This window comes from Balaenoptera ricei, chromosome 12 (assembly GCF_028023285.1).
Source record: "Balaenoptera ricei isolate mBalRic1 chromosome 12, mBalRic1.hap2, whole genome shotgun sequence".
Classification (NCBI taxonomy): domain Eukaryota; kingdom Metazoa; phylum Chordata; class Mammalia; order Artiodactyla; family Balaenopteridae; genus Balaenoptera; species Balaenoptera ricei.
The window spans coordinates 46,939,137-48,092,569 of NC_082650.1; the positions used below are offsets into that span (position 1 = coordinate 46,939,137).

General features: G+C 37.4%; 1 protein-coding gene and 3 long non-coding RNA genes across 5 annotated transcripts; 3 read left to right on the forward strand and 1 right to left on the reverse strand.

Moving 5' to 3' along the window:
- Window positions 1–33,712: 33,712 nt before the first annotated feature.
- On the reverse strand, window positions 33,713–39,885 carry MARCKS (myristoylated alanine rich protein kinase C substrate). The gene is made up of 2 exons (XM_059941379.1): window positions 39,364–39,885; window positions 33,713–37,533 (listed from the first exon to the last, which is right to left on the reverse strand). Exons 1-2 carry the CDS (start codon window positions 39,463–39,465, stop codon window positions 36,631–36,633), a joined length of 1,005 nt encoding a protein of 334 aa, XP_059797362.1. The 5' UTR covers window positions 39,466–39,885; the 3' UTR covers window positions 33,713–36,630.
- A 2,570-nt stretch (window positions 39,886–42,455) lies between these two features.
- Window positions 42,456–124,843, forward strand: LOC132376314 (uncharacterized). Its single transcript, XR_009506268.1, has 3 exons — window positions 42,456–42,545; window positions 45,599–45,691; window positions 124,608–124,843. It is a non-coding gene; the product is annotated as an uncharacterized LOC132376314 (long non-coding RNA).
- Window positions 124,844–238,885: 114,042 nt separating this feature from the next.
- Window positions 238,886–855,285, forward strand: LOC132376316 (uncharacterized). Of its 2 annotated transcripts, none has more exons than XR_009506270.1 (3): window positions 238,886–238,938; window positions 482,689–482,821; window positions 855,223–855,285. It is a non-coding gene; the product is annotated as an uncharacterized LOC132376316 (long non-coding RNA). The 2 variants fall into 2 exon arrangements; XR_009506271.1 differs by lacking the exon at window positions 238,886–238,938 and adding an exon at window positions 392,590–392,643.
- A 43,273-nt stretch (window positions 855,286–898,558) lies between these two features.
- Window positions 898,559–1,063,044, forward strand: LOC132376315 (uncharacterized). The gene is made up of 3 exons (XR_009506269.1): window positions 898,559–898,638; window positions 1,042,111–1,042,185; window positions 1,062,896–1,063,044. It is a non-coding gene; the product is annotated as an uncharacterized LOC132376315 (long non-coding RNA).
- The last annotated feature ends 90,389 nt before the right edge of the window (window positions 1,063,045–1,153,433 follow it).

Below are 1,153,433 nucleotides of genomic sequence, written 5' to 3' on the forward strand. Positions count from 1 at the left end.
CCCAACCCTTGCGGTATCCGCAATATTGCGGTTTGGGAGAGAGCAGTGATTCACAGGGCTTTAAGCCTGGAGACCTGGGAGCCGGGAAGAGCAATTTGGTAGAATTTCCTCTTGCTACCTGGTCTCATTAATTGGTAAATCTGAACCCCACCATCAATCCGTCTTTCCCTCTGTCCAGGTATATATGCCTTCCTGACTTCCTAATGAAAGTAAACTCTTCAACAGCAGGCCTCACCTTAGACAAAAGCAGAAGAGTTGAACACTGACTTAAGGAAAATGTGTAGATTCCTTATCTTCTACATGGAGAGAGAAAGTGCAGAAAAACAAACACTTTTATTATTTAATATAAATACTCAATTTGACCTATGTTTAGTGCTGTGCCTCATTATTATGCTGGTACCTGAGTCTCAAAAACAAGGTTCTGGAATGCCATTCTGGCCTGCATGTTTGATTCTGTGAAAGGTGTTTGGTGCTTTTTCAAGCCAGGGGGTGACATGGTCAAGTGCACATGTTAGAAAAACCCAACCGGCAGCATTAAGGACTGCAGATTAAAGAGGAGGAGACCCTACAAGTGAGACCACTGCCTGCAAGGGAGTTATTTAACGAATGACCAGAAATCTCATTTGCTAGAAAATATTAGTTACGAAGATGCCAATATTGGGATAACTAAAAGACATGGGCTAAATTCCCATGATTTTCAGACTTAACAGGACTATGGTATCTAATGTACAGCTAGAATACGAAGGGTCATCAGACAGCTATGCATTGATTTGCTCCAGACATTGCAAAGAAGAAAGCAAGAAAGCACTGAGTGAACAGAACTTTAAAAGGAGAAGGGATACAGAATATTCCAGTTAAGACCTATGTTGTGGAAACTGCCTGTATCAGTCAGGGTTCAGCCAGAGAAGCAGAACCAGTAGGATATGTATGTCTACAGAAGGAGAATTGCCTTACACAATTGCGGGAGCTGTCTAAGCAAGCCCCAAGTCCACAGGATAAGCAGTTAGGAAGGGAAGGTAACTAGCCAGCTCAAGCTCAAGTTCGTGGATTTCCAGCTGGCTATTCTGAGAGAAAATTATATCAAACTGTTGCCTCCACTTTTGATGGGAAGAAACATGAATGAGAGCAAACTAGTGGCAATTTCTTATTATTTTCAACTGTTTTTTTAAATAAGAAAATGAATGCAAAATACCAAGTCAGGCAACATATTAAAGATTTCAAAAGACTAAGACAATGTAAATGAGGAGATAGAAGGTATGAAATTGCTGAAAGAGAGGAGAGAACAAAGAGAAAGGAGGAAAGAGGAGAGGAAGCTGGGGCTGGCGTCTGCTGGAGTAGACACCCAGTTAGACCTAGAGATACTGCCACCCTCAAGTGGTTTGGACCTTTTATTAAAGAGTTGCAACTATGATAAGCAGTCCTTAACTTACACTGTTAAAGTAATTTATTCATTCAACAAATATTTATTAAGCCTCCGCTATCTGCCAGGCACATGGCATATATAACAGCTAGGGAAACACAAGTGAGCCAAGGAAGACCTGTTGTGGTTGATTCTCTTACCGTGTCTTTTCTCAGGCCTGTGCATAACTGAAGTAGGAATAGGTACTTGAAATGTAAGACATTTTTCGTTCTAGGATAAAATCAGAAGATTAACTAAAGAAAGAACAGAAATCCTATTTCTCTGATGCTTCTATGTTTTTATTTTCATAGAAGGAAGTTATGATTATTACCCTTGTCTAGACATTTCCAGTCAGACATTACATGGTTTGTCCAAAAAAAAAAAATTTTTTTTTATATAGATAGCAAACAAAAAGAAATCCAGTAAAGCTGTGATTTTCCCAATGTTAAAATCTGACCATCAGTAATTTCCCTTTGGCCTTCAGGAATTGAATTTGTTTAAAGGTTTCTAATTACCTTATAAGAGGCCTCATCTTTTAAATATATAGACTTAAGTATTTACAGATGAAATAATGTGATGTCTGGCATTTTCTTCAAAATAATCTGGAGGAGAGAAAGTATGTGAGGGTATAGATGAAATAGGATTAGCCAGGAGTTGATAATTATGAAAGTTAGGTGATGCATACATGGCATTACTTATTATTTTTTAATATATAAATTTATTTATTTATTTAGTTTTGGCTGCTTTTTTTGGCTCTTTGCTGCTGTGCGCGGCTTTCTCTAGTTGCGTCGAGCAGAAGCTACTCTTTGTTGCGGTGCGCGGGCTTCTCATTGCTGTGGTTTCTCTTGTTGTGGAGCACAGGCTCTAGGCGCACAGGCTTAACCACTGCGCCACCAGGGAAGCCCTGGCATTATTTATACTATTGACATTTTGTCTACTTTATATATATCTGGAACTTTCTATAATAAAGCACTTTTTAAACTATCATATGACATATAGAAGAACCTAATATATCTAATATATGTATACATGGCATATAATACGTAATATATCTAACATAAAATATATAGAATATTACATGACTTTCTTGAGTGCTTAGAATCAGAATGTGAATGACAGATGAATTCAATCCACAGAATAAGAATTCTGCCACAACAGTCCTTCAACAGTGTTTTCAACCCTCTGAGTGAAATGCCAGTGAGATTTTATGAGTCAAATCAATGGACTTTATAACAATATTTTATGTGTAATAGCCTTGAGGGTGATGTTCTTGAAAAAAATTAGATAACTAGGAGAGAGAAAGAAAAGAAAAACCTATAACGTCTCAGTCGTTTAACTAATTTGGGAGGAAAATAAACAAAAGTGTTTTTAGAGCCAACTTGAACATTGGGTGTCCGTAGAGAAATGAAAACACTCTGTGAATTGAGATTGTAGATACAAGACAAACAATACTACTTATGGAATGGGGGACCGGGGCTGAGCGGTCAAGTGGCCATGCTGTAAGTGCCCTCACCCGGTGCGCGCACAGGCCGTATGTTTAATACAAGTGTTTATGTCAAGTGATTCCGTAAACACAGAGTATATGAAGAACTGGGGCTTATGAGAGCGTCTACACAGTAACAGATACCTGATGGAAAGTTTAAATTGTAATCGATTTTGGTGTTTTGGAACATCTGGACTTGGGGTACTTTGCGGTGCTTCTGCTACTGGTGTTTACTGGATGCTTAGGCTGCTCCAGGCCCCACTCTGGGAGCTGGAAAACCCAGAAACAACGTAAGCAAGTTCTCGCCTTCATGAGTCTCATATTCTTTTTTTTCTTTTTTTTTTTTTTAACCTAGAAGCTTTTTTTTTTTTTTAAATTATTAGCACCTTTAATTATTGTTTATTTATTTATTTTTTGGGCTGTGTTGGGTCTTCGTTTCTGTGCGAGGGCTTCCTCTAGTTGCGGCGAGCGGGGGGCCACTCTTCATCGCGGTGCGCGGGCCTCTCACTATCATGGCCTCTCTTGTTGCGGAGCACAGGCTCCGGACACGCAGGCTCAGTAGTTGTGGCTCACGGGCCCAGGTGCCCGGCAGCATGTGGGATCTTCCCAGACCAGGGCTCGAACCCATGTCCTCTGCATTAGCAGGCAGATTCTCAACCACTGCGCCACCAGGGAAGCCTGAATCTCATATTCTAATGGGAAGAGTCAGACAGTAAACATAATAAAAGTTAGAGATGTATGTGTTGAGGAACAAAATAAAGCAGGACGGAGCAGGGAGTACAGGAGTTGCAGGGGAGGACGTTGTCGGTTTTGTAAAGAGAGCTCAGAAAAGGGCTCGGTGGAGAAGAGACCTGTGAGCCGGTCAACAGGCAGACCTCCGGGGAAGGGATTCCAGGTGGAGAATGGTGCGTCCAAGGCCCTGAGGTAACAGCATCCCTGAGGTGCTAGAGAACACCAAGAGGGCCGTGGGTCTGGATGGGGGTGAGAAGGGGAAAGGGATGGAAGGTGGGCGGGGAGGGGTTCAGACCACGGAACAGGTCTGACAGGGTCTCTCCGGCCCCACTGGGATCTAGAGTGGCCAGAGGTGGTTGAAAAATGGTGGAACCCCTGGGCCACCGCCATAGTCCTTGGCAGGGCCACTGAGAAGAGACTGGAAACCTGAGGTGGACTCTGGTGAACGCAGCAGACGGAGGCTGTCTGGGCAGCCCACTCCCCACAGCTGAGCTCAAAGTCCTTCTGGAAGAGGGATCTGAGCAGCTCACATACTTTCAGATGCAAGCGGAGCCTCCTTTCAGTAAATAAAATGTCCAGGCTTCCCATGATCATGGTAAAAAAAAAAAAAAGAAAAGAAAAAGAAGAAAAGAAAAAAAAATGTCCAGGCAACAGAAATACCTCCAAACTCAGTTCACACTTAGAGCTTTACCCTTCCCTTGGCTAAGGCCTGCTTTAGGCTTGGAAGCCTTCAGGGAAGGAGGGGGGCAAGGCTAGCTGGCTTTTCTCTCCCTGGCTGCCCTCGCCCTCAGTTACTGAGTCTAGCCTGCGGGGAGAAGGGGTTAGAAGGAAGAAGTTCCCGTCTAGTGTGGAGCGGGGCTCTCTGGGCCCCGTGAACATTCAGCACTGATTGTCTCAGCGGCAGGGAAGAACTAGGGTGAGGAGAGTGAGGTACTCCCCTCTGCACAAAATTTAAAGGGGTGCCCCTAAAATGCAATCATCAAGATAAAAATAATAGTGGAATTTTTTAGAAAATAGAAATGATTGCGAAAAGCCTATGATGAATGAGCTATCTCATCCTTCACAGCTGATCTAGGATGTGGGAGCGGTGCCATCTGTGGCATTGCTCTGCAGCTTTGAGTTGTTGAGGCAACAGAGAACTGCACTGAACACCACGCTCTCTAACCTCATGCACTACGTGCAGCTCGCAAATCTGCCTGGCCTGCCATTCAACACCTCCATGACCAAGTCCTTCCTCACCTTGCCGAGCTGGTGTGCCTCTCGCTCTTCCGGATGCAGCTCAAGGGTCCTCTGCTCCGTGAAGCCTTCTTTGACTACTGTTGAGACTGAATGTTTTTGTCCCTCCAAAATTCCTGTGCTGAAATCCTGACTCCCAAGGATGCGGGGTCTTTGGAAGACAATTAGGTCAGGAGAACGGAGCCCTTATGAATGAGAATAGCGCTCCTATAAGAAGAGACATGAAGGGCTTCCCTGGCGGCGCAGTGGTTGAGAGTCTGCCTGCCGATGCAGGGGACATGGGTTCGAGCCCTGGTCCGGGAGGATCCCACATGCTGCGGAGCAACTGGACCCGTGAGCCACAACTGCTGAGCCTGCGCTCCGCAACAAGAGAGGCCGCGATAGTGAGAGGCCCGTGCACCGCGATGAAGAGTGGCCCCCGCTTGCCACAACTAGAGAAAGCCCTCACACAGAAACGAAGACCCAACACAGCCAAAAATAAATAAATTAATTAATTAAAAAAAAAAGAAGAGACATGAGCGAGCTTTCTTCTCTCCACTCCGCAATATGAGGAAACCAGGAAGAAGGCTCTCACCAGAACCCAATCCGCAACGCCTTGACTTTCTGGCCTCCAGAACCAGGAGAATATCAATTTCTGTTGTTTAAGCCATCAGTCTGTGGTATTTTTTTATTGCAGTTCGAACTGACTAAGACAATGACCCAGCCCCTTTCCCTTCGTCCAGAAGGGTTTTTAATCCTTCCACTGCATCACCCCGATATCTCACACGTCCTCTTCACAACCATTTTGCGTCTCGCCAGTAAACCGTGATACCCTCTAGATCACAAGCACGTTTCTTCCACTTCTTCAGTACTCTGCTGAGTATCTGGCACACAGTAGATACCTTGAATTTCCCCTCAACAAGGTACTTTGGACATTGTTGCTTCTTCTTTTCAGCTATCTAAGCTATTCCATTTTACTGATGTACCATAGTTTGTTAAACAGTCACCTAGAGGTGTTTAAGATTTTCTAATCTTTTGCTGGAAAAATAGTGCTGCAATGACTATCGTGTTGACATCACTTTGCACATGAATTGAATATTTGATCAACAATTCAGAGACAAGGAAGAATTTGAGATTCTGTTCAAGCTCTATGTTTTGCTGAGACATCATAAACTTTTGAATTCTCACTATGTAGCACACTCTAGCATTTTTCTTTCTTCTTTTGCATATGTATGACTCATAGAACTAATTGTTTAAATCCTAAAATAGCTTTGATAGATACAAACGAGTTGAACGTCCGTGGCATCTTTCTCTTTATCCAATTTTTTGGTGAGGACACTCAGTGAAGCTCAGCATAAAATTAACGAAGAAAGAAAAGAAGAGAAAACACAAAGCCATGACTCCATGACTCCAAGGCATTTCCAGTTGAGCAGCTCTTCTGGGACAGCTCAACTACATGGAGCTTTCTGAGTGTTACTTTGCAGATTTAAGACAATAGAAGCACATGAAAACAATTACACAGGAAAAAAATCAAGAAAAGTTAAAAGAATTTTTAGGATAACAAAATGCAGCAAAAACACAGGTTTAGAAACGTCTTTGAAATTCAAACTAGATTTCTTGAGTTATTCTGGAGTGGCTGAGGGCCGATGGGAAGAATCACACATCTCAGACGCAAATCCCCGCTCCAATTCTGTTGCTGTTTTGTAATAGATAGTTTGTGTGTGTGATTTGTATGTGTGTGTTTATAAAATACAATGTTAAAAAAAAAAATCAGGCCAACCATTTATAAACAAATTTTCCCAAGTTCCAAGAACTTTCTGACAAAATATGTCATCTCAGAATCTCAGAGACCAAGCTAATTAGCTGAAGGCTGACCTCAGAGGTTACTCATTAGGCCAAGTGCTTCCAACGCGCATTGCAAAGTGATGGAAATGGATGTCTGAACACCCAGTGTTCTGCACTCCTCTGGGTGTTCACCCCTTAGCAGGCTCCTCAAAAATGCAGTCATAGCAGAGGAAGCCTCTCATTTGAGGGTCACTTACTGACCTTTCTCCAGTCTCAGGCCATGCAAAGTAAAGGGGTCAGATAGACTGTGCGGTTTCACCCGGAAGAAAAATTCTCCCGGAAGCAGCACTTGCTCTCCCGGCCTTCAGGTGAATAAACATGGTCCAGTGAGCTCACACCCCCCTGCTGACCTTGGGCCTTTGTTGTGAGCCATAGTGACGCATATTAGGGGAGCCCAGGGCACATAGTGCCTCAGCTCAGGCTGAGGATGGGAGCCTCTTTGCAGGTGGGCACACACTCGTCAGTCACTTCCTGGCACCCCTGGACTGGGACCCTTTCCCTGGATAGAGACAAAATAGATTCCTACCTTCTTCCTGCTCCCCTTTTAATTCTTTTCTACCTTCACTTTGTTTTTCTGTGACCTCTAACTCCAGCCCTCTCCAGTCTGATACACTGGGCCACATACCAGCTTTGTAATCAAACAGATTAAATCTAACCTGACTCTGCCACCGAAACCCTGAGCAGATTATGGCATTGCTTAGAAAGGTTAGCTCCTATCGCCTCTCCTCCCACCCTAAACCAAAAGAAGTTCATGTTACTGCAAAAAAAAAAAAAAAAAAAGACTTAAAGCTTACATATTCATAAAGACAGTCCAAAATGACATATGAGGCGCTCATATAGAGGTTACCTATCAGAGGGGTGTAGGCACTGGGCAATTTGGGGACAAAGATAGGAAGGATACTCTTTGTTGCATATATTTTTGAACTTCCAGTGTTTGAACCATTCAATAAAAATATAATACAAAAATAAATAAGAAATATATCTGCAGAAAAAAAATTACTTCTTGCTAATTAAATCTGACTTTACCATAGAGAAAATATTATAATAGGTTTATTTTGTTTAATGTAGGTTAATTTTGACAAATCAGTTTTCCTTTTTACTGAAATGGCCATAAATATGAATTGTATCGTATCTGCATTATAGAATAAAGCAATAAACAGAGAACTGTATCCCTTCAATTATCCTTTCTTATTCCATCCAATGTGTAATAAAAATTTCTTGAGTAAACTATGAACATTTATAAAGCACTTTAATGTTTGCAAAGTCCTTCACACGCTCTATCTAATTACAATCTTCACAGAAGTAGCCAGGCACAATTCTTCACTTTCCAGCTGAGGAAATGAGTTCTGACTTGTTCAAGGCCACAGAGCCAGCCAGTGGCAGAATAGGGATTTGAATCCAGTTCTCCTGGCTCTGAATGGTGCCATAATGTTTCCTCTAATTTCAGGGCAGAATTCATACATGGAAAGTTTAAATTCAGCTTGAGAGACTAGAAAAAGAAAAGAAAAACTTAAATAACTACCCTATGGACAACACCATCATAATTCGAACATGCTGTATTTTACACTTTATCGTTTCCATTTCTCTACCCTTAGGTCTCCAGTGTGTTGCCCAGGAATGCTTGACACCATCTCAGAATCCAAAGTGGACATATTTATAGTGTGCCCCGACTTTGAAAGGAGTTAAGAGCGGAGAGCTGAAAATAGTTGGTCTGGATGGGAAATGAAAATCAAATGTTCTCTTACTCTGAAGGGCGTGATGAACGAAGATTCATAATGTAAGGTGCTATGTAGCGCTCTGAGAAAAGATGATGCCTACATATTTAGCTTAATTTAAGGGAAGATGGTGAGTTGGACTTTTATGTGTGTAACATACTATGAAAAAATGTGAAGAAAGGAGAATTTCACTGATGTTGAAATTTATGGTCTTTTTTTTTTTCAGTCCCACAAGCAATTCTCTTTTTGGCAGAAACTGGAGAAAGCTTTAACATTTATTTATATCGTTTAACTGTTCCATTTTGTCTTGTCATCGTCTTTTGGTTGAATACAACTGAGTTTTTAAATGAGAAAGTCTTTTTTAACAATCTAACTGCAGGGATCAAACACACACACACGCACACACACACACGCACACACACACACACACACACACACTCACACACGAGCTATCATTCCATAGTGTATTTGTTTAAGGATTTTAGAATCAGGAGGCCTTGCTCAAGCTCTGACCTGATAATTCCTACCTGTGAGACTTTGGGCAACTAACTCAAACTCTCTGAAGACTCATTTCCTACCTTAGAATTATATGACAATCAAGCAAGATAATGAATTTAAAGCAAAAGTATACTTTTTTTTTTTAAAGATTTATTTTTTTATTGATTGATTGATTGCTATGTTGGGTCTTCGTTTCTGTGCGAGGGCTTTCTCTAGTTGCGGCAAGCGGGGGCCACTCTTCATCGCGGTGCGCGGGCCTCTCACTATCGCGGCCTCTCTTGTTGCGGAGCACAGGCTCCAGACGCGCAGGCTAAGTAGTTGTGGCTCACGGGCCCAGTTGCTCCGCGACATGTGGGATCTTCCCAGACCAGGGCGTGAACCCGTGTCCCCTGCATTGGCAGGCAGATTCTCAACCACTGCGCCACCAGGGAAGCCCAAAAGTATACATCTTGAAACATAACACTGGTTTGTTCATGCATCCATTCAACTAGTACTAATCAGGCTCTATCATATGCAGGCCCTGAACCCAGCACTGGAGATACAGCAGTGAACAAAACAGCAGCCCTGGCCCCAGGAATTTTACGTTTTCTGAGGGGAGACAGGAAATAACAAATAAGGTGAAATTTTAGAGTGTCCAGGAATGCTATTGAAAAAAATAATGGGGATAGAGGAGAGAACATTAGGGGTACAATTTTAAGTAAATTGATTAGGGAAGGCTATGCTAAGAAAGAATGGGTTTACTAAATATTAGTTATTATTATAATTGTAACGTATTATTCCACATTCACTTATCCCATTTGCAAGTCTTTGTGAGTAGACGGATGAATCTGACACTATTAATGGCAAACACAGAAGATAATCATACACTCACATGCTCATCCTGCTTCTCTGCAAATAATTTAATATCCTAGAATTGTTTTATGGCCCCCCTGCCATTAAACACTTGTTTTACATGAAATTTTATAATGCATCTGGTGTCAAGGTTATAATAATGTATGATCAAAACTAGCCTGAACTTGTTAAAATAACTGTATAGAGTAGACCTATACCTTTAAAAAAAAATGTGTTTTCTGCCATGTGGAGTGTCCGTTTTGATTTTCCTTGACTTGGCAAAGTCACTTGCTCCCAGTCTGAGGCTCTCTTTGAAGCAATTGTCACGTCTGGTGAAAACAGGCCCCTGTACCTGGTGTCAAAACATAGGGAATCGACATTTTATGACTTTGCAGAAAATAGAGTCCTTATCCAGATTCCATTTACTATGATGATCCCACTTAGCTTTTCCCTTTATTTCTTACTTTCTTATATTTTTCTTTCTACCTTTCCCCTTCTTTGTTACCTTTCTTTTCTCAGATTCCTGCTTTTTCTCCTCTCTTCTTTCTTTTTTTTAGCACTCTTCTCACTGTGAGCTTTTTAAAGACTGGGAAGCAGTTTTCCACCAAGTGAGAACATCTCAGACTATAATGCAGACTAGGAATCTTCCCACTTCCTAGGCCCCTTTTACTCTGGGCACCTTGAGTCATCTGAAGCTTTGCCCAAATCTCTCATAACAGGGAAGAGCCACACGAGCTGTGTGGCCCCAGGAAACTCAACCTCTGAGTGTCAGTTTCTTCAACAAACACAACTTATACTTTCTGGTTAAAGCTTGTTTTATAAGTTAGAAATAATATTTGAAAAGTGCTTCGCCCCTTGGCATTGCAATGCAACTGCTGAGTGATGTACCATGAATGAAGTTTGAAAGGATTGTGGTCAACTCATTTCACATTCCCATAAATATATGAAGAATTTTTTTTTAAGTGCCTGGCATACTGTAGGCACTAAATAAAAAGAATTATTATTACCTTACTTGGCACCATTTTTAGCAGTTTTCTCTTTGAGCCTGGTTCTTCCTTTCTGTTCTATCTGGTGTGTCTGTTCTTCTCCATCTAAGATGGGCTTTATTTTTCTCAGTTTCTTTGCATTCCTGAAGCAGCAGGTCCTTTCTTTCTGAGTCTAAAGACCCTGGCTTAGGCCTGGGCACGTGTCAGCTGAGCATTGTCTTTCATAGCAAGGCGTTGGCAGTGCCAGGGCAGGAATGGGGTCTTCTTGACTGTGGGAGTGGGGTCCTTCCCTCACTGTGCCATATGGCCTCTGAGGGCCGCATCTGATTTTCATTTAATTGAAATTCTTGTAGTAGATCGTGACAATAGCATTAGCAGTAAACAGCTCTTTTAATTGTCAGAATAATCCTTGTCTGTTTTTGTGCAGATGTTGTCTTGTGCCCAGGGCAGCTGTGAGTATGTGAATGCCTCATCAGTGACTGTGGACACCGCCCAAATGGCAATCAGCACAGAAACCTTATAAAATTACCAACAGATTACTGCTTCTGTCTGCCAGCACTTTCAATGCCAGCTAGCCTGGGGGCTTGTTTTGTTTTGGGTTTTTTTGGTTTTGTTTTTTTTTTCTACTGGAATAGGTTGTGATTTAGAGTGAGTCTTTGTGGACTGAATGAAAATATAGGCTCACACCCAGTTAACAAGCTTTGACAAATCAGAAGGCACATACATGGCATACTGGCAAGAATGAACAACAACCTAGAAAACTAGGGATCTTTTTCTCCCTTCCCTTCCCTTAGTAATCCAGGACAAATTTAATAAAACTCTGTCTTACCCCTGTCATACGCTATATGTTGTGAGGAATACCAAAGAAGTAAGTGACACATCCTGTCCTTCAAGGGCAAATATAAGAAGGTTGAATCACAATGACTGTGGTTTGAATCATTTACCAGGATAGAAAAAAATTAAGCTGAAAGTGTCTATTCACATGTGCTTCTATCTCTTTTGATATCCAGAGGATGTGAGTGACATAACATCTGAGTTAGATACATTTCCCCCAGTGCAAAAGTGATCGTCTTAGTCTTATTCTTGCTTGGGCTACACACTCTCCCAATTCCCCCCAATGCCTCCTGCAGCTCTCCCTCAGTGACTTCTCTTATCTGTATTTTATAGGATCTCTGAAGAATCCCTGCTTCTGTGAGGCCACCTAAACCATGACCCCATAAAATTAAAATGGTGAGATGGAAAACCACATAGAGCATCACGATGTACCACGGCACCTGGCAGTTGAGTGGAGCTTTGTGCTGCCACAGGGGTCCAGGCCTGGGCTTCTGCCATGTGATTCCCTGCCCATCTTCTACCCAGAGGGGACTGTTAATTTTTTTAAATAGGTTTGACACTGCTGCTATCCAAACAGTTATACACTATTTTCTCTGCTCTGTTCAATCTTCTCCCTGTGGGTACGTTTTTCAATTGTTTCCAAAAAATTCAGTCCCCTGTGAAGCATGAGTTTGTAAAGATTTAGATCAGGTTTGTTATCTCTACTGATTTTAACTGAACAATGTGTCCTGATATATTATGTGAATTTGGAGTTAGCAGGTCAAATTTTATTTCGACACTATAGAGTTTGGAAAGAGCCCTAGAAGCCAATAAGAAACCAAACTTCTCAAGAACCTGGGCGGGTACTTTCACTTCTATTTTCTCATCTGTTACCAGGGCACCACTATGGCCATACAGGTCTGCATCGTACAATTCAAGGAGACCATTCATATCATGACTGAGCAGCAAGACAGCCTCTCTATAACAGGAGGAGGGGTGAGCAAATTAAATGGTCTTTAAAATCCCTTTGAGCTAAAACTTAATCATTATGACAATGTGGTATTCCAGCTTTTCTCTAGATTTTCTTCATGTTTGCTTTTTAAAATATCATTTTTTACCGGTGCTTTTTAACATATGTTCTGGACTAAATTTGGTTTAGAAATAGTTTGTTTTTTTTTTTAAATTAATTTATTTATTTTTGGCTGTGTTGGGTCTTCATTTCTGTGCACGGGCTTTCTCTAGTTGCGGCGAGTGGGGCCCACTCCTCATCGCGGTGCGCGGGCCTCTCACTGTCGCGGCCTCTCTTGTTGCGGAGCACAGGCTCCAGACGCGCAGGCTCAGTAGTTGTGGCTCACGGGCCTAGTTGCTCTGCGGCATGTGGGATCTTCCCAGACCAGGGCTCGAACCCGTGTCCCCTGCATTGGCAGGCAGACTCTCAATCACTGTGCCACCAGGGAAGCCCTAGAAAATAGTTTTAAGCTTTGTAATATTTTGTGTAAAAAAATGAAATAGTAAATATTAAAAAAAAATTTAATGTCTTAAAACTTTACAAACTCCACAAAAACCAAAATTCTGTAATAGAAATAGCATGCCACAGAGATGATCTATACAGTGATTTAAACTGAGATTGCTAACAAATTAAATGGATTATTAGATGTCAAATACTGTTGCTTTCCACTGTAATTCAAATGGAATATTCCTGGGCCTTAATCATCACCACGAACACTGTGGTCTGAAGCAAACCTCCCTATCCTTATCATTGGTCTTGGAACCCAACCAAGGGAGTTTAGTTACTGAATTGCTAACAAAACTCCCTTGATGAAATGATTCTCCCCATTAAGCGGTCCTAACAGTGTTAGAATCCAGCTCTTTTCCTGTAGGTGGTAGTATGTTTATGTCAAATCACTGTACTCTACATCCAATCAAAAGGACGCAGGGAAGCTTCAAAGTTTATTAATACTATGACGACTAAAATCAAGTAGTTTTGCTTTGTAATTTCCAGCTCAGCAGTATCTTACAGTGCAATGTGCCAGGAAGTCTACAAACTGGAAGCCTAGCCATTCCTGCTATAAATTAAACCTGTTTCCTTATTGTTATAAACAAAATGCTTAATTATCACTCTCCTTTTTCACCATCCTTTCATAGTATTCAAGATTCTTTGGTCTTCTTATTTTTTTCACCTCTAGAAAAGGACATTTTTAAAAAACTTCTGCCATCGGCGGGCTTCCCTGGTGGTGCAGTGGTTGAGAATCTGCCTGCTAATGCAGGGGACACGGGTTCGAGCCCTGGTCTGGGAAGATCCCACATGCCGCGGAGCAACTAGGCCCGTGAGCCACAACTACTGAGCCTGCGCGTCTGGAGCCTGTGCTCCACAACAAGAGAGGCCGCGATAGTGAGAGGCCCGCGCACCGCGATGAAGAGTGGCCCCCGCTTGCCGCAACTAGAGAAAGCCCTCGCACAGAAACGAAGACCCAACACAGCCAAAAATAAATAATAAATAAATAATAATAAATAAAAAATTAAAAAAAAAAAAAAACTTCCACCATTTTAAGGGCTTGCCTAGAAACCAAACCTGACTTTAAAACTGGGTAGAGAATTCCCCATGATATCTGAGCACTTGCTCTGTACCAGGCACTGTTTGTAATATTGTACTTTTACATATTTTATGACCTCATTTAATCCTCACAACAACCCTAAGAGGTAATTCCATTATGCTCATTTTACAGGTGAGGAAGCTGAGGCCCGGGGAGGTTAAGTAGGTTACCCAAGGTCATGCCATTAGAATTCAACAGAGCAGAACACGTGCTCGTAACCACCGGTCCCCACTCCTATCCCCAGTTGGAGCTTATTCGTTTGGTAGCCAGATTTCTAAGCGCTGATGATGCATGTAACTTACTTGCCTTCAGGACGCTCTCCTGGCAAGCAGTGGTACTGCAAGTCTACAAGCAGGCTTACTATCACACTCATCATCAGAGGAAGAAGTGATGTTCTAAACGCTCCTAGCCCAGCACCAGCTCCTCCCAGACCGCTCCCGCCCCGTTTTTTTTTGTTTGATTGTTCGTCTGTTTTGCAAACGGTGCCCTTGATATTCCTTTTTCATGTTGAATACATTGAATTTCACTTTAACTCTGAGATATTGTCTGTGCAGCATTGTAAAAGGAACTAAAAACATAGAGATTGCGTAGAAAATGTTAGACTAGAATTGGTAGTTGAAAAGTAAAAAAAAAAAAATCGATAAAATTACAAATATAAAAATAATAGAGTATTCTGAATTTTTCATAAGATAGGCTAAAAGACTTCCTTAGAAACAATTTTCTACATGTCATTCTCACTCAACCACTACATGGTATAAATGTGTATTTTCAGATAATTGGGCAAAGCTAATAACTTCAAAGCGATAGAAGTCTAAACAAACTGAAACCACAGTTTGAAGGCTAAAACCATATTTGCAATAAGTCTAAATGTTAGTGCTTAAACTGCCCAGGAGTGTCCTTGGCCTTTGAATTGAGATACAGTGCACACCAGTGGCCTCTCTGTGTCACTGGTGACCTTTCCTGGGCCCCCTTGCACCTCATCTCTTGAATGGGTTTCCACTCAAGTGCCATAGATGTTCTTGCAAAGGCTGCTGGAGATAATGGCTTTTATCACAGCGAATCTTTTCCCAAGACATATAGTATTCGGGATGAAACGAATGTTCCTGGCTAATTTATGTTGCTCAGAAAACTGAAACAGATAAAGGAATCACCTTTAAAAATCACCACCACACTGTAATATAATCAGGAACTGGGTAAACTCAACAATAGAAGGAAGTCAAATAGGCTGACCTTTCTCAAGTTGTTTTTAAACTGACATGTGAGTGGAAGTTACTGGTGTGGTTTTGTTGCAGCTTCTGTTTTCCTAAGGAATTTGGAATTTGAGCAGGGAAGTAGTCTTGTTCTTTAGACATAGAACAAGAAAGAATACACCCATAAACAAGAAGTATTATTTATCTCGTACTATTGACCTGCACAGTTCTACACAGTGGTAGAGCTTGAGGGGAACAAGGTTTCAAAAGAAGCATTGGAATACACTGAGTTAATAAAGGGTCTCTTCTCGCAAGAAGTTTTTACAGTTTAACTCAAAATTTTTGCATTTTAAACATGTTTGGAAGTATTTAATTTTCTTGCATCGTCATTTGTCATTTTAAAAGTTACATCTGTAGGGCTTCCCTGGTGGCACAGTGGTGAAGAATCCGCCTGCCAATACAGGGGACATGGGTTTGAGCCCTGGTCCAGGAAGATCCCACATGCCACGGAGCAGCTAAAGCCATGCGCCGCAACTACTGAGCCTGTGCTCTAGAGCCCGCGAGCCACAACTACTGAAGTCCACGCACCTAGAGCCCGTGTTCCACAGCAAGAGAAGCCACCACAATGAGAAGCACACGCACTGCAGCAAAGAGTAGCCCCCGCTTGCCACAACTAGAGAAAGCCCGCGCACAGCAACTAAGACCCAACGCAGCCAAAAATAAGTAAGTAAGTAAATAAATAATTAAATAAGTTCTTTAAAAAAAATAAAAGTTACGTCTGTAGTGTCTACCTAAACTGTGATTCCTGGGTTTTTTAACATGGTACCCAAATACTGTGTATGTTGTATACTGTGTTGTCTTTTCATGTAAATCTATTATTCACAAATTACCAAAAAGTAGGGGCCATTGTTAAACCATTTGTTTTTAGTTTAAAAGATATGGTCACTCTAATCATGCGTCAGTGTTCTAAGTGGACTTATCCAATTTACACTTATTAGTCACATAGTAATATCCCCAAATAAAACAGTGGCAATACATTTCTAACAACCAACAGTAGAAGCAGAACCCCACAGTCTGTCATTCCTTGGATTGTACTTTCATCCAGAATCGTCCTGTGTTTGAAATCTTTGACTTCAAACCACGAATCAAATTGTCTTCTACTTGTCTAACTTCACCACCCTTACTCCCATTCTGGGTCCTCTCCACGCTGCTCATTTCCCATTGTCTCCCATTTCTCCTGAATTCCTGTCCAGGATTGCAGGGTCCATCGCTTTTATGTCTCTCACACCAGAGTCCTTCCATATTCTCTTGTCCTTCTCCCACACCTGTCTCATCCATCTTCAATCCTGGATCAGTTCATTATCTGTTTTCTCTGTATCTGAGTCAGCAGAGAAAAATCTCATCACTGTGTTGATGGCAGGATTGCAAGCTCAGATCTCTTTTGACCTGGCTCATCTACTTGTTCTTGCTTGTCTTACTCATTTCCTATGGAAATGCTGCCAAACTTTTTCATTCTCTCTAAGCCTTCCCTCTTACCCTGAGAAACTCATATTCAAGAGGACCTTGCCTTCTCTTTCACATAAAAAATAGAAACCATCAGGATTGCCCCCTCTCAATTTCTTCTTACTGCAGCCTACCAATATTTTCAGGCCGCCTTTTCACCCTTCAAGCCCTAGCATAAAAGCCACCCTGGATCATTCTCTCTCAGTGCAGGTCGTCAGTTCCGTTTTCTGAGCTTCAATCACATTACGAATATAATCACTAGCAAAATGATAGATTTTTAGGAATAGATTTTAAATTTCCTGCTCTCCACTAAATATATCTGATGAAATAAAAATCATATTTTAAGGAAAGACAAGAAAAATTTAAACATGAAAGTTTTTTCTCTGCCCATTTGGACCTCCTCCCTCCCTTCTGGTGTGCATGGTCCATCTGCATGATGATAAACCAGACCTCCCCAATGGCAGAGATACCTGCTCAACCATAAAGATCAATTTTTCTTCTTCTGGCACCAGCCATGTCACTCCTTAAAAGGTAACCTTCCTTTCTCAATCCTGTGAGCGGTTACGATGACCCACCAGTTGCCTCAAACATGCAGATGTCTTTGGTGAATTTTATATACAATGCCAATATATCATTTCCCTTAAAGTTAGTGACTGGTGCAGAACAGACTGCGTCAGATGACCTGGGGAGATACTGGGCCTCACCTAATGGAATTCTTAGCTTAAATTCTTATTTATGTCCTTATTAATGTTACTTGCTATATTGCTTGTATTCTGCCTATTTTATAAGATTATTGTTTCTTGCACTACCAAATGTGTGACTGAGACTCTGATAAAATTAATCATGATTAGGTGATTTGAAATGATTGAGCAAATATATAGTTCTATGAGATCAATGATCGTGATAGTAAAACTCGAGATATGGGAAGAGGCAACAAAAGGGAAACATCTCCTGAACCATAACAGACTAGTAAGACAGTCGGTCCAGAGACTTTTGGCTGCTGTTAACAGGGCCAAGTCCAGTAGTAGCACATTGAGCTACCTATCAATGAACTCCTCACCTGACGTGGGAACGAGCATTCCTAGCATCTCATGAAATGCCTCCCAAACCTGGATGAAATTAAGACTGAAAGGGAGGGGACTGTAAAATAATGTTGCCCACTATCCAGTTCTATAAGAATCAAGTCATTAGCCACTGCAGATGCTGACCTATAATACACCCTGAAAAGAATTCAGAGTGACAATCAGGATGAGGCACTCTGTGCTCTGGGAAAACTGGCAGAACTGGCCTTCAGACAGCAAGAGATTTTCGGGAGAAAACTTTAAGAACTCAGTTTCTTGCATCTTCCCATACGTAGAAAAGCTCTAAAACCATTAACTAAGATAGCTGTTCCTCAGAAAGGGCAGCAACCTTCTACCAAGATGTGATTGATGGCATGTACCCTCCCCAAGTGACTAACATTTTTAATGGTTCCTTGTAATCTCTCTGATATGGAAACGTATGCAAGCGCACATGCACTCAAAAAGATTCCTTCTTTCTTCTTTTCATTCCTGTGTGCTTTAGTCAGAAGAAGAAATGTTTTAGGAATGAAGGTATAGTGAGAAACTCGAGAAACCATTGATATTACCTGAGATGAGCTGTGGTTGAGGGGAACCCAAAAGAACGACATGAAGTAGTTCTTTCTTTCCAAGTATAGCCAAATAATGATTAATACATTTATTTAATTCCCTTTAAATGAATCAGGTACCCCTCTTCCATGGGTAAACTGTTGCACCGCCTTTCCCTTGTGTTTCTCAAAAGACTACAATAAAAACATTCTCCTGAGAGGTTTACTTGGTATATTTCACTACCTTTTTTTTTTTTTTTTTTTTTACTGCTTTTTATGTTAGATGTACACACTTCACATAGTGGTTGAACATATAAGAAAGATATATCTTTATGATGGCTTGCTGACACTCTGCCATCCTTACAGGAGATTGCATTTATTCAGAAACTATGAAGCTGTCTATTTGAAATGATCTCTAATAAAGTTTGTTAAAATATCAATACAGGGACTTCCCTGGTGGCACAGTCGTTTGGAATCCGCCTGCCAATGCAGGGGACACGGGTTTGAGCTCTGGTCTGGGAAGATCCCACATGCCGAGGAGCAACTATGCCCTTGTGCCACAACTACTGAGCCTGCGCTCTAGAACCCACGAGCCACAACTACTGAAGCCCGTGAACCTAGAGGCCGTGCTCCGCCACAAGAGAAGCCACCGCAGTGAGAAGCCCGCGCACCGCAACGAAGAGTAGCCCCCGCTCGCCGCAACTAGAGAAAGCCCGCGTGCAGCAATGAAGACCCAATGCAGCCAATAAATAAATAAATAAATAATAAATAAATTTATTAAAAAATAATTTAATTACATTAAATTAAAAAAAAACAATACAACAGATCCATTTGTCAAGCTGCAATCCTCCCCACACCCCAGCCTCTACCCCCGCCTCAGCAAACTTAAAAAAAAATGGAATTGTTATAAAGTTCAGTAGATTCCCAATAGGGTAATGCCCTAGGAAGATAACATAAATAGAATCTGATATATCTGTCTCAAATGGTTTTACTGAATTATGCCCCAATGATTTTGGAATCTTGATAATAATTTATGTGAATTTTATGTGGATTAATTTTATCAGAATTTAAGCTAAAATATTTCATTAAATGATACAATATTCTATAATATACAAATAATAGTGCTTCCCATATGACTTTTGTATTTATATCCATTTATAATATATCAAGGCATAACTCCAGGTTATTTGAAGAACATTGCTTGATAAAGAGCAATGAAGACTTAGGGGTTTATGGAAATTCTGATATTACTTCCACCATCTTCCCCTACCACTGCTCTTATCATCCACAAGAAAATAGTTTGTTCATGACCTCAATTTGAAGTCTTTTACTCAGGTATATAGCATGTACAACAGGTATTGTAGTGTTTTAAAGATGGCAAAATTGCTTTGACACTCCTCCCACCAAGAGGTTGTGTCCATGTCCTTCTTTTCTAGAGTCTGCATACACTTTTTGACTATTTTAACCAAAACAGAATAGCAGAAGTGAGCTGTGCCAGTTTCTGGGACCAGGTCGTAAGAGACTGGCAGTTTTCACTTCCTGTCTCTTGGAGCACTGTCTTGGATCTCCACCTCTGGGAGAAGCCAGCTGCCGTGCAAGAAGCCTGACTATGCTGACACAGTTGTGAATGCCAGGAGTACCTGCTAAGTCTTTGCTGGTCCAGCCATCCCAGCCTAGGCACCAAGACAATCATCAAGGAGCCATTTTAGGCCTCTAATCCCAGCAAACACCCCATGAAGAAAAATGAAGATCTCATACATATATCCCCAATCTAGCCATCCCAGCAGCTCCCAGCTATTCAAGCAACCCAGCTGTGGCCACAAACATCATGTATCAGACACAAGCTGTCCCCACTGTGCTTGCTCTAATCCCTGACCCACAGAATCATACGCATCATGGGTACGGGCATCTCACCATTATCTTGATTTTGGTGAGAGTTTCACAGGTATGTATGTATTTGTGTGTGTCAAATTGTGCCCTTTAAAAATATGCAGTTTATTGTACATCAGTTTTATAACAATAAGGCTATTGAAAAAGAAAAAATTTAAATTATTGCTGTTCTATACCACTGAGTTTTCAGGTGGTTTATGATCTGATGATAGATAACATGAATATGCACCTTCTATATTTTATGTTTATTTTTTTCTGATATTTAGTAAAATTAAAAGTATAAATTTGGGACTTCCCTGGTGGCGCAGTGGTTAAGAATCTGCCCGCATAATGCAGGGGACACGGGTTCGATTCCTGGTCTGGGAAGATTCCACATGCCACGGAGCAACTAAGCCCACGTGCCACAACTACTGAGCCTGCACTCTAGAGCCCACAAGCCACAACTACTGAGCCCACGTGCCACAACTACTGAAGCCCACGCATCTAGAGCCCGTGCTCTGCAACAAGAGACGCCACGACAATGAGAAGCTCACGCACTGCAACGAAGAGTAGCCCGCACTTGCCGCAACTAGAGAAAGCCCATGAACAGCCACAAAGACCCAACGCAGCCAAAAAATAAAATCAAATAAATTTTTAAAAAAATTTTTAAAATAATAATAAATAAATAAATTTGACATATACACTTAAAAGATATATCAAATACTGTTTTCTATAATACTCAATTTGTTTTTATCTAATGTCTATGTGATCAAGACTGTAACATAATTAAATGTGTTTGACTTAAAAAAATCATATTATGGATTGGTAGTAGTAGTATTGGTATTGTTTTTAAGTTGAGTGGTTTTCCCACCAGAACAGATTCTAGGCATGCAGTATATTCAATCCTATGTTCCTAGATCCCAGTCCTTTCTCTAGACCATAGCAGGTGTTCAATAAATATTTACTAAAATAATAAATGAAGTATGAAATAAACACTTAAGTAGAAAATTGTCCTTTTGTTTTAATATCTTCACCTTGGACATCTTAATTAAAACATATTGCAAATAATTGCAGTGTACCAGCAGAGTATCTGAGGTACTCAATATTAAACCAAAAATGCAGACACTATGGAGTACATAACGATAGCAAACATTGATTGAATACTTCCTAAATGCCAGACATTAGACTTGGTGTATTCATTCCTACTATTTGGCATTCTTTTCATTCTCAGTTTTACACACGAGGACACTAAGACTCAGATAAATAATGTACCTAATATTGTAAAAAGTTTGCATGTGTCAAAGCCAGATCCTTTTTTTTTTTTTTTATAAATTTATTTATTTTATTTCATTTATTTATTTTTGGCTGCTGTAGGTCTTCGTTGCTGTGCGTGGGCTTTCTCTAGTTGCAGCAAGTGGGGGCTATGCTTCGCTGCCCTGCACGGGCTTCTCATTGTGGTGGCTTCTCCTGTTGTGGAGCACGGGCTCTAGGAACACGGGCTTCAGTAGTTGTGGCTCACGGGCTCTAGAGCGCAGAATAAGTAGTTGTGGAGCACGGAATTTGTTGCTCTGCGGCATGTGGGATCTTCCTGCATCAAGGATCAAACCCATGTCCCCTGCATTGGCAGGCAGATTCCCAACCACTGCACCACCAGAGAAGTCCAAGACAGATCCTTTTGACTACAGAACCTAAGTGCCTAATCACTACTTCATTCTTGTGCTTCATTAGAAAATAACGTTATGACCACAAGTCTAACCAACAAGATAAGACCTATAGAAGAACACAAAAGCAAGAAAAGTCAATAATCTTTATTCTGCCCATTTCTTTTTTATTATAGGCCAGATGTGCATGATGGTTATTGCAACTGCATGTTATGAAATATTACTCAATGGTAAAAACCAAATTAAAGATTCTCATGCAAAGAATTTTTAGAGAAATCAACTTCTGGTCAAAAAAAGTCTTCCTTTAACCAAATCTTAAACCTCATTCCATCATTGTTCTCTATAATCTTAGGAAGCATTCAGAAGATATGATAATATTTTCCAAATACCTCAGGTAGCAAATGAGGGAGATGAACAATTAAATATAGAGGAGATATTTTGTTTAAAAATTTTAATATTAATATTAGCAAGCACACTTTCAGATTTATGCCTGATTTATATATATATTAGATTTATATTAGACTTATTAATAATAGCGAGCATATTTGTATGCTCGCTATTATTTATTATATATATATATAAATTAATATATTGACTACATATGTATTACTTGTAAATATACTTTTGATAACAAAATCGGTATCCAGGACAGTAAGAAATTAGGGAGGAAGTATGCTTTATGAACAACTAGTTGTAATGAGCCTTCTTGATCTAAACCAAAAAATATCAAAACTTTTAATTTTCTCAATAAATATTTATTCTGTTTTAAGTTATGGCAGAAATGTTTCAAAAGAGCTATTCTTCATTTATTCTTACTATGACTATATTTTTTACTAATTGTACTAAATACTTCTTTGTCCACTAACATTCATAAGCATGAAAAATCAGATTGGTTCAAGATGGCAGAGTAGAAGGACATGCACTCACTCCCTCTTGTGAGAGCACTGGAATCACAACTAACTGCTGAACAGTCATCAAAAGGAAGACACTGGAACTCACCAAAAAAGATACCCCACATCCAAAGACAAAGGAGAAGCTGCAATGAGATGGTAGGAGGGGTGCAATCACAATAAAATCAAACCCCATAACTGCTGGGTGGGTGACTCACAGACTGGAGAACACTTATACCACAGAAGTCCACCCACTGGAGTGAAGGTTCTGAGCCCCACGTCAGGGTCCCAACCTGGGGGTCCAGCAACAGGAGGAGGAATTTCCAGAGAATCAGACTGTGAAGGCTAGCAGAATTTGGTTGCAGGATTTGATAGGACTGGGAGAAACAGAGACTCCACTCTTGGAGGGCACACACGAAGTAGTGTGTGCACCAACCCAGGGGGAAGGAGCAGTGACCCCATAAGGGACTGAACCAGACCTACCTGTTAGTGTTGGAAAGTCTCCTGCAGAAGCGGGGCAGGGGAGGGCAGCTGTGGCTCACCGCAGGGACAAGGACACTGGCAGCAGAAGTTCTGGGAAATACTACTTGGCCTGAGCCCTCCTGGAGTCCGCCATTAGCCGCACCAAAGAGCTTCTAGGGTTGAGTGCTGGGTCACTTCAGGCCAAACAACCAACAGGGAGGGAACTCAGCCCCACCCATCAGCAGACAAGCAGATTAAAGTTTTTTTTAAAATTAATTAATTAATTAATTAATTAATTATTTTTGCCTGTGTTGGGTCTTTGTCGCTGTGCGCAGGCTTTCTTTAGTTGCAGCGAGCGGGGACTACTCTTTGTGGCGGTGTGTGGGCTTCACATTGTGGTGGCTTCTCTTGTTGCAGAGCACGGGCTCTAGGTGAGCAGACTCAGTAGTTGTAGCTTGTGGGCTCTAGAGCACAGGCTCAGTAGTTGTGGAGCACAGGCTTAGTTGCTCCGTGGCATGTGGGATCAGACCAGGGATCACACCCATGTCCCCTGCATTGGCAGGCAGATTCTTAACCTCTGTGCCACTAAGGAAGTCCATGGATTAAAGTTTTACTGAGCTGTGCCCACCAGAGCAACACCCAGCTCTACCCATCACCAGTCCCTCCCATCAGGAAGCTTGCACAGCCTCTTAGATAGCCTCATCCACCAGAGGGCAGACAGCAGAAGCAAGAAGAACTACAATCCTGTAGCCTGTGGAATGAAAACCACATTCACAGAAAGACAGAAAAAATGAAAAGGCAGAGGACTATGTACCAGATGAAGGAACAAGATAAAACTCCATAAAAACAACTAAATGAAGTGGAGATAGGCAACCTTCCAGAAAAAGAATTCAGAATAATGGTAGTGAAGATGATCCAGGACCTTGGAAAAAGAATGGAGGCAAAGATCGAGAAGATGCAAGACATGTTTAACAAAGACCTAGAAGAATTAAAGAACAAACAAACAGAGATGAATAATACAGTAACTGAAATGAAAAATACACTAGAAGGAATCAATAACAGAATAACTGAGGAATAAGAATGGATAAGTGACCTGGAAGACAGAATGGTGGAATTCACTGCCACAGAAGAGAATAAAGAAAAAAGAATGAAAAGAAATGAAGACAGCCTAAGAGACCTCTGTGACAACATTAAACACACCAACATTCACATTATAGGGGTCCCAGAAGGAGAAGAGAGAAAGGGTCTGAGAAAATATTTGAAGAGATTATTGTCAAAAACTTCCCTAACATGGGAAACGAAATAGCCACCCAAGTCCAGGAAGCGCAGAGAGTCCCATACAGGATAAACCCAAGGAGAAACACGCCGAGACACATAGTAATCAAACTGACAAAAATTAAAGGCAAAGAAAAGTTATTAAAAGCAACAAGGGAAAAATGACAAATAATATATAGGGGAACTCCCATAAGGTTAACAGCTGATTTCTCAGCAGAAACTCTACAAGCCAGAAGGGAGTGGCATGATATACTTAAAGTGATGAAAGGGAAGAACCTACAACCAAGATTACTCTACTCAGCAAGGATCTCATTCAGATTTGATGGAGAAATCAAAAGCTTTACAGACAAGCAAAAGCTAAGAGAATTCAGCACCACCAAACCAGCTCTACAACAAATGCTAAAGGAACTTCTCTAAGTGGGAAACACAAGACAAGAAAAGGACATACAAAGACAAACCCAAAACAATTAAGGAAATTGTTATAGGAACATACATATCGATAATTACCTTAAACGTGAATGGATTAAATGCTCCAACCAAAAGACACAGGTTTGCTGAATGGATACAAAAACAAGACCCATCTATATGCTGTCTACAAGAGATGCACTTCAGACCTAGGGACACATACAGACTGAAACTGAGAAGATGGAAAAAGATATTCCATACAAATGGAAATCAAAAGAAAGCTGGAGTAGCAATACTCATATCAGATAAAATAGACTTTAAAATAAAGAATGTTACAAGAGACAAGGAAGGACACCACATAATGATCAAGGGATCAAGCCAAGAAGAAGATATAACAATTATAAATATGTATGCAACCAACATAGGAGCACCTCAATACAAAAGGCAAATGCTAACAGCTATAAAAGAGGAAATAGACAGTAACACAATAATAGTGGGGGACTTTAACACCTCACTTACACCAATGGACAGATTATCCAGATGGAAAATTAATAAGGAAACACAAGCTTTAAATGACACATTAAACAAGATGGACTTAACTGATATTTATAAGACATTCCATTCAAAAACAGCAGATTACACTTTCTTCTCAAGAGCACATGGAACATTCTCCAGGATAGATCTCATCTTGGGTCACAAATAAAGCCTCCGTAAACTTAAGAAAATTGAAATCATATCAAGCATCTTTTCCAACCACAATGCTATGAGATTAGAAATGAATTACAGGGAAAAAACCTAAAAAACACAAACACATGGAGGTTAAACAATACGTTACTAAATAACCAAGAGATCACTGAAGAAATCAAAGAGGAAATCAAAAAATACCTAGAGACACACGACAACAAAAGCATGACGATCCAAAACCTATGGTATACAGCAAAAGCAGTTCTAAGAGGGAATTTTATAGCAATACAATCCTACCTCAAGAAACAAGAAAAATCTCAAATAAACAATCTAACCTTACACCTAAAGGAACTAGAGAAAGAAGAACAAACAAAATCCAAAGTTAGTAGAAGGAAAGAAATTATAAAGATCAGAGCAGAAATAAATGAAATAGAAACAAAGAAAACAATAGCAAAGATCAATAAAACTAAAAGCTGGTTCTTTGAGAAGATAAATAAATTTGATAAACCTTTAGCCAGACTCATCAAGAAAAAGAAGGAGAGGACACAAATCAATAAAATTAGAAATGAAAAAGGAGAAGTTACAACAGACATGGCAGAAATACAAAGCATCCTAAGAGAATACTACAAGCAACTCTATGCCAATAAAATGGACAACCTGGAAGAAATGGACAAATTCTTAGAAAGGTATAACCTTCCAAGACTGAACCAGGAAGAAACAGAAAATATGAAAAGACCAATCACAAGTAGTGAAGTTGGAACTGTGATTAAAATTTTTCCAAAAAACAAAAGTCCAGGACCAGATGGCTTCACAGGTGAATTCTATCTAACCTTTAGAGAAGAGCTAACACCCATCGTCTCAAACTCTTCCAAAAAATTGCAGAGGAAGGCACACTCCCAAACTCATTCTACAAGGCCACCATCACCCTGATACAAAAACAAGACAAAGATACTACAAAAAAAGAAAATTAGAGCAATATCACTGATGAATATAGATGCAAAAATCCTCAACAAAATACTGGCAAACAGAGTCCAACAACACATTAAGAGGCTCATACACCATGATCAAGTGGGATTTATCCCAGGGATGCAAGGATTCTTCAATATATGAAAATCAATCAATGTGATACACCATATTGACAAATTGAAGAATAAAAATCATATGATCATCTCAATAGATGCAGAAAAAGCTTTTGACAAAATTCAACACCTACTTGTGATAAAAACTCTCCAAAAAGTGGGCATAGAGGGAACTTATTTCAACATAATAAACGCCATATATGACAAACCCACAGCAAACATCATTCTCAATGGTGAAAGTAGTTCCTCTAAGATCAGGAACAAGGCAAGGATGTCCACTCTCGCCACTATTATTCAACATAGATTTGGAAGTCCTAGCCACGGCATTCAGAGAAGAAAAAGAAAAAAAAGAAATCCAAATTGGAAAAGAAGATGTAAAACTATCACTGTTTGCAGATGACATGATCCTATACATAGAGAATCCTAAGATGCCACCAGTCAACTACTAGAGCTAATCAATGCATTTGGTAAATTTGCAGGATACAAAACTAATGCACAGAAGTCTCTTGCATTCCTATAAACTAACAACAGAAGATCAGAAGGAGAAATTAAGGAAACAATTCCATTCACCATTGCAACAAAAAGAATAAAATACCTAGGAATAAACCTACCTAAGGAGGTAAAAGACCTGTACTCAGAAAACTATAAGACACTGATGAAAGAAATCAAAGATGACACAAACAGATGGAGAGATATACCATGTTTTTGATTGGAAGTATCAATATTGTGAAAATGACTCTACTACCCAAAGCAATCTACAGATTCAGTGCAATCCCTATCAAATTACCAATGGCATTTTTTACAGAACTAGGAAAAAAAAATCTTAAAATTTGTATGGAGACACAAAAGACCCCGAATAGCCAAAGCAATCTTGAGGGAAAAAAACGGAGCTGGAGGAATCAGACTCCCTGACTTCAGACTATACTACAAAGCTACAGTAATCAAGACAATATGATACTGGCACAAAAACAGGAATATAGACCAATGGAAGTGGATAGAAAGCCCAGAGATAAACCCACGCACTTATTCTTAGCTAATCTATGACAAAGGAGGCAAGGATATACAATGGAGAGAAGATAGTCTCTTCAATAAGTGGTGTTGGGCAAACTGGACAGCTACATGTAAAAGAATGAAATTAAAATACTCTCTAATGCCATACACAAAAAGAAACTCAAAACAGATTAAAGACCTAAATGTAAGACCGGGCACTATAAAACTCTTGGAATAAAACATAGGAAGAACACACTTTGACATAAATCACAGCATGATTGTTTTTTTACCCACCTCCTAGAGTAATGGAAATAAAAACAAAAATAAACAAATGGGACCTAATGAAACTTAAAAGCTTTTGCACAGCAAAGGAAAGTATAAACCAGATGAAAAGACAACCCTCAGAATGGGAGAAAATATGTGCAAACAAATCAACGGACAAAGGATTAATCTCCAAAATATATAAACAGCTCATGCAGCTCAATATTAAAAAAACAAACAACCCAATCAAAAAATGGGCAGAAGACCTAAATAGACATTTCTCCAAAGAAGACATACAGATGGCCAAGAAGCACATGAAAAGCTGCTCAGCATCACTAATCATTAGAGAAATGCAAATCAAAACTACAATGGGGTATCACCTCACACCAGTTAGAATGGGCATCATCAGAAAATCTACAAACCACAAATGCTGGAGAGGGTGTGGAGAAAAGGGAACCCTCTTGCACTATTGGTGGGAATGTAAATTGATACAGCCACTATAGAGAACAGTATGGAGGTTCCTTAAAAAACTAAAAATAGAATCACCATATGACCCAGCAATCCCACTACTGCGCATACACCCAGAGAAAAACATAATTCAAAAAGACACATGCACCCCAGTGTTCATTGCAGCAGTATTTACAATAGCCAGGTCATGGAAGCAACCTAAATGTCCATCAACAGACAAATGGATGAAGAAAATATGGTACATATATACAATGAAATATTACTCAGCCATAAAAAGGAATGAAATTGGGTCATTTGTAGAGATGTGGATGGACCTAGAGACTGTCATACAGAGTGAAGTAAGTCAGAAAAAAACCAAATATCGTATATTAACGCATATATGTGGAACCTAGAAAAATGGTACAGATGAACCAGTTTGCAAAGCAGAAATATAGACACAGATGTAGAGAACAAACGTATGGACACCAAGTGGGGAAAGTGTGGGTGGGTGGGTGGTGGTGGGATGAATTGGGAGATTTGGATTGACATATATACACTAATATGTATAAAATAGATAAGTAATCAGAACCTGCTGTATAAAAAAATAATTAAATTGAAAAAATAAGCATGAAAAATCATTGTGCTCCGTGTAAGAATGTTGAAAAATATAGATTTTTCTCAAGAGATATGAATGACAACTTTCATTGTAGTTTTGAGAATAAACTCTAGTATTTGCATATTATTTTGTTTGTTTGAAATAAATACATCATTGGAGTGCTGACAAATTTCACTTCTGGATCAAATGGAATTTTAAATTTAGAAGGTATATACCAATAAATTTTTTAAAATTCTCATTAAAATTTTTAAAAATTCTCATTCCAAAATTTCTACCAATAACTTATGTTTTTAACATATCAAAACATATATGTTAAAAAGAAAATAAGACATTATTTGTACCAGTATATTCCAATACTTAAACTATAATAGTGCCCCAGAAATGGGAGGAAAATGACATCGTCAAGATAATTAATTTTTCTAGTTAAAAATTAATATTTGGTAATATGACCTGACCAAGTCCATAGGCTTCTTTTCCTTTATAATTTCACTGTGTTCTCATATCTGTTGAAATGTTGTCTATTTTAAATACTCAATTGCCTCATCCAGCGCTTGCCAATTTTTTAAAAACCTTAAAATAAGTAGCTCTAGTTGGTAGTTTCCTTGAAAGAGAATATTACCTTACGGTACTTAAATTCAACTTCCTCAAAACTTCTGTATAAAAGCAGCCAATTAATCCTGCCATAGGGGGCTCTGGGCTCTACAGTGAGTATAATTTTTCTTTAAAAATTGCCAGTTTCACTGACCTATGCTCCATCACAGATGTTTTAGTATTCTGCCGGGGAAATTAGTAATGCCTGTCGACCAACATGTTATATTTAGTGTACCGCTTCATCAAGTGCTAAAATGTATGTCTCCATGACTAGTGATTGCTGAGGCTCCTCAAGCTTGTAAATTTCCAGACATGTTTCTTACTACATGGAGTGAAGGGTTAAGTTCATGGATTTTGATGACATTTTAAATGATTACCCAGCAGTAATTATTGGGTAAGAGAAAAAATTGCAATGCTTCCTATTTCTTTGAAATTATGTAAACAGAAGCCTTCTCGACGTGACACCTCAACTAAAATTTAGGGGCATGCCCACATTTAAATATGTAAATCCAATTCATTTGAGTAAATATCGAGTTCCATTTATTTTTTGCACACTCCCAAGTAGCATCTTAATAAAATTTAAACTGATTGCATCTATTGAATTCTGTAACTTTAAAAGATAATCTACCATGAGTCAATCAGAGCATTATTTACATTGCTTATATCAAATAAGCTTAAATTGATGAATGTGTAAGGATACTAAACAACAAATACCATCATTGGTCACCTTTGGAGGATATTAAGGAACCAACTCATTATTCCGAATATCAGTAAATAGAGGGAAAGAATCAAACATTTATTCTGCCTTTCCATAAAGAAATGTACCTCAGAACAACCAAATGGTTGATGAAGGAAAGTTTCTTTTTATAGAGTAGCTGCACAAATAATAGAAAAAGGAAAGACAATTAGAGTAATGCCATTTTACAACTCTAAGTTAAATTAATGGATTTAAGCAAAGATCAATGACTTCAAACATCACAAAAAGAGAAACAACCAGGCATATGTGTCTTCTGATAGAAATATATGCCATCACCTATGATATAGTCCTTTGAACCTGAATCTGACCAAGCCTCTAGATCTATTGATCAATTTACAGAAAATACAAGAAGTACAGAAAAGAGGAAGGAATGTATTAAATGACAGCATGAGATGCAATTGGCAAAATTCACACTGGGAATTATAAGACAAATAACTCAGTTTCTTGCACAAATAAATTGCAAGGAAAATACAAAGAGATGGATAAATTCAGACATAACATTACATTGTATTTTTAGACAATATTTTTTTACTATTCGTGTTTCAGAGATTTTTCCCATCAACTTACTAATAAAGAATTAAGATAGAGATGTAATCTATCTTTCTAATTTTGAAACTATTGTTTCTCTTTTCTAGGGTAAAACAATAATAATAATTATAAAAATCTCAAGCTAGAAAGTAGTCTCTCTTCCACTGAAGGAGGAGAAAAAGCAAGCCTGTAAAATTCTTTACAACTTCAGCTAAGGACAGACAATCTTTCCATTCTTACCCTGGAGTCCTGTATTTGTTTGCTAGGGCTGCCATAAGAAATACCAGACTGGGTGGTTTTAACAACAGAAATTTATTTTCTCACAGTTCTGGAGGCTAGAAGTCTAAAATCAAGGCGTTGAGAGGTCTGGCATCTTCTGAAGCCCCTCTCCTTGACTTGCAGATGGCCACCTTTTGTTGTGTCCTCACATGGTCTTTTTTCTATACACATGTGCCTCTGGTGTCTCTCAGTATGTCCAATTATTTTCTTCTTATAAGGACACCAGTCACATTAAATTAGGGCTGACCCTAACATGCTTATTTGAACTTAATCACCTCTTTAAAGACCCTGTCTCCAAATACAGTCACATTCTAAAGTACTGGAGGTTAGAGCTTCAACATGAATTTCGGGGGGGGGGGACCATATAGCCCATAACAAGTTCTTTCAAAATATAACCATGTTTATTTGTAACATCAATGCCATATTAACTGCTTAAAATTGTTTGAAATCTAGAAAAAACTTGATGTTGAGTAGAGAAACAAATGTTGACTCAAAAGCTAAGCCCTTGAAGCTCATGGAATTAATTACAAAGCTACACTTTGCAAATAGTCTGTAGCCCAACACTTCTAATCATTCCTTGACTCTCACACCCTAATTCTCCAGACATGTGCCCTCCAATATGCTAGCCACATGTGGCCAGTAAACATTTGGAATGTGGCTGGTCCAAATTGAGATGTGCTGTTAGTCTAAAATCACTGAATTTCAAAGACTTAGTAAGAAAAAAATATATAAACTATCTCAGTAATTTTTATATTGATTACATGTTCAAATATCTTGGATATATAGATTATTGAAGTTAATTTAATCTGTTCCTCCTTATTTTTAAAAAATTATGGTTACTGAAAAAGTTTAAAATTACGTATGTGTCTAGAATTATATTTTTATTGGATGGTGCTTTCCCAAAATGCAGGTATGTGTCATTTGAATTAAGACTTGCTTTGAGGGCTTTCTTAGACTTCTGATTTATAACTCTCCCCATGGATCCCTTTCCTTTTCTCACCCCCACTAATTTACCCAGGTACAGAATTCTAGCACTTTATCCAGTCCATAAACACACATTTCAAAACTAAGGAACACTTGCCCAATTGTTAGGAAGACAATCTGTAATGCCAACTTAACAAATTCAACTGAAATGTTATATTCATTGAAATTTTAAGTGATGAGTAATCCTGTTGCCTTTCACCTTTCCCTGGAAATGAGAGAAATTGTAAAAAGATCAATTGACAAAGATATTCTCATTTCGCATTTACTAGTAGTACGAAAAAGTGTTATGCTCTAGTTTTATCAAAACACTAGAACTGAGGACTTCCCCGGTGGCGCAGTGGTTAGGAATCCACCTGCCAATGCAGGGGACACGGGTTTGAGCCCTGGTCCAGGAAGATCTCACATGCCGCTAAGCCCGTGCACCGCAACTACTAAGCCTGCGCTCTAGAGCCCACGAGCCACAACTACCGAGCCCCGTGCCACAACTACTGAAGCCTGCGCGTCTAGAGCCCATGCTCCGCAACGAGAGAAGCCACTGCAATAAGAGAAGCCTGTGCAGAGCAACAAAGAGTAGCCCCGGCTCTTTGCAACTAGAGAAAGCCCGCGCAGCAACAAAGACCCAATGCAGCCAAAAATAAAATAAATAAGTTTATTAAAAGAAAAAAAAAACCACTAGAATTGAGATTATCAGGGTTTCTAAAAATTTTGAAGGAATTATTTTACATACTTTCAGCTGCTAGATCTTATGATGGAATAGATATTTTGGTTTGTTTTAAAGTTGATGTTGAACAGTTGGGAGGAAGAACTATAGATAGGAGTATTTCAGGATCAGGAATTTATCACTTTTTCAGGAACATAAAACATGATTAACATTCACATCTTTTAGAAGTATTTATTTTCCATTTTTAAAATAGCATTGTTGGGTGTAATTTAAAGGAGTGCTAGAACTTGAATACCCAGCAGGGACTGGAGCATTTGAAAGCATTTTAAAATTCCTGTTTGCTACACCCTGCTTTAAGCACTTTCATATAGCTGGGAAGTGGAGAGGGAAAAAAATGCTCAATTTGCACAGTGAATGATTAAAGGAAAGATAAAAGCTAATAGCCCTGTTACTTAACTAATTTTTTAATTTTCAAAGCTAACGTGGGCTATGTTAAACTACATGCCCCTCCCAGTTGGACCTACCTAAAATATATAAAAGCAAAAACACCTTCCCCCAAATCCTTAACCTTAACTGCAGAGTTTTATTAAGTTTATATTCATATAAGGGGAAATATAAATAAATTACGTTTTCTCAAATATATTATCAAGTTCTATCATTAAAATTTTTATTTGACTTGTGAGCATTTTAACTCACCTTCAATGGATATAATTTTATATCCTAAGTATGATGTCAAGCATACCTTCTAAATTCCTTAAATTGAATAAGTTATACTTACCATCAACACTGAAGATTTAAAAAATTTCTCTAAAACTTGCATTTTAAAATTAAATTTGTAAAAAATCCTATTTTAGCAAGCTTGATTATATCAACTGGTAAAACTTTATTTTACAAGCAATAGGAATTGGATCAAATGATTATTATAATTCAGAGGAATTATTTTATAACCATAGCAAATGCCATTATACATACTGCCAAAACAGATTTAATAGACAATACTGAACTGTACAAGAGTTATTTATTTTTCCTTAATCTCAAAGCTATTTTAGTAATACAAAAAGCCATATTAACATTTTTCCATTAGAAAACAATGTGATGTACAAAACTTTGGATGAAAAGATATATGTCAAATTTCACTGAATCATTTGGTGGAAAACCCACCACTCCATCAATACCACCCAAAGTGTTTTAGGCAATGATTAAAATCAAAGTAAGCATCTTAATCAATTCCAGCTGTTAAAAAAACAAACCTAGCAATATAGTTTGCTACATAGTATTTCTGACTACTCAGGAGTTACTTTTTAAAATCTATTTTTTTTCTGAGTCCTACCACATACCAAGTGCTATACTTGTCCAAGTGGGTATTTGAGAAGAAGTTGGTAAGGTGGAAGACCACATAAAGCGGTCCTTTGGTTACCAGATTTGACTTTTAACTTTCCAACATCCTCCAAGATCAAGAAACACCAACTAAGATTACACACTCCTCCAAGTGTTATTTGATTTTATTAGTGGGGAGGGTAATAGTGGGGAGGGTAAAGAGGTCATGAACTATTATTTATAATCCATTATTCCAATTAAAACCGTATGTCAAAAGCTAATTTATTTTTCTAATGAGTTTAAGATTTGACATTCAGTTATTACAAACGTGGTTCACTACTCACTTGTGAACCCTACAAGGCACACTGCTCAAAAACAGCAAAGCAGGTGTGCATAAACGCTTTTCTTTGCATTTAGTGAAGTAATGATATTTGATACCCATCTTTATCTTAAAATTCCATTCAGTTTAGGGTCCAGTGAAGAAAATAAATCCAGTTATGGGTGGTAAAGAGCAAAGAAGGTAAACTAGTAAGGATTATTACTATACAAGGAAATTTTATTCTCTATTTTTTCCTTTGAATAACAAGATGCTAACACACTACTTTCATTAAAAAAAAAAAATGCTTGCAACTATTGAATTGAGGCAAGTACTAAAGGCCCATAAACTGACAAAGTCGTCCATTCACCACCATTACTTCTTTACATAAGCTTGTTTTCCTAAGTATAATGCATACTCTAAGCTATAATTTGGAAATTAGCCAAGCACTAAGCAATTACAATGGCAGGTAATACACCATCAGTTTTTGAAACACATTTGGTCACTTTTCATGACCCACCTGCAGTTTGGATTAAATAGACTCTCACTCAGTATAAATTTGTTTTGGGATCTGCATGACAAAGAAAAAAAAAATGTAGTTTTATGACATTTTCACATAAGACATTTAAACAGTCTTTGGATCATACCACTTTTGTATTAAGTGATTCATCCTGACATGCTATTAACTACAATAAAAATAATTGTTCAATTTTTAAATGAAAACTAAATGCAGATAAATGGTAACAGATTTGACATGGAATGTTGTAAAATATTCCTGTACGTAATCTGATACTACTGATTACAAATTTCTGAGTTTGAAAACTTCAGATTAAAAACCACAAGAAAATTTACTCTTGATGGCATGCGAGATCTTTTTCAAAATGAAACTAGAACCTCAAAGTCTCAGTATTTTATCAAAACATAAAGAAACACAACAAATTTGTACATTTTATTCACATTTATTTTTCGCTTTTAGTGTGCTCACAGAAAATTAGAACACCTTAAGCAGGAGTTTAATAGCAATTTTTGTAAGCAAAGTTACATTCCATCTCTAAGTCAAATTGGTCAAAGCTTCTCCAGTATTTACAAAACATGATAGACAAGATGCTACACAAAACCATTGCATCTGAAGATTTTTTCCTTATTCTCAAAGACGACTGGAAAAGAAAGCATTGTCTGCTGTAATCAAAAACATACCACAGTATAAACAGTAACCATTCCACTTATCACAGCTTGGTTGAGTTTAAAATTTGTGTTTAAAAGGTCCAAGATGACTGCAGTTTTACAAAAATGGGCAGGGTGGAAAGTTGCAAACTTCATGTGCTTCTGGATATCAAGATTTGTTTTTATACAATAGTCACAGTTAAAAACACCCTGCTGGTAATACATAATTACACTTTATTAAGGTCATAAACCAGCAATAAACAATAAAGCCTATACAACTTGTAGTTCTACTTAATCACTGACTGGTACAGCTAACATGAGATAAGTGAAAAGTTCCTATGGTTTAAATGAACTCCTAAGACTATGATCTTTTTAAAAATCTGGGTATTGGTGTTTTTTTTTTTTTTCTCTTTCCTTCTTAATCAAGACTTGTAGTGTTGTAAACCTGCCTCACAAAATACATCGTAATAACTTTTCTTTAAAAAAAAAAAAAAAAGACTAAGCCTTTACACCATCCTTTCTAGTGGTACATTATCTTGGCAATGTTATGCACCACTAAATTTCTCCATCGTGGCTCCTATCACTTCATCGGATATCCCTTTTTGACCCACCCATCTCCTTCATATATGGGCATGTCCATAGATTGACAAAGAAAGTTTACATTTTTGAATAAAGATGCAAAGTATGCAAAAAACATTAATACTGATGCAAAAAATAAAAATAAAAGAGAAACAAGGCAGAGGAAGGTAACTAAGCTCTCCTCGACCTGTTGGAATGGTGGTAACAGAATGATCTGAGATGGGATCTGTGGGTAGGTGGTTAAAAACAAAATTTGCTGCTTAAAAAAAAGTAAAATAAGAAAAGACATCTTTAAAATCAATCCCTGGTTGTAGACAAGTTCTCCAAAACCAGTACCTGGCACCACTCCAACAAACAAACGGGGGGGAGAAAAGTTCTTCGATTATCTCAAAAAATCTTGCCCTTTTACTCTGCCGCCTCCGCTGGGGGGGCTTCTGGACTGCACTCGGGCTGGGCCTCCTGTGTGGGAGCTGCGCAGGCTGACGACGCCGCGGCGGCCGGCGCCTCCTCCGCGGGCGCCGCCTCCTGCTCCGGGGGCGCGCCGGGCCCTGCGGCCGAGGGCGCCTCGCAGGTGGCCGCGCTGGCCCCGGCCTCCTCGGTCTTCTCCTCGGCCTTGCTGGGCTCCTCGGCCGCCTTGGCCTCCTCGCTAGCGGACGGCTTCTCGGGCGCGACGGCGGCCTCCTCGGGCTTGGCCTCCTGCGGGTCGCCCCCAGCCGCCCCCTGCTCGCCCGCGGCCGCCTCCTCGCTCGGCGCCGCCGCCGGCTCCCCGGAGGCCGCGCCCGCAGCCTCGCCGGCGGCCGCAGCGGCGCCCCCGGCGGCCTCGTCCTTGCCGCCTTCGGCGGAGGCGCCGGCGGTGCCTTCGGCTTCACCGCCCTCTCCCGCTTCCTTCTTGTTCTTCTTGAAGGAGAAGCCGCTCAGCTTGAAAGACTTCTTGAAGGAAAAGCGCTTCTTTTTTTTTTTCGGGGTCTCGTTGCTGGGCGAGGGCGTGGCCCCGTCCTCGGCCTTGGGCGAAGACGTCGAGGAGGCGGCTGAGGCGGCCTCGCCCTCCGCGGCCGTGGGCGAGCCGGGCTCGGCGGCCTCGCCCTCCGCGGGGGCCTCCTTCTCCGCAGGGCTGGCCCCGGCCTCGGGGGCGGCGGCGGCCAGCTCATCTTTCTCGGCCGCGGCGGGCGACGCCGCCCCGCTCCCGGCGGCCGCGGGCTCCTCCTTGTCGGCGGCCGGGGCGCTGCCGTTAGCCTGCAGCTCCTCCTTGGCGCCGGGCTCGGCGGCCGCGGGAGAAGCGTCGCCGTTTACCTTCACGTGGCCATTTTCCTGCGAGGCAGAGAAAGCGGGAGGTCACTGAAGGGGGCCTGGGCATGTCATCCCCGCCCCCACTCCTGGACCGGGAGGGACTAGCGTCCCCCGGGGCCCCTCTGGTTTTGGAGACCTTCCCCTTCATGGGGAGGCGGGATTGGATGCCCAGAGGAGAGTTCCTCGAAGACCTGGGGGCAGTGCCGTTTGGGATGCCTGAAGGCACTGAGGAAGCCTCGACTACGCAATAAATGCCCCCGGGGCCTTAAAAGGGCCGAGTCTGAAACGTGGAAAGCAAAGGGTAACCCATTCCAACCTTCGCCTCAAGGGCTTTGGGATAAAGGAGTCAAGTAATATATGATACGCCAAACGCCCTTTGGAAGGAGGCACAGAGCCCGAGCGGGTGATCTGCGCCTAGGTTACACATCCCCCTTTCTCCCTAAACTCTAAAGGGGCGCCTTCAAAACACCAAGAACTCCCAGGGGGATCCCTGCGTTCCAGCCAGAAGCGCCTGGGCTGCGCGCGCAAAGGCCCTACGCCCGCCAAGGGCCTGGGGTCGGCAGGGGGCGCTGCGGCTCCACGGCGCGGAGCGGGGCGCAGGCGGGCGCGGAGGGGCGGGGCGGCCGGGCCACCCCGCCCTGCCGGGTCGGGCCCTGCCCGCTGGCCAAGGCGCCCCCAAGCCCAGATAGCGCAGCCCGGAGTCCGCAAACAAAGCTCAGGTGGCATCCTGGTCTGGATAAAACTAACAAGGCAGGGGGAAACCGATTATTTCAGAGGTCTCGCTTCTGCTTCCACGCCCACCTTCGCCAGTGATTCTGCGAAGCCCGGGCGCGCCCAGGGGGCCCATTTTGCATTTTTAACGGGTTCAAAGCCTCTTGGCAGAGCTTGCCTTCCCTATTAGGTTAGGGCAGGCGAAGCAACACGGCCTCTGCTCTAGGAAAAGAGGCGTGGTGGGTGCCCGGTGTTTGTGAAGCAGCCACCCTTGGCCGACCTCTCGGGCCCACCCAACCGTAGCCAGCAGCCTGGGTTCGGGCATCGCAGGGGCAGCCCGCGCAGTGGTCCAGGCGGCACGCACACCAACAATCTCGACCGAAACACAAGAACTGCCTCTTGTTGACCATCTGGACAGGTTCTTCAAGGACCCACAGAGTCTTCCCACCCTAGGGAGACCATTTAAAAGTCAGATGGGTGTGTAATTCCAGAGACAACTACGAATAAAGATTTAGAACAGTGGGAAAAGCCCACCGAAAGGTAGTGAAGCCCTTCTGCCCAGCTCCAGCCAGCCAGCCAGCCAGCCAGCAACCTTTTCAAGAACCCAGGGCACGCCGCCTCGGCATACAATAAGACAGCCCTTCTTCCCTCCTCGCCTTTCTCCACCGCCATCCCTATTCGCCCTCCCCCCCCTTCCCTACCCACATACACACAATCACACCAGTTCAGAAATCTTGAAGGCGACTCAGTCTCGACAACAAACACGAGAGACACTCAAACACCTTTGTGCCCACTAAACACAAATGCAACCTGGCTGGGTGCGGGGGTGTGGGGTAGCACCTAGCTAGTCACGTTCTGCCAAGCTCCAAACACGCCATTTTAGACGATTTATCCTTCATTCCGCCCGTCTACACAAGAATTCACCAGGATTCTCCGGGAACCACTACTTTGGGGTGGGGGGAGACCCCACCTATGAGAAATTGACAATTTAAGCTATCGATTTCCATTCAACTTTCAGACTGGAATCTGGTCACTGTCCTCTCCGCCGAAGGCGCTTCGGGCACGACCAGAAGGGAAGGGGAAGCGTCGGGACTAGAGAAAGACACCAAAGAAATGACCAGAACCACAGGTAGAATTTACCTGCCCATTCGCTTTAGAAGGCGACGAGGCCACAGCCGCCTCCCCAGGCCTCTCCGCGGCGGCTTCTCCCTTCGCAGCGGTCTTGGAGAATTGGGCACCCATGCTGGCTTCTTCAACAAAGAAACTCAACAGATCCAAGGGGGGAACAAAGAGCTTCGGGTTGGTGTAACGACGGGGCAAGCAGCAGCGGCGGCAGCAGCAGCGGCGGCAGCAGCAGCGGCACACACACCGGAGGGAGGGGGGAGTGGGGGTGGTGAAGAGGACAGAACAGAACCGATTAAATACACTCCGGATAAAAAAATTTTAGTCGAAGAGATCAAAAAGCAGCAGCGCAGGAGGGAGGGAAAAAGGGTGGAAAAGTCGAGCACAAAAAAAGGAGCCCAAGTGTAGTTTTTTAAAAAAAGAAGTAATAAAAAAATCCCAGATTTGTAGCCGCACTGTAGACAAGAGGAAAATGGAGAAATCTCCCTGGTTGCTAATAAGATGCGGGGTCCAACGCCCAAGTGCACAGATGAATGGGCTCGCGGGCGCTGACGCGGCCCCCGCGCGCGCCGGCCAATCCGCGCGCCGCACACAAAGCAGGGGGCGGGGTCTGCGCTCCCGGCGAACAATGGAGCCGCGCTTTGCAAACGGTTTGAAAATCAGCCTCAGACCGAGAATTAATGTCCTTCAAATAAATAAATCAATTAAAAAATACATGCCTCTCGCCTCCCTCTGCTTGAAAATAATAATGCATTACTTGATTGGCTTGCTTTGTTTGTAATTAATTAACGCGGGAGGGGTGGTACTTGTGGATGGGGGCGGAGAAAGCGTTAACTTGACTCGCTTTGACTCTTGTCGGTCTATATCCGTGTCTGTCTCCCTCCCCTCCCTCCCCTCCCTCCCCTCCCCCATCTTTCCCGTGTGTTTCTGTGTATGTGTGTATGTATGCGAGTTTTTAAGACAATGGTGGGGATATGTGTGCTGCATGTTTTCTGTCTCTGTGTTCCATATTGGTTTCACAGATACTGCACAGGGTTTGTTTTTCTAACGGTTGCAAATGTGAATTAGCCCCAAATTGAAAGGTATTTAAACCAAGAAGATCGAATTTCATCAAACGAGATCGCGAGTTAGAATTAGGTCTGTAGGCCAGATGTAGAAAATGCAAAAGCAGCAAGCAGACGAAGCCACACTCCCTTCTCTATCCCACACTGGCATGAAACAAAATATTTCGAGATTGGCCTGCGGCGCTCATCAACCCCCCGCCCTCTCCATTCCCAATTAGTGATTTTCCCCCCAACAATATGAAGTGAGGGCCATGTACAAAAGATCGAAAAGGTCTGCATTTTATCATTGTATGAAATGACAGTTTTCCTCTATGGTGAAATGAGACACAGCCTAGAGTGTACGAATCCATATTTACAGTTGGGATGCAATTCGCGTCGATATGAATCTTTTTCAGCCTACTGCCAGGATCGGAGGGACTCTTTTCTTCCTGAACATGTGTGAATGTGCACGCAATCGAGTGGGCTCCTGGAAGGGAGGGAGGGAGCCGCGACGAAACTCTGAACAACCGGATTGACTATTACAGTTCTAAGGAGAAATTACATATTGAGAGACAGCAAGAAAATCCCTGAACGCTCCAAGTCTAACTTGGGTTAGAGAAAAGGCTTCTATAAGGGAATCCAGGGTACCTCCATCCGCACCCCTTGCCACCGAAGTACCAGACGCTTCTTGTGCGTGAAAGACAGCGCACTGATTTAAAGAATGGAGGGGGAGGGGGGAGAGGCAAAAATCAAGGATACACCCTTATAAGCATTCTCCTACCACCTACATTTTTGCTCCCAAAATTTTCACTCGTGTCCAAATCACACTACTTTTTCTCGTTTACATTTAGTGATCCTGAAATGAATAATCTTTAGCTTATGGAGGTGAGAAGCAGTCGGAGGAATGGTTCACTTCTCCCGGTGCTGGCTCTGAATTCTGAAAGTTTTATTTTCCTGCTCATTGTAGGGAAATGGGTCACACTCTGAGTGAAAAAGACGGTTGATTCAAGCCAATAACTCTTTGTTCAAGTACTGCTTTGAAAATCACCAAGCTGCAGATCGTTACATGAAGCTTCGTCTTCTCACTGTCCACTTCTTCAGATGCGTCATTATTCAATCACGAAGTCATATTCCCCAGAGCCGACGTTAAGACGTTTCCGTAGAAGTGTATCTTGCCAAACTTGTTATCACCCTAAGGGAGCCCGCTGGCCTGGCCCAAGACCCCAGCCGCCGCGATGGTTACGAATCCCTTGTATTAGCGTCGTTCCAACTTGAAAAGCCAACGGGGCTGATCCAAAACCACAATCCAGGCGATTCTCAAAAGCTCTTTTAAGCTGTTGATTTCCCCCTACCCCCAACGTGAATCATGCCCCTTCCTCTGCATCCCCCTCCCAGTTAAACTTGGGGTGATTGCTAGCTCGCTTTTGGATTTTCTCCTGACGTGTTCTTAGCCCTCCATTTGGGGGCTGCTTTTATTGCTCCTTTGTTACCAGGCTGCGGTGTAGCTTTCCCGTCTTTTTCTTTCTCGAATGCCTATTTGCCTGGTATCGGCTTGTCTCCTTGGCAACGGCCAGGGAAGATTCGGAGCCCCAGGCGGGGGGGAGGGGGAAGGGGCGGAGCCGACGGGGGGTGGGCAGGAGGTGGTGGAAGGGAAAGAGACGCAGAGCGAGAGACAGGGAGACAGACAGCGAAGCAGATGGCCGCGCGAGGGGGCGGAGTCCCGGCGGGGCGTGGACGTCGCGAGCTCGACGGAGCCAATCAATTCCCTCAGCTGCTCCGGGGCTAGAAAACAAGGGTAAACACATAGATTCACTACCCACGAGCGGTCCCTAGTTTAGGGTAGTCAAGTTGGTTTTCTTTCGATAAGAGAGCGCATTTTTAGCGTCGGTTGGACGTAACTGGCAGGGGGAGGCGGTTTGCGGGGCTCTGCCGGGGGGTGGGAGCGGGGGCGGGGGGCGCTGGGTCAACCTCTCCTCAAACTCTCCCGGCGTCGGGCCAGCAGGGGGGAAGCCGAGAATGCGCGAGGCGGGTGAAGGCGGAGGGTGGGTGAGGAAGGAAGGGGCTGGGAAATGGGAAGAGGTCACTCTGCCTCGGAAACTACATAACGACTGGGAAGGACCTCCAAACAAGACTGGAACCAGTAGGAAGTTGTACAGTGTAAGTACATAGTTCCTCAGGAGTTCGGTGTTCTTACACCCCGAGCTAAAGGTTTCAAATCAAGTTCTAAGTATATAAATATGATTATATATATATATATATATATATATATATATGACTAAAGAACCCAAGTGGTCACAGTGAAAATGTAAAACTGGTAAATGCCTGTAACCAACTCACCAGGAGGAAACAGTCATTTATTCTCTTTTCACCACGCACAAGGGTATTTCTAAGAGGATGACAATCTGTATATGGTTTTCTCTAGAAAAAGAACGATTTCTTTAGGATACCTCAAAGTTATTTTTTCCTTAAAATGTTAGCAGTAGAAGGGAATTTTTAGATAGTTCCACAAATTCCTTGAGGGCCTGCTGTATCTCTCAAGGCCTTGTTTTTCCATCAGTGAACAAGAGAGATGCAACGCAATCTTTGGCCTCCAGGAGCTTACTTTCTTTTTCTGGCCGCGTGGCTTGCAGGATCTTAGCTCCCCAACCAGGGATTGAACCAGTGCTCCCTGTAGTGGAAGCCTGGAGCCCTAACCACCGGACCGCCAAGGAATTCCCTAGGAGCTTGCATTTTAGTAGATTGCTTTAGGTGAATTGGATTATCTAGTTTCATCTAGTCTCTTACCAGATGAAGAAACAGCCCCGGGGAAGTTGCCAGATTTTGTCAGTTGGTAGAGCCAGGAATAGAGGCTCACCCCCTTGATGATTCCACATCTCCAGCTTCTTCCACTACTCCTGGTGCTGACTAACCTTCCCTTGATGGCACAGATTCATTGGATAGGTTGGTTATTCATAACTAAATTATTTCTTCGGCTCCTGCTAAGTACTAGGAAGGGGCTAGACATCAGTTGACACCAGGGAAGAGGATGAACACGTCTGTCCTCTCATGTAACTTCCACTTCGCATTATTATCTCTTAAAACTTCTTAGAATATGAAGAAAGAGAACAAAGGATGGGATTAACTGTGTGCTTAGAAGAAAGCAAACAAACAAAAAAACAATAACAAAGATGCGGGCCACTTTCTAGATTCCAAATTAAATATGCCTTTTTCATTTGAAAGCATTCATTCAACATTCATTCATTCACAAAGTACAAGATCGCACTGTGTTAATGGTGTGGTGCTCCGTTTTTCATCTTAGGTTTTATATTACCTGAACTTTAATTCCACAGAAATTGATTAGTGTGGAATACAGTGTGGAGCAAATCAGGTACGGCCCGTCATTCATTCAACAGGTATTTATTGAGTTCCTATCATGTGCTAGGTATGTGGACCATATCAGTGAACAAAAGAGACAAGAAGTCTTTATGGAGCTTACATTCTAGAGTAGGGAGAAAACAAACTTTAATAAATGTAAGTAAGCAGATTATATGGAATACTAGTAGTACGTAAGTGTTGGGGTGGGAGCAAAGTAAGGGGGATATGAGTGCAGGGTTGAAATTCTATATAGGAGGTCAGGGAAGGCCTCATTGAGAAGATAAACTTTGAGCAGATTTGAGGAGGTGAGGGAATTGATAAGGTGCACCTAACCTAGGAAGAGAAGGAGAAATCAGAGTTGAACAAAAAGATCACAAATAGATAAGTCATTATAAATAATCATATGTGTTCTGAAGGGAAATGTAGGGTGCTATAAGATAGTCTAATTTAGTTAAGAGGGTTTCAGAGGGCCTTTTAAAGGAGTGACATTTTAAGAGGAAACCTAAAGGATAAGTAGGCATTAGCCAGGTGAAGTGGTGGAAAATTGTGTTCAGTTGGAGGAAAGCCCCTGAGGAGGGAAGAGTTCAAATGGGTTTGGGGGGAACGTCAAGAGATTGGTTTGGCCATATTTTTGGGTGCCTATAAAATGTTCTAGTGGAGGGCTTCCCTGGTGGCGCAGTGGTTGAGAATCTGCCTGCCAATGCAGGGGACACGGGTTTGAACCCTGGTCTGGGAAGATCCCACATGCCACGGAGCAGCTGGGCCCGTGAGCCACAATTGCTGAGCCTGCGCGTCTGGAGCCTGTGCTCCGCAACAAGAGAGGCCGCGATAGTGAGAGGCCCGCGCACCGCGATGAAGAGTGGCCCCCGCTCGCCGCAACTAGAGAAAGCCCTCGCACAGAAACGAAGACCCAGCACAGCCATAAATAAATAAATAAATAAAATGTTCTAGTGGAAAAGTTAAATGTGCAGATGTAGGAGTCTGGAGCTCAAAGACTGGTTTGGAATGCAAATATAGATATGTGATCATTCCAGATGTAAATATTTTCTGAAGCCAAGTCATGAAAGTATACAAAGAGAGTGCAGAAATACCTAAATACCTAAATAACTCTAAATACCTTCTGCCTTAAGAGGCTAGGTAGATATTTGTCAATTATACCTTAATAAAGCATAACATAGCATAAAGTAATAAAGTAAAACAAAAATCAATGAATAGAAAAAAAGAGAGAGGTTGGGTAGAAAAGGAGGCTAGCTGGCAAAGAAGACTGAGAAGGAACCTCCAAGGAGGAGACAGAAAACCAGGACATTTTGGTGTCTGGAAACTCAGTGAAGACAGTGTCTCAAGAAGGAGTGGTTAGTTTTGTCAAATGCTGTTGAGAAGTCAAATAAAAACTGAAAAGTTTCCATTGGCTGTTGCTGGTTACAGAACAGCATTCTGTATACAGAATACAGAAGAAGTTACTAGTTATGGGCTCCAGAGCAGTTTTTATCCTATGTTGAAAGTGGAATCCAGATTTAGTGTGTTAAAGAGTAAATGGGAGGTGAAGAAGATGACAGCATAAATAGTTCCTTCTTTATGAAGCTTGGCTGGGTAGAGGGTGTAGAGAGACAGGGCAGTAGCTGGAAAGGGATGGTATAATGTTTTTTGTTTGGGTTTGTGTTGTCGTGGATGGAAGATATTAGAGCAAAGTTAACTACTCTGGAAATTAATCCAGTAGAAAGGAAAATGTTACAGATATAAGAGAGAAAAGGAATAGTGAATGCAATGAGGTCCCTACGAATGCAGGAGGGAATGGAGATGTAGGGCACATGCTGAGATACTGACTTTTGAAAGACTCTACTCCTTTCCTGTAACAGGGGAAGAAGAGGATAGTCAAGATTGACTGGCTGGAAGATGAGAGAGCTCCCTCCTGATGGTTTCTACTTGCCTTTGAAATTCATCAGCTAAGGGTAAGGAAGAGAAGTCGGGGTGTGATTATATTATAGAAGGTATGGAATAATAATTGGGAAGCATAGGATTGAGACTTTTGGGCATAGTAAGATTTTAGAGCAATAATGAGTACCCATTTGAGGTTGATAAATCCAATGATGCTTAGTCAGTGTATCAAAGTTTCTCTCTCAAACTCTTAAGTGAAAAATAGTATCTATTACAATCCTCTTTAAGATTACCAGCTATTCACTTTCCCAGCCTATACCCAGTTTTTAAAAATTGAAGTATAGTTGATTTACAGTGTTGTGTTACTTACTGCTGTACAGAAAAGTGACTCAGTTATACATATATATGCACTTTTTCATATTCTTTTCCATTATGGTTTATCGCAGGATATTGAATATAGTTTACTGTGCTGTACAACATGACCTTGTTTATCCATTCTGTATATACCAGTTTGCATCTGCTAATCCCAAACTCCCAGTCCAACCCTCACCAATCCCCCACCCCCTTGGCAACCACCAGTCTATTCTCTATGTCCCTGATTCTGTTTCATAGATAGGTTCATTTGTGTCATATTTTAAGATGCCACATATAAGTGATATCATATGGTATTTGTCTTTCTTTTTTTTTTTTAATTTATTTATTTTTGGCTGTGTTGGGTCTTCGTTGCTGCACGCGGGCTTTCTCTAGTTGTGGTGAGCGGGGGGCTACTCTTCATTGCAGTGCACGGGCTTCTCATTGTGGTGGCTTCTCTTGTTGCGAAGCTCAAGAGATGGGCTCTAGGCGCACGGGCTTCGGTAGTTGTGGCACACAGGCTTAGTTACTCCGCGGCATGTGGGATCTTCCCGGACCAGGGATCGAACCCATGTCTCCTGCATTGGCAGGCGGATTCTTAGCCACTGCGCCACTAAGGAAGTCCCTGTCTTTCTCTTTCTGACTTACTTCACTTAGTATGATAATCTCTAGTTGCATCCATATTGTTGCAAATGGCATTATTTTGTTCTTTTTTATGGTTGAGTAGTATTCCGTCATATAAACGTACCACATCTTCTTTATCCATTCATCTGTTGATGGACATTTAGGTTGTTTCCACCTCTTGGCTATTATGAATAGTGCTGCTATCCAATTTGTATTATGCCTATACAGTCAATATCTGCACAAAAATATAGATTAAACTAGTTCTGCTTTTATAAAACTCCATTTCAGTTAATCCTGTATGATTTTGTACAGATACGTATAAACAGAATGGAAAAGGGAAGAGAACCTACTGGGTGCTAGGCACTGCACCACATGAGCCTGTGCTAGGCTTGTGTTTCACCCTTACAACAAACCCATGGACTTGAATCATTATCCCCATTTTATAGATTTGGAAATTGATGTTCAGCAAGGTTTGGAAAGTGAAATTCAACTAGTGTGTTAACCATTGTGTGTTGAGGGATATCTGATTTTAGGAATCTAATAAAATCTCAAATGGTTGTAATAGCAAAGTGGGATCTCATATTAGGAGCTTTATTAATTTTTTAATTGGTACCATATACTGAAATTTTAACTTTAAACTTTGCTTTAGTGTTCTTTATTAACTATCCAATAGCACTCAAATAGAAAGATTCTTTCATGGTTAGGAAACATCAGAGTCACTGATTATCTGATCTGAAGGCTCAAGGACTAACACCTAGAATAGGAATGAAGCTTCTGGAATGTTAGATCCCCTCCAGATACTTAGGTGATTACTACGAAACCACTAGAAGCTTGAGTATATTTTTAATTACTGCTCTTCAGGCGTATTGATCGACTTAGCAAGAGTTTTTATATTTGAAAAAATCCCAAAGGGTAAGATACACTCTAGATTAGAGAAAGGTTAAAAAAAAATAAAAGCAGGAAAAACCCCAAAATTGTAAAGAATAAGTTTTCTCCAGAAATTTTGAATCAAAACTTATCTACAGTAGCATTTTCTAGAATTTGCAGTATTTACCCTCTAAGGGACAGGCTGAAAACTTTCCATATCAGCTTTTGAAAGAGCTGAGTTGGGAGAGGGAGATAATTCCCTTCCCATCTTTGTTTCCAGAGGTAACAGGCAAGTAAATAAAGAAAAACAATCAAAGTTTACATTAAAAGGATATGGTTCCTAGTCTTATAGAGTTATCTAACTAGTCAGCCAGAAATGAGAGTAGAAAATTCACATGGAAAAAAAGTTGAATTTTCAGTGTGACATCACAGGAACCATGCAAAGGTTAGTTTTTCATTGTTACTTCAAAGTCATGGGGCTTCCCTGGTGGTGCAGTGGTTGAGAATCCACTTGCCAATGCAGGGGACACGGGTTCGATTCCTGGTCTGGGAAGATCCCACATGCTGTGGAGCAGCTAAGCCCATGCACCGCAACTACTGAGCCTGCGCTCTAGAGCCCGCGAGCCACAACTACTGAGCCCGCGTGCCACAACTACTGAAGCCTGTGTGCCTAGAGCCCGTGCTCCACAGAGAAGCCACCGTGATGAGAAGCCTGCGCGTCACAACGAAGAGTAGCCCCCACTCGCCACAACTAGAGAAAGCCCACGTGCAGCAACGAAGACCAAACACAGCCAAAAATAAATAAATTTATAAAAAAATAAAAATAAAAATAAAGTCATAAATACTTTCTGATATTAAAAAGTAGATTAAATCCCTGAGATACTTGAACTATTCTATGGCTCAAGAAATTAAAGCATAAAATCATATCAAACATTTATCTTTATTCCAAATGATAATGGAGTTTTTAAAAAAGAATATGTTAACCTTTAGAAATCACTTGTTGCAACCAATAAATTGACAAGTTTTTATTAAGCTGCTGCTAAACCAGACTTCATTAAGGCCCCCTCCAGTCTGATGGACATTTCAGTGCCTTTAGCGCTCTGTTAGGCTTTCTGATGGGATGATTGGGAAGGATGATGACATTCATTTGTTCAACCGATATTTATTAAGCGCCTACTTTATACCAAGCACTGGGTGATAGTGCTTTGCCTACGATAGCTCACTGAATCCGCAAAGTAATTTTATAAGGTAGAAACCATTGCTTCCTATGTCTTCACAAATCAAGTCCTGCAGAGGTTACATAACATGCTCAATTTTTTGCTGCTTTTAAGTGGTCCGGGCTGGGTTGGGTTCTGAATCCAGCTCTTGGTGGTTCCAAAGCTTGTGGCACTGTTTCCCTGGATACCATGCTGTCTTAGAGTAAGAATTTTATGGGCTGTTTCCAGTTCTCCTGGAGGTTACAAAATGCCCAAGAGACACTAAAAATTAACCAAAAGGCATTCAACTTCATTTATGCATTGTGAGAGAAGTATTTAGGGCCACGTCTATAAAATGAGAATTAGCATTCAGAAAATCACACACACACACACACACACACACACACACACACACACACACACTCAAAATCTGACAGATCAGATTCTTGAACCTGGAAACATCCTTAGTAACTTTATCCAGAATATAGTTATTGCAAATCAGATATTGGTGTAATTAAATAAAAACATGGTTAAGTTGCGCTCAGATCTCACCTCTCTCTTTTCTGGAGGCAGAAGTGTGAGTCTGGGTGAGGGCAGAGTGAAGCCATTGGAATGTAGGTAAAATAGAGTGTAGAACTAGAGAGAGGAAGTTACAGTTGGGAAGGAAATCAAGATATGAGATGGGAGGTGAGATCGGAGATGAGAAGGTACAGGACCACTGTAGGAAGACTGTAAGTATTCCTGGAAAGAAAGCAAATCACAGCAGAGAATGTAGGGGTGATGCCAATGGGGCATTCTTCCATTAAGTCTGCAGTTGGAATTTGATTTACATTGTGGTTGTAGGTTTTAAAATTTAAAGCAATTTTACATATGTTTCATTTAATACCCACAGTAAATTAAGGCATCAATTAAGTTAATTCCCAATTATAAGAGAGTTAAGTAATTTCCTTGAGGTCCTAACTATAGGTGCTCAGACCAGCCAGTGTCTTGTGGTCGGCTGGGACAAACAGGGACTTTCTCACTGCCCCATCCTGCTGTCTCTGCCCTTGTGTAGCATTTTTCCACTCCCATTCCACCTTGATACTTAATAAAATGATAGTCATGCTGCGTTTCTAATTGATTTCGAGTTTTGTTCTCATTGCTTCAAATACTACTTCTATGCCAGTGACATTAAAATCAGAAATACCTGTCCTAACTGCCACCCCAAATTCCAGATCTGTATTTTCTGCTGTCTCCTTACTGATCTGGGCATTGCTGTGTGTATATTTCTCACCACTCCCTCCACTCCCTCAAACTCAGGTTATCATTTTCCCACCCAAACCAGCATCACATTCTGAAAGGATTTCTTTAGCTTTCTTGGAGACATTTTTGACTCATTTTTCTCCCTCACTTTCCAGGCTAAGAATAGAACCAGATATAAGACCTCCTTTAGGATTCAGTGGACACTCTACACAGTATATACATATATTAAATCCTTACATTGTACACAAACTAATACAATGTTAATATGCCAATTACATCAATTAAAAAAAAAGACACACACAAAAAAAGAATTAAAAACTAAAACTAACAAACTAAAACAAAGCCTGAAGCTTTTGCCTGTTTGGTCAGCTCATAAACTTTTCTTTCCATCTCCACATCTTTCTTTCACATCTTGGACACATTTTTCCTTATGTTACCTTTTCTCTCTTTAAAATTACCATTCGTTAGACTTTACAAAATATAAAAATAATTCAGTAGCAAGGAAAGTTCTGGAATTCTCATTGTATGATTTATTACAGCTCAGAACACCCCATGGATCATCTTTGTCAAATTATGTTGTTTTTTTCCTTTCAAACATCTTTGGTATTTTCTCAACCAGTGCTAAAATTGAAATCAAGGTTTTCGATGTGTTCTGCCCGAATTACCTCCTAGGTAGTTTCTCCCCTCTCTAGGGCATTCTATGCCACAAATGTCTCCCCTCTAACTCCCTTGGTCAAAAACTGACTTTCAGTTGCCTGGGATCTAACCCTCCTTTCCTGACTTCCAAAATACTTTATAATCTGTCCCCATAATCTCCAGGCAGAGGAGTAGTTTGGGTCATTGAGGGACAATTTATTAAACTCTTCCCTGTAATTGTTTCATCCACCTCCTGGCAAAGAACTAGTAATTACGAGTTGTTAGTATAGCCCCATTAAATATTCTTTATAGAGAGAAGGTTGAAGAACTTCTTCTTCAAGGTATTTCATGATTTAAAATAACTTAGTAAGCCAGTTCTCCACCGGCTTCTCTTCTTAGGGGTGAAAAAGGAGCAGATTTCAAGGAGATGGTGAACTGATCTCCCTTTTTGTCGAAGAGAGAGTCCTGACTTTGAACTTCTCATGTCCTTTTCCAGTCTCGTATGTTTGACCCAACCACAAGAACCATTGCACCAGAAGGGGCAAAAACCCCCTAAGAGGGAGAGAAGAGAAAACAGCAACTGGTAAATCATAGACATTTCCTCCTGATTATGTAGACAAGACCAGTTTTTCCTTCCTGATGAAAATATTTTTTCATGTCCATAACATTTCATTTTCTCACACTAACACTTAATTTCCTTGGCTGGATCTCCTGTCTTTTTCTTCCCCCACCATACTTTAAATGTCCTAACTACTTTTAGTGAATTTAAACTACACAGTGTCTGTTAATTGACTAAAACAGGTAATATTTCCCCCGTATTTGTTTTATATTCTTTTCACTAAATGGCAAAAACTATCTGCAACTTTTGAATTTACAAAATCCATGTTATTATAATTGTGGTTTCTTGAGAGTATCCCATAATAAGCAAGAAAGAATTGTTATATTTTAGATTTTAGACTTCATCACTACTTTTTTGAAAAGAATTTGATTTTCACTTGATTCATTCAATTTAATGGTAGAAAACAGTAAAACATTATTTGACACCAGATAGGCAAACATCTACTTATGTTGTTATGTCCATATCTTTCAACTTAATTCTTTTTTAAGTCCTTAATGAGTCTTCGGATGATTTCATAAAATATATTAAGATGCAGTTTATGTCACTGTTTGAATATATATATTACATTATATATTATTTATATTTACATTATATATATTATATATCACATATGATTATTATAGTGTAGTATGCATGGGGTACAATAGGAAGTTGAGAACATTGATTTTCATTGTCATTGTATCAGCACTCATAGGAACAAGCAACTATCCTTTGAAATGATCACTTTGTCAGAACACCCATCAGACAAGTGCCAATCTTCAAATCAGTTTGGGGAATATTCCTCTTTGGGTCAGGCCTCACAAGCCACACAAGAAACTCTGCCTCAATATTTTATAACTGTGTTTTATGATGATAATTTTTATTACTCTAAACTGTATACCACTTTGATCACTGACTTTAATAATACTAACACCTTCTAGGTACATGAAAAAGTGTTCAGTTAACTTTCAAAATATAATTTTATTCACTGTGCTTTTGGCTGTCTTTAAAATTAATACTTGTCTTTAGAGAGTGTGCCACTCTTGGGGTGAAGTAGCCGTGGTGTAGTGGGACTGCGGTGTTTGAGGCTATAGGTTCAATTTCAGGTTCAAACACTTGGTAGCTATGTTGTGACCTTAGACAGTTGACTGAGGTTCTCTGAGCCCTTTGCAAGATATGGATAAAAATTCATATCTTAAAGAGTTTTTAGCGTAATGTATTATTGTTGGTTTAAGATGTACTCTGTAAGAGGTTTTCTGTTGAGATTTGAATGAAAATAGGCAGGAGATAAGAGAAATGTTTTGAGATAATACATGTAATAGCCTGGGACCCAGCACTTAGTAAGTCCTGGATAAATGCGGGGATTCTTTTTCTTCTTGGAATAAGGGGGAATCAGAGAAAACCTCAGAAGAGAATTTGAAGTAAAAGGGAAATAAGCAAACATATATCAGCAGAGCTGTTACTAAGTACTCGTTTAAGTAAGGATTTGCAGTGAACCCATATCTTGACTTCTCTCTTGGGCAGAATTCCTGAAGGAATTCTGAGAGAAGCTGACTAGAGACTAGAGAAGGTGCTAGAAGGCAGTAGAATTGGTAGTTGTCTTTTTCTTCCAGTAAGCCAGCTGCTCTCATGAGGGAGGTGGGATTATATTTCTTAATTAATGTTAATTTTAATTGATGTTTAGACTTTTACATGATTAAGCAAATGCTATATCTCCACATTTTGCTTTTCTTATAACTGTCTTTTCTCAATCTGTGCTTTTCCTGAAATATGCTACAAACCAGAGCTGTTTAATATAAGTCGGCGTTTTGCCCTCCTTCCTTGGACATCTCTTCATCTGAGGCTTAGCCAGCAGAGAGGTGTCAGAATAAACCACAATTTGAAAAATTTGCAATAGATTTTTTTTAATCCCATCCTTCTCATAGAAAAAGTCCAGATAGAGTAATGAGTATCTTCAGGTTCTCTCTCTTTTTTTTCCTAAGTGCTAATTAAAAATCTTGTTAGCAGCAATCTATTAATAATTTATTTATGCCCTGAATTTCTTTGGGCAGTATTTTGTTATCCATATACAAATTTTATTTTTGCAGTTTTTGCTTTTTCCTCCAATTTTGAAAAAAATATTAAAAAGAGGATCATAATTTATAACAATTATGATCCTCACGAGGATTATCATCATCATGATGATTACAAAATGTGAAACACGCGTACACCAGGAGGCAGGAAGCATCATTCATTCTGCCTGGTGTAGCAGTTAAGAGTTCTACGATCAAATAAACTTAGTTTTGGGTCTAGGCTCTGTGAAGCAAGCATTGGTACCATTTCAATGACGGGAAAGATACCAAGGTTTGGAAAGGTGAAGCGATTTTGCTTAGATCACACTGAAAATAAGCAGCAAAAGTACTCTCAAGGGCCTGGAAATTGTGTTTAAAAGTGCCCTTTCCCTTACAGAGCAAGAACCTTAGAACTTCATGGAAGATTGGGCATCACATTCAAACTGTGTTCTTGCTATGCAGCGCCACCAGTATCATGTGATTCAGGGTTGATGTCTAGCCCAAATTTAAACGTACTTTCATGTTGAATAATGAATCTGACTGAAGGAAATGTAGCATAATCTCATAAGTCTCTGAATCATAAGAAATTGGAGCAATAGACTCTTATAAGGTTAAAATTTCTCAAATTGGAGTAATACTTACATTGCTAGAATTTTGGGATTTATTTATTTATTTATTTTTGGCTGTGCCACGTGGCATGTGGGATCTTAGTTCCCTGACCAGGGATTGAACCTGCGCCCACTGCATTGGAAGCGCAGAGTCTTGACCACTGGACCGCCAGGGAAGTCTCTGGGATTTATTTTTAAACTAATATTTCTTTAAAGGCCTCACGTAAGTGAAACCTCAGCAAAATTTCTTAAATATTAATCTCAAACTTCACCTACAAAATAAAGCTATAAAATGTCATCACATTCATAAAATTGAAAAACATTATAATTAAGCTTAGCATTTGTCTTTTATTTATTATGGTTGCAAAAGCATAGTAGTAGTTTTAGCAATTATCAGTACAGCATGACTCTATCATCAAGTGCTTTGACACTAGGATAAATCTGCAAATATCAATAAATAAAAGTGATACTAGAGTTCTCTTATCAAAAACTTAAATGTAAGTAAATGGGTAGATTCTGGCTTAGTGATGCACCCTAACAATTTCTACAGGTGGATAGTCAGGAGGAAGCCTGATGCATTGTATCCCTCGATTATACAAAAGTCTCCAGCAGTTTCTCTAGAATAAGTAGGTATGTATTGATAATTCCATATCACAAGGAGAAGAACTCTGAAAGATTTAACTACCTCTGTATCATTTTTCTATATTTTTAAGCACAGGGCCTTAAGTAAAATGGAGTTATGCCTGTTAGATTAGATCAAATGTAACAATAAAAATTTGAAATGTGTAGTGTAGTCAGCCCATTTAAATGTTGATCCAGTCAAATATAGATTTAGTAGATGATAAAAATCTGGCTTGTTCTAAATACAGAAAGGGTAGGAAAGGCACTGACTGAAAGGATCAAAGATGAGGGGATCCAGGTTACCCAGAATGGAGGCCAGTTGAAGTAAAGATCACAAAATAAAGAAAATATGGTTTGTTTTGGCTCAGGAGGTGCCTGAATTTGCAGTGCTCGTGGAGATACTCATCAAATACTGGAGAGGGTCTGGGTGTCTTCTTGAAGCCGTATGTGAGGATGAGGATTCTGACATCCTTGTTTTCAGGGGTGGCTCCTATCTTAATAATGAATCAGTTATGAAGCTTCCTTGATACCTGTTATGCAGAAGCCAAGTGGAGTGTCCCACAAGTGAATGATGGGACTTAAAGAAGTATTGTATTTTAGTGAAACTCTTATATCGCTCTACACAGGAGTCTCACAGAATTTTTTGGCTCCGACTTTTGGTGTCTGTGGCTCTTCTCTGGTGAAATCGAGCCTGGGAAGGCATGGTGCAGAAAGTGATCCAGTACATTAAATACTATTTCTGTTCTTTGTTTTGCTGTCTTTCATCCAGGTCCTCTTCACAGGAAATTTATTATTATTATTTTTTTATTTTTTAGGAAATTTGTTATTTTTAAAAAAGAAGTGTTTCATTTTGAAAACGAAAATGCTTATAATAATTACATGTCAGCTTCAATATCTCTACTATTTGTTCCTTGTTCTCATTGCTGCTCACCTGAAACCCTCAAGCTCAATCAGGTAAACCTGCACTCTTTCATGAGGCAGCCACACCTGGAATGAGAGCGCTTGGGATCTGGTATCCAGACAGGAGGTGGAAGTAGCCCTCTCAGGATACCAGTGTCCCAGCTTTTCACAGAGGAATTGATGCTTCTTTGGCTGACCCCTGTTTTCTCTGCCAAAGAACATTTGGAAGAGAGCTTTGCATCATGTAACTTGCCTCGTTGGCAATTTTGTTTCTTTCCTAGCCAAGAAGAAGCAAGGGGTTCATCAAACCAAATTTGAACCTTCAGCTACTCCACTTGAAAAATCATGATGGTTGGTGTAAGAATCAGCAAGGTCTTTGAAGTTCTCTGGCATGCAAGGCAAATTATAACTGACTTCTTAACTGAGATGTATGTTTCCTTTTGAGTTGTTTGGTATCCTGGGCACAGAGTTCCCAGACTTCCATAACCATCACCATGGGTATTTTTATATTACAATTATATATTATGTTTCATCTTTCTCTCACTAGGTATGTTTCATCCTTTATTTGAATAGTTAGGCCAAGAGGATACGAATTTAGTCTTGAGTCAAATAAATTTAAGTTGCACAAAAATTAAGTGATTACTGAGAAAGAAGCATTTCATTACCCTCATACTGGGTTTTTATATCCAGTAGAGCACCAGTAATGGAGTTTCTTGTAATCAAGTATGATAGAAGTTCACTAAGAACCTGAATCTTCTTTAGATATTACCAATTAATAGAAATGAATATTCCATTTAAAGTTATTATAAAATATTGGCTATATTCCCTGTGCTGTACAATACATCCTTGTAGCTTATTTATTTTATACATAGTAGTTTGTACCTCTTAATCCCCCTCCCCCTACCTTCCCCCTCCCCCTTCCCTCTCCCCACTGGTGACCACCTGTTTGTTCTCTATATCTGTGAGTCTGTTTCTGTTTTGTTATATTCATTCATTTGTTTTATTTTTTTTGGATTCCACATATACGTGATAATGTAAAGTATTTGTCTTTCTCCATCTGATTTACTTCACTGGGTGTGATACCCTCCAGGTCCATCCATGTTGTTGCAGATGGCAGAATTTCATTCTTTTTTATGGCTGAGTGATATTCCATACACATATATATGTATATACACTCATATACGTGTGTGTGTGTGTATGTGTGTGCGTGCGCCGCATCTTCTTTATCCATTCACCTGTTGATGGTTGCTTGGGTTGCTTCCGTGTCTTGCCTGTTGTGGATAGTGCTGCCGTGGGCATTGGGGTGCATGTATCTTTTTGAATTAGTGTTTTCCTTTTCTTTGGATGTATGCCCAGGAGTGGGATTGCTGGATCATATGGTAGTTTTATTTTTGATTTTTTGAGGAGCCTCCATGCTGTTTTCCATGGTGGCTACACCAATTTGCCTTCCCACCAACAGTGTACAGGGGTTCCCTTTTCTGCACATCTTTGCCAGCAGCTGTCGTTTGTGGTCTTTTGGTGATGGCCATTCTGATGAGCATGGGGTGATATCTCACTGTGGTTTTGATTTACATTTCCCTGATAGTTGGTGCCGTTCAGCATCTTTTCATATGCCTATTGGCCGTTTGTATGTCTTCTTTGGAAAAATGTCCATTTAGGTCTTCTGTTGGGCACTGCTTTATTGTACTTCTTCTTGCTCATAGCTTTTACTGTCTGGTGGGTCCCCTGGATTTCTCTCCACTCTACTATTGGCTGAGTCTATGCATCTCAAATGCCCCAAGTCAGGGGATCTTCTAGAGAGTCAGTCACTACCCATAGAGCACATCTCTTGGACTGGGCTCTAGCATCAGGTCAGGACCAGCATAGAGACAGATGGTTATCCTGGTTTAGGCGTTGCTCCAGGTTCTGCCCCAAGCAAACGTGGCCAGGGGGTTGATGTCGTGATGGCTACATTGGAGAAACTCCTCAAAGTGGTCTGTGGACACACTTGGCACCAGTGTAACTGGCAGAAGAAATAACCCTTCCAGGAGAATGACCTTTGAGGTCACTTCTATCTCTAAGAGTCTCTGACTGCCAGTTCTGAATGAGATTCAGTTAGTATGTCTTGGATGATTGCTGCATGCCAGGTATTCTCCCATACACTGTCTCATTTATTTCTTGTAACAAACCAGGGAGTGTTTTTACCTTCGTTCATTGAATCTAAGATGCTACTAGTTATAAGCTGAACCATCATTTTATGTACCATTAAGATTGAAAGAAAATTGCCAGTTAAATTTTGACACAATATTCTCTTATTACTTAGCTTTTCATTGAAGTATGCATATCAAAACAGCTTTCTTAGACTTATACAGACATAGTTTCTTATTTACATATCATTTTTTGTATATACATTGAAAAGAAAATATAGTAAAATAAAGCAGTTAAGTATTCTGGAAAAAAAATAGAAATGGATATTCAGTAAATCAATCAACATGTATTTATTTAATGCTTCTTTTTTTTGCAACATTCCAGTTTTTTTTTTAATATTTATTTATATATTTATTTATTTATTTTGGCTACACTGGGTCTTAGTTGCAGCATGTGGGATCATTTCGTTGCGTCATGCGTACTTCATAGTAGCGGCATGCCAACTCTTAGTTGTGGTATGCATGTGGGATCTAGTTCCCTGACTAGGGATTGAACCTGGGCCCCCTGCATTGGGAGCGCGGAGTCTTACCCACTGGACCACCAGGGAAGTCCCTATTTAATGCTTCTGAGTTTAAAGATTTTAAAGTACTGCTGTCAGACTCTGTCGTGATGGCAACAGAGCTTCCTAGAACCTGGAAGGGATGGCATTCTCACTGCGCCCAATTTGAGTGCAGTTATAGTGGATCATTCTTTAGTGAGAGTCAGCTAACCAACCCCTCCCCTCAACCCCTACCTTTGATCATTGGCCTCACACACTAAAACATTGACTTCCTGTTATGCTCACAGAAAATAGAACCATGAGGTGCTCATGAACTTTTAAGTTGAAGTACCATTATTGAAATTCATGCACTGTGACGTAGGTGTGTGATCAACACTTGAAATAAATGATTAGTATTCTTTTCTTCTCTGAGATTAAGAAAAACTATAACATGAGCATATGTGATAAGAACTGCCCTCTCTTCTAATTGCCCTGCTGTCTCTAAGTGCTTTTATGCCCTTTCTAAGCCCAGTTTTGGCCTCGCTGGTTGGCCTGTGGTAACTTAGCCTGTAGGAATTTTCTTCCAGGGCACAATCTTCTGTACCAAGAATCAGCAACATTTTTATGGAAAGGGTCAGATATCTTAGTTTCCTAGGCTGCCACTAAACATACCACTACACAACAGAAATTCATTTCTGTTAGTGTTTGAAAACAACAGAAATTTATTCTCTTACAGTTTGGAGGCTCTGAGGAAGAAACTATTCATGCCTCTTTTTGAGCTTCTGGTCATTGCTGGCAATCCTTGGTGTTCCTGGGCTAGTAAATGCCTCACTCCAATCTCAGCTTCTATCGCCACAAGATTCCTTCCGTGTATTTCTGTGTCTTTTCTTCTTATAAGGACACCTTATTGGATTTAGGGTCTCCTCTATTCCTGTATGACCTCATCTTAATTTGATCTACTAAGACCCTATTACCACATAAGACCACATTGTGAGGGTCCAGGCTGACATGAATATTTTGTTTCTGTTGAACCCACTGCAGAGGGCCATGAAATTACTCAACTTTGTTGTCACACAAAAGCAGCCATAGACAATACATAAACAAATGAGTGGGCTGTGTTCCAATAACATTTAATTTATAGACACTGAAAGTTGAATTATATATAATTTTCACATGTCCTGAAGCACTGTTCTTCTTTTGATTTTTATGCAACAATTTAAAAGACATTTCTTAGTTTGTGGGCCGTATAAAAACAGGCGGGGGTTGGGGACGGCCAGATTTGACCCATGGGCCATAGTTTGCCGACATCTGATATATAGTGTTGGTCAGCAGACAGAGGTAACTATAGGGTAATATTTCTTCCTTCTGCTCATAAACAAAAGAACCAAATTCTGAGACAATCTGTTTGTGATTTGCATCAAGCAATTTTTGTTAGATAGCTTCGTGTTTCAGCAGAGAGGAAACCAGACCGATCAGTAATGATGCCTGTTTGGCAGCATCATTCCCAGTGTGCTTGCCAAAATTTTGGTGAGGATTTTGCTGTCAAGATTAAGAGGTGATGTACGCTTAAATGAAGAACATGACCTGGAGTCCTTATGTTGAAGGATTAGAGCATTTCCCTCATGGGCTCATAGTACTCCCGGTGCCAAATGTTTGAGTATGCTTTTGAGGTGATTTTAAATTAAAGGCATTTTGTGACTTAGTATGACATGGCATTCTGGTGAGATGTTGTCAATCCCTAGATACTCATTCAAGGCCAGTTATTAGATAATACTCTGCACATCTGAACAGACTTTATCTTCTAATGCTAAGAGTTGTTAAGTCATCCGGGGGTAAAAATAAATTTAAACATTCTGGTTTATCATGAAAATTGTTTCTAGTAAAATTTATGTGATAAAAATTTGTTGAGGCTGTTATTAAAGATCGTGATTATATATTTGCTTTTTCTAATTATAAAACCAATACATGATCTTTGTAGCAATTAAAATAATTCCAAAAATTAATATTATAAAGAGTGAAAGTTTCCCATAATCCCAATTTCCAGAGATAATTTCTGAAGAGATGTTGGTAGTTATTTTTCCACCCCATGTAATTGTGAAAGCAAATGAAAAAGTATACTGAACAGATATTTTACATGTTTCAAGAGATTTGGGGACAAAGTTTATGAACATAAAGAGCAAAGCATGATTAGGTATAAATACCTAATTACACATTAAACTCATAGTATGCTGATAATAGGATATGAAAAAGTCATATTTCCTGTTCTTAAGACATATATCTTTTGTTTTGTTTTGTTTCCAAAAAGTAGAGAATGACTCAGTGTAAATAATAACTTGTACATATATATATATATATGTATATATATAGTGAAATCCTGTTATTCAGAAACTTACTATGCCTTGGGTTCAGTGATAGATCTTTTCTCTCTACTACAGAGAGACTCTAAACAGATATCCAGCTTCTTTGATGACATCAACATTTTAATGAGGTTTTACCATCCATAAAACATATTAGTAGAGGTTTTATCTGGCTGGGAATTGAGAAAATCCTGTGAGCTTCAGTTTGGTGTAGGGAAGAGTTGATTGCCAGCATCTCAAGTGGATTTCAGTGATGACTGGTGTGGTTTATGCACTTAGCAGCCCAGAGCAGAATGGCTGAATTATCATTATTCCTAGATGACATGGAAATCTTGTATACAAAAGTGGATAGATAATCCTCCACTTGTACACAAAATGGGTAGATAATCTTAACACTTACAATATGCCTACAAGATGCCAACATACTCTGTTACCAGTGTCTTATGGGCTTTGGAGCCAGACAGACCTGGGCATGAATCCTAACTTTATTCTCATTATCTATGGGAGCCTTAAAAACTGAGTCTTGGTTTTCTTATCTACAGAATGGGTATAAATAGTACCCACTTTTGGTACTATTGTAAAGAGTGTTGTAAAGATTAGTGTTACTGTGTGTGTAAAGCACTGAGCCAGTGTCTCACATTTAGGAGGAGCTCAAATAATGTTATTTCTTTTTTATTGCTACTATTTGAGAGATCTTTAGATGATTGAATCCAACCCTCTTATTTAACAGAAGAAGAAATTGGATTCAGAAGGCTTATTGCTCTTAGGTTGCTCAGGTAGTTGGTGGCAGACCAGAAAGGATAATTTTGACACTCTGATCCTTACTTCAGTTTTCTTTCTGTTATTCATTTATTCATCCATTTATTCTTTATTCACCGTTTATTGTGTACCTGTTAAGTTCCAGGTATTGTGCTGAACCTTGAGAAGATAAAGGAGATAACATATAGAATGTGCTGAGAAGCTCACAGTCTAGTGGAAAACAAATGTATAAACTGATAAATTATCTGTCAGTTTCTTAGAGGCTATAATGGAATGATTTTATACATATTTATAAAAAACAGTTGAGATAGTTGTCTAACTCAGCTTTGGGGAGCCATTAAGGCTTCGCAGAGGCAGCATGATATTTGAGTCTAGCCTTGAAGTATATTTTGAAGATTGCAAGGCAGTTAAGTGTGTGTGTGTGTTTGGGAAGGGATTGGTTGTTGGAGGTAGTACTTTAGATAAAAGAAATAGCCTGTGCAAAAGTGATGGAGGTGTTAAAACATGGCATATTCATGGCAGCTTTGATAGTTTGATGTGGTTTGGGTTGTGGGAAGAGGTGAGACCAGAGGATGTAACGCAGCATCTCTTATTCAACTGAAATGCTGTCATGCATTGTCTGGTAGCTGGAGTACTAATGAGAGTTAGATGTACATAAGGGGATAAATGAGCTTCTGTGAACTGATTTGGGAAACTGCTTACCATTTATAGCACTGCTTGGGGATAAAATATGGTCCAACTTCAAAATAACGGGACCAAAATAAACATTTGGAACCCAAATTGTACAAAGAAACTCCTTATAATGGTCGATTTATACATAGTAGGAGCTGAATAAATACTGGCCTAATATTTTTATACAGTGGTCCAGTTATTATAGAGTTACTTTTGATATGAAACTTCAGAACGACATAATAATTTATGCAGTTCCATAGAGTACAGTAAGACTTTATTGACCTCTATTACTATTATAGGTCTCTGGTTATTAATTCACCACTACAATCTGATTAATGTTTTTTGACTCATTTTCCTGGGACTTAATCCAGATAAATTTGATATTGATGGTTGCTAATTGGGCAAGGGGAATAGTCTGTACTGTCATAACTCTGTGTCCTTATTTAATTATATTATATCTCCATATCCAGTTGAAATTTTGTCTAATGTACTCAGTATTTTACTACCTTTGTCTATTCCCTGTTTTTGATTTTGTTGAGGTGACTTATAGAATTTTTTTTGGTGTGTGTGTGATTAAAAAGCCCCACCATGTGTCTCTTTTTAGTGTAATCTAAATTATATCATCTTTGGAAAATAATATGTTTTCAATCTATTGCTCTAGACCTGCTATCCTAACATAACCATATTTCCACATTCCTTCTTATTTTGTTGATTCCGTGATTTATTATTTTTCTTCTTGGTTTTTCATGGAGTTATCACTGGGGCATGTTTATTGCATTGCATTGACTCAGAAGATCTTACAACTTTGTGATATAATTCTGAATATGATTTGATTATAGATATTTTAGGCTTTGTTTTGTTAAAAAGGATTTCTTATTTACATTCACTAATGTATATCAGTCAGGATCATCCACAATTCAGAAATAAGAAAATTTAGATAGGCTGGACGGAGCTGCTCAGAACTTTGCTGTGCTAGGGACAAGGGTAGGTGAGGAGTGGGCGAAGAGGGTGGCGTAAGGTGTCAATGTCAGGGTTTAGTTGAAGAAAAATGTCAGCTAAGGGGGTCTCTGATAACGTTTTTGCAATTGGTTTTAAAAAACTTCACCAAACTACTGTTTACTTCCTGAGTCATCTTTAGGGATTCTGAATCTTAAAGTATTTGCTTGGTCCCTTGGTTCCATTAGTTGAGTAACTTTTTTCAGATAACATGATAACTGCACACAAATATAGTGTTTTAAAGTCTTAGAGGTCTTTTGAGCATAGGAATAGTTATTCCCTAAACAAATCACTGAAGAGAAGTTTCTGCAAATTTCTGTAGCTATGGCAACCACTTCAGGCCAAGGCATCAGTTAGCTTTTTTTTTTTTTTTTTTTTTTTAATTTTTTTTTTTTTTTTAATTTTATAGCTACTTTTTAATTTTTATTTGTTTATTTTATTTTTGGCTGTGCTGGGTCTTTGGTTCGTGCGAGGGCTTTCTGTAGTTGCGGCAAGCGGGGGCCACTCTTCATCGCGGTGCGGGGACCGCTCTTCATCGCGGTGCGCGGGCCTTTCACTATCGCGGCCCCTCCCGTTGCGGGGCACAGGCTCCAGACACGCAGGCTCAGCAGTTGTGGCTCACGGGCCCAGCTGCTCCGCGGCACGCGGGATCTTCCCAGACCAGGGCTGGAACCCGTGTCCCCTGCATTAGCAGGCAGATTCTCAACCACTGCGCCACCAGGGAAGCCCGGCATCAGTTAGCTTTTGCTACATAACAAACCACTGTAAAACTTACTTGTTTAAGAAAACAGCATTTATTCCTTCTCCTTTTTTGATGGGCTGGCCTGGTTGAGGTTGGAAGGTTGAGGATGGCCTTACCCACTCACATGTATGGGGCCTCATCTGCGTGGCCTGGACGATTGAAATGCCTTAGGCCTTTCTCCGTATGGCATCATCCAGCAGGCCAGCAGGTCTGGACTTGTTCATAAGGTCCCAACAGCAAAAGAACACAAACACCAATGTGCCTTTTTCAAGTCTCTGTTGTGTCATATTTTCTAATATCCCATCGGCCAAAGCAGATCATACAGCAAAGCCCAGATTCAAAGGTGAAAATATAGACTCTATCTCTTGATGGGAGGAACCACAAAAAGGGCTTGAACAGAGGACCTAGAGAAATTTGTGATCATTTTGAAATTGATCCCAGCCAATCACTGTAGAAATTATCCTGCGTGTTCAATAAGAGCTTATAACAGTGAGCACAGCTTTCTATGGCTTCAAAAATTACCACACTCACATACAATATTTGCTACAAGCTAAGTCCATAAAATTTTTTTTAAAAAAACCTACCAATTTAGAAGGCTGAATTTAAGAAGGGAAATAAGAAAATTCACTAACATTTCTGTATTGCTTCACATTTTACAAAGTACATTCACATATATTGCTTTTTAAAAAAGTCTTTCAAGCCTCTTGGTGAGGTAAGTATTAGATCGTTATCCTCATTTCGTAGCTGTGTAAACTGATGCCCATACGTGTTAAGAATCTTACTCAAAATCACTTACCTAGTAAGAGAGGGGCGTTTTGGACTTAGTTCTTTTGGTAGCCATGCCTCCAAGCTGTACCCAGGTGTCTCTGGCGGTGCTCCATTAATCATTTAATGCAGCAAGGGACAAATAAAAGTAATTATTAGCGACCTCTGTAATTCTTTAAGCCATACCACATATATATCAGGCTCTCATTCAATGAAAAGTCTGAAGATCGGTACTTTTTCATTTTTGGAAAAATGTGTGTATAAATGATACTCTCATTAAGAACTTAGTGAATTCTTTTTCTGTCTGTGTTTCATTTCTGAAGTTTGTTAATACGTATGTTCAGTTGTTTCCACAGCACACTTATATGTTTACTGAATATCACAAGAATTGCTGAATTTCACAGATTTTTTTTGGATCCTAAATATTAACAATTCCTACATCCATTTTACTGTACAAAAAACTGGTTTATCTTATATACACATGTATACTGAAATTATGCATATATATGTATATATATATGTGTGTGTGTGAGTATATATATACGTATATATACGTATCACCTTATGTCTTTTATTTCACTCTGCACAGGCATGGTTCTCCAACAGAACTTGTAGACTTTCCACGCACTCAATGTATAGCATCAGGGAGAAGTAGGTTCCCAAAGATTTCTTTAGTGAGAGATCAAAATTCCTTAAGCCTGTACTTTCATACAATGTAATACCTTACATGCTTGATGGGAGGTTCAAATTAGGTAATGTAGGTAAAAATCATTTGTAGACCCTTAAAAGCTATAGAAACATGAGCTATTAATATAAACATGCCTTAACAAAATACCATTAAGAGGAGCCAACATAATTATTTTAAATTCTTAATTACTAGATTTATAAAAATTCAAGGACTTTTGGAACCACTGTCTGTACCTTTCCTATTTCTTTAGGCTCATCAATATTCAAGAAGTATTCCGGGCTTCCCTGGTGGCACAGTGGTTAAGAATCCGCCTGCCAATGCAGGGAACACGGATTCGAGCCCTGGTCCAGGAATATCCCACATGCCGCAGAGCAACTAAGCCCGTGCGCCACAACTACTGAGCCTGCACTCTAGAGCCCGGGAGTCACAACTACTGAGCCCACGTGCCACGACTACTGAAGCCCGCATGCCTAGAGCCGGTGCTCCACAACAAAAGAAGCCCCTGCTTGCCGCAACTAGAGAAAGCCCGCGCACAGCAACTAAGACCCAACACAGCTAAAAATAAAAACAAATAAATATATAAATTAAAAAAAAAATTCCAAGTCTGGGAATAATCACAACTGCTCATGACTGTACAGAGCCAGAAACTTAGTCTAGCAGTGAAATTTTTATGGTTAACTTCTCGTCCCCGTCCCTGGGCCTCACCCCCCAAAAGAATGGAGAGGGCCTGCAGAATCTCCTCAGGGGTCTGTTCAGGAGGCAATTAACATTCCTACCTGACCACTCTCCAGTTGCTCCCTTCACACTGTTCAGTACTTAGACCCATCCTCACCCTTGGTCTGGATTCTTTTAGTGAGTCCTAATTATATTCATGCCTTGGCTTTCAGGCTGAAGTAACCTTTATAGCCAGTTTATGGGCTATTTTCAAAGAAATTTCCTAGTGTTTTATAGGGACTTTATTTACTTTTATAAGACCTCTTCAGTGTATTCATTATAAAGAACCATATTGGTTTGCTTTTCTACTCTTTCCTTCATGCTGCCACCTCTACAGGAAATTACATTGCAGGCAGAGGCTTCATGCAGAGAAAAGATGTCTCCTTATTCAGTGGAAGCAATTTCTGTCTTATGTGTTACTTTGATTGTCATAACATTCTCAGGCATGAACTTCACTCTCTTGATTAATGTTTATAACCTCCTCTTTAGGAACCTGTAATGTCAGTGCCTGTGGAGGTGGGAAGCTCAGTACACGGCGGGCAGGAGAGTTGATACAGTCAGTTAATGCATAAAGAGACTGGGGTCGCCAAAAGGTTCCACTGTCAAAGGAAGCCCTGGAACTAGTTCTCTCTGCTCTAAGCAGTCAAAATTGGACTACTCATGGGCTCTCATGACCCACTGGACTTGGGACAGGATACCCCAGCCCTCTGCAGATACGTCTACTTGCTACTGGTTTGCTCTGTGACTTTGGGCAATTCCCTTATGTTTGATATCTTTATTTCCCCAACTGTAACATGGAAAGTGTCTACATGGGGCTTATTATAAATAGGACAAATGGTATGTCTGTGAAGCTGCCCTCAAGGTCTCCTGCTCTCAGAAAGATTAAGACTAGAATATCTTCCTCCCCCTGGAAAGAAGAGATTTCCAAGAGCAGCGTAGAGTTACAGGTACTGGAAAGGCATGCCTGTATCCATCATTCCACGGGCTCTCAGATACTGCCCACCTCTGGAAGGACACAACTATGTCACATACCTCTAGTAGATCGTGATGCAAGATCTGGGCAGACTTGAAGTTTAAGGAAACACAAAAGGCTGGAATGTCTATTGGATTGATAACTGCTCATGAGCCATTTAGATAAGCTTTTCTAATCTTTGTCATTAAATTCGTGGGTAATTTCTGATAAATCACCTTGTACTTGGTGTCCATTTTCATTATTCATTAATTAATTCATTCATTGTTATTCAGTCAGCACATATTCTTGGAGAACCTAGTATGTCTAAGACACCATAGAATGCTATCCTAATTTTAGGGTTCAGGTCTAATGCTCCATGAATTTTTTTACCTGATACTCTCAGTTGCAGGTAATCTCTCTTTGCTCTGGTTTCCTACTTTCTACCTTTTTTATAGTACTTACCACATAATGATACATATTAATGTTACTTATGTACATGTTTCTTTCTTATACTATAATTCTTATATATCATTAAATACTTAAACTGCCTAGCACATCCCCTTGTATTTTACAGATAGATATGTAATAGGAGACATATAGAAAAATAACAATAGTATAAGACAGTATATGATGTTATATGGACATATAGTGCTGCATGTAATAAATGCTTAGGGAATTAAGAGAAGGTGAATTGATGAGCAGGGAAAGACAGTTGGAAGTAGTCAAGGTGGTAACAGGTGGAGTTGGGGTGAAGGCATTCCAAGTAGTGGAAAGGCATTAACAACTGGCACATATGGAAATAATACATCTTTGGGGAGCCAGGGGACATGACAGACAGTAGCCACTAGAGGATGGGACATTGCAAATGCCAAGCTAAGGCAACTAGATTCTTCTGAGGGCAAAGGCTACTACTCAAAAATTTTTGAGCAAGTAAGTGACAAGATCAAAGAGATATTTTCGGAAGATTCCTCAGGTAGTATGCAAGGTAGCGAGACAGCCTGGAAACTGGGGGTATTAGATGAATTTGTTACTAGTGCAAGAGTACGTGAGAGTATGTGAGCACCTCGGCACAGATATAAAGGCATGAGGCAGTGAGACTAGAGCAGAAGAGTGCACTCCAAAGAGTATGAAGCAAGGATCAATAGGAAGATGTGATTGAGTTTGAGGATAAGGAAAAGGGTGGAATAAAAACTGACTACAAAGTCTTGTGTTTGGATGACTTTGAAAATAGTGATACCGGGACTTCCCTGGTGGCGTAGTGGTTAAGAATCCGCCTGCCAATGCAGGGGACATGGGTTCCAGCCCTGGTCTGGGGAGATCCCACATGCCGTAGAACAACTAAGCCCAGGCACCACAACTACTGAGCCTGCGAGCCACAACTACTGAGGCTGCGTGCCACAACTACTGAAGCCCGTGAGCCTAGAGCCCATGCTCTGCAACAAGAGAAGCCACCGGAATGAGAAGCCTGCACACTGCAACAAAGAGCAGCCCCTGCTCGCTGCAACTAGAGGAAAGCTGGCGTGCGGCAACGAAGACCCAATGCAGCCATAAATAAATAAATAAATTTATATTAAAAAAAATAGTGATACCATTTATAAAAATTGGAAAATCAATTTTAGAGGGAAAACAATGCATTCAGCTTTAGGCATTTCAGCTTGAGAAATGCATTAGACTCTGTGGGTGCTCAGGAGGCGGGAATTAAGCAGCTTGTTAAAAGGTCAGGACTGACGCTTAGGAGGGAGGTCAGGGGTTAGGAAGTAAATACAGATAAAATAGAGTTGTCCAGCTACTTGCCTTTGTTATACGCTCCTTGATGGCAGGACCAAGTACTGTTTGCTTTTGCTATCTACCTGGCAGATAGTAGGCATTTTGTGAATCATTTTGCTTGAAAGCTACCTAGAGTCATAAGCAACTCTGTGCTCCCTGTGCCTGTGATTGAGGTGCAAAGGAAACACATGTGAAATTCGCGTAACAGTGAAATATTCAGGAAACAGTCTCAGTCTTTTCTGTCTCCTGGGAAATATTTTATTAATACAAGTTACCAAGTTAAAGTTTATATTTGATTTAAATATAAAATGACTTGAAAGGCTTTAAGCCTGTTACAGGTAGGATCCCTCGGTTAATTGGTATTTTGTACTTGCTGACTTCTCAGCTCCCTTAAACTTCTAAGAAATCTATGTTTCTCTAAGTTAGGTGGAAAAAACTCCACCTAGATAAATCTACTAATCCTTGAAATATTGAGAGTGTCCATTACATTGAACATCTCTATTTTTTCCCCCCATGTTTCCCCATAAATTCATCCAGTACTGAGAAATGATTGCGGAGCCTTGAGAAAGGGTACTTTTTAGTTCAGCTTCTGTAGCTTTTTCATCTGCTTCTCCTCTCCCAGCCTGGGAGAGCTCAAGCCATGCATCTTTCCGAGTGTGGAGGGAAGAAGTCAGCTTCCCCAGCTCTGTCAGTTCTCAGAGGTGCTGGACTGGTGCCTGGTCGCCCCTGGAGAATTGCACGGCCGCCAGTGCAGCTGCGTTCCTAGTTACACGGTGACCAAGAAAAGTCCCTTTCTATGCACTGATTTCTTAGCCCGTAGACATTGAGGCACCAGGATGTTGTAGGGATTCGGGAGGCCCTCTGCCCTATAAATATGGCCTCCTCAGAGATGCCCCCTCCTCCTCCTTGCTTTAGTCAACCCTACAGTTTACACTGTAACACAGCAAAGAGACTGCAGCTGTCTTTTCTCTCTTCAGGAGAGAGACACTCATCCCTGCCGAAGTGCAGAGAAGGAAGGAGGATAGGATAGTAGAAAAGGACCTTTTTTTTGGGTGTCCCTTCAGTGGCAGAGCCCTGGATTAGGGCACAGCAGGAGGTCTGCTACTTCTAGCTGTGTGACACTGTTTAAGTTTCTCTACCACTCTATCTCCATTTCCTCTTTGCAAAATGAGCAACTCTAACTAGATGATCTCTAAAGCCTATTTCCTCTCCTAATATTCTAGTTTTTAAAAATTTTATGGGATGAAAGAGAATAAACATTCCAAGTTGGTCTTGTCATAATCCCACTGGAGTACTGGGCAATGTCTAGCTCACAGATAAACACTGCTTTATGCTTTTTAAAGTACTTTGGGAAGAAGAGAGTAAAGAAAAAGTAAAGTTCAGAGGATGAAATTGATCCAGACAATTCCATTAAATTCAGGAAACTACAACCTTGAAGTAGTGTTCCTAAATTGGCCAGAACTTGAGTTCTGAGGAGGTAACCACTTCCAGGCTGAATTTCAGACTTATGCTGGCCTTGAACAAGCAAGAGCTTCAGCCTGAAGGACTGTGGTACAGTAAGGAGGCAAACTGGCTTCGGATTAAACTGTTCCATCTAGCTTTGCTCGTGGTTGTTAGGGGTTATGCTGTCAGTTACCACTGTGAGCAGCAGGGTCCGCGTGGATACTTGGCAAGGCTTGGTATCTATAGGGTCATGTGCATTGTTTGTGCTGAAATCCCATAATGTCCCCAGGCAGTTTAATTCTGTGGTAGAACCAACTTGAATAATTAAACAAAGCAAAGATTTGACAACACTGTGCTTGTGGTACAACACAGCTGTGATTCCATGAGCTCAGCAGGGAGAAGGAGTTGGGGGCATCTGTCATAGCAAAAGCATGCTTTGTAACAAATAACAATTTAACAGGCATCCAAAGTGCTACAGAACAGAAGCTACAAAGAATATGGTCTGTCAGGATTGAAGAGGTCATGGTGTCTGTTTGGGGCATGTTAAAGGGGTAGTTGATCACATCTGCTTGGTCACCAGCATCCTTTGAAATGAAACTGTGCCAGAGGAGAGTCACTACACCTTACTCCCTTTTTATAAACACTTTTTTTTTTTTAATTGAGCATTATACAAACTGGTTTATAGATGATCAGTAAGTAAACAGCTGTGGGGAGAAAAGATCACTCTTTGGAACACTAAAAGTTTGATACCTTTTTTGTGTATCTGTGATAATCCTAAAGATAGAAAAAGACTACAGACTCTTTGTCTATTACATGTAACAGAAGTTTGTACATTTGAAAGGATTTCTTCCCTGCTGCCTTTTCGTATTGGGTAAGGCTTTTTAAAAAATAAAAAGATTCTTAAGAACTAACTAATTTGCTGATGCTAGACCCTGAGATCTGTATCCCCAAAGGATTCTTTTTTATTTTATCCTGAATGTGATGGCTCTTTGTGTTCCGGAAGAGTACAGGGGATGCCTTCCAATAGCTGTTTCCTCCCCAGTCACATTCATTCCTGCAGAAGCCATTTGTACAGCAAGTGAGAACTGCAGCATGTTAAGCATCGGAATGATTCTACTGCACGGTATTTCCACAGAGCAGAAATGATCTTGGATCTTAATGTTCAATACCTTTGAACTGCGGGGCTCAGCTACATAAGTAGATCAGCATATGTGATTTGTGTGTTTTGACTTCAGAAATCTCCAAGAATAATTAAGTTGCTGTCATACTTTTGTTTTGTGATTAACATAACTGCAATGACAGTTTTCTCAAAAAATCAATTTACATCAAAATTCAACTTTTTTTCACTTTTAACATGGGCAATGTATGTAGTTTAAGATCACAATAAAATGAAATGACGTATTTCAGATTTTATGGAAGGTGTGTGAAAAGAAATAATCAATACTGATTTTTTAAAAACTCTTTGAAATCTTCCTTTTGATCTGGGCTGTCATGGCATTGATTATTTTCCTCCTTCTGTTCCTATTTATTTTTCCCTTCTTGACTCCCTTACTCCTCTTTTGGAGACCTCCCCCCTGTCTATGGAATGAGGTTCCACTACAAGTCCACACTCTTTTCGTTGCACAGCTTCCCCACCGTACAGTGTCGTCATCCTGGTTTGGTGACCGTGGCACCATCCAAATATCTGTCCATCTCTCCACTTCCTCCTCCTTCAGACTTCCGGCCTCTGCTGCACAATAGCTGCCTGATGGGTCAGTCTACACAGCCCAAGTCATTTTTTACAGAAAGTTCTTCACTTTACTCAATTCCTACAGTCTGCCACCCTCCTCAAAACGCTGAGCTTTTCTCACTTGGCCGTTCCAGAACTCTGGCATTTCTGTGTCCCTGACGGCTCACCCTCCCATTCTTAGTTCTCTCACACCTGGATATTTTCACTTGGTCTCCCAGTCTGAGGTTTCTCAACTTTGATCACTACAAAATATTTCAGAACAAAAATTTCTTTTCTCTCTGGTGTGTTTGCAGCCCGCTTTGCTTCAAATTCATCAGATGTTTCTCATCTTTATCTTTAATTTATCTGTACATAATTTTTAGGGCAAAGCTCCCAGATTCCCATTACTTAAATTTCTTCATTGTGCTACTTGTCCCTTGTCTATAAAGTCTTGCCCACTGTCGGACACATTCCTTCCACAGGCTTACTTCCAAATGTGTTTAACATCTTTTCCTCTGTTCTGGAGCGTACCCCTTCCTTTTCTTTGCCAAACCCACACCTATGCCGGGTACTGGTTTAAAGCCTGGGTGCTGGGGCCAGATTGCCTGGGTTCAAATTCTAGCTCTGCCATTTACTAGGTAATTCATGTTGTGCAGGACACAATCTCTGAGCCCCTGTTTCTTCATCTATAGCCTGGGAATGATAACAACAGACCTTACTTAATAAGGCTGCTGTGAGGAGTGAATGAGTTTACACACATGAAGTGCTTAGAATGCGTCTTCACAGAGTGAGCACTGCTTACGTGTTAGCTCTTATCATTCACCCACATTCAGTGTTTCACTGGCTTTTACAGTCTAAGGCCGCATCTCTCTCCCCAGTCCCTTTCGTTTTCATCCTCTGAGGATCGAGCATAAGATTCTGCACATCAAAGTTGATCAACAAATATTTGTTGAAATAATCTAGACAGTGTTGGGAGACAGCTGAATTCCCTGGATTTGGGACTTGACTTTTAGTTGCCTGAGAATGGAACAATCATATGTCATTGTCATGTGTCATATGTCTTATACTGTGTCCCTGGCCCCTGTAAGAGGGCCTGACATATGGTAAATGCTCAAATAAATGAATGAATGAAGTGAATTGTGAAATTTCTCTAAGTTTAACTTAGGAACCTCTTGGATCACAAAGAAATAATATAATTTATTTTTAAGTTAAAAATAATTTGTATTATTAGTAATAATAGTACATGTATATTATATATAATATAAACATTATATATAAATATATAATATATATACACATACAAAATATAAGTACAATATATAGTATATCTGGTAAGTATATATATTGTAAAACTATATACATATAATTTTTATATATATATACTTTTGAAAATTATAAAAAAAGATAAAATGTATACAATCCCATAACCAGAAATATCTATTTGGTATATATATTATTTTTTCAGATATTTTCCTGAACATGTATGCATAAATTTTTAAAACTAAAATTGGATCATACTGTACCTAATATTTTATAAACTCTATGACTTTGTTTGTTTAAAACTGTATTGTGCACTAGATGTCTACTGTGTAATGAACACCAAAAGTGGGTTAAACAGGCCATCAAGCTTTTTCTTTGTTTTTCCTTCACATCTACCCTTTCCGTCCCACTTTCTTACCCTTATGGTGCCTACTTTGAAATATTATAATTTAAAATGCAGTTTCCAAGGTGGTGGGAGAGAGAGGGTGGGTCTAACTTATACTAGAACATAATTAGCCTTCCAGAAAATACACTTAATAACTTTGTTTAACTCTACAACTTTGATTTTCCTTTTAGAATGATTTTTTTAATATTTTATTTTACCTGAATTTATAGCTGAAATTCCCCATTGATTTTAGAACAAACACTGAAATTAAGGATTTAATAATAGAGCATAAACGTGATACACACCTAGATAGAGGTTTTCAAGGAGATCAAAAGCATTTTTTTTCTATTCAGAAACTATACAGTTCAACCGTACTGGGGGGCCTCACCACTAGCTCTCTCTCCCTCTTAATAAGTGTCAAGAGAGACCAAGGACACTGTTGCTTCTTCCAAATTCCGTTTTTGTTTACAAAGGACTCCCAGTTTTAAAGGTCAATATAATGTCAAAATGGCTGAGCAAAAAGGCACAAAAATTGACAGAAAAATGACCATGATTTAACCAAGAAGCCACCATTTACATTGTAAATGAGATAAAGTAATAGAAAATATGCTGAATCAAAATAATAGTTTGGGCCACACTAATGAAATCCTCAGGTGGTAAGCCCTTGAGTGAACACACACCTTTGCTTGGCCTTGTGCAGTCAGGTCTGGGAGAGCCCCAGCTCTGTGCTGTGAACCAGGAAGTGTCAAGTTGTCAGTAAGTTATCTTTGCTTTCACAAATATTTACCAACCACCACCCTCTTCTCATGAAAGGAAAAAACAAGGGGAAAAACAATTTAAAAAAGGAACATGAATTTCACGTTTATGAGGTATCATAGATAAGGAATTACAGTTAAGGTGCCTTTTTTTGTTTTATTTTAAAACAGTAAGATTTTTGACTCTCTTGATTCTCTCAAACAACATTTGCAAGTAAATGTTTAACAAAAGCTCAAGGTGTAAGGAATGATTCTCAGGTGGAATCTATAAGTGAAATGTACATAAATATCCAATTTACTTTACAAGTTTAGCTGAGTTTTGAGTCTGCAGGCTAAGAGGATAGAAGGAGGGGAAAAAGTAAAAATATATATTAAGGCTTATTTGTGTAATTTAGTTATGATAGAGATAAATAATATTTAATGAAATGCCAAAGCTAACTAACCCTGCAGAAATAGACAATTTCTATAAGATCCCTACACTAAATTATACCTTTAAACAAATAAAAATTATAATTTATATACCAATCAGAGTGTCCTCCTAAGAGTTTGAATTATTGTTTGTGTCATGTTTTTTTAGTCCATTGGTTAATATTATGCTCAAGTCAGAGATATTTATTATTCCAAAGGTTTTATTAAATGAGTTTTTGGTAATGTCTCTATAGCTATTGGTAGAAAAGTACATTTTTGTGACATTAAATTTTATTTGCTTAGAGTTTGTCTTCTAAATGTGTAATGTCTAAAGAGAATGACAATCTGAAAGGACAGTGCTGCTTCAGCTGGTCAGTTTCATTTCTCCCTCCCTTTAAATCTGTCTTTTGCTTTTGCAACACCAACAGAGTGGACTGATTTCTAAAGTATTTATTTACTTTGTAAAGATACTAATTTTCCAACAGACTTTTCATATATCAGAACGTCCTTGGGAATCAAACCTTATCTCTCTTCTTCCTTCTCCCCACCCTCCCCTGTTTGGTAAAACTTGTGAATTGTTTCATTGACCTTGAACATTTTGTTCACATCTTCTGAAGAAAGGCAAAGGTACAAAATGAGTTTTGGAAAGTACTGTGTTACAAAAGAAAGACTACCTACTAGTCCATGTTCTGGGTAATACTTCTCAGGCTTCCGATTTGGGAATGCACAAATAACTAGAATATTAAAGTTAGGTGGAAAGAGTTTTAGTGATAAGTTCAAAATCCTTTGATTTACTAGAAGTAGAAGACCAGGGAAGGGGCCACCAGGGAAGTCCACCTGTATAATATGTTATGTACAATTGTACAATCATACAATAATCATACAAAATGTACTATTTTATAACTGGCTTCTTTCACCCAATATTATATCTGCCAGACACTGTATGTAAAAATATTGTTCTTTTTCATTGCTATGTAGTATTCCACTATGTGAACATTTTACAATTTTCTATTCTGTAGTTGATGCACACATGGGTTCTTGTGTTAGACTATTAAACATTCCTGCTATAAGAATTCCTGTACTTATCCTTTGATGGACAATAGTCCTTACTGTCCCTGCATTTATAGTCAGGAGTGGAATTTCTGGGCATAGTTGTATGTATGGTTGGCTTTAGTAGGTATAGCCAGACTGTTTGGCAAAGTGGTTGCACCAATATATGCTTGGAATAACAGTGTGTGAGTTTCAGCTGCTTTATGTCCTCATCAACATTTGGTAGGGTCATTCCTTGAATTTTAACCACATTTTATTAGATTGGTCTATATGAAATCATCTTCTCATAGGCAATTTTATATGGTTTAATCTAATATACTCTCATTTTTTCTTCAATTTGCATTCTCTTGGTGACTAATGATGTTGAACAACTTTTTGTAGGCTTAATGGCCATTCATAAATTTCTTTTATGAAGTGCTACTATTTTTTGCTCTTTTTTGTTTTTTTTTTTTGATTGTCAGTCTTTCTGATTTTGATTTGTATTTCTTTATATATTATGGATTCAAGTCCATTGTTAGACATATGTAGTATCTTATTCTGGCTTGTGATTTGCCCTTTCATCTCTACATGATGTCTTTTGTTAAACAGAAGTTCTTAGTTTTAACGAAGTCCAATTTATAAAATTTTTTATGGTTAATGTTTTTTAATGAAATCCAATTTATAAATTTAAAAAATTTATAATACTTAACATTACACAAAGATTCATGTTTAAGAAATCTTTGCCTACTCCAAGGTTGTATGTTTTCATTTAGATCTCTGTTTCAGCTTTCATATTTAGGTCTATAATGCATTTTGAAATTTTATTTTTTTTCGTATATGGTATGAGGAGGTCCAGGTTTATTTATTTATTTATTTATTTATATTGATATCCAGTTGACCTTAGCACAATTTATTGAAAAGATCACTTTTTTCCTACTGAATTGCAGTGACATCTTTGTCATAAATCAGATAATTGTGTCTGTGGATCTCTTCTATGCTTTCTGTTTCATCCTATTAGTATATTTGTGTCCTCTCTATGTACCTTTTGATAGATAGTATTTCTAAGTCTAAATATAGTCAGATACACAGTCTTTCTCTTTATAATTTGCACATTTTAATGTCTTCCCTAACTCAAGGTAATAAAGATGCATTTTCATATTATTTCCTAAAAGTTTCATAGTTTTATCTTTCAAAATTTTAAGGTTTTTTTTTTTAGAATTAAAGTATTTAATGAAGTTGCAACTGATTTTTGAGACTGGTAGAGATCCAATTATATTTTATTCTGTGTATATTCCAATTGTCCCAGCATAGTTTATGGAATAGTCCCTTTTTTCTTCTTTGAGCTGCTATTCCAGTTCTTTCACAGATTAACTTTCCATATACTCATGGGTTTGCTTCTAGGCTGTATGTTTTGTTCCATTGGTCTGTTTGTCTATCCCTGTGTCAGGATCACACCACCCTAATTACCATAGCTTCAAAACCTCCAACACTGGGCTTCTTTAGGAATATCTTGGCAATTTTTGGCCATTTGCATTTCTATATGAATTCAGAATAAATCTGTCAATTCCATAAAAATCTCTGTTAGGATTTTGTTTGGTTTATATTGGATCTGTAAGGTAATATAGTGAAAAAATTTATTTATTTTTTAATTAAAAAAAATTTTAATTGAAGTATACTTGACTTACAATGTTGTGTTAATGAGAAAATTTATAATATTAGATTTTCCTATAGATATGTGTAGTGTATCTCTGCAGATTTTTTTATAGGATTTTCCTTAATGTCTTTTAATACACTTTTATAATTTTCTTTATGAGGGTATTATAATTTATTTGTTAGATTACTTACAGGAAACATATTTTTGTTATATAAATGATATATTCTTAACTATTTTAATCATGAAGTCTAGTGTATGTTTACAAAGACCCTAGCACACACATATGCAGTTTAACAAATAATTATAAAATGAACACCCTTGTTATCACTATTCAAGTCAAGCTATAGAATATTTCCAGCCCCGTAGAAAATATTCCAAGTTGCAACCTCCCAGCCTCTCCCAAGAAGTAACCACCATAATGCCTTTAAAGTAATCAGATCTTTATTTTTACTTTAGTTTTCACACCAAGATATGCCATCCTAAATGATGTAATTTAGTTTTGCCTGCTTTTGAACTTCATATGGATGGAATCTTTATGCATTCTTCTGTCATGTTTCTCTTATTCAGTATTATGTTTTGTGATTCATCCATGTTGTAATGTTATCTTTTTTTAAAAAAATTAGATTTTTCTAACTTTTTTTTCCTGGAGTTTAGAAATTCAGTTGATTTTGCCTGTTGATTTTGTATAGGAACTTCACTGAACTTTCTTACTATAGTTAATTTTTCTGTGGTTTCTTTTGGATTCTTTGTATAGATGATTGTATCATCAGCAAATTATGAAAGCCTAGTTTTTCCATTATAATCCTTATGCCTTGTTTATGTATTCAGTGTTTTCATTCATTTCTGCTTTACTGTGCTGGTTAGGATTTCTAGGGCAATGTTGAACAGATTTAAGAGGAGCTGATATATGTATTTGTTCATGGTTTTAAAAGGATTTCCATTGCTTATGATGTTTATTGTATTTTTTATAGATATCTTTTAATAGGATAAGGAGGTTTCCTTTTTTTCCATTTTGATATGACCATTTAAACAAATCATGAATGGATTGAATTTACTCAAGTGCTTTTTTTGCATATATTGAGATAGTCATATCGTTTTTCCCTTACATCTGTTAATGTGGCAAATAAAATCACATTTTCAGACATTAAACTATTTGTTTTCTTGTGGTAAACCTAACTTGACCTTTATATAATATCTTTTATATACAGTGTCAGATTTATAGTGAAGCTAAGAAAATTTAAGCTTCAGGACCCCACACTTGCCCAAACTCTCTCCAGCATCTGTCAATCTATATGTATATTTCTGTTCCCAAAGTATATCATTTTTATTTTATTCCAGGATTATAAGATTGCTTAAATGCCACATAGGGCAAGATTTATTTTATTTTTTTTCAAAAATGTCTTGGCTGTTTGATTGCATTTTTACTTTTAGATATATTTTTAAATCAGCCCTCCCTCATTTAAAAAAAAAACCCAACAGATCCTGTGGGCTTTTGATTGGGTTATATTAAATTTAAGGTTTAATCTGGGGACAACTGACACCTATACAATCTGGCCATGGTGGAGTAACAGAGGCCAGATTTACCCGTTGTGTTAAACAACTAAAAGCAGGACAAAATATGTAAAATAATGATGTTCAGACATTAGACAACAGTGCAGAACTGTGACCCCTGAGAGAGGAAAATAAATGAAGAGGGCCCTACAAATAGGCTGCCATGCAATGGAAGAGAACCCACACAGAGCCAGGTGGGCTACTTGAATTCTGGATTTTTAGCTCAGAATTCAGGGGTGCCAAGGCTGCTAGAATTCATAAGGCAGAGTACCAGAGGAAAGAACTGAAGAGATCTCTGGAGTTCTGCAGAGGGTTCTTCTCAGATCTGCAGCTGGGTAATGATCGGCACACATGTGTGAGGAAACTATCTAAGGCCAGGGAAAGAACTTCATGAAAAGATCAAGCGGACAGTCCCCAAATCTCATACAGGGCCAAGAATAGTTTGTGTTCCCATCATCCAGTGTCAAAAGACCTAACACACAGGATATCAAGTAGAATATTCACAAGGGGTACTTGTTGGTGAGACAGTCCTAGACCAACAGGCTGTTCTGGTCTCACCTAAAAAGCAGGTTTCAAAAGAGCCAAGTAACTTAACCATGTCCCAGAGCAAGATCAAGAATATTTATAAGAATACAAAAACATCCAGGACCCAACAAAGTAAAATTCACAGTACCTGGCATCAAATTTAAAAATTAACAGGCATACAAATAAGCAAGAAAATGCAATTCATAATGAGGAAAAAGATCAATCAATTGAAATTAATCCAGAAATGACACAGATGAAAAATTAGTAGAAAAGAACCTTGAAATGCTATTGTAAATATACTCAATATGTTCAATAAGGTAGAGGAAAGCATGAACCTTATAAAGAGAGAAAAGAAAGATATCCTAAAAATTACAGATCAAGTTTTAGAGATGAAAATAGTGGCTGGGGCTAAGAGCAGATTAGAAATTATAGAAGAAAAGACCAGTGAATTTGAAGACAGAGCAATAAAAACTGTCCAAAATGAAACATACAGAAAAAAAATGAACAAAGGATTCATGGGGCTAGCTCTAGAACAATGTATAGAGGCTAAATATGTATCTAATTAGAGTCCCAGAAGGAGAAGTGGATGAAGTGAGGTCAGAAAAAAATTTTTTAAGAAATAATGTCTGAAATATTCCAAATTTGATGAAAATTATAAATCTAGAGATCAAAGAAGCTCAGTTAACACAAAGGGCAAGAAACATAAAGGAAACTTCATCAATTCATGTCATAATCAAATTGTTTAGCACTGATAATAAAAAAATCTTAAAAGTGGTAAGAGAAAAAAAACCATAAACAATGTAAGCAGAATACAGTATTCTGTGTACAGAATACAGGGCAACATCTCTAAAGTACTGAAAAAATAATTCATCAGCGTAGAATTTCATACCTGCCAAATTATCTTTCAAAAATAAAGATTCCTTCAAACAAACAAAAGCTGAAAGAATTTACTGCCAGCAGGCTTGCCCTATAAGAAACATTCGTGGAAGCCCTTCAGGCAGAAAGAAAATGATACCAGGAGTAAATCTGGATCTACGCAAAGGAATGAAGAACACCAGAAAGAGTTAATAGGTAGATAAATATAAATGACATTTAAACAAATCTCTTTAAGTGATAATTGAATGCTTAAAGCTAAAACAATAACAACATATTGTGAATTTTATAACAACAGCAACACATGTAGATATACAATATATAAAAAAATAGCACAAAGCCTGGGAGAGGGAAATTGTATGTACACTGTTGGGAGATTCTAATACTATTCATGAAGTGTAGGCAATATGGAGCCTTCTTTTCCAGGATCACTGCTTATTTTTATATTTCTTCATGTTTTCTTTAATGTCCTTCATAAACAGATTAATTTTTTTACGTAGGCCTTGCATATTTTATATTAAGTTTATTTTTAAATCAACTTTAATTTTTATCAATGAACACACGTACATAATTTGTCATATGATATTACAAAAACAGTATTCTTCCAACTTTCTCCATCTCTATTTTCTATTCCACTACAACAAATGTTTTCCAATCTTTAAGTTATTTCTAATAATATTTATTTTCATATTTCTAATATCATTCTTATGCTGCTATTTTTAATTTTTCCATTGATTTTATTTCCTAATTATTTCATGCTTTAGGAGAGAATTTAGTGCTCTTACATTACCCCCACACATACTGCTCCATCCCCACATACTCCTATTTGTTACATCATAAATTTTTTGTTAAATAAATATTCAATGTCAATATTGACATGATCGTAAAAATTTTGTTCACAGCTAAGCTACACTATGTACTATAATTACACAAGTGTGTACTTGTACAATCTTATTTTTTCTCATTTGCTGAGGTTTTTGTATACCTATCGTTAATTGAGCCTCAGACTTCCCAACAAAGCTACAAAATTTATTTCAGTATGGTCAGTTAAAGTAATATGTATATTTCACTTTTTCTTTTAAAAATCTTCCCTTTTGGCCTGATTTCTAAGTGACCGTAGTAAGCATAGATTGTCTGCTAACAAAGTTAATCTACAATGAACATGTAGAGTGAGAGAGAAATTAATCTCGGTCTAATTAACGGATTTTGAGGAGGGTTGTTTATTACTGTAACATAACTTAGCCTGTATTGACTGTTGTAATATTCCTTTAGGTAAAAATAACTGCTCTGTCACAGGCTGAACTTCAGTCATCCCATGCTTTGCCTCTGCCACCAATCTAGGAAGCCCTTTGACATTTTCATTTTCTTTCATCCCTGTTTTTTTGCATCTCAAGTCTTCCTTTTTCTTATTTTACTCCCTTGTTTTGGTGGCACATATTCTTCAGTAGCTTCCTTAGAAACACTCGTGGAAAGCAAAGTTTTTGAGACCCTAAATGTTGAAATGTGTCACACTAGATATGATTTATAACTTGGCTGAATTCAGGTATTTATGTTAGCAATATTTTCCCCTCAAAATTTAGAAGACATTAATTCCTTAATTACTTGCTGAAAGTGTTATTATTTGAAGTCCAATGCCATTTTAATGTAACCTGTTTTCCTTTCTGGAAGTTTGCAGAATCTTCTCTTTGTCCTAAGTGCTCTGAAATTTCACAGTGATATGCCTTGGTGTGCCTTTGTGCTTTGTAACTGAATCTGGAAACCCATGTACTTTAGTTCTGGAAATTTTCTTACATTGTTTCTTTAGTAATGTCCTCCCTACCATTTTCTCTGAGCTCTCTTTAGAATTCCTATTATTCAGATACTGGATTTCCTTGGTTGATCCTCTAATTATTTTATCTTTTCTCTACCATTTTCAAACCGTTTATCTTTCTCTTCTAGTTTCTTGGAGATTTTCTCAATCTTATCCTCCAACCTTTCTCTTGGTTTTGCTTTGTTTTGCTTTCCATATATATTTTTACATTTCCAGATCATTTTTATGTTCTCTGAAGGTTGTCTTCCTCTCTTTTTCTTTCTATAAAGATTTCTTTTGATGTGGACCATTTTTAAAGTCTTTATTGAATTTGTTACAGTATTGCTTCTGTTTTATGTTTTGGTTTTTTGGCCACAAGGCATGTGTGATCTTAGCTCCCCGACCAGGGATTGAACCCACACCCCCTGCATTGGAAGGCAAAGTCTTAACCACTGGACTGCCAGGGAAGTCCCAAGGTTGTCTTCCTTTCTTCCTTCTTTCCTTTTTCCCTTCTTTCCCTCCTCCCTCCCTCCCTCCCTCCCTCCCTTTCTTCCTTCTTTCTTCCTTCCTCCTCTCTACAGTTTTTTTTTTTTAATAAATTTATTTGTTTGTTTATTTATTTTTGGCTGCGTTGGGTCTTTGTTGCTGCACGTGGGCTTTCTCTAGTTGCGGCGAGCGGGGGCTGCTCTTCGTTGCGGTGCTTGGACTTCTCATTGCAGTGACTTCTCTTGTTGCAGAACATGGGCTCTAGGCGCATGGGCTTCAGTAGTTGTGGCACGCAGGCTCAGCAGTTGTGGCTCACAGGCTCTAGAGTGCAGGCTCAGTAGTTGTGGCGCACTGGCTTAATAGCTCTGCGGCATGTGGGATCTTCCCGGAGCAGGGCTCAAACCCATGTCCCCTGCATTGGCAGGCGGATTTTAACCACTGCGCCACCAGGGAGGTCCCCTCTACAGTTTTTTAAAAAATCGTTTTATTGTTCTTCTGCTCCCTGCATTTTTTCCCTATGTGCTTGTTTATTTTGATCTTGTTAGGAATTTTAACCAAATGTCTAAGGATCCTTGGCTATTCATTCATATTATGAGTGAGTCACTAAAAAGCTAACTGGAATCTCTGGGAACGTGGGATTCACCATTATATTTGTTGTAAAATTCTGGTAGGTTCTATACAATGCATTTATTTAAGAACATTTATTTCCGTTACTAGCTGGCTAAGATGAAATAAAAAAAAAGAAGAATGGATTTTGTATTTCAACAGTGCTTTCTTGGCATCTATTGAAATCGTTATGTACTCTTTAACGTTTAATCTGTTAATGTAGTTTCTGAATGGCAGGGTTTCTAACAGCAGTACTTCAGAAGGGCTTTGTTGTCCTTCTCTAAGGAGAAGCTAAAATTTTCTGCTAAAAAAGGGGAAACTGGGGTGGGAAGGCAGACACTGCTGTCCGTGCTGCGCATGTTTAGGTCTGGGGTTGCACTCTCCTTGCTCTATGCAATGCAGAAGTTAAGAGTTTACTTTTCAAAGCAAGGATTTGACCCTAGAAAGGCTATGACATATTTTAAGGAGTCAACTAAGTTTGTTGTTATTCTTAGACTTTTTGGGTTTAATATAATTTTTTGCTTTATCAACAGCCCAAATGGAATTATATCCCTTACAAGTGTGTCGTCTAAAGCATTTCATTTGACACATTTTAAGGGTAAGAAAGGGTGTTTACAAGATGTTTTTTCAATGAGCTCTTCATCTGTGGTTTAGCTACTTTCCTTACCACAGCATAGCTTTCCTCCTACTCTTTATCGTCACATGGCAATCAAAAGACCAAGACTTTTTTTTTCCTTCTGCAGTATTTTACTATTTTACCTACTTCCCCAAAGAAGAAGGAAGAGTAACAGGCCTGTTCTGATCGTTAGCATTGGCTACAAAAGAGTGTCTGATTTGCCTGGTATGCCAAAGGATATTTAGCTAAGATTTTTCCTTGAGCATTAAGCTAAAGTCTTAGAAATTATTGGTAGATTGAAAAAATGAAAAGCAGCCTACAGGTGTCATGGAAGAGACTTAGATCTTGGAACCAAGCCAGGAGGTGTTAGGCTCACTTCTCACTCACTGGCAAGTAACTAGCCTCTCTGGGCCCTCGTTTCTTTGTACCTAAAATAAGGAGGTTTGACTTCACCAGGTTGTCTCTGTGGTCTTTTGGGGCTCTAACATTCTTTTGTACTCAAAACAATAGCAACTCTAGAAAATATTCAATAGGTGGACATATGCACTTCATTGTTTAATTAAATGTAAACTTCATTAATATTACAATATTTCAGAATTGAATATTTTTCCTCTTTGTTCTGAACACTTTTGTTTTTATTTTTAAAAAATATTTATTTATTTATTTATTTTTGGCTGCATTGGTTCTTCGTTGCTGCACGCGGGCTTTCTCTAGTTGCGGCGAGTTGGGGCTACTCTTCCTTGCGGTGTGTGGGCTTCTCATTGCGGTGGCTTCTCTTGTTGTGGAGCGTGAGCTCTAGGCGCACGGGCTTCAGTAGGTGTGGCATGTGGGCTTCAGTGTTGTGGCTCGCGGGCTCTAGAGCGCAGGCTCAGTAGTTGTGATGCACGGGCTTAGTTGCTCCTCGGCATGTGGGATCTTCCCAGACCAGGAATCGAACCTGTGTCCCCTGCATTGGCAGGCGGATTCTTAACCACTGCGCCACCAGGGAAGTACTTTTGTTTTTAAATATATGACATAGAAGGCTTCCTGGAGAACTATAAAATATCCCCATAGTAGGCAGAATAATACTCCACAACCCGAGATGTCCATGTCCTAATCCCTGGAATCTGTTAATGTGTTACCTTGCATGACAAAAGGACTTTGCAGATATGATTAAGTTAAGGATTTTGAGATGGAGAGGTTATCCTGGATTATCCAGGCGGGCAAAATCTAATCACAAGGGTCCTTATATGTCAAAGAGGGAGGCAGAAGAGGTCAGAATGATATGATATGAGGGATGAACCTGCCATTGCTGGCTTTGAAAATGGAGGAAGGGTGCTCTCAGCCAAGAATGCAGGCAACCTCCAAAAGCCAGAAAAGCCAAGGAAACGGATTCTCCCCTAGACCCTCCAGAAGGAATGCAGCTCTGCTGAAACCTTGATTTTTAGCCTCATAAGACACATTTTAGATTTCTGACTTGTAGAACTGTAAGATAATAAATTTGTTTTGTTCTCAACTGCTAAGGTTGTGATAATTTGTTACAAGCAGTGGTAGGAAACTCATATTTCTATCATGTTTTTCACATAGTAGCAAACACTGTTCTGCCTAAATAACCAAGAATTGTGCTATATTGAGCTATTTGTTTATATTACAGCTAAAGGACTAATTAGAAAATTAATTAATTATGCTTCTGTGTACCATTATATTCCTAAGTTTACTTCCTGGGACTATGTTTTATTCTTAGAATTCATAGAACGTTGGATCTGGAGAGAAGCATATATATAATCTAATGAAGTCTAGTACTGTCTTTTTACAAGAGAAGAAATAGTGACCCATTGAAATTAAAACCCTGAGTTTCTCCATCGTCATCCAGCTAGCTGCCTATAACACTAAGATTGCAACTGAGGACCTCTGGCTCTTAGTCTAGCAGTAGTTCCACTACACCATACTCTTTCCAACTGAAAGTGTTAGGACGTGAAGATGTTTAATAAATCTCTTAGTGTGAAATGTGGAGTATGAAATTCAAATGCACCTTGTATGACACTGCATTCTCACTTGAGAAGCAATGTAACAGAGTGCATCTGATCTAGGACCCCGGAGCAAGATTGCCTTTATGCACCTCCCATCTCTAGTACTTCCCAGCAGTGTGACCCCTGACAAGTTACTTAACCTTTCCATGCTTTCATTTCCTTATCTGTAACATGGAGATGGCAATACTACTGAACTCACAGGGTTATGGGAAGATTTAAATGTATTAATAACGGTAAGGCTCACAGAAAAGGGCCTGGACCGTATTTAGTACTAAATAATTATGAGCAATTACTGTTATGAGCAGTAGGCTGTGTAATAAAGACAGACTATTTCAGTTAAATAAAAGAACATTTTTCATTAATATTTTAAAAATTTTGTATTTATTAATATTATTCATATTTGTTCCTGCTGTGGTTTGAGCCACCTCCTATGGTGAAGGCATGAATACTTAATCCTAAAACAGGGGCCAAATGTTCCGGTAAGTGGCCTGTAGACTGAAAGTCTTGGCCTCTTCCATGCCTGCAGACGTTCTGTGGACGGTGAACACATGACTGTCATGAGTGCTCTTGCTAATTAAAGTCTCATTAATTCCAAAGAGCTGTACAGTGACTAGTTCTATGCTGTCGTTTCTGCAAGCTGCATTGTTTCAAGGACAAAGCGGCTGATGTTCTGTTTCGTTTCTTTCGTAATGCTGAGCATGGGTATCTGATAGAATTGCTTAGGCTGGCAAACTTGTGAGCAGAAGTGCTAGATTTGTATGCATCTTCAAGAATGAGGCAGTTCAAAGCTAAAGTGAGCTAGGAAAGAAACAGGAAGTGAAAAAGTAGAACGGAAAGACATAGGTAGATAGAGGAAGAAAAAAGAGGAAGGAAGAAAGAAGGAGCCATGAAAGGACATGAAAGATAAATGAAAACATTTAAATGGAGAAGAGACTTTAAGAGGCAGTTTAGGCAAACAGGAGACTGTTTTATCTGAAGTGTTTCTGATGCCTAAACCCGTGCTTCTCAAACTTTAATGTGCATCAGAATCACCTGCGGGGCTTGTTAAAATAGTTTCCTGGGTCCCATCGGCAGAGATTCTGATCCAGTAGGTCAGAGTGGAGGCCAGTAATGCAGTAACGCAGGTTCTAACAAGCTGAAAGGTGATACTGATGCTGCTTGTCTGGGGACACTGAGAACCTTTGGGTTAAACCGTATTCACACAACTTAAGTATAATAGCTTTTAGTGTCATTTTTATTTAGTTATATTTTACATACAGTAAATCGCAAGGATATTAATGTTCTTGGTTTCCTAACGTAAGTAACTCCCTACTAGGTCATAAAAATATCTACCTGTTCCCATATACTGTCTCTGTCAAGGATACCAAGAGACTTTTTTGAATAAAGTCCTAGTGGCCTGATATTATTTTCCATCAGAATGAACTTCAGTAAGTTTTTTAGCTTTTTGAAGAAAAACATGTATTTCTGTAATCTGGAATTGAATGCCAAAGAACTAGAAAGCACCTGTATTTCTTTGACTACACCTGGAATTCTTCTGGTCTCATCTAAACTACAGCCCATTTTCTGTCTCGTATTTGTGATCCCATTTGAAAGGAGGATATTTTGGTGTGTTACATTGAATTCTCTCTCATTCTTTGGGTTAGCAATTTACTGGATGTCTATAATAAGTAATCTGAGATGTTGGGCAAGGAAGCTATTGAGTTGAAATCCTTCAGCTGTGCTTCTTGAACTTCATGTACATCTGAATCCCTAGGGATCTTGTTAAAAATGCCAGTTCTGATTCAGTGGGTGAGGTGTTGGGTTCTAAATTCTGCATGTGTAACAGGCTCCCAAGTGATATTGATGCTGCCAGTTTGCCGCTCACATTTTCAGTAGTAAGGTCCTGTATGGTGTGTGAGGGTGGTTCTCAAACTTAGCGAGCATCAGAATCAGTGGAGGGCTTGTTAGAACACGGATTTTTGGCCTCTACACCTGAGTGTCGGGTTTAATGGGAGTGGGGCCTAAGAATATGCATTTCTAAGTCCTCAGATGATGCGGGGGAAAGTGCAGGGAACACACTTTGACAACTGCTAATCTGTTGACCAACCTCTTCATTTTGCTGATGCTCATTGACTTCCCAGAAGTTTACACTGCTGGTCATTAAGATCTACCCTTAAATGTCTCTGACAAAGTCACCAATGGTCTCTTCATTGACAAATCCAATGGACTTCTCTGAGTCTTACATTACCTGGCTTCTCAGTGGCTTCTGACTATTGTTATTCCCCTCGTCTCTCTTGGTTACTCTCATAGAATTTTCTTTGTTTCCTTCTTACTTCTCTAACTCAGACTCTATTCTATCTCAGAGTCCTTTGTAAGTTTCTCTTTTTATCCGCCCCTGTGCTTTAATCTCACAATTGTGCCTGACATCAGCCTCTTTTTTTTTTTTTTTTTTTAAAACCTGTACAGCTTTATTCATGATAATGTTTGTAACAGCTTTGTTCATGATAGCAAAACACTAGACACAACTCAGACTTGTGGGTGAATAAACTGTGGTACACCCACACCATGAAATACTATGAAGAAAGTAAAAAGGAATAAACTTTTGATATACACAACAACCTGGATTAATATCCAGAGAATTATGCTGAATGAAAAAAGACAGTCCCAAAAGCTTACATACTGTATGATTCCATTTGTATAACATTCTTGAAATAGCAAAACTATGGAAATGGAAAACAGATTAGTGGTTGCCAGGGGTTATGGAGGGGGTGGGGAACGAGAGAAGTGAGTGTGGCTGTAAAAGGACCACGGGAGGGATCCTGGTGGTGATGGAGATGCTCTATAACCAGACTGTGACATCAGCCTCTTATCCTCTGTTACCTAGACCACATCAGTGCTCTTATCATGAATCTCTCTGCCTTGAGTCTCTAAGCCCCTCTTCCCTCCTCTACCAGAGTGATCTTTCTAAAATACAAGAGTGGTGATATTCTCACTATGCTTAAAACCCTTTAGTAGCTTCCCATTTGTTCCCATTGTTCCATTTGGATGCATTCCAAACTCTTTAGCTTGGCTAATGTGGCCCTCTATAATCTAGTTCTTATCTACCCTTTCCTCTTGTCACGCCTACTTTGGAATCTTAGTAGACATACTTAAAAACAACCAATTTCAGTAGAGACTACATGACTTCATGCCTCCATACCTCTGTTCATGCTCCATTCTCTTCCAACAATTCCCTCCTTCCCATATCCGTTTAGCCAGCAGACACCTTCTCAACTTTCACATGTCCCTCCCCTTTGAACCCTGGATGACCATGCCAGGAAGCAGTGACCATTTTCTTCTTGTGCCCACACATTATAATGACATCAGCTATCCTTTATTTGTACTTCTTAGTTTACATGTCTGATTCTTTCTATCAGCTTATAAAGCTCTTGAGAGCAAAATTAGTTTTCCAACTCAGGGTCCCTGTGCATTGCTCAGTGCCTGACACATTTGCCTGTTTGTTTTCTGAACAAATGAATGAATAACAGAGTTTGAGGAAACAGCAACTGATAAAGACCTTGGGTGACTGTATTAGTTTACCAAATCTGCTGTGACAAATGACCACAAATTTGGTGGCTTAAAACAACAGAACCTTATTCTCTCATAGTCCTGGAGGCCAGAAGTCTCAAATCAAGGTGTTGGCAGGGTCGCACAATCTCTGGAGGCTTTAGGAGAGATTCCTTCCTCTCTGTTTCCAGATGCTGGGGGCTCCAGCTGTTACTTGGCGTGTAGCTGCATCACTTCAAAATCTGTCTCCGTTTTCCCTTTTTCTCTTCTTCCTCTTCTAAGGACACTTGTTGCCTTTGGGGGCAACCTGGATAATCCAGGATGATCTCATTTCAAGACCCTTAACTTAATTTCATCTGCAGAGACTCTTTTTCCAAATAAGGCCACATCCACAAGTTCTGGTGGTTTGGGGGCCACCATTCAACCCACTACAGTGACTATGAAAAACATAAGGATGGTATTCATAAGTAGAAATAGGAAAGATGCAGAAACTCCTCTTCTGCCCTCTGGATCCCACTTAATAACAATGAATAGAAGGTGGTAGAGGTGCACTCTGTTTTTTCCAATTATTTTCAAACCAGTTATCACCACAAGATCTTCTTAAAAAAAAAAAAGTACATGTGTGTGCATGTGTGTGTGTGTTTTGAGGGGCATGGGTCAAGCACTAAGAATATTCTCCTTTCTGCCTAAATCAGACCAAACCTCCTTAAGCTTCAAAAGAACAAGCAAAAAAACAGCAGAAAGCGAAAGGATCTCATCTATTTGTCTTTGAAAAGTAATACTTTCTGAACTGATTTCGGTTTTCTTGTCACTTTACATTTGTCCTGGAAGAGAGGGAACTGTTTCACTTCTTGTTATAGTACCTTGCCTTCTTCACCAATTAGGCACTTAAATACTTTTGATGAGAATATGAATTTGTATTGGATGAGAACAAGCAAAGAAGTAAGGTTGGGATAAGCAGTTATGGAAATTGTGGGAGTGGGAGACTGGGCAAAGACCTGGGAACGCTGGTCCAGATTCCAGCCTCACCACTTACTCTGCAGTTTGCACATGATCCCCCAGCACTGAAGCCAGGGTTTCCAGAGCCAACAGCTTTCATTTCCATTAGTGAATGACTTAGTCGCCAAGATCAAACCTTTTTCCCTCTGACTTTGCAATTGAAGGTCGAAGGCTTTCTCATGTAGTCTACAGCTATGGGAGAGCTTAGGAAAAGTGGGGAAAACGTAAAAATACAGGATGAAGAATCTATAGAGCTACAGTTCCCTGTATTTTTCCACAAGACAGGAGAACAGCACAGGATACTGTAATTTGTCAAACCCCCAAACAAAACAAAACAGGTCTGTTGTTAATACAGACAAACGGTCACAGCTGCAGAGAAGTTTCCACATAAAATCTTTCAGTCCTAAATAGTCATTTTGCAGTTTTGTGATCGCTTTTCCAGGATTCTTTTTCCCCCTCACAGTTTATTCATGTTAACTGTTTGTTCCATGTTACAAGGTCCCTCCTGTTAGATATATTTCTGACAGTGCTGCTTTCCATACAGTAGTTTTAAAAAATATTAAAATATTCTACTCAGTTTCATCAGTACATTTCAGTTGACACAATAACTTTAGCATTGAAATGTTTTGATTACATAGAAGAACTGCTGTTATACTCCCCCTCTGTACCCCCATTCTCAGCATTTGGGTGATACAGCTCCCCCCCTGCAACCCCCAGAAGCATGTGGCTAACTGCTGTACCACAAATTAATGCAGTGAAGCTTGAAACCCAGGTTGTCATACAGCTCAAATGTAGGCCAGGTGTGTTGAGAGTTTTCCAAGTGTTTGACTATATTTTGGTTAAGTTAAATTTTCTAAGCTGGCTTGAATTGCTGTAAAAGTGAGAAAGCCAGGCCGAAAGAACTGGTGTTTGATCGTTTAAGGCTGAAATTTAAACCTCAAGCAAAACTTAGGGAATCCAAAACCGATTCAAACAGAAAGAAGAAAGTTTTATGTGACATTGCTCTGATGGAAACTGATGAGTTATACATTTTTACTGTTGATTCTTAGCTTGTCTTCCTCTTTTGCCAGAATATATTTATCTCTTTGGGAATAATACCACGTTACAGTAAAACTGCTTTCATTTTGACTGCATTTGTGATACCCAAAGAGTTTGATGTTTACTTTTGCCCCGACGAGAAAGAGTTTCCAAAGAATGGTGTACGAGCTTGTGAGATAAATGTTTAACCCATGTAAGAGAAAAGGGATATCTGGGCCTTTGTAAAACACTTTACCAGAAATAATTTGAATATAAATAATAATAAAATCAAAATGACAAAATATTTATATGTAAAAGCAGAGTCCAAAGTTTTTTACTTGGCAAGTTTTATGGACTTTCAGAATTATTCAATATAAATGAAAGTAATAAAAATTGAACTTAAATATAAAGCAATTTTTATAATACTTTTTACAATCTGTCCACTTATTCAGATGGTCTTTTATCTGAATTAGTAAAATATTACTGTATTTGAGTGATACACACAAATTTTCTAAAGATACTTTTATTTACATGCATTTTAAGCTATAATTTTATAAATTTTATTTTACAGTTAAAGAAGGAAAAATAAACATGAAAATTAAATGTTTTATTCATTTTTAGATATAAAGTATTACAGGTTTATTGTCAAAAATTAAGGAAATAGGGCTTCCCTGGTGGCACAGTGGTTGAGAATCTGCCTGCCAATGCAGGGGACATGGGTTCGAGCCCTGGTCTGGGAAGATCCCACATGCCATGGAGCAGCTAGGCCCGTGAGCCACAACTACTGAGCCTGTGCATCTGGAGCTTGTGCTCTGCAACAAGAGAGGCCGTGATAGTGAGAGGCCCGTGCACTGCGATGAAGAGTGGCCCCCGCTTGCCGCAACTAGAGAAAGCCCTCGCACAGAAACGAAGACCCAACACAGCCAAAATAAATAAATAAATAAATTTAAAAAAAAAGATTCCACATCTTCCCCCAACGTTGGCTTTCCTTAAAAAAAAAAAAAAAAAAAAAAAACTTAAGGAAATACAAAAAACTGTAAAGAAAACAAGAAACGGGCTTCCCTGGTGGTACAGTGGTTAAGAATCCGCCTGCCAATGCAGGGAACCTGGGTTCAAGCCCTGGTCCGGGAAGATCCCACATGCTGCAGAGCAGCTAAGCCCGTGCGCCACAACTACTGAGCCTGCGAGCCACAACTACTGAAGCCCACTCGCCTAGAGCCCATGCTCCGTCACAAGAGAAGCCACCACCATGAGACGCCCGTGCACCACAACGAAGGTAGTAGCCCCTGCTCGCCACAACTGGAGGAAGCCTGCGCACAGCAATGAAGACCCAACGCAGCCAAAAATGAATAAAATAAATAAATCTAAAAAAATGTTTAAAAAAAAAGACAAGAAACCACTTCTAATTCTACCACTTAATAATCATTGTTAACATTTTTAGGATCACTTTTAGCATTTTTGGGTGTATATTATCTTTTTAAAAAATAAATCAAGATCAATTAATGTGCCAGTGCTGCTGGAACAACTGAATATCCATATGGAGGAAAACAAATGAACTTTGACCCATATCTCACTCCATACACAAAAAATTAATTTGAGATAGATCATAGACCTAAACTTAAAACCAGAAACATAAAGCTTCAAGGAGAATAAAAAGAGGCTATCTTTATAATCTTGGGAAAAAGATTTCATGGAAAAAACACAGAAAGCATTAACCATAAGAGAAATAATGTTAAACTGAATTGTGCAAAATTTCTCTGCTCATTAGAAGACACAATCCAGATATGACCAGACAAGTCATAAACTGGGAAAAAATATTCTCAGCATGTATATATGACAAAAGACTTACATCCAGAATATATAAAGAACCCCCAAAATCAATAATAAAATAATACTATACAATTTATTTACTATATTTATATACTTTTATATACTTTTATATATTTGTATACTATACAATGTATTTACTATGCAATTTATTGCTGTATAACAAATCACTCTAAAACTTAGCTTAAAGCAACAAACATTATCTCATACTTTCTGAGGATCAGGAATTTGGGGGCAAATTAGCTGGATGGTTCTGACTGAGTGTTGCTTATGAGGCTGCAATTAAAATATCAGTTGGGACGGTAGTCAGCTGAAGGTCTGACTGGAGCTGGAGGATTCATTTCCAAGAGATGACTCATATGGCTCTTGGCAAGAGGCCTCAGCTCCTTGCCACGTGGGCTTTTTTATAGGCTGCCTGAACGTCCTCCTGATATGGCAGCTGTCTTCCCCCAGAGTGAGCAATCCAAGGGAGAGAGCAAGGAGGAAGTCACGGTGCCTTTTATGTTCTCATTGAGACAGCCACATCATCACTTCCACCACAGTCTTTATTAGAAGCAAGTCACTAAGTACAATCCAGATTTAAGAAGTTTGGTTTCACCTTTTGAATGGAGGAGTATCAAATTTAAGTCACTACAGACACTTCACAAAAGAAGATGCATATAAATGAGTAATAAATATAGGAACAAAAGTGGTCAACTTCATTAATCATAAGATAAATGCAAATTAACTCCACTGTGAAATACTATTTCAACCCACTAGCAGGGCTAAAATGAAAAAGATTGACCACACGAAATGTTGGAGAGGATGCAGAGCAACTGGAACTCTCATCATTGCTGGCGAGAGTGTGAAATAGCACACGCACTTTGGTGAATTTCCTAGCGGTGGCTTATAAAGTTTACATTTAACTCATTCCACTTCTAGTATTTTCGTGAGAGAAGTAAAACATATGTCCACAAAAAGCCTTAAACACGGCAATATTAAGTTTATTCATAAACACTTAAAACTGGAAACAACCCAATGTCTATTAACAGGGAGAAGGAAAAACAAATTTACACAGTGGAATGCTTACAAAATGTATGTTTATACAATTGAATATTACTTAGCAATACAAAAGAATGAACTCCTAATATGAATCTCAAAATGTAATTACCTAATCTAATTAATTATTAAGCAGAAGCAGGTAGACATAAAAGAGTAAATATTGTATGATTCCATTTATATGAAGTCCAAGAACAGACAAAACTAATCTATAGAGACAGAAATAAGAAAATGATTGCCTAGTGAGAATGGAGGAAAGGGCTCAATTGGAAATGGGCAGGAGGGAATCTTATGGGGTGGATGAAAATGCGCTATTTCTTGTTATGGATGGTAGTTACACTAGTGTACACAATTTCCAAAACTGATAAAACTGAACACCTAAGATCTGTGCATTTTATTGTATTAATAATGCTGTAATAAAAAATAAAAATGAAGATCATATAGTGTTTTATTTACTGCTTCTTTGACTAAAATTACATTGTGAGTGTTTTTCTATTCCCTTTATTACTTTTTGAGAAAGTGTTTTGATGGCTACATATTGTTTCAGGATATTGACACCATACAAATATAAATATCATGATATGAATAAAATTATATATCAAGATATGAATATATCAATATTTAATTTATAAATATTAAGATTAGTCTCAAATTTTATAATAAGCATGAGTAAATTTTCTTTTATCTCTAAGCATCTTGTTTTGTGTGCATTTGTGAGCATAGGAACATTATATTTAAGCTTTTAATTCAAGGATATCTGGTGTTCCTGATTAGGTAATGAAGGTTAATGGTCTTTCATCATTAGATGTTTCCTGCTGAATCTTTCCCCCCTCCCTTTCTTCCTTCTTCCTCCTCCTCCTCCTCCTTCTCTTTCTCTCCCACTTTGTGTTTTTTTTTTGGGTTTTTTTTTTGGCCATGCTGCTCAGCTTGCGGGATCTCAGTTCCCCAACCAGAGACTGAACCTGCGCCACAGCAGTGAAAGCCTGGAATCCTAACCACTAGGCCACCAGGGAACTCCCCCACTTTGTGTATTTTACCTAATTTTTTATTTAAAAAAATTTTAATTCTATAGAAAAGTAAAATGAATGACGAGTATAATGAATACCTGTGTACCTTCACCTAGATTCACCAGTTCTTAACATTTTGCTACATTTGCATGCTGTGTGCACGTGTGTGCGCGCGTGTATGTGTGTGTGTGTGTGTGTGTGTAGGCACATACATTTTCTTAAGTTGCAGATGTTACTTCAGCATGTGAAAAATCCTGCAAAATCACAATAAAATGATTACTCTCAAGAAATTTAACATTGATGCAATAATATTATTTAATATAGAGTGCATATTCAAATTTTCCAAATGGACCCCAAACTTTCCTTTATACTTTTTGTTGTCGTTGTTTCAAGATCCAAACAAAGATAATGAAGTGCATTTAGTTATTTCCTTAGTCTCCTTTAATCTACTCTAGAACAGTCCCTCTACCTTTTTTGTTTGACATACATTGATATTTTGAGGGATCTAAAACAATTGTCTTGTAGAATGTTCCACAGCCTGGATTTGTCTGATTAATTCCTCATGATTAAGTTCAGGTTAACATTTTTGGCGAGAATACTACAAGTTATGTGTATAATGTGTTGCCTTATATAATGTCAGTGTATTCCTTTGCTGGTGAAGTTAATCTTGATCTCTTGGTTAATATATTTTCACCAGATCATTCTTTGAAACTAAAAAATAATCAGTAGGATGATCATATGAATATTGTGTCCTCCAATTGTGTCCAACCCTTCATCCGATAGTTTTGACATTTATTAATGATCCTTACCTGACTCATTTATTACAGTGATGGTTACAAAAATGGAGATTTTTGTAATTCTGTCCTGTTTTTTATACTTATTATTAGCTGTATTCTTCTGCAAAATAGTGCTTTTCTCTTTCTTCCTTCTCTATTTTAGTATCATGGACTCTTAAGAAATTTTTTAATTTAATGTGTTATAATCTGTTTTGGACATTTTAGTGTTCAGATTTCCCTGAACTTGGCCAGTGGAGACCAGAGCAAATAATTTTAAATCATTTTAGATTGCTTCAGGCCATTCTAAGCCCCCCAAAAGTCCTTCCATAGATTTTCAAATCAAATTTATTTCTTTAGTGTTCAAAGATGGTGTGCAGTGGTGTGATGGTAAATATTTAGCAATCAGCTTTCTCAGAAAAAAAAAATCCTGTTTGTGGTGTTTGCTAATTTCCATGGTGTACATACTCCTGCCTTGGTTGATTTCTAGTTGCCAATGGGGAGAGAAGCATGATAACTTGCTACCATTTTGTATTTCTACCATGCAGGTACAATAAATATAAATAACTTTAAGAGCATATGTAATAGTCAAACATAATCAAATTATTAGGAAGTGATGAGAGTTTTGAATTACCTTTTTTTAAATTAGTTAATTTATATTTTGGCCGCATTGGGTCTTCGTTGCTGTGCGCGGGCTTTCTCTAGTTGTGGCAAGCGGGGGCTACTCTTCGTTGTGGTGCATGGACTTCTCATGGCGGTGGCTTTTCTTGTTGCGGAGCATGGGCTCTAGATGCGCGGGCTTCAGTAGCTGTGGCGCACGGCTTAGTTGCTCTGCGGCATGTGGGATCTTCCCGGACCAGGGCTTGAACCCGTGTCCCCTGCATTGGTAGGCAGATTCTTAACCACTGAGCCACCAGGGAAGTCCCTTATTACCTTTGTTCTTAATGTCATTTGTTTAACCGTAAGTTTGTGTAGTTTAATTTTTAATAATATCTGTGTTTAACAACTGGCTCACCAAATTCCTTGCCAAAGTTTAACAATTGGCTCTTAGAGCAGGTACATACCAGCTTCAGTACCCGATCCCAGTGTCTATTACCAATCAAGGTTTGAGCCTGACTTTTGGCTTCAGTATTAATTAAATGTCAATAAAATTACACTTAAAACCAGATTGGAAAAATCTTAGCTGGAAAAATCTTAGCATATTTTTTCCCCAAAGAAATCACTTTGTCAGAGAATCAATTTCCCTCCCTCTTCTCTATCTACACTTGATGCTCTTAGTTTAGTAATGTCAGCAACCATAACTATCTTCAATTTACTGAATTGGAAAGTTGGTAAGAACTTCAGGTAATGTGTGAAGGAGAAACGAAAGACCGTTTAGGGACAAGAGGCACTCGTGTATCATCCTGTCCAGATCTTCTGTAGGGGAACATACACTTTCTTCTGCCCTTCCATCCCTTTCAGAATCAGCTCCCCTTTTCCTGGTAAGTGTCCTTCCCCCACGTAAGCTATGTACCTTCTCCTTCCCACAGTTTGTTCCTTGGGAATTTTTTAAGTGGATCTGCAAAAGAGATTCAGTCCTTCTCTGGAGGAGAGGGTGTTATGTAAAACATGGGAGAAACCGGCAGGAGAAGTTGTGTGACCAGATTTACCCCCAGCCTCAGTGCTGGTAGCACCACTGCAAGGCACTGCCCCATGTGCTCTGTGTCTCTCGCGGTCCAAGGATGCACCTCCTTAAAGTGAGATCGAGAAATTAGAGTTGAGCCACCAATTGCAAGTCCCTAAACACTGATTCTTGAAATGAGAAGATAACCGTAATCTTGTTCAGCTCAGTTCAACTTTATTAAGTGCCATCCTTGTGCAAAGAAACAATGTTATATGCTGGGGGAAAAGGAGGAGAGTTACATCTATACCTTAAAGGATATAGTCTAGTAGGAGAGAAGTGTGTTATATCAAATACATATAAATACATGGACGTGGCATGTTGTACTGCATATCTATACAGTGAACACTCAGCAGCCATTAAAATGATCATCTATATGTACATTTGTGAAATACTACATAGCTACTAAATCACATCTCTGAAGAGTATTTCTAAATAGAGGAAAGAATCACTATATGCTCATTACATACACACACATTTTATATATATATACACACACATATACTCATATATATACTCTGCTTATATATATACATATGCATATACACACATAAGTATACACACATACATACAAAGCATATATAACTAAAATTAAAAAACATACATAAGGGGGTGGCTCTGATTTTACTTTTTTAACAGTATATATATGTAGAAAAAGGACAGAGGGAAATTCTATAAAGTGAAGAGTAGGTGGTGGATTGTAAATGACTTTATTTCATTATTTTTTTTTTTCTGTTTTCATAATTTTCAATATTTTCAGATAGAGGCTAATGTGGCTGACATCAGTACTCACAATATTTTATTGTTTAAGATATTACTCAGTTAACATAGGTCTTAATTTTTGCAGTGTATTAATCTTCTAGGATTAATACAAAATACCAGAGACTAGGTGGCTTAAACCCGAATTTCATTTCTCATAGTTCTGGAGTTGGAAGTCCAGGATCGGGGTGTCAGCACATTTGGTGTCTCCTGCAGCCTTGCCCCGTGGCTTGCAAATGCCCGCTTCTCTCTGTGCCCTCACATGGCCTTTCCTCTTTGTGCTCGCTTGTGTCTCTTCCTTATCTTATAGGGACCCTAGTCTGTTGGATTAGGACCCCCCTCATATGATCTCATTTAACCTTAATTACCTCCTTAAAGGCCCTCTCTTCAAATGCAGTAACATCAGGGTTAGAGCTTCAACCTATTTAATTTTGGGGGTACACAAATCAGTCCATAACAAACAATTTCAAAAATGAGCTCAAACTTAAAAAATTGATTCAAGATAAAGCAATGGAAGTCCTGAAACTAAAAGAAATTTTCACGTGGCTTATTTTAACTGGTGATTATTTTTAACATCTTTGTAGACTTGAAAATCTGTGTCTAGCTTCTAAATAAATGTTGCCCTCTCCATTTCCCAGATCCGCTACCCAAATATTTTCTTAATTATATTGTCATCTTAATTATATTGTCAATTATAATTGTCATTATGTGAGTATAGATGATATTATTGTTAAAAATACTCTGTACCTTAAAACATGAGTTTATCTTTGAAACTTTATTTTATTACAATGCATTAATTTTCTTTTCTAAAACACAACCAGGTGAATCCTCTACATAAGATAGATTAAAAACACATATTTTTCTCTGATTTAAAAATAATATATGTATGGGAATTCCCTGGCGGTCCAGTGGTTAGGACTCCATGCTTCCACTGCAGGGGGCACGGGTTTGATCCCTGGTCGGGGAACTAAGATCCCACAAGCCTCGTGGCCTGGCCAAAAAAATAAAAATAAAAATAATTAAAAAAAATATATGTTCAGTGTAGAGATTTTAGAAAAGACAGAAAAGCACGAAGAAGAAAAGCATACACTTTATCCCAATGTCCAGAGATATCTGATGTTACTATTTTGCTACGTATTCATGACTGGCCTCCAAGATGGCACCAAACAATCCTCACCTCCCAATAGTCACACCCTTGTGTAGTCTCCTTGCCTGTGGAATCAGGCTGATCTGTGTGAGCATTAAAATCATTTGGAAGTGGCTATGTGTGAATTCTGAGAGTAAATCATTAAAGAAATCACAGCTGCTGTTTTGCTGTCTTGGGAGTCCAGCCACCATGTTTGGAGATCCTCAGGCAACCCTGGGGAGGCCTGTGGGGAGAGGAACTGAGCCCTCCCGCCAACAGTCAACATCACCTTGCTAGCCACATGAGTGAGCCACCTTGGAAGTCGATCCTCCAGCCCTGGTCAGACATTCAGATGACCACAGTCCTGGCTATCATCTGCTTGCAACCTCATGAGAGAACATCAGCAAGAACTGCAAACTCCACTCCTCCCAAATTTCTGACTTATAAAAACCATGAGAGATAATAATTGATTATTGTTGTTAGCCCTTAAGTTTTGGCATGATTCATTACACAATAGATAAGTAGTAGAATATTCTTCCAGTTTTTCTATTTATTTTTTCATTTGACAAATGTTCACTAACACTTGCTACATCAGTCAGGGTTGACCCAGAGAAACAGAACCAGAAGGGAATATATATATGAGGTGTGTGTGCACACGCGTGTGTGTGCGTGTGTATTATTTACAAAGAATTGACCTACGTATGCTCTCATGGGGGTCACTAAGCAAGCCTGAAGTCCACAGCACAGGCAGGCAAGAAGGAAAGGTCATGAGCAGGTTGGAGCCCTGCGAGCACAGGCTGAAGCTTGTCCTTAGGCAGCAGGCACTCAGGAAGGAAGACCTAGGGGAAAGGGAGAGGAATTGCACATCCAGCTGCTGTTTTGAAGTCTTTTAGCTCAGGGAAGTCCTAAGCTTTCTTTTAAAGGTCTTCCAACTGTTGAAGCCAGGTCCCCTAAGGGTAATCTCTCTTTGTATTAGTTTGAAGTCAACTGACTTGGGACTTTAATTACATTTGTAAAATCCCTTCATAGCCACACCTAGCTTAGTGTTGGTTGAAAAACTGGGAGAGAGAGAGAGAGAGAGGGATGGAGGGAGAGAGAGAGGGATAGAGGGAGAGAGAGAGGAAGAGAGAAGTTTTTATAATATTATGAGGAATTGGCTCACATAATTATGGAGGCGGAGAAGCCCCGTGATCTACTGTCTGTGAGCAGGAGACCCAGGAAAGCCAGTGGTGTAATTTAGGCTGAGTCTAAAGGCTTGAGAACCAGGGGAGCAGATGGTGTAAATCCCAGTCTGAGAGCCAGAGAAGATGAGATGAGGTGTCCCAACTCAGTCAGTAAGGCAGGAAGAAGGGGTGAATTCCTCCTTCCACTGCCTTTGGCCCTCAGTGGATTGGATGATGCCCACCCACATTGGGGAGGGTGATCTACTTTACTAGGTCCGCTGATTGAAATCCTACTGTCATCCAGAAACTACCCTCAGAGACATACCCAGAAATAATGTTTAATCTGGGCAGCCTGTGGCTAGTCAAGCTGACACATAAAATTAACCATCACAGCTGGTTTCTCCATATTATCACCAATCTAACATGCTACTAGTTGACTAATTTTGCTTATTAAGATTCACATAACATGAGCCAACAAGCAATATTCTACATCAATTCTGTGTCTTTCTTCTATGACACATACAGTTTTTCAGAAAGGTTTTTAGAAATGTTCACTCTGTTTTCCATATTGATTAATATATTTAAGACATCAATACAGAGCTATAATAACTGACTTAAGAAATCATCCTTAAAAATTAAACATTGTTCAAAGAAAGCAGTTTGCAGTGTTTATTAGCTATAGATTAATATTGTGTCTTGCTTTTGGATTGAGGTTTTCTTCCCATTTTCAAAATACTTTCACATCTGTATCTCGCATGATCTCCACAGCATCCCTGAAGGTAAGCAGGGCAAGATGTCACATAACAAAATGTACAAGCTTGGAAGAGGTCTTCTGGTTCATTGTGAGTCTACTAAGTATAAGACTTAGAAGGTACAAGGATAAGAAAGACTGTTTCTATCTTAAGGAGTTGTCAATCTTGTAGGGGAGAATAATATGTAAACAGATAGCTCTAAGAGAAGATTTGATATGGCAAGTAATGTTATGGCTAGCAGACAGGGATGGGTTTGGGGAACACAAAGGCAGAAGAATCAGATTGAGCAAAGTCACAGAATATGCCAAATACATCACCAGAGAGCATATCACGGTGTTCTTGGCACATGTTTGAAATGAAAAGTTGGGCCAGTGAAAAGTCATGAATATAAGTAACAAAAGTAGTGTTTGAGTCTGCCTCAAATAATGTTTCTTTGAAACTAAGCAGAGAAGATATTATTTTACCCGATTGGGGAAAAAAGCTTTTTGGAAAATGTTAACCCTTCCAAGGCCTCAATTAAACTATGAATTTTCTGTGGCTGAGAATTTTCATCAAGACTTTATGACATTGAGTAATATTTGATTTGGCAGAGGACTGAAATCTTCTAGTATTTGAATTACATTTATCATTTTATTTATTATTATTATTATTTTTAAATTATTTTATTTATTTATTTTCGGCTGTGTTGGGTCTTCATTGCTGTGCGCGGGCTTTCTCTAGTTGCGGCAAACGGGGACTACTCTTTGTTGCGGTGCGTGGGCATCTCATTGCGGTGGCTTCTCTTGTTGTGGAGCACAGGCTCTAGGCACGTGGGCTTCAGTAGTTGTGGCTCACGGGCTCAGTAGTTGTGGCTCGCGGGCTCTAGAGGGTAGGCTCAGTAGTTGTGGCGCACGGGTTTAGTTGCTCCTCCGCGGCACGTGGGATCTTCGCGGACCAGGGCTTGAACCCGTGTCCCCTGCATTGGCAGGCGGATTCTTAACCACTGCACCACCAGGGAAGCCCCTATGTTTATTATTGAAATCTTTTAATATACCAGGGAAGCCCCTATGTTTATTATTGAAATCTTTTAATATTTGAAAACCTGTGAGACCGAACACAAGTGGAGCAGGACTAGAGAGAAAACAGTGAATGATGGGAGCATGGAAACCTTTCTGCTTGATGAACAAGCTCAGGACAAAGCCTGAGAACGCACTCCTGGCCCTGGGGTGGTTGGCACTACCAACATGTGGCTGGTGGAACCACAGTGCCTGCCCTCCTGGGAGTCATCTTGCGTCCTGCAAGCGCTACCAGACTAGTGTGTGCATTTCTTCCATCAGGGTCCTTGCATCCTCTAATTGCAGTCAGTGGAACCTACCATCAACAGGAGTGATAAAGGCAAGCTCTGTCCTCTCTGTGTCAGGGGAATGAAACCAGGGGTCATTTACTTTACATATTTATCTTTTAAGTGACATTTTCTTCCAATTGTAGCTAAGTAGTATTGTCAGTAAGTCAGGGTACTCTGTCACAATATGCTAGTAACCTCTCACTTAGCATGGTGATTCCTCCACTGCTATTCTGAAGTGTTTTATGGGCACAGTTTGAGTAATATCATTGTTTTTTTTAGACTGTGCTCAGGACTAATCCCATTAAATCAAGGCATGTATATATGTATGTACATATGTATATGCATATATGTATGTATGTCTGTATATGAAAGTCCATTGCAATAAAACTGGTTAGATTGTAGATCTCTATGGGATGAAACTGTTCTGACAGCTTGTTTATTTCAAGCACTCTTTCCTTTAATACTCTTTTGACCTCCTATAAACTTAGACTTTCTTAGATGTCAAAATACATAAAAGATTATTTCTAATATCTGAAAAAAATACAATTATTCTTTAAACTATTAATAACCAAAGGAAAAACATGAGGGAAATATTCAGGACTTAAGGGAATGAGCTATCCTAATTTTTATATAAAGGACTTGAATAATAAGTATAGGTAATTGTACAATAGGATTCAACTGGATGAACCAATAAAGAAACCTTTTATTTTATGTGTATATTATCTTGATTTGGATTTAGAAACCCTTAATGAACTGGAATTCAGTAAAGTGAAGGAAACATCATTTGCTTTCTTAGGATTTCTCTATAAGAAGAAGAAAGACAAATCACAGAAATTGGCAGGATGCATGGTGGTCCAATTGAGAAAAGAATGTGACTACACCATACTTCTGCTAAGGGTCTATGAGTAGCTCTAAAATACAAACAAGAAAAAACAACTCACTTCAAAGACCTTAAAAGGCAACAGAATAATTGCAGGGTATTTCTTGGGGTCAACATAGATTAACATCAGTATGTTGTACTTTCCCAGTCAAATCTGCACAGCCATTTAATTGTAATTGTCATCGATGACTCTAACGCACTGTAACATTTTCAGTCATAAAAGGGATTCAAGCAATTTTTACTCTGTTTATTAAAGTAGGGAATCTATTAAAAAATATTAGAAAAATTATCAACCACTAAGTTTGAAACAAAAACGGGATTTCATTTGAGTCCCTCTGAGATTTTCATTATTTAGAAGATCTTGTTCCTCTAACTTCAGGAAATCACTGACTTAATGTTCCATTTTGTTTCGGTCTAGGTATTGCTACTTCTGAAATGAGTTTCAATAGCTAAAAGCATAATCTATTTAGGAATTACTAGAACCCTTTCCTGAAATTCTGAAAAAATTAAAAGTTTCAAAATAAGAGTGTCATGGAATTTAAACTAACTGCTCCCAAATTAATTATAAATGTAGTCATGATCAAATGATCATGTATATACTGTGTATACTGTATGTGCTGTTTTTTGTTTGTTTATTTGTTTTTACCATTATCAGTGCTAATTCACTCAACAAGGAAGATCCCAAATGTCTGGAAAAATACTATCTGCCTGGTTTTGTGATATCCATAACAAAGGAAATTTAGCCAGGCATCCCATTCTAGATTTGGTGTGGATGACAGGTTTGACAGGAAGAAGATGTTTTACAGATTGAAGAACAGAATGTCAAAATGAGTAGATATTTTCAAAAAACATTTAAAATATACTATCTATATAGAAAGCTGATAAAAACATTGAATTAAAAATAGGAGCTATCTCTTTAAGTTGATTTATGTGGTCTGTATTAACATTGAATATATCTATATTTTATGTTCTATATGTCCTTTGGTAATCTTCTATAATATTTTCATGCACAAGCTCCGTATATGAACATGCACTTATTGGCAGTAAACTCCACCTTCCTCTTACACCAGGACTTATTTAAAACTAACAAATACATTCTGGATTTTAGGCATATATGCTATAGTATTTTTTTTTCCCACAAATTAATTACTTTTGTAAAGATTCTATAAGGTCTCCTTCTTATTGTAAATATTATGAAAGCATGCATAGAGCATGGGGATCTTCCATCTAAGGAAGACCTTTTTCTACTGGTGATTAACTCAGCATCACCAAGCAGTACCCTTTGGGTTCAGTTTCCTGATCTGAGAGTTGAAGGTTTACAATGGCTAATTGCTAAAGATCCTCTTTATGATTATATAAAGACAATTATCTTTGAAATTTCCTTTTAAAATAAGAAATGTGGGAAATTTGGGATCTTTTAGAATAAGAACTTAAGAAAATAGGAATCAGGAACATAAAAATGGGTGTTACCCTAAGATATACGCTTTCATCATAAAAATATTCACTCAGAACTAGGTAAAATGAGAATCCCAGCCTCAGTATCTGCATGTGTTGTGTATTTTTTGCTTTTAACATGGTTTAATATACCGTTGTGCCAGCACTAACAAAATGAGTTTTCAAGCAATAATGTTTTCCCTAAGGAAAAAATTAAATGCCAATTTTGTCTGTGTAGGAAGTGTGTAGGCAGGACTCTCAACTTTCAGGAAAATTTCTGTCTTTATAGAAAGATATTTTCCAGCTACCCTTTGAATTACTCCCCTGAGAATGAAAAGGCTATGAAAATGGAATTGTCACAAGACTTGCTTGATGGCAGAGGTGATCTGTGGCTGCTTCCACCTTTGCTGGAGTTGAGAGCAGAACCTGAGGAAGGACAGGGGAAGTGTCACAGTGTGGCTGGGGAGGGAGTGGGCCCAAAACTGCTTCAGAAAATGGTCTGATTGACCAGCGCCCTGTGACGGCTATAGATTGTTGACACCTGGTATAGGTTGAACTGAATGCCACCAAAATTTGTCTGTTGAAGTCCTAACCACTAGCGCCTCAGGATATGACTTTATGTGGAGATAGAGTTTTTACAGAGGTAATCAAGTTCAAGGTCATTAGGGTGGGCTTTAATCCAGTATAACTGGTGTTCCTACAAAAGGGGGAAGTTTGAAGACAGACACACATACAAGGAGAACACCACGTGAACATGAAAAAGGCCATCGACAAGCCAAGGAGCAAGACCTGTAACAGATCGTTCCCTCACAGCCCTCAGAAGGAACCAACCCTGCCAGCATCTTGATTTTGGATTTCTAGCCTCCAGAACCAGGAGACAATAAATTCCTGTTGTTTAAGCTACCCAGTTTGTGGTAGTTTGTTCAGCAGCCCTAGCAAATTAATACAACACCCAACCTGAATAAATTTAAGGAGTAAATAAGCAGCAGAAATCCTGATTGCATTTGAGTCATTCCACAGAGTAAAGTGAAATTTTGTTTGAAATGGAATTAGTGGGAGTTTTTGTGATTTTTATTTGTAATCAAAAGAATTTTAACTAAAAACAATGACATATACATATATATTCACACACATGTTGTTTTAAAAAATTAAACTATATATAAATATAAAATATAAAATGAGAGTCATTCTTCACTCCTCTTCCCCCAATTTTAATTACCTCCCTAGTGGTTAGCTGTTTGAAATCTAGCATCGTATTTTTACAGTGCTGGATTCTTAATATTACACTGTACAGACTTGAATAAGATTCCAGCCTGATACTGTAGTTTTGCTAAAACATCACATTTAGAGTCTGTGCTGTGGGACAATTAGTAGGATCTTACACTTCTCTTATTGCAACACCATGGATAGGCCATGAAATAGGTAGGCCTGTTATTTTAAATTCCATCCTATACTAAGTCACATGTTTAGAATTTAGTATATTACCAACCAAGAGTGAATTTTTAAAAAATCAACTCTCATTTGGGGTTTTTCCTGATTTTGTTTTGTTTACTACTTCATATATTGTTATAGTTAAGAAACAACTGACTACATCTTATTAAAACTCTTTCCTAGGAGTCAATAATAAATTATCTGCCTTATATGAAGCTTGAGTCAGTTCTAGCAGAGTGATACCCTTTTGATGGAGAACTCAGTGAACCAGCAGCTCTCCTACCTAATATAAAAGTCTAGGACTTGAGCTATATAAAGACCTCTGAATAAACAATACAAATGTTACAAAGTCCACACAAGAAAGCTCAAAGCTTTATTGACAGACATGTCCCTGAGTCCTCAGCTGATGTCTGTGTACTCACGCTTTGTATGTAGTTCCAACAACTTTGTTGATGTAGTTCCTAAGTCCAAAGCAGAGTAAAAGTCATAAAAAGAAGGGGGCATTTTACTCCTCCTATGCACGATGACCAGACTCAGAAGGAAAATTTAAAAACTCAGTGGCTAGGAGGGAACCAAAAAGGATAAAGTGCTACAGTAAGTTGAAAACAGTTGCCTGGAGTCATTTAATAACAGAAAAAAGAGTTCTTTAGGTCTTGAGGTCATTTTTATATTAGAGTGTGATATAATAATTGATGCTCAAAGTGGCCCTGAGTCATTTTGAAAAAAAAATTATTGTGATCAATATGCCCTGTTTAAGGTGGTAGAAAATTGCATAATATATTTAAGAATGATTTCCATTTAAAGTTGTTCAGGGCTTCCCTGGTGGCTCAGTGGTTAAGAATCCACCTGCCAATTCAGAGGACATGGGTTCGAGCCCCGGTCCGGGAAGATCCCACATGCCACGGAGCAACTAAGCCCATGCGCCACAACTACTGAGCCCACGTGCCACAACTACTGAAGCCTGCACGCCTAGAGCCCATGCTCCGCAACAAGAGAAGCCACTGCAATGAGAAGCCCGCACACTGCAATGAAGAGTAGCCCCCGCTCTCCACAACTAGAGAAAGCCCGTGCACAGCAACAAAGACCCAATGCAGCCAAAAATAAATAAATAAATAAATAATTTTTTTAAAATTTATAAAAAAAAAGTTCAAATATCAAAAGGATTTGGCACTTTCAGAGGAAAAGATTTAGTAATAGGAAAAAATTTGGTCTCTACATAGTTGAGGTTTTATTAATACCCCAATTAAAGTATTTCCTTTGCTAAGATGCCTCCATTTATGATTGTACCTTAATTTATCGGACCTTACTTCATAAGACAAGGCATTTATTCCACTGGCTGAAAATAAATTATGAAGCAATACTTAAATGTTTGTAGTACTCTTATTTAGGCACATTGAAAGCTGTATTGTGTCAGAATAAGGGACGCCCACAATATCAGCATACAGGAGAAGTTCACCAAGATGAATGGATTTCGAGTGAAGAGATTTTATTAAAATGTACGCCTCTCATTTTTGGAGCTCTACAGCTAAAGGAGAAGCAAGAGACCATAAACAAGGTGGTATATTTTCAGCAGTGTTTCAGATATCTTCTTTCTCTCAGCATCAGATCAACTGGTGCATTGTTATTCAAATTATATTCAAAGAGTCCAATAATGTCAGTTTAGGATTGAAAAACAAAGGCTGAGATCATATCAGATGAAGTTCTCAGTATTATAATTAAACGAAGGTAATGTTTGTCATATTGAACAAAGAAACTGTCTAACAAAATTTACCCCAGGTTTTGAACCATGGGCTCACGTTTGCCTACTCTTTGGTGACTCTGCGACAACACCTCTAAGTGTGAAGTTAGGTGAGGGATGCTAACGAAGGAGAACAGCTTATTTACAACAGCATTGCAGGCAGAGTTCTTTCAGAGTTCAAGCATACCATCTTTCCTTCCCAAGGAGCAATTGCCTTGCACATATGCTCTACGAATACCAAATACAAGGAACCTGGTTTTTAATTACGAAGTAAAATATCATTCCAAAATTGCATGATTGGTGGTTGCCTTTTGCAATGCAATGAACGTAAGGGAACCTGACATTAAATGTCTGATGTGTTGCCATGACATTTTCTGGAATTTTGTTTTATGCCACTTTTAAGCTGCAAACTACATTAAATTTGAATTCCTTGGCGGGTAATAGAGTGGTACAGAATTAAAGAACCTAACTCTGATGTTGGAACGTCTATGCTCATAGAGTGTATAGTTCAGATTTTAGAAAAAAAAGTAAATACAGAAATAGAGGCACACTGGGGTCTTTATTCTCTCCTTACAGTAGTTATATGTTTTGCTGGATATAGAGGCCATTTAGTCAGGGAGGGATGTCTCTAGCTTTCCCTTTGAGTAAAGGGAAACAGAATAGAGTGGAGGAAAAGACCATGGCAGTCAGTGCCCACCACATTTGAATGTGCAGGCCACTGAAACTGAGAGAAAAGGGTCGCAGACTGTGTAGTGTGTATATAGGTATGCGCGGGGGGGATTGGTTTCATGACCTCCCGCGGATACCAAAATCCGCAGATGCTCAAGTCCCTTAACTAAAATGGTGTAATGCAGTTGGCCCTCTGGATCCTCCGATTCTGCATCCGCAGATTCAGCATTCCCAGATTCAACCAAACGCAGAATCCGTGGATATGGAACTCCAAGATCGGGGGCCGACTGTATTCCTACACATTACAGAGCTGCTGGAAGAAGCAGTAGTACGACTGACGTTGCTCTAGTTCTCTCTATTCCAAAGTGCCTTTTAGAGTAAATATTATTTGCTCAGCAGGTTTCAACCCGTATAAACCAGAAGATAATGAACACTAGTTTTTCCCCTTCCTATACCTGTATTTTCTACACCTGCAACCTTCTTTTGTTCATTACTCCCCAGAGATCTCTGACATTCTGAAAAGTGGAGAGCCCAAATCTTAAAGCTGGAAGACACTTCAAGACATCCTCTGTTCTGTCACTGTAAGAGCAAAGGGCAATTAAGTATCATGATTATAATATGGGCTTATATAAATAAAACATAATATAAAAAGCTGGGTCATCCTACTTGAAATGGTTTTCAAAGGTTCAGTATGGTCCAAATGCCTTTGACCTCTAAAACACCCAATACAGCTAAACATGATACAGTAAATTTAGTGAGTGAATAGTTACTATTTTTTAGATTATCGTGAGGAAGGTTGATACAGAGACTTTAAAAATCTATTGTCTTGTTTTTAAGTTTCACACCAATAGCTCATGTATGCACTTTTACTCCAACAGTCAGCTGAATGTGTGGAAATAAATCCTTATTTCTTTCCTCAGCCCCACCTAGACTGTTCTTGCCTTCCCCCCTGCCTGTCCCAACCTTCAGAGCCAATCCAAAAGGTCACCATCCACGGGCCTGTTTCCATGAGACCTCAGTATTATAATTTTTGTTGACTTTTACTCATTTTCTTGTATTCCACTGTTCCTAACAGAGTGTTTTGCATATAGCAATTATTTAATAAACATTTGTTGACCTCAGTTAACAGCTGCCCTCCTGCCAACCTTAAGATACAATTTAGAATTTTCTTAGGGTCAGGAACTAAGTCATCTGCTTGTTGACCTCTTCCCACTCCACAATGATAAAATGCAATCTAAAATAGATTGAACTGACCTCAGTGCTTTGCTAAGAACTACTTACATGCAGTAGTATGCTAAAATTACATACAATAAACAGAATCACTTTGCTGCACACCTGAAACTAACACAATATTGTAAATCAACTAAATTAAATCAACTAAACTCCAGTATAAAATAACAATTAAATTAAAAAAAGAAAAAAATTACATACAATACATTTATTCAGATTTACCATGTATCAGGCACAGCAAGGTCACTGTGCTAAGACTTTTATAATCATGATCTTACTTATCTCTCATAGTTTTGTTAAAATAGGTAATAATGTTACCCCCATTGAGACCTAGATTCATTAAGGAATTTGCTTAATCCTATTCAGCTCATTAATGGCAAACCAAAGACTTGAAACCGTGCACTTAACTACTGATTCTCTTGTGCCTCTTCAGGTGCCCAAAGCAAGTCAAGAAGTAGGAAGAACTAAGTTCTAGCGTTTCTAGTGCATGGTTGAGCAAACAGGTCATCTGATTTCTTCATGCTTTTTTTTTAAACCAATATTATAAATCCAGTAGTACATCTGCACTACTAGGTACATAGAAGGCTTGAGGAAATATTAAGCCAGCTTCTAAATATGGCATTTATGGAAACATGATACTTTAAGTCAACTTTTAGTCCAAGAATTATGTTTCATTTATATCAAGTGCTATAATTGACAAAGTATTTTCATATATATTATGTCATTGGGTTCTTAAAACCATTCAGAGACTATTATTATCTGGCTTTACTGAAGAGGATTTGAGTTTGTGAAAGGTGAGGTAACTTCCATCAAATCATACAGCAAGTAAGTGTGTAAGAATTAGTTCTTTTTATTATACTCATTTTATTTTATTTTTATCATACTCTTATTATAATCATTTATAATAATGATTCTGGAATATCTCAACACATATTAATATCTCAACATATATGTGCATTTGTAATCGACTTCACTAAACTACTAAAAAAAGTTTACAGTTTACTAATAACAATAATAATAGCAGCTTTACCACTTTCACACAGGTTGAACACATGAATTGTCATCCAAACCAGGGCCCCCTGAGAATGACAAATGCCAAACTAATTGGGAAGCTGAGACAACAGTCATAAATTGGCCCAGCCCAGGCAAACTGGGACTTGTGATCCCCCAATTGAAACAGCACCTATCTTGTGCTAGGTCCTATTCTAAACACTTTACATGAATTAACTCGCTTAATTCTCAAACCTTATGAGGTAGGAATTATACTCATTTTTCAGATGAGAATTTTGTGATGTGTTTAAGGTCACACAGCATTCGTGGATTCTTTTCAGTGCTCTATGCTCTACTGAATCTCTTCGCTTGCTTACAGTAGGGAAAGGGAGAGCAAAGGCCAAAAGAATAAAGACCTGGGTAAAGGCAAGCAACGGTTATGAGAATTTCGTAGGTGAAAGAGACAGCTAGCTGTTTTCTAGTGCCAGTAGCAGGGTTGGGGGAATAGTTTGTGGGAAGCAGTGGCAATTAACTAAGGAAGTATAGATAATATATCTAACAATCTTGCTGGTTACTCTTTTTTTAAAAATTATTGCACATTTACACACATTAGTGGTGGTTTTGATGTACTTGCTACTCTTGGATAATTATTTAATGACCTGTGAACAATTAGCTAGGTAAGCCCTCTAAGCAACTGACTTTTGTATGTTTCTAGGTAAGATGAGTGAACCAATCAGGATTAATTTGTTATATTAATTGGATCCAGCCTGGGATAGATCCCAGTTTCTCACTCTGAGAAGCCCTCGGGCTTGTCGTGCCTCTGCTAAGGCTAAAGTTTGTTTGTTTTTTCCTAAGTGGGTGTCATCTGTGTGAAGTCCTGGACCCTTTCTCTTAACTACATTCCTTTTCTTCTCTGCTCTGTCGCCTCTTAGTTTGTTGAGAGAAGGCTGTTGGCATTCCACTTCACTTGTCAGGCTGCATATAAAGGCAGAGATTAGAGATCTACAAGTGAAAAGAAATATTTCAACAAACAATGCCTGGTACTTTCAATCTGATCACTTTACAAACAAGCAGATGCTTTCTTTATTGTACAGATGACCTCATCAGGGAAAGTAGATTAAGCTCTGGATCACTCAGAGCCATCCTCTAGCACTTCTCAAATCACAGGCCTATTCTTCTGCTCTACTCTTCCCTTAAAAAAACAAGGACAACCCTAAGTAACATTCATCTATTCATGTTTTTAAAAAAATGGGTAAATATTTATACCTCAAAGAGTTAAATGTAAATAATGTTTCACTAAGTGTGATAAATTGCATTCACAATGATTTTAAAGCAAACTGTGTTTGTGGCAGGCGTTATGCTAGAATTTCTTTCATAACTTATTTAATTCTCACAACATTCTAGTACTACTTTCCCATTTTAAACATAAGATAACCACGGGTTAGAGAGATTACATAACTTGCTCAAGGTCAACAGTAATCTCTTCAAGAGACAAATATGCTGTCTTGGTTTCCACCAAAATTAAATTTTTTTTCAGAAAGGTGCACAAGAATATTTGCACTTCTCTTTAACAATATCAGTTAATGATATATCACTTTTGTGCATTTACTACATACTAATCATTATGCTAAATACTTTTCATATATATCTGTACTTTACTTTTACCAAAACCTTAGGAAAAAGTCCACTATTATCTTCATTTTACAGATGAGGAAATGGTAGCTAAATAATTTATCCAAGGTGATTAATAAGTTGGAGAGCTGGAATTCAAACCTGGGTCTGTATGACATCAAAAAAATCTTAATTATACTAAAGTATTTTTAATAGTGCAAGCGGAGTCCTTTAATAAAACATTGATTTTGCACAGCATTGATAGTCTTTTTATAATTTTATATATTTTTAAATTTAAGTTACTTACACACTTTTTTTCACAAAATTAAATACAGGTTGATGACCTTACATTTTCTATTCAGGATTCTTAAATACTTCTGCCATAGGATCTGGACACCAGTAAGCCAACCACTCTACCTAATTAGGTATAATTGAAACCGAGCAGGACCCTGTGGGACTCCTGGGTACAAACCCTTTCTGTGCACCCTATTTCTTGTTTGTAGGAAATCGGCTTCTTTTAGCCTCCTTGACCTTCCCTGAGTTCCAAAGGGCAGATTCAAACAGTTGCTAATCAGGGAAGGGAGAGAATGCAGAAACAAGGGACGAGCAGTCAATAAACTATAATGCAGACTTGGGGCAGGGTCCTGGTTCCTCAAGGAACATACATGACAGTATCTTTGAGCTCTTCCGCAGAGCTAAGGCCCCCCCACAGCCATGGAGGATGGTAACTTCTGGCTGAGCCCAAGATACCTAGAGCACCGCCCTGTTACCTCACCACCAACCAATCAGAAGAAAGTCACACACCTTGCAGCCCTCACCCCAAATTTTGCCTTTGACTGCTCTTCCCTTGTTTCTGCATTCTCTCCCTTCCCTGGATCTGGAGGTGACCATCCTGTTAGGTCTCCTGTTTGGCCACTGCCTGTTTCAGCTGCTTACAAAGTTTATGTCTGACAGGGTCCAACAGTTTCAGACTAAGATGTTGTTTCTATGTGGGTGGAAGCTGGTTTAGATACAGAATACGTCCATTTAGATCAGGTGGAGAGAGACTTTTACTCTACTAGATAGGACAGCACCCACTCCTACTGGCAGTAGTTACAGAAGAAAAAGACCTCTGCCCCAATTCCCGGGAAGTATCTTGAGTATGAAGTCTCTCAGGGGGGAGTTATTAGGGAACCATTGACCAAAACTGCCCACCTTGGCCAGGCAGGATAAGAACTGCTTGCATGAGTTGTTTCACAACAGGAGGTCCCAATAAGGAACACAGTGCTGCCAGGATAATTTGGGAGGGGCCAAAAAGAGGGAGGAGATGCCAGCCCATAATATGTCCTGCCAACCTCCCAGAAACCCTCACGCTGGAATCCATCTTGGCTGAGAGATGCTCCCGCCACCAGGAAGGACCCTGAGTCAGACCAAATATGGTCACAAACAAGATGATTGGCGAGAGGCAACCCAGAAAGCTAACCCCATCTCCATAAAACCTGAGACTGCAAGCCACACGGCAGAGCCTTTCTCCTGGGTTCCCTTACCCTGCTGCTCTCCACTCTAGCACCCCGTCCCAATAAAGTCTTTTGCTTTGTCAGTATGTGTGTCTCCTCAGACAACTCATTTCCGAGTGTTAGACGAGAGCTCACTCTCAGGCCCTGGAAGGGGTCCCCTTTCCGGCAACAATAGTATAATAAATCCTATTTCTGAGTTAACCAGGAAGTGAAGTTGGAAGATCAATCCATCACTGGAGAGCTATGAAGAAACAGGGAAGGGACTTCCCTGGCGGTCCAGTGGTGAAGACACTGCACTTCCACTGCAGGGGGCGTGGGTTCAATCCCTGGTCAGGAAACTAAGATCCCACATGCCATGTGGTGTGACCAAAAAGAAAAAAAAAAAACAGGGAAGAGTGAAGAAAAGGCATTTAGAAGCTCAGGTGTGAATCCAGAACAGTCTAAAAATTTACCCTTGACTCTTCTGTAAGAGAATATGTGCTATAGGTCAGAATATCTCCACCTCAGCACTGTTGCTATTTTGAGCTGGATGGTTCTTTGTTGGAGGTTGGGGAGGAGATCTCCTGTGCATTGTAGGGTATTTAGCAGCATTCTTGGCCTCTACCTGCTAGATACCAATAGCATCCCCCGTGTGATGACAATAAAGTGTCTTCGACATTGTCAAATATCGGGAGGGGGCAGGATGCAAAATTGCCCTGGTAGAAAACCAATGCTCTAAAGCTCTGGGAGGGCTTGGTGGGTCCAAATCCCTAACAAAATACTTTTTCTTGGTCTTTACTGTTTTCTTTTGCTATATTATATCTTCAGGTGTTGGAGAAACCAATTAATTGAGCACATGATTCTCAGATGTTGAAAGACTCTATTTACAGCTAATCAGTTGACTTTGATACAAACAATGCAGGTTTTTGTATTACAAAGGAGCTAAAGACATCAAATGACATACACTTGTGTTTCATTATCAGTCATTAACTCCACCCTCTTCCAGATTATCAGGCAAAATATGCCATTTAAAAGATAGGAGCCCACTTTTCCAGGATGACCTGACTTTTATATTTTGTTGTTATTGATCACCTAACAAAATGAAAGAGGAAATGTATCTTGTCCCACAACATATTTTAAAACAATATCTTACACTGTTGCTTTCAACTTTTTTTTTTTTAAGCAAGCAGAACTCTCTTCCTTAGACATCTGTTGGAAAAAAATTAGCATTTAAAATAGATGAAAACAGTACCCTAGTAATATGCTCAGCTGTAAGGTCAATTTGTACTATTTGCTTATTATAGTCAGTCATGTTAAGAGACTGTTCCTATGAACATTGGTATTCAAAATGAACAGGAAAGATTAAAAAAAAAAAAGTTAGGAAAGACTGTGGCAGGTTTATATCAGTTTTACCATCCAATTTTTTTCTTTATTTGAAAAAAAAATTGACTCAAGAAAAGTTATAGTTCATACTGTTAGGGATTAGTATCTGAATTTACACTTTTAGCTATACAGCCAGAATCTTTCCAGAATTAAAAGAAAAAATTCAGGCACATTTATTAATTATTAATAAATGACACATTTTGCAGTAAATTCAAATATCTACATAGAGGTGGCAAGAGAAAGTGGGTCAAGTGAACATACTGATGGTTTCTTATTTGGTATAGAACATATTTCAGTGTAGTATAGACTTTCTTTTTAAACTATAATTCTTATATGTTATTGAATGTATTTTTATTATATTTTATTTATTTTTTAATTTATTTGAAAGCATATTTTTATAATGAAATTTGAGCTCAGTATTTATAGAACAGTTGAGTCACCTCCCAGAAATTCTCAGAAAGACAGTTTGAAAAGCATAACCTTACTTTTTTTTTTTTTTACTTATTCAAATGCCAGTGATATTTGTGAATCAAAACTACTAAGCATTTTGTCATCTGTACTTGGTAATTTTCATATGGAATGGTACTTAATTTTTTTTTAATAATGAATTAAAACCCTTTTATTTTAGCTCCTGTTATGAAGGAACCTCCGAGCACTTATACTTTATTTTTTCCATCTGTGTTGCAAATTTCTCCCCCCCAGTTTTTTAAAAACTTTTCTTTAAGATTTTTTTAAAAATGACTATTTCAAACTTATAGAAAAGTTGCATGAACAGTTCAAAAAACTTCCATATCTCATGTAGACACGATGCCTAAAACTCCAGCGTACATTTCTCAAAAACAAAGATACTCTCCTCTTAATCCCAAACAATCCTCCAAATTAGGAAATTGATACAATGCTACCTTTCAATCCACAGACCCCATTCAAATTTTGACAGCTTTTGCAGTCTTTTTCCTTTATGAACCAGAATCATGCATTGTGGTAATTTTTACCACTCTTTACTTTTCTTTAATCTGGAGCATTTCCTTAGTCCTTCCCTGTGATTCATGACCTTGACAGGTTGAAGAGTACAGACGTTTCATTTGATAGGATGTCCCTCAACCTGGGCCTTTATGAGGTTTTCTTATGACCAGACTCAGATCATTCCTTCCTGGCAGGAAGGAATACCTCAGAAATGACGCTGTGCTCTTCCCAAGTTGATCGCACAATGGAAGCTCAGGATGAGCATCTGTCCCACCCCGGGTGATGCCAACCTTGAGCACTCGGTCAAGTTGCCAGCTTTCTCCACCTTAAAATCACCATTTCCCCCTTTTTGTAATTGATAAAGATTTTATGTTGAGATGGTTCAGGGCTATGCCAAAGGCTTCAAACTCATTAAGCCTCCACTCACCAGCCTTAGCATCTCTTCCTAATTCCTGCCTGAATTAATGACTATTATATGACTGTCAAATGGCGATTTTCTATTTCCATTATTTATCAGTTGGCATTCTAGTGTTGGATAGATTTTTTTCCCTTCTCCTTCATTTATTTCTCCATTTAATAGTTATTTTTTCATATCAGTATAGATTTATGGATTCCTATTTTATTCAATGGATTGTGATCTGTTACTATCATTACTCCGATGCTCAGTTTTCCAGAATTGTCCAGTTGGAACCTTTGTAAACTTGCTCCCAAGTCTTTTTGACAATCTTTATATCATTCTTTGAACACTTCCTTACGTTCTATGACAAAAAGATAATCCAAGCCCATGTTGTATCTTCCCCATCCAAGTGCTGGAATCAATTGTTTATCTAAGGAGTCCTGGTTCCTTTTAGTGGAAAATGTTACTGGAAACCAAAATCTGCTCTCAGACTGCTCATTGCTACTGGAGTGTCATTGCTTCTAGACTCTCTTGGAAAACAGAGCTGAACTTCTATATGTATATACATACAGGTGCATATATATGTATGTATATATATTTATACACACAAATCTATATTTATCATCTATTATCTAAAACTACAAGTTCACTCTAATATTTCCAATTCCAGTTCATAATCTCAGGGTTATTTCTAGCTTTCTCTTTTCTTTCACTTCCTTTGACAGTGAGGAACCTGGCTGTCATTATTGACAATATAGTTACATTTTTCTCAAAGTGATTGTCTATAACTAACCTTCCTATCATGCTTTGTTCCTCCTCCACCATCTTCAAGGGGAGGGAAGGAAAATGAAAGCATCTATACTTTTCAGTTTATGGGGCAATTGTGGCCCTGAGCATTCAGTACAGTGCATCTCTAGAAGTATTTCCTAATCATTTTACCTGTCTTGCAGTTCCTCTCCACCTCCAGGTTTGGTAGTAGAATGATTATAGAATATTTTGTGGAATTAGAGAATAACGTTCAACAATTGTCCTCAGTCTAGCTACTGTTTCTTCATTTTATCCCCCTTCCCCCTCATCTGTTCTGCCACTGCTGTTGGCTTATTTCTTGCTTGAATTGCTTTAACAGGCTCCTAAATGCCACAGATCTGGTTCCCTTGAAGATCTTCCACATAAACATCAGAGTGATCCTTTTAAAACACAAAGCCGAGTAGAACATTCTACTGCTTTAAAATTTCTCGGTGGCTTCCCTATTGCTCCAGACTCATCAACGTGGTTTATAAGGAAATCTATAACTTGATAGATTCTTGTTTTCTCTCCAAATCCATCTCTAGCACTTTCTTTTCTGAACTTCCTATGTCAGCTACCACAGGTGCTTGTATGGATACAAAAGTCATTAAAAGAGTGATTTTTGATACCAAGCTTTCTGGAGTTGAATTTTCTTTCATTGCCTGATTAAGCTTGTGTTTTGTTTTGTTTTTCTGACCCAGTTACTATTGCTATGAAACTGACCACCCAAAACTTAGTGATATAAAACAATAACCATTTTAAAGCCAGATTTTGTGGATCCAGATTCAGGAAAGGGCCAGTGGGGACAGTTGTACGCTGGGTCTGGAAGATCCATTTCTAAGATGACTCCTCACATGTCTGGTGCCTGGGCTGATGGCTGAAGAATGGTTTCTGCTGGTAGCTGGACATTTTACTGGCAGCTCAGGGATCCAACATGTTTGTTTCAGCAAACCAGGTGGAAGCTGCTTGGCCTTAGAAGTCACACAGTGTCACGTCCACTGTACTCTATTGATCGTAGCAAGATTCAAGGGAAGGGACATAGATTCTTTCAGTGTTTTAAAACTGTTTCCCCTTGGAGGTAAAATGGAGGTACTAGAAGTCTGGGTTAAATGAGTATTTTATAAGGGGGCTAATACACAGTAAGAGGTTGATAAATATTAGATATTTTTGTTTTTCAATGACATTTCTGCCTGGAATTTGGGTCCTATCCCTTACTGTCTGATGAAGATGGAGATAGTTCAGCCCCTCTCCCCAGAAGTCTTCTCTCACTCTTAAAAGCCGCCTCAGGAAGTTTCCTGGTTCCCTGACTTCTACAATGCTTTATAAACGCCCATGTATGTGTTTATTTTCCCTACTAATCTGAGGCTTCTAGGGCAAAGACAGTCAACACAGTATCTCTAGCATGCAAGGACCCAAGACCCTGAGATAGGTTGATCATACAACCAATTTTCCTGGGACATTTCCCTTTTAACACCTGCTGTTATAGTACAGTTAGTAGTAGTGCCACATTTTATTCTCAAAAAGTTACCAGTTTGGATGATAAATTATGCAGTATCTACTCAAAGAGCCTTCTAGAGTCTCAATCATGTTGGTAAAGGAAAGACTGCCTTTGACCCTCTGATACGCTTTCCCATTGTAGCAGCAGTGCTTACAGGTAACACTGGAGCCTGGGAAACTTGCCTCTCACCGAGGGGGTGGGGAGGCTGTGAGGGAAATATGCCTTATGGTATCCCAGTGAGCCAGCCTGTAGTGCTGAATCACTGGCAGCATTTCCCAAAAGTGAGTTAAGAAACCATTTCCCACTGACTCAAAGGGTGTGGGGCTGTCACTGGTCCATACTGACTAGAAAGGAATCACCTGGTTTGCTTTGACTTCCGTTGAAAAGGTAGCGAAAGTCCACTCTGAAACCCCCATTCCCTGTTGTTCTCCAAGGGTCTTCTGGTATTGTCTCCTAGATGTCTTTCAGGAAACATTGGCTGGTGAGTGCTCTTAGGTTGTGCTACAGAGGAGTTCGAAATGGAACAAAATTGAATGAGGACTAAATTGTAAATAAGCTAATGCTCAGATGTTTGTACTTACCTGGAAAAACAGGTTTAAAAGATCCAGGAAATAGAGCCATCGGTTCACTCAGGAAGGGAGTTTGGAAGAATGTGTCATCACCTCGGATAGTCCTGCCAATTGCCATTTTCGGAAGTGAATGGGGACTTTTTTTGCCTTTTGGTTGGTCGTCTTCATTTTTCAAAGCCCAGTTTAAGTTCTGCTTTGTCCAAGAAACTTTCCTGAGTTGCCATGGACAGCCTCACCTCTCCTTGACCTCTGCTTCTCCCTAACTCACCTTTATTTAAAAAATTTACTTATCTGGCAGTTCTCCTGTAAGGTCAATAATCTCTGATACAGCATTTATGGGTGCCAAGCTCTGTGCTGAGTGCTTTGCCATAATCATTCCTTCTAATCCCTTACCACCAGGTAAGTACTGTTACCTACATTTTACAGGTAAGGAAACACAGGTAACATTGTATTATTATTTATGTTATTAGATTACATCACCTCTCCCCATCTAACTTGTAATCCTCTCAAGAACTGCAAACAGGTTTCTTATCTCTTGGTATCTTAGCTTCCCCACATGCAGTAGGAACTCAAAGGAGCAAATTGTTGATGTTAATGGCCGGTTTTACTTTCTGTCTACTCCATGAAGATGGAATTTTAAATGTAAATACATAGATGTGCTCTATAGGCCATCTTTAAAGCCCTAGAAACCTCACATCAAGCCAGGAAAATTAAGTGTAAAGAGAAGGAATAATATGTACGTGGGACTTGCCATTTTGAGAGTCCATTGATGTCGCTTTTGAGTCACAGGAAGCTTTGCTTCAACATTTGTTTAAAGGAGGAAGAAAATGTTGAAAATGTTAGGCACATTGTGACTATTTGAATATTCTCTCGGGTTGATTTCCTGCATTACATCTTTGAAAGTGTCCTGATTTTCATATGTATTCCAGTGCTGAGTGGTATTTCCTGTCTCAGCCTAAAAAATGGGATTTGACTCTTAACAGGAAGTGTCAGTAACAGCATCAGCTGCAGTGACAGAGATGCTGCAGCAGTGACTAGCACGTTGTAACACATTTGAATTTTGATCTTAAAATAAGCCACACACGCTGAATAAGTATGTAAATGTATATGAAATAAGTACGAGTGCCTTATCATAATTTTAAGTCTGATTTTTATTGTCAAGAATGTTTCCATTTAAGAGCTTTTAAACTTTTGCCTTAAAGGGTTGGCCAAAGATCATTTTTTTGTTTTTTAGTCTCTTATATTCAAATTGTCAGATATTATGTGTGAACAGGCCATTCAAGGCAGAATCATGAAAATTACAGATGGAAAATTAGGTCATTTTCCTTTTCCAATACAGGCTGCTTTCCTTACAGAATATCTTCAAGTATTTTTTCCATCCTTGTTTAGAATGATGTACACGAATGATGGGGCCATTACAGGTTCCCCTGGGAGGTTATTCCACAGAATAATGGGACTTGGCTGCAGGTATATTTTTTACCTGATTTTTGACCTAACCTTTTTTTTTTTTTTTTTTTTTTGCTCAATTTCATTCTGTTACCCCTTGGACCACCTGTACGGTTCTTCACAGAAGGTTGCAGGATGCTCCTTTTGATAGGAATACTCAAAATAATTAAAGGGATCTGGGTCCATTTATGTTTGATGTGCATAAGTCTGCTTTGTTTACTGTGTGCTTATTGACATGGCCTAAGGAGGCATAACGATAGTGGGTGATTCTTAAACATAATCACAGAACTGGATAAGAAAAAGTTCATAAATATTCTTTTAAGTAGGTATAAAAAATATTAGGCCCCTTCTTTTGGGCATATGCCAGGTCTCTCATTTATGGGAAAATGAATGAAATAAACAACCAGATCAATCTGGTCTTGGATTGTCTAGAACTTCTCCAGTAAGTTAGACTTGTACTAATATGTTCAGTTCGGCTTCATGCTCTAGCCGTAAACTGGGATTTCCAATATGCCGTATCCCAGAGACACCAACCTTGAGGCTTGATCTGTGCTTTATTGGTCTCTGTATGTCCATGGCTGAGCCCGTGCCTGGCAGATATCAAGCGCTTTGTTAGATAGTTGAATCCAATGAATTACGCACTAATTAGAAAAAAAAGTAGTGAGAGCAGCCATGAATCTAGTATTTTTGACACCCAGTGCCAATCATTTTCAATACCCTTATATGAAAAATGTATTTCAGTAATAATTGTGCAATGAAATGAGTAATAACAGCCAGAAGAGAAATATAGACAATAAAATATTATTAAACTTAACAGATAATCATGCAAATAAATTAATTAAAAATAAAAACAAAACAAATGTTACAGAATAAAAATATTTTAGTTTTATATATATACATATAAATTAAAATATAATACATTAATGATTTCTTGGGAAAAAGGAAAATATTTTATACTGCCATTTATTCCATTGCTTCCAGAGGTAGTATTGAAGTGACTTAAGTTTGCCTTCTTTGCCTTTACAATCATTGTTTGTTTTGAGTCTATTGTTTTAAACACTTGAAGCTGTAGTACCCTAGGAATTGGAGCTGCTAACTGCCCTCTAGGCAAGCTCAAAGGATTCCAAACCATTTTGAACTTACTCTCTAAGTGGATGTGGACAGCTGAGTCTCTGGGTATACAAATGGAGGTTCCAGAATACGATGTTTATTTAAGGCTAATATGTTTCTATCTATATGAAGATTACATATGTATTATTAAAACTCAACAGTAACCACAGCAATTGCTTAGAACTTGGACCAACGAAAGATATTTTAAGTGGGGAGGAGTATTTTATCATTGACATTGTTTAGAGTTGGCAGAGCATAGGGAAAATAAAAAGCAGTGTGCCTTTGAGCTTGTTTTTTCTTTTAGATTATTACTGAAAAATTCTTAATAGTATTTAAAAATTTTAAATTTCTCTATAGACAGTGATGACTTGCTTGCACCTGGGGCAGACCATTCCCATTTCCCTCTCCTGGGTTCACCACTGTGGAGGATACTAATTTTGCTTTGAACAAAATTTTTGGAAAAAAAAAAAAAAGTTAAAAATCTCAAGTTATCCATTATAGTTTGACTTCCATGGTTTTCAGGTATCCAATACATATTTTTTGAATGCCTAACGAGGAGAGAGAGTGGAGGATGGGTGAAATCCCTCAGAAGGGGGCTGCGGGCATTGGACAGTAGCAGGCCAGCATCAGGTCCCCGGGGGCAGCAGAACAAGGACATCAGCAGTTTAGAAGGGGAAGTGAGCAGTAGAACAAAGAACTGATGTTTTGTTCTGTCGGTGATTGTCATGGGCTGCTGGTGGGAAGAGCAGAAGCAAGAGAGTTTCTCTAGGCTTAACTTCCCATCTCATTCTTTTAATTTCTACCTTTGACCGGGGTTAGCCGTACATGTTTTCCCCATTCTATTGCTCAGTTCCTGAGAAAACCCTTCCTCCTCTTCCTTCAGTGACTTATCTGCTTCTGTCAATAATCTGGAAATTTTATGGTGAAACTGCAAAATGGTGAAACACTAAAATGCATCTCAGGTCATGTGGAACATTTGTATGCCAGATGTGTGGTACAAGTAGGGAGTACTTTGCATTAAATTCTTTCTGACATGCTTCTCTTCTCAGGCTCAGTTTTCTCTTGCTGACTTAGAGTCAGCAGGGAAACCTCCAACATCCTTTGTAGGCATTTTTATACACTTCCTCTCCAGTTAGAGCAAGGGTAACCAAGAAGTACAATTCTCCGAGATGGCTCTTAGCCATTCTGTTTTAGCCCTCATCACTCTGTCCAAGAGAAATCTCATACAAATATATGAGAATGCCCTGTAACCTATTTCATCTTGGCCCCTCCATCTCCTACTCTCTTATCAAAAATAGAATTTCAGCATACCCATTAGGATGGCTACTACTAAAAAAACAAAAACAAAATAACAGGTGTTGGTGAGGATGTGGAGAAATTGGAACCTTTGTGCACCATTGGTGAGAATGTAAAATGGTGCAGCCACTATGGAAATCAGTATGGCAGTTCCTAAAAAAATTTTAAAAAGAATTAATAGATGTAGCTAGTGGGAAGCTGCTATATAGCACAGGGAGATCAGCTCGGTGCTTTGTGATGACCTAGAGAGGTGTGATGGGGAGGGTGGGAGGGAGGCTCAAGAGGGAGGGGATATATGTATACATATAACTGATTCACTTTGTTGTACAGCAGAAACTAACACAACATTGTAAAGCAATTATAATCCAATAAAGATGTAAAAAAAAATTAAAATAAAAAAGAGTTAATATATGATCCAGCAATTCCACTTCTGGGCAAGAGAATTGCAAGCAAGGAGGAGATATTTGCACACCCATGTTCATAGAAGCATTATTCATAATAGTCAAGATGTAGAAGCTGCCAAGTCTGTTGATGGATGAATGGATAAGCAAAATGTGATATATCCGCACAATGAAATATCACTCAGTCTTAAAAAGGAAGGACATTCTGACACATGCTATGACTTGGTTGAACTTTGAGAACACTATGCTAAGTGAAATAAGCCAGTCACAGAAAGACAAATATTGTATAGCTTAATTTATAGACGATACCTATAGTAGCCAAATTCAGAGACAGAAAGTAGAATGGTGGTTACCCAGGGTTAGGTTGAGAGGGAAATGGAGAGTTGTTGTTTAATGGGTACAAAGTTTCAGTTTGGGAAGATGAAAAAAGTTCTGGAGATGGATAGTGGTGATGATTGCACAACAATATGAATGTACTTAATGCCACTGAACTGTATGCTTAAAAATGGTTAAGATGATAAATCATCTAACGTTACATGTTTTTAACCTCAGTAAAAAAAGAAAATCTGACAACATAATACAACTTAATCCCAGAAAACTGCATGTGAAAAATAATTATGGGTATTTTACCACAATAAAAGATAATTGAAAAATAGAATTTCAAGTTTGATTGTTACACATCACTCTTCATATAAAATAACAGAGAGCTATTTTAGGGGACTTAGAGTCTGATGGCATGGGCCACATGCTCTAGCTCATCCCAGGTAAGTTTTGAAATAATGCTTGGTGGTTGGCGTGGTTTGAATACAATACATGATTAAGCAGTATTACCTTGTTCTTTCCAGGTCAAAGAGAGGAACAGAAGAGTAAATCAGAAAAGGAAATGGCCACTACTGTCTAATTAGATGGTACCCTCTGAGATGGAGAGATTACATCCCCACCTCATCTACGTCATGTTTAAAGATCTGAATGTTCACTTCAGCTCCTGTTGCATCTTAATGGAGGCTGCTTGTGCAAAATGACGTTTGGCAAAATAAAGTAAGCAAATTGGATGTCATGTGAATTAAAAGCAAAGTTGGGAAGAACAGAAACCTTCAAAACCTGCAATGGAATATCCACCTTTTGACATTTAGGTTACCAGGCCAGAGATGGCATGGGATATTAGTAAAAGAAAGCTATGATTACTTTGGAGACTATTGGGCAATAAGAAATAGCAATAATGATGCTTTGAATTAAGCCATTTCTCCCCAGGGCTCACATATGCAATCATTTCTTTTCACAATATACTGAGAAACCAGGGAGGAATGGGTATTATTATCTCCAGTTTATAGTTATAGAAGGTGAAACTGAGGCACATAGAAGTAATCTGAGTTTGAAGCAGTGCCTCATTGGCAGGGGTAGCAGTAGAAAACAGGCTTAGTTTCCTGATCTCCGGGCCTCCTGTCTATAAATAGCTTGCCTTCTGTTCTGTTGATCCTGCCCAACAAAGCTGCACCCCAATGTCCCCAAACATGGCAACAGTTGGCTCCCCAAATAAGCTTTTAAAGCAGAGAAGCCATACAAGAAGACTGGGACCTTTAGGCCCCTCCAGAGGCTAGCAAATGTGTGGATGACCATCACATAACTTCAGTGTTGGCTGGTGCACCTCAGTTTCCTTCACTGTCACATCTCTCTGTTTCTAACTTCCTTTGAGCAGGGAGAAAAGACAACTGGAATTTCAGTGAACTCCATTTTCTTGGCTTAGAAGTCACAAGCTCCAGTTAAGTGCCACCCTGAATAAGTGGCTCCTTTGTGTTGAGGGAGAGACCACCCCCTGACCCAGAGATGTGGTTTTGCAACACGCAGATGGAGGTTTCCAGAAGTCCTCAGCTGGAGCAGCTAAATGTGACTGAGACAACACAGTCCCATAGACAAAGGTCAGACCTATTTTAATCTCTGAGTGAGGCTATTACTCTGGGACAAGGCCCTTCTTGTCTGATTTCCTGCTATTTTCAGTGATTCACAAGCCTGAATCTCTTTCATCTGGGAGTGCAGAGCCCCATCCCCCTTTTAGATTTGTTGTGAGTTAAAATAGTTCCCATCCTCAGTCTTCTCGGAGTGTCTTCTTGCAGCCGTAGAATTCCTCAGGCTGTGACCTGGAGGAATCCCTGGGAGGGAGAGTCAGGGCAGCTTGGAATGCAAGCCCAGGGGAGGAATCCGAAGTGTAACAGGAAGTGGGGTTGCTGCTTGCTTGCCCAGAGCCTCGGAGCCGATAGATCAGTGGGGCTGACTCCTCTGACGGTGCTGTGGGAGGCTTCTGCAACACAACCTTACGGAGGCTTGCCCTGTACTGTCTGCTGAGGTGTATGCATCGTGCAGGTGTTTCAGTCCAAGTCCAGGTACTATAGAATCCAAAGCAATTAGGATGAAAGACGCTCCTTTAGTTTCTTGATGACACAGCCCTCATGTTCTGTAATTACTGGTCCATTTGGATAGAGTACCCTCATATTTATGGGTTATTTCTCCAAAGTGAATGCTGCAGTATAAAAGCCTGCTTATCCAGTTATCCTGTGGCTTTTGAGTTTGCTAGTTCCCTCTTTTCTTTAAAAAAATTGTTTTAATAACTTTATCTACTGCGGAAACATCTCAAGTCACTGTTTCTTAATTGTTTAATACCTCAGTTTGATGTAGACAGAGAAGAGTTTGAGAAATGTAGCCAAAGCTAGGCTTCAGGGAATCTGTCCAGAGTAATAATAATGATGAGTTGCCACTTGTTGATTCTATACTCCTTTCCAGGTACTATGCAAATGCTTTACACATATTCTCTAATTTAATCTACATAAGAATCCCATGAGATCATTTTACTGAAGACAAAACAAGGTTTAGGGAAGTTATGTAATTTTCCCTAAATCACACAATTAGTTTGTGGATAGAACTAAAATTCCATCTCAGATCTTCATGCTGCTAAACACAATAGAACAATTTTGCTGAAACTTTGAAAGTAAATGTTGGATCTTCCCTAATGTCATGGTCTTTGTGGATATCATAAAATTAAAGATTTTCTAAATTTTCTTCTCATTCTTTTTAAAGAAAAGGTCCCTGAAGTCAGTGAGAAACTTTGGTGAGTTGCCCTTTTCATTTGTTTATAAGAGGAAACGTTAACTTCTGTGATTGTTCCACACATTCTTGTCACTTCCCTAAATCAAAGAAAAAAAGAGCCACAAAACATGGCTGTAATGCCTGTTTTCATATCAGAAGGTCAAAAAACAAAGATCCATGAGGAAATAGTGGGAAGAGAGTATTGTCACAGAAACACCAGAAGTTGCATAAATAAATAAATAAATGGTTTTGAAGGGGATGGAGAGAAGAAATTAACATTTTGTTTCTGAATTCTGATCCAAATCTAATGTTTTCAGAAATAACAATTCATCCCGCAAAAGACTGAAGGCTTTTGGATTTGGTTGCATCAACACTCCACCCACAAAGTAAAATTAAGAATTGATTACACCCCTCCCCTTCTCTCCTGAGGTCAAGCAAGCTGCAGAATCCACTACTTTTGCTGTGGACTTTGTCTACACCCCAGAGCAAGGTGGAGAGATAAGCCAATTATCCAAATTTTCAAGTCAAAGAAAAAGTAATTTGGCTTTAATTATCTGGTAGAAAGTGTTTGGAAACCTGAATTATTTGGACATATTTTTATCTTTGCTTGATATAAACAGAGTGACTTTGTGTTTAGGCCATTTCAATTGATAGTTATTCAAGACTTCCTAGACTTGTCTCTGCTCATGTGAAGAGAGGTAGCTTCATGTTCCACTGGGAGAGAAGGGCTAAGATCAGAGATTTGGTTTTTAGGTCACTGCCAACACTGAAGAAGGATGCAAACAAGGCTTCTCAGCCCCAGCTTTGCATGAGAATCACCTAGGGAGCTCTTAAAAGTGTACCAGTGGCCCTGGTCCCATATAAGGCCAACCAAGTCAGGATCTCTGGGGTTGGAGCTGAGGCCAGGATATTTTCTAAAAGCCCCCTTGTGATTTGAAAGCATCCATGGTTGAGAATCATTGGATTCATCATGGATATTATCATGATGATGATGATAAGTATAAAAAAGATGGAAAATACTTCAGTTCCGTTGTCCAAATGATCCACAGACATTTGATTTTTAAGAATATCAAAAAGAGATAAGGCAAAATGACAGCGTAGGTCTATCTTCTTGCCCTTTCCAGTGGCACTGTGGTCTCGTATACCTGTCTCAAATAAAATATGCCTTATAGTTCTCAAAGTTAGTTATGAAAGCAAATTCTAAAACAGAAATCTCTTTCAGAAAGATGAGAAAGAAAAATCTCTATGTTCTGATGAGTACTACCAAATAGAGAACAACATTGACCAAAAACCATACTTTTAAATGATTCAGGAATCACCTTCACAAATCTTTTGGCTTTATATTTTACTATTCGCACAGGCACAATTATTTTCCATACCCATTTGATGGTTTAAAGAAGTAGTGGTTCTCAAACTTTATTGTGCATCTAAATTACCCAGGGAACTTGGTAAAATCCAGATTGCTGGGCTCCATTCCTGTGGTTTCTGGTTTGATGGCTCTGGGGTGGGATCCAATAATTTGCATTTCTAGTAAGTTCCCAGGTGAGGCTGGTCCTGGGACCACAGCAAACTAAAGTAGAACTTGAACACCTCTCCCCAAAAGCTCATTATAAGTTTGTGAAGAATAATGTGAATATTTACTTTAGTATTATTTTTATTCCAAAATGGATTTGAACAATTCTCTAAAAGTATACATAATAGGTTAAAATTTTAAATTAAAAAAAAGGTAAGGAAATTTGGGTGAAAAGTAAAGTTTGAGTAGTAAAATAAAATCAAACAGCACATACATATAAAAGGTATTTTAAAAAGTAAGATACAGAAAATGAGATATATTTCACTATTTAACAAAATATACATTTGAGAGTATCAATTCTATATAGCAAATCTTATATCATTCCTGAGCTTTTCTTACTTCTGAATTCCTTTGAAACTTAGATAATATAATATTTAGCTGTTCTAAAGTAAAGTAAAAAAGGAAAATTGCCTGGGCAATCCTAGGGATACTGGCTAATGATGTGAGATTCCATTTGGCCCTTCCGTATATGCATAGACTGCTTTCAAACAGAATACAGTAAAATGAAATGAGGGGTGACATGTCTGGTTTATTTAATAAAACTGTGTACAGTAGATAACTAAACTGAAAAAATGATTTAGAGGCTTGAAATGTTTAGATTCATTATCTACACAGGAACACAAAATCAAAAGCAGGAGGCAGTCTGAGCAAATGAAGCAAGTCAGGTGGAGACTGTGGTCCCCTGACATGGCACCCTGTCTTAGGGGAGCACGTGGCCCTGTGCTGTCAGATAGTTGATTTATTGAGAGAAGCTAGGGCAAATTTTTATACAAAATGTTATGAATTTTAAATGTTGACAACAAATTCAATTAAAATAAATAACACTGTGTGAGTCAAACAAAACAGATTTGGGCCAGATTTGGCTTTGCTAATTTGAAAACTTGTCTTCAGGAATTAATTTTTCCTGGTTAATCACCAACTCCTCTTTGCCTTCTGAGTAGGTTTCTACCCAGGCAGCTAATTGAAGCAGAGCCAAACAAATTACTGACTGCTGTTTGCATGGCTTTCCTTTAACCCACTGGTTCTCAAAGTGAGGTCCTAAGTTGTATTAGCATCTTCTGGGAACTTGTAGAAATACAAATTAGACTTGCCCTTCCCAAATGGGCTAATTTCAGATGGCCCGCCCTAGTCTTACTTAGTCAGAAACTCCGGGAATGGAGCCAGAAATCTGTTTTAACAAGCCCCTCCATGTGATTCTGATGCCCACTAAAAGTTGGAGGGCCCCAATTTACTTGAAGAGAATTTAAGGCAGCCTCATTAAACCAGAACAGATCTACTGGGTTGGTAATAAGATGAATACCTTACCAGCATCCAGAGCCAGAGCGCTTTGGTTATGCGACATTCCAAATGGTGCTGGGTATCATTACCCTGTTAATAGATACTCTGGTATATTTCATTTAAAAAGCTATAATTCCAAAGTAGCATGGAGAGTCTCATTTGAAAAGTTTGCTACAGAATATCTGTCAGTTTAGGGATTGTATCAATGGTTATTTACTCTCTTACCAACTGCTCCTGTTGTTGTGCTTGGTGTCAGCTGAAAATATTCTCACTTCCTTTCTCACTCACATTTACCAATTTTCTGAGGGTCACTAGAATGTGAGTATAGTTATAGATCCTTGTAACTAGCCTTCTAATGGGAAAACAGCTTCAAATATACAAATAAGAGTCAAGATATATCTATAGAAGAACACTTACTCTCAATAAAAGAGAATTTAATCTTAAATCAGTATATTTACCAATATCCAGATGTGTGGTAACAAATACCAACATTTCAACTGCACATGCTATTTTCTTCCCTATATTTGACATTTTGTAGTTAGCTGGAGCAGTATAAGAAACACTGGTGGGCACTAAGGAGGCTTGGTTTCTTCACGTCTGTCCCTATCCCTCCATGTGCCTTGGACGGGTCGTTTGTGACTTCCCTTTTCTCAGCCTGTAAAAGGAAGGCCTTGCACTGAATGATCTCTGAGAGCGTTTCAGCTCTGAAAACATTCTGTGATATTTAAGGCTTATTGTCATGTGGGTTACTAGTCTTAGCTGAAGCTTCTTTAGTTGTTTGGCTGTCTGTGGATTGTATATTCACGTGCATTCCATTTAAATCACATGCTCTGAGCTCATTTACTTGAACTTTTATAGTAATACTTAAGCATTTATATATTGCTTTTCATCTTCAAAGCACTTAATATACTTAAGAATCCTTCCAGCAACACTTTGAGGTAGCTAAGTATTATTAAAATAGAAAGAGGAAGAGGGTGAGGGAGAAAGAGAGAAAGAAGGAGAAAGAGAGGGAGAGAAAGAGAGAGAGAGAATTGTAAGTCATTTAATGATTTGTCTCTGGCTAAAGGAAGAGACTATACCAGGGCAGCACAATTAGAAATTTTAAAAAATATTTTTTAAAAAGGGGGGTGGGGAGGAAGAGAGACTATACCAGGGCCAGAATGAAAACTGCTTCCCTGTTTCATATTAGACTTGGTATCAAACTTTTCTTCCACCACACGTTCTTAGGGTTTAGAATCCTCCCCGCGCTGCTCTAGGATCTCCTCGAATCTTTGTAGGCTGAAGGCATTTTGATGTCGTCTGCCTCCTTGGAGGGCAGAGACCACATCTTGCACAAGTGCTCAGTTCATAATTGAAGTTTGCTGTTGGTGATGGTGTTATGGGTCCTTTCCTATTTTAAGCTGATGTAACCAAAAGCAGAAGGAAAGAAAGTGAAGGCTTCTATTGCAAGGAAGCAACAAATCCATGGAGTAGATTCTTGGGCTGCTAGCTTGCAGGTTTGCAGTCTTAAATTTTCCTTGTAGCTTACCAGAGAGCAACGCCTTTTAAAATAATGCCAAACACATGTTGAACTTTAGTAACCTGTACTCTCTAACGAAAATGTAACTCTGAGCAGGGTGTATAATCAAAGACCTAATAATGAAAATATTTCTTAAAAATTTAAAGTTTGGTTTGAGGATTCATAATGCTGACACAGGAAGAAGAGTGTGAATGGAGAGAGAGAGGGTGTGCAGAGGGATGGCAGGGAGAAAAGGGCGAAGGGGAGGGAAAGGAAGATGAGTTCTCTGGAGGAGACTCTGCACAAGAACTTCAACTATCACCACAGTGTCCTCCAGACATGTTCAAAGACAGGAAGACCAGTGCTAAGAAGTGAATGTCAGAAGTACCCGCATGAATGCGTCCCTTGTATGAAGTTAGATTGCTTTTAGCATAATGCTATGTATTTTACTTCAGAAATTAGATCAGATTAGACCTTTATTTTGCTATCCACTTTAATCCAAGAACTCATTTCTTTGTAAATTTCTAATCCACCATATAACAATTTTAGAGGTGTTTTATGGTTATAGAAATTTGTGAAACGGCTGCTTAAGCTATATTTATACATAAGCTTATATGCTCCGATTAAAAAAATAGTAACACACAAAAAACAACCCGAAGCTAGTTCATCAATATTTAATGATGAGATTAAAAAATGGAGCTTCGCTGAACCGTGTTTTTAAGTTGGACAGTCTTCTCCTGGCAAATATTTTAGATGGCGTGCCCTGGGACTTGGTATAACTGCCTTGCTCACACTGTTGTAAAAACATGCATTTGCCTCAGAAAGTAGTTTCCTGTTTTCATATTTATTGGCTCACTGAATTTTATTTTCCAAAGTACTGAAATTTACTATCAGATGAAAAGACGTCATAGAGGATGGGGCTGGGCGTGGCCTCCTGTTTGTTTCTGGCTGAGCTGCTCCTGGTGCTGGCACTTCCCTGAGGTCCCAGCAGGTATTGTTCCTGGAGCTTATCTTCCCAGGTTCTGAAATGTGAGGTTTTCTGTTGATAGAAAGTCGGTAGGGCTTTGAGGCGACTCCCTTTCTCATGCTGGTCTACTCATGACAGACCTGTTCATACAGACTTGGTAATTTGTACTGTGCAATGGAGATAGATAGTTCGTTTTTGGAATTGGTCTGGGATTCCAAAAAAGGATCCCTGGGTCTCAAGACATCCTAGGTCAGTAACCGGAAGATTTCTGATGGTGAAAACAATCACCACATAATGAAGGAAGCTGGCCAATCTTGGGGGCTATTTTGTCCAGGCAGTTGTAGAGCCAGGGAAATTGTCCTGTCTTCATAAGTGACTGGAAGTCACTTGAAGTCCTCAGAAGGTCCCTCTTCCTTACACAATGCTGAAGGAATACTCATAAATTTTTACTTTGCAATTCTTAGTTTTCTTGACAGTGCAGCTATCCAGGTGGAAGTGATTTCTCTGTGCTCTGCAAATCTGTTCCTTAACAGCTTACTACATTCTACTTTGTATTTTGATGAACTGTCTACATAACTTATTTGCTGTATTAAATTTAAGTTCTTTTTGGTAGGAATCATATTCTATTAATTTCTATATCTCTTTGTGCCTATAATTCTGCCTTGCACTCCATAGAAATTCAATACGTAGGACTTATCTATTTGTTGTATGTATGTATGTATGTATGTATGTATTCTACTTATTGCCCCCCTTATTTTTTCTCTTTCACCAAATAGTTTCTTCTATGAGGTACCTGGATAATGATCTGACTAGAAAATAATCTCTACCCCTAGTGTTTAAAATATATTACGTCATGGTTCCACAATAATTTCCAAAGAAACACAGAACAGTCCTCCTCCTATACAGCCATCAAGTGTGAAACCATGTGGTTGGAAATAGATTTTCTAGCCAATACAGCTTCCCCCTCACCAAAAATGCAAAATACAGTTATTTCTTCAGACACTGTGGGAAATGTATCAGAATACCAAAATATAAATTGCTATATCCTGAAATTCTTCTCATATAGTTACTCTTAAGAGGGTACCAGGAAATAGTGTTCAGGCCCCATATATTTAAAATGTGTTAGAACATGCTTTTTGGGATTTTTGCCTAGCAGCATTGTGAGATGCAATTCAATTCAACCCACAATATTTCTCTAGAGTGAGTTTTAAGAAGAAAAAAAGAAGAAAAATGTCTAAGGCTCTACTTATTAATGCCAACTAGACTTTGAAAACTAACTCATCTAATTTGCTTTCCTAACTCTTAATTCACTGACCCTTTAAATAGGTGACACTCTTCCATGGTTCAAAAACTGAAAGGTATAAAAACTATTTGGAGATGTCTCCTATCCTTATCCTTGTCTTCCTGCCCCCCATCCCTATTTTTTTTTTTAAGAAGTAGTTTCTTTTTTCTTTTTTTTTAATAAATGTATTTATTTAATTTATTTATTTTTGGCTGTGTTGGTTCTTCATTGCGGTGCGCGGGCTTCTCATTGTGGTGGCTTCTCTTGTTGCAGAGCATGGGCTCTAGGCGCGCGGGCTTCAGTAGTTGTGGCTCACAGGCTCTAGAGCACAGGCTCAGTAGTTGTGGTGCACAGGCTTAGTTGCTCCGTGGCATGTGGGATCTTCCCAGACCACGGCTCGAACCACTGCATTGGCAGGCGGATTCTTAACCACTGTGCCACCAGAGAAGTCCCCCTATTTTTTTTTTCATTAAACAATATTGCTCAGCAATCTTCTCATATTGTGCATAAAGAGTTTTCTCATTCTCTTTTATTGCTACAGAGTATTTGTTTGTAAGGATGTACCACAATTAATATAAAGTCTTCTGTTGGTATACGTTTAGGTTGTTTCCATTATTTTAGCATTATAAACAATTATTCAATGAATAAATTTGTACAAATGTCATTTTGCAAATTGGCAAGTATATTAGTCAAGTAAATTTTCAAAAATAATATTACTGGAAAATTTTCTCTTTGCATTTATTAATTTGTTAATATTGACAATTGTCATCATAGAGATTTTTGTCTAAATTTACACTCCTATAGGTATATTTTCAAGTCATTGAATTTTTGCCAATCTCCTAGATGAAAAATAATATCTGAGTGTAATTTTAATTTGTATCTCTCATAATGAGTGAGGTCAGTATCTATTCATATGTTTAAGAGTAATTTATAGTTCTACTTTTTGAACACACTGTTCATATAATTTGCCCATTTTTGGGTTGCCTTTTTTTATTATTGATTTTTAGGAGCTCTTTATATGTTAGAAAAATTATTTTTCAATTTAACTTGAAAAAATTTTTTGCCAGTTTGTTAAATGACTGGCTTGCATATGTGTGTGTCTGTGTTTCAGAATTTCTTTTAAATGTTGTTGAATTTATCAGCTTCTCTTATGGTCTCTAAATTTTGAGCCATATTTTAAAAGCCTTCCACACTCCAAAGTTAAAAATATTCTTCTGTGGTTTAATTTTTCATATTTAAATCTCTGATCCCTTTGGAATTTATCTTGGGTGTACAGTGTCAGATATAGGTCAATAAATTATCTTTTGACATAATCAGGAAAACTAAGATAAAACCTTCCTATAGTTTGGAATAAAAACTGAATCTGTTTACTAAATAATGGCTCATATTGGTTGTCTACAATGATTACTCAACCAAAAATCCCTTTTACTGCATATTATCTGTATAACTTCCAACTTTTCCAAACTCAAGATTCCAACTTTGAATTAACAAAGAGGAGTAGCCCCTCATAAGACAAACCTAATTAATCATATTATATAATTTTTCAGCATATAATGAATGACTTTAAAGGTCTATAGCACTAAACACAATAAATTACTTAGTTTGAGCTCCACATTCAAATTCCAATAGTCTAACATGACTATTAGACTAAGATCAAGATCACCCAAAAGTGAATACAGAACATTGAATTAGATCTAGAACAACTATATCATATAGTTCAAATGGGGTATAAAGGTCCAAAAAAGAGCATAATCATTAGATAAAAGGTTCTAATTGTAACTGGGAGGGCTTACTGAAGACATACGTTTTGACAATACTTCTGAGGGAGATGGCTACAGGAGCAAATGGAACAGGGCCACAAAGTGCGCCTGTAGTAGAAAGAGCTTCTTGAAGCTCCCGGACAGATTTTTACTGGAGGGGGCAAAAAACAGGTGTGACTTGTTGACAGAATTTGCCATCACTTTTAAAGTCCTACTTAGGGAAACCAAGTGTGAAAGAGCCCATATGTTCCAAAGATAAGACTATACAATGGAGCTGTTGCTAGAATCCTGTATCTCACCCCAGATAACAGGCACTTGAAGATGACCAGGCCAACGAGAACAGATGAAAAGGGCAAACCTCACTCAGCGTGCAACTGCACACCACCCAGTTCACTCAGGAGGAATGGCTCCTGGTTGGTATGGTCACTAATGACCACAACGAGTATGAGTTTCATGCATTGTTAGTAGCCTGTTAGTTGCCCTCAGCATGTAAGGAATGATTAACTGGACAAAGGTGTAGTCTTGGAGTAAATTGCTTTTGCAGATGTTTTAAATATCTCAGTAAAATATTCTGTGTAGATGTTTTTGTTTTTTTTTTAAATTTTTTAATTTATTTTTTGGCTGCGTTGGGTCTTCGTTGCAGTGCACGGGCTTCTCATTGCAGTGGCTTCTCTTGTTGCCGAGCACAGGCTCTAGGTGCACAGGGTTCAGTAGTTGTGGCATGCAGGCTCAGTAGTTGTGGCTTGCGGGCTCTAGAGTGCAGGCTCAGTAGTTGTGGCACATGGGCTTAGTTGCTCTGCAGCATGTGGGATCTTCCCGGACCAGGGCTCGAACCTGTGTCCCCTGCATTGGCAGGCAGATTCTTGACCACTGCGCCACCAGGGAAGTTCCTGTGTAGATGTTTTTGTGTAGATGTTCTGTGTAGATGGGCATTTAAGGAGTTCTGAAATATGGAGAGAACACTGGACTGCATGTTAAAAGAACTGAGATTTAATTCTGGTTCTGCTATTTAGCTGCCTAGTTGTGTAAACTTGAGCAAATCACTTATCCTTTTTGGTTCTGTCTTCTAAATTATTCAGCTTTGCTCTAGGGACGAATAACTGTACAATCTCAGTGGCTTACAACAACAGAAAATAAACAGTTTTTCACATTCTTGACATGTGAGAAGATGGATCATATGCATGTCTGCTGCCAGTGTCCTCTTCATTCCAGGCTGAAGGAGCTGACTCCTCCAGGACATGTGAGTCTGTGGCAGAGGGAAAAGAATAGGGAGCTGGCAAAACCACATGATGACTGTTAAAGCTTCTGGTTGGCCACAGCATATGCAAGCCATGTCCCTTCACGTGCCAGTGGCCAAAGCACATGACCAAGCCCAATGTCAGTGGGGTAGAGGCATATACTTCTGTACGAGGCATTGCATGTTACATTGCAATGGGTGGAATGAATTAATCCTTTCATATGAAAGGGAAATGAATATTTGGGAACAGAGGTACAATCTATTCCAAGTTCTAATCATAATTTTATCACTGCTTCCTGAATAGGCAACACAATACTCTCTCTGATCTTCAGCTATTAAATGTGGGACTTAAATGACCTCCATCATCCTTTCTGTTCTGAAGTTCTATGATTCTGGGAAATAGTCATTTCTATTTGCTGTCAGAATCTGGCTACAAGAAAGGAATGTTGCTTCTGGACTCTGATGACCTAAAGGCAGGGCTCTCCATTCTATCTCTGCTCCTTTGAGTGCCTAGGATACGATGAATGACAGATATAGCTGGTTACAGTTAACTGGATTATCTCATTTCACTAGGTGATAACTGATGGAGTTTGGATTAAAACCCAGAGTTGTTGGATTCTCTAAGCTCAAATATTCTTGTATGTTTAGGTCTGAATTTCCCAAATTCATTTGTCAGTACAATACTTTTAAAAGTATAACATAGTGATGGGACGGCCACTGGAGCTCATGAGAAATAGACTTGGATTAACAGAAATCATAAAAGGGTCTCATGAAAAAATTAATTTCAATTAGAAGCTATCAGCATTTGATTTATATGCAAATATACAATTGATGTTGGGTAACATCAAAAATACATGCTGAAATTATGAGATACCTAACATAGACTGGTAATAATAATAGAAGACAGAGTTTGGCACCAGCTGCTGGGTAGGTATAGCTTGTGTAGCAATGGCGGACCTGACATCACATGATCTTGACGGTTAGTTACGTCATTTCACTTGACTGTTTGACATTCTTGCCACACTCCTTTTAAAGGGAAATTATCACACACACAAAAAAGGGATACCTACGTGTTTGATATTTCTCTTATACATCTTCTAGAGTAATTTGAGAGGAAATATTGCTAATGCTGAGAAGGTTTTGTTTTGTTTTCTTCTGTGAAACTCCCATTAATATCTCACAGAACGCTAGCGCGGTTTACTTTGCTAAAAGATAAATGGAGGCATGTTAGAAGTTTTAAGAGTTTACTTGAGCAAACATCCATTCAAAGTGGGCAGCTCCACACGGGAAGTGGCTTGGAACACTCCACAGACAGGAGCATGTATTATTGGCCATTGTGGATGAGTGTGAATAAAAGTGGGTCTCAGTGAATCCCGGCTCTATACCTCCATCTGATGAAAACAGGTTGTTTTGGGGAGTGATGAAATGAACCATGAGTTAACATTTGCCCTCTCTTTTCGGAGATAAATTATAAGATGACTTTAGAGTTCACAGCTAGTAGCCCTACAACATGTAGGTAGAATCAAAGGTGCAACACATTTATCCATGTTCCTTTATTAGCATTGCTTAGCTTTGAAAAAAGTATATATATATTAAAATATATAATAATAAAATATATTAAAAATATTTTTTTCCACCAGGAGATATATGCTATAAATCTAGAGAGAATTTTGAATCAACCTTTTTTTTTTTTTAGTATTTATTTATTTAGGCTGCGCCCGGTCTCAGTTGCAGCACATGGGATCTTAGTTGCGGCATGCGGGGTCTTTAGTTGCTGCATGCCTGTGGGATCTAGTTCCCTGACCAGGGATCGAACCTGGTCCCCCTGCATTGGGAGTTCGGAATCTTAGCCACTGGACCACTGGGGAAGTCCCCAGAATTTTAGATCAACTTTTAACTAGAATTATTTATTTCCTTTTATTCAAATCATGGGCTACATACTTGTGAACATTTCACTGAAGAGTGATGAGGATGAAAGATACATCTTCTTTGACATTATTCTAAAGTTTGATAGGATTTTAAGCTTCTGCCGGGAACTGAGCAGTCGGTTACCTGCAGGCAAGTAGATAACCTCTCAAGATGTTCTCCATTTCTCTGGTATGACTTCTGATGTGCAGAGGTAGGAAATGTTATTTACAGGAGAAATGATTGCGTAGGATGACTTTTAAAAAATAACAGCTTTATTTGGCTATAATTTAGATACATGAAATTCACATCTTTTAAAGAATACAATTTAATGGTATTGTATTAGTATATTTACAGCATTACACAACCATCATCACTAATTTAAAACATTTTCATCACCTCCAAAATAAACCCCTTACATGTTAGTAGTCACTCCTCATCCTCCCCCATCTCCATCCCTGGCAACCACTTATCTTTCTGTCTCTCTGGAATGGGTATGGGCTATACCCATACTGCAATGGGCACTAGATTAATTATATATGTATAAACATGTACACATTCTGTCTGTCTCTATATAGACATCCACACAAATACACAATACGTGCATACACATATGTACATTTATATGTATGTACAAAGACTTTGTATGAGAGAAACTCTTTTAGATGGCAAAAATGGAGACACAGGCATTCAGGCATTCATGTGCATTCAGGTGTTAGAGGTAACATCAGATCCCACAGGTTAAGGGCTCAGTCCTACAAGACTCCCCCTCCCTGCTCCCCTCCCAGCACACACACTGCAGACTCCTATGGCAAGTCCAGGTTGTCATCTGTGATTCTGACCCATTGACTATGAAACAGGAGGAGAGGGAGTAGGGCACAACCTTCAGAAGAATGACGTAGTCATGGAGGATATGACAAAACCTGGTTAGAACCAATTAGGCTCAAGATGGTGGAAGATTTGACTTCCAGTAAACCTTGAACCTCATTATATGCTCATTGTAATACATTAGCATATATGCTAAACGACACACCCACCAGTGCCATGACAGTTCCAAGGCTGACCATAAAAGGCCAAAAATTGGGTGGTGACCCAATTCCTGGAAATCGCCACCCCTTCCCCTGAAATAGTTGGAATAATCCTCCCACTCGTTAGCCTATGAAATTACCCAGCCCATAAAAACTAGCCACCCCATATTTCATGGCTGCTCTCACCTTCTGAGACGGACCGCATTCTGTCTATGGAATGTGTATCTCCCAGGGCCTCTTGCCTTCTGAGATGGTCCATGCTCTGTTTATGGAGTGTGTATTGTCTCTCAATAAATCTACTTCTTACCTATCACTTTCCCTCTCACTGAATTCCTTCTGCTCTGAGACATAAAGAATTTGAGCTTCAGTAAGTCCTGAGACCAGGTGTGCGATTTCAATTAAAAGACAGTGATTTTGAGTCCCAGCCCATGGGTTCAAGTCCCAGTCTGAGTTCTGGCTGGGTTCGAATCCCATCTGAGGTTATGAGGTTTCAGCTGTAGATGAAAGGTTCCCACAACTCGTTCCTTGGGTTCCATTAATTTGCTAGAGTGGCTCAGAATTCAGAGCAACATTTTACCTACTAGATCACCTGATTATTATAAAAGGCTATAACTCAAGAATAGGCAGATGGAAGAGATGCACAGGGCAAAGTATGTGAGAAGGGATGCAGAACTTCCGTGCTCTCTCTGGATGTACCACTCTCCCAGAATCTCCATGTGTTCACCAACCCAGAACCTCTCTGAACCCCATGCTTTTAGGTTTTTATAGAGGCTTCATTACATACGTGCAATTGATTTAATCATGGGCCATTGGTGATTGAACTCAGTCTCTAACCCTTTTTTCTTCTCCCCTCCCCAGAGGTCAGGGAGGTGGGACTAAAACTTCCAACCCTCTAATCACATGATTGGTTCCTCCAGCAACCAGCCCCCATCCTTAGGTGCATCTCAAAATTGCCTCATTAACATAAACTCAGCTGTGGTTGAAAGGGGTTTGTTATGAATATCAAGGTCCTCCAATCTCTCTTATCACTTAGGAAATTCCAAGAGTTTTAGGAGCTCTGTGCCAGCAAAGGGGATGAAGACCAAATATATTTATTATAAAAAACAATATTACAGCCATGGAACTACCCCTCCTCTGAGTTTGACTCTTTATCAAATCACTTAACAGCTTTGCTCAGGTGTTTCCCCATTTTTAAAATAAGGATGATAATAGAACCCGCACCATAGGAATTATGGGAAGGTTAGATCGAAGGACACAGGTGGAGAACAGAGAACAATGCCTGACCTGCAGTAAGTGTTATTTAGATGTTAACTATTATTACTGACATTTTAATATATCTCTCCTGACTCAACTATTTGATCATTTTTTGAAAGTAATTGACTATTGGCTCTGTTAGTAGTTTATACAACAGGGTGACTCAGCTTAAATCAATGAGCCACAATTTCTCTCTACTCCACTGTCTACGTTATGAGTTGTGTTGCCTTTTCTGTGGTTTTCTCTGGGCTTCCGCATCACTCCACCAACCACCAACTCTTATCTTCTCTAACCTGTAACAGAAAATCTGACAGATTTGACAAATCCTAATAGAACAGAGGTGTCTGTGTTGAGTACAGTGTCAACTGTAGTTCTGAACCAGGCTGTGGAAGCAGGTCCACACAACACAGAGCCTGGCTACACACACACACACACACACACACACACACACACACACAAAGAGCTCTGAGCCTGGTGAAAACTCTGAGGCTTCTGAGGAGAGGGAGGTATAATTTTCAGGCATCTTGCATGGAGTATCCTCTACACTGTCCAGAATTTATTTATTTATTTTTGTTTTTTTTTAATATCTTTATTGGAGTATAATTGCTTTACAATGTTGTGTTAGTTTCTGCTGTACAAGAAAATGAATCAGCTATATGTATACATATACCCCGATAGCCCCCTCCCTCTTGAGCCTCCCTCCCACCCTCCCTATCCCACCCCTCTAGGTGGTCACAAAGCATGGAGCTGATCGCCCTGTGCTATGCGGCTGCTTCCCACTAGCCATCCATTTTACATTGGGTAGTGTATATATGTCAGTGCTACTGTCTCACTTCGTCCCAGCTTCCCCTTCCCCACCGCGTCCTCAAGTTTGTTAGATATTTGCTATATTAAGTGAGAAAAGAAGAATACAAATTTAAACACAAAACTATGGAAGAAAATATACAAATTAAAAAATACATTTTGATTTAGTCAGTGAGTTAATGCTCTTTTTTTTTTTTTTTTTTGGTTGCATGGCCTGTGGAATCTCAGTTACCCAACCAGAGATTGAACCCAGGCCCTTGGCAGTGAAAGCCTGGAATTCTAACCAGTAGGCCACCAGGGAACTTCCTATTTTTCCTTTCTAACCTTTAATATAACCAAATTCTATCTCATGTGCTGATACTACTTTATATAATGTACCTTATAGATAGTGAAGTCTAAATAAAAGTATTCTTTTTTTTTTAAGAATAACTTTGTTTTATTATCATGATTTGTGAAAAAAAGCAGGGTAGACAGTTCAAGAAAGGACACAGACGGTGCTGTTTTAGGTCCCAGATTTCTTCTTTTTGATGGGTGGTGGGACCTGATGTCATCCAGAGGCCATTCTACTGCCACCAAGTGTTCTTTCATCCAAAAGATCTGTAAAGAGTAGAGGCTTTCATCTTTAACTACTTTCTTCCCAGTAGCCCATATCCAGTCCGTGCTGTCTTTACCATAGTGCTCCCCACCTGCCCTTTCAGGAGCGTTTCCTCTTTTTTCTCTTGTCTGTTGACATTTTACTTTAGGTTTTATCTAGTTTTGATGCTATCTTCCAAGAGGCCTTGTTTGCTTCTCCATCCTTCCTCTTACTTTTATAGTGCTTTGTTTGCTGCTACTTACGCCACTTAATTTTTTGCTTGTTTTGTATTTTAGGTAATGTTTAGTTATTTAAACTAGATTATAAACTTCTTGAAGGCAGAAACTATGATTTTCTCATTTCTCTGGTATCTAGTACAGGGCCAGGCGCACCTTAAGCCTAGATAAGTAAAGAGTAAGGATGGAAATGAGTTCTGACCCCACGTCTATAGTCAGTAATCCAGCTGCTTCCTGGCCAACTAGAGTAGAAGGGTTTCACATCAGCGGGTTTGCTGAATACCCAGAAATGCCTGTGGCTGGAGAAAGCAGTTGCTGAGAGGATGAAGAAATTACTTTTGAACCTCTCAGCTATTGTTTTGCCAGTTATGTTCTGGAATGGCTGCATAGACCCCCAGAGTACTTGTTAAAATGCAGATTCCAGAAAATGGCATCCAGAAATGTACCTTGTAGCAAGAGTCCCAGTTTATTTACTTATTTGTTCATCTTAGATTTTTTAAATAGAAACATTACATAAATTTAAGAAAGTGCACAGATCATAAGTGTGTGGCTTAATTTTCATGAAGAGAACACACCTACATAATCAGCCCCAGATCAAGAAACATAGTGTAGCCTGCATTCCAGAAGCTGCTCCACACTCCCCTGATTCACTAGTTAATCCACCTCAATCCACCCGTCAAGGGTTTCCTGCGTTTTATGTACAGAAGTTTCAGAACTTCTGCCTCAGTCCAGGCCTGCTCCTGGTCATGCAGATGTAACAAGCATTATTCCCCAAGGTACTTCCTCCTTTTTCTTCTCCCTCCCTTTGTTTTCTTGTCATCTTCCCTCCCTACCAGCTTTCTCCTTCATAATAAAAATTCATAAAAGTTTTCTTCTGAAAAAAAAAAAAAAAAGAAAAAAGAGTAGAGGCTTATATATCTTAGAAATTTTAAAGGCATGAGCTGTGATGTATTCTTTAAAATGTAACCATTTCTCCATTTAAGGAGATGCGCAAGAAAAGCAGAGAGCAGTAGTAACTACCTAGATAACTTAGTTGGCGATTTTATACTTAAGAAAGGAAAAAACATTTCAGATCAGATTTCTTGTGTTGTCCAGTCCCACTTTTCCTAACTGACACAATCATATAGTCCTCACCATGTTTATTTTCATGATCGTGGAGACCATGTAAAGTCCTTGGTTCACCCTGCTTGTTGTGGACACGCTGACTCTTCAAAACAGAGTTTAAAAAATAATCTCTACTTGGAGGAATCTATGACATATGGCTCTCAGTTTGTTTGCCAGCTGTTTTCTGTTAACCTTGACTCTGGGAATTTTTTCCCCAAATAATTTATATATCAAGGCAGGATGCAGGTCAATGGGGAGGTGTACTTCGGACGTGAGGATGTTGAGGCACAGAGATGAAAAGAGAGCTCGATTATTTTAGCAAATTATAGATAGGTCGCTATTTATACTTTTCAGTTCTTTCAATTCTTTCTCACTCCCCCATAGTTTTCCTTCTCTTTCCTCTTTCGCCTTTATCAAACTTTCAGATACACTTTGCTTTGCCCTCATCTGAATAACTTGTGTTTCTGGAATAATTCTAAACCTCTCTGAGCGGCACCACTTTTAAGGTCACAGGATCACGGAAGCAATTAATTAAAAACAGCAGCCTCTTACCTGATGTCTTCAGGATGACTTTTAATTACACTAAATGCCCTACTTTTCCCAATGAGGATATTCTGTAAACCTGCACGTGGTTTTCCCCCACTGCCCTTACTGACAAACACTGTGTCCAGCAGGACTGTTGCTGCCTGCCAGCCCAAATCCTTTCTCTGTGACAAAGCCTGCCATTGTGTCCCCCATGCAGCCCCACTGATCTTTCCCAAAGGGCGTTTTAGAACATGTGCACACTTCTTTCCATTCCCTGATGTGTTGGATGCAATAATAGCCAGAGAACCATGGTAACTTGCCTGGACTCAACGCTGTCTAGTGTTCTCTGAAAGCCATATCTGGCAGCGGGACTGTGTGTGTGTGTGTGTGTGTGTGTGTGTGTGTGTGTCTAGTTGGGGGAGGGCAATCTCTGGTGCTTTTGTTGGAGGGTGAGGACGGAATAAAGAGCTTGAAGAAGTGACAAGGTGTCAGTGTCCTCCTGACTCAGCTGTTCAGGAGCCTAATCCCAGCCCACAACTGGATGTCTAAGGGATTGAAGGAGAACATTCCTCCTGGCTGATTTCCAACTGTTTCCAAATGCACTTGATAAAGTTCCATGTGATTTTTTTTTTTTTTTTTAATGTCGCACCTGCTCTAGCAATCCCAAAGCAACTTTTTTTCCCCTCCATTATACTCTACATCTGTTATTTTGCTGACATGGAAGCTAGCATAACAATTAGATTCATTACTTGCCCAATAAATTGATTCCAGCTAAGCTTAAAAGACCTCAGTGTATTCTTTGAGCATTTACCCAACGAGAGAACACATTTTAAAATCCTGTCTAAGAAGGATTTTTTTGAGTTAGACCAGTAACGTGTCATTCATATAAGCTTGTTTCATTTAAAGGTGGTGATGACATGAAGTTAGAAAGCCTGAATGATGGGTAAGACAATGAGAGGTGGCTGGGAATCATTTTCAATTTCTCTTAAGCAGAAGCAATTTTGGGAAGGTCCTTAAAAAAAAAAATCCTAAATTTTCTGCTTGCAGAACAATTTTAACAGATGAAGACCTTGATGGCGTGACAGTTGTGCTTTTTTCCCTTCACTTCTTTTCAATAACAAAAATAAAGAAATAGGTTCTTCTCTAGAGCTGAATTTATTTTTTTAATAATAAAAAACACATACTTTAGTTAAGGCAGGGATGGATAAGGAAGGAAGGTAATTTGAAAGTAATTTGGTTCAGCCCTAGACACTGTCTTTGTGTGTGACCGTGTGGTGTACAGTAAAGTTTCACCAAACAGAACATCTTCTGAGAGAAAGAGAGTAAATAAACTGGCTAAAGGGATGCTATGGCTGGAGGTGCTAAGCCCCCAAAAGAGATGTTGGTAGTGGAGGTGAGGAAAGTTCTCCCAAGTGGGAAACTTAAATTGACAGGATAAACTTAAGTATACCAAAACACAGCCGGGGGCTTCCCTGGTGGCGCAGTGGTTAAGAATCCGCCTGCCAATGCAGGGGATACGGGTTAGAGCCCTGGTCTGGGAAGGTCCCACATGCCGCGGAGCAACTAAGCCCGTGAGCCACAACTGCTGAGCCCACGCGTTGCATCTACTGAAGCCCACGCGCTCTAGAGCGCATGCTCCGCAACAAGAGAAGCCTCTGCAATGAGAAGCCTGTGCGCCGCAACGCAGAGTAGCCCCCGCTCGCTGCAACTGGAGAAAGGCTGCACGCAGCAAAGAAGACCCAACACAGCCAAAAATAATAAACAAATAAAAATTTAAAAAAACACAGCCGGTTTATATAGTTCAGACTTTAACTTAGAAATTATTTCTGTCTAAAAAGTTTGCCTCAAATTTTGTTTAAGAAACATTGATGAAACTTTTTTTAAATAGAAATATTCTTATACTTAAATCCTATACAACAAATATTATTAAGCACCTATTATGCACAAAGAATTGTGCTAGCGGCTGCAGGGAATACAGATGAATAAGACAGAGCCTTCTTGAGGTGCTTCTAGGCTAATTGCAAAAAACAGAGGTAAGAAAAAATGAGACCTCACCCAAAACCTCTATTTCAGGGCAAAAGAAGGTAAGTCCCACAATTAACATGTATTTTAAAAGGTATTTGGAGCTTTAAAATATAGAAAATGTACAGTTTGAAAAATGGATAGAATTCTAATCCATGAAAGGGTACTCCAGGTCCAGTTAGCAGGATGAGTTAAGACTGGAAATGTCTAGCCATGTTATTTTTTCCAACTAACTCACAGAAGTCTAATATGTAAATGTAACTTTAACAGCATGATTAGCATATATATATATGAATATATATAATTTGTATATGTATGAGTGCATTCATATATGTATTGTAATCTGAACCAGATTACTATATATATGTGTGTATATATATACATAGTTTGTATATGAAATAATTTATAAGACTATCAGTGAGGGGGAGAATATTAAAAGAAATGGTTTGTTTTCCAGGGTTCTGGGAAAACCTCTGGTGTACTTTGCCAATTGTAGGTATGAATGTTTAAAAGTATGAAATATGGGAGTTAGTTACAAAATATTTATTTTGCATGCATTCTTTGAACAAATATCATCGAGCACCTATGGTATGAGCTATGTCTAGGCACTGGAGATACAACAATGCAAAATCCTCACTCTTCTGAACCTAAAGTTCTCATGGTGAGACATAATAGACAAACAAATAAGTAAATATATGATATGTCAGATGCTGATAAGATCTATGGAGAAAAATGAATTAAGTAACGGGGGAGGATGGTATTTTACACAAGTGGTCAAAGAAGACATGCCATTCGAACAGAGACTTGAAAGAAGTGAAGAAACAAGCCAGGCAAAGATTTGGAGGAAGGGCATTCCAAGCAACAGGAACAGGAAGTGCAAAGGCCCTGAGGCAGGAGCATGCCTGGGGTGTGAGGAACAACGTTGAAACCAGTAAGGCTTGAACAGAGTGGGCCAGTGGGAGAACATTAGGGGATTGAGAGCTGTAATCTGGGAGTGAGATAGGCCTTTGAAGTCATTGTAAGAACTTTTACTTTGACAGGAGTAGAGATATCGGATGCTCTTAAAGGGAGGAACGCCATGATCTGACTTCCATTTACATAGATGCAGGTGACTTGGGCCAAGGTGGCAGTGGCAGAGTTTGGAATATTCTGAAGGAAGAGCCAACAGGATTTGCTAATGAACTAGAAGTGGAGAGTGAGAGAAGGGTCAAGAATAACTTGGAGGGTTTTGGCTTAAGCACCAGAAAGGAAGGAGGAAAGAAGGGAACAGTGGGAAAGCCATAAACCAAAACTGAATCACAATCTCCAAAGTTGGCCCCCAGATTTCTCAGACACTCTGTGACAGGTGGCAGTTTTTCCAAGAAGTTGATGGTGGTCAGACTCCGGCACGGCACCATTCACACAACTGCTGTATGGCATGCATCCACATGCAGGAAACCCACAGGTCTCAAAGGGCAAAAGCTGAAAAGCCTTCCTACAAAGCTTTGCTCATAAAGGAGGAGGGCAGATGCATTTTGAATTTTCAGTTATTTCACACACTGTGGGTTAACAGACCATAAAGTTTTATTTATATGAACTTTATTTTCTAGTGGGGGAAGAGAGGGATATAATGAACAAATAGGCAAGTGAATATATGATATGTCAGATGTTACATGGCCACTTGGAGATTATTTCTCAGCTAGCCCCATATACTCTAGAATAAGAAAACATTCCTTTTTCAGGACTAAATTAACATCTAGACTAGTGCTGTCCAATAGATATATAACGCAGGCTACAAGTTTAAGCTACACAGGCATTAAGAAGGAAAAGGAAACAGGTGAAATTAATTTTAATAATATATTTTATTTTACCCAGTATATCCAAAATTTTATCATTTTTGCATGTAATTAATATAAAGATTATAATATTACATATTCCTTTTCATATTAGATCTTCAAAACCCACTGTGTATTCAGTACTTAGAGTATGTATTTTATATTTACTCAGACAAGTGTTCAGTAGCCATATGTGGGCAGTAGCTACCATTTTGGACAGCATAGATTTAGACAGGTCATAGATTTGGAGTCAATTCTTCCATATTTAAAAATCACAAAGAATGATCCAACTCTTTTTAGATCTGGATAGGTTCTCCTCAGGTTATGTGTATATAAAAATATACATCTACAAAAAGTTTAGATATATGATATTTAGATAGAACTAGATATAGCATTGCATTATTCATCAAAGTTAAGGTTTAATTGACAATCACTAAAAACCACCAAATGGAAAAAAAAATACTTTCCCTTCTCTGACTTTTCCACTTTGGGGAAATATATTTCAATCAGAGGAAGGAGGAAATCTTATTTCAGGGTCAGTGTGTGTGTGTGTGTGTTCTTGTGTACACATACTCACTGGCATGTTTGTTTATGCGTCCCTGTGTTCTCTGGAAGATGAGGGGCCTTGCCGTTTAATGAAAGTTATAATGCCATGGAAGTATCAGTAAAAATCCTGGCCTTAGCACACAGCAGAGTACAGCTTCCTGACTGCCATCCCAGGGTGGAGAGACCAGAATAATTATCTATGATAAATAAAAGCTATTGAACATTCTTGAAGTAGAAGGATATATTCCTTTTGAAAGAGAATGAGTCTTGAAGCTCTGTACCTATAATCATTAGCTATAAAGAATTATTTGTGGCCAAGTTTAAATATGTATATATATATTAGTTACGATACTAAACCCTAGATTCAGCATTTATAGTTAGTTGTCGACTAGGCATTAAAGGATAGAAACCAAATATATATTCTTGGCACATGGGATATTTAATGCAGTGGAATGGTTAGCTTTAAAAACGGACAAACTTGTAATTATTAGTTTGCAAGGGGAAGGCTAAAATACAGGATCTAGGAAAGTAGGTAGAGTGGGTGGAGGGGAAAAACCCAAATGTGAGAAGGTAATCAGAGAGGAAAGTGAAAGGACAGGAAAGGCCAATGTACCCTACTTCGCTTTTTTGCCCAGAGATCAACCCAATCCCAGTGCACTCTTCCCCGTAGGCAGTCCCCTAGGCCAACCCTCCTCCCAGCAGAGAGGACAGGGTAAGAGGGAATGCAGGTGAGCTTATTTCTCACAGATTCCACCAACTAGAAAGTCACTCAGTTGTGGACATCTTTGTGCAACAAATGTGTCATAGCGAAGCTTATCAGTCTTGTTAACGAGGTAATGGAACTGCTCAGGGCAGGAGGAGAGCAAACATTTGGGACCTATTCTCTGCCAACTACTTTACACATGACATCTCAATGAACCGTCACTTATTTATTATTTATATTTGTATTCAAATGTTTTAAGTTGCAGAGATGGTGAATGAATATACGCTCATTGTAACAAGAAATTATATATGAACCCAGTGTACACATGAGACCGCTGAGATTCAGAGAGGTTAGGCAATTGGGTATGTGGTAGAGAATGGATTTGAAACTAAGCTGTACCTCCTTATCTTAAGAGTCTCCTGAATGACTTAGCTAAGCTATGGATATTTTAATGTGGAGTGAAAGTAGGGCGTAGAATAAGGGCTACTTTTGTAGAACGAGGATAAGGGGCAAAGGGCCGTGAAGATGGGAACACCAGTGCTACTTAGACCATGTGCTAATGGCCAGGTCCTTCAGGCTTCCTGCTCCTGGCTTCCTTGTGCGTGTGTCCCAGTAGTAATCCTTGCTTGTCTTATGGCTTGAAGGAGATAATAGAAAGGATTTTTTACACTGTATAGTAGTATATGTTAATACTGCTAATAATAATGGAGAGTGTTTGATGTTCATAAGGGTGAAAAGTGAAAGTGGAGGCTTTGGGCAGCTGTTGGGCAATGTGTAATTGATATCTCAGGGGGAGAGAAAAAACACCCCCCAAAACTGAGAAGGAAGTTGGGAGTTACCAAAGATACACATCCCATACTTACCTGTGTTGCCCTAGTCCTGACCATTTATCTTACAATTTGTTCACCAGATTTGTTCTCAATTTGTTCTCAGTCTCTTGATTGAGAGCCAGATGGAACCAGCCCATAATACGGTGTTAGGATTCACTGCTAAAAGATCATTAATCAACCAAGAAGATAAAGGATTTCTGGGAAGACAGTTTAAGCCAGTGGGGTCAATGGCATGGCAATGTGCAAAAAGAAAACTTCTGTCAAGTTTCAGTCATTTGTTCTTCTTTGAAAATAAGTTATTTTTGAATTGGGTATCTGTAGATGTGAGGACACGTTTATGTCAAGCTGGAAGAATTTTGAAAACATTGTAATGTACTTGATTATTGGGTGAATCCACGTGGTCAGCTGGAAAGAGACTCAAAATGAAAGTAGGAAAGTGGTCTCATCTTGGCTTTACCACTATCCGGTTAATTTTTTTTAAAATTACTTATGCTTCTTTTCTTTGATTTCTAATGATCTGACACCGTTCCAAAATTCTATCCTGTTAGTTCTCTGTTTCTGATGCTGTTTTTAGATGACAGTGAATTGCTAAATATTTATATCTAAGCATAGAACCCTCTCCTTCCCAACAGATTCCTGAGGAAATCCAAATCTTAGTGGACATATAGTGAGAGAGGTAGAGTTTTAAGGCTTCTTTTCTTTTCTTTCCTTGGCATTTTGCCTGATTTTTAAACTTCACTCTGATTTCTTTAAAGCTGTGTTTATTGTTCTTGCTGGCATGGAACACTTATCATGAGCCCTGTCATTTCATGGGGAAAAAAAATTATTAAGCACCTGGATGCTTTCTAGAACTTCTCTGATGAGACTAATAAATTTTACCCCGTTTTCCAAGCTGACAACAGGGCTCTTCAAGGCTCCAAGCCTTTGTCTGTGCTGTCCTGTTTCCTGGTTAGTATCTATAACCCTCTCCATCCTTGAAAACCAATCTCAAATATCACTTCCTCTGTAAAGCCTGCCAGAGAACTTCCACTTTTGCATTCATCACATTGCACCGTAATTGTTTGTTTACACATCTGTTTCCTCAACTAGACTCAGAGCTCCCTGAGGTCGGAAATCTCGTCTTGTTCAACTTTGCAGCTTCCTGTTGGCTGCAGGGAAGTCCAGAGCCAGAAAGGTGGCCCACCCTTAGCAAGTATGTGACCCTTCAGGGAAGTTTTCCTGCCTCCAAGTTTGCCCCTTCTTCTTCCCTTGGCCTTATCTATCTTATCTACTTCTAATTCCTGTTATCTGGCAGCATTGTTTATATCTTAGTAAATCTTCTGAAAAAAATTTTAAACTTGGAAGGTTTAATAAGGAAAATATTCATCTGCGTATTCCTAGGGCTTAACATACCACTGGTACCTGGACAGTACTAAGATACTCAATAAATGTATGTTTAATACACAACAAAATAACAGCAATATTTGAATGTTACTATGGACTAGGCAGTTTATATGTATTAACTCATTTAATTTTTCCAACCTAGAAGCAGAAACTATTTTTATCCTCATTGTGCATGTAAGAAAACTGAGGCTCAGAAAGTTTAAGTAATTAGTACAGGTTACACATTTTGAAAGTGGCAGGGTCAGTATTCAAACAAAGATGATACAACAGGAAGAAGCTAATTCATTTCTCAGTTCAATCATCGCCAGGATTTCATAAATGAAAATTATGTATATTAATTGAATACCTAAGGACCACAGATGAGGTATAATTTTGGGTTCACATACGAAGCATGTGCGGTGGGTTTTCCCTTCAAGTTACAAACCTATATTTTATGGTAGTTTGGGAAAATATCACCCAAGGGCTGCTATGCTCCTCGTATCTCAGGGAATATCGACAGCAAGAGGCACAGAACTGAGCCACATGAGTCTGTCTCCATAACATGTGTGCCCAAAGCAGCCTCTGAACCCCTTGAATGATGCAAAAAAAGTGTGGAATCAGCAGCAAACTGCCAAATCCTCATTTTAAGCTGGGCTGTGCAACATAAAGGATGTACCTTCAGTGATTTCTTAACTGACTGACTGAGTCATTCCAGGGATCCTGAGTTCCAGGGCAAGTGGGCCTTGCTGTGGAGAAAAGGCAATAAGAAGAAAGTCTCTTCCCCTTTCCTGCCCTCTGGGTCAACCTCCTTATTTCTCCAGCCTCATCACACTTTCTTTCACTTCGAAATCCCCACTACTGTTTCAAGTCAATATCACTAGACTAGCTCTGTGCCTCAGCTCCCTCCTCCATAAGATGAAGATAGTAATAGTCACTACCTCCCAAGGGAGAAGTAGGGAGGCACAGGGTGCAGTGAGATCTGTGTAGGGGCTGGAGGGGCGCCAAAGGAAGGGAAGGTGAGGTGGAAACACTAGTGGGGAAGCTCAAAAGATAAGTATGAGTAAAAGAGAGGATGGATGGGGGACTGGTGGGAGAGATTTGGGCTATTTCAAGTAAGGGTTCTGACTTACAAGAGATCAGTGGAGGGTGGGCTGATTCCAAAGCCTGTGCTCTTTCTCAAGCAGCAAATGGAGAACGTGACTCCTGTTCTCCTGATGCAAGTGAGACCACCACGGGTTTTGCTGGGAGAAAGAAAAGCTGACTGTAATGCCCATTCTCAGCTAACAACCAGATTGTCACCCCCTACTGCCTAGCCATTCTCAATCTGCCATTGGTACAATGACATCATTATATAAGACTACACACATTTGAGTCACTCCTTGGATGTTTTTCTATGATGATCACAGATTCTGATCTGTGCATTTGTATATCTAATATTGTATTCAGAAGAGGGAGGAATCTTCTACCCACTACCCTAGATAAAAAAAAGCAGAATGATCCTGAGTCACCCTTAGGTGGGGCCATGTTGGTTAATTTGTCACTATGCTAGTGAGACTTTCCCTGATGTAAAACTGTAGTCATAGACCTAGGAAGGACCTTGAAAGTCATATAATCTCTTTCTTGGCTTCTCAACCTTAACAGACAGATAAGGAGATTAAAGCCCAGGCAGTGATTTGAGGACTTGAGTAACTGGGTGTTTCCATTTCCAGCTCTGTTGGCCATTAGTTGACCAGCTGACCATAGATGAATCTCTTAACCTTTAAAACACTAAAGCGGTACTTTCTGAGTGCAATGCATTTAAAAAACTTTTAATCTTCCATCCCTGCTTTGTAAACAGTGAAGGACATGGACACATGCTCTACAAATGGCTTTGCTGTTTCTCCAGTGAGACAAATTTTCCAAAATACCATCTTCAGGTCGAGCAGACTGAGTTTGAAGGCAAGGCCAACTATATCATTCACCTCAGTGGCATCCACCTGGAATGGAGGATTTTAACTCCAAGGGAAAGATAGATGGTGACAGCCTCTGGCACACACACACAGTGTACTGTGGTTATATCTGAGATGGATGGAAAAGCCCATCTGATCAAATTTACCTTGGATATATACAGCCCCCAGACGGTCATCCATTTCAGGTAAGGAGCTAAACTTTTCAAAGAGAAGCATCTCTGGGAAAGTTAACTCACTGTAGTTAACTTTCCCAGAGATGCTTCTTTTTTTTTTTTTTTTTTTTTTTTAATGGTGATCATGCCGATATTTATTGGAGGCTTATTATATGCAAGACTCTCCTTGCTACTGGTTAAATAATATTAAACAGGATATGGCGTTGCCTTGCTAGTAATTTTTTTTTAACATCTTTATTGGAGTATAATTGCTTTACAATGGTGTGTTAGTTTCTGCTTTATAACAAAGTGAATCAGTTATACATATACATATACAGAGATGCTTCTTTTTGATAACCCCTCACACCTTCGTGTGACTTTGTTGGAGGCAGATAAGAAGAACAATCTTATGTGTGACTGAGGAAAGGGCAAGCTGCAGTGGGGAGTTGATGCAAAGGCTCTGTCCTCCCCAAGGGCATCCCAAGGAAGAACCTTATTATTTCAGGGAAGAGAAAGCAAGATTAAGGGAAAAAAGGAGATTGGAGAAGAATAATGGCAAAAGAGCTATTTTGCTATTTCCTAATGATAAAAATAGGATTACTGAGTTAGATAGGAAGAAACACCTTATAATTACATATTTATTTTTAGTTTTTTCTCCGCCTTCTTCTCTTTCCCTTCTTTCTTCTTCTTAGGAGACCTAAGTTACCATTTTCTAAGGAAAAATCCCTGAGTCCCAAGGGATCAAAAGCTTTGCTTTGGCTGAAAACATGCATAGAGGAAGTTAGTTATGAGTTCTAGCTACTGAGGACAAAGACATTTGTTGGGGCCTCTTTCATGCAAAAATGATTGAAATTTTTTTCCCCTATTTTGAATAGAGATTTATAAAACAGTTTTATTGAGATATAATTCACATATCATACAATGCACCCATTTAAAGTATATTGGGTTTTGGCATATTACATTATTTTTTTTAAATTGTAGCAAGATATATACATACATGACATAAAATTTGCCATTTTGATCATTTTTAAGTGAATATGGAATGCAGAGTTTTTAAATCATCTTTTACAGGGGAATTCTGTGACTTATCTCTTGCTTGTAAATATGAATCTGAAAAGAAAAAAAGAATTGAAATATAAAAGACCAGTTGAAAAGACCTGCTAACATGGACTCTTCTGTAAACGAGCAGCAAGCTATTAACTGTTCTTAGGAGACCCCATCTGCGGCTCCCAGAGGCCTTGTAGATCCCAGACTCTCCCAGCACCATCTGCCCAGAAATACTGCTCCAGGGTCATTATCACAAAAAGATAAGTGTTCAAAAGGCGGGGGTTTCTCACAGCTTCCCAGCAACTCTGGCTTATTAGAACACTGAGAAAGCTCTCCAGGTGATTCTGATGAGTGGCCCTGGCTAAGAGCTACTCTGTCATGTGGTTCTATTATTCAGAGTGTTGACTGCCATTATCTGAGGCTTCCTTCGTTCAGGATTTCACAGTAGCATCATTTTCATGTTTTGTCCATGTTTTTGGTTGAAAATAATAGTAGCTAACAATTCCTGAGCACTTCCCAGGTGCTGTCTTAAGTGCTTCACACACATCATCTCTCTCTTGTGATCCCCACAACAAATCTGAGAGGAAGAGGCCCTTATTATCTCCTTTACACAGACAGGGAAATTGAGGTTTGGAAATCTCTAGTAACTTACTGGCCTAAAGTCAGGTCATATAGCTGGTAAGTGGCAGAGCCAGGACTCCAGCCCAGGCCCCAGCCCTGATGAGTAGAGACGCTGGGCCAGGAGGACAGATCACAGTAAGGTCCTTGAGTTGCTCCACGTCAGCCCCTGCTGTGGAAAGGTCTCCAACATCAAGAGCTGCATCAGGAACGCTCGGAGCCAGGCCAGCCCTGAAATGATATTCCTACCCTCCAGGGGCTTTCAGTCCAGGGGGAGAGAGTACAAGGTAGGCTCTAATAAGGTCTATAATAAAGCTACCAATAAAGTAAGTTGGGAAAACTTTTACAATTTAAATTTTTTACTAGCTGGATGCATTTTTGTCCCAGATACAATGATATGCAGTTGAAATGGACCAGGGTGAAAAAATACACACTAGGCAAATCATTTTTTAAAGCTTATTTTGTGTTTTCCGGTACTTCATACTATAGTAGCTGCTGAGCTAAGAGGCCTCCAAGGTCCTGCAGTAGCTTTGAGAAGAGGATGCTTGCTTCACGCCCAGAGCAAACATGCTGGTCCTTCCAGGGCTATTGTAATTAGTCTGTTTACTTGGAACACTTGAGCCGAGTTTACAGGGCCGCTAACTAAAGCCACCATCACTTAAGGGCTGTGTACCTCTCCAGGAGAGATGTCAATTACTGCTTTGCAAAGTCTATCAACTTCTTGGCAAAATGGCAGTCAGCTGTCAATGTGAACACAAGATGAATCATGTAACTCAAGAAAGGTAGAAGAATTTGCAAAAGCAGACTTTCAAAGAGCTAGACAAGCCTGCAAGCATTACAGCCTTTGGTTCCTTCATCTTTCACATCAGCAAAGTACATTATGCTCAAAAAAGATATTAATCCCTTTTAGGTCCCTGACCTGTGTATGCCTCTTTAACTTTTCTCTTTTTGACGTTGTTTGCCTCTGTCTTTGAAAAGTGCTGAAACATAAATTCTATTCTAAACCGTGTTACTTGTGAAAATACTTTTAAAATTATTTTTGCTGCCAAAAGTAAAGTAAAAAAGTAAAAGAAATTTTTGCTTATGTTACTTAATCATGGATTTAGAAGCCAGGGATGAAAAAGAAATAATCCAGGATAGGTATGTGTTAACATAAAATGGTTAGGTTAGGAGAACATCAACATCTGTGTTTTTCAAAGTGTGGGCCTCACACCACCTGCTTCAAAATCCCTTTTAAAAAACAAACAAGCAAACAAACAAACTCCACCCAGGACTACCTGAACTCAACTCTCCGGGATAACTATCTGCATTGTTTTTTGTTTGTTTTATTTTTTGTTTTTAATTTAAAAAAATTTTTAATTGACGTATAGTTGATTTACAATGTTGTATTAGTATCTGCTGTATAGCTAAGTGATTCAGTTATACATATATATACATTTTTCATATTCTTTTCCATTATGGCTTATCAAAGGGTACTGAATATAGTTCTCTGTACTACACAGTAGGACCTTGTTGTTTATCCATTCTATATATACTAGTTTGTATCTGCTAATCCCAAACTCCCACTCTATCCCTCCCCCACCCAACCTTCCCCTACTATCTGCATTTTTAATCAGATTCCCATGATTCAGTAGTGTACTGTGGATCTTTTTATTCTTTTCTAATTATAAATGACATGCTGGAACATCCACAGTTCTGGCCAATCACGTTTTTTCCCAGTGACTGTGCTTGCTGCCACAGTGAGGGTTCCTAACTTTTTGTCATGGACCCCACAGGGTGTCTGGTAAGTCTATGACTCCTTTCTTAAGATAGTGTTTATACATGCATAAATAAAACACATAGGATTACCAAAAATCAATTATACTGAAACGCAGTTACCAAAGGAAAAATGTAATATCTGCCTTTTTTAATGAATATATAAAATGATAATACTGAATGGTAGATGTAATAACTACCAACATTTCAATGCTGTGATGAGCATAAATGAAAATTTGATAGCCTTAACAATTGATGTATCTGTGATTGTGTTAATGATTTCTATTTCTATTATTGGTATTGCTAATACCACTGCTTTATTGCCTACATTCAAAGTAGAAGGAAATGCTAAAGATTAGTTAGAGGTTATCAAAAATAAAGATGTGATTTTTTTTCCTCATCAGGGAGTTCATGAACTTAAGATTAAGATTCCCCTTGTCAAAAGAGGTAGATGGTAGTCATGTAAAAACTTCTGTTGCTTCCCAGTTCAAATATGTCACTACTAAGAAATTTCTTCCTAATAAATTAGAGAAAAAGACTATACTGAATATAGCACATGGCAGGGCAGCAGACACACAAAGATGCTACTCTTGTTTGCCCTAGAGCAGTGTTGGGTGCCTGACCTCTTACTTGCCCACCTTACAGACTGATTGTGTGAAGTTGCAGACAGGTGTTGGATGTGAGATCTGGTCACCCCTCAGAGCAGCTTTTCCTCTTGGACCGTTCATCCTCCAGATCCCTGGAACAAGCTTCCTCCATGGCCTCCCACACTGAGTTGGAGAGGGTGAAAAAAGACTGCTTACATTATGCTGGTGGAAGATTAGTCCTGGGCCCTGGAGTTGTGGGTCTGAAATAGGAGTGTGAAAATAAACCATGGGTACACTTATTTTAAAACCTTCCCCCACGGCTCCATCGTTTCGCGATTTACCCCAAAGGGCCGTTGCTGTGGGTGCTTCACCTCACGAAGGCGAGTGAAGTGCTGAGAGCTCAGAGGATCCATCGTCTTGGTGGACACTTGGGTCCGTCCACACTCGGCTCCCATCGTGGTGCGGAGTTGCTGAGTGAGTGTGGGTCCTTCAGTGTGACCTCTACTGATTAAAGTGACCCTTCAATGACCTCCTGATGGTGAGGTCACTCACCTGGGGCGGTGAGGCACACCGAATTCGGTGTCAGGAAACAGGGATCCACTCCTGGAACTGATGCTGACAGGCTGTGTGACAAGAGCAGCTCCTTTTCTATCTCTCTGCCAAGGGTTCCTCGGCTACAGTCAAGAGAGTTGTATTAGGTGACCTTTGTATTTAGTGATTGTATTGGTTTTCTAGGGCTGCTGTAACAATGAACCACAGACTGGGCAGCTTAACCAATGGAAATATCAATATATTGTCTCACAGTTCTGGAGGCTGTATGTCTGAAGCAAGGTGTTGGCAGGGTTGGTTCCCTCTAAGGGCTGCGAGGGAAAGGATTTCTTCCAGGCCTCCGCCTGCCGCTTGTGGATGGCCGTCTTCTCCCTGTCTCTTCATGTCGTCTTCCCTCTGTGTGTGTCTCTGTGTTCAAATTTCCCCTTTTTATGAAGATACCAGTCCTATTGGATTCGGGCTCACACTAGTGACCTCACTTTATCTTGATTACCTCTGTAAAAACCCTCTGTCTATATAATGTCCCATTCTAAGGTACTGGGTGTTAGGACTTCAATCTGTGAATTTGGAGGGGACACAATTCAGCGCATAACTGTGATCTTTTGGGTCTTCCTCATGTTAGATCATCTTAGGTATTGGCTAAATGGTCAGCTCTCCTAGGTGTAACAAGTGATTCTGAGACTTTCCTACCAGAGCCAAAGCACTGGTTCCTGACACACTGAGAGGAAATGACCCGTTTTTGGCAGGTCTCTGCAGTGGCCAGAGGAGACTTGTGGGGAAACTCATTCCTCACCCCACAGAGAAAAGGCTAGAAAAATGTGACTCTCCTTTGGGAAATCACAGGCAGGGGAGCCAGGAGGGGTAGCGCCATCATCGCCAGAGGCAAACTGAGAAAATCCACTCCCCCTCCCCCTTTCCACCCCAACAAAGCCAGTTCCAGCTTGGCTCAGGCTCTCTGTGCCGGGGGAGAGGCACAGGGTAATTACTAATGAGTAATATTCCCAGCCCAGGGGAGGGTCGTGGTCCCACCTGACCCACGCCCTTGCAGCACCGCCTTAGACACACAGAGCCAAGCAAATCATCAATTCAGAAGAGGAGAGCCATCATGGAGCCGACCAGCTTTCACATGCTTACTCTGGATTTCAACAGTAAATTGCTGGGTGTTCTCATAGTGTGTTATTTACTCTGTGGCACTTTATCTGTGTTTATAAACTATCTACTTGGTTTTCCTGCCAACTTCAGTGTGGGATAATTGAAAGTAAAGAAAAAAAAGAAAGACACCCAGTGCCAAAGTCTGAAATTGTCATCTGTAAAACAAAAAGAATAAAAAGGCAGCTGACTTTCCAAGCTAAAACATGTACAATCTGATGTAGAACAATTATTTTAAAATAATTTTAAAAACAAAATCCAAAGGAGAGTATGTCTTCTAGTTACCAAGGGATTTTGAATAATTGAGAGAAAAAAACTATATAAAATCTTATGGTGATTTTGATTCCATTAATGTTTCCTTGTTACCTTAGATATATACCACCATCTATGAAATGTGAACAATGAACAGTTATCTAAAATTTTATTACAATGAGGTAAAAGCAATTTTAAATCTATTTGGAACTGTGAATTTTCAACTTCTAAATTTTTACATTAAAAATTTATCTAAATCTCTGTGTCAGGCATGCTATTTTTTCTTCCTACAAATAAGATGTCACTCTGCTCCGTGACATGCTTCTTTAACTTAGTTCTTTTTCTAAATTGAATTCAGTGATTTTGCTCTCATTGGGACTCTGCACAGTCTGGAATCCAGCTTGATCTTCTACTTCATTTCATAGCTTTTACCCTTGTGTCAGCTTCTGGGACTATTGTTTTTTTTATATACATATATTTATTTTCATGCTTTGTTTTTATATTACTCACAGAAAATGTAGCTGTCATTTACATATCCAGTAGTCTCTTTTTTTTACATCTTTCTAATGTTCATTTCCTGAACAATTTTCTGCAACTCTGCTTTGTTAGCCACTCTAATTTTTGACTGACCTATATACCTCGATTGTAAGTGCCTCAGGGTAGGGATCTTGTCACTTGCTGTTTTATAAGGTGTTCCAGAGACTTCTTACGTGAGTTTGAGTTATCATGATATGCAAACCACTGTAATTATAATAGATTATGAACTTACCGAATGCAGTATGTCCTGCAGATAACAGCTCGGTTAGGGTGTGGTCAAATAGTATGGATAACCAGAGGTCGGGGAAAAGGATTAAGCCAAAGGAAAGCTGGACATAAATTTATTGAAAGTGTAAGGGAACCCAAACCTCTTGCAGTGTGGCTCTTAGCGCCAAAGAGAAGCTGCTGGTAAACTCTCAAGCCCCGGAGAAGACTTGTACTTTAAGAGGCATGCAGAATAGGCTAAATGAGAAGATAGAAAGTCCATGGCTGCTCATTTGGGGCTTGTTGGAAACCGGAAAAGAAAAACTGTTCCTCAAGTACAGAAAGTCAATGCATGTTTTAAAAATGTGGTGGTAATACAGTGCCCTGCTTGGAAACTGATCTGACTAGTCCGTGACCCAAATGAACTTCTTTCCTGTCTCTATATTGTTATGGCTATGATCGGTACGTCTCCTAGGAGCTTGGAAAGTGACAAGTCAGAAGTTTGGAGATACTTCTTCTCTAGTGTCAGGTCACTTCTGGTCACTTCCTCATGGGCTTTATCAAATCAACTGAACAGCTATCCTCAAAATCTCCATTAGGTATCTGGGGAATCAATATTTACAAATATCGAAAGTTGCCTTCTTCATTTTCTTTCTAAAGACAAAATGAGATAAAGGAATAGAAAATTTTGAAAAATTTGGAAAAATTGCAGAGTTAAGAAATTCAAAAACTAATGTTTATGAAAAAAAGAAAACCCTCCTCATAGAGATTGCCCGTGGGGACAGTGGCTTCTGGGAAGCCACCTTCTGGTTAATGCCTCAGGGCTACTGCTGCAGCCACCCCTTGGGAGCATGGTATGGAGTGTGGATCTCCATCAGATCTCCAAGACCCTGGAGATCTCGCAAGTATAAAAGAGCTGTTCAGGCCCTGGGGCTAGGATGCTGAGGCAAAGCTTTGCAGCGTGTTATTTGGCTGTGTAAGTGCTCCTGAATCTCAGTCTCTCCTGAGGCTCCCAAGCTTGTGAGGAATTAAAGGGGTGACATCACAGGGTCTGGAGGGGCTATCACCCAGGTTGACTCAGGGAACGGAAGAGTTAGTGACCCCTCACAGTACAAGCTGACCTCCTGGAGAGGAATGTTGGCAGCCTCTGCAGAGGTCTAGGGAAGGTCTCTCTCTGGAGGAACAAACAGGCACAAGAAGACATAAAGGTGGCAAGATGAAAGATGCGAACATTCCAGCTTTCCTGGCAGGCTTTCTGAGGTGACAGGGGTGGATGAGATTCACTAAGCAGATCTGGCAAGTCTCCATGGTGCTAGCCCCTTACGGGCTTTAGGCCTCTTTTTAAGGCAGCCTAAAATAAAATAAAAATAATGTAGGGTGTTATGGACTGAATGATTATATGCATCCCAAGTTAATATGTTGAAATCCTAACCCAATGTGATGGTATTAGGAGGTGGGGCCTTTGGGAGGTAATTAGGTCATGAGTATGGAGCCCGTATGCATGGCATTAGTGCCCTTATAAGAAGAGAGCTTGCTTCCTCTCTCTGCTCTCTACCATATGAGGATATGTACGAGAAGACAGCTGTCTACAAGCCAGAAATAGGGCTCTCACCAGACCTGCTGGCACCTTGGTCTTGGACTTCCTAGACTCCAGGACTATGAGAAATAGATGCTTGTTGTTTAAGCCACCCAGTCTGAACTAAGACACAGAGTATGTCCAGAACACAGTGGGAAAATGTATGTGGGTAGTTCACAAAAGGATGAAAAACTAACTTAATATCTCTGGGGACAAAATGAGCATGATTTAGTATCAAAACTGGTACAAAGAATAAAACCAAGGAAACCCTGATTTAAAGTCTTTCTTTTTTATTGTCTTTCTAGGACTCTTCCCTATAATCTAAAAAGGTCCTTAATTAACCAGAAAATGTACACTCTGAAAACACTCCATGGGATTAGTAGTTTTGTTATTGTTTCTGACTCACTTTATACATAAACTGTAGCATCAAGAGTGTCAAACAATGGGACAGTGTTCTCTCACTATAATCAGGCTTTGCTCTCTCATATCAAATATTGCTAATTAAAATATTTTTTCTTGCCATCTTCAAGGTTGTTTGTTACATGATTTCTTATAAAATAAGCCACAAAGCTCAGTTGGTATTACTTTATGTCTTTGAAATGAAATCTAAGGAAGTGTACTTTAAAATTCTCAGTTATAACTGTTAAAATAGAGATTAAAGCCACTGACCTCAGGTGACCGAACAGAAATTATTATTTTTTTATTTTATTTTTTTTAATTGGAGTATAGTTGCTTTACAATGTTGTGTTAGTTTCTGCTGTACAGCAAAGTGAATCAGTTATAAGTATACATATATCCCCTCTTTTTTAGATTTCCATCCCATTTAGGTCACCACAGAGCACTGAGTAGAGTTCCTTGTGCTATACAGTAGGGTCTCATTAGTTATCTATTTTATACATAGTAGTGTATATATGTCTATCCCACCAGCCTTCCCCCCTTGGTATCCATACATTTGTTCTCTACGTCTGTGTCTCTATTTCTGCAACCAAATAGAAATAATTAAAATTAGTTATATTAAGATATATTACTAAGAACAGTTTAAATGCAAAACTGTCACAATTTCTATAGCTCAATTTCTAAACAAGATATTTTGAAATTTTTGATGATGATGACATCTTTCATAGTTTAAGGAGACCTTAGTAGATAGGATTGTTATCCCCATTTGTAAACCTATTTGAAACTTATGTGTTTGAAAGAATTTTTTGTTTTGTTTTGTTACTTAAAGCAGTTCCTCTATAGATGTTTCTAAAAGAACTCAAAGCAATACTGTTTATTGCAAAACTTTCTTATTTTCTTTGTGTGCACCTGCTGTTAGATTGGGCAGAGCTTAGAAAACTCAAAGCTTGGGGATCCAAGTAACACAGGAGGTTTAAGTTTGAAGTGATGCTTATTTGCAACATTGTGACCTTTGCAGGTGACATATACTAAAGGTACAAGTAGATGTTACGTACATATATATGGATATACATACACATGCAGTTACACACACTTTTCTCTTTCTATAATTAGCATTTCTTTTTGATTCTCTCTATGTGTGTTGTGAACCTGATCACACTATTTTTTCCCTGAGATTCCATGTAGTATAAACCATGTAAGAGTTGAAGGGGAAGATTTTGGGGCTACATTTGGTGATGAATCCTTGGGATAAATCCATACGTCTAGTGTATTTGGCATTCCTCAGCTGTACAAAACAAGCAACCTTCCCACATTTCCTTTAAGATTAATATCAACACCTTATTCAGGGGTCAAGATGCAATAAATCTGTGCTTGCCACCCTAGTCCAACAGGGAGCCTTCCCTGATGAGGCTGACACCTTAACAATAGCTCATTCTTTTTCATCCCCTCAGCACTTAAGAGTTTCAAGTTGGATTTAGTTTTTTTGTAGATTGCCATTTTTCAAACCACACAATATGGTTTTGTTCCTACGACTGCCCCCAAATTGTTCTTTTCAAGGTTACCAACCATCGAAATTCTTGTCACCAAATTCAATAAACACTTGTCAATCAGTATCTTGTCTGTTCACAAGCTGTCAACATTGTGACTCACTCCATCCCCTGGGCTCCTCTGTTAACATTCAGTGTTTGTTTACCTCTTAACCCCATGGATAGTCCTCTTTCTTCAACGCTTCTATATTGGGTTGCCTCTCAAACCTGCTCTTCAAGATCTGCTGTCTTATTTAGTGAGAGGACCCATCCACCCAAGATGGTATGGATGGTATGATATTGTTGTCTGATAGATAAGACAGTTAGACACATCTGGATCCAAGATTTGTCTTTGCCATTTTGGGTGCTCTTGTGAAAATTACATCTCTGACTCTAAGCTTCTTCACCTGAGGTCGAGGTGGTAACAATTATGTCATAAGGTTATTATGAAGATTAAATAAGGTCAAGGATATGTACAACTAGCACAATGCCTAGTACATAGAAAACCTTTATTAAGTGTTAGGCTCTTCTTAATTTGTTCCTAATTTCTTTAGCTAGAAGTCATCTTAGACCCTTTTCTCCCTATAATTAAACTCCATGATACAACTGTTCACGAAGTGCTATTGATTTAACCTTCTAAAATTTTCTAAGATTCATTACCTCCATCTAGTCTCATGGTTTCCTTATTTATTGACTGGATCATTGTCACAGTTTCCCTGATCCACTTACAGCTAAAATAAAGTTTTAAAATGCAAATCTAATCTTGTCTGGACCCAATTTAAATTCTTCAGTGGCTCCCTGGAGAGTTCACAGTCAAGTCTGCCTCCACAGCATGGTGGGTGGAGAGCTTCCTGACCCGCTTTCCACTATCTCTTCAGAGTTAACTCCTGCTACTCCCCACCACAAATCACACCTGGATTTTCTTGAAAGTCTCCGACTGTCTTTAGCTTCCCATGTGTGGTTCTCATGCCTTAGACTCTGCCCATTCTCCTCTGATTCATCTGGTTAACCCCCAGACTTCCCTTAAAGTCAGCTCAGGCTTTTTCTCCTCTAGGAAGACATCCTGACGAGCCAGCCTGGTTTAAGTGCCCTTCCTTCCACTGTGGTTTCCACCGCCATGTGCATAGCATGGCCATAGCAGGGATTACATCATTTTTTCCTCATTGATTTCATTTCCAGTTTCCCTAGTAGCCTGGAAGCCCCTCGGGCTTCTTATAAGATATTCTTATCTCTTGGATATAATACATACCTCATACATGCTATGTCTCAATATGTGTAGGCTGGAAGCCCCTCGGGCTTCTTATAAGATATTCTTATCTCTTGGATATAATATATACCTTATACATGCTATGTCTCAATATGTGTATCTTGAATGAATGGAATGTTGAGTAATTCATTGTAATGAAGTAAAAATTGAATGAATGAATGAATGATTGGATGGATGGATGAATGAATGACTTGAAGTCTTCAGAATGGGCCAGACTGGCAGGCATTCTTTTCACAGGTTGGTTTCAATACCTGTTCACCCTTTTCTATTTGCCTAACTTTTGCCTTCCTCTCTGAGTTAAGTGCCCAGACTCCAAATCCCTTTAACACCCCATACATGTCTCTGTGTTAACACTTGCCACCATGTTCCTGACAAAAGATTGAACTAAATTAATGTCAGGGTTGTTTCTCAGTAGAGTCCAGAGTCTAGGCTCACCAGTGGGCTCTAGGGCTGTGGCCTTGTCTGATTTATCAACTGTACTTGTGGATATTATTATTAACCCTATTTAGAGATGAAGAAATCTGCTTAGAGAGGTGAAGTGACTTGCGCAAGCTTACAGGCTTCTGCAGTGGCAGAACTAAGATTTAATTTCCAAACGCCATGCTCTTCTACGCCCCTTCTAAGAGTCAAAAACAAAGTAGAAAAAGAATCACATTTTATTCATTTCAATTTTTATTCATGTAACTGCTGGATCTAAATCAATTATAGTCTAATTTCTGGTCCTTAACTAATATATGCAGTTCTCATTAGACATTTTGGACTAATGTTATGATTTCTTTTAACAAAGACAATCCAATATGAACCACTTCCCTATTGTGTATGATCAGTGAGGAGAAAGAAAAGAAATGGATTACAAAGTTTTACTCATAGTTTGTTGGTTTACAGACTGTTTCATATTGTTATTTATAATAATAAATGTATATATGGTGATTTCTAAGACAGTTTTATTCGTGCTGTGACTGACAACAGAAGATACTGAGATAAAATTAATTGTTTCACCTGAGTTGTTGTTAGGTTTTAGCTGAGCAATCACTTCTTTACCTCCTTTTCCCCCACTTTTTTTTCTTTCTTTCATTAAACCTTTGTTTCAGATCCCTATTTCTTCCGTATAGAAGGGAGGCTTCTAGATGAGGCCTTGTTTGGTTAGTTAATGACCTCACCTGGGCAAGTTCCCACCTTATCTTTTATGTCTTTTGTGTGCACTAGACAAATAAAACAGATGGGGAACAATATTTTGAGCCAAAGCACACAGTGCAGTTGGAAATACTTGCTGCGTGTAGCCATATCCGTGTTTATTGTTGTTCTAGATAATAGATGCTAAAACACAGACTGGAAGATAGGAGACCCTAAACATACTACCTCCTTTCTCACGTCCACACCTTTGGTCCTGCTGAGATTGCTACATGAACTGCCCTTTTCTCTGCCTCTTGGGTGAAGCAGAGTTCATCTTTAAAACCTTAGCTCTCTAGCAAACCCGTTCAGATCTGCCTCTGCAGAGGTAGCTGCTACCTCTTTTCAGCAGCACACTGGGTGTAGCTCAGAGGTAGTCACCACACTGAATAATAACCATCTCTTTGCACATTTGTCTTCTCTACTAGGTTGTGAGCACCTCGGGAGCAATAGATTGTGATTATTTCACAACCGGATCCTCAGAGCCAAGCTCTAGGTAAGGCAGACACATAGTAGTCAACTCAAGTGTTTGCTGAATAAATGTGAAGTCCTGTCCTTAGTCTGAGATGATGTAGTATTTGCAACCATTGAATCAGATGATGAAATCCTAAGCCGATCAATGAGGCAATGTTAAGAAAAATGACTAAGGTTCTTTGTATTTACCCAAAGTGTATTGAATGCAGTTATTTTAAAGACTGGGTAAACATTTTGATTGAAATGTGTTAGCTCTGTAGAGTGGGTTGGAGGAATAAAATGGCATAATGGCTAAGAATGTGCTGTTTGAAATCAGTATACCTGGGTTAAAAAACTAGTCTTGGTGCTTACGAGATTTGTGATATTGAACCCCTCTCTTGCATCAGTTCCATTGTCTGTAAAATGAGTACAATAATGCCCACCTCACAGAGTTAATTAGAAAATTAGAAAATGTCAGCAAAATTCTCTCCATGGTTCTCAGCACATAGTAAGCAGTGGATAAATTGTCTCTCTTGTTAGTGGACCATGTGCTCCTGAGGCACAACTTTGCTGCAGGGTTGTGTGATTTTGGTCCAAAAGTTTTGTTTGTTTTCAAATGTGCCCTGGTGTGTAGCTTGTTTGTAGGTGCTAGGATCTGACCTTAGCCTCCTGCTGACTTTGAGCCCAACTTTACAGATGACACTGAGTTTCACAGGATGACAAATAACAGAGGACCCATTTTGAGTGAGAATTGGCATTTTAAGGACAGACTTTTTCACTGTTCTCCTTCGCTTTGCACTTACATCTCTCCTGTCTCTTTCCTATTGCAAGACTTTCATCATAATGCTTGAAGATGAGGATGGGAGAGTAGATGACCATATACTCATCCAAACTCTGTTCCAGACATAAGCCTTATGTCCTAGGGGCTTGACCTGGGTACAGGACTGAAACCCCGGGAGCTTCTAAAGTATAGTGTGTAAAGCAGAAATTGATAGAGAAAACTAAGTAAACAGTTGAACTAGGGTGTCAATTCCAAAGTGTTGTTGTCAGTTCTACAAGCAGAATTCTGCTGTGAGGTAACATGATGGAAACGGGGGAAAGCAGAACTGAGAAATAAGGTTAAAGGAGGACAGAATAGCGCATATGGAGAGATTCCCTGACCCATGGAGCAAAATCACCAAAAGGTAGCATGGAATAATGGAAAGGTCAGAGGCTTTGAGACCAGACAGGCTGTATGACCCTAAGGCAATCCTCTAACCCCTTTGAGCCTCATTTGTTACATCTGTAACATAGAGATACTGGTGATGGTCTTACTGATTTTCTGGAGGATTGAGGAAGAAGGTGTACCTAGAGCATCCAGCACTTTCCAGGTACTCAGCCCTCAGGCCTGGCTTTGACAGAGGAGAGAACCATCAAGCTGCTAAACCCAACAGAGATCTCAGGAGAAAAGCAAGCTTTCCATTTCTGTAGTCTCTGGTCATCTCTTCTGATCCAGGCTAGTAAGATAGAGAGTGGAAAATCAGATGAAACATTGTTGATGTTTAAGAAGAGGGTGCTGATGAGTTTAGAATTTGTAATTGTTTTGGACTGCTAACCAGAAGGTTGGTTCTGATTGGGTGCTGCTGACGTAGGCTCTGACTCAATTCCTGTCTCTAATTTGCGGTGGAAGAATGGCAAATATGGAGTCCTAGAGGAAACATTGCCCCAGGATAAAGCTGTTTTCTCCTTAGAGATCCAGTGTCCACTTTCCTGATGGAGTGAGCCACCCTAGTTTGCCTAAACTCTTTTGGAGAAACCATGCAGTTTGGTATATACTCTAATTTCCTCCATGTGCAGGAATGAGCATGATAGGTCACCAGTATTTAATCAAAGTGTATCAAGCATATGTTGTTTGAAAACGTAGTTGAGTACTTTGGACAAATGGCAGTAATTATATAGAATAGCATGATACAGATGATAATGTGAAATTCAGATGCTACTGATTTTACTTAATGGTGTTTAATTCCATTCTTGGGAATAAATTAAGTTTGCTTCAACCTAATTGAAGACGCTTGATTGAGGTGCTTGTCTTGACTGACTTAGTGCTCAGCTAGGTGCATATGGAAAAAGGCAAAAGAAAACGGATAGTCAACAATAAGTTTCCGGGACTTGTGTGTGTTTCAAGCAGCATTAGATTTTTTCTTTTTTTTTCTGAAAAACTGTTTTTACATTAGTCATTCATTTTTTTAAACTGTTTTAAATATCAGTGACTAAATATAGAAAGAGGAAACGGATATTGATAAATAAGAAATGCTCTTGATTCTTGAGAACCAAATGTTTGCTTGTTTCTCGCTTGTATTTCCAGAGTCACCTGCCAGGCTACAATTATTGGGGTTTTTAAAGGAAGGGTCTCATGTGAGAGAAACAATAAAATGAGAACATTTTATGGCCAAAATTTAGCACAGTTCTTTTAATATACTGTTTCCCACTGGGTCCTGCAGGAGACATGATTGTAAATTAAGGGAAAAGCATTTAAAATATGTGTTCCCCGCACCTTTTCCCTAAGCGGGTTGTTTTCGGCTACTTTTGTACCCTGATTCATTTCCCACTCTCCCTCAATTTCACATACTTGAGTGCTGAATCTCTCTGCTTTTTGTTGTCTTTCTAGCAGAAGATAACTCTCCTAAATCAATAATCTGTTTTCATCTGAAATGATTTCCTCACATAAAGAAAATATCATTGAGGCATAATTATTAGAATAAGCCTCTTAACACAACTATGGAGAGAATTTTGGAGAGACTCTGGATCTGAAGATCTGTGTTTGAGTCTTGACCTGGCCACTTTTTTATGATCACTTTTGTGATCCTGGGAAAGTGACATCTTTTCTGAACCTCCGGTTTCTCTCAATGAAATGGGATAATACTTCACAGTGGTTATAAGAACTAAATGAAATAATGTCACAAAAGCAGAACTGCTTGTAAATTCCAGTTGAAAAGCTTTTAGCTTTGTTTCTCCTAAAGTACAGGGACAGTGTCTCCATCGTTTTTATCCTCAGCACTTAGCAATGAGCAGGCATACAGTAGGCCCACAGAAATGTCTGTTGAAGGAGTTACTGATATCTTCACAGGTGCCTGCTTCATGTCAAGGCTTCTTTAACCATCTGTGAACTCCTCTGGGACCAATGTCAAACTTAGCAGTATGCTTCTCACAAATCCTGACACTGTTCCTGGCATAACGGCAGTTGTCTCCTGAGGATTCCAGAATGAATGGGCAGGGGGTGGGGTGGGGGGTGGGGTGGGCATGTTGGCAGCATGCTCTACTTCTGAGGGAAGCAAAATCTACCATGTCATATATGTTGGACCATTCTTTGTAACTATATCATTGAACAGAGAAGTCTTCAAACTTCTCTAATGACGTGGAAACCTAGACAAGCATTCATAATGAAAGAATCATGCATAACACTGGGAATAATAAATAATCCCAAAGAGATCACAGATGTTCTATCATAAGTACTTTAATAAACTTTATAAAACTGTTTCCAGGATAAATGCATTTCCTCTAATGGCAGTAATTAGAATCTCTAATAAAACTAAACAAAGAATTGGAAGAGATCATTTATTGTGGATCAACACAGTAGCTACATTTGCCCAGCTGCATTGTCTATAGCTTTGTAAAAGACGTATGAGTCAGGGTCATGGCATATGAGAACACTGTGCTGTATTCTTTCTTTCTTTCTTTCTTTCTTTCTTTCTTTCTTTCTTTCTTTCTTTCTTTGGCTGTGTTGGGTCTTCGTTGCTGCGTGTGGGCTTTCTCTACTTGTGGCGAGCGGGGCTACTCTTCGTTGTGGTGCGCGGGCTTCTCATTGTGGTGGCTTCTCTTGTTGTGGAGCACAGGCTCTAGGGCACGTGGGCTTCAGAAGTTGCAGCGTGTGGGTTCAGTAGTTGTGGCTCGTGGGCTCTAGAGTGCAGGCTCCGTAGTTGTGGTGCACGGGCTTAGCTGCTCCCTGGCATGTGGGATCTTCCCGGACCAGAGCTCGAACCCGTGTCCCCTGCATTGGCAGGTGGATTCTATTTTTTTTTTTTAACATCTTTATTGGAGTATAATTGCTTTACAATGGTGTGTTAGTTTCTGCTTTATAACAAAGTGAATCAGTTAAACATATACATATGTTCCCATATCTCTTCCCTCTTGCGTCTCCCTCCCTCCCACCCTCCCTATCCCACCCCTCTAGGTGGTCGCAAAGCACCAAGCTGATCTCCCTGTGCTATGCGGCTGCTTCCCACTAGCTATCTATTTTACGTTTGGTAGTGTATATATGTCCATGCCACTCTCTCACTTTGTCACAGCTTACCCCTCCCCTTCCCCATATCCTCAAGTCCATTCTCTAGTAGGTCTGTGTCTTTATTCCCTTCTTGCCCCTAGGTTCTTCATGGCCTTTTTTTTTTTTTCTTAGATTCCATATATATGTGTTAGCATGCTAGCATGTTAGGTATTTGTTTTTCTCTTTCTGACTTACTTCACTCTGTGTGACAGACTCTAGGTCCATCCACCTCACTACAAATAACTCAATTTCGTTTCTTGTTATGGCTGAGTAATATTCCATTGTATATATGTGCCACATCTTCTTTATGCATTCATCTGTTGATGGACACTTAGGTTGCTTTCATGTCCTGGCTATGGTAAATAGAGCTGCAGTGAACATTTTGGTACATGACCCTTTTTGAATTATGGTTTTCTCAGGGTATATGCCCAGTAGTGGGATTGCTGGGTTGTATGGTAGTTCTATTTTTAGTTTTTTAAGGAACCTCCATACTGATCTCTGTAGTGGCTGTATCAATATACATTCCCACCAATAGTGCAAGAGGGTTCCCTTTTCTCCACACCCTCTCCAGCATTTATTGTTTCTAGATTTTTTGATGATGGCCATTCTGACCGGTGTGAGATGATATCTCATTACAGTTTTGATTTGCATTTCTCGAATGATTAATGATGTTGAGCATTCTTTCATGTGTTTGTTGGCAATCTGTATATCTTCTTTGGAGAAATGTCTGTTTAGGTCTTCTGCCCATTTTTGGATTGGGTTGTTTGTTTTTTTGTTATTGAGCTGCATGAGCTGCTTGTAAATTTTGGAGATTAAACCTTTGTCAGTTGCTTCATTTGCAAATATTTTCTCCCATTCTGAGTGTTGTCTTTTTGTCTTGTTTATGGTTTCCTTTGCTGTACAAAAGCTTTTAAGTTTCATTATGTCCCATTTGTTTATTTGTGTTTTTATTTCCATTTCTGTAGGAGGTGGGTCAAAAAGGATCTTGCTGTGATTTATGTCATAGAGCGTTCTGGCTATGTTTTCCTCTAAGAGTTTGACAGTGTCTGGCCTTACATTTAGGTCTTTAATCCATTTTGAGTTTATTTTTGTGTATGGTGTTAGGGAGTGTTCTAATTTCATACTTTTACACGTACCTGTCCACTTTTCCCAGCACCACTTATTGAAGAGGCTGTCTTTTCTCCACTGTGTATATTCTTGCCTCCTTTATCAACAATAAGGTGACCATATGTGCGTGGGTTTATCTCTGGGCTTTCTATCCTGTTCCATTGATCTAAATTTCTGTTTTTGTTCCAGTACCATACTGCCTTGATTACTGTAGCTTTGTAGTATAGTCTGAAGTCAGGGAGCCTGATTCCTCCAGCTCCATTTTTCTTTCTCAAGATTGCTTTGGCTATTTGGGGTCTTTTGCGTTTCCATACAAATTGTGAAATTTTCTGTTCTAGTTCTGTGAAAAATGCCAGTGGTAGTTTGATAGGGATTGCATTGAATCTGTAGATTGCTTTGGGTAGTAGAGTCATTTTCACAATGTTGATTCTTCCAATCCAAGAACATGGTATATCTCTCCATCTATTTGTATCATCTTTAATTTCTTTCATCAGTGTCTTATAATTTTCTGCCTACAGGTCTTTTGTCTCCTTAGGTAGGTTTATTCCTAGATATTTTATTCTTTTTGTTGCAATGGTAAATGGGAGTGTTTTCTTAATTTCACTTTCAGATTTTTCATCATTAGTGTATAGGAATGCTAGAGATTTCTGTGCATTAATTTTGTATCCTGCTACTTTACCAAATTCATTGATTAGCTCTAGTAGTTTTCTGGTGGCATCTTTAGGATTCTCTATGTATAGTATCATGTCATCTGCAAACAGTGACAGCTTTACTTCTTTTCCGATTTGGATTCCTTTTGTTTCTTTTTCTTCTCTGATTGCTGTGGCTAAAACTTCCAAAACTATGTTGAATAATAGTGGTGAGAGTGGACAACCTTGTCTTGTTCCTGATCTTAGTGGAAATGGTTTCAGTTTTTCACCACTGAGGATGATGTTGTCTGTGGGTTTGTCATATATGGCCTTTATTATGTTGAGGAAAGTTCCCTGTATGCCTACTTTCTGCACGGTTTTTATCATAAATGGGTGTTGAATTTTGTCGAAAGCTTTCTCTGCATCGATTGAGATGATCATATGGTTTTTCTCCTTCAATTTGTTAATATGGTGTATCACATTGATTGATTTGCGTATATTGAAGAATCCTTGCATTCCTGGGATAAACCCCACTTGATCATGGTGTATGATCCTTTTAATGTGCTGTTGGGTTCCGTTTGCTAGTATTTTGTTGAGGATTTTTGCATCTATGTTCATCAGTGATATTGGCATGTAGTTTTCTTTCTTTGTGACACCTTTGTCTGGTTTTGGTATGAGGGTAATGGTGGCCTCTTAGAATGAGTTTGGGAGTGTTCCTCCCTCTTCTGTACTTTGGAAGAGTTTGAGAAGCGTAGGTGTTAGCTCTTCTCCAAATGTTTGATAGAATTCGCCTGTGAAGCCATCTGGTCCTGGGCTTTTGTTTGTTGGAAGATTTTTAATAGCAGTTTCAATTTCATTGCTTGTGATTGGTCTGTTCATATTTTCCATTTCTTCCTGGTTCAGTCTCAGGTGGTTGTGCATTTCTAAGAATTTTTCCATTTCTTCCAGGTTGTCCATTTTATTGGCAAAGAGTTGCTTTTAGTAATCTCTCATGATCCTTTGTATTTCTTCAGTGTCCATTGTTACTTCTCCTTTTTCATTTCTAATTCTATTGATTTGAGTCTTCGCTCTTTTTTTTCTTGATGAGTCTGGCTAATGGTTTATCAATTTTGTTTATCTTCTCAAAGAACCAGCTTTTAGTTTTGTTGATCTTTGCTATCATTTCCTTCATTTCTTTTTCATTTATTTCTGATCTGATCTTTATGATTTCTTTCTTTCTGTTAACTTTGGGTTTTTTTTGTTCTTCTTTCTCTAATTGCTTTAGGTGTAAGGTTAGGTTGTTTATTTGAGATGTTTCCTGTTTCTTAAGGTAGGATTGTATTGCTATAGATTTCCCTCTTAGAACTGCTTCTGCTGCATCCCATAGGTTTTGAGTCGTCGTGTTTTCATTGTCATTTGTTTCTAGGTATTTTTTTATTTCCTCTTTGATTTCTTCAGTGATCTCTTAGTTATTAAGTAGTGTATTGTTTAGCCTCCATGTGCTTGTATTTTTTACAAATTTTTTCCTGTAATTGATATCTAGTCTCATAGCGTTGTGGTCGGAAAAGATACTTGATACGATTTCAATTTTCTTAAATTTACCAAAGCTTGATTTGTGACCCAAGATATGATCTATCCTGGAGAATGTTCCATGAGCACTTGAGAAGAATGTGTATTCTGTTGTTTTTGGATGGAATGTCCTATAAATATCAATTAAGTCCATCTTGTTTAATGTATCATTTAAAGCTTGTGTTTCCGTATTTATTTTCATTTTGGATGATCTGTCCATTGGTGAAAGTGGGGTGTTAAAGTCCCCTACTATGATTGTGTTACTGTCGATTTCCCCTTTTATGGCTGTTAGTATTTGCCATATGTATTGAGGTGCTCCTATGTTGGGTGCATAAATATTTACAATTGTTATATCTTTTTCTTGGGTCAATCCCTTGATCATTATGTAGTGTCCTTCTTTGTCTCTTGTAATAGTCTTTGTTTTAAAGTCTATTTTGTCTGATGTGAGAATTGCTACTCCAACTTTCTTTTGATTTCCATTTGCCTGGAATATCTTTTTCCATCCCCTCACTTTCAGTCTGTATGTGTCCCTAGGTCTGAAGTGGGTCTCTTATAGAGAGCATATATAAGGGTCTTGTTTCTGTATCCATTCAGCCAGTCTATGTCTTTTGGTTGGAGCATTTAATCCATTTACATTTAAGGTTGTTATCGATATGTATGTTCCTATTCCCATTTTCTTAATTGTTTTGGGTTTGTTATTGTAGGTCTTTTCCTTCTCTTGGGTTTCCTGCCTAGAGAAGTTCCTTTAGCATTTGCTGTTAAGCTGCTTTGGTGGTGCTGAATTCTCTTAGCTTTTGCTTGTCTGTAAAGCTTTTAATTTCTCCATCAAATCTGAATGAAATCCTTGCTAGGTAGAGTAATCTTGGTTGTAGGTTTTTCTCCTTCATCACTTTAAATATGTCCTGCCACTCCCTTCTGACTTGCAGAGTTTCTGCTGAAAGATCAGCTGTTAACCTTATGGGGATTCCCTTGTGTGTTATTTGTTGTTTTTCCCTTGCTGCTTTTAATATGTTTTCTTTGTATTTAATTTTTGATAGTTTGATTAATATGTGTCTTGGCGTGTTTCTCCTTGCATTTATCCTGTATGGGACTCTCTGTGCTTCCTGGACTTGATTAACTATTTCCTTTCCCATATTAGGGAAGTGTTCAACTATAATCTCTTCAAATATTTTCTCAGTCCCTTTCTTTTTCTCTTCTTCTTCTGGGACCCCTATAATTCGAATGTTGGTGTGTTTAATGTTGTCCCAGAGGTCTCTGAGACTGTCCTCAGTTCTTTTCATTCTTTTTTCTTTATTCTGCTCTGCAGTAGTTATTTCCACTATTTTATCTTCCAGGTCACTTACCCATTTTTCTGCCTCAGTTATTCTGCTATTGATTCCTTCTAGAGAATTTTTAATTTCATTTATTGTGTTGTTCATCACTGTTTGTTTGCTCTTTAGTTCTTCTAGGTCCTTGTTAAACGTTTCTTGTATTTTCTCTATTCTATTTCCAAGATTTTAGATCATCTTTACTATCATTATTCTGAATTCTTTTTCAGGTAGACTGCCTGTTTCCTCTTCATTTGTTAGGTCTGGTGGGTTTTTACCTTGCTCCTTCATCTTCTGTGTTTTTTTCTGTCTTCTCATTTTGCTTAACTTACTGTGTTTGGGGTCTCCTTTTCGCAAGCTGCAGATTCGTAGTACCCATTGTTTTTGGTGTCTGCCCCCAGTGGCTAAGGTTGGTTCAGTGGGTTGTGTAGGCTTCCTGTTGGAGGGGACTAGTGCCTGTGTTCTGGCGGATGAGGCTGGATCTTGTCTTTCTGGTGGGCAGGTCCACGTCTGGTGGTGTGCTTTGGGGTGTCTGTGGCCTTATTATGATTTTAGGCAGCGTCTCTGCTAATGGATGGGGTTGTGTTCCTGTCTTGCTAGTTGTTTGGCATAGGGTGTCCAGCACTGTAGCTTGCTGGTCGTTGAGTGAAGGTGGGTCTTGACGTTGAGATGGAGATATTTGGGAGATTTTTGCCGTTTGATATTACGTGGACCTGGGAGGTCTCTTGTGGACCAGTGTCCTGAAGTTGGCTCTCCCACCTCAGAGGCACAGCCCTGATGCCTGGCTGGAGCACCAAGAGCCTTTCATCCACATGGCTCAGAATAAAAGCGAGAAAAAATAGAAAGAAAGAAAGAAAGAAAGAAAGAAAGAAAGAAAGAAAGAAAGAAGATAAAATAAAATAAAATAAAGTTATTAAAATAAAAAATAAAAAATAATTATTAAGAAAAAATTTTAAACAGTAAAAAAAGAAAAACAAAAAATGGACGGACAGAACCCTAGGACAAATGGTAAAAGCAAAGCTATACAGACAAAATCACACACAGAAGCATACACATACACACTCACAAAAGGAGAAAAAGGGAAAAAAAAAAAAATCTTTGCTCCCAAAGTCCACCTCCTCAATTTGGGATGATTCGTTGTCTATTCAGGTATTCCACAGGTGCAGGTACATCAAGTTGTTTGTGGAGCTTTAATCCGCTGCTCCTGAGGCTGCTGGGAGTAATTTCCCTTTCTTTTCTTTGTTTGCACAGCTCCTGGGGTTCAGCTTTGGATTTGGCCCCGCCTCTGCTTGTAGGTCGCCTGAGGGCGTCTGTTCTTTGCTCACACAGGACGGGGTTAAAGGAGCAGCTGCTTCGGGGGCTCTGGCTCACTCAGGCCGGGGGGAGGGAGGGGTACGGATGCGGGGCAAGCCTGCGGCGGCAGAGGCCTGCGTGACGTTGCAGCAGCCTGAGGCGCACCGTGCGTTCTCCAGGGGAAGTTGCCCTGGATCACGGGAGCCGGGCAGTGGCGGGCTGCACAGGCTCCCTGGAGGGGCGGTGTGGAGAGTGAGCTGTGCTTGCACGCAGGCTTCTTGGTGGCGGCAGCAGCAGCCTTAGCATCTCATGCCCGCCTCTGGGGTCCGCGCTGATAGCCGCGGCTCGCGCCCGTCTCTGGAGCTCGTTTAGGCGGCGCTCTGAATCCCCTCTCCTCGCGCACCAGGAAACAAAGAGGCAAGAAAAAGTCTCTTGCCTCTTCGGCAGCTGCAGACTTTTTCCCGGTCTCCCTCCCGGCTAGCTGTGGCGCACTAGCCCCTTCAGGCTGTCTTCACGCCGCCAACCCCAGTCCTCTCCCTGGGATCCGACCTCCGAAGCCCGAGCCTCAGCTCCCAGCCCCCGCCTGCCCCGGCGGGTGAGCAGACAAGCCTCTCGGGCTGGTGAGTGCTGCTCGGCACCGATCCTCTGTGCGGGAATCTCTCCGCTTTGCCCTCTGCACCCCTGTGGCTGCGCTCTCCTCCTTGGCTCCAAAGCTTCCCCCCCTCTGCCACCCGCAGTCTCTGCCCACGAAGGGGCTTCCTAGAGTGTGGAAACCTTTCCTCCTTCACAGCTCCCTCCCACTGGTGCAGGTCCCGTCCCTATTCTTTTGTCTCTGTTTTTTCTTTTTTCTTTTGCCCTACCCAGGTACGTGAGGAGTTTCTTGCCTTTTGGGAGGTCTGAGGTCTTCTGACAGGCGGATTCTTAACCACTATACCACCAGGGAAGTCCTGTGCTGTATTCTTAAACCAGACCCTGTACAACTCACCTAATCATTTTTGTTTCTGTGTTGGCCTAAAGTCCAGAGCAATGGACTAGAGATAGGGGTTCCAATTCTTATTCTGCCATTAATTTATAAAGTGAAGAAAAGCAAGTCAATTAATGCCTCTGTGCCTTAATTACCTAAACTGTAAAATGGGTATTATAATATACTTGCCTTACCTACCTCTCAGGGTGGCTGTGAGGATTAAATGAAGGATTATAAGAAAGTGCTGGAAAATAAACAAAAATATCTCTTTACCCAGACATTTGGCAATGATTCTGGATATAGCAATCGCCAATTACAAGCCTAAATGGTTTCTTTCATAATCTTCAATGAAGATATTCCAACTGCCAAGCCTTCAATTTCAGTTGCTATGTTTTCTCTCCTGATAACCATGTTGTTTCAGTGTTATAATCTTTATAAATCTATTGTGAAAATCAGCTGATGGCTAACCCTTGTGAAAGTTGGAGCTTTGGCTGTTGAAAACCATACTAATAATGTTTGTTTAGTTTTTTTAGTAACTCATTTAAAGTTTTCAATCTCCTGGCAAAGAAAGTGCCTGTCTTGTTTATTACTTTATCTTCATTTTCTAGCGTAGGGCTGGGCATATAGTCTGTGCCTAATAATATTTATGAAATAAATGAATGATTTAACTCTATATTATTGAGTGATTTTTCCAAAAGAGTATTTTAAGCACACTACTGGTTTCTTTGACAAATTAACAGTTAACTTAGGAAGAAAAATGTTTTGAGTAGATGTGATCAGCCATCAGATAAATATTCAAATCATTAGGTTAAGAACCAAATACATGAGCTACTAATTTGATGGATATTGTCTGAGCTCAGGCTCCATGGTGGGCAGACCAAGAAGACCTGGAGCTGAAACCCAGTGACCTCAGGTGGAGCCGTAGCTCATAGGTGGAGTTGTCTGGGGACACATGAGCTCACAAAAGTTACTATTTTTTCTCTTTTATTTTTTCCTTATTAGTAGAATAACTTTTTCACAAAGGCTTAACAAATGTATTTGTACATTAAATGGATTTTTGATGTAAGACTTCATTTATTCAACACATTTTCAAGTGCCTTTTATTTATCAGGAGTTGGGCTATACGTTCAAGTTTAAAGGTGACTAAGAAAGACCTACTTCCTGCCCTTGTGGGTCTTATTGTAAGCTGATGATGCAGACACATAAACAAGCAAGTATGGCTTTGTGATAAGGACCATGGGAACACATAACAGGGTCACCTTAGAGATTAGGGTGGGAGAGAGGGTCAAATAGGCTTTCTAGAGGAGATGCTGTCTAAGCAGAAAATGCAGAATTCCAGGAGGTATGAAAGGTGAACAAACAGTAGGGCTGGTCCATGGAGTTGGGGGAGGTGAGTTGTGCAAGAAATATTCCTTAGGAGTCACGTGGGATAGGTCACGCAGGGCCTTGAAAGCAGTGTTAGAGTTTAGATTTCGTCATAAGACCAATCTCAAGCTCTTGTAGGAGTTTAAGCAGGTGGGTGATCAGATCAAGTTAGTTCTTTAAAGATTCTCCTGGCAGGTAGTGCAGATAATGCACTGGAGGGTGAGACTAAAGGGAAAGCTGTTGTAGTCACACAGGAAGGGAGGATTAGGGTTGGAACTGGGGTACTGGCAGAGAAGCAGATGAATCTGAGAGAGCTCAAGGGATTGAATTTAAGGGTTACCGCAAATCCTTGCCAGGGATATGGCTGTGGATCTTAGTATAATGCAAGAGGGACCATGGGACTAGGGTTTTACAAGGCCATAAAAACTCACAAAGAGCAAGCTGTGTGATCTGTGGGGACAGACCCTCTGCAAGGCCACCTTCACGAGTATACAACCTGTGCAGTCACACAGAGCTTTAGAAAGGCAATGCACTTTTAATGGTTTAATGCTCTATTGTCGCCATTTTGAAATGCTTCATAGGTTTTGAACTGGGTCCCACAACTTATATAGCTGGTCTGGACATTACCACTGCGGTTACAATATGGTGGGTGTTCATAAAAAATCAGTTGAATGAAGGAATTCTTCTGTTTGTAGTAAACACCAGCAGTCAGCTTAGGAGTCACGAGGCAAGCAGGCAGTAGCGGGCTCCGCAAGGCAAACAGCTCCTTAACACCGGCCAGGTCTCCTGTGTCCTGCTGCAGGAGGGTAGAGAGGTCTGGAAAGTGTGTGCTGGCAGCTAAAGCCAAGCAGTCACGCCTCAGGGATTTCTAAGTTGGGTCTGCCTATCCAGCCAGCTGATTCAGCTTCTTAGGTCGTCTTTTCAATTACTTCTAGACACCAGTCTTTATTGAATACTTATTTAGATTATCCAGCAGTGATTTCTTTTTCCTACTGTGTTGACTTCTAGTTTTTTACATAGGTTACTGAGATCATCTCTGAATCCTTGATTTTCTTTTGTCTTCTTTTCCATGCCAAGCACCATGTCACTGCGTTCAAGTGGCATGCTGTATAATTATTTTTAGATCAAGTATAGTTACTGCTTCGATTGCTGAGAGCAAATTATATACTGTATATCCTGTAAGTCTGTTGTTAGATTTAGGTATAATAGAATTATTTTAATTTCTCTTCATGTTAACTCTTGAATTTTTCTCTTCTATATGTTTTCTTGCAGCCACCTCAGTCACCATCTTCACTGACACATATCCTTCTGAAGAATCTTATTCCTTCCAGGCCCTTTCTACTTCAAACATTGCTGAAGGCCAGTCACTGGTTAAACTTGGTGTCTTAGTCCGTTTGAGCTGCTATAACAGAAATACCATTGCCTAGGTGCCTTGTAAACAATAGAAATTTATTTCTCACAGTTCTGGAGGCTGGGAAGTCCGAGATCAAAGTGCTTGCAGATTCAGTGTCTGCTTCCTGCTTCCTGGTTTCAGTTCTCACTGAGTCTTCACGTGACAGAAGGGGACAAGCAAGCTCTCTGAAGGCCCTTTTAAAGGGTACTAATCCCATTCATGGGGGCTCAGCCCTCATGACCAAATCACCTTCAAGAAACCCCACTCCTACTATGGTCACATATTGGGGGTTAGGATTTCATCATATGAATTTGGGGGCAGACACAAACATTCAGTCCACTTGGTAATTAAGAAGCCAAATAATGCCTTCATCTCACTTTTTTTTTTTTAATTAATTAATTAATTAATTATTTATTTTTGGCTGTGTTGGGTCTTCGTTTCTGTGCCAGGGCTTTCTCTAGTTGCAGCGAGCGGGGGCCACTCTTCATCGCGGTTCGCGGGCCTCTCACTATCGCGGCCTCTCTTGTTGCGGAGCATAGGCTCCAGACGCGCAGGCTCAGTAGTTGTGGCTCATGGGCCCAGTTGCTCCGCGGCATGTGGGATCTTCCCAGACCAGGGCTCGAACCCGTGTCCCCTGCATTAGCAGGCAGATTCTCAACCACTGCGCCACCAGGGAAGCCCCTTCACCTCACTTTTAGAACCTGGGAGGTGGGGACCCAAAATGGAAAAGGAAGGACTTGGGAGTCACTGAAATCTTGGTTTGAATTCTAGTTCTGCCAGCATAAGTTGTGTTAATTTGGGCAGGTTATTTAATTTATTTGACCCTCAGTCTCTTTATCTGCAAAAAAGGGATAATACTGCCTATCTTGCAGGGCAATCTAGAAGAATAATTATGTTAATGTATAAACAAAGTCCAGTATACAATAGGAACTCAACAATGACATGTACTCTGGAAAATATATTCTGGAGTTTCTTCTTAAACCTTCTATAACTCAAGGAAGACATGAAATATTCTCATTGTGTACAAGGGAAGCAAGAGAATTCTATTTATTTTTATCTACCTATTTGTCTATCCATCTATCTATGTTTTATGTATATAATTTGATTTCTAAAGCTTACCTGCAGTATTTTCTCTTCTTTCATAAGGAAGGAGGACTCTACTTCAACTTTTTGAGAATTTTTGAATCTACATAAAAGTTCTGGTGTAATAAGCACTGATATACTTTTTCCTGAGGTTCATCAATTTTAATATGAATCAATTGTTAATAATCACTAATAAAATCTATTGTATACAGGCACTTTTTTGTTGAACCATCTGAAAGTAGTTGAAGACATCATAACCCTTCACCCTTAAATACTTCAGCACGTATCTCTTAAGCATAAGAACATTTTCCTATATAACCACACTGTATCACACCTAAGAAATTTAATATAAAAAAAGCCTTCCATTATTTTTGTTCATTCCCATCCCTCCAGCAAAGCAAGTCATTAAGAATTCTTGTCAGTCCTGGTGTTAGTTTCAATTCAGAGACAAATGTTCTCTGAAAGAGAGGGCAGCTTGATTCTTGGAAGTTAGACCTCAGTCGATTGTTAAAAGTATGAACTAGCAGAGTGGAGACCCAATTCCTAACATATTTACGCTTATGTGTCTAACTCTTCTACTGAAGGCTATGCTTTATCCAGACTAGTTTTGTCCTTCCTCGGCGTCTCTTTACTTATCATGCTCACCTGTATCTCCCTCTTCCATTCCTGATTCTAAGGCCTTTCTTTTTCCACCTGTGGGAATTCTACCACACCCTCAGGTTTCACCTTGTCCGTGGACTTCCCTGAAGACAACAGCCCACACCTGTCAGCCTTCTCTGAATTGTTGCAGTACCCCTTGTATGCATCAATTTATTGAGCATTGTCTTACCTTGTTGTTCTCCAATTGTTTTATATGATTTTTATGAAACAAGATTTAGGCTCCATAAGGGCAAGGTCTTTGAGAACATAATAGGTGCTTGACAAATATGTGTTAATTGATGGTTTTATTTATAGCTGTGTACATCTTTGAGTAACAATAGCATTGAGCTGACTCAGTGTCTTTTAACTCAATAACATCCAGCCTTTGTCAACAAAAAATGTTTTTGCAACTAACACACTTGCCATCAGTTACAGTCACAGTTGCTTTGGATTATTGGCTTGTCTTTGTCAAAGGGTACAGATCCATCATTTGAGTCAAGATCAGTAGAGGCATTTTCATTTAGGCAGAGGTTTCAAAGCCAGCCGGATGTCAGGTACCAGGATATTATTCAGACTGCTATGTGGCCAGAATGATTCAGATGTTTAAGTAATTGAAATAACTGCAGTGTCACATGGTTTGCTTTGTTATTTCAACTGTATTATTGTTTGACTTGTAGAAAAAGCAGTTGTGTGCTCCTCCAACTCCTTTCTTTCTGGAATCTGTATTGTTTAAAGTATGAATTGGTATTTTAATTGATTCAATTGGCTGTATTGGATCTGTTAACAGACATGATAAGTTTCCTAAAATTCTAGATTTTAGTTAATCATTTCTTAAAACTTTTAATAAGCCTTGTTTCCCCTTTTATGGAAACTGGGATAATTTTAGATAATTTGTATTTTTTTCTAAAATGCTAAGTAAATTTTCAGTCTCTCCAAAAAGGACAATTCGTTTAGTCATAAAATTACTCCATTTTGGCTATGTAATTTTGGTTTAAGTAAGAGCAGGAGGTTCTCTTTAACTTAGTATTTTTTTTTTTTTTTTAAAGTATAGTGTCTGGACTGGGTCCTATCTGTAGACATTCAGATTTTTAATTGCTGCAGGGTGCGGCTCAGTCATCGGTACGTTGTCGTTGTTGTTTTTTTTTAATTAATTTATTAATTTATTTATTTTTGGCTGTGTTGGGTCTTCGTTTCTGTGCCAGGGCTTTCTCTAGTTGCGGCGAGCGGGGGCCACTCTTCATCGCGGTGCGCGGGCCTCTCACTATCGCGGCCTCTCTTGTTGCGGAGCACAGGCTCCAGACGCGCAGGCTCAGTAGTTGTGGCTCACGGGCCCAGTTGCTCCGCGGCATGTGGGATCTTCCCAGACCAGGGCTCGAACCCTTGTCCCCTGCATTGGCAGGCAGATTCTCAACCACTGCGCCACCAGGGAAGCCCAACTTAGTATATTTTTAAGTGTGCTTTTGACTGGAGCTTGTTATTATTCTCCAAGTTCTGATGCTCTTTTGATTGATGTATTTCCAGATTCCACAAATAAATCAATTCTCTGGAATTGAGTCTTCTCCTCTTAGCAGTTTTCAGGGGGTGCTTGTCCTGGTCTCGCCCTCCCAGTGCTGTGGCAGGTGGATGTTTTGGTCACCGGGTGACTGCCCTGGGGCTGGACCTCCTTGCTGAAGACCTTCCCCCACTCTTGTGTTCTGAATTGTGGAAGTCTGCTCTGTTCTGCACACATGCACTCAATGTTTAAACATACAAATGACGTTTTAGCTTTTTCCATACACCCACCTAAATTCAAATTCCACTGAATTTAGTATCAATAGAAGCAAAGCAAAACAAATACTATGGTTTAAAGCCAGTCCAATTCATTAATTTGTCTTCTCTGACAGTCACAATAATCAGTTTGACTGAAATGTTCATGGTTCAACCACTTTTTTTTTAAAAGATTTATTTATTGATTGATTGATTACTATGTTGGGTCTTCGTTTCTGTGCGAGGGCTTTCTCCAGCTGTGGCAAGCGGGGGCCACTCTTCATCGCGGTGCGCGGGCCTCTCACTATCGCGGCCTCTCTTGTTGCAGAGCACAGGCTCCAGATGCGCAGGCTCAGTAGCTGTGGCTCACAGGCCTAGTTGCTCCGCGGCATGTGGGATCGTCCCAGACCAGGGCACGAACCCGTGTCCCCTGCATTAGTAGGCAGATTCTCAACCACTGCGCCACCAGGGAAGCCTGTGGTTCAACCACTTTTGAGGACATACTTCTATAGAACTTCATTGTAATAAGTTTAGAAAGGTAGACTAAAGTGGCTCAGTCTATTATAATATGATGCTTTCTCATAACTTACCATTATTTATATTTATCTATTTTAAACTTCATTTAGATGCCAACTCAATTTGTTTTAATATTTGATAACTTATAGGACTGTGTTTTGGAATGGACACAATTGTTAGTCAGGTAAATGTCAAACTTGTTTCCTCCTGAATCTTTGTCCTATGTGACTTCATTTTTACTTTGATGCTAATGTCAGGGAGTGATAAAAATCCATTTACATACCTCTTTGGGGATGTCAGCTTTCATGCTGAAAGCTGTTCCTGTAACACTTAAATACATAAATTGTGGTGAACAGTTTATATGATGTGAGCAGCTAGCTTTTAAAAATTCCTCAGAATGTTTTGGTATTGAATTTAGATTCAAATAAGACATATTGGGTAAAAGAAAATGGAAATAAATAAGGTTTAAAATAATCAAGATTTACTGAACAACTGTACTTTAATACAAGGTAAAATAAAAAAGAATGTTAATATGTTATTTTTTTGAAGATTATTTAAAAATTGTCCATTTCTTATTTCTCTTACCCTCCTTTACACTTTCTGGCCTTTTCCAAGTCACTTTCATTGGAAAAGCCATGTATTTCTTAGAACAACCTACTATGTATGAGTATTTAGCTAAGGATTGAAACATGGATATTCTTACAGTACCAAAATTATTATTTTTTCTCTCTCTCTCTTGCCTTCCTGTCTCAAATGCCTGGAAAAATAGTCTATTCCTTGAACTAGGTCCTGAAGAATGTTTTTTTGGTTTTGTTTTTTAATCAGAACCATTTCCCATAGCATGATTCTTTATACTTATCTTAAATTCTTTTACTCTAGTTTCAGAGAAAATAAATTTAAGGGGGCTAAAATCTCTCATGGTCTCTTATCAAGTTGAAACCTTCTAAATTCTAATTTCAGTTTTCAGAATACATTCTCTTTTTTCTAAGTAGCCTGTGTGTTGATGTTCCTTCCGTAAATTTCACTTTTTTTTTTAAATTTAATTTTTATTTATTTATTTTTGGCTGTGTTGGGTCTTCGTTTCTGTGCGAGGGCTTTCTCTAGTTGCGGCAAGCGGGGGCCACTCTTCATCGCGGTGCGCGGGCCTCTCACTGTCGCGGCCTCTCTTGTTGCGGAGCACCGGCTCCAGACGCGCAGGCTCAGTAGTTGTGGCTCACGGGCCCAGTTGCTCCGCGGCATGTGGGATCTTCCCAGACCAGGGCTCGAACCCTTGTCCCCTGCATTGGCAGGCAGATTCTCAACCACTGTGCCACCAGGGAAGCCCAATTTTCACTCTTATTTCATTAATTTTGGGTTTTTCTCACTCCGCGCCCCACCCCCCCACAATGACAGATGTGTCCATATTGTCATCTTCCTCATCATTCTCCGCCTCATCATCTGAATCACTTCTTACCAAGACCTACATACTCGACAGGGTTTTAGGCCCTCCCTGTGCAGCATGTGCTATACTTACAGCAACCTACAAGGTTTTATAGATGAGGAAACTGAAGCTAAGATTGTGTGGCAGGCAGAATAGTGGCCCCAAAGTTGCCCACACTCTAATATCCAGAACTGTGAATATGTTACCTTACATGGTAAAAGGGACTTTGCAGATGTGATTAAGGTTCAGAATTTGAGATGGGGAGATTATCTGGGATTATCTGGGTGAGTCCAATCTAATCACATAAATCTTTAAATACAGAGAACTTTTCCTGGTGGGATTAGAGAGAATTGTGATGGAGGAGGAAGGTTGCTGGGTTTGAAGATGAAGGAATGGGCCATGAGGAAAAAATACAGACAGTCTCTAGAAGCTGGGAAAGGCAGGGAAACTGATTTTCCCTAGAGCTTCCAGAAGGAACACAGACCTTCCAACATCTTAGTTTTATTCTAGTGAGACTCATGTCAGACTTCTGCCCTCCAGAATTACAAGATGATACATTTGTATTGTTTAAGCCACTAAATTTGTGCTAACTTGTTATGGCAGCAATAGAAAACAAATGGATAGATTAAGTCACTTGTTTATGGTCACTTGTGTATGGGAGGGTCACATGTTTATGGGGGGGTATACTATTTCATTAACATTTAAATTTCACCATTAAACATCGAGCTCAAGTATATGCTGGCCATATGTTCAGAATTTTAAAATAAAGATAAATGGACAGACAGCTTTAAGGGTGCAATGTATTTAATATTACACAATATATTCAGCAGTTAGAGAAAATCTAGGGGGTGGTACCTTTATACACTTTGTAGCACAAGTATAGGGACAAGCCCTGCAAATGGAGGAAAAACGTGCCATTCAGGACTAAACAGAGGTCCTTGGTTGCTGACAGAATCTCCCCTTGACTTCCAACGTGAGACAAACCGAGGAGTCAGTATACAAAACCCACTGAATTCAGGACAAACAGTAACAGGATAGATTGGTAAGAGCCAATTTGAGTTGTAGGGGCCAGTCGGAAGGGAGCAGGCTGGAAATGTTGCAGCTCAAGTCCAGGATCTATAGATTAGAGCAGCAGTCTAGAGATAGAATGGTTACTGCATTCTTCTAAGCAAGTTCCTAAGGTGCTTTTTCCCAAACAGGGTGGTCACACAACTTTTTAATAGTTGGAGCCAAAACGTCATGCTCGTGGATCTATCTGGCCTTCCTCCATGCCATGCTGCTCTTGGTGGCCAGGACAGAGAACAGCTAGTTCTCTCAGCACATTGACTCTAAGCAAATCTTCTTCCATCATTCTTCTTTCCCGCCTCTGGGCTGCTAAGTCATCTGTGCTCTTCAATATCTAGCCCAGTGTACAATTCTTAATAGAACCCAGGTTATGAATGACAGTAGGAAAATTCACATAATCTATGTGAATAACCTATAGCACTCTATTAGCAATGAGTTTGAAAAGCAAGAGATGCAAATTGAAAAACTTTAATCTCTTTTGTGGTATTTGCTAACAAGAAAAAGGCCTTTGGTTCAACATTGTTACAAGAAAAGGTACATTCCATTCTGTTAGAATACATTCCAGCTTAAAATTACAAGTTAATTTAGTATCCAGTTTGTGTCACAGGCTGTAGCTAAATTTCATACCCACACACCATTTCGCCACTCTCCTTATTTCACTGTCTCTCTATTGTTCTATATAGAGAGGAAAAACAAAGAAAGTGATTTGTAAATACTGACTAAACAAAGGGCACTTTAGAAAGGATTCTAAGAATTCCTTGTACTTGTATTACCATTACACTGAAGTTACCTTCTAAAGAGGCAAAGATTGAAGCTGAAAACATTCCAGCAGCATGCACACCTTGAGAAACTGCAGTGCTGCAAGTTAAGATTCAGGACAGAAAATAGCAGTAGAGTAGTAGAAAGAAGAAAGTGATTAGATGACTGAAATTATTTTAAAATAGTACTGAACATCTTGTTTTGTACAAAAATTTACGGAATAAAGTCTCTTCCTTTCCACTGTGGCAATGCCTGAAAATTATGTCTGAAAGCTGAATAATAAGCTTTGAGGTAAAGGATTAACAAATTCATAAATATCAAACAGCTTTTCTTCTCTAAGCATAAAGATTGCTAAATACTGGAATGGAATACTAAAGGAAATCGTGAACTACCTATTTATTTAAGAGTTCTTTTAAACAGTATGTGTTCTTTATCCATCAGTGATTATTAAAATAAGTCCAGTTCTCAATCTGGGAGAGTGGCTTTACCGAATCCTCAAGGTTTAATTTTTGTTGAATTATTCCATGACCACTTGTGGTAGGTACTGCCATCTTCCTGCGGCCTGACCTTGAGAACTGAGGAGGTTCCTTTAGATACAAAGGCATCCTCCTATCAGCATAAAGCTTTAAGGATAGCAAAGTATTAAAAAGAGTCAACTATCTTATTAAAAAAAAAAAAATTTATGGTCACAAGAGTTCATCAAACAAGGCCTGTCATCTAGGCCCTTCAGGTGCTAGCTGCTCCCTTTTTCTAATTTACAAAATTGACATGTGAACTATGATGCCAGAAAAGAGATTGGCCATGGTGTTCCAAGTGAGAATGGGGTTACAGGAGTGATGGTGACCATCTCCTCTTGGTTTTGACAACTTCTGTACACTCTATGGTAGAAGTTTCTACTTGAGATTGACCTGGGGATTCTTTAAGATGGAGAGCCTTGGGCTCTTTGGAATTTAACATTTTACAGCTGGAGCGAAGAGAAAATAAAGCAACATAGAAGTAAATATCTGGTCTAGTCCAAAGGTGCATTTTCTCCCAGATGACTCAATAAATTTACTTACCATAAAGAAATGCCTACTGCCATTATATATTTTAACTTGAGGATAATTATTTGTTACTTATTTTAAAATCAGTTTCTACGTATCTTCTTTCCTATGTAAGGTTGACATTTGTGTGTCTTTGCTTTCTTTCAATCTATAATAAGCTTCAATAAATACAGTACAGTGTATATTCAGAGATAAATGTATTCTATTTCTAGGCATTTGAATGGCAGCAACTTCCTCTTCTAAAACAAAGGAGCTGACTTTTTTCAAATGCCCCATCATGCCAGTGCTACTGAAATTCCCACTGCCCTGACTTTTTTGCTCCCTAGGTTGGGTGAGCGAATCCAGTGAAACACCTGTGCAGACTGGGGTTGGCCACCATGTCTCTGCTACTGCTCCCTTCTTACCTATTCCTTCTTCTGTTAGCCACGTCCAGATTATCTTGGGGGGAGTCACCATTGTCCAGAACATGTTGTTCAGATAGAGGCGATCTCACTCCCTGGTGTCAGGGCTGGGTCTGTGTCTCAGATCTGGCCATCCTGTGTGGTTCATTTGCTTGGCTGTAGTGATTGCTCCAGGGATGGGCATGTGATCCAAGATACCCAGTATGTCTGCTCTAGATCATCTACTGATATGATTGGGGAAGAGACATCCTTTCTGCTGGTTGCTAAGCTAGTATAGTAGGTTATAAGCCTAAAACTGTTGTGGACAATCTTATCACCACAAAGGTGAACCTGCTATAAAATAAAGCCCTGAGTCAATTGGAGCTGAGGATGGAGACACATTCCTAGTGAAACTGTCAGAGAATGTAGGTCCAGCCATGACTTTTCCCTGGACTTCTGAATTAGGTGAACCAAAAAATTGTGTTTTTTCTCTTATATCTCTTTGAGTTGCATTTCCCTCACTTTGCAACTGAGTCGAGTCCTATTTGATGATGAGAAGGGTAATGAATCACTTTCTAGTTGTGTCCCAAGGATCCCATAGTGAATCAGGGATCAAATGCCTTCCTTATTCATTTCAGGAAATAGACTCTGGTGTGGTGTCTGCAATATCATATTTTTCTTGTGCCCGCAACAGATGTTACAAATCAGTCAATATGGTAAACTCTGAAAGCTGTATGAGGCTGCTTTATTATACTCCAAGAAGGTAGAACAGCGTATAAAATGACCCCATCATGGTTATAGTATCTTCTTGGTCAGGAAAAAAGAGATACAATGTAGGCATCAACAGGTCCTTCCAAGGACCACCAGAGTGCCACTTGCTTGCACTGAATGGTCAGCACCATCTGGTCTCAGGGACCATGGAAGACCCTAAAGCTGTCTTCTCCCACATCCTCTTCTATTTCTATTTGGCGCTTTCTGACTCCTGAAATTTTCCATCAGGGCTTCAATCTTTGTCTTTACATCTCAATGGCTGTTTATAATAGATGCATAAAGCATTTATGAGAAACTTACTATAGTGGCTTCCTTTGGGGAAGAGGTCTGGAGAAAATGGAACAGCTGGCTCTTATTTTTTATTTTATCATTTCTGCATGGTTGGACTTTTTAACTATGCTTAAAATTGAAGCATAATGGTTTGACTTTTCTAGCTTTGTACTCAAGTTGTTTTTATTTTTTTTTTTAAAAAGGCAAGTGGATAATCTGTTTATTTGTTAATCTTTGCATTAAAAAGCATAAGAAATGTCATAGTATCTATATGCATACCATGTGCTCATTCGTTCAACAACTATTTGAGCCTCTTCTTTGTACTGAGCTCTGTTCCAGGTCAGAGGCATGAGCCCAGCAGATAGTCTCTACCTTCACGAGGCTTCCATTTCAGTGTCCAGAGCTTTTCTAAGAATGTCACCTGGACTTTCTCATCTTATCTTTACTGCGGTGCTGGGATGATGGTTTTATTTTACAGAGGAGGAGGATATACATGTAGAGGTGCTAATTCCTCTGGCCCAGGTCACACAGTAGTAAGTGGAGGAGGTGGAATTTGAGGAAGGCAGTCTGACTGCAGCATCTGCAGATGACATCGGGATGCACACATGGCCGTTTGGGAGAGAATGTCCGATTAATACCTGTTAAGGCATAAATGTCTTTGGGAAAAGCGTACTTAAAGTTGTGATTCAGTCATTTAAGTTTGGCCGAAAGATGTGAGAACAGATTTTTTTCTAGAGCACAGAATGTAAAGAGCGAGAGGGCTGGAACTAGGGTAGTGGCGACTGGAGGAAGAGGAAGAAGAAGGGGCAAGGGAAGGGGAGGAGGAAAGGGAATGAGGGAGGAGGTGGAAGAGGAGGGGGCCAACTCCCTGCAGGGAATGGAGACATTCCCTCAGTGGCCTAACACATTTCTGGGGCCCCGTACCTTGGCCTTTGGCGCTTAACACATTGTATCACTTAATCCCCACCACAGCTCTGTCTGGCTCCAAAGCTCATGTCCTTGCAGCTCACTTCCAGCCTCAGCACAGTGTTGTCTGGACTCATTTCTGGGGTGAACTAACCTAGCAGACCCCAAAGTGAGGCTCTGAAGATTCAGATGCATGGCATTCAGAGAGTGGCACAGCTGAGCTGGCCCTCTCTGGGAAGAGCATCCAACAAAAAGGATATTTCCTGCTGAAACATTAGTATTATTTGGTGATGATATTTCTGGGTATAAAGTTGTAATGAGCCCCAAGACTGGATTCAGTCTTTTCTCAATGATTATAGCAAAGCATTTGGTCTACTGCCTGGGAAAGTAGCTCCTAACCAGAGCCTGATGGGGGACAGAGGAGGACTCGCATGGACCAGGCTTCCTGGACATGCTCAGGGCACAGTTTGTTTGTTTGTTCCTGGCTTAATGGTGGGTGTGAGTGTATTTGTGTGGGCATGAGTGTAAGTGAGAGAAAATGCCCGTGTAGGGTGTGTGTGTGACCAGTGTGAAGTTTCAGGGAAATTGTTCTCCAGGGAGGTATTAGTTCCCTCCCGGGTTGAGAGCTCTGTGGCCCAGCTATCTTTTAGACAGAGCACCAGGGGCCAAACAACCTTTATTTAAGCACTTGTTTTCTCCTAACCCCAGGTTCGCTGTAGAAAAGTTCTTCTTCCACAATTATTATTTTAGTTACCAAGAGAAAATTTCAGGCACATCTAGACCATCCTTAAAAAACCAACCCTCCTTTACGGTTATTACATTCAGATATGAGACTACATGTAACCTCATTTAACTATTCATTCTATTAGAAAGGAGTCTACTGCCCAAAGCTATTATTTTCAAGTGGGTTCCTTTAGAATCGGGTTTTTATGTATTCCAGCAGAAAATACATAATCTTTTGTCTGAAGTACAAATTATAGTCTGTATATATAACAAATCAACCCCCCAAAATGTAGAGGCTTAAAACAAGAAACATTTATTATCTCAAAATTTCTGTGAGTTGGGAATCCAGGAGCGGCTCAGCTGGGTGATTCTGGCTCAGGGGCTCTGCAAGGCTGCAGTTGAAGGATTGGCCAGGGCTGCTGTCCTTTCAAGGCTCATCTGGGGAAGAAGCTCCTTCTAAGCTCATTCTTGTGGCTGTTGAAGGACCTCAGAAGATCTGTTTCCAAACTCACTCAAGCGGGCCTCTCAACAGGGCTGCTGGCTTCCCTGAGAGCAAGTAATCCTACAGAGGGGAAGAGAGAGCCCCCAAGACAGAAGTGACATTTTTTTTTAACTTTTTATTTTATTTTGGAGTATAGTTGATTAACAATGTTGTGTTACTTTCAGGTGTACAGCAAAGTGAATCAGTTATACATATACATGAATCTATTCTTTTTCAAATTCTTTTCCCATTTAGGTTATTGAGCAGAGTTCCCTGTGCTATACAGTAGGTCCTTGTTGGTTATTCATTTTAAATATAGCAGTGTGTACATGTTAATCCCACACTCCCTAACTATCCCTCCCTCCCCACCCTTCCCCCTGGTGACCATAAGTTCTTTCTCTAAGTCTGATCTTGGAAGTGACATCCTATTACTTCTGTCATATTCCGTTTGCTAGAAGCAAGTCACTAGGTCCCCTGCACTCAGGGGAGTGACTGCATAAGGGTTGACTAGCAGGAGGGACTGTTGGGGGCCACCTTAGAGGCACCTACCACAGGGCTGTCACAGAAATCTTCCATCTATGAAGAGTTTTGGTCACCAAATACAAACAAGCATTTAATTGAGCTTCACACAAGTAAATAGTCAGTGAGATCAAAGAATGCTGCTAGTTATTCTAAAGCAGAGCTAACTTGTATTTGTACTGCGAAGAAAAAAGTAAACAATGGGAGGTAGATCTGAGTGACCTGACTTTTGAGAAATTTGCTTCTGAGAACACCGAAGACAGCTGGGCCAGTTCAATTAAATCAGCATTTATTAAGACCTCTGTATAGTGTAGGCTCTGCTCTGTGTGAAGGACTTCATATCTCCCTTCATACAAAACACGCATTGCCTATTTAGGGAGGCAAGACAGAGAGAAAATGGAATGACAGTAGAAGAGTTTACATTAACGTGAAGCATGTAGGATGGTATGGAGAGACTGCTCTGGAACAGGGGGCAGCAAACGTTTTCTGTAAAAGCAAAAGCCACATAGGATATACTTCAGGCTGTGTGGACCATATATGGTCTCTATTGCATCTTTTTCCTTTTTTTTGTACGCTCTTTAAAAAACGTAAAAACCATTCTTAGCTTGCTGGCCAAACAAAAGCAGGCCACAGCTCAGCTTTGGCTTATGGGCTGTGGTGTACCAACCTCTGCCCTAGATGCTTTCTCTAACCGTTTGTGAAGAGGCAGTTTCTGCCTCCCAGTTTACTGCCAACAGATACTTTTGTAAAAGCCAATAAAAATCAATTACTAGAAAAAGGCATTGTGATGGTTAATTTTACATATCAACTGAGAGGGTGTTTTTGGACAAGGTTAACATTTAATTAGGTGAACTTTCAGTAAAGCAGATTGCTCTCCACAATGTAGGTGGGCCTCATCCAATCAGTTGAAGGGCCAGGAAGAAAAGACTGGCCTCCCCAAGCAAGAGGGAGCTCTCCAGCAGCTGCCTTCAGACTAGAACTGCACCATCATCTCTCCTGTGTCTCGAGCCTGCTGGGCCACATTGCAGGTTTGGACTTGCCAGCTTCCATATTTGTGTGAGCCAATTCCTTATGGCAAATCTCTGTCTATCTGTAGACATATGTCCCATTGGTTCTGTTTCTCTGGAGAACCCCAACTCATACAGGCATACAAAATTCAAGTCCCTATTTTTTAATTTTTTTAAAATTTTATTTATTTATTTATTTTTAATAAATTTATTTACTTTATTTATTTTTGGTTGCATTGAGTCTTTGTTGCTGCACACAGGCTTTCTCTAGTTGCGGTGAGCAGGGGCTAGTGCAGGCTCAGTAATTGTGACGCATGGGCTTAGTTGCTCCGCGGCATGTGGGATCTTCCCGGACCAGGGCTCGAACCCGCGTCCCCTGCATTGGCAGGCAGATTCTTAACCACTGCGCCACCAGGGAAGCCCCCTTATTTTTTATTATTAGATTTAAAGGCATGCATTTTCTTGGTTAAATTGTTATAAATGTTTTTAAATGCTTACTCTTCATTTCTGTACTTATCTCACTGTGGATCAGCACAGGTAGTGGCCTGGTACTCTTCTGCAGACCATTCTCTAGGTAAACTGCTCTAGGAGGTCAGATAGGTAGAGCAATCCCCGTGTGTTGTTCTGCCAAGAAAAGCTCAGATTGAGCCGTGCTCTGTAGGTCCTGCAGGAAAGTGAGCAGGCCCTGGGAGTGGGGTACCATTGCCACTACAGGGTCAGGCCCAGGAATGCTATGTGTGCATGCACATGTGTGGGATTTGGGAGTGACTGAAATAAGGTGAGTCAGGTAAAGCAGTGAGCTTTCTCTGAGTAGAAAGAGAGAAGTTTGAGCTTAGCCCTGTAAGCAGTGAGGGATCACTAGGTTTTTGAATAAGGTTGTTACTGACTTGATGAAAAATTGTTGTTTTAGGGATGTTAATCTGGGGCAATGGAATGGGAAGGTTGCTGTGTCGGTGGAGTGGAGTATTCTTGGGCAGTGGGTGGGTGGGTAGTGAGAGACGGCATCGGACGTACAGAGGGAGGCCATATTATGAAGTCATGGACATTAAAAAGTAGGAGTTATCTCAACCCATTAAGATCAATGAAGAGGACTTTGCATTAATCCAGGCCTAATGAACTGATGAGGGCCTGGATTGGGCTGGCAACTAGGGCTCTATGCATGTTGCTTAGCTCAGGATTGGCTTAATAAATGACTAGATGGATCTGAATGGTGATAAATGAACGCTTCTTCAGACCTGGGAGATAGCTGAGTATCTGGTCTCAAATGGGATTGCATATGAGTAATAATGCACACCTATATACATATACTATATATATCGTAGTGTATGGGACTGATAATCTTCTCTTTTACTATTGGAAAGGGCCCTCTGGACAATCCTCTGGACCATCCTCTTCTGGGGCTTAGATCTATCATGCAGATGCCATTTGATAACTAGACTTTGTCCCTTTGAGTAACAGACTGTCTCCTAAATTAGTTAGAATGTATAGGCCTTAAAGTAAGAGCAAGATAATGTAATTTAGTTATGATCCAGAAATTTGGATTCATGTGCAAATGTTTGAAATGTAAGATTGTGATTGACTTGTAGCAATATAATTTACAAAACTTGTTCTGTTACTTATACTTGGGAAACCAGCCCCTTACTCTTCATAGGAACCATTGAAAAAGGTTCTCCAGACCTCTCTTGTCCAGGTGGCTGGGAGTGACCTGACATACACTGCAGCCTATGTGGTACTCCTTACACTAGAGCCCCTGGCAGAATTTCTCCGACAAGGCTGACACAGCGCCTCTAACCTGGAGTGCTGGGAAGTGTTATTCTCTGCTCTCTCCTGGGAAGGGAACAGTCCGTCCTCTTTCTCCTCTTCTGAGTCTAAGGGTAGCTAGGCTGATTAAAGCCAGCTTTATCTGTGCACACCTAGTGAGTTTATATTCTTAGCAAAATAGCCAATTTGTTGAGAACAGTGGTCCTCAAAGCATGGTCTCCAGTCCAGCAGCAGCAGCAGGATCATCTGGGAACTTGTCAGAAATGCAAATGTCTGGGCCCCAAACCAGACCAACTGAATCAGAAGCTCTGGGGGTTGGGCCCAGCAATCTGGTTTTAACAAGCTTTCCTGGTGATTTTCATGCATGCTAAAGTTTGAGAGGGAAAACCTCATTCTGAGTTCCGTGTTTGAACCAGGGATTTAGTCTTAAACCAGATCAATGGATCTCTGCATCTGTTGTGTCAAGAAACATAACAATACAATCATCACCAGGGAGTCAGTTACTAGCAACGTCAACGCGACTGTGAATGGATAATTGGGTATAATAAAGAAAGAATCAGCTCCCTGGGAATTCCTGCTCACATCCGTTTGGGGATATTTCCAACACAGAACTTGCATGCCATACGGGAATATTCTGCACATTGAAAAAAGGATGCGCGTTTGATAAGCAATAATGCGTTTACTTATCAACAAACACAGTCTGTGGCTCCCAAAGCTCCAGGCAGCCAGCTGAAGCTGGTCAGGCCAGCCTGGCTACGGAAACCAAGCAGAGTGTCCCCTGTATGGCAGGAAGCCTCAGGACTCCTGTTTGTTTTGGTTTGCAGGTGCCACTCCCCCTTCCCCCTTCCTGTGTCATAGTTGCTTTGAGAACAAGCTCTTTAAAATGAAATAGTAGCCAATTCCAAATGCAGAGAGAAAAAAAAAACTAATCTATTTCTCCAAAAAAAATGTAATTGAGGCAGATTTTTCCTAGGATCTAAGTTATTCTTTGGCTGCAAATGTACCTTTGGAAGGGGTACAGCAGGGTCTCCCCACACAAGAAGTAAACCAGCTGGGTGTACTTCATACAACAGATGGATTTTGACCGAATTTGAAAATCATACTTTTGTAAATCAAATTACATTTTAAATTCAGCAGAGAAATTGCCATTTAAAAGGAATTTCCCAGAAGATCTTTTGCCAAGAGTATAATTATTTCATTATTAATTTCTTACTACAAAAATTTCCATATGCAGTAAAACCTCAGTGAAGCAGAATTTTCAAGGAATTGGGGGATTCTCGTTATTTACTTCTTTCTTCTTCTTTTTTTTGATTGACAAAGGCTTAACTGAAAGAAAAAAAATCCTGTTTCCAACTTTTGTTGAAAATCTTTCTAAAGTGCTTAAAATTGATTTAAAAATTAGTGGGTAGTGGATATAATCAAGCTTTCTTGGTGATTAAAGATTTTTGCAGCATATTTCTGTCAGCTGGATAGTGAAAGAATATTAGGTTGAATTTGCATTGACCGTAAAATGATACACTGAAGATGAGTTACTAGAATATTAGAATAAAACTTCCAGTTTTACTTATTTTCAGTTGGTATTTTACCTAAGTATTCAGCAGAGAAGGATGTTGGTTTATTTAGAAACCTTTGTTGGTTGTTGGGTCTTGGTTGAAGTTTAACAGATTTACCTAATGAGTGTACATGTATGTTTAGAAAAACTAATAAATGGGAACTGAACTGAGCTAACCCAAAGATAGATGCTTAAGCCCAGTGGTAGTGTTTGTTTTAACGTTTTGTTGTTTTTAAGATTAAGAAGTAGCTCTCAAGCAGGCCATGTTCAAATCTGTGACTTGGGCAGCCTTCTGTAGACGAAGAGGATGGGAGGGGAAGCCCAGTTTAGCACCTTGATTGCTAATCTACACAGGGATTAATTTAAATTCAGTAAAACTTAGTATACATTTACTATGACTATTAATCCCTAACTCTTGGTGCCCCTGGAGATACAAAGATCAACAAGAGATGGCCCCAACCTCACAGAGCTCACAGTTTAGGGTGGGAAAACTCTGGTGTTCGAAGGTGGGGTGGGGTCATGGGGTGATCCAACCAAGGGATGTATAGTTCGGGAATCCTTAAACCCGTTTAGGTGGTGGATGCCACTGACGAACACAATGGAATGCTGATCCATTTTATGTCACTACAAAAACTAGAACTGATCTTAAGAGCAGAAAACATAACTACTTAAATCTATATATGTACTGTAAAATCACAACTGTGAGCTCCCAGGCCCACGAAATAACCGCAAGCTGTTGAGCTAAGCAGGATGGACGGTTCCCTAAATTTTTTTTGTGAATGTGAACATGCACCTCATTCATTCATGTTGTCATTTGCTAGCACTTGTAGCCAAACAAACAGTGACAGGTGCCAAAATTTGAAGGAAATGAAGACTTGAGAAAATTCTATCCATTAATTTAGTTGAAAACTCTGATTTGAGAAATGATGATCCCTCATTTCGGTAGCAGCTCAGAGAACCCCAGGGCTCTGTTGGAAGGGTATGGGAGCATCTGAGGTGCTGAGAGAATGGGCATTGTGTCCAAAAAGATTTATTGCCTTTCCAGCCCCAGCCAGGCAGTCCCTCTAGAAAGTACCCCCTCTGTTCCTGGGGGCGGGGCGGGGATAGAAATTTCTAAATGGTAAGCATGCTCCTGGCTCAGCTTTATACCTTTCCTTGGCACTAATATTCCTTCAGAAAGTAGCTGCTCAATAAGAAAACTGTTGAAGAGTGCCACAAGCTGGAATTTGGAAAAAATTTCCCTATAAAAACAATGTTATAATGATTATTAGGTTTAAATGAAATAGTGTTAAATTCATAATAAAAAGATACAAATGGGTTGAATAGATTTTGTCAGCTGGTCTTGGAATTTATCCTCCTACTTATGACATTATTTATATGGAGTGGTGATCTCTTACTTTTTTAGCTTCAATTAGCAAATATTTATCTCAAGACTATCACGTGCCAAGCACCTTCTGGACATGCTGGGTCTGTTTCCTCTTGTATTAAATGGGGACAAAAAGAGCTCTTCACCTCATAGGATTGTTATGAAGATTAAATGAATTATAATATGTAAAACTGCTCTGAAGAGTGTCTGACTTATAGAAAGTGCTTAATAAATATTAGCTGGCCATTCTCAGTATTATTGTATAGCAGTGTAATAGACACTGTCCCGCCCCACAGGGAAATTCAAACAAACAACTTTCTAGCTGGAGCCTGCCTGTATTATTAGTTTCTTGGTGTTCTCCTCTTTAAGGGACCAGCTGTTCTCTTGCAGGTGGGGCTGGACTGCCCTGTGAGCAGTTGGTATTTGTCTGTGTGGTTTGACTGGTAAGCAGAGCCCTTTTCACTTTTCCCCTGGGGCTGAAGGACAGCAGAGCAGGGAAGTGGTGGGGAGCTGCTGGCGGCTTCTGGAAACTCTAACCAGTGGCCTCGCCTCATGGGAATTGCAACTCTACCCGCTGTGTGTTTACTTGCCTTCCGGGGAAGGACCGAGTCTGTGGATATGAGGACTGCTGGCTTGCACACCTACTCCTGGAGGCTCTCAGCTTTGTGGACATGTGGGTCTCCCACTGCCTGTGTAAATCCTGTGAAGACCAAGTTTGCTGGTTTGATATAAAGACTTTTTGGCCTGATCTGGCCTGACTTCTTCACTTTTCAAAATATGTCGAAGTCTTAGAATTAGCTTCTTCAGTTATAAAGTTCCAGAATTGTTTTGGACATCCTAAAGCAAAAACACCAGCTTCTGAAGCTGTCAAAGATTTGGGATGAAATTTTTACATGCTTCCTGCTGCTAAGCCTTACGTAGCTCAAGTTAGTCCCAAGAGGATTGAAAGGTGAAAGAACTACACTTTCATGCTGTTGAAAAGCTTGGTAAAATGAAGCTTATTACCTCCTGAGTAACACCAAGGTATACAACTCTGTCAAGTTTAAGACAAACGGTGACAAGGGTAAATAGGAACTGTTCCTGGCAGAACCGAGTGGAGGACTGTCCTCCACAACTGATACTCATTTCACCATTTAGAGGCTACTTTTATCTTTTCTGACTAGTCCTTCATACTTAGCCCCTCTGCTTTCAGGGGTCTTCTGTTAATTTTGGTTAGGGTTTCCCTAAATGCCCATTCTTATCTCATGGTAGAATAATTTCCATCCATTCAACCAACAACTTCTGTATGTTTTCATTCTTCACTGGTTTCCATGTTACCCATAAGGACCTGGCCTTTATGGGAAACAAAACAGAATAGAAAAAAAACTAGGTATAAAACCATTTAAACAGAAGTATATAGATTCAGTTTTCAATCTTGGTAGAATTTGCAGAATTTTATTATGTTAATTAAAAGTTTTCAGCTTCAAACTTGGACCGGGATTTACTAACAGAGGACATATTTGTTTTGTCCTCTGCTCTCAAAGTTCCTTGGAGAGTAACCATCTGGGGGAAAGCTTATGAAAGTATCTCTATATCAGTATTTACTATGGGGAATACTGAACACTTTGAAGAACTACTAAGTCTTACTTTGGTATCATCTTTGGACACTGAGCTTAGTTTTACCTGGTTCTACAGTTAAAGGTGGGACATGAAACCGGTTTTCATCAGCACAGAGAAGCTGTTAGTATCAGTAACTCAAGGACGGAATACTGCCTGTATCTTTTGAATGTTGGTGGATGGAAGAAGTGGCCTCAAAACCATGAAGGTAGACTTCAGATAAATCCTCTTTTTATTATTAGATCTTTCAAGTTGATCATTGATATAGTGGTCCTTCAGATTTAATATAAGACTGATGCTTGGATTTGCAAACAGGGAGTATAGAAATAAAAAAAAAAAGGGTATCTAACTGTTGAGATGATGTTTTCTGTGTTCTGTTTCAGTGTCAAACATTTCAAAAGACTGTAACTCTACACTAGAATCTTCATACCGCTATGGCAGCAGAGTATTCTTAGAGCTCAGGAGCAAGGGTCTCAGGAGAAAGAGAAGTAGAAGCATGAGGCACATGCCAGTGGAATCTCACGTCTGTAGCTAGACCCACTGTTTGACAGAAACAGGCCAGCTGTGATGGTAAAAGTGGCTTTTGGGCTTATTTCGAAAGTACTTAAACATTGTGACTCACTGAAAAAGCTGATTAAGGAAGAAGTACAACTACCTGTAACCAAGATTGATGACCTTCATTGAATGAAGAAAAATTTACCTGCCTTGAGATGGAAAGATTGAGAAAGAGAGAAGTAGTATTATGCGATGGATTCACCGTATACTTGGGATCTACCCCATTCTAGTCCTAGCTGTGTGACACTGGGCAAGTTGCTTAACCTCTCTGGCCTCATTTTTCTCACTGTACAGTAAGGATATATACATGAGGTTAGTATAAAATAAAATGATGAACAGGTAAAGGGCTCAGCCCAGTGGCTGGGGCATTAAAAGAAAACAAAAACCTGAATAATTGTAAGTAGTATCCTTTATAGTTTTACTGGTATTTCAAGAATAAGAACTAACATGCAAAAGCAATTTTAAAATTAGGGAAGAAAAATATGTACATTTACTTTTTTAGGAGGTAAAATTGAGATGACTATCAACATCATCCATGGAATTCACTCAGAATTTTCATTCGTACTTTAAAGGAAAATACCGACATTAATTTTACTTTCTCTAAAGATAGTTTCAGACACCAAAGTCATTTTATTTTGAAGAGTCTGAGGAAATGAGAAAATGAGAAAGGAAATAGCATATGAGTGTGACTATATTATAAAACACATAGCAACGATGAATGTGAGAACCCATTTACCTTCTTAGCTTCTCTGACTGGGTCAATGAAGAAGATTTTGTAAGTACAAAGTGGAAAATTCAATATTCTTACTATTTAATTCTTTGGTATAAATAAAGATATTGTTATAATTAAGCCATACTTTTTTAATGATACTGCACTCTTTTTTTTAATTTTAAAACTAGATGGCTAATTATGCTATATTTAAAAAATTTTAACTTTAGCATTTGCAAAGTGCTTTTAAAGTTTTTGTAAGCACTTTTCTGCTCTTTTAATAATTCAATCCCCAGAGTAATCTTCTAAGGTAGTCAGAGCAAGTATGGTACTATTTTTTACATTCTGCAAATGAGAAAAAAAGCAAAGGAGGTTGAATGACACAGCTAGTCGGGGATGGGGTTGGCACTCAGTAATGTTATGCTTAGAACTTAAATTTGTTTAGAATGTGTAGTTTGAAATCATTTAGATTGATTTACCAAACAGTCCTTGACAGGAGGCAGAATATTTTTTTTAATCTCCATTTCAGTCTTTAATCTCAACGATGAGTCCTCCCAATGTGTCTTCCCACTTAATCATACCACCTTCTTGTCAGAGTTCTCTATAAATTATATTCCATTTTTTTTGGAAAATGATGTCTTAATCTACAGTATGATTATGTGGCACCTGTGTACTCTTTCAAATGAATAATTGTCACTGTTAAATTGACTCCAGACCCCCAGATTGTCAAATTTAGTGAATAGTCGGGTAAATATTATAAACTCCAATCTCATATTTGGGTGAAAACTGAAAACTTCAGTCATCCAGATATCTGTAAACACTAGATGATTGAAACATAGTTCTTTTAATTTTTCATATAGACCCATGGTCTCATGTATTGTAGATACGACTTGAGTGAGGAAAGTTTGGGAAATGTTTCTGAGTGCCCCATCAAGTGCTTGTTGGTTTGGGGTGTTTTCACATGCTTTCTTTTAAGGAAACTTTCTTTCACTCTCCAGAGTCTGGCCGTGCTTGGGACCTGCTGGACGACAGATATTCATCTGTTAGTTCCTAGTGGGGTCCCCGCTGGTGTGACTTTCACTCATTCTTAGAGAGGATCCAGCTACAGCATATGCTGAAAACGACAGTGGGAGAAAAGAAGCAACATCAAACCAGCTGCCTTTTTGCCCGAGGCAGACTGAAGAGAAACCCTTCGAAAAATAATCTTGCAAGTTTGAGATGTCATTCATAAACAAAGGGAAACTTCTTCCTATCTTTACACTACTTTGAAATTCACTCCTCCCCTCTTGACCCCAGCTTCTCTGAATCAGTTGAGTCACTAAAGTGATGGGAATTAAATGCTGTAGAAGCTGGAACACATGTTTAAAAGAGTTTTGGGAAAACTTACTTAGGACTTCCCTGAATCAAGGTAAATAAGGAAACAGTCATCTCTTCAGCCCTTGGGAACTTCTGATGTTCTGCTTAGTAAACACCTGTAACTTTTATGGCCTGTAGTGCTTTCTTTGAGTTTGGCCCCCTTGCATTGTGTTATTTCTGCTTTTATCTTTTTTGTGCACAAGCCTTGTTTCCCAATTAAATTGAGGAATAGGACACATTTTATAGTTGTGTATCTCTTTAAGTTCTTACATATTTACCCTGTTAATCTACACAGAGGAGATACTGAACACAATGGTTACTGCTAATAATAATTACAGATTTCCTCTTGGAGATTCTGATACTCTCCATCCCCCACATGGGAATGGAGAGTGTATCGCTTTCCTGGAGAGGCATTTGTGACCTTAGTAAGTTGACAATGGGTGTGTATAAGCATGGCTAAGTTGGAAAAAAGACTCAGAAATTCTTTAGAGAAATCAGTTTAAGTTAAATATCAAAGAGTCATAGCATTCCCCCTGCTTAAAAGATCTAGTTAGATTAAGCACAAATGTAACAGTCTGTGTGATCAGGCCACCCAAGATGTCTGTTCTCTTGCTCTCTGTACATCCCTCGCTGGACCAGCACCTGCTTCACCTGCACCCTACTCACATGACTGACCTTCCTATATACTTGCCCCCTGCCCCAGCTGGTGATTGTTCTAACCTTTAGATCAGAACATCTCCACCTGATAGCTTTTCAAAGGGGCGGTGAGCGGTGTGCCCCCTCCTAGTTTCCCTGGTAATCCATGAGCCAACCTGACGTCAGTTCCCCCTATAAATGGTAACCTCCCCCCTCCCTCCTGGAGTGAGGACTGCCGTCACGTCCTGCCCGTCGTCAGCTGCGCATGGTCGGGTGTTGCTCGGGGACCTTGCTTCAGACGTGTAAGCTCGCCCACCCACTAAAAACCATTGATGTCTCTGTTGCTGACTCTGGGCTCTAACTTTGGTCTTGAAGCTGGGCCGGTACTGGCCTTGCAGGCCTGCGGGGTGCAGCCCAACACAGCCCAAACTAAGTTCAGTCAGTGTGAAGTTTTTTCCTTCCTTGTAGTTAGTTCACCACATTTTAGACAAGGAATTAGATTCAGAGACTTTGTTGGGAGACAAGATAAATTGTATAAGTGCAATTGTTTTTTCATTTGGAGAAGACAGAGAGAAAGATCTATTTACTCAAAAGACCAAGAGAGCCACACAAACTTCACTGAGTAGCCTAAGTAAGTAGTATCTTAATTCTCAAAACAAGCCACACTTGAGCTGATAATCACACACAGGAAGGTGTTTCAGCTCACCAGCCTAATTATAGGCACTTCAACAGCATCACACCTCTCCTGCTCTACTTCCCTCCCCTTGTGCCCGCTTCAAACTTTAGATTTACCTTCATTTTATTGGGAGGAGCATTTTGACTTGTGTCAGTAAATAGTACTTTGGAAGCTGGTCATTCTGGGAAACAGCAAACAAGAAGGTCCTAATGGAAATGGAGACTTCCTTCATGGGTTAACTATGGAAACAGGCATTTCTTTTTCCTTCCTCTGGTGGAGACAGATTTTTCTTCACTGTGTCTTTGTGTGTGTGTGTGTGTGTGTGTGTGTGTGTGTGTGTGTGTGAAGTCATCAAAGTAATAGCACATACCATTCCAGGGATTTTAAAATAATACATGGCTGCGAAGTGGAAAATGGAGGTAATTACTATATTTGTGTAGTTTGGGTCAACTTCCTCTTGAACTGTACAAATAATATGTCTATTTTTCAGATAATTGCCTAATTTTTGCCAAGGCAGTTTGTCTACATGGCACAAATAACCTGAGTAAACCTAAAGAATGCCTTGAGTGGGGCTATCCCTCTCTATGTTATGTTCATAATGGCATTTAAGGTTGGCTTTAGAATTTTAAGATATATTTACATAGTGTGTATCTCTCAGAACTACTTCACTCTGTATATAAACAGGGTGTGCTTTGAAGGACATTGGACTGGGACTTCCCTGGTGGTGCAGTGGTTAAGAATCCGCCTGCCAATGCAGGGGACATGGGTTTGAGCCCTGTTCTGGGAAGATCCCACATGCCGTGGAGCAACTAAGCCCGTGTGCCACAACTACTGAGCCTGCGCTCTAGAGCCACAACTACTGAAGCCCACGTGCCACAACTACTGAAGCCCACGTGCCACAACTACTGAAGCCCACGTGCCACAACTACTGAAGCCCACGTGCCTAGAGCCCGTGCTCTGCAACAAGAGAAGCCACCGCAATGAGAGGCCCGTGCACAGCAACGAAGAGTAGCCCCCACTTGCTGCAACTAGAGAAAGCCCGTGTGCAGCAACGAAGACCCAATGCAGCCAAAAATAAAAAAATAAATAAATTTATGAAAAATAAACAAATGAAGGACATTGGACTTTCTACCTGCTCAAAATACCTCTGCTAGACCTCATATCACCTTGGTTGGAATTTCCTTTCATTAGCAGCCAGTCTGATCCCCAGAGACTAATTTGCTGAGTAAACTTCTGTGTCATTTAAACTTAGACTCAATTTCCTCATTTGTAAATTAAGGGGTTGAAGAGCTCTACTTTCTCTGGTCTGTTTTTTCCTGTTTCCTTCCTTCTCTCTCCAAATCACTTAGTTTTGTGTTTAGTGTTTTTCTGTATTCAATTTGCAAAGTGTCATAGATAATTTTAATTACTCTACAATCAAAATGTCAACTTCTAGTCTTAGGAAAACATTCTAATTGACTAGGATTGCTCTTAAGCACTTTTTTATCAAGGAAGTGTTCCCTCTGCAAATCCCTGATAACCTTTCTCTACAAGGACTCAAAGAAGTTCTTAACCTCCACTCGAACTTCCTTTCTTGTTTCAGACCTTTACATCATCTTCATTACCTTCTATGCTTCCACTAGTGAGCTAATGGCTACCAGTAGTTGATATAGAGATAGGTTCAGTTTTATCAGGTCTTCCTTTTTTTTTGGAACATCAGGCAGTGAAAGCACAATAATTTTCTCTACTGTCTCATAACATCTTGAACTGACAGGCACACACCTCTGTTGGGAGAGAGATGCTTAATTTTAGTAAGGCCAAGCCTGCTTCCTATGTCCACCACTATAGGCCTTTTAGTCTTAATCTCAGAAACTCTCAGCTAGCTCTGTCTCCCTCAGTTTGTGTCTAGCAATAACAGTTGTGCAGTGAAGGAAACACACACCTAAACACACACACACACACATACACAATGCAGAGTTTCATACACACAGTTTCTCCTAGTACGAGTAAAAGACCACCTAATGGATACATTTGGACGAGGATGGGTCGAAGAAGAGATTGTCAATTTTTTTAAAAATTGAGATATAATTGATATACAGCATTGTATTAGTTCCAGGTATACAACATAATGATTTGATATTTGTATAATAGATATTGCGAAGTGATCTTCACAGTAAGTCTAGTTAACATCCATCACCATACATATGTACAGAACTTTTTTTCTTGTGATGGAAGCTTTTAAGATTTATTCTCTTAGCAACTTTAAATATGCATTATAGCATTATTAACTATAGTCACCATGCTGTACATTACACCCCCATGACTTTTAAAATTTAATTAATTAAATTTTTGTAGATGGGTCTTTATTTTATGTTATTATTTTTTTAAATTATTCAACTTATTTAAACTAAAAACAAACAAACCAATTCACCCATTTTCCCCACCACCTACCCCCAGCCTCTTGCAACCACCAATCTGTTCTCTGTATCTATGAGCTTGAGCTTGGTTTTTATTTTATTTTATTTTTTAGATTTCACACGTAAGAGAGATCATGTGGTATTTGCCTTTCTCTGTCTGACTTATTTCACTTAACATAATGCCCTCGAGGTCCATCCATGTTGCTGAAAATTGCAAGATTTCATCCTTTTTTATGGCCAAATAATATTCCATTATATATATATGCCACATCTTCTTTATCCATTCATACATTAAGGGATATGCAGGTTATTTCCATATCTTGGCTATTGTAAACAATGCTGCAAAGAACATGGCAGGGTGTGGGGGGCAATATATCTTTTTGAATTAGTGTTTTTCATTTTCTTCAGTTAAGTACCCAGAAGTGGAGTTGCTGGATCATATGGTATTTCTATTTTTAATTTTTTGAGGAACCTCTATACTATTTTCTGTAGTGGTTGCACCAATTTACATTCCCACCAACAATGCACATGGGTTCTCTTTTCTCCACATCCTTATCAATTCTTGGTTATTTCTTGTCTTTTTGATAATAGCCAAATAGTGAGGTAATATCTCATTAAGATTTTGATTTACATTTCCCTGATGATTAGTAATGTTGATGATCTTTTCATGTGTCTATTGCCCATCTGTATGTCTTCTTTGGAAAAAATGACTATTCAGATCCTCTGCCCATTTTTTAATCTGATTATTTGTTTCTTTGCTATTAAGTTGTATGAGTATTTTTTTAAAAATGAGTTTATTTTGAATTTTTGAATTTTATTTATTTTTTATACAGCAAGTTCTTATTAGTTATCTATTTTATACATATTAGTGTGTATGAGTTCTTTATATATTTTGGATATTAATCCCCTTACCAGAGATATGATCTGGAAATATTTTCCCCCATTCAGTAGGTTGCCTTTTCATTTTGTTGAATGGTTTCTTTTAGTGTGCAGAAGATTTTTAGTTTGATATAGTCCCACTTGTTTATTTTTGATTTTGTTACCTTTGGTTTTGGTGTCAAATCCAGAAAACCATTGCCAAGACTGATGTCAAGGAGCTCACTGTCTAAGTTTTCTTCTAAGAGTTTTATGGTTTCAGGTCTTACATACAAGTCTTTAATCCATTTGAGTAAATTTTTGTGTATGGTGTAAGATAGTGGTCTAGTTTCATTCTTTTGCATGTGGCTGTCCAGTTTTCCCAACACCATTTATTGAAGACACTGTCCTTTCCCCATTGTATATTCTTGGCTCCTTTGTCATAAATTAATTGACCATATATGCGTGGGTTTATTTCTGGGCTGTCTATTCTGTTCCACTGATCTATGTGTTTGTTTTTATGCAAGTACCATACTGGTTTGATTACTATAGCTTTGTAATATAGTTTGAAATCAGGGTGTGTGATGCTTCCAGCTTTGTTTTCCTTTCTCAAGGTTGCTTTGGCTATTCAGGTGTGACTGTCTGCTTTTAACTCTAGAAGCCTGAAAGTACCCACCTTATAGTTAGGTATATTTCCACATGGCACACAGACATTTATTGAGTATCCATTATGTGTTAGCCATGGGGCTGGGTTCCAGGTGGGAAGTATACAAAGCTAAACTGTGTGCTTGTTGAATTCACTTTCTAGCAATGGAGCTCCCCCCACTCCTGATATGCCTCATAATTTGTGTACTGTTAAATGTATAGTCCAGGCAAAATTGCCAAGTTTAGTCTTGAATAGCACCTGATTCCCACCTGAAACTGTAAATCGTCTCAGATTTACTCAGAACTTGGCTTTCATACAGATACCTCAAGTTCCAGTCTCAATGAAAGGTGAGCAAACCTTGAGGATGCTCTCAGTAGTTCAAGCATGAGCTTAGAAAAGTAATGAATTGTACACCCAGACGAGGACTGTTGATTGAGAAAGCTTCATATCACTTTCCAGATTGAAAGTGATTGCAAAGAAAAGGACATTTCCACCCACCTTCCCATCTTTCCTTCTGCCTTTCCTTCCTTGCTTCTTCTTTCCTTATAAAGGCTATAAGTGTTAGTATAGTCTGTTGGAGTTTCCAGAAGAATAAGCACTCCCATCCCACATTGTACACTTTCTTTGTTAATCAGAGTGAGACTGAGACTTATGAAATACATCTTAGAGACAGCCCAAGAAATCCCTCAAAATTTCTCCACTTTGTGATTCACTTTTACAAGTGACAATTTAGAAGCAGACAGTAATGGGCTACTCTAAAGTAAGTTACGGTCCCCAGTTTAACAGTTACTTCCAACAGAACCTCAATATTCTTTACAGCTATCAGTTGATCACTTGTACAAACTCATGCTGTCATTCCAAATGTTTCTGCCCAGTTTCTGCTCCCAGGAGCTGTTGAAGCTGTTGAAACCTTTCCATAAGACAGTATGTGTTTTCCCTCTGATGAGTGATTTAATCTGATTTATTGGGGAAATCATTTTTTTGAGAATGATTAATATCTTAACATTAATCCTTTATTTGTCATTTTTAACTTCTTAAAGATTTTTACCTTTATTGTTATTTCCCTTTTATTGTTTCAACTTAATGTTTGTTCTAATCTTAACTTATAAACAGAAGTATAATCTCTTATTTATTTGAACTTTTGGGCTGAGTGAGTATAGTTAAAAGGGAAGCGTTTCAAGAAATATGGTCATAGACAAGAAAACAGTCCTAATGAGAGTAAACATGACCCATTTCCAAGCCATAATTTAAAACTCCTCAAATATTGCTTTCTTTAGGAAACCTTCCCCAAGATATAAAGTAGGGAGTTAAAGGAACAGGTAAAAATAATCTTTCTAAAATTATCTTTGAGGGTTTTCTTATTTCACTCATGACTCTTATTTCACTCATGACTCTTATTTCACTCATGGTATATATATTAAGAGCAATACATTTTTTTTTTCCATCGTAGGGTTTAAGCTTTTTGAAGTGAAATGTGTAAGTTTTGATCTTGAATACAGATCCCAACCCAATTTAGTTGGTCTTTTATACCCCCAAGTAATCAAAAGGTCCAAACTGTTCTTATAAGAACTTCACATCGTATGCTGATTCTGATTCCCATAAACAAATATCAAAACATCCAAGCAGATAGAGAAAATCCATCTTGAGGGCTGAAGCAGTAGAATGGGTTATCATATTAACTCTTGGCCCATGGCAAGTCTATTAATGTTTACAAGGAAAATGCATTTGCTTGTTCATTTATTCATTAAACAGTTAATCTTTTTTGCAAGCCTCCTATGTGTAACAATAGCCATTCCAGATCAGGGACGGTCAAACTATGGCCTGCAGGCCAAATCTGGCCAGCTGCCTGTGTTTGCACAGCCCATGAGCTAAGAATGGTTTTCACATTTTGTTGTTGTTGTTGTTGTTGTTTGTTTGTTTTAAATTTTTTTAGGCCAAGCCTTGTGGCATGTGGGATCTCAGTTCCCCAGCCAGGGACTGAACCCATGCCCACTGCATTGGGAGCATGGAGTCTTAACCACTGGACTGCCAGGGAAGTCCCTCACGTTTTTAAATAATTAAAAAAATCAAAAGAAGAATAACATTTTGTGGAACGTTAAAATTATATGAAATTCAGATTTCAGTGTTCAGAAATAAAGTTTTAATGGAACACAGGCACACTCCCATTAGCTATGGTCTACAGCTGCTTTTATGCTAACAAACCAGAGCTGGGGTAGTTGCAACACAGACTGCATGTCCTACAAAGTCTAAAGCATTTACTGTCTGGTCCTTTACAGAAAAAGTTTGCCAATCCCTGTTCTAGCCACTGGGAATTCAACATGAGAAATATAAGAAAAGTTTCTGCACTTATGAAATTACATTCTAATGGGAAAACAAACGAAAAGAATAAATGAACAAGATTGTTTCAGACCTTTGAATGTATTATGAAGACAACGAAACAGTCGATGTGATGGATAGTGAAGGTGGTTCATTTAGATGGGGTGGCCAGAGGGGGCCCCTGTGACAGCGAGGCTGAGAGCTGAAGACAAGGAGACAGCCATGAAGCATCTGGAAACAAAGGGTCCCAGTCAGAGGGAACAGCAAGTGGTAGGTCTCAGGAACAGGAAAGCATGGCTGCATCACAGAGAGATGGGGAGAGTAGTAGGTGAGATCAGAGAGGGAGCTAGGGTTAGGTAGGGGCCAGCTCACAGAAGGCCTCTCAGGATGAGTCAGGTTTGTATTTTTCTCTATGGGCAAAGAAAATTCTCTGAAAGCTTTTATGCACAGCAATGATAACGATCTGAATTACATTTTAGAAAGATCAACTTGATGATTGTATGGAAAAGAGATTCTAGTGGAAGTCAAAGTGGACACAGACAGTCAGGGGCTGTTGTAGTGGACCCAGTGAGAAAGGGTAGTGGCTTGAATTATGGGTGCAGCTAGGGGGAGGGGAAGACTTGGATAGATTTAGAGCTTAGCTTGGAGGTGAGCTGTCAAGCCTTGCTGAGGTGGAAGGTGAAGGAAAGGGAAAAATTGAGGATTACACTTGGGTTTTTGGCTAAGCTGGTGCCATTTCCTAATGTGAATTGTACTCAAAACTATTAAAATATATGAACTTATGTCTCAAACAGGAGTTCCTATCTATGTAATGGGTGTTTCTCACCCATTACAAGGTATAGATGTAGTTGTGCATCTATACCATGGTGTCTTACTAATTTTTGTCTTTACTGTCTTTCCTGAATGTAGGAAATAATTGAGATCATCCACAAAGGCATGTTAACCAGGAGGAAAGACGGCTTTTAACTTCAAGTCCACGTGTGGACCTCTTTCTGCAGAGACTGAGGAAGAGGTAGGTATGACCATGAAAAACAAGCTTAATACCACTTGTGAAGTTTGCCTTACACAGGTGATCTGTTGTTGATTTGTAGTTAACAGGGAAATAGCCAGATTTCCTTGTGGCATTCTCGCTATTGCTCTTAATTCCAACAGATATTTGGAACATTGATTCGGTTGTTTCAGTTCAGCCTTGTATAGATATCTAGTTGATGTAGCCAGCCAGCCAAACAGCAATAACCTGTATTTCCCCAGGCTGTAGAAATACTATGTTTGCAGAAAGAAAACGTGTTTCTCCCAGTTTTGTCAGCATGATCAAACATTAATGATATGTATCTGCAAAAAATTGTGAGAAAATTGGGGGTATCATCTTACCAATACTATCATTAAGAAGATGAGAGGAAGAAACTGAAAAACCTTTACTAGATTTTTTTCCCGATCTTCTATAAAAAGAAAACCAGAACTTTAAACCTCCCCACAGGTGATCATTTTAGTTACACTAATGACCCATAAAGATTACATGATTTTGAACAGTTGCGGTTACTGAAATAGTTGAAAAGATAAAATGAACTGGGTGACAGGATGGTTGTAGTAATCAGCATCAGACTCTGTACAACTTGTGGTAGATTGAGTGTGTGTGTGTGTGTGTGTGTGTGTGTGAGAGAGAGAGAGAGAGAGAGAGAGAGAGATGGAGAGACTTGAACTTGAGTTCAGATTTGAGTGGTTAGCTGGGTGATGACAGCCTTTACTGAGACAGGAAACCTGCAGAGGGAAGCCACTTGGGGCATGAGGGGAATGACTTTCAGTTTGGGGCCTATTTTGCATTTGGGTTTCTCGTGGATATCCATTTGGAGACATCCAGGAAGTAGTTGGAGATATAGGTCTGAAGTTCATAGAAGAGATTGAGATGAAAGATTTAGGGAGACTTTAGAATCTTGGGAGTAAATAAGATAGCCCAGAGAAAATGTGCATAGTGAAAAAGGCTGATATTTACTCTCTAAGGAATAGGGATAAGAAGAGAAACTTGTAAAGGAGACTGCAAAGGAGGAATCAGAAAGGTCTATACTAAATCACTAGAGTGAGGAGCCATAGAAGCCACAAGAAGACTATTATTAAAAAGTAATCTATGGTGTCAAATGCTGAAGAAAGGCAAGTGATAAAACAACTGAAAATGTCCATTGAATTTATTCATACATAGACTTTGGTGATCTTGGTGAAAGCTATTCTGGTAGAGCAATTCATGGCAGAGAAAACTAGATTGTAGTGAATTAAGGGGGAAGTGGGAAGTGAGGGAACAAAGTGAGTACTGTCGAGTTTTTCAGGAAGTTTGACTGTGAAGAGTAGAAGTGCAATAGGACATTGGATTAAAGAGATCTTGGAAAGAAGAAGATTTCCCCCTTTCCCACCATAAGACTTGAGCCTGTTTAAATACTGATGAGAAGGTTTAATATATGAGAGAGATTAAGTACAGATCAGTGTCCCAGAGAACACTGGGATGGATTTCATAGTACTTGTTGAGGGTTTAGCTTTATATACAATGATGGATAGTGCTATTTTTCCAGTAGTAGAAGAGAAATGGAGAGTTGAAAACAAGGGTAGATTTGATAGGTTAGATAGAATTTGAGAAGCTCCCTTATGATGACTTCTATTTCTCCGTGGAGTAGGGGGAAAGGTTATGGGATGGAAGTGCAAGGTAAAGTGTAGCTATCAGAGATTTGAGGGGAGGGAAGTGAGATTAAAGCAGCATGGGAAATGATCATGGCTAAGGAATCCTGGTAGGTTCCCTGACAGCCAGCTTGGAGAGCCCAGCAGAGAGTGATGATCACAGATTTATGATTGCAAATTGCCCAATTGTTACTTCTCACCTGCACCATGCAACACTGAACCAAACCTGTTAAGTTTCATGGAAAAAGTAAACAGTTGATTGATACAGCCACTATGGAGAGCAGTATGGAGGTTCCTTAAAAAACTAAAAATAGAACTACCATATGACCCAGCAATCCCACTACTGGGCATATACCCTGAGAAAACCATAATTCAAAAAGAGTCATGTACCACAATGTTCATTGCAGCACTATTTACAATAGCCAGGACATGGAAGCAACCTAAGTGTCTGTCGACAGATGAATGGATAAAGAAGATGTGGCACATGTATAGAATGGAATATTACTCAACCATAAAAAGAAACAAAATTGAGTTATTTGTAGTGAGGTGGATGGACCTAGAGTCTGTCATACAGAGTGAAGTAAGTCAGAAAGAGAAAAACAAATACCGTATGCTAACACATATATATGGAATCTAAAAAAAAAAAAAAAGTTCTGAAGAACCTAGGGGCAGGACAGGAATAAAGACACAGATGTAGAGAATGGACTTGAGGACACAGGGAGGGGGAAGTGTAAGCTGGGACGAAGTGAGAGAGTGGCATGGACATATATACACTACCAAATGTAAAGTAGATAGCTAGTGGGAAGCAGCCGCATGGCACAGGGAGATCAGCTCGGTGCTTTGGGACCACCTAGAGGGGTGGGATAGGGAGGGTGGGAGGGAGACGCAAGAAGGAGGAGATAATGGGGATATATGTGTATGTATAGCTGATTCACTTTGTTATACAGCAGAAACTAACACACCATTGTAAAGCAATTATACTCCAATAAAGATGTTAAAAAAAAAAAAAAAAGTAAACAGTTGAGTTCACCTAGAGGTGGGGTTTTGCCAAGCAGATGCTATGGAAAGACAAGGGGGTAGGAGAATCTGGTAAGAGAGTACCAGTAAGAGAGAAATCAGAATGTTCAAACCATGAAATCTATGCAGGATAATTATGGAAATGAAGATTGGAGAGGGCTGTTGGGCAAGGAAAGAGTAGCAGAAGACTGAAGGTCCTGATGAACTGCCAGCACTCATTCTAGATTCAATATGCATTTGATAGATACTCAGTTGATAGTAGAAATATATAGATGGCTACTTCCAAGCCCAAACACCAAAGGTCATGGGACTCCCACACGTATATCCCATTCCTCCATTACCAACACCTCTCTTCCAACTGGAGGGAACAGTTTATTAAATCAGAATATGTCACCCTGCCTCTGTACCTTTTGTCATAACAATATCCTGTATTAATGCCTGTTCCATTCCTTTTTGCCTATTCAAATCTTACCCATCTTTAATACTTAGCTCTCCCTTTATTCACAAAACTTTTCAGCTGAGGGAAAACAAGGGGAAAACAAAAATTCCCTAAAATTTATTGAGCATCTATTATCTTCCAGGAAATGTACCTTTCATATGCAATTCTAATCTAATTTGGGCACTGGAGTGCTCAACTTCCTTTTGAATGTGAGTTATTTATATTGTCTTTAACATTATATGGCATTCCTCTATGTTTACTTGATTCGAGAGATTTTTGTGTCTATGTCTTACCCTTATACTCTATACTATTTTTTTTAACTTTTTATTTTATATTGGAGTATAGCCGATTAACAATGTTGTGATAGTTTCAGGTGCACAGCAAAGTGACTCAGCCATATATATATATATATGTATCCATTCTCCCCTACACTTCCCTCTCGTCCAGGCTGCCACATAACATTGAGCAGGGTTCCCTATGCTATATAGTAGGTCCTTGTTGGTTATCCATTTTAAATATAACAGTGTGTACATGTCAGTCCCAAACTCCCTAACTATCCCTTCCCTCCACCCTCTCCGCCCCTGTAACCATAAGTTCCTTCTCTAAGTCTGTGAGCCTGTTTCTGTTTTGTGAATAAGTTCATTTGTATCATTTCTTTTTAGATTCCGCATATAAGCGATATCATACTATGTTTCTTTCTCTGACTTCATTCAATGTGACAATCTCTAGGTCCATCCATGTTGCTGTAAATTGCATTATTTTATTCTTTTTAATGGCTGAGTAATATTCCATTGTATATATGTACCACATCTTCTTTATCCATTCCTCTGTTGATGGACATTTAGGTTGCTTCCATGTCTTGGCTATTGTAAACAGTGCTGCAATGAACATTGGGGTGGATGTATCCTTTTGGACCATGTTTTTCTCTGGATATATGCCCAGGAGTGGGACTGCAGGGTCATATGGTAGTCTACAGTATTTTTTTTAATGGCTTAATTATGTTGTATTTTCTGTAGCACCTTTCAGAATGAATTGGACATGGCAGGCATAAATTCTTACTTGATTAAGAATATGAAAATACAGATAATAGACTAAAAAGAATACGGAAAAAGGAAAGAAATGTGAGTGCCAACCATTATCCCTTGTAAATTCATGATATGTGCTGGGAACTGGGGAAAATTGAGAAATATTGCACTAGTGTTTGAAATATTAATATACCTTCTAAAAGTGGGTAATTTACTGCTCTTTCAGTAGATTCAGACCTGATACATTTATTATAGAATGTCTTATAGCCAATTCTACATAACTATTTCATTTGAAAAGTAGCCAAATATGATATATTGGGTAGAGACATAGATTTCTTTTTATTAGTTGTGTTTCCATGTATTTATATGAGTTGATAATTCAGTAAAATATAATTCAGTATTTGACTTATTTTGAAAAATGAACACTGTATAATTTGGGTAGTTGCACATTAGAATATCTGCTAAGGGTTTGATATCCAAAATATATAAAGAACTCCTACAACTCAATAACAAAACAAAAACAATCTGATTAAAAAAGAAGGCAGAGGACCTGAATAGACATTTTTCCAAGGAAGCCATACAGATGACCAATAGTTACATGAAAAGATGTTCAACATTACTAATAACCAGGGAAGTATAAATCAAAACTACAGTGAGATATTACCTCACACCTGTTAGAATGGCTCTTTCCAAAGACCAAAAATAGAGTTGGTGAGAATGTGGAGAAAAGGGAACCTGTGTGCATTGTTGGTTAAAATGTAAATTGGTGCACTCACTACGGAAAACAGTAAAGAGGTTTCCCCCAAAGTTAAAAATTAAAAACTACTATATGATCCAGCATTTCCACTTCTGATTATTTATCCAAAGAAAATGAAAACAAAACCAAAAACACTAATTCAAGAGATATATCCACCCCCATGTTCATTGAAGCATTATTTATAATAGCCAAGATATGAAAGCAACCTAAGTGTCCAATGATAGATGAATGGATAAAGAAGATGTGATCTCTCTCTCTCTCTCTCTGATGGAATATGATGGAATATTACTCAACCATAAAAGAATGAAATCTTACCATTTGCAACAACATGGATGGACCTAGAGGGTAATATATTAGTGAAGTAATACCACATGATTTCACTTATATGTGCAATCTAAAAAACAAAACAAACAAACAAAACAGAAACAGACTCATAGATACAGAGAACAACCTGATGGTTGCCAGAGGGGAGGTGGGTGGAGGGACAGGTGAAGTAGGTGAAAGGGGTTAAGAGGTACAAACTTCAGTTATAAAAATAATTCATGGGGATGTAATGTACATCATAAGGAATATCATCGATAATATTGTAATGACTTTGTATGGTGACACATGCTAACTAGACTTATTGTGGTGACCATTTCCTAATGTATAAAAATATTGAATCTCTATGTTATACACCTGAAACTAATATAATAATGTATGTCAATTATAATTCAATAAAAATTTATGTATTATTTAGTAAAGGTAGTATTTAAAGTTAGCTAAAATTTTAAAAGACTTGGCCCATATAAAAAAATAGTGGTGTTTATGTCAGAGATGAAAACCAATAATTCAAATTTCAGCAGCAGCAGCAGAGTAGTTTTTTTGAGTTAAGCACTGGAATTGGCTCATTAAAGAAATTTTGTACCATCTCATCGAGAAATGGCTATGAAATTTTCTGTAATGAACCATCAAAACTTTCTTCTCTTCCTTTTCCAAATTCTCCTCCTACTTCATTTTTAGGAGGTTTATAATATTTTTATATTCAAAAGCTAAGCTTCATTTAAAGGCTTTGCCAATATGATGTTCATTTCATAGACAAATTAATTCAAGCACAGACAAGTTATACATGTCTGAGTTTCTGCAGAAAGTTTTTGCCGGAACCAGCAATAGCACTGGAGTTTCCTATTTGCAAATGAGGTAACTATTTTAGAACATTATATGCTGTATATTTACTGGGCAAAGGCTGTCAAACTTGTTATACAAAGACAAATGGATCAGTTTTTCTTCCCTTTTTACAGCATTACCATCACCTTCTGCCTGGAGATTGTCATTTTCTTCATTAACCTCAATTATATTTACTAAAAGGAATGTTCATTTTAGTGAAAATTTACAAAGTATTTCAGTATTTTAAATGCTTAGCCGTTTCTTGCCATGGGAAAAGGAGAAGCTTTTTCAATTATAAACTTACAGTGACAGATAAATCACTGAGATGACAAAGGCTCGGCCATTTTAAATTTCATATGTATATATAGTGTTCTGATCCCTGGACATACCATAAGGGTAGAGTCTATAGAAGCTACCAGAACATAATAATAACTTACATTTGTAAAACAGGTGTTACAACATGTTTTCATATGCTTTATTTTCCTTTCTAAACATAGTTGTTTTTCCTTATTATAATAGAAATACATGAGCATTATAGAAAAATTAGAAAACATAGACACATAAATGGAAGAAAAATAAAATCTGTTACTCTGAGTTAAACTCTTTGGACACTTTGAGTTTAGTTTCATACCATCCCCCCACCCATGTGGATGTGTGTGGATCATATACATAAAATTTTTACTTGCTTGTACACTTAATAGTTACATTTTACACGCCATTATATACTAATAGCTATATTTTTTATTTTTACAACATTGTTTTTAACAGCTGTATAGTACTTATGTCAGTATAGTCTATTTAATCAGTTTCTATTATTGGATAGTTGATTGTTTCTAACATTTTGTTATTACAATCAACACGCTGGTAAATATCCATTTACATACATCTTTCTGTGTTTTCTTAATTATTTCCTGAGGCTAAATTTCCAGAAGAGGAATATCCAGGCCAAAGTTCTGGGCATTTTTAAGTCTGATAATTACTGCCAAGTTGTCCCCCCCAGAGTCTTACAATTTGCACTCTGACCAAATACATATGAGACCAAATACACTCTTCCCTCACTAATAGAAATTAAACTATTAATTTGCATTGTCTCATTTCTGATTCTTGTAATAATTGTGATGTAGACAGAACAGATGAGGAGAAATGTTAATTGTCACACATCTAGAAAGAAACAGGACTGGGACTCAAGTTTTCTGACTTGCCATATCACATTTTTTTTTTTTTAACATCTTTTTTGGAGTATAATTGCTTTACAATGGTGTGTTAGTTTCTGCTGTATGACAAAGTGAATCAACTCTACACATACATATATCCCCATATCCCTTCCCTCTTGCATCTCCCTCCCACCCTCCCTACCCCACCCTCTAGGTGGTCACAAAGCACAGAGCTGATCTCCCTGTGCTATGCAGCTGCTTCCCACTAGCTATCTGTTTTACATTTGGTAGTGTATATACGTCCATGCCACTCTCTCACTTCGTCCCAGCTTACACTTCCCCCTCCCTGTGTCCTCAAGTCCATTCTCTATGTCTGCATCTTTATTCCTGTCCTGCCCCTAGGTTCTTCAGACCTTTTTTTTTTAGATTCCATATATATGTGTTAGCATACGGTATTTGTTTTTCTCTTTCTGACTTACTCCACTCTGTATGACAGATTCTGGGTCCATCCACCTCACTACAAATAACTCTTTTATATCACATATTTCTTGCCGTCGTGCCGTCAGTGACGGCAATTCCAAGTGAACGGTCAGGAAAGAACCTCTAGCAGGCATTCTTACACGCCACAGCCTGACTCATGTCTGTGTCGCTGGCAGTGCCCTGGCCTCCAGCCATTGGACTGTGGGTGGCACAGTTCCTGTGTTCTGAGGAAAAGGCCATGTGGTCACCCTGCCTGCCCAGGCCAGCACTGAAGCCAGTGGGAAAGGGAGGAGGAAAGAAAGTTGGAGGCAAAGAGGCAGTGGAGGGTGACCAAATTATAGACCTTGTAACAGCATGTCCCTAAAACCTTTTGAGTCTTGCCCCATTTTATGAGTGAAATAATCCAGGCCATCCATCTGACCTGAATATTTTAAATTAGTGAGTTTATTTTTATAATTTTTTTAATTGTAAGATTCACACAGATAGGATTCTGTTTCTGTTTTCATTTATACAAACTATTCAAGGATCCAAATTCTCATAAGTGAAACAGAGGAGGTGGTGAAGGAAAAAAAATTCTCTTTTGAATAGAAAGACATAAAAGTGGGATTTTTTTTTTTTTTTTAAGAAATTTATTTATTGGCTGGGTGGGGTCTTCGTTGCTGCGTGCGGGATTTCTCTAGTTGCGGCGAGCGGGGGCTACTCTTCGTTGTGGTGCATGGGCTTCTCATTGTGGTGGCTTCTCTTGTTTCGGAGCACAGGCTCTCAGCGCACGGGCTCAGTCGTTGTGGTTTGCGGGCTCTAGAGCGCAGGCTCAGTAGTTGTGGTGCACAGGCTTAGTTGCTCCGCGGCATGTGGGATCTTCCCAGACCAGGGCTCAAACCCGTGTCCCCTGCATTGTCAGGTGGATTCTTTTTTTTTTTTTTTAATTTATTTTATTTTATTTATGGCTGTGTTGGGTCTTCGTTTCTGTGCGAGGGCTTTCTCTAGTTGTGGCAAGCGGGGGCCACTCTTCATCGCGGTGCGCGGGCCTCTCACTGTCGCAGCCTCTCCTGTCGCGGAGCACAGGCTCCAGACGCGCAGGCTCAGTAATTGTGGCTCACGGGCCCAGCTGTTCTGCGGCATGTGGGATCTTCCCAGACCAGGGCTCGAACCCGTGTCCCCTGCATTGGCAGGCAGACTCTCAACCACTGCGCCACCAGGGAAGCCCGGCAGGTGGATTCTTAACCACTGCGCCACCAGGGAAGTCCCAAAAGTGGGATTTTTTAATTTTTATTTTTTGTATCGTATCGTTTAGTCAATTTAAATCAAGTTTAAAGAAAATTAAAAAAAAAAAAGAATAGCAATGTGTTTAATCATACAGTTGTTTGCCAAGTTCTAAAAAGTATTTGGCTATAGAATTGTGTTAGAAAACTGTTGTGCAAAAGTGCAAGCAGCATTTGTTAGGGGCTAATAAACCAGGTATACTAGTAGGTGTTGTAGGGTTGGTAAGATGAAACAGTTACAGGCTCTGTCCTCAGGAGCCATCTTATAGTGGCCAGAAGGTTGCTCCAGGAAGCTTTCCTGACCATTAATCTGTCCTCTGATCACTAAACCTACTTCACAGATTGAAGTCATCTATTTACTTGTCTGTTATACCCACTAGACAATGAGTCCCTTGAGGGAAGGAATTGTGTTCTGCTTACTGTGTTCACCATGAGAGGCTGTATAGAAGAGGGGTCATAGAAACTTAATAGAATAAAATTATACCAGAGGAAACATAACATCATATTTTACCATTTTGGGGAGGGAATTATTTTTTGATTATTATGTTCACTACCTCTCAAAAATATTGGGCTATACTTTTCAAATTTATTAAGGTAAGATGATATATTATTAAATTTCAGTTTTTATTAATTTTGAAAACTTGGGCATATCATTTATGTTCTCAGTTTTTCCCATCTGCAAAATAAGGGTGTTAGACCAGACCAGTAATTCTCAACTGATGTTGGGGAAACCTATCCCAGTATTCAGGGATGGAGTAGAACACCTCAGAATCTTAGGATACTGTGGTTTGAAAAAACATACTCAGTATCATTATATAATTTTAAATTTGTAAAATAAAAAGAAAGGCTCTATTTCTATAATATTAAACAATAGAAAAAAAAAGTATCCTGGAAAATGTTGGCATCCAGGCTTCTCAGAGGTTGTGGGACAAATCTTCCCAGGAAGTTGTATAAGAAACTCTAAGGTAGGTGTGGGGAAGGGTCATAATTTACATTTTTTATGGTTTTTCAATGAGTTCAATAAAGTTAAGAGACACTGCACTAATCCAGAGAAGCTCCAGTCACCTAGGATTTCATCGTGGATGACATAAATCTTGTTTTTCTTTGCACGTGTTGGAAAAGTTCAGTCACCTTTGTTTTTTTTTTTTTTTTAACTTATTTTGAAGAGAGGCAAAATCTATGGATCATATTAATATTAGGCTGAGAAAGATAAAGAGGATAAGAAAACCAGTCAGACTGAGTTATTGAAGAATTGATGTATAAAACTGCTCTTACTTCTTGGACTCGCCCACGTGATCCAGGACAGGCTGATGGTTTAGTTTAATTGTAGCAAGATCTTGTGAGAGAACTGAAACCCAGCATAGTGGAGTTGGGTGATGAGGTGCTGTAGTTTTAAGGGACTAGAGGCTGTGTTCTCATAGTGCTTGGGGTCTTACTTGAAGGGGTTTTTTCAAGGTTAAGTACTTGCTGTTTGGCATCTGAATGACTTCCCCCTACAATAAAGTGCTTCCAGGTCAAAATCGACTTGATTTTCATATAACTTTCTGGTCGTGAGTATCCACATCACAACAAAAGTATTAAATGATTTAAAATGCCCAGTACAAACTAAAAACAAATAGAGATTGAAATGCCACCCCATTGCGGGAGTTGATACAAAAGTCAATTCTTGCAATCTCCTCTTCTCTGGGGCTCTCTTCAGATAGCTAGTGAAGGAGATAGCTGTGCTTTTTATACTCTGTGACTTTTGGAGGCCTGGTCCATGCCTTCAACCCCCTGGTCCCTCGATGACTTGGCCACACTCCTGTCGTCACAGGAGTCAACAGTATCCTGACATCCTCAGTTACAAGCCAACCTGGGTTACTTTCACCTTCCATTTTGCCAGTGTGTCCCTCAGATACGCAGAAGCAGAATCCGTTTGTCCTGTCTTGTGGTATTTTAAGCTCTGATTCTAAACTACTGCATAGCTTTCGACTAAGTTAGGGCATCGTTCAATTTGGGGCATGGTCCACAGATTTAGAGTAGCATTTTTAAAATTCGACTTTTTGACCTAAATCTTTAAGTACCTCTCAGTTTGGGTCTTCTGAAAAGCAGATGTCAAGGTAGATTAGATGAGCAAGAGATTTGGGGGGGAAACATGGTGAAGGAAAAAAGGGAGGGAGCACGAATAGGCCAAGAAGAGCCTTGAGGCCTTGATGAAGGTCTGTGAAAGGAGAGAGGGAAGGGGGGATTGGGGTGGAAGGAGCCTCAGACCACAGTGTAGTTCTGAGAAAGTCTCAGCCCGGCCACTGAGGACCCCTGAGCTCTCTGAGCTCGAGTGTCCCATTAAAGGAATCCTGTGTCAGGCTGAAGTGGCCTGGGCCTGCTGCCGCCACTGTGCTCTGTCATTGTCTGGGGGCAGCCAGTGGGAAGTGTGATTTCACTTGAATGCTGCACTGGATCTACAGGTGTGACAATTTGAGGCTGTCCGTCAGCTATGTTCCCTGCAGCAGGTCCTCTGGAAGGGAGAGTAGAAAGGGGTACCTCCACAACCACTGAAGTATCCAAAGGTGGCACCTTAAATCTCAGGATCCTCAGCAGAACTTTCTAAAGGTTATTGGCGTTATTCCTTCTGCTCTCCACTCCCATCTCCTGCCAAACTCATGGCGATTCCTTCCATTCCTAGACTCTCAATCCCCACAGAGCAAGTTTAGATAGGGAAGCTACACCTCCAGAGCCTCACTGTTGTTGGTTTTTATTTCCTAGCCAATAAAATCATTCCTTTAAAAAAAAAAATCCTAATTGTCCACAAGCATTTCAGTGGTGAAATTCCCAGCGCTGTGTTAAATACAGAGGACACGAGATAAATAAGACGCCTCAAAGGACTCGTACCCGAGAGAGGGTGACGCACAAATTAGCATACATTTTAATAATGTGATAAATAGGGGAATAGATGGAACACAGAAGAGAACTATCTTGACCAGCCTGGGCGAAGTCTGAGCAGAGTCTCCAAGGACAAATACAACTTAGACAGAAAAGGCAGGCGGAGGCAAGTCTAGGCAAAGGCAAGAAAGTATGAGGAACAGGCTATAAGAAACGTGGTGTTCCTGGAGGATAAAGGGAAGGCTTATGAGGTAGGCAGGATCCAGATTTATGCTTGGGAACTTGTACTTGATTGTGTTAGCCATCGTCACCTGTGCATTTTACAAGTGTGGCAGAGGATTTGGATGGGCAAGACGAGAGAACAGTAGGAAGCCACTGCCTGTCAACTATTTATTTCCATCCATTCGAGGACAAGAGTCCTGGGGAAAGATTGCCTGCTTTGCATACAAAAGACATGGGTTCTAATCTCAGCATCACAGTTTACCATAGTTTCTAGACCAGTCATGTAACTCTAAAAATGGAAGTTTCTGTTACTTAAAAACTGGCAATCATGATACTTGCCCTGACTCCTATTGAGCTGTTGTGAGGATCCAGTTAGTTGAGACAGGACTCTAAAGGTACTTTGCAAACTTTCAGCGCTGTAAAAAATTAAGGGGCTGTTATTATGTGCCGCTCAGGAAATAACAAGCACCTGGGAAAACCCACAGAGTGTGGTTTTGTAAGAAGTTTCTCAGCCTCCAAGAGAGAAAATGCCTGGCTTAACATTGGCCAAGAGGAACATGTCTGGGAAATTACGACATGGGGGAAAGCAAATGTGGCTTTCTGTTTTGTTTTCAGAGATTACAGTTTCTTGTCATTCTCATTGTTTACCCTACCTCACCAAGGGTGGTTCTGAAGTGAGAGGAAGCTGAGGCAGGGAGTATTAATAAGGTAAAGCAGATGGTTAAAATTTACTTGGTGTAAAAAATAGAAACTGAACCACTTTAATGTTGGGAAGATAGTAAGCTAGACATTGGTTATATAAATGGGCACATGTGTAGGGATGGAAAACAAATTCAGCTTTATCAGAAAACTGTCTGACTTTCCAGGAGCCTCATGGGGTCCTCATCCTCTCACAGTGTCAGGGAGAAGTAGCAGTACAATATCAAATAAATAAAACTTGCCCTAACCCTTCTCTTCTGGAAAAATCTTTAAAAAAATTCTTTCTCTTATTAGATCTCTTTTGTTGACGGTTTGTTTGATTCTCAATGAAAAAAACCACTATCATCGACATACTCACTGTTGGTGAGACTCAGAGGCCAGGCCTTTGACATATATTATCAATATATGTCCTTATAAATATATTATATATTATAAAGGTATGAAAAAATCTCTATTTAAACAATTCTACTTACGGACCTTTCCTGGAATACCATTGATCTCCTAAAAGAATTGACTGTTCTGTGAAGAAACTTCTTTTTTTTTTTTTTTTTGATAGAGGAATTCACAGGAATGTCTGCATGTGAGTTGAGACAACTGGTTCCTATAGGGGACTTGTTGGCAAAAATGTTAATTATTTTTTCTTGAATACACATATGATAGGTTGATCTTTGCCAACTTAAAATTAAAAAACTAAGGGACTTTTTAAACTTGTTGTATGACCTATGAGAGATGTTTTGGAAAAGAATTCCCCAAAGAACAGAGTAGCTAAGCTAGAGATCGATTCATTTGATACCAACATCAGCCACTTTTGGCTTTCTCTTACTGAATTTTAAAGGGTGGAAAGCTAAAAATAATATTCCTCAAAAACCCTTGGAGTTTAACTTTGGGAAGCAACCTGGCCTCAGTCATGCAAATGCAAGTATTAATTTTTTTATCGCTGTGTAACAAATCATACAAATTTAGTGGCTTAAAATAACATATATTGGCATATAGTTTCTACAGATCATAAGTATGGACATGGGGTAGCTGGAGCCTCTGCTCAGGGTTTCACAAGGCTGAAACCAAAATGTTAGCCAGGGCTTCACTTTCAGAGTTCTCTTCCAAGCCCACTGGTTGTTGGCAGAATTCAGTTACCTGTAGTTGTGGGACTGAGGTCCTCGTTTTCTTGCTGACCATCAATCGGGTCATTCCCAGCTCCTAGAAGTTTCTTGCTCTCTTTGCTGTGTGGCCCCCTCCACAACATGGCAGTTTGCTCTTCAAGGCCAATAGGAAAATGTCTCTGGCTTTGAATTTCTGACTTCTTTTAAGGGCTCACTTAGTTAGGTCAGACCACTCAGGATAACACCCCCTTTTGATTAATTCACAGTCAGCTGACTGGAGACCTTAATTACATTTGCAAAATCCCTTTTTGCCATATAATAGAACACAATCGTGGAAGTGATATTCCATCGTATTTACAATCCTGCTCATACTCAAGAGGGTCTTGTACAGCACATGTACATCAGGAGCAAGAATCTTGGGGACCATTTCAGAATTCTGCCTACCACAATGTGCCATTTATAGATAGAAGTAACCAAGGTGAGGTAGGGAGATTGTACAGTTCAGCAAGCACAGTGGCATTGATGCTGCTTTCAAGGAGAGTTTTTGTTTCTGTTTCCTAGTGCCACGTGCGCCAAGGAGTGAGCGGCAGCAGAAAAGGGTTTTGTTTTTTGTTTTTTGTTTTTTGTTTTTGCTAGAACAACTAGCAAAAATGTAGTTGAGCATTTTTTCTGGGCAACTTTGTCCTGTGTTTTCCTTGGTAACATTCCTTGGTTCTTTGGTCCTCCCATAGATGGTATAAGCTAATGATTACTTAAATCTCTTTCTGCTTAAACTAGCTATAGTGAATACTTTTATCTGCAACATAAAGCCTTGATTGATACAACAGGGTCAATAATGACCTCTTTTTATATATCCATTAAATGTGTGTCATTCTGTATTGCCTGTATAGATACATAGAACTTTAGAGTAGGAAGGACACTTTCAGATCTAGCACTTTAAAAAATATATTCTATAGGACACTTGTAATAGAGTCCAGGATATGGGGATAGTTTTTTGGGGAAAAAATATTCAAGAGTTCTGCCAGCTTGGAATACAGTATACATACTTAGAGCTTATGATACTCATTAGCATATGAAAGACTCTGAGAGATGCTACAGGAAAAAAAAAAAAACAACCCAGTCCAAAACCATTAGACTTTTCTTGATCCAACCAAGGTTTCCCAAGCCAAGGCCCCAAAAGGCTTCCCTGGAGGTGCAGTGGTTAAGAATCCGCCTGCCAATGCAGGGCACACGGGTTTGAGCCCTGGTCTGGGAAGATCCCACATGCCGGGGAGCAACTAAGCCTGTGCGCCACAATTACTGAGCCTGCGCTCTAGAGCCCACGAGCCACAACTACTGAAGCCCGCGCGCCTAGAGCCCGTGCTCCGCAACAAGAGAAGCCACCGCAATGAGAAGCCCACGTACTGCAACAAAGAGTAGCCCCCACTCACCGCAACTAGAGAAAGCCCGTGCGCAGCAACGAAGACCCAACGCAGCCAAAAAAAAAAAAAGAAAAACTCAGTTCCAAAAAAAATCTAAGTCACCAAAGTCAGCTGGTGGGTTAGTGATAGAGGGAGGGCTTAAAACTAAGCTAGCTAGGTTTTTCTGACTCCCAGAAACATGAAGCTTATTCCTTACATCTGTGTGAGAATTAAGCTTCAATGAATATAAACGCCGTCTTATTAAGAAGTAGAAGATATAAATAGTTCCACCAAATATATTAGTGATGTCTCTGTGAAACCTGTCATAGCTATTAGAGAAGCTTGGAATCTCACACATGCCCACCGCAGGAGGTGACTGCCAAGAGAGTGGACACGAAGAGGATGTTTCCTGCCTCTCTGTTATTCGCACAATAGCCTTCCCTGGGTGCCAAGGCCGAGCGCTCCCAGACCACAGGCAAAAGGAGCCTGTGAATTAGGCTCCAGGACGTTTTGGTAACTGTAGCAATTATCCTCCATGCAGACATTTTGGGATTAGGGCTTGTTAGAAAATGAATTGCTTTAAAATAATTTCAAAAGGAAAATAAAAAAAAAGTATTAAGATTACCACAAAAGGCAATATAGATCATGTGCATAACAGAAACCTGATTTCTGGATCAGAACGCTTGTTAAGTGCACGACTCTCCCACATTCCAAAATGTAAATCACATCGTACACATGTGACCCAGAGAGAAGAGGTTCCAGGAGGTGCATATCTTCAGCATGAGAACAAGGAGCCATCAGTGTTACAAGCGCAGCTCACAGTCAGCTGGCCGGCCTGACACACCTTGGCATTTATTGTTCCCTGAGGCCACGTGGTTGCATCATGAGAGGCTGGGGTGGACGTGCTGAAGTGGCTCCAGTCCGCAAGCTTCCCCCACCCACCTTTGCTGTTCTTGGAAGGAACTCAGCTTAAGTAAAGAATTTAGTCTCCATGACATTTTTATTATTGGGAAGATTTCCCCTGCAGGGCAGAGAGGTAGCATAACAGGTTAGACTTCTTGCATTCTCTACTGGGGCTTCCCTTTCAGCACCATAGTTTTTCCTTCCTTTTGGTAGCAGCATTTCTAAAAGGACTAGGGCACGGGTTAAAAACCAAAACCAAAACCCACCAGACTCTCCTCACAGCAATCTTTTGTAGCCACTGAGGCCCTTAAAAGAAAGAAAATGGTAAACAAACCCAGCCATTACATGAGTCATAAAGGGACTCACACGACCACATACCACCACCACAATTCTATGGGAAAAGTTTCCACGCACGTGCGTATTCTCCGGGGTTTGTGGTATTCCTCACAGCTTGGACTGAGGCAGGACTGTGCAGTACCCTGTAAAAGGCTCCAGGCTTTGTGGGGTTACCTTTATTGTGCTTGAGGAGTCAGAAAAAGGCAACTTAGGCGTTTGGGTAATGGCATAAGGCAATGGCGTTTATTCTTCCGTGCCTCGTGTTCAATAGACGTTTTCTGGCCTTTTTGGTTCAGCTGTTGAGCCCCCGCCCAGATGCTTTCAAACTAAAGCTATTAGGCCAATGGTAGTGGGTTGTGTGGATACTCTTGTGGACTACAAAAGAGATCTAGTTTCTTCTAAAAAACGGCAAAGCAGGCATCCAAGGAATGGGATGTATTTCAGCTCTTAACTATTATTCTGGGACGTGCTTATATACGAGCAAAATAATTGGCAAAATAGGTTTCAAGCTCAAAAGGTTGGCATATTTGTTAATCAAGAAGTAAATAATATTTTCCTCTTCTGTTGTCCTCAAAACTGGGCTCTAACTATATTTAGTCTATAATTGATAAGATGTAATGAGCATTTTAAGCAGAAAGATTTAAAATGTGATCACCCCCATGCTTCGTCAGATCGTATACAATCAGGACAGAGTTATCCTGTGAGAGAGAACATGCACACTGGATGCAGATGGATGTACAGATATATTTCCATTCTATCAGTGGGATAAAATATTTACAGCAGGCAGGGATGTCCGGAAGACTCTGAAAGTCCAAGTTGTTTGCTGTCTGTACAAGGTTTCTGCCTTTCAGTATTACACAAAGGGTCTCTAGGAAGAGTCTGGTACCTACTCCCCAATTCCAGGATGACATGACACTTCACTGTATGAGGAGCTCATTTGTTAGCATATTCTTTATTGTAAGAAGTATGGGTTCACTTCTCCCTGTGAATTGTTTATGACAAATTTGTATTAAGAAACGACTTTGAAACAGTAAGGCTTCCAGGCTTGTGATGGTATAGGAGACCATATTTTCATTCCTGTTCTTTCTGTTATCTAATGGCCTGAATTCATTTCAATCAACCAAAACCAAAATGAAATCAATTCCTTTAAAACCTTTGATTTATAATAACCTGAAGAATAAAAAGGAAGATGTGTTGGAGGTTCCCAGTAGAACGGACGGGTGTTTTCCCCATCACTGCCACACACCAGGGTCTCCAGTTCAAACTCCAGGAAGGCGACAACAAAGGTGTTGAGGGTGTGGATAAAGTTCCCCAGTTATTTTTCTTTTCTTTTCTTTTCTTTTTTTTAAAAATCAGGCTGTAACCTTAAATGAATGTCTTTCTGGTCCAAAGCAGGAATGACTGCTAAGGATTTCAAATGACCACTCAAACAATTTTATCGGGCCCAGTAATGGACAGATTTTTGATAAGTGAGTGGGGAAAGCTGATAGCCCTGTTTCAAAGCAGGCCAGAGTGAGGTGGCTCCCAGGAATTTTCAGGGAAACACTCTTAAACCTCGCCTATAGCCTGCAGTGGATGCCTTTGTCCTGTACTTTGGACTCTTCACTGCTGTTCTAACAGGTGAGGCCCCAGATGCAAATATTTGGTTTGACCCTTTCTTACTGTAAACACTGCAGCCCTCAGTATGACGTGAAGTATAGAATTTATGGCTATTTGCTCAGACATTATCAAAGTAATTATAAATTCTACTTTCTTGTTATTTCTCAAGGTTCACTAGCCTGGTTGCCATTTTGGGGAAGGAATTTGGTCAAGGTAGATGAATAGCAAGTTCGGGGATGAAAAATAGCGATAGTACAAATGAATCTCAGGACTCAGCATTTACATTCAGACACAAAGTTAGAGCATGGAGCACTCTTGCAATGAATCCAGATTTCACATCGGCTCAGTAAGTAATGAGTTCAATAGGGTATACATCAAAGTGAAACTCCACACAAGTTTTCCCTCTCTACTTTTTGTTCATGACCACGTGTGTTGGTTCTTCACCACCTTCTTTGTTGCCTTGAATCTCATCTTGTATTTTTTTTTAACTCAATATTTTTTCCCCTTTTTCTGTAAGCAAGGAAAAAGCCTCTCCTTGTAGATTTCAAGCCTCATCAGGGTAGGCCCATTTGGTATGAAGACACGGTTCAGCAAGCAGAAAAAGCATGAATTGTGGAATCAGCCTAGCTGCTTTCAAATTCTGGTTCTTTCACTTACTAACTGAAAACATTGGGAAGGTAATTAACTTCTCTAAGTCTCCAGTACTTCATCTCTCAGAGATAATATCTACTTTTCACTTTGTTTAGGGATAAAACGAGAATATCAAGCCCACAGCCCAGATCCAGTTCCTCAATACATTTCTTTCCTTCTCTTGTATTTCTGTGATATCTGCTTGCCCCAGCACTTTCGCTCACATTTAGTATATAACAGGCATTTAAACGTGTTAGTTCAATATAGTAGAAATATATATGCTGTTTGAGAGCGGATTGGAAGGTTTAGAAATGATCAGTTTGTAAGTGTTTGGAGAGACTCAGTTCTTAAAAAGCCTGCCTTCCCCTGGATCAGGGATCAAGAGGTGGTTATTTCTTGCTGAATGCTTCTCAAGGTAGTTGCCTTAGCTCCCTACTTTCCTGTGTAGACACAGCCTTAATATTCTATCCACATTGGTATGTTTAAATCTAGAAATAGTTTCGTCAAGAGGCACGTGGAGTGGAAAAAGAAGATAAAGGGAGAAAATCAGTGAGAAGGAAAATGAAGAGCAAAGTCCTAAGAAGCAAACTGAATGAAATAAATTTAAAACAACAAAATTCCATTTAAGCAATATGATTACTGTAGCATAGAAGCGGTGAGGTCAAAGACTTGGGTAGACATGATCAAGTCTAGTGCAGGATTGGGTGTTGAGTGACATCAGCAAATGTAGATTCCCCAGTGAATTAGAAGGTTGAGGGATTGGGCAGAAAGTTTAATAAATAAAAGGAATCAATCCTGCAGTCTGAAAATACAGACGTGCATGGCTGAGTTAGACATATAAAAGACTTGTTGAAATACAGAAGTTAATAAGGAGCAGCATGGAGAAACAATGCCATTTGAGTTACTGATTCAAACCCTGAGATAGGGTCTCATTTGGGAGATTTTTGCATGTATATGTATCTATCATAGATAATATTTTAATATTGCTGTGTGTGTTGATATTGGGATCTTCTTTTCATCAGCTCTGTATGTCACTCAGCTCTTGTTCCTCTCAAGGACATTATTACCCATTAAAACACCATAAACATACTTTAATAAAAATCTCTAAGTTAAATTTCCTAAAAATTTGAGAACATTAGAAATATAACTGAACTACTCACTGAGGATTCCTGAAGCCTGTATGAAAACATTTCCTACCTCCCAAAACATTGGTTCTTACTTACTAGCCCAGTTAATTTTAAAGTGTTGGAAATATAGAGTCTGATATGGATGGAAGGAGTATTAAGGTCCTTTCTTTTTTTTTTTTTTTTTTTAAATTTTATTTATTTATTTACTTATGGCTGTGTTGGGTCTTCGTTTCTGTGCGAGGGCTTTCTCTAGTTGCGGCGAGCGGGGGCCACTCTTCATCGTGGTGCGCGGGCCTCTCACTATCGCGGCCTCTCTTGTTGCAGAGCACAGGCTCCAGACGCGCAGGCTCAGTAGTTGTGGCTCACGGGCCCAGTTGCTCCGAGGCATGTGGGATCTTCCCAGACCAGGGCTCGAACCCATGTCCCCTGCATTGGCAGGCAGACTCTCAACCACTGCGCCACCAGGGAAGCCCAAGGTCCTTACTTTAAAAAAAAAAAAAAAAAAAAAAAAAAAATGCCATGAGCGCATCAAACATGGTAATAGCCCAGTGTCGGCTACCACAGCCCTGTTGCCCCAGCGATGGATGCTGAGCTGCATTTCCAGGGCAGTTGCAGAGATGATGTGGCTCACGTTAATCTAAGCAAGGCACAAGGTGAAGGTTGCTCAAGGCAGGAGACCAGGCAGACGTCTCAGTGCTCTGCCTGGGATACTGCTTGTCAAATACCCTGAGTGAATACGCCCTTTGGTGAAGTCCTTCTTAACTATTCCCACAATTTGACACTTCTTTGGTGGCTATGTACTTCCCAGGCAATTTGTCCATTTATCCATTACAACACTTAGCATATTGCAGTGATTACCTGTATAATGTCGGATCCCACAACATGGTATCTGGTGTATAGTACGGAGTTGAATGGATGAATTAAACAACAAACCAACCCCTTCTGAGCAGTCAACTTTGGCTGCCCTAAGATCTAGGAGATCTCCCAGTTAACCTAAGCTATTAATAGCGACGGACACCTATTGTTTTTTCAGTAGGACAAATGTATTGAGTTTTCCTAGTGCCACTTGCTTTCATTTTTTATGGTATGTTATGTTTTTCCAAGACTCACTCTCATGGCCTTTGATTTCTCAAAAATAAAATATTTTCATGAGAGACAAAATGAAATTATTGCCTGTGAGATCCTAAATTCTTAAGATAAATATGTAAAATCTAAAGTCTATATAATACATTTATATTAGAAGCCAGATTTTGATACCTATATCCCTACTCCTAGTTGGAAAGGTGTTTTTTAATAGTTGTTTGAAACCACTTAGGTACTGGTTGGGTGTAAGGAGAAGGAAATACCGTGTAAAAGCTTCATCATTGGGTGTACGCTGTACTTAGGAGCTAGCTTAGACCATGCTGTGGAACAAAACAGACAAATATTTTGTATATCATTTGAATTTGGTGTAAAATTTGGTATAACATTTTGATCTGGTGTGTCCCGAAAAATCATAGACTGAGGTGTACCCTTTTACAGGAGAACGTATCAGAATTAATATTGGATTAATGGTTTGGGGGAGGGGGAGGAAGTAGGAGTTATTATCCTCCCATCTCTAGTCCTGTGCAACTGAAATTGGTCAAAAAATTTATTCAAAGTTTACAAGCTCAAAAAAATTATTTAAACTGCAGGAAAGCAAATGTAAAGGCTGACATTGAAGGATTGCTATGGGCTTTGCCCTGAGCCTGCTCTCCATTCGGGAATTAGAGGCATTTAAAGATAGCACGTATACCTGGATTAGCCCGAAGTGCCTTTCCCAGACTGTTTCTGCAGGGAGATGGGGGTCAATGTTTCCTCCCTGTGCACAGAAAGGTCAAACCACGAACACATTTTTTTTTTTTCCAGGAAATGGATTTTGATTGTATTATGAAAATGAGTGCCAACATTTGTCTTTCGCTGTTCCTCATTGGTTCTCCATAGGCACAGACTCCAACGACAAGTGAATATTTAATTATAGACTTCATGACCTGTTTTGAATATTTAAAAGACAGACTTTAAGAGTTAGTAGCTGCCTGCCCAGGGTGTACAGTGCACTAAAAGGGAAAAGTAAAAAATAGGTCTAAGCTGTTTTTACAATAATTTGGGAAATTAAATGAGAAAAAAAAGTCTATGCCCAAGGTTCATGTTTGTTTTTTCTTCCTGTGCTGCTTTTATCTTAAATCTAACAAATGACTTAATAGGTTTGTCCAGAGGCAATGACAAAGCAGGGGGTGAGAAGGAAGTATAGAAAAGCTGGCAAGGAATCAGCAAAAGGGAAAACAAAAAGGAAATTCATAATGAACAATCTTAACTACTCACATTTGAAGTAATAAAACTGCATCTAAGTTGATGTGAATATTGAAAAACCCAATGAAATCAAAGGTGCAGGGGTAACTTGTTTGCTCAAGTATGGAAGCTAATGTACTATTAGTTAATATGCAAGTGATCTAACATGCTCTCTGAACTCTAGCAGAATTCTTAATTTTATTTCAGTTTTAGCTCTAGTTCAGTTTAGTAAATATTAATTGAGCATTTGCTGTGTTACAGACACAGCCGGAAACTGGTGACCTCACGTTAGCCCTGAAAGAATTCCAGTGTAGTTGGAGAGATGATAAGTAAGCAGAAACTTTCGCTGTCATAAAACAGGATGCTGTAAGATAAAAGGATGTAATAGACATGATTGCTAATTTAAAAATATTTTTTGTTTAAATCCAATTTGAAGGATGTAATGGCCAGATGTAGGATGAACTAGGATTCTGGAAATAGCTAAGCGTAGTGGTGAATCCTAAAGGACTCCGCCCTTCTGTGACTGAGCAAATTACTTTATTTGTAAAAGACTCATTATGTTTAAAATACAGGCACTTTCTTTTAAAATACATACGTTATATAGTAATTCTGAAGCTCAACCACTGTTACATATTATCATGATTATATGCAATTATTAGCTATTGAACTAATACTATTTTGCCATGTTTACATAAAACTATGGAAAATAATTAGATCCAAGCAGAAGATTATAGAATGCTTTAACTTTATACACTGTGGGGTTATGAAATATATGTTTAGTCTTCCAAAATATCCAGATGTTTGGCTTTTCCTGGAAAAATCACTGCTTGTGTTTCTCTCTTTTCATTCAGATGCTTTGGCACCACAGAGACTTTAATGTTTCTGTTGTCAAGATGTGATTAGAACTTTCTAAATTATTGTCTATGGTGTTCAACATTATTTATGGTCACATTAGATCTGACATCACACATTTAGTAGTCACTTCAGAGTTTTTAAGATTTTCGTACCATACAAAATTTGATGCCAAAGCTTTTATAGCAGATGTGTTCAATAGGAAAAACCTTTATGAGAAATTCCCATCTGCATATTAGTCATCTCCCATCAATGTGCTTCTTCCTGATCCAGTTTATGTCTGCCTTCTCCAGCCTCCAGAGTTAAGGCACCTTTGGCAAGTCATGGCCATGCTGGCTGCATTAGGAGTTAAGCATTACAGGGTCTGGCCCTGTCTTCGGGCTCACTTGTCACCTCCTCTCACAGGCTTTGGACCTGCCTTCACCTCTCCCCAAGCACCTCCGGCTATGGCTGGGTCTCTCTGGTCCCAGGGGACCCTGTCCCGAGATCCTCCGCCAGAAGTCCCACCAGCCTGAGTGCCAGCACTTTTGTTTTTCTCTTTTCAAACCAAGTGTTCTCACATAAACCTTTATTTTTGAGGGTTTATCATTTAGTGTTCTTTCCCAGGTTCTGTGGGAAATACATCCATATCTCTCAAATTTGTTAACTTCATTGGACTCTCCCAAATTTCTTAAAGACTCATTTTGTCTGAAAAAATCTTTTGGAGTCTCCCTTGTCCCTTCGGTGTGACTCATCAATGGAATCTCCCTGTTTTTCCTTGCCTGGATGTTAGAGTCTAGCATAAGCCCACCAGGAATTTCCATAACTTCTTGTCTACTCTGAGGCTTACAAAGTTGTTGGGCTCACTTCCTCATTTCAGGGATTGTAGAGCTAACTCAACAAAGAGCCAAAATTTAGAGTGGCTGTCATTAGAATGATTTCCAAACAAAACTGTGAATGAGGTTGTTTGCCCTTAGAGATCTTATTCACCACTTGCCCCCCAATATTTCCCATGTTCAGATCAATAGGCTTTCCAAACAAGTTTCCCCCTTTCATCCTCCCCTCTCTACCACATCTCCCATCAGTAACATTTCAGATCCCCTTAGCACTTTTATTAGTCCACAGGGCCTCTTCCTGAAGGTCCCATTAAGATGTTAATGGTGGTTTAGTGGGTTTCCCTGCCAAGGAGTCTTTAAAAAACACACACACGCTTTTCAATGAGAAGTGAAGTGAACGACCAATGCTCTCCTAAGCAGGGGAATTTTGTGCATGGGGGTATCTAGATGGAGAGTGAGTGTAAGGGTTTAGTGCTTTCCTGTACTCATCAAAAATACCCCAGACGAAGTCCCACTGTTTTTTGTTTTGTTTTGTTTTGTTTTTTAAACTGGTTGTGCCAGATATTTTATTTGTGCTTCCAACAGCACTCTGAATCTGAAAACTCAAACAATCCCCATGCCCGAGTAGGAGAATCAAGTCTGTTCAGCCCTGTCTCTTCCCCCAGGACTCCCTAGACGTCGTTTTGAGTTTTGCAGACACAGCCCTTGACCCATCGTTGCATAACTACCCTGGAGGGAGAGACATTCTCTGCCCTTCGCATAACCTTGTTCTCTTTTAGACAAACAGCTCTGCAAGATTAAATACACTTGAGGGAGAGTGACATTACTGAGGAGACGATAGTTAGTTGTTCCCTCAAAATCCAATGGGCCGAGATCCAGGAACATTTGGGGAAATAGAAGTAACTCATTGCAAGCTAGCCAACCAGTGGCCTAAACTCTTACTTGGCGATTTCTTCTGAGTGTTTAGTTCAGTTGCCTTAAGATTCATCTCGATGTTAACAGGCTATTTAGGATTTGAACAAGATTATTTAGAGACTCAAAACCTTTCTGAGCTCATTTAACAGATGAATTCTATCAGGATGGGCAAAGTGAGGTGCACATTCCCCTTGATTTATTGAGGTACAGAGGGGAAATAATAAAAATATATAGATGAAAAAATAAATAAATAGATGAATCTTTAAATATAATCTTTTAAAAAATTCTATTTTTGTGAATGCTTTATATTGTTCATAACATATTAGTTGGTAATACAGTTATGTAACTCATAAATAAAAACATAGATATATTGGGGTACATGCTTATTTTTTTTAACTAGTAAGAAGGAGGGATTTAATAAGAAAATAGTGCCTTGCCTTTAATACCCAACCCCCTCCAATCCATGCATTATAATGAAGGTGGGCTCTCCATGTAAGCAGTCTACCCAAGAAAATGAAGAGGTAGTCGTGCCTCACTCAGAATCCAAAGTTTTTCTCTGAATTCCAGCCACCTCTAGAAGTGGAAGCTGGGTACAGCTACCTGGAGAGTCCAGTATTAGTTTAGATAAAGTTGAGGGCAGCTCTTGAAGGAAAATGTTTCTTTTTTAAGCCAAGGTGCTTTTTTGCATAATCCTTTAGTATCATGACAGTCACACATCCCCACCAGATACACTTATAAGTGCTCACAAGGGAGGGATTTGAGGAAGCCAGATGGGTGGAAATCAGAGTGAGGGGTATGGATTTCATGAAGATTACCTGCAATCTGTCCTCTCTAGGGAGGAAAATAAGAGCTTGTCCTTCTTTAGACATCATAAAAGAGGACCCCCTGTGAGAGAAGAGGTTGCCTGCTTTGAATTGTCACAGAGGATGTTCGAGGCATAATTCCTGCCTGTCTGTTTCTTCAAAAGTTTCATCCCCAAGGGACACAATATGGAGGGGAGGGAAGAAATAGAAGCATTTCTTCTCTTGCTGCCTCAGCCTTCTTCAGCTGCAGAGGAAAGAGCACGTCCCGGTTTTGAAGGCCTACATATCTGTTTTCAAATCGCTGCAGGGCTGCGTCACTGCACAACTTCATGTGCTCCGTTGCCATCAGAATCTAGGTGACCCGCAGCCCCTGGAGCTGTTCTCTGAGTGGCTGTCTGGGGGTGGGTGCCTGCCTGAGTCTCGATGCTTTTAGTTACTGGGTGTGTGGTCTTGGATGCGTTGCTTATTCTCTCTACTGGTAAATGAGGTAATAATTCCTACTTCCCAAAGTTGAGTATACTGTATGTCATATAATTTAAGTCTTTCTTCCCTCCCCTGGTCAGTTTAACCTGCATAGCATCCCTTGATTATCTTTCTTCACATCAGGATGTTACCTTTTGGACATCACTGATCAGGAGCCCTCCGTGGAGCCCCTTCCATGTAACTTCTCCCCTTTATAGTTTCATTTCTTCCTCACTAGCAATTCACTAAGAATTATTCATAAAGCACTAGTTGTGCAGGATTAATAGCTGTGATGTGAAAAATAAAAGAGGAGGTCGCCAGTAACTTTGGGATGTGTTGGCTCTGACAGATATGCCCAGGTCACTCCAACAAGGTGGGTGCAGTGCAGGGGACATCACACTTCAGGGTTTCCAAACTGTCTACTTTGGGGCATAAAACTTTTATGCACAATAGCTCATGGGCCTGGAGTTCTGTGGGACTTACTTGAAGAAATATCATTCTTGCTCTAAAAGCATTAGAAAGATGCTTCCTTTCTCTTAGTTTTTCAGGTCCAAAGACTTGCTGTTTCTAACGTCAGTTGAAGACTGATGTTAAGTCTACAACTGATGTTAAGTTAACCAGAGTTAACTCTGGTTTCATTTCATTATTCCAAGTAACCTCACTCTAGTTCCTTAATCAAAAACCACCAGTGTAAGACCATATCTAACATCGCCTTTTAGGACTGGGAGAATTTTAAACATCTTCCCTTCTACATAATCACAACAATGTTCTTCTCTTTTTCACTACCTTTAAGACATTAAACAAAGTAGAGAACAATCCTTGGAGTAGTCAAGAGATCAATTTTCCTATCGCATTCCATAAGTTCTTAGGATTTTATATATGTAGTGTGTAATTTTAACTTTCTATGCCTTTGATCACAAAATAGCTCCTTGTTCAAACCAGACAATTTCTAAAGACATCAAAGACCATGTAGAAAAATACAATGTGAAAAGTATTTGCCATAGATATGCCCTAGCTTACGAGCAACAAAGGAGAAATTACGGCATAATATATGCTGAAACCACAGGGGAAAGTGTGATTGTGGTGTCTATCTTTCATGTATTTCTATTCTAGAATATGAACACTGATGTTGAGTAATTTAACCCCTTCTTTGTAAGGGGTTGTAAGGAGGATGTCTGTTACACAAGCATCAGTGAACAAGCTGTCGCCTGTCAGGACAAGCCCAGGGGTGGCATTATTTGCGTTTGTTGATCGATGACTCTTGGGAGCTGTAGACTCTGACCCACGGAGTGACTCAGAAAACCAGGGGCCCATGTCATACTGCTCTGGACTCGGCCACGCAGCGTAGCAGCGTTGTGACTCAACAGCCCTGCAGCTCACTTAGCTGTCCTTTTCCTTGTCTTATGGTGCCATGAGTGAAACTCCTGGCAATTCGGAGTTCACACCCCAGCATCTCAGCATTTCCCCCTGTAGTTCTTGCTTGATCAGAGGCCGAGGACAACAGTATAATGATTCATACGGCCTGCCTCCTGGCAATTAATCATTTTCCCACAGTGATGTTTTATTCTGGGAGAGGGGTAAAGAGTGTTGATTTGCTTCTTTAAAAAAAAGTTTTAATTCCACCTTTCTGTTAACATGGGGTTGGCTAGGGATACTTTGTCTCCATTTACAAATCCTTCTAAAAAATGTTTAAAAGCACTTTTGTTTCTTTAGCTTGGGACCCTTAAATGTATATTATCCATTGAGAATAGAATATGATAATCCCATCATATTCTTTGTTTAAAAAAGAAAAGGAAAAACCATTTTGAAAGTTCCTTCCGAGAGATTGGTTCAAGATGGCAGAGTAGAAGGACATGCTCTCACTCCCTCTTTCAGGAACACCGGAATCACAACTAACTGCTGAACAATCATCGACAGGAAGACACTGGAACTCACCAAAAAAGCTACCCCACATGCAAAGACAAAGGAGAAGCCGCAATGAGACGGTAGGAGGGGCGCTATCACAATAAAATTAAATCCCATAACTGCTGGGTGGGTGACTCACAAACTGGAGAACACTTATACCACAGAAGTCCACCCACTGGAGTGAAGGTTCTGAGCCCCACGTCAGGCTTCCCAACCTGGGGGTCTGGCAACAGGAGGAATTCCTAGAATCAGACTTTGAAGGCTAGTGGGATTTGATTGCAGGACTTCGGAAGGGCTGGGGGAAACACAGACTCCACACTTGGAGGGTACACACAAAGTAGTGTGCACATCGGGAGCCAGGGGAAGGAGCAGTGACCCCATAGGAGACTGAACCAGACCTACCTGCTAGTGTTGGATGGTCTCCTGCAGAGTTGGGGGGCAGCTGTGGCTCACCAAGGAACAAGGACACTGACAGCAGAAGTTCTGGAAAGTACTCCTTGGCGTGAGCCCTCCCAAAGTCTGCCATTAGCCCCACCAAAGAGCCCAGGTAGGCTCCAGTGTTGGGTCGCCTCAGGCCAAACAACCAACAGGGAGGGAACCTAGCCCCACCCATCAGCAGACAAGCGGATTAAAGTTTTACTGAGCTCTGCCCACCAGAGCAACAGCCAACTCTACCCACCACCAGTCCCTCCCATCAGGAAACGTCCACAAGCCTCTTAGATAGCCTCATCCACCAGAGGGCAGACAGCAGAAGCAAGAAGAACTACAATCCAGCAGCCTGTGGAACAAAAACCACATTCACAGAAAGATAGACAAGATGAAAAGGCAGACGGCTATGTACCAGATGAAGGAACAAGATAAAACCCCAGAAAAACAACTAAATGAAATGGTGATAGGCAATCTTCCAGAAAAAGAATTCAGAATAATGATAGTGAAGATGATCCAGGACCTTGGAAAAAGAATGGAGGCAAAGATCGAGAAGATGCAAGAAATGTTTAACAAAGATCTAGAAGAACTAAAGAAAAAACGAACAGAGATGAACAATACAATAACTGAAATGAGAAATACACTAGAAGGAATCAATAGCAGAATAACTGAGGCAGAAGAACGGATAAGTGACCTGGAAGACATAATGGTGGAATTCACTTCTGCGGAACAGAATAAAGAAAAAAGAATGAAAAGAAATGAAGACAGCTGGAGAAACCTCTGGGACAACATTAAACGCAACAACATTCGCATTATAGGGATCCCAGAAGGAGAAGAGAGAAAGAGAAAGGACCCAAGAAAATATTTGAAGAGATTATAGTTGAAAACTTCCCTCACGTGGGAAAGGAAGTAGCCACCCAAGTCCAGGAAGCTCAGAGAGTCCCATACAGGATAAACCCACGGAGAAACATGCCGAGACACATAGTAATCAAACTGGCAAAAATTAAAGACAAAGAAGAATTATTGAAAGCAGCAAGGGAAAAATGACAAATAACATACAAGGGAACTCCCATAAGGTTAACAGCTGATTTCTCAGCAGAAACTCTACAAGCCAGAAGGGAGTGGCATGATATACTTAAAGTGATGAAAAGGAAGAACCTACAACCAAGATTACTCTACCCAGTAAGGATCTCATTCAGATTTGATGGAGAAATCAAAAGCTTTACAGACAAGCAAAAGCTAAGAGAATTCAGCACCACCAAACCAGCTCTACAACAAATGCTAAAGGAACTTCTTTAAGTGGGAAACACAAGAGAAGAAAAGGACCTACAAGAACAAACCCAAAACAATTAAGAAAATGGTCATAGGAACATACATATTGATAATCACCTTAAACATGAATGGATTAAATGCTCCAACCAAAAGACACAGGCTTGCTGAATGGATACAAAAACAGGACCCATCTATATGCTGTCTACAAGAGACCCACTTCAGACCTAGGGACACATACAGACTGAAAGTGAGGGGATGGAAAAAGATATTCCATACAAATAAAAATCAAAAGAAAGCTGGAGTAGCAATACTCATGTCAGATAAAATAGACTTTAAAATAAAGAATGTTACAAGAGACAAGGAAGGACACCACATAATGATCAAGGGATCAAGCCAAGAAGAAGATATAACAATTATAAATATATATGCACCCAACATAGGAGCACCTCAATACATAAGGCAACTGCTAACAGCTATAAAAGAGGAAATCAACAGTAACACAATAATAGTGGGGGACTTTAACATCTCACTTACACCAATGGAGAAATCATCCAAACAGAAAATTAATAAAGATACACAAGCTTTAAATGACATAATAGACCAGATAGATTTAATTGATATTTATAGGACATTCCATCCAAAAACAGCAGATTACACTTTCTTCTCAAATGTGCACGGAACATTCTCCAGGATAGATCACATCTTGGGTCACAAATAAAGCCTCCGTAAATTTAAGAAAATTGAAATCATGTCAAGCATCTTTTCTGACCACAGTGCTTTGAGATTAGAAATGAATTACAGGGGAAAAAAGCGTAAAAGACACAAACACATTGAGGCTAAACAATACGTTACTAAATAACCAAGAGATCACTGAAGAAATCAAAGAGGAAATCAAAAAATACCTAGAGACAAATGAGAATGAAAACACAATGATCCAAAACCTATGGGATGCAGCAAAAGCAGTTCTAAGAGGGAATTATATAGCTATAAAAGCCTACCTCAGGAAACAAGAAAAATCTCAAACAATCTAACCTTACACCTAAAGGAACTAGAGAAAGAAGAACAAACAAAACCCAAAGTTAGCAGAAGGAAAGAAATCATAAAGATCAGAGCGGAAATAAATGAAATAGAAACAAAGAAAACAATAGCAAAGATCAATAAAACTAAAAGCTGGTTCTTTGAGGAGATAAACAAAATTGATAAACCATTAGCCAGACTCATCAAGAAAAAGAGGGAGAGGACTCAATAAAATTAGAAATGAAAAAGGAAAAGTTACACCAGACATTGCAGAAATACAAAGCATCCTAAGAGACTACTACCAGCAACTCTATGCCAATAAAATGGACAACCTGGAAGAAATGGACAAATTCTTAGAAAGGTATAACCTTCCAAGACTGAACCAGGAAGAAATAGAAAATATAAAGAGACCAATCACAAGTAATGAAATTGAAACTGTGATTTAAAATCTTCCAAAAAGCAAAAGTCCAGGACCAGATGGCTTCACAGGTGAATTCTATCAAACATTTAGAGAAGAGCTAACACCCATCCTTCTCAAACTCTTCCAAAAAATTGTGGAGGAAGGAACACTCCCAAACTCATTCTACAAGGCCACCATCACCCTGATACCAAAACCAGACAAAGATACTACAAAAAAAGAAAAGTACAGACCAATATCACTGATGAATATAGATGCAAAAATCCTCAACAAAATACTAGCAAACAGAATCCAACAACACATAAAAGGATTGTACACCATGATCAAGTGGGATTTATCCCAGGGATGCAAGGATTCTTAAATATATGTAAAACAATCAATGTGATACACCATATTAACAAATTGAAGAATAAAAACCATATGATCATCTCAGTAGATGCAGAAAAAGCTTTTGACAAAATTCAACACCCATTTATGATAAAAACTCTCCAGAAAGTGGGCACAGAGGGAACCTACTTCAACATAATAAAGGCCATATACAGCAAACCCACAGCAGACATCATTCTCAATGGTGAAAAACTGAAAGCATTTCCTCTAAGATCAGGAACAAGACAAGGATGTTCACTCTCGCCACTATTATTCAACATAGTTTTGGAAGTCCTAGCCACGGTAATCAGAGAAGAAAAAGAAATAAAAGGAATCCAAATTGGAAAAGAAGAAGTAAAACTGTCCCTGTTTGCAGATGACATGGTAGTATACACAGAGATTCCTAAAGATGCCACCAGAAAACTACTAGAGCTAATCAATGAATTTGGTAAAGTTGCAGGATACACAATTAATGCACAGAAATCTCTTGCATTCCTATACACTAATGATGAAAAATCTGAAAGAGAAATTATGGAAACACTTCCATTTACCATTGCAACAAAAAGAATAAAATACCTAGGAATAAACCTACCTAGGGAGACAAAAGACCTGTATGCAAAAAACTGTAAGACACTGTTGAAAGAAATTAAAGATGATACCAACAGATGGAGAGATATACCATGTTCTTAGATTAGAAGAATCAATATTGTGAAAATGACTATACTGCCCAAAGCAATCTACAGATTCGGTGCAATCCCTATCAAACTACCAATGGCATTTTTTACAGAACTAGAACAAAAAATCTTAAAATTTGTATGGAGACACAGAATACCCTGAATAGCCAAAGCGGTCTTGAGGGAAAAAAACAGAGCTGGAGGAATCAGGCTCCCTGACTTCCGACTATACTACAAATCTACAGTAATCAAGACAATATGGTACTGGCACAAAAACAGAAATATAGATCAATGGAACAGGATAGAAAGCCCAGAGATTAACTCACGCACCTATTCTTGGCTAATCTATAACAAAGGAAGCCAGTATATACAATGGAGAGAAGATAGTCTCTTCAATAAGTGGTAGCTGGGAAAACAGCTACATGTAAAAGAATGAAATTAAAATACTCTCTAACACCATACACACAAAAAAAAACCTCAAAATGGATTAAAGACCTAAATCTAAGACCGGGCACTATAAAACTCTTGGAATAAAACATAGGAAGAACACACTTTGACATAAATCACAGCAAGATTTTTTTTTTACCCACCTCCTAGAGTAATGGAAATAAAAACAAAAATAAACAAATGGGACCTAATGAAACTTCAAAGCTTTTGCACAGCAAAGGAAACAGTAAACAAGATGAAAAGACAACCCTCAGAATGGGAGAAAATATTTGTAAACAAATCAATGAACAAAGGATTAATCTCCAAAATATATAAACAGCTCATGCAGCTCAATATTTTAAAAAAAACCCAATCAAAAAATGAGCAGAAGACCTAAATAGACATCTCTCCAAAGAAGACATACCGATGGCCAAGAGGCACATGAAAAGCTGCTCAACATCACTAATTATTAGAGAAATGCAAATCAAAACTGCAATGAGGTATCACCTCACACTGGTTACAATGGGCATCATCAGAAAATCTACAAACAACAAATCCTGGAGAGGGTGTGGAGAAAAGGGAACCCTCTTGCACTGTTGGTGGGAATGTAAATTGATACAGCCATTTTGGAGAACAGTATGGAGGTTCCTTAAAGAACTAAAAATAGAATTACCATATGACCCAGCAATCCCACTACTGGGCATATACCAGAGAAAACCATAATTCAAAAAGACACATGCACCCCAATGTTCATTGCAGCACTATTTACAATAGCCAGGTCATGGAAGCAACCTAAATGCCCATTGACAGACGACTGGAAAAAGAAGATATGGATACAATGGAATATTAATCAGCCCTAGAAAGGAACAAAATTGGGTCATTTGTAGAGACGTGGGTGCATGTAGAGACTGTCATACAGAGTGAAGTAAGTCAGAAAGAGAAAAACATATCCTATATTAACGCATATATGTGGAACCTAGAAAATGGTATGGATGAACCATTTTGCAGAGCAGAAATTGAGACACAGAAATAGAGAAAAATCGTATGGATACCACGGGGGGAAAGCGGTGGGGGGGTTGGGGTGGTGGTGTGATGATTTGGGAGATTGGGATTGACGTGTATACAGGGATGTGTATAAAATGGATGAATAATAAGAAAAAATAAATAAAAAATAAATATAAAAAAAAAGAAAGAAAGTTCCTTCCTTATTTTGGCATGTGAGGACTAGGTATGCCTCACAGAAATTGAAAGAAGAGAGGCCTCCACCACAACCCCATTTTATAGATGAAAAAACTGAGACCCAGAGAAATTACATGAGTTGTCCACCACAGAACTGGTCAGTGGCAGAGACAGATCAGGGCTGAAATCAGCTAATTTTAGACTACTGTCTTACCTGACGTTAGGCTTACTTGTACCTGTCATAAGAGAAAACCTAGGTATAAAGAAGTCTGTGACTTGCACAGTGAGTCACATGAATTAGGGGCAGGGGGTCGGGGCAGAAGTGCAGTAATTGGTATCAGATGGGCCTCGGTTTGAATCTTGGCCGTGGACCTGGGTGGGGTTGGTTAATGTATTCCTTAATTTCTCTGAGTGTGTTTTCTCATCTTTACAGATGAGAAGGGGATAGTTCATATTATCTACTGTAAGGATAAGAGAAAATGTATGCAAAGCTCCAGGCACCCAGTAGGTGCTCAGTAAATTGAAGCTCTGGTTATTGTTGAAGACTAAGAGGCATTTGCCCTTCCTCTCTGCTGCTCCCTTTCAAAGCAGCATTTGCGGTTCTCCACACTCTTAGAGTTCTGCCTTGTCAGGCTCACCATGGTTCAGCTCATTTTCTCAAGACACCGATGAATATTTTTTTTCTTCGTGATTTGCATCAGTGTTGTCTCATTTCCCTGAAACCCTGTCACAAGTCAGGAGGTTGTTGCAGAACATGATCTGAAACCTCACTAGCAAGGGAAAGTCCCCTCCAAAAGAGGCATTTCCCCTCCTCTTGAGTTTTACACTTCTCTTTCAAATTGTGCAGGCAACCCCTCAGCCTGGTGGTTGACTGGATGCTGAGAAGGACCTGCCCTGAGTGTCCTGTGCAGCTTGAATGCAGTGGGAGGTGAGGGTCTGGCCACAGTAGCCCCTGGTGACTTCACCGCCACCATTTCTGCCCCATGCTTCCCAGTGCTTCCAGCTTTGCCCTTTCACCAGGTCTCACTCTTGAAACCCCCGATGGAAATTTAGAGGCTTCTGTGGTTCTTAGGGGTTACTGGGGCTTTGCATTTTCTGTTTCCTCACTTCCTGTATAGCTCTCAGGGATTTCCTAAGAAGTCTCTTCTGTCCTAGTAGCCTAGGCTGGCTCCTCCCCCCTGGGATGGGGGAGCTGGCACGTAAGTGCCTATGTCTTCTCCTTTTTTTTTTTTAAACACAGTTTCAAAAATATACTTACGTTCAGGTCTTGTAATGGAAAAAAAAAATTCTCCAGTCATTTTTGTGACATTTTTCTCTAATTCAAATACTATGTCCATGTTATGATAAAATATAGTCTATTTTATCAAATGGATTCATCCTTTTATCCCAAATGTGTGTGTATGTGTGTGTGTGTATTTTTTTTTCAGTGCCCTACTTTCTAGATATTTTGTCATCAGGGAATTTTCGCACTTGTGAAGGTATGTAACAAGTGAAATATCTACAGTACTTTAAAAAAAGTACAGATCTGTGTTAAGGCTTTGAAAATAGTTTACGTAACTGTAAACATCATACAGGAATTTTTCAAGAAGAGAAAATAGGACTCTAATCCAATCCTTTTTGCATAACAACTGATTTCACTTTCATTAACTTTCATTTTTTATTTGCATACTATTCATTGTATGGTTTCATTAGGGCAGGCTTTAAAAATGTGTGCCATAAAAATAAAGTTAGATATTGCCTAAAATTTATTGCAATGGATCTGCCCACTTTTCTGATTTCTTGTGTGCCCTGTCTTCTTCGACCTGCAATGTACCACTTAATGTTGGAGCCAACATTCTCTTGTCCTGGGGGTTGGTCCCCAGTGGGGTCTCTGGATCAATCTCCATTTTTTGTAGTTTCTCTTCCTTGTAAGAGTGATAGAGAAAATTCTAGCATTTTTTATTTCATTTATTTCACAAATATCTACTGAATACTCAGTAAGTATTGAGTATTACTATGTTGATTAGGACAAAAGTTGTAAAATCACTTTGACCTGTTCAAGATGGGAGTGAAAAGCATGGAAGAAACGTACAGGTTGGCTTTTGTGATTCTGCAAGTGGCTCAGGGCCAATCCAAGTGGAAAGATAATCTCTGCATTATGTCCCACATCATAGGAAGAAGTGGATGTGGTGGTGATGAAATAAAATGAGAGAGCATCGTAAGCCATGTGTTGTTGGTGGCATTGAGTTTGCATTTGAGGAAGTATAAAGTAATGGGCTCTGAGAGTAGTAGAACTAAGCTACATCCAAAACCATGGATTGGAGAGCTAAGTATGTGGGAGCAATAAACTAGTGGCTTGGTTTGTTTGGTTGGTTGTTTGTAGGGAGTATTTAAACTGAATTAACTAGTTTGATTCTCACTGAAAAGGAAAGACAATTCTAACAGGTTTACACAGAAACTGAAATTTATCCCACATGTAACTAAAAAATCCTATGCTAGATTTGGCTTCAGCTTTGGATGAAATTATGTCTTCCAACAAATTTGTTACAGTTTTGTCTTTCTCCAGCTTTCCACTTAGCTTTCTCCCTTGTTGGGTTCCATCTTAGGCAGGTTTCCCAGTATGTTGGCAAAGATGATCGTCACCCGCTTGTGGCTTATGTTCTACAAGTTTTGTAGCCCTGATGGAAAATGTGTGCCTTTTTAATTTTGATTGCCCTGGTTTGGGTCACAGGCCCACCCTGGAGCCAGGTGGGGCGATTAGCCCCATCTAAATCATATGCATTGAGAATGGCAAAAAGGTCCTTCTCCAAAGGGAAGGAATTCATTTTGTTACTAGCAGAAGGGATGGATGCTGGACAGGCAAACACCGAGAATGACCACTATACAGATCCCTATAAGTATCTGAGTATCTGATGAAAGGATGAACCTTCTATTTCTAGAAAATTGCTCATAAACTCATCTCAACATGAAACAATTCTGCTCATAATTACTGGAGTTCAGTAATTCTGCTTATAATTACAGAACTTCTGAAATTGCATATCTGTACCCTAGAGTTCCATAGACCCCAGCTTCAAAAAAACTCTATAGTATGAAATAATTGAGGGCAAGCACCAGGACTTTTTGCACATGATCTCTCCCATACTTAGTAGACAGCCTTGTACATGTTGAGCCCTGAATACACCGGGTGAATGAAGGAATGAATCAATCAATCAAATAGCATTTTTTGGTGATCTGCTGTACTGGTAGTATGCTAAGTGTTTTATAAAGATTATTTCATTTCATTCTTCTAATGTTATTCTATGGATGAGGAAAGTGAAGCTAAGCTAGAAGTTAAAGAAGCTGAAAACCTAGAATTGACAAGCATGGAAAGGAGATGAGAGCAGATCTGAAATTCAAGGGGAGAAATCCTTGATACCAGGGTATTAGTCTGGGTATCAAGGAATGTTGTGGGATTCACTACTGTGGCTCAGATGGTCCTAGTCCCAGCTACAGCCATGGGGCCATCACCTCTGAGGCCTCCTCAGGCCGCTCTGTGGCTGCTGACTCCTGTCTAGCAGTTGCTGTCAGTGGCAAAAATGTACTTACTATTTTCTCTTACTATTTTTATAATAGGCCCTTAAAATAACACTTGAATCTTTTTCATTTTTAGTTTCAGCTTCAGAACCTACACTCAAACTAAAACTTTTTTTGTTGTGGTTGAAATTTATTTGCAATCCAGTTGTTGGATTGGATAGCCGCTTATTGGCTATTTAGGAGCCCCATAGATAATTGCTCCAATGAGTCCATACTCACTGTTGGAAGTTCCCACAGAATTGTTCTTTTGGGGAAATGCTGAAAACTATAGGTCAGTTGCTAGAGTGCCAGCAAATTGAACAGCCCATGAAAGAAAATGCCCTCAGTCTGTGGCATTGTAGGTGCTGGGTCAACCGAGGAAAGTGGTTAAAATAATTACCTTGGAGTCTTACCGTGGAGTCGTGGAATTTGGCAGATTTGGGAGATCACACATTTAAAGGGGGCTCTTTTACTCTGTTTTCTTACCTCGGACCCATGTAAATTGATGAATATGAAGGCACCAAGGGAACAGAAATAGGAGTTATCCTCCTCAGACCCCGAACTGAGAAGAATGAAATAACTGACTCTGTCTTTCTGGAAATCATCTCACATGGGAGGAATGAGGGACAACTAATGTGCAAATTACAGTAGAAGACATATGGTTATGTTCTGATTAGTTCCTAGTGATTTGAATCCATGCATATGTATCAACTGCTGATATATGTATGGACAATATATGTGTTTGAAGAATTTTTTTTCATTTTTCTTAAGGGCCTAGTACTGACTGCCAGTATGAGAAGATATTTTACTTCATTTTTCCATTAATTTTGATCAGCCTCAATCAAGCTACTTTCTTTTCTCCTATTCTTGCTTTTGTGAAGGATCTTTTTCTCTCTATGTATGTTTGTGTGTGTAGCTTTACTAACCATATTGTTTGGGCTCTTGAAAAAAGAGATGTGATACAGCGTACATATGAACTAAACATTTGTTTATTTAGCAAGGACTTCTGTTTAAGCTACAGAGGGTGAGAAGCAAGATAGGGCCAGATGGTTAAAAAACACTTACTGTGAATGTACCTGATATGTCAAAAGAGTCTTTGCAGATATTTTTAAGTTAAACATCTTGAGATGGGACAATTATCCTGGATTATCCTGGTAGACCGAATGTAATCACAAGGGTCCTTATAAGACAGGGGCAGGAGTTCAGAGTGAATAGTAGGAAACGTGATGATGGAAAAGAAGGTTGGAGTGATGCCCCTTGAAGATGGAGCCTCAAGCCAATGAATGCAGGCAGCACTAGAAGCTAAAAGAGACAGGGAAACAGATTCCTTCTGAAGCTCCAGAAGGAGCACGGCCCTGATAACACTTCGATTTAGACTTGTGCTCTCCAGAACTATAAAAGAATAAATTTGCGTTACATCGCTATGGTTGTTAAAATAGCAACAGGAAACTAACACACATTTCTCTTAGGTTCATGGAAAGAAAATTCCAGTAGACATTTATATTTATTTATTTATTTTTTGGCAATGAATAAGCAGATTTCTTTCTTTCTTTCTTTTTTTTTTTAACATCTTTATTGGAGTATAACTGCTTTACAATGGTGGGTTAGTTTCTGCTTTATAGCAAATTGAATCAGCTATCCATATACATATATCCCCATATCCCCTCCCTCTTGAGTCTCCCTCCCATCCTCCCTATCCAACCCCTCTAGGTGGTCACAAAGCACCGAGCTGATCTCCCTGTGCATTGCAGCTGCTTCCCACTAGCTAGCTATTTTATGTTTGATAGTGTATATATGTCCATGCCACTCTCTCACTTCGTCCCAGATTACCCTTCCCCCTCCCCGCGTCCTCAAGTCCATTCTCTACATATGCATCTTTATTCCTGTCCTGCCCCTAGGTTCTTCAGAACGTTTTTTTTTTTTTTTTTAAGATTCCATATATATGTCTTAGCATACGGTATTTGTTTTCCTGTTTCTAACTTACTTCATTCTGTATGACAGACTCTAGGTCCATCCACCTCTATAAAATAATTCAGTTTCGTTTCTTTTTATGGCTGAAAATATTCCATTGTATATATGTGCCACATCTTCTTTATCCATTCATCTGTGGATGGACACTTAGGTTGCTTCCATGTCCTGGCTATTGAAAACAGAGCTGCAGTGAACATTGTGTTACATGACTCTTTTTGAAGTATGGTTTTCTCAGGGTATGTGCCCAGTAGTGGGATTGCTGGGTCGTATGGTAGTTCTATTTTTGGTTTTTTAACGAACCTCCATACTGTTCTCCATAGTGGCTGTATCAATTTATATTCCCACCAACAGTGCAAGAGGGTTCCCTTTTCTCCACACCCTCTCCAGCCTTTATTGTTTGTATGTTTTTTGATGATGGCCATTCTGACTGGTATGAGGTGATACCTCACTGTAGTTTTGATTTGCATTTCTCTAATGATTAGTGATGTTGAGCATCCTTGCATGTGTTTGTTGGCAATCTGTATATCTTCTTTGGAGGAATGTCTATTTAGGTCTTCTGCCCATTTTAGGATTGGGTTGATTGTTTTTTTGATATTGAGCTGCATGAGCTGCTTGTAAATTTTGGAGATTAAACCTTTGTCAGTTGCTTCATTTGCAAATATTTTCTCCCATTCTGAGTGTTGTCTGTTCGTCTCATTTGTGGTTTCCTTTGCTGTGCAAAAGCGTTTAAGTTTCATTAGGTCCCATTTGTTTATTTTTGTTTTTATTTCCATTTCTCTAGGAGGTGAGTTAAAAAGAATCTTGCTGTGATTTCTGTCATAGAGTGTTCTTCCTATGTTTTCCTCTAAGAGTTTTACAGTGTCTGGCCTTACATTTAGGTCTTTAATCCATTTTGAGTTTATTTTTGTGTATGGTGTTAGGGAGTGTTCTAATTTCATTCTTTTACATGTAGCTGTCCAGTTTTCCCAGCACCACTTATTGAAGAGGCTGTCTTTTCTCCATTGTATATTCTTGCCTCCTTTATCAAAAATAAGGTGACCATATGTGCGTAGGTTTATGTGTGGGCTTTCTATACTGTTCCATTGATCTATATTTCTGTTTTTGTGCCAGTACCATACTGTCTTGATTACTGTAGCTTTGTAGTATAGTCTGAAGTCTGGGAGCCTGATTCCTCCAGCTCCGTTTTTTTCCCTCAAGATTGCTTTGGCTATTCGGGGTCTTTCGTGTTTCCATACAATTGTGAAATGTTTTGTTCTAGTTCTGTGAAAAATGCCATTGGTAATTTGATAGGGATTGCATTGAATCTGTAGCTTCCTTTGGGTAGTATGGTCATTTTTACAACATTGATTCTTCCAATCCAAGAACATGATTTATCTCTCCATCTGTTTGTATCATCTTTAATTTCTTTCATCAGTGTCTTATAGTTTTCTGCATACAGGTCTTTTGTTTCCTTAGGTAGGTTTATTCCTAGGTATTTTATTCTTTTTTGTTGCAGTGGTAAATGGGAATGTTTCCTTAGTTTCTCTTTCAGATTTTTCATCATTAGTGTATAGGAATGCAAGAGATTTCTGTGCATTAATTTTGTATCCTGCTACTTTGCCAAATTCATTGATTAGCTCTAGTGGTTTTCTGATAGCATCTTTAGAATTCTCTATGTATAGTATGTCATCTGCAAACAGTGACAGCTTTACTTCTTTTCTGATTTGGATTCCTTTTATTTCTTTTTCTTCTCTGATTGCTGTAGATGAAACTTCCAAAACTATGTTGAATAACAGTGGTGAGAATGGACAACCTTGTCTTGTTCCTGATTTAGAAGAAATGCTTTCAGTTTTTCAGCATTGAGAACAATGTTGGCTGTGGGTTTGTTACATATGACCTTTATTATGTTCAGGTAAGTTCCCTCTATGCCTACTTTCTGGAGGGTTTTTATCATAAATGGCTGTTGAATTTTGTCAAAAGCTTTTTCTGCATCTATTGAGATGATCATATGGTTTTTCTCCTTCAATTTGTTAATATGGTTTATCACATTGATAGATTTGCGTATATTGAAGAATCCTTGCATTCCTGGGATAAACCACACTTGATCATGGTGTATGATCCTTTTAATGTGTTGTTGGGTTCTGTTTGCTAGTATTTTGTTGAGGATTTTTGCATCTATATTCATCAGTGATATTGGTCTGTAATTTTCTTTTTCTGTAGTATCTTTGTCTGGTTTTGGTATCAGTGTGATGGTGACCTCATAGAATGAGTTTGGAAGTGTTCCTCCCTCTGCTATATTTTGGAAGAGTTTGAGAAGGATAGGTGTTAGCTCTTCTCTAAATGTTTGATAGAATTCACCTGTGAAGCCATCTGGTCCTGGGCTTTTGTTTGTTGGAAGATTTTTAATCACAGTTTCAATTGCAGTGCTTGTGATTGGTCTGCTTATATTTTCTATTTCTTCCTGGTTCAGTCTTAGAAGGTTGTGCTTTTCTAAGAATTTGTCCATTTCTTCCAAGTTGTCCATTTTATTGGCATAGAGTTGCTTTTAGTAATGTCTCATGATCCTTCGTATTTCTGCAGTGTCCGTTGTTACTTCTCCTTTTTCATTTCTAATTCTATTGATTTGAGTCTTCTCCCTTTTTTTTCTTGATGAGTCTGGCTAATGGTTTATCAATTTTGTTTATCTTCTCAAAGAACCAGCTTTTAGTTTTATTGATCTTTGTTATTGTTTCCTTCATTTCTTTTTCATTTATTTCTGATCTGATCTTTATGATTTCTTTCCTTCTTCTAATTTTGGGGGTTTTTTTGTTCTTCTTTCTCTAATTGCTTTACGTATAAGGTTAGGTTGTTTATTTGAGATGTTTCTTGTTTCTTGAGGTAGGATTGTATTGCTATAAACTTCCCTCTTAAACTGCTTTTGCTGCATCCCATACGTTTTCGGTCATCGTGTTTTCATTGTCATTTGTTTCTAGGTATTTTTTGATTTCCTCTTTGATTTCTTCAGTTACCTCTTGGTTGTTTAGTAGTGTATTTTTTAGCCTCCATGTGTTTGTATTTTTTACAGATTTTTTTTCCTGTAATTGATATCTAATCTCATAGTGTTGTGGTCGGAAAACGTACTTGATATGATTTCAATTTTTTAAAATTTACCAAGACTTGATTTGTGACTCAAGATATGATCTATCCTGGAGAATGTTCCCTGAGCACTTGAGAAGAAAGTGTATTCTGTTGTTTCTGGGTGGAATGTCCTATAAATATCAATTAAGTCCATCTTGTTTAATGTATCATTTAAAGCTTGTGTTTCCGTATTTATTTTCATTTTGGATGATCTGTCCATTGGTGAAAGTGGGGTGTTAAAGTCCCCTACTATGATCGTGTTACTGTCGATTTCCCCTTTTATGGCTGTTAGCATTTGCCTTATGTATGGAGGTGCTCCTCGTTGGGTGCATAAATATTTACAATTGTTATATCTTCTTCTTGGATTGATCCCTTGATCATTATGTAGTGTCCTTCTTTGTCTCTTGTAATAGTCTTTGTTTTAGTATTTATTTTGTCTGATATGAGAATTGCTACTCCAGCTTTCTTTTGGTTTCCATTTGCATGGGATATCTTTTTCCATCCCCTCACTTTCAGTCTGTATGTGTCCCTAGGTCTGAAGTGGGTCTCTTGTAGACAGCATATATATGGGTCTTGTTTTTGTATCCATTCAGCCAGTCTATGTGTTTTGGTTGGAGCATTTAACCCATTTACATTTAAGGTAGTTATCGATATGTATGTTCCTATTACCATCTTCTTAATTGTTTTGGGTTTGTTATTGTAGGTGTCTTCCTTCTCTTGTGTTTCCTGCCTAGAGAAGTTCCTTTAGCATTTGTTGTAAAGCTGGCTTGGTGGTGCTGAATTCTCTCAGCTTTTGCTTGTCTGTAAAGGTTTTAATTTCTCCATCGAATCTGAATGAGATCCTTGCTGGGTAGAGTAATCTTGGTTGTAGGTTTTTGTCCTTCATCACTTTAAATATGTCCTGCCACTCCCTTCTGACTTGCAGAGTTTCTGCTGAAAGATCAGCTGTTAACCTTATGGGGATTCCCTTGTGTGTTATTTGTTTTTTTTCCCTTGCTGTTTTTAATATTTTTTCTTTGTATTTAATTTTTGATAATTTGATTAATGTGTGCCTTGGCATGTTTCTCCTTGGATTTTTCCTGTATGGGACTCTCTGCACTTCCTGGACTTGATTGACTATTTCCTTTCCCATATTAGGGAAGTTTTCAACTATAATCTCTTCAAATATTTTCTCAGTCCCTTTCTTTTTCTCTTCTTCTTCTGGGACCCCTATAATTCAAACGTTGGTGCATTTAATGTTGTCCCAGAGGTCTCTTAGAGTGTCCTCAATTCTTTTCATTCTTTTTTCTTTATTCCGCTCTGCAGTAGTTATTTCCACTATTTTATCTTCCAGGTCACTTATCCGTTCTTCTGCCTCAATTATTCTGCTATTGATTCCTTCTAGAGAATTTTTAATTTTATTTATTGTGTTGTTCATCATCGTTTGTTTGCTCTGTAGTTCTTCTAGGTCCTTGTTAAATGTTTCTTGTATTTCTCCATTCTATTTCCAAGATTTTGGGTCATCTTTACTACCATTACTCTGAATTCTTTTTCAGGTAGACTGCCTATTTCCTTGTCATTTATTTGGTCTGGTGGGTTTTTACCTTGCTCCTTCATCTGCTGTGTGTTTCTCTGTCTTCTCATTTTACTTAACTTAGTGTGTTTGTGGTTTCCTTTTTGCAGGCTGCAGGTTAGTAGTTGCTGTTGTTTTTGTTGTCTGCCCCCAGTGGCTAAGGTTGGTTCAGTGGGTTGTGTAGGCCTCCTGGTGAAGGGAACTGTTGCCTATGTTCTGGTGGATGAGGCTGATTTTGTCTTTCTGGTGGGCAGGACCATGTCTGGTGGTGTGTTTTGGGGTGTCTGTGACCTTATTATGATTTTAGGCAGCCTCTCTGCTAATGGGTGGGGTTGTGTTCCTGTCTTGCTAGTTGTTTGGCATAGGGTGTCCAGCACTGTAGCTTGCTGGTCATTGAGTGGAGCTGGGTCTTTGTGTTTAGATGGAGATCTCTGGGAGAGCTTTTGCTGTTTGATATTATCTGGAGCCGGGAGGTGTCTGGTGGACCAGTGTCCTCACCTCGGCTCTCTCACCTCAGAGGCACAGGCCTGACACCCAGCCAGAGCACGAAGACCTTGTCAGCCTCACGGCTCAGAAGAAAAGGGAGAAAAAAAGAAAGAAAGGAAAAAAGAAAAAGAAGTTAAATAAAATAAAATTATTAAAATAAAATATAAAAAAATTATTAAATATAAAAAAATTTTTTTAAGTAAGGAAAAAAAAGAAAGAAAGAAAGAAGAAAGCAACCAAACCCAGAAACAAATCCACCAATGATAACAAGTGCTAAAAACTATACTAAAAGAAAAAAACCAAAAATGGGCAGACAGAACCCTAGGACAAATGGTAAAAGCCAAGCTATACTGACAAAATCACACAAAGAAGCATATGCATACACATCCACAAAAGAGAAAAAGGAAAAAAATATACATATGTATATATGTATATTTTTAAAACAAAAAGGAAGAGAGCAACCAAATCAATAAATCTACCAATGATAATAAACTCTAAATACCAAACTAAGATAAACGTAAAACCAGAAACAAATTAGATGCAGAAAGCAAACCCCAAGTCTACATTTGCTCCCAAAGTCCACTGCCTCAATTTTGGGATGATTCATTGTCTATTCTGGTATTCCAGAGATGCAGGGTACATCAAGTTGATTGTGGAGATTTAATCCACTGCTCCTGAGGCTGCTGGGAGCGATTTCCCTTTCTCTTCTTTGTTCGCACAGCTCCTGGGGTTCAGCTTTGGATTTGGCCCCGCCTCTGCATGTAGGTCGCCTGAGGGTGTCTGTTCCCACTCAGACAGGACGAGGTTAAAGGAGCAGCTGATTAGGGGGCTCTGGCTCACTGAGGCTGGGGGGAGGGAGGGGTATGGAATGTGGGGAGAGCCTGCGGCAGCAGAGGCCAGCGTGATGTTGCACCAGCCTGAGGCGCGCTGTGTGTTCTCCCGGGGAAGTTGTCCCTGGATCACGGGACCCTGGCAGTGGTGGGCTGCACAGGCTCCCCGGAGGGGAGGTGTGGATAGTAACCTGTGCTCGCACACAGGCTTCTTGGTGGCTGCAGCAGCAGCCTTAGCGTCTCATGCCCATTTCTGTGGTCTGCGCTGATAGCCACAGCTCACGCCTGTCTCTGGAGCTCACTTAGGCGGTGCTCTGAATCCCTTCTCTTCGCGCACCCCGAACAATGGTCTCTTGCCTCTTAGGCAGGTCCAGACTTTTTCCCGGACTCCCTCATGGCTAGCTGTGGCACTACTAGCCCCCTTCAGGCTGTGTTCACGCAGCCAACCCCAGTCCTCTCCCTGGGATCTGAACTCTGAAGCCAGAGCCTCAGCTCCCAGCCCTCACCCGCTGGGGCGGGTGAGCGGACAAGCCTCTCAGGCTGGTGAGTGCTGGTCGGCACGGATCCTCTGTGTGGGCATCTCTCCACTTTGCCCTCTGCACCCCTGTTGCTGCGCTCTCCTCCGTGGCTCCGAAGATTCCCCCCTGCCACCCCCCGTCTCCGCCAGTGAAGGGGCTTCCTAGTGTGTGGAAACTTTTCCTCCTTCACAGCTCCCTCCCAGAGATGCAGGTCCCATCCCTATTCTTTTGTCTTTGTTTTTTCTTTTTTCTTTTGCCCTACCCAGGTACGTGGGGAGTTTCTTGCCTTTTGGGAAGTCTGAGGTCTTCTGCCAGCGTTCAGTAGGTGTTCTGTAGGAGTTTGTTCCACATGTAGATGTATTTCTGATGCATTTGTGGGGAAGAAGGTGATCTCCATGTCTTACTCCTCCGCCATCTTGAAGGTCTCTACTCCCAGTAGACATTTAATCCAGTATATAAATATGTGTATTTTTCTGTCTGTGTTATATACATATGGTCAATCCAATTAACTGCTTTTCCAGGTGCCAGCTCCCAATATTTTCTTATTAGTTCTCCTAAAATGTATGTATGATTCTAAGTTTAGTAGTGTATTTAAGGAGAGAATGGACAGTACTTCAGGACATGCTTAGGGAATCAAGGGAGCTTGCTACGGTAGGGCTTGGTGTCTCTGTATTGGTTAGAAAGGCTAGGCCATGCTGTGGTAAACAACCCCAAATCTTAGAGTGACAGAAGTTTCTTTTTGCTTGTGCCAGGTCTGCTACATGAACAGGTGACCCCCAGGGAAGCTCCCTTCCATATGATGGTTCAGCATCTTGTTTCCATGTTAACATCTGCTTCCATGCTAGCCAAGTCAGGGCAGGAGAATGCTAGTGGGTCTCACACCAGCCATTAAATGCTTCTGCCTGAAAGTGACACTCATATCTCATTGGCCAAAGGAAGTCACATGGCTACATCTAATTTCAAGGAAGTGGGGAAGTGTAATAATACTCCTTTGTGCCAAGGGAGGAAAGGTAGGAATACAGGGAAGCAGCATATATGTCTATTCCATGACCACACCTTTGTAGAGTATTTTAAATAACTTTGGAATTTACATATATCCCTCAAATATATAGTGATAAATCCATGTTCAAATTCAAGGTATCCATCTTCTTTCTTAGAAGTGTTTGTAAGTCCTGAATTTTCTCAGTATTGTCACAGACACAGATTTCAGTTTAATAGTTAATGCTAAAAAAGTATCAGTACTATAATTAGCAAACAGTAACAAATGAAGTTGATTTTTAATACTGTATTATTTTATTTTAAAAGGCTTAAAAAAACAACTTACAGAGAGCTAGACAAAATGAATACAAGTAAGCTAATAATAAAGAGAGAACCCAGGTGGTGCTGAGTTAGGTATTTAGTAACATTTGTAAAGAAATGGAAAATCATATCTAATTATTTCATTGTGCTTACCTTTCCTTGGTCAGAAAGCCTTTGGCATGCAGTGCATATCTATAGGCCTTCCATGGTGATTTAATATCAATTAATATCTACTTGCAGCAAAATGTTGATAGTCAGTTTCTAAATTCACAAGCTTGATATTTTGCAGTTTAATTGGGCATAAATAAAGGAGCTTTCCAGGTTGCTGTTAATGGCACCTTAGAAAGATGGGAAGTGGATTTTAACCCTTTACCGAGGAGGCCAGCTGAATCCACTCACTGCAATTTAAGATATATTGCAGACAGGGATAGACAAAAGAATTGTGTTTGTTTATTCATTTCTTTCATTTTTCCTTCTTACAAGTTGACTAGTGTCCCCAGCACACAGTAATTAGGCCCCATGTTTCTCACAAGAGCATTCAGCTTAAAGTGGCCTTTAAATGCCTCTTGCAGTTATTATCTAATTTAGACTTATTTTCTTGGAAAGGAGTCAACAGGTTTTATAGACCCTGCCAGCTAAGACCTTTAGTATTTTGCTTGTTTGTTTGTTTGCTTTTGACCTTTAGTTTTTTTTTTATAAACCACTTTATTGAGATAATATATCACACAATTCTCCCATTTAAAGTACACAATTCAATGGTTTTTAGTATATTCACAGACTTGTGCAACCAACACCAGAACCAAATTTAGAACATTTTCATCAGCATAAGAGATAATCCCACCCCCCCATAAGCAGTCATTCCTCAGTCCTGTCACCCCAGTCCCTGGTCACTTGATCTTTAGTTTTAATCACCTTCTTAAAAACATTCTCAGTAACTCACTCAGGGCAAGATGGTGGATTTCTTTATACCTTGGTCTTTAACTTTGATGTGTGGTTACTAATCACTAAATCATTGAATATATTTTGTCTTTTCTTACCTTGCTCAGTGTCTACTTGGAGAGGTGTCAAACCCAGAGTCCCTTTGAATTTAATGGGAGTGCCAGGTAGTCTGAGAGTCAAATAAGAAACAGGCCCCTTTCGATGTAAAATCTGCCAAGTATGAGATCTGAATGACCATTATTATTATGTATTTAATGTGCATAGAAAAACTGATCTGCAGCCTTCCAGAGTGCACCAGAAGTTTGGAATGTTCTTATTATTGGCTCCATCTCAGATCAGTCAATAAGTCAAAGAAAATAACTTTGCGGGAATTAACTCAGAGGTTTCTAGACTCCTGCTCTGTGTGGACCTCATGATGAAGGGGGATCTGCTCTCACTGGACTCTAGAATCATTCATACCAAGGTCCTCTGTACATTTCCTACCTCTCCCTCACTTAATAAGAAAGTTGCCTCTTCTTGATAACTGAAACAACCAGTAAGGCTGTGAAAGGGGAAAACCCACTTCTGGCTTGAAATACAGGTAAGAAATATTTTTCTCATCAGTGTATCTCTCTCACATTGAGAAAGTGATTTCATGTGATTGATCATGCAAGACACTCATCAGCAAATATTTTCTGAGCACTAACTATGTGCTAGGCATTGGTCCAGGTGCTGAGGATTAAGCTTCAAACAAAGTCAAATCTCTGCCCTCCTGGGAGTGGCTAGTGCGAAATTCAGAACAAAAATTAGCCAAGGATAACACCGTACGATAAATGAGATAAAGGGAGAGCACATATGCTCTGGAAATACCAAGGAGGGGCATGTAACCTGTACTCAGGGGGCTGGGAAAGGCTTCTTGGAAGAGGTGGAGCCAAAGTGAAAGATGAGCAGGAGTTGGGGCAAAGCTGAGGACTAGGCTAGGGAGACAGAGTGATCGGTCGAGGAAAGCACAAGCCAAGACTCGACAATGAGAGAGAGCATTTGAGGTAATAAGATGTTTAAGTGGGCTAGAAAGGTTAGTGTTGGGCTGACATGGCAGGGATGAGATTGTATAGGAGTTTGTAAGCGAAATTAAGGAATTTTGCTCTATCTCTAAGAACAGTGAGATTTATTGAAAGATTTTTAGGCATAGGGTGACATGATCAAATTTATATTTTGGAAAAATCACTCTGGCTTCAGCATTAAATGACCTGGAGGACTTAAAACCATGCATCTGTAGAAAGACCAGTTAGAACAGGACTTCAGTAATGGGACAGATGCTGTTGCCTCAACTATCCCAGTGACCAGAAGAAAAAGAGGCGTATGGAGGAAGTAAACGTGACAGCCATTGATGATTGGTAGTTAGCTAGGTCAAGAGGTCTGGTTTAGGTAATTGGCTTGATGCTGATGCCATTTTTGGAGATCGGAAGTACAGGAGTAAGAGCAGGTTTGAAGAGGGAAGATGATGATTGTGGTTTGGGTCACGCAGGGTTTGAGGTGCCTGTGGAGATGTCCAGTAGTGCAATTGGTTATATGGGTCCAGCGCTCAGAGGAGAGAGCTGGTCTGCAGATAAATTGGCAGTCACCAGCATGTAGATGGTAATAGAAGTTATTACCTGGAGTGATTGCTAAGGGAGCAGCAGTAGGCTCAATGCCAAGGAGTACCATCAACCAAGGGATGAGCCCTGGGCAGGAACCCACAAAGGAGACTGAGATAGAAAAGAAATAAGGAGAAAGCCAGGGAGTGCTGATTCTACAGAATCATGACTCTAAGAAAAACCAAGATGGAATAAAACACAGGACCAATTCTTAATACATTTTATTATAAGAAATCAGGAAAGGCCAAGAAAATTTAGGAATTGGGGCTAATGAAAACGAAAAAAAAAAAAGACTTTCCTTTTAATATCTGTAAGAGTGTGTGTGTGTGTGTGTGTGTGTGTGTGTGTGTGTGTGTGTGTGTGTGGTTGTTTGGGATTTACAGAAGGAAACAGGGAACGTGGGGGATATTGTCAGCAGATATTACTTGTGTTCCCTTAGCTCAGTCATATAAGGATTGTTTAGTCACTTAACGTATATTTATTTAAAGCCTACATATACAGCAATTTTCCTAGGGCAGTGGAGGATATACAAGAAGTTATATCTACTCCCCCAAATCTTGTGATCTAGTTAGGGATGCAACACCTGTATAATAGCATCAATAGCAGAGACAGCATATGATGAGTAACAAGAGCTTATATAGAAAATAAAGTCTATAAGAATTCAGAGGAGGGAGGTATTAATTTTCACCATGAGTGTGGAACAGAAAGACAAGACACAGGGCTGGGCATCTAGTGCTGTGCACTGACTAAAATTTTGCAGGTTTTGAATTGTTAGAAAACTACCTGCAAGGAAAATAGGCTCCTAGACTTATTCTCTAGCATGCTCCTTGCTCACCAGGGTTAATGCTCCATCTTTTCAGAAGTGCCTCTGACTTCTCAAAGCAACTTTCATCATGGGGAGGAACAATTAGTCTTTGTCTCTCCCTAGTAATAGAATCAACAGCTCAGAGACGAAAAGCCAGCAGTGACTTTTCAATCACCCCTTCAACCCCCCAGGTGGTTCTGAGAAATCCCCAAATTTCTTGTAGGAAGAACATGCAGTATATTTAGCAACAAGTTCCTCCTTGCCCTGAAGTATGGTAGAAACATGCAGTTTGAAAGCTCATGGAAAATACAAAGAACTTGTGGGTTTTGTTACTTGGCAACTGAGATCTGAGCTGTTAAAATAAGAAATTTACATTATTTTATCATTTTAAAAATGCAATACATGTTATTTTCGTTTCTAGGTGGGGGAAACTCATGTAGATTCAATATCTTATTGTTTCAAAAATCCACTCTTGTTGGATTGGCTTTCCTGATATTATATCCTTGTCATCCAAATTGGATGCCTCTTGGGCTGGTGGTTTCCAGGTAAAGCAGCAAGTCTAGCTAGAATTCCCAGGAATGCCATGGGAAAACCAAGTCAATATTCAAAGAATGAAAAGAATTTTATCAGAGAACTAGGAAAGCTCCCTTACATGTTGTGTTGGTGGGAGAGGACGTTGAAGAGACAGAGATCAGAGCAGAGATATCATCCTGAGATTATAGGAGAGACTCTTGCTTGCATCTGCTCCCCTTCTGGGAGGTACGCCTTCCCTCTTGCGGCCCTGCCTCACCTCACTTACTGCTACCCCTACACTTTGAGGTTGTCCTTAACTCCAATCCCAACACAGGAGAAAGTATCAGTGTGGCGCCCATACTTCCCAAACCACACTTTGGGACTAGTGCTCTGACAAGAGTAAATGAATGAGGAGGAAAATGGACAGAATATTTGACATAACTTCTTGGAGAAAATGGAATGGAGGATGCCTTTCTAGATGGATCAGACTTGGTTGAATTCTCTGCTTTGGGTCACCTAAAACTCTAAGGTGTATGAGGTATGTTGAGCACTTCTGGATTCAGGGGTGCATCCTACTGCATTTCTGCTCCCATCCAGTGTTGTCATAAAAGGTTTGAGGTTGTTGAAGAAGAGATCCTGCAGTCAGATTGCACATCAGTGCGTCAATAGGAGGGGAGCTCCTGGGATAAAATGTTCTCTTTTTTCCCTGGGCTTCCAGCTAATAACAACTTGGTGCTCTGCCAGGGGTAATTCTTCTGAGTTTAAAACACGGAGAAGCTAAATAATGACATTGAAATTTTGGTATTATATACTTTACAAGGAAGTGGTCTATTCTGCCTTTACTGAGAACTTCATAGAAAGCATTTCCTTCTATGTTACTTTATGACAATACTATAGTAAATTCAGGAGGATGTACTATTACAATATTGACACATGGGCTAAAATATAAGTTTTGCTTTATTTTCACTGATATATCCCCAACTACCTAGAAGAGTTTCTGGTACATAATAGATGTGAAATAAATATTTGTTGAATAAATGGATTAACTGAGTATACTATGCATAGATAGTATAAAATTGAGTATTTTTTTCTGACATTTCGTGGAATTAAATTCTCATTCAAATTCATGGATTATATTTCTAGACACAAATTCTGCAACATGAGGTAATGTTTTCTGTTAACTGAAAGAGGTTTAACCATGTTCAACAAAATGTTATCTTTTCATTCTAAAAGCCAACAAATCTATGAATGTAGAATATTTCTCAAGCAGCTTTCACTTATAACATTCCATGATTCTTATAAAAACATACCCATTGGTTCTACTTGACACTTATACCTTAGGAGAAGGCTTTGGGAGACTCTGAAAAAGCAGTGCCAATTCATCTTTGGTGGTTGTCCAGGGCACCATCACATATAGAAGAAATATTAATTATTGACCTCTTAAGAGTTGTAGCTGATTATCTGCTCAGACAATTAATTAACAATGAGAACATTCTATTTATTAATCATCTTCCAAACATTGTGCTGGTGCTGTCCCACTGACACTTTGAGTATAATTGAGAAGACAGACAAAAAACAGTAACTAATAATTACAAATTGTGAAAAATTACCATCTCAAAAAGTAATGGGGCCAAGGTAGGGAGGTCAGGGAAGGCCTTTCTGAAAAGGTCTCATCTGACAGATGAGAAAAGTCAGCCATATTCAGGGTGAAGGGGCAAGCATTTCAGGCAGAGGATACGTAGCAAAAGCAAGTGAATCACAATTTTAGAGCTTCTTGTATTTTCAGATGAAATCATATGACACCCAGGATTTGCTTTAAAATAATTCAAGGGGAGGCTGGAGAAGGGGAGTGTATGTATATGAGTAGCATTGGCCGTGTAAGGATGACTGTTAAAGCTAGGTAACAGGTACATAAAGATTTACTGTGCTGTGCTCTCTTCTTGTGTGTGTTTGTAGTGTTCCATAATAAATTTTTTTTTTTTTGAAGGCTTGGAACTTCTTTTGTTCGTAGGTCAAGTTATTGTCTCATTTTTTAGTAGTTTCAGAAACATGACCTTCTTTCATCACTCACTGTTTTTAAGAATATTGGAACCTTTGGTCTCAGGAGAGTCATGTTTGGAACCTCTGAGAGGGGAGTTCAGTATATAGCTCTCAGTATAGACTAATCTCTGTTTTAGAAGGGAAAGATTTTCAATATTTTGTATGAAGTGAGAGAAAAAGAATATTTAAGAAAGTTTGACCAAGTTCAGCTTTTAAAAATTCAACTTTTGGGAAGTATAATTTACATTCAATAAAGTTCACATTTTCAATATACAGGTTGATGACACTGTGGAACTACACCCTGATCAAAGTATAGAACATCTCCACTTCTCCAGAAAGTTCCCCTTTGCCACTTGTGCTCAATTCTCCCCTCCCCCACTTTAGGAAACCACTGATCTGATTTCTATTATTATCAATTAATTTTGCCTGTTATATAATTTCATATAGTGGAGCCATACACCATGACTTCTTTGTGTCCTGTCCTTTCACTCAGGATAATGTCTGTGTGATTCATTCCTGCAGTGATGTGTATCAGTAATTCATTCTTATTATTGAGTAGGGTACTCCACTGTATGGCTATACCACAATTTATTTATTTATTTACTTGCTGTTAGACATTGGGTTGACTCCTGGTTTGGACAACTATGAACATTGAACATTTGTGTACAATTCTTTTGTGTGCACATATGTTTTCATTTCTCGAGTAGATACCTAGGATTGGAATTGCTGTGTCATTTAGTAACTATATTTTTAACTTGTAAGAAACTTCCAAACTATTCTTTGAGGTAGTTGCATCATTTTACACTCTTACAATGTATGAGAATCCCAGTTGCACCCCATCTTTGGCAATATTTCATATTGCCAGTCTCTTTAATTTTAGCCACTCTAGTGGGTATGAAGTAATGTCACATAGTGGTTTTAATTTACACTTCCCAAATGACTAATGTTGAACATCTTTTCATGTGCTTATTGGGTATTCATATATCCTTGTGAAGAGGCTACTGAAGGCCTTCGACCTTTATAATAGGTTGCATTATTTGTCTTCTTATTGAGTTGAAAAAGTGCTTTTTATATTCTGGATATACTCCTTTAGCAGTTATATGTGTTGCAAATATTTTTTCTCAATCTGCCTCTTTATTTTCTTGATATTTTCTTTTGAAAACAACAGAAGGATTTAATTCTAATTAAATCCAGTTTAATCAATTTTATTTTTAGTGCTATTTCTGTCCTAACTAAAAAATCTTTGCCTACCCACAAGGTCATCATACATGTTTGGGTTTATTTCTGAACTCTCTATGTTATTCCATCATCTTAATTGCTGTAGTTTCACACTAAGTCTTAAAATCAAGTAGACAGTTCTTCAGTTTTGTTTGTCTTTTACAAAATTTTGTTTTCCCCTTAGATCCTTTGCATTTCCATGCACATTTTTAGAATCACCTTGTCGGTTTCTTAAAAAGAAAACCGCTGGGGATTTTGGTTGGGATTACATCATATAGATTAATTTGGTAAGAATAGAGAACAATACTGAGTTTTCCAATCCATGATCATGGTATATATTTCCATTATTTAATTCTCTAAAAATGTCCCTAGCAATGTCTTATTGTTTTCTGTATAAAGATCATGCACAGCTTTTGTTAAATTTATTCCTAAATATTTTATGTCATTTGATCCCATTGTACATGGTATTCTTTTGAAATTTTATTTTCTCTTTTTTTGTTTGTTTCTCAATTTAATTTTTAGAAGGTCATTTCTAGCTTTATTATTTTGAGATGAATACATTTACAAATTTAACAAACCATATCACTAGGTTTTCATGGCTTATTTCTCACAAAAACACGATTAAATTTACTCAATTTTATAGCTAAAATCTGACAGCATGAGGTGAAATAATTTGAATCAAGCTGTGCAATGCACACAGTCCTTCCCAGCCTTTTCACAAAGCCTCTCTTAGATGGAAGAGAACTGGATAGATGTCACCATTTCTCATACTATTGGAAACGGGAAGGAGATTGTTTCTTCTTTATACTGAGAATACCCCTAGAAGGGAACATAACCTGAGGATGACTGGAGGAAAAATAGAGAGCTTTGTCATGATTGTCCAGAGAACACGTACTAAGTGTCCTGCATTGTGTTTTTTTTTACAACAGTCACCTTACCCAGAGCCCAGCTGGGGAGTCATTGTTCCTTCCCAGAAAGATCCTGATTCTCTGGGCTTAAGTCTGAGTTTCATGACTTTCTAGTTGAGAAAGTTTGTTTGAGTTGAGCAACTTGTTCCATAGGGGACTTAAAGTGATTTTTACTTTCTTCTCTAAAATTAAGATGGTAAATATTCTTGCTTTGATCCTTTATAGAACTTTTTTGTTTGTTTTGTTTTTTTAAATTTTATTTATTTTATTTTTGGCTGTGTTGGGTCATCGTTGCTGTGCACGGGCTTTCTCTAGTTGCGGCGAGCAGGGGCTACTCTTCATTGTGGTGCACGGGCTTCTTATTGTGGTGGCTTCTCTTCTTGCAGAGCAGGGGCTCTAGGCACGTGGGCTTCAATAGTTGTGGCTCCTAGGCTCTAGAGCTCAGGCTCAGTAGCTATGGCGCACGGGCTTAGTTGCTCCACGGCATGTGGGATCTTCCCGGACCAGAGCTCGAAGCCGTGTCCCCTGCATTGGCAGGCGGATTCTTAACCACTGAGCCACCAGGGAAGTCCATTGCTGTTGTTTTTAAATTTGGCACAGGAAGATGTGAGAAAAGGGGATCTTAACATACACTGAATAAGTAAGCATTATTATCATCCCTTTGCAAATAAGAAACGAAGGTTCAGAGAGATCAACTTGCTCAAGGTTCCTAGTTGTTAAGTGTCTGACTTTAAAACTTTGCCTCTTCTACAGAACAAATTGTCTAATTGAGAAACTGGTGAGTATTGGAAATGAGCATGCAAGGGTAAGCGTAGGGATACTTGAGTAGGGCATGCGAGACAGTTCAGAACTCAGCCTAGGGCCACTGGATTTGCTCCCCGCTTTTCCTTGTATCACCATCCCTGGGCACCACATCCATATAGAGTCTCAAAGGGGCAAGGCAGTCCAAACTCGGAACACAGCTGAAATCACACCTCCCAGATTATTATTGAGGTGTTTGCATAGATTTAAGTTTATTTACAGTGTCTGTACTGAAATTTATCTTTGGAAGCTGCAGTCAAATAATGTTTCTTAAGTGTCTTGATATGCTAGACTGGTAATAGATGCTGAGGAGGAAGTTCGCGCTACAGCCCCTAACCCCCAGAAGACTTTTCCCTACATACGAGCACAGGACATATCCCTGGGCAGATAATTCATGATAATCCCCAGCAATATACAGGTAATGCTTTAGGAATACATAGAACATTATGCTCCAGGATACAGAGGGAGTTGAGATCATGAGTGGGCTTCTATGGGTATCTGGAATCTCACTTGGGCTTTCCTTCTTTCTTTCTTTCCTTCTTGCCTTCTTGGCTGTGTTGAGTCTTTGTTGCTGCCCACGGGCTTTCTCTAGTTGCGGCGAGCGGGGGCTACTCTTCCTTGCCGTGCGCGGGCTTCTTATTGCGGTGGCTTCTCTTGTTGCAGAGCACGAGCTCTAGGTGCGTGGGCTTCAGTAGTTTTGGCATGCGGGCTCAGTAGTTGTGGCTTGTGGGTTCTAGAGCGCAGGCTCAGTAGTTGTGGTGCACGGGCTTAGTTGCTCCACAGCATGTGGAATCTTCCCAGACCAGGGCTCGAACCCGCGTCCCCTGCATTGGTAGGCGGATTCTTAACCACTGTGCCACATAGTGAGTGAGTGTCCCTCACTCGGGCTTTGAATTGGTAGATAAGGTTCAAGGAGGAAGCAGGGAAGATGTACCTCCTGATAAGGAACAAAGGGAGTGGGAATATACATTCTCTGCTTGAAGAACCTCAGGAAGCCCGTGTGGCTGGAGACATGCCTATTGTGTAGTGGTTAAGCACGAGGGCTGCAGGGAGACTACCTACATCTGACTGACCACCAGTGGCTGTCTTTGAGGTTCTGGTTAGTTTATTCATCCCCTGTGGCTGTGCGTGCACAGACACACACACACACACACACACACACACACACACACACACACTTTCTCATCTGTGAAATAAGGGCAATAATAGTGTTCATCTCCTGGTGTTATAGGGAGGATTCAGGGAAACAGTGTATGAAAGCGCTTAGCATGCTGCCTGGTACATAACAAATGCTGATTAAAATGATAGCTGTTTTCATTGCTTAGATGCCTCACTAAAGCAAAAATTTGCTTGGCTTCTGTCCATCACCTTCCAAAGTTATTTGCATTTGTAACCATGAGTAAGCTAGGGCTGCCATAACAAAATACCATAGACTAGGTGGCTTAAACCACAGAAATTTTCTCACAGTTCTAGAGACTAGAAGCTCAGGATCAAGGTGTTGGCAGGTTAGTTTCTCTGAAGGCCCTTCCCTTGGTGTGCAGATGGATACCTTCTCACTGTGTCCTCACACGGCCTTTTCTCTCTATACAAACCTGGTGTCTCTCCCTCTTCTTATAAGGTCGTTCGTCCTATTGGATTAGGGCCCACCCATATGACCTCATTTAACCTTAATTAAAGGCCCTCTCTCCAAAGACAGCCACATTCTGAGGTACTAGGTGTTAGGGCCTCAACATATGAGTTTGAAGAGGGGGGATACAATTTGGTGCCTAACAGACACCATTCTTACTTTCTTCTCCTCTGCTTTCAGAGTGTTAGTTTTCTTGTCAAGGTTAATCCTTCTACATGGCCCTTATCCCATCGAGTATTGCCTTCTTCTTTTCCGGTGGCTTGATATTTGGGGCTTTATATCATATCTCCTTTTGCTGTTCATTTATTTATTTATGTACTTTTTTTTTTTTTTTTAAAGAGATGGATAACTGTAAATCTTCCTACCTCACATACTTACTATTTATTTATTTTCTCCTTAGGTAAATTGAGAGAAGGTCCTTTGTTTTAAGATTTTTATACAGGGCAGTTTAGGTAGCAGCAAGTGACATACTAGAAGTGTGCGTGCGTGTGTGTGTGTGTGTGTGTGTGTGTAGGTGGGTGCATTTGGCAGTTAGCCTGAAAATTTGGAAATCCTAACCCATATTTGGACAATTTAAAAAATGCTTGCTTTTCAACTTAAAAAAGTATCAAAAATAGGAAAACCTTCTGAAGGAAAAAGGAATCATCAAAATATAAATGCTGGGGAAGATTGCTTGTCTGTATTCAAAATGCACATCATTGCTTTTAAAAAGAACAGAAAAAGGCAATGAATATTTAAAAGGGAATGTCAAATAAATGGGCACAAATGTATAATTTACAGCTCCAACGAGGAAGGACAATTTAGAGTTTTCCTAGCAACAAGAGCTCTGATGAAGAGTCAAGGGTGCAGAGTTGCTGAAGCCTCTCTTCTCTCAGCTCCCCTCCAATCTCGCTGAATTCCTGCCGTTTCAGACATGCTGTAGACATGCTGTTAACTTAAATGGTACCCAGGAAAAAAAAAAAAATGCACATGCTGCGTATGGAGAAAAGCCCAAGTTCTTCCTCTTTTTATGAGCTGCCAAATCTTGCTGCTGGTGTTTACATTAAGAGAGGAATGTGATATTAATATTTAGCTCACTCCGCGGAAATATGCATTTAAGTGGGGGCAGTTTCAGCACGCAGTCTCCAGAGCAAGATCTCTGTCTCTGTGTCTTTCTTACAAACACACACACACACACACACACACACACACGGATGTTTTCTGGCTCCCATGACTAGGAACTTTCAGTTAAATGGGGAACACAACACATGGCCATCAGAAGGAGGGGATCCAGCAGAATGACAGTGTTTACAGCTACAGGGGATGCCCTGTGTGCAGGAGTGCTCTGTGAACCCCGCTGGAGATGGAAGTCCCACATGGACAGCGGCAGCATCAGAGAATCCCGGTGACCTAGATTCAGCTATAGATCCGGGACTGCTTTGGCCTGTGTGGCTACCAGTAGGCCAGCAGCCTGCTTGCAGTTTCACGGGTTGCCTGGCAAACAGAGCTGACCCATTTCACCATGACAACCTGGGCTGCTCTGCTAAGGGCCGTGCACAGGGAAACGCTCGCTGCTGGCATTTTAAAGATTTCAAAATTAAGTTTACTTGGAGTTTCTGAACAACACATTTAGAAAACCCAACCAAAGCTGACATTCTTTGACAGTGGTGGAAGAGATGGAGAAGAGAAATGTGAGAAAGTTGCTGTTAGTCTTTTCCGTGTTCTAAACTGTCGGCAAAACTATCCATTTTATGTTTTACTCAGCCAATAGCATTGTAATAAATGTCTCCAACCAGAGTGTATTGATAAACAGAGAATAAGTAGGTGAAAAGGCTAAGGGATTAACTTCCATGGCCATATATAGTCTGGTCTGTTAAAACAGAGTATATAGAATCTAATAATTTAAAATCTCCTATAAATAAATGGAAGTATTTAAATGTGGATTTATTATGGCTTAGGCTCAATCTTGAACTGTACAGAATTGAGTTTCATTGGAGAACTAAATTAGTATGCCCCTTGGGGGGAAAAATGGGTCTGTGCTTTGGTAAAGGAATTCCATTTAGTAAGTGTAATTTAGGAAAATCAGGGCCTGGTTTGTGCATGTGATCACATTGAAATGCAACCTCTGCTTTTTTGACAAAAACCATAGCACAGAATTGAAAGCATTTGCAGGTCTTTACATTGAAACCCATGCACCATTCTCAGCACCGCTTTTTTTGGTTGTTGTTAAATTAGCTCAGGAGATTAAACCTTAGAACTTTCTGAGTGATCTTTGGTATTTCCTACACAAAGAAAACAAAATCACAACAGGCCAAAGAATTGTTTCATACGATGCAGAGTCTTTTCCCAGTGACTGACCCTATCCTTGGGCCATGAGGGTCTTTGCTTGAGGATGATAGAGTCACACAGAGTCTTTAGTTTCAAGTAGAGGAAGGAGAAGAGTTGCCATAGCTTGGCACCATGGAATAAATCCAATGCCATTTATGGAAACATGGAAATAAAACTATAATGTATCTTTGTAAAATAAATGAGCCATTCACTTCCTTTGTAACAAAGATGTTAAGATCTTTTCTTCATTCTCTCCTACTCAGCATTTTCCATCAGTGCCTAAAAAGGTCTCCTTTTCTCCTACAAGGGCTCAGCCTCCTTTCCATATCCTTCCTTCCAAAGTCTTTCAGGAGCAGTCTCTAGCCTATGTGAAAGAATTAACTTCTGTTGGAGAAGCATCTAACTACATTTGCAGTCGTGCCACCCCTCATGCCAAGGTCAGCTGTCAGCCAAGGGTTTATTAGGTTAACTGAGGATCTAACACATTGTTGCAAACTAGATGAGGAGTTAGAAAACAAATGCCATTTGTAGACATTAGTGGCTATGGAATCAATCATTCAACTTTCAAAGGCAATTAAAGATGAAAATTAATTACCCAACACAGCAGAAAGATATTAATAGTCACTCATGGGCAAAAATGGAGTTATAAGTAGGATAACCATACATTCTAGCTTGCCTATCTTCCTGTCATCCTGATATAATTATAAATGGTGGCCCCTTTTGTATCCTCATTTGAATGATAAATTTACATGGCCTTCCCAAAAATAATATTTTCAGGGCTTGAAAAATCTTTCTTCAGTGTCTTTCTACAACTCAGTTTGCCGTCTACAGCTATGGTTTTATCAGGAAGAGGGTTATCTTTAAAGCCTGAGGTCACCACCTCTTGGCAGGAGTTCCACCACCTTCACATGATAGATTTGGTCACAAGCATGTTTCCAGAGTGACCATAACCAACACTGGGGAGTAGGGAGGTTCAGATTGGTGTCTCGTTCTCTCCAGGATAATCCGCTATACGCTACTCTCCTCAGTTACATGTTTTCCTCTAAACCTGTCCCCCCACCCCTATTGCTCTCGCTAGCCTCTCCTGTTCCTTTTCCAAGGCCTTAAGTTCTCAGATCTTCCCCTAACACCCGTCTACAAATAACTGGTAAGAGCTTTAAAAGTTTGTTTTCTGGAGGGTTATTTGTGATTTTAAAAGGAGGGAAGACTTGAAAGACAAAGAGAAAGCTTCCTTGGTGGAATTTTGTCATTCACCCTTAAAATCATAACACTCAGGCTGCCTCTCTCTTATTTTTACACCTCAGTCATCAAAGTCAGTGAAGCCAACAGAGAAGTGATCAACAGGACTCCCCAGTGTAAATGATCTGAAACACGAGGTAGAAAACAGCCTTCTAGTTTGAAATACTTTCATTCCTTGGACTACGAAGCTATGTTATGTGGTTCTGAAAATGGCATTTATGGGAAAGCACACGTAGATCCAGAACGTGTCTGTCATTTCATACTTGGAAGACAGGAAATATTTGAGATCAGTGTAATGCCAGGGCTTTTGATTTAAAAGAACAATGTACGCATGCCATATTTAAGTCACTTCCTTAATTAAATTGGCATACAGCTAGCGATCTAACTGTATGGTAATTACTTTTTATTTTGTGAGGAAAAAGTCTTATGATATCAATACATTCTGGTGGATTGTTTCCCATAGAAAACATTTTAAAATATAGCATAGGGTATTTCATTAGATCATTCAAAGTCCTTTTGATGTTTGTGATATTGTTTCCCTTCCACCCTTCAGTCACTGATTTATTAACTTTCATGGATTTCCTGGCCAAGGTATTTAAGAACTAGTGAAAACATTATCTTTGCAAATGCTTTCGGACATCCAGCTCTGAATTTCTGCATAGTGTTAATGGAATTCGTTATCTAGACATTCACTCTCTTGTAGAGTGAATCATCATTGTGAATTGACCATGGGTTCGATACTTTAACTACAAGGCATTTAATGATGCAGATGACCATTTCTGAAATACTGGAGCATCCATCAATGGTAAAGAAAAAATCATTTGTCTTGATCTGCAAAAGCATGGTGTTAGGTTGAGAATATTTAGTCCTAATGCAGGTAGGATACGTGTGAGGATCTGGTCCTGGTATCATTTTCCCCTTGGAATTTTCCTAAGAAATGCCTTATAGCATGATATGTTCACAGTCTATGTTAGTTTTCTTATTGAAAGACAAAATGATTTTCCATTCTTTGAAAAAATCATGGTCCTTCCTCTTTTTTTTTTTCCTTAAAGCTCTGTTTTTATTTTTATTGATATTATTAATTCATTCACTCAGTGAATATCCAATCAATACCATCTTTCTCTTTCAACAAGACATTGTGCCAGATACTGTGCCATGCAAGATATGACTTCTGCTGTCCATTGGGTTGCAGTCTGGTGGGAGGGCTGATACTTGTACTCATATATATAGTATCCCTGGCAGTGATGGCAGGCCATGTATATGATGAAGACTGTGTGCTCCAGAAATCTGAAATGGAAGGTATTCTGGCTGTAGTGGAAATAATATTTGGAGCTAAACTATAGCCTTCCTTTTGATAAAGATTGGAGGACAGTGTTGGACTAAGAAGCTACAGCAGAAGCAACAACATGGGCACTAGAAGGGCACTCTATGATCAGAAAAGAGTCTTTAAAAAGTTGCATTTAGAATTCAACCTTGAGGATTAGTAGATCTGGAGACTGGAAGAATAGTTGGGAGCCAGATATTCAGGCTAAATTCTAGGCAGTGAAGAGACAGTGAGATTTTAAGTAGGAGCTTGATGACTTCGCTGTGCTTTAAGAAAATGATTAAGGGCAATCTGCAGGATGAACACAGGGGGGAAGAAGGTCAATTGGGAAATTATTGTAACACTCAAGGTGTGATGTGATAAGAGTTGGAAAGGAGGTGGTAGCAATGTGAATAAAAGGGAAGACATGTAACATGGGAGTGTTATTTTATTTCCCCCGAGAATTGAGTTTGTGTTGATTAGTGAAGCAGTAAAATCAGTTATGTTTCTGCTAAGCCTTCAAAAAATGTGCAACTTATTTTGCCCATGACTTACTTATGAAATGGATTCAGTCAGTGATTTAAAAGACATACATCAAATGCTAGGTAACGATTATCATCTTACATCCAATATGTTTCCTTTCCCAACCCTCCATTCCCCACACTATGCAGGAAGAGGGGACCTTATGGACATTCCCTGTTCAACCCTCCTCCATCCCTCTGAGACTGAAGAGCATTTCTGTCTGAAGATGGGGAAACTGCAGCATAGAAAGTTTATGTATACAAGGTGGCACAAAGGCAGTATTCCCATTATACCAATTTTATTTAGCAAGAGACAGGTCAGGATGGCAGTTACTTAACAGTGAAATAATTTGACCAGGCCAAACTTTTGATGAAATGTCTAATGGGTGATGATTAATGTTGAGCATATGTGGAGGACTGAGTTTTGTCCTCTAACAAGGAACTGGTCTTAATTGCTGAAGCTGGCATGGATAATTTAGGAAATTTAGGACAATGACATTGGATTATTGCCTAGAATTCTCTGGAATAATTTTTATCTTCTTGGTCAAATTTACAAAAAAAAAAAAAAAAGGCTTGTTAATACTTGACTTTGCGTTGAGTAGGTCCCAATCTACTAGCTGCCCACATGGGACTGTCTATTTAGGGATTATCCTTGGCTCATCAATGGGAGGAGAAAACCAGGAAATCAGATAGAGCATAAGCTTCAGTTGAATACAGGTTTTGACAACATTACTGAATATGCATCCCAGCAAATTACACTAGCAAGCAATGGTTTCATTGAAACAATTACCATGCAGGTACATCAGTTATACATTGTGTGTTTGTATCTATTTGGGAATATAAAATTTCTGATTTTGCGTATGTATATGATGAAATAGGAGCAGGGAGAGAGAAGAAAAATAAGAAATTTTACCTAAAAGCTGAATATTCTGAGTATTTATGCTTAAACCATTTTTTCTTGAAACTACTTAGAGACCTACCCTTCAGTGTTTGAAATAGAAATCATCCTTTTAAGATTCTATTTTATCACTCATTTTTTTATTTGTACAGAGTTGCCCAATTAGGCTGTACTCTAGTGTGCTATGATTTGCCCTTCTGTCCCAAACAACAAAACTACTGGGCTTTGAAAGCTGACATATGGGGGAAGGAGGTAAAAAAGGAAATGTTTATACCTCCTCATTTTGAGGTGGCTCCTCCAGAAATCTGATACTAAATATCTTCCTGCATCTGGAGGAGGGAAGAAAGAGGCCATACAGGCATTCTGTACATAATGTTGAAATAAAACCCTCTATTGTCCACCAAGACAATAGAACTAGTCTATAATAATGTAGTACAAGTAGAGCAGAAACTACACAAGCCAGCAATGCAATCTTTGTTCCAGTGTAATCTTCCATATCAACCATCGACAATCCCCAGGGGTAGGAGAAAGGCCTTTCTCCTATTTCCCATACATAACTCACCACCCCTTCTCTCTCTCTCCTTGCTGTGTAGGAAGCAGTGTAATAAGGCTCCCTTTCGGGATGGTTAAACACGTTTGACAACATAGGAACTGTCCTAAATCATGGCCAAAGTCTCCAACTAAGCTTGAACTCTTTGTATGGATAAACAAGTTGGTTAGTTTCATTTTCTGTTTCACAGTCTGCAGGTGTTTCCTTTGGTGGGAGGAAGAGAAGTAGAAATACTGAGAAGTATGATCTGAGGTGCTCACAATCAACGCGCTACTTGGGAAGGTAGCATTTCAACTTTTATCTAGAAAGATAGCATCTTTCTATAGGAGTAGGAGGTGAAGACACAAACATGACTAAAACAAATTAAAATATCCAAGAACATCGGGAGGAAGGCAGAACACTGACTGAATACACTGAAGCTGACACATAACCAACCGTTCCCTAATAGTTCACCACTACCTGGCCCTCTGCGAGGTACCGGCTGGCTACCGCGGAGAAGAAAAGGATTGGTGTGCTGCCGTCTGCATGCGGCTTTCATTCATAGTGAGCATTCTGCCTAAATGCACAGATGAGTATCGGACAAATATCTCCCAGTATTTTTCTTGAGCCTAGCCACATTTGAGCCTATAAAATTGCTTGAATTTGTCCATACTTAGTCTTGCTGAAACCTATGACTTCAAGTTATGTGCAAGAGTCAGAAACAATTCCTAAAACGTGTCCTGCCTTTTTGCAACCATAAAATTAACTTTTTGTTTAAGAGAAAATTCAATCTGTTAAAAATGTTTTATAAATGAGAGAAACTAGTCTGTAAAGATAAGACCATTAAGAATTGTGAAAGCAATCAAAATAGGACGACTGCATATTAAAAAAAGAAATTGAAAGGGCTCTGGAAGAAACCGGTTTATGCTGATATCTTTGCTTTACTGGAGAACAAAAGAGAAAGAAAGGCTCACAAAGTTCATAACCTCTTGACATTCTACCTTTCTCATTGCTGGGAAAGGCTGGTCCCACATCTTTTTGGTGCACCTTTCATTTTGGTACATGTCTCAGAGTCTGTCACGTAGAGATGTTCAATACTTCTTATAAAGGTGTAGGGATGTACCAGTGAATAAAAACAAGGACCCTGATCTCACAAACCTTATCATCTATAGTGGAGACATACAATAGATATATAAATATTTGAGGGAAAAGCTGTTAAAAAGAAAAAAAGCAGGATAAATGGAGAAATTTACAGAACTGTTAAATTGTTGAGTAGCTTTTTAATATAGAGCTATCAGGGAAAGCCTCTTTGGTTAGGGGACATTTAGCAGAAAGCTGAATGATGTGAGGGAACATGCCAGGTAGATATCTGGGAACAATGGCTCTAGATAGAATAAACAGCAAGTGCAAAGGCACGGGGGCAGGTATGTGTCTAGTGTTTTTCCAGCTATGGGGCCAGTGTGCCTATAACAGAGCAGGCAGGGGTGAAGTGGGAGTGGGAGGAGATGAGATCAGAGAGGTGAAGAGAAGGGTGAATAGAGAGATTATGAATGAGTCTTTTAGGCAACATTAAGGAGTTTGAATTTTATTCTGAATGAGATGGATAATTTTTTCAGAGTGCAAAATGATACTGAGAGGAGGACATCCATGTTTTGAAAATGATCTTGAACAAAGATCATTTTGTTTATACCGAGAAAGTTTGGGTTAGATCTGCAAAATAATATTTGGATTTTAAGGCACTTAATCATTGGAAAAATTTACCAAAGAACAATAATAAATCTCAGTCTCTAGAGTTATTTAGGAAAGGCCATGTTTATTTGACATGAACTGCCATCTAGAAAAAAGGATCAATGTGCTTCCCCCCCCCCAGTCGTTTAATCCACAGTCAATTTGATTAACCACATAATCAAACGGATTTAGTAATTAAGACCACAGGAAAACTGGAATGCATTCAGCTCTTCAGTCTATTGTTTTTCATCAGTAGGTACTTCCCAGGGGAAATATCCATTTGACAGCCTCTAGGACAGTGGTTCTGCTTTATTTGGCCCATGAACAACTTCAGTAGATCTTCGGTTATTTATTCTAGAAAAAAAAAATTTTTTTTTTTAAGATAGTACCACCAGGGGCTAGACATGAAGGTAACTTGGGATAATGCATGATTTAATATCAAACTGATATTTAACAAATATTAACCCAATACTCAGTGGGAATGCAGAGAAATGAATTATCTTTTATTAAATATTATATACAAACCAGGTTCTTAGCAGTTACCTTTCAGTGCTCAATAAGAACATTATGTTAAAAAAAAAATTTGGTAAAGCTTTTCCTATTTTTCTGTGTGTTTTATTTTTTTGTTTTTTTTTTTTACTGCTTTCTTCTGTGCTTTTTCAAAGCCTCAATTTGTTGATGGCATGGTAAAGTGTTTAATGTTTAGATAATAAAATAAATAATTTCCATAAACAGCACCGTGCTGAACACTTCTTATTGTCAGAATTCAGCACTCTGTGATCTTTAGTTGAAGGCCTTCATGCCATTTCCCCAAGATACTCAACTATAATAGGTTTATCCTAGTAAGGAAGGTTCTCTATTTTTCCTCTCAAAGGTACTGGGAATGGGATCAAGGCACATTGATCCTGTGACATTTTGGTGGCCTTTATACATTAGTGACAGTTAGTTGCCAAGCTAACGGGCCGTATGAATAGGTTATAAACTATAACGCTACATAGGGCTTGCCCAAGGGCCAAATAAGGGACTTCCTAGGCCAGCTAAAACTTACGGCAGGGTGACCAGGCTGAAGAAGTGTGGGAGTCCTGCCTCAGACTCCTACTCTAGCTCTTATCCCAGGCGTCCTGCGAGTCCCTGAGACCGCCGGGTCGTTCTCTTCCCCGTTCCTGTGACTCACTGCTTGAGAGGCTCTTTTATCCCTTGCAGAGCACGATGCCCACAAAAGTAAGGGATTAATAATCCGTGTTTGTTGGTTCTGGTTTCTGTTTGTTTTAAACAGTGATGATGGATGCTCTAGTTGCTTTTAGAGACTGGATTAAGGAGTTAGATGGTGCTTGTGTACTTGTCAACCAAGGCTTTAGAAAAGCAACGTGTCTCCAGTGTCCAGAATAGTCACCCTTCTCCCTGGGCCCAGGCAGAAGAGCTACACAGTCCTGCCCACCCTGCTCTTCCCCTCCCATCCCAGGGTCCTCTGACAGCATGCTTTGTAAGCTTGTCTGTTAAGAGTAGGGACGTCAGTGCGCATTTCTGCCAATAACAAAACCAAAGTTCCACGCTTGCAAAGTGTGAAGTCAGTCTTGGAAAGGGAAAGTCAGCCCACTTCCAGAAATTTCTGGTAGATCCCTAAGCTGGATGAGACAAAGAATTGATAAAATTCCCTGTTGCCGTGATGAGATCTGGAATGCTTGTGCAGTTCTAAGCTACCCATTTCCATTTCTAAGCAGTCTATTCTATCTAAGCCCCTCCACATACACACTTTCCATGGACCTGCCATTACACACTCAGTACACATGTTCAACATTGAATGCAATGTATATTCATGCATCTGGTCTGCCTTCAGGGCAGCCTTTTTTTAAAAAAAAGTTTTATTTTATATTGGAGTATAGTTGATTAACAATGTTGTGTTAGTTTTAGGTGTACAGCAAAGTGATTCAGCTATACACATACGTGTATCTATTCTTTTTCAAATTCTTTTCCCATTTAGGTTATTACAGAATATTGAGCAGAGTTCCCTCTGCTCTACAGTAGGTCCTTGTTGGTTATCTATTTTAAATATAGTAGTATATACATGTCAATCCCAAACTTCAGGGCAGCCTTGAAGCTGGTAAGAGCACGAGTCTCAGGGCACCCCTCTGCAACCATCTAGCTGTTCAATTTCAGGGTGAAACTGTTACCAAGGCTGTTGCCCCAGAATCATGCCCCCGCCCCTCCCTCAAATGTAAACCAATTACAGTACTCATCTAAGTTTCAAGAGGAAGCTGCAAAGAGAAAAAAACAAGAGCTGGTTAGAACCAACTAGGCCCAAGATGGCGGAGGATTTGACTTCCAGTAGACCTTGAGCCTCATTGTAATGCATTAGCATGCTAAATGACACACCCACAGGCACCATGACAGTTGACAATTGCCATACAAAGACCAGAAAAGCCCATACAAGGACTAGAAAGGAGAGTTGCATCAGTTCCAGGTCCAAACCACACCCTTGTTCTCAGATAACTCATGAATATTCCTCCCACTCTTTCCAGTTTCCCCCCTTTTACCTCGACCCTCCTATGTATTTGGCATCTCTGCTCAGCTTGGGTTGAGAAATTGATTTTCAAACTAGGTTCCCATTTCTCCATTCTTTGGCCATCGAACAAAGCTTGTGCTCTTCCAGTCCCAGCATCGGTTTCGTTATTGGCTGTGGGAATCCAATCAGAAAAAGAACCTCCCTGGCCTAGACAAGGGGTCTCGGCCCAGGCTAGGTCTGCTGCCTGGGTCCAGTCAAGCAATCCAGTAACAAAATGAGGGGACTCCCTAGGATGACCTCTGATGTCTTTTCAAGGTCATGACCTTCAACTGTCTGCCTGTCACTACTTCCCAAAAGAACCACATCCCTCATCCTTTCTCCAGACATTATTTCCCCAACTCAGTTTCTTACCACATTGCGTGGCAGATATGGAGGTGGGGTGGGATGGCAGGAAGGAGAAGGGAAGGGGCGGCTCAGATTGTTTTCTGAAATGATTTTCTCCGAAAGTTTTATCCAAACAGTAATATTTGCAGTGGGAGCATCTAGAATTACCGTTTGGAGGGCAGAAGGCAGCACTGTAGCTCCGAGTGGAATTGCCCCGGTGCTTCTGCTGAGCTCCAAGCTTCATGAAGTGGAGGGAGGGACTGGATCCTCTGAAAGGCACATTTCCTGTTAATAACAGCTTCCTTATACTGAGTGCCTATCAGGAGTTATTTAATTTAATCAGCCTAATAGTTCTATGATATGAATATTATTATCTCTATTTTATATGTTAGGAAATTGGGATGCAGGAGGCTTAAATAATTTATCCAAGGTCACACAGCTAGGAAGTAGAAGAACAAGCATTCAAACCGAGGGCTCTTTGTGTTCACGATTTGTGTCCTTTCCACTACATGAATTGCCTCTTGGTTCGGACTTCTCTGGGGGAAATAGTAGAATAATTCAGCCGACCAGTGATTCCAGGCTTCGAGGCACAGGGAGTAATCTTTCCACAGTATGCGCAATTGGGACGCTATGGCCGTGGGTAGGTCCATTCTTGGTGAAGGGTTGATTAATTCTTTCGCTGCCCCCCAAGAAGCTCTACGCTAGCCCACCCCACCCCAGTGGCATTGGGAAGCCGATGGTGTTGGTGACCTTTCTGTGGTGACACATGCAAGGTAAACACAGACCCCGAGGGGAGACTGGTTGACTCCTCTGTGACTCAGCCCCTTACTCATTACGTAAACTCAGAAGCCCAGACAAGCCCCCAGTCCCCACACGTCATGGCACCAGGAGAGATAACCCAACCTGAATCTGGAATCCCGCCTTCCCGAGAGAAGCACCTGGGAAGCCAATTAGCACAGCACATTCTCAGTGCCCGGCTAAGGCCGCACAGAGGGGAAAATAACCATTCTCCCCTAAGCAGATGAAACCTGAGCCTTTTATTTCACGATACTAATCACCAAGTAAACAGGCTCTTTGATGCTAGCATCTGCGTGAGGGCTACTTCCCACACCGCCTCCTTCCTGCCTGCCTGCTCTCGCCCAAGTCTCAGCAGCATCTCTGGGCCACCTTAGCCCTTGGAGCTGCCCTGCTGTCACAGGACCTAGGCCATGTTCCACAGAAGCCTGGGCTTAGGGACTTCTATTTCCTCCCCTTGGTGTGCAATATCCACGAGCTGCTTTGGCAGCTGCAGAGTCTCTTTCAGTGGTCTCCGTAGAATTTTCCTGGATTCCGGAGTTTCCTACCCCTGCTGGTTCATGGTTAATTCGCTGGCAGAACTGACTGCTTGAGAATAACTCTTGGTTTCCTTCAAGTTTCTTCCTTGCCTGATATAGGCCAGTTCATGAAGCAGTTCACACACACTGGTGCCAGATTTATAAAGTGTGAATTGAATTCTGCCCTTGGCCTTCTCTGCCTAACTCCCACAACTTTCCTATTGTAGCTTCTCTTAAAACACAGCCATGTTTCCCTTCTAAAGCCCTAGTAAATCCTGCCAGATTAACAAATGGGAGGGAAAGATGATTTCTTATGCATTTTCATATGTAGGCTATAAACAGTCCCTGTTCTCTGAGATCTTCCTTACAGCGTTCCTGTGGAACCAGGGTAGTTATCATGCTCTAGGTTTTACAAGAGGAAAAGCAGAGACCGTTCCTTTTTTTCTGCTGCCAAAAACCAAACCAAAACAAAAAAACAAACCCAAAATGAAGTGAATTGGAAATGAAGTCCAAGGAGCAGAGGCCTTCTGTCTTTCAGCTCAACACATGGTGATTTGCTTGATTACACTTCCCTCGGCCCCTCCCTCAAATCTCATAGGCGCAGACTCATTACCCCATTAGGATTTGGCTGGGGAGGCTGAACGGACAATGAGAACAGAGACGAATCTGGGTAGGCTGCCAGAGTTAACAACCTCTTATGTGCAATAAAACCAGACAGCATTTTTGATGGACCACATTCTCATTGCATTTGAACAGCCTTGGAAAGCTTCCATGGCTGCTGATTTCAAATAGGAAAACATCCCGTAGGGAAGCGGGGAAAAGATGTGTCCTTCGGGCTCGCCTCTAACATATGTGGGCCCAGTGTAAGTGTCCAAATAGAGGCGCACATGCCATATGCTTAAATACTTAAAAGTTATGATTCAAGCTTGAAAACTCTCAGATAAAACATAAAATATGTTCTACCCTCCTTCCATGATAAACAGTGATAATCTAGAGGTTGGGTTGAAATTTAGATTTCTCTCACTCCTTGGAGTTTCATTCTGGAACACAATGTCCAGGTAGAGATGGCCTCTCACTGCCCAACTCAGTGCCCTTGGTCCCAGGTCCACCCCCTTCTCTTCACATTCTGGCTCCAGACGTCAGTGTGTGTGGTCTCTCAAACTCCTGCAGGACCCTCTACCTCACATGTCCAAGTACCAGTGACACTCCCACCATCAGCCCCCCAGGGCCACTCCTTGGCCTAGAGGTGTGCCCAGTTTGCATTCAGGTGCACACACACAGGAAAGAGGCCTCACACAGATCCTGGAAATTGACTCTGGTTGATTGGAAAGGGAATTCCAAGATCCTGGGAAATCAAAGCATGGTTGAGGGTATGTGTGTGGGAATAACCCTTTGGCCCCATGGACTCTTCTTCCCATTAAGAGAGCCTCTGTTAAAAGACCAGGCTGGGCGTTATAAGATGAAGGGCACAGAGCAGTTGGCCCTCTTGCTTGGATTTATGGATAGTGTGTATAAAGTAGGTCCTTTATAAGAGGACGTTTCACTTAGAAAATGGATACTTGCTACCGTGCCCACTACAGTATAGAAGTTGGAGATTCATCAGGATAATGTGCTCTTTGCTTCATATGCTGGATTAGAATGAATGTCTAGTTGTGATGGTTCTCAATTATGGATGCATAGTGACATCACTTGGGGAAGATTTCTATGACCCCACGATTGAGATTCTGACTTAATTTGGTTAGTGTAGGGTCCAGGCACAAATATTTTTTGTAATCTTTTTAAGTTGAAGTATAGTTGATGTATAATATTATATAAATTATAGTGTACAATATAGTGATTGATAATTTTAAATTTTAAAATATAGTGATTGGTAATTTTAAATTTTAAATTTATAATTTAAAGTTATACTCCATTTATAGTTATAAAATATTTGCTGTATTCCCTTGTAGCTTATTTTATACAGAGTAGTTTGTACCTCTTAATCTCCTACTTTTCTATTGTCCTTCCTCCCTCCCTCCCCTGCCCCCAGTGGTAACCCCTAATTTGTTTGCTCTATCTGAGTCTGCTTCTTTTTTGTTATATTCACTAGTTTGTTGTACTTTTTAGACTCCACATATGTGATATCATACAGTATTTGTTTTTCTCTGTCTGAATTATTTCACTTAGCGTAATGCCTGACAAGTCCATCCATGTTGCTGCAAATGGCAAAATTTCATTCTTTTTTTATGGCCGAGTAGTATTCCATTGTATATATTGGGTTGACCAAAATGTTTGTTCAGGTTTTTCTGTAAGATGTTTGGCCAACCCAGTATATACCATATCTTCTTTATCCATTCGTCGTTTGACGAACACTTAGATTGTTTCCATATCTTGCCTTTTGTGAATAATGCTACTATGAACATTGGGGTGCATGTCTCTTTTCAAATTAGTGTTTTTTGTTTTTTTTCAGATATGTACCCAGGAGTGGGATTGCTGGGTCATATGGTAGTTCTATTTTTAGTTTTTTGAGGAACCTTCACACTGTTTTGCATAGTGGCTGCACCAATTTACATTCCCGCCAACAGTGTTCAAGGGTTCCTTTTTCTTTACATCCTGGCCAACATTTGTTATTTGTGTTCTTTTTGATGATAGTCATTCTGACAGGTGTGAGGTGATATCTCATTGCGGTTTTGATTTACATTTCCCTGATGATTAGCAATGTTGAGCATTTTTTCATGTGCCTGTTGGCCATTTGCATGTCCTCTTTGGAAAAATGTCTAGTCAGTTCTTCTGCCCATTTTTTAATTGGGTTGTTTGTTTTTTCGATATTGAGTTGTATGAGCTCTTTCTATATGTTGGATATTAACCCCTCGTCAGTCGTATCATTTGCAAATATTTTCTCCCATTCAGTAGGTTGTCCTTTAGTCGATGGTTTCCTTTGCTGCAGGCACAAGTATTTTTAAAAAGCTCCTAGGTGATTTTATGTGCAGCCAGAATTGAGAAGCACTGGGTCCAGCCTAATGATTTTGCTTCTCAAACCCCAGGGCATTCGCCCTTGGGCCTAGCCCTAAGAACTCAAAACCGTCATGGCTCAGGAGATGTTCATCTCCAGAATAACAGGGTCCCTGTGCTCTAGCCAACAATCAGTTCTGTCCTTGGAGCAGTGAGTAAGACTGGTCTACATAGGTTCTGCTGGTGGTAGGCAGAGCTCTTAACTGATATCTCCATGCCAGATGAAATTGAAAATATTTAACATTTAACAACCACTACAACAATCAGTCCAAACAGGCTCCAACTGTAGAATACTGGTTGGCCTTACCATCATCTGACAGATTCCTCTAGTTACTCCTCCCAGAAATCTCTTACAATGGACATTACCGTGTACATTTATCAGGAAGGTGGCAGATCTGGGACCCAAAGTCAGGTCTTTCGACTCTGAATCCTGGGTTCTATCAACTGCAGCAGGCAACTTTTCTGGTTAGCCCAAACTGAGTTCTTTAGTCTGTAACGTTGGCCTAAGCCAGGACACTTGAAGGAAGATATATTACTGGCTTCATATAAAACACTACCTACAAAATGGATCACCTAGTTTAAATCTACACAAACACAAAGGAGGGAAACAACAGTTTAGAGCCTCTATTTGAATGACATTTATTTCTGAGCTGAGTAGTTAGCTTTTTAATTCTGAAGTTTATGTGTAAATTCTGACATATACTCAGAGCTGTGCTTACCCTTAACAATTGGTCGCACTCAAGTCTTGCAAATATGGGATCCACGGTTTTAAGGTTTTAGCTACAACGTGACCCATGTAAGTTTAAGTATCTGATACTTACACCTTGTTTACTTTAAGTTCACCAGACAGAACCGGATCTTTCATGGCCATCTAGTCTAACTTCTGTTTCTGGGAAAGTTTGCATTTAAACTATCCCAGAGACAAAACTTCCCCACTTGAAATACAATTTCTTTCTCTGCTCAGCAGGGGAGCCTTCTATTCAAAGCCCAGGTCAAGGCCTATCTTTGTGGCAAAGTAATTCATTGTAAGTCTCTGTCCTCAGCAAGGCAGATTCAGGTTCTGAATGGAATTTTATACAATTTGGGGAGTTCCCTTTATGATAAAGAACACAGAATTAGGCACCAAAGTGAACATTAATTTAGGATGAGAAAATAAATCACATACTGTATTGTTTAAAAATATTTCCATGTGTAAATCTTATCTCTTCAACAAGACTGTAAGCTTCTTGGAGGAAAAGATCATGTCTTATATATTTTTCAATTTCTCCACATACTTTTTCAGTACTAAGCATGTTATAGTTGCCCAATAATTATTTGTGGGTTGATTGGCTATCTACCAATTCTTGCAAATCTCTGTAGAGGTTAAAGTGGTAGATTGATCAAGATAGAAGGGATTTAATAAGGGAAGGTTCCTCATGGAGGTGTGCTCAAAACTGATTTTTGAAGAAGGAAAGGAGGAGTGCTTGGTTGGAAAGGCGAGACTCCATATGGGGAAATAGGAAATTAGAGATAGGTGTTTAATGAAGCTTTTAAATTTATTAAGAGAAATACAAGTTTATAATGAATATCTTCACTGAAATACAATCCCCTGAGTATAGGAACATGTTCAGATTCATTGAATGAGCTGTTTGGTAAGGTTTTCAAAAACAATGTTGTGATTTTAAAAGCGGTTAGAGTATAGTGATATCTGATTATCAGTGGGTAAGTCTCCCAAATGTTTCCATCTAGAGAGAAAAAAAAAAAACACAAAAAACAATGGACAAGTGATTGAAGTGAATCAAAATTGCAAAAACTCCTTAGGTCCTTGACAACTCTCCCAATATTATGCTCCAAAGAATCGTGGCTCTTTGTGTCTGCACGGGCCTTTTCGTGTGACAGAATGGTTTACAGGCTCACATATGAGGAGATGCTTTAGGTTTTCGCATCCATGATTTCCACTCATGTCTGCTTGTGAGGTGACTGGGAGGATGATGAGATGCCATAAAGTGGAAAATGAGCTCCTCTTACACACCATCTTCTCCCAGATACTTCATAGCTGAAACCCACAAGAACATGGAGGCTACAAAGATGTCCTGATGCTTTTAAAAATCATGTGGGTACTTGAACATCTGTCCCAAGTCCAGTGGAATGGTAACAAGCAGTCAGGAGATAAGCACGGCATCTTACAGATTCCTTAACCCGATCCCACGTAAGCCGAATTCTGCACCTCGCCTCCGCTACCAAGGGTTTATAGGATATCACAGAAAATCAAGCGCAGCAGGGGAGGAGCATTCTAAACTCAAGGCTTCCTTTATTTAGACACAGGTGACTCACTGCCTTATCACTTTCCTATAGATTGTCCTACTGGACAAGAACCGATTTTATTTCTCAGTTTACCCTCTAGGCTGTGTGTTGAGTAATTATTACATGTTACTTCTATCATCTGATAGCCTGGATGTTTCTGACTTTTCCTCTCCCAGCGCCCCAAGCCCAGTGTGGGTCACATGGTAGGAACTAAGTAAGTATATCTTGATTGATTTTGTCTTTTTAAGTGCTTCATCTCAATAAAATTGGGCCTCCACTATGTCTCCCTATCACTGGTTCATTCCAACTTGGCCAGGACTTCACATTGCTAAATCAATTTTCACTGAAGGAGATTTTCATGTTATTTACTTTCCTGGTAATAAACACATCTCTACTACCTTCATTAGTTCAGATGATTAGGAAGCTGATGATTAGAAATCCTTACTTAACTTGAGTTGTATTTCACTTCAAACACAGATGAGTAAAGTCCTGCGTAGAGTATAGGTAGCTATTGACTTTATCCATTCCCAGAAGCTTTCTCGTCTCTCTTATTGTACAACAGATATTGCAACTCCAGCCGTAGGAATAGGCAGTAACAAGACTGGCCAAATATTTCCCTAGCTAGAAAGTTACAGTTAAAATTTGGGCATATGAACCAAGCAGGGCCAGTCAGATTCTTTCCCTGGTTTTGTCACATGGGAACTAAAAGAGAAAGGAGTGACTGTTTTCTGTTGGGCTTACTAAACAGAGAGTGGATGTGAATCTGGAACTTCCTTCAGCTATTTTCTGGAGTTACTCAGAGGGCGTCTCCACTGTAACAGAGCATAAGGCAGCTCTTTCAAGAAAAGTAGGGCCAAGAGATGAAGGGAGAGCAGGAGGATAGAGGCAAAGGGTCAGACAAATATTGGACATTTATTGACCCCAAGATTTAGTCACGCTTAAAGTTGGTGCCTCTCTTGGATTTTCTAGTTACAAGAGTCAATAACTATCCTCCCCCTTTATTTTCTTACTTATTCGTTTGAATTGGTTGTTTGCCACTGACAATCAAACGTTACCTGTGGAATATCCAGGTAGATTATCCAAACCAACTTGGTCAATTTTGGACAAAGTATATTTTATCAGAATTTCTTTCCCTAAAAGAACTTTCCCAATTGAATATAGTAAGTCCCCGGATTGAAGAAGTGATCAACTATTGCTCCTGTGATTGTTATGAGCATTAAATAAGCCAGTCATATAAAGCTCTTAGCACTTAGCACATGGTTCTAATTGTTTGTTAATTCTCATCATCATCATTTCCATCCTAAGTGTTTACTTAAAGTTATTGAGATGGACACTAGGTTGAGAAATTGCCTGGAAGCCAGAAAGTGGTAAATCTATATGCTATGCGAGAACATTTTACAGGTAGTACTTGGGGGTTAGTCTATATGACTATAGTTATATGGAGTAGAATGTGCTTCAGAGATTTTTGTTGCTTTTGTTTTAAAAATTCTCCTGTCTTTCTCTTAGTATTCTCAGAGCCTTTCCAAGTCAGTTACATAAGTGCATCTGGGGGGAGTTGGCAAGGTTTATTTTTACATGGAAAAACAATATATTACTTTGACTGCATACACAGGGAGACAGAGGTAGCTTACCGATATGGGCTAAGACAACTCCCCAAAAGCAAACAGGATCCTATCCTTTTTCATGAACTGCGGTCCAGATGATAAGAGCACTTTAAAAAATAAAATAAAATTTTATGTTACTTCTGAACTAAGGTGAAAATTTTAAAGAAATTTAAAAATTATTTTGAAGAAAACATGAGAATTGCTCATCAAATTAACTAAACAAAAGCTGTTGACATAGTATGTTGTAAAGCTTGCGCGTCTATCCTCTGACTCATGAGGCAATTAAAAGCAATTCTGGTGAATAAATTGGCTGTAACAGGACAGGAGACTACAGTTATCATAATCCGGGAAAGATTCAGTAAAACGACAGAAGTTGAAAAAATTCAAAGTAAGAAAATCAACCATTTTTGCTCCAGAGGATACAAGTTGAAAACATCTTTGTTTTTTCACCCACCATTTTATTTCTGTTCTCACACCCCACCCTCCTTTACATGAATATTAAGGACTAAGTCTTTAGCAACAGGCTTTGGTTGTGGGTGAGATGGGGGTAAAGGGAAAAGTGTTGTGTATGGCTTTTCATATGTTAATAAGTTGATTCCATGACAACCATTGAAAAAGAAGGGCTGGAAACAAAAGCCACCACCAGAGAGAGGATCAGTGCTCTTTCACGGGCGCTGTAAGAATAATAGCCGAGACTCTCTCCTCTGAAAGGTATCTGATGGCCGCTCGTCAAAGGGCTTTGTTTTAATAGTGCAGAGTCAGTATATAATTAATGCAGAGTTTTATGAGTCCAAATTGCACCCTCAATGATGCTTCCCTTTTAGAAGGTTGTGAATAAGAATCTTTAACCAAGAGGATTTGCTTCCAGGAGGAACCTGGGTTGTTCACAGACTATCAGTTCCTGTGATCATGCACTTCAGTCTTAGGTAAAAAGGTCAAGGGCTTTTATCTCTGAGTATCCGAAGGCGTTTGGAGCTGGGCCACTGGAGAAGTGCGATGGGAAAAGCTTGCGCTCCTCTCCAGGCAGCCTTTGAACGTGGGGCAGCGTTATCCCCAATGACATGTTGAAAGCACTGAGGACGCACACAGGATCGGGCCCTAGGACACCGATGGCATTCCTGGGCTTCCGTGACCAATGACAAGAAATCCCAGCTGGCTGTTTATCCTTCCAGAAACATGAAGTGACATCCTCATGGCAGATTTTGTAATGCCTAGTACAGCTAAGTTTTTACTTTGACTTAAGTAGTCACACATATCAATTAGCTGTTGTATCAAGTTAGCACAATGCATTCCTTCTACCTAGTTCTAAAACACTGTAAAGTGCTGCATTCAGGAATAATGCTGACTTTACTAATTGTCGGTCCAGCCTTGCTTTTCTCTCATGTGTATTACCCAGTCTTTGATTGAATTATATTAAATTCCTCTTATTTGTCCCCTTTAAGTAGTTGCCAAAAACTTGCCCTGAGTAACTTGTGATACAGTGTTTTCTCTGTTTGGATAGACACAAGAGCTTTCATCACAATGGAATGCTTATGGAATTACATATTTCAAAGGACACTAACACGAAAATACAACTTCATTCAGAGTCAGGTCACAATGATGAATAGTAATGCCAAAATGATTACTAAAAGAATTTGCAATGTGCTTTTAAAGTATTGGCTTTGGTCTTCCCTGTAATTCCTGTTTTTTTCTTATAAACTTCATGAACTTACATGAATCTCACTTTCATGCTATTAGTATCTATAGTAGTGTTGTTTCATGAAAAGAAAAGAGATATTGTAGCTCTGATGAATCAGAATTTGAGATCTGACAATATCGTTACCAAGATTGTATCGAAAGTATGCCAGTTTACTTAAAATAATCATATTTCCAAATGCACATTTTATTCAATATCTGCAGTATGAAGTTTATCATTGTCCAATATTTTGGTAAAAATCATTAAACCACTCATTCATTCAACAAACTTTTAATAAGTGTCTATTGTGGACCGGAACTGGACCAAATTCTTTTCACACATAGATGACAATATTTTTGCTTTTCTTGAAAAATTCATTGTTTAGCGAAATGGATAATTATGTCAATAGATAATTACAGTATTTTTTATATCTCATCTCTTCTGAAATTAAGATTTGATATGGCTTAAATAATTATATATGAGAAAAGATAAAAGAGGATGAATAGGTGAAATAAAATCAAGACAGGAAAAGAAAATAAGATGAAAGTATGGGTACGGTGTGCTCTAGAAACAGACCAGAAAATCCTGTATTGTTGACAGAAGTGATTCACAAATTTAACCTTGAATTTTTTAGCAGCCAGTCCAAAGAGTATTGTTTAAAAAATTCATGGTATACCTAAGAGCAGACCCAGCAAAAACTAATGATAAGCCAAACTTTTACTTGTATGGAGATATAAGAGAAATCTCCCTACTGGATCTGTGAAAAAGAGTGTATGTATAGTGTCATGCTGTGGTACATTCTCAACAACATTCCTAAAATAAATGCAATATCATGGCTCTTATAAATATTTTGGGTACTGTTCCTCAGTGCAAAATAGGACAAAGATTCAAAGTGCTTACAATGGCCACAGATCTCCTCTAAAGAAAGGAAAGTAGCCATAGTTGACTTGACTACAAGTAACCGTGCTCTGTACCATGTAGCCTCCCTTCTAACACACACACACACACACACACACACCTCCAGAGTAACCCAAACCTCCCAATTACAAACATTATGGCCACTGCTAATTGGCCTGGGGATGGGAGGGACACTTGACTCAAGAGGAGCTAATGTTTACAGACTGGCCAGTGGCCTTACAAGGCCATCTGACAAAAAAGGTTTGTTCAGAAAGGGTGATCGAAGTTGAGAGGAAACAATTGGATGTTTTCTTTTGGAACATTTGAAGTTAAGAGATACACAGAGGGAGGCAATTATTTGGAAGTGTGAGCAGGAATCAAAGGGCACAGAGAGAAAAGTTAGGTTGCAAAGACCAAGAGGCAGCTGAGACAATAAATAGGCACAAAGTGAAAGGGACACACAGAGCAAGGGATGAGGTGGTGATTTCCTGTCAATAAGCTCCTGCTGCTGAGCTGGGGTTGGAGAGCCCATCGCTGGTTCTGCAGTGGTTTCTGAAAGACAGCAGGTCTCCCTGGGGCCTGACTCTACTGTGCTTCTGCTCTTCCTGCAAGACATGGGCTTGCGCTTATTACTGTAGCTAACCTGAGAGAATTGCTGACTTTTGTCATTGTCAGAAGAAGCCAAGTAAGTAGCTCATGGCACAATTTGAAGTGCAACTCAGTACTAGAAATCCTACAAGGAAGTGAACAGTGAAGTGCAAACATGCAGCCCCTCAAGGTCTGGCTTGATCCAAGAAAAAACATATACATATAATGGTAGGAGTCCAAGTCCTTCAGATAATCTTCCATTAGGGTTACCACTATGATTTGTAAATAAGTTCTTCATAAGGATTAAATGGCAGAATATCTGGGCTTGCACTCTGGAAAGAATGTAGAGTGCAGATGTCTCCTGAGTTGATTAAGGGTCAATCTAAATGTTTTGCATATCAACAAACTGGAGGATAGGGTTGATGTCCTTTCATAGAAATTTTAAAATGTGGGTACTTTTCCTCTGTTTATAGGTGGGCTGATCCACAGGTGGTGGGTTAGGGCAACATGTTCTAACAAAACAGAACAAACTCCCAGGTCTAAATCTCAAGCACACAAATAAATGCAAATCTGGAAACCCACAGCTCTGTTCCATAAAACAGGGCTGCAGAGATGTTTATCTACAAACATTTTAAAGTATGATGGGCAATGCTTGTTCTCCATGGTCATAACAAAATTTCCATTATACCGTCATAGAACATCTTGCCTGATATGGCATTATTAGAAAGAACAAATTGAGTATTAAAGTTCAGCTGCCCAAGGCAATGGTTTTAATTTTAGTAATAATATAAATGTCTGCTGTGTATTGGAGTCCCTCCTGGTCATCACAGTAATCAGTATAGGACAGGCATGAATGGAGGACCCGGTAGACATATGAAAGGAACAAACGACTCATCAGAACTGAAGGGGATTGGGATGTGGCACTGACTGAACCTTGACAAATACAGGCCACACAGAGAACCCACAGACTCTGAGCCCCTGATGGTGGAGACCTAGCTGAAAGCCTAGCCTATAGCAGGCTTTCTACGCCTCCCTTCCACTATGCATGCAGGAGTAATTGCAATGCTGATGCAATCACATGCAGAAGTGGCCAAGGTAGATGAGGGGCTGATGTAGAAGCAGTGTTTTTTTTTTTTAAAAAAAAAAGGGCTTCCCTGGTGGCGCAGTGGTTGAGAATCTGCCTGCCAATGTAGGGCACACGGTTTCGAGCCCTGGCCTGGGAAGATCCCACATGTCGCGGAGCAACTAGGCCCGTGAGCCACAACTACTGAGCCTGCGCGTCTGGAGCCTGTGCTCCTCAACAAGAGAGGCCGCGATGGTGAGAGGCCCGCGCACCGCGATGAAGAGTGGTCCCCACTTGCCGCAACTAGAGAAAGCCCTCGCACAGAAACAAAGACCCAACACAGCCAAAAATAAATAAATAAATAAATTTAAAGTAAGGCCCAAGTTCATTCTTTAAAAAAAAAAAAAAAAGCAACACACTTATGATGAAAAGGAGGGGTATCTTGACCAGAGTCATGGAAGATACTGACTGCTGTAGAAAATTCAGGTCGATACAACACTCAATAGTTCTTAACCAAGATAGACATTAAATCATATATGGAAAAATTTCAAAATACATTTATGTCCAAACCATATCCTAGAGGAATTAAATTCTATAAGACTAGAATGGAATCGGACCTCTGTAATTGGGTAGTGCTTTCCAAGTCATCCTGATCTGCTTCCTGATTAATAGGATCACAAGACCAACCCTGGGTGAGAAACCAATTCCTAGATGTACATGTCAGAACCCCTCTGGGATCTTATCTCCACATAAGTTGGAATTTACCTGGCATGTACCTATGCTTAATTTAACTATTTAGACAACTATATACAGTACATTTCAAAGTAAGGGTTAGGCCTTTATTAAGTTCCTAATTCAAAGAACCCATTCAAACGCTAGGCTCATTCTGTTACGTGATGATGTTATTTATCTGCGCCTAGCACAAAATGGGAAAAACAAAAACAACCTGTCGGATTTAATTGATTTTGTGAAGTAAAAGATTCTCAGAAATGATTTGATTATTTTTTCCTTTTTTTTCCCCTTAATTTCCCTTTGGTTTGCTAAGCCAAGTCAATTGACTTTCAGAAGTAATTAAGTCTTCTAATTTTACTAGCAAGATATTGAGGGACAGAGCTTAAGGAAGAGAAAGTTCCCAAATGTTTTTGATGTTACTAATGTAGAGAAGATTTCCTATTTTTTAGAGGATTTACACTAAAAAAGAAACCACCAAAAGGTGCTACTTTTCAATTCCCAGATTAGAGAATTTTCTCATCTGTGTCTCTGCAGTGGATAGACTTTTGGGCTTGATAGCAAGAGAACAATTTGGTTCTTCATGTTGTTGGGCAAATTTCTTATCTTTTAAAAATTCTTGACTGTATCTGCAAAATAGATGGAATTGTATCTACTATATAGAGGATTTTCTAAAATAAGAATTAAATAAACTATTTAAACTACTGCCATCCATAGTCTTTGCCTAACTTTGGAAAGTTGGATAAAAACAGAGCATAGTGAATGAGAAGATTCGACTAACTCATTCTTTTAGCGGGATACTATGAATAGATTTGGTTTTGGTCATTGTGGAATGATCTCCCTCTTGAAATGACTTCTCTCTCCAGTCTAACAAGTTTCATGTTTTGAATAAAATGTGGAACTGTGCATTTAAAATTCCAACTATGGGTTTTCCTTTTACTTTGAAATGTCCCTATACATGGAAAGTGAAGGAAAAAATTGAGGCAGCTGCCTGAATAATTCCAGCCAAACCAAAAAGAGACTATAATTGTGTGGATTATTATCTGTGAAAGTGGTCCTTAGCCTAAATTATCTAGATAATTGCTACAATTCTGTTCTACTTTGTATACAAATACATCACCTTAGTATTGAAGAAATGTGAGGGATAGTATTCTAGCCAAATTTTAATTTCAAATTATTCTTTCATGAGCTTCCTTGCTTCAGTGGTTTAGTAACCTCATAGAGTTGCCTTATTTCTTTTCTACCATTTGCTATACTCTATTAGAGAAGGAGGTGATATATACTATTTTATGCTGTTTCAAAACAAAAGGTGACTAGTACTTTGAAAATATTTCTTGGGGGACCATGCTGTTTACATTTCCCTGAGGAGATAAGAATAGGTGATGGTAGGATTTTGAGATCTCAATTTCTGTTTCATGAATCTCAATGTAGTACTCTTAAAAAAAAAAAAAGGTCAGTTATAAGGTATATATTAAATATGCAGAGAAATAGAGGTCTACATGGCTTTTCCCAAAAGAAAATATTTAAGATTATCTACATAACAACTAAAACGTCGGAATGGAAATGAAAAATACTATCAAATATTTGGATATTGTGTCTAGAAAATATAAAACATGAGGTATTTTTAAATATTCAGGAATTTGAAACTATTATAGCTAGAGCACCCAAATGTTAGATTAGAGCATCAATATACTTGTTTTGTAGAAGACATCTACCGAAAATGAGGGTATTTCAAGAGAGCAGGTTCTGTGGAAGATTCTAATTAGATATGTTGTGAAGTTTTTGTAAGATGTGGATGCCTAGTTTATGAAGGCAGTTGGAAATTCAGAGACAATGTTTGGTTTATTGGAACAAGTTTTATACTATGACTTATAAAACCTGGGGTTCTCTGTTAGATAGTGGTGGGACTTTGGAAAAGAGTCTTCTTCTGTGCCTTAGGATTGTCACCTGTGGTGTTGTGGTTGTGAGAGAGGGCTCTGGAGTCTGAATTGAGCCAATGGGAAGAGAGGGGGCCTCGTGTAACTGTCAGCATGTGATTATTGCCACTTCATTTTCCTCCCAACCCCATCATGATAGAACACTTTCTCTTCCAGGTCCACTTATTTAAAGATATTTGTTAGTGCTGAGGACTGTGAGGTCAGGGTGTGGGTCATGAAAAACTCAATGAAAAAAAACCGGAGGCTTCAGGAAAATCAAAACTGTGGGAATACTGACATAATGAGTTTGGACACACAAACACCTTTTTACACTTACACAAGAGAGTTTCAAAAAGAGGGAAGCTGAAAGGAATAGCTGAAGATTAGGGCAGAATAAAAGAAGAGAAAGGGATAGAACAGAGGAAGGGGAAATGACAAAAAAGAAAGAAAGAAGTAACTATTAGTTTATCGTCTTCTTCAAAAAGGACTAAGCAAGGAGAGAGCAACTAAGAAGGAAGAAAAACAATAAGAATCCCCCTGCACTTTCTGAAAGGGGAGATGAAAGTAAGAAGATCCTTAAAGGCAGGTTCCAAGATGGGGACTCAGAGGACTGAACTGAATAACTTGAAAAAAATTAAAGTATAGTTGATTTACAATGTTGTAAAGGAGAATGGGGCAGACGGATAAATCAGGAGTTTGGGATTAACATATACACACTACTGTATATAAAATAGATAACCAACAAGGATGTACTGTATAGCACAGGGAATTATACCCAATGTTTTGGAATAACCTATAAGGGAAAAGAATCTGAAAAAAGAATATATATATTCTTTTTCACTTTACTGTACACCTGAAACTAACTCAACATTGTAAATCATACTTCAGTAACATTTTAAAGTGAAGTTGGTAGCTATACTGGTTAGTATCGACTAAACTGGTATAACCAATAGATTCAAATGCTGTGTCTCTACCATAAGTGAGGTTTATTTTTCACTCCATCCAGAATGGATGTTCCTGTGTCCCAGGTTGGGAGGTGGAGGGAGGACTGTTCATGCCATCTTTCAGGGAACCAGGATGACGGCGAGTCTATCGTTTTTAATATGTGCAGTACATGGATGCTCTGGTTATCAACATCCCAGGCGGTGGAAAGGGAAAATGTCTCTTGACGTTTTATACTCCAGGCCTGGAAAGAAAAGACATCAATCATTTCTGCATATTTGCCATTGGCTGGAACCCAGTCATGTGGCCCCAGCAGAAAGCAGAGGATCTTGGGAAATGTGGTCTAGCTGAGGAGGAGAATGTACCCTGATAGATGGCTAGCAGTCTCTACCACAGTTGCTGACGTTTAAAGCCCACAGATTTCACACACACACACACACACACACACACACACACCAATTTCTAACTTCCCCCAAAATGGAAAGACGTGAAAATTCTGGTCAGATTCCACATGACAACAATTTGATGGAGCCAAGCAGTAGCTCCCCTTTGGAAGGAGTATCCTATCTTTGGGTTGCTATCATCTTCACCGCTTCTATTTTTGTCCCAACCCTGGTCCGACTTCACTTCACCCTGGCATATCAACTCATGCTTGAAGGGATTATATAGTTAGAGGCCTTCTTAGCCAATGTAATTGGGACCAATATTTGTTTGGTTCATTAAAAAAACAACTAAAGCAGGAAATTAAAAAAAAAAAAGTTCTTTAGGCTTTCTATACTATCCTAAAGCATATTAATTTACTTTTTTTTGCTAGATTATAATCTTGCATCAAAGTCCTTTCTTTAAATACATGTTTACTGATAGAACTCAGAGCTATCTTTTTTCTATAAATCTCACACATAATATCATTCCTATAATGTTCAATTTTTTTAAGTAAAAGGAGAATTTAAGGGCATTTTGTGAAGCACCTTGAGGGAAGAATGCTTTAGATTTTGGTGCTTTTATGCCCATCATTCCCAGATGTCTCATTCACACCTAATTTTTAGTGACTCGTCTTTACTAAATTGTTCCAAAGTATTCAAGTTAGTTTTTATAGAGACAATAGCTTCTTTTTATTTTACGTTTCTATTTTATTGGGTGAAATAATATTTTGAAGAATCATGTAATTACAATAACATACATCTGTCATAAATAAGTTTGAAGATAAACACAACTGACTCTTGGTAAGTTTATTAATTCAGTTAAGGCTAAGTTGCTATTTTCACAGAAGGGTTCAAAAGCAGGCGAGTAGTTTAGGGTGGGTAAACAATAACCCTTAAAGTGTTTCCTTTTTTGTTTAGTTATAGGTGAGCTATGCTATACCTACGTTCAGTCCAAAAAGTAGGGGAGGAGAAAGGAGAGAGTCCAATGCAAACAGTATTGTATTTAAGGAGACAACCCTGAGGTTGTACTTGTCATTACTACTCACATTCTGTTGGCCCAGATCTGGTCACCTAGCCTTGGGTAGCTACAAGATGGCTGGAAAATGTAGTCCATAGCTGGCCACGTGTCCAGATAAAGGTGGAACTTCTAATACTGAAAGGAGAGGATGAATCTTGGCACTAGCAGTCTCCTCCCCCATAAACAAAGAAAGTAATTAGGGGAAATGGAAGTGAGTCTTGTGTACTAATGTATAAGTTAGCTTTTGCTGCCCAGCAAACTATCCCAAGCTTAGTTGTTTGAAACAACAAATATTTATTACTCCTCATGTTCGTTTGTTGAGTGCTTTTCCTGGTCTGGCTGGCTTAACTGGGGCTGCGTGATCTAGGATGGTCTCACTAAGATGACCTGTTTCTGATTCACATGGTCTCTCATCCCCCGATAGGCTGGCCCAGGCTTCTTTTTATAGGTATCTCAGAGGTGCATAAAGCAACAAAGGAGCAAGCTTCACAGGATAAGCAATTTTCAAGCCTCTGATTGCATATATTGCATATATTTGCTGAAGTCCCATTGACAAGGCAAGTCACATGGCCATCCCCATAATGCAAGGAGTAGAAAGATAGACACCATCTCATGATGGCAGAGGCAGCAATATCACATGGCAAAGAAGAGTACATATAGGGGAGGGAGGAATTTGTGATTGCTTTTGTAATTTACCACACCTAAGAAGCAATCTATTAACTTTGAGGGTTCAGTTTTTTTATAGAGAGTGTTGGTTACCCAGACTAGTCTGTTAAATGAAAATCAGACATCAGAGCTTCTATCTATTTGTTATGATATTTGCTCCTCAAAGGAGAAACAATTGCTTACCTCTACTCCTACTTAGAAATAGGGAAGGATTTTTTAGATAAGAACCCAAAAGTGCAAACCACAGTAAAAAGGTTGATAACTAGAATACATTGTGATTAAGCACTACTTTCATTAGAAACATAAATAACATGAAAAGCCAAGTACGGACTGATTGTCTATGTAGCATATTTAGCCAAAATGGGTTATATACACCAAAACTCCTGAATATCCATAAGAAAAAGATAAACAACTTGGTAGAAGTATGGAAAGAGTCATTTTTGGGAAGAGGAAACTCAGAGGCCAATAGACATATGAAAAAAGGCTCAACCTTATAAGACACTGAGGAAGTGCCAGTTGAACTCTGAATCAAATACCATTTCAACTCCTAAGATTGGCAAAAATTAAAAAGCCAGGCAATGAATGTTGTAAAGGATATGAAGCAATAAGAGCTCACGTATTTTGGACAGGAAATAGTATAAATAGTTTGGAAAATGATTTGGCACTACTTTGTAGAGTAAAAATGTTCATATCCTATGACCCAGAAAATTACTCCTAGATAAATAGAGTAATTTCTACCCATGTGCACCAGGACACATGTACGATAATGTTCCCAGCAGAGCAGTGTATGTAAAAGTTAATGTTTGGAAACAACCTGAATGTTCATTGACATGAGAATAGATAAATATTTTTTTATCTTTTTCATGCCATGTCAATTATACAGCTGTGAAAGTCAATAAACAATAGCTACAAAATATATATGTAAAATAATCAGTAGACACAAGTATCAATGTGTGTGAAAAACATCTATTTCAACAGGATAAATATAGTGTGAGTACCTTTATAAAAAATTTCAAGCATGCAACCCACGCAAAAAACAATATATTGCTTAGGGATACATGTATATGTCATAAAAATGTTGAACAAAAAAACAGAATGATGAAGAAAAATTTCAGGATGATGGTCGGGGGGACAGGATAGGATACACGAGAGTGTGAATAGTACTGCAGTGTTTCATTGTATTGTTATTATTTATACCTTTCATGTACGTTATTGTATTCTTTGGTATTTATGTACAATTTATAGTTTTAAGAAAAAGGATGGTGGCTTGTGGGCTGATATTGCTTAGAGTTTTTAATCAGGACTTTTAAAAATATTTCACTAGGCATCCATTACTCCTGAGGGTCTGGGGATAAAATCAAATCCCCTTGTTTTAAGCACAGCGTGTCTTTGAATTCTTCAATAACTTAAAAAAAAATTGACTATTAATTTTGCATCCTACTCCATATTTCAATGATTATTTTAATACTAAAGCCATTACCCTAAACATTAGTAGAATTTAAGTTTTAAGGAAATGAATCATTTGATCCTATGGCTTTGGGGACTCCCTAGCAAACCATAGTGTATTTCACATGGCAAACATAGGTTTATTATACTATAAAACATGGCAGTATTTAAAATTTTAAATTCTGTGGTTGTTGTAGAACAACAAAGAAAGCAAAGTAGAGAGCCTTAAAAAGGAGAGACAAAAAATTACTCTAATCTTCAAGATATCAAAGAAAGACACTTACTTTGTCTGTAGTATTATCATGTCATGTATGACACAATATAATTGCTTGTTTCATGGGCTACATGCCCTCCTAGAATGTAAGCTTTTACTGTTCAGAGTTGTTCATTTTTCTATCCTTGTACCCCAGCAAAATGAGCAGCACACAAAATACAGGAACCCTCTTGGCTCTCTTAATAATTGCAAGTTATTAGATTGCAAGTTTGGCAGTAGAGGACACATCCTGGTGGAGGGAGGACCATGAGTGGCCCTTTCCTTTGAGATCTCACCGATCACAATTGCCATTTCCTTGCTGGCTTCAGGGAGCACCGCGGTCTCCTCAGCTTCTTCTGAAGTGAGTGGACATGGGCTTGTCCCTTGATACCACGCAAAGTGGCTAGTAGCCTTTAACAAAGTGAAGTGGATAGCAACAGAGTATAACCATTACTCAGAAAGTAAGTTACTTACTGGTTATTGTTGCTCTCCAGTCACCAGTCCAAATTTATACTTACTGCGTGGCCGAATTCTCATTCTCACTTTAATATGGCAGTGGCCATCTTTCTCCTACCACCCCATAATATGTTCAAGAATATCTAGATTCTAGGGTCAAGAGAATGTGGCTGCAGAAGTGAAAGGAATCCAGTGTATCCACTCTCTAAGTTCTGCCTTTGAAGTCATAATTTTCAGTATTATGATCTATATAATTTCCATTTAATAAAGGGACCACCCTCTCCCTTCAGGGGTAACAACTCCAACAGAACCGTCGCACAGGGACAAAAATATTTAGCATCAGTTCAAGAGACAGACCAATTAGGGGGATAGTAGGGGCTGGATGGAGCATGAGTGGCAGGGTTGGGGGCAGGGTGCATTTTCCGTCATTAGGAGGTGGCTTAATAAATGTTGGTCGAATATAAGAATTTTAAAGGGCCAGTGAAAATTCTTGGAGTACACTGCGATGATCAGAAGATACAAAAGAAAATTGAGAAATGAAAACATAGGAAGTAGAAAAGTAAGCAAACCAAATTTTAGAAAACAGAGTAATATTGAACAAACATATTTTTTTGCTGCCAATTTTTTTTGAACCGTAGTTGAGTGTAATTCTACTGATGGGGTGTGCCAGCCTTCTTATGGGGCCTTTTTCATGACCTAATGAAACAACACTGCAAACAGGAAGGCAGCTCACAATGTTTGCCAAGGGTGAGAGAGATTCTAGGCACACCAACTTGGATGTTTTTCAAGTTTGATGTGTATGTTTACTTTAGAAGTCTGAACACATGAACAATTAAGAGGGCATTCCTCAGATGCGGCCTGCTCGTGTCAAGTGGCTAGTGAAATGGGCACATTACTTTAAAAGATTTTCTTTTTTTTTTTTTTTTTGAAATAGGAAGGGGGAATTATAGAAAACCTGGGTAGAAGAATTATTCATTCACCCCACACACATTTATTGTGCATTTCTATATGAAATACTCTGCTGTGTTGTAGGGATACAAGGACTATTCAGACACAGTCCCCTATTCCTAGCAGCCTAGCATCTAATACAGATAAAAAGTAATATAGATTATGTAGGGTTAGTGTAAACATAAAGGACCTCAAAAGGGTTACAAAACAGCAAAAACAAAGGAAAACTATGGGAATGTGCTACAGTAAGATCTATCAAATCTGAATGGTAATTGTAAAATAGACATTAATGGACCTGAAGGTTAGAATAGCATAATTGACAATTATCTGTAAGAGATCGAAGAATTGGTACAAAACAGATGTCAGTGGAATAGGCTACGTAATAATTCCTGATTAAAACTGTGTAGAACTCTAGGGTTGTAGAGACAGCATCTTCCTAGAGAAGGGTACAAGGATCATAGCAAAGTGCATTTTCTGAATGTACTTTATGGAAGCAGGATCCAGAAAACTGAGACAATTGGAGATGGAGAGAGAAGGAAGAATGGGTAACCTGTAGTTGCTATGAGGGAAATCTTACAGTATTTTATCCTTCTTGGTATAAGGACTAACAAGGAATCATGATATTGGGGTAATGATTTCCTGGAACTATAGTAAAGTCCAAGTACAGAGAAGGGTGAAAGAGTCAAGAGAAGAACTAGTAAGCAGAGCAGAATGCTGGGAAAAAGTGAGGGTGAGACAGGTGAAGGGCAAACTACAAACATTTCAGAGTAAAACTTTTATGCAAGTTTGAACTGTAACGTCAGTGGACATGCTGTTTGCTTTGCTAGAGAAATGATTGTACCAACTTATGATTAATATATAAATAAATACTTTTTATAATTTCACTTTTAAAAGTTGAAATTGGAATGTGACACAATGTATTTGGGGTTAAATGTACATGTAGGGGATTATTATTATATCACTTTCATAGGGTCTTTTTTTTTTCCTCCTCATCTGAGGTAGAAAAAAATAAACCCAAAATTAATCTGTCGAAAAGTAATGAAAATACTAATTTATTCTATACACATTCATTAAATGCTTGTTATGTGTAAAACATTGTTCTGGCTTAGGAAACTACTATAATATTATGATACTTTAATTCTTGTTAAGCATTTTGATGTCTTTCATTTGTTTTTACTGTACAGCTAGTGCCTTTTATGAAGACAAGGACATACAATATACTAGTCACGTTAGCTAAGAGAAGTGTTTAATTCCCAGTAAAATTCTACCCAATTTCTTAGACTAAATAAAGTAAAAACTGTAGCCTTCCATGTGACAACCATACTACTTCATACTTTTAAACTTTTCAGGCCAGAAGGTGGTAGCAGGTAGAGCTAGTTTCCTACCAATAGCCATCTTTCTCTTCTTTCTTACTTAAAGAACCCCAATATAATCAGAGAAGTTATGTTCCCAGTTAAGAAACATTTCTCTCCTTAGACTCTTTTGTAATTAGAGTTGGTCATATAACCAGTGTTTACCATAAGAAGAAATCTACTGGTGGAAAAGGACTGACACTTCCATGATGTCTTTTACCCTTTGTTTTTCCCCCGATTCCTCCTGGGAATGTGGCCATAATGCATCGTTCATCTTGCAACCGTGAGGATGTGACAGCATTTGAACCAGAGCAGAGAGAAAGACAGCAGGATGGGTCTCTGGTGGCATCGTGGTGGCACCTGCTCTAGCCCTTCCACCTTGAGACTTCCGGGTTATGTGACAAAAATAAGTCCCTATTTGGCTTGGCCACTGTAGTCAGGTTTCCATTTCATGGAATTTCAGAGAGTCAGGGACAAAACAATAATTCTAGAGGAAGAAAGGAAAAAAAAAGAAAAGAAAAGATGGGACAAAATGCAGTACAGTAGAAAACTATCTTCTCATGCTCTAAAGTTGGTATCAACTTCTGTGAAGTAGTAAAGTAGTTCTACCTAATGAATTATAGCTCATTCAGTAAGTACTGCACCTCACTGATTCTAAGATGTACCTTTTTTCATATTTTTATCGCTGAAATTGGATGTTTTTCAATTGTTCTTGGCTAGGTAGCACTCCTATTGTGGATGTTATTGTTTGCACACATGCATAAGAACCAGCAGAATTAGTGTCAGTGGCTTGGAAGAAAATTCTGGACATGATGATAGAGCTCTCTTGTAAGAAATTCTGCCTCACCAAGGCTCTCAATGGCACAGATGATGCCATTGTGCAGAAAACATAGGCATTAACAATTCTCATACAAAACGTGATTTAAGAGAGTTGAACCTGAACTATGCAACAGTTTTTCAAATGCCTTAACCTACTTTTTGCTTATGTTTTCCCTCTTACAGAAGCATAAGAGGAATATATGATCTGGAATAAATCTAAATGTGCTCTTTTAGTATGTATAAAATTAAAATTCAAAGAGAGAAAAAAGTAAGGGTAATAATTTAATTTGCAGCTTTTTAGTCATTCTTAGTGGTACGTAAAATAATGGGATGTTTTACAAGATGCGATATCATAGATTTGGTGAAATACCATAAAGCTCTGCTCAGCCCGCAGTAATAGTCAGCCTTCATTTTCACAGCATGATGTTGTAATAGAACACAGGCCTTGGGGAACGAGAGGCCAAGGACTCATCCCAAAGTAACGTTTTGTGGGCTATGTGCAAAGTGCCTAGCTAGCAGAGTGCCTGGAAGTGACATTGCCTTAGAGGCTCATCCTATGAACTCCTCTGAACTCTGGTCTAAATCAAGATGCCAGATCCCAAACTTGACAGGTACACAATGTATATATTTGTAGGATGAAGTAATTTCTAAAAATTCAAATCAGTTTCATATATCATGCAGGTTTGTCTGGTACTTTTAACTTCTCTTCAAGTGTAATGTTTTCATATAACATATTTATACTTTTGCCTTCCAGAACTTTTGTATTTGAACTAAATTTTAGGAACTATACTGACTTTTCTCACGTAGAGGCAGGTTTTTATATGCTTATTTTAAAATGGAAGAATCTGAGGCGTCAAGAGATAAGTGACTTGCCTAAGGTCACAGAGCTGGTAAGTGGCATAATTAGGATTAGAATTCGTATTTATCTGTTTTAAAAGTCCACGTTCTTTATACTGTATTTAGTTAAAATAAGCCTCCCACTCACCAAATCACACCTAATAAAATACTGGAATCATAGAGTAAACTGCTAATAGAAGAAGCCAAATATCACAACCACGTTGTGCAAAGTTTAACTGTAAAAATTAAAAACAAACAAACAAAAAAACTAGTTTGTACTAGGCTGGCATTGCTTAGGAAAAAGAAGAGAAAAAAAGAAAAAGAAGGTGGAATGGGATAAAATTTCCTACACAATGAGCAGAGAATAAAAAAGTCATGGCTATGAATTTGGTCCCAGGACTCAAGGATGGACAAAGTATTGAGCTTTCTCTAGAGCTCAGAATCTTCTGAGTGACAGCTTTCATTTGTACCTAAAACTTTTATGTCTAAGGAGAGATTGATAGTAATCAGATGATGTTTGTGAGAGAGAAGGAAAAGCAAACAAGAAATCATTTCAATGTGCCAGGTATCCTTTATACTTCCTGTGCTTTTCACTTCCGGCGTGTGCTTTCTGTTATTACATCTCTCACTAGTGTGATAGAGACATGTCGCTAACTCAGTTCATCTTGTTCCCAGAATCCGAGGGGATAAACAGAACCAGTTTTGCTATTTTTGTCACATAAATATCTTATGAGGAATCTGCTAGCAAACTGCCCCGCGTGGAGCCAGGCTGGGGCGGGGGGGGGGGGCGGTGGGCAGGCCGGGGAGGAGGGGGATTGCCAGCTGGGCTGGCCCTCCCTGGCTCAGGGATTCTCGAGACTGGATGCCATCTTGAGGCAACTCCTGTTCAGGCTGCGCGTACAACGCAGGGCTGCTAAGTGGCACCGACTATGGGACTTGGAAAGTACCCTCAGCCCCACAGTAGACAGATGGTATTTCTTCTGCATTTGTGCGGAAGGGGTGGGGGCGTGGTGGTAACAATAAGCAGCAGTAGCCACTTGACAGGATCCCTGCTGCCAAGAATTTGCATGACGAGCACTGGCTGCCATCTGGAGAACTTCAGCTCATTGAGGAAGAATCAGCATCTCAGCCTCACAGTTCTCTTTGCCCCAGTCTGTGCTGAGGATCTCTCTTCCCAGGGGAGGAAGAGAGCAGAAGACGAATCCGGCAGATGAACCTGGCCTGGCGGAGGCAGGCGGAGCCATTCCTTAGGGAAGTCCGGGAGAGCTGGGCATGGTGCTCTAATCCAGCGGATGTACGGACGGGGCTGGCTCTTCAGAGTGGATTAGGTCAGCGGAGTCCGTCACCTTTTGAACTGGGGTTTGTTTATATGCCGGTAGTTGGTGGAGGAAATGTGGAACTGGGAGGGAGAAAACTCAAACAAGAACCCCCTTTCCCATGACCTCCAGCGTGGAGTTCAATGAGGCAAAAGACTGACCATACACCCCAGGGATCGCATCGCAGACCACTGTGCTATTGTATGATAAACACATGTGTGGGCCATTTAAACACATAACAGGTTTCCAGCTGCTAAGATGTTGCGTGTTTAAAGCAAAACGTATTTTTCAAAGTGTGAAAAAAATTCCACTTAATATTAGTTCTACTGTTAACATGCTTTCCTTCCTTCCTTCCTTCCTTGTTAATTATCTGGGAACCTTATGGTTATGGTATTTTTTCTCTAACGTTTTTTCTCTAAAAAATAAATTTTTTCTCTAAAAAGTATTTTTGTCTCCAAAATGTCTCTAATTGATATTTTAAATTTACTAGGATCAAATGGTATCTGAAAGGAAACATTTTATTGGTAGATTATACCCTATAAGGCCTATATTTAACACATAAAACCACATAGCTTTATGTCTTCTCAGAATTTCTAGCCTCAAACAACACCAAGGGAATTTCTCACTGGAAAAAAGACATGGACTCATGTATATTAATTATGGACTAATCAGATAAGTGGAAGTAATGCCACATTTACCACTGATGCTCTGTGAGATTTGCGAAGGGGGAGGTTGTATTATGTTTGTCTTCAGTACCCTAGCACCTAGCACCATTCCTGCCTTGGAGGAGAGTCTGTGTCTGTTTCTGCTTTGGGAGTTACAAGGAATTGAGTTACAAATTAATGGCATATTTCAGCCCAAAGGAGGATTTACTGGAAAGGTTCTGAGCCTTTAGGTTCACCTCTAAATGGTGAACAGCCAAGACTAGAAAGAAAGGGCCAGCACCCGGGCTGCAGGAATATGTAGACTGCTTTGGTGATAAGTATGCCCACATTCTGGTGAACCTCCAGCCTCTGTATCTAAATTTCAGATTCTCTGAAGGTGTGGATTTTGATGGGCCCAGCTTGGGTGTGTGTCAGGTGATCACTCTGGACCAATCAGAGAGGGGAGGAAGCTGGCAGGTGCAAGTAGTATAATAGTGCTGTTGGAGCCTGACTGTGGGTATCACAGGCAGCTTCCACCCAAAGGGGAGGACATGTCTCTATATCATGTGCCAACAGTACTGTGCAGTCACTGGGGGAGTCGCCTAGCAGTATCAGGGATGAGGCACGCTGGCTGACTATCTATTGCTGAGAACTTAAGCTCAATGCTCTGTTTGCCAAAACTTAAAATTTAAATTACTTAAAACTTTTAAGTGTATTTCCCTATCTTATTTGATAACATTATTGAAGTAATTTACTGTGTCAATGATTCAGAGTAATAATTATGCATGTTAATTATTATATAGCATTGTAATGTGATGATTCTCTCAAGAACCACTGAGGGCTAGGAAAGGCAGGCCTGGGACTAGGGTGAGGAGAGGGAGGCACCTAGGATGTAATATTTAAGGAAGGGAGGGTGGGATGAATTGGGAGATTAGGTTTGACATAAATACACTGCCATGTGTAAAATAGATAGCTAGTGGGAACCTGCTGTATAGCACAGGGAGCTCAGCTCAGTGCTCTGTGATGACCTAGTTGGGTGGGAGCGGGGGGGAGGGAGGTCCCAGAGGGAGGGGATGTGCGTATGCATATGGCTGATTCACTTCGCTGTGCGGCCAAAATTAACACAACATTGTAAAGCAATTATACTCCAATAATAATTAAGAAAAAAAAAAAAAAGGAGGCACTCAGTCCAGCATTAGAGTGAGTTAAGAGTATTTCCTCAAATGTTACATCCTAGATGCCTCACTTGCTGTGCCCTACTCTGGGCCCTGGTCAGAAGGTATATTTAACGTTAAACAAAAAAGGCTTCACGTTATTCACCTAAGTAGTTTTGTCATCTGTTGCTTCTGAAGAAACCATTGTTTTGTAGGGCCCTCATTACAATCATTCTCACTTCTCCCCCCATTCAAACTTTTCTAATTTTCTTTTGTTTGCTGTAAGCATGGTGTCCTAAGAGCCCTTTATCCCCACCCCACCACTAATCTAGGGCAATCCTGATTTAAAAATTCCATCCTGTGGTTCCATTGTCATACCCATCATGAATGTAAATGTAATATGCCTATGTACATGAGTATTCAAACCAATTTGAAACTTTCATAAAAGGGTCATTTTGAAATAATACTAAATGAGTAATCATTATGTGCAAATGTATTGAGATAAACACATTTCCTGTTAGAACATGTGTCCTGATTTTTAGATTTGAAAATTCAGCAATTATAACCATAATCTAGGGAGAACAAAAGATTTAAAGGAGAAAGCAGACAACTACAATAGTAAAATTGCGTACTACACTTTAAATAAAGCTCTGAGACAACACAGTTTTTGTGTGAGTCCTTGAGGGTGATTATAGTTCTGACCTGTAGAGAAATAGCTCATGACATTTGTGACAGATTCTAACCTTATTTCTAGGCTCTATGTGACCATTAAGAGCCTAATGCTGAGTATAAGAGGTGATTCCCAGACAAAGGTAATGTGATGGTGTTACAGAATATCATTAACCTGGAGGGGAAGCCAAGACTCAGGTTATTTTCCTGGCTCTACCCTAACTTGCTAGATTACCTTAGATAAGTCACTTACTGTCTCAGACACACAGTTTTCAGGTGTATAATTGGACTAGACAATTTTGAAGTCCCCTTTAGATGTAATATTTTCTATTTTCATTATTTCAAAAAAAGCTGACTGTTTTAATGTAAAACTTGAAAAACATTTCTACTGTTTCAGGTGATCTACATACAGCAGTGAAATAATTTTAAGGGTTTTCTTTGAGTGCTCACATGGTATTTATCACAAGAACAAAATGCTATGCCTATGTGACCTGTGATTATAGCTCTGAGTCATTCCAGTGGTATGGCAGTTTTAGGTTTTTTCCTGTACCTATACACCGTTTGTTCAACTTAGGAAAATTGGATTTAAAAAAATTAACCAGTGGGTAGTTTGTCTCCAAAACACTAGGCAATGAACTAGCTCAATCTGAGGATAGAATTAAAATGTCAGTGTGTTCTGGTATTATAGAGAACTAGTCTTTAATAAAAAAACAAACCAGACGTCTAGTTTGGTTCTTGCTTGTTTTTGTATCTTTTACTCTATCAGTGTAATTATTCTTTTAGGGGATATGCTATTGGTTCAACTGTGTCCCCCTAAAAAAATATGTTGGTATCCTAACGCTAGTACCTCAGAATGTGATGCTATTTGTAGATAGGGTCTTTACAAAGGTAATCAAATTAAAATAAAGTCTTTATGGTGGGCCCTAATCCAATATGATTGATGTCTTTATAGAAAGGGGAAATTTGAACACAGACAGGCACACAGGGAAAATGCCATGTGAAGATGAAGGCAGTGATCTAGATTGGGGTAATGCTTCTCTGAGCCAAGGAATTCCAGAGATTGCCAGCAAACCACCAGAATTTAGGCAAGAGGCATGGAACAGATTCTTCCTGTCTGCCCTCAGAAGGAACCAACCCTGCCAACACCTTGATATTGGACTTCCAGCTTCCAGATCTGTGAGACAATAAATTTCTGTTGTTTAAGCCACCCAGTTTGTGGTATCTTGCCTAGCAAACTAATACAGATACCTATTAGAACAATGTCTGAATAAAAACCCCTTATTAACTTCAATGTTGGTTTTGAACACACACCTTCACATGCACAAACGTTCTAAAATTACACGTGTATTTTTTAGATATCACAGTGAAACAAAAAATGTGCTCTAAAGGGGGCCCCATAGAATTTGTACTCTATACACATATTCACTAGTAGCTTGGAAACCTAATTGCTTTCTGAACCTCATTTATTTAGTAACCTCATTTATTGATTACCATTGGAATAATTTTCAGAATCATCTTGTTACTCAGAAGAACAAAGAAAGGGACTTCCCTGGTGGCACAGTGGTTAAGAATCCGCTTGCCAATGCAGGGGACACGGGTTCACGCCCTGGTCCTGGAAGATCCCACATGCCGCGGAGCAACTAAGCCCGTGCGCCACAACTACTGAGCCTGCGCTCTAGAGCCCACGAACCACAACTACTGAGTCCGTGTGCCAAAACTACTGAAGCCCCCGCGCCTAGAGCCCGTGCTCCACAACAAGAGAAGCCACCACAATGAGAAGCCCGCGCACCGCAACGAAGAGTAGCCCCCGGTCGCCGCAACTAGAGAAAGCCCGCGCACAGCAACAAAGACCCAACGCAGCCAAAAATAAATAAATAAATAAATTTATATTAAAAAAAAAAAAGGAACAAAGAAAATTAGGAATTTAGTCTAGAGCATTTATGAACTATTACTAGGCAAAAATTTTCTATAACAAAGAGTGTTCCCATCACCCCAAAGAAAAAATAGTGTCATGCCATTAGTGAGTTTATGGGATATAAGAGCATTCATATCTTTATTTCTCTAGGAAATATTGATAAACTATCCTTAAAAATTGTTGCTTTCTTCTTTATAATCTCATGAAAAAGAAAATTGTATAACCTCCCTTGTTTTCTCTTCCAGCATTTTAGAGTCCCCTAAAGGAAGATAATTCTTTCTAATATCTAAGTAAAATCCCCCTTTTTTTTAGGATTTATGCTTGAACTTTTTTACATACAGTAAGAAATAAAGAGCCGATTACTGAAACTACCACATATTATATCATGGAGGTAATGAATATGGAAATCAAAGATATAATATTTTTAGTTACTTCTATTTGCTTTGCCAGTTTTAAAGTAAGATTATATGCTTATAGAAATGTTTTCCTTTCTGCCTCACTAGGCTGTATTTTTTTTCCTCTTTGATGTACAGGGAGAAGAAATAGGGCAATTTAAATATATCTTCTGAGCCAAGGAAGTTAGCAAGAAATAATCACAATTTTTAGGAAAAATAAGAAAAGGTAACAGTGTTGGATTACATTATATTTGGATTCTGTTAATTACCGCTAGCAGTCCACAAGCTGTTGCAAAAGTCCCCTGGAGATTATTTCCAATCTATTTATGGAATCTTTAGAGAAGAAGCTATGAGAATGTCTTTTTATGCTATTCTCTTTAAAAGACTTTCATTTTCAATAGCTCACAATTAGTTGTCTGGAATGAGGATGTATATTAGGCTAAATATGCAGGGGTCATAATCTTCTGACCCACTTCCTTCTTCATGTCCAGATACATTTGAAGAGAATTCTTTCCAGATTCTGTTTGTCTGTTGTATTAACTTACAATGACATCTTTTCAACTGTCTTGGTCTTAAAAGTGTCTTGTAGCTTTAAAGTAGTGATTTCCTATTTGAAGGGATCCATTAACATGCCTAGAAGAATGTGGGTACATTGGAAATGCTACGCCACAGTGGTGAATACCTTATGGAGAAAGCTTAGAACTGAGATGAGTAGACAGATTAAAGATGGGAGAAAATTAATGCTGAGAAAGGAGGTAGATTGTAAAGGGAAGCTGGGCATAGCCTTCTTGTAGAATGTACTCAGGCAGTTTTCTCTTTCTTCAGGTTACGATGGAAATTTTTGTCTTCTATATTAGAAAATCATAATTGATAATTTCATTTATTTACAGTTACTCTCTAAGTAAGAAAGAAATATTTGGTTTTATTCATCAGTTTCCACAGAGTAGAATTTCATACTTTCCTATTTTGGCACCATATGTCCATTTGAGAAGGGCGGGGCTTCCTTAATTCCCTAAAATGGGTTTTATGTATGCCAGAGGGCAGCATGTGACACTCGCCCATCTGGCATGCAAGTTGCCACTTGGCTGCCACCTGTGTTACCACCCAGGACCCTTGCCACTCTTCCCCCATCCAGTGCATTAGACTCTAAGTCCCCACAGCCCCTTGCTGGCTGCTGTCTCTTCTCCCATGACAGATGTCGGGGTAGGAAACACTTTGAGGGCCAAGCATTTGCTATTACCAGCATGGCAGAGACTCAGATCCTCCTCTACTGGCAAAATATAACAACATAAAATATGTTTGCCTCTAAGTTTACAATCACTTCCTTCTTTTCCCACAACCCCAATTCCCACCTTAATTTGACTCGTTGCTCTAACTTGGAGTGGGTCTGATTGGATTGACATTGTCCATTGTGCTTGCCATCCCCAGTTCTCACTAAAGAGATCTTTTGTGAGTCCTCCCTTGGGTGAGGAGGAGGACTGATTCATGCTGTCTTTAATCAGCTGAGCTTAGGTCCCCTCCTGAAATGCTCCTGGTCCTTGGACATGCACATCCCAGACCATTAAGTTTTTGCAGTCTGAATATGATTACCGAGCTAGTGGAAGTACCACAGAGGCCATCAGAACAGGAAAGAGGTGTGAATAGATTTGATCCCTTTAACGATGAGAGAACAGCTCTAGCATCATAAACTCGTACTATTTTCAGAGCAGGAAGTTATCTCAGAATCATTCATTTAACATATTTATAAATTAGAGAACCAAAAGTCCTATAGCTTGGGTGTGTTTTGTTTACACATTGCTGCTATTCCCATTAATTGATATTCTATAAAAACATACGTCATGAAATTTATCGTTATAAGTATTTGGGATTTATACTTATTGTTTATGCACATAACCTTTGAACCTGGGAAGTATTAGGAACAAAGCATTTCATTTGAACGAGACCTTTGAGTGCTAAGAGTCCTTCCTGGGCATGGGGTTGAGACACTTTACATACTGAGAAAATGTTTTTCTTCCACTATTTGAAAATCTATGGGAATATCTTTAGAAAACATCATTCAAATCCATAACTGTTCACTTATTCGATAGGTACTTATGGAATATTTATTGAAAACTGGCAGGCACTAGACTAGGTGCTAGGGATATGGTGAGGAACAAAGCAATTAAGATTCTAGATGCTAAGAATGAGTGGCTTGTATTTTTATTTAATGGGCAAGTGAATGTGGTCTTAAAACCATAAATTTAGTTTTTATTTTGTTTTGTTTGTGTGTTTGTTTTGGTTTTCTTTAATGTCACCATCACTACAAAGTGTTTGTTAGGTACAAAGTGTATTAGTTAAAATGCATTTGGCTGTAAGGGAAAGAAAAGTTAATTAAATTCAAACTAGCTTAAATAATAAAGGGAATTTTTTGGCTCAGTAACTTAAAAGTCCAGCTGGAAGGTGGGCTTCCAGCATGGTTTAATCAGGGCTCCAGGTCATTGCTCTGTGACTGTTCCAGCTCTATCCAACTCCATGCACGTATCGTGTTACTCCTTGAAAGGCTTCTCTTGTGGTTGCAAGATGAATACCAGGAGAAAACAAGGTTTGAATTTTCTCACTCATAAAAAGGAGAGAAGAAGAGTATCCTTATCTTAGGATTCCAAGCAAGATATTGAGATGACTCTTATTGAATTTGATTAGAGCATATGTGCACAACTGAACCAATTATTCTGGCTAGGGGAATAAAATATGTCGTTTGATTTAAACTAATCCAGGACCTAAAATTGGAGATGGGGTAGGATCGATTTCCCCCAAAGTAATTTAGCTGGAGGGAGAATAGGAGATACGTAAACCAAATCCGAGTGCTATTAAAAAGTGGGAAGTGGATAATGGATACCAATGAGAAAATCATCAAATATTTACTAGATAAATTTTGGGGTACTACATCAGGTTCTATGATCTTGCTGGTCACCACTCATGGATATTTATCTAACAAGCTCAAAATGAATTTACATTTTACATTGTTCAAAGCAATAAAGAAAAGAAAGTTAACAGGTTAAATATTCAACTCAGTAAGAAAAACTTTGATAAAACAAACCAAACAAAAAAGTACATTAAAGAAATTAATAAAGGTGAAAGCAGAAATTAATTACTGAGAACAGAATGACGTTCTTCCTTTTGTGGCCATAGCAAACTATTACTTTTAAACCAACTCTACACACTGAGAAAACTGAGATAAACTAACAAGAACAACAAAATCTGTTTGAAGACATTGAGGAGCTACCATGGTAGCAAGGGCTTGAGGGCCAGAATTCTGGAGAGAAGAAGAACACTAAGAGATGAACCCCATTTTGGGCACCACTTTTCATCTTAAGGCATTTGCCAGTTAGAAGCATAGGAGAAGGCCGAGAGGCTAGAAGTTTTGCAGAAAGTGGTATTTGAAAGGCTTCGAGGCTCAGCAGAATTTGGGGTGGTCTTATGGGGCTGGGGTGACCCAAGCTAGATTTGAGAGCCCACTAAAGAGGAGTTACTTGTAAATACCCAAGGCTTTCAACTGGGGCTCCCAAACAGTTACACGCTGGGAGTATGGGCTAACTGGCTAGCTCTCACAAGGGAAAAAAAAAAAAAAAAAAAATCCCAGTTTTGAGTCATTTCAATCAACTTTAATCAGTTAGGTTAAAGTGATAATCCTTTGCCTTAATTCACTGTCAGAAGCAAAAGTAAATCCTCTCTGGAGAAAGATGACATTGTCCAGAGTTCCAAATAATTTTTTATGTATGATGTCCAGAATCACATTAAAAAATTGCTGGTCATGTTGACCAAAAACCAAGAGAGAAAAATTAAAACAGACAATAAAATCAGACAACCACCTAATTGTCAACAGCAGGAGATTAAGTAAATTATGATGTAGCCATGACTGGATACTATGCCTTAAAATAATATTTTAATGGCATAAAAATATTAGCTATGTATTGATTAAAAAGTCACACCTCTGTAGACAGAAATGTACACGAAATGACAGAAAGGTTATAAACCAAAATCACAGCAGGAATGATTTAAGCAGTAGAGTTGCAGTTGATTTTCATTTTTTCCCTTGAGCCTTTCTGTAATTTCACATTTCCAAAATTTCCACAATAAACATAAACATGTCCTGTTTTTGTAACCAGAGAAATATTATTTTAAAAATTGTGCTTGAAGTAAGTAAGGCAAAAAGTGGAGGTTATTTCTTTTCAGGAGAGCTGGAAACTTTTTAATAGTTTCCAGCATTACATCTATGACTGGCAAAAACATATTATTTCCTTTCCCTCCTAAATTAAGCACTGCTTACATACTAGTTTTGTCCTCTTAATATCTAACATTTGATTAGAAGAGGGTCCAAGATGGCAGCATAGGAAGACCCTGAACTCACTTCCTCCCATGGACATACCAAATCTACAGCTATATATGGAATAACTCCTGCTGCAAGAGAACTGTATACTAGTTGAACAGTTCCCTCCACAGCAAGAGATAAAAAAGCCACAATGAGACAGGTAGGAGGGGCAGAGATGTAGTCTCTCCCCAAACCCTACCCCTGGCACAGCAACCCAGAACACGGAGGGATCTCACAGGTCTGGAGCATCTCCCTGAGCATGAGGGGTTTGTGCCTCACATTGGGTACTCCAGATCTTGGGACCTGAATGAAGAGATGAGGTCCCCAAAATATCTGGCTTTAGAAACCAACACGGTTGACATCCAGGGGATCTGGAGGGCTGTGGGGATCTGAGATACCCCTTTTGAGGGGCTCAGGTATGGACTTGCTCATCCTGGGGCCCAGTGAAAAGGCAACAGTTTGAGAAGTGACTATATTATATACGAAGGAGATTCATTTGCTTATCTTAAAGTACTTAACCACAAAGCAGTTGATACACAAAAGATAATGAGAAAGGAATCTGAACGTAACACTAAAGAAAGACATAAAATCACAAGGGAAGAAAGCAATAGAAGAAGAAAGGAACAGATAGGAACTACAGGATTGTAGAAACAAAGGAGCCATCACAGGAGAGTGGTGAAGGAAAGTTCCAGGTTGTCAGCTATACAGCTATGCAATGGGTTTGGAAGAGCAGTCCAGACTGTAGAGTGGGTGAAAGAGGTCTCAGGGGGAGAAATTTCCAGGAAAAAATATGGAACGGTGAGACTATCTGATGCATTTGACCGTGTGGAAAATAGTATTATGAAATACTCTCTGTGTTATGTTTACCCTCTTGAGACAAATTAGGTGTAGGTATATAGAAGCCTAAGTCAATGAAAAATTGAGACAATTATTAACTTCAAGAAATAATAAGAATACTACAGAAATGGAAACATAATCATATTACTCTACTTGGCTCAGCAGCAAACGATAATTACACAGTTATAATGAAGTACCTCCATTCAGGAATTTAGCCAAAACCTTCTGTAAACATTTACTGGGAAGATGGTGGGAATGGGAAGTGATTGTTAGTGTAAGGGGGTTGGTTTAGTGTGAAAGAGAAAAAATAAAAATATTTACACTAAATATCTTCAGTGTAAAAGATATCAAAATATCTTTTATCTGTAAAAGAGAAAAATATCTAATAATTGGAAGTCAGTAGATGATGTAGAATCATATTAATTGGAAATATAGGGGTAGAAGTCAGACAAAATGGCTAAGACATTCTTGCAAATATTTCCCTTGGGAAGTAGGACTTCGTGTGGAGGTGTACGGCAGTGATGCTGGTTTTCACTGTGTTTTCTGGAACTATTTGACTTTTCAAAACCATATATTTGAATTACTTTGATACAAATAAAAATCAGTAACTTTTTTAAGAGATCATTTGCTAGTGAGGGGCAAAGGAGTACGACAAAAGAAAACTAAGATCATTCACTTGTATTTCTAGGCACATCTCCAGAATTAAAAGAATGTAGTCTGCTCTAAGCTCTTTTAACATCAGAACTTTTGTGGTCTCTGCCTTACACCTGGATGTGGTCTTCAAATTCTGTAAACTTACCACTCTACCAGGTTATCTCAAAATCATTTGGAACATCAGTTGATGTAAAAGCAACTTGACTCCAGTTATTTCCTTGAAAAGATTTTCCTTTTCTACTCCTCTTGGCAATGAAGACTTGACTCTGGGCTTTCCCAGAACTGGCTTGGTGCTAAACAGTCCACCCAATCAACAAAAGTAAACATAAAGTGGCTTTCTGTTCCTCACGTTTCAAGACCTAATCTTTGCTGTGGCAGATTGTTGTTGATACTGTACCAGTGGATTGATAAACCTTTAGTGTGTGGCTTTGATTGGGGCAAAATGCAATCAGCTGTTGACATAGAAAATATGAATAAAAATGCAAAGGAAGATCTGGAGTATGTTAATGTGTGGGGTTGGTTTGGAGGATGGAGTGGGAGGAAAAGAGTTTGAGAGGAGACAATGGAGAGAGAATTGAGGGCACAAATGTATAAGCTCTGCAGCCTCCGATGTTTTACCTGACAGCCCTAACTTTGGAGCAAGCTTCTTCGAAATTTCTTTATACTTATGATAATGGGAAAGTAAAAAGAAAAGCATATCATTGTTTTTGACTTAGATTCTTATCCACAATGGAGAATACGATAGCTCATTTGCAAATCATTTGTTCTCATCTGAAGGGGCTCCCATTGTTAATGGCTTCCGGAGCTGAAACTGAATACTCTGGGATTTTACCCACGGCCACTTGCCCAGCTTGAGAGAGAGGCATAGGCTTGGCTTTGGACCCCAAGGCAAATGTTCTAGGAAAGCCTGCTTTGGTGCATTTTAAAAACCTCTCAACTATCGCTTCTCTTTCTCCTCAGTCCTTCTTGGTAGAATTCAGAACAGGTTGGAGCTCTGCTCCATTTTCTACCAGATAAATTACTGGAAGTTAAAGTGCAGTTAATAAAGGCAAATGACTAGGGAAGTACTAGCCACAGCCAAATTCTCCCAACTTTGTCAGCAAAGAAAAATTTGCAAGATATTTTAACAGCTTAATAGTCTAGGTCAGCTTCAGGTGGGAATGAGTGACCTCAGAAAGGACTTCTCATGATCATTAAGAATTAAGGAAACCAAATAATCATGTGACATTATTTAATTTGTGACCATCTTGAAAGTTTTCTTGGTAATCTGGGTTGCATCCAATCACTTGAAAATTTGATTTTAAAGAGTTAACATTCCACCAGTCAATTTTCTTTAAACCCTTATTTTTATACTCCTGACAAACAGTATAGTGGATACACTTAGTTGAGGAAACTTAAATATTTGTGTAATTATGTGTTTTGTTATTCCTCTTGGGTTGCTGACATAGCATTTCAAGTCTTTTAAGATCACATCATCTAAGAAGAACCAATAATATGTTCCAATCTCCATTCATCTTCTTAATAGCCACAGGCTATTCTACATCACCACTCAGATTTCTCCTCCAAGTACTAATGGTATTTGCTACCTAATGATCTGTGACACTAGAGCTGAGCTAATAACCACGAGGTGAAGAGCATTTGTCATATTTACTATAAAAGTATATGTCCTTTGTTTTAACCTCATTTTTCCTTAACTGTTAGGTTTTCCATGTTTGTTTCAAGTTCAAAAACAACATTGTATGTTGTTACACTGGTATATAAGCCTTAAAGTTACAATATTTTTTCCCCATATATAAAATGGGGGGGGGGGGTGAGTCGGTTTCAGCCCTGAAAGCACTGGTGAAAAGATATTAAATTGGTGATGTGCAAAGTTATTTTACTTTCCCCTTCTTATTCTCTCGCTTTCTTCCTCCCTCTCTCTAAGCATGTATGTATGCCTGTGCACATATATGTATGTGCATGTATGTATGCATACACATACATGCACATATAACTATTCCCTCTATTATGTCTTACACTATGTATGTCTGATAAAATGCAAAGAGATATAACGCTGGGAAACTATAGGGTCAAACACTAGAATTGCAAACCAACCCTTCTTTTCTCATTAGAAATTGTCAACCTTTTTTTCTTCCAAGGCAAATTCGTTTTGATTTTCCTTAATGTAAAAATGAATGGTTATCTACAGTCTTTTCATATTGGACTCAAATTTCCTCCCTCCTTGGCCTTATCTGGTTTCAACTCCTCTTTAGAATGAACATTGTATATTTTCTTAGTCCACAAATATAGACAAAGCTCCTACTCTTCTGATTTGCCCAAGGGCAATTGGGTCTGAGTCTGAGCAGCGCTGTAATGCATTTATATGAAAAGAGCATCCTTGGGTGAGTCACCGCACCTCCCACAGACCCCTGTGAAGCGCATGTAGTTTCAGAGCCCTGGTCAAAGGAGAGAGGCCAAATCTGGCCCTGTCTGAGCTCACTGTGAACCCTGAAAACATCAGTGCCTGGGGTTATTTTAAACTTCAGCATTTTAGTGTCTATTCTTTTTCACTACTGTGAGTAATTTAATGAGGGTTAGTTTTAACAGACTAACATATTAAAGAGTCTTTTGTATTTATGAATGAATTATTTAAAATATACTTCATCTTTAAAACAAGTAATTATCTTTTTTCTAAAGATAATTTCTAAAAACAGAGATTTAAGCGTACATTTTAACTTTTTGAATCTATAATGAGTACCATTCTGGAAACAAATACTTATTTCCAAAAAGAAAATATAATAAGCAAAACAAAAAATATTATTTATAGTTATTTTTTATTCACCCATTTGTTAAGAGTTCTTTCTGCAAGAATATTTATACCCTTGATGAATGGACTATTAAACCCAATTTTAAGTTGAAGTTTGTCCCTAAAATATGTATTTGGTTTAAGGGGATATTAACACTTATAACAGTAATTAATGTTTTCACTAAAAATATGCATCACTGTACTTTTCATCAATACAAATTGGAACCATAGTATTTTCCTCTATTAATGTAAAAATAACCATTCTGACTTTCTGTTATATGCAAGGCACTCTATTATTCATTTAGGTTTCAAAAAGCAAAGACTGCTATACCTGTAGTGGCATTTTAAAATAAATATGGTTCTAACTCTTAGAGTGCTGATGTTCTAATTTGGCACCATGAGAGTCCAGAGAAGTAAGAGACAATTGTGTTTGGCTTTGAAAAATGGAAAAATGTTTCAGGAAGTGGTAATAGAATGAGCTAAAGTATGGAAGGAAGAAACAGAAAGAGAGATGTTATGGACTGAATGATTATATTCCCCCCAAATTCATATGTTGAAACCCTAACCCCCGATGTGATGGTATTAGGAGGTGGGTCTTTGGGAGGTAATTAGGTTTAGATGGGATCATGATGGCAGGGCACTATGATAGGGGTAGTGACCTTCTAAGAAGAGAAAGAGACACCAGAGTTTCTTCTCTCCACTGTGGAGGACACAACAAGAATGCAGCTGTCTGCAAGCCAGGAAGAGGGTCCTCACCAAGAACTAAATGTGGCTACACCTTGATCTTGGACTCCCCAGCCTCCAGAACTGTGGGAAATAAATGTCTGTTGTTTAAGCCACCCAGTCTATGGTATTTTGTTATAGCAGCCTGAGCTGACTAAGATAAGAGCAATGAGACAGATTTGACTCAAGTGGATAGTTTAAGTTGAGGATTATGTTGCTTGTCTATTGCGATGTAATAATATTAGCACAAACATGGTGGATTAAGACAACACACATTTATTATCTCACGGTTTCTGTGGCTCCAGATTTGAGGCACAGCTTAGCTGATACCTCTGCTTGAGTATCTCACAAGGCTGAAATCACTGCTGGCTGGGGCTGGGGGTCTTACTAAGGAAGGATCCGATTCTAACCTCAGGCGGTTATTGGTGGCATTTTGGTCTTTGTCGGCTGTCAGATTGAAGGCCTCAGTTATTTGCTGGCTGTTAGTGCTCAGCCCTTTGCCTTGCGGACTTTCCAAACATGGCTGCTTGCTTCCTAAAGCCAGGAATGAAGGGAGGATATCCTAGTAGGAAGGACATTACGATTTTATGTACTATAATCACATGTATGTAATTCTGTACATCCTGTCACCTTTGCTGTATTCTTTTGGTAAGATACAAACCACAGATCCCATCTACACTCAAGGGCAGGGATTACACAAGGGTGTAAATACCACAGGGCAATAATCAAGAGAGCCACTTTAGAGTCTGTGCACCACAAGGAACAAAGCAGAAAAAATCAGGAAATAAATAAGGGTCCTCTTTTTAATGAATAAATGGATAAACGTAAATGATTATCTTCATTTTGAGTAAAAAAAGTCCAATTTCCTATCTCTTACTGAATGAACTTTCAACTTGAACTTTCCACTGTGATATACAGGTTATTGACAGTACCCTGAATTTTTGAATAGATTGTGTCCAACTCTGGGTAGGCAATTTGGCAATTTGATAAGCAGTATTGATAAGTGTTTCCCCTCCCTGCTAGATTGTATGTGGTGCAGCCATGGGATGTTCTGCTAAATGGAGAGGAGGTGTGGTGAGGTTTTCGGAGATGATCTGGTGACTGGAGGGGAGAAGACCCATTTGGGGAAGGATTCACCACACATGCATCTGAGCCGTTTGATAGACATGAGGCCATATTTGGGGAGAGAATAATGAACAAATTACAGAATTATAGCAGGGGAGTGGCAGAGCCAAGAGGCCAAACCAAGCGGCTTAACCCCAGAGCCTGCACTCTTCACCACGCCCTTGACCCCCACCACCCAGGGCTTCTGAAGTGCCTGGGTTCTTGGTGAAAGGGAGATCTCAGAGGTCATTCAGTTCTAGCTCATCAACTTTCAGATAAGGAAGCTGAGGGGCCCACGGGGATTAAGTGTCAGCCTCAAATCATGAAATGGTCCTCTGGTACAGCCAGCACCAAAAGTTAAAACAGAAATCTAACTACTGCTTTAAAACTTCCTTGAATTATAATTCTTATTTTATAAGAGGAGGGCCCTCAGAGTAGCATTGATTTTCTCTTACGGTTTCTAAAGAAGAGGCAGCCTACATAGTTGAAAGGAACTGAACGTCTGAAGAATTCCTTCAGGCCTCTTCTGCTTGGGGTCTTAGGGTATAAAGTAATTCCGTTAAATCAATGTTTTAATAGCAGCAGCAGTAGCACATCCCTTGGAAAAAAGGGATACATATAAAGCATATCATTTCTCAGCCTTTTTATCTTCTTTATTCCTCTACCTCTTCAGGACAAACCCAATAGGGGGCTTTTGAAAGCAACATGGAATGAGGGCCTGGGAGAAGCTTAAATAAATCTAATCAAGCGCTATTGTCTGCTGACTTCAAAGGGAAGCCAAGTGTGAAGGACATTTGTGAAGATTCAGCAGGAAGAAGGCTTTAAGATATTTTATGACAGTTTGCTTGAGTATGTAGCACTTCTAAGTGTTAGGAGCATCTAATTAAGCCAGAAGAAGCGTTGGGGGAAAAATAGGTACTACCGGAATCTAAAGAGGTTCAGGTATGTTAGTAGTAATCAAATCAGGTTGATAGATTATCTGAAAACTCTGTGCACAGTGTTTCATATTCAAAACCATGACCTGATTACGTCTTCATTGATTTGAACCAATCAATCACTGTCTCATTACTGTTCATTTCCAGTCAGTCAACACGGTGAGAAGTTTGGGGGCAAAGACCAGATACAGAACAGAAGATGAAAGGCTTATGCAGGGAATACATATTTGAATTTTAGTGCAGCTGTTTGCTATTGAATCTTCCTTTCAGTCACAATGAGTTCATATCTACCTCCCTAGAGATGCTCTAACCATTAACCTCAGTGACCTCAAGTCCTTTACATATGCACACTGAGACCCAGGAAGGGTGTTGGCCACAGGTCCGGGTGACTGCAAAGTCAGAGCGTGGGCCCAGGTCTTTAATACTTTGTCCGTTGTGTCAAGGCTCTTAGTTCCCACCCTGGTTCATGTATATTGACTCACAAAGAAAAAAAAAAGTTAAAATGAGATGATCACATACACCTGAGCAGAGGAATGAACTTTAGTGAATATTTCATTTCCATCCAGGCATTGATCTTGAGCCTTAACATTCTGCAACTTCTCTAAAATTTAGGAGGCTGACTTGATGCCCTAAGACTTACTTATCGACTAAAATATATTTAGAAATCCTCAGATGAAAGGTGCTGTATAAAATTAATGTATTCTTATTGTAGAGCGGCTGCGTGGAGCCGGGTACGTGTATGGCTAGGATGTGTCTCACCTGTTTAGCCGGCAGCCAGGGTATTTGGGGGATATCACTTATACCTGTTGCAAAAGCAGGATCAGAGAGAGGGAGGCACTGGCACGGAGTCTTCTTAGAACAAGCCCCGGGGTAAGCCCAACCCAAGCTCTCCTCCCACTAATTGTAAGTTTTACTTTTTTTTGCCTTTTAGTAAATATCTTTGTTATACGATTATACCAACTTATCTGGTTACGGCACTTTATAGTTAAGAAAATGTTCGTATAGATTATTCCTTTAGAGAGTCTTAAAGTCTGTGAGATAGGCAGGTAGGTATTACCATCCTCTTTGGATGTATAAGCACCGACAGTTATTAGAAATACGCTGTCAGAAAATGACATTCCTTACTAGAGCGAGGTTGCTTCCCTAACTGAGCTTCAGCCCTGAGCAGCGGTAACATTGACGTCATCCCTCCTGGGGTGCGCTGGGGCCTCACTGATGAGTGGGAGATTGGCAGCTCTGGGAGGGTTACTGAGAGGAATTCAGGTTATCCTGGTCAGAAGTGCCAGGAAGTTAGATCTCTGCCTTTGGTTTTCTCACTGTGTGTTATGAGGTTTTATGGAAGAATTGCCTCATTCTTCTGGGCCTCAAGTCCATGCCTTAGCTCATCTAGGTGACTCCGTGCACTGGAGCAGAGGGAGACGGGCACCAGGGGCACCTTCCCAGGGCTGCCGTGGATGGTTCTGCAGGCTGCATACTACCCAACTTTAGGGGCACCATTCAAGTCGAAGATGTTATAGATGTTCACATTTCTTATGATATTGTTCTGACACACTGAAGGAAAATGTTGAGGAAAAGGTGTTTTTCTAATTTATACGAAAGATTAAGGCAAGTAGGGCCCTGAATCAGGAGAAATTTGTGGAAAAAGGTGAGAATGAAGCCAAAAAGAAGGATTATTAGAATTCTTCATTTCACAGTCGATTCACTTAGAAGGCAATTAATGAGAATACAATCCAATTTATGTCTAAGATCAAAAAGATGATCAGTACATTCTGCATATTATAGGTGTCCTATCAGATAACACTGTGAATACAGAAATTTCAGGCGCCAGGCCTAATTTTCCAAAATATTAGACTTAATTAGAAAATAAATCTACACAGCTTCAGATATCAAGCAATTTAGGGAAAGAGGAATTTTTCCCCACCTGTATTTCACAGGTGACTGAGAGATCTAGTTCTAAAGATTCTAGGTCATTGGAAGAACTTGCCCAAAGGATTATTTCCATTTTTCCCCAGCTCTGTAATCTCACTGAGTGACTACTCTCATACTCAATACCTCCTCAAATTATATCACAGTGAAAAATGAATCAATTCATAAAGGAGTAATGGTTTAAAATATTTTAGTTAGCTTGGATGGGATTTGATTGAACTGAAGCTTGCCTAGTAGGAGTTTGAAGTCAAAATTGAGTGCAAAGTTATAAATCAGAAAACCAAGGAGAGCCCAAAGTTACCAAGAATGAGAGTATCAAAAGAGGTAAAATAATGAGTTTTGCATGTTGAACACAATAATAAATAAATGCAACAAAAGAGCAGCCATCATGCATTTTCTCCAAAATTCTATGAAATTCCTATTTTCCAATTATATTTCCAATCAATTCCTTATATCATATGGAAAGAATTGAAGTATTTCTCAAAGAACTGTTATAGCTCTCATTTTTTATAACCACAGTAGCAAAAAAATTTTAATCTCTGACTTCAATTGCTTAATGAAACCTCTTGGTGAGGTCCCTCAAGCCAAATCTATCTTTTCCTTCTCAGTCTTGATATTGTTCTAACACCACTGACCACCTTCTCATCTTGGGTGCTCTTGGTTTCAAAGTTTCTGTGCTCTTTTCGCCATCCTCACACTTATTTCTCCTTTTGTTCATGCTTTTCTGGACTCTTCTAATTCCTTGTCTTATATTCTACAGAAATACATGCACGTATTTTTGCATGTACTGCCTGAGCATCTTTATCTGTGTTGACGTTTCTCCAGGTTTCTTTTTGGAACTCCTTTCCCATCCCTACATTGATGGTCATATCACTGTATTGTTTTGCTTGACTGGCCAACAATCAGTTTACCATCCATCCTGTGTTTCTTTCCCTCAGATGTTTCTGAAGTCCACTCCTGGCATCTTTTCATTCTACAGTCACAGAGACTCCAGCTTGCTGCCTTTAGCAACCTCCTTGCCAATTTCCTTGTCTTTAGTCTATCTTCATTTGAATGGCTGCATTCACACAAAAAATATCTTTTTCTTTATTTTATATGACCTCTTTTGTAGTAACTTCCACTAACTGGTCACATCAAATCTAAGTATCTTCTCAAGAGATTCTGGTCTTTCCATGGCCCTCTTCCTCCTAATCTCATTGCCCTCTGCTCTCTGTAAGGAATTATATATCCTGGTTCACCCAGGAGAGTCCTGGTTCATGCCTGTTGCTGCAGAGCAATGATTAATTGTGCCTTCTTACTCTCAAAAGTGTCCTGTTTAGATGTGAAACTATAGGGTCATCTTATCTTAATGGAACCTTTGTCATGACTGTGTCTGCTACACAAATCTACTTTGCAGTTCTCTATTTGGGTTGCCCTTGTGCTTGTCAGTAATGATACACACCATTCTTTGTGAAATTTTTTTTTCTCATGTTCTCCTTATCATGACTCACGTCTGTCAAACTGTGCTCAAGATCACATGTGGTAAAGCCTTTTCATTCCTTCTTCTAATCACCAGATTCTCTCCGGAAACCCTAATATATTTCCTCTCCAATAGCCCAATTCATTAAGGCTGCACTCCGCACTGAAGTGAGGGCCTGGAAATTCTACTTTCTCTTCTTATTAATGTGGCCGTGTAGAACCGGGGTCCATTTTTTTGTACCACCTAATGGTATAAATATTCAGGAGCCATTTTTGGATCCATGTCTTAATTTGTCATGTTACCTGGTATATTTCTCTATGAAATACTATAGATTATTATATCATTATAATATAGATCTGAGCTCTTTTATTTCATTTCCTCTGGAAAAGAGTCCTATACCTTCTACCGTTAAATAGTATCCCGGCTATAAAGATTTAAAACACAAAGTTGCAGTTTTGCCATTTCTAATAAATGATGTTAAAGTTTTTCCATGTACAGGTGGTCCCTGTCAAACTATGGTTTGACTTTACAATGGTGTAAACGTGATTCACCTTTAATAGAAACCATACTTCGAATTTTGAATTTTGATCTTCTCCCGGGCTAGCGATATGCAGTAGATACTCTCGTGATGCTGGGCAGTCGGCCTCGTGATCGCGAGGGTAAACAACCCACATATTTACAACCATTGTGTACCAATATAGTCAGTATGTTTTTTCCTTTCAGTACAGTATTAAATAAATTACATGAGATATTTAACACTTTAGTATAAAATAGGCTTTGTGTTAGGTGATACTGGCCCAGCTGTAGGCTAATTAACGTGAGTGTTCTGAGTACGTTTAAGGTAGGCTAGGCTAAGCTATGATGTTTGGTTAATTAGATGTATTAAATGCATTTTTTTGTCCCTCCCCACACGCAGCATGTGAGATCTTAGTTCCCTGACCAGGGATTGAACCCACACTCCCTGCAGTGGAAGTGTGGAGTCTTAACCACTGGACTGCCAGGGAAGTCTCTTAAATGCATTTTTTGACTTATGATATTTTCAGCTTGTAATGGGTTTATCAGGACCTAACCTCTTTGTAAGTCGAGGAAGACCGGTACGAAACTTATGGATTTTAGCACCTTTAGTTTTTGCACATTGGTTGAAAGTCAAACATGACCTGGAAGTGTTCTTGCTTCCCTCTTGGGTTCTTGCCTTTAACAAATAGAAAGGTTGCCAAGTATTCAGATAGGATCATACAGATTTATCATTATCTACAAAGTGTTTCAGTGGAATTCAGGACAAACGTTAGTCAGCATTAGGGAGGGACAAATGACTGAAATCAACGATTTCTGTCTCTTTTCTTGTTCCTAAAGGAATTCTGTTGGGCCTTATCAGAGCTGCTGAAAGAAAACAGCTGAGGATTGAGCCCAGTGAACTAATTTCCCCACATCCTTCAATAAGCAGTAGTTGGTGAAAAGGAATGTAAACATTCTTACAGTAAAAGGAGTTCAAAAAGAAGCCCTAAATCCTTAAAATTAATAAACCAGTAAACCAAAACATAAAACTGCACAACTATTTGCATGGCTGATAAGAAGAAAGAAGAGAATTTCAGATATCTTTTTGAAGAAAGGAACAATAGAAGGGTAGATTAAAAACTAAAACAATAGTTAATACTATACAATAGAAAAAACATAGACAGCACCAAATAAAAGAAAGTAAATATAAGCTTCTATTGACAGAGTGTGACTTTAAGAGGGATGATTCAAGTTGTTGACTTCCTTCACTACCTGATCCCTTATCTAGAACTTCTGCATTTTTTCCTTTTTTTTCTTTAAAATTATCTTGTACCTTTCACCTTTCCCTGTTCATCAGGGCGTTTAAGAAAACTTCATTTTCTGAGTTACTTATTCCTTACATGCTACAGCTATAGTTACATGTTTTTTTTGGTTGTTAGCACTTGCACTGAACTCTTAGCATCCCACCGCTGGTTTTTGTTTGTTTTTTAATAAAGTTATTCTTCACTTCACTAAGATGATACTACTGATTAGCCAGCAATATTAGGTACTTCAGGTTGTTTTCTGGAAGTGATGATGGGTTTACATTGCCTACTCATATTTTTCAGACATGGTTCCCTGGCAACTATGGGCATTAATTTAAGTGAGGGTTTTCCAGGGCGTGGGGGGCAGTTTAGGGTCATGGAATAGGAGAGTGATTTTGCAGCATATCAAAATCATGCAGGGAACTTAAAATCTTGATATCTAGGTCATATCACATACCAATTAAATCCAAATTTCTGGGTGAGGGAACTTGGGATCTAGTTTATGGTTGTTGTTTTACCTATGTTCATGCGGGATTTGGGCCTGTAGTTTTGTTTTCTTGTAATGTCTTTCTTTTTGTAAACAGCTTTATTGGATATCATTAACATACAGTAAGTTTTGACATATGTATTCCCTTATGAAACCATCACCACAGTCAAGATAATGAACATATCCCTATGTGTCCTTATGCCCCTTTGTAAACTCTTCTTCCTGCCCCTTTCTGCCATTCCAGGCAACCACCAATCTGTTTTCCGTCACTATAGATTAGTCTGCGTTTCCTATAATTCTATAGAAATAGAATCGTACAGTACATACTCTGTTAGGTCTGGCTTCTTTTACCAGAGAGAGGTTGCATGTATTAATTCCTTATTTTCTTTTTCCTATTGCTAAGTAGTATTCCATTTTATGGAAAAACCATAATTTGCTTATCAATTCATTTATTGATGGACATCTGAGTTGTAGCGATTTCAAATAAAGCTGCTATGAACAAGTCTTTATAGAGGAATAGGCTTTCATTTTTCTTGCATAAATGTCTAAGAGTAAAATGGTTGGGTCATATGATAAGTGGATGTTTAAGTTTTAAGAATCTGACAAACTGTTTTCCAAAGTGGCTGTATCATTTTACATTTTTATCAGCAGTATAAGATTTCTAGTTCCTTCACATCCTTGCCAACAATTGATATGGTCACTCTTTTCAAATTTTTAGTCATTTCTAATTGATTCATAGTGATGGCCCATTGTGCTTTTAATTTGTGCTTGCCTAATGACTAATGATACTGAGCATATTTTCATGTGCTTATTTGCTAATCATAAATATTCTTTGGTGGAGGGTCTGTTCATCTTTTAAAAAATTGGGTCATTTTTCCTCTTATTACTGAATCAATATAAACTGATTATATATGTGTACATCTATTTCTGGACTATATCGTGTTACATTGATCTATTTGCCTGTTTTTATGTCAATGCCACACGTCTTGATTACTATAGCTTTACAATAAGACTTTAAACCTGGTAGTGTAATTCCTTCATCTTTACTCTTATTTTTTCAAAAATTTTGACTATTCTAGGTCTTTTGAATTTTCATATAAATTTTATAGTCAGCTTGTCAAATTCGACAGGAAAAATAAGCCTATTTTGACTGCATTATGTTGAACATGTAGATCAAATTGGTATCTATATTAGTTCTAGTAGCTTTTTGGTAGATTCCACAGGATGTTCTACATAGAGATTGTGTTCTCTTTGAATAAAGACAGTTTTACTTCTTTCCATATTCTCCCAATATTGATGCCTTTGTCTCTTTTTTTCTTATCTTATTACACTAGCAAGAATCTTCAGGACAGTGTTAAATAGGAATAATGAAAGTGGATATCCTTGTCTTGTTTCTGATCTTAGGGGAAAAGCTTTCTGTCTTTTACCATTTAAATAAGATATTAACTGTAAATTTTTTGTAGATGCCTTATCTACAAAATAGGGAAAGTTTTAATTTCAAAATACTTTCCCTTTCGATGTTTCCTTTGTATCATGGATTATTAGAGTGTATTTGGTTTCCAAATATTTGGGGATTTTCCAGATTTTTTTCTCTTAGTCGTTTCTCATTTAACTACAGTCTGGGAATAGAACAGATTTTGTATGATTTGAATCCCTTCAAATTTATTGAGACTTGTTTTGTATGGTCTGTGTTAGTAAGTGGTCCATGGACACATTAAAAAAAAGTGAACATATTCTGTGTTCACTTTAAGAATCTATGAGTGAGGGAACCAAGCATCAGTGTTTTTTTTTTTTAATGCTCTGCAGATGATTTTAATGTGTAGCCAATGTTGAGAACTACCAGGCTAGACCAGTGGTTCTCAAATTTAGCATGTATCAGAATCACCAAAGGGACTTGTTAAAACACAGATGCTGAGTAATACTCACAGAATTTCTGATTCAATAGTTCTGAGATTGAGCCCAAGATTTTGCATTTCTAAAAATTTCCCAGGTGATACTGATAATACTATTTTACAACAACATTTTAAGAATGACTGGACTAGATTCTTGATATTCAAAGTATAGACCAGAGACCAGCAGCATAAGCATCACCTGTGAGCTTATTAGCAATGTTGAATCTCTGGCCCACTCCATATCTACTAACCGTAATCCGCATTTTAGTGAAATCCTCTGGTCATTCATATACACATTAAATTTGTGACTCACTGGACTAAAACACTGATTCTTTTTTTTTTTTTTTTTTTTTAATTTTTATTCTTGGCTGTGTTGGGTCTTTGTTTCCGTGCAAGGGCCTTCTCCAGTTGCGGCAAGCGGGGGCCACTCTTCATCGCGGTGCGCGGGCCTCTCACTGTCGCGGCCTCTCTTGTTGTGGAGCACAGGCTCCAGGCGCGCAGGCTCAGTAATTGTGGCTCACGGGCTTAGTTGCTTCGCGACATGTGGGATCTTCCCAGACCAGGGCCCGAACCCGTGTCCCCTGCATTAGCAGGCAGATTCTCAACCACTGCGCCACCAGGAAAGCCCTAGAACACTGATTCTTATTCTGATTCAGTAGGTTTGAAGGGGGGCCTGAGATTCTGCATTGCTAACAAGCACTCAGGAGATGTCATTGTTTTTGGTCTGTGATTCACACTAAGGTAGTGTTAAATAAGAAAAATTCAACTGAGTGAATTTTAAAGATCTAATTGGCTTTATTGAGCAAGGCATGAATTGGGCAGCATACCATCTAGTGAGCAGAAAAGAGCTCTGCCAAGCTGTAGAAAATGTTCTTAAAGGTGGAAAGGGGGTGGAAAAGGACAGTATTAGCAAAGAATGCATTGTTTCAGGCAAGGTCACCCTCCTAAGGGCCTGTTGGGTTGATAACCTCACTAGTGCTGGCCAGAAAATTTCAGGTCGACTGGTTCAAGGTTATATTCCTAGCGGGGTTGAGACTGTAATTAGGTATTAAGTCTTGGTTTGCTGATGTGGGGTTTAGCACAAGTGAGTCCATTTTGGGCCTGCTGTCTCCTTTTTAAGAGTAATAAGGGGCAAGAATATCTACTGAATGTAATGCAGTAAAAGGAAGATAACAAGAGCAATGATACAAAATCCCTCCTTACAAGAGTTTAAAATTTCATATAATCATGACTTGCTAGATAATGTAACATGGAAGTGATTAACTAATACATATAATTAGGTAGGAGGCTAATGAAGACTAAAGGAAAGTGATGTGGTGGGGGTGATATTATAGGTTTTGAGTTTATGCTAAAAGCAAATCTCATTTTAGTACATGTGAAGAAGTGGGCTATGTAAATAACTACGAGTTTGGGATTAGGCTCAGAAATTTAGAAGTATGAGAGTTCTAAGTTATGATGCTTCAAGGTGTGGCCAAGCTTGTCTAGGGCAGAGGAGAGATGCACTCAGTTGGAACTGAGAAGTTGGTAGAAGTTTGGGAACAGGTCATATCAATGACACATACACTGAAAGGATGAAGGTCGTGATAGCTGACGGACATGAGCCAGGTTCACAGATCACTTAGCAGGGATTTTCAATCCTGAGTACAAGTTAGAATAACCTGGGAGCTTAAAAAATTTCATCCACATGTCCATACTAACATAAATAAAATTAAATGACTAGTTAAACAAATGGGAGAAGGGATAGTATTCTCTTACAAAAGAATTCAATTAATAAGTGTGGGAGGAAAGAGGGAGATAGAAAATAACCATCTGAACACCACAGTAAGAATTGTTGCAGGCAAGATCCGTGGATACCTGCTGAAGTTAGTTGACTTGTTTGTGGAGAAAGAGGATATTTGCATAGACTCAGGGTGTTTTCTTCAAGAAATGTATTAATTACGAAAGTGAAACTAGCAGTATTACAGTGGGGACACCCAGCAGATACCACCTCAATCAAGTGACCAAGATTAACACCACCAGAAATAAGACATATCAACATAATGTACCTGCTAATATCATGTACTGAGAAGGGCAGACCACTTCTGTGGAATTCTGGCAAAAAGGAAAAACCTTAATCTAATAATCATAAAACAAAATGCTCCCAAATTGAGGTATATTCTACAAGTCAACTGGTCAGTACTCTTGAAAAATGTTAAGGTCATGAAAGACAAGGAAAGAATGGGAACTGTCACAGATCCGAGGAGGCTGAGGAGGCATGACAGCTAAATGCAATGTGGGATCCTGGATTGAATCCTGGAACAAATAAAGGACATTCCTGCAAAACTGGTAAATCTGATTCACATCTGTAGTTTGATTAAAGGTTTGGTACCGATATTCATTTCTTAGTTTTGAAAATTATACTACAGTTTTGTAAGAGGCTAACATTAGGTGAGGCTGTTCTACTTTTGCAATTTTATGTTTAAGTCTAAATTTATTTCAAGATAAAAAGCTAAAAAAGTGTTTTAAAAAATATGGATGCTTGAGTCCCATCACAGACCAATTAAATTAGGATTTCTGGGGTTAAGACTTGGAATTTTTTAAGACCTTCAATATGCCTCAGGATTGAGAACCACTGATTTAGGTTACCAAAACAGTAGTCCTTGGAAGGTTTAAAAAACCCTGGTATTCAGCTTTCTTTTATTTTTTATTTTTTTAAAATTTATTTATTTATTTTTGGCTGCGTTGCGTCTTCATTGCTGCACGCGGACTTTCTCTAGTTGTGGTGAGCGGGGGCTACTCTTCGTTGCGCTGCGCAGGCTTCTCATTGCGGTGGCTTTTCCTGTTGTGGAGCACGGGCTCTAGGTGCGCAGGCTTCAGTAGTTGTGGCACACGGGCTTCAGTAGTTGTGGCGCACGGATTTAGTTGCTCCGTGGCATGTGGGATCTTCCTGGACCAGGGCGTGAACCCATGTCCCCTGCATTGGCAGGTGGATTCTTAACCACTGCGCCACCAGGGAAGTCCCCAGCTTTCTTTTAAATGAGCAGTATGTACTTACACATTTTTTAAGGCTTCAGAAGCAATGCTTTTACTAGAAAAAGAAAGAATAAAATCATCAAACATTTGTTAAGCATCTTCTATGTTCTAGCCTTGGCAGATGAAACCATGACTAAAGCTCCATTCCTGCCACTGAGACAGTTTATAGTTCAGCAGGAGAGAGAGACAAGGAAACAAAGATGTTTGCAACCTGTTATATGTGAACCACATACAGGGCGAGTGGGACAGGAAACATGGGGTATGCTATTCCTTCTGGGTGAAAAGTGAGTTTTAGAAATGCCAAACCCTTAGATTCGAGGTTCCACTGGAAAGATCATGAATTCATCTTAGAGTTCCTCAAGTGCTTCTGGTCTGCCTGGGAAAAGGATAATGCAAAGCAAGATAACTTCAGAGCGTGGAAAAACAATAATGACTTGCGCATTGCCAAAGGGGTAGAGAAGCTTTTAATTGACCTTTGCATTGTCAGGAGCCTAGCAATTCATTATTTTATAGTTAGTAGAATGGAGCTCTATTTGGAAAATTTGTTTGAATTGATGGTGTCAAAATACTAACCAAGCCATGTCTTAGAACCAAATTCATTAGTTGAATTATTCAGAGACGTCTCAGTCCCAGTGAAACAGTGTCAAACCCATTAAAAAGTGTTTAATTTTCATCTATGCCATCCAGGTAAAAATAGACAAAATATCTGTGGACACCCCCAAACAAAACCAAAACCAGAAATGTTTGCTTTAAACTAAATAATTAAATCTTGTATTTTCAAATGCTTTACATTTCAGCCAAGATTTTTAAAGGGTAATGTAAGTTCAGAAGTTTTCTTTTGCGTGGTGGGCAGTTCGTAAGCAAAGAGGTGGAGGGATTATTTCATGATAATAGATGAACTGAAACGTGGCCGTTTTAGACAGGTCCTCAAATTCTTTGACATTCCTCCCATGGGGAGGTGGGATCTATGTCCTCTCCTGTGGAATCTGGGTTATCCGTAGTAACTAGCTTCTAAGCAACAGATTGCAGTGGAAGCAACACTGGGGAACTTCTGAAGCTTGCTCAGAAAAAGCCATGCAACTTCTGCCAGTTTTTCTTGGGAAGCTCACTCTGGGGGAAGTAGCTGCTGTGTAGTCCAACCCCGAGACTGCCGTGTGGGAGAAGCCACGTGCTGGCACTCTGGTTGTCCCCAGCTCAATGCTCAGCAGCAGCCAGTTGCCACTGCTGGCCTCGTGAGGGGGACATCTTGGATGGCCAGCCCAGTAGAGCCTTTGGTTGATCCCAGCCCACATCTCACTGCCACCTCCTGAGACACCCCAATTGAGAACCTCCCGGACAAGCCCTTCCTACATCTTTGATCCACAAAATACTGCCCCAAATAAAACAGTTGTTTTAAGGCACTAAGATTTGTAATCATTTGTGATGTAGTGAGGGTAACTAGAAGAGTATCAGAAAATTTATATGAAATCACCTACTGATTTATTTACTCATTTATGTATTTCTGGAACAATTTGTAGATTGGAAGGTTTTTACCAGTTAGGATCACACACAGTCCATAAAAATTGATTTACTCTACTGTCCAATTTTTGTCTAATTTTAAGCATGCATTCTAGACTTTACATGCATTTATCTAAAAACAGTCACTGATTAATTGTATTATTGGTGCGGAGGATTCATGGTTTATGCTCAGAAGGACAGCTGCTGCCAGGGAGGAAACAGGTTTCAATGGGCTGGAGACATAGGCCCCAGTTTTTCCGGCTCCAGCCACCTGTTTCCACCCAGTTAAAACAGCCTGTATGCAGAGATTTTGGAAGTAGTCATCAGGAAAGAAAATAAACTATACTCATTTTGAAAACTCAATTTTATGGAGAGAAAAAAATTTGGAGGCCCAATCTAGGGTATAGTCATGAAAGCAATTTTCAAATGATTTAGGATTTCTCAGTGGAGAATTTTTTATCCAAATGGTGAAACATTTGGCACTGCTGACTGCAGCAGGAATATGAAGCTGCTTTGAGAAAGGAGCTTGGTGAGGACTGATTTCATGAAGCTACGTTGTTGAAAGTGATGTAGTCTAAGTCACTATGCATATATGGCTTATAAACCTTCTGTTCTGGGGAGTAAGTCCTCCAAGCAAGTCACAGGGTATAAGGCTGCATAGAAAATCGAATGAATTCACTGTTGTATGAAAATGTCTCTGTAGCTGAGTTATTATAACTACTATACCCTATGAATTTAGAAACCGTACTAATTTTCTGAAACTTACAAACTCCTGCCTTTGTTATTTGTCCTTTTTTTCTTTACTCTAATTAAACTAATTAGAAAAAGTAAACTAAAAATAGGGGTATCTGGGAAAGGAGAAGGAAGAGGGAAGCTCAACCATTTACCTGAGAAAGAGAAAAAATAAGTTGTGAGATATATTATCGACTTAATTTTTAGTTAACACATAAGGGTTCTGAGGAGAATGTGGGTGCTTTATATTACTAGGTTTTCCAGTCTTTTTTTTTTTTTTTTGGGAGCGTTTCAAGTGTTTTGTCTTTTGAATCAGAATTCTTCAAGTTATGTAAATGATTTATTGAATGGGCGAATGGGTGGGACCTGAGAGGGTATAAATCAGGAAAACTTGTTTTCTCCTACTATCTTTTAGAGTTCCCTTCCCAGGAACCAGAGATCCCGTTGCTTTTATAGTTGCTTTTAGGTATTAGAACAGTCTTTTTTTTTTTTCTTTTTTTCCCAGCTATGAAAAATTTTAATTAAAAACAATTATGCTGGCACTAAATTCGGAGCAGTATCACTTCTCCCTAACTAAGGCCTAACCCAGGCGTGGCCTCTGCTTTCCCAGGCATCAGAGGAAAAGGAGCAAAGGCGCCCCTGCCTGATTGCTGTGCCCTAGTCCAGCTGCCAGCCCTCTTTATGGTGGACGCCCAATGCTTGCTTTCCTGCTAGGTGCACTGGTGGTTTCTTTGGGGAGGCCCCTCGGGGGGTGTCCACGCTGCAAATCCCTCACAGGTGAGGCTGCCTCTGGATCAGTTCTCTGAAACTTCCTCCTCTCCTGCTTCAGAGGTACACCCCTGTGGTTCCCTCCACCCTGTGGGCTGCCCTCTCCACTGGGATCTTTTCAAGATGGCTAGAGCCTGGGTCCCTCCTGCAACTTTCTCTTGGCCTAAAGGAAAACTCTGGAAGTGTAGGTTACCCCCCCACTGCTGCCCTCTTTCCTCACCCTCTGTTCTAGTTTCCTCCAGCCAGCCTCCCATCCTCAGACTTCTCTAAGGAGAGGCAGCCATCAGTCTCTCTCTTCATGTGTAGCCCCAAAGTCCTGGAGACACTTGTCAACATGTCAGGTTTTCCCCAGTCTTCTCTGAAGGACAAGCCCCCGAGATTCTGCAGCTCTGTACATATCCAGCTGGAAGCTGAGGTACCAGGCACTTAGAGAAGATAATTCCAATCTCTAAGAGAGTTTCTCTCAGGGCCCTTTTCTGTTAGCTTGAGGGTGTGTGTGTGTGTGTGTGTGTGTGTGTGTGTGTGTGTGTGTGTAGGAAAGGAAGCATCCCAACAGGAGGTGAGAGAAAACATTAAGCTCTCTTCATTCCTACCAATGCCTTTCAAGAAAAATCTCCTCTATTGCATCTTCAGCTCCTCCAGGCTGATGGACTCTGTAGTTGAAGAAAGCAGTTTGACCACTTCTTAGTTAAGTTCTGTGGGGATGTGTCTAGGACCTCTTTTTTTAAATGGGGAAGGGGATAATACTCAACTTTGGTCCTTAGATTTGAAACTTTCGGATGTGAAGCCAAACTTCTGAAACAATAGGAAAATCTTCATTCCGTATCTTGTTACGTTTGAACTTGGACATACTCTAAGAGCGATAGTGAACAACACAGTTGGAGGGCAATTCTCAGATTTCAGCTTTGGAATTATTTCTACATAATTGAAGCCCAGAGTAATCTATCCTCTACTTCCTTTTCTATGACCCTTTCACTGTGTGAATTCTGTGAGACTCTTCAGTTTATTGCCATAAGAATATGGCCCCTCCCTGCCTTGCCTTACCTTTTCTCTTTTTTTCCTAAATTCCTTCCATCCTCCCTCCCTTTTTCCTTCTTCCTCTTCTCCCTTCTACCCTATTTGTGTCCCATCTCTTTCTTCTCCAGTCTCTCTTTTCCTGATATTTTCTTCCAACAGCAACTGAAGTAGTTCAGGAAAGAGAAAGCAAGCTAGAGTGATATATAATACAGAGCTAAGAACAAACCAAATATAAAAACACATTCCCTAAAAGCCTACATAGTACGTACAAAAGGACCGTGAATCTGATACTAATTGGCATCCTAGCAGCCAAGAAGAAAGGGAACACTGCTTGATCACTTATATAACTTAGAGAGTCCATGACATAAGAAGAGGCTAATTGGACAGAAAAACCTTAACTATTGCTTGTAATAAGGACAGAGAGGAATTTCTCCTGAGGGTGTAAAGTTATGAACAAAAAACCCAACAAACGAGCTCTTAGTACACACAAGAATGAGTTTTGTGGGGCTACTTCATGGAGCACCCCTGGGTATGAGCGGATGGCATCTTGCCAAAGCTCTGTTTGGTGACACCAATTTGATGAGCCCTGGTCACTGCTCTGCCTCTTTTTGTCTGCTCGGTAGAGAAGCGTGTGACTTATAAAGCTCAGGACAGGAAGTGAAGGTAAACAGTGTAAGCAGCCTAGTTTGACCTAGTTCCACCTACATGGAATGTAAGCTTACTGAGGGTCGTACTCCTCCCAGAGAGGAAGCAAATACTGCCCAGAAAATTAATTGAGTTCCAGAGAAGATAAATTGTGTTAGTATGTTTTCATAGGCAGTTTTAATTAGCACCAGCACACTAGGGTAGTCAACATTCCCCGAGTCTGGCTGGCCTTCCTGGGCTGTGGAAAGGCCAGTTTCCAGCCTAGAGCATACAGCTTGCTAACATCTAATTCTGGACCTGAAAATGGTAGGAATATAAAACTACTGTTGCCCTACATTTGAGTCTAAAGAATATACTTTAAATTGGATAACATCAAGAAGACTTTCCAAGAAATAAAGTATGTTTTCTATGGCCGCTGTTAGACAAGAGCCAGTTTCTAAAATATTTTAGGTGTTTTGTTTGTTTTGTAAGTCTCCGTTGGATGTCCCAGAGCCCCGAATTCCTAAGGGCAGTATCTTTTTTTTTTTTAACTTTTTAAAAAAATTAATTAATTAATTAATTTATTTATTTATGACTGTGTTGGATCTTCGTTTCTGTGTGAGGGCCTTCTCTAGTTGTGGCAAGCGGGGGCCGCTCTTCATCGCGGTGCGCAGGCCTCTCATTATCGCGGCCCCTCCCGTTGCGGGGCACAGGCTCCAGACGCGCAGGCTCAGTAGTTGTGGCTCACGGGCCTGTTTGCTCCGCGGCATGTGGGATCTTCCCAGACCAGAGCTCGAACCCGTGTCCCCTGCATTGGCAGGCAGATTCTCAACCACTACACCACCAGGGAAGCCCCTAAGGGCAGTATCTTAATCTGACAATTCATTGGTGGTCCCTTTTTTCCTGGTGTTCTTGACCTGTTTCTTAATCTTTGTTGGAGAAGAGATTCTGACTCTTGGGCAGGGCTTTTCAAAACATCTGTGGCAAGGACCAGGGTATTCTACCCTCCCTTCCCATCTGTCATGGACTCCACCTTTTATAAAATCAGATGCAAATGACTAGAAAAATGATCATGTATTTGAATATCGTGGCAATGTCAAATTGTTAAAAACATTTCTGTATGCTCAGTCTCAGTTTCTGTGTCTCTCTCTTTGAGGGTTGGTAACAGTTTGTAGATGGGCTTACAGTGTCTGGGCTCTTCTTTGAGGAAGAAGCTCCGAGGTACCTGAGTATCTTCTGTACTCGGAGGTACAGCTCCGAGGTACCTGATGCCATTCAAAGTCAAATTCTAGTTGGTATGTGATCAAGCTGGGATGCTGTTTGGCTTAATATCTTCCGACAGTTTTAACGCACTTTCCTGTCCCTTTGAAAGGTATTTTGCTGACCTAGCAGATGAGAAGATGCAGGGCACCCACCTGGGCCAGTGCTGGCAATAGAATGGGCAGGGCTCAGTGCAAAATGAAAATACAGGACTCCTTATTCAGAAGTTATTAAGAATTTCACGACAGCGATGGCAGAGAATTAAATCAAGCTTCAGGGCGCTTCTGAGGGTAGGGCTCTGTGCAGTTGCAAAGGTCGCACGCCTATGATGCTGTGCCTGGCTGGGATCCTCAAATTGCTCCTATTGAACTTAATACCCGAGAGCAAGACGCCACGTGCCTGCACTGCCAGATGCTCTAGGAGGCATCCCTGTGAAACTCATTGTGGAGTCTTCTCAGGCCCACGTGGTACCAGTGTTCAAAGATGTTGCCACTGCTGCTGCTGTCACAGTTGTCCCTTGACATGTGTGCATATGACCTAAGAAAAACCGTGAACAGCAGTCCTTTTCACACTGCACTCAGGTGAAGCCAGGTGTGTGTTAGGGACTATTGTTAATGTAATGCCAGCTTCTTATTAACCCTTTAGAGGGCATTTACTTAAAACTGGCTTTCGGTTTTCTCTGGTTTCTGAATGCCAGGGCAACAAGGGTAAATAAAAATAATCACCTTGGTGGCAAGTGTCAGGATTATTCTTCGGGAACAAACTTTTTATTTTTTTTCCTTTCTTTATAAAAAGGTTAAGTGGCCCAGTAGAGTGTGATAAAGAGGCCCTAGGTTCTTTCGGAAGGTTCAGTCTGGAAGGTGAGAACAGAAAAAAAGGAAGGCCTTTTAGGTACACTGGTGTTTACCATTCAGTTTTAAGTTGTTTTAATAGCTGTAAGGCAGACTTGTTCCATCCTCTGTCTTAAACCTTTAATAAAGTCTGCTACATAAATGCTTTGTGTGACCTTTTTTTTCTTTTCTCTCTCTCTCTTTGTTTTTTTTTTTTTTTTTTTTGGTAAATCAGATAAAGAGGTTATTTCATTCAGGGTCTATGAGGTGCAAACCAGAAACAGCACCTGCAGGACAGGACAATATTAGGTCAGCAAAACTTAATGGACAAGAACTTGGGCTCTGGGGCCAAACTGCCTGGGCTTGGATCTTAGCAACAACACTTAACCAGCTCTGTTCATCTCGGGAAGTTATTATCTTCTCTGTGCTTCAGTTTCCTCTGATAATAGTAATAGTTCCCCTAAGGTCGTTGTGACTATTAAACAAGGTATGATCTGTACAGCTCAGAGAACAGTGCCCAGTTTGGTAAGTGTGTTAGCTATTACTATTAATCCATAAGCTACGTTAATTTGATGAGTACCGTAAGACTGTAAGTCCACTGGAAAGGCACAGAAATCTCAGGAGGGCATTGGGTCACGGGGGTTTAAAGCAGTCTGATCTGGATCTGAAGAGTCCAGGTAACAGCAGTGGCCATCTTGATGAGGCCATGCGCCCATCTGATGGTCCCGTCTTTGATCCCTACCATTCATTCTGCTGTCCCTGGTCTTCCCCCCTTCATTTCACCATCACTCCTTTTAGCTGTAGAAAATACCCTGTTTGGGTCTTCACAGCTAGGCTACATGACTTAATTTTATTTCCCTACGTAGTTTATTTCTTTAATGTGTCTTCACAACATTTCCCTTAGCTGTTCGGCACCACCTCCCCCTTCCCCAATAACGTGAGTACCTGTTTAAGAGCTCTGACGTTATTCACCTGCTCTCAACACCTTGTCCAGGAAGGCCGGTTCATCATCACTCTCACACTGCACCCCTGCCAAGGAGAGGACATCATCCGCGGCCTATGGTGCTAAACAGTAAGAAACCTGCGTGGAGCTGCCTCAGGGTCCACAGGTTACTAACAATGAAAGGCATATAAACACTTCCCCTCAATAAAGAATTTTAAGAGCAGTTGACAGAATCAAAGTTCACTTGTCCCAACATAGTTTTTTAATTATGCTCATGAACCATTTCATGAACTATGCTACCATATCATGGGAGCAATGATAATGATAAGAAGCTAATATTTATTGGGCACATATACGCCAGGCTTTGTTCTAAGTATTTTATACGTACTCACTCATTAATTATCATAGGAATCTTGTGAAGTAGGTATTGTTTTTCCATTTTTACAGACGATTGAACCCTTGATCCTTGGTCCCAAGTTTGTGAAAGAAAAGTGCTGGATCTCTGTGGTCCCTTTCAACTCAGAGTAAGAATGATCTGGCTAGGGAACGCAGTCACGTTGAAGTCTAAACCAATGGTCCTCGAACTTTGGTGTGCATCAGAATTACCTGGAGGGCTTGTTGAAAAACAGATTGTCAGGCTCCAGCACCAGAGTTTTTGATTCAGTGGGTCTGAGTAGTGCCTGAGAATTTATGTTTCTTTCAAATTCCTAGGTGATGCTGATGCTGTGTTGGGCTGAACCCAGAAATGTGAGGTTGTGACATCATTATTCAGGATGGGGGAGAACTAAGGCAGAATTCTATGGCTATGGGATCACCTCTCATATAAATAAGTAAGCTGCAAGGCCAGTTATATATGTACATATATACATATTTAAATATGTTTCTATTTATCCCACTGCAATGAGAAAAACATCTTTTACTTCTTTTAAAAGCTAGAGAGTACATTTATTTGTGTCATGCCAATCTACTTAAAAAAGAAAAAAAAACAACTATTTTTTAGGGCAATTTTAGGTTCACAGCAAAACTGAGTGGAAAGTTCAGAATTCCCATAAAACTGCTGCCCCCAACATGTGCACCTTCCCCTACCATCAACGTCCCTCACCAGAGTGGGATATTTGTTACTATTGATGAACCTATGTTGACACATCATTATCACCCACAGTCCATAGATTACATTCGGGTTCACTCTTGGTGTTGTACATTCTATAGGTTTTGATGAATGTATAATGATATGTATCCAAAATCCCACTTAAAAAAAAATTATTTTTAGCTATTACTAAGCAAACACATTTTCACACTTTGCTTTGCTTTTACGGAATATTCCTCGTAGTTTTCCTCAGAGGTAAAATAATATTCATTTCGCTGAAAGGATCCATCTGTTCCTTGACTCCTACTTCCCCACCTCCGCCCTCCCAACCACACACACTCACATACTTCTATTTTTTAGAAAGTTAAGGAAGGGGCAATAAAAATATCTTATTGGCTAATTTAATTTTTTTTCAAAGTTAGGAATTTCCCAGTAAAAGAAGCTCTGCTTCAGATTTCAATGGCAAATCAACCATGGGATTAACTGGATTAATGTAAAAAGCTTTCTCAAAAAGAAAAAGAAAATCCACTCATTTTCTTCTGAGTGAATGTGTCTGTGATTTCAATGACCCCAGCAGTGCAGTATGAAACAGCCAGCACACAAATGGATGGTAACAGCTGTACTGTAACACCAGGGAAGACAGTAATTGTACGTGCAGTGCACAGTTCTGAAAAGCTTGTCCATATGTGATTCCCTTTATTGTTGGTGGTAGGGATGTCCTTTCAACAATGCTTCACTTCAATATATTAGCAATATTTAAAAGGCACTGTGTTATGGTGGAAAGAACTGTATAGGTTTTTGATTCCATTGTGTTTGGGTTTGAATCTTGGCTCTAAAACTTGGGCAGGTTCTTCATTCTCTCAGAGACCATTGAAATGGTGGAGATGGAGGACAAAACCTATCTTCTCAGGTTACTGGGAAGCTTAGCAAAGGGCTATTAAAAATGCCAGTAAGTGAGTACTCATCATTTTTGCCAAAAGCACTACATTAAAACAACCATTCAAAATTCCACAAAGAAAATTATTCATAAGTCAATTCAGGCATTCATTCATTCATTCATTTTTTTTAAAATCAGTCATCAATTTTATACACATCAGTGTATACATGTCAATCCCAACATTCATTCATTTTTATTGAGCACTTGTGTAAGTGCTCCATGTGAGGCACCGAAGAGTATCAATGGCTCTTTTTTATTATTGCTTCCTTCTCCATAATGATCTCACTAGGCAAGATACCAACATGAACTATTTTAGATGGTTATAAAAATATAGGTATAGTATAATATTTTATTTACGTTTTTTTAAAAGTTAGAGAGAAATAAGAACCATCTCTAAATGTTAAAGTGATTTTATAGGGAAGTGAAATTATGTATGTCCTATGTTTTCTTCTTTATGTTTATTTACATTTTCTAAACACTTTTACAAGTTTAAATGATCTGCAGATAATAAAAAGGACAACAATTTTTATTAAAAATTTTCAAGAGTGTTTGGCTAATTCTGGGAATCATCATTACAATAATCATTAATTGGTTCCCACTGTGCGTTATAAATTGGAGGGCAGAGGGAGGAATAAGAAACAAAACCTGTGCTTAAGTGTCTTTTAACAAAGTTATAAAGGGTGGTGCTTCTTTTATATTTTTAATTGGGTCATGTTTTTAATAGGGTTATGTCATGAATCCGTTGTATTATTATTATTTTTGTTGCTTGCCACATCTAATTTGATCAATGATAACCTGCTATCTTTTCAATTTTCAAAAAGACAAAGGATAAAGCTAAAAGTTTAGAAATAAGGGACTATCAAAATAATGAGAAATAATAACACATAGCTTGCCTAGGAAAAGAAGAAATTCTCTTTAAAAAAAGATTTTAGAAACCTTCCTCAGGCTCCAAAGTTACATATATGTTTGCTCTCTTTGGGCAAAGAATTTTAAAACCTTAGTTTCATTTCAATTCTTTCTGATTCTGGTCTAACTATACCTCACACTGGCTCTAATTACCCAGGTTAATGTAAACACTGATAGGCTTGTCCTTTCTAAGAATATTTACCGTGTCACTGATAAAGTCATTTACCATGTCTGAGTGATTGTGGGAAGATATCCAAAGTAGACCAAAGATGAAATTGTGTTAGAGATCTCCACTATTACCAAATCTGTGACAAATGGAAGGTTGTCCTTTGTAGAAAGTATCTTTGCTGTTTCTGACAAGATGTCAGATGTCAGTTGCTCTGAGATCACAAACATAGAAACAACCTGAATTTAACAAAAACATTTTCTTAGGTGTAAACTAATTCAGCAGCCAGATTCACAGAATATTTCAGAATGTCGAGGTGCATCCGGGGATTGGGAAGCCTTGGCAGAGCTGCGGATTCTGAAGAAAAATGTCATAGTTGTGGCATTTAGCCACAGCGGGGATATTCCTACCTATTCATGATATTGGACACCTGAATTGCCTGCTTTGTCAGTGCTGCAAAGGCCTCAGAATTTATATTTGTAGTTTGAGAACTGAGAAGGCTTGATAGCAACTCATACTTTCTTCCCAGCATGAAACCAAATTATACTTCAAGGGCTTATACTAGCAAAAATGATTATTTCTTTTTCATCGTTGAGTCAGATCATTATCATAGCTGTCAGGCCTGAAGTGAAAAAAAATTTACATAAGGTATTATTACATTTTTTAAGAGGAAAACAAAATGTAATGAATACTATTTACTCACCAATTCCCTATCTTTGAAGAAAAATTTTATATGAAAGGTATGATTCTTATCAAATTAAAGTGGTTTTACTATGGATTTGATTAGTCAATTTTATAAAAGAGGAAAATATATTCCATGTAATGCATATATGCTTATGATTGGTAAAATGCAGTTTCATGTAAAATGGTCAGCAGGTGGTTAGTTAAGTCATTCATGGTGGACAGATGGGGATGGTATGGTGGACCTCCATGCCCTGGGCTCAGGGATGCAGTTGACAAGGGAGCAGTGATGGTTCTAACACTGGGTGCTGGACAAGCTCAAGGCCTACCTACCTCAATGCAATTTATTCCACACTTTCGAGGCTTTCTGAGCCAGGCTCCCACTTTATTGGATGTATAGCACCATGGAGGCAAACCTCTACCCTCAAGGGGTCCACAGTACAGTGGAGATAGTCAGGTATCAGCCCCCAATAGAGGCTACTGTGGGAGCCTTGAGTGGGGGGTGTTAATGTCCCTCAGCTGGTGGCCAGAGGTTTTGTTTTTGGTGTTTTGTTTTTTTGTTTTTAATAGAGAGGAGACTGAGGCTTAGAGAAGTCATATAAACAGGAAGTGACAACGTTGGGATTTGGAGCCCATGTCCTTTGCCCATACTATGTCAACTCCCTTGGGGGTGGGAAGGTCTTGCTGAGGCATTAGATGGAAGCAGTGGGACAGAGATTGATTGAAAAGATTTATAAGAGATAAGATGGGGTGACCGATTGAATGCTGAGTGTGACTTAAGGAATCAGTTGGGATGACTCTGGGGTGGAACTCTGGCTTGGGCAAGTAGGAAGATAGTGACACCAGTTACCAAGAAGGGGAAACAGTGGGTAAGAAATGGAGCAGGAAAGGTAGCGTTGTCACTTTTAGATCTGTTGTGTTCCTACTGCTTATGAGTCTAGCTGATACTTAAAGCCTACAGGAGAGGAGTGTGAACAGGCAGATGGGTTTTGGAAGTCTTTGGCACACAGTTGGTGGTTAAAACTGTGGCGGTGGTGTGTGAAGATGGCATTTCCCAGGGAGAATGTGTAGGGAAAAAAGTGGTTTGGAGCAAGGAACCTGAGAAACACAGGAATGGGAAGAGGAATGGCAGACAAAATTGAGTTAGAGGAGAAATGATCTATAGAAGAGATAGAGAACTAAAAGCACAGTGGTATAGAACTGAGGGACATTGGCTTCAAGAATGGTGATTGGTAATAAAGGCTCACAGTTGCCTGTTGTGTGCCGAGCGCTGTTCTAGACTCTCCAAGATTAGCTTCTTTTACCCTCACAACAACTCCATGAGGTAGGTACCATTATTGTCCCCAGATGAGAGCTGTAACTTGGCCAGGGTCACGTAGTTAGAAGACAGTAAAGCTGGGATTTGAACCCAGGCAGTCTGGTCCCAGAGCCCGTGTATTACGTTGCATTACACTGAGAGTTTGGCCTATTAAGTTTCCGGAGAAGCTATAAAATATCATGGTCTCTTTATTTTACTTTTAGCTTTTTATACTTACTTTTCCCTTTCCAGGTTAACCTTGAAATTCTTTTAAACCCAATGTCTCCTATGTAAACTGCTGAGGGAATAATTTGTTAGAGTACGCATTGCCTTGGGCAATGCTCTGATCTCCTGATTCTCCTGGGATAAACTCAAACGAGAGTTCTTAACATGGTGTCTGGTCCCTAATAAATGCTTGTTGAATGAAAACATGAAAGGGCCTCACCTGGACACCTACCTGTGGTGTTTTCAACACATTCCTTTAGCATCCAGACCACCGTACTGTACCTTACTGTGGTAGCCAGTCTCTAAGATGGCTTTAATGATCCTTGTCTCCTGGTATGCATGCCCTTCTGTAATCTCCTACCCTCGAGTATGAGCTGGACTTAAGTGTTTTGCTTCTAATAAATAGACCAAGGCAGATGTGAGGTTGTATGATTCAGAGATTAGGCCGTAAAAGGCAGCATAACATCACTCTTTCTGAGGGAAGCCATGTCATGAACTTGTCCCATGGAGAGGTATATACAGCAGAGAACTGAAGCCTCCTGCCGGCAGCCACGTGAGTGAACTTGGACGTGGATCCTCCAGCCACAGTCAGGTCTGTAGAGGTTGCAACCCCAGATGACACCTGAATTTGTGTGTGTGTATGTGGACGGCGCAGTGGGGCAACTGTCTGGGTTTTCCAGGGACTTTCCTAGTTTTAGCACTGAAATTCTTTATCCAGGGAAACTCCTCCGTCACAGGCAAACTGGGATGGTTGGTCACCCTAGCTTGATTGCAACTTTCCGAGACCCCCTGAACCACAACCTGTTAGCTAAGCCACTCTCAGATCCCTGACTTTCCAGTATCCCTGAGATACTAAATGTTTTCTGTGGTAATTTGTAACCAGCAATGGATAAGTAATTCACATACCACATCACACGCACCAAGAAGTCACATTCTTTCCTGACCAAAAGGATATTGGAAAATGCAAAGGATTAGGCTGTCATTTTCTACACCTCTGTTTAGGAGATTTCTCCAAATCCTACTTTCCTTTATGACAGAGAACATTTTGTTTTTCCTAGCACCTTAATTTTTGTTTCAACTGCTGTGGAGAAACATTAACAGAATGCCTTCTCACTGGAATAGTAGGAACGCTCTACATGAACATCGATGGAATTATTACCTGTGAACAACCCAAAGCAGCAAAGAAATGCTGAGGCCAAATAAAATATCAAGTGCTGATGAGTTTTCTTCTTTTACTGCTGCTTCACTGTGGCCACAGGAGAGCAGCCTGGAATAATGGTTTCGTGTTTGAGTTAGTTTTAGGCATCAATAAGATGTTTTATTTACAACATTTACAAGTGTGTTTATAGTTGAGAAACGGAAAAAAATATATACTCAGTTTTTGCTTAACAAGTAGATGAATTCAGGATTCCACAACGTAGTATGAAATTTCACTTCTCAGTACATGCAGTTTTTTACTGCTAGGTCTAAAACACTGTGGGTTATACATTGTTTTTTGTGGAGTTTGGGCTTCTGGGATATAAAATGATTTGGTGATCCTAAACTTTACAGATATGTCTAAATATTCTGAAGCTATAGCTTTTGTATTAGTGGTACCTATGCATTGTGTTACTGTAAAATATTAATCAATATCATATAACTGACTTTTCAAGCTCAGACCAAACACATTTTATTTCATCAAAAATACTATGTGCATGTACTTTTCTATTACTTCATTTCACCAGAGGGACAAAAGTAAACTCTCTTGTATGAACTTTGTTCCATATGAAATGTTGAGTCTTTAGAAATTGTTATCTGAGAAACTGTTAGGGTGCTCTTGATGGCTGAGCTTTTGGAGAAAGGGCCTGGGAAAAAAAGAGCAAGCTCAAGTCTTTCTGGTAGCTGAAGGAACACAGGAGCTTGGAGAGTTTGGGGATTGGGTTTCATGAAAGTACTTTGCACTTGATCTTAGACAACGGCTGAAAAGGATCACGAGGGTACTTTGAATGGAAGATACCGACTGGATGAGAGTAGAATATAAATCTCCAAATGCTAATATCGCAAATTAGAAAATAAACCAGGATAAGTAGAACAATCTAATGAGTTTTATCTTATCAGAATCAAATATTTAAGGTGATTAAATACTTTTAAAACTTAAATGAAAATCAGTGATATTTAACTTAAGATTTAACAAAACAAACATTATGCAGGTAAAGAATTAAATGCTTTTTGTCTATAAAGCTGGAAAACTTCCTGATAAAAAATATTCTTCCTCCTTCCAGTATCCTTGTTTGCCATCATTTCCCAAGCACAGGAAGTTAGATCTGGTCATCTACAGATTCTGCTGCATTTCTTTTGTCACTTTTTAAAGTTAAAACATCATTTTCTCAATTTTTCCCTTTCTATCATTTTTACACAGTAGGTAGTAATTATCTTACTTTGTTTTTACCTCTTAAAGCCTCTTGTGTTTTTTTTTTGTTTTTGTTGTTGTTTTTCAGATAGTTCTTCTGATAGTTCTTCTGTTGTCTAAGCTTCTTTGCTCTTGTCTTAAACAGTATTCACGTCCTATTCCCTGAAACTTGCAGTTTGCGCACACTTAATCACTCCCTGTGAAACCTGCCCACTGTGACCTTCATAGCCTCTGACCTGCAGCACCCAGATGCTTCCTGTGAGACAAAGCACAGGCGCTGAGTTATGAGTTACAGGAAGCACCGTTCTTTTTTTCTAGTTGAAAATGCTAAAATAGTGTAATAATGCACTATGTTACCTCTTGATTATTGGAAGGGTGGTTCCTATGCTTTTAGATTTTCCTCCTCTTTGGTGACCAACTTCCTAACCATTCACATCCATTGCCACCCCTGTATAGGGTCTGGATAGAAACTAGACATGCAGGTGATCTTGGTCCTGCTTGTTGGTGTCTCCAGTGAAAAATTCATGGAAGGACATGAATACTGTAGGCAACCTTTGATTGTGTCCTCTGTCAGAGGAAACATTACCCATTTTCCACAATGGGACCTATTTTAAAATTATTTTGAAATATTAAAATTACATTTTAATTTTTTAAAACATTAAATTATTTATTATTAAATTAAAAATATTTTAATATTTTTAAAATATTAAAATTATTTTGAAACGTAATTTGATGGCCACATTTAGATCTGCATGTGTCTGATATTCTGCAAGTCTTTAACACTTCAAGCAAGATCATGAGGCTGAACTGTTAAAAGGAAATGGTGATAAAATCATTTGCCACGCTCCCCTGCTCAGTCTCCTCTATACTAGAAAGAAATGACATCATATCTTAGGCTGATACAAGGCTTAAAGCACAGTCAGCAGGGAGCCAACCTGCTCTTTCACACTCATTCATTCAATAAATATTCACGAGAGCCAACACTTGTCAGGCCCAGTGTTAAAGACTAAGGACGAGTATGCAGGAGAGCTCTGCAAGACATTTCGAGGTCTTGGAGGAGAGAGATTCAGCTCCACCTGGAGTGTGGAGGGGTATTGCTGTCAGAAAAGCTTTAGAAACTTATATGTAGCTCATTCTCAAAGGATGAGTAGAAGCTAGGCAGGGAGGTGGTGTTGGTGGAGGTAAGGGGAGAAGAAGAGATAGGAATGGAGACAGCCTAAGCAAAGTATGAAGGCAAAAAATTGAATGCTATATGGGAAATGACAGACATTTCAAGGTTTCTGAAGTACAGAGAGTGAGATTGAATGGTGAAAAATTAAAGGTGTGAGGTTGCGTGACAAGAAATGAGGGCGTAGAGTTGGGCAAGGGGCCGTGCTCCATGTCAAGGACTTCATTCTGAGGAGCTAGGGCTCCGTTCAAAGACAGACATTTTAGACATAACTGTAGGGGTAGAGAAAATAAAACAAATGTAAACGAGGTGATAGAGGAGGTTGCCACAGTGTTTAAGTGGAGACAAGAGCCTTGGTTATAAAGTAGTAGTTGGGGTAATAAAAGGGATAGATTTTTAAAGTACTTTGAGTTAAATCATCAGGATTTTGTGATTTCACTGATTACATACGAAAATTAAGGTAGACGGCAAAGTCAGGAATGACACCTAGGTTTCTAGTTTAAATATTTGTTTGAACAGCAGTATTATACACTAAACAGAGAATATAGGGCAGGAATAAATTTAAGGGAAAATGATGATTTCAGCTCTGGATGTGTTGAGTTTGAAGTTTTGTTGTTTTTTCTGGTGGAGTTATCTAGCCTATAGTTCAGCATATGAATCTCAATCTCCACTGGGAGATCTGAACCAAGGATTTGAACTTAGAAGCCATTAGTAGGCATGTGGTTGTTAAAACACAGATGTAGATGAAACCACAGAGGGAGAGAACATAGATGGAGAACAGTGCAATAAAGCTCTGGGCCTGAGCAATACTGGATGTTTGTGCAGAGAAAACAGGCAAAAAGAAGACTCATAGAAACATAAGGAAAATCAGGGAAATGTGGTGGCACAGAGACCAAGGGAGTAGAGTTTTAAGAAGCCTGAGCTGATAAGAGAATTAAAACCAAGTTGCCTTCCACAGGTAAAGACTGAAAAATAGCCCCTGGAGATGGGAACTTAGAAGTTGCTTGTGACCTTCAGGGGAACAATGAGAGCAATTTCAGTCAAGTCATGGAGCAGATGTTAGATTTCACTGAGTTCTCAAGCAAATGGGAGTGCAGGTTTTGCTTTTGAGAAATTTGGAGCAGGGGTAAAAAATTTGAATGGTATACCAGGAGACAGAGTGGGACAAAAGGAGATTTTTCAAAAAAATGGTTATGGAAGAGTCTTGTACATGTTTAAAGAATATTGAAAGAGGAAGAAGCCAGAAACTCACCCAAGCCTCTGTGCCTCTGCTGTGCTGCCTGACCCTACGGTGCTTCACTGAGAGCAGAAATTCAGAAACCAGGACCTTGATAGAGCAGAATCTAGTTGATCCAGTTTTGCCAGCCAGAGACACTCACTGATGAAATATGTTGTCTTCCTGGTTAGCACATTGCTTAGGGGTGAGTTGGGCAATTAAATGAATTAGTTGAAGAGGTATGATCTAACTCCTTCATGTCTATAGAATGCTGCTGGCGTTTTAGGAAACAAAAATTACATGGAGATTTAGGAAGCAGAATGGGAAAATATATTAATGAAAAAAATAACAGCAATGTTTATCATGAAAGAATGAATTTTAAAAATTGAATGTGTTGTCTAAAATGAAAGTTTTTGCATTAAGTAACCTAACTTTGCCCCTTATTAACATAGATAATTGAGGGTTACTTGCTTCTACTCTTCTTTCCCCCTATTTTCAAAATAAAAATTCAACCTTATGACTCCCTCTAGGAGTCTACTTTCTTTCCTTTCTTTTATATAAAAGGGGGTTTATCCTTAAAATATATATATATATATATATATATATATATATATATATATATATATATATATATATATAGTGATTCTAGATACATCTAGGTGTCAAGCCTAGGCAACTAGAATGCAGAGGACATTGGGTAATGGGTGACCCATGTTTGGAGAGAGCCTTAAAAGGACTTGGGGGAAGAATGAGGCCATTTTCTTCCTTGCGAACAAGGCTAGTCATAATGCATCATTTTTTATTATGCTGCCTAGGCAGGCCTTTAGGTTTTTAAGGATATTCTTCCTGTCATATTGTTATGCAGAAATATCGCATTTTACCTGTGATAGATGCATTCCTGGAAACTGGTAAATAATATCTTATTCAAACACAGTAAAAGAGTTATTTAAAGAAATCCTATAGCAAATCTTTTCTTAAACCCAAGGGGCATTTTTCAGTGGATCTATTGAGGAGGTAGGCATTTTTGTGAATCAGGCTTTGTCACATGCGAGGCTGAAAGACACCTGCAGTAGACAAAGCCCCACCCCCACCATATACAGAAATCAGAGAACTGTAGTCAGAGTCACCTCTACGTTCACTTCAGTGGGTCAAGCTGTGATTAGCAGTAATAGGTCCTGAAGATCAGGGCTGAGGTCTCCTGAATCCAAGTGTAATCCCACTGAGCTACTGGAGGATAAAGAAAGCAGGATGCCCCCCAGAATGTTTGTAAGATGACTGAACTGGGGCCAATAGAGCCCAGAGGACAGATGATCCTCAGCCTGGATGCAGAAAATAAACAGCCGTAGCACAGAACAGTCGGAAGCACAGTCACTGAACAGCTCTTGGGCCAAAGGTTCAAGATGATCCCACAACACAAGCGGCTGAGTGGTAAGTAGGGACAGATTTTGCGAACATCAGGAATACCTGAAAAGAGAATTGACATAGTTCTTTGATTTTAGGATCTCTAAATGTCACTTTAATATGTATCTTAGTAGAGTTAGTTATCATATACTCTAACAGCTTCATTGCTAAATTTTATGAACACAATTACATTTCATCTGTCTGTGTTATCACCTCTGTATGAACTCCTTTTTTTCAGTTTTCCTAGCTGCCCCTCCTTTCCTCTTATTCTTAGCATTAGCATTAATACCACCCTCTTCTGTCAGATATCACCTTGACATAACTTCTGTCAGCAACCTCTCTTTTGGACATTACTTACCTGATTTTTTCTCCTTGACATGAAATATAAAAGACTTTGAGAAAAATACCACACATTTTATTCGTACATTCAGATGCAGACGTTTAGTGATACCCTGTTCTAGGCACGCATTTTGGCTTTTCTGTTTTTAAAGAATAGCAGGTAATATTTTGCCATACCTTAAAATTAATAAAGGACTTTCACTAGTCTATTCGCTTTTCATAACTATCCCAAGAGGAAGTGTTATGAGTTTTGTTTTACAGAGTAGAAAACTTATGCTTTAGAAGATCATGCAACTCTGCATGGGTGGACCAAGAAACAGTATGTCAAATGAATATTCTCTTAGGGAACTGGATAGGCTCTTTCCTCAAGTAGACTTAATGAACTTCCATAGTTAGTATGAAATAGCCAGAAGGAGGGTGGGAAAGCGAGTGACTTAAGAAAGAAGAGCAAAATGCAGCATCAGCAGCGGTGTGGCCGCATCTCAGGTCAACAGCAGTTCCCTGGGCAAGTGTCTGTTGACTGCAAGAGATTATAGAACCCGGTCCCCAACCATTTCCTGGTTTTTATCTGAAGTTCTTTTTAAAGAGTCCAAGATTGCAAAGAGGAGAATGGATATCCTGTGTCCATTTAGATTGTGCAGGACAAAGATGGTTGGGCTTGGCTTGCAGCATTTGGCAGATTGAGGGCTCCTGACTTAATTAATTATGAGGCTTGCACATGTGCACAAACATTCACATATGCAAACACATGTCCACAGATATGTGAATCAAGTTAGTGAAAGTAAAAGTAGAGATGATGTTGGTTAATTTTAGTCCATTTTAAAGTTAACTAATAATTACATATATCTAATCCTCTTCTTCCGAATAATTTATTTAAAAATATATTACTGTTATAATGGAATATATCCAGAGAAATAATCCAGGGAAAATATTGGGCAAATAATGCATATTATATATTAATTAACCTTAAATGCAACCAAGATAAAAAGAACAGAGTAAAAGGAAACCTAGGATGTACTTCCCTGCATATGAAGAATTCCAATGGAGAAGCAGGGGGTGTCTGTTTAATTAATTATGAATCGAATTCTCAAGAAATTATTATCTCCTTAAATTCCTTCACCTTGTAACTGTTGATTTGGGCCTCAGCTGAGCTGGTTATGAAATACCTAGCCCAGAAGTAAACAGCACATGGCAGCTGTGGACTCGTTAGTCAACACCGTTGCATATTTGAGATGTGTTGAGGGACATGGGCGCTCAGTGACTACATCTCCATGTGTGAAATCTCTTTATCTGTGATTCTAGTGCTGATCTGGAACATAGTTCGAGCTTCATGTCTAGGCTTCTCTTCTGGGAAACCTCATTATTGTGGTTGCTATTTTTGCTCAGCATCGATCCACCAACCGTGGAGTTCCAAGCAGGATAACACTTTTATCTCCTTAACTTATAAAGGCTGCCGTGAGAGTGCCAATGAATTTGTGAAATCACAAAGTACCCTTCAAGGGTGAGGAATTCTGAAAATGAGCAATCAGGTGATAAATACGTCAAGGCAAAATAACTTCTCCTAGAGGCATGCACAACAGTAGCAGCCTATGTAGAGAAATTTTATTTGGATGAAAGAGTCCAGGCTTTTATTGTAATTCTTTTTTCCTGACTTCAGAAAAGGAAAATCTATATTGAGCTTCTAGTGTTTAGAAATCTTTAAGCCTATAGGAATCATCATTGTTTAATTTGAACACAGGAACTATGTTATGTTTGCCATAAGACTAGATTAGATTTACTCACAGACTTTCGGGAACTCCTAGGAAAGACCACTACACATCCTTCTGTAGATGGAGCAACTGGAATTCTCATCATTACCAGAGGAAAAATAAAATGGTATACCACTTTGTAAAACTGGCAGTTTCTAACAAAGAGCCACTTACCCTACGACTAATCCATTGCACTTTTAGATATGCATCCCTAAAAAGACCTTCATAAGCATATTAATGGTGGCTTTGTTCCTAATAGCCCCCAAATGGAAACAACCAAAATGTCCATCAGTATAATAGTGGAAAAACCAACTGTGGCATATTTATATATATATGACTACTACTCAGCAATAAAAAGGAATAAACTACTAATAAATTATTTGAGAAAAAGATCCTGACATAAAAAGTGAATGTATGATTCTATTTACATAAAATTCAAGAATAGATCAAACTCATTCATGATAGAATTCAGCATAGTGATTATCTGCAGATGTGGGATGTTACTGATTGTGAAGGGACTGAAGAACCTTTCCAGAGTTGTGAAAATATTCTCTATTTTGATCTGGTTACATTGAAGTATAATGTATGTACAATTTCATCAAACTGTACAACTAAGGTTTTTATTATACTGTATGTAAATTATACTTCAATAAAGTACTATAAACATAAATTTAGAAAAACTCATAAGATATTGTAAAGAAAGAAGAGATTGCAAGGGAAATTTGTGCTGGATCCTCAGTGAGGACCACCTGAAGAAGTTGTAGACGTGGTGAGGAGACAGTTTAATCTACACTATGGCTCTGGTATTTTGGTTGAGGGAGGAGGGAGCTCGTGCATCACTACTGGGAGGAGTGGGAGGATGGAAATAAAGATAGTTGAGGGTGGCATATTGATTCAGATCCCTAGCTTAGAGAGAAGGTGGGCACAGCTGTGTTTCCGTACCTTAAGGGCCATATAATTTCAATACCTTAGGAGAAGTACCTTTAGGAAGACAGTGTCCTCTAGAAGCAATAGAAATATTGGTGGACACGGGGGATGCTCACAGGTGTGTTTGTCCAACATAAGCCGGAGAAAAGTGACACTATGTCCAAGTTATGTACAAGTTAGACTTGTTCCAGAATGCATCTTTGGGGGCAGGGATGTTATTTTAAAGGGGACTAAAAATTCTATATGAAAAAGTGAGAGATGAATCAAGAGACATAAAATGACTGTGACTTCAGCTTTCTTCAAGGCTGGTGAGTCTAGGGCCATTGGGTTACGTTCAGGAGGAGATGGTATGTGGGATTTGTATTCACGTGTGTGCTCTCGGGCCCCAATGTCAAAGCTTAATGAGTCTGACGGGGTTTGATCATCAGTTTTATTGCTGCAGTCTGTAAGCAGTTAGAAAATGACTTTCAGTTTCCAGACTTTCAAAATAGGGCGAGCTTGCCAGGAATTTTGTAAAATCTTATAGCCAGTCCAGCAGTAGCTGCCGAAAGATTGAACCTCCACAGCTGCACGTGGCTATGCTGAGTAGGAGCTGATCCCAAGTAGAAGCCATTTCTTTTGGAAAGGCTTCCTGATAGACTCTGAGCCACCTCCAAAACTAGGACTGAGAGATTTCCACCCACAGGGTGGCCTAATGGCACCTTGCCAAGATAAAAGCAGAAGCTTTAAAAAAGCCTATTTCCTCCTCTATCGGAATGGTTTGCAAATAAGAGGTGACACGTACCCATGAACTCAATTAATCTTCCAAAGCAAAGGGGCAGGGGATTTGCCCATATGTGGGTTTTGTGTCTGGACACTCAGGTAATAAAGCTAACCCAAAACACGAAATCTTAGCTCAGCATCAATCAGCAGGCATGAGTGACAGTTTCCAGGGTGTTAGATGAAATCTTTTGAATTATTTATTGCATAATAGAAGATATAGGAGTCACGGGGAAGCAGAGTACTGTATATTTCAGTTTTATATTTAGAAAACACCTCTGATCCGCCAAAGCTATTGTTTTACTATAAATTTTTTTCTCAGCATAAGAATAAATTCCATCAGAATAATTGAAAACTTGAGAAGCCAGTGTGATGAAGTGGAAAGAGCATGGACTTTGGAGCCAAACAGACCTGGATTTGAATTTTGTCCTCACCAGTTACTAGTGACTCTCAGTCAGCGTCAGTGTAGGTTAAGTTAGGATGTACTGTGGCCAGATCCCTCCAGTAGCTTATGACAGCCAACTTTTATTGCTTACTTGCATTACATGTTTTATTGGGTTGGCCATGCCTCTGCTCCATGTTTCCTTTATTTCAGAACCTCCAATTAAGAAGCAACCCATATCTTCTTGTTGTTGAAGGCATTGTTGGCCTCATGGGAGAGGGAAGAAAGAGGGCCCATAGTAGACAATGTGATATTTCTACTCATTGGCTTAAATAAGGCACACGGCCAAGCCTGAGTCAGTAGGGTAGGATTGTATAATAAGCTCATTGGAAGTAGCAGAAAATAGTCTGAATATAATCTACTTCAGTGATCTTAGTGAGGTTACTTCTCTAAATCTCAACCTCCTCAAACTGTAAAACAAGGTTAATGATCCCTGTCTCTGCAACTGTTCTCAGTGAACAGATGTAAATTAAATGCTCTGAACAAATCTAGCTCTTTTTTCCTTCTTTTGTGATGTCTGTGGATGAACACTGATTTGCATTACTGTGAATTTCAGAGTTTAGAAATTATAGTATTTAATTAATCTTCATAAGTCATAATTTCTTAACAACTGTTTTTTGGCTACATCTTACTATGTACGCTGGAAGTCATTAATTTGAAAGAAATATAGATCTTGCCTTTCTTCTTTAAAATTTTACTAACCTATGGAGGAAACCAATATTAACAATTTGAACCCAAATATAATAGTGTTTCTGTTATGCTTTGTATATGAGGATATGGGAAAGTATAATAGTGTTTCCATTGTGCTTCATATATGAGAATATGGGAGGGAGAATACCATTATTAGTCCCATTTTATTGTTAAATAAATTAGTACAATGATTTTTTTAAATTCATCAATTCATTAGCAACATTTTAAGACTTTTTTCTCTGATTATTAAGCAGTAGTACACAGACATTATAGAAAACTGAAAACACAGAAAAGGATTTAGAAGGAAAATAATCATGCATAATCTCATTCCAAGAATATCCTTGATTAACATTTTTTATACTTCCATTGTCTTTTTTCTTTGTGTGTGTGTGTGTGTGTGTGTGTGTGTGTGTGTTGTGTGTGTTTATAACATTGCACAACCAGAATCATAAGCATAGGGTTTTTTTATACTTGATTTCTTAATAGTATGTCTTACTTTCCTGACCATTAAAACATTGTTTTTCAAGGATGTTTAATATCCTTCTATCATATATTGTATCATACATATGATGCTTCTACCATTGGATATTCCATAAATTACTCAGCTTTCTTCTCTTGATGATCATTTATGTTGTTCCATTGTTTTTTGTTGTTCTGTTTTGCAATCAATGCAGCACTGGATTGAACATCTTTGCATATATATTTTTGTTTGCATTTGGAATTGCTTATTAAGTCTAGGATTCTACAAGAATAATTAGATCAAAGGACATTTAAAGTACTTGATATGTATTACTACTTTGTTTTCTAAAAATTTTTGACAAACATTTTAAATATGTTTTATTTTTTTACCACATGCATAATAGTGGTGGGATGAAGTTGGCAGTAGGGAAGGATGAGGGGTTGGATTGGAAGGAGGGTTGTAGACATGAACAAGACCTCAAAGAAGATCTGGCCTAGGGAAGAAAATAAGGTTATAAACAAGTAAAAATGGGGCATTGTGGAAAGAACTGAGTGTGGGTTCAATCTAAGAGCAGCCAAGGTCAAGTTACTAAATGGGAACAGGAGCATTTTCAAATCCTAGCCCAGAGGAATGATGCAAGGTTTTGTGTTCTAACTGGTTTAGAGGGCAGAGAACAGTCTAGTCAGTGGGACTGGGCATGTGGGTCTCCCCCAAGGTCACAGAGTTAGTTAATGACCTAGGATCTGGGCCTTCTGGTCCTGTGGTCAGTGCACTTTGCATCACACCACACTGCCTCTCATGACAAGGCGTACACATGTACATTAAAGAGTCAAATGACCACACCAGGCATGCTGTAATTCAGTGACAAAATGCATGACATAGACACGTACTTCCTGAGTCAGTGGTTCTCTACCCAGGGACTCCGCGTTGGGTCAGGTAAGTTTCAAAACAGTTACTGAAAATGTGCTCTTTCTTTGTTCCCATGACCTCCTGCACATTGGCTCACTTCCACTGACCCCACCTCTGACCCCAGTCGTCCATGAGAGGATTCTGGCAGGCTGTTCCATCTGCAGAACTGCTATTTCTCTTGATGTTCTCCTCTCCCTGCTCTCCAACAAGTGTTTTGCATGCGCCTCCTCACGCGTAGTGGAAGGCTCAGCATTTATTAGTCAGTTTTAAAAGATGACTGAGCATTATCCTGTACCAGCACGTTTCTAGCTCCTGGAGGCACAGCTGCTCTTCACAGGGTTACACCTCAGTGAAGGGGGACAGACAAAATCCAAGAAAGTCACTGGATACAATACCTTCGGAGAATAATACATGTTTTAAAGAAAGTGAGGCAGGAGGATAGTGGCGAGGCTTGGGCCTTATTTAGCTTCATGCACAGGAAGGGCTCTTTGAGGAGATGCCTTTTAGGTGAGACCAGAATGGCAAGAAGGAACCAACCTGGTGAAAACTGGGGGGGAGTATTCTGTACAGAAGGGAGGCCAACTGCAAAGGTTTCAAATCAGGAACAAGCTTGGCATGTTCAAGAAATAGCAAAACACCTGTGTGCCTGTAAGGTAGTGAGTGAGGGGGTGAAAAGGAAAAGAGGATCTTAGAAACGTAGGCAGGGACCACATCCCATGGGGTCTGGAAACCTGCCTGTCACTCATGGTTCCTCGCTCCCTTGCATCCTTCACCTCCAATTGGTCTCCTCGGATCTCAAGCCCATCCCCTCCCTATTCCTCCCAGCCCCCCCCCTTTTATAGGCCTTTATCGTATCTTTCTAAGATACAGATGGTCTTCGAACCCTTCTCCTTGACTTCAGATTTCCTCACCTTCAGTCTCTCCCATGTCAACACAGGAGGGATGTTTCTAAATGCAGTCAGACTGTACCACTCCAGCTTTCAAGTAATGTGCAAAAAACCCATCCCCAAACAAATAAAACCCCTCCTTAGTTGCCCCAGCCTCATTTCTCACCACACTCTTCTCTTCACACTCCTCCCTCTTTATGCCCCCTCCTCGTATTCACTTTTTCTCAAGCCATCCAGAGCTACTCCCCCCAAACAGGTCATGCTTGTTTTGGGACGTGTACCAGCATCTCCCTCTGCCATGCACACGTGGTCTTTCTTCCCTCCTCTTCATGTCCCTTTCAATGCCCCTGATGCCATGAGGGATGGAGCCAGCTGCCCTCCTGGGTGCCTTAGCAACTATTGTAGCTTCTGCCACGCACTTAGGACTTCTCACGAAGTCCATCTCCCTCCCTCCCTCCCTCCCTCTCCCTCCCTCATCTCCTGCAGGTTAGGGTCTGAGTCTCATTTGCCTTTCTACTCCCAGAATTAGAATGAGGGCAGTGCCAGGCACAGAGGAGGTGCCCTGTGAACGTGGGTAAGAGGTGCACATCTACTGTGGGTCCTGATAGGAGATGTATTTGGGCAGGAGGGGTCTTGAGGAGCTTCTGAGCCCTCCTCTGATGTGGAGGTGTGGCAACTTCATAGTCTCAGGAAATCTACTCAAAAAACGATGGTAGTGTCAGTCTTGGTTTATGAGAAAGATACTAAAAATCTCCTAGTGCTCTGTCTAGACATAGTAGGGGCTAAATAAATATTTCATAAATTAACGAATGAACAATTTAATGACTTGAAATATCAATTCTTTCCATTTCAAAATAGCCCTGGCAAGGAACACAACCTTTCTTCTCTAGTGAAAAGGAGGAATATTTTTCTTCAAGGTTTCTTCTTATAGCAAAGTCAGAATTTATTGGATGTTTGGATTATTCCCATTGAACCTAAGGCATATGCTTGAACTCTTCTCAGGGCACTTCACAGACAGATCCTAAATGTACTGTGTGTGTGTGCAGGCCTGTTTATTTTCTTGTGTTTGTGGAGAGGAAATATTGTATTTACATGTCACTTCAGCTTTCTCAGAACTCCCTTCCTACGGTCCCAGGAACCTGCATCACGCTGGAATTAACTATTTCCTGACAAACCCAGAGCACATTCTGTCATTCTGACCCTCTTGTCTGTGTGAACAAACTATTTAAGGTAAACATGTCAGCACTGAGATGTCATTTCCTCAGGACTCAGGCTTTTTGTGTGGCTGATGTGATCACATCTGAATGGATAGACTTTTAAAAATTAAAATATTGGCTAAACAAATCAAAGAAAAATATTTTGAGAAAAATTAAGACTAAAGCTGATTGATTCATAAACTTAAGAACTTGATCAAATATAATGTAGTGATCTATTCAAAAATTTATCACAAAAGAGAGCGGATGTACTAGATATGATTGATATTGAGTTACTTACCCATTTTTAAAAGTTCCGGAGATGAATTGAAAAAAATCAATGACTGAAGAAATGTGAAGGATGCTTTTATTCTTATTGTGACTTGGATGTTATGTGAAAATTGCAAAGTTATGACTAGTTCTCTGAAACTGGCAGAATAAAGAAGATGTGTCTTGTATATATTATGAAAACCACAGTTCTTGTCAAATGCATAAAACACTCAAATATGTTAGTGAATGTGGTGTTTCGTTTTCCTCCCATGTTTAGTGACAAGCAATATAGACTCTATTTTTTGGATACATATTCCCAAACCAAGATCTCTCTTGGTATGCAGATATATAAGATTATTTTTTAGCATTAAATAATATTGACCAAAAGAAAACTGCCACATCCAAGACTGGAAAGTAGGAAGAAGTAAAAACAAGGGCAATTCTAAAACTACAATTTCAAAAGTCCAACTCAATACCATAGGGGTAGGCCCAAGAATTGATTTTTTTTTTTTAATTTTTATTTATTTATTTATCTATTCATGGCTGTGTTGGGTCTTCGTTTCTGTGTGAGGGCTTCCTCTAGTTGCGGCGAGCGGGGTCCACTCCTCATCGCGGTGCGCGGGCCTCTCACTGTCGCGGCCTCTCTTGTTGTGGAGCACAGGCTCCAGAAGCGCAGGCTCAGCTGTTGTGGCTCACGGGCCTAGCTGCTCCGCGGCATGTGGGATCTTCCCAGACCAGGGCTCGAACCCGTGTCCCCTGCACTGTCAGGCAGACTCCCAACCACTGCGCCACCAGGGAAGCCCCAAGAATTGATATTTTTGATGAGCTCCCCGGTAATGCTGAAGCATAGTGAGGTTTGGGAAGCACTGGCAAAACCCAAGTTCTCTCTGCCTGGAATTAAATTTAACATCTGTCAGACTGCCTCTGTACCAGGTATGGGTGCTAAACGGGGTCCCTAGCCTGTGGCAAGAGAGAATGGAGCAGGTACTTCCCTCTTTCTTCCTTCATATAATAATAGGAATGTCTACAGTATGTGAACATTGGCTGGCTAAAACATCTAGTTTGCCCTGTTGGAATTGTCAGCTGACAGAGTTGGTGGGAAACGTGGAGATTATTTTAGCGTAATTTATCATTTCATAGTTGAGGGCACATTTATATAGATACTAAGTTACTTGGCAAGGTCACACAGATAGTTCTGGAAAGATTTGGGAGTAGAACTCAGGTCTCCTGAGACCTCATTCGGTGCTTTTCTCATTGGAAGAAAAAAAAAAAAAAAGCTCTTTATACTAAGACTTCAACCTAATTTTCCAACCTCATTTCCTATCACTTTACTCTAGATGTGCTGTTACCTTTCCTCAGACCTCGGGTATTTCCTAATACAGTAGACATCAGTTGTAATGCCAGCCCAGTGCCCCTTCTTCCTTCTTTTTGTAAAAGCCCTTGACTAGTCATTGTGAAAGCACTTACTTCATTCTCTTCTGGTTTGAATGAGTTCACCCCAGTCCCTGGCCTGAGAAACAGGGTATCACCCAAACCAGGACGACTGAAGATGGAGTGCTTCGTTCCAGGAGGACGGGGACTCATCCAGGCCAGTGAGAGTCAATCAGGGCACTTTGTTGGAACCACTGGGAGAGAGGCACTCTCTCCACTGTGGTCCTCGTGGGTGGGAGGTGAACTACGGCTGCTGGTGGCCAGATTGGCAGCAGCTGGGGACACTCTGACTGAGCGTGAAGCCAACACAGAAGAAAAAGTCATGTGGAGAAGTGAGACTGATCCCTGGTGCCTCAGCCAGGGTACCTGGATCCAGTCACGCCATTTCCACGTCTACTCCTGGAGTTTTCACTTAGGTAGTCGATAAATCAACTTTTGGCTTTAAGTTGATTTGACTGGGTTTTCATTTACTTGCAGATGAGAGAGATTCTGCAAAATACCGGCTTCTGTCACTTTGCACCTGTTCTACCATTTCACTGTAATACCGATTCTCTATTTTTCCTTCTGAAAAGCTATTTATTAGAAAAGGCATAAAGAGTTAGCCACGGTTGTCATGTTTATCATTCACACAAACCAATTGCCTGGTTATCAATAGCCCTGCCCTGATAGCCATTGCATTAATCATGAGGAAAAGTGTTTTTTCATAACTATTTAATCACTGGTCTAGGCCCGTGAAATGTCATCAAAGATTCTTGCCTTTGTGGGGTTTAACTTTTTGTGCAGGGAGAGATAATTCAAAAAGAAAACATGAAAAACTAAACATGTAAATTATTCTGTGGGTTAGAAGGTGATAAGCATTATGTTCAAAACACCATCACCAACAACAAAAAAAATCAGTAGGGGTAGTAGAAATGCTGGGGGTGGGAGGATTGCAATTGAAAATAAAACTCATTACGAAAGTTACAACTGAGCAAAGACTTAGTGGTAAAGGAGTTGTTTCAGGCTTTCAGAATAATCAGTGCCAAGGGCACAAATGGAGTGTACCTGTATTCCAGGAACAGCAAGGAGGCCAGTGTAGCTGCCACAGAGCTAACGATAGAAAAATAAAGTCAGAAAGATCACAGAGGTTAGATCATATTCCATTGGTAGCCATCTATGAGCACTTTGTTTTTTACTCTGTGAAATGGAGAGCAAGGGAAGTTTATTTTAATTTATTTTTAAAATTTTATTTATTTTATTATTCTGTTTGCTTCTAGAAGAGGAGTGGCATGGTCCGATCTGCATTTTTAAAAAAAGGCCTGTGGGTACCGTGTTGAGAATAGGCTGGGGGTAAGTGTGGAAGCAGGGAGACCAGTTAGGAGGCTGTGGTAGAAAACACCCACAGGTGCTCAGCTGCACACTCAGTCTTCTAAACGTTCCTTGGTACTGTGAGGCTGGAAGTTTGCAAACTATTTTCCTGGAATCCTTTGCCAGCTGGTTTCCACATAGGATCTGCCACTGGAAAGCATGGTGGGAAAATGAACCTAGGAGGAAGGGGAGCGCCATTTTTCCTGGTGGCACCTCCAGCTGTGGTGGCAGTAGGAGCAGTGGGTAACTGAGCACCTAGAGGAGGGAAAGACCATCAGCTGAAAAGGAGAGGAATGTAAATGGAGCAAGTTTGGAGCAGAAGTGGTGAGAATAGGAGTTCAAGTTTGGGTATGTGACGTCTGAGGTGCTGTCCCAGTGGAGTTGTCAGTAAGAGACTGGATAGTCTGGAATTCAGGAAGGTGGTCTAAACCGCAGACATAAATTTGAAAGTTGGTGATGTTATCTAAAGCCGTGAGATGAAGAACAAAGAAGACCACCACTTGGATCCTGAGGCTCTCTGACATGCAGAGCTCAAGGAGAAGAAGAGAAAGCAGAAACAGAGATTGAAAAAGAGTGAGTAATGGTGAAGGATGAAGACCTCAGACCTTGTCAAATCAGCTGATGAATCGAAAAGATGAGGACCGAGAATGAACAGCTGGGTTTAACAATGTGGGGTGATTGGTGACACTGATGAAAGTAGTTTTTATACAGCGTGAGGGTGAAAATCTTGGCCCTGGTTATTCTTTCACGAATTCATTCAAAAGTATTTACTGAGTATCTGCTTTGAGCCAATCACTGAGAATTTGAGGTGAACAAGAAAGACATTGCCCTGACCTCTCCAAGTTTAGAGTATTCTACTGTGAGGACAGGCTGTGATATCATGCAGGGATCAACTTCAAAACAGACCTTTACTACATGTGTACGTGCACATAGTCATACACACCCTTGAAGGCTGAAGAAAGCAAGAAAGACACAGGCTAAGCGAAGTTTACTGTGAGCCCATAGGATGCACTAGAACAAGCCCTGCCTCTATGGGCTAGGACTTGTTGAATATGGTTTATCTTATGAGTGGAAGCATCTGGCATCTTTAAAAAGGGATTATTGGCTCTCTTTTTGTTTTCATTTGGGGAAGTATTTGACCAGGTACCATGATTTGATTTTTTTTTTTATAAATTTATTTATTTATTTATATTTATTTTTGGCTGTGTTGGGTCTTCGTTTCTGTGCGAGGGCTTTCTCTAGTTGCGGCAAGTGGGGGCCACTCTTCATCGCGGTGTGCGGGCCTTTCACTGTTGTGGCCTCTGTTGTTGCGGGGCACAGGCTCCAGACGCACGGGCTCAGTAGTTGTGGCTCACGGGCCCAGTTGTTCCGCGGCATGTGGGATCTTCCCAGACCAGGGCTCAAACCCGTGTCCCCTGCATTGGCAGGCAGATTCTCAACCACTGCGCCACCAGGGAAGCCCCGTGATTTGATTTTAATCTGATTTTATCTCTGTAGTGCTTGGATAGTTTAATTGCTGGTTTGATCAGGCACCTAGAATATGAATTGTTGGAAAAATAACGCGTTGCATTCTTGTAGGTAGGATTGTTTCCATTGATTCTCTCTCCTGAATACAAGCGGTTATTCATGACTCTCCAGGGACTAGAACTTGAAAAACAGTATTTTGTTCATCTAAATATTGTTTGATAGAAATCCTGTAAAGCAGTATCGGAAACCCTAATATTTTCTTGGATAAGTTTTGACATGAGGTCCTATGCAAATTAAAATAATTGAAACTGAAACAAAACTTAAAACTTAAACAAAACACACTCTAACATGTGTTTCATTATAATATGGCTCTTAAATAGTCTCCTGTAATCCTCAATAGCAAAGTAATCACTAGGAGACACTAAAAATGTTAGTATAGCTTGAGAGTTATTTCTTTATAAATAGGAGACCTCTTGAAAAGTATGGAGAAATTTTACTCTTGCAAATATAAAGTGCATCAATAGTTTGAGTTTTCTATTTGAATTCTATAAACCCTACTAATAACCTAGAAGCGAATGCTCTTGGTCCATGACAAAGTCACATGGTGAGAAAGTGTGTATATTTTGTTAATTCAGACAATGAGATTTTTCTGTAAAGAACTTCCCTTAAAAAAGAAAAAAAAAAAAAAAGAACTTCCCTTAACAAGCATCAGTATGACCCATTTTGAACTCATGGTAGAAGTATTAACGAGTAGCTGAATACTCTCATATTCAGAAATCTGAAACACAAATGATTTGTACCTTAAACATGTACATTTCAAGAAAGGGATTCTCTCACTGGGAATTTTTATTGGAAAATGGGTGAATAGATGAGAAACTATGGCACTATTCTAAAAAAAAAGCAGTTAAATATTTTGAAAACTATCTATAATCAAATGATTTATTCCATTCCCTAACATATCTAAAATAAAATATAAGCTCCAAGTGATAATAGCACAAAAATTAAAAATCAGAAAGCCTAATGAAGTTCATGGCCTGGTTTTGGCTCAGAGGACGTGAAATAGCCAAACACAGCCCTATGTGGTCAAAGTGTTTGCCATGTTTTCTTATTTCAGTAATGGAGCCCATGGAATTAGTGGCTAGAATGCAAACGTCTTAGTTTTTTTTTTTTCCTAATTTATCCCTCCCCCACCCCCCCCTTTTCCCTTTGGTAACCATAGGTTTGTTTTCTGTGTCTGTGAGTCTATGTCTGCTTTGTAAATAAGTTCATTTGTATCATCGGTTTTTAAATTCCACATATAAGCAATACCATATGATAATGTGTCTTTCTCTATCTGGCTTACTTCACTTAGTATGTTAATCTCTAGGTCCATCCACATTGCTGAAGTAGAAGGGAGAGAAAATCAAGTTCCAATAGAAAAGTCAACAGAACCAAAAAAAAAAAAAAAAAACAAAGAAAGAAAGAAAAAGATAAAAACAAAGAAGTTTTCTCAAAATGGATGGACCCAGAGAAAACTTTAGTTTTTTTTTTTTTTTTAGCTCTGTTGATTTTTCTTTTGGGACTGGTTTGATTTTTTTCTCTCGTGTACTCTTGAAATGAAGAGGAAAAGTTGTTTCCAGGAGTATTAGGCATAATTTGAGCTCATTTCTACCCTTACATGCAGCTCCAATCTAGACAGTTTATTAGCTAATGAGACATAACATTACTTCATTTGTCAAGATTAGATTTGTGGGGAAGAATCACAGAAATATCCTCCCCTTTTACTCTTTGCATCAACATGATTATTAATTCATGCTTGGCAGTGTGTTCTGCAAGGTCAGAAGTGCTCTCAGCACGCACTGGGAAATGGCTCCACGTTCACTTCCACGGGTGTTCACTCAGCTGACAAGATGGATGTAAATCAGGATTTGAAGAGGGCTTTTCATTATTTAAATGGGAGAGAGTGATTTTCGCTGGCTGAGAGTGATTCTCACTGGCTGTGCTTAACTGCTGAGGAAGCATAGCATATTATTTTTGATGATAAACACTGTGAGAGCAGTTTCCACATTTTATTTCTTAGAATGAAAGGTCTCCCACGAATTGAGTCGGGTGGGGATCAGAGGAGACCCAGAGGCTCATTCCGGCCCCTCACTTCCTAATTACAACCAAAGGAGCTCTCCCTCCGCTCTTTGAAATAGCAATGTGTTACATTTGCAAATAACACTACAACATGGACTTGCTGCTTTAAAAATTCATTTGCCACTTGGAGAGGAAGGCCTTATGAAGTGAAAAGAGAAGCATGGCGGGGAGTGGGGATCTGAACCCAGACGTGGTAGAGTCTGCTGATTGTTCCCACAAATCCATTCTTTTTAGGACTAGACTCCTGAGCTCCCTGGTCTCCTCCCATTTTAAAAGCCTAGGATAAGGCCACCCAAATAGAAGCCATATTTTCCAGCCTCTCTTGAACCAGCCCTAAGTCATATGAATAAGTCCAGAGGAATAAGGCTTGAGCAGAACGGATCTGTGCACCTTCAATGTCAAATTTTTTTTTTTAATTATTTATTTATTTTTGGCTGCGTTGGGTCCTCGCCTCTGTGCGAGGGCTTTCTCTAGTTGCGGCGAGCGGGGGCCACTCTTCATTGTGGTGCGCAGGCCTCTCACTATCGCGGTCTCTCCTGTTGCGGAGCACAGGCTCCAGTCGCGCAGGCTCAGCAGTTGTGGCTCACGGGCCTAGTGGCTCCGTGGCATGTGGGATCTTCCCAGACCAGGGCTCGAACCCGTGTCCCCCGCACCGGCAGGCAGATTCTCAACCACTGCGCCACCAGGGAAGCCCTCTATGTCAATTCTTTAAAAAAGGAAGCCCACTGCCCTCCATTCTCTCTTTTCCCCTCCCGTCTCAGAGCCACCTTAGTCTCTAAGCTGAAAGCCATGAGTTGAGGATGTCAGAGCCACGCCAGCAGACCTTAACTGCTCCTTTTGAACTATGACATGAGTGAAAATAAAATTCCATGCTGTCGAGCCCCTGTATTTTGAGGGTTTTTTTTTTTTTTTTTTTTTTTTAGCTAGTCGCTTAGCCTTTACCGAAAGTAATGTAACAAAGGTCATGCAAGAGTTGTGAGGTCAGACTCATTAGAAAGGCTGACTTAAAGAATTTAATCTTCAATGTGATTGAGTTTTATCTCATGAAATAACATGGTATAGAGAAATATCACAGCAATCAGTGGTGTACAGGCCAAAGTGGACAGATTCTGGTCATTACTGTCCTTATTATTTGACACAGCACAACAGTAGGGCAGGATTAAAGGCATAGACACATCTCAACAAACAGACACGGGCCAGAATTAAGAAGTAGAGCCAGTATTTCGATATGCACACCTAGCAGTTAGTGCGTACTGAGAGGAAAGGATGGAATGAAGAGAAATTTACACAAATGGCAACTGGGGGAACTCGCTCGTTATTGACCATTTTGTACTTCTGCTGCATTTTTCCTATAAGAAGCTTCTGAGTCTTTACACAATAATAACAGTTATCTTACTGACACTGGTGCTTCATATGCTCTACTGCTGCACAGGCATCTCCCTGTGGTCTCTTATCCTAGGGTTCCTCAATGCTTATGCTAAACTCACCCTCGGATGTCCGGCCATTGCCCCACACTGAACACATTAAAACCAGAATTCCTTTTCTTCTTATGGAGATTGCTTTCCCTGACTATTGTCTGTTTGTCAATGTTACAATTTTTTTTTGCCATTTCTCTCAGTTTTTTTTTTTTTTTTTTTTTACTTTTCTTTCTCCTGCATCTGTCTAGCCAATGTCAACACATCCTCCTTTTCTTCCTTGAAACTGGTTTTTAGATTCACCCATAGCTCTCTGTTCTCACAGCCACCCACTTGTTCTAAGACCAGAACACATCAAAACCTGGATATGGCCCACAGCCTTCTATTTGGTCATAACCAAATTCTGTTTGTTCTCGCATGTTAAGATCAGAGAAATTGCTCTAAAAATTGCTCTTAGCATTTTACTTCCTTCCTCAACAACCCGTAATGGTTGGCTCCCACTTACCTATTGCCTATAATCCATATTTGCCTTCTTGCCAGGCCTTCCGTAAAACGACACTAATGAAATGTGTTTTGGGGTAGTAGTTAAGCAGAGGTTTTGGTGTCCTCCTGACCTAGCTTCAAATTCCAGCATCACCACTTAATTACAGACTCTGTGGTATGGCCATTTAAGCCTCAATTTATTATCTGAAAAGTGATGGTAATGCCCCCTTGATAGGGCTTTTCGAGGCATCTAAAATGGGGTGACATTTGTAAGTTGTGTAGAATAGTACACCACACACAGTGGGCACTCAGTTCATGTACTTACTGTTACCTGCCAGCCAGCGCTCCCTCACTCCTGTCCTCTGTGTTACATTCCTCACTCTCCTGGGCCACATCATCTCTGTTCCTTCCTTGGCACTCCCAGTGCCCTTCACCCTTAATCCCCAGTTAAAGTCCTACTTTCCTCACACAGTCTTGTCTGAATTCTCACTGTTTCTCTACTTGCCTGACATGTTGTCATGCATTTTCTTCAGCTACAGCTCAGGTGCACCCCTTGAGGGGCAGGAATCATTCTTAGACTTCTTTTCTACTCTCTCCAGCATCTGGCTAATGTTGGTCACATGTCATCTGCTCAACACCTAGCAATGGAGGTATTAAAGTGATGGATTCACACGTATCATAAAATAACAAACTCTTCTGATGTACTATTTTAGGAAAAATTTTGGAACACATGTCCTCAAGTAGCCTTGATGTTGTATGGCCTCACCCCCTTCTTAGCACTGTTTCCCATGTGACTTGACTAAACTTGAGAATAACTCATAATATGGTGAAGCAGTCATGGGAAGGCTATTAGGTGATATGGGACTGAGAGAGGAGGTGGAACCTGAGTGTTGAAGGGAGAAGGGGGCAAAGGGAAGAAGAAAAGATGTGAAATTGAGAGGAAGGAATGAAGGTATGGGAAAGGACAGTAGGCTAATATATAAGACTACCTCAGCATTATGCTGAATCCTTGATATCAATAGTCTCATCAAATTCTAATCATAAACCTGAAAGACTGGTGTAATCATTGTACAAACAAACCTGTATTAGGTGAACTATCACACACATATGAAAGATGCGTTAAATACAAAAGTTTGCATTATGAATGAGCATGCATTGAGCCATCATTGACCCAGACACGCAATGCTCCCCGGAGCCTTAGAGAAATTCTCAGTTCCCATCCAAGGCCTGAGCTTCTCTGGGATAACCAGAGCACTGCAGGTCTGTGGGCTAGGTGACTTCCGGGTCCCCTCACCCTGAGGGTGTGGGGTTCCAGGTTAGACTGGGAGTGGTTTACCAAAGTCCCCAGCTTCGGTAGACTCTGAGCTCTACCTTCTCACTCTCTAGTCTCTAAGGCTGCTGAAAGCTCAGCTCAGTTTTGCTGCTATTTTATTTTTTCTAGATCAGCAGATGACTTCAGAGCAAAAGTAGCTTTGTGTTTTGGCCTTACCTCTCTGGAATCTTGTCTTTTAGATTTTGGTCCAGTAATTCCCCACTATCTTTTTATCTCTTGGATTATTATTATAAATGTTTTGTTTGGCTGTTTTGCTTGTTCTTAATAGGAGTGTGGGTCTGAATTACTTACATTGTAAAATTATTAGAAGAAAGCTTGTCATTGCATTTTTTAGATGTAGAAATTGAAGTCTAAAGAGAGATATCTGTCCAGTAGAATCAGAGCTTGAACCCAGTTTGGTCTTATCCTAAACTTCTTGCTCATTCTGTTCTGTCATATACACTAACAGATGAATTTGGTGAAATTTGGCTATAAGGTTAATGTGTTGGGTAAAAATTAAAGGAATCAATTTCTTATTTGCCTCTTAGTTATCTGCCTTTACTTCACTTTTAGCCTTGGTTCACAACACTCTCTCTTCAATAACATTAGTTACTAAAGAGATGAAAGAAAGAAGATTAATAAAGGCTGCTGGCTGTTGCTGACTCTATGTACTGTGCAGTAAAGAAAACTAGATTTTTTTTTGTTTTAATCATGCACCCAGGAGGTAAAGTGATGGACTCATCTCCAGAGGGTTTAGAGCACTTAACCAATGCGATCTTGTTACTTCTCCCAACAGGACCTTGATGTCTCTGTTTCATAACGAGTGCAATTTACCAGGAGGAAGTAAATAACTTGACTCGAATCTTGATTTTAAAAACTCTTCTTTCTGGATCCCCTGTTAGGCACGTGTGTGGGCTGGTGCTCCACACTCACAGCTTTGTGGTTTACCTAGTGTGGCTTTCAAAAGTAAGACTTTATAAGACTCAAGGTAAAAACTGTTAAAGATGTGAAGCTAAAGGGATGTATTAAAGGGATGGCGTGAGGGTAGTGGTTTTAGGGTTGGAATGGAATTTTCTCTTGGTCTGATACAAAGTGAATATAGAGCTAGAGGAAACTCACCCATAAAATCAGGCCAACATCACATTGTCTTTTGATAAATGTAGAAAATTGTGATGATGGATTTTCTGCTTCTCTTATGTGGACAGTTGCCCCAATTCTATGCTATCACTTTTCAGTAATAAACAGATTGCAAACTGTGTGTGTACTATGCTTTGAAACGGAAGAATTAGACACTTTAATATTGTTTCTCATAATTATACAAGAGGAATAGACACTCAATCAAAGACTGACAGAGCTCACTCAATGCCAGAGTTTTTCACAGTCCTAAAAAGGGTCAATAGGAATATTTTTCTCAAAACTTAAAAATCACACACCCTCTTGTTCAAAGCTTGCCTACGTGCCTGGTGTCTACACACCACAAACAATGCACACTGGACTCACAACTTTATCCCCAACACCCCCCCTCCACCCTGAACTTTTGACAGCAGAAGTCCCATACCCAAACCATGAAGAAGCAGGAAGCTCAGACGGCCTTTTTCCCACATCCTGGTAGTTGCAGAGTGAATTTTTTTGTTAGGAAAGCTGGAAGATCACAGTGGGGCAACACGTTAACTTCGTCACGCTTACGCAGCAAGAAAAAATGACTGCTGGACTGGTTGAGGGTCCCTCTAACAAAGACGACCGGAGTTAAATATAAGAAAACAAGTAGGACAGCATGAAACACGTGAGCCGAATGTTTTCTACCTCCGAGTCCAACAGAGTCACGTTCTTCAGTGTTCATGGCTGTGATGGACTCTGCCAGAGCAAGGCCTTGTGGTGAGATGAGGGTTGAAATAGCAGATTGCGGGGATTCATGCTTGCACTGTCATTTTACCTGAGAATTACTCTGTTTGCTTCTGTTGTCAGGGCTATGGAACATTTCTATTTCTCAGAGAGATCTAGGTTGCTACGGGACATTTCACAGTTCAGATAATGGGCACTCGAAGAAGCACACTGAGAGAAAAGATGACTGCATGTCAAGACAAGGTTTTGGAAGCGAGCTGAAACCACTGCATGTTTGCATATTAATGAGAGGGCGCAGGTGAACACTAGCAAATGGAAGCACAGAGGGTGGCTGGTGAGATGGCTTAGGGGTTGCGCAGACCCAAATGATTTGCTGTTAAGTACAAGCCAATGGAGTGATGCTTTAGATTCTACCAGGTACAAGCGATCCATAGGAAGCTAAGGGCTAGAAGTACACATTTCCTTTCCTCTTCAAATATAATATTTCAGCTGGCATTATAACAGTAACCAGTGATGGGTTATTAAATAGAAGTATTGTTAATTTCCGCATAAAGCAGTATAACAGTAAGAAATTACTGAGGAATACTTTGATTTTAATGCAGTCCAATGTCAGAATAGCATCATCAAGAGTACAGGGGTAAAGTCAGCTGTGGAGTCAAACAGTATGGGTTCAAGTTGGCCTCTCCTAGCCCTGGGACTGTGGGCAAGTTATTCATGTGCCCTTCCTGAGGCTCAGTTTTCTCGGCTGTAAAATGAGGATAATGTAGTTTTCCCCTCATTGTTATAGTATAATGTTATGTAAGTAATTTAGTGTTGTAAGCAAAAGTGAATAGATGAAAATCTGTGTTAAAAAATAATTTTTGCCCAAATATTTCTAATTTCTGTTTTTTTTTTTTATAAATTTATTTATTCATTTATTTAATTTTTGGCTGCATTGGGTCTTCACTGCTGCACGTGGGCTTTCTCTAGTTGCAGCGAGCAGGGGCCACTCTTTGTTGCGAGGCGCAGGCTTCTCATTGTGGTGGCTTCTCTTGTTGCAGAGCACAGGCTCTAGGCGCGCGGGCTTCAGTAGTTGTGGCTCGCGGGCTCTAGAGCGCAGGCTCAGTAGTTGCGGCACACGGGCCCAGTTGCTCCGCGGCATGTGGGATCCTCCCGGACCAGGGCTCGAACCCGTGTCCCCTGCATCGGCAGGCGGACTCCCAACCACTGTGCCACCAGGGAAGCCCTAATTTCTGTTTTTTAAGCAGCTGTTTTCTGGCATGTTTGAAATATTCTCTGACTTATACAAATCTTGACCTAGGCACATTCTACAAATCTACATGTAATCATACAAAGTGTTTGCCCTATTCCCACGGGCTGGGTTTTTTTCCTCCCTTCTGTTCTATGAGGAAGCCTCAGCTCAGAGCTGGGAGTCCCTACATCCCTATAGGGAGACTCAGTCCCCGGCAAAGAGATGGCCTGTGGCAGGGGACATCCCTCAGCCTTTTTCTGTTGGATTCCTGGAACACGGGAAAGGTGTGACTCCAAGGGTGTGTGTGGTGTCAGGAGGAGCAGATCAAGCTATAAAGTAGACATTGGGAATTTTAGTAGCACCATAGGTATTTAACTACTTGCCCATTCTCTGGTATGAAAACGATGTGGATATATTATAGGGCAGAATTCAAAATACACATAAAGGCTTTAAAGAAATTCGGTGTTTGAGGTGGGAATAAAGTAAAATTCATAATGTAAAATGTAGACGTATTCTACCCTGACATTAAGGTAATGTGAGGAAATTGTAGAGAAAGTCAGTTAGCTCTGTATTCCTAAAATCAACTGCTGCCACACCCACCGTGCAGGACGACTCTTAGCTTTGTTGGGCTTTTCTGAGACTCATCTTAAGGAAGTAAATGGTCTTTGATTACTTTTTCTGATGAAAAAGAGATAAGGTTTTTGCCTTCATTTGTGCTTTTTCTTTTTTTTCTTTTTTTAAAAATTTATTTATTATTTATTTTTGGCTGCGTTGGGTCTTCGTTGTTGCGCGCGGGTTTCTCTAGTTGCGGCGAGTGGGGGCTACTCTTTGTTGCGGTGCAGGGGCTTCCCATTGCGGAGGCTTCTCTTGTTGTGCAGCACGGGCTCTAGGCACGCGGCCTTCAGTAGTTGTGGCACATGGGATCAGTAGTTGTGGCTCGCGGGCTGTAGAGCTCAGGCTCAGTAGTTGTGGCTCACGGGCTTAGTTGCTCCACAGCATGTGGGATCTTCCCGGACCAGGGCTCGAACCTGTGTCCCCTGCATTGGCAGGCGGGTTCTTAACCATTGCGCCACCAGGGAAGCCCCTTCATTTGTACTTTTTAAAAGCTAACCTATTCAGCTGAATTGTTATTGGTTACTGTTCTTTATGCTTATTAATCTAGTGGTTATAATATTGTATATTTTTTGGGTTTCCCTGGTGGTGCAGTGGTTAAGAATCTGTCTGCCAATGCAGGGGACATGGGTTTGAGCCCTGGTCTGGGAAGATCCCACATGCCGCAGAGCAACAAAGCCCGTGAGCCACAACTACTGAGCCTGCGCTCTAGAGCCTGTGAGCCACAACTGCTGAGCCAGCATGCCACAACTACTGAATCCCACGTGCCTGGAGCCCGTGCTCCGCAACAAGAGAAGCCACTGCAATGAGAAGCCCACGCCCTGCATTGAAGAGTAGCCCCTGCTCGCCTCAACTAGAGAAAGCCCGTGCGCAACAATGAAGACCCAACGCAGCCAAAAAAAAAAAAGAATAAATAAAATAAATAAATTTTAAAAATATATTTAAAAAATGGCACAACTCTTTAAAAAAAATATACTGTATATTTTTTCTCATCCTCTTCCTTCTCCTTTTTTTATAACCAAATCAAGAATTAACATTCTCCTGGCACTTATGGGAAATATATAATTAGCCATCTAATGCTGTATTAGGCAACTATTGTTTTTTATAATATATTCATGGATTTTAGATAAGTAAATAAGTTAAAGAAGAAGAATATCCTACTTTTGAAGCTATGCAATTTTAATTCGACCCTACAATCATTTTCTTAAGTTTAAATATTTTTGAGATGAAGGAAGAAAATAAAAACTGACAAATAAGTAAGCCCCTTTGACTTGACACCTTGGATTATATTTTAACCACATAAAAGTTTTAGCACATTTGAACCATTACCTCATTGAGTTATTTTTAAACAACCAGGAGTCTTGATTTCTGAATCTGTATTAAAAAAGAAAGGATTGATTTTAATTGCTAGGTATAAATTATCTAAAGCAGGGGTTGGCAAACTACAGCCTATGGGTCAAAATTTGTATGTGGCTTGTTTATGTAAAGTTCAAGAATTAAAAATGGCTTTTACCTTTTAAAGTGTTGTAAGAACAACCAGACAAAGGGCAATATTCTACAGAGACTATGTGGTCCACAAAGCCTGAAGTATTTATCATTTGGTTTTTTACAGGAAAAGTTTGCTGACCGCTGGTCTAAAGGATTACACAATATATTTTCTTTTAATTCCTTTTAATGCTCTCTCTTCCTATTAATGTCCTCATCCTTTCTGGGACTCACTGCTGTTTGGTTGTCCGAACCGTTCACAGAGTATGGTTTGAGTTAACAAACAAACACAATGTGTCATTACTCATAAAAAAACAAAAACAAAAACCCGTGCCTTATTCTGCTCCTTTCATGGCTTTTTACAGTAACATCTCAAATCCAGTCTCTGACCTTTATGCTTACTGCAATGAACCTACCCTGATCTTGAGTAGAGTCTTGTTCTCTGGCCATAATTAATCCAGAATGTTATTAAGGAATCATTGTCATTAGTGAGTGGTAAAGAAAAGCAGGAACACTAAAGTTTGGAATACTGGTTAGTCCTCAAAATATATACACATACGATGCAAAGAATTTCTTTTTCATAGTGAGGAAGAAGGCCTCAGGAATTAACCAGTTAAAGAAAAAGCCTTTTTGCTTTGAAAAGGGAGGGAAACAAGGGCAATCCGGTGGGTTGGGAAAATGCGTTGCTTTTATCTTCAGTGGAAATGGACATGTGAAAAACACAATCCTCTTCCTGCAGGAAAACAGAAAACCAATTCTCAATTTCTCTTCCCCCCACCCCGATCTCTTTTTTTCCTATGACCAGTGGTTATTTACCCCTCAGAGTCCAGAACATGGGCTCCTGTAGACATTCTGGCCCCAGATATCTGACTTTCATTTGTACCATTTCATGCAGAATTCCTTCGTTTACTGAAGAAAGGCAAACAGTCCAGTGCAAAGGAAAAGCGGTAACTAAAGAAAATACGATCTAAAGTAAGGTGATTTTGAAACAAATAATAATACTAAAAAAAGGCCAGAATAATATTGCAAACAGTTATCAGACCCCCTCAGGTCCATAAAAAGTTTTCTCTTGAGGTCTTCTGAGAATTTTCTTGTTTGTTTTCAAAAAACTGAAAATAATGTATGTACGTATACTCTTAGGTAATAAATTTTATTCAGGAATTGGTTAAGTCCCAGATCATTCCATTTGCAATTCTCCTAATTGCCTCGTGATGTTCTCATTTTGTCATTGGTTCTAATGAGGAAATGAAGAAACAAAGGATCAGACTAACAGTTTTTACATAGACAGGCAGAGTTTGGGCAGGTTCTTTAAAAATTCCCTTTGGACTTTGTGGGAATGGTACAACCAACCACGAAGCCATTCCTGGAATATTTACTCTTGTCCAGCTCTGGAGGATTCTTGGTTGTCACATGGACTTGGAGAAATACTTGGTCTTGTTTCCTTGCAAAGGGGCCCCTTCCCATGGTACTGGCTGCAGCTCTACACTGACCTTTGATGGAAGGCGACACCCACTTCCTGGCTGTCAGCTAACAACATCCTTAATCCTTCTTTTAAGGAAGCAGATTTCAGGGAGTGGATGATCAGCCAAACGAAGTCAAGAAGAAAGACAGAGACTGTAACAAAATGAAAAAATAAAGTAATTTTGGTTACTTTAGGAAGAATACCGTAAAGCTACAGATTCTGATCTATTCCATTTACTACCAGATAAACTTTCAGATATGGATAGTGTTACAGAATGTATGATTAGCAAGATCAACCACTTATATTCTTTAACACAAAATGCCACATCACAACTGGCAGAGCCCTAGACCTGGAATCAAGAGATCTGGATCTGAGTCATTGAGTAGTTGTTTAAATAATAGTACGTATGTTTGAAGATGTGCAGGATAGTCTGTTCTCTCTAAGTTTCAAACTCACCCTTCTTCACCTTCTCTTAAACGTGCACCATATATTCTAGACTCCTTTCCTGGAGGCATTGATGGGAAATTGGAAGTTTGGAAGAGTGGGGGAAAGGGAGACGCTGCATCACCCATATTTTGTTCCCTAACCACACGTATGAACACACGTGTGTGTGCACACAGACACAGCAGACACAGACAGACACACACACACAGAGCTTCTGGCAGCCCCTCCAGCATTATTGGCTTGTGACAGTGTTTAGAATAATGCCTGCAGCATAGAATGTGCTCGATTGTTGTTAGCTATTATTATTATCGTTTTATGCACAAAAATGTTCCAGCATTAGATTAATTTGGAAAGGCTGCAACCTCCCTCTGTCTTTCCTATGAGGTTTATAATAAAAGTGCTAAAGAGTTCTGCATTTAAAAAAAACAGTTCAACTTCAGTTACTCCAGCATTCTCTAAACCTATTTGAACACCAAGATTTTCCCCCTCAAATACACCAAATATTATCTTGTAGAAGTGGGGTTCTGCAGAAGATATTTTTGAAAATGACAACCTAATGAGACATCTGTGGAGTTCTGGGACTTAATCCCAGAACTGCCTCTTTACTTTTTATATGACCAGAGTGGGCTTCTAAGCTCTAGTGAACCCCCTCTTGGTTTCTTCACGACACTGTCAGTTCCTGTGGCAGACACGATTTAGGGTGACCCTCGATCATCCGTGCCTTTGTCTCATCCCCTCCCCATGAATATGACTTGCTTCTAACCAATAGAATATGGCAAAGGTGATGAATTGTCACTCCCGTGATTATGTTTCATTATATGAGACCCCGTCTTAGCAGACTGGAGACAGAGAAAGAGACTCTTCCGCTGACCTTGAAGAAGCAGTTGCTATCATGTGAACAGTATTGAGAGAGTCACGTGGCAGAGCACTGTGGACAGCTTGTAGGACCCAAAGGCCTCAATGATACAGCAGCCAGAAAGCAAATTCTGCCAACAACCATGTGAGCTTGGAAGAGGGTCCTGAGCTCCAGAAAGGAACATGGCACATCTGACACCTTCATTGCAAGACCCTAAGCAGAGAACCCAGTTAAACCACACCCAGACTCCTGACTCATGGAAACTGAGATATAATAAATGTATGTCATTTTGAGCTGGTAAATTCAGTCATTCTGTAATTATAGCAGCAATAGAAAACTAGTATAGTTACCTACCAAAACCCATTCCCCCTCTTTTTTCATTATTAACAAAACCTAAATTTCCTTCAGAATGTCAAGCTGCCCAGAAAAATACTTTATTTTCCTGATTCTCTTTGCTGAAAAGGGAACAAAGGGAACATATCTAACCTATGAGTTCTGAGTGGAAGTCTGAAAAAGATTCTTGAAGGCTTGCTTTCCTGATGAAAGGGAAAGATACCCCGGTGCACTCCTCTTCCCAATTTTCCCCTTTGAATATATACCTATGTAGGGAGCTGTAGCAGCCATACGGGGCCAAGAGACTCATAAAGATGACAGCCTTGACCTTGTTGAACCACTTAATCAACACTAGCTCCTGCCTACTTCCGTTTATCTTGTTATGTGGGAAAAATAATCCCATATATATTTAAGCTACAGTTTGTTGGGCTTTCTGTTATTGGCAGATGAACACATTCTTTAATGGCTAATATACTACACGATTGTCGTGAAAAGTGAATAACAAAAACACAGAGAAAGCATTTACTGCAGTGCCTGCCAGGGCTGGCCATTCTCCCTCACACGTGCGTGCACGTGTGTTTGCTCGCTTGCTTCTCTGCCCTTTTACCCTCTTTCAGTGCTCTCTCTCGTCCTTGCCTTATCTCCATTCATTCATTCATTCGTGCAGCAAATATTTACTGAGCACATGCTAATTCCTGGTACTGTGCTAGGGCCTGAGGATACAAACATAAATAAGACACACAGGTTTCCATCTTAACATTTCAGTCCTGGCCTCATTAGAATGAGAAGAGTTTAATGATTAATTAGCTGATTACATTTTAGTGTGATTGAGTTCCATTTGCAATCTCAATATATGTCTGAATGAATGATTCTTAACCTAACTTGCCATAAATGCCTTTACTCCCAGATATAGAAATTCCAGGCATTAGCGAGCAAATGATGAGGGTTTTTTTGGTGTGGGGTTGGAGGGGGCATGTGAAAGCAGGTGGTTGACTGTGGATGAAGAAAGCTATCTCGTTTGTTATAAATAATTTCTGGAGCCTTCCACATGTTTTCTGATAGTGCTTTCTCACCTTCCACCTACCTGGCCACAGGTCATTCTCTCTTCTGTCTGGTAAGTGTACTCCAACTCTGACCCTTTCTACCTCTCTTTTGGCCTCAAAATTCTGAGAAACATACCCTATGATTTCAAGTAGATTTTATTTTCTTTGCTGTATAACACCACTGTTGTACTATGAACCTCTGTTCTGGGAACACCATTCTAATGGTCTCTATCTCATATCTACCTTTGGTAATAATGACTCAAACCAGTAGTGTAACAGTAGAATTCATTGTCTTTGTTAAGAAGATATTTCTGTGCCCTTAACTAATTATTCACTACTTATTTCATTTTTATGTACTTTACTGCTCTTTATATGTTGATTTGACCTATCTCAGACTACAAGCCAATTGAGAGAAAGTCTGATGCAGTTCATATCATGTTATATTCTGGAAATCAGTGAATGGTGATAATGGTGGTGACGGACTTTCTCTGAAGCTCTTGGGAGCTAGGCCTGCGATCATTTAGGGTCTAACTAAAATATGCCTAATTCTTCTTTCAAGTACCAACTACAGAATGAAGCAGAAGTAAACCCAAAAGGACGTAAAATGTGTTGAAGACCATTTTTAGTTTGTGAACTTAAGCTAATTAACATTTGAATGGCCCAACCATGATCATCCTAGGGACAAATAAGCAAGAGAGACTGAGGCACACCATCTGGCTGCCATGAGACCATTTGTTATCATGGTTAGAAGGGTGCACAGGAGTTCTGGTGTTCTATTTGCCTGTCAGTGGAATCAGTACCAACCACTCTTTTTCCCCTGAGTTCAGAATCTATTGAGAAAGATACACACCCACAGGAGTCAGGCAGTTGGAGAGCAAAATGTCACCCTTATCACCAAGACTGCTGCTGGGGGACCTCGTGCTTTGTCTGCCAGTGAGGTGGGCTTGCTAATAACCTCAGCGTCTCTGTCAGCTCCGGCCAACTGCAGCCCCTCCCTCCTGGGGCCCACCTGAGTAACGCTCACGTAGCAGAGCAGGGCAGGCTGGCAGATTTTGAAGGAAGAGCGCACTCAGATCCTTCTCTCAAACTCACCAACAGAACTCTCACCTCTCTTCCCAAGGCAGGAGGCTGAACAGGGCCGGGACTAGGGAGAAGCAAGGGAGGCAGTGTAGTCTTTATGTAAAATTTTGATAGTTTGTTCATCTTAGATTTTTTGCTTTTATTTTGATTTTTAAAAATATTGTATTAAAATATTATTTTTCTCGATTATTGGGTTTTTGGATGCATCCTTAAATTTCTTAATTGAGGGGAGGGCCTCAGTAGCCTCATCTGATCCCACTCCTGCAAGAAGATAAAAGGGTAAATGGATGGAGACCCTTCCAGATAGAAATATCAGGAGCAGGGGATATATTCCTACCCTGCTGGATGGACGTTTAGGAGCTTAATCAACCATACCCTACTGTAATTGTGCTAAGATACTCACGAAGTCGAGGAAACTTTTCTTTCTTTAGTCAATATGTTGGATCTCTGTTGTTATAAAAGGAAAAACAAAAAGCAAGACAGGTGTCAGTGATACTAGAAGGTGATTATAATATTCAGTGAAGCTACCAAATAAGGATGGTTCTAATGGGCCTCAGAACCAAGTTGTTCTTTGAAACAAATACTTGCTATGCCTTGCTTTTTTCTTAATTAAGATTCAGAAAATATTTGAGTGTGTATACAAACATTATGAAAAACACAGATTTGGATTTGTGGAATTTAATGCATGAATGTGTCCAACTAAGTCTTCAGGCTACGACCATTGGAGGAATGGCCTGTTCTGTGACAAGTGTGTGCCTGCCTTTGGAATTCACAACACATTCCAGGAAAATCATATCCTAGCTAGTTTGGTTGTTTATGCCAAAGAGGGCATTTTTGCACCTCATTTTTCAACTCTAGTTTGTTTACATTGAAGCAAAACATTCTTACACAGCAAGAGACTAGACACTCTTTCTCAATGGAGGAAGGCTTCTCTTTTCAGGGTCAGGAACTTTATGTCTGCAAAGTTAATTATCACAAGACTGTAAACCAGTCCTTCAGTCTCCAAGTCTGTGTCTCTGACCTTTGCCAAGGGCATAGTGCCACCAGACATACCACAAGATATGCAAAGGACGGAGTCTAACTTGAATAGCCTTGTTAACTTGTTTTCTGATGCTGATATGAAGAGTCTCATCATAAATCATGTTGGCGCATTTGAGAGAGAGCTCAGTTCAAAAGGTGGAATCGTCTAGTATCAAAAATCTTATCTAATTAACGGTGACATCTTTAATTCTTTCAGCGGGACCTGTAAAGGAAAGCCTTTCACATTTAGACAAGATCTAAGCAAAGGATTGACCGAAGTTCATTAGTTTTGTAGTCTTATGAGCTTCGACAAATCAAAAACATTATTTCTGATCTCTAGCTTACCTTTAAGCAAGATCTAATATCATGGCTATTGGACAGGTTCAGTCAATTACAAAAGCATAACAATTCAAAAGAATTATTCTGAGTCTATAGCTTGGTTCTGGGTGGCTTTCGCTAACTGACCACCTAGACTTTGGCTGTCCAGTGTGGCAGCCACTAGCCACCTGTGGCTATGGAGCACTTGATATATGGCTCATCTGAACTGAGACGTACTGTAAGTATAAAATACACAAGGGATTTTAAAGACTTAGCTGATAATATTTTGGATATAAACAGTTAACTAAAATTATATCATCAAAATTTATGTCACCTGTTTCTTTATACTTTGTTAAATGGTGATACCAGAAAACTGAAACTTACATATGTGGCCCACATTCTAATTTCTGTTGGACAGTGCCAGTCTTGATGTTTTGGAAGTAAACATCATGAAGAGAGACACTGATATATTTTGTGCATTTATACTTCCTTTGAAGCACTCCAGAAGCAGCAGTGATCTACACAAAACCCCTGTGAGGAGGATAGGAAATGCCTTTTACTAACATTTCAAGGAAAATAACTTCAAAGAATGTTGCAGTCATGACTATGATTCATAAATCAGAGAAAACTTTGGGTTCATGCTTCAGAGAGCAAAGCATTCAGGGACAACTGTTTCATTTATTACTAACTCTTCCTCGGTCCAGTTTGAAACCAAAAATCCTGGGGGAGGGGCGAAGAGTGCTGTGGATTTGGGGAGTTAGGTGTAGGTAGTAACTTTTACAAAATACCTAGCAGAGAGTAGGTTCTTAACAAATGTTTGTTCAATCAAGGAAAAAGGACTTGTGAATTTAGGTTAAAGCCTCCTGTTGCCAAAATACAACTGGTTGTACTGAGGGTCATGGAGCAATATGACAATTCAACAACTCATTGCAGTGACAATGGTTCCCATTCCACCATGGCATGGCTAGGCTAGATCCAGTGGCAGCCGCAGCATGTGGGGTCACTGGACAAATGTCGGATATGAGGAGTCCAGGAATTAGTACAAGGGTGTAGAGTTCTGAGAGACTAGAAGAAGTGAGAAGTCAGAGGTCCAAAGACATCAAGAAAGGATTAAAAATGCAATCTGTGACAAGGATTCAAAAGGGTTGGGAAGTGAGGATTCAAGATGAGCTCCAGGTTAGTGGAAGAGCCACTCCCAGAGGTCAGCTTAGGTACAACATCTTGAACCTGACAGAAGCGTAGGTCATGGTGCCATGAGTTAATTCCTGGGAAGCAAGGTTTGACTCAGCCAGGAGCCTCTGGTCCACTTTTTGCCTGAGCAGTAACTGGTTCCAGGTCATGTGCAGGTTTGAATGTCCCAGTGGCGATAGGAGCTGACATCACTCCTTTGCAGATGGGATGAGATAGTAGCTGAACTTAGGTTCTGACAGACTCTCTACTGGTTTGGAGTTTTGCCATCCAAAATGTGAGCCAAGCTGCTTTAATTACTCAGCTGTGGTTCTGGGTTGGAGGGAAAGGACCAGAAGTGAGGGGCTTTGATACTCTCATGTCTCTTCTCACCACTGGTTAAAAGAGCTGAATTCTTTTCAGCATTACCACAGGTACTAGACACAGGCTACTAGGTGACCTAGATGTGTAGTTAAACACTCCTTTTTTCTTTATGCTCTTGGCTACTTGGGAGAACAGAAACAAAAGAAAATGTTTGGCTTATTTTATCATATGTAAGGACTATCTGCTTTTACTCTAACCATCTATCAAATAGGCTTAATGGAAATAATCTTGCCTCAGAATAACTGTAGGATAACAAACTTGAAAGCTACTCTATTTAACTTTGATTCTGTAACATATAGATAATGTCCAGCAGAGTCATACCTTCATGGACCTGAACCTGTGATCTTAATCTGGGTTGAAATAATGGCTTTGGTGCCTCATTGATTTTTTTTTTCTTCCAGTTTTATTGAGATACAGTTGACGTACAGCACTGTATAAGTTTAAGGTATACAGTATAATCATTTGATTTACATACATAATGATTACCACAATAAGTTTAGTGAACATCTGTCATCTCATATAGATATAAAATTAAAGAAATAGAAAAACATTTTTATCTTGTGATGAGAACTCTTAGGATTTCCTCTCTCAATAAGTTTCATATATAACATACTGCAGCATTAATTATATTTATCATGTTGTACATTGTATCCCTAGTACTTGTTTATCTTATACCTGGAAGTTTGTACCTTTTGGGTGCCTTACCGATTTTGACTAAATGGCAAAATTAGCAGTTTAGGCAGCAGGTGCTTAAGAGATGTGATCACCCTGTCGCTCTGTGGGAACACATGGGGTCTTTATGCTATTCTTATTGATTTGAAATCAAATTGGTGACCCATATTAGTCTAACAGCTGCTCTGGGACCATCGTCAATGATTCAGTGATAGAGTTCAAATTATAAGTGCAACTTTTTGTTTCCTCCAAGAATCTGAATTATACCTTCTTCCTAAATAACTTCCATGCAAACTTGGTATCTCTTAAAAAGATGGGCTCATCTTTACTCCATTACTAGAAATGTGACAAATTATAAAAATAGATACAGCTCTCAGATTCGACAACACTTTTCCTCAATACTGAATGTACATCGAAAATGGACATCTTCAAATTCTTGGTTATGGAACGTCTGAACAAGCACAAATACTTCTACAACCCATAATTGCCAGTTTGAACCATAAAAAAAAAAAAAAGCCTGGCTTTTGTGGATTAAAGACTTGATTTCAAGCACCACCCCAACCTCTAATACAAAATCCAGTAGTCTTATACATACAACATAAATCCACATACACTATAATTATTGTGGTCAGTTATGCTAAACCAAGCACATAGTTTTTCCTCAAACATTTTCATAAGCAAAGAAAAAATTGCCTCCACGACTCATTTTTAGAGATGGGCTAACAAGTTCGGATCATGTGAGAGCTAACTAACTTTTTTTTTTTTTTGCCTCCACATTTAAGATGTGTTCATGTTTAGGGGAACCTAACTAAACTAACTTTCTATTACCTTGATTGGGACCAGATGAAAAGAGACTAAAAAATAGGTCAGAGTTTTTAAATCCTGAGGACATCTTTATAATAAGCAGCTACTAAGTAGTTTATGACCAGATGCCATCTAACGTAACACAATTTTCTAAAGACAGCTTTGTGGGAATATAATTTACATACCATAACACTCACCCATTGTAAGTACACAATTCAAATATTTTTAGTAAATTTATACAGAAGTGTAACCATTACCATATTTCAGTTTTAGAACATTTTCATTACCCCTAAAATTTCCCTTGTGTCCATTGACAGTTCACCCTGCTTCCACCCACAGTTATAGGCAACCACTGACCTGCGTTTTCTCTCTATAAATTTGCTTTTTCTAGATATTTCACATCAGCAAATTGTATAATAATTATGCCTCCTGTGTCTGACTACTTTTTTGGGGATTCATCTATGTTGTAGCATGTATCAGTTGTGCGATCCTTTGTTGAATAATACTCCGTTTTATGGATATGCTGCATTCAAAAAATCCATTTACTAGTTGATGGAAACTTAAGTTTTGTCCAGTTTTTGGCCATTCTGAATAATGCTGCTATGAACATTCATTTACATGTCTTTGAATGGACATATGTTTTCTTTTCTCTTCCATAAATTCCTAAGAACTGACTTACTTTGCTGTATAGTAAGTTTATGTTTAAATTTTTAAGAAACTATCAAACATTTTCCAAAGTAGATGTGACATTTTACATACCCATCAACAATATATGAGGGTTCCAATTTCTCCAACACTTGATATTGTCTGTCTTTTTGATTATAGATTCTAGTAGATGTAGAGTGGCATCTCATTGTGGTTTAAATTTGCATTTTCCAACAGTCAAATAATGTTTAACATCTTTTCACGTGCTTAATCAACCATCTGTATATCTTCTTTGGTGACATGACTTAAAATCTTTGGCCCATTTGTAAGTTGAAGTGTTTGTCTTTTTATTATTGGGTTGTAAGTGTTCTTTATATATGCTGGGTACAAGTCCTTTATTAGACAAATTTTCTTCTAGTCTGTGGCTTGCCTCTTTATTTTCAAAACTGAAGTACAAATATTTTAAATTTGATAAGGTGAAAATGTTTTAAATTTTAATGAAATCCAATTTATCAGTTTATCAACTTAAAATTATTCATGGGCTCTCTTAAAATTATTCTTTGTATTTCTAGTGCCTAGTATAACAACAGGTTCATTCTAATTATGTAATAAATATTGACTCAGTATATCCTGTGTTTCAAAAAGTTATCAAGAGCCCAACTTTTAAGAAAGCTGTTCTACATTGTGTATTACAGACAATCAGAGGTAAGCATTTTTAAAATCTACATGTTCAGAGAAATAAGATTATCAGATGGATTCTGAATTCAGCAACAAACCATTTATTCAGTTTATATTCTGGAAAGACACTGAACTATATGCTTTACATGCATTTTCTATCATACTCAAAACATGCCTCTGCAAGAGAGGTAACTGTTAATATCTCTGTTTTATAGGAAAGAAAACTCAGACTGATACTAAGTGAGTTTGACTGAGGCCACATAGCCATTTGCAATGGGAAAGAGAACAGGTCATTTCTAAACTTAGCATGAAAAGAAGTTATAGCTTCAAGGAACACAATTAATTCAGTGAGCACATATAAATTCTAGGAGCTATGGATACAGGAGGGAAAGAAGAGACAAAATATTCTGTTGTCATAGAATTTATATTCTACATACTTATATCACCTGCACTAACACAACAGATGCTCTTCTAACCAACATTTAAAAAACATTTAGCATTCAACTCACCTGAGACAATGAAGACAGGAAAAGATAAAAATTTGGAGTCATATAGGCATGGGAATACTTCTTTTACCCTTCATTTTTTTCTAAGTGGTAGCTGGGAAACAGCAACAGGTTTTCATGTACACGTGGCTTTGCAGGCAACATAAACTGGACCTGGAGTGACCAACTGTTTGGCCATGATATGTGTCAGAGTGTCTAAGCAGTACCAATGTGTGCTATGGCATACTTAGGGAAGAGTCGAGAGGAAGGAAAATTGGGAAGAGGCAAGAAGGGGGTAGGAAAATAGAAAATGCAGTGGGGAAGAGAGAGAACAAGGATAGTCATTGGCAAAAGCACCATATGAGGATCCTTCCACTGCATGTCGAGGGTACAGACCTGCCCATACTGATCAATATTGTATGACTTAGCACCAAACATAATGCTTATCACTTAGTTGGTGTTCACTAAGTGTGTTAGAAATATGACTTACTGAAAGAAGGCTATCCATTAATTCAAAAAACATCTGTTGATTGAGCTGATATCCTAGCCATAGTGTGAGGTCTTGGTCTCTGCCCTCAAGAGATACATAGAATATTTGGGGAGAGAAACATAATCAAATTATTAAAAGGAAAGCATGACATGTATTGTAACAGATGGATGAACAAAGTGCTATGAAATAGTAGAAGAAGCTACTTGCTCTGTCTCAGGGCTTGGGGAAGGCTTCACGGAGAGCATGGCATTTGAGCTAGGAAGGCTACTGAAGGCATGGTGTGGAGAGAGTCATTTGAGAGAGGATGAGAATGGCACAGTACCTGGAGGTACAACACACGGACAGGAGACATTGGGCACACATGTGGGGCTTGCAGGCCAGGCTAGAGGTTTGTATTACAGCCTGGGGCACATGAGAGGCAATAGGAGCCCCCATGAATTCACCCTCTGCTTTGCCATCAGAGAAATCTTCTTAAAAATGTAAGTTTTATGATGTTAATACCCCTTTTAAGCCACAAAGCCACTCAGTCACCACACAGTATTATGAAACATGGGTTTCCATAGATAGACACCAACATGAAGGTCCTATTGTGGAAGCACTAGTCCACACAGGGCATTGAACTTCTATGGTGGCCTCAGCCCCACCTCCTGGTATCCATACCCTAGTGTAGTCCCCTCGTACACTGTATTGGGATAGGTCTGTGTGACCAGCGGAACACAGAGGAAGTGAAAGTATGTCACTTCCAAGGCTAGGTTGTAAAATACATTGTGGTACCTGTCTTGCTCTCTCTCTTGGATGATTTGCTCGGGGAGAACCCAGTCACATTTTGTAAGGATACTCAGGTAGCCTATGGATTTCCCTGTGTGGCAAGGAATCTTAGTTGCCAGCAGCCAGGTGAGTGAGCCATCCTGGAGGCAGACTGTCCAACCCCAGTCAAGTCTTTGGATGGCTGCAGCCCCAGTCAAGTCTTTGGATGGCTGCAGCCCCAGTTGGCATCTTGACTGCAACTTCATGAGAGAGTCTGAGTCAGAGCCACCAATTCCCAGACCCACAGAAATTCTGAGATGATAAATGTTTGTTGTTTTAAGCCATTAAATTTTACGATAATTTTATGTAGCAATTGATAAATTAATGCAGTCGTTGATCATACAAAGTCAGAGTTAGAAGGAACACTAGAGATTAAGTAGGGCAGGCACTGACAATTGGCTTCAACATTTCCCTTGAAGCTTGAAGAGATTTGTGGAGTCCTTCTCCACTTGTACTGAACACGCTGAAACCTCTTTACTATCCCTGATTTCAAGAGAGGCAGGGCTTGGTCCAAGCTTGCATGTCTTAATTAATGATAAGAACTCCATTTCCTGACTATAAGCCAGGCTCATACCACTATATTGTGCTACTGTCCGTGAAAATTACTTAAGTTAACCTCTTTAGTTTATATGGGATACACCCATTTGCTAAAGATCAGTCATTGAGCTTGTTAAGAATTACTCATCTAGGAAGAATATGTTATACTGCTTAAGAAAGTGAAAGATAGTTTGAATGTTAATTGTGGTAGCTGAATAATGGCCCCCAAAGATATCCAGGTCCTAATACCTGGAATCTATGAAAGTTACCTTATATGGCAAAAGAGATTTTGCAGATGGAATTAAGTTAGGGATCTTAAATTGGGGAGATTATCCTGGATTATCCAGGTAGAACCTAAATGTAATCACAAGTGTTCTCATAAGAGGGAATCAGAAAGCAATTTGATAAAGAAGAAGAGAAGGCAATGTGATGTGAAACAGGGAGAGAAAAGATAATGCGATTCAGGGCCATGAGCCAAGGAATGAGGACAGCATCAATTCTGAAACAGGTAAAGAAAGATTTTCCCCTAGAACTTCCAAAAGGAACCAGCCTTGCTGACCCTTTGATATTAACCCACTGAGACTGATTTTACAATTCTGACCTCCAGAACTGTACAAGAATAAATTTGTGTTATTTTAAGCTACCAAGTTTGTTATAATTTGTTGCAACTGCCATAAGAAACTAATACACTAATCTTATCTTCAACATGTCCTAGTTCTGCTAGTTTGTGCAAGACAGTTTTTCTAAGACTCTGTCTTCTCATCTGAAAAATGGGAACAATAAAGTGTCTATTTCAAAGGGTTGTTAGATTGAATAAGATCATTCATGCAAAATGCTCAGCATAGGACCCGGCACCTGGAAAGTTCTTTGTAAACTTGGCTATTGATTTGGTCTAGACAGGAAAAAAATTTTTTTTTAATTTTATTGAAGTATAGTTAATTTACAATGTTATGTTAATTTCTGCTGGACAGCAAAGTAGCTCAGTTTTTTTATATATATACATATATATATATATATATCTTCCTTTTCATGTTCTTTTCCATTATGGTTTGTCACAGGATATTGAATATATTATAGTTCCCTGTGCTATACAGTAAAACCTTGCTGTTTATCCATCCTATATATAATAGTTTGCCTCTGCTAATTCCAAACTCCCAATCCTTCCCTCCCCTCCTCCACTCCTTGGTAACCACAAGTCTGTTCTCTATGTCTGTGAGTCTGTTTCTGTTTCATAGATAATTTCATTTGTGTCAAATTTTAGATTCCACATATAAGTGATATCACATGGTGTTTGTTTTTCTCTGTTTGTTTTTCTCTGTCTGGCTTACTTTATTTAGTATGATAATCTCTAGGTCCATCCATGTTGTTGCAAATGGCATTATTTCATTCTTTTTTATGGCTGAGTAATATTCCATTGTATCTATGTATCACATCTTCTTTATCCATTCATCTGTTGATGGACATTTAGGTCGTCTCCATGTCTTGGCTATTGTAAATAGTGCTGCTATGAACATAGGGGTGCATGTATCTTTTCAAATTATAAAAACTGCTACATTTTTCATCTCCTTTTGAAAACTCAAGTAGAATACTAGGTAGTCTTGGAATATAGAAACGGTTGAATATTTGTTAACCATTCTGTTGTTACCATTCTATCAGGAACCCTAAAGTCCATTTGCTTCATCCTCTCTGATTGTCCTTTCTTAAGGGTGTTGACAGCAAGATGGGGAAAAGGCAAATAGACTGGAAAATAAACATGAATGAGAGATCTAACGAGGATTTTGAAAGGATTTCTTTGCTTATTATCTGCTTTCAGAGAACGCCACACAAAACAGGTGAAAAGTTATCCTATTTATAAAGATCTCCAGAGAGGGAGTGTTTGCAAGGTTTCTTAGTAATTCCCCTTGGTACATATGAAGACTGTTGTTTATTTTTAAAGACTGCACTGAAGGCTGTACATTCTTTATAAAAATAAAAAAGGAATGGTTTTGTTTTTGAAAGCTGCTTGATATACAATGATGCCTAAAATAGTCTACTATAAAAGCAGCCATGCATTAGTTACCTGGCCATGTGTCTAGTGAAGCTTCAGGACCACTGAAGGGGTGGAGCAGCCTAGCTGTATAAACCTTTTCTTTTCCTCATTCTGGAATAAATTTCAAAAATTCGTTATTAAAAAAACTTATAGTCATCATATTTACTTGTATTATTCATCCCTACAACTCAGTTTTCTTTAGGTGCTTATATCTCAAATTTCTACTGATTCAGCCTTTCTATTCTTTCATTTCAATGTACTTATCACATTTGCATAGATTAAGTGCTCTCTAGTTTCTCTCTGAGCCCTGGTGGACAGGAATAAGATCTACATCATTCTCCTGGTGGAACTTCTTGTGCGTCATGATAAAGATGCCACTATAAAATGAAGCCAAAGGAACATTTTTAAAATAGGGTCTGATCCTGTTAGACCTTCATTGGATGTCTCTCCATTTACACAGTAAAGAACTGAGGAATAACTTGTGTCATCATGACAAACAACTGACATAGTCGAGCCCAGTGATTTTCTGAAGCCCCGCAAAATCCTGGTCCTTTTAGTTGAGGATGACTGTGGAAATAAATGAACCGGGCTCATTGACTTGGCTTCTAATGCCAGACTGAGGCTCACCAAAAGGGCTAAAGATCAAGCTCTCTTCTATCTCTGAACATACCTCAACCCTGGACATTGGTCCTCAGTCACTGAATTCCAAGTTTGCCCACCACTATGGTTAGCAGTACATTAGAGGAGGGAGTGCCTTTCTCCTAATTTGGCCAGGGTTGGTTGATACCTGTTGATCGAAGGCAGTCTGAAGACAGCTGACCAGGTTGTCATTGTCTCTAATGCAAAGACCCAACTACCTAAATTGATAATGGAGGCAAACAAGCTCCTGATTGAAGTGACCTTGTTTGGCCAACAGAGATTGACAGTTGAGGCAGAGCTCACCTCTACCTTAAGGGGGTTTACTGCCTCGCAGGTGCCATCTAATGGTGGCTGTTTAGCAATACCCTTAGTAGGCCTTTTGTGACAGCTTTAAAGCCACAGGGTATAAGCCGAGCAAAAATTACTTTCCCTCCTGTAGATGCTCTCATTGTCTAAGGTAGGCAAGGAATGAAAACAGGCGCCTCCAGAAGGTGGTGTTCGACCTCTCTCCAGATTAGAGGCTCGTGCCAGCCTTTTGCTTTTGTGGGGAATCAAAATTTAATATATAACCTGAAATCTTCCCAGCTTATTGAAGTCAGATCACAGGTTCTAGAAGGGAAGATGAAACTTTCATTTATCTTCCCTCTACACATGAATAGTTACTGTGCATAACTGTCTCAGCCGAAATCTTGTAGATTTTGACGCATTTTATCTGTTTATACAAGATCAACAATGCTTGGCTACACTCACAGTAAACACTGAATCCTGTTTACAGAGGAAGGGCAGTGCCTGCGGGTAGCATGCGCAGAGCTCCAGGCTCCTTTTTTTTTTTCCTTTTTCAGAGACTCCAGAGGAATGTGCCTTTGCACCGTTTTACCAGCAACCCTAAATCATGATTAATTGAAAGCCCTTTCTCTCCTTGGTTAAGCCTGACACAAGCAACTGCTTTTCTGTCACATTGATTTTTCTGTCCTTGTGGATTCAAAGGCAGGGTTGAGTCCTCCTAACAGGGTGAATTCTCTGACAAGGAAGTTTTGCAACCTAATTTACAGATGGAGTCAAGCTTGTCAGTGAGTGCCAGAGGGGAACTGTTGCAATCCGCTGGTTAAGTATGTATTTAATAGTGTTTATCCAAGCAAGTTTGTGATTTCTTCACTGTCTCCAACAAATATGTTATTTGTAATACCTATCTTCTCTAATCTAGGTGTTTGAAAAATATGTCTAACTTGTGTGGGCTAGAATACATTTTGTTTTTCTGTGGGTCTATTTATTGAACAAGGGCAGTCTCTGAGGAACTATCAGAAACTGCTTGCCATCTTTCCAAATCCTCTCTCTCTGCAGTGACCATGACTTAATCCTGAAGGAAAACAAGGTAATCTTTTCAAATAAACATTCTCAAGGATGTTTAGGGGGAACCCAGTTGCTAGTATTCAGAACCATCCCAGTGATTGAAAATAGTTATATTGTGGGAGTACAATTACAGTAAGTTGGAGTGTTTGTAAGCATTCAGTATTTTCAGATGATTAACAATAATAAGTTAAATTGCAAGCAAAGATGTGTGTGTGTGTGTGTGTGTGTGTGTGTGTGTGTGTGTATGTGAGTTCAAAGAGTCATCCAGGGTCTTTTTCTCATTGCTGTTGGTGGAAAATGAGGCACAGAGGGAAATTCAAAGCTTTCACTAGGTAAGGGAGTTGGTAAGGAACATTGGCAACATTTAAACCTAAGCCCTGTTAGGTTTCACTGGGCTAACCTGCTTCTTGTGAGAGTAAGTAAGAGAGAGAAGGAACATTTGATCAGTAAGTGAAAAGAGAGCACTGAAACAAATACACTTGGTTGCATGCAGCACATTTGTTGCATTAGCACAAATTCCTAGTCTCAAGGAGCTTGGCCTGCAATAGGGAAAATAGAAAGTGTGGATTGAATAAACTCAAAATTACTTGGATGATAAAATTAATTAAATCAATACAGACTATGTGCACTGGAGTCTATCATATTACTTACAACATAATTTTGTATTTTTAAAACATTTAAAATATTTAATTTTCAGATACCTTCCTTTTTCCCTCTTTGGTCTGTAGGCTTCTGAAGGACAAACCTCTTTTCTCATTTGGGCCTGAAGTCTCAGGATGTAATGCTGATCCTGGCACAAATGAAGGCAGGAATGATTAAGTGAGTGAATTTGGTCTTGATTTGACATTTTGATCTCCCATTTTTTGTGGTCCTGATGTTCTTTAATTTATTTATCATTTGTTGTTTAAGATCCGTGTACATTCAAAGCATCTTTCTCTGTCCCCACCTACACATGACATAAATACATCATCACCTTGTTAAAAATCTTAGAGCAGTCCATTGCTTATTTCTGTCCAACAGAAGTACAATGTGAGCCACATGTGTAATGTAAAATTCTCTAATAGCCACATTAAAAAGTAAGAAGAACAATATCTTTTATTTAACTCAACCTATCTAAAACATTACCATTTTAACATGTAAAATTATTAAAATACATTCTTTATTCATACAAATTTTTTGGAATTAGGTGTATATTTTGCACTTAATGGGCATCTCAATTCAGACCTACCTTCAGACTATAATGCAGGTGATCAGATTCCGAGTGATCAATGGACACACAAGGCCATTGTGGTCAGAATAATTCTGTAGTCATATGTAAATGTAGCGTACATTTCCCCCTGCTTAGCATGCAACCCCTGTTATTATGCCCACTCTCAGCCCCTCTAGTTTGGAAACACCACCATCCTCAGTGGTCTATATGAAAACTGGGGTGACCAACCATCCCAATTTGACCAGGGTTTCCTGGGACGTAGGACTTGCAATGCTAAAACCAGGACAGTCCTGAGTAAACCACAAAGGCTGGTCATCCCATATATAACCCATGCCTGTTCAATCAATATATTTTATCCTCCTGGCCACTGTGAATCGATCAGACATAGCATCCATAAACCTGATTGCCTATCATGAAATTTTGTGAGAACCACTGGGGAAAAGAACCTCACTTTCTGCTGTGGTTATTATCTAGAGTATCAGATAACCTTCTTTATATCATGTGGGGAGACTCTGGTTGACACTAATTCCTATGGTGGAGAAAACCAGAGGTAAGGAGAAACTGAGTCTTGGTGCCTTCTTTTTTTTTCTTTTTTTTTTGAATTCCTGGATCTAGCCTTGCCTTAACCTATCATACCCTTGGGTTTTTCAGTAGGTCAGTGAATTCTTTACACCTATCTTCATTTTTTTTTCTTGTATGTTTAATCCATTCAGGTTGGATTTCCATCACTTGAAATTAAAAATAGGTTAAAAAAGAGAGAGAGGAGGAGTGCAAAAAATCTAGCCAGAATTCCTCAAGCTCTTAAGAAACATAATTCGAGGTTGTCTATTTTTCTTTTACATAGCCTCCTGGAGCTACTGTGGGGTGTGTGTGTGTGTATGTTCTCTTTTATGCTGCTCAGAATAGTGGGTACCTTTGTGGTGAAAGGGGTTGAAAGCAGTGAAATAGCTGCCTGCAATAACCTATGAATTAGTGGGAATTTTTTAGAGTAGGAAGCAATGAAGACCTACTGTTTCTTCTTCTCCCTCTCTTCCTCTCAGACCTTTGCGCTTTGCCTGTGTTGTGGTTATTTCACTCCATTGTAATGACTCTCATGATGGATTATAAGACTCACTGTAGGTATTGGAACAATCTAAAGTTCATGAGATTTACAACCTGTGGACTTAGGGACCCTTGGGAGGTTGCAGAGTTGCAAAATCAGGCATCTGAAAATCCATCCATCCATTTATCTCTTCTTAATCAATGGATACTAAAAGTGCAATTGCTAGCATGTGGCAAGATTATAATACTTTTTGACAGTTCCAAGAGAAGAGCGAGTAAGCATTCAATACGTGTTATTGAGCTACTAATATGTAGCTTGACAAGGTTAAGTGCCCTATGTGAAGCACTTAACATATATTATTGCATAACGTTTAGACTTCACAGCAGTCCTACAAGGCCGACATTATTATCCTTGTTGTTTTGAAATAAAAAAATAAAATTATATATATAATTTTCTTTATTCACTATTCATCTAAAAAGTTATTTTAAAGATTATTATGTTCTCCAGACTTGTGACTGCCAAGGGCGAGTGGGGGACGGAGAGGGATGAACTGGGAATTTGGGGTTGGTAGGCGCAAACTTTTACATTTAGAATGGATAAACAGCAAGGTCCTAATGTATAGCACAGAGAACTATACTCAATGTCCTGTGATAAACCATAATGGAAAAGAATATTAACAAAAAGAATGTATATATGTGTATAACTGAGGCACTTTGCTGTACAGCAGAGATTGGCACGATGTTGTAAATCAACTATACTTCAATAAAAAAATTATTACGTTCTCAATGAATTTAACATCTAGTGGAGAAGATAGGCTTATGAACATATGGTTGTTGTACACCATGTGTGAGTATAGAAAGAAATAAGAAATAGCCCTGGAGAGGAGAGAAGAGGAAGAACAGCCAAGAGCAGAGGTGCGGGGGGCATGGGGCACAGAGGCAATCAGAGAAGCTACTGGAAGCATGATGCCTGATGCCTGACACACTGAAGCTTTTCTGCTCTATGGCAGATTTCCTTACCATTTTCAAGAGAGAGTCCCATCATTTTACGATGACAAATTTTAGCTTGTTTTTCTGCATCATATTGACATAAGTGACAGAAGGAGCAAAAGAGTTGGGTTCTTCACTAGATTCTCTGAATTTGCTACTTGTGAAGACTTTGGGTGAAGTCTCCTAAGCATTTGGGACTAGAGTTTCTTCATCTGTGAAGTAAGGCAGATCAACCAATTTATCCATAATAGTACCCCTTCCAAACTTAAGACACCACAAAGCCTTCCAATAGTGACCTCCTTTTAACCTTTACTGTCCTTCTATTAAGAATCATTACCTGGAACCACAGTTCAGAAGCAAGGAATTGCAGTTGAGTGTAAAGGGAACTCATCTTACAAGGAAACTGTTTTATTTTTACCAAAGTCAAAAGATTGTCCCATTGTAGCTGCAGGGTTTCTTCACTTAAGTATAGCCTAGGACGGGCTAGTGAAGATTCGGCAAATCGGGATAACGGTGGCAGAGAGACGAAATTTCACCAAATGCCTCAATCTAGCATTATCAGATTCATAGTTGAAGAATAGTGAGTTTCATCCACAGTTTATTAACACCTGAAAGTTTCCTATACAGGAGCAAAAACAAACAAACAAAATCTCACATTTTCACATGAATATACTTCAGAGGCAGACCAAAATCTTAATCTTAGAATCTGGATTTTCCAAGAAATCAGCTTTCTTCTTGTGTTTAGCTTTGTTGTGCCTGGGATTGCATTTATGTATATAGTTATGAAATCAGGGAGAGAGAGAGAGAGAGAGAGACAGAGAGAGAAACTATCTGTTGTGTTGTGTTCCCGAGTTCAGCATAGGTTCCCAGCTTGAAGATAGAAATCATTTTTAAGATTATATGAAAAAATAAGAGGATGGAAAGGGAAAAACTATTTATTGAACATGACCATGTTGGTGCACTTAGCCTCTCACACTGAATTATTTTTTTGGTTTTAAAAAACTTCTTAATATTAGTTTTAAGTTTTGATTTAAATTAAATGAAAATATCTCATGTTTTATGAACAAATGTGGCCGTTAACGTCCATTGTATATTAAAATACAAAGTAATATAGATTAGTCTTAGAAGATTCTGTTTGGCTTTCATAAAGTGGATGTTTTTCCTCACTGCATGCTGAAGTTGATATTTTACTTCTCTGCAGCTAAGTATGTGATAGTTTTGGCTACATGGTAACTCAGCAGAATGACCCATATACTGACTGTATCAGGACGCTCTTCCAGATTCAGCTGTTTCTTAAAAGGATACAACTGCAGGATTAAGCCCTGAATACTCAATATGACACACTTGGAAAGTCATCCAACTCACTATATCAGAGTCACAGACATGGTGCACACTTATCCAAAGTTAATGTATCCAACATCTCTTTTCACTAATTATTGGATAACACTAGCATGAAAGTCTCTGGTATTTTCTACCTGACCTTTGCTACTTTAAATGTGGCCAGCTCTCCCTCACACTGCATTGTGACTGGCATATAAAAGCCAATAGAAGATATCATCAAGCCTTAACGACAACTGTCACCAACAACTTCCTGGTTAGTATGACTACCACTCGCTACTACCACATTTGTAAAGAACTCCAAGCCTTCACCATACCGGAAACAGGTGTATCTCTAAGACTTGACTTCCTCTCTACATCTTGCCTCCCCTGCTTCTGTCCCTTCTCATCTCTCCACACTCCCACAGTTTTGGCTTCTCTTTGCTCAGGCTGCAACTACTGCAAGGGGGTTCATTTTTATCTGCTTGTAAAACCAAGCATTAATTTTGCAAAACTGATCTGTCACGTATTTTAGCCTCTTCCTGTTTGAAATTAATCTATATAATAGCTTGCAAAGCCTTTGGCGCCAAGCTTTTGCACAAAGCTACATCCATACTGTTATGCACTGTGCTTCTAAGTCACCATATCAGTGTCACCTGCCCTGTCACCTAACCGACAAGGCAATAGCAACTTGAACTTAGAAATTTAGGCTTCTTTCTTTCTCCATCTAAAGTACCAGGTTGGTGTGCAAGAAAGGTGGGTTGGAGGCATGAGAGTATGAACCATGGGATTATTAACTCTTGGGATCCCATTGAAAATCCTTTAAAATATTTGCCTTTTATACCTTTTGTCTCTTCCTTCCTAAAACTTTCTGCCCTCCAGCACACCATTTTTACATAGCAGAAGGGATGATATTGGACACGTTGAAAGGCTTGTTGTGCTGTTTATTTCACTCATCTGGAGGCTGGTACAGAGGAAGAATCAAGCTTGCCCTTAGCTCTGCTCGGTCAGTGTCTGGCCCCGCTGCCTGCTGTTCAACAACTTACCCTGGCCCATTCCTTAAGGAACTTGGCAAGAGAGAGCAGAAAACCCTCCTTTGTTTGTTTTGCATTCATTCATTAGAGGTAAACTGCAGACCTACTAGCTGCAAAACATTGAGCTTCACCATGAGGGTCACAGAGAAATATGACATCTGATCCCTGTTCTTAGGTGGTCACCTCTGTTCATGTGCTTCCTGCCCTCTGGATGCACAATCTAATAGGCAAGCTACAGAAAGGAATTTCTCCTTCTGGAACCCTCTACTGAATTATAAAAGCTGGGGGAGTTGGAATTAAGCACCTTTTCTAGATTTGCTTTCTTTCATTGCCCTAAGCTCACCTCTCTGGCAGCCAAATTGTACTGTTTAACATCTCCTGAACCCACCCTGCCTGCAAAACTCATGGAAGGGCCGCCTTCTACACCTGGCACCCCACTCTGTCTCCCATCACTAGGGATATATCCCTTCTATTTAAAGGCCTGTTTCAAATATGTTTTCCTTTTGTCTGGATAAAATTCTTTTTGCCTGGGGACTCAGAGAAAGTGACAGAAAAAAACAATAAACTTTGGAGTCTAAAGGATCTCATTCTGCACTTGGGGTCTACTGCTTACTAAACATGCCCCACTGGAAAAGTTAGGGGGCCTCTCTGACCCTCAGTCTCAACATCTGCAAAAGGGTTAAGGCTTTTTGATGAGCTAGTTTACGTAAATGGCCCAGCACGGTGTCTGGCACTCAGTGGGTGCTTCCCAAATGCCAGTCAGCATCCCTTCTTGGAGACCTCCACTGTTAAATTCGGTTTTGTGTCTCCGTTTGCAGGATTATCTCCTGTCTTAGACACCAAGTTGTTTAATAATAGGCACTACAGTTTATTCACGCAGGATTCCCTGCAACTTTGCACAGTGCTTTGTACCCAGCAGATGCTCAGGCACATTGGATACATCAACGTGTTACTGTAAAAATACAAATAATCCTATGTCTGTAAAGAGCAAGGCTGGGCACAAAGCTCAGGTTCTTTAAAGCCTTTGCTGTACTCAGCAAGGTTCTTGAGGGTAGGGTAGTTGCAGGGAGAAAGTGGCAGACTACATGTGCAGGCTCACGTAATTTAGGGCCCCAGGGTGACCTCTTCCTGGGTCACACACATGATGAATCAGGAAAAGAGAGAACAGAGATGGGGCCAGCTGCTCTCAGATCCTTAGACATTCCAAACAAGGGGCAGAGACTCAGTTTTTCCTGATTAATCTTTGATGATTTATTCTTTAGACATCATTTAAAAGGAGCATTTTAAAGTAAATTAATTGAACTCCCATGACCTTTTGCCCTACTTATATCATCAAAAGAAACTTGATCTTGAATTTTAAAAAATACTCTATTTTCTGTGACTTATAAACTACTGAGGAATCTCATTTGGGTTTTTTTTTTTTTGAAATCATAAATACAAATCCAGCCTTTTCAGCAGTAAGTTGAAACATCCAAAGTTTGAAAATCCCAATTTTAGTCAATAGGTGCTGAGTGAGGGGTGTCATAAGGATGGAAATGGTAAATATATAATCTAAGACATACAAAAATGGGAAAGCATTTGTTGCCTTCAAAACAGCCATTTCCTCTCTACCATGTTGGCCTGATAATATTCCTGAGTTTACCCTGCTCCAATATGACTTGGGTAAATTCTCATTAGTATAAGCTGGCATTTTTCAAAGCGCAGGTAGCAGTCTATTAGTGAATTCTAAAATCAGCTGAGTAGTTGGAATCAGGATTTCTTAAAAATTAGTAGAATAGAGTAATATTGAGAGTAAAATAGAATAGAAAATATCTAAATGTATTGCACAGTAAGGATGAATTTTATTTTATGAAATTTTCATTTCTGTGTTATGTATGTATTATGAAACATATTTACTCATGTGCTGAGTTGGGGCGTACAATGTATTTTTCACTGTGGTCCTATCTCAGAAACTTTGGAAACTGTTGAATCTGTTTGGCCTCACGGTGCTTTGTTTACAAGTTTCCCTGTGATGGTAATATAGCTCTGGCCAATGAGATGTCAAGGGAAGTCTGATGGAGAAGGTTGAGTATGGATAGGGATATGGGAGAATATTCTTCTCTCAAAAGCATCATGCACGGTGGAGCTACTCTCCTTTCTTTCACTGGATGTTGTTATATCTGCACATGCTTCCTGGAACTGAGGCAACGACTAGCAAACACAAAAGGAGCTCGTGTGAGATCATGTCGAATATAGCAGATTAAGAAAATGGAAGGAATCTGGGTCCTAGGTTTGATGTTAAGCTGTGATATTAAATACCTCTGGAACTATCCTACCTCTGGGCTTGTTATATGAGATCATACATCCCCTTACTATTTAAGCCGCTTGAATTAGTTTTTTGTTACAGCTTAAATAACCCTAAAAGATAAAGCTTATTTTAGGAAGTGCAAGTAAATCAAACACTGGTGTATAGGGCCAGTGGAAGGAAAGCCTGGAAAGGTACTCTGGGTCAGATCATGATGGATTTTGAATTCCAGGCCCAAGCACTGGTTCTGACTCAGTGCAGGCTTATAGTTGTGAGTATAGACTTGGAGTGGACCGTCTGGGCTCAATCTTTGTTTTCTACTTGTTAGCTGGGTTACTTTGGGAAAGTGATTATTTTAAGCAGTAACGTTAGAGTGTTAATCTGGTGTCATTGTCCAGGGTAGGCCGAAAGTTGGAAGAAATTGGCAGCAGTGAGGCTGGTCAGAAGACTGTTGTAACAATCTAGTAGTGGAAAATGAGGGCTTATGCTCTGGATCAGATGGTAAAGGAAACCGATAGGAAGGGAAGGATGCAGGAGCTACTAAGAAGGTGGACTTGGTGATAGACTGGGTATGGGAGATGGGGTTGAGGAAGGAGTCAGATCTAGCTGTATGATTTCAGTGCTGGAGGTCTGGAGTGGGGAAGGGATGATGTGTGTGGTGGGGTAAGAATAGGGAGTGGGCAGGGGAAATGACTTCCCAAGATCCCCTTTACGGGTTGAGACTCTATTTACTTTTAATTTCCTCATCCAAAACCCCATTTTATGGATGATGTGCCCAAATTCTGAGACGTTAAGGAGCTTCTGCTAAGTGATATAGTCAATGACAAAGCCAAAATTTCATCCCAGGCCATTTTTACTCTAAATATCTTGAGAGCCACTCATGACCAGGACAAGAAATAGAGGAATCCTGAGGAAGTGAAAAAGGTTTTAGAGAGAAGACAGAGTTCAGACTATAGATCCATAATACAGATAGGAAATAAAGGAGAGAGAGCGGATAGGGCTTAAGACAGATCTTTTTAGAAGGATGGGTTTTTTAATTGAGAAAAAAAAGTGGGGTGAGAAAACAAAGGCAAGTAGTGAAGACAGAGAAGTATGAAAAGTGGCTGGGAGGAACATTAGGATGGTCCGGACGTAGTGAATTCCAAGGGAAAAGTGTGTAGCCAGAGATGAAGATCAATAATGTTGCTGCTTGAGAGATTAAGAGAGTTAGGGGCTGAGAAAAAGGTACCAAATACAACAGTAAGTGGCCTTTTGTGGGTGACTTTCAAGCAAGAAATCCCAATAAGCTTGGCAAACATATGTGCTTGATTATAGGATATACGAGTGAGTGGAGGGGAAATTGTGGGCCATTAATGAAAGGTCTCAATGGTAAGTAAAGATTTAACAAAAAAGGAAAGATCTTTTCTTGTTCAAAGTAGAAAGAAAGGAAAATAATTTGAAGATAGCTTAGAAAAGAATAATAATTGAAGGAGTCCAGAGAAAGTTAGAGTTAAGGAGAGAGAAAAGACGAAGAAGGAGGAGGAGGAGGAGGAAAAGGAGGAGAGGGGGGGAGGAGGAGGAGGAAAGAGAAGAGAGTATGGAGGTAAGCTGTGTATAAACTGCTTTGTAATCCAAAAGAGGTGAGTAAGAATATGAGTGAGTAGTATCTGGGGGTCAAAGGGAATTGCAGGCTGTGACTTTTTCCTGCAACACGTAATGCCTTCAGGAGAAGGTGAGGAGAAAATAGGCTTTGGAATTTGCAGCCAGAGACTAGGGGAAATGGTGCAAGAATATTAGTGAAAGCAGCACTGAAGTGATGTTGGAGGCATTTTCCTGCAACAAGTTCCAAATGGCACAGTCAGTGGAAAGCGCTCAGAATTCTAGCCATGGCTCTGCTCTAATTAGTTGGAAAGTCAAATTTTTTTTAACCATAAGGACATTACTTTCTTTTATCTATATAATGGGACACACTGGCTATGGCTTCTTACAGTTTGTTGTGGAAATTCAATAAGATGACACAGATGATGATGATGATGATGATAAATAACAGTAATAATAATAGCAGCTGCATCTAAAAATTATTTGGCTCTTTCTATGGTGGACCAGACACAGGTATAGCTTTCTACATATATTATCTCATTTAACCCTCCCATCAGTTCTATGAGGTTTCCATATTTTGCCCCCAGTTTACAGCAGAAACTCAGATATAGTGAACTTAGTTGCCTAAATTTAACAACAAACAAGTGACAGAGCCAGAATTCAACCTAGGTAGCCTGACTCCAGATAAAGAATTTTGAAAATAGAAAGCCTTATTTTTTGCCATGTATTATTACAAGAGAAATAAAGTCTTATATTCTTAAAACACTGTCTAGACAAATTTCAACAGAGGATATTTTTCAAATTTATTTATTTATTTTCATTACTATGGTTTCTGTTTTGCTAATCCCATTGGCTCTTGATTACATTGTGTTTCCATAGTTTTGTTGTTTGCCCGCTTAGAAAACAGCACCTCCCATCTTCCTGTAGTTTCCTAAGGGCGATAAATGTCTGAAGTTGTTCGGTGGTATTTGTTTCTGTGAGCAGCAACATAGTTGCTCTGGGAAGGATGCTTCTCCTCTGATTGGCAGGGATGGCAGCTGCTGCCTCAAGCTTGCTGGCTGACCCTGAGGCGATTGGTATCAGGCAAAGGTGATGGAATTGAAAGGGAATCCAGATCTTCCTCGACTTACCATGGGGCTACATCACAGTAAACCCAGTGTAAGTTGAAAAGCATTTAATACACCTAACCAACCAAAAAATCATAGCTTAGCCTCGTTTACCTTAAATATGCTCGGAACACTCACATTAGCGGTTAGTTGGGCAAAATTGTCTAACAAAAAAAGCCTATTTTATAATAAAGTGTTGAATTTCTCATGCAGTTTATTGAATACAGTTCTGAAAGTGAAAATCAGAGTGGTTGTATGAGTCCAGAAAGGGTGTGAATGTATGGGTTGTTTACCCTCGTGATTGCGTGGTTGACTGGGGGGACATGGCTCGTGACCACTGCTCGGCATCAGGAGAGAGTATCTACTGCATATCGCTGGCCTGAGGAAAGGTCAAAATTCACAATTCCATGTTCAGTTTCTACTGAATGTGTATTGCTTCTGCACCATCGTGAAGTCAAGAAATTATAAGTTGAACCATCATAAAATTGGGGACTGTCTGTATAGCTCTTTAAAAGCTAGAGAGAATTCTTTACTGTTTCATAAAAATGTGGAATCAAATTTTGAATGGGTTTCCTCATAGTGTCATTTTAATGACTTCTGCTTCAAGTAGTCTTTGGGCTAAACTGCAAGCAAATTGGGTAGGGTGGGTGATATTTTACATGAAGACTAGCTGTACAGCACCAACACAGGATGCCAGACTGTTAATCAAAGGCTTACAAGGCTGTTCCAAAGAGCCCGCCTTGCCTGGTAGGATATCCCTGCTTTCAATACCGCAACAGCTGTAGAAGCCTATTTGTAATATCTTCAAACTCAATTGGCTATAGTTTGGAATTGCAGTAGCTACCTGGGAATTTGATCAAAAGAAAGGTTAAAAAAGTTGTCAGGGTGACATCCTCTGTTAGCATCATGAAGAAAGCAGAAACACAGCCTAATCACTGCATTGTATCTACCCACCTCGAGGACAGAGCTGGGGGACTCAGACATGGACACAAGGCCAATTTGGAACTGGCCATGATAGAGTCAACAGATAATAAGCCGGTGCTCTGGATTCCTGGGGTTTGTAACTCCTGTAAGGTGCTGTCAGAAGGTTTTCTTTTCCGTTTCCACACATCCTCTCATGTACAGCCGCAATCCCAGATCAGTGTTCTCCAGGGTGAACAATGATGTTTTGAGACTTGGAAAAGGCACGCTTTCTCTCTCTAACCTTGTTCATATATTTTTAAGAGAAGCTTTGTTCCAAGATAAAAAGTTATTGATTCAGAGCCACAGGAACTAGAGGATCAATAGTAAAAACCGAGTGGAATCCAGGCAGCAAGACCAGCGACCTGGACATCAGCCCACACAGGGGTCTCATAGAGGGTTAGGCACCTATGCAGTGTCTTCAGTGATAGGACAATTCAGGCCCAACTGAAGGAAAGTCAGTGGCAACCTCAAAGGGCCTCAATGATGTGAAAACACAGCCTGGCTTTTCCTGTGGCAGTGCTGCCTCCTACTTAGTGTTTAGCTTGCTGCTAAAATATGTTTGTTTAAAATCTATTTCCACACTTTTTTCTTAGGGTCTACTCCACGTTTTTGTCAAAAAATGGAATATTACATCAGACTTAATGAAAAAAACACCTCTAATATTAGGCTGTAAACATATTGATACAAAGGACTTGATCCCAGCTCTTGCAAATCTTACTGAAAATTGTTGGGAATGCTGTAGGCTTGCTCTTTTTGATATTTCAGGGGTTCTGCTGACTTTTCCTACATATTAGATTTTCTTAGATGTTAGCTAGTTTGATACTATATGGAATTTACTTAGGAATATCGTGTGTTTTCATACTCTGGAATTCAGGCTAAGCTTGCTTTATAATGTATTCTGAAAAATAATATTCTATTTCTGATCCTACCCCCACCCCCTGACTCTTCCAAAAGATTTGGGCTAAAAGAGTTGAAGTCATGACTGAATGCTCTTCCTCTCATCTTGTTTCCATACGCTACATGTCAGACCATAGACCGAGGCTAGATAGACTCTAGATTGTTCCAATCCTAAAATGAACCCTCTAAAATTTTCAAGTCTTATTTTTTGTTTGCAGATAATCTCACATAAACACATATTTGTACTACATGTTGTAACTTTTTTTTCTATATCTTAGTACTTCTGCTTTTCAATATAATTACTATTATATTTAAGTTCCCTATGAAGGCAGAGTCTTACTTTGGTTACAGATGTCTCCTTGGTTTTTAAAAAAATATTAATCAGATTGTGGCACTTCCTAGCTTAAAATTCTTTATTGGTTTCCCCTTATGTTGGGTAAAAGCCCAAATTCTCTCCATGGGTCTAAGGACCTGCATGATGTAGACTCTGCCTCATTGGAGACCAACATCCTGGTCTCTTGCTTTTCATTCAGAGAGGCCTCTTTCCATTTCTGCATGCTCTTTCCCACCTCAGCGTTTTCATACATGCTGGTCCCTCAATCTGGAATGCTCCTTTGCGAGGATGACTTCCTCTTATTTAAAAGTCACATCTTCAGCTACGTCTTCCCCAACCATCCTATTTAACTAGATTTCTCCCTCTCTTCCAGGAGCCCCATCCCCATTTTCTGTATTTCAGCAACAACTTTGTTTCCTTAGGAATACTTACCGTAGTTCATTTATCTTCTTGTTTATCATCTGTCTTCTCCGCTTAGTCATGAGATCTATGAGGTCAGGGGCCACATGCCTGGGATATTCCTAGAGCTTAGCAGAGTACATGGCACATGGTAGGTATTCAACAACTAATTGTTGAATGAATACATGAGCTTGGGTGGGATGTGACGTTAAATGTATCACGTATTTGTCATCATCAGTGTGGAGGAATAGAAAGAGACAAAAATTAGAGAGGTGAGTTGAGTCCAGATTAAAATAACCCTTAGTAGTATTCTGTAGTAGATCAGGGGGCTAATGTCACCTGGTCTGTATTTTAGAAAGATTGATCTGGCAAAAATACAGCCAGCTTGATTGTAGTAGAAAAATAGCCTTAGGGAAACCAGTAATAGTATGAGGTGGAGAAGACTGAAATTAAGAAAAGTGTTTTAGATAAGGAGCAGTGTTGATTAAAAACTTTGATTTACTAAAGCAGGTAGACAAGAAAAAAAAAACCAAACTCCTTGTTTTGTTGGCTATTTTATTCAAAATATAAGTTTTAGGGAGGTTGTTAGGGAAAATGGAAGGAAAAAAATTACTCCTTGTCCTGACTCTCCATCCTGAGGAGTTAATTTCAAAGATATGACTTGATGTAGTTCAGCATCAATTCAGTACTTTTGTTCCATAGAAGATTTTCTGCTCATGTCTGGGATAAGAAACTTAAACAGCTATTTAATTTTTTTTTTTTTTTTTTTTTAAAGATCCTCTAATGTCTCCCAATACAGAGTCAAATTAACTGAAATGTATTTGATTTTGGAAGCTTTTTTATGGAGTATTGTGGGAAAGGAGGGCTAGGCTGTGTTCCTTTGGGAAAGGTGGTCTTGGTTTTGGTGGAATATAGGATTTTGAGTTGTATGTCCTAGGCTTGAGTCCTGGCTCTTTCCTGCACTAACTGGGTAAGTTTGGACATGTCATTTAACCACTCAGAACCCTGTTTTCTGATCTATAAAGTGGAAATGAATCATACCCTAACTTACAGTAAATACTTTTAAACTAGAAGATACTTTACAAACACTCATGACCAAGAATCACAGATACTCTGCATCTCCATCTTGCCCCACATAGCTACATATCAGCATTCTAACTGCTATTTATCCAGAGATTAGTGGAAAGGGATTTACAGATATAAAGATGGAGAGGAAGAAATGGAGAAATAGAACACATCAACCAGGCTAGTGTGCCCAGGGCATGGTAGACCAGTAGTATAGTGCTTGTGGGCAGCATACTTACCTTTACAATTAAAATCATCAGGAAGGTATTAGCACCAGATAGTAAATGATTAAATATTGTAATTTTTAGAACTTTTTGGGGGGATAGGGCAAGTTTGTGAGGGTATGGTGGTTAGGGAAGGAAGGAGAGAATCTTCCTGTCATGTTATTGTTATTGACAACAATACTATCACTGTAAGGCAATGGTTTCTAAACTCTTGGGTCAGGGACTTTTTGGAGTCTCTGATGAGAGGAATGGAGTCTAGAAAAATCCCCATATACATATTCAATCCCAATTTTGCCTGCAAATCACCTGAAATCTGTCTAGAGAGGTGGTGATCTGCGGACATCAGGGTAAGAGACCTGGCCGTAAGGCAGCAATTGAACTTTCTCTCTTTATGCATCACTCTGTTTTCTATTTTGTTTTGTTTTGTTTTGTTTTAATTTAATTTTCAATGGGATCATTTCCCTGGGCCATAAGCAGTCACAAAGGGCCTGGCATTGTGCTAAGAACTTCCTCAGTCCTTAACAGTAATCCTACAGGGTAATGGGATTTGTGGTGGTTTTTCATGTAACATTGACTAATGACCAAGTCAAATGTTTCGGATTGCTCCTGGATGAGTCTGGGGAGCCTGATTATAGGTTCTAACAGGAGACCATCAGCTACTTGATGCCTTTCACCACAGATTATAATGTACCCCTTGGTCAAGGCTGCCCTTTTCTATGAGGTGTACCCCTAGCACCACCTGGGAGGGGTCTGCACAGCACAGAGGAGGAAAGACCACTCTTAGAGTATTCTCACATCTGGGGTACCTTACAGTATGTCAGACCACCATTAAACCCAAGGCGTGTGGGTGTGTGTGTATTTTAAAAAATGGGAAGAGTTTTGCCCTTCAAATTGAAAGAACAACAAAAAATGCCTAAGTTTTACTGAGATCAGAAATATTTCTCAAAGATTTGTTTTTCCAGGTCATTAGAATTTCAATTCCTGACTTAGAAAAAGGATGCATATGTCTATATTTATTCTGGTACCTCTTACAATAATAGATGTTTAACTTTGATAAAACCTGTCATCAATTTCCAGGAAGCAAGCTATTTCTAGGAAAAGTGCACAGATATTCTCTAAATAAGCTAAGTGTATAAATGGTTGAAATGCTAAAACTGAGGGATTCTGTGTTTATGATTAATGCTGATATTTGAAGCAACTTTACAGAAGTGCATATAACTGGAAAATCAGGTTTATTTGGGGAAAATCAAAGTATTTATTAGTAAAGTTCTCTGAGATACTTAGATGAAAGACACTGTAGAAGTATAAAATATTATTATCATCATCATTAATAGCTAGTCTAGTACGCTAACGATTTTCTTAAATTGCTTTATTAGTATTACATGCATTAACTTTTTGTACGTGATTGCAATTAGGGCATTAGAAACTGCTGATTTGGGTTAACTCTGGGAACAAAAAGAAAGTAAATCAACCAAGCATTGCCAAACCAAAAAACTCTTTAAGATGAGCACATTTTCCATGCCTTAAGGATACTTTCATATTTATTTCTAAATCTACCCTTTCATGTAAATTAACATCCCAGAATGGAAGGTTGGTTATATCAGAGAAAAACAGAAATTATGCTAGATCTCATAATACAAGATAACTCTAGTATTTATGGATAATGACCATAGTTCAGGCTCCATTAAATTTGAATTTTAGCAGATCATGTCAAAAGAAATGACATTATCTTGTTCAAAGTCAGAAAATCCAGTGACTCTGAAATTGGTTCTTTGGAATAGGTCCATATGGTTAGTTAATGTGATTGGATGCTATCTGGGTGGTGTTCTGGAAAGCAAACTTGCTTTTTCTACAAAGAAAAACCGGATTCCAAATATTCCCAGAGTTCTTTTACTGCACATTGATATTTTTCTCTACTTTCCATTTTTTGTGGACACAGCCATTTTGAATGATGACATGTTCAGATAAAGTAATAGTTTTCCTGAAAGAATGATTATACCTCCGAGTGAAAAATCTAACTTGGAAAAAAAGAAATGGTCAGCAATATAAAGCAGAGAATATGGCTTTTAAAGGAAAGTTTTGAGTCACCAAAGAAAAAGAAAAAAAGAGAGACAATTCCTATTAGTTACAAACTGATTAATTAAAAAACCTGTGTTAGAAGAAGTACAAAATAATTGTAAAAAATGTTACAAGCCATCTTTCATGAACTTCCTTGTTATCAAGTCTTGGATGCATGATTTTACTACTCAGAAGCTGCATTACAAGTGTCGACAACTAAAACACAATAGACCAAAAAAAAAAAAAAACCAAAAACTGGCAAGTGGAGCATATTGACAAACTAAAATTTCAAATTAAACGATGTTTTAAGGAAAAATCCCACCTTTAATTTAAAAATTGTTTTATAAAAACTTTCAAAAATAAACCAAAGCGTTTTCCTGCTTTAGAAAATAAAGTCAGTCTAATCAAGAGTTTCTTTGATAATTGAAATGTCCAAAAGTATCTGAAGATCATTATTTTAAAAATAAATTTAATGTTCAAGATGGTAGATCTATTACAGCAGTGTTTTTTCAAATTGGAATATTCTGATGTGTTCTTCAGTGTGTGCAAGTTTTATGAGAACTTTTTTCTGGTTTTGTGTTTTCATTTCACTTAATTAAAAAATGTATATGCAGTGTATGCCAGATCACCTGAAGATAGCTGTATAGACTCAGGGTTGCTATTTGTGTTACTATTGTTTCAGTGCTGAAAGACCACCTAAATAGTCAGTATCTAACCCTTCATGTCCTGTGTCCAGTCTCATGTCAAAACAGCAATTGTCCCAAGACAGCCATCAAGATGAATTCTTTTTGCCAGTTGTAATAACAGAACTTTTCTTTTACAACCATGATTTACAATAGAAAACCTATTTTATTGACTAAGACTTTAATTTCTTTTTTCTTTAGTGTTTATTTATTTATTTTTGGCTGCGTTGGGTCTTTTTCGTTGCGGCATGCAGGATCTTTCGTTGCGGCATGCGGGCTCTTCTTTGCGATGTGTGGGTTTCTCTCTAGTTGTGGCACACGGGCTCAGTAGTTGTGGTGCGTGGGCTTAGTTGCCCTGCAGCATGTGGGATCTTAGTTCCCTGACCAGGGATCAAACCTATGTCCCCTGCATTGGAAGGCGTATTCTTAACCACTGGACCACCAGGGAAGTCCCAAGACTTTAATTTCTCAAGTTATTTAAGAAATTGTGAATTTTTATTTGATACCATAAAAGTGAAATTGGGTACTTATTGTTATGGAGTCATGAAGAAACTAACAGGAGTGAACTTACTGCATAAATAAACTTTATGTTTTTGCTATGTGGAGTGCTATGTCAAAGATGGTTTTACCATAACTGGTTAGATAGAAGTCGTGGGAGTTTGGGGACTTCCCTCGGCACATAGAAGAGCAGACGTGTCCAAACGTATAGAGCCTGAGAGGAAGCAGTCAACACCATACTCACTATATTCAGGCTGGGAGTAAATGTCAGGTGTGGATCTTTCTTGTCTTTGTATGATGAGGCAACTTGTAAACGTTCAATAGCAGTGAATGCAGAAGCAAATATACGAAAAATATTTTTAAAATTCAATGAAATTTATTTTTTTACATTATTATATTTGGGGGTTTACTATTGAATTTTATCAATAATGGATTGATGGTGAAGATAAGTTCATTATCAAAATTTTCCCTTTTGAAGGTGATTATGCAATACTGAAGGTTGAGGAAAACTGATATAGAGGAATTCAATTTAATTTAGACTCACTCTTGAACAAACCATTAAAGTTGTTTGAAATAAACCATCAAACCTTGATTACAGTATTTTCCTTCCTTCCTTCCTTCCCTCCTCCCTTCCCTCCTTCCCTTCCTCCTTCCTTCCTTCCTTCCTCCCTCCCTCCCTCACACCCCTTTTCCTTCCCTCCCTCCCTCCTTCTCTTTTTCTCTATCTCCCTCTGTCTTTTCTCTTTCTTTCTCTCCTCCTTACCCCTTTCTCCTGAAAGTTAAGAAGAGCAAGATAACACTCAGTTGTTAATTCTGGATAATCAAGATGTTATTTATTAAACTAAAAGAATTTCTAACACAAATGTTAGGTACATTTTCTTTTTCCTTGACTCTTTAAGTATCAAGAATGGTTTGAGTTTCAGGACATTTGGGCCACATTTTTTTTTTCCTACTGATTTACTCAGATCCTACTCATGTGAAGACTTAGCAAGTTGATATGAAATTAGAGTTCATTACTCTTCAGAGATCCAGGTGTTCCTGGAAACGACTCCCACTGGAAGCTTAACTCTTTAAAGAGATAAATTCAGTTCAGTTCGATAAATAATATTTGAGAAGGCACTATGTACAAGACACTACACTAAGCCCTGGGGGTAAAAAAACATTATTTCAACTACCAAGGAACCTAGAATCTGGTGTGGGACATTAATACAGAGAAAGGAAAGGTAAAAATATTTTCCATTGCAATTTAAAAAACATATTTGCATAATTTATGTTAATCTACTAGTGCTTCTTAATACTTTTTACAAAAACTTTCTGGCATTTTTTTAAAACTAGGTTTCTGAACTTATGAAAGGGTTATTTCTATATTACTAGTTTCGCAATGTGAAAGAAGAGGCATCGTTATTACATATGATACTCTTTGCAAGATGAAAATATCCTCAGGCTGGGACTAATGGATAATAGTGAAAGTAAAATAAGTAAAAAGTGAAACTGTGATGAAAGAAGGCTGAGTCCCACATGGACACATTAGCTAGTGCTGAATGACAAATGATAACAGTGTTTGGTCCTTTTCAGTCCTGTTGGCAGGCACAGGAATGAGGAGCTCAGGCAGCCATGGGTGGTGTGAGCCATTAAGGAGATGTTCCTGAAACAATCTTTACAATAAAAATAAAAAGATAAGCCCAAATAGTATAGTGCAGATTTTTTTAAACTTTTTGTTTTGTATTGGAGTATAGCCAATTCACAATGTTGTGACAGTTTCAGGTGCACAGCAAAGGGACTCAGCCATATGTATGCATGTATCCGTTCTCCCCCAAATTCCCCTCCCATCCAGGCTGCCACATAACAGAGCAGAATTCCCTGTGCTATACAGTAGGTCCTTGTTGGTTATCCATTTTAAATAGAGCAGTGTGTGCATGTCGATCCCGAACTCCCTGACTATCCCTTCCCCCCATTTTTCCCCGCTGATAATCATAAATTTGTTCTCTGTGAGTCTGTTTCTGTTTTGTAAATAAGTTCATTTGTATCATTTCTTTTTAGATTCCATGTATAAGGGATATCATAAGGTATTTCTCTTTCTCAGTACAGATTTTTAAAACAAGAAAACTAAAAACTAAACCTTAAAATAACATGGCTCTCAATTATTTTGCTTTGATTAAAAAAGTGCTCAATATTAATGGAAGGAGGAGTATTTAATCCACACTTAGAGCAGGACACATAACTTAGTAAAACAGCTATTCGGAGCCAGAAAACAAAACAACAACCACAAAAAAACTACCTTCCTGCTATCTCTAATTATACAATTAGATGTGAATAAGGGCAAGAATATTTGCAGGGTGGATAGTAGAATGAAAGTGGTGAGCCCGGAATGTCCTCTTTAGATCTGAGTTCATCAAGTATGTCTTGGTGGGTGGTAGTATCATGGAGAATGTCTGTGGTCAAATAAGTTTGAAGAACGTTGGGATAAATAAAGCTAAACAGACTTGTTTATTGTAGGACTTTTTTTGAGCCTTGCTGATGTGTCCTGTAACTCTCCAGGAGGGAAACATGTTATAGAGCATTCAACTGTGGAACACTTTTAGAAGAGCTCACAGGGGAAGCAGGTCCTTGGGGCACAGTTTTAGAAATTTCTCTGTTAGTACTGAGCATGTGGAAAACACAATTATGGCTCTTTATTTTAAGAGAAAAGAAGTTAAGCCAATTTAATTATCTCCTGGGTCCAAAGTGCAGTTAGGTAGGTGCTTGATATGTGTCGTCTCATTTTATCCTGATCTCTGTGATATATTGTTACTCTTCCCCTGCCATGGCCCCCACCATTCTCCTCATTCCCAGTTGAAGATTAGGAAACTGAGGATCTAAGATATTGTGTTCTGGTAAACCAGTAAGATTTAGGCTGGGATTAAAATTTATAGTTTTTTTTTTAAAGTGTGAATTTTGAAAACTTTGAATTGCAACTGAAATAAGTTAAATAAGAAATGAATTGCATCCCATGAGTGATTCGTTGCTGAATTCAAGAAACACCATTGTGTGAAGGTCTGATAGTATAGTGATGAAGAAGATGTGGCTCCCTCCTAAGAACTTAAAGTTTGGTGGGAAAGGCAGACCCATGAATAAGTAATTTCAATGCTATATAGTAAATGATCAAAATAGACTCACACATCTCTTTGTCTTTGTTCATGACATTTTCTCTCCACAAAGTACAGTGAACCTGAGCCCTCAACCCTACACTTTCACACCCATCAGAAGTTTTAAGACTGAATTCCAATGCATGTTCTCTATGAAGTGTTTTCTAGGCACTCTGCTTTTCTTCCACCAAAACCTTATTTTCAAAGTGTGATTTGAGATGTATCTATTTATCTTTCTTTTCGATTGGAAGTGTCTTGAGGGATGATATTATCTCAGATATTCTTATAACCACCACTGCCCAAAATAGTGCTTTGCTTGAATATAGCAGACCCACAGTAAATATTTTTGTTTGGTTGCTTGGTTGTTTTTGAAATAAACCTTTTTTTTAAAGTTAAATTTTACCATTGTTTCAAAATCATTAATAACATGAACTGTAGCATCAAGAAAATTCTTAGAGGCAAAAAAGGGTAGAATGTTCTTCCTATTTTATTTTATTTTATTTTTTACTTCCCATCATTTTGTCATTAAGTCATAGAATATGAGGAAACGTCAGAGGAAATAGGGCATGGACTATGTAACTCATTAGGAAACCCACAAGAGCCCTCTCGTGAAACTAACAATTCAGTTCCATTATGAGGCAATTTTAGCAATTACAGAGAGAAAATGAAGACTAGGAGGAAGTCCCTTACAGAGCCTTTAGCGCCCATCTTTTTTGAAATCTTGAGTTGCAGACAAGTCCCAGGGACATCTAAGACAAGCCTGGGGAAAATACGATTATTTTAACCAGTAATAATTAAATCAGCAAGAGTATAGGCATTTACTTTTGTCAAACTTTGTTCAGACTTTGGAGACTTTGAAAGAGATTTAAATATATGAAAGGGTCTTTCTTATCTGTTTGTAATTTGAAATTAGTTGGCGATTTAAAAAAATTGTTGAAGTAGGGAATCATAATCGTGATATATGTGATTCTTGAACATTTAGTATAATGGGAAGCCTAGTTATTTGTTTATAAATTATCAAAACTACATAACGCAGACAAGTTTAAAAACGTAAATATATTGCCTCATATGTTTTAGCCTTTAAAAAGAGGAGGTATAAACTACTAAGTGTCTCAAGGTAAGTACAGGAATAAATACATAACCAATTTTCTTTTATAGAAAACATTTAGGATCTAGAAAGGTTTGTCAGACCTGTAACTATTTTGGTTTTACTTATGCCATATTTTAACTCTAGATATTACCTGAGAGAATTATTTAAAACAGGGGTCAACACTTTTTTTTTTTCTACAAAGAGCCAGAGGGTAGACATAGGCTTTGCAGTCTCCACAGTCTTTACAGCAACTATTTAACTCGGCCATCGCAGGGAAAAAAACAGCCGCAGTTTACACGTAAATGAAAGGGCCTGGTTGTATCCAATAAAACTTTATTTACGAAAGCAGCCAGTGGGCCTGATTTAAAGCATTGACACTGCTGCACATCAAGGTTATCTGTGGGAAGTGACTGAATCTCGGGGTAGCCATCTCTGGCTTTGCAAGCCCAAAACAGCTATGCCCTTCTTCTGAGAAATGCTCACCCCACACTCACTCTGCCATGTAGGAGTTTGTACTTGCACTGCCACCTTTGACTGAGGGTCTTCTTTTCCTGAGCCAACTCTTCCTTTCATTGAGTCAATAAATCTGTCGTTGGCCTATGCTAATGTGAGTTGTACTTCTGTTTCTCGCTCCCGGAAGGGTTTGGCCAGTCCAAAGAGTACGTACCGCCCAGCTGCAGATGAGGCCAGAAGGGAGAAGGGATGGGGTTACCTATTTGGCTTCGCTGGTTACCCCAAGCTGAAGACCCCAGATGTCTTCCTCAGCTGAGGCCTTCCTGAGCTCGCGCAGCTGGGTGAAGCTGAGATTCTCCCAAATGGAAGTGATTGTAGATGAGCAGTCCTCTTCCCCTCATAAAAACCCCCAAAGAGCTCTCCAGCTAATGCCACTCTGGGGGAGCTATTTGGCATGCTTGCCCTCGGTCCAGACCATCGGTTGTAAACTTGATCACTTCTCCATGCTGTGCTGGAATTTACTCCCACTTGGCCATTCTCCAAGTGTTGTAAACATCCTAATCCCTCTGGGAAGCTTTTGTTAAGAATATTTTGTTTCTCAAAGTAGTCATTGGTCCCCTTTCACAATCCCCAGCAGCATGGTCTTTGGGAAAATTTTAGCAGAAACGAGCAGGAAACCCCCAGATGGTCCTGTTTCTTCTTGTGGCTTGAATCAGTGTCTGCTCTTGCCTGCTGTCAGCGTCCTCCACAAGCTCTCTGCTGTGGCTGGTGGGTTTCTGGTTAGAGTGAAGCTTTGAACCATCTGAATCCCTCCATGGTTCCAGGTGATCACTTGGACTGTGTCACGGTGACTGGGTGGGCCCCCGAAGAGGATATTCTAGGTCAGCGTTCACCAGTTCCTAAAGGCACACAGCTCAGCACGCTGAGTGTTTACTGAAACAACTTTGTGGTCTGTCAAACTGCAGTTACATTTATGTTGACTGTTTTCCCGGGCACTCCTACTGAAAACAAAAACTGTGGGCCTATGGCTCAGAAACGACTGACTCATGTGCATCCAACATGAAGGGAACTAAAGGCAAGTCAGAATAAAAGCTGGAAAGAGCTCTAATTATTTGTAGGTCCTACTGTATGATTATTTAAACTTGTTCCCATTAACGAGATCTGTCAGTCCTGATTGGATTTGTGGTTTAAAAGAAAAGGGAGACATATCTTCTTCATTGAAGCTGAATATGAATCATGCCATATAATAACAAATGACAATTTATTAGGGGATTTCCAAGCATGAGTATTAAGATAGGCTGTTTTCTTTGATCCTTACAATAAGCTCTCAGGTAGGTATTGTTCCCATTTTATGATGAGGAAAACTGAGGCTTAGAGAGGTCCGATAACAAGCCCTTGGTCACACCAGTGACAAAATGATGGAGTCAAGAAAAAAAATCTGTGGAAGCCCCACACATAGTGCTTATTACCTGAAAGGAATAGAAGAATCATGAACTTACTGGCTTTTTTAGTGGGGGCCAGGGCTATTTTGTCCTGGACTAATGAAGTTTGCCCCTTTGTTAAATACATTTGCAAATATATAATACACAATTTATCTGAGAACCCTAAATTAATGTTTTATCCTCCAGAACAGTGGATCTCAGCCCAGGGCAATTACCTCTACTCCCTACTGCCTTACCCCAGGGACATTTGGAAATGTCTGGAGACATTTTTGGTTGTCACAACTGAGTGGGAGCTGCTATTGCTGCTAGAATCCCACAGTGTACAAGACAGCCTTCTCTCAACAAAGAATTAGCCTCCCAAAATGCCAACAGTGCCAAGTTTAAGAAACCCTATTTTAGGGTGCTCTGGAAATTAATAGAACAACCTTGGAAAGATCAAGAACTTGGATAAGCAGAGCTAAACAGCTCACATCCATAGAGAATTCTGTCCTATCTCTAGCACTTCTCACATATCAGCCCCTTTAGCACATGTCTCCGGTAAGACTGGTCTGTGATGTCACTGACTATAATAAAAAAAGCCAAACTGATACCACAGTGGAGCTCCAGTGTTTCGGAGAAGATAACTTTGGCAGTCATGTTTCTTGTTCCATGTTCCTTGGCAGCCATGTTTGGTTTTTTTTTTTTTTTTTTCATTCTTATGCTGAACATTTTTTTCCAAAAAATGGCAATGTCTGAAACTATGCCTCTTCTTTTGAAACACAGCATATGCTTGTTTAAACGCTCCATGTGGCTGGAGTTCCAAACACGGGACTTTTCACATTTGTTTCTCATCATTTTTGACAATTAGCCTCCCTTATTTCAGTAAACATCTCACTCTTAAAGAGTAGTTCTTAAGTACCATTTATCTTTTCCCGGGTGGAGTGAAGATTTCCCATGAACAAGCATGTCACATTATTCTTTGCAAAATGTTTTTCCAAGTGTTTAACTCTGCGGGCAAATCTACAGGGTAGACAAAAAGGATGTTTTGAGAGATGAAAGTCTCCTCTAAACTCCTGATGCTAATTCTTTAGTTTCCACATTAAGGTGAGCCCCCTGCCTCTGACAGCAGTCAGGACTGAACGTTAGGGATACGGTTTCACTTCAGTACAGGCAAATAACATTCTTGTTGGCAATTAACCAGGAAATAGAATATTTTAACCTAACATATTTCTCTGAACACTTGAGTTCAATAATCTTTTACTATATCAGCAACTTCAGAAATTGAAGAAAAAATAGGAGAAATTTAAAATAAGTAATTTATAAACTTCATTAGAAACAAATTAAAAAACATTGACTGGTACACTGTTCCTTTTATGGGGCCAATCAATTTAATCAAATAACATCATTTCTAAGTCCTGGAAAAGTTTGCAAATGGCTGATTATTTTAATTGAGTTTTAAAATTGAGTTCTAAAAGTCATGTCTAGGATCACGCTTAGATTATGAAATTACCATTTTAAGGGCACTCCTACATTGGGGTTTGAGAGACTGCTTATAAGGCAAAAGGAAATTGGCTTACCAAGGGACATTTAAAATGCTGAAGACCTGCATAGAGAAGATGAAGCCATAGTCTCCCCACTTCATCTTAACTTCATCAAACCCAGACAAAACCATGAAATTGAGTCTTTTTCCCTCCCAGTTCTTCACTGTCCCCATCTCAGAGGCATCTTTTGTGTTTATATTCCTTTTCAAGAGAAAAAAATTCCAAAATTCAAAAAACTTTGGAATTGATCTCATTATGAATGGGCACACAGAGCAATGTTTATGTGGGGCTTTGCCCCCAGAGTCGGCCATGACAGTATCCAATGAAGGAAATGCCTTTAAGCTTATAAACTTAGGAGATTGGTTTAGACTGAGCAGTAATCGTTTTTGGTCCCAATGCTCTGACAACTGAGAAACAGAGTTCCTACATTTATGTTGTTTTCCTCACTAAACCAAGTTTGTGTGTGTGTGTGTATGTGTATGTCTATAAAATGCTAATCAATAATGTGGCATATAGGCAAACTCAGACAAGAGGTATAATATGTACCAGGGCTGGACATACCACTTATTCTCCAAGGAGCTTCTCAATTGGAAACTGACTGTTAACTTTCTCAGTCTACCTTGTAAAGCTTCTTCCACCTCTTCTTCTCCTTCCACTACCTTTTCTCCATCTCCTCCACATTCTCCTCCTTCTCCTCCTCCTTCTCCTCTTCTTTGCTCATCTACAAACAGAATGAGAATATTTAAGGAGAGATACAGTCCTTTACCTCCATCACAGGGTGAATTTTACGAAGAGTTATTTTCTAGTCTGAGATTTCTTGGTTTGTGATTTTATTGGCTTGCCTAGCGGGCTGCTCCTCCCTGGAGAAATTAAGTCTTCAGACTTCTGGTTGGCAAAGTCTTTAAGTCCCTCTGCTGTGCTCCCCTTGAGGGATGGAAGTGCCTCAGGTTGGTCTACAGCGACTTCTTTCACTGAGCAGTGTACTACTGTTCCAGGGAGAAATGCCAAATGACAGCCAGACATGAGGGGTCTGGGCAATTAGCAGGCCTCTGTTCAGTCCTTGGTCTTATTGACTGCAGAGCAAGTATGTCACTCGGATGAGACGGGAATTCAGGCATGTGAGGGAACTGGCCAGGATCCAGTGGCAATACCAAAGGTGACCGGGGACCATCCTTTAGTCCCCTACCCCAATCTCCATAAGCCCTCCAGACATACCAAGTACATAAAATCTGAATCAAAACAAACAGCGAGCTTGCTATGTATTCAAATGCAAGACAAGTACAGTAGTCCTTCTCTTCCAAATAGGTTTTTGCCTGTAAGCCCCTTTTTATGTAGGAATGCTAAACCTGTCCATGCCAAAAGCTTAGGAGGGACTATTCCTAGATTTTAAAAAATGAGTTATGGTTGTTGTTAAACTTGTTTGCTGATATTTCCATAGTCACATTGAGCCTTCTTGGATTATACAGCTCCTGAGCAAAAAAAGTTTACAAAAGTTTCTGGGATTATACGAAGTTGAGCAAACACTGACTAGAGGCATCTCAGATAACCACAAGAGACATTTGGGATTAAACTAGATTATTAACAGATGGTTGGTAAACATGTTGAAAAAGAAGCCGTGATTGCTCAGAAATTCCACAGATTCACTGAAAATGAATCGTACCAAAGAAGCACCATTTCCTATTTAAATGAGCTTTGTTGAGTGATAGATAAGGAAAGTGTTATGGGTACAGTATTTCCTTTTAGTAGGACATTTGATACAGTCTCAATTGAGGAGGTTGATGTATAATGAAACAATCATTGGATTTGGAGCCAGAAAACTGACCTGATTCTCCCACTTACCAGTTCCATAAGCCTTCACAAGTCGTGTAGCTGTTCTGAAACTAGGTTTCTTCAACTCTAAAATTGGCATTTTTTTTTTAACACCTGTATTGGAGTATAATTGCTTTACATTGTTGTGTTAGTCGCTGCTGTATAACAAAGTGAATCAGCTATACGTACACATATATCCCCATATCCCCTCCCTCTTGCGTCTCCCTCCCACCCTCCCTATCCCACCCCTCTAGGTGGTCACAAAGCACGGAGCTGATCTCCCTGTGCTATGCGCCTGCTTCCCACTAGCTATCTATTTTACATTTTAAAATTGGCATTTTTACTTAGGTATTTTCAATCTCATTCCAAAATTACTGAATGCTTGAGAGCGAGGTTCAGCACTATGGCTTGGATGAAACTTTAGTTAGACGATGAATTCATAGTGAGATAAAGAACTAGACTCATCAATTATACCTCAGTTTTAAAAAAACTTTAAAAATCATAAGAAAAAAGAACTAGCCTCAAAGACTACTGGTCAATGGATCAATGTCAGCTTTATATAAGGATCTTAGTGGGTGTCCCACACGACTCTTAACTTTTGTCCTGTTCAGCGTATATTGAAACATTTTGCAGAAATATAGAATTGATTATTAAAGCTACATACATAAATATGGGAGGATAGCTTCCAGTTATAGAATCAAATTATCAAAATATTTTATACCCACAAAGCTGGGCTAAAACACAATGCCAAGGTTATTACAAATAGACGTAAGTTATACATAGACATATTCTTTAAATTATAAAATATCAGTAGCATTATTACAAGATGGGAACCGACTATAACAGCAAATTAAGAAAAAAAGCATTGAGGAATTTAACTGAAAATAAGCCAGATAGAAAAATTCAGATGATTTTAGGAGTTCCTTTCTTCCTCCACTTGTGCAAATATTTCACCTTATTTCAAATAAACAAACACTCATTGCCTTGCCTTTGCAGGACTCATACTTAGCTAGGAGTAATTATACCACAATTTGATGTATGTTGTGATAAAGTTATGTAAAAGGGACTGTTTGATCTGAGAAAAGGACATACGTGAGACATTTTGCATGTGTGTATATGTATGTTTAGATGTGAGTGTACCTGTATGGGTCACTGAAAACTATAGAGGCCGGTTGTGCTGAATTGGGTCCTGGAATTGGAGTTATCTAGTTGGACAACATGGGGAAGAACATCCCACATAAAGGAAATCATGACATGGAAATGCATGGCATGATTTAGGAGTATTAAAAGTTTTATATGGTCAAAGCTTGGATTTGTGGGTAGTGAGCCAAGTTATGAATAGCTTTTTTTTCAGATATATACTGAAAATATATTCTTTTCTTTTCAGAAAATATATTATGAAAAGATATATTCTTTTCCACTATGGTTTATTACAGAGTATTGAGTATAGTTCCCTGTGCTATACAGTAGGACCTTGCTGTTAATCTATTTTATATATAGTTGTTTGTATCTGCTAATCCCAAACTCCTAATTTATCCCTTCTCCACCCCTCTCCCCTTTGTTAACCATAAGTTTATTTTTTATGTCTGTAAGTCTGTTCCTGTTTTGTAAGTAAGTTCATTTGTATCATATAATATTTTAGATTCCATATATAAGTGATATCATATGGTATTTGTCTTTCTCTTTCTAAATTACTTCACTTAGTGTGATAATCTCTAGGACCATCCTTGTTGCTGCAAAGGCATTATTTCATTCTTTTTTATGGCTGAGTAGCAGTCCATTTTATATATGTATATATACCACATCTTCTTTATCCATTCATCTGTCAATGGACATTTGGGTTGTTTCCATGTCTTGGCTATTGTAAATAGCAATGAACATTGGGGTGCATGTATCTTTTCAAATTATGGTTTTCTCCAGATATATGCCCAGGAGTGGGATTGCTGGATCATATGGCAACTCTATTTTTAGTTTTTTAAGGAACCTCCATACTGTTTTCCATAGTAGCTGCACCAATTTACCTTTTAATATAATGAATTATTTGAACTTCATCTTGCAGGTGATGGGGAAACATCACCAACTGGTGATCATCACTTGGTGGCATCACTGGATTTGTGTTTAAGAAAAACAACTTTAAGGGCTCAGTGCTGCACAAACAAGTCAGAAGAGGCTGGAAGCAGGGAAACATGTTAAGAAATAGGTTAGTCAGGAGTCTTTGGTTGCAAGGGTTAGAAATCTAAATTCATCTAGTTTAAGCATAATAGAAAATTGATTGGATCCTATAACCAAGTGTGGATGTAAAATTGGCCTTAACAATGACTCTGTAAGAATTAGTAACCTGAGTGCCATTTGGATTTTCTTTTTCTATCTCTTGTGTTTACTTCTTTGTATGTCAGCTTCCTTCTCTCATATACGAGTCTTTGTTAGGCTTAATCAGTGACTACAGGCAGCTGTCTCTCCAGGGAGTTTCAACAATCTTGTGTAAGGGCTCTGTTGGCTAGTTTGGGTCATGTGCTCATCTATGGACAAATCACTAAGGTCATGTGGTGGGACCTTAGTTTTGATAGGCTTGGAGCTTACCTGCCTATCCAATACCTACTTCTTAATTGAAAACAGAACCTTGAGTTTGTTTTGGGATGTAGTGGGCCAACACCATGCAATGTATCATGATTAGTTTAAGCCAAGCATTACAATTTTATTCTACACTTTTTTCAACTTTTATGTATGTATGTACGTATTTTGCAACTGAAGGTATCCTTGAAACCCACTTCATTCCAATGAGATTTTAAGGAAAGTGTGCTGCAGAAATTTCTGAAGCCCATTTACTTTCTTGATAAAAAGGATTGGAATTAATTGGAACCCTCTTTCTTCCTCCTGGTTTTTTTCGACCTTAGAACACATATAATTTGAGTTGCAGAGGCCAACTGGTCACCATGAGTTAACATATATGTGGGAAATGCCAAGGGAATTGCAAAGGTATATACCCAAGTTTTCAGAGTTACTATAATGAATATGAGCAAATACTTACCTCCAGCATTATTATTATGTGAGAAAAACAAATCCTTATTCGCTTAAGCTCCTGTTAAACAGTTTTGATTACTTGCAGCCAATTACCTTTTAAGTGTTATAATACTTCTAGTCAAATACTGTGGCCATGGAGGCAAGGTCAAGGAAATTGGCAGCTACTATTCAGAACACACGTCCAATAGGATGAGGGAGGGGAACCAGTTCCCCCAAAGAAGAGAGTGGGTGTAGCATAGAGATAGTCTCTGTAGGAATCATTGTAAATGTGGCAGAAAGAATGAATGACAGAGTGAGCATGTCTCAAATATTCAAAGACCTATGTATGGAAGAGGAATTGGACTGATCCATAATCTTAGCTTGGTATAATTTTTATCTCAGAGTAAGGCAGAAACATAAGGTGACCCTAAAGTTTTGAGGTAGAATGTTTATCACTGAATAACCATGAGGGAGAGAAGTTTAGAGGCGAGTTTGTGCTTATTTTTGCGGAATGTAGAGCTGTGTTCTCTCGGGTGCAGTAAAGAGAGGTCACAGACTATATTCTCTCACTGCCTTTAATAATGTTGATAGGGCAATTGCAGTGCTGCCTCCATTTAATGTTTGGTGGTCATGCTAAGGAGGAAGGAACTTATTCAATTTCCTTGCCACCATGGATTATCTGATCTTCCAGATGAAAGATTTTATAAAACACAGAGGAAAAAAAAAGCATTTTCCAGGTCTTTCAACTTGTTCTCCATCTTTAGAGATAGCACACATTTGCGGTTGAGAGTCTAGGCTCTGGAGCTAGGTGATCTGAATTCAAATTCTTACTTCACCACTTACTTATTGTGTGACCCTGGTCCAATTACTTAACGTTTTGTGCCTCAGTTTTCTCGTAAGTAAAGGAGAAATAATAAAAATAATAACTCATATCAAAGGATTCTTGTGAGGATTAAATAAGTTAATTCATGCAAAGTACTAAGAAGGGACTAGCACATAGCTGACACTCAATAGATATTAGCTAATATTATTATTGCTCACTGATGCTTTTCTTTTGTTGACTTTTGCCATGTTTAATATAAAAGTATTCATAGTTTAAAATAAAATTGAAAAATATTATTGCATATCTAGTATGTTTCAGACATTATTAGACCATATGTAGAATATTAACCTTGCCCACAAGGAACTTAGAATCTACTTACAGAGGCAAAGTACAAAAACTCACAAGAAATAAGAACACATACAATTAGAAAGACGAACATGCAGCAATACAACAATGCAAGCAATGTCACATGGTGGTAACATTGTTTGGCAAATTATTGGTGTATGGGTTTTTTAAACAAAAATGAATTAATGAATTTGTCAAAAAAATGTTGGTAAAATTTAAGAGTGTTTATTTGATATTTCATTACAGTTGATGCTGGGTGAGGGGATGACTTAAAAGAAAAACCAAACGTGAAAGGTAAAACAGACAGAGATTAACTTAGACCTAACATCTCCCAAGGTATGAAAAATTACAGATTATGTGGGTCATTAATAAATGAGTAAAACATCAAGCAGCCTTCCAGCATTTGTGAAGAATTACTCTTGGAAACAGGCTGGAAATGTGGTCTGAGTTTATGAGGAGTTTATGTATATATCTGATCCTGGGCCAGGAATAGATTCCAAGCATGTCCACAGAGTTGGTCGCGCATGTGAGTGTCCTGGAAAGCCCAGCCATAATTCTGTTTCCCTAAGTTGCTCAGCCCCTGACTGAAATGTTCTTGGAAACATAAATATGCAGAACACTGTAGAAATCAGAACGATTTACATGATCGTTTTTCTGCAGAGCAATGTTTTAATCTTTGTAGCAAATAGGGTTAGTATTCCTCAAAATTTGTTCACCAAATTCTAATTAAAATTCTAATAGTATTAAGAATCATTTACCTTTCCTCTAAAGTATTTTAATACCTTCCATCCTACTCAAAATCACAGTTTACTTTACTGTGATTTTGCAAAGGAAACAGGAAAAAAATGGAAAGATCCAGGGATGAAGGGAGTTAAACTGGAGGGTCCAGCCACAAAATTCCAAGTATTTTAATGGATATTCTTGTTTTGCCTTGTGTTTTTAGGAAAAATTTGCTATCTCAAAATCTGAAATCACATTAGTTTGTAAAGGCTATTCTATTTATAATGAGAGGTTCACAGAACCTTGGGTTAGAGGAAGCTGTTGATATCCCACGGCACAGAAATCTTTTCCACAGCCTGGCTGATGGTTGCTCATGTGATCTCTAGCTGAGTCCTTCCAGTAGCAAGTACCTTATTACTGCACAAGTCAGCCCATTCTATTGTTGAATATCTGATGGCAAAAAAAGTTCTTCTTTATATAATTCAAATGTCATTTGCCTTTTCAGTCTCTCAATATTTGTAAGGTTATGTTTCTATTAAGACCCAAATTATGATGACTTTAAGTCTCTCTACGGGGCCTTGTAAGAATTTGAGTCCTTTCAGAAAACTTAGGTACTTTTCATTGCCCTCCACCCCCAACGGTGTTGTTTCACATATGCTCTCATATAGATCCAGCCCAGTTCTTTGCTCTGGTCCTCTAATCAATGTGCCATGTTACCTGCTCAAACCCAGATGGTCATTATAAGGTGGCCACTCTGCCAGGCCCAGCTGGCTGTTAATGATGGTCACTACTTTGGAGCTCCCATTCCTCCTTTGGCCATCCATCCTGAGTACAGAACAAAATCTTCATGTAATTCTCTACAGCACAGGCTGTAATTTTCATTAAGATCTATCAAAGATTTGGGATTACTTGCCATTAGATATGGTTGCTCTTGAAGACTGTAGGCCATGGGACTCTCACAAAGCACACTCTCACATAGCCCCTGGCTTTCTTCCTCCCAGCAGGATCAATTCATCTCCACCAGACAAGTGTCCTTGGGCCCCCAAATCACTAGGCCAAGAGAAAGAAAAAATTCACCCTTTCCACTGCTCTCAGGTCTACATTATTCTGTCCTCAAACCTGCTTTTTTCTAGGTAATTATCCTGTGAGGTTCAAGGACAGTTATGTTAATATGTAACAGTCGAACATCAGTAATTTCTTAGTGTGGGTTTTTCAGTTTTAGGAAATGCTAAGTAAAGAACCTTCTATCAGGAAAGGGTCTTGGTGGAACTAACAGAAAACAACTGTGGGTAACTTAAACAGGAAAGAAATTTGTTGGAAGGAAATTAAGTGGCTCTCAGAATCAGGCTTAGATAACAGACAGTGACATGCAAGGTGAGGCTGTAGGAAGCAGCTCAGGCCCAGCTACAGCTGGGGGTCTGGTTAGGAAGTTGCCCCCGGCATAGCCACCTCTGGACACTGGTGTCAGCCATCACTGCCAGACTCTGTGTTCTTTTACCTTTTGATCCTAAACTAGTGCTGTCAAATAGAAGTTCCCCTGATGATGAAAGTGTGTCTTCACTGTCCAACAAGTAGCCACTAGCCACGTGTGCTTACTGAGCACTTGAGATGTAGCTAGCGTGTCTGGAGATCTAAATTTTTAATTTTATTTGATTTTAACTAAAATGAATTTAAATAGCCACATGTGGCTATTAGTCTACCATATTAGCACGGCTCTAATCTATCAGAGCCTATTATCTTGGGATTATCAGTCAAATTTTTTCCTGAAGCCACTTTTCCGGGTGTGAAAAGTGCCACCCATACCTCTAATCCTTGACTCCTAGATCTCTGTATTTGGCCCGTGCGAAAAATAAATAGCATCCTCCCAATAAGCATTGTCCATAAACCATTGCACTAGGATGGCTTCAGTGGCCTCTTCCATCATTTGACAAGGCCAGGAGCACTTGAGTGATGGGGTAGTAATAAGATCAGTGGATCTATCCATGTCCATAGGTCTTAGTTAAATATTATAGCTCTGAAGTCAGACTTTCTAGATTAGAATTCTGGCTCAGCCACTTGTCTGCTCGGTGCCCTTAAGTGCCTTCACTAAGGCATTTGCGCCTTAGTTTCCTCATGGATACGATGAGAGTACCTAACTATTATTGTCATCAGTGCTACAGATACCCAAATGACTTGCAACAAAAGTGGGTACTAATCCACTGGAAACATGAACAGGTATGTCTACCAAGCTATGAATCAAGCTATGAATCATAGACAGACTATGAATCATAACACAGACAGGAAAGTTAAAGATGCCAAAAGACGTCGTTAACTCAGATGGCCAGACTCCTAGAAGGGCAAACCCTGCCTTCTTAGTTGAGAATCTATCTTGTGTTGTAAAACTATAACTTCTAAAAACAAGGAGTAAATTGTTTTATGATGAAACTTCTACTCTGTATGTTGAAAGATTAAAAAAAGAAGTTGTCTGCGGATTGAGAGAGTGTGGAAACAGACACAATGAAGGAAACTATGCCAACAAAACTAATCTGTGCTGACTCTGAAATACACATTAGTGGCTTCAGAAATTATTCCTGTCATTATAGTGAGGGTTTTTATTTTTATAAAAACAGAAACCAAAGATGCAGAAAAGAACTCCAATACTCAGATTAATACATGGAGCATTCAGTGGTGAAAGAAACTGCGCTTGTCTTAGGTTTAGACATTTATTTCAATCTTGAACTCTGTTTAAACCTCACCATGGGCCTCCAGCAGCCAGCATTTAGAACCATACAGTCCTGTCTTAGGCCAGCTTTTATTTTTTTCCTTTGCCAAAAGCAAAGAAAGAAAGAAAGAAAAAAAAACACACACACACACACAATAATCCTAATCCCTCAAAAATAAGTGCCTTTTTTTTTTTCTAAAAAATTTCAAAAAAAGATTGAAGGAAGTATCTTGCTGTACTTTCGCTTGTGGGTCCCTAGAAGACATTATATTATCTAGCTAGCACAATTTTCCATCTGGTTTTAAGAACTAACAGAACATATTTTAGTTCTATACCCTGTTATAGGCAGCAAATGAGAGTTATAATATGACTATTCCACAGGAAAAAAAAAAAAACAACCTGGAGATTGTTCATATGAGATCAATAAAAGTGCCCCCACTTGCCTGTGTATATAAATTTTGCAAGTCTTCTACACATGTGTTTCTCAAATGCCACTAGCTCATAGAAAATAACAAATCCCCTAGTTTTCTAGGAACCAAATCAATAAGATGTGGAATCTTCATCAGTCAAGAGCCAAGTACTTTGAAGTATTCATACATACCAGCTGGAAGAAATATACCATTGCTACACTTAAACCTAAACACGTGCACTGCATGATATTATTACTAAATTGGATATATTAAGGTTCACAAATTCCTGGGTGCAACTATTTGCATTTTTGCAATTTCCAGGCTGACAAAAGGTAAAAAAAAGAGCAGTGATATCTAAACTGATGCTTTAATTTTTTTGTAATGGATCTCCTAAAATAATATGATTTATTATGAATATTTTAAAAATAGAATTGTGTTCTGAGTTGATTTTCTGATAATGGAGATGAGTTTTCCTCAATACATGTGCCTCATGGTTCCATGAATGATGGCACTCATTTGTGAGACAGCTGGCCAAGGCGAGAGGAACTTTCATTTATGCAAAGTTTTATTTATTTCATACTAACATGTTCATATGACAATGAACCTTAAAAAAGTTCACACTAATGCCATGTTTTACCCAACCATATGCATAAATCTGAAGCTGGAATACTTATATTTACTGGCATTTTTCACAATCCTCTTTTGACATAAAAATCCAGAAAAATTTACCTTTACACACAGAATTTTCTGTTTTGAAATAGTAACTACTAGAGTCAACAAAGTGTGCTCTAATATGGGGGTCAATTTGTCCTTGTCCAGGAAGACAAAGGGTCAAGGGAAGTAGTGGAGAAAAAACTAAGGAGACTTGATTTGTCTATTCTCTTCCACTGAGTGGTAATGAGGTCCCTTCCCATCCCACTTTGTGTTAGAAACATAAGGCTGTTTATCTCACTAGGGAGTCTTTAAAAGACAATGGGTTGTTCTAGGAGAGCAGAGCAACTGATGGTCCTTCTTCCCTTAGATTTCTCAGACATAAACACCAAACATGAAACTTCCAAAGAGAAATAGTCCTCTGAAACTGCCTCTTCAATTCACTTACAAATCGCTTCTTCTTCCCTCCTCTGTCCCATTACTCAAACACTGCATTGTTAGAACAGCCTCTTGGTACTGAAGGAAGAGATTGGAATGTAATTCAAATGAGTTAATTCTCTGATGAATGAGAAAGAGAATCTCAGAGATTAATGAAGGCTTCTGGGGCCATTTCTTCTTGTTTTGGAAATAAAATAATAAAGACCCATTATCAAAGAGAATTATAAAAACACCAGGGACCTGGTAGAAATCCAACCAAGAGAGAATCTTCTGTGTAAACAACAACCCTGAGGGCTGGGAGGACCAAGTCTAAATAGCTTTTGCTTCATTGCAGCACTATTTACAATAGCCAGGACAAGGAAGCAACCTAAGTGTCCATGGACAGATGAATGGATAAAGAAGATGTGGCACATATATACAATGGAATATTATTCAGCCATAAAAAGAAATGAAATTGAGTTATTTGTAGTGAGGTGGATGGACCTAGAGTCTGTCATGCAGAGTGACGTAAGTCAGAAAGAGAAAAACAAATACTGTATGCTAACACACATATATAGATTCTAAAAAAAAATGGTTCTGAAGAACCTAGGGGCAGGACAGGAATAAAGATGCAGACGTAGAGAATGGACTTGAGGACACGGGGAGGGGGAAGGGTAAGCTGGGACGAAGTGAGAGAGTGGCATTGACATATATACACTACCAAATGTAAAATAGTTAGCTGTGGGAAGCAGCCGCATAGCACAGGGAGATCAGCTGGGTGCCTTGTGACCACCTAGAGGGGTGGGATAGGGAGTGTGGGAGGGAGATGCAAGAGGGAAGGGATATGGGGATATATGTATATATATATAGCTGATTCACTTTGTTATACAGCAGAAATTAACACAACGTTGTAAAGCAATTATACTCCAATAAAGATGTTAAAATAAATAAATAAATAAATAGCTTTTGCAAGTACACAGTGAGACTCTCTTCATAAGATAGTTTTATACAATGTTTTAACAATGATTTGGAGAGTAAAAATTTTAGTGCTTAGGTGGCTATTTTCTTTGTAAAACCACAAATTGAGTGTTTTGCTTGAATGTCTAATTGACTAATTCCTCTCCTTTCATAACTCATGTTTTTACACACACATGCAAACATAAATACATGCCACATGCACAATTTGGTATGATACTGGTGTCACACTTGAGTGTGAATAGCTAATTTTGGCAATCATTTTGTAATTCATCATGAGTGATGTCTCAATCCAGAGGTTTTTTGTTTGTTTTTTGTTTTTTAACACAGGCATTTAACCTCTGGTTTAAAACATTGCCTATTCTTGAGTAGGAGTGAAGTGTCAGATAGTCTTTCAACACAGTTCTGAGTGTCTGACCTACCTTAGGAATATCTTCCTACTCCAAAGGAAAGAATAGTCAAAATATTAAATTAATTCCTTAGAAGGTTACTGGAGGTTTATTCTCTATCTTTTCCTCCCATGAAAATCTCTGGTTCCTGCTGCCCCATGCTGGGGACCAGTAGACAAAAGCATGGTGGTGAATCAAAGTTGGAGTTCAAGCCCTGAAAGAGAATTTCTATTAAAATGGACAACAGATGTGAACAAAGAAAAGAAATAAATCAAAGATGTGAACTCCATTCATGAGATTATTCGCACACACAAAGCATGTAGGTTTTTGTTATTTTTAACTTTCATCAATGCAACCTTCTGGGTGGAGGAGGAAATAACACCAAAAAATAAAATAAAGCAGGGAGTAAGCAACTATGGAATAGAAAGAATCGTATCTGTGGAAAAGAATGGAATTTAAAAGAAAGCATTTTTTGAGCACCTTATTTATGTAGGCACTGGTGGGGATGCTGAGAATAGAGACAGTACCACATGCCATGCCATGAGCTCTACTTTGAAAAATCCAGAGTCCAGTGGAGAAATCTAAATTACAAAATAACTGTAACATAAGAGAAATGTGAGAATCCCAGAAGATGCAAAGTCAAATTATTCATTATATATGTTGATACAAAACTTTGATATTCTTTTCAAGAATTCTGAATTGTTTTCATAATCAAATAATGATCTGAGCAATGGTTAGCTGTTGCATAAGAATTGAAACAATTTGTAAACTCAAGTGATTGTTGGCTCTTGGCTACTCTTGCGCTGGAGAGTCTGAAGCAGTTCTGTAGAAGAAGCAGTGGAGGCAAAGGAGACTGAATTTGAAGCCTGTGATTTTTAGCACTTAGCTTGATTTCTACTTACGGTTAGTCCTTTCCTAAAACTTTGAACTTCACCACATCTCTCATTACTTACTGACCAATTAACATTCACACCACAAGTCACAGTGCCTTTTATTTGCTATTTAGCATTCCCAACCTCAAGTAAAGACTCACAAATTAGTACCACTTAGTCCAGACTTCACAAGTCTTTGGGTACAATTTGGAGGTTTCTTTTGAAAAGAGATTAGTTACTGGATACTTGCTGGTATAACTTTCATTCTTAAAATAAAGTGCTAAGGCTGGTGACAACTGTCAAATAAGTCTCAAAATGGTCCTATAGCAATGACGAATGAAGAGGATAATAGTGCTTACTTCAGATGGTCATTACACAGATATCAAAAAACCTGAGGTGAGAGACTTACTTGAGTTAGTGGAAGAAAATGGGGAAAAGTATTGGGTTTGTCCTTTCTTTAAAAGTTTGTTTTCATTTTAAGAAACATCAAGTGGATCAACAATAAATACCCTAACTACTTATTTTAGGACCTCGAAGGTGCTCTAAAGTCTATGGTATAATTTTGGAAGTCTCTTCTTTTGATAAGAATATTCATGTAAGGAAATAGAAGACTGTAGTTCACATTTTCCTGGGCAATGATCTAAATGGCAGGAACACCCAAATCAAGTCAGAAAACTGTTCCAAATTCTGTATTAGAAAACAAATTAATTATTCTTCAATGTTTATGTAACTTAAATTTCAGTTAATCTATTGTAGGAGTCAACTGCATTTTTATGCTCTAATTTCTTTTTTATGGTAGGCATTCACACAAATTTTATTCAGCGAAGAGAATTGCCCTAGGAGGTTAAATGATCATAAAGGTTGCTTCTAACATTTTATATGTCCAAAGTTAATCCACAAAATGGAAGATAAATTTGTTTTTGATTTCTCTTGTTCTGAGTAGCTAGGGCTGGTAAAAACAGAGATATCTAAACAAATGGAAGAAATCAAAAAACAATATTTTCTGCTTTTAATTTATTTCTATGTAAAAGTAGATTCCATTTTGAAATAATCTGTCTTGTGATACAGTTTCCAAGAATATATTGTGGTAGAAGTTAAGTTTGTGCCTTTAAGTAAATGTAACTTCATGGATAAACACCTTAATTAATTGGAAAGGGTAACATCCAGCTTCCTACCCAGACAGAATGAAAGAGGACATAAAGTAAAAAAAAAAAAAAATCAACAGCACTTCAGAATGATCAAATTATTTTCGCAGTGAGTGGATGGATTCTTGGACAAAGTGAATTTTAAAAGAGTATAAGAAACAGGCAGCTATTTAAAGTGCACATGAAAGGAAGTTAGAATGGGAATTCAACCTAACAACATAGTGATTTTAATTATTTATAATAATGAGGGATGGAGTGAAGAAGAGCCTATATAAAAGAAAATTATAGAAAAGAACCAACATTTCTTTTTCTAGTAACTTTCAACTTATATCCTCCCACCATATTTTTGTAAAAAATTCCTATCTGCCTACAGACAAAAAAAATTGTCTAAAGTCAGTGTAACCTGTTCTTTTCATCCTCTTGGTCTGATGAATACAACAATACATCAAAGAGAAAGACCTAGTATGAGGGAGAGAAGCAATATTCTGGAGTAACATCTAACTGAATGATCAGTTCTTGAGAAATTAAAGACTAATTATGCATAGTTATAAAGGGGAATTTGGAATGACAGGAATAACAGAAAATTTTAAAGACCATTAAGAAAAGGCTGATGCACAACGGCTAAGTGTCCCATAATAGACTGGATATCAGTGAAATGGGGTGGTTTTGTGCCCATATGTTCATAAGTGAAGCAAAGTACACAAAAGGAACAAATTGCTTTCCCTCCACGGGTCCAAATCCTGGGTTCCGTAAAGCGGACTTTCTTTCTCTCCAGTCCCATCTTCTCTCACGTCCTGCCTTGCACTTCACCCTGCAGAAGCACCAAAGTGTTCACTGTGTCGTTTATTCCCTTCACCGGCTTCCTCCAGCACGCACTTAAGCTATGCTAATCCTTAGGAAATTCTCTCTCCATGGAAAAATTTCCCGTATTTTATTGCCACTCGTTCATCTTTTCATGTATGCACTTCAGGCATTATCTTCTAGAGGAAAATTTCCCTGACCTCCTATTTGAACTTAGTTGCATCTTTGGGTACTCTAAGTAAAATCCTGTGCAGTTACATATATAAAAATACCGTCCATTTCCTTGTCATCTCCTTAAGTAGACTTCTAGCATCTCCCGTAGAGGTATAGCACATAGCATGGCACAGTGCTCAGTATATACATGGTGAAATCAACCCAAAAGAACTGAAAGCTAGACTGTATCAGAGCTTGTCAAAGTGTGGTCCACCACTGCGTACCAGACTGTAAATAGGGTCCGATGCTCTGCAGTGAAATATGTACAGAACTTGAGAGTGGGAATTTAGAAATTTTGACTGCAGTTTAATATTGTTGCAATATCTGAAGTCATGACTTGTCTCACTGAACAGGGTATAGACCAGTTTGACTACTGTCAAACTTATATGGTGAGTCATATGCGGCATGAGGTGCATAATAATCACACATGGAAAGAATACATGACAACATTTTCAGGTTAGTCAGTTGTAACCCCAAAAGGTATAGAAATACGAGAGAACATAAGCATGTGTTTATTCTTATAACTTGTAATTTTTAATCATTATATTTTAATCAAATTAAATTTATAATTTAAAAACAAATATATTATTTATATGTATTTCTAGTTAATATATGGTAAAATAAGCTTCATTGCATTATTTTTGGTTAAAAAAAGCACTTCTCCAAATATAGCTATAGAAATAAATGAAATGATGATGCTGATGATGGCAGTGATTCCAAAGAAACAAAGACTGAAAGAATTTCTACTGCTTTTATTTGGAATTATGATTTGTCATATATTGAATTCCATTTTGTAGCCTTAACTGATGGTGGAGTATTGAAATCACAGTTGTTTACTAAATAATATGTATAAGCTAATGAACTAAAGAAACTATCCAAAATTAAGGGTTATTTATGTACGAATCATAAACCATAGGTTTAAAACCAAAAGGATTGTAGAAAAAGACTATTAAATTCCGAAGCTTTCAGAAGCAGAGGTTTAATATTTCACATCTACATATTAGTGATTTTCAGTCTTTCTGTAAAGTAGCACTTTGGACTGATAAGAAGAAGAAATCAGGGCTTCCCTGGTGGTGCAGTGGTTGAGAATCCGCCTGCCAATGCAGGGGACACAGGTTCGAGCCCTGGTCTGGGAAGATCCCACATGCCGAGGAGCAACTAGGCCCGTGAGCCACAACTACTTAGCCTGCGCGTCTGGAGCCTGTGCTCCGCAACAAGAGAGGCCGCGATAGTGAGAGGCCCGCGCACCGCGATGAAGAGTGGCCCCCGCTTGCCACAACTGGAGAAAGCCCTCGCACAGAAACGAAGACCCAGCACAGCCATAAATAAATAAATAAATAAATTAATTTAAAAAAATTAAAAAAAAAAAAGAATAAGAAATCATACACAACTGCTAAAGCACTGGTGAAAGGCTGAATCAAAGATGCTTTCTTAGAAAAATATTGGGAAACTGCAGAGAAGTAAGATTACGTATCAGTTTTCAGTGACATCAGAGTTTGATGTTTTCAGGAACTGGTTAATTCTATGGAAGGCCTAAGCATAGAGTAAACAAAACTAGCAGGGTATTTTTTTTAATTGCACTTGACAAATGGACATATTAACATAGCAATTCCTTTAGTATCTGTGCAATCTGAACATGACGGTGATATGAAGGAAGAATTTTTTTGATCTTCATTAATGACAACGAATGCTAGCTCTGAAATGTGTAAAAGTAAGAAAACTACGACAGATTACGTTATCAGCAAATCTGGTTTGGGGTTTTTTTGCACCGGAGCGAGCGTTGTTATGATGATGTGCCAATTGTGACAGAAAAATGTTCCGGAGCAGGTATCTAGATAAGGACCTTCGGTTAGAAGGCAAGTAATGCACAGCCTTCATCAAGGAAGTCTTGCTATTAAAATAAAAAAACATATGCACAAAGCAGTACCCTAGCAATGGAGTAAAACTTGTGAATTACGTAGAGTCTAATGCATTAAAATAGAGATTATTCTCCTTATCGTGAGATAATATGGAAACTGATTGTAAAGTACTGTTACTGCACCCTGAGGTGAGAGGATGAAAGGGAGGAAATTCTGTCAAGAGAGTTTAAACTATGAAATACATTCTTTGTGTATCTGCAAGATAAGAAACAGTTTGGTCCCAAATGTTTAAAGATGGGAATTGGCCCCCCGGAATTTCTTGTCTCTCTGTTTTTGTTTTTCGAATGATCTTAATACTTGCATGCATGGGAGGAAGGCATGCAACCTGTTTTTCAGTGGCTGATAAAATTGAAAAGCAGAAGTAAAAGTTAGAAGCTTGAAAAAGCATAGAGCTTCTATAGATTATAACAGATATCATGAAACAACAATTATCAATAAAGTGGGTGATGATCTTGATATTGCACATCTGTGAAAAATTATCACCAAACGTCTTACAAATTTAATAGAATGTTACTTTGTGATTCTAAAAATACAAAAATCAAAATTGTAGTTCATATGCCTTTATTTCTTTCATTTTTCTAGTAATTTATTTTTGTCGTATTTTATGAGTATAATTATAAATAAATCACTAACAGAAAACAGTTCAATCACCGCAGATCGTGTGAGAACTGCTCTAGATCTGTGATTCTCAAACTTGAATGTGGGGTCTTCCCTGGTGGCGCAGTGGTTAAGAATCCACCTGCCAACGCAGGGGACACGGGTTCAAGCCCTGGTCCGGGAAGATGCCACATGCCGCGGAGCAACTAAGCCCGTGCGCCACAACTACTGAGCCTGCGCTCTAGAGCCTGTGAACCAGAAATACCGAGACTGAGTGCCACAACTACTCAAGTCCGCGTGCCTAGAGCCCGTGCTCCGCAACAAGAGAAGCCACCTCAATGAGAAGCCCGCGCACCACACTGAAGAGTAGCCCCCTATTCCCACAACTAGAGAAAGGCTGTGCGCAGCAACTAAGACCCAGTGCAGCCAAAAATAAATAAATAAATATTTTTAAAAATTAAAAAAAAAAAAAAAGCAAACTTGAATGTGCATTTGAATCACCTCAGGATCTTGTTAAAATCCAGATTCTGATTCACAGATCTCAGGTGCGGCCAGAGCAACTGTATTTCTAACCACTCCTCAGTGATGCTGCCGTCCTTGGCTGGGGACTACACTTCAAAAGGCAAGTTTCCAGATAATGGCTCTAGTCGTTCTTCAGAGAACATTTTTAGCTATTAAAGTCACTACACACTCTTGTTTTATGGGGAAATGGCCTTTAATTTTTTTTAAACATCTTTATTGGAGTATAATTGCTTTACAATGGTGTGTTAGTTTCTGCTGTATGACAAAGTGAATAAGCTATACGTATACATATATCCCCATATCCCCTCCCTCTTGCGTCTCCCTCCTACCCTCCCTATCCCACCCCTCTAGGTGGTCACAAAGCACCGAGCTGATCTCCCTGTGCTATGCGGCTGCTTCCCACTAGCTATCTATTTTACATTTGGCCTTTAATTTTTGATAAAGCATTTAAAGAGTAATAGAAGTACATCGGAAGTTCATAGGGACGAGACAATTTCTCCGCAGCAACCACTGCGCCTGGTGGGCAGTGCCTCTGGTCTGAGTGGTAAGTAAACTCAAAGCTTGCTCAAAAGAAAAAGGAGGCCAGGGGAACTTTGCAATCTATCAGTGGCAGTTCCCTGGGAACTTAGCCATACTGTTTTTAAGTGAAGATATGTCCAGCTCTTTAATAGTACATTTCCCCTGATTTTTTGATGTGGTTCAAGTCATTGGATAGAAGTCCCTCCACCCTGCATTTCCACTGAAGGCAAACTGGGCACTGGTTTTTCTATAGACTCATCAGTATAATTATTGGTGCAAAATGTAGAAATTTAAGGCTCTGATGTGTTACTCACTTTTGGAGACTAAAGTATAATAAAAGCCAGAAACATAATGATTTCTTCATGAATAGTAGTACCTTCTAATGAGTATGGGTGAGACTATGATGTTGAACTAACATAAATTTGTCCCTTTGGTTCTAGGTAGTTCGAAGGCTAAGTGATGTCTGTATTAAGTATGTTCAGTTAAATATAAAAATACAACCAAGAGCCTTTGAAAGGAAATGAAAGTGGAAGTCCACAAAGTCTGCAAATCAATAGTTTTAAAATTAGTGTTTGTTGATTTGTAAACACAGCACAATGCACTTAAGCAGAAAACTATGTGGAATGTTCATGGCTTTGAATATAAACAAATAAATAAATGCAAATATAAAAATTATCCTAGCATAGTATCATTCTGATTCTTCCAAAGAAGTACAATTTCTCAGTGTTATGACAATTTCTGTAAGTTATCTTGTTCTATAAAACATATCCTTATCATTCTACCCTTAAACTGATTTTCGATAGTGTTTATTATAGAAAGAACACTGAGATGGCAAACCCTAGACAAATATTATACATGCAGAAAAAAATCATTAAAATTTAAAAAATCTCATTTAGATTATTTGAAGACAATTTGACACTATGAAGTAAAAAAGCTTTTCATCTTAATTATCTTTCCCAAAGAGCTTTCTTTGTATACAAATGTGATATACATCATAAAGCTAAACTTAAATGGTCGTAAGAATGAATTGTGCCACATTACAATAATTATCAACTCTCAAAGCAAATTTAAGAATAAATTATGGCATGAAAATTCACGTCTGCCTAAGTATTGAAAAATGTACTTGATTTATAGAACTTACATATTCTCATTTGAAGAGAATTTCTAAAATAATAATGATAATAATGATAAAGAACTTCTAGACCTTTTTTTATCTGCTGACTATAAAGCACATCAAGAATACCCATTCAACAATGTAACACTTAATAAAATTTCCAAGATGGACACATGGCTTTATTTTTCCAGCTCTCTCAAAATGTCATTTGAAGTTTTCTATTTTTTTCTCAAAATGTTTAAGATGAAATCCTTTTTTAGTCTACATCATTTCCTATTTTTTCCAACGACAGTAAAATCTGATTATTAGCAAAATGATAGAGTGCTTTCTGACAACCAGCTGTCACAGAGTCATGCTGGGAATTAGAGAAAAGGACGAGTTAGCAAGTAAAGAAAATAAAACAACCAACCTCTAACTCATGTCAGATATATTCACAGGATGTTTTGAAATAGCAGAGGCCAGACCAAAATTGGATTGTAACAGGTGAAGAGAATATCGTTTAAAACTTTTACTTTCATAATGACCTGAAGTGATTTACAAAGCAAAATCCAGAAATATTACATTAACGATGATCTAGGATTTAAAAATATCTAAAGAGAAGAGTAATTTGTTAGATTGAGTGAATAATCATAGCAGATTACTTTCAAATAACCAACTATACACTTCCTTTGTATGTATTTGTGCTCTCATATAATTAAATAATCCCATCCCTTGTTTCTAAATAGCCTGTAGGTATTTTCGTGATTTAATATTAAAATATGACTTCCAGAGATCTCTGTTTTTATCAGAATTTATTCTTTACTTCTGAAAAGAATTGCTTTTATTTACAGTTATCCAATGCAGGTTGCTGTGCCTATATGAATTTCTATCTGTTGGGATCCACTGTTGGATTCTTAAGTTGTTGCAAATGCAATCATTTTAAAAGAAAATGTTGGGATATCTTTGTAAGAATGCCCCTCTATGGTGACAAAGCTTATTGATGTTTTCCTTTGACATTTTTTCCAATCTGACCTTAAAATCTCCAGTCTTATTAACCTAACGCTTTGGGTGTTGTAATTGCCATGAAAAAGACAGTAGAGGAAATGACCACCATGCATAATTAAGATAGATAATAGCAGAGAAAAAATAAGTGTCTCCTACAAACTTTGAATATGCCAGCAAACATTTTATTCACCAGTTAGCTGATCCCTCATATATTTGTAAAAGTGGAACTGAGGTTAACTGAGAATGGGCTTTTAGATACAAATTTTATGAAAATAATTCTTAAGCTCCAATTGTCTGCTAATTTCATGATTTTGAGTAGTATTTGTGGCAAACTGGGGATAATTTAAGTCTACTGTTTATGAGTGTTTGCCATTAAACAAGTACTCAGTGAGTAAGTTGGTCCAACATTACTATGCATTGTGATTTTTCTTCATGATTTATTCTTTTAAAGCTACTGTGGTATGTACGCTTATTTTGAATGAAATAATAAACATGTATAGGCCTTCCATTTACACAGGCTGCCTTAATTCGAGACTTGATATCCATCCATGGTAAACCTTTACATTGTTAAATAGGGCTCCCCCAACATTTGAGGGGCAAGGACAAGAATAAAATTTTATATTAGACATCTACCATGTGTCTAAATATTTAAAAGTTATAAACTGAGGTATCAGATTTTAAATTTGTTCAACCCTCGTACTCCATCAAATATACTTTTATACCAAAAGAATTTGTGCAAAGCTATAATTTTTTATATATTGAAAGTTGAGATGATATCAAAGAAAATGGAATTATTATTGCACACGTTTTGAACCAGGTATGTTTGATGACTAATAATATAAATACATTAGTTATTTATTTTAGCACATTTCTGCTCTAATTTTGCTGCTATTAACAACATTTTTACATTATTTTTGTGTGTTGGCAGTCATGCTATAAAGCATTAAAAGTAAAGTAGACCCATTGAATACATTTTTATCAAGAGGTAAATTAAATGTAAAATATGAAAAGTAGTTTTCATGTTTTCAAGAAGGTGTATTTTTTCTAAAATATTAAATTCATCTCCTAACATTAAAGACAAATGCAAATTTTGATTTTCATACACCAAATGTTGCAGTAAAATTATTAAAATATTAAAAATATATTTTTTAAAATTTATTTTTAAAAATTAATTGAAATTTGTTAAATATTTTTTGTTAAAATATTATTTTAACATTCAGTATCCATCTGGTTGTCATTGTAAATTGTCAGGATCATGTCTTAGGCATGTTACTTGACCACATATATACAAATTTAAGGGTAATAGGAATTGTTTAATACTGCAAAATGTTCATTAGTCGCCACATGGAACTTTTGTGTATCCAAGGTAATCTGTGAGTACCTTCAGAACCACAAATTGGGACACAAAGAGAAGCCTAAAAATGGATGCTCCCAGAGCTACTGGAAAATCATATTTCATTATGCAAAAATCTATCGCATTCATAGTGTCTGAGAGGAAGGATTTGGTTAATTCATTTGTCTTTTTTCTTACTTAATGTGTTTGCTTCCCAAATCGTCTCTGCACTTCGAAGCAGCGTCTATCTCCAGTGCTGGAAATGACACATCTCACAGAGTTTTGAGCACTGTGGACTTCTGTTTTGAGGGTATAGGGCATAAGATGGGATAAAGTGTTTTGCTGGGGCTCGAATGGTGGCTGGTCAGGAAAGCAGTTGTTTAGGGTTCCAGGTGTAGCTCAGGTGCTGGAACTGAGCTCTGCCTCCTGAGTGACATAGGCGCTCGTGTTTCCTTTAATGCAGCTTTTTTTTTCTGTTTGTGATATGCAGAATTTTTTTAAAATATGGGGCCCAAGACAGGGGCCCTTCCTGTCCAGGTTCCAGGGCAGTTTTGTTTTTGTTTTGTTTTGTTTTTCCCAAATGATGCAGAGGACCTAAGAAATCAGTTTGGGAACTCAGCACACAATCATACTCAGTCAAGGATGTATGCATACACATGGCTGATTCACTTTGTTGTGCGACAGAGGCTAGCGCAGTATTGTGAAGCAGTTTTAGTCCAATCAAGGTATATTAAACAACAACAACAAAAAAGGCACTTTAATGAGGGAAAATTTCAAACTCAAACTTGGATTTATTTAAAGGAAGAAAAGAAACCTCATAGGTATATATTATATGATTTACATTTGTGTAAAGTATAATTTATGTTTTGGAGTTTTATGTGGTTTGTGCATAGAACATGGACATTTAAAATTAATATTTGTAGATCAATACCAGTCACCTTCCCATCAGAGATTACCTAATGTCACCTTGAGAAAATTCTCCTGAAAGAATTCCATGTGCTTTGCAAACAATTTTGTAAAATCATGTTTTATTATTTATACTTAATGTGATGTTAATTATGTCTGTGAATTATAATTCTGTCAAGGAAAAAAACATATTTTTATATAAAAGACAAAAAAAAAAAAAGAAAAAGAGAGAGAGAGACATGCTATCCATCCAAATGGCAAAAGTCTGGCAACTGGCAACTTATAATATAAATCTGTCAAATATGTCCTGCTGCTTTATAGTGTGGCCACCTGCCAAATAACTCTGCATTGCATCCTCAATAGGTTTGACAAGAGGAAGTGGAAAGAGACTCAACTATAATGCTATGGCTCAATTAATAAACACTTGTTCAGAAAATCTTTAATTGTTTAAATTGAGTATACGGTCTGGTAGAATGTGCAGGTTTGTAGCTTGATAGGAATGAAGCTAATTCTGCTTAGATACTTTAGAATACCTCTTTTAAGGACATCTCTTATTTATTAATTACATGTTTAGGATCCATATTTTAGATAAAGGGCAAATAAAGTACGAGTCCTAGAGGGCTGAGTTGATAATAAGTGGAGCATTTGAAAATTTATGATCTGGGGTTTAAACCAAATGAGTTTCTCAGGAGTAAGGCTTCCATCAGAGTCTAGTGTTCCCATTCTTAAATCACTTACATATAAGGTTATCTAAATGTCTGAAGTAAAACATATCACTCTGGCTTTTTTTTTTTTTTTTATATTCATAAGTTAAGAGAGCGCCTAAGTGAGGTGAATAAAAGCTTTGCAGAATTGGGCATTTGGAGAAAAGAAACAAGAGAAATTATACATATAAAGTATCCAAAAGACATACATAGGACAATATAAATGCTTAACCTAGAATCATCGCATATTTGTGATGGATGTTACCTTAGAGATGATCTAATCCAATTCTTAATTTTAGATATGAAGTAAGTGAGGGCTCAGTGACTCTAGTCTAGTGCTACTCTTAGTGCAGTTCATGGATGTTCATTAGAATCATCTAGAGAGCATGTTAAAAAGCTGGTTTAGAGTACCAGTGACTCAAGTGTTTGGAGTGGAGTAGCAGAAAACCTTATTTTCAACAGATGTCCTAGGTGATTCTCAGGCGTGTTGTCCATGGACCTCACTTTTGGAAACCCTTTAGGACCCCATATATCTCCTCTGCATAGAAGATAGTACTGAAGTTCATGCAGGCTAGGAGAAAAATGGCTGATGAGTAACATGATAGAAATGCAAGAAAATAAGAATTATTAAGGTTTCTCAACTGCCACAACCCTGGGAAATAGGAGTGAAGAGCAGTAACTCCAAATATGACACCGGTGTTTTCATTTTGACACTTGAGTCGGGACAATTCCGTTTCCAGTTTGTGCCCAGCATCATTCCCAATTCTCGCCTTTATTTACCACTTTGTATGTGTGTTTGTGTGTGTTAGTATCTGTCTCTCTAACACCATGAACTCCTTTGAAGGAAGGAACTATCTTACTTTTTTACCTGCTCTCTACCTCTCTTCCCTCACTTCTAGACCTGTTCACATAAGGATGTTGCATACGGAAAGTACTCTGGAGAAAACCTGCTACCAGAATTTGTCTCTGAGTGTCTTGTTATCAAAAAATCTTAACATATCCAAGTATCAGATAGCTTTCACGTTGGAATTTTGCCCAACTAAATATACCCATATACTGCTGGTCTGGGAAGATAGTTCTAAAAGCAAGGGAAGACATCAATACTTGGGAAGACATCAATGAGTGCTGAGGTAGATGAGCAAAGCTGGAATTACCTATAGCTGGAGTAAATGCTTCCAGGTAGGACTTGAGGGCAACTAGTGAGGGTGTCTGTCGAAATGCGTAGCATCTAGCATATTTGTTAACGCCTAAAGTTCGTTACTTTGAGTTAAGGCAGTTCCCTTGTTAAAATCCAAATAGTTCTGGGAAAGAGAATTTATTAAGTCATATTAGTGTCACCAGGGATAACAAGTTGCCTGTTAGTTCAGCAATAGTATGCCAAATGATGAATGAATAAACAAACAAATGTTTGCTGAGGGCAATTGAATTTACCCAATTTATGGACGACTGAGGATTAAATCCAGCAGGCTGGTAAATTCTTTTGACTCCATGCCAGTAGCCTTAGGGAGTAAATGTCTCAAGATGGGGGAGTGGAGGAGGGGCTCATAGAGGAGTGGGTGTGCTGCCCTTAGCACTTTTTTCTGCTCGCAAAGAATTAATGGCATTTACCCAATTAAGGATATAGATAAATGGATGAAGTCAATTTGGGCTCATCTTATGTACATTATCTGTAGCAAAATGTCACCCACATAACAGGCACCTGCATAGTGCTTCCATGGCTTTTAGTAGGAGGCTTAGGTGAGCGTAATTAATGGGGATGGGTTGGTATCAATGAAAACAACTTTGCATTCATTTAAATATTTGCTGCTGTAATTTATTTTTAACACCACATCCCTAGGTGCTAACCTAGGGATGTGGTGTTAACTTACGAGTATTTTTGTGGGATAGCAGAGAGGGGCAATGGGAGCAGCTATGTTTACATTTTCCTTTTTGTAAAAGTACTCCAATGATGGAATGACCAGACCTCAGTAAGTGATCTTTCTGTACTTGGTTACCAACAAAAATAAATTCTTCATGTATGAAATATGGGTAATGATACAGCCCTATAGCATTCTTGAGAGAATTAAATAAGGCAGTATCTGTAATATTAGCACAGTTCTTGGCTCAAAGTTAGGGCTTAATTAATGGTCCTTATGGTTGCAATATCTGTGTGTTGTTAAGAGTAAGCAATAGCAAAACAATAGTGGTTGCCCACATTCCCATGATGCTTTATTGAGTTTTTTAGACAATGAAGAAAACATGATTAGGATTCTCTATATGAACAAAATTCTTAGCATTTTCAAATTTGTGGGTAATTGAAATGTTTGCATTTGAAGCAAACAAAGAATAGAACAAACAGGTATTTGTGTATTTTAATAAAGTGTTATCTAATTAGTAGCCATACCGGGAAAGTTGAAGGCTAGATAACAAATTCAAATGGCCTAATCATATGGTCATCTCGATAAATGCAGAAAAAGCATTCGATAAAATTCAATGTCCATTTATGATAAAGACTCTCAACATAGTGGGTATAGGGGGAACATACCTGAACATAATGAAGGCGACATATGACAAACTCACAGCTAATATACTAAACTGTGAAAAGCTAAAAGCTTTTCCTCTAAGATCATGAACAAGGCAAGGATGCCCATTCTTGCCACTTTTATTCAACATATTATTCGGCATCCTAGCCACAGAAATCAGACAAGAAAAAGTGATAACAGACATCCAAATAGGAAAAGAAGAAGTAAAACTGTTAGTATTTGTAGATGACATAATACTATATATATAAAACCCTAAAGATGCCACAAAAAACTATTACAGCCAGTAAATGAATTCAGTAAAGTTGCAGCATACAAAATCAATAAATAGAAATTTTTTGCATTTATATACATGAATAAATGTAAAGATATATATATATATATATATATATATATATATATATATATATATATATACACACAGAGACACACACACATATATAATGGAATATTACTCAGCCATAAAAAAGAAAGAAATCTTGCCATTTGTGACAACATGGGTGGGCCTAGAGGGTATTATGCTAACTGAAATAAGTCAGAGAAAGACAGATATCATCTGATTTCACTTATATGTGGAATCTAAAAAACAAAAGGATGAACAACAAAAAAAAAACTGAAATAGACTCGGATGCAGAAAACAAACTGGTGGTCAGCACAGGGGTAAGAGGTGGCAGGTCTGGCAAAAGAGGTGAAGGGGATTCAGAGGTACTCAGTTATAAAATAATAAGCCACAGGGATATAAGGTACAGCATAGGGAATATAGTCAGTAATATTGTGATAACTTTGCATGGTGACTTATGGTTACTAGACTTATCCTAGTGATCAGTTCTTAATGTATGTTAAGTGTTGAACCACTATGTTGTACACTTGAAATTAATAATATTGTATGTCAACTATACCACAATAAAAAAATTAAAAAAAAAGAATTCAAAACAGGTTTCAGGTGGAATTACACCTTTTTTTTTTTCTTACAATTTGAATTTAAGAAAATATTGAAATATAGTTGATTTACAATGTTGTGTTAGTTTCAGCTGTATGGCAAAGTGATTCAGTTATATATATATGTATAAAATATATATATATTCTTTTTTACACATTCTCTTCCATTATAGGTTATTACAAGATATTGAGTGTAGTTCCCTGTGCTATACAGTAGGTCCTTGTTGGTTATCTATTTTATATATAGTAGTGTGTATATTTTAATCCCAAACTCCTAATTTATCCCTTTGCCCCACTTTGATAACCATAAGTTTGTTTTCTATGTCTGTGAGTCTATTTCTGTTTTGCAAATAAGTTTAATTAGTATCATTTTTTTTAGATTCTACATATAACCGATATCATATGATATTTGTCTCTGGCTTACTTCACTTAGTATGATAATATCTAGGTCCATCCATGTTGCTGAAAATGGCATTATTTCATTCTTTTTTTTATAGCTGAGTAGTATTTCATTGTTTATATATTTGTATACAATACATATACATACATATACATACTGTATATATATATATATATATATATATATATATATATATATATATATACACATATGCCACATCTTTATCCATTCATCTATCTATGGACATTTAGGTTGATTCCGTATCTTGGCTATTGTAAATAGTGCTGCTATGAATATTGGGGTGCGTGTATATTTTTAAATTATGTTTTCCTCCAGATATATGCCCAGGAGTCGGATTTCAGGAGCATATGGTAGCTCTATTTTAGTTTTTTAAGGAAACTTCATACTGTTTTACATAGTGGCTGCACCAATTTACATTCCCACGAAGAGTGTACTAGAGTTCCTTTAAAGTCCACTGGTCATTAGCTGAACCTGAACTCTTCTTCTGGCAGGCAATGAAAACATTTTCTGTTCATCTTTAGGACTTGTAATATATAAATTGTCACCCATAATCTAGACACTTGAAATTAAAAAGTTAAACTACTTTTAGATAAATAGTTAAAATTATTATGCAAACAAAAAGAATTATATAAATCTTACTTTTAGCTGAGTTTGGTTTTTCCCCCTCTGTAATTAGTAATTAGACATTTTTCAGACAGATCTCATAAACACACTTACTCTTTACCATAAACATATACAAGGAAAATCATTATTGTGTAATTACTGAAGCTGGGAAATTTTTGTACTGCATTTGCTATAGTGGGAAGTGCTCTGAGTTCGGGATCACAAGGCCTGTGTTTTATTAGCATTCTACATCTAACAAATTACCAAACCAGGTTCATTTGCCCAAAGCACAGCAAGCCAAACGCAGAGACGCAGAGGTTTACAGCAGAGAAAGGGGTTGTTCACAAGGCAGCCAAGCTAGGAGAGGAAAGAACAAGTCTCAAATCAACCTCCCTGAAGGCCAGGAGCTTGCGATGTTTATGGGATGAAGCTGAGGTATAGGGAGCGAGAGTGGGGAAAGATAATTGGAGACAAGAAAAAGGTGGGCAACCGTTCTGCGCAGACGCACAACTAAGCTCCTGGCTTCTCCAAGGTACGCATGCTCAGAAAATGGCAGCGTTGGCGTACTCTGAGGGTGGGGTTTTGGCCGTCTGGTGTCAAAAGGTCACCGAGCGGACAATTGTGCATGCCCAGATGGAGGGTCGGTAGGCTTAACCATTTGTAATGGCTGGTGCTAGAACAGGATGTTGCCAGCTCCAAGTTCCTAAAAAAGAAGTTGGGCAAACACATTATTGCTTAGGCTGCATGAGGCTTGGAGGATGCGTGCAAGTTTTTTATAAAAACAGTTAAAGCGTGCTTGAGTGAAGGCCGGTTACAGGTGTAATGGATCTAACTGACGATTAACTTCGGTTTCAACAGGAGAAGATACCAGGTAAGTTTCTTACACTGAGACTCAGTATTCTTATGTTTAAAATGAAATCTTTGGTTCCTTTGTACTTTGCAGAGTCAGATAATATCACAGATGTGGAATGCTCTGAAAAAGCTGTGAAGCGTGGTAAAAAGGGAAGTTTACACGAGTGTTGCTATGCCCTTTCTCAGCTCCTGCTGTGCCAACTACGTTCCAATGAAACCTAACTACGCAGAGTCATGGTTACCTAATTTTCAGGAATTGACTTCCCCAAGCCTAGCAAACATGACACAAAACACAATGCATATTGGGACCCTCTTGCTTTGCATTTCACTGAGCAGAACATGATTTGGTCCACAGGCTAATTGCCATCTTCTTTACATATCAAAATCTGGCCAAGCCCATGAGGCCTGTGTGTTCCAACCACGATTATCTCATTTTCTCTGAATTCTCTTCATAGTACTTCGTGCAACTTGAGGACTAAATTGTTTATCCATTGCTTTGTATCCAAGCAAACTTTGGATCCTAAGGGTAAAATGCATATCTGATGTATGCTTTTACGCCCAGCAGAATCTAGCAAAGTGCTTGGCACAGAGTAGGCAGTGGTGGGTGAGCGGGCATTTCTTGATTGATGAGGATATGTTACTGGATTTAAAATCTCATCCAGCCTACAACTTTTGATAGCAGCTAGAGAAGCACGGGAACGTTGGGGCAGTTAGAAGATAGGAGATGAGCCAAAGGTAAATTGAAAAACTAAGTTTAAACAAGGAGAGGGAACTCTACTCAATATTTTGTAATAACCTGTAAGGGAAAAGAATCTGAAAAAAAAATAGATATATATGTATGTATAACTGAATCACTTTGCTGTACACCTGAAACTAACACAACATTGTATATCAACTATACTTCAATAAAAAAAAAAGAGAAAAAGTAGGTTTAGACATGATGAATACGAGACAACTGAAATGAAGGATTAATTCAAATCCACAGGTCAAATTCAATATAATAGGAGATTTTTTTCACAAAGAAATAATGTATAATTTTATTAAACTACAATTTAAATCAGTTGTCCAACGATCATGTATCAAAGATGCAGTAAGATGTGAAAAGGATGAAGGGAAGGGAACTATTATTTCACGTGCCTATTATGTGTCAGGGTCTGGAAGAATGCTTTATATAAACTCCAGTTTATGAGAAAGGATGTGGTTTTCTGTTAAGCTATAGATAGTGCCAGGGTGAAAGCAACTCTAATGATGATACTTGGATTAAGAAAGATGGGACAATTCTGGGATTTAAATGTTGTGGTGTTTTTCCTCCCTCAATATTAGGAGTTTTAATGGAGGACAAAATATCCGCCAATGCTTATTAAAAGAAAACCTAAGAGTGCTGAAAAGAATAGTTAATGACAGATACCAGGAAATATTTTCTGTGACATTATTGTAAGATTTGCGAGGCATGAGCATGATCTCTGCAATTCATAAGCAAACAGAGAAATCATGCTGGATTCTTTGACTTTCTATCAAGCTCATCAAAGAAAGCAGAACAAAATGAATTGCAAAGACATACATTTGAGGAGAGATGTTTGAACATATATGAGAAAACAAAATGAAAGGGAAGTTAATAGCCATGATTTTTTTTTTTAAGGAGGGGAAAGTCAAATAAATAGTCTTTTGTTTTTCTTCTAAGAAAAATTTGAATTCTAATGGATCTTAGACTACATATCACCTTTTGGGAGCTATTAGTTTTTGTATGGAGTGGTCGATAGAACGACATTTTATTGAATCTATTGAATCTAGATGAGAATAGGCCAAAACTGTAATTGTTTTCAGAAGTTTGAAGTCACCAAAAACATATTTCAGTAGAGAATGCAAAAGAAAAATTATGTTTAAGCCATGGGAAAAAAGATACAGAAGTGACATTTTGAAAGAGAATGAGGTGTCATTAAAAGTTATTTCATGATAAAGGAAAATTCCATTGGCTTTGATTCTTATAGCAGATTTTCTTTCCTCCTGAAGTCAGTGTTATCATTAGGTTAGATAATATGCAGGTAAATTCTTCCTGTTTTCATCCTTGAGTTCCAACCAATCTCAGGATTTGTTTTCACATGTATTGTAAATCAGTAAAAGACACACATTAATAAATAACCTGAACTTTCTTCTCCTCCTGGAGGTTTGAGATGTCAGCCAGCTTAAAAATATGCATAAGCCAGTCCAAACTTGGTCGATATCTCTTTTATTCCCTTAAGTCAATTTTGTCAACTGCCAAAAAAAAAAAATTCTACTTTATTAATGCTTGAATAAATAATTTACTCTCAGGCACTGAATGATCCAAAATAAACAAGCCAGTTTGTATATTTAGTTATATGAACGTTTGAATGTACTGCCTCATAAATCTAATATGTTGCTGAACTTAAGAAAAAAAGTGTTGACACCTAAGGACCCCACCATTAATTATCTCCCACTGCAGACATTATGACCTCCCTTTATTCTTTAGGATTTGTTTCCTCCTTATGGTGCTGTAAATATTTTATATATTTTTCCCTATTAGGTCTGTGGTGCTCCTCAGTGGGCATTTGGATGACCTTTGCTATGGTCTCAGTAAGTTTTCTAGGATATTCTGCTCTTTCTGTAAAGATGTTGCTTGTTACTTATTTTCTAATATAAATCTGTGGTAGGTATTAATATATTCTATTCTACTAATAAGGAAACTGAGCTTCAAGCAGGTTGATTCGTGGACATGATCATTTCAATTCCAAGTGATACATTTTTTTTTGAGGGGTAGGGGGCTCTAAGCCATGTTCTTTGCCTCTGATCACTCCTTTGCTCCAGGACCATCTAGCAGGTCTGATGACATTCTCTGTGGCTTCTGCCTTCGCGATGACTTGCCTTACTCCCCAGTCTAAATTGGGACCTCCTTAAACTCTCTTCTTTACCTTATACTTTCTCCTCAGTGTTTATAATAATTGGGATTTAACATTTGTGTGATTACTAATATATGTGTCACAGACTCTCCTATAATCCCCAGGAGGGAAGGGATTGTGTCTCCAGTGCCCAACACAGAAACTGATGCGGAGTGGGAGCTTAGTAAATATTGTTGAAAGAATGAGTTAAAGTGAGATTCAAACCCAGGTTTGTACGACTCTAGAGTCATGGATTTACTCATTGAGGAGTGGTTGCAGGGTTCCAATGATCAATCCTTGCATGTGGATTTTTGAGTCCTGGTGGCTATGTGTGCTCTATCCTATAACCTGTATCCTATACTGTCATATTGAAACTAGATTGGAAGCTCATTGAGAGCAGGTCCCATAGTTTACATTTATAGTGAGTGAAGCATATGGTTGGTTGGTCCTCAGTAAACACTTACTAACTGATCAAGAGCTGATCATAAAGTGTGATCTATAATGGTGCATCATCTGTTTCATTATAGTCGCGTTCCTATCACTGATCCTTGGCACACTCTGTTCTTCTGTTGTAATGACTGACAATCATAATCATGATTGTGTCACCAGGCTATGCTCGGTGTTAACGTTTCATTTTTTCTCCTTTATTCCAAGATATTTGGAGTGATCAAGATTTCAAATCCTTGAAAAGGTGAATGGCACTGTCTGTGGCGGCCTCCATATTTTTATGATGTACCACACAACTCTGAAAGCAACACAGAAATTCAGAGTATTCAGACTGAAAAATGAACACTTTCCACATTTAAACGAGAATGAGTTACATATTTTTGGAGTTACATACATTCTTCCTCCCATTTATAAGATCCAGAACCCACAGCTGGGCACAAAGCAGGAGATTTAATACTATTCTGCTTTGGGTCTTTGTTGTTTTTTCTTCCCACTCCCACCCACTCTACTCCACTCCTTTTGTTCTTCATATTTTTTGTGCTAACTTCAGAGCTGCAGACATGTCATAGATCACAGATTTATATATATTAGCTAAAAGCAGGAATGCTAAAATAATTTCTTTCTCAGGCCTTAAAGATAGATGTCAGGTCAAGACACTCGAGTTCATAGCCAAACATACTGAGGCACAGAGCAACATGGCAGTAATTTGAGTTGCAAGTGCCAAAAGTGCTTGTTCAGCACTAACAAGAAATAGGAGAACAGGATCAGTATAATCTCATATTCTTATTAAATTAAAAAAAAAAGCAGAGTAATGCCAAGGTTATGACATGAACTGACAAGACCAAAAAAAAACAAACTCAAAAAACAAAACACACACAACTCAGAGTTTCTCTGATGCTTCATCTTCTATTTGCAGGCATGTGAAAGAATAAAAACAAGCCCTATGGCATGAGTTATAGATGAAGTATCTGCCTTGAGCTTGGAATTTCCTGGCATTTTTCAGCTTGTGACACAGACTTGATGTGATTAAACAAAGGCTTTTCTCCAAATTTAAAGTTCTTTTTTTTTTCAAAGCTGAATCTAATATGCTCTAACTTTTTTGTAAATGGGAGCAGATGCCTCTGTTCTATGAGCTGGCTACCAGACTCTCAGAAGTAAATGGAGAGTGGAGGCCTATTCTGGTTGAGGTTAAGGAAACAGTCCGCCATGTTTGCCTTTTAGAACTACATGTTACTCCGGAGCTCCCAAGAAGCAGGGCCTACTTCCCTCCACAGGATGAGGCTGGGCAAGGGGGTGGCTTCCCTTGGATTGGATTTCCCTTGGACTCCTTTGGAGGAGTCTCCAAGGTAACACAGCCTTGGGGCCAAGCTCTCCAGTGAGCCACAACATCACTCTCCCCAAGAGAAGAAAGAAAGAGGGTCAGGGGGCACCTCTAGTGGGGGAGTACAAGGTTGTCAAAATTACTGTTGTCATTTTCTTTTTCCTAAAGCAAAAGGGAGCTAGAGAAACGGGGAGAAGTGAACTGAGTGAAGTGGTAAACTGTCCTGGGGAACTTCTGGGTACGCCTGGGTCTGGTCCTAGGGCACAGGCAGCCAGGATTCTCTGCACTCTTGGTATTTTTGTGGGAAGAGTCACGTAGGGATGGGAAACAGGGCCAGCCTCTGGTAAGTACAGCCCCCTCCCCTAAGGAAGTGGCTGTCACCATCACTGAGGAGCACGAATTGGACTAGGAAACTAGCTTCTGAGCAACCAACGACAAATAGTGGGGGGTGCAGAATAGGCTCAGAGACAAACCTTACCCCAGTCCTTCCTTCTGCAGGGGAGAGTGGAGGGAGCCGAGGAATGCTCCTTGCTTTCCTTTTAACTGCAGTGGTCTTGAACATAGGCAGTGAAGTTAAATACGTGGTCGAAATGGCTCTGGAAAAGGTCCCCTGCCCCTAAACTGTCCCCAATTTAAATATCACCACTTAGAGGTGTATTTGCAATCATAAATAGTGCTTTAATAATAGTAACAATACATTTAATAATAAATTGTTATGCTTGAGTTTCTTGTTTTTGGTTTTTGTGAATCTGTTATATGTTTTTGATTTGTTGTTTCTCTTCTTTTCAAGTATGTTAACCCATTACTATATCTACTTGCTTTAGACTGGCAGTCATATAGGCTCAAACACCATCCTTCTCTTCACATCTTGATCTCTCCCTCCAATAATAATTCAATAAATAATTCTGGTGGGGATTGGAGGAAGTGAAATTATATCTCAGATTAGATTCATTTAATAAAATTATTTTCTCTACCTGTAAATCAGCTCTACAAAGGAAAGGAAAATGTTGATTGATGGAAGGATTGCGAATTTATTTCAGTGGTCTGTGGCTAGGATCTTGAAGCCACTGATGTGGCTTAACCCACTGATGTGACCATGCACACATCACCAAGCTTCTTGGGGCTCAGATCTGTTGTCTGTGTAAAAGAAGTGTGTGCATATGCATGGACGTGGTGGCCAACTTGCATGCTCGCTAAGGTTCTTTCTGAGCCTTTCATTCTATGGGGAAGTGATTCTTGAGAAGGAGGCAGAGCACAGGACATTGTGGCTGGCAGGGAGATTCGACCGTGGTGCTGAGTGTTTCAGATAAGTGGTTTTTTATTGCTAAAGATCACGTTTCTCTAAAAAGATATTTTTGATTGGAATCTATACTTATTTATTTATGAGACATGTTCCTTTGGACTTACTATTTACAAAGAAATACCAACCACAGTTTGGGTGGTGTGTGTGTGTGTGTGTTATTTGGTCATTATTTTGTTGTGGCTCTTCTAAAGCCCAGCCCACTCAAAATGTAAGTTTTTACTAGTTCCTTCACAGATTCTTGATTTTAGAGGCTATAATGGCCACAGTTAAAAACATATTAAGGCACATTAAAACCTTACATTAAGAAAAGCACAAGGACTTGCAGATTTTTTGCACTAAAATAAAATTTTTATTTGGTAATTGGTTTCACCACCCACTCACTTTTCTGAATACTTATAAACCATCCATTCAGTAACAAAGTTATACATGAAATTGTTACATCAGAAGCTGCAGGGCGCTTTGAGAACTTAAGCACTGAAGATCATATGGTCCTTGACACTTATAGTTCAAACAGAATAGTATAAATGTTGTGCAAAAAAATGCTAAAATTGATTTAAGACTGTGCTGTAGTATTTGACCTGTAAAAGCATTTGAAAGCCCCTAAAGTATGAAACCTGAAAGTCCACAAAGAAGTCCAATCTAACTCTTCACAGACAATATTTAACTCCATAAAGTGTTGATAACATTAAAGAACTCACCATGAAAAAAATCATTGCAATTTCCCTTAGAAACTTTAAAAAATAATGGGCCGAGAAGAGTTATAGACTCTGACCCACAAGGACTGAGGTGGGAAGGTAGATAAATTTTCTGGAAGAGCAGAATCACTTAGCAATAGGATATCAAAGGTGACATGTGTCAGAATTAGTCACTCCCTTTTAATTCTCCTGAAGTGTTTTCTCGGGGCCTGTTAACAGTAATTGCCAAAGACCTCACCTATAATACATTCAACTATGATATGACTGTCTATGATATGACTGGATATGACTGTCTCTCCCATGCTCTGATGACTCCTCAAGGAAGGGAACATGGTCATTTATTTCTGTTCCCTCCATAACTACTGTTCCGAAGACTAAAACGCTGATCACTGAAACCATTCATGCCTTTTAGTCTCTGAACTAGCTTGACTGACTACTTGAAATTTTCACTCAGAGGTATAATAATCATCTCAGAGTTGACATTGCAAACAGAACTCTTGCTTTCCATCTCTACTTCTCACAAATTGGCTGCTTCTCCATTTCAGTAACTCTCCACCCCGTTGTTCAGCCCAAACCCCCAAAGCTATCCTTGATTCTTTTTGCCATTTACACCCTGTCCTCCAGTTCTTCAGCACCACCTGCAAAATGTAGCCTGAAATCACCCACTCTTCTTCCTTTCTAATGGTCATTTTAATTTGAGCCAAATTGACTCTCATGACAGCATGTCTCAGCTTCCATGCTTGGCCCCATTCTAGCCCAAACCATTCTCCACGTAGCAGCCAGAGTGATCTTTTGAAAAGTTAGATCTCAGTAGGTCCCAACGGTGGTATACCCTCCCCTGGATTCCTATTGCACTTAGAATAAAATCCCGAATTTCCTCCAAAGGTTACACAGCCCTGTATGCCCTGGCATGTCTTACTTCTCTGACCCCCTCTTGTACCCGCCCACCCATCACTCACCATGCCTCAGCCACACAGGCCGTCTCTGGTTTTGAACACAAGACTCAGTCATGCACCTGTTTTCTTTAGCAGCGGATGCTCTGCTCCACGAACCTCGGGGGGGCTGGCTCCTTCATGTCAGCCTGCCGTCAGCCCAAATGTCTACTTCTCAGCAAGCTCTTACCTGACCACCCTGCCTAAATTAGCACCCACCCTGACACCCCTTATCTCTATTACATCATTCTGTTTTGTTTTATTTGGAGCATTTATCACTAGTAAACATTATTGTCTGTTCATTTTTTTAGAGATTTATTTATTATTATTAATCGATTTATTTATTTTTGGCTGCATCGGGTCTTAGTTGCGGCACACGGGATCTTCACTGCGGCATGCGGGATCTTTCATTGTGGTGCGCAGGCTTCTCTCTAGTTGTGGGCCGTGTGGGTTTTTTCTCTTCTCTAGTTGTGGCGCACCGGCTCCAGAGCATGTGGGCTCTGTAGTTAGTGGCTCACGGGCTCTAGTTGAGGTGCGCGAGCTCAGTAGTTGTGGCACATGGGCTTAGTTGCCCCGTGGCATGTGGGATCTTAGTTCCCTGACCAGGGATCAAACCCGCGTCCCCTGCATTGTAAGGTGGATTCTTTACCACTGGACCACCAGGGAAGTCCCTGTCTGTTCATTTTTTATGTGCTTATTTATTGTTTGTTTTTAGCCGTGTCCCCAGCTCCCTGCTAGAATGCAAGGCCCACGGGAGCAGGAACCTTGCCTGTTTTGTTCTTCATTTCAGTCCTAGTCCTAGAACAGCACCTAGGACACAGTAGGACTCCATAAATAGTTGATGACTGAATAAATGAATTCACACTCACAGTTCCAGTTCTATTCCTGAACGCTGCCTTTACTGAGAAGTGTATAATGACCCTCTTGATATGGAAATTGATAAGAGTGGTGAGGGAAGGTAAGGAAGGCGTAAAATGTGGCCTCATTTCCCTTACCTGTCTCACGCACTCAGTACCGGACACCCAAGCGTGTGGGGAGTGGCCTACGTGATGATGCTGGGAGGTCTGAACGACCCTTCCTCATCCCACTTTCCTCGGTACCATAGCCTGATAAACGGTATCAGAAGTGATACATTAGGAGCAGGAAATGAAACAGCAAGTTTAAAGTCCATGTCCAGAGCTACTCAGGAGCTGTTTTACTGGGTTTACCATTCTTATTGGTCTAGACCAAACTGAGGGTATCTTGGTAGGTTTACCTCATTCCAGGGCCTCTGGATAATGGGAAATGGCCTTGGTGCACTTAGATGAGTTTCTCTGATCTACACACACACACACACACACACACAGCCTTGGCCTTCGGAGGGCACTTAGATCTATGCACTTTGGGATATACCAAGACTCTATCTCTGATATCATAAAGCTTGAAGTATATTTGGGAAGGCATGACGTATGCACAAGGAAAATGAGATAATTATTTAAGGAAAAGACTTAAATGCTACGGAGTAACAAAGTATGTGAATGTGATGACTTCGGAAGCAAAAAGAAATAACTGTGAGTGAAAATTATTAGAGAGGTCTTCATCCACATTTTACCAAGTTTGTAAAATTATACGGGATGCAGTGAGGCTGGGAGAAAATAGTTCTCTCAGTACACTGGAACTAAATATTCACTAATTTTTTTGCAAGTCACTGCAAGATCCGAAGTTGAATCACATTCAATTAGCAACAATTAACATAGCCAAAATATCAATTAAATTTTAAAGTAATGGACTAATGGATAAAGTGTTTTTACATTCTTAAATATTAAGATTTTTATAAGAAAAAATGACTCCTATTTGCCTATCTGCATATTTACAGTTGTCTCTCTTTTTCAAAGCCTGTTTTTCAGATAGAGATTATATAGTTCCTTTATTCTTTTTTTCACATATTCTTTTTTTGCCCTTATTTACCTTTTAGCAACTCAGAAAGAAAGAAAAATCAACCTAGTCACATTTAGTTTCTTTTAAGTTTAGCAGCTCTAATGAAAATCTTGGAAAGAGAGAAATTTGAAGCCAGTTGTTTCATGGCGATTGTGGGTTTATCTGGTGACTTTCGTTGTCTATGCTCTTAGTATCACCCAAGATCTTACTGTGCTAGATGTACACAACTGTGGGTGCATAATTGTGGATGAGATCCTGACTTGCCCCAGTTTATCAAACAAGCTTTTGAAATGTGCTATGTGCTGTTCTCCATAGTGCTTCTGTAAGCTGGCTGGTCCTCCTCTAAGACCTCCCTTTCAAAGTTGCACAGGCTCTTTCAAATCATTAGAGAATATTGCTAGTCTTGTATGGCACCTTGCCACCATGCTCTTCAGGACTCTATTGCTCTAAACTAACCTAATTTTCAAAGGAAAATCCCTGTGACTTGAGAAAACACAAAGTAAATGCGGAACAAAGTAACTTGGTTAATATAAGCTCTCCTCCAAAAAAAGATAAATTTGATATATTTCAGCCTTCATTCATTTGCATTTCTTCAGTAGGGAAATTTTTATCAAAGATTACTAGGTTGAGAATTTCTAGGGTCGTCCCTGAATAAGACATTTGCTGGTTGAGTAGCTTTTAAAACTGACTTCTTTATCAGGAAGACTTCATAGGCAGCTGAATATTTTATTGCCTTTCCTCAGTCTAGTTAACAAGGGAGAATAATCCATTGAGAAATGCATAAATACATATTCAACTTATACTGTAGCAATTTAAAAAGTGTTTCTGAAAATGCCATGAGCACTTTATGGATTGTGAACTCTTTCAATTTTAAATTTTAAATTTATATCATAACCATAAAAGTTTTGAAGACCTCTAGGAAAAAAAAAAAAACACCTCACTTCTTCCTTAAAACTTATGTCTGAAACTGATTAGCCTCATGAAATGCCCCTTTATGTAGGGGAAAACTTTATAAAATCTTGGGCTTATAGTTCAGTCAAGACCATTTATATCTTAACTCATGTTTGTTTATACCTGGCATATACACCCTGGCTCAGACATCTCTTATGATCCCCAGTTTGTAAGTGGTAAATGTATAGAGCATGCATAGGAGAGTGTCCAGGGTTTATGTTTGTCCTGGCATGTTGCTTCAATGGATTCTCCCAGGGTAAGGGGAGGAGAAGTACCTGAGGCCCCTGCTGGATGTATAACTGATCTATTCTGACAGCAGCCAGGGCAGCCTCTTAAGGCAGCCACTGAGATGCATGCTGTTAACTATTACGACAACTCAGTACAATTTGCTAGTTTCCAGTATTATTCATTTGATATAACTAATTTTACTTATTTATATATAATATAATGATATTCCTATTTATTGCTACTTCCTGGAGCTATTTCAAGCAGAAGCTTTATTTGTATAACAAGAACACTGTTTCATCTTTATGGGAGTTTCTTTTGCTTTGTGTGGTCCTTCATATACATAGTGTACTTGCAAATCAAAAAACTCTTGGTACAGCAAAGCCATTAATTTACTTTAAACAGAAGCTCTAGAAAAATATCGATGAACTACAGTGGCAATTTCTTCCTATTTTAATATGACTACTAATATGACTATTAATGTGAATACAGACGTGTGTGTGTGTATAAATTTTTTTCTTTCTTCCTCTGTCCTATAGTGGTAAGAATAACGTAGGCTTCAGAATACAGAAAGGAATTTTTGTTAATTTAAAACTTTACTTGCTCATCTTAAATTGAATTTGCTTGCTAGTTTTAAATTGGCATATATTATCCTTAAAGTACAGGATCTTTATATAATTCCAAATCCATGAGAAACATGGATTTGTAACAGAAACAACTGGAAGGTAAAGAAAAGGAACTTTATGATACAGGACAATTGATGTGACCAGTCTTAATATTTCTGCATTTCAAAATCCTAAGAGATCTTTTGGTCTAAGGGTTCCTGCATGGTGGCAGGCTTATGTTTGAGGGAGGGTGGCACTCTTTCTATTATTCCTATAGTGAAAAGAAATTTAGTTCCCAAATTTTCCAGTCATTGAATTGTGAGTGAAAAGAAATGGAACTTCTATTTTACACATTTGTTCATTCCCATTATGTTTCTAATATTTTTGTTAGATATTAGACAATATAGACAATCTGTACGGTACACATAATTTCCATTTCTGAGGTGCGGAAACTGGGATTCAGAGAAGATAAGCAAATGCTATGGTCACAGTTATTAAGAAAAAACTGGGATTTGAATGTAGGTCTCTCTGATTCTAAAACCCACGTTCTTTCTCTTGTGGAATGCTGCCAGTGACCCCAGAGCCTTTGCCTTCTTCCATTATTCTCATTGCTTTAAATATTTAATCATCCTTTAACATTTCTCTGAATGCACTCCAAATTTTCTAAGTCCTGGTTTAAAGTGGGGCCCAGAGCTGTCTGGAGCCCTCTAATAAAGGGCAGATCCATCTCTGAAGGAAGTTCCTACCTGGGGCAGGGAATACCGTATAACATAGTTCTCCAGAAGCTTTCCGTGAAAGTGAGTTAAGATGAATGTCAGTGTCAGGCTTAAAGCGGAGCAGCAAGGGAACAGATGCCCCAGCTGGCCATCTGTGGCCCAAGGGAAGTGGGCACTTCAGCTTTAGCCATTGCGTTTTGTAACTGTAGATGGAGTCAGGGGGGTCTGGCCTGGGTCTAAAGGAAACTGAGACTTACCTGGATTTATCTGATGAGGTTGGAGAGTTAATGGGCCCAAGCTGATTTGCATGTGGGTTTATTTGGCTTCAGGGGTGGGTGGAAGTATTAGTATTAGAGCCTTTATGTGGTGGAAATTTCCCTGAACCTACCTGTTGTCCAGGGTGCGTGGACTGAGGGGCTGGGGGTAAAACTGAAGAAGCTGGAAGGTCTCTGTGACATCCTGAGAGGGATGGGTAAAGGGGTTTGCAGTGACTAAGTGTGACATGGCACATGGACCATGGTAGAATGTTCCCCGCCCCCCATCTCTGTGGAGACTGCAGCATGCTCCAGTACATGCAGCTGGCAGTGCCAGGGGCATCAGGGCCTATCTCCAGGAGCACTGAAGGCTCTCTCAGCAATGGTGGTGGAGTGGCATGTTGCTGAGGGTTAGAAGAGTGTAAAGAAGGAATGCCCCGGGCCCACAAGCCATTAGAGCAGCATATCTGAGACGGCTTTTCAGACTCCCAGAAATAGCCAAAGGAGACATAGCAGGGACTTCATCACTGTGTGCATGGAGGGGTGTCAGATTTGGCTTATTACTTTTAACTCTTAACCTGACCACAGCTGCATCCATGATACAGTGATACTTGCATGATAAGTCTGCAGCTTTTGCTTTTGATAGCTCTTTTTGTCTGTGTGCCTCATTGATTCAGAATTCCTCCTCTGCAGTTTCTGTGTAGAAGAGTTATTTTTTCATCATCTGTTTTGGACTTTAAATATGGAATAGAGTGTAGCTTCAATCATCTCATCAGAAATTCTGTTGATTGTTTGAGAAGTTTGTCCAGCCTATGTCCTGTTGACCCACCAATCAGGACACCTACTACCTCTGCAAAGATGTAGTGTAATTACAGGTTCAATAGAAAACTTAAAATAAAGAAGAAGAGAAAAAGTTGGAATGGGACAGAATGTGTGCCTGTGGATACCCAAGTTGTACTCTCCCTTCTCGCTTCCAGACGGTGTCTAGAATCCGCAGTCACCTTTTTAACATGCATCCCCCCAAAATGGATTAAAAGGAATGATGTATAGATAGAGTATCTAAGACCAGACCTTTAGAAATGTGAGTGAGAAACCCGTGGTTACACAATGGCAAATGACTCTAGGATAAAAATAAGACGGCTGTTTATTTCAGTTATACTTTAGGTTGATAAAAAATTGTCTCTTTTTTTGGTAAGGCAAGATATTTAACACAGTGCTTCCCAAAGTGTGTTCTGAGAAATATCAATTCGGCCAGATGCCAACTAGAAACGAATTTTTCAGTTTCACGGCTACATAAGTTTGGGAAGTACTGTTACACAAAGCCAATCACATTTGTCCACCCCAAGAATTTGCAAGACTTTAATAAGCCAACAGGTTCTATGACTCCCCCAGTGCGGGGAGATCGCTCACAAACACTCTCCTTTTTCTCTGAGGTCATGTTTAGAGGAGTGAAAGCACTTTGAGAAATGTGGGTTAGCTCACTGAGAGCCACTTACTCGGAGTAACTCATCCAGGCAGATTAAGGACCAAGACAACTAATAGAAGAACCACGTTTCCCATTGAAATCACTGGCAAATTAAACAAGGATGGGATTCTTCATGGCTACATCTTTATGTCTAAATTAAATAGTTTCCAAAAAGTTATCCAGAACAAATGCCTCTGAAATATGAGATACAGTTTTGTGTTCATAACAATTCCCTAGAAAATCGAGCTTTTAAACTAAAAGCTCCCACCTTAGGAGAGCTAGGAAACATAGAAGATGGCTGAGGATGTTTCTAGACAGTGACAAGAGAAGAGAGGAATTAGCAGGTGTCATGTAAGTGCTGACATTAGGTCTTGATTGCTGAGGCATCCATTTCAAAGACATTCGTCTGGAATAAACATATTGCCGGCTGTACGACACAGATACCAATTAAACAACTAGTAAGAAACCAGGTGGCCACACTGGATACGTTCCCCTTTGAGAAATCCCTGAGTAACCTAGATAAGGTCACTCTGCTTGAGTGACACTGCTTATCCCTTTTTGTACCCTAAATTCCCACATTATGTTTTACATCTGCCAATAGTGAACCTGCAAAACCCTAGGCACCCCATTCTCCAGCCTCAGTAAAGGCAGAGACCCAGGTCTGCACTGCCTCAGTCTCTCTCTGTGACCTCACTCTGTGGCTCATGGACGTGCTGTGTACCCCCCTAGACTTGTGAGTAATGAATCTTTTTCTTCCGTTTCCTGATGATCTGTTTTTGTTTGTTTAGATGTGTCTTGCAATCCTAATAACCTCAGAGACTGGTCCAGCCACAACGTTGGCTCTGGTTGGGGAAATTTCTGTGTGAGGTTTGCCCCAAGTTGTACAGTCCAGGGGGTATCCCAGGCATTTCTAGCTGATAGCATTGCCGTCAATAGGCTGAGACTGATGATGGTACATAACGTGATTTAGGAATTCTCTCTCTACATAGGAATCAATCCCTCTGTTTGAAAGCTCCTAACATGTGGAATTTCCAAGTTCCGCTTGGTGCTTGGCTAGACAGACTTTGTCACAGGTGTTGTATGCTAGGCTGGGCTCACAAGTCACCTGCTGGGGAATTTGTGAACACAGCCTTACGTATCAAAGGAACAGGACTTGATAATGTCCAAAGACAGCTGAAGTGGACGTTTATTTTAAAAATCCATTATTTAAGAAATTCTAACTCAAAAGCAATAATTAAGAAGCATTCAGAAAATCAGGCAAATGTGCCCTATAAGACAACACAGGAGGGGAAATATCAGAGGCATCTTCTTCCCCTGGTTCTGGGGATGGGACTTTAAGAGGTGTGAACATTGCCCAAATTGGAGAAAGTGTGACAGTCCAAGCAAGGAGCACCAATAGAGGCTATGGACCCCTCCCCCTGGGCCCATAAGCAGGAAGCCACAGAGAAAGACCATGTTCCCCATCATTTTAAAGGTCCTGGGTACATCATCAGAAATTCACTGGAGGAAAAGCCAGGAAAATGCCTACATATTCAGCCTCTCTAGTTTCTCATTATAGTTTTCTATTTTTTCCTTTCCCAGGTCATAAAATATAATGTAAAACCAAGATGGATTGTAGCAAAGCATGATCCAGATATGTAACTAATTCCTGCAACTTAAGATCTTTAGACATTCTAGAAATAAGTTTTTCACTTTATGATATGAAAAATTAAGGTAATGGAAAAAGTAGACTTTACAGACAGTTAATGATTAGCTGAAATTGTGACCTTTTCCAATACTCATATCTGAATAACATCATTCTTAAAACCACTTAAGCTTTGTCTTATATTTTTCTAGAGGTTAGTGCTATAAAAAATTGCAGGTCACACAGAATTTTAATTTTGAATCACGAGAGAACATATTTTGGCTATGATAGGATTATTACTTTTTTTCTTTTCTTTTGAATATTGGCTAAAAGGAGAACAAGAGAAGGAAAAGATGTGCAAAATTTTGGTACTGAAAACAATTGTGATAAATGTTATGGCTAAAGATTAGAATTCTGTTTAATACCTATAACAGAAATTAAGAGAGTGCTTTAATACTTTTGCTTATCATTCGTTGATTTTTCTAAATATAAGGACTTGAAAGGCTGTTGACATCTAAGAATAAATAATGCAAGTATGTTTGAATTTCTGTACATTTCACACTTTACCAAGTGAGTATATTTCATATAATGACAACTCTGTCCTGGAATAAGGATACTAAAATTGATGGACAATTTGATTTTAAATGTAAGCATAACATCAAGGAGTATGGACACATTTTGTAAATGTTTTTATATCACTCAGGAAGTCCTGAATGAGGCTTTGGTAAGTGTGCAATAGACAAAGCAAGGCAAGATTTAGAGTATTTTTCAAGGATCTTATGGCCCAGTTGGAAGGAGAAACATAGGTCCATGGAAAGCTAAACTATTATCAAGAAGACTAAAAGTAAAAGACAAGATGAATAATAAAGACACGATTTATTAATGGAGTTCAGAGGAGAGAGAAAGAGGACCTCAAAGCAGTGGTAGGATTTGAACATGACATTAAAGGATGGGGAAGATTATATTAGTTGGAGAGGATCACTCCAACTCTTTGCATGTGAGGGAGAGTGAGAATATTATGGAAAAGATTATAGCAACAGGACACTATGGTTCTAATTCAGGGGCGAGTGAATAATATAGTTTGTTTGGAGCCAAGAATTTTTATAGGTCAAGGGATAGAGAGCCATATTTCTGAAAAGGAAAAATGAGGCTGGATTATGGAGAGTCTTGAGTGCCAGACCAAATTTAAACTTTATAATATAATTTGAGAGCACGGGAATATAATGACATCAGTTGATTTTAGGAAGAGTGAGTGCTCTGTGGGAGGGGAAGGGAAGCCTGGAGGCAAGGGATATAGCCATTTGTCTGCTGATGTTAGCCGACCAGCCTCTGGGCCACTGAGTTAGGTAGTGGTCATGGAAGAATGGGAGAGAAGCAGAGACCCGATGATTGTGCTACATATTTCGTTTCCAATGCAATATTTTTGCATACCCAAAGGATTTGAGGACAGTTTTCTGTTTCAAACAAATATTTTTTAGCCATTTCATGAAAACTTAGCTTAGTGGTATCTCTCTCTCTCTCTCTCTCGTCTGTCTATCTATTTATCTCCCTAAAAATGTCCTAATCATTTCTAAGTGAATTCTTTCTTAAAAGTGTAAAACAGCTCAATCTTATTTAAGAAAAGAATGTGTGAAAAGTTCTGAATTTCTCCAAGGGTTCTTTACAATGCTGTCATATTATTACAACCTCAATATCCTGTGTTAGCAATACTTACTTAACTCATCACATTTTAGTTTTATGGGAGAGCAATGAATGTAACAGGCACATAAAACCCACAGCCAAATGGTTGACATCTGACCTTTAATCATCTCTTAGACTCGTCCTTAGTGACATACCACCTCCTCTTCTACAGTGGGTGTATCAACCCCTTCTTAACTTACTAAACATGATGGTGTTGCTTAAAAAAAGAAATCACTGACTTTCTTGACCCTGGTTGCCTTCCCTACCCCCCTCCTTTTTGGTTTTTACCGTTTATATTATTTTCTGATGTTTGGCCCTGAAAATTGCCACTTCCTCTGTGGTTAAGATTAAGATTTGAAGCCTCAAGCAAAGGTGTTAAAAGTGACATATTAAACTGTCACAAGACCAAGAAGGAACTAAGGAGTTTGCTTTGAATTTTAAACTTTATTATCACCAATAATATAGTTCTTAATTTTTACTAATATATAAATAATTGTCTGACCTGAATTAAAAAAAAAATATGTATATGGCAGAAAATTAAAGAACTAGAGATGGAATTCGTAGGAAGGGACCTCAGAAGAGGCCTGTCCACCCATCATTTGACAGGGATGAAGGTTAAGAATTTTGGAGGATGTGACTAATGTCACATGGCTACTTAGGGTTGAACTGGGACCAGAACAGTCCTGGGCCCAGCACTGCTTCCTTACAGCTGTGCCCTCAGACATGACCTCTCTGTCAGATAAGAGAATGCTGTGCCTTATATATACAAAGGTTGAACAGGAATGTCACGCTCTTCACAGTAAACCGGGAACCTGATCTCATCTTTGAAGCAAATTTCTTGATTGCTACCCCAGTTTCACAAACTTGCAATGATGTATGTCTCCCGAACACTCCTACCCTGCCTTGTTGTGCCTTCATGGGATGAGAAAGGGTATAAAAAGTCTGGAAACCTGACCCAGCTTAGTCCATAAAAAGGCTTTTGTCTGTGAACCTAAGCACAAGTGATTCATTAATAGGCGATTGAAAGATTTTTTTGTCAGGAACACCCCTTGCCCCCCCTTTTACAGAAATAAACAATTTGAAACATAACTGAAGTGTAAGATGGTATCAATTCCCACTTCAAAATAGTGCTGTCTACTACATGTAAAGGTGTTTACTTCCTTACAATGAAACATTTGTTAGCTCTTCCGTAAGTATCCCCTTAATTAAATATACCATTTGTTTTGTCAAAAGTGCAGTACAAAAAATTCTTTACAAAATATCTTTAGTGCATCCTAAAACAGTAGTTAAATTAGTTTAGAAAATTTTAAAAAACCTTAGTTTTGTGTTTCTAGCAGATGCATTATTATACTCAACATTAGGCAGTGTTGTATTTTCATTTATTATATAGAAGTTCAAAGGAAATTAGTAATTCAACTTTGGATTTTTATCATTTATCCTTTAATGCTCACTAAAGGTAGGTAGTAACATTTTTTAAAAAGTGCTTACTTATGTGTGCATTGCGTTGCATTTCCGTAGTATTCTTCCTTAAGAATCATATGTTATGTTTGACTTTTTAATAACTGACTTCAATTCAAATAAGAAGAAGTAATGGCATTAAACTACATTCAACATTTATTAATATAGTATTTAAACTCAAGGAACATGCCAGACTCCAAAATTCTGACAATGAAAATTCATCCTAATCAGCCTTTGTCTCTGCCCTTTGTAAGAACTGCAAGAAACTGGGACACCTTCTATGTTAAATAATCTGAAATATAGCAAGTAGCACCCACTTGTGAAGTTACAAGTCTTTTCATCATATTTACTTTGTATTTTTAAAAAATAGGTATGGGTCCTCTGCCTCTCCAACTTGAGGTGTGAGCGGATCAACAGACAAAAACGCATATCATCACTAAGGACTTGGAATTCTAGAGACAATCTCATTCAGAGGGAAATACAGTATAAATCGTTTGGTGGTGGTGGTATTTATAATTGCCTCAAAGTCACTCCCGTAGAAGCCCCACAAACGTTTCAGTATTAATTTTCAGCTCTCTTTATAATTGCTTATATGTCTTTAAGATTCTACCTCACTTGGTAATAAGACTTAAGCCCTCAACCTTCTGAAAGCTGCCCGGGCAAGCCGTTCAGATATAGGGCTTGATTAACACACTCTCTCTCTCTCTCCAGGTGCGCTCTAACAAGTCAAGCATTTCCTGGAAACCCGCCCACAGATTGTGCGACTATTTTTAGTAGCTCACCTCCTGGTAAAGGCAGCTATTAGATATCCAGATATCCCTGCCCCTTTCAGGTGCAGTAAAATAGAACATAAAAGGGTGTAATTGAATGATTACAGCTAAGGACTGAAACCAGGAGCCTAGGGTCTCTCTCCTTCTCCTGGGAGCTCTGGGAGTTGCCCAGAAGGGCCTTTCTCCTCCCCACTAACCTACTCAAGGCAGGGGCCCCGTGCCCTGAAGACCCGGTATAACCTCACAAAAGGCACTGCTGGGCTTGTTTTCTGTTCACACACGTGGGGTGGAAAAGAAGGGAAAGCGAATTTACCTCTTTGGACAGCTTCCGTGTGCCAGATTCTGAGCATTCCTGTAATTATCCTAAGAGTCCCGAGAGGTAGGGGGGTATCCTTATTCCCACTTTACCGTGAGCAGAGCTTACCCATCAGCCGAGTTTGCTTACTGCCCAAGAACACGTGGCTAATGAGCTGCAAAGCCGGATTTAAACCCAACCCATGCTTTCTCTCTTTACTATTTGAGGGGAAACTGAAAAGCAGGCTCTACAGCTAGGGTGGTCGGGTCATTTATTATCCAAACCAGAACAGGTGATGTAGGAAATATCTTCTCATAAAAAGAAAAGCCTCATCGTCTAGGAGGAGGAACGGGAAGGTGGCATTTACAGGGAATATGTAGTTGAGTACAAGGAAGAGAGCGTTCCACACTTTCGTGCAGAGCTATGATCACTTCCATCTCCCTCAACACTGTGTACTAGTTTGGACAGTAGTCACTGGAGCAGAGAGCTGTGATGGAAAATGAACTTTCAATGGCTGTTTACCTCATTAAGCAATGTTTCTTCTGCCTTTCCTCATGCTCTAAATGTTTTGTTTATTTTAGAAGAGAATTTTTTAAAATTCAAGCTGAAAAAATTCGGCTTGCAAACCTTTGCAAATTTATGAAGGGCAAAGACTATATACATTTTGAATCCCTACAGCATCTAGCATAAAAATAGTTAGCCAAGTATATGATGATCTCCCCATCCACAGTGCAGGGAAAACATTGTGGATACCCAATAACTAGACAACATTAGCAGTTAGCAGCAATTAAGGCATGGTGTGAAGTTAAGGGTTTAAGCCTCTGAAATCAGCCTGACTGTGGAACTCACAGGCCTTCAGATTTCCAAGGAGAAGAAACAGCTACTTTGTTATGACTTCCTGGAATTAAACCATTTTAGAACCAAAGCTCTGTTGAACATTTTGCACATGGATTTTTTTTTTTTTAAATACCAGTTCGTGTGTTGTTGCAATTGTTTCACCCATACAGAAGGCACCCTTTTATTTAAACCATGAAATATAACTGTCGTTCTGAAAGCAAGTGAAAATAATCTGCTAGTGGAAAATAATTCTCAACAAAATGGATGTATGTTTTGTTTTGGCCTGAGCCCTTTTCAGGATCCTAAAAGCCTGTGCTTTGTATGAAATTAGGCAGCAATTAACAGAAGCCTGTGCTTTATTTAAAAGGACACATGTAGAGATGACAGAACCAGAAGGAATTAAGAAAATGTACCAGTCTGAGAAGCAGTTAGTACTAAGGGAAAATGGATATTCACTTCTTAACCCTTGAGGGCATCAGTATTGTTGAGTGTAGATCAGTCAACATGGGCTAGCTTATGCCACAGTGCCCAAATACCCAAGAATCTCAATGCCTTGAACAGGAAAGCTTTACTGATTAGTTATATTGCCAGTTATGATTGGCTGGGCTTTGCTCTGCAGCATCATAATCCTCACTTCAGGCAGAGCAGCCTCTAACTGGAAACATACTAGTGACCACAGCAGAGGGAAAAAAAAAAAGGGGTGGTCAAGCACAAAATGACTCTCAAACCTTTTGCGTGGAAGTGACCACATTGCTTGCTGTTGACTTTTGTAAATCACACGTCAAGCCTCTTTCCAAAGGAGCAGGGAAGCATAACCCTTTCCCAGGGAGGGAAAGAAGGCCTTGGTAACCGGTGATACAGTCTATCACAGAGTCCAGTAAATAATTGATGCTTATAAAGTAATCTGAGTAATGAAGAAAAAGTTAAGCAAGTCCCCATATACTTCATTCAACAAATATTTATTAGATTCTTTAAATATTAGGCAGTGTACTGAGTACTATTTTATAAGGCACAGAGATGATAATATATATTCATCAAGCGTTTGCACTTAAAGGAATATGTTTTATCTGGGAAAAATGTTTGTGTGAGTTAGCTCATTTCCTGAAGACAAAGCAAAGGTATAATACAGCCTGTTTAATTCTGTGTTGATGCATTGCAGATTACTGTAAACTTAGTGGCTTATTAAAAACTCAAGTTTATTATGTCACAGTTTCTGTGTAGTGTCTTCACATGGTGTGACTGGCTTCTCCACTCAGAGCCTCATCAGGCTGAAGCAAGGTGTCAGCTGAGGTTCTCATCGGGCGCTTGGGGTCCTCGCTGGTTGTTGGCAGAAGCCGTTTCCTGTGGTTGTAGAGCTGAGGTCCTTGTTTTTTTCTGGTCGTTGGCCAGGAGCCTCTCTCAGTCCTAGGGGACACCCTCAGCTCCCTGCCCCATGCCCCCCACAGGCCATTCACACATATGTACTTTCTGCCAGGCCAGCTGAAGTGTGTATCTCTGACTTCCTCTGGTTCCACCAGCTGTAGAAAAGGCTCTGCTTTTTTTTTTTTTTTTAATTTATTTATTTATGGCTATGTTGGGTCTTCGTTTCTGTGCGAGGGCTTTCTCTAGTTGTGGCAAGCGGGGGCCACTCTTCATCGCGGTGCGCGGGCCTCTCTCTGTCACGGCCTCTCCCGTTGCGGAGCACAGGCTCCAGACGCGCAGGCTCAGTAATTGTGGCTCACGGGCCCAGTTGCTCCGCGGCATGTGGGATCTTCCCAGACCAGGGCTTGAACCCGTGTCCCCTGCATTGGCAGGCAGATTCTCAACCACTGCGCCACCAGGGAAGCCCAAGGCTCTGCTTTTAAAGTGCTTGTGTGATTCGGTCAGGCCCACACCAATAATCTCTGTATTTTAAGGAGAGCTGATTTGGGATCGTAACTACATCTGTAGAAGCCCTTCAAGGGGTTAACCCTTCACTAGATGAGCATTTGATTGAATTATTGGGATAAGCTATGTGAACACCAGAATCCAGGCCCCTAGGGGGTCTCTCAGAATTCAGCCTGCTACCTGGTCCCACTGCAGAGGAGCGGGGGTTAGTGTGACTTGCACACGGCAGGACTGATGAGTTGACAGCTGTTCTAGTGTCCTGTGGTTCTCCTGAGTGAGAACTGGATTTACATTTATTGTAGATTGGTATCTAATTGAGGGCATTCAGTGACTAGTAAAACCCTGGTTCTATACTCCTGAGGTGGCTTCTCTAAGAGTTGCACTGAATGTGATCCCTTAAATGCTAAGAGAGTTACTGAAGTAGTCAGTCTGGCAGGAAACAGACTGTTCTCAAACTGGGTAATTGGGTAGAGTTTAATAAAGAGGCTTTCCTCCCTCCCTCCCTCTCTCCCTCCGTCTCTCCCTTCCAAGTTGTAGGCAGAGGTTAGGAATCCAACAAGGGCTAGTGCAGTACCTGTCCCAGTCCAGAAGGGAGAAGGCGGAGGGCTGAGGCCAGGAATCTGGAGTGGGGAGGTGGGTGGAGAGGGACACCGGACCGAAACCGTGGCCTTTGGTAGGAAGATGCAACCAGTCCATGAAAACTGAGCAGGGAAGTAGTGGGGGAACAAATAACTTGACCTCATTCTCCTCCCATCCTCTTATTTCTAGCTAAGAGGACAAAAGAGCTTGTTGGTCCAGTCCTCCGAGGTCAGCCTCCTGGGGCAAGAACTGGGTGGAGAAAGGAGCAGATCTAGAAGGACAGACAAGAGATACGCAGCCCAGTTACCAAAGACGTATTTCCTGGCTGTGGTCAGGGTCATAGGCTCTGTTGTGACTTGCAGATGAAGTGTTTCTTCTTCATCTGTGCTTCATAGAATGTTTTGACGAGCTTGATTGTAACTTGCATCCCATTAAGCTCAATCATTAATATGTATGGCTCTGTTTTCTGCTATTTTGAACTTATGGAGTGCAAAGGCCATGTCTTATACATCTTTATACCTATAGTACCTATGTGCTTGGCCCACAGCAGGTGATTAACAAACATGTGTGGAGTTATAAATATATGAAGCCGATGGTAAACTATTATTGAAGTCCTATGAATCAATTTGGTATTAGGGGCCTGAACAAACGTACACTGTTCTAATTGCTCTCTGAGATGTTCTATTCCATGTGAGCTGAGAGAGTAGGAGGATTCACTTACCATTGCTGCAACAAGTCTTACCCTATGACAAGTTGATGTTCCACTTCCATTTTCTATTTAAAGGTCATGAATTTCCGGTTATCCTACATACTCCGTTCAATAAGCATTAAAATCTGTCAACACAGAAGGACGAGCAAATGTCGGGTAAATGAGGCAGCTCAGAGCTACTTGTAATGAAATTGCAGTTGGCTGTTTATCTGTTGATGGCCTTGGGATGAGAGGATTGGATGCTCTGCTTTCCTACTGTTGTCACATGTGCTTCTGGTTTCCAACAGGGATGGGAGTGTGCTTAGTCTATGGAAAAACTGTTTTCTCCTATTTTACTTTTTCACATTTTCAAAGCACTAGGTAAGGATAAATGTGGTCAGCTTGATTTCTGATCATTGTTTTGATTCATATAGAATCACATGCTACAGAATCTCAGGGACTGACAGTCTAGGGAAAAATGTAAATGTCATAATTTTGTTAATTGTTTTAGCATGTGTTTCTTCCACGTGTCTGAAAGCAACTGTAACTGAGGGTTGTGGTTTCTGGAGCACAGCCAAAAATACAATGTGACTAACAACTGAGGAAAGTATCGTGGGATGTCATGTGGTATTGGAGCTTTCATCTTTTTTTTTTTTTTTTTTCCACCTCTGCCAAAATGAGTATTTTCCAGTATTTAAGTGTGTTACTGGAATATGAAAAGAAGAATGATACAAAAGGAACCCTTGGATTGGTGTTTTTTTATCAGATAAAAAATAACATATAAAACTCACGTTTAAATTCTGTGACTATCCATTCCATCCTGGAGTTTCCTATTTCAAAAACTGGATTTGTGGGAAAAAACTCAGCTCTCTCAGTTCTTTAAACATTTCAATGATGATAAGGGTCTTTCTCAAGGAAACAAATATCAGGAAATTCAAATACTGGTATGAAGCCATAAACTCCCCTCACTTTGTTGCTCCAAAGCATAATAACTCTATTGAGAATGCCTGAAACCAGTGGGTGATCTCACCCTGAAGCTTCATATACGATTTCTTATTTTTACGACAGGCATTTCACAATTTCAAGGCAAGGTTGAAAAACAGTCGATTTCCCCCATTAAGCAAGTGATCAGGTTGCTGGAGGAATAAAGCAAAAGGCTGAGTTCACATGCTTGGCCAGGAGCTCTCTTGCAAGCTTCCTGGTTTGGGATGGACTGCAAATGCTATTAGTATATTTCCTGGTATTTCAGTCTTCTGCGAATTGCACAGTAACTAGGTCTTTGAACAGTGAGCATCTGGTAGCCAGAATCCCACAAAGACTTTCCCGTATTTTTTCAGAACTGTCTGCTCATTTTGAGGCTGTTCTCTCATTGTTTTATACTATTCCTTCTGTTTCTCTCCCCACGTGTCTGGAATTCACAAATATTTGTGTCATATTTAAAACTGACTGTACGTAGGTGACTAAACCAGTCCTTCGTGGGTCCAGCAGGTCGTAGGAAGCTGCTGCTGCTGATGTATAGCCTACTCATTTTCCCGACACACTCACACCCCCTCCTGTATCCATGACCACTAGCCCCACAGCTGCTGTGAGCTGCAGGAGCAAATGGCAAGTCTATCCTGCCAGTGGCTGGAGGAGAGATTCCAAAGTGTCCTTGGGAGTGATGTCAGTTAGAAAATCAAACTGCAGACAGCAGAGGAAGAAAGGACAGCTAGGACAGGGGTTCTAGCTTCTTCAGGGAACTGGGTAAGGGCTTTGAAGGGCCTGAAATGTCATGTAAATATCTGCCAAATGATCCCATGTACATTTTTTTTTTTTCCTGAAAAGAATCTAAAACTTACATTATATGTTCAAAGGGTTTGGGCAACAAAAAATTTTAAGAGGGATGATTGTCAAGAAAGTAGGTTTAGTTAACATTAAATTTTACAAATCAAGAGGGAAGGAAGATTGAAGGGCAGTAAGAAATAATAAAAGTAGGATACATAAGGAGAAAATACGGACAATAGAGAGAATAGCCCTTTACTCTTCTTGTCAGTTACATAAGACTTGGCCTTGTGAGTTGGCATGTGAGGGTGCCATTTATACAGCTAACACACATCTGTTTTAGAGATGAGAAAATGAAGGCATAGAGAGGTAAGCAACGCATCTGCAAGGTCAGTCACTTTGCTAGTAAATATCAACAATCAGCTTTGAGGGCTGCTCTTAAACACTAGTTTAAACCAATAGGCTTTCTCTTTTCTTTCTTGATATGTATTATAAATTTTTTTTTTTATGTAATCTGGAGAATAAAGTTACACACCAAACTGTTTTTCTGGGTGTTGCAATTATGGGTGATTTAAAATTGTATTCTTACCTGCATTTTATATGTATTTATAATAAGTATGTCTTAATGATATCATAAAACTAATAATTTAAAATTATTTTCTTATTTCTAATAAAGTTCAGATTGTTAAATCCCTCATGAGCAACCACATATCTACTGAACAAAGGGCATCAAGTAAAGACTATAAGCAACAAACTTGGAAGAGTTTGGTATTAATTTATAATGACCACTGTCATTTTAGTGAAATGTGACTTGTTCATAGTAACTAGCGAGATGCTTGATGAAATCAGTGAATAAAACACAGTCCTAACAAAGAGTAATTTTAATGTAGATTTACAATATTAACTAAATACCTTTTTTTTTTTTTTTAAACTGGATTCTTTTTTATTTATTTATTTATTTATGGCTGTGTTGGGTCTTCGTTTCTGTGCGAGGGCTTTCTCTAGTTGCGGCAAGCGGGGGCCACTCTTCATCGCGGTGCGCGGGACTCTCATTATCGCGGCCTCTCTTGTTGCGGAGCACAGGCTCCAGACGCGCAGGTTCAGTAATTGTGGCTCACGGGCCTAGTTGCTCCGTGGCATGTGGGATCCTCCCAGACCAGGGCTCGAACCCGTGTCCCCTGCATTAGCAGGCAGATTCTCAACCACTGCGCCACCAGGGAAGCCCTAAATAAATACCTTTTATTCTTCTAACATACACACTGATGCCCCATGACCATGCGTCCTGGTTGTGTCTCCATAGGCACAAAGAAATGGGGGCCTGGGCTACTTATGTGGTAATTTCTGCTTTGAAAAATTTCCAGGTAAAACCCATTTTGGTAGCGATCTTCAGGAGCTGAGTCATCCATTGCTTATTTGCTAGAACAGACTAAAGACTAAAGACAGTTGGTTGAGGAAAATCCTCATTTTTCTATCAGTTATCTTTTTAGTAGAGGCAGTTGAACAGTTCTCCTTTGAGGCAGGAGTCCTGGTTAGGCTTCTTTATTTCCACACAAGGATCTGAAACTAAATAATTGCCCCTTCTCCAAATTCTGAAGTGTAGGATGCTCCTTCAGCCAATCCACTCAGGACATGGGCCTCAGACCCTCCCTCTAGGCTCGACATTCTCCCTCCAGACTCTGCACTCTCCACAGAGCATGAAATTGGGTTGCCTCCAGCCCCTTTCTCCAAAGCCCTGCTGAGGAAGTGACCCTTTGGAGGGTTGTTGGAAGGTGATTCTCAGGGTCCTCAAAGTTCCATGCATGCATCAGCCCGGATCACTGAAAAGCTGTTCTGTACCACTCAGACCACATTATCTTGACCCCATTCAGAATCATTATTCCCCAGGCTTTCAAGTTTTTATCGAAGGGTACAGTGAAACTACTTGCCATCTGACTGTGTTTCTGGGTGTCATCTACTGCTTAGGCCAGAATACACATGCAAAATCTTACCTGAAAAATTGTTCAGAATTAGCACTAGGAATTATTTTTCCTTGGAGGAAGTGATTTGTTTCTTTCTCTCTAATGGTAAGAATATTTGTGGAGGGGAAGGATGAGGTTGAGTGTCTCTGGGAGAAGCCAAGGTGGCTTTCTACTGAAATTCTCACTGAGTTGTCAGTGTTCGAGATTTGATCTGACCCAGTGAGGTCAATTCATTCTGCTCAAACTGCTAAGAGTCAGATTCCTAATGTGGAATGCCATTGTCTTCCGTGTGAGGTCTGCTTTTCCTGCCATCTTTAAGTTTGCTGAAGAAACAGAAGAAGCAGAACCAAGAGAGATGGACAATTTCAAGAGAAATTTCTTTCAGGGCTTAGGGCCTGGTGCATTATTATCCTGGTCAAAAAAACATTCATTTCTTTGTAGTTCAAGGCCAAATTTTTCTCTTTCCAGGGTGGTGCTGGATAAAACTGTGCCAGCTTCTGTGGCTTTAGCTTTTTCTTAAGTTGGTATGGGAGGAACATCCCCTTTCTAGTCATATAGTGGTTTTCCCAGATGAACAAAACATATTTCGTTAGGAATATATATATATATTCCTCTTAATATACCCAATAACATCATGATTTGCCTCATGATGTTAAATTTCTGTTTAACCTTAGTTTGGATATTTCAAAGTCTTGTGTGTATGTATTTATATCTAGGTATATATAAAATTTATATAACTGTATCTCTCACAGCTGGCAGATCACACTGATTGTTATGAATTTTACTAACACTAACTCTTGGAGGGCAAACTTCTCTCAAAATTGGGGTGTTGAGAAGTGTACATCAATATTTTCTTCAGTACTACCAAAAAGATTACGTAACTCATTTTATTTCTCGTTGCTTCCACTGCAAAAACAAAAACAAAAACAAAAACCTACAAGGAATTAAGGTCAGATCATGGAAATATATAGGCCCTTAGAGCTCCCATATTTGTGATATTTATCCAAGTTTGGCCTTAAATATCTATTCTTAGTTATATTTCCTTTCATCTTTTTTATTGTTTTTATTTTTGTAATTCTATTCAAATTGTCTGTGGACAGAGGTGAGGCAAAGAACAGACAAACAAATGAACAAACCAGCTGTTTTCCCAGCCCCTCTGTTTAGTATGTGGCAGTTTTCTATGTTCTGTTGGGTAAAACCAGAAATCCTCACTTACACAAATTTTCCATTGTTGAAATGAAAAATACCATAAACTTTATAGTAAAATATAATTTAAATATAAAGAAAATTATTAGAAGTCAAATTCTGCTCTTTAGAATAGTCAGTAAATGGAGTAATCTGGTAACTATTTTGTTTACCTGAGAGTTATCTTTAATTTAGGCATAAATCATATGCAAGTGCCTATAAATACATAGAGGGTATATATAATATATGTATGTATGAGTAGGTATATAATAGAAGTAGATTTTATAGTAAGATCTGTTCAGAGTTTTTGCAGTTGCTCCAGGTAATCAAGTATCATTGGCGAGAGCTGGGAGGGAACTAATCCTCTGAACTTTTACATTCTTGTTTCAATTCTAGATAATGAGAGGCTGAAAATGTTAAGCACAGAGGCATACCATGTGCTATGTTTTGCGCAAAGTAAGCAAATAAAAGAGTAACTGTGTGTGTCTACAGAGATAGAAATCTTGTACCCCCTGTTTTGTTGCTAATTGGACATGAAAGAAGATGGCTTTCATATAAATGTCGTGTTCTTCTTGCTGCTTTCATCTTCCTCAGTCTCAAGTTTCTGACTGTTTCTAGGAGATTCTTGAAGGCATTAGGAGTAGATAATTCATCACATCCTTTTCCAAGTATGAATCTGTGAAACAGCGATGGGGCTGATGAGCTAATACAGTTAACAGAAATGCCACCATGCATTTTATCTCATTTTTTCCCCTACCACAGGAAACCGGGAAGGGAATCTTATTCCGACAGTGAAGAACAAAGGCAGTTTATGGGGGGAGGGGGGATTTCATATACCACCCTCCACAAAGTTTTTTTTTTTTTTCCCTAGAAGACTGTAATCAAGACACAAAAATGCACAATGGGTATAGTGAGTGAGCAAGTTTGTGTCGTTAATTATATATTTCAATACAGTGTAATTTTAGAAATAGTTTTGTGAATGCTATAAATAAATTATAACTGGAAAAATTACATCAAGGATGAAAAGAACTTTGAAAATAAATATTGGTATGATCAGCTACACGAAAAAGGAATGGATCCAATTAAACCATGATGGCAGAAGGTCTCATCTTGATGTCCTAGTCCTTTCTTTTAATTGAAGTATAGTTAATTTATAATGTGTTAATTTCAAGTGTACAGCAAAATGATTCAGTTATGTATATCTATATATACATATATTCTTTTTCAGATTCTTTTATCTTATAGGTTATTATAAGATATATAGTTCCCTGTGCTATACAGTAGGTCCTTGTTGTTTACCTACTTTGTATATAGTAGTGTGTATATATTAATCCCAAACTCCTAATTTATCTCTCCTCCCTCCCCCTATCAAATCCCCTTTGGTGAACATAAGTTTGTTTTCTATGTCTTTGAGTCTATTTCTGTTTTTAAAATAAGTTCATTTGTATCATTTTTTTTTTAGATTCCCCATATAAGTGATGTCATATGATATTTGTCTTTCTCTGTCTGACTTCACCTAATATACTTCACTTCATATTATAATCCCTAGGTCCATCCCTGTTGCTGCAAATGGCATTATTTCATTCTTTTTTATGGCTAATATTTGGGGCCCATTCATGTCCTTTGTGCTTTCCCCACTGACAGAGCACATACTTTTACATTTGACCAACAAGGGAAGCCTTTTGGAGGAGAAGAGCGACAGAATGCTGAGGACGTTGGTAGAAGAGGGTTATGTGTGGACAGCATGATCAAAGTTGACCACCTCTGAAATCAGATAGGTGTAAGTTCATATTCCAGACAAGACTTTTTTTAAGTGATATGTTTTTTCCTTAACTAAGCTTTAGACTTTTTAAACATCAGAAAGAAATATTTCTTTCTTCTGAGTAATTGACCAACTACTCCCAACTGATTCAGCATGCAGAATGTGCTTGATGTTTACTTTATCTGTTGCAGGAAAGCTTCCCTGGAATGCTAGCCCCTTAACTGAAACTATTCAGGAAAATATCACTAATCAAAGGAACTCAAGAAATCATTACCCTACTGTCATCATTCATGCGTTAAGGAGTCTATTAGCATTTGCTAAGGCATCTGTCTTTTCAGATTTAACACAAGCCACTCTGGTACTGGAAAAAATCAAAAACACCTGGATAACCAAGAGGGCATGGACAAGTATAAGTACCTATCTCCTTGGAACAGAGCCACTTGTATATTACTTTAGATACCCATAATAACATAACTAATCATTAATATTAATTAAAAAGGTAAGAGGAATCTTTCTGAGGCAATCAGTGCCTGAAGAGGGATCTGTTGAGTTTCCCCAAACTGATAGTCTGTGGTCGTCACCACTTATGAGAAAGCAAGAGTTCACTAAGGACTCAAACTAACCCCTATATTGACCCAGGGATCAGGCTGTGACAAAAAGGATATTTTCTTCTAAAAAAAAAAAAGCACTGAAGGATAATTTTGTTTTTCTTTCAGTTGATAAAATTGAATGTTTAATATGTTCAAAGTACTATGTTAGACCATCAGGGTGTTGCAGAGTTCTGTGAAACTCAATTCTTTTTCTCAAGCAACTTAACTGGTAGATGTGAGAGCCCTAAATAACTTTAATTCCAGGTAAAGTGAAAGTAAGCGCTACTGACTGGTTAGATGTTCAAAGAGGAGGATGATCTCTTGGATTACTCTTGTGAGCATGGGGAACCTTGAAGAAGAAGAGGTATTTGAACCAGGCCTTGAAAGCTAAAATTAGGAAGGAGGAGTGGAAGAGGGAGTAAAAAAGTGAGCTTGTTCTCAGATGGAAGGACCAGTGTAAACGAAGGCACAGGGGATGAGGAAATTTGGGGTGTGATTAAGAAATGATGAGGTTAGTTTTCTTAAGCAGGAGGGTTATAAGATGGGACTGAAAAAGAAAGCTAAAGAGGTAGATTGTTTCGAGAGCATAGGGAACCTTGGATGTTAGACCAATGAGTTTGTTCTTTAATTTAATAAGGAATTATCTGTAATAGGGAAACATTGAGGGGTTTTTAATTGTGGAAAGATGTGATAGCAACCGGTGTTGTAGTATTTGTAATTTGAGGGAAGCTTATGTCAGTGTTGATCAACATGTTCTTCACTATTGGCCCTCTAAGGAGACTTCGTAGACATCTGCCTGATATTCCACAGGTTCCCGGTGCAGTCATGTTCATTGAGAGCTGATCTATTGCATCTTGTTTCCCTCAATGGCCAGGATATTCTCTTTTCTTATCTTCTTTAATGTCCTTTAGTGTGTTTGAGCCTTGAGTAGCTGTTGAGATAAAGCAATCGAACATAATTAGGTACTTGGTGAGTATCATAGGAGTAAAATTGCAAAAATGTGACTTCCCTAGTTTTGAACCCAATGAAGAGCTGTGTAATGTTTGAGTCAGACTTTGTTTTTTAAAGAAGTTACCATTGTTATAAAAACATCATAACAAACAGCAGGTTGCAAGCATATTTAGATCATTCTTACTGAAGAAAATAAACATTTATTGCCAGCTGTGAAAGGGCAGATTTGATGACTGATGGAAAAATCACACTGCTTTGTCAGTTCACATAAATAATAATTCATCAAAGAAACATGTGTTGATGAGTGCAGTCTGGTTTGAATTTAAACCACAGTGCATTCTTGGGAAACAGCTGAAGTACCTGAACCTCCCTTGAAAAGTCTCCAGCACATTATCTACGGATATAAACAATTCTTCCTAAGTCATGTAATGAATCTTATCAAAAATGCTCAGAGATGACTAAGGTTGCCTATATTTACCTGGAGAAAAACATATCTGGGTGCCCATGAATGTCTGATGAGTACTTAAGGAATATGATCTGAGTTCACTTTTGCAATAGCTGCTCAAGAAATTGGTTTGGGATCAGATGAATGTTTACCAGACACTAAGAAAAATAAAAAGGATTGGCTGCTCAACCTCTGATAATCATTGTTCAGTGAGAAAGGATAGAATGTGATATTTTCTCTGGTAAGCATTCCACTCTTGGGCCACCCCAATCCAGAGACCCTCTCTGCTGTTGATGAACTGATGGGATTCAGCAAGCTGCTGTGTGAATCTGGCGGCCAGGTGTCTTGGTGTGGTTGAGACAGGAGCTAACAGATTTGACATGTGGGAATATTACTCCCAGATGCTCCCCAAAGGGAAAGAACAACTTTCTTTCAGTGACCTGTCCTTTCAAGATGAGTCCTATGGCATAGGTACTGTAATTAATTACCTCGGTGAGAGGAAGCAATGCATCATGGGTGCCGTTCTGCCAGAAAAAATAAGCATTTCCAGTGGGTTCTGCCCGATTTCTTAGTAAAATCCAGTGGTCTGTGTCTGGAGGTCATCCAAGGCAAATCAAAGAACGAAATCTTCAGATGTTGAGGAGATAAGGAAGGCAGAACACACTAAGGATGTGTGGTGTTGATTTTAAACTGAAGAGACCAGTTAACCAGGCGAAGCCACGTCACAGATAGTTATGGCCCTTGCTGCCAAAGTCTGTGAAGAAAAATACAACCAGAAGTTGATGTCCACAATGCCAGTGCTCTGATGTCCAGAGCCTCATAGCCTGTCAGGTCTCAAATACTACCGTATCACTTGGAAACGAACATCTGCCTGACAATATATTTACGTTTATGTGTTTAAGAGACTTTGGTACTCACTATGAGTTGCATTAAGAAAGCTTTTTCAATCTGTCATTCAGCAGATTTCTCAGCTTTCTTCCCATCTTCCAAACTCTAGAATGCAATGACTATCTTCATAACGGCTTTCGTGATTCTAGATTATGTATCCTAAAAGTGAAACACTCTCTATGCAGAACTGCATTCACAATATCTGAATCCGTATTGGTAATGGAACAATTTAGGCAAAGTAGTACAGATATTGGGCAGGCAGAGGTGTTGCTGCCCAGGTTTCAGGGGAATGAGCTCAAGTTGTGACTCTCTGGTCCTCTGTCTCTGTCCTGTACCCAGTGTCTGATAGGTAAGTTTGATTGCTCTCTTCTTATGACATAAATGTATTTTGTTCGTTCATTCTATTATATGAAATTATTGTTGTTTAGCTTACAAAAATTAAACAGATTTCTCTGTTTCTATTTCCCATGGTTGTTTTTTAGCCTTCTATTATATCATCTCTTACTACTCTGAAGAGCAGTAGAGGAAAGAAGTTACTCTGTTGTGTTAAAAATATTTTCTATTGCAGGTTCTGGTTAAGGTTGTCTGGGACGATTTTGATAATAATTCAAACACTCCAAACTCTCCGTGTCAGGTTACATAAACCTGCCTTTTCATTAGAACTTAAAAGGGAAAAAAGAAAAAGCAATGTGTTTAACTCCTGGGATTTAAAAACCTGTAATCAACTGAACCCAAGCTGTATTACTTTTGCAAGGTTCTATATTAAAATTTTTGTTGGTTTATAAAAAAATCAAAAAGGCATTTACAGTTTTCTTTTAGAAATGAAATATGATGGATTAACTGCCCTTCGCACTTCTGTGTTATATTAATTCTATATTATATATTAATTTCCCTTCTTTAATTTTGCTTTCAAGCTTGTGTCAGTGGTCAGTGTATTGTCTTTCAGCTTCAAATCCACCCTTTCCTGCCCTGCTTGGTGAAAATGAACTGGACCCTGTAAACATTTTTCCTTTGCCGCTGGCACGATGCTAGGCTTTGCCAATAGAGGGCACTAGAGGGATACTGCAAGGTGACAGTGTCAGGCTGATACTTCCCTCGTGGTTCCATTCCTCCATTTGTTATTCAGTGTGGAAGTCCAGAAGTTCCAGCTACATTCCCAGGACACACTTTCATCAACTAGGGGCTGTTTCTGAGCACCTCTTGTGGGCCACATCTGTGGTGGCTTTCGTTGAACTCTCAGACCACGCCCTCTTTGAAGAGATCTGAATCTCAGCTCTGGGTCCCTTTATTATCCACTTTCCCTCAGCTAGGAGGTAGTAGCTGCTTTTTTGCACATGGGAATTCTGGACTGCTTAGAGTTCTCTTTTAGTCCTTTTAGTGGTTAACCTGCTTTTATGGATTAATAATTACTTATATTACTTTTTTTCTATTCAAAGTACTGATCTGATGTCTGTCTCCTGATAGGACCCTGACTGATATACAAGTTGTTTATAAGTATTCTTAACGTATGCATGCCTAACCCACCTAAAGAGTTTTTAAATTCCCCAAGGGAGAGGGCACATGCTTCTGCATTCGTAATTTTTTTTACTCCCTTCAGAGCTTCATACAATGCTCTGTACATTGTATGTACATGTTTAATACATTTATTAAACACTTCTGACCAACGATGATGAATAAGACATGGGCATCAAGAATCTCATTGTCTAGTAGGAGAGAGAGACATGCAAACAAGTAACTTGTCCGGTTAGACTGTGATAGATACGTTATAGAAGGTATGTGGTCCTGTGGCACCCCATGTGGGGTGAGGCTGGGGGCAGGGATGGAGGGGACTTCACATAGCAGTCGCCGCTGAACTGAGTTTTCAAGGTTGAAAAGAGGGATGATCCCCACAGATTAGGGAGGAAAGGGCAATGCAGACGGAGGGAAGAAGTGAAATTTTAGGAATATGTGAAGCAAAACAAGACAAACTTGAGGAATGTCAAGTAGTTCACTATCGTGACCTAAGCGATGTGTGTGTATCTGTGGGACTGTAATGTGAATGGGGGAGGAAGCAGCCCTGAGGACGGTGGAGAATGAGACTAAAGGACTAGGTAGCTCCAGGACAGACTGGACTTTGTAGGTCACGCTAAAGAGTTTGGATTTTTATCATGGACAGCTACAAACTCAAAGAACTCCAAGGATATAAAGAATATAGAGAAAAAGTTAACCGTTAGTTTTATGCATCAAGTGTACTTAATCCTTCCTTCACTATGTGGAACGTACTTTTGAAGGATTCAAAGAAATTCAAACCCTTAGCCTCGCCTTGGAGTTAAAAGAGGGAGATTTAAGTATTAGGAAGTAGCAAGAAGCACTAAATTGACAGCTAAAGACCAAAGTGTGCCCTGAGGTTTGAGGCAGGAGAGACTGGGGTAGTTAAGAAGAAGTAGAACTCCGGTAGGGCCCTCGGGTACTTAAATTTCTTCCTCTGTCTGCATTGTCCTTTCGTCCCCATCTATGGGGACCATTCCTGTCATCTTTGAAAAGAACTCAGCTCAGTGACAACCACTCTGTGAAGTCTATTCGATCGATTCCCATTCCAACCCCACCCGACATGGGGTGCCATCACTGTTTCATGTACATTCTTCTATAGTGGTATCTATCACACTCTAATAATGAAAGGTAACTTGTTTGTATGCAGAGTTACTTGTTTGTATGTATGTAGAGGGACTGCATTTTAGGGAAAGAGCAACCTTTTAGAAAAGGGAAGCAAAACCACAGAATATGTTTGGCAGCCGGAGGGAAGCTCAGCTGAAGGGGAGTGATGAGAGAGAAGGTTGAAAATGTTGGTCAGTGTTTCTGGAATGACAAACTTGTGGCATGGCGCTTCTACTCACCACTTCCACACCATGCCACCTATTGTGTTCCTGCTAGGCTCAGGGGCAGCTCCGGCTTCTTTCCTGGGTGCTTAGTGAGGCACTTTGAATTGAGAATTTAGTCTTTAGGATACCATGACAAGGTTTCGACTGGTGGATTGCTCATTATAAAGATTTTTCTGACTATGTTGTTAGAGGTAATGAATGGAAGATCCCAAAGATGGAAACCAGAAGCTGTTGAAATGTGCTTTTCTATGTAAATTATATTTCAGGTGTTAAGAAGCTACATGTTTCAGCTGTTAGTTGGAAAGATATAAGGAGTGTTTGTATGAAATTTACATTGATGCTATCTCCAAAAGAAACAAAGCTGTAACACACCAAATGTCATAAATCAGAATGTCATGCTGAAAAAAACGTTGTTCCATTTCTCCCTTAGGATATGGTTGACCTCAGAATAGGAATTCAGAAATCTCTCTGCCTGCCTCTTTGCCACTAAGAAAACAGACACTGGTTCCCCAAACCCCTGATTAAGAAAGAAGCTGGAAGAACATGCAGAAGCTTTTGAGACTGTGAGTACTCCTGCCAAAACCCAGTGGGAGAGCCTCTAGAGAAATGGAGGTCATAGAAGTTTAAAAGTTTGATTATTTAAAAAAGTTTTTACTACCTTCCCAGTAAACAGTACCTTAATTCTTCATTCTTACTAGCAAATTGTCATTTAGCACCCAATAATTCTCTTATTAAAGCCCAGAGGATTATTATTTTCAGGGATGGGTGAATTTAATTGCCTTGCTCTCTCCCACAACTTTGCAGAAGTATCTCGGGAGACAAAGTTCTTTTCATTCCCTACCCCCAACCCCCCAGCAGCCCCTGAATATATTCCCTTTTCCTGTGAAGCATGAAACCTGGAATACTGAGACTCAGATGTATGAGAGGAGAAAAATGCATCAGGGCAAAGTGATCGCTCGGTTCTGTGCAGGACTCACTAATTCTCTGACCCTTGGAAAGTTATTTAACCTCTTTGTCTTGTCTTTTTAATTAGTAAATGTGGAGACTAACAGTTTTCTCTGACTCCTTATAAGACTTTTATCCAGACGAAGTGAAATAATAGATATTGAGAGTCTTTTTGAAAAATTACAGTGTTACAGAAACATAAGAAATCCTTCTGTTATCCTAATTACATGATAAATTTCTCATGATTAAGAAATTTTGATGGTGGTGTTGGGAAAGATTTGCCTGGTGTAATGAGATGGGGCAACTCAATATGTGCAGTGGCTTGTATGTTTTAGTTCTCTTTGTGCATGTACAGTGACTTATCGGCCACTGATCTCCTGCATGGCTGCATCTTCATCTTCACTCATTCATTCATTCATTCAACAATTATTTATTGAGTGCTTATTATGCACAAGGAATTGTTCCAGGTGCTGGAGATACTGCCTAAAGAAAAGAGCTAATGTGCCTGCCCTCATGTAGCTTATATCCTAATTAGAGGAGACATAAAATAAATAAATTCACAGTATGACAGATGGTGTTAAGTGCTGTGAAGAAAAATAAAGCAGGAAAGGAGCATGTGAGGGGTTGGGGGACTATGGCCAACTAGCCAAATCTTGTCCATGGCCTGGTTTTGTAAATACCGCCATGACCATTCATTTGTACTTTGTCTACTGCTGCCTTGACTTAAGTAGTTGAGATGGAGACCATTTTTTACCACAAAGCATAAAATACTCACTACCCTTTGGCCTTGTGCAGAAAATGTTTGAAGCTCCAGACGTAGGCCTGGAGACACAGATAGAGGCAAACTTGTTAAAAACTAAACCTACCTTAACCAAACCTATTGTAACAGGCTACAGAGGAACTACTCACCTGCCCAACACTTGGTTTTAGCCAATGCTGTGAATAACATTTTTTAAAATCAAATCTTCTGAACAAAGTTACTGATAAAATTTGAAATATTGACTCTTTAGGGTCTTTCCTTTTCTAATTTCCCAGGCCTAAATTTTGGTGCTAGCCAGTGGACGGCCAAAGAACAAAAAGTTGCTAGAAAAAAGAGGGAGTGGGAAGTCGTTGAAAAATATCACATAGAATCATAAATTTCTATTTAGTTGTTAAATTTTAGTAACTATGTCTGTATTCCAATGATGATATTTTTATTATTTAATTAAAGTTAATGCTGTTTGTTGGTACTGGTTTGGGAGCTGGCAGTGTCAGGTGGTATATCTTTAAGGGGGAATAGGGTTAAGTGGGTTGCAACTTGCTTCCAGATAATTTGGCGATGGGGGGGTATGGATGACATCTAATTGGTTACGTCAACTAGAGTGAAAACAAAACATAAAGGTAAATTGTCAACCGTAAAAGATATTTCCATTCTTTAAGCATGTTCCTGTGGCTAAGGCTAAAATGGATCCATCTGAGATCTTCTTTAAATAGAAATTCTTAGTAATATTTAAGTAGCAGGTACAGTAGATATTAATGTATGTCATGACTTCATATTATTTTTAATGGCTGTGTATATAGTAAGGCTTATTTTAATGAGAAAGAAAAGGGTCTAATATTGAATTAATAGTGATTTTATACACTTGCATAAATTTTCTTTATTTAGGAATATTTTGTATGTTAAATATCAACCTGCTGTCTTACGCTTGAAATTAGTAAATGTCAGAAATGGATTTATAAAAGGTGCTCTCACTTTGAATCCTGGGTTCTCTTTTGACATGTTAGCATTTTCAAGATTCTTTTTTCTCGTACACACCTACAACCCATATACAACACTCCACTTGACCCAAATTCAAAACCCAGTCCTTTCAAAAGATTCAGGGAAGGTTGGTTTTTTATCTGCGCTTGATATAAGGTCTGCTTCATTTAAATAGTAATTGCTCCTGTGAAGCAACCAATTCTAGGTAATTCTAGTTACTGCTCTTGTATGAAGAACAAAGACACACAAAAACACACAAAGACACAATCTGGGTGAAGTTACCTGGTTCGAGGACTTTTCTTTATCACACCCAAAGGGGGTATTGTTGTTTGTTCCCTTGGTTAATTTATTTTTCCTCTAAACATTGTAAAGACTAAAAAGGCTTAGGGAGAAAAGGAGGAAGGTGGTACTAACATTATTGAACGCATATGTTGTGTTAGGCATCGTGTCAAGTTCTTTACATGAATTGTTTTGATTTATACAAATTTTATGAGTTAGGTATTATTTTTTCCCCCTAACCCTCAATTTAAAGATGAAGAAAATGTGGTTTGGAAAAGTTAAGACATTTGTCTAAAGTCCCAGGGCTGACACATCTTAGAGTTGGGATTCAGCTCATTTTCTGTAGCAGGTGACCTCCCACCATGGCAAGACTGAGTCTCCCAGGGTGGCGCACGCTACGTGTTGCTTACTAAGGGTTAACTCAAGCAAACTTAAGTAGACACATCCAGTGTGTGCTGCAGCTGGCTTGTACCACCTCACAAGAGCTGATTGTTGAATTTTCAACTGCTGGTTGCTACACCTAGACATTTATAAACATTAAATTCCATAAAATTAAAAATCTAATAAATTATTTTTAAAAAGGTAATAAAAGGTATTAAAAAGGTATATATAAAAAAAAGGTAATAAAAACTCAAAACATCACCTTGAAATTATTTTTCTACAGTTTACCATTATCTGTGCACTGGAGGTTACTTGTGTCTATTGTGTCTATATGGCAGAAATACTATATGATGATGTGCTGCTGCACTGTCTTCTCAACTCCACATTCAATGTCCTCACATTAGTAGCTTGTCAATGGCCATGGTAGGAACGTTTAGACCATGTAAATAAGTAAACACTACAAATCTGCACCCTCAACCCCAGGAAAGCCATTTGTTAATATTTATCAGCATAACTACTGTGTACAGCTCTTACAATTAATATACGAACTTCAATTCTTTTATGCTTTCTTTTTTTAAAAACTCATGAGCATTCACTGTGTATTTACTTAGCATTCACTGTGTGTCAGATACTGCACTACACACTTCTGCCATCCTTATTTCACTCTTATAGCTATTTCATTTATAGCTATAAGGTAGATATCATTACTCCCATTTTGTAGACAAAAAACTGAGGTTTAAAGTAAAGTAACATTCCCAAGGTCACACAACTAGTTAAGTAGTGGAGCACAAACTTGATTGTATGTTTTGTGAATCTACATTTCACAGCACTGCAGCTGCAGTGGCATATTGTGGGGATAGTCCAGGACACCGTTGTAGTCAAGGAAAAAACATTTTGTTAAAGCCATACTTTTTCTTTCTATTTTACTACTACTATATTCATTTGAATGAATAATCAGCACATCCATTGGAATGCAACATGACAGTCTGTAATGTTGAATAGAAAAGTGAAGACTAGAATAGAGGATAAGAGGAGCTGAAAGGAAAAAGCGTAAAACATGTGGCAATCCAGACTAGCTGTCTCATACCAAAAAAAAACAGCTTGTAATGTCCTTGCCTTACAAACTGGGCAACACAACACAGTCACCCCGTTCTGAAAATACAGTGTTCCAAATGATAACTTTATTAAGGAGCTGATAGCACCTATTCTTGAGTTGATTATGCTATGAGATGCCCACCTGATACTTTGTAGTATAGAGAGTCAAGACTTCTTTCAAAGAGGACATTTTAGGAGGGCTTAGTGGAGAACCTTAGCTTTCATCATTTCAACAGGCAGTTTTTATAGGTCAGTAGCACAAACCCCAGAATTTCAGTGCTTCAATACAATACTACTGAGTGAGCACAGTTTACTTCTTGCTCCCATTGTAATCTGATGCAGATCAGGCGTTAGTGGCTCATTGGCCCTCCAACTATGTCTCAGGGATGCGACTACTTCCATTTCAGAGTTCTTCACTTCCAGCCAAGGCGTTCGAGGAGAATTCACCTCTGTCTTAGCTGCCTGAGGCTGAGCTTCCATTCACATTCTTCTCAGTAAGCCCTCATTCGCGTGGCCACAACCAAACTACAAGAGAGATTGGAAATGTCAGAGAGCACGTGGATGGTTGGTGCTAGGGACCATCTTCTCCATGTTCCCTGGAGCCTACAAAAGCTTTCTTTCATTCCAAGCACTCTTTCTTTGCTCTCGAGTTGAAGTAGATTTCTGTCTGCCAAACACACCAGAAGAAGTAAAGCATGACTTATTAAGACTATCTCTGTTCTTTTTCCTAATGGCGAGGTTTAGACAATACAGTTTGAAGTCGGTGTAGCTGTTGAGCGTTTTCGTTTGCAGAGCCTTCTCTAACACAAAGCCTATCAGAGTTCTCATTATATTTACTCCATGGCATTTAAATTCAGAAATTCTAGAAAAATATTAGAGAAATCTATCATGCCATTTTTATAGTTTAGCCAATAAACCACTCAGTTGCTAACACTTCCTTCTTTATGTATTTTATGTAAATCTCTTGTTTCTTTAATTGGGCATGTTAAATATTTTATTGACATGTTTAACTTTTACCCATTTTAATGAGTTCTTGTACATTGTCTTTTTGGAACTCCCGAGGCCCAGTGTAAAATTTGCTCTTATAGATTAATGTACAGTCATCAATGGCTACTACTTCAGAGTAGCCAAATAATTGTTAAGTATTAATGTGGGGGTTTATGCAACCCATTTCTAACCTCTGCCTCAAACCTCACACAAAATACAGTCAAAAGATATAGAATGGTTTGCTAAGGGGGTTCCTGGGACATAGGACTCTTAAAACTAAAACTGGGAAAGTTCCAGGCAAACCACAACCAGTGTGTCACCTTATGAGTGTTCCTCCTTGAGTTACAGATTTGGTTCCTTCTAACTGACTTTGTGTTTTTATCTTGGGCCCCAACCCCTGTCCTACATGTGGGAAAGAGACTCTATGAGGTAGTGTCCTAGGTATATACAGGAGAAGAAAATAAATTTCATCCAAGTGGATTCATGATAAATGTGTTTGGGTCAATGGAGGTTTCATCTTGGGGGAGAAGATTCACCATAAATGTCTCAGTGGAGGAAGTTTCCAGTTTTCACAATCAAGTCTTTATACCTGAATGGTTTCTTTCTTGATTTTAAATTAAGATAATACATGGAATTATTCTCCACTAGTTATTCCAGTTTGGCTTTCAAACTAGTAATTTTTTTTTTTTTTCACAGCAAAGAAGGAAAACAAATAGCAACACAGAGAGAGGAAGTTTTGACCTGACAACCAAAGCTTATGCCATTCAAGCATCTTTTCCCCTTTCCTTTTGATGGTAGCTGGCATATTTCAATTTTCTTTTTCAGTGGCCTCAACAAATGAGATGAAAGGGTGAAACTGCTGGTATGGCATTTAAAAGTTATGACTTCAGCAAATTTCCTTAAGAAAAATGGGCTTTGCTTTTAAAATGACCTCTTTTCCCCCTGTTTTAGTAAAAATTTGCATTACCCTAAAATATTCTGCTCCTTATATGGAACCTAACGTTTTGTTGTTATTTTATCAGCCCTCTCTGCCACTACTCTGCAGAAATTCACTGACAGGTTATTTTCTCTCTGCAAACATGCGGCTCCAAGTTATAAAGATAAAATTAAATGTCATAGAAAGTCATAAGAAAGTCTAATTCACCTCCAAACAGTGAACAGAGGAAAGCAAAGTTAGATTTTATAGAGTGGTTTGTGGTCCTTAAGTATGGTTAAGTCAGACTGAGAATAAAGTCAACCCAGGAGAAAGCAGAGTTGAGACAGATGGAAGCAGAGAGAATGTGGACAAGCATATGGGAGACAGCAGGAGAGCTAGTTGTGATGACATCATTTGTGACCCTGGATCTAGCCATGTCTAATCCACCCCCTTGAACTTTTTAGATAACGTGAACTCATATTTCCCTTTTGTTCTCAGCCAGTTTGCTTCCAAACAAAAGGTTTCTGACGACAAGCTCTCTCAGGAAAGGTTGCATTTTCATTGTTGACATTTCTACAGCTCCCCAGGACTGGGAACATGATTGAGTGACACCCTCTCAATTTTGTACCCTTGCAATGCAAATTCTTATTTATTCATTTTCTTACACAACAAACACACGTGTTTTTTGAGCCCTTGGAAGAGACAAGGATAAAGGGTGATGGGGATGAAGGACACAGGCCCTGGGGTGGACTGACTGCCCAAATCCGCACAGTTTCTCTACTTCTGTGACTTCGTGATTGACTCGCCCCTCAGCCAACAGACTCATGAGAAGATTGTTTTCAGAATTAAAAAGAGTTACACTTGCAAAATGTAAAATATTAAAAATAGCAGGAACTTTATAACTTTGAGCTGTCATTGTAATTGGTATTAGTAGTATTGATATTGTTATTTTTTGATGCGTACAAAGTGTTCTGCTAGTGTCCCCATGATATAAGTAGAAAAGAGCAGGAGATAGTTAAGTTCACAACAAGAAGCTGCAAGTGGGGGTTATAAAATGAACACACATACTTAATGGCTCATAGTAATATTTAGTGTATTTTTAAAATATTTAAGGTACTTTTTTTTTAAAATTTTTTGGCAGCACTGGGTCTTCGTTGCTATGTGCGGGCTTCCTCTAGTTGCAGCAAGCAGGGTCTACTCTTCATTGCGGTCCATGGGCTTCTCGTTGCCATGTCTTCTCTTGTTGTGAAGCACAGGCTTCTAGGCGTGCGGCCTTCAGTAGTTGCAGCACATGGGCTCAGTAGTTGTGGCGCACGGGCCTAGCTGCTCCACAGCATGTGGGATCTTCCCGGACCAGGGCTCAAACCCGTGTCCCCTGCATTGGCAGGCGGATTCTTAACCACTGCACCACCAGGGAAGTCCCATATTTAAGGTACTTTTAAAAAAATAAACTTTGCCAATATGTATTCATATGTGAGTTGCATAAGTAAAAAAAGGAAAAACAGAACACATAATGCTTGCCATTTAAAAATAATCATATGCCCTTATTTTCCTCCATACTTTACGTAAAAGGTAGCCATGTTACCCATTGTTCTGTAGCTTTCATTTTTCACCTAATATCCACAGCATGACAGAAGTGTGCTTCAATTTGTATTTTACAGCTGCATTGTATTTAATTGTTGAGAAGTAACTTAATTAGTATAACCTGTGTGCTTTGGGCAGCCATTTGGATTGTAGCTGAACTTAGGCTATTACAGACTCTGCAATAAGTCACTTTTGAGGCCTAGCATTTTCACTTACACAAATATAGCTCTTGAAGGTGATATTGCTGTGACTAAGAGCACACACATTTGTAATATGGATAATGATTGCCCACTTGTCCTCGAAGGACATCCGACCAGTAATGTATGAGGTTGGCTGTTCACTGATAGCATCTCCAAAAGTGCTAATCAAAACTTTAAATACTTTCCATTTTGATAGATAAGAAAAAATGGTAATATATTGTAGATTTAATCTTCAATTCTCTTTTTGCAAGTGACATTGAGCAGCTTTTGATGTTTAAGAGCCATTGTCTTTCCTTTACTATGAACTATACTCTGACCATTTTTCTACTTGGTTATTGATCTTTTCCTTTATAAATTTGGGAGATTAGCACTTAGTCTCTGATGGAATGGCATATAGCTTTTTGTTCATTTGTTTGTATTTTGCTGCTTTTTTTGCAAAGTAGTAGTTTTTAAAATTTTATATCAAATCTATAAAGATTTCCTTTTATGGCTTGTGGATAATTTCAAGTCAATTAGAAGGTCCTTTATCTTTTTTATGAAGGCATTTCCCCACGTTTTCTTCTAGTATTCTTGTGCTTTAATGTTTTTCACATTCCAATCCTGATGCATTAGGAATTGAACCCAACGTGCAGTGGGAAGGACAGATCCATCCCAATATCATTTACTGATTTGCTACATTTATTACATAATGAATTACCATTTGTATTTGAGTCTGTTTCAGGACTTCCTGTCTTGTCTCATTAGTCTTTCTTTGTCCACATGTCAGTATGAAACTCTTTTAAATATTAAATCTTTATAATCTATTTAAATATTTAGCTGGTTTAATCTCTGCTGGTTGTTCTGTTTCAGAGTTTTGCTGGCAACTCTTGTTTGTCTAATTTTCCAGGCAAACTTTAAAATCATCTCATCTATTGATACCCTCCCTGCAAAAGTTGATATTTTTATTGGGATCACATTAAATTTAGAAATCAACTTTGGAGGAATCAGTATCTTTATTTTAGCAAAATGTGTTCTATCCAAGCACGCAGTATGTCTTTCTATTTGCTTAAGTCTACTCTGAGGTCTTTCAAATTAAAAATTTTTTAAATTTTGCTTCATATAGGTGTTAAGCATTTCTTAAGTTTCTTCCTAGGTTTTTTTTTTTTTTTTCCTTTTGTGTTGCTTTTGTAAATTAGAGTAATGTCTTCTTGGGTTTTCCAAACATATAACCATATATCTACAAGTAGTTTGATTCTTTGCATGTTGAAAAACAAATTTTTTTAAAAATGCATACTTCTAAATTCTTTTTTTGTTTTTATTGGTCAGTGCCTCTAACACAATGCTAAATGATAGAGGGGTTAAGGGAATTTTTGTCTTGTTCCTAATCATTAGGAGAGTATATGTAAATGAGCTGGTTAAACAGTCTCTGTAAGACAAATGCTCGAGTTTGAAGTCCACAAAGCAGGCAGTGAGGAAGGGAAGATGGATGTAAAGAAGGGAGAGTGAGGACAAGCTGGAACTCACAAGCACGATGTGGGACCCATTAGGATGGACCGAAACACATGTCAGTTTTAGGAGTTGTCGGTATTCTTCACCTCAGACCTAAATAGTTGTCTGGTCCTTGATCCACACTTAAAGAAAAACCCATGGGAAAGCAGACTATGTTACCTTAATATTAGTGATCTTACCTAGTAGTTGTTACCTACCTTTCACCGCTGGGATGAGGAGGGAACACATTCATCTAGGTTACTCTTACTTGTCATCCAAGATTCAGCTCAGGAATTATTATATTTGCTAATTTTTTTCTTGACATTGTATTCGCCATTTCCCTCAGTTATTCTTTCTCTCTGCTTCCATCATTTTGTGGACATCTACTTTTATCATACTGCTGAGCATTTGTTCTCCCTCCTGCTGATACTTGCACCCTGAATTTCATCTGGGTACCACCTCCTCTCCCTTTCTCGGTCCCTATACTTCAGGTAGAGTTGATTGCTCACCTGAATCAGGGTGGGAACATGGCTCATATCTGGTCAATCAGAGCATCACATTCTCCTGGCCATGACAATTTGTTCAAAGATGTGCAAATGACCTAATAATCAGAGCCAATACAATATAGTAACATTGGACAGGAATTCTTGAAGAATATACTTGCAGTTACATTGGAAATAAAATTGAGAGAAAATGGAAGCTATCTTGCCTTCTATGGAGGCTGAAAACAAAGCCAGCCGTTGGAAGAGAGCAGAGATGAAAAGGTCAGGATCTTTTGATATTATCTGAGCCCTAAGTCCAGTTATGCATGCAGCTGGCTCCACCCATGAGCTTGTCAGTTATAGAAGTCAATAAATTCTCACTTCCCTCAATCTATTTTGAGTTAGGTTTTCTATCATTTGTAACCCAAACAATCCTAATACACATTACTGATAGATACTCAAGCACTTCCATTGATTGTAACTGTGATTCCCTTTTCCATGTTCATAGCTGCCCCATATATACTACCCTCTAGCCTTATTATTCTATGAGCACCTTTAGAGCAGGGAGAGTATTTTTAAATTTCATAACCCCAGAGATGATTATCAATATATTTTGTAAATATCAGGACACAAATAATGTTTGTTGAATGAAAGAAAAACATAAGTTAAGTGTTCTATTTGCACAGTGGATTTTTTTGGTAAATAACTAAGGCACCTGCCATTTTTGTGTATTGTCAGTGTTCTCATCCTTCTTTGGGGTTTTCATTCTCATTGGTAAGAAATTTTCTGATTCTTTATCTCTTTATTTTTACCTTTGGAAGCTTGCCCTTTTCTCTTTGATTTGTGTAACACAGCCACCTGTGTATTACTTATTCAATTTTTTAGCCTTTGATTACATTATGTATTTTGTTTTCTTTTTTGATAGTAATTCAGAGTCATTCAAGCTGTTTTCTATAAGCATTTCCACCCACTCTCAGGATCTTCTACTGCATTTACTTCCTGACACCTGGGAGTGTTATTTACCATCTATCTTTTAATGTGCATCTAAGGCTGTTTCTCTACCAAGCCCAGATGACAATTAAGTAAAACTATACCCTATGAATCTTTCTAAAGATGAAGGAAATAAACAGACAGCCTATCATTCTGCAATTAGTTAATCATTGAAAATATGTCAAATGGGCATTGTGTGTCTGATTCTGAGCTAGGTGCTATAAGGGATAGAAAGATGAAAAACACAGGCCCTGCCCATTGAGAACAAAGTAAATATGATACAAGGCAAAGGGAACAACATTGATACACAAGTGTATAAGAACTCAGTGAAGGAGTGAGAGAGGAGTGACTACATTTGACCTGGAAGTTGGAGGTGATCCAATCTGGGCCATGAATAGTGGATGAGAATTTTAAATGGGGGAGCATGACACCCAGTGGAGGGAACAGTAAGAATAACGGTATGGAAGTCTCTGTTCTCGATCCAATGCTTCATTTTTGGTACAGTGAGTAGACAGTATAGCTATTAGAATAGATACATGTATATGTATAACTGAATCACTTTGCGGTACACCTGAAATTAACACACTGTTAACTATACTCCAGTATAAAATAAAAGTGAAAAATTTTTTTTAAATAAAAATAAACTATTTTCTGATTAAGTTTACTTAACTAATGCATTTGTCTCTTAGAAAATACCTTGACCTCATGGTTGAACCTAATGGTCCTCACAGTTAGTCATAGTGAGACACTTATTAGTCACCTTGCTCTTTACAAAACACCACAAAACTGATCTATTAACATAAATAAATACATAATTTTGTGCTTAAAAAAGAAGAAAAAAGAAAAAAGAAAATGGGATGTGAGGCCAGAACAGCAGAACAGGTAGTGTATTAGTTTTTTATGGCTGCTGTAACAAATAATCACAAACTTAGTAGCTTAAAACAATACAAATTTATTATCTTACAGTTCTGTAGATCAGAAGTCTGACATGGGTCTTACTGAGTTAAAATCAGGGTGCAAGCCAGGCTGTGGGAGAACTTGTTTCTTAGACTTTTCTAGCTTTTAGAGGCTCCCTTCCTCCACCTTCACATCTCTCTCACCACTCTTCCATTGTTGTGTTTCCCTCTGATCAAAGCCCTGTGATTAGATTGGGCCCACCTGGATAATTCAGGAAAATTGTCTCATCTCCAGGTCCTTAACTTAATCACATCTGCAAAGTTCCTTTGGCCATATAGGTAATGTTCTGGGTTTCAAGGATTAGGATGTGGACGTTTTAGGGGACCGCTATTCTGCCTACAGGTGTCTTAAACCAGAGCATGAAGGAACTTTGCCAAACATGCTCCAGCAACATATTTCAGGCTTGGTATGTGAAGTATTATCCTGATGACAGCAGATATAGTGAAAATAGGGCAAAGTTGGAGAGTTTGAAATAACCAAACCTAAATATTGTTGGAAGCTGTGACCTCACAGACAAGTTGTTATCAAACAATTGGCTCAGCCCTTGCATCCACCTGTGTATCTACTACCACTTTTGGCAAACAAATCAATGAGTAATATTTACAATTTGTACATTAATCAGAATCTTCGTTTTCCTTCTCCTCTCTCTAATGCTATTAGTGTTACAAATGCCACTCTGAGTATCTTTGAACTAGGAAAAATAGTATGTTTCTGGGTTTTTTTTAGATATAGGTACTAAAACCCTACTAGACATATTGTAACATTACTAAACAAACTATCAAAGAACTTTTCACAAATATGTAGACATTTTTGTTGAATTTTATTTGGTTTATTCATTCAAAAAAGTCACTTTCAAGTAGATGATTTGTAAGTGCTTAAGATATACCAATAATTTACATGTCTCTGTTCTTTAATTAATTAATTAAACAAATACATATTAAGGGTCTGCTATCTGCCAGACACTGCTTACCTGCTGGGAAGAAAGTAGTAAACAAAATGTCAGAAACCCCTGCCATCATGCCACTTATATTCTAACATGGTGATGGACAATAATGAAGATAACTAAATGGGCTAAGTAGCATTTTAGACAGTGATAAATATTAAGGAACAAATAAAGTAGGAAGGGCAATATGAAATGTTAGGGGTTTGAAATTTCTGATGATGCAAGTCACTGAGAAGACGACTTTCAAATAACAAGCTATAGGAAGTGAGGTCGGTCTAATTAGCTCCAATTTTCACAGCTGGAATCTGAGACTTAGCAGGCTGGAGTTGACTGGTACCCATTCTGGCTGCTGAGTGCTTCCTCTTCCTGAATGTGAGCTGCCAGCCACAGCCAGGAAGAGCTGAGGGGGAGGCAAACATGGATTCAGTGCTGCCTCTGCCCTCCAGGACCTTACAGGGAGGGAAGACAGGGCTCAGATCATCTATGGTATAAAATGATTACGAAAGTGCCCTGAAGGATGGGGAAACTTAAAAGTGCTGAAGTAGGAGTTCCATTTATCACCAAAAATGCCAAAGAGCCAGAAAAGCATTCAATCCTATAGAATTCTAAAAACAGTTCATCAGAGGAATAAGAGCTGGTCACAGTGGCTTTTTGAATTTTCTTTCATTCTTTTATTATTAATATGAAGCAATAACCTAAAACAATTGAGAAAAAAGACAGGCTTGCATGTAGCATCTTGGAATACCTGCATTACTTGGAGCATGTGACTGAAGTGGGGTACAGTTTTTGACTACCTTTAAAGAGTGTCCCTCCAACATGCTGCAGGCTTCACATGGGCACTGGCAGCCAGAAACTGCCATTTGGAAACACAGGGTCCTTGTCTGGCATCTTATTCCCGATGTCCTTGCCTGTCAGTCAGCCTCCAGCCACCTGGGTTCTCTCCATTATGTTTTTGTTCCTGATAATAAAGTGGATTTTCTTTCTTTGAGAATAAGCATAAAGATACCCAGAAAATAAAACCAGGTGCCCGTTCGCAAGGCTCCAGCAAGCAAGGACGCAGATGAGGCTTCTCGGCCTGTCCTGCAGTTTTCCCAAGAGGAAAATGCTGCCGCTGACATGAATAGCAGAGGCCAGACAAAGATTCTTAGGGAAGACAAACAGGCTGTGATTCTCTCCTGACGGCTCCCACTCCTCTCCTCAATGACTGATCATGGCACAAAAGGTCACGGGGATAATTCTGCACCTGCAGCCTGGGAAGGCCAGGCTCAGTCCTTGCAAAGAACTCTCCCATAATTGATGCTAATTATTATTGAACCAAATGCACCCTTTCATAGAGGGGCATGTGGGAGGCTCTGTCACTGTCAGGGTGATTTTACCAAGAGCAAGTTTAGAATTCTTCGCACAGATGGACACACACTCAAGAAGACCCAAGTATTGCATATACAGGCTCTTCATAAGGAATATTATCATTAGAAATTTCTGCAGCTTTATAATGAGATGCTCAGAACTCAGGTGAATGACAAATGCTACCCAGTACCCAGAGCCAGAGTACTGAGTGGAGGAGCATTATTTATTCATAGGGGCTTGAACTCTACTGCTGGGCCTCTGGGCTGCTTGTGAGATTTTGCACCCTGCCATCTGGACTCTGAGACAGGTTAACAACAACTTTGGAGACCTTGGAACCCACTGGGGATTTGCTTTCATGGACATCCATCTGCTTTCTGGTGACTTTAATGGGAGGAGGGGCCCAGTGAAGAGGATTAAGAATAGAGAGGAAATGGAAGAGAATTCGCCCAGCTGTACATAAAGCAGGACTGGATTTAGCAGAATGCCAGCGTGGAAGTGGGGACTTTCCCTTGACATTAACCGCTCTCTGTTTTGGAGAAGAGTTTAAAAGAATGTTACATTTTCTTGCTTCAATGCATCATTTCTACTTTTTTCCTCCTTTGATTATAAATTAATGGTTTTTGAAGGTTGTTCTTACATGTAAAAATAGCATTGCAAAACTATACAAAGTGGTAGATTGTGCTCAAATTTACAATTTTATTCCCAATTCTGATTGTTTTATTTTTTGGTTTTTTTTTGTTTTGTTTTAATTAATTTATTTTTTATTTTTGGCTGTGTTGGGTCTTCGTTTCTGTGCGAGGGCTTTCTCCAGTTGCGGCAAGCAGGGGCCACTCTTCATCGCGGTGCGCGGGCCCCTCACCGTCGCGACCCCTCTCGTTGCGGGGCACAGGCTCCAGACACGCAGGCTCAGCAGTTGTGGCTCACGGGCCTAGTTGCTCCGCGGCATGTGGGATCTTCCCAGACCAGGGCTCGAACCCGTGTCCCCTGCATTGGCAGGCAGATTCTCAACCACTGCGCCACCAGAGAAGCCCTGATTGTTTTATTTTCAAAAACACAACTATACCCCTGAAGCCAACTATTGATTGGAGAAAAAGAGTCACATAGTCGTTCATCCATCAGAGAATTATTGTACCCAGACTATGTTCTGGGCATTTGTTCTGGGTTCTGACACAAAGATGAGGAAATCTTCATCCTTCTCATTATTTTTTTTTCAGTACTTTAAAGATGTTCCTCCACTGCCTTCTAGTTTGCATTGTTTCCAATGAAACATCTACTGTCATTCTTATCTTTGCTCCTTGGTAGGTAGGTAATGTGTCTTTTTGTTTTTCCTGGCTGCTCTTAAGATTTCCTCTTTATTAAGGTTATAAGCAATTTAATTATGTTAGGTCTTAGTGTAATTTTTTCAGGTTTCTTGTGCTTGGGTTCACTGAATTTTTGGATCTGTGGTTTTATTATTTTCACTAAATTTGGGAAATTTTCATCCATTAATTCTTCGAATATATTTTCACCCTCCACCCCACCCCCAACCCAGGGACTCCAATTACACATAAATGCTCAAAGTTGGTCCACAGTTTACTGACGCTCTATTCATTTTTTAGTCTCCTTTCTCTCCATTTTTCATTTTTTGATACTTTATATTTTTAGAGCTTTAAGTTCACTATTTTTTTCTACAATATTTAATCCATTGTTACTCCTACCTTCAGACATTGTATTTTCATCTCCAGAAGTTCTATTTGTGTCTTTTTTGTATCTTCCATGTCTCTTTTAACTTTCTCATGCTTCCCTCTACCTTTTTGAATACATAGAATATAGTTATAATAATATAATGGTTTTTATGTCCTTCCTACTAATTTTGTCATCTGAGTAATTTCTGAGTCTGTTTCCATTAATTAATTTTTCTCCTCATGGAAGTCCTGATTCTTTGCAAGTCTGGTAATTTTTTATTTAATGAGTTTACTTTTTTGAGTAAGGAATATTTCTTTAAATATTCTTGAGCTTTTTTTGGGATTCAGCTAAGTTACTTGGAAACATTTTGATTCTTTCATGATTTTCTTTTTTGATTTGTTAGATGGGACAAGAATGCCATTTGAGCTAGAATTAATTTAGCTCCACTATTCAGGCAATACATAATGCCCTATGTATTGTGGGAATTCTCCACTCTAGCTGGTGGGAATGTAAACTATTCCTGTCTTGTGTAATCTCTAAAAATTGTTCCCCCTGCTTTGGTGGTTCTTTCCCCAGCCAGGATCAATTTCCTCACAGGCAGGTACTGATCAGTTCTTAGCTAAAGTCTTGAGGAAAATCTTGTATAGATCTCCAGGGCTCTTTCTCCATTCTGGTACTCTGCCCTGGGAATTCTACCTATCTTGGTCTCTTTATATCTTCAATTCTGTCCTCTCAGTTTTTGAACCTGCTTCTGAATCACTTGGGGTGCCTGTTAAAATGGAGATTCTGAAGTCACCCACACCGCCTGAATTATAATTTCTGGGGATGAGGACTAGAATTCTGTAGGTTGATTATACAATACTATCGACTTCTGAGAACCACGGCCCTGATGAAATCTTTCTCCAGGTTTATCAGTTGCCAAATCCAGCAGCCTTCTCTGGTTCTTCAGTCTCCTAGACTTTGTCTGGGATACAGCCATACTCATCCTCTCCTCTTGGATGTCCTCAGCATTATAATATGTTAAAACAGGTGTTTCCCAGTTATCCCAGCTCAACAGTCACCCAATTTTGGGCCAAAGAGAGGAAAAACTTGACCCAAATTCTGGACTGGGGAGTGCCACTGACTTGCCTCCATTACACTGTGTATGGATTTCTGATTCCCCATCTGCAAAATGAATGATAATAATTAAATCTACCATACCAGGTGGCTATAATAATCAAATTAAAATGGAAAGAATGCTAGACATAGTATAAATATCTCTCAACTTTTTTTAACATGTGTTCCATCCCTTTGTCCTTTCTCTCTACATTCCAAGAGTATCCCTTAGGGAGATATTCTAGCTTATATCTTCTTCTGTGTCCAGAATACCACTCAGCATACTGATTGAGTTGTTTTTAGTTTTTAAATTTTGTGATCATGTTTTTCTAAGATCTCTAATTGTTTCGTTTTCATAGAATCCTGTTACTGTTTTATGGATGCAATATCAACTAAAACCTCTCTGAGGATGTAAATTATACCTATATATTGTATATAAGCTGTCTTCTGCTTGTTATTTTAAGTCAGTTGCTTCGAGTGTTCTTTTATTTGGTGAATATGGTGCCTCTATTTTGTGGTGCTGGTTTTCCTCTAATCTTAGTGAATCTTGATAGTTCGTATTTGCACATGATAATGTTTAATTGTGAACATATGTTCTGATTAAAGTAGCTTTCTCTGGAACTTGTGTGGGAGGAGAAGTAAGTAGTCTGCCACAGTGTGGGGGGCTCCCTATTCATTCCACAGTCTTAAATTAGTTGGGGTACTGCTCTACTTCTCTAGGTACAATATTTATTCTGGGAGTCTTTTATGCCAAAAATACACACTTTCAAAAAGTCCTGTATTTATGCTTTAGTGCAAGAAGCTGAAGTTCGCTGTTCTTGTTTCTTTCTTTCTCTGGTTTCCTTATGGAAGGTGACGTTTCATTAGGCTTTACTCTGTTTTTCTCTGTACTCCCATCACAGTGCTAAAAGCCATATCCTGGAAGATCACTCACGTTTAAGGACCTAGATTTTCTTTGGAGGGAGTGAAAGGAAGGATATTTGGAGGAATCATGGCTACTACCTGTTGCCTAGCATAAGTGGGCATAAGAGGGGTAAAAGCGTCCTAGTTATTCAAAATCTGGTGCTTCAGTTTCTCTGATTATTTTCTAAGGTCCTCTTGTTTGTTGACTCTGAGCTTCGTTTATATGTGAAATTGCTTTTAACAGTAATTTTCTCAACTGTGTGTTTTGGACTGTTGTTTTCTCCAATTTTGTTTCTCTGACAATCTGACTCCATCTGCTTCCTATCTTTCGGGAATTCCTCAAAACTTCCCAGGAGCTGGTGGCATTCTTTCTGTTTGTAACTGTTGTTGTGGATCTGTTTCTTTAAAAACATTTAAAGATGTATGTGCTCAGCCCCCATCCTGAAATAATCTTTACCATAGTACCCCTCATTTTAATAACCTAGGGGAAAAAAGTTCAGTATTTTAAATACATTTCTAGAGAATATTTTTTCTAGATGTGTCCCCAGATTTTGAATGTGCAGCTTATTTGGAACTTGTAATCATCTTTACATGGTTGCCTTATAGAAGACCTCTTATCTGATCTCATAATTGGTTGATAAAAAGTTGGTTGAAGCAGGGAATCATAAAAATGATACATGAATACATGTTATTTCACTGTGAATATATACATGTACATTCTTGTATCAATCTTTTGATTAAGGTCCATTTTCTTTTTGAGTATAGATACGTGTTTATAATTCCGATTCATCTTTCCTTCAAAGTCCATGCCCATAAGGCATCATCTGTTTTCCAGTTTCAATTTCTCCACAATGGATAAGAAGTTAAAGCCATTTGAGTGGAGGAGTCCTCTTGTATCTTTATAATTTCCATCCCTTTCTCCCAGTCAGTCATAGTTGCCTAGCCCACACCTGTTTTGCAATAATTGTTTTAATAATTCTCCGTATTGCAATCCTTCAAAATGGTCCTTATTGAAACAACTCTTTGTATCTTATTTCATTTATTTTTGTGACATTTAAATTATATAGTTGCAGTAATAAGTATAATAGGCATAAACAGTTTTGGAACTAAAATAACTAATTCTTATGAACATACACTTTAACTGGTGGGTACAAAAAGGCTAGGGCCTTTTTAATAATGAAAAATCTCAGCTGTGAGTGTTCAGAGACTGTGAGCATCTGGCTATGTTTGAAATGGGAAGAGAACTCTGGTTGATCTGACAATTATGTTAAATGGACCCTGGTTAAAAGGCTTTGTTAGGAATATGTTATCATCATCTATTCCACAAAAAATTTTAGGCATTCTGCTAGGCTTTGAGGATATAGAAATCAATATGATGAATAAGAATAGGTAAAAAAGAAAAGAAATATACCAAAAAGCCTCAGAGACAGGCTAGTGTATACATACATGATAAAGAGGGCATCATAGGGACTTCCCTGGTGGTCCAGTAGTTAAGAATCTGCCTTCCAATGCAGGGGACATGGGTTCGATCCCTGGTCAGGGAACTAAGATCCCACATGCCGCGGGGCAACTGAGCCCGCGTGCCACAACCAGAGAGACCGTGCACCACAACTACTGAGCCCGTGTGCCGTAACGAAAGATCCCCCATGCTGCAACTAATACCTGATGCAGCCAAAAATAAATAAATAAATGAATATTTTTAAAAAAAGAGGGCATCATAAATAATGGGGAAGGGACCAACTGTTTAGTAGATGATGTTGAAAAAATTATTCACTATATGGAGAAAAATAAAACAGGATCCCTATCTATTGCCACATACAATGGTAGACTCCAGATGGATTAAAATGTTTAAGTGTGAAAGACAAAATTGGAAAGTTAATAAAACAAAATATAGGAGAATATCTTTGTGATTAAGAGATGGGGTGGGGAAAAACTTCTTAAATAAAACAAAGTACAAACCATGAGATAAAATATTAGTTTTCCATCAAAATTAAGCATTTCTGTTCTGTGAGGAACTTAAGGGACTATGTAATGAACAGATAGCAAAATGGAAGAATATATTTCAAATGCCTAAATCTGGGAATGGATTAATATGTACAATACACAAAAAACTCCTGAAAATAATCAACAGCAACAAAAATGCAACAATCCTAATAGAAATATGGACAGTGATGTAGAGAAGAGAAACCACCAAAAGACTAAGTAAATAAAATGATTCTCAAACACATTACTAATCCAAGAAATGCAAATTAAAAACAGAAATATAATTTTACATTGCTAGAAAGGCAAAATTTGGGAAGTAAGTAATGCCAAACGTTGGGGAGGATGTGAGTGTATTGATATTCTCATGTGCTGTGGGTAGGAGTGTTGACAGATTAAGCCATTTTGGAAAGAGTATTTTTTGCACTACCTAGTCAAATAAGAATGTGGGTTTCCTGTGAGCCAGGAATTCAGCTCTTAAGAGATGTATATATTTATCATATGTATATATACACACATACATTATACACACGTGTATATACATACAAAATGTATGTGTGTATATATATATGTTCGTTGTATATGTACGCACATTATCCACACATGCTAAAGAAATTTCCACAAGATCTAAAGGGGACTTGTAAATGAATGCTTATTGCTGCATTACTGTGGTGATGAAGATTTGGAAGCAACCAGTAAATGTCTTGGGAGAACAAATAGGTAAATTGCGGCAGCTGTATACCAGAGAACATTATGCACCAGTTAGAAGCAATCGATTTTGAGTGTACTTGTGGCACCATGGATTGATCTTAAAAATATATTATTGAGCAAACAAATCAAAACACAGAATAAGTTTAGTTAACAAATAAAACCTAGAATATAACACAGTACCACTTACAAAAATGTTAAAAAATGCACATAAGATAGGAAACAATGAACAAGAACACAAACAAATACAAGAATGTGCATTATCACATTACACTGTTGCCTATCGATGGTAGAGAGGAACTGGAGTGTTATGTAGAAATTAAGGAATTAAGTAAATGAGTAAATAGGTACAACTAGGTGGTGCATAGTCTTAAGATGACCATGTGTAACAATGGGCAATGAATTCAGAACTAGGATTAACCCAGCCTTCCTCACTTGAGATCCAGATTATTTAGAAGAAAAGAAACCGTCATAGAACTTAAATCCAGTCCTCAGAGGATTCATGGATTGTCGGAGAAATCAGTATGATAGAATATAGCAAGGATCATTACAGAGGGAAGTACAGCATGCTAAAGAGAACCTGGGAGAGATACCCAACCCTTAGAAGACTCTCTGGAAGGGTTGACACATAAACTGAATTCTGAAAGATGAATCTGAATTAGCCAGGTGAAGTGGATGAAAAGGAAATAAAACAAAGGAAAATGGGACAAAATTTTCAACAAGAAAGTATATTTATAAATTTTAATATGGCTACATTTATAGTGTATTGTCATATAAATTAGTTTACAAAGGATTTTATGTCCTGATTTTAGATTATCAACATTAGAACATATTTGCTGAGAGTTTATCATGTGAAAATCATGTTTGAACATATAAAATACTTGTGAGAAATCCAGATATCCAAATGTGACTATAGTCATTATATCAGTTAGAAATTGCATTTGGCTGTTAAGAGATATGACGAAGTGAGAGAGTGGCATGGACATATATACACTACCAAATGTAAAATAGATAGCTAGTGGGAAGCAGCCGCATAGCACAGGGAGATCAGCTCCGTGCTTTGTGACCACCTAGAGGGGTGGCATAGGGAGGGTGGGATGGAGACGCAAGAGGGAGGAGATACGGGGATATATGTATATGTATAGCTGATTCACTTTGTTATAAAGCACAAACTAACACACCATTGTAAAGCAATTATACTCCAATAAAGATGTTAAAAAAATAATAATAATATAAAAAAATGGTAGGTTAAATAAGGTAGAGATTTATTCTTTCACATGAAAGAAGTTTGGAGGCTCACTCTGCAAAGCAGGTATGTGATGGCCAAATGTCACTGCCATGGTTAATTTTATGTGTCAACTTGACTGAACCACGGGGTACCTAGATATTTAATCAAACATTTTTCTGAGTGTGTCTGTGAGGGTGTTTCTGGATGAGGCTAACGTTTGAATCAGTAGACTGAGTAGAGCAGATTGCTCTCCCTATTATGGGTAGACCAGATCCAGTCAGCTGAAGGCCTGAATAGAACCAAAAAGCTGACTAAGAGGGAACACCTTTTGCCTGACTGCCTTCAAACTGAGACGTTGTTTTTTTCCCAGTCTTCAGACTCAAACTGAAACACCCACTTTCCTGGGTTTCCACCTTGCTGACTGCAGACCTTGGGACTTCATAATCACATAGGCTGATTCCTTATAATAAGTCTCTTTATATATATATTTACATCCTATTGGTTCTGTTTCTCTGGAGAAACCTCACTAACATAGTCACCACTGTCCCAAGGTCCTTCTCTTGTTCAGCTCTGACCTTATGAATGCTGGCTTCTATCCTGGAGCTCCAGCCCTCACATTTGTTTTTCAGACAATAAGCCAAAGGAAGATGGAAGGACCAACCTCCAGCCAAGTCAGATTCACCCTACAGCTTCTGCTACTTGCTACTGGCCAGTCACGTGGCCATCTTTATCTGAAAAGGAAGCTGGGAAATGTAGTTTCTTAGCTTGACACAGTACCATGCCCACACCCAAGAGAAAGTGGGTTCTGCTATTCAGAAGAAGTGGAGCTTGAATAGCAGATAGGTACTTACTGGTCTGGGTCTCAGCAACCAATGCCTTTTGCACACAGTAGGCATTCCATAAAGATTAATTGAATCAAAAATTTAAATTATCATAAAAGTATCCTTGTATCATAGAATTGTAGAGAAACAAAATATTGATATCTTAGCCTTATTACTCTGCTCCATTTTTTATTAATTCTTGCACGAATTAGTATAAAACATAAATTCTAAAAAAGTGCTCTTAAATGACTTTTTTGTACCGAGTTTTTCAATTAAGTTAATGAATTATTGTAGAAGAATCTTTAGCAAACAACAGGTAAAATTTTATCAGGCAGATAAAAATGATATAAGCATATAAATTATGTAAGTGTAAACCAACGCTTCTAAATTGTTCTAGCATGTTTGAAAATATGTACATTTTTAAGAAGTTTAAACATTACCTCATTGATCTTATGATAGTAATTTGCTAAGAAAAATTTTCCTCATTGAAAGTAAAAGCTAAATTTCATCCTGAGCTCTGAGTAATCATGCAATATAAACAGAGAAACACTATCTGATGGAAGTTTTACCTGAATTAATATATTTACTCCCAATCCTCACATATAAGATACATATATTTCATGCATTTTAAATATAATATTGTTTTCAGTGTTAATTGGTGGTACATTATGTTGAATATTTTATGCTTTTTTTTTGTTGTTTAGGTTTTTCAGAGCAGGACAGAATGGCAGAGCCCTTGACTTAAACATGTAAATCTTAACATTGTATGCTTAGAAAAGAGGTGGGTCAATACAGTAATTCATTTGTCTTATTGATGCATTAGAAGTCAGTTATACTTAAAATACACGTGTGCGCGCATGCACGCATGCACACACACACACACACACACACACACACACAAACACAGCACTTAATGGCATTAGGTTAAAAGCAAAAATGACCAAACTAAATAGCTTACTCATGGAAAAGAGAAAACTCACTTAACCACTGCAGAAATGACACTTCCTGATTCTGCAAAGAGGTCATGAGTGGGCCACCTCAGCTCCTGCCCTGGGAGAGCTCCCAGTGTGAGTGATGCTAGTGTCGGAGCTGCAGACTCTGGTAGAAGGGTCTCCAGGACAATAGAATCCCATGGCAACAGGCTGATAAAAATGAGTCAGCCCTCTGCTGCCAAAGCTCTTTACCAGGCTGAGAAGAGTGAGAAGGATGTATGAACTATGATTAGTCCTCGGTATTAACAGTTGGAAAACGTGTGGCTCATCTGTAAATGCCACCCGTCCACTCTGCATATTCACTGGTCTGCTTTTTTGTCCGTATTAGTCAACCATCGCCGCCTTCTTCCCACCATCTCACAGAGAGTGTGAGAATCTGTGATGTAAGAAATGGTCACTGCAATTAGATTATTCCTAAGATCAAATAACACAGCATGTTGTATGCAGAAAGAAGTGATGTAGGTATCTAAAAGATTCCTAATTTCTCATATTTGGGAGGATCAATTTTCTGACTTTAACATTAAATAATAGAAAATAAATATTAGCTTTTTTTTTTTTTTAAAGTACTTGACCACTTTTTTCTTTCTTTTTTCTTTTTTTTTAATTTTTATTTATTTATGGCTGTGTTGGGTCTTCGTTTCTGTACGAGGGGTTTCTCCAGTTGCGGCAAGCAGGGGCCACTCTTCATCGCGGTGCGCGGGCCTCTCACTATCGCGGCCTCTCTTGTTGCGGAGCACAGGCTCCAGACGCGCAGGCTCAGCAATTGTGGCTCACGGGCCTAGTCGCTCCGCAGCATGTGGGATCTTCCCAGACCAGGGCTCGAACCCGTGTCCCCTGCATTGGCAGGCAGATTCTCAACCACTGCGCCACCAGGGAAGCCCAATATTAGCTTTTGATAACACCGGACAATTTAGTTTTCTATTCTGTAATGTATTTCACATTGGGAATAATATTTGACTCTAAGTAAAATTCTAGTGTTTTGTCCGAGTTAGTTTGATTCAACTCTTCGAATTTATTTATAAAATAACATATATTAATAATATTCCCTTTGTCTCTATTAACCTTTTAAAAGTAATTAGAATGACAAAAGCTACATTTGAATGGCAACAGTTAAAGAAAACTCACAGTTCCTTACTGTTCTATAATTCAATCAATATGATTACACTATTTTTGAGATTAGCTCTTTACAAAATTTCTCATAGAAACTATTATTTGAGGTAATAAAAAGTATTGTAAGGTAACTACTATTTGGTATTTTTTTCAACATTTAGTCCACAATTCTGGAAGTAAAATAACTAAAATCCGACCTCATGAATGAGTTTGGTTAAAATTTGGAGCAAAGATTCAAGCAAGGGTTTTCTATTATTTTTCATGAGAAAGTGATATATTTCAAAACACAACTCTCATCGTATTACCCTAGCAAAGCAGGGTAATATTTAGTGCTACCTTCCATAGGGTCAAGTTCCACAAGAATGAATCCAAATGGGTAGTGAAAAGACCACATAGAGAAGCTAAAACACATTTTTGCAGAATAATATCCCTGGCATCCGGGCTTTTAAGCTGTAAGGTTTTTTTAATGCCTCTTTTGGGGTCCTCAGTAACCCATATGTGACTTGGCCATCTGAGCATTCCAGACCTCAGGATTGACCTTCACATATTTATCTTGCAGCCAATTGCTGAGAACAGCTGTGTTAAAGAATCACTACTTAACTTTACTTGAAAAGTGAATTATTTTGAATGCTTGTCATCCAGTTAAGTCAGGTCTAATTAGGACAGAAGCTCTGTCCAAATTGAGGTGCCTAGGATCTCTAGCACTGCCCTCTGGTGGCAAGCTTTGCTCACCCAGTCTCACAGGTGTGATTGGTTGCTCCTTTGTCAAGGTCAGTTGAGCTAAGTCTGTTAGAATGTCTTACATTTGTGTCCTCATTCAATAGCTCTTCCTCTTGGGCAGTGAATTTCAGATCATCATCTCTAGACCAGAAGCGTCAACATCACTTGGAGCTTGTTAATAATGCACGTATGGGGGACCCACCCCATACCCTCTGAATCAGAAATTCTAGAGGTAGAGGTCAGTGATCTGGATCTTGTTTTAACAAGCCATTTAGGTGATTCTGATGCCACTGAAGTTTCAGAACCACTGTCCCCCTCTTCTGGCTAGTGATTAGAACTCTTCAGAAACACCCATACCTGTAACAATACTGTGCCAGAGCCCCAACTTCTTTCTCTTAGTCTCTTAGCCTCCACAAACACCAGAATCATATACATTTGCTAATAGTAAATTTAAGCAATTGCTGGCAGTGCTGTATCAAGCATTTGTTTTTACACATCTCTGCTTGTGTGTGTATTTCTACAGTATAAATTTCTAGATGGTAAACTGCTGAGTCAAAGAATATACATATAGGTATTAATGTATTTTCTTATTTCCTGTAATCTTGATGCTCTGGCATCTGGGGCCTTACTGATCCTGGAGAGATTACCCCTCCCAGAGTTATCTAATTTCAAGAGATAGCAAACAACTTGCCTGCAAACACACCTTTAATATATAAATCAATGAATCCAAAGCCCGTACTCTGAACTCTATCTGATTCTTACACTGCAGGAGGCAACATTCCTCTGCCCTGGTTATCCTATAGCCCAGAGCCTGCCGAAATTATTCAAACTATCCAGTCCTAAGTCTGCTCAGCTTGCTTACCCTGCCTTGCCCATTCCTTCCTGCAAAAACCACAATCAAGGCTCTTGCTCATGCTTTCCCCTCGCTCCTTCTGTCTCTCGACTGGTCCTGGTGCTTCCTCATGCGTCTCTGCATGGCATGGCATCGCCTCTCCACTTGAGAACTGTGAGTAAAAAACTATCTTTTCAGTAGCAGTTTTCTCCTGATCTGTTAGCCTCACCATCTCTGAATAAAAACAAAATCCCAGGTACATTTTCAAACAATATATGAAACACCATGAGGTGATAGTTAAGGCCATGAACTCTGATACCAGAATACCTGGGTTTAAATTTCAGCATCTCTGCTTCCTAGGTATGTGAACTTTTTACTTGGTAAGTTATCTGGTTGCTCCACAACTCAATTTTCTCATCTGTAAAATGGGGAGATAATAACAGTCTCTACCTTCACAGGGTCATTGTAAAGATTAAATGTTAATAAACAGAGTACTTTTAACAATGTGTAGCATGTAATAACTTCTTGCTCTCATTTTTGATAAACTTGCTTAATCTACTTCAAAAAAGTTGAAACAATTTAGTCTTCATTAAGAACATTTGTAAAAGCCTATCTATTATATTCCTAACAAAACTGGATCATTGAATAATATCAATTTATTGAAATTAAATTGTATTGAAATTGAATAATATTTTAAATCTTTCCCATCTAATAGATTTTAAAAAATGATCTCTATTAGCATTGTTTTTCAGTACAAGAATGACTGAAAATTTTTAGGCTGTATCAAGGCTTTGATTATCTTCTGCTATGAATTATCTTTTTTCTCCTTTTGTTATTTGTTTATTATTTGACTACTGAATATTACTCCAATGTTTAAAATTGAAAATCATTTTGTGACTGTGCCTTAACATTTTTATGCCAGTTTTAGCCACACATTTTAAATTTTATAGGGCTAGCTGATCTTACTTTTCCTTTATGGTTCCTGGGCTTTATTCGTATAAAAATATTCATGTGTTTTCTTCTAGTACTTTTTGTGTAAATGAACATTCCTTCATTTACAATTCAATCCTTCTAAGCTGGGTTTTGAGCATCTTAAGAAAGAAAGTTTCTTATATTCAGACAAGCCAATGTCAGTACAGTCATAAAAATTCCCAGAAACTTTTCCTGTTTACTTGTTCCTAGTCTTACCTTCAACCCTTTTTTAGCACTTTCCCATATGTGAAATATAGGATAGAAGCTCTTACCATGGGAATATAAAAATAGAAATTTCCTATTTAAGTAATATACCCATCTTGACCCTTGACAAAGTAAGTTTGTTTGGAAATTAAATTTTCCACGGTGACAATGGTCAAATCTGTGTATGTCCTGGAGTTCATCCACCTGACTAAACAGATGAAGTGATTTCTCAGGTTCTTTTCCAGGAGTTGCAATCATGCTAATCATTTCCACAAATGTTATGGACAACCCATTCACCGGTAGGGCCTCCCTGCTTGGCTCTGTCTCATCCCTCCATTTTTCTTTCTTTGATGCTAATACTGTTGCTTTACTGAAAAGCCATTTCTAAACTCACTGGGGATTCTTTCTGATCACTATCCAAATCCTCTTCTCTATTGCATGTTTCCAATAATTTATTCATTAATTTAAAAATTACATTACTAATTAATTATAAAGGGCCTATCAGTGGTGGGCACTTGGGATACCTCAGTGACACAAATCCCAATGGCAGAGACTCCTGTCCTCATGAAGCTTTTATCTCAGAATTTTTATGGTGTCTGGAACACAATGTATACTTGTATGTGTGTATAGAATAATGAAATGTGCATGTAAATAATTGGTTCAAAGAGTTGATTGATTTAGATGCAGCTGTGTTCTGTCAGTGTATGTGTGTGTGAGTGTGTGTGTGTGTGTGTGTATGTGTATGCTTTTCAATTAAATTGATAGGCTTAATATTTTAGAACAGTTTTAGGTTTGCGTATAAATTGAGCAGATAGTACAGAGTTCCCATATACCTCTTGTTACACCTCCCCCCCTCAGTTTCCCCTATTATTAACATCTCGCATTAGTGTGGTATATTTTGTTATATCTGATTAACCCATATTGATATATTATCATTAACTAAAGCCCATGGCTTATATCAGGGTTCACTCTTTGTTGTGCAGTTCTATAGGTCTTAACAAATATATATTGTATTGTTATCTACGATTACAATATCATACAGATAATTTCACTGCTCTAAAAATCCCTTTTGCTTCACCTATTCATCCCTTCTCTTTCTCCCCACCCCCAAACCCTTAACCCCTGGCTACTACTGATCTTTTTACTCTTTGGCTTTGTCTTTTCCAGAATATCATGTAGTTGGAATCAGACAGTATGTAGGCTTTTCAGATTGATTTCTTTCATTTAGCAATATGCCTTTAAGGTTCTTTCATGTCTTGTGGCCTGGTAGCTCATTTCTTTTTCTTTTTTTTTTCTTTTTTTTATAAATTTATTTATTTATTTATTTTTGGCTGTGTTGGGTCTTCGTTTCGGTGCGAGGGCTTTCTCCAGTTGCGGCGAGCGGGGACCACTCTTCATCGCGGTGCGCGGGCCTCTCACTGTCGCAGCCTCTCCCGTTGCGGAGCACAGGCTCCAGACGCGCAGGCTCAGTAGTTGTGGCTCACGGGCCTAGTTGCTCCGCGGCATGTGGGATCTTCCCAGACCAGGGCTCGAACCCGTGTCCCCTGCATTGGCAGGCAGATTCTTAACCACTGCGCCACCAGGGAAGCCCCAGCTCATTTCTTTTTATGATTAAGTTCTATTCCATTCTATGAATGTACCACAGTTACATCCACCTACTGTAGGACATCTTGGTTACTTCCAGTTTTTGATTATTACAAGTAAACCTGCTATAAACATTCATATGCAGATTTTTGTGTATATATTAGCTTTTATCTCATTTGGGAAAACACCTAGGAATGTGACCGCTGTACCACATGATAAGATTGTGTTTAAATTTGTAAGACACTTCCAAACTGTCTTCCAAAGTGGCTGTACCGTTTTTTACTCCTAGCAGCAAAGAATGAGAGTTCCTGTTGCTCACGTCCTCACCAACATTTTTTATTGTCATTTTTTTTTTAGATATTAGCCATTCTAATAGTGGTGTAGTGGTATCTCTTTGTCTTAATTTTCTCTAATGATACATCTTTTAAAATGCAAAAATTTAGAAGGGATAATGTATTAAGCTGACATCAGTCATTAACATCACATTTTCAATTAAGAAAGAGACAAACATTATGTCACTTCCCCTTTTCTTCACTCAAATATTTTCAATGGGTCCAATCACCTATAAGATGACATATATTATTTAATATTAATTAAAAGACACATAATTGTCTAATCCTAATTTTTTTAGCCCAAGTTCCTACCCCTTTCTTTTGGTTTTTTGCTGAAAGTCATACATTACTCTTTCAAATTTTGAAAATATGGGCTATATTCTATCAAAACCCTGTCCCTTTGCACAGATAAGTCCTTCTGTTAGAAATATACCCTTGCCCTCAGTTTCCTTAGCCTGGCAAAATGTCTACCTAGTCTTCTGTATTTGGCTTCCCTCTTTCTTTGATCCTTCTCTCTCTTCCTGATCCTTCCTTGACTCATACAAATGGACCAGTGCCCTGCAGAATTCTGTGTGGTCTTTCAGGTTAGTACCTACTGATTGTGTTGTAAATGTCCTCCTGGCTGGGAAAAATGATTGTGAGAGTGAAATTATTTCTAATTGAAAATTCCTAAAAAGGAATTTGCTGACTGAATGAGGTGATGAGAGAAAGAAAGCAAATCAGAGAAGTTAATGCTACATTCTTTGCTTTAGAAAGGTTTTAGAAAGGCAGAGATTAAATGTGTGGATGAATAAGGCTGGAGCTAAATAGACCAAATAGGCCAGATTACTAGGCTATGTGTACATACTGGGCGGGGAGGTAGAAGGAAAGCTGGCTGCCAAGAGATAAATACCCAGTCCCTGACAACTAACTAGAAACTTGACAGAAGGAACAACCTGTTTAAAGGTGATTTTAGCGCATGGGTAGGGAATTTAAGATTTTAATTTGTATATTTAGTTCCACTCAAATAGATAGAACCTTTGATTGTTTTTAGAGGGCTAATCTGAAGTGGAGTAATTGGTGAGAACTCCCATCCTGCTTCTCCATGTGGAACTGTGGCAGCAGTTTGAGAGAGATCTCAGAGGAGATGGCTACACACGGGGCCTCTGGAGGTTGGACCTGGGCTCCCAGGATTGACAAAGAGTTCTGTACCTTAAGCATGGCACAAAGCAGCAAAGCCACCAGACCTGACCGTGTTCTGTGGTTTGGGACATGGAGAGTATTGTGTCAGTGGTAGCTAGTGTGGACCTTTAGGTGTTGACTAGTGGAGCTCCCTGACTCTTTGGTTATGAATAAGATCCTGGGCCATCGAGTAACACTGGGTGTGCGAGTGTGACAGGGTAATGACCCGTAACGACTGAGGTACAATTTCCCACCAGTTTAGTAGGATGGAATCTCAGTCAAATTTAATTCAGTTTAAAGAAAATAAAGAAATGTAAAACAAAATTGTCATTATGTGCTTATAGTGTATTTTTCTACAAAGAAAATACTAGATAATGGAGAGAAATTTTTTTAGAATTGATGAGTATTAAACAAAATGTGATTAACATTTAGAATTCAGTCATGTTTCTATTTACCAGCAAATATTTTTTGAATAATATTTACAGTAGCAACCAAAATATATATGGTACCTAAGGAATAAATGTAACAAAAGATATGCAAATCTTCATGGAGAAATAGATAACATTTAATGGAAGTATATTAAAATGAAGTACAGAAATACAGGGAATCACCATGTCATGTATAGGAAGACTAAGTATTGCCAATATGTGCACTTCGGATAATTTAATATATATATATACACACACATATATATACGCAATGCTATCTATTCAGAATCTCAAATGTTTTTGAGAAAATTTAAAAGTTGACTTTAAATTAAAATCAGTTTGTGAAGAAACAAGAGGTATCTTCCAAATACCAAGATTTTAGTAATTAGGTCAAGCTTAAAAATTCAGCTGTACTAATTCGTAGGCATACTATTCGTGCAGGAATAGATAAAGAATAATGTATACTAGACAAGCAAGAAATGGAAGAGACCATACATTTATGGAAACTTGGTCTATAATAGAGGAAACATTTTTTTTAAATGGGGGGAGAATATACTGCTTATACAAAAATGCTATGGGGAAAATTGATTACATGGGAAAAAAAGAAAATGTTTCCTTATTCACATCATGCACAAACAAAATTCAACAGAGAGAAAATACATAAATGTAAAAAAGCAAAAATTTATAAAACATTTAGGAGAAAGTATAGGGGCTATCTTTATGACAACGAACTAGGGAAAAATCAAACAAGATACAAAAAGCATAAATCGTAAAGAAAAAAGTGATAAAATATACTACATTGAACCTTCAAATTTTGATAAAGTAAAAAGATAAGCCATAGGGCTATATATTTGCCATACTTATAACCATTAAATAATTATTTCCAGATACATAGAGAACGTTTATAAATAATAAAAGAGATGATACAATAGGAACGTGCAGAAGATATAAATAAGCAATTAACAGGAAAGGAAATCTCAAATCGCAAAGAAAGCTGCTCAGCCTCATTAATCATCAAGGGAATGCGAATTAAAAATAGTGAAATACAATCTCATAACATTAGATTTCCAAAAACTAAAAAGTCTAGCTATACCAAGTGTTGGTGAGGATTAGAGTGATGAGAACTCTCGGATAAGGTTGGTGGAGTAAGAAATGGTACAACTACTTTGGAGAGCAATTCACAATTTTAGAACCAATTCCTATGACTCAGGAATTTCACTTACACATGAACAAAATATATGTTATGTTCTTCATAAGCATTGCATGTGATAGCAAAAAATTGGAAACAATGTCAACCAATAGGAGAGTGTATGTATTTGGAGGTCCCCTGACCACCCTCAGGTTCAATGATTTGCTAGAAGAACTCACAAAATTCAGCAAAGCTGTTATACTCATGGTTATGGTTTATCACAGTGAAAGGCTAGAGATTAAAATTAGCAACAGAGAGAGGCACATCAGGCAGAGTGCAGGAGACAACAGGCATGAGTTTCTGGTTGTTCTCTTGCAGTGGAGTAGTATAGACACCACTACTTCTCTCAGCAACAGTGTGTGACAACACTCACAACTAGGGAAGCTCACCCAAGTCTTGGTGTCCAAGATTTTTACTGGGGTTGGTCACCTAAGCTTGGCTGACTGCTTATGTGACTGATCTTAGGCTGACCTTACTCTCTAGCCCCTCCACAGGTCAGATACTGCATGGTTCAGTTTCTCCACCATAAATCACTTCGTTAGCATAGACTGTCTGGCACCACCCAAGGCCCCTAAGTAAACAAGGACACTCTAACCCAGCAGGACACTCCAAGGGCTTAGAGGATTCCTCCCAGGAGCTGGACAAAGGCCAAATCTTTCTTTGGAATGTGCAAGTGTGGACGACTCACACTTTCTGAGTTGTCCTTTACTGTGCGGTATATAAATAAATTGTGTTATATTCATATATCTACAAGTATCAGGACAGATACATTTTACAAAACTAGTGTTGAAAGAAAAAGCAAACTGGAGGAGAATAGGTACAGTGCAAACCCATTTATAATGTTAAAAATTATGTAAAATATTGCTTGATATTGTACATGAATACATAAAATATAGAAAGAGTATTAAAATGTTCATGGGAATAGTAAATACCAAGCACAGGCTAGTTTTTCACCCTGGGGACAGAAACTGGGATGATTTGCTATGAAGTATATGTTAGGGACATCAGTTAACTCAGAAACGTTTTACTTCTCTGGCTGGGTGGTTGTTACGCGGGTGTTTAATTATTTTTATTTATTTATTTTTTTTAATTTTTTTTTTTTTTTGGAAAGAGAACATTTTTATTCCATTCTTCAGGGCTCACACTTATTTACTAAGGGGGTGTGTGCACCTGCTTAAAATTTATTTATTTATTTATTTATTTATTTAATTTTTGGCTGTGCTGGGTCTTCATTTCTGTGCGAGGGCTTTCTCCAGTTGCGGCGAGCGGGGGCCACTCTTCATTGTGGTGCGCGGGCCTCTCACTGTCGCGGCCTCTCCCATTGCGGAGCACAGGCTCCAGACGCGGAGGCTCAGTAGTTGTGGCTCACGGGCTTAGTTGCTCCGCGGCACGTGGGATCTTCCCAGACCAGGGCTCGAACCCGTGTCCCCTGCATTAGCAGGCAGATTCTCAACCATTGCGCCACCAGGGAAGCCCCGGGTGTTTAATTATTATCCAACAATTGGCTATGCCTAGACTATTTCAAATTTTTTAAAAAGATAATAAATTTTTCATATAATTGAGTTTGTTTACTAAGTGTATGCCTACTATAGTTATTTGCTACAAAAATTTTGCTGTAATATTGATTTGTTATGATGTTCCAAGGAGTTGGATCTATTCTGAGGATTTATCATAGCACTGAATCCAGCTTCAAGACAGGCAGAAATAAAGCAAGACAGAAATTGCCGAGTTAACCTACTCACCTCCTTTCATGTATCTTCTTCGTCTTAACTTCTCAAGGACAGAGCCTATGCTTCACGTCTTTTCTCCTGGCACTTTGTACCCAATGGGTGATACATTACTGAAAAAATTAGAAGTGAATTTTTCTGAAGATAACTACTCAAAGTAGGATCCTAAGTGAGGGACAATTAGGAGAGAAATTGGTGATGGGTTGATCTGGGGAGTATATTCTCTGAGTCTCAATGTTGCAGGTAGAGGAGACATGAAGGATCTGGAGCAGGGCCTGTTTGTGACTATGAGCGTATGTGCTAGAATGGAGGTGAAGAGAGAGACTCATCAACAAATCTCACCAACTTCACCAGTAATATGGAGCAAGCCCTGGCTTACGCTGAAAATAAAAGGGCTGATAAATAAGATACAGTTTCTTTGGTGCTGCCAAACCACAGAAACTAGAGGAGTATTATATGGTGATAATTGCCCTAGGATTAAATTTAAAATCCACTTAGAACCCTCTAGACTGAAAGCCCCAGTGAATTATAATTGGCTGTTATAATTGGCTCCGAGACTAATTGGCAGACGCACATGGCAAGGGAAACTTCCAGTTTGCAATGGCGCCTTGGGGAATGTCTTTCTAGTTTGAAGTCCCCGAAAAGAGATCACTTCATTTCTACTAACACCCGAGTAGGGGACAATCAGGTGTGATTTGGGGGTTACCAGAAAAGCAGAATTATTGGTTGGCCAAAAAGTTCCTTTGGTTTTTAAGTAAAAATAAAAGACACGATCTCTTCCATTCCACATTATTGTACAGTATCCACTTTTCATCACCCATCACAATTTGTTTTAAAAACGGAACGTTTTCGTTACGTTTAAGTAGAGAATTGCGTGTGGAAATACGGTTAAGAAGGTTTTTTTTGCTTAACTTCTGTGGAACCCAAACATCAAAGCAATTAATGTAACCAAGCTGGTGCAAATGATTTTCAACGCTTGAGTTGGATATTTTGAGTATGTTGGCTATCTCCCACGTGGTATAACGTTGATTGTTCTCAGTTAATGTATCGATTTGATCGCTTTCAACTTCAGATGGTCTACCTGACCGCAGAGCATCGTCCAGCGAGAAATCTCCAGCACAAAACTTCGCAAACCACTTTTGACGAGTTCAATCAGTCACAGCACCTTCTCCATACACTGCAAAATCTTTTTTTTTTGCGTTTTAGTTGTGTTTCTACCTTTCTTGAAATAATAAAGCATAATACGCTGAAAATGTTGCTTTTTTTCTTCCATCTTCAATATTAAAATGGCTACACAAAAATTCACCAATTTTGATACATTTTTTTAAAATGCACTCTGACATGACAGCTGTCACAATACAATCTAACAGAATTGTTTCAAATGAAGTTAAAGACAGCTAAGTGCTATTAGAACCATCTTATGGCAAAAACAGAATGAGCTTTTTGGCCAACCCAATATCAAGCACCCATCAACCACAGGAAAAACCAGACATTGCCCTAGAAACTGAAGCCAGAGAGAACACATTCCTGCCTATTGCACGGTGTTCAGTATAAATAAATCCTGGGCTGTTCTGCCAATCAAGAGGGGGCACGCTTTCCCCTGTTGAGAGGTGACATGCTCCAATTTAAACTAACTTGGCACTAGTAAAAAATGATGGATTATAAAATCATACACATAGTGGCATCTAGGATATCTAAATTCCATTCCTTAAGCTGCAATAGGGTGTGTGTTGGTGGGGGGGGGGGACGGGGGGTAGTACATGATCTCAATTTTAACTTCCCTGTTATAATTACATGACTGCAGAAAAAGACTGGTCAAATTTTCTAAGTGAAGGCTGTCTTAGCATCATGACTGGGGAGAATTTAGGATGCTGCCTGGTAATAATAAAAACTAAGACATATTGAACACTATCTATGTGCCGGGCACCCTGATAACCACTTTACTTGTATTTTGCGGTTTGCTACTCACAATAGCCTTATGAGGAAGTCTAGAGAAGTTGAATAACATAACCAAGGTAGCACAGGTTGGGGGACTTTGAACCCATATCTGTCTGACTGTAAAACTCAGTCTGCTCTTGATTGTGATGCCATGATGACATTTTTCTCTTCTTAGTCTCCATTGCCATTGGCATACAAGCAGGCCAATTCAGTTTGATAAATGTGCCTGTTAGGGAATAAGAACATTCACACTGGCCTATCTACTTCACAAAAATCCTATGAGAATGAATTAGGTTGAGTCAAATTTTAAGTTTTCCAGGAAATGCAAAAAAAAAAAATAGAAATATGACTATTGTCTTGAGTCTCCCTATTAGCCTCCACCCCCATGCCCTGTTGGATACTGAGTGGAGCTCATGAATGCTGGAACGGTAACCATTTCTTGCAGCATTCCCTTTCAAAGTCCATAATATAAATGGCTAAAGGTATAACATTTCCATAATTTTGCATTAGGAGGAGAGGAAAATTGCATTCGGGGAAGAAAGATTGATGGTACTGACCTGTGAGAGTTGCCATTAATTTGTCATCTACAAGGGCCTAGCTCTCTGCCAAGTATTATCCATGGACTCTCACATTTAATCCCTGCTGTCACACTATAGGGTGGTATTATTGTTTCAGTGTCACCGCTGATTAAACTGAGGTGCAGAGAGGAAAAGTGACATACCCAAGGTCATGTCCCAGCGGTTCCACTCAAGAAGGTAGGCTCCTCCCCATGTGCAGCACGGTCTCTGCTTCATCAGGCTGATCAAACTGATATGAATGGAACGTGGCTTTTAGGGGTGAAGATGAGAGCTGGAGAAGACTCCTAATTAAAGATATAAATGTAATCCTTCAAAAAGTCCTGTGTTGTATGAGTGCGTTTCGTGTTTGGTAATTGCAATCATTGTTGCTTTTGTTGTGGTCATCCGTTTACAATGCTTGGTGTCAGTTTATCTCTTGTAAAAATAAAATACAGTGTGTGTGTGTGTGTGTGTGTGTGTGTGTGTGTGAGTTGTGAGCAAAAAAAAAAAAAGTTTGTTTGTATAAGGATTACAATTTAAGTATAAATTAGAACAATTTAAATCAGGGGACCTAATTACCGCTCTTTACCATAAAAAGAAATGAAATCGGTTAAAAGTTAAAAAGAAATTATTGTTTCCAGACCTATGTAGTATATGGAGCAGAAAGAACAAATGGAATAGTAACTTTACATATTATTATAAAACCTAAGAATAAAAATGCCCCCCCCCCCAAAAAAAAGTCCTGTGTTAAAAGGGAAAAAAAAAACAAATGAATTTATCAGTAATATATTGAATTAATTTCTTCATCATCTAACTTAATAAGAACCAGTTATTTCAGACGCTGGGGAAGCAGGCAAAGGACTATCCACAAGGAAGTCCAGTGAAGCAGTTCCTAGTAGAAAAACAGCAGCCCTTCGGTTACTGGGTGAGTGACCAAGGTTAGACCCTGGGCTTAATTAACTAAGGAAGAAAGGAAACAAATATCTTGAAAAGGACCCTGCCCTCCCTTCCTAACTGATGTGGGTAGTAGACTCAATGTTTTTCTCTTCTTTCTTTTCTCAATAGACCCTCAATCTTTTAATTTCTTTCATTCCTAAAGGCTGCCTTGCCATTTTGACCTATTCGTAATGATATGGATTTGACAGAGAAATGGTAGTTTTGAAAAAAGCAAAACCCCTTTTTTACCATTGTTATGGTTTCTACATTTATTGATTCATGTAACAACTATTCATTAAGCCCCTATTGTATGTCAGCCTGTCCTCTGAGAACTAGGAATATCAAAGTGAACAAGAAAAAATTCCTGCCCATGTGGGGCACGTGTCTAATGGGGAGGATGGGAAATACAATGCGAATCAAAGGCAGAGCTCCTGACAGGGGCAGGGCTATGAAGGAAATACAACCCATCTCTGTGGAGAAGTCTGAGCAGACTGCCCGTTGTGTGGAATCAGATCATGTAGCGAGCTGGGGAAAGGCGTTCCAGGTAGAAGGCACATCCTGGGTGGAACACAAGGCAGGAATGAACTTGATGAGTTCTCTGAAGAACAAGATCACAGTACTTGTCACATTATATCATGATTATTTACTTACTGTCTGCCTAAGTAGGATGTTAGGACATACTTCTTGTTCATTTTTTATTCTTAGGGGCTAGCACAGAGTTTGGAATGTGCTTGACACCCAACATCTATTTAACAAATGAATGAGTCGACAGGAAGAAGCTGTTGACAGGAAGTTTTGTTAGCTACATAAAAGTGAAATGAATAATCTTCTTACCCAGTGCTCAGTGTGTTTACTGTTATATACTACATTTTCAACATTTTTTAAGTCATTTTTGTTCAGCATGTTAAAGCGATGATAAATGTGTCTATGCTAACACAACATTCTGACAACAACGATTTTGTTACATATTTTCATTTATTAAATAAACTTAAGGTATTACATTCACTTTATTTAGAGGCATTATTAAGAACCATATTAGGATCATTTAGGTTTTTGAATAAAATTTGTCTAGAGTTTACATTCTAGGAATAGTTTGAATGAAATGACCCTGTGAAAATGAATCTTTATATTTGATCAAATTTTTATTGTGGTATTCTAAAATTAAATTTTAAAGTATTTTGGTATTAAGTACCACTAAAATGGATTATAACATTAAATATGGATATTCTGAAAGTGTGCATCTTAAAATTTCAGTACTCAATTTTGACTTCATTAGTGTATTTGGAAGTGCCAGCACTCTCTAGAAAGATGATGAAACAAATTTAGAGGATGTGAAAACTTACAATGGTTTACACTGTACTGTTTGGGATTTTGAAAGTGGTTGGGTTTGGCCTGACTGCTTTGTGTGCTGACAGCTTCCATATGGAAACACAAATATTCATATTTCCAGAGCCTTAGCAACACTGCTGTTACATCACTAAAAACCAAAAATAAAAATTCTACCAGAAGTGAGCAGATCTCCGTGAGAAAAAATTGTTGGTTAGTGACAGACTGAAATATTTGTTTGCTTCTGCTTTTGTCTTTGTGATACTAAGACTGGCCACCTTGTCAAATACCCAGCAACCCATGTAAGTCTGCGGTTTTGGTTTTAAGTCAACTTAATTATTTTCCTCCTGTTTTCTAAGCTGGCTTTGGCAAATGCACACTGAAGTCTTTGCTGTATATGAGCCTCCCATATTTCACAAAGCCTGACAGCGTAGACATCTGTAACCATCCTTCCCACGGGGAGCTTTTTCTTCTAGAGCAAGGACCCAAAAAAGGAGTCTGCTTCAAATTCCCACCCTCATCTCTCCTTACTCTCTTAGCAGAGACTGACAATAAGGAGGGGGCCAATCACAAGGATAACATTTCTTCTCTAAACAGATTCAAATCTTAAAGGAGAGAGCCTCGTTTAAAACATTAATTCTATTTTTTCTGTTTTTTTTTTTTTCTTAAGCTTTCTCTTTCCCATCTTAAAAAAAATATGGATATCAATAAGACTGAATTTCAGTGAAAATCTGTTACTGTAGAAGGCCAGCTAGATGACCAAGACCCAAAAGGTTTTCAGAAACCTTTAAGATAGATCTTGTGGTAACAAGCCCCTTAGAGAGGATCCTCAATTAGAGGTAAGTTCTGTTACTGTACTTAAGTCCTGCATTGTTTCCACGCATCTACATGCAGAACTTTAAGCTTCTGAATTCCTCGGGGCCTTGGACTTTATTTTTATCTATTGTACAATGTAGTACATGGAGGACTCATTATTTTTTTACAGGCTTCCACTGCTAGTAATTATTTTAGTGGTTTTATAGATAAAGGTGCAGGAACACAATTCTCTTTAGAGATAAAAATTACCTTTTCATATTCTGAAATCACTGGAGAGATTGATTCGTATTATTTGTTTTTTGGTATTTGATTGCAGTCTAACAGCTCAGGGTTCATGAAAACAAAAGAAAACATTGTCTTCATTGGTAGTAATTTGAAAGGAAAATTTCACATTTATGCTACATTTTTGCAGAACCAAATAAGCTAGAAAGCAAAAAGTCATAAAATAAGCTTAATAAACCTTCATATTGATGCAAAGTGAACATTGGTCACTTGGCAATTGGATAAAAATTCAACTCACAAAACAGCATTTGGGCTGCAATCAATGCTTATGAAAATCACGTGCAGTTTGTGCAAATCCTGCAGGATTTGGCAGCGCTGGGAGTCAGCTGTGATTCCTGAGCATAATAAATGCATTGGTTTGAGTTCTCCTGTCTGTTGTATGTGAGGTTTGTCTGGAGCTCATTCAGATTCAAGATGCACTTTAAGATAGAATTAAGAGGGGAACTGAAGGAAAGAAGAAACTCTTCCATTTGAAATGCTTTTATTGGACTATAGCCCTACTAAGTGATTGCTACACTGGACATAGGTCATTTTCAGAAATGAAAATAACATTGCTTGCCTCGGTTCAGATTTCATCCACAGAAACTACTACATTCTTATCAGACTCGGCTTCAGCAGCGGATGAAATCTTAGTCCTTTATGGAAGGGGAATCATCTGGCCTCCTATTTCTAAAGTAGACTAGAGATTACTCATTTACTTCTCTGCAGTTATAGCATCTGATCCTTTGAAATTGTGGAAGGGTGAGATAATGACATGACTGTAACAGACATCCATATTGAAGAGCCCAGTATTTAAAAATCCCCCATGTTCACACACCAAAGGGTTACTTATGAGCTGATGCACATCACTGATAGCCGTCAAATATGGTTATCAACTTGGTGTCTGGACAAAGAGTGAAAACAGGAAATAAGATTCTATTATTAATTCCTAGGCTTTGAATATAGGAGAGACTATGAAAACATAACTAACATCCCTAGTAATCTTTTCAGTAGAACATGCACAACTGCAGTGGAGCACCCCCTACAGAGTCCTTTCTAGTCAGATGAAAAGGTCATTATTTTTTACAGATGGAACTTTGGAAAGTTCAAGGCAAATCGGCCAGATTATAGCCGGAAGCTCTGAAGAAATGCTCTGAGAAACGCTCAGAGCATGAAGCTCTGAGAAACGGTGCTACTCCTCCTCTGTTTTTTCTGCTCCCACCTTCTCATCTCTTTTGCTTTTCAATAGCAAAGCCCTAGCATGGTGAAGTGGAGGTTGATGAAAATATGTCCAAAGGCAGAACTTAAGTATTCTGTTAAATCTGAATACTCCTCTTCTAAAGGAGGTCTAACATGTCATTCCAGACCCATCATTTAAACGTTTTTTAAATTTAATGTGTTGATGAGTAAAAAACACTGGATTAGGATACAGGAGACTAAGGTTCAATATAGTCTCTGCTGTATACTCACCACTAAACTTTCTATCTCGTCTGAGCTTTGGTTTCTTCTTCGGAAACTGGAGATACGCGCTAACCTCACGTCAAGAAGTTGTTAGGTGAAGCAATATGATCTACCTATCTTGTGAATTGTAAAGTACTATATAAATGCGTTTTATTATTGTTGTCTGTATCTAATCTATAAACAAGCGAACATGTATCACATGATTCAGGAATATTAAACTTCCTTTGTACTTTTATCCTTTACTTCCTGAAATACTTATACTAACTCTTCCTTTTCCACTTCAATTTTATCCATTCGTGAGATTTTTTTTTTTTTCTCAAATGCTTAACCCCGTAAAGATCATGTAACTTTTAAAATTGTTTTAGTCCTTTTGTACTTCATTATTTGGCATTTGACTAAATATTGCCGTGCATTATTCAAAAGGTTCTTTGGTCAGAAATGCAGTTTTCTTCAATAGTTGTGTAAATTCTCAATGACTTCATTTCTATTCTGCTGATATGATACATATGGAGATAGAATAGTACTGGGCAAATTTGCCTTCTTTGTCAGGATAGTTTGCCATATGTGTGGATATTGTGATCTAGAATCCTATGTTTTGATCCCCACACTGTTCTTCATATGCTACTTTTGGTTCACTGTGGCCCAGATATCTCTCCTCCTTGGTTAACCATATCCTTAGTCACCTTGTGTCTACCTCTAGGACTTTGACTCTTTTTACTTAGTCAACTAAAATGGACTTGAATAACTCTTTCATGGTGTGTAAGCAAAACATACTAGAATAACAGGAAAGATACTTGTGAGTGGGGAGTAGCTTGTATAGGGAGAAAGACAAGAATGTCTGCCCCTATTTTTACTCAGATTTATGCAGTAAAATTTTTTTGGAAGAGGGAGATGGTCTTCAGTTACAAAAAAATGATACAGTTGTCAAAGCAGAAATAGATAAATAAATAGAGCCCTGTGTCCATTAAGCAGCAAAGTGCTACATGTATAGCAATATTAGAGGAAAAATGCTCTGAGAGGATTCTGCTGCATTTGTCAGTGTTGCAGTCATGTCTCTTTCCAATGAGTGTGGTGTGGTTGCCCAGAGGTCTATATTCAGATGGTTCCCTGGAAATTTAAAAATATTGAACTGAAATTACCATTTTTCAGCAGGATTCCCAGGCACAAATTCTGTTATTGCCATCTAGCAGCCGGTGTCTCTGTTCAAGCTTCTGTCTAAATTTGCAAACATCATACAGTTGTCTCCTTTGGTAATTATAGAGCCTCAATGTGTTGAAAAGAGATGGCACTTAATAACACACATTCCAAGGCATAGTAACTTAGGCAATGAAAACACTGCTTTAACAGACACCATTGTAATGCGAGCTGCATGGTGGGATACCTGTAATAATCAGAATAGATTTAATATACATATTTATGCCAACTGTAAAAAGGTTGCAAACAACAGCGGGAGAGGCAATGTGTTACAAGGGTGAAACACTGAAATAGGGAACAAAACATATTCTTAACATATTCAGCCGCAATTTTGTTTCCTAAAAGAAGATCTAACACTATGAGTCTATCAACAGAATCAGCTATTTGTTTTGAATTCTAGTGTGTTTGTGTTATGAGCCATGAAAGAATTATCCTTATTCAAAGTAAATTTTAATTAAATTTCAAAACATAAATATGGTCAAGTATGTAAAACCCCATTCCAACTGTTTAACTTTGTTGACCAAATAGATTCAATTTATGTTTTCTTTTTAATCTTATCGTAAGAACTGTTCAAGACAATACTCCTATCACAAGTAAAATCCATCTAATCTTTGAACATTATTGCATCGGATGTACAAGGATGTAAATTTTGATGGTGGGGAATTTCCTGATAACACTGTAGTACCACCAACAATGCAGTTTTGCCATGTTGAACAACAGGAATATTCAACTGCCTTTAAAAAGCCACAAACTGACTCCTTAGGAGTGCTGAGAACTGGTTTAGTAATTTCTTTATGTTATATGAAACAGGGGTTTGTAGCAATCTCAGACATGTGTACCAAGAAAAGATTTTTGTTAGTAGAGACTTGATATTCATTTAATAAAATTAGGGTCTTTAAGAGGTCTCCAAAACAAGCTAAATTATAAAGTGTGTGTGTGTGTGTTTTTTAAATGGAGCAACAGTCTCTTATTATAGCTATAAGAGCTCTAGCTTTGGCTATAGGTCGCCCTTTATATCTTTTAAATCTTTGTAATGCTCATGTCCCTGTGTACTCCAGTTATGAGCAGTAGGAATCCCATTTAAAGCCCAAATAACACTAATCCATATTCTCTCCCTTCAAATCACAAAAAATGTCCAGTCAACTACAATGTGATATATGGTAATCCTCAGCAGTGCTCATATGTTTTACAAATCAACACTGGTGCCATTGTCATTCCACCAGCTATGTTGGCCACACTACTTCTTCTCCAAAGCTTTGAAGTCATATTTTGTTGTTTTCCAAGACAGCTACCTCTCCATCCCATATTGCTTTGCCCCAAATGTAGGTACAAATCCTTCCTCAATTTTCTAAAGCATGGTTAACTGCAGGATATAATATATTTTTAACAGATTTATTGAGATATAATTTGTATATCTTAAAACTCATCAATATATTATTAAAAATTTTTTTTTTAATTTTTGGCCATGCCGCGCAGCTTGCAGGATCTTAGTTCCTGGACCAGGGATTGAACCCAAGCCACAGCAGTGAAAATGCCGAGTCCTAACCACTGGATCGCTAGGGAATTCCCCAAATTCATCCATTTTAATTGTACAATTCAACAAGTTTTAGTATGTTTATAGAGTTGTACAGCCATTACCACAATTTAATTTTAGAACATTTTCATCATCCTAAAAAGAAAACTTCTGCCCATTTACAGATATTTCCCATCTACACCCCAGCCCTAAACAACTGCCAATCTGCTTTAGGTCTCTCTATATTTTCCTTTTCTGGACATTTTATGTAAATGGAATTATATAATATATGTTTTTCTGAGTCTGATTTCTTTTATTTAGCATAATATCTTCAAGGTTTATCCAGGTTATAGCATCTCTCAGTACTTCATTCCTTTTTATTGCTGAATATTATTCCACTGTAGTGTACACTACATTTTGTTATTTTTTCACAGGCTGTAACACTTTAAATCTTCACTGAGGGAGGACTTCTGCTTGTGCCATGTCAGAATAATAGTACCAAACTTGCCTCCCCAGTAGGAAAACAGGACAAAATATAAGAAACTACTACTACTGTTTTCAGATCTTGGACAGTAGGACTGTGATACCTGTGAGAAAAGAAACTAATGACGTAAGGTCTGTGATGGCCCTGGTTTTCTATCTGGAAGCACTTTTCAGACTGTGGCCAAGTTAGGGGAACTTAAACTCAGGACAACAGTCTCGCTGAGTTGAACAGATAGAGTTCATAGAAAAGGGAGCTAGGGTGCTGGAATTTACAGGAAGGAGTACTGGAAAGAAGACTAGGCAGAAGAAGAGCTACAATAAGCCTCCTTTGAATATTTTGCTAAAGAGTAGGCATGGAAATCCTATGAGGAAAGGCAAAAAAGTACCTGAGAGCTGTAACTGGAACATTTCTCAGGGTTTATACAAATCTGGGAGATGTTTAAATTTTACCCACCAAACTTGAAAAAACTCACTAAACACCTTATATATGCAGTAAAGACTCAGAAAAGGCCGTGCCTGAGGAATAGGGCTAAACTAGTCCTCATATAAAGGCAATTCTGGATCATCCCTAACAAAGCTTATGAACAAGCCTTGAAAGGATCAGTATGACCTGAAAGTATATCAACTGCTAGCCCAACAAAATTCAACAGTCTTTAAGGGAATGTAACTGAATCTAAACACTCAGCAATGTAGTTAGCAATGATAAGCATCCATTTAATAATTACTAGTCACATAAAGAAGGAGAAAAATGTGGTTCTTAACCAAAAAAATCAGGAAGTAGAAAAAGAACTAGGAATGTAAAATGTGAGGAAATTCATAAACAAGAACTTTAAAACAATTATTAGAAATATGCTCAATTTAGAGAAAATTCTAAAATAATGAGAAAAAGTAGAAAGTATAAACAAAAAAATTAATGGATCCTCTAAGGATGAAAATAGAGTATCAGAAATAAAATTTGATGGGTGGACTAAGTAACAAATTAGACACTTCAGAAGAAATTATTGCTGAATTCAAGGCATAGCAATAGAAAGTATACAACTGAAGCACAGAGATTAAAAAACACTAAAAAAGAAATACCTACAGTGACCTGTGGGACAACATTAAAAGTGTCTAATAGTTGTAGAGCTGCAATATTTCCAGAAGGAGAGAGCAGAAACATTAAAAAAAAAAAAGTTGTCAAAAAATTTCTTCAATAAAAATTTTAAGCCATAGATCAAAGAAGTTTAATAAAGGCCAAGAGGGATAAACATAAAGAAAACAGACCAAGGTATACAATAATTAAATTATTGGAAACCAATAATTAAAAAGAAGCCTCAAAGGTAGCCATAGACAGAAGACACATGACTTATAAAGAAGAAAAAAAGTAATATCTCTGTTAAAAAAGAAAAAGTTGAAAGATATAGTCTGAAATCTGGGAAGAAACATTGCAAGCCAGAATACAATAGAACAATATTTCTAAAGTTGTAGAGGGGAAAAATGTCAACCTAGAATTCTGTAGCCAGCAAAAGTATCTTTCAAAGTAAAAAAAAAAAGAAATAAAGATACTTTCAGGCAAGCAAAAGTCAGAATTTGTCACTGCAATATCTGTACTCCAAGAAAAATTCTTCAGATGGAAGAAGTGACATCAAGTGGAAACTTGGAAATACAAAGAGACTGAAAAGTGCCCCTAAATGGTAAATATATGAATAAATGTAAAATATTTTTTCTCGTTTAAAAATATATTTAAAAGAAAACTGTTTAATGCAGTAGCAGTGGATTTGGAGTTTCACAGCATATTTAGAAGCATAATGTATGACAAGACTATCAAAAAGGATGGGGGAGGATGTAAAGTTCTGATATCTACAGTAATAAAATATAATGTGAAAGTAGAGTGTGAAAAGTTAAAGATATATATGAAACAAACCCTAAAGCAATCACAAGTCAATCAATCAAAGGTGTATGCTAATAAGCCAATAATGGAAATAAAATGGAATACTAAAAATTGCTCAATTAACCGAAAGAAGGCAGGGAAAGAAGAAAAGGGGGACAAAGAGCAGAGGAAGCAAATAACAAACATCTTGCAAGATTGTGGACTTAAATCCAGCCATATTAATAATTACATCAGATGTAAATGGTCTAACCACTTAAATTAAAAGGTGTAGCTTATCAAAATGGATAAAGAAACAAGATCCAATTTTATGCTGTCTATAAGAAACCCACTTTCAAGAATGAGAGAATGTATACCATACAAATACTAATCAAAAGAAAAGTAGAATAACTATATTGATATTAGACAGTAGAATAACTATATTGATATTAGACAAAGACTTCAGAACAAGAAATATTTATTTCCCATAATAAAGAAAAAATTTAATGATAAAAGGGATTTCATCAAAAAGCGTAACTACCCTAAATATGTATGTACCTAATAACAGAGTTTCAAAATTCAGGTAGCAAAACTTACATAGTTGAAAGGAGAAATAAACAAATCCATTATTATTGTTGATTCTTGTTGGAAATTTTCACGCTCTTCTCTCAGTAATTAATAAAATAATAAACTGAAAATCAGGTAAAATATAGTGAACAATACTATCAACCAACTTGACTTAATTGACCTTTCTAGAACACCAAACAGCATAGTTCACATTCTTTTCCAGTTCTCAAGTAAATTTTACTGGGATAGAACATATCCTGAAATTTTACTGAGACAATATCCTGGAACATAAAACAAGTCTCAATAAATTCAAAATATCTGAAAACATAGAAAATATGTTCTCTAATAATAGTGTAGTTAAATAGAAATTAATCAACACTCTTCTAAGTAATCTATAAGTGAAAGAGAAGATAATGAGGGAAATTTAAAAGATTTTGGAATTAATGATAATGAAAATATAAGATATCAAAATATTTGGGACAAAGCTAAAGCAATACTTAAAAAGAAATTTATAGATTTACTTGTTTCTCATGCTCATGTTAGAAAAAGAAGACAGATCTGAAAATCTACCTCAAGAAACTAGAAAAAGAAGAGCAAATTAAATGCAAATTTCATTTATATTTAAAAAATTAAATGAAATAAAAGTCAAGCAAAAATCAAAGAAATAGAAAGTGGAAAGTAATAATAGCAATTAAATTCAAAAGCTTGTTATTTGAAAGATCAATAAAATTAGACATCTAGCTAGTCTCAGAGAGAAAGAGAAAGAAAGGGAGGGAGAAAGATGAATTACTGCATATATTACAAGGGTAATAAAGAAATATTATGAATAATATGCCAATACATTTGATAACATACATGAAATTAACAAATGCCTTTAAAGGTACAAATTACAAAAATAAACTCAAGAAGAAATAAAAAATCTCAATAGTTTTTACCAGTTTAAAACTTTTAATTTGTTTTTAAAAATATTTCCATATAGAGCACTTGAGGAACAGGTGACTTTACTGCTGAATTCTTTCATCTATTAAAGGAAAAAATAGCAATTGTATACAAACTTTTTTTTTTTTTTTTTTTTTTTAGAAAGTAGAAGAGGGCTAATACCTCCTAACTATTTGAAGCTAGCATTTCTCTGATGCCAAGATCAGACCTACACATTATGGGAAAGCAAACTGTAAACTAATATTTCTCAGAAACATAGAAGAAAAAGTTCTTGATAGTAATAAGTTAAATTCAGCAACATGTAAAAGTAATAATAAATGATGACAACGTATGGTTTGTCTCTAGGTTATAAGGTTGATTTAACATTTGAAAACCACTCTGTTTAATTTACATGTTAACAGAATGAAGTTGAAAAACCATACGATTATCTCAATAGATGAAAAAAAGACATCTGACAAAATCCATTTCCCATTCATGATAAAATTTCTATACAAGCTAGGAATAGAATGAAACGTCCTTATTCTAAAAAGGGACACTTAAAAAAAAGTCAGCTAACAACATACTTAATGATGAAAACTTGAATGCTTTCTCCTAGAATTGAGACCAAGGCAAGGATGTTCACTCTCACAACTTCTATTCAGCATTATACTAGTATTACTAGCCAGCACAATAAGGTAAGAAAAATAAAAGACCTACAGTTTGGAAAAGAAAAAAGTTATGCTGTCTTTATTCCCAAACAAAATGATCATGTAATACAGAGACTTCTAAGGAATGTACAGAAAATCTATTAAAATTAATAAGGGAATTTAGCAAGGTCTCAACACCCAAGGTCAATACAGCAAACACAAAAACTACTGGATTTCTATATATTGCCAGTGAACAATCAGAAAATAAAATTTAAAATATTTCGTTTATAATAACATCAAAAACATGTTAACATGTTTAAACATGACATGTTTAAAGATAAGTTTAACACAGCAAGTGATAAAACTGTACACTGAAAGCTACACAACATTGCTGAGAGAAATTAATGAGAATGGAGAGATAAATATCATGTTCATGGTTTGGCAGACTCAATATTTTTAAGATGTTAATTCTCCTTAAGCTCATCTATAGATTTAACACAATTGCAGTCAAAATTCCAGCAAGATTTTCTTTTTTTTTTAGAAATTGACAAACTGATTCTAAAATTTATTTGAAATTGCATTGCAAACCACTTTGCTATATGGTCTCTGATCTTTCCTAAACTTGCACCATTCCAAAGAGTTACTACAGTCAAAGGAAATCTCTGTGCCCTAAGCACAGCTACCCTCAATTAGATATTAACCAGGCAGCAATCCTCTGATGGAATTAATCCACATGAATAGTGAAAGACAGAGATTCATAAGGATGCCAGTTATATTTACATTTCATAATAAGATGAACTGGTGGAATTTTGAGAATGTAACAGATTAAGGTAAAAATCTGGTGGTGTGCATATGATGTATTTGTCCAGAGATGCGTCACCATCTATTCAGGGCATTGCAAGTTGAGAATACGCCACAAAGGCCACCTCTTCCTACATTTCACAGGAAGTTTGCTTTCTCCTGAGACTACAGATGCCCCAGAAGCTCAAAAACATTTTTTTCACAATGCCTTCCTTGGCACTAAGGGGCTGTTTCTGAGGATTGTGAGAGGGATGTTTGTAAGAGGAAGAACTGCTTACATTACAAAATTTTTCTATAATATTTTATCGTTAGTAACTGTGGTTTCTTTCTTAAGCAACAACCGCTTACAAAAAGGCAGACTTCATTAACATTCCTCAGTCCTGCTGAGTCTCCCCTACAGCTCTCAGCAGTCATTCACATTTCCAAAAAGCTTGAAGGTCAAAATTCTGCCTCTCCATGTGTCAGAATCGCTTCATTACTTCAACTTATATTCAGACCACATCAATCTCCATTTTTGCTGCTGAAACTTAAACCCAGAAAGAACTCACTTTGTTTAGACCAGCCAGGTTGCTAGAGCAATGAATAGTACAAGTCTTCAGTCATTCAGTCAAATTAAACAGGTTTCTGCCTTGAACTAACCAGACGATGCACCAAGATACGATTATGGGCATGACTTAATTATTTAATTTGTGACTTATGATTTATAATCAACCTAATTCTAAAAGGGATTCTACACAAAATGTGTTAGGAAACTTCTTAAGGGCATGAAAATAAATATATTAAATTAGAGGTCAAAGCTCAAAATGGCCCAGTTATTTTAAGTAAATTTTAAATTTCAGAATAGTTTTATATTCTTTTAGTTTTTTCTTTTGTGATTTGATGATTTTCTTTAGTGTTACGCTTGTGTTCTTTTCTCTCTAGTTTTTGTGTATCTGCTGTAGGTTTTGATTTGTGGTTACCATGGGGTTCATATATGTCGACCTATAACTATATCCACTTGTTTTAAACTGGTAGCCATTTAAGTTCAAATACATTCTAAAAGAGCTACCATTTTTACTCCCCTCTCCCACATTTTGTTTTGAAATATTTTATATCTTCATGTTTATCCCTTTACTGTTTATTGTGGTTACACTTAATTTTACAATTTTTTTTTCTTTTAATCATTGCACTAGCTTATTTAAGTGGTTGATCCACAGCCTTTACTATATATTTGCCTTTACTAGTGGGATTTTTCCTTTCCTGTAGATTCTTACTTATTGTTATAGCCTTTTCTTTTCCACTTAGAGAAGACCCTCTAACATTTCTTTTAGGCTTGGTTTAGCATTGATAAACTCTTTTAGTTTTTGTTTGTCTGAGAAGTTCTTAACTCTCCTTCAATTCTAAATGATAATCTTGCTGGGTTGAGTATCCTAGGTTGCAGGTTTTTCCCTTTCAGCACTTTGAATATATCATGCCACTCCCTTCCGGCCTGCAAAGTTTCTGCAGAAAAATCAGCTGATAGCCTTATGGGGGTTCCTGTTTTTCTCTTGCTGCCTTTAGAATTCTCTTTATCTTTCACTTTTGCCTGTTTGGGTTCACCTTGTTTGGGACCCTCTGTGCTTCCTGTTCCTGTTTCCTTCTTCAGGTTTGAGAAGTTTACAGCCATAATTTTATCAAATACATTTTCAATCTCTTTCTCTCTCTTCTCCTTCTGGGACCCCTGTAATGCGAATATTGGTACGCCTGGTAGTGTCCCAGAGGTCCCTTAAACTGTTGTCAATTTTTTTCTAAATTTGCTTTTCTTTTTGCTGTTCTGGTTGGGTGATTTCCATTATTTTATGTTCCAGAACACTTACACGTTCTTCTCTATCACCTAGTCTGCTATCCATTCATTCTAGTGTGTTTTTCATTTGCTATTGTACTCTTCAATTCTGACTGGTTCTTTTTATATTTTCTAGTTCCTTGTTAGACTTCTCACTGTGTTCATCTATTCTTTTCCCTAATTCAGTTAGCATTCTTATTACTAACGCTTTGAACTCATTATCTAGTAAATTATTTATTTGTTCTCTTAGTTGTTTTTTTAGGGCTTTTCTTTTGTTCTTTTAATTAAAACAAATTCCTCTGTCTTCTCATTTTGCTTAACTTTCTGTCTTTATGAAATTAGGTGAAGCAGCTACTTTTCACTGTCTTGAAGGGGTGTCCTTGTGTAGGAGCACTCCTATACAGTCTGTGTGTGCCCATTGGCTGTGGTGGGAGAGCTGTATCTGATATGAGTATGTCACATCTTCCCCCAGGATATGCTGGCAACTATCACCTTGGCAGGAGATGGGACTGGAGATGGAGGGGCTAGAGCCACAGCCAGTCATGAACCAGGGCTTCTCCTCTGCTCAGGAGCCAACATGACCTTATTGGTGGCGAGGTCAGGTCTCAAGTTGCTGGAGCAGAAGCCCTGAGGGTCAGGTCTGAGCTGGCTCCTTTTCCTCTAGCTCTTCCTTCTTCCAGTACTGGCACCCTTGCCCCAGAGTGGGCACTTGGTGTGCGTATGGGCTCAGGCTGTGGCGGTCCTGGCCCCAGTCAGGGTCCTGGACCACTCCCAACGTGCTGCCTCTACGAGAGCCAGTAATAGCTGTCTGAACCCCATTCAGATGCTGTTCTGTGTCGGAGCCCATCTCTCACAGCTGAGCACTCCCCTCTGCCCCAGCAGTCCTCACCCTGGTGTGGATCTGCATCACAAAGCAAGCAGGACCGCAGCAGGTGCTTGGCTCAGGCTGAGATAAGCACTGGGGTGATCGCAGGAAACTGGCCAGAGTCTCATGCAGTTTCAATCTGCTTTCTCTGCCTGGATTCTGGAGTAAGCAAGCATGTATGTACTCTTCAGGAGTGGAGTCTGGGTTTCTTACAACCCTCCTGTTAGTCCCACTGATTTTCTAACCAGCTAGGGGGACTCATCTTCCCAGTGTCAGACCACAGGGCTGGGGCGCCCAATATATGGCTCTAACTGCTCACTCCCCAGGGAGGATCCCTGAGCCCATGTAATCCCCCTCCTCTTCTGTGTCCCCTCCCAGGGGCACAAGTCCCAACCTGATTGCTTCTCTTCCTTTCCTACCCAATTCCGTGTGTATCTTTCTTACAGCCTTGGTTTTATAAGAATCTTTCTGCCAGCCTCCAGTTAGTTTTCAGTGAAAGTTGCTCCACATGAAGATGTACTTTTAATGTGTTCCTGGGGGGAGGTGAGCTCCGTGTCCTCCTACTCTGCCATCTTGATCGGTCCCCCTGAATAGTTTTAGATTTGCAGAAAAATGGTGGCGATAGTACAGAGTTTCCATGCACCCTGTAACAGTGTCTCTTATGACTAGGATCTAACATTATTAGCATCTAGTGTGGTACATATGTTACAATTAATGAGCCTTATTATTAACTGAAGTCTATACTTTATTCATATTTCCTTAGTTTTTACCTACTGCCCATATTCTGTTCCAGGATCCCATCCAGAATACTATGTTACATTTAATTGTCACGTCTCCTTAAGCTCCTCCAGACTAGGATATTATAGTTTCTGACTTATCTTTGATGACCTGGACAGCTTTGAGGAGTACTAATTATTTATTTCGTAGAATATCTCTCATTTGGGACTTTTCTGATTTTTTTTTTTTTTTTTCATGAACAGACTGGGGTTATGGACTTACTGAGGTAAACTCCCATTTTCATCACATATCAAGGGTACTTGATATCAGTATCTGCTACTGACGTGAACCTCTATCATCTGGCTCAGGCAACGTTCATTAGATTTCACTGCTGTAAAGTTACTCCCTATGGTCACTTTTGGAAGGAGTACACCTTTCCAAACTTTACTCTTTGTAAGGAAGTGATAATGCACAGTCCATACTTAAGGGCTGAAGAGTTGCGCTTCACCTGCTTGAGGGCAGAGTGTATACATTTTATTTGGTATCCTGTATGGGAGACTTGTCTCTTCTTTCTCATTTATTTGTTCAGTCATTTATTTATCTCAGTATGGACTCATGCATATTTATTCATACTTTGGGTTATAATCTGATACTACATTATTTATTTTCCTACTTAAATTATTTCAGCTTTGGCCACCTGGAGTTCTCTCAGTTGTCTCCTGTGTCCCTGGGACATATCCCCATTGTTTTATATTTGATTACTTCCTTACCTTATGGCACTAGAAGATGCTCCAGTCTTGTGTTTTGCGTTCCCCAGTCCTAGAATCATTCATTTCTCCAAGAACCTCTGGTTCCTTTTATTGGAGAGTATTAGTAGAAACCAAGGTCTGGGTGCCGGGAAGACTGTCTAATTTTTGAAATAATAATTTTCTCCACGTGACTGAAAGGATCCTGTACATTTCTGTTTTACCAGTGGAATTCTGGGTCATTTAAAAGTGCTTTGAATATGTCACTTAAAGGAGAGGGTCAGACTGAGTAATATTCTACTGTTTCCATTGAATAATTGAGGCAAACAATGCAACATGGAGTTTAAATGTATGCAGGCTGTAGAGATTTAGAATCAATCAACACGTTAGAGCAGTACCTCTCAAACTTTAATGTGAATTCTAATCACCCGGGCATCATTTAAAATGCAGTTTCTCATTCAGTGGGTCTGGAGTGGGACCCGAGATTCTGCATTTCTAACAAGTTTCCTGGTGATACCACACTTTTGATAGCAAGATCTTAGAGCAGGAGATGGCTTTTTTTTTTTTTTTTTTTTTTTTTTCTGTAAAGGGCCAGGTATTTTAGGATTTGTGGGCTATACAGTCTTTGTGACAACTACTCAACTCCACTGTTGCAGAGTTGTAGGTGAAACATAAAGAATAAGTATGGCTGTGTTCTGATTAAGCTTTATGGACACTGACGTGTGAATTTAATATAATTTTCACCTGTCACAGAGTATTAAGGTAAAAGCTGTTCTTGACTCTAGGGCCATACAAAACAGGTGGCAGGCCATAGCTGACTGACTCTGTCTTGAGCGCTTATTCCCAAACCAGGTCACATATCACTATCTTCAGTAAGGAAGTTTCAGGAACAGTTGTCCAGACTTTATGCCACAGGTATGCCATGGCCTGTGTACTTTACAAACCTTGCAGGTGATTCTGATGCACAGCCAGGTTGGAGAACCACTGCTGCAGAGGGCGTTGCATGGCTTCCCTGTTGTAGTCATTTTCTCTCTGCTTGCACACTTCTAGTGAGAGGAAGCTCACCACCTGGCAAGTAGATCACCCATTTATGGACACGTCTAATAATCGTGAGAGTGATTTTCCTACCACTGTGCCTAAATTTATCTCCTTGTAGCTTCTACTTATGAGCTCCCTCTTCCTTCCAAAGCCACAAGGAGCACATCTAATCCTGCTTCTATGTAACAATGCTTCTAAAGTATTTGAAGAAAGCTATCATCACACTTCCTTTAAATCTTAAGTCTTCTCTTTTGCAGGATAGGATTTGTATTTCTAGCTTCCTATCACTTAGATCACACTCCTCTGGAACACTTGGCGTTCCTCTTTCCCCTGTCATTTTTTGTACCCAGAACGTGTGAGGTATGCAAAATCCTGGCGGACTGTTGGCTCCATTGTTTTGACATCTCTACTTCCAGTAATGCCACTTAAGATTACATTAGTTCATCTCTTTCTTTTGATGGTCAGTTCACATCACTGATTTATATTAAGCTAGTTACCAGCCAAAATTCCTAAGACTTTTTCAATGGGAGTGAAGTTAAGTCAGGTCTCCTTCTTTCTCTACCTATGTAGGGGTGTTCTGAATGCAACTGCTATATTCTACGTTTTATCCCTATGAGATTTCACCTTGTAGTTTTGGTCTACCACTCTTGCCATTTTAAAGAATTCTTATTTATCATCTGTGATGGGTTGTTGCAGTCATGGCTCCAAATTTATTTCTACTTCTTTTTATCCCCTGCACTTTGCTAGTCCCTCCTATCCTGACTCAAGGCTTGGCCAGGTAACTTGTTTTAGCCAATGAGACAATAGTAAATGTGACACAGCAGAGACCTGAGAAGTGATTGCAGTAGGGGCTTGCATTCTCTTTTGCTGCTCTTTGGAACCATGAGACTACAAAACAAACAAGCTCAAGCTAGCCTGCTGGAGGATGAAAGGTCATGTGGAGCACTGGGGCGTTCCATCCCACAGTTAGCTAGTCCAAGGCAACCTGTACTTGATGGTGAACACATGAATGAGCCTCAGTCATGGCATATTAAGCTCAGCCCAGGTCAGCAGAACTGCCCAACTGAACCCAGCCTAAACCATTGAATGATAGAACTATGAGCTAATAAATACCTGCTGTTTTAAGCCACAAAGTTTTGGCTGATTTTTTTCTTTTATGTAGCAAAAGCTAATTTATACAGCATCTAATATAGCATAGCATGTATTCTTTTTTTTTTTTTAGCATAGCATGTATTCTTTTTCTTTTTTTTAACATTTTTATTGGAGTATAATTACTTTACAAATGGTGTGTTAGTTTCAGCTGTATAACAAAGTGAATCAGCTATACATATACATTTATCCCCATTTCTCCTCCCTCTTGCATCTCCCTCCCACCTTCCCTATCCCACCCCTCTAGGTGGACACAAAGCACCGAGCTGATCTCCCTGTGCCATGCGGTTGCTTCCCACTAGCTATCTATTTTACATTGGATAAATGTAATATGTGTATATATGTCCATGCCACTCTCTCACTTTGTCCCAGCTTACCCTTCCCCCTCCCTGTGTTCTCAAGTCCATTCTCTACATCTGCATTCCTGTCCTGCCCCTAGGTTCTTCATGACCTTTTTTTTTTTTTTTTTTTAGATTCCATATATATGTGTTATCATACGGTATTTGTTTTTCTCTTTCTGACTTACTTCACTCTGTATGACAGTCTCTAGGTCCATCCACCTCACTGCAAGTAACAATTTTGTTTCTTTTTATGGCTGAGTAATATTCCATTGTATACATGTGCCGCATCTTCTTTATCCATTCATCTGTCGAGGGACACTTAGGTTAGCATAGCATATATTCTTTCACTTGCACGTCACTCACAAATGTGGTGTTTTCTATATCCAAATTATTGAGCAGATTCTGACCAAATAAAGAGCTCTTGAGTTATAACTCTAATGTTGACATTGGCCAAGTCTCTGTGTTCAGCCAGCTTTTAAATATTTTAACTACTTTACATGCAGCCCACAATTTGCAAAGGAAAAAATTGCATTGGAATAAAAGATGGAATTAGATTGTAATTTTATCATATTTCTGCCCTCTGATTAGTCTGGAAGATTATGTTCTGTTTTCTTATGTCGCAATATTATTTGTGGTCAGAATGTTTGACGTATCTGAAAGTAAATTATGTTCATAAGAAAAAGTTAAACAAAGCTTTTCTGAGTAGTCAAATTGTTTCACATTATGGAAACCAAAATAAAGAACATTTGAAAAATTCCTTAAAATCTTCTCATATTGATGAATTTTATAAGTTTTCTAAATGCAATGAGAAGGGTTTCTTTCTCTTTTCCTTTTTTTTTTTTTTCTTTTCTTCCTTTTGACTCTGTATTTTTGTTTTCCTCCTGAGGCCCCTAACTGTTGCCTTCAATCTGAAATAGAAGTGCTGAAATCTTGAGTGTGAGGGTTGGCGAAAAGAATGAAAAAGACACTTCCTGCATGATTAGTAGCAGGAAATACCAGAAATCTCATCCAAAATATTCTTTTCCCTACAGATTTTTTTGTTCCATATATTATTTTTATTCTTGTTTTTAAAAAGCAATATATTATCTGCTTCAGTGCATGTGTTCTGTTTATACTCACTTCAATTACTACATTAAAAAAAAAAAGATACAAAACCTTAGAACATCTTTGGAATAACCAGAGACAGCAAACAAATGATCTTATAATAAGACAGACTAATGTAGTGGAAAGAGCACTCAGTTGGTAATCATATAATCCTGATAGGATTGTCTCATATACCAATTACCAGCTCTGTGACATTGGGCATCTGTCAGAACTTTTGTTTCTGTTTATATAACATGAGGATGATAGTAGTAATATCTAACTTACTAGATTCTTGTGAGGACTATCTGTGTAAGAGTCTAGTACATTGTAATTAATTAATAAATAATAGCTGTTATAAAACTAATAAGAATAGAAAATATCTAATGAGCACTTATTTTGTATCAGCCACTGTGCTAAGAGGTTAGCTTGAATGGCATGGGAAGACATGGTATCAGGAAGCAAGTCTTTTTCTATTCTTATTAGTTCTATTCTTATTAGTCCTTCTACAGAATGTCTGCAGGGTGTATATTTTGTTGTCCACCACATGTAGCTTCCATTCCTGGCCCAAGAGGGCTGCTTGGAACTAAATTATAGCATCTCTGCTCATAATAGCAACTAAAAATGGATATATATTTTCCCCCCCTTTAAGAACACTTTCATCTTCCTCATGTGGCAACATTTAGCTATAAAAGAGGCTGGAAAATGTGGGCTTTATTCTGAGCAACCATGTGCCCAGTTAAAAATTAAAAATTCTATTATGAGAGGAGAATGGATATTGGGGGGATAAACTAAAATTCTCTGTTATAGATGTCTAATATATTTATTCTTCAGTGCATTGGTGTGAATGCGTTTTTCAAATACATTATTTCATTTTAGTAGGTGAGGTGGAAGCAAAAGTAAGGAGGAGTACCACTAAAACATTATACCCAATTCCAAGTTTTGCCTAGGGCTAGCACAGAGGCGATATCTGATTAGAAAGTGATTTTCTTGGCAGCCTGAATGTTAACATACTCTAGTTCTTCCTCCCTCCCTTCTTCCCTCTCTCTCCTTCCTTCCTTCCTTCCTTCCTTCCTTCCTTCTAGGTCAGGAAAAGAATTAATTTCTAAAGATACTAACACTTACATGAAGTCCAAATCTAATTTACTTTTCCATTTTAGAGGCTACACAAAATTTGACTTCCGGAATAAAAGCATGTCATTCATCTGTAAGAAAAAACAATAGTAAATTAAACCTTCTTTCATGATGGATCAGTTAAATAGATTTGAAAGGCAGCGTCAGGGAAGACAGAAGGAAATGACAGAGCAACTAATTTCTACTTTCATTAAGAACTATGCTTTAAAAAATCTTAATTGATTTTTATATTTTTTTCTTTCCAGGTCTTCATATTTTTTTCCCTGAACCTTTCTAACTTCCTGATCTCAGTATTTAATCCCCACCCCCCTTTTTAAAATAATACATGGTAGTAAATACTACAGACATGGTATTCTACTGACAAAAGTTCATATATTTATATGAAGAATGACTGTCTTAAGAATTCATAATATGTGCTGTCAATAGCTGTATTAGTTTCCTAGGGCTGCCATAACAAATCACCACAAACTTGTTGGCTTAAAACAACAGAAATTTCTTCTCTCATAGTTCTGGGGACAAAAGTGTGAAATCAAGTTGTTGGCAGGGTTGACTCCTTCTGGAGATGCTGAGGGAGAATTCCAAGCCTCTCTTCCTGGTTTTAGTGGCTACTGACAGTCTTTGGCCTATGGCTCCATCACTGTCATCTCTGCCTCCATTTTCACACTGACTTCTCTATGTATGTCTGATTGCTCTCTCTATAAGGATATTTGTGGTGGCATTTAGGGCACTCCTGAATAATCCACAGTAATCTCCTCATCTCAAGATTCTCAATTGCATTTGCAAAGATCCTTTTTCAAAATAAGGTAGCCTTTAAAGTTCCAAGGATGAGGACTTGATGTCTATGGGAGGCCATTATTCAACCTACTACAATAATTCATAAATGTTGCTTAACCCTTAATGTTTTGTGATGTTAAAATACTCAATAGAAACAGAATTCAGCTCTTTACACTGGATGTAACAAGTTGTACATTTGGTAGACGTTGTCATTTTATGAAAATTTTGAGTAAAATTTTTGTTTTTCATAGAATAAATAATTTTTTTGTGAAGAGGCACCTTATGTGTTTATCATCTGACAGCTAGTTCTGGAAGTAGAAAACGACTCCCAAGTAACTGATCTGAAAGAATGTTGGCTTTCCTCACCCTGACTGCCTTTCACCTTCTCTTGCAAGTCCTTTAGCAAAGCTAGGGTGTTGTAAATAATAGAAAGTGGCAAAGGTTGTATTGCCAAAAAATATAATATATGTTGCTTTCAGTCTTCATTCACCAGCCCTGGGTAGAATACTCAGCCTCTCTCTCTCTTGCTAAAAAAGGGTAAGCCTCTCCCTGTTGAACTCAGGACATTTTGCTTTGCTGGGAGAGGCTAGTATTTACCATCAATATATGTGTCATTGATGTGCACTAAAGAAGCCCTTATACAGGCTGTCTGCAAACAGGAGCCAATTCCTGATAGATCGTGACTATCCTGAAGTAACCATGTATGTTAACATTAAATTTAAAACGCAAAGTAATTTCAATTACAGTTGTTTTAAAAATAGGCTACTTGATGAAATTTGCTTTTATTTTTTCCTATTGGTTTATATGTGTAGACTCAACTGATGTATAATTCTATATTGGTGAATATTTTGACTGCAAAGTCTCTGGGAGGTGGTAGAGAAGATTCATCACATGCATGATGTATTCAGTTGTACATCTTTCAGCTCAAGTGTTTATTAATTTCCCTCTAGCTCTTCTCCCAAAGTGCTTCTATTCCTATTCAAAGATGGTGCTGAAAATGTAGTTTTTAAATAAGGATTATCATTTTTGTGACAATTTTGATTGACCAGACCAAAAAAACAAAGAAGCAAAGAGTTCAATGAAAAAGATGTGATGATTCAGGCCAGAGATAGCCCAGGATGAACTGGTCTTTTCACCATAGATTGAGGAGAAAGGGCATACTTTAGTGATAAAGTGGAAGGAAGAAAAATGAAATATGCTGAATACCTGTGATAAGGGTAAAACGAAATTACATGGTGGGGGGATAAATTTGTATTTTTTTAGCTCATTTGTCCTTGTTATAGGCCAGACTTAATATCTGGCTCTTTTCTGCCAAGAGCTTAAATCAGATCAAGTGGCCAGGCTTGGAATACTTGAGCTAATGGCTGCTCATAGCACTGTTTTCCCTTCTAAAGAGTGTAGTAGAAATAATGCACCTTTATAAGAGCAGCAATTAACAGTATTATCACTTAAGAACCAACATCTTACGGAGTAATTTCCTGAGAGGAGACAATAAGGTTTAAGGACTTAGCTGGCACATAAATAATTTATTTACACAATATCTCCTCTTGTTACCCATTTATTTTCACATATTCCATATTTCTTATGATAAAGTAAGAAATTCCATTTTCTGGTTTGCCTTTATGTCAGAGCAAGGTCTGGTGAATTGATTTGATTATTCTGCTAACATTCTCTTTTCAGAAGCCCTATTTGAAAATGAAATTCCCATACAGAGCTATTCACCAGACTGGCCCGGTCACTGATAATATGTCTTTACTTCCAAATGACAGGTGGAAGTAATCTATGAGGAAAACATCTTGTTTTATATGCTGTATCTTTGCCAATTAGCATCCCGTTAGATTAAGAGAAATATTGTAGCCTCTTTCAGGGGGAAACTCTCCTAAAGTATAGGGCTCAGAGCATTAAGATAAGAATCTGAAATTCTAGATTTTAATAACTGTTACTAATTAACTGTGGTCCTAGGAAAATTATTTTCTTCTTTCACGTTTACAAAATGGAGATAATAATGAATATCTTAATTACTTTATACAGTAGCTGGAAAGAACATATATGTCTGTGTTTGTACGTAAGCACTTTGAAAATATAAGAATTATACAAATGTAAGATTTCAAAAATAATATTAATGAATACTTGCTTGGAGAGAAAAATGTGTATATATGTATATACATATGCATATTTACATATATACATATGTAAGATATTTCAAGACATACATATATGGGAGGAGTATTGTTTATTTTTCTTTCTCCTGGCCTCTGTTCCGTGCACATCAGGCTATGACTTCATTTAAGTATTTCCATCTGGAACAAAAAGTAAAGGAAAGTTGAGGAAGTCATATCATGCATTCTCAATCTTCCAAACCACATCTCCCTAGAGTTCAGGTTCTGGTATGCCTGGGAATAGTTTACAGCATTTTATACTTGAAAAAATTCCTTCCTCCAATAATACAAATTCCTCTGGAATAGGCATCCAGAGCCATATTCAGCATGTTTAGAAAAACACCTAATGTGTGTCTCTGTTACTGGAGTGGCCAGCAGGGACCCTGCTCTGCTGGAATATTTATGGGAAACACATGCAGAGAAGATGCTAATTACAGAGCACTCAGAGTAGTGAGACTTCGAAATCATTTTCCCCAGATTAGACATTGAGAAGCAGTAGAAGAAATTTAACTCATGGGCCCTCTAGGCAGACATTTTACCTGTGTTGGATGTAAATTTCCAGCAGAAAGGACCTCCCTCCTTTGGCGGTCTCCTCTAATGAGTGAGTTTCGTTTGCTGCTCTCTGAGCATGTTAGAGTCCTTTCTGAACACTTGTTGTGTCTGCAGTACTTTTAAACATTTTCAATGGAAAGTGAGACTTTTGTCAATCATTCAGATACGCGATACGCATGATGCTAGGAGTTGTTTTTGATAGTTTGTAGATGGTATAAAAAAAACCATCCTGAATGTCACCAGTAGGGTAAATAATAAATAAGCATACATGAGCACATCTATTGTATAATGGAAAGGAGAGAGAGAGAAAACCAAATAGGCAAGAATAAGGGGAATGAGAGAAAGGAAAGGAGAAGATTACGAGTCATCATCAAGTGCCCCAAATGGCTCTGTGGAGTCCATGCCTTCGGCAGCCTGTACCTGGTGCTGACAGGGCCTCATGCAGATCTGTGCAAGTGCCCCTGGCTCTAGAAAGCTGCTTTTGTAGGTTCTAGCCACTCAGAAAGAATAAACTATGTTTACAACTTAGCAAGTGAATAAAGCTAGTATTTTTATTATGTGCAACATTTCTGCAGCTGCCAACTAATGCGAGGACTAGTGCTGTTTCATAACTGAAGATGTATACCTCGAATAAAAATTAGGGGACTCAGGCAGTAGGAAATAGTACTAGCCAGTCAAGAAACTCTACATGATACTGTTAAACACAATTAACTGAACATTTAAAAGTAGAAAGGAGATGGCAAATATTCTCTAAAAGGTCAGTAACATGTTTCCCAACATGTAATCATTTTATCTTTTAATATGACATTTTTCTAGAATTCCATTCTTTAGCAACAGGCTAGGCGTACATATGGTGTCAAAATTCCATTCTGATTTAAATTTCATAACTGATTAGTGATTGGCATTCTATACATTTTCTGATAAAATATAAATGTTAGAGGATCCTTAAATTCTTTTAACCATTCCATAGTTTGTGAGAAACTAGAGAATCTCATTCTGAAGTTCCTAAAGTGTGATCATTCACAATCTTCTGTGGAATAGCTTTTGGTTAATTATACTACTCCAAATGCCTAGGTGGTTAGAATAATATAGATCAAAAGTGCAAATAATACATTTTTTAATTTTTATCTTGAAAGCTGTATGTCTCTTTATTTCATCAGCCACAAATAACTGCTATAGCATGTACTTATCTTAAGCTATAAACTCGTAGTTTTTTTTCTATAAGTAAACTTAATCTTTGTTTTGAGCTCTCATTCTGCCAGGTGATGGACATTTTTTCCAAAGCTGTACCTCCATTATAGGAGGCTTAGAAGGTGTCAATGTATTACAGGTTGATCTGAGCCAGTTTATTCTCTGTAGATAGTGACAGCCTTCCAAGAAATTTAATTCAAGATAAAAAGAAAGCCTTAGGCTAAGTTCCACCATATATGTACACCACACACACACACATGCACATACACACACACACACACACAGAGTAGGTGAGGGTGGGGAGTGATCTGTTAAACAAATCCTTATTAGTTCTCCAGTACAAACAGTTCGTAAACCTATTTTGCAATCTCTATGGAGTCCCAGTTCTCTATTCTCTGTTCTTTAACGTATTCCAACCACCACCTTACATAAAATGTGCCTTAAAGCAGATGTGACAATTTTCTAGACGCTGGGTTCCATGATCTTTTCTGTTGTCATCAGGTGTCAAGAATTGTGAAGGATCTGAGATTTACCCTACTTGCAAACTTACATGTTAATCTACTAATTCATAGTTTTGTGAATACTGGCAGAAGACATGGGACTCTTGGATCAGAGGCAAAGGACAGTTAATACTCAAAACAATAGAAGTAGCCGGAGTATCAGCATTTACACTGGTTCTCTGAGTTCTGGTTCTCACAGGCAATGTGAGCAGGGTCAGATAATACATGCACACTCAGGTACATTGCAAGAGAGTAAACCTGAGTTTTGATAACTGAATCTTTTGTACTAAATAGGAAGCCTGACTACTTTATGCTCTGGCGAGAGATATTATCTTTATCTTTCAAAGTTGTAAGCCAAGGATTGACAAACTTTTGTGTAAAGGGATATTATAATACAGGGCCAAACAGTAAGTATTTTAAGTATTTTAGGTTTTCTTGGCCAAGTACAGGCTCTGTTGCATATGCTTCTTAACTGTTTGTTTGTTTGTTTCATACCACTAACAATTTAAAAACCAGTTTAACTCACAGGACATTCAAAAATAGGCTGTAGGCTGAATTAGGCCCACTGGCCATCATTTACCAACTCCTGCTATAAAAAAAAAGCCACTGCCCAAGGAGGAAACCCATCTCTATTTCCTAGGCTGTTTACAATACAATAAGCCTTGAAAAGGTAGTCCAAAAGAAGGACAGTCTGTGCCTTTGCTCAGAGACATGCAGAAACCTGAAAGACCCATGGAAAGTTATCTGTAAATAATATCTACCCCTCATTTCTACACTGTCTTGGTTTCTGGTGAATTTTCCTGTGAGTTTGCCACTTCGTAAGCAACTTTGATTAATCCAATCTACAGAAGCTGGGACCAAATTTATTCAGTTGTCTTGCATAGCATTTACTTCAGGCTATTACCAAAATGAATCCGAGCAGGCAAGGCTAAGAGTGTATCTAAAATATTTTATTCAATCCACATTCTGTAATAGATTTACTGTCACCTAAGAAAGTATATTTCTAACAATCTTCATGCTATTAATAAACCACAATTTCACTTACGAAAACTCATTTTTTGACAGTCTGCTGGTTAGCTAAATGTCTGTTGTGCTCAGATATAATGATAGCTGAAGTCCTCATAATAACCACCTCTGGATAGTGATTTTTCTGATATAATGCTTGCTGACCACTTCTGGGGTAAAGATTCTTAATTAAAATAGCTACTGCACGTGAAATATCAAAATGTTCATGTTTAGCTATTCTAATGAAAATTGCAGATGTCCTAACAGTAGGTTTGAAGGTGGCACCTGGTTTTTTGTCATTATCACCTGTCTTTGCAGGCATTTGCTGAATATTTTGATGCTGAGCAATCATCAGTCATTCATCTCTACAGATGCATCCTTTTTCTCCAATAACAAAACCTCTCAAGGTCTACCCTCTCTCAATTAATCTGATGTTTTCTTGGATTGGCAGGAAACTCTTAACTATACCTGTTCTACTTTGACTAGAAGAAATAACATTTGAGTACTTCCTGGGCCATACCAATACACATGGGAAACTCATGAGATTGTCCCCGGTCTGTGTGCCAAGATAACACCCCTAGTCATTGCTGTTCTATTGCTTCTGTGCTATACCGAGGTATGGAAAGTTCTGGAATTTTGCTGATTTCTTAGAGACTACCTGTCTGTGGTTAAAGTATACGACGCTTCAGTTCTCAGTTCAATTGTCCATTCCCATGGGAAGTGGGTTCAAGCATTTTCTCAGGGACTCATATTAAGGCCTCATTCTCTATTAAATCTCCAATCTTCTCTCTTTTTCAACTTCATCTCAATCTCTAGAGAAGTTCTATCCAGTAGAATTGTCTGTAATAATGGAAATTTTAATATCTGTGCTCTCCAATATGGTAGCCACTAGGCACATTTGGCTATTGAGCATTTGAAATGTGGCTAGTGTGACTAAATAACTCGATTGAAATTTTATCAATTTTAATTCATTTAAATTTAAATAACCACAACTAGTGGCTATCATTTTTGATAGTACAGTTCTAGAATCTTTATATAATCTAGGTTGGGCAATGATTAATAAGAAGGAAGGGAAATCTAATACATATTTTCTATCCTTCAAAACCTTTTTTATGTCCTAAATTATCTTGAAAAATTTAAGTCAAGGATTGGCTTTGTTCAAAACAGAAAGCACTAGGCTCAGAGGGGTACACTATCAAACACTTAAGGAAGAAATTATACCAATTTTCTACAACCTCTTTTTTCTAGAGAGAAGCAGGGAAAATACTTCCTAACTCACTCTATGAGGCCAGCATTACCTAATACCAAAACTAGACAAAGATATTACAAGAAAAGAAAACTATAAACCAATATCTCTCATGAGCATAGATTAAATAAAACATTAGCAAATAGAATAAAAAAAAATTATAAAAAGAATTGTACATCATAACCAAGTGGGATTTATCCCAGGTGTGCAAGGCTGGTTCAACATTCTAAAATCAATTAAGGTAATGCATTACATCAACAGACTAAAAAAGGAAAATTACATGATTGTATCAGTAGATGCAGGGGAAAAAAAGCATTTGACAAAATGCAACATGTATTCATGATAAAAATTCTCAGTAAACTAGGAATAGAGGGAAACTTTCTCAACTTGATAAAGACTATCTATACAAATCCTAAATCTAACTTTACACTTAATGATAATGGTGATAAATCCACACTTTAATAAAATTGTCTTTGTTTTCAAATGACATTATTGTCTGCAAAGGAATTGACAAAAAGAAAACAAACTCCTGGAACTAATAAGAGATTATAACAAGGTTATAGAATACAAGGTTAATATACAAAAATCAATTGCTTTCCTATATACTAACAATGAACAAGTGGAATTTGAAATTAAGAACATAATACCATTTACATTAGCACCCCCAAAACTTAAATACTTAAGTATAAATCTAACAAAATATGTATAAGATATATATGAAGAAAACTACAAAACTCTGATGGATGAAATCAGAGAACTAAATAAATGGAGATATAGTCCATGTTTATGGATAGGAACACAATATTGTCAAGATGTCATTTCTTCCCCATGTGATCCAAATCAAAACTCCAGCAAGTTATTTTATGGCTATCAACAAACCGATTCTAAAGTTTATATAAAGAGGCAAAAGACCCAGAATAGCCAACACAATATTAAAGGAGAAGAGCAAAACTGGAGGACTGATGCTACCCAACTTCATTAACTTACTATAAAAATGTTACAGTAATGAAGACAGCATGGTATTGGTGAAAGAATAGACCAATAGATCAATGAAATAGAACAGGGAGCCTAGAAATAGACTCCCATTAATATAGTCAACAAAGGAGCAGGGGCAATACAATGGAGCAGAGACAGTCTCTTCAACAAGGAGTTCTGGAACAATGGGACATCCACAAACCAAAAAATGAATCTAGACACAGACTATGCACCCTTCACCAAAATTAACTCAAAATGGATCATAGACTCAGTTAGATGTAAAGTACAAAACTATAAAACCCCTTTAAGATAACATAGGAGAAAACTTAGAAGACCTTGAGTATGGTGATGCTTTTTTTAGAGACAACACCAAAGACATGATCAATGAAAGAAATATTTGATAAGCTGGACTTCATTAAAATTAAAATCTTCTGCCCTATGAAAGACAATAATAATAAAATTAGCAGACAAGCCACATTTTCAAATATTCTTCATATTTTTCAAAATATTTTCAAAAGATACATCTGATAAAGGACTGTTATCCAAAATATACAAAGAACTCTTAAACTCAACAATAAGAAAAAAAACAAACAACCTGATTAAAAAATGAGCTGAAGACCATAATGGACACCTTACTAAAGAAGACATACAGATAGCAAGTAAGCATGGGAAAGATGCTCCACATCATAAATCATCAGGAAAATGCAAATTAAAACCACGAGATACCGCTACACATCTATCAGAATGGTCAGAATCCAGAACACTGGCAACACTGAATGTCAGTGAGGATGTGGAGCAACAGGAATTCTTATTTCTTGATGGTGGAAATGCAAATTGTACAGTGACTTTGGAAGACAATTTGCTGATTTCTTATAAAACTAAACCTCTTGCTACAGGATTCAGCAGTCATGCTCCCAAAGAAGCTGAAAACTTAAATCCACACAAAAACCTGCACAAGGATATTTATATCAGCTTTCTTTATAATTGCTAAAACTTGGAAGCAACCAAGATGTCTCTCAGTAGATGAATGGATAAATAAACTTTGGTACATCCAGACAATGGAATGTTATTCAATGCTAAAAATAAATGAGCTATCAAACCATGAAAAGACACGGAGGAAACTTGACTGTATATTATTAAGTGAAAGAAGCCAATTTGAAAAGGCTACTCTATGACAATCTGGAAGAGGCAAAACTATGGCGACAATAAAAAGATCAGTGGTTGCCAGAGTTGGCAGAGAGAGATGAACAGGCAGAGCACAGAGGATTATGAGGGCAGTAAAAATATTCTCTATGATATTGTAATGATGGATTTGTGTCATACATTTTTCCAAACACATAGAATGTACAACACCAAGATAAGGTAAACTGTGGACTTTGAGTTATTATGATGTGTAACTGTAGGTTCATCCTTGGTAAAAAAAAAAAAAAGAATGTATCACTCTGGTAAGTGATGTTGAGAATGAAGGAGGCTATGCATGTGTGCGGACAAGGAGTATATGGAAAATCTCTATGCCTTCCTCTCAATTTTGTTGTAAACCTAAAAATGCTCTAAAAATAAAGTATTTAAAAAATAACATCCACCATTTTAAAAAAATGAAGAATTGGCCTTTGTATTCTGCTACGTTACTCCTTTGCTCAGACAATGAATGCTGCCATCCGAATGTGGGAAGGACATATGTAAGTGAGCTGGGGCAATCTTGATTATGAACTTGAAATTTAGTTCTTTAGATATTATGATAACTGCACTTTTCTTGGGTCTCAGTTTAGGAAAAATCAAAGTGAGAAACTGGAAGATTCTCTTCTGAAATAGAAAAGCATAGAAGAAACTTCATAGGTGCTTACATTTTAATCTACCTTTACTACTCACTCCCATTGTGACCTTAGGAAAATCACTTAATTTTTTAGAAGCATAATTTATCAACTTACAAAATAGAGGCTAATAATATTTTTCCAAGATGATTGTGATATTTCAAACTGAATAAGATCATTCATACAAAGCACCATCACATTTCAAAAAATATTATGTTTAGTTTAGATATCATTAGCCATTCTTCCTCTGTTTTTAAAACAAGATGTATTTAATAATTGCTTGGTTTGCATTGAACTCTCTATTTGTTCAAATTTAGCTTCTAAGAAATATATAATTATATATACAATATTTTATCAAATCATTGATAATTTTATTCTCCAATTATTATTTAAATCATAACATTATTGATGTACCACTTTGTGACTACTGCTTATTTTTAACAATTATGTATTTCCATGTGTGATATCAGCCCAAACTTGACCTATGGATTATATAAATAACCTATGACATATATTCACACACATATACATATATTCACTGCTCAAACACTTTGCATTTTCAAAAAAATTAATTTATTTGGCAGTGCTAAAAAAGTAAAAAAAGGTTAAACCCATATCTGAATTTTCAAGTCTATTTGTGAAACTGGTTGTTTTCAGAGGGATACAGGCTCTAATAAACTTTATTATAACCATAAGCCAACATGGTTGAAAGCCTTTACACTCTTGAGAACAAATACATGAAATTGAGAGATATTTATAAAAAGATGTTATGAACTAACTCCACCTAGAATAACACATAAAAAGGCTGTTGCACCTTTGCTTAATGCTATTGAAAGAATACACAGCAAACTCATGGTTGTAATATAGGAATAGGAGATGGCCCTAGTGAATGAATAAACATTGGCCTCATGAAACATTGCCAGGAGACACTACAAGGGAAAATTACAGAGAGCAAGGGCTAGGGTCACTTGTTCATTTATGTGCTTACTTAACCCATGTTTATTGTTGTCTATATTGTGCTAGATCTACGTTTGTCAACCTTTTCTCATTATCAACCTCCCCACCCCGCCAAATTGTACTCCTTTACCACAAAATTTTAGTAACATAGATATACTATGTATCTGTTGATAGATTTTGACCCTTTGGGGGGTGAGCTGGGGGGTGATAAACCATTTGGTAAGATTTTTTTCACCCCCTTGGGAGTGATATCACCCCCCACCTCGCCCCGAGAAGGCATGGACTGTTTGTCAGAAACAGTGGTGAACAAGGCAGATGAAGTTTCTGTCCTCAAAGAGCTGGCAGTTTAGTAGGGCAGACAGACACACAGATAGACAGTTACACATCATGAGAAGTGCTACGATAGGGGTAGCAAAGCACCAGCTAACTTTCTCCAACTGGGAAAACCATCTCCTGGACCCCACATTCAGGATGGGAGCCTTTCTTCAACTGAGTGTCCAGGGGGGTGCTGTTAAGTCACTGAACTTCAGTGTGAGGCTTCAGTTTGAGCCAGTTTCGTTTTGAATAGTTTCAAAATTAAAATGTCAATATTATTATTAACAATAAAGAGACTGAATTCAGTTTAAGATTTCCCCCCACGAAGCTTGGGGGATGCAGTAGACTTGTGTTTAATGCCTGAAAAATGCTATGAGGCTGCCTGAAGAGGCCAGCGAGCAGAGAGGGTTGCTTGGGAGAAATGACTGTACTCCCACTGAGAGATGATCAAAGGTGCTTTATTTTTTAAAACCAGATGTGGAACTTGCAGTAGAAACGATGGCCTGGGGCTATTTTAAAAGGGATGATGCCCAGGAGGGCCTCTGCCAGAGGGCATGACATCTGCAGCAGGAAGAACTGAAGGTGAACTGATGGATGCTAAAGCCGAAGAGAGGTCTCTGATGGCAGGAGGGGCCCTGCCCAAGCCAAGGGGCTGTGTTCAGAGAGGCTCGCAGAAGAATCAGGAAGACAAAAGTGCCTGTGAGAGGCTTTCAGCAGCTGCTGTGGCCACGGAGACCCGTGCCAGAGGACATCAGTGCCAGACAAATAAACCTGTCCTGCCCTTCCTCTCCCTTCTCCCTGCTTCCTTCCATAGCCCAGTGAGTAGAAGGAAGAAAAAGGAGGCTAAGACAGGGAAATGAAGAAGGTAACCGACCCGCACCTCTTTCCGCCTGCAGCTATCCAGACTGCCATAGGCTCAAAGTGGGAGGTAAAAGAAAATTCAACCTTAAATAAATTCTAGAGATTATTTTGCCCACTGTCTTGGACACAGTAATTACTGAAATGACACCTTTTGTTCTAAAATAGACTGGAGGAATTTTTATTATCTGAGGGTAAGTAGTAAACTGGGAAACTTGCCCAGGATCTTAGGAGAAGTGGGAAAATGATCTCCACAGGGAGAGGCTCGCGCTGAACAGGCTGTGTGGGGAAAAGGTTGCTTCTGGGGCTTCCCTGGTGGCGCAGTGGTTGAGAATCTGCCTGCCAATGCAGGGGACACGGGTTCGAGCCCTGGTCTGGGAAGATCCCACATGCCGCGGAGCAACTAGGCCCGTGCGCCACAACTACTGAGCCTGCGCGTCTGGAGCCTGTGCTCCGCAACAAGAGAGGCCGCGATAGTGAGAGGCCCGCGCACCGCGATGAAGAGTGGCCCCCGCTCACCGGAACTGGAGAAAGCCCTCGCACAGAAACGAAGACCCAACACAGCCAAAAATAAAAATTAAATTAATTAATTAATTTTTTAAAAATGTGCAAAAAAAAAAAAAAAGGTTGCTTCTGATCGCCGTCTAGGAGGCCTGTGGGTTCAAGCGACCAGTCACAACTGAGCTTGATGAGAGCAAGCAAACTTGCCATGGGCCTCGCTGGGGCAAGAGCAAGGTGACACCATTTCAGAAGTTGGGGTGAGAGCAACCAGGCCTACTGGGGCACATGGAAGAGTCAGCAGGAGCTAAGGGGAGACAGAGGTGGCAGAGCAAGGCCACTGAGCTGAGGAAAGGTGGATCCCAGGTGAGAGCGGGCAGACGTCATCAGCAGAGCTGGGGTGTAAGCTCAGGAATATGGCTGCTCCCGCCGCACTTCACTGATGCCCACCAAACACTGCAGCGGGAACCACGGCGACCCTGGGGGACTCTGCACAGCTCAGCAGACTCTTCCCTCCGCCTGCAAGACCGAACTAACATCCTGCCCACCCGCCCTGCATCCCCCGACTCTGTCTTAGAGGGAAGTAAGAGAGCCTGGGCAACGGTCCTCCAAACTGATCATTACCTAAAGGGACTATTTATTTTATCACACAAATTTATAAACCAGATTGGACATTTGTTCCTTTTTCCCCTGCCACCTAGACAGTGGGGATGCCTGAGGAAAATCAGAACAGTTTTAGACAAAATAAACATTTCCCCTGCCCTTGGAATTGCAAAGAAGTACATTCTGTGGTGCCTCCCCTGCACATTTAGCCTGGGCACTTAAATAACATAATTAAAATGTGGATACACGGTGTAATTCTTATTAATTTGCTTTCTCCTTTTACCAAGGATAAGTACCTTTTCCCACCGGCAATGACTAGAAGTAGTCATTCTTTAGTCCAGCAGTCCTGGCTCCAGTTCTTATTTTTAACGTAGTCCTTTCCATGAGGATCTTGTTGGATTTTTTTAAAACTTTTCTTTACAGCGCTTGGTATGCAGCGGTAATCAATACCTGTTGAATGAACAAACAAGGGCACCTCCTATTACCATAATGCGTTTAAAACACAATTTCAGGCCTCTGCAGGTGACCTCTACTTCCTGAAGTCTAGTTCCCAGTGTATTAAGCTGAACATCTTAACTGTAGCATCTGCTTTTACTCTTTCTGAAACTCTTTTTTATTTCACCTATCTTTATTTGTGCACATTTGCACTCTTGTGCTCTGCATTTGACTTCCGAATGGGAGATACTTCTCTCTTTCTAGTTATGAAATCTTTTAGGCATTTTCCCAGAGCTCTGCATTAATCTTTGCTAGGACTGGTGTTCTTAACGGTCTGGGCTTTCATCCTGTGCTGCTGTTTGCATCCTATTTCTCTTGGAAATCTTCTAAAGAAAGCCCCTGTAGATAGTATGACCTCAGGTACTTATCTCAGAGGTCTTATCTTCTTTCTATTCTTGCTGACATTGACCATAATGACAATGGTGGGTCCCCTGTGATGGTCACAACTTTGAGGTCTGTTAGGACACTTGTACCTCCGTAGTTCTTACTATTTCCCTTTGATCTCAACCCTCCTGAAAGGACTATAATCTTCTCACCATAATTTTGGGCATGAATAACTTCTGGGCAGTGGGTGGCTATGAAAACAATCTCTCTGGGAATTATGTTTTTTTCCTTGTTCCTGGTATTTGTGCCTTTGTTTATTTCCCTCCCATATTGAGAAGGGCTGACCTGTGTAACCAATAAGATATTGCAGAAATAAAGATGTATGACTTCTAAGCTAGGTCACAAAAGATATGTGGCTTCCACCTTGCCCAGTTTTGTATGACTTGTTCTCAGTGAAACCAGCCACTGTGTCATGGCAGCACTCAAGAGCCCTATAGATGGGTTCATGTGGTGAGGAACTAGCCTCCTGCCAATAGCCAGCGCCAACTTGCCGACCATGTGAGTGAACCATCTTGGAAGAAGATCTTTCAGTCCCAGTCAAGTCTTCAGATGATGCAGCTACAGTTGCTGTCTTGACTACAACTTCATGAGAGACTCTAAGCCAGAACCACTTAGGTAAGGTGCTTCCTGACTCACAGAAATCATGAGAGATATTAAGCATACATGGTTATTTTAAGCTGCTATGTTTTAGAATAATTTTTTATGCAGCAACAGATAACTCTTATCTTAGAAAGATCTGTAGTGAATTTAATGGGAAAAGCATGATAGAACATAGTATTGACTTGAGGAAAAATGATTTGGGAAATAGTAGCAAGGTTACTTTAAAAAAAAATCCGACAAGAGACAGTGATTTATGATCTTGGAAGATAAAGGACAATGGTGATGACACCAAGGCTGTACTATGAGTCAAAAGAAGCAGTCACAGGTTAAGGCTGCCAAGCAGAGAAGAAAATATGTTTAAGAGAAATAAGAGTGTCCACTGGTTTTCAAAAAGAAAGAATAAATTCCTATTACTTTGCCCGTGGAAAACAAAAGTTTTTGAAGGAGGTAGAAAGGTACTCATCATCAGCTAAAATTGTCTTTACCCTTGCAAGTGTTACCAGTGATTTTTAAATTTTAATTCCCTTATAGTGACCCAGACAGCATTCATGAACCACAGTAAACAATACGATATCAATAGACATTTTACTTTTGTCCAGCAAAATAGGCAACACATATGTTACATAGAAGATATTTATCAATTGATAAACCATTTGATTACAGAATAAGAGCATACATTCTGGCAGAGAGTAATATGTTATGATTTAGCTTGGTCAGAGCTGATAAAGCCATGTTCTACTCACAGGCAGACTCTAAAACAAGTTGAGTTTTATCAGGTTGACTCAGCAATGCTGGAGTACATCATAAAATACTTGAAGGCAGCTATTACATATTTTTAATCCCCTGGAAATCTCTTCCCACTCAAAAGGCCACATGTCATCTAGGGACTATTCTAGTCCACTGAACATATTCTAGAAACATATATACCTGGTTTACACACCAAAAACTTGACAAGTGTATTTCTCATCAGCACAGGGCTAACAACCAGTTAAATGTAAACTAGAAAATTATACCAGCCAATACAAGACAATTTAATATTTGAAACCAAAAGATACAGTAACAAAGGTCCCTTGTCCCAATTACCATAAACATATGCACTCTCTCTAGAGAGATATTTACAAGGTCACAGGCTAGGGTACAGATAGGCTGGCATAATATTACCATAGGAATCAACTAAAATGGATTTCTCTGCAGGGAATCTTGACGACAGCATAGTTAAAAGCAGCAACTCCTCTATATCCATTTAGTATCAACCATTCTGGTCACATATGAGACCCCTCAGAGTGACAGAAATGCAAGGAATAGGCTTTTCCCCTCCCCAGTGAGAATGCTGAAATAGGGTTTCCTGGTATTTCTATAGTCAACAGTATAATACCAAGACAGCCTCAGTAAATGAAATTTCTGCTAGTTTTGGCTAAGGGCTAAAGAGGTATGGTCAGTGTCATTCAATATTTGCCTTAGCTTTTCTGAGTTCTGTTTAGTACTTTGTTCTCCTTTGTCTTCCTGCAGTTATTTACTGCTGCAGTGATTAAAGGTGGAGTTTACCTCACATAGAGTCTGTATCTAATAAACAGCTTTATTTGGAGCTTGTTCATCTCCAGTTTCTCATTATCATTCCAAGAAAACATCTATTTATAGGGGAAATCGATTTGATGAAAGGATACTGTGTAGTGTGTCCACTTGAAGGGGATCTGGGGTAGTGGGGCCTAGAGCATGGTTTAACCTTAGTGTGCATCAGAATTATCTGTGAGCTTGTTAAAATACAGGTGCTCAAGACCTTCTCAGGCTTATTCAGTCAGGCTCACTTCTGGGATGTGACCTGGCATGTATATATATATATATATATATATATTTTTTTTAATGAGCCACCATATAATTCTGAAATGTACCAGTGTTTGAGTACCAGTAGTCAGTGTGGAAATAAGGGCAACCAGGGATTAGAGCCATTGGTTGGTGTACCTCACTTCCCACATTCATTTACCAAGAAAAGTTTTCTCTGCTCTTTGGGTACCAGGTATATGATGCCTCAGGAGGTCTAAATAGTCTTCCCTATTCATTCCCAGGACCAAGCTTGTCCTCTCCCAGAAAGGAATGAGGATCAAGCCCCCAAAGAATGGTACCTTTAAAAAATTCATCACTTGACTTAACTTTTAGCATCAACTTTCAGATGCAAGAGGTATCATCTACTTTGCATCTTTCACAGAAGGAAGAAAACTGTTCATGACAGCCATCAAATTTCATAAAATTGTTTTTCTTTAATTTTTTGTTGAATACACTTGCCATACAATATTATCTTAGTTTCAGTTGTGCTACATAGTGATATGACATTTGCATACATTATAAAATGATCACCGTAAGTCTAATAACCACCTGTCCCCATATGAAGTTATTACAATATTACTGATCATATTCCCTATGCTGTATATTATATCCACATGGCTTATTTGTTTTATAATTGGAGGTTTGTACCTTTTAATTCCCTTCACCTATTTCACCCACCCCTCCCCTCTGGCAACCACCCATTTGTTCTCGGTATCTATGAGTCTGTTTTCATTTTGCTGTGTTTCATTTGTTTGTTTTATATTTTAGATTCCACATATACATGAGAGTATACAAATAGCAAGATTATTTTTTTAGGGGGGGAGCTGCTGAATAATATTTCCTTGTATGTATATATCACATCTTCTTTACCTATCCATTTATTGATGGATACTTAGGTTGCTTCCATATCTTGGCTATTGTGAATAGTGCTACAATGAATATTGGGGTGCATATATCTTTACAAATTAGTGTTTTTGTTTACTTTGGGTAAATACACAAAAATGAAAGTGATGGATCATATGGCAGCTCTATTTTTAATTTTTTGTAGAATCTCCATTCTGTATTCCATGGTGGCTGCACCAGTTTACATTCTCACCAAAAGTGCATGAGGGTTCCCTTTTCTCCACATCCTGAGAAGAACATGTTTGCAGACATAATAACTGAAAACTTCCCTAACTTGGGAAAGGAAGCAGACATCCAAGTCCAGGAGGTGCAGAAAATCCCATACAGAATTAACCCAAAGAGGAATACACCAAGACACATTGTAATCAAAATGACAAAAATTGAGGATAAAGAGAGAATATTAAAAGCAGCAAGGGAAAAGCAACAAATAACATACAGGAGAATTCCCATAAGACTATGAGCTGACTTTTCAGAAGAAACTCTGCAGGCCAGAAGGGAGTGGCATGATATATTTAAAGTGATGAAAGGGAAAAACAACCAAGAATACCCAGCGAGGTTCTCATTCAGATATGATGGAGAGAGGAAAAGCTTTACAGACATGCAAAAGCTAAAAGAGCAAAGCACCACCAAATCAGCTCTACAAGAAATGTTAAAGGAACTTCTCTGCAAAAAAGAAAAGGCCACAACTAGAAACATGAAAATTATGAAATGAGAAAACTAATCAGCAAAGGCAAACATACATTAAAGGCAGGAAGTCATCCACATGCAAAGCTAGTAGGAAGATTAAAAGACAAAAGTAGTTAAATCATTTATATTCACAATAAGCAGTTAAGGGATACACAAAACAATTAGATGTCAAATATGATATCAATAACAGTAATCATGAAGGGAGGAGGGTACAAATGCAGGACTGTGAAAATGCATTTGAAAATAAGAACAACTTAAAATAATCCCAAATATATATATAGATTGCTGTATAAAAACCTCATGGTAACCACAAACCAAAAATATATTACAGACATACAAAAAAAGAAAAAGTAATCCAAACATGACACTAAAGACAGTTATCAAATCACAAGAGAAGAGAAGAAAAGAAGAAAGGAACAGATAATACTTACAAAACAATTCCAAAACAATTAACAAAATGGCAGTAAGAACATACATATCAATAATTACCATAAATGTAAATGGACTAAATGCTCCAATCAAAAGACATAGAGTGACTGAATGAATACCAAAAGAAGACCCATATATATGCTTCCTACAAGAGACTCACTTCAGATCTACAGACACTCACAGACTGAAAGTGAGGGGATGGAAAAAGTATCTGATGCTAACTGAAGTCAAAAGAAAGCCAGGGCAGCAATACTTATATCAGACAAAATAGAATTTAAAGTAAAGACTGTTGCAAGAGACAAAGCAGGATATTAAATAATAATCAAGTGAACTCTTTTAGCTTTTGCTTGTCTGTAGAACTGTTTCTCCTTCAAATCTGAACGATAACATTGCCAGTAGAGTATTCTTGGTTGTAGTTTGTTTTTTTGGTTTTTTTCCCTGTTATCACTTTGAATATATCCTGCCACTCCCTTCTGATCTGCAAAGTTTCTGCTGAGAGATCAGCTGATAGACTTAAGGGAGTTGTTTTTAATATAATTTTTCTCTTTTTACTTTCAAGATTCTCTCTTTAATTTTTTGCTCTCTTAATTATAATGTGTCTTGATGTGGACCTCTTTCAGATCACCTCATTTAGGATTCTCTATCTTTCCTGAACCTGGATATCTGTTTCCTTCCCCAAGTTAGGGAACTTTTCAGCTATTATTTTTTCAAGTAAGTTCTCTGCTCCTTTCTCTATCTCTTCTCCTTCTGGGACTCCTACATTGTGAATGTTAGTATGCTTGATGTCATCCCAAGGGTCTCTTCAACTAGCCTACTTTTTAAAAATTATTTTTTCTTTTTCTGTTCAGCTTGGGTGATTTCCACTACTCTGTCTTCCAGATTGCTTATTCATTCCTCTCTACCATCTAATCTGTTGATTTTTTTTTAAGTGTATGTTTTATTTTAGTTATGGTGTTCTTCAGCTCTATTTGGTTCTTCATATTTTCCAGTTCTTTGTTTAAATTCTCACTGTGTTTGTTCATTCTTCTCCCAAATTTGTTGAGCTCTTTATGATCATTACCTTGAGCTCTTCATCAGAAAGATTGCTTATCTCCACTTTGTTTAGTTCTTTTTCTGAGAGTTTTGTCTTTTTCCTTCATTTAGAACATATTCCTCTGGCTCTTTATTTTGCCTAATTCTCTGTGTTTATTTCCACCTATCAGGTCAGTCAATTACATTTTTCCATCTAAGAGATGTGGCCTTATGTGGAAGATGTTCTGTGGGGCCAGCCACATCTTCCCCTCTGGTCATCAGAGCTATATGCTCTAGGGTTGCCCCCTATATGTGCCTCATGCCCCCTTCAGCTGTGGAGGTGCTGACTACTGTGGGTACACTGGTAGGCAGGGCTGGCCCCAACCCCTGATGGCTGTGAGACCTTGCCTTGTGTGGCGGTTGTGGGCCTGCTGGGTGGGGGAGGGCAGGTACCCACATGGCTACCTTCATGGGCCAAGATGTCACGGGCCCACAGGGCTGGTATTGGCCTGCTGGTAGGCCAGCTCTCCTGAACGTAAGCCCTAATGGTTTTCAAACCCGTATGCTCTTGGGGTGCGTCTTCCCAGTGCAAGACCCCCCAGGATGGGGAGCCCGATGTGGGGCTCAGACACCTCACTGCTTGGGGAGGACCTCTGTGATTATGGTATTCCTCCCACTTGTGGGTCACCAACCTGGGTTGTGAGTCCTGACTGTGCTCTGTCTCCGCCCCTCCTGTCCATCTCGTTGTGGTTCCTTCTTTATGTCTTTAGATGTGGAAAATCTTTACTGGTAGTTTTCAGGTCATTCTCATAGACACTTGCTCTGTAAGTGGTTGTAATTTTGGTGTATCCGTGGGAAGAGGTGAGTTCAGGGTCTTCCTGCTCTGCCATCTTGGCCACACCATGTTTCATAAAATTTAAAATTGAGCTCTCTGGCAGTAAGACTTATGACCTTTCAAAATTATAGTTAAATATTTCTCACAAATTTCTTTTAACATATTCTACAGTAGAGCAGGTGGTAATAGACATTCTGCAACATGAAAGGAACAAATTTCCTCATCTAGCCCTGCAGATTTCTCATTCTTGTAAATAGTCATTTTTGTGATTTCAATCAGATGAGCTACCATGTTTCAGACTGTAGTTTGAAGGAAGCTTAAGATATACTATTTTATAAGGCACAAGAAACCAGTTTTTTTCTCTGTCTCTCTGACTATAAGTTTCTTTCTAGTGGTTGATTAATAATGAAAATAGATAACTCCAATCTCTCACCTCTGAAGACACATAGGATTTGGTTGAAGGAAACAACTAAAACCCTCCCAGCTAGTGCCTCTACCATCTCTGACAGCATTGGCAGGGTAGCTTCAGGAGGTTTATGATAACTTACAAGCTGCAGGTGCAGAAGTGATTGTGGATCTCAGACCTGACAGTTCAGCTCTCTGCGAAAGCAGTGGCTGTAAATGGGTTCTGCTTTACTGTTTCCTTCACTGTATTCTGTGAAAAGTATGGCTCCAATCAGCTGCTTCATTAATATCCTGGATCACAGATGAAATAACAAAGTTCTGCTGGAAATGAGCATAGGATTGAGCCTTTGAGTGCATGCATTTTTGTTTCTAAGCAAAGATTACCACTAGAGATTTACAAGGTATGAAGACAGCATCAAGAAAATTATCCCTAGATAGTTTTGCAAGTGCCTAGGCGTGTAGATTAGATTTTGTTCTTTGTCTCAGGAGTTCTGCACAGGTTGCCTGTTGTCTCAAACAAAGGAATGAGAGGCATATTTGCATTTTCCAAATTAAAACTCAAGTCAGTAATAGCTTTTGCCTGATACTGGCACAACACGTCTAGTCAGCTATCAAATTCAGTGGGTAGGCATGCCAGGTTAGTAATAGGAACATGAAGCCAAGAGGTAAATTGTTTCCAAGACCTTGAGGCTTCAGGGGAGGGAAGCATGAAGAATTACCATGGTCAGTAACAGCATTCAACAGAGAGTAACAAAAGTCATTTCAAAGGCTATAGCAATACAAAGTCCAGACTGCACTGCTGTGTCAGATGCCAGAGAATGTAGCTGGACATCAAAGATAAGGGTAAAGGGTCAGGTGGGGAAGATAAGATAGATTTTGCCATATGATTTTCTTGCTGTCTCTCCTAGATTTCCTTGGCTAGTTGTGAATGACAAAACTCTTGTTCTGGATGACTTCTTAAAGGCACCGTATAATTCTCCAACACTGCTTTAACATGTCACCACAAGGAACAAAGAATAAAACACAGAGTGCGGATTCAGACAGTTACCATTTTTAAGTTTTATTTTTTAAACTGGCTGTTCACTTTGGATATGGCAGATGAATAATTTTTGTTATGCAAAGCTCTGGGGAAGATAGACTCCAGATAAAATTCTACTTTGCTTTAGCCATTATGGAAACTAGTTTATATAAAAATCCCATCATATGGTTGAAAGGTTTTACTATTACTATTTTATTCAAATGTGAAAAGTCAGAGTGATAAAATGGGAATATCATTAGAGTAGGAGTTAGATGACTTGGATTCTAATCTCAGCTAAACAGAGGTATAAACTTAGGCAAACGTTTAACCTTATTATTTTACTTTCTTAAAAATTTTTTTTGGAGTATAGTTGATTTACAGTGTTGTGTTAGTTTCAGGTGTACAGCAAAGTGAATCAGTTATACATATACATATATCCACTCCTTTTTTTTTAAAATTCTTTTCCCATATAGGCCATTACAGAGTATTGAGTAGAGTTCCCTGTGCTATTAAGCAGGTTCTTATTAGTTATCTATTTTATATATAGTAGTGTGTATATGTCAGTCTCAATCATATAACTGTTTTAGACCTTAGCTTCCTCATTTACTAAAAGATGCCAATCATTCATTCATTCATTCATTGCCTAGTAGGCTTTTAGTGAGAAGCAAATGTGATAATGCACATAAATAACTTCATATTTTTCAAAATCATTATAATAGATGGTAATTTTAAGTTGTTAAGAGCCATAAAAAATTAGGACTGACCCTTATATTATCATTTTATAAATGGTCTTATAACATCTTTTTATAACTAAAGAACTAAAGTAGTTGCCACTTGGATGGATGATTAAGCAGATACCCCCGCTCTCTAGTAACTCCCCTTCTAGTAGGGAGAATAATCATGTGTAGTGTTATCTCTTGATTGCCTTCCCAGCATCCGTTCATCCATCTCCCTTCCTACCGTGACTCTGAATTTCCCAGCCGAATGGGTTTGAGTAAGATTAATGCCTCCACTAGTTATTATAATTGGCTTAGGTCTATCACTGGTCTAAGGATTGGTTTGGGGGGAAGGGATTTGGTTACCAAATCGAGGCTCATCTAATCAGAGTGAATCTAAGACATTTTGTTTGGAATGCTGGAATGTAGACTCGTCTCTGCTAGGCTTATCCCGTAAGGATGGCGTGCCTGGTACAGCTGCAACCACAAAGACGGAGCCAGGAGCCACTTTGCAACCACCCAAGCAGAAGCAGATCCTAGATATGGATCCTAGTGACATAATTTAGGTTCATGATAAGAACCTTGCAATTCTTCTCATCTCCCTAGAGATTTTGATACAGGAAGTCTGTGGTCTGGGACCCCAAGGCATTTTTAAAAGCTCTCCAATGATCCTCGTTTGCATCCAGACTTGATTATTAAGTGATGGAACCAAGAGCACACGTGTAGCTTTAACTACAGAATGAAGGGTGTTTTTGGGGAGCATGCAGTTCTAGAAATCACATTTGTTCACAAGTCTTTGTTTATTTAGAACTAACTTGTCCTTTTGATACACTGTACTTGAACATTTATTTACAATCCATCTGTTCACTAATTTCATTATTTATCTAGTGCTGATTGTCTGTTTAGTGCTAAGTGTGGCCATGATTAGTGGCCTGATGTGGGAGAAGGAGGGAGGAAGGGGTATGCTCCCTACTTGGTTCTGATAGGTAGAACTAGGTAACTTAGCACGTGGTACTGGAGGACTTCTGTCAGCAGCGTGCGGGACTGGTTGTAAACCACGTTTACACACGAAAAAGTGATGGGTATAAATGTAATGGGTGAACTTCTTTTTACATCTTTATGAGGTAAATGAGGCTTTCCAAGTAGAAAGAGGAAGTAGCCACTTCCAATTGGGAGAGGGGTCTGGGAAGACTTTACAAAGGAAAAACTTGCATTAACCTTGAAAAACAGAATTTGGATGGGGGAAGGAAAGTCATAAAAATGGCAAAGGGTGGGGAAAAGCATGTTTTGGGGACAGTCCATAGACTGGCTAGACCGTTTCAACTGAAGGTATAAATTTAGGAAGAGTCATGTTTATCTTCCCAACGTAGATGCTGTTACACAATTCTACACTTGCTCTTTCATGAAAATGAAGTCTGTAAAACGATTTTTATATGCTGTTGACACCTCATCTGTTCACGTGGGCAATAGACTTGTATCTGAAAGTACTGTAGAGGTAATACAGCAATGTTGGTGCCCTATTAAGTTTGTTGAAAAGGCGTTCTACCTGTCATGTACTGTTAGCTGCTTTGGCCAGCTCTTAAACATTGAAATAAGGAAACCAGGAGACCCAAGGGACAAAAAGTCCTTGCCACAGTGTGTAATCTAAGAGTTTTCCTTAAAAGAAGTGAAGAAATAAATAAGTGTTGAAAACTTAGGAGGGTTTAAGGAGTGCAAAGTGTTTGCTTTTTTGCATGCTGTTCTTGGACCCAGGCCATTTTCACAGTACCCACTGGTGTTCTTATGTTTTCCCTAATTTATTGGCGATTTTATTTCATGACCTGTAATCCAGGAAATGCCACATAAGAAATCCACTGAGGAACCTTTCCTATCATAAATTTTAAATAGACAAAAAATGGTCATCTCTGGGTACTCCAAGTATCCTGAAAATCTTGTTCCAGAGCTGATCACAGAAAATTATGAAACCTAAAGGAGGCATAGGAGAGAACTTTTTCCTTCATCTGATATGATTACAACTATTATAATGAGGTATAATTAAGATGTATTATAATGCATTCATCACTAACGTAATATGGCTTAACAACTCCTTAGCTATATCAGGAGCAAGTGTTAGTTCCATAGGACCAGCTAGGATGTCCCAGGTTTCTTCCTCAAATGGAATTTTTGGTTAGCACATTAAGTGCAATGCATCTCTGATATCTTTGATACCTGGTGCTGCTTTGACCTGCTCTGTTCCTGTCCTTTGAGTAGGCCCCACTCAGCATTTCAACTGACATTTGTTCCCATCTGGAGGTTCCTTTTAATTCTGGCTCCTGGTGTAGTGCCTCCTAGTTTCTTATTTAATCCAGCACAGTCTGTGATTTAGCCTCACTCCTAGATTCCAAGTTACCTGCTTTGGTCCCTAATGCGGCTCACCTGTTGAGTTGGGTCTCTTGTCTGTTCCTTTACTTGGAACTCTCTGCTTCTGCCACAGACCTGGCTGCCTCCTAATGGAGTGTCAACTCTAATTTAACCCTTTCAGATGGAGGAAGATTTAATGCCTCTGGTTCTGGCAGATATTCTTTTTCCTTTCATCTAGAATTTATCAACATTACAATTCATGAAGGACATTTCTTTTAAAATAAAACAAAATTTCCTGACATATCTTCCCAGAATATATCAACATAAAGGACCAAAAGCAAGCAACCTTCACACAATCTTAGTATCTTTGTTTCTTTATCACAAGTTATGATTTGGAATTATAGTTGCCACATAATTAAAATGTATTGTGCAGCAAAGTTAAATGGTACTATTACAAAAATTCAACTATATATTCAAAAATCTTGAATTATCAGGGAATTGTTTAGTTAGTTAAGATGCTCGGTATCAATATTGGTCACCAAGATGGTGATACAGGTTGTTCCTGACTTGGCTTCCCTCACAAGAAGAAAAACTAACATTTATTCAAGAACAAGACACCATTGAGAGAATTCTAGAACATGGGGGTAGGGCTGAAGCACACCCCTGCACCTCAGAGACCAAGATAGGCTGCGTTAGAAGGTAAGAAAAACAGCTACACGTTGGCTGCATTGTTCTCTCCCTTGACAGGCTGGCACTGCACCTTGATGAAAGGTCTCCTCTGAGCTTCCGTTTCCCCCAGTGGTGAAAGGGAACCCAAGCGGGACAGCCAGACTCCCCCAGCATTGCAGGTGAATCTGGCAGAGTCTCTACTCTGATCTCACGCAGTGGGGATTACACAGGAATCTGCACAACCCAGTCTCTGGGGATCCCACTGTGAGAGAGAAGTGGCAAGGGGCCTGCAACAATCGGCACAGGAATCGTGGCAGACCAAGTTCACACCCGCAGTGCCGAAGTAGTAATCAGTGGCTTTGCTTATCTGCAGGGCCAAGTCAGGGCTGTACTACGACCAAGGAACTCGAGAGGGCGCAGATCTGCCTGATGCACATCCTCAAACGAAAAGTTTTGCCCAGTTTTTCATGCCTAGGCAAGGTGCTGAGTCACCGCCCCACCCACTGTGGAGAGCGCCTGCCAGACCTGTCTGAGCAGAAGGGCTGGTGACAACCCTTAGAAACAGTGCGGCCCAGCGGCACTTGAGTGGAGAGAGGGGTGGATGGAGCTAATAGTTTGCAAAGCAAAGCTACTGGTCCTGTTCAGCCAAGGAACTTGGGGTGTAGGTCAGCTTAAGACATCAAACAGAGCTCTGCTGGTTCTAGAACTGCTTCTACTGCTTCACCCAGGCAGGAAATCTAATTTGCTGAACACAGCCTTAAACCTGTCCAACCAGGGAAGCAAACCAGAGCACATGGGAAGATATATAGCCCATTCAACAGCCCTACATACAGTGGCACTTAAACAGAGAGCACAGCCCATGGCTTCCCTGGTCAATAGCAAAATGAGTGGGCTCACCTGACCAGGGAATTCAGTGCCCACTCAGGGCTGGTTTGGGCCCCCAAACAATGAGCTGCACAGGCCCTGGGTCTTGGTCTGCTCTCCTGTCAGGGCAGAGAAGCTAATTCTACTAATGAATATAGTACTCAGTCCTCACCATCCTGGTAAGCCTGATCCGAGAATTCAGGCAATCACAGAACCTATCCTGTAGCCTTACATGGGTAGGGAACGATTGATTTCAAGCAATACTGTAAAGGTATAGTAATCACAATAGTATGGGCTGGCCTAAAAAAACAGTCAAATAGACCATAAAAACAGAATTGAGAACCCAGAAATAAATCCAACCATATAAGTTAACTAATATTTGACAAGGGAGAATACTCAATGGAGAAAAGATAATCTGTTCAATAAAAGGTGCTGATATAACTGGATATTCACATGTAAGAGAATGAAACTGGACCCATATATTACATCATTCGCAAAAATTAACTCAAAGACTCAAATGTAAGCCCTGAAACCATGAATCTCCTCGTAGAAAACATAAGAATAAAGCAGTTTGACATGGGTCTTGGTAATGATTTTTTGCATATGATACCTAAAGCACAAGCAAAAAAATAAAAAAACTAGTGGGACTACATCAAACTATAAAGCCTCTGCATAGCAAAATAAACCATCAATCAAGTGAAAAGACATCCTACAGAATGGAAAAAAATATTTGCAAACCATGTATCTGATAAGAGACTAATATAAAAAACATATAAAGAACTCACACAATTCAATAGCAAAAATTACATAACCTAATTAAAAAATGGGCAAAGAACCTAAATAGATATTTCTCCAAACAAGATATATGAAAGACAAACAAGTACCTTAAAAGATGCTCAATATCACTAGTCATTAGGGAAATACAAATTAAAACCACAATGAGATATTATCTCAAGCCTATTTAAAAGGGTCATCATCAAAAAGATAAGAGATAACAAATGTGGGCTTGGATGAGGAGAGAACGGAACTTTTGTGCGGTGTTGGTGGGATTGTAAATTGGTGCAGCCACTATGGAAAACAGTATGGAGGATCCTCAAAGTAATTAAAAATAGAACTACCATATGAACCAGCAATTCTGCTTCTAAGAATGTATTCAAAGGTATTGAAAACACTAACTTGAAAAGATATCTGTATCCTACCCCGCATGTTCATAGCAGCATTATTTACAATAGCCAAGACATGAACACAACTGAGGAATCCATGGATGGATGAATGGATTAAAAAGTTGTGATATATATGTGTACACACACACACACGTACTGGAAAATTATTCAGCCATGAAAGATGAGGAAATTCTACAATTTGTGACAACATGGATGGACCTTCAAGGCATTATGCTAAGTGAAATAAATCAGATGGAGAAAGACAAATACTGTATGATCTCACTTATGTGTAGAATCTAAGAAAACAAAGCAAGCAAACAAAAACATCAAACGCATAGAAAAGAAGACCAAACTGTGGTTACCAGAGGGGGCAAGTGGGCCAAGGGATAATTGGAGCAAGGTGGTCAAAGGGTACAAAGATAAATAGATAAATATTTATAAGATAAATAGATAAATATTTATAGTGCTATTTATAAGATAAATAGCACTAGGGATGTAATATACAACATGATGACTATAGCTAACACTGCTGTATAATATGTAGGAAATTTGGTAAGACAGTAAATCCTAAGAGCTCTCATCACAAGGAGAACACTTTTTTTTTTTCTTCTTTTTATTGTGTAGGTATGAGAAGATAGAAGTTAGCTAAACCTATTGTAATCATTTCACAATATATGTAAGTCAAACCATCGTGCTGTACACCTTAAACTTATACAGCGATGTATGTTAATTATTTCTCAGTAAAAATGATGCTTTTATATATATAAAAGATGCTCAGTTGGCTCCCCAATTATATTGCAAGCATCTGTATTTTTATAAATGTAAGTGATTCTTATGTGCAACCCAGTGCTTCTCTTGAATGTGTTCATGAATCACCTGGGGACCTTACTAAAATGCAGGCTCTGATTCAGGAGGTCTGACTTAGAGCCTGATTAGGGCCTAAGAGTCTACATTTTTAACAAGTTGCCAGGTGTTGCTAATGCTGCTAATACTTTGGTTAGCAAGGCTCTAGACAATGACTTCATCTATATTTTTAGAATCGTAAATAAACAACTTCTAACACACAGTCTATACTCAATATATACTAATTTAAGGAAGGAGTGAAAGAAAAAAAAATCAAATGTTGACAATTTGGGGAGCTTAATGGTGTTTTAATTCATTAAAAAACACAAAGCCTTAGAAAATGATTATAGACATAGGTCACTGTTTAAAATGTGTTCAGTGTTATGACGTTTTAAGAGATGCTATGTCATGATTCTGATATATTTAGCTAGAGTCAGCTCTTATGCATTTGAGACCGACTGCATATGAGAGACTGTGCTAAGTAATACAGGGATGACAAATGAATTAAACAGTCGTGTCTGTAAAAAGGTTATTTTGTACTACAGTTCCTGAAAACTAACATTGTTAGGAAATGATACCTAAAGATAATTTGGTTGTCACATCTAGTGGGAGGGTTGATCCAGCTATTGTAGATGCTCAGTCATATCCACTTACTCAATGTCTCAGACAGTTCTATCTCGAAGCTGGGTGCTTGTTGAGGAAGAAAAGGAAAGGTTCTTATGTAGGATAGGACCATTTAATGGCATAAAATAAGCCATATATTATGTTCAAAAATAATGACAACACTGATGATGGTAATAGTGAATGTAATAAGGATAATAAAAGCTAACATTTAATGAGCACATAGAATACTAAGTACTTAATAAAATTATTTTCTTTAGTCCTCACAACATTCCTGTGAAGTAGATACTATAATTTTCCCATTTCATGTATGAGAAACCAAGACTCAGAATGATAACTTGTTCAACGTCACATGGTTTAGCAGGTGATAGAGTCAGGATATGAACCTATGCCGTCTGGATTCTCTGGAGTTCATTCTCTTAACTCTGAACATATACTGCTGTAAGAGAGTCATAAACAAATATGCTGGAGATTCCATGGAAAAAGGAGCCATATTTGAGTAAAGGGGTTATTAAGCTTTGAAAGATGGCGAGATTTCAATCGGTGGAATAAGGTGGGATGACAGTCTAGGGAAATGAAATAGCCTGAACAAATGCTCTGAGACTAAAAAGACCATGACTTTGAAGTTTTAATCTTGGGTAAACAAGAAAATGATGGTCCAGCAATAACACTAATATGAAATCAAGAGGGAAATGAAGTTTCTTCAGTTTATCAATCAGTAGATCACACCAATCATTAGAAAATTAGAAGCAATGTTCTTGAATTCCAGAAAAGAAAGTCCAGGCTGAAAATACTGATTTGAGAATTAGCCACACATTTAACAAGACTCTTCTTGAATGTACACTTTGTCTTCAGAGTGGAAATAATTAGACAAGAGATGACAAAATTGCAAATGCTTTCATGTGTCTCATAAGACAAAATGCTTACTTTTGAGGTAATTTTGACCATTTAATATTTTAAATTTTACCCCCAATAAAATAGAATTACATTGAGGAGGATATATATAATTATTAAAATTTAGCAAAATTTACTTCTTTGGTGTACTTATTTAATCAAACCTAATTGGAATCATTTGTTACTAGAAGGACATGTAATAATTAGATAAGATGAATGAGTGTTTTGTTTTTATCCCTTAAGTCCATGATGTATTAACAAACTTAACTAGAATGATGATCAAGAAAGATGATGTGTCTTGTTACACATCGTCAATATGAACCTAGAGCCAGAATGGCAGTGTGGTTAAGAGCCATGGTCTAGGTTCAAATCCTGGTTTGTGAGGTTATCAGTGTCCTCATCTAGAAAGTGGGGGTAATAATAATAGTGGTACTTACTTTTTAGAAATTTGGGGGAGAATAGTTGAAATAATATATGTAAATTTCTTGGAATAATATACCATAAAATAATCGTAGGATAATGGTGAATATTTGTTATCTATCAAGAAAAATGTTAGATATTATTACTGTCAATAACTCCTACAGCAGTATTATTTTATTTATTTTATTTTATTTTTATTAGTTATCTGTTTTAGACATATTAGTGTATATATGTGAATCCCAGTCTCCCAGTTCATCCCCCCCCCCCCCACTTTCCCCCCTTGGTGTCCATATGTTTATTCTCTACATCTGTGTCTCTATTTCAGACTTGCAGACCGGTTCATCTCTACCATTTTTCTAGATTCCACATATATGTGTTAATATACGATATTTGTTTTTCTCTTTCTGACTTACTTCACTCTGTATGATAGTCTCTAGGTCCATCCACGTCTCTACAAATGACCCAATTTCGTTCCTTTTTATGGCTGAGTAATATTCCATTGTATACATGTACCACAACTTCTTTACCATTCATCTGTCGATGAGCATTTAGGTTGCTTCCATGACCTGGCTATTGTAAATAGTGCTGCAATGAACATTGGGGTACATGTGTTATTTTGAATTATGTTTTCCTCAGGGTATATGCCCAGTAGTGTGATTGCTGGGTCATATGGTAATTCTATTTTTAGTTTTTTAAGGAACCTCCATACTGTTCTCCATAGTGGCTGTATCAATTTACATTCCCACCAACAGTGCAAGAAGGTTCCCTTTTCTCCACACCCTCTCCAGCATTTGTTGTTTGTAGATTTTCTGATGATGCCCATTCTAACCGGTGTGAGGTGATACCTCATTGTAGTTTGATTTGCATTTCTCTAATAATTAGTGATGTTGAGCAGCTTTTCATGTGCTTCTTGGCCATCCTTATGTCTTCTTTGGAGAAATGTCTATTTAGGTTTCTGCTCATTTTTTAATTGTGTTTTTTTTTTTAATATTGAGCTGCATGAGCTGTTTACATATTTTGGAGATTAATCCTTTGTCCGTTGATTCGTTTGCAAATATTTTCTCCCATTCTGAGGGTTGTCTTTTCATCTTGTTTATAGTTTCCTTTGCCGTGCAAAAGCTTTTAAGTTACACTAAGTCCCATTTGTTTATTTTTGTTTTTATTTCTATTACTGTAGGAGGTGGGTCAAAAAATACCTTGATGTGATTTATGTCAAAGAGTGTTCTTCCTATGTTTTCCTCTAAGAGTTTTATAGTGTCCGGTCTTACATTCAGGTCTTTAATCCATTTTGAGTTTATTTTTGTGCATGGTGTTAGGGAATGTTCTAATTTCATTCTTTTACATGTAGCTGTCGAGTTTTCCCAGCACCACTTATTGAAGAGACTGTCTTTTCTCCATTATACATCTTTGCCTCCTTCGTCATAGTTTAGTTGCCCATAGATGCGTGGGTTTATCTCTGGACTTTCTATCCTGTTCCATTGATCTATATTTCTGTTTTTGTGCCAGTACCATATTGTCTTGATTACTGTAGCTTTGTAATATAGTCTGAAGTTAGGGAGAATGATTCCTCCAGCTCCATTTTTTCCCCTCAAGATTGCTTTTGCCATTTGGGGTATTTTGTGTCTCCATACAAATTTTAAGATTTTTTGTTCTAGTTCTGTAAAAAATGCCATTGGTAATTTGATAGGGATTGCAGTGAATCTGTAGATTGCTTTGCGTAGTATAGTCATTTTCACAATATTGATTCTCCAATCCAAGAACATGGTATATCTCTCCATCTGTTTGTGTCATCTTTGATTTCTTTCATCAGTGTCTTACAGTGTTCTGAGTACCCGTCTTTTACCTCCTTAGGTAGGTTTATTCCTAAGTATTTTATTCTTTTTGTTGCAGTGGTGAATGGGATTGTTTCCTTAATTTCTCATTTTGATCTTTCATTGTTAGTGTATAGAAATGCAAGAGATTTCTGTGCATTAATTTTGTATCCTGCAACTTTATCAAATTCACTGATTAGCTCTAGTAGTTTTCTGGTGGCATCTTTAGGATTCTCTATGTATAGTATCATGTCATCTGCAAACAGTGACAGTTTTACTTCTTCTTTTCCAATTTGTATTCCTTTTATTTCTTTTTCTTCTCTGATTGCTGTGGCTAAGACTTCCAAAACTATGTTGAATAATAGTGTTGAGAGTGGGCATCCTTGTCTTGTTCCTGATCTTAGAGGATATGCTTTCAGTTTTTCACCATTGAGAATGATGTTGGCTGTGGGTTTGTCGTATATGGCCTTTATTATGTTGAGGTAGGTTCCCTCCTCTATGCCCACTTTCTGGAGAGTTTTTATCATAAATGGGTGTTGAATTTTGTCAAAAGCTTTCTCTGCATCTATTGAGATGATCATATGGCTTTTATTCTTCAATTTGTTAGTATGGTGTATCACATTGATTGATTTGCATATATTGAAGAATCATTGCAACCCTGGGTTAAATCCCACTTGATCATGGTATGTGATCCTTTTAATGTGTTGTTGGATTCTGTTTGCTAGTATTTTGTTGAGGATTTTTGCATCTATATTCATCAGTGATATTGGTCTGTAATTTTCTTTTTTCGTTGTCTCTTTGTCTGCTTTCAGTATCAGGGTGATGGTGGTCTCGTAGAATGAGTTTGCGAGTGTTCCTTCCTCTGCAATTTTTTGGAAGAGTTTGAGAAGGATGGGTGTTAGCTCTTCTCTAAATGTTTGATAGAATTTACCTGTGAAGCCATCTGGTCCTGGAGTTTTGTTCATTGGAAGATTTTTAATCACAGTTTCAATTTCATTACTTGTGATTCGTCTGTTCATATTTTCTGTTTCTTCCTGGTTCAGTCTTGGAAGGTTATACCTTTCTAAGAATTTGTCCATTTCTTCCAGGTTGTCCATTTTATTGGCATAGAGTTGCTTTTAGTAGTCTCTTAGGGTGCTTTGTATTTCTGCGGTGTCCATTGTAACTTCTTTTTCATTTTTAATTTTATTGATTTGAGTCCTCTCCCTCTTTTTCTTGATGAGTCTGGCTAAAGGTTTATCAATTTTATTTATCTTCTCAAAGCATCAGCTTTTAGTTTTATTGATCTTTGCTATTGTTTTCTTTGTCTCTATTTCATTTGTTTCTTCGTTGATCGTTATGATTTCTTTCCTTCTACTAACTTTGGGTTTTGTTTGTTCTTCTTTCTCTAGTTCCTTTAGATGTAAGGTTAGATTGTTTACTTGAGATTTTTCTTGTTTCTTTAGGTAGGCTTGTATAGCTATAAACTTCCCTCTTAGAACTGCTTTTGCTGCATCCAATAGGTTTTGGATCATCATGTTTTTGTTGTCATTTGTCTGTAGGTATTTTTTGACTTCCTCTTTGATTTCTTCAGTGTTCTCTTGGTTATTTAGTACCATATTGTTTAGCCTCCATGTGTTTGTGTTTTTTACGTTTTTTTCCCTGTGATTGATTTCTAATCTCATAGTGTTGTGGTCGGAAAAGATGCTTGATATGATTTCAATTTTCTTAAATTTACCGAGGCTTGATTTGTGACCCAAGATGTGATCTATCCTGGAGAATGTTCCATGTGCACTTGAGAAGAAAGTGTAATCTGCTGTTTTCGGATGGAATGTCCAATAAATATCAATTAAATCTACCTGGTCTATTGTGTCATTTAAAGCTTGTGTTTCCTTATTAATTTTCTGCCTGGATGATCTGTCCATTGGTGTAAGTGAGCTGTTAAAGTCCCCCCACTATTATTGTGTTACTGTCTATTTCCTCGTTTATAGCTGTTAGCATTTGCCTTATGTATTGAGGTGCTCCTATGTTGGGTGCACATATATTTATTATGGTTATATCTTCTTCTTGGGTTGATCCCTTGATCATTATGTAGTGTCCTTCCTTGTCTCTTGTAACAGTATTTATTTTAAAGTCTATTTTTTCTGACATGAGTATTGCTACTCCAGATTTCTTTTGATTTCTATTTGCATGGAATATCTTTTTCCATCCCCTCACTTTCAGTCTGTATGTGTCTCTAGGTTTGAAGTGGGTCTCTTGTAGACAGCATATATATGGGTCTTGTTTTTGTATCCATTCAGCAAGCCTGTGTCTTTTGGTTGGAGCATTTAATCCATTCACATTTAAGGTAATTATCGATATGTATGTTCCTATTACTATTTTCTTAATTGTTTTGGGTTTGTTTTTGTAAGGCCTTTTCTTCTCTTGTGTTTCCCACTTAGAGAAGTTCCTTTAGCATTTTTTGTAAAGCTGGTTTGGTGGTGCTGAATTCTCTTAGCTTTTGCTTGTTTGTAAAGCTTTTGATTTCTCCGACAAATCTATATGAGATCCTTGCTGGGTAGAGTAATCCTGGTTGTAGGTTTTTCCATTTCATCACTTTAAATATATGAGGCCACTCCCTTCTGGCTTGTAGAGTTTCTGCTGAGAAATCAGCTGTTAACCTTATGGGAGTTCCTTTTTATGTTATTTGTCATTTTTCCCTTGTTGCTTTTAATAATTTTTCTTTGTCTTTAATTTTTTGTCAGCTTGATTACTATGTCTCAGCATGTTTCACTTTGGGTTTATCCTGCCTGGGACTCTCTGTGCTTCCTGGACTTGGGTGGTTATTTCCTTTCCCATGTTAGCAAAGTTTTCAATTATAATCTCTTCAAATATTTCCTCAGGTCTTTCTCTCTCTCTTCTCCTTCTGGGACCCCTATAATGTGAATGTTGGTGTTTTTAATGTTGTCCCAGAAGTCTCTTGGGCTGTCTTCAATTCTTTTCATTCTTTTTTCTTTATTCCGCTCTGCAGCAGTGAATTCCTCCATTCTATCTTCCAGGTCACTTATCTGTTCCTCTGCCTCAGTTATTCTGCTCTTGATTCCTTCTAGCGTATTTTTCATTTCAGTTATTGTATTGTTCATCTCTGTTTGTTTGTTCTTTCATTCTTCTGAGTCTGTCTTTTTAAAACATTTCTTGCATCTTCTCGATCTTTGCCTCCATTCTTATTCCGAGGTCCGGGATCATCTTCACTATCATTATTCTGAATTCTTTTTCTGGAAGGTTGCCTATCTCCACTTCATTTAGTTGTTTTTCTGGGGTTTTATCTTGTTCCTTCATCTGGTACATAGTCCTCTGCCTTTTCTTTTTGTCTATCTTTCTGTGAATGTGGTTTTCGTTCCACAGGCTGCAGGACTGTAGTTGTTTTAGTTTCTGCTGTCTGCCCTCTGGTGGATGAGGCTATCTAAGAGGCTCGTGCAAGCTTCCTGATGGGAGGGCCTGGTACTGAGTAGAGCTGGGTGTTGCTCTGGTGAGCAGAGCTCAGTAAAACTTTAATATGCTTGGGCTTCCCTGGTGGCACAGTGGTAAAAAATCTGCCTGCCAATGCAGGGGACACGGGTTCGAGCACTGGTCCTGGAAGATCCCACATGCCGTGGTGCAACTAAGCCCATGTGCTACAACTACTGAGCCTGTGCTCTAGAGCCTGCATGCCACAACTACTGAAGCCCGCATGCCTAGAGCCTGTGCTCTGCAGCAAGAGAAGCCACCACAGTGAGAAGCCTGCGCACCGCAACGAAGAATAGCCTCTGCTCACCACAGCTAGAGAAAGCCCACACGCAGCATTGAAGACCCAATGCAGCCAAAAATAAATAAATTAAATAAATAAATTTATGATGCGTGCCCTTTCTTCTCTAGTTCAACAGACCAAACACGAAGTAGTTCTCTGAAAGTAGAATCAGAGGACTTTAGAATTAATTTAAAAACAAAACAAAACAAAACTTTAATATGCTTGCCTGCTGATGGGTGGGGCTGAGTTCCCCCAACTTGGGGTTGTTTGGCCTGAGGCAACCCAGCACTGGAGCCTACAGCCTCTTTGGTGGGGCTAGCGGACTCTGGGAGGGCTCACGCCAAGAAGTACTTCCCAGAACTTCTGCTGCTGGTGTCCTTGTACTCGTGGTGAGGCAAAGCTGCCCCCTGCCTTTGCAGGAGACCTTCCAACACTAGCAGGTAGGTCTGGTTTAGTCTCCTATGAGGTCATTGCTCCTTCCCCCTGGGTCCTGGTGTGCACACTACTTTGTGTGTGCCCTCCAAGAGTGGAGTCTCTGTTTCCCCCAGTCCTGTCAAAGTCCTGCAATCAAATCCTGCTAACCTTCAAAGTCTTGATTATCTGGAAATTCCTCCTCCTGTTGCCGGACCCCCAGGTTGGGAAGCCTGACGTGGGGCTCAGAACCTTCACTCCAGTGGGTGGACTTCTGTGGTATATGTGTTCTCCAATTTGTGAGTTGCCCTCCCAGCAGTTATGGGATTTGATTTTATTGTGATTGTGCCCCTCCTACAATCTCATTGCAGCTTCTCCTTTGTCTTTGGATGTAAGGTATCTTTTTTGGTGAGTTCCAGTGTCTTCCTGTTGATCATTGTTCTGCAGTTTGTTGTGATTCCAGTGCTCTCGCAAGAGGGAGTGAGCGCACATCCTTCTACTCCATCTTGAACCAATCTAGCAGCAGTGTTATTTCACACCAGGAATATACCCTGTTAAAACAATCATAAATTATCTGAGAGAGATGGCCATGTCAATTGCATATGCTTTTTTTGTTTCCTATCTCTCTTCAGTTTTAATCCATTTAATCTTTTCAATATCGCAAAAGTATCAAAGTTATTTAAAGATGAATAACTAAAAGTTATATCAGAGTTGACATTTCCCCCACAGGTACAGTGCATGTTCATAGCTGAAGTGATAAAACATTTTCTTGGTGTTTTAGTGATACAAAAGGAGAAGGGAATGTGTGAATCGTAAATTCAGTTCTCTTGTAAGAATTGTGAATATTTTTATTTTTTAAAAAAATTCTGAATAAATTGAATTCTGCTCAAAGTCTGTCATATTCCAACTCTTGGAGAAAAATCAAGAAAAGTTTTGACACTTTTGCATACCTCCTCTCATTATTGTCCATAACTAGCCTGTGTCTCAAACTCCTGAAAAATAGTCTGGATAAAGCTTTAATCATCCAAATACTACTATATTGATGAAATTTAAAAATTTATATTCTTATATTTTGCCTAGAAATAACATTTGTTTCCTAGAATTCAAGAGCTTCTTTTTACCATTATCTGTTTGCATTCCTTTTCTTTTAGTTATTTCAGAATGCCTTTAATTCCATAATTAAAGGATTATTACTTCAGGTAGGGAGAACAGATCAGAGAGACAAATTTTTTCCCCAAGAAGCTATGGTTCTTAAAGAATTAGGGAGCCACATAAATAAGAAAAAAAAAATTATATTCATGAACAAAACAAGGTTTTTCCTGTGAATGTAACCTAAATAGTCATGTTTAAAAGTGTATAGAGGCAACTGTACTATATTTGTTATGAATACAAGTTTTCATGTTCTATTCCATCTATGTGGGTGTTGCTTTGTTTTAGGAATGCAACTTATATTTCTTAAAGTTTAGTAGATTAACTGAAACCTAAAAAAAGAAATTTGAACTATTTGAGGGAAAAAGTAGATTATCCTGTTAATAGATAGGTACAAGATAATTATAGTAGAAGGGCCACAAATTCAAATTCCCCAAGAGGTCAAGAAGTTAATATAAATGTGTTAAAAGGCCTGATGTAAATAAATGGGGAGCACAGGGCATTGACGGCAGCTTGTATGCCACACCTAAAGGCATTATAGAAACATTTGGAGCCAAGCAAACCACCTATGGTTTGGCTATATTTTTATTCTCTGTCTTGTAATTTGCTGCCACTTATTTTAGGAGATTTGATTTATGCTAGTTTTAAATACCACTTCTTAGCTTCACTGATCCACATCTGTTTGCCTAAGTTCTATTCCAGAACTAGAATAAAAATTTATATCATTAAGTTATATTAGATATTTAGAAGACAATGATAATTTGAATTAATTCAAGGAACATATGTTGGGTATAAATTATATGCCATATACAATCTGCTGAGCATGGCATATAGAAACACAACTTATGATAATTCAATAGTAAGCTTCAGGTTGGTCAGAAGAGGACAGAGTTAATCTATTCTTTCCTCTTCTTACTCACCTGAATGGTTTAACCTGGTAACACATATACCCTTGTCACCTCTTTGATTTTCACCTTAACAAATCATGAGTGCAAATTATGTTCCTAGCTTTGAAAACTTGGGGGGAGGGGAGCAGTGAGGAGAAGCAGCAGCAAAAAGGAAAACAAAACAAAACAAAACACTTTCTTGCTTATGAGGAATTCTCTATATATGAAATACACAATGTGACAAGGGCTGTAATAGACCCATTGGTACTAAGGGGAGGAAATAAGGCTTTAATGGAAGGAGAGTCTCTGGTTGTGTGTTGAATTAGCTCTCTCCACAGAGTGAAGAAGGAAGGGGAAATTCTATATAGAGGCAATAGCAGGCATAAAGGGCTGAGGATGGCCAAAGCAGAGGCTACTTGCAAATGATGTGCCTACCTCCTGCTTCCAAAAATCATGGTCATCAGCAAGATTATGATGCTGCAGAAAATTGGCATTATCCTTAATAGTTCAAACAACATGGTTATTATGTATTAACTCATGAAAAAGAATTAAGTAAATCAATCCCTGAGCAGTGTATAATAAAAGAGCAGGTTCACGGACACTTTCCTTTTTCAATCATTTGCACTAAATGCTTACATTGCCTTCAGCCTCGTGCCTCAATATCTTATTTATTTTTATTGCTGAGGACCTCAGCCAGTGCCTCTGACACCTGTGGCTGAGAAGTATTTTATGAATATTTTTGATGATGATGATAACCCACTGTAAGGCAGCTTGAGGAAAAAGCAAATTCTTAGATAAAAATTATGTTTGAAATTCAGTACTCATTGACACCCAATAAATACCAATTTGTGGACCATATAGGACTGTGCTGCAATGGAGCATATTAAGTCATAGCAAGTAACCTTCACCTCAGCCCATTACTTTACTAAGTGTAACGTATTAATTACCTCACTCTTGTTGTCTTTTCAGATGCCTCTCCCATTCCCATCACTCCACATCTTATCTGCGACATAAGGAGAGGAATAGTGTGTACTCTATAGGGTCTTGAAAAGGTTAAAAGATAATGTACAAAAAGCACTTAGTACCATGAACTCATAGACATTAGAAGGATAAATATTAGTGGTACAGTGGGTAGTGGTGTGGGCTGCCTCACCTAATCTTGAATTCTATCATTGGCTTCCCGGCTGATCTTCTTAAACCCAGAATCTGCAATCACGTTCTACCTCTCATTGCTTAAATGTCTGAAATTAGAATGTCTTTCAGAATATCTGTTTGATGCTTGCTTTTTTTCATAACCAGACCAATAAGTACAAGATTCTTTGAACTAATAATAAGGCATTTGTACCTTTTAAGTCACTCTATGCTGTGTTCAGTTAAATCAAATTGTTATGTATCTCTAGCTTTGAGCAAATTTTCTCTCCCTATGATCTCTACTCACTGATCCTAGATCTATCCTCTAGTCACAAAAATAATCTAATTCCATTTTAATGTTTGTATTACATTTAATTAAAGCTACTTTTTAAAACCACATCTGATCAAAATTTTCTAGTGATTTCCATCTGCCCAAAGAGCAAATTCCAAATTTCCCTGCCTACCATTGAGAGACCTGTATGACTTAACCTCCACTAACCTGTTTTGCCTTGTCTACTATAAACCCTAGTTTAGTCAACCCAGTCTTCTTGCAGTTTTTCTGTTGTACTTCATTTATTCATACACTTCCACACTTCTGTTCCTCCTTCAATTGGCCCAACTCATTTCTTCCTCTCTTTAGCCTAAAGTCCTGAACGTCCCTTAGATGTCATTTCTCCATGAAAAAGCTCACCAGTTTCTCTTGCTCTTTCCCTTTCTGGTCTTCTGTAGGAAACTTTCCCCATTGGCAAATATTATCCACTTCCAATCTTTTGATGCTCTCTGCTAGCTTTAAGACTCATGTTTTTCTTCTCCTTCTATTATATTTATATGTCTAATTACATACCATCTGATATGTATATGTATATACATCTGATATGTATATTTCTGATATTTCTCAGTTTTATAATTATTAAAGTTAGAGGATAACTTCTATAGACTATTTTTTTTTTTGGTATTACACTTTGATTTGTCATCATTTAACAATTTCATATTGATGAGCCTAGTTTCCCAAATAACACAGTAAGCTTTATAAATGGAATACTTCTGTCTTGTATTTCCTTTGTGGTTCAGTAGTATCTCATATACTTTCTCATAAAGTACATGCTCAAGTGTGATTTCATTGAAATTACCAGATAGTCAGTAATTACCTCCTGCATACCTGCTTCTATATTGGTTATTGTAAAGAATACAGAGATAAGGCATGAACGTTTTCCTCAAGGAACATCGTGTTGGGAATAAATTATTTTCCCAAAGATTTTATCCCCTTAACAGAAAACCTGATCAAATTATACTCCAGTGTGCTTAAAGAGAAGAGCATTTGTTTGGTTCATTTTTATCACAGTTATAAAGTCAAAGTTAATCTTGAAAGAAAATTTTATTTGCAACTTCTGAAAGGTCAAGATGTCAGTGGCCTAGTAGATCTTGGCAGTACCTCATAGAATTCTTTTTTTGTTAGAAATATTTTTTTCCTTAATTCTAACCTTTCGTACAATTCTGAGAAGTGACTTATCTTGCAAAAGCCCATGTAAGTCAGCAGTCTTATCTTGAATATGTAGGTCAGTATGATATTTATTTCAAACTAGCAGCTAACAGTAATTTCTGCAAACCATCTGGAAGGACAATTTATCAGATTACACACTCTCTCCTCCCAACTTGTGCCAGATAGCAGGCAGTCTGCTGAATGGAAGATTATTTCTGTACTTCCCAGAAGAGCCATTTTGGATACACACTCCTAAATGAGTTGAGAAAGCAAAGTTTGGCTTGGCAATTTCACCAAAGATGAACAATATTTACCTGTGTAACTATTGAAACAGGAGACTGTTTAGGCTGTTGTTTCTATTTATTTGTTAGTCTTTTAACTTGCTGATTTTGCAGAAAGTCAAAAGGACTAAGTCATAGGTTTCACAGTCGATTTTCTGTAAGTCAGTGATTCGGGGCTTTGTTATTGCAGAGCACCAGTGGTTGCAATGTGGAATGCCTCTGAGAGTGTAGCATTTAGACAGGCTCACTGAGTCATAATGTCTGTCTCTAGAGTTTATTTTTCTGAATGTGGTCATAAATGAGCATGATGCAAAGGTTTTTTTTCTTAGCTATAAGTGGCACCCAAATTTTGGAAAAACTAGAAAATGCACTCACATAAGATGGTTTTGTTTTGAGGAAGATTTCCTTCAGTGAATATAGAATCAGCTATTTCTGGTGCAGAATCTTTGAAAAAATTATACCAGAAATTGAGTGACTGGAAAAATAATTCATCCTTCAGTGGATTGGACTAAATTGTGTTGGTATTTAAGAGAATTAAGTCTCAAGGACTGCACTTTAAAAACACATTTTGAAAAGTGACTAAAGATGGTTTCAATGACTCTCCAAGCTGGACTTGCCTCCTGCTGGATAATTATCTGATCCCTGCTTAACAATTTCCACTAAAACTTCAGATGGTTTGGATCTGCTTTGCATCTTACTAACAGTAACAAATGTGATACATTACCATCTTGGCCCATGGTTAGATTCGTGTCTGTCCCAGAATGCTTTCTGTGCCACTGTAGATTACTCAAGAGTAGAGGTGCTGGAAAGAATAAATATAGTAACAGCATCTTTTATTAATTTCCTTAGAAGGTAAAGTAAAACTGATGTGTGTGTGTTTATTTATTTCCTGTGGAGCCTTTTACTTACAATTTTATTTAGAATAGTGAGATTGTGGTCAGATTTTGTATTCTGGTCATAGAAATTCAGTGTACTCCAAAATTTCAAGAAATTATTTTTCCTGAAAGCAGCAAGTTTGTTTTCTGTAACAATGATAATTTTTTTAATTGAAACATAGTTGATGTAAAGCACTATGCTTATTTCAGGTATACTACATAATAATTTGATATTGAAATAATAGCCATGATAAGTCTAATAACAATCTGTTCCCATACAAAGTTATTATAAGATTGTTGACCATATTTCTTATGCTGTACATTACATCCCCATGACTTGTTTGTTATATAACTGGGTATTTGTACCTCTTAATTACCTTTGCCTATTTTGTAACCACCCCCTCCCTTCTGGAAACCACCTGTTTATTCTCTATATCAATGAGTCTGTTTTCATTTTGTTTTGTTTGTTTGTTTTGGTCTTTAGATTCCACATATAAGCGAGATCATGTAGTATTTGTCTTTCTCTGACTTATTTCATTTAGTATGATACCCTCTAGATCCATCAATGTTGTTGCAAATGGCAAGATTTCTTTTTTATGACTTAGTTATATTCCACTGTGTTTATATACCACACTTCTTTATCCATTTGTCTGTCAGTGGGCACTTAGGTTGATTCCATATCTTGGCTACTGTAAGTAATGCTGCAATGAATATTGGAGTGCATATGCATTTTCAAATTAGTGTTTTTGTTTTCTTTGAGTAAATACCTAGAGTGAAATTGCTGGATCATATGGAGGTTCTATTTTAACTTTTTGGTGAAGCTGCATACTGCTTTCTATAGTGGCTAACAGGGATAAATTTAATTTAGACATAGAGTTTATATTCTACTTTGATTCTCATTACTTTTATGATTTTTGGATGACTAATTGTAAATCTGTAAGAAGTTGGGTACAGAATGATATTCAGCTCTCTAAGGATCTCTTGATTAATTATTTATTCATTTATTCACTTATCCAACAAATATATATTGAACACTTACTATGTAACAGGTACTTTGATAGTTACCAGTGAACAGAAATGAAAACTGTAGCCTCTGCCCTCGAGGAGCTCTCAACCCAGTAAAGAAGACCTACATCTTTCACAGCAGATCAGAATGCAAAACAAGGAATGCACATATGTTATTAGAGCACAGAGAAGGGAATGAGTACTTTCTCTAGGTTGGGTATATGTGGGAGAAGGGATGTTTCAACATTGCAAACATTTCTCTGGGAAGATGTCAATGGTTTAGAAGAGAGGGTGGATTGAAACGCACTTATTTCATCATATGGCAGCTGTGGACTCTAATGAAAATAACAGAAGCCCCTTATATTTTATAACCTTTTACAGCTCCAAGGTACTTCATAAACACCTCCTTATTTGATTCTCAAACAAATGGATGAGATGGATATGACGGTAAAATGAATGCAAGCCAATAAGCTTTTGTGGAAGAGGAATGGAGGGTGTTCCCTGGGCTTCTGTGTAGAAATTCAGGCTAGAAGGGTAATGCGGTTATAACATTCACTCGGACCACTCTGTGTTGATGACCCCCAGTGTAGGAAGCAGTTGGGGTTGAGAACCTCTTTTATCTAGGAACTAAGGTAAATTATTGAGAGCAAAGTATTCTCTCTCTTGATCACACCTAATATGATTTGTTTAGTATTTAATTCTAGGAGTCAGTTATTTGTTGACTCATGGAATCAAAAGAGAAAAATGGGTATAACTCTACTGAAACAGGGATGCTAATTTCTGACAAGTCCTGTTGTTCTGTCCAATTTATACTCTGCCACATTCTTGTGAAAGAGAATTGGGGATGAGATTTATTCTCTCCCACCTTCCTGGAGAGAGTGGGTTCTTCCTAGCCTTGGAAGGGAAAATGAGTGTGGAATGCATGTTATTTGCTTTCCTTCAAAAATGCATAACTGGAAAGAAGAGAATACCATATAATTTTGCTAATCACATGTTCTACTAAGTAAACAAAGAATATTTTAGGATAGATTTTATTTAAAGTCATTACCTTTCATAATTATTTCATTCTGCATCATAATTTCCTAATTAGCCAATGTAATTACAGGTTGAAAATCCTATAATCATATGTATTTAGGTTAATTATGTTAACCATTAATTACTTTGAACTACTGAAATGGTAACCTGTGCAAATGAAATGCTTCTAGAGAAGCAACTTAGGTTTTGAAAATTATACCATATGTAAGCATACTTGAAAATACTGCAAGTTCGGCTCCAGACCACTGCAGTAAAGCAAATATCACCGTAAAAGAGTCACAAGAATTTTTTGGTGTCCCAGCGCATATGAACTTTATGTTTACCCTATACTGTAATCAATTAAAGTTGCAATAGCATTATGTCTAAAAATTGTACATTCCTTAATTAAAAAATACTTTATTGCTGAAAAACACTAACCATCATCTGAGCCTTCAGCAAGTCATAATCTTTTTTCTGGTGGAGCATCTTGCCATGATGCTGAGGGCTGCTGACTGATGAGGGGATGGCTGCTGAAGGCTGGGATGGCTGTGGCAGTTTCTTAAAATAAGACACCAGGGAAGCCAGCCACATCTGTTGGTGCTTCTTTTCATAAACGATTTCTCTGTCGCATGAAATGCTGTTTGATAGCATTTTACCTACAGTAGAACTCTTCCAAAACTGGAGTCAATCCTCTCAAACCCTGTCACTGCTTTACCAACTAAGTTTCTGTAATATTCTAAATACTTTGTTGTCATTTCAACAGTTTTCACAGCATCTTCCCCCAAGAGCTTCCATCTCAAGAAACTATTTCCTCATCTATTAGAAGCAACTCCTCATCCATTAAAGTTTTATCAGGAGATTACAGCAATTCAGTCATATCTTCAGGCTTCACCTCTAATTCTAGTTCTATTGCTATTTCCACCACATCTACAGTTACTTCCTCCACTAAAGTCTTACACCCCTCAACGTCGTCTGTGAGGGTTGAAATCAACTTCTTCCAAACTCCTGTTAATGTTGATATCTTGACCTTTTTCCATGAATGTTCATAATGGTATCTAGAATGGTGTATTTTTTTTCCGGAATATTTTCAATTGACTTTGCCCAGATTCATCAGAGGAATCACTGTCTATGACAGCTATGGTCTTACTAAATGTATCTCTTAAAAAATATGACTTGAAATTACTCCTTGATCCATGAGCTGCAGAATGGATGTTGTGTTAGCAGGCATGAAAACAACATGACTCTCATTGTACATTTCCATCAGAGCTCTTGGGTGATCAGAGCTTTGTCAATGAGCAGTAATATTTTGAAAGAAATCTTTTCTTCTGAGCAGTAGGTCTCAATAGTGGCCTTAAAATAGTCAGTTAGGGGCTTCCCTGGTGGCGCAGTGGTTGGGAGTCTGCCTGCCAATGCAGGGGACACGGGTTCGAGCCCTGGTCTGGGAGGATCCCACATGCCACGGAGCAACTAAGCCCGTGAGCCACAACTGCTGAGCCTGCGCGTCTGGAGCTTGTGCTCCGCAACGGGAGAGGCCGCGACAGTGAGAGGCCCGCGCACCGCGATGAAGAGTGGCCCCCGCTCGCCGCAACTGGAGGAAGCCCTCGCACAGAAACGAGAACCCAACAGAGCCAAAAATAAATAAATAAATTAATTAATTTAAAACAAAACAAAACAAAACTTCCTGGTCCACAAATGTTATTCAGTCTCTTTCTCTCCAAAAGACATTCAGATAGTAAAGGGAATGAAATCAACACCGCCGCCCCCACCCCCACCCCCAGTTGCCTGGTGCAATACTGACTCATTCCAGATTGAAAGGATAGTTGTAAAAAAAAAAAAAAAAAAATAGTCAGTTAGCTGTGTTGTAAACGGATTTACTCTCATCCAGGCTTTGTTGCTCCATTTATAGAAAATAGGCAGAGTAGATCTAGAATAATTATTAAGGGCCCTAGGATATGGGGGATTGGTAAATGAGTATTGGCTTCAACTTAAAATCACCAGCTGCATTAACCCCTAACAAGAGAGTCAACCTGTCCTTTGAAGCTTTGAAGCCAGACCTTAACTTCTCCTCTCTACCTACGAAAGTCTGAGATGGCATCTTCTTCCAATATAAGGCTGCTTCATCTACATTGACAATCTGTTGTTTAGTGTAGCCACCTTCATTAATTATCTTAGCTAGATCTTCTGGATAATTTGCTACAGCTTCTACATAAGTATTAGCTGCTTCGCCTTGCACTTTGATATTATGGATATGGCTTGTTTCCTTAAACCTCATAAACCAAGCTCTACTATCTTCAAACTTTTCTTCTGTAGCTTCCTCACCTCTCTCAGCTTTCATAAAATTGAAGAGAGTTAGGGCCTGGCTCTGGATTAGGTTTGGCTTACAGGAAAATTGTGACTGGTTTGATTTTCTATCCAGACCACTAAAACTTTCTCCATATCAGCAATAAGGCCATTTCACTTTCTTATCATTCCTGTGTTCACTAGAATAACATTTAATTTTTTTTTAAGAGCTTTTTCTTCACATTCACAACTTTGCTGTTTGGCACAAGAGGCCAAGATTTTGTCCTATCTCAGCTTTTGACATGCCTTCCTCACTAAGCTTAATCATTTCTAGCTTTTGATTTAAATTGAGAGATATGACTCTTCACTTGAACATGGAGAGACCATAGTAGGGTTATTAATTGGCCTAATTTCAATAATGTTGCATCTCAGGGAATAGGGAGGCCCGGGGAGAGGGAAAGAGGCAAAGGAAGGGTCAGTGGAGCAATCAGAACACAAACAACATTTATGGATTAAATTTGCCATCTTATATGGGTACGGTTACAATTATAATAGTAACATCAAAGATCACTGATCACAGATTACCATAACAGATTTAATAATAATGAAAATTTTGAAATATTGTGATAATTACCAAAATGTGACACAAAGACAGGAAGAAAGCAAATGCTGGAAAAAATGGTGCTGATAGACTTGCTCGTTACAGGCTTGCCATAAACCTTCAATTTGTAAAAAATGCAGTATCTGTGAAGCAAAATAAAGCTGAGCACAGTAAAACGAGGTATGCCTGTAATAAAAACAAAGAAAAGTCTAACATTACACTGTTTAAGATCCTGTATGAAACTCATTAAGTCAAAGAAAATGACAGTTAACTTTTCAATATTTGAACAAATTCAATTAGCATTCCTTTAATGTTGATTTCAAGATGCTGATAAAATTATGTTTAGATAAATTTATAATTTATGTCTATTCATAGAACAGCAATAAATGCCTTTGGGATGAATTAACTATCATACATGTTATAGCTAAACAGTGAATGTTTCCTAATGGAAAACACAATGAAGAAAAATTAGCATTCACACATTGTGTTTCCCTTGCATAAATAAACTTGGCATCATTTGCTCAGTTAAAAATGTCTTTGTCATTGGTGAGTGAAAATATGTTTGCATTTACATAGTAATATATGAATTTCATAAAGCCATTGTTTGACCAGGTTCCGTTTGTGCCTAAAATGTATAGTAGTCCTTTCATGAGTCAACAAAGAGGATTGTATCCTCCTCTAGTCTAAGAACACAACCTTATCATTTATATTCTAGGATTGGTCTTTAAAATTTTTTGAACTGTTCATCAATTGCTAAGCGTAGGGTAGGAGGGACTAAATACTAATTAGGACAAAAATAAACTTCTAATTTGGGGCAGATTTCTTCTAGCAGTCAGATGGGTAGCACTAAATCTATTTTAGTTTAACTTATTTTGTTTTTGGGGTGTACATTTTGTTTCTAACATACTATAGTGGAGACAAATAAATATAAATAGTTAAATATAAGTATGGAAGGTAATTTAAATAGATATCTTATATCACAAGTGAATATTTGCTTGATAATTAAATATCTATAAAAGTATACTAATTTACATATCACTTCCATCTCTGTACTACAGAATTTCAGGGCATCAGTTGTAAACTTGTTCAAACACGTCAATAACTACAAATGTGATTTTGTGAAATTCGTTGTGTCATTTGAGACCCTTACTACACAAAGTGTGCTCCACAGACCATCAGTGTTGCTGCCACTCGGATCTTGTTAGAAATGCGCGATCTCAGGCTGCACCTTAGAACTACTTGATCAGAATCTGAATTTTAACAAGATCTCCAGGTGATTAGTGTGCATTTTGAAGTTTGTAAAGGGCTGCTCTAGACCACATGAATTGTCTTTTAGTCAACAAAAAAGAACACTAAAGTCATCACCTACTTAGTGATCTTATTTTCATGAGCCCTAGAATCACAATTTCAAACCCTGCTAAAGCAGTTAATATTTGCTAAGCAGGATAGTCTATGGGATAAGTGAATTGTTTCATTATAGTATGTATTCTAGGACACTCTTATTCAGGAGTGGTGAATAAGGTAATCGAAATATATGTATGAAAAAGAGCTTCGTTAAAAAATAATACATACATAATTAAAAATTTTAACCTAAAACATAAATATTTTAACCTAAAATAGCCACTTATTTGCCAAACTTCAGATATAAGGTCAAGGCAATGTCTTAGAGTTTGAGCCCTTTGAATGGAGTCTGAAGTCATCTTTTCTGTTAAAACTGAACCTATAGGGCTTCCCTGGTGGCGCAGTGGTTAAAAATCCACCTGCCAGTGCAGGGGACATGGGTTCAAGCCCCTGGTCTGGGAAGATCCCACATGCTGCAGAGCAGCTAAGCCCGTGCCCCACAGCTACTGAGCCTGTGATCTAGAGCCCACGAGCTACAACTACTGAGCCCACGTGCCACAACTACTGAAGCCTGCGCACCTAGAGCCTGTGCTCTGCAACAAGAGAAGCCACCACAATGAGAAGCCTGGGCACCACAACAAAGAGTAGCCCCCGCTCGCGGCAACTAGAGAAAGCCTGCGCGCAACAATAAAGACCCAATGCAGCCAAAAATAAATAAATAAATAAATTTATATATTAAAAAGAAAACTGAACCTATAGTACATTATTTGATACCCAATTTTAGATTCTTTAAAATGAAAACAAAACAAACAAAACGTAAGGACACTTGGAAAGTAATTGGAGTGTAATATTTTAGATTTTGCCTAGTTTAAACATTTTTTTGTTGTAGCAAATTGAGTAAAGTATACTACTTATTTGGTGGCCCGGTATTATCATTGCTTTGCTCTAGGTCACTTTACTACTTGATTGACTGGCATGATTACCTCTTTTCTAATCTTGTGTTCTTCTCCATCCTAACATGTTTAATGTAATGACAACCATTCTAATGTGTTTAATTGCATATACTTTTTATGGTATGGGTGTTAGAAAAATGTATATTGTTTTGTATGCTGTATTATAAATGTAGTATAAATTGCAGTATATATCACTTTGTTTCTACTTTCATTCAGCCCCATATTTTTAACATCTATCTGTGCTGGTTTGTGTGCAATTTGTCTACTTATAATGCTGCATAGTACTTCTTGGTGTGAATTCATTACACTTTCTATAGTCAATTCTCCAGTGATGGACACTCACCCCTACAAATAACTCTGATATACTCTGATATATATAAAAATTACATATGCCTCTTTTTGGATTGGTGTGAGAGTTTCTTCTTATTGATAGATACACAGGAGGGAGATTGTTGGACTATAGCACATGCCATATTTCTCTCCAGAATTCCTTCACCAGTCTATAGTTCCACCAGTAGTATGTAAGAGTTTCTGTATTTGCACATCCTCAGCAACACTTTGCTTTTCTTAGTGTTCTAGTTTTTGTCAGTCTAATAGATGTAAAGAGATATTTCATTTTTATTTTTTAAAAAAATAAAATTATTGAATTTTGAAATTATTTTAAATTTACATAAAACTTGCAAAGATAGTGCATTCCTGTGTACCCTTCATCCAGTTTCCCCTAAAATTAACATAACAATAATACATTTGTCAAAACTAAGGGACCAATATTGGCACAAAACTATTAAGTAAACTAGAGACATTTTTTAGAGCTCACATTTTTCCACTTAAATCCTCTTTCTGTTCCAAGATTCACTCCAGAATATTACATTGCATTTAACTATTATGCTCCCATTTCACTCCTGGGTATATATCTGAAAAAAACAAAAACACTAATTCAAAAAGTTACGTACACCCCAATGTTCATAGCTGAATTACTTACAATTGCCAGATATGGAAGCAACCTAAGTGTCCATCAACAGATGAATGGATAAAGAAGATATAGTATATATCTATATATCTATAGATATACATATACATACATACATACAGTGGAATACTACTCAGCCATAAAGAGGATGACATTTTGCCATTTGCAGCAGCATGGGTGGACTTGGAGGACATTATGCTAAGTGATATTAGTCAGACAGGGAAAGACAAATACTGTGTGATAACACTTACACATGGAATCTAAAAAATACAACAAACTAGTGAATAAAATGACAAGGAAGCAAACTCACAGATAAAGAGAACAAACTAGTGGTTACCAGTGGGGAGAGGGAAGGGGGAGGGGCAATATAGGGTTAGAGGGAAAAAAGGGTTATTATGGGATTATAGGAAATCATGTGTGTGAAACTTAAAAAAACTGTAAAGCACTATAAAATTTAAAGAATCTTTCATTCAGTTAAAAAAAAAAAAAAAAAAAAGGAAAAACATTATTATGCTCTTTTAGACCCTTCCTATCCATGACACTTCCCTAGTTTTTCCTTTTTTTTTTTTTTTTTTAATGACCTTGAGATCTTTGATGGTCACTGGCCTGGTATTTTGTACAGTGCCCTTTCATTTGGGCTTGTCTGATGTTTTCTCCTGATTAGACTTGGTTTTGGTGTTTGGAAAGAGTACCACAGAGAAGATGTTCCCTCCTCATCATGTCATATCAAGAGATACAAGGTATCAGTGTGATTTATCATTGGTGATTAAGTTAAGTGGATCCCATTGTTTTAAATTGCTTTTCTCCTTTTACTATTAAGTTGGGGTGTTATCTTCATAAACTTGATAATCTTTTGTGTTGCCTCTTCTGTAAATTTCCTATTTATATGTTTTGCCCATATTCCTTTTTGGATCCTGTATTCTTTTGGTTGATTCACAGACATTTTTGTTATGTTAGAGATACTATTCCTTTGTCAGTTTTTTAGACATTGCCAATATCTTTAATATACCTGTCTATTCATGGAATTCTTCATTGACCAGACATCCTTACTTTCTATGTAATCACATTCTTTTATTTTCCTTATGGTGCAGGTTTTTGAGGTTTTAAGAAGTCCTTTTCTGAACTTAGATCACAGAGATATTCTCTAATTTTTTCTATTACATATATAGTTTTATCTTTTAAGTATTTATTTATTCCATCTGTAGTCCACATTGCTTGTCATCTTAAGTAAAAATACAGTTTTTTTTCCCCTCACACAGTGAATTAGTTTCCAAACTTTATTTCCTAAGCAACTTGTCTTTTTCAGTTAATTTGTGGTGCCAAGTTTATTGTAAGTTAGGGGTCTTCTCTGAGTTCTCTATTTTGTACCACTGATCCATTGTTCTATTGCTCTGGCAGTATCACAATAGTATATTTTTTTTCACTCCAATCTATCTCTGTAGTATGTATGGCTTAACACTTAGGAGGGCAAGACCCAACTTTTAATCTTCTTTCAAAGGCTGACATCTATTCATCATCCCTTATTATTTCATATATATGTGTATACACACATTTCATATATATGTGTATACTGTTCTATATAGTATATATTCTATATACTGTATAGAATAGTTTACTAATTTTCTCAAATATTCAAATGCAATTTGTATTGGGGTTGCATTGACTTTACAAATTAATTTAGGGGGAGAACTGATGTAAATATCTCTATTCAGATAATCCTTTTTGCCCTTATTTCCCAGTTTAAAGTTTTAGTCATGGAAGTTTTTTAGACTCTTGGCTAAGAAAATTTCTCATAATTTTGTGCATATTGTAAGAAAACATTTTAAAAAGTTATTTCCCTGATTTGTTATTGCTGTTAGAGAGAAAAAACACTATCGGTTGTCATAAGCTGATTTAGTAAATAATTAACCCATTTACTCCCTATGTTTTACAGCTGTCTTTTCCAAGCTTCATTAATTAATACAGTTAGTATTTATTGAGAGCCTACTTTGTGCCAGGCACTCTTCTAGCCACTTGCAGTAGATCAGATAGCAGAATACTCCTATGGAGATTATATTCTATCTACATCATAGGGACAGATAGAAAGGCAATAAACAATAAATTACTAAATTATGTACAATAATAGAAGTGGAATGTGCTAGTGAAAAGAAAATCAGGGCAAAGGGGATCAGGAATGTGGGGAAGTGTTTGCAATCTTACTAGAGTTCAGGGTAGACCTGTTTGAGGAGATGACATTGAATAAAGATTTAAAGGATGTTAGTGAATCTGTTATGTAGGGAAGAACCTTCCAGCAGGAAGATCAGCCAGTGCAAAGGCTCTGTCACCTATGCTGGGAGTAGGTCCAGAGGCAAAAGAGAAGGGGCAGGGATACCACTGAGAGGCTATTTCAGTAACCCAGATGAAAAATGCTGGCTTTGACCAAGATGGTACCAGTGGAGATGGTAAGAAATAACTGGATTTTAGATATATTTTGAAATTTGGACAGATTTTTCTAAAGCAAGATGCTTGTATCAAGTCTTTATGAAGCCTTAAGCTGAATTATTTTTAGATCTCTTTTCACATTCTCATTCCATAAGCATGAATACTGTTTAAGTAACTAGATTATTAAAAATACTGTTTTATTAACTAGATTATTTCAGCACAGTATGAAACCAGCTTTGGAACAAATCCAACTGATGTAAGGTTGTATATGACTCAAGACAAATACATATCAGGATAATGCAAAGTTACCTTCCAGTAGGGTATGAGTATGCCCTGGGCCACAACCAGAATTTTTACAGAAGAAATGGAGAACATTGCTTAACCTATCAAGTAAGCTAAGTGGGGATCAATTTAGACAGTTTCCCGTTCTCTGCTTGTCTATGTATGTATTATGTACGTATGTATGTATATATGTACATATGTATGTACATTCTACCTAGTCCAGGAAGAATTTAGGACAGCTTTGTAAACATAGAAAGCATAGTAAGCTAAAATATAATTTGAAATAAGTAGATGAAGGAAGCAGACATAAAAGGTAAATGAAATCAGGAAAGATAACATAAACATAGGCAAGAAGACTGTTTTTTGTTTCTTTGTTTTACTACAGATGAGTTTTAAATCTTGTTCTAGTTTTTAAGTAGGTTAAACCGTCACTCCTCAAAATTCTTTAGTCTGGTCCCATATAGAAATAATAAGCTATGTTTTTGGGTTATTTGACTCTGACATTTTTTTTCTTTTAGAAATATATCTTAACTATATGCTATAGGATTTGAGGGTCAATATAAAATATGAAGATATTTATATATCTATATATAGATAGAGATATGTGCTATGAATAATGTCATACATTAAATTATTTAGTACTATCTGTAAAAATACTTAACATAGTTCCCTTCAAAGTACACATTTTTGTCTTTCTGTGCTGAATTGCAGTGCTTACTTTCAAAGAACAATGGGTACACTGTAGCTTGTTTTCCTCTTTGCTTTGACCTCTAGGATGCTTAGGGGTGATTGCTGGGGATTTTCTTAATTTGTTTTTTCTGGCATGAAAATCTCCTTCATTCTCAGGTCTTCATATTATTTGGATCTTTTGTTTCAGTGTTTCAAATAATTTTATGTTTTATTTCTGATATAGCCACTTCAAATCCTTTGTGGAAGCACTGTGTGTGTGTGTGTGTGTGTGTGTGTGTGTGTGTGTGTGTGTGTGTGAATTGACTAATTTGTAGCTCCTTTCCTTATAATTATTGGAAATCTATCTTCAGCAAAATACATTAGATATTTTTTTAAGGTTGAAAGAGGCAAGACTAATATAGACCTCGGGAATAGGGACTGGAAAAGGAATTAGACTATCTGTTACTCTTGTTCCTCTTGGCAGATCTATTTCCTTTTTCCTTCTTACGGTGACTGGCTTTCTCCGCTTCCTCAGTTCCCAAGCTGGGTGGAAGAGTTTCATCTCAGTTCCTCAGGCCTAGAGCTTATAGATCAAGTCACCTCAGAAAGCTGACCTCAGCCTGCCTTCTCTTGCTCTCTGCCCCTCTGTCCCTCTCTTTCTTTCCCCCTCTCTCTGAATGATGACAGATAGGCCCAGCTTTGGTCAGGCGACCGCTTTGGAACCTATGAACTCTGCTTAGTGAATGAAATTATTTGACTGCTGGTCCTTCCACTGTTGCACAAGACAAGGGTTCACACTTTCAGGCTTTCTCTACAGATGAAAAGAAAATACCATGGTTTAAAGGTGGAACACAAAAACCAAAACCAAAGCAAATGATACAAACAAAACTAAACACAAACAAATAAAAACACTAATGCTTTTGCTTGTGATGCAGCTGCTTGATACTGCAAATCGAGGACCTTGCTTATTTAACATGCCTAAATGTTTGCATATTTACATGATTTGAAGGTCTCTCTACATACACACATTTATACACATATACATATATACACACGTATGCATATATATACATGTACATATAAAACAAGAGTTTGCATTGTTTTTGAAACTTGCATAAAATAAGAATTTAGTAAAGAAATATTTGTTAAGCACCTGCTGTGTTCCAGACAGTGTCTAAGCTTCTAGATTCTTCAGATATAGCAGTGAATAAAACAGGCAACGTTGTTTATGACTGTTGAGGAGGAAATGTCTTCCTATCTATCTGTATATTTAGCTATGTAAAAAACTAGACAGGTGACTTAATATCTCTTAAACAGAAGACTTTAAGGTGGTGTATGTGTTTGTATACACTACACACTTTTACACGTTACATACGTGCACACACATTCTTGTTTGCTTTGGTGTCCTCTGTGAAAGTAGATCATGCAAAAGTAGTGAAGAACTAATGGAACCTCCTTTTACTTTCAAAATTCCTGAGGTTTATAGAATGTGCATAATTGCAAGATTATTTCTCAATATGCATTTTTACAAAGATATATTCATTGATATACATTAATTAACACAACAGAAACAGTGTTAAAGCTGGATTTATGTTCGTTAGTGGAAAAGTGACACTGTCACAGTCCTTAGGCCTGCTGGGCCCCTGAGACAGCCCAGATGCTTGGTCATGCTTCAAAGGCTGCTGTCCCTCTGAGGTCAAGGCTTTGGCCCCCTCCACAGGCGCCAGAGCCACAGAGGAGACAATCCAGATGCAGTCTGCTTTGGGGAGCAAGAGCCTAGAATTCCTCCATAGGAGGAACCAGCAGGGATTCCATAAAAAGGAGGGGCAAGTAAGTACATAAATTTACAAAGGTCTGCTCAGAGACAAATCAAGGAGTGACTCTAAAATCTTTGGTTTGGATCCTGGCTTCAACTGTAATAAGAACGATGGTCAGTTTGCTCAGTGATACTTTAACATATTCTTGGAGATAATATGATACTGCAGTCATAAAACTAAATTATATATGTATACATACACACGTATTTTATTTCTGATTTCAAGACAAAAATACCATGATACTATTGACTATACATTTAAGTTTTAAAAAATAACATTAAACTTTTAGCAAATTAATTTTAAATATTTAATATCCATTATTAATGAAGGGGAATTGGTATGGGGAATAGGAGCCCTAAATAAGTGTTTTTGTCCCCCCTCACACTGGACAGCATGGTTCAATTTTAATATGATTTATTGAGACACAATCTCAGGTTCCTATTTAAAAGTGATTTTCACCCTTCTCGGTGAAAATTGTGGTATTTTACAAACATAATTTTTTTCCTTTGAAATTTCTGCCCAAGCATTCTAAGCATTCCACGTATGCAATAAAAACTAAGAGACACACACACACACACACCAAGGAAGGAAGACAGATACACATCAGGTTGATTCACTTGGTGGCAAATTTGATGATCAAACTAGATTCATTATTAACTTTCAGTTTGATACGTGGTGTGGGTTAATTGAATAAATTTTCCACTCAAGTGGGTTAATAGCACTAATTTAGACAGCCACTTTATTTAGGTTTCTTAAGTCACACACCCTTGCCTGTGAGATGCTGAGGTCTTGACACATGGGTAGGCTTTGAGTTCCATCCTGTCACCAGATGACTACCTCTCTTTCCTATCTATTGTTGAATTATCCCCGATCACTGGTCAATATAAATGTTTGGAACTTAACGAAGCACTTCTGAAAAGTGCTTTGCTTGGGAAGTAATATACCTTCTAACAGTAAAACTCCTATATCAGATAGGATTGGTTATTTTATTTGTTGGGAATGACATTTAATTCAGATCATTTTCCATGTTGTTTGAACACGAAACTGAATAATGGAGATTTTTCCTAACAGGATGTGGTGTGATAACTTGGATAGTGGGCAAACTGACAAAAGTGAATAAAGTAAGAACTACCAGGCAAGGAGAATTTAGAAGGTAAGGGGCCTTCTGAGAGCAAGGCTGAGGCTGTAACCCAACACCGCCAGCACTAATGGGTGGACAAAATATCTAAGTCAATCAGAATCTAGTCCCATGGGAAGCAGTGGAAAGGAACAGGTAGGAATTCAGAGGTTTCTCTAAGCCAAAAATGGCATTTGCTGTCAAAGTCAATTTAATTCAAGCAGGAATCATAATACCATCTGTTATTATGATTTATTTGAAATTGCAGGAAGATGTCTTTTTTCTTGTTACTCCGCACATAGTAAGTAGGCCCTTAATGCTCCTTTTAAAAATCTTAGTAGGGCTTCCATGGTGGCGCAGTGGTTAAGAATCTGCCTGCTAATGCAGGGGACGCGGGTTCGAGCCCTGGTCTGGGAAGATCCCACATGCCGCGGAGCAACTGGGCCCGTGAGCCACAACTACTGAGCCTCCGCGTCTGGAGCCTGTGCTCTGCAACAAGAGAGGCCGCGATAGTGAGAGGCCTGCGCGCCGCGATAGTGATAGGCCTGCGCACCGCGATGAAGAGTGGTCCCCACTTGCCGCAACTAGAGGAAGCCCTCGCACAGAAACGAAGACCCAACACAGCCAAAATAAATAAATAAATAATAATTAAAAAAAAAAAAATCTTAGTAAACACACATTAAGAGCTTGAGGAAATTCATAGTTTGGTTGTCGTATCTCTCTATTTTTCCCTTGTGAATGAAACAATAGTATTCTTGGAATATGGGGAAAAATTGCATTGAATTTTATCGGTATTGGGTTTTGCAAGAAAATTCAAACGGCAGAGCTTTTATAATCTCAAACACAATGAAGTGTTATGATTTGATTCTCCCAGTCGCATATTCCACTGTTGTCTGTTCATGAGTAACCTTGAACTCCCTCCTCCAGAAAGAAACCTCTCTGGATAGTCATTTTATTGAGCTCATCGTGCAGCAGAATCTCTAGGCCAGGTTATAATATGCCATACCACACAGGTCTTGTGCTCACAGCTTGCTGTCGTGTTTCTTAGCAATTAATGTTGAATGAGGTATCTGGGATATTTTGATGCACCAAAATATGTGTGTATGTGTGTATCAGCCCACAGTCTGATTCCATTAGGGCAGATGAGCTGTAACAAAGCTGCTGTGTTTGCTATGATGTAGTGAGTAATGGAAGATACAGGCCCAAAGGAACTGCTTGTATATCATTTCAAATGAAGAAATAAGGAATGGGGGTGGGTGGTAGATGTGTAAGTACTGCTACAGTCTGCATAAGCTACAGTGAAATAAATTCAGTCAATTCAGAAAAGTCTTAAGTCCATCAAGAGTACCAATTCTTAGGCTTCTTCATCAATTTCCCTTGGGGCCCCCTCCCCTTTCCACTCACCCCCACCCAAGGTATACACAGAGCTGCCTATTCCTGCTTAACTTCATTTTGCCCCTCCATTAGTATCTGGGAAAGGTAAAGATCCAGTTAAAATGTAAGAATTGTTCCCGGCTCCTCTATAGGAATGTAGTATCCTTGCTCTCCTGAGCTTCTGCTGTCAGTCTCCTGCCCTGCTTTCACCTAAAACTAAATAAAGAAAGGACCCTTCAGACCTTCTTCTTTTCAGTCTTGAGCACCTGCCGTGTCCCAGATAGTGTTTCAGATTCGGACTCATATTACATCCACACTTGCTTTAGGATCAGAAGCAAATAAATGACTTAGGGACTAGGGGGAAAAAAAGAGAGACTCTGGAGTCCTTGCTTCTAAGATTGGGAGCAGGCCAAGGATCTGAGCTGGAGGAGATCAGGGCAGAAAGACAGGATTTCCCAAGAAGAGCAGTCTGAGTTGGGAAAGGATAACTTAGACAGAGAAGGCAAGCGGGTTTTCCAAATCCAAGAGGTTAGGTGGGGAAAGAACTAGAGCCAGTGATGGATCTATTTGTGTATGTACATCCTATCTAAGGATGAAGAGATCTGTCTCTCAGTGATAGGACACTGAGAGACAGATTTCTCTCTACTCTGTGAGGAAGGGTTGACCAGGAGCATCTTGCCTTTGGGCCTTGGCCTGCATTCTTTCACCTGCCCCCTTTTGGTCAATGTATCCTTGGTAGCTTATCTCAAATTCCATTTTCTTTATAAGTGTTTCTGACAAAATCAGGCAATTTGATCATTTCCCCTCCCATCTCATGTTACTTGTCTGTATTATATGTTAGTCCCTGATGGTGTTTCATTTAGCAGTTCAGTTGTTTAACCTATTGTATGTCTAATTGTTTAAAGTATGAGACCTGTATGTCCCCACAAATGGCTGTATATTTCCTCCAGGCTGGGATTCCACCAAATACTTAACATCAGGGGAATGAGGCTAAGAGATGAAAGGGCAGAGGGGGCTGGGCTTCCTCCCTCCCACCTTCAGCAGGCTTTGGGGAAGTCAGGAAATGCCAGTGTGTGGAAGTCCCTATGGCGGTGCCCTGACCTGCGTAGCACTAAAATAATCCTGAGTGGCTTGTACAGGAGTGGGCTGATTTCCCTAAAGCTGCCCTGCTCAGTATGGCCCACTGTGAAAACACAGAGGAGACCTGTGAGGGCTAATTGTTTTCTGACAGATTTATAGTTCCGCTTAATCAAATGTCACTGTGAAGACCAGATGGAAAGCTGTGAACCAGACCAGCAAAGAGAATTATGGGCCTCCATTCCCCTTTTCCCCTCTTCTAGAGGACAAGCGAGCTGTGGAGGGAACCACAGGGAGGTGGGAACTTGGATAAACTGCTACTGCCCTTTCCTCATATGTAGGGTGATGGGGGGGGTAGTGATGATATCACGTGGTGTGTATGAATGTATGTTTAATATATGAGGCAACAGTATGGTGCTGCACATCTCCCTGTATTCTCCAGACACCACACGCTGTGGGCATTACAGTAACTGTTCAGCTGGAGAGCTATTTATAATTCTACACACTGGAAATCTCTCTGAGCCACTCTTCTCCCTGCTGCAGGCTGTAGGAGGCAAACATATAATACATTTGGTTCTTCCCATGCATTTTGACAACTTTTTAAAAGCCATCAGGGTAATGTTTGCATGCATTATGTAGCTGGAAGAATGAAAACTCCATTACAACACCTGAAACTGGGAGGCTGTCTTAAACTGACATCAATCAGGCACATTTGACCTCACCATTTCCAGCACTCAGGGTGCAGGCACCGCACCGGGCTGAGTATGCAAATGAGGGCGTTGCTTCCTGGTGACAGCAAGGGTGAAGCCTCAAGCAGAAAGATTTAGAATGCAGCTACATCTCATGCCTAAAGATACTAAAATACACTTTCTCTCTTTGTGGACACAAGTAAGTGTTTTGGGCTATTGTAACTGCCAATGACCATAATAGCATCATGGTGTCCTATTGATCTGAGGGTTTAATATCCTTATCTAATGGAGTGCAGGCCATATGAGACGTTTATAACCCCTGTACCTTCTCCTAACAGATAGTAATGTGCACTTGGCTGTATGTAATTGGGCTATAATTCCTTCGTGGGCTCCCTGTACATCCTAACGTGGAAGGAAAGCTCCCATGATTTAGTAATGTCATCAGCAATCTGGAGCAGAATTATCTGTATATCTGCAGTTGTACGCTTGATTGTTTATAATCTGCTTTGTTAAAATTATAATGATAATGCAGCATCACTTTCCTGCTTTAGTGGTATTTTTTAATTTGCTTTAAAAGGTGAAAGTATCTGTTTAATTCTTTAAAACATCTTTTACTCGTAGCTTTACTGCCTTCAACGTTTGGATCATAAAATAAAATATCCTAGAAGCTTATGATTTCTTAATAGAATATAAAATCCAAAAGCCAAATAGTTTGGATAAAAATATTGATGTGAAGCCTTTAGTGTGATCTTATAAAGATGATCTTGGTCTGAATTTTCTTTATATTTCTGTTCTTTTACCAAAGATATATGAGTGAACATTATTCTAAGGAATGTGTATGTGTATGGGAGAGAGAGAGAGTTAGGTTTTGGTACCAAATACTAGGATCATCTTTATCTCAAAATACATTTTTATAATGAAACATGGAAAAATACAGCAACAAAATACTCCTGTTGCTATTTAATTTATTATTAAAATTAAAGATACAAATTACTTTCATCGTTTTAAATAATAAAGTCAAAGAGGCTAGGTTAATTTCTTCAAAATCCTTTTAAACTCATTCTTCCCTCGATATTTTATTTGTCTAGACATAAACAAACAAAACAAAAAACTGAGTTAATCTCTGTGTGCACATTTGCACTTGTGTACAAATATGTGTGTGAGCATACCTGTGTGCATATGTGTGCATGCCTGCATTTGCATGTGCACAAGCAATTGTGAGTGGTTTTTTTGTGTGCAGGATTGATTGTGTTTGTGTGCATGTGAGCTTGTGTGTTGGTACACGTGCATGTGCATGAATATGTATGTGTATAAATAGAAGCAGCTTGTGCAGACCACGTATTAAGTTAATTTTCATGTCACCATAAATTCACTGACCACATACTCACGTCGTCTCTAGCATTTTGTTAAATGTGTGGGATACAAAAATGAGTATGGCCCTGTTCTAGACCTTGAGAATGTCAGAACAGAACAGAAGAGACAACTTTGCATACAAAGAGCAATAAAGCAATGGAATGCATGTTTTACTAATTTAATGAACAGAGTGCTTAGTTAGCTGATAGGATGGAATTATACATTCAGAGGAAGGATAGACAATGGAGGAAGGTGCTGATGATGTGTGAGATAGCCTTGAACTTTGAATAGAATTTTGCCCTTTGGAGAAAGGAGGGGAAGGTGATTTCATTAGGGGGTTAGCAGGAAAATGGAGTTGTGAAAGTGCATGCTACCTTGAAGGAATGGTTATTTAAATGATAGGAGAATAGGGTACATGGAAATAAAAGGGAAATTAAGATGCCTGAGTACCTACTGCCAGATAGGGAGATACAGTGGTGAGAAAGGTGGTCTTAGGCATCAAGTTGTCTAGCTGTGAATCTTGCCTCTTCCATTTACTGGCTGTGTGGTTTTGTGCAAGTGACTTAATCTCTCTGAGCCTCACTTTCTTTTTCTGATAGTAACTGCAGTGAAGATTCGTTGAAGTAATATACTTCGTAATGACTGGTATATACTAGATATTTAGTGAGGGGTATTTATTATTATTGATATTTTGTGCTTGGCCTGGAGATAATATTAACAGCTAGAAGTTACTGAGCTTACTACATAATAGACACTGTGCTAAATATACATCATTTCATTTCATCTTCACAATAGCCTTTTGACATGGTTGCTATTGTTATCCCATCTTATAGTTGAGGAAACATATTAGGAAGGTCACAGAGACAAACAGGACCACACCTGGGTTTGCCTGACTCTGGAGACTAGCCATCGTGTCTCCTCAGGAGGAGGACACTGGTAGGAAGTAAACTAGAATGAGAGTCTGGGGCTCAGATGGTCAAGCGCTGCAGTGATCAGATAAAGAGTTTGGATTTTCTTCCCTCAACAGTAGAAAGTAGTGAAATATTTTTCTTGTAAAACTGAGTGTCATTAATTCATTCATTCATTTAACAGCTGCATATTGAACTCAGTAAAATATGCATAGCTCTGTTTTATTGCTTTTTGAATACAAAGTTCTCTTACTTGCTATAGTCTGATATTCTTGCATCCTGACTTGCGTTTTAGTAATCTTTGCACCCCAAGCTACTATATGCCCTTCCCTGTGCTAAACATTGGGAAGAAAGTGGTGAGCAAAAGATGTGGTCTCTGTTCTCATGGAACGGACAGCTTAGTTGGGGGTGGGGGTGGGTTGGTATCTAATAAGTACATGTGGTAAATTTGTCACTGTGACAAATGTTACAGTGGTGAGGTCCATAGTGATGTCAAAGCAGATAAGAGGAAAATTGAACCAAGATATGGAGGCCAGAAATGTTTTCCTTGAGGAAAAGAGGCTTGAACAAAGAGCTGAAAGATGAGTAGTGGTTAACTGGGTGAAGGATGGAAAAGGATAGGAACAGCATGTGCAAAGGCCCTGTGAGGAGAGGAAGCACTGTAAATACAAGAAGCAAAGAGGGGACCGAAGTGTCTGGAGGAAACAGATCTAAAGCAGCACAGTCCAATAAAAATATAATGAGAGCCAGGTATGTAACGTAAATTTTCTAGTGGTCACATTAAAAAAAGTAAAAAGAAGCAGGTGAAATTAATTTTATTAAAGTATTTTATTTAACCCAATATGCCCAAAACATTATCATTACAAAACATAGTCAACATAAAAATTATTAATTTGATATTTTACCATTTTTTTCCTTGCACTAAGTATTTGAAAACCAGTGTGCATTTTAAATTTGTAGCACAGCTAAATTTAGATGCTAGATTTTCATTGGGAATACTTGATCTGTGTTTAAATTTCATAAGATTTATAGTTGAAAAAAATAACTGCACATATTGAGTTCTTCCAAACATACTTGAAAGATTTTCAATAATTGAATCAAGTATCTGTTTTTAAATTTAAATTAATTAAAATTGAATAAAATTAGGAACTTAGTTCCTTGCATTAGTTACGGTTGCATTAGTTACATTTCAAATGCTCAATAATCACAAGAGAGACTGGTGGCTACTCAGTGGAACAGTGAGAAATGGGAGAGTAAGACCGTGGCCAGATCATACAGGCCTTCTAAACTTCATTCAGATTTTTGTCTTTCTTGCAAGATCAGTGGAACATGACTAAGGCGTTCTAAGCACACAGTGACATTAGGAGATCTGAGTTTTGAAAAGATCACTCTGCAGTGTGGAGAATGACTTGGGGCTGAGCTGGAGGCAAGGAGAAGAGGTTGACCAATGAAAATGCCATTGCGGTATTTTAGGCCAAAGATAATCGTAATTTGGACAAGGGTTTTGTTGACAGAAGATAGAAGTTCATGAATTCAAGAGCTATTTACGGGACAAAATCCACAGGAGTTGATAATGGAATTGAAAAAGAGGAAGACATTGAAAGAGGACCAATGTTGCTATCTACTGCTGTTTTACCAGTGGGTCAAGAATTTAGATAGGGCTCAGTGGGGATGGCTTATCACTGTTCCATCGTGTCTGGAGTCTCAGCTGGGGAAAATCAAATGACCAGAAGTAGTGAATGGAACCATCTGGAGGTTCCTCTTTCTCCTCTCTGGAGCCTGGACTGGGATGACTCAATGATTTAGGCTCAGCTACGACTGTCTATGGGAATGACTACACCTGTCCTCTATGTATATAGCTTGGGCTTCCTCATATCATGGCAGCCTTGAAGTTGCTGAAATTCTTACCTGGTAGTTTTCCATGAGCATTGTATCGAATGAGGTGGAAGCTGCGTGACCTTTTATTATTTAGTCTTGGAAATCACATGCCTTTGGTTCCACTGTACTCTATTAGTTGAAGTAGTCACAGGCTTACACAGATTCAAAGAGAGGGGACAGAAACCCTGTCACTCAATGGGAAGAACTTCAAAGAATTTGTGTCCATGTTATAAAACCACTTAAATGCAATTTGGAACATTCTCATTTTACAGTGCCTTTGAGTCATCTAAGAGAGACGGTTGGTTATCCTGGTCTAGAGTTTAGAGGAGAAGTCTAGGATGGGAATATAAGTGTACAAATCATCTGTATTGATGTGGTAATTAAAGTATAGATGAGAACCCCTCAGAAGGGCATCTGCGTTGAGTACAGTGCCTTGAGCATTTTCGGCCAGTTACTGTTCTGGAAAGGGACAAAAGTAGAGCAGTCAGAAAGGCAGGAGAGTGTCATAGCTTGGAAGCCAGGAGAAGCATGTGTTTCAAAAAGGAAAGAGTAGTAACAGCTTTAAATCTTCTGAAATGTCAAGAATGATAAAGGTGGATTGGTGTCTATTGTGTTTATTGACAGGGCAGCTGTTGTTTACCTTTTAAGAATTATTTTGGTGTTTTAGAAAAAAAAAAATCTGGATGCAATACAAAAGGTGAGTTGCTGCAGAGAGAGCCTAAAAACTGTAAGAAACTGGTGACTGGTTGATTCTTGCCAAAGAGTAGTAGCTGCATTTCATCAAAATGACAATATTAATTGGATTGTAGAGAGGCACAAATAGATGGATAAAATGCATTGTTTCATTTTTTTTTTAAATAGAGATGAACATTTCCCTTAGTCTTGTATCTTAAATAAATTTTCATCTATAATACCTAGAGTAAATAAAAATTTATACTGAGTTTCTTTCACACAACATTATAGACTCGAGAGCTGTAAATATTGTCACATATCTGACAAAATTTTGTTGTCAGCTTTGGGAAGATAGCTAGGTGCTGTGGGTTTGATTCTGGATGTGACCAACACAGACTGCTAAAATAGAACAGAATTTTTAGATATGACAGAAATATGCTGTCCATATCTATATTCTGTTCTATCTGAAAATTTTTAATGTAATATTTAATATTTTATGTAAAGTAAAAAATGTAAAAAGTTTTTGTGTGATAAAAAATTTCAACAGTTTAAAAAGGGACTCAAAGTTTAGTTACTTAAGATACAACACACACTACACACAAATCCAATATTGTGGGATAAAAATATTTTATCTCAACATAAATATAAATATACTTTTAATGTACATTTCAATTTGACACTTTGTATGTGTATAGTTATTTATCTGATGAATTTAAAATATCTGCCATGAATTCCTAGAAACATAAATTGATATGATCTCATATTGGACTAACAAGAATTTAAAGAAGGCTCTAGAAATATAACTATTTCTAGTATACTTCAAGAATCTTTCAAAAACTTGTTATACCAATATAAAATGTTGTTTAATGAACTGAAACTACAGTGTTTTCTGTTTGATTGTTGAGATAAATCCTCCAAATCCTCATTGCCTTTGTGACTCCTGAGCTGGCGGCACTTTATCTGAGCCAATCACATCATTTGTTTTCATGATCTGTACTTAGAGCTGCTACTGAATCAATACCAGTCCCAAATGAATGAGCACAATGGTCACAATGATTGGGTCATGTGTTCTACAGTATGTTCGCTTTAAATTCACATTCCTGCCAAAACCTGGAAGGGAAGTCATAGAAATGCAAAATGACAGTTTATTTTTCTGGTAAGACTGGCTTCTGTCACAACAAAAATCACGGTTTAGTTTAGTGAAAGAAATATTAATTATACACTGAACAGAGTAGTCAAATATGTTACTTCATGAGATAAAGATCAACCATATGATTGATTTTCAACTGTTTTCTTTGATATGCAGACTCAGTTTCCCTTTATTTTTCAGTCCCTGTGAAAAGAGAGCATTTTTTGTCTGACTTGGTAAGAGGAGATGAAGAGCCAGAAAAGCACAGATGAAGCTATGTTGGGCACTACTTCTGTCTCTATTTCCTTCCTTCCTTCCTCCTTTCCCCCTCCCTCCCTACCTCCCTCCCCCCTTCTTCTTCCCTCCCTCCCTCCCATCCCTCCCTCCCTCTTTCCCCTCCCTGCCTTCTTCCTTCCTTCCTTCTCATTTTCCTTCTGCTGTTTTCTTTTACAGTAAACTTCATCGCTTTCACCTATTTTCTCTCTACTATCCTGTTTCTTTTTTTCTCTTCGGTCTGCCTCCATATCCTTTGGACTTGTTCACTGAATTTCACTATTGATAATAGATTTGACTGTAGCTGATGACTTTTCTGCTAGAGGTGCTGACTCCTAAATAATGCACAGTGTAACAGAAGATCATTTCCTCTTAGCATTAGTGATCAAAGCAAGGGAGAAACAGGTGAAATCTGGCATTGATTTGCTTTAAAACAATAATTTGATTTTTTCAGTGTTGGCTTGCTATTTGGGGAATTTTATGGGACTTGTATGCAGACTTTCTGAAATATGAGTAATGTATTGATTTCTCTCAGAAAGAAACAATCTTCTGGACCTATAGTGTTATCTTTATTTTTATTTTAATGTGATCTACATATATACCACATAAAATTTGACATAAGTATACCGTGCTTATGAGTCCTATACAGCCAAAAACTAACCTACAAATTAAATACAAAATAATAGATAAACACATGAACTTCAAATTTTAATGTAGAAATATGATCCTTTGGATCCATCTTTGTCTTTATTACTATCCATTGACTTTAGTCAAACAGATTCAGAATATGTCTGGTAGCATTACAATAGTATATAAAGAGATAGTAATAAATTCAAGTTCAGGATAATCTGGCATTCATCAGAAAGCAATACTCTAATGTTGTTTTAATGTGGGATTGCTTCTTAAGTCTATAAAGCTGTCTTCATTTGAAGAAAAAATTATCATGTGATGTTATTAAAATTTGTATTAAATGAGTGTGTAATCCAATTATTTCTGGAATTGGAAACTGCAAAATAGTATCTGAAGTTGGTTTCAACTCTTCAGATGATAAGAAAAACATTATACTTTCAACAGAGCACATCATTGGACTGTTGATGAACATCAGTAAATATTAGAAATAGATCCTCTATTGTTTTGGACTAGGAACATTCAAATCCTCATGAAGCTATTTTTGGCATTTAGCCTTCACTTGGCTTGAACACTTTATTTTAGGATTAAGCCATTGTTCTTTTCTTTTTAGTCTAAAAGGATAAAGGTAGTAATTGAACTACCAGAATATGTCATTTTTGCCACGTAGAACCAAAGGCTTGGTTTATTTAAAAAATTAAGAAATTAAATTATTTTATCGTGGAAATATCTGTCATATGTAAATTATTCATGTAGAAGAGACATTTTTTATTTATTTCTAGTAAAATGATTTAGTATAAGAACAATAACTTAGATCAGACTTGCTTTGCTCCCAGATATGTTCACCAAAAATTAAATGTGTCCATTATCATTTGTCACATACATGCTTATAAATAAGTACAGAAATGTGTACACCAAAATCTTGTGGTAAAACTTGGTAATAAATGGTGATTCAGATAAATTATAATAAACAGTTTTTAAAATAAACTTTTAATTTGAGCATAGTTTTAGATTTACAGAAGAATTGATACAGTAGGACAGAGAGTTCCCATACACCCCACACCCAGTTTCCCCTATTATTAATAATCTATATTGGTATGGCACATTTGTCCAGTTAATGAACCTGTACTGATTTGCACCCAGGTTCATTTTCTTGCATATTGGCCAAACTTTACCAAACTTTAGTCAGGCTCCTCTGAGCCTTCTTCTTGACTAGACTTTAACCTTTCCCAAATTGTGGTTAATACCATTCTCCAAAAGAAAAAAACAGTTTTATTTTTTTTATCCAATTTGTATAATTTTTATTTCTTTTTATTTTCTTATTGCACTTACTAGGACTTCCAATACTATTTTGAGTAGGAGTAGTTCCACATTTCTGATCCTAGGGGGAAAGCATCCAGTCTGTCACCATTAAATATGTTGTTACTTGTATGATTTTTTTGGTAGATGTTCTTGATCAAGTTGAGTAAGTTTCCCTTATTCCTAATTTGCTGAAAATTTTTATCATGAATTGGTATTAGATTTTGTCAATTTTTTTTATGCATCAGTGGATATAAGCATATGATTTTTCTTCTTTAGCTGGTTGATATGTAGATTATATTGATTGAATTTGGAATGTTGAACCAGCTTTGCATACCTGGAATAAATCCCACTTGGTCATGGTGTATGAATCCTTTTATACATTGTTGGATTAAATTTGTAACATTTTCTGAAGGACATTCGTGTTTATGTTCATGAGAGATATTGGTCTGTAGCTTTCCTTTCTTGTAAGGTCTTTATCTGACTTTGGTATTGGTGTAATGCTGGTTCTCATAAAATGAGTTGTGAGTTAGGAAGTGGTCTTTTTATTTCTACTTTTTCTCCACAGTAGAGTAGTGGAGAACTGCTCTGACCCTGACCTTCCATGTGGGGTCACTATTATTTAGCTTCCTCATATGAGAAAGACTGTGGGTGTTCTGTGTTACTCATACCTGAACATAACTCATCAATATATTTTCAGTTATGTTTGACTATATGTGGTTAAAACTGTGTGGAAGATGATTAACTATTGATTCAATTTGTTTAGGCTATATTACCTATTTTTCCTTGTGTGAGTTTTGGTAGTTTGTGTTGTTCAAGGAATTGATCCATTTCACCTAAGTTATGGAATTTGTGGGTATAGAGTGTAGTGTTCCTTTCTTATCCTTTTAGTGTCCATGGGTGATGACATATCTTTCATTTCTAACATTGGTAATCTGTGTCTTCTCTTTTTTTGACATGGTTAGCCAGACTACAGCTATTCAGGCTATTTCTCTTTGTGTGCATTATAGTAGCTTGTTTGTTTTTAGGACTTATGCCCTTTCATCTCAATTGTCAAATTTATGTACATAGAGTTGTTTGCAGTTTTTTCTTGTTATTCTTTTTGATGCCTACAGGGTCTGAGTGAATACCTTCCTGTTTCATTTCATATGCTAGTAATCTGTGACTTCTCCCTTTTTACTTTGTTCATCATGCTAGCATTTATCACTCTTCTTGACCATGTGAAAGAACCAGCTTTTATTTTTGTTTGTATCTATTGTTTTCCAGTTTTCAATTTTCTCAGTTTCTGCTCTAATTTTTATTAGTTCTTTCCTTCTACTTGTTTTTGTCTTAAATACCTCTTCTTTCTTTAGTTGCCTAAGGTAGAATGTAGGTTATGGATTTTATATATTTCTTATTTTTAATACTATAAATTTCTTTCTAAACACTGCATTCACTGTACTCACAAACTTTGCTAAGTTGTATTTTCATTTTCATTGAATTTAAAATATTGTTAATGTTAGGATATGGATTTTTTTAAAATATTAAAACTATAGTACAGCAATAAAAATTTCTTATAGAAATACCTTTGGATTCTGAGAATACCCAAGGGTTTGCACTCTCACATTTGAGATACCCAAGTAATCACCAGTGACACTTTCTCATGATCCATACAGCAATCTGCTTGACTAGCAAGTTGGAAGTTGGACAACCATGTTTAGAAGGACATAGCACCGTGATTTCCGTAGTGAGACCAGAGAATCAGGACCGTGTGCTGATACTTAGTCTCAGAAAAATTTACCATGCAAAAGGAAACCTTTGGACAAAATGTCAGTGAGGTGAAATCAGCCATTTTGTGCCAGAGAGCTTCCATATGAGGGCACACCATGAGAAATGATGATAGTCAGACTTGGGACTCTTTCCAAGACAATTACCAGCTAGGTGATTTGGGCCCTTTCTAGTATAGTAGGAAAGCTGAGGAAGTAGAGTGCTGCTTCTTTCTGATAACGAATAATAAATAATTAGTTGTCCCTCACTTTGCCACAGCCATGAAACTCTACTCTGATGACCATGTAAGGTTTTTCTTTGAAGCTGATCTATTCACACCTTTCATCTGACTTTGTTTTTTCACATATGTTTTATATTTTATGGGTCTTTATTCTGTATTCTTATTGAGTTTACAAATATTTATTCCATGTATTCATGATAAGCCTCTAAAAATAATTTTTTAACAAAGTAAGTAGGAAGGAAGGAAAACTTAGATGAAAGATAAAATATTTTTTAAAATGCCTTGCCAATCTCAGTTTCCTATTTGTGAAATGGGGAAAAATAACACCTGTCCCCCTACTCTGTTGTGAAGCTTAAGTGTGTTAACATGTAAAAGCTTAGCATAGTTTCTGGCACATAGTAACTGTTAAGGGATTGTTAATTCCTCTCTCTCTCAATCAACCTCTCTGTCTCTGTCTCTGTCTCTCTGTCTTTCAATCTCTCTCTCATGCTAGGTACAGCCTATGTGCAAGGATAATTAGTTTTAATTCATATTTTCCAAGTCCTCTAATCATCCTCACAATTTTCCCCATCCATATCCTACGTTCCCTCTGTACCCTAGTAAGAAATAGACTACATGTTGTAACATGAATAGACACATATTTATCTAGAACTTACCGTATTTCTAATCCTGCGCAAGGGCCTCTGATACATACATGAAATAAATGACTTTCTCCTTCCAGAAAATACAATCTTGTTGGATTGACAAGACTATTACTAATAAAATAATTAGTGAGCAATATAAGTCAATATGTTATTAAGCCCTGAGTGGTTAAATAATGACCATAAATGCCATCAAAACTTCATGTGAAATTGCCCACAGTGTTCCTTTTCCTTTGGGGAGTTTAGAAATAGTCTGTTCAATAGATTTGTCAAGAGCATCTCATCAGTTGCTTTTATTGGAAGGGACAGAAAACTAGTGGAGACTAAAATATCCATGTAATTAATAAACACAAGATAGCTCAGGTCACTGACCCTGCAAATTATTTTTTAATGCATAGACACATCAATTCCTCTGATTTTGTCTCCTTGGATGAATTCTGGAATGTGATCGCTATTGGAGTGGAAAGGAATGATTTTTGCCTGAGTTCCAGAAAGAGATGTCCCTACCTTGTTCTGTGTATGTGTGTGCATGTGTGTGTACACCCTTGTGTGTGCACACACATATATATATATATATATCAATACATATACACATGCACAAAGGGGAAGTAAGAGCCACTGCTTTGTGCTCAACATAAGTGCTTAACTGTTGATTGAATTTAAATGAATACCAATGTCGTTCACCAAAAACCCCTTAAATCTTTTCCTTCATATCACAAGCTGTTAAACTGACACCTGGTACTTCCCTGAGGCAAAAAGAAGCCTGAGGAAAGCAGTCCTTGGGTAGAAACTCAGAATGGGGCTGACTGCACATGGGTGGAAAGCTTGCAATGACCTACATGGGAGCGCCATGCTGGCGGTCTTCTTCTCAAGTGGACAAGCCTAACAGCCTCCTACTAGCTGCTTTAATGTTTCTCCAACTGAAGTTATTTGTGTACCACTTTTATGGTTTTTGCCATGTCCATGTACCACTTGTGTCATTATTCATTTGAGGTATCCTTTTATTTATGTCATAAAATACTTAATACTTTTATTAGCAGCAGGAGTAGCAGTATTACAGGGCATTTTGTGTTACTTCTGCAAATGTAAAACCAGTATCTCATGGCCTGCATTGAAGAACCTCATTTTTAAAAGATTTTCCCCCAAAATGTTTGGGCAAAAATAACCAAAATAAGATAAATAAAAAATGCACCTAAAGTTCGTTTATGTTCCACTGAGACACACATGTCACATTCTGGGAAGTGTGGACATACAGAATAAGGTCCATGTGAACAAAGCACACAGAGCCTCTGTGATCTGGCCCTGATTCCTCTCCAGCTTCGTCTCTTTCTGAATCATGCTTCACATCCCATTGCTTAGCTTGCTTGAATAATTCATATTTCCCCAAGTCACCCTGTTTTAGAGCTGTGGCTCACAGCAATTCTTAGATGCCAAAAAACCTTTCACTCCTTTGTTTACCTAGAAAATATCTTCACACCTTTCAGACCTAAAGCTGCATCTCCTCTCTGAACCCTAAGATGAATTTATTTCTTTTTCTCTGTCTCCCCCTTTAACACTTAAATGACCTTCCTTGTTAGGGGAGCTCTCTTCCTCTACCAGATTACAAGTGCTTTCTGATAACTTCTAGGCACTCAACGATTATAGAATGAAAAAATGAAGGCCGAGTAAGTGATTGAGTGCGTGGGGTAATCTCTGTGGTACCCCTTAAATTTCTCCATACTTGCTCAAGCCTGAAATTATGCAAATGGAGATACAATTCCTTGCTTTAAGCATCTGTGTTTGCTGTTAAAGTTTAATACCCCTAGGATTGGAATCATTCAGTCATGTTAAAGTGTTTGCAGATTCATGTGAAAGTTCTGCATACCTCTCCAGAGAGTAGGTTTTCAGAGGAGGGGATTAGGAGAGAAGTAGGTATATGAACACTGAGGGGAAGACGGCACCAAAAAGACATGAAAAATTGTGGAAAGAGACTGTCTATTCTGAGAGTTTACCTGTAGACCACCACATTGATAATTTCAATCAGAGAAGGCTAGAGCAGTACAGAGAAGCTTAGGTCATGGGGAAAGTGTTACCCCCACTACTACCCTGCAAGCTCAATCCTGACTCCAGGGTAGAAGTGGCTATGGCGATAGAGGAAATTCCATGGGAAGAACACACTGTCTGGGCTAATAGGAAGCAGAGTGATACTTATCCTAAGGAGACACAGTTCCTGATATTCTGAGCAGTAACCAAAACTATATTCATTGAAATTGATCTGAGAGGCAAAGGCGAGATCCCATGGGATTGCAAAGATGTTCGTTGTTTTTCAGATATGCATAGTTACAAGCTTCTGTGTAGGAGGAAGTGAATAGGAAAGAAAGGAAAATATTCTATTGGAAAATCAAAAAATAATTTCATAATATCACAGCTGAAGATTGTACAGGTCCATGAAATTGAAATAACATTATAGCAAATAGCCTGTGTACCCCTTCAACATGCTCTTGTTTTTCGTCTCAGGCAGAAGGAAGTAATTCTGGTCTTCAACTGAGAGTTGGAAGGTGTAACACTTCCAATTTAGAACAAGCTCTTAGGTCCGTTTGCCACGTGTTTTTTTTAATAGTCATTTAATTTTGGTGAAATAGCTTTGTAGAACTATCTTTCTTTTGTTTCTTTTCTTGTTTCTTTTAAACCATTAATTTTCGCAAATTAAATAAGATCTTGGTATGTCAATAGGACATGTTTAAAACATATAACATCTGAATTGTTTCTATAGTGCAAAAGAAAGAAAGCAAATAAAGAGCCAGGCAAGGAATCCTCCAAAATTCAAAAGGACTACGACTCTTTTATTTCTATAGGTAAATTTGCTTCTTTTCTACAGAACTTGAAGTATTTCCTTCTGTAGTCTTAAGGAGGTTCTGATATACCTGATGGAGAGGTATACGAAGGAGGATTTCCTCTCACTTAGAAGACCGTGTGAGCCTGTGATAGATATTCCTGGCTGTTATATGCCATATATATAGATACAGATATAGATATAGATATTTATAAATATATATAGGAAGCACTGGCATCATTAGTGAACAGAGTATGGATCTAGATTTTAAGCAAGAGAGTCAAACCATTGTAAGACTGTTATATGTTGGAGGAAGGATTTATGTAAACAGTGTGGGATTTTTTAGAATCTGAAAATTGGAGGATTTGAAAACTACCTTCCTTACAGATAGACAAAAAAAAAAAAAAAAAAGCTCTTTGGCTTTAGAATTCAAAGCCATTTTTTTTACCTCTGTGGGTTTATAAAATAAAACATCCGTAAAGCTTAAAAAAAAAAAATTGTGTATATATATATATATATATATTTTTTTTTCTTTCCCTTTTTCTCAAGAATTCTATACAGAGGGAAAAGAATTATAGAATATGTTTCTATATATAATACATTTATATTTTAATGACCTGAAACTAAAAAGGCACTACATTGTAGAAGCACATGTCTAAATTAATGAAAGGCCTTGGAAATAGAAGTTTGGTTACCATCACTGCAAGGGGGCCAGCTGTCATAATTCTGGCTCAGTTGGGTCTTTAACTTGGGGGGTCCTATTCATTATCTTTGGAATGCCACATAATAAGTGATTCTCTGAGGACACCATCTAATAAAAATACCATCCAGACATGTTCTGTTATTTCTGCCTCTTCCTTCCTCACCAATTCACGGTCTCTAATTATTACCAGAAACTAAATTCGAGAGAGTTCTTGATGCTGGTATCATCACTTTTTCCTGTTTGCCATCACAAACTAAATAATGGAAGGCTAGCTTATATTTTTTAAGAAAGATTACATTATGTTTTTGTATTCTAGGACGAACACACAGTAGATACTCTCTAAAGTTTCCCATTTCTGATATTGTAGCTTGTATCACGAATTTTAACACAGAAGTCGTGCAGTTATTCAGAAAATGCAACGCCTGTTTCAACTGTCAGTTTCAGAAAAGCATACTACACTCTAAAATGTCTAGGCATTATCTTAGAGCGATACATTGTTTGGACAATATTTTACAGTATCCGGCTTCTTTTTATTGGCAAATCCCTTGTCATTATCATTACTTCACACCAAGAGCCCATATCCTGCTACAAAACACAGTAAGTAGTAGCGTATGTAAAAACAATTTGTGTTGTGGAATTTATATTCTGAAATTCCTTCCCTTTGAGATATGTGAAATCTGAGCTCCTGTGGTTCTGACGAGCTTGATATTGTGACAGATTATTTGTGCATATGTGTGTGTGTGTGTGTGTGTGTGTGTGTGTGCGCTGGGGAGCGGGTGGCAGGAAAGCAATGGAATAGTTTGGAATGGAAGGATCCTCATGACACATGGGCTGATGGAAGTGAAGCATTAAATTCCCAGGCGTTCTGAGACACCTTCCCTCTGCATTCAGACTCCTAGCGATTACTATAATTTTTCAGAGGAGAAAACTTTTTTCAATTTCCAGCACAGCCAGCATGATACAAAAGCCCAGTGGAACTATAGCAGGTAGAACAGGAAGAGGGAGTCTAGGCAGAAACCCTTCATCATATCTTGTGTTTTGTTATATGCTACGTGGCATGAACATAATACTTGTTTTATTAAATTCTAAGCATGTTTCCCATTCAGGGAAATGTGCAGCCAAGCAGACTTTTTAAATAGCTGAAATATGAAAAGCTTTAGTGTATCTATCCAGGCCAGATATGTGGAGCTATGGCTTATATATGTGTGTGCTTCAAGATGAACAGGGTTCCCAGAGCTGCACCACAAAGTAAAATGCTTCCAGGAGGTTTTCATTTCAGCAGCCCTGTAAGCAAACACCTACTACCCCATCCTTCTCTGCTAAACTATAGCTTCAAATTCCAAGCACCTGGGCAATTCCCAGGAATTCAGCTGGAACAGTTATGGCCCAGAACTCCTTCAGCAACCCCAGGGACCATACTCTCTGGCCAGAGAAACCCCAATCCTGGAAGAATCCAACTCTGCCCCTCCACCTCTGTGTCCCCCTAGTCCAGCACAGATAGAAAAAACACAAAACTGGGGGGGGGGATTTGTACCATTTTAAATCCATGGTCACCCATCTTAATGGGGCTTTTAACACTTCATAGAAATTCTAATGAGATTTTTTCTTTTAGCTTTCTTTCCCACTCTCCGGAATGGCAATTTAAAACATTTTCTGCTCAACTCACATCTGCAATTTGCTTTCTTCTTGTTCCTAGCAGATGTCTTATTTCACAGAAAATTAAAATAGAAACCATGAAAGCCAACCACTTCAACTTCCTGCCATCATATCTACCAATCTACCTCAATTTGCCCCTTTTCCTTTTCCTCTCCCCTCCTGGCACAGAGTAGAAGGCACCCCTTCTCCAGGTTACCTCTCCTCTGGACCGACTCCCCAAGCCCATAGTCCTTCTCAGAGAACAAAGCTGGGCCCCACCCAGCTGACCTCTTTCCTGGATCACAGCAGAGGTTTCCTCCATGGCACTCGGCTCTCCTCTTGCCCCTCTCCTCCATCCAGATTGCAACCAGAGTGAACATGTAACACATAACTGTGGTCATGTCAGTGTCCTGTGCTAAACCTCTTATGGCCTGAACTGTGTCCGACCCTGACGAAATTCATATGTTGAAACCCTAAAGCCTAGTACCTCAGAATGTGACGGTATTTGGAGATAGAGTTTTTGAACAAGTACCTAAAAGGGGGTCATTAGGGTGGCCCCCAATCCAATAGGACTTTTGTCCTTATATGAAGAGCAGAGTAGGACAGACTCACATAGAGAAAAGACCACATGAAGACAGCCAACTGCAAGCCAAGGAAGGAGGCCTCAGCATCCCTGCTAACATTTTGATCTTGGACTTCTAGCCTCCAGAAGTGGAAGAAAATAAATTTCTTGGTTAAGCCACCCAGTCTCTGTGGCACTTCATTATGGCAGCGCTAGCAAACTCGTATACCTCCCAGTGGCTCTCAGTCATCTCTAGGATAAGGTCTGTATGCTCGGATGGGGTTTCTAAGGCCCAGGATGATCTGGCTCATGCTTGCCTCTCCCACTTCATCCTTGGCTACTCTCTGCCTCTCTCTCCACTCCAGCCACACTGGCTTTTGAGCAGTTCATTGAATATGCTATTATCCTCCTTATTCTGAAACTTTTAGATGTACCGTTCCGTTCACTTGGGACCTTCCTACATGCTCATGCTATTCATTCCCCTAGTCAACACCCTCATCTTTCAAGTCTCAATTTAAATATCATTCCTTAGAGAAACCATCCTTGTTCCCTAAGACTAGGTTTGGTTCCTCTGTGGTAATCTTCCATAGCATTTTGTATATCTACCATATAGCCCGTATCACTCCCAATCGTTTGGTCAATATATGTCTTCTCTGAAAGACTGTAACCTTCAGGGACTCAGGAACCATGTCTGCCTTGCTCACTGCTCTGTGCGCAGCCTGTGTGCCTATATCTGTTATATATTTGTACTCTATGTGTTTGAATGAAGCATCAGAATGAACAGGCTAAAAACAGGATCATAACTTCTAGAAGGAAAAATAGACAATTATAGTACTGCTTTGGACATGGTGTTAGTAAGATTGCCATTTATTAGCAAAATCCAATGAGGTAGATATTTGTAACTGAAGTTGAAGTCGTGATGTAATAAATGTAGGCTACTAATTCAGTTCATCTTATCAGAGGCAAAGGTTATTTTTTATTTTCTCAAATTTATCAAATGTTCCGAATTTGTTGGACTAGACATACACTAGGTCTAATTTATTTTGGGATACAGTTGAAACAGTTCTGGGAAGGACCAGATTTTATTTTTTCACCTGGAATTTCTTATTTTTAAAGAAAGAGTGCAAATGTGTACAAAATTGGGGCACCATCATAGGGCACATAGTGATGCATATGTTAGTACCACTGGAAATTGGGTTTGCTGCAGCTCTTCATCTCTGGTTTATAGCAAAGGGTGGAAACCCTTTAAAAGAAGCACCTTGAGGTTCAGAGCTTACTAATCACGTGGGAGCCACTAGCATGCAGATGTGGAGAAAACGTTGTTAGGGACTACTTTTTGCAGAGTGGCACACAGATGATGGAAGAGGGAACTTATGGTTTGTGTACCTGGCTCTTGGGGTCAAGAGGAGGGTAAACATGACAGCTACGCCATGCCAAGAGAAGCCTTCTATGGCACTTGTGCGGTAAGTACAATGGTGCCATCTATTTGTGACTGATATTTTTGAAGGGGTTGACTATCCCTGAGTGGGCTGGGGACAAAAAGAGTAATGTAGCTGGCCATCATTCGCACATTTATTTACACGTCAGGGCTTTTGTTCAGATTGTGACTGAAGCCTATTTGTAGATTCAGGCATAATGAAGTAAACCTCATTGAGATTCACTTCAGGACATACCCAAACAAACAAGATCTTCATTCTGAGCCCATCCAAATGTCTGTAATTTGGTAAATTACTCATTCTATTTGAATGCATTAGTCATCATTTATGAATGTCAGTGAAATTGAATGGACTTCCCTCAAAGCACTATAGAACATTTTCATCATGCTACAAATGCCTTTTTTTTTTCAAGACATATTTTTCTGCTGCATTTAAAATTTCTGATCCATGAGCCAGATAAGCATCCCAGGAAATAAAAAATCATCTCCAAGGAGCTAATGGGTATTTATGAATTTTTTTTTTTTAGACTTGAGCAGATTAAGGTCACACCACATATGTTAAATGTATAAACCTTCATAATCTTCAGATTTAGTCAATACTTACTAATCACTCTGGAAATCTTAGTAACCTTCAGCATAAACAGCTGTCAATAAGAAATAAAATAGGAAGAATCTTATGGAACACAATACCTCAATAGCTCACCTTCTCAAAAAATATTTTAAAAACATTCAGAGTAATGAAAGCTTTTTATTAAGTATATTGACTCATAGCAAATAATAAAAATTAAAAAGGCCTTAAAAAGAAATAAGACACAGAAGACTTTTCTGATGCCTTGACATTTCATGTTCTCTTTAAAGTCAAAGGGTTTTAGCAAGACAACAAAGAGAGAAATCTGACATTTTGCCATTCATCAAGTATTTGCAGTAAAGTTATGTCAATTAAAATTTTCTATTCCAACACATTTTACTTGCTGTGTGCCAGCTGTAAGTCTTTATAATGTATTGCAAAGGCATGATAAAGACAGGAGATAAGATAAAGGCTTACCATTGAATTTCTGAGTGTATTTATGTAATTCCATAAATTCTGATTTATCTGGGCCAAAGAAATATCCTGAGTTCTCTTTTACATTTATTTAAGGAGCAACGGAGACAATGGTGTCTATAAATCATTATTGCTCAAATGACTAGAATTCTTACTAATTTAGCAAGGAAAGGTTCTTTTCAGGAAAGGATCTTTTTAACTCTTCCCCTGGAAAAGTTTCATAAGTTGAGAGCTGAATTTTTAAATGAAATGTTAACAAGTTGTCACAGGTCTACTAATCTAACGACGGAGTCTTGTCCTTATTCTGTCTCTCAGAACTTTCCCTATGCTCTGCATAGGCAACTCTAGTTTTTCTAAAGGGAAAGCTGGCTATTCTTCTAGAATCTCTGTGCAAAATTTCTTCTTTAATTGACCCATTGTGTCACAGCTACACATATGCTGTCCACTTTCTCTATACATTCCTTGTATTTTAAATCCTAGAGGCTTTCTTTCATTATAGGAAACATGTCTCCCTTTTAATAATTCATACTTGAGGATGATTTGATTCATGATTATATGTATAGTTTGCATTTTTACTTAAGCATATATGTGTGTATAGCAAGTATTTATTAGTGTACCATACTTCATCTTGAAGTTGAAAGACTAGATAATTCTTGGAGGGGATATTAAACTATCTCATGCAAGCATTCTTAGACTCAAATGCCTTCAAGTTTCCAGAGACGAAAGGAGATGAATAAAATGGTTGTGGGCACACTGGCTGAAGATTACTTACTTTGTCTTAAGGTACCAGCATCTACTCAGCTGTAGTCAATTGCTGCTATGCAAGAACAGTCCCAGTGTTGTTAAGTCATCCAGGTTTACAAGAGTAGTCAGGAACCTGGATTTTCATTTGAAAGCTCCAAATATGCAAATTCTAGTAGCTAATTCTAAGTCAAACACTGTGCGAACCAAGCAAATAAGTTTGTGGGTGCCTAGTATGCAATTTCTTCTGTAAAACAGGGGGTATATCATATCTAGAAACAAAATACGTAAGACTTACCAGCTTCATTTAACAGCAACATAAAATGTCTAAAAAAGAAATGTAAATGTAAAATGCACACCCAGATAACATGTTTGGGAGAAATACCTTGTGTAAAAGAAGAACTTCTCCCTACCCCTGCCACTGAAGAATCTGCTGGTTCCAGAACCAGGGACTGGTTCCATTCAGCACCACCCGCTTCCTCACCCTGACTCCCACCAATACAGGTGCAGGGACTTTCTGTTTCCTCAATGCTCACCTCTTTATTGCTGTCCAGGGAAATGTGCTTTTTGGTTTATGGATGTTCTGGAATGTTAGGGGAGTCAAAGAGGTGATTCAAGGACATTTCCAGATTATGGACAACATCATTCATGCTGAGCACATACTGAGGGAAGTGATGGCAGAGAGGAGAACTCTCTGCCAGACAACAGCAGGAAATTGGAAAGAATGATCTCAGCCCTGTTGGCCTCAATGCACAGGGGACAAGTATGGGTTGGACAGTTTACATACGACCACTCAGCTCCTAGGCAGCCCCAGAGCACCGGTGACCATGGATACTGAGTAGTCTACTGATGCAGGTTTAGCTCCCACATTGCTGAAAAGCTGAGAGTAAAGGCCCTTTGCAGAAATACTCTTCATCTCCACATCCCTCTCCTCCTTCAGAACTCTCCCTCCACACCACCTCTCAACATCTCTGTTCTCACCATACCCCTTTCTGGTAGGAAGAAACTTCATTCTCTCACACCAGATGTTTCTACCCCAAATTTTCCCATGACCTAAGTCTTATCCATAGCCCTAAGGCCTTAGGATCTTACAAATAAACTGCATATGATTCTCCTTTTCTCAACTTTTTACTCTGTCACATTCATCTCTGAGACAATGAACACATTGAATAGGCTGTTTGAATGGAGAGGAGGAAAAATTCTAAACATCAAGATAAAAAAATTATCCTTCCACATAAATATGTTTAAAGCAGAATAATTTTTGTTTTTATATGTATTCTTATTTATATTACTTTACAATCTGGCATAGCAATCTTTTCCGCCTATGAAAGAAAATAACATATTCAAAATAAAAATTTACTTGAATGGATGAACTTGCTCTGTACTTCTTCCTCTTAGCCCCTTTACATGATGTGGAAGCTGTAGACTGTCTTTGGTTGTGTGCCCTTCCTTCTGCTTCTAAGTTAGAAATACAGGACAAATACACTTGAAAATATGGTTAGGGTTAGGGTTAGGAAGCATGTTGAAGCATCATCTGCTGTTAAGAGTATTACAAGGTATCAAGTGCTTTTAAACCAATGATGAATGAAGTCCAGGTGATTTTAATACCATATCAGGAATGAGCACCTAATAGGGAAGAAGCCACATTTTTGTTTTCCAAAAGGGGAAATGTTTAAACCTATTACTTTTCTGACAGATGACTAGAAATCTCCCTCCATGATGAAGAAGAAACAGAAACATAGGTCTATTTGACTCCACTATTTATAGATTCTTGTTAGTTTCAAAATAAATAAATAAATAAATAAATAAATAAATAAATAAATAAAATAAAATAAGGAATTCAATAAAATTCTCACCTCAGTTACTGTGTCATCAAAGTCATCACACACTTTCTTTCCTCTGCCATAAAAACTCCCTTAGGTGTTATTGCCTTAATGCACAGGGAGTTTTAAAAAATGAATAAAGGCTTAGGGAAAGTGTCTGCTGATGCCGGCAGGAAATTTTGGCATGATGGTGGAGAAAATAAAAGAACTTTGTTTTAAGTACTCATATCTTTGGTTATTCTCACCTCTTTCAGAACCCCTGTTAACATCCAAAATTATTATGACCTCTTTAGTTTCCACATTTCTCATCTTAAAATATTGCTTGTTTTACGTGATAATAAATTATTTGTATATTTGGTAGATATTGAGAGCTTTCACATGCTACACTGCATTAAATTATGATTATGTATTTCTTCAAACTAATGAGCATGTGTTATGACAGATAATATATGCTAGATTTTTCAACATAATAAACAGATGAATAAGAGAGGTCACAGTAAAGTGGGGAAGCAGGCTGTGTAAATATGGTTGTAATATGCTGTTTTATATGTAATAGATGTAAGCAGGTTGCTCTGACAGATCATAAGAAAGAGCTAGATAAGGCTGCCCAGGTGAAATGACCCTTCTTTTCAGCCTTCACAAGTAGGTGATCATTAGCCAGAGCAAGTGGAGATGAGGACCAACACATGCTAAATTAGAAGAGCTATGTACTTACAAGAATATCACTATAACAAGAACATAATGTACAATGTGGAGAATACTGCATTCAAGGGTTTACAGGGTGACCAAGTATGAAAGACCTGATAGTTTATGGTAAGGCATACTGCAGTGTGGCACCTTAGGGAGAGTTTAACCAGTGGGATACTTGTTCTGATTATCATAGTGGAAACACTCTGGCTGCAGTTTAAAGATTGCATTGGAAACAGGCAAGAGTGCAAATGGGGAGACCAACTATGAGGGTTTGTTGTAATCCAGGAAGAGACCTGAACAAGGCAATGGCAACAGAGATGGAGGAGACGGGGCAAATTCAAGGACTATTTAAGAGATGTAAATGGTAGATATGACTCAGTGAATTTTGGATGTGAGGAATAAGGAAAGAGAGTCTAGGTTTCTGGCTTTGACAACTGTATGTAGAGTGGTGCCAAAAACCAACACAGGAAATTCAGAAAAAGGATGAGATTTTACATGGAAGATGGTGAATTTATTTTTGGACACATCGAGTACAATTATCTGTGGTTTATCCAAGATCAGACATATATTGAGCATTGAGAGCTTGGTTCAGATGTGAGTGAAAGAGGAAGATCTGAGATTTACCAGGTCTTAGTTGAAGCTATGGAAGTGGATGAGATAAACCAGAAAAATATATGAAAGATGAGGTAAAACTTACAGATCTGGGAAACATTAACATTTAAGGAGTAGGCAGAGGAAATGGTGACTGCAGGTAAAAGATATAAATCCAGAAGATTAGCACTCTAAAAACCAAGAGGTAAGGTGATTTCAGAAATAAGTGAGGGAAATTCGTCACTGGCATCAGATTCACAGAGGAATTAGGGAATAGAAGAATCAAAGAGAGTTACTGAGATTTAACATCCTGGTGGTCATTGGTATCCTAGGGTGGCTCTTTCTTTCAACAGGTAGTAGAGAGAGTAACCAGACTTTAGGACTTTGAGGATTGATTGGATTGTGAGGATTGCTGAGTATGGTTATGCAGGGAACGTCTTGCTTGAGAACTCCCATCAAGTAGGCAAGTGTGGGCTAAATATACCCACTTGGTCTATTTAGTGTGTCATATGCCAGGTTACAAGGTAGTATACATCCTAAGGAATCGGAAACTTTTTCTAATTTTTTCAAAGGCATTGATGGTTAACTGAAGCCTGAGGGAGGATTTCCCAGTAATACTAAGTATGAAGAGGAAAATGAGGGTAGCAGCTAGAGGAATGTAAGATTTGTTTGATTTTTAAAGATCAACTAGACTTGGCCATACTTAAAGGCTAGAGGCTGAGACATAATAGAAACATAGAGTTTAGAGAGAAGTGAAAAGAAAAGAAAAGAAAAGAAAAAAACAATAAATAGAAGGACCTGAAGAAAATGGGATGTAGAGACAGTTAAAAAAAAAAAGATTAGACTTGGGTAGAAGGAGAGATTCCTCTTTTACTGATATGGAGAAAAGGAGATAAGAATGGGAGAAGATGCAGAGGAGCTTATGTGTGAAGAAAAATGTGAAAAAACCTGAAACCAGGTAGAAATAAAACAACAAACAGTAACCAAAAGAAACCAATAGAAGTACTAAAAATGATAAATTAGCTAATTGAAAAATGGCCAGTAGACATCGTGTCCAAATTGGACACAAAATGAGACTAGATAGATAACCTAGCAGCTTGTCCAGTATGTAGTTAAGGAGAAAAAAGAGATAAATTAAGAAAAGAAAAGAGAAGCTAAGACACATTAAAGGTAGAGTGAACAGGTTTGCAGATGTTTAAAAGAAATTCCAGAAGAAGTTAATAAAAGGAATGGCCTATAAAAAATATTAAAATAGATAACATATGAAAATTTTCTCAAATTGAAGAAAAATATGAGCTTAAATTAAAAGGTTCACACTAACTGCCAAACAGTTGAAATAAAAAACAAATCATGATCGTGGTAGATCAGGGATAAAGAAGAAATTTTCAAAGCTACAAGAAAGAAGACATTTTAGCTATTGTGGTAGGTGTTATTATTCGTTTACAAATCTTTCCTCCCTACCCTTACCAGGGTGGGTGGTATATACCTCCCTGACCCCTTGATTTTGGCCAGTGGAATATGGGTGGAACTAACAATGTATAAATTCCAAGTAACATTACCCAGAGAGAAGGAATAGGGTATAGTCTGAAGTTATTCAGTTACAGTAAGTTTAGAAACTATTGTTCAACGTAATTGATTATAAAAATAATTTTTCTTTTAAAAATATGTAATTCCAAATAATAAGAAAGGAAAAATGTTTATTTGTATGTGCATGTATAAGAATGTGATCAGCATATAAGATTTTATACACACACAAACATATCTATATACAGGTGGCTGGTGCACCACATCCTCAGGTTCTGCATCCTCGGATTCAACCAACCTCAGGTCAAAAATATTCACACACCCCCCTCCAAAAAAAAATTCAGAGATTTCCAAAAAGCAAAACTTGAATTTGCCATGCACTGGCAACTGTTTACATAGCATTTACATTTTATTTACAACTATTTACATGGTATTTACATTGTATTAGGTATTATAAGTAATCTAGAGATGATTTAAATTGTACGGGAGGATGTTAGATTATATGAAAACACTATGCCATTTTATATAAGAGACTTGAGCATCTGAGAAGTTTGGCATCCGAGGGGGTCCTGGAACTAATCCCCTGCAGAGACCAAGAAACGACTGTGGATGTATGTGTATCTATATATACACACATAAATTATATACGTTTATAATTTATTTACTTGTATGTAATCTGTAGCTTCTAAATCATCAGAGCATAAAAAAGGTGAGGGGGATGACTAAAAGCATATAAAATGGGAAAAGACTGTAGAAATAAATCTAAATGTATCAATAATTTCAATAAATATAAATGGACTATACCTGGTACTAAAGAAAACTCTATTGAAATATCTAAAAAAAAATAAACAAACAAAAAGATTGTCACATATTAGTCACAAGAGATACACCTAAGCCGAATGATTCAGAATTGCTGAAAATAAAGAGATGTAAAAAGATATAGCATAAAATTCTAACCAAAGTTAAGTGAATAGAACAGTATTAATATCAGACCAAAGAAAATTTAGCATAAAAAGACTAATAGTCATAGCTAGGGATAGTAGATACTTATAAATATGAATAAACTTCTAGCAAAACAGAGAAATCATTTACTTTATGCATATTACAATATGACTTCAAATTAATGCAAAATGGATAAAATTTCAAGGGGAAATTGACAATCAATAATTATAGTATGGATTTTAACACATGCTTTAGAAACCAATAGATTTAACTGACAAAGATTTAGTAAGTCTATAGAAGATTTGAACAATAAAATTAGTAAATGAAATATATATTGTGATATTATATATATTACTTTTTCAAGCTAAAATGGACTTAAAAAATGACCCTTTATAAGGCCACAAACTCAAAAAATTCCAAAGAGCACATAACATACAGACTACTTTCTCTGACCACAACTGAATTGAGTCAGAAATTAACATACAAAATGGCCAATTTCCTTACTCAATGTTTCTAAAAAAGAAGAAAATAAAATTAAATAATTTATGGATTAAAATATTTCACTGGAAATTGAAAAATACTAAGAACTAAAGGAAATTTAAAATATTATATAAAATATGGGATGCACATGTGGACCATAGATTTTATTTGTGCCCTGACTCCACATCTTAGAAAAAGATTATAACTTTAAATTACATTCGTTAAAATATTAAGAAAATTGGAAAATAACTTATTTAAGCATTCAAGAACTAGAATCAACTCAAGAATTAGAACACAGAAAATAATAAAAGCAAAAGTATAAATTATTGACATAGAAACCATAACCAACAATACAATAGAAATGTTTAAAGAAAATAATCCTGTCTTTTGAAAAGATGAACAAAATAGAAAAAGCTATAGTAAGATTAACATAAAAAAATTAAAGATACAACTATAGAGTGAATATTTTAAGACATTATAAGATACATTTTTAAAATCAAGACAATTGCACCAATAAATTAGCAAACTAATATTAAATACTTTTCTAAAAAATATAAAGAAATAAAATTGAATAAAGAAAAATTACATTAGTCAAAAATTATTTATTCTAAAATAAGCTAGTTTTAAATTGTTTTAGAAATGTTTTCTCAAACTTAAAAGGAGCAGACAATCCACATATTATAAAATTTGCTTCCAAGAAAGAAAAAGAGAAAATGCTATCAAATTAATTTTATGCAGCCGTAACATGCACCCTAGAGTAGGAGAGCATAAAAGAAAAGCCAGTTCAGTCTTCTTACTGAACATACATGCAGAACTACTTAATAACCCAGAGTGCACAATTCAAATGTTTGCAAGCCAGCAGGTGGATAAGATAAATGTTCGAAGCAGGTTGGGTGGGGATAAAAAGATAGTGTAAGGACCATGGCAAATAGAAGGGCACACATAAACATGTCCTTGTGAACTTAGGAGAATACACTTAGTTTTGTCAGATTGGCCAATTTTTTAAAGAAGAATCCTAAATCTATATTTCTAAGTATAATCTCCTGATTTTTAAATGTTGACAGCCTATTCAATTTTTGTGAGCCAACTGCGCATGCCCATAGGCAGGATTTGGTTGGAGGACCAGGAACAGCTCTGGTTGACTGTTTTCCAACTTTGCTATGAGGGCCGACAGCGAGGCTTGGGGAAAGAGTAGATCCATTCATTCCTCCTGACCTCTCAGTGCTCAGATGACCGCCAGAGCCTCCAGCTGTGCCCAGAGCCCAGTTTCTGACTGGGATCCAGGGATGCTACTATTGGGTCAGCACTGGTGGTTGGCCTGCTTGCCACTCAGCTGTTTGGTTATCTTGTGTGGCCCAATAACTTGTCTTCATACTTTGCCATTTCTGCTCAAATATGCCTATCAGTTTTTAAGTCCAGTCCTAAATAGTCTTACCAACATCTTAGAGAGTTTCTTCCTTGCTTCGCTTTCTTTAAAGGTCTGATAGGAGTGAGGTTGTTCTTTTCCTTTGGAAAAGATGTGGCCTGTCACTGATACTGTGAAGTTATTTTATGAGCTTTAAAGTAAAAACTAATGTCTGCAAACATCTTCCCTCAAATAAAGATGATCATTCCAAGAGAATACATAGCCAAAACATTCCTTGCAAATTGAGTTCATCAGAAATATCTGGCATTATTCAATGCTGTGATGTTGATACTGTAGTCAACAAAACATGTGGAACCGATAATCTTTTTTGTGTTCAGTGATTGTTGACCCATTATTGGTCTGTTGCTACATGACCCAATGTTGTAGTTTTATTTAAAAGGTTTTGATGAATTATTCTTTTTGTTTTTGTTATCTCTAGTAAGTTACAACATTGACACATAAGATTTCATGCCACATTTGGAGTTGTACCAATAACACAATATGAAGATCACAATCAGAAACAACTCAAATATATTCTGTAATAATGCAGGGGGCCTAAAAGAACTGGCCTGTAGCTTGCCAAGAAACAGCAGCTTTTTATACAGCAGGAAATCAGGTTACTTTTAAGGCAATCCTCTTGTTACAAATTTTCTTAATCAGACTATATCTGTACACAGAGAGGAAAGGGGAAAACTGAGACATGTAGCTTAATATTTTTAGCTTTAAACTTGTTTTTGGCTGGTAATATTAAGACAATTGATGCCAGGGTGATATTCAAAGGCCTCGGTTTTCTAGTTTGTTCTCTCTGCATTTTTGTTTGACCATTGTAATACACTCTGTATCAGGAAATAGGATGGAAAGTACGGTCCTTATTCTAGGCATATTGTGGGAAGTCTAGGGGATTCTTAAAGCGGGTACATACACTTTTTTTAAACTATAAAAAGGAAGGACTTTTAAAAAATTATGATTATCTGTCCAATACCTCCTCTCAGGTTTGATACTGCCTTGATTATTCTGCCTGCAGAATAAGACCTATAAGAACTATGAACACTAATGTGTAGAAATTAATTTGAGCAAGTATATTTTCTATTTTATTTAGCATTCACAACCAAAACAGGGCTATTTTTGATGACTACAATCAACTGCCTTCATGCCCAAGTCTAAGCTTCCTAAATCAGAAAGTGCCAGAAATTACACTTTGAACCTCCAAATAGTGTGAGTTGAACAGAAGTGTATTTTTGGATACCAAATGTGCTCTCATATCCTTCCAACTCTGAAAAATCAAACAAGCAGGAATTTCATTATCTGGGCGTTCAGCCTTTATCCCTCACAACTGGCCCTGTCTTCCTGTGACCCTGTTCCCCTGCATCAGACAGAGCCATAACTGTATCTTAGTGTTCATTTCCATCCTACCACGACCCCTCCCTCCACCTCCTCCCTCCCCCTCTCCCCTTCCAGCAGGGAAATGCTTCAACAGAAGGGAGAGAAAACTCAAAGAATCCCCCTTTACTAACTAGAACTAAGATGAATTGTGTCAGAGTTCAGAGCCCCGTTGTTGCTTTGGCATGAAATCACTGCCCTTGGTTTCTGCCAAGACGGGTGTCAGCTGGTGAATTATAACACTGGCAGACAAGACTGAGATAAGCAAAAAATACAATGACAGCTGCTACACAGAACTATTCTTTCTGGCCTAGTGAATACAAAAATACATTGTGTAAATAAAGACAGACAGCTTCATTATGCAATTGTCTGCTACTGTGTCATTGCTGAAGAACAAGTATTGATTCTGGAAAATATATCCAGACTCTTCAAGCTAATATGGTCTTGCTCTTGGCATGCAGGGGGCGTTAAGGAAAGTAATCATCTAATCTAACTTCTTAACTTTGGAGCTGAACCAATAATGTAAATTTAGTATAATGTCCCATTACTTTAGACATTTGAAATTTAACTTTTTTAAAAAACCTCTTTTGCATTCAAGTCCTTAATTTTTTATATGAATATATATATTTCATGTAAAATTCTAGGGCTTTGATTAGGTTTTTATGAATTATAAAGTAAGTGTGTGTATTAGTCTGCTCAGGTTGCCATAACAAAATACCATAAACCAGATACCAAATACTATAGAACAAAATACCATAAAATACTGTTGGCTTAGACAAGAGAAGTTTCCCTGTGCTATACAATATATTGCATATTTATTTTATACACAGTAGTTTGTGTCTCTTAATCCCATACACCTATCTTGCCGCCCTCAATCCTCTCCCCATTTGTATCCACTAGTTTTTTCTATATCTAGTCTGTTTCTGTTTTATTATATATATTCATTTGTTTTATTTTTTAGATTCCACGTATAAGTGATAACAAACAGTATTTGTCTTTCTCTGCTTCACTTATTTCACTAAGCATTGTATTCTCTAGGTCCATCCAAATTGTTGGAAATGGCAGGATTTCATTCTTTTTTACGACTGAGTAATATTACATTTTATATATATATAATATATATACATACATATTATATATATATATATATATATATATATATATATATATATATATACTAAATTTTTTTTATTCATTCATCTGTTGATGGACACTTAGGCTGCTTCCATATATTGGCTATTGTAAATAATGCTGCTGTGTATATTGGGGTGCATGTATCTTTTCAAATAAGTATTTTCTTTTTCCTTTAATATACACCTATCAGTGGAATTGCTGGATCATATGGTACTTCTATTTTTAGTTTTTGAGGAACCTCCATACTGATTTCCATAGTGGCTGAACCAGTTTACATTCCCACCAATAGTTTACAAGGATTCCATTTTCTCCACATTCTCACCAACATTTGTTACTTGTAGACTTCTTGCTGTTAGCCATTCTGACAGTTTGTGAAGTGATATCTCATTGTGGTTTTGATTTGCATTTCTCTAATAATTAGTGATGGTGATGTGGAGCTTTTTTTCATGTGCTTCTTGGCCATCCATATGTTTTCTTTGCAAAAATGTCTATTCAGGTCTTTTGCCCATTTTTTAATTGTGTTGTTTGTTTTTTTAATATTGAGTTGTATGAGATGTTTGTACATTTTGGATATTAATCTTTATTCATTATATCATTTGCAAATGTTTTTCTCCCATTCAGTAGGTTGTTGTTCCGTTTTGACAATGGTTTCCTTTGCTGTGCAAAAGCTTTTTAATTAGGCCCCATTTGTTTATTATTACTTTTATTTACTTTGCCTTAGGAAACAGATCCAAAAAAACATTGCTACAATTTATGTCAAAGAGTGTTCTGCCTGTTCTCTCTTCCAGGAGTTTTATGTATTCAGGTCTTACATTTAGGTCTTTAATCCATTTTGAGTTTATTTTTGTATATGGTGTGAGGAAATATTTTAATCTCATTTTTTTACATGTAGCTGTCCAGTTTTCCTGACACATTTTATATTCTCGCCTCATTTGTCATAGATTAATTGACCACAGTCATGTGGGTTTATTTCTGGACTCTCTATTCTGTTCCCTTAACATATGTATGTATGTTTTTGTGCTAGTACCATGCTGTTTTGATTACTGTAGCTTTGTAGTATAGTCTGAAGTAAGGAACATGATACCCCCAGCTTTGTTCTTTTTTCTCAAGATTGCTTTGGCAATTTAGCATCTTCTGTGGTTCCATATAAACTTTAGGATTATTTGTTTAGTTTTGTGAAAAATATCATGAGTATTTTGATAGGGATTACATTAAATCTGTAGATTGCTTTGGGTAGTATGGCAATATTAATTCTTCTAATCCAAGAACACAGGCTATCTTTCCGTTTCTTTGTATCACCTTCAATTTCCTTCATCAATATTTTATAGTTTTCAGAGTATAGGTCTTTCACCTCCTCAGTTAAGTTTATTCCTAGGTATTTAATTCTTTTTGATGTGATTTTAAACTGGATTTTATTTTTACTTTTTCTTTCTGATAGTTCATTATTAATGTATAGAAAAGCAACAGATTTCTGTATATTAATCTTGTATCCTGTAATTTTACCAAATTCATTTATTAGTTCTAATAGCTTTTTGGTGGAGACTTTTGGGTTTTCTATATATAGTATGTCATCTGCAAATAGTGACACTTTTACTTCTTCCGTTTACATGATGTATCTTTCCATCCCCTCGCTTTCAGTCTGTGTGTGACTTTATCTCTGAAGTGAGTCTTTTGTAAGCAGCATATAGCTTGGTCTTGTTATTTTTGTCCAATCAACCAACCTATGTCTTTTGACTAGATCATTTAGTCCACTGATTTTTAAAGTAATTATTGATAGGTATGTACTTACTGCCATTTCATTACTTGTTTTCCAGTTGTTTCTATAGTTCTTCTCTGTTCATTTTTTCTTCCCTTGTGATCTGATGATTCTCTTTAGTGGTATGCTTGTGTTCCTTTCTTTCTAGTTTTTGTGCATCTGTTGTAGGTTTTTGATGTGTGGTTACAATGCAGTTCATATATGTTGACCTATAACTTTGTTTTAAACTGGTGGTCATTTAAGTTCAAACACATTCTGAAGATTTACCATTTTTATTCCCCTCCACATTTTGTGCTTTTGATGTCATATTTTACGTCTAATGTTAATCCCTTCCTTTTTATTGTAGTTATAATTACTTTTACAATTTTTTGCCTTTTAATTTTCATTCTAGCTTACTTAAGTGGTTGATTCTCAGCACTTACTATATATTTGCATTTCCTAGTGGGATTTTTCCTTTCCTATAGATTCTTATTTATTGTTATAGCCTTTTCTTTTCCACTTAGAGAAGACCCTTTAACATTTCTTTTAGGGTTGCTTTAGTATTGCAGAACTCTTAGTTTTTGCTTGTCTGAGAGGTTCTTTATCTCTCCTTCAATTCTAAATGACAATATTGCTGGATAGAGTACGCTAGGTTGTAGGTTTTACCTTTCAGTACTTTGAATATATCATGCCACTCCCTTCTGGCCTGCAAAGTTTCTGCAGAAAAATCAGCTGATAGCTTTATGGGGGTTCCCTTGTATATGACTCTTTTCCTCTTGCTGCCTTAGAATTCTCTCCTTATCTTTCACTTTGCCATTTTAATTATAATATGTCTTGGTGTGGGACTGTTTGGGTTCACCTTGTTTGGGACCCTCTGTGTTTCTTGTACCTAAATATCTGTTTCCTTCTTCAGGTTTGGGAAGTTTTTAGCCATAATTTTATCAAATATATTTTCAACCCCTTCTCTCTCTCTCTCTGTCTTTGCCTTCTGTGACCCCTGTAATGCAAGTGTTGGTATGCATTATGCTTCATGGTATGCTTCATGTTATCCCAAAGATCTCTTAAACTGCTCTCATTTTTAAATTTATTTTTCATTTTGCTGTTCTGATTGGGTGATTTCCATTATTCTATCTTCCAGGTCACTTACGCATTCTTCTGTATCTAACTAATGAATAGTTAGTCTGCTATTCATTCCTTCTAGTGTGTTTTTCATTTCAGTTATTGTATTCTTCATTTCTGACTGGTTCTTTTTTATGTTTTCTAGTTCCTTGTTTAAATTCTCACTATGTTCATCTATTCTTTTTCCTAATTCAGTTAGCATCCTTACTACTAATGTTTTGAATTATTTATTTGGTAAATTATTTATTTCTGTTTCATTACTTATTTTTTCAGGGGTTTTCTCCCTCTCTTTCAATTGAGACCAGTTCCTCTTTTTGTTTTGCTTAACTTTCTCTCTATATATATTTAGGTGAAACAGTTACCTACTGCAGTCTTGAAGGGGTGCTCTTCTATGGGAGTGTCCCTATACAGTCTGTGGGTGCCCATTGCCTTTGGTGGGAGAGCTGGATTGGAGCTAAAGTCTCATCTTTTCCTCAGGGTGTGCTGGCAGCTATCACCTTGGTAGGAAGTGGAGATGGAGCTGGAGGGACTTGGGCCAGAGGCAGGTGTAAGGCGGGACTTCCCTCTTTGCTCAGTGGCCATCACTGCCCTTTTGGGTGTGGGGCTGGATCCCAAGTTGATGGAGCAGAAGCCCTGATGGTTGGGTCCAGGCTGGCTCTGTTCCCTTTAAGTGTGTGCTCTCCCTTCTGCCAGCACTGGTACCTCTGCCCCAGTGGGGAGCAGTGCTGGAGCAAGAGGGGCCTATGTGGGCTTTCAGCTCATGACGAGATGCAGGCTGTGGTGGGCTGACCACAGACAGAGGCAATCCCTGTTGCATTTAGGTCTCCTTTGTCCCTCACAGCTGATTACTCCCTATAGCCTCTTCCACCCCGACCCTGTCGTGGAGCCACTCTGCAGAGCAGACGGGACCCGTGTGGGCTCTCTGGAGCACGGGCTGTGGCAGTCCAGCCCTGTGATTTCTTTTTTTTTATCCTAAGAAATGTGTTCACATTTAGAAGCAATGAACCAATATTATTGGGTTGGCCAAAAAGTTTGTTCAGATTTTTTCCGTAAGCTGGCTCTAGTAGTGCTTAGTTGTCGTTAACTTCATTTGAAACAATTCTGTTAGATTGTATTGTGACAACTGTCATATCAGTGTGCATTAAAAAAAAAAAACTTATCAAAATTGGTGAATTTTTGGGTAGCCATTTTAATATTGAAGATGGAAGAAAAAAAAGCAACATTTTCGGCATATTATGCCTTATTATTTCAAGAAAGGTAAAAACGCAACTGAAGCACAAAAAAAGATTTGTGCAGTGTATGGAGAAGGTGCTGTGACTGATTGAATGTGTCAAAAGTGGTTTATGAAGTTTCGTGCTGGAGATTTCTCGCTGGACAATGCTCCACGGTCTTGCAGACCAGTTGAAGTTGATAGCGATCAAATTGAGACATTAATTAAGAAAAATCAACATTATACTACGCAGGAGATAGCCAACATACTTAAAATATCCAAATCAAATGTTGAAAATCATTTGCACCAGCTCGGTTATGTTAATCGCTTTGATGTTTGGGTTCCACATACGTTAAGTGAAAAAAACTTCTTGACCATATTTCTGCATGCGATTCTCTACTTAAACGTAATGAAAATTTTCCATTTTTTAAAACAAATTGTGATGGGCGATGAAAAGTGGATACTGTACAACAATGCGGAATGGAAGAGATCGTGGGGCAAGCGAAATGAACCACCACCAACCACGCCAAAGGCCGGTCTTCATCCAAAGAAGGTGATGTTGTGTATATGGTGGGATTGGAAGGGAGTCCTCTAATATGAGCTCCTTCTGGAAAACCAAACGATTAATTCCAACAAGTACTGCTCCCAATTAGACCAAGTGAAAGCAGCACTCGATGAAAAGCGTCTGGAATTAGTCAACAGAAAATGCATGATCTTCCATCAGGATAACACAAGACCACATGTTTCTTTGATGACCAGGCAAAAACTGTTACAGGTTGGCTGGGAAGTTCTGATTCATCCACTGTATTCAGCAGCCATTACACCTTCAGATTTCCATTTATTTAGGTCTTTACAAAATTCTCTTAATGGAAAAAAATTTCAATTCCCTGGAAGACTGTAAAAGGCACCTGGAAGAGTTCTTTGCTCAGAAAGATAAAAAGTTTTGGGAAGATGGAATTATGAAGTTGCCTGAAAAATGGCAGAAGGTAGAAGAACAAAAGGGTGAATACATTGTTCAATAAAGTTCTTGGTGAAAATGAAAAATGTGTCTTCTATTTTTACTTAAAAACTGAAGGAACCTTTTGGCCAACCCAATACTTAGTGAACTGCTATTTCCTATGTGATCAGTGCTTGATGTTATGCAGTCATTCATGAGTAAAGGAGCCATTCAGCATGCAATATAGACCAATGTATTTCAAACTAAGAGATTATAAAGAAATTCCTTGATAAAGTTTCAAATTCCATTGAAGTTAACTTTTAGGAGCAACCTCTGATTGAGCTTTTGGCATGATATCAAAGGTGAATATACACAATACAAAAAGGCTACTGACATCTCCCTTATCCATCTGCATGTCAGTGTGAGACTGATTTTCTTCTTATACTTTAAACCAAAACTAGATATTTTGACAGACTGAGCAGAAGCTGATCTGAGAATCCCGCTGTGTTCTATTAAGTGAGACATTAGACAGATTTGGCAAATATGTAAGGTGACTTTACTCTTCCTAGTAATTTTCTTTGTTTTGACAAGAAAGTTATTTTTTTTTTGGTAAAAAGTGTATTATCTATGTTAGCGTGTAATGTGCTCATTATTATTGATTTAAACAAATCATTAAATAATATTTTATAAAATTTTCAGTTTTATGAGAAAGCTTGAGAGAGATAGCTCATATAAACAAAAGCTCTTTGGAATACCCAGTATTTTTAACAGTGTAAAGTGTCCTGAGACCAAAACAGTGTGAGAACCACTGGTGTAGTGGAAAAGTAAGAGCATTTGTCAACTGGAAACCTTTTTTTTAAAAAAATATCCTCTGCTAGTTATTTTGTGAGTTGGGGCAAGTTACATAATCTGAGCTATAGTTACATTATTTATAAAATAGAGATAATGCCTACTTCACATAGTTTTTGTAAGGATTTATTTAATGGGATCATGAACATGAAAGCACTTTATAAACTGTAAAGTGCTAAAATCATTTTCAGTTGTGTGTTGATGTTTGTCTCTAGCATAGACTTATGGGACCGGCAAGATACTGAAAGCTCACAGAATTTTCCATTACCTCTTTATTCTTGATTTGCCCCTCTTAATCCTGCTCATCAATAACAGAACAAAGATGATAAATGTCATCCTTTTCTTCAAGGCTCTCTACAATACAGCTCCAATTTACCTGTCCCCAGTTACCTTCCGCAAGTGCTGTATGTGACCAAGAGAAGCCCTGGCCAGAGGAGCTCTCCTTGCAGGTCCTGCATTGTGCTTTTCGCTCATGCTGTTCTCTCTGCCTGGGATGGTATGTGGAACTCCTCCATTCTCAAGGCCCTTTTCAAAAATCCTTATGAAGCCATTCCTGCCATTCCCCTCCTCTCCTGAATTTGTAAATGTTTTCCCTTTTTTGACTCTGCATATTAATTTAAGGTGCTTAATTTAAATACATGTAAAACATGCTTCTCCTCGTTCATTTGTCTTTGCAGTTATTTAAGCTCAGGCCACTTCTCTTGGACCATGATTCTCATCAAAAGGATTTTGTTAAGCTCACCTCTTTTATTCTCTGTAAGGAGTGTTGCTTAGAGGAGGTATTTCATAAATTGTCATTGAGTAGAATTGAACTTATAAATATGCCAAAGCCTATTTTATGTGGTAAGAATAATTTGTTTATAAGGGGCAAGATGGCATACGAGGCTCAAATTCTTTTGAAGTCTGAAAACAATTCTCTTAGCACGTATTGTAGGGGAAACATCAAAAGGTTATTTGTGATTTTCTTATTGAAGCAGGTAAATAATGCTTCCCTCTCACATCTCTCTCATAACTTCCTGTCACTGGTGATACATATGTCATGCACAGCTTTGTAGCACACCTATAAGTTTCCATGAACCAATTCAATGAATTCAATAAATTGAGCTAAAAAAAATCATTCAAACTGTTTGCAGTCCATTGCAGAAACTTGATTTTGCTTTTGTTTTCTGTTTTTTACTTTTCAGGAATTTGTTTTCTTCTGCAGAGATTATTGAATTATTTTTTCAGGTCTTGAAGTATTCCTAGCCTTTAATGCATATTTAAAGAAGACCATATGAATTCCCTGTTCCTCTTGGTAAACTGCAAGATTAATGTGAAGTAGTGCTGACCAATAGGACTTTTTACAGTAATGGAATTGTTCTCTATCTGTGCTGTCCATCACAGAGCCACTAGCTACGAGTAACTTTTGAGCACATGAAATGTGGCTAGTGCCACTGAGAAACTCAATTTTAATGTATTTTCAGTTTGATTAGTTTAAATTTAAAATAATTTAAATTTAAATAACAGTGACTAGTGCCACTGTATTTGACAGCACAGGTGTAGATTGTTAGTCAAAAACTTTTGCCCGTCTGAGACAACTGGCCCATGAAATGGTAAACTGAGGGAAATAATCTAAAAGTAACTAAAATTACCTTTTTTTTCTTCAAGAAACACAAAACAGGAAATGTCTTTTAGTTTTAAACTGAAGGAGCAGGGAAGAAGAATTTATGGTCAGAGACAAACAATAGAGAAAATAGAAACATGAAAACAGATATACAAAATGACCAATACACACTTAAGCTAAAAACTGAAGAGAAGGAAAAAGTAGTCAGAACACTGGGGATTCTGAAGAGTTAATTAAATGTTCATTCTACCCTGCCTTACATTTGGATTGTGTCTTCAGATTATTATCACTTCTAATCTTGTCCTTTTATATGCTTATCATTCACTGCTCATTGTTCTGTTTTCTTTCATCAACCTTAAAGACAACTGGTGTTCCCTCAGATAATTCTAGAATTTCACTAAGATGAAATGAATTCACTGTGTTGCTACAGTAATGTCCAGAAAAAAATAATATCCCAAGGGATGCATAAAAGTAAGTCAAGGACTACTGTGAGTATGGATTTATTCAGAAGCATGAAGAAAGGAAGGATCAGAAAAGTAGTATTTTTATTAATTGAGAAAGAGTAAAAGAAAAAATACTGTTTTAAGTTTTATGGGAAATTTGGATAGATATCTGCTATTAGAGAATATGCTACTTCATTCTTGATCCCCTCATTTCTTTATTAAGTGATCTATGAAGCTGCAAATTTAAGATGTTAATAATTGGCAAGCACGTTTAGTAAAAGTCATTAGGTTCCATAAAGAAAAGTTGATAGCGTTTGCTCCTTATTAATCTCTAGACCGAGTAGTGTTGCTTCAGGTGCATCTGCTAAAGCAGGTGGTAGACGTAATGATCTCTTTAACAGTAAATCAAATCCACAACATTATTGTAAAAACTGATAATGTTCTTAAAGACCACCACTAAAATTGAGAAGGTAGTAAATTGGAAATATTGTGTGTGATTTCAGCTAAGCAAACTATATAAGTGAAAATAGAATAAATTTAATTTATGCTCCTTACTTCTAAGAATACTCCTCAAAACTTTTTAATAGTCTCAAAACCCTTTAGGCAGTAATAATCTACAATATTGCCATAATTTCACTAGTATTATAAAGAAAACAGTAAAAGGGAACTTTGAAGTAAGCTTCATCATACATCAAGTCTAAAATAGCAGTATTTCTTAAACTAATGGTCCTACAACATTGTGAAATCAATTTAGGGGATCTCAATAGCAGTGTTTATCTCTTTAAGGAAAACAGGATGGGATAGACTAGCCTGTATTGCATGTAGTAAGGGTAAATATTATATCGTGAAATGTTGTTTCACTTAGATAAATATATATTTATTTGTATACTGTTTATGTTGTATACTGTTCTTCTGTTGTGAGTTACCTTGACAAAGACTGTTCTAAGTGAACAGTCAATTGATTTAGTGCTAGTTCCAAACAGGGCTAAACCTTTTCCACACAGAAAAACACATTTTTTTTCTTGGCACTGGACAAAAATTTTCAACATATTCATAGAAATGTCCTTGTTGATATTTTTGGTTTAAAAAGATGGTGAATTTATGAGGGTTTACTGAATTGAAGATATAAATATATAGGATATCTGAATATTTATCACGGGGTTTCTGTGATTCATTGGTGCTGGGCCCTCTCAGTCTTGAAATACATGCTGTTCAATTCTGATAAATTTTCTTGAATTACTTTGGTAATTTCCTTCCTTCTGTTTCTTTTGTTCTCCCTTTCTGGAACTTTTGGCTGTATCCTTAAAGGACCAATTAGCTAATTTCTCATCATTTATTTTCTAGTGATGCTGTGTTGTCTTTTGCTGTACCTTCTAGAAGCTTTCTACATCTTTATCATCTAAACCTTCAATTGGCTATTTTCTTTCTTCTACCACCATTTTAGTATCCAAGAGCACCTCCCTTCCATCTTTTTACTTGTTCCTTTTTAGTGCTCCTATGCCTTTGGACTCTAAACTTCACGACAGTTTCTCAGTTTTTTTCTCCCTCTGTAGGTGGGACGGGTTGGCTACAGCTGACTGGAGTTGGGTATTTCCCTTTCCCCAGGTCAATTAGGCTCTGATTAATCCCAGGCAGGTTTGGATCTGGTTAATTAGTTTCTCCTGAGGGCAGACCTTGTTAAGAAGAGTGTCCTGGCAAGTTCCAAAATGGTTTCCTTTCCTCTCACCCGGCTGGAAGCTCTAGGAGATTTTTCTCCATTATTTACTGTTACTGTGTGGTTGAGCTCCTGGCGGCAAAACTCAAAAACCTGTGGAAGTCCCCCCCAGTGACTGGGTCCCCTGGAGTTCTGAACTCTCAGAGTTGATCACACTCTAGAAATTAGTAAATCCCAGTTTGCTTTGTCTTACTCCCAGCAGCCTCAGTTCCTGGTTTCTGCGGCCGGTTCCGCTCCGCATCTCTGCTCTGGTAAGCTGTACCATGTTCCTTTTTTTAAAATAGCATCTTGTTTCATAGTTGCAATGTGTTTTCTTATCTCTAAAATATATATTTATTTATATTACTTCATCCTTCTCGCCTAGTCTCCGTTTCCTCTATTTTGTTCTTTTTCTGTTTGGGATTATTATTCACATTTAATGCTATCATGAAATGTTGAAAATTGTAACTGCTGGCTCATGATTTTAATTGAATTTTGCAGTCCCTAAATACAGCACCCATCCACCTCCCATTTACTTAGGTTTTTACTTAATCTCACTAATATTTTAGAGTTTTCTCTGTAGAGGTCTTGCATATCTTTCACTAAATTTATTCCTCGATATTTGGTGTTTTTTAAATTTACTTTAGAACATGGTATTATTTAAAGAGATTTTTTTCTAATTGTTGCAAGTATATAGGACTATAATTTATGTATATCTTTTTTCAATAGACTTCATAAATTAACTTTTTAATTCTGTAAATTTATCTGTGTATTCTTTTGTGATTTCTCCCTATGCAATCATATTGTCTGCTAATAAAAACAGTTTTCGCTCTTCCTCATAATCCTTATACACCTTTTATTTCTTCTTTTTGACTAATTTCACTGGTGAGGACAACTATGGAGTGGGAATAGCATTTTCTCATGGTCATTTCATATTCAAACGCTTACAATTTCTTTCACTCCTGTAGCCATGTCTACCATGCCCAATTCCTTTCTCTCAGTTGTAAGCTGTTTTCATTGTGTTCAGGGGAAGAATGGTCCCTGGTTAGGTAAGGCTGATGGAAGAAAATCATCATATCCCTCCCAGAAGGGTGTTCCCTCAATGCTTTCAGAAATGCGTTTTACAATTAAAAGTTGCTGAAATGGTCGTGATCAGTTTAACTAATTTCAGAATATGGTCAAGAAGGAATGTAGGGCTTCCCTGGTGGCGCAGTGGTTGAGAGTCTGCCTGCTAATGCGGGGGGCACGGGTTCGAGCCCTGGTCTGGGAGGATCCCACGTGCCGCGGAGCAGCTGGGCCCGTGAGCCACGACTGCTGAGCCTGCGCGTCTGGAGCCTGTGCCCCGCAGCGGGAGGGGCCGCGATAGTGAAAGGCCCGCGCACCGCGATGAAGAGTGGTCCCCGCTTGCCGCAACTAGAGAAAGCCCTCACACGAAAACTAAGAGACCCAACACAGCCATAAATAAATAAATAAATAAATAAATAAAGTATTAAAAAAAAAAAAAAAAAAAGGCTCACAGGTTAAAATTTAAAAAAAAAAAAAAAAAAAAAAAAAAAAAAGAAGGAATGTAGATTTGGTAGAGGATTTTTTTGTTTTGTTTTGTTTTTAATGCTGAAGTAGAATTTCAGACTGTTTCTCTGAAAGAGAAAAAGAATTCCCTTTTGAAGCATAAAACTAAATATCTATTAACAAGAACCCCATAGGATTGCTTTTTGCAATCCCTGTGTTTTTTGTGGCAGTGAGGGATAAAAATTAATGTTCTTGGCTTCTTTTTCTCGTTGATTATAGCAAAATCTGATGCTGTGTATTCATGGTGTTTTTACTGTGCCAGTACAGCCTATCCATGGAATGAATTTGTCATAAACCTTATATATCTTCTTCTAACTAAATTGGAGAGAGTAGATGTAATCATCTGGTGCATTTTATTGCTATTGTAGTCTCACATAATCACTCAATATGATGCGCAGTTCACATGAGGACTTCATAGAATCTCTTCCAAATTTATTCAGTTAGTTTTGCTCTGGATTCACAACGCCACCATGGCTATTATTCTTAAATATCTTTACCTCATCTTTTTCCCAGTCCATCTCCAGTTTTATATCCTTCTCAATCTCCTCATAAAAATAAAACCAAAGCAAACAGCTAAAGAAGAACGTTACTTGCAAGTGTTTTTTTGTTGTTGTTATAAATGCGTTGTCTTACTATCAATTTTAAGGATAACCAAACAAAAGAGTAGCACCCAGCTAAGTGATCAAGATACTGTAATTGCATCTGTTCTTTGCTTTATTCTGCTGAGAAGCAAACCTCTGTTTCTAATATTCACTGGTATCTTAAAAGCAGTCCTCAGAGTTCCCTAACATGTTTAGTTATCTATCGTTGAAATACAGACAGGGCTCACTAAGTCTGTATTTTAGAGTGAAAGAGCTGGAAGGGCTCTTAAAGCTCATTTAGCTCAAACTGTGTATTTCAAAGTTAGGACAGTGGAGGATAGAGACAGGTGGACTATGGCTCACTCACTCAAGGGCTCTCAACCATGTGGCAGATCAAGAGTCAACCTACGGTGGCTGACTTCCAGCCTGATACTCCTGGTAGCATCATTCTGCCTTCAGTAGAATCCAGCATACATGAATGTGTACACATTCATGTCTAAGAATGTATATAAATATACTCTGTGCTTCTCTATGTCTATAAATGTAAATATATTGGTGCAAGATCACAGCAAGTGGTTAACTCAGAGAATGGGAAGGCATGGAATTTAACCACTGTTTTGAAGGTAACAAAGCAAGGACATACAGGGCAGGTGAAAGGTATTTTAAGCCATGAAGTTCATTATGAGCCCATGTTTTGTCAACAACAAATTGAAACAACCTGCAAGGAAACTAAAATATATCCCAGGGAAATCTAGTTAAGTTGAAAATCTTGAGACAAGAATGAACAAAATATACTGTTTAAACTGAAAAGTTCGTCCAGTGTCATCATTTATTCTTTTTTAACATCTTTACTGGAGTATAATTGCTTTACATTGTTGTGTTAGTTTCTGCTGTATAACAAAGTGAATCAGCTATACAAATACATATATCCCCATATCTCCTCCCTCTTGCGCCTCCCTCCCACCCTCCCTATCCCACCCCTCTAGGTGTCACAAAGCACGTAGCTGACCTCCCTGTGCTATGCAGCTGCTTCCCATTAGCTATCTATTTTACATTCGGTAGTGTATACATGTCCATGCCACTCTCTCACTTCGTCCCAGCTTACCTTTCCCCCTCCCCATGTCCTCAAGTCCATTCTCTACATCTGCGTCTTTATTCCTGTCCTGCCCCTAGGTTCTTCAGAACCTTTTTTTTTTTTAGATTCCATATATATGTGTTAGCATATGGTATTTGTTTTTCTCTTTCTGACTTACTTCACTCAGAAGTTATGACAGACTATAGGTCCATCCACCTCACTACAAATAACTCAATTTCATTTCTTTTTATGGCTGAGTAATATTGCATTGTATATATGTGCCACATCTTCTTTATCCATTCATCTGTCGATGGACAGTTAGGTTGCTTCCATGTCCTGCCTATTGTAAATAGTGCTGCAATCAACGTTGTGGTACATGACTCTTTTTGAATTATGGTTTTCTTCGGGTATATGGGAGTAGTGGGATTGCTGGGTCATATGGTAATTCTATTTTTAGTTTTTTTTTTTTTTAGTTTTTTAACGAAACTCCATACTGTTCTCCATAGTGGCTGTATCAATTTACATTCCCACCAACAGTGCAAGAGTGTTCCCTTTTCTCCACACCCACTCCAGCATTTACTGTTTGTAGATTTTTTGATGATGGCCATTCTGACTGGTGTGAGGTGATACCTCATTGTAGTTTTGATTTGCATTTCTCTAATGATTAGTGATGTTGAGTATCCTTTCATGTGTTTGCTGGCAATCTGTATATCTTCTTTGGAGAAATGTCTATTTAGGTCTTCTGCCCATTTTTGGATTGGGTTGTTTGTTTTCTTGATACAGAGCTGCATGAGCTGCTTGTAAATTTTTGAGATTAATCCTTTGTCAGTTGCTTCGTTTGCAAATATTTTCTCCCATTCTGATGGTTGTCTTTTCGTCTTGTTTATGGTTTCCTTTGCTGTGCAAAAGCTTTTAACTTTCATTAGGTCCCATTTGTTTATATTTCCATTTCTCTAAGAGGTGGGTCAAAAAGGCTCGTGCTGTAATTTATGTCATAGAGTGTTCTGCCTATGAGTTCCTCTAAGAGTTTTATAGTGTCTGGCCTTACATTTAGGTCTTTAATCCATTTTGAGTTTATTTTTGTGCATGGTGTTAGTGAGTGTTCTAGTTTCATTCTTTTACATGTAGCTGTCCAGTTTTCCCAGCACCACTTATTGAAGAGGCTGTCTTTTCTTCACTGTATATTCTTGCCTCCATTATCAAGATAAGGTGACCATGTGTGCGTGGGTTTATCTCTGGCATTCTATCATGTTCCATTGATCTATATTTCTGTTTTTGTGCCAGTATCATACTGTCTTGACTACTGTAGCTTTGTAGTATAGTCTAAAGTCAGGGAGCCCGATTCCTCCAGCTCCATTTTTCTTTCTCAAGATTGTTTCGGCTATTCGGGGTCTTTTGTGTTTCCATACAAATTGTGAATTTTTTTGTTCTAGTTCTGTGAAAAATGCCCTTTGTAGTTTGATAGTAATTGCACTGAATCTGTAGATTGCTTTGGGTAGTATAGTCATTTTCACAATGTTGATTCTTCCAGTCCAACAACATGGTATATCTTTCCATCAGTTTGCATCATCTTTAATTTCTTTCATCAGTGTCTTATAGTTTTCTGCATATAGGTCTTTTGTCTACTTAGGTAGGTTCATTCCTAGGTATTTTATTCTTTCTGTTGCAATGGTAAATGGGAGTGTTTCCTTAATTTCTCTTTCAGATTTTTCATCATTACTGTATAGGAATGCAACAGATTTCTGTGCATTAATTTTGTATCCTGCTTCTTTATCAAATTCATTGATTAGTTCTAGCAGTTTTCTGGTAGCATCTTTAGGATTCTCTATGTACAGTACCATGTCATCTGCAAACAGTGACAGTTTTACTTCTTCTTTTCCAATTTGGATTTCTTTTCTTTCTTTTTCTTCTCTGATTGCTGTGGCTAACACTTCCAAACTATGTTGAATAATAGTGGTGAGAGAGCTACACTATTACAGTTATTGATTTTATCGAACTATATATTTGATTAATCATTTCAAGTCACCGAGTCATTATTTTTATCAGAGGCTCAGTCACACATTTGGTAAGGCAAGAAACAATAATCTTGTAAAATAGGCAGAATATAAATAATACAGCTAATAACATTAATAAGGTCATCAATAAGTCAAGTGATCTAAGGAGTTACATGTTTGGAGCCAGAAGAAGAAAAACTGATCTTTATAGTTGAGCAGGTATTTTTTGTCATTGTGAAGGCCTGGTTAATACACATGAGAGGGGAGGGAGGAGACCCAAACCAGCAGAGAAAAATTTTATGTTTAAATTTTTCATGTCTTGCCTTAAAATATGAATTTTATTTCATCACTCCCTATTCATACTCTGGCTGAGCATGTCTTTGTCATCCACCCTTCGAATTAGAATTTGTGGATTTTATAATTTAGAAAACAGCCTCTCTGTAAAATTCACCTCCCATACCCTTCTATTAGCTGATGTTAAGTCGGTGCATTAGATCCAACTTCTAAGACATTTTTATTTGCAATTAAATTAGATCCTTTCATAACCGTTTAAAGAATAAAATAAGATACTTGATTTCTCTGTTTAAAATGTTTACTTTTGGAACTGCCCTGGCAGCCCAGTGGTTAAGACTCCACGCTTCCACTGCAGGGGACATGGGTTCCATCCCTGGTTGGGGAATAAGATCCCACATGCCATGCAGTGTGGCTAAAAAAAAAGTTTACTTTTAGAATTGTAAGCAGAAGGAATAATAAAGCCATAAATTTGAAGGAAAATAGCCATAGAGAAAGCACACAACATTTTTTCTTCATACTGCATAGTAATGTATTTTCTCATCAGATAATTTTCTAAACCCCCCAATTTTTTTTCTTTCCCAAAATGGAAATTCTTGATTTTGTTGTGGATTATAAATATAATACATATTTGTTTTATAAATTTGAACAAAACAGGATATTATAAAGTGAAAGTCCTTTATAATCACAAATTTCAGAGAAAATTGTGTTCAGAGTTTGGTATATCTTCTTCCTGAGCAAATACATGTAACTAAGAATTTTTTATTAATGTGTTGTATATATAAATGTGTGTTTTAACAAAAGAGAGATTATACTATACTTTCCTTGTCAGTATTTAAAATCTAAATTTTTATTATTAATGGATGTGTAGTAGTATACCATATTTTATTAAATACTGTTTACAATATTAAAAAAAAAATAGTGGTGAGAGTGGGCAACCTCGTCTTATTCCTGATCTTAGTGGAAATGGTTTCAGTTTCTCACCACTGAGAACAATGTTGGCTGTGGGTTTGTCACATATGGCCTTTATTATGTTTAGGTAAGTTCCCTCTATGCCTACTTTCTGGAGAGTTTTTATCATAAAAAGTGTTGAATTTGTTGAAAGCTTTTTCTGCATCTTTTGAGATTATCATATGGTTTTTCTCCTTCAGTTTGTTAATATGGTGCATCACATTGATTGATTTGCATATATTGAAGAATCATTGCATTCCTGGGATAAACCCCGCTTGGTCATGGTGTATGAATCTTTTACTGTGCTGTTGGATTCTGTTTGCTGGTATTTTGTTGAGGATTTTTGCATCTGTGTTCATCAGTGATATTGGCCTGTAGTTTTCTTTGTGAAATCTCTGTCTGGTTTTGGTATCAGAGTGATGGTGGCCTCGTAAAATGAGTTTGGGAGTGTTCCTCCCTCTGCTATGTTTTGGAAGATTTTGAGAAGCATAGGTGTTAGCTCTTCTCTAAATGTTTGATAGAATTCACCTGTGAAGCCATCAGGTCCTGGGCTTTGGTTTATTGGAAGATTTTTAATCACAGTCTCAATATCAGTGCTTGTATTGGTCTGTTTATATTTTCTATTTTTTCCTGGTTCAGTCTGGGAAGGTTGTGCTTTTCTAAGAATTTGTCCCTTTCTTCCAGGTTGTCCATTTTATTGGCATAGAGTTGCTTGTAGTAATGTCTCATGATCCTTTGTATTTCTGCAGTGTCAGTTGTTACTTCTCCATTTTCATTTCTAATTCTATTGATTTGAGTCTTCTTTTCTTTCTTGATGAGTCTGGCTAATGGTTTGTCAATTTTGTTTATCTTCTCAAAGAACAAGCTTTTAGTTTTATTGATCTTTGCTATGGTTTCCTTCATTTCTTTTTCATTTATTGCTGATCTGATCTTTATGATTTCTTTCCTTCTGCTAACTTGGGGTTTTTTTTTTGTTCTTCTTTCTCTGATTGCTTTAGGTGTAAGGTTAGGTTGTTTATATGAGATGTTTCTTGTTTCTTAAGATAGGACTGTATTGCTATAAACTTCCCTCTTAGAACTACTTTTGCTGTATCCCATAGGTTTTGGGTCGTCGTGTTTTCATTGTCATTTGTTTCTAGGTATTTTTTGATTTCCTCTTTGATTTCTTCAGTGATCTCTAGGTTATTAAGTTGTGTATTGTTTAGCCTCCATGTGTTTGTATTTTCTACAATTTTTTTTCCTGTAATTGATATCTAGTCTCATAGTGTTGTGGTCGGAAAAGACACTTGATATGATTTCAGTTTTCTTCAACTTACCAAGGCTTGATTTGTGACCCAAGATGTCATCTATCCTGGAGAATGTTCCATGAGCACTTGAGAAGAAAGTGAATTTTGTTGTTTTTGGATGGAATGTCCTATAAATATCAATTAAGTCCATCTTGTTTATTGTGTCATTTAAAGCTTGTGTTTCCTTATTTATTTTCATTTTGGTTGATCTGCCCATTGGTGAAAGTGGGGTGTTAAAGTCCCCCACTATTATTGTGTTACTGTCGATTTCCCCTTTTATGTTTGTTAGCATTTGCCTTATGTATTGAGCTGCTCCTATGTTGGGTGCATAACTGTTTACAATTGTTATATCTTCTTCCTGGATTGATCCCTTGATCATTATGTAGTGTCTTCCTTTGTCTCTTGTAATAGTCTTTATTTTAAAGTCTATTTTGTCTGATATGAGAATTGGTACTCCAGCTTTCTTTTGATTTCCATTTGCATGGAATATCTTTTTCCATCCCCTCACTTTCAATCTGTATGTGTCCCTAGGTCTGAAGTGGGTCTCTTGTAGACAGCATATAAACGGTTCTTATTTTTGTATCCATTCAGCCAGTGTATGTCTTTTGGTGGGAGCATTTAATCCATTCACATTTAAGGTAATTATCGATATGTAGGTTCCTATTACCATTTTCTTAATTGTTTTGGGTTTGTTATTCTAGGTCTTTTCCTTCTCTTGTGTCTCCTGCCTAGAGAAGTTCCATTAGCTTTTGTTGTAAAGCTGGTTTGGTCATGCTGAATTCTCTTAGCTTTTGCTTGTCTGCTAGGTTTTCATTTCTCTTTCGAATCTGAATGAGATCCTTGATGGGTAGAGTAATCTTGGTTGTTGGTTTTTCCCTTTCATCACTTTAAATATGTCCTGCCACTCCCTTCTGGCTTGCAGAGTTTCTGCTGAAAGATCAGCTCTTAACCTTGTGGAGATTCTCTTGTATGTTATTTGTTGCTTTTCCCTTGCTGCTTTTAATATTTTTTCTTTGTATTTAATTTTTGATAGTTTGATTAATATGTGTCTTGGTGTGTTTCTCCTTGGATTTATCCTGTATGGGACTCTGCACTTCCTGGACTTGATTGGCTATGTCCTTTTCCATATTAGGGAAGTTTTCAACTATAATCTCTTCAAATATTTTCGCGGTGCCTTTTTTTTTCTCTTTTTCTGCTGGGACCCCTATAATTCGAATGTTGGTGCGTTTAATGTAGTCCCTGAGGTCTCTGAGATTGTCCTCCATTCTTTTCATTCTTTTTCTTTATTCTGCTCTGCGGTAGTTATTTCCACTGTTTTATCTTCCTTGTCACTTTTCCATTCTTCTGCCTCAGTTATTCTGCTATTGATTCCTTCTAGAGAATTTTTAATTTTATTTATGGTGTTGTTCATCACTGTTTGTTTGCTCTTTAGTTCTTCTAGGTCCTTGTTAAACGTTTCTTGTATTTTCGCCATTCTATTTCCAAGATGTGGATCATCTTTACTGTCTTTACTCTGAATTCTTTTTCAGGTAGACTGCCTATTTCCTCTTCATTCGTTTGGTCTGGTGGGTTTTTACCTTGCTCCTTCATCTGCTGTGTATTCCTCTGCCTTCCCATTTTGCTTAACTTACTGTGTCTCCTTTTCGCAAGCTGCGGATTCGTAGTACCCATTGTTTTTGGTGTCTGCCCCCAGTGGCTAAGGTTGGTTCAGTGGGTTTTGTAGGCTTCCTGTTGGAGGGGACTGGTGCATGTGTTCTGGTGGATGAGGCTGGATCTTTTATTTCTGGTGAGCAGGACCACGTCCAGTGGTGTGTTTTGGCGTGTCTGTGAACTTATTATGATTTTAGGCAGCCTCTCTTCTAATGGGTGGGGTTTTGTTTCTGTCTTGCTAGTTGTTTGTTATGTGGTGTCCAGCACTGGAGCTTGCTTTTCGTTGAGTGGAGCTGGGTCTTAGCGTTGAGATGGAGATCTCCTGGAGAGCTCTCTCTGATTGATATTATGTGGGGCCGGGAGGTCTCTGGTGGTCCAATGTCCTGAACTCGGCTCTCCCACCTCAGAGGCTCAGGCCTGACAACTGGCCAGAGCACCAAGACCCTGTCAGCTGCACGACCAGGTATGTGGGGAGTTTCTTGCCTTTTGGGAAGTCTGAGGTCTTCTGCCAGCATTCAGTAGGTGTTCTGTAGGAGCTGTTCCACATGTAGATGTATTTTTGATGCATTTGTGGGGAGGAAGGTGATCTCCACGTCTTACTCCTCCGCCATCTTGAAGGTCCTCCCTTGCCCATTTGGGGCTTAATCTCTTCATCCAAGTCCAAATCTTCTAAATCAAGGAAATTGTCTTGACCTTCCCTGCCCGATTCATATCACCTTGAAAGGAACTGCCCCAGTGTCATCTTTGATGAAAATATTTGAATTGTGTGTTTTTGTTCTAAAGGCTAACAATCAAAATAATTCATAATGTACTGTTGAAAAATGAATGTAAAACAGTCAATTATTTATATGAACTATAAGAATCACTGCTTAGAAAATACAAAGTTGTTTATACTTGATTCTTTTTCTTTGTCAAGAGACCTCTACTTGAATAATTCATTCAACCTAGTACTCCTTTTTATTCTTACCTGGGAATATGTCTTTTGTCTGAAATACCATAACACTGCTTTTTTTCTAATTTACATGTATATATTAAATATACATTTAAGCTATATCTTGCATCTTTCTCCCCATATTTATTTTCACAGCAACAACTTCTTTCCAAAGCCCTTTTCATTTGAGAATGTTAAACAGTAAAAGCTCTAGGAGTGGTGCTGAATAGACAGTACTAACAAAGATGTGTTGAGGAGATTTGAATTGATAATTTTTTCTAAGTGATGTAAAAAATATTTTAAACCTATCTACAAATTAGAAGACCAAGTACACAATACGATAATCAACGAATTGTGCAAATTAGGATTCTTGCAATCACCAAGTACCCCTCGTGTGTACAAAACTTGAAAATAATGAATTTTTGCCTTCCAAGTTTTTGTTGTGTATGTGTGTTTTTTTTTTTTTTAAGATGCTCAGTGTTATTAAATGATCCCTATCTACAGAGAAGGATGATTTTACAGATTAGGCATTGTTTGTGTTGCTATTATTTAGAGGGGTGGTGGGAAGTTCCTTGCCCAATTCCTGCTTCCTCAGGGTCCCAAGTAGTTATTGTTTCCTCTGGACACAAATATTCTGAAAGTCTGCCCTGCCCTGTCGCCTTGTGTGTGCCTCAGAGGAAGGGAAAGGACACAGAAGCTTGAGATGATGGAATGAGTGGAGGAAAGCTGTGTCACAGAGCCTTACCTACATGGGAAACCTCCCTCCAACCTTGGAACTCTGCTCTCTCCCCACATTACTAAATGCGCGTCAGATTCTTGCAAAACATTACCCATTTGTTTAAAAACCTGCAACCAATTATTTTTCCAAAATGTAAGCTTGTCCTTTAAAGATTATAGATTATTATTTATAAGAAAATAAACTGATCATGTAAAACTCTTGGTAGGGAGCAACAAATGGCTCAGAATATCTCCTTTTTTTTCTTAAAAACCATATTATATTTGATGCATTTATCATTTTAAAGTATCTAAGAATAAATCAAATGGTATTTTCCAATACGATCCTACAACATTCACTCTTTTCAAAGCACTTGTGACCTGGTGTAAGTAAAATTTTTCCCTTATAACATTTGTCTGAAAGACTCAAAGCAGTGTTTGATTTTTATCTTTCAGTTAATTTAATAAGCCTTTATTGAACTCTTATTATGTGCTAGGCACTATTCTGAGTGCTAAGAGTATGAATATGAAGAAAACCCTGGCCTCAGAGCTTTCTAATACAATAGAAAAACATTTACCATAACAATAACGTGCATAAGTATAAAATATATTATCAATCTATGAAAAGATGTGAGTACATATAAGGCAGAGAGGCAGCCCAGAGGAGAGAGAGAGAAAGGATGATCGAGTCAGGAAAGGCTTTTTGAGGAGGACATGTCTGAACAGGTTTTCGACAGTTGAATAATTATTTACTCAGTGGAGATAAGTTGATAGGGTAGGGTAATCCAAGCAGAGAGATGGTGTTATGTGTTGAATAGCGTTCTCAGTACCTCAGAATATGACCTTACTTGGATCTTTACCAAGTTTAGGTCTTTAGCAAGTGAAGATGAGGTCATTAGGCTAGACCCTAATACAGTACAACTGGTGTATTTTTGTTTTTTTGTTTTTGGCTGCTTTGGGTCCTACTTGCAGCATGTGGGATCTTCACTGCAACATGTGGGATCTTTTCTTTCAGTGCATGGGCTTCTCTCTAGGTGTGGTGTCCGGGTTTTCTCTCTCTGGTTGTGGCACGCGGGCTCTGTAGTTTGTGGGGCACGTGGGCTCTCTAGTTGAGGCATGCAGGCTCAGTAGTTATGGTGCACGGGCTTAGTTGCTCTGCGGCACCGGACCAGGGATTGAACTCGCATCCCCTGCATTGGAAGGCAGATTCTTTACCACTGGACCACCGGGGAAGTCCCCACAACTGGTGTTTTGTTAAAAAAGGGAAATCTGGAGACAGATTGGCACACAGAGAGAATGCACGTGAACGTCACAGAGAGACCAGGGTGCTGTGTCCAGATTCCCCCTCACAGCCCTCAGCAGATACCTTGATCTCAGACTTTCTAGTGTCCAGAACCTTGATCTCAGACTTTCTAGTCTCCAGAACTGTGAGAAAATAAATTTCCTTTGTTGAAGCCACCCACTCTGTTGTACTTTGTTAGGGCAGCCCTAGCAAACTAATATAGATTGGCAAAGGCTTGGAGGTAGGGAATAAAAAAATATGAGTTGTTGAGGAACTACCCGTGTTTCTGAATGCTGGGCTCCTAAAAGCCTGTGCTGGTGGAGTTCCTAGAGGTGAGGCTCTATCAGCAGCCAGCACTGGTTCCAGAGGGCTCAGCTCAGGAGTTAGACTTTATCAAGTAGATAATGTGGAATCAGGCAGGAATCTTAATAGAGTGATGTTGCCATTTTTGTTTAAAAAAGACCTATCTGGTGGCAGTGTGAATGCTATTTTGGAAGAGGAAGAGTAGGAGGAAGAGAGATTGTAAGCAAGGGTCCCCTTGGTCACACTTACCAGAGTCTAATGATGCTTGGGTGATTTTAAGGTCTCTGAAGAGCAAATTGCAGATGGTACCAAAGAGTCCGTTCTGTAGAGACTCATGCATCAAATCAAACCAATGAGAAGTTCATTCACATGTGTATTCTCCACATTAACTAAAATCAAAGAACAAGGAAAATGCTGCCTGAGTCCCAGAAAAGATCAGTGTTTCTTTCTTCCAAATTACAGTCATTATACTCCATGGAAAATACTAGATAGAGATTTTTCTTGACTTGTGAGGAATAGACTCCATATAATAAGGTGCATTTTGCTAATCTCAGGCTCTCTTACTCGCTAATGGACAAGCCTGCAAAGGGCTAACCGCTGTCTTTCATTGGCTCCTTATTAAGTAGCCTGCAGTGTAGATAATCATTTTCACTGAATCTGATAAGCAACCCAGTTGAACTAGCCTGGAGAAAATCGTAGGTTGAACAGCCAAAGTCTTAGAAATGAAAATTACAAAGCTGAGAGTACTTTGAGCCAGTTAGTCTGTTCGGTACCAACTTAGTGTTTGACAATACTATAAAAGAGCATGACTGCAAATAAAAACAACTCTAAAAATCATTTCTGTGTTGTTTGGCAAATTATTACTCTTAGTATGGCTGCTTAAATACCTCTTTGTGCTTCATTTTTTTTTTTTTAGGCATAGGCTTAGCACGTATGATAGTATATTGACATTTACATCTGTGAAGTCATCGAACATCTGCGCAGAGCCATACATGCTCATGCTGATAAATTTTCTTGTCTTATAATCATTTCTTATTTACTTATATAAATACATACATTTTTATATTTATTTAGTCATTTCTTATGTGTCTCCCAGAAGACATTTTTATATATTTATTACATTTTAATAAATGTAAATACATTTTTATATTTATTTAGTCATTTCTTATGTGTCTCCCAGAGGACAACTCCCCACCTACCTCACAAGTGACTTTTACAACTGGCAACAGAAAGTTAGATTATCATGTAAACCATGAGATAAGGATAATTTCTGAAGCCTTTGCTGTGAAAAAGTACATAATACAAAAATAACATCCATGATAAATTGTCCTTTGTGTTCAGGGTATTGTTCCTCCAAAATCCTTTCAGAAGTGAAATAGAGCTGTTAGAAGGACAACCATGGTCGCAGGGTTCCGATAATATATTAACAATTTCCAGCATTTACTGCGCTCTTGTCATATAGCAGGCATACTACCACATACTTGGTACGTTTTACTTTATTTAATTCTTATATCACAATATGGGATTATGATTATTATCCTTATATCATATGGGGAAATAGAGTCTTAGGATGAGTTAGTAAATTCCCTAATAAGTTTAGTCAATACTGAAGCTGTTTTCGTGGGAAGAAACAACCATTAGGCAAAACAGTGTCAAATGCCCATAGGCAATGGTGTGTGTGTTTGTGTATGTGGGTGGTGTGTGTGTGCATGTTTATATTTGTGGCGAGTGTCCGTTTGTGGTGTGTGTGTTACGTGTTGGGGCTGAGTCTCATGTCCTCTCAGGAGGACAGACAGAGGATCTCATCGTTTTTGAGAACCTTGTGTTGGTGTGATCCATCCCTATAAAGGGGGTAATATGATTTACTTTGTATTGGGCAAAATATGTGAGTACTTACTAGGCTATCGCAAATGAATTATGATTTGAAAAATAAGTTTATTTGTAATCCAAATGTATATTTCACAGGCCTTTTCCCTTTCCTTCCTACTCACCATTCCCCCAGGGGCAAACACATGTTATCTGCAACTCTACACAAGGCCACAAACCAAATGACTTAATTCTCACAAGGCCTGGTGAGGAACTTCCCCTTAAACCGAATAGGAATGCCTAGGTTAAAGTGAAGCGGACTCAGGAATCCTTTGTGGACCTACAGAATGCACCTAATTGTGGACCTTGAGGCCCAGCTTGTGCATATGGATTGTGTCATGTATAAATTTAGTTTGCAGCTCTGCTTGCTGGGGTTGATTTATTCAAAGAGAGGAGACAGGGCTGCAACTTACGGAAGATGTTGTTTCCAATAAGTCTAGGGGTTTTGAAAATGGATAGGCTGACTGCAGCATCCCTCCCCCTTGTTTTGGTAGTCTAACACCTCTACGCTTCTGATGGAGGGATATTTTCCCCTCAACTTTAAATATTCCGGTCACGCTAAAACTTGCACTTCTATTTTTTGGTCTCCCTTTCTCCAGATGGAAACTTTTCTTTGACAGGATTCAACTTATATAAACAAATACAAATATTAAACTTCAAAATAAAAGACTAGAAATATATTTCACTCCTTAGACTCTCCGTGACCTTGAAAAATGCCTGCCAGTTGGCAGCAGTCGCTTCGTATAATCATGCTGTTGACCTCAGCTGTGCCTTTCCAAGAACTCAAATGGTAACAGGGCTCTTAAATGAGAAAGGGACTGCTTAGCTTAAATATTTTGTTTTCAATTCCCTCACACCTGCTACTGGACTCAGGGAGGAGGTCTGCAAGCGCAGAGAGATACAGTGGGAGAGATCTCAGGTCACGGCTACAAAAACAAGCACTGTTTGTTTGTTTTGCAACTACAAAAAAATGGCCACTTCCTCTCTGAAGAGCTGTGATAAGCACTCCTGGAGGTGTGTGTTGGGCTCTGAATGAAATTAATCTTTCTGTCTTAAGTCACAAAAAGAGCCTACAGCCTTCATTGTTAACACAAGTTCACACCCCATTTCCTCAATGCCACCCCTTCTTTTTCACAAGCCTTCTTCCTCTTCCTTCCAGCTCCAATAAACCTAAGAAGGATAAAGACACGAAAACATCACGCAGCCAAATACGCACACACACACAGCCCCTCACAGTGATACCAGGATTTTCAGAGATTCGCATTTCAGCTTGCAAATGGATTATTTAAAATAAGGCAGAGAAATATTAATGAAATACGTGCATTTCTTTCTCTCCTCCGTGCCATTAATGTAAGAGTAAGCTTGAGGTCACTGATAGGAGGAAAAGTAAACTCAATCCTATGGAAATACTCAGTGCAATCATTTGCTTCTTTGTTGCAACAAATGTTTATTAAGTGTAGCAGATCTGTTTGCTTTGTATTAGAAGGGTAGCAATTCAACTTTGTAATACATATAAACAAACTAGTACAGATTTGCTAATTCTCAGAAGAAAGGTAGCTCTTTTAAGTGTAGATTTGAATATGAGGTTTAATCATTTCTGGAACAAATCACTGGGGACTTGCTTATGACGTCGACCTTCCTGAAAGACATCTTATGAGATAAGCATTAACCTTCCTGGGAAGGAATAGACAATTCATAGCCACCATAATATATCAATAATTGGAAAAAGAGACTGGCTTCCTAACAGAACTTTTGTGACAAACTATTTTGTGTGTTTACATTTGACTTCTAATTCACCAAGAGAACACAAATACTGGAAGAGGCAATTCTGTCATTGACTCTGACAGCATTCAAAGAAGAAAAAGCCCAGATAAAGCTATTTTCAGTTATTCTTGTCACCATTTTCCTATAAACTTGAGCCACTTTTTCTTGACAGTTCTCATTCATGGAGATAACATTGACAATATCAGATCTTATCTAACACGTAGAGAGAATGCAGTTTTTTCCTAAATCTGTGCTGCACATGTGGCTATTATTTGAAACGTGACAGGTTCAAATTCAATGTGCTGTAAATGTAAAGTGCACATTGGATTTCAGACTGAGAATGAAAAGTACAATATCTCGTACATAATTTTTTAATAAAGATTACATGCTGAATGATATTTTGAATGTATTGGGTTACATAAAATTTTTTATTAAAATTAATTTTATATGTTTAATCCTACTTTTAAAAAGTGTGGCTGCTAAAAATTTTAAATTACATAGATAACTCACATTCTGTTTCTATTAAAATAGTGCTACTCTAGGTAATTCATTTTATTTTCCACATGACGTGACCAACTATGAAGATATATTTTGTAAAACAGGTTTTGAAAATTTTCTTTTCCCAAAAAATACAACTTGAAATTTATGGTGAGATGTCTGATGCCACTTTTGTTTTCCTGTAGAGTATCCAGCAGTTATTCAGAGTGAAAAAATTAAATTTAATAGAAATTTATCTTTTTATATGTGTCTAATATTTCTTCATTGTATGTGTGTGTCTGTGTTTCTAATATGACTAATGGTGGTTACTCTCTGTATTGTCAGATTAAGTTTTTGCTCAAAATTACTATCTTATTGTCAACCTAGCTCATTTCCACTGTAGCACCACTTTTCTAAGATTCTTAGATATTCTTTTAACTCTAAGATTAATTTGTACTTAAAATAGATTTGATTTGTATTTTTAAAATAATTTTTGAATAGCAACTCTATAAAGAGTGGCCTTCTCTGCCCTGGAATGGACATAAGCAATTAGTCATGTCTGTCAGGCAATCAACAATACCCACGTCATGCTTTCTTCAGGCTTGGCTCTCAGCTAATGCTGTTAAATAAGTAATGAGAGTCCTGGCTCCTACTCGTAAGAAGCTGATAGTTTTGTAGTTGAAGAGTCAAAATGGGGCTTCCCTGGTGGTGCAGTGGTTGAGAATCTGCCTGCCAATGCAGGGGACACGGGTTCGAGCCCTGGTCTGGGAAGATCCCACATGCTGCGGAGCAACTGGGCCCGTGAGCCACAACTACTGAGCCTGCGCGTCTGGAGCCTGTGCTCCGCAACGGGAGAGGCCGCGATAGTGAAAGGCCCGCACACCGCGATGAAGAGTGGCCCCCACTTGCCACAACTAGAGAAAGCCCTCGCACAGAAACGAAGACCCAACACACCCAAAAGTAGAAATAAAAAAAATAAATTAAGAGTCAAAATGATTTGCATTGAACGCAGGTGAAGTAAAATAAGATAGAAAAATTTCATACTAAACTCAACATTTCTGGCTTCTCTTGAAAAATGGCAACACTGCTCTGCGTTCTTGTCATGCAAACCATTGTCTGAAGTTAGTAGCTGCTGTCCACATGAGATGGGCGTACAGTGTGCAACGTGCTACTTTACATTGTCTGTCTGGCTCATATAGACATTTGAGTTCAATTCCTGATGTAGGTAATTATTGATGTGCCTTTCAACTGCCAGCTTTGATTATGAGCTTCTTGACCCACTAACTTAGAAATCTTCCTCAAAGGACTCTCTTGTCAAAGTAGACTTGGCTCCTACTTAACTTCTACTGAAAAATCATAATCCACTAGTGGTAGGAAGTGTATCGGGTAGCAGTTCAAATAATAAGCATTATGGAAAATCATTTATTATCTGGATTAACTTTTCACGATAGTAAGATTAACTCAGTATTTGACAGATCTAGTTTCTACTGCTCGTGTGAGATCCCTTTTCTGGGCAAACAAATACTGGCATGGGATTATTAAAAATGTTACCCATGTGTTTATGGTATCTAACAAGGGATAATCTGTGTAGTAAAACATTGTGCTGTTATTGTTTACTGGCTTATTCAGAATTGAGTGGTAAGATGCCGTGATGGAAAACTGTATTGCCAATTCTTTCCATATGTTCTTAGATATAAAAATAATGTGTTTGTCACATAAAATTCCCTATTGGGAACTGTAATAAGCCAATGTTGCTCTTATTAGACATCCCCAAAGAAAGCAATATGTTAGTGGTTTTTGGTATTTTGTCCTATTAAATACTAATGGATGATGAAATTACATCCTGAAAAAAAATGATAATAGGGAAAAGGACTATAGTAATATGTAGAAATAAATATAACAAGAATTTACAAGAATATTGAAATTTTTAAATTATATTAACTGAACAATTATAACAATTACTGGATCAACATTTTGTCACTTTTTAAAAAAATTGATAAATTATTCTTTCTACAATATATATCAGTATTTTGGACAATTCAATGTATAATTAGAAAGTACTTTTTAGAATTTCCTACCATTAAACAAGTAGGTATTGATAATTTAAAGCTAGGCCAAAGAAAGCATTATTGATAGTGAAAAGGACATTCTAGGCAGATGAGAACAGCTGTCTGAGGGAGAGGGCATGACTAGGCCAGGTATGAAGAAATTGAACTCTAGTTTGTATTGTTTTCTATGTATTAATTTGCTAGTTCCTCATTAGTCAAGGGCTGACAAAGAAATTAACAACCAATTTTTATCAACTCCCCCTATACACTGAATAGCTTTCTAGATTATGTGAGGGATACAATGAAATCCAAGAAATAGTCCCTTTCAAGAAGTATACACTATGTCTTGGGATTCAACTAAACAGATAACAGATGCTACTTGGTAATATGTAATCGAGTTCTGCAGGATTTTCGCAAAGTTTAATGAAAATTTCTAACACTGAAATAGCTTGGGAAAGCTTCATTGATGAAGTAGGACTTTATGAAGACAAGGTTGAGGCTGAATCATAGTACTTGCATATGGCAGAGGTGGTACAAATACCAGGAAAATTTAGGCAGAAATCCCTTTTCATCCAGCGTTTCAGTATTTTATACTCCTTCTTAAGACTATGGAAAATTATGCATTAGAATTCTGAGTCTACTTTTTTATCTGTGAAAAGGAGATACTATTATACTTAATTTCTCTATGATTCCTTGCAATATAGAATGTTAGAAAGTCAACTTCGTTCCAATCAGTTCTTTCATTGGTGAAAAAACTGAGGCCTGAGGAGGTGAAGTGGCTTGTTCAAAATTACTTTGTTGCTTCTAGATGTCCATAAAGAAAATAAATTGATAGCTACTATCCTGGCTGCATTGTACAAGTGACAGATTGAGCCTGTATGCAGAGCACCGTAAGATATGACCTCAGAAATATTTTGGGGAAAGATGGCACGGACTTTTACGTGGACATTAAATAACTATCAAAAGAAAAATTAGAACTTTATTAGATGTTCTTAGGGTTCAGCATTGTTTTTATTTTGATTTATGCAGATGAATGGTGAAGAGTGGACACCACGATATTTTAGAATGTAGGACTTTAAAAATTTTTCATATAGCCCGATTTTGGTGTTTACTTTTAAAGCCGTCTTCACATTTTTACCAGAAGAATCTCAAATTAACTTTATATTGTTTATACTTCATGTAAAAGTCTATGTTCTACTATTGGGCTTAGCTTCTCTGGGCCTTTCCCAAGTGTATATGCTCTTTTCCTGATGAACACCTGGACCTTAGAGCAGCATTTTATTCCCTGCACATAGCATGGGTGGAGAGGGTAAGGCAACGGCCATAGGTGAGTGTTCTGCAGCCCTACTATTGGACTTGGCCCTTCTTGTAACATCCTAAATGGGGAACCCATGGAAAAAGGTCACACACAGATACACAAAGAAACGGCTCTTCTCATCGAAAGCACCCACTCTTGCCATGTTAGAATGTACTTTTATGCATCAGGTGCCCAAAGGTCAAATGGACCATGCCCTTGATCTGATTCTTGCAAAGGACTGTATTACCAAAAGGTGCATCTAATGGGAATGCTGTTACATAAGAGTTCCGACACTAGTGAAAGGAGATGCAATTTCATTATCCATTAATTTGAATGCTACATTACTATCAGTTAAAAGGGACAACTTTTATCTGTATCTTCAAATCATCCAAAAGGCTGGTAGTATATTTGGCCAGTAGAATGAGAAACAGCATTGGACATTTGAAATCTGTGCCTTTGGCATTATTTGGAAACCTTCTGGTACTATTAATAACACGAAAGAAAGGCTTTTAACCATCAGAATTTTTTTAGCCAATTATACCGATGTGTTTATTTAACCAAAGCAAATCCATTATGCAATGAAATTTTACATTTTAATAGCTTGTGATGAAGTCGATTTTCTGTCTAGCTGTTGAGTCAGTTCTATCTGATATTGAGTTAGGTAACCCTTTTGATAATGATTTCTGCTATTCACAGTGCTAAACCTCTAATGAATGCTAAGTGGATGTGAATTGATAAGGATGATATAAGTTTAATTTGTCAGTGCCATGAGGAGAATGTGGAGCCAGAACTTTATAATAAGGAAAGACATAAAAGCATATCTTTACCAGACTCAGCTAAGTGTTTCAGCTTAGATTTGACATATTCTTTAGATGAACCTTGCCAAAGATAACAAATGCAATTTACTTGCACCTTGCCTTTTTATTCATTTATGACATGCAAATATCTTCCACAAAAGTCTGGGGGAAGAGTGCTCACATAGAAGAGGCATATCTGGCAACATTGCTGGAGATTATAATTGTGTTCTCTGCTCTACCTGTGGTATTGATTAATTGAATAATGGAATCATGGGGATAGCAGTAGAATTCCCTGTGGGCCTGCAACGATCAAGCTTTTCATAATTTGTTTATGTTGTATATTTTATCAGAAACACACTGAGAAAATAGATTTTCTGCCTGCATTATGAACTTGATTTCTCTGTTGATGGTTCATGAATATTAGTCATTGTGTAACAGATTTTGTTGTATGTGTTTGTATTCATTGCTCTCCAGAGTGGTTGTTATATCTTGAATATGCCAGCTGTCTCTTGGGCCCACTTGACAAAATGAGAGGCTTTTCTCAAAGGGTAGTATTTTTTTTCCATAAAGTGGAAGTCAAGTTCTATTTTTTCCCTTCATTTTTTGAAAAAATTAAATATTGTGAAGAAAAAACATTTCCTTTTCAAATCATTTCTCTCACACGAATGGCACTTAGTTCAAAGATTTTTGCATTTTTCTCCAAACAGAGATGAGTGACACAAAGAAATCTGACTTGAATTTAATGGATTTACATGGTAAGCACTGCAAAGCACGTAGAATCGTCTTCAACAGTGGCATATAATAAGACCTTTATATCAGTGAAAGGCTATAGAATAGAATCTGCAATTCCTAGAAATTCTTTATGCATAATATTTATCTGTACAGATAAGAAATGGGTATCTTGCTAAGAAGAAACATGAAACATACTGAATTTGGACAAGGATAATTGTGTCTGGTGTGAAACACGAATCTTCTCCATTTTTTCCCCTACAATGAGAAGTAGCTGTGAGTCCTGAATCACAAGTAGCTAATAATGAAATCTACATATATTTAAAGATAAGTGAGATGCATGGTTTGTAGAAAGGATCACACCTCTGGTTAAAGTACAGTGGATGAAGAGCTAGGATTGTTAAGTTTCACATGTCACCGCTGAGACTAGTGAGCTTAGGAGATATCAGGAGGAAGAAGACCTTGGGTTTGTGCAATTATGAGAGATGAGTGAGAGTGGAATTACTTCTCAAATTGTCGGATTTTTGTTGAAGCCTTCAGTACTCCTCTGCATAAATTCATGGCTGACTGATAGAAAGTTCTATAACCAGAGCGTGAAAATATCATCTCTAGAGCCCAGCTACCTGGTACACTTGGGGATAAATTCAGGGTGTACTGCACAGCTAATCAATAAGAATCTAGCCAATGGAAGATGAAGGAAAGTGAGCTGTATAGGAATATGATTCAATGGAAATTAAGGTCTACTTCACAGGAAAAAATTGAGAATGGACTTGCATGTTGAAATTGTCCTGATTTGCAAATCCTTCGTCCCAAAGACCAATTAAACAGTGAAATAAGAATGCATATGGTACAGAAAGCCATCATGCTTGATCCTCAAGAGGGAGGGAAAAAAAATCCTGTTTTATGATGGTATTTACAACCAGAAAAGTGGTATCTGTCAATTTCTAGGAGCCCAAACACACACATTCACTGCTCCAAATCCAACCAATTATTTTGACCTCCTCCTGTTAGATGATCAGAATAGGACTTGAAAACCTTATTTTAGAATTCAAAGCCAGGGCCATGGATGGTTGAGCCACATGATCTAACGAGGAAATGACTGCTTCCCTGTATCTGCCTCCTCAGGTCCACGTTGGGTGAATGGGCCCCTGCTTCCATCAATATAAGGTTCTATTCCTTAGTGGAAGCTGGGATTAGTCCTATCTGCATGTAGTTCAATGTGCCTTTTTTTTTTTTTTTTTAAGATTCCAGGGTAACTTTTATTAAGATATACCTTTTCATTTTGGATATTACAAAAACAAGAGTATCACTACACAATTAGTGATACTCCCCCAGAAAAACTTTCTTAGCCAGGGTGAGGGTTCCACTGGACCCTCCAGCATAGGAATGCAGTTAAGAAAGCCTCTATTTTAGTCAGCTGGATTATATCATACTGTGAAATCTAGAGAATTCCTCTCATGCCTTTTGAACCATGAAGAAAACCCTAACTAATAAAATAGCACTTAAAGGCATATAATTATCATCCTCATATATAAAAGCTAAAGTTTATTGGGAATTTTTTTATGTGTCAAGCACTATCTTAGACACTTTATAAGCAATACTTTGTTTCAACACTTTTATAAGATATGTACTAATATCCATCCATTTTTTCACATGAGAAAACTGAGGCTCAGAAAGGTTAAATAACTTGCCTAAAATCAAACACCTACTAAAAACCAGAGCCACGTTTTCAACTCAAGACTGTTTCCTGAATCTGAGATCTTAACAACTTTCGTAAGTTGACTCTTTTAGAAACCATAAAGATAGAAATTTGGTTTCACAAAACTTGAACAGTGTCTGAATGTCTAAAACACTGCAAATAATGAAAATAATACTAGCTCTCATCAAGTTTGTACTTGCTATTTCCTAGACACACTGCTTAGACTTTATGTCCGTAACAGGTCACACCATCCCCATTTTATATATTTTCCATTATGGTTTATTATGAGATATTGAATGTAGTTCCCTGTGCTATACAGTAAAACCTTGTTGTTTATTTTATATATAATAGTTTGTATCTGCTAATACCAAACTTCTAATTTATACGCCCCCCCCCCCCCCCCCGCTTTCCCCTTTGGTAACCATAAGTTTGTTTTCTATGCCAGTGGGTCTGTTTCTGTTTCGTAAATAAGTTCATTTGTGTCATATGATAAAATTGAGTCTTGCTGAGCCAGAGTGGCTTGTCCAAAGTCACACAGCTAGTAAATGATAGAATTTGGATTTGAAACTCAAGTTTGCCTAATACCAAAATCTGTCCTCCTACTGAAAGACTATTTGCAGTCATCTGGAAAAAATATTTGCTTCATTTGTAACAGACAAATGGTTAACAACTTTCATTCAGAAAAATAAGGTGCTGAAGATGGAAAAAGTACACAGAATTATAGAATGCAACGTTAGGAAACAAGCGAAGAAAAATAACTCTAATGGTCAATAAAGAAATAGTATAAGTTAATATAAAGAGATCAAAAGAAATGCAAACAAAGCCAATAAGATACCACGTCTGAACAAAATAATTGAGGCAGAGTTCTTATGTTTTAATAAAACCCAGTGACAGTAAATATGCAAGAAAACAAATATTCAAATACACCGTTCATGGGGGAGTAAGTTGATACACTCTTTTCAAGAAGGGAATTTGGCAATATATTAATCTGAAGCCTTGAAAGTGGATGTTGGCTTTGCCTCGGTAATTGCATTATCAAGAATTTATCTTAGATTTAACAAAGATTTGATGAAATAGAAATTATAGCATATTTTAGAGTGCTGCAAACCAAAAGCAAAGTAAATGGGTAGTAACAGGGATTGGTTAAATAAGTTACAGCACATTTATAAAATGGAATGTGGTACAGATTTTACAAGTGATAGTGCAAATATGTATGGACTGATTGAAAATATAGTCACAATACAATAAAAGGAAATAAGGATAAACAGTGTGTACACCAATGTCACCTTTTTTATTGCTGTTAAAATAAGTTTATTCATAGAAAATTCTGAATACATAGATATAAAATATTAACCATTTTTTTGAGTAGTGGGTTTCTGGATCATTTTCTTTTTATGCTTCTCTAAATTTCTAATTTTTCTTGGTTGAGAATATTTAACTAAAAATTGAACTTAAAAAAGAGTCTAGTACACACACATGAAAATCTCAAATTTAGTAAGGAAATGAAATTGCTATCAGATTTTCCAAATGGAAGAAAAATTCTTCTGGGTTTCCAAACAATTTAATTAATGTCTGGTAAATTTAATTAATGTCTCCTAGATACAATCTAAGTAAGAGTTTATATAATTTACCTGAATACTGATGGGCACTGACATTATGTTTCTTTATTACTTACACGAAGACGATTGATATTAAAAGAATAGATGTTTGACTAAACAGTCATTTGTTTAACAAAAGGAGAAACCAACATCGAGATGAAATGTAACCCATAGACAATAGCAGAGTGGGTCGATTCTTTCTTATTTTGATGATTAATCCTGCTCCTTTTCCCCGATATATAGACTGTCTCTGCATTGTTTACCAACAACATTTTTTACCAACAGTGGATTAATTTATTTAAACAACTAATAATTCTTGCATTGCATATGAAAAATAATTTGATATTTAGTCCCCAAACAGTTTTTTAATTTTAAGAAAACAATAAATATTAGTTGCTATTTAAGTTAATGAAGAAGTCTCACTTGTTAATTATATCCTCATATGGGTCATCTTGATCATATATTGCAATTACACATTTTTTGATTTGATAGTCTCAGAATACTTTTTCACAGTAATCCAGACCAGTATTCTTGTGGGATAACAGAAGCATAAAATTTAATGTTTAGGTTTATTTTGAACTTGAATATTCACAAAATGACAACTAAACTGAGATACTACTTTTGGTCTCTGATTTCTCAGCTGTCAAGACCTAGCATCTATTTCTCTATTCTGTCATCTATCTGTCTATCTATCTACCATTTATTTATCATCTACTTATTGTATACATAACATTTACTGTGAGGAATAGAAATAAATGGACGTATACACTTCCCTAATAACTGGAAATACAATAACATATAAAATATTCATTTTTGAAATTTTATATTATGAACTAGAATAAAAGTCTCTCAGATTTAAAAACTGTAATGAATTTTCTCCCCAAAGAGTCTCTACTTTCTCCCTCTTTAAACTAAAAATTTAAAAAAAATCCTTTGACATTGATTTATAATGATCAGCAAGTATCAATTTACTTTATCAAAATTTGGAAATACACATTTTTCTGTCACTCCTCTTGTGTTTCCTTACTGTTTAGTTAAGGATTATTTCTGCAAGGAAAAAATATTTTTTTTTCTTTTTTCTTTTATATCTATATAGGATGAAGGATATTAACTAAACTTATTATAGTAAACATTTCATAATATATGAAAGTCAAGACATCACATTGTATACCTTAAATGTACATAGTACTGTCTGTCAATTATATCTCAGTAAAACTGGAAAAAATGGAATTATTTCATAAGTATGAATAGACTTCTGAGGAAGAATGTCCTTAGGATTTCTTAGCTTGAATAAAAATTATCCTTTCTTTAAAAAATAAAAAAGTAAAATACAAAAATAGAAGAATAGTATTAGCAAGAAGATTTTGTTCTTAATAATGATGAAAATTCCTATCATGGAATTTTTAACACAAGGCCGAAGAACCTGTAATTAACCCCAGACTTCTAACCGGTAGTTTCTTTCATTTAGGTAGAAAACCAGTTGGTCCTAAACAGCCTCACATCTATGATGTTATGTTTTAGTCAGTACAATAATAAAACTGAAGCTGTTTTTGCATAGTCAATTATCTGCTTATGTTGGGGCCTCCTACATCTCATAAATGATTTGTTCCTCTTCTGACATTTATTGTTCAGAGACCTACCCTCTTTTCAGAGTGGCTGGAAAGTGCTGTGTCGGCAGGCAGTGTTTGGGTAGTGCAGACTGTGCTTTCCTCTCTAGCTGAAAACAGACAGAGGAAAGGAACGTGTCTTCCTGCAGCCCTGAGCTGCCCTCCTGGTGGGACGCTCTCCGCAGCTGTAAGGCTGGCCACCTGGGCCGGCGGCCCTGTTCAATAGCTGGATATCCTGTTCTGCTTTTCTGCTGCTGAGCTGTCCAGGATGATCGCCTGGGAAGTGAATTGTGACTTTCCAGGGTTTTAAGCTTGCCAAGATTAGTTAGGAAAACACAGTTTGAGGTTATACAAATTCCAAATCTTCTGGCACTCTTGTTGCCTGAAATTTGAGAGACGGAAAAGTATTGGTGGGAGTTGTAAGCTTAAGTGTGTTCTAACGCAAGGATTTTTGTTGAAAATATATAAGTCGTCAGTGAGCATATTTTGTATGCAAAGCACAGGGGCCCTATTGAATTTTTTTTAAATGATGTATTTAAAAAGTATGAGGTCCCTCTGTGCTGCGTGGAGTAACATGTAGAAATTGTTCTCGGAGGCAGTTATGGCAAAACAAATGCTGAGTGTTAGAGTTAAAAGGCATCTTTGAGACTTGGTTGAATAGTTAATACACTTAGATTTTAGAGGAATGTTCTTACTTTGAAATTGTTCTGATGCTCCAGAAAAAAAAAAAGGAAAAGAACAAAGTGTTTGTAGGGGAAAAGTTGCTTCTATGCTTTCTTACCGGCAGTCCTGAACCTTCTTAACAGATACGCAATTGCTGAATAAATCCAAGGGACAATTGGTTTGGGAAGACCCTTAGACCCCACAGCATCAAAAAGTCTGCTCCAGCCTCACTTGAAAGGGATAGAGTCATGAATCTGTTATGTCAGGAGATGGAGTCTGACGAAATACTCTCCACTTAGTATTACATGGACTATTGATGGCACCGTTTGTAGCTGCCCCTTAGGGAACAAACAATGTTTTCATTTGGTTTCAGATCATGTTTTGAAGTCCTGAGCTTTCTCACTAAAATGTCTAATTTTTTCTGTGTCTGCTTTAAAATAAAGGCTATTTCTTTGGTTTAGGGAGTGTCATTAGTGAATGAAACCATTATCTCTACCTTGAAGATGTTGGCTTATGCAATGACTTGGATCTGTTTGGAAAAAGGAGTATACCATTTTATCACAAAGTTAAATCATTGATATCAGATCTTATAATAAACAGAATCTTTAGCATGCATAGAGCTTTATAATTTAAAAATTACTAGCACAACATTTTAAAAGTGAGAGAAAGAAAGTAAATGTATCATTGAATAAGGAAAACACAACCCCCTCCCCCCACCTTTTACCACTTCTGCCTCTGTCCCTATCCTGCAGCCATACATTACGGTTCTGTGCCAAGTAACTTCAGGGAGAGGCTCTGGGAAGATGTTGACGAGAAGGTTTTCTTCCCCTTCTGGATCATCACTTCACTTTTTGCTGTGCCCAGTGAGAACCATAAGGACTAATATTTTGAGAGGTATATAAAAATCAAATACATCGAGAAACCAAGAATTCACTAAAGCCTGATATTAATTTGGAAGTCCACATTTTTACATGTGAGTCAGATAACCCGATCTTCAACTAAATATTGCAGTTCACTTCTCCAGTTCTAAACCATAGAATATGAAAACTAAAATTAAGTTGTAGGAAAAAGCATTTAAGCTTTCACAGGTTCAAAGAGGAGCAATGATTATTTACTACCACCGAACTACATAAACTTAATTCTGGGACTCTAGGATACTGGCCTTCCACTAAATTCACCATTATAATATGGAAGGCTAAAATATCTAAGTATTTTTAAAGTATTTTTACTTTTCCATTATCTTAAGATCTACAGTTTAACTTGAAAGTTTACTGTGATTGTAATACATAGGCATCAAAAATTATTTTTCACATTTACCTCTAAGTGTATCTTTTGACAAGTTAGTATGTAAATGTAAAATTCTTAAAGACACTTGCCAAGAATGAAGTTTTATATCCTATCATTCAAACTATGCATAGGGTTTACTCAAATCTCCAATTTCAATTCTGAGGAACTGTTTCCTAAATGTATATGTAAACACACACTCACACATACATGCATGTATATAAATATATAAAAAACTCAGAGAGTGGATCTTCAAAGAGGTCAAGTTTTTAAAAAGTATTATTATTCATATTTTGATCTTATACACAGCTGTGGTTTTCCCTCTTCTGTTTTTAGTAGGGCTATAACTTCTGTTTTTGATGAAAACAAAACAAAGAGCACACTGGAGATTTATTTATGGTGAGGCTGAATGTTAGTTAACATTCAGTCTCTAGTTAGGGTGAGTGTGGATGTGTGTATGGATGCTTGTGTTTAATTTTATCTACAAATATGGTTAACCGTGATATTAAATAGTTTCCAAGGTGAATTTCAATTTTTTAATTGAACAGTCTTAATTTTATTTAAGTTTTCTAATAAAGAGAATTAGGTTTAGAATAGCAACATTCATAGAGGTGATATTTGCTCAGCATTAATGCAGTGTGAGTAATACAAGTCACCATGTCTTGGAAAACCTAATTCATGACATACCATTAAATAATCCAGATTGAATGTTCTTTGATGGCCATGCTTCATTCATTTCATTCATCCCTTCAGCAAATCTTTATTGTCCAACAAAAGATTAACTCAGTTTACTCAATAAATTGACCATAATAACAGAAAAAAGTTTGTGAATAGTTTTGTATTAGAATCTAATTTATTGCTTATCCTAAATTGTTGGCATCATGAAGCTAAGAAAAGCAAATACTAGTTTCGGGTTGATTATGGGAAGTATCTACACATTTTAGGCACAAATATTATATCATTTTGGTAACTTCCAAACTTTGAAATATTTCACCTGGGCCATAATCTCCTAGCATGTTACAAACATGCAGATTCTATGATGAGATACGTAAAAATGTGTATATAGTTCTAAAAGAATGTGAAATATAACTTGTGAAAGTGTATGGCATATTTAATTTATGTGCTTTATATTTTATGTCAAACATAAAAATTATAAAATATTATACATATTCATAATATATATATATATAATTTTAACAGGAATTCAAATCATTATTTTAATAGATAGATTTTGATCTTTAAAGAAGAATTTAAAGATGACTTAATTTAAAGAAAAAAGCAATACCAATCTTTTTCAAGCTCTTCCAAAAGTAGAAGAAGAGTGAACACTTCCAACCTTATTCTGTGTGGCCAGCATCTCCCTGACACCAGAGCCAGACAAGAACACTACTAGAAAAGAAAATTATAAGCCAGTATCCCTGGTGAACATAGATATAAAAATCTTCAGCAAAATACTAGCAAACCAAACTCAACAGCAGGTTAAAAGGATCATATACCATGATCAAGTGAAATTTATCCCTGGGATGTAACGTGGTTTAATATATAGAAATCAGTAAATGTGTGATACCACATTAACAGCATGAAGGATAAAAATCATATAGTCATCTCAATAGATGAAGAAAAGACAACTCACGAAACTCAACATACTTTTGTGATACAGATTCTCACAAATTAGGTATAGAAGGAATCTACCTCAACATGAAAAAGGCCGTATATGACAAGCCCACAGTGAAAACTGAAAGCTTTTTTTCTGAGATGGGGAGCAAGTCAAGGATGCCCATTCTCACCATTTCTATTCAACACAGTACTGGAATTCCTAGCCAGAGCAATTAGGTAAGAAAAAGAAATAAAAGGTATCCAAACTGGAAAGAAAGAAGTAAAATCTCTGGTTGCAGATTACATGATTTCTTACGTATAAAAAATCCTAAAGTCTCCGCTAAAAAATTAATTAGAATTAATAAATGAATTCAGCAAAGTTGCAGGATACATAGTCAACATACAGAAATCTGTTGTGTTTCTATATGCTAACAGTGAACTATTCAAAAAACAAATTAAGAAAACATTACCATTTAGAATAGCAACAAAAACAATAAAATACTTAGGAATTAATTTAACCAAGGTGAAATATCTGTACACTGAAAATTATAAATAATTGATAAAAGAAATTGAAGAAGAAACAAATAAATGAAAAATATACTGCATTTATGGATTTAAAGAATTAATATTGTTTAAAATGTCCATACTACTCAAAACAATCTACAGATTAAATTCAATTCCCATCATAAATTCAATGACATTTTTCACAGAAATAGGAAAAATAATCCTAAAATTCACATGGAATCAGAAAAGACCTCAAATAGCTTTGTTCTTCTTTCTCAAGATTGTTTGGCTATCACACTTTCTGATTTCAAACTATATTACAACACTATAGTAATCAAAACAGTATGGTACTTGCATATAAATAGAGGCACAGACCAATGGAACAAAGTCACGAACCCAGATATAAACCCATTCACAAAGGGGAAAGGATAGTCTCTTCAATAAATGGTATTGGGAAACTGGTTATCCACATGCAAAAGAATTAAATTGGACCCTTATCTTACACCATATACCAAAAAATCAATTCGAAATAGATTAAAAACTTCACTGTAAGATCTGAAATCATAAAACTCCTTGAAAAAAACATAGGGGGGAAAGCTCTTTGACATTGATTTTTGCAATGATTTTCTTTGGATCTGACACCGAAATCAGAGTCAACAACAGCAAAAGTAGACAAGTGAGACTACATCAAACTAAGAAGTTTCTACACTGCAAAGGAAATAATAAAATGAAAAGATAAACTATAGAATGGGAGAAAATATTGCAAACTGTATATCCAATAAGGGATTAATATCCAACTATATATAAGGAACTCATACAACTCAATAGCCAAAAGGCAAATAACCCAATTAAAAAATGGGCAGTGGACCTGAATAGACATTTCACCAAAGAAGACATACAAATGGCCAACAGGTATATAAAAAGGTGCTCAACATCACTAAACATCAGAGAAATGCAAATCCAAACCACAATGAGATATCACGTCATACCTGTTAGAATGGCTATTATCAAAAACTCAAAAGATAGCAAGTGTTGGCAAGAATATGGAGAAAAGGGAACACTTATAGACCATTAGTGGGAATATAAATTGGTAAAACCATTATGGAAAACACTATGGAGTTTCCACAAAAAATTAAAAATAGAACTGCCGTAAGATCCAGCAATCCCACTTCTGGGTAAATATCCAAAGGAATTGAAATCAGGATCTCAAAGAGATATCTCCTCTCACATGTTCATTGCAGTATTATTCACAATACCCAAGAGGTGGAAGCAACTTAAATGTTCATTGACAGATTAATAGATAAAGAAAATTTGGGATATGTATGTATATAAATACTATTCAGCCATGAAAAAGAAATTCTGCCATTTCTGACAACATAGATGAACCTGGAAGACATTATGCTAAGTGAAATAAGACAAAGAAAGACAAATACTGTGTGAACTTACAATACATGGAAAATTAAGTCAAACTTACAGTAACAGAGACTAGAATAGTGGTTAACAGGGCCTAAGGGATAGGAGAAATGAGGACAAGTTAGTCAAAGGATAAAAATCTTTCAATTATAAGATGAATAAGTTCTTGACACCTAATTATAGCATGGTGACTATATATAAGAAAATATGTTTAAAGTAAATTTTTATAAAAATAAATATATATTTTTACGGTTGAAGCATTAGGGGAGTGAGGGATAAAGCTAGCACAAAATAGTCCTTAATTCCAACTTCAAGGTTTTTTTTTATAAGCAAGATTGTTTAATAGTGAAATAACTGGGCAAAAGAGTACATTAGGTTTATATGATTGAAAGGGAATATAAAAAACAAAAAGTCATCACAAGAATTTTCATTTGGAATGGAAATTATTACCAAGGATTTGTCCTTGTCTCATTTCTTATTTTATTAAATTTATGACATTATTGAACATTGTGTCCTATTCCCCTGACATTCTACTAAGTGAAAAATGATAGAGCTCAGCTAATTATTTGATTATGGTATAGAATTGTGTCTGATATGTCAAGATAAATGTTAACACTGCTACAGAATGTATGGATTTGTAGACAGTACTTAATTTTTGGAAAGAAATCTTTCATCAAAATTATTAATCATTTATTATTGTCAACACAACTGTGTGGTAGGTTTCATTACATTGCAGTAAAAGATATTGAATGTAAAATCTCTTTCTGAACTGACTGTCATGCAACACCCAAAGCATTTGAAGAGGAACAATTTTTATCTGTCTTTTCACAAAGATTTACACCATCATCAGTTTTATATAAAGAGAAACCCTGTGCCTATAGAGAAAAGATACCTGCAGGTAAAATGTACATCAGGGTGAGTGTGGCTCCATGAGATCTCTAGGACCAGGGGTCCAATTACTAATCCACTTTTTTTTTATTTTAAAAATGGATAGACTTTAATTTTTAGAACAATTTAAGGTTTACAGAAAATTGAGCAGAGAATTCTCTTAACTCCCTCTTCCCCCAGTTTACATATTCCCCTATTTTTTCTTTTCTTTTTAAAAAATTATTATTGGAGTATAGTTGATTAACGGTATTGTGTTAGTTTCAGGTGTACAGCAAAGTGAATCACTTACATATATACATATATGTGTGTGTGTGTATATATATGTGTGTATATATATATACACACATATATATGTATATCCACTCTTTTAGATTCTTTTCGCATATAGGTCATTACAGACGAGTGAGTAGATTTCCCTGTGCTATACAGTAGGTTGTTATTAGTTATCTATTTTATATATAGTAGTGTGTATATGTCAATCCCAGTCTTCCAATTCATCCCTTCCCCCTCCTTTACCCCCTGGTAACCATAAGTTTGTCTTCTGCATCTGTAGCTCTATTTCTGTTTTGTAAATAAGTTCATTTGTATTTTTTTTTTTTTTAGATTCCACATATAAGCAATATCATATGATATTTGTCTCTCTCTCTCTGACTTACTTCACTCAGTATGGCAATCTCTAGGTCCATCCATGTCGCTGCAAATGGCATTATTTCATTCTTTTTTATGACTGACTAATATTCCATTGTATATATGTACCACATCTTCTTTATCCACTTCTCTGTCAGTGGACACTTGGGTTGCTTCCATGTCCTGGCTATTGTAAATAGTACTGCAATGAACACTGAGGTGCATGTATCTTTTCAAATTATGGTTTTCTCCAGCTATTTGCCCAGGAGTGGGATTGCTGGATCATATGGTAGTTCTATATTTAGTTTTTTAAGGAACCTCCATACTGTTCTCCATAATGGTTGTACCAAGTTACATCCCTACCAACAGTGTAGGAGGATTTCTTTTTCTCCACCACCTCTCCAGCATTTATTGTTTGTAGATTTTTTGATAATGGCCATTCTGACCAGTGTGAAGTGATACCTCATTGTAGTTTTGGTTTGCATTTCTCTAATAATTAGTGATGTTGTGTATCTTTTCATGTGCTTTTGGCCATCTGTATGCCTTTGGAGAAATGTCTGTTTCGATCTTCCATCCATTTTTTGATTGGGTGTGTGTTTTTTTGATATTGAGCTGCATGAGCTGTTTGTATATTTTGGGGATTAATCCCCTGTCAGTCGCCTTGTTTGCAAATATTTTCTCCCATTCTGTGGGATGCCTTTCGGTTTTGTTTATGGTTTATGTTTTGTTAGGTGCAAAAGCTTTTAAGCTTAATTAGGTCCCATTTTTTGATTTTTGTTTTTATTTTCATTACTCTAGGAGATGGATCAAAAAAGATACTGCTGCAATTTATGTCAGAGAGTGTTCTGCCTATGTTTTCCTCTAAGAGTTTTATAGTATCCAGCCTTACATTTAGGTCTTCAATCCATTTTGAGTTTATTTTTGTATATGGAATTAGATCGTGTTCTAATTTTATTCTTTTACATGTAGCTGTCCAGTTTTTCCAGTACCACTTATTGAAGAGGCTGTCTTTTCTCCATTCTCTTGCCTCCTTTGTCATAGATTAGTTTACTATAGGTGTGTGGGTGTATCTCTGGGCTTTTTATCCTGTCGCATCAATCTATACTTCTGTTTTTGTGCCAGTACCATACTGTTATGATTACTGTAGCTTTGTAGTATAGTCTAAAGTCAGGGAGCCTGATTCTTCCAGCTCCTTTTTTCTTTCTCAGGATTGCTTTGGCTATTCGGGGTCTTTTGTGTTTCCATACAAATTAAAATTTTTTTGTTCTAATTCTGTGAAAAATGCAGTTGATAATTTGATAGGTATTACATTGAATCTGTTGATTGCTTTGGGTAGTATAGTCATTTTGACAATATTGATTCTTCCAATTCAAGAACATGGTATATCTCTCCATCTGTTTGTGTCATCTTTGATTTCTTTCTTCAGCATATTATAGTTTTCTGAGTACAGGTCTTTTGCCTCCTTAGGTAGGTTTATTCCTAGGTATTTTATTCTTTTTGATGTGATGGTAAATGGGATTGTTTCCTTAATTTCTCTTTCTGATCTTTCATTGTTAGTTTATAGGAGTGCAAGAGACTTCTGTATATTAATTTTGTATCCTGCAACTTTACCAGATTCATTGATGAGCTCTAGTAGTTTTCTGGTAGTGTCTTTAGGATTTTCTATGTATAGTATCATGTCATCTGCAAACAGTGATAGTTTTACTTCTTTTCCAATTTCGATTTCTTTTCTTTCTTTTTCTTCTCTGATTGCCATGGCTAGAACTTCCAAAACTATGTTGAATAAAAGTGGCAAGACTGAACAGGACATCCTTGTCTTGTTCCTGATCTTAGGGGAAATGCTTTCACTTTTTCAACATTGAGAATAATGTTAGCTGTGGGTTTGTCATATATGGCCTTTATTTTGTTTAAGTGGGTTCCCTCTATGCCCACTTTCTGGAGAGTTTTTATCATAAATGGGTGTTGAATTTTGTCAAAAGCTTTTTCTGCATCGATTGAGATGATCATATGGTTTTTAGTCTTCAGTTTGTTAATGTGGTATATCACACTGATTGATTTGTGTATATTGGAGAATCCTTGCATCTCTGGGATGAATCCCACTTGATCATGGTGTATGATCCTTTTAATATGTTGTTGGATTCATTTTGCTCGTATTTTGTTGAGGATTTTTGCGTCTATGTTCATCAGTGGTATTGGCCTGTAACTTTCTATTTTTGTGGCATCTTTGTCTGGTTTTGTTAACAGGATGATGGTGGCCTCGTAGAATGAGCTTGGGAATGTTTCTTCCTCTGCTATTTTTTGGGAGAGTTTCAGAAGGATAGGTGTTAATTCTTCTCTAAATGTTTGATAGAATTCACCTGTGAAGCCATCTGGTCCTGGACTTTTATTTGTTGGAAGATTTTTAATCACAGTTTCAATTTCATTACTTGTGATTGGTCTGTCCATATTTTCTATTTCTTCCTGTTTCAGTGTTGGAAGTTTGTACCTTTCTAGGAATTTGTCCATTTCTTCTAGGTTGTCCATTTTATTGGCGTATAGTTGCCCGTAGTAGTCTCTTATAATCCTTTGTATTTCTGTGGTGTCAGTGGTAACTTCTCCTTTTTCATTTCTAATTTTATTGATTTGAGCCCTCTTTGTATTTGTGGCAGGACAAAAAAAAAAGATACTTATCTTCTAAACATCAAAAATTTTTTTCTACAGAGTTGCTTTTGTACAAATTAATATATGAAGTATTTCCATATCTATTGGTTTGAAAATAAGTTCTGCTTTTATTTCAAGTTAAACAACGCACCAATAAGGATGTGTCTGTTCAACATCCAACATGCCAATTAAAGTGTAACAATATTAACATAAAAGGTTTCTCAAAAACTGGAATATTTTAAGTATAGCCCTCTCCTTCCTCAGAGTGAAATGCTATATTGAAGTATAGCTTTTCACCCGATTATTTTAGTAGTTGGTAGCAATTGTTATATAATTGTAGTGATACTCATGTTAGCAAATTAACTCTTTTTTTAATGCACAATGAAACAAATAAGCAAACAGCAGAAAGAAAAGGATTACTCCCTAGCAATCTAAGTTTAAAACTCTCTGCTATTACCTTAAAGAAATAACTAGCTTTAACAAGAGAAACAAGTTTATTTCTCAGGATAATTCATCTTGAAATGAAGTGATTACATAAATATAAGATTTAAAATCGTATATGCTAAAATCTTGTGAATTAAATGCTCTGGTGAATAATTTAGAAAATGGTAACTTCAGTATACTGAAAACTAAATCCTAGTGGCCTTAAAAAGTTAATGTCTTTTAAAATAAGAAAAACAAGCTTAATTTACTCTCAGGGAATACTTTCGGCACTGGGAAAATTGGGTAGAAAAAAGAAAACTTATAAATGAAAGTCAGTCTTTAATGAGTGCTGGCATATTCTATAGAATACACACAAGATACCAATTCAAGTTTTAGTTGAATTCTTTTGAAAAGAGATCGTCTTGATCAGATTTAAGAAAATGGCTTAACAGGGAAATTATGTGTATATATTTTGAAACAATAATTTATGTTAAATGACCTTCTGTATGACATGAGAAAAAATAAAACTGGAGGATTTGAGATTTACATTGAACGTGTACTTGTCATGAATTTTTTCCAACTGATGACTTTCTAATGTGGTAAGCCTTAAATCTCTCTTCTTAAGAAGAAATATTCCCTGAGCTTAATTTTAGAGTGAATTCTCCTTTTCCTGTCAGTACTGAATGAAATGGATAGCAATGGAAGAAGATGCAAACAGTTTTCTTGCTATAAATAAGTAGTTTATGTAGAAAGTATTAATTTTTTTAACAAAAGCTTGCTTTTATTTAATAAAAATTGAGGATCAGTGCCTACTCTAAATACTGGATAAACAATGGATTTAGAAGAAAATAGGAAAATACCATTTACTAAAATGACAATTCCCTAGAATTGCCCATGTCCAATGTGGATGTTTAACCTAGACTGACAAATCTATTGCTATACCTTCCCCCAAAGATGAACTGTGGCATCTGAGCACTATTTCAGGTCCTTCCCTGAGTGTCATGATCTATCTTGAGTGTTCTTGAGTTGTACTCACTTATAATCTGCTCTTCCTCTCTTATTTATGGTTTAACTCCTTCCTATTAATTTCATCATCTGTATTTGTTCTTCCTTCATTAACTCTTGGATCTCTCTCAGGGATGTAGTTTAACTTTCCTACTGACTCTTACTGTTCCCAGCTCCACATTCAACTAGTCAAAGACTCATGGTGCTTTTCCCCTTAAGTATTTATAGAATGTGTCTCCTGCTCTCCTCATTACCACCAGCTGCTTAGTTCACAATTACATCTTTTCTCACTTCAAATATTACAACACTCTGCTTACCAGTTTTTTGGCCATAGTCCTTGTCAACTTCTAGTCTATACACTACACTTTTCTAGAGTAATCTTTCTAAAAGAAAATGTATATTATTTCCCTGCTTAAAACCATTTGATGCTTCCCTGAGCCTTTTTGGATATCATGCAGACTCCATTGCATGATGTCAAGGTTCTTCATGGTCTGGCTCCTGCCTTACTTGTTTATGACTTTCTCTTAACAGTCTTCAGAAGGACAACAGTACTTCAGCCATACTGAGCTACTTTCTCTTCTTTGAACATGTTGTGTTGTTTCAAAACTGTGTGCCTTTGTACTTGTTGACTTCTCTGCTTAAAATACCCTTCTTTGTTTATCTGTGAGAAATTTAAATAAAGTTTGAGTATGAAGATCAAATGTTCTCTGTCATAGGTAGGGAAAATGTTGTGGATGAGTTGAGACATGAATAACCCTCAGTGTATGAATACTGTCAGAGAGTAGTAAGAACCCAGGTTTTGCCTGAGAACTAGGGAGCCCAACAGTCCCAGTTTGCATAGGACTGAGGGGTTCCCAGGACACACGATTTTCAAAACCAGATAGTCCTGAGCAAAGCAGGATGGTTGGTCATCCTAACTGAGACTCAGGAGCTAGAAAGAAACAAATCTTCCTCTTATATATCCCCAATGTTTCCTAAATCTCTGAGCCTTATCACTGTCTATTGCAGCTGCTTTATGTTTGTGTCTGATTCCCACAGCAGGCTATGAGCCTCTTCGGGGATTGGGTCTTATTCACCTTCGTGTCTTTAGCAACTGCTTTGTTTTTTCCCCAGGAAATGTGTTTTTTCCCCAGGAAATGTTTGATAACCATGAGTGAAAGAATTGATGAGCAGATGAATGCATAATTGAATGATATAGAAAAATTGAAAAGGGGAGGACAGGACTCATGTCCCAAGAGTTCTAGATAAATTAACAAAATTGATCAAGAAATTAAGACCTGCTGTAGGGATCTCAGAACAAGCAAGAAACCCACTTCTCAGATTCTGGGGCACATTGAGTATTTACATCAACAGAAGTCTCTTGCCTCTAGAAATGTCAGGGTTGTTATTTTAAACTCGGGTTCCTCCATTGCATGGAAGTCTAAGTCTCTCTCCAGTACATTCATAAATTCTGGGAGTGAGGAAGATTATATTCTGACTGTCACATCTGTCTTTGGGTTCTTGGTTCCTCAAGTACCAAATGTGTTTGTACCAGCCAAAAACAGATGAAAAGCCAAGTGTTGCCCATGGTTTCCAAAAACAATTCACTCACTCAAAGCATTTGCAAAGTTGTAGAATTTACTGAAGATTTGGGGTCAGGGAGAAGAAATGCTTATATTACAAAAATGTGGAAAACAGAAGCAAAAACACCAAAACTTCAAATTGAACTTTGGCATCTGTGATCCTGTACTCAGATATCCTCTGGCCATCTACACCTGGAGAATTTCCGCTCACTTTTCCCCTGAGAGCCCGTCCCCTCATACTGCCTCTGTTGTTCCTGTCCCTCTCCCTTTTCTTGTCTGCTCTTGTTTTTCTTCTCTCTCCCTCCTTCACAGAAATAATTTATCCTTTTGTCTCCTACTGAACAGTGAACCTTGGTTCTTTCAAACATCCAAGTTTTCTTGGACCCACTCTCTACTCCAAGGGGCTTAACCAAGGTATAGTCCCAAGAAAAGACAGTTCCCTCCCTGCAAAGTTCTTGCCAGTCTTGATGATTACATTTCAATCCCATTATCAAAGGTTAGAAGCATATTAATCACAAAAGTGCAAGGACAATGAATCTCAGAGTCAAATAAAAGCTAATAATTTCTTGTTACCTAATGATAGGCAGGACAGATCATGAATGGAACTGAATTCTGCTCTGCTTGAGGGTAGAGACCATTTCTGACTTATCTACACTGTATCATCAGCACTTAGCCCAATTCGTGACACGTAGTAAATACTCACTGAATGTTTTAAAATTTTGAATAAATAAATGAGTTTGCAAATGTGGTGACATAAGCATTTGATCAAATTAAGTCATTGAAATAAGTGGTCCGTTCAGAGTAAAACAATCGGTTAATCCACTTACTTAACACAACAGCCAGTTTATTAAACACAATCAGTTGTTAGCGATTCTGAGACCTACCGATGAAATTCCACAATTTTTTGAAAAGTGGAAAAATAAAATTACTGAATGCTTCTTGTCACTTCATTTGAAAACAAATTTTTATGTTAACTATATTAATTATTACCTTAAGAAATTGTACAGGCAGAAATAAAACCACAAATAAGCATTTTTGCCTAAGTGTACTGCAGCAGAAGGCATGTAATTGATTTGGGCTCAAAATTAATATTAAGGGATTAAACAAATAAGTGTACATATAACTTGGAAATTTATAATTAAATTATTAAAGCAAACAGGCCCATTACAGAATGCTTTAATATTGCTAACACTGCTTATTCAGAGTTATGTAAAATGGTAAAGGCTTAATTTGTTTCAACAAGTAATTCATAAATCCACAGTGATGTCAGCATTACCAAAACTATAGGAGTGATTTCTTATCCTATCAAGGTTAAAAGACTATCTTCACTGATAACATTAGTCATTAATGTATGTGAAATACATTTAAAAAAACAAAACAAAACAAGAATCTTAACTGCACAGTCACAATTACATAAAAGCAATAGTTTAGTAGGAATTGTTTCAGAAGCTTTTGTCATTTATAAAATCCTTTTGTAGTTCAAATATACATATATTAAAAATATTTTTTAAAAAAAATTTTACTTTGGGGAGCCCTGGAAACAATGTTTTGATATTTTATTTCATTTCAGTTATTCTTCCCATGGATTATTTTTACACTTTTTAAATTCAGAGTCAAAGGAACAATTCTAATGACTTTTTTTTGTTTTTATTCTGTTGTTAACAGAGACAATTATAGGTATTACCTAGTGGGATTCTGTTTCTAATATTCAAAAGAACCTTCAATAACTAAGAGACAGAGAATGACAGAGAATATAGATATTGTTTCAGCTCACTAAATCTGAACATTAAATAATCATGAAAGCATTTAAAACCATCAATGGGTTTTCTCATAAAATGTCTCTTTCAAGTGTCTGTTCTTCCCTCCTTCCATTTTACAGAATTCAAGATGGGAAAGCACATGACTTTCTTTTGTTCTGGCCTTCGTTTTTCACTGGCCCCAAGTGTAACTCAGACATCACAGCTATTTTAGCTAAAACAGGAAACTATTCTGTAATGTGAGTAAACTCAGATTGTTAAGCAGCTCTTATTACAAAAATTCCTGCTTTGCTATTTTTCTCAAGGATAGCAAGAGTTGCTAGGATTCCAATTTGGAGGAAAAAAAAAACTATAAGGGGAAATGGAACTAGTCCATCATGTTTTTTAAGTCTGGTGTGGTGAAAAGGAAACAACTTTGATTTGTTGAGTGGATCATTTTTATAAATCTTTTGAATGATTGAAGTCCAAAAACATATATAACACATATATATTCATTTTGATATGTCCTTTTTAGGATATTAGAATTTAAAAATTGAAATAACTGCAAATATGGGGCAAAATGGGTGATTTAAAATATTTCTTCTGAAAGGCTCACCCACCCTCTGCTTTGCCTTTCATCAATTATGGATCCAAAGAGACTGTTGATTTTACTTGGATTATTTATGGCAACCCAGTCTGTTTCTGACTTCTTTTGGTGGAAAAGTGTCTGAGGAACATTTTTATTCAGTTCTTAAAATTGCCATATCATCCATCTCTTTTTTTTCTCTAATGAACACTTTAGTTGTGTCCATACAACATCAGACAGAGCTAAAGTTCAGTATCTCAAAGTGACATAAGACTGACCTTAAAAAGAAAAATAACAATATTCACTAGAGGAAATACTATGTATATATTTACTTACTTATTTGTTTGCTTTGCTTTCTGTAGATGAAATAGGATCACCCTGGGCCTATGTTATGAGCAAGCAAGCTGTCCTAGTTATGCTCTGGTGGGCACCTTGGAGAGTTGCCTTAAGTGGAAGGGAGATATGTGACCTGGCTGCCAGTGAGTTGAAAGAGTTCAAGCAACTTCCAGGGGTACATCCTAGAATGTAATTTATATGCATAGAAAATCCACCTCATTTTTCTTAAAGACCAAAATGTACGCCCTATCCCCTAGCATATTTTGAAGCATTATTTATTATCATAGATGTTGGAAAAGGAAACACTTATTCATACTACCATTTTCCCAGAAGTATATTTTTTCAAGATACCCTGACAGCTTTGCCTAGTCGAACTCTAAAGGATTGCAGGGGTTTTCTTTTTTTTTTTTTTATCACCAACTTGAAAAAATTTTAAATTAGCATCCTAAGTTTTTCCCTTGATATCTGTAATTAATCCCTCAACTTTACTGAAACCAGTTTACCTAAATTAGTCTTCCGTGCTGATAGTCTTCAATGTTTGTGGGGTAGAACAACTAAAATTCCTTTGTTTTCTGATCCATAGAAAATTTTTGAAGTTATTAGTCAAGTATTTGTCTTCTTTGAGTTGTTATATGCATTTTACTACATTTTAAAGTCCAGAGTATCTGTGCTACATTTAATTTTGGAAATTTCATTATTGTTTTGCTCTCAAGAAGTATTATTGAATTATGTACAGATCAGTCAATTATTCATTCTATTATATCCTTGTACTGCAAGTACTGGTCAGTGCATCTTTCTAAAGAAGTAGTTTAATCTTAAATACAATACTTTTATTTTCCTTATTTTCTTTAAATTGGTTAAAAGTTTAAATGTACTCCTTGCCTGTATGTATACACATATTAAATACATTTGCTATTCCTGTACGTATACACATATTAAATACATTTGCTATTCCTGCATTTATTTACCTAATAGCCATTGAAGGTTACCTATGCCACTATTCTAGGCATTAAGAGATATTTGTCTCAATAACTTGAAAAAATTATTTTGTCTATGATAACATCTAATCATTCTTAAAATTTCAGATAATTACCCCTATTGTATCATTGCAAATGATTTATATGTTACCTATTAATCTTATGATCTTATGCTTAATAGATGCTTAAATGGCAAATATTAATTCCTAATAATGCAAATGCTCACTTATAAGTCTATCCACAATGTTTTCCATTAGTGGTATTTGCAGCAGATATGCAAGGTGACATCAGTAACTTTCCACAGGGTCATTTGGGGTGAGAAAGTATGCAAGTCTTACCAAGGAAAATTAACTTGAAGGCAAATTGCCTATTATTTTGTAGCGCAGAAATTGGAAAACCCAGATATGTGGTTCTTTTGTCCATTTGCACATTTTCTATTGGTAATGAGATATATTGGGCTTGGAAAAAAGAATTTGACTTCTTAACATAAAAAAAAGTATCTTAAACCTATGCGATCAAATGTTCTTGAGTCGTTCACTAGAACATGGCAAACCTTGGGTGCGGATGGTTTATCTTCTTACCTGAGGAAATGATTTTTTTAAAGCGATGATTCATAACAATCGCAGATTAAACACTTTTCATACTAGGCATTCCAACATCGTAAAGAGTTAAATCACAATGTAAGTTGTTAGTTATTGTAAATTGTGTCAGTTACTATACTCCAGACAGCATGTCCTCTATTGAAAAGAGTTTTGAAAAGAATAGCTCACTTTTATGGCTACCTAATCGTTCTGCAATATCAAATCCATCTCACAGAAGCTAGAACTCAAGTGAAAAATAAAATGAGACAGAGAAAACTTCAAAAATTGAATTGTGTGATAGCTACTCAAGTGTATGTATATGTCTCTGTGTGTGTGCATTATGTATAGAGAGAAAATTCCTCTTTTGTACTGGGCTGTAACCTCCCATAGAGTCTGAATTTAGCTCTTAACAGGGAAAGAAATAGGAGACAAAAGACACAAGTCTAAAACAACAAACATTCGCATAAACCTCAAAGTTAAGAACTTGCGGACCTGACACTCTTTTACAAAAGTATATGCCTACTATTTAATATTGATTTCAAGTTTCTCTATAGGCTTTTTGAATTCCTACAGGTGTGTATGTGTGTGTGTGTGTGTATGTGTGACCTATATCTCATGGGACAACATGCTAAATTCTCCTAAGAGCTTAATTTACCTATTCTGTATTTTTTCAATCACATAAAAATCAGAGTGGAAATGAACTAATCTTAAGATAATTGATGAGTTAAAATTTGACTGTTGACATAACAAATAATTTTAATTAAATGTATCCAGTAAATACACATCAAAGGCAGAGTGTAAGTACTTGAAAGTTAATGTTATATATGTGCTTGCTAGACTTCAGCGGACTTATTGAAAGTTTTTATAATGGAATACACACACACACACATGCTCTTGCATATTTAGAATAAGCTCCCAAAAGTTAGATTCATTTCTCAATAAAAATGTCTCAACTCACACATACTGAAGTATTAACATCTTTCTCTTTGATATTACTAAATATCTATGTATAGTATAGAAATAATATTGCATTTATTGTTTTGTGAGGCTTAGCACCCTGGAAAAATATTGGAGAAGACCTACATTCTTTCCTGCTTTTAAAATTTGTGAGACCAATTTTATGCCACATGAGATTCAATTTCATAGTCTCAGATGCCCCTGAAATGTTTTAGAGATGCATTCCCTGAACAAGACATATTGTCTGTCCTCACCAGGTGACAGTTTCATGCTCAAATATCAAATATTCTCAGACAAGATAGTAACAACAGTATTTTTTCACACAACTGTAAAATACTTGATTTTCTCACAAGGAATCAATTGTGACGTTTGAGAATCTTTATGGTCAAGCCATATCATTGCACAGTTAGCTGTAGTCCCTCATGTTGGAACTAAATCTCACTTTGTTCCTCGTGCTCTCCGTAGAAACAAAGTTTCTGACAATGATAAACTCTAAATGTATTTATTGAATGAATGAATGACAAATAGCCAGTTACGTGTTTTGCTTATGAACCTCTATTGGCCAATTAACTATAAAAATTAATAACTCAAATTGAAGTTTCTCATTTTTCATATTTTCATTGCATTGAGCTCTGTTGTAATATACTAAATATAATATAGCAGTGCATTAAAGCTGAAAATTTCATGTGTGAAATAAGTATCCTCAATTTCTTTCCTGCTCCCAAACTCATAGACTCCTATCTGTGCTCTCCTGGTCTCCCTCTATCCTTTCTCTTTCTAGCCCAAGTCCAATCTCCTGCTTGTGCACCATATTTCACCCTCCTGCCCTAAGGCAACTTGCTCTACCAGTGATCCTGTTTCCTCCTCTGTGATTGCATTTTCTCCTTCTTTTACCTAAGAATATTTTCGGTATCAAGTATCTCCTAGCTTAAAACAGTGAATCTGAAGTGGTTCACACTTTGCGGCCTGTCCTTCCTTCTTTGCTTTTCATACCTAATAAAGATTCAGACTCCTCCTTCATCAACCCATGTAAGCTATTCATTTGGTTTCATTACTGGCCACTTTGCTGTACATTTTCCAGTTTTCATCTTACTTGACTTTTCAGTGGCATTGATGGGATGACCAATGATATCTTCCTTGTTGGAAACTTGCTCTCAGAAAAAAACATTTGGTTTAGGTTCTTTTCCTAATTTGCTAGGTATCGCTTCTCAAGTTTGGGTAGACTTATCTTTTCATGCACTCCTTAAATACCATTCCTTTCCTTCCTCCAGAGTACAGTGGTCTGTCTTCTCGTGAATACGATCATGAGTCTTTATTTATTCTCATCTGCAAATTCTCTCTGTGAATCCATCCTTACTGACAGCTTCCACTGCCACTGAAAGGAATGTTGACTTTCTGAAAAAAAAAAAATCTAAATTTCAAGCCCAGAATTCCTTCCTGTGACATTTGGGGCAAGGTGGAGTCTTATAGTCCCAGAAGTACCTTTTGGCTTACCCCTTCAGTTTCTAGGAGGTAGCTACTATAGTTCTCCTAATTCTAACTGACTTGACTTAACTCTTTATGTTTTGAAATTTTTTTCATACTCAATTTTCTGTGATTCAAAATAAAAACAAAGCTCTTGATTTAAATTTTAACTCTATCAATATTATGATTTTTAATTCTATTTTATAAATAGCAGTAAAACTTAAGGATTTAATTGAATAAACATGAGCATAGATTATAATAATATAATGTTACATTTATATAATTTTATTATTTTCAAAGGATGTTCTCATATTTAGACAATAAATTCTCATAACCATCATGTAACTTTATTATTATTATTTATTTTATTGTAGGAAACTTAGGCTTCTAGAAGTTTGGAGGCTTGCCAAAGATCACACTAGAAAGTGACAGAACAAGGCTTGAAATATTTAGGAAAAATTAAATATCTTTGCATAAATATTACAAAGTGTTTAATTGTTACCAATCACAAATTAATCAAATCCTGTACCATACCTGAGGATAGTTTTCCTCAAAGATGTTACAAAGAAGGAAGTATTAAGTTTCTTATTTTTACTAGCTTGTCCATTTTTTTGATGGAAGTAATAATTTAGTCCTAAGGCATAAGACAAAGTGGAAGATTAGAGAGGTAAATCAAAGACCATATATCACCTATAACTTGAGTTTTATATTCTAAATAATCAACAGTTAGTGACTGTGTATATGCTTTCTTTTGAATGAGATTCAAAAAAAAAAAAATACATGCTGGACAGTATCTAAAATTGGAAAATAGAGCTTACATTTTTTTTTCTTAAAGGATTCAAAAGCTCCTTCCCCAAGATTCAGAGAAGTTGCCTGTCCCTAGTGGGTTTTGCTCAATTTGCTCATACGGCGATGGCCTTTTGACATTTGCCCTAAGGGCCTTTGCTGATCTTGCCACCCACTCCACAGGTTTAAATAAAGCACGTAGTTTTGCCAGTGTCCTGCCACCAACCAACCAGGAAACGTAATCTCTGAATGAGACAGGAGCCAAGACCCCAGAAGTTCTTCAGAGTTATGCTGGGATGAGACTCCCGGCTAGCAATGAAGGGGCATTAAATTCCTTCCTGGCACCTGCTGAAGCCAATCTCAAGAATGGCAACAGGCTTGTTTTAGGGGTTTTAAACTATCAGTCTGGGATCAGCAGCCTGTTCTGAGAGGCTGGGGATGTCAAATTCCAGCTGTCACAACTTGCTTCTGTGAGAACCTCGTGGCCAGTCAGTCAGAGACGTGGAAGACGAACTTCGTTAAGACCGTGCACCACAACTCTTTTTATAGACAGACCAAACCGAAACCACAAATCTCCCTCTTGAAAACCCCGGCCCTTCTTTCCTAGTTTGGAATACAGGGTCAACACAGGGTTATCTGTAGGTTGGGTGTGAGCACCCAAACAAAATATTTAGCCAACTGCATGACTAGTTTGTGGTTTCAGGTTTTCATTTCAAAATCTTTGCAGCCCATTAATCACTATCATGAAAGAGTCTTCATCAAGAGTTCATGCTCAGTTCACTCACTGGGCTACAGCATCAGTGTTTGTATTTTCAAAGCCCAAAGAGAAAAGCAATAATTGACTAAATTGAATCAGAAACATGCCGTGAATTTGGAACTTCCAAGCAAAGATTTTCCTCTGGACAAGATTTTCATTTATCTACACATGACTCTACAGTAGTTACTTGGGTGATATTAGTTTTCTTAGGGAGGAAAAGGTAAGGTTTCAGCTCCACGTGCGTTTTCCCAGGACCAGAACCATGACTAATGATTTGTTCATCAACAGGAATAATAGCTGAGCTTCAGCAAGTTAGGAATGTTTCACTGGTTAGCTGCAGTGAACCTTTATACTTTATTTAAATAAAGTGTTTATTGGACCTGACAGGTCTCTGATTATACTCCTTAAACAGAATTTCCTAAATTATTATCAAGAGCAGTTAAGTAATAGTTAAAAATAATTGAATTCTTAGTAAGTACAGTGCACTGTTCTGAATCTTTTACTTGTATTAATGCTTTTAATCCTCACAATACTACTATGAGGTGGCTATTTTCATTATGCCCATTTTATTAATGAGAAATATTAGGCCCAGAGAAGTTAAATAACTTGCCCAAGATATCACAGCTAGAAGGTAGAAAAAAAATAGGATTTAACCTTGATGTTGCAATTTAAAATAATAGAAAGCAATAAATGGAATTTATTACTGCTGAACTTATTCAGTCGTTTGGCTTCCCTCTCAAAACTTGTAAGAGCTACTTATATGCTAGGTATGTCTATGCAATAATGTGATGATTGGATTTTCAGTAACATTGCTCTTCCCATTATTATAGTTTAACTTTGTTGTATTGAGTGGTCATTTTCAATAAGTCAATGACAGTGTTGATACTCTTGGTCAGTGTTTTGGATGGAGCGTGAGGTTAGGAGTCAGAAGGCCTGGGTTTTAGATTCATCTCTGCCATAGACAAAGTCTTTGTCCTGCACAAGTCACTTAACCATTCTGATCCTGTTTCCTTTCTCTCTCTCTCTTATGGTCCTAAGGCTTCTCCTGTTCTGCCCATTTAATGGAACTGCTTAGACATCAGAGACAAGAAATGTGTTAAAGGATTGTGTCCATAAAAATATCATATGGATGTAAGCTGTTATTATTTATTGATGAAATAAATACCCACTCATCTTAAAGCCATGAGTGACTTTGACAAAAACTAATAGCTATTTACTTATAAAGCCAGCAATTCTGTCAGATGTTACAAAACTTAATTTTGATAAAGTACAACTTATCCATATTTTTCTTTAGTGCTTTTGGTGTTGTATCTAAAAACTCATTATCAAAAGCAAAGTCATCTAGATTTTATCCTATGATTTCTTCTGGAAGCTTTATAGTTTTGCATTTTACATTTAAGTCTACAGTGCAGTTTGAGTTAATTTTTGTGAAAGATATAAACCTTTATGTCTAGATTCTTTTTTTTTGCATATGGATATCCAATTATTAGTATAATTTGTTGAAGAGACAATTAATGCCTTAGCTCCTTTGTCAAAGATCAGTTAACTATATTAGTGTAGGTCCGTTTCTGGGCCCTCAATCCTGTTTCATTGATCTATGTCTATTCTTTAATCAGTCAGTCAATCAACACTGCACTATCTAGATTCCTGCAGCTTTATGGTGTCTTAAAATTGGTGCTGTGAGCTCTCCAATTTTGTTCTTCTCCAGAACCCTGTTGGCTATGCTAGGTCTTTTACATTTTCATATAAATTTTAGAATAAGGTTGTTGGTATCTACAAAATAGCTAGCTGGAATTTTGTTCAGGATTATATTGAATCTATAGAACAAGTTACAAAGAATTAATATTTTAACAATATCGAGTCTTTCAATATATGAACATAAAATACCTCTTCATTTATTCAGGTCTTTTTTCATTTCTTTCATCAGTTTTGTAGTTTTTGCATATAGATTCAGTACATACTTTGTTAGATACCTAAGTACTTTATAAAATACTAATTTTATTTGCTGATACTATTGTAAATGTCATTTTTCCCCCTAAATTTCAAATTCTAATTTTTCATTGCTAGTATAGAGGAAAGCAAGTGACTTTTATATATTTACCTGTATCTTGCAACCTTGCTATATACTTCATTATTAATTCAAAAATTTTTCTTTTTTATCAATTCTTTCAGACTTTCTACATACAAATGTATGTCATCATATATAATTCTTTGTATACATTATTGGATTTGATTTGTTAATATTTTATTGAGGAATTTTGCATCTATGTTCATGCAAGATATTAGTTTGTAACTTTCCTTTCTTATGAAGTTTTCATGATAGTATTTAAATGTATCAGAGAACTAGTTGCAGTATAAATCAGGATGCTAAATCCAGTCAGCAAAGCTAATTTATGGGTGCAGTCAATAGCACATTTTAGGCAGTTTTTTTTCTCAATTGCTGATCCATATTAATGTTACATCTATTTGGCATCCTCATCTCACTAGAAATAGCCCAGAACCTAAAGTTTAAAAGGTCTTTGATGGCCTACAATATATATCTATTAATGAAAATACAGAGGAGATCACCATCAGATCTTATTTACTTCTATTTGATATAAAATATTAATAATCTTGGTAACATGACCTTTAAGTCCATAGACTAGAAAACACAAATAATTTGATTGAGGCTGGAGGAACACCAAAAGAAATCTTACTTACAGAAGTGAGAAGTTATAGCTGCCAATTTTGGAGCACTGGCCACATGAACGGCAGTCCCAGGAACACTGGTATAGGTATAAGTTCAAAGACTTTTCACATCTCATCAGACAATAGAACTACTACTGTGTTATAAGTATACACATTAATTGCTTTCACACTGATGTCACTAAGTCCTCAAGAAAAGCTGGAACTGCATCTCTGATGTTTTCATTCTGCATACGTATCCATTTTAGATGTGATACTTGATGTGGTTCAGAAAAACTGCCGTAAAAATAGATAAAGGAACAAATTGTTGTGTAATACAATTTTATTTATCTTCAAAATACCAAGGCAGAGCACCATCTTCTCTGTATTTTTGGATACAGCATTTCTTCTGAGCTTTTTCTTTCTAAGAAAGCAAACTGGAATTAAGGATATAGGACTGAGCAGTGACAGGCCAGGTAAACAGTACCTTTCAGACTCCACTCACACAGGACCAAGTCATCTAAGTCAAGTTTTTGAGACCATATTTGGCACTTGGTGTCTTCACTTCTTTCCCTCTAATTTTCTGCTCAGTCAACAGTGGTCTGGGTTTCACCTCCTACTACTTAAGTAAACTTACTCTCACTGTTGATTCCAAAGTACACTCTCCCATCATTCTATCACTTGAACTTTGGGGTATTGGACATTATTGACCAATGTCTTTCTTTAATGCCCTTTTTCCTTGGTTTCTTGGACATTAGACTGTCCTGGTTTTTATCATATACCTCTGGCCAAATCCTCTTGGTCATCTTCACAATCTCTTCTTCTTCCCCTAATTCATAGATATATAAATCACTCTTCCTTAAAATTTTATGCTGCCCAAACTAAATTTTATCATTTTCCTTGTGACTCATTCTTCTAAAAATATTCCCTACTGTATTTATTTTATACTGCTGTTGTAATGATTTACCACAAGCTTTGTGGCTTAATACAACGCATGCTTATTGTTTTATGATTCTGGAGAGTAGAAGTCTGAAATTGGTCTCAAAATCAAGGTGTTGGCAGAACTATGCTCCTTCCCAATGCTCTAGGGGAAAATCTGTTTCCTTTCCTTTTCCAGCTTCTAGAGACCACTGAAGTTCCTTGGTTCATGCCCTTTATTCCAACATGTAGCATCTTCAAATATCTCTTTGATTTTTACCTCCTTTTCTTGCCTTACCCTTTCATGTTAAAGTACTCTTATGATTACATTGGGCCTATCAGAATAATCCAGAATAATCTCCTTGTTTTAGGGCCAGTTTATTAGCAACCTTAATTCCATGAACAGCTTCATTCCACCTTACCATATTATATAACATGTCATAAGTTCCAGGAATTGGGACCAAGACATATTTGGAGAAGGCCATTATTCTGTTTACCACACCAACTTGTGTGCATGGCAAACCCACAAGCCAAAAGCCTGGAGGTTTTCCTAGACTCCAGCTCTTTCTCAAATCTGAACACAGTATGTTGCCAAGACTTGTCAGTGCTACACTCTGATTTTTCGTAAATCATCCTCTCCTCCACACAATCTCTGATTCCTTCTCAAACATAGAAGTTCATGTTTTTAGCACTCCTTAGTCAGGTAACCGAGGTACCCTCCTAATCATTCTCCCTGTGGTCAGTCTTACACCATCCTTGCTCCCATAATCCTAACATCCCTGCATATTGAAACATCTGCCTTATACTCTACAGGCAGATAGATACATAGATATGAATATGGATAGAGATATGTAGTTTAAGATTCAGAGTTGACTATTTTATTTTCATTAAAAGCTTCTTTCAGTGGGTCTCTACAGCTCAGACTGTGACAGTCAAATATCTGAGACTGCCACTCAAGGCATTCAGGCCTGGCTCCTGCAAACCTATTCATGCTCACCCCCAACACACTCTCTGCTACAGCATATTCAACTCAGCTCCTGATTAGGTGATGCTACTTCTTGCTTTATTTTCTTTTGTACTTTCTATATCTTCTCTGTCTTTCCTCCTCTGTCATCTTTCTTCTAGCTAGCCACACTCATCCTTCAAGACTCTGCACAAACAAATCTTTCTTCAGGACTCGCTTGCCCTGCCTGGGTGGAGAGTTAGTCTTTATCTGTGCTCACAGAGTACTGCATTTCTGTCAGTGCTCTTCCTGTGTTATAATCTGGTTTACTTGTCTGTCTCCTCATGACCTTCTTGAAAACAGGAACTTTGACCTTTGTTTGGTACCATCAGACCTACAGAGTGATTGGTAGAAAATAGATACACAGAAACTGCTTAATGAATGAATGAGTCCTGGGGATATTGATCTATTCTAGGAGCTAAAGGAATATTTCATCTTGAGCTTGGTGAGAACAGTACTGGTGTTAATCTATTCTTCAAGGCTTTCCCCAGGTAGAAGCAGAAATTCTAATCCTTGACATCCTAAGAACTGTGCCAGCATTTAGATTCTTCCTCTAAGAGGAGGCCAGGAAAACGTTTCTTCTAGCTCTTGTTTAGAGCCACAGACCATGAAGTAGGCTTATGAAAGGCAGCAAGGATGCATGCACCAGATAAATGTTACAGGAGTTGAAATGACGTTTCCCTCTTGTCTCAATTCTTAATTGGCTGCTCATGGTCGCTGGGATGTTTATATGGCCTCAAGGCTGGCTCCATTCTGCTGCCATCTGTCTTAGTTATAAGTACACTACAAATTCCATATGGCTGCTTAATTCCAATGACCCTAGAACATTCTCATATTCCACAGGGCCACTTGAGACAAATGACTTACCTAATTTGTTTGGGTTTGGAATAACTAGGAAATGAAATTAGTAGTACCCCAAATTTCTCAAAATGCTTTTCCTTTAATAGAGGAGGATACTATGGGCAGCTGGCCTCACTGCTACATCTTCTCACATGTTTATCTACTCTCTAAATGGAGAGGACATGTTTGCTCTTAAAGGAATGGAAAGAAGGTTACATTTTTATTTGTAGTCAAGAAAACTAACAGTATCCACTGGATTCATGTTCAACTTACTATTTCTTTCATAGTATAGATCATTATTCTTTTTAAATGATGATGACGATAGCTATTTTACCTTGCCTGTGTACCTCATGATCAGAAATTACATATGCATTTATTCAATCAAAGATTTTTATTCAGTGCAAAGATTTCTCAGTTAATTACCTGAATTGTTCGTTCATGAGAACCCTTTGAACCTTCATTTTCCTTACTCTTTTATCTGTTTCATAACTGCCCTGCAGAGTCCTAATCCTTGATTTATGCAACCATCTGCCTCACCAATTATAACTAAACTGGAGAATTTATGAAACTATGCAACTTGGCCTCAGTACACATTTACTGTGTCCCAGGCCTGATGGGACCTCAGTCTATTACCAATTCCTTTCTTGTCCTTCAAAAGCTTCTATCCTAGTGCCTCAACAAAAATTCTGAAGCCTTACCATTCTTTTCATGACCCAAACTCTTCCTTTCCTCTCCCACACCCCTACTCAACTTCCCACTTATTACAGCTACAGACTACTCAATGGTTATTCTAATCTAGGAGGATTAGTTATTCCATGAAGGCTAATCCTTCCAACTGTGGTCTCCAATACACTTCTCGTCTTCTCAGGGGGCCTTGCTTTATCGGTTGCCTACTCTGTTTTGAATCATGACCCATTCATTGTTACTAGATTCTTCTCTTCATCAATAAAACATTCAGGTCATCATATCCTCTGTATATAAACCATAAAACAAAGACCCAGTACTAATACTGTCTCTAGATTATACGAAGATCTTACATTCTTTTGTCATCAAAAGTTCTTGAATTCCTTCTCTATACTTGCTATCTTCACCTCCTCCCTCTTTTCCTTCCCCCATCTCCACCTTTGTTAACTGTCTTACGTGATGCACTCTTATCTGTCATGGAACTTCATGTTCTCTTTATACCTCTGTCATTTATGTGGGCTCCTTTTCTCTGTCCCTTAAACTATCAGTATTTCTAAGATGTTGCAAACTGACCTCAGTTAATTAGGCAATTCATGATCCTAAGTTTTTTTTTTTTTGGTAGGCAATGGTAGTCACTCTAAGGGTTTAAGTTGGTAAGAGTTAGCTACTTCTCTAGATTTGCTACTAGATTATAACGAAAGCAAATTACAGACCAAATTCTGCACAGGGACTACAGATGCTTATTCAACAAATGTTCACTAGAAAAGCAGACATTAAATGAGTCTTTACGATTGATTTAATCTTTGATTTTTATACTGAAATCCCTCTGCATCTTTTAGTTTCATTAGTTATCATCATGATTTGAGTTATGTTATATGTGTATGGATGGGCTGGGTAAATAAGTGTGTGTGACTCCTTCTGTGTTTATGTTGGCATGTCATGAAACAGGTGGAAAAATTCAGTTACAAAATCTCAAATACATTTCCACATTCATCTGTGCTAACTGGGGAGAGAGAGAGAGAGAACATGCAACTCAAAAAATACTTCTTTTTATATTCATGACCCATCAGGTACCTATTATATTTTTACTCTGTAAATTCTCCTTCTTTTGGCTAATTTCTATGTGTTTCTAAATCTTCACTTTTTTCTAGGTGGCCTTTTCTCTCCACCCACTCTTCCCTAGTCCTGATTGGGTGCTCTCTTTATGTGCTCTCCTTGCCCTACCTTTTATTATGTTACAACCTAATTTCCATTCTGACTGAAGCCACCATGAACTTTATGAGTCAAAGATAGTGTCTTTTTTCTCTGAATCCTTAAGGCTAAACATAATAACCTCTGAGAAGGTTATTCTAATATAGAATATGTTATACCATATGTTAATATTGCTATGAAATGTAAGCTAAAAGGAGTTTAATGACTCTTGGAATTTACCCCTTTCAAGCCCTAATTCCTGTGCTAAGGATCGAAATGATTCTATTTCAATATTTTTCAGCAAAATTTACTTTGGTGACAACAACTCTAAGTGACAGTCACCACATGATGGTCATGTGAGGGCACAACTATAGTTTCCATGTTGAAATTATCATAATAAAATTGGTCAAGGCCCTCACAAAATACTTTTTACCTATTTTAGAGTTTGGAAAGTAAGATGAAATCTCCAGTTGCATTTTAGGAAGACTTTTGCATTTTGGTTGCACACATAGATAACAGAATTTACATTTGGAACTCTGGTCTTTTAGAAACATCATGGTCAGAGAGATGGTATGTGGGCTTCCATGAGCTGACTGCAGCTCCCTGTGGATATCAAATGGTGGGTAGACTGCAGTTTCTGCATTTGACACACAGAGAGCTTTCATCACTTAAATAATTATGGACAGGAATGTGAAAAAGAAGCTAAAGAGGAACTCATGACACTGAGGTTTTGGAAAAATGTTATGCTGGTGAAACATTAGCAGCCTGGCCTAGTTTGGGATTTTAACTATTTGTTGCTTCCATTCCTCTGGTTTTGCTGGTTCTACTCGTGATTTTTTATCTTCAGAAGTGGCTATAACTATCACTGTTAGGTTTTCCGTGGTCTCATAATATTCAAAATCAACATTAAAGGTATCATCTTGATTCTGAGAAACATAACCAGTTTAAACTTATGAATAGCTATAATAGTTACTTTTTAGGTAGGCATTTTTTAACTTTATGGTTTACTGTGATAATAATGATCACATTCTTGCCTTCTTTCCAGGTAAAACAATGAACATACCAAAGGCATTTGATAAATTATTTATAATATCCTCCATAGGCAAGAAAGCAACAAGAAAAATGGGCTCCATTTCTTAGAAAAGCAAACAAGTCATGGTGATGTTTTATGACTTACTCGTGGCACATGCCCTACAGATCAGTAACAACCAAGGAAGCAAAGTGGCAGCCACATAACTACTTGCAGATTCTCGAACATACCAAACCCAATGGCAGGCATGGTAATAAATCACTGAGTTAAGAACATTCTTTCTAAAAATATTCCCAAGTGAAATATTCCCCAGATACAGTTGGTTTTTTTTTTTTTTTTTTTTCACAAAAAGAAATAGGTATGAAGTATAAAGTTTTACCTCAGGCAACGGTTTTATTCATTTTAATGCATTCTTCAAATTATTTATTTACATACTTATTCATTTAAATAGATAAATGAATGCACACAGTATTTACATGCACACAGTAAAACAAATCATTAAGTACAAGGAGTATACATGGAAAATACAGTTTCATCTCACCCCTTCCCTGGCTCCCACTTCTCTCCACAGAGTCAACTAGTTACGGGTTCTTGACTGATGGTTAAGACTTGTGTTTGTATGTTTATACATACATTTTTCCTTGTTTAAGAGACTTAAATATGTTCTAGTCTCAATTTAAAATTTTTAACCTCTAAAAGAAGGCTGATATTAAAATAATATCTATTCTCTTTTCAAGGAAAACCACAAACTCAGAGCCATTATCAGTGCTAACCAGTTATCTATCTTTAAAAAGAAACACATTTGTTTCAGTCAAAGCCAGCTGTACTTGTAAGGAACACATAAATATTTAAAGAAACAGCAAAAGCTGCAAAGTAAAAAGAGTGATATTGGCTGAACTGAACTCTCACAGTACATCTTATGTACAATATTAGATGCCTCTTTTAGAGTCATTCTGGAAAGGTTCTTATAGAGGTCTGTTGAGGAAGTAAACTTTAATGCTTAGGTTTGGAAATACTGAATGTCCTCGACTGCATATTAAAAAGGAAGTTGTTGTAAGAGTATTACGACATTATTGTCAAGACAGAATAAAGTGAAATAGAAAAATTCATTTTTCACTTCAGGAAGTCCTCGGTTTACTTGACTTTATTTTGTTTTCATATCTAATGTGAATCCACAGGCAAAATAGAGGATCTGGAGAAATTAAGGAAGAGGGTATTATGTTTGCTTTTATCATCTTCTAATTCTGAATATATGGGGTCAAGTATTTACTCAGTGGAAATATTGCATTTTGGAAGCTAGAGAGCTTAGAAAACTCTTGTAAAAGAGTGGTGAATTAATTGGGAATATCTTCTATATTTAATCACAAGGATAAATGGATCTTAGTAAAATTTTAGTTCTGTGGTCAGGATTTGGTCATGATGGTTGACTAAGTATTCAGTTAGATTATTTGGGGTAGGTTTTCTTTGGTTAATTTTATATACTAAATTATGCAAAATTATGAACATTAATTTGGTTTTGGTATGATTTGTAAATCTATTTTCCTAAAATTGTAATTACCCAATTATAATTTATATTAAAATTTAGTAAGTAATATTTTCCCATTATTTATAATGCTTTCTTTCCCATATGTCAAATACTCTGACATATGCTAGATTCTTATAATGAATATTCTTTTGTGACCCATTGATATGTATGTGTGATATAATTATGAAATTTTAATTACTTTGTCTCATAACGAGTTGTAATATATGCCAAAGAGATAGTATAGGTTCCTTTACAATTCCTCTACAATCCATTTATGTAATATGTACTTGTGATAGTATTGTAGCATTTAACTATTTTGTGGTGGAGATATATCTCATTGTTGCTTCATTTTAAAATATTTTGAAAATATAATTTGATAATCTTTTATAGTTCCAGATGAATCTTAAATTAATTTTGTTTTTCTTCAGGAAAAATCAGTTGATTTTATTTTGTTATTGTATTAACTGTATGCATTAAATTTGGAAAAACGAATAACATGTATAATTTACTCATCAAGAAAACATTTGAAATCACTGTTTAAGACAGTTTTTTTAAAGTTACAGTTCTTTTCTAAGAAATATTAATAATAGGAAATTGTTTTGTTTGATACAATACCGAGCGAAAAAAGAAAAAAAATATGGTTCGTTGAAATCATGTTACCTTATATGATTATTTTATTTTAATTTAACTTTCCATTTTACATTTTACAGTTAAATCTGTGATCCATTTTGTGTTAACTTATGTAATAGATGTGAGACTTAAGTTTATTTTTTTCCAGTGGATGTCCAATTCCTCCAGCATCATTTGCTGCAAAGACTTTTCTCTGTTTAATTGCCTTTTTACCTTTTTTTCAAAAATCAGTAAGGAATATTTGTGTGGGTCAATTTGTGGGTCTCTGTTCTGCTCCATGATTTATGTCTATCCCTCATCTAACACCACACAGTTTTGATTACTGTAGCTGTGAAATTAGTATCATAATCAGGTAAACTGATTCCTCCTATTTTATTCCTCTTTTTCAAAATTGTTTTAGCTATTCTAGTTCCTTTGCTTTTCCATAAATTTTAGAATAATTTTGTCCGGATCTTAAAAAATTATTTTGGGATTGTGTTAAATCTGTATTTTAATTTGTGGAAAATTGATATCATTATTATGTTGAGTCTTCCATTTACTTAGTCCTTTTTGATTTCTTTCATCAACATTTTGTAGTTTTCACCATGCAAATCCTGTGCTTGTTATGTTAGATTTAGGCCTAAGTATTAAATTTTTTGAGCTATTGTAAAAAGTATTGTATTTTTAATTTTCATTTCCACATGATTGTTGTTAGAATATTAAACTATGATTGATTTCTGCATGGTGATCTTACATACTCTGACCTTACTGAACTCACTTATTAGTTCTAGGAGGTTTATGTAGATTCCTTGTTTTATTCCATGTAGATAATTGTTATGGACTGAAAGTGTACACTCAATATTCATATGTTGAAATCTAATCCCCAATGGTATTTGGAGGTGGGACTTTTGGGAGATAATTAGGTCATGAGGGTGGAGCCCTCATGAATAAGATTACTGTCTTTATAAGAAGAGACCAAAGAGCTAGCTTGCTTTCTTTCTGCCTTGTGAGGATACAGCAAGTAGAGAATATTTCACTCTTTTTTGTTTTTGGCTGAGTAATATTCCAGAGTGTGTGTGTGTGTGTGTGTGTGTGTGTATGAGTGTGTCTGTAGCTATATCACATCTTCTTAAACCAGTCATCTGTTGATGGGCACTTGGGTTGTTTCCATGTCTTGGCTTTTGTAAATAGTGCTGCTATGAACGTTGGGGTGCATATATCTTTTCAAATTAGTGTTTTCAGTTTTTTCTGGATATGTACCCAGGAGTGGAATTACTGGATCATATAGCCATTTGCAGCAACATAGATAGGCCTAGAGAATATCATACTAAGTGAAGTAAGTCAGACAGAGAAAGACAAATGTATAATATCACTAAAAAATAATACAAATCAGTCGATATACAAAACAAACAGACTCACAGACATAGAAAACTAATTTATGGTTATCAAAGGGGAAAGGGGGGAGGGATAAATTAGGAGTATGGGATTAACAGATACAAACTACTATACATAAAATAGATGAACAATAAGGTTCTACTCTATAGCACAGATAACTATATTCAATATCTTGTAATAACCTATAATGGGGAGAATAATCTGAAATATATATATATATAAAACTGAACCACTTTGCTGTACACCTGAAACTAACACAATATTGTAAATCAAGTGTATTTCAAAAAACAAGAAGTAGACATTCTGCAACCCAGAGGACGCAACTCACCAGAACCTGACCATGCTGTCACCCTGATCTCAGACTTCCAGCTTCTAGAACTGTGAGAAATAAATTTCTGCTGTTTATATGCTACCTGGTCTATGATACTTTGTTGTAGCAGCCCTAAATGGCTAAGACAATAATAATGTTATCTGTAAATATGTACAGTTTTACTTCTTCCTCTTTGATCTGTATGTTGTTTATTTCCTTTTCTTGCCTTTTTAGCTAACTAGAACTTGCAGTACTATGTTGAATAAGAGTGGTTAAGAATGGGTATCTATCTTTGCCTTGTTCTCAGTCTTAGGGTAAAAATACAGTATTTTACCAATAAGCATAATATGAATTGTAGAGGTTATATACATGATCTTTATCAAGTTGAGGAAGTTTCCTTCTATTCTTAAGTTGCTGAGAGTTCTTTTTCATGAATGTGTTTTTAATTTTGTTAATTTTTTTTTTTACATAAGTTAATATTATCTTGTGATTTTTCTTCTTTTGCCTGATAATATGGATGAGTACATTGATTGATTTTTGAATACTGAACCAGTCTTGTAACTCTGGAATAAAAAAAACAGTCATGGTGTAAATCTTTTTATATATTGCTAAATTATATTTGGTAATATTTTATTACGGATTTTTGGTCTATATTAATGAGAAATATATATATATATATTTTACTGTCTTTGTCTCATTTTGATATCAGGGAAATGAATTGAATTTTCATTATAAAATGAAATTGGAAAGTGTTCCCTCCTCTTTTATTTTCTAGAAGAGATTGTGCAGAATTGATGTTAATTTTTCTTCAAATCTTTGGTAGCATTCCCCAGTGAAACAATCTGGGCCTAGAGAATTCTTTTTGGAAAATTTTCATCATAAATTAAATTTTGGGTGAGTTGTGGTAGATTGTGTTTATAAGGACTGTTCCATTTCATCTAAGCTTTAAAATGTATGTGTGTAGAATTATTCATAATATTCCTTATTATCATTTTGGTGTGTACAGGGTCTGTTTCACTCCTGCTATTGGTGATTTGTGTCTTTTCCCTTTTTTCTATGTTAGTCTTATGAGAGTTTGTTAATTTTATTGATTTATCCAAAGAATTAGCTCTTCATTCATTGGGTTTATTATCTTTCTCTTCTTAATTTCATTGATTTCTGCTCTTATATTTGCTTTCCTCCACTTGTTTGGGTTTATTTTGCTAATCTTTTTTAAGTTCTTGAGTTAGGCTCTTAGATTATTGAATTGAGATTTTTCCTCTTTTCTATTGTATTCAGTTAGTGCTATAAATTCAGCTCTCAGCATTGTTTTAGCTACCTCTTTGACTCAAGGAATATTTAGAAGTGTGTTTAGTTTCCAAGTGTTTAGATACGTTCTTATTATCTTCTTGTCAATGATTTCTAATTTGATTCCAGAGAATCAAATGCTCAGAGAATTTGAGAATACGCTATGTATGATTTTTAATTCTTTTAAATTTGTTCTTTCATGACCCAGTATATGTATTTCATGGTCACTTGGAAAAGAAATGTGTGTTCTGCTACTATTCGGTACAGTGTTCTAGAAATGTTGATTACATTATGCTAGTTGATGGTGGTGGTGAGTTTTTGCATACCGTTGTTGATTTTTCTATCAATTGTTGACAGAGAAAAGTTGAAGTCTCCAAATATAATTGTGCATTTGTCAATTTTTTCCTTCAGTTCTATTGGTTTTGCTTCATATATTTTGCAGTTCTGGTTTCTGGTGCATACATGTTTAGAATTGTTATGTCTTGTTGGTGGATTGACATCTGTTTTATTAAATAATGTCCTCCCTGCCTCTGGTAATTTTCTGTGCTCTGAAGTCTGCTTTATCTAATATTAATATAGCTACTCCTTCTTTCTTTTGATTAATGTTTACATAATAGATCTTTTCCCTTTCTTTTAACTTCAACTTGCCTATATTATATTTTAAGTAAGTTCCTTTTATATAGTATATGTTTAAGCTATGTTTTTAAATGTCTTGTTATTTATGTATTTTGATCATTTACATTTAATGTAATTATTGATATGTTAGGCCTTAAATATGTTTTTTTATTTTTTGTTTTCTATTTGTTTCCTTTGTTTTTTATTTCTCTGTTTTCTTTTGCTTTATTTCTCTGCTTTCCTGTAGGTTATCAGAACACATTTTTGAACTTTATTTTGATTTATCTATATTGTTTTCTTAGTGAAAACATTTAAGTGGTCTCTCTGTGTATAATGTTATATACAAATAACATGGTCTACTGGTTTTGTCATTTCCCCAGTTTAAGTGAGGTATACAAATTATCCCTGCTTTTGTGTTCCTTTTCTCTACCTAGTTATAATATGATTGTCTTAAATATTTCTTCTTTTGTCTTCATAATATATGTCTTAAATATTACATATATTTAGAACTACATCAGGTGGTACTCTAATTTCTGCTTCAATTGTTAAACATAATTTAGAAAATTTATGAAGAGAAGCCTTCATTTATCCATAATTTTGCTTACCATGTGATTTCTTCCTGATGTCCCAAGGACTCTTCTTTTACCATTTCTGTTTAGAGAACTTACCTTAGTCATTCTTTTAGTTTAGATTTGTTGGAAACAAATTCTTAATATTCCCTTAACTGAAAATGTCTTTTTTTCCCCCTTATTCTTGAAGGATATGTTCAATGGATATAAGATTATAAGTTGAAGTTCTTTTCTTTCAGCACTTGGAAAGTGGTTGTGCCACTTACCTCTAACTTCTATGGTTTCTGATGAGAAATCTGCTGTTATTGAATTGGTTTTCTCTGTTAGGTAAGGTATTGTTTTCTTTTTCTGCCTTTTTTTCTTTGTCTTTGCCTTTCAGAAGTATAAGTATGTTATAGTATAGATTTCTTTTGGTTTATTCTATTTGAGGTTTCTTCAGTTTCTGGAATTTGTAAGTTTATATATTTAACCAAATTTGGTATGTCTTTTACCTCACTGTCCAGTTTCCAATGACATAAATGTTAATTTTTTTTAATAGTCCCACAGTATTCCAAGGTTCTGCTTCTATATTTTTCAACCTATTTTCTCTCTGTTGTTCAGATTGGGTGATTTCTACTGTTTTACCTTTCAGTTCACTGATTCTTTCCTCTCTTCCCTCCATCCTTCTGTTGAGAGCATCAGTTAAGTAATTTAATTTTGGTTATTATATTTTTTCAGCTCTAAAATTTCTATTTTGTTTTTATTTATAACTTCTTTTTCTTTTCTGAGACATTCCATTTTTTTCATTTATTTCAAGTGTATTTGTAATTACTATTAAAACATCTTTATGATGGCTACTTAAAATCATTGTAAGGTAATTCTTACACCACTGTCACCTTGGTGTGGGCATCTATTGACAGTCTTGATTCAGTTTTAGATGTTCCTGGTTCTTGGTATGATGTGTGATTATTTCTCTTGAAACTTGAAACTTTATGGCACTATGATAATAGACCCTGGATCTTATATAAACCTTCTATTTTAGCTAGTTTTGTCTGGCATGACTCCATCAGTAGAAGAAGGGGATCTCTGCTTTGTTACTACCAGGTGGGGGCAGAAGTTCAGGTTCTGCCAGTAGGAGTAGAAGTTCAGGTTCCCCATTCAGCCTTTGCTGATATTAAGTGGAAGGGGCTTTTCCTTCTGTGAAGTGGGAGTGAGATTTCTGGCTCCCCACCAGGCCTCTATTGATACACCCTGGCTTAAAGGGGTAGAAATGCCTCATTACTCCCCATGTAGCCACCGGCTACATCACTGGTTGGGGGGGGTGGGGTCGTACCCCTTACCTGGCAGTGGTGAAAGTCCTGGGCTGAGTGGTCACGAAAGTCCTGATTCTTCTGGATTTCCTCCTACACTGCCCAAGCAGAGAGAGGGAGGGCTGGCTTATTAATACTGAGTGGGAGTGAAAGTCCAGATGCTCCCATGATACCTACTAACACCATTCACTGGGGGACAGATGATCTTGTTAATGCCAAATGGGATGAAAATTCTGGCTCCCTACTTGGCCTTCTCTGACACCACCTTAGTGGTCAAGGGGAGGTAGATTGGGTCACCTCATTGCAGCCTGGAAAGCATGGAAATCTAGGCTGACCATTCAGCCTTTGTTGACATGGATGGGGATGGGGCCACATTTTATTTCCATGTGGTGTTAGGTTGGAGTAGAGTGGCTATTGTGCAAAATTTTTTATGTTGCCTCTTTTCCTGTCCTTTGGCTGAGAGAACAGTTTTTGTTGGAATTTATTTATTTTTTATTTATTCATCCATCCTGAACCTATTGGTGTTTCTGGGTTGTAGGCTTCTTTAGCTCCAAGTCTGATACATATGAGGTACATATGAGGCAAAAAAGAAAACGCAGGGAACTCACCACCTCCCCTGTCCTAGATGGTCTGCAATCTCTGCTTCACCTTCCAGAGTCTTATGTTTGTTTTATATATTATGTCCAGGATGTTTAGTTGTACTTAGCAAGAGAAATAGGAAAGTATATCTATTTCATCTTCCCAGAAGCAGATGTCTGAAAATTTTTAAGACTTTTGAAGTCCATAAAGTATAACATTTTAATATATATATATATTTATACTTAGGTGAAAGCTAAATGCATATTTTAGTAGTGTAGCAATCCAGTATTACTTAAGATAACAAATCTGTCACAATTACTTAATCACCAATAAAGTAATCACAGATCTTATTCAGAAATGTCCGATTTTAACTTGGAAATGAGCTAACGAAATATTGACATCAGGTCCACCATAGAAAGTGTCCAAAGGCTGGAAAGTCTGCTGATTAAAGAATCTCATGGGGGTATCATTTATCTTTCTCCATTTCTCTGTTTTCTTAAAATTACACTAACATTCCTATCCTGGTCCAATGTGATTTCATTTGGGAGGAGTACAACTGCAAAGATAAAAACCCCAGAGTTTTAAATTTGTTAACGTGTTTTACATTATTTTCCTTTTAATCTTTTTTTTTTCTGTGTCCTACTTGGGCTGGTGTAAGAGCAAAGACTTGCTCAACGTTGCTTAGATTAAGCCCCCAGTTTGATGAAACAGTAAGTTGGTAAAAAAGCAGCAGCTTGTTTGAGATATAAAGGGTGAGCACAGTGCCTGTGAAGGCCTTTCTCCTTTTTAGCATATGGAGGTGGGCTTGTGACCCGTGGGGGTGTGTACATTGGGGCTGGGGGAGCCAGTGGAAAGCACTGCCTGTGAATGTTTGCGTCTGGAAGATCTTTCTCTCTGCTTGGAAGTCAGTACTCAACCATGAGCCTGTGCAGATGGCCACTGAAAGGGCCACACCTTAAGTCTGTTCAGATAGTTCCATGTCATCAGCAGTGGAACAACATTATTATGTCATTCCCTGCCGATTTTTCCACCTACTTCCATTTACTTACTAAAGAATACACTCTTATTTCATAGTAATAGTAATAAACTATCCCATCCTTAACCAGATGAAAGAAAGTGTTTCAATAATTCCTGTAGGAAAAAAATTCGTAGTTCAAGATAAATTCAGTCTTGGTAAGCTTAGATGGATCAGAATATGAAATATTAAAGAGGCATGCGAGCGCGCACACACACACACACACACACACACTTCAGTCTGTCACATCACATATACTCAATAACATCCCATAAGCAACCTTCCAAATATTTTTCAGAGGCATCCTCCTAGAAATTGGTAACCATTGCCTGTGCTAATTTTCCTTCTTGCTCAAAGCATCAAATGTTTATTTAAATTACAGCCACTTTGGAATGCACAGGAGATTTTCAAAACAGTGAGCTCTTAAAGTTCTTTTCCATATGCTCAGTATGCTTTTAGGAATCATCAATATTTAAATTTTCCCCATTGAGAAATCAGTTCCAGTGGAGGTAAACATAGGAAATTATTTCTGTTCCTTTATCTTATATTGTTGTTGCTCTGCTAAGAACTGCAATAGAAAACAGAGAACAAAACACAATATTTATATATTTGATGCAAGTCATTACTTTAAGCTATGTTGACATCTAACTAGTATGTCCTAGTTTCCAGCCATGTAAGATCACCAGATATTACTTTTGAGTGAAGTTTACTTTCAGAAGTGCCACAAGAGAGGGAGAACATGTAATTTGGATTTTGTTTTAGATGTTGTAAGATAATTCCATACATACTTCAGAAAAGCCACATGTGAAAGATATATCTATTAAGATAGAAATTTGTAAATAAGGATTAATAACTTTTTAAAAACTATGCATATTAAAGAGATGAGGGAAAAAGGACTAATTGTAAACAACTTTTTTTCCTTTCTCCAAACTATAATTCTGAGAAAGGAACACTATGCCAGATTAATGGGGCATTGAATGTGAGAATTCAATGCCTCTCTTTTAAGAGTGATGTCCTGAGCATCAGGACTCAGCATAAGCATGACGTCACCCTCTAGCAGTCTTCATTCAGGTTAGATTTCATGCACTGTTTCAGCTTTGCGATGATCACTGGAGTCAGGCACTTAGATTTCTCTGTTATGTGGATACTGATATTGCTGGACTATCACCTGATTAGAGAAATTGGTATCTGTTTTTTTCAGCAGGCATTCTGGAAAACAGAGCACATGATCAATGATGGAGATTGTTGTTATGGTACATAACTAAGCTGAATTGCTGTTACTGTTTGTTTCTTTATACAAGTTATAAGATGTTAACATTCAACTTAAAAAATATTACTCCTGGAAAGAAAGATGGAAATATGCTCTCCTTATACATAAAGATGACAGATGCCTTGCCCACCAGAGGTTCAGATTCAGTTCACGTTTAGCTTGTGTCTTGTCAGGAAAAGGCAGGCAGAGATGAAAGGCCTAAATTAACCCCAAAAAGCCAGCCCAGTTATGTAGCACATTGCAGCAAGTTTATGTTTATATGCCTTTAAATAATTTCTCAGTCTGTAAAATTTAGCAATATGTTAATAATTCAACATCAGGCAATTTGTAACTTTTGGAATATAATAAAAATAGTTTAGTAATGTAATCATATAGGACTTTCCATTTTCAAAAGTGCTTTTATATGTATAATCTCATTTGTTCCTTACAATAGCATACTATAGAGACCGGGGAAATGTCATTTTCCTCATTTTTCAAAGGAAACTAATGTTCACAGTGTTGATTGACACAAACAAGAAAACACAGAATCAGTCTGGTAACCAGGCTTTCTGATTCCTCCTGGTCTAGTGTTCTAATCAACAGATTAATTCCCATCAATTCCAAAATAAAATTGTTTAAAGCTGAGTTCCCTAGAAGCAGAATCCAAAAAATTATTTTGCAGATAACTTACTGAGGGAGTATTCTCAGGACAGTCTTCTAGGGTGGTGAGGAAAGCAGGGTAGAGCAGGGAGAGAAGCCAGGGAAAGATGGGGTCTCAGGAGAAGGCTAGCCTCAGCCTGATCCTGCAGGCAGCTTTGGCGTGTGAATTGTACCTATGGTTTCCCGCTGAAAGGTGAGAGCTGTTGTACTGCTTTCTCCCCGTCAGTCATTCATTAGCTGTGGACACCCGTGAGGGTGGGATGGCGTGGGATGGGGGCAGCTCTCTTGGGCAGAGTCATGGGTGATGACTCCCAAAGTAAACTAAGGACCACGCTCTGAAGAGGGGTGACAGGAGAGCAGCAGATGGGGGGGGCACCAGACCACTAAAAATACCCAATAGAATCTGCTACAGATAACTAATTATAATTATTCTTTGAGAATTGTTTCATTTTTCAATTTGTTTTGTGAATAATTTGAAAAATGTATCAAGGTAGAGAGAAAAGCATAATGAACTCCTATGTACTTATACCCGCATCAGTAATAATCAACACGTGACCAATAATATTTCCTCTGTGAACGTTGTTTTGAAATACAGTGCAGTGCCTGTTACTCTCTGTGTTCAGGACACCAACATACACAGCATAGTTTAAATAATTATTTTGATTGAAATAGTTCCTTGTTGTTGAGGAACTATTTAGTCTACTACATTGAGACTAGGATTTATGATATACATGTTTCAGTCTTTCTTCTGCAAAGTTAGGGAACTGGACAGATTACCCCCTATGATCCTTTGTAGCTTAAACACTTGATAGTTTCCTAACCAAAGGTAGCATAGAATAAATCGCTTATATTCTCAAATGCATTCAGAAGTTTTCCACTAGTTCTCTGATGACTGTTGAACCCAAGACAGACTCCCAAGTACAGCTTGTACACAGTGGCCTTCTTCAGATCATCATAGCATTCAGATCATGCCCCAGTTGGGCATGCCAATTGGAGCCCTAGGGCAGGGGATCTTAGCAGATTCCTGTTGTTCATAGGATGAACTCCACACTCTTAGGTGAGATGCAAGGGTCTACACAATCCTGCCGCCACATCTCTTTCCTGCTTCACCATCCTCAAGTCTCCCACATCTATGCTGTGTTCCTGGCACTCCTACTCCTAAGTCACCATGCCCTTTGGTGTGACTCTGGGCCTTTTAACTTTCTATTCCTCTGCCTAGACTCTGAGTCTCCACATTGCTGTGTGAAAAAATTAGTAATAGTACAGAATATCGTCTACCCTCAGAAATATTTTTCAGCCTCCATTATTTCCTCTTTTCACACTTTCTTTTTCCTTCTTTCCCTCTTCTCTCCACTCTCACCCCATCTCTTCCTAGGCAAAGAGTGATTTCTTTGTCCCCAATTAATAATCTACATTCCTAGAAGTATCTAGGACAGTGCCTTGGTGCCTTGTTTACATTTGCATGAATTGGGAACCTAGAAAATGGTGCCCAACAAATTACTGTTAAAAATGAACAGATGAATGTAGCTCCCTCCTTTGATTCCCTTGACGTTTTTAACATATATTTACATTTTTTTTGGTGATTATCTGCTTCCATGCCTGCCTTACCTACTGTGATGATTAATTTTACGTTTCAACTTCACTGGCTAAGGGATGTCAGATAGCTGGTAAACTATCTATTTCCGGGTATGTCTGTGAGGATGTTTACAGAAGAAGAAGATCACCCTCACCAATGTGGGTGGGCATCATCCAGTCCCGTGAGTGCCCCACTAGAACAAAAAGGCGAAGGGAAGACAGATTCCCTCTCTCTCTCTTTGAGTTGGGACATCCATCTTCAGTCCTCAGACACTGGAGCTCCTGGTTCTCAGGCCTTTGAGCTCAGGCTGAATTATACCTCCAGCTTTCCTGGTTCTTCAGCTTACACATGGCATATTGACAAAGAAACTAATATCTCGGACTCAACAATCACATGAGCCAAGTCTCATAATAAATCTTCTCATATATCTGCATGCAGTTGATCCCTGAATAAGGCCGGGGTTAGGGGTACCGACCTGCACAGTGGAAAATGCACGTATAACTTTACACATGGCCCTCTGTATACACGGTTCTGCATCCACAGATTGAACCAACCGCAGATCATGTAGTACTGAAGTATGGATTTATTTTTAAAAGTTTGCATACAAGTGGACCTGCGCAATTCAGACAGTGTTGTTCAAGGATCACCTGTATACCCCATTGGTTCTGTTTCTCTGAAGAATCCTGACTAATATACCTATTGTCTTAATTTGCATTTTTCCAGAACAGACCCTGTGTTAAGGATTCTAGAACACGTAGCTTATTTGTGTCATGATATTAGGAAACATGAATAGGGGAGTGGAGAAACAAGATAGGAAAGGAAAAACCAACACCGTGGGCAATTAGAACTTCAACCTGATGGGGATCTCTGGAATCTGTAGAACATGGACTTCAGTGCTATCCCATCTGCAGAGATTGGTTTAGGACTGTTTCTGAGAAACGTTAATTTCCAGCATTTTGGCCTACTGCACATGGGCAGAGCAGGATTTGATGGCCAGAGAGAACCCTCTGATAAAGAGATTCAAGTGCTGGCTTTTGGAAGTTAGTCAGGCATGGAGGAAAATAGTAGCACCAAGGGCATCGGGTGTGGCACCGAGGGCATTTATTTTACATACAGATTGTGGGAGTTGCTGGATTTTAATCAAGGTCAGTTTTGCTTTTACCCTATCCCATCAAGCTAATGATAGTGTAGAGGACCAAAATAAATGCTATAAAATGAATGAATAAATTGATAAGTGAGTGGTATGACGAATGGCTCCACTAAGTTGTAGTCATGCTAAATCCGACCAGGCTCAGGGTCCTGCGAGGAAACCTCAGACCAGCACAACAACCCTGTCCTGGAATGTGATTTACTCTCCGATACTGACAGATTTTAAGACCCTCAAGCTGAGTTCTTTACAACACATGCATACCACTGCAATGCCACCCCTGCTATATGTGGTAATTCTACTCTCCAATTGTGGCTTGTTAGCTGAAACCGTAAAACATAGTCATAAAAGGCCTTGATATGGGTAACCTAACACATTCCAAATTTTTTCCAAGCCCATTTTCCATTAAGTTGCCAATGTGTGGTTATTTCAAGTGGAATACAATCCATATGGCTCATTTACATTTACCTCTCTGAATATTGCTTTATAAAAACAAGTTAATATCCTGAGGTACATTTTCAAAGATGTTTTAATTTGAATATATTTCTCTTTGCCTTGGAGATAACTTGACCCAGAAAAACGAAGTTGATTTTTGTGGGTTTTGAGTATCAAAAGGTTTTAGGATTGAGTTAGGTATGCACTTAACACAACCCAGATTTTGCCATCATTGCTGTATAAGGCAATGGGGAGTTTTTATCATAGTTAACATATTTGGAAAATGAGTGTGATTATAATGATTTGGTGTTAAAAAATTTTTGACTAGGAAAAAATGCGTTACAGCAAATCTTCCACAGTGAATGAAAGATATGTGACTCTGGTTTCTCTGAGATATTTGGTATAAAATGATTTTTTAGCATATTCTGAAGATATTAAGAAAAAAACAACAAAACTCTCCATGGACCTTGAAAAAGCAGATAGCAAAATATCTGCTTTTTCAGAAGGTAAATAAACTTACCTTCGATTTTATTTGTCTTATGTTGGATTTTACGAACATATATATCTTCATAAACATACATAATGTGTGTATGTGCATGCTCACATACACACACATACATATACACAGGGGAGAAACTTGTATTTTCTTTTACTTGTGAATATAATATTGTTGCTATAGCTTAAGATATATTGGTATCACGTATTGTAAAGTTGATAGGCTTGGTAACATCATAGGTAACCTCTTTTATTTGCCTGAAATCTGTGAGAGTTTAAGATTTTATGTTAAAATTTGTTTCTCACCACTTTGTTATGAAAAATTTCAAATATACAGAAAAGTTCAAATAAATTTACAGTGAATGCCCATACGCCCATCACCTAGATCATATTATTAACATTTTACTATACTTGATTTATCACATGTCTACACGTCTCTATCCTTTCCATCAATCTTCAATTTTTGTATGATTCATTTCAACAAAAATTACAGATCTCAGTACTTCTTAAATACTTCAGCATAATAGATTTCATCATACATTACCTTTGAACAAAACCATGTTTTGGAAGATAAATAATGAAAATAATTTTAATACTGTTGCATTTTATTACCTTTCATAGTTTGCAAAATCTCAAAAACAATTTTATGAAACTCATAAGAAAGATTTTATGTTCCCATTTGAAGAAAAAGAAAATAACAGAAAAGAATTTGTCATAGTTTGTAAAACTAATATGTAATAGTTCCTATAGATCACAAAGGTAGGTCTTGTGTCTCCCAATCTGATCTATTGCCAAATATATTATAAGGCTGAGGTATTTGTGCTAAAGCTATATGGGCAGTGTTGTTTAAATATATAGATATTCTTTGCTTCAACCATCAAACATAATTTAGAAAACTCAAAAGGAGGAGGGAAGTCTATAATATTTATCTATATTTTTCACTATTTCTTCAAGATTTCTTAAGGTTTTTTCCTTTATTGTTTATTTCTTTTTCAAGAACTTCCATTAGCTGTTCTTTTAATGCAGGTTTTCTGGTGACAGATTCTCTTAGTGTTCCTTCATGTGAGAATTTCTTGATTTCCCCTTAATTCCTGAAGGATATTTTGCTAGATGTGGAATTCTGGGTTGACAGTTCTTTCAACACTTGAAATGTAGTGTCACTTCCTTCTGGCCTCTGTTGTTTCTGGTTAGAAACCTGCTGTCATCCTAATTACTTTTCTACTTCTACTTTTCAAGATTTTTTTTTTTTGCATTTTTAGTTTTCAGAAGTTTGATTATGTTATTTGGCATGGCTTTTCTTGAGTTTATCCCGTTTATGGTTTGCCAAGCTTCTTGAATTTGCAGATTTATGTCTTTTACAAAATTTGGGAAATTTTTAGTCATCTCTTCAAATATTTTTTTCAATCCCACACCTTTTCTTCTCTCCTCCTGGGGCTCTAATGCCATGGATATTACGTCTTTTGTTTTAGTCTTATGAGTCCCTGAGGCTCTACTTACCTTTTCCAGTCTATTTTTCTGTTTGTTGTTCAAATTGGATAAATTCTATTGTTCTACTATCAAGTTCATTGATTTTTCTTCTGTCCCCTCTATTCTACTGTTGAGCCCATCTTTTTTTTTTTTTAATTTCAGGATTTTCTTTCTAAAATTTCAATTTGATTCTTTTTTATATTTTCTTTGCATTTTTTTTTTTTTTTGGCTGAGAATTTCTTTTTTTTTTTAAATTTTATTTACTTATTTTATTTTTGGCTGTGTTGGGTCTTTGTTTCTGTGCGAGGGCTTTCTCTAGTTGCGGCGAGCGGGGGCCACTCCTCATCGCGGTGCGCGGGCCTCTCACTATCGCGGCCTCTCTTGTTGCAGAGCACAGGCTCCAGATGCGCAGGCTCAGTAATTGTGGCTCATGGGCCTAGTTGCTCCGCGGCATGTGGAATCTTCCCAGACCAGGGCCCGAACCCGTGTCCCCTGCATTGGCAGGCAGACTCTCAACCACTGTGCCACCAGGGAAGCCCTGGCTGAGAGTTTCTATTTCATTTGTTTCAAGTGTTTCCTTGATTGCTCATGGAAGCATATTTATGATGACTGCTTTAAAATCTTTGCTAGTTAATTCTAATGTTTGTATTATCTTGGTTTTGTTATATGTTCATTATCTTTTCTCATTCAAGCTGATATTTTCCTGGTCTTGAAATATTGAGTGGTTTTTAAAATTGTATCATGGCTACGAGATTCTGGATTTTATTAAATATCTCACATTACACTGGAGGGAAAGAGTATACTGCCTTGTTACTTTCAAGGGAGTGGTAATTGATTTCCCTGCCTTGGTCTCTGTTGGTACCCCAGTGGGGGAGGATGCCTCATTACAGCTGAGCTTTGATGAGAGTTCAGGCTCCCCACTAGGTTTCCAATAACACCACCTTGATTGCAAAGGGAAGGAGTTCCTAGTTATTATACCCCATATAGCCTTCACTAACTCTGTGGTCAGGAGGAGACCTTATTCCTGCTGGAAGGTGAGGAAAGTTCCTGCTTCCTACTTGGCCTCCTCTGACACTATCCTGTAGGGAGAGAAAGTGGTGCCTTGTTACTTCTGGATGGAGGTTGAAGGATCCCCTCATGGTCTTTACTGACACTGCCAGTGGGGAATCCTCATTATTCCCTAGTGGAAATCAAAATCCCACCTTCTCACTTCTGTCTCCTCTGGTATTATACCTCTGACATAATCTTGGTGGGAGGGAGGTATGACTTGTTACAGTCAGGGCAAGGGTGGAAGTCTAATCTCCCCATTTGGCCTTCGCTGACATGGAAATACAGCCACTTCTGTGTGTGTGTGTTATTTTGCTGGAGTAGAGCAGTTGCTGTCTAAAAGTTTTCTATCTTACTAGAATGCCCTTTTCCTGGTCCTATGGTTACAGAGAGCAAGCTTTCCTGAGGCTTTTTTGTCTGAGCCATTGGTTGGCATTTCCATGTTGCTTGCTTCCTCAGTGCCCACTCTCTCTATAATAGAAAGCCCGGGGAATATACCACTGGGTCTTTTCTTGGGTCTTGGGGATCCTAGCTAGTCTGCCTTCAGAGTGCTCTTATGTTTGTCTCATTTACAGTGTCTATGGTGTTTAGCTATACTTAGCAGGAAAGATGAGAAGTGTGCCTACCATGCTTTACTGTAACTCAAGTTTGTTTTAATAGAAGCATAGAAAGAAAAAAGTAAAAATATCATTTAATGAGACCATACAGATTATATCTATTAATATTAATCAAATAAAATGGTTACAAAAACAGATGGAAGAGAAAATATAAATAATAATTAGAAATCTACTGTGCTTGATGTCTAGTCCCTTTTAACAAAAGTAACCATTATGAACAGATTTTGTTTTAATACATATATATGTCAAGAAAAATGACATAAACAGAATATGTTGATATAAAACCAAATATAAATATTGCTTTCTAGTATTTTTTTAGAAGGAGGGATAATGTTATACTCAGAGATCTATGTCTTTCCTATACTCAGTGTATCTTAGGAATCAAGACGTGAATACACTGATTTCTTTAGCAGCTATATGGATTCCATTACAGAGCTGCACCTTTGTTTATCCCATCCTCTAAAATCTCTTGGGCTTTTTTGGTCATAAATAATGTCAACTATTGAAATAACATAATTTTGTTGTCATATCTATAATATAATTTAGTAGCAGTGGATTTTGTTGGTCAAAGAGCACATACACTTTTGATAGATATTTCCTAAAAAGTTCTCCCAGTTTACACTTCCACTAATAGTATATGAAAGTGCCTCTCCCACAACTTCAACAATTGTCAGTATCACTAAACATCTATTTTTAAATGATTATGTATGTATCTAATGGCTGAAAATCATACATTATTGTCAATTTCACTTGCATTTAATTATGAACAAGTTTGCAACTTTTTTCACTGTTTTCCCACTTGTAGCTCTTCATCTGTAAACTACCTATTGGACCATTTTTAAACTGAGCTCTTCATCTTATTTATTCTCAGGAACTCTTTTTCACAAGAAGAGATTGTCTTTTCTTTCGATTTTATCATGACGTTTTTGCTGAATAGAATGTTAACTTTTTTCTTCCTAGTCAAATTCGAAAACCTCATACTTCATGGCTTTTGGGTTTTGTGATTTTCCTCAAATGTCTCTTGAGATTTTGATTGAAATTGTATTAAATCTTTAGGTCAATTTGCAGAGATGACATCTTACAGTATTGAATTTTGAACATTATGTATCTTTGCATTTTTTAAGTCTTATTTCTTTCCTCTCTATAATATGTTGTAGTTTTTAGTGTAGAGATGTGCACATCTTCCCTTAGATTTATTCCTAGGAACAAGATTTTTATGGTACTGTAAATGTTATCATTTTTTAAATGTAATTTTTTTGATAACTTTTTGCTGGCACATAGAAATAGAATTGAATTTTGCTTGATGGTCTTGTACTCAGCATCTTACTGAATTCACTTATTGATCTGTGTGTTCTGTTTTTATGGTTTTCAAGTTTTCTGTGTGTAAAAACATACCAAGTGGAAACAATAATTATCTTATTTCTTCTTCAATCTTCATATCTTTTATTTATTTTATTTTATTTTTATTGCAATGGCAAACCTCCCTCCAAAGGGATCCTTGTCCTTTTCCTGATTCCACAGAGAATGTGTTCAGTAACTTACCAGTAAGCATAATGTATGCTGTAGTGTTTTTCACTTGTAGACATTCTTTATCAGGTAAAGGAAGGTCCCTTTTATTCTTACTTGGCTATGAGTTTTTATCGTGAATGGATATTGTCTTTTGTCAAATTCCACTTCCACATTTCTGAAAAAAAATTATGTTTTTCCTTCTTTGTGTGTGTTAATGTGGCAGATTACGTTGATTTATTTTCATATGTCAAACCATCTTTGCTTACATGGAATAATAATCATTCTTACTGGTAATTTTTTTTTTATGTTTGGGTTTCATGGTCATATCAACTTCACAATATGAATTGGGAAGTGTTTCTTCATTTTCCATGCAGAATGTATGGAAGCTTTCATCCTTGAAGCCAACTAGACCTGGAATTGTCTTTTTAGAACAGATTTAGATAACGGACTTAATTCTTTAATATGTATGTGTCCATTCATATTTTCTATTTTTCTTTTATTAGCTATGGTAAATTTTATGTTTCAAGGAATTTATCCATTTCACCTAAATTTTCATATGGATTTCTGTAAAGTTGTTCATAATATTCCATTGTGGGCTTTTGTGTGTGTGTGTGTGTGTGTGTAGTCAACAGGATCTCTAGTGATGTTCTTTTTTTTTTTAATAGAGAGGGTATTTTGTCTGTTAATGCAGTCTTGATAGATGTCACAGATAGGACTATCACTGCATTGTAAAGTAAGCTTTCCTTTGTGATTCTTGTCTTTAGCCGGGTGAACCTGAATAAGCTTCCTAAAAATAATCAAATATTAAGATAACCATTTCATAATGGGAGTCTCTTTTACAGGTTATAATTGAATTTTGATAAAATCTATTATTTGTTGGATAACATGATATTATAAAATAGATGTGACCACTTGAAATAAATGCCTATTTAATCAGTTTTTCTTTCTGATTTGACAATTGTTTTGCTTCCACAAAAATACATAGAAAATGCTATATTCACATATTGAGTAACTTCATAGAAAATTAAATTTTTTCTTTGGTTTTTTAATGAAATTTATTATTAAAACTTTGATAAAGCTTCAAAATAGATTTGAATGTAGAAAATATCAACCTTGCGTAATTTCTACTTATTGTCCATTCTTCTTTTTAAAAGTAGTTTCTTTCATCCTTCTGACCATTAAGCCATGACAGATGTATCTTCCTATGACGTTACAGAGCTATAGTATTTATTATAAAGACACCTTATAATAAGCCACTTAGGAAAGGCCCAAGAAGACTTCTGCAACCAAATTCCTAATCAGTCAAGTTATTATTTAAAAGTTGCTTTATTGTTTGTATTTTGCTGGATTCTAGTGAGAAAAAAAGAATTGTTGGTTGTTTTACTTGCTTCCAATGGCCTATATTATTATTATTTTTAATATCAGCTATATTCCCTGCACTGCACAATATATCCTTTTAGCTTTTTTATTTTATACATAGTATAAAATAATGGCCCATGTTATTTTACTGACAGAAAAACCTTATATGTAAAACAGCTAGAATATAATACAGAATATAATAAAGAGGAAGTTTTGTTAGAGTGTGGGATGGGATAGAATCTTGAAAAAAGATACTAGACCCTTTTAAAATCATTTAAGAAATGCCATGACCACATCTGTGCCTACATGATACCAGAATAATCTATTGAAATACAAAAAAAAAAAAAAAATTATCCATACTTGCTTGGTACAAACTGACAGCATATTAACAAAAATGATGTTTAAAATCAATATTTTCCTTAAAATGTTGGTCGAAAAAGTTATGTCTAAACAGATGTTGCTAACAGCTGGTTAAAAACTGAAGGAAATGATTGGGCAAATAATGAGTTAATCATTTTGTGTACATTAGTCTAGATAATAGTCTGGATGATTTTTGTTTTGTTTTACTAAACTGAGTGATTTTTGTGGACCTAAGTAAGCATGCTCTCAAAGGCTCTTTCAGGAACTACTGCAATTCATTTTTTATCCTAGAGAAGAGTCAGGATGATTAGGAGAGTACTCAACAATGAAGGTTAATACCAGATTACCAAAACAAATGAGGAGTCTATATACAGAGTCCAGTGGTAGCATGGAACCTGAAAGATAGATACAGATACTTCCCTCAGATTTAGAAATATATAACCTTTTAAACTAAATGCAGAGTTTATGAGGTCTCTATCTTGAACTCACTTCTCATTTAAATTTTTCTTGATCTGTGGATAGAAGATAAATAAGGGCTACGTTTAGTAGAACTGACATAAACAAGATTCTTTTGTCATGTCACATGATAAAGAATGATTACAGCTCCAATATGGGTACATAATCTCCAGAGCAATATTACATAGAAACTTCATAAAAACACTCTATTTCTAAAACACACTATTTCTATCCTGTGAAATTGAGATGATGACATAACCTTTATGAAAAATAGTAGCCTTACCTACCATAGTTTCAAAGTAAATTTGGGGCAATAACTATTTGAGGAATATAAACTGTCCTACATTTTGAGGTTAGGGTTTAAAAAAAAAAACGTGAAACACAAGATCTGTTAGCAGGATATGGACATCTTTAACCTACATATTTTTGGTGCAAGTATATAATAGTACAATTACTTTGGAAATCTGTCTGGCAGTTTCTCATAAAGTTTAACACACCCTACCATTCAACAATTTCACTCCTAAGTATATACTCAAATGAAATTAATACATAGCACACACACACGTACACATACATGCAGACAATGTGTACAGAAGTGCTTGTAGAAGTTTCATTCATAATAGCCTCGAACAGAAAGCAACTCAAATATCTATCAACAAGAGAATTGATAAACAAATTGTAGCATATTCATACAATGGAATATTATATACCCATAAAGAACATACTACTTATATACACAATGACACATATTAAGATAAAAAAATACTATGCTAGATGAAGAAGCCTGGAACAAAAGAGAATATACTGTATGATGCCATTCTTATGAAGTTTCAGATCAGCAAAATTAATCAATGGTGGTTGAAATTCAGAGTGGTTGCCAATGGATTAACTTGAAAGAACATGAAATAATTACTCTGGTGATGTAAATTTATATCTTGAGCTGGTTGATGGTAATAAGCAGTGTGTTCTGGTACATGCTTTAACAAGTGGCTCTCTGAAGGAAAAAGAAAGTCCTACTTTGCAGCACAAATTTCTGAGTTGTAAATACTCTCGCTATGGTCAGTTTCAAATTACCAATATGACATTCCTCAAGCAAAACCAGGAAGGGATGTACACAGCAGCTCTTGTGAGCCAGTACAAGTGGGCCTTCGTACATCACTGGTACAAGGTGTACACATTTAAAAAAATTCATCAAACTGCACACCAAAGATTTGTTACTGTGTTTAAATTATATCTCAAAATTCTAAAAAAAACTTGAAAAAAGAAAAAAACATGGAAAGTTCCTCTAACCCCTTTTAGTAACCTGAAATCCAACAGTGAAAGGTCACTCACTAACAGTGACATTTCTAAGACACATTCATGAAGCATCTAGCTTTGCTACATTATGTTTAGTGAGTTATCAAGATGAGTAAGCCTTGGTACTTATCCCCCAGTGAGCCTAAGGTGCAATTAGAGAAGTTAAACAAACACACTGAATAGTTGCAACATACAGTAAGAAGTGTAAATACAAAATACATATATACGTGCATACATACATCCATACCAAATGCCTGGTAATAAAACACATCTGATAGAAAAGGAAAAGAGGTGTCTTCACAGTATGTTCCCTCCAATTTCTTGCTAATTTAACTGAAACCTTATTCCCAAGTTAGCCTGGGTGAAAGCAGTACATTTTTCTAGCTCTCTGGTGATGTTCCATGACGTATATTCTTGTACCTCCATGTACCCATGATTTTTATTTATCATTCTGTACTTCTTCTTAAAGTACCTGCTCTTAGGGCACATACTGTATTCACTGAGGACTTTCCATCTGCTTACAGTGGCCTTCTGTACCTCAAATCCTGTCATCACAGGAAGTTATTTCAGCATCTATGAGGATGCCAGTCCAACTTGGGATTCACTTAATCCCTGTGACCTTCACCTTTGTTCTACCTTAGCCATCCTCTTTTAAGTGTATACAGCAGCATTTTTAGCTGAAACTTCTATAACTTTGAACTCAAATGTCCAACTTCCTGATCTCAAACTTCTATTTTCCAACTTTTTCCACACCTTATTTCTCACACCTGTTTAAAGTATCTTAGATTTCAAAAGCATTTCCAGCCCTTGCCCTTGACACTTAACACTTTCACTGGAGTTAATAGTTCTATGTCAGGTTTTCCTCTCCTCCTACTTCTTCTCTCTGGCTCCCAAGGTTGATTATTTAATTCTCTAGTTATTTGGCACTGGAAATAGACAAAGGTTTTGATAAATATTAGTTGAATGAATAATGAAAGTCCTTGATATTCATTGCCAGAAATAAGCACCCAGTGATTCTTGCTGACACGTGGTTTTAAGAAGAAACCATGACAAATTTAATTAATTGTGAGATAAAATTACACTTTAACACTTTAAATATACCTTTTCAGGAAAATTACAACATGCCTGTATGTTACTCGGCTGAGTTATGACAATGTATTAACCTTACATAATATTCTTTAAAACTGGTGGCCTTTCTGTGTTCTAAATATTTGCAAGTTATAATTAGAAGTGTCTTTAAAATTTCCAAACTGAATTTGTATGTATTGATACCAAGTGTTACCTGGCTTTAAGTTGTCCATACTTGATCAAGCTCCAGAAATCTTCTGTTAACCATTCAGGAAAGGTGGATATTTAAATATTAATGAACAATAGCAATGCCACTTATGGGGGTGGTGCCTTGCTGACAGTTTTGTACTCCTTTTCTTGTTTTTCTTAAAGGACCCAGTGCTGTAACATTATAGATTCATAATTTAAATTCTAACGTATGAATTGTCTATCCTGCCCCTAAAGTGATACATAGACTTAAAGTGCATTTCTGAGATTATTCTCAGTAATTTGGACATAACTATTAGAGCTATTTCACATTCCACAAGTGTTTCAATATCATTTACTTTCAAACTGAGTTACTGTATTTGAAAGATATGAAGCTACAGTGCAGGACACCCTATGCCAAACAACTAGCAAGACAGGAACACAACCCCACCCATTAGCAGAGAGGCTGCCTAAGATCATAATAAGGTCACAGACACCCGAAAACACACCACCAGACGTGGACCTGCCCAACAGAAAGACAAGATCCAGCCTCATCGACCAGAACACAGGCACTAGTTCCCTCCACCAGGAAGCCTATACAACCCACTGAAGCAAACTTAGCCACTGGGGGCAGACACCAACAACAACAGGAACTACAAACCTACAGCCTGTGAAAAGAAGACCCCAAACACAGTAAGTTAAGCAAAATGAGAAGACACAGAAACACAGAGCAGTTGAAGGAGCAAGGCAAAAACCCACCAGACCTAACAAATGAAGAGGAAGTAGGCAGTCTACCTGTAAAAGAATTCAGAATAATGATAGTAAAGATGATCCAAAATCTTGGAAATAGAATGGAGAACATACAAGAAACGTTTAACAAGGACCTAGAAGAACTAAAGAGCAAACAAACAATGATGAACAACACAATAAATGAAATTTAAAACTCTCTAGAAGGAATCAATATCAGAATAACTGAGGCAGAAGAACGGATAAGTGACCTGGAAGATAAAATAGTGGAAATAACTACTGCAGAGCAGAATAAAGAAAAAAGAATGAAAAAAATTGAGGACAGTCTCAGAGACTTCTGGGACAACATTAAACGCACCAACATTTGAATTATAGGGGTCCCAGAAGAAGAAGAGGAAAAAAAAGGGACTGAGAAAATATTTGAAGAGATTGTAGTTGAAAACTTCCCTAATAAGGGAAAGGAAATAGTTAATCAAGTCCAGGAAACACAGAGAGTCCCATACAGGATAAATCCAAGGAGAAACACGCCAAGACACATATTAAACTATCAAAAATTAAATACAAAGAACAAGTATTAAAAGCAGCAAGGGAAAAACAACAAGTAACACATAAGGGAATCCCCATAAGGTTAACAGCTGATCTTTCAGCAGAAACTCTGCAAGCCAGAAGGGAATGGCAGGATATATTTAAAGTGATGAAAGAGAAAAACCTACAACCAAGATTACTGTACCCAGCAAGGATCTCATTCAGATTTGACAGAGAAATTAAAAGCTTAACAGACAAGCAAAAGCTAAGACAATTCAGCACCACCAAACCAGCTTTACAACAAATGCTAAAGGAAATTCTCTAGGCAGGAAACACAAGAGAAGGAAAAGACCTACAATAACAAACCCAAAATAATTAAGAAAATGGTAATAGGAATATACATATCGATAATTACCTTAAATGTAAATGGATTAAATGTTCCAACCGAAAGACATAGACTGGCTGAATGGATACAAAAACAAGACCCGTATATATCCTGTCTAGAAGAGACCCACTTCAGACCTAGGGACACATACAGACTGAAAGTGAGGGGATGGAAAAAGATATTCCATTCAAATAGAAATCAAAAGAAAGCTGGAGTAGCAATTCTCATATCAGACAAAATAGACTTTAAAACAAAGACTATTACAAGAGACAAAGAAGGACACTACATAATGATCAAGGGATCAATCCAAGAAGAAGATATAACATTTGTAAATATTTATGCACCCAACATAGGAGCACCTCAGTACATAAGGCAAATACTAACAGCCATAAAAGGGGAAATTGACAGTAACACAATCATAGTAGGGGACTTTAACACCCCACTTTCACTAATGGACAGATCATCCAAACTGAAAATAAATACGGAAACACAAGCTTTAAATGATGCATTAAACAAGATGGACTTAATTGATAATTATAGGACATTCCTTCCAAAAACAACAGAATACACATTCTTCTCAAGTGCTCATGGAACATTCTCCAGGATAGATCATATCTTGGGTCACAAATCAAGCCTTGGTAAATTTAAGAAAATTGAAATCGTATCAAGTATCTTTTCCAACCACAGCGCTATGAGACTAGATATCAGTTACAGGATAAAATCTGTAAGAAATACAAACACATGGAGGATAAACAACACACTACTTAATAACTAAGAGATCACTGAAGAAATCAAAGAGGAAATCAAAAAATACCTAGAAACAAATGACAATGAAAACACAACAACCCAAAACCTATGGGATGCAGCAAAAGCAGTTCTAAGAGGGAAGTTTATAGCTATACAAGCCTACCTTAAGAAACAAGAAACATCTCAAATAAACAACCTAACCTTACACCTAAAGCAATTAGAGAAAGAAGAACAAAAAAACCCCAAAGTTAGCAGAAGGAAAGAAATCATAAAGATCAGATCAGAAATAAATGAAAAAGAAATGAAAGAAACGATAGCAAAGATCAATAAAACTAAAAGGTGGTTCTTTGAGAAGATAAACAAAATTGATAAACCATTAGCCAGACTTATCAAGAAAAAAGGGAGAAGACTCAAATCAATAGAATTAGAAATGAAAAAGAAGAAGTAACAGCTGACACTGCAGAAATACAAAGAATCATGAGAGATTACTACAAGCAACTATATGCCAATAAAATGGACAACCTGGAAGAAATGGACAAATTCTTAGAAATGCACAACCTTTCAAGACTGAACCAGGAAGAAATAGAAAATATGAACAGACCAATCACAAGCACAGAAATTGAAACTGTGATTAAAAATCTTCCGACAAACAAAAGCCCAGGACCAGATGGCTTCACAGGCAAATTCTATCAAACATTTAAAGAAGAGCTAACACCTATCCTTCTCAAACTCTTCCAAAATATAGCAGAGGGAGGAACACTCCCAAACTCATTCTACAAGGCCACCATCACTCTGATACCAAAAGCAGGCAAAGAAGTCACAAAGAAAGAAAACTACAGGCCAATATCACTGATGAACATAGATGCCAAAATCCTCAACAAAATACTAGCAAACAGAATCCAACAGCACATTAAAAGGATCATACACCATGATCAAGTGGGGTTTATCCCAGGAATGCAAGGATTCTTCAATATACTCAAATCAATCAATGTGATACACCATATTAACAAATTGAAGGAGAAAAACCATATGATCATCTCAATAGATGCAGAGAAAGCTTTCGACAAAATTCAACACCCATTTATGATAAAAACCCTCCAGAAATTAGGAATACAGGGAACTTTCCTCAACATAATAAAGGCCATATATGACAAACCCACAGGCAACATCGTCCTCAATGGTGAAAAATTGAAATCATTTCCACTAAGATCAGGAACAAAGCAAGGTTGCCCACTCTCACTACTATTATTCAACATGGTTTTGCAAGTTTTAGCCACAGCAATCAGAGAAGAAAAAGAAATAAAAGGAATCCAAATCAGAAAAGAAGAAGTAAAGCTGTCACTGTTTGCAGATGACATGATACTATACATAGAGAATCCTAAAGATGCTACCAGAAAACTACTAGAGCTAATCAATGAACTTGGTAAAGTAGCAGGATACAAAATTAATGCACAGAAATCTCTTGCATTCCTGTACACTAATGGTGAAAAATTGAAAGAGAAATTAAGGAAACACTCCCATTTACCATGGCAACAAAAAGAATAAAATATCTAGGAATAAACAAAGCTAAGGAGACAAAAGCCTTGTATGCAGAAAATTATAAGACACTGATGAAAGAAATTAAAAATGATACAAATAGATGGAGAGATATACCATGTTCTTGGATTGGAAGATTCAACATTGTGAAAATGACTCTACTACCCAAAGCAATCTACAGATTCAATGCAATCCCTATCAAACTACCATTGGCATTTTTCACAGAAGTAGATCAAAAAATTTCACAATTTGTATGGAAACACAAAAGACCCCGAATAACCAAAGCAATCTTGAGAAAGAAAAACGGAGCTGGAGGAATCAGGCTCCCAGACTTCAGACTACACTACAAAGCTACAGTAATCAAGACAGTATGGTACTGGCACAAAAAGCGAAATATAGATTAATGGAACAGAATAGAAAGCCCAGAGATAAACCCATGCACATATGGTCACCTTATCTTTGATAAAGGAGGCAGGAATATACAGTGGAGAAAAGACAGCCTCTTCAATAAGTGATGCTGGGAAAACTGGATAGCTACATGTAAAAGAATGAAACTAGAACACTCCCTAACACCATACACAAAAATATAATGGATTAAAGACCTAAATGTAAGGCCAGACAGCATCAAACTCTTAGAGGAAAACATAGGCAGGACACTCTATGACATAAATCACAGCAAGATCCTTTTTGACCCACCTCCTGGAGAAATGGAAATAAAAACAAAAATAAACAAATGGGACCTAATGAAACTTAAAAGCTTTTGCACAGCAAAGGAAACCATAAACAAGACGAAAAGACAACCCTCAGAATGGGAGAAAATATTTGCAAATGAAGCAACTGACAAAGGATTAATCTCCAAAACATTCAAGCAACTCATGCAGCTCAATATAAAAAAAAACAAACAACCCAATCCAGAAATGGGCAGAAGACCTAAATAGACATCTCTCCAAAGAAGATATACAGATTGCCAGCAAACACTTGAAAGGATGCTCAACATCACTAACCATTAGAGAAATGCAAATCAAAACTACAATGAGATATCATCTCACACCGTTCAGAATGGCCATCATCCAAAAGTCTACAAACAATAAATGCTGGAGAGGGTGTGGAGAAAAGGGATCCCTCTTGCACTGTTGGTGGGAATGTAAATTGATACAGCCACTATGGAGAACAGTATGGAGGTTCCTTAAAAAACTAAAAATAGAACTACCACATGACCCAGCAATCCCACTACTGGGCATATACCCTGAGAAAACCATAATTCAAAAAGAGTCTTGTACCAAAATGTTCATTGCAGCTCTATTTACAATAGCCAGGACATTGAAGCAACCTAAGTGTCCATCAACAGATGAATGGATAAAGAAGATGTGGCACATATTTGCATTGGAATATTACTCAGCCATAAAAAGGAACGAAACTGAGTTATTTGTAGTGAGGTGGCTGGACCTAGAGACTGTCATACAGAGTGAAGTAAGTCCGAAAGAGAAAAACAAATACTGTATGCTAACACATATATATGCAGTCAAAAAAAAAAAAAAAAGAAAAAAAAGAAAATGGTCAGAAGAACCTAGGGGCAAGACGGGAATATAGATGCAGACCTACTAGAGAATGGACTTGAGGACATGGGGAGGGGGAAGGGTAAGCTGGGACAGAGTGAGAGAGTGGCATGGACATATATACAGTACCAAATGTAAAATAGCTAGCTAGTGGGAAGCAGCCGCATAGCACAGGGAGATCAGCTCGGTGCTTTGTGACCACCTAGAAGGGTGGGATAGGGAAAGTGGGAGGTAGGGAGATGCAAGAGGGAAGACATATGGGGACATATGTATATGTATAACTGATTCACTTTGTTATAAAGCAGAAACTGACACACTATTGTAAAGCAATTATACTGTAATAAAGATGTTAAAAAAAAAAAAGATATGGATTATTCCCCAACTCCAGACTTAAGTTAATAGACACCTAGAGATATGTAAAATGTATTTTTTATTATTAAGGACAATTAACGTTTGTCCAAAAAATATTACAAATAAAATCTGTTTCATTTGGAATGTTTTTCACCTTCTTGACTATCTAATTATATTAATTCCACTATATGAGAATCTGAAAATATTTTGCTGTTAAGAGTATATTGGGGTATAATAACAGGAAATAAAACTATTCTATCTCAATAGCTGATGAAACTACTTGGTATATAGGAATTGTCTTTTTCACTGTGAAGTGATACAATTAGCATAAGCTGAGGGATTTGCTAAGAAATAGCCAACAAAACTGCATGCTATGCTTTCACAGGTAGTGTCCAAGAGCATCTGTTACAGACATTTTTGACCAATTTGTCTATTTTTGTTTTATGTAATTTGTGACTCATGTAAGTGATTACATAGGACTTTTTACATTGACCGATAAAATTCTATTGGCTACTTTTAATTATGTTATCTGGTCACAGTAAAGAATACATTTCATTTCAATTTTTTTAATTTACTTTTTTGGTAAGGAGAAGATGTAAATAAACCAAGATACTAAATCAATTACTTAAGTACATTCATGTTCAAGGGATTTCCTAAGTACAAATTTAAACTGAGATTTATTTTATATTAGAAATGAGAGTACTTAGTGACATTTTAGGATTGTTCAAATTCTGGTTTAAGAGGGAATCAAACGTATCTTTCTCATATTGAGTCAGCATTCATTCAACCAAGTTTTGGAGCAATTCAGAGTCTATTTTATATTTAATATGCTTTATATTTGAAAATAAATATGAAAATATGTTTATATATATGAGGTAGAAGGGGATGAGATCAAAGGATTGAATTAATGTAGAATGTCTTGACAACGGATCTACGTTGGCACCAGGAATTGATTCTGCTTCTCGCAGGCCTATCTATTAAGTCGTTGGCACATTTAAATGTGTTCACACCCAGTAATGCCAGAGTACATTGATACGAATATGTTCAGCAAAGTATGAAAACTAGGTGTATCTCTATAATAATGTTTTTATTTTGTTTGTGGCATGTGATTAGATATTTATGGAAAGAAATAATTTTCTATCTCCAAATGGACTTTCAAATATAATGACTTTCACTTAAAAACAAATTAACTCCAGAGTTTACCATGTGTATTCAAAAAGAGTTTATTTTGCCGTCCCCAAATTATCATAGTACAATTGGATTCTATCTTTTAAAATCTCACTCTGTTATCCAGGGTTTAAATGCCAAAAATGTTTTTGTTTTGTTTTGCTTTGTTTTAAATGTTAGTTTATGTGAATTGCTTAAGTCTGCAAAATTCAGAAGGAAATCTCTGCAGTACAGACTTTGTTAAAATATTTCCAGTATTTCCTGCATCTGTTTGGGTGGAAATGGTACCCAATGCAGCTTTTACGACTCTTTCAGTAAAAAACAGAGGTGGTTAGAATATAAGTTTAAAACAATGGAAAAAAATGTTGGTTATTTTTAAAGTTAAAAAATGTGTTTTAAGCCTAGTTCCTGACAAGGTTAAACTGTTAGTTATTTCTTATCCTGTCTGAATTCCTTCAGACCCTTAGTCCTTAAGTTGGAAGTAACTTCAAGGAAGGTTTAATTCATTATTATGTGTGCATTCATATGTATAACTCAGTTTCTAACAGTTTTATTTCCCCAATGTTATTAATTTTTCTATTAATCTATAAACCATGGTTAATTAGGGAAAATTCTATTTTATTGTATTAAGTTATGTTACAGCTCCACTGTCATTCCAAATAGAGTTATTTAAAATTCCACTTGGAATTAGCAGTTAATCTGCATAATCTCATGTATATATTTAAAATCCTTTAAAAATCATAACAGCAATAGAAAGAACACTCGTAATAGAGAGTCAGACTTCATTTTTGATGTTTGATCACTGACAGATTTCAAGCCCCATCTTCCCCTTTTTTTGCATCATCTGAGCAAGCTGATAAGAAACTTTACACACACTGCCTTTTTTGGTACCAGCAAAAAGTTTAAGCCTTGCAACCCTCCAACCCAGGTTCTGGAACTTTTCCCCAGCCACAACTGCTAGCTGCTATGAAGGCTCAGCCTACAAACCCTGTCTAACTCAACTCAGCTCAAGCCCACTTATACCTACTCAGTTCCCTCTTTAGATTATCCCTTTGAAGAGACACAATACATTTTTACTTGGCTACCCATGGGAATACCTCTTGAGCCCTGCCATGGCACACAATATTTGCAGACAAGATCTTAACTACACCCAGCTTTCTCCAGAAACACAGGTATGACATTGCAGTAATGACCTCAGCCCCACAATTGGATTCACCCCCTCTTTCCTTGTAATAACCAACCCTGCAGGTGTATTCACTCCTCACGATGACATTACCTTCACAGCTGGATTCATCCCCAGTGATGACCTCAACTCTAGAGTTGGAACAGTTGGATTCATTCTGGGCAGAATCACCCACAACCTTGAGTCCCATTATAAAACCTATGAAATATATTTTCTGCCCCCCTATACTCCCTTCTACTCCCCAACTTTCAGCAACCACCACCTTGATTAGTCAGTAGCCATCAACATCTAGGCAAGACGCTCCACCGGCAAAAAGATTAACTCTTTGAAGGCTCAGATGATGGTTAGCATTTTTTAGCAATAAAGTAGTTTTTTAATTAAGGTTTATACTTTTTTTTAGACATAATGCTATTGCACACTTGATAGACTACAGTATAGCCTAAACATAACTTTTATATGAACTGGGAAACCAAAAAATTTGTGTGACTTGGTTTTTCATGATATTCAGTTTATTGCAATGATCTGGAACTTATCCCACAATATCTCTGAAATATGCCTGTACATATATTTTGTTTTGTCATACTTTGTCAGTTCCTTTGTTTCTGGATTCCAGCAACTGCCAATCTTGTCCTTTTCTGCATCTTACACCATATCTGAAAACACTAATTGTCATATCCTCTCCTTCAGTTTGTTGCTTTGACTTCCTACTCATCTCCTGTACTGTCTGAATGTCTGCTTCCCTTGGAGTTTAGCTTCATCCATCCATTCTTACTGCTCTGGACATTTGCTCCCCACTCTGCATGGATTTCCTGTATCATGTTGCCCTTTCGCCTCTATGCCCACCACTTACACAGGGCCTTCTTGACATAGTACTTTCCAGTCTTCGTCCCTTTTCTTCTCTAAAACCTCATGTTCCTTCAACGATTGCTGAAATTCATCACCTCTAACCTTTTTCTGTCTCAAATTTTGACTCCACCAGGAGTTAGGAAGCGTGGCTGTTTCTGGTGGTATCACAGTGTGTAGTGTGTACTTGTTATTTATACCTGCCCAGCAGTCGTTCACTCTTCTTTTCAAAAGCCCCTATTTTTCTATGAGATAACACCTCCTCTAACCTTAGTCCATGCAGTTTGGGAGAAGGTGATTGCGCCTCAGTATCTTGGAAGACTTATGACTCAGGAGAAGCCCCTTGGGGCTGAGAGTATTTAAAGAAAGGACGTTTGTGGAAGTATAGGAAAATAAATAATTTCTTTCCTGAGGGATTTCTGTAAGATTAGATATAAGCTTGGAGATTCATTGTAATCACAGTTTGCAAGAGAGTGCTCTCCTTGTCTCTTCACGTGGTATGAAGGGAGATCTGGACTGGATTCATAGATCTGTAAATCATTATACAGTATGCTGCAGTGTAAGCCAAGTGAGCTCACTGAGTGACTGACTATCTGTAGAGTGAGAAATTTTGCCAAATGGAACTTTGGAGGAATGTCCAATATTTCTTGATTAGGTGGAGGAAGATAAATCCCTAGAAGAAAAGAGAATGGCCAAGATAATTAGGAGAAAAATTGGGAGCTATGGCTAAAATAAGACAGAGAAAATGTTCTGAGAAATAAGATATGATCAGCAGAGTTAAAATCTGCTGAGAGGACAAGCAAATTAGAACTGAAAACTGGGTGGTGTTGGTGATCTTGGCAACAGATATTGAAGTAAATTGATGAAGGAATGGGAAATGAGGGAATGGAGACAGCAAGTACACCTACTCTTTCATAAAGCTTGACTCTGAAGGGAGGAAATAGATAAGGAAGCAACCAGAGACCAAAAAAAAGATCAAAGAGATTTTTTGAAGATGAAGAAGATTAACATATGTTAATACATTGATATGAAATATGGGGAATGTGAGAGAGGGGAGAGATAGAGAACTGAGGAAGAGAGGGAAGAGGGGAAGAAAAAGATGAAGAAAAGGCTATTCGGTGGAACAAAGTCTCTGAAGATACTGGTGGGAATAGATTTCAACTCACAGGATGAAAGCAGATTGCCTATCTTCTTCACCCTGCATCACCTTTCCCCACCCTGCTCCTAGGGCTGAAATTTATGACTAGTAAATTTTATATCATAGTTACTTAAAGTTATCTCAAACCCTGCATACACTAAATATTTCCTTACCTTTTCTCTGAAAATCTATTTTCCCTATTATATTGCTTATCTTGATACCACCATATATTTTGCATCTACTTTCCCAAGTCAATAATCTCACATTCATTCTTGACATTTTGAGCTGCCTTACTCTTATTAGCTCATTAATCAACAACATTTTTTGTTTCAAGTCCTTATCATTATTTACCGCAGGTAATCTCTAAGAAGCATCAAAACTCTCTTGAGAATCTCCACTCTCCTCCTCTATATCCCTTCACAGGCAGTCCTTTCTCTATTCATTTATGTTTGAATAAATAAAATAATGTTGCAGAATTGCTGTATATAAAATCTTAAAACAAGCTTCTTGATATTTTCATTTCTCCCTTTTATATTTTCTCTTACTTTCCTCTTTCCAGATTTATAGGATCTTCATCATGTCTCTAAGGTCTTTCATAGTCAACATCTAAGACACTATCTGTCTAGCACCCCTCTCTTCTCCTGGGAATGCTTCTCACCCAGCTTCTCTCCAACATTTTAATGTGGTTGATGTTAGAACTACTATGTTTTTATATGATGTTGATTCTAGAAATAGTTGATTGGATCTGGAGTGGTCCAAGACCTACTATGATACAATTAGGGTTCATTCCTGGGACTATTTGAACCAAACTGAGGAACTGAAAGAAATAGTTTTTCTTTGGTGGTGTTTTTTAGGAGAGGTAAAACTCCATCTTCTGTAGAAGAATCTGGTATACAGTCAAGAGACTATACACACACCCCACACCCACATGCACATATACACACTCAGAGAGAGAGAAGAGAGAGAAGGAGAGAGAAGTTGGCATACACAGAAGGAGAGACAAGATTTTGAGAACAATTTCAGGTGATTTTCAAGCCCTTGATATTAGTTGTTTGTAACACCCAGCCTTAACTGTATGCCTACTCTTATTGAGGTCATGCCCATTTCTTACGACAATATTTCAGATGGTTTTCTGTTACTTGCAACTGAAGGATTTTTGAATAACAATCTCTATTTACAACTCTTAGTTAAAAAGTATGAAAAAATAAACCTATTGTATCCTTTAGAGTTTGTGATAACAAAATATTTTGTGGTAACAAACAAAACTAAGTGTTACTGGCTTATAGCAACAAGCAACTGGCTTATTTCTCTCTCCTTTTATATATGAGTTGAGTGTCACTGTGGGTTTATTCATCATGTGATCCAGACCAAAGAAACAATTCTTACTTAGGAGATACCATTCTCATGGCAGAGGGAAGAACAATTACAGAACTATGAAATAACTCTAAAGCTTCTGCCATTCATGGCACACAACGCTTCTTCTCTTATTCTGTTGGCTAAACCAATCACTTGGCCAAACCTTTGTCATCTTGATGCAAAGTATTTTCATTCCACAGAGAATTCTGTAAGTCATATAGCAGTGAACATATGACTCATAAGAAGGATGATGAATAATTTCTAACAAGAATTCAATCTACCAAACCTAGTTTTGTCCCTACAGTATTCCATGTTCTAAAGTTATATTTTCCACTCATCAAGCCAATTCATCAAAGAGTGAAATAAAATTGTACCTCTTCTCTTACCTGGTCTCAGATACATATTAGAAAAAAAAAAAAGATTGAACCTGTACTAAAGCCTTCCCAGAATTATTTCTACTGTTAAAATAGGGTTGGTTTAAAAAAAAAATTGGAGTTGTTCAAGTAATAGGAGAAGAAATAAGTGAAATATCTCGGGCGGTGTGAGAGAAATACATTTTGAGTTATATCTGCTTATTTTATCTATCTTATGACTAGTTAATATCTTCCCTGTTTTACCTTAAGTTTCATGAGAGAAGATACAAGAGCAGGGGAGCATGGTGTGGTAGTCACACATCCCTTACTTTGGAGTTAGACCACCTGGGTTGAAATTCTAGCTCTACTGTTTCCTAGCTATATGACCTAAATTCTTTTTCTTCTCAGTGTCCGAACTTCAACCATATAATACTTTTTTATGGGGCTAATGATTAAGCAAGTCTAGAAAAGGCACATAATTTAGAACAGTATCAAGCATGGATATAAATCTTTGTTATTGTTATTACTATAGAGATGTAGAATGTCTTGCTTATAATCACATTCCCAGGGCTTAGTATATAGCAGGCGCTGAAAATATTTACGTATTGAGTGGATGAAAGACTATGTAAATGAATGGATGATTATATCTTTGTATATATTTTTCTGCATGCGAATATATCAATACATCAACATTGTATATGTATATATGTATAAACATATGTACATGTAATTGTTTTATCTTTTTATGGTAATGCATTAAGGCAAATACATTTAGAATGTAGAAGTAGTAAAAGTCTTACATTTTTAAAGCTACAAAATCATTAATTTTGCAAGATGTCAGAATTTGAAAGGAAATTATCAGTGAAAAGCCATGGAGATATTTCTATATAATGGGGGACAAAAGGAAAGAGGGATGGCATTTATTCTTCTGCCCTGCCACTTGGACTTTATGTCAGCTGCTTAAAAGGTGGCACTGAAGCATGTGATTGGTTTCATAAGAGCCTTAGAAATGAAAAAAGAAAAGTGATTCTTGCATATTAAAACAAAGGTCCAGCAGATTCAACAGACTGAAAGAGAGTGAGGAACAGACATCGTCACATCTTATTATGGATACCAGTGTCTCTTCACCATCCTGAAGCTGACAACCAAGATGACCATAGAGTATTAGGCCATTGCTTGTGTACTAATGATTCTCTGCGTTCAGTACATATTTGTAGTTTTAGGGAACCTCAGCAGTGATAGACAGCTGGGAACTTCTGACAAATAAAATCATAAAATGTTGATGCTAGAAGGAAACTCAGGTTATCTGAATTCAGGTCCAGCAACCTTTCCCTGCTCTGAGATTGCTTGGTCTGGCCTAATTTGTTTTATGGAACCTGTTAGGCCAAGGAAAGAAAACATTTATCAGATGTGCCAAATGACATCAACAGTTTGAATATATATAAATTATTCATTCAAATTCAGAGAATCTTTTTCTATTTTCATGTTTAAAACAAGGTAATTGGAAAACTGAAACTTAGTGCCTTCCCAAACCATTACTAATTATAATAGTAATTAGAGATTTATTTAATAAACATTCAGTAAACAGCTTATGATTGACTACTGGAAAATTATTATTTTTTTTTGCTTTTTAAAAGATTATTTTAGTCAAATTTACATACAATAAAATGTCTCAATTTAAAGTATCCAGTTCAGTGAGTTGAGGCAAACAGAATCAGCCATGTAACCACCATTAACAATATATAGACTATTTCTTTTACCCCAGAAAGTTTCCTCATGTCCTTTTCCAGTTAGTTCCTTCCCGCACCCCAAAATCAACTGCTATTTTGCTTATACTTGAACTTCATGGAATTTACATCATGCAGTATGAACTATTTTATTCCTGTATTTACTCATTCAACATAATGTTTTTGAGATTTTTTCCCCCAATTGTTGCATGTATCAGTGGTTCATTCTTTATAATTGCTGAGTGGGATTTTATTATATAAAGTATTACAATTATTTTCTTCGTTTTCCCATTGCTGGATATTTGATTGTTTCGCATTTATTAGTTATTATGACTAAAGTTTCTATTAATGTTTTTATATTAGTATTTTTGTGGATGTATGTTTTCTATTTCTCTTAGGAGTCAAATTGATGGGTCAGAGGGTAGGTATGTTTTTAATAAATTGCCAATTACTTTTCAGAATGGTGGTAGCATTTTACACTCACACAAACAATATATGCAAATTATGATGGCTCCATATCCTCCCTATGTTGGTATTGCCAGTCTTTTAAATTTTAACGATTACAGTCGGTATAAGACAGTATGCTTTTAATTAACATTTCTTTAATTATTAACGATGTTAAGCATCTTAACAGATGTTATGTTCAGGTCTTTTCACTTTTTTAAAAAAATTATTTTATTTATTTTATTTTTGGCTGCATTGGGTCTTCGTTGCAGTGCACGGGCTTCTCATTGTGGTGGCTTCTCTTCTTGCGGAGCACAGGCTCTAGGTTTGCGGGCTTCAGTAGTTGTGGCTCGCAGGCTCTAGAGCGCAGGCTCAGTAATTGTGGCTCATGGGCTTAGTTTCTCCGGGGCATGTGGGATCTTCCTGGACCAGGGCTTGAACCCGTGTCCCCTGCACTGGCAGGCGGATTCTTAACCACTGTGCCACCAGGGAACCCCAAGGTCTTTTCACTTTTATGTATGGGTCTACAATACATCTCAAATTAACTTTTATATATGAAATAGAGGTCTAGGTTTTTGTTTGTCTGGTTGGTTGGTTTCCTTTTTAAATGTATGACTATCCAGTTGTTCCTGCACAATTTGTTGAAGTCTATTCTTTCCTCAGTGAATTATGTTGGTGTATGTGTCAAAAAATGTAATTGGTCATGCAAGTGTGGGTCCATTTCTGAAACACTATTCTGTTCCATTTAACTGTTTGACTGTTTGTATGCAAATACTACATTATCTTGATTATTGTGGCTTTATGTTGAGTTTTAAAATCAAGTAATATAATTTCTCTAAATTTGTTTTACTTTTCAAGATTGTTTTCACTATTTTAGGTCCTTAGTTCTTCCATCTTTTTTAGAATCAGCTTATCAATTTCTATTAAAAAAAAACAGATTTTTTGAATGGGATGACGTTGAATCTATAGATAAATTTGTAATGAATTAACATCTTAATAATGTCTTAAAATCCATGAACATGGTATATGTCTCTATTTATTTAGGACTTCTTTAATGTCTCTCTATAATGTTGGAAATTTTTAGTATAGAGATCTTGAACATAATTGTTAAATATATTGCTGAGTATATTATGTTTTTTAATGTTACCATAAATGGTATTTTTTCTTAATTTCATTCCCAGTTGTTTGTTGCTTGTATATAGAAATTAAGTTGATTTTGTATATTGAATTTCTGTTCTAAAAATCTAGCTAAAATCACTTTTTATTTTTAGGTTCTAAATGATTTTATCACTTGTGAATAGTAATGTAACTACCTCTGTAATCAAATGTCATTAAGTATGTGTGCAATCAACTATGCCATAGCCACAAATATTTGCTTCATGCTACTCCTTTATTTTCATAGCTATTCCCTGTCCCCAAGCCATCCCTAATCCTGCCAGCCACTAATCTGTTTTCTACATCTATAATTTTGTAATTTGAAAAATGTTATATGGATGAATCATATAGTATGTGACCTTCTGAGATTTTCTTTTCAACTCAGCATAATGTTTTTGCAATCTATTCTAGTTGTTGTTTATATAAATAGTTACTTTTTATTATTGAGTATTATCCATGATATAGCTATGACATTTTATTTACCTATTTACCTGTTGAGAGACATTTTGATTGTTTCCAATTTTTTTTCTACCACAAATAAAATGGCTGTGAACATTCATACACAGGTTTTTGTTAGGATATAAATATTCATTTATCTAGGAAAAATGCTCAGGAGTGTGATTCCTGAGTCATATGATAAATGTAGTGTAGTGTTTCAAAGAAACTGCCAGACTGTTTTTCACAATGGCTTATCCATTTTACATTCCTATCAGCAATGTATGAGAGATCCAGTTTTATTGCATCTTTGCTAGCATTTTATGTAGTCACTATTTTGTAATTTTAGTTTTTTAATATATGTTTTGTGATATCACATCATGGTCTTATTTGCATTTCCCTAGTGGCTAGTGATCATGTTTCTTTTTCCATTTATATATCCTCTTTGGTGAAATGTCTCTTCTTGTACTTTGCCTACTTTTCAATTAGATTGCTCGCTTTTTACAGTTGTATTTTAAAGATGCTTTACAAATCCTAGATATAAATTCTTTGTCATGTGTCATTGGCAGATAGTGTGTAGTCTTTTTATCTTCTTAACAGGGTCTTTAGCAGAATAAAAGTTTTTAATTTTAATGAAGTCCATTTTATCAGGGTTTTGTTTTTTCCTTTTATTCATGATTTGGGTCATTTCTAAAAACTCTTGCCCAAGCCCTAGTTCTTAAAGACTTTCTCATTTGTTTTATTCTGAATGTTTTACATTTAAATATCCATTTGAAGTTAAACTTGTATAAGGTGGGAGGTTTAGCTAGAGAGTCTTTTTTTTTCTTTTTTTTTTAACCTATGATATATCAGGCAAAAGACTATTCAAAGACTATTCTTCCTCTTCCTTCATTGAATTGCTTTTGCACTTTTCTAAAAAAAAAAAAAAAAATCGTTGACTATACTGGTATATACTTGTGTATTTTTAATTCTGAATTCTTTATTCTTTTCCACTGATGTGTTTATCCCTCTGCCAGCACTACTGTTTTGATTAGACTAACTATATAAAAACCTTAAAATTGGGTAGAGAGATTCCTCCTACTTTATTATTCTTTTCCTTGTTAAAAAAATCTATTCTAGTTTTTTTGCCTTTCTGTAAAATTTTAGAATAATTTTATTTAAATCTATAAAGTATCTTGCTGTAATTTTGATATGGATTGCCTTGAACATGTATCAATTTAAAGAAATTTAATATTTTTACAATGTTAAGTGTTCCAGTCCATTAACATGGTATGTGTCTCCATACCATTTAGATCTTCTTTGATTTTTTTAAAATAAATGTTTTATTTTTCAGCATGCAAGTCCCATACATGTTTTGTTTATTTATACCTAAGAATTTATGCAGTTTAATTAGTATTATTTATTTAGAAATAGCTAAGTATTTTAAAAATAAATTTATACCCCCTTCATCTATTTCTCTTACCCCCATTCCCTGCCTCTGGCAACCACCAATTTGTTCTCTGTATCAATGAGCTTGGTTTTGTTTTATTTTGCTTTAGATTCCACATGGAAGAGAAATTATATGGTATTTGTCTTTATCCATCGGACTTATTTCACTTAGCATAATACATGCGAGTTCCATCCATATTGTCACAAATGGCAAGATTTTATTTTTATTTTTCATAGCAGAATAATATTCAGTGTGTGTGTGTGTATATATGTGTGTGTATCACAATTTTCTAATCCATTCATTCATTGATGGACACTTAGGTCTTCTCCGTATCTTGGCTATTGTAAATAATGCTGCAGTGAGCATAAGGTTGTGTATATCTTTCTGATTTAGAATTTTCATTTTCTTCAGAAAAATATTCAGAAGTGGAATTGCTGGATCATGTAATAGTTCTATTTTTAATTTTTTGAGGAAGCATTATAGTGTGTTCCATAATGGTTACACAACTTACTTTCCCACCAACAACGTACAAGGATTCCCTTTCCTTTACATCCTCACCAACACCTATTATTTGTTGTCTATTTGATAAGTCATTCTAATAGGTGTAAGGTGATATCTCATTGTGGTTTTAATTTGCATTTCCTTGATGATTAATAATGTTGAGCATCTTTTCATGTACGTGTTGGCATTCTGTATGTCTTCTTTGAAAAATGTCCATTCTTATCTTCTGCCCATTTTTTTTAAACAGATTGTTTTTAAACAGATTGTTATTTTGCTGTTGAGTTGTATGAGTTCTTTATATTTTGGATATTGTCCCCTTATTAGATATGCGACTTGCAAGTATTTTCTCTAGTTTAGTGTGTTGGCTATTTATTTCGTTGATGGTTTCCTTTGTTGTACAGAAGATTTTTAGTATGATATAGTCCCACTTATTTATTTTTAAACTTTTGTTACTTTTGCTTTTGGTGTCAGATTCAAAAAATCATCACCAAGCCCTATGTTCCCTATATTTTCTTCTAGGAGTTTCATGGTTTCAGGTCTTTAACCCATTTTGAATTCATTTTTGTGTATGGTGTAAGAGAGTGGTCCAATTTCATTCTTTTGCATGTGGCTGCCCAATTTTCCCAGCAATTTTTTGAAGAGACTTTGCTTTCCCTACTGAGTAGTCTTGGCTCACTTGTCATAAATTACTTAACCATATACACATGGATTTATTTCTTGCCTCTTTATTGTGTTCAATTGATCTGTGGGTCTGTTTTTATGACAATTCCATACTATTTTAATTACTATAGTTTTGTAATATAGTTTGAAATCAGGGAGCATGATATTTTGTTCTTTTTCAAGATGGCTTTGGCTATCTGGGTTTGTGTATGTGTGTGTGTGTGTGTGTGTGTGTGGTTCCACAAAAATTTTGTGATTATTTGCTCTATTTCTTTGAAAAACACTATTGAAATTTTCATAGGGATTGCATTGAAACTCTAGATTGCTTTGCGTAGTATGGACATTTTAACAATACTGATTTTAATCCATAGGCTTGGAATATCTTTGCATTTATTTGTGTCTTCTTCAGTTTCTGTCATTAATGTCTTAGAGTTTTTAATATAGGTCTTTCATTTCCAGGATTAAGTTTATTCCTAGGTATTTCATAATTTTTGATACAATTGTAAATGAGATTGTTTTCCTTATTTCTCTTTCTGATAGTTTGTTATTTGTGCATAGAAATGCAACAGATTTTTGCTTATTGATTTTTTTGTTTTGTTTTGAATTTTTGAATTTTATTTTATTCACTTTTTTATACAGCAGGTTCTTATTAGTCATCAATTTTATACACATCAGTGTACACATGTCAATCCCAATCGCCCAATTCATCACACCCCCACCCCCACCCCCCACTGCTTTCCCACCTTGGTGTCCATACGTTTGTTCTCTACATCTGTATCTCAATTTCTGCCCTGCAAACGGGTTCGTCTGTACCATTTTTCTAGGTTCCACATATATGCGTTAATATACGATATTTGTTTTTCTCTTTCTGACTTACTTCACTCTGTATGACAGTCTCTAGAGCCATCCACATCTCAACAAATGACCCAATTACATTCCTTTTTATGGCTGAGTAATATTCCATTGTATATATGTACCACAACTTCTTTATCCATTCGTCTGTCGATGGGCATTTAGGTTGCTTCCATGACCTGGCTATTGTAAATAGTGCTGCAATGAACATTAGGGTGCATGTGTCTTTTTGAATTACGGTTTTCTCTGGGTATATGCCCAGTAGTGGGATTGCTGGATCATATGGTAATTCTATTTTTAGTTTTTTAAGGAACCTCCATACTGTTCTCCATAGTGGCTGTATCAATTTACATTCCCACCAACAGTGTGAGAAAGTTCCCTTTTCTCCAAACCCACTCCGGCATTTATTGTTTGTAGATTTTTTGATGATGGCCATTCTGACTGGTGTGAGGTGATACCTCATTGTAGTTTTGATTTGCATTCCTCTAATGATTAGTGATGTTGAGCATCCTTTCATGTGTTTGCTGGCAATCTGTATATCTTCTTTGGAGAAATGTCTATTTAGGTCTTCTGCCCATTTTTGGATTGGGTTGTTTGGTTTTTTGATATAGAGCTGCATGAGCTGCTTGTAAATTTTGGAGATTAATCCTTTGTCAGTTGCTTCGTTTGCAAATATTTTCTCCCTTTCTGATGCTTGTCTTTTCGTCTTGTTTATGGTTTCCTTTGCATTGCAAAAGCTTTTAAGTTACATAAGTCCCATTTGTTTATTTTTGTTTTTATTTCCATTTCTCTAGGAGGTGGGTAAAAAAGGATCTTGCTGTGATTTATATCATAGAGTGTTCTGCCTGTGATTTCCTCTAAGAGTTTTATAGTGTCTGGCCTTACATTTAGGTCTTTAATCCACTTTGAGGTTATTTTTATGTATGGTGTTAGGGAGTGTTCTAATCTCATTCTTTTACATGTAGCTGTCTAGGTTTCCCAGCACCACTTATTGAAGAGACTGTCTTTTCTCCATTATATATCCTTGCCTCCTTTGTCATAGATTTCTTGACCATAGGTGTGTGGGTTTATCTCTGGGCTTTCTATCCTGTTCCATTGATCTATATTTCTGTTTTTGTGCCAGACCATATTGTCTTGATTACTGTAACTTTGTAGTATAGTCTGAAGTCAGGGAGTCTGATTCCTCCAGCTCTGCTTTTTTCCCTCAAGACTGCTTTGACTACTCAGGGTCTTTTGTGTCTCCATACAAATTTTAAGATTTTTTGTTCTAGTTCTGTAAAAAATGCCTTTGGTAATTTGATAGGGATTGCATTGAATCTAGATTGCTTTGGGTAGTATAGTCATTTTCACAATATTGATTCTTCCAATTGAAGAACATGGTATGTCTCTCCATCTGTTTGTATCATCTTCAATTTCTTTCACAGTGTCTTATAATTTTCTGCATACAGGTCTTTTGTCTCCCTAGGTAGGTTTATTCCTAGGTATTTTATACTTTTTGTTGCAATGGTAAATGGGAGTGTTTCCTTAAATTCTCTTTCACATTTTTCATCATTAGTGTATAGGAATGCAAGAGATTTCTGTGCATTAATTTTGTATCCTGTAATCTTACCAAATTCATTGATTAGCTCTAGTAGTTTTCTGGTGGCATTTTTAGGATTCTCTATGTATAGTATCATGTCATCTGCAAACAGTGACAGTTTTACTTCTTCTTTTCCAATTTGTATTCCTTTTATTTCTTTTTCTTCTCTGATTGCTGTGGCTAAGACTTCCAAAACTATGTTGAATAATAGTGTTGAGAGTGAGCATCCTTGTCTCGTTCCTGATCTTAGAGGATATGCTTTCAGTTTTTCACCATTGAGAATGATGTTTGCTGTGGGTTTGTCATAAATGGCCTTTATTATGTTGAGGTAGGTCCCCTCTATGCCACTTTCTGGAGAGTTTTTATCATAAATGGGTGTTGAATTTTGTCGAAAGCTTTCTCTGCATCTATTGAGATGATCATATGGTTTTTATTCTTCAATTTGTTAATATGGTGTATCACATTGATTGATTTGCATGAATTGAAGAATCCTTGCATCACTGGGATAAATCCCACTTGATCATGGTGTATGATCCTTTTAATGTGTTGTTGGATTCTGTTTGCTAGTATTTTGTTGAGGATTTTGGCATCCATATTCATCAGTGATATTTGTAATTTTCTTTTTTTGTAGTATCTTTGTCTGGTTTTGGTTTTAGTGTGATGGTGGCCTTATAGAATGAGTGTGGGAGTGTTCTTTCCTCTGAAATTTTTGGAAGAGTTTGAGAAGGATGGGTGTTAGCTCTTCTCTGAATGTTTGATAGAATTCACCTGTGAAGCCATCTGGTCCTGGACTTTTGTTTGTTGGAAGATTTTTAATCACAGTTTCAATTTCATTATTTGTGATTGGTCTGTTCATATTTTCTGTTTCTTCCTCGTTTAGTCTTGGAAGGTTATACCTTTGTAAGAATTTGTCTATTTCTTCCAGGTTGTCCATTTTATTGGCATAGAGTTGCTTGTAGTAGTCTCTTAGGGTGCTTTGTATTTCTGCAGTGTCTGTTGTAACTTCTTTTTCATTTCTAATTCTGTTGATTTGAGTCTTCTCTCTTTTTTTCTTGATGAGGGTGGCTAGTGATTTATCAATATTGTTTATCTTCTCAAAGAACCAGCTTTTAGTTTTATTGATCTTAGCTATTGTTTCCTTGTTTCTATTTCATTTATTTCTGCTCTGATCTTTATGATTTCTTTCCTTCTGCTTACTTTCGGTTTTCTTTGTTCTTATTTCTCTAGTTCCTTTAGGTGTAAGGTTAGATTTTTTATTTGAGATTTTCCTTGTTTCTTGAGGTAGGCTTGTATAGCTATAAACTTCCCCTTAGAACTGCTTTTGCTGCATTGTATAGGTTTTGGGTCATCGTATTTTCATTGTCATTTGTCTCTAGGTATTTTTTGATTTCCTGTTTGATTTCTTCAGTGATTTCATGGTTATTTAGTAACGTATTGTTTATCCTCCCTGTGTTTGTGCTTTTCACATTTTTTTCCCTGTAATTTCTTTCTAATCTCATAGCATTGTGGTCAGAAAAGATGCTTGATATGATTTCAATTTTCTCAAATTTACCAAGGCTTGATTTGTGACCCAATATGTGATCTATCCTGGAGAATGTTCTGTGCGTACTTGAGAAGAAAGTGTAATCTGCTTTTATGGGATGGAATGTCCTATAACTATCAATTAAATCTATCTGGTCTATTGTGTCATTTAAAGCTTGTGTTTCCTTATTAATTTTTTCGTTGTGAGGCAAAGCTGCCCCCTGCCTTTGCAGGAGACTCTCCAACACTAGCAGGTAGGTCTGGTTTAGTCTCCTATGAGGTCATTGCTCCTTCCCCCTGGGTCCCGATGCGCACACTACTTTCTGTGTGCCCTCCAAGAGTGGAGTCTCTGTTTCCCCCAGTCCTGTCAGAGTTGTGCAATCAAATCCCTCTAGCCTTCAAAGTCTGATTCTCTAGGAATTCCTCCTCCCGTTGCTGGACGCCAAGGTTGGGAAACCTGACCTGGGGCTCAGAACCTTCACTCCAGTGGGTGGACTTCTGTTGTATAAGTGTTCTCCAGTTTGTGAGTCACCCACCCAGCAGTTATGGGATTTGATTTTATTGTGATTGCACCCCTCCTACCTTCTCATTGTGGCCTCTCCTTTGTCTTTGGATGTGGGGTATCTTTTTCGGTGAATTCCAGTGTCTTCCTGTCAGTGATTGTTCAGCAGATAGTTGTGATTCCAGTGTTCTCGCAAGAGGGAGTGAGAGCACATCCTTCTAATCCGCCATCTTGGTTTAAATCCCTGCTTATTGACTTTGCATCCTGCAACTTTATTGAATTCATTTATTAGTTCTAACAGTTTCTTGGAGGAATGTTTAGGGATTTTATATATAGTATCATGTTATCTGCAAATAGTGACATTTTTATTTCTTCCTTTCCAATTTGGATGCTTTTTATTTATTTTTCTTGCTTAATTAATTTGGCTGAGACTACCAATACTATGTTGAATGGAAGTGGAGAGAGTGAGCATCCTTGTCTTATTCTTGATGTTAGAGGAAAGGCTTTCAGCTTTTCACCATTGAGTATGATATTAGTTTGGGCTTGTATTATTTGGCCTTTATTATGTTTTGAATGATTATAAATGGTATTATATTTTAAATTTTGGTTTCCATGTGTTCACTGGTCATTTATGGAAATAAAATTAATTTTGTTATGTTGATTTTGTATTCTATAATCTTGATGAAATCAGGTATTCTTTCTAGTAGTGTTTTTGTAGAGTCCTTGGGATTTTCTACATAAACAATCATGTCATCGGCAAATAAGGACAGCTAATTTCTTCTTTTATGACCTTTATGCCTTTTATTTCCTTTTATTTTTACCTTCTTGAATGGACAAGAATCTCTAGTACTATGTTGAATGAAGTAGATGTCTTACCGTGTTCCAGACCTTAGGGGAAAAGCATTAAGTCTTTCACTACTACATACGATGTTAGATGTAGGTTTTTTGTAGTTTAGGAAGTTTCCCTCTAATTTGCTGTGAATTTCTAGCATGGACAGGGGTTAAATATTATCAAATGCTTTTTGCATCAATTTGTAATGCTAATGTGATTTTTCTTCTTTAGCTTGTTATTATGGTAGATTACACTGATTGGTTTTCAAATATTGAGCCAGCTTTGCATCCCTGGATAAACCCCACTTAGTCATCATGTATAATTCCTTTTATGTACTACCCAATTTTACTTGCTATTATTTGGTTAAGGAGATATGCAGCTATGCTCATGAGGAATATTGGTTTGTAGTTTTCTGTGTTTTGGTACTGCCTTTGTTTTTTTTTGTTATTAAGGTAATACTAGCTTTATAAAACAAATTGAGAAGTGGCCCCATTTACATTTTCTGCAAGAGATTATTTAGACTGGTGTTAATTCTTTAAGCATTTGGTAGAATTCTCCCTTGAGCTCATACAGGCCTTATTTGGAGAATTTTAAAATTTTGAGTTCAATTTCCCTGATATTTTTAGAGCTACTCACACCTGGGCTACCAGACACTATGTGGTTTTTTAAAGAACTTCATATTTCTGGGAACTACACTTTTCTTCCAGAAAGGGCAGGTAATGAAAAGAGAAGCTTGACTCTGATGTCACTTTACTTTTCCCACTTCATATCTAATATTTTGTTATTCTTCTATAGCAATAGTTTCCAAACATTTTTTTCTTTTTCATAATGTGGAAGCCCAATGTAGAAAACAGACAAAAGAAGTGGTCAGAGTTGGAAGGGCTCTCTCTTGTGTTTTCTCGTAAGGTGTCTCTGAAATGAACAGGACTCTGTGAGACACACTTGTCAGTAACCCTGGGCTAGGAAAATAGAGTACTGGAGTGTGAGTCAGCAGGCCTGCCCTCTAAAATCATCTCTGCCATAAAATTTCTGACCTCAGTTACATTTCTTTATTTCTCTAGGTCTCAGTACTCTACAGAATAGAGCATTGAAATTGATCAGACATTCATAACCAGGATGCAAGTAACACATGAAATTACATCCAATATTTTGCTTGCCTGTGAATATATTTATTTTTCTTGATATAATATCCAGAACTTTTATCAAATTTCCAGTAAGTTCTGTGACCTAAAAATGTTTTGGAAACATAGAACTAGAAAATGTTCTCTGTTCCATTCTAGAGTTAAATCTGTGATTCTAAGTCATTATATTATAAATATGATAAAGCCAAGGTATGGAATGACTTGCATTTTCTAAAATGTTATGATTTTAACTTGCTTTTATTCATATTCTTATTTGATTTTGATAATAGTCCGATAACATGGTCGGACAATTTTTTAAAAATCTATTCTATAGGAAAGAAAGAGTATAAGTGACTTATCCAAGATAAAGAGACTTATATAGGGAAGCTGACAAATGAGCACAGACTTTCTGGCTTCAGATCCAAATTCTTTTTTCCTATCTCAATAACCCATAAAAGAAAAGTTTGAGAATCATTTTGAGGGTAATTTTATGTTAAAGCAATATGAGGTAGTTCAATTTATTTAGTGTCATATGAGGTTCACTTAAACTCTAGGCCTATTATCCCAATATCTGTGTAATAAGATAAAAGATATTCCATTAAATTTATCTCTAAGTTAACCAACAAGGACCTACTCTATAGCACAAGGAACATGGCTCAATATTCTTTAATAACCTAAATGGGAAAAGAATTTGAAAAAGAATGAATACTTGTATGGGTATAACTGAATCACTTTGCTGTACACCTATAACTAATACATCATTGTTAATCAACTATACTCCAATATAAATTAATTTTTTAAAAAGCCTAATCTGATAGGCTTTTAAAAATAGTAAATAAATAAATAAATAAAGTTGAAACCACTCTACCATCTAGAGTGCAGGTAAAACCAGATGCAGGAAAAAGAAATCTAAAAGCTGTATTTAAAACCTTTTGATTTATTATAAGGAAAATAACTTTTTAAAAAGTTTTTTGTATTTCTTTTTTTAAAATTTTACACTATTAGGAAATATTTTTTAATCATTTTTATGCTACAAATACAAATATTAAATTTCCTAAGTTTCTAGCCACTTGCTTCTAAAAACTCAGAGAACATTATCTCTTAGAATAATGACAGAGAATTAGTGTAAAGTATAAGTATTAACGGGAATTCAGAAGATAAACCGAAGGTCTAAGGGAGGTGATGTGGAAACTGTACTTCACTGCTTTGATCTCCCTATTCCTGAAAAGAGTTCAATCTATTCTTAAAAGTTCTCAAGAAGAAAAACTACTTACAGATGTAGAGAACAAAGGTATGGACACCAAGGGGTGAAAGTGGGAGGTGGGGGTGGTGGTGGGATGAACTGGGAGATTGGGATTGACATGTGTACACTAATATGTATAAAATAGATAAGTAATAAGAACCTGCTGTATTAAAAAAAAATTTTTTTAAATAAAATGTTCAGACATACAAAAAAAGAAAAAATAAATAAAAGTTATGTAGTCTGAAACTCTAACAGCTTGTACAAGATTCCTGAAAGTTGTTTATGGAAAGAATATTTTTTCTCTCTCCTTAAAATTTTAAGTCAAAGCTCTATCCTGCTGAGTGGACTTTAATAGGACCACAGAAACTCAAATTCAGATTTATTAAAAAAAAAAAATTCAGAAGATATACTCTGTGAAGTGAATCAAAGAATAGAGTTACTAAATATACTAAAAGGTTTTTTTTCTTTTTCCCAACTTTTTTTTTTTTTAACATCTTTATTGGAGTATAATTTCTTTACAATGGTGTGTTAGTTTCTGCTTTATAACAAAGTGAATCAGCTATACATATACATATATCCCCATATGTCTTCCCTCTTGCATCTCCCTTCCTCCCACCCTCCCTATCCCACCCCTCTAGGTGGTCACAAAGCACCGAGCTGATCTCCCTGTGCTCTGCGGCTTCTTCCCAGTAGCTATCGGTTTTACGTTTGGTAGTGTATATATGTCCATGCCACTCTCTCACTTTGTCCCTGCTTACCCTTCCCCCTCCCCGTGTCCTCAAGTCCATTCTCTAGTAGGTCTGTCTTCTTTATTCCCGTCTTGCCCCTAGGTTCTTCATGTTCTTCATGACCTTTTTTTTTTTTTTTTGGATTCCATATATATGTGTTAGCATACAGTATTTGGTTTTCTCTTTCTGACTTACTTCACTCTGTATGACAGACTCTAGGTCCATCCACCTCAGTACAAATAACTCAATTTTGTTTCTTTTTATGGCTGAGTAATATTCCATTGTATATATTTGGCACATCTTCTTTATACTAAAAGGTTTTTAATAGACTTTTCCCTTTCTTCTCCAGAAAATATCTATACTTCCTAATTACAAGTTAATGGAGAAGGTTAAATAACTGCCTTCACAAAGACAGCCTGAAAATATCAACTGCATGTTAATGACCACCTATCTTGGTATTGCACATAAAATTTCTGAAAAACTATACATCTTTTAGTATTCTGCACATGTTTCTGATAAAGCTATTTGTATTATTTCTGCTTTAAAATAAATGATCAGAGCAGAGTCTTCTCTAGTTTGTTTTCATACTTTTCAGGAGGATTGTGAACTAAGGTTAACTACTTTTTACAGATAAGTTTCAAGATAATCGGATTTGAATACGCACAATTGTCCCATATAAAGAAACTGTCATAGTTCATTGAGAGTCATTTCCTTGAGCTTCATTGATGATAAAGAAAACTTAGAGGGAATTGCCTTTAAGCTCAAAAAGAAAGAAAGAAAGAGAGAGAGAGGGAGGGAGGAAGAAAGAAAGAAAAGAAAAGAGGGAGGGAGGAAGGAAGGAAGGGAGAAAGGAAAGGAAGGAAGGAAAGAAAGAAAAAGAAAGAAAGAAAAAGAAAGAGAGAAGGAAGGAAGGAAGAAAAAGAAAGAAAGGAAAGAGAGAGAGAGAAAGAAAGAAAGAAGGAAAGAAAGGAAAGAAAAAAAAGGAATCGCATGCTTAGGCTGACATCTGGTAAGTAAGAAACTCATCTGCCCTTTGAGCAATGGAATCTGAACTTCAGTGAGTAGAGGTTACAGTGAGTCCAAATCTTTTAACATTCTCTTGGCCTCATTCAGTATTCAAAAATCCGTCACAGTGGAGCTGTTGTTGCTCGTGTTGCTCAAAAGCTTCAACAAATATGCATGCCAGTATTTGTGGGAATAGTTAGTAATCTTCCTATTTCAGAAGAAACAGAAAGACAGTTTCTTCAAATTGATGGAAAGGAAAACTACCCGAAGATTTTATTTATTTGTGTTCTGTGGTAAAAACTCATCTACAACCTTAGCCATTTTTTTAAGAGTACAACTCAGTACTGTTAAGTATATTCACATTACTGTGAAAGAGCTCTCCAGAACTTCTTCATCTTGCAAATTTGAAACTCTACACTCATTAAACATTTCATCTTTTCCTCTTCTCCCCAGACCCTGGCAACCTCCATTCTACTTTCTCTTTCTATGTGTTTGATTACTTTTGATACCTATATAAGTGGAATCATATAGTTTTTGTCTTTTTGTGCCTGTGGCTTATTTCATTTAGCATAATGTCCTCAAGGATCATCCACATTGTAGCATGTGAGAAAATCCCCTTCCTTTTTAAAGGCTGAATAATATTTTGTTTTGTGTGTATACCACATTTAGTTTATACGTTCATCTGTCAGTGGACACTTGGGCTGCTTTCACCTCTTGACCTTTGTGAATAGTAGTGCTCCAAAACTTTTATTTTACTTTTCTAATTTAATCTAATTGTTTGGCTTACATCAAAGCAAATGTGGGAGAATATATTTAGTTAATTGTCTAGGAGTTTTGTTTTCCTGTAGAGTGAACCAGAATAGTAAATATGTATAAATGAATTTTAATAAATGAGTCAGGTACAGTTTCTCCAAGACCAAAATTAAAGAGGGAAATGCTCCAGGAGAGACTATGGGAATTGGGAGTGGGCGTGAGCTTGAGTTGGGAAATGAGGTGAGAAGCAGGGTTGATTTGCTTTTCTCGATCTAGTGCCCCATGCAGGCATAGGAGATGAGTCCTTTGGTCCATGAAAATTAGGGATTTAAAAAAGGGGCCTTCACCTAAAGTGGGGGCCTTTGAAATGCTATGCCATCAGTGAAATGATGGACAAAAGTAAGTTCACATACCTGTATAGGAAGATAATAAGGAAAGGTTTTGCTCTGGTTAGGAAAGGTAAAGTGTCCTCTAGGAATTCCTAACTTTTTGCTTGTTCTTACATGAGTTTGGAATTTAAATTTATGCAATTAAGCTGAGAAAATGACATAAAAAGGAGTCCGAGACACACTAAGTATTGGCAGAGATATGGAGGAACTGAATTCTCATACACTGCTAGTGGGGATATAAAATAGTACAACTGATGTGAAAAATAGTTTGACAGTTTCTTAAAAAGTAAAACACCTACCATATGACCCAGGTATTCCAATCCCAGGTATTTTTCCAAGAGTAATTAGACATTTTTTCACATAAAGTTTTGTACATAATTGTTCATAGCAGATTTATGTGTATTAACTTCAACTGAAAACAATTCAAATATCCATCAGTAAGTGAATGTATAAACAAACTGTGATATGTCCATGCAGTGGAATACTACTCAGAAATAAAAAGGAATAAACTATTGATATGCTCAATAGCCTGGATGAATATCAAATTGTGACACTTTTATTATCAAATGTCAAAACCATTATGCTGAACTTTAAAAGCTATGCAAACAACAGTATATACTATATGATTCCATTTATATAAAATCCTAGAAAATGCAAACTAATGCAAATGTAGCTCCTCCTCTGAGAAATTAGAGATTAGTGGAAAAGAAGATCTATTTAATAAATATATACAAAAATAATTTTCAGATGGATCAGAGACCAAAACACAAACATTTGCAACTGTTAAAAACAATATAAGAGTATATAACAATGACCTCAGGGAAGGAAAATCTTCTTAAACAAGATATTAAAAGCATAAATCAGAGGGCAAATAGAAGCATTACATTTTAAATCTTCTGTTTAACAAAGGGTACCATAAACACATTGGGAGGTGATATTGTAGATACATATCTCATATATGTGTATGTATCCCATATGTGTATACATATATATGCCACACAAAGAATTAGGGTCTATGAAATGTGAAGAAATCTATAAGTGATTATGAAAAAAAAGAACCAAATGAAAGGCAAAAAAAAAAAAGTGAGCAATTTACAAAAGAAGAAACCTGAATGGCCAATTAACATTTATAAAGTTGTTTAATTGCATTAGCAATCATAGAAATGCAAATTAAAATGAAATTATATATCTATATAGTTTCCTAATAGTTTTTTTTTGAGTACTTGCTGTGTATCTCTTTATTTCACCATTTTTTTATTGAAGTATAGTTAATATACAATGTCGTGTTAGTTTTACGTATACAGCCAAGTGATTCAATTATATATATATATATTTTTTTCTTTTTCTTTTTTTCTTTTTTTTAATCAGTCATCAATTTTCTACACATCAGTGTATACATGTCAATCCCAATCGCCCAATTCAGCACACCACCATCCCCCCCCCCCCAACTGCGGTTTTCCCCCCTTGGTGTCCATACGTTTGTTCTCTACATCTGTGTCTCAACTTCTGCCCTGCAACCCGGTTCATCTGTACCATTTTTCTAGGTTTCACATACATGCATTAATATACGATATTTGTTTTTCTCTTTCTGACTTACTTCACTCTGTATGACAGTCTGTAGATCCATCCACGTCTCAACAAATGACTCAATTTCTTTCCTTTTTATGGCTGAGTAATATTCCATTGTATATATGTACCACAACTTCTTTATCCTTTCATCTGTCGATGGATATTTAGGTTGCTTCCATGACCTGGCTATTGTAAATACTGCTGCAATGAACATTGGGGTGCATGTGTCTTTTTGAATTACGGTTTTCTCTGGGTATATGCCCAGTAGTGGGATTGCTGGATCATATGGTAATTCTATTTTTAGTTTTTTAAGGAACCTCCATACTGTTCTCCATAGTGGCTGTATCAATTTACATTCCCACCAACAGTGCCAGAGGGTCCCCTTTTCTCCACACCCTCTCCAGCATTTGTTGTTTGTAGATTTTCTGATAATGCCCACTCTAATTAGTGTGAGGTGATACCTCATTGTAGTTTTGATTTGCATTTCTCTAATAATTAGTGATGTTGAGCAGCTTTTCATGTGCTTCTTGATCATCTGTATGTTTTCTTTGGAGAAATGTCTATTTAGGTCTTCTGGCCATTTTTGGATTGGGTTGTTTGTTTCTTTAATATTGAGCTGAATGAACTGTTTATATATTTTGGAGATTAACCCTTTGTCCATTGATTTGTTTGCAAATATTTTCTCCCATTCCAAGGGTTGTCTTTTTGTCTTGTTTATAGTTTCCTTTGCTGTAGCTTTTAAGTTTATGTCCCGTTTGTTTTTATTTCCATTACTCTAGGAGGTGAGTCAAGAAATATCTTACTGTGATTTATGTCAAAGAATGTTCTTCCTATGTTTTCCTCTAAGAGTTTTATAGTGTCCGGTCTTATATTTAGGTCTCTAATCCATTTTGAGTTTATTTTTGTGTATGGTGTTAGGGAGGGTTCTAATTTCATTATTTTACATGTAGCTGTCCAGTTTTCCCAGCATCACTTATTGAAGAGGCTGTCTTTTCTCCATTGTATATCCTTGCCTCCTTTGTCATAGATTAGTTGACCATAGGTGTGTGGGTTTATCTCTGGGCTTTCTATTCTGTTCCACTAATCTATATTTCTGTTTTTGTGTCAGTACCATACTGTCTTGATTACTGTAGCCCTGTAGTATAGTCTGAATTCAGGGAGTCTGATTCCTCCAGCTCTGTTTTTTTCCCTCAAGACTGCTTTGACTACTCAGGGTCTTTTGTGTCTCCATACAAAGTTTAAGATTTTTTGTTCTAGTTCTGTAAAAAATGCCAGTGGTAGTTTGATAGGGATTGCACTGAATCTGTAGATTGCTTTGGGTAGTATAGTCATTTTCACAATATTGATTCTTCCAATCCAAGAATATGGTCTGTCTCTCCATCTGGTTGTGTCATCTTTGATTTCTTTCATCAATGTCTTATAGTTTCTGAGTACAGGTCTTATAACTCCTTAGGTAAGTTTATTCCTAGGTATTTTATTCTTTTAGTTGCAATGATGAATGGGATTGGTTCCTTAATTTCTCTTCCTTATCTTTCATTGTTAGTGTATAGGAATGCAACAGATTTCTGTGCATTAATTTTGTATCCTGCAACTTTACCAGATTCATTGATTAGCTCCAGTAGTTTTCTGGTGGCATCATTAGGATTCTCTATGTATAGTTTAATGTCATCTGCAAACAGTGACAGTTTTACTTCTTCTTTTCCAATTTGTATTCCTTTTATTTCTTTTTCTTCTCTGATTGCCGTGGCTAGGACTTCCAAAACTATGTTGAATAATAGTGGCAAGAGTGGACATCCTTGTCTTGTTCCTCACCTTAGGAGAAATGCTTTCAGTTTTTCACCATTGAAAATGATGTTTGTTGTGGATTTCTCACATATGGCCTTTATTATGTTGAGGTAGGTTCCCTCTGTGCCCACTTTCTGGAGAGTTTTTATCATAAATGGGTGTTGAAATTTGTCAGAAGCTTTTTCTGCATCTATTGAGATGATCATATGGTTTTTATTCTTCAGTTTGTTAATATGGTGTATCACATTGATTGATTACTGTATATTGAAGAATCTTTGCATCCCTGGGATAAACCCCACTTGATCATGGTGTACTGTCCTCTTAATGTGTTGTTAGATTCTGTTTGCTAGTATTGTGTTGAGGATTTTTGCATCTATATTCATCAGTGATGTTGGTCTGTGTTTTCCTTTTTTTGTAGTATCTTGTCTGGTTTTGGCATCAGGGTGATGGTGGCCTCATAGAATGAGTTTGGGAGGTGTTCCTTCCTCTGAAATTTTTGGAAGAGTTTGAGAAGGATGGGTGTTAGCTTTTCTCTAAATGTTTGATAGAATTCACCTGTGAAGCCATCTGGTCCTGGACTTTTGTTTGTTGGAAGATTTTTAATCACAGTTTCAATTTCATTCCTGTGATTGGTCTGTTCATATTTTCTATTTCTTCCTGGTTCAGTCTTGGAAAGTTTCACCTTTCTAAGAATTTGTCCATTTCTTCCAGGTTGTACATTTTATTGGCATAGAGTTGCTTATAGTAGTCTCTTAGGATGCTTTGTATTTCTGTGGTGTCTGTTGTAACTTCTCCTTTTTCATTTCTAATTTTATTGATTTGAGTCCTCTCCCTCTTTTTCTTGATGAGTCTGGCTAAAGGTTTAGAAATTTTGTTTATCTTTTCAAAGAACCACTTTTACTTTTATTGATCTTTGCTATTGTTTCCTTTGTTTCTATTTCATTTATTTCTGCTTTGATCTTTATGGTTTCTTTCCTTCTATTAACTTTGGGTTTTGTTTGTTCTTCTTTCTCTCATCACTTCAGGTGTAAGGTTAGATTGTTTATTTGAGGTTTTTCTTGTTTCTTGAGGTAGGATTCTATTGCTATAAACTTCCCTTTTAGAACTGCTTTTGCTGCATCCCATAGGTTTTGGTTCATCGTGTTTTCATTGTTATTTGTCTCTAGGTCTTTTTTGATTTCCTTTTGATTTCTTCAGTGATCTCTTTGTTATTTAGTAATGTATTGTTTAGCATCCATGTGTTTGTATTTCTTACGTTTTTTTCCCTGTAATTGATTTCTAATCTCATACTGTTGTGGTTGGAAAACATGCTTGATAAGATTTCAGTTTTCTTAAATTTACTGAGGCTTGATTTGTGACCCAAGATGTGATGTATCCTGAAGAATGTTCCATGTGCACTTGAGAAGAAAGTGTAATCTGCTGTTTTTGGATGGAATGTCCTATAAATATCAATTAAATCTATCTGGTCTGTTGTGTCATTTAAAGCTTGTTTCCTTATTAATTTTCTGCCTGGATGATCTGTCCATTGGTGTAAGTGAACTGCTAAAGTCCCCTATTATTATTGTATTACTGTTGATTTCCTCTTTTATAGCTGTTAGCATTTGCCTTATGTATTGAGGTGCTCCTGTGTTGGGTGCATATATATTTATAATTGTTATATCTTCTTTTTGGGTTGATCCCTTGATCATTATGTAGTGTCCTTCCTTGTCTCTTGTAACATTCTTTATTTTAAAGTCTATTTTATCTGATATGAGTATTGCTATTCCAACTTTCTTTTGATTTCCATTTGCATGGAATATCTTCTTCCATCCCCTCAGTTTCAGTCTGTATGTGTCCCTAGGTCTGATGTGGTTCTCTGGTAAACAGCATATTTATGGGTCTTGTTTTTGTATCCATTCAGCAGGCCTGTGTCTTTTGGCTGGAGCATTTAATCCATTCACATTTAAGGTAACTATCGATATGTATGTTCCTATTACCATTTTCTTAATTGTTTTGGGTTTGTCTTTGTATGTCCTTTTCTTCTCTTGTTTTCCCCTCTTAGAGAAGTTCCTTTAGCATTTGTTGTAGAGCTGGTTTGGTGGTGCTGAATTCTCTTAGCTTTTGCTTGTCTGTAAAGCTTTTGATTTCTCCATTAAATCTGAATGAGATCCTTGCCGGGTAGAGTAATCTTGGTTGTAGTTTCTTCCCTTTCATCTCTTTAAATATATCATGCCACTCCCTTCTGGCTTGTAAAGTTTTTGCTGAGAAATCAGCTGTTAACCTTATGGGAGTTCCCTTGTATGTTGTTTGTTGTTTTTCCCTTGTTGCTTTTAATAATTTTTTTGTCTTTAATTTTGGTCAGTTTGATTACTGTGTGTGTCAGCATGTTTCTCCTTGGTTTTATCCTGCCTGTGACTCTCTGCACTTCCTGGACTTGGGTGGCTATTTCCTTTCCCATGTTAGGGAAGCTTTCGACTATAATATCTTCAGATATTTTCTTGGGTCCTTTCTCTCTCTCCTCTTCTTCTGGGATCCCTATAATGCAAATGTTTGTGTGTTTAATGTTGTCCCAGAGGTCTCTTAGGCTGTCTTCATTTCTTTTCATTCTTTTATCTTTATTCTGTTCCGTGGCAGTGAATTTCACCATTCTGCCTTTCAGGTCACTTATCTGTTCTTCTGTCTCAGTTATTCTGCTATTGATTCTTTCTAGTGTAGTTTTCATTTCAGTTATTGTATTGTTCACTTCTGTTTGTTTGTTCTTTAATTCTTCTAGGTCTTTGTTAAACACTTCTTTCATCTTCTCGATCTTTGCCTCCATTCTCTTTCTGAGGTCCTGGATCATCTTCACTATCATTATTCTGAATTCTTTTTCTGGAAGTTTGCCTATCTCCACTTCATTTAATTGTTTTTCTGGGGTTTTATCTTATTCCTTCATCTGGTACATAGTCCTCTGCCTTTTTATTTTGTCTATTTTTCTGTGAATGTGGTTTTCGTTGCACCAGCTGCAGGACTGTAGTTCTTCTTGCTTCTGCTGTCTCTCTTCTGCCCGTTTTTTGAAATGAAAAAAATAAAGAACATAAATTATTAACATTAGACTGATCAAAATTTTAAAAAATATCGCAAAACTGAAGGTCAGCATGGAATTCTCACATACAGTACTCAGGGTTTGAGTATAAACTGGTACAGCCACTTTGGAGAGCAACTTGAAAACATCCAGTAAATTTTAAGATTTCTTTTCCTTAAAATCCAGAAATTTCATTTCTTGGCTTATGCTCTATGGAAACTCTTAAAAATATACCTACTAAAACATATACATATTTTCCATTAGCATCATTTGTAATAGTAAGATCAGAAACATCCTAAATATCTAGCTACAGAATAAATAAAGGAATTATAACATTTTTGTTGTCATCAAGTAAAATATGAACCAGAAAATTTTTCAACAAACATAAAACTGAAAAATATACACCCATTAAAAATTTCAGTTCAAATCACTATCTAAATATTTTGACCAGTACCATGTATTTTTACGTCTGACAGAGTTATGGTAAAAATATAAGATAAACGTATTCAGGCACATAATAAACACTTCATTCACTATGATGGTTACATTTAGAGAAGGGAGACTGGAAAATTGCATTGAAGAAGGGTATATTGATGTTTTCAACTGTATCTATATTGTTTTATTTCTTAAGAATAATTTTAAAATATCACAGTCCAATGCAAGGTAAGGTTTAGATTGATCAGAGTTGGGTACAAATTCTTAAGAGTGTTCTTAAAACATTAACAACAAGAGAAGCTAGAATTTATCTGTCTGTTTGACAATATGCTTTAAAAATATTCAGTTTTTCCATCACCTGCTTCTGTATCCCTCTGGCTAGTTGCTTTACAATGTAAAAAGGAAAATAAGCAGTCCAGGCAGCTTGGGTAGTTATCTCAGCCTTTTGTCCTAGGCTGAGTTTCCTTTGCACGTACTGATCAATTACTGGAAATATTCATGAAGACTTAGGTTACTCCAGGAAATGAATTTTGCAGGTTGTGGGCCCAGTGGAAAATTTGTGACAGATTTGAAGATTTTCTTGTTTTTCTAATTCATTGTCAGTAATTTGGGTGGCAAAATTAAAGAGCATTTAACCAGGACTCAGGAAACTATCCTTAGCTAATTTTTTGACTTTGTGAAGATTTCTTAAGCTCTCCATACTTACCTTTTTTTTTTTTTTAAAAAATGCAGACTTTGGATTAGCTCACCAATAACCATCTTTCCAGTTCTAAATGTTCCAAGTTTCCATTTTAACATTAATTCATATTGTTAGCCCTAAGGGAATTATTTTAATTCTATGTAGTATGTTGACACGGTCTCACTGTGACAAAATTTTAGGATGCTAGCTTGAAGTCTCAGATGTTATTTGCTGACATTAATTCTCTGAAGACATAATTATATTTGGTTTATCAACTAAACACATAATCACAGAACTTTTATCAGAATACAGTTTAAAATGTACACATATATTCTTTTGAGCTAAAGATTAATGTTCTAAAGATTCCAGTATGAACCAGTTGATTTGCAAGCTGTTCAGGGAATTTAAATACTTCTAGGATATGCATTAAATTTTAGTCACAGCATGTACTTTCCTTCTCTAAACTATATTTCATTGACACACCATAATTAATTGGCTTTTAAATAAATGTTCTCTTTGTATTTATCAAGCTGGCAAGAAATTAATCCAAATCATTATTTAACTTTTTAACTTGAAATAACTTTTAGAGGAATTTTAAAAGGTTTCTTTGTCTTACGATTTATAGTTTCCTCAAAAATACAAATAGTTCAAGAACATTCGGGGTATTAGAGTTGACTATTCTCTAGCCTGGTATAAATAGGAAAGCTCAGATTTTATAATATTTCTTTAATGAGGTATGTATTACATTAACTTGTAATGAGATGATTTCAGAGATACAGTTGCAAATACCAAACAGTCTGCTACAGATTAAAGCTAATTCCTTCCAAATGGTTGGAAACTCTGTTACACACTCCAATCATCACCACCACCCGGCAAAAGTAATTCTGGGATTTACACAAGAATATACTTTTTTAAAATTTGAAAATGTTACTGTATGTTTAAACCTTGTTAACTGTGTAAATAACTGTATAAAAATGTATCAAAATGAACTCTTCTCATAATTCCCTTAAGGTTTAGTCCTTATCATACCAATATTAGTAAAATGATTTCTGGGGGAAATCAATTCATAAGTAACTCTTTCTGGTTACTTGTTAGGGTTTTAAATGAAGTAATTCATAATATATGAATCTTAAAGACCTATACATTGAGTTTTACACAGTGTATACCATAATATTCTTGTATTGATCTCTTATCCAACACTTGTGCAGGGAAATCTGTTTGTTGTGTTACAGTAGGCAGATTTGCAGAATTTCTTTTTATGGTACAAATGAGCAATTTTCACTGATTTTTCAGAAAATTAGTCATATAAGATTAAATTATGTATAAATGGTAACTTATTGAAAAATAATTATTTGAAATATTTAGTTGTATCAATATTCTATCATATATATATTGTTCTTCCAGGTACATTTGTCAATATTTCACCTCTCAGTCTTGATTTTTCAACTGAATATTAAGCCTCATCTATCTTCTGAGGTTCTGGGAAAATAAAAGAAACTAAATATATGATGTTCACAGTAGTTTTAAAACAGACAAATCTATTATTTTGAAAAATCTTATTTTTCAAAAATTCATATAAATAAGCCTAAGGATTTTTTTATAAAGCATTTTAAAAATTTATTTATTTATTTACTTTTGGCTGTGTTGGGTCTTCGTTGCTGCACGTGGGCTTTCTCTAGTTGCAGCGAGCGGGGGCTATTCTTTGTTGCAGTGCACAGACTTCTCATTACGGTGGTTTCTCTTGTTGCAGAGCATGGGCTTTAGGCGCCTGGGCTTCAATAGTTGTGGCACACAGGCTCAGTAGTTGTGGTGCACCGGCTTAGTGGCTCTGTGGCCTGTGGTATCTGCCCGGACCAGGGCTCGAACCCGGGTACCCTGCATTGGCAGGTGGATTCTTAACCACTGCGCCACCAAGGAAGTCCCAGCCTAAGGATTGTTAATGATGGCCAAATATAGGTTTTTACTGCTTTGCTTGTGACTGCAATACAAAATTTAATTCCAAAAATTCTAAGTTCAGTAAGACAAAATAGTTTGGAACTGTTCTCAGTTTAATTAACCACAGGTTAAAGGCTCAGGAGAGCTGGAAAAAGATGCATTAACATAACCTTCACATTGCTTTTTCCCCCATTGGGTTACCAAATAGCTCTTGAATTGTGCCCAAATCTGTTTATGGCAACTGTACTTTTTATCACAATTATATGATTTAATCAATGTCACAATAAACCAATTATTATCACCAAAAAACTAATGAGAAATGAGTGACAAATGGAACAAATTCTATGAAAACTCATTTGAAAGCTTTGGAAATACTAATATTATGGTGAGTTGCTAAAAAAATAATGTTAAATTAACTTTGATCAGACAATTATGAAGTATAGAAGAAAATATTATAAAAATCTTAAACAAGCCTACATCCAGAGGGCTTAACAAGTATCTGTTATTAATTGCTTGTTCATCTTTAACAGTCTGGTAAGCTCAGATAGTGCTTTATGAGTGTGACTTATACACAAAGACTGGGAACTCCAATCATTGGATCTGCAACCAAAGACTCACCCATGCATTAAAAGAAGATGAATGAGTGCAACTTCTCTACATTATATATATATATACATATATATTTCATATGTATGTTTCCCATCTTAATAGACTTAAAAAATTAATCTACCAGTGATTTCTTCTAATCATTTGAGAACAGAGGAGATCTATTTTAAATGCCAGGCAAATTATGGACATTGGGAATGGAGTGATGAAGAAAGTCCTTGCAACTTTGAAAATCACTTTCTGAGACAGGTGTGGTAAGACAGACAATAAATATAAGAGCCAATAATCAAAAGATAATTACAATTTAACTTAAGGTAATAAGTGCTATGAAGAGACTATAAACATACAGAGTAAAAAGGAGTGATAGAGAGTTACTTTGACTGTGGTGGTCAGGGAAACCATCTTTGGAGAGCAGAAATTTGAATAGAAACTTGAAAATAGTCATGAAAATATCTATAGTTCTCTACTGGGAGAAAGCGATTTGATGTGCTTAAGGAACATCTAGAAGGTCACTGTGGTTAGAAAGTTGTGAATAATGGGGAAAGTGGAGACGTTAAATTCAGAGAGAGAGGTAGGGGTCCATTTACATGAGCATTTTTAGATAATAACAAGTCTTTTGATAAGGGTTTTGATTTTAGTTTAAATGCAATAAGTATCCACTGGGGAATTTTAAGCAAATATATAATATAATCTGATATGTTCTTTGATTTTTACCTTAAAATGATAAGAGAAGATACTGCAGAATCTTAAGGATTAGCATGGTAGCAATGGAGATGGCGATCTGTGATTTGAATTATTATCTTTTTCTTTCTTCCAGAATGTAGCCACCAGATTTTGCTGATAGTTGGTATAAGTGGAATGAAAGAGAAAAGAATCAAAAATAACTTATAAGTTTTAGGCTTAGCATCATTAGCTAAGATTGTAATGACTAGGGGAGGGGTAGGTTTGGCGTATGGGGCAGGTGGTAATAAGTGATTAGTTCTGAACAACAATTTCAAAGTTGAGATGCTAATTTGATACTAAGGTAGAGATGTCAAGTAGGAAGTTCAACATACAACTCAGGATCTCAGGAGATGGGTTGTAGTTGGAGATACAAATTTAAAAATCATTAGAATCTAGGTATATTTGAGGCCCATCTAGGGAAAGGGTAAGTCCAGAAGAGAGAATAAAGAGAATAACTGAGATATGAGCCATGCTGTCCTTGAGAGGTTGGACCACAGAGAAGGAGTCAAAAAGGAGATTGAAAAGAAGTAGCCAATGGAGTATAAAGAATTTGACAGCTTTGCGGTAATGAAAAGTTAGAGGAAATGCTGCTTTGGAAGAGAGAATGGATAATATAAATAGTTGGGAAAGAGACTGTTGTGGCTTCAATAATGTCTTAAGAGCCCTTCTCAGAGCTCTTCTTGTGAGTAGTGAGAACAAGCCTAGAGTTCCTTAAAAGTGTACGCTATTGATACTGTGTATAAAATAGATAACTAATGAGAACCTACTGTATAGCACAGGGAACTTTACTCAGTGCTCTGTAGTGACCTAAATGGGAAGGAAATCCAAAAAAGAGAGGGTATAGGTATATGTATAGCTGATTCACTTTGCTGTATAGTAGAAACTAATACAACATTGTAAAGCAACTATACTCCAATAAAAATTTTAAAATAAACTATTCAAAATTTTAAAAAAAAGTAAAGACATGAAGATGTGGACCCACAGTATAAATGACTCATTTAAGGAATGTTGCTATGAATTGATGAGAGAAATGGGTGGTAGCCATCAAGGAATATAAGGTCACTAGGAGTGTAAAAGAGATCTCATATTAAGTAAGCCATGTTGCTATACCAGTGACAGTAGTACTGGTGTGAGGGAGAGATTGAAGATGTAGGGGGAAAGTGGGACAACCACCAAAGTAAAATCCTTGAACAAGTGACTGAGATTGGCTCCAAGCATAACTGTAGAGATTGACCTTGGATGAATGCAAGGCACTTAATTTATTGTGACAGGAAGAAATACAGAGTAAATGAGTCCAGATGCAGAGGGTGGATTTGGAGAGGTAAAGTAAGTCCACTCCCATTTGAATATGTAGTAGTTAAGAGCAGCGCTCTGGGGCAGACTGCCAAGGTTCATTTCTTAGCCTGGCCTCTGACAGCTTTCTTATCTTGGACAAGTTACTTGACCTTTGTGTGGCTTGATTTCTTCATCTGTAAAGTGTAGAACTACCTTATAAGGTTATTGTGAGAATTCAGTTAGTTAATATATCTCTAATACATATACAGCAGTGTCATAACTCTAATACATGTACAGCAGTGTCATAATCCTTTGTGCAAGCTTAACTAGCTGCTAAGAGTGAGGAGACAAATAGAAGGGGATTTTGGAAATTGTTGCTTTTCTTAACATAGTATTTGTCCTGACAATCTCTTAGACACTGTTTTAATGCTTTAAATGTATGAATATATTAAATACCCACAACATCCCTAATAGACATATAAATAAGAAAATTGCCTAAGGTTACACAGCTGGTAAGTGGCAGAGCTAGTATTCATATTAAGGGAGTCTGCCTCCAGAGCCTGAAATCTTTTCTTTTTTTAAGGGGGATTTTTTTTTTCTTTTTTACATTTGTGTTGAGGTACAAAATACATAAAGTATAAAGAAGATATACAGATAACAAATAAGCACATGAAAATATGTTCAACATCGTTAGCCATTAGAGAAATTCACGTTGAAATTATATCACCCCTATCAGAATGGGTAAGATGAAAAATAGTGATAACACCAAATGCTGGTGAGGATTCAGAGAAAGTGGATCACTCACATTGCTGGTGTAAATTTAAGATGGTACAGATACTCTGGGAAATAGTTTTGGAAATCATTTTGGCCTTTCAAAATTGAAAATGGACTTAACTTAAAACTCAGAAATTGCAGTCTTGGGCATTTAGCCCAGGGAAATGAAGACTTATTTTTATTCATGTTTGTAGCAGCTTTATTCATTATAGCCAAAACTAGAAACTACCCAAATACCTTTCAGTGGATAAATGGTTAAGCAGACTGTGGTATGTCCACACCATGGAATACTACTCAGTGACAAAAAGGAAGAAACTATTGCTATGCACACCAAATTGGATGAACCTTAAGGAATCATGCTGAGTAGTAAAAAAGCCAGTCTCAAAAGAATATATACTGAGGTGGATGCACATAGAGTCTGTCATACAGAGTGAAGTAAGTCAGAAAGAGAAAAACAAATACTGTATGCTAACACATATATATGGAATCTAAAAAAAAAAAAAAAAGGTACTGATGAACATAGTGGCAGGGCAGGAATAAAGATGTAGACATAGAGAACGGACTTGAGGACCTGGATGGGGGAGGGGAATCTGGGGCAACGTGAGAGTAGCATCGACGTATATACACTACTGAATGTAAAATAGTTACCTAGTGGAAGCAGCAGCATAGCACAGGGAGATCAGCTCAGTGCTTTGCGATGACCTAGAGACTGGGATAGGAAGGGTGGGAGGGAGGCTCAAGAGGGAGGGGATATGGAGATATATGTATGCGTATGGCTGATTCACTTTGTTGTACAACCGAAACTAACACAGTACTGTGAAGCAGTTATACTCCATTAAAGATCTATTAAAAAAAAATACATACTGCATGATTCCATTGTATTACATTCATGAAATAACATAATTAGAAAGATGGAAAATAGATTAGTATTTGCTGGGGTTAGGGATGGCAGAGAGGGAGTGGGAATGTGGCTATTAAGGGCTAGCAAAAGGTAATCAAGTTGAGTATCTTGATTATGATGGTAGTTACATAAGGCTACACGTTAATAAAATTGCATTGCACTGTGTACATAAAAGAATGTATGTGTAACCTATGACATTTGAATAAGTTCTATCAATTGTAGTATTCTCAATGTCTTGGTTTTGATAGTCTAATAAAATTGTGTGAGACGTTAAATTTGAGAGAGGCTGGAGAAAGGAAGCACATAATTTCCCTGTACATTTTTTTTTGCAACCTCCTGTGAATCTATATTGTTTCAAAATTAAAAAAAAATTTTTTAAAAGAAAGCAAAGTACAAAAATGTGCCATCGCCAGTGTACAGCTCAATGAATTTTCACATGCGCACATGTCCTTATAACAACCACCATGCAGATTAAAAAATAGAACAATTCTAGCACCCTACAAGGATTTCATGTGCCTCTTCCTAATCAGTACCCACTCACTCAGACTTCTATCACTACTCTGACTTATATTACCATTACCACCAATAAGTTTTTGCTGATCTTGGAACTTTGTAGAGATGGAATCCATTGGTATACTCTTATGCATCTGGCGTCCATCCATGATGCTGAATGCATCAGCCATTGTCCTTTTCCATTGCTATGTGGAATTCCATTGTGTAAATACATGACATATTTTTTTACTTTGCCATTGATGGATATTTGGGTTGTTTTTTAGTCTTTGGCCATTTTGAATAAAACAGCTATGATTGTTCTTACACATGTGTTTTGGTACATACATTTTTTTCCCCCTTGGGAATGTGCCTAGAAGTAGAATTGCTTTAGTACATACAGCCAAATAATTTTGAATCAATTACACTTCCACCTGCAAAGTATGAGAGATCCAATTGTTGTACATCTTTGCTAGCACATAGAAAGTGCAGTCATAACCTCTATGCTATACATAGGAGTAAGGAAAAGATGTGAAATAAGCACAACAAAGAGAAGAAAATGGACTTTACTTGGAAAGTGTGGTAGGATTACTGACATTAATAAATATCCATTTGAAATTTCTTGATCCTAGTTTTAAAGGAAAATGAGTAGTCCTGACTGTGTAATTCACTCCATCAAGATATAGCTGCTTGAGTGATGGTATAGCTTGTTGGATTTAATCAAGGTGTTTTAGGAAAAGCAAGTAGAACAGATTGGAGCCCTTTGAAGTGCTTAACACCTTGTAGCTAGGAGGTTTGTAGATGGCGGCAACAAGGACAGATGACGCATGCTTGAAAAAGTGGGAATTGCTATATTATGGGGTATTATATATTTCTTGGGGTACTATACATTTCTTGCTTTAAAAGAACCTCAATATCTCCTTTGTATCTTTTAAAAGGTTTTAATACATCTTTTAGAGAGTGCAAATTTATGGTAGTGATAAGAAACTACTTTAGAGAATCATGGCAGATAAAATTTCAGTAATGTATCATTGTTTACCCATTAGTATCTCTCATTTTGCTTTTATGTTGCTTGTGCTTTTTACTTGCAAAGCCCATTGTTTGATATTCTCTATAGAACTTCACAAAGTTTAAGTTTACATATCCTACATTACATCCATTATCTTATGTTTCAAAGCTTTTAGAAACATAAAGGGAGACAGCATTGTTATCACAAACTTCTGATTCCAGTTCCCCACATATTTGTTAAATCTGTTCTATAATCCTGCCATTTGGAAGGTTTCCTTGAGAATTTCCTCCAGAGGTTCCATTGCCTTTTCATATTTTGCCTGCTAAGGAGGCTTAGCCAAGGAATGTCTTTCAAAAAAACAAGATAGTCAATTATTTTTTAACAAAATAATTATTGATAAAGGTATTTCAAAGTAATTCTGAATTTTACAGAAAGTCAGCTGTTTTTCTTAATCATCATCTTGAGTTTTCATCATCTTTTGCAAATAAGCCTGTTACCTTATCTCCACATGTCTGTGTTTATAACTGTGTACTGCAGAAAGTTTCATGAGTCTTTTGATTGGGCCATCCCTTTAATAACATAATTTTGTTTCATGATATAGAATTCTTGACCAAGAACTTTGGCTAGAGTGACTTTAACTTATTTTATTATGCTCTTTCTCAGTTGCATACATAGAAGTAATTTTAAAATTTCTACTACACAGTAAGTTGAATTTTTCCAATGCTGTTTTAAAAATTTCTGGAAAATACCTTTCTGTATCTCATGATAACTTAAAATGTAGAATAAGTCCTAATGTTATTGGGAGGTATTATGATTTTGTGGTTTTAGTGACTACTTCTGCTAAAACACCCTGTGTTTCAATCTGTGTATGCCACATGATTTTGAAGGTAGTTGGAATGACCTTTTAGGTGAAAAATATCAGCTCAATAGTAAGGTAGCTTTTCTTTACATAATTTATAAAAATATGTTCATCTTACTACAATATCATTTACTACTTTTACTGAGAGCATTTACAATAGTGATTTTTAGAAAGGACGAATATTATGTAGGTTTCAAGATTCCAGCTATAAAAAGAGCCTATTTTCAACTTTCTCCAAATTTTAAAACCACAGCCCTTACCTTATTATTCTCTTATTATGTTGAGAGAACTTGTCTAAGGGTAAAGAAATTATTGTTATTAAATGCCATAGCTCTTTTTATATAAAACTACCAATTTGATCATTTTAGAAATTTATTTTGAAGAGAGAAGAACTTAGATGGCAAAATTGAAACTGAATCTATTCTCAGCATTTACATCGTCTACAGTACAATTAGCTATAAAAGGCAGAAACCAATTCTGACTCGCTTAAGCAAAAATAAAGAATTATTAAAAAGATATGTAGGGCCATAACATGAATGGGAGTCTGGGAACCAGGCTGGGCACTAGGAGAGCTGCTTAGAGCCAAAAAGCTAGAAACACAATGACTGTCTTTTTTTTTTTTTTTAAACATCTTTATTGAAGTATAATTGCTTTACAATGGTGTGTTAGTTTCTACTTTATAACAAAGTGAATCAGTTATACATATACACATGTTCCCATATCTCTTCCCTCTTGCATCTCCCTCCCTCCCACCCTCCCCATCCCACCCCTCTAGGTGGTCACAAAGCACCAAGCGGATCTCCCTGTGCTATGCGGCTGCTTCCCACTAGCTATCTATTTTACATTTGGTAGTGTATATATGTCCATGACACTCTCTCACCCTGTCACATCTCATCCCTCCCCCTCCCTATATCCTCAAGTCCATTCTCTAGTAGGTCTGTGTCTTTATTCCCGTCTTGCCACTAGGTTCTTCATGGCCTTTTTTTTTTCCCTTAGATTCCATATATATGGGTTAGGATACTGTATTTGTTTTTCTCTTTCTGACTTACTTCACTCTGTATGACAGACTCTAACTCCATCCACCTCATTACAAATACCTCCATTTCATTTCTTTTTATGGCTGAGTAATATTCCATTGTATATATGTGCCACATCTTCTTTATCCATTCATCCGATGATGGACACTTAGGTTGCTTCCATGTCCTGGCTATTGTAAATAGAGCTGCAATGAACATTTTGGTACATGACTTTTTGAACTATGGTTTTCTCAGGGTATCTGCCCAGTAGTGGGATTGCTGGGTTGTATGGTAGTTCTATTTGTAGTATTTTAAGGAACCTCCATACTGTTCTACATAGTGGCTGTCTCAATTTACATTCCCACCAACAGTGCAAGAGGGTTCCCTTTTCTCCACACCCTCTCCAGCATTTATTGTTTCTAGATTTTTTGATGATGGCCATTCTGAACGGTGTGAGATGATATCTCATTGTAGTTTTGATTTGCATTTCTCTAATGATTAATGATGTTGAGCATTCTTTCATGTGTCTGTTGGCAATCTGTATATCTTCTTTGGAGAAATGTCTATTTAGGTCTTCTGCCCATTTTTGGATTGGGTTGTTCGTTTTTTTGTTATTGAGCTGCATGAGCTGCTTGTAAATCTTGGAGATTAATCCTTTGTCAGTTGCTACATTTGCAAATATTTTCTCCCATTCTGAGAGTTGTCTTTTCTTCTTGTTTATGGTTTCCTTTGCTGTGCAAAAGCTTTTAAGTTTCATTAGGTCCCATTTGTTTATTTGTGTTTTTATTTCCATTTCTCTAGGAGGTGAGTTAAAAAGAATCTTGCTGTGATTTATGTCATAGAGTGTTCTGCCTATGTTTTCCTCTAAGAGTTTGATAGTGTCTGGCCTTACACTTAGGTCTTTAATCCATTTTGAGTTTATTTTTGTGTATGGTGTCAGGGAGTGTTCTAATTTCATACTTTTACATGTATCTGTCCAATTTTCCCAGCACCACTTATTGAAGAGGCTGTCTTTTCTCCACTGTATATGCTTGCCTCCTTTATCAAAGATAAGGTGACCATATGTGCGTGGGTTTGTCTCTGGGCTTTCTATCCTGTTCCCTTGATCTATATTTCTGTTTTTGTGCCAGTACCAAACTGTCTTGATTACTGTAGCTTGGTAATATAGTCTGAAGTCAGGGAGTCTGATTCCTCCAGCTCCATTTTTCATTCTCAAGATTGCTTTGGCTATTCAGGGTGTTTTGTGTTTCCATACAAATTGTGAAATTTTTTGTTCTACTTCTGTGAAAAATGCCAGTGGTAGTTTGATAGGGATTGCATTGAATCTGTAGATTGCTTTGGGTAGTAGAGTCATTTTCACAATGTTGATTCTTCCAATCCAAGAACATGGTATATCTCTCCATCTATTTGTATCATCTTTAATTTCTTTCATCAGTGTCTTATAATTTTCTGCATACAGGTCTTTTGTCTCCTTAGGTAGGTTTATTCCTAGATATTTTATTCTTTTTGTTGCAATGGTAAACGGGAGTATTTTCTTAATTTCACTTTCAGATTTTTCGTCATTAGTGTATAGAAATGCAAGAGATTTCTGTGCATTAATTTTGTATCCTGCTACTTTACCAAATTCATTGATTAGCTCTAGTAGTTTTCTGGTAGCATCTTTAGGATTCTCTATGTATAGGATCATGTCATCTGCAAACAGTGACAGCTTTACTTCTTCTTTTCTGATTTGGATTCCTTTTATTTCTTTTTCTTCTCTGATTGCTGTGGCTAACACTTCCAAAACTATGTTGAATAATAGTGGTGAGAGTGGGCAACCTTGTCTTGTTCCTGATCTTAGTGGAAATGGTTTCAGTTTTTCACCATTGAGGACAATGTTGGCTGTGGGTTTGCAATGACTGTCTTTTAACAGAAAGAGTAAAGCTAAGTCTTCTGAGGCTCTAGGATATGGTCTCTTCTGTAGCCTTAAAAGAATTCTCCTTGTTCCTCATTTTTTGTGTCATTCACTCAAGAGACAAAGGCCTACTGGGGCATCTGATAAGCTATTGCAAAAGGATGTCCATATATGCTGCCTGCCAGTGTAGAGCAAAAGTTCTTGCCTTTCTGATACTGGTAGTGGGAGACAGACCATTGCCTTTCAACAAGGTGACACATACAGTAGGGAACTCCTACCAAATAGAAAAGAAGGATGGAAGCTCATCAATCAAAAGAAGATACCAAACTTATAAATGAGCTCTTCCCCATTAAAAAATTAAATATATACATACATATATACACACATTAATACACTAATATATAAATTAAGTGTACATATACACATGTGTATTTCATGTCAATATGCATGTATATTTTACACATTTTAGAAGAAATAAAATTCCTTGGAAAAAAGAGATCAATAAGTACTTTTTTCTGTAACTCCTTCCTTCCTTTTTCCCTTCTGAGCCATAATATTTTAATCTAGAGAAAAAGTATTTTGACTGCTGGTTTCCTCACCTCTGTGCAATGAATTAGTGTGTTAACAATGTGAATAAAATACATAAATAATTTCCAATGATATTGTCCTCTAAAATCCAGAAAAAATGTACAATTACCCCGTTATTTCACTTTCCAAATGACAAGAGTGAGGAGAAATTCAAGTTGCTTATTTTAATAAGGAGTAGACAAGTGATGCTGTCACAAGTGCTACATGATGTGTCCCACATACCTGACCCTGTTGCCCCGAGAAAGCTCCCTGACATGCTTCCATCAACCCTCCCTTCATCGGCGGTCTGCATGTTCTGAGGAGACCCTGCAGACAGAGCTAACCTTTCCCAGCTGTGTCCTGGTCTCTCCCTTTCACTCAGCACCTCGCCAGGAAGAGGCTCTAGGGCTCCAGCAGCTCCAGCCACAGGGGGCCTGGCTAATTTATACTCTAGGTGGATTTTCAAATGATATAGTTTAAAGTTCTGATAAAAAAGTGCAGTTTCTCTTGCTAAAGCTGCATCTCATATGGGAACCAGAATCTCTAGTCTGAAAATTTGTAATTAGAGATTGATGCAACGTAGAGGACTATAAAATTTCAGATATTAACCAGGAGATAGGCAGCTAGGTACGTAAACAGATAATCACAATGTTTGAAGGTAATCATACTCCAGACTTGTAAAGTCTTTGAGGAAAACTAATGCTTCCATTTTCTTTTCCTTATATTGAACCAAAGTATATATTTTAGAGAACAATATATAGCTATATTTACAATTTTGGAGTTATATCTGAAACTCTATTATTTACAAAGTAAAGAATAATATAAATGGATTGGACTTGGATTACAACATTAAACAGTTAAGAAAATAATTCTCCATTAAGTTTGTTCCTATGTATAGGGCCACTCTTAAATTCAGTCTCTCTATGGCACTGACCCACAGCTTTTAACAAGAAACACCTAAGTAATTTACAGAATTTTAGATATTTTCCATTTGGACTGTCTTAATATTTATATTTTCTGTTAAAATACAAAATAATAAATTTCAGCCCACTTCTCATGGTGAAAGGGTGACCGTTCTAAAATATTTTTTGGCATATTTAAGTTGCAGTGCAGCAATACAGTGTTTTCTAGTGTTTAGAGGTGATGTATCAGAGAAAACTCTTTTAGAGAGCAGAGTGGGCTCAAATCCTTCACAGATGTAGTTAGCACAACTTTAAAACTAAAATAGGAAACAAATACATCCAGTGTGATCTAGGTATATCTCAACTGTGATCGAAGCCTGTCTTTCCTTTCCCTTTGGAAACGCTGAGTCTTCCCAGAAGTGGATTAAGAGAGAGGACACCTGCTTCTCATTTAAGAGCTGACAGGTCATCAAACATTAGTGATTCTTGCTTAGTTCTTAACATTCTTTTCCCCGTTCTGATTTTATTTTCATTCTATGCTCTTCACTATAAATTAATTTTTCAGCTCAAATGTCCAAGCTAGTTTTTACCTTAAGAACCAGCTCATGCCTTACCTTCCCACCACCATCTTTTCCTTTGTTGTTGAGTTATTCTACTGTCATTTCTTTATTCCTCCCCTTTAGTGAGTCACTCATACCTAGCATTTCCCCACTGAGCCACCCTGACCAACACAAAATCACTTTATAGCAGCTACTCTTAACCACAAAGAAGAAAAATAAAATTTGAAATAAACCTCATTCTTTGTAAGTGGAGGTGTGAGAGGAGAAGTACTCCTTTGTTTTCATAGTCACAGGCTCTCTTGACTTTTTTTTTTTTCCAGTTTAGAAGGGGAGTGTATCTGACACAGAAGCATATTTTATACCCTAAACCGAGGGAAAATAGCAGGAAATAGTTCTAACCCAATGATAGAATAACCAACTTTGCCCATTAGTAGTACAGGGAGAGAGTACTCACATTGCTTGGAAAAGATTCCTTTCCCAGGGGTTTTTGCAAACCAAATGCATTTTATCCTCACTAACGCCTTTCCCCTCTCCCTATTAAGTTTCTAAAGCTTCATGAAAATGATTAGACAAAGGATGGGGAGAATTCACTTTCTCTAGATATGTCAAAGAACTATTTTTTTCCTGTTTATTTTAGTTTTTAAAAATTCTAAACATGTTTTCTTTTTCTTTTTTTTTTTTTTTCCTTTAATTTCTTCTTCCTCTGCTTTCACATCACTGAGTCCCAAAGAGGTTACGTTACTTCGAGTACTTTTTGAAAACTGACAAATAAACAAATACATGGAAATAAAGTTAACCACAACAGTGGATGTTTGTTCAGACCTAATTAAAGAAATAGAAATTTGATTCAAGGACTTTTTTACCATTCCGATTTGAGCTTGTCCCCAGCAGTACCGAAATAACCTTCTTTATAACTAATGTTTTTAGCTCATTGATGTGAAGCAGGGACCGTTTTACAGTTTGGATGAATTGTGTGAGGGTTGCTGGGTGAACAGGACTGGCTGCCGTCCTCAGGCCAAAAGGCTTTGGCTTCTGCAGCCTCTGCCACTTCTGCCATCACCTGTAGGGTTGAAGGAATGGACAGTGAAGCCATTCTGCACACTCCAGTGCAAGAGAGGCTGCTCCTTACCAAAACTTACTGGAAAAAGAATTTCAGAGAAATTTTCATTCTGAGTGCAATGAAGACAATGGGCCCCAGGGGAGGGTCCCCCCTGGAAACAGGAAGAAATGTGTAAGGGACCTTGAATTTAAAAATGGTGGTATGATTGACAGAATGATGGTGCCCTAAAGATGCCCACATCCTAATCCCTGGAACCTGTGAATATGTTAGGTTAAAGGGCAAAAGTACCTTAAGGTAGCAGATGGAGGGACTTCCCTAGCAGTCCAGTGATTAAGACTCTGTTCTACCAATGTAGGGTGTGAAGGTTTGATTCCTGGTCAGGAACTAAGATCCTATATGCCTTGCGGCATGGCCAAAAAAAAAAAGGTGGCAGATGGAACTAAGGTTGCTAATCACTAGCTGACCTCAAAATGGATTATCCTGGGTTCCTGGGTTTTCCAAGTGGTCCCAATATAATCGCAAGGATTCTTAAAAGGGGAAGAGGGATATAGAAGAGAAGGTCAGAGTGATGAAGTATGTGAAGAACGCAACCCACTGTTGCCAGCTTTGAGAGGAGGAAAGGGCCATGAGCTAAGAAATGTGGGTGGCCCCTAGAAGACAGAAAATACAAGGAAATAGATTCAGCCCCACAGCCTACAGAAGTCTGTGTACCATTTTTCTAGATTCCACATATATGCGTTAATATACGATATTTGTTTTTCTCTTTCTGACTTACTTCACTCTGTATGACAGTCTCTAGGTCCATCCACGTCTCTACAAATGACCCAATTTTGTTCCTTTTTATGGCTGAGTAATATTCCATTGTACATATATGTACAACATCTTTATCCATTTGTCTGTCAATGGGCATTTAGGTTGCTTCCATGATCTGGCTATTGTAAATAGTGCTGCAATGAACATTGGGGTACATGTGTTTTTTTGAATTATGGTTTTCTCCATATATATGCCTAGTAGTGGGATTACTGGATCATAGGGTATCTCTATTTTTAGTTTCTCCATAGTGGCTGTACCAATTTACATTCCCACCAACAGTAATAGGAGGGTTCCCTTTTCTCCACACCCTCTCCAGCATTTATTATTTGTAGACTTTTTGATGATGCCCTTTCTGACTGGTGTGAGGTGATATCTCATTGTAGTTTTGATGTGCATTTCTCTAATAATTAATGATGTTGAGCATCTTTTCATGTGCCTCTTGGCAATCTGTATGTCTTCTTTGGAGAAATGTCTATTTAGGTCTTCCGACCATTTTTTGATAGGGTTGTTTTTTTTTTGATATTGAGTGGCATGAGCTGTTTGTAAATTTTGGAGATTAATCCCTTATCTGTCACATCATTTGCAAATAGCTCTTTGTTAAATATTTCTTGAATATTTTCAGTCTGTGTCTCTATTCTTTTTCTGAGATCTTAGATCATCTTTACTATCATTATTCTGAATTCTTTTTCAGGTAGGTCGTCTATCTCTACTTAGTTGTTCTTCTGATGTTTTATCTTGTTTCTTCATCTGGGACATATTCCTCTGCCATCTCATATTGTCTAATTTTCTGTGATTACTGTTTCTGTTTTGCAGGCTGCAGGGTTGTAGTTCTTCTTGCTTCTGCTTTCTGCCCTATGGTGGATGAGGCTGTCTTAGAGGCTCGCGCAGGCTTCCTGATGGGAGACTGGTACCTGCCCACCTGGAGCTGGGTCTTGTCCCTCTGGTAGGCAGGTCTGTGTCGGGGGTGTGTTTATCAGGCAGCTGTTTATTCACAAAGACTCTAAGCAGCTTATCTACTGATGGGTGGAGCTGTGTTCATGTCCTATTGGTTGTTTGGCCTGAGGCATCCCAGCACTGGAGCCTACAGGCTGTTGGGTGGGGCCAGGTCTTGGTGAGAAAATATTGGCCTCCTAGAGGGCCTACACCAATGAGCACTCACCGGAACCACCACCGCCAGTGTCCCTGTCCCCACAGTGAGCCACAGCTCCCCCACCCGCCTTCACAGGAAACCCTCAAACACTGGTAGGTAAGTCAGGCCCAGTTTCTTATGAGGTCACCACTTTTTTCCCCTGGGTCCAGGTGCATGCAAGACCCTGTGTATGCCCTCCAAGAGTCGAGTTTCTGTATCCCCCAGTCCTGTGGAATTTTTGTGGTCAAACCCTGCTGGCTTTCAAAGCTGGACTCTCTGGGGACTCCTCCTCCCATTGCCAGACCCCCAGGCTGGGGAGCCTGATGTGGGGCTCAGAACTCTCACTCCTGTGGGAGAACTTCTGTGATACAATTGCTTTCCAGTTTGTGGGTTGCCCACCTTGCGTGTATTGGATTTGATTTTATCACAGTTGTGCCCCTCCTACTGTCTCATTGTGGCTTCTTCTTTGTCTTTGATATAGGGTATCTTTTTTGATAGGTTCCAGCATTTTTTTTGTAAGTGGTTGTTCAGCAGTTAGTTGTGATTTTGGTGTTTCCGTAAGAAGAGGTGAGCTCACGTTCTTCTACTCTGCCATCTTGCCTCCTCTCCTAAAGTAATTATCTTATGCAGTGACAGCGTTATAATCCAGTTAATTAGGTTTTATCATCCCTGAAAATAAAATGTAAATTCAAATTCACATTTTAACTGCACTGTACATATCCTTCTTATTAGAATTTATTAGAGGTCAAATTTGGGTATTCAAATATATGTGTTTATTGATTTACCTATCATGTTAAAAATTGCAGAGCTGCATAAGTAGTAATCACTTATACCTCCCCTATGTTATTGTTACTTCAGCAAAAAGTCTGTAAAGCATTTCCATTTCTTCCAAGTAAAAGCATTATGTGACAGAAAATATAATAAAGGAAGTGCATTAACAGTGACACTTAGGAATATTTTAATGATTTAGGGATAAATTTTGAGCAATAAATCAGAACTTTAATCCTTTCATGTTGTTTCAACATGCATGTAGATGAGACAGGCAACAATTTCCCTGAAAAATTTCTGGACCATCTTAACTTTCATCTCCACTTTATATGAGCTACAGTGCCTAGAGAAAATCCATGAACTTAACCATCACCTGCAAATGGTCCACCTTGAAAATCATAAATGTAACTTTCTGCTCTTTGACCACATTCTTTCATTCTTCAGTCTCACTCTAACTTTCCCAATATGCCCACTTTTCAAACTAAGAGAGCTCCCAACTCCCTGATGCTTTCTCTTTCTCCTAAGCCTATCAGCCCTCCTCACTGCTAATCATCTCCTTCTGGCTCTCTCCCTTCCCTATCCCCCATTTGACACCAGTAATCCCAACTCTGCTGCCTTCAATTCCTGTGGAGAGAGAGCAGAAAATAACTTGGCTGCACCTGCCAGTTCTGCAAATCCTGATCTATAATCCTGGAAGCAACCTTTTAATATCCTTGGTTCATTAGTGATGAGAGGTTTGCTTACGCTGCCATAGAAAATCCCAAAATCTCAATGACTGAACACAATAGGGCTTATTTTCTGCTCATATTATACTCTGATAATACTTGATAGCCCTTCTTCAATTTATAGCTTTTCCATTGGAAGCTCACAGCCTTTAAGATTTTCATAGCTGGTGGGGAGAGAGCATGGAGCAGATATACCCACTCTAAACTGCCTTTGACTAGACAACACTCTGCTCACATGAGCCCTCCTAGATGTATGAATGCTCAGGAAATCTAGAGGACAAGGTGGATATTTGCTGAACACTAACAATGTCTGGCACACATCATTAGCTCAACTGTATTTTCCTAAATATATGTTTTACATTTTTATCACTCTCCTTAAGGCCTCAAATCATTTTCTGTCTCCTTCTACCTACCCCACCTCCCTCACTTCTCCTACCATTTTCAGTAGATGGCCCTTTCCTTCTTCCATGAGAACTTTGAATGTTTTATATTTGATCTCCTTCTATTTTCCAGTCCTATCCATCCCTCATCATTTCTCTTCCACTCTCATGCCAATGAATCTACCCTAACCATTTCTCACCAAGACCATGCTCCCTTAATTCCTTCCTATTCTCTATCTTTAGACAACCTCTTTTATTGTAGGATCTTTTCCTCAACCTGTTACTTTGTATAGATTTAAAAAAATTCTATCCTAAATGCTTCTTCAATCCCCTATTTACTTCCTTTTCTCCTCCAAACATCTCAGAGTTCTAGTTTATTATCTCTCATACACTTGTGATGCCATTGTAATCTAGCTTTTGCTCTCACTGTGTTTTTGAGATTTTACATTACAAGGTCTAAATACAAAGGACAATTGCAGTCTTGACTGCAATTGACTCTGCTAATCAGTATCTAGTTCTGAAAACTTTCTGTATTACAAAAGGAACATACTCTTTTGAGTCTTTTCCTATCTTTGCGTTTTTCCACGTAATGGATTTTTCTCCACCAGTCTTTTCAGTGCTGATTCCAGGAGGCTTCATCCTCAGCAGCTGTTCATTTTGCACTCACTGTGGGAGATATTGTCCAATTTCATGTTTTCAGAGACCAACCATATGAAAAAATTACCTCTAAAGTCTATGTCTCTAGTCAAGGCCACTTACATGACTTGAAGACCTTCTATCTGATTGCCTATTTTACCACTCCAACTGACTGTTCTAAAGATACCTCAAAATCAAAAATTTAAACAGTGAACTAATTTTCTCAGCACCATCATTCAGTTGACACGTTTTCCTGAAGTCTGTTTCAGTTGGTGATGACATACTGCACCCTGACAACAAAGTAACATTCTGGTCAACACCTTCCATAGCACCAATAGAAACCTTGACCTCCTCTCTCAATCTGCACAATGACCAACCAATGATGAGGGCTGTCACTATCACTTAGCTTGTATTTCTGAAGTCACTGTAACCATTTCTAGTCCCACTGCCATAGTTCAGATACTTTTCAACCCTCAACTTGACTACAGCAATAGTCTCCTAGATGATGTTTCTCCTTCTAGTCCTGTCTTTCCCAGTCTATCTTGCATATCCATAACCTCAGGTAATATCATTCTACTGCTTAAAATTCTTCTTTGACTTCTCACTACCCACAGGATAAATTCCCAGTCTCTTAGCAGGGCATATAAAGATCTTTTCCATCTGTCCCTTGCCTACCAACCCATCTTCACCTCTTTACCTATTTTGTATGTTTGCTCTCACAACATTAAACTGTTAGGAGAGCAGGAGCACACCATGCTGTTTCTCCCTCTATGCCTTTGATCATGATGTCGCCTTTCCCTGGAATGTTCCTTCTCCCCTCTTCACTTGGCTGGGTCTTCCTGTTCTCCCCATTCTTCACAACAGGGAACCAATAGGAGATATATAAACATGCATATACATTAGATTTATTATAAGGGATTTTCTCACGTGATTATGGAAGCTGGCAAGTTCAAAATCTGCAGAACCAATGTTCCTGTTTTAGCCTGAAGGCTGGCAGGCTGCTGTTGTACCAGGAAGAGCTAATGTTTCCATTTGAAAAATTACCAGTGCCTTTGTGGGTCAGTGGTGGGTCAGCCTTTGTGATATTCAGGACTTCAACTGATTGAATGAGGCCCATCCACATTGTGGTGAACAATCTGGTTTACTGTGTCTACTGATTTAAATGTTAGTTTCATTCAAAAATAGCCTCCCTTGTAAATTAACTATACTTTAATAAAAGAATTGGCCTCTCAGAAGCACCCAGAATAATGTTTGAACAAATATCTGTTTACCCCATGGCCCAGTCAAGTTGAAACATAAATTTAATCATCACACCACCTAATACTATTCTAATGTATCTTATACTTGAACTCCTTTATGGAAGACCTTATCATACTTCTGTGCAATTAAAATATTTATATTAAAATTTTTTCTGACCATTATGCTCTGTTAAAAAAGTTTCCTCTAGATTGAGATATTATTATAATGATTATTTCTATAAAATGGATCAAAATAACATAAATATTTTACATTTTTCATAGATTGTTAAACATAAAATTCAAAATTTTACTAAGAACTCCTATTTTAATAACATAGATAGCTGCTTTCTCTTCAAATAGTTTCCATGTATTCAGATGAATAGTACTTAATGCAGGACTGAGAATGGGTTTGGCATCAATTCTATCCCTACTTTTCATTTTTATAAATGTGAATGATAAGGAATCTTGTTTTGATATAGCAGTGTCACTTGACTCCTTGTCATATGCCAAAAATCACATAGTGATCCGTCATTTACAAAAAAGAAAACTCATCTTTTTGTTGACAGCTTGATTAAGTCCTCTAACTCTTGAATCAAAGAATCAGAAGCCACCCTAGTGTGATAATCTGGGCTTTCTTAGATTGTGACAGGTAACACTGTGTAAAATAATCACATACATGTGTTTGCCTTTCTGACTGGTTTGTGAGTCTCAAGAGGACAGGGACAATATGGTATCTATCTTTGATTCTACAGTGCTACATAATATCTGTCACATAGTATATGCAAATTAATAAAAATTAAATTCATATATTGTGGTTTGTTTTATAGTCATTTTTATTATCTCCAAAGGTAGATAAATAATAGGTCTCACATGAGGCATAAGTAAATTAGATAGTTACCTGTATATAAAAATACTGATAATTTTTTTCAAGAAAAATTAAGAAAATCCTCTCATTCAAAGACTGGATAAATATTTCTTGCATTGTTTGCTAGGGCTGTCATAACAAAGTATCACAGACTGGGTGGCTTAAATAACAGGTGTTTATTTTCTGACAGTTCTGGAGGCTTGAAGTTGGAGATTAAAGTGTTGACAGGATTGGTTTCTTCTGAGACCTCTCTCTGGCTTGCAGATGACTGTGTTTTCCTTGTGTCTTCACATGGTCTTTCCTCTGTGCATGTCTGCGTCCTAATTGCATTTTCTAATAAGACGAGTCATATTGAATCAGGCCCCAGCCTAATGATATCATTTTAAATTAATTACCTCTTTAAAGGCTTTATCCCCAAATACAGTCACATCTTGAGGTACTGAGGGGTTACAGCTTCAACATATGAATTTGGGGGGGACACAATTCATCCCATAATAATCCCTAATGAATAAAATGACTGAATTTTACCTTAATTATATCTTTGATTTTACTTTCTGATTGAAATCTTATTTCCCCCCTCATCCTCACTCAAACTACTGAGTTACTTTATTCTAGGACAAATTCTCAGTTGTTTCAGTCTGTCAAGGAAATACCTTATTCACCTACCTGTGCCCTTGCTCTATGCCCACAGATCTAATTGTTCAGTGTTACCAAAATTGCTCTTGTTAATGGGAAGCCTTTCCATGTGTAGGTGTATATAACCACTGATCAAAATATATATAAGTGTACAGTGTATAAAGAACCTAGTACAAAACTGTACCATGGAACAGATTGTATTCATTGTTGTGTTATTTTTATGTGCTCATCTCCTTCACTAGTGTATAAGTTACTGGAGGGCAGGAACCTGTCTAATTCAACTTGGACTTAGAACCAAACACAGTGCTAGTAATATGCATAGTGGTATCTCTGTAAGTGTTGAATGATCAGTTAAAAATCGTATCTTAGGTTTTGCTGCATTTCAACTGATGATGTGTTGATTTTCATTTTAGTTGGTGTAAATCTCCTCCAGACTTTTGGTGAACATAAAGGAATTGAATAGTAATTCAATTTTATTTATGTCTTTAGTAAAGAATGTTCTCAACATCAGATGGGAGAAAAGAATGGGATAAAAGCAAAAAGCTTGAGTCTTTGAGTTTTGTGTCCTTTAATGTTCAAAGCAACTGATGCTTGAAATCTACTTCCTCACTTTCAGTGCTTGTAAGTAAGTGTCAATGTTTTAGGGGAGGAAGCATCTTGTTCTATTTAGAACTTCTTTTCCTGTGCAGGAAGCTGCTTTTTTTTTTTTTTTTTTTGCTTTATTCCCCCCTCCCAGAGAATTGTGTTGTATACCATCAGACCTGTGTCTTGTCTTTTTCTATTTGCTGACTCTTCTCACCAGCTACCTACATTTTTACTTCAGGATCAGCTGAGAAATCACACTAGCTGACTGTGATGTTGAAAATGCTTGTCCATTTCAAATTTCTAATACAGATGGTCAGTTCCCATAACTATCTTCATCATTTGATCAAACATACCCAGTGGAGGTGACAGAGGGGCACAGTGGTCAGTACTACTCTCTTTGTGACAATTGGCTTCATTTTCACTTTCTTTCAAGTGTGAATTATATGCATTCATGGACAAAAAGATGAGAAATTACTTTTACATGTATATATGACAAATCACATTAATGCCAAAAAAATTTTAGAACACAGTGTTAGCTAAGTAGACTCCGTTCTGTGAGGTTATCTGTAAATATTCTCTAGTCTGGAAAGGATTGATAAGTGAAAACCTTAGTCTTAGTTTACCAGAGATTGCTATAGAAAAAATAGCAATATGAGAACAAAGGTAATTAAATAAATGTCTAAATGCACCAGATATTTTTAGAGACATTCCACAGAGAAGTAGTAAAAATCAATTATCGGGCTTCCCTGGTGACGCAGTGGTTGGGAATCCACCTGCCAATGCAGGGGCATGGGTTCAAGCCCTGGTTCGGGAAGATCCCACATGCCTTGGAGCAACTAAGCCCATGAGCCACAACTACTGAAGCCCACGCGCCTAGAGCCTGTGCTCTGCAACAAGAGAAGCCACCTCAACAAGAGGCCCATGCACTGCAACTAAGAGTAACCCCCACTCGCCACAACTAGAGAAAGCCTGTGCACAGCAACAAAGACCCAATGCAGCCAAAAATAAATAAATAAATAAATAAAAAGAAAAAAAATTTTTTTTAAATCAATTATCAATTAAAGCCAAAATGCTATATGACCACAAAACATATACAGTAAGTTAGAATAATACAATTCCACTCAGATAATTTTCCAACTATAACTCAGAAATGTTAACAGTTCATTCTTTATCTTCCATGTATAAGATCACCTGTATTTACTGGTGTATTTTGGTTGATAACCACCAACTTTATGTTCTCAATGAAGTACAGAGAAATAAATGCAAGAAATGTATTTTCAAATATAGGCAAAGTATATTTATCTTTTTGTTGATAAACTTGGCCCAGGAAACTCATGGTTCCAAGCTTTTACAAAAGTTATCTAAAATAAAATTAGGCTATAAGGGCTTGGGAGCAAAAGAAATAAGGCTACTTAAATAACAAAAAGTTTTGATTAAAAATGAATGATTGTGTACATATGTCACTTTATATAGAAAATATTGGTATTGCTGCTTGTGCGACTACCTTATATTTATAAGCTTATTTCATAAATACTTCTTCTAATAATCATGACAAACTTATTAGCTAGATATATTATTCCTCATTCACACATGAAAAAATTGAGTTTAAAGGGGTCAGTCAGTGGTCCAAGATCACGCAAGTAGAAGCAGAAGAGCTAAACTTGAACTCCCATGTACTGAATTTAGTATATCCCAGCTTTCTCTCATGAGCGGCAGCTAAAATTTTTTTACGGTTTAAAGTTGGAAATCGCCCTTAGAATGTGATAACATCAAATGTCCCTTAGATAGTTAGATTATCTTTGTCTACTGGCAACTGTTATTTCTTCCTCCACTCACTTGCCCTATTCATTGCTTCATAAAATCATAGAGCTCAAAGGGACCCAGATCTCTCCTTTGTGAGAAAACAGAGACTATGAAAAACAAATATATTTGTTCTAGATCATCCAGATAATTATTGGAGAATTTCAAATAGAATTTAGCTTTTCTAATCCCCATTTCAGGGATCCTATCATTGCATTCCTAGTGAAGCACATAATCATTCAGAAGTTATTTATTGAAAATCTGCTCACTGAGGTAATAAAGAACTTCATCATTTTCTCTGACTTCTAAGTGCCTTATAATTCAGTTGGAGAGATATAAAGATATGAAATAATTAATAAAGTGACTGTCATTGACCATAAGTTTACTGGTACACCTCAGAGCAAGCAGAGATCAGTTCAGTACATGGTACAGGAGCCCTAAGTGAGGGAGGCTGGGCCTTAACCCTTCCGAATAGGTAGATTTCTAATGGAGGGTGGGGCAAAAGAGAGTATTTTAGAAGAGGACAACAGTGTGTCCTTAACCCATATGCTATGAACTTTGTATAGATGCTCTATCAAATCGTGAACAGTTTGTTAAATTTATTGTTGCTGCAAAACACAGGCTCTGGTGATGACTGTCAGATGGGATGTTGAACTGAGCAAGGGTAAGTAGCTGAAGGATGTGAGAGGTGTGGCTCAATGTTTAGCTAATGCCAAGGAAAAGTTGCTTTTTTTTTCTCATATTTGTAAGAACTTTGTTTTGTGAAACTAGACAAGAGGACTATCAAGGAGGTAAATGGTGCCATTCAAACAGAGGCAGCACAAGACAATTGAGTAAAAGAAGAAATAGCTAGATCTTTCTAAAGATGTACTGAGCCAAGGGTGATTATGTGGTCAGTATTACTGACTTGTTTGGTAGTTCCTACAAGAACTTGACCAAAAATACTAATTTTTAAAAATAGGTTGCAAAAACAAAAAGTTGCTGGTCTCATAGGAATGTCCATGAGGACTATGAGGAGTCAGTAAAGAGATGGAGATTCAGGCTGGAGTGGATGGCCTGAATTGATGTGGGAGAGGAAACTGGGCTGCCACTCAAACAGAGGAGAAACTGACAAGCATATTCTCTAAACTTCATTGGGTTTTTTGTTGTTGGTTTCAGTAAGGTTTAAGTTAAAATGGAATTCAATCTCATTCCTGTTCCTAGATTTCCTTTGGAGAAAAAATAAAAGGTGCTTATTTTGGTCAAGCAAATCAAAAATAAATCACAATATCTAATACCAAAAGAGATGAGATAGTCTTTCCAGCCTACCCTAGACCTAAAACTTGTTACCTTGTCCATCCAATATTTTTAAGGAACATGATCTCCCTTGACAGGAATCAATTCACCTTAAATATATGTATAATGACCAGGCTTTTTCTTATTCTTGACATGTTCTGAAGATAAAAGAGCCTATGAACCTCCAAGGAGCAAAATTTAAATACTGAAATGAAAACAGTCGTAGTAATAGGAAGGCCCTAAAAGGACTTCAGTTTTATTAGAATCACAGTAAACCAATGTGTGAAGAGAAGCCAGTTGCAAATGAAAAACAGAGGATAGGTGAAGATGAATTTCAAAGAAAATATATGCACTTAAAATAATCAAAGAATATTATAATTTGTTACACAGCTATATCCCCCCAAAAGATTAGGAAATAAAGAAAAAAAGATACTAACAGGGTGAAATTGGAAAGTTAACATAATTATAGCTAATTTGATACCTATAAAACAGCAATTACAAATCCTCAAACAACACTAGAGTTTGTAATACTGTGACTTTTTAGTCTATTTTTTAAAAGTATGAGCAACAGATACATATATCTTGACAGGATTAAATTTAAAAATTTCTAACATTTAGAACATGCTGTAATTAATTATTAGTTCTGGCTGAGTGCATTTTGCTAAAAATGCTCTTAGAAGAATACTTAGATATTAATAGGCTCAACGCTGAAATCTTTTCAATAAACTACAGGAAAGACCTGCATTTTAAAATAGAATGGATAGCTCATATGACAAGAATGTTATTTAAAAGAGTTGGTCATACTTCTGAGGGAAAAAAATTAACAAAAATTTTACAGCCTGGCTACAGCCTGGCAAAACTAAATAGCAGAAATTTATGAAGACACAAAGTAAAAATTCAGAACTAAAGTAATAGAAAAGGTGTGGCAAGTAGAAATGTAAGGACAGGAGAAAAAAAGAATGCTACCCTTTTATTCCTAAATATTTTGGGAACAAATTAGAAAATAAATATACAGAAGTATTGAAGATTTTAAAACAAATGTAGTAAATAGAAGATGAGAATAGAGAAAACTATTGTTGGTGGGGGTGGTGTGTCTGTGTTGGTGGTAGTGGTGTGTGTGTGTGTGCGTGTGTGAGAGAGAGAGACAGAGAGAAAGAAACTCAGTACCCAAAGGAAACCAACCAATAGGGTTTTGTAGCTAGATTTAAAAGGACAGCAAGTTGATCTTTCAAGCTTGGTGGTAACACAACCATGGGGCTTCAAATGAAAACCCATACTCTATAGGGTCACATACTTTCTTTCAAGTATAACATGCATAATTGTGGATTAGTAGTGCTATGAAGACTTGGCGTTACACAGCTCATTTTGACAGATTCGTCAAATCATGGATCAAATTGCACCTCTAGTTTATATGTCCAGCATTTATATTGTGTGATACATAAAATGTAGCTGCACTTTGGGGATATGAGGAGATCCAGAGACACCTTTCAAACTATACTAAGAAAACACATTGCACCATGGTTTTATAAATCTTATACGCTCACTTAGAATAGTGAGGGTAAAAAGGAATTTGAAAACAGAAAAATTAAAAAAAAAATACCCTTTGGAATCAATAAAGTGATTTGATGTAAAAAAATAATTAAAAAGTGGGAATGAAAGGGAAGGTATGTACATGGGAGGTAGACTTCCAAGAGTGCTGAAAGGATAGATTTTTAAGCGCAAAACAATGGGACATTGGTAATTAGTATGAAATACCATCATGAACATACAGTGGGCTGGTAAATTCAAGAGTATCATCGAGAACCTAGGGTAAGCTTTTATCTAAGACAATAAGCTATTCTGCACTGGCATCATGCCATGCACACATTTCTTTCTTTTTTTCTTTTTTTTAACTTTAATTATTTCATATATTTTTTATACAGCAAATTCTTATTAGTTATCTATTTTATATATATTAGTGTATATATGTCAATCCCAATCTCCCAGTTCATCCCACCACCACGCCCCTACCTCCACTTTCCTCCCTTGGTGTCAATATGTTTGCTCTCTACATCTGTGTCTATTTCTGCCTTGCAAACTGATTCATCTGTACCATTTTTGTAGATTCCATATATATGCGTTAATATACAATATATTTGTTTTTCTCTTTCTGACTTCCTTTACTCTGTATGACAGTCTCTAGGTCCATCCACATCTCTACACATGACCCAATTTCATTCCTTTTTATGGCTAATATTCCATTGTATATATGTACAATATCTTCTTTATCCATTTGTCTGCTGATGGGCATTTAGGTTGCTTACAAGACCTGGCTATTGTAAATAGTGCTGCAATGAACATTGGGGTGCATGTGTCTTTTTGAGTTACGGTTTTCTCAGGGTATATGCCCAGTAGTGGGATTGCTGGGTCATATGGTAATTCTATATTTAGTTTTTTAAGGAACCTCCACACTATACTGTTCTATTTAGTAGCTGTATTAATTTACATTCCCACCAACAGTGCAGGAGGGTTCCCTTTTCTCCACACTCTCTCCAGCATTTGTTTGTAGATTTTCTGATGATGCCCATTCTAACCAGTGCGAGGTGATACCTCATTGTAGTACTGATTTGCATTTCTCTAATAATAAGTGATGTTGGGCAGCTTTTCATGTGCCTCTTGGCCATCTGTATGTCTTCTTTGGAGAATGTCTATTTAGGTCTTCTGCACATTTTTGGATTGTGTTGTTTGTTTTTTTAATATTGAGCTGCATGAACTGTTTATATATTTTGGAGATTAATCCTTTGTCCATTGATTTGTTTGTAAATATTTTCTCCCATTCTGAAGGTTGTCTTTTCATCTTGTTTAGAGTTTCCTTTGCTGTGCAAAAGTTTCATTAGGTCCCATTTGTTTATTTTTGTTTTTATTTCCATTACTCTGAGAGGTGGGTCAAAAAATATCTTGCTGTGATTTATGTGAAAGAGTGTTCTTCCTATGTTTTCCTCTAAGAGTTTTATAGTGTCTGGTCTTATATTTAGGTCTTTAATCCATTTTGAGTTTATTTTTGTGCATGGTGTTAGGGAGTGTTCTAATTTTATTCTTTTACATGTAGCTGTCTAGTTTTCCCAGCGCCACTTATTGAAGACACTGTCTTTTCTCCATTGTATATGCTTGCCTCTTTTGTCATAGATTAGTAGACCATAGGTGCGTGGGTTTATCTCTGGGCTTTCTATCTTGTTCCATTGATCTATATTTCTGTTTTTGTGCCAGTACCATATTGTCTTGATTATTATTGCTTTGTAGTATAGTCTCAAGTTAGGTGTCCGTTTCCTCTAGCTCTATTTTTTTCCTTCAAGATTGCTTTGTCTATTCAGGGTCTTTTGTGTCTCCATACAAATTTTAAGATTTTTTGTTCTAGTTCTATAAAAAATGCCATTGGTAATTTGATAGGGATTGCATTGAATCTGTAGATTGCTTTGGATCGTATATTCATTTTCACAATATTGATTCTTCCAAACCAAGAACATGGTATATCTCTCCATCTGTTTGTGTCATCTTTGGTTTCTTTCATCAGTATCTTACAGTTTTCTGAGTACACGTCTTTTACCTCCTTAGGTAGGTTTATTCCTAGGTACTTTATTCTTTTTGTTGTAATGGTAAATGGGATTGTTTCCTTAATTTCTCTTTCTGATCTTTCGTTGTTAGTGTATAGAAATGCAAGAGCTTTCTGTGCATTAATTTTGTATCCTGAAGTTTACCAGATTCATTGATTAGTTCCAGTAGTTTTCTGGTGGCATCTTTAGGATTCTCTGTGTATAGTATCATGTCATCTGGAAACAGTGACAGTTTTACTTCTTCTTTTCCAATTTGTATTCCTTTTATTTCTTTTTCTTCTCTGATTGCCGTGGCTAGGACTTCCAAAACTATGTTGAATAATAGTGGTGAGAGTGGACATCCTTGTCTCGTTCCTGATCTTAGAGGAAATGTTTTCAGTTTTTCACCATTGCGAATGATGTTTCCTGTGGGTTTGTCGTATATGGCCTTTATTATGTTGAGGTGGGTTCCCTCTATGCCCACTTTCTGGAGAGTTTTTATCATAAATGGGTGTTGAATTTTGTCAAAAGCTTTTTCTGCATCTATTGAGATGATCATATGGTTTTTATTTTTCAATTTGTTAATATGGTGTATCACATTGATTGATTTCCGTATTTTGAAGAATCCTTGCATCCCTGGGGTAATCCCACTTGATCATGGTGTATGATCCTTTTAATGTGCTGTTGGATTCTGTTTGCTAGTATTTTGTTGAGGATTTTTGCATCTATATTCATCAGTGATGTTGGTCTGTAATTTCCTTTTTTTGTAGTATCTTTGTCTGGTTTTGGTATCAGGGTGATGGTGGCCTCATAGAATGAGTTTGGGAGTGTTCCTTCCTCTGCAATTTTTTGGAAGAGTTTGACAAGGATGGGTGTTAGCTCTTCTCTAAATGTTTGATAGAATTCACCTGTGAAGTCATCTGGTCCTGGACTTTTTTTTGTTGGAAGATTTTTAATCACAGTTTTAATTTCATTCCTTGTGATTGGTCTGTTCATATTTTCTATTTCTTCCTGGTTCAGTCTTGGAAGGTTTCACCTGTCTAAGAATTTGTCCATTTCTTCCAGGTTGTCCATTTTATTGGCATAGAGTTGCTTATAGTCGTCTCTTAGGATGCTTTGTATTTCTGTGGTGTCTGTTGTAACTTCTCCTTTTTCATTTCTAATTTTATTGATTTGAGTCCTCTCCCTCTTTTTCTTGATGAGTCTGGCTAATGGCTTATCAATTTTGTTTATCTTCTCAAAGAACCAGCTTTTAGTTTTATTGATCTTTGCTATTGTTTTCTTTGTTTCTATTTCATTTATTTCTGCTCTGATCTTTATGATTTCTTTCCTTCTGGTAACTTTGGGTTTTGTTTGTTCTTCTTTCTCTAGTTCTTTTAGGTGTAAGGTTAGATTGTTTTCTTGAGATTTTTCTTCTTTCTTGAGGTAGGCTTGTATAGCTATAAACTTCCCTCTTAGAACTGCTTTTGCTGCATTCCATAGGTTTTGGATCATCGTGTTTTCATTGTCATTTGTCTCTAGGTCTTTTGTGATTTCCTTTTGATTTCTTCAGTGATCTCTTCGTTATTTAGTAACGTATTGTTTAGCCTCTATGTGTTTGTGTTTTTTACGTTTTTTTCACTCTAAATAATTTCTAATCTCATAGTGTTGTGGTCAGAAAAGATGCTTGGTATGATTTCAATTTTCTTAAATTTACTGAGGCTTGATTTGTGACCCAGTATGTGATCTATCCTGGAATATGTTCTGTGTGCACTTGAGAAGATAGTGTAATCTGCTGTGTTCGGATGGAATGTCTTTAAATATCATTTAAATCTATCTGGCCTATTGTGTTATATAAAGCTTTTCTTTCCTTATTAATTTTCTGTCTGCGTGATCTGTCCATTGGTGTAAGTGAGCTGTTAAAGTCCCCCACTATTACTGTGTACTGTTGCTTTCCTCTTTTATAGCTGTTAGCAATTGGCTTATGTATTGAGGTGCTCCTATTTTGGGTGCATATATATTTATAATTGTTATATCTTCTTCTTGGGTTGATCCCTTGATCATTATGTAGTGTCCTTCTTTGTCTCTTGTAATATTCTTTATTTTAAAGTCTATTTCATCTGATAGGAGCATTACTACTTCAGCTTTCTTTTGATTTCCTTTTGCATGGAATATCTTTTTCCATCCCCTCAGTTTCAGCCAGTATGTGTCCCTAGGTCTGAAGTGGGTCTCTTGTAGACAGCATATATACGGGTCTTGTGTTTGTATCCATTCAGTGAGCCTGTGTCTTTTGGTTGGAGCATTTAATCCATTCACATATAAGGTAATTATCGATATGTATGTTCCTATTACAATTTGCTTAATTGTTTTGGGTTTGTTTTTGTAAGTCCTTTTCTTCTCTTGTGTTTCCCACTTAGAGAAGTTCCTTTAGCATTTGTTGTAGAGCTAGTTTGGTGGTGCTGAATTCTCTTAGCTTTTGCTTGTCTGTAAATCTTTTGATTTCTCCATCAAATCTGAATGAGATCCTTGCTGGGTAGAGTAATCTTGGTTGTAGGTTCTTCCCTTTCATCACTTTAAATATATCGTGCCACTCCCTTTCTGCCTTGTAGAGTTTCTGCTGAGAAATCAGCTGTTAACCTTATGGGAGTTCCCTTGTATGTTATTTGTTGTTTTTCCCTTGCTGCTTTTAATAGTGTTTCTTTGTCTTTAATTTTGTCAGTTTGATTACTGTGTGTCTTGGCGTGTTTCTCCTTGGTTTTATCCTGCCTGGGACTCTGTGCACTTCCTGGGCTTGGGTGGGTATTTCCTTTCTCATGGTAGGGAAGTTTTCAACTATAATCTCTTCAAATATTTTTCTTGGGTCATTTTTCTCTGTCTTCTACTTCTGGGACCCCTGTAATGCAAAGTTGGTGCATTTAATGTTGGTTGTCCCAGTGGTCTCTTAGGCTGTCTTCATTTCTTTTCATTCTTTTTTCTTTATTCTGTTCTGCAGCAGTGAATTCTACCATTCTGTCTTCCAGTTCACTTATCCATTCTTCTACCTCAGTTACTCTGCTATTGATTGCTCTAGTGTATTTTTTATTTCAGTTATTGTATTGTTCATCTCTGTTTGTTCTTTAATTCTTCTAGGTCTTTGTTAAACATTCTTGCATCTTCTCAATCTTTGCCTCCATTCTTTTTCTGAGGTCCTGGATCATCTTCACTCTCATTATTCTGAATTCTTTTTCTGGAAGGTTGCCTATCTCCACTTCATTTAGTTGTTTTTCTGGGGTTTTATCTTGTTCCTTCATCTGGTACATAGCCCTCTGCCTTTTCATTTTGTCTGTCTTTCTGTGGATGTGGTTTTCATTCCACAGGCTGAAGGATTGTAGTTGTTCTTTCTTTTGCTGTCTCCCTCTGGTGAATGAGGCTGTCTAAGAAGCTTGTGCAAGCTTCCTGATGAGAGGGACTGGTGGTGGGTAGAGCTGGGTGTTGCTCTGATGGGCAGAGCTCAGTAAAACTTTAATCTGCTTGTCTGCTGATTGGAGGAGCTGAGTTCCCTCCCTGTTGGTTGTTTGGCCTGAGGTGACCCAGCACTGGAGCCTACAGGCTCTTTGGTGGGGCTAATGGCGGACTCTGGGAAGGCTCACACCAAGGAGTACTTCCCAGAATTTCTGCTGCCAGTTTCCTTGTCCCCGTGGTGAGCCACAGCTGCCCCCTGTCTCCACAGGAGACCCTCCAACACGAGTAAGTAAGTCTGGTTCAGTCTTCTATGGGGTCACTGCTCCTTTCCCCTGGGTCCTGATGCACACACTGCTTTGTGTATGCCCTCCAAGAGTGAAGTCTCTGTTTCCCCCAGTCCTGTCAAAGTCCTGCAATCAAATCCCACTAGCCTTCAAAGTCTGATTCTCTGGGATTTCCTTCTCCCATTGCTGGACCCCCAGGTTGGGAAGCTTGATGTGGGGCTCAGAACCTTTAGTCCAGTGGGTGGACTTATGTGGTGTAATTGTTCTCCAGTTTGTGAGTCACCCACCCAGAAGTTGTGGGATTTGATTTTATTGTGATTGTCCTCTTCCTACCATCTCATTGCAGCTTCTCCTTTGTCTTTGGATGTGGGGTATCTTTTTTGGTGAGTTCCAGTGTCTCCCTGTTGATGATTGTTCAGCAGTTAGTTGTGATTCCAGTGCTCTTACTATAGAGAGTGAGCATACGTCCTTTTACAATGTACACATACGCAGAGATCATGCACACATTGATCTCTGTCTCTTTGCTTGCTAATTGTGAAAAAATAAGCAGAAAAAGATGAAAAAGAGTGCCAAGAAAGTATAATTACTCATTTCCCTCCATTTTTTTGCCTCTAACATTATGGATGGCTTAAAGATGACCAACTAAGTGAGAGACTAAGAAACAGCAGGGTGCAAAACCACATGTGTAATAAAGGAAAAACAAAGAAAGAAAAGGAAGTGTACCTCGGTTATAGGTGACTAGATTGCTTCAAAATATAATTTAATTTTATGATGGAAGAGAAAATTTGAAACTTGACTCCTTGAAACACTCTTCAAAGGATTATTCTTGACTCTTTGCCTGAACCTGTATAGACTCAAGTTCTCCAAGCAGTTGCCTCAGGCTGCCTGAAATCATTCCTGCCTATAAATAGATAAGATTGGAATGACACAGTTTACTGATATCCTACTTCTACTATGTTAATGAGGTTATAAACAAGAAAAAATACTCAAGGTCAGTGTTTTCACAAGTTATAGAAAAGCAGGCAAACCTCAGTCTAGACAGATAACTACTGTACTTCCTGTTTTCAACTACTAACTCTTCCAATTCATTGGAGTATCCAGTTGTCAGTGATAAGGTGGTGTTGCTAGGCACCAAGGGTAGTCCTTGCTACTCTTGGGCAGAAGGAGCTGCTGCTGTGCAAAAGCATTTACCAAACCTGTATTTGTCTAGAAATAACTGGTACCTACCACTGTATTCCTGCTGAGAATCACAAATGATAGCAAAGACTTTTAATAATATTTAAGAAATGAATATTGGGTTTTGAGGAAAATTATTCTGCGGAGTCCGTCAAAGGCTTCACATACTACAAAAGGGGTCCATTCCACACACACACACACACACACACACACACACACACACACACACAAAAGTTAATAATTCCTGGACTAGAGACAATAAAGAATTATATAAAATCAGAATTTAATTTGGAAGGTCAGAAAATTTACCTATCTATATTAGATATCATCAATAGAATGAAATGTTGAGGTTTAACCAATTTAAAAAATATTAACGTGATAGGAATTCTCAGTCTGTCAACCTTAGGGAATGTGCGCAAGGCCAAGGCAGAGGTAGAATTCTAGGTGATGTCTGCTTGTGTTTTAACATTTTCTGTAAGTGTTTTCCTACCACTAAGTACTGGATTCCTTCATGCCATTTCAGACATGACTGTCATCAGGTACTATCTTCAGATATTTATCTATGTTATTTAATTGTCAGATCAAACACTAATATCTCATTACCTCTCATTTTGCTATTCTTGCTACTTTTTACACTTGCAAATATTAATGATCTTTCTCTTTGGGATATGTTCATGGTAATGTTAAAGGAAGTTAAAATGTCATAAAATTTAAATTCAATACCTTCAATTCATTGAGGTACATTTTATCTTGCTTTTTGCTTTTTGTTTTATGAGTCTCATTTCTATATAATGTAGTAATTATAGTCTTCAGTTCATGGCAAACTATCATCATTGGTCTGTTTTATCTGAGGTTATCAATTTTTCCTCTTCAGCCTCTCCCACCTACAGGAACCCAATCTAATGTGTTTAGTATCTGACTTCAGTATGGGGATATTCTATATGATTGCAGTATGTTGTTTTATTTTAGAAAAGTGATATTGTGTTATATTCTTGTTTTCTTTCTCACTTTTTTTCACCTAACATTATGTATTTAGAACCTACTCATCCTCAGCTATAACACACACACACACACACACACACACATGCACCTCGACTTCAGTGTTTTTTTTTTTTTTTTAATTAAAAAATACTTTATTGCTAAAAAATGCTAACCATCATCTGAGCCTTCAGTGAGTAGTAGAAACATCAAAGATCAGTGAGCACAGAACACCATAACAAATATAATAATAATGAAAAAGTTTGAAATATTGCAAGAATTACCAAAATATGACACAGAGACATGAAGTGAGCAAATGCTGTTGGAAAAATGGTGCTGATAGACTTGCCTGACGCAGATTTGCCACAAACCTTCATTCGTAAAAAATGCAGTATCTGCAAAGCTCAATAAAGCAAAGCACAACAAAATGAGGTCTGCCTGTATCTCACTTAAGTATATGAACGACTTTGGAGGGTAGGTAACATTATTGTCTGAATTTTGCCAAGAAGGAAATTGAGGAAAGAAGGCTCAAAGGGGCTAATTGGTCCAAGGATATGCAGTCCTTAAGGGGCAGAGTCAAGATTTTGGCCAAGGTTAATCTGACTCCAATACCTCTGTTCTTAACCTTTATTTACATGGTGGCTACAATAACAGGTTATGGCTTCTCAATTTTAATAGGACCTTTCAGTTCCCCCACCCTCTATCTTTTCCTTAACAATCATATAATATTTTCCTATCTTTCTGGGACCTGAGGTTTGAAGTCAGCTGATCTAATTATGATAATAGTTCCTAAGATCACTGCTCTTTTTTGCCTTTCTTTTTTTTTTTTTTTTTTTTTAAACATCTTTATTGAAGTATAATTGCCTTACAATAGTGTGTTAGCTTCTGCTTTATAACAAAGTGAATCAGTTATACATATACAATATGTTCCCATTTCTCTTCCCTCTTGCATCTCCCTCCCTCCCACCCTCCCCATCCCACCCCTCTAGGTGGTCACAAAGCACCGAGCTGATCTCCCTGTGCTATGCGGCTGCTTCCCACTAGCTATCTATTTTACATTTGATAGTGTATATATGTCCATGACACTCTCTTACCCTGTCACATCTCACCCCACCCCCTCCCCATATCCTCAAGTTCATTCTCTAGTAGGTCTGTGTCTTTATTCCCGTCTTGCCACTAGGTTCTTCATGGCCTTTTTTTTTTTTTTTCCTTAGATTCCGTATATATGTGTTAGCATACTGTATTTGTTTTTCTCTTTCTGACTTACTTCACTCTGTATGACAGACTCTAACTCCATCCACCTCATTACAAATACCTCCATTTCATTTCTTTTTATGGCTGAGTAATATTCCATTGTATATATGTGCCACATCTTCTTTATCCATTCGTCTGTCGATGGACATTTAGGTTGCTTCCAGGTCCTGGCTATTGTAAATAGAGCTGCAATGAACATTGTGGTACATGATACTTTTTGACCTATGGTTTTCTCAGGGTATATGCCCAGTAGTGGGATTGCTGGGTCGTATGGTAGTTCTATTTGTAGTTTTTTAAGGAACCTCCATACTGTTCTCCATAGTGGCTGTATCAATTTACATTCCCACCAACAGTGCAAGAGTGTTCCCTTTACTCCACACCCTCTCCAGCATTTATTGTTTCTAGATTTTTTGATGATGGCCATTCTGACCGGTGTGAGATGATATCTCATTGTAGTTTTGATTTGCATTTCTCTAATGATTAATGATGTTGAGCATTCTTTCATGTGTCTGTAGACCATCTGTATATCTTCTTTGGAGAAATGTCTATTTAGGTCTTCTGCCCATTTTTGGATTGGGTTGTTCGTTTTTTTGTTATTGAGCTGCATGAGCTGCTTGTAAATCTTGGAGATTAATCCTTTGTCAGTTGCTTCATTTGCAAATATTTTCTCCCATTCTAAGGGTTGTCTTTTGGTCTTGTTTATGGTTTCCTTTGCTGTGCAAAAGCTTTTAAGTTTCATTAGGTCCCATTTGTTTATTTGTGTTCTTATTTCCATTTCTCTGGGAGCTGGGTCAAAAAGAATCTTGCTGTGATGTATGTCATAGAGTGTTCTGCCTATGTTTTCCTCTAAGAGTTTGATAGTGTCTGGCCTTACACTTAGGTCTTTAATCCATTTGGAGTTTATTTTTGTGCATGGTGTCAGGGAGTGTTCTAATTTCATACTTTTACATGTACCTGTCCAATTTTCCCAGCACCACTTATTGAAGAGGCTGTCTTTTCTCCACTGTATATGCTTGCCTCCTTTATCAAAGATAAGGTGACCATATGTGTGTGGGTTTATCTCTGGGCTTTCTATCCTGTTCCATTGATCTATATTTCTGTTTTTGTGCCAGTACCAAACTGTCTTGATTACTGAAGCTTTGTAGTATAGTCTGAAGTCAGGGAGCCTGATTCCCCCAGCTCCATTTTTCGTTCTCAAGATTGCTTTGGCTATTCGGGGTCTTTTGTGTTTCCATACAAATTGTGAAATTTTTTGTTCTAGTTCTGTGAAAAATGCCAGTGGTAGTTTGATAGGGATTGCATTGAATCTGTAGATTGCTTTGGGTAGTAGAGTCATTTTCACAATGTTGATTCTTCCAATCCAGGAACATGGTATATCTCTCCATCTATTTGTATCATCTTTAATTTCTTTCATCAGTGTCTTATAATTTTCTGCATACAGGTCTTTTGTCTCCTTAGGTAGGTTTATTCCTAGATATTTTATTCTTTTTGTTGCAATGGTAAACGGGAGTGTTTTCTTAATTTCACTTTCAGATTTTTCGTCATTAGTGTATAGAAATGCAAGCGATTTCTGTGCATTAATTTTGTATCCTGCTACTTTACCAAATTCATTGATTAGCTCTAGGAGTTTTCTGGTAGCCTCTTTAGGATTCTCTATGTATAGTATCATGTCATCTGCAAATAGTGACAGCTTTACTTCTTCTTTTCCGATTTGGATTCCTTTTATTTCTTTCTCTTCTCTGATTGCTGTGGCTAACACTTCCAAAACTATGTTGAATAATAGTGGTGAGAGTGGGCAACCTTGTCTTGTTCCTGATCTTAGTGGAAATGGTTTCAGTTTTTCACCATTGAGGACAATGTTGGCTGTGGGTTTGTCATATATGGCCTTTATTATGTTGAGGAAAGTTCCCTCTATGCCTACTTTCTGCAGGGCTTTTATCATAAATGGGTGTTGAATTTTGTCGAAAGCTTTTTCTGCATCTATTGAGATGATCATATGGTTTTTCTCCTTCAATTTGTTAATATGGTGTATCACATTGATTGATTTGCGTATATTGAAGAATCCTTGCATTCCTGGGATAAACCCCACTTGATCATGGTGTATGATCCTTTTAATGTGCTGTTGGATTCTGTTTGCGAGTATTTTGTTGAGGATTTTTGCATCTATGTTCATCAGTGATATTGGCCTGTAGTTTTCTTTCTTTGTGACATCTCTGTCTGGTTTTGGTATCAGGGTGATGGTGGCCTTGTAGAATGAGTTTGGGAGTGTTCCTCCCTCTGCAATATTTTGGAAGAGTTTGAGAAGGATAGGTGTTAGCTCTTCTCTAAATGTTTGATAGAATTCACCTGTGAAGCCATCTGGTCCTGGGCTTTTTGTTTGTTGGAAGGTTTTTAATCACAGTTTCAATTTCAGTGCTTGTGATTGGTCTGTTCATATTTTCTATTTCTTCCTGGTTCAGTCTCGGCAGTTTGTGCATTTCTAAGAATCTGTCCATTTCTTCCAGGTTGTCCATTTTATTGGCATAGAGTTGCTTGTAGTAATCTCTCATGATCTTTTGTATTTCTGCAGTGTCAGTGGTTATTTCTCCTTTTTCATTTCTAATTCTATTGATCTGAGTCTTCTCCCTTTTTCTCTTGATGAGTCTGGCTAATGGTTTATCAATTTTGTTTATCTTCTCAAAGAACCAGCTTTTAGTTTCATTGATTTTTGCTATTGTTTCCTTCATTTCTTTTTCATTTATTTCTGACCTGATCTTTATAATTTCTTTCCTTCTGCTGGCTTTGGGGTTTTTTTGTTCTTCTTTCTCTAATTGCTTTAGGTGCAAGGTTAGGTTGTTTATTCGAGATGTTTCCTGTTTCTTGAGGTAGGCTTGTATTGCTATAAACTTCCCTCTTAGCACTGCTTTTGCTGCGTCCCATAGGTTTTGGGTCGTCGTATCTCCATTGTCATTTATTTCTAGGTATTTTTTGATTTCCCCTTTGATTTCTTCAGTAATCACTTCATTATTAAGTAATGTATTGTGTAGCCTCCATGTGTTTGTATTTTTTACAGATCTTTTCCTGTAATTGATATCTAGTCTCATAGCGTTGTGGTCGGAAAAGATACTTGATACGATTTCAATTTTCTTAAATTTATCAAGGTTTGATTTGTGACCCAAGATATGATCTATCCTGGAGAATGTTCCATGAGCACTTGAGAAAAATGTGTATTCTGTTGTTTTTGGGTGGAATGTCCTATAAATATCAATTAAGTCCATCTTGTTTAATGTATCATTTAAAGCTTGTGTTTCCTTATTTATTTTCATTTTGGATGATCTGTCCATTGGTGAAAGTGGGGTGTTAAAGTCCCCTACTATGATTGTGTTGCTGTCGATTTCCCATTTTATGGCTGTTAGTACTTGCCTTATGTATTGAGGTGCTCCTATGTTGGGTGCATAAATATTTACAATTGTTATACCTTCCTCTTGGATCGATCCCTTGATCATTATATAGTGTCCTTCTTTGTCTCTTGTAATAGTCTTTATTTTAAAGTCTATTTTGTCTGATATGAGAATTGCTACTCCAGCTTTCTTTTGATTTCCATTTGCATGGAATATCTTTTTCCATCCCCTCACTTTCAGTCTGTATGTGTCTCTAGGTCTGAAGTGGGTCTCTTGTAGACAGCATATATATGGGTCTTGTTTTTGTATCCATTCAGCCAGCCTGTGTCTTTTGGTGGGAGCATTTAATCCATTTACATTCAAGGTAATTATCGATATGTATGTTCCTATTCCCATTTTCTTAAATGTTTTGGGTTTGTTATTGTAGGTGTTTTCCTTCTCTTGTGTTTCTTGCCTAGAGAAGTTCCTTTAGCATTTGTTGTAAAGCTGGTTTGGTAGTGCTGAACTCTCTCAGCTTTTGCTTGTCTGTAAAGGTTTTAATTTCTCCATCACATTTGAATGAGATCCTTGCTGGGTAGAGTAGTCTTGGTTGTAGGTTCTTCTCCTTCATGACTTTAAGTATATCCTGCCACTCCCTTCTGGCTTGCAGAGTTTCTGCTGAAAGATCAGATGTTAACCTTATGGGGATTCCCTTGTGTGTTATTTGTTTTTTTTCCCTTGCTGCCTTTAATATGTTTTCCTTATATTTAATTTTTGACAGTTTGATTAATATGTGTCTTGGCGTGTTTCTCCTTGGGTTTATCCTGTATGGGACTCTCTGTGCTTCCAGGACTTGATTAACTATTTCCTTTCCCATATTAGGGAAGTTTTCAACTATAATCTCTTCAAATATTTTCTCAGTCCCTTTCTTTTTCTCTTCTTCTTCTGGGACCCCTATAATTCGAATGTTGGTGCGTTTAATGCTGTCCCAGAGGTCTCTGAGACTGTCCTCAGTTCTTTTCATTCTTTTTTCTTTATCCTGCTCTGCAGTAGTTATTTCCACCATTTTATCTTCCAGGTCACTTATCCTTTCTTCTGCCTCAGTTATTCTGCTATTGATCCCATCTAGAGTATTTTTAATTTCATTTATTGTGTTTTTCATCATTGCTTGATTCCTCTTTAGTTCTTCTACGTCCTTGTTAAATGCTTCTTGCATTTTGTCTATTCTATTTCCAAGATTTTGGATCATCCTTACTATCATTATTCTGAATTCTTTTTCAGGTAGACTACCTATTTCCTCTTCATTTGTTAAGTCTGGTGTGTTTTGACCCTGCTCCTTCATCTGCTGTGTGTTTTTCTGTCGTCTCATTTTGCTTATCTTACTGTGTTTGGGGTCTCCTTATCACAGGTTGCAGGTTTGTAGTTCCCGTTGTTTTTGGTATCTGTCCCCAGTGGCTAAGGTTGGTTCAGTGGGTTGTGTAGGCTTCCTGGTGGAGGGAACTAGTGCCTGAGCTCTGGTGGATGAGGCTGGATCTTGTCTTTCTGGTGGGCACGTCCACGTCTGGTGGTGTATTTTGGGGTGTCTGTGGCCTTATTATGATTTTAGGCAGCCTCTCTGCTAATGGATGAGGCTGTGTTCCTGTCTTGCTAGTTGTTTGGCATAGGGTGTTCAGCACTGTAGCTTGCTGGTCATTGAGTGATGCTGGGTCTTGATGTTGAGATGGAGATCTCTGAGAGATTTTTGCCGTTTGGTATTATGTGGAGCTGGGAGGTCTCTTGTGGACCAGTGTCCTGAAGTTGGCTCTCCCACCTCCGAGGTACGGCCCTGATGCCTGGCTGAAGCACCAAGAGCCTTTCGTCCACACGGCTCAGAGTAAAAGGGAGAAAAAATAGAAAGAAAGAAAGGAAGGAAGGAAGGAAGGAGGAAGGAAGGAAGGAAGGAAGGAAGGAAAGAAAGAAAGAAAGAAAGAAAAGAAAGAAAGAAGCTATAATATAGTGAAGTAAAATAAAGCTATTGTAAAGCAAAGCTATACAGACAAAATCTCCCCCAGAAGCATATACATATACACTCACAAAAAAAAAAGGAAAAGGGGAAAAATTAATATATCCTGCTCCCAAAGTCCACCTCCTGAATTTGGGATGATTCGTTGTCTATTCAGGTATTCAACAGATGCAGGCACATCAAGTTGTTTGTGGAGTTTTAATCCGCTTCTTCTGAGGCTGCTGGGACAGATTTCCCCTCCTCTTCTCTGTTCGCACAGCTCCTGGGGATCAGCTTTGGATTTGGACCCGCCTCTGCGTGTAGGTCGCCTGAGGGCGTCTGTTCCCCGCCCAGACAGGACGGGGTTAAAGGAGCAGCTGCTTCGGGGACTCTGGCTCACCCAGGCCGCGGGGAGGGAGGGGTACAGAGGAGGCGGGGCGAGCCTGCGGCGTCAGAGGCCGGCGTGACGTTGCAGCAGCCTGAGGCGCGCAGTGCGTTCTCCCGGGGGATGTTGTCCCTGGATCACGGGACTCTGGCAGTGGCGGGCTGCACGGGCTCCCGGGAGGGGCGGTGTGGAGAGTGACCTGTGCTCGCACACAGGCTTCTTGGAGGCGGCAGCAGCAGCCCCAGCGTCTCACGCCCGTCTCTGGGGTCCGCGCTGATCGCCGCGGCTCGCGCCTGTTTCTGGAGTTCGTTTAGGCGGCGCTCTGAATCCCCTCTCCTTGCGCGCCGCGAAACAAAGAGGCAAGAAAAAGTCTCTTGCCTCTTCGGCAGCTGCAGACTTTTTCCCGGTCTCCCTCCCAGCCAGCTGTGGTGCGCCAACCCCTTCAGGCTGTGTTCACGCCGCCAACCCCAGTCCTCTCCCTGCGATCCGACCGAAGCCCGAGCCTCCGCTCCCAGCCCCGCCCGCCCCGGCGGGGGAGCAGACAAGCCTCTCGGGCTGGTGAGCGCTGCTCGGCGCCGAGCCTCTGTGCGGGAGTCTCTCCGTTTTTCCCTCTGCGCCCCTGTTGCTATGGGATCCGCGCTGTTAGCTGCGGCTCGCGCCCGTCTCTGGAGTTCGTTTAGGCAGCGCTCTGAATCCCCTCTCCTCGCGCACCAGGAAACAGGGAAGAAAAAGTCTCTTGCCTCTTCGGCAGCTGCAGACTTTTTCCCGGACTCCCTCCTGGCTAGCTGTGGCGCACTAACCCCTTCAGGCTGTGTTCACGCCGCCAACCCCAGTCCTCTCCCTGCGACCGAAGCCCGAGCCTCAGCTCCCAGCCCCGCCCGCCCCGGCGGCTGAGCAGACAAGCCTCTCGGGCTGGTGAGTGCTGGTCGGCGCCGAGCCTCCGTGCGGGAAGTGCGGGAATCTCTCCGCTTTGCCCTCCGCACCCCTGTGGCTGCGCTCTCCTCCGTGGCTCCGAAGCTTCCCCCCTCTGCCACCCGCACTCTCTGCCCGCGAAGGGGCTCCTAGTGCGTGGAAATCTTTCCTCCTTCACAGCTCCCTCCCACTGGTGCAGGTGCCGTCCCTATTCTTTTGTCTCTGTTATTTCTTTTTTCTTTTGCCCTGCCCAAGTACGGGGGGAGTTTCTTGCCTTTTGGGAGGTCTGACGTTTTCTGCCAGCGTTCAGTGGGTGTTCTGTAGGAGCAGTTCCACGTGTAGATGTATTTCTACTGTATCTGTGGGAAGGAAGGTGATCTCCGCGTCTTACTCTTCCGCCATCTTCTCTCCTCCCCGACTTCAGTGTTTTTGATTGCCGTATAGTATACTGTTCTCTGTTTCTACCATATGAGCTTCCCAACCCCCCCACCCCCCTGAAATTGCCCTGATTAACAGCCATATTCATGTCCTCCCTTGGGCCGGTGGGAGAGAGTCCCTGTGGACACACTAAGAAGTGGGATTGCTGGTCAGAGGGATAGGTTGCTGTGCTAGTTTTCAGAAAGGTTGCGTTTGTTGACACTCCCACTAGTAATTTATAAAGGTTTTTGTTTCCCCATACATTTTCTAAAACTTAGTATTATTGAGCATTTAAAAAACGTACTAGTTTTTATGGAGAAAAGTAGAACCCCATAGGCATTTCTCTGATTACACTATCAGTTGATCATGTTATTCTTACATCAAAGCCACTTAGGATCTCCTCTTGTGATTTGCCTATACATGTCCTTGGACCATTTTCCTGTTGTGCTTCCCATGATTTTCTTGCTAATTAATGAGAAGTCCTTGTTAATGTTAGATACATTATTCACATCTCCGATTTAGGCATCACTAACAACTTCCTCCACTGGGTTCCCCTTTAGCAATTTTGTCTGTGGTATTCTTCATTGAATAGAAACCTTTAATTTTGATGTAGTTAAGTCGTACTATTTTTTTATTTTTTTGCATTTTGTATTGTGCTCTTGAATTTTATTGAAGAAATTTCCACCCCAAGATCACCAATATAGTCTCTTATATACTCTTACTATTTACCTTATAGTTTTACCTTTCCATTTAGATATTTTTTAATTAATCTGGGTTTTCTTCTTCTATGTTATTTGAAAGAGGGGTTGAATTTTAGTTTTTCCTATAAAAACTAAAGCCAGTATTACAAATGCAGTCAATTAAAAATTTATCTATTCTCCCACCGCTACCTGTTGTCACAGCTCTCACACAACACTACCCTAACTGAATATAAATCTGCTTCTGGGCATTCTTGCTTTGCCCTAGTTTTATCTGTCCCTGTACCAGTACCATACTTTTTATTACTGTGATATAACATGCATTGAAAAAGCAATAAGGTGAGTCCTCCTCTTTCCTCTACTTCCTCAGAAATTTCTAGGAGGATGAAAAGTTAATTGGCCACATTTTTTTCCTTCAGTGTAAAATTTGCTATATTTGAGCATGCTGAAAAACAATATATAAAAAAACTTGTATTGCCTGCTTTATGGAATGTCAATGCAGAATTGTGCTCTGCACTGGAACCACTAACACTTGGTCTTTGGTATGTTAGACTAGGCACTGGCAGCAGTATTTTAATATTTCATTCAGAAATTAATGCATGAGTCTTGAAGCCCAGCCAGCAACATAGTCCTCCACAGTCTTTATGTTGTCCAACACTGCTCAAGGACTTAACGTGAGATAGTTCATTAACTCTTAGCCACAAATTTTTTTTTAAATTAATTAATTAATTTATTTCTTTTTGGCTGTGTTGGGTCTTCGTTTCTGTGTGAGGGCTTTCTCTAGTTGTGGCGAGCGGGGGCCACTCTTCATCGCGGTGCGCGGGCCTCTCACTATCGCGGCCTCTCTTGTTGCGGCGCACAGGCTCCAGACGCACAGGCTCAGCAATTGTGTCTCACGGGCTTAGTTGCTCCGCGGCATGTGGGATCTTCCCAGACCAGGGCTCGAACCCGTGTCCCCTGCATTGGCAGGCAGATTCTCAACCGCTGCGCCACCAGGGAAGCCCAGCCACAAATTTTTTAATACTCTATTTTTTTCTCCCTGTTGATCCTACTGCTTATTTTACCACTACTAGCAAAAAGTATACGAAAGAGTTCAATAAACGTGAAGACTCTTATACATTACATAATTTCCATTATAAAGAGTAGTGTTAACACCTTTATAATGAACACTACTACTATAAAGAGTAGTGTTTTATAGATAATAACAGTAAAGCCTTATGTTTGTATGATTTATAAGTTTATACAGTAAGACTTTATTCTTTCCTTGACTTTTAATGACAAAACCTCTGACTTAAGAATTTTTCTTATCTCAAATTATAAGCGAAGGATCTGAGGCTTAGTATGGTTCTCTTACTTTTTCAAGATCATAGGGCTGGGTGAAAGGCAGAATCAAAACTGGACCTCAGTTCTCTCCATTAGCATGCTGATACCATTTCATTGTTTGTATTGGCAGAAAAACCTTGTCTACTCTAGCAAATCACATAAGAGACCCCTACAAGCCACAGTGGAATCTACTATACGTTGCATTAAACTAGAACCTCTGGGTAAGAAAGATAACCATGCATAATGTTTTTATGCCTGATTTATAAAAGAATATACTATGGCTTGTCAGGCAAACTGGATTGCAGTAACAAGAACATTAATAATCCTCTATTGGCAATATTGTTCTAATATTACCAAGTATTCACTCTCCTTTTTAAATCCTTTTTTTCCCCTGGCTCAGCTTATATCATACGTTCTCTGGATTTGAACAGTTATGCCAGAACCACTTGGCATTTATAAAAGCTTTCCGTCACAGACAAAAGTTGGCAAACATGTTGTGAGACAAATGCAAGAGGTACTGTGGCATTTGCGAGGCTCAGAATATGAGGAACATATGATCACTGAGGACAAATAGACTAAGAAAAACTAAAAATGTGCACAATACGCCTCTGATTTTCCAAACTGTGATGTGGGAAGATTGGAAATCCATGATTTGTTGCCCCTATTACTAAGAATTTTCTCACCAAAATGAAGATAACAAAAGAATTTAAGTACACCTAAATATTTTAAATATTCATGCAGAAAACCCAGTGATAAAACAAATAAAATCTATTTTTTGTGTTCTTTATTACATCATATATATATATATAATGCATTTTATATATATATAGAATTATCTCCACACTTTTGAGAAAGGGAAAAGCTTATGTTGTACAAAATATGCTAGATGAAAAAAGTTTAAAAGAGAAAATCTTGTCACCTGCTTTTTATTTTTTTATAATAGGCTATAAATTAAGGGACTCAGCAATACAGGTGAATGACCATGAAAGGCAACATGTGGGACCGACTGAGAGACCCTAGCAGTTTGCTTTTTATCTTCTTCAAATGAGCTGCGTTAAACATTACTGGTATCTTGTGAAGATCAGCTCTTCAGGTTTCTGCAGATCTCTTGAGCTTGAAACTGTAGTCGTCTCCAAACGACTCCTTTCTCCATATTTATCTCCTAGTGACCAGTCCGCGCTCCTGTACCTCTGTAATAGTCTCTCTCTCTCTCTCTCACCACTGTCATTGCCTCAATAACTCTTTTCCAGGAGTAATTCTGAGCCCTATGAAAATAATGAATAATGTGGCCTTTTAACACACACCTTCCCACAACACTGCAGTCTATTTTATACATTACTTTCACATTAATTCTCATGTCAAACAATTCCACTGAAGAGTTTTCCTTCCCTAATCAAGATTTGTGAGCCTGTAAACAGCCCAAGGATGGATTTTGTATAGCCGAGACCATTCACCATGCCACTCTGCCTGCTTTTTATGGCTGTGCCTCTGTTATGTATGGTTGGATTTTTAATTATTCCAGAGCCTTCAGATAACATGTCGGCAGAGTACATTTCTAATTGGCCTTTCCAGCAACCACACTGGTTCAACACTTGGTGCTTTATGTGTGTCCCAAGCAAGAGTCATTTATATCCACCCTAGTCAAGATTCATTTGCTTCAACATTTGTTATATTTAGATGTTTGACATCAGAGCATAACTCAAGGTATAATGATGGAAAAGGGAGGAATTTACAGGCATTCCTCTGCACAGTTCTGATGGGCACAAATATCAGTTGCCACCATTTAGTAAATAACACCAGTCTACCAACAACACTTCAGATTTCAACGATCACTGTATTAGCTGTGAGTAATTGTATTAGGTACAAACTTGGAGGCTAGCTCTCAGTACACAAATCACTACATAAATAACAGATGCCTTTATGATCAGGGACTGACCACATCACTTCTTTCAAAGTCTATCAGTGATTGGTCACTGCACATCTATTATTTGGTTCACCCACAGACAGCAAAGGGTACAGTTCATTTACCTCCTTCGACTCCCAATGATAAAACCCACGTGACATTTTACAAAACTGGATATCCAGAAGAGGAAATTGGCCAACAAAGATTGAGGTGCAGCAAACAAATGATGAATGATAATGTTGGAAGTGAAATATGAATTGGGCAAAAATGGAGGTATAAAGAAACAGCGAACCTGGGCAAGTTGATGTGGCCCCAGTTGGAGAGAGTCTAGATGGGCAGCCAGGAGAACTTAATAAAGGGGAACTTGACATAAATGAAGAGAGTGGTTGTGAAAAAAAGGATGACGACCGTCCCGAGGAACAATACAGGCGAAACACTTCACATGAAAGGAACTCCTGGAGTTATTTCACAATACTGAAAGCACAAAGGATAAAATGTCAGAAGCATATTCAAAGTTGGAGAGAAGTATGACGGTTCTCCAAAGCTTAGAAAAAAAGGTAGCTCCATATCCTGTTATATGACAAGAAGAAGGCAAGCACTGTTTAAACAACCACTTGATAAGTTTTTTTTTACATAAATCACTCTAATTCTCAATATTTCTAGTGGTTAAAATTACAGTTTAAGTTAATAATAATTTTACATTAAAGATGTTTTAATACATTTTAAACTAACATTAACAGAATTTTTAATGTTCTGACAAAATTTTTAAAGGTCACCAAAGAATTGTAACTTTCCTTTTTGATTGTTATTAAGATCATTTTACACGGTTTCAGCTTATATGGTCATTTTTACAGTCCCATACTGTGCAAAGTGAGGAATACACACTGTGAATGTGTGTGTACATGTGGTCGCGGTATGTGTGTGTATTTTGGGAGATAAAAATGACAAATCTTTTCAAATAAAATTTAGATATAAAGTTTATAAAGTGTAAAATGTTAGTCATTTATATATATAGCCCACATATATTTTACACTCAAATTATAGATTACTAAAAAAAGTCATGAAAAGCTATACTTTTATCAAAATGATTACATTTATAAAAACTTAACTGGAGCTCCTCAGAGTTTATCTTTTAATTCAAATGTTTTTCAGTAGAGTTTTAAAACGGTTATATAACCATGTATTGAGCTCATATCTCTCTGGCAAGTTTACCAACCTATCTGGAGAGTGCACCAACATGGCAGTACAGCAGTGAGCACTTTCCAGTGCCTCCTGCCAAAAGGAACATTAAGTGGTTTCAACAAACAATGAATTTCAGCCACTCATATTGAATACTCTGTGTGCAATCATTGACCTACTAGAAATAGGATCCTTAGCACATTTTGCCTGCTGTAATTTTGTAACTCGATTGTCATACAGATATGAACAACCTATACTCAATAATGGAAGGCATACTGCAATCCGTTGTGCAAATAAAATGTAAATTTTTCCTGATATTGAAGCTTTGCAAAGCAAGATGTTGCAAGTCTCTATTTTCGGGGTTAAGGCTACCAAAAGTTGTTCATCTGTATATGCATATGCTACTTTAAAAAACAAAACAAAACAACAAAAGCAAAACACAGAAACATCTTGTGGTACTGAAATCTTGTCCACATGTGCAGTGAATACTCCTTAATCAATAGATTGGAGAATGGAAGGTTCACATCACTCAAATATTCTTAATAGCACACAGTTACTCTACATGTGTCTTCAGAGACATTAATATTAATATTTAATATTAATATTAAACATTAATATTTCAGAGAAATAGGGCAAATAGCATTGCTTTCAGTATAATTCTTAATTAATTAGAAGATATTTTAAGATATTCTTTTTGAAGAATGGAAATTGTAGACCTCAGGAAATACAGTGCTGGTTAATGGGGATTTCCGGCTGAAGGGAAAATATTGCCAGACTTTAGGATGTGCTGTTTATAAAAAAAAAAAAAAAATCTTTAATTTGCAGCAAATGCTATTTCAAAAGATTTATGTGGTTTGGAGATTTTGCCCATCTGTCATAAAAAAAAGGCAAAAATTACCCAACTGGGTCAAACTCACCCTTAGGCCATGGGGTTCCAGCGTACTCTGAGGAGTCTCCTCTCTAATATCACCCTGAACAAAGTAGCACATGCCCTCCCTCTTCCCTGCCACGCCAACACCCACCATACTCCAATAACTCACTCTTAACCTATCATCTCTAAAGGTATTACCTGAACATGGTTGAATTTCAGTCTGTGTCAACACTTGACAGCAAGAAGATCCATATACAGGTCTTTACTCTGTAAAATGCGTTTTCATAATTTCTGCTTAATTTATCTCTTAAGGTTCCAAAGGGTAGGCTTTGGGTTTTATATTTCAGACTTGCTAAAGGAACTGTCTGCTTTTTACAACCCCTTCATGGCCTTATAAGCAGCAATACAATCCTATTTGGCACTTAGGTTGAAAACAGGCAACTTACTAAATTTGTGGTTTGGTTATGGAAACTTACCATCATTTACACGTTAAATACATAACTCTACAAGGCCTAGGAAATGTGAATTTGCCGTGAGGTGGTTAAGAGGTTACAATGTAAGAACCAGAGTCAGCAATCCTGGGTCCATTGCATGACACTTAGAGTCACACAAATTCTATCCTCATTTTCTTCACCTATAAAATTGGTATAATAATAATTTATGCTGCAAAGTGTTGTTAAGAGGATTAAATGAGATGATATATATATTTATACTTGGTGGCATATAATAAGCACTAAAATATTTTCAGCTATTATTAGAACAACAGCATAATTTATAACCAAGCCCAGAAGTTTTGTATTGGACAAATGCCAAACCAGACAGAATACGGGGCTTAAAATAGGATCACCCCAGGAAAACCAGGATGTATGGTGACCCTAGTTATTATTATGTGGTTGTTTTAATTAGTTTTACTTATGGCAACTGCAATTAACCTTTCTACCCACCCATTCTTACATTTTTTTGTTCGTGTATCCCAACCTATCCAAGATGGCACATATGTAAACCATAAGATGACATTAGCAAATGGTTTACCATATCCGAAGTCTCTGTGGCCATACAATTGATTGCTGGAGCAGGTCAGCCCCAGAAGTACAGTGGACGTGATGATGGCAGTAGCTCCATTCATTACAGCTGGCCCAAAGGTGGGCAACCCATTTTCTAGACCTGAGTCCTTTATAGCAACCTTCCTAACTTTTTTTTTTTTTTTTTTTTTTTTTGGCCGCTTTGGGTCTTTGGTGCTGCGCCCAGGCTTTCTCTAGTTGTGGCGAGCGGGGGCTACTCTTCATTGCGGTGCACGGGCTTCTCATTGTGGTGGCTTCTCTTGTTGCAGTGCATGGGCTCTAGGTGCGCGGGCTTCAGTAGTTGTGGGTCGTGGGCTCAGTAGTTGTGGCTCGCGGGCTCTAGAGTGCAGGCTCAGTAGTTGTGGTGCACGGGCTGCTTAGTTGCTCTGTGGCATGTGGGCTCTTCCCGAACCAGGGCTTGAACCCGTGTCCCCTGCATTGGCAGGTGGATTCTTAACCACTGCGCCACCAGGGAAGCCCAACCTTCCTAACTTTTTCAAAGCCTTCATCATTGTTACTTTTATTTACACAAATTGAGGACTATGAAAGTTCAGTTATAACTCATGTTATTATGTGAATTCCAATCGATGTGTGCTTTTCAGCTAAACTCAATAGTTCTTGTGTAAGTAATTCTTCAGAGTTAAATAATTCTTACCCATGAATCTCATTTTACTCTTCAGATAAAACATTTTCTTGTTTTTAATAGCTATAAACTCTAGAAACATGATGGCATTTTTCTTCCTGGAGCTAGAAAGATGTAATAAGAAACCAAGCAAGTTTATGCAACCATGGTGCTAGCAGCTGGATTGTGTCAAAATTCCTTCATTTATTACTTCAGATTTACCAACAATTATGGACTTTTTTAAACCAGGCTTCAGAGTTTGAACATATTTTACTTCTATAATCAGAGTATACTCCAAACAGATGGATTAAGAAAATGAGACCATTGACCTGTGAATGACAGTTGGGGGCAACTGGGGGAGAATGTGCAAAGTATTAGGGCTGCTGGAAATTTCCTCCTTTTATACCAAGTTTTGGAGTTTAAGAAGCATAACTATTACATTTTTCTGACTAGTGGTGGGAATCATTTCCATTAGTAGTAGCCTTAGTGCCAGATTAGGACAAGGAAACCTGGGCATCAGCTAGTATTTTCACTTAACCTCTAGAGTTCAGTGTTTTCTCCTTAATATAAGAGAATTGGCGTAATCTTCAAGATGTGTGCTTTATCTGTAATCCTCTGCTTCTAGGTTTTCTTGACAATTTAGGAGAAACTAGTCATACTTCTGGGATAATAAATCTTGCAATTGCATGATGCATCAGAGGAAATTGAAGGAAGAGAGAGAAACTCTCATATAAGAGTTAAAACCAAGCCCCTCTGTAATCCTACAGCATCCCCTTGATGTTGTACCTATGCTTAGAAATGTTTGCAGTAGGGACTCTAGGCATTTTTACTTAAGATCAAGGTCAACAGTTGCCACAGTTGTACTGAGTTACTCTTAGTAGTAAGCAGTCAGCTACATAAGTTCTTTTGTGTGTGCCTGAGAATCCTTCACATCTCAGAACCTTGGCCTTCCTTAGAGCCACTTGATACTTCTGCCTCAGTTTCTCAAGTTCAGTCATTACACAGTAAGTCATACAGGAAGGTGTACTCGGTGTATAGAGAGGCCATCATTCACTGCAGTATGACCAGTTTAGCTTTAGTGGAAGAGTTGATGAAGTTGATTTCCACCAGGATGGAATGAGGTTGGCCCATCTGGATGTTATGTGGGGAAGACTACACAAAAAGAAAACTTCTTTTTCCTTTGCAGATTTTAATGTATGTTTTTCTTTAAACATCTGATCTCAGAGACTAAGCCTTCATTTTATTGTTGCATAATGTCTTGCTTTCTTTCCCTTTTTCATGTAAATGCCATCTTTCTGACCTTTCAGAATCACTAATTGTGTGGCATTTATCCTGAATGTATTTTTGTGTCGTATTTAAATGGAATAATAACAGAATTTTTTATGACTCTGTCTCTAAGCTTTTGCCAAATGTCCTCAGATCCTCAGATTCCTGAATAACTTAAACATGCAATCAGAGATCTATTCTTTAGAAACTAGGCCTCACGTATGTGAGTCACAAGAGGAGAAAGTAGAGTCATGACCTCATCCCCAGACGCCTATCAAAGGTGAAGCAAAACAGGACCAAGTCATACTGACATCCAGGCCAAAGAGATTCCAGAGGCAGTTACTCAGTGTGCCAAGACCATAGCGCTTCATCACATGTCCCACTAGGAACACTGAAAATTCGAATTGAAGGAGATTTTAATATGATTGTAGCTTCAGAACAAATATTTTATACCTCCAAGAATAATATGCTTTTTTGGTGAGTTGACATATCCTGGCCTGCTTTCCTGCATGAAGAAACTCAAGTTTCAGTACATTAAATTTATGATGCCACTTGGGCCTGCCAAGGGAACTTAAGAAACACACACATGATGTCTAAACTGAAATATTATTTTTAAAACCAACCCTATTTTGTGTAAAACTCAGCTATGTACTTAAAAAAAAAAAAAAAAAAAAAAAAGCAGTAACTACTCAGCATTTACCCCCTTTCCAGATCAGGAAGCTGAGGTCTATTTTATAATTGGCTGAGAATATGTAAGCTTATCCACTGCAAGTTGGACTTCAAATTTTATAACCAATTAGAGCTCTCATTAAGCTTCATGTCCCATGAATTTGATTCCATGTCTATTTCTTCTCTTCTTGCCAACTACAGCAACCTTGAAATACTTGTCTACTATAAAATTTTGCTTTGCATAATAATCCCCAAAGGAAATCAAATTTAAACTTGGTCAGTTGGGTTTTTCTTTTGCTTGTTTTATTTTTGTTTTTTTTTTAATCTCTCTTTTTATCAAGATTATTCTCACCTTGGTAAAAATAATGAATTTCATCTGGGTCCTGGTGCCGATATGCAGCTCCCAGACTGGGAAACTTTTCAGGGTGGATGTGAAACAAATACTGCCAGACTTCCAAGGGTCCCTAGTCACTGTGGAATGTCTTTTGTTTCTCATTGTGCAGTCTCAGGAGCCCTGGAGGTATGTAATTTTCATGTACTGGAAAGTCTTAAGAGTTAAAGTGGAAATCACTAGACCTGGAGGAAAGAATGGTGACTTGCAAAAATGTCTAAATAAAATATCTTTTTTTTTTTTTTTGCTGGATATTTGGAGGGATTAGGTTAGAAATACCAACACCATAGGAAAAGATATATGCATCAAGACACAACACGTCAGACTAAAGAGAACTCCTGAGTTATTTGAGTTCTCGGGTGTTTTCTCAAGGGTCTGACTACCTTGGAGGTCTCCCCTGGGGGGAAAAAAAAACACCTTACTCTTGTAATAAACAAGTTTTTTATTGCTAGGTGAGGGCCTAGCACAGTGTCTGACTCAATAGTAAGTGCCCTTACTAAGTGGTTGTTATATTTCTTTGATATGTTGTGACTTTAAACAGTTTGAAATATTCTTTTTGTCCATTATGATGTTTTTCACTTTAAATTCTATTTAGTCTTATGTTAAAATTGTTACATTGACATTTTTATCCTGTATTTTTTATATACATTGTCGTTCTTTGATTTCATACTTTCTACGTCCTGTTTTATTTTTCTTGTAAACAGTATACCATGGGATCTTCTTTTTAAACAGATATGAGAAGCTCTATCTTTTGATTGTGTTTACCCACTTATATTTGACTCTTACCCATTTATTAGCTCTGATTACTCTTATATCTGCCATCTTGTTTTGTATTTTCTTGTGCACGTGTGCCTGTGTGTATATGTGTGAGACTTTGAATACCCTGAGTTCCATGGCCAACCAGGTAACACCAGCTGAAGTCTGTGACTACAATGGAGAAGGTAACACCTTTCTCAGGCTACCCTGATGGCAGCTTCTGAATTGGCCAAACTCAGGGCAACACGGGAAAGAGAACAGAACAACTAGAATGCTCTCCAACTTAGTCCACTTTAGTTGGCTATTTCCTCCCTGTCAGGGGACTTGTTCCTTTTCTGATCTTTCTCAGATAGCTTTTAAGTTTTCTCCATGAATGCCTTAGGACCCATGATTCTTTACCCTCACTGCACATTATTACCATCTAGGGAATATTTAGGAAGTACCAGAGGTGTAGTGTCACCTTAAGGGACTCCAGTTTAATTGGTGTTGGATGAGATCTGGGAATTGGTTGTTTTTTGTTTTTTTAATTTTTATTGCAGTATAGTTGATTTACAATGTTGTGTTAGTTTCAGGTGTACAGCAAATTGAATCAGTTATACCTATACATATATACACTCTTTTTTAGATTATTTTCCCATATGGGCCATTACAGAGTATTGAGTAGAGTTCCCTATGCTATACAGTAGGTCCTGATTAGTTATCTATTTTTTATATAGTAGTGTGTATATGTCAATTGCATTCTTCCAATTTATCCCTCCCCTCCTTACTTCCCAGTAACCATAAGTTTGTTTTTTACATCTGTAACTCTATTTCTGTTTTTGAGATAAGTTCATTTGTGCTCTTTTTTTAGATTCCACATGATATTTGTCTTTCTCTGTCTGACTTACTTCACTCAGTATGACAATCCCTAGGTCCATCCATATTGCTGCAAATGGCATTATTTCATTCCTTTTTATGGCTGAGTAATATTCCATTGTATATATGTACCACATCTTCTTTATCCATTCCTCTGTTGATGGACATTTAGGTTGCTTCCATGACCCGGCTGTTGTAAATAGTGCTGCAGTGAACATTGGAGTGCATGTATCTTTTCGAATTATGATTTTCTCTGGATATATGCCCAGGAGTGGGATTGCTGGATCATATGGTAGCTCTATTTTTAGTTTTTTAAGGAACCTCCATACCATTCTCCATAGTGGCTGTACCAGTTTACAGTCCCACCAACAGTGTAGGAGGGTTCCCTTTTCTCCACACCCTCTCCAGCCTTTATTGTTTGCATATTTTTTAAACATCTTTATTGGAGTATAATTGCTTTACAATGTTGTGTTAGTTTCCACTGTATAACAAAGTTAATCAGCTATACATATACATATATCCCCATATCTCTTCCCTCTTGCGCCTCCCTCACATCATCCCTATCCCACCCCTCTAGGTGGTCACAAAGCACAGAGCTGATCTCCCTGTACTATGCAGCTGCTTCCCACTAGCTATCTATTTTACATTTAGTAGTGAATATATGTCAGTGCTACTCTCTCACTTCATCCCAGCTTACACTTCCCCCCTCCCTGTGTCCTCAAGTCCATTCTCTACGTCTGTGTCTTTATTCCTGTTCATACACTAGGTTCTTCATAAACATTTTTTTTTTATTCCATATATATGTGTTAGCATACGGTATTTGCTTTTCTCTTGCTGACTTACTTCACTCTGTATGACAGTCTCTAGGTCCATCCACCTCACTACAAATAACTCAATTTCGTTTCTTTTTATGGCTGAGTAATATTCCATTGTATATATGTGCCACATCTTCTTTATCCATTCATCTGTCGATGGACACTTAGGTTGTTTCCATGTCCTGGCTATTGTAAATAAAGCTGCAATGAACATTATGGTACGTGACTCTTTTTGAATTATGGTTTTTCTCAGGGTATATGCCCAGTAGTGGGATTGCTGGGTCGTATGGTAGTTCTATGTTTTGTTTTTTAGGGAACCTCCATACTGTTTTCCATAGTGGCTGTATCAATTTACATTCCCACCAACAGTGAAAGAGGCTTCCCTTTTCTCCACACCCTCTCCAGCATTTATTGTTTGTAGATTTTTTGATGATGGCCATTTTGACTGTTGCGAAGTGATACCTCATTGTGGTTTTGATTTGCATTTTTCTAATAATTAGTGATGTTGAGCATCCTTTCATGTGTTTGTTGGCAATCTGTATGGATATAAAAACAAAGATAAACAAATGGGACCTAATGAAACTTAAAAGCTTTTGCACAGCAAAGGAAACCATAAACAGGACGAAAAGACAACCCTCAGAATGGGAGAAAATATTTGCAAATGAAGCAACTGACAAAGGATTAATCTCCAAAATATACAAGCAGCTCATGCAGCTCAATATCAAAAAAACAGACAACCCAATCCAAAAATGGGCGGAAGACCTAAATAGACATTTCTCCAAAGAAGATATACAGATTTCTAACAAACACATGTTTGTATATTTTTTGATGATTGCCATTCTGACCGGTGTGAGGTGATACCTCACTATAGTTTTGATTAGCACTTATCTAATAATTAGTGATGTTGAACATCTTTTCATGTGCTTTTTGGCCATCTGTATGTCTTCTTTGGAGAAATGTCTATTTAGATCTTCCACCCATTTTTTGATTGGATAACTGGTAGTTTTTTTAAGTCTCACCACCCCTGGGGATTCTAATGTGCAGTCAGGGTGGAGAACCCCACTACATTACAAATATCATCTTTCACGATTTGTAACGTTTCCCTAATACAAGGAACAAATGCCGAGTCCTGAGTGGCTGCTCCTCCTGGAGGCTTTTGGAAGCTTTGTACATGTGGGGAGCTGTTTGTGGGGCTATGAGTACTCTGAGTTCTGGACTGACAAACCCCAGACAGCGTTTGTGGTTACCATGGAAAGAGGGCTACCCTGCTCAGACCATTCTACTAGGAACTTCTGGGTTGTCCTCAACCAGGACAATATGGAGGGAAGGGGTTAGAAAAAGGCACAAGGGGAACTTTCTACCTGTCCTCATATTCCATATTGTCTTTCCCTAGCCCTCTCCTGTAGGCTGCTGTTTTCTCCCAATGCAGGGACTTAACCTCCTTTTTCCAAGGGTCTCTCATAGGACTTTTGTTTAGGTGACCAGTGAGGCTTTAAGTTCTGTCAGCTTCTCCTATGCTCTTTCTGGTATTGAATGCTCCATCTTAAAAGGGCACTTTCCCTCAGCTCTTTTTTTTTCATCCCTCACTGCCTTTGTCTATCTACAATTGTAGGTTTTCATGTCTAACTGTCTTCTAGACCGACTAGACGATAATCTACTTGAGGGTCAGAGCCTTTGTCTCTGGTAATTATTGTTTACTCTGTGCACAGAGTGGTGCTTGGCTTGGTTCATAAAATTATCTTTATTCCTGTTATCTTCAAATAGTGAAGCTCTCCATCTTAAACAGCTTGGATTTTACAAGTTTCAATAAAAATATTTTTTAATAATCAGAAATAAAACATACATTAATTTAAATAATTTATATAATTTATTTTACTCATTTGATAGGAGGTAGGGCTATAATTTCAATTTTGTGATGGCCTCTAAATAGTTAAAATGAGCTTGTAAATATCAAACTATTCTTAGCACGCTATGATATTACTGTTGACACAAATCAATCTGATGTGTTTATTCTGGAAAAATTACATTTTATAAAAGACATAGGCCTCTAAGATATTTTAGTTTCCTGGCTTATTGCTACACACTGCTTTTTATAATACCTAAATTCCTGGCAGCAAATAGAGCCTTATAGAGAAAGAAAAGTAGTTGAAGGTGTTTTATTACACCTTGGGATACAAGAAAGGGAAAAACAAGGCCCAACTTTGGAGGGAATAAGCCAAGTTCATAGCATACCAGGAGCCTCAGGAAACAGGATCTGATGGCTTCAATTAGTCACAGAGGATGAAGAGGGGAGGCTGTAGAGCACAGTAAACAAACGGTCTTGCAATAGGCTTTAGAGCAGGCATAGAGTCAGTTACATGCCTGAAGACGTGGATGTTGTCCTTGTGGAAAAATTAACCTGAGAGAAGAGTCTGTCTCTGCCAGAAGAAAGGAGAAGAAGAAAGACCTAATTGGGCTTATAAGCAATTTGGTGAACAGACAAACCAAAGGGAGTGGGGGTGGGAGGGAGAGTGAGAGAGAGTACACAGAGCAAGAGAGAGTTAGTTTCCATAACTAAGTGATCTGTTGGGAGAGTTTTATGTTTTTCCTTTGAGAAAGCATCACAGTTTAAATGGAATACGATCAGTTTCTAAAGCTTATTCACTTTCCTTTGATTATGGCCACCATACTTACCAAAGATAGTTGGCTCAGTATAATTTTTCTCTTGGCTTGTCAGTTAGTTTATTTGCTAACTATCAGAAAATAGCCATACATATAAAATGATTTTAATTTATAACATCATTATGAGATATGAATCTCAATTTTCCTTTAAAAAGAGTATAAAAGGCAAATTTTGCATATCAGTAATAGCGTATGCATCATTATGTTGCATTAGTCTGAAGCATTAAATATCTTTTTAAATTCAAAGGAGATATGTTTAAAGTGAATAAGTTAATTTTATGTGAATTTTTTTATTCATTAAACTTCTGATAGCCAAAGGAACATTGAGATTTAAAGTTTGTTCATGTTCTAAAAGTGAAATAATTTAAGCCCTACACATAATTTTAAGACATTCAGAAGTAAAACAACAGGGTGTCTCTAACTCCCTGGTGAACTGAGCTAAAGGATTAAAAAGACTGTACAAGTCAATTTCAAAAGGAATTCAGAGATGTAAATCACCATGGCCAATGTCCTGCTTTCAATTAATGAATAAAAAACCCTGTAGAAAATCTACAGACTCCTATTATAGAGAATGCCCTGAAACAGCAATTGGTCCATAATGTATTGTTATACAATAAAATATTGTCTTTTCCTTCATATAAAGTTTGAATATTTTAAACAAAGCAGAATACCACCCATCTCTTGAAGAGCTCTTGCAGCTGTTTTCCCCAGAATAAGGAGTCTATTGTTTTATAAACCAGATCAGTCTGGAGCTATCTACATGGCTGAAAAGTGCTGGATAGTCAGTAAACGGTTCATCTATAATCCCAGCAAGTCAGTTTATTGATGATTCAGTAATCCCTCAATTCCTTGAATTGAACAACTGGGGATTTTTTTTTCTCTTCAGTTGATAGATGTGTCTGCCTCCAGACTCAGAATTTACCTAAAGCTCTTAAAGGATAAGTACACATACTTTATCAGTTAGGAAAACCATGTTTGAAGTTTCAGACCATTGGTTCTCTGATGTTAGCAACTTCCTTAATTTCTGTTTTAGATTAGTCTTCCGAAAAATGATGAGATAGAGTTTGTGTAAATTATACGATAGCTATCTTCTATCTCTAAAGTTCTATAGCACTACCAAAGGATCTTATTCCACAAAAACAGTCACTGGAATTTTTCATTTTGATAAAAACTGGCCAGAGATATATTGCTGTCGACTTGAGGTGCCTCATGAATAGACTCAGCACTAAAATCAGGATGCAAGTAGAATGTATATTCTTGTCAATTTTCAGGCAAAAACAAGAGTAAAATCAAAAGCTGTCTGAAAAGATGAGGTGATCCCAAATCTAAAGGTGTCTATATTGGCTTGTAGTTGCTATGCTTAGTAATTCAAAGAAGTACTTTTTATTTTATACTTTAAATTAAATCCACAACTTGATACAATCACTGCTGTGTTTTTTTGAGATTATAATCATACATGAATTATTGACAGATAATCTCACGGGTTGTAATCATTGATCACTTTCTCCATTTATTTGAATGTCATTGCTCCAGGTGTTTTCAGGACTCATAGCAGGAGTGGCCCAGACTTGAAAGCTGCAAGCACAGGCATGGAGTGTGCTCTGTGAATCAGCTCTTTACAGTTGGGCCATAGTGTGAGCTCACTACACTTATTTGCAATAATTTAGGCACATAAACTATAGTACAACCAAAACTTACATCTAGATTTGAACAAAAGTTAAGCTAACTTTCTGGTATAAAGGTCTCAAAAATAGTCTGTTTGCATTCCTGGTCTGGTTTACCACATTTTCCAGTTTTGAATAAGATCAAACTAAAATAATCTGCATAAATAGCATGCTAACCCAAAAGAAAACAATTATCCAGTGCCATAAATCTCACAACAAGAATTTTGCTGGCAAAGTTTTGCAAATCTCATTGATATATGAGGGCCTTGAGCTGCGTATCTGAGTACAGCTGGCATTCATCAATGATTGCAAAAACTTAAGGGAGAATTAAAACACTAGAAATACTCACTGCAAAAATGGGAGAAGCTGTGAGGTGTTCCTAATCTTTAAAATAATTCCTCTCTTTCACGGAATATATTATGTAATCAGTTTATTAGTTAAACATTGCTTTTCCTATCACATCCTTCAAGCACAGTTCCATTCTTTTCCTAGAACATTTTCTTTATTGTGTGCTTGCCTTTATATACCTTTAAATGCTCTTTTGACATAAATTTTGTAGTATTGTTTAAGCTACACCTTAAATCTTTTCTAGAGTTTTTTTTACATAAGAAAACAATATTCGATGTGAAGAATTTTTTGCTTTATTAAAAATCAATAGCTAAGATAAATAGTATCAAAAATACTGTCAAACTGTAAAGATAGGGGATGGTATATTGATATATACATTTAAAAAATAAACACATATTTGTCATAAAAAATTAAACTTGAACAAACCTGAAAAAACTACAAATATATGTCAACAAAAAGAAGGTAATATAGTAACTGACTACTGTGAACTATATCTAAGTGGTATATATCTATAGTATATAACTATAGATACTATATAGTATATGGCTATAACTATCTATTTATATCTAGTAAGTATTTTTAAATTTTTATATTTATACTTTATATTTATAATTTTTATGTTTTATACTCAGAAGTGAGTGCTTTTATCTCTAGCTTTTTCTTCTGGAAAATAATATTCTTCCAGCTAGTTCTCCATCCATCATTTTAGCCATTGATTATCTTTTGCCAGACAAATGAAATTTATCTCCTTTTTTGCCAGACCTCTAGCTCCCCTCCTCCCATATTGGGGATATATACTTTTTCTCGAGATTTAGTTCCTTTTTCAAAATGTCCCATTATATCTGTAGGTAATGCGTTAACTTCTTTTTTTTTTTTTTTAATTGATTGATTGATTACTATGTTGGGTCTTCGTTTCTGTGCTAGGGCTTTCTCTAGTTGTGGCAAGCGGGGGCACTCTCCATCGCGGTGCATGGGCCTCTCACTATCGTGGCCTCTCTTATTGCGGAGCACAGGCTCCAGACGCGCAGGCTCAGTAGTTGTGGCTCACGGGCCTAGTTGCTCCGCGGCATGTGGGATCTTCCCAGACCAGGGTTCGAACCCGTGTCCCCTGCATTAGCAGGCAGATTCTCAACCACTGCGCCACCAGGGAAGCCCGTAATGCGTTAACTTCTTATTTCATGTTCCCTCAATTATAGAAGATCTCTTTGATGCTCCACTTTGTAACGAATGGATACAGTCTCCCCCATCCTACCCCCGCAACAGCTCTTCTTATAATTGTATATAACTACTGTTCATTAAAGATCCAAGAGTGAATATGATTCCACTTCACTTCTGCTGCTGCTTTTCTTTTCCCTGAAGTTGCTAATTATTCCTTTTAATGTACTATTTATAGTAAGTATTCCCTCTATTTCTTTCTAATCATGTGTGTTTTTTTAGAAACCTTTCTCCAAGGTCTCTGTGTTCGGCTTTGATCTGGGCCAGTACTCTGTACACTACACTTCTTTCCTCTTTCCTGGATTCTGTGTCTTTTCCTTTCCTTTGCTTTTTTTCCTTTTTCCTTTTTTTCTTTTTGAATTCTGTTTTGCTGCAGTCATTTAGATGGTTTGGGTTGGGTCCAGATATTCTGAATTTCTCTATGATGCTGATGCTACTGGTCAGGGAAACACACTTTGAACAGTATTGCTGCAGACTAGTGCTGGCCAGTAAAAACATAATGCAAGCTAAATCTGTAATTTTAAAATTTCTGGTGGCCATATTAAAAAAGCAAAATAAACAGGTAATTAATTTTAATAATATATGTCATATTACCCAATACATTCAAACAGGTAGCATTCAACATGCAATCAATATTTTTAAGTTATTCAAAAAATATTTTCATTATTTTTCATACTAAATATTTGAAATCTCGTACATATTTTACACTTTACAGCATGTCTGAATTTGGACTAGCCGCATTTCAAAAGCTCAATAGCCATATGTATCAGGCACCACTGTACTGGACAGTAGAACCCGAGGGGACCTCTTGCATATATGCACTAGGACATGTGTACAAAAATGTTCACAGTGACGATGCTCAAGCTAGCAAAACAATGGAAAAACCTAAGTGCCTATTGACAGGAAATGAATAAATGACTACTGTGCAGGATTAAAACTACAACTTCAAACAACAACAGGGATGAATATTGGGAACATAATTAGTTAACTAATAAAAAAATTAGTTATATAAAACTGTACTTATAATACTATTTTATAAAGCTCAAAGACATAGAAAAGCAAAACAGTATATTCCTTTGGAATACATAAATGTATGTTAAACTTATTAAAAAAAAACTACAGTAAGAGAGTGACGAAACCAATGCTTGTGACTATGGCTTGGGGAGGGCATGAGGGTTGTGAGAGGCTGAGGAATGAGATAGGGAGAAGCACATAAGAACTTGTGAGTTATTGAAATACACTAGTTCTTGGGAGGTGGGTAGTGTAGCCAAGGGTGTTGTAGTTTATATAACTGTAATTCAAACCTTTTAACTTGCTTTCTTGGCTGAGGTTCCCCCAGGAAGATAGAGCCTGAGACAAGGGCTGGCATGTAGGTAGTTTGCTATGAGAAGTGATCCCAGAGAACAGAATAGGGATTTTGGAAGAGGGAAACAGGGAAGAAGAGAAAGCCAACAGAGTTATTGAGGACAACTGGGGCTCAAATCTGCCAGGACCTCTGTGGGACCAAAAGAATCTACCTCAGAATCCCAAAGTGATGCATTCATCACTAGCTCCTGTCTCCCTTGGTCAAGGATTGCCCCACGGAGCATTAACTTCCCACTTCTAGGCGGGACAGGAATGAGTGCCAGCTCAGTTCACCCCGGCCTCCCATGTAGTGGTTTTAGGGAAGCCTCAGCCCCCAGGTGAGAGATCACCACTCAGCTAAAGTAAGATGGTCGTGGCAGGAATGGCTAGAGGAATAAAATGTCCTCGAGGATGTGAAGCAGACCAGAGTTGTCCAGACAACTTCCCTACAGAATACATATATTCTTATGTAGGTATCAAATACATTTTAAAAGTTGATAATAAGGAAAAAAATACATGTACGTTTCTTTTTCCCCAGATAAAATTATTTCATGGGTACTTAATACTTAACAGATATCATAGTGTCCCTAACATGGCCAAACATAGTGTCCATGACCTGGTCTTGGCTACTTCTCTAACCTCATTTTCTAACACCCTCCTCGTTCTTTACAACAATCCATCAACATTGCCTACAGATATTCCGGGGACTCACCAACTCCTGGAACTCACCTCAGGGTCTTCACTGTTCCCTCTGCCCAGCTGCTCTTCCCACGGCTTACCTCTCACTCCATGGAGGTAAGTCTCTGCTCACCTGTCAGTTTATCTGAGAAGTCTTTCTTGAGCATCTAACCTTCACACGAGTGTCCCCCACTGACCCACTAGGATGTCACTCTCTGTACTCTTGTGCTGCTTTTCTTTACATGGCATTTCTCACTACCTGATATTACATTATAAAATTACTTTTGCTGTCTGTCTCTCCCACTAGAGTGAAAGCTCCACGAGGACAGGGACACTCCCTGTTCAATTCATAATTCATGCCTGTACCCCAAGGGCCTAGGATAGTACCTGACACCTGATGAATATTTATTGAATGCCCTCTTTTTACTATTAAAAAAAAAAGCATACCCCTAGCTAGTTTTGTTTGTTTGTTTGTTTGTTTTTGGCCGCACCGTGTGGCATGCTGGATCCTAGTTCCCCGACCAGGGATTGAACCCATGCCCCCTGCGGTGGAAGCATGGAGCCTTAACCACTGGACCCCCAGGGAAGTCCCAGCTCTCTTTTTTAATTTCACACTCTACCAAAATCTCACCTACACTTTTTTCCCCAAGGACTCAAATCCAGAACAACTGCTTGAAATATATGACCTCTTTGTAAATAGCTGTGCCTTTTATAGAACCTAAGCTGACATTTAAGTTTAATGAAACCTAAAATTGGACAAATTCGCATGGCCTCAGGCCTGAGTACTTTGCATGGTATTGTATAAAGTATTGTATAGAGTGGTCATTCATTAGCTCTTCCAGACAACACTTGCCTCCACCGGAAGGATATTTGGGGATGCAGAGTTACAGCTGAGTGGTTATGGGCTTCCTTAGGTGGCACAGTCTGTGTATCTGTGAATCAAAAGTGTGGGCAGAAATATGCTTCACAGTCTAAAGAAATGTAGGATAATACTAACGTTTGTACATATTACTTAATTTAGCCAAAGGCTATTGTTATAATATTTCAGTTTACATTAAGCTGTTTGGGTCCTATTTGTAGTTGTTTCTTCTCTGACAAATGGTACGTTTAAAACCGATTCATAATGCTCTCCACATAGGAAATGCTTTATACTAGCGTATATTTGGTATGTAAGCCACATGGTCTTGCTCACAGGGCCAGTGGAATCACAGAGCTGATCAGTGGGGAGGAGCAGTATAAGTGACGATGATGATTTTTGCACCATTAAGTTGTAACTCTGAAGGTGGAGGACTAATGACACTTTAGTGTTGGTGCCCAGGGCACCTGTCTAGGTCCCCCTGGGGCTGAGTTACTGTCCGTGGAGTCTCATCTTTGACCTGGCTACACATTATGGGTTTCTAAGAAGAAAGGGCATTCACATTCAGGGGTGGCAAAGCTTTGCCTCGAAGGAAGCAGTTATGCCTCATTCATAAGTGGGGCCCAACATATGAGGACCTAGTAAGTACCTGTTGATTGAGTTAATTAAATGCCCAGTATCAATGATCAACTAGTACTAAAAGAAAAGCAAGAGGCAAATTTTGTTTTTCTAATTCATAAAAGTGTAAAAGTATTTTTTTCTTTTGAAAAATGTACTGTCAGTTGTGTAGGGGTCTTTTACCCATAGCCTTAGACCAATACCATTACTTCTTAGCCTCAAACTAAATAATAAAAAAACAAAAACAAAGCATGAAACACCAAAATTTTGAATACTACAAAAACCAAGGTTTTTTCATCCTTTGTGGCACTACATATGAGTGTGTGTGCATGCATTTGCATGTGTATATAATACAAAAATATTAGTAAATTTAGAAAATGATATCAAAATATAAAGAGCCCAAATCCTGAAAAATAACTTGAAGTTAATAATTTTTCTACCACTATAATAAATATGATGGACTTTTTTGATTTTGTGTTTATTCTTTTTATATCTGAAGATTTAATGAATCAATACATGAATAGTACGTGAAAGAGTGCCTATTTAAAATGGCACTTGGTTTCTCAAGGGAACTTGCCAATAATTAGAATGTCAGTATCTACATAGATATGAGAGGAAGAAATACTGGAGTCTTTCTAAAGTTTAATGCAACATTTCATGAAAGATTATAAGATAGAACCTAGGAGTACTAGTAAAATTTCTAATTTTAAGAAATTTTAGTTTGTGTTCATTAGAGGGTTGTGTTCTGTAGGTACACAGTCCTCATTCTTTCCTCATTTTCACGCCAAGTATTTTGGCTGCACCATCTTCAAATATCCATTTGGAAAAACATGTCTATCAGCAGCTAATTTTCTCATCAATTTAAACTACTAAACTATAAATTTGTTGCAAACCGCAGATGGCCTCAAAGATTGTGTTGACTATATAGAAAATACACTGGATGCTTTCTAAATACATAGCAAAATAAGAAGCATTTTTCTAAGTCAAGACGTTATACCCTTTTCGGAGAGACCTTCAAGATGATGGAGAAGTAAGACGTGGAGATCACCTTCCTCCCCACAGATACATCAGAAATACATCTACATGTGGAACAACTCCTACAGAACACCTACTGAATGCTGGCAGAAGACCTCAGACTTCCCAAAAGATGCCCTCAGGCGACCTACAGGCAGAGGCTGGGCCAAATCCAAAGCTGAACCCCAGGAGCTGTGCAAACAAAGAAGAGAAAGGGAAATTTCTCCCAGCAACCTCAGGAGCAGCGGATTAAATCTCCACAATCAACTTGATGTACACTGCATCTCTGGAATACCTGAATGGACAACGAATCATCCCAAAATTGAGGCGGTGGACTTTGGGAGCAACTGTAGACTTGGGGTTTCCTTTCTGCATCTAATTTGTTTCCGGTTTTATGTTTATCTTAGTTTAGTATTTAGAGTTTATTATCATTGATAGATTTGTTGATTGATTTGGTGGCTGTCTTCCTTATTTTTTAATATATATATGTATTTTTTCCTTTTTCTCTTATTGTGAATGTGTATGTATATGCTTCTTTGTGTGATTTTGTCTGTATAGCTTTGCTTTTACCATTTATCCTAGGGTTCTGTCTGTCCTTTTTTTTTTTTTCTTTGGTATAGTTTTTAGTGCTTGCTATCATTGGTAGATTTGTTTTTTGGTTTGGTTGCTCTCTTCTTTCATTCTTTGTTTTTCCTTTTTTTATTACTTTTTAATTTATTTTATTTTTCATAATTTTTTTCCTTTTTTCTTTTGATAACTATTTTATTTCATTTTATTTGTTCTTCCCTTCTTTCTTTTTTTCTCCCTTTTCTTCTGAGCTGTGTGGTTGACGGCATCTTGGTGCTCTGGCCGGGTGTCAGACCTGAGTCTGTGAGGTGGGAGAGCTGAGTTCGGGACATAGGTCCACCAGAGACTTTCCAGTTCCACGTAATATCAAACAGCAAAAGCTGTCCCAGAGATCTCTATCTCAATGCTATAACCCAGCTCCACTCAACGACCAGCAAGCTACAGTGCTGGACACCCTATGGCAAACAACTAGCAAGAAAGGAACACAGCCCCACCCATTAGCAGAGAGTCTGCCTCAAATCATAATAAGGTCACAGACACCCAAAAACACACCACCGGAAGCAGTCCTGCCCACCAGAAAGACAATATCCAGCCCCATCCACCAGAACACAAGAAGCAGTCCCCTCCACCAGGAAGCCTACAAAACCCACTGAACCAACCTTAGCTACTGGGGGCAGACACCAAAAGCAACAGGAACTACGAACCTGAAGCCTGCGAAAAGGAGACCCCAAACACAGTATGTTAAGCTAAATCAGAAGGCAGAGAAATATGCAGCAGATGAAGGAGCAAGGAAAAAACCCACCAGACCAAACAAATGAAGAGGAAATAGGCAGTCTACCTGAAAAAGAATTCAGAGTAATGATAGTAAAGATGATACAAAATCTTGGAAATAGAATGGAGAAAATACAAGAAACGTTTAACAAGGAACTAGAAGAACTGATGAGCAAACAAACAATGATGAACAATACAATCAATGAAATTAAAAATTCTCTAGAAGAAATCAATAGCAGAATAACTGAGGTAGAAGAACAGATAAGTGACAAGGAAGATAAAACAGTGGAAATAACTACCGAAGAGCAGAATAAAGAAAAAAGAATGAAAAGAATGGAGGACAAATTCACAGACCTCTGGGACTACATTAAACACACCAACATTCGAATTATATGGGTGCCAGAAGAAGAAGAGAAAAAGAAAGGGACAGAGAAAATATTTGAAGAGATTATAGTTGAAAACTTCCCTAATATGCGAAAGGAAAGAGTCAATCAAATCCAGGAAATGCAGAGTCCCAGACAGGGTAAATCCAAGGAGAAACATGCCAAGACACATATTAATCAAACTGTCAAAAATTAAATACAAAGAAAAAAATATTAAAAACAGCAAGGGAAAAGCAACAGATAGTATACAAGGTAATGCCCATAAGGTTAACAGCTGATCTTTCAGCAGAAATTCTGCAAGCTAGAAGGGACTGGCAGGACATATTTAAAGTGATGAAAGGGAAAAACCTACATACAAGATTACCCAGCAAGTATCTCATTCAGATTTGACAGAGAAATTAACATGTTTACAGATAAGCAAAAGCTAAGAGAATTCAGCACCACCAAACCAGCTTTACAACAAATGCTAGAGGAACTTCTCTAGGCAGGAAACACTAGAGAAGGAGAACACCTACAATAACAAACCCAAAATAATTAAGAAAATGGTAATAGGAACATACATATCGATAACTACCTTAAATGTAAATGTATTATATGCTCCAACCAAAAGACATAGACTGGCTGAATGGATACAAAAACAAGACCCGTATATATGCTCTCTAAAGTTACCCACTTCAGACCTAGGGACACATACAGACTGAAAGTGAGGGGATGGAAAAAGGTATTCCATGCAAACGGAAATCAAAAGAAAGCTGGAGTAGCAATTCTCATATCAGACAAAATATACTTTAAAATAAAGACTATTACAAGAGACAAAGAAGGACACTATACAATGATCAAGGGATCAATCCAAGAAGAAGATATAACAATTGTAAATATTTATGCACCCAACATAGGAGCACCTCAATACATAAGGCAAATGCTAACAACTATAAAAGGGGAAATCGACAGTAACACAATCATAGTAGGGGACTTTAACAGCCCACTTTCACCAATGGACAGATCATCCAAAATGAAAATAAATAAGGAAACACAAGCTTTAAATTATACATTAAACAAGATGGACTTAATTGATATTTGTAGGACATTCCACCCAAAAACAACAGAATACACTTTCTTCTCAAGTGCTCATGGAACATTCTCCAGGATAGATCATATCTTTGGTCACAAATCAAGCCTTGGAAAATTTAAGAAAATTGAAATCATATCAAGTATTCTTTCCAACCACAATGCTATGAGACTAGATATCAATTACAGGAAAAAAATCTGTGAAAAATACAAACACATGGAGGCTAAACAATACACTACTTAATAACCAAGAGATCCTGAAATAATCAAAGAGGAAATCAAAAAATACCTTGAAACAAATGACATGAAAACATGATGACCCAAAACATATGGGATGCAGCAAAAGCAGTTCTAAGAGGAAAGTTTATAGCAAAACAATCCTACCTCAAGAAACAAGAAACATCTCAAATAAACAAACAAACCTTACACCTAAAGCAATTAGAGAAAGAAGAACAAGAAAACCCCAAAGTTAGCAGAAGGAAAGAAATCATAAAGATCAGATCAGAAATAAATGAAAAAGAAATGAAGGAAACAATAGCAAAGATCAATAAAGCTAAAAGCTGGTTCTTTGAGAAGATAAACAAAATTGGTAAGCCACTAGCCAGACTCATCAAGAAAAAACTGGAGAAGACTCAAATCAATAGAATTAGAACTGAAAAAGGAGAAGTAACAACTGACATGGCAGAAATACAAAGGATCATGAGAGATTACTAAAAGCAGCTATATGCCAATAAAATGGACAACCTGGAAGAAATGGACAAATTCTTAGAAAAGCACAACCTTCTGAGACTGAACCAGGAATAAATAGAAAATATAAACAGACCAGTCAGAAGCGCTGAAATTGAAACCGGGATTAAAACTCTTCCAGCAAACAAAATCACAGGACCAGATAGATTCACAGGTGAATTCTATCAAACATTGAGAGAAGAGCTAACACCTATCCTTCTCAAACTCTTCCAAAATATAGCAGAGGGAGGAACACTCCCAAACTCATTCTACGAGGCCACCAGCACCCAGATACCAAAATCAGACAAAGATGTCACAAAGAAAGAAAACTACAGGCCAATATCACTGATGAACATAGATGCAAAAATCCTCAAGAAAGTACTAGCAAACAGATTCCAACAGCACATTAAAAGGGTCATACACCATGATCAAGTAGGGTGTATCCCAGGAATGCAAGGTTTCTTCAATATATGCAAATCAATCAATGTGATAAACCGTATTAAAAAATTGAAGGAGAAAAACTATATGATCATCTCAATAGATGCAGAAAAAGCTTTTGACAAAATTCAACACCCATTTATGCTAAAAACCCTGCAGAAAGTAGGCATAGAGGGAACTTACCTCAACATAATAAAGGCCATATATGACAAACCCATAGCCAACATCGTTCTCAATGGTGAAAAACTGAAACCATTTCCTCTAAGATAAGGAACAAGACAAGGTTGTCCACTCTCACCACTATTATTCAACATAGTTTTGGAAGTTTTAGCCACAGCAATAAGAGAAGAAAAAGAAAAAAAAGGAATCCAAATCAGAAAAGAAGAAGTAAAGCTGTCACTGTTTGCAGATGACATGATACTATACATAAAGAATCCTAAAGATGCTACCAGAAAATTACTAGAGCTAATCAATGAATTTGATAAAGTAGCAGGATACAAAATTAATGCACAGAAATCTCTTGCATTCCTATACACTAATGATGAAAAATCTGAAAGAGAAATTAAGAAAACACTCCTTTTTACCATTGCAAGAAAAAGAATAAAATACCTAGGAATAAACCTACCTAAAGAAACAAAAGACCTGTATGCAGAAAACTGTAAGACACTGATGAAAGAAATTAAAGATGGTACAAACAGATGGAGAGATACACCATGCTCTTGGATTGCAAGAATCAACATTGTGAAAATGACTATACCACCCAAAGCAATCTACAGATTCAATGCAATCCCTATCAAACTACCAATGGCATTTTTCACAGAACTAGAGCAAAAAATTTCAGTTTGTATGGAAACACAAAAGACCCCGAATAGCCAAAGCAATCTTGAGAAAGAAAAACGGAGCTGGAGGAATCAGACTCCCTGACTTCAGACTATACTACAAAGCTACAGTAATGAAGACCGTATGGTACTGGCACAAAAAGAGAAATATAGATCAGTGGAACAGGATAAAAAGCCCAGAGATAAACCCATGCACATATGGTCACCTTATCTTTGATAAAGGAGGCAAGCATTTATAATGGAGAAAAGACAGCCTCTTCAATAAGTGGTGCTTTCAAAACTGGACAGCTACGAGTATAGGAATGAAATTAGAACACTCCCTAACACCATACACAAAAATAAACTCAAAATGGATTAAAGACCTAAATGTAAGGTCAGACACTATAAAACTCTTAGAGGAAAACATAGGCAGAACACTCTATGACAGAAATCATAGCAAGATCCTTTTTGACCCACCTCCTAGAGAAATGGAAATAAAAACAAAAATAAATTAATGGGACCTAATGAAACTTAAAAGCTTTTGCACAGCAAAGGAAACCATAAACAAGATGAAAAGACCACCCTCAGAATGGGAGAAAATATTTGCAAATGAAGCAGCTGACAAAAGGTTAATCTCTAAAATTTACAAGCAGTTCATGCAGCTCAATATCAAAAAAACAAAGAATCCAATCCAAAAATGGGCAGGAGACCTAAATAGACATTTTTCCTAAGAAGATATACAGATTGCCAACAAAGACATGAAAGGATGCTCAACATCACTAATCATTAGAGAAATGCAAATCAAAACTACAATGAGGTATCACCTCACAGCAGTCAGAATGGCCATCATCAAAAAATCTACAAACAATAAATGCTGGAGAGGGTGTGGAGAAAAGGGAACCCTCTTGCACTGTTGGTGGGAATGTCAATTGATACAGCCACTATGGAGAACAGTATGGAGGTTCCTTAAAAAACTAAAAATAGAACTACCATATGACCCAGCAATCCCACTACTGGGCATATACCCTGAGAAAACCATAATTCAGAAAAAAAAGTCATGTACCACAATGTTCATTGCAGCTCTGTTTACAATAGCTAGGACATGGAAGCAACCTAAGTGTCCATGGACAGATGAATGGATAAAGAAGACGTGGCGCATATATACAATGGACTATTACTCAGCCATAAAAAGAAACAAAATTGAGTTTTTTGTAGTGAGGTGGATGGACCTAGAGTGTGTCGTACAGAGTGAAGTAAGTCAGAAAGAGAAAAACAAATGCTTTATGCTAACACATATATATGGAATCTAAAAAAACAAACAAAAAAAATTGGTTCTGAAGAACCTAGCATCAGGACAGGAATAAAGATGCAGACATAGAGAATGGACTAGTGGACATGGGGAGGGGGAAGGGTAAGCTGGGGCAAAGTGAGAGAATGTCATGGACATATATACACTACCAAATGTAAAATAGCTAGCTAGTGGGAAGCAGCCACATAGCACAGGGAGATCAGTCAGTGCTTTGTGACCACCTAGAGGGTGGGATAGTGAGGGTTGGAGGGAGATGCAAGAGAGAGGAGATATGGGGATATATGTATATGTATAGCTGATTCACTTTGATATAAAGCAGAAACTAACACACCATTGTAAAGCAATTATACTCCAATAAAGATGCTCACAAGTAAATAAATAAATAATAAATTAAAATAAATAAAAAATAAATCTTTGGAAAAAATAGAAAAAAAACAAAGCAAACAAAAAATAAAGGGGAACAATTTTTTTCATAATTAGGGCAGACCACCTAGGGAATCTCTGAGGTTTCCTTAGTGGAGTATTCCAGTAGAAGCTCAAGTGTAATTCAGTGTATGAAAATCCAGACAGTCTACCTCCAGAGACCACACTCTCGAAATAGAAAGAAACACATGAAAATACACTGCACAGTGCCTGCATTATAGTACATGTTCAATAAATAGTACCTTTGTCTGTACTTTTCCTTTTAGTTACTACCTAAGTTTGTCATATAACCTCATTTTTGCTTGAAAAATAAATCTTAGTTTATTTATCCATTAAAAAAAGACATTATCATTTTCAATGAAAACCAAAAAAAAATTTGTGTCATAATTTAAATGCTCTCCATCAGGTTTTAGGAAACAATATGCTTTCCAATAAAAAAAGGAGTTCAAGAAAAGATCTCTCAGAATTATCAAATTGTTGTTAGGTTACCCTCAGCCTCTGAGAGCTATGACCGAAGATACAGCCAACGTAGACCATAATAGTTATGAAAAATCATGTTTCCACACTGATGGAAATGATTTAAAAATTACTTTATTAGTTCGGCTCTATTCCCATTTTGCTAATTCTTGTCGTAAATGAGTGCTGAATTTTGTCAAAAGGTTTTTTTCCTCTCACCTACTGAGATGATTGTATGGTTTTTCACTTTTACTCTATTAGTGTGGTAAATTGCATTGACTGATTTGCAAATAATTAACTTGCATTCTTAGAATTAACTCAACATGTTAGTAATATATTATCCATTTTATATGTCACTGAATTTGATTTACTAATTTTTCTAATGTTTTAGTTAGGATTTTTACATCTATCTTCATGAGAAAAATTGGACTATGAATTTCTTTTCTTTTAATATCCTTCTTGGCTTTGGCATCAAGGTTATGCTGTCCTAATGTGAATTTATATCTGCTTGTTACCTCCTTAAATGTTTGGAAGAATTTGATGGAGAATTTAACTGGTAATTTCTTTATCAGAAGATCTATAATTATGAAATGAATTTCTTTAATAGATATAGGATAATTCAGATTTTCTAAACTGTGTTATATCAATTTTAGTGTGTTTTTAGGGAACTTAACCATTTCATTTAAATTTTCAAATTTATTGGCATAAAGTCTTCATAATATCTAATTACATCATCCTTTTAATATCTATATTCTAGTGTTACTCTTTTTGCATTTGTGATTTTAGCAACTTGCAGCTTATTTTTTTCCTTAAATATTTTTACCAGAGTTTTATAAATTTTATTAGCCTTTTCAAAAAAAAATTTACTTTATTGGCTCATTTACCAAATGCATAAAAGAAATTTCAAAGTAATAAGAAGGCAAATCCCTATTTGAATAGGTATTTAGAAAGATGCTGATGTCATTATACAGAAAGACAAAGTAACAACCATTGCAATACCTATTAATCACATTTTATCAGCTTTCAGAATATTTACTACTATGTCTTAAAAGTCTTTGCAAAATTGAACTTTTTAAAATTATATTTTATTGTCTTCAAAGGCTTGTTCTCTAGATGGGAGCTAACCTTCATAGTTGTGCATTATAATAAATAGTATGAAGTGTTAAATTTAAATATTCAAAGCTACATTTCAATGAAATCTTTAAGAAGGTTAATTTTGAAAATGTGTTAAAGACAACTCTACATCAAGTTCTTTGTGTTCCATGTGACTGAGAAGAGGAGAAATGGCCCTTTGTGCCTTAAAATAAATGGAAAGTTACCAAAAATGAGCTAGCTCTACAGGGGCCTCTTCTAAAGTGGATTTATGATTTAGAGGAGAGGCCTCAGGACTAGAGGCCAGTAGACTGGTGTCTGTTCTTACTTCCTGCAGTATTTTGAACAAGTCTTTAAACACCTCTAAACTTTAGATTCCTCACCCGTGAACTGAAGGCATTGGACAGAATTATATCTAAAGGCCTATTAGTAAGAACATTCTACAATTCTACTCTGAAAAGAGAGAGAGCCTTACTTATTTATTGCTGTCTCTTAAATTCTTGATCCCTAATTATATCTCAGATTCTTGAAATGATTTTTGTTACTTATCCTTATCATTTTTAATGACTTTAGATAATTTTATATGTAAATATCCTAGCAAACATTAATTCTTTTTGTTTGAGGTGTGTGTATGTTTGTGCCTGCAATATGGTTTTCATAATTGTAATCAATGTGTACCTCCTAGATGTTATGTTCTGCTTTTTACTTTTATATTACTTTATAAACCTATTTCCAGGTATAAGGATGAAACTGGATTGCATATGTAACAAATAGCTTGAAAACTCTGCATGTATTTCAGAGTTTAGGTATATTCCTCCACTTTGATGTGAGCCCCTCAAATTCAGGGATTCCTTGTTACTTATCCCCTCTAGAGTCTAGCAGGGAACTGACATGCTGATGCTCAGTAAAAATAATAACTAATTATTGCTAACATTTATTCAGCTCTTACATCATACGTTGAACTAATTGCTTTGTATATGTCATTTGTTTAGTAATCACAAATAACTTTTCATAAAAATACTATCATCATCAAATTTTTATTTTTTAATTTTTATTTTATTTGTGTTTTTTAAATTTAAATATAGTTGATATACAATATTATATGTTACAGGTGTAAAATATAGTGATTCACAATCTTCAGAGATTATACTCCATTCAGAGATATTATGAAATATTGCCTAGATTCACCATGTTGTACAATTTAGCCTTGTAGCTTATTTTATACATAATAGTTTATACCTCTTAATCCCCTATCCCTATCTTGCCCCTCTCCCCTTCTCTCTCTGGTAACCACTAGTTTGTTCTCTATATCTGTGAGTCTGCGTATTTTTTGTTATCATCTAATTTTTTAAATGAGAGAAGTGGGGCTTGAAGAACTTAGGTAATTTTTCCAGTTTGTAAGAGGTAGCACTAGTTTTGTAATCCAAACAGAGAGCACTTAACAACCTCACTATACTTCATTTATTTTACATCTATTTATTAAATGACATTCCATCCTATTTATAGTCCATATTTTTTTAGCTATTTCCCTCATGGATGGACAAGTAGACTGTCTTTAGACTGTCAGTAATATACACAGTGGTGCTACTAAACACTTATAATATCCCTTAGTATGTATATGTGAATTATTCTCACACTCAAAATAATAAACAAAAGGTGAAATATACATTGATGCAATATTATTCAGCCTTTTCTAAGGAGAAAATTCTGACATATGCTACAACATGCATGAGACTTAAGGACAGTGAAGTAAGGCAGTCACCAAAAGACAACTACTGTGTGATTCCACTTATATGAGGCATATAGATTAGTCAAATTCATAGAGATGGAAAGTAGAATGGTGGTTGCCAGTGACTGAAGGAATAAGAGAACAGGGAGTTGATGTTTAATTGATACAGGGTTTCAATTTGGGAAGATGAAAAAGTTCTGGAGATGATGGTGAATATAAGCAATGCCACTGAACTGTACTCTTAAAAATGGTTTGAATGGTAAATTTTAAGTTATATATATTTTACCACAAAAAAAGAACTAAAAATAAAACTTTATGAAGCATTATTTGCATAACAAAAAAGTAGTCACCAAGAAATACTATTACAAGTTCTTATTCTTCAGAACCTTAAATGGCTCTTAAATTTTGCTTCTTTAGGGTATCTTCCCCGATATCTAGTTAGGTACATCCCCTGGTTACATGCTTCATAGCACCCTGTATTTTTCCCCCATAGAACTTGTTACAAGGGCAATTAAATAATAATTTGTGTAATTATATTTTAATGACTGCCCTCTCTCCAGTGAGCAAGGCCTGTGACTGCCTTGCTCACTTCTATAGGCCTAATGTTATGTCAATCAGATAACTGAGCAGAGGCTTTGTTATCTAGAAAAAGAGTATGTCTTCTTGTTTGCACTCTATTCAACTAATAATCCCAACTTCGTATCATATCTAAAGTATCCAATTAACACCTAATAAAAATATTCTATTTTAATCAAAACGTATTGAATATGTTCTACATCGGGCACAATTCTGGAGTCAGATAAGAAAACTGTTCTCAGGGAGCTTACATTTTTTGAGATGGACAGAGGAAATGAACAAACAGAGTATATCAGATAGTAGTATGCTATTCAGAGATTTAAAATAGGGCAATGTACCAGATAATTCTGGTTGCTCAGTGAAGTCCTCTCTCAGTAGGTAGTAAGATCTTAGTGACAAGAAACAATCACCCATGCAAGGATCAGGAGGAAAATCTTCCAGGTAAAAGAGAAGCAACATGCCTTGAAATTGGATTAAACTTGTTATATTTAAAGAACAACTATGACATAAAAAGTCATTGATCTTGGAAGAAAATTGACAAGGGGAAAGTAGTAAAGTATTAGATAGGGGCTAAATCCTTTCAGGCTGTGCTGGCCAGAGCCTGATCATGGCTTTAATTTTAGTTGAAATGGAAATACATGAAGGGTTTTAAATAGGGAGGAAACAAGATTTAATTCCTGTTTTAAATCAGATTCCTCTTCTTTTTGGAGAGTAGATTCTAGAAGATCAAGAATGGAAAGAGAAAGCAATTAACAGATTATTGCAGGATTCTGAAAGGGAGAAGATGATGTTAGGATTAAGCTAGTGATAGTAAAGAAGAAGAACACACATTCAGGATGTGATTTTTAATTAGTGTAAACAGTGCTAGGTTGGATATAGTATGTTGGAGAGATCAAGAATAATCATGGGAAACAGTTGGGATTTTAATGTAAGCAACACACTGTATCTGGCATCATTCATTGAGATGGAAGAGACTTGAGGAGGAGCAGGTTTGGGAGTAAAAATCAAGAGTTGACCATGTTGAGTCTGAAAAGCCTATGCAGATGTAAGCGAAGACTTTGTATATACACGAGTCAGAACTTCTTAGGAGAAGCAGAGCTAGGAGATGCAGATCTGGGAGCATTAGCATTTAGAGAATATTTAAGGTTTTGGGACTGAATTAGGTCAGTTAGGGACTATACATAGATAAGACGGGGAGCCCAAGACTTAGACCTGAGCCATTCTAAAAATTATTGGCCAGCCAGGGAAAGACAAACCCGCAAAAAGGCTGAAGAATAGCTAGAAAGGTTAAAACAAAAAAAAAAAAGCAAAAAAATGAGAATGTGGTATCACAGAAGGGAAGAAAGAATTTCAAGAAGAAAACTTGACCTTGAACTGTTTGGGAGTGTTTTACAGTGTTCTTTCAAACCTCCTTTCTTCCTTAGTTTCCATGATTCTCCTGTTCTCTCCTGGCTCTCCTGTGGACTACTTGGTCATTTCTTAATCATCTCTTTTATTAGTGTCTCTGCTTCTCCCTGTGTTTTGAATGTTGGTGCAGTCTAGGATTCTGCCTCCAGATGTTTTTCTTCTAACTTCCCACGTTTTCTCTGAGATTGAATCCTCTTCTGTGACTTAATATCCTTCATGATGTGGATGATCCGTAGATTTCATTCCAGTCACAGTCAGAAGAGGTTAAGTAATACGTAAGTGGTGATTGGGAGACTTGAATTCTACTCCTGTCTCTACCAGTTATGAGCTATATGTTTTAGGGAATGTCTTCCAGGCCTCAGTGCTCTGTGTGTATAAAGAGGTGAGGTGATAACTGTCTTGGTCCCTTCCAGTCTATGCGGGCCTTTGGGAAAAACAAAATAGGGGAAAAATTGTGCCAATGTAATAATGTAATTTTACTGATATTTTCTCTCTCCATGTGGTCTCTCTCTGATGATCTATTTCAGTATAGGCCTACTTCTTTTCTACTTAGTTGGCATATTTTCTCACAAATACACTTTTTTGGGGAACAAAACCTCTATTAAGCCTTAATTTGACCTACAACCAAAGTATACTTGACGAGTTTAATTGTACAAGAAGATGTGCTGATGAAACCCTACTAAGCCATTCTGTACTTGGGCAGGAACTATTGAGAGACTAAGTTTCACTGGAAATGAAAAAGACTTCCAATGATTGACTGAAATGAAATTGTATCTAACAAAAATAATTTGCAATTTAAAAAACTTCCCATCACCTAAAGAAACAAGGACTATGATAAATGAGAGGGCAAAAATATATTTTGGATGAAGATGGAGACTTCTGTATAGAGAAAAAAAATCCAGTAAGAAATTTGGTTTGTAATGATATAGAGTAAACTTTCTAGTCAGGAAGGTTGTATTTGTTTATTTTTACCAAGGGTAAGTCCTAATGTGTTATCCCAGAAGAGAGTCCTCCTTTCAAAAATATACAATCTAAGCCCTACACTAAGGATTCTGTTACAGACACTGAAAGGACTTTCAGATTTTAAAAAGAAAACTACGGACATGACTCTTATCCCTGTAAGTCAAAAGTACAGTGCAAGACTAACAATCAGAAGTGGACATGGGATGACAAGATCTAATTATTTCCACCTCTGATCCAGGTTTCTCAAATTGATTCATTGCTAGTGCCCACTAGGGAACCTTAAGCCCATCATTTGCCCCTTACATAAATCCCTTTCATTGTTCCCATAATAATCAGGCTGGCACTGCTATAATTTGAAACAGTGGTTTCATGGAGTCTTATTTTTCACACTAGCTATAAGAATTCTTTGAGACACCTGGACCATACTATCCTTTGATTTTTTTCTAAGGCCCAAGGGCGAATCATGAAAGCAAAAGAGTAATGATTCCATGTATGGCAAACTAAAGACACTTATAACCCCTTTGCCGTAACATTCCCGGAGGGTTGATGTAAATACATTAATCATTCTGCCAGGAACTAAATTTTTATTCTAGTTTGCACAATTGCATCATGACAAGCAAGGTACTGTATGTTTCAAGACATCATACTTAATTAAGCCTTTTTAACAGGGCTTCTTTCCTTCTTTGGAAGAAGAATTTAAAACATTTAACATAATGTGATCTGGCTTCCTGAAGTTTACTATAATTTGGGCAAATTAAACAAAAAGTATTATAACTGTTTTGTAGATTCTTATTATTTTTCTAAACTATAAACCAGAAAGATGAATTAGAGCCACTTCTTCAATGAAAACCTCTGATAGATTCCCATAACTAATGCCATTTATTATAACAATGTTAAATAATACAATTGTATTATTCTTGCAATATAATATTATAATTGTAAAGTTATTAATATAATTACATGCCTGTTAATTATTGATTTATATATTTTATTATATATATAATTAGCAACTTCCCAGATACACAATTAACAAGCACAATGATAAAACTCTTGAGAGAGGAGCATATAGTACATCTCTTGAAAGAGTTGAAAGATCTATGTAAGTTTCATTAAAAGTTTGTCTCTATGACAAATTCAAAATATGCACAATCTTCATACATCTATTTATATACTGGATTATGGTTTAAAAGTACCATGTGGTTAATGTTACTCCTTATAGATACTCTAAGAATAATTTTTAAACAATTAAGTAAATGCTCAGAGGCAGATATAATTCATACACATAATTACTGTCTCCCTGTCACATGTGTGTCAGCATTTATGAATTAGGAGGCACAACTTACACCTGATCACATTTGTTCATTTATTCTCTTGGATAAAAGAGTAATCACATATAAAACCTTCTGAGCTGCTCCTTGGGGAAATATACATTGGTATTTATACGTATGAAGATGGATAGCTGGTGGGTGGGAGAGAGGCTGTTCACTGGGCTATGAGTAATAGCAGCCTTGACCTCTCCTCTTACAGTCAAGACAAGGTGGAACCAGCGAGGCAGAAAATTCCTGGGGTGCTGCCATGGCATTTATCGTGCCTGGAGTTGTTATGTATGAAATGGGATCAGCCTGGGATCATGAACCTGGTATGGCCCATGTGTCTGGGTTGTGTCTACAGTGCTCAGAGTATTCAAAGTAGAGAGGCAAGGCCAGTACCTGCCACTGGAGTCATTGGTGTACCTGGGCCTTTAGTAGAGCATGAATGGCTAATGTATCCAGGTCATCAATGAGTGCAGTAAAGTCAGTTTTCTCCATTCAGTCAGGATGTCAGTCAGACATCTGGAGGGAGTGCAGGCTCCAGAAGGATCTAGGTCTACCTACTTCCTATACTTGGCCCCTTTGTGTCCCTCCCAAAGCATGACCTGAGCCTCTGTTGATGTTAGTCCCAGCAAAAGTCTATACCACTCTCTTTGCCTGCCTACTCCCATCTCATTCCTCACACACAGCTCTATGTAGAATTTTGCCCGTAACCGTGGGGCCCATAACTACTACAGCTCTGGGCTTCATGTTCTAGAGACCAGAGAGTGGTGGCCTAGATGGCTAATGACTTCTCATTGTGGGCTCCATATTTAGGCAGTCTGGGGTCAAGTCCCAGTTATGCTACTTTTGGTTAGGGAATTTTGAAGTAAGTCACATAACATCTTTAAGGCTCAGTTAACTTATCTTTAAAGTGAAGAAATTAATAATATCTATTTCATAGATATTAGATACGAGACCATAAACAATGCCTAGCTCCGTGCTTGGTACTGAATAAGCAATGAAGAAGTGAAGTGATAGTTGTCTTCTTTTCTTTTATCCCTCAACATAAAACATTCTTCTCTCAACGTTCACCTGAGCATGGTTTTGCCATAGTCACTAGGTGGTTACACACTCATCCCTGGACTGAGAACGTGAACCCGGAGACACAATGGAAACCATTTTGTTGGAAACCTGTATCTCCATCCCCATCTGCTCCTCCCTGCCGTCTACATTCCTTCCACCCTGAGCCTCTGATTTTCTTCCCACAGCTCTTCCACACCACTCTTTTCTTTTTTTTTTTTTTCTTTTTTTTTTTTTTTTACCACTCTTTTCTTGCTTTCACCTCTTCCCTACCTTGAAACTCCTCTTAGACTCAACTCAGATATCTGCTCTGTAAAATCGTCACCGACCTCAGGAAGAGCTGAGGTCTCTCATTTGTGTCCTCAGAATTCTGTGTACAGACTCTAAGTACTCCTCATTGAAAATGATTTAATTCTTCTGTGAATTTAAGGAGATGTCCATCTAATGACTGCCTTTTATGTTTTAATTCTTAGGAATATAAACATCTTCCTTTGAAAATAAGGATGAGTCAGCATTAATATCACAGTTTCAAGTCACAAACTTAAAACACATACTTTAAATGGCACAGCAATGAAGACCAACCCAGCCAAAAAAAAAAAAAAAAAAAAGTTCCTAAAGCAGTCAACATTTTACACACACACAACTTCTTTCCAAGTCATATATCATAGACTTTTATAATAGATAATTAATTATATAATTATAACAGCAAGGAAAATTGGTATCACCAGTTTGGGGAACAAACACAACTGACTCTTGGTGAGCACAACTTGTGGGAGAAAATAGATGTAGGTAAATAAAAGATTAGCTTGCAGGTTGATTACAAGCATTAACTATTCTGTGGGCCTCACTCAGCTATGTTTTGCACAGGGAAGAGAAATCTTTATTTGAGACTGATAATGCATTAATTATACTTAACACTGGATGAAAACACCGGTGTGGGGTAAACTTATTTATTTGTATAATTCCTATAAAACTACATGAACAATTTATGAACATTGAATTTCGATGTGCCACAAGAATATTAGTCCAGGTCATTCTGTTAGGTGAATAAGTCCAAGTTAGAATGGAGAATGGCAACTGTCTGATGGGATCTGACGTAAGATGAGGAGAGATGGTGGAGAGGAGCAGACATTGGGAGAGGAGTCTGGGTTCCAGGCCCCATGTCATTGGCACAGGCCATGCAATGAGCCTCTGGTTCCTACCTGCAAATTAGGGATCCCATCTGCCTTTCTAACACATGATTAAATGAGATGGTAAATGTGGAAACCTTACAAAAGCTGAAGGTAACAATGAGAAAAATGTGATTATTATGTTTTACACATTATATTTAATCTATGGAAAAACCAGCTTTTAAAATGGAAAAGGACCTTACCTGGTTTTAAAATATGTCCATTTAAAATCTTTTATGGGGCCTCAATATCCATAGTACATAATACCAAAGAGATTACATCCAGATCCAGCTGATCTATGTGAGAAAAGCCCAGGGTCCTACTTCCTGAGGCTTTCTCTCATCCTGTCGGGCAGCCCTTAAGGCATCTTGACTCTCTCCTAAGGCTCCACAAAATTCAATTTAACACCAGAGATCCAGGCCAACACTCAATTTTTGCAGATAAGGAGTCTGAGGGCCAGAAAGGCCAAGCAACAAATCCGTGGAGACTTGGGGAAATAGAAAGGCTGTGATTTCACTTTTAGCAGGTCCTATTTTTTCGATAATTTGCTCATGTAGTGCCTTCTAATAAAGAGCTCTACTTAACGCGTTACTGTTCTCTCTGGTTCACTGAAAGGTTACTGCCAGCGTATGAACAGATGAGGAAAGCAGCATGCATGGTCAGAATACAGCACATGCACCGTCAGCACAGCACCTAAGGCAGCTACCTTGGATAGATGACTCATTCTCTACATGACTCTCAGGCATCTGCCATGTGCCAATACTAAACATATTTTGCTCCATTTTTTTATAAACCAAATTTGTTTATATAAAATGTCAAGATGATGAAATTTCTTTTTTTATTGAAGTACAATTGACTTACAATGTTGTGTTGATTTTTCCTATATAGCAAAAGTGACTCAGTTATATATATATATATATATATATATATATATATATATATATATACACATAGACATATATATATTCTTTTTTATATTTTTTTCCATTATGGTTTATCCCAGGACATTGAATATAGTTCCCTATGCTATATAGTAGAACCTTGTTGTCCATCCATTCTATATGTAATAGGCTTCATCTATTAACCTCGAGATGATGAAATTTCTAATAGTTTCTTCTGGGAATTTTTTGAGTAGTAGAGACAAAGCACATAATTTCTATTTTTACAGATAGCACTATGTAATTCTAGATTCTAGTCTCAATCATGCTGTCTCTCTCATACATACACACACACTTATACAGACATAAACACCCAAGGCAAAAAAAAAAAAAAAAAAGCTCAAATGGTTAAGGTAAACAATTTTCTCAAAATACTATACCATGCCCTAGTACATCAATCCTAGACATTTAACAAGTAGAAAGGGTTATTTCAAGCTATCCCAAACTAGAAAGAGTTATCACATACCCAACACAAGACATTCATATGTTTTGATTTTTCACATTAGCAGATTTCCTTGTGAAAAGTGTCACTTCTGTCCTAATAAATTTAATAAAAAGTATTTAAATGTTTAGAATAATAAGACCCAAATTAGGAATATGTGTTTTATATGAATAGCTCAACTTTGTTAAAAGAATACAGTTCGTTCATTTTTTAATATGGGAAAAGTTTGAGTAAAACAAGAGGAGCCTTAAGGGAATGGAACTTAAATATGCCTGGAAATAACACTTTAGGAAAAAGGGGAATATTTTCGACCCAGTGGGAGAAACTAGAATTAAATTTATGTTGTAAAAATATAAACAAAGGATAGAATCCATTGTGGTTAACTAGGATGTAACTGTAGAAAAGGAAATTAGCAAAGGAACTTTAAAGCACAAACAATGTGGTAAGGGAACAATTTTGAATACATATTATAAAAATAAGCAAACCTAAATGGAAAAGGGTAATTAAGAAACAAATGAGAATAGACAGTATGAAAGTCAATTAAAATTTTGCCAGTGATTTAAAATGAGTTTGATAATATGTGGGAGTCAGCAGTTACATCTTTGGCAAGCCTTGATGAAAAATTATTTGTTCATTGTAATTGGACTATTTTACTCCTGAAAAACTTTATTTTGAATATTTCCTTTTATTGATAATTGAATTAATGATAACTCCCCCCCCACCCCCCAATACTTGACTAAGTTCTCCTGTTCAGAAACCTGCTTCCAGCTTCTCAGACAGTCTCACCAAATAGATGTAGTTAAGTAAAATACTTTTCACACTTTAAAGTAACTTTATCCTGAAATTTGTCAAGTCAACTAATTCTTTCTTCTCTCTATTTCTCTTTGCTTTCTCCAGCATTCACTTTCTCTTTATTTATTCTCTGCTAGAATATGTGCCCCACCCTGTTTTTCTTTCTCTGTTCCTCGAAATCAAGATGGAGAAGCAAGCCTACCTTGGCTTACTTGATCATGTAACACATTTGAGTATAATTAAATGACTTCTTTCATGCTGTCTAATGTCCCAGATGTCAGTTCTGATTTAGATATATTTAAGACTCATCTTGAGCTAATAATGAATTAATTTCTCATCCTAATGAACTAAGTTCATTGTATACTAACTTGGGACCAGTTAGAATGCATCATATCATACTTTTCTTTGAAAACGTTTTCCTAAAAATGTTTTGTGAGTTTAGGATAGATTAGGAGAAATTCTTTTATTAGGGAATATTATCACTCTCAATTAACCGATATTTATTGAAACCCTACCTCTCAATTATAGCAACTGTGTATGATAGGTACAAAGATCAGATACTTTATCAAGAGAGACAAATATGTATTCTCACAACTCTATTGCAAAGTAAACAATGATACATTTTATAAAGTAGACCCAGTGCAAGGGCTGTGAAAGAAACTTTGCTCCCTGTGCATGAATTTTTCTCACACTGTGTATCCTCATTTGGTGGAGTCCTGTGTCTCCTGTATTGTTGAAAGATTCTCTTCACAATGGCCCTTAGACAATGAAAAATTGACTGGATTGGCAGTCTTCCAGTTTCTTTCTCCCAGGGGCATTGGGTGGGGGGGATAGGCAGAGGGAGAATTTAAAATTTTACTCTGCTTCATTTTTAACCAATGACCTCTATTCTCTGGAAACAGGGAAATGCATAACCCTGAGCTGCTAATTGGCCTTATTCCCTTATGTTATTCATGGGAAGAAATGTTCTGCTTTTTCATAATAAAACAAAAGCTCATATTTTAAATGCTTTCTAACCATTATAGTTCCAGTATGTGAAGGATCCTATGATTAACTGAATATAAAGTAGATATGATTTGGAATTTCATTTATCACATCAAGTGACTTTGTGTTTTGTTCTATACTACAATTAGAACACCACATAGAACAAAGATTTCAGCAGTGGAAATATTCTGAGATTATCCTTTACGGCCAGGACTAGAATGAGATGACTGAGGAACTTGTCTTGGACATAAAGTGTAGAGAGGTGCTGAAAAATTCAATAATCAAGATAAATAATAATATATAGTGCAAGATTTATAAAAATAAAAACTAACCTAGAAAATACATAATGAACAAAATATCACAATTAAAATAAAGACAGATTAGTGTTGATGATTTTTCCTTTTGCCTCAAACTGTGGCTCAGCACAGCACTGGCATTGTCTCTGAAACTTCAATGTCAATGGCCAATACTGAATTGGTTATTCAGTCAAGATTCATTTGTTTGGTTAAAGACATACTCAGTGGCTAGATCTGCAGTGATACGGTTATTGAGAAAGTTTATCATTTTGGTCCCCAATTTATTTTGCCTTGAACTGATGAAATTTACAGATCATTTTAATGACAGGTAGACTTTACCATACTTACTCTTTTGTCTTTCTCAATTTTGCAGTTCCTCTTTTTACTTTTTTCCTCTTGTGGTTTTATTTCTTATGCAAATGATGCCTGACCTTTTGGAGGACTACTTTCATTATATGTTGTAACAGATTTTTGATGGTTCACTGGTAGAACTTTGCTGACTTACTTCCTCTCCAGATTTTTTAAAATCCACTAGTAAGACAAGGGAAGTGATAGGTCAAAATTTTAAAGCCTTGATTATAAACCTAAATTTGAATTTCCTCTGGAGATGATTTCTTATCATTTCTGAAATTCAGTATTCTTTATCACAACGGACAATGTGTAGCTTTTTTTTTTTTCAAAATGAATGATCATAGTTTAGTAGTGAGACAGAAATACTTCTAGTAGGGTATAATTGCTGGTGTAGCATTTTTAATGCTAAACACCTCAGTTGCATACACTCCTCTTAAAATTCCAGATGAAACCAAATCGTCCAGCTCTGAAACTAGCTTCAAATATCATAGCACTTAAAATAATAAAGAGTAAGAACCTTCCAACAGTACAATCGTCATTCCTCCCTCCCTTCTTTTGCTATACTGTTCTCATACAATTTACTTTTACATATACTATAAACTCAAAATACATTGCTACTATTTTTGCTTTAGATATACAATTTTAAAATAATTAAAAGATAATAAAAATGTCTCTTATATTTACCTGCATTTTAGCCATTTCCAGAGATCTTCATTTTTTGTATATACTTAGGTTTCTGTCTGGTATTACGTTGCTTCTGCCTATAGAACTTACTCTAAAATTTCTCATAGAGTAGTTCTGATGATAATAATTCTATGCTTTTGTTTGTCTGGAAGAGGCTTTACTTCCCCTTTATTTTGACATTTTCTCTGATTATAGAATTCTGGGTTTAGTTTAGTTTAGTTTAGTTTTTTTCTTTCAATACTTTAAAAGTGTCACTCCAGACTTCTGGCTTGTATAGTTTCTGACAAGAGAGCTGCTATAATTCCCATCTCTGTTCTTCTGTAAGTAATGTAACACTGCACATAGAGACCCACTTGTCTCCCAAGAAGACTCCTCTAGTATTATTAAACTTGGCACTCAGCATGCTTGGATAGATTTGAATCCATTCAGAGATAAATAAGCAAAAAAATAATGAGATTAAATGTGGGACTTGTGCAAATTTTTGTCAAAAAAACACACACACATAAAGCATGCAAAAGAGGAGACAAGATATTTTGATATTTTGATTGCATACCCCAATACAGAGAAAAAAATTTGGATAAAAACTTCTTTGAACTTTGAAGGAAATTAAAGGAAACATAGATGAGAGAGAGAGAGAGAGAGAGGTAGAAATGAAGACACTATCGCTCTTAAATGCTATAAATCTTTTGATTAGGAAAAGGGAGTGTAAGTATAGCAGTCCCAGTACCTCAAGTGGCTTCCAAGTGCTTTCATCCTGTGCCAGTTGAAATTAGGGAATTTTGAAGCTGTTTACCAATATTACCTTTATATAATTTCCCTTAACATGTCGGGTCTCTCTCAGGAAGTAGAATTATATGATTAGAAATATCTATAAATTAGAAATCATATAATCTATACATTAAAAATATAATCACCTTTCATACAAATTCCGCTATATCTGGCAGAAATTCCTTTATGTATATATTTGGCACTATTCCCTAATTTTGAAACCAATGAAGTGGCTGCCACATTTTTCATTTCTCCTTGATCATTTCAATCAGTCTGGAAGAGGAATGTATAATCCCCTTTGCCGCTTTCCTAGAAGTTTGTATAACTGATTAAAAACAAAACACCACCACCAGCAAAAAGAAAGACTATATCTTTTGTAAAGTTTAGAATCTGTGATCATTGCAATAATCAACATTAATTAATAAACATTATAATTTTTAATTAATAAACAAAAACATCTGTATTGTAGTTTGGGCTTTAATTTTAAAATTTGGATATTTATTAATATAGCATCTTAATTATAAAAATTAGAAAATATAGGTTAGTGAAAACAAGACAATAAAGTTACCAGCAATCACCATTCAGAGCTAACTGTTGTTGACCTGTTAGTCTGGTGCCTTTAAACTTTTGGAAAAATCTGTTTGTCACCCCTGCCTCCCCAAATTAACAAAATATTATGAATATTTTCCCAGGTAAATTGTTCCCTAAGGACACCTCCACATTATTTCACATTCACTATTGGGATGTTAGACATTTTCCAGTTATTTGCTACAGCTATATCTTATTTTCTTGATTCTATTTTAAAGCTATTCAAAATGGTTTCTATTAAAATTTTCTCCATCCCCACATCAATACTCTTGTGCTTTGTAGAAGCCATTTGTCAAATAAAGATCTGATTGTTTTGACTGGAAGACAAGCAATGATTTTTTAAGATTCCCATTTAAATCAAATAGGGGCCTATTCATATGGACTTCTCACATCTTTATAGGAATTGAAGTTATCTTTTAGGATGCCTGAATGTTCATCATTATAATCAACTTAGTTGTTGAAGAGTATTACATCTTCAGGAGCTCATACTAAATAAATAAAACATAAGTTTCAGGTCAATACATGTACTTGTGTCTTAAGAGATATACCTCCAGATGGCACTTTATGAAAATAATACTCATCTATAAACTCAGAGTAATATGTGAAACCAATTGACTTCTCTAGTCTCATCAATACTGGGGATGATAAAATCTTCTGTATCTGTTATATATGAGTAAAAATGGAATCTCATTAATTGTTTTAACCTGTGTTTTTCTGACAAGTGAAAATGGATATTTATCTAATTATAAAAGTACTCAGTCAATACTTGTGCTGTTTTTATTAAAGTATTTATTTCCTTATTGATTGGTAATTTTTTAATTTATGAAAGGTAAATCTTGATAGTTAAAAACATAAATGTGATTTATGCTTTCTTATTTCTTGCTTCAGTATCATGCTAAGGAAGTCACTCCATACCCCACAATTATAAAAACTCATCACCTGAATTTTCTTTGCATATTTCAGTATTCAATATATACTTCAAATATATTTTATATTTTTAATACATAAATAATAAGCCCATAAGGAATTTATTCTATGTAATGAATTTGTAATGTATAGTGTTAAGATATGATTTTAACTGTTTTTTTAAATTTTTTTAAATTTTACTGAAGAATAGTTGATTTACAATGTTGTGTTAATTACTGCTATACAGCAAAATGATTCAGTTATACATATATATTCTTTTTTGTATTCTTTTCCATTCCGGTTTATCCCAGGATATTGAATATAGTTCCCCGTGCTATAGAGTAGGACCTTGTTGTTTATCCATCCTCTACAGAATAGTTTGCCTCTGCTAATCCTTCCCTCCCAGACTCCCTCCCCCTTGGCAACCACAAATCTGTTCTCTATGTCTGTGAGTTTGTTTCTGTTTCATAGATATGCTCATTTGTGTTGTATTTTAGATTCCACATATAAGTGATATCATATGGTATTTGTCTTTCTCTTTCTGACTTATTTTGCTTAGTATGATAATCTCTAGGTCCATCCATGTAGCTGAAAATGGCATTATTTCATTCTTTTTATGGCTGGGTAATATTCCATTGTATATATACCACATCCTCTTTATCCATTCATCTGTTGATGGGCATTTAGGTTGTTTCCATGTCTTAGCTATTGTAAATAGTGCTACTATGAACATAGAGGAGTGACTTTAACTGTTCTAAGTATTGGCTATTCTCAAGTGAGTAGCTTGTTTTACTGAGTATTCCATCCTTTGCTCAATTATTTGAAATATAACTTTCACTATATACTAAATTCAGGCTTAGTAGTCTACCCTATTGTTCTAGATCTACTCCTACAGTAATACCACACTTCTTTAATAAATGTAGCTTTATAATACACGTCTAATTGAAAACTTTTGGATATAATTGCAGATTCACATGTAGTTGTAAGAAATAATACAGAAAGATCCCATACCCTTTACTTAGTTTTCCCTAATCATAACACCTTGCAAAATTATAGTCCATTATCACAACTAGTATATTAAAATGTTTACCATCCATGAATCTTACTCAGATTTCCTCAATTTTATTTGTATTCTTTAGTGTATTCTTCAGTGTATCTTGACTGTGTGTATTTAGTTCTATGCAATGTTATCACATGTATATATCACCACAGTCAAGATATTGAGCAGTTCTATCACCACAAAGATTCCTCAGGTTTCCCTTTTATACCCATATATACCTTCCTATCTTCCTACCCCACTCCCATTCCTAACCCCTGTCAATCACTATTCTGTTCTCTATTTCCAACATTCTGCTGAGGATGCAGAGAAACTGGATCACTCATTCATTGCTGATGGGGATGTAAAATGGTACAGCCACTCTGTAAAACATGTAATTACCATATGACCTAGCAATTTCACACTTGGGCATTTATCTCAGATAAATGAAAACTTATATTCATATAAAAATTTATACACACATGTTCATAGCAGCTTTATTCATAAAAGTACTCAGTAATAAGAAGGAATTATTGATACACACCTGAATGAATCTTTGGGAAAATATGCTGAGTAAAAAAAAGCCAGTCCCCAAAGATTACATACAGTATGATTCCATTTATGTAACATTTTGAAATGAAAACATTTTAGAGATAATGCAATTTAATATCTGTTAGTACATGACCCTTATCATGTTTTTCTAGTATTTTTCTGCCTAATCTCACAATTTTAAAAATTCTGATTAAATTATCAAATATTTTTTACCTTATTTTCCAATTATTGAATTGTGATATAGTTGAATTACTATATTAAAATCAGGAATTTGACCCTGTGGTACTAAATATTGCCATATATATGACTTAATGAGTATCTCCAATTCAAATGTTCTTTTATGTTGCTCAGTAGAATTCATGGATTCACCCATGGTGATCTTGCACATTTCTTATTAACTAAATTTTTAGTCACTTCCTGAAAATATGCTCTTATTAATTTCACTTTTTACTTTTTACATAAATGAAGGACACTAATTTCTGTATATTTATTTTATAAAAACTTACACTATTCATTATGCACTATATATACTAGGTTTTGTTTTTAATGCTCATGATTATTGAGCACCAAGGTTTGCATATGGGTTAGATACACATTTTTAGAAGATTCGGTTTTCTAGTTATATTATTAAATAATCATTGAAACATCATTTGCATGATGGCTAGTTTTCATTTATATTTGAAATGATAAAATCCTTTGATTATTTAAATGCTTTTTAATTCACATCTATAGATGCCAAATTGACATAAAAGACTTTGGTTGTTATTTAGGTTGAATTTCTCTTTGGTATCTTAGAGAAGACATTGAAAAAACATCAAAGTTCTGTGGGAGTTTGGAGCACAGGTTTAGATTCAGGCACATTTGACTGGGTATCTCACTGGGTATCTCATCAATTATGAGACCTTGGTCAAGAGATTTAACTTCCACCAGGTCTCAGCCTCCGCATCTATGAACATGAAAGCATCCATCTTGCAATGCTGTTACATAGATTAAATAATTAAATTTAATATAGATTAAATATAAAATATTTGGTAGACAGCCTGATAGAGTTGGAGAGCAATAAATCTGTGTGTGTGTTTGTGTGTGTGTATATATATATATATATATAATATTAAAAAAGTATATAAGAAAAGTATATATTATATGAGAAGATTTATTTTGATGATGTGATGAGCTGGACTCTCGTTTTAGCTGAAGTCATGTAAGGGCTGTAATAATTATATCTAAAAGATAAAATATATATATTTTTTATTTAGTTAGTTTTTTAATAGATCTTTATTGGAGTATAATTGCTTCATAATACTGTGTTAGTTTCTGCTGCACAAAAAAGCGAATCAGCCATATGCATACACATGTCCCCATATCCCCTCCCTCTTGAGCCTCCCTCCCATCCTCCCTATCCCACCTCTCTAGGTCATGCAAAGCACCGAGCCGACCTCCCTGTGCTATGCTGCTGCTTCACACCAGCCAACTGTTTTACATTCGGTAGTGTATATATGTCGATGCTACTCTCGCTTTGCCCCAGCTTTGCCCTCCCACCCTGTGTCCTCAAGTCCCTTTTCTATGTCTACCTCTTTATTCGTGCCCTGGAACTAGGTTCATCAGTACCATTTTTTTTTTTAGATTCCGTATATATGAGTTATCATACGGTATTTGTTTTTCTCTTTCTGACTTACTTCACTCTGTATGACAGACTCTAGGTCCATCCACCTCACTACAAATAACTCAATTTCGTTTCTTTCTATGGCTGAGTAATATTCCATTGTATATATGTGCCACATCTTCTTTATCCATTCATCTGTCAATGGACACTTAGGTTGGTTCCATGTCCTGGCTATTGTAAATAATGCTGCAATGAACTTTATCATACATGTCTCTTTTTGAATTATGGTTTTCTCAGGGTATATGCCCAGTAGTGGGATTGCTGGATCATATGGTAGTTCTATGTTTAGTTTTTTAAGGAACCTCTATACTGTTCTCCATAGAGGCTGTATCTATTTACATTCCCACCAACAGTGCAGAAGGGTTCCCTTTTCACCACACCCTTTCCAGGATTTACTGTTTCTACATTTTTTGATAATGGCCATTCTGACCAGCGTGAGGTGATACCTCATCATAGTTTTGATTTGCATTTCTCTAATAATTAGTGATGTTGAGCATCTTTTCATGTGCCTCTTGGCTATCTGTACGTCTTCCTTGGTGAAATGTCTATTTAGGTCTTCTGCCCATTTTTTAACTGGATTGTTTGGTTTTTTTCATATTGAGCTCCATGAGCTGTTTGTATATTTTAGAGATTAATCCTTTGTCCGTTGATTCATTTGCAAATGTTTTCTTCCATTCTGAGGGTTGTCTTTTTGTCTTGTTTATGGTTTCCTTTGCTGTGCAAAAGCTTTTAAGTTTAATTAAGTCCCATTTGTTTATTTTTGTTTTTATTTCCATTACTCTAGGAGGTGGGTCAAAAAAGATCTTGCTGTGGTTTATGTCAAAGAGTGTCTTTCCTATGTTTTCCTCTAAGAGTTTTATAGTGTCTGGTCTTACACTTAAGTCTTTAATCCATTTGGAGTTTATTTTTGTGTATGGTGTTAGGTCTAATTTCATTCTTTTAAATGTAGCTGTCCAGTTTTCCCAGCACCACTTATTGAAGAGGCTGTCTTTTCTCTATTGTATGTTCTTGCTTCCTTTGTTGTAAACTAGGTGCCCACATGTGTGTGGGTTTATCTCTGGGCAATCTATCTTGTACCATTGATCTGTATTTCTGTTTTCGTGCCAGTACCATACTCTCTTGATTACTGTAGCTTTGTGGTATAGTTTGAGGTTGGGGAGCCTGATTCCTCCAGCTCTGTTTTTCTTTCTCAAGATTGCTTTGGCTATTCGGGGTCTTTTGTGTTTCCATATGAATTGTAAAATTTTTTGTTCTAATTCTGTGAAGAATGCCATTGGTAATTTGATAGTGATTGCCTTGAATCTATAGGTTGCTTTGGGTAGTATAGTCATTTTCACAATATTGATTCTTCCAATCCAAGAACATGGTATATTTCTCCATCTGTTTATGTCATCTTTGATTTCTTTCACCAGTGTTTTATAGTTTTCTGAGTACAAGTGTTTTGCCTCCTTAGCCAGGTTTATTCCTAGGTATTTTATTCTTTTTGTTGCAGTGGTAAATGGGAGTGTTTCCTTAATTTCTCTTTCTGATTTTTCGTTGGTGTATAGGAATGCCAGAGATTTCTGTTCATTAATTTTGTATCCTGCAACTTTACCAAATTCACTGATTACTTCTAGTAGTTTTCTGGTGGCATTTTTAGGATTTTCTAGGTATAGTATCATGTCATCAGCAACAGTGACAGTTTTACTTCTTCTTTTCCAATTTGTATTCCTTTTATTTCTTTTTCTTCTCTGATTGCTGTGGCTAGGACTTCCAAAAGTATGTTGAATAAGAGTGGAGAGAGTGGACATCCTTGTCTTGTTCCTGATACTAGTGGAAATGCTTTCAGTTTTTCACCACTGAGTATGATGTTTGCTGTGGGTTTGTCATATATGGCATTTATTATGTTGAGGCAGGTTCCCTCTATCCCCATTTCCTGGAGAGTTTTTATCACAAATGGGTGTTGAATTTTTTTCAAAAGCTTTTTCTGCATCTATTGAGATGATCAAATGGTTTTTATTCCTTAATTTGTTAATGTGGTGTATCACATTGATTGGTTTGCATATATTGGAGAATCCTTGCATCCCTGGGATAAATCCCACTTGGTCATGGTGTATGATCCTTTTAATGTGCTGTTGGATTCTGTTTGCTAGTATTTTGTTCAGGAATTTGGTATCTATGTTCATCAGTGATATTGGCCTGTAGTTTTCTTTCTTTGTGGTATCTTTTTCTGATTTTGGTATCATGGTGATGGTGGCTTCGTAGAATGAATTTGGGAGTGTTTCTCCCTCTGAAATTTTTTGGAAGAGTTTGAGAAGGATAGGTGTTAGCTCTTCTCCTAATGTTTGAATGGAATTTGCCTGTGAAGCCATCTGGTCCTGGACTTTTGTTTGTTGGAAGATTTTTAATTACAGTTTCAACTTCATTACTTGTGATAAGTCTGTTTATATTTTCTAATTTTTCCTGGTTCAGTCTTAGAAAATTGTGTCTTTCCAAAAATTTGTCCATTTCTTCGTGGTTGTACATTTTATTGGCATATAGTTGTTTGTAGTAGTCTCTTATAATCCTTTGCATTTCTGCAGTATCAGTTGTGATTTCTGCTTTTTCATTTCCAACTTTATTGGTTTGCATCCTCTCCTTTTTTTTCTTGATGAGTCTGGCTAAGGGTTTATCAATTTTGTTTATCCTCTCAAAGAACCAACTTTTAGTTTTATTGATCTTTGCTATTGTTTTCTTTGTTTCTATTTCATTTATTTCTGCTCTGATCTTTATGATTTCTTTCCTTCTACTGACTTTGGGTTTTCTTTTTTTCTTTGTTCTTCTTTCTCTAGTTGTTTTAAGTGTAGGGTTAGATTGTTTATTTGAGATTTATCTTGTTTCTTGAGGTGAGACTGTATTGCTGTAAACTTCCCTCTTAGAACTGCTTTTGCTGTGTCCCATAGGTTTTGGGTCATCGTGTTTTCATTGTCATTTGTTTCTATGTATTTTTTAATTTCTTCTTTGATTTCTTCAGTGATCTCTCAGTTATTTAGTAGCACACTGTTTAGCCTCCACGCATTTGTGTTTTTTACCGTTTTTTTCCTGTAATTGATTTCCAATCCAATAACGTTGTGGTCAGAAAAGATGCTTGATATGATTTCAGTATTCTTAAATTTTCCAAGGCTTGATTTGTGACTCAGATGTGATCTATCATGGAGAATGTTCCATGTGCACTTGAGAAGAAAGTGTATTCTGCCACATTTGGGTGGAATGTTCTATAAATATCAATTAGATCTATCTGGTCTATTGTGTCATTTAAAGCTTGTGTTTACTTATTTATTTTCTGTTTGGATGATCTGTCCATTGGTGTAAGTGAGGTCTTAAAATCCCCTACTATTATTGTGTTACTGTCGATTTCTCCTTTCATGGTTGTTAGCATTTGCCTTATGTGTTGAGGTGCTCCTATGTTGGGTGCATAAAAATTTATAATTTTTATATCTTCTTCTTGGATTGATCCTTTGATCATTATGTAGTGTCCCTCCTTATCTCTTGTAACAGTCTTTATTTTTAAAGTTTATTTTATCTGATATGAGTATTGCTACTCCAGCATTGTTTTGATTTCCATTTGCAAGGAATATTTTTTTCCATCCCTTCACTTTCAGTCTGTATGTGTCCCTAGGTCTGAAGTGGGTCTCCTGTAGACAGCATATATGTGGTTCTTGTTTTTTTATCTATTCGGCCAGTCTGTGTCTTTTGGTTGGGGCATTTAATCCATTTACATTCAAGGTTATTATCGATTTGTATGTTCCTATTACCATTTTCTCAATTGTTTTGGGTTTGTTTTTGTGGGTCTTTTTCTTCTCTTGCGTTTCTTGCTTAGAGAAGTTTCTTTAACATTTGTTGTAAAGCTGATTTGGTGGTGCTGCATTCTGTTAGCTTTTGCTTGTCTAAAAAGCTTTTGACTTCTCCATCAGATCTGAATGAGATCCTTGCTGGGTAGAGTAATCTTGGTTGTGGGTTTTTCTCTTTCATCACTTTAAGTATATCCTATAACTCCCTTCTGGCCTGCAGAGTTTCTGCTGAAAAATCAGTTGATAACCTTATGGGGATTCCTTTGCATGTTATTTTTTGTTTTTCCCTTGCTGCTTTTAATGTTTTTTCTTTGAATTTAATTTTTGTTAGTTTGATTAATATATGTCTTGGTGTGTTTTTCCTAGGGTTTATCCTGTATGGGACTCTCTGTGCTTCCTAGACTTGGGTGACTATTTCCTTTCCCATGTTAGGGAATTTTTCAACTATAATCTCTTCAGATATTTTCTCAGTCCGTTTCTTTTTCTCTTCTTCTTCTGGGACCCCTATAATTCGAATGTTGGTGCATTTAGTGTTGTCCCAGAGTTCTCTGAGATTGTTTTCAATTCTTTTCATTCTTTTTTCTCTGTTCTGCTCCTTGGCAGTTATTTCCACCATTTTGTCTTCCAGCTCATTTATTCGTTCTTCTGCCTCAGTTATTCTGTTACTGATTCCTTCTAGTGTATTTTTCATTTCAGTTATTGTGTTGTTCATGTCTCTTTGTTCTTTAGTTCTTCTGGATCTTTGTTAAACATTTCTTGTACTTTCTCAATCCATGCCTCCATTCTATTTCCGAGATTCTGGATCATCTTTACTATCATTACTCTGAATTCTTTTTCAGGCAGATTGCCTATTTCCTCTTCATTTATTTGGTCTTGTAGGTTTTTACCTTGTTCCTTCATCTGTGACATATTTTTTTGCCATCTCATTTTTTTTTTTTTTTTTTTAATCAGTGGGATTGTGTTCCTGTCTTACTGGTTGTTTGGCCTGATGCTTCCAACATTGGGGATTATAGGCTGTTGGGTAGAGCTGGGTCTTGGTGCTGAGATGAGGAACTCTGTGAGAGCTCACTCCAATGAATATTCCCTGGGGTCTGAGGTTCTCTGTTAGTCCAGTTGTTCGGACTCAGAGCTCCCACTGCAGGAACTTCGGCCCAACTCTGGGCTCATAAACTAAGATCCCACAAGCCACCTTGGGCAGCAGAAAAACAAACTAACAAACAAAAAAACCACAACAATAGCAAAGTAAAAAATAAAATTAGACTAGGAAACTAACAGATATGTTAGGAAGAATATAAATATAAAAATATAGATGAATCAACAACCGGAAGTTACATCAGTACCACAATAGTAAAAAAATAGGAGGGAAAAGAAAAGAAAAGGGGGGTGGGGAGGCCTTGGCTGTGGAGGGCGGGACCTAAGGAAGGGCGAGGTTTGGGTGGTGGGTGGCACCAATGCTCAGGACCCACAAGGCTGGAAAAGGCCCTGGGGGCTGTGGCGGGTGGGCCTTAGGCTCAAGGAACAGAAGGGGTCCAGGCGTGCCCCCCACCCCTGGTCTCAGAGAGCAGGGGACCTCACCAGGGTGCCCAGCAGGCTTCCAGGCCTCGAGTGGGCAGGGCAAACACCCTCCTCTCCTCTCCTGCTCCTCCAGTCTGGGAGGGCCCCTCCCGCCTTCCTCTCCTGATCTCCCTGGCCTCCCTCCTATGCCCCCAAGGACCCACGTGGTCTGGAGGGGGTTTGGAGGACAGGGGATCAGCCTGGGAGCTCAGCAGTCTCCCCGGCCCGAATGGGCCAGGCGATCGTCCTCTGCTCCTCTCCTGCTGTTCCCAGAGAGTGCCTCCCACCTGCCTCTCCTGATCTCCCTGGCCTCAGGATGCCAATCCTGTCTGGCCTCCACTTCTCCTCTCCCCACAGTCTCCCTACATCCTACTGGTTCACTTTGGGGTTCCTCCCATCTCCTTGGGCATCAGAGTCACCCCCAGCAGTTGGCAGGCACCCTAGTTGTGGGGAGACACGAACTCCATGTCTTCCCACATTGCCATCTTGACTCTGCCTCTATATATGTTTTATTAAAGTATAGTTGATTTACAATGTCGTGTTAGGTTCAGGTGTACAGCATGGTGATATATATATATTCTTTTTCAGATTCTTTTCCTTTATAAAATATTGTTATTACAAAAGGTTGTTACAAAATATCAAGTGTAGTTCTCTGTGCTGTACCGTAGGTCCTTGTTAGTTATCTATTTTATATATAGTAGTGTATGTATGTTAATCCCAACCTCCTAATTTATCCCTCACCCCCTTTCCCCTTTGGTAACCATAAGTTTGCTTTCTATGTCTGTAAGTCTCTTTCTGTATTGTACATAAGTTTGTGTCTTTTTTTTTAGATTCAACATATAAGTGATATCATATAATATTTGTCTTTCTCTGTCTGACTAACTTCACTTGGTATGATAATCTCTAGGTCCATCCATGTTGCTACAAATGACATTATTTAATTCTTTTTTGTGGCCAAGTGATATTCCATTGTATGTATATGTACTACATCTTCTTTATCTATTCCTCTGTTGATGGACCTTTAGGTTGCTTCCGTGACCTGGCTATTGTAAATAGTGCTACAATGAACAATGGAGTGCATGTATCTTTTTGAACTATGATTTTCTCCATGTATATGCCCAGGAGTGGAAATTCCTTGGTCATATTGCATGTATCTTTTCAAATTAGAATTTTCATCTTTTCCAGATATATGCCCAGTAGTGGTATTGCTGGATCTTATGGTAATTCTATTTTTAGTTTTTTTAAGGAATGTCAGTACTATTTTCCAAAGTGGCTGCACCAATTTACACTCCCACCAACAGTGTAGGAGGGTTTCCTTTTCTCCACACCCTCTCCAGCATTTATTATTTGTAGACTTTTTCGTCATGGCCATTCTGACAAACATGAGGTGATACTTCATTGTAGTTTTGATTTGCATTTCTCTAATAATTATCGATGTTGAGCACAAAGGGTAAAATATATTAATGTTGCTTTTTGTCAGGGAGGTTTTACTATACACACAGGGCCCCCATGAATTGCCGTGGAGATTGTACACAATCCAGGTCCTGGAGCACCATTCACACAGACTGCAGTGAGATGGTGACCTTTGTGTCTGTGCCATGCACAATCAGCAGGTCCAAGATTAAGGTGATGTGAATGATGCAATTAAATATTAAATACTATTTAATATTTAATAAATTAAAATATTAATATTTTAGTGTAATAGTTTTAAATGTCAGGTAGGCACATTTTTGCTTTTGCCTCAGACTCTGCTATAAGTGCATGGCACTGTTTCTGGTCCTGTCTTTATTTACACTTTTTATATTTTGTTCATGATAAATTTTTGCATTAATTTTTGATTCTTAAAAATATTTGTAAAATATTGCACTAAAATAGTATTTATTATCTTGATTACTAAGTTTTTTGGTGACCCCTTAAATTTTGCACCCAAGGCAAGTGTCACACACTCGCCTCACCCTAGTCCCAAACATTACAGCTAATACAACTTTACTCAGTGGATCTATGTATAGAGCTGTCATCTGACAATAGTATTGATAATCCCAAACTTTCTCTTCTTCCAGTCATTCCCTTCTCAATAAATGGCACCACCATGTACTCAACCACTCCAGGCCAGAAACCTTACAGGTATGTTTAACTGATCTTTTTTCCTCTACATCTCGCATGTATATAATCCACATGTAATGTGGATATGTGTAATTCACATGTAACCTAATCCAGCTGGTTCTCCCTTCAAAATATATTCTACATCCACTTTTTATTACTTTTACAATCCGCCTTAATTCAAGTCTGGACTGACTGGTCTTTTTTTCTGTCTTTACCCTCACCCTCCTAGTCAAGATGAACCAGAGGGATTTTTATAAAATGTAACTCAGACCATGTCATTCTTTTCATGATCCAGAGAGACATGATTTGTGGGTTACTATACAGTTAGGGTTCGTTTTGTACAAATTGGCTCTTAGAATCTAGATTCTAAACAAACACAGAAGTATTTATATTCCAATCATCAGAGCCCTCCACTGGCTTCCCATTCCAATAGAACACAATTCAAATTCCTTTCAATGCCCTAGATCATCACAGAACCTGACTATAGCCCATCTCTTCCTTGTCATCTCCAACCACTGACAGCCACCCTCACTCCAATCTAGCCACACTGGCCTACTTCTGTTACACTACCCTGTATTATTCTCCATCAGATCATTTTTTGGTATTTAATTATAAGTTATCTCTTTATGTGCTTATTGTCTGAGTTGCACAATTGAAAAAAAATTGGAAGATAGCCTTATTTAAACTATGTAAATGATAAGGATTACTAGAATGTAATCTTTGCAAGGTAGTAATTTGTCTTGTGCTTACTGTGTTACTTTTTGCTTGCCTTGAAGATTTTTCTTCATGATTTTTAGCATTCCATTACAAAACATATTTCTTGTAATTTATCTAATATATACTCATATTGTTAGAGGAAAGTTCCTCAAATTATCTAGTCCTGTATTTTTAGAAGCAACTCTTTCTGAGTAATTTCTTTTTAATTAAGAATTTTAGTTTATATCAAATTTAAATGCCAATTAAAACTGTATAATGGCTAAATTTTTTTAATGTTAAAAAATTATAATTTTTAACAAAAATGCCACCTGAAAATTTTGAAATTGAGAAGAAATACTCTTAAATCTTCAGATAAACAACACGTTACCTGTAAGTTTCTATTGGGAGTCTGCAAGTACCAATAATTGTCATTAAAGCTTAATTCTCTACCTTTTAGTTCTCTGTTATCCAGGAGAGACACTGGCCCCATGTGCTATTAGCACTTGAGATGTGGATGGTCTGATTTAAGATGTTCCTCAAGTGTGAAATATGTACTAGATTTCAAGGACTTAGCACAAAGGAAAGAGTTTAATTTCTCTTATGAATGATTTGTATTTTACTTGCACATTAAAATGATAATATTTTAGACATGGGGGGCTAAATAGGATGCATTTTTAAAATTAAGTTCACATGTTTATTTGTACTTTTAATGTGGCTACTAGAAAATTTAAATGATGTTTATGGCTCCCACAGTATTTCTCTTACCAAGCATGGTAGCTCTATCTACCATTTTCAGATTTTCTACAAATTTAGTCATATTTTTAAAACAGTCTTGAAATATAAACTGGTAATGATTTCATAAACTTTCAAGGTATAACTTCCAAAGAAGCCTTAAATATAAGATAAATGCTATGGGTAGACTTTATGACACTTGTTTTAGAATTTGCTTTGGATAAGAAATGGTCTTAATTTTTGTTCTTATTTACGAATACAGTGCATACCCTTTGTTAAAATTTCAAACGATTTAGACACGCATAAATTGAAAAGTCAAAAAATGAACAACTGAGTTCTAACCATTCAGAACAACCTTTATCAATGCCACAATATTAGATCTTCAGAATTATTTCAATTATGTACATATATACATATAATTGATTTTTAAATTAAACTCTTATTCCAAAGGTGAACAAAATAACTCATCACTGCACCAGTAGCAATATTTCTGAACTAAACTGATGACTGTATATATTAAAAAAAGTAACTATGAAACTATTATGGAATTGATACAAATTACATGTGAGATGCTAAATCTATATCTTGAGAGGTTCCCTTAATTTTTATGAATTTTTTTGTAATGGTATAGCTTGCTTTCTACATATTGTGAAATATTTTTTAAAAGAACTGTAGTTACTAAGAGAAAACCCTGAGTAGTCTGTATGCATTGCACCAAAATATCCACTTCTAAGAAAAGTTTAAAAATATACTGTGAGACTTCAGTAATTGCAAAGAAAACCGACTGAGCAAAGATGAAACCTATTCCTTAAGAAATGTATTAAGATTTGGGGGGTGGGGTGGGAACTGAAGAGTTAAAATATATACATCTTTGACAAGGAGTCATAGATTTAGTTACGATTACTATTTATGAAGGCAGTGCTGATGCTGAACAGCCAAAACACTTCCTCCATCCTCCATGGACTTTGTATTCTTAGAAAGTCATCCTAACTGATGTGACTGTGAAATCTAATGATAAACTTGGTTTGTTAATCTATAGAGAAAATATTACAATTGTATTCATTGATAAACTTGGTTTGTTAATCTATAGAGAAAATATTACAATTCTATTCATTTCCCTCTACATTTTTCAATAATAACATAAAATTATCCAACACTGTGCCATTTTTTTCAGGTTCACATCTACAGACACTGTGAGTTTCTTTTAATGAGTTTTGATACTTACAATTGCTATAAATTGGGAGATAGCATACAAAGTAAAATCTAGTATTAAATCAACTGAGAATTATAGAAGTTTGTAGTTGTTGATTTTATTTTACCTCTTTGAGAGTCATCTGCTTTACTAGTTTTCTCATGGTCTAGCCTAGATCAAATGTGAGAATTGACTTTGAGTTACCTTTTAGTGGCTTAACTGAATATAATTCATCTTTTTACTATTCTGAGAAACTTAAAACCTATAAAACTGTCTATTAGATTCAATTCCAGTTTTGATTAACAACCTACTGCCATATACTCCTTTTTACCAAATAGTGTGTGTATGTATATAGATATAATTATATATATAACTTATATATACTTACCTATAAATATATATATACAATTTTAGCATTAAAAACTGTCCATATTGAATATTGTGATTGGCTTACATGCAAAGTATAATATGCATCATCTTAAATTTCAAGGAAGCAACTTTGGTGGTAGAAATCTTCCTCTCTTCTTTCTGTGATGACTTGAGCTGTGAGGCTGGGGGGGAAATGGCAAATAGAAAGCTTCTTGACAGTGTGAAACTCTCAGGAACATTATAGGGGAAAGAAAATGAAGAAAAAAAGGAAGGGGGGTGAGGAAGAAGGAAACTGGGAAGCAGGCATTGAACACTACCACCTATCAGGAATAAAGGTCTTCCAGAGTCCTTTGCGGGAATGAAGGTTTATGCAGAGTCCGAAATCCACCACTTTTCTGAAATCAATTCACCACCTTTCCATTACCATTAAGAGGCCAGTCTGCCCCTATATGCTTTGTCATCCTTGTAATAAAAAAATAGTGTTTATAAATGTTGAAACTCAAGAGAATATATTTGAAAATGTATCTGCTATTTTTTCCACTTTGCTAAAACATTTGAAACTTAAAACTGATTACAACATCAAAATTCAAAATTCATATGATCTAAAATACGTGTGTTTGCTTTGTTAAAAACCATGACAGTTTGATCAAATAAAATATAAATGCATTAATAAACAGAAAAAATATAAATATTAATATTCTGTTGAAAACAGAAAAAGTAAACAGAATTGTTGAAAAGTGTTTTAGAGAAATAATTTTTTATTCTTTTTTTAATTGAAGTATAGTTGTTGTACAATATTATATATTAGTGATATTGTGATTCAAAAATTTTAAGGTTATACTCCATTTATAGCTATTATAAAATTTTGGCTATATTCCAATATATCCTTGTAGCTTAATTTATACCTAATAGTTGGTATTTCTTAATACCCTACCCCTATATTGCTCTTATATTTGTCTTACTCTGTCTGACTTATTTCACTTAGCATAATGGTCTCCAAGTCCATCCATGTTACTGCAAATGAAAAAATTTCATTTTCTTATGAGAACAAAATAGCATTTTTTAAAATGAAAGATATAATCATTATAATTAAAAATTCAATGAAAATTTCGAACAGAATTAATGCACTGGAAGACATATCTGAAGAAATTATCTTACGTGTAATGTAGAGAAACAAGGCAATGGAAATAATAAAAGAGATTAAGAGATGACAATAGGTAATATTATACATTACAAGAAGGTCTAACATATATCTATTCAGAATTCTTTTAGAGAATGAGGAGTATTAGGTGGGCAATATTTAAAGATCTAGAACGGTTGAAATTTGGTAATCCACAGGCAGAGGAGGGGAGCTTAACTTAAACAAGAAAGATAAAAAGAAATCCACCACAGACATAGTGAAACTTCAAGTTAGATTGTTAAAATCAGCCAGGGAGGAAAAAAAGAATTGCCTACAAAGAAGCATTAATCAGACTGGCAGCTAATATTTTATCAGCAACAGTAGAAGGCAGAAAATGATGAAATAATATCTTAAAAGAAGTTGAAGATAATAACTTTCAACTAGAATTCATACTCAAGAAAATGATCATTCAAGATCAAGGATGGAGTAAAGTTATGTCAAATTAAAGAAAAACTTGGGTGAGGATTGGCAAATTTTTACTAAAGTAGCTACTGAAGGATATGTTTCAGAAACAAAATGTCATATGGTAACTCTATTTTTAGTTTTTTGAGGAAGCTCCATGCTGTTTTCCATAGTGGCTGCACCAATTTATATTCCCACCAACACTGTAGGAGGGCTCCCTTTTCTCCACACCCTCTTCAGCATTTATTATTTGTAGTCTTTTTAATGATGACCATTCTGACTTGTATGACGTGATACCTCATTTTAGTTTTGATTTACATTTCTCTAATAATTAGCAATGTTGAGCATTTGTTCATGTGCCTGTTAGTTATCTGTATGTCTTCTTTGAATAAATGTCTATTTAGTTCTTCTACCCATTGTTTGATTGGGTTGTTTGATTTTTTTGATATTGAGTTGTATGAGCTGTTTGTGTATTTTGGAAATTAATCCCTTGTTAGTTGTATCATTTGCAAATATTTTCTCCCATTTCATATGTTGTCTTTCCGTTTTGTTTATCATTTCCTTTGCTATGCAAAACTTTTAAGTTTAATTAGGTCCCATTTATTTATTTTTGTTTTTATTTCCATAACTCTAGGAAATGGATCTGAACTAGGGGATTTAGGTGGGTGGGTAGGTAGATAGATAGATAGATAAAGTAGGTTGGTAGAGATATACATTGAAATTTGTATTTATGATATGCCGGGTACTATCTGCATCTATGTCTATATATTAATCTATATCTATATTTATATTTTCACTGAATAAGCCCAGAAATAAGGATACCCCAGTAATAAAGATTACTCCTAGTGCCCAGGCTGTGGTGTCTGTATATTGTTTCTATTAAAATGAACCAGAACTTCTTGGAGAAATGTCTAATTCCAGAACTGATTCTATTTATCAATTGCCCACTGAGTGTTTCCTCTCCTGAAGCTTTATCTCTTGCTACCTAGTGAATCCTTTTCTCTGTCTATAGAACAGTGTTTTCCAACTTCCTTTAACCTTGCTCCCAGCTGGAACTTCTGCTTGGTGTCCTTCCTTTAACCACTACATTAGTTGTTTAAAAGACTGTCTGATACATGCTAAATACACTTCTCAGGAAATGTACAGTTCACTAGTTACTTCCATATCCTCAACTCTAGTCATCTCTTAATCTGTTGCAATCTGACTTCTGAAATGAACTCTTTGGGAAAATTACCAACGAGACACCTTTTCACAAAGTCCATTGTACTACTTCTTGACACCTGTCCACCATTTAATACTGTTTCTTGTAGTGTAAAGAACTTTCTTGGCTTTGTTGGCACTTAGGCTACCTTGATTCACGCTACAACTGTTAAAACTCCTCTGTTTTTGCAACCATCAGCTTTATGTCCTATTTTTTTCAAATTTGCATAACTTCACTATCTCTAAACAGCTCTACTTTCTTCATTTATTTGCTTTAGAATCAAATAAGTAGAAGGATCACAAGTTTGATCAGGTTTAAACTATCATTTTATGCGGCAATCTCAATCTATAATGACTTTTGTTAAGAGACCACCCAGTCTTTGGCTTGCTAAATTTATAGAGCATTGATGTCAGGCACTATATAGTTTAAGCACTCACCAAATACTCACAATGGCCCTTTGAAAATTAATTTCCCCATTTTAGAGATGAGGAAACAGAGGCTTAGGTTAAGCAGCAATGATTATACAACTTGTAAGAGTTGGACCTTGTTGGTGTGGCTCCACCCACTATCCCTGCTGCCTTGCTTGAAAGTCTTCCTTTGAGGTTGTTCTTTCCGTTTTCAGATAGTTTTTACTGTTAGAAACTTATTTCTTATGTTGAAGTCTATCTCCTCTCTAGTTCCTACTATTTATACTAGCTCTGTTTCTGGAACCGTGCAGACTATGGCTAATCCCTCTTTCACATTATGACTTTCAAGTATGTGAAGATAGTTATCACATCTCCTTTAATTAATTGTCTTTCATTCTAGTACAAATATTCTCTGAACCTTCATCTGTTCACCATATCACATGATTTTTAAATCACCTTGCCATCCTGGCTACCCTCGTCTTATACAATGTTTCCATTTGTCATTATTTTCCATAAAGATCAATGCCTGCAATTGACTGTAATACTCCATACGTGATTTGGCCAAGTAAGAGTAATTCTCATGCTGTTCTACCCGCCAAGAATACTCTATCCATTATCTCATCTCCTCCTACTGGGATCTTTTACTGGTCCAGATATCTGGTACAGCTGTCACTTATTTGATGTAATCAATACTGTCCCTAAAGCCAGAAATTTTTTCTGACTTCTCTACTTTCTTTGAGCACTTCAACCTCTCTTTTTGCATTACCATACTTGGTTTTATATTTTACATGCATATATGTTTCATCTCTCCTATTAAATAATATTCTTTGAGGTAGGAGACCAAGTTTTCATTTTTCTATTTCCCACACCAACTACAGTACTGCACACTCTTATAAGAATTCTTATACGTTAGTAAGTGCTCAGTCCATATTGTGGCTCAGGTCATGAGTTCTTTGCTACTGTGGTATATCTGGCACATGGTGGGAACATTAAGTAGTTATTTAATCACTGATGAAATAAAACTATTAGTTTTACATTCAATACATTTAGGTAGTACAAATTTAATATTCAAAAATTTTTCCTCTTCATAATAGACACTACACATTATAATTAAAATGTGTTCTCAAGCATCTGGAATTTTTCCGCATGATATCTAGCAACTATATCCTTGGAAACATTTGATTAATGAAGTGTTTCCTTTACAATAGAGTATTTTCTATTATATAAATACCACCTCAGGATTTCTATAACTAAATACAAAACAAAATATAATTTTTTAATATAAACATTTGAAAAATCCCTGGAATTAAACAACAGATATTTTCATGTCCAAAGAACCAAAGAAAATACACATATAGTCATTCACTGTAATAAGGGTAGCATTCAGCTCTTACTATTTGCAAATACAACCAGAGGGTAGAAAATAAATGTTTTCTTTTGAATTTAGATCTCTGCCTTTAAAGCAAATGACAAAATCTTACTCTGATGGTACATTTTGTTACAGTGAATTTTTTTTATAAATTGGACATTTTCTCCACATTGACAATTTAGTACTGGAGGAAAGAAAAACATGAAATTTAGAAGTTCCAGTCACAATCTCATGTCACATTTTTACTTACAAAAAAGATTGACAACACAAAGGCCCAACCTGGCATCATTCTCTTGCCTCTCTGTGTTTTTTTTTGGTTGTTGTTTCTGTTCACACAGTGCATATTTGTAAGCCAGTATGATCATTCCTCAGCACAGTGCTTGCAGTAATATATAATTAACTACATATTTTTTAGACCCATAATGTCCAGTTTGGTTTACCAAAAGCCTTGGTAGAGCTAGAATTAAACCCATTTTGGAGAGTCTAGAAAGGGAAGGGTGAAAGGCAAACAAAGAATTCCCCCCAAAAATTCAGCTCTGGAGTTTAGCTTTTGCTTTGAAGCAGAGGTCACCTAAAATCAGTGAAATTGAAATCCTCTGGTAAGACCTCAGAGCCCCATGCTCTGGCCTTGTGGGCAGTGTGAGTGCATTATGAGACTGCACACCCTGAAATATGAAAAGCCTCAGAAATGGAAGCCAGGACATTTGCATATAGAGTGCGGATTCCGTTGTCTGAGTGAAATCTGCTCTTGCTTTGCTTCACCCCTGTAAAAATCCGTCCAGCCAACTGTTTACATGCTCTCCATTATGTTAGTGTTGGCAAGGAAAGGGCTATAGCGAAGAGATTTTCTTTCAGCTTACACTCTGGGGAACTGTGGGAGTTCACCAGCTTGACAGACAATTGGACAAGCCTGCCTTCTCTTTCCAAGAAACAAGAAAGTGACCTGTGAGCTATGGAGTTATATGTGATTGTGAACTAGGCTATGTTGCCTGGACCTCAACTCCTGAAGTTCAGTTCTTAAGTGAGGGAGAGGGCAAAGCAGAACAGATAGAACAGGAATAAGTCAAGGCCATAATATGTGAGTGTGCTCTGCTACAGTTATTCCTTGTAGACCAAAGGGGCCTCATTGATTTTTTCAAATAGAGCTCCTTTCTAAACTCATAATTTTGTTATTAAAATCTACTTTTCTGACCTGTTGGGAGCAGGAAGATCTGTATTTTAAAAAGCTAGAAGGCAGCAGTTTTGAGAAATAGCATGTTATGATTTCCATTGAGTAAAATATTAGCTTGAGTCCATAGCACTGCTGTCCCAGCATCAAAATCTAGGGCCTCTGGTTAGCCCAACTGATTATAACACAGATTCAGCTATAAGAGGATAAACCTCATCAAAATGTAACAACTAAATGCAGGACAGATACTCGTGTAGCACCCATGAGAATCTTCCTCTATTCTATGCATATAGATTCATGTGATTTTCTTTAGAGGCTTGAATTTGATATTGTCTGTCAGGAGGAAGGCCCAATTACATGGCAGAGATAAATCTCAGTAGGTGTAGGCATCACTAGTGCTGCAGATGAGATTGATAGTATCACATCAGCCCTAGAGTCATTAAGGTGTTTTGTTTGTTCGCAGTTGATAACCTTGTATTCTGTTCCTACAATCCAACCAAACATAGTAGCTAAAGCAGAGTTTCACAGTTTATCAAGAAATAACTATTCTTGGGGCTTCCCTGGTGGCGCAGTGGTTGAGAGTCTGCCTGCCAATGCAGGGGACACGGGTTCGAGCCCTGGTCTGGGAAGATCCCACATGCTGCGGAGCAACTGGGCCCATGAGCCACAGCTACTGAGCCTGCGCGTCTGGAGCCTGTGCTCCGCAACAAGAGAGGCTGCGATAGTGAGAGGCCCGCGCACCGCGATGAAGAGTGGCCCCCGCTTGCCGCAACTGGAGAAGGCCCTCGCACAGAAACGAGGACCCAACACAGCCAAAGATGAATAAATAAATAAATAAAGTAGGTGACTTACAAAAAAAAAAGAAGAGAGAAATAACTATTCTTAATTGAAAGGATTTTGTTAAAAGGAAGGGGGAAAAAATTCGTTTTTAGTTTTGCATATAACTTATTTTAATTTTTTCTGATTAGAAAAGTAAAAGTCAATAAAGAACTTAGAAATGCATAAAAATGAAAATCATCAAACGCTAAATAATTTAAAAAGCATTAAAATTAAGTAGTGGGGGTGGGCTATTGACTCAAAGGCTGTACATGAAGGCTTCTAGGGTTCAGGTTATTTTCTTCTTTGTAAGTGTTGGTTATCCAGGTTGTCTCACTTTGTATTTAATATTAATCGAGTAGCAAACATTATTTTTGCACATTCTGTACATATACTTCAATGAAATTATAAAAAATCAAACTCCTTAAATATCCTTTTCTCCCTATAAAAATCAGTCATGAGGATTTCCATTATGAATATGAAGGTATAAGCTCAATATCTTCTGCCTTCTCCTTCTAGAACTCAGAGTAAAGAAACAGCAAACAAAAATGATACCACAAACTCCCTTTTTTAGCAAAACTATGAGATTGGCAGCTTGAGAACTGTCAAGAATTAGATCTAAGAAAACACAAGCAAAAATACGTTGGAAGTTGAGGCGCTCACACTGAATTGCAAAAGTTACATCCCGTTTCTTCAAGAACGTTAGTTAAGATGTAGGCCTACCAGGGCTGATTTCTGGCTGAGAATGTGCAGGGTGAAATGGAAAAAACTGGTATAAAAATGGTAGCTGTAGAAGACAAGCAAAGGAGAAACATGTACTCCTCCTTAAAGAAGAAAAAAGAGTCTCCAAAGGGGGGGGAAAAAAGAGAGAAAAGAGAAAAAGAGTGAAAGAAATATTTTAAAGTAGAATTCAAGAAAACTTGAGTCTAAATATAAGAATGCACCATGTACCACATCCTGCAAATTTTACACCCAAAAGTCAATACTGAGACACAAACTTGTAAATATACTGGACGTTAAAAGTAGAGAATGGATCTTTCAGACAGGCAAGCAAAAGGATCAAGCATTTATGTGTTGAGAAAAATGAGGCTGTTCACAGACTTGGCCACAGTGACATTCGTTGCAGGAAGACAGGAGAGCAAAACTTACAAGATGTTCATGTGAAGGAGGTATGAGATTTATATCCAATCAAACTCTCATTCTGGTGTGAAGACTGCAGACAGTTTTGAACATGCATTATCCGAGGAAATATTATTCCCATGAACCTATGGAAGACAATTTTAAAGGATGAACTTCAGCCAACCAAAGGGTTACTGGAAACATTATGGCAGAAGAATTCCTCTCAGATTTGATCTCAAAGAAAAACCTAACAGTTTTCTCTATAATGAAGAACCACTAAAAAAAAGAGAGGGAGAAATTGAGGAATGTTAAAATATATATTTTTAAAAGGATGTGTAAATGTATATCACCAACTGCAAATATACAAACAGAAAAATGTAGGAGTTGCAATCTTAATATCAAGCCAAAGGGTATGCCATAACGATTAAGGGAACAATTCACATTGAAGATATGCAGTTATGTGTATTAATGTATGAAATACCATAGTAGCATAGTAAGACAGACATTACAGGAGATGCGAGAGAAATAGAAACAAAGAAACAAACTAGCAGAAGAAAACGTTAACTCACTACTCTCAGTCCATCAGAGTTTGAGTAGACCACAAATAAAGATGTTACAGACATTCAATGTATTTAATGGAGTAATTTTCTATCTACCACCCGTCTGCCTGTCTGTCTGTCTGTCTATCTATCTATCTATCTTTGTCTATCTGCCTATTTATCTGCCTATCAATACATCTCACAAACTCTACTGAGAAATAGAAAACTCTCTACAGTAAAAATGGAAAACATAGATTGCTTTTAAAACAGTCACAAAAATTGCCGACATATTACGCCATAAAGATAATCATTCAATTCAAACTCAAGAAAATATACACATATATGCAAATCCAATTAAAAAACATTAACAATTTGTATAAGGCCCTGGGTGAACTGCCACCTCCCTCTCCCCACCGCCCCATCCCCTTCTGCCTACCTCTCTAATTCCCCTGATGCCTCCCTGCCTATTCCTGAGCACATCAGGCATTTTCCGCCTCAGGGTTTATGTCTTATTCTTTCCTTATTTGGAATGCCCTGGTATATCATTTTACATCCTTTTACTTTTTTTTTTTTTTCATCCTTTTACTTTTAACCACTCTGTATATAAGGGTTTCTTGTAGACAGCATTTACTTTGGTTCTATCTTTTTTATAAATGTTGTTTCATTTGTCTTACATTTATCTGCTTTCCTTTTTGAAATATTTATTTTTTCACCCTTAGCTCATAAATGTCTGTGCAGCTGCTTAAGTTATATAGGTTTTCTGATAAAATATTTTGGTTTTGTTGATGAGTTATACCCTGTGATTTTCCTTCATGTCAATATAGGTTCATATTTCTTTAATTTTAAGGTTTATCTTGTCATATTTTTCTAACTCCTTGAGTTAATGTCTTTGTTGAGTTATTTAAATTTTTTCTTATTTTACAATAAAGATATTTAAGTTTGTAAATTTCCACACAAGCTCTGCAATTAAGTTTTATTTATTTCAAAAAATGTAAAGTCTATTTTGATTTCATTTTTATATTAAATACATGTTTGGCTTTTGCCTGTTACTTGCATTAAATACCTGAGCGGGAATATTTTGTTGTTTGGCAGTCCCTCTGTTGTTAATTCTAATATAATACTAGTGAATTCTAGTCAGTGAATGTGTGTTGTGTGATTTTTCCTGTTTGTATGTTAATGGTTTATCTTCATGATCAAATGTATGGTTTTAGTTGGGATTTCTTGTGTATTAGCAAGTCCAAGCTTTGCATTTGTCCTCTATGTCTTATTTATTTTAGGTCTGCTTGAAGTTTTTTTTAAGGATTTAAAGTTATCTCTTTTTTTAGTTTATTTTTACTCAAAACATTAAAAGTAAGGTAATAAATTTGGAAGAAGACTTCTTAAATAAAATCACAAAGAGAAATTCAAAAGATTTAACAATTCATAAGCAGAATTAAATGGCAAATAAAGTTAGTGCAGAGCCTCACTCTTTAAATAACTGATGGATTATATTTTAATACCTGATAGAATTTATCAGTCATTTATTACTTTCTTCTTCATATTATTTTTGAATATGGTCTCATTTTTTCTATATAAACTTTAGAATCATGCTGTTTTAGAAATATGAACCTATTAGTATTTTACTGGGGATTGCATGATGTATATTACTTTATCTCGAGAGAATGGACATATTTATAATGGTGATTCTGCTTCTCAAAAACTACCTATTCAAATCTTCCTTTGTGTTCTTCAGTAACCGGCCAATAGGGCTTCTAATGATAAACCACAAGTTTTGTTTTCTGTTTTTTTTCATGCAGATCTTGCCATTTCTTATATGGTTTATTCCTAGGTTTTTGTCCTGATCCTTAATTGATCATTTCTTCTTAGTGGTTGTTCTTTCAGAAATTCATTGCACACCTACCCATTGAGCATCGACTAGGGCCAGTCACTGTTCTAGGAACCAGGAATACAACAGTGGACAGAGGAAACAGCAAAGATTGCCCTGCTCTGCACTAACTTTATTTGCCATTTAATTCTGCTTATGAATTGTTAAATCTTTTGAATTTATCTTTGTGATTTTCTTTATTTAAGAAGTGTTCCTCCAAATTTATTACCTTACTTTTAATGTTTTGACGTTTCCATTTTTACATTGGGCAATTCATTCCATCCGGAATTTATTTTAACATTAAGTACAGAAAGGAGATAGGTGATGATGATTTTTTCTCCAAAAGTCTTGCCAATTTTCCTGATGCCATTTATCAGTTCACACGTTGACTTATGTGCTTCCCTTGCATATATAAATTTCATATATATATACATATGTATAATCACACACATAGCTATATCTATTTTATAAATACAAGATTCTGTCTCTCCCTCCACAGGATTCAGCTGAGGAGGGTTTTGTTCGTCTTTGTTCTTTTGAACACATCTGCTTCTGTGAGCAATATCACACTGTTTATTGACTTTAGTTTTATACTATTTTTTATTATTTGGTTCTCCTTGGTTCGTCTTCCTTTTATAAACTTTTTCATAAATTTATCTTATTTATTTTTGGCTGTGTTGGGTCTTTGTTGCTGCACGTGAGCTTTCTCTAGTTGCAGCTAGCGGGGCTACTCTTCATTGCAGTGAGCAGGCTTCTCATTGCGGTGGCTTCTCTTGTTGCGAGGCACAGGCTCTAGGCTCCCGGGCTCAGTAGTTGTGGCTCACGGGCCGTAGAGCACAGGCTCAGTAGTTGTGGCACATGGGCTTAGTTGCACCGTGGCATTTGGGATCTTCCCGGACCAGAGATCAAACCCGTGTCCCCTGCATTGTCAGGCAGATTCTTAACCACTGCACCACCAGGGAAGTCCCTATAAACTTTTTGACTATTCTAAACTGTTTATCATTCAATTTAAAATATAAAATTATTTATTAATAGAAAACAATCCATTGGTATTTTGATTTGGACTTTTCATAAACTTAAGGATTAGACTGAGTAGTTGATGCCTTTCTGATATCAATTTTATAATCTAAAAGCACAGCATATCTCTCTGTTTATTTGAAGCCTCTTTATCTTTCTCAGAAAGTATCTGAGGCTTTGTTATAGGTTCTCCATATATCTTATTAAGTTTATTCTTAGGTGATTTATATTTTTGTTGCCGCTGTGAATTTTTGGAGTCCTTGTTTCAAATGTAACTTTTAATTATTAATTTTGGCACCAGGGTTTTTAAAATATTTTGTTTTATATCAGAAATATCAATGATGGTTTAATAATTCTCTTTTTTACTTTACAACTTTTATTATTCAAATTTTTGTTTCACACTTTAGTGGCCAAAAGTTTCAGAAAAAATATGTTTAAATGATGCTGATGTGACTTTTTCTATGTTGTCCCAGAGGTTAAGGAAAAATTTGATGTTTCTATGTAACTTTAGAGATGTTTTTATATCATATGAACGTATTATATTATTGTTCCTAATTTGATTATTTTTTAAGATTGGACTTAGGGTTTAAATTTTATCCACTGGTTTTCTATCATCTATGGATATGGCATGTGGTTTTCTTGGCCAACTGATATAATATTATAGTTTATGATATTAAATCATATTTGCATACTTATATAAACCTACTTGGAGATGATAATTTTTAAATAAACCATTCATTTAAATTAAAGTTATCCAATTAAAGATACGATGAATATAATATTTAACAAAGCAATATTTATTAATAACTATTTGGGGTTTCACATATATGTCCATAAGTGAAATAGCTCTGTATTGTTGTTATTGTATGATATCCTGGTATAAAAGTTTTTCTAGTTTCATATTACAGAGAATCTTTTATTTCTAAATGTAGTAGACAGATAGTGGTCTATACATTTAAAGCTTGAGAACAAAACTATCATATAAAATTATCTATTATCTCTAATTAAGACCATTCTATATCAGCTGTCTATTAAACATCTTATTTTAGTATATTATTGCTAGTTTTAAATGCTATGACTATTAGTTTTATGTTGATCCAATATTCAGTAACAACAAAGCCTACAACAACACCTTTAAAGTTCTACCCAAATCCTTACATATACATAGAACTTCAGGAAAAGAATTTTATCACTTAATGAACACATTTAACAAGTGACTTTCCCAAATAAAGAATACTTGAAACTATGACGAGAATGCAAAAAAAAAAATTATTTTCAAAACTAGATTTTGGCCCTCAGACCAAACGATGATAAATAGAAATAAAGATGAGGGTATATTACATATCTTTCTTAATTTAAGACATAGATGTGTGTGTGTGTATATATATACATAAACACATATATATGTAAAGAAGAAATTAAAATTGTAACTCCACATTCCTTTTTATACAGTCTATTAAAAAGTTGCATTTAGTCATTTATTTACACACATCTGACTAATGTTTGGCAAGAAATGGCTATGGTGGAGGAAGGCATGACAAATTATCTAGAATAAAACAAACTGCAGTGCATATTTATAGTTATTGTTCTGGGAAAGTTGCCAAATAGGGAATTTTGCTTAGTAAGTTTAGAGAAAGTGATTTGTGTGTGTGTGTGTGTGTGTGTCAACAAGCAAAAAACTGGGGGCAGGGGTTGTAAAACAACTTTTAAAAAGTGGAGTCTTTACTTGACTATTTCAGATATCAAAAAAGATATTTCTCTTTAGAATATCTTTATGCTTTAAATAAAACTTCAGTTTTTCACATCAAGGGGGCATATCTTTGCCTTTTTCCCCCCACTAAGCACTTGAACCTGCAAGATGTGGACAGTATCAGAATAAAATAAACAAATAATATTTTTTCACCTATAAAATCACTTGACTGTTCACTTGAAATAATTTATAAATATTCTAATGTGTAAGTTTTCTCTTCCTTGATAGTAAATGACCTCAAAATGTAGTAGCTTAAAACAACAACAGTTTCATTTGCTCATGATTTTCTGGCCAGCAATTTGGGCTAAGCCGATCGGTTCTTTCCATTTGGATTCCCTTCTGTAGCCACAGTCATCTGGTGGCTGAACTGGGACTGAATGGTGTAAGACGGTCTCACTCACAGGTCTGGCAGTTGGTGATGCCTGTCAACCAGGCTACAGTAAATCTAACAAATGAGCCTGAACTCCTTCACATGGTAACGTCAGCATTCCCAAAGGCAAAGAGTAGATGCTGCAAAGTCTCTTAGGTCCTAGACTTGGAAGTTGACAAAGTAATCTCTGTCACATTCTGTTGGTGAAAGCAAGTCACAAGGTCAACCCAGACTTAAAGCAAAGGGAAAGTAGACTCTACCTCTTGAAAGGAAGAACAGCCAAGTTACATAGCAAAGAGTGTGAATTCAGGGGTAGGAAGAATTCTTATGGATCTTTGCAAACAATTTATAGTTCATATTATGGGACTAGTAATGAGAAAAAGTTCTCAAAAGTATGTGAATGAGGTAACAAGCATATCTATCATGTCATTTATTCAATTAAAAAAGCTTCAAAATAAATAAATTTGATGAATCAACTTCCCCTGAATGTAGAATGTCAACTATATCCTATTCAAATAGTTTCCGTGTGTGTGTGTGTGTGTGTGTGTGTGTGTGTCTGGTTTGTGATTTGGTGTAAAACCTGTCATGAAATGAAACAACGTAAACCTAAAGTTTTGGGATCAGGTTTAAAATCAACTTAGACTTTAAAGTGCAGGGTGAGACGGGGAGCAGTTTGCCTCCGCGAGGTTAACATCAGCTAGTGTTTTTATTAATTTACCTGTTAGTAATTAGCAGATTGTCTGAATAGTCTTTATAGACAATTGTTTTTCTTACTGATACCATTTCACTTCAACACAGAATTGTGTAAAAGTGAGGTGTATTTCCCCTTAATAATTAGATTATGCATTGATCCAATGCCACTTGAGTAAAAAACAACTCCTTAAGAAAAGCTGAAATGTTACATGATAATATGTAAGTGCTTAGTCCATCCTGGCCCAATAAAAATTATTTAAATATATGTAAATAATGGCAGAATTGTCTTTAAGATAATTGAGAACAGGAAGTAAACCTAGCTGCAGGAAAAGTGAGTGACTCATTGCACAAGACCTGAGACTTTGTTTGGGTTTAATATATAATAGCTTTTTGGTGAAATGAATTGTGTTAAGCTAGTCTTTATACACCCTTACATAGACAGTATATAATCTAACATTTTTTACCTAATCCTTTCACTTTATGGATGAAGAAGTTGATATCCAGTGAAGTTAAAGAACTTACCCAAAGCCACTTAGTTAGCTGGTAGTAGAAGGGGGCTGAAAACCCAGATTCCCTAACTACCAGGGCAGTGCTTTTGTGTTTGCTTTGTTCAATTATTCAAACCTTGCATTAAGCGAATTCATATTTACCTGGTAGTTCCACTCTTCCTTCTTTATCTAGGCATTTGGCCAACCACTATTCCACCCACGCCCCCCCCCAACTTTTGTTTGATGTGTATAGACCAAACATTGGGGATATCAATGGTAGCTTAAAGAATGCTCTTCCTTGACAACATTTTAATGATATTATAAAAATTAATTTACTCTCGTAGTGTAAGCACAATTACACCCCTGATATTAAACATTGTTTTATTAAAATGAAATGTTTGACTCAAGTAAATTAATTCTTGTAATATCATTAACTATTATTAAGGAAAAGTTCTTTAAACTGTCACTGATATAACCTATGGTATATTAAACATTGGTTTATTAAAATAAAATGTTCTGGGGCAGGACAGGAATACAGACACAGATGTAGAGAATGGACTTGAGGGCACGGAGAGGGGGAAGGGTAAGCTCGGACAAAGTGAGAGAGTGGCATGGACATATATACACTACCAAATGTAAAATAGATAGCTAGTGGGAAGCAGCCACATAGCACAGGGAGATCAGCTCGGTGCTTTGTGACCACCTAGAGGGGTGGGACAGGGAGGGTGGGAGGGAGTTGCAAGAGGGAGGGGATGTGGGGATATATGTATACATATAGCTGATTCACTTTGTTATAGAGCAGAAACTAACACAACATTGTAAAGCAATCATACTCCAATAAAGATGTTTAAAAAAATAATAAAATAAAATGTTCTGTTCAATCCAGATAACTCATATCATTATCTTCATTATTCATCATTTATATTTCAGCATTTGGAAAGGTGAGGTTTTAAAAATATTATTTGGGACTCTATGGAAGATAATTTTCACATAAGTAACATTAAGTAAACAACTTATTTACAAGTTTGCCTCAATTATATTTTGCACAAAGGTTTGAATTACTAGTCATTATAGAAAAATTATTTTTCATAGGACATGTACACATTATGGTGAACTATATCCAATTGCCATTTTGTAACAATATTGGCAATTTTACATGATTTAATCTAATATACATGTTGACTGTGTTACTCTCAATGATTTGTGTGCTGTTTTTCTATATACGCACATTTCTAGTTAAAATTTTATTCAATCTGTTTAAATTATTAATTCAACAAATATAAACATAAATTAATGAAATAAAGCTTTTAAAATGGCAAATTGCTACACATTTGCGTTTTTGACAGAACCATGTAATCTTCAAGGCATAAGAAAATTCAGTCTTAAAAATAATACATAACACTCACTCAGCTTCCCTGGATAATACAGCAAAAAGACTTTAAGCAAAAGTAAAGAAATAAGTGAAAGAAGACTGGGATACAAATCAGAAGTTGAGGGTAGAAGAGAAAAGTGGAAAAATGTAATTTTACCAAAAGGCTCAGAAGTATTAGAGTACATATTTATGCCTGAATAATACATTGATTATCTGAGATTAAATTAGAATCAGGAAAAAATGTAATACTACATTTCTTGTATTCACAAAGATATACCAGTTGAAAGGCTATGAATAAGTTATTTTCTACGCAACAGTTAAACCAAACTATTTATGAAATTGACAACGAATCTTTAAAGAAGAGTCCTCTTTGACTTTAATATTTCGTTTCAAAATTGGAAATGTTATTTTCCACTCAGAAATATCCATTTGTTTGTTACAGCAATAAAATATCATGAAGAATAAAGCTATGACCTAATAGTTTGAGAAAATTTTAGGGCCCCTAAATTCAGTTTGGAATGTCTATGTGTATATCCAGGGATTCTATGGCTCCATTTTTTATTTTATTTATGTTTCTTTGGTGTTCCTGCAGTTGTATTTCATAGGGACTTGTGGCGTTAAGCCCATTATTTTGTTTGTTCATTTTTAGCAATGATGAAGTTACGGTTTATAGTAGCACAGTTTCTTGTCTGGTCACTGTTATCAAATAGATTATTCTTTCTTTTCTAAGGAATTCAGACTTTCTCTGGCTTTTCCTGTCATTATTCTAGTGAGCCTTCAAAGTTCAATAGTGTTTCACAACACAATAGGTAAGATGGGGACCTTCTTGGATAGAAACCCCTAGAGAAATGAAAGGGTATGGGCAGCACAAGTAGAGAGACCATCTCTAAGTTTCTATACTGAGTGTTAGATGGGGCTTCCAGCTGTCACTGTGTAACTTGATGAGCCAGAGGCCAAGGGTCTTAACTTCCTTGACCTGCTACTGCTCATGTTGCAAAGACTCTTCACTGAACTTCCAAGAGCTTCTTAAGTTTCTATTCTATAAAGTTTTGCTATTCTTATTACCTTTGTATTATTATTGTGATTATTATGATTAACCAAGTAGTCTGTTAGGTGCTGGGGATATAATGGTAAACAAAAAGACAGTTTCGGCTCTTATGGAAGGGAAAAACAAATCAGTAATCCATAATTTGGCATAAATGTGATCACATTTTCATACTTTAGGTCAGTTTTTAGCTACCCATAATCCAATTACTGTGTTTAATTTCATCATATACAGATACTTTTGCACAGATCTCAGTTCACCCTTTGGTGTTGAGACCATAGTCACATAAATTAAGCCTCCCCATTCCTTCTCCTAGATAGCATTTTTTGAGTGTCATATGGTAATCAACACTCAATATGTTTATGTTAGCTTTTAAAAAATCTCCACCGTAGTCCTATGAAATCAAAAGCTAGAAATGATTAAGCTTAGTGAGGAAGGCATGTGGAAAGCTGAAATAGGCCCAAAGTAGGCCTGTTGTGCCTAATTGGTTAGCCAAGTTGTGAATACAGAGGAGAAGTTCTCAAAGGAAACTAAAAGTGCTACTCCAGTGAACACATGAATGATAAGAAAACAAAACAGCCTACTTGGTGATATGGAGAAAGTTTTAGTGGTCTGAATAGAAAATCAAACCAGCCACAACATTCCCTTAAGCCAAAGCCGAATCCAGAGCAAGGCCCGAATTCTCTTCATGTCTACGAAAGCTGAGAGAGGTGAGGAAGCTGCAGAAGAAAAGTTGGAAGCCAGCAGAGGTTGGTTCATGAGGTTTAAAGAAAGAAGCCGTTTGCATCACATAAAAGTGCAAGGTGAAGCGGCAAGTGCTGATGTAGAAGCTGCAGCAAGTTATCCAGAAGATCTAGCTAAGATAATTAATGAAGGTGGCGACACTAAACAACAGCTTTTCAGTGTAGACTAAACGGTCTTCTATTTGAAGAAGATGCCATTCAGGACTTTCACAGCTAGAGAGGAGAAGTCAATGCCTGGCTTCAAAGCTTCAAAGAACAGGCTGCCTCTCTTGTTAGGGCCTTATGCAGCTGGTGACTTTAAGTGCTCATTTACCATTCCAAATATCCTAGGGCCCTTAAAAATTATGCTAAGTCTACTCTGCCTGTGCTCTGTAATGGAACAACAAAGCCTGGATGACAGCACATGTGTTTACAACATGGTTTACTGAATATAAGACCACTGTTGAGAGCTACTGCTCAGGAAAAAAAAAATTCCTTTCCAAATATTACTGCTTATTGACAACGCAACCCATCACCCAAGAGCTCTGATGGAGATGTACAATGAAATTCACGTTGTTTTCATGCCTACTAGTACTACACCCATGCGTCAACAAGTAATTTTGTCTTTCAAGTCCTATTATTTAAGAAATACATTTTGCAAGGCTATAGTGATTCTTCTGATGAATCTGGGCAAAGTAAATTTTAAAACCTTTTGGAAAGTGTTCACCATTCTACATGCCATTAAGAACATTCGTGAATCACAGAAAGAGATGAAAATATCAACATCAACAGGAGTTGGAAGAAGTCATTTCCAGTCCTCATGGATGACTTTGAGGGGTTCAAGACTTCAGTGGAGGAAGTAAATGCAGACGTAGAAAAAGCAAGAGAACCAAAATTAGAAGTGGAGCCTGAATATGTGACTGTATTACTGCAGTCTCATGATAAAATTTGAATGAATGAGGTGTTCCTTCTCATGCATGAGCAAAGAAATTGGTTTTTTGAGATGGAATCTACTCATGATGAAGACTCTGTGAAGACTGTTGAAATGACAACAAATAATTTAGAATATCCCATGAACTTAGCTGATAAAGCAACAGCAGAGTTTGAGGGGATTGACTCCAATTATGAAAGAAATCCTACTGTAGGTAAAATGCTACCAAACAGCATTTCACTCTACAGAGAAATTGTTCACGAAAGGAAGAATCAATCAATGCAGCAAACTTCCCTGGTGTCTTCTTTTAAGAAACTGCCACAGCCATCCCAACCTTCAGCAACCACCACCCTGATCAGTCAGCAGCCCTCAACATCGAGACAAGACCCTCCACCAGCAAAAAGATTATCACTTGCTGAAGGCTCAGATGATGGTTAACATTTTTTCACAATGAAGTATTTTTAATTAAGTTATGCACATTGTTTTTTTAGACATAATCCTATTGTACACTCAATAGACTACAGTATAGTGTAAACATAACTTTTATATGCACTGGGAAACCAAAAACTTCATGTGACTCTATTGCAGTCATCTGGAACTGAACCTGTGATATCCCCAAGGTATGCTTGTATTTAGTCATCACACACTTATCGAACACCTACTAGTTGTCAGGCACTGTGCTAGGATGCAAAAATGAATAAGTTGTAGACCTCAGTGTTGGTGGTGTGATAAGGTAGACCTATTTGTGTGAGGATGTCGCACTACAATGTGATATGTGCAAAGATGGTGGACAAAAGCATGCGGCAGTAGCCTACAAGAGAGAAGTCCTCCACATCCGGAAGCTCTAGCTAGAACAGAGAATAAAGTCCTTTGTCTTACCAAAGAAAAAACAATCATCTTCCAAAGAATTCTAATAATTTACAGATCGCTCTAGTGTAGGAGCTTTTCCATGCATTTCTGTTTACTGGAAAGGTTCTTATACCCTATAATTAGGTTCCATTCAATTGCAAAGGTTCTCATTACTCACTTTCTCAAAATCCCAGACAGTTTCCTAAATCCCAGGTAAAGACCCATCTCCCCAGATACCTATACACAGTGGGACTTGCAAATAAAATTCCCTCTGGCCACTGTGGTGTAGTGGCACATGTTTCCACCAATATTAGTTTCCTAGGATGGCCATAATAAATTACCACAAACTAGGTAGCTTAAAACAGCAGAAATTTATTCTTTCACAGTTCCAGAGGCTAGATATCCAAAATCAAAGTGTCAGCAGGGCCCGCCTACCTTCCAGAGGCTACAGGGGAGAATGCATTTATGTCTTTTCCAGTTTCTGGCGGTGCCAGACCTTCCTTGGCTTGTAGTCACTTCACTCCAGCCTCTGCCTCCGTGGTTACATTACCTCCTGCTTTTCTGTTTGTGTCTCTCCTCTGTTTGTCTCTTATAATGTTACTTGTCATTGGATTTAGGGCATACCCAGAATATCCAGGTTAATCTTCTCATCTTAAGATTCTTAATTTAATTATATCCATGAAGACCCTTTTCCTAAATAAGGTACATTTACAAGTTCCAGGGGTTAGGACTTTATATCCTAATATCAATTCACTACACCACCTGAGGCAACTCTCCTTTCCAGCTTGAAATTGTCCTTTGGTTTGTTTTTGAGAGATAATGAAGGATTTCGTAGAGTTTCAGGATCTCTCAGTGAAAAGGAAAGGTCCTCTTTAGAAGAGTCAGGACAGACCTTTCACTTTGGTGTCACCTGATAGTAGTTGCAAAAATTGGGGAATCAGGAGAGATTTTGAAGCAATGTAGAATTGAGAAGCCTGGCAACAGTCTTAGAGAGACATGTATTCCCGATAATGTCCTGGGATTTCATGAGTGGCTCTGACAAGTGGAACACAGCTTGTTTTTGATAGAGCTGGGATATCAAATGAATTTATTTTTTTCACTGTAAGAGGCAATGATGTATTTGTTAGACCCTCTCTCTAATTCCTAAGTGAGTGGTTTGGCAAACATCCTAAACCTCAGTTTGTATCTTTTAATTCACTAGGTTCTATAACAGCAGTAAGCTAAGTCGAGAAACATTTTTATAGAAACCAAAGAGTTCATTTGATACCTTTAAGCACATCCTCATAGGGCTCTAAAATAACCTTATATGCAACCATTATTCACGGTTTACAATTAACATCTTTATTATCCACTGATAAACTCAACCAAGTGTATGACATTCTAAACTCAATAGTAATTTTTAAAATGTAGTGACTGAGAAATGTTATGCATTGTTTCTCTTGCCTTCTCTGAAACTAATTATGGTTTAGCAGCATCTCATAATATTAGGTCACTGGCTATGCTCAGTCACATATAGACTTTAAAGTATCTCAAGCATTTTCAGAAGCAAGAAGATTAAATCACATCAAGGAGTTATTTCAATATGGCATTAACAATTAAAGACACAGCTGAATCTAATTTAACTACTGTTTAATTCACCTAGTGGGTAGTGGCAATAGACTCTAGAGATCCTAATATTTTTAGGCCACATTCTTTGCTTGAATAGCCATCCACATTTGTTAAGATAAAACTATAATGCTTCATTTAACTTTTCTAAAATAGATAATGCTTTGATCTGCTGGAAACCCTGTTGCATTTAATTTAGTTTTTAATAATTCTTAAACTACCTATCTTCAAAAAGGTTCGATGATTTATAGTATTAACACATGTTTAAGAAACAAAATTATTATTAATTTTTTTAACATCTCTATTGGAGTATAATTGCTTTTCAATGGTGTGTTAGTTTCTGCTTTATAACAAAGTGAATCATCTATACATATCCCCATATCTCCTCCATCTTGTGTCTCCCTCCCACCCTCCCTACCCCACCCCTCTAGGTGGACACAAAGCATGGAGCTGATCTCCCTGTGCTATGTGGCTGCTTCCCACTAGCTAGCTATTTTACATTTGGTAGTATGTATAAGTCCATGCCACTCTCTCACTTCGTCAGAGCTTACCCTTCCCCTTCCCCATGTCCTCAAGTCCATTCTATACGTCTGCGTCTTTATTCCTATCTTGCCCCTAGGTTCTTCATAAACTTTTTTTTTTTTAGATTCCATATATATGTGTTAACATACAGTATTTGTTTTTCTCGTTCTGACTTACTTCACCCTGTATGACAGTCTCTCGGTTCATCCACCTCACTACAAATAACTCAATTTCATTTCTTTTTATGGCTGACTAATATTCCATTGTATATATGTGCCACATCTTCTTTATCCATTCATCTGTCGATGGACATTTAGGTTGCTTCCATGTCCTGGCTACTGTAAATAGAGCTGCAATGAACATTGTGGTACATGTCTCTTTTTGAATTATGGTTTTCTCAGGGTATATGAGCAGTAGTGGGATTGCTGGGTCATATGGTAGTTCTGTTTTGTTTTTTAAGGAACCTCCATTCTGTTCTCCATAGTGGCTGTATCAATTTACATTCCCACCAACAGTGCAGCGGGGTTCCCTTTTCTCCACACCCTCTCCAGCATTTATTGTGTGTAGATTTTTTGATGATGGCCTTTCTGACTGCTGTGAGGTGATACCTGATTGTAGTTTTGATTTGCATTTCTCTAATGATTAGTGATGTTGAGCATCCTTTCATGTGTTTGTTGGCAATCTGTATATCTTCTTTGGAAAAATGTCTATTTAGGTCTTCTGCCCATTTTTGGATTGGGTTGTTTTTTTGATATTGAGCTGCATGAGCTGCTTGTAAATTTTGGAGAATAATCCTTTGTCAGTTGCTTCCTTTGCAAATATTTTCTCCCATTCTGATGGTTGTCTTTTCATCTTGTTTATGGTTTCCTTTGCTGTGCAAAAGCTTATAAGTTTCATTAGGTCCCATTTGTATATTTTTGTCTTTATTTCCATTTCTGTAGGAGGTGGATCAAAAAGGATCTTGCTGTGATTTATGTCACAGAATGTTCTGCCTATGTTTTCCTCTAAGAGTTTGATAGTGTCTGGCCTTACATAGAGGCCTTTAATACATTTTGAGTTTCTTTTTGTGTATGGTGTTAGGGAGTGTTCTAATTTCATTCTTTTACATGTAGCTGTCCAGTTTTCCCAACACCAGTTACTGAAGAGGCTGTCTTTTCTCCATTGTATATTCTTGCCTCCTTTATGAAAAATAAGCTGACCATATGTGTGCGGGTTTATCTCTGGGATTTCTATGCTTTTCCATTGATCTGTATTTCTGTTTTTGTGCCAGTACCATACTGTCTTGATTACTGTAGCTTTGCAGTATAGTCTGAAGTCCAGGAGCCTGATTCCTCCAGCTCCGTTTTTCTTTCTCAAGATTGCTTTGGCTATTCGGGGTCTTTTGTGTTTTCCAAACAAATTGTGAATTTTTTTGTTCTAGTTCTGTGGAAAATGGCATTGGTAATTTGATAGGGATTGCATTGAATCTGTAGATTGCTTTGGGTAGTATAGTCATTTTCACAGTGTTGATTCTTCCAGTCTAAAAACATGGTATATCTCTCCAACTGTATGTATCATCTTTAATTTCTTTCATCAGTATCTTATAGTTTTCTGCATACAGGTCTTTTGTCTCCTTAGGTAGGTTTATTCCTAGGTATTTTATTCTTTTTCTTGCAGTGGTAAATGGGAGTGTTTCCATAATTTCTCTTTCAGATTTTTCATCATTAGTGTATAGGAATGCAAGAGATTTCTGTGCATTAATTTTGTATCCTGCTACTTTACCAGATTCATTGATTAGCTCTAGTAGTTTTCTGGTAGTGTCTTTAGGATTCTCTATGTATAAGTATCATGTCATCTGCAAACAGTGACAGCTTTACTTCTTCTTTTCCGATTTGGATTTCTTTTCCTTCTTTTTCTTCTCTGCTTGCTGTGGCTAAAACTTCCAAAACTATGTTGAATAATAGTGATGAGAATGGGTAACCTTGTCTTGTTCCTGATCTTAGAGGAAGTGGTTTCAGTTTTTCACCATTGTGAACGATGTTGGCTGTGGGTTTGTCATATATGGCCTTTATTATGTTGAGGTGAGTTCCCTCTGTGCCTACTTTCTGGAGGGTTTTTATGATAAATGGGTGTTGAGTTTTGTCAGAAGCTTTTTTTGCATCTACTGAGATGATCATATGGGTTTTTCCTTCAATTTGTTAATATGGTTTATCACATTGATTGATTTGCATATATTGAAGAATCCTTGCATTCCTGGTATAAACCCTACTTGATCATGGTGTATGATCCTTTTAATGTGCTGTTGGATTCTGTTTGCTAGTATTTAGTTGAGGATTTTTGTATCTATGTTCATCAGTGATATTGGCCTGTAGTTGTCTTTCTTTGTGACATCTTTGTCTGGTTTTGGTATCAGGGTGATGGTGGCCTCATAGAATGAGTTTGGGAATGTTCCTCCCTCTTCTATATTTTGGAAGATTTTGAGAAGGATAGGTGTTAGCTCTTCTCTAAAAGTTTGATAGAATTCACCTGTGAAGCCATCTGGTCCTGGGCTTTTGTTTGTTGGAAGATTTTTTATTACAGTCTCAATTTCATTGCTTGTGATTGGTGTGTTTATATTTTCTATTTCTTCCTGGGTTAGTCTCAGAAGGTTGTGCTTTTCTAAGAATTTGTCCATTTTTTCCAGGTTGTCCATTTTATTGGCATATAGTTGCTTGTAGTAATCCCTCATGATCCTTTGTATTTCTGCAGTGTCAGTTATTACTTCTCCTTTTTCATTTCTATTTCTATTGATTTGAGTCTTCTCCCTTTTTTTCTTGATGAGTGTGGCTAGTGGTTTATCAATATTGTTTATCTTCTCAAAGAATCAACTTTTAGTTTTATTGATCTTTGCTATCATTTCCTTCATTTCTTTTTCATTATCTTTATGATTTCTTTCCTCCTGCTAAATTTGGGGTTTTTTTGTTCTTCTTTCTCTAATTGCTTTAGGTGTAATTTAGGTTGTTTATTTGAGATTTGAGGTAGGATTGTATTGCTATAAACTTCCCTCTTAGAACTGCTTTTGCTGCATCCCATAGGTTTTGGGTCGTCGTGTTTTGATTGTCATTTGTTTCTAGGTATTTTTTGATTTCCTCCTTGATTTCTTCAGTGTCTCTTGGTTATTAAGTACTGTATTGTTAAGCCTCCATGTGTTTGTATTTTTACAGATTTTTTCCTGTAATTGGTATCTAGTCTCATAACGTTGTGGTTGGAAAAGATACTTGCTACAATTTCGATTTTCTTGAATTTCCCAAGGCTTGATTTGTGACCCAAGATATGACCTAGAATGTTCCACGAGTACTTGATAAGAAAGTGTATTCTGTTGTTTTTGGTTGGATTGTCCTATAAATATCAGTAAGTCCATCTTTTTTAATGTATCATTTAAAGCTTGTGTTTCCTTATTTATTTTCATTTTGGATGATCTGTCCATTGGTGAAAGTGGGGTGTTTAAGTCCCCTACTCTGATTGTGTTACTGTCGATTTCTCTTTTATGGCTGTTAGCATTTGCCTTATGTATTGAGGTGCTCTTATGTTGGGTGCATAAATATTTACACTTGTTAAACCTTCTTTTTTTTTTTTTTATAATTTTAGATTCACAGAAAAGTTGCGAAGATAATTTGTATTTTAATCATTTTTAATTGTGAAATATAAAGCACATATAGATAAGTGCCCCAAACAAAAGAAATACCTTGATGATTTATCACAAAGTGAATGCCTGTGTCATCACTGCATGGCTAAGTAATAGGACATGGCTTCCAGAAGCTTCCCCTGTGGCCCTACTTTTTTCTTCCCACCCAAAGTTTTACCACTTAAGCATGCACCCCTAAACTTGTGGTTTAATTTTTAATCACTAAACAGGTATAATTTTACCTATTTTGAACTTTTCATAAATGTTATCACACTGTATGCATTCTTTTTGGTCTGTATGCACTTCTTTTTTTTTTTAAGTTTAGCACCATTTATTAAGTGATCTCAGCTGTTGTTGTAGCTGCTGCATGTCAGCCTGTTCTTTTTAATCAATCATCAGTTTTATACACATCACTGTATACATGTCAATCCCAATCGCCCAATTCAGCACACCACCTTCCCCACCCCACCACAGTTTTCCCCCCTTGGTGTCCATAGGTTTGTTCTCTACAACTGTGTCTCAACTTCTGCCCTGCAACCCGGTTCATCTGTACCATTTTTCTAGGTTCCACATACATGCGTTAATATATGATATTTGTTTTTCTCTTTCTGACTTACTTCACTCTGTATGACAGTCTCTAGATCCATCCACGTCTCAACAAATGACTCAGTTTCGTTCCTTTTTATGTTTGAGTAATATTCCATTGTATATACGTACCACATCTTCTTTATCCATTCGTCTGTTGATGGGCATTTAGGTTGCTTCCATGACCTGGCTATTGTAAATAGTGCTGCAATGAACATTGGGGTGCATGTGTCTTTTTGAATTACGGTTTTCTCTGGGTATATGCCCAGTAGTGGGATTGCTGGGTCATATGGTAATTCTATTTTTAGTTTTTTAAGGAACCTCCATATTGTTCTCCATAGTGGCTGTATCAATTTACATTCCCACCAACAGTGCAAGAGGGTTCCCTTTTCTCCACACCCTCTCCAGCATTTGTTGTTTGTAGATTTTCTGATGATGCCCATTCTAACAGGAGTGAGGTGATACCTGATTGTAGTTTTGATTTGCATTTCTCTAATAATTAGTGATGTTGAGCATCTTTTCATGTGCTTCTTGGCCATCTGCATGTCTTCTTTGGAGAAATGTCTATTTAGGTCTTCTGCCCATTTTTCGATTGGGTTGTTTGTTTCTTTAACATTGAGCTGAATGAGCTGTTTATATATTTTGAAGATTAATCCTTTGTCCGTTGATTTGTTTGCAAATATTTTCTCCCATTCTGAGGGTTGTCTTTTCGTCTTGTTTATGGTTTCTTTTGCTGTGCAAAAGCTTTGAAGTTTCATTAGGTTCCATTTGTTTCTTTTTGTTTTTATTTCCATTACTCTAGTAGGTGGATCAAAAAAGATCTTGCTGTGATTTATGTCAGAGAGTGTTCTTCCTATGTTTTCCTCTAAGAGTTTTATAGTGTCCAGTCTTACATTTAGGTCTCTAATCATTTTAAGTTTATTTTTGTGTATGGTGATAGGGAGTTTCTAATTTCATTCTTTTACATGTAACTGTCCAGTTTTCCCAGCACCACTTATTGAAGAGACTGTCTTTTCTCCATTGTATATCTTTGCCTCCTTTGTCATAGATTAGTTGACCATAGGTGCATGGGTTTATCTCTGGGCTTTCTATCTTGTTCCATTGATCTATGTTTCTGTTTTTGTGCCAGTACCATATTGTCTTGATTACTGTAGCTTTGTAGTATAGTCTGAAGTCAGGGAGTCTGATTCCTCCAGCTCCGTTTTTTTCCCTCAAGACTGCTTTGGCTATTCGGGGTCTTTTGTGTCTCCATACAAATTTTAAGATGATTTGTTCTAGTTCCGTAAAAAATGCCGTTGGTAATTTGATAGGGATTGCATTGAATCTGTAGATTGCTCTGGGTAGTATAGTCATTTTCACAATATTGATTCTTCCAATCCAAGAACATGGTATATCTCTCCATCTGTTGGTATCATCTTTAATTTCTTTCATCAGTGTCTTATAGTTTTCTGCATACAGGTCTTTTGTCTCCCTAGGTAAGTTTATTCCTAGGTATTTTATTCTTTTTCTTGCAATGGTAAATGGGAGTGTTTCCATAATTTCTCTTTCAGATTTTTCATCATTAGTGTATAGGAATGCAAGAGATTTCTGTGCATTAATTTTGTATCCTGCAAGTTTACCAAATTCATTGATTAGCTCTAGTAGTTTTCTGGAGGCATTTTTAGGATTCTTTATGTATAGTATCATGTCATCTGCAAACAGTGACAGTTTTACTTCTTCTTTTCCAATTTGTATTCCTTTTATTTCTTTTTCTTCTCTGATTGCCGTGGCTAGGACTTCTAAAACTATGTTGAATAATAGTGGTGAGAGTGGACATCCTTGTCTTGTTCCTGATCTTAGAGGAAATGTTTTCAGTTTTTCACCGTTGAGAATGATGTTTGCTGTGGGTTTGTCGTATATGGCCTTTATTATGTTGAGGTAGGTTCCCTCTATGCCCACTTTCTGGAGAGTTTTTATCATAAATGGGTGTTGAATTTTGTCAAAAGCTTTTTCTGCATTTATTGAGATGATCATATGGTTTTTATTCTTCAATTTGTTAATATGGTGTATCACATTGATTGATTTGTGTATATTGAAGAATCCTTGCATCCCTGGGTTAAATCCCACTTGATCGTGGTGTATGATCCTTTTAATGTGTTGTTGGATTCTGTTTGCTAGTATTTTGTTGAGGATTTTTGCATCTATATTCATCAGTGATATTGGTCTGCAATTTTCTTTTTTTGTAGTATCTTTGTCTGGTTTTGGTATCAGGGTGATGGTGGCCTCATAGAATGATTCTGGGAGTGTTCCTTCCTCTGCAATTTTTTGGGAGAGTTTGAGAAGGATGGGTGTTAGCTCTTCTCTAAATGTTTGATAGAATGCACCTGTGAAGCCATCTGTCCTGGACTTCTGTTTGTTGGAAAATTTTTAATCACAGTTTCAATTTCATTACTTGTGATTGGTCTGTTCATATTTTCTGTTTCTTCCTGGTTCAGTCTTGGAAGGTTATACCTTTCTAAAAATTTGTCCATTTCTTCCAGGTTGTCCATTTTATTGGCATAGAGTTGCTTGTAGTAGTCTCTTAGGATGCTTTGTATTTCTGTGGTGTCTGTTGTAACTTCTCCTTTTTCATTTCTAATTTTACTGATTTGAGTCCTCTCCCTCTTTTTCTTGATGAGTCTGGCTAATGGCTTATCAATTTTGTTTATCTTCTCAAAGAACCAGCTTTTAGTTTTATTGATCTTTGCTATTGTTTTCTTTGTTTCTATTTCATTTATTTCTGCTCTGATCTTTATGATTTCTTTCCTTCTGCTAACTTTGGGTTTTGTTTGTTCTTGTTTCTCTGGTTCCTTTAGGTGTAAGGTTAGATTGTTTACTTGAGATGTTTCTTGTTTCTTTAGGTAGGCTTGTATAGCTATAAACTTCCCTCTTAGAACTGCTTTTGCTGCATCCCATTGGTTTTGGATAGTGTGTTTTCATTGTCATTTGTCTCTAGGTATTTTTTGATTTCCTCTTTGATTTCTTCAGTGATCTCTTGGTTATTTAGTAACGTATTGTTTAGCCTCCATGTGTTTGTGTTTTTTTCCCTGTAATTCATTTCTAATCTCATAGTATTGTGGTCAGAAAAGATGCTTGATATGATTTCAATTTTCTTAAATTTACTGAGGCTTGATTTGTGACCCAAGATGTGATCTATCCTGGAGAATGTTCCATGCGCACTTGAGAAGAAAGTGTAATCTGCTGTTTTGGGATGGAATGTCCTGTAAATATCAATTAAATCTATCTGGTCTATTGTGTCATTTAAAGCTTCTGTTTCCGTATTTATTTTCATTTTGGATGATCTGTCCATTGGTGTAAGTGAGGTGTTAAAGTCCCCCACTATAACTGTGTTACTTTCGATTTCCTCTTTTATAGCTGTTAGCCGTTGCCTTATGTACTGAGGTGCTCCTATGTTGGGTGCATAAATATTTACAAATGTTATATCTTCTTCTTGGATTGATCCCTTGATCATTATGTAGTGTCCTTCTTTGTCTCTTGTAATAGTCTTTGTTTTAAAGTCTGTTTTTTCTGATATGAAAATTGCTACTCCAGCTTTCTTTTGATTTCCATTTTCATGGAATATCTTTTTCCTTCCCCTCACTTTCAGTCCGTATGAGTCCCTAGGTCTGAAGTGGGTCTCTTGTAGACAGCATATATATACAGATTTTGTTTTTGTATCCATTCAGCCAGTCTGTGTCTTTTGGTGGAAGCATTTAATCCATTTACATTTATGGTAATTTTCGATATGTGTGTTCCTATTACCATTTTCTTAAATGTTTTTGATTTGTTATTGTAGGTCTTTTCCTTCTCTTGTGTTTCCTGCCTAGAGAAGTTCCTCTAGCCTTTGTTGTAAAGCTGGTTTGGTGGTGCTGAATTCTCTTAGCTTTTGTTGTCTGTAAAGGTTTTAATTTCTCCATCAAATCTGAATGGGATCCTTGTTGGGTATAGTAATCTTGGTTGTAGCTTTTTCTCTTTCATCACTTTAAATATGTCCTGTGACTCCCTTCTGGCTTGCAGAGTTTCTGCTGAAACATCAGCTGTTAACCTTATGGGGATTCCCTTATATGTTATTTGTTGTTTTTCCCTTGCTGCTTTTAATATTTTTTCTTTGTATTTAATTTTTGATAGTTTGATTAATATGTGTCTTGGAGTGTTTCTTCTTGGATTTATCCTGTATGGGACTCTCTGAATTTCCTGGACTTGATTGACTATTTCCTTTCCCATATTAGGGAAGTTTTCAACTATAATCCCTTCAAATATTTTCTCAGTCCCTTTCTTTCTCTCTTCTTTTTCTGAGACCCCTATAATTCAAATGTTGGTATGTTTAATATTGTTCCAGAGGTCTCTGAGACTGTCCTCAATTCTTTTCATTCTTTTTTCTTTATTCTGCTCTGCAGTAGTTATTTCCACTATTTTATCATCCAGGTCACTTATCCATTCTTCTCACTCAGTTATTCTGCTATTGATTCTTTCTAGAGAATTTTTAATTTCATTTATTGTGTTGTTCATCACTGTTTGTTTGCTCTTTAGTTCTTCTAGTTTCTTGTTAAACATTTCTTGTATTTTCTCCGTTCTCTTTCCAAGATTTTGGATCATCTTTACTAACACTACTCTGAATTCTTTTTCAAGTAGACTGCCTATTTCCCCTTCATTTGTTTGGTCTGGTGGGTTTTTACCTTGCTCCTTCATGTGCTGTGTGTTTCTCTGTCTTCTCATTTTGCTTAACTTACTCTGTTTGGGGTCTCCTTTACGCAGGCTGCTGGTTCGTAGTTTCTGTGGGCGGCAGTGCCAGGGCCCGGAGGCCTGCTGCTCATCTTCCTCCTCTGCACCAGGCTGAGAAATCATTATTAATTTTAACCAAGAAATAAAAACAAAAAGGGACTTAGATATAAGCAGACATGGGATAATACCATTTCCGTAGAGGAGCTATATGTTTAGTTTTGAGCTTCTTGGCAAAAGACTACCTGTTAATTTGTAGTAATGGTATGTGTTAGCTACTGCTTTGGGTCAGATTTTCTTCTCTTGGAAGACCCTGTTCTTTAGCCACAAATGACCTAGCCTTTGTTCATCACAGCATCCTATCTCTCTAACAACAATGACTGGGTCAAGAAATGAGCCTGTGACCCAAGGAAAACAGATCAGAATTCATCCTTGGAATTGTTACATTGACGCTGGGAAATGGCAGGTCTTTTTTTCCTTTGAATTGTTAAATAGGGGCTTCCAGAAGCATAATCCACAGACACCTGGGAAAATTGTTTCCTTTAAGAGGGTGTTACATAAGCAGGCAAAGACAGGCCAAGGTTTAAAACCGTGAAAGAGAGAAAGAGAAGGATTAGAAAGAAACAAAGATGAAGAGAAGAAAAGACTACTAGATGAAAGTACCACATTTCACTTCTTTGGAGACATGTTCTTGCTGCTAGTCAATCAGTCCAATCCTATGAGCTGCCTCAGCTTACTGCAACCAATAAATTCCTCTTAGTGCTTTAGCACAAATTTAACATCAATCACTTGCAAACAGAAAGTCCCAACTGATATTATTATATAGTTCTCATTTCTAATAAAGAAATTGTGCCCTTTCATCTGAGTAGGAATTATCCCCCCACAACCCCACCCCTTCCCTGGCATTGAATGCTAGAAGATGAGATATTTTTTCAAGGAGATCCACACTGGGGGAAAAAAAACTTTGAGGAGACACCATACAAGTTTTCCCACTCTAGTTTTTGCATCTATAGAAAGAATTCTTGGTTTAAATATGGAGATGTTTGTTAAAGTATCTTTTTATGTTTCTTGCAAAACTATAGTTGGACTCGTTCAGTGCTTCCTCAAAGTTTTTTTCTTTTCTTTCTTTCTTTTTTTTTTTTTTTTAGTAAGTATCACCAAAGTGAAGATGCAGCAGCTAAACTTAAAAAATAGGAAAAAAAAAAGAAAAAAGCTGTGTTGCTTCTGGAAGAGTTTTTTAAAACTGTCCCCAGGTTCAGAAAATTGTAAACCTGTTTCTTTTAAACATTAGATTCTCAAGTGAGATTTTGTTCACTTTAGGGTCCTAGATGTGTGAGAAGGACTGCTGATAATCTGTCATAAAGATGTCACAGTCAAAGCTCCATCTTTTTCTTTAAGTTTCCATCCTACTTTATTAAAGAAGTGGTTCAAAAGGGTGCCTTCAGAGAAGGCCATTTTTTTTTAATGAAAATTATGTTTAAATTCACTCAAGCTCTTCTTCAGATATTAAATTAGTGTTCTGGTGTGTTCTGCCATAAACTATGGACAGTTTTGGGCCTAAAATACCAGAGTGTGATCTCTGGGGAAGGTCACACTCTCAGTAGAACTACACTCTGATAGACACACTTTAGAAGAATCCTTCAAAGGATATTTATTACATCATTCAACACCATAATAATCCATATTAAGATCCCACAAAAGCCTGAAGACCAACAGTAGAAATAATTTTTATAAAAAATTATTTTGAAATGAATTACTTTAGAAAATATTGTCATTTGAGTAGGGTTTAGGAAATTTCTAAAATTATTTTATATGCTCAGAATGTAGATTATTTTAGGTAACTATGTCAGTTACATATGTGAATTCTGGCTAATGAATAATGAGGAATATTTTAGAATAATGACTAATGGACTAAATCTTATTAACTTATGAAGATGTGTTCAGCCACGTGTACCAATGTTAAGTGGTGCTCTCATGAATATTCTCAATTATTTAGGTTTATAAATTTAGAGTTGATTATTTTCAAGTAAACATATTATTCGTGAAGTTCCAAATTATCATATTTTCCCAAGGATCACATTTTTATTGCATGCATGCAAATTTTTAAAAAATCCTTTGCTTTCATTATTAATAAAACATATCTGGCATACACATTGGCAGCTGACACATTAGTATCAAAAGTGTGACTAAATTGATTACTAACATTTCTGCTCCCTTAGGATTATGGACTCTTCATTGGATGTTAAAAGAATATAAAATGCTATTCTGGTCATTCCCTAAAATGCTTGGTTATGAGAAAAATTGAAGCTTATCTACCATGAGTTCTTTTTTACACAAAAATGAATTTATTTCCTGAGTGATTAAAGACCATGTGTTGGCAGAGTTAGTTCCTCTTTTAAAAATATTCCATGATAAGTACATCAGACACAGATTATTCTTTAGCAAGATTGTTATCCTACTTTTGAAAAACTGACAATAATGTATTACTTAGATCTTGTTATAGGTCTATGTATTATTATGTCTTACCAGGACACTGAAAAGGCTTCTTTGTGGTTTATATTTGAGCAGACAAATCAGTTTTTTTCCCTCCATTAGAAAACAGTCACATTAATAAGAGTTTACAGTTATGGTCTCAAAATAAATGGGCACCATGCAGACATTTAAATCATGCCATATATTTAGTTTGGGTGCTTAACAGAGTTCTATATCATAAGCACAGCTCTATTACTAAACTATGCAGGCAATCATTGAGAATGTTATTTTTATGTAGAATTTTTTATTTAGGTAAAATATTTTGTTTATATTCCAATTTATACTTGATGTAGATTTGATTGCATGCTATTTTTTATGGCCTTGTTGACATGCCTTGATACAAAATTGTTCAGAATAAGTTGTTATATAGTTAATAAGAACTGATTTTTGCCTAACACAGCTTTTATCCAAAGCATAAATTAGCTATTCACTTTAAGTTGCTTGATCAAAAAGACAACAGTTTCTAAAAGCTTCCCTTGAAATTTTCTGGAAAAAATACAGTGGAATTCATGTTGTAATGCAAAAGGTCTCAAGAAAATACATTCTTGAAGAATTTCTTACTTCAGTGTACCATCATTATAGTGTTGTACTCCATTGCTTTTGGCTGATAAAGTTAACAAGATAACTTTAAAATTCAATATGTTCTCAGTAAATATTTTTACCTAGTAATCTCTGAACACTTCCTGGCAAAAAACTAAGTCCTTGACTAAAAAACATATAAATGTCTGACTTATGTCCCTTTCCCTCCCCAATTCTCTGTCTCTTTGCCTGTGTGTAGATGTGTGTGGAACTCTTGATATAGAGAGAATAGAATAATTAAAAAGAAGCTAGAAATGAGTTAAGCATAAAATTTGGTATTAAGGAGCTGAAAATAAGGCAAAGAAACTAAAAATTTGTATACATTACATACAATAACATAGTGGGAATAATGGGATGTGAGTAGAGGGATAAGGGAAGAAATCCATTAGGCAACCTCAAAACAAGAAAATTAAGAAAAATAATAGTGTCAGCCTCTTGCAGATCAATTAAAGAGTGGGAATTGAGCCAGTGTTAGAAGGGAAGAATAGTACTGTAATCTTCTTTTGAAAACAATGGCAATGGGCCATTTATCCTGTTGGTTTTACCTCGGGCTGGTGCCCAGCCTAGACAATTAATAAAATATTCTTGTTAAGGCACTGGCAACTTTATCTTGCCACTGTTAGCAAAGTGTCACTAACAACTATGTGCACAGATCTGATCCATATTCTAAGTTTAAATGAAGTGAAAACGTAAAAACCAACGCAATTGTAAAGAAACAAATTAGTAGACAATGGAGATGGATCTTTGCTCTTTCTTGGGGCAAACATGTTGAATGGAAGGACAATTCAACCTGATATTTTCATGATAATGACCATTTTTACAATGAAATATCCAGATGATATCTGGGTATCTGAATGGATAAGTAAGGTAGATTATTTATGGCTCCAAACAACTGGATATTTGGAAGTCCAAGTACATTGGTCCTAACAAATGCCAAGGTAAAATAACCTAAGTAAATGTGTTTTTGTTTTGTTTTTTAACATCTTTATTGGAGTATAATTGCTTTACAATGGTGTGTTAGTTTCTACTGTATAACAGAGTGAATCAGCTATACATATACATACATCCCCATAATTAAAAATATATAGTACATTCTGTCCTATGCCAATAATATGTCTGAATTAGAACCAGTATTTGATATTCTCTCTATTTCTCTAAGTATTTTGAAGAGCAAATGACAATGAATACATTAGATTTTTTTTTTTTTTAAGTTTTTTTGATGTGGACCATTTTTAAATTTATTTATTTATTTATTTATGGCTGTGTTGGGTCTTCGTTTCTGTGCGAGGGCTTTCTCTAGTTGCGGCAAGCGGGGGCCACTCTTCATCGTGGTGCGCGGGTCTCTCACTATCGCGGCCTCCCTTGTTGCGGAGCACAGGCTCCAGACGCGCAGGCTCAGTAATTGTGGCTCACGGGCCCAGTTGCTTCGCGGCATGTGGGATCTTCCCAGACCAGGGCTCGAACCCATGTCCCCTGCATTGGCAGGCAGACTCTCAACCACTGCGCCACCAGGGAAGCCCCTAGATTTTTTTCATTACAAGGAATCCTTCAATATTTTTGCTTTCCTGTGGTTTAATCCCAATTTATTTTTATTCCCCCAAATAAATTTTTTACTAATATTAACATTAGCATTATAAACAATGTATTTTATAATTCATATACATTTATAATAAAATTCAGATAATTAACTTTTTAATATATTATTTGATGGAACACATTTTGTTTTTCATTTGTTCTTTTTTTTTTTTTAAGAGTATTGAAGTTGCTTATTTCTGAAAATTCTTATACTCTACAATATTAGCCACAGTTGGGTCAATTTAATCTCTTTCAAAATCAGGATTCTATCCAAGAACAAAAAAGTCACTCTCATTATTTTAGTCACAGTACATAAACACTGGGGAAATGTATTCAATGCTTTCTGTCAGACTTCTTTCAGTCATCAAAAAATACACTGAATGGAGTCTAAACAATATGATTGTAAATTTCTGATAAAGATCCATTTGTTTCCATCAGCCTAAATCTTAGAGATTTTATATAACATGATGGTTCACCAAAAACTAAAGGTTTGATGTGTGCGTTGAAGTTCAGTGAAAATCTAATTTCTTCTCCATACTATTTTGTATTAGAGAAGAAAGACTTAAAAAGGTTAACTTGGCAAATGGTATCCTTTGTTGCCTTTTCTTCTAATGGAAAATTGATACATTCCCCAGGTAACTTTTATAATGATGGAAAATTTATCATGTTTAATTATCAAACTTACCACTTATATGCATACCCATACCTAATATGAAAATGAGAGTACAAAATTCTGAAGATTTTAGTTCCATTACCATAACAGATTAGACTACTCTTCTGGAGATTTGGTTTTGTCAAAAGAATAAGAAACACATACCCAAATACAGAAAACAGTAGAGAGGCAATAAGTAACCACTGAAGTGTGGCTGCCATATTTAATGTTTTGATACGCTGTGTCTCCAGATAGCTTAGAGAGTAGAGACAGTGGAGTCCCCCCAAGCAGTGTGCCTTACTTATATACTAACATGACATTATCACTTCAAATTAAATAAATTTTTAAAATAAGGATTATTTAAAAATCTGTAGTTTAATCAAGAGCTTGAAGATAAGCTGCAAATTTTCTAAAACTAGCTCTCTCTCTACCTTACTCTAGTTATTTTAAGTTCTCTTTTATGAAGAAGTCTAATGAGATTTTGCACAAAAGTAACACTCTCAGAAATATATAATGATACGGAATCTTCAGAATAGTTAAGGGTTTTTTGAGTCAACTACATTATTTTGCAGGATTATTTCATGCAGTGTTTATTTTCACCAGGGGATTTTTATTTGCTGTTGTAGTTGTATGAAGTAATGAAAATACCTTCTGGTGATTTAAATAGGTAAATTCCTATATACCACTTACCTAGCAGTAGTTCTTTTAGCAATTATGTGGCAAAACAAAGGACATTTCTTCTATATACAAAAGCTGTGTTTCAATCCACAGATTGTTGTTGCATTCCAAGATATTAGGTATAAATCCAGTTTATCCTTATAAAATATTCCCAGTGAAATTAGGTGGAGTTCTGATTGATTTAATACTGAAGAGTCTGGCTTGCTGTAGTAAAGGCAGTTGAAAATTATATGAAATAATTGAAATTAGAATGGGACACACCCATAATGCTAAGCAGAAAGCAATATAATTAAAACCACACTGATATATCATATGACCTTGACCTAAATGGAATCAGTCTTGGACAATTCAGCAAGGCCTGTTTATCTTTGCCTTTTAATATTTGTGCTCATCCTTCTTCAGTACTAAGGAGAAAATCAAATGACTTATTTTTCTTGGAAAACATCCAAACATCTGTATGTGGATTTCTACTCTCCTAACCATCCAAGTAGAATGTAGGTCACTTCCTTACATACATGAAACTCTGTATACAGACTCTACAAAGTGGGGCAAAACCTCATTTAATTTAGAGTGTGGGTATATGACTTAATAAATAAAGGTCATATCCAAATTTTTTATACTCAAGTTTAAACTTTTCTATTTTCCCATAATTTCTAACATTTGATGACTGTTTATTTTTAATGTAAAATATTCATTTTACACCTGATAATGATAAAGAGAATTCAACTGCTCTTATTAAATGTTTTCCTACTGCTCATTCATCCCAGTCTGTCTATACGACAAGAGATCCTTCTGCACAGGCATGGGACACCCCTGCCTGCATGTCCAGGCTTTGTCCACACCCCTGTAAACAGCTACCCTGTAGCCACCCTTCGGGCCTAGAGGCACGTACTCACTGGAGTATGATAGGCCCTCAGAGGGTGGAGCTAGGGAAAGGGCCTGCAGGGCCTCTGGATGTGGGCACGGGGCACTCATGTCAGAGTTCCTGGTTCCTAGAGTATGGTTTAGAAATGGTGGCAGGAGGTTGTATCCGCTGGTTGAGCAGGTGTCCTTGGGCCATCAGATGCCTAACACCACACAAAGAGGCAACTGGAGGAGGATCAGAGAAGGCTCCTCTGAAATATGAAGGCCCAGAATAGGGGCACTAGTACCTGGGAATATAGATCTGGGAAATGAGAGTTCCAGACTAAGATGGTGAGCTGTGTCGGCCCTTTGGAGTTCAAGTAGAAACAGCTCTGGCAAGAAGTGGGGTAACCTAAAAGTTGTGCACTCCACAAGGAACTAGAGAGAGCAGGCTTCAACACCTGTATTTTATAAGTTGGACTCCTTGCACTTTTAATATTCTTTGTATTTATTACTTTGGGCATTTCTTCTCCTTAGTACTTAGCCATCTATTTTGTACTTCTCGGCCTAACTTAGCTGTGCTATAGAGAACTGGCTTATCTATACTTGCGTCAGAGCGTTTAGGGGACAGTAGCTCCAGGTGCTTGCAAGGCATGAGGGAAATAATCAAAGGAAGTGGAAATTGGGGAGGCAGTGAGGATATATACTGGATGATGGTTATACATGTACTATGGAATCCAAGTTGGAAAAGAAGGGAGTGTAAGAGAGGAGGAGATTAATGGATAAGAGAAAAATGATGGAGTCAATACATTTGAAATTTGTGAAATAAGAGGTAAAGTGGTGATGTAAATCTGTTAGTTTTTTTGGTTGGAAACCAAGAAAGTAACCCTGACTCCCTTACACATTAAAAAAAATAAAAAAACTGTAACAAAGCCCTGGAAAATGCAGAACAGAAACTCGTGGGAAGTCTAGGAGAGGTCCACGAGATGACTCAGTGAAACCACCATTCATAGTGGTTTATCTTTGCTCATCTATATTTCCTAGATTTCCAAGAAAAAGACTTTTTTTTTGCTGACTTTAAAGTGCATTTATAAATTTCTCCTCATTGATTGTTCATGTACATTCAGGGGACAGGGCTGATAACGATAATTTAATAACTAGGGAATTAACCACTTGAGCAAGAGAGCTGGATGCACAGGAGTTTATGGTCAGAGTGGAATATTAGAAACTGTGATTTCAGAAAGGGTGCAATTTCTGCTGATGACAAGGAGTGATAAGCGGTGGTGGCTGAGTTCTGCAGGAAAAGTCCTAGTCAAGGAATCATGGTCACTTGTTCCATTTTGAACAAAGGAAGAGACAAAGAATGTTTCTGGTCTGAGATATGGGAAGAATTGAAGCAGCAGTAATCAAAATGAAGGTTGTCTACCAGAAGAGCTAATTGGAGGGCGTGGAAAGAACGGACGGGGAATTATGTGGCTCAAAAATGCTAAATGAAATGCAGTGCATTATATGGAGAAATGGAGACAAATGAGGGGAAATGGGGAGACACAGCACAGGTCTCAGCCCTGCCCTGGCTTCAGTAACCTATTGTTCTTTTGATCACTCCAGGTCTCTGTTTTATTCTTGTAGTTCTCCTGTGCTCTCCCATACCTTTGTTCTTAGTGTTTTGATAAATAAACCCTTCTCGAATTATTCCAATTTGAGTGTACTATTGATTTCCCGTTAGGACCCTAAATGATACATCAGCCAATTTAAAATATCTTATCTCATTTTTCTCTATTACATATTATGGTTAATGATAATGATCAACTTTGTAATTACTAATAATCAAGCACTATGCATATATTACATAATAATAGACATATTATTTAATTATATTATTTAATCTGTGAGGTAGGTTGTGCTCTCTTCATATTATAGGTGAGAAAACTAAGACTCAAAGATATTGTTATATAGTCAGTAAGTTGCAAAACCAGTCTGGCTCCAGTTTTTGTTTTCTTAAATACAAGTATTGGATTGACTCTCACAAAAGGGGACACCAAACTGAGTAAGCTTTACCTCTGCCCTTAGGAAGAGCAACAGCTATTTGGTAAAATAATAATTTAACTAATTAATTAATGTACGGTGTGTGTGTGTGTGTGTTTATCCTTCAAAGGATAAACTGACTATCCTAGGTATGGAAGAAACCCACTTGAAAACTTTCCCAAAGCCCATCAAAATAGTTCATTACTTTGAGAAGTTGGCTTGATGAAAGCAACATTTATTTGAGTAAGTGTCTACAGTGAGAAGTTTAAGCCATTCTCTGTACACAGACAACCACATAGGAAAACAGCTCAGTAAATTCAAAGCATGAAGATCAAAGTTGTTATGATTACATTTTATTTCCATTTCACCTTACCTTACTGTGCATGCTTATTATTTTATGCTGTTTATACAGCCCATTACCTACTCCCTCTAGTTCTGAGGTCAGAGGAATGGCATTTCCCCTTTAGAGCATTACTACCTCACACTCTATAATTGGCTAGTGGAATTAGAGATTTTGTGGTTATGGGAACAGAAAATTCCCCCCCTTCCGCAAAAATGCAGAATTGTCATGATACAATTTACTTTCACTCATTCAAGCATTATTCAGACTTACCGATTTTTTTTAAATTTCTTTCATTTTTAAAAAATTTGAGGTATTTTCTATTAAATTGGGCTGGCAAAAAACTATCAGAGATATTTAAAACTTGGAGAAATTCCAGACACTATTAATCCAGACACTTTTGTTTTGAAAAGAATCCTTAGACATCATTTACAATTCACAGGACAGTTGTTTTCACATAGGGGAAGTTGTTATCTGCCAAAGTCATATCAAAGATAACATACAATATCTGACAGGACAGAAAATTAGAGAAGTAATGTTCTTTGAGTTTTGAATTTTTATTTTATCTTTAAAAATGTAAATATGTTCTTATAAAATAGCTCATCTATGATTTGGCATTTCTGTTGTCAATAATTTATAGAAAGTGAAAACAGCAGTTGGCTTATTTTTTTCAGGGAACTTTTCTGAAGACAACAGAACTGGAAAACTAAATTGAACGATCTTACCACCCTCAAAGGGCATTTCTTAGGAGCAGAAGCCCAGACATGTAAGTTTTTCCTTGGTAATCTTGTTAATAATAGCTCTTAACCACTGGCGACAAGGGGACTTTTCCGTTCAGTACCATCAAAGACAGTTGAAATTAAGGACACTGAAAATGAAGGAGTTGGGTTGGGTGGAGGGCAGCCACTAATATAATCTAATTCATATTTAACCAGACAGTGATAAAAAAAACTTGCTTTACTATCCATATAAATTGGATAGTTCATATAGGCTTTTTTTCTATTATAGGTTGGATTTGTAAAGAGTTAGTTTCTGTTACTTCTCCTGGTTACTGTGACTCTGCAGAATGAAAATAGAAATTCCAAAGGTTTGTGGCATGTGTTTGCATGCCTGAGTGTGTCACATGGGTGAAGAGGGAGACAGAGAGAGAAAAGCTTGTGAGCTGGTAGATGGAGCCGGTGTTCTTGTAGGATATTTAGCACCCTTCGCAACACTTCCAAACACCAAGATGAACTTTTATGGGGGAGCCTTCTTGGATTTAGATTATTCCAAGCACAGCCTTCATTTCACTCTGATATCTTTTAATTTTGGGCTTTTTCTGTGCCAGGAGCACTTTTGAAAGCTATAAACACAATAGAGAAGAACTGTTTATCAGTCAGGCCAAATGAGTTTTGTTTGTGGATGTTCTATGCACTATGGAGGAAACAAAAAGACTGTGAGGCCAGAAGTGCTGAGAACTCAGGTGCCAAGAACACCAGAGCGCATAGGGCAACTAGGGATGGGCTAGAACACAAAGGAGTTTATAATCAAGCCAGGTGAACTTTAAAACTTCATTCGTTGGGGAGGCTGGAGATTGGACTTAAGTTCGACTTCAATTTTTCCTAACATGAGAGGCTCCTTTGGGCAAGTTTAATCCACGTGGACCTCAGTTTATTCTTCCATGTAATGAGGGATATGTTCTAGTCAGGGATAAAAAATATTTGCATGATGCTGAGTCTTCCCTGTTTCTCCACCCATGTGGCCAGTAAGCTAGGATGGTCACACCTTTTCCTGCTGAACCCAGAGAGTCCTTAGAAGCCTTCGCAACATGATTTGCAAGAAGTAACTATCAGTTGATTGGAGCTAGTGTGTGAAGTGAAGCCAATTCACCACTCAGGGCCTGATTGAGCTTTGACATCTGAATTTATGAATCCAGAATTTGCTGTACATGATCTGTGTCACACGTTTGGCATAAAAATAAACAGAAAAACAGTGCCTTAAATTACAGCCCTTTATGGGCAACAAACTGCTTTAGGTTAAACCTATTCTAAAACAACTGGTTTCTCAATTTTCAGTACACATCAAAATCACCTGGAAAGATTTTTAAAAATAGCAATGCCCAAGTTTTATCCTCAGAGATTCTGATTCTGTTTTCCTGGGGGTGGGTCCCGAGTATCACTTTTTTTTTAAGCACCTCTAACAAATCTAACGTGAAGACAGGTTTGATAACCATTGAGCTGGAGGAAACAAAACAGTAGCACTGAACACTACTCCTCTCAGATAAGCAGGAGGAACAGAGAGAGAAACACGCATGCAGTTTGCTGCAGTATGTCTCCATGTACGAGGCAGGGATTTTATTTGGCTGTGAAGATTAAGCTGGGTCTGAATACATGTTGAGGAGAAGGGAAAGAAAATTTCAGGTTGGAGAAGCAGAATAGACAAAAAGCACAGAAGTGAAAAGCATGTCATGAGTGAAGAAGACACAAAGGCTATTTGATGTTGGGGGAGGGGGGTGAGAAATTAGATTGGCTAAGTGTATAAAGCTATTGAAATTGACTAGCATTTATCATTTAAGTTTCATAAAACTGTTCTGTACACCTGCATTGGAAGCGTTACAAAAGCCTTCAGTCTCCGTTTTAGTGACTGAATAAATAGCCGATTTTCTCCTTTTAGAAACAAACTAACCCAAGCTTTTAACCTGGCCAATGAAGTAAAGTAAGCCTTCATCTGGTAGGAAATGCGGGTGACTGGAGTCTGTCTGCTCATTCTTGTTTAGACCCCCAGAAGAAGTGTAACCTCTTTCTGAAAATGTTATAAAAACAGTGTAAGAATTCCACAACCAGTGGAAAATAATTTAACTTAGCATTAACGTTAGAGAAAATCCATACCATAAGCGTTACTTTTTCTCTTTATAACAATATTGAACTCACTGGGGCAGAAAATGAAATGGTTTTATACATCATCCTGTGACCATAAAGTAGCTAACATAGAGCTTTATAGAATCTGGGTATTGAGTGTATGTCTGAAAATGTAACCAGATTATGCTCCTTCTTTTTTGTTTTCCAATTATTGTTCCTTTCCTTGCATTTGAGTTCTTATAGCAGTCTCCCCTAATTAAGGTTTTGCTGTTATTGTTTTCTGTTTTCCCGGTGCAACGCATCCACCCGGCAACCCTCTCAAGTCAGGATGCATTTCTAAAGTTGTATGTAAGATAAGGGGAGCTCTTAAATAACTTGAGAACAAAATTCATTTAATGTGAGGTAAAGGTTAATAGATGAAACTAGACTGTGAAAAAAGAGCTTTACACACAAGTTCTTTGCTATTTAACTTTGAGTTTTGTAGGCAGCTAAAAATAGCCCAGGCACACCTGTGTTATTAAGTGATCCTTTATACTGTAGACTTTAGGTTAGACTGTGTTTTTACTTAGGTGTTGCTAGCTAGGCAATTGCTTTAATTTATCTGGTACATTTGAATTATTTCAAGTTAGCATCATTTTTCCATGATTAGCAAAATAATAATAACTTATGAAATGGAAAGCTCTTCATTGGGCTCTGTCAATGGTCGATCATTATTTCTAATCTTGACCTTCCAGCTTCCACTAACTGGTAAAGAAATAAGAGACTGCATTAGGTGAAATAAGAATAGTAATAATAGCAATAGTAATACTTCAATGAGGAATCAACACTATACATAATCACAGAGGAAATTGTTCTCAAGCATTTTATTTTCTCCCTTTTATGGATAAGCTTTTCTACAATCTATAAACATTCACAAAAATCTCAATCTCAGTGAGTGCCCTGAACTTTGTATTTTCTAAAGATATGTAAATAGAGAGGACTTCAAAATTCTGAGGTATGGATCAGGATCAGGATAGCCCCAGAGATCTGGTGTCAGCATAAAGGTACATTCTAAAGATGTTTGGTTTGGTTGGAGTTTCATTGTGAATGGAGCCCACTCAGATCAGGGACTCCCCAGTATTACACTGAGCTGAAATTTTTCACTCATCCAGATTTCCTTAAATGATTCATAATCTTACTACCTCATATAATACATTTTTATTTTAGTATGTATGCCCTTCTTGCTTTTTAAGTCAGCAAATTCTTTTTCAGTCGTATGCAATATATATAAGTATCTTACGTACACAGTTACACACATATATATATTTCCTTGTATATTTAAGAAAAAATTTTAGCATCATCTCAGTATTGCAAAGAATCTTAAATGTCCAATCCAACTATCCATCTGATACTAGAATATTCTCCTACTACCTACAGGCGTCATCTAGGTCAGCCTTGAATATTTTCAGTGATGAATAACTCACCACCATTGGAAATCTTTGGATAACACTAATATTTGAAATTTCTCCCTTACATTGTACTGTACTTGCTGCTTATGGTTTTTTTCTCTAGTCTTTGACAACATAAAAATTGAATCTAATGTGTCTTGTACATGCTATTTCCTGTAGTAGTTCTTCATATGGCAGAGTTTCCAAATCTATCCTTCATCAAGAAACTTTCCTCAAGAATATTACATAGAGAGGTGTTATATTCCTTATAGTTACAGAAAGATATATCTACTCATAGATGTAAGTATTAGAGTATGTAAGTAAGTATGCAAGTAAAGCCAAGTATTAGCTTTTGACTTTTTTGGTTGGTTAGTTTCTTTGTTTGTTTGTTTGTTTTTGGTCTTATCTCTTTCCTGTTGACCTGTTTCAAAGTTTATCATTGCATAAAATCACAAGGTTGTTAGCCAATTGATCCAACACTGTTAATTGTACACTACTATATGTTCACCACAACCATGGTTTATCTTTAAATTTTACATTAAATGAATTTCTAATGTGTTCAGGTGTCTAGCTTTAGGGAAGTTGCCTCTATTCCAAACTCATGGGTAAATCCTGAACCCATGTCAATTATGATAATTAGTTTTCCTTACCAGAATTAAGTAATGGATGTGTGACCCAGGTCTAGTCCGTGAGATGTGTTGGAAAGTCTGTAGGGTAGGAAGAGAGGCTTCTGAAATACTGTTTTTCTGAAATACTTTTTCCAACAAGTAAAAAGAGACCATATAAAATAATAGTTTTTCTCCCACTGAATATTGTCTTACCTGTCTGTGATGCCTGAGAATATGGCAGCCTTCTTGCAAGCATGAGATAAATTAGCCAGAGGACAGGCAGACACACACAAGATGACAAAGTAATTCTTTTTGCTGGTTTTAAAATTTATTGGGGTACAATTTAAATACAGTAAAAATACAGGCACAAAAACTTACGAATTTTAACAAATGTGTATATTCATATAACAACACCACAGTCAAGATATAGTCTCATCATCCCAAAGTGTTCTCTCAAGACACTTTGTAGTCAATCACCTCCCTACACTCCTGACTCTTGGTAACCACTAATTTTTTTTTCCTCTCATAGTTTTTCTTTTCAGAGTGTCATATAAACAGAATCATACAGTATATAGCTTCTGACTCTTTTTTCACTTCACATAATGTATTTGAGGTTCATCTGTGTTATCACATAAAACAGTAGCTTGTTGCTTTTTACTACTGAGTAGAATTTCATCTTGTGCGTATGCAGCGGGAACATTGATTCTTCATGGTAGTCAACCACAGAATTAATCAGATTGAAAGCCATCCTACTCTGGGATATATTGATAGGCAAGACAGTTTTTCCCTTTTAAGCTATTTTGGTATTTCTTGTCCAACCCATTGTAGCTGATATACCAGATTGATCTGTCCTACTGTTAATGATGTCAAACAGTGAGTTCAAATGTAAGGTGGTATATTTATTCCAGCTGGACATTTCACTTAAAGTGAGTTCATTCAAAACAAGTTTGCTTAAAATCACTGTCTATAGTCCATTCACTTAAATTCTATCTTGTTGGACTGGGCACACCACAGTGGCTGTCAAGATATATTTTTTGCCCTAATTTTGTCACTTAATATGTGTGCTATTCTGTTGCATTTATGCTGTACAAATTGAGTGAGCCTATCTTATATCAGCTAATCCAACATAATATAACAAAAGCTATATATATTGAAATCCAGTCTTATTGTCATTTATTATATTTTCCTTTCTCCTTTAGACCATTTATTTACCCTTCCCAATACAGATGATCACATTATTCCAATTGTTTCCAGGTTGTCTCCAAATCATTTTTCTATTTGAAATGTTTGTCCTTAATAATTTAGGGAGTGACTGAATTAAATCTTCTCCCACTGATGTTCATTTATTTTAGTAAAATTTATTAATGACAGCACCTTTCTAGAAAGAGTCATATTAATCCAGAAACACAATAGATAACATTAATTCAGCATCTATTAAGTTGTTTACACTCTACCACATATTAACTTATATCCTCTCATTTATTCTTCACAATTATCATTTCAACTTTACAGATGAGAGAACTAAGCTTAAATCTTGTATCACCCACAGTAACATGTCCTAAATTAAATTTTCTACACCCAAATTTGTAAAATGTCATAAAAAGTAATGTGCAGCAATGTGTTTCCTTTTTGAAGTGTGTTTCTTTTGACTGTAAGGGGAGGGTTTCATTTTATTTCATTAATTTCTCAACTTTAAAAAGTAAACATGCCAATCTTCTACACCAAAACCCAATGGCTGCATTCAATATAAAAATATCCATATGGTTTCTGTATCTGTTTTATATTTTGAAAATTGCTCCAGCTAGAAGAAGTAGTAGCAACAACATAATCTAGCAACATTCTAGCAACATTCCTCAGTATGCTTGTATCTCTTATGGGTCTAGCAACATTCCTCAGTATGCTTGTATCTCTTACGGGTCGCCAGAAATATAATTATATATCTCAATAGATACAATAGGTATATATGTGTGCCTGTCATTTGTTTGTCCTCATCTCAAAAAGGGTTAATGGAGGCACCAAATCATATATTAAAAGCACATAGAGAAGGCTGAAAGAGAGATTCTTCTGTGGGTACTTTATAAAACTACATTTACAACATGATAAAACTACCATGAGGTGATTCTCTAAATCATCCTTGGATGTTTGAGCAGTGGCATCAATGCCCTTTCCTAGCAAGTCATAAAGCAGGTTGCCCTGGAGGTTCACTGGTATCCCTGCCCAATGGCCATTTTTTCCCCTAATTTGCTTTTATAGTCAATGAGTGTATTTAGTCATGTCTCCGTTAATCATCTCCAGGGGAACCAGCCAACAAAGGTTATGATGTTCTGTTTTAGGATGTTAGTCCTGGTGTTTGCTTGAATACAAAAATCTCCTAGACAATTAGCCATGGCAATTCCAAAGCTGATGCTTGGAGGCCTTCCTTCAATTTAGGAAAGAACCCTGGGAAGCTAAAAGAAAGGCCACCAGGCAGGGGAATGTCCCTATTTGAGTTATGCTGAGACTAATGTGTAAATGTGTGTAATGAATATGCAAGGAAGATTCTTACTTCAAAAAGAAATAACTTCTGCCCCAGGCATCAATATCTTTACAATAATAATGACTGATGCCTCTGCTGCAGCTTTCTTGGCCAGAGCTGCAGTAAATGAAGGGAATCCATCAGTAACAAAGGCTAGAAGCCTACTGTCTTATAACAGATTGTTTGATTTCCCTCAATCAACTTAAACAAGCATGGCACTCAGGGAACAAGTATGCATAGTATGTAGAACACTATTTGGGGAGGACTGGGAAATGCATGCTTCGGGAATGTCACTCTGTTTCAAATCCCTGCTCTGTCACTTACATCCATGTAATTTTGGTCAATTCCTTAGTTTCTCTGTGCCAAAACTTCCTTACCTTATAAGATAAAAATAGTACCCAGGTCATAAGTTTGTTGAGAAGAGTAAGTAAAATATTTTGTATAAAGAGCAAAGAACAGTGTCTTGCATGCTATAGGCTCTCGGTTAATGGTAGCTATCATCATCATTGTTGAATATGTGAATTACAGTTCTACTTTAGGACATCATTTGAAGCTTTTTAGACTTTTTAGGTACCAGCTTCAAATCACTTGGATCCGCAAATACTAAAATATCTGAATGTCAAAAAGCTAAGTTAGAATCTTTATGAACTAACTAGAATTTGCCAAAGAAAAGATTTAATCATAAAATGTGTTCTTATACTTAAATGAAAGGTACAGAAATGCTACTACTCTACTCTGTATTTTATTCAGCATGAATATACAGTTTCTACATTTTTGTTTCAGTTCTTTGAAAAAATAGCTGTTCTTATCTACAAGGTGCTAATTAAGAAACGAAAGAAACAAAATGAGACCCAGGGTTGAGACTGGTTCTTTATGACATATTTTACTTGAAATCACCAGAGAAAGATTCTCTCTACCACATGACTTTTCTACTCCTTTCTGTTTCTAGTATTTCTTACAATTCTCTGCCCTTGAACTAAAGAAACATAACCAGCTATTCATATATAATACCAATCATACAATAGGTAATGTGTGTAGAGGATACATGAATGCCCAGCACAGCTGTGGGTGCTTCCTATGTATCATCTCATGAGGCCTTTACAACTCTATGAGGTCTTAGTATTCCCACTTTATAGATGGGAACACTAAGGCACAGAGAATGTAAGGGACTTGTTTCAGATCATATAGCTAATAAGCAAACTGCATGGGACTACAGAGTATGCTCCTCACCACTGTGCCTCACTGCCTCCAGAATGCAGAGTTTGGTTATAGTACTGTGTCCCTACCAGTCATAATCATCTATGTGACTTGACTAGATATCTAACAATAACCTTCCTGGTTATTTTATACAGAATTCCATTTTCTCTCTTAATCTCTTTCTAAATATGCTGTGACAACTGTCATAAATACAAAGCATGAGGGTTATTTGGTCTGATTTCCTTTTTGTCCACAAGGATAGTAAGCAAAACTGATCAGATGATCAGTCAAAAGAAAGAATAGGTCCCTAATATCTAGATTTATGAGACTGTACTGTGAAGTAATTGAACCAACTTTTTAACAAACCTCTAAATGAATTCTGTTCCATTCAGTGGTGTCACAGCTTGGTGAGGATGTGATTACCCCCACTGATGTCTCCATTACTCTTAGGGAATTTCCTTTTATATCTGAAACACATTTTTTGGCTTCTTTTTCATTTTTCTTGGTGGTGAATAGTCATGCATTGAACGAAAGGGGGTAATTTTTGAAAGAGGCTAAAATTTATTTAATTAAAAGCATGAAAGAATATTGTAGAAGGGGGTGGCAGGACATATTTAAAGTGATGAAAGAGAAAAACCTACAACCAAGATTACTCTACCCAGCAAGGATCTCATTCAGATTCAACGGAGCAATTTAAAACTTTACAAACAAGCAAAAACTAAGAATTCAGCACCACCAAACCAGCTTTAAAACAAATGCTAAAGGAACTACGCTAGGCAGGAAACACAAGAGAAGGAAAACACCTACAATAACAAACCCAAAACAATTAAGAAAATGGTAATAGGAACACACATATTGATAACTACTTTAAATGTAAATGTATTAAATGCCCCAACCAAAAGACATAGACTGGCTGAATGGATACAGAAACAAGACCCATATGTATGCTGTCTACAAGAGACCCACTTCAGACCTAGGGACACATCCAGACTGAAAGTGAGGGGATGGAAAAAGATATTCCATGCAAATGGAAATCAAAAGAAAACTGGAGTAGCAAATCTCATATAAGACAAAATAGATTTTAAAATAAAGACTATTACAAGAGACAAAGAAAGACACTACATAATGATCAAGAGATCAATCTAAGAAGAAGATATAACAATTTTAAATATTTACACACCCAACGTAGGAGCTCCTCAATACATAAGGCAAATGCTAACAGCCATAAAAGGGGAAATCAACAGTAACACGATCATAGTAGGGGACATTAACACCCCACTTTCACCAATGGACAGATCGTCCAAAATGAAAATAAATAAGGAAACACAAGCTTTAAATGATACATTAAACAAGATGGACTTAATTGATATTTATAGGACATTCCATCCAAAAACAACAGAATACACTTTCTTCTCAAGTGCTCTTGGAACATTCTCAAGGATAGATCATATCTTGGGTCACAAATCAAGCCTTGGTAAATTTAAGAAAATTGAAATCATATCAAGTATCTTTTCCGACCACAACGTTATGAGACTAGATACCAATTACAGGAAAATATCTATAAAAAATACAAACACATGGAGGCTAAACAATACACTACCAAATATCCAAGAGATCACTGAAGAAATAAAAAAAATACCTAGAAACAAATGACAATGAAAATACAATGACCCAAAACCTAAGGGATGCAGCAAAAGCAGTTCTAAGATGGAACTTTATAGCAATACAATCCTACCTCAAGAAACAAGAAACATCTCAAATAAACAACCTAAACTTACACCTAAAACAATTAGGGAAAGAAGAACAAAAAAACCCCAAAGTTAGCAGAAGGAAAGAAGTCATAAAGATCAGATCAGAAATAAATGAAAAAGAAACGAAGGAAACAATAGCAAAGATCAATAAAACTAAAAGCTGGTTCTTTGAGAAGATAAACAATATTGATAAACCACTAGCCACCCTCATCAAGAAAAAAAGGGAGAAGACTCAAATCAACAGAATTAGAAATGAAAAAGGAGAAGTAACAGCTGACACTGCAGAAATACAAAGGATCATGAGAGATTACTACAAGCAACTATATGCCAATAAAATGGACAACCTGGAAGAAATGGACAAATTCTTAGAAAAGCACAACCTTCTGAGACTAAACCAGGAAGAAATAGGAAATATAAACAGACCAATCAGAAGTGCTAAAATTGAAACTGGGATTAAAACTCTTCCAGCAAACAAAATCCTAGGACCAGATAGATTCACAGGTGAATTCTATCAAACATTTAGAGAAGAGCTAACACCTATCCTTCTCAAACTCTTCCAAAATATAGCAGAGGGAGGAACACTCCCATACTCATTCTATGAGGCCACCATCACCCTGATACCAAAACCAGAGAAAGATGACCCAGAAAAAGAAAACTACAGGCCAATATCACTGATGAACATAGTTGCAAAAATCCTCAACAAAATACTAGCAAACAGAATCCAACAGCATATTAAAAGGATCATACACCATGATCAAGTGGGATTTATCCCAGGAATGCAAGGATTCTTCAATATACACAAATCAATTAATGTGATAAACCGTATTAACAAATTGAAGGAGAAAAACCATATGATCATCTCAGTAGATGCAGAAAATGCTTTTGACAAAATTCAACACCCATTTATCATAAAAACTCTCTAGAAAGTAGGCATAGAGGGAAACTACCTCAACATAATAAAGGCCATATACGACAAACCCACAGCCAGCATCGTTCTCAATGGTGAAAAACTGAAACCATTTCCACTAAGATCAGGAGCAAGACAAGGTTGCCCACTCTCACCACTATTATTCAACATAGTTTTGGAAGTTTTAGCCACAGCAATCAGAGAAGAAAAAGAATGAAAAGGAATCCAAATTGGAAAAGAAGAAGTAAAACTGTCACTGTTAGCAGATGTCCTGATACTCTGCATAGAGAATCCCAAAGATGCTACCAGAAAACTACTATAGCTAATCAATGAATTGGATAAAGTAGCAGGATATAAAATTAATGCACAGAAATCTCTTGCATTCCTGTAGACTAATGATGAAAAATCTGAAAGAGAAATTAAGGAAACACTCCCGTTTACCATTGCAACAAAAAGAATAAAATACCTAGGAATAAACCTACCTAAGGAGACAAAAGACCTGTATGCAGAAAACTATAAGACACTGATGAAAGAAATTAAAGGTGATACAAACAGATGGAGAGATATACCATGCTCTTCAATTGGAAGAATCATCATTGTGAAAATGACTATACTACCCAAAGCAATCTACAGATTCAGTGCAATCCCTATCAAACTACCAGTGGCATTTTTCACAGAACTAGAACAAAAAAATTCACAATTTGTATGGAAACACAAAAGACCCCAAATAGCCAAGACAATCTTGAGAAAGAAAAACGGAGGTGGAGGAATCAGGGTCCGTGACTTCAGTCTATACTACAAAGTTACAGTAATCAAGACGGTATGGTACTGGCACAAAAAGAGAAATATAGATCAATGGAACAGGATAGAAAGCCCAGAGATAAACTCATGCACATAGGGTCACCTTATTTTTGATAAAGGAGGCAAGAATATACAATGGACGAAAGACAGCCTCTTCAGTAAGTCGTGCTGGGAAAACTGGACAGCTACATGTGAAAGAATGAAATTAGAACACTCCCTAACACCATACACAAAAATAAACTCAAAATGGATTAAAGACCTAAATGTAAGGCCAGACACTATAAAACTCTTAGAGGAAAACATAGGCAGAACACTCTGACATAAATCACAGCAAGATCCTTTTTGACCCACCTCCTAGAGAAATGGAAATAAAAGCAAAAATAAACAAATGGGACCTAATGAAACTTACAAGCTTTTGCAAAGCAAAGGAAACGATAAACAAGATGAAAAGACAACCATCAGAATGGGATAAAGTATTTGCAAATAAGCAACGGACAAAGGATTAATCTCCAAACTATACAAGCAGCTCATGCAGCTCAATATCAAAAAAACAAACAACCCAATCCAAAAATGGACAGACCTAAACAGACATTTTTCCAAAGAAGATATACAGATTGCCAACAAACAAATGAAAGGATGCTCAACATCACTAATCCTTAGATAAATGCAAATCAAAAGTACAATGAGGTATCACTTCACACCTGTCAGATGGCCATAGTCAAAAAATCTACAAACAATTAATGCTGGCGAGGATGTGGAGAAAAGGAGACCCTCTTGCACTGCTGGTGGGGATGTAAATTGATGCAGCCACTATGGAGAACAGTATGGAGGTTCCTTAAAAAATTAAAAATAGAACTACCATATGACCCAGCAATCCCACTACTGGGCATATACCCTGAGAAAACCAAAATTCAAAAAGAGACATGTACCACAATGTTCATTGCAGCTCTATTTGCAATAGCCAGGACAGGGAAGCAACCTAAGTGTCCATCGACAGTGAATGGATAAAGAAGATGTGGCACATATATACAATGGAATATTACTCAGCCATAAAAAGAAACGAAATTGAGTTATTTGTAGTGAGGTGGAAGGACCTAGAGACTGTCATACAGAGTGAAGTAATCAGAAAGAGAAAAACAAATACCATATGCTAACAGATATATATGGAATCTAAAAAAAAAAAAAAAAAAATGGTTCTGAAGAACCTAGGGGCAGGACAGGAATAAAGACGCAGACATAGAGAATGGACTTGAGGACACAGGGAAGGGGAAGGGGAAGCTGGGACAAAGTGAGAGAGTGTCATGGACATATATACACTACCACATGTATAATAGATAGCTAGTGGGAAGCAGCCGCATAGCACAGGAAGATCAGCTCGGTGCTTTGTGTCCACCTAGAGGGGTGGGATACGGAGGGTGGGAGGGAGGCTCAAGAGGCAGGGGATATGGGGATATACGTATATGTATAGCTGATTCACTTTGTTGTACAGCAGAAACTGTTGTAAAGTAATTATACTCCAATAAAGATGTTAAAAAAATTATTGTAGAGTTATGGCAGAGGAGGGGAGGGAGGAAGGAAGGGAGGGAGGGAGGGAGGGAGGAAGAAAGGAAGAGGGAAGGAAGGAAGGGAGAGAGAGAGAGGGAGGAGAAAAAGGGGGGTGGGGGAAGAGAGAGAGAGAGAGGAGGGAGGGAAGTAGGAAGAAAGGAAGAAAGAAAAACAGAAAGTTTCTCTCTGTGGTTATAATGGATCCATAATGCAATTCTGAAAAGAAGTCTCCTAGAATATTTTGAACTCTATTGAATATTGAATTGTATGCACTGGAATTTATGTGTAACCTCCACAGATGACAGCTATAAAGACAGTATTTTTTCGTTAAACTTTGAGGAAAAATGCTTTTAAATTTTATTATTTTACTTTTTTTTTTTTTACAAACACTGAGTCAACAATCCTAAATTTTTGTTTCTTCACAGAGGACAGCCGGATGGCAAAGAAAAGGAGTTTGCTGGAATGTGGAAATCCATTTAAACCTATGCTTGTGTCCCTCTTTACTGATTTTTTTAAGCAGCCAAATGCCCTATTTAGCATACTAGTCCTCCATTTAGGGTTTTAATCCAACTACAACCGTGGAAAGAGAGTAGTTTTAAATAATAATGGAATCTTACTTTTACTATTGAAACTTTACATCATCCAGGAACCAAAACATCTTTTTTGTCAGATAAGGCCCTCCATAAGCCTGCGTTATCCATCACTTCGACTCTAGGTTCAAAAAGCGGAAGGACCCACTTTTCTTTCAAGTAGATTTCTCATCTGTCTCAGCTAAGTCCCCTCCTGAACTGTATTCTTCGCCGTCCTCCCCTTCTCTTTGCAAAAAAACTTTAAAAGATCTCAGGAAAGAGCTCTTTGGATTGTGTTCATGGCAGGGTCAACATCGCTAATTCTTCCTGAGTGTTCTCAAAGTGCGGCTTGTCTCCAAAGCCAGAAATGCAAAATAATGTGATTTTTGTCATTTCCTTCATGATCCAATTTAAGGCATTTGGAGGACTTACATTTTATATCATTAAAAGGTCTTTTCAATTTTTGTTATTGAAATAGTCCCTAAAACTTATTTGTATGGTCAGTAATAGATAAATTATGTGGTCAGTTAATGGTATTATAAACATGTGGTTATGTAACCTCTAAACCCAAAGATCTATCATAAATAAATAAGTCAGAATTCAAATCCTGTGAGAACAAATTACATGCCTCCAGTTTTCCTTAGGAAACAGCTGTACTGAATCAGGTGGGTTGATGAAGGCCAACTATACTTGGCCTTGAAAGTTGGACTTAATTAGCATCCACGACTCTCACTAAAATTTATGAGGATAAACTTTCCTTAGACATAATGGTCCCCTGCCTTTTTGTTATCTCACGTCATGCTCACTGGCTTCCACAAAGCACTTGAATATGTTCAGGGCCTGTGTGTAGAAACTCGATAGCATCTTATTCCTAAGGATTTTCAGGGTTATATGATGATTTCTCAGATAAATGGAACAACAAATTTCCATGAAACTTATAGATTATTAAATGAGAAGTGTTCATGCTAGCTAGAGGTAATGTGCGGAATCAATCTGAGTAAAATCCAGCCCTAGAAAATTTTTATGCGTTTTTTAACAGACATCTATAGCAGACGCCAGTTGCTAAAGGCTAAGTAGTTTTATTTAGCAGAAATACTAAATAGGGTCAGTCACTAATATCTGAAATTTGATATGGACCTAAGCCCTGTGCGGTTTACATGGAAAGAACATCTTTGCAGATGGCTTCAAGAAATGCTTAGGGGATCCATATGCTACAATAGTTGTATACTTTCTGCTAATCGTCCCTACCTAAAAATTGCCGGATGGTGCTAAGAGATTGGGTAGATCACTTGCTAGTATACGGATGGAAGTAAGAGCAAGTTTTATAGGAACAAGTGGAGGTTATTCACATTATTCAGAAATATTAGTAATATCATTGACTTGATCAGATAATTTAATGTTTAGTCATTTGTATTAATTTTCTAAGGAAGATTTTCTAAGTTGAGATTTTCTTTTTATTTATTTTTCATTCAAAATGTGAATTTCTTATTTTTTTAATTTTTATTTTATATTGGAGTATAGCTGATTAACAATGTGTTCGTTTCAGGTGTACAGCAAAGTGATTCAGTTATAATATACATGTATCTATTCTTTTTCAAATTCTTCTCCCATTTCAGTTATTACAGAATACTGAGCAGAGTTTCCCGTGCTATACAGTAGGTCCTTGTTAGTTATCTGTTTTAAATATGATAGTGTGTATATGTCAGTCCCAAACTCCCAATTCATCCCTCAGCCCCACCTTTCCCCTTTGGTAACCATAAGTTTGTTTTCTAAGTCTGTGAGTCTCTTTCTGTTTTGTAAATAAGTTCATTTGTATCATGTTTTTTAGAGTCCACATATAAGCAATATCATACGATATTTGTCTTTCTCTCTCTGACTTACTTCACTCAGTATGACAATCTCTAGGTCCATTCACGTTGCTGCAAAATGCATTATTTCATTTTTGTCCATGGCTGAGTAATATTTCCTTGTATATATGTACCACATCTTCTTTATCCATTCCTCTGTTGATGGACATTTAGGTTGCTTCCATGTCTTGGCTATTGTAAACAGTGCTGCAATGAACAATGGGGTGCATGTATCCTTTTGAACCATGGTTTTCTCCAGATATATGCCCAGGAGCGGGATTGCTGGATTTGAGAGGAAGTAACAAAAAGAATAACTTAAACCATACCAAACAGGTCAACATTTAATTAGTTAATTGAAACTTACTTAATATACTTATGCATTCGGGGCCACTTTTGACTCCTATTTAAAGTGAATAAATGAATGAATGGGTATTTAACAAAGCCGATTAATTAATTAGTAGCCTTTACCAGTATTTTTCCAGCAAGCACCTTGCAAATTCCCTATCTCAGTGCAGAAATCTAAATGTTCTTATTCTGAGAAATAAAACTTCATCTGTGGATGTTTGATTGGGAGCTCAATATTTTGACATTTATGAATAAGATTATCCATAAGAATATATCTTATTCTCACTAGTTCTGAACACAGCTGTTTGGTAAAATTGTATTACAAAAAAACATAGAAAAATTGAAAATCTAATTAAATGAAAAATATTCATAACCACCAAGGCCTAACTGCTTTTAATATTTTGGTATATAGTCACTCAGGCATTTTGTTGTGCACATATGGTTGCATATATAAGTATATATGCATTATAATATATAAATTATAAATCCTTAAAACTAATAGGTAATTAAATATATAATACAAAATATGGCATAGTAAAGCTTTCTCAAATGAAAACAATTATAATTCTACAACTCTTGCCATTTTTCATTTTACCTTCTGATCTGTATTCATATTTCTACCTAATTGTAATCATAAAATTCATACTTGCATAACTACTTTGATAAGAAAATTATAACTACTTTTATTGCTTTCAGGCAATTCTTTTAACACACATTCCTCTCAAATTCATCCAAGAAGTGAAAAACCATGACATTTACATCAGAAGTGTTTTAGCCTTTTTGGGTGACAACTCAGTAGACTTATTTTAAAAAGCAATAACATAAAAAATTCCAAACATCTTATTTCCATATGGGAAGCAGCTGTTCTTTTTCATATTGGTGAAAGGAGATTTTTGTGTTCTCTGCTCCGTCTGGCCTACTGGGGCCCTGATCACTGAAACCGCCCTCCTTCTCTGATGCATCCTTGAGAGTTGGTGATGATACAGATAATGTTTATTGGAATTTATTCTGTGACAACACTGTGCTATGCATTTTACAGTCATTACCTCATTTATTTCTCCAACTGCCATTTTAAAGATGAAGAAACTCAGGCTTAGAAAGGTCACATATCTTGCCCAGGGTCATGCAAATAATAAGTGGCAGAGCCAGGATTTTCATCTGCTTGTTGCCAGAGCCCTTGACCACTAGCGCAGTGTTATCCTGCGTGCCTCTGTGTAGCTACATTCCACTGTTGATTGGGAGATTAGTAATCAGATGTCTTATGCTGAAACCTTTCAAATCCTATCAGTTGTCTTCACATCTTTGAGTAAATACTTCTGGCTTTTAGAAGAGCCTAGCTTTGGAAAATCTACTGTTCTACTCCTGGGATAGCTCCTGACACACTGTTCCCTTTCTAGCAATTTCTCCTCATTTCTTGGCTCAGTACCTTGAATTAATGCAGTGCCAATCATTACCTATTTCTACGTTATTTCTCTCCCTTAGACCTATAAGCTTTATGCCTCCCCCCCCAAATCAACCTGCATATAGTTCTCTTATCTTCAGTTTCTTATCCATTTGAGATATTTGAGGGATCCCCTGTAATTTTCAAAACAATTTAATTCCTCAAAAATCTTCCATATTGTTTTCCACTTGTTCAGGTCAGAATTTTTGGAGTCAACCCTGAATCCTCTTTTTCTCTCTTATCCTGCACCCAAACCATTGGCACACCCTACAGGTTCTACTTTCAAAATATTTTCAAGACACAGTAGTTTAAGATAAAACCACTTCTTACTTTTTTTTCATTGCTACGACCCTGCTCCAAGCCCCTATCATCCTTCTCCTTCTATCCTTGCCTCCGTATTGTATTATTTACACAGAGGCTAGAGGGATCCTATAGAAACTTCTGTCAAATTGCATCACTCTTCTGCTCAAAGTTCACTAATGAATGACTTCCTGCCTCAGAGCAAAAGCCAGATGCCTGCATGACCCTCCATGCTCTTATCCCTACTCCCACACTGTCCTACCAATATCCCTATTAGTCTAATTAAACTGGCCACCTGCACTTTCTCAAATAAGCCGAACATCTTTATACTTCATAGGCTTTGCACTTGTTTATCTCTCGGTCTGGGACATTTTTCTGGCCAATAGGCACATGGCTTGATTCTCCATCTTATTTCACATCTTCCCTTAGAAGTCACTTTTTCAGAGTCCATTCCTGGTCCCCTTATATAAAATAGCAACTCCCAACCTCAATGTGCCCTATTCTTCCTTTCCCTGTTTTAGTTTCCACCATAGCAGTTGATCAAAACCTGACCTGTGACACATTTATTTCAGTTGCATATTGTATTCCTACTAGAATGTAATCTTCACGAGGGCATGGAGTCTGCTGTGTTTACTGATATACTGTCAGCCTAAAAGAGCACCACCACACAGCAAATATTTGTTGTATACATGAATGGAATTCACCTCATTTTGAGGGATCATTGTTTTAGGATGGTGCTCATTACTTTGGAAGTAGGGTGCCCAATAATGCAAGTCACTTTAATAATAATACTTAAAGTGTTTCTAGAATATTTTAGTAATTCATGTGATATATTGACAATTGAGCCCAGAAATGAATTTATCGTAAAGTTATGAAGTTTAAGTAATCAAATAGTTATCAAAACAAAAGTAGACAAATCAATTTTTTGACAACGTATGTTTATACATAGCACTTGTCTTTGTCTGGTCCAAAATCTCACTATCAACATTCCGTACCTGGGCTCTGTGCCATTTTACAAGATAGAGAATGTTCAGAAGTGGAATAATGCTGTTTTGGCTTAACTGTCCCTATTTCTAAGGCTTTTTCTCCATTCTACCCTTACCTCTCTGTTGGAATACTATGATAGTTTTTAAAGCTGTGATCATAAGGGCAAAATCTGCATTTCCCAAATTGGGTCAAAATCTATTTGTTGCTTCATGTAACATTTTCTCTTTTCTCCTAAGAAACATTTAAGGAAAGCTGTCAGGCAGAACAATTAGAGGAAAGTAAAATCTCAACCAAAAAAATTGTGGCTATTTTCACAAATTGAAAACTTATTAGAATTAAACATTCACCAGCCAAAGTGGCCTCGAATGGTAATCTGAATACTATCCAATTTCATTTAGAAAATGAACCTAAGATCAAATGGTTCTTTTAAAAAAAATCCACGTAAAACATGACTTAAAACAAATACTGATAAATATACAAAGAAAGGAGGAGACATGGGCTAATTTAGGAAAAGATTTCTTTTTTTTCTTTTTAGTGGTTTATTATGACCGGGGCTGAACCCACCTATTTACAGTTTTCAGGGAAAGAAAATATTTTTTCTGACCACAGCTGAAGAGAGACCCTGACAGAGCTTTCCTGCTCCCCATCTCCCATGTCATCAGTGTTTTCTGGGAGAGGAATCTGAGGTGGTTTTCCAGCTAAGTGGTTACAGCTGTTTCCACGGCATCAGTCAGATGGAGTTTCTGCTCTTGTTGACTTTGGCTGAAGTCTTCCCCATGAGCCCAACAGCATAAGAGCATTTGCTGTGAGGCCTGGGGCTCTGGACAAACATTCCAGTTTCTGAGTTCTTAACATTAACATTTGATAAATTCTTCTCTTAATTTCTCCTGGAGAAAAGTCAAAGACACTGGAGAGTCCCCTTTGCCCTGTGACAACCATGGTATTTCCCCCACACATAACCCTTTTCCTTCTTTATATATAGCTGAAAACCCGAAAAACATAATAATGTGTGCAAACTATGCCAATCTATGGAAAAAAATGCATTCTTTTAAATACGTTTCAACACATTTTTGACAGTTTTCTGAAACACCAGACTCCTTTGAAGACTTTAAAAATAAAAGAGAAAAATAGGCTTTAAAGCAAATGCTGAAATGCTGGTGTCAAAAGGTGCTATGAGAAAATTTGAAGTGTAGTTACAGAGTTAATTAGGGGGGTCAGCTGTCATAATTGCATGAGGTAGGATAGTACTTCTTAAAGTTATTTTGATAACCTTTAGAAAATAGTAAGTCTAATGCTTACTTTTGGTTAAAATAGTTTTTATGTGGATCCTCACATTAATCATAAGAGGCAAAACTAAGGATTGATTCTTCAACATCTGAAGTATTGAACATAGAAGGTTATAACAAAATGACATTAGGAAATGATCCATTTTTGTTAACTGGCCAGCATAAAATGGATGAAATCTGCCTGCGTTTGGGATAGCAGTAGAGGAACCTGGCTTTGGTTTCTACTCAAGGATTCCAGTTGTAAGTAAGAGAGCACACCCTGGAAAAGGTTATAAAAATGATAACTTGGATACCAAAAGTGACCTTAGAATCTTTTGCCAGGCAAGTTCTGAAAGTATACTTTTAAAAATTATTTGACTGAATTTGCCAGTATAGTCAAAGTAGGTATTAAAGTGATATTAAATGACATTTCTAAGTTCTATCAAGTCCACTACTGTGATATTTATGTAAGGTTACACTAAGACACAAAATGGCTACATGCATTTATTTTACACACACACATAAATTTTATATATCACTATAGTATTGTATATGTTCCCGTATGTATAATTTAGAAAATAAACTCTACCAGAGCATAGTCCTTGATTCTTATAATGATTCATTATATAAAGCTCATAACAAATAATCTGGAATCTAAGGCTATGTTACCTATGTTATTTGCAACATTATTCTAAGGGTAAATGAATAAAATGTACATTGTTCGTATGTTTGTAGATATATATATCCCCACCTATTTTAGGACAACTTAAAACCTTGTAAGAAAAAAAATCTTAACTTTGACAGTATAGGGTGAGGCCTAAGAGTGTGGTCTTTGGAGACAAGTTGCCTGGGTTTAAGTCCCATTCAGTCCCTTGCTAGCTGTTTGGCCTTAGGCCAATTATTTATCTTCTATACCTCAGTTTTCTCATTTGTAAAGTGAGAATAATATCGGCATTTAGTCCATATACTCATAATGTTACTGAGTCCAAACTTGTACTGCTCACCACATGACAGGCCAATAAATTAAGAGATGAGGTGCTAGAGCAAGGAATAGCAACCTTGTTTGGAAAGCCAGCAGACCAAGAAGATGGTGGACTAGTGTCCCAAAGAACCATCTTACCTGAATTAGAGTTCAGACCTATTTTGTACTAAAAGGGAAGGGGTTATGACTTGTTATTGCAAACTTCTTGGTGCAGGAATCCTTTGGTCTTATAACTGTCCATTCAGGTCTGGTCACAGTGCTCCTATAAAACTCCAACAAGACAACTGTTATTTTCTGCAACTTTTTTTTTTTTTATACCTTTAATGGTCATGCCTGGGAGGTAGAACCTCGAGAATGGGCTATCATGTATATTTCAAGCTACAGGCAACATTCTTTTACAAAGGTGCAGAGCCAGCATGACAAAGGACAGGCAAGAGAGCACAAAGTTTAGCACGATATAGAGTCAGGTTTGTTCCTCTCTGTTACAATAAGAATTAAATACATATTCTATTTAAAGTGCTTACAAAGCACCAGCCATATAACCCATTCTCAATTTAAAAAATTCATTATCTTTGTTCTTTTTCTATATTAATGCAACTCACCTCCTAAAGAAAAGATATCCTCTGTAATGTTGTGCCTGTGGTCAAATAATATAAGCTTGAATATTTAAGTGAGGATGCTTTCTGGAAGAGCCCAGGGCTTTGCTGTATATCCCTAAGGGATAGAAGTTTCATTTTTCAATTTAGGCAAAATATGACTTCCTGAATTTTCTAGATGCCTAGATCAACTCCAATCATTTCTACACCTTCCCTGTTACAACCTTCAAACCCTTAAAGCTTTCTTTAATCCCACTCCTAAACCCCTATCTGTAATTACTCCCACCCCGGCCAAACACACTGCATGCACTCAGATATTTCTTCTATTATATGATTTCATTAGTCTCTTCCCATCTTAGTGAGAGGTTTGAAAACTCTTAGTTTTTCAGCCTTTGAGCCTAGCAGGTATTTTACCTTTCCGAACTTGGACACATACTTATATTGATACCGTGTAAACATTTTGGCTATATTGTTTTTGGTCAAGTAAAACCCCTTGATCTCTTTCATATAAATTTTTGTAAATCAGCTTCCTATAGTTCTTTCTTTATTGTGTTGCTCTAGGACTCTTTATTGTATTGGCTCTTTATTATATTGGCTCGTGGACTTCTGTTTTTAACAATAACAGAGTGGCTTCTATCAAACCAACCCACTAGCCCAGAAAACCTATAAAAGCTGGATAAAAAACAAGGACACAAGTATCCCAGGTGGTTGCAGACATTAGCAAACAAAACAGCCATGATGTGAGGGGTCAACATCCCTAAGAGAAGGAAAATGCACAGGAGCACTCACCACTTCTTTCTCTCTAGGAAGGTAACAATCTGGAGCTTTTAGCAGTTGTAGAAACAAATACTGCGTTCAAGAGCTACCAAAAAGGCAAATCGCAGAGTCAAGGAAACCACAGAGACGTGAGTCTCATAAATGGTATGTCTTTTCCCCTTCAAAATACTTGCCAAAACCAAAGCTTCCAAGGATTGAGAAGGGAAGATCCAAGTGGAAAGCGACTACTGAGATAAGCAGAGTTTTTGGCATTCTCTGAGACAGTACAAGGAAATGGGGAAGGCAGAGCAACTCTTTACAGCCTGGAGAAAGTGAAAGTCTACCTTCTCTTCTTGACCTTTTCTGATGTGGTTGGTCCTGAGGCCCCGGTTTTTTCTGTGCTGTTTGGCCGAGTAGAGAGGTTGTTGTCTAAAAATTCCATCTTGTTAGGTTGCCTCCTTTCTTGTCCTTTAGATAAAGGGAGCAGACTTTTATTGGGGCTTTTTTGGGTCTACTTCCCTTGATGTTTCCAGCTGCATGTCTAGGATATATGAGGCAAGGTTCCCAGCAAGTCTGCCTTCTTCTCTCCAGCTTTCTGGGTCCAACTAATTAATTAATTATATCGTGTCCAGAGTTTCCAGTTGTACCCAGTAGGAGGAACAGGGGAAAGCATATCTACTTTATTTTCCTGGAAGCATGAGTTCCCTCTTAGTTTTCTTTTACATAAAAATGCCTTTATGTAGCCTTCATTCTTGAGGGATAGCTTTGGTGGAATAGCAAAATATTCTGAGTTGGTAGATTTTTTTTTCCCCTTCAGCACTTTAAAGATGTTCTATGTTCTTCTGAGTTCATAGTTTTTGATAAGACACTAGCTGTCACTTTCCACTGTATATAATGTGTCATTTTTCTGTGGCTGCCTTTTAAAATTTAATCTTTACCATTGATTTTTAGCGGTTTTATGGTGACATGCTCAGGTGTGTTTTTATTTTTATTTATCCCATTTGGAATTTTTTGAACTTCTTGAATTTCTAGACTTACTAGTTTGCAGTTTTGGAAATTTTTGGCCATTTGCAAAAATCATCTTTACCCCTTTCTCCTTCTTTCTTGCTGAGATTCCAATTAAACATATGCTAAACCATTTATAATTGTCCCATACATCCCTGAAACTTTGCATTTTTTCAATCACTTTTTCTCACTCAGGTGGATAATTTTTATGATCTGTCTTCAAGGGAATTAATTTTTCTTTTGTAATCTTTCTTATGCTATGAAGCCCACCCGGTTGATATTTTATTTTATATATTGTATTTTCAGTTGTAAATTTTTCATTTAAAAAATTTCCATTTATATTTTTAGGTTTCCTCCATCTTTATTCATTATAAACATATTTGCCTTTGTGTCCCTGACTATAGTTAAAATAGCTGTTTTTATTTTTTTAATAGCTGTCTTTAAATCTTTGCTAATTTCACTGTGTTGTCTCAAAATTCTTTTCTATTTATCTTTTTCTATTGTTCTTTTCTATTTATTTTTTCTTTCCCATGAGAATTTGTCACATTTTCCTGGTACTTCATTTGTTGAGAAATCATGAATGCTGTGTTGCAGAGCCTCTGGATTTTGTTTTATTCCTCTGAAGAGTGCTTCTGTTTTTGTTTTTGTAAAAGCAGGCAATTAACTTGATTAGACTCAAACTTCAACTTCTGTTTCCTGGCAGCAGTTTAAATCTCAATTTAGTTCTTTTATTCCCTTATCTGGCTTGTTTGTGTCTTTTTGGCATGTGTGTTTCAGAGGTAAGACAAATATTTGACAGATTCTTACACAGAAATTGGATCTTCCCCTCTCTCTGTTTCTTCTCTCCAAAATTCCTTCCTTACTTTGTGCAAGCTGTAGTAGCCCTGAATTCTGTCCTCTGGTTTTTCAGGCCAGAGAAACTGCTGGTGTCTCTTTTGAGTTTTAACTGCCCCTTGTAGAGCTACCTTTGTTCTTCCCTAAAAGTCATATAAATGGATAATTTACCTATGCCATAACTTCTTTCAAGTATTCACTCCACTCCAAAAATCTCTCTCTTATTTTTCTCACTGTCCACTGCTTCTATAGCTTTTTAGAGTTACTACTGTGTTCATAATTGTTATCTACAGTATGGTTGGGTCCAATAGAATCTTACTTCATCATGCAGAAGCAGAACTACATCAATTATATTGGAGTGTTTGTGAATCAGAAGGGTCCCAAAGATAAAATTTTGAAAAGTACTATATAAAATCATCTTTATCTCTAAATTATTTCTAAATAAAATTTCTATATAAGAATATTAGCTACCAACTGGAAGAAAATATTTGCAAACAAAAATAACAATATAAAAATAGTTCATCAAGACTTCCAAATTAATAAGAAAAAAAAAACAAATAAATCAACAGGAAAAAAGGATATCAAGAGGAAAATCAGAGATATGGAAACCCAAAGGACAATAAGTATATGCATAAAAATTCTTAAATTCTCTAGTAAGCAAATAAATGAAAATTAAAATAGGTTGTCACTTCCCATGTATCAACTGAGCAAAACATAAAAAGCCTGACAATACTGGATTTTTGTGAAAATGTGGAGTAACAGGAATTTTTATGCATTACTGGTGGGAAAAAATTTGGCATGACTACACTGGAGATATTTGGTAAAAATTAGTAAAGAGATAAGCCTAAACTATGAACAGTAATCCCACTTCTAGATATATACTCTAAAGAAATCCTCAGCCATAAGGACACCTTTACAAGGATTTTATTGCAGCAAAACTTTGGAAAGAATATAAATATTTATTAATATGGTGTTATGGACTAAATTGTATCTCCTCAAAATTATATGTCAAAGTCCTAACTCCCAGGACCTCAGAATATGACTGTATTTGGAAATAGTGTCTTTAAAGAAATAATTAAGTTAAAATGAGGTCATTTGAGGGGGCTCTAATCCAAACTGACTGGTCCTTATGAGAAAAGGAAATTTGAACACAGAGAGTTACAGAGGGAAGACACAGGGAAAAGATAGCTGTAAATAAGTCAATGAAAGAGACTTCCAAAGAAACCAACTTTGCTGACACCTTGATCTCAGATGTCTAGCCTCCAGAACTGTGAGAAAATAAATGTCTGTTGTTTAAGCCAGGGAACCAGGCTGCACAGCAGGATGTGAGTGGTGGGCAAGTGAGTGAAGCTTCATCTGCCGCTCCCCATCGCTTGCATTACCACCTGAACCATCCTCCCTACCACCGCTCCATGGAAAAATTGTCTTCCACGAAACTGGTCCCTGGTGCCAAAAAGGTTGGGGACCGCTGGTTTAAGCCACCCAGTTGTGATACTTTGTTATAACTAATACATAGGATAAGTTAATGGTATATTGTAGTATACTTAAGTTATTACTATATAGCAATCATAATGAATGGATTAATGCTAAATGCATTTATGTGCATAAATCATTTTGAGGGAAATAACTTGCAAAATGATACATGTATGGAATGATTTATAAAGTATTAAATACACAAAAATCTGCTTCATGTTTTATATATGCATACCATGTAGTTAAAGAATAAAGACTTTGTTAGAAAGATTAAACAGCCACTTCAGAGATCTTATCTCTGGGGAGGGAAAAATGAAATTGGGGTGATGAATATAGAAACCTTCAAGTGTACTTGTGAGGCAGAGGGAGCAAGTAAGCTGAAGCAAATATGCAAAATACTAACATTTCCTTGATGTATGTGATAAGCACATGGATTTTATTTTAATAAAATTCTTTAAACTATGTTTAAATATATATAATGGATTAAAAAGAGAGGTGGATCATAATTATCATATCCTGCCTCATTTTATATTGTTAGTTGTTAATTACTCAGTTGTTAATTATTCCCGAGTCTTTCTGTGGCAATTTTCATTCTAAAATTATTTCTTGGGAATTTCTTTTACAATAGGATTTACATGACTAGAAGTTCATTGTATTTCTTCATTGCTTATCATATAAGTCAGAGATAACTATAAGGTGCCCATCAAATAGCTGCAACTATTTTCTACAATGGTAGAATTACAGATGACTTTTCAAAAATGCCAATTAATGAATAATAAATTTAAGTGACAACATTTAGACCAAAAATTATGCTTTCTTCATTTCCATTTTCTGAGCAAAATTGGCGTACATATGATTGGGGTTTTATTCATCTTTTTCTTCTCTCTTACTGCTTAATTAATTGCTACTTCCTTTTAACTGCTTTAAATATTTATTTTTGAAAAGGCAGGAAAATCATTTTCAATTTAATTACATTGTTGCCAACCTACTAAACAGCCTGGCCAGAAAACTCAATGAGTGATATGGAAAGAAAGAGAAATTGAGACAAGTATTAGAACCCCATGCTATCTTTTAGATTAGTAATTATAATATAATCAGTGTGATGAATTGAGTCTTCGAGAAAAAGTGCATTAAAATTAATAAAGAAAAACAGAAATGTCTTCAAGTCTTTCTCAACATTAGAGAGGTCTGTTTTAAAAGTATTTTCTGATGGGGTCAGGCTAGATCATTTCACATAAAAAAACTCAGTAATTTTGTACTGCACATCTGTAGGGCCACCAGTGACTATTTTTACTCCCCAGGCAAAGTCAGTCTATTAGAAACATTTTTAGAACTTTTAGGATTTATCACATATTGGAAGTGGAAAAAACCCTGCAAGATAACTTAATCTAACCAACCACCTCACTGTAGTGATGAGGAAACTGAGGCAACCCAAGTTAATGGTCTCGATCAAAGTATTAAAGGGGGTTGAGAGCAGAGCCAGTAGTAAAATTCACTTATGATCTATAATTCAACCTTTCCTTTTTTAAAGCCTACTCCATTTAGTAGATGCTTTCATTAAAATACTAAGTTCTTCTTTGCTTTACAAATGCTTCTGAGGACTTCCCTGGTGGCGCAGTGGTAAAGAATCTGCCTGCCAATGCAGGGGACACGGGTTCAAGCCCTGGTCCGGGAAGATCCCACATGCCGCGGAGCAACTAAGCCCCTGCGCCACAACTACTGAGCTGCAAGCCACAACTATGGAAGCCCGCATGCCTAGAGTCCATGCTCTGCAACAAGAGAAGCCACTGCCAAGAGAAGCCTGTGCACCCCAATGAAGAGTAGCCCCCGCTCACTGCAACTAGAGAAAGCCCGCATGCAGCAACGAAGACCCAATGCAGCAAAACTAAATAAATAAAATAAATTAATTAAAAAAAATGCTTCTGGGCATTTTCAATGGGGATTTCTATGAAACTTACCTTTGGGTTGTGAATGCAACCTAGGTCTAATGCTAACCAGTTGACTCTGTGTATGAGATCACTGACACTTTTCAGTGCAGCTTCCTTTGAAGGTGCTCAGATTCCAGGCCAACTGCCAAATTGCCTGGACAAGATGGGGCACTGAACACAACCCTGTTGATTTTGGAGACCTATCCAAATTTGTGTCCTTCATTCCTAAGAGTCACTAGACCATCTGATAACTGAAGAGTTCAGTTAAGTATGGTGAAAGCAAACATCTTTTCTAAGCTGATCTGTCTTTCCATCTACTTGTTCCCATTCCTTTCTCTCTCCGTTTTTTTTTTAATTAATTTTTATTGGAGTATAGTTGATTTACAAGGTTGTGTTAGTTTCTGCTGTACAGCAAAGTGAATCAGTTATACGTATACATATATTCACTCTGTTTTAGATTCTATTCCCATATAGGCCATTACAGAGTACTAAGTAGAGTTCCCTGTGCTACACAGTAGGTTCTTATTAGTTATCTATTTTATATATAGTAGTGTGTATATGTCAATACCGAACTCCCAATTTATCCCTCCCCCACTTCCCCTTTGGTAACCATAAGTTTATTTTCTACATCTGTGACTCTATGTTTCATAAACAGGTTTCATTTGTACCATTTTTTAGATTCCCTATATAAGCAGTATCATATGATATTTGTCTTTGTCTCTCTGACTTACTTCACTCAGTCTGACAATCTCTAGGTCCATCTGTGTTGCTGCAAATGGCATTATTTCATTCTTTTTTATGGCTGAGTAATATTTCCTTGTATATATGTACCACATCTTCTTTATCCATTCCTCTGTCAATGGGCATTTAGGTTGCTTCCATGTCCTGGCTATTGTAAATAGTGCTGCAGTGAACATTGGGGTACATGTATTTTTTTGAATTATGGTTTTCTCCAGATATATGCCTAGAAGTGGGAATGCTAGATCATTTGGTAGCTCTATTTTTAGGTTTTCTTGGAACCTCCATACTGTTCTCCATAGTGGCTGTACCAATTTACATTCCCACCAACAGTATAGGAGGGTTCCCTTTTCTCCACACCCTCTCCAACATTTACTGTTTGCAGATTTTTTGATGATGGCCTTTCTGACTGGTGTTGGGTAATACCTCATTGTAATTTTGATTTGCATTTATCTAATAATTAGTGATGTTGAGCATCTTTTCATGTGCCTCTTGGACATCTGTATGTCTTCCTTGGAGAAATGTCTATTTAGATCTTCCACCCATTTTTTGATTGGGTTGTTTGTTTTTTTGACATTGAGCTGCATGAGCTGTTTGTAGATTTTGGAGATTAGTCCCTTGTCAGTCACTTCATTTGAAAATATTTTCTCCCATTCTGTGCGTTGTCTTTTCATTTTGTTTATGGTTTCCTTTGCTATGCAAAAGCTTTTAGGTATAATTAGGTCCCATTTTTTAATGTTTGCTTTTGTTTCCTTTGTGTTGGGGGATGGATCCAAAAATATATTGCTGTGATTTATGTCAAAGAGTATTCCACCTATGTTTTCCTCTAGGAATTTTATAGTATCCAGTCTTAGATTTAGGTCTTTAATCCATTTCTAGTTTATTTTTGTGTATGGTGTTAGAGAATGTTCTAATTTCATTCTTTTACATGTAGTTGTCCAGTTTTCCTAGCACCACTTATTGAAGAGACTGTCTTTTCTCCATTGTATATTCTTGCCTCCTTCATCATAGTTAGGTGACCATAAGTACATGGGCTTGTCTCTGGGCTTTCTATCCTGTTTCACTGATCTGTACATCTGTTTTTGTGACAGCACCATACTCTTTCGATTACTGTAGCTTTGTAGTGTAGTCTGAAGCCAGGGAGCCTGATTCCTCCAGGTTAATTTTTCTTTCTTAAGATTGTTTTGGCTATTTGGGATCTTTTGTGTTTCCATAAAAATTGTAAAATTTTTTGTTCTAATTCTATGAAAAAATGCTACTGGTAATTTGATAGGGATTGCATTGAATCTGTAGATTACTTTGAGTAGTATAGTCATTTTGACAATATTGATTCTTCCAATCCAAGAACATGGTATATCTCTCCATCTGTTTGTGTCATCTTTGGTTTCTTTCATCAGTATCTTACAGTTTCTGAGTACAGCTCTTTTGCCTTCTTAGGTAGGTTTATTCCTAGGTATTTTATTCTTTTTGATGTGACGGTAAATGGTTTTTTTTTTTTTTAATTTCTCTTTCTGATCTTTCATTGTTAGTGTAATTGCCTGGGCAAGCAGGGGCCCTGAACACCACGCTTTTGATTTTAGACACCTGTCCAAACTTGTATCCTTCATTCCTAAGAGTCACTAGACCATCTGATAACTGAAGAGTTTGGTTAAGTATGGTGAAAGCAAACATCTTTTCTAAGCCGACTGCTCTTTCTGTCTTCTTGTTCCCATTCCTTTCTCTCTCCATTGTTAAATAATACTGTTTACTGCTTTGACAATCAAAAGGAGTCACCCAAATCAGTTTTTAAATCAGTCTAGAAACATTTTCTGAATGCCTACCGTATTCCAGGTAATGTGCTAAATATATCGGAAAGTGCCTTGAGTACAGGATAATTTTCACAGCCAGGCCTTTCCAGGCTATTTTGATTCAGAATCCATTGTTGGTGATCCTTTTCAGAGGTAGACAATCTAGTACCTTCTTTCATCCCCGTAATCTGTCATACTTGAATACAGTGATCCAGTGCACTTAGAGTTATTGCAAATTTTTGGAAACAAGCCTGGATCATATTGACAAAAGGAGATCCAGGCTGGTCTTTTTTCAGAGTCTTTCTTGGGGTCTAATCCAGAGCCCTGACATTTCTACTACCACCATCAGCATCAATGCAACAACTTCTGCTGACCTTGAGGGATATCTACTTAGCTCCAAGCTGAGATCAAAGTAAAAGCAGTTGGGTGACAGGAGAGATCCATCAATATAGGGTGGAGGATAGGAAGAAAAACAGCTACCATTTCTGTAGGAATAGCATAGGGAGTAAGGGAATAAATTTTTGTCATATATGTCTTATTGCTTATCAGAAACAATAAAGGATTTTTTCATTTTTGTTGAAAGCATCAGTTGAGCAACTCTTATAAAATTTGACAGTATAAAATTTGATGTATTTAAAAATGGTCATATTAGCACAGACATGATACATGTCCCTGATTTAAACAAGATGTGGTGTGAGAATTACTAGTGCTGAGTAAGGAGAGTATTTCTACCTACACTGAATTAAATCAGGTAAAGCAGGAGCTCAGAGTCAACTATTACCACTTGTGTATATATTCAGCAAACATTCAGGACCCATTAGTGAAGCTATTTTAAAAACTGAATTTGGTGAAACATGAGCTGTATCTTTCTTATTTAATTTTTGCAACTAAAATATTACTAATAAGGGCTATTAAACCCTTTTAATAAATATTTAAATAATTTAAAATAATATTTAAATAATTTAAAATAATATTTAAATAATTTAAAATAATATTTAATAAATATTAAATGGAAGGAATACATATGTTAGAAAACCATTTTGTTTCTATATGTAATTGAGGCTTAATTAACAGAACATCAAAATAGTTCTGAGAAATACTCTACCAAGTGCTCTGATCTCAAGTGGGTATAGTAATTAACTTTAAAAAAATTAAATACAGTATAAGATAGGATTCTGAAAAAGGTAAAAATAGCCCAGAAACATTATCAATTTATAATTGAATCAAGAATTATTCTTCAAAAATTAGAAAATGAAACACAGTATGGGGTTCTTCTATGCAAAATAAGTGACATTTATTATTCATAATTTTTTTAACTTTCTTCAAAGCCTGTAGAATAGGAACTGGCTTTATAATGGAACAGATAACACACAGTTTAAGATTTGAGCTTTTCAGAATTGGGTATCAGTTTGTTCACTCTAATTCTTTTTGTAGTGGAAGTAGGTCAGGATGAAAATATACTGCACGAGACTCTGAGAGTGGGCAAAGGACAATCTCCTTGCTAAAGGGCCTACTACTTAAAATTAAAATATTCTTTAGAAGGGCTAAGCCTAGATATTCACCTTTAACAATGACCTCTTTTAATTAGATAACAAGATACCTTTCTTCCAGGTAAATCAGAGGCCTAAAGATATTAACCGATTGAGGAGCAGGACGGATGATGAGGAAGGAGTGCAGGCAGTACAGGATATAGTGGGGCAGAAGGGGTTAAATGCTTGCTGTCTCACCTACCAGTTGTGTGGCCAGACAAGTTACTGTCTCTAAGCTTCAGTTTCCCATCTGTAATATGGTGATTATAATCGTACTAATATTGTAATAGTTCTGAGAATCAAAGGCGAAAACAAGTAAAACACTTGGCACAGTGCAGGAAGAAAGGACAGGCTCCTTATAAGAGGTAATTATAAGATTTTAGGAGACCCAAGAGAGGCTACAGAGGACAGAATTGCTCTGCCTTAGTAAATAAGAGAAATATAGCTTTCTGCTTCTGAAAAGAAGAGACAGAGAAATGTCAAATGAGAAAATAGCAAGGGAGAAAAGGAGAGAGAGCCTGCCCAATGTAAAAGTAAATGCACTGACAAATAAAGGAAATAGATAACTGCAAATAGAATAGTGTTGTGAGAAAAATATAGTGTGCTAGAGAGAGATGAAGGGTGGAGACCTCATCCTGGATAACCGGGGAAGTTGTGCAAGACCCTAATTGAAAAATAAAGCTAATAATTCAAAAATATAGGGGAATAGGCTTTCCAGCAAAGGAAGCAGAGTGTGGATAAAATGAGATCAGCATGTTGAAGCAGAAAGAATTCAGTAATTCTGGAATCCAGAGAATGAAAATAATATTAGATGAGGTCTAAGAGGTAGGTCAGAATCAAATCTTGTAGAGTTTTTAGGATCTAGTCAGACACAATAAAACTTTAGATTTTACTTGCTAAGACTAAGAGAAAATCACTGGAATTGCCAGTAGAGGTAGATATCATTTATATTTTTTTCTTCTCTTTTTTTGTGTGTGGGTTTTGCAGTTGCAGCATGCAGGTTCTCTAGTTGTGGCACGTGAGCTCAGTAGTTGTGGCACGCAGATGGCTTAGTTGCCCTGTGGCATGTGGGATCTTAGTTCCCCGACCAGGGATTGAACCCACGTCCCCTGCATTGGAAGGCGGATTCTTAACCATTGGACCACCAGGGGAGTCCCTAATTTATATTTTAAGAAGAATATTCTGGTAGCTCTGTGGCATATTATCTTACAAGCAAGAGAAGAACAAGGAGATCATTTAAGTGGCTTCAGGAGTCTAGGCAACAGTTCATGGTTGTTTGGTCTGGGATGAAGACATAGAAATGATTAGATATTTTCAGTCAGATTGAGAATAGATGTTAAATGTGATGATTTCTCACTTTTCTCTATTTACCATTTGAAGATAAGGAAAAATGGAAATCAACCACGACTCCTAAGATTTTGGCCTGAGAAACAGGATGAAAAGGGTGACATTAACTGAAAGGGGGAGTATTTGGAAATAAGCAGGTTGGGGAAGAACAGATTGGTGTAGACAAGTAGCAAAGAATAGGATTTTAGACATAATTCTAATTTAATAGACATTAAGTTTGAGATGCTAATTTATCACCCAAGAGGATATGTTGATTGAGCAATTGGACTGAGATTGGAGTTCAGAACAAAGGGTTCAGTCAGAAATACAAATTTGGGAGTTATCAATATATATTGAATTTGATGCCAGATTCCCCAAGGAGAAGGTATAGATACAGAATAAAGCCTAAGAGTGAGATTGGGGTAGGAGCACGTTTAGGTCTCTGGAAGAGAAGGAACCAACAGATTAGACCGAGAAGTCAGCATGGGGGATCCTGGAAAACAAGTGAAGAAGCCAAGTTTCAAGTCAAACTTCAAGAAGGAGGGAGTATTTGTCTGTCAAATGATCTAAGAGGGGCAGTTACAATGAGGACAGAAAATTGAATATTGGATTTGCCACGATGGAGTTGTTAATGATACTCCATGAGTGAGTCCAGTGGTGCAGTGATGGTCTGAGTAGAGGGGGTTAAGAAGAAAGTGGGTGGTGAAGATGCATAGATAAGGATTTCAATAGCCTTGTTTATTTAAAGGAAAATAAATACAGTTCTTCCAGACATAAAAAGAATAAAAAAAGAGTGGTTAGTGGCAGAGAAAGAGCCCCCTCTACTTTTTATCACATTTGTAGTCACACTAAGGTGTCCTCATGCAATACTCTGTCTCCAGGGAAGATATTTTGAGGTCACCTATCTAATGGATACCTGCCAAATTTTTGTGATTAATCTTCAGAATTGATTCCATAGCTTCCTCAGTAGTGCATATTCTCTAATGGTACTGAGTCTTAATGGTAGCAGAACAAGTAAGTTTCTTGTCCTCCAATTTTTAAAAAATTTTAATGGAAACAGAGTAAGAAATGATAACGTGGCTCTTTTCACATGGTGAACAAGGCTTGAAATAGCAATAAAATTATACAAATCATTCTAGAAGACTAACTCAGGAAATTTTTCCCAAGCAGCCGCATAGCACAGGGAGATCAGCTCGGTGCTTTGTGTCCACCTTAGTGGGGGGGGGGGGGGGGGCGGAAATAGGGAGGGTGGGAGGGAGACACAGAGGGAGGAGATATGGGCATGTATGTATATGTATAGCTGATTCACTTTGTTATACAGCAGAAACTAACACACCATTGTAAAGCAGTTATACTCCAATAAAGATGTTAAAAAAATTAAATTAAATTAAAAAAAATTTTTTTCCCCAAAATGGATGTAAATATTCAATATGGATTTTTGACCAAATGTTCTCAGGCCCGTCAATGGCCAAGTCAGATGCTTTTAGTCAGTCATGCAAAGTAAAAAGACTCAAAATACTCTGTTTTTAATTCTTGTCAGTATCAGAACCCATTCTGGACACAGCTGTTACTTAATGGTTCCAGTGAACAGTTCCCAGATGTGCTGCCTGCATCATGGCCAAGACACTGTGATATCTATCCCATTAAATAGCAAAAAATAGTCTTTTATACACAGGGTTAACTCATGCGAATGAATTGCAAATCTTCCATAAATGTCTCCTGGATGTTTCCTCCATTTTTAGTATTAAATGACTGGGCTCTTTTGCAGTTGGTCTCACCATTCATTTAACCTTTTAACCCAGTGATATCAGAGTGTATTTATTGAATATGGGATACAGCAACATACAATATACAGTAATTCAGGGCCTGCAATGGCAGGCACCCTGGGCATTCAGAATCCAACAGTATTCCTCCTCCATAGTTTTGGACAGTGGTTGGTGGCACTATGCAAAATGTTCCCAAACAAAGCTAATGATCACAAGTGATAAAAGCCTACTCATAGATGTAATTGTGAAACTTCTTTAATTCTTCTTTTTCTTTTTTTATTTTTAGGCAATATTTATTCAGTATAAAGATGTCTTCTTTTATAAAATACAGATAGAAAATAAATTTATATATTTTATCATTTATATGTTTATCTGCCTTTGTCTCAAGAGAGAGACAGAGCAAATTATAATATATACATAAAGAAGAAATAGGAGAACTTTGGACCAGTTGACCTGGGAATATATTCCCTTTAGGGAAAGCATTGTCCTTTGATTGGGAAAACCCCTTAACTTGCTATTTGTCTGTGAAAGATAAGGGGCTTCTGATTTCAGTCTAGATGGGTAGCATCTAGTAAACATACTTAGTGAAATGGCTATATATAAAGAAGAAACAGAACTTTTGGCATCGTTTCTGTCAAAGAATCTGAATGGGCTAGGAAGAGGAAATAGAAGAGTCTAATTAACTTTGGAATTAATGGGTATGTGGTTAGGACTGTATTTCAATATAATTGGTTTCCTTTGCAATCCTATGTATTTTTTACTATGCATTAAAAAAACTTATTCTGATAAAGGGTCCACAAACTTCACCAGACTGTTAAAGACACATTTAAAAACATTTTTAGACACCCTGTTTTGAGGAGAGATGGCCCTAACTAACAACACTACAGAATGGAGCCTACAGAAGAACATAACAGGAAAGAAGCTCCCTATGGAAGGGAATAGACAGTAAATTTCTAGGAATCATGGAGCTGTTATATTTGATATGGCTTCTATCCTGAGCTGTAATTACCCTCCATCACTCCCAGATCTTTCATTAAAAACCAATTACATGTAAAAGCTTGATGTTAATGCTCTTTAGAGGAGAGAAGGAAGGGATGGTAATATTAAAATGACTGGTAACAAATGAAAAGAAGGGACCCAGCAGAAGCATTGTAGGAGAGGGAACAGTGAAGAGTATTTGGCACAATCATGTGGTAAATGTCTTTATCCAAAATGTGCTAGAGGAAGGCCACCCTTGGGGAGGAGTTAAAGTGACAAGGAACTAGATCCTGCTGTTGCAGGGGAAGATAGTCCCAAGAGAAGTACAACTCCAGAAGGCTAGAGAACTCATGGATAACCAGGAAGGAGATAGTTTTGTTTTGTTTTTTTCTTTTTTTTCTTTTTTTTAATTGAAGTATAGTTGATTTACAATGTCATGTTAGGTTCAAGTGTACAGCAAAGTGATTCAAATATATATATATATTTGAATTCATTTTTAGATTCTTTTCCATTATAGGTTATTACAAGATACTGAATATTGTTCCCTGTGCTATACAGTAGGTCCTTGTTGGTTATCTATTTTACACATAGTATTGTGTATATGTTAATACTAAACTCCTAATTTATCCTTCTCTCCCCCTGCCTTTCCCCTTTGGTAACTGTAGTTTATTTTCTATGTCTGTGAGTCTATTTCTGTTTTGTAAATAAGTTCATTTGTATCATTTTTTAGATTCCACATACAAGTAATATCATATGATATTTGTCTTTCTCCATCTGACTTCACTTAGTATTATAACCTCTAGGTCCATTTGCCTTGCTGCAGATGACATTATTTCATTCTATTTTATGGCTGAGTAATATTCCATGTATATACATATCACATCTTTATCCTTTCCTCGGTTGATGGACACTTAGGTTGCTTCCATGTCTTAGCTATTGTAAATAGTGCTGCTGTGAACATTGGAGTGCATGTATCTTTTCAAATTAGTTTTCATCTTTTCCAGATATGTGCCCAGGAGTGGGACTGCTGGATCATATGGTAACTCTATTTTTAGTTTTTTAATGAACCTCCATACTATTTTCCACAATGGCTGCACCAATTTACATTCCCACCAACAGTGTAGGAGGGTTCCCTTTTCTCCACACCCTCTCCAGCATTTATTATTTGTAGACTTTTTGATGATGGCCATTCTGACTGGTGTGAGATGATAAACTCATTGTAGTTTTGATTTGCATTTCTCTAATAATTAGCAATGATGAGTATCTTTTCATGTGACTGTTGGCCATCTGTATGTCTTCTTTGGAGAAGTGTCCATTTAGGTTTTCTGCTCATTTTTTGATTTTTTTTTTATGTTAAGCTGTATAAGCTGTATGTTCTAGAAATTAAGCCCTTGTCAGTCCCATCATTTGCAAATATTTTATCCCATTCCATAGGCTGTCTTTTCATTTTGTTGATGGTTTCCTTTGCTGTGTAAAAGCTTTTAAGTTTAATTAGGTTCCATTTGTTTATTTTTGCTTTAATTTCCCTTCCTCTAGGAGAGGAATCCAAAAAAATATTGCTGCGATTTATGTCAAAGAGTGTTCTGCCTATGTTTTTCTCAAGGAGTTTTATAATATCTGGTCTTACATTTAGGTCTTAATCCATTGTGAATTTATTTTTATGTATGGTGTTAGAGAATGTTCTAATTTCATTCTTTTACATGTAGCTGTCCAGTCTTCCCAGCACCACCTATTGAAGAGACTGTCTTTTCTCCATTGTATATTCTTGCCTCCTTTGTCGTAGACTATTTGCTGTTAATGTGTGGGTTTATTTCTGGGCTTTCTATCCTGTTCCATTGATCTATGTGTCTGTTTTTGTGCCAGTACCATACTGTTTTGATTACTGTAGCTTTGTAGTATAGTCTGAAGTCGAGCATGATTCCTCCAGCTTTGTTCTTTCTCAAGGTTGTTTTGGCTACTCAGAGTCTTTTATGTTATCTAATATCAACCAATCTATTATCTATCTAAATAAAAATAACATATAACATCTTGTAACTTGATTTTGTCCTTTAAACACATATTAGGGGACTTCTCATTTTTAATAAATATATTTCTATATTATCATCAGTCTTAATTACTAAATATTACCTCAATGTATGAATATAATTCTTATCTTTTACAAATTTAGGCTTTTTCCTTTCTTTCTTTTACTGTTTGTAAGTGATAGATGCCCAGTGCCTCAAGTATTTGTTGAATGAATACATTGACTATTATAATAAAAATTATTTAAATTAATTTTTGTACTTTTGTTCACCTACTTCCTTATGATAAGTCATTAGAGGTGGAATGCATAGTCCACCAGTATGCATACTTTTTAACTACAGCAATTACAACAAATAAACACCCAATTATCAATTTGTTCTAATTTTCAATGTGCAGATGACAGTTGAGTAAATTACTTAATGAGGAGATAATAAAACATTCAGAACATCTGGGGGTAACTATAAACATGCCTGTAAGAGTTCCTCCTAAAAATTTCATCTGGGCTATATGTTTAAAGTAAAATGTGTGTTGGTGTTCTTACTATACACAGTTCTGAATATGGACCTGAAGTAGATTTATTTCTGTTTATAGTTTTGGATATTAAATATAGACCTGATGCCTAAATTGAACACAGGTTAAAAGATAAATCGATCTGCATAAAAATGTTAACAGATTTTATCTCAGTGTGGACAAGCTGTTCTAGACCTAGTGACCAACTGTCATCCTAAGAGTTCCTTTCACTGAACTTTTGAGTTTGCTCTACTCTTTCTTAAACCTGTATTTTGCCTGGATATGACCTCTGCAACAGTTCCAGGAACAGTGCATATCACATAAATTCTCTGAGTATGTGTCTGAAAACATTTTTATCTGGCCGTTATGCTTGATTGTGTAGTTTAGCTGGGTATATAATTTAAGGTTCAAAATATCTTTCCCTTTGACGTTTAAGATATTGCTTTTCATTTTCATTTTCTTCTTTCATCAAGGCATTGCTAATGAGAAGTCTCATGCTCTTCTGACACTTCTTTGCAGATGATCTGGGGTTTTTTTTCCAACCAGAAACTTTAAAATCTTCTTCTTATACTTAGTGGAATTTTATGAGAATGCATCTAGGTGGAATTTTATGAGAATGCATGTCTTCCTTCATCCTACTGATACTTAGTAACATGAGTCTGAAGACCCTTTCTTCAGTTCTGCTAATTATTCACCTATTCCTTTTTGATTTTCAATTATCTCTTTTTTCCCTGAATTCCCCATTTGTTGAATACTGCACCTCCTATATTGATGCTCGATGTCTCTTAAATTTTTAACCATGTTCCCCTCTACTTAACTACATGTCTGAGTTATCTTCTTAGTTTTCTAGCCCTTTGAAAGTTTTATGTCAACTGTCACACTTTTTAGTTCTAAGAACTCCTGACCTCATGGATTTTTACTGAACTTCAGTTTTTGTTGCATGCATGCAATATCATTTCACATATCTCTGTGAATATTAATTAGACATTTATATTTTTTCTGAATTGTCCCTTTAAGAGACATCCACTGAATGTCACTCAGAGCTTTGCCTGTAGCTCTAGCAGCATAGATCAGCAAGCTGCCCTTCTTCCCAAGAAGCTGAATGAGGAGAGTTTTTGATTTGGAGCACTAGCATCCACAGTGGAAACCCACCCATCCTAAAGAGCAGTTTACCAATTGTATCTGCTTAAAGTGACACTGTTGGTAAATCAGAGCCAGCACCATATTCCGGGGATTCTGATTTCAAGACTGGTATTCTTTCCTTTCTACTTCTGGCTGAGTGATCCAGCAGATATGATCAAGGCCAATTAGTTTTATATCATAAATTTTTAAATATTTCGTATAAGGGACTGGCCCTTTATAGTTACCATAGTCTTTGGTATGTAATATAAGTCATATAAAATATCATTTTTTACATCAACCATATCTCAATAAAAATTATGTCATTTTTCAAGGTATGAGTCATTTACAATAATACATTTATTCACATTTATAGAAGTTCTCATGCATGCAAATAGTTTATGTAAGACATCTTAATTGAATAACCTCTACTGTGACAAGGATGCTGAGTTTTCCTTGAAATGTTAATGCTTTGAAGTCTAAGGAAAATATTCTACAGCTCCATGGCAGCTGTCTTCAGAGAGAGTTATAGTTAGTAGTTTATGGTTGCCACAGTATCCCAGTTAATACCATAGCAAGGAGGCTTAAGTCCTGTCAGAAATACAAAAGTCACTGCATTTGCATGGATTCAGATGGTATTTCTGCTCTATAGTTAAAAACAAGTCAGAGTTTTCAGCTGGTAAAATTGAGATCTTCTATGCTTTCCAAAGTACCTCTCTAATCTGGTAAGGGCATATCTTCGGATGTATGCATATGGGCATTTAACATAAGTGTGTCAGGCAAGAGAGAAGCCAGGAGGATGCTGTCATCTGCAATTTGTGGTGAGTTCTACAATGTCAAGGCCTTCCTGAACAGCCAAAGAATTTTAGGAGGAAACTTGAAAAAAATGATTTCTAGTTTAAGAAATGCAAAAAAGGACTTTAAAAAACCCCACATGTTCTCTTTGCAACAGTTAATTTTTCAGGACACAATTTCAGAGAAAGTTTACCCCATACTTCAGCCACAGCGGTATTTCTCTATGAGGATGTCTGAGTTTCCTCAAAGAGTAATCAAATATCTGCTTCCTAAGAGACAGAAGTGCCCAATACCTCTTGGAAATTTACCCACTAGGGACTTGTCAGTCATATGTGGAAACCGGTTGTCAATTCTTGCCATCAGGTGGCAAAGCAGAAAGGCCAACAACAACAATGATTTAGAATGTCATAGCATTCTGACTTCTCCTGAGGTGACTAATGTTTTAGCCTCGCTTTTTTTAGCTGTTAGTTTCTTGGGAAGATTTTTTTGTTGTAAGAGGAGAGAATATATTTTAATAAACACAGGGTAGTACAGTGGATGGTAGACTTATGTTGAATACCTCTGTGGATCTTATTGCAGGAAATATTAAGAGCAAGAATTCAGACATTTTTAGAAGTCTAGTGGACAAGAGAAAACAGAGAATACAACATGGAAAACATTTCTTAAATGACTCAGTAGCTTTAAAAAGATCACAGAAATATTCAATAAATGTACGGTTGTTTAGGCAGGAAATTAAAGGTCTGCAAGTGTTAATCTGGGATTGGACACTGTCAGTGTGCCAGTATTGACCACTCTGAAGGTAGAAACGTGCTCTAATTTGCACTTGTGAATATGCTCTAATATATGTGCAGATGCCGGATGTGCTTAGACTAACATCATCAAAAGGGCAATGTTTCTGCTGATACGGTGAAACTATTCCAGCAAGGATACAGGAACACCATGGATAAAATGACAGAAGGTTTGAGTAGAGAAGTAATTTCAAAATTTAGGGAGAATTTAGGTAACATCAATTGTGGAAACCTCCAATTAGAGGTAATGAGTTCCTCCCTCTGTGTGGTCTGTAATGCTATGTGTTGTGTTCTTGCTCAGTAAAGATCGGTGATACTCGGCCAAGAGTGACTCAGTGCCTAAGTTCAGGGGAATTTAATTTGAATGCAACTTCCAACATAGGACATAGTCTCAAGAGATCAAATTCCATTTGGTGGATAAAATAAAAACGTATTGTTCTCCTTTGAGACAAAAGTAATAACATTTTACTGAGTGGCTTAATCCTGTAAATATTAAGAGCTAAATAATAATAATAAATAACATTTAGAAAGACAATTATATTTGGATTTACCAAAAGATATTTTGGGTAGAAGGACTTAAGTATACATATAAAATGCAGAATTAACTCCCTGCTTTATGTGATCAAAAAAGGTATTATTTAGTGTCAGGTCAGTTAGAATACAATTTAAACTGGGCACCCTTACATCACTCTTAGAGTATATTATATATGTATTATCTTATTATTGGAAGAACCCCTAATCCCATTTCTGTGCTATCCACAGGGATATTGTGTAGTAGAATTTTGGGTAAAATTCTAATGGTAGAGATTACTGTTGTTTATTTATTTATTTTTTTAAGATGGAGCTTATAGCTTACATAGAAAAACAAGAAGCAAAGCAAACTCAAATTTAGGGAATGATTTAAAAAAAAAAAAACAGTTCAGAGAGCAACCTCTGGTATTTCCCTAGCTCAAAAATGTCAATTGGCAAGTACTTTTTGGATTACAAATCCAAGTGAAAAAATGCTAATCAGCAAGACATAGCCTGTGAGTCACACCCTGGACCTTGGCCACCCCCTAAGCAGCCACAGGACCTCTGGGAATCACCAGAGGCTCTGGCTACCCTTCCCCATGAACCTGAACCCTTGCAACAGAAACAGGAGCTGACTCAATCAGCTCGCTGCACACTTTTTTGTCCCCCATCCTGCTCGCCCTACTTTATTTATTTATTTTTTTTGGCTCACTCTGTAATGAGTAATCTTGTTCTATCTTTTTGTTAACACTCTTTAAATCCTATTTGGATAGTCAAAGGCAAATGCTAGACTGCTAAAAAAACCTATTTTCTAAAGTGAGTAAAAATTATGGGCAAAAGAAATAATATTAATCTTTTCCATGAGAACTTTGAAAAACATCTTGATTTTTAAAGAGCAGAGTTTACCTTATCAAGCATCTGATGCCTAGTGGAAAGAAAATGAAACCCACTCTGTCCTTTCCAACTTTCACCTTCCCCTGAAAGATAGGCTCACACCATTACCCTCTATATGAGTTTTCAGGGGCTGCTGCAACAGAACACCACACATTGGGCTGCTTAAACAACAGATTTACTTTTTCATAATTCTGGAGGTTGGTAGTCTGAGATTAAGGTGTTGGCAGGTTTGGTTTCTTCTGAGACCTCTCCTTGCCTTGCAGATGGCCGCCTTCTGGCTGTGTCCTCATGTGGTTGTCCCTCTATGTTGTCTGTGTCCCTGTGTTCGAACCTCCTTTTCTTATAAGGAGATTAGTCCTGTTGGAATAGGGCCCACCCTAATGATCCCATTTGAATTTAATTATCTTTCTAAAGGGCCTATATCTAAATAAAGTCACATTCTAAATACTGGGGGTTAGGGGTTCAACCTCTGAATTTTGAAGGAGGTGGGAGACACAATTCAACCAGTAACACTTTCCAACAGCATTCTTCTACTTATTACTTTTGATGATAATTTCCTCATTTTTTTTTTATCATGGTAAATTATTGCTGTTGCTGCTGTATTGTTTAAAATACAGCACACATTGTTTTTAATAATAATGTGCCCTGTGCTTTGTTTATGATCAATCATCTAAGAAATGAGACGTGTTGTTTTATGTCTATGTTATTAGTTAATTTTGGTCCTTGATGAACACTTCTTTAATAACATAGTAAAAATAAATTCTAAACTTTAAGTCTTATGATGTTACCTATTGTATTAGGCATCTGATATTCTCAAACTAACTGCCTTTTTTTTTTTTTTTGGCTGCGCTGGGTCTTTGTTGCTGCACATGGGCTCTCCCCAGCTGCGCTGAGCGGGAGCTACTCTTCCCTGCGGTGCGCGGGCCTCTCACCGTGGTGGCCTCTCCCGTTGTGGAGCCCGGGCTCTAGGTGCACGGGCTTCAGTAGTTGTGGCCCTCGGGCCCAGTAGTTGTGGCTCACAGGCTCTAGAGCACAGGCTCAGTAGTTGTGGCACACGGGCCCAGTTGCTCCGCGGCATGTGGGATCTTCCCGGACCAGGGCTCGAACCCGTGTGCCCTGCACCGGCAGGCAGACCCTCAACCACTGCGCCACCAGGGAAGCCCCCACCTGCCTTTTTATTCTGTAGACTACCTTCAAAGATTTTTGTTTATTTGGACTTTTTATACAAAATATTTGTTTGCAATATAAAATGAAATAGAATTTCATAAGAAAGCCTTAAAGGGAGAGGAAGGGAAAAGTTAGTGTCCAATCAAAGTGGGAGCAAGAGGAAGAGAGATGAAGAATATAGCCAGAAATGACAAAGAAAGCGCTGCCAGCTGGGACATCCAGTTCATCTGAAGCTTGTTGGAAGGTGGCAGAATGGCAGGCTTCAGGGCTGCATGCCCACAGCTTTATGTGACATACTTGGCAGTACCAACTTTTAGCAGATTGATGATTGTAACCCTTCAGCATAATGGCAGGGAGGTTAATTTTTAAAAATCAGTGACAGGTTAATTATTCATTTCATCTAAGGTAGTTTTCTGTTGGTGTGGCCATTAAAAAACAAAATAAAACTACATTCCTGTAATATCTCACTCACGTCCATAGTGCAGATATTCATAAATTAAAAACATGTCCAATCTGAGCACCGTGTGTTTTTCTTTTCTGGGCATAAATTAAAAACACGGAAGTGTCTTTGATGGTGGATGTTGACCAGAGCTTAGCCAAAAAAAAAAAAAAAAACACCAAGAGTCCCTGTTTAACTAATTACAGTTGTCACTAGTCAAATGTAATTGGAGAGTGTGGAAGATATTTCTAGAGGATGGTTTATTTGCCCTGCACTGAACATTTTTTTGAATGGTGTTCTCATGTTCTCAGTGACTAAAAGTGTATGTGCTCCTTACTGATACTGTTGCTATTTGGCTTTTTCACACTGACTATTTTGCTTGCTAAGAACGCTAGAGTTAAAAAGACAAAACAAAATTAAACGCTAAAGCACAGTGATTCACTCATGAAACTACTGTACCTCAACACATAAGTCTAACCGTTGTGCTTTTACTAACAGCAAAGAATGACTGGAAAATAAGGATTCTGTGAAGTTGTAAAGATAAGCTTAAAGAGCAGAAAAGTAAGACCCAAAACTAACCAGCTGATCGCTCTTGGCAGAAAATCAAGCACTGCAGTTTGCTTTGTGCTTGTGTATTTCCCAAAACAAAGTAAATGTCATTCATTTGCACTTAGATGGGTATTTTTGTCTTAGCACTAGTGTTTGCAATGAAGCACGCTTAGATAAAATCACAGCCTTGCATCTCTTTCTAATCATGTAATTTTACACGAAATTATAAAATTAGCTATTTTTTTTCTGTAAGTTAGTGTGACCTTGGTGAGGGTGATAAGTAGTCACAGAATATAGGAATGCGTACATTGGCATTTGCTCTGAGAGTGTGTTTATGTGTGTGTGTGTGTGTGCACATGCATGTGTCTGAGGCATTTAATTTAACCCCCAAAATAATATATGGTACTTTGAAACCAATTATGCAGGTGTTTTGATTACAAATAACTCAAGTAGAGCTTTCATTTAGCATTTTATCATGCTGCATATTATCCCACCAAAGGAAATTGCTGCCTTGAGTTTGTGGGTGGATATCAATTGATTGATTGATAGGCAACTCCTGAACGAACTTGGCAAACTCCACAGTGCCACCAGTGGGTTTCTCATGGTACCTTTCCTGTTTGAGATTGGAAACTAGAGTGGTTTCCTTATTCCCTTCTTTTCACCGCAGTTAAATGTTCAGAGATTTACATTTAAATCCCATGGCCCTAAGCAAGATTGAACAAAACAAAACAAAATTCATGATTATTACTGAGCCTCTGCTTTGCCCAAAGCACCATGTGTGACTCAGCTACATAAGACGGGACCTCTGTCCCCAAGGAGATTCCTGTCAGACTATTCTCAGAAATGCTCTTCCTGGAGACTGCGATACAGTCCTTTCTCTCAGGATATCACAAGCTCTTAGGAGGCAACTGGTGCAGTGACAACACTTAGTGAAGGGAGTACTATTCTCCACTCTCCTATCTTGGCCCGTAAAGCAAGGCAGTGGTGCATCATTTAGAAATGGAAAGTAAGTATCTGTGATATTGCTTAACTCCCTTCCCCCCACAAAAGAAGAGAAGTAGCTGACTTGATTCATGCGATTAAGAGAAGGAAATAAGCCTGTTCTGCTCAACCCCAGATGTTTTCCTTCCAGCAAGGTGTTTCTGTGTCCAGGCATGCCTTCCAGAGCTAGTTCTATAGGCCATCTCATTCTGTCCAACTGCCTAGGTCCCTTGCATGTGAGGCAGGGATACTGGATCAGAATATCTGCTCTGCAGACACAAATTCTCCCTCCTGTGGGTCATCTCAAGTTCTATATGGGGTGGGGGTGGGTACAGAGGCATCAAAAGGCAGATTGTTTCCCCACACCTAAACCAGATTGTTCAGGCCAGCCTTATAAGAAATAAAGCTGATAAATCTGATTTTCAGAGCATCTAATTTTTTAAAATTTTGGTTGGAATTCTAGAGGGTAAAGCTATGTAATATTTATTGTTCCTCAACATTCATGCAACTAAACATCCATCAACAAAAACTTAAAATTCTTTGTTTAACCTGCAACTCCTAGCAAGTTACATGAACGTGGTAAGTTCTCGTTAATGAATTAATCGATGTTGCAATCAGAAATCAGTGTTTAATTGTTTTTACTGGATGGGAAAAACTTAATGAAGATTACTTCAGTAGCTTTTGAATTTATTTATAGACTTTTGTGTTAGTGTTCCTGCCACTGTACTCTGCCCATATCTTGAAAATTGCACAAATATACTATCATTGCTACTGCAGTGCTACATTACTTTGCTGCTCAGAAGATAACACAATTTTTAGTTGTCAACGTTTATTAAGAAAATGACCCAGAAAAGCAGCGTACATTATTTGAAGAGCAACAAATTAGTGAGTGTTTAAAGAAACAAATGAGGGAGAAATGCCCAAAAGGATGAGGCAATAGAAAAGGCTCCAAGCTAACATTTGGGAATCAGTCTAGCATATTTCTGATACCTTAACAAAAGTAGTTATAAACTTGTTTTCAATAGCACTTAAGAGTTATTATCAAGGCTTTTTAGTAACAAAATATAGTAGGGAATGTTTACTTGGAGCGTGTTTAATGTTCTGATTGCCCTTCCTGCATTTCTTCCCCCTCCCATTGGGTTCTCCTCTCTGCATTCAGCTACCCTATGTCTCCTTCGGCACTTGAAAATTCCCCTTTGATACAGGTATAATTCAAATGTGACTTCCATTTCCTCCAGAATTCCCTGGAAGAGCAAGCCAGAATTACCCTCATCTCCTTCATGGGACTTTGTTGGATTTTATACTTCAGAGTGGTTCTTTTCCTTTATGCCCCAGGTCCCCAATTCTTTACTGGTTTTTCCTTAGAACACTTCTTAACTTTACCTTCACTTTATTCCTCATCTCAGGGTCTAATTTGGGGAATCTCAACCTAGGACACTGGGCTACATAAATAGGCTGCATGTAAGATTCGAATAGCATCTCAATCAACGTCTCCTTCTTACCTAGGTTTGAGACCTTAGTACTTTTAAGGTCAGAATATGAAGGGTGGGTAGTGATCATTTGACTAATTATAGTTCCTTTAAGATTTCCACTGGATCAGAAATGTCCTTTATGTCCTTTCAAGTTTTCACCCATATTTATAAAAGGGGGGAAAGGCTTTAGGTTAGGAATGTTTGTCTTCTAATTAAATTGTAGCCGCTAATGTGTCAGGAAATGATCTGTGTTCTCCTAACTATGTCATTAGTTGTGGCTAGGCAACTTAAACTGGAGGAGAGAGTCATATAGATAAAAATAAATGGAAATTAATGTAAAAATGAATGAACATAACAGAATTTTCAGGTACAGAGCATCTTGAAAAATGTTTGAAAGTCTGTTTAAGAAATTATTATTACTGGACTTTTGCATCTGGTAATGGCAGCCTAGGTAATCAGACCAAATCTCTGAGAGCAACTGGAAAAACTGGATAAAATATTTTTCTAAAACCTGCTTGAGATTAGCAAAATGCTAACAGTGTAATAAAGATGTAGGGGCCAAGATCTATAAGAAGAATCAAACCCAGAGGGTTGAGCCCAGCATTGGAGAATGCTTTTTCTCTAGGAACATCTGCCCATTCTGGATTAGGCCAGAACTTTAACAATCTTCTGGAGTTAAGGCAACAGAAATAAGATTCCAGAATCACCAAGAATTGAGAACCCTAGTAACTTCCCTAGGTTTGGGGTTGGATTCTAAAGGAGTCAGCTCTAGAATTAATGATGAACAAAAGTAAATAGGCACTCAGAGAGAATGATACCCAGGTAATAAACTCAATCCCTGGAATTGAATTAAAGACTGCTAATGCCTCTGTCTGTACAAAGTAAACATTTTCCTTCCTGAAAAAAAAGACATTATGACAGTTCTTAAGTAAAATTTACAAATTTGTATATGCAATTTCTGGTAATTGTTCAGAAGTTACTTGACAAGGAAGGAGATAACACAATATGATTGCAAATTTACTGAGAAAAAAGACAATAGAAACAGACCCATAGGTTATATAGATAATGAAGTTATTAGATACAAGTGTTAAAATAATCATGCTTGATATGTTCAAAAAAGGAAAAGATAAAAAGGGAATTCTAAAAGGGAAATGGAAATTATATCAAAGAACTAACAGAATTCTAGAACTGAAAAATGTATAACAACAATAATTAGTAATTAAATGGATGAGTTTGATAGCTGATTAGACTCAGTGGAAGAAGGAATTAGTTAATAACAAGACTCAAAAGGAAATACCCAGAATGAAGCAGAGAGAGACAGACAAGTGAAGAAAGGATAGAAGATAAAAGGAATAGAGAGAAAGTCTTAAATATGTGTGTTGGGAGACCTTGACAGGACAGAGAGAGAATTGGGGAGAAGCAATATTCAATGAAGTAATAACAGAGAATTTCTAAAACTACTAAAATATTAAGCTATAGATTCAAAAATATAATGTTTTTTTCGTAGTAAAATTGCTTAAAATGTAAGGCAAAGGACAGGTTTTATTTAAATGATCAATAATTATTCTGACAGCTGCTTTCTTAATATAAAGGTGTAAGTCAAAAAGACCATAGACTGGTATCCTGAACATTCTGAAAGAATAAAATCACTTCTCAAGAACTCTGTGTCTTGTGAGAATACCCTTCCAAAATTAAGCTGGACTAGAGGCATTTAGACACACAAACAAAAAATTCTGAAAAAAATTATCACTGGCATACTTTCATTAAAAGATATACTTAAAGGTGTTCTTCAGGCCAAAAAAAAAAAAATTAATGTCAGAAGGAAATATGGAGATACAGGAAATAATAAAGAGCAAGTAAAAAGGTAAATATGAGTAGACATAAATAAAAATTGGATATAGAAGTATAAAAAATATTAACTACAATGTTTTTTAGAGATATAACTTCTAAAATAAGCTGACTCAGAGACAGAATTTAGCAAATAGGATGTTTATTAAAGAGAGCCCTTGAGATTAATGTCCATGGGAAGGGAAGGAAAGAAATAGGGACCGGAAAGAAGGAAAAGTTAAGCAAGCATCCAGTCTCAATTACCATCTTGGAAGATCCTTTGGGGAGCTTTGGGTCTAGAATAGTTCAAGTTGAACCAAGCCAGGATTTTGTACTCTTACATTGATCAGTCATTTGATGTGTTCACCCCGAGGAAGGAATGGAATCTTGGTTGAGGGAGCTCTCTCCAGCTGAGTCATTTCTTGAAATGGTTGACATCTAAAGGCTATTTGCCAGCAGCACTCCCAGACGCTGGCAAATACTCATTGTAAAAGAATCTGGACGGCACATTATAGCATTCTTCACAGTCCACCCATTATGTCACTCTGATCCACGTATTCACATATGTTCTGGAACAGTTCCACTAGATTCTGATGGATGTCTCTTCCTGGGGTAAAACATAAAAGAAGAATGGTGGAAAAATAGTTCTTACTATGACAGCATCTCAGGTCAGGACTGATATTCATTATATCTCTCCTTCACCGTCCAGCCTAGATCCCTCATTTGCAGCTAGGACGTCTGCTAAACTCAGTGATTTATTTAGGCACATGAACCAGACCCTTACCACTGACAGTTTTGTTTCCCTCTTTGGGAAGTGAGATTTCTAAACTAGTAGATCCCAGAGGTCTATGTGCAAATTCCCTCGAGTTGGTCACTCTTGCTTCTAATCCTTGATCCCTATTCCTAAGAATTCTTCTTATTGGGAACAATTATCATGGTGAAATTGCATATAGAGTACCAAATCCAATTGCATAGTGTACCTGAAGGTTGGGTCACATTCTCATAAAATATTACCTTCAAACTGGCACATTAGCTACAACTTTAATTGGTTCAGTGTAGTCAACTTTCCAACTAGTGGCTATTGGTCTTCTGAAGAGATGGTGTTAAATCAAGGACTAAGCATTTGCACAACGCTGAGAGGTGAGTGACTCCTTAAATTTTATATGTGAGGTACCTCTCCCTTTACTCTAATCCAAGCCCAGAATCTGAATATATTCTGACTTCAGATTATTTCTCTGTTCCTACAAAACTGATGACCAGATGAAACAACCCAAGCTCTGATCTTTGGTAGGATGCTCCCACACCACTGTCTTTCAGACCCAATCTTGAGTGGGTTTATAGTATGGCTGCCATCTATTTTCAGCTCCCACCCACATACTGAGACAACTCATCCATAACCAAGCTCAAGCTTTTTCTTTCTCTGCCAGCTGCTTGTAGGAGATCCCTCACACAACACAGGTGTGAGCTGAGAGAAAGGTACAAATGCATCAGTAGTGCATGGCATGTAGGTCTGACTACCTACTGTACAACTTGATTGTGTAATCTAGTCCTGCTTATTCTTATTCACAGATGTACCATTTCTACCTTATAATGGATCATTGCTAGATCTGTTTATTGCTAGGTCATATGACTTGGTGGGTCTGACAGAATTTGGCTCATAGTAGGAAGTTATGATCATATGGTGGCCAGTGTTCCATATCAGACACTCTACACATCTACAGTGGCCAAGTAGTACATAAGGACTTATTTTCCAAAAGGCAAAGAATTTTATTAGGCAGATGGCATGGCCTTGCTCCAAAACCTGAAACCTCTGAAACCTGTGGGTCTGTGTTGTGATTATCACATAAACTCCATACAGCATTTCCTTCCACTGTTGTTACCTCTAAAATAATAGTATCTGCTTGGTCTTATGGCCCAAGTGGCAGGGTTGCTTGTGCAACAGTCTGGATCTGTTTGGGATCCTATTCTGCTGTGGGACATACACAAAGCTAAAAGCATGGTGTGTCACCAAGTGTACACGTCAGAGCTATATTCCAATGTGGGAAATATGCTGCCACCAGAACCCAAAGAGGGCTCCTTGACATGGGCTTCCTTCTTCATATTGAATGTAACCATCCTTTACTTGGGATGACATGTCCTGATGTATCTAATTACTGGTTCTCTAAAATTTTTACCGATATGGTAGGCTCCCAAATCTTGGAAGCACTTATTTCCCATCCTTTCAAGAACTGTGTAAGGTCTTGGATTTTACTCTACTTACAGGTTAAGTAGTTAGCCTGCCACAATCTGATGGATGCTGGTAGAATATATGATAATCCTTTTATTACTTGTATAACTTATAATTTATTACTCATAGCAATAGCAGTAACCAGATCATCACCATTTTTGTACTGGCTTCCTAAACTCCAGTTTCCACAGGGTAACATGAATATGGCCACATACCAGATGCCTACACACGCAGTGAGTTCTGTTACAGGAAAGAAACAACAAGTTGAGGGAAGCCACATATTTTATGACAACTCTTTGCTATTGAGGGAGATACTATCTTTATTTTCCAAGGTTATTTGCTATGAAACATTCTTGAAAAGATGGTCCAGAACAATGGGTAGTCAGTGCCTTGGTGGTAAGACATGCAGAATTGTAGGAGACCTTAGGAGAATGTTTCTTACGAAGGTCTCCAACATGCTAGCCCATTCTGGCTCATCTGGTCCAATTATCATGATATTATCAATGTAGCAGATTGGTGTAATATTGTACACAATGTTCATTCACTCCAGAGCTTCTTGGGTTTTATTATAACTAATATGAGAAGATTATTAACATACTCTAGGGCAAAAACTAAATATGTTCCATGTGAGTATGAAATGTTTCTTATCCTCTCTTCTAATAGGGATGAAAGAAAACATATTAGCCAAATTAATAGCTTCATATTATGTTCCTGAGGCCATGTTCTAGCACAGATAACACACATCTGGAATGAAGGCTTCAAGTGCATTTACTATTTGAATAGTTTTGCTCCACAAAAAGCTTTGGAATAGAAATCAACCTTCAGAAATGCCTCAAGTTGGCTAGATCTTTACTATCCTACATCAGTTATTGGATGAGGGCTGACCCAGGAAGGAGTGTGACCTGGTGTGAGGTGGCTCTATGCAGTTGAGGCAATCCTAGAAGAGGCTGACATCGTGAGGCTGCCATGCAGTTGGGGCAGAAAGTCCTTCAGTGAAGGGGGATCTGGATGGCCCACTACAGTGTCTGCCATGATACAGAGTTAAAATATACCACCAAAAGCTGGCAGATAAGTCAGCAGGGATATAAATTGAGTTAAAGAATGCAAAGTTCTTTTTGCATTTTCTTGAAAGAATTAGAAGCATTGCTTTAATTATATACTGTGTGATTTTGATTATATGACATTCTGGAAAAGGTAAAACTATGGAGACAGTAAAAAGATCAGTGTTTGACAGGGAATGGGGGTTGGGGGAGGGAGGAATACACAGAGAACAGAGGATTTTTTAGGGCAGTGGAAATACTCTGAATGATACTATAATCATGGATATACATCATTATACATTTGTCCAAACCTATAGAATGTACAACACCAAGAGTGAACCATAAGGTAAGCTATGGACTTTAGGTGATTATGATGTGTCAATGTAGGTTCATCAATTGTAGCAAATATACCACTCTGGTGCGGAGTTTTTGATAATGCTGACAAAGAGGGCAAGGGGCATATGGAAAATCTCTGTACCTTTCCCTCAATTTTGCTGTGATACAAAAACTGCTCTAAAAAATTGTCCTAAAAGAAAGCACTGCTTTATTTTAGACTTTTATTAGTGATGTATATTGTAATTTCTAGTATAATACTGAATAACAGTGCAAGAGTGAATAGCTACAAAGCTAAAAGTGGGAAAGTTGTGGATTAATAAAATCAATCCAAAGGAAGGTAAAAATGGAAAGATAAATAAACAGAGTATAGCTATATATCAAGTGATTGAAATGTTAATTTAAACCAGATATATCATTATTTATATTTAAATTTACATTATTTACATTTAATTTTGTAATTTTATTACATTAAATTTAACAAGATAGAATAAAAGAAGAAATAGATAAATCCATAATCATAGTGGGAGATTCTATTACAGTGATAGAAAAATCAGGAAAAAATTAAATAAGATTATAAAATATTTGAACGAAAAATTAACAAGATCAAAATAGCTGACATATACAAATCATAGCATTAAAAAATGTCAGAAACTCACATGTAACATATCTTTTGAGCACACATGGAATATTTTTGATTGGTTACCAAAGGACATTAGACAAAGGAAATTATTAGCCTTATATGTATATATTAGGAAAAACTTATTATTCAATGATTTAAACATCATAGGAAGTTAGTAAATAATTAAACCTGAAGAGAATATAAAAAAACCAGTAAAGAACAGAACTTAATGAAACAGCTTCTGTTTAAGAGTTTTCTCCTCTCTCCTGAAATTGTTCATTTTTTCAGTTATTATATCTATCTATCTTCTCCTGTAAATTATTTAACATATAAAATGGTCACTTTTAAGTTATTGGAGTGTCTGGGTTATCTGTAGGTCTGCTTCTGTTGGCTACTTTTCCTCTTGATTATGGGTCACATTTTCATGCTTTTTAAAAAATTCTCATTTAAAAAAATTATATTCTAGACAGTTTTAGGCAGAAAAGAGGAGATTGAACACTAATATATTTCTATTAAGATTTGTTTTATATTTCCAAGATACTGCAAGCAAGCCCTTTTCTCTGTCTGGTGGTTAGGATGGCGAATGGTTATCAGATTCCTCCAAAAATCAAGTTGAGGTGAGGCTGAGCTAGAACTGAGATTCAGTTGAGTTTGTCTCTGCTTAGCCCTGCCCTCATTTCCCACAGCACTGAGGGTGAGGAGGAGTACTTTTTTATTGTTGGTATTTGAGCTGGGAGGGTATCAGGCCAAGGTTTCAGCTAGTTGGTTTTCAGCCCTAGCAGTATTAGAAGCATCATGCAAATGTGGGAGACTCCATAGATTCTCTCAGCTTTCAGGACTCCCTCCACTGGTGCTTTCTCAGAAAAATACATGGGGGTTTGGTGAAGAGAAGAATTTGGGGGCTGAAAGTGTCCTCTCACATTTGTGGCTCCTCAAAATTCCAATCCATTCTGGTAGCTCACCACATTCTCGTTTGGTTTCTCCTTGTCTCTCAAAGTCTTTCCACTGATAACAAATCTGCTCCTCTGACCACCTGCACTGAGATCAGGTGCTCGAGCCTAGTTATGAAAGCTGTTGCTTCTCTTTGTTCATTTAACAGGGGTACTTCCTCTCTAGAATTTAGTTCATCACTGCTCTTTGATAGCCTCGTAAAAAAACTTTGATTTTAATTGTATTTGTTAGTCTTATTGCGCCATAGGAGTAAATGTCTTTCACATTATATATGTTTCCTAATCGAAAAAGAGAATCTACCTGAGCAATTTTATTTTATACTTAAGTTAAAAATTTATTTTAAAAGTTATTTTTAGCAATATAGATAAATGAATCTGCTAGAAGACAAAAGAATTTTCACATAAAAGTAGATTTACAAAATCATATCCATTCAACAAATCTACATCACTTTAACAAAGCAAAAATTTATGTAATTCCCCAAAATTCAATCTTCCATTTCATTTGGGTGGAAAACTGTTCATTAATTACGAATTAATATCTTTTTGTTGATTATTGAAAGAGCACAGATAATTAGATAAAAAGTAGACTTCCAGGTACATTGCGGCCACTGTATTAGTTTATTTTGTAGTATTCAATTTGCCTATAAACTCATAGTAAGAAAATCTGTTAAAGAGACTTAGTGCCTTTCTTTTCTTCTGTAGTGATTTAATCAGAACATAAGGGAACTGTATAGTAAGAAGTAAATAAGGACTAGATTAAGGGTTTGCAGACTAGAAAGAATATATAAAATACCTAAATCTAAAACATATAAAGAAAACTTTCTTATCATTCATGTGTTCACTTAAGTAGCACTTTTCATTTCCTTCAAGAACATTTCCTTTGCCTTCACAAGTTGGCTAACTGTTTGGGGCAAGAGGCCTATCTGGGTTTTTGACACTAAGCTTAATCATTTCTAGCTTTTGATTTAAGGCAAGAGACGTTGGATTCTTCCTTTCCCTTGAACACTTACAGGCCATTGTAGGGTTAGTAATTGGCTTAATTTCAATATTGTTGTGTCTCAGGGAATAGGGAGGCCCAAGCTGAAGGAGGTAGATGGGGGAATGTCCAGTTGGTGAAGCTGTCAGAACACACGTAACATTTATTGATTAAGTTCAAGTCTTACATGGACGTGGTCTGTGGTGTACCTAAACAATTACAATAGTAACATCAAAGATCACTGATCACAGATCACCATGGTGAATATAATAATAATGAAAAAATCTGCAGTACTGTGAGAATTACCAAAATGTGATGTAGAGACACGAAGTGAGCAAATACTGTTGGAAAAATAGTGCCAATGGACTTGCTCCCTGCAGGGTTGCCTCAAACCTTCAATTTGTAAAAAACATAATATCTGCAAAGTGCAATAAAGTGAAGCACAATAAAATGAGATATGCCTATGTTCCCTTTTGTAATCGTCCCATAGTTCTTGGATATTTTGCTTCATTTTTTTTTTCATTTGCTTTTCAGCTTGAGAAGTTACTGTTGACACATCTTCAAGCTCATTAATTCTTTCAGCAGCCCATGTTCAGTCTACTGATGAGCCCATTAAAGACATTCTTCATGTCTGTTTCAAAGTTTCTGACTTCTATACTAGTTTCCAGAATTCCCTACCAAAAGTTATATTACTGAGAGCATCAAATGAGGAATTCTCAACAGCAACAAGTTAAATGATTTTACTTTAATGAAGCCACCTAGTATAGCCTCTCTAGTTCACATTCTGGTTGAGAAAACTTAACAGTGCTCCTTATGAACATAAGTTAACAGACACTGCAAGAAAATGGAAACCTATTTATCCTTAACTCAGCACAACAGAAAAGACTTTCCTTTTCTGCTCTCACTTATTAGACCATCAGTTAATTTCTCTTTACACTCCAGGACACAGCATGGAAAAGACCTGATAATTGCAAGCAAACCTAGATTTCAGTAAGATGTCTACTTCCCGCTGAGGACTTTAAGTGTTCACGGGGACCCTGCTGTGTTGAATATAGATTCAGTGCCCTGTCAGGAGGATGCTCTTTTTGTTCCCATATTAACTTTCAGATCACCGACCTGTGGAGTCTCCCTCGTACTTTGAACAAAACAGAATATTCACCTATAAATTCAGACCTCCTGACATTCGTGCAAATATCCAGTTAGGAAAAAAAGCCCTTTTCCCTGTCATCTTTGAATTAGTAGCAAAGGATTTCCCAAACCTTTACAAAATGCATGTCTAACTAATTGCCTGCTACCCTGACTTGTTTTGAACAGCTTCAGTAATGCAGAACTTTCTTCCTCTTCAAGCAGCACATTCCATGTGGACGGCTATCATAATGTTGGATCCAGATTGTTTCATTGTCTCATTCATTATCCTTCTTTCGTTTTATTTTTCTCCTAGTGTCTTATATGACAGCCTTTTAGAAAATGGCACTTGACGTATCTAACACCCATTCACACAATGGATCTTTTTTAAATTTTTTTCAAACTGAGCATCCCAAGTTCCCTCAGTGATACCTTACACCACATGGCTCTGTTCTCTCTGGAGATGCGGCACTCAGAACAGGACCTAGGAATGTGTGAGATCAGTGGATGAACTCTAGATTACATAACCTATACTCTGCCTCTTCTTTGTATTTGTAAGCTACTCAAAGACAGATCACTCTCTTGGCTAAGTAATATCCATTGACAGAGAGTCAGGAAAATTACAACAGGGAGGTGAGACTCTCTGTGATGCCTTTACTTTTCTTAATCTTCCTTATTTGGGGTCCTCATTACTTTCTCATCGCATGATCTCTCATGTGCATCTGGATGCTCCCTGTCAACAGAACTTCCTTTTCTGTGCCGTATCCCAGCAGGAACCTGATCATCTCTGTTGAGAGTAGATTAGTATTGAGTTAATTAGAAAAGTTTAATTTCAGATTTACCTGGTGATATTTTTTTCTTTCAGCATCAACTACTAGAGTTGTGCACAAGTCCAATGCTTTATAAATTGCTTAAAATAAATGTCAACCCATCCGAAATGCACATATACCCAGAAAGCACTTAAAGGATGGCTAAAGATGTTATATTCCATATTTAGAAACACACAGGTCTGGGTTGCCTCAATTTAGGACTGGGATATAGAAAGAGCAGACCTTTTCTAAACCGGTGCTACTCAAAGTGTGGTCCCTGAACAGACGTATAAACAGCATCTGGGAACTTAGTAGAAATGCAGACTTGAGGCACCTCCCCAAGCTTAACTGAATCAGAATGCCTGAGGACAGATCCCAGAATTCTCTCCAGAAAATTTTTATGCAGAATAAAATTTGAAAACCAGGCTTCTTAACCACGGCTCACTCTCATAATCTGTCCCTTCCAGGAGGCTCTGGCTTCCTGTTGACATGGCATTGAGTGTGGTAACATGGAAGAAGAGTGTATGATCTCTAGCACTGGGTGCCTGTAGTATTCAAGATTTTCAGTGATCTGATTCACTATCCTTACTTCCAGCTTTCTCCTAAAGAACCTCTCTTGGATTACTTCTCTTGGACACACAGTTGTCTGAACTATCATTCAACCTAGAATGCCAATGTTAGTCATCTTCATCTATCAGAATTATGTTCATCTTTCAAAATAAAACCTAAAACCCTGCCTCCTCATCACTTTGCTGACAAACCTAGATACTGCACTTAGGAAAAAACTCTTCTTTTTTTAAACCCTCCTGTCACATCATTCACAACTCTCTTGTACTCATTAACACATTCTACCTGTGTAATAATTAAGTGTTCCTAAAACAACAACAAAAACTGAGACTGAAGCAAAATTTTATATGCTAATAATTAATTAGAGCGTATAATCACAAAGATCAAGTAAGGGGAAAAGAGAAGAGGCAACAGAGGGGGAAAAAGAAATTAAATTCAAGAAGAGGAATTCCTGACGTGGGTACTGCTTGGTATCAAGTGCATCTAATTGGTTATTCTTGAAGAATCATCCTTATAGCACACATATGAAGAAGTACATCTCAGGACACCCTGTCCAGAGTGAAGAAGGTACAGAAATGCAAGATTAACAGGGACTTTAAAATGTCTGCTTAATGAATTCCATGAAATTAATAAGTTCTTCTCTCTACACCAGAAACTTACAGTCTGGAAATCTTCCAGTTGTCATTTATTCTCTTTATTCTTACATCTGCCAACTAGATGTCTACGTCCAGTGCTGTTTTGGAGTCCATTTGTTAACTTCTATAAAAACCCATAAAACAGAGTCTACAGTCTTTAATCTATTTGACAGATAAGGAATATGACCTCCAGCTAGGGCACTAAGTATCGGATACTTTTTTTGTGTGTGCATATTTTGGGGAACGTTAGAACGTTTTATATTCCAAATTTATTTGAAAATATCTGTAGTGAAAATGATTGCATTTACTTTTCACACAGTACTTGAACTAAAACTTGCTTTGCAAGACAAATTTTTATCTTGCTCCTGGCAATCACATAAAAAGCTATAGGAAATACAAACAGAATCTGTACTTGCTGCTGTGAGGAATGGAAGGTAGAGGCAGTGCTGAAAGAATGATTTCTTCATAGCACAGGTACATTTCTAAAGTAAAAGTCTTGGGGGCTGAAAAGAATGTCATCTCCTTGTGCTGCCTACAACAATGCTTTAATATGGAAGGAAGTGTGCAGATATATCAGCTTTTGTCAAATCTCTTTCAGTACTTTTAAATGAATCAGTATAAATTGAGCTGTTAGGTAAGATTATCATGTGAATATCCTGAAGCAGTTGTATTCTATGTAGAGTAAATTTTTTGCAATAGAAAAAAATTGCAACCAAGAGTTTATGGAAATTGAAATGATCGTGACAGAAATTTACTCAATTTAACAACTGCTCAATTCAATAATTGCTGAATGCACACTTATTAAATACTCCATTTTTTAAAAGAAAAATACATGCCATCCATATTCTGGGTGCTTATCATGCGATCTGTAGTATAGATGTTAACATCATGGAAAACTGTAGAAATGTAATACCAAACACATGAAGCAAATGAGAAGATGCTATGAGGCAGAATGGTTTGAATTTTTTTTTTTTTTTTTTTTACACATTATGTTAAAGCTTCTATATGTTAGATGCTCTCCTGTCCCGTGACTCTGTGTACCCAACACTAAAGGTAATGGAACTCTTGGTGGCCTAGGAGTGAAGATGGGAGAAGTTAGCATCTGCCCTTTGGAGGAAAGCAGGGGCTTTTCTTCTTCTGCCTGGAAAAAATCTAGCCATAGATTTTTTGTTTTTTAAATATGGGTGATTGAGTTGATTTGGATGGGAAGTGGGGGAAGGATGGATATTATGTCGGGAGGATTCTGTGGGAGAGGAGAGAAAAAGAAATACCGAAAAGTAGAAGATGAGTTTTTTCTTAAAGATATATTATGTTATTGAAATGCTTGTATAGAGTTTTTCTGTTCCTAGTTTTCTAAAAGAAAACACAGTGCTTGAAAGAACATGAGGTTAGGATTTACAATGTGCATCCATGCGAGCAAGGCCTCTAAGGATATTTGTGTTACTGAGCTATCCATCACAAGAATCATCTGTGAACTGAATGATAAGTGGAGTTTCCAAAGTCAAGTTTTGAAGAGATTTATAGAAAAAGAAGGGACCTACCTTTAAGAAAATGGGTAAACAATTTAAAACTTAGCCTACACATTACTCATGATCTAAGAATTTCAAAGCTTTGACAGAATATTTGTCTGAGGGAGTTTAAATCTCAAAACTAAAATCTTAATTATTAACTGAATTTGCATTCTATTAGGAAGATGCTGTAGATATAATCAGTTTTCAGTCCTTCCGTACATAACCTTCATTGACTTAGAAATGCCTCTAAAATTATTTACAGATATTTCAAATACAAAAAATTATAACTCAATAAGCATTAATGTAATTATTTTGGACCTATGTATTGAATGTCAGAAAAATAATTATTTTGAATCATTTCATCTAAGACAAAATGAAATTGTAATTTTTTTTATCAGATACAATCAAGTGGAAAAGCTCAACTTTATTCATGGATTGCTTACCTCCTATTCCTTAACCAAATGTAATATGAATTAATTTGCCCTTTGGTCACTAAATTTAGGTCATACTACTAGTTGGTGTACTAAGTGGAGACAGTTGTTATAATTATTAACAGGGTGCTTAAGAAAAAAAAAAGTTAATGCTAAGCCTAACTTATCCTATGGCACAATATTTAATGTCTCAGACCCAAGTTTTCTGATACACTTAAAAAGGATAACACCTACCTGTAGGGTACTAAATTAAAGTAAACACAACGTATGAAAAGCACTTAGCATAGTGCCTGGTGAATGACACGCACGTCATAGAGGATAGTTTTGTTACCATTACTGTTGCAAATATTACTAGGCAGTTCAAGTCAAATAATCAGAAAAACTTCATTTTACATTGCTGAGGTATAGCTTAAACTGGCATCCTTAAGAGAGAACACTTTTCATTTCCATTTGGAGATTAACATCAGTTTGGGTTTGCTTGAAATGAGTGACATACTATACTTCTCCAAATAGCAAAAACACTTGTAAAAACAAAACTGTAATAGGTTAATTTGAACCAGTTTTCTAATTCCCATGAGAACTATTATTATGTTTTTATTTCCCATAATCATATGATCATAGAAAAAACAATTTGAGTGCTAACCAAATTAATGATATTCATAAAAATTGTTAATTTGATGATGCACTGATTTTATTATTAATGGTTTTTAATCCAATACTCTCTAATGGATAGTTACAGCCCATAATTTTATAAAAATATTGATTTCAAATCATGTGGTACTGTCTAACACAACAAAATAGTTTTGTAGAATTTACATTTCATATGTCCGGATGTGCAAAGTATTGATTCATTGCCTATAACCAATCATATTAATAAGTGTCAAAGAAAAAGTGAAACTACTTATCTCATACTTTTACTCCATTTCCCATATGAATAAGAATCATCTTCATATTAAAAAGTGGAAAATAGCATTCATAAGAAGGAATGGAAGTAGATTGGGATTGACATATATACACTAATACGTATAAAATAGATAACTAATAAGAACCTGCTGTATAAAAAATAAATTAAATAAAATTCAAAAAAAGAAAACATTAAGAAGGAATGGAAGTACTTAAAGATAAGTATATTAAAGAGCACAGGCTGTTGGACTAAATGTAATCTCTGATAGAGCAAATGGTGTCCTGGTAAATTACTGAAGTCTCTGGGAAATTCACAGATGAGATAGCTGAACCACTGCTAAGAATCTCTAAGGAAACTATAGGACAAGAAAATCACCGTAAATCTTGAAGATGAGCAAATATAATGGCAATTTTTCACCAAGAAATTGAACTAAACACTAATTTTTTCCTGCAAACTTGTACTCAAACTTCTTGAAAGAGAAACCTGCATAGATTGCATAGATTCACTAAGGACAAGTCATTTTCACTAGTCTTGTGGTCATTTTTTAAAATAAGACAGAAGCTGGTTATTCAAGGAAATTCTACCAACATTGTTTCTATATTATCTCTAAATTTTAGCATGGAATTGTAAAACTTCTGCTATAGCTTTCTAAACAATGTGAAATAGTCTTAGTAATAATTCATATAGTAATATTCATATAGATTTAAACAGTACTACTAATAAAAAATGATAATTAATGAGTCTTAGCAAAATGGAGGGCCTCTGTCTACAAATCTATTTCATTCAGTAGTTTATTTTTAAAATTTTCTATCAAAATAATATGCAAATATTTTAAAATACCATATTACAAAGTAGTTTATTTTTAAAAGCAGTAGTCCCTACCTTACCTTTCCCCACCCCAGTCACAAACACTGGAAGCAATCATTTGTGATTTCCATGCTTAAACTTAGTTACCTCCATTTTCTCTAAATGATATACTCATTTTAATATTTCTCAATTTATCAACAGTAGGTATGATTTATTGCTTGTTATACCATGACTTTAAAGAGTTAGCTTACTTAAAATCTGCTTCATTCCCACCTCCTCTCAATAAAATTATAGTACTACTTTTCCTTTTTTTTTTGGTAATGAGTAGAATATTTAATTTATTTTTAAATTTATTCTATTTTTTTAGTTGAAGCATAATTACTGTAAAATATTATGTAAGTTACATGTGTACAATACAGTGATTCACAATTTTTAAAGGTTATATTCCATTTATAGTTACTATGAAATATTGACTATATTCCCTGTGTTGTACAGTATCTCCTTGCAGCTTATTTTATAGTTAATAGTTTGTACCTCTTACTCCCCATCCCCTACATTGCCCCTCCCCACTTCCCTCTCCCAGCTGGTAACCATTAGTTTGTTCTCTATATCTGTGAGTCTGCTTCTTTTTGTTATATACAGTAGTTTGTTGTATCTTTTAGATTCCACATATAAGTGACATCATACAGTGTTTGTCTTTCTCTGTCTGACATATTTCACTTCGCATAACGCCCTCTAAGTCCATCCATGTTGCTACAAATGGCAAAATTTTGTTCCTTTTTATGGCTGAGTAGTATTCCATTGTGTATACCACATTTTCTTTATCCATTCGTCTGTTGATGGACACTTAGTTTGCTTCCAGATCTTGGCAACTGTAAAAAATGCTGCTATGAACATTGGAGTGTATGTATCTTTTCAAATTAGTGTTTTTGTTTTTGTTTTCATATATATACTCAGGATACCCAGGAGTGGAATTGCTGGGTCATATGGTAGTTCTAGTTTTAGTTTTCTGAGAAACCTCCAAACAGTTCTCCACAGTGGCTGCCCCAGTTTACATGCCCAGCAACAATGTATTTGTGATTTGTGTTCTTTTTGATGATATCCATTCTGACAGGTGTGAGGTTATATCTCACTGTGGTTTTGATTTGCATTTCCCTGATGATGAGCAATGTGGAGCATCTTTTCATGTGCCTGTTGGCCATCTGCATTTCCTCTTTGAAAAAATGTCTATTCAGTTATTCTGCCCATTTTTAAATCAGGTTGTTTGTTTTTTTCTGATGTTGAGTTGTATGAGCTGTTTACATATGTTAACTATTAATCCCTCATCAGTCATACCATTTGCAAATATTTTCGCCCATTCAGTAAGTTGTCTTTTCACTTTGTCTATGGTTTCTTTTGCTGTGCAAAAACTTTTAAGTTTAATTAGGTCCCATTTGTTTATTTTTGCTTTAGTTTCCTTTGTGTTAGAAGATGGATCCAAAAAAATATTGCTGTGATTTATGTCAAAGAGTGTTCCACCTATGTTCTCCTCTAGGAGTTTTATAGCATCCAGTCTTAGCCTTAGGTCTTTAATCCATTTTGAGTTTATTTTTGTATATGATGTTAAAGAATGTTCTAATTTTATTCTTTCACATGGAGCTGTCCAGTTTTCCCAGCACCACTTATTAGAGAGACTGTCTTTTCTCCATTATATATTCTTCTCTTATCTCCTTTGTCCTAGATTAATCGACCATAACTGCATGGGTTTATTTCTGGGCTCTCTGTCCTGTTCCATTGACCTATGTGTCTGTTTTTGTGCCAGTACCATACTGTTTTGATTAGTGTAGCTTTGTAGTATAATCTGAAGTCAGGGAGCCTGATTCCTGCAGCTCTGTTCTTTCTGAAGATTGTTTTGGCTATTTGGAGTCTTTGTGTTTCCATACAAATTTAAAAACTATTTGTTCTAGTTCTGTGAAAAATGCCATTGGTATTTTGATAGGGAGTGCAATGAATCTGTAGATTTCCTTGGTTAATATGGTCATTTTAACATTTTGATTCTTTCAAACCAAGAACAGGGTATATTTTTCTATCTGTGTCTTCTTCAGTTTCTTTCATTGGTGTCTTATAATTTTCTGAGTACAGGTCTTTTACCTCCTTAGGTAGGTTTATTCCTAGGTATTTTATTCTTTTTGATGTGATGGTAAACGGGATTGTTTCCTTAATTTCTCTTTCTGATAGTTCATTGTTAATATATAGAAATGCAACGTATTTCTCTATATTAATTTTGTATCCTGAATTTATTGATGAGCTCTAGTAGTATTCTGGTAGCATCTTTAGGATAGTCTATATATAAAATAACAAATTTCTGGGGTTTTTTGTTGTTTTTCAAAGATAGTGTGTACTGAAACTCTTTATTGCTAGATAAGTATATCAATACCCATAATCATTCCTTCACCTCTCACCCTCCTGTCCACTAATTGTATGAGCTATACTTTGACTTTTGCATTGTCAATAGTGATGACATTTAGATTCTATTCTGCAATTATGACAAAGCTTCCATGCTTTATCTGAAAGTTGAGCCTAAAGTTGAAAGTAAAGTTTTCATATTATTTTAATTATGTGCACTGTGCCCCATGCATACTGCAGTAGTTTACTTCAATTAGATTTCTACTCTGCCACTCAAGAAAGCATGCTCAAATGAATTCTCCTTCATGGCACTCCAACAGCTGGTCAAATATGTCACTTACTTTAAATTTGGTCCATGGTTGTGGTAGGCAGAATTATAAGATGACCCCCAAATCCCCACTTCCTAGTGTACAGACTTTGCATACTCCTCACAATGTGAATATGATGGATTTTAGTCCTATGATTCGAGTATGTTATATGGCACAGTTGACTTTAAGGAAGGATGATTGTCTGCATGAGCCCTTTAAACGTGGGTGTTAATTTCAGATACAGAGGAGTCAGAGAAAGAAGTCAGAGAGTCATTTTTCCTGTTGACTTGGAAAAATGTAAAGAGCTATGTTGTGAAATACCAATGAGGGGGATCATCCTCCAGGAGCTGAGAACAGTCCCTTGCTGACAGCTAGCAAGAAAACAGGGACCTCAATCCTACAGGCACAAGGAAACAAATCCAGCCAAAATCTTGAATGAGCTTAGAAGGGGATTCTTCCCCATGGCGGTCAGATAAGAACTTAGTCCTGCTAACACCAGATACATTGATTTCAGGCTTGTGTGAGACCCTGAGGAGAAAACCTAGTTACACTGTGCTAGTCTTCTGACCTACAGACTGTAAGATAGTAAATGGTGAGCTAATAAGTTGGTATTGTTTTAAGCAACTAAATTTGTGGGAATTTGTTACACAATAATAGAAAACAAATACAGCATTTACAGCTGTGTTTGGAGAGTCAAAAAATCTCTGAAGACAGGATTTTTTCCTTTATTTTTTTGAAGTGGTTTTAAAAGATATCCACAAACTTTGATACTCCTATAAAACATGGAGTTTAATTCCTCTCCACTTGAATACGAGCTGATGTTAGTGACTTGCTTTTGTTGAGCAGAATATATATATAAGTGACGTTGTGTAACTTCCCAGGCTAGGTTGAAAAAAGTGATGGATGCCCAAAACTGGAAGCAAACAAGATGCCTTTCAGTAGGATAATGGATAAACAAATTGTTCTAAGTTTATACTATAGAATATCATTCCGTGATCAAAAGAAAGAAGCTGTCAATTCATACAACAAGATGGGTGAAAGTTAAATGCATATTTCTAAGTGACAGAAACCGGTCTTATAAGACTGCATGCTGTATGATTGCACTTATATGATGTTCTGGAGAAGGGAAGACTAAAGAGGTGGGAGACAGATCAGTGATGCCAGGACACGGAGAGGGGAGGGGTTGACTAGGACTAGGTGAAGGACACAAGGTTTATTAGAGCTGAGAAACTATTCTATAGGACACCATTTGACAAAACTTCTGTCAAAACCCATGGAACTTCACAACATAAAGAATAAACTTTAATATATGTAAATTATATACCTGAGAAAACCATAATTCAAAAAGAGTCATGTACCAAAATGTTCATTGCAGCTCTATTTACAATAGCCAGGACATGGAAGCAACCTAAGTGTCCATCATCGGATGAATGGATAAAGAAGATGTGGCACATATATACAATGGAATATTACTCAGCCATAAAAAGAAACAAAATTGAGTTATTTGTAGTGAGGTGGATGGAGTTAGAGTCTGTCATACAGAGGGAAATAAGTCAGAAAGAGAAAAACAAATACAGTATGCTAACACATATATATGGAATCTAAGAAAAAAAAAAAAAAAGGTCATGAAGAACCTAGTGGCAAGACGGGAATAAAGACACAGACCTACTAGAGAATGGACTTGAGGATATGGGGAGGGGGAAGGGTAAGATGTGACAAAGTGAGAGAGTGGCATGGACATATATACACTACCAAACGTAAAATAGATAGCTAGTGGGAAGCAACCGCATAGCACAGGGAGATCAGCTCTGTGCTTTGTGACCACCTAGAGGTGTGGGATAGGGAGGGTGGGAGGGAGGGAGATGCAAGAGGGAAGAGATACAGGGACATATGTATATGTATAACTGATTCACTTTGTTATAAAGCAGAAACTAACACCACTGTACAGCAATTATACTCTAATAAAGATGTTAAAAAAAAAAGAATAAACTTTAATATATGTAAATTAAAAAAAAACAAACAACAACCAGGAAAGCTCAAGATCTCAGGATGGAATGCAGTTTGTGACAAAAGAGTCTAACTATATTACAAATGTATGATGTAATCTCACTGAAGAGAATGAAGAAAAAGAGGTGTTGTCCTACATAACTTTGGAAATGACTGGAAAATGTAAGACTGAAGACAAAGGAACCATATGAAAGCATTGCACTCTAGTTGGTAAAATTGTTTCTCATGGAAGTGCAGGTGAACAATTCTGAAGCCACTGTACATCTATACTGAATTAAACAATAAGTAAATAGATGGCAGATGGTGAAAATCAGGCTTATTCACCGTTAGAGTGGGAAGTTACAGAAAAGCAAGAGGTGAAACCTAGAATGAACCAAAGGTACTTGGACTCTGGTTTAGTTTAATATAAATATTGATGGATAATATGAACACACGGAGATATGTATGTGTACATGCATTAGTGTACGTAAATATATTTCCTCACCCTATCTGCTGAGAGGACCTAAAAAGTAATGATCACACCCACTGTCCAGATATTAGTTTACAACCCCAGTCTTCAATAAACTTAAGCAAGGTTTTTTTGAGAAATGGCTGAATCTAGGACCAAAGAAAGGTAGGAAATATACAAGATGAGCTAGAGCATCTTGTGGTGTCAGAAGGGACATACTGCCAACTGAGAGAGCTGCTAATGGTTGAAGCTGAAACAATTTGAGCAGTGAGATAAATAATGAATAAGGGAGTATAACAAAGTATAAAATAAATATCCATGAATCCAGACTGATCTGATTAAAAATTGAATGAGAGAGAAGAGGTAAATCTTCCATACAGAAGAATTCCAAATAATGTATATAGGTACTGCTCCCTCAAAGAAGTGGAACATAACTCCTCATTCCTCAGGTATGGGCTGTGCTTTTTCACTTGCTTCCAAGTAGGAGCTGGAGCCACAGAAAAAATACAGCTGCCAGAGATGCTGCCTGAGGCAGGAAGGCTGAAGAAGAAATACCCTAGCTTCTCCTTTTCTGCCATCCTCCAGTCTATTGCCAGTACCTTCTGTTGGGTAAATGCAAGAAAAGTCAGCTCAATCAGGAGGCTGGGAAATGCAGTTTGTAAGATTCAGTCTCTGTGACACAGATCTTAGCAGAGAAAGGCAGAGCTGAGCAAGCCCAGGAACGGCACAAAAAAGTTTTCATATGGATCCAACAATCAAATGTATTGAGTCAAAATTTATTATATATCCATGTTGAAGTGGCAGGTTTTTATGAAAAAAGAATTGCATTTTCTAAGAACTTTATATGTTAATTGAGAACTATAAACTGAAATCTTAGTAGGAAAGTGTAGCATTTAGTTTTTCACCAAGGAGGGATATCCAAGGCAAACAAAATTGTTGCATTTATGAACGCATTCAGCTTTATATAGGTCCTTAGGATTATATACTTATCTCAACTAATGTTAAGTCAGGCATTAAAAACCTGATATTTATAGAGCTCCTGCCCCAGTAGCGATTCGCAGTCGCTACAATGAGTTGGTAGCCTCGCTGTTCCTCCACAGATGCCATCTTGAATGATATGAATGTCACAGAAGGCACTCAGATAGAGCAACATAAATTAATCCCAACTTTATGGAAACCTTTAGGGCATATATTTTCAAGACATGACGTCTTTATATCCGACAATAAAACAAACTTTTTGAATTCTGCTGAACTGATACCATTATAATCACTAGAGAGGAATTAAAAAGAAAATTCCTTTTAGATATTCATTATATACTGCTGCTTAATCTCAAAGCTTTTTGATGAAAATATATGGCTGTTTTGCCCCCATGATGACAAATAGCCAGATGTTTGGGAATATCCAGAATTTCCTCTGAATATTTTTTAACTTTCCTCACTGTTTGGAGTGACATCAACACAGCTAACATATGGGAATTGCAGCTTGAATGGCAACATGTAGCTAAGAACAAATACAACTATCTTTTTGGTAACTGTTTTGGCATATCGGCTATACTATAGCTATACAGATGATTTTAAAAATTAGATGAATAGAAGAGTATGCCTCACTACCGTTGCAATTAACCTGGAAGGAACAAATACTACAAAACCCATCACTTTACTGTCAAGCCTTAGTTTCCCGTTTCTTTTGCCCTAGCCTCCTAGTGGCATCTTCTTTCATCCTCCCTCCACTTGGTCAAAGCATTATAGCTTTATGAATACTATTTATTGAAGGTGTAACACATGCCCTCTGTGCTAATCAAAAACTTTAAAATAATCTTATGATACTAAGCACTCTTTGCTTGTCCATTCATTGTTTCAATCGCATATCCAGTGTTTACTGAGTGTCTGCTCTCTGTTAAGTGCCAAGAATCCTGATATTATTTCCATTTTACAGGAAGAAGATACACATTGCAAGAGTTATTCGCATTTTAAAGAAGGGAAAATTGAACTTTAGGAAGTTTAGGGACGTTACCCAAGGTCACAAAATCTAGCACATGTAGCCCTAGGATTCCAGCTTATGAAATCTGACTTCAGTGTCAACAGTCTTGACTAGTATAATGGTTCTGATTCTCCTGCCTTTAGGCACTGTGTTTTCTCCTTTCTTAAGAAAGCCTTTAATTAATTTATTTATTCACACTGAGATGCACCTACTTGATAAGCATCTATATGTGGTAGACTGTGGGCATTGTTTTTTCTGGCCTAGAAAGTTTTCTTAATTCATTTTCCCTAGTTACAGACCCTGTCCTTGGGTCACATGGATTAAACATAAGACCCATGCCTGACCATCTTGGTGAGTCATGGTAGACCATAATCCAGGTAACAGTTATTGGCTTATGGGGAGTGTATGCAACTCAAATCAAGTAAATTAGATTACCTCTCTGGGATTAATATATGGATAATAGGAGGGAAAAAAATCACGCTTTCTCTTTCATGAGTACTGATAAGGTGAGGTTGCTGGACATTGGTAAGACCTGTCCGCAGAAGAGAATAGGGTCAACATGTAAAGAAAATGAAAGATAAATGGATAAAGAGAAGACATGGAAAAATAAGGAGAAAGAGAGCAAAAGAGAGTATCTCCTGACAGCGTTGAATCCCCAATTTCAGTCCCTGAGTCTTTTTCTTTTCTTTTTTCTCTCTTGTTCTGTGAATTTCTAAAGCATCTACAAGACAAAAAAATTTTTTTGTTTGTTTATGGAAATTTTAATTGGGTCTCTTGTAATGCAAGGAATCATGACTAATTCTCTCTTCCAGTATCATATATATTTGTATAAGACATAAAACCTTAAGCAAATGAGTCTCCAATGTGGGAAATCTTAGCATTCATAAGCCAGTACTAAAGGTATACCTTGGTGCAGGAAGACTTGCCTCGTACCACATATCTTATGCTTATTGACGTCTTCTAAGAGATTTCCTATTGTTCAGGGCTCCTTTACTTCACAGAGTCCAATTCTCTGGACCAGAATTGTTTGGCTGATATAATCTATTGAACTGGAATGCTTTTAGGTGAGATGGGAACACTTCAGTTGTTCACAGTTCCTACCATTACTATTTTTTACATCTTGCCTGCATGGCTTCTTCCTGGCTCTAAAGACATTTACATTTATAATCCCTATGCTAGAAATTTCTTTGGCACTCTTTGCATCAAAAAGTGATTAATTTCTTATTTATCAGTTTATAATTTGATAACTCCTATTTACATGTCTGACTCCTATGGAGGGAAAGAAACTTAAATTTTACCATAAAATCTGAAAACCTGATTACTCAGAAGAAATTACATGTAAAATCTTATCAGTTAGTGTTCATGTTTATAATCATCACGTATTCAGTTGATAAAGTTAAGCAGCATGCTACTGATGTTATGGATTATAATCCCAAGGTCACATCATTTTCTCCATAGATAAAAGTTAGCCTACAACTACTATACAAGGTGGTTTTAAAACTAATTGGATACTGAACATAAATCTTAAAAGTCAATAGCGTATTGGCTATGGAGACAGGTGGAATGGTAGTTGACTCTTTTAGTTCAACAAAATGATGTTTAGCTGCTTCAAGGAGGTAGAATGGAAATGAGTACTTGAGTTCATTCAGTCTCCAATCAGACAAATTCAATAAAAAGTCAAGGAAAATAGCATTTGGGGATATTGGCAAGGATATAATGGGAATGATAAATTATGAATTCTAAACTGGATTGTGAGTGAAGTTATATGAGACAAGGCTTAGTTGGTTGAAAAAAGTAGAATCATATGAATAAAAAGATGGATGGATGGATGAATAGATGGAGAATCATCTAGAACAAATGCAGGCATTTGTCAATTGACATTATATATGTCTTAAAAAACACTGAGATTTTTTTGTAGTACAAGTTTGAGAGAAAACTAAGAATACCCTATCCTGACTGTCAAGAATTCCTTTCTGTTGAAGTCCTAATATTCAATATAAATCTTTGGCCAGGAATATTTTCGTCACTTTCTGTAGAAAAGCCCTTGGGGAATTACATTGAACACCTTAGCATATAATATGGTGTTTTCACAATGAGATTTAATTTCGGATCATCTGTTTCTAGCCAGTTTTAAATGGGAACACTTCCTAGATATGCTGCATGTAGTGCAACAGGAGTAGTATCAAACCATCCCATTTGAACAGGAAATTAATGTTGATGGAATCTATATAGGTTGATTTCTTTTTAATGGGACCATCCACTCCATTTATATGCAACTAACATCTTTTAAGCTTATAATTTGATAGGTTCCATGGTAGATATTAGGGATATAAATCTTAATAGACTGTTTCTGCTCTTTAGAAGCATAAAGTCCAGGAAGGGAGTCATATATGTAAGCAGTGTAATGACATAGGTATAGCAGAGTACACTGGGATCACAAAAATGGGAAAAGCTGACTGCCTACTGAATTGGTGAAAGTTCATAAAGTAGTCAACACTTGTGCTGGGTCTTGATGGATAGATCAACAAGTGAGAATGTGTAAGATCTGAGTATTAATCATAAAATATTCACTTCTCTACCTCTCCCCCTTTGGATGGAGCATATTTCTCTCCCACATTGATATTGGGTTTGACCATGTGCATTATTTTATCCATATGAACTCAGTGGCCATGATGCAATCAGAGTCCTTAAATGTGCTACTGTAATCTAGGGTAACAACTTATATTCAGTAATCTTCCAGAAGGAGAACATACTCTGGACAGCTGCTCGTTCAAGGAGAATGAGGAAACACATGGAGCTGACCTAATTTCTAATCTATAGCTTGGAGCCAAGCCTGGTAGATCCCAGCTGAGCCTTACCTAAAACAGAGCTGCCCGCACAATGCATAAGAGGAAAACAAAACTGTGTGATGCTGTAAACCACTGTACTGGGTGTTGAGGTAGTTTGTTATGCCTTATTATTGCTACATAACTAAGTAATACAGAGGGAAAGTCTTGCCTGGTAGGGGAAATGCTATATGAAAGAACATGGTTATTACTTTGCTATGACTAGACATTGGGTGACTATAAGGGAAAGAAGGGAACTGGAAGACACAATTTGAAGCCCAATAGTGAATCTGAAGTGTTAGACCAAATCCCATAGGTGATGTAATGTCATCAAAGTATTTTTCACTGAGGAAATGATATAATCATACTCCACAGAGTTAATCCTGCAATTTTATCTAGGAGGGTATCTACCAGAAAACGCACTCATTCAACAGATAATTAATGAGCACCAACTATGTGCCAGACATTTGGGATATATTAGTAAACAAAAATAAGATCTCCGCTCTTACCTCTTAGTGGAGGAAAACAGACAATAAACAACAAGTATAATAAGCAAGGTATATGGTGTATTAGAAAGTGATAAGTACTGTGGAAAAAATAAGAAAAAGCAGAGCATGCAAGGGAGGGCTGCAATTTTTAAAAGGTTAGGTGGGGTAGGTCTCATTGAGAAAGCAACATCATCTTGGAATCTGCAGTATCAAGGATTTTTCAAGATTGGCAGCTATCATGTAGCTGTAAGCATCTAGCCAAAAATTCCATAAAAATGACTCTATAATTAATGGTATAAACTCTTCCTTAGAAAAAGCTTAGGACTCACGCAACTTATAAAGCATCAGACTGAAAGAAGTTGTAGAACGTTATGGCTCCAATAATAACAGCAAAGACGTCTTCGTCAATATGTACAGTGTTCTATTCTGTGATAAAGTGGTTCATGAATAGGCAGTAACTGCTGCTGCTGGCCCACCTGGCGTCTTGTGATGAAACATGTTTTCAGCACCAGGATCTGAGTCTTCACTGGAGAGAAACGGTGATTTATGTTCACCGAGGCATACTGCAAAACCTTGGCAGTCAACACCAACTTGGCATTCTGGAAGGTATCTTTATGCTGGAGAATTCAAACACTGTGCCAGGCCTTCCTCCAAGAAACAGTTGCACTGACTCAGTTATGGTTTCAAGTTATATTTTCTTTTAAGGAAGATAGCATGAAGTTATTCAAATGGTGCAAAAAGATTCTAAGTCCTTTCTTTGCTTTACGGTGGACACATCATGGAATACAAGTATCTTAGTGTTTTGTGCTAAGTGGAACTCTGCTGATAGGAGCTATACAATATAGATACTGTGGTGTAAGGTGCTACATGATTTTATTCATTTCCTAGTTTGCTCTCTGAAGTAGCATAGATTTGTGGAAATCTTTCGGCAAGACAATTCTTTTATTTTTGTAGATAACGTAAAAATCTATTTTATTTTTTAAATTTATTTTTATGTACTTATTTGTGTATGTATTTATTTTTATTGAAGTATAGTGGCTGTACAATATTATATAAGTTACAGGTGTACAATGTAGTGATTCACAATTTTTAAAGGTTATACTCCATTTATAGTTATTATAAAATATTGGCTATATTCCCCGTGTTGTACAATATATCCTTGTAGCTTATTTTACAGCTAATAGTTTGTACCTCTTACTCCCCTACCCCTATATAGCCCCTCCCACTTTCCCTCTTCCCACTGGTAACCACTAGTTTGTTCTCTATATCTGTGAATCTGCTTCTTTTTTGTTATATTCACTAGTTTGTTGTATTTTTTAGATTCCACATAAAAGTAATATCATAAGTATTTGTATTTCTCTTGTCTGACTTATTTCACTTAGCATAATGCCCTCCAAGTCCATCCATGTTACTGCAAATGGCAAAATTTCATTCTTTTTCATGGCTGAGTATTATTCCATTGTGTATGTATACCACATCTTCTTTATCCATTCATCTGTTGAGGGACACTTAGGTTGCTTCCATATCGTGGCAATTGTAAATAATGCTGCTATGAACATTGGGGTGCGTGTATCTTTTTGAATTAGACTTTTGGGGGTTTTTTTTGATATATACCCAGGAGTAGAACTGCTGGATCATATGATAGTTCTATTTTTAGTTTTTTGAGAAATCTCCATGCTGTTTTCCACAGTGGCTGCCCCAGATTACATTCCCACCAACAGTGTACAAGGGTCCCCTTTTCTCCACATCCTCACCAACACTTGTTATTTGTGTTCTTTTTGATGATAGCCATTCTGACAGGTGTGCGGTGATATCTCATTGTGGTTTTGATTTTCATTTCCCTGATGATTAGCGATGTTGGGCATCTTTTCATGTGCCTGTTGGCCATCTGCATTTCCTCTTTGGAAAAATGTCTATTCAGTTCTTCTGCCCATTTTTTAATTGGATTGTTTACTTTTTGATGTTGAGATGTGTGAGCTGTTTATATGCATTGGGTATTAATCCCTTATTGATCATATCATTTGCAAAGATTTCCTCCCATTCAGTAGGTTGCCTGCAAGACAATTTTAGGTAGTCCATCTTGACACCTCCCTCGCCCTCATCCTTCACATGCTGCCCTACTAAGTCCATCTCTCCACTGCTGATTCTGTCTTCTCTGACATCAGCACAGTTCACAGCCACTCTCATCTCAGAATCCTCCCAGCTCTCCTCACAATGTGAGTTCCTGTACACCTACCCTCTGTGCTCTGCATTGCAACCTGAGTGATCTTCAAAAAATGTAAATCAGTCACTGACCTGTGTAAATCTCTTCACTAGTGCCCCACCATTGTTTTATTTTTCTGTTTTTCCATCTTCTATTTTTAATAAAAACTTATGTATTCATTACAGATTTAGATGTTTCACATTCTATTTCCAGTCTTTAAAAAGTTACTCTTGAATTTTGACAATACACATGTAACAAAGTCTACCCTTTGGATGTGAGTTAAAAAGTCACTTGGTCAAGGAAAATTTTCTCTTGGCATAAGTCCTCATAACATCCTGTTTTATTATTTCATAGAACTTATTTTTATCATACATAGAACTAATTATGTAATTAATTTATTACGTCTGTCTCATTCCCTCCTCCTCCACCCTACCACCAACAAAGGCCATTAACACCAAGGGGTGGGTTCCTATCAAGTTCGCACCAAATCCTTAATGCCAATCATAATACCCAGCATTTAACATTTATTTAGAGAGCAGATGGATAAATGGATTAATGAATCAATCAATGAATCAATCAATCAATATATCATTCATATACCAAACTACAATTTACCACTGAAAACCAGCATAAAACAGATAAGAACTCCCTAACAGAGATGTTTCATTATGTAAAGCAAAAGTTGTATAGAGATAATATCTTTCACACAAAGTTGTAATGTACAATTCAAACTGTAAGTAATTATCTTCATGAAGAAAGAAAGAAAGGGAAAGAGACAGAGACAGAGAGAGAGGGAAGAAAAGAAAAGTAAAGCAAAGCAAAGGAATCAGAGAAGTCTATGGAACCCATCTCACTAAAACTGCAGAACAGACACTGAGTTGAGAAAAAACACATGTAAAGTTGTAGGACATGGAATAACATTTTGATATAACTAACATATTTTTGGTTCTAAATTATATCAATTCCATTTTTTAGTCTCCTGGCCTTTTCTCCATGAAAACAAAACTATGCAATTGAGCCATTTGAAGCTTATTGGCTCTGAGCCAATAGAGGATTGAGTGACAACTGGAAGAGAATTCGAGTTGGGGTGCATTTCTGAGAAAGGGATTCTATAACCTTTCTCCTATTCCTGAAGTGAGTTTGAAGGGAGGGCATGTAAAAGAAACTCCAGTTAAATGTTGGTGATTCTGAAAATAGAAACTATCCTCTTCCCAACTGGATTTTGGAAATAACATTCTCAAGAAAGCGTCTACTGCCTTGGTAGGGTTAGAAAGAAGAGATGGATCATAGAGGCAAGTCTTGGCAGGGAGGGCCTGAAGAAGCCCCATCAAGTCTCCATGACCCTGGAGTTCCATGAGAAAGCAAACATGGTGGGACTCTGTGGTCAGGCTGGGCAAGATGCGGATGCAGAGGCCCACCCCACAGCCATAAGAACACATCCCTCTTGGAAGAAGTGAGCATGAAGACCATCTATAGGGCTAGAGAGGATAAGTTATAGTTCAGTGGATATACCACTGTGACAGAGGATGGCTGCCACAAAGCTGACGCCTGCTGCATGTCATGATGGTATGTTAAGTGCCTGGAATGTTCCCCTACAGAGAAGATGCAGTGAAAGTGGAATCTGGAATTGAGTGAATTTAAGCTTGAAGTGATTGATGATATTCTGGGATGGCTGAGTCTACCTAGACTTGAAAAAATTAAGTTTTCTGCCATCAAAAATAATAATAGCTCCAAGTAAATATTTAGTTAAGTTGAAAGAAAAGAAGGTAGTTATATATTTGCACACCTGAGTTTGCGTCTTGAAAATTCCTATTTGTTCCATTAGCAAATGTGCAGATGTAACCAGCACTTTATAGATTTTATATCCCAGCTGCATATTAAAGTAGCTGGCATTTGTTTCACTAAAAAAGAGAAAAAGCATAAATTTTATCTTTGGTGCTAATCCCTCCTAGAAGGGAATCCTGTTCCCTAATAAAAATATTTCCCTGCAAAAAATACTTAGTTCCCCCTAATATCTTTCTTCAAGCATTATGGAAAGGGGGCAAACTTTCATTTACCAAAGACAAATACCCATATTTGTAATGCTACAGGATATGTTTCAAGGACAGCCCCTCCCCGCAAATAATTCAGGCACATAAGACTCAGCCCAATTGTACACATGGCATTCTCCCTGGGCACGATCATGAATGAGTCTGAATATTGGGAAATGTTCCCATTTCCTTCTTCTGGGATATCATACCTATTCTAGGAGGGCAGTCCTCTAGTTATTTGTCCTTCTGATTCCCTCCTCTGCCCGCCTCCTAGTCCCCTTTGGAGATGGGATATTGCACATGATTAAGGCCTGAGATACCTGGACAGCAGCAGCCTCCCACTCCATGCTCCTATGGCTCCCCAACTTCCCAGCTTTGACCCAAAAACAGCATTCTTCAGCTTCCACTTGGGAAGTTACTCTTTGCCTGTCTTAGCACTTGTCCACCATTTTGAAGAATAGAGGATCATTCTTCACAAATTAACCTATGGATCACATTAATTTCCTGGGGCCATTCTCTGCCAGCACTTCTGCATAGGTACAGGTCCAAGTCTCTTGAAAGCATCGTGAAGAGTAGCTCTCAACACACTGCAGATTCCGGGCTTACTAGGGAGTTCCACGTTCTATGACAGTTCTAATTTGCTTCCTTGCATTTCTGGGCTCTGTACCCAGCATTATGTGGATGCCAACGTCTTCCTTCCTCCCTCCCTTCCTTCCTTCTTTCCTTCCTTTTCTTTCTTTAATGGTTGTTATACAAGAGACTAAGGTAAGCTTTCTAAATTTGCCCTAGATTTGGCTGGTACTGAATGAAGATTCCCGAAGTTTCATTTCTCTCATAAATATGCATAAATCAATAGAGAGTCAACATTTCCACCCAGGAATGAAAAAAAAATAGTTTTCAGGGCAGTGGCATCATTTGTAGAGAGTATTTGGGCTTTATTAAAAATAATACATGTAGGCTCATTGATATTTCTGCATAGGTTTTAGTGAATCCAACATTTTAAAAAGTTCAGCTAAGCCTCTCTGGTTCGGGGGTGTTTTAGAGATAACAAAGAGTGGCTCTGCATTTTGTACCCCAGTCAATTGAAGTAATTCATCCAATAGGCAAACCCACACACTAAGAATGCGCCATAGAATCTCAACTGTTTGGATGAAACATGAGGCCTCTTTTCCTCAAAAATCTGTGGAAATTGTGTTGTTGCAAATAATACTTTGAGAAGAAGCCTGAGGGTGATTTTTATCCTTCTTTTTCAAACCATATATTTATTCTCTCCCTCTAAATCCCTCTCCACATATAACTAAATGTGTGTATATATTTTCCCATGTTGTACCCATCCTCTGATGCTCACATTATATGTCATTATATATTAGATACTATATATACATCATATATATTAGTAAAAATTCTCAATTTTTTTCTTTTAATTATCCCATCAAGGCAAAAGATTATGCATCAACTCTGGGGGTCTCTTCCTAGTTTATCCAGATTTCATGGAATCTGTAGCATTATCTTCCAAGTTTGCTGTATGAGCCTACACTGTTCCCTTGTCTTAATAATGAGGATATTTTCTTTAGAAATTTTAAAGATTTTTTTAAAATATACCATTGAATTTTGGAGAGACCATTTACAAACTTGTACTTTTCTCAACTTTCCTGAATGTAAATCAATTTTTAAAATTGTGTGTTCAACTCATATTTTTAAAAATAATAATCCTTTCTAGATGGTGCTTGAAATGAGATAGGTGTGAGTTTTAAATCCCATTTAAGCCACTTGTATCGAATGGCCTTGAGCAAGCTCTCAGCTTAATGAACCTAAGTTTTCCCACATATAAAATGGAGATAATCTGGAAAAGTATTCATCTGGAAAAGATGTTTTGAAGATTAGATATGACGCATATATAGCATCTAGGCAGCATCTGATATATGAGGTACACAAACAAATAAATACATTATCTGAAGCCACTTGTTTCAATTAGTTGTAATTTTTAAGCTCCATTTTAAGCCACTGAGTGTTTGGATATCATGATTCTTATGGTAGAATACTCTATTTACAAATGGTTTTTGAAACATGTCCTCAATAACCATATCGGGTGGTGGTGTGTGAGCAAAGTAGAAACTACTTCTCTAAAGTCTTCTAAAGATACTGAACTTCCATCTTTTTAAAAGAAGGCTTCTGTGAAAATTAATCAAAATGGCATTTTCAACTATTTCTCATGCTTTTACTTTTCTTCTATATTCTTCATGAACCTGTGGGAAATACTGAATTAAAAAGTTCTAAGTTATCATCCATAATTGTTCTCACACTTTTGTATTATAAATAATCATTCTGTATACTCAGCAATTTATACAGGCAGGAGTAATTATAGGTGTACTGTAGAAATAAATCACTGTTTTAGGAAAAGGAATTGAAGGAGTCATTATTTTAATTCTGTAACTTGAAATTTATAAACTGTATGTGTAGGTAAGATATCACTAGGGCATACTAAAATAAAGCAATATTTTAGTAAAACTTCTTAAACATAGGGTTTAAATTCTTTTGATTATGACTTTAATGCAAATAGGAAAGCTTAGTTCTTACTCTGAATGCCACCAAGTAGACAATTCTGAATGTTCATGTTTTCCAGTAAGCTGTTGAACATTTTCATCTCAACTCTAAGAAAGGGCAAAATCACAAACTTGAAATAGTTTATCTGAAAATACATATTCTTGTCTTAAACATAGGCTTTGTTTTACTGGTCCATGTTACTTCTGACCAAGATCCGTCAAGAGAAATATTTAAATTTTTCATAAAGTAGCCAAGCTACATGAAATAATCCATACACGTCCTGCTGTCTTCCTACGTAGGAAGGTTATTTTGCCATTTCCTCTGGTGGATCTATAATTTGGCTTTAGAGGGAAACAGCCTGAGAAATAGCACTCTCCCAGGAGCTGACTGAGCTGGCCTGGGGCAGGAAGTCACAGTCTAAGTCAAGAAGGAACTGAAAGGAGACAAGCAGTGTGCTGACTCTTGGATCAACCAATGAATGTCAGTTAAAGTGAGATGACCTTATTTAACACTTTGTGCTTTTGACCACAGCTTCACAGGTCTCATTTCAAACCCACAGCATGAGATGAAGCAGAGACCCTTGGGTAATCTTTGGAGTTCCTTACTTGCTTTCACAGGTCAGGAAACATGAAGGGTGAAAGAGAACAAGGGGAAATAATAGCTTCAGCAGTCTGTTGGCCTAGCTCTATGGTTACATCCTTTCTACTCCTTTTCCTGTCTTGATAAGCAAATCCCTATAATTAATTGTAAAATGTGAAAGCCAGGGGTAGCTTTCATGTCTATTTTTCATAGACAAATCTCATGAAATGTCTACGAGATTTTAATCACAAGCCTCAGAAGTGGAGTCAAGTAGTGGTCAAGAGAAAAATTAGACAGTCTGAGTTCAAATTCCAGCTCTGCCTCTTACTAGCTGTGTGATTATTGACAAGTTAATCAATTCCTCTGTCCCTCACTTTTCTTGCCCAAAAATGAGGGGTAAAATGATAGTACTTAACACATAAGATTTTTGTGAGGCTTAAATTAGTTAATGTACTTTTACAGTACTTAGTTTCGTATGTAATACTCAGTAAATGCAATCTATTATTAATAATATTAAAATACTCAAAACTGACCTAATGGAATATATATTTGAGTGTCTGTCTTCAAAACACAGAACCTAGGCTTCTAAACTCAGAGTATGTGACTTAAGAAAAGATACAAGTACCTTGGAGTGCTCAATGTCAAGTCATGAGGCTGAGGGCGCCTGAATATTAAATTTTTTTAAGTTGAAATTCCTAAATATGTACCCCTTTTCCCATGTTTTTTTTTCCATATTCACAGAAAAAAAAAATGTAATTGTGCTTTTGACCAATTAGCAAAAAATCCCACACTATTCCATAGCCAGGGCCATATGAAATGCAAATTAATTAGCTTGCCCAAAATAGAGTTGCCAGATAAAATACAGGACACCAAGTTAAATTTGAATTTCAGATAAACAATGTTTATTTTTTAGTATAGGTCTGCCCTATGAAATATTTGGAATATACTTAGACTAAAACAATGTGTAGGTTTATCTGGACTTTAAAATTAACTGAATGTTCCATATTTTATTTGTTAAATCTGGCAAATGTAATCCAAGAAGACACCAAGACTGTGTTGATTCTGTGCTAGCCAATGTGAAGATAAAACACAAGAATATCCAATATTCTGCTTCCTGGTTAGGAATCACTTAAAATAACTTACAGAATTGATATTTTCAGTAAGATGATAATCGGTATACAAAAATAATTGTATTCCATTTTGAGTTTATTTTTGTGTGTGGTGTTAGGGAGTGTACTAATTTCATTCTTTTACATGTAGCTGTCCAGTTTTCCCAGCACCACTTATTGAAGAGGCTGTCTTTACTCCATTGTATATTCTTGCCTCCTTTATCAAAAATAAGGTGACCATATGTGAATGGGCTTATCTCTGGGCTTTCTATCCTGTTCCATTGATCTATATTTCTGTTTTTGTGCCAGTACCATACTCTCTTGATTACTGCAGCTTTGTAGTATAGTCTGAAGTCAGGGAGCCTGATTCCTCCAGCTCCATTTTTCTTTCTCAAGATTGCTTTGGCTCTTCGGGATCTTTTGTGTTTTCATACAAATTGTGAAATTTTTTGTTCCAGTTCTGTGAAAAATGGCATTAGTAGTTTGATAGGGATTGCATTGAATCTGTAGATTGCTTTGGGTAGTATAGTCATTTTCACAATGTTGATTCTTCCAATCCAAGAACATGGTATATCTCTCCATCTGTTTATGTCATCTTTAATTTCTTTCATCAGTGTCTTATAGTTTTCTGCATACAGGTCTTTCGTCTCCTTAGGTACGTTTATTCCAGGGATTTTATTCTTTTTGTTGCCATGGTAAATGGGAGTGTTTCCTTAATTTCTCTTTCAAGATTTTCATCATTAGTGTATAGGAGTGCAAGAGATTTCTGTGTATTAATTTTGTATCCTGCTTCTTTGCCAGATTCATCGATTAGCTCTAGTAGTTTTCTGGTAACATCTTTCGGATTCTCTATATAGTATCATGTCATCTGCAAACAGTGATAGCTTTACTTCTTCTTTTCTGATTTAGATTCCTTTTATTTATTTTTCTTCACTGATTGCTATGGCTAAACTTCCAAAACTATGTTGAATAATAGTGGTGAGAGTGGGCCACCTTGTCTTGTTCCTGATCTTAGTGGAAATGGTTTGTTTTTCAGCATTGAGAAAGATGTTGGCTGTGGGTTTGTCATATATGGCCTTTATTATGTTGAGATAAATTCCCTCTATGCCTACTTTCTGGAGGGTTTTTATCATAAATGCATGTTGAATTTTGTCGAAAGCTTTTTCTGCATCTATTGAGATGATCATATGGTTTTTATTCTTCAATTTGTTAATATGGTGTATCACATTGATTGATTTGAGTATATTGAAGAATCCTTGCATTCCTGGGATAAACCCCACTTGATCATGGTGTATGATCCTTTGAATGTGCTGTTGGATTCTGTTTGCTAGTATTTTGTTGAGGATTTTTGCAACTATGTTCATCAGTGATATTGCCCTGTAATTTTCTTTCTTTGTGACATCTTTGTCTGGTTTTGGTATCAGGGTGATGGTGGCCTCAAGGATGAGTTTGGGAGTGTTCCTCCCTCTGCTATATTTTGGAAGAGTTTGAGAAGGATAGGTGTTAGCTCTTCTCTAAATGTTTGCTAGAATACGCCTGTGAAGCCATCTGGTCCTGGGCTTTTGTTTGTTGGAAGATTTTAAATCACAGTCTCAATTTCAGTGCTTGTGATTGGTCTGTTTATATTTTCTATTTCTTCCTGGGTCAGTCTCCAAAGGTTGTGCTTTTCTAAGAAATTGTCCATTTCTTACAGGTTGTCTATTTTATTGGCATATAGCTGCTTGTAGTAATCTCTCATGATCCTATGTATTTCTGCAGTGTCAGTGGTTACTTCTCCTTTTTCATTTCTAAATCTATTAATTTGAGTCTTCTCCCTTTTTTTCTTGATGAGTCTAGCTAATGGTTTATCAAGTTTGTTTATCTTTTCAAAGAACCAGCTTTTAGTTTTATTGATCTTTGCAATTGTTTCCTTCATTTCTTTTTCATTTGTTTCTGATCTGATCTTTATGATTTCTTTCCTTCTGGTAACTTTGGGGGTTTTTTTGTTCTTTCTCTGATTGCTTTAGGTGTAAGGTTAGGTTGTTAATTTGAGATTTTTCTTGTTTCTTGAGTTAGGATTGTATTGCTATAAATTTCCCTCTTAGAACTGATTTTGCTGCATCCCATAGGTTTTGGGTCATCGTGTTTTCATTGTAATTTGTTTCTAGTTATGTTTGGATTTCCTCTTTGATTTCGTCAGTGATCTCTTGGTTATTAAGTAGTGTATTTTTTAGCCTCCATGTGTTTGTATTTCTTACAGATTTTTTCCTGTAATTGATATCTAGTCTCATAGCATTGTGGTCGGAAAAGATACTTGATACAATTTCAGTTTTCTTACATTTACCAAGGCTTGATTTGTGACCCAAGATATGATCTATCCTGGAGAATGTTCCAAGAGCACTTGAGAAGAAAGTGTATTCTGTTGTTTTTGGATGGAATGTCCTATAAATATCAGTTAAGTCCATCTTGTTTAATGTATCATTTAAAGGTTGTGTTTCCTTATTTATTTTCATTTTGGATGATCTGCCCATTGGTGAAAGTGGGGTGTTAAGTTAGAGTCCCCTACTATGATTGTGTTACTGTTGATTTCACCTCTTATGGCAGTCAGCATTTGCCTTATATATTGAGGTGCTCCTATTTTGGGTGCATAAATATTTACAGTAGTTATATCTTCTTCTTGGATTTATCCCTTAATCATTATATAGTGTCCTTCTTTGTCTCTTGTAATAGTCTTTATTTTAAAGTCTATTTTGTCTGATATGTGAATTGCTACTTTTCATTTTCATTTCCAGCTTTCTTTTCATTTCCATTTGCATGGAATATCTTTTTCCATCCTCACACTTTCAGTCTGTATGTGTCCGTAAGTCTGAATTGGGTCTCTTGTAGACAGCATATATATGGGTCTTGTTTTTGTATCCATTCAGCCAGTCTGTGTCTTTTGGTGGGGGCATTTAATCCATTTACAAATAAGGTAATTATCAATATGTATGTTCCTATTAACATTTTCTTAATTGTTTTGGGTTTGTTTTTGTAGGTCTTTTCCTTCTCTTGTGTTTCCTGCCTAGAGAAGTTCCTTTAGCATTTGTTGTAAAGCTGGTTTGGTGGTGCTGAATTCTCTTTGTTTTTGCTTGTTTGTGAAGGTTTTAATTTCTCTGTCAAATCTGAATGAGATCCTTTCTAGGTAATGTAATCTTGGTTGTAGGTTTTTCCCTTTCATCACTTTAAATATGTCCTGCCACTCCCTTCTGGCTTGCAGAATTTCTGCTGAAAGATCAGCTGTTAACCTTATGGGGATTCCCTTATATGTTATTTGTTGTTTTTCCCTTGTTGCTTTTAATATTTTGTCTTTGTATTTCATTTTTGATAGTTTGATTAATATGTGTCTTGGTGTGTTTCTCCTTGGATTTATCCTGTATGGGACTTTCTGTGCTTCCTGAACTTGATTAACTATTTCCTTTCCCATATTAGGGAAATTCTCAACTATAATCTCTTCTAATATTTCCTCAGTCCCTTTCTTTTTCTCTTATTCTTCTGGGACCCCTATAATTCAAATGTTGGTGTGTTTAATATTGTCCCAGAGGTCTCTGAGACGGTCCTCAATTCTTTTCATTCTTTTTTCTTTATTCTGCTCTGCAGTAGTTATTTCCACTATTTTATCTTCCAGGTCACTTATCCGTTCTTCTGCCTCAGTTATTCTGCTATTGATTCCTTCTAGAGAATTTTAAATTTCATTTATTGTGTTGTTCATCATTGTTTGTTTACTCTTTAGTTCTTCTAGGTCCTTGTTAAATGTTTCTTGTATTTTCTCCATTCTATTTCCAAGATTTTGGATCATCTTTACTATCATTACTCTGAATTCTTTTTCAGGTAGACTGCCTATTTCCTCTTTATTTGTTTGGTCTGGTGGGTTTTTACCTTGCTCCTTCGTCTGCTATGTGTTTCTCTGTGTTCTCATTTTGCTTAATTTACTGTGTTTCGGGTCTCCTTTTCACAGGCTGCAGGTTCGTAGTTTGTGTTGTTTTTGGTGTCTGTCCCCAGTGGCTAAGGTTGGTTCAGTGGGTTGTGTAGGCTTCCTGGTGGAGGGGACTAGTGCCTTTGTTCTGGTGGATGAGGCTGGATCTTGTCTTTCTGGTGGGCAAGTCCACGTTCTGGTGGTGTGTTTTCCGGTGTCTGTGACCTTATTATGATTTTAGGCAGCCTCTCTGCTAATGGGTGGGGTTGTGTTCCTGTCTTGCTAGTTGTTTGGCATGGCGTGTCCAGCACTGGAGGTTGCTGGTCGTTGAGTGGAGCTGGGTCTTAGCATTGAGATGGAGATCTCTGGGAGAGCTTTCTCTGTTTGATATTACATGGAGCCGGGAGGTGTCTGATGGACCAGTGTCCTTAACTTGGCTCTCCCACCTCAGAGGCATGGGCCTGACAACCGGCCAGAGCACCAAGACCCTGTCAGCCATATGGATCAGAAGAAAAGGGAGAAATAAATAAATAAATTAAATTAAATTAAATAATTAAAATAAAAAATAATTATTAAATTAAAAAAATTAAAAATAAGGAAAAAAAAAAAAGAAAGAAGAGAGCAACCAAACCAAAAAACAAGTCCACCAATGATAACAAGCGCTAAAAACTATACTAAAACATTCAAACAAAACGGACAGACAGAACCCTAGAACAAATGGTAAAAGCAAAGCTATACAGACAAAATCACACACAGATGCATACACATACACACAAAAAGAGAAATAGGAAAAATATATATATATCCTACTCCCAGAGTCTACCGCCTCAATTTTCAGATGATTTGTGTATTCAGGTATTCCAGAGATGCAGGGTACGTCAAGTTGATTGTGGAGCTTTAATCCGCTGCTCCTGAGGCTGCTGGGAGAGATTTCCCTTTCTCTTCTTTGTTCGCACAGCTTCTGGGGTTCAGCTTTGGATTTGGCCCTGCCTCTGCGTGTAGGTTGCCTGAGGGCATCTGTTCCCGCCCAGACAGGACGGGGTTAAAGGAGCAGCTGATTAGGGGGCTCTGGCTCACTCAGGCCGGGGGAAGGGAGGGGTACAGAGTGAGGGGTGAGCCTGTGGCGGCAGAGTCCAATGTGACGTTGCACCAGCCTGAGGCGTGCCATGCATTCTCCCGGGGAAGTTGTCCCTGGATCATGGGACCCTGGCAGTGGCGGGCTGCACAGGCTCCCAGGAGGGGAGGTGTGGAGAGTGACTTGTGCTTGCACACAGGCTTCTTGGTGGTGGCAGCAGCAGGCTTAGCGTCTCACGCCCGTCTCTGGGCTCCGTGCTGATAGCCACGGCTCGCGCCCATCTCTGGAGCTTGTTTAGGCGGTGCTCTGAATCCCCTCTCCTCGCACACCCCGAAACAATGGTCTCTTACCTCTTTGGCAGGTCCAGACTTTTTCCCGGACTCCCTCCCGGCTAGCTGTGGTGCACTAGCCCCCTTCAGGCTGTGTTCATGCAACCAACACCAGTCCTGTCCCTGGGGTCTGACCTCTGAAGCTGGAGCCTCAGCTCTGATGATTTCTTTAAGGGTTGGGTTGAAATATGCTAATTCACCACTGCAGTGGCCATATGAATATATTACAACTATGCTATTCAAATACATTGTCAGAAATTATTTTAAAAATAAGACATTGATATGAACTTTTTGTTTTGCTTTGTTTTATTGAAGTATAGTTGATTTACAGTATCATGTTAGTTTCAGGTATACAGCAAAGTGATTCAGTTATACATACACCTTGTCTGTTTTCAGATTCATTTCCATTATACATTATTACAAGATATTGAATATAGTTCCCTGTGCTGATCCCTGTGCTGATTACTGATCCCAGTAAATCATTGTTGTTTGATATGACGTTTTAATCTCTTACTTTAATATTAGAGTTTCTTAACCATGTTGTTTTGCTTGAACCATCAGTAGCTAACTATAGAAGAAGAAAAAATGGGATAATTAACAAAGATTAAATTTTTTTTTAAAAATCTGTCAAATGCTGCCTAAGGGAAACAAGTTTGTGTCTTATCCCAGTAAGTTCAGGTAGAAAAAGCTTCTCAGGAAAATTGTATTGCAATTGTACTTTAGATTCAGTACACCTGTACTTATTAAACAACTAGTATATCTTAGACTCTTGGAGTGGGGAATACAGAAGTGAATAAGACATGGTTCTTGATCATGAGGAACTTCTAATCTAGCTGGCTAGCCATATAAACCTATATACATAGTAATAAGGGAAGTTTTAGGGTTATAAGACAATTACAACCAAAGTATCATAATGGAGAGAGAATTTCCAATTGGAATGATCAAAGAAGACTTTTTGGAAGAGGTAGTATTTGAATCAATTTGAATTTTAATTGGTGAAGGTGAAGAAAATGGAAGCATCGTATATTGAAATAATTGGTTTGGAATCTCATAGCCCTAAATTCAAATCTTAAGCCCACCATGGTATAGATGGAAGCAACCTACATAGTTCCCTCATTTACAATGTAAAACTGGTTAAGAAACTTTGTCAGTCTTTTAATCTCTAATGTACAACTTGTAGGTTAAATTAGATGAATGGATGTGAGAAAGAGCGGGGAGAGAGAGATAGAGAGAGATATGAGGTCAGAAGTGTAATGTGCTACAGGGAACCTAGGTAAAATGAAACTCCAAAGACAACTACATAGCTGCTGACCTCAGCTAGCTGACCTTCTCTAGGTAGCAGAGTGAAGGAGAAAGGGCAGGGAATTCAGGATGCTGAAACCTTGTCTCCTATGTATATTTCTCAGTGGTAATTCAAGGTGGTTCAACTTTAAAATTCTTCTCTTTAAATTTCAAAGCTTTTCTCCTAAGAATTCAATAGCAATTCCATGATATTAAAACGTATAACACATAACCTTTGAGAGCAGAATAAAATAGTAATAATAAGCATGTCATGAGAGAACAGTAGTATATTTGAATATGAGTGATTATGGAAGGAAAAAATTTGAAATCAGATACTGGGGTAGCAAAGGTGAAGCAATCTGATTCTAGCCATTACTAGTTACATATCAAAGTGTGTTTATGTTGTAGTGAAAAATAAACACATGCAAATTTAATATTTCTGACTTTAGAATTACCCATCTGACAGTTTCTCTACGCTGATTTATTTTAAGAATTATTATGCTTATGGAAACATGTACAGATGTTGAATTTGATGAATTTTTATTAACTGTTGGCACAGGCTTTCTATTTAATTTCAAAGAAACACTTTTCCTGATTTATTTTGAAAAAAATAATTATTAACAATTGAGTTGTGGCAACATGCTTTGGGGAGGTCATTGCTTTTTTCTCCTTTAAGTAAGCATTCATTTTAAAATTCAGCAGGAAGGTGTGAAAAGGGAACTCAATGACTAGTGTTGAAAAGAATTTTTTTAAAACAGCTCATTTTGTTGCTAGTATATTTAGGAAGACAGGGAGTCATTATGCTTTTGTATTTTGTACAGTGAAAATACCCAAGGCCAGGTGTAAAACTGGGGAAATATGAAGAGAGGTAAATTTGATTCAACAATGAATTGACTATGACATCCTGGGTATATAATGGCTCTTCCCATAATTGCTAATAAAAAGTCACTTTGCCAGCACAGGAAAGGAAAGTGCCAGATAAATGCCATGAAGAACCTTAAATTGTATAAATTTAGTAATTGTATAAATTTTCAATCTCTCTAACTACTGATGAGTTAAAATGGTGTTCTTTCTTTGTGAATGTTAAAATCACACACACCAAATACATTAATTACTGGCCAAAAGGTATACTGGATTTTATTAGGCCTACTGAAATTTTTTGTCCTCTAATACCACAAGTTAATGTAAATGAAAATGGTAATAATGATTCAAGACATATGTTAAGCATTAATTTATTCATTTACTCAATATATATCATGTATATTAAATTATTAGACAGCTGTGTAAATGATTCTGACATGTGTCAAGGTTTGGAAATCCCGGGCCTATAGAAAATAACTACTTATACTACTAATCTTACTCGGTTTCAAAACAGAAAGGTAAATAGAGGTGTCCCTAATATCTTTCTGTTCTCTCCCAATTCTACTGCCGTGATGCCACATCTGACCCTCATTAGCATTAATTTTCATAGGAGCCTCCTACATGGTTTCCTTTTCTCCATTCTCTTTATTTGGCTATCAAAATACCCAGATTACTAAAGCCTTAGTCCTTACTCTAAATTGACTCTCCAGAGGATGTCAGACAGTCCAGTGATTTCAATCACCACTTTACAAAGGTAACTCGAACATTTTTACGTCCAGCCCAGATCTCTTTCCTGAGCTTTATGCTCATACATTTCACAGTTTGATGCACACCTCTCAAACGAGACACAAAGACATCCCAAAGTCAACTCATCTAATGCCCTGCCAAGCTGGTCCTCTTCTGCCATATCAAAATTCAGAGTGGCCACAGGTTTACTCCCCTGACCATTCTTCTAGCGACTCCATAAGCTGGGCCCATGGATCTTTCCATGTTTTTCATTGGTTGAACTTTTTTTTTTTTTGATACATCTTTTTTCACATGAATCTGCCTCCTTCCCCTTACCAAAACACTCTGTCTCTGCCTGCCTGGTCACCTTTCTGGATGTTAGTCCCTTGATCCGGACAGTCTTCCTCTCATAGTTAACATTCTTGCTGGTCCTGATGGCCTTTCCTGAGAAACACTCTCTAATCGCATCCCAGGAAAAGAACTTTCCCATCTCTGTATCTCATATTCTTCATGATAATTTACAACATTCCATCTTTAATTACAGTTATTTGTAAACATGACCTACTTATACAGTTAAGTGTAGAAACCGGATTTTTTTTTTTTGAAAACCTAGCACATGCTGCAACAGTCCCAGAAACATATAAAACTCTAAATAAGTAGTTATGAAAGAAATTAATCATTCCACTCTCTGCAGCTTTGTCTTGCTCTTAAAGGCAATTTATTTTCCCAATTGTTCAGTGGTTTTATGGATATTTGTTTTTTAATGTAAAAAACAATGCATTCGTTTCATTTTATATAGATTGGAAATGTTGAAAAACATGAAGAAGAAAATGAAAATTGCCTATTATCCCATTACCCTTGGGTAAATACCTTTAATATTTTGCACATTTCCTTCTAAATTCTTTTCTTATGCCTATATGTAGGTATTTTGTATAGTTACACATAGCATAGATGTTTTTATGGTACGCTTTTTAGTTTTATGGTGTACCCTATAGGTCTCCACAATTTTTAAAGCAGTCAATTCAACATAACCTTATTAATCGTAAGTATAGATATTAGCAACAATGTTTCTAATGGTTTTAAAATATTTGTCAGTAAAACCTGAAATACTCTAGAAATATTATACAGTAAATGCAAATACGGGCTCTAAGAGAAAAGGAACTAAGATGGCTCTGTTTATAGTCTTATGAAATGTGTATAATTCAAGCTTAGAAACTGAAGCATTTGGGAAATTTGTATTAATGTTTCCAAGAATACAAAGCAAGAGAAAACAGTAATTGTGAAATGTGTGCCCTTTCATTCCTTAATTTTAAAAACTTTCTGAACACTTGGCACTGTATTAAATATGCAATGAACAAGATACACCAGGTGACTGTGCTTAAAGAACTTACGTAATAAATGGGGAAACAGACAATATATAGTTAAACAAATAATGGAAATCAATACAACCTGTAGTAAGTGCCAAGAAGGAAATAAAAATGATGCTGTCTAAAGAACAGCTAGCGGGACCTGCTTTAGAAACAATAATCAAGGAAAGAACCAGCTACCAGAAGAACAGGGGAACCTCTCCTGAAAAAAAGAACAGAAAGTACATGGTGCTGAGGACAGACAGGTGTGCTGTCTTCTCAGAAAGGACAGGCCAGCCAGTGATGCTGAAGTTGGCAATAAAGGGAAGAGCATATGAGCAGAGTATGAGGGGAGTTGAAGGCACGGGCAAGAGTTGGATCATAATGGGCCATATATTTGGCCTTAGCTATTCTGCAAGCATATAATATAGTAGATCTATAATATATCTAAATATAAAAGCTGCTAAGACTGCAATTCCTCCTATCACTTCTTCTTGTGTTTATTTATATATGTGCACATATAAAGACAGCAGTGACTATCCACAAGTCTGATTACAAATGAGTACATTTTCTAACTCAGTCATTTACATAGCATATTATTAAAAATTTTTTTTCAAACTTTGGGTAAAACTGAATGCATTTAATGCAGTGCTGAACACAGAAATGTTGATTGAATCTGAATTGATGTTATTACAAAGACGAGGATGTAAAATTCAAATATATTGGAGGAAATTTATACCCAATATCAACCATGCTGGTTTGTATTTTATCTTCTTTAAACAAAAATAATTGAAATAGGAATCCATGGAAATGGAAAATAAGTCTGAATTATCACTTCAATAATTTACTTTGTTAATTGTTTATGCCATTAACATCTCATTAAATCACACAGATTATTCTAAAACGTATGAATTATTAAGTCAACTTTTAATCTGTTAGCCATTTCTTACCACTTAGACTCTCTTTGGCTGCTTTCTGCCCTCATATATTTCAACTGAATTATGAACCTGCCTGAAGCTGAGTAAACCTGGCCAAAATGTACCTTCCACTAGCGCTATGGTAAACATCCACTGCTCACATAATATATTGTACACCACCTCTTTCCATCTTAATGCTGTTTTCTGTCTGTATTTCCACCTACTTTCTTTTCATCTATTTCTCATTCATCCAACATGTCCAGATTCATAACTTCTGGTAGTCAGACAGGAGAGCAACCCAGAGGCAGAAGGGCCCAGGAATTTATTTTATTTTGTGAGTTTTTTTCCCCCAAAGCCACGCATCTTATTGCAGAGTGGGACAAGTGGGGTATGGTGGGTTGGGTGGGATAGGTGTTATCTTCCTCAGGGATGGCAGCCATGATGATGAGAGAGGGTTACATGATGCCGGCACCAAGGACGTTCTCTGCACACAGTCTCTGACCAGGGTGCTGACAGACCAGGTGGGCCAGAGACTGAGCAATGTCAGCTGAGCTTACCTCCAGCTCTACAGGCGGCTGGAGCACCAGCATCTCCATCTTCTCCATGACTAGTCTCCAGGGCTTGAGCTGTCATGGATTGAGGGTTTCCACACCATCCTGGACCTCCACATTGACCATCTGCCTCCTAACATGCTCATAGGATTCTACAGCATCAGCTCTAGAATTCACCTTCTGTGAATATACAAAAAGCCAGGCATACACCTTTTCTTCCAGGTATTTATTGAAGATTGATAGCCAGGGGTACAGGTTTGCAAAAGCAGATCCTTAGGCTCAACCCAGACCTACTGAATCAAACCCTCTTGGGCCAGGAATTGGTATTTGCTTTCCTAACAATGCCTCTGGTAATATTTATGTGCACTAAGATTTGAGAACTCCAATTGTTTAGACTTAATTTATATGCATTTGTATCTGATATCTACCTCTTTCCATGGAGAATTTTAGATGGTTAAATTCCCTAAAAATCAAGAAAAGTCAAAATATGTAAGCAAAAACTTACTTTACATTACTATGGAGAGTACAGAAAAAATGTTTATTTAGTTGTTTAATTTTTCTAATATATTGGTACCTGAGAGCTCGGGAAATTTACTTCAAACTAGATATTTTTTCAAGAACAGAGATAGCATTTGAGCTGGAACTCAAAAGATTCATATTCCTTTTCTTTATTATTTTATTGAAGTATAGTTGATTTACAATGTTGTGTTAATTTCTACTGTATAACAAAGTGATCCAGCTATACATATATATATATATATTTTCTTATTCTTTTCCATTATGGTTTATCACAAAATATTGAATATAGTTCCCTGTGCTATATACAGTAGGACCTTGTTGTTTATCCATCCTATATATAATCGTTTGCATATGCTAATCCCAAACTCCCAGTCCTTCCCTCCCCCAGCCCCCCTTCCCCTTGGCAACAAGTCTGTTCTCCATACCTGTGAGTCTGTTTCTGTTTCACAGATATGTTCATTTGTGTCATATTTTAGATTCTACATATAAGTAATATCATATAGTATTTGTCTTTCTCTTTCTGACTTACTTTGCTTAATATGATCATCTCTAGGTCCATCCATGTTGCTGCAAATGGCATTATTTCATTCTTTTTTATGGCTGAGTAAAATTCCATTGTGTATATATACACATATTCTTTATCCATTCATCTGTCGATGGACATTGGTTGTTTCCATGTCTTGGCTATTGTGAATAGTGCTGCTATGAACATAGTTTGCTCTGGATATATGCCCAGGAGTGAGATTGCTAGATCATATGGTAACTCTATTTTTAGGTTTTTGAGGAACCTCCCAAACTGTTTTCCATAGTGGCTCTACCAACTTACATTCCCACCAACAGTGTAGAAGGGTTCCCTTCTCCACACCCTCTCCAACACTTATTGTTTGTAGACTTTTTGATGATGACCATTATGAGCAGTGTGAGGTGATACCTCGTTGTAATTTTGATTTGCATTTCTCTAAAAATAAGTGATGTTGAGCATCTTTGCATGTGCCTATTGGCCATCTGTATGTCTTTTTTGGAGAAATGTTTATTTAGGTCTTCTGCCCATTTTCTGATTGGGTTGTTTTTTTGTTATGGAGTTATATGAGCTGTTTGTATATTTTGGAAATTAAGTCCTTGTCGGTTGCATTGTTTGCAAGTATTTTCTCCCAATCCGTAGGTTGTCTTTGCATTTTGTTTACAGTTTCCTTTGCTGTGCAAAAGCTTATAAGTTTAAGTCCCATTTGTTTATTTTTGCCTATATTTCATTTGCCTTGGGAGACTGACCTAAGAAAACATTGGTATGCTTTATGTCAGAGAATGTTTTGCCTGTGTTCTCTTCTAGGAGTTTTATGGCGTCACATCTTATATTTTAAGTCTTTAAGCCATTTTAAGTTTTGTTTGTGTGTATAGTGTGAGAGTGTGTTCTAGCTTCAGTGATTTACATGTGGCTGTCAAACTTTCCCAACACCACTTGCTGAAGAGACTGTCTTTTCCCCATTGGATATCCTTACCTCCTTTGTTGAAGATTAATTGACCATAGGTGTATGGGTTTACTTCTGGGCTCTCTATTCTGTTCCATTGATCCATATGTCTGTTTTTGTGCCAATACCACACCGTTTTGATTACTGTAGCTTTGTAGTATTGTCTGAAGTCTGGGAAGGTTATGCCTGCTGCTTTCTTAAAAGAGTCACATTTCTGAGTGAGCAAGAACAAAACACAGAGAAGCATTAGGGTTTAAGAATCTCAAAAGCCTGCAGACATATATAAATAGAGTTTAGATTTTAAAAATTTAGATAAATATCTAGGTAGAGAGAGTAAAAGTTAGCTGCTAAAATTCTTTGGGGTCTGGAAATGAAAGACCACTCTCTAAGTAATTCAGCATAGCCATAATTATGGGAAGACTTGGGAATGCACAAAAAATAACCTCAGCTCTTTTATACCTCAAAAGCAAAGCATCCGAGATCTAGGAAACATACCTGCCTTCCAGAACTAACTATTTACCTATGGTAAAAATGAAGAATATGGTAAGCTGGATGGATGGCATAAGGCTGCTTTGTCTAGAAAGTGGAGTAAATGTTCCGGAGGAAGTGGCCCTAGATTAACACCTTTAAAGAAGAAAACGCATGCCTCAATTCTCTGTGAAAGAGATGCCGCTAGGTGTGCGCTTTGAAAAACTGAGCAATCATCCATCCGTGAATCTCATGGGAAAAAAAAAAAGATTTGCCTCAAGTTTCGAGGTAATTGAATATATGAAATGAAGAATTGAAAAACATTATTTAAATTAAAAGTTCACATATTTTACTGTATTCTGCTATTCCAAAATGTCATTCCCTTCTCAACAACCATGATAGATATAATGTTTGACACAGTGTACAAACAGCCAGAGGGCTATGGCAACACTGGAATTGGTTAAGTCAACCTACCTGAGATAAAATGGATTCAAAGCATCCCTACAGCCAAAAGGTCTAAAAACTGAGCCCCTCTGTCCTTTGGCTCCAAAGACCAGAGACTAAGTTTAGGGTCATACTCTTGAATGAGAAGCTCTGAGCCCTAAGCCTTGCCTCCTGCACACTGGCTACACAGTCTTGGGCAAGTCATTTAGCCTCTCTGTTAATTGATTTTGTTATCTCAAAACAAAAATAATAACTCCACAAAATAAGGTTGATAAGAAATATATGTGTAAGTGCTACATGATGCTGTTGAGTATAGAAGACCTAACATAATTAATATGCTGTTAAAATTATTTTAATATGCCAAAGCAATTCTTGATTTTCCAATGGCTGCCAACCATTACAGTATTAAAAATACATATTCTCTTCTGTAGCACTCAATTATATTTGGGGGCAAGCAATCCAAGAGGTCTGATACTTGAACTTGTATGTTCAAGCTCTATTACACATGGCATAGCATTCTTCATTACCAAGTTACACAGGATGAAAAGCATACTACATATCAATACTTTATATCTCTTGTCTTATTGATTGCATTTGTAAACAGAAAAACTAAATTATTATTTGGTGGTTCATAACAGCTTATTTGTTTGCTGCTTTTCTTGTTAATACTCCAGTTACACGCAGATTTTGTGCCACACTGGAGCATGATTTAGTACACTCTTTGCAGTTTAGAAGTGCTTAAGCACCCTTCCCTCACATCAGCAAACCCAAGCATAGCTGCCATTTTTCAGACTCAGCCAGAAGAGTGATGAGCTTGCAACAAATAGGATTTAAAAAGCTAGAATCAGTGAGTATACGCAGAATTACTGCCCTGCATACCCCAAAGGAATGGCAAAATGACCCATGAGCAGGAACTAATGGTTGATGTCTTACGGAGCATAACAGTGATTTTCCAACAGTTGGCCACATGGGTTTGGAGACTATTCTTTGGGAGACATATCATCCATCCACAGAAATTATAATTACTGCATATTCCAGGCTGAAATTGTTGGAGCCAGCTTTATTTGTGTATCATTTGTTTTACATTTCCTCTGAGAGTTTATAAAATAGATAACTATTGCAGATAACTGTGCATACACAAACACACACATGAAGAAAAGAGATTTATAACCATTTTCAGATTCTACTTCCACCCTTGTCAATACATTTATCCATCACTAATAGTTCTCCAATCCCAGGGCCGGAACAAATTTTTGATACTGAATTTAAATTCCATGCATTTTTTTTTTGCTTTTCCAATGGACATTTTTCTGTTGGCATGTATGAAAGTACACACATGTCTTCTGTAATAAGAATGGAAGCAGGAGGATTTGCCAAAGAACTTTTTTCAAAATTGGACACAGTTTTAACAATTCAGAAATTGCTATTACCGGATTTATGGCTTAACTTCACTGAGGTAAATAAGCGCTTTAATTCCATTTTAACTGGGAAAACATTTGCTGAGCTAGTCTGACACCTCTATGGACATTATCTGCTTCATCTCCTTGAGGCATCTAGGCTACAGTCAAAAATTTCTCTTTTCTAACATTTAATGCTACATAAAATGATGCTGGTAGTGTTTGTCTGTCACTAAGTAATAATTTTAGAGAAAGTGAAAATCAAGATAATTATAAAATACACTTGAATAATTTCTTTAGGGGAGGGGGAGTAAAGGTTCCTATATACTCTGTTATTTTAGCTGCTATTTTTCTAGCATTTACTTTCTGTTCCCAACCAGCTCAACAATTGGCTTCAGCCTCTCACTGTCACAGAAAAAAAACCCAAAAATAAAAACCATACTAGCCTCTCCCTGTTGAGAATTTTATTTTCTTTTTATACTTAATTTGAAAGATCCAATCCTCGGAGGCTAAGTAAATATATAAATGATTCTAATCCTCACCTAATTGCTACTTTTATGTGGCAGTCTATAGATAAATCACAAGTTTTAAGTTTCTCTTTTATGAAATGATTTTAGCAACTCTTTTGCCTTATATAGTTATATATCTTGAACACTAACAGATTTGTGAAATATATAATATATACATAGTTGCATATGTATATATAGCTCCACATGTAGCATCAAATTTGTTAACATACATGAATTATTCAAACAATTTTGACTAATGTTACTACTAGCATTCTCTTTAAAATACTTTTCCATTTTGGAAATATTTACAGAATTTTCAGAAAAGATAACAAAGAAGAATTACACATAATTTCAACTGGCTAACCAACACTATCATTTTATGTTTAAAACTCAGATTTCAATATGTCTCTAAACTAAATTTATTCTGATCTACCCCTTCACCCACATTTCCTAGAATTTGAGATCAGTTTCAATTCCAAAAGCCTCTCCACCATATCTGGAGGTCTCACAAATATTCCCAAAGTCAGAACTTGGGTCACCAGGAGGGAGCCCATAGAATCAAAGGTTCCTGGGAAATACCCTGGCAGTCCAGTGGTTAGAACTCTGCTTTCACTGCTGAGAGCCTGGGTTCGATTGCTGGTCTGGGAATTAAGATCCCAGAAGCTGTGCCACGTGGCCAAAAATTTTTCTTTCTTCATTTATGTATTTATTCATTTATTTATAAATAACCTTTGGTAACCGTAAGTTTGTTTCCTATGTCTTTGAGTCTATTTCTGTTTTCTAAATAAGTTCATTTGTATCATTTTTTTAGATTCCACATATAAGTAATATCATATGATATTTGTCTTTCTCTGACAGTTCACTTAGTATGATAATCTCTAGGTCCATCCGTGTTGCTGCAAATGGCATTATTTCATTCTTTTTTATGGCTGAGTAATATTCCATTGTATATATATACCACATCTTCTTTATCCATTCCTCTGTTGATGGACATTTAGGTTGCTTCCATGTCTTGGCTATTGTAAAGAGTGCTGCTATTAACATCGTGGTGCATGTCTCTTTTCGAGTTAAGAGTTTTCTCCAGATTCAAAATTATACACAAAATAATAATAAATGTCATCATTTATTGAGTGGTAGCCATTACCATATGTTTTACTAGAAATTTTCAACATATTACCTTATTATTTCTGAAAATTCAGTGATGTATTATTATCTCCCTTTTAAAGGTAATAAAGAAACTGAGAAATAGCAATGCTTGGTAAATTACAATTAAGGTACAATGCTTCTCACTTTAGTGTTAAAATATCCTATGATTTAGCACCAAAATGGATATACATTTCTCAGGCAGAGCTGTTTGAAAATCCAAAATTTATTGTCACTCCGTAACAATTTACTCCTGTTGATGATGATGAAAACATCCTTCTTTTGCACTTTGTAACTGTACTACATATATCATTTCATTACATGCAGCTCTATTCTCTATTTTTCTGTACCAAATAAATGTGTCACTCCTTTACATTTGGGTATCAAATAAACTGCCATTTATAATGGTACTTCCATGTGTGTAAATCTTGCCTTGCCCAATAGATTTTACCTTCACTGTGGGCAGACTGTTAGCTATGTAGTGAACTCCATAGCATCTAGGACAATGCAGAGTACATAGGTATTCACTGAATACCCAATGTCTCATAAGTTTATTTTTTAAGAATGTTACGAGAGATATGTAATAGGTATGACCAACTGCTCAGTCTTTTAACATGAAAAATTTAGTAACTTTGAAGTATGTTTACTTCATTAATTTCTCTGCCCTTCAGTGGTTAGATCCTTTTTCTGCTTGGAGGTTATGCAAGACTAATGGTAATATTTTTAACATCCATTAGCTTACCAGACAGACTTCATGAAGATCGTAGAATTATTGATCTAGATGTATTTTTTCTTCCTATTCCCGTAACACACTTCTCCAGCCAAGTGCCAATTTACACAGAATACGTAAATAAAGAAACTTTATATAAAACAGGCACCAAAAACACTGCACTTCTTAGCATCATTGAAAAGAACAAAAACTACCACTTTATAGCTGGAAAAAAACAATACATATTGAAGAGCAATTTATGACTAATAATTTTTAAAAGTCATATAATGTTGGATTAGCTGAACAGAAATAATACTTTTAATGAATATTAAACCCTTGTTCACACATGCTCACATATATAATATAGATATTATTTAAACATGTTCTTTTGGCTGGGGAACCATCAGGCATATTTTTCTCAGTTTAAGGAAAGTACAGAGTCAACGAATAATGTTATTAGGGATGAATGTCAACTTCGAATAAATAAGGAGTACAATGTGAAGCAATTTATTTCAGTGAGAATAACTCATTTTTGTATGGCTCTGAAATGTCAAAGATTTTCTGATGATGAAGAGGCCCTTTAAGACACTGCTGTCTTTTCTAGAATGTTAAATGCTTGGACATGACCCGAAATAGTCCACATACCTGTAAACTGAGAACAAGATTCATCATATACTAGGAATGCAGAAAAATGAAGTGCAGTTAAGGAAAACACATATGGCATTTCACATGGTAGATCATGAGGCTAAGTTGCTTTTTGTATTCAAACTGCAGATAACAATCCAGAGCTTATAAAATCAAAAGGCCTAAAACAGTAATAAAAGCCACCAAGGATTTCTCAAGCTTCTCCCAATTCTGATATACTGAATCAGTTCAAATGAAGAATATGAATATTTAATTAGTTAATCCTTGAGTCAAATTTCACTTTTATGCAGCTCAAATTCTAAATATAGAAGGGAAAAGGAAAGAAAAGGGGAGAAGCTAAAGTTTAATTCAACAGACAGGATGCACATTTAAAGAACTCACTGAAGTGATAAGTAACTTTATAGATTATTCATATGCAAAAATAAGGCATTTATGCATAAACAAATATATACAAGTACACACAGAGAGTCTCTCTCTCCCTCTCTTCCTCTGTCTCTGTCTGTCTGTCTGTCTGTGTGTCTCTCTCCCTCTTTTTCTAATTAGCTATATGATGAATCTTAGGACTATTTGAACTATAGCTTTCAGGCAAACAGATTCAAGTACAAAGCATTACTGCCTCAACCTCAGAACATCTATTTCAGTTGCTCACATATTTTTCTCTATTGTCTGTTTTGGGGACTAGGTTATAGAGGGTTGAGTTTGGTAGAAATATGAACTGCAGATAAAGCTTTACTACTATAAACTACCTTTGGTGTATCAATTACCAGAATTGAAATACAAGCTTACTCTTTCTATCTTCCTACAAAAGGCCCTTTACAAAATTAAACTGGACCTGACAATAATTTACCATATCTTCATGGATGTAATTAAATGTACAAGAGAGAAAAATCCCTTCTTGAAGAATTAGATTGCTTATTTCACTTTTTAAAGGAATTTTAGAAGATATTGATAATTTATCCTAAAAGTGTGCTTGAAATATTTTGTTCTATTTAATGATAAGAAATTACCTATATGTCTTTCTTACTCCCCACTTTATGAATTAGTTCAAATAGAAATTACATGACATATCAAAAGATTCATTCAAATCTTAGTCTATTACCTTTATGATTTCTATTTTTTAATAAAAACAATATAATAATTTTACATGTTGAGCATTACTCAATATAGAATTACATAATTATTCTGCAGATCTATGAAGGAAGAAACATTTATTCTCTGGGGAGCTATAAAGAAGGAAACATTTATTCTAGTAAAGTAGAATAAACCTCCACAATTCTTTTCCTCAAACATCCACTTACTATGACTTTTGAATTCTACCCCACAATTTCCTCTCAAATTAACTTTCTCCTACATTTCTTGCACTTGTCCATTCATAGAATACTTTTTCAGTGTCCCCCGTGTTTCAAGTGCTAGCCTATTCTCTAGGACCACAGAGATTAAAACAAGTGATAGACCTCACCCCCAAAGAACTTCAGCAACTGTAGGAGACATTCAAGAACTGGCAATAACAACATAATTGAGAAAGTGTCCATGGTAGAGGCTCACAGTCACAAAATTTCTGAAGGCACCTGTCTTGATCCAAGAAAGTTAGAAAAGTCTTTGAAGAAAAGGTAAAATTTGATCTCTTTAGTAAGTATTATTTAAGAAGGTTGACAAGGCATGTAAAGATGTTCCAGGTAAAGGAAATACTAGCTGAAATGACTCAAAGGTACAAGGGAGCCCACCTCACTCAGGAAACTGCAAGAATTTCTGTAAAGCTGGTTAAGAAACTGTAGCAAGAGATTAAAATGAAAATGTATAAAGAGGACTGATCTTAAGGGTTCTTATAAGCATATCTAAAAAGTTTGGGCTTTTGCCTGAATGCAAAAGGGAGCCACTGAATGATTTTAAGGTTTACATTTTACAGCTGTGTGGTGGATTATCAGATAGATCGGAGTCAGAGAAATCAATTAAAAGGCTATTCTAGCGATATTAATTTGTCCAATCCAAGAGCATGGGATATCTTTCCATTCCTTTGAATCATCTTCAGTTTCCTTTATTAATGTTTTATAGTTCTCAGCATATAAGTCTTTCACCTCCTTGGTCAGGTTTATTCCTAAGTAGGTTATTTTTTTGGATGTGATTGTAAAAGGGATTTTTTCTTTTACAGTCCCTTTCTGACATTTCATTTGTTAGTGTGAAGAAGTGCAACCGATTTCTGTATGTTAATCTTGTATCCTGCTACTTTGCTGAATTCATTTATCAGTTCTAGTAGTTTTTGTACGGAGTCTTTAGGGTTTTCTATATATAATATCATGTCATCTGCATATAATGACAATTTTACCACTTCCCTTCCAATTTGGATACCTTTTCTTTCTTTTTCTTGTCTGACTGCTGTGGCCAGGACTTCCAACACTATCTTGAATAGAAGTGCTGAGAGGGGGAATCCTTGTCTTGTTCCAAATCCTAGTATCCTAGGTAAGAAATAAGGCAGGCTCAGCTAATGAAATCCAGTTGCAATGTGGAACAGGAGATAGATTTGAAACATATTTAGAAAATAGAGAAGACAGTACTTGGTGATAAACTGAATGACATAAGGGAAAAAGAAGAGTTTAGGGTGAGCCCAAGTTTCTATTTTAGGGAAGTGGATGAATGTGGTATGATAAGATAGTAAATACAGGGTTTGGAAGTGAAATGTGCATTTGGGTTGAAATGTGGTGAGTACGGTTTTGACATGTTGTTGGATCTCAAACAGTTTTGATATAACTAGGTTAAAATATTGATTAGATAGCTGGAAATATGAGTCCGGATCTCAAGACACAAACGTTGGCCGGAGAGAGAACATAGATGATAGATTAAAAAAATTTTTTTTGGTGGGTAAAATCTCAGGGAGCATGTTCTGTGTGAAGGAGCAGATGGCCACTATCAAATTATATTCTCATATATTAAATTTATTTTTATAACATTTCTTGAGAGAAGGGCAGAGAGAGAATAATGATCCAAGCATGAGTAAGACTGAGTTTCCTATTGAGGCTTTCAGAGTGCGTAGATAGAGTCACTGGATCAACCCCAGAGGGAAGAGTTTTAATTTCCATCCCTGTTAAGGCTGTACCTAAGCTCGCCCTCCCAGGTGTTCAATGAAGGACTCAGTTTTTGTCTTTTTATGTATGATCTGTATTATCTACCTGCTGGTTTTGTCCTGTTTGTGGAAACAGAAATGAAGCAGAATGAGGAAATAACTTGTTGAAACTCACCTAATATATTCAGATGAAAGCCAGGCCTAAAAACGAAATGTGATTGACATTGTTCTCTAGTGATCCCATATTAGAGTTATTCCATTTATCACTCGTGTGAGAAAATGAAATGAGTAAATCAGAATAAATACTAAGTGAATATCAGGATGTATATTTTAAAGGCCCTTGAGAATGTGGCTTGGTTACCTTTGGCTAAAATAGATAATAGTGGCAAAGTCACTGCTATGTGGTCACCAACTCATTCCCTTGCTTCCCACCCAACCCTCGCCAAAAGACAAAACAAAACAAAGCAAAACAAGCTGACGTACAATTCCCAGCTTCTGCAGTTAGATGCTTGAACTTTGGCTAATGCAGTGTGGATGAAAGTGATGCACCTCCCTTCAACCAGCATTAGTTTCCTGTTGCTGCATAGGAAATTGTCACAAACTAGGCAGCTTTAAGTAAAACAGATTCATTATTTTACTGTTGCTGTTGGGGCATGGCATGACTCGATTCCCTGCTCATTATCTGATTGGGTGTGGGAGTGACAGCAGCACTCATCTGGGGCTGGAGGAGCTCTTCCAAGTTAATGGTTGTTGGCAGACTTCATTTCCTTGCAGCTGTAGGACCGATATCCCCGTTTTCCTACTAGCTGTCTGTCCACTGGGAACTGCTCTCAGGTCCTTGTCATTGGCCCCTCCATCCTTAAAGCCCGCAATGGAAAAATTTGTTCTGCATCAACTCCCCCTCATTTTGAGTCTCTGGTTACCACTGTCTCTGATCGCTAGACCCAGGTTTCCTATAATTAGAGCCATCCCACCCCGGTGATTTTCCTTTTTAAAAATCAACTCTGTCCTATAGGATAACCTAGTCAAAGGAGCAAAATCCCTCATCTTCACAGGATGTGGATACTAGGGAGCAGGGAATCCTCAGGACCATCTTAGAATTCTGCCTACCACTCTGGCTAACACACAAAATACCCAGTGAGACCTTCTACTCTCTTTCCTGTTTGCTGCCAGATGCAGAGAGCCAGTTGAGGACTCTGAGGCCATGAAAGATGAGGGGCCACCAGGTGGAAGGGGCATAGATCCTGGAATGAGCATCAACACCACCTACTTCCTCTTCCCCCACTTTCTCGCATTACCCTGGAAAGTGAGCAAGAAACAAATCTTTATTGCATTAGATTTTTGGAGCTCTTGGTTCCAGTTGATAACCTATTTTGGTCAATGCAGAAATTGGTACCAAAGAATAATAGGATAATATTGTGATATATTAAGAACTTGCTGTTTTCCAGCTTTTTATCTATTCCTTCCTTTCCCTAATAATTCAGGTAGCATCTCTCGCTTTCTGTGTGTGGTGGGCTTGAGCAAAAATCTATGTTTTGAGCCACTAAGTAGATTTTGTAAATCTTACTAAACAAAGACACCAATTTGAAAGCTAATGTGCTTTTGATGTGCAATGTGCAGGCTTTGTTGAGAAAGAAATCCTTCTCTTGGAGTTATAAAAAAACTGGTCTGCATATCAAGAGCAAAGTTGTGAGGTTCAGGATATAGACTACATTCAATGTATCATAGATTAGTGAAAAATGCATATTAATATGCAATTGTTTACTTGCCTGAAAGGAGAAAAAGCATGATTACTGAAGGAAGGAGGAGGATGGAGGGGTTGTAATGAGATATCCCCTTGGTCTAGGAGAAGTGGAGAGACCCACATTCCTGGGTGAACTTTCAAGCCACATAGAGAAGCCCCTTGTGCATTTAGAGGTTGAAATGGTGGAAGAACTACAGCTGATGGAGGTGCTCAGGTGCATCCACCAGACTCAGTGCTGGTAAAGCACCTGAGGGTTCCCAAGTATTCTCCAAAGTAATGAATGGGCTGACAAATCTGAAGGGGCTGAGGGCCAGGACAAGGGTCTCATAGCAGATGTGAACTTGTCCACTAGAGGCTGAGGCTGGGCCAGTGAGAACAGAGGCCAATGCAAGGCAAGGTAGGTGATAACCCTGCGGACGCTGCTGAAAATGCAGGATGACACTCAGTGCAGACAACACTCCTCTGATATTAGAAAGATATATTATACGACTCCCCTCCCTCCGTATTGCAAGTAGATTACTTTCAGGGAGAAGGGGAGAAAATGAAGAGAGAGAAGGAGAATAAACTAGTTTGGATTCTTAATAAAAGGGACTGGGTTTATGGACTGGCAATATTAGGCTTTCCACCACCAGCTGAAATAGAAGCCCAAACTGAAGTTACTTGGAGAAATATGCAAAATCACATCTATGAAGATAAAACATCTTCCCCTCAATCACTTAAAGGAATACTTTCTAACTTAGATTTCAATAGCAGCTGATATTAAAAAGGTAATAAAAAACAACAACACAAGACTTCCCAAATAAAAACCTACTTAATTTCATGAGGAAAGGAGGCCAGCTAAGGCATACTCTCTTCACATCTTACTGGCTTCTTCTTTTTTTTTTTTTTTTTTTTTGCCTAACTCTTAAAAGTTCCCTTGAATTTTATCCTCTGCCATCTATGTTTTATATTCCAAATACCACCCTAAAGAAGGCTCATCCACACCCATGTTATGCATAGTTGACTACCAAATCTCTGGCTTCAACTGATCTTGCTTCTGAGTTCCACACCTACATTTTCAAATTCTTACAGGTCTGCATTATTGACCTCTATATAGTGGGAAGCTCCAAGTCAACATGTGTCCCTTCTTTCATCTGCAACTCCTCTTGCTTTTTCTACCTCGATCACTGAAATAAAAAAAAAAAAAAATCTAAACATTGTCTGAGATTTCTATTCCATCTTCTCCAACTACACTTACTTGTATGAACTCTACTTCCTGAATCTCTCACTTCTGCCTCTTAATCTCACTCCTCATTGCCTTTGTCTGATATTAGACTTCAGTGATTTCTTTGCAGGATTATGGCAATATCTTTGGAATGGCCTCTCTGCATCAGGTTTGGCTACCCTACTCCCCAAACTATATACCCAGTTCCACCCAGTTCATTCTCCATATTTTTTAGAGTGGTATTCCTAAAAGACAATCTAACCATATTACTTTTCTACTTAAACTGTTCAGAGGCTCTCCTTCAGGATAAACTCCATGATATACTAGGCTTTTCATGGTCTGTCACTTGCCTACATTTAAACTTCATCCTCCTTTTCTCAATATTATGAATTACAAAGAGTTCCTCAGATGTGCTTTGTTCGTTCAGCCCTCTGTATTTGTTAATAGGAAATACAGTACCTACATTCTTGAAATCCCTTTTCCTAATAATTTTTGTCAAATATATTAACTCCCATTTGTCTTTCAAGATTCACTTCAAGCTTTACATCCTCCTGATTTTTCTCCCCCAAATCATCATTTAGATTGAAGGTCTCAAAATCATTTTCTCTCTCACTCAGCCCCCACCAAGAAGAACATGTGGTGATTATCTGTTACTTGCCTTTATAACTCAATTATCTGTTACTTTTCCTTTATAACTCGTGTTGAAATAATTGTTTTTCCAATTCTATAAATGGAATTGGTAGTATACCTCTCATGACATTCTATAATCATCCAAACAAAATCCATTTTTTGTTTCTTTTAAAGTTATTTTTTTCCTGGGACTTCGCTGGCGGTCCAGTGGTTAAGACTTTGAGCTTCCACTACAGAGGGCACAGGTTCAATCCCTGGTCGGGGAACTAGGGTCCCGCATGCGGCCAACAACAACAAAAAAATTATTTTTTTCTGCCATCTTCTTCTCACTTCAGCTCCCTTCTCATCAGTTACCTCTTTTATCACTTTTTCAAATATGTATATCATATCTAATTGTCTCATTTGAAAAGTTATATTGTTGCAGAGACATGTAAATGTTTGGGCCCCCTTTCTATATATAGGATACTATTTTAAATATCATTGTTTCTTAATATTTTCATGAAACTTATTTTTGAGCTCCATCCATGTTGCTATATGTAAATCTAGTTCTCGTTTTGGAATACTGAATGGCATTCCTTATATGCATATAACATATTTTGACTATGGTATGGTATTCTATTATATGCGTATCCTGCATTTTAACTGCTGTATCTTCCCAGCAATAGTCAACTAGGTTGCGTCCATTTATTCTCCTCCAAACAATAATACCGGGAATGTCTTCATACCTCTTTACCAGTGTGAGGTTTACTCTGAAATACCTTGAGTAGAATCGGTTACGTCTTAGGGAATATGCATACCCTATTTTATAGAGTATTTCCTGATTCCTTTTTAGAAGGAATCCTCCAATTTACATTCCCAGCAACAGTGCAGAAGTGTCTTTATATACCCATGTTAAAATTCCATGTAAATTAGATATTTGAATAATGTAAATAATTTGTCCCACGTCTACATTCTTTAGTTTTTTTCTTTGGTATCTCTCATGGAACAAAAATCTTCAATTTTGATAAAATCATATGCTTCAGTTTTTTTCTTTGGTGTTTGTGCTTTTTGGAGTCTTGTTTAAAATATCCTTTTTAACCCTCAGATCACAAAAATATTCTTTTCTTTATTTTGGTGACTCCTATTATCCAGTTGTTGACAATTCTGCCTATATCCATTTTTACTCATTTATTTTTCTTCTATCCTTCTCCCATGTCATCCCAAATTAATCTCTTCCAGTGCCTTCTTGAAGAGTCTCCTACCCAGTCTTCACCTTACTAATTCAGTTTCCTACAGTATATATTTTGTCATTCAACCCACTCCTTTTCCTTTCTTATTTCCTCATTTCAGATTTTTCTCCCCATACCTGCACAGTTTCTTTAAAATATCTGTTTTGTTTCATGTTTAATATTTTCCTTATGTGTTGAATATAATGTGCACTTTAAATGTTTGTTCTTTCTGTTGCATTAGTTCTGCTTTTTCAGGTAACAATTTTTCCATTAGTGATTTTTACTGCATAGTGTTTGAGCTCCTCAGTAACAGGAAAATCACATTTTATTGGATCTGTCTATTGCTTTGACTAATATTTGTTACTGAAGAGGAGGTTTAGAAACCTGGGCTCTAACTTGTGCTCCCCTTTGTTTAAGAGTGGAGATTTCAGTATGACATTCTACCCCTTCCATCCCTGTCCTATTTCTAGGAAACTTCTAGTGACTCTGCTCCTGTCAGTGCTTTTGGCCTGGACCCTTATTTCTGTTCTGATTAGCTCTTGCAGTGGGGATAAGGGTGGAGGTGCAGGAATGATCAGAACCTCCCCAGGCTGTGTACACTCACTAATAGGGCGTCTGTACCACAGCCAGACTTGTTACTCCTTGTTACTCCACTGCATGTTGCTGACAATGGGGCTGGTGCTGCTGTATTCCTGCCCCATGGAAGTGAAGGCTGAGGGAGAGAAAGGGGCACAAATAGGAACTCTAACCCAGTCTGTGCCTCATTTGAGGCTCCTGTCCTTCTCTAATTTGCAAACTTCCCCATCTCCCACTACCCTGGTTCCATCAAGATCCAACCATCTTTCATCTTTTCAAAGATTTTATAGTTTTCCATGAGTGGTTGAATGGGGGTTTTCATGGCTGTTGTTCTCCATTGTCTAGGGAGCACCACTCATATTGTATTTTAAACTCCAATGAGGTGCCATTCACTGAGAATACAATGTGAATAGTGACTTTCACAATCGTGCAATGATGGACTTAGAATTCATTAACCGTCCTAACTCTCCTATGGCTGATTCTATGGAGGAATATAGGAGCTTGTGGTAGTTCACCGTGTTGTCTAGAAGCAGAAGAAACCATCAGGTGTTTTTTTGTTTGTTTGTTTGTTTTAAATACGGTATCTCTTAACTTACTAACAGTTCATTTAAAATGAAGATTGTTTCAAGTACCACTCTGTACCCAGCATGAGATTCAGCTCCTGGTTCATGATGAAATTTAGGGAAAAGGTTAAATCAATTTGTTAAATGAAACAGGAAGGAAAGGAAGGGGAATTTACTTGAGAGACATCAGAGAGATAAACAGAGATAAAGGCAGAGAGAGACAGAGAAAATAAAGAAGGAAATACAGGTAGAAAGTAATTGAAAATTTCCAGGTGAATAACACTGTTGATAAGTTATACTCCTGGCTTTACTACCATTTCAAGAATCTTGTAAGATGTCATTGTTTTTCAAATACAATCACAGGGCCTGTGTTTTGCATATCATTATCTAATTGCAAAGGACCAATAAAATCACAACTTGTCTCATTACTGACTTATGACAGGGTTTAAAAATAAGACTCAGATTGTCAAAAGCTATTGGCTTTAGCATGAATGTACACACAGATGTTTCCTCAGAACAATTTAATTAATTCAGGGATGTGCACATCAGTGAAAAACCTTACTAAAAATTAAATTTGTACTTCTTTATTGTAAAAATTACAAAAATCAAAAGCTTCGTCTGTCTGGGGTAAATTCAGGCTATAAATATGACCTCCCAGCCATCATCACCCATGCTCTGAATCCATAACCATACAGAGACCATAATTTAGAGGATTATTGACAAAGTCAACTTCTTGTCACAGAACATCAATGCAGTTGGTGGTTAGCATGTACATTTTGATTCTTCAGGTTTATAAACTTGTCCTACTGGATTTCTGATCATTCTTGGACATGATTATACGTAAATGTCTGTCAGAGGTATTCCATTAGGGTCATCTTGCTTGAGTTGAAACTCAAAGCATAAGTAGATTTTTTTTGGCTTTTTTCATAAGAAACCATAGATTTTTAACTGAAACCTTGGATTAATTTTAGTGGCATAAGGAAAAAATGCACCAGAACACATCCAGGGAAGTTTTAGTTCCAATACAACCTAGTTATAAGGAAGCTTTATCTAGAACATGGGCTCCAGGGAAAGTATGGCAGGTAGCAGTGTACACAGTTCAAGGTCAGAGTTCATGGATATAAATGGCTTCACCAGACTACAAGAAGACAATTTGGATCACAGCCTTTAACAGGAGAGTAGAGAAAGGAGGGGGGAGGGATCATAGACTTGCATCTATTCTAAGTATCCAATACTTTTGAATCAGGGAAAAAAATAGAATAAAAGCTACCAGTGGTTAAAAATCCACCTGCCAATGCAGGGGACACGGGTTCCATCCCTGGCCCGGGAAGATCCCACATGCTGTGGAGCAACTAAGCCGATGCGCCACAACTACTGAGCCTGCGCTCTAGAGCCCGCGAGCCATAACTACTGAGCCTGCGTGACACAACTACTGAATCCCACACGCCTAGAGCCCGTGCTCTGCAACAAGAGAAGCCACCACAATGAGAAGCCCGCACACCGCAACGAAGAGTAGCCCCTGCTTCCCGCAACTAGAGAAAGCCCACACACAGCCAAAAATTAAAAAAAAAAGAAATAAATTAAAAAAAAAAAAAACTACCAGTGGGGAGAAGGAAAAACTTCTCTAAATTAAACATTAGTTGGAGTTAAGTAATGGGAGAAAATAATTTTGTGGCTTTAAAGAGTATCTAATTTTGCTCTTTATTTTATAAGCTATTGGTCATTTCTTATTATTTTTTTTAAATATGATATTCTCTTATATCCATTTTTTTTCCTGTAAGAAAGGAGTATAACCAGACTATCTATATTTTAGTCAGTTTTCAGACAGAGTTAATCTTTTTGTTCTTATCTGACAAATGCATTCACTGAAGTTGTGGTTTGTATTTCAGGTAAATATAGTAGAGAGACCTAGGAAAGCAATGTCAGTATTAATCAATTTTCTGTTCTGTGTTAAGTTGGAATAAAACATTCCTGAGTGACATGACAAACCCACACTTTATAAAAAGGAGACAAGATCCAGAGAGTTTTTGGTTTTTCTCCTCAAATCTTGTCAGATATGTCCAGCTAAAAAGCCTTTCTTTAAACTAAAATATGGGATCTTAATACATATATTTAAATTCTGATAGTTTCATCAAAACATGATTTCCTTCTTTCCTTCCTTCATTGAGTGGGTCTCAGGCAGTTGCTTTCTTTAAGTTTGTTTCTCTTCTTTGATTTAATGACAAATGATTTTCATCATGTTGTGCTCATAGTTTTCTTTAAAAGCAAATAATTGACTACATGCTGTAAGTGATAATCTCACAATATAAAATCCAGTCTTCACAAAATATTTGACATGTACAGCCCTCAGAATGGAAGACCTTTTCAAAGTTTTCCAACTATGCCATATTAATATGTATATTAATATATGTATATTGATATCATTTTATCTTTTTAAGTCCTCTTAGTTGTAATGCAAAGTAATAAGCACCATATAACAAACATAAAATACTGGCTAAAAATGAAAGAGACTATAAAGAAGTTAAATAATTTATCACAATTTATTTCTCATAAAAAACTTTATGTGAGATTTTAAGCTCGGGTTGAAAAAAGAACTTTAGGTAGAAAAGTTTGGGAACCTAGAAATATACCCTTATTGTGTGTGTGAGTATCTGTGTATAAGTTAATTTCTATAAAGACATCATGGTTTATATATAAAAATATTAAAGGCTTATATGAGTATTATTGAATTTGAGATTACTAAATATGCTCTTGAAATATTGTGAACCCAGGAGGGATTGTGAAAATTACAACCACATTTGCATAAAGTAGAAAATATTTTCATGTAATTATATAATTGATGTTTTAATTTTTTTAAATACATTACATTATGAATATAAACATTTCTAACACAAATAGCAAATAAAATTTGGAAAGTGACCATATAAAACAGAAGTCATTGTTATATGTCTTATTCGTGTTGAATACATAGGATTAATTTTTAAAAAATAGAAAAAGAGTCAAAGGAGATATATATATATTTTTTATTGAAATGAACAATACAAAAATTGAAAATTAATCACCTAATTGTGATTAAAACAACATTATTATAAGGATGATGTATCTATCAGTTGTTTCTGTTTTTCTTGTTTTATTTTTAATGATTAAATACATATTCATGTTTACTATAGGGTGATAAGACACTTCAACAGTCCTGGAGGGATTATGACTTGTGATACAATTTTTGGAAAACAATCAAGAGTCTCAAAAATGTTCACACATTTTTTTACTCTTTTCTTAATTGAAGTATAGTTGATTTACAGTGTTTCATATATACAGCAAAGTGATTCAGATATATACATAATTTTTTTTTCTTCTTCAGGTTCTTTTCTGTTATAGGTTATTATAAGATATTGAATGTAGTCCCCTGTGCTAAACAGTAGGTCTTTTAAAAATCTATTTTATGTATAGTAGTATGTATCTCTTTTTTTTTTTTTTTTAGTAGTATGTATCTCTTAATCGCCAATTCCCAATTTATCCCTCCCCCATCCTTTCACCTTTGGTAAGCATAAGTATCTTTTCTATATCTGTAAGCCTATTTGTTTTGTAAATAAGTTCATTTGTATCATTTTTTTAGATTCCACATATAAGTGATATTAAGTGATACTTGTCTTTCTCTGACTTACTTCACTTAGTAAGATAAACTCTAGGTCCATCCATGTTGCTGCAAATTACATTATTTCATTATTTTTTATAGCTGAGTAATATTCCCGGGGGGGGGAATATATATATACATATATATATATATATATGTATATATATATATACACACATACCACATCTTCTTTATACATTCATCTGGCAATGGACATTTAGGTTGCTTCCATGTCTTGGCTATTGTAAATAGTGCTGCTATGAACATAGGGGTGCATGTATCTTTTCAAATCAGTGTTTTCATCTTTTCTGGATATATGCCCAGGAGTAGGATTGCTGGATCATATGGTAACTCTATTTTTACTTTTTTAAGGGCCCTCCATACTGTTCTCAATAGCAGCTGCACCAATTTACAGTCTCACCAAAAGTGTAAAAGAGGAGAAGTTTCCCCTTTCCACACACCCTCTCCAGCATTTATTTTTTTATTTTTATTTTTTTAAATTTATTTATTTATTTATTTATTTATGGCTGTGTTGGGTCTTCGTTTCTGTGCGAGGGCCTTCTCTAGTTGCGGCAAGTGGGGGCCACTCTTCATCGCGGTGCACGGGCCTCTCACCATCACGGCCTCTCTTGTTGCGGAGCACAGGCTCCAGACGCGCAGGCTCAGCAATTGTGGCTCATGGGCCCAGTCGCTCCGCAGCACGCGGGATCCTCCCAGACCAGGGCTCGAACCCATGTCCCCTGCATTGGCAGGCAGTTTCTCAACCACTGCGCCACCAGGGAAGCCCATCCAGCATTTATTATTTGTAGATTTTTTGATGTTGGCCATTCTGACCAATGTGAGGTGATACCTCATTGTAGTTTTGATTTACATTTCTCTAATAATTAGCAACATTAAGCATCTTTTCATGTGCCTGCTGGCCACCTGTATATGTTCTTCAGAGAAATGTCTATTTAGGTCTTCTACCCTTTTTTTTTTTTTCTACTCATTTCTTGATTTGTTTGTATATTTTGGAAATTAAGACCTTGTCAGTTGCATTGTTTGCAAATATTTTCTCACAGTCTGTAGGTTTTTTCTTTTGGCTTATGGTTTCCTTTGCTGTGCAAAAACTCATACATTTGATTAGGACCCCTTTGTTTATTTTTGCTTTTATTTCTATTGTCTTGGGAGACTGACCTAAGAAAACATTGGTATAATTTATGTCAGAGAGTGTTTTGCCTATGTTCTCTTCTAGGAGTTTTATGGTGTCATGTCTTACATTTAAGTCTTTAAGCCATTTTGAGTTTATTTTTGTGTATAGTGTGAGGGTGCGTTCTAACTTCATTGATTTGAATGTGGCTGTCCAACTTTCCCAATACTACTTGCTGAAGAGACTTTCTTTTTCCCATTGTATATTCTTGCCTCCCTTGTCCAAGATTAATTAACCCTAGGTGTGTGGGTTTATTTCTGGGCTCTCTATTCTGCTCCATTGACGCATATGTCTATTTTTATGCCAATAGCACACTGTTTTGATTACTGTAGCTTTGTAGTGTTATCTGAAGTCTGAAAGGGTTATGCCTCCACCTTTGTTCTTTTTCCTCAGGATTGCTTTGACATTTCTGGGTCTTTTATGGTTCCATATAAATTTTAGGATTATATGTTCTAGTACTGTGAAAAATGTCATAGGTAATTTGATAGGGATCACATTAAATCTATAGATTGCTTTGAGTAGTATGGCCATTTTAACAATATTAACTCTTCCAATTCAAGAGCATGGGATATCTTCCATTTCTTTGAATCATTTTCAATTCCTTTATCACTGTTTAATTCTTCTCAGCATATAAGTCTTTCACCTCCTTGGTCAGGTTTATTCCTAAGTAAGTATTTTATATTTTTATGAGATTTTTATAGGGATTGGCTTTCTTTTTTTTACTTTCCATTTCTGATATTTTGTTAGTGTAAAGAAATTCAACTGATTTTTTAATGTTAATCTTGTATCCTGCTACCTTGCTGTGTTCATTTATCAGTTCTAGTCGTTTTTATGTGGAGTCTTTAGGGTTTTCTATATACAGTATCATATCATCTGCATATAATGACTATTTTACCTCTTCCCTTCCAATTTGGATACCTTTTATTTCTTTTTCTTGTCTGATTGCTTTGGCTAGGACTTCCAATACTATGTTGAACAGAAGTGGTTAGAGTGGGCATCCTTGTCTTGTTCTAGATTTTAGCATAAAGGCTTTCAGCTTTTCACCACTGAGTATTCTGTTGGCTGTGGGTTTGTAATAATATCTTTTGTTATGTTGAGATATGTTCCCTCTCTACCCACTTTGGTAAGAGTTTTTATCATGAATGGATGTTGAATTTTATCAAATGCTTTTTTGGCAGCTATTGAGATGATCATGTGGTATGTGTCTTATCTTTTGTTGATGTGGTGTATCACATTGATTTGCATATGTTGAACCATCCTTGTGACCCTGGGATGAAACCAACTTGATCATGGTGTATGATCTTTTTTTTTTAAAATTTATTTAATTTATTTATTTTTGGCTGCGTTGAGTCTTCATTGCTGTGCACAGGCTTTCTCTAGTTGCAGCGAGTGGGGGCTACCCTTCATTGCGGTGCGCAGGCTTCTCATTGTGCTGGCTTCTCTTGTTGTGGAGCATGGGCTCTAGGTGTGGGGGCTTCAGTAGTTGTGGCTCATGGGCTCTAGAGTGCAGGCTCAGTAGTTGTGGCGCACGGGCTTAGTTGCTCTGCTGCATGTGGGATCTTCCTGGACCAGGGCTTGAACCCGTGTCTGCTGCATTGGCAGGCGGATTCTTAACCACTGAGCCACCAGGGAAGTCCCTGGTGTATGATCTTTATGTGTTGTTGGATTTAGGTTGCTAATATTTTGTTGAGAAGTTTTGTATCTATATTTATCAAAGTTATCAGCCTGTATTTTCTTTTTTGTTAGTGTCTTTGGTTTTGGTAGCAGGGTGATTGTGGCTTCATATAATGACTTTGAGGGTGTTCCCTTCTCTTCAGTCTTTTGGAAGAGTTTGAGAAGAATCAGTATAAGTTCTTCTTTGTATGTTCGGTATAATTCCCAGGGAAGACATCCAGTCCTGAAATTTTGTTTGCAGGCAGTTTTTTGTTTGTTTGTTTGTTTTGTTACAGATTCTATATCACTTCTGGTGATCAGTCTGTTCAAATTATCTATTTCTTCTTGATTCAGTTTTGGTGGGCTGTTTGTTTCTAGAAACTTGTCCATTTCTTCTAGGTTGTCCAATTTGTTGGCATGTAATTGTTCATAGTATGCTCTTATGGCTTTTTGTATTTCTGTGTTATCAGTTGTGATTTCTCCTCTTTAATTTCTTATTTTATTTGGGTTTTCTCTCTTTTCTTCTTGGTGAGCCTGTCCAGAGATTTGTCAATTTGTTTACCCTTTCAAAGAACCAGCTCTTGGTTTTATTGATTTTATCTATTATTTTTTTAATCTCTATTTATTTCCTTTCTGATCTTTATTATTTCCTTCCTTCTGCTGACTTTAGGTTTTGTTTGTTCTTCTTTTTCTAATTCTTTTAGGTGGTAGGTTAGGTTGTTTGAGATTTTTCTTGTTTTATTGAGCAAGGCCTGTATCACTATGAATGTCCCTCTTAGGACTGCTTTTGCTGTATCCCACAGATTTTGTGGGTTGTGTTTTTATTGTCATTTGTCTCAAGGTATTTTTAAAATTTCCTCTTTGATTTCGTTGTTGACCCATTAGTTTTTTAGTAGTGTGCTGTATAGTCTCCATGTAATCATTTTTTTCTCATTTCTGTTCCTGTGGTTGATTTCTAGTTTCATGTCATTGTGGTCAGAAAAGATGCTTGAAATAATCTATATCCTCTTAAATTTGTTGGGGGTTATTTTGTGTCCTAGCATATGGTCTATGGTAGAGAATGTTCCATGTGCACTTGAAAAGAATATGCATTCTGAGTTTTGGTTTTGTTTTTTTTTTTTTTTGGATGTAATGTCCTGAAAATATCAATTAAATCTAAGTGTTCTATTGTATCATTTATGATCTCTGTTGCCTTTCTGATTTTTTGTCTGGAAGATCTGTCCACTGATGCCAGTGGGGTGTTAAATCCTCCTACTATTATTGAATTCCCATCAGTTTCTCCCTTTATGTCTGTGCTTGTTTTATGTATTTAGGTGTGCCTATATTGGGTACATATATGTTAATGAGTATAATATCTTTTTACCATTATATAGTGTCCTTTTTAATCTTTCTTTATGGCCTTTGTTTTAAAGTCTGTTTTGTCTGATATGAGTATTTCTACCCCCATTTTATTCTCATTTCTGTTTGCATGAAATCTTTTTCCATCCCCTCACTTTGAATCTATGTGTGTCCTTCACCTTAAAGTGGGTCTCTTGTAGGAAGCATATTGTAGGCTCTTGTTTTATTATCCAATCTGCCACTCTACATCTTTTGATTGGAGAATTTAGTCCATTGACATTTAAGGTAATTATTGATTGATAGATATGTATTTATGGCCATTTTAAACATTGTTTTCCAGTTGATTTTGTATTTCTTCTTTGTTCCTTTCTTTTTGTCTCTCCTTTTGTGGTTTTATGGTTTTCTTTTGCATTATGCTTGGGTTCTCTTCTTTTTGGTTTTTGTGAATCTATTGTATGTTTTTGATTTGTGGTTACCCTTGTTTTCAAGTATGTTAACCCATTACTATACTTACTTGCTTTAGACTGGTAGTCATATAGGCTCAGACATATTCTTAAAAAAAAAAAAAATCTACATTTTCTTACACCCCCACACATATTTTATGATTTTGATGTCCTCTGTTACATCTTCATGTTTACCCTTTTGCTGTTCACTGTAGTTATAACCACTTTTGCAAATTTTTTTTGATTTTTTAAAAACTCTATGTATTGGCTTATTTAAGTGATTTACTTTCCTATTTTGATTTTCTCTTTTATATAGTTTCTTGATTCTTTTCTATTTAGAGAAGACCTTTCAATATTCCTTTTAGGATAGGTTTAGTATTGCTGTATTCTTTTGCTTGTCTGATAAATTCTTTATCTCTCCTTCTATGCTAAATGATAATCTTACTGGGTAGAGTATCCTAGGTTGCAGGTTTTTCCCTTTCAGGACTTTGAATATATCTTGCCTACTCCCTTGTGGCCTGCAGTGTTTCTGTAGAGAAATAAGCTGATAGCCTTATGGGGTTTGCTTTTAACTAACTCTTTGTTTTCCTCTTACAGTTTTTAGAATCATCTCTTTACCTTTAACATTTGCCATTTTAATTATAAAGTATCTTGATGTGAGTTTGTTTGGGTTCATCTTGTTTGGGACCCTTTGTGCTTCCTGTACCTGTGTTATCTTTTTCCTTCTATAGGTTTGGGAAGTTTTCAGCCATAATTTCTTCAAATACATTTTCAATCCTCTTTTCTCTTTCTTCTCCTTCTGGGATCCCTATTATGTGTAGATTGGCATGTTTTATATTGTCCCATAGGTCTCATGTTGCTTTAATTTTTTTCATTTGGCTTTCTGTCTGCTGTTCTGATTGTGTGACTCTATCTTCCAGATCACTTATTCATTATTCTGCATTATTTAGTTTGCTATTTATTGCCTTTAGCTCAGCTTTTGTCTCTGGAAATGGGTTTTCTAATTTTAATTATTTCCTCTTTATAGTTTTTATTTCCTTGTTACAGTGATCTGCATTTCTATAGAAAGCCTTTCTTAATTCCTTCAGTATTTTTATTACCTCATTTTTGAACTCAGGATCTGGTATACTGGAGAGGTCTGTTTCATTGTTTGTTCTTTCAGGAGAATTTTCTTGTTCTTTGAATTGGGAGTGGTTCCTCTGCTTCTTCATTTTACTTATATTTCTCTGACTCCATGAATTTAGGAGGAACAGTTATCTACTGTGGTCTTGAAGGACTGTTTTCAATTTATAATTCTGAAAATTTTTAATGACAGAGGAAAATTATTGCTATATACTATCAAAAAAACAAAATACCATCAACTAAAAATGTGTGAAAAAAATTTTAATTGCATACAGATGGATTTAACCCCTACACAAAAGTTTTCTATGTCTAAAATGGAGAAAATACTAGTATCTAGTTCATAGACTTACACTGTATATTAACTAAGATACTACATGTGAACTAACTGGTTCTAGAACTGGTACATGGTAAACATTTTATAAATGTCAGCTACTGCTGGTAAGAGTTCTTATCAGAATATTAGGTCAACAACAGGAGGGAAATTCTGTTCTTATTAAAGAGTTCAAAGAAATCTTTTCTTTCTCTGTGTATGAAGAAAGCAATTATAATGAACAATTTCAAAATTAGGAAAGGGAAGGTAAAAAATTCATCTCCCTGTTTTGAGGTAATGAATGAATGAACATGATCCATATGGCCAGGACAATCAAACAGTAGATGTTAAGTGTCTGTCAGATTTCAAAGGAAGTATCTGTTAACAAATGTGTCCACAGGCCAAATGTAGAGAGTGAAAAGAGCTAGTTACCTGCATACTTGGTCTATGCCACCACCTTCTGTGTTAGGCTTCCTCTTGATAGTCGCCTGAATGTTCTCTACCAAATGGGCTCTTTGGTGTCTGTCACAAGAGAAGTATCCACTATTTCCAAGCCCCTTGGGAAGGAAAACAGTAGTCAAGTGTCCTGTCAGTGGGTGGGAAGTTACTTAAGATGTGGTAAAGCTGAAAAATGGGACCCAAATTTCTATTTGTGTGATTCTGTCAATAAATTGATGAAGGGAGGGAGGGAGAGAAAGATGGGAGGGAGCAGAGAGAGAAGAGGAGGAGGAGGAAAGGAAATGGATAGCTCCTACACATGTGTAGGACATGAGGCGGCTGTATTTAGCATGCACTTAAGTCCTCTAGCATTTCCTATTTTTTTTTTAGCTTTTTTGTTTGTTTACCCACAAATCTTTCTACATATTTGGAAATTGAAGTTCAGTGAGTTTAAATGACTCACTCGGTGACTCAGCTAATAAATGCAGGGACAATGATCAGAGATTCCTTGTTGGTTCCAGTCTTTTCACCCTGTCATACTAGAAATGTAGGTCACCTTCACTGGGCTCATAGAGTGCAGTTCAGCTTCTTAGTTCACATTTGGAAGAGGTCTCCACAACCCTTTATGTCTAAAAAGCCAACATTCAGCTTCACCCTCTGACAGCAGGGTGGAGAGAGACACAGATGCCCATTCTCCATTGTGATATCTTTATAATACTGCATTTACACAATCCTCTTTTTCATATCCATTCTAGGGATGTATTTCTGAAATTGCTTTCTTTTTGAAATGGGGTTAAACAGGGTTATGACCAGAGAGGGAGAATAAAATGAGATCACAGAGTCAAAAAACAATCCCCCACTAAAACAAATATGAAGAAAATATCTGCAAAGTCACAGCTCTGATTCCAGCCATAGGTAACAATTTACAAACAGTTCATTTTCTTCTCAGATAATTTCAGTGTTTTCTCCAAGAATATTGTTGGGCATTTGCTTTTCATTCGTTCAAGTAAAGAGACATTTTAGGATTTTTCCCAAAATTGACAGGAGGTGACTAAGTTCCACTTCTAGAAAGACCAATGTTAAACAGCAGCTTTTCCAGCTCCCACTCTTTGAAGCTGTGATAATCTTGGGTCCGTTTTCCAGCACCATTTCATCAAGCATCATGATACATAAAGAACATGACTTATTTAGGTCTCACTTGAAAAAAAGATATTTTGATTGACCTTACAGTTTTCAAATTGAAAGTGGAATTATGGTATTAGAATTAGAAATAGTATTTAGGAGTTTTCTCTTCAGTCATTGTGCTTTTGAAAACTTTTGTACAATTTCTCCTCGCATCACAAAATAAAATATACCATGTTTCTAATACTCCCTTTTACTGTAGTCTAATTAGGCCCACCAGGTATAAATATATAACATTTGAGGTTGAATTTGTGTGAACTTCATACAAGGACAGTCAAAACACTTTCAATTGGAGTATTTTGAATAGAGTGGAAAAATGGATTGTTTTAATAGGTGCAAGATTTTAAAGGATGTTCAGACTCAGTTAGTTATATCATTCATTATACATGGCAGAGGGACTGCTACTAGAATAATGCATCTCAAACTAAAGTTTCAGAATATCTTCCAAGGACTTCAGAACTCTATAAGAATATATTTTGATGATCATCTAAAAATAATTCACTCATATTCTGGATTACCTGATGGTCCTACCTGTAATCAAATACTGCAAGGTTTCAGCACTTGGATGTCTTATTATGGAGTCCAAAGCTGAGTGAACAAATGTTTTCCAAAACTCAGATTTAGGAAAAGGTAAAAGTATTTGTGCAATTGAGTTATCATATAGTATATGATAAACTTGAACAACAGCAACGATGACAAAACGTGTGGCAGCAGGCATTGTTGTCAACATGTTTGAGGCAAACTATTGCACTGTCCCTATGTTTATATTGGCAGTTAGCAACAGCTTATTAATATGTGTAGAAATAAATATGCAGTAAAATTTTTTTCATAGGAAAATCAGAACCAGACATTCATTTAATGCAAATTTCAGTAATACTATAGCATGCAAGTGAACAGGGCCACTTTACAGAATTATCAAGTGATATCTCATTAAACAGTCAAGAATTACTGTCAGTTTTTTTTAAGTAGGAAATCTGATTGTCCTTAACTAGCAAACAGGCTCTTAATGTTTTAAACAGTATTTTGACAATATACATAGGCAAGTCAGCATTCTCTGAATTTATATTGTTAAATTCAAGATATAGAAATAGATTAAATGTAGAACTGGATCTGAGATGCCATCCTTCCACCATTAGCATCATGTCGTAGGATGCCACTGGAAGGGAATTCAGAAGACCAGAGGTACAGTCTTGGCACTTCACCTCCTTGTAATATTATGAGCACAAAACTGAACCATCCTTAAACCTCAGTTTCTACACTATTAAAGCAATGAGACATAAGATTATTTCTGATGTCTTCCAATTCTAACATTCTATGTAAAAAGATGCCCTAGGCATCTGTTGTAAATTCATGTGTTATATTTTCAGTTCTTTGAAATATCTAAACTCCACAAATAGTGTATTTTTTATCATATTCCAACAGAGTATTCTTCATCTTCAAATTGAAGAATAGGTGGAATGATTCCAATGTTATTCTAAATACAATGCCTAAAAGAAGGAGTCCCAGCAAACTCATTTAGTCCCTTTTATTTGAGGACTATGTTACAGTAATCTTCTAAGAGAGCATAAAATATGTTTAATTGTAGATGTTTTACTTTTTAATTTAATTTTTTTTATATTGGAGTATAGTTGACTTACAATGTTGTGTTAGTTTCAGGTGTACAGCAGAGTGATTCAGTTATATGTATAAATATATCCATTCATTTTCAGATTTTTCCTCCATATACGTTACAACAGAATATTGAGTAGAGTTTTCCTGTCCTTGTTGATTATCTATTTTATATAGTAGTGTGCATCTGTTAATCCCAAACTCCTAATTCATTCCTCCCCCCCACCTTTCACCTTTGGTAACCATAAGTTCGTTTTTGAAGTCTGCAAGTCTATTTCTGTTTTGTAAATAAGTTCATTTGTATCATTTTTTTTAGATTCTACGTAAGTGTTATCATATGATATTTGTGTTTCTCTGACTTACTTCACTCAGAATGATAAGCTCTAGGTCCATCCATGTTGCTGAAAATGGCATTATTTCGTTCCTTTTTATGGCTGAGTAATATGCCATTGTACATATGTACCACATCTTCTTTATCCATTCATCCATCGATAGACATTTAGGTTGCTTCCATGTGCTGGCTATTGTAAATAGTGATGCAATGCACACTGGGGTGCATGTATCTTTTTGAATTATGGATTTGGTCTAATGTGTCCTTTAAAGCCTCTGTTTCCTTACTGATCTTCTGTCTGGATGATCTGTCCATTGATGAAAGCAGGGTGTTAAAGTCCCCCACTATTATTGTGTTACTATTTCTCCTTTTATGGCTGTTTGCATTTGCCTTATATATTGAGGTGCTCCTATGTTGGGTACATATATATTTACATTTGTTATATCTTCTCCTTGGATTCATTTCTTGATCATTATGTAGTGTCCTTCTTTGTCTCTTGTAACAGTCTTTATTTTAAATTCTATTTTGTCTGCTATGAGTATTGCTACTCCAGCTTTCTTTTGATTTCCATTTGCATGGAATACCTTTTTCCATCCCCTCACTTTCAGTCTGAATGTGTCCCTAGATCTGAAGTGGGTCTCATAGACAGCATCTATACCTGTCTTGTTTTTGTATCCATTCAGCCAGTCTATGTCTTTTGGTTGGAGGATTTAATCCATTTACATTTGCAGTAATAATTGATATGTATGTTCTTATTGCCATTTTGTTAATTGTTTTGTATTTGTTTTTGTAGGTCTTTTTTCTTCCCTTCCTCTTTTGTTCTCTTCTCTTGTGTTATGATGCCTATCTTTAGTGTTGTGTTTGGATTGCTTTTTCTTTTTTGTGTGTCTATCTATTGTAGATTTTTGGTCTGTGGTTACCATGAGGTTTTGGTATAGCCGTCTGTATATATACAAGATTGTTTTAAGTTGCTGGTCTCTTAATTTCCAATGCATTTCCAGTATCCTGCATTTATACTCTCCTCTTCTCACAATCACTGGTTTTGATATCATATTTGTGTGTGGACAATTTCCTACCTTTAGTTTATGTTTGCCTTTACCAGTGAGCTTTTCCATTTATAATTTCCTTGTTTCTAGTAATTTTCTCATTTCTAGTTGTGACCTTTTCTTTTCTGCCTAAAGAAGTTCCTTAGGATTTGAGGCAAAGCTGGTCTGGTGGTGGTGAATTCTCTTAGCTCTTGCTTGTCTGTAAAGCTTTTGTTTTCTCCATGGAATCTGAATGAGAGCCTTGCTGGGTAGAGTATTCTGAGTTGTAGGTTTTTCCCTTTCATAATATATTGTGCCACTCTTTTCTGGCCTTCAGAGTTTCTGCTGAAAAATTCACTGATAACTTTATGGGGATTGCCTTGTATGTTATTTGTTCCTTTTCTCTTGTTGCTTTTAATATTTTCTCTTTATCTTCAATTTTTGTCAGTTTGATTAATATGTGTCTCAGCATGTTCCTCCTTGGGTTTATCCTGTATCTGACTCTCTGCACTTCCTGAACTTGAGTGTTACCTTTCCCATGTTAGGGAAGTTTTTGGTTATTCTCTCTTCAAATATTTTCTCAGGCCCTTTCCCTCTGTCTTCTCCTTCTGGGACCCCTAGAATGCAAATGTTGGTGCATTTTATGTTGTCCCAGAGGTCTCTTAGACGGCCTTCATTTCATTCTTTTTTTTTTTATTCTGTTCCACAGCAGTGATTTCCACCCATCTGTCTTCCAGCTCACTTATTCGTTCTTCTGCCTCATTTATTGGGCTATTGATTCCTCTAATATATTTTTCATTTCAGTTATTGTATTGTTCTTCTTTGTTTGTTTGTTCTTTAAATCATCTAGCTCTTAAACATTTCGTGTATTTTCTTGGTCTGTGCCTCCATTCTTTTTCTGAGATCTTGGATCATCTTTACTATCATTATACTGAATTCTTTTTCAGGCAGATAGTCTATCTCCACTTCACTTAGTTGTTCTTCTGGGGTTTCATCTTGTTCCTTCATCTGGAATATATTTTTCTGCCATCTCATTTTGTCTCTTTCTGTTTGTGGGCTCCATTCCACAGGTTACAGGATTGTAGATCTTCTTGCTTCTGGTGTCTGCCCCATGGTGGGTGAGGTTGGTCCAGGGGCTTGTGCAGGCTTCCTGGTGGGAGGGACTGGATCTTGTCCCTCTGGTGGGCAGGGCTGTGTCAAGAGGAGTGTCTAGAGGTATCTGTAGGCCCAGAACCACTTTAGGCAGACTGACTGTTGATGGGTGGGGCATGTTCTCACCCTGTTTGTTGTTTGGCCTGAGCACTGGAGCCTGCAGGCTGTTGGGTGGGGCCAGGTCTCTGTGCCAAAATGGCAACCTCCAGGAGAGCTCACGCCAATCAGTATTCCCTGGGAGCCTTCGCCACCAGTATCCTTGCCCCCATGGTGGGTCACAGCCAACCCCCACCTCCCTAGGAGACCCTCCAAGACCCACAGGTAGGTCTGGCCAAGACTCCTATGGAGTCAATGCTTTGCCCTGGGTCCCAGTGCATGTGAAACCTTGTGTGCACCCTCCAAGAGTGGAGTCTCTGTTTCCCCCAGTCCTGTGGAGCTCGTGCACTCAAGCCCTGCTGGCCTTCAAAGCCAAATGCTCTGAGGCTCTTCCTCCCAGACCCACAAATGGGGAGCCTGATGTGGGGCTCAGAACTCTCACTCCAGTGGGATAACCTCTGGGATAGAGTTATTTTCAGCTTGTGGGTCGCCCACCCAGCAGGTATGGGATTTTATTATATCGTGAAAGTGCCCCTCCTACCATCTCATTGTGGTGGTTTCTTCATCTTTGGGTGTAGAATATCTTTTATGGTAGGTTCCAGGGTTTTTTTGTCCATAGTTGTTCAGCAGTTAGTTAGTTGTGATTTTGGTACTTTCATGAGAGGAGAGGAGGTGATCTCAAATCCTGCTACTCCACCATCTTGTCTTCAATCTCTGCTGTAGATGTTTTAATATAGCAGGAACTTCATTAACCATTTTATTGCCTGATAAGTTTTTAAAGGGTAATATGTTCTCATTTCAAACAGAAAAACATCATTCAGGAATGTTTGTGTATTTGGGTGTATACAGGTGGTAGATATGAACTACCATGTCTATGATAAAAGCACAGAATTTCTAGGTCCTCCAGGTCATCATTTAGAAAATGAACTCTAGCACACTATTTTCATGACTAGATTATCACCAGGATACTCCTTAAAATTATTTTCTCCTTTGTGTATGAAAAAACACATGACTTTACACCAGTGGTTCTCAACCAGGAGTGATTTTGTCTGCCAAGGAACATGCGGCAATGTCTGGAAACATTTTGGTCATCACAACTGGGGGGTAGGGTGGGGGAAGTGCTCCTGGCACCTAGTGGGTAGAGGTCAGGGATGCTTTTAAACATTCTACAATGAAGAGGACAGCCCCTGTCAACAAAGAATAATCGTCCCCAAATGTCAGTAACACCAAGACTGAGAAACCCTGCTGTAAACTGCATGTTCCCATTCCCTTCTGTACCAGGTCTATGAAAATGCTAAAGGATACTTTTCTCCACTTCCTCTCATTACAAATCAGGAACTTAAGGCTTTTATTCAACTGTTATAATCTTTTTTTTTTATTTCTCTGCCACATTCTATCAGTCTTTTAGAAGTGCTAACATGGGAACTATTTCAGTTACTTGGCAAATACAGTAATTTCATTACAGGACCTGTTTAGTGTCTTGTATTTCCAGAAAGACTTAATTTTTAAAATATATATATTACAAATAATGTCTTTCCATGCTTTTGAAAACTCAGTTGAGGAAGCCAGTGCAGCTTTTTTATTCCTTTGTCATTTTTCAATGTGTGAGAATTGTGGTTGCCAAGAGTTCTAGGAAGGATAAATTGGGAGTGTTAGGGGTTGAGAAAGACTTGGTGTTGATGTTTAAAATGTAATGTATATGCTTATATTTATTTCCAGATTTGTTCAACATAATTTCTCATTTTTTCCTTAAATTGGACAAATCAATCACTCTTGCTTAGACTTAACTACGTTTTTATTAGTGTTTCCATTTTTCTGAAGGACTCCCAAATCAATATCTAGGTAAACCATAATGTAGGCCTGTTGGTGGCTCTCTCATTATTCTCACAGGATTGTAGCGCCACCTACAGGAGTCCTTATGCGTACCACTATTTGACCAGCTCTGCTCCCAGCAAGCATTGATTGATATTTGTATAGTACAAAGGAAAAATGAACAAGTCTGGAAAACAAAGGAAGACAACAAACAAAAACCCAAGGGAAGCACTTATGTTATACCATATGTCTTTCAAGTATGAACTTTTTACTGAAGACTTTTGAAAGCAAGTAATTTCTTGATTTCCAACACCAAAGGGAAATATTACTTTCAAAAATTCGGATTTTTAAAAAAATAACTTCAAGTTTAAAATAAAACTATACATTTATTTTTTAATGTGCTGAAAAGAAATGAGTGATGAATAATGATACGGAATTTTGAAAAATCAATACAAAATTTTATAGATAAAATTGACCTGGAATTTTTTAAAAATTAAAGAAATCCATAAATGACTGCCAATATAAAGAGAAAACTGGAATATGTTTATGTTTTCCTTTTCCATTCTCTTCAAAACATGGGTTTATTCAATTGAGTACCTTTCTCTTTTTGGCAAAAGCCAGTATATTCTGGCTTTAAACTCACACTGCCTATTTTTGATAATGACAAAAGATATCAAGTTCATATTCTTGTCCCCTGTGCTCCTCTGCTTTATGCATGTGGACTTTACTACAGAAAACTGGTATATAGACGCATCAGCATAAGACAGCATCTGTGAGAACCTTTAAGAGCATTAAGGGCAGATTTAGACCAACACACAGGTAGTTGTTTAGTAAGAAAGAAGTTGGCATTCTAAAATCTACCTCTTATCTCCTGTGAAAAGGATACTTAATTCCTGAAGACCTAGTTTTTACACCAACTAAAGAGGTAAAATTTGGTAATTACATCATCAAAATCTGCCTGGCCACACTGCATATGCCATGCAATCACACTCTTCTTTTTCACCAATAGAATGTTCACTGGTTCCTTTTGGTAACTTTATGTACTGTGGATTAAAATCAGACCTTGTCTGTTCCTATCAATCAGGGAAGGAAAAGTAAAAGGAGAAGAAGGTATTTTTAGAGTGAAGACCAGCCAAGAAAATTAAACCAGACCATTGAGCTTAATGGAGTTGGAGAAACCAAGGGGCAATTATTAGTTCAAAATAATGACCTTCCATCCAACTTCAAGGAAATGGGCTAGCAGAATTCCCTCAATTCTCTCTCTGCATTTATGTCTCTCTCTCTCTCCTGTGCCTAACCACGGAAGGACACAAGGAATGAAGGTGGTAGGGATCAATAACCAACTATGCTAACCATGAAGTATAGTTATATAGCTTAAATATTTTTTTCCAATAGTATCAATTCCCTCTGTAAGGATTAAAATAGCACATCAAAAGTTAGCCATATGGAGCTTTCTAAGAATATAGGTAAAATAATTCTCAGTTGGTCCCAAAGAGATTTACAGCTATTTATAACCTAAAACCAGCACACTGGCTGTGATAGAATAAAAGCTGTTGGGGGTAGTGTCATGAAAACAATTAAATAAAAGAGCCAAATAGTTTTAATGGGATGACACTTGTCTTGAAACTGGTGGGAGAAAATTTGTCCTTTCTCTGTTCTGTCATGCTGAAATAGTATATATAGAACAGATTATGTTGCCCAGTTTAGGGAATTTTAAATTGCCCAGACAAGCAGGTTGGAAGTAGAATTATGATCTCACTTTGTTGGTGAGTTTGAGATCTATCTGTTATGTACATTTTGGGAGTTTATTTTCTTATTCAAATATAGTGAATAATAAAACTAAACCACTGAATGAGCCCATCTCTCTATTATACAAAATTGCTTTAGTAACCTTAATATCTAGTTTATGTTATAGTAAAATATGACTTACAATATAGAGTTAATGTAGCATACTTATATAATGCCATTGCTATATAGTTTTGTAACATACAAGCAGGAATTTCTCTTTTGCCACTTTAGATCAATTTCAGAATTAAAATAATCTACCTAATACATATTAAGTGAGAGAATATAGCATTAATTTCTTTAGATTTGGTCTGAAGTTGTTTAAATCTATAAATATTTCTTAGATGATCCTGAGAAATAAATGAACAGTCCAAAAGATTCTGTGATTTGAAAAAGCAAAATCTGTTGTAAAAAGGAAATATAAATCAAGAGGAAAAGCCACATGAAAGAAGTATGTATTCAATCTTTGCTTGGGATCAAACTACATTTTTCACATAATTTAAACAAAATTCACAGAGACTAAGATGCCAAGTTGATACATGACTTGGAATATATTGAAGTTATAACAAATTCTGGAACACTGTTGAAAGGAAAAAGAAAATGCTAATGTTAAATTTTTGATGCTACAAATGGGAATGCTTTAGTATCATAAAACATCTTAGCCTAAAAAGTGCATCTTAATAAAGGTAAGTATGTTTCAATCATTTTTCTGGATCTCTTCTTTAAAATAGATTTTAAAAACCTAGAGTCATGTCTGCCATCATGCTAGTATTATGTCCTTAATTGGGAAGACACTTCTCTTGGTAAAAGCTTGAAGCTACTTCTTCATGTGTGTGATTTTCTCTGGCACTAGGGACTCTGCCTCTAGCTTGTCAGAGGAGGAGTTTAAAACGGGAAAACTTTAGTCAACCAACATTGTTTTCATTGAAAAATATACATCCTATTTAGCTTAACTTTTTTATTGAAGGGACAGTTGTTTTAAACTCAATTTATCAGTTACCATCATGAGCTGTGTTATAAGCATCTCAAAGCCAAATCCACTAGTGCCTCTAAGTGCAAGTTCACGGTTACCCCCTAAGAAAGCAGTACATGCACTAAATGTAATTTTGACTTTCTCTATAAGGGTAAGTAAAGTACAAGGGCTTAGTCCCTTACCAGGAAGGACTCCATCTTACTGCAGAGATGATTAGGAATACAGTTAGAACCAGTATATTGTACAGACATTTCTCATTTTTCCCACTTGACTGACCTTTGGTTATGTCAAGGTCCCTGCTCATAAGCATCCAAAATGCCCTCTTCTTCCTATCTTTTTCTCCTTCTTTTATGACACCTTTTCTTCCTTCCTCTTCCTGTCCAATTACCCACAAGCACACACCTGCCTGGATTATTGGCTTCCTCCGGGCATCATTGTCTTTGAGATGCTAGCAATGATATTAGCAAAGGCAAGTCCTCTTTCCCTGGTGCATCTTATGCTTTAGAGTGGAGTAAATATAAGATTGGCCTTTGGCTTCACTAATATGCATTATTCTTCTGTGTTATAAGCATTACTCTGATGCATTAATACATCAAAAGCTATCCTTATTTTGAAGAGGACCTAAAAAGCCACTTGAACACTTCCAGGTCTTTTAAATGAAATGACCATGAGAAACAGGGTGAAAGAGAAAGAAAATTCTCTCACATATCCCCCTCTTCCCACTAATTACCAAAGGCTTCAGGCCTTGGAATCAAATCACTTCTGGGACCCAAGAGCTATTGGCCCAAAATATCTGGCAGTTAATGCTAATACTTTTCATTTTATCATCAGTTTTATAGTTCAGTCTTCCTAAAATGCCAAGTGATTAGTGATGACTCAGTGAAAATGTGTTTAAATTGCCAAAACTTTGAATTTTACACATTTTTCTTAATAGAGAAATTGAGTCTAAGCCAATATTTCCTGTACCAACACTAAAATCTAGCAAGTATTCATTTAAAGGGAGAAGTGATTATTTTTCAAAAAGAATTCTACCCCAAATCCAAATTAAACAATTTGCTCATTTCTGCTCCTGTTTTCTGGTCTCCATTTTAATTACTCTTATTTGGGCGTCTGAATATACTCATAACTCTTACCTATCAGGAGATAAAAGGAACGGGAAAGCAAGCCTGCCATTTTTACTTCAAAGTCAGAATCAGCATGCTAAATCTACTTCCCAAGTCCTCCTTGAAAGCCTTCAGTAAATTTTCTATAAATTATTCCAGGGGTATTGACAGAGAGCATGACTTTCATTTTTAGCTTTTATCCATAGCATAGAGGATCTTACTGGTATGGAGATAACTCTTTAAGTTCTTTAAGTTCTTTAACTGTAGTTGGGGTGGGAGGTGGGGAGGAGAACACAAATTGAATAAAGACTACCTCTGAGTGCATTCATCTACTGATTTTCCATTCAGAGGTTCACAGATAATCAACAACGTACAGAATAAATTTGTCTTTTGGGAGTTCTAATCAGCTGAAGAAAAACCAACTCCAAAGTTCTAAGTTTTTAAAACACAGGATTATGGCAAGTCCATACACTGACTCTGACTCTATCAACTGGATTTCTTCGCATTGCCCATTATTCTGATCCCATTTCTACACCCGCACACAATCCTTTAGTTCTTAATTTTTGTTGACTCTCTAACAAACAACACAGGGGTTTGGGGTGCCCACCATCCCACACAGTTGAAAATACGCATATAGATTTTGGCTCACCAAGGACTTAACTACTAATAGCCTACTTCTGTTGATCAGAAGCCTTGCCAATAACCTAAACACTTGATTAACACGTTTTATAAGTTATATGTATTATACACTCTATTCTTACAGTAAAGTAAGCTAGAAAAAAAATGTTTTTAAGAAAATCATAAGGAAGAGAAAATACATTTACAGTACATATATGTGTTTATTGAAAAGAATCTGCATGGAAGTGGACTTGCGTGGTTCAAACCTGTGTTGTTCAAGGGTTAACTGTAGTACCAACAGTCAATGGCAAAGGTTTCCAAATTTTATAAGGCAATAATAGTTTTAAAATACTGATAATGGTTTTTCGATCCACCTCCTAGAGTAATGAAAATAAAAACAAAAATAAACAAATGGGACTTAATTAAACTCAAACCTTTTTGCACAGCAAAGGAAATCATAAATGAAACAAAAAGACAATCCTCAGAATGGGCAAAAATATTTGCAAATGAAGCAACTGACAAGGGTTTAATCTCCAAAATATACAAACAGCTTATGCAGCTCAATATCAAAAAAACAACCCACCTAATCAGAAATGGGCAGATCTAAATAGACATTTCTCCAAAGAAAACATACAGATGGTTAAAAAACACATGAAAAGATGCTCAACATCACTAATTATTAGAGAAATGCAAATCAAAACTACAATGAGGTATCACCTCACACCAGCCAGAATGGCCATCATCAAAAAATCTACAAACAATAAATGCTGGAGAGGGTATGAAGAAAAGGGAACCCACCTACATTGTTGGTGGGAATGTAAACTAGTACAGCCACTATGGAGAACAGTATGGAGGTTCCTTAAAAAACTAGAAATAGTGCTACCATATGATCCAGCAATCCCTGGGCATGTATCCAGAGAAAACCATAATTCAAAAAGATACAAGCACCCTAATGTTCATGGCAGCATTATTTACAATAGCCAGGACATGGAAGCAACCTAAATGTCCATCAACAAAGAAATGGATAAAGAAGATGTGGTCCATATATACAATGGAATATTACCCAGCCATAAAAAAGAACAAAATAATGCCATTTGCAGCAATATGGATAGACCTAGAGATTGTCAGACTGAGTGAAGTCAGAGAACGACAAATATCATATGATATCACTTACATGTAGAATCTAAGAAAAGGCTACAAATGAACTTATCTACAAAACAGAAATAGAGTTACAGATGTAGAAAATAAACCTATGGTTACTGGGGGATAAAAGGCGGGGAGGGATAAATTGGAAGATTGGGATTGAAACATACACACTTTTATACATAAAATAGATAACTAATAAGGACCTACTGTATGGCACAGGTAATGCTATACTCTATAATGACCTATATGGGAAAGAAGCTAAAAAAGAGTGTATATATGTATATGTATAACAAATTCACTTTGCTGTACACCTGAAACTAACACAACATTGTAAATCTACTATACCCCTATAAAAATTAAAAAAAATAAAACAAAATAAAATTTTGGTACTTTCTAAAATAAAATAAAATAAAAGTCTCAAAATAGCTTCATTTATAGGAAAGTCACATATTATTAATGACTTGACAAGTGTGGAAGGACAGGATTATTCAATAAATGATGTTGGAAAAAAACTGCTTATCTTTTTAAGATCTTTACCTCAGTGTTTTCAAATAAATATAGATTAATCAAAAAAGGTAAATATAAAAATTACAGAGAAATTAGAAGAAAGTAGAAATTAAAAATATCAAATGTTAGGAATGGCATAATATCTAACATTAGAGATAATGGGATAAAATCCAAATAAAAGATAAACAATTTTACACACACACAGTAATTTTTGATCATTAAAAAATAAGAGAGGAACCAAGATGGCAGAGTAGAAGGACGTGCTCTCACTCCCTCTTGCGAGAACACCAGAATAACAACTAGCTGCTGGACAATCATCGACGGGAAGACACTGGAACTCAACAAAAAAGATACCCCACATCCAAAGACAAAGGAGAAGCCACAATGAGATGGTAGGAGGGGCACAATCACAGTAAAATCAAATCCCATAACTGCTGGGTGGGTGACTCACAAACTAGAGAACACATACCACAGAAGTCCACCCACTGGAGTGAAGGTTCTGAGCCCTACGTCAGGCTTCCCAACCTGGGGGTCCGGCAACAAGAGGAGGAATTCCTAGAGAATCAGACTTTGAAGCCTAGTGGGAGTTGATCACAGGACTTCGACAGGACTGGGAGAAACAGAGACTCCACTTGTGGAGGGCACACAAAAAGTAGTGTGCACATCGGGACCCAGGAGAAGGAGCAGTGACCCCAGGGCAGACTGAACCAGACCTACCTGCTAGTGTTGCAGGGTCTCCTGCAGAGGCAGTGGTGGGGGGGGGGGGTGCTGTGGCTCACTGTGGGGACAAGGACACTGACAGCAGAAGTTCTGGGAAGTACTCCTTGGTGTGAGCCCTCCCAGAGTGTGTCATTAGCCCCACCAAAGAGCCCAGGTAGGCTCAAGTGTTCGGTTGCCTCAGGCCAAACAGCCAACAGGGAGGGAACCCAGCCCCACCCATCAACAGTCAAGTGGATTAAAGTTTTACTGAGCTCTGCCCACCAGAGCAACAGTCAGCTCTACCTACCAAACAGTCCCTCCCATCAAGCCTCTTAGATAGCCTCATCCACCAGAGGGCAGACAGCAGAAGCAAGAAGAACTATAATCCTGCAGCCTGTGGAACAAAAACCACATTCACAGAAAGACAGACAAGATGAAAAGGCAGAGGGCTATATACCAGATGAAGGAACAAGATAAAACCCCAGAAAAACAACTAAATGAAATGGAGATAGGAAACCTTCCAGAAAAAGAATTCAGAATAATGATAGTGAAGATGATCCAGGACCTTGGAATAAGAATGGAGGCAAAGATCGGGAAGATGCAAGAAATGTTTAACAAAGACCTAGAAGAATTAAAGAAAAAACAGAGATGAACAATACAATAACTGAAATGAAAACTACACTAGAAGTAATGAATAGCAGAATAACTGAGGCAGAAGAACGGATAAGTGACCTGGAAGACACAATGGTGGAATTCACTCCTGTGGAACAGAATAAAGAAAAAAGAATGAAAAGAAATGAAGACAGCCTAAGAGACCTCTGGGACAACATTAAACACAACAACATTCGCATTATAGGGGTCCCAGAAGGAGAAGAGAGAGAGAAAGGACCAGAGAAAATATTTGAAGAGATTATAGTCGAAAACTTCCCTAACATGGGAAAGGAAATAGCCACCCAAGTCCAGGAAGCGCAGAGAGTCCCATACAGGATAAACCCAAGGAGAAACATGCCGAGACACATAGTAATCAAATTGGCAAAAATTAAAGACAAAGAAAAATTATTGAAAGCAGCAAGGGAAAAATGACAAATAACATACAAGGGAACTCCCATAAGGTTAACAGCTGATTTCTCAGCAGAAACTCTAGAAGCCAGAGGGAGTGGCATGATATACTTAAAGTGATGAAAGGGAAGAACCTACAACCAAAATTACTCTACCCAGCAAGGATATCATTCAAATTCGATGGAGAAATCAAAAGCTTTACAGACAAGCAAAAACTAAGAGAATTCAGCACCAACAAACCAGCTCTACAACAAATGCTAAAGGAACTTCTCTAAGTGGGAAACACAAGAGAAGAAAAGGACCTACAAAAACAAACTCAAAACAATTAAGAAAATGGTCATAGGAACATACATATCAATAATTACCTTAAACGTGAATGGATTAAATGCTCCAACCAAAAGACACAGGCTTGCTGAATGGATACAAAAACAAGACCCATATATATGCTGTCTACAAGAGACCCACTTCAGACCTAGGGACACATACAGACTGAAAGTGAGGGGATGGAAAAAGATATTCCATGCAAAGGAAATCAAAAGAAAACTGGAGTAGCTATACTCATATCAGATAAAATAGACTTTAAAATAAAGAATGTTACAGGAGACAAGGAAGGACACTACATAATGATCAAGGGGTCAATCCAAGAAGAAGATATAACAATTATAAATATATATGCACCCAACATAGGAGCACCTCAATACATAAGGCAACTGCTAACAGCTATAAAAGAGGAAATCAACAGTAACAATAATAGTGGGGGACTTTAACACCTCACTACACCAATGGACAGATCATCCAAAATGAAAATAAATAAGGAAACAGAAGCTTTAAATGATACACTAGACCAGATAGATTTAATTGATATTTATACGACATTCCATCCAAAAACAGCAGATTACACTTTCTTCTCAAGTGAGCACGGAACATTCTCCAGGATAGATCACATCTAGGGTCACAAATCAAGCCTCAGTAAATTTAAGAAAATTGAAATCATATCAAGCATCTCTTCTGACCACAACGTTATGAGATTAGAAATGAATTACAGGGAAAAAAACGTAAAAAAGACAAACACATGGAGGCTAAACAATACGTTACTAAATAACCAAGAGATCACTGAAGAAATCAAAGAGGAAATCAAAAAATACCTAGAGACAAATGACAATGAAAACAAGATGACCCAAAACCTATGGGATGCAGCAAAAGCAGTTCTAAGAGGGAACTTTATAGCTATACAAGCCCACCTCAAGAAACAAGAAAAATCTCAAGTAAACAATCTAACCTTACACCTAAAGGAACTAGAGAAAGAAGAACAAACAAAACCCAAAATTCACAGAAGGAAAGAAATCATAAAGATCAGAGCAGAAATAAATGAAATAGAAACAAAGAAAACAATAGCAAAGATCAATAAAAATAAAAGCTGCTTCTTTGAGAAGATAAACAAAATTGATAAACCATTAGCCATACTCATCAAGAAAAAGAGGGAGAGGACTCAAATCAGTAAAATTAGAAATGAAAAAGGAGAAGTTACAACAGACACCGCAGAAATACAAAGCATCCTAAGAGACTACTACAAGCAACTGTATGGCAATAACATGGACAACCTGGAAGAAATGGACAAATTTTTAGAAAGATATAACCTTCCAAGACTGAACCAGGAAGAAACAGAAAATATGAACAGACCAATCACAAGTAATGAAATTGAAACTGTGATTAAAAATCTTCCAACAAAGTCCAGGACCAGATGGCTTCACAGGTGAATTCTATCAAACATTTAGAGAAGAGCTAACACCCATCCTTCTCAACCTCTTCCAAAAAATTGCAGAGGAAGGAACACTCCCAAACTCATTCTATGAGGCCACCATCACCCTGATACCAAAACCAGACAAAGATACTACAAAAAAAAGAAAATTACAGACCAATATCACTGATGAATATAGATGCAAAAATCCTCAACAAAATACTAGCAAACAGAATCCAACAACACATTAAAAGAATCATACACCATGATGAAGTGGGATTTATCCCAGGGATGCAAGGATTCTTCAATATACGCAAATCAATCAACGTGATACACCATATTAACAAATTGAAGAATAAAAACCATATGATCATCTCAATAGATGCAGAAAAAGCTTTGACAAAATTCAACACCCATTTATGATAAAAACTCTCCAGAAAGTGGGCATAGAGGGAACCTACCTCAACATAATAAAGGCCATATATGACAAACCCACAGCAAACATCATTCTCAAAGGAGAAAAACTGAAAGCATTTCCTCTTAAGATCAGGAACGAGACAAGGATGTCCACTCTCACCACTATTATTCAACATAGTTTTAGAAGTCCTAGCCACGGCAATCAGAGAAGAAAAAGAAATAAAAGGAATACAAATTGGAAAAGAAGAAGTAAAACTGTCACTGTTTGCAGATGACATGATACTATACATAAAGAATCCTAAAAATGCCACCAGAAAACTACTAGAGCTAATCAATGAATTTAGTAAAGTTGCAGGATACAGTATTAATGCACAGAAATCTCTTGCATTCCTATACACTAATGATGAAAAATCTGAAAGAGAAATTATGGAAACACTCCCATTTACCATTGCAACAAAAAGAATAAAATACCTAGGAATAAACCTACCTAGGGAAACAAAAGACCTGTATGCAGAAAACTGTAAGACACTGATGAAAGAAATTAAAGATGATACAAACAGATGGAGAGATATACCATGTTCTTGGATTGGAAAAATCAATATTGTGAAAATGACTATACTACCCAAAGCAATCTACAGATTCAATGCAATCCCTATGAAATTACCAATGGCATTTTTTACGGATCTAGAACTAATCATCTTAAAATTTCTATGGAGACACAAAAGACCCCGAATAGCCAAAGCAGTCTTGAGGGGAAAAAACGGAGCTGGAGGAATCAGACTCCCTGACTTCAGACTATACTATAAAGCTACAGTAATCAAGACAATATGGTACTGCCACAAAAACAGAAACATAGATCAATGGAACAAGACAGATAGCCCAAAGATAAACCCATACACCTATGGTCAACTGATGTATGACAAAGGAGGCAAAGATATACAATGGAGAAAAGACAGTGTCTTCAATAAGTGGTGCTGGGAAAACTGGACAGCTACATGTAAAAGAATGAAATTAGAACACTCCCGAACACCACACACAAAAATAAACTCAAAATGGATTCGAGACCTAAATGTAAGACCGGACACCATAAAATTCTTAGAGGAAAACATAGGAAGAACACTCCTTGACATATATCACAGCAAGATCTTTTTGATCCACCTCCTAGAGTAATGGAAATAAAAACAAAAATAGACAGATGGGACCTAATGAAACTTCAAAGCTTTTGCATAGCAAAGGAAACCATAAACAAGACAAAAAGACAACCCTCAGAATGGGAGAAAATATTTGCAAATGAATCAATGGACAAAGGATTAATCTCCAAAATATATAAACAGCTCATGCAGCTCAATATTAAAGAAACAACCCGAGCCAAAAATGGGCAGAAGACCTAAATAGACATTTCTCCAAAGAAGACATACAGATAGCCAAGAAGCACATGAAAAGCTGCTCAACGTCACTGATTATTAGAGAAATGCAAATGAAAACTACAATGAGTGAGTAATATTCCATTGTATATATGTGCCACATCTTCTTTATCCATTCATCCGATGATGGACACTTAGGTTGCTTCCATGTCCTGGCTATTGTAGATAGAGCTGCAATAAACATTTTGGTATATGACTCTTTTTGAACTATGGTTTTCTCAGGGTATATGCCCAGTAGTGGGATTGCTGGGTCGTATGGTAGTTCTATTTTTAGTTTTTTAAGGAATCTCCATACTGTTCTCCATAGTGGCTGTATCAATTTACATTCCCACCAACAGTGCAAGAGGGTTCCCTTTTCTCCACACCCTCTCCAGCACTTATTGTTTGTAGATTTTTTGATGATGGCCATTCTGACCGGTGTGAGATGATATCTCATTGTAGTTTTGATTTTCATTTCTCTAATGATTAATGATGTTGAGCATTCTTTCATGTGTCTGTTGGCAATCTGTATGTCTTCTTCAGAGAAATGTCTATTTAGGTCTTCTGCCCATTTTTGGATTGGGTTGTTTGTATTTTTGTTATTGAGCTGCATGAGCTGCTTGTATATTTTAGAGATTAATCCTTTGTCAGTTGCTTCATTTGCAAATATTTTCTCCCATTCTGAGGGTTGTCTTATGGTTTCCTTTGCTGTGCAAAAGCTTTTAAGTTTCATTAGGTTTCATTGTAACATTAGGTCTTCAATTTTTTTATTTTTGTTTTTATTTCCATTTCTCTAGGAGCTGGGTCAAAAAGGATCTTGCTGTGATTTATGTCATAGAGTGTTCTGCCTATGTTTTCCTCTAAGAGTTTGATAGTGTCTGGCCTTACACTTAGGTCTTTAATCCATTTTGAGTTTATTTTTGTATATGGTGTTAGGGGGTGTTCTTATTTCATTGAGTTATTTGTAATGAGGTGGATGGAGTTAGAGTCTGTCATACAGAGTGAAGTAAGTCAGAAAGAGAAAAACAAATACAGTATGCTAACACATATTTATGGAATCTAAGGAAAAAAAAAAAAAGGTCATGAAGAACCTAGTGGCAAGACGGGAATAAAGACACAGACCTACTAGAGAATGGACTTGAGGATATGGGGAGGGGGAAGGGTAAGATGTGACAAAGTGAGAGAGTGGCATGGACATATATACACTACCAAACGTAAAATAGATAGCCAGTGAGAAGCAACCGCATAGCACAGGGAGATCAGCTCTGTGCTTTGTGACCACCTAGAGGGGTGGGATAGGGAGGGTGGGAGGCAGGGAGATGCAAGAGGGAAGAGAGATGGGAACATATGTATATGTATAACTGATTCACTTTGTCATAGAGCAGAAACTAACACACCATTGTAAAGCAATTATACTCCAATAAAGATGTTAAAAAAAAAAAAAAGGAAAAGGGAGGGAGGGGGATAATTTAGGAGTTTGGGATGAACAGATATACACTATTATATGTATATATAAAAATAAACAACAAGGATCTACTAACCAGTTTAAAAAAAAAAATTCAATGAGGTATCACCTCACACCAGTTACAATGGGCATCATCAGAAAATCTACAAACAACAAATGCTGGAGAGGGTGTGGAGAAAAGGGAACCTTCTTGCACTGTTGGTGGGAACATAAATTGATACAGCCACTATGGAGAACAGTATGGAGGTTCCTTAAAAAACTAAAAATAGAATTACCATATGATCCAGCAATCCCACTACTGGGCATATACCCAGAGAAAACCATAATTCAAAAAGACACATCCACCCCAGTGTTCATTGCAGCACTATTTACAATAGCCAGGTCATGGAAGCAACCTAAATGCCCATCGACAGATAAATGGATGAAGAAGATGTGGTATATATATATACAAAGGAATATTACTCAGCCATAAAAAAGAACGAAATTGAGTCATTTGTTGAGACGTGGATGGATCTAGAGACTGTCATACAGAGTGAAGTAAGTCAGAAAGAGGAAAACAAATATCGTATATTAACATATGTATGTGGAACCTAGAAAAGGGGTACAGATGAACCAGTTTGCAGGGCAGAAGTTGAGACACAGATGTAGAGAACAAACGTATGGACACCAAGGAGGCAAAACCACGGTGGGGTGGGGATCGTGGTGTGCTGAATTGGGCGATTGGGATTGACATGTATACACTGATGTGTATAAAATTGATGACTAATAAGAACCTGCAGTATAAAAAAACAAACTAATACTAAACTTTCTTTGGGTTATTTGTATGGAAATATGTTAATATAAATGTTCCAGACATTACATTAAATTTCTAAAAATCTTATATGTTCTGGTATAATGTTATAAGTCATAATTCTAGTTATTACTTTAAAATGTATATCTCAGAAATAACTAAATTTCCTTGTAATTGATTATGAACTTTCATAAAATCTTTAACCATGGTCATTTTTAAGTCTTTTGTCATTTACAGACAGTTCTGGGTGTACTCTGATGCTTTTGCAAAAATGTTCCTAAAAAAGGTTTTGATCTTCAAGGAATTCATGGAAAAGACTCTGACAAGTACAGGTTTCTGGTAACTGAGTATACTGCTGAATGGAATGAATATGCATTTTCAGAACTCTAATGGAAAACTGATGAATTCATAAAAATGCTAACAAAAGATCAAGATGAAAAAAAATTAATTACATGGGACTGAGTGAACTGATGAGGATGATTATAATTTTTGTGACTTTCTGTTTGAATTAAAAAAAAAATCCCACAAGGACTCAGAGGCAAAAAATATACAAATCAATTTTCACTGCAAATTAAAGGAGCTGTTACAGTGGAGGATTACTGGACTGAATGTCAATATTATGACATAGTATGAGTGTGTTTCATGTTTGGCAATTGCAATCATTGTTGCTTTTGTTGTGGTCATCCATTTACAATGCTTGGTGTCAGTTTATTTATCTCTTGTAAAAATAAAATACAGTGTGTGTGTGTGAGTTGTGGGAAAAAAAAAAAAAAGCTCAGGAGTTATCACTTCCATCCTCACAACAGAATAAAATCTGAGTAAACTAAAAAATAAAATAAAATCATAAAGGATAAAATATTTAGGCATGACCTTAACAAAATAAGTGTGAGACATGTACATGGAAAACTACAAAATACTGTTGAAAGAAAATAAAGAAGACATAATAAATGGGAAAAAAAATCCCAGGTTCATTGATCAGAAGGCCTAATACTGTTAAGGTAACTATACTTTCCAAATGGAGCAACAGATTCAATGAATCTGTGTCAAAATTCCAGTTGCCTCTTTTTTTCAGTAATTGACAAGCTGATACTAAAATTAATTGAAAATGCAAGGAATCCAGGATAATCAAAATAACCTTGAAAAGAACAAAATTTGGAGTATCCAACTTACCGTTCTTCAGTTCAAAACTCACATACAGCTATGATAATCAAGGCATTGTGGCGCTGGCATAAGGCTAAACATATAGGTCGATGGAATAGAATTTAGTTACCAAATATGAATCCTTACATTTTGGCCAGTTGATTTTACATGTTTGCCAAGACAATTCAATGTGGATTTTTTTTCTCACAAATGTTGCTAGGACAAGTGGATATCCACACGCAAGTTGGACTCCAACCTCACACCATATACCAATTGACTCAGAGTGGAACATAGACTTAAATATAAAAGCTAAAACTTTAGAATAAAACATAGGAGTAAATCTTCATGACCTTCAGTTAAACCATGGTTTCTAGTTTATGACACCAAAAGGACAAGTGACAGAAGAAATAAATTGAACTTCTTCAGCATTTAAAACTTTTGTGATTCAAAGCCTACTATCAAGAAAGTGAATAGACAACCCAAAGAATGGGATAAAATATTTGTAAATTATAAAGCTGATAAGAGTGTCTTATCCAGAATAAAGGACTCTTATAACTCAAAAATTAAAAAATCAAATATTTCAATTAAAAAGTTAAATAATTTGAATAGATATTTCTCTAAAGAAGATATATACATATAGTAAGCACATAAAAAGATGCTCAAAACCTTTGACCATTAGGGAAATGCAAACTTATGCACAGTGAGGTAAACTTCACAAATCTTAAAGGCATTCAGCTAAAGGAAAGAAGAAGTTTGAAAAGACCATATATTGTGTGATTCCATTTATATGACACTTTGGAAAAGGGGAAACTATAGAGATAGTAAGCAGATTAGTGTTTACCAGGGGCTTGAGAAAGAGGATGGTTAAATACGTGAAGTGAAAATGTGTGTCGGGTGTATGTATATTTCTGAAATATATCTCTGTACTGTCTTCACAACTGTTTTGTAAATCTAAAACTGTTCTAAATTTTAATAGTTTATTTTTGAAAAGTCATTTCTGAGCTTAATATAAAGAACATTAGCAATATTGTAATATTCCCTGCATGCATATCCCCAACTTCATCCTCTTCCCTACCCACTGAAGGTGTTATTTATTATTTTTAAGTTTCTATTCATCATTCCCTTATTTTTCCTTATTATTTTTCTCTCTACATTTCTATTTCCAAATAACATACTGTTCAGCTTTGCTCATCTTCAAACTTAGATAAATATAAGTGTATAAATTAATCCATATCACTAGCATAATCATGAGAAAACATGGGACAAATCCACATTTTGGAACATTCTACAAAATATTTGACCAGTACTTTTCAAAAGGGTAAAGTTCGGGGCTTCCCTGGTGGCGCAGTGGTTGAGAATCTGCCTGCCAACGCAGGGGTCACGGGTTCGAGCCCTGGTCTGGGAAGATCCCACGTGCCGCGGAGCGGCTGGGCCCGTGAGCCACAATTACTGAGCCTGCGCGTCTGGAGCCTGTGCTCCGCAACAAGAGAGGCCGCGATAGTGAGAGGCCCGCGCACCGTGATGAAGAGTGGCCCCCACTTGCCGCAACTGGAGAAAGCCCTCGCACAGAAACGAAGACCCACCCAACACAGCCATAAATAAATAAATTTTAAAAAAAGGGTAAAGTTCATGAAAAATAAGTGAAGACTGAGAAAGTGTTGCAGATTGGGAGAATACCTGATGTGGCGGGTAGACCCTAAGATGGTACCCGATGATCCCCACCTCTTGGTATACCACTTTGTGTTCTAATCCCTGCTCATGTGTGTGGGCAGGAACTGTGACTTGCCCACATGGCAAGGAACAGAATGCAACCTCTAGACAATGGCCAGTAAGGAACGGAGGCCCTTGGTCCAACAGACTGCAGGTAATTGAATTCTAACAATCGTGTGAGTTTGGAAGGGGATTCTTCCTTGGCTGAGCCTTCTGTTGAAACTTTATCCTTGGACATTATCTACATCTGGATTCTTCACCCACACAAACTTTGAGACAATATGTGTGTAATTTTAAGATGCTAAATTATGTGGTAATTTATTATTAGCAAAAAAAATTATGTGATACATATGGCAAATAAATGTAATGTTGTGCCCTGGAATATTGGAAAAGAAAAATGATCTTAGTTGGCAAACCTACTGATAAAATATCAAGAAAGTCCAGACTTCCTTTAGTAGTTTTTTGCCACTGTTAATTTCTCAGTTTTTATAAACTATGGTGATATAAGAAAAAAATAATAAGTTAAAAAAAGAAAATATTGAAAATAAATTTCAGGAAGTTTTACAAAGGAAATGTATGTATTTCATACAAGCACACAAAAGAAACACCAAGACTAGCATAAGTAACTGGATATAGGACTTAAATTATTTTGTCTTTGGTTAAAAATCATATGTTTAAGTTATCTAGTGATAAAAGAAATGAAAAATTGTCTAAGCTCATTGGTACTATCCTTTTAAATTATATATAGATATGTAAACACTGTACATACTTTAGACAAAGAGATCATATGCATACATAAATAATAAAAGAAGTGGGATATTTCTATTAGCAGTTTTTTAGCTATTAATGAAGTATAGAGTTTACAAATAAAAACATCCAATATTGGTGATGATGGACATCTTCAAACACTGTTGGTGACAGTGAAAAATATCCACTTTGGAAAGAATGTGGCAATGCTTATATAATAAGATATAAAATGGGACCCTTTGTTTATCAGTTTTGGTTGGGGTCTCAAGAGAATAGATGATAACTGACCCCTTATTCTATAGTAAAGTGCTAGACCATCTGCAGAATTTGCAAAGAAAGTGTCCAAGTGTACAAGAACTCAACACATCATCCACCTCCTGGCTATATAAACAAAGACCAATAATTTAATTACGGAAGTTGAAGGCTTAAGAGAGGATTTATTTGGAGAAACATGGAGGTGCTGTGGTCCCATGGGGGTGGTGCTAGTCTTTTTTTGCCTCAAGAGTAGTGAGAAATGATTTAAAGAGGCAACTCGGAAAGCTTGGTGTGATTTCTCGAAGTTGGTGGTCAATGGGCGTTGAAGGGGTGGCCTTGTAGAGGAGCATCTGATAAACCTGAGATATCTAGCCATAAAGAACCTGGCTGAAGGAGCCTGTGACATCAGTGTAGATGGGACTCTTTGACAGAGTCAGAGGTGTGTGCGTGTGTCTGTGTCTGTGTGTAGGGAATGTGATGGGAGATTGTTGGAGGACTTAGATTAGGAAGTGAAGTGATGTGATTGGATTTACACTTTTAAAAGCTGACTCAGGCTGAGGAGTGGATTAATAATAATTGTAGTTGTGATGGTTAATTTTATGTGTCAATTTAACTAGACCATTAGGTGCCCAGACATTTGGTCAAACATTATTCTGGGCACCTAATGATCTAGTCAAGGGAGAATTCAGTGTTGGGAGTTCTGTGGAGTGTTTTTGGATGAGATTAACACTTGAATTGGTAGACTGAATAAAGAAGATTTCCTTCCCTGATATGGGTGGCAATTATCTAATCAATTAAACACCTGAATAAAATTAAAAAGGCTGAGTAAGAGAGAACTCCTGCCTGAATGTTTGAGCTGGGACATCAGTCTTTTCCTGCTTTAAGACTGGAACTGAAAAATCAGCTCCTCTTAGGTCTTGAGCCTTTCAGATTTCACACTGGAACTTACACTATTGGCTCTCCTGGTTCTCAGATCTTTGAAGTTGGACTGAAGTTTAAACTATTAATATTAGCTCACCTAGTCCTCAGGCCTTTGAACTTGGACTGGAACGATACCATAATAATTACTAACTTTGACTGTTTCTTGTACTAGGTGCTACCCATTGGCTCCCCTGGCTCTCCAGCTTGCTGACTGCAGATCTTAGGACTTTTCAGACTCCATAATCATGTGAGTCAATTCCTTATAATATATCTCTTTCTAAATATGTGTCTACATATTCTGTTGGTTCTGTTTTTCAGGAGAGCCCTGAATAATACAGTAATAATAATTACTAACATTAAGTGTTTCTTGTACTAGATGCTATCCAAATGTTTTATGTTTACATATATCAATCTATGTAATCTTCACAATGACTCTATAATAGATACTATAATGGTCATCATTTTAAAGATAAGGTAATTGACAGAACTAGTTAGAGGTCAGGTCAGGTCCAAGATTCTCATTCATACAGTCTACTTTCTGCACTCACTCCCCTACCCCCTAGTCTATACTCCACAGTAACAAAAAATGATTATGGTTAGGGACAATGATGGAAGCAGGGAGACCATTATAAGGCTCTTGCCAATCAGGCAAGAGATGACAGTGGCTAAGACTAGGCTTAGAGCGGATTGTAACTACATATTGAAGGTGTGGTATAAGAGACAAGTGCCAAACACAGCAGTGGACATGTAAGCTGTGAAAGCAAAGCAAAGGAAAAGAAAACCAACACAGATTTTTGGAATTAACTTGTTACTCTAGCATACCTAAACTATCCTTTCTTATGATTTTGATTCTTTTTCCACATCATGTTTTAATGCATTTGAAATTTTATATATCCATTAGACGTATACACATTATAATTATATAAATATATAATAGATAAATTAATAGATAAAACATATATATATATATACAGCTTTGTTTATGTGGGTACATTTATTTTACCAAGAGGGTTTATAGTTATCAATTCTCAAAGAGGCTTGTATCCTCACAAAAGTTTAAGAGCATGGGTTTAAAGAGTCCCGATCATGAGTTTCTGGGGTACAGTACTGACACCTGAACCCCACTGGAGCCAAAGAACTACCTGGTGTGTTCTTGAGTGGAACCCTGATCACTGAGAATAAAAATGATGGGCAGCTCCTGAAGCAGAGCAGATGCTAAATGTCATTGATAAATGGCATTTATCAAGAAAGGAAGATAGGAGATTTGGACAGAGATAGGAATACTGGGACAAAGAATCAGGAATCCTGCTTTGAGCATTCCAAGTTTGAAAGCCTTTATGCTTCTAAGCAGAGAGCCAGACTATGTGGTTTCATATAAGAGTCTGGAGCTCAAGGGAGAATTCAATGCGGAGATGTAAATTTTAGTGGTATCGGTTTATGGGTGATATTTAAAACCATGAGACTAGAAGCCATGAGACTAGGAAGAGTGTCTAAATAAAGAATAGAAGGCGGCTCAGAGCCAAGCCTTTCCAACATTTGAAGCTTTGAAGTAGGAGGCAAAATTAGTGAGGGAGACAGAAAAGGAGTAGATAGAGGGGTTAGAGGAAAATCAGGAAATGGAAGTATTCCAATACCCAAAGGAAGAAAGTATTTCAAGGAGAGAGAGGGGAATGATGCTGAGGGAGCAAGATGAAGGATGAGGAGTGACAACTGGCAGGATGGAGGCTGAGGGTGAGCTGGACCAGAGTTGTTTCAGCAGTGATTGAGAAAAAACCTCATTGAAGTAGATTGAGGAGCGATTCAAGGTTAGGAAAAGCAGACAAGAAATGAAGACAGTTAAGTTAAGCAAGCCTATAAATCATTAAAACTTGCATGTTACTGGTATTAATTAATAAAACAATCCAAATCTCCTTTCATTAAAGATCTTAAAATTTTCTAGCAACAGAGTCTTAATTGGAATATTGGTGTGTCTGTTGAAGGGGTAGTGAGGGGGAGGGATTCTCTTTGGTTCTCTACTTGCCATCAGATGTCCCCAAAACCACTACGGGTCTGGTGATTCACCAGGAGGACTCAGCATATAGTCACAGTCACATCAATGATTTATTACAGTGAAAAGATGCACAGCAATATCAGCAAAGGGAAAAGGCACATGGGGTGAAGTCTGGAGGAAACCAGGTGCATGTTTCCATTAGTCATCTTCCAGTGGAGCCACACAGGAAATGCTTAACTCCTCCAGCATCAAATTGTGCCAACAGGTGTGAAATGTCTACTCGGGAAGCTCATTAGAGACTCATTACCCAAGGTTTCCACTGGGGGCTGGTCACATGGGCACCCTCGGCTGAGCACATACCAAAGTTCCACACTTTCAGAAGGAAAGCAGTTGTTCAGCATAAACCACATTGTTTGCTCAAAAAGTTCAAGCACAGTGAGCCCCTCTTATGAGTAAGGGATTGGTTGGAGCAATCCCAAAATCTAAGTTCTTCAACATCACCCAAGGGCCAACCTTGCAAGCAGGCCTTTCTAAGGACAGCAGTCTCAAGACTGCTATGTTAACACCTTTTTTGCATACCATCTGTTACAGACTAAATATTTATATCCCCCCAAATTCATATCTTGAAGTGTTAATCTCCAGTGTGATAAGTGCTTGGAGGAAAGGGCTTCAGCACGTAATTAGGTTTAGATTAGGTCATGAGGGTCTGACCCTCTTGAGAGAGTAAGTCCATTTATAAGACGCGCTCTCTCTCTCTCTCTGCATGTGCACCTAGGAAAGGGCCTCTAAGCACACAGCCAGAAGGTGGCTGTCTGCCAACCAGAAGAGAACCCTCATCAGAACCCAACTATGCTCACACCCTGATCTCAGACTTCCAGACTCCAGAACTGTGAGAAATAAATGTTTGTCGTTTAAGCGACCCAATCTATGGTATTTTGTCATAGCAGCTCCAGCAAACTAAGACAGCATCCAAAGTTAATTACCTTCTTTTCTGTCTTAATGTATTTTAGCAGTATTCTGGCTTCAGTGCATACCCATCAGAGAGGCTGGGCAAGGAGAAAGGTAATTATGAATGGGTATTATGTGGAGTTTCAGCCAGATCATCAGTGTGTCTGGCAGTAGCTAACCTGTTCCAAATGCTGATCTGAGAGCCAAAGGCACAGCTCTAGCTTAAGGAGAAGTAGTAAGGGCATGAGAGGGCCAGAACTCAAAGCAAATAGAAAATCAAATAGTAACTTTTTTTTTTTTTTTTTTTTTTACAGAAGGGGAATTAATTGTCTGTTCCAGCTCCTACCTTATACCTAGATACGAATATTTCCAATTGTTGGGAGTAAGGCCAGTCACACCCAGAGGATGGAAGGTCAAAATCCGTGTAGTTGAGGTATCTTTCACACAGAGACCTGCCCTGCTCTAGAACCAAGTCTGGTTTCTAGTAGAGGAGAAGTCTGTTCCAATTACCTGTTGCTGCATAACAAAAGACCCCACAACTTAGTGGTGGAGCCCTATATTCATTCTCATTCCATTTATTAAAAGGCAGGCACTTATTTATAATAGCCAAGATATATACAATGTAATATTAACCATAAAAAAAAAAAATGAAATCTTACCCTTTGCAAAAACATGGATGGATCTGGAAGGTGTTATGCTTAGTGAAGTAAGTCAAACAGAGAAATACAAATACTGTATGCTTTCACTTACATGTGGAATCTAAACAAACAGAAGAATGAATATTACAAAACAGAAACAGACTCAGATGCAGAGAACAAACTAGTGGTTACCAGTGGGGAAGGGGGAGGAGCAAGATAAGGGAAGGGGATTCAGAGGTACAAACTACTCTGTATAAAATAAATAAGCACAAAGGACATATTGTACAGCACAGGGAATATAGCCAATATTTCATAATAACTTTAAATGGAATATAACCTATAAAGATATCAAATCACTATGTTGTACTCCTGAAACTAATATATATTGTAAACCAACTATCAATACAATTAAAACAAACAAACAAGGTAGGCACTGTTTTTCAAAAGAAGGATACACTCTAGCACACTAAAGAGCTGCTAGACTGCCTTAATTAGTTTTTACTTCACACTTATAAAGCACTGATATTTATTATGAAAATCAAAGGACCTACAAGAACTCTTCTTGGATCTACATATGAATGATAATAATGAATGTATCTGACATATAAACAATGAAGTCAAATGGAGCTGGATCTGTTCTCTCAATGGAATGGGGATTATATTTTTACCAGTAGAGCCTACAATCTAGAGTTTATTATAAAGTTATATGGTAGGACAGAACAAAACATAATTCCCATAAGAGGAATAACAATGACAAAAATATTTGATAAAGGTGTTTAATGGGATTCAAAAAGTACAATCATGTTCAATAGTCATAATAAGTGAATATGTACAAGCACACGGTCATAAGAGGTTGCCTGGATTTCTGTTTTAGGACTCGGATACCATGCATGTTCACTTGCAAACCTTCATTAGATACTTTTTACATATTAAAAGTCACAATTTTCGTCTTCCTAATAATTATAAATTTATATACTCTTCCCTCCCCTCTGCGCACACGCGTGTGTGTGTGTGTGTGTGTGTGTGTGTATGTCTCCTGTTGAATCATTGACAGGATACAATGAGAACTAGTGTGCAGCTAGAAAGTACTTCTGTTTACAAATATCAAAGCAAAATAAAAGTTTTCTCTTTTAATATCATTTGAAAATGAGAAGTTTGTCTATAAGCAGGCTATATTATACAAAAATAACATTGCCAAGTAAGGCATTTGAGTTTTAAACATCATCCTAATTTGCTTTACATAGGTACCACTTTAATAATTATTATTAATAATTCCTGAATCATAGTAATTATTAATGGGCTCTGTTTCTCAATGCAAATATACTTCACAGAGTTTATCAGAAAATTTACAGTAGGGGAGGAATGTCATTTGCCATCTTAAGAGGGATTATTTCTTCTCTCTGCCTTTTGGAATATAACTGGAAAATGGAGACAGAGACTGTGCTCATAAAGCACAGACCTGTCAAGGTGGCTCTGACTTAAGCCATTGCATTTTCAACTCTCAGCTAACACTAAGACAGATGGATTTGAACCTTGAGTTTTATTTTAGGAGCTTTATGCACTGTCCTACGTGAAAAAGTAATGCTATCTGTAATGGGATTTTTCATTTCCAAGCTTAATTTTAACAGCTGCTGCAGAAAATGTCCTTCTGTTAGACTCCTAATCACCAGGCAGGCTGCTTGGCAGATATTTCACCTTTGTATGAATATTCATTATAAAGTCTAAAATAGATCAATAGTTGTTGATCTGACTTCATCCTCCCTGGACCCAGAAAATAGTACCATAAAAACTTTACTTGCACCTCCTTGCTCCAGAGCTATCTCAGGACTAAGGGGCCACAACTGCCTGGTGGGTCCATCCCCAGGGCCTCTGCCCATCACGTTCAGGTCTGAGCCCAGAGCCCTGTGCCTGGAGTCAAGTTGCTCTGGCTGCCTGCAGCACCTGTTACTGTGATAAGGTGACCCCTCTCATGTCCACCTGACAGCCTCCAGCCTTCAGCAAGGTCTTTATGTAAAGCTGAAGAAAAGGAAAAGGAAAGAAGAAATAGAAAAGGAAAAAAAAAAAAGAAGCCTTTTTACTTGATGTTTAGTTTAGATTTTTATATTTTAAAAAATCACTCATACCCATACATCTTTCTCCTGACTGGGATTTAATAATCCAGTTAATGAAGACTCTGGTCATTTTCAATGAAATCAACCAGCCTCTGAGACAATAAAATGAGAAATGTGTCCTAACATTTTAGGGGTAATATCATTCCTCATGTATTTTGTTCTGTGGGTTGAAATTTACAAAGAAGAATCATGATCTGTCAGTGATGTCAGAGATCACTTTTATAGAGGTGCCATGCTAGATTCAGTGACTTTTTAAAAAAGGATAGGGGAGAAGGCCCAATTAAATTTGAATTTCTGATAAATAAGTAATAATTTTTTTATTATAAGTATGTACCATACAATACTTGGGACATACTTATACTAAAAAAAATTCCTTGTTTATCAGAAATGTAAATTTAATGGGGCATTCTATTCTTTTATCTGAACCCTAGTTGTATATGTCTTTGGCTATGTGTTGCATTGCTACAATTAAACTTAGAAATCTCATTTCATCAAATAGGAGAAAAATATCCAAATGGAGAAAACTTTTTAAAATGAAGATGAAAGTTGCCATGCAACAGAAATCCTTATAAATACATTGAAATAGTTAAACATCATATTTATTTGATTATCCTTTTTTCCCTCATTCAGTAAGTATAGGGTTGGTTGGAATGCAAAAGGCAGCTCAGTGGCTTGAGAATTGCCTAATTCTCTCAAGAGATGAAGCAGTAAATTAGCAAGAAATGACTCCTCACAAGAAAATTTCTCAGTTTTATTGAAATCATTGTTTATTCTAAATTAACAGAAGGATGCTTAGAAAATATGGCAGGTGATAGAGAATTGAAAGGATCAATGGCTTGTTGGGCACTTTTTAAATATAGGTCAATGATTAGAAAATCAGATTGGGCATTTATTTACCATTTCACTATTGTCACCTAATATTAAAGAGAGACTAACCCTAAACCACAACTCCAGTATCTATAATACTTCACATTAAAATACACTTTTTGCTCATTATGTTAAAAGATTAACTAAACCAATAGTAGGCTACCGTATATGTTTTATATACTGGGTTGGCCAAAACGTTCATTCAGGCTTTTCCGTAAGATGTTACAGAAAAACCCGAACTAACTTTTTGGCCAACCCAATATTAAGTGTATGTGAGTGTGTGTATATGTATGTGGATACATACAAATGTGCAGGTATATATATGTAGATGGATATATATCTATGGATACTTATATCACCAGATCACCTCCCAGAGCAAGAATGGCAGCATTTTACCATAAATTTTGCATATGGACCTACATTTACTGTTGATAAATGCAATAGAAACAACAAGATAAACTTCAAAATACGAAGTTGATATGCTTCTTTTTCCTTCCTTTCTTTTTCATAACTACTTTACAGTATATTATTTTTCTCTTTTACCAAATATGCCCATTTCTTAGAGAAAATAAATCACATTTTAATGAAAAGCAGCAGAAAGGATTTTTTTTAAAGAGCATGTGTTACTGTGGAAATAGTTAAGAGAACTCATTTAAGCAAAAGGCTTTCACACTATCAGAATAGGTTTATTAAAAAGAAGATATATTAAACAAATTGATAGTATTAATAATAGTGTAAGAAAAGCATTAACCTAAATAAAAAGATACATAGCCTTAGCAGCAACCATTTGAAAACAACAAGAACAACAGAGCTATTCTATTGAGTCTAAAGAGGTCTATTATAAAACACTGGTAAGCTAATTTGCATTTTTGTTATGGAACTAAATTAATAAATCCGATTATATTATGAGAATATTCTGTAATCCTAACTTCATAAGTTCAACCTAACTTCATGAACTCAAACCACAGCTAGAAGGAATTAGTGAAATTTTGACTAATTTTGACTAAATTTTGACCCTTTAACGTCTACAGATTACAATGGTGACTGGAGTCCTGTTTGTATATTTGACAAAGGGACTTGTGTATTAGTAATCTTTTAATGGTTAAAACAATGAAGTTGACTGTTTATGTTTTTTAGGGAGCAACTTTCAGTAACTTTAAATGTACCTCTTTGCTTTTAAAAGGATCCATGTGCTTATTTCTGCTACCTTCACCTTATAGCTCTGAGGTGACAAGCAATTTCATATGTAGTGAATCTTTAGAGGAAAAGCTTTAGGTAAGCAGGTGTTGCCTTGAGTGTTATGGTTTTAGAAAAATTATAATTGAAGCAGTGGAGATGGGGTATGAGGGGAGGTGATATTTAACTAAGTGATAATTCATCTTGCTGAAAACTCAAAACCCCATTAGAGATTTCCATAAAGTTTCACACTCCTAATGATCCTAACTTTTTATGCTGAGGGAAGAGTTGCTATTTAGGTATTTGACAGTAGAGCGTTGAAAGGTCATTTGTCAGCAGGGTCACTAAGCTGCAGAACTTGTTAGGAAAGCTTGATACTGCTCCGTCCCACATTGTTGCTGTCTAATATCCCATGGGAAGCTAGCAAGAGCAATTAGGCAAATTCTGGTTTAGCCGAGATTGACCCCTTTCAATATTTTGAAATATGCATAAGCGCCTGTCAAAGTGTATCAGCTGACTGTATTAATAAGAGGAGACGCTCCTGGCAATGATCCCTGCCTCCTGCAGAGAACTGAGATTTAAGGCCAGTTAAACTAAAGCTTTGTCAGGCGAAACGTTATTGAAGGAGGTGGCAGATTGATGTTGGAAAGCCTGCTATTCAACCACACACTACACCCATCTCTGCATTTACTCTACCCTGTGTATCCTCTTATGGTCATTAAAGTTATAGATCGGAAAAGTACGTTAATGCCCTTTCCACAACTGAGCTATTTTGATATGTTATCTCATATGTGTTAACGTGCTTTATTTTAAAATGTAAAATCACAATTAAGATTGCAAAGTATGATCTATGAAAGAGTAATTTCACCTTTATTTTAATCTTGCTTTGTATGGCCAAATATTTCATATTTCATATGGGGATGAGAAAGTATGCACATACATGCATAGTGTGCATGTGTGATCAGATATTTGTAGCATCCTTCAAAAGAGATGATCAGATTAAAACGAATTTTTATAATTCCCCACTCTTAAAAATCTCAAAGAGTTAAAAGAACAAATGTAATTTTTAGAAGGTAAGTCCCTCAGCAACTAAATTTATTTTCTTAGTGTCATTCTTTAGCATACAATGTACTTAACTCCAGGCAAATTTATTTTTCCAAAATAGTATTTAACATTGTCAAACCCCATACCAAAGATCCAGTGGTACTTGTATAATGAAGGTTAGAAAATGCCAATCTATCAGTCTCAGCACAATGCCAGAAAACCAACCTCTGACCAGATGCTTCTGTTGATGTTTCTGAGCCTTGCAACTAAAGGCTTATTTGAGACCAATATTTCTGCCACACGCTAAGACACTGCTTTATTAAGCATTGTCCTAGAGAATTTCCATAGAATATAAAAATAAAATAAAAACTAAACAAATCATGAAACAACAATAAAACTGAAAATAAGAGGTTAATTTATGCTTGCTAAGGAATTGTTTATTAGTCTTTAAATAACTTATGTTATAGAGGTAAATCAAGGAGAGAGTGAATAAGTATTATGTGCAAGAAAACCCGTGTTAACTGATCTGGAAGTAAATGGAATTTAATAACAAATAGCATTTTTATTTTTCTGTGTGTTGATAGTATGTACCCTCCATATGATGTGATGAGAATGACACTTTATCTCTTTGATATTCCTCTCAAAACCCATAAGCACTGTCTAATCATGACAATAACTTCAGACAATTCAATATTAAGAGACATTTTAGAACATACCTGACCAGTAGTTCTCAAAACTTTCAAGGTCATCGAAAACAGAAATGTCTGAGAAGCTGTCATAACCTAGAGGAGGCTGTGGTGATATGATAACTAAATAAAATGTGAAATACTAGATGAAATCCTGGGACAGGAAAAGTACATTCGGTAAAAACTATTTTTAAAAAAGTCCAAATAAATAATCTGCATTTCCATGATGATTATTTACCTGCTTATTAATTTACATCTGACTGATCATTCATAAACTTTTTATCCCTCTGTTATTGTGTCTATTCAAGCCTTCTCATTTATTGTATTCTTGTTTATCATTGAGCCTAGGTCATATTAGTTAAAGCATACTTAATTCCATCCAGACATTATTCTTGATAAAATTTAATAAGAAATTAGGCACAATTTCATTTCTTTGGATTTTATATTGATATGCATTTCTATACACTAACAACAAAAGATCAGAAAGAAAAATTAAGGAAGCAATCCCATTTACCATCACATCAAAAAGAATAAAATGCCTAGGAATAAATCTACCTAAGGAGGCAAAAGACCTGTACTCTGAAAACTGTAAGACACTGATGAAAGAAATCAAAGATGACACAAACAGATGGAAAGATATACAGTGTTCTTGGACTGAAAGAATCAATATTGTCAAAATGACTATACTACACGAGGCAATCTACAGATTCAACACAAAACCTATCAAATTACCAATGGCATTTTTCACAGAACTAGAACCCAAAATTTAAAATTTGTATGGAAACACAAAAGACTCCAAATAACAAAAGCAATCTTGAGAAAGAAAAACAAACTGGAGGAATCAGGCTCCCTGACTACAAAGCTACAGTAATCACAACAGCATGGTACTGACACAAAAACAGACATATAGATCAATGGAACAGGACAGAAAGCCCAGAGATAAATCTACACACCTATGGTCAATTAATCTATGATAAAGGAAGCAAGGATATACAATGGAGAAAAGACAGTGTCCTCAATAAGTGTCTTGGGAAAAATGGACATCTCTATGTAGAAAAATGAAATTAGAACATTCTTTAATACCATACACAAAACTAAACTCCAAATGGATTAAGGACCTAAATGTAAGACCGGATACTATAAAACTCCTAAAGGAAAACATAGGCAGAACACTCTGACATAAATCACAGCAATATCTTTTTTAAATCTGTCTCCTAGAGTAATGGAAATAAAAACAAACAAATGGGACCTAATTAAACTTAAAAGCTTCTGCATAGCAAAAGAAACCATAAATAAAACAAATAAGAATTTAGAGATGTGTACTTTAGTACATCATAATAAAATAATTTCATTTTAAAAAAAGAAAAAGATGATCAGATGTTGGTAACATCAGCTTCTTTAGGAAACAAATCCTAATTTTCAGGTAAAATTTGAAAATATATAATAACTAATGATTTATGAACTTAAGATCATTTATACTCTATGAAGTTGTTAGCTCTTAGGTGGTATGCCTAAATCTCCACATACTTTTTTTTTAAAGAACTAACATATATGTTCTTATTATTCATTTGTTCAACAAATATTTACTAAAGGCCCATATGTTCCAGCCACAATCCACAAAAATCTGTAAAAATTTATAAAAGGGCTGAAGAAGATGGAATGGGTCCTTGATCTCCCAGAATTTAAAATCTAGTGAGTAAATCTTAGTGAGTATTAGTGGATTGATCATGAAAAACTCAATATATAAGCACAACTTTTTCCTTTGGGTGAATCACTAACTTAAAAGGGACTCTCTTTAATACCAGTATATTGAAAGAAGTCTAAGCAATAATTTTATTACAAATGTCACCTTATTTTTAGAGAGCCAGGTTGCTAACTCAAAAAAGGTACTCAATTGAACCAATTCTAGAAAATGAGCATATACATACACACATACTCAAGTACATAAACACACAGTTCAGTGCAAACCCTAGAGTTGCTAAAATGATCGTTAAATGTTCTTAGACCAGTGTATTAATTTTCTTATTAAAAACAGTTATTTGGATTTTTGTTAAAAAATTATATCCTAGGACAACCTCCCAGATATTATGATTCAGTAGGTTAAATGTACACATTATCAACCAATCTAATCTGATTCAGTTGCTCCATGGCTTACACTTTGAGAAACATTGCCTTAAATAACAAATGGACTGTGTTTATTATTAGCAAATCAGAACCAGACTACAGGACTTTCATTTCTGTCCATAAATACTTACTTGCTAAGGAACTTGTTCTCCCATCATAAAAAATTTAAAAAACTAAAAAAAAAAAACAAAAAAACTGGAAAATATATATAAAACTATAATTATTAGATGTTTCAAACAGGCAGTAGAGGGCTGTGATTCTTCAGAAAAGGGAAACAAATCATATGACCCCTATGATTGCTCCAGATTACTTCATGGAAGTAGTTCTCAGAACTCAGAGCAGGTGAGGGCAACTTAAGCCACACAGAGTTGAGAACACAGAAATTGGAATTTGGGAGACCAGGGATGGCTAGAAATTGTGGAACAGACTGCAAGAGGATGGGGAGCTGGGAAGGGGGGTGGAGAGAGACAGAGAGATGGATATATGTAGAGCCGTTCCCTCTAGTCTTTGGCTGAGTATCTGAACACATGTAGGCTAAAACTCACCAAGACTGGGGAAAAAAATACCAGGAATAAGGCTGAATAGTTCCTCTTGCTCACTGAGGGTTGAAAATATTTTACATTCCCACAGTTAGAATAGAAAAATCTCATAATATACTCATAGAATATTGAGTAGAATCAGAAAAAGGTATCACTTTAGGAATGAACTAAGAGAGCCTAAGACTAAAAACTTCTTTGGATCAGTCCTAACAAAGTTTTGAAGAAAATTTTGAAAGGATAAACTTGGTCTCAAACAGCTCAACTGAATGCTAGAAAAAATTCAACACCCTTTAAAGGCATACAACAAAATCTACTAACCAACAGCATAAAATTCGTTAGGTAGGACATGCAAACAAAATTCCAAGGCATATAAAGAAGCAGGAAAATGTGACCCATAAGAGATATAAGTATCAATTAATAGAAATAGACCTAAAAAGGACAGATTATGGACTTGCAAGCCAGCGACTATAAAACAGAAATTACAAATGTTATAAATATGCTCAGGAGTGTAAAGGAAAGCTTAAAAATGATGATGAGAGAAACAGAAGATGTAAAAAAGAAAACAACAGAATTACTAGCAATGAAAAATATAATATATAAAATGAAAATACTTAGTTTAATAGGATTAACAGCATATGAACCACTGCAAAAGTTCAGAGAACTTGAACACATAGCAACAGAAGCTATTCAAAATAAAGTTCAGAGAGAGAGATACACTGAAAAAAATAAACTATCAGCAACTGGTTGAACAATATCAAACTATCTAACATATATAATTGGAACCCCAGAATATGGAGAAAGAGAGAGGGTGGGGAAAGGTATGAGGAGACAGAATAAAAGGACTGAAAAAATAATCAAAAGTGATGAAATGTATAAACCCTAAGATCCAAGAAGTTCAAAAAACTCCAAGAAGAAAACATATAAAGTACTATACAAAACAATAAAGACATTCTAAAAATGGTGACAAAAAGAAAATCTTAAAAACAGCCAGAGAAAGAAGCATTACATACAGAAGACCAAAGAGATGATGATAAGAGACTTATTTTCAGAAACTATGCAAACCAGAATACAAGAAATGGCATCTTCATATTATTGAAAGAAAAAAAAAAATCTGTCAACCCTCAATTGTATACCCAATGAAAATATTAATTCACAAATGAAGGCAAAATAAAGACTTTTTAGGAAAGAAAAAAAAAAAATTGCTGAGTAACTTTGTTGTCATCAGACTCTCCACAGGCAGAAGGAAGGAGATACCAGATGGGAACGTGAATCTTTTCAAAGGAGTAGTGCCAGATGACTAGCTGTTTAAGGCAAAAATAATAACAGTGTGTTGTGGGGTTTCTATCATATGTAGAACTAAAATGTATGACTATGTTAGCATCAAGGCAGGGAGAACAGAAATAGAAGTTTTTTATACTAGATGGAAGTGATACAATGCTTGCTAGTTGAAGTGATAAGTTAAAGTGATAATGACAGTGATAAATTTGTATATTGCAAACCTAATAGAGAAAACTAAAACATAAAACAACATATGCTAATAAGCCAATAGTGGAAGAAAATGTAATCATAAAATAATGATTGATGCAAAAGAAGTGGAGAAAAAAGTAACCAAAGAACAAATGAAATATTTAGTAATATGGTAGATTTAAAATTAAACATATGAATAATCACATTAGATTTGAGTGATCTAAATCCTTCAACTAAAAGATAGATACTGTCAAAGGAGGCAAGAATATACAATGGAGAAAATATGGTCTCTTCAATAAGTGGTGCTGGGAAAACTGGGCAGCCACATATGAAAGAATGAAATTAGAACATTCTCTAATACCATACACAAAAATAAACTCAAAATGGATTAAAGACCTAAATGTAAGACCAGATACTATAAAACTCTTAGAGGAAAATATAGGCAGAACACTCTCTGACATAAACTGCAGCAGTATCTTTTTTGATCCACCTCCTAGAGTAATGAAAGTAAAAACAAAAATCAATAAATAGGACCTAATTACACTTAAACCCTTTTGCACAGCAAAGGAAACCATAAAAAAACAAAAAGACAACCCACAAAATGGGAGAAAATATTTGCAAACGAAGCAGCCGACAAGCGATTAATCTCCAAAATATAGAAACCCCTCGTGCAGCTCAATATCAAAAAAACAAATGACCCAATCAAAAAATGGATAGAAGATCTAAATAGACATTTCTCCAAAGAAGACATACAGATGGCCAAAAGCATATGAAAAGATGCTCAACATCACTTAATTGTTAGAGAAATGCAAATCAAAACTACAATGAGGTACCACCTTACACCGGCCAGAATGGCCATCATCAAAAAATCTACAAACAATAAATGCTGGAGAGGGAGTGGAGAAAAGGGCAAATTTATAGTTGTAAGTCAACTATATTCTTGCACTGTTGGTGGGAATGTAAATTGATACAAGCACTATGGAGAACAGTATGGAGGTTCCTTAAAAAACTAAAAATAGAGGTACAATATGACCCAGCAATCCCACTCCTGGGCATATATCCAGAGAAAACCATAATTCGAAAAGATACATGCACCCCAGTGTTCACTGAAGCACTGTTTACAATAGCCAGGACATGGAAGCAACGTAAATGTCCATTGATGGATGAATGGATAAAGAAGATGTGGTACATATACACAATCGAATATTACTCAGCCATAAAAAAAAGAATGAAATAATGCCATTTGCAGCAACATGGATGGACCTAGAGATTGTCGTACTGAGTGAAGTAAGTCAGAGAAAGACAATATCATATGATATCGCTTATATGTGGAATCTAAAAAAAGGGTACAAATGAACTTATTTACAAAACAGAAATAGAGTTACAGGTGTAGAAAATAAACTTATGGTTATCAAGGGGAAAAGGGGGGAGGGATAAATTGGGAGATTTGGATTGACATATACACACTATTATATATGAAATAGATAACTAACAAGAACGTACTGTATAGCACAGGGAACTTAATACTCTGTAATGACCTATATGGGAAAAAAATCTAAAAAGAGTGGTTATATGTATATGTATAACTGATTAACTTTGCTGTACAGCAGAAACTAACACATCACTGTAAATCAACTATACTCAATAAAAATTAATAAAAAAAGATATTGTCAGATTGGATACTATATGTAGTCTGCATGAAACCCATATAAGTATACAGATACAAATACGTTAAAAGTAAAAGGATGCAGAAATACACACCATGCAAAAGTTAATTCAAAAAAGCTTAGGAATAAGAAATATTACCAGAGATAAGCAATATTACCAAAGAAAAGGGTGTCATCTCATAATGATAGAGGAATAAATCGAGAAGACATAACAACCCTAAATATGTCTGCACCTAATAACAGATGTTAAAAATGCATGAAACAAAAACCGAAAGAGAAATAGACAAAAGTACAGTTAGAGCTGGAGAGCATGCTGATCTCAACTTTTTTCTTTCAGTAATGGATAAAATGATACAGAAAATAGACAAAAAACTCAGTAAGGATGTAGAAGACTTAAATAAACTCTCAACCAACTTGGTCTAACTGACATATAGAACTTTCTAACAAGAACAATAAAACCTACATGTCACGTTTTTCAAGTTCACAGAGAATGCTGACCAAGGTAGAATATATTTTGCTCCATAAAGAAAATCTGAATAAATTTAAAGGGATCAGAATCATACATATGATGCTATCTGGCCACAATAAAGTTAAACTAGAAATTAATGAGTATGTTAAGATTAATAAAAGGATATATTTTCATTATTATATGTTTGTATATATTTATATATATACACACACACACACACAATATAGCAGTACATTTAGGAATTTTAAAATATACTACTAAATAATCCTCAAGTCAAAAAGGGTATCACAATGAAAATTAGAAAATATTTTGAATGGTATCAAAATGAAAACACCAACATTTTTTGCTCACATCAAGAACAGTACTTCGAGGGAAATTCATAATATTAAGTGTTTATACTAGAAAAGAAAAAATGTGTCAAATAAATGATCTTAGCTTCCACTTAAACTAAAAAATGTAGAGAAAATTAAACACAAACCAAGTAGAAGAAAATAAGTAATAAGGATAAAGTTAAGTCAATAAAATATAAAGCAGAAAGAGAAAAATTTATGAAAACAAAAGTTGGTTCTTTAAAAATATCAATAAAATTGATAAATATCTAGCCACTGGTTAAGAAAAAAAGGACAAATTGGCAGTACATGGAAAGAATGGGGAGTATTAGCTATACTTCCTACATTGAAGGCTACTAGTAAAGGAATATTATGAGTATCTTTATGCCTATAAATTTGAAAATATAAAAAGTGGACAGACCTTGAAAGATAAAAATTAGAAGTTCACTGACGAAGAGATAGTAGTATAGAACACTATATGTATAAAAAATTGAATTCTTATCTAAAAGCCTTCCTACAGAGAAAAACCCAAGTCTGAGATAATGCAATAATGAAAGAAGAGTGTTTGGCATAGTTTTGTAGTTTTTGTTTTTTAGTTACCCCAGCATAACCTACCTTAATCTTACTAAGATAATATCAATAACATACTAAACTCTGATACTGTATGGATCTCTGTCCTCTGGAAGATTAGACGGTAGCAAAATAGAACTCTAACCTGAGAAAGCTGATTAGCCTCTGGCAAGATGTCACAGTTTAGCAAAATGGCAACAATCAAAGCACCATGCTCAAAGGTGGTCAGTTTAAGGAAACTCTTACCAAACTCATATATAGTTAAATAGAATATGATTTACGTATTTGTAGAGACATCATGGAGACTGGTCAATCAAGTCCAAGTCTACTGGTAAGGGGGGTGTGGTCTATTTCCTCAAGTCCTGTGTTCAGAGTATCTCTCCCCTGAAGGCAAATAAAACATTGACAAATTCTTACCTGTATACTCCCTTTTCCTGACTTCTGTGTAAACATGTCCTTTGTTCGATTGTTACTATCACCAATAAAGCTACAGCTTCCTCTTATTGTCAAAATGGGCTTTGATTTTCTTGTCTTTTTTTCAACTTGGAATTATGAAGACATTTAAAGTAATTTCTGCAGAGAATTCATATCATCCATTGTATGTTAATTTTGCAGACTAATGCCTCACAGTTCCCTCATTCAATAAATATTTATTGGGCACCTACTATGTATCAAGCATGACTCTAGGTGATGGGAACACGGTGAATAGGCTGAAGCTCCCATTAATGAGACATATTAAATGAGGAAGACAGACAAGAAACAAATAAACATGTAATGTAATGTCAGTACTGGAGGCTGCTATAAAACACTTTGGTAATTAATCCTTCGCCATCACAAATATCTTATTTGCACTGGACTTTGGGTTTTTGTTTCTTTTTTTACTACAATCCTTTAAATAGTAGTGAAAGATACACTTATAAAGTTTAGGAATATTAACACATTTAAGAAAAACAATAGGTATTAGTTGTGCTTTAAAATAGCTGGTTGTGCTATAAAAATTGATCCACTATCTAACATTTATTCAGGATGCAATACATTTAAAAATACCATACAATGAGTTTATCTTTTTCTTCAAAATGTATGTGAGCCAAGAAACATTCTATAAATAGAGTAATAATTAACACATTGCACAAATTTAAATTCAAAGCACTTAAAGAAATGCTTTCACAGCTCCGAAGCTGTTCCTGTGGATGAAACACCTCAGGAAGATGCTGTACAGTGTGTCCATAGTGCTTCTTATTCCTAGTTTTACTGTGCTATAGATAGTTTCAAAGGGAGCTTACAAATAGCAAAAATGCTGTGCCATGCTGATTTCTCTAGGAAACAAGATTCATTTTAATCAAGCATTACTTTTATCATACACTAAAATACCTGCTAGAAAATGGTAGGTTAGTAAGCAGTCCTATATCAAATGGCAACACTGTATCTTTTTAATTTTTTTAAATTGAAGTATAGTTGATTTACAATATTGTGTTCGTTTCAGGTGTATAGCAAAGTGATTCGATTATACATATATGTTTGTGTGTATATATATTTCTTTTTTCTCCAATTCTTTTCCACTATAGTTTATTACAAGATACTGAATATAGTTCCCTGAGCTATACAGTAAATTCTTGTTGTTGGCAAAACTGTATCTTAAACCACAAAGAAACAAAAATAATGGATCACTGTGCACCCTAAGGGACCTCCTAAATGACTGCTAGATTGTTACTGTCTTCTCTAAATATCCTGCAGGGTGTAACTCTGGACTTCTCTGAAACAAACAAAACTATAGGCCAACTGACAAGCTATTAGGCATGGGTTACAAAACAGGAGAGAAAATGTTTCACTCTTTCCAAAGAAGGGAAAAACAGAAAATGTTAGGATAGCCCAAATCTGATGGAGAGTGTCTAAATCTGGGTATACCTTGAAATCTCAGCTCTGATTCTATGTCCCCCAAAAGTACAGGGAACCTGGTATTCTTTCCCTCTTTTTCTTCACACTTTTCTTTAAATGACAGAACCAAAAGAGTTAACATGAGCGAACTCAGGGAAATCACGTCTAAGGAGAAAGATAATTGATAATCGTATCAAGAAGTTAGAGGAAGAGCCAACAGAGAAAATAGTGAATGATGCCAAATTAAGATGGAGAGTCAGCTATAAATAAAGGCGTCCGTTATTCCAGGGCTTGGCAGCTGTTTTCTGTAAAGGACTAGTAGTAAATATTTTAGGCTTTGCAAGCCATATGGTCTTGGTTGCAACTAACCAACTTTCATTATAGTTTGAGGGCAGACATATAGGCAATACCCAAATGTTCCAATAAAACTTTATTTATAAGTGCTAAATTTGAATTTCATATACTTTTCATGTGTAATGAAATACGATTTTTCTTTTATTTTTTTTCAAACATTTAGAAATGCAGAAATCATTCTTAGCTGATAAGCTATATAATGTGCTGTGGACCAAATCTGGCCCATAGTTTGCCAACCCCTGTACCATCCAAGGAACATACAAGATCAGGGGCTGTATGAAATTTTCTTTTTATATTACTACAGTCTGAATGTTTTATTTTTAAATTAATAATGTACATGATACTTAATACACAGTTAAAAAATGTGTGAGTAGGAAAATAAAGTTATATTTCTTATTTTGGTCAGGTCTGTGTGTTTTGTACATCCAAAATCTTTCATCCACTGATGATATTAAATCCAAAATGCAAGAGCAGTACCTAACTAATAAATTAACTCCTTGAGAGCCAAAACTGAAAATCTGGGTAACAGAGGTAAAATCTTCAAGGCTCTGGCAAAATGTGCATGAGAGACAGAGCGAGAGCGGGAGCAAGCGGGGGGCGGGGGGAAGAGAGAGAGAGAGAGAGATGGTCATTGCAGTTACATTTTGATTTGATATATAACCACATCCTCGGTCAAAAGAATCTTCAAGTCCTCACAATAGTGGATCCCTACAAATCCCCATAAATTTATTCACTCTGGATTTCCTTGTTTTCTATCTCTAAACAATTATTGCTTCTAGAAATCACAGTACTAGAGAAGGAGATCTTTGTTTCCAGGGGTGATTCCTATCCAATCAGGCATAACCTGGGGACCTGAGTCCTGGGGCTTCATGCTGCTTTCTATGTTCTGAATCCATCCAGTAATGGGGGGCTGCTGAAGGATCAAACAGTGAAGGGGCCTTGCTAGAAATCTTGACAGCTTTTTTACTAGGAAGACATTGGCTAAGGTCAATACACGTAGTTGATACATAGGGTAAAAGCATTTCTGGAGGTGTCACTGCACTGCAGAATAAGCAACAACAAAATAAACAAAGCAGGACCCTCATCTTCAAGAAACACTGGATATCTTGCTGGAAGGCTCAGAACTGCCTGCACATTAATTTATTTCCATCAACCATTCTTTTTGTATAATCTTTATGTTGAATTCAGCGGTTTTCGAAACTTTGTTTTTAGAACAGCAGTTAGATTACTTTAAGAATCCAACAGAAGAATCTCAAGATATAGATCAGTCCAAGGTGGGGCTCCTCTGATTGACTGTGGGTGAGTCCATTGCTTGGGGTTCTCTCATCTAATTCACTGGCTCTTGGGGCTCCTTGGAATATCATTCAACAATTACTGGTCTTTACTATTTTACTTACTATTTACTCTTGCTTTGCAAAGGTAAAGTTTTTCTCCAACCATATACAGAAATGGCAACCTATTAAAAATCTCTTTCAGTATAAAATTCAACACGTTTGTTATAAAGTTATGATAAATTTCAAATAAGATCCCTTCACCCTTTCCCAGAACAAACAAGGATCTGCAGTATTGCTCATTGTAGATTACTATATGGTTTATTTCCTCTTTTATTTGCCTTTGGAAATAAATTTTAATTTCAAAACAGTTAATTTTGGAAGTATCCGCAGTGTCCTTCATGTACAGTATTCACAGATATTTCCATAGAAGGCAGAAGCTTCAGGATGGGGGGGAAAAAGAGAGGTTGAGTTCTTGCTAACAGGAAGCACCTCAGTGATTCAGTTGCAAAGATTTCTAGAGAAGGCAGTGAAACCAGGGATAGAAAAGCAACCTCCAACTGTGAACAGTCATGGGAAATTGGAAGATAGAAGGACATGCATAATTTCGCCTGGCTGACAAATTAGCATTCATTCCAGTCTATGAATACACAGCTTTGGCCTGCCCACAATTAAAGTGCCAGCTTAGCTTTCAATTCAAGGAGCATTATAAAGATCAGAAGAAAAAATAACAGTTTCTAAAGTCCTTTATTTAGACTACTGAAAACATCTTGAATTAAACTGAAAGAACAGCTCATTTACTTTCAACTACTTTTGCCACTTGTTTCCACAGACCAAGAGAAATGCAACATGGAGATTGCTTGGGACATATTTGCGGACTCAAGAATTACTGGTGACTGCTGCTGCTGTTGAATATTTGGTCTCAACTTTTAAAACATTAATTAGGACTCCAATTATAATATTGCCTGATCCGTGTTAAATATCACTGAACTTACTTATTTTAAAAAGCAAACTTTAAATTTAAGAAAAGCTGCAAGAAATATAATTTAGTAGCTCTTAATAGAAACAGCCTTTTTAAAATTAGGTAACTGGTCCTGTGTAGATTTAAAAATGCAAGAGAGGGCACATCTGGAGATGAAGTTATATGTTAATTTGTTCCCTCATCTCAAGCTGCTTCCTCAAGTATGTAAGGATTTAATTTAATGTAGATTATTTGGACTTCTTTCCAGGCTTTGTTTTCTCAACCTGGGAGGTCAGTCCTGGAGGGGATGAACAATAGTAGTCGGTTAGGGAATCGTTATTTTTTTTTTAAATAGGAAACTTCTGAGGTTGTATTTTTAATCCCACATAAAGGGATGTGTGTGTGTCTGTGTGTGTGGTGTGTGAAATGTAAGCTCAAATTTCTAGGAGATACTTTTCTTCTAAAATCATACAATAGGATCTCCCGAGAATAGGTTTGGGGGTAGAAAAAGGAAGATTATTTATTTATTGAAAGTTTCTTAAACAAAATCCAGTTTCCATTTTTAATTAGTTCAACATATTAAAAATACATTTTACATATATTTGTGTGTATGTGAATACCTATTTTATATATATATTTACATATAAATATTAACATATGTAAGTATATAAATATTACATACATATTTATGTTGTGTTATATAATATATAAATATATACATATTTATGTTATATAAATGTTATATTTATATATAATATTTATATAATGTATAAATATATATATTTTTTTACATTGACTGTATGCCACCTGTGCACCTTTCTAAACTCAGTTCTATGTGAAGGTCACTGAGAGTGCACGGGCTCTTCACGTAGCCTGTGGCACAATAAAATGTAGCAGATAATGAGCTAAAAACATATTTGGCTGTGATTATGAAAGGTCAGAGCATGCTTGCTGAAGGGTCACTAAGTGGAATTCATTCTCAAATAAAAGCAGAGTCTTCGTGGTACTAAAAACAGCCAGATGAAAAGTGAAAACCAAGTCAATCTGCAAAGTCATCTGACAATGTTTTACAGTCATAGTGTTGTTTATCCAAAGTTCACACACACACATCATAGGAAGAGGCGCTTCTCAAGCATACAAAAATTTTCATGATCATCTAGGTTTCTAAACGGTTTAGAGGAAAAAATACACACATTTTATTGTAAGAATCAAACAAACAATTTAGTAGTAACCAAAGAACAATGATTAGAGGGGAGATGGAACTATGGGTTTTCTTTCAACAGCGTAATTTATTTTCAGTGAGGAATTGGTGATTTCAACCGCTTTCCAAGATATTCCTTATTTACTCCTCCCAGAAGGCTATAGCCCTAGTAAGCAGAAGAGTTGTCAGGAGGGACTGTTGTGTTGGTGGGAAAGAAAACACTTTTAACAGTAACTTCTCACTTTTAATGCACCAAATATAATTATGTAATAAGTAAATACAGGTTAAAGGCTATGTCAAGGTGCCATGCTTGACATCATGAGAGAGCAAGGATAAGGGTTTAGGCATGTCCTCAGTTACAAGGAGCCTGCATTCTAGGAGTCAACCTTCCCAGTAATGGACCACACCCACTGGTGTGACTTGACAGGGTTACACAGGGGCTTGGAGATGCTGAGTCTCTCTGCACTGGGGCAGCCAAGTAAGCCCTGCAGAAGACAAGACCTATGACCAATAACCTCCAGCTGTAAGCAATCTTACTTTGATTTCCTTGGAGATCATCATAAGCTGGGTGGCACTTCCGATGGTCCAGCGACCTACTGAATAATACTGAAGAAGTTCTCTACCAACCAGACATCTGGCTCTGAAGCCAGCAAGGGTTTATAGGCTGCTGCTAGAAGATTTTATTCTCCAGGTTTTTCATAAATGCCCGTTATTAGACAGAAGGAGTTTTATTCTTTTCCTAGCATTTCAAGGGGTTTCATCATAAATGAACATTTAACTTTGTCAAATGCTTTTTCTGCATCTATTTAGAAAATCATAAAATTTTCCTTATTCTGTTAATATATTAATATTAACATGCTGTTGATTTTCAAATGTTGAAGTTACATTTTCTGGATAAACCCCACTTGGTCATGATGTATTATTCTTTTTATACATTGTTTGACTCTCTGCTAAAATTTGGTTTAGAATTTCTGCTTCTATATTCATGAGGGATATTGATGTACAGCTTTTATGTCTTGAAATATCTTTATCTGTTTTTGGTATCAGGGTAATGAGGTCCCAAAAAAATGAGTTGAAAGTATCCACTCTTCTTCAATTTTCTAAAAGAATAAGAGTACAATATATGTTATTTCTTCTTTAAATGTTTGGTAGAATTCTGCAGTGAAGACCTCTGGGCCTGGCATTTTCTTTGTGAGAAGATTTTAAACTACAGTTCAATTAGGGCTAGTGAGGTTATTTTTTTTTCTTGGGTAAATTTTGGTAGTCGGTAGTTTGTGTCTTTAAGGAATTTGACAATTTCATATAAGTTTTAATATTTATTAGCATAAAGTTGTCCATAAATATTTCTTATTTTCCTCTCAAAGTCTGTAGAATCTCCTCTTTTTCCTGATATTGGTGATTTGAGTCTACTTTTTATTTTCCTGATCAATTTGACTAGAGGTTTATCAATTCAATTGACTGTCTTAAGGATTGATATTTTGGTTTTATTGACTTTGTTTTGCTTTATATCTGCTCTTATCTTTAAAATTATCTATATTGTTTAATTTTATATCTTATCTTTATTATTACTTATATTTCTATCATTATTACTTGTCATTTCTCCTATTTTTGTTGCATCTAATTTGCTCTTTTGGGTTTTTTTCAGTTTTATTGATATTTAATTGACATATAGCACTGTATAATTTTAAGGTGTACAGATAATAATTTGACTTACATACATCATAAAATGATTATCACAATAATCCATCATCTCATATAGATATAAAATTAATGAAATAGAAAAAAAAACTTTTCTAGTGATGAGAACTCTTAGGATTTACTCTCTTAACACTTTCCATATATAACACAGAGCAGTGTTAATTATATTTATCATGTTTTATATTACATACCTAGTACTTATTTATCTTATAACTGGAAGTTTGCACCTTTGACTGCCAGGGGATTCGGGGCTGGTGCCTACCCACTAGTGGGTAAGGCTGGTCCCAGGGTTAGTGCGGCCCACTGGTAGGTGGAGCCAGGTCCCAGAGTCTCTGGCTGTAGGGTCCTGGGGGTCCCACGGATAGGGCTGGTGTACTGACATGCAGGGCTGGGTCCTGGGTCCTCCATTTTTTTATATTTTTTTAAGTGAAAGTTAAGGTCATTGATTTGAAGCCTTTTACCTTTTCTAATATGTGTATAATTAATATAAAATATTTACAATTTTCTAAGCACTGCTTAAGCTGCACTACACAAAGTTTGATATGCTGTGCTTTCATTTTCATTCAATTTGACATACTTTCTTTTTTTTTTTTTAACATCTTTATTGGAGTATAATTGCTTTACAGTGGTGTGTTAGTTTCTACTGTATAACTAATTTGACATACTTGCTAATTTCTTTTGTGATTTCTTCATTGACCCATGTGTTATTTAGAGGTAAGTTATTTAGTTTTTGAATATTTAGGGATTTTCCAGATATCACTCTGTTGTTGATTACTAATTTAATTTCATTTTGTTCAAAGAACATATTTAAATTATTTAAAATTTATTGAGACCTGTATTATGGCCCAGAAAATTATCTATCTTCATAAATATTCCATTTTCACTTGAAAAGATTTCTTGATGTTTTATGGGGGGGGGGGGCGTCCTATAAATGTCAATTATGTCAAGTTGTTTACATTGTTGTTCAAATCTTCTGTATCCCTAGTGACGTTGTCTACTCATTCCATCAATTATTGAAAGACAAGTGTTGAAATATCTGATTGCAATTGTGAATTTGTCCATTTTACTTTTCAGTTGTATCAGGTTTTGCTTCATATATTTTAAAGCTCTGTTATTATGTGTACAAATATTTAGATTTGTTATGAATTTTGTATGAATTAACCCCTTTATTATCAAGAAATGACTGTCTTTATCCCGTGTAATATTCTTTGCTCCGAAATCTATATTTTTCATAAGAATATAACCATTCCAGCTTTCTATTGATTTATGTAAGCTTGGAATTTCTTTTTCCAAACGTTTACTTTTAACATGTTTGTATATTTTATTTAAAATGAATATTTTATATATAGCATAATGTCAGCTTTTGAAAAAATCCAACAGGACAATATTTGCCTTTTAATTGGTGTTGTTAGAACATTTATGACAGGATAGCTTCAAGTAATATCATTCCATTTCATGTATATCATAAGGCCTTTACAACAGAATTCTTCCTCTTCCCCTCCCTCAGTCTTTGCTTCTTTGTTTTCATATATTTTACTTCTATATACATTATTAACTCTATTTTGTAGTGAAGATGTCTGGGTCTGGCACTTTCCTTATGAAAAGATTTTTAACTAAAAATTCAATGAGTACTATAAAGAAAACGAAAAGGCAAGTCACAAACTGGGAGACAATATTGTCAAAACACATACCCAGCAAATGACTTATATCCAGAATATATATAGATCTCGTATACCTCGATAATAAGCAAACCAAGAGTCCAATAAAAATGAGCAGAGCATTTGAACTGAAACTTCAGCAAAGAAGATATATGAATGCCAAATAAATACAAGAAAATATTCTCAATACCATTGAGGAAATGCAAATTAAAACTACAAAGAAAAAATATTACACACCTATTAGAATAATTACAATTGAAAAGACTTACCATACCAAATATTAGGTAGGCTGTGTGAAGGAACTTGAACTCTCATACACTGCTGGTAGAAGTGTAAAACGGTACAACCAATTGTCAGTTTAAGCATACACCTACCATATGATTTAGCCATTTCTCCATAATTATGCTCAGTGAAAGAGTATGATTTCACATAGAAAATTCTAGAAAATGCAAACTAATCTATAGTGACAGAAAACAAATCAGTGGTAATCTGAGGACACAGTGGAACGAAAGACGGGTATGGAGTATAAAGGCATATGAACAGGGTTTGTATGTGATTGATATGTTCATTTTCTTGATAGGAGTGATGGCTTCATTGGTATATACATATATATAACACATCAAACTGTTCATTTCATATATGTGTAGTTTACTGTATATTAGTTGTATATCAATAAAGCTGGATATAAAGTATTTTACTTAAGTTTTAAAAAGTATTATTGAATTTGAAATCCATTTGTGTAGTGACAAATTTCAACATTACCTTTATCAGTAAAAAAGAGTTTTATATTTTTAAAATTATTTCCAGTTGTAAATTGTTATGCTTTTAATAAATGTCACATTTTTAATCACCTCCTGGCCTGAACATCAAGGGTGGCTACTTAGAATTTTAAGAAATCCAAATGAGAATTACTGATTAGAAATTGTATGTAGTCATTTCAAACATAACATCTATTATAAAAAGTTTGTGATAATGAATAAAAACTCATGAAAAGCTTTTATTTGAAAGTGGTATAAGAATGTAGTATGTAATATCTTTCTAATTCTTTGGATATTAACTTGCTTATCAAACGTATTTTATATTAAAAAAAAAAACTATGTTTTTTTTTCATCAAGCCCAAAATAAATACCCCTAGAACACCTCCAGCTTACTCCCATGTGCTGTACAAAAATTATCATGTTTTATGTGTGCAATGAATCAGTTGTTTTTTGAAAGGCTACTCAATGAACTAATATAAACTAGATTTATACATGCTAATTTTTAAAAATAAATTTGGGGTATTTGGGGTCTGAGAACCTTGTACACTGTTGCTGGGATGTAAATTGGTACAGCCACTGTGGAAAACAGTATGGAGGTTTCTCAAAAATCTAAACATAGAACTACCATATGACCCAGCAATGCCACTCCAGGGTCTATATCCAAAAGAACCAAAAACACTAATTCGAAAAGATACATGCACTCCAATGTTCATAGTAGCATTATTTACAATTACCAAGATATGGAAGCAACCTAAGTGTCCATCAATGGATAAAGATACAGTATATATATACAATGGAATACTGTTCGGCCACAAAAAAAAATGAAATTTTGCCATTTGCAGTAACATGGATGGACTTGGAGGGCATTATGCTAAGTCAAGTAAGACAGAGAAAGACAAATACTGTATGATATCACTTATATGTGGAATCTGAAAAATATGACAAACTAGTGAATAAAACAAAAAGGAAGCATACTCACAAATACAGAGAACAAACTACTGGTTACCAGTGGGAAGAGGGAAGGGGGAGGGTAATATAGGAGTAGGTGAGTAAGAGGCCCAAACTATTAGGTATAAAATAAGCTACAAGCACATATTGTACAACACGGGGAATATAGCCAATATTTTATAATAACTCTAAATGGAGTATAACCTTTAAAAATTGTGAATCACTATATTGTACACCTGTAACTTATATAATGTTGTACAGCAACTATACTTCAATTTAAATAAATAAATAGCTGAAACTAGATCTTTATTGAGTGGGACATTTCTATTCCCATTATTAATTTCAGGTATACGCATACAGTGAAAATTAAAAGCAGAACTCTGTTTCATTAAACTAATAACCAAAAGAAGCTTAATGGGGTGTGGCTGGAAAGAGGGCCGCTCCCTCACATGTCACACAACTGCACATTCATGGGAACCTGATGCTAAGCTGTTCCCAGACAACCTGCTTCTGGGTCCAGATTTTGTAGCAGAGCAGTTCCCTCGCTGCAATCTACTGAAAGCCTTTGACATTAATTTTCTTTTTAAAGACATACTTTTGAGGTAAAATAAGGTGGAAAAAAAGAATGATGAAAGAAGGAGCATACATGAGTAGGCAAACAACCAGCTCAACTAGCCAAGGCTACTTTGACTCATTCAAATTCTTGGCTTAATGTTGACTGCATGACTGTGCATTCCAGATTTCAAAATGTGCCACTAATACCACTTAGTCTTTTGCCTGTCTTTTAAACTACAAGTACAGCTGACCCTTGAAGAACGCTGGGGGTTAGGGGCACCCAACCTCCAAACAGTGGAAAATCCACTAGTCGACTCTCCTTATCCAGGGTTCCTCAGGATCCTCAGTTCCGTATTAAGATTCAACCAACCCCATTTTGTGTAGTACTATAGTATTTGCTATGGAAAAAAATCCACTTATAAGTGGTCCCACACAGTTCAAACCCATGTTGTTCAAGGGTCAACTGTAAAACAATAGATAATGTTCAACTTTTAATTCACAACTTTATTTTCACATGTACTTCAAATGGTATTTCACATATAATTTGCCATATAGTGCTCATATATTTTGTTTTTGTCAGTGAATTTTTAAGTGAAGGTGCTTGACCTTCATGTTCTCCTTCCCCCTCCCAAAGGCTGGTGAGATACCCCTGACCCTAAAGACAAAGGTAACTGGAATAATTGCCTTAGACCCACAAATGGAAGTCCCATAGCATTTATAGTAGATGGCGTACAAATGCACTACCCACCTGAGTCCGTGAATGACCTTGTGGAGAAAAGCATGTCTACTCATTTTGAACTTAGTTAAGCGAGAAAAACGTTCTATTTTATTGATAGATTTTGGGGGTCTCTTTTGAAAAACAGTTTAGGAGATACTTTAATAAATACAGCCTAGAAAACAAATTTTCTCCCAAACCTAGTATATTTGTATACTCTAGCATGGAGTATTACATAGATGTTTTTCTCAAGTATGTCTATTCTAGGTGAGAGATAAAGGGTAGGCCCTACCACCAACTACTAGTAAATACCGTCCTTGCTGTGATAAGGAACCAGCCCCTTTTGTAGTCAAATTCTTAACCACTGCAGTCCCACAGTAGACATCAAAAAGACGTGTGCAAGGTATGGAGTGTCCTCATGGAGGAGACTTAGGGGCAGCACATGAGGAAGGGATGCAGGTGAACTCAGCAGGCTACCATTGACTTAAATGAGCTCCTTGAGCAGTTCTTTCTCTATAGGAAGGGTTGAGGGTATGTTTATGACCACTGAAGGGTAAGTAAGAAGCGATAAGATTAGACGAGATTGACTCTCAGGCGCATCCACAGTGATCAGTGAGTGTTCACAGATCATACGTGTCTATTGTTTTACTTGCTTCTAAACCCATCTCCCTTCTGTCTGATCTGATGATTCACAATCATCTCCTTCTGTCAATCTTCTGGGTGTTAATCTAATCTAATTCCCAAACCTTTCTATTCTATCCTCATAGCTCTGCTAATCTTCAGGAATAATAAAGAATCAATTAGGAATGTATAGAAGCAAAGCAAAAGCTGGAATCCATCATTTTATAGAGGCTGGGGCTGGTGCAGCAGGGCACTGACCAGAACTAACCAAATATCCATGGAGCCCCAGATCAGGGAGTCACATCCAATGGTCAGAGAGCAAAGCCATGACCTATGCAGGTAGCTGAGGTCCAAATATTATAGAAGAGTCCGGAAAACCACAACACCTGGGCTAAGGCCTAGTCAAACACAACAACTAGGGTACTAAAAATAAAAACAAATGGTAAGAATTTCAAGTAGCCATTGAAATTCAGAGTTGGAAGGAACCTTAGATAGCCTTTAATTCATAGTTTTTTAGTCATTTATCACTAAGTGGAAAAACTCTTCCTTCAAACAAAGCCTTACTAGGAACAGCAACATAGCTCCTGAAGCAGTGTGAAAGGAAGACAAAGATGGTGTCTTGTTAATTGTCTGTCCCCACAGATCCAGACCCTACCCAAAGTCACAACCTGGCCACTAAGCTCCCTCTTCCTCATAGGAACCCTGTTATGACAAATAATATTGGAGTAGCTCTGGTTGAAGAATGGGTGAGGAATTGAAAACTCCAACAATCTTGCCTTCTCAACCATCTTTGACCTTTAAGAGATTCTATGGAGTCCTAGGAGTTTTTGCACTGAAATTTGAGAAAACCAATCTTATTAAATTTTCTTATGTCATAGATGAGGAGACTGAGTTTGAGAAAGGGTAAACCCCTTGCCCAACCTCAAGACCACTGCCTCTCTCTCATGCTGTCAATAAATTATCATCTTTCTCTGGTTACTGGGAAGAACTGATGTGAGCTTCAGGACAAACATATTCTATGACTAGAAAATACTTAAATGGATCATTATGTATACTAAAAATAATTGGGGTATGTGGCAGTTATCAATTTAATGCCTCTCCACAACAAATCATCCTTTGTTGCCTAGCCTGGAAAAATGAATCTGGGCCCTTTACAGTCTTTGCTTTTCAGGCTGGTATGATGTTAAGATTTGTCAGTAGAGGGCAATAGAGAGGCATTTGGGGAGGAGGACAGGGCTTCTCTTCTTGGTGATACACTTTTTCCCCACTGACTCTCCCCTGGAGTTTTCTTCACGGTTAAGTGCTTATAGGGCAAGCTTTCACATTGTGTTTTCTATAGTTCAGGAAGCAACAGTGTAGACGGACACACCAGACAAATTCGGACCTTGTCCCAGTGCTCTTCACTGCTGCCCACACCCTTACTTTAGTTCTGGGTGTTAACAAATGAAGGGAGCCCTGTGGGTCTGGCCAGTCAGCAAGCTGGTAGTATTATGTGACTCCATATAGCTTATAAGTAAGATAATGCCTGAACAAAATCTAGTGCTTTGCGATAATCTAGATGATGACAATATTTTTCTCATACTTCTCATTTTTATGTTTCATGTGATATGATGTGACTATATTACAAAGCAGGAACACTGATAATGAATCAGAAAACAACAATATGGGATGTGGCAAAGTCAACAAAATAAATATATAGGTAGTAGCAGCTATTAAAAGAGATTGTAACTTTAAGTATCACATGAAGGGAATTTGAAAATGGGAATTGAGGGCTTCCCTGGTGGCGCAGTGGTTAAGCATCCACCTGCCAATGCAGGGGACACGGGTTTGAGCCCTGTTCTGGGAAGATCCCACATGCCGCAGAGCAACTAAGCCCCTGCGCCACAACTACTGAGCCTGCACTCTAGAGCCCGTGAGCCATAACTACTGAGCCCATGCACCACAACTACTGACACCTGCACGACTAGAGCCCATGCTCTGCAACAAGAGAAGCCACCGCAATGAGAAGCCCGCACACCGCAACAAAGAGTAGCCCCCGCTCACCGCAACTAGAGAAAAGCCCGTGCACAGCAACGAAGACCCAACGCAGCCAAAAATAAATTTAATTAATTAATTTTTAAAAATGGGAATTGAGCTGTTATTCTTGTAATAACCTATTAATCTTGTTTTCAAAATACATTTTCCCATGCTGTAATTGTATTATAAAAGAGATATTGATGAAGACATGCTTTCAGTTAAGACAGTCTAAATAGGAGCAAGAATTTCTGGAAACTTGAATTACTAGCATAGTACGCCCAATTCAGTATGTTTATATAACATAAACATCTGTAGATAATCTATATATTACTAGGTATATTTTGAAAAAGTATAGCTCAATAAGAGTTTATTAAATTATATCCAAAAAAGACTATTTTCAATTGGAAAACTGAAAAAAAAAAAAAGAAATAGAAAAAATTGATAGAGATCTCATCACCTACCATCTATTTCCTAGGAATAGTTGCTGTATTAAAAGGTAAATAACATTCCATCAATTGATGAACTTAACATTTATAACCAAGAGCCATAAAAACTTAGAGAAGTTTGAGAAGGTTTACAAGTAAGTTTGCTTGTTATGAGTAATTTTGTGTCAACATGTTTTAAAAATTACTAACTTGGATTTTAACCATGAAAAGATACAGTTCTATCCCATATCTTGTATTCCCTTACAATGTGACATGTCATTTCATTTATTTATTTTGTTTTAATTTTGCATCTTTGCTTGGATTAAGGCTGGAACCCCAAACCTCAGCTGGTATAGGAAATATGTGGCCACCAGAATGGAGATTAGCCACTCCGAAAATGTACTTGGGTTTTACTGAGTACAAATGCTGGTCTCAAACAATACCTAGAGGGGCCTGTGCTACACATATTTCATTTTGATGTACGACTGTATTATATTCTTGAGCAATATAAAAACCCCTCCAGGACCGTTGGAAAACCAAGGTATCAGCCCTCTTTTGTTTCCCAGGGCCCCAGGTTGATTTACAAAATGCGAATTTGAAAATATTCTAATTAGATTTTTTTTGAAACATTTAATAGCTCAGACCTTTCACTTTCAGTTTCTTTGCCAATGGTCTTAATTATGGGATTTAATTTTGCAATTATCAGAAGTATTCTAGCTCTTAAAAGTGTTATAACATATAGATATGTGATTTTTGCAATTATCAGTGTTATACTGTTATTAACAACATTTTTATACTGCTAATATTAGACAAGGACAATTAACCTGGTTCCAGAATGTAAGCATTCACCTCCACTATAGGTAAAAAGAAAATAATCTTTAATATAAATGAGAAATTATAGTAATTTATATTAATTATTAATATCTCAGAGCGTTGGTATTCCCATAGTTAAGAAACCATTACTTTCTCCCCATCTAAGATCTTTTTTGCCTGTTAACTCCAAACAATTTTAGAAATACTAGACTGTCCATTTGTTCAACAAATAAGATAATAATATTTCTTCACTTGACAGATGAATTATCTCACAATTTAGGATTAGGTTGAGAAAAAATGTGAAAAAATTTCCAAAACCTTAAAAATAACTTAAATTTTCTCTTTTATTTTTTAAGTTAAGATTTTTATTTTATGACCATCATTAAATAGAAACTCTAAAAATTATAATTGTCAAGAACTGTCAGCTATTTTTTGTAGTGGTTGTTTTATTTGTGTAGTTTTAAATATATATACATATATACACATATATACATTATATATATAATTGAAATACTTATAGTATTTTGGTAATGAAACAAATAGCACCAAATTTTAAATAATTTTTGGTAAATGGTACTTTGCAGTTGAATTTTGCCAGTTCCATCCATACTTATTTCACTGTGCTTGCTAATTTAATCCTAAAAGTTACTGAACAACAATAAACTTCGGTCATTGCTAATTGCCTCACCTCATTTTCGAATTTAACATCACAACAGTCCTCTCATAAAGCCATTATTATCATGACCATTTTGTACACAGTGACATGTAGATTCTAAGATCTCAAGCATCCAAGGAGAAAGAAGGTAAGAAATAGCGCCTGGATTTTGGGTCACATTTTCTGAGCTGTGTGACTTTTACAGTTCACTTTTCTTTTTCTTTCCTCATCAGCAAAATAAGGTAATGATAATTTCTAACATACAGTAAAACAGTATTAACTTACACAGCAAGTGAAGACCATGTAAGTTAATGATAGGCCTGTGAAAGTATCTATCCCATGATAGATGCCCAAGAAAATGAATTTCCTATTCCTTACCCAAGGTAGCACAAATAATAAATACCAGATCATGACTCAAACCCAGATTTCCTGACTCCAAGACCAAGTACTATTTTCCACATGGGTGACCCAGCCTCTATTCACATATTTAGCTAAATCCAAATGCATGCTATGTTCAATCAGAGCTTATCAGGTCAAGGACAGGGGAGCAGTGATTTGCCATACATTTGTATGATTAGAGTTTATGTGTGTGAAATTGTATACAAGCTGTGTCCCTGTCCTTTGAAGTAAAAGGGCTTTGCTTTAGTCTTGCAGGCTTCCCTGAGTCTCAAAGGGCTGGTTCAAGAGTTAATGATTAGGAAATGTGAAGATGTAGAAACAAAGAATAGCTGTTGGGCCTGGAAACTAGTAACAACTTAGACTATAAATCCACGCCATCACAGAATCACCGAACTCCCAGTTCCCTGAAAGATACAGATAAAGGCCTGGCACACATTCCTAAGTTGTTTTTACAGGAAACAGACCTCCAGCAGATGAAAACTGCTGACCACAAGCACATAGACCCTAGACCGGTTGAAACCAGAGGTTGATGATGCTTGAAATTTCACCTTGATGCCAACCAATCCAAGAATGGTGCATGAGCTGATCACACACCCTGCAGCCCCCTCCCCCACACTGCCTTTGAAATCCCAACTGGGGAGTCTGGGTCTTTTGAGCATGAGCTGCCCATTCTCCTTGCTTGGTGCCCTGCAATAAAAGCTCTACCTTCCTGCACCACAACCTGGTGTCAGTAGCTTGGCTTTACTGTATGTGGGCAAGCAGACCCAAATTTGGTTCAGTAACATGTACAAGATGCTGTACATGAGAGAAAGCTGTCATGGCTTGACCTCTGGAACATAGGAAGCTGGTTGCATTTTACCTATTTTCCCATTTGTGTTTCTTGGTAGTATATTGGCCTTCTTTGGATACACATGCTCTTGTAAATACCAAGCATGCACTCAAGGTGTTATATCTAGACCTTGTTTATCTGCACAACCAGGGGGAGATGCACAATTTTAACAATGATGGATGTTGAGCTTCTGAAGGCCAGTGTTTGACAGTTTCAGTATCCCACATATCCCACTGAGAATTAGATTCCAGTGGAATGAAGTAAGTTTTGAATATTTTCTCACAAGTATGTTCTATAAGCATGCCCACTGTTTGGCAGCCACTGTACTAGACACTGCTGACACAATGGGCAACAATAAGACATGGTCTTGCCCTAGAGAATCTAGCAGTGTTAGTGGAGAAGACAAAAAGCAAATATCCACTGCAACAAATAATATGAGGGTGACGTACAGAGAGGATATGAGAGCCTACAATAGGGTATTTGGTTGGATCAGAAAGGTCAAAAGAGGCCTCCAGGATGGATTGAAGCTTGAATTGATATCTGAAGAATAAGTAGGAATAACCTAGTTGAAAAGAGGAAGGAAGCACATTCTAATATACTAAACAGATGTGCAAAGGAACTGTGGCAGGAAGAACACGGTAAGTACAAGGGATGGAAGAAGTTACAGAGTACCTAGAATAGGAAGAATGAAGGGACTACTTGGTGGAAAATGAGGGTAACAGCAATCAAAGGGTCAAATTGTTCAGAATCTGTAGTATATGTATCATAAGAAGGAGGAAGTATTATAATTTGGTTGTTAACTTTGGCTGCAATATGAAGACAGATTGAAGAGGGACTAATATGAAAGCCTGGAATCATGCAGTAGGAGGAGATAGAAATAAGGCAACGCAAATGAGAAATTTCATAAGTTCATAATAGATGAGATAAAGAGCAGGGAGGGAGATGGAACTGTCAAGGATGAGTTCTAGGTTTCTAACTTGTGCAGCTCAGGCAAATTCTCAGTAATTGGTCTACCATCTGCTTAATAGCACAGTACAGGGAGTGTGCAATATCTGAGCCCATTAGCCCCTCACTCCCAGGTGACAAGTCCCTTTGTCCACTGAGCCAGTGCCTGCCCTCCTCAAAGAGGCACTTGAGATTAAACCCACTAAATCACATGCCTTGTTTTCATCATTAAATGCACAGAGTGTAAGTCCCCCCAAGCCCCCCCAAGTCTACAACACCTTTGTATAAATGAGAAAAGGGTGACCCTGTGGGTGGATGCAGTCCCATGAGGGGGGGATGGGTTTCACCCCTCACTACCTTGCCTGTGCACTGTACACAATCTACAACCACTCAACCACAGCGCAGTGCCCTCTCCAAACCTTACCTAGGACCTACCCTTCCTCCACATTCCACACCCTTCCCACATGTCCCCAAGAACTGACAAACATCCTTATACTCTCTATTTGGGGGGATATTTTCCTCTACATCTTTGATTTTAATTTAAAATGTAGTTCACCATTTTCATGTAGACCTTTCAAATTGGTCCAGTTATTTTCTCTTACCCACATACTAGAGAGTCAGGACTCCCATTACCATGGTCATATCATTGCTCTTTCCTGCTCTTTAAATAAAAAGCCTAACTCCTAATTCCTTGAAGATTTTGTGTATTATACCATAGTGGATAAGCACATGGACTCTGAAATCTTATTCTCTGGATTCAGATCCAAACTCTCTGCCCTCATTAGCCCTGAGACCTTTGTCAAGTTACTGAACCTCTCTGTGCCTCGATGTCTTCATTTTATAATGGAAAAATATTTTTACTTAACTCATGGGATTACTGAGAATATTAATGAAATAATGTATGAAAAGCACTTAAAACAGTGTTTCACATATTTTAAGTTATACCCAATGTGTTAGGTGGTATTATTATTATTAATTAGCTATACCATTATCTTCCATGTTGCTATTCACCAACAAACTCAACAAATTTCCTGATTCACTGGACACCTTGTCATCTGAACCATCATCACTCATCATGCCAGCTGACTTCAGTCACATGACCAAGCACTCCAGAATCATAGCCTACCACACTCTTCTCCCATTGCCGTATCTTTGGTCATGTCACTAACATACAGATTCATTCTCCAAAAGCATTGATTCAAACATTTTCTTTGACAGAAGCCTCCATCCAACTTTTTTGTTCATTGTTCTTGCTCTGTTTTCTGACCACATGGGGAACTCCTATACAGTGATGCCTAAACTTCTTATCAAGCTATCAGTCCTCTCCTCTCTTCACTTCCATAGTATTTCAGACTTAGATTACAGGGTACATTGTTTCACAAACCTGACTTTTACCCTAAATTCCCTTGACCATCTGTGCTTTTGTCATCTGGCTCTAAACACCATAGTCCTATATCAACCCAACAACCCTCGTTTCTTTGCTGGAGAAAATCACAGGAAGCGGGAAAAATGATTTCTTTAAAATTCATGAACAACAATGAAGTAGATCCTCAACAATGCACCTGACTTTCCACGACATTATTTCAGACTCACCCCACCTGACTCCTTCCACACAGCTTTACTTTCACTAGGCTGCTAGGTTGATGTATTAGAAAATCAGGGAGTTTTTATCATTTGGCATATATTCTCAGCCCTAAGTTTTATTGATTTTCTGATGATCAATGATCAAATGGGCGGATACATCTGTAAAAGAATTTATAAACTGAAATTTTCTTCACACATGTTAGTGATGGCTTTATTATCATTATTACCTTTGCTGGTTTGCAGATTTAATGGATGATTGGGCCTTTTACTAGGACAAAGGAATACTGAATAAGACTGAGTTTGGGAGAGGAGGTAGGAAATCTTAAACCCTGAGTAAATTCTACAATGATATTACAGTTCTATTCCTAACATTTAGTGATTTTTCATCTCTAAAATTTATTTAGCTAAATGACAAAATATCAAAGACTATTTTGACAGATGCACTGACAACAGTTGCAGCAAAATCCCTGATCTTTGCTTTTACCACTCAAAGCAGATGTGGATCTTCAGCCACAACTTAGATTGGAAAAGAACATATTTCATTTTCACTAAATATCAATGTGATGATTGGTCAATGTTGTGATCTGTTTTGACAGTGACCAGGCAGAGTTATTTTTTTCTTAGATATGTGTGAACATGATATTAATGACACACATATCCACGAAACTTGAACACCACTCCTCTTCAAAGATACTCAAAGTGCATAACACACATTTATCCTCTAAAGAGCAAGAGGTGAGAGAGAGTAAGCACTATTGATAATATTCAAAATATAAAGAAGTTTAAGCATAAAAACTTACTTGATTTATCCGAAGATGAATGAAAAGCAATTGGTGGAACTCAAAAGAGAGCCCAGTTTCCCAGGTTCCCAGCCATCTCTTGAAAGTCTTTTTCCCAAAATCACCCTTCCTTTTGCTGGAACTGCCATTGAAGACAATGAAATCTGACTTCACATATCTTTTTTTTTATTTTTTAAAATTTGTCTTCTATTAAATGAACTGAAGGGATATCCTATTCTTGAATAAGAAGTAACTAGCATTTTGCCCTTGACTATCACTCCCCTCCAGAAGAGGAGAAATTTCTATTTTCAGGCAGTAAAAAAAACCATTACTTATTGAGCACATATTATGAAAGATCAGTCTTCTTTTCATGTTTTTAATACGTTGTCTTCAAATACGTCCCCAAAATACCCATCAGGTGCTTCACTCACTAAACCTAAGTATCAAACATGGCATCTGTAGACCAGAGTTTTGAGAGTCAGGTAGTCTCTTATCTGACTCTTTCAGATAGCTGCAAATAACAGAAAGCTGCTTATCAGAACTCCAACACTTTGCAGTGTATTCACTTCACACAAGAGGTCGAGGGGTAGACATTGCTTTGGCTGCTTCTTACTTTCTTGCTGTACCATGTTTGCAATGCCTGCTTCCACAAATCATCTGTTTACTATGGAAAAAGAAAAAAGAAGGGAAAGAAGGCAACAGCAGACAGTGGGCAGAACCTGGCTACTTGCAGCTATAAGAGAGACTGGGAATTTGATGCATTGCTTTTACGTGAGAGGCAGGCAAAGGAAAAGGGGGGTGGAAGAAGTATGAGATGAGCAAACCCACAGTTCCTGCTCCACAGTCTCTCCTCTGCCTCTTCCTAACTCTATCTTGCCTGGTCAAATTAAACAGACAGCCACTGATTCAGAGAGAAAATCAGGGAGATACTTTGGGAATATAACCTAGAAAGCTTTCCTAAATTAGTTCTTCTTAAGTAATGCCTGTACAAACTCTCTGATTCCCAGAGTCATAAATTGAATTTTTTCACAAAATAGACATCCACAGACACTGAAAGAATTAATAAAAGAGCTATACAAGCTATCCTGAAAAGCAAAATAAAAGCTCTTATAAAGGAATATCCAAGAGATCCTTGATATGGGCTATATTAAGGAACTACTTCTGCTGCATTTTTCACACTCTCAGCTTGCCTGTTGTAAATGTGTTTAACAACACAGAGACCTGTTAAGTGGCAAAGCCAGCAAGTCATCCTCATAAGGATATTTGTAGTCACATTTTTAAAATGACTTACTCCTCTTTTCCACTCAGGATTATCCTGCCTCTAGAAAAAAGACTGAGGTCAGAACCATCTAACATGCTAAGAATAATACAGAACAAAGCTTGAGGCACTTGTCATGTGACCTTGAGCAAGATATTAAATCTTTCTGAACTGTGCTTGTATCATCTATTAACAAGGTCTTTACAAATATACCAGAAAGAGGCTATGAACGTCAAATAAAACAACATCTGTCACTGTACATGTAAGGAATTATTAGCAATGCATTATTTCATTTCCAGAGAATTCATTAGGAAATTTAGTTAAAAGTTCTGGATGCGTGAGAATGAAAGCCACTCACCAATGAAACTGCTCATCCTCTTCAAACCAAAAGATTATCAGAACAACAACTATTGTTACTCTTATTATTATTACCGCAATTTTTGTGATTTCCCGTGTCCACTCTTTGCTAAGAATATTAGAAGCTTTGTTCCTCCTAACAAACCCACTTTACAGATGGAGAAACTAAGATCTGTGGGATCATCATGAGCCCAAGATGACGTTACTACTAAGTGATGGCCCTGGATTCATACCCCCATTTTTTTTTAAATTCAAATTATTTCTTAGTCCCTAGTATACTAGGTGCTCAGTAAAAGGATATGAAATTACTCCATCCTATCTTTTGTGTCTCTGAATTGTGCATCTCCTTAACTGGAAAATGAGCTCTTTGACAGCATACAACCCGTGAATCTGGTTCATTGCTGTATTTCTACAGCTTAGGACAGTTTTCTCAGTGGATGAATGAATAAATGATGAATGAATGAATGAATGTCTTATTAGAATCAGCATGCTTAGTTATAAGAGGCCTTTCTTCTGATGTTCTTGAAAATCTTTGCACAGTTTTTCCCAATCCCTTCAATTGGTGGCAAAGATTATTCACATATTGAATCATAGGAGTAAACACCTTCATACATATTTCCCTTTTTTGGGAATAGTTATTTGAAAAAAATCTTTGAAACATTCCTCATAGTACTGGTGTTTATAACCAATATGATGCTAGATTGGTTGCTTTAGCAATCAACAAAGTATCTAGACAACAACAGAAAATTAAATGAGATATAAAGGTATTTATACAGAATAAACACAAATATGTAAAATATTTAAATTTGAGCACAGAAAAGTTTAGAAGGCACTTTTCTAAGGCCAGCAAAGGCTTGGAAGAAAGACTTCTCATACTAGGAGCACCGGTGAAGGTAGAGGATGAGCAGACATTGAGTGGATGGGAGGAAAGAACACTCAGTTGGGTGTGCCCAGTGGCAGGCTGCAAGCTTGTAAGGAAAGACAAAATTTGAAATGCTGCTTACTGTCAGATGGTAGAGTTATGTAGATTCTAGGCCAAGAAGACAGAATTTTACTTTAAGAAATTTTGGAGGGTGTTGGGGAGAAGATGGTGATAGCACTTTTGGTTAGACTGAATTTCAAGACATCTAACAAGGAGATAGCAAATGGCAATTGTAATACTGAATTTGAAACTCAAGGAAAAAATTTGCACAGGAGAAAGAAAAGCAGGCATCATCTCTGTGTAATTGGATGTGATGCCCGAGGGAGGTGGTTTAGAGTGGGAAGAGCAGGACTGAGTCTTGGGGGCCACGACAGGTAATGCCCAAGTGGAATGAGGATCGAAGGAAACCACTTAAGAGGCTGTTTAATAATCCAGGCAAGCGCCGGTGAAGAGCTGGTCTGGCATGATGACTGTAGGACTGGAAAGAAAGGGAAGAATAAAAAACACTTCTGGTATTATTTATTTTTTAAATACAAAGGAAAACTATCTAGTATGTGAATGACCAGTTTGTGTCTATGCCAGTGATTCCCAAAGCTGGCTGTCCATGGCCATCACCTGGACATGCTTTTGGTAATGCTAATTCCTACCTTAGCTTTTCCCCAGTATTGCATCCCCGAATCTGATTCAATAGTTTGTGATGGGATCAAGGAGCTGGTAATTTTACACTGCTCTACAGCTGATATCAGTAACCAGCCAGATGTGAGAACTGCTGGTCTAAGTAGTCCATTTCAACCCCATTCCAGCCCAGCGACCTAAGTGACCTTAATTGAAGTTGATATTGCCGTGCTAGGATGTTCCCCAGTGGCTTCTACTTCAAGTTGCCATGGTGGCCGCTCACTTGATAAAGCATCCTTGATGGGCTGCCTGCCTTTTCTAGTCTCATTTTGTCTTCTCTTTACAATGTTTCCTTCACCTTTCAAATAAATGCTTTTCATTCAAATCTTTTCCTCAGGGCCTGCTTCTAGAAAGCCCAAACTAAGACCCCTGGTTCTGAAGTGCAGAAATAGTGTTTTGGGACCAGAGTGTAAGAAGAGCACTGGACATCACAGTCTAGAGGCTGGTGGCAGCAGACACAGTGATGAAGCAGCAGAGCTACTATAATTAACAGTAGGAAAGACCAGTCACCAATGACCACTGTTGGCAGAGCTTCAAGCAGAAACTCCAAGTATACATTTGAATCCCACCCCTGCCAATTCCACCACATGCACACACACAGAGACACACTTACTATCCCAGTAATTTCTAGAAGGAATAACCGGAGAATGGAAAAGCAAGGAAAGACTGGATTTTTGTTAACCAAGTGAGTGGAGTGTTAGATTTTTGTGTGGTATCTCAGTAAATGCAATATGCTTTTTCTCCCCATTGTTAAGACCTGAAAATTACATGTTACATATATAAGATACATATATACATATATATATATATATATATATATATGCATATGGTCCGAGATCAACATAAAATATGCTGAGTATCACTTTATTATGTTGATTTTGTTCTTCATTCAAAATTTCAGGACCATAAAATGACAATAAAATCAGATCTAAAGATGAATACATGCACAATTCTTTAGATAGTGGAGGGAAATACAATTCTGCTGTTTGCATTTGAAAAATGGTAGCAACTTTTTGAAATCTAAACAAGCATAGATCTGGGTCAAGCAGACATAGTGACTCTGTGGGTTGAGTGAATTTTCTCCTCTCTTCCTTAGGCACAAGCACAGTTTCCCCAGTGTGAAATGGGCTCCAGTGGTTACAAATGCCCAAGTCAGGTCTCTCAAGCTTAAAAGGGAGGGGGGGGGGCGTGTCTCTTGGATAATGGTCTCCCACAGAGCTGGCTTCATAAGTATGCAACCTGGGACCCACAGAGTATACATTCAATAGCTGCTCCTGAATGTCTGTGTACAACTATGAATGCTCCAGGTTATGGTGCGCTGGTTGCTGCAAGAACATAGTTATCTACCGGAGTGAAGAAGTCCAAGAAAGAGTCCAGGAGAAGCTAGCAGAAAGGGAGCTAGAGCAAAGCAAGACATGTAGCTTTAAAATGATATGTATGCAGGGCTTCCCTGGTGGTGCAGTGGTTAAGAATCCACTTGCCAATGCAGGGGACACGGGTTCAAGCCCTGGTCTTGGAAGATCCCACATGCCGCGGAGCAACTAAGCCCGTGCACCACAACTACTGAGCCCATGCGCCACAGCTACTGAAGACCGTGCGCCTAGAGCCTGCACTCTGCAACAAGAGAAGCCACCTCAATGAGAAGCCCACGCACCGCAACAAAGAGTAGACCCTGCTCGCTGCAACTAGAGAAAGCCTGTGCAGCAACGAAGACCCAACGCAGCCAAAAATAAATAAATAAAAATAAATAAATGAAAAAAAATGATATGCATACATTTCTCTACTTCACAGCGTGAAAGGCTCAGGTCCACGGACTCTGTGACTGCAGCGTGCTGAGTATCATCATTCGGGAGGTGAGGGGGTGATACTATCAACAAAATCTACAAGACACCAAGGTGTAGTGGTCATGTTATAGATTCCCAGTTGCACTTGGATCAAATAAAAGGCAACTGAGCTTTTGTTATGTTTACCCATTTTTCTGGAATTATTTTCTCCTCCACTAAAACCTGTTCTTTCTGTTGAAAGAAAAGTTGTGTTGATATCATACTAAATGTTTCATGCAACATATGTTTACCTCAGTCCCTCCGTGCAGGATAGAATTTAAAAGTTTTATGGGGATTGATCATGGATCCCTTAATTCATTCATTTATTCATCCATTCATCCAAATAGCCAACAAATCCTTGTTGAGTACTCTACTAGATTTTCAGTCATCTTTCTAGAATAAAAATTGACTCTTTTTTAGGATTTTGGTAAAGTGAATCAGAATATAATTGGAAACTGGATAAAAGTTTTAAAAATAACTGACCTAAGACTTTTTAAAATGATTGTATTATTTTACTAGTTATTAGGTGAATATACATTCCAGAGGCTCTTAGATTATGTTAATCAATAGTAAATGCTAACTAGGGATGGTCACTCAAGCCTTCATGGCTTTTATTTCAATGGCAAATTCTTGCATAGTTGGTTAAAACTGATGATTTAGCTCATGATACAAAAACATGTATTTGCCTATGTGAATTAGTCATTAAATCTTATTTTCAGCGAGGACATGATTTTACCTTAGGTTGCTGCATTATAGACAGATTAACTAAAAAATAAAAGTGAAATTAACCTCTTTAATTGAAAAGAAACTGGAGAAAACTAATTTGAAAAGTTACATGCACCCCAGTGTTCATAGCAGCATTATTTACAATAGCCAAGACTGGAAGCAAACTAAGTGTCCATTGACAGATGAATGGATAAAGAAGATGTGGTATATATACACAATGGAATACTACTCAGCCATTAAAAAAGAATGAAATAATGCCATTTGCAGCAACATGGATGGACCTAGAGATTATCATATTAAGTGATGTAAGCCAGACACAGAAAGCCAAATATCATACGATATCACTTATATGTGAATCAAAAAAAATTGATATAAATGAACTTATTTACAAAACAGAAATAGACTCACAGACATAAGAAACAAACTTACGGTTACCAGAGGGGATAGTGGAGGAGTGGGAGATAAATTAGGAGTTTGGGATTAATATATACACACTACTAAGTGCAAAATAGTTAAACAAGGACCTACTGTATAGCATAGGGAACTATATTCAATGTCTTGCAATAACCTATAATGGAAAAGAATCTGAAAAAGAATATATATATACATGTATATAACTGAATCACTTTGCTGTACACCTAAAGCTAACACAACATTGTAAATAAACTATCCTTCAATAAAAAAAGAAAATAAGAAAAGAAACTAGTTACTGTTTTATTCAACTGTAGATTTACTGGTTAAATGCATCACAGAATATTTGCATTCCTCATATAGGCAATTACAGGCAGGTCTTCATTATCGGAAAATTAAGAAAAATTTATGCTACCAGAATGCTTTACTTCCACAAATTTGTACATCCTTCTAATGTTGAAGTTTAACAACAAAATGTTTGCTTATATATGAAATAAAATAAACATAGTTTTAGTCATTTATTTTAATTTGTGTTCCCATGCTAACTTCCCCAAACAAATTGTGTTTTCATAAGAATCTTTTTTGAGATTGTTTTGTAGAAAGTCTTTAGGATCTACGTACAAGCAAAATATGTGTTATCCATCAAAATCTGGAAGTCTCTGTAAACTATAGCTTGACTGGAGGCAAGAAAATGACCCTTGACCTAAGAAGGCCCAGCCTAATGTCACTGCAGCACTTGATACAAAAATGGCCTTGGCAAGCTGCCTCATTTTTACAGTCCCAGTTTCTTCACCCATGAATTAGCAATAATCACTTCTACTGTAAAGTTTCTGTTTCATCATTCAGAGATACTATTTAGAGAACTAATTTTATCAGTAACCCCTGATATTAGTTATGGAAGATAAAGTATGCATGAATTCCAACTGTAAGAATGAAATAATGTACAGAATAGTGGTTAGTAAACCACTATCTATGGTACACATGCTGTTATTATTATATTCATGTAGTTAGGTTTTATTACCTTTTAAAAAGAAAAATAGAAGTATTTTCAGACTCAAGACTGATGAATATACGTGTGCATTTCATCACGTTATTATTTCCAAGATATTTGTAACACAAGACACAGACGCTCCTGTCTGGTGCAGGCAGGGCAACAACAATGGGGCCTCTCTTAATCCACTTTCTGCCATGAGCATTACACTTTTTAAAAGGTGGCCATTCTGTAGAAAATGAGATTCAGATTTATCAATCTGGGTCACAGTTTAAGGTATGGACAAGGGCTGAATTAGTATTAGGCTGGTTTGACTACTCCAGATTAACATTTGTCTAGGAAACATTTATTGAATTGTAGCTTGTCACTTAATCCTCCCAGAATCTGAAGATTCTCATGTAAAACATCTCTCCCTAATAGTTGTTTCTAAATAATCATGGGTGGAAAAAGAAGTTGAACAATTTCTTTGATCTCCCAACCCCCAAGGACATTATTTATCACGATGCAGTCTAGATGATTAAATGGTCTGGATGCTCAGAGTAAATTAACTTTCATCTATATCCATCTCTACCTATTTTGGAAAATAATGATATTCAGAGAGATTGAGTATTAAAGCAGTAATTCAGTTCAGGCCTGCCTTAAGATCTGTACAATAATAAGCTTTCTGCATGTTTGACGGAGTAATTCAGGGAGGATTTGATCAGACCTTCCAATTATTCTTCCTTTTCTGTTACACTTTTCCTAATACCATGGATAGTGGGTTACAGTAAAACAGATATCATAAGATAATATACCTGTTCATATATATGTCCTGCCCCCATACTTTTTAAATCACTGCGCACTTTAAGTATTCATTACTTCCTCACTGTGCATTGCTCAAATCCAAATCAAATCGAAATCAAATTTCAGAAAAGTCTATTATTTCCTTAAAATGAAGACTGATCTATTATATAATGTATCTTAGTATTTTGTGCAATACTTTTTAAAGTAAAAACTTATAATATTTTGGTTATATTGCCATATGTCAAAAATAAGAGTAGGGTTTATTTCAGGTAACCTGAAATAATATTCAGACAACTTATTTTCTATGCTTTCCATTAGTACTTCCTGATACTGATGGTGGGAAATAAAGCATGCAGAATTCATAGTATGAAACCTCTCTTTAAGAAATTAGTTTGACGTCTCATTTTAAAAATAATTTATTATAATTCTACCAAAAAACACATTTTAATAAAAGCAATATAAACACTGCACCAAGAGGTCTAAATGAAGTAAATGTAAGAAAGTATTGACAATACAAGTGAAGTATCAGATAACTGGAAATACATAAAGCAAAGATTCAAAGCAAATATTTGGGTACAAAAATGTCCACAGTTTAATGCATTTTTCAATACAAACATTTGGAATGATTCAGATTAACCATTCTAAATTGAGTAGATTTTCGAGATTATATTTAGATATTTGGCAGCACAATGTTAAAAACTTTGGGGGTAAAAATACTAGCTCAAATTTAGAATCATACTAATTTGGAAAGTGGAGAATTCAAAATTATCATCTCTTTTGGAAGCAGAAAAAAGGAATACAACTAAATTTTGCTTTTAGGTTAAAAGACATGATAAGAAACATGTGCAGGAAAATTGAAACAAAAAAGTCAAAATAGCCTTATTTGTTCTGTTCAAATTTGATTTTTTTTAAGTTTTTGTTTTCATCTGGCTACTAATATCATGTGGTGATAGCTTTGAATTAATACTGCTATAGGTCAATACCCTATAAGATTGTTGCAGTTTTTCTCCTGTGTACATACATTAATCGATAACTCATCACTAGAAAATAAGCTAATAAATAAATAAATGTAATGTTGCTGCAAACTGTGTCACTGTTTTAAGTTTATTATTATTAACCAAACATGAAAAATAAAATACAGATAATAGAACAAAAAAATGTCATCTTTCTGTAGTCTGAAATGTTCATATCAGTATTTTATTATCAGGTTAACTCATATGTGCATATTAACTAGTTTCAATTAGAAGCTGAATCATAGTTTTGTTCCCATTTTTACTGCAAAATCAATATAGATATTCACGGGGAACTTCCCTAAATAATTACCTGCCCACAGGTAATTATGGAAGACATACTTACAAATACGTTAGCTGCTTCGCAGTTTTTTGTTTTCTTTTTTGGCCCTGATTTATCTTTCTATTCTTTTACTTTCTGTACCATAAGAAAAAATATATTTGTCATAAATCAGGAAGTTCTAAGTGAAGTTCCCAAATGAAGTCTAGTGTTCAGGACCAACATTACTTAGAAGTGAGGAATGTTAGCATTTTAGTCTCTTAGGAAATTCTCTCCAAACCGTGCCCCCAATTTACAGCTGAGTCAAGTTACACTCAGGTCACACGCAGACTGAGGAGGTAACAGAGGGGAGGCATGAGGGGCAGACATCGCACCAGGTGACTTGCTAGAGCCACTTGGGCCCTCCTTTCCTTTCAGTCCCATTCACAGAGTAGTATCCCCTCACCGTCTTTCACTTTTATAAGTTTCTGAGTAGATGCGCAAGGCTGAGAATGTGACTCTTTCTTCTCTGGGCCCTGCATCCTTCCCTCGTGCCTTTTTCTACCCTTATCACCACACCCCTACCCTGCCCCGCCCCGCCCCTCCCCAATCCCATGCTCCTGATACAATATAAAAATTCTCCTTTACTAGCTCTGAGGGAGGAGAAGGGTTACTTATTAAGGTCCCACAAAGATTAAATCAGGTCTTGCTGTGATGTAGTCTCAAGGCCCTACAATCTGGGTGGGAAAGATACATGCCGTGTCAACAAACCTCCTATCTCTAGTGGGCTTCTAGAAACATTCATAAAAAGTATGGAATGTTTAGTTCAGGAGGTGCACATTCTTGAGCTGAAGAGTTAGTGGGACCACAGGTTTCGCTTGGAAAGCTCCTCCTGCAGTATTTCCTGTTTACTAATCTGGGTTTACATGCAGCAGAATTCAAGCAAATATAAAATCCTAATACGATTTCATAAGAATTTGGGTATTTGCCACCTAGGGGTGCAACAACAAAACATACACTTACATTATTTTACGGTTACCCTCCAACACACACATACACACATGCCATCCTGACCTCAGATATCCATTAAATAAAAGTAATATCAGTTGGCTACTTCATCATTCACTAGTCGAATGAAGGAGGAGCATATTTACTATTGGAACAGTGGATTAAGGGACGTGTGTGCGTGTGTCTGATGTCTTCTGACTTTATGTCATCAAGTCATTCCTCTAAAAGAAACAGGAACAAGCTTGGAAATCAAGATTTATCAGCAACCTCTGTAAGTTTCATTGTGATTCATCAGGTTTGAATTTCCTGGGAGGGTATCTTACAAGAGTTGCTGGAGGCCTTTACTTAATGTTTAGTATTCACTTGATTATTGTTTCTCTCTGAAGGGATTCTTGCTGTCACATGGGTCATTTCATAGTTTGTAAGATCCAAGTATATTCTACCCTTTGGTAGTACGTTTTCCTCCAGTCATCTGCTTCCCTTTAAAATGGACTTTATCTGGATCTTTGCCTAACTGCCTTGGTGAAAGAGCTCTCCAAGTTCCCCATGTCTATGTTAGGGTACTGAGTAACTGTGTGCTGGATGTATGTCTTACAACTCAACTTAAATTAATTTTCATTAAGGCCAAGTCTTTAAAATATTGAGGTAGTTAAAGCAATTAAGCAATGCTATTTGACAGCCATGTCTCAGCATCTTGGTTTTCAGATGATAAGATAAAATCTACCTGTTTGGCTATTGCCTTTGCAAGGATGTAAAACCATCTGATATTCATTTTAACAGTGCATAAATCATGGCAACATACATAAATCAAAGCAATGTTTTCCATTTCAGACTCCAAGAGCCAAGAGAGATAAGCTGGTCTCAAAAGATCCAACTAAATGAGGGAAACAGATGTCAGAGACTTTGCATTTCAGTTTTTCCTCTGTAAGAATGTTAATTTCTCCCCTTGGTCACAAAGCCCTAAGAAAGCAAAAAACTGCCTGCCATACCTTGTCATATTAAGTACCCCATCACCCAGCATTAAAGCACAAAGAAGAAGAGCTAAAATGACAAATGACAATGATATAGTCTGAATAAGTGATCAGAAACATTACATCTCAGTGCCTCATCTGTATAAGATGCTAAGAATATGGACCAACTTCATGTGGGTTTCTTTTGGGAATGACTTAACTGAGTGCTTTAAACACACTACTTTTAAACACACTTCTCCTAAATTAGCTACATATGTTACATTGATCAAAGGTCCAATAGCAATCACAGCGTGTTGAACAAAGCACTAGAGTGTAAATCAGGAGATGTGGGTTCTAATCTTTACTATTCTACTGTATTAACCATGGTCCTCAGACAAGTCACATAAAACCTCTCTTCCACTTCTTTAGCATTTAAATTAGGATACTATACCTCTGCCAGCTAATCAGGATGGATGTTGTGAGACTCAAACAAGGTAAATATTTAAAAGTGTTTTGAGAAAGTAAAATATCTGTAACAAAAATTTCTAATATAAAATCCATTTTGTGGCCACCAACAGCAATTATATAGAGTAGATTGATCATTTAACTTATTCATTTGTTCATTTATTTATTTAAAAGGTAAATAAATTTACCTTTTAAATAAATAAATAAAAATAAATTATTAAATTTATTATTAAATAAATAAAAATAAAATAAATTTATTTATTTTAAAGGGTAAAATTTATTTACCCTTGCTGTTTCAAGCACAATACATAATTTAAAGTAATAATCTAGAGGTTCTTACAATCTAGTGAGGAAGACAGGCATACATACAAGTAACTATGTTATGGTCAATAATATTCTATGTTAAGCCTCAGACTTCTATGAGAATATGGATACAGGATCCATGATGTGCCTTCATCAAAGAGGAGGATTTAAGAAGATCTGGAAAGATGAGTAGGAATCTGCCACACAGAAATGTCAGAACTCACTTCAAGTACAGAAACGATATGAGCTAAAAGTGAAAGCTAAGAGTGAAGAAACTTTTGGAGACCTTGAAGGATTTCAGTGCATTTGGGACAGAGACGGAATACTGAAAGTGTAGTTGGCTTGGGGAAGAGAATGAACACTGGACATGTTGAATTTGGGTGCCATGAGCCAGCCAGATGGCTCTGGGGTCTGGAGCTAGGGGGGAAATCTGAGCAAAATAGAGGTTCTCAGGTCCTCAGTGTAGCTGCAGTTATTTATCATTTACATCATCAGAGTAGGTGCAAAGATGCAAAAGGAGTGTGCAGTGGCATGCCCAACATTTGTCACAGAGAGCAGGTTTTAAACTTTTTATTTTGAAATAATCACAGATTTCAAAGAAAAGATAGTACAGAGAGGTCCTATGTAGCCATTAGTTTCTCCCAATGGTTATATTTTAAATAACTATGGTAAAATATCAAAACCAGGTAATTGACATTGGTACAATGAATGTATATAGTTCTATGTCAATTATCACATGTGTACATTAGTGTAACCACTTCCAGAATCAAGATACAAAACTATCCCATCACCATGAAGATCTGCTTCATGTTTGCACTTGATAGACACACTATCCTCTCCTTCATCAGTAGATTAATCAACCAACGAGCATTTATATCTCAAGGAATGGAGGTGAGCCTAGCACAAACTCTGCAAACTTGCCAGTTAGATTAATGTTGAGATTTCTTTCCAAGAGATGAAACTAATGGTCCATTGTGAGGATCTATCATGTGTGATCCATCACAGACCTCCTAAGTGGGAATACAAATCCAAAAACTTGAAGGGGAAGAAATTTAAAGCCAAAAATTCAGGTTAACATTATAAGGAAGAAATAAATTGACTCTCACACTCACACACACACACTCATGCATTCACTCAAACCACAGTTATGAATAGTTTCTCATTTCAACAATTCTCAGGAGAGGCTGAGTGAAAGAGCATTCGATTAAATCATATTAGCTCTCTTATTAGGCCTGATAACACTAAATCTGAATTTAAAATGTTTCCCTTGACTTGTCCCAATCTTATGACTTTCAGCCATCAAGAGGAAATAACACTGGGCAAATTGGACTGAGCCCTTTGCTTTTACACAAACATTATACTTTGTTTCCCTGATTCTACTTCTGCATTTTGTATTCTTCAAAAAATAGCCATAGTAATCATATGAACATGTAAATCAGACTACAACACCCCATTTTGAAAACTCTTCAGTGGCTCCCCATTGTGTTCGAAATAAAATCCATATGCCTGGATCTCCCTTCAGGAACAAAGGACTTATTTCACTAGCTGCTGGGAATAAGGCCAAGTCAACCCTCAGGTATCAGCCTTCCTTGTGGACTACCTTGGCTGAAGAATACTGCTTCTTCTTCTTCCTTCTTTCAGGAGCAGCCCATATTCAGTGTCTGAATCAATGTCACAATATGACTTGGGACAACTCTGAAGGGCCATGCCAGCTCCAGTGCCCCCATGGGCTTGGCTGACAGCTTTGTCAGAACTACAGTGCAGCTCATTATCTCCCTTTGCCCCACCCTCGGTCATCCCTGTCTTCCAAAGTTGGTCCTAAGACCACTCTTCATAAATGTCCCCCATGCTAATTTCCATCTTCAAAACTGCTTTCCGGGAATTCAGCCTGGGACACTGACCACTGCCTGCAGGGATCTGCATAATCTAAGCTCTGCCAACCTTTCCAATTCACCTCACTTCACTGCCCTTCGCTTGCTACTAGACACAGTAACTTCTTCTGACCCCTTAACTGCACTACTCCTTGAAGACCTCTGCACTTTCATTGTCCTCTGCTGGAGCACTCTCCTGCCCCTTTATTCAGCTGGATATTTCTTGCTTTTCAGGCATCAGCTCTTCAAAGTTCTTAACTCTAACTCTTCTCCTTCCCAAGTCACACGCTGTTCCTTTTTTCCTTCATTATACTTATAACTTTGAAATAATCTTGACTGTCTCCTTCCTCTTGACTAGAAGCTCCAGGAAAGCAGGGACCGTGCCTGTTTGGTTCACCATTGTATCCACTGTGCCTAGAGGGTAGTTACCGCATAATAGTGATAGTAAATATCTATTAAATGAATGGAAAACTCAAGAAAGCCTCAGGAATAAATTTTATTTTTATGACTTCTTAAGAGGACTGTTTCCAGTTTCAAGCTTCATAAGTGGTAAGAGAGCAGAGTCAGTAACACTTAATATCCATACCCCTCTCAACACACACACACACCCCATTTCAATATCAGTCTACGGTTTGAAGTCCCACGGTTTGAATGTGATACTATTTTAAGTGGTAAAAATTTAATTCTACTCATTAAACTTTACTTAATGTATTTAGCTTTCTTTTGGAGCTACTGGACTTTTTCAAAGATCCCACAATCATTTTAAATTATAAGACATTATTTCTCTTGGTTGTGCGATTTGCGGAAAAGAATGTCCTTCAATAAGTAGAATCTAGGTGTCCTTACCGACTTCTCTAAGATGAACAGATTATGTAAGAAAGTGGCAGACAAGCATGACCTCTTACCATGAGAGAATGTGATAACTCTGGGGAGGCAGAGGGCATGGAAGCATACTGTAGAATAACGTAGCCAAGGGGCACCAAACATTCACATGTGAATTCACGTACGGAAATTACTCTTTTGACGAATCAGAGCAATCACTATGAGACACTCAGATTTAAAGTGAAAAGTAGAGCCTGCCCATAAATTCTACAAAATGTGGATCTTAGTACCTTCCTGGGGCCTTTACCAAACAGCAAATACCTACCTACCTGTCAGATGAATACAGCTGTATTTTGCTATCAGGAACCTAATAGGCAAATGCGCTTTGAAATTCCTGGGACTCATTTGTGTCGACGTGTTCTTTAATCTCCTGCTCCCATTTTTGTGCATACCAACACCCAGCTCTGGCAGGAAACCAGAAATAATATTCAAAGCAATTCTGTGCTGTCAGTGCTGAGCACAAACAGCTTAGTGATGGATATTTTACTTATGTTACTCCAAGTTTGAGTTGCAAAAGGCTGAATAAATCATCCCAACCTCAATACACTAACATCCTTCAAGATGACTAATTTACTTTGCAACAGAAGCATCTTCCTGAAAGGAAGGCACCTTCTGATGGAAAATAAATTCTCTCTCAGCATATGTTTCTGAAGTGTGAATGTTAATCATACTGGAACTGGGGAGAAAACATGAGCATTTTTACTGGGGATCTAGTTTTATTAATAGAGACACACATAATTCAATTTTGGCTTTATGCTAACGCTTCCTTGGCTATTAGTTTTTCTAACAGTGACAGGATATTGTTTTTTTCCAGAGTTCTTACATGGAAAGAGTTCTGTCCTGTATAAATCCTATCACATTAAAAAAAAAAACACGGCAAATTTTGATTTAAATTAGATTATTAAGACTGTTAGCAGAAAGAGATCTATTTTTAATTTAAATCTCCTTTAGTTTTATATACTTGGAATTATGAGCTAAATATTTTTGTTACATGCTTAGAAAAGTGTGGCTCTTTTTTATACTAAATTGACATATGTTCATCAACCAATATTTCAGCACTTTTTATAAAAAACACTCACTGAACAATGAGAGGCAAAAACTAACTCAATGTTTAAGATACCAAGTGTCTTAAAAAGCAAAATGGTGGTCTTGCTCAAAGATTTTTATAGTAATAATGTCATCAATATATATAATGCAAATGATAAGCACTTTACGGATAAAGTTCAGACTTTTCTACCCTCTCCCTTCCCCATTTTTAAGTAGTGCCTGATGCAAGTGCAATCATTATCCAGAGATCTTTTCCATGTATCCATCTTCTGAAGCTAAGCTTTTACTAAGTTTTACCTATTAGCTACGTTTCACAGAGAGACCCCAGACTTAACTATGAGAAGAGTGAAAGCAATAATGGGAAAGGATGCTGAAACATGTACTCTTATACATCACTTACTGAATGATAAATACATCAGTATACAAATAAATCAATAGTCAAATCAATATTGAAATCAATATTTTAAGAAAAATCATTAGTATATATGGAAAGGGGCAATGTGTATATACAGGAAATGTTTAAAAACTGCCGTTTCCTGGTCTATATTGGATACCACAGAAATACACATATATAGCATCATTTTAGTCTGACAGAAATCTTGGAAATTTGGAATGGGGTTTAGAATTCTAGCTCTCCACACTGGGCTCAAAGCTTTCTCAGTAGAATCTCTTGTGGTAATTCTAAGTAGTTTGCATGATGCTTGATGGGTAGGGTAACGATTTAATTTATTGTCCAAACCGGTGTAAAATGTGGCACAATAATGATTATACTGTTAGAGTTGGGCTAAGAGTGTAATTATTAAAGCTTAGGCTGACTCAGGCACCCTGGGATGGTGCAGACCCTATCGATTGGAATAAATCAGAGAATCATCAGGACAGCTTGTCCTTTTCTGGACAATTAGACTGCAGTAGCTTAAAGAAGAGATATGCCTACCCACATAGCAGGTAATCAATAACTTTCAGTTAAAGTAAAAATAATTCATTTTAGGGCACTAGAGGAGTCTCGGGTTTAGAAGATATCTGCTAGCCATCCAGAAAAATGCTTTCTTCCCTATTTCCATAATAGTAGTTGCTGCTGAGACATGCCCAACCCCTTAGCCCCATCTAGAGCAGTGATCCCCAGCTTCTCTGCCGCTGTTTCATGGACAGGTGACTAGCTCTGATAAATAAAATGTGAGCAGATACAAGTGTGTGATTTCTGATTGACTTGAAATTGAGCTTCCTCTTCAGTGGATGAAAAGGCAATGGCTAGAACAATCCTGGAAGCCATCTGTTGAAGGTAGCAAATCCATCATCAGACTGAATCTCTGAATTACCATGTGGAGCAGAGTGCCCACCCACCTGAAAAGTTCACTTGAGAACTACTACATGAGAGAGAAGTAAATTTCTAGGTTCTTAAACCACAATATTGGTTGGGTCTCTTTATTAGGCATCCTAGCCTCGAACCCCATCTCACGCAGGGCAAGAAGTTACATAGATCGTTTCTCTTTGATTAGGAGCAACTGACTCAAGGCTAAATGGATGGAGATGGGGGGGGTTCTTTTGGAGAACATGTCTGCAGTTTTAACAACCCAAGTGTTTACAGTATACTGCTTTGATTGTCAGATATATGAGACCAAAGAGGACATTGTACAATTTCAGGAAGCACCATTCACATCTTGTCTAGGTGAACGATGCCCCCTGGAGTTGTTCACTGTTTATAGACATATACAGAGGCCTAGCTCTGTCAGACCTTTCAAATGGCAGCTACAATCACACCATGTTGTCTATCCTAATGTGTCTATTGGGAATACCAAACCAAGCTTGATCTATGGTATTTTTTTCTGTTCCTTGGCTATGCATATATATTACTCATTTCATTCATTCTTGTTTTGTAATTTTTAGCACTAATTGGTATATCCTTCAACCTACCATCTCACTTGTCACTCCTGTGCCTATTGTCCTTGCTTGTAACCTCAAAGTAGCCTCCCACCTTGTTTCCTGACTGATCCTGCTACTGAGCTACTTTTCCCACCAAAAGATGCTGTCCCCAGCACACTTTGGCTATGGAAGATACCCAGGGATTATTAGCCAGCTAGAAGAGTTCTGGAAACTGAGTATTAGAGCAGATGCTCTACTGAGGTAGACTGGAAGAATGAAAGACTGGGAGCTCTCAAGGTCTCAAACCACTTACGGTCGCTTATAGCACTATGTAGCATCCAAGGAGCACCATCAACGATTCCTGATAGCCTAGAGACTTGCTCTTAATCCAAAATGTGGTCCAAAAGCATTAGCAACACCCGGGAACTGGTAGAAATACCGAATCTCAGGCCCACACCCAAACTCCTGAATTGAATCTGCATTTTTACAAGATTTTTATTGTAAGGGGTGATTTGTATGCACAGTAAAGTTTACAAAGCATTGGTGGAGAGACCAGGCTGGCTGGGATCAGACATGGAGGCAGAGACAGAGGTGAGGCACTGACCCATCAAAGATCCCAAGTTTAACACTAAATCAGCAGAGTAGTGACATTAAGGGAGCAACTCTGTCTTGCATAGGTTTTTCAGCAGGAAAGGAAATGCTGTGGGGTGATTGGTGAATCTTCTGTAAACACCATAAGGACATGATGAGACTTAGATTCCTGAATTTTTATTTACTAATATATTTTTGCTTCTTGATAAATGATATCTTGAGGATATATAAGTATGCATGCTCCCAAAGTGGGAAGCAATTCTAGTGAATGATTTCTCCTGTTTATCCTAGAAGGGGCCTTGAGCCAATGAAGAATGAAAGCCTGACACTTTAGTCTGGGACTAAATGTCATGTGTGCTTCTAACAAGAAGTAGAAGAGGCTTTTTTTCTTAAAACTCATATTAAAATTCTATTCCTCTAGAATACATTGTTGGACTGCAACCTATTAAAATAAATATAAAGAAATAAAGCAGCTGTACCTACGGGTTTTGATGGAAAAATAAATTTGGACTAATTTCCTACAAAACCACTATTTCTCTACATTAAAAAAAAAAATTACAGTGCTCTAAAACCTCGTTAAAAAGTCATTAAAGGGCTTCCCTGGTGGTGCAGTGGTTGAGAGTCTGCCTGCCAATGCAGGGGACACGGGTTCGAGCCCTGGTCTGGGAAGATCCCACATGCCGCGGAGCAACTAGGCCCGTGAGCCACAACTACTGAGCCCGCGCGTCTGGAGCCTGTGCTCCGCAACAAGAGAGGCCGCGACAGTGAGAGGCCCGTGCACCGCGATGAAGAGTGGCCCCCGCTTGCCACAACTAGAGAAAGCCCTCGCACAGAAACGAAGACCCAACACAGCCATAAATAAATAAATAACTAAACCCAAAAGTTAAAAAAAAAAAAAAAAAGTCATTAAAGTTTTAAATACATTTACTAGGGCTTACAAATTTTCCATTAAGGGTGCTGCTGTACCGTATGGTTAAGAAAAAGAAATAATATCACACAGAAAGTAAGGGAACCAGAGGATTGTGAAAACTATTACAGTGAAATGGAGAACTCCAGCTCTTCCTACATTTATTACACACACAAAAGCAGATTCGAGGAGCTCTGAAACCAAATAAACCAAACTTCCTTTCAAGAAGGAAGGAACTAAACCAATTCCAGAATAGTAGACTGTGTTGGAAAGGTTGGCAACTAAATAGGAAATAGGAACAAAAGAAGGGCAGTAGGGATCACTTCAAGTGACCATAAATCAAAGCAGCTCAGGCTGGAGAAATGCCTTTAAAGTAAAGCCAGTGAGGAAAGCCAACAGAAGATCCGCCAAAATGGTTCGCATTTTCTTTTCTTCATCCCTCCCTTTCACACACACAAAAAAAAGACTAATATCTTGTTTTAAAGTAACAATAATTTTTAAATGCCTTATGAAATTTTATCTATGCTACAGGTACAAGTCCACAAAGAGCCACAAAAAAAACTCACTGGTACTCCACTGGAAGATTTTTTCTGGCTGGTGTAGAGGGTACAGGATGTGAAGAGGTTTTATAGATATAATTAATGTCACCCCAATAGCAATCCAGACGTCAGGAAAATCAGGCTCGTTAATTTAATCATGTACTAGCTGAAGCTGCAAGCACCTCCTTAGGTCTATCTACTATCTTTGAAAAACTCTTCAACGAATGCCAATTCTGAGAATGAAGAAAACTTCAACACATCACAACCCTGCCAAGGATGCTTGTGGGATGCTATTTTGATCATTTATCTCGCTTTTAAGAAGAATCCAAAAGAAAATTTTCAAATAAAGAGCCTTGTTTTGAAGCTTTTATTTCTAATGCCAACAACAAAACAAGAATCCCAGACAACTTTCCCCCATCCTTCAAAGGCACATTCAAATGCACATAATGGGATAATGGGTCTGTCTGCCCTAATGAAGGATAAGGGAATGAATCAGAAATTCTTAGAAAAGTTAACTAAATGGTGTAGTGAATTCTAAATCCTAATATTTTGGTTACTGGGACTTCCTGATGGAGACAAGGGAATTGTTTGGTGAGAGATGTTAATCACCAAAGGAAATACCAAGACAAGCTGTCAGGCAATGCCATGGTCACAGACAAACATACACATGCTACTACTATTACTTATGCTGCTAGTATGCCTATATCTTACATATTATTTGGAAAATACAATAACATTGAAGAAAAAAAATCAAAGCAACACATTAAATGAATTTTTCAACGATTCAAATATAACTGTTTTGATAGTGATGTTCTTTTACATGTGCACATATTTTCACAGTTTGACACAAAATGCAAATGGCATTTTGTATTTGATAGTTTCATTTAACTTTCTAGCATAATTTCTACTTCTCTCAATGTTTATAATTATTAACAGGCACATAATACTCTATTTTGTTGTTGGAATATGGTGTACTAAATAATATCCCAAATATAAGACAAGTAGACCATTTCTATAAGCTTTTCTTTTATAGATATCATGAATAATACAATCATATGTATAGCTCATAGCTTTTTTGCTTCTTCAGAATTATTTCCTTAGTATGCATGCCTCAATCTCAAGTTTCCACATCAAGATATTTATTTATGGTTCCTTTTACAAATGCCTACTTTGCTTTTCCAGAAGTTTTTCCCAATCACACTTCTACCAAAAATTAATAAGGGTAGCACCCTCACAAGAATCTTTTTAATAATTATGACTTTCCTAAAAATTTGACTGCTTGAATATATAAACTCTATTTTCTTTAGCTTAATTTTTAAATGTTCTACATAGACTAAACGTTTTTTCACACACTTTAAAAATTATTTATTTATACAAATAACAGTGAATGAAATAAAGGTATTATTGGAATTATGAGTATTATATGTATGGGATCACATATATTTCCTTTTTATGAGTTGCTTGTTCATATTGTCAGTTTATTTTATAATGAATATTTAATTTTATTTACAATCCAAATGAATTACTATTATATTGTGGTATTTATCTACTAACTACCATATTAAATGAGAGTATTTTTCCTAATCTGTTTCCTCTTAGGTTTTGTTGCACTGTAAATTTAGTTTTGTTAATTTCCTTCGGTGTACATAAACTTTAGATTTTCTAAATAATCTGTTAAGATATTTCATAAAGAATGCCTTTTAAACTTAATGATAAGAGTGTATTATATTCTTCTGCGTGTCAAAACATAAAATTCAAAGGCAAACAAAAAAGTAGAAGGCCATTCACAAGAAATTCCTTAATAAAGTATTAACATCCTTTCTATACCAAATTCTGACACAAATTGAAACTGAAAACCACAGTAGATAAAAGGGCAAATGAAAAAAAATCTCAAAAAGAGAAATGAATGCAAGCCAGCAAGTGGGGCTATCTTTATGTGTGACAGTAATCAAAAATGCAAATTGTCCTAAAGAACGATGACTCTTTCAATCTTAGAAGGCATAGGTATATTGTAGTCTGTACAGAGTCAACTTCTGTGGACACAACCTTGTAAATGCTTCCAAAGGAAGAAAGCATCCGATCCCTGTTTCACAATAGAAATTTTCAAGCTTTTAAAAATGTAACTCATAATAAGAACTATATTTTACATTGGGACAAATTCATAAACACATGTGTGTTTCTAATAAATCAAGATTCATGAAAAATTGCCAATTGAGAGCAGAGTTAGATATCTGTTGCCTGCCTACAAGCTGGATATGACATAGCAGCTGAGCCTTCCACTTGCACATTCCTCTGTCCTCTCCCTACTGCCTTCAGCTCTACAATTCCAGGGACCAGAGGACATCAGAGGACACCAGTGGTCAGAGCCAGGAGGCAAGACAAACAGACTAGGTATTGTAACCATTTCACTCCTGACATGTGGAAACCAACATACAATAAACCCCGTGAAATGCAAATAACAACTAGAGGACAAGGAGAGAGAAATCTGGCAGAAAAAGTAAGTAAGCTCCGAGATGGAAATTTCATATTAGATAGAGGGTGTAAGTTTCATAACTGAACTGGATTAAAAACTGCTCAACTGTGCTGAGTCTCAAGATTAAATTAAGTATGGTTTTCCCATGCCTGAGAAGGAATAAAGACTTATCAAGAAATGTAAGCAGTTCGCAAAATAAAGTCGGTCACACCACTCATATCTAAGTGGTAACTGTCAGGTTATACCCTCTATTTACATAAAATTAGCCAAGATTTTATTTTTCATTGTGAATAATCAGTACTGCCACGGACTCATGAAAGCGGGACTCACACACACTGTTGAAGAGGGCTGCCACAGGGCTACAAGTTCCCCAGGTTCCCCTCTGGGCTCCTGACTTCCTCTTCCTCACTGGAGTAAGGTTAGTTTTTCTTCTTCTCCCAGGTTTGCCATTGTCTCATGACAGCCAGCCTATCTTCCCCTAGCAGGCTTGCCCACGAACATCTCTCTCCTACTTGAAGTCCAGTCCCTAACCCCTCGTGACTCCAAAAGGAATAAACTCTCCTGTTGCCCCTGTAAGTTCTTATTTTTTCTGCTCTCTTAGAAACACTGACAATGAAACTGTCCATTCTCTTGGTGGAAACACCATGTCCCTAGTATTTTGTGGTTTGACTTTCCCCAAGCCTCCACTAGGACAAGCAACCCCAATATAATACTTCACATCTTCTCTGAAGCAACTGCATTTTGGTTAATTCACCATGCTTAGTTCCTCCCAAGGTCAGCACATAGGTAATTGTCTTAAATCAGCATAATTAATGAGATCCTTCCAGAGAGTTTCCTCCAAAAAGGTGCAATCATGTCTTTATCCTAGAAAATCAAACTTCTTGTAACTTTTTAAATGATCAATCCATTCTTCTTCAATTACAAAGGCCCAGTCTCTCCTAGATGCCCCATGATGTAATAATTCCATAAATATTGAAAATAGCTACCATTTATCTTATACAAATGACCTTATTTACAAAACAGAAACATAGTCACAGACTTAGAAAAGAAACTTATAGTTACCAAAGGGGAAAGTTGGGGGGAGGGATAAATTAACAAGTTGGGATTAACATATACACACTACTATATATAAAATAGATTATCAGCAAGGACCTACTATATAGCACAGGGAACTCTACTCAATACTCTGTAATAACCCATATGGGAAAAGAATCTGAAAGAGAATAGACATATGTATAACTGAATCACTTTGCTGTATACCTGAAACTAACACAACATTGTAAATTAACTCTACTCCAATATAAAATAAAAAATTTTTAAATAAAAAATAAAATTAAAAAATAAAAATATAGCTGTTTATCTTGAATGCTCATTTCATAAATGAGTGTTAACCAATTTTTAAATATATTTTCACATTTCACTTGGCAAGAACTGAGTTTTGGATAAGCTCATTATGTTATATTTCTACTTCACCAAAAAAATAAATGGCTTACTTAAATTTCATAACACAAACTCATGAGTCTATGAGGAAGATGGAATTATCCATGCTATATAGATGAAGAAAGTGAAGTTTCAGAAGGATTTCAAAAGTTACCACACATTACATATCTAGCAAGTGGCCGGGTCAGAACCCAGCCCACCTGATTGCAAAGCCCTTACTCCTTTCAGCCTGCATCAAGGCCATCTTTGCAGGGAAGATTATTTCTTGGTACCTGGCCTGGTGATGATTCCTTTGAGGGAGATGTGTCATGTTTTGTAAATTTTTATTAGCAGTTAACAGGACTGTCAAAGAAAGGGAAGTTCCAGAGTATGCCTTTATTGTAGCAGGAGAAGCTCTAGACCCTCTATTGGAGGATTCCTGCTGAAAACTCAATGATTTTGCTAACAATACTGTTGATTCCAAGCTAAAATACAAAGTGTTTAAAGTTTTTCCTTGGTTGAGAATAGACCTTTTAGAATCTGAGTGTGGAAAATATGCTCAGTCTTTTCTAGAGTCTATTTCTGTTTGATAGATCATTTCTCTTTGGTAAACATAATTTGTTTGAAATCAGATATTTTGCTTTGCATTAGAATCCTACGTTCATATTCCTAGTCCTCACGAATGCTTAAAATATTCTATGAGCAAAGAAACAAACAATCCTAAATAAATAATTCACTGCACTGCTTTCAAGTACACCAGATTTTAATTAGCTGTTTGTTTGTTTGCTTGTTTGTTTATTTCTCTGCTTGCTCTTTGGAGGAGAGCCCAGTACAAACAAGGGTTAATGTAAAACCTTCAATTTTTTTTTTTTTTGTAAGAGGAGCTTTCTTCCTTGGATCTGAATAACAACATATCTGTCCTGCAATATAAACCACTCAACTGTTGCAGATATTTGGGAATGAATGCTTGTCCACTAATTGGCTTCAGCTGTTTTTTCTCTTCATTATTTGAGCTGAGAAAACAGCTGTTTTGGCAAATGGTTAAGCCCTGAGTCACATGGTTAGTGATTTATGCACTTCAACATGCTGATGGATGCCTTGTACAGCATGGTTTTGTTTATTTGATTGTTACAGGCCATAGTTAATGAATCAGGACTTTCTTTAAACACACAGTGAACCCAATCTCATGGAGCAGCTCTTAATTTGGAAGGTTCATTTTCTGATCATTTTTTTCAGCTTATTATTGTTTGCTTGATTTTACCTCTCTGGGATAACAAGAAAACAAGGAGAAAGCGGAGATAAAGACTGACGTTTTTATGAAATCTGATGTGCTTGCAAGTGAGCAGGGAGTCGACTGGCAGAGGACACAGTACAAATGGGGAAAAGAAAACAGAAGAAAACGTTTGCCTTTTGAATTATTTGAGCTAACCACACTCCGTGTAGTGTTCTCGGAGCAGGCCTGTTAGTACCAGGAGCTTTGGCACTCAGTTACATTCGCCAGTTAGGCATTAATTGACCAGGGCTGAGATGAGACCCCTGAAGTTATCCAAAGAGTGTTTTCTCACCACCATAATCAGAAGAGGCCAATCACAAATGCTGATGCTCTTCCAGAATTAAAGTAAGTATACTGTCATCCCAGTAATGTTAATATTAATAATAAATACTATGACTAGATATGACCAGCTATAATCACACTGAAAGTGAACAGGAGGTTAAAGCAATGAATGAAATAGCAAAATTTAACACAGAGATTTTATTTTTAAAATCTGACATCTTCAAGTAGACCTTTTCTTAAATCATACGAGATAGTTATGTTTTCAGACTTCCAATGTGGGCTCTTCAGTCTCCTCAAGTAACCGATTCTAGCCTTTAATCCTTGATGTCAGAAAATTACTAACAAAATTTATCTGATTTTTCACCAGTTTAACTCTCCTAGGATGATAGAATGTTATTATTTAACAGAACATTAGAACTCAAATTACTCAGTCCTCTCACCCCACAATAAAGAAACAAAGCCTCTGGAAGGTTAAGTATATTGTCCACACACAGACGTAGGCAAGTTCACTGAAAATAGAATATTCCCAACTTTTTTAGAACATTTTTAAGATTTTGGTTTTGCCTAAATTCCCTGGCTCTTCCCTGTCCTGCCTTTGCTTTTGCCTCTGCTCTAATCATACCCCAGTTATAATCACGGTTGGGGTGAACTTGCATGAACATAGGACAATAGCTAGTAGGAAGAAAGACCAAGAAGAGCTGAGAACTGGAGTTTATAGAAAGGGCTGATAATTATCAACCTAGAGAACAGAATCATCAGTCAGCAAGGGTGGGTTTTCTAAATATTAGGAAAATATTAATGGCAAACATGAGCCTTGGATGCTGAAGGGGTTGAGGACACTAAAATTACATGACAACAGTACAGAGGCAAAGATGAAAGAAGAATCAATGTGAGGGGCTTCCCTGGTGGCGCAGTGGTGGAGAATCTGCCTGCCAATGCAGGGGACACAGGTTCGAGCCCTGGTCTGGGAAGATCCCACATGCCGCGGAGCAACTAGGCCCGTGAGCCACAACTACTGAGCCTGTGCGTCTGGAGCCTGTGCTCCGCAACAAGAGAGGCCGCGATAGTGAGGCCTGCGCACCACGATGAAGAGTGGCCCCCACTTGCTGCAACTAGAGAAAGCCCTCGCACAGAAACGAAGACCCAACACAGCCATAAATAAATAAATAAATAAAAAGAATCAATGTGACCATTTTGAAGAATAGAATGACTTTTCACTAACATCTTCATTGATGGAGATGAATGTCAAGATGTATTTTTGAATCTCAGTGTGGTACAGTACATAGCATAGGACAGATGGTTCCCAGGCACCTATCATCGGTCTTTACCTCTTCTCCCTCTCTGGACCTAGCTTCAGAGCAGGGTATACACTGACCAAAAGAAATGAAACACAACAACAGGAAAATGACTTGCTAACTTAAAGGGAATTTTTCTTAAATCCTCTAGAACACACCTTACTTCCCTGTAGCCCTTCCTGCACCTTTGAGCTCTTCTCTTCCAACATCTATCCAGAAGGGAAATCCAAGTGCGCCATGGGACTGAAAGTAAAAGGGTACAAATATAAATACAATAGGTCTTAGGATGCTTGATGAAAAGAGCAAAACATCTTTGTAAGCAAAGGAGGAGATACACAGTTGGATGCTGTACATAGTGGGTCTACTGTGTTGAATAGTGTCTCCCTCCCCCAAACTTCATGTCACTCCTGGAACCTCAGAATGTGGCCTTATTTGGAAATTAGATCTTTGCAGTTATAATTAAGATGAGGTCATACTGGATTAGGGTGGGCCCTAAATCCAATAAGACTGTTGTCCTTGTAAAAAGAGAAGAGACACAGAAACAGACACACAGAGAAGGAAGATGGCCAAGTGAAGACAGAGGCAGAGATTGGAGTGAGACATCTACAAGACAGGAATCCCAGGGATTGCCAGCAACCACCGCAAGCCAGTAGAGGCATGAATGGAGCTTCCTCTAGAGCATTCACAGAGAGAGCGTGCCCCTGCCTGCACCTTGATTTCAGACTTCTAGCTTGCAGAACTGTGAGAGAACAAATTTCTGTTGTTTTAAGGCACCTGGTTTGTAGTACATGTGTTGTTATCCAGCAGCCCTAGGAAATGAATTCACTGGGAATGGTGTGGGATGTGGAAAGGTACCAAAAATTGAAAGTTAAAGTGTTCTGAAATTTTTATAGCAAATCAAACTTGCTATGACATCCAAATGAGTGACTGGTAGACTCGTCTATTTGGGAAGGGTAGAGCCTGGTTCAGCTGCTCAAGGTCATGTGATGAGTCTCATGCCTCCTGAGTTGCATACTAATCATGAAAAATAAGATCATGTTTCAATAAGTGCAATTTTTTCCAACTTTGTTGAGATAATTACTGACATATAAGTTTAAGGTGTACAATGTGATGATTTGATACATGTATGTATTGCAAAATCATTACCACAATAAGGTTAGTTAACACCTATATCCCCTCACATAATTACCATTTTTGCGTGTGTGTGAGGTGATAACTTTTAAGTTGTACTCTCTTAACAACTTTCAAGTATATAATACAGTGTTATTCATTGTAGTTACCCAGCTATACATTCGCTCTCCAGAACTAATTCCTCTTATAGCTGGAAATTTGTACCCTTTGTTCAACATCTCTCCATTTCCTCCATCCCCTATCCCCCTGCTGACCACTATTCTACCCTCTAGAATTTGATTTGATTTTTTTTTAGATTCCACATATAAGTGAGAACATACGTTATTTGTCTTTCTCTGTCTGGCTTATGTCACTTAGCAAAATGTCCTCAAGTTCTATCCATGTTGTCTCAAAAGGCAAGATTTCCTTCCTTTTTTATGGCTGGATAATATATATGGATGAGTAATATATATATTATATATATCACATTTTCTTTATCCAATCATCTGTTGATGGGCACTTAGGTTGTTTCTATGTCTTTGCTATTGTACATAATGCAGCAATGAACATGCTGGGTACAGATAACTCTTTGAGATAGTGATTTTATTTCCTTCCGATATATACACAGGACTGGGATTGCTTGATCATACAGTAGTTGTATTTTTAATGTTTTTGACAAGTGATATTTTAAGATTAGTTTCCCAACTATAACCCAGAAATGAATAAAAATATTTAAAATGTCAGCATTTATAATATTAAAACATATCCTTTACAATCATTTTATTTTAAATCAAACCTATTTTTAAATTTATGATTCAAAACTATCAGATAATAATATAAATAGAATTTCCCAGATTTAAGTTTTAACTCTCATGACTGTGACAAATTTTCACTTACTTTTTTATTAAGAAAAGCACATTTTCTGGATCTGGCAGGAGTCATAAATCAAATGATAGTGATGAAAATTACTCCAAACAAGTAAAAACTAAATGTTATTTTTACTCAGATATATGATTCCTCATATATTTCATTCAGCTTTATAGCTTTATTTGATGATGAAATACTAAAACAACAGTATGTTCTTTATGGCAGTGCACTGGCTAATAAAACAATGCAATCCTCAAAATTTAAGGAGACTTACATATAAAACATAAGGAAGTAAGTTGAAAACAAAGAATACTTCAAAAGGAGGGATACTGATTAACAATTTTACAAAAGCAGATGCTTAATATTCCACATATAAATATTAGTCCTTTCTAAGCTTCTTTTAAAGTAGCACTAAGATTTGCTAAGATTAAATAGCCATGTGAAATGGCTGACACAATTGGTTAAAGATTACATTAGTAAGAGACTGTTTGTTCCAAATATTGGGTAAATCTGGGCAAAGAATTAAGCACCACTTTCCAGTGACAACACAGCTCCAGGATCTAATGAATTACATGTCAAACCAAGTCATAAAACTAATAAACTATCAAAGTTTTTTTTTCATAGCCCTTTGACAAATACACTGACATAATTGCTAACATGGCAATTATTTTTAGTACATGGGTAACCTGAACATGTTGGTGCTATGAAGGAAAAATTATTTTTTTCAGTTCATTGTTGATAAATACAGCTAGATCTGAACTTTATAAACTATAAAAGATTGCACTGTCAACAAATGTTATCTTAATTTTGAGTAGTAGCACATTCTGATGACACAGTTGCAATGACAGGAAAATATTCTGGAGTAGCAACAAGATTAAGGTTTGAATATAAATTACTACACTGCTTCCTTCATTTTGAGAAATTGTTGTATAAAAATGATGTCAGTAGAACTCAACAATGTGCCCAGTAGTATAAAAAAATTTATGAAGTAGATAAGAGTTAGTGTATTAAGTTCAAGGTTTTTCTCTCTATAAAACTATCAGTCTACTAATCATAAACAACTTATATTATATCCTGATATATAATGATTATCAAGGGAAAAAGGTATTTTGGAAATTAGAAAATAAACTCTTAAGGTTTCTATAGGATGAAAAACAGTTTACTCTCAACGTTTTTAAATATGTGAAGTGCTCAGCCAGACTGACTTACATGTCTATCTGGTATTTTAATGATCTTAGTATTTCCATACAAGAAGAAATCAAAATATTTTTCAGTGGCAGATAAAAAGTCAACTGCAAAATTTAGAACTTTGGAAGAGCACAATTTATACAGAATGTGATGATGTGTTACATAATTTAACAATTATCAGCGAAGTAGGTGATGATCTTAATATTGCACATCCGCAAAAAGCTATCACCAAACACCTTATGAATCTGAAATAACCTTTGAAATTTGATTTTTCATCAAAGACAAAATTAAAGTCTTTCAGCCCAAGACACATCAAAATTAACTACAAAGTTATGGTTAAAAGCTAAAATAAAGATACTAATAAAATAATTAATAATGTCGCTAGTATATCAGATCTATATATCCTAATTACAGCCTATATGTTCTTTTAAGTGTTATATATTACCTATCTATCCACACACATTATATATATATACATACATACACACACACAAACACACACACACACACTTATAGCCAAAGAAAACCTAGACCTAATACAGGAAAATGATTAAACTAGAAATAAAAACACTAGGTATAATTAAATTTAAATAAATCAGACTAAATTTAATTAAACTAAAAATTTTAAAAAACAAGAAGACAACTCAGTCATCTTCAAATTTTAAGATGTTCTATTAATCTACTCTTGCATCCAAAAAGAAAATCAAAACTAAATTTATATCTGGAAAAATATGATCATGATAATCTAATATAAAGGGATTTATACCATATAGCCAAAGTAGTGGTCAAAAAAATTAAAATCCAGCTTATAATAATTATTTTCTTAGTAATTAATTGATTTTTATTATTAATAAAATAAAGAATGAAAATCATGAATTTATCATTTAACTCAAGAAGGTAGAAATATAAAAATAATATAATCTGAAAGAAGAATAAGAAGAAACTAAATAAGTTAAAATATAAATTAATCAACTAGAAAACAGACAAATGTAAAAATAATGAACTAAATCTTTGAGGAAAAAAAATAAACAAATAAGATGTTAGCCAGCCTAATAAAATTAAAGCAAGCATTTCAAATATACAAAAGAAAAGAGGAAAAAATAGCTACAAACACTAAAGAAATTAAAAGAATATATTAAACTACTTTTCTCAACTATTAAATAAATGTGAAAAACTGGATGTAACAGATGAGTTCCTATGAATATAAACACAATTATGAATTCCTATGAATATAAAAACAAATTTAAACAGACGCCAGGACTAGATAGTTTCATGGTTAAAATGGACCAATTATGAAGTACCAGCCACCGTATTATTTAATCTGTTATATAGCACAGAAAAAAAAGGTAACCTACATTTTTAAGGGGCCCAGTTTATACTTATATCAAAGCCCCCTCAAAAAAGATAAAAAAGAAAACTACAGAGTAGTCTTACTTATTGAATACAGATGCAAAAGTCCTAAATGAAATGTTAACAAATAGAACCTAGCAGGATATTGAAAGACTACTACACAATGACTAAGTGGATTCTTAACCAGAAATGGCCAAAAATAGTCCAATATTACAAAATCTATTAATATTTATCACTTATTTGCTCAAGGGAAAGAGTCCTTGTCTGATCAGTGTTTTAAAATCAGTGTCCGTTTTCGAAAAAAAATTTTTTAAATAGGACCTGGCATAAATGGAAAATTCTTTAATGCAAATTCTTATTATTTTATACAAATTTTGTTGGAGATTAACTTTGCAGTTTAGTATTGAGATTACAGAATATTCAGACCGGCCTATGACTGAATTTGAGTAGTAATTAACATGGCACAGAGATGAACACAGAGATGAACACAGAGATGTGAGGACCATGCCTCCACTCACTTGGTTTGGAAAAGGCTGAAAACATCTTCACTTGCATAAAGGATATTTGCATATTATTAGGTAGAAACACGGAGTTGTTTTTTGTTGTTGTATGAAAGTTCAGTCTGTGAGAAGGGTGAGGATAGATGACATGTAGCCGAAGAGGCAGACTGTGCCAATGGGTGAGTATTTACCTCCTAGCTTCACCCACCTTTCTGTACTGCCTTTGTCATACTGGATCTGGAGCTCTGCAAACCACCATTCTACCTTGCCGGGTGGCACCAATGTTAGGCTCTGCCAACAGGGGGAGCTACAGAGGTACACCAAGGCTGGAAGAGGAAGAAGGAGCCTGCTTCTCCCATTTGTAAACAATGGGCTCTCAGTCTCAGGTTCAGGTGCTTGTCACCACAGCAATCCTTCTTGACCCCAGCAACAGCAGGTCATTCCCACAGTAGCATTTTAATCCAGGGTGCAGTTTTAACACTCCCAGAATCCAGCCTTACACCAGTCAAGCAGCACCCCCTTCCCAGATGTCCAAGTTTCAGCTCAAAAGAGGATCTCCTCCACATGTCTAAGTTTTAATCATTTCAACTTGTTCCATTCTTTCCCTTAGCCCTAAGTAGCAGATGCTGCCTGCAGTGCTATCTCTATGATTCCTCAGAGTTTTTTTACCCTTTTATTTACCCAGTTTACAAATGTATGACTAGTTATAAACTACAGTGTTTTCTTCAAATAACTAATTTAGTTCCTGTCTCCTAGCTGGATCTTGATTGATTCACTGTATAAACATACAATTAGAAAACAATGTTTAAGTGCGATACTAATCATAATGATCACTAAAACTTACTGAGCTATTGCCACGTGACCCTCATATTCTAAGCTCATTATATTAGGGTCCAATTGCAAAAGGCCTTAGCCAACAAGTTCAGAAATTTAGATTTACCCTGTAGATAGTGAGGGCTCCCCCAAAAGATTTAGAAAGAGGGGGATGAACAGATTTATTTTTTAAAAGGATATTCCTGGTATTTTTTAAGTATATGAATTTTAGGAAAGAGATACTGGAGATATTAAGATAATAAGTTGAAAATTATCAGTCAGCTGAACAATAACAAAGAGCTAACCTAGGATGATGAAGATCTAACCAGGAAAGGAGGGAAGGGCCATAATGAGAAACATTTCATAAATATCATCACAGAGCCTCACGGCTGACACAACATGGTAAGTAAGAAAGAGGAAGTAGAAAAGGATGACTCTGATGCTCTTAGATGGAGAGGATGGCAAAGAGGACGCCAATACCAATAACCAATGTGTGAAAAAAAGGGATTTTAAGAGAGGGGAACAAAGAGTTGCTATGTTAGTGGTCCTATCAAGACTGTTAATCTGCCTAGCCATCTCAGCTGGACCACGGGCCACGCTGATCTCATTGCAGGCTTCGTTCTTTAACATCGGCTTCCCAATCTGCCACCTGAGTAGCTCCATTGTGCTCCCAGGTATAAAGTTCATGCACTACTACTGTATTGCATTGAATCACTGCTTTTTTGTAAGGCAGCCCATTATTTTCCTACCATTAAGAAAAATAAAACTTTGTATTAAAATAAGATGATTTTTTTATCACATTGATTATAAAATACACCCTTATTTCAGAGATGAAATATAATACTGTGAAAGCATTAGAAAAAAATGACTTTTGAAAAGAGGCCACTTCCCTAGGAAACTGCCTCAAGTTACATTACACAAACAGAAAATTGGAACTTCACAGTTTGACTGTATTTTGACAGTATTTCTAAAGAAATCTAATCTTAAGGAATAGGAAAGAAATAAATACTTTATTGAGATATTGGCATAAAATTAGTCATATAATGGCTCAAACAGATGCTTGGGGTTGAACTGAAAATGTACTATTTTATATACATAAAAATAACCTTTATAAAGTCCACAAGTTTTTAAAATTTTATCAAATTTAAGCAAAATATAAATGGAAAGCTGGCAAAATATCTCAGGATTCTCTCTATTAACAGACTTTAATCATTAAAAAAAAAAAAAGAACCAAATTTTTATAAGACGGCTTAGGGAAGATCTCTCAAATACACACTAGGGATTTTATTTTGAGAGTTGATTTATAGAATAAAACATGTCCACTGAAAAACTGGAAAATCGGTGGCTCACTACAAATAGAAAACTAATGTACTGATTTAGATGATATAATCTGTCAGAGCTGGACACACTATGGATCACAAGCCATGCCTATTTTTGTGAATAAAGTTTTATTGGAACATTCCATGCTCATTCATTTACCTACTCTATGGCTACTTTTGTGTAACAATGCAGAATTGACTGGTTGCCAGAGAGACCGTAAAGATTAAGGTATTTATTATCTGGCCCTTTAGAGAAAACATTTCCTGAACTTGGTCTAGATTCAGTTTTAAATTCTCTTGCTATTTCATCTTTAATGCTATATATTGATAACGCTACAGAAACTATCTTCTCATTATATATCACGAGAGAATATACTGATCAATATTGCTTATGAAAAAAATATAAAATAAAAATAATGTGAAATTAAATGTATGAATCTTTATATCAAGAGCATGATCTTTTATATTTCTGCATTTTCCTATTATATACTTACATGCATTAAGTAATACACCTGCAGAAAATGAAAAATATTAAAAATAATAAGACCAACTTAAGGTTCATAAGTAAATATATAAGTAAATACATATATATTTTTTATATTTGGTTTTTAGTTCAATCATAATTTATCATTTTCATCATCACTGTCATCATCACCATACCATCACACAAGAAGTTAGACTCTATGACTTTTAAAGTCCCTTGTAACCCTCTAAGATTCTACTATTTGTGGATGCCTTCAATAAATAAGGCTCTGCCCAAAGTAAGGAATATATAAAATTTTATAATCTGTTGTCTGTGCCCTGCCCTGCAAAGCTTTGCATCTGGTTTGAAACACAAAATACACATTTTAAAAATAAACAGTAACACAGGGCAACCACGCTCAATGACAGGCATATTTCAAGAGAAGAAATAGATCATCGTAAGCTGAAAGTCTGAAATTCTCAGCAGAGGCAGAATTTGATGTAAGTTTTAAAGAACCATAAGACTTAACACAGAGAAAACAAAAGAGTAGAAGATTCAGGCAATAGGAATAGCAGAGAAGCAAAAATACACACATTATTTATCAAGAATAAGTAAAACGAAAATACATTGGTCTTTCTTCTGAGTATTCCTTTCTTTTAAACATCTCATTTAACATTTCAAGCAATACTTACATTCACAGAGAAACTGGTGCACAGATAGAATAAAGATTGGCCCAGGCCACACAGCTATTAAGTGAGGAAGGATGCTTTAAGCCCAGCGCCGCTAATCATAAAGTTCATTATACTAAATAAGACCAGTTCTGTTGAAAGAGTGGTTTCAAAGCGAGGAGTAATGTGAAATGGATTTGGAAAGGTAATAAGGTTTGGGTCAGATTATAGAAATCTCAAGTTTATACTACAGGGATGGGGAGACAACTAACCATTCTGGAGCATGAGAGTGGCATGTCTCTTATAAAGAGATGGGGAAACCCTTATAAAGAGATGGGGAAACAGACCTGAAGCAGGCAACTGCAGGAGAGAGCACAGTCCTGTCTTTGAAAATCCTGAAACCCAAAAGTAGCCTTTATGAAAGGAAAATGAATTTTCACAATTCTTTAAGAAAAATTCTTGCTTATTAAAGTTGTGCCAATACAATGATTACTTAACACAAGGAAGGGACCACCCTACTATTCTACTATCTGTCTTGGAAAGCTGGCAGCACATTCATTTCACTTTAAATTAGCTATTTGGTTTTTTCTTACAGGTCCCATGGGTGTGTTTATCACTCCCTCAAGCCCCATCCTGAAAAGATCCTTTCAGATTCTGTCAGCTTATCATGAGGATGACTCATGTTGAAGTGATCCAGGTCTCTGATACCAGGCCCTGCCTTGTTCCTCTGACTCATCCTATTTCAATATCTGGGACCACTTGACCTGTTACTATAATCAAGCCTCACTACAAGAAGAATTTAAAAGGAAGAAACAGGCTCAACCACTCAGGGACTCAGCAAACCATTTGTCTTGCTGCTGGTTTTCTCCTGATCTTCCACTTCATTTGTAGTCACTGCTTCCTTATATTCTTTGTTCTGTTAAAACTCTAGTCCTGATAATCTGTTCAAGATCATAATTCTTCTAATTAGGCCCTCCAAACTCCATGCTCTGGCCCTTCCAAGGATGAGTACCCAGTCCCTAGTAAACTCAAGCACGTTCTACAATGTCACCTCTATGGAACTTTTACTCTGAATTTATTCATGGTCACTTGTATTAGTCAGCTTTTCCTGTTATGCTTACAACAAACAAACCCCAACTTTCAGGCTTAAAACAAGGATCATTTACTTCTCATTCAGGTGTCTGGGGGTCAGCCGCAGTGTGTCTGTCCCAGGCTGTGGGTTGGGTACAGGAGTGTTCCACATGTCCTTTCATTCCATGACCTAGAGGAAAGAGTATCTCCTATCTGTGATGTGATGACGTCATAGCAGAAATACAAGGGGGAGCAGAAGCCCACACTGCCTTATGAGTCCATGCTTAGGAAGCACATTATCAATTCTACACCCTCCATTTGTCAGAGCAAGTCCTAAGATCAAGCCAAAAGCCAGTGGGATGAGGAGGTACACTGTGCATGGCAAACCCTACCAAGGGCAGAGAAGAAAGGGGAATTGTGAACAAGTAGCACAATCCACCACCACGCATGTAAGCTAGCTGAGTTCTCTACAACAGGAGGGTGACCTGTTAATGTAACATTAGAATAAGCCAACGGGCTTCCCTGGTGGCGCAGTGGTTGAGAATCTGCCTGCCAATGCAGGGGACACGGGTTCGAGCCCTGGTCTGGGAAGATCCCACATGCCGCGGAGCAACTAGGCCCGTGAGCCACAACTACTGAGCCTGCGCGTCTGGAGCTTGTGCTCCACAACAAGAGAGGCCGCGATAGTGAGAGGCCCGCGCACCACGATGAAGAGCGGCCCCCGCTTGCCACAACTAGAGAAAGCCCTCGCACAGAAACGAAGACCCAACACAACCAAGAATAAATAAATAAATAAAAATTAAAAAAAAAAAAAAAAGAATAAGTCGAAATTCTCAATGCTTTGCTTTGCACATGGTCAAACAATCCTTGCTTTTTCAAATAATTTGCATATAAGCTTAAATGGAAGACATACCATTCCATTTTCCACGATGGATCTTTCCACAGGAATTTGTTGAATAGGAATACAAGTCTGAAATTGTAGGCCGTATTAATGAAACAGTAATGCAGCTGCTTATTTGTGTGCGTGTGTGTGTGTGTGTGTGTGTGTATTTTAGTATTATTAGAGTTCCTCCTCCGTCTACTTCATTACCTGTTATTTAACCACTTGTATCAGTGTTTCTCAGTTCAATATGCATTCCTTTAATATAAAAGGGTAAACGTAGAAAGGTAAATATTACTGGGTTATTTTATGATTTTATTTTTTATTAATAACATGTCACTTCCTCTCCCACTCATTTATTTTTAATTAAATTCCTTTGTTAAAAACTAAGCTTAATTCTAGGAAACCAACCTTTTAGCGATTTGCACCAAGGTGAAGCCCCTTTGCATTTTTTTGGCTTTTAATTCTTTTTATATGCTAGGGAAAGTTAGGGAGAAATTGTTTATTAATGAACAATTTCATGTAAATTTATAGAAGTAGAACCCAAAAGAACCTTAAGAGCTTACCAAAATGACATCAAGGTCCCCTCCCCACAGCTAATTTCTTTTTCCCTGAGATAGAGTTTACATCCTTCATGTTAGTTAAGACATCCTCCAATCTGCCAACATTTAATTCTTATTTTAGTAAATAAAATAAAACAGAAACATAAAAGGAAATGCTTATTTTAAGCAAAGATACGTGTCTGTGTAGCTAGCAGGCTTTTTTGCCTTTATGTAATCTAGCTGTTAGATGAGGATCTTTTTTGAAAGCAAAGGACAAAGACTTAAGTATATTTGTATAAACTCAGGTATTTTCACATTTACCATCAGAGTACTTTGAAAACAGTTATTCCAGGAAAACATTTGATGAACAAGGAGAATATATTTATTTATCCAAAGATACATAAACTTACGATTTCAGGATATAATACCAAACCTTTGAAACTGAATTAAAACCAAGGGAAACTTTTCATGCAGGGTGAAAATTAAACCAGGAATTGGCTCTGTGGAATGGTTATCATCAAACTTCCCACAATAAGTGGTGTACCTTAGTATACACATCTTCTGATATCAAAGAGCTGATGTTTTTGATCTCTTACTTGTTAAAGAAGAGACCTTTTATTTAAAATTAATTTAGCTGCAAGAAATATTGATGTCATATTTAAGAACACATACACACATACACTGGAAAGATATTTAGGTCCTCCAGATTTTGCCAAACTCACAGAGAACAAAATTCTTAAATAGTAACAATTATGATGAATATTATTTTCCAGAAATCAATGAAGTTAAGCACTTAAGCTCTCCTTACTTGGAGTGGCAAGATTATATGATAGATTCTGTAATTAAAAACAAGCATATAAATAAGTAACTAATAATTGTTCAAATGTATTATTTGTCCTTTTATTTATAGGATACCATTTGAATTTTTATTTGAGATTTTTTAAATGAGAAATAGAACATTGTACGTTCCATCTCCACCAAATCAGTGAATTTAGTAAGATGGCTGCAAAATCTATCAATATGGCCAATGAGAGCTGCATATTTAGGGAAGACTGATAATCATTTAAGTATTTTAAAAGTCACACATAATAACAATAAACCTATTTTTTGGTCACTGGGCCACACATTCTTTTCAGATTACTTGTAATCCTTACAATCCAGCAGAGAAATGTTATTATACCCATTTTATAGACAGGAAAGCTAAAACAAAATGAAGTGACTTCCCCAAATCTTTTAACTGATTAGCGTCCAGCTCAAATCCTGTGTTCTTCCTACTACACAATAAAATCTATAAAGGGGTGAATTACTCCTTCCTTCTTCCAATTTAGAAGACAGAAACTGCTGTGACAGTTTACAGGTATTTTGAGTACTTCTCTCTCTGGTGGAAGTGTCCATAAGTGCCCTTTTCGTGTTAGTGCCATCTGTTACGTTTTGTATCACAGGTTTAGATGTGAACCCTGAACAATGAAAAAACAAAACCTGTAAATTAAAGTAACACATAAAATAAAGTGACAATTGAAGTTTTACCCCACTAGTTGCGAGAAGGTGCTGTATGTCAGTGTCAACCATTAATCCTATTAATTAAAAACAAGAAGCATCTACCATATTTCATTTCAGATCATATCAAGTGTTCATGATGCCCATTACATTACCTAGTCTATAAATAAAATGTGAAGATGTTTATATTGACTTGTTTCCATAGTGATGAAAGAGTCTTCCCTTGAGTTGTCAAGGCAATGTGCAGTAGCCTAGCAAATTGGACAAGCACGGGAGCCATTTGTAAAGTAACAGGTTTAAGAAGAGTCAGAATAATCCAGTAAGAGATGATCTAGCTATAAGTAGAGCCATGAATCTCAGAATGTGAGCATTTTAGTTTTAATGACATGCTAGCATCATTTCTTTTCGTGAAATAAAGGTGAATCCATAATAAGAAAACATAAGATACACTGTGCATATCCAGGTATCTTTACATTAATGGTGAGATTTTTTTCCCAGAGTAGCCAAGCTTTTATTATAGAAAAGCAGTCAGAATTTTCCAGCTCTGAGGCTTAGTTGGCAAAAGTGAAAGGTTCACCAACAAATTTGATATGTTCAAGGGCATTTACACTGGAATCAACAGAATCCTCAATTATGAAAATAAATTTAGGAAAATGATTCCTTGGGTAATTTTCGGCAGGGAAAATGTTGAAAAAACCAAATACATTGTCTCTTTTTCTTGATAGATGAAAAAAAATAAATAATGCACAATTCAGCTTTGTATTTCTTGGCACACAGATGCTTGTTCTAACTTCCAGGGTAGTTGGGGCCTTGATATTAAAAAAAAAAACCTACAACTGTAAGAAAAACACATCTTCCTTGAGTTTTCCTAGTGTCTTCATTTATTAGTAGACAAATTGAAACCATCAGGTCAGAAAAAGCAAAAATACCTGTTTTTTTCAGAAACAAAAAAAAATATGGCAACTTAGTCCTGGCTGAATATGAGAGAAGAATAGATGAGAAGTCATATTTTAAAAAAGTGTTATAGGAAGATGTCTGTAGTTCACGAGAGCAGAGACACAGCAGAGTAAGAAGATTACTCAGCTCTAGACTATGAAACAGGCAGCAAAGGACTGTCCAGCTAAAGTTAAGGCATCAAGTCACTTCCTAACAAAATTTTAAAAAGAAAATGCCAGTGACAATAAATAACTACAATAACTAGAACGCTTCTTCAGATTATAAGTGGAACAAAGCCTTAAGTCATGAAGCCTTTTCTGAGACATTTTCTTTAATAACGTGTAGTAAGTTAAATAATTTTTTACTGGTCAATTTCCTTTAGTTGTCTACTTAAGCCAATGGTTTGGCATTGAGATGATTAAATCATCTGGTAATTTACAGTGAAAATTGAAGCAAGTTTTCAAAGCCTTTCATCGAGATAGAATGGACATATGTTATTTTACATTCTAGGTATTTTCCATGTAAGAAATTTTGCCACAAGCAGTTTCGCCACACAACTAACTGGGCATAAGACAATTCTGTCCTGAAAGATAAAAAGAACATAACAAGAAAGATAAAAAGGAGATAATGAAGCATGGATAATAAATTTTTTAAAGATTTTATTGTGCAAAATGAAAATACAAAAAATATTTTAATACATTTAAAATGTGTGTAGATTCATGGTTATAGTTGTATTCAGGTATATCTTAGAGAAGCAACGATACTTCCTTTCTAAAAGTTGATCATTAGGGATACAGGATCTAATGTCAGATATAAGTTCTTTATAATGTAAAAAAATATCTGCTGTAAGTCTCTTCAGATTTCTTTGGAAGTAAAAAACAAACAGGAGGGAATACTGCTATTTCTTATCAATACATGTAACACATAACTAGTAGTACATATCTAGACTACATTTAAATCTTCCATCACATGCCCAGTCCTTATATTTTACCAGCTCAACTAAGCCGATTCTGTGCCCAATACCAAAATTCTCCACCATCAAAAAGCAAAAAATGTTCATTTTCAAGAAACTTGTACTCATCAGGAATCAGGTCACCATTCTCTTTTGAGGAGTAGGAGAAGCCTGATTCTTCTTCACCTCCAACTTCTAACTTTGTATGATAAATTTGGTAAAGATGGCATTAGAGAACAAGCTGTTGTTGTATCTAGATTAGCTAAAGTATAGATAACTAATGTTCTTGAAGACTGTTGTGAATTACAGCTATTTCTTCTTTTATGGTAAAATTGCCTTAGAGCCAATTGGTTGTGGGGTAAGACTGCTTGTGGCAAAGATGTTTACAGTGAAAATATGGGACACGGTTGTTTTAGTCTGCCTGGTATTCTGCATTCCCTTCATTGGAAACAGCAGACATCCTGTCCTCATTTCTTTGGGAGAACTACTTGACACAAGATAATTCTGGTGCGCTGCCACAGTTCCCTACACCCCTGACTGCAATTGCCAAATAAGTGTTAGAGCCGTGACCCAAGCCAGACCAATTAAATCTTCTGGGGTTTTATAAATGATTGCTGGAAGCAAAGAGCTCTCGCATGCCTCTGTGGACACTAGCTGAGGTAATGCTAACCATCACCATCACACTTTTGTCCCTCCCAGAGAGAGCCATCTGCATCAGGAGAGAAGAGCCAACACAAACCAGAGTCAGTAAGAACCAGAGCTGAGATGTGAGAGAGATGAGACGAGGAAGGGACCAGTATCACCATTTGAGTCCCTGAATGGAGTCCCACTTTAAATAGATTTAACTCTGTCTTCTGAGATTTAAAAAAGGACAATAAATTCAACTATTTTCATTGTTGACACTATTTTAAGTTGTATTTCTCCCATTTGCAGAGCTGCACTGCAAAAACATAAAAACTCCTTTCTTAATTTTCAGTACTCAAGGTAGAAATCTGTAAAACTTATATTTACATGGCAGCCTATAATTTCCCTTTGATACATTTTCCTTGATTACTTTTATTTTGCACTGAATAATTTGCCTAGCTCCATCTTCAATCTTTAAATAAGGTCAAAAAATACTCTTGGCAATTGTCCTTAAATACATCAATGTTCTGTCTCCTTTGATTAAGCACTTAAGTCTATCTGAAATCGCTTGGCAAGGTGATAGGCTGTTGTTATTTTTACCCTCGCATTAGCTCTAAGTACAGAAGTTAAAGTGACTTTTCCTTGTCAAAATAATTTGGGGCTTCACAGAAGACAGTGACTTCAAGGGGTAGGAAATTTTAAACTAAAAATTCAAAGATGGAGGATGGTTGGAAAGAGGGAGGGTGGAAAGGAAGAGAAGGGGAAGGGAAGGGAGGAGAATGAAGGGGGAGGGGAGGACTTATATGATTATATTCAGTTTCTCCTCTGAGATTCGCTCTCTCAAACAAAAGACACAATCCCAACCCATTTTCTCAAGTCAGAAGTCAGAGCAGCATTTTGGAGTCCTCCTTCACCTCCTCAGTGCCCTCACTTAATCAAGAACCAAGCCCTATAAGCTCTAATTTCAAAATACCTTTCCTGTCCAATAACCCACCCCCTTCATTGGCACTGCCCTAACCCAGGTCACTATCATCTTTTTCATGGACTACTGCAAGGACCATCTGGTCAGTGACACTGTCTCCTTTCCAATTTCTACTAGCATCACCCATTCATGCCCTACTCTTAAACCAAGATGAGAATTTTTAAAATGCAAATATGATCATGTATGATTTAAACCCTTCAGTGGTGTATGCCTGGTATGTGCTATCAAATCTGTTCTTTACCTTTCTATTTCCCTTTCTCAAGGGACCAGATTGGTGTCACTTATTTCAGGAAACCTTTTAATGATCTGAATATGGTTAGGTGCTTTTCTGATTTGCTAACCTTCTAAATAACTTATTATAATTGTCTGTTCACTTGTTCCTCAGTATATTATAAACTACAAAATATTAGCAGTTGTTTATTTTGTTTCCCATTTTACTTCTAGTAGTTAGTACAATTCGTAGTATATACAGCAGATACTCAACAAATATTTAAGTAAATTAACAAAGAAATGAATTTTTTAGTGCTTTTATCTTTTATTATCTATTGAAATGGACAACATTCACCAAAGGAAAGTTAACATTAAGCTGAAGCAAAATATTTTTATTTGTGTTGAGCATTACTTGCTAATAAGACATACCTACCTATTAAATCAAAAAGCCATTTCATCATTTATGTGTCACTCAACAAGAGTGTACTGGTTTAGCAGAATGGTGTCTGGCATTAATCACTCTTAATTACCCAATCAACTAGAGATAAAAAAATAATATCTTTGGAGAAAGAAAAAATATATTTATTCAAACGCAGCATTTGTCAGCTTTCTCTTCATACCCAAATGTAGAGAAGTGCTGATGATGTACATGCATAGACAGCTGTAAACTCTTCAAAAGAAAATTTTATGCTGCCTTAGGAAACCTCTCACAATTAAAAGTGCCTCTGAGTAAGCCTGGCTTAAAACTTGTGATTTCCCAATTTTCTTTAATCACTTGACAATTAAAAAAGGCTGGATTTTAGAGTCCTAGTGATACAAGGCTGAAAACTGGGGGCTTTGTTGGCACCTGATCTACATTTCCCTGGAAATGTGATTGGTTAGGTTTCTTCATACATTTTTTTAGTAGCATTTAGTCAAGTGCTTTACTAGCCACTGTGTCCAATTATAAGCTGCATTAAAAACACCTGTCTATACTTCCATAGCAATTCTGAAAGTGTGGGAAAATGTATGACACAGACCATAGCATACCCCATGGGTTAATCTCCCAGAAGGATGTACTGACACCCTGCAGCCCCCGCATGTAAGGGTCATCTTCCTAGAGCACCACTTTTATCACACCCGTCCCTCTGCTGAACAGTATTCAATGTTCAGTGGGAAGGTGCCCTCTTCCCTTTTAGAGTAAACCTAAAATACTTGTACATTAAAAAGAGAAGCAACAAAGGATTAATCTCCAAAATATACAAACAGCTCATACAGCTCAATATCAAAAAAAACAAACAACCCAATAAAAAAATGGGTGGAAGACCTAAACAGATATTTCTCCAAAGAAGACATACAGATGGCCAAGAGGCACATGAAAAGATGCTCAACATCACTAATTATTAGAGAAATGCAAATCAAAACTACAATGAGGTATCACCTCTGACGATGGTCAGAACGGCCATCATCAAAATATCTACAAACAGTAAATGTTGGAGAGGGTGTGGAAAAAAGGGAACCCTCTTACACTGTTGGTGGGAATGTAAATTGATACAGCCACTATGGAGAACAGTATGGAGGTTCCTTAAAAAACTAAAAATAGAACTACTGTGTGACCCAGCAATCGCACTACTGGGCATATACCCTGAGAAAAATAATTCAAAAAGACATAGGTACCCCAACGTTCATTGCAGCACTATTTACAATAGCCAGGTCATGGAAGCAACCTAAATGCCCATGAACAGATGAATAGATAAAGAAGATGTGGTACATATATACAATGGAATATTACTCAGCCATAAAAAGGAACGAAATTGGGTCATTTGTAGAGATGTGGACGGACCTAGAGTCCGTCATACAGAGTGAAGTAAGTCAGAAAGAGAAAAACAAATATATTAACACATGTATGTGGAATCTAGAAAAATGGTACAGATGAACCTAGTTCCAGGGCAGGAATAGAGACATAGATGTAGATGTAGAGAACAGACGTGTGGACACAGAGGAGGAAGGGGAGAGTGGGATGAATTGGGAGATTAAGTTTGACATAAATACACTACCGTGTGTAAAATAGCTAGCTAGTGGGAACCTGCTGTATAGCACAGGGAGCTCAGCTCGGTGCTCTGTAATGACCTAGATGGGTGGGATGGGGAGGGGTGGGAGGGAAGACCAAGAGGGAGGGGATATGTGTATACATATAGCTGATTCACTTTGTTGTACAGCAGAAACTAACACAACATTGTAAACAATTATACTGCAATAAAAACAAAAAGAGAAAAACTGATGGAAGTTCAAAAAGGAAAACAACCTCATTACAAAAGTGCATGGGGGCTTCCCTGGTGGCGCAGTGGTTGGGAGTCTGCCTGCCAATGCAGGAGACACAGGTTCGAGCCCTGGTCTGGGAGAATCCCACATGCCGCGGAGCAACTGGTCCCGTGAGCCACAACTACTGAGCCTGTGCGTCTGGAGCCTGTGCTCCGCAACAAGAGAGGCCGCGATAGTGAGAGGCCTGCGCACCGCGATTAACAGTGGCCCCCGCTCGCCGCAACTAGAAAAAGCCCTCGCACAGAAACGAAGACCCAACACAGCCAAAAATAAATAAATAAATTTTTTTTTTTTTTTAAAAGTGCATGAAGAGGGCCACAAAGGAAAATTTCCCAGAGGTTCAGAAATTCTAAAGGCCACAGAAACATATCTTAGCTGTGTTTGTACCATTAAAAAAAAAAAAAAAAAAAAAAGACATAATGTGAAGTAATTTGGAAAATGCAGAACCACTCAACAGTTTGTATGTATCTTCTCCAGAAAGAGTGGTTTTGAAGTTGAAGGGTAGGATAAAAAGTATAAAGAGGGAATTGAAATCCAAAACAGTGAAAAGAATGTCAGTGAATACAGGATCATACTAAATGAGTTTAAGTTTCCATCTCTGAGAAAACTCTCTCAGGTTACAGCAGTAATTTACAGGTAGGATAGGTTTATCTCAAAAGAAACTGTCAGTAATATTGAAAAATTATAAAGGAGAGGAAAGTTTCTGGAAAACTAAAAAGGAGCACACATTGCCAAGGTAATGTGAAAGCAGAAGAATCACAGAAATAGCACACAGGTAATTCTAAGGCTAATGCCCAATTGCAAAAAAAGAAAATGAAGGAAAATTGGCTTATCAGATACCTGGTTTTTAGTTGACACATTTCATGTAAATCAATTTTTTTCTATAAGATAAAAAAGCTTACATAATCTTAGTATTAGAGATTTTATAACTCTAGATTAAAAAGAGTTCCTTGACTCTCTTTGATGGTTAAGACCAATATATTGTGTTAGATTCTCATCAATTGTTTCTAAAAGAAACATTAATAGTTATGAATGTGTATCAATAAGGCAATCACGTTTGTAAAGGATTTAGAATCAGTGACAAAAGAAAAAATGGAAAGAAATTATCTTTGAAAAGGCTAAGGAGAAATAGAGTAGCTCTATTCATCTATTCAAAAATTTCACATGTAGAACACACCATTTCTCCTGCATGGAAAAAGAGCAAAGAAGAGTGTTAGAAAGTGGGAACGGAAGGGAGGGAAGGGGTATGGAGACAGAGACACAGACTACTTCCTTTCAAGAAAAGGGCTGCAGTGCCCTGAAATTTTGCCGATCGGATTCACCCTTCCTGTTTTTAGTGATGACTAAAAGAGGATGTGAGAAGACTGAGAGCTTCCACTTGGGTGTCACATTTAATGTTTGCATTTTTTATAAGGGATGAGATTTTAAACTGACTACTAATGAGCTATGTTTGACATACTATTTTTCTGAGCACAAGTACATTTTAGTTTTGTCTTGGCTACAAGGAATGTATTAAACTATGCTTAGTTTGGCATTTTTATTTTCCTTTCATGTTCCATGTTCTTTTACATTTGATTTGTTTAATTTGCAAGGTTAGAAATTTAAAAAGAACCGAACCAGGAATTTCATGACTCCCCACTAACAGGAGTTATAAACAAGCCAGAAGTAAAAAGAAAAACACCTGGCAGAGGTACTAAGAAATGATTTCAGAATGACATGAGTCCAAAAGCCAAATCAAGGTTTTCTTGGACTGGGAATGAGATTCTGCCATGGCTACATGTCCCAGCTGGAAACACTGTAGTCTGGGCAGCAAGTGCAAAGCTCTGATTGTGTAACCATCCTGAAAGATATTATCTGCTATAAAGAACCAGGCTCTTCATATTTGAAATCTAAATTCCCTCATGTATAAAGCCTCTGGTCCTTTCCAAGCAGCTACCTGGAAAAATGATTTGGAAACAATCAAGTTCAGGCAAACTGTTACAATTTTAATTAACATTACAAAATCACCTTTTTGAACTACCTGGACCATGTGATTAAACACAGACAAAGAAGTATGAGGTCCTCAAACCTAATTCTCCTTTCTGGTGAGATCAAATTAATGTATCTCAATGCGTATTGTACCCAGAATACACAGTGATTCATCATGCCCGGCACCAATTTGATGGTCTCTTAAGTACCACATTCTCTAATTACCTGTACTAAGTAACTTCAGAAGACACAAATTCTAAAGTCAGTAAGAGTCCTTCAATAAGCTCTTTGTATATGTGAACTACAAGTACAGTATTTACAGATATCACACTTGTGTGGGAGGACACATTATCTTTTCAGAACCAGCAGTACACTGAAAAGTCAGATCTACTATAGAAGCAAAACAGAAATAACTCTTTTGACATCACCATCACAAGAGCAAAATACCCGTATTTCAGAGTTTAACATTGAATACACCCAAATTAATTTTAAATATAGTATTATTCTTCCATTTGTTTACAGCATATAATCTGAACTAGTTTCAAGACTGGATTGTGATCTAATTCAACCTAACTTGTAAACTTTCTCTCCCACTAGTCCTCTTCACGTGCTTGCTAATTTATCCTTGTAAGAGCGCATCAGGACAGTGAGTGGCCTTTTCCTGTTGCCATGGAATTCATAACTTTAGGGCTCAGAGTTGGGGACAAGAGCCGAGCACTTCACTTTATAAAGGAAACTCAGATATGAACCACCGTGCCATAATCTGCACAACCTACACACACACTCACACACACACTTCAAATCCAGTTAAGCAGCAGACTGGGGAAGGAAAAGAAGGAACTGTCAGCTCTATGAGCCCCCAACCTTGCAGGATATATAGTGAATTTTCCTTCCACTCTTCAAGCCAATGGAATGAGCACATCCAAGAGAACCACTCAGAGACCGAGAGTACCCTCAAGAAGCTGGCATTGCCGTCTCATTCTTCTGTGGGATTTCTACCAAAGCAGTGGTTGGGCTTGTCTGTCCCCTGTGCCTGATACCAGTGTCTGGATTTGAGCCAACCTGTTGGTATCTCATCCAAAGGCAGGTTGCTGGGCAAGGAGCCCAGCAGAGAAAGAGTGGGCAGGAGAGCACCGGGAGTACGTATGGGCAAAGGGTTATCGAGACACAGCGCTGTAACAGATCTCCCACCACGCACTTGGCAGCACTCCGCATCCACAACCACAGCCCCCACCCCAGTTAACACCCTGCTGAAGAACTCCCTTATGTGCCCCCAAGAGAGTCAGCGTTTGAATGTCTGTTCTCAGAGACCCTTGGGTTGCTTATTGCCGCTCAGTGGTATCCTGAGAAAGCAGCAACCAAGAGACAATTCATATTAAGCACTTGAACTGCGCTGGACACAGTCAGTAGTCAATAAATATTAACTATTTTTATTTTATCCTTGGAATTCTTTACAGTTCTGATTGACTCAGAAAGTATTTGTCTAAAAGGTAACATTAAATATAACTAATGGATAATTAAATGAGGACTTAAAACATCCTATACATATTGTAAGTCACAACTCCCAAAATATGAGATTTACTATTTCTGCCGGAGATTATAAAGAATATATACTGTCACAAGATACAGATCACTGTATGTAACACATTTAACTTAATTACATTAATATAAGTTCAATCAGAGCACTTAAAATCACTGTCTGAGTATTACTCCCTACCAAAATAGGCCAATTTATTCTTGCCAAACTAAGATGAAGGCAATCCAAAGTTAGTTTTCACAGAACCACAAATAATAATGTGAAGAATTATTTCAGTTGTCACTCTTGAATTTTAATAATCTGAAACATCTTTAAAAATAGATTCGAACACATTTTTTAAATGATTACATGTGTGAAACCTCTGTGTGATATAACTTTTTGCAAGTCTTTTACAGCCATAAACATTGTTGGGATTATTCCTAAAATTTCATCCAACGGGACAAAAGTATTAAGCACATCCTATATAGAAATCACTTAAAATTTGATGCATTCACTGTAATTATTTGTGTGGTCACGGTTTAATAGTGGTATACGGTTCATACAAATTTTATCCACTATACTTCATTTGATATCATTATTGCCATAAAATTTTTATAGCCATCATAAGTATTTTATATAATGTTTTTATTTCTTTTAATTTGAATTTTTGTAAAGAAGAAACTCCATAGACTTTGAGACGTTCCATCCTATAGGTCCTGATGATCTGCCTTGTGACTAGCCAAAGATTTTGGATACAGAACCTTCCCTGCCATCACATCCATAATCCCATCAGAAAAATAAAGCAAAACCATGAAAATGACAGGTCAGATGACATTCTGCTCTGATAAGCTAATCCCAAATAGTGAAAGACTGAAAGCATAGGAGAATATAGCTCAATGAAAACTTATTAGTATTTTCATCTTTTCCTTTCACAAAGTCCTACATAAACTTCTGACATACAATTGATTAACACAAGCTTTGATAGTATCTGCCATATCCTTGTGATTCAAGGGAAAAGTTAGAAGGCTAAATACTTAATGAGAAAGACTAAAAATAGTATTATTTCTTCCTGCTTAAAAACAAAAATAATAGAATCGCTTCTTTTTCAAAGTCTTCCCAGGTAATTTTTGCTACTGAGATAAATTCGATGTAAATAAATTATGTATATGCATTTGGGGATGGGGTCAGGATTGAATAAAGGGACTTGAGATAGAACTAGATGTGTGAAAAATTAAGACAACTGTCTAGATAATTAATCCATAAAACTTAAAATCATTTTGTCCATTTAATCCAGTTTCACAAGAGGATGTGTTCCATGCACAAATGACAAGCATCACCGGAGTCTAAATATTGGCAGTCAATTCTTATTGATTCAACCGTAGAAAATTCTTAAAGCGTTAAGAACCTAATTGGACACAAAAAGAATAAAAAAGGGTTTCTTTTTTTCCTTTTTCTAGATTAGAATTCTATATGAGAATTTTTTCCTAACTATTGTAAGTTGATTTAAAACATTCATTTAGGGCTTCCCTGGTGGCGCAGTGGTTGAGAATCTGCCTGCCAATGCAGGGAACACGGGTTCGAGCCCTGGTCTGGGAAGATCCCACATGCCGCGGAGCAACTAGGCCCGTGAGTCACAATTACTGAGCCTGCGCGTCTGGAGCCCGTGCTCCGCAACGAGAGGCCGCGATAGTGAGAGGCCTGCGCACCGCAATGAGGAGTGGCCCCCACTTGCCGCAACTAGAGAAAGCCCTCGCACAGAAAAGAAGACCCAACACAGCCATAAATAAAAAATAATTTTTAAAAAAATTGTATTAAAAAAATAATAAAATAAAAAAATAAAAAACCATTCATTTAAACTAAAATCATGTAATTTTATATTGACATAAAATTACCTCGTTCAGAAAGTAATTATGGAGAACTTTCAGTCCACACAAGGTGGCATGGGGTCATTCGTACCTGCTCTGCTCTGCTAAGTTCAACTGTAAACCCTGCAAATAATGCAAGAGACCATCAAAGGAAAAGTCTGAAAAGGGAAAGAAGAAGGAGATCTGGTTAGGGACTGCAAGACTGGAGGAACAAGGTAACAACAGGTCATCTTGTGACCCCTCACCCTCAAAAGAAGGCTATCCAGGTCTGGTGTACCCAGACTCCCAACCCAGCAACAGGAGATAGCCCAGGTAGGCGCATTCCTCTCCTGCTGAAAACACCAGGCAAGCCGAGCAGAACAGGTGAGGGGGTTCATCAGGGGGCCCTGCTGACAAGAAGAACCAGGGGCAATGCTATCCTTCCCCATGAGCCTGAGGGCCCCCATCCGAACCCGGAGACACTGGGTGGCAACGGCAAGAGGGATCCCACCACAAAAAGGGGTCCGACCTGGAACATACAGTTTGTCCCCACAGTCTGGGGGCTCCCTCCCCCCAGTTAGAGGCTCAGGCAACCGGGCCTGGGGAACGTCTTCCTCATCCTTGGGTAGCACCAGTGGGAACCAGTGGGAGCAGCAGACTGAATGACCCTGTAAAGTCTCTGAAGATAAAACCGCTGAACCACAGTCCACAAAAATAGGCCAAGCCCCACATGCTAAACCTGCACAGGGTGAATGCCTGCTAAAATAAAAGCTTTCAGTAGGACCCAGAGTCTCCTCGCATTCAACTCTTTCTATATTTCATCTTTTACCCACTTTGATGGCTTCTCCTTTCTAGAATGTTGTAAGAGGATCTCATAGAGAAGACCCATTCAAAGACTCCAAATCATTCCGTACTGAATCTGCACAGATCAGAGAATGTGAGTCTCATGGAGGCTTCAGGGTGGGATACTGAGAGAAGCAGAGAGAAAAAAGAACAGAATCCTTGCATAAGCCATTGCACGGAAGACTTTTTTCCTTACTGTGAGATCATTTTTCGAATTGACTATCTTGCTAACTATCGGCTAAGTGCAAAGGCATCTAATTTACCTAATTATGGTAAATTGTAGCATTTTCTTTTTTTCCTTTTTAATGAATGAATCTATTTTCATGGCTTTAATTTTTTATGATTGAAAATCTAGAATCTATCTATCTCCCCCATGTATTCCCCCATGGAATTTGACATTTCCCTATTTCTGAGGTATTTTACACACAGAATCTATTCTAATGCAAGTGTATTTAGCCCACCTGAACACCACTCACAAATCACAGAGCACAGAACAGACCATCAATCAGTATACAGGGAACACACGGTTTCAACAAAACCACAACTTTGCACCATCCAATAGCAAACTAGCAAGATTTTTTTTTATAAGATCTCACAATTTTTCACTGGATGAATTGATTTAAGTAGAAGCTTTATCACATCAAACCAAACCATAGATTTTTGTTTTCTTTAATGTGTCATGACATTTAGTATTTGGTGATTAATCCATCCATCAAAGCATAGGATAAGTTATTAATATCTATAAAATGGTGAGTCATTACACTGCCTGTTACTAAGAAGGAATATACATTACCTTGAATCCTAAAGGCTCAGTTTTGTCCTCAAAACACTTGGTCCCTTCTTTCTTTATCCTGATAAATTATCAAGTAACAGGAAATAAGTATACAACATTTCTACCAAAGTGGAAAAACTCATCTTGCATTTCATACTAAGATTACTATAAAAACTTAACCTTGTGCAAATATACACATATCTGATGTTCAGCAGCGCTGCACTGAACACTTCACCCAACTAGTGATCTGCATGAGAAATAGATCCTTCCCTCTACGTAATGTAATTCACTCAGAAATGTGTCATAAAGGAAAGCTTAGCAAGATAAAGAGCCTTTAAAATCCCTGCAAAGCTTACCCCACTGAATGGAAACCAAGGCACCACTTGCTCTGTTCATTTCTTTTATTTGGAATGGGATTCATGAGCAAGTTGACTCTACCATAAATGTAATGGCTTCAACTTAGAGCCTAAATGACTACATTTACTCCACCACACGTGTGTGTGTGTGTGTGTGTGTTGGGGATGGGGTAAAAAGCCAACAAGAGCAACACTACACAAGCAGTTGTGAATGTACAATAAAACATTCAAGTGGACTACCGTAATGAGCCTATATGAAGCGCCACCTATGCTGGCAGAATAAGATCCATATTATAAGGTCACATGGCTGCAATTCAAGTTCATAGAGGCTTTGTCTGAAGACAGAAAGTAAATCATGGAAAAGGCGTGTCTCCATTTCACCCATGGGCTGATGGGTGACGTTTACGGTCCTGGATCTGGGCTCCCAAAGGCCTCAACCGCTGTCACAAATAAGCAGCACACCCCTGAACTACTTTGGATTAATTTCACAAAATTCCTGGGCAGCCTTGTGAAATAAAAACTGTACATGGATTTTATATCCTGTAAGGGTGCCCCAAACGGGTGTGTGATGCTGTCTTTGTCTTCCACCCTGCCTGTCACAAGGATGGGTTGGTGGACAGTTCCTTCCACAATTAGCATGTGAGGAGCTTGGCTCCACCCATGGGATGTAAGGGGAAGCCAGGGAGCACTCCTCCTTTGCCAGGATAGAACCACAGCCCAGTGTATAAGCCATGGTGTATGGACGCATGCCTGCTAAAATTCCAGAATGCATGAGTCAGCTTTGGGAGCTCGTTCTTCTTGAAAACAGACATCCATGCATGTTTACTCCATAGCTGTTATACCCACTTCCAACCATAATTTTTCTTCTTAATTATATCTTATTCTGGAAAACGTTTTCTTTCACTACTTTTAACAACAGCAAATAAAGCTAACCTTCAGAGTCTGAGCTCATATCCCAGCTTCACCACTTACAAGCTGTGTGATCATGGGTAAGCTATTTTAACAGTTTGTGCTTCAATTTTTTGTTTTGTAAAATGGGAATAAATGAATAATCACCTCATAGGTTTTCTCATGGAATTAAATCAGGTAAATTATGAGAAGTCCTTAGGATTTGTCTCACAGTAATCAATAGCTATTATTAATATTATTTAAATAGGGTCTCAAATCTGACCAATACTTTAAAGATTTTAGTACAAATTAAGTAGAGAATCCATAAGGGGAAGAGGCTTGCAATTCTAAATAATTTTCACGTGAAATTCTACTAAAAGTTTTTTTATCATTTCCCATGGGCCTAATGGTTTAAAACTATTTAAATAAGTATTGTTTTGTTAAGGTGACGAGATGTGTCTAACGGTACAGAAACTCTGCATTTTTCTTTCTACCACAAAACCAAAACAATTAAGCATATGCTATGCTGTCTGAAATAAATCCTAAATTATGAATTATTAAAATTTGGTTCATGGCACATACAAAAAAAATAACAGTCACTAGACAACAGCATGGTGTCATTAAAAACAAATAAGTTTGAAAAACATAGAACAAGTATGGGTATGAGGAAACCAAAGTTCAAAACAAGTGAAAGTGGTAAAGTACAGAGTTCAGGAAATTGCTTTTAAAAGGTTTAGGTCTTGTGTCCTAAATAAATCCCACTACAAAGTACTAAGAAGCCTCACAGACTGTATTTCCCCTTGGTGGTCTCCCAGGTAGGTATGTGCACAAAAGAGGATGTGGTGACAGACATCAGATAACAATACAAATGTATCAAACATCCACTCTGCATCCCATTACTACTTAATTCTAAATGGAACACTGAGAGGTAGAAACAATGATCCCACTTCCAGAGTGAAAGATGAAGACAACCCAAATTATTTGCTCAAGGTCATACAGCTGGAATTTGAAATCAGGTTTTTTATCTGAAGCTTTTCCTTTTTCTTCATTACAACATGATGCTGTTTATATACCAGGTTGCCTGGTTAGCTTCTAGAATATATAGTTTTTTAAAACATTCCTTAGCATTTGGAATAAGTAACTACTGATCAGTAGAAGTCAGTTTGTTGATTCTAAGGAAAAGTGATTCCAAACAATTCTTTCTTGCTTACTTTTTCAAGGATGCTCAAGAGGTAGCGTAGAGGAACACTTAGAAATCACGAATCTGGACACTAAAAAGGCATTATCTTTCATTGTATACAATGAAGGGATGTGTGTAAGCTAGCTAATGGTATAAATAAGTGAATTTGAAATTGTTTGAAGACTAAAAACAAAGTGTGCTTATTAATAGGGTTTGAAATGAATCTTGAGAAAATTATTTAAGCCTATCAAAAGGTTTACCTTTTGTAGCACCCAACGTATGCAATAATTTATCAGTGATTTTGATAAGGATATTCATGGAGTGCCAATTACATACATTACATTGAATGATACAAAAAATACATTGTGTGAAATAATCAGGATTCTGAAAAGAACTCAACCCATTGGAACCATGTGATCGATCTAAGCAAATAAAGCTTAGCAGGGATAAATGTAAAGGGTCACTATTTGCTCGAAGAAACTAACTTAAAAATTATAACTTAGGAGATATAACAAGAGAATATGCATTCAAATATAATAATTGAAAATAAGCTCAAATTTTTAAAAGAAATTATGTGGCTGACAGAAATCTAATGCGATCCTAGGATACATTAAAAATATACTAGATTGGGGCTTCCCTGGTGGCGCAGTGGTTGGGGGTCTGCCTGCCAATGCAGGGGACACGGGTTCGAGCCCTGGTCTGGGAAGATCCCACATGCTGCGGAGCAACTAGGCCCGTGAGCCACAATTACTGAGCCTGTGCGTCTGGAGCCTGTGCTCCACAACAAGAGAGGCCGCGATAATGAGAGGCCCGTGCACCGCGATGAAGAGTGGCCCCCACTTGCCGCAACTAGAGAAAGCCCTCGCACAGAAACGAAGACCCAACACAGCCATAAAATAAATAAATAAAACAAATACTAAAAAAAATATATATATATATACTAGATAGAAGCGGTGTCTCTGTACTGACCACACTACATTCGGATTATTTAATTATTTAATTATTTGTTTGTTTCTCTTATGTCTCTTATGTCAAGGGACATAAGTCAACACATTCTTAGGAGCAAAACCTAGGTAGTTTGAGGGGTCATGGGCTATATCAGAAACATTTGAAAGAACTGAGGAAGCTTATACTGGATGAGAAAACCTGAGGAAAGTAATTTTTTTCCGTTTGGGTTCAGGACATGTAACTAGGATGAGTAGTTAGAAGCTGTAGGGAAATGCATTTTTTTTCCCATATAAGACAGAACTATTTACCAATAAGAGCTATTAGAGTAATGGAATAAGTTTCCTATGATCACAGAAAATCCCACTTCAATGTAAGTATTTATGAGAAGAATGAACAATGTATGATATATTCATCACTATTTATAACATATTCAATGTATTTAATTCTGCTCATTAAACAGAAATGATCTACTGACATATACAACATGCATGAACCTCAAAAACATTATTCTGAGTGAAATAAGTCAGACATAAAACAGTACAAACCATGTGATTCCATTTATATTAACTCTTGGACTTAGCAAAAATATTCTGTGGTGACAGAAATCAGAATAACGGTTGCTTCACGTGGGGCTGGTGAGGGTGAGTGGGATGGTAATTACCCCTGACAGGAATGGACACAAGGAGACATTCTGGGCTCATGGGAACAAGAACAAGTTCTTGATAGGAATGTGTGCCACATGAGTGTATGCATTAATCAAAATTAAATGAACTATACTTTTAAGATCTGTACATTTCATGATGCATAAATTATATTCTCATTTTTGAAACTATGAACAAAACCCTCTCAGTCACACTTCCCCCTCCAGCTACCACCTATTTCTCTGAACCCCACTGATGAAAACTGAAAGAATTTTCTATTCTTCCTGTCCTCAGTTCTTCCTCTCCCGTTAGCCTGTGAACACTCTCCAGTCATGCTTCCCCCTCTACTCCACTGAAACTTTTCTAAGTCACCAGTTACCTCCAGCTGAAAAATCCAAGAGCCAGTTCTCACTCCACCCTTCACTCGATCCATCAGCTGCGCATGACATAGTGGACCACTTCTTTACTTCCAGGACATGTTTTTTTGTTATTTTTGGTATTCCTTCCACCTCACTGGCCACTCCTTCCTAGTATCCTTTTCTGGATATTCCTTCTCTCCCTGATGTCTAGGTGTCGGCATGATCTAGGGCTCAAACCTTAGCCTTTTCTCTAACTACGTTTATGCTTTAAATGGAAACATTAAATCCTATGACTTCAAAAGCCAATTTTATAGGCCAATAATTCCCTAATGTATACTTTTAGCTTTCAACTTTCCCAAGAAAATTCGACTCAATTATCTAACTGCTTATGCAGTATCTCTCCATGGAATTGGCTTCTCAGTCTTAAAATATACCTACCAGAATTCTTGATTCCCTATACTCTACTGAGATTGGCTCCCTTTCAATTTCCCCCATCCTACTGATGTCCTGACCATTCACCAGATTGCTCCACTATATCACTAAGATTCTTGTATGGACTTATATTAACTATATACTCGTGACTAAAGAATATTTGTTATATCCTTGAAGGCTGTCATCTTTGAATAGGTTGCTTTGAGAGGAGCACAGGTGAAACTATAAGGAAAGAAGAGGAGGTATATTAAGCCAATAAAATTCACTATATCAAACCAGGTCCTGAATGGGGAAAATATGTCTCAGCAATAGTTTTCTTCTACATTACTATATAACTTGATTTAAGTTTATAAAATCCAAAAAGTTCTCCAGTTAGTAATAGATGACTGGATTGGAGGGAAGGAAGGAGGGAGGGGAGGAGGGGCTACTTCACTCTGATAGTTGGGATTCTATTACCACATCATCACTGAATATTATATACATGTATTTATTCTCAAATACTTATTTACTGCCAGACAATATGCTAAATGGTAATTAGCACTGATCTACTGAAATTAAAAGAAATAATTTCTTTAAGTAATATTAATGGAAAATGTACCTTTTAACAGGTACTGTTTAGAGTCAGATATTTTTAATATTCTACATCTTTTGTTCCGTGGCTAAAGACAGAATGAAGGTGTTTTGGACCACCTTAAGTTGCAGCTAGAGGTCCACGTGGAGAAAACCAAGTAGACAGTTTGATATTGAATACATAGCTTTGGAGTAGAGAACAGTAAACAGAAATATAACTTTGGGAGTATCTCAGGCTAGGTTCCTCAGAAAATAAGCCTGAAGAAAAAGCACATGCCCTTGCACTTTGCTGAGGAATAAAATCCTAGAGAAACAGTTTTACTGAAACAAGAAAACCAGAGGAGCTTATCTCACTGAGCAAGATACAGAGAGATGGAAGAATGATACAGAAAAAGAGGCTGTATAGCTTTAACATTTGTGAAATGCCGAGAGAGAGGGAGGAACTGGAGTGGAAGTAAGGAAGAGTTTGCAAGAAGGGTGATGGCTGAGATGCTAAAATCCGATGGGAGAATGCTTTAAGTTAGAATTTTAAAAGAGTGCATTGAGCTTGCAAGCTGGAGGTTATCTTGGCTTCTTCTTCTGCTCTGATTCTTCTGACCTCCAGATGAACTCCTCTATCCCAAGTGTCACTTCTGCCCATAGAAAACAAAATCAAAAACGAAACAAAGTAAAACAAAGCAAACCAAAAGATGTCCTAGATAACGTCAGATCTTATTCTTGTGACAGTTTTTATGAGTAGACTTAAATTTCTGGAAGTTTTAGCTGCCTGGCCTGACACTTCCATCTCTCCTTGTTACTTGCCTCCACCAAACAGTGGCAGCATGGCCAGAGGAAACAGGATGGGGAACAGCTTTTAGCTGGCCTGAATGTAACAGTGAACAAAACATAGTCTTTGATCATACAGAGTTTACAGTCTAGCTGGGAATGTAGAAACTAAGCAAATGATCAGAAGTAGGGTGAGGGCTACAGAAGACAAGTTTGGGATGATATGGGAGTGAACTATCTCTAATACAAATTGGAAGCTTATCAAACTCTTCCCAAATAAATTAGCACTTCATCTGAGACCTGAAAGAACTATGAGATTTATCCAGGTAAATGTGATGGGGATAAATATTGCAGGGTGAAGGATTAGCACGTGTGAAGGTATTGAGGAGGGAAAGAGCATATTTGATCGAGAAGCTAAAAGAAGTCTGGTGTGACTGGAGTATGGAGAGCAAGAAGGAGAGGAGGAAAAGATGAGAATGATGTTAGTTATGTGTTGAGTCCATATCTATGTCGGGCCCTGGACACCATAATAAGGATTTAAGGTTTTATTCCAAGGCAAGGGGCAGCTAACGAAGGCTTGTAGATAAGAGATACTGGATGACATTCCTACTTATAAAAGCATTTGGGCTACCATTTGGAGAATAAATTGAAGGACCCAAGCATGGATTAGGTGAGACTAACTGAGAAACCATTATAGTAGTCTAGGTAGAGGCTGATAGTACTTGAATTACTGTGGCAGCAGTAGAGATTAAAAATACATGGACAGATTAGAGATATTTAAGAAATACATTTAATAGTGATTAAGGACTAATTATATGTGAGAGTTAAGAAAGGGACAAAATAATGATTCCCAGCTCCCAGGCTTGAGAGGTTGGATGTTTGAGAATGTAATTTATTAAGCTAGGAACACTGAACAAAGAAATGTTATGGATCTGTGGGCCGTGGGACTGTTTTGGACCTGTGGCTTTGAGTTGCAACTGGAGTTCCAAATGGAGAAACCACACAGACAGTTGAATATTGGATATATGGCTTTGGAACACAGAGGAGTAAGACAGAAATAGAAATTTGGGAGTATCTCAGGCTAGGTTCCCTAGAAAATAAACCTGAAGCAAAAGCATATGATCCTTACATTTTACTGTGGAATAAAATCCTAGAGAAGTAGGAGTGAAGGGGAAAGGGAGATGAAACAGGGAAAGAAAAAGTAAATGTTAGGGAGATATTACAAAGCTGAATAGTTGATTGCTTGCAGACATCTCTAGAGAGGCCACATGAACTGCTGCACTCAGGACAGACACACCAGGGGAAAATATTTATCTGCTGGCTCTCTACGTCCCTTGGCTTCCATCAGTCAAAGTCCTGTTATCAAGGTGGCGTGGCTCTCCTCTGCACTTGAGTACAACATCTGCGTTCTCAAGGAAGAGAAAGGTAGGAAAGCCAAAGGCCTTGAGGGTCACACGCCAACCAGCGAGCAGGCCTGGAGATCCGCCTCTGCCAGGTGGCATTCTGTGCAGAACTCCTCAACCGTTAGCAGTTACAGCAGCAGCGACCTAGTTCCAGGAGTCTAGGTATAGCACAAGCACATATGGGCTGGCACAGAAAATGGTTCTATGGAGGGTCTGGTGACTGGATGGACGGCACAGACATGAGAGCAGTGAACTTGCAAAAGAAACAGACGTGAAGAAAAGAGGACCCTGAACAGAGGAGGATGGATGACACCACAGACAATACACTGGAGAGTGAAGTGATGAGGAAAAAAATTGAGAAAGCAGTATATTGGTGCTTTCAAATTCAAATGGTATTTTAGAAATAAGTAGATTTAATTTGGGGGAAAAAAAAGATTGGAAGAAAACAGAAACTAATGCACAAATAGTACAAAAACAGATCAGTTTAGTGCCAGCTAGTATGTATAAAGTATCACAGAAACTGAACCTGATTGCATATTTATGGGAATCAGGTGACAGAAGCACTGAATGTTTTCAAACATTAGGAAAAAAGTTAACTGGTCTTAGAGTTTTCATCAAGGAAAACTGCAGTGTGAAATAAAGTTGCCTAGAAACCAAACCCTCCCTATATTTTAATTGCACATAAATTTAAAGGGATCACAAAAGTAAGCAGTATGTGGGATCACTCAGCCTATTCCAAGGCAAGAACTAGGTGGAAACATGGCCAACATCAAAGAACGGCAGGGTTTGTGTGATTCCTGAATTTAGGTGTGTGTGCTGTCAGTCTACTAAGTTATTTCCAGTATAGTGGTTTTAAAAATTATTTTCACAGCACCTGATTGACAAAACAGATAAAAGTGAGACTGCTCTGGTTGGAAAGGGGTGGGTACCCAGGGAGCTTCAGATGGTGCTATCTTCTTAAAGGTACATTTCCTATATTTTTAGTCAAGTTTCCAAATTCTGCGTCCATGCAGAACAAAGCACAGATTAGAGGGGAGTGCAGTAAATCAACATGGCTAATTACTAGGAAGAAGTTTTTAAAAAAAGAATTGTTCAAAAATAAGACATTCAAATTTCAAATTGGATTTAATTCCCCAAGAACCTGCCAACCTGATTTGCTAATTGAAGAAATACAGTTGACTGTGATATATACAGATAACGCAACCAAAATAAAATTCAGGAACATTGTTGTCTTCCAATGCCTAGTGCTCAAGTTGAAAGTAAATGGATGATACACTCCAGCTATATAAACACTGGAGGCCACTTTCACTAGAAAAGTCACTGAAGGACCAGTCCTCACAAAACACCACAGTGCTAAGCAACCACACAGAATACCAACAGGTCTCCTACTGAGCTAAATCAATGCCAACAACAGTTAGCTTTTCAGAAATGCATTTCACTCCAAAGGAGACCTTCCTGGGAGAAGAGTGTGACGCTGAAGATGCCACTGTGTTTTTCTTCAACCCCTAACAAACCAAAGCCCTCTTTAAAAACTAAGCTTCAAATTGGTTAACTGATGGGTGTACCTGCTGTTTAACTGAATATTCTGACACTTCTGTCAAAGGTGACTTTTAAGTATGCCCTAAATAAATCCTCTAACTAATCAATGGGAACTCACTTTTAAAGCTCTGTTTAATCCTCTATTTGGTGAAGGTGGCAGGTTTGCAGAGGTTTAATTCCCTGTGATAGAAATTGTTCAATTTAACATCTCTGAGCAAAGGTAGGGCTCCTCATCATCAAGGGTTTGTTAATAACAGGCCAACAATTCAGTGACAGGTAAGTGGAACAATGCAGAGGGGATGGCCAGTAAACCTGCATCACATCCTGTTGAAGAAGGAGCAAGAGTGATTGATGTATCAGGCTCCCAGATGAACTTGTGTGCACCTTACTTTCCGGAATAAAAGGGAGTATTTGGTAAATCAAAACATAAGATGTGGGAGAAGTTCACAATTAATAGAATATGTACACTATTTGTGTGTGTCCATTTGTACTTTGTGGCAATATCCACTCCCTCTGCTGTCTTGAGAGCTGTAAGCATTAAATTTTCTTTTTTTCTTTTTTTTTTTTTTTTTGGTAAAGAAAGAAATATGTAAATGTTTGAGAGGTAAATTTGGCTGTCTATGGGATTTCCCCAGTGGCACAGTGGTTAAGAATCCGCCTGCCAATGCAGGGGACATGGGTTCGATCTCTGGCCCAGGAAGATCCCACATGCCGAGGAGTAATTAAGCCCGTGCACCACAACTACTGAACCTGCGCTCTAGAGACCAGGAGCCACAACTACTGAAGCTTGCGCACCTAGAGCTCGTGCTCTGCAACAAGAGAAGCCACCGCGATGAGAAGCCCGTGCACCACAACGAAGAGTAGCCCCCGCTCGCCGCAACTAGAGAAAGCCCACGGGCAGCAATGAAGACCCAACACAGACAGATAATTAATTAATTAATTTTTAAAAATTTGGTTGTCTATCTAGATCTTAGAAACTTGGAAAACAGAAGTTTGGTAGTGAAGGAACTTTAGATATCAGTTAATCCAAACCCTGCCCCTTCCCTCTTCCAGATGAAGAGACTAAGACTGAAAGAAGTTCTATTACTTGCCCAGCATCATGCACCTAATTGGTAATAGAATCTACAGTTAATGTCTACTTCATTTTACTTTAGGTAATAAAGGTTTCAGGAAGGTTTTCAGGTCAAATAAGGTTTGTCAAAAAATTATATAAATAAGGCATGAGAAGTAAACAGGTGATTTTTGATAACATACTTTAAGTTAAACAAGTATAAGAAGTATGACTCTGACACCCTTACAAATACTTGAGCACCTTGAACAGCTCCTTCCCACCCACAGTAGAAACTCCCACTCATGACCATTATTAAAAAAGGCCTGGCTCTTTGGTTCTTCAGGTACCCCAGGACTCTGTAGGGCTCCCACAAGCATGCTATACACTGGCCTGGCCAATTCGCAGCCCTATGCTTCCTCAGTCACAACGCTTCAAACTCATTGCCTTGTTCTCACATCAGGGATTCACATTTGTTGTTCCCTGTTAAAGGTCTTCTCTCCACCCTCTAAATAAATGGGTCTGTCTCACAATTCAGAGTTCAGAACAACTGTGCATCTCCTCAGAGAAGCCTTCCTTGACTACTCTTTGAAGTAGCCCCTCTCTATCCCCTTACTCTCCTGTATTTTATTTTTAATACTTAATACTCTCTGAAATGAAACTACCTCCCTGGTTAGTGTCTGTCTCCTCCACTTGAATGTAGTTCCATAAGGCCATGGACCTTTTCTATTTTTTGTTTTTCTCTCCCAGCTTTATTCTTAGCCTATAAAACATAGTAAGTATGTGTTGAATCAATAATTGAATGAATAAATGGATGGGCACTTCATCCTACCTACACAAAATCCTAATCCTACTTGTTCACTTTTGACAGGGCTCAGTTTTTCTTCTCTGTCTGAATCTCTCTGGATTCGTATAAAGTCAGGATAGCATTGTGGTTGAAAGCACTGATTCTGGGCTCAGTGTACTTGGGTTAAATTCCATATCCACCACTTGATAGCTGTGAGATAAACTTCCTCTTTCTTGTTCAGTATTCTCATTTGAACAGTTCTATCCACCTCATGAGATTTTTGTGAGGATTAAATGGGAAAATATATTTGAGGCAATTAACAGGTTTTGGTACAATGGCACTATTTCTTTTAATATTATTGTTATTGAATATTTCACAAAAGCTCTTTGTGTCCTTTCCCTAACTGTGGCTACTCTTGACTCCTCTGGTTATTCCCTGTCCCACAGTCAATGCAGCTCTCTTGCCCTCCCAGGTTCCTAAACTTCCAGCATCCTACCACTATCCCAGCCACCCACCCCAGATCTGGAAGAAGAGCTTAAATCCTGCCTCATTAAACCTTGAAACTAATCCTTTGAAATGGGTATTTCCATTATACCCATATTCATATCAGAAAATTGAGGAATGGGAGAAATTAAGCCAGTCTCCTAAGATTACACAGCTAGTAAACATCTGAGCTATTATTCAAATCCAGATCTTGCAACTTAATCTTAATTGCACTTTCCTTTGAAGTCCAGTTTCTTTCCAATACGATCCTGTGCCTTTAATGTCAGCAAGCACTGAACATATCACCCCGATGCTTCTGCTATGCTCATCCAGTAAGCCTACAAAGATTTTTCAGAGCATAATGATCCACGTAAAATAGTACTGCCCTTCAGAGGAAAAGGAAACTAGGGTTTTACAAAAAAATTTGCATATGTAAAATAGAAATGATTTTGCATAAGGAACAAGGTTTAGAAAGGTTGGGTCTAATACAAATTTATAGAATTAATTGAACCTGTCAAAACATAGCTGTTTGACACTGAATGCCCACTACTACAACCTTTCAAGAAACTGACCTTTTTTCCAGTCTTTATTTTTGGCTCATGCAGTAAACAGAAAAAGACACAAATATGCAATTTGAGCTTTCTTAAACAAAATCTTTAGAGTAAACCTACATTTTCCCAAAGGTTTTTCTCTCATACAAATAAGTTAAAAGTTCTTACCACTATTAATAATATCATTATATAAAAATGATATGCATTAGTTACACTCTGCAACTGAGTTCCTACATTCTAAACCACATTTTTGTATTATGACATTTGCTAAGACTTTCTGGAGAAAGAGCTTTTGTGCAAAGGATCTAATCAGAAGGCAAGCTCAACCTTATGTTTCCTATGCAAATTTAGGGAGATGGAATTCATTTTGTATTGTAAGAATTTCTCAATTTCTGTTAAACTATGTCCCAGAATAATTGCCTACAGGTTAATTACTGCATGCCTGGCCTGTTTTTCCAGTGGTTCTCATTATCAAACTGCAAATGTATTTCCAAGGAAAGTATGCATTCCTCCAGGAGAATAAAAATCATATCGAAAAAGAGTTAGTTATCGTTAATAAAATACTAAAAACACTGAAACTACAAATACCAGAAATGATGAATTAGAGATGCTACAAGATTTAATAAAATGTGAAGACTACACATTTTCTAACCCTTACATCGTTAAAATCTGCAATGTAACTTCTCTCTGTTTTGGAGGAACAGTGATAAGAAAGATATGATTAGATCAAGTCAACCATCCCTTATGTTTCCTTTTTTCTTTACTGCTCTATAGAAATCATGTAAAAAGTAGGGCAACCCTTTACCATTTTCTTTGCAATAGCTCTCCTCATACTTTAAACATAGGACAAATGACTATTAGCTTTTGTATCAGTAATCTGTTACCACAATAATGCTATGTAACAAAACATCCAAAAATCTCATTGGCTTAAAACAATAGCAATTTACTTAGCTCATAGCTCTCCAATCAGAACTTGAGGCTGGGGTCAGCTAGGAAGTTCTTCTGGTCTAGGCTAGGCTTGCTCCTGCATCTGAGATCAATTGTAGGTCAGCTGGGATAGGATGACCTTGACTGTGGCAACTAAGCTGTGCTTTTGACTTGAATCTGCTCAGCACATCTTGTCCTCCAGCAGGCTAGCCTGGGGATATTCTCAGCATGGAACTCCAGATATGTTCTCATGGGGATTTTAGAGATGCAAGCAAAGGAAAAGTTAGATAAGCAAGAGGAAACCACCTAAAAACAGTGGCCTAAAATAACATCTGTTTGTCATTATTCATAAGTTTACCAGTCAGCTGGCTAGTTCTACCAAAATGGGCTTGATATGAGTGTTTAGTCAGATGTAGACTGGGTAATATGGCTTTAACTAGGAGACCTGAGCTCTGTTCTATGTGTCTCATCTTCCAGAAAGCTGCCCCAAGCATGATTTCATGGTGATTACAGAAGAAAGAAAAAAGCAAAAACATGGAAACGTTTTTTCCAGGTTTTGCTTGCATCATATTTTCTAATACCACATTGGCCAAAGCAAAGATATACTGAGCCCAGAATCAAGGTGTGTGGCAGAAACTACAAAGAGAAGAGCAAATTAAAGACAGAAGAAAATAATAAATATTAAAAATGAGAGCAGAAAATAATGAAATTGAAAACAAAAAATAGCAAAAAACGTCTCTTGAACACAGATGCAAAATTTTCAATAAATTAGCAAATTGAATCCAGAAATATATAAAGAGTATAATACCTCATAAAAAAATAAGATTTATCCTGAGAATACAAATTTAGTTCAAAATTCAAAAATCAAGCAATATGCCTCACCATATCAACAGACTTTCAAAGAAGACCATATAATCATCTCAACAGATGAAGACAAAGTATTTGACAAAATTCTATATTCCTTCATTATAAAAAGGAAAAAGGATAAGCAAACTAGACATTAAATGGTACTTCCTCAACCTAATTAAATTGCATCTATGCAAAACCTACAGCTAACCTTATGCTTAAAGGTGAAAGAATGACAAGGCCAGGATTTTTTCTTACCTCTTTTATTCAGCATCATACTAGAGGTCCTGGCCAATGCACGAAGGGAAGAAAAAGAAATAAAAGGTATACAGATAGGAAAGGAGAAATAAAGTGTCTTTATTATCATGTGATATGATTTCCTCAAAAAAGTTATTAGAAATAAAAAGTGAGTTCAGCATGGTTGCAGGTTTTAACATCAATATAGAAAGATCAACTGTACTTTAACGTACTAGCAATGAATATTTGATAATTTAACTTTAACAGTCATGGTAGCACCGAAAACATCAAATTCTTGAAAAATATAATTCTAAAAAGTATATACTAGACATTTATGAGAGAAATCAAACACAGCTAAATAAACAGAGAGCTGTACCATGTTCATGGGTAGAAGATTCAATATTGTCAACTTTTACAAAATTACTCTTTACATTTAATGTAATTACAATAAAAATTCTGCATGATTTTATAGAAAATGACAAGCTAATTCCAAAGTTTAGATAGCAAAGGAATTAGTTTAGAGAACAAAGGAATTTGAATAGCCAAAACAATTTTTGGAAAAAAAAAACCCATAAGGTTAGAGGATTCACTGTTCCTGATTTCAAGATTTGCTATGAAACTACAGTAATCAAAATGGAATTGGTGAAAGGACAGACACGTAGATCAACTGAAGAGAACAGATAGTCCAAAAACAGACCCACACATATGAACAATTAATTTTTGACAAAAGTGTCAAGGTTATTCCATGAAGAAGGATACACATTTCAACAAATGGTCCTTTAAAAAAAAAGAAAAAAGAAAGAAAGAAATTCGACATATATTTTAGGCTGCATAATTAACTCTTAATGGGTCATAGACCTAAATATAGACCCTAAAACTAAAACTCACCTAAGGGAAAACATAGGAGAAAATCTTTGTTGTATCTAAGAAATCTCTGGATAAAGCAAAGATTTCTTAGATACAACACCAAAGCATGATTCACAAAAGAAATTTTAAAATTGTTTTCATCAAAATTTAAAACTTCCATTCTTTCAGACATTTTCTAGAAAATAAGACAAGCCACAGACTAAGAGAAAGTATTTGCAGAAAACATGTCTGATAGAGGACTGGAATCCAGATTAAATGAAGAACTATTAAACCTCAATAATATTAAGATAAGCAACTCTTTCCCTATAAAACTTTTGATGAGACATTTCACCAAACAAGATACACAAATGACAATTATATAGATAGATGCCTGACATCACTAGTCATTCAAGGAATGAAAAATAAAATCACAACTAGATACACACAGCTATTAGAATGACTAACATTTTTAAAATGATGATATTAAATCTTGGTGAAGAAGGAAAGAAACGATCACTCTTACACTGCTGGTGGAAATGCAAGATGGCACAGCTACTTTTTAAAACAGTTTGAGAGATTTTTATAAAGTTAAACACTCACTCCGTACAACCCAATGATCCCTCTCCTAGGTATTTAGCCAACGGAAATAAAAACATATTCACAAAAAACCTTGTATATGAATATTTATAAAATTATTTTATTCAGAATTGCCAAGAACTGGAAACAATCTGTATATCCATCGACTAGTAAGGAAGCATTTTGTGATACATCTTTACAATGTAATACTACTCAGCAAGAAAAATGAATAAGCCACAGATACATGCAATAACACGGATGAATCTTATTATGCTAAGTGAAAGCAGCCAGACTCAAAATGCTCCATGTTATATGGTTCCATTATACATGACATTCTCAAATGGGCAAACTATGGGAAGAGACAAAAGCCCAGTGGTTGCCAATAGACACAGGGGAAGGTGACTCTACAACAGAGCATGGGGGAACTCTTTGGAGTTATGGGAATGATCTGTATCTTGATTGTGATGATGGTACATGACTCTGCATCTGTCAAAATGAGAACACGATTGTGACTCTAAAAGGAGTGAATTTTACTCTATGTAAATTCTACCTCCACAAACCTGACTTATAAAAAATCTATTAAGTGTTCTGCACTATGAAACTGCTTATGTCATGTGAAAGTAAATGCTTTTGCTGAGCCAGGATCATCTTGTAACACAAATGGTATACTCCAAGATCTGTACAACTATTTATTTCAATTTGACAAAATTTAAAGTCTTCCAAGAGAATGCGTTATTTGTCTAAAGCAATTAAATGTACAGGTGCTCTTATAATTCATCAACATGTACATTGGCTTTTTCTTTCATTGACTAACTGGGTTCTGCAGCTGCTTCTCTCATGGGCATAGAATAGAAGCAAAAGCAATAGAGTTGATCTGTTTTGTAATAACTTGTACTGGTGACCAATAAACTTGTAATAAAATATTTAGTTCATAGCCATATAACCCCAAATTTGATTAAATAAGGAATTAATAGAGAGTATCAAAGCTATTTTAGATGCTAATTTGAGGACTATTTAGACATTTTGCCCTTTATTCTTAAGGATCTGAAATCTGTCAATACATCCAATTGGAAATACTCAAGGTCAGTGCTGGCCCTCCATTAATTGCTGAGGATAGTTATCCATTTCATTCCTTTACATTTCTTTGTTTTGTAATACAGTCAGAATCAAGTACATAAAACTTAGAAAATAAAACTATGAAGATGTAAGAACCTAGTCTGAAACTTCAACAAACTAAACCACTAAATATTTTAAAGTAGAAATTTAACTGTAAGTAGATATTTAAACAATGCATTACTGCAGAAAACACTCCTAACTTTAATTGTGAAAATTAAAATTTGGGTTAAAGTACAACTTTATACACTCGAGTTCAAATACAGAGAACATAAAATTATTGCTAGCAAAATACAGGATAGTAATAGATCACAGGATTTTCTCAAAACTTTGTCAGCCCACTCAAATTGCTTATGAGATAGCAAAAATAAGTAATAGAATAAGTCAGCATGACTGATCTGCACAGCAAAACTGCACACGATGATAATGAAAAAGGCTTGTTCTGCTCTTTCCAGGGCTTTGATAATCCATGCAGAACCAGGACAAGCATATTTGCAGATTTTGAATCTGATTTATCACTGCCTTCCTGATCTAGCTGCCCAAATGAGATTCATGTAACCACAAGACCATCTGTAAATGTGGGCTTACATTCCAGTCATCCCCTGGTGAGACACACTCAATGAACCTCACAGCCCTAGGCAGATGATTAATCTCATTATAATCTTTTGGTTAGATTTAACAATCTGTCCCTCGACTTTCAAAACTTCTTTCAAGAAATGTGGAAAGTTTAATATTTCCAACTGCCTATGTAAAAGCAAATACTTTGACCATCAGACTTACCTTTATTAAAATATATAATTTTACTAAGAATATTTGTCAAAGACTACATTGACTTATATGTTTCTTCCAATAGCAATGTCTCCTCTATTTAACCTCATTAAACATTTTCAAATGAAATCACTCTGAGTAGGAGCTCATCCAAATAAAGCAATGGTCTTTAATAAAACTTTCAATGATAAGTCCAGCGACCCTTACCCCACACAGAAATTCTAACACAATTCAAATGTTTAAAGGAGTACAGATGTGGTGTCCCTAACTTACTGGAACAAGTGAAGCAGATGTTTCCAGGGGGCAGGCTAATTGCACTACTTCCTAATTCATACCAATCTTTAAATATTTTCTCTGGAACGACCAAAGGACAATGACTTAGAAATACATTAGAAGGTTCTTTGTGTTTCCTAAATTGAATTAATATCTTAATTAAATTTCCCATATGCATGTTAAAATTTTTATATAGTATACAGACCCAAAGAGCCCTCAATTATCTGTGAGACAGTGTGCTTAAAAAACAAAAATGAATGCAAAAAAAATAGTTGTTTAAGTAAAATGGAAAAGTTACAGTCCTAACTTTTTACAAAAACTATGAGATCTAGATAATATTAAAACACGGTCAAAGATGTGCTAAAAATATAAATTTGACACCAATTATAGAAATTTTCATCTCCATGCACAGTGCATTAACTGCATACCAAGGTGCATTTCAAGTAACTCAAAAAGTCAGCAAACTATCACAATAGGCATTAGAGCATTTGCATGTTTATCCTCTGAGTCATAATGACAGCTATAAAAACAGGATCTATGCAGAATCTGGAAAAGCAAAAAACGGTTGGGGAGCAAGGGTATGTTTTAATATACATATTATTAGTGGATTTAGCTATAAGGCGTGTTCACTTAAAAACATTTGTTTCCCAGTTGCACTCTGCAATGGTATGATTATTAGCAGTCTTACATCCAAAAATATAGTTTGTTATTAACTTTGATAAGTTTATAATTTCACTTTTCTCTTTCCACATGTGTTACTGACTTAGGATGTATTGTTTGTTTCTATTTCAATTTGGCACTGTTTACTATTGTTTTTGGTGAACAACTGAGTTCATATTTTGAATGTTTCCCATGTGGATTATGAAGTACACAACTGGAACTAAAGAAGACTTCCAGCCCATTTTTATAATATTGCAGAGCCTGTGAAGTAATAGATAAATACAAAGAATATTGGCTCTGAAGAAAATATAAAGGATGTTTACCTCAAACAAAAGTAATAAATCATTTAAAAAAATATTAAACTGTTATGAAATATGCAGATAAATATAACATGGTTGGAGTGTATTCATATGACTCAAGGAGCTGTGATGAGAAAATCTATGTGGTTCAATTCTCATCCTAAAATAATAGATACTAGAAGTATATGGTTCCTTGAGAAATAGGTTACAGTTATCAACTTATTTTAAGTATTTTTCTTATTTTAAAGTAACACAGAGATACTCATTAACTATGCCTTTCACGGAGTGCCTGTGTACTGAGGATACAACGGTAGTTAGTGTGCTTAATAGCACAAACACTACACAATAAATTCAGGAGGTTTATTAATTCTGGGGCATTAGGAAACTGTCCTGATAAAGTGGTACATAGCCTAAGACTTGGGAATGACCATGAATTAGCTAGACAAGTAAGGTAGAGAAGGGAGAAGAAGGTTCCTAGAAAAAAGTATTCTGAACTTGGCAGTGAGAGTAGCACTATAAGTTAGGAGTTGGAATAAAGCATTGGAGGCAGTAGTGCTGGGAGTGAGAGAACATGGTGGTAAAAGGTGGTACTAGATGGATGGAACAACAGGGGACATAGTATGCAGTGCCTCTCAGATCAGTGAAATATTTAGAATGTAACTAGCAGTGTCTTACTAGCAATGAGATGAAGGCACTGAGCAGAGCATTTACGTGACTAGTGGTTTGTGGAGAATGGATTAAATTGTGGCAGACACGAACTGGGAGCAACAAATTAGGAGTGTGTTTCAGGCATCCATTCAAGAGACAGTAATGACTTAGACTAGGATGGTAGCAGAGGATAAATAAAAGTGAGTGAATTCAAATATATGGCAGAGAATCTACAAGATTCATTGATGGAACTTGAGGATAAGTTAGAGGAAATAAAATAATGATAATTTCTGGGATTCTCTGACCCTCAAGACTCAGATAGTTACTTTATTACTTTCCTACTGCTACACAACAAATCATCAAAAATTTAGTGGCTTAAAACAATAGCCACTTATTGGTTCACAATTCTGTAGGTCAGAAGTCAGGCGTGGCATGGCTGCAATCTCTTCTCAGGGTATCACAAAGCTGAAATCAAGGTGATGGCTAAGTTGAATTCTTGTTTGAAGGCTGTAAGGAAAACTCCTCTTCCAAGCTCATTCCTACTGGTGAATTAGTTCTTGGAGGTTGTAGGACTGAGGTCTTTTTTCCTTGCTGGTCGTCAATCTGGGTGCCGCTCTCAGCTCCTAGAGGACAACCACATTCCTTGTCATGTGGCCTTCTCTATCTTCAAGCAAGTGATGATGTGCTGAATCCCTCCCATGCTTCCAAACTTTGACTTCCTTCTCTGCTTTTAAAGGGCTCATGTATTTAGGTTATGTCCATCTGGATAATCTCCCTTACTTGAAGTCAACTGTGCCATATAACATAACTCAATCACAGGAGTACAACCCATCATGTTCACAGACCCAGGGATTACACAGGGCAGTACACCAAAAAATCTTCAAGTTTTGCCTGCCACAAGTGGTGACACAAATAAGATGGGTACTGGAATAGGAAGACAGAAAAAAGCTGAGCTCCACTTTGGAAAAGTTGGGTTGAGGAACCAGTGAATATTCAAATGGAGATGTAAGTGTGCCATTGGAAAGGCCTGGACTAGAGAAAGTGAAATGTGAGTGGTTGGTATAGTCAATAATTGAACCCATGAGAATGGATGATATCACCTATGGAGAGGTACAGAAGGCTTAGGACCAAGTCCGGAGAAACTGCAATATTGAAGGAATGAATATAAGCCGAAAATTAGTCAGCAAGAGGAAAATCAGCAGAATTTGCTGACATGAATTCCAAGGGGAGCGATAACTGAAGTAAGTCGTATTTGTTTATCTGTGTTAAACCTTGCTGAGAAATTTAGTATGAAAAATACTCAAATGTACTCCTGGGGATGTGGTGACATGGATTTAGGGGTTACAGTGGTTAAAGTTGTCTCTGTGAAATGGTGGATTCAGAAGCCAGACTGGGGAGTGGGAAGAACGTGAACTCCAGAAATGGAATCAATGAATTTTCTTCAATTCTTGAATGTGACTATCAAGGAAAGGTACATAAGTGGAGATTTTATTTCTTTCTTTTAAGAGGGGAGAGACTTGAGCCTATTTAAGCTCAAATGCAATGAAAGGAATTCAGCACAAGAGACTAGAAAAGTGAAAGACCCTGAAGTAGATGATTAGAACCCTAATCATCTAGCAAATTTTCCAGAAACACCTCTATCATTATAATTTAGCCAAGGAAAATAAGGATGATTGTGGAAGTAGAAAGACCTATATTTATGGCGTAATAATGAGGATGTTCCTATCTATTTTCTAAGTAAAATGAGAGGGAAATAAAGTTTTTGAGAGTGAATAAGAAAAGAATGAAACCAAAGGCTTGAGGAGAAAACATTCAAATTTGCCTTTGTGCTGAATGGGAGAAGCTGACTGGAGTAGTATCACAAGATTGTCTTGTAGACATTAAGACTAAATAAAGTCAGATTAATAGAAAAATCAATTGGTTTGTTTATACATTTTCCCCAGTAGCATGCAGCTACAATTCCCAGACATTTCAATGGAAACTAGTAATTATATTCATTAACCCAGGTTGGTACTTTTGCCAAGGGGCCAAGATAGAAAGACAGTGGAGTAAAAGACTTCTAGATAATCCCAAGAAAGTGGTGAATTTTTTTTAAAAAAGTATAATGAAAATCATAGCAAATAAGAGAGAAAACATGACAGTGGATAGCTAATGGATAATACACAGGGAGAAAATGAAATCGTTTCAGGAACACAAAAGGGTTGGTATAGCAGGAATAGTTGTGCCTTCTAGCAAAAAAGGATGAAAGGTTACAGTGAAGGACTGTAATGTCTGCATCAGTGATTTCAGAGAAAGATTTGCTTTCTACCTTGTAACTGCCTTTAAGCTTTTTTTTACCCTTCATTCTACGTTTATGATTTCAATACTTACTGCAAGCCCTTTTATACCATAATTTTCCTTTCTTTTAATTGGTAATTTTGTTTCATATCTCAGTTGACTGTAGTATATATCCTAATCATGTTTAAAATAATTATATATATATAAATACATATATAGAGAAATATATAGATTTCTATATATATGATATATACATATATATGTATCTTACAACATTCTAGGCACTTTGCTAGATACTTTACATGCATTTACTCATTTTATCTTCACAACAAAGAGATGAGTGTGTGTTACAGAGTGTGTTACAGACTAGGTAACTGGAGAGGTTAAGTAACTTGCCCTAAACTACAGTCTATAGAGCAAGAAGCACTGAAAAAAGAGGACCTCAAACAGATCTGCTCAAACTCTAACTTCAAATTTTTCTTCTTAAATATTGATACTAAACTAAAATTGAGTATATTGCTTTGAGCCTTGGCATATTTGAGTGTCCTTCTGTTCTTTTATGTATGAATTATAAATTGACTGGTATATAATCTGGAAATACACTTAAGCATTTTTCAATAAGTATATTGGAATAATTGGAATGATTCCTACAAACATGGCTTCCTATTTTGAGGTCCTTGGAAAAGGATGACAAAAGAGTGTTTGAGAAATAATTTGTAAAACTGACAGGACTCAGTGACAAATTGGTTATATCTAAATATATATTGATATAATGATTCAAAGGCAAATTCAGG

Bases quoted from the DNA above. Each gene is read 5' to 3' on its own strand.
- MARCKS (XM_059941379.1), bottom strand. From the start codon at position 39,465: ATGGGTGCCCAATTCTCCAAGACCGCTGCGAAGGGAGAAGCCGCCGCG. The intron at 37,534-39,363 runs GTAAATTCTACC...TCTGCCTCGCAG, and splicing joins CTTCTAAAGCGAATGGGCAG to GAAAATGGCCACGTGAAGGT.